General features: G+C 40.3%; 2 protein-coding genes, 4 long non-coding RNA genes, 1 other non-coding gene and 1 pseudogene across 22 annotated transcripts; 2 read left to right on the top strand and 6 right to left on the bottom strand.

Annotated features, from left to right (window-relative positions):
• Positions 1 to 3,008: 3,008 nt before the first annotated feature.
• Positions 3,009 to 14,957, bottom strand: LOC113598523 (uncharacterized). 3 transcript variants are annotated; one of them, XR_008298582.1, is made up of 6 exons: positions 14,875 to 14,957; positions 8,635 to 8,741; positions 7,592 to 7,806; positions 7,303 to 7,492; positions 6,397 to 6,552; positions 3,009 to 4,807 (listed from the first exon to the last, which is right to left on the bottom strand). It is a non-coding gene; the product is annotated as an uncharacterized LOC113598523 (long non-coding RNA). The 3 variants fall into 3 exon arrangements; XR_008298580.1 differs by having other exon boundaries at positions 3,010 to 4,807; positions 7,303 to 7,499; XR_008298581.1 differs by lacking the exon at positions 6,397 to 6,552 and having other exon boundaries at positions 3,011 to 4,807; positions 7,303 to 7,499.
• Positions 14,958 to 64,511: 49,554 nt separating this feature from the next.
• LOC106973982 (EP300-interacting inhibitor of differentiation 1-like) lies at positions 64,512 to 65,285 on the bottom strand (annotated as a pseudogene).
• An 88,898-nt stretch (positions 65,286 to 154,183) lies between these two features.
• LOC128315627 (uncharacterized) lies at positions 154,184 to 167,024 on the bottom strand. Its single transcript, XR_008298583.1, has 4 exons — positions 166,635 to 167,024; positions 157,073 to 157,184; positions 155,993 to 156,183; positions 154,184 to 155,688 (listed from the first exon to the last, which is right to left on the bottom strand). It is a non-coding gene; the product is annotated as an uncharacterized LOC128315627 (long non-coding RNA).
• Positions 167,025 to 170,923: 3,899 nt separating this feature from the next.
• RUNX2 (RUNX family transcription factor 2) lies at positions 170,924 to 496,206 on the bottom strand. Of its 11 annotated transcripts, XM_027057629.2 has the most exons (9): positions 496,000 to 496,190; positions 495,678 to 495,801; positions 402,257 to 402,606; positions 393,259 to 393,415; positions 387,274 to 387,378; positions 331,889 to 332,062; positions 311,162 to 311,323; positions 280,563 to 280,628; positions 274,609 to 278,945 (listed from the first exon to the last, which is right to left on the bottom strand). In XM_027057629.2, the coding sequence occupies exons 1-9, from the start codon at positions 496,135 to 496,137 to the stop codon at positions 278,467 to 278,469; spliced, it is 1,755 nt and encodes a 584-aa protein (XP_026913430.2). In that variant the 5' UTR covers positions 496,138 to 496,190; the 3' UTR covers positions 274,609 to 278,466. The 11 variants fall into 11 exon arrangements, with proteins under 11 accessions (XP_053078701.1, XP_053078698.1, XP_053078699.1 ...); XM_053222723.1 differs by lacking the exons at positions 274,609 to 278,945; positions 280,563 to 280,628 and adding an exon at positions 170,931 to 172,092 and having other exon boundaries at positions 496,000 to 496,206; XM_053222724.1 differs by lacking the exons at positions 274,609 to 278,945; positions 280,563 to 280,628 and adding an exon at positions 170,931 to 172,092 and having other exon boundaries at positions 495,965 to 496,186.
• Positions 289,817 to 290,668, top strand: LOC106974007 (uncharacterized). Its single transcript, XR_001430081.3, has 2 exons — positions 289,817 to 290,017; positions 290,390 to 290,668. It is a non-coding gene; the product is annotated as an uncharacterized LOC106974007 (long non-coding RNA).
• SUPT3H (SPT3 homolog, SAGA and STAGA complex component) lies at positions 440,902 to 971,034 on the top strand. 4 transcript variants are annotated; one of them, XM_027057634.2, is made up of 12 exons: positions 440,902 to 441,171; positions 452,923 to 453,023; positions 719,888 to 719,972; positions 814,698 to 814,784; positions 817,779 to 817,869; positions 826,002 to 826,141; positions 865,498 to 865,573; positions 870,525 to 870,637; positions 871,920 to 872,027; positions 875,561 to 875,728; positions 886,046 to 886,156; positions 970,894 to 971,034. In XM_027057634.2, the coding sequence occupies exons 2-12, from the start codon at positions 452,923 to 452,925 to the stop codon at positions 970,933 to 970,935; spliced, it is 1,122 nt and encodes a 373-aa protein (XP_026913435.1). In that variant the 5' UTR covers positions 440,902 to 441,171; the 3' UTR covers positions 970,936 to 971,034. The 4 variants fall into 4 exon arrangements, with proteins under 4 accessions (XP_026913435.1, XP_053078707.1, XP_053078708.1 ...); XM_053222732.1 differs by lacking the exon at positions 440,902 to 441,171 and adding an exon at positions 501,571 to 501,653; XM_053222733.1 differs by lacking the exons at positions 440,902 to 441,171; positions 452,923 to 453,023 and adding an exon at positions 517,762 to 517,780.
• Positions 840,099 to 852,305, bottom strand: LOC128315628 (uncharacterized). The gene is made up of 3 exons (XR_008298584.1): positions 851,949 to 852,305; positions 850,245 to 850,383; positions 840,099 to 840,293 (listed from the first exon to the last, which is right to left on the bottom strand). It is a non-coding gene; the product is annotated as an uncharacterized LOC128315628 (long non-coding RNA).
• Positions 946,805 to 946,888, bottom strand: TRNAR-UCG (transfer RNA arginine (anticodon UCG)). Its single transcript has one exon. It is a non-coding gene; the product is annotated as a tRNA-Arg (tRNA).
• Positions 971,035 to 987,166: the final 16,132 nt, after the last annotated feature.

The raw sequence follows: 987,166 nt of genomic DNA on the forward strand, positions 1-987,166 counted from the left end.
CTCCACGTACATGTCTGTCTTTCTACTGTTCCAAGCTGTACCTTGTGCTCTCATTCTTTCCAGAAGTTCCTGGAGCTAGTCAGTGGTGGAGGCAGTATTTGGAGCCATGAAGGTCTCTCTCCACAGCCCATGGCCTCAGTTACTTCAAAGAAGTTCTTGGTATCTTTCAAATATTCTGGATTTCCTCCCTTCCTTCAGTCATTTATTTTTTTAACCAAGAAAGTGAGGGGTTAGCGTTGGCTAACCATGGCAGAAAAAAGAGGGTCTGTGCACACTTGGAGGTAACAAGACTCCCCACAACCGTTGAAAGGGCAGAGAATCCTGAGAACCAGACATTTTTTTTCCAGTTAAAAGAACAAAAATAACAACATCAAAATTTCACTTTGAAGGTGCTACTCTTTCTAAAATACTTCCACTGACTGCCTACCTTAGTTAGTAAAATCTAATAAACATAACTGAGCTTTTAGATTATTGAATGTCTGATGACCATAGAACATTATAGCTGTAATTAGTACAAAAGATTCTACTGAAACTTGGGGTTATTTTCCCCCTGGCCCCTTTCTTTAATGTGAACCTGTTTTCTTGTGATTTCTTGTCAATGCTGAGCAGACAAGATTCAAATTCTAGGTCTGCAAAGATTAGGAGGAGTAGGTAATCCCTGTTTCATTAGAGATTTGCAAGCACAGTGATTCATAGAACATGATAAGTTATAGCTTGGGGGACTGTGGCAATCACATAACCTAATCACCTCATTTTCTAAACGCCAAGAGAGAAGTGAGCTGTTTCAGGACACTCAGTGAATTAGCAGCAGAGTCAATTTCACATCTTCTAACTACAGATAAAATGCTCTTCCCACCTAGTGAGAGTGAAGTTGATAAAAAATTGAAAAAGTTGTCACACTGATGGGAGAGAAGGACACTGGGATATCCTCATCCCTTTCTGTGTCTGTGCTGAGACCTCAAATACAAATATCACCAACTCACAAAGTATTGGAGACACCCTTCCCTTACCCCTCATGAACCATGGTCTTGTAGACTCAGGCCATGGGCAACATTTCCGGGCCACTCTTTCCAGAACTGAGGACAATGAGGACCTTGAATGGAATTGTTGTTTAGTAATAGAGCCTGATCTATCCTGAGCACATCTTGAGACTTGCAGAGAGAAAGGAAAGCAAAGGAAGGAAAGATCCAACATCACCCTGTGGACGTGGGGCACAGGAAGGGAGACTGCAGAGTATGAAGAGTCTTGACTGAGGCTGGACTGGGTAGCAAGTCCTAAGGTGACATATCTAAGAAAACTGGCGACGAGTAAGAAGATGTGAGGAGAAAAAGCCTAGAAAGACACCCAGAGAGGATGAGTTATAAGAAGCAGGAAACTTCTAGTGGCTACCATGGCCGATTCTGACAGGAAAAGTAGGAAGAGAGGGAAACTCACCCCACCTCACCCTGGCCCTTCAGACATTCAGACAAGAAGCGGGGAGAGGTCCAAATACTCGTTAACTCCATGCCCAGGGCAGATGCAGGTTATATGGGTCCTGAAGACAATACCATTCCATTCAGGCTAATACAATTAGAAGTAGCCTGAAGCTAATTACAATTAAATTTAAGGGAAAAAAGTACAAAGCATGTTACAAAGAATGAATTTTGTTGCACATTATGTGTTGCAAGTGTGAATTTTTATTTAGAAGGAGAAAAGAAACCACAAGATATTACAAAAGTTTTCAAAAGTCATCCAGTACCCAAATATTATAAAATCCAAAAAGATACCCACGGTAGTTGTATCAATTAACTTTCTGACACGCCTCCATACTACTGGGGTTTTTTTTCCTATGCTTTTGTTTGCATTTCTTTTGGATGTCTTACTTCTTTAGGTGATGATTATGAACTATTGTTTTCTACATATGGGGAGGAGAGGTAATTCAGTCTTTCCTCCAGCAGTGACTGATCAACATTCGCTTTTTGGTTTTTGGTATTTGGGGGTAATAGTTTTAATTAGGCCTCCATGTGGTACCAGAATCTTCCACGTACAATTTTGGGCACATGATGGTGGGAAGAACTTTCCACAGCATAGCTTCTGGCTCCACACGTTGCTGTCCTGCCTCTACTTTGCTGTCTCCGACTACCAGCGCCAGGTGCCTTGGGACACAGTCACAGTGAGAGATGACTCTGAGACTACATCTTTGGGCCGTGATGTGAGGCAAGTCTCCCCCTTCGGTAGCAGGAGTATCTCTGCCTTTCCTACACCAGGAGGGTTTGCAGTAACCCAGCCACGCAGGAGGATGGCGACAGACCATGTTAACATAACCCAAGGAAACCGAACTCCTGTATCCCCAGCCTAATAGCCTTTTACCGAGACCCTCCAAGATGTCCATGGCCACTCTAATGTCACCTGACAGGAAGGGAGGTGCAGGAGGGAAGATGGGGAAGGAAAAAGAACCAGCAATTAACCGACTACCTTAAAATAGCGTACTTTTGCCAATTTTATAAAGACACACGAGCACCGGGGCCTCTCCCATGCAAATCGGGGAGGGAGGTCCTGAAACCTAAGCCCTCATCAGCTTCATAGTAAATCCAAGCCTTAAATCTGGAAATGCCAGACTTGTTGATAAAGCTCAATCCACCCTTCACCTCCCCCAGTAGGCTGGCTCACCTGACGTCTGGACTGAGGAGCTGGTCTTCTTAAGTCTGTAGCTAAGGGATGGTGGGGAGTGGGGGGGGGTCCCACATAATCCTTAAAATGAATCCATATGTGGCTGGATTTGCCTGATGAGTGGGGAGGAGAGTGAGGAACCAAGACTAGCAAACAGCTATACTCAGGGTTTGATTAGCGTCATGGGGAAAGAAGTCTAAGGAGCAGCCTGGCATGTAGTGTGGGGAACAAGGCAGGGGGTGGGGTGGGGGACAGCATGGAGTCACAAGAGGGCATGCGCGTGCACACATACCCCCCGGTTCCACGCATGCGTCTGGGCACTGTGGGGATGGGCTGCCATGTGAAGCTGGAGGAGAGGATTTCTTTCTGTCTTTTAAAAAAATGTTTTAATGTTTATTTATTAATTTTTTTTTTGAGAGACAGAGAGAGTCAGAGTGTGAGCGGCGGAAGGGCAGAGAGAGTGGGAGACACAGAATCCGAAGCAGGTTCCAGGCTCCGAGCCATCAGCACAGAGCCCGATGCGGGGCTCGAACTCACGAACCGTGAGATCATGACCTGAGCCGAAGTCGGACGCTCAACCGACTGTGTTACCCAGGCGCCCCTGGAGGAGAGGATTTCTAAAGGACCTGGTAAGTCATGGGGCACTCATATCATCATCTGGTCAAGCCCCAGAGGATGGAATGTGTGACACGGAGCAGGGTAGCAGCCCTTTCACGTCTAAGCAGGACACAGAGTGGCTCTGGCACCGTGAAGGCTGGCCACTCTCAGAGGAGACGGCCCTGAACATGGTGGACAATAGTCCTGTGGTGGGTGCAGGTGCAGGGTGAGGCGGCCTAGGGGGCCGTGCCCAGAGAGGACATCATCGCAAGGGCCTTGAGAGGGAAAGGAGGGAAGCGGAAGATACCGCATGGAGACCACTGCTGGAACAAGTGACATATTCTCCCAGGATTCCCAAAAGGACTGGGCAGGGCTCTGCAGAGGACTGAGGCCTGTGTGAGCAGGTGGGGGGCCAAACCCAGTGAGGCTGGTACGTTGTTGCCATTGACCCCTTTGAGACTGGAGTTCTGTTTCCTAGGCGTTGGCATCTCAGCCTGCTTTATAAGAACCCCATCCAAGCAATATTATTGCCCTGATTGGTGAAAGTTGAGGAAGGATAGATATGGAGACCTTCCCCAGGCCCATCAGTTGGGGGTGGGAGTGTCAGGTGAGACTAAGACTCTAGTTATTTATTTCTTCACTCATTTAATTGTTATTGAACTTGTACTAAGAGCCAGGCGCTGCTGTGGGGTAAGATAGAGCCTTCCAGCCGATGGACTGCCAAGGGAACTGGGAAGCATTGAGGAGGGCATCGCTCCGTCTCATGGGAGCTGGTGTGCATACCAAGGCAGGGACATGAAGGTTCTGGACTCTGGAGCCAAGCTGACCCGGGTTTAAACTCCTAGCCGCCCGTTACCAGCTGTGAACACCCGAAGCAAGCTACTGAATCTCCCTGAGCCTCTGGGGGTTGCGGTCCTCACTAGCAACAATCCAGGGTTCAGCGCGGGGATTACAACGTGGATTCCACAGAAGGGTTTATAGCGCCCTTCCTCGTGCACAGGAAAGGCGTGGTGAGCGGGAGCTATTCATAGCCCGTCTGTATTCTTAGACTCTCATTGTCCCCATTTCAGAGTTGTTCTGCAGCACGGATCTGGGAGCCAGACCACGTGATTGCGGGAAAGCAAGCACAGCTTTCAGCACGCAGCAGCGGGAGGCGGCGCTGTGCTGTGGCCTCAGTTACACCACTGGCACACGGACAGCAGCCGGGGGGCGGGGGCACCCCGCAGCCTGCTCCCCCTCCGCGGAGAAGGGCACTGACAAATGCCATGCGGGAGATAAACAGCTGCCCACAGGAGAGCACACAGATGACACCTTCTGGAGACACTCAGGAAAACTACAGAAGGAAGCCGTGGAAGGTCGGGCGGCTGAGGCTCCCCTAGTGACAGGTGGGGCCGGAGCCGGAGAAGGGAGCTTTGCTGAATTGTGTTTCTCCTTCCAGACCCGAGGCTGGGGAAATGCAACAGAAGCGACCTCCTCTTCTGAGGCCTGCGTAAGGAGGAGGCACTGGCTGGGTCCTGAAGGATGAATAGGAGTTTTCCAGGTTTAGGGGGCCACCACAGTCCTGGATGGGAAGAAATGGATATGCGGTTGGAAGGTTAAGCTGAAGACAGATTGTGGAACGCCTCCTATGCACGCACTGACCTAAGACACTCTGGCATGATCACAGAACATGAAGAATGTTCTTTTATGCCCAGGTTGGTCTCCATCAAAATGTTCTGCCAGTTAGAAGGCAAACAAGAAGAAACTGACCTGCATTCTTTGCCCCTTGTTTTTTTCATGGGCAGGCAGTTGGGGGGAGATGAACGCCCCTTGTTGGAACACCCCTTGCCTTATGCCCTCAGCCCCATCTGAAACACCCTCCTTCCTCCGTCCTCCGTCCTCCTCTTCCCTGCCATCCCTCCAGATCTGGAGAGCTTGCCACATCTTCCAGTCGTCTCCCCCGATTAGGCCAGTCCTCACCCAAAGTCACAAGGACAGCTGCCCGTGCCCAGACGCCACCAGCCAGATGCCGCGAGTGCTTTACTCAGCAGAGCACCCCTTCTACCAAGAGTAGGGCACACCTGTCATGTGGGGGGGACCAGCGGGGAGCAGGGATGCCGCGGTGCGAAGCACAGACAGGTCCCCGCTCTCACGGGGCTCTACCGCGCTTCCTATCATCACAGGGACCCTGGGAGGATACACGAGATCACTGAGGCTCAGCCAGCGAGAGCATCTCCCCCAAGGCCGTAAGGCTAGTACACGGGGGGCATCGTGTTCACCTTACACGCCCCCAGTGGCTATTTACTGTTTGGTGTGTGGGTGGGGGGGGGAGCTCTGCAACTGAGATCGCCGAAGGCCGCGGTCCAGTCTTTAGTGTCATGATTTCCCACAGCCCCTGGTACCACCCTGAGCCCCAAATACTTGGAGAGTGAGGCAAGGCAGGCCTCATCTGGCTCCCCAACGCCTGCCTTCTGTTTTATCCATAAATTCAGCGGCAGGGGGAGGCCAACGGGGCTCCTGGATACTGAAATGCATCCAGGCTGCCCGTCTCGTCTCCGGTCCCCACCATCTCCTAATCTTCCTACAGCCCTTCCAGCGAGATAGGAGGGCTAGCTAATCCCCTTGATATCCCAAATCTTCTAAAAGGACTACCTAATCAGGCCAAGTATTCCAAAGGTACCGTGGCATTCCTTTTTTAAATCTTTCAGGTACATAACGAGTAACAAATAAATCATACTGGTCCCAGCGCTGGTCCCATGTCAGGCGTTGTTCTAAAATGGGGGTAGGGGGGTGGGGGCGGTTCTCGGTCAGGCAGCCTAGGCATCACCTGGGAACTAGTTAGAAATGCAAACTAAAGGGACGTGCTGGGCTGGGAGCCAGCAATCTGTGTTTTAACAAGCCCTCCAGGGGATTCTGAGCACACCAAAGTTGAGAACCACTGTCTTAAGGCTTTTCATGGATAAACTAACGTGCGGAATTCCCATCCCAACCCTCTGAGTGAGGTAGGTTCTATTGTTAACTCCACTTTGGAGCTGGGGGGATGGAGGCCCAGAGAGGTTAGGTCACCTGCTCAAAGTCACACAGCCAGTGAGGTTGGCGCTTCTAATCCCTCACTGGGGGAGAGGCTTGACCTCAGGGAGTGTTTGGGGAGCTCATGGTGGGCTGCTTTACCACGAGGAAAAATGTCTATAGACGAGAGGCTGATGGGACCAAGAGTTCTAGTCCGACTCTAGTGGAGTAGGGACTTGCCCGGTCTCCGGGAGGTCATGTGGATCTGTGCACTGTTGCCGGCCCCCAAGCAGTGAAGAACGATCTGACCAAGCATCTCTGAAAGTAGTGTTGGGGAAGAAAGAAAGCACTTTTAACATCATCCTGTGCCAAGTCCTGATTATTCCATAATGTGCTGCCCTCAGAACCTGACAGTGATTTTCCGGCCTACACTTCCAAAATCCAGTGAGGAGGAGTCAGTAGAATATTGCCACAGCCCCTGGCCATGGAGTGATAGGGGCTAAATTTGTCCCATAACTAGGGGATCATTTCATCTTAAGGGAAATGGCTGAGAGGGCAAAAGAGCATCCAGGAAACACCACTCCCCCTCCACCAAAGGCTCTCCTGCCCGGCTGGGATTCTCCATCTGGGGTCCTGGGAGAGAGCTGCGGATGGCCACCGTGAAATGGTAGCACATTCCTGTGACTGATACCATGCAATTTTCTTTCAAAGGATGCTTAAAGATTTTACTAGCGCTGAGGACTGGGGTGGGAGAGGAGAAGAGACAGGGAGAGAAACAGACAAAAACAGACAGAAAGACAATAAAGATACAGCAATGGCTGCAGTCAACCCAACAGAGCTGGTATACAAATCTTTCAACTTTCTTCTAGTCCATTCCCCCAGCCTCATGGGGATTACCAGTCCCAAAGAACCCACACTATGCTGAGTACCTCCCATGTGTCGCTTTGCTCAATCCTCGCCGAGCAGATTTTACTGTACCCACTTTGCAGAAGATACACAAGACACAACGAGGTTTCAGAGTTCCGTCTGCTTGTCACCAACCCCACGCGTTCTGTTACGTGACGTTACCTCAGCGAGTCTTGATTCTTTTCCCTGCAAAGCGTGTCTCCAGACACACAAATTATTGCTGCCTTAAGATAAATTATGGAATGCTTCTTTCATTCTTCTTCTCATCGCTGGAACTTGTTCCTGTACTTTTTTTCTCTATTCTCATCTCATGGACACATGAACTTGTCAAGGTAGTCCCGGTGAAAGTATTCTTTTATCTATAAGGACATGGAATTGGCCCTGTTTGTTAGGATGTAAGTGTTGGTTCTCTGACCCCATCAAACACCCCACTCATGACAAGCCTCCTCACCTGAACCAGAAGGTCCCCTAGTTATTCACTGAAGAAATATTTGTTCATTTCAAAATTTTCAAAATAAATGCTGAAGGTCAAAAGGGTACCTTGGGCCTACTTTACCTCTCCTTCTTCCCAAATCTTATTGAAATAACAGTAAATAAATGCAAAAGAATAAATCCATATCAAGCATGAAAAGATCCCAGCAGCAATCCAGAAAATTTCACAAACGCCTAGAACACAAAGAGGATGAGGTCATATTGATGGATAAAGTTGAGTGGAATAATCTACACCCCAGAAACACATAGAGGAAGAGAGAACTAGCCTGGGGAAGGAGGTGCCCTTCCCAGAAAAGCCCTGGGGAGACTCCCAAATCAGAACCATAGCTATGAAGAAAAGGGATAGGCTGTGGGGTCACTATTAAAGGCCTTTCTGAGTTTTACAGCCCCCAACCTTCCTCCATGGACAGCAACTGACTGTGACGGCATTTGCTTGGGTAAAAAAAAAAAAAAATCCACTTGGCCTTGGCTTCTGGAACATCCCCTGCCCAAGGTCCCCTTGTTAAGTGATGCAGATGTGGTTATATTCCTTGGTTCTGCAATATATAATATTTTTATAATCACAGTATTCTATACCCTGTGTATTGCTTTTCAGAATTTCTCTCTTTTTTTTTTTATTTACTTACTTTGAGAGAGAGAGAGGGACAGCACAAGTGGGGGAGAGGCAGAAGGAGAAATCCCAAGCAGGCTTCCCGCTGTTAGTGCACAGCGCGATGGGGGGCTCGAACCCACAAACCGTGAGATTATGACCTGAGCCAAAACCAAGAGTCTGACGCCCAGCTGACTGAGCCACCCTGGTGTCCTTGTTTTTCAGGTTTTCCAACCAACCTACAGATGAAACCTGGAAGACCTAGAATATAAATCGTAAAAACCCTGAAAAAGTAAAGTGAACACTACAGTTCAGAGAAGGAAGTGGGAAGGTGGGGGAGGGGAAGGGAGCGCAGGTGTGCTTCTGGCTCAGGTTACAGTCTTCCATGCAGCAAATAGCAAGCAAGTGCCTACCTGTGTTGGGAAGGTCCTGAGCCCTGGGAGGTGGCAAGGAGCCAAAGGGGCAGACATTTCTGTGGCATTTCTGTTCTACCGGCAAGTCGACAGGTACTGCTTAACAGCTGAGGAAATCACAACATGAAGATTTAGGTACATTATTTAAAACCGTGAAGGTGACCAGGAGATTATCAAGACAACTGTCTTAGGTACAAAAACACAGAGGAAAGGAGAGAGAGCGTAATTGTGCTAAAATCCCTGTCATAGCAGAGGGAGAGCGGATGCAATTTAAACACGTTCAAGACACAGCTGTATAAGGGAATTATCTAAGTTTGTAGTAGAAATTGCCAAAACGAAATGCTGACATAGTTAGGGAGTCACGTCCGGGGCACGGACCCACAGCTGGGGCCTGAGAAAGAGACCACCCCCCCCCCCCCCGACTCCAACAGCCCTTGGTAGTTCTGGTTTTGTTCTTGTGCCTATAAATAAATATTACACATAAATGAATTAAATGATCAAAAGCAACCTTACAAACCCTGGGAGAAATGTAAAGTGGATACTCTGATGCCCACTTGACCTGTGAAGAAACAGGAGCCAGCCTGCCTCAATACTTGTGATAAGAAACCAGGTCTCCTGCCCCCCGGCTCCAAATTCCCGCCACATCCTGAAGGCTTCTCCCCCCGCCAGGTGCCGACTGACTAGGGTTGGGGTTCTCGATTCAAAGCGGGGAACTTTGAGCTGCTCACTGCTCATCGTTAACAACAGGGAGATTCTGACCACGACCCCAAGGGCTGTGGAAGGAGGGGGCAGGCGGACGGCCTCACGCAGGCCCGGGCCACAGCTGGCCCTCGGAGTGTCAGCTTCCTTTCTTCATGGTTCTTTTCTAACCCATCCAACATTTGGTACATGGCTACCATTTTCTTCTTATTTTATGTGATTTCGCGCTAATTCTGACTAAATGAATCCAGAAATTCATTCTGATGTGCAGGCTTTGTCACGAGTCGAGAGGTAGAGGATGTCACGTTTATTTATTTATTTAAAAAAATTTTTTTACATGTTTGTTTATTTTTGAGAGAGAGAGAGAGAGCGCGCGCGCAAGCATGAGTGGGCGTGTGTGGACAGCATAGAAGGGCTAACGATGGGCTAGGTAGGCACTTCACAGACATTAGCTCACTTAAGCTTCACAACAACCCTATGAAGCTGTCATTATTACTTCCATTCTACAGGTGGAGAAACTGAGGCACAGAAAGGCTAAGTGCCATACCCGAACCACACAGCTGTGTGACAGAGCCAGGAGCAGACCCCAGGCATCTTGACTCCAACGTCATGCTCTGCACCATCACACTAGAAACCCAGTCCCCACCCCGTAACACACACACACACACGCGCACACACACACAGGAGGACTTTCAGAGAACTCCTGCTTTCAAGAACTCCTAGCTGCCAAGTTCTGCCTTTTAGAGCCTGTGAGACACTGAGAACATGTTCATTAACACGTGCAAGTGCTTACCTGACGTTAACTTAGTCTCTCTCACCCCCGAGCCCAGAACTAGAGCCGAAGGGTGGGCCTCACAGGAGGCAGACAGGAGTTCAGCCTGAGAAGTATAATACGAACCAAGGACTGCTCTAGTTGGTAATGAGCTCCCTGTCGGCAGAGGCGGAGAGCTCTGGTAGGCCCAGGCCAGGGATGGTGGGTGCCCCGGGGGCCAAGGTTGGAAGAGCCTCGAATCAAAGCCTCTTCCAGCCCTGGCCCTGGCAGTCAATTTGGACACACTTCTCCGGACCTTCTGTCACAAAGCAGTACGCTCAACCAACAGGAGATGCATGAACAGTAAGGCCCGACCCAGACACTGAAGAGTTTACAATGCGATTCTCAGATTGTTTTAATATCAAATTCAGGGAGTTTCTGGGAGGAATTTAATAAAAAGGATGGCAAGAATTCGTTCCTTTCATCCCCTAAGGCTAAGTCCATCCTGACCTGTCCACTCACTCTTTTCTGTTCTTTGTCTGCTTCCGGAGCGTGCTATGGGGTTTCAGGCTTATATGTTAAAAAAAAAAAAAAAAAAAAGGCATAATATGTTCTGTGTCTTCGCCTCCGCAGAGGAAATGCTCTGTGTTACTGTAAATAATAATTTGCAGGTCAGTGAAGGTTGTTAAATGTCCCTGATGTTTTTCTCACTTCCTTCCAGACTCTCGTAATTACTACTGCTCTGAACCCAGCGGGCAGAGATGCATATTTCTCTGTCCAGGAAATGATAGTCGTGTGGTACCCTCTTCTCACTGCAGTGGGAGCCTGCGTGTCTGTGTATCTGAACCCATATCAGAGTCGTTCACATCCCTGCATGGAAATAGCCACATGGGAACTCAGCAATTTATTGCCCAAAAGACCTGGGGCTAGGGGTCATGGCACTCGGTTCTAGACAGTTCTACCACCATCTGCGTGATCTCAGACCAGTCACGGAAACTCGTGGGCTTGTTTCTTCATCTGTAAAGCTGAGAGCACAATACTTACCTTGACTAGAAAATATCATTGCTGCAAGAATTCATGCTTTTATTCAATATTTCATATTGAATTTAAATATTTATGGATCATCGCTCAGGGGCAGGCCTTGTGGTAGTCTCGGGGAAGTGGGGGGCGGTGCAGTTGTAAACAAACTGGGTAAAAACCTCTCTCCCTAGAGCTCCACGGGGGGAAGCAGATAAATAAGTGAGTAAACTAAACATGTAGAATTTCTAACGGTGATAAGTGTCTTGGCAAAATAGTCAGACATGAAGGAGAATGAGGAGTGCTGAAGAGAGACCAGGGAGGGCATGTCTAAGAGGCGGCTATTGAGACTTAGGCCCAAAGGATGCAAAGAAGGGACCCCGGAGAACATTTGCGGGAAGAGTATTCCAGGTGGTGCAAAGGCCCTGAGGCAAAGGTGAGTGAGCCTGCACATTAAAAAACAGCAAGGCCAGAGCAATGGAAGGGATGAGGGTGGGGGGTGTAGTAAGTCTGACGCCCTAAGGAAATGGGACCAGATGGATTAGGACCTTGTAAGGCCTTTGACTCTGACTCTGAGTAGGATGGAAACCACTGGAAGATTTTCAGCAGACGTATGACATAATCTGACTTGACTCTTAAAAAGAATCTCTCCAGCTGCTCTGTTTAGAAAAGAGAATCAAATGAGGGGCACCTGGGAGGTTCAGTCGGTTAAGCAACTGACTCTTGGTTTCAGTTCAGGTCATGGTCTCACGGTTCGTGAGTTTGAGCCTTGCATCAGGCTCCGCACTGGTGGTGCGGCCCCCGTTTGGGATTCTCTCCCTCCTGCTCTCTGCCCCTCCCCCACTCGCGCTGTCTCTGTCTCTCTCAGAATAAATAAGTAAACTTAAAAAAAAAATAGAGAAGAGAATCAAATGAAGTAAATAGTCCCTGAGATGTTCTGAAAAGCGCAAGGTACAACATGAAAATGAAGTACAGTAAAAAACTCAGCGCCCCCAGAACTCCCTGGGAACAAGTTGCTCTGGAGACCTGGTGAAACTACAAAGGACCATACATTTACTGTCATCTTCCCCATGGAGAGGCGAAGTTCACGTCCCTCCCCTTGAATCTTATTGGCTCTGCAACTCCTTATCGAATCAGATATGGCGGGAGTGATGCTGGGCCTGGTCTAAGGCCGGCTTTTTTGAAAAACGGGCAGGGCAAGGGACAGGGTGCTGCCTCCGCGGCCAGAATTCTCTTGCCAGCTTACTTGAGCGCAGTTCTCTGTAGTGACCCGGTGCGTCTCTACTGAGGCCAGGAAGCCCAAGCAACCCCCTCCCGTGAGCGATCGAAGCCCGGGGGAAATGGTTTGTTCAGCTCCAACCACCCACCAGCCATGTGATATTGGGGGAGCCGCCTGGGCTCTCTGAGCCTTATTCAAGGTAGTAAGTTCCACTATCCAGGATTGTTATGAAGAATATGTAAGATGGCACCTAGCGTGGTATCTGGCACTCAGCTCCCCATCATTAGTGTGTGTGTGTGCGTGTGTGCGCGTGTGTGTGTGCGTGTCCAATTTCAGATTTAGCCCTAACGCAGAGTATGAGGCTTCCTCTATGGCTGGATCAAAGTCTGTCTTTCCCCCTGTACCTTTACCTACCTGATGGAACTGTTCCACCTCTAGACCCTCCCTTGGGGGGATAGAGTGGCAAAGGTAGGAGACTGTCCAGGAAAGACGTCTACTGAGATGTGTATAGCTCATGGGAGGGGCTGTTGAGGGAGCCCTGTTGGAACCGAATCCAAGTCTGCTGATTCCTGCTTATGGGCCACTCTGCTGGGCAAGGGTTTCCCTGAGGATGGGGGAAGAAGAGTGGCTTGCCAGAGTGAAACGTTTGAAGAAGGGACACAACCCTCGAAGCCAGCAATGAGATGCAAATGCTGCCCACCCCACACCTCCTCCCTCAGTTCCCTGAGGACTGTGAGGCCCCCAATACTTGTTTTGGAGAGACTTTTCATCAGTGCTCAGAGGCAAGAGGGGAAAAAAAAAAGAAAAAAAAAGAAGGCCAGTAAATCAATAACAGATTTTTCTTCCCATCAGTTGGTTTAAAGTATGGAGCCAACGTCAACCAATCTAGAATTTCCAAGTTGTAAATAAAAAATTGAATAGTAAGATTTTTATCTGAGCCGCTTCATGAAAGCCACTATTCAGAGTTCTGGTTTATCACACTCCTCACGTAGTCTGAACTAAGGTGTGGGTACGACACCCACCTCATGCCAGTCCAGGAAATTCAGTGGGAAAGTTTTCATTTTTTACGTAGCTTGGCTATGAAACTTGGATACAGCACTTCTACTGAATCTTCCAACTTATTTTCCTCGACAGGTCTCTTGCACCCTGAGCAAATCATAGAGAACAGGCCAGTGAAGGATGCTACAGGACATTTGAACAGCCTCATTGTTCAGGACTAGATGGTCAATCAACATGCTCAGAACTGTATCGGATAATGCGGAGAATTACCATAACGATGATAACAACACTCTTAATGACAGCTACTATTGATTGAACACCTGCTATATGCCAGGCGCTGCACTAGCCACTTTTCCTATCTTATTCCTCATTCTTCCAAAAAATGGACAAAGTGGTCGTTTTTCCATTATCTCCTTTTTATACCCCAACCGAGACTTACAGAAGTTAGGTAAGTGGCTCAAGGTTGCACAGCCTGTGAGAATGAAGTCATAAGCTAATTTCCTTGTTCCCAGAGAGTTTGAAGAAACACCAGTTCTCATCAATTACCCAAGAATGTTCTCTCACTTCCAGCCATCAAGTGAGATTCATCCAGACAATAAATATGTATAAAGCACTTACTCCGCGTGCCGGCAAATACAACCTTGGCAACAGAGGAAAAAACATGTAAAGCAATTATTTATTCAACTTTGTGGAACATAGTAGAAGGTCAGAGAAACAGGCCAGCATGGGCCAGAGAAGCCAGGGAAAGTGGCACAGAGTGAGTTGGATCTTGAAAGATGAAAAAAAAATCATTCAAAGGGCATTGCTAGTCAGGGGGACACAGTAGGCAAAGGCATTGAAGCACAAATGAACAGGAGAAAGCAGGCTGGAAGGAAGTGAAAATAAGTCTTAAGTGGAAGAATGAAACTAGTCTTACTCCCCATAGGGTTGGGGGGTGAGGAATAGCATTTGTCTGGGAATTTAATTAAACTATTGCAAATGATAAATACAATGCTTCATATTTCTTATTCTCCCAAAGTTTAAGCGTACTTTTAAAAATCAAAGAGGTGGGGCGCCTGGGTGGCTCAGTTGGTTAAGCATCTGACTTTTTGATTTCGGCTCAGGTCACAATCTCAGGTTCAAACCCTATATCAAGCTCTGAGCTGACATTGTGGAGCCTGATTGGGATTCTCTCTCTTTCTCTCTCTCTCTCTCTCTCTCTCTCTCTCTCTCAGCCTCTCTGCCACTCACACTCTCTCTGTCTCTCTCAAAATAAAGAAATAAACTTTTTTTTAAAGTCAAAGATGAGTGAAAAACAAATGACCAACCAACACTACTCTGTTTTAATACTTGAATCATGAACTCTACTATGAGAGAAGCAGTTTACCAAAGCAGCTTACCATGGTGGTGCAGTTAAAAAAGGGTTTCTGTCCCTTTCTGTGGGTTGAAACTGGAATTTTTTCTGAAAAGTGATCTTTGTCTTCAGAAGATTCCCCTATATGTGTGTATACGTGTGTATCTGTTTCAATAATACTCCAAAAAAGTGGAAAGATAAGAAAGTGTAACTGCCCCTTACCTTGGTGTGGAAAGCTCTACAGGGACCAGAATCATTGTGTTCCCCTCCCAGTGGATTTGTTTGAAGGTCTTGGAATGTCAAAGGCTTCCATGGAATGCCCTACTGTCCTACATTCTCCCCAGGAATCTCCCAAGATGGCAGATTATTCCAGACTGAATAAACTCCAATATAGGGGAAAACTCCTGTAGGGTAAAGGGGTGGAATCTATGGTTAAAGAAACTCCTACAGATAGAAGGGCACTTGCCCTAACGGTAAAATACACACAATGAAAATAGGAAGAAGGAGGTGTTCTTGCAAAGAGAAAGAGACCCAAGGACAGAAATGGGGGTCAAGATGCAGAACTGGAACCACTTTTGAAGGTACCATTCTAAGATGGTTTAACTTCTTGTATGCTTGTGCTATGGGTAATTAACATTTAGGTATAGTTTTAAGTGGTTTTCTTTCATGGCACAGCCTGTTAGCTGTCTTCCTTGTGGCGCCCTTCAATTGTACAAATTCGCTTCTGGAAAGTAAGTGCTTGGTCTGAGGCCTCACCTTCCGGCTCTTTTTGCATCCAAGTAGGGGCACGTGGCATGCGCCACATCATGTGAGGTCTTCCAGGGCCTGAAATGGATCTTTCACTGGCACGGAAAGATCTTACTCTTTCAAATCCTTGCTTGCGTCCTCATAGTCTAGGGAAGTAATATTTCAATCATCGGGAAAATAACAATATGCTAAAATTAACAACTTACAGGTTAGACTGTGTGTCCGCACAGGTGATCCCATTTGATATCAACCAGAACACTCTGAGGTGGGGATGACACCTACTCTTGTCCCCATTCCAGAGAGGAGGAAAGTGAGATTTGCGTCTTAAAAAAATTGGGTAAGTGGCAGAGTCATAGCTGAATGGACGCTCTGTAAGAGATAGTTTGTGGGTCATTCCCCATGAAATAGCTTTGCCTTGTTCCTTGCTACTTTCGTGGTACCAGCTTCATTCCCTTCCAATTTTTCCATGATGGAATTCTTTCACTTTCGCACTCAAATTGGTGAAGGACCAAAGAGTCCTCCCTGGTGCCCGTGGCTTCACATTGAATCTCAAACCACAAGGACAGTGGGACATGTAGAGTATAATTGAAACCGAAGTCAAAATATTATGGCAGTTGGCTAAGTCTCCAGATACAGGAATCTTTGCTTAGGTTACTTGTCCAAGATGGAGCCATGAAACACCATCCCCAGCCATAAATTACACTCAGTCAATAAATATGTTTACAGCAGTGTTTCTCAAACTGTTTTTTTTTAAACTTTATTTATTTTCAAGCAACAGAGAGACACAGTGCGAGGGAGGAGGTGCAGAGAGAGAGGGAGACAGAATCCGAAGCAGACTCCAGACTCTGAGCTATCAGCGCAGAGCCCCTGACACGGGGCTAGAACCCACCAACAGTGAGATCATGACCTGAACTGAAGTCGGACGCCCAACCGACTGAGCTACCCAGGGGCCCCTCAAACTGTTTTTTAAATTATAACTCCCCTAAGGAGCCTTTAGATCTTTTTCACCCAATCTCCCCATGAAAATTTAGTGCCACAGATATACTGTATATCTGCTTATGCAATGTGGCCCTTCGAAGGGCCATAAACCATTTCTAAGGTTTTTCTTACGCCCTTCCCCCAAGAATCACCCTGGAGGGTGCTCTCATCTCCACTGAGAATGCATGGTTTAGAGCGGTCCCCATGTGTGAAGGGTATCAAAGTGAGGAGAAGAGAGCTGATCCCTGCCCTCAAAGGCTTACTGTCCAATATTCAGTAGGCTTTGTCTTGCATCATCAACAATTCTAGTAAAAGAGAGAAACCAGAGGCTCTGGGCTAATTTCTGTCTAAACCGCCAAAGTTGATTTTAAGACCCTTCTCAATCCAGGAGTTTAGTAGCATTAGATCGGGTTTCAGTTCTGAGCCATCATCAGTGGGGGCTCTACATACAAAAAAAAAAATTGGCAAAGACTTGTGGTCTGTGTGGAAATATGGTTGGGAGGCATTCACCACACATTTATGGCACGAAGAATAATTTCTGCTAAAAAAAAAAAACCTGTTTATAATGAAACACAAGACAGAATGGAACAAATTCCTCCAAAAAATTAAAAATGTTTTTTTTCAATCACTTCTATTGAAAATCCATTCAGCGGGATTTAAATAGCCGACCCTACTCAAGATAATGTTTCACTTTCTTTAACAAGGGAAAGAATTTGAAGCTGAAAAGCCAACTGCTACTTCATTACTTTAATGGAAATCCCCTTGAATTCTATGATCCACTCAATCACAGGCTCGTAGATTGAGTCACAAAAAGGTACTGAACCCTAAGAAAGGGACTCAACGTGAAAGTCATTCCATTTCACTTTAGCGTCTAAGAACATGTTATTGTAATACTTCTGGTGGGTGTGGGGGAGAAAATTAAACATGTGCCATGTTCCTTCATTCAGCAAATATTTATTAAGTGCTGCTTTGTGCTCGGTACCATGTTAGGTGTTTTTAAAAACAGAAGTGCATTAGGGACTTATTCTTCATATGTGAGGCATTCGAAATGCAGTAGTGGAAAATTATCACATGGGAAGCGGGAGGCTTGAGTTCTAGATCCACCTCTGCGTCTAGCCGTGTGAACCTCTCTCAGTTGTCTAATGTCTCTGGGGCTTGATTTCTCCATCCATAAAAATTAGCAGTTTATGCTAAATACTGGTTCTCAGTTATGACTCTACCCCGGGACCTTCGAGGATATACTAATGCTGAAGTCCTATATAAGACCAATTGTATCAGAATCTCTGGAGGTGGGGCTTGAGGGTAGGTATTCTTTTAAAAGCTTCCCCCCAGGGATTCTTCCAGTAATGTCTTTGCTGAAGGCCAAAGACAGAAACCTAGAGAGGGACTCACCTAAAAACAAGATGGCTGCTCTGACTTCCTAACCATGAGCAATTCTGAATGAAAAGAAGAGTACATGGTTTGCTTCCATGACTTCCCGTTTCTGTTTTAGCATATTGTGCTTTCCTTCTTCCTTCTCCTTTTTCCTTCTGTTTCCTTTGTCTCCTGACCCACCTGATATGGCCGAGTGCCCACTGTACTTTTCTTCTGCTTTTGGTAAAACATACAGTAACATTCATTTGCAGCTAAAAGAGAATTCATCTAAGAGACAGGAGCAAGGCTGACAACAAACCCTGTAAAATAGTACCTTCCCTCCCCCTGTGGAAGAGTCATGTGGCCTTGAAAATTAGAAAATTTTCAGATAATTATATAAGTTTTTTCCAGGATTTAACCTAAAGAGATAACAAATTTGGAATGGATTGAGAAATCTTCTGGTCAAACACTTCTACCCAATGCTCAGGTTCCCAGGCCCATGAGGCCAATTTTTACTTGTGGATGTTCCTCTTTAAAAAATGGATATTCCAAGGGTACCTGGGTGGCTCAGTTGGTTAAGTGACTGACTCTTAATTTCAGCTCCGGTGATAATCTCATGATTCACACGATAATCTCATGATTCTCGTTGGTCTCTACATTGACCGTGCAGAGCCTGCTTGGAATTCTCTCTCTTCCACTTTCTCCACTCCTCCCCCTCTCACTCTCTATCTCTCTCAAAAATAAATAAATAAGCACTAAAAATTATTTTTAAAAAATGAATATTCCATTACATTCAAATGTTCTTTTAAAGATGTCCAAACACTGAAAACCCCAGGTTCCTCTGGAAAGTCCGGTTTTATCTGCCTGAAGATACTGAGCTATCTAACTTGAACACAGTAACTTGAACATAGAAGGTGTTCAACGAATGTTCCCTTCTCCCTTTTATGAAAGAAGCGTGTTCTACATTGTTAAAGTTAAAATGGACATTTTTGCTCAATACCTTTCTTTCAGCCCCAAGCTAAAAAACCTTTCAAGGGACAAGAAGAGTTCCCACCCAACTTTTATTCCTCACCACTTAGCAGAGTGTGTGGCACTAGAATGAATGAATGAATGAATGAATGAGCAATGGTCTCAGTGGAAGTTTCTCCTACAATTTTTTTTCTTATATAAATCATTCTGCTTTGCATATACATTAAACTGCACTATTTACCACCACAGAAAGATCTGGACTACTTCAAGATTAAGTAACCCTTTGACCATGCTTAAATGGCAACCACACCATTTGTCCCATGACCACATGGTACCCTTACTACCTATGAAATTAGTGCCCACAGTGGTTGTGACATCCTATGACTTTCTACTCTGGCTGTCCCATCTGGTCCCGTAAAAGTGCCCTGGAGTCTCGGTTGAGAGAAGGTTAGTGATTCACTCAGATCACATTCAATAAACTACTTAAAATTTTTTATTTTGAAATAATTATATATTCGTAGGAAGTTGCAACAATGTACAGAAGAGGTCTCATGTGCCCTTCACTGAAATTGTCCAAATATGCAATTTGGTAGAAAAACTTTGATCAAGTCTGTTCGTGTGAAGGAATGGGAAACTCAACACACTTGGTTTGCCCAGAACGGAGGGGGTTCCCAGAACATGGGACTCTCAGTCTTAAAACCAGGACAGTCCCAGGCAAACTGGGACAAGTTAGTCACCCTAGAAATATCCATATTAAACTGCTAAGCAAGCAATATTTGGGGGGATATGTCCCCACTGCTCCTTTTGTGCCTCTTCTACAATTGGTTTCCGTCACCCCCACTATGGCTCTCTGGCTGTTTCGTTTCTCTTGCTTGCAGACTCTCACCTCCCACTACTTTTATCTATCTTTCCTCCCAGATCTCTGGTGGAGAATTATCCTCTCACGTTTTCCTGAATCCTCCATTAGCTATCAAAATTTGTATTTTCTCAACTCACACTGCTGGTCTCAATAAAATATCAGTAGGAAAGCCTTTTATTCCACTGCAGTGAAATGAGCCTTGAGCACGGAACAGGGGACAAGGTTGACACCCCTCCTCCCGTCACTGCTTGGCTGAGTGACTTTGCAAATCATCTTCAAGCTCTGGGTATCTCACTCCAAAAGGAAGGGAGTTGGTTGAAAACAAGCTCTCTCACCAAGTCATACTACTGATATTTAAGACCAATTATTCTCTGTTGTGGGAATGGCCCTATGCACTGTTGGATGTTTAGCAGCGTCCCTGGCCTCTGCCCACTGGATTCCAGGAGGGCCCCTAAGCTGTGACGACCAAACAGGTCTCCAGACGTTACCAAATGTCCCCTGGGAGGCTAAAATCACCCTTGGTTGAGAACTGGTCTAAAATATTTCTAAAGTCACTTCCAGTTCTGAAAGCATTTGATATAAATTAATCCCCAGTAAATTATGAGTGATTAATAGTTTCCCCTCAAACTTCCTGAGGATATTTCCATTTTTCAAGTATTACCCATGTGGAAAAAAAAAAGTCCAGAAGCATCTTGACTGAAATAATAAAAGCAGCTCTATATTGTGGTTGTAGGGATCACGTCACGTTGAGCTATTAGATCTTTTCATATAGCTGTGTTTACTTTGAAATTCTTATGCTGTATTTATCCCAATCAGATTGTTTGGCAAACAAAGGGCATTTTTTTAACTACTTTTCAAAGCATGCCTCCACTTTAGGGTTCCTCCGCTACAATTAACAAAACCTCATCAACGCTCACCTCCCAGAAGGGCAGTCCATCAAAAACATCATCCCCCGACACCAGGCCTGCCTGGCTGAGAGAGAGTCCTAGAGGAAGGACTTCTTGGAAAAATCTACAATACTTCCAAAAGCTTATGGATCATCCACTTTGTACAAATATGCCAAAATTTGATTGCATCTTGTGAGAGTATCAATAGCTGGCCATTCTGACTTACAAACACTGCAAAATTTCACTTGGTTTCCCCCCAGCAGTATTCGGAAGATGATGAAGTCAAGGAGTTGAAGTCAGTGAAGTAGATGTCAAGTAGATGAGGTATCACATCACCAGCACAGGTCCTTCTGCCGGTTGCCTTGGTCTAGGAAGTGGGTTCCAGGGCAGGGAGAGGAGGGGGAGTTAAGGCTTCACAGGGAAAAAAAGGTAGGAACTCTAGCCTCTACGGTGGTAGGGGCCGCTGGGGAAGATGGTGACCCCACAGCTGACTGGATCCATGATGTCGCCCAGAGGAAAAGACTGCAAATTGTGGCTGTGCCCTGTGTAGTGTGTAAGCTACTTTGGGGCAGGAGCCTTGGCTGCTATACCACGTCTGTATGCCTCACTCTGTGCCTCTCACACTGCAGTGCACGTGGCAAGGACCCAACAGTCACTGCTGTTATATGAGTAGGAACATCTATCTATTCTATGGTGAAATGACTTCTTCTGACCTTCATTCATTCATTCATTCATTCATTCACAGATTCCTTCCTCCAAAGTGTATTTATTTCCTAGTACTTGCAAAGAAAAGTGCTAGATAATGTGGTTGGTTCAATAATTTTGTCCCAGCTCTCAAGATACTTCTAGCGTATGCAAATCAGGCCTGAAGAAGCGGTTTCAACACTAGAATCCAAGTTCCGTGTGGTTCCATGTGAATGACTTTATCATTGAGATAAGTGAAGCAGGGGGATTCCCTTGAAGCCACGTTCATGACCCCAGCCTCTCTGCAAATGACAGTACCCAGTTAAAGTGAAGGAAAAAGTCTACTTGGAAGAAAAAATATGTTTACTTCATTAATGACTAAAATCTTCTCATGCTCAGCGACTCATTTTTGGATTCTCAAAAGCCACGAGTTTGCCCCCATTGTCAAAAATACACATTAGCTGTGCAGGCTCCCGAAATATTCCAAGATGCCAAAGTCCGACTAAAACAATGAAGGGAGCTAATTCTAAATCTTTTGGATTACTTTTGGGGTGCTTTTTCCCTTTCACAGCACTTACGGTTTAGGAGCAGAATTGACTTGCATCAGATATTCCCGTTGGCGGTAAGCCGATTAGATTCATTCCAAATGATTAGAGCTACCAGCTCTGATGGAGGTCAGTTAAAACAAATAAATCATTACTCGGGGGCGGGGGGGAGCTGTTCTTCCATTTTCTATACGAATTTCAACAAATGTCTCAAAGTCTGAAAACCTCATATATTTGGACCATTTTCCTGTTTTCTCCTGACATTTGCATTACTAATAGCCTCTTCCAACGTGGCTTTAACTGGTGTTAAGTGACTGCCAGCAACTGGGCAAGACCATTCATGGAGGTACGGCTACACGTCATCCACTTGTGGTCCTGTCCCTGCAACTCACTGACTCTCTTGGCTACCGTGATGGATATCCTCTAACGTTAGCCTTATTCCCGTCTCTTCCCGAGACAACATGGCCTATCATCTTGGTTTTGTAGCCTCCTTTTTAGGCATCCACGATGTCCAGAGAAAAGGAGGACTACCGGAGCGCAGAAGTACAGGGCAAAGGTCAACAGGTGTTAGAGGGCCTGAGTTCACACTCCACCTTTTTGCCTCTTCTGGCCCCTAGAGCCAGCACGCTCCCACACTCCGCATCCACAAATCACAGGGCTAACTTCGATGAGCCTGAAGTTGCTGCAAGCTTCCATTCTCCATAACTCAGCGGCCAATTATGAAAAAAAGAATGTGCCTCTTCTCTTCTGTTTTCCCTCCTTCCCCCCTTCCAATCTCTCTGTCTCTCTCTTTTCCGAGGGGCTTGCTAAAAGCTGGCAAATGCTTCCCAGCAGCCAAATAGAAGTCATTACCAGAAGCACTGCAGCTAAACAGAGGGAAATGTTTAGGTAAGCATTATAATGGGCATGGAAATAAAGAGACCACAATTCAAAGCATAAGTCATCATAGATGAGAAGGCACATGTTTGGGGCTAGGTTTATGAGAAATGAACGGGATGATGCTGTGCTGGCGAATCCCTGCCCTTGTGTTTTCTTAATGCCAGGAGTGATTTATTTTCTGGTAAACAGTTTTGCTCAAGTAGGGCATCCAATTACTACAAACCTTGTTTGGTATAAAAACTAGCTGCATAGAAAAATATTGCCCTTGCAAGGTTTAACTGGTTGTTAATCCAAACATGTGGCAGAGCCCAAATTCCAGGGCTCAAAATATCCTCCCGATTCTCAGCAGCAACTGAACGTCCAGAGGAGATCATAATCATCACTCTCAATGAGGCGTGACTCAGAGGTAGTGTATGGAAAGAGGACATTTCCAGAAAAACCATGGTATGGAAACCAAGCCCGCTGGGGGAGGCAAGGCTTCCCTTAGGTAGAAGTTCTGCTCAGTTCCTTTGAAGTATGAGGTTGGGCTGCTCTGGGAAGATGAAAAAAAAAAGTTTTTAAAATCCTCCTTTCCACACAAATCTCTTCACATACAGCTCTGTTCCCTGGGATGTTTCATCACCTTAAAAAATATATTTAAAACAGACACGAGTAAGAGTATCCTTTCTAAGTGAAGCAAAGCTCTAGGCTTTTATTTTTTTAACAACAAAAAAAACCTCGATTGCCTTCCTCAAATTCCCTGGGTTTGCCTCTCAGCATCCACGAGACCTAATTGTCAGACTTTAAATATTTTGTTTTTAAGTAAAGAAAGTTTGAAAGAACTCGAGAGAGGAAGGGGAAACGAGAGAGGAAGAGGGGCGGGGGAGAGAGAGAAATCTGGTCATCAAGTACATTTAAATTCTGTGTCAAAAAAATATTTTAAAAAGAGCAAGAAAGGAGTTAAGCTGACTATCCAGATCTTCCCATTTCCCATATCTCTTCTCCACAGGATTCCTGCTGCGCTGACACTTTTCGGTCGCCTCTGTGAGCTGCCCGGTGACCGTGTATCCCGAGCGCTGCAAATACATCCCGGGCCTGCATGTCCTGGAGGGTTTGTTTCAAATTCTTTCCCTATTTCAAGGTGGCCATTGGCAGGCAGAGAGATCCTAAACGACTCTGGAGCCATTTGAGCCGAAAGGAACGTGAAGCATCAGCTCACCCCAGCACACAGAGAAGGGCTCTGTCACCAGGCCCCAGGCTCCTGGCTCCCCGCACTGGGATCCCGGCTGCAGGCTGTTGGTGACCAGGGGCCTTGGCCTACAGACACCCTCTGCTCGGCTGGCCCTAGCTGGCTAGCCGGCAGAGAACCAACCCGTTCTACCACGCTGGGCCGCACAGATCCCATTAATTTCAGAATTCCAAAGATGGGGATTTCATAATCTTCCTTGGATGTTCATTCCAAAGTCTCATAACCCTTCAGCCAGGCCCTGCTTCTTCAGCTCTCGCCCCGATCTCCCCCGATGCAATTCCAGCCTCTCGAGTTATTTTTTTTCTGTCTTCACTAGAAATGAAAAACAGCTGGACACCATCTTCTGCATAATAACCCTCCATAAACTGGGAGACCATTATTAAATCAACCGGGTCCTTGTCTTCTCTAGGTTAAATGACGCCAATGCCTTCAGCTTTCCCTCATACCTGCTGATTTCCAGTTCTTATTATTTTCATGACTCGTGGTGTCACCAGGATGTCAGGGCCCCAACTAGAAATTTTATGAGGATTAGACTAATACTAAGTGTGTGTGTGTGTGTGTGTGTGTGTGTGTGTGTGTAGGAGAGAAGTTTAACTCAGAGTTCCAAGTTAAATTTTTACACTTTTTTTTATTGTGAAAGGCATCAAAAAGAGCTTGTCTAACACACGTGCATGGTTGAAGAAATAAAACAAAAGGAGAACTCTAGCGACCGGCATGAGGGATTTTTTTTGTATCAACACTGACCTCACATTTGATTTTGCTGTATTTGAGAAGAGGCAGAGGGTCAGTTCGCCACTGATCACATTGTAAATTGCATGTACATTTACATCACGGGGACTGTGTTTTAAACCGACAATTCTAACTCACACACATGCGTGTGATAACCTCTTTCAAATCTGACAATATTTAGCTGAGGCATCAAAAGTTGTATGAGATGGCCCACTCTAAAAAAGCTGAACCCAGATCAAAAAAATCTTCAAATGGGGAATGTCCTCAATGAGCCAAGTTTACTAACAGTCTAGTTCCCCCTTATTGAAATATTCATGTCTGAGCTAAAATACGATGTTTTCATCAGGAAATGTCAGGAAACAGTCCATTTAATCATGTTTCTATCAAACGATATTTGGTGGTATCGTTTCCATCATTCAGACAAACTGCCAAGAATTAGATGTGCCTCGCATTAAAGATTCAAGCCCCGGTAGATTGATTACCGTGAATTTTCCACCTCTTACCGGTCAGAAAGATGGCGCCTCGTAAAAGCACTTGAGAAAAAGCAACACCCCCATCATATTATATATTTAGGGGGAAAATGTGCTAATGAGGTATTGTTTTATCATCGCCCCTAGGCTCTTCATTTCTGGTCAGTCTGAATCGCTGATTGAGTCAAAAGCCCAAAAGCTTCCCGGACAGGAAGCCACAACTTTCAGTTTGGCCAACGGAGAAGGGTTTGCAAATGCTTGTCCCCAGGAGACAGCTGTCATTCCCTCTCTCCTCCCGTAGATGGCTCGTCTCCTTATCATAGAGGAGGCCTCAGTTTCCCATCTCACCTCGACTTCTTCCAGAGCTCCCTTTGTTAACTTTTCAGGTCCCAGAAAAGAATCAGAAGTAAAAGCTACGTTCTCAGCACCCTCACATCTATTTCTCCTCAAGCAGACCGAGGTGTTTTTTGCTCATTGTCTCTGTTTTGTTTTCTTTTGCTTATACCTCTCCTGCCAGCTAGCGGATTGACTATCGTGGCTGGGACCGTCTCGAGCTTGTTTGGTGTTTACAGATCCTCCTTTCACGACTGGATCAAGGTTTATGACTTGGTAACAAACCCGTTTTTGTTTCTTTCAGGGTTCCAGATCCAAGCCTTGAAATCGCTTTTGAACACAGACCTCAGTTGGCTTTCAGCACACGTGCCCAAGAAGCCGTGCAGAAGGTTTGGCTTCCTGCATCCAGTCCCTTTATCCAATTCCACCTCTTTCCCTTGGCTTCGGGTACAATATTTTTAAATCATCTCCATCCATGCCTCCTGAGAATTTATAAAGACTCTTTGCTTGCATTTCCGCCCCCCCCCCCCCCCCCCCCGCCGGCTGATGCCCCCATTTTATTCTAGCTCCCCGTGTTAAAATTGAGAAGCAGGCAGGATTTTCAAATTTCTCTTCGGTGGCAACTTCACTGTGGACACTTCCTACAGGGGTTTCTGTCCACCTGTCAGGGCCAAGGCCAGACTACTTGCCGTCCTTACAGCTGCTCCAGGCTCTAAAACAAGGCTGGAGCCACTGGGCAGGCTCTGTGCAGGACCTAAGCAGAGATGGGCTACCTGTCTTGGAAAAGAGAATCTTGGCCCTCAGGGCCACCCACCTGATACCATCCTGGAGCTTTGAACTGGCTTCTTTTAAGAGGGAAAGGGGAGGGAAAGAGAAAAAAATAACATAGCAAAACTGATCTCAGCACTACCCGTGGAGTCATTAATGTGGTTTCTAGCAAACTGCTCATAAAATTCATGGCAGCAGCTAATTGCTACCATGTTCTTCCTCATATACTCTCATATTAAATTTGAAAGAAAGAAAGAAAAGCCCTTTCAAAGCCATATTAATCCATGCACAGCAGTGGAATGCGTGATCTAAAGCGAGCCTTTCACGTCACCGCAGCTCTGCGGGCTGGCTGTCAAACGGTGGATTTCATGTCACTCACAATACAATGAACAATGCCTTGGCCAGCCGCTGGCCCTGCCTGGGCCCGGCTCCCTTGAACCCCTACAGCACTAACCGGCACGGAGTGCCTTGTGAGCGTGCACACGCGAGCATCAGCACATGTGCGTGAGTGTGCATATCGGCCTCCAGACCGTCTCGAGGGAATTCGAAGCTAAATCTTGGCATGTATCTTTCTGCCTCCACCCCCTACACACATTTGCTTTAAAGTTCTCAGCAGAAGAGTGGTGGCCAGTGGCCAAGCTCCGGCTGCCGCCTTACCCTCATGAAGATGTTTCATTGCATATGCCATGCAATGTGCTAAGAAGACCAGCCTTGCCTCAAAGCAGCCCTTGCAGGGATTTAAAGAACCACAAACTCAACAAGCCCATCATACTTCCTGAAATTCTCACTGGTAGAAGGCTGCTATTGGAATTAATTGTTCCCAGCACTCATCGGAACTGAGCTGCTCCTCGGCTGGTCCACACTGTTGTGGCACTACCGATTGCTACGGTCAGCTTCCATTTTGATTGGCCATGGCGGCCGTTCCGATTGGTTGGGGCATCCATTCCATTGGTCTTGACATCCTTCCCGATTGCTAGAGCCAGTGTCCAACTGATCGTTACGTGTTGTAAATGTATTATTACATGCAATAAACGTAGCCAAGAAACCAATATGTTCAGATAATATATCAGGATAACCGGGTGACGACTAGCCAAAGGCACGGCTGGGTCTGCAATGGGCATTTCATCTGAGAATTTCCTGCTGTTGTATGAGAATATGACCCTCTCCTAGGTATATCAGAGACGTTATTGCAAAATAGCTACGGATCAATGTTTATTTTCCCAATCCTGCCTAAGCAGGAAAGCTAAAAGAGGACGAATGTCAGTCTCCCTGGTGGGGAGAGACTGAGCCCACAACATCTTACTGGTGACTACTTTATCTCTCCTTTCTGCCCCAGCCTCACATTGTGTAAGACCTGAACATTTTCCATTACCATCCCAAACCCATTCTGGCCCCAATTCAGCCCTAACCAAGCCAGGCGGTCAATTAGAGGCCCCCTACCAATTAATGAGCATGTTTGGAATTTGTTTGGAATCGGTCATGTTAACCGATGGCTCGTGGGAATGAGGTGAGCATGCGGTGTCCCCCCACACCTTTGGCATTAGGCTCATCCTCTCAGTCATTGTTTCTCCATATCCCATTAATTCCATGGGGACGGATGCCCTGCTCTAAACCACAGCCCACTCACACGAGTCTCTACCCTAACATAACATTAATGACACCCTGTCACCTCCAGAAGTAGCTTAAAGCTTCCCCTCTTCTCCAGCTGGCTTCTCCAATCTCCTCATCTCTCCGCCACTTCCAGCAGAAAGAGTTCTGAAATCATGGGGTCTCAGGACAAAGTTAGATTTCATTCCTAGGCAGTGAAACTGTGGCTGAAGGGGATGCCATGGCCGTGAATGTGGCCAGTGTTCTCCTTTTTGGGTGCAGCCTCACTGTGGGAGTGCTGGGAGTAAAACCTCGTATAGGCCCAGGGGCTAGAGGCCAAAGAGACCTGACTTTGGGTCTTGGGTAAGAGGAGAAGAATGGGGTCATTACTGTTCGCATATGACCCAGCCCAGTGCCTCAGGGATGACACCAGACAAGAATATGGGGTCAAAGTCGGAGTTAGAAATAAAGCATGTTTTCCTTGCCCCTCTACCTCAGGAGCTTGTGGCAATAGTAAGCAGCGGGTCGAGTATCAGAGTTTCATAATCCTGGACAAATTCATTTCAACAGACACATAACTCTGGCCAGGCCTCTTTCCCTAGACTCAGGAGACTGTTCACTATCCTCTTCCCCACTACCTGGGGTCCTGCTCCTAATAGACAGAAGTTCTTGGATGCACAAGGTACCCACCCTCCAGACAAAGAATCTTGCGCCTCCCAAACACTCTTGCTGCTGAGAGCCACTCACCATATCAGCATCCTAGGGTGTTTTCATCAACAGGCATTCCACTCAAGTTCAGCCATGGACATTGTGAGACACACTCAGCTATCCCCCTTGAGGGCCAGTCCCAGAATAGGCTTTACACATCCTGACATGCCCCCCTTTTCTGCTGCCCTATCTCAGAAGTCTCAGATTGCCTTGCAGCCATGACAGCAGAAGTACTTGATGTGTGCTCAAAAGTGGAATTGTTGTCTGTGAACATTACTATGTATCTGTGATCGTGTCAGAGGAAAGTAGCAAAACATAAGAAAGTTATTATGCAAATTAAATTTTCAGTGGACTGGGGTCCAACCAATAGTGTTTATGAAAGTCTGTTGAGAGATCTGATGTCTTCCCTGAAGATTTTAGATCGTCTGCTTTCAAGAAAGAAGCGTTCTCCATAAATAATACAACCCAAGTGACCCAAGGTCTACAACCTTCTACGAACTTCTGTCTAATATTCACGTAAAATACCTCAGGCCTCTATCCTCTGTAACTGTGGGGAATTCACTGACTTGCAAGTATTTCTTAGGATTTCTGTAAGGTATTTACAATTTTTTGGAGCTTGCCTCCACCCATGAGCCCTAAACCCACGTTCCTGATTTCCCCCTAATCAACTCTGATTTCATTCTGTGATCTTCTTACCCACACCCTACTCCCAAGTGCATATCATCCTTCTTTTATCCCCCAGGGCAGACCCAACACTTGCCTTGTGTGGAACAGATTCTGAAGGTTTGGAGATAAATTAGGGGATTACAACAGAGGATATGAGACAGTTAAAATTGGATATTGTTGAATGCAATTGGATATTAGATACTGCTGTTAATAAAGTAGGTTGTTTAAGCTCGTCATGAGGGCTTGAATGGCCACCACATGGTTCAGCAATTCCGTACATCAGAGTTCCTCTATCACATTTCTTAACCAAGCTTCTGCCTGCTACTACCCCCCTTTCCCCAACGGCAAGCCCTTGAACTAACCCAGAGGACACTGAAATTTTCATAAAAAAATTATGCAAAGCTACTTTAGGCCTCTCTTTGATTCAAATGCATCCATAGAAATAAAACATGATGTATAGTCAAAGCCTCATGAACGTATTTTCATTAAAAAAAAAAAAAGGCAGCTCCATACTTAATAGAAGGTCTGTCTTCTTTCTAGGAAGTCGCATGACTATAACTTCGAAAAGCAGCAAGCACCTTTCTTTTTTGGTTGCACCATACTAGGTTAATCTAAGGATTTATTCCAATCACTGTGGAGGGCTTTTAGTGTTCTTAGTTTTCCTAAACATTTCCAGGGAGTTTAAAGGTGTCCTTGTATCTGGAAGAAAAAGGAAAGACTTCACTTGCAAACTAAGGTGGCCTTTTGTTTGATGCATAAACAAAGAGGAGTTAAGATGATGTAGACTATGCTGTCCCAGGTAACCCCAGATCTAGCGGGGTGAATTTTCAAACCAGAATTGAAAATAAGAGGATTATGTTTTAGAAGGGGAAGGCTGAGTAACCCAAGTCAAGGAGATAGCTCTCTTAGAATTCAGAAGCCTGTTGCCAAAAGGTTGCTGGAGAACAGGTGGCTGAGGGTTCAAGGCCAGGAGGAAGGTTGGGGGAAGGCTGTGGTCAGCTGCAGCGTGTGGATGATGCCATCCAGATGTAGATGATGGGAGATGCCAAGAGCAGAGTGTCTGGCAAATGCTAGAATTTGAAGGCATTTTTCCATGGCCTTGTGGGTCAGGCAGGAAACATTATCTCATGGCAGTGGGAAGATCTTAAAAAGGAGTGGGGAGGCACTTATTACTGTGACGGAAAATTCTCTATTGATCTCTGGTGAAAGAAAAGAGGGAGATGCCTCAAGTACCCCAAATGGTTTACTTGAGTGGTTTTATTTATTTTTAAATATGAAATAAATGAAGAAATCAGTACAGGGTACTGATTCCTGAACCCCTTTTTAGTCATGGGGGGCCTAGTGTAACTGAAGAAAATTAGAAGTTGGTCTGGCATGGGGTAAATTTTGAGCATCTTATTATCCATTTGAAGACAAGGAATCATAGAGGAGACAGTGTACTGTCCCACGTCTGCTGCAAATGTGTGCACTCTGACTATGACTAATTCAGATCTCAAGAAATCCCCTCTCTTAACTCAATACGACACAATCTTCTTGTGGTTTCAGCCCCTTCCCAAAATAACATTAGAACCACCCACATCAGAGGGTGGAAGTAAGAGACGCAGGGAGGGGTAATATTAGCAGAAGGCATGGAATCGACTTAGAAATACCTTGGTATCCTTGTGAGCACTTGGTGGCTTATTAAATGCCACTCTACTTACAAGTTGCCTTGACACTTGGGTTCTTTTCTTGTTTTCAGATGCATCTTGAACCATATAGATCCTACGTTTGACCAAAAGAATGGCACAAAGGATCCAAGACACTGAGAGGATGACCCTCCTTAACAGATAAGGAAAGCAGACCAGCTAATGTGTCACTCAGTGCAAAAGGGCAGGAGGCTAAAGCACAGCCAGTTCTTGGAGCAGCTCGGATTCCGCACCCGGAAGGCTTCCGTGGAAGTCCCAAAGATCCCTTCATTCAACAGAAGTCAAGTAGCATCACCGCATGGTTTAAAAAAATGTAACGCCATTGAAATAAACCAGTGTTCTTGCACAGGAAACTCTCGGAAATAAATTTAAGAAATAGGGACAAAGATGAGCATTAAATGAAACATGCATATAACATGCATGTGCAAGTTAGGCTTACCTGGAAGAAGAGAGGCAGGGACGTCGGTATCCTGATAGGGTCACTAGCTGTTCCAGTCTCCGAGGACATGGAACTTTGCTAAACCAGGGGGACTTCTGAATAAACCAGAATAGTCTTCCTGATCCACGGTGAGTGAGGCTAGTCACAATGCAAGAGTCAAAAGAGATTATTATTATTATTATTTTTTTTTTTTTGTGGCAGCCGTGGACTAACTACACAGAAAGAGGTCTAGGGGCTGGTTTCAATGCTGTAAATTTGAAGGATGGCATAATGAAAACAGAGCTCTCTGACTCCTGCCTTGCTTTTGTTCTGTCTGGAAAGAAGAATGATCTTCAGGCCAAGGAGAATACAATCAAAATTGGTGAAGGGTCTACCAAAGCTGAAGATAAATGTAGAGCTAATAAGAGTTGATCCAGATGCTCTAAGTGAAATCCAGAGCGCTAGTCCAGGAACTTTCAACCCCAGAGAAATGGCAGTAAAACTACCAAATCCATGTGGACGCTATTTAAAGAAGAGTTTTCAGACTTGAGTGTGCCTGATGTCTTCCAGGAAAGCTTGTTGAAGATGCAAATTCCAGGGTCCCACTTTTCGATAGTCTTAGTTGACATGTCTCAAAGGTGGGAATACGTATTTTCAATGAACACCCCAAGTCATTCTCGTAAAGGTGGACCTTTAAGGGCCCCGCGCTTTGAGAAACACTTTTTGAAAGAACACTGATGAACAACCACTTGGTGAGCAAACAACTGGTCAACACCAACAACTGGTGAATGAATAAACAAACAAAATGAACAGGTCAGAGATTTAAAAGGAACAATAAGTAAATGGATGTGTATACGTGTGTCTGCACATATACATATTTTAATTTTCTTTTTTTTTTTAATTTTTTTTCAACGTTTTTTTTTATTTATTTTTGGGACAGAGAGAGACAGAGCATGAACGGGGGAGGGGCAGAGAGAGAGGGAGACACGGAATCGGAAACAGGCTCCAGGCTCCGAGCCATCAGCCCAGAGCTTGATGCGGGGCTCGAACTCACGGACTGCGAGATCGTGACCTGGCTGAACTGGCTGAAGTCGGATGCTTCACCGACTGCGCCACCCAGGCGCCCCCATATTTTAATTTTCAAATAAGAAATGTCTAACATGGATTTCACCAAATAGCAAATATGGCCTGAGGAGCCACTAGCCAGGTCCTATCAGATGCAAGGTGATGCCTCTCAGGGAGGACAAAGCAGCTGGTGGTGGCAGAGGTCACTACGGTCCTCTGATACCCAGACTCTCTACAGACCTTTGGACTGAACACTGTTCTGAACCATCTGCTTGGAGTCAATGCCTCCACCCAAATGAATGAGCTTCAAGGTAAAAATTGAAGATACCCCAGCAACCCAAAGCATAATATATGTCACTTGGGTGTATTTTTGTCATCAGCGGGCTAGACAGTTGCAGGTATGCAAATCGGCGTCCTGGAAACCACAGCACTGAAAATGCCTCAGCTAAAACCTCCCTGCCACCCAGACAGCCTATATTCTAATAATGGCATTTCCTTCCTATCTGGTTGCTAATTCTTTGGGTTGCAAACAGAGAAGAAATGAGAGAGAAACGACCTGCCAACTAGCTCTGTAGAAAATTCCTCCCCGATTAAGATTTTTATCTCTTCTTAACTTTGGTTTCCGAAATAATAACTAACATGTGCATAGCGCTTTATTCCTTAACAAGGTCCTTTCATGTATATTATTATCTCATTTCATCCTCCCACCAGCCCCGAGAAGTAGGTAGAACAAATGATTTAACAACATCTGGGCCCCACAGGCTACAAAGGGGCAGGGGGCAAATAATCGGAGCTGGGGCTCAAACTCAGCCTCCTGATTGCAAACCTGAAGCCGTATGCCTCTGAACCCCACGATCCTCTCCTTAAATCCTTTGTGGAAAAAGAGGCAGTGCAAATTACTTAACGAGCTAATTCCTCCACTGAAGAAACGGCTCCGACATTTGTGGCTGCTCTCCTGATCGCTCTTATGTTTGTGTTTGCTTTTTCTTAAAATTAACTTCATTATGTTCCTGAGTGGTGGATGCCAACACGTATCTGCAGAGAATTACAATTTGGGCTGGAAGGAAGCTCCCTCTTGGACATCTTGCAAGACCCAGCAAGAAACCTGATGGAAATTGAGCCTGGCATTAATGAGACAGGGCAATTTGGCTCCGAGAAAACAATCTCCGAAAATGACTGTGTCAGCAACCTCATCGTCTTCTCCGCCGAAACAGAGTAGGGACAGGTTTCCAGAGGGTAGGGGCCACGCGATTAAACATTTATCTGCCCCACGGTGCCCAGAACGGTGTCACGAACGAAGTGGGTGCCCAAGAATGTCTACGGAATGAACAGTTTAGGATGGCTACGTGCTCTGTGAGACAGAAAGAGGTGCAGAGGACAGAACCAAAAAAGTTAATTCAAATCCAGGGGTTTTAACCCAGCTCCAGCCCTGCCATGAGGGCGTTTCGTTCTTCTTTCTATGGATGAAGCATTGTCATGAAGAAGAGGCCAAGCCAAGCATCTTGTTTCTCGATAATTTATACAAAACCTGCCAAAGGAGTGTGGGCAAGTAAAGCAATTAAACCAACGTAGGTGGGTTAACAGCAGAGGGGAAGCAGTCCCAATTCACAACTGAGCCTACTAACTAGGAGAAAAGGCAGTTTCGATCACTTTCCATCCTTTGTAAAAGGATCCTCCCGGCTAACATGAGGTTGCCTGTACGTTTAAGGGTTAAATGCATTACCAGCTGGCAAATGACCTTCTTGAGAGAGAAAGGGGAAGCCAGAGAGGCCAACGCTTCAGAAGTAACTTGTTTAATAAAAATAATCTCCCCCTCGCGTTTCTGACACCACTGGGCAGTCACACCATCCTGCCTCGGGTCACTAGACGCGCCTCTGTGAAGTCAGAGGAAATTATAGAAATCCATCATGGCCGAGTTTTCCAAACTGGTTATTACTCGCTGCTTTTTATCTTCCAAACAGTCCCTAAATTTAATTGCTTTGTTGTAATGAATTAACCTCCAAGGTCCACGGTAGCATTTATATTGTGTTCAAAGGGAAAGTCGCAGGTTCTGAGCCCGTTCCTGGAGTATGCTTTATCAGACCAAAGCGTCCTTGCTTAGTCCTGGGTAACTCCGGCAGACACTTGTCAGCAGAGGGCACACGGATGTCCAGGGGAGGAGAAATACAAGGAGACTCTCATCTGACCAGAAGGAATCACCGCACGCCCTCCAAGCTGATCTCAAGATGGAAGAGAAGTAGGCAATAGCCATGGGGACTGTTACTCTGCAAATAGATGTTAAACACTTATTGGCCCCAGCGCTTGTTTTAGAGGAAGTCAAACATGGGTCTTAGCTTTGTTTATCTCTGTCTCTTCTGGACCATTCCCATCAGCAAGTAAACAGGTTCTACTATCTCTCATCTGCACAAAACCCCTCTCTTGGCCCTCAGTTCTTGGCTATTCCTTATAAAAAAATGTGCTAAAAGTATTTAAGAACACTACCTACCCTTTCTACTCAAACTTTTCTTATCAGTCACCATCAACTTTCCACAGAGTCAGATTCGACAGACACTTTTTCGGGTTCATCTCCATCATCTTTGTAGTGGCACCTGATACAGGGGATTGCTCCCACCTTCTTGAAACAGTTTCCCCCTAGATTCTGTGAAGCCCACATTCCCCTGGTTTTTCTTCTACTTCTCTGGCTATTTCTTCTCATGCCCTTCTGTCGGTTCTTCTTCTCATACTTATTTATCAGTAATGAGTCCTCTTCTCCTTTTCCTTGATTCTCCTTCTCTAGAAATTCGCATCTGTACTTGTGACTTTAAGTGTCATGTATACACTGAAGACTCTAAAATACACACCCACAGAGCACTTGGGTGGCCCAGTTGGTTAAGCATCCAACTTTGGCTCAGGTTATGATCTTGGGGTTCGTGGGTTCAAGCCCCACGTCAGGCTTTGGGCTGATGGCTCAGAGCCCGGAGCCTGCTTCAGATTCTGTGTCTCCCTCTTTCTCTGCCCTTCCCCCACTTGTGCTCTATCTCTCTCTCTCAAAAATAAATAAACATTTAAAAATTTTTTAATAAAAAAACCAAATAAATACACATCTGATTTCTTTTCTGGACTCCAGACTAGCATATTCATAGTTTATGTGGCCCAAATCCAAATCCTTAGGTATTCATCATCTTAGAAAAGGAATCCTACCCCTCTCTTACCTTTAACCCACTGGCTAGTCCTGTTTGTTCTACTTCCAAAGCACATCTCAAATAAATCCACTCCTCCTTCTCTTTATCTCCATTGATATAACTTAGCTCAAGCCGCCAACTTAGCACAGAGGCTCCCAACACTTGTTGAGGCTTTCAGGCGGGCTCCCTTCCATCCACTTGTCCTACAGTAGCCAGTGACCCTCTAACGCAGGTTCACACTCTCTCTCCACCTACTCCAACTTGCCTGTTTTCTGTTCCTCAAATATACTAAGGCCATTCCCACCCCAGGGCCTTTGTGCTTGCTACTTTCTCTGCCTAGAATGCTCTTTCTTCTGATCTTCTTATGCTCGGTTCTTTCTCATCCTTCTCACAGTAGCTTAAATGTCGCCTCTGCAAAGAGGCCTTCTTTGCTCTTCCAATCTAGAAATCCAGAGATTGTGAACTTTATCTATCCCCACTGCCTGTAGGGAAAACAAAAAGGAGTGAGAGTAGAAGGCAGGAGTATGAGCAACGGGGGGACAATCACATGGCCTTGGGTTTGAGCTCTGGCTCTGAAGCTACTCCCTGAAACCAGCACAGAGATAATTGTGGGAATCTAGGAGAAAGGCTGGCCACTTGGACCAGGCATCTGGACAGAAGCTGATGGATTTGAGAAACATTTTGGGGGCTATAATTGAGAATACTCGGTGATATATTTATGTGAAAGAGGGGATAAGAATTGAGGATAACTCCCAGGTTTCTGAGTGGATAGCAATGTCTTGTATTGAGATAGAAAAGACTGCCTGAGAACAACAATTGGAGGGGATGCTTCAGAGTTCCTTTTGGACATAAGTTGGGGATGTGTGAGAGATGCCTAAATAAAGAGTCAGGTAGGCACTTAGATATGGGGTTGAAGAGCGGAAGAGAGTGTGGGTATTTCCAAGTCTCTAGTAGATATCTTGAGATCCTGGGGGCCTACATGCCACAAATGGCATTTAAAATCATGACAATGGAGCAAATTGTCTAAAGAAAGAATATACAGTGAGAAAAAGGACAGATAAAAGCCTGAGGCACTCCTGCATTTGGAGATAGTATAAAAGACCTAAGGCAACAACAGAGACTGCGCAGAAATGGCGAGAAAGAGAGAGAGAGAGAGAGAGAGAGAGAGAGAGAGAGAGAGAGAGAGAGGATTGCAGGCATCTAGGAAAAGGCCAAGAAAAGAGAATTTTGAGAAGCAGGGAAGTGATCAATTATGTCAGACACTATAGATATGGTCAGGAAAGGTGTGCCCTTTGGATTTTGCACTGTGGAGGCCAGGTGTGGCTTTAGCAAGAGCAAATTTGGGCTAGCAGGGGGAGAAAACAGACTGAGGTTGGCTGATGAGGAAGTGCAGGCAGACTGTGTAGACAATGCTTTCAAGAAGCTGGACCATCATGGTAAATGGGACAGGGTAGAAGCTACTGAGGGTGACAATATCAAAAGAGGGTTTTAGTTTCCTTTTGTTTGGAGAGCCATTTGCACACATGGGAAGCTAACAGAATGATCCAGACAAGAGGGAAAACTTGAAGATGTAGGAGAGAAACCACATTGTTAGAAGAGTAATGTCCCTGAGCCCCTGGGGAATGTTGGGTCTACAGCATAACACAAGCCAAATATGTAATTTTAAATTTCCTAGTAACCACATTAGAAAAAGTAAAAAGGAAAGAAGTAAAATTAATTTCAATAATATATTTAATTTCATACAACATTCAAAATATTACCATTTCAACATGTTATCAATATAAGCAATTTTTTAAGTTTATTTATTTATTTTGAGAGCGCGCGAGAGAGAGAGAGCAGGGGAGAAAGAGAGAGAGAGAGAATTCCAAGCAAGCTCTGAGCCCCCAGCATGGGACTCGAACTCACAAACCACGAGACCATGACCTGAGCCGAAACCAAGAGTCTGACTCTTAACCAACTGAGCCACCCAGGCTCCCCATAAGCAATTTTTTAAAAAAATTAGGCTTCATGCCCAGCACATAGTTCAATAGGGGGCCCAATGCAGGGCCCAACATGGGGCTTGAACTCATGACCCGGAGATCAAGACCTGAGCTGAGATCAAAAATCAGACACTTAACCGACTAAGCCACCTAGGCTCCCCAGTATAAGCAATTGTTAATAACATATTGTACGTTCCTCTTTCATACTAGGTATTTTATACTTAGAGCATATTTCAATTCAGGCTAGATGTATTTCAAGCACTCAATAGCCACTTGTGGCTGGTGGCTACCATATTGGAGAGTGCAGGTCTAGAGCACAAGTAGAGGGATTGGCCTTTGATAGAATGAAGAACACTTTTTCCATTGAAAGATAGAAAGGACTCAGAGCATAGATGCAGGAAGATTTGAAGACTTTGTGGTGAATGGATAAGGGACAATGGAAGGAATATTAAAGACCATTTAGTATAACCATTTCTACATTTTATTTATTTATTTATTTATTTATTTATTTATTCATTCATTCAGGGGGCGGAAGCAAAGAGAGAGAGGCAGAGAGAGAGAGAGAGAGAGAGAGAGAGAGAGAGAGAATCCCAAGCAGGATCTACACTGTTGACACAGAGCCCGATGTGGGGCTCAAACCCAGGAACCCTTGAGATCATGACCTGAGCTGAAATCAAGAGTCGGATGCTTCACGGAATGGGCCATGCAGGCCATTTCTACTTCACTTAATTTTTCCATCAATATACCTCTTCTCTCTGGAAATTTCCTTTTATTTCCATACCACTTTGGAAGTCACTAGACTTCTTGACTTACAGAAGGTAGGTAGTTTTCACACTGAAAACTCTCCCATAATGAATCTGAACAAACCTCCTTTTTTAAACAATGTGAGGACTATTTTTCCACCTTCTCTTCTCTTACATTTGGAGAGACAAAGCATCATTCAGTGGTAAAGCAAGGGAAAGTTCTGTGTCCTAAGCCACTGACCCTTCTGCATTCTGGGCAGTTCACTTCACAGACGTGGTCTGAGTAACAAGTGTAAGAAAGAAAAAGAAACACTGCAAAATGAATGCCCGCATACACAATCAATAATAATAACAACAACGATGATGACAGTACACAGGGGAGCAACCGCAGCCTCCCGGTGTTGGCAGTTGATGACCCCTCAAACCTGTTTTTCACTCGCATTAAGGTTCAGCAAAACCCCAAGTGTGATTCTGCCTGAGCCTTTTCCTCCTTTCTCTGCAAACCCACATGGACTTTGAGGTAAATCTAATCCACATGTTTCTGATTCATTTACACTTAACTCATCAAAATGTTGTTTTCTAACAGCTATTTGATGGCCAAGAAGTCTTTCTTAAAGCTCCTTTCTTAGAAAAAGGATGTTGTGGTTTGCCAACAGAAAAAAAAAACCTGAGCCCCAAAAGGTTTGAATTCGGCTTGAAACTAAGGAATCGTGAAGTTTGGACCAGATTTGTCCCAATGCTTTCTCGTTATTCCTAAGGATCTTTCTCCCCCAGGTGATTTTTCAACTCTCCCTTCACTGATAGACAGAGTGAAGAGGCTTGGGCTGGCCGTGGTTGGTCCAGGATAGAATTTTAGACAAGTCAAACTAGAAAATAGGACGCACTTGGAAAGGATGGTTTTCTGGCAATTCGTTTTCCCTCCCTTAAATTCCCTTTACCTTCACGCTTTACAGTAAGCCCCTTGTCAGCTAAATGGCCTTTACTCACCCGGAGCTCTTCCCCTGCTCACAAGCGGCTCCCCCTAGGGTGGGGCTATTCATGAAATAGCTTCTCAATGAAAGCTCTATGTCAAAGGGTACAGGAAAACAAAACTCCCAGAGCATGAAGAATTTCATGGCCCTGCAAAGAAACAGAAGATACATTAGGTCAAATGTGAGGCTGATAAACTCACCAACTCCCTTTAACTTAAGACTTTAATTAAAATGACCCTTGTGAGGGGATTAAAAATAAACACTCATTCATGGTTTCACTCTAGAATCCCATAAAATCTACATGAATATGCTACTTCTGGTTTGTTGTAGCTTCCTAAGACACCCTGCCCAGATGGATTTTATTCCTGCCATTTGGAATGAAGACAAATCTTCAGTAGCCCTTACAGGCATAGAGACTCTGATATTCCTCCATGTTTGTTTTTCTTTGGGCAGCTTCCAGACATGGGCCATTGAATGCATGGTACAATGGTGGGATGAGTTTATGAATTCTCTCTGCTGAACGAGCAAACTGTGTAGTCTGGCAGCAGTAACTAGGACACAATAAACGTCCAAAAATATATGTGTTGAGTTAGTCTATATCAACAAGACTCAGGGGGTCTGTGGACCTAGTAGAATAGAGAAGAGGCATAATATTCATAGTCTGCAAAGCAAAAGAAGAAATTGAAGGGGTAGAAAGGGGATTGGAATGAGGGGCAATGCAGAGAGATGGAACCTAGGAAAGTCATGTCACAGGCAACTTCAACCACTTAGTGAATAATGAATGACCATTTTTAGAAAGTTTTACCAAGGTGACAATGGATAAGACAGGATAACCCAGACTTTCTGAAGTACACCAATATAGTACTATCTTGTAATTACCCACTTTGGTGTGTATAAGTGGAATTTACCCCCAAGAACACCTGACACTTACACTGGAAAGTTCTAATAATGGAAGAAACGAGCGATAAACTTTGGAGTAGAAAGTTTTCTTGTTTCTCTTGGAGGCTGGGTGTTCACTGGACCCAGACCCTAAGACATAGATACACTGGATCCACTCCAGTATTGGAAACCAGCTGTCCCTGAGACAGTGGAAGGAGCTGGTAGCAATGACAATGTAGAGAGGTGGCCCATTTAGAGGCAGTCAGGATGCAGGGCAGTAGTCACGAAGTCCTAAGGTTCAAGAAGGTATGTCTAGGTTTTCAATAATGCTAGTACAAATCAAGAACAAGCTTCTATGTTCTTGTGAACTTGAGGTGAGCAACACCCCATCTTGATGGTGCAGTTGAGTCATCAACAATGGATACTCAGAAGAGAAAGTAGAAAGGCAATCTCAGAGTATTCTGCACTGAGCCAGAAGCAAAATGAGAAGATAAAACGAAGATTTGTTCAGAGCACGGTCTCCTGCCAGACTCTTGGAAGCATCTGAGGTACATTTGGAGCTCCAATAAACATACATTATGCATGGACTCATGCTCTAACAATTTGGACATTAAGAAAGCGGAACTTGGGGCGTCTGGTGGCTCAGTCAGTTAAGCTTCTGACTTTGGCTCAGGTCACGGTCTCGCAGTTTGTGAGTTTGAGCCCCACGTCAGACTCTGTGGGGACCGCTCAGAGCCTGGAGCCTGCTTCAGATTCTCGCTCTCTGCCCCTCCCCCACTCGTGCTCTATCTCTGTCTCTCAAATGTAAATAAAGATTTAAAAAAAATTTTTTTTAAAGCCTGGGAATGTATATAGGTAACACAAAGAGTGCCTTCCTGAGAGGTCCCAGCCAACTCCTTAGTTAATGGTACCTTGTCAGTGTCTTGGGTTTTAGAGGGATTCCTCCACATTTAAAACCACCTTCTCTGCCTTCGCCAGCCATCATAGAATATTTTTCTGAAGTAAAGGGGTCAGAACTGAAGGTCAGTTTGTATTAAAAAATGTAGAGAGGGCAAAGCTCATGTAACCCAAGTTATACTTTTGAATATCCACAGAACCTCCAGCCTGGTGGGATGGTCCTTCCCTGAATTAAACAACCATCTGAGCTCCGATTCTATATTCCAGGGGAATCTAGCTACGTGGCTTGGTCCCCACGCTGGGATGCTCCTCAGATGCCTCCTCCAGCTGTGACCATTCTCTGTCCGCCTACATCCTATTCACTCATCATGGAGGACAATATGGCTTTTCAATCTCACCCCTTACTCTTTGGGGTTAGAGAACCTCTCCAAGCCCCCCTTCAACAACATCTTAAAACATTCAGTTGTTGGGGCACCTGGGTGGCTCAGTCGGTTGGGCGGTCGACTTCGGCTCAGGTCATGATCTCGCGGTCTGTGAGTTCGAGCCCTGCGTCGGGCTCTGTGCTGACAGCTCAGAAACTGGAGCCTGTTTCCGATTCTGTGTCTCCCTCTCTCTGACCCTCCCCCGTTCATGCTCTGTCTCTCTCTGTCTCAAAAATAAATAAACGTTAAAAAAAAATTAAAAAAAACCATTCAGTTGCTGCTCATTAACTGATGGGCTCATTACATATGTGACAGGAAAATATCATTTGTTGTTTCTGACCCTCTGATCCATGTCTCCTATAGAGAGCAAATCCTAGAAACTAGAAGATCTTTAGTAAACTGAACCCCGTGCTATGATTCTCAGAATAACGGTCTTTCATATATGGATGGCAATATGATGCAGGACAACATTTCTAAACTCTTCTCACTGTGACGCATCATAAGAAATACATTTTACACTACAACTGCCCCCAAGACCACACACACTCTTTATTTCACTTTAAACAACTTTTATTTCATTAAAAAAAAATTTGGTCTCACCCACTAAATCGATTTCGGAACAACCCATCCATTCTTGGTTTATAGCCAACCCACCGTTTGAAAAATACTGAAAAAGTGGATTTGGATAGGTTTGTGGGCAGGTGTGTGTGAGAGAGATGGAGACAGAGAAGGAAGAGCTGAAAGAAAGGGACACAGAAGTACATCCGGGAGGAGAAGAAGGAAGGGAAGATGTATAGCCTAACAGTAACATTGGGATAGATCGTAGAGATTGAATGAGGATTTTTCTCCCCTCGCCTCTGATTTCCAGCAAAATCTGCTTTCTTCAGTGACTCTCGGTGGATAGGCTGGGTAGGGCTACATACACAGCACTGGAATCTGATTCCAGTTTGGCGGAGAATAAAACCAGAGGCTGCCCCCGGGGAAAGCAGGAGCAGGTAGACCGGGTGCCTTAAAAGGCCAACTATGTAAATTTCATGGGATCCAGAGCAGTGGGCAGTCAACAGAATGTGGAGAAGAATGGCAGCTGTGGGGGGTGGAAAGAAGGAAAGTTAGGGAGCCAAGAGGCCTGGGTCCTCGTCCAAGGTGGCCTCTACTTGGCACAGACCTACAGAAGCTGTGTTACCATTCTGGGCCTCGTCACCACCTGGAAAATGGAAGAATTGCAAGATTTGTAAGACCCTATCCATCCCTACCTTCTGAAGAGTCCTATGTCGTATCTGTAAGACATCTACCATCTTTGAGGTCTTTATTAATCAAATTATTTACCTCCTTTGACTTTTGTGCCAAACTAAGCCTCAGACTTCGGAGATTACCTCTGATACTGATGTAAGTGTGTGCACCTCCTCCCACATATACACATTACCTCGTACACACACACACACACACACACACACACACACTGTGAATGTGCTGGTTGCCTGGTGTGCCCATTCATGTGCATCTTACCCTGCTCTCTGACCCCAGAGACTGATGCGTGTATAAACCCAGAACCAGATCCCTGGGCCTTCTACTTCCCACTGGGTCAATGGGGAGCCCTGACGGGCAGTAGGAGAGGAGGCGGAAGGAGAGTGACTCTGCATACTTATTCTATGTATTCTCGGTATCTTAGGAATGGATTCGCTCACTTCCCTCCCTTTGAGGTTGCCCTGGTCTGCCATGCCCCTTACATTCTCTCTCTCCGAAATCTCCTCCTTTCTGGCTCTGCTGACCTCTCCTCACTCCTCTCCTCTTGTCTCTAGGCCCCGGGGTGGAAATGGTTCTGCTCTTTCTGGCTCTCATGCCTGGCTCTCCCTTGGGCGCGTCCATCTGCCCCCTGTACCTCTGTAATAAGGCCTTGCAAATAAACTCTCAGGAACTGACCTAACTGGAGTGTCCCATCTGTCCCTACAGACACCTCTACAGTGAAAGATTCAAAAAAGACTTCTAGACAGAAAGAAAAAAAGTTTTAGTTGCTTTAGAAGCCAGTGGTTATAAAATTTTAAACACACATTTTAGGTGAAGTAAAAATCTTTGTTTTTCAATAATACTACTATTAATTAATTTTTTGTCTTTTAAAAAAAATTTAATGCTTATTTTTGAGAGAGAGAGAGACAGAGAGACAGAGTGTGAGGGGGGAGGGGCAGAGAGAGAGGGGGACGCAGTGTCCGAGGCAGGGTCCCGGCTCTGAGATGTCAGCACAGAGCCTGATGTGGGACTTGAATTCATGAACCGTGAGATCATGACCTGAACCAAGGTCGGATGCTTATCCGACTGAGCCACCCAGGCGCCCCAATTAATTTTGTTTTTAAATAGTATAAATAAATATGTATTGGGCAAAACAAACAAAACTAAAGTTAGTGATAAAAGTATTAGGGCAAATATCAGTTCTTAAGATGGGACAAAAGCTTGAATCATAAAATTTTTCAATAAATCCTTATGAATTTTTATGAATCCATGTATTCCTTATGGTCATATGAGTCACCTAATCAAGGCATTACATTGAGCCTCTTTTCTGTAAAAAAAATATGTATATATACATATCACACATATATACACACATACACACACACACACACATGCACACACAGAAGCCCATCCACAATGAAGAAATCTAGTAATTTATGCGATACATATGTTTATATGTTATAAAAAGTTTTATTTAGGCTAATGGTGTTAAACAAGGAACAAGTAATTGGACGTTTAATTAATTAGGGTCATGAATACATTTCTACTGATAATTAGAATCATATATTTGGAACAGTGATGATACCTTAGTTTAGAAGAAATTATATACCTATTTCTCAAATGTGTGTAAATATCTCGAATATCTCATTAAGACAAAGAATCTTATTCAGGCTAAGAAGCTCATATTAGAAATATAAACATAACTCTAAATAATGAATGTGCTACCAGGTTATGAAAAACATATGGCCTGGGGTCTCTGTTCCCCTCTTCTCTTTCTTAGGAATAAGTCATAGCACTTAGCTCAGATCTAAGCACCTAACAGGTAACTGAAGAAAAGGCCTGACTGTTGACCAAGCTAAGTGAAGCCCAGTTAACTATAGCTTTTTCATGTACACACACACACACACACACACACACTCACACACACATCTGTAGTCAGATTAATGCCTCATTTATCTGACATTATTGTTAGTACATTTCCCAAATAAACAAAGCTCACCCCTTTAAAGTTATATATTTTAATTGAGATCACAAAATTTTCTGAAAGAAAATACACACTCCTCTAACTTCTTAAACAAAACATTCTCAACATAATATAAACCGTAAGCAATGAATCATGATGGTTCTAATTATAAGCATCAGTCATTCTACTAGGCCCTAAGATTCTGTTGAGGAACTTTTAGTAATCATCAGGGTATTTATTATTTTTAAACTGTATTCCAAACACTTGAGGCAGTGAGACCTCACCCCTTCCTACAACACCTTACCTCTGGTGGTGACTTTTGCCCCCAGAATAAAACCTGAGACTTGATCCCTGAAGACAATAGGTGTTCTGCTCAGGAAGGATCCAGGTGTGGGTTTGAGTCTGAGACCACATTAAAATAAATCATTTGGTAACTGTAGCCATCACACCCATTAGATTCTTCGAGAAACAAAAAGGTAGCTCCATCCAGGAGTAAAATATACTGAAAGGTAATATCCTCAAACTGAAGCCCTCTTTATTTTGACCCTGTGGGCTCTCTACCACACTCTATACTTAGGCACCCTATAGGGAAGCCCATGTTCTGTGCACGTACCTAGAGCAGGCGGCCTGTCCTATTTGTGGGAGAGGCCCATTAGGCAAACAGCTCTAAACAAAAGCAGGGGAACCCTACAACCAAGGGTCATCCAATGCTCAAGAAAAGCTGATTCCATAAAAGAGAAGAATCGGGTGAATAAAGAGATCAGCCATACTTCAGAGAACGGAAGTGACATTTTTAAGATGTATAATTAGTATTTGCAGAGAGTTTTAAGAAGATAATGCACTCAGAAGTCAAGAGCAGGTTACTGTGAGAAAGAAGCATTTAAAGGGCAAGAAAAAATTGGGGGAAATTAAAAACTAATAATTTCCAAAATGAAACCATTGTATCAATCATAGAATAAAGTAGGCCAAAGACCAAGGTGGTTGTCTGGAATTTATTACCGATCTATTAACATCTATAAACTGATGTATAAACAATCTGTAAACATCTCATAATGTAAAGCAACAAGACAAAGAGATGGAAAATGTAGAGGTAAGGTAGGACACGTAGAAGAAAAAGCTATTAAATCCAGCCTACGTCCAATAAGAATTTTAGGAGAGAACAGGAACAAAGGAGAGGACAAAACAATTTAAAAGAAGGAGGGATGAACTTTCCCCAGGGTTAAAAATGATGGGAATCTCCAGATTGGAAGGGACCCATGAAATCTCAGAAGAATGTCTAAAAGGTCCCAACCAGGGGTGGGGGAGATTTCAGAATTTTAAAAGATAAAGAGAGGGGCACCTACCTGAGTGGCTCAGTTGATTAAGCATCAAACTCTTGGTTTTGGTTCTGGTCACGATCTCACAGTTTGTGGGTTTGAGCCCCGCATCTGGCAGTATGGAACCTGCTTGATATTCTCTCTCTCTCTCTCTCTCTCTCTCTCTCTCTGCACCTTCCTTGCTTGGTCTCTCTCTCTCTCTTTCAAAATAAATAAATCTTGAATTAGGTTTAATGTTTATTTTTTGAGAGAGAAACAGAGCATGAGTGACGGAGGGGCAGAGAGAGAGAGAGAGAGAGCCACGGAATCTGAAGCAGGCTCCAGGCTCAGCACTGTCAGCATAGAACCCAACGTGGGGCTCACGCCCACGAACCATGAGATCATGACCTGAGCCAAAGTCGGACACTTAACCAACTGAGCCACCCAGGTGCCCCAAAATAAATAAGTCTTTAAAAATGAATAAATAAAGAGAAAATCTTTAAAGTTTCTGGAAGAAAAGGTGGTTTTCATAAAGGAAGTTGAAGCAGACCGGCATCAGACTACTTGCTGGTTACAGCAGGTGCTAGAAGTCGGGTAAGCAGTGCACACACACACATGTGGCGACAAGAAGGGAGCCAGGAAATGCACCTGTGTGTCACGAAAGGAGGTTGGGGGCAGCGCCATCAGCTTCTTGCTTGGTATTGCTATTACCTTCTTCTTTACTAACAGAACCCCGATTCTTGTGGAGGGGGACATCAAGGTACCCAGATAAAATTATTCTTGTCATCAGATTCCCTTGAGGCTGAGAGTGGCCATCTGACCCAGTTCTGGCCCATGAGTATCAGCAGAAGTTGATCACTGGAACTTCCTGGATAGCTTTTTCTAAGGAATGGACTCATTAGCCTGTTTCGTTCATTTGTTTCTCCCCCCCCCCCCCCGCCCCCCGCCCCCCGCTCCGGTCTGCTTCTCAGAATGTGGACTTGATATGCCCAGAAGTTCACAACCCTCCCATGACTGAAAAGACCAATGCCTAGGCAATAAGGTGCTACCAGAGGAGGGCGGGACAAGCCTGGATCCCTGATGAAAAGTAGAACCCTACTAATAAGAGAAATGTGGGAAATTTACAAAATAATTTTGGAGGTGGAAGGGTCATTCTAAGGGTGAGACAAAATGCAGAAGCCACAAAAAGAAAGATTAATGCACTTAACAAAATAAAATTTTAAAATTTCCGCATAGGAAAAATAACGTCACAGAAAAACCAAAAGGATAAATTGTGAAACAAACATAATTGCCACTCACATCATAAAAAGCTAATTCCCTCAATATATCACAAAATCCCTAAAAATTGCTATTGGGAAAGAGAAAGATGGCTCAAATAGAAAAAGAGGCTAAAGTTAAGAATAGTTCACAGGACAAAGAATACAATCACTCTTATATGAAAAGATACTCAACTCATAATGAGATTAATTAATGCAAACTAAAACTATAGAGAAATATTCTATATAAAATGTTATATATTAATATTCATATTATATCTTATGAATATATATATTCATATGATATATATTCATATGATATATTCTTGCTTAAGCTTGTGTATTCATAGAATTTTCTAAACAGATAAACAAGAAAATTGCCCCTGGAGAGACAGTGTGGATGAGGACCAGGAGACAATGCTAGATGGAACATTTAGTTTTCACCACATAACTCCATTTTATATCCATTAAATGGATCCATTAATGGAGTAATGCTTACTCAATTAAACATCATATTTTGATGTAATTGTAGGTTCACAGGCAGTGGTAAGAAATAATACAGAGAGTGCTTGTTCCCTGTATCCAATTTCCCCCAGTGGTAACAATTGGTGCACCTATAGTATAATATCACAACAAGGGCATTGATACTGGTACATTTTCATCACCACAGGATCCCTTGTGTTGCCCTTTTATGTCACATCCACTTTCCTCTCACAGGCAGCCCCTCCTAGCAACCACTAATGGACAATCAAAGAACGTTGCATAAATGGAACCACACAGTATGCAACCTTATAGAATTGGCCCTTTTCACTAGACATAATCCAGGTTGTTGCATGCATCAATAGTTTTTCGCTTTTAATCACTGAATAAGTTCCATGGTATAGGTATATACCACAATTTAACTGTTCACACATGGACAGATACAGGGGTTATTTCCAGTTTGAGACTATTTTGAAAAAAGCTCCTATAAACATTCATGGAAAGGTTTTTGTGTGAACGTAGTTTTTCTTTCTCTGGGGTAAATGCCCAAGAGTGTAGTTGATGGATGGGATGGTAGTTGCATGTTTAGTTTTTAAAGAAATTGCCAAACTCATGGCTGCACCATTTTACATTCCCACCAGCGAATGGAAGAATGATATAGTTTCCCCACATCCTCACCAGCACTTGGTGTTATCACTGTTTTTTCTTTAACCATTCTGATATATGTTTAGTAACATTGTAGTTTTAGTTTGCATTTTCCTCATGGCTAATGATGGTTGAACAATTTTTCATGTACATACCTGCCATTTGTATATCCTCATTGGCGAAATGTCTCTTCATGTCTTTTGCACGTGTTTTAATTGGATTTTTTCATTGTGAGTCTTAAGACTGTTTTTTTTTTAATATTCCAGATACTAGGCTTTTGTCACATATGTAGTTTGCAAATATTTTTCCTAGTCTGTAGCTTCTCTTTTTATCCTCATAATAGAGCCTTTTGCTGAGCGAAAGTTTTGAATTTTAATGACGTCCAATTTATCATTTTTCCTTTTGTGAATCATGCTTTTGGTGTCACCTCTAAAAGCTCGTTACCTAGTCCTAGATCCTGAAGGTTAACTTCTGTGGGTTTTTTTTAAGAATTTTATAATTTTGTGTTTTGTATTTAAGTCCATTATCCATTTGAGATGTGTGTGTGTGTGTGTGTGTGTGTGTGTGTGTGTGTGTGTAAGGTGTGAGGCTTAGGTCAAGTTTCTGGTTTTGGAAGGGCTATGGATGTCCAATTATTCCAGCACCATTTGTTAAAAATTCTACCCTTCCTCCATTGAATCAATTTTGCACCTTTCTCAAAAATCAGTTGGGCATATTTGTGTGGGTTTATTTGTGGGTTTCCTGTTACCTACCATTGATGTATGTGCCTATCACTCCACCAATACTTCTAGCAATGAGTCTTTATATCAGAAAGACTGATTCCTCCTGTTTATCTTTCAAAATTGTTTTAGCTATTCTAGTTCCTTTGCTTTTCTGTATACATTTTACACTTGATTTTAACCAGAAGGCCAAGAAGTGATTCCATCTAAATTTTAGGCTAATCTTATCTATACCTACAAAAAAACTTTCCTAGGGTTTTGATAGGGATTGAGTTAAACTTGAATATCAATTTGGGAAGAATCAACATGTTTACTATGTTGTCTTTTAATACATGAACATGGTATGCTTCTCCATTTATTTAGATCAACTTTGATTTCCTTTAGTATTTCGTAGTTTTTAGCATTCAAGTCCTGAACATGTTTTGTTAGGTTTATGACTAAATATTTCTTTTTAATTAGAATCATTATAAATTGTGTTGTATTTTTTGTTTTTTTGGTGTCCATGTACTCATTGCTGATAAGTAGAAATACAATTGATTTTTGTATGTTAATGTGTCCCGCAACCTTATTGAAATCAATTATTAATTCTAGAAGAACATTTCTTGTTTGTTTTTTAAGATTCCTTAGTATTCTCTATATGAACAACCATGTCATCTGCAAATAAGGACAGTTTTATTACTTCCCTTCTAATATGCATAACTTTAATTTCCTTTTCTTGCCTTATTGCAGTGGCTAGCACTTCCAGCACCATGTTGAATGAGAGTGGTAAAAATGGACATTCTTGCCTTATTCCTACTGTTGGGGGAAAGCGGTCAGTCTTCCATTATTAAGTATAATGTCAACTGCAGGGTTTTTGAAGATGGTCTTTATTAATTTGAGTAAGCTCCCTCTATTCCAATTTTTCTGAACATTTTAATCATGAATATGTGTTGAATGTTATTAAATGCTTTTTCTGAATCAATTGATATGATCATGTGATCTTTTTTTCTTCAGCCTTGTTCATATGGTTAATGATTAATTTCTGACTATTAAAATAGCTTTGTATCCCTGGAAGGTACAAATAATGATTATTAATGCAGATTGGTTGTTGTTTCTTTGAGTCTCACCCAAATCATTTTTTCCCTGATCTCCACTGTATTTCCTCACCTTGCTAGAGAGGTTGACAAGGCTGGTTTCATAGGACACTAATCTAGGGAAAGATCATCAGGCCATGATTCTGGCAAGTATCACAGGGCAGTCAGCATGCCAAGGAAGAGAGTACTGTGGATAAATTAGACTTAACGAGGAGACGTATACATTGTGCAAAGCTTGCTGCCTTGGGGCCCATTGAGGCACCAGCCTTCAGCTGGTCAGTAATTTCTATTGGAGAACAGTGTGGCTGATTAATTTTAACTTTGCCCATAAACATACAAAGCATGAGGGGAGAATGCATCCAGCTATTGGAATGCAGTCCTCATGCACGGAAACTCACATCTGCTTACTTGCCTTACTATATTCTAAGAGTTCATTCTACATTTTTGGTCATATGGAATAAATTGTCCTCAACAAATCCTAGACTTTGTCACATTAATCTAGTACAAAGCTGTAAAAATACTCATAGACTTCTAAAATTGCTCATAGGATGGAAAGGTGCATCTGAGAGAGATGAAGCTTGGACAGGATTCCTTCTAGCCCAGAGTCTGTATCACATTCAAGCTGCCTGGGAGAAAGGCAAGATTTGGTGTGTGGAGAATCTCTCTGTGGGCCTAAGACCCTTAGGGAAGCCAGAAATCTGAGGCAAATGTCCATTTAGAAGCAAAGACCATCTATAAATCTAATTCTCTCACGTGAGTCATCTAGTGAGGAATTTGTATTTGTGTAGTGAAAGCAGGAAAACATTGTCTAGCGTTTTAGATGGAAAGGGCTCCATATTCTGTCTATTTCCCTTCCCTAGATCAGTGTTTCTCAGACTTTTTTCATTATATCTCCCCCTTGGGGAGACTTTTTACACATTTTTTTCCTAATTGTATCCCTGCCATCATGAAATTTGGACACTGCAGATATATTGTCTATCTGCTTATGTTGATGGGCAAGGTTGAGTTTTGGAGGGCCGTAATTCATTGCAATATCTAATTCCCCTCCCCCAACCATGTTTTTGTCCCCTTGGCAGCAATATTTCCTCTGTTAAGAATATGTGTCCTAGATAAATGAGTGTCTAAACTCTTCACGAAAGCAGGAGAAATAGATATTCTAAAACCACCTTTAAGAATTGCAATGGCAATTATTCTCCTTTATCTGGGTGCCACTATTGGCATACTTCAGTCTGCCATGATTTACATGATTTACATGATTTACATGATTACGGAATCATGTAAAAAGAGATTTATTACAATGAAGGAAATATCAAGGAAGTCACTTTCAGGAAGTCTTGAAAGGCCTGGAAAGTCATAATCGGTCAGCTAGCTTCTCATTTCCATTATCTTCTGGAACATGAGTTCCCTCCAGCACAGGTTCTAGGTGAAGGCTCTCACTGGTTCCCACCAACCCCCCCTCCCCTCCAGCACTAGGTGTCTCCTACACAAGTCCAAATGCCTAAATTCCTTATCCACACAAGCTTTCAATGTCTTTTCACTGTTATAATGAGGAAGAGGAGACACAGAGGGTGAGTTACATGACACCACTTGTTGCAACGTTTGATGGCCAGACTCAGATGCCATCCTTAAGCAGACCAGCTTAATTTAAGAAATTATATAAAATCTAGTGTTATGCCCTGTGCTTGGAGTCTAGCAGATTTTTGGTACATGAATCATGACATACTTTTCAAGAGCAGTAGCTGCAATGTATTAATAAAGGGATGCGTCTGATTTACCCACATCAAAAACTTCTCTGATGCATTTTCATGGGGCTTTGGCAGGTGTCACCATGTCAGCTAGTAGAGACACCGAAGCTGTGTGGTGGCAGTTGAGCCTGCTAAGGAACCAGGGTTTGCCAGGGAAGACTGCTGCTGACCTTGAGGGAATCCCTACCATTCTATCCACAAACTGGTTTAATAAGAAATCTCAAGTCATTGGGAGAGAAACATGAGGCGGTTTCCTTTATGGAGCGTCTGCCACCAGCTGGGCTCTGTCTTCCTGCCTTTTCTGTAGGCTGCCTTGCTCTTAACCACAGCTGAGCAGTGGTTACCCTTTCCATCACCTCGATTATCAAAGCAGCCTCTCTTCAGTTCTGTGAGTCAGTGCTACTGACTTCAAGCCTCAACTTCATATCCAAGGGGACAATCTTCTCTTCCCACCTTCATGACCCCAGGGCGGTGTATACCAGGAGTTTGGCTGGGGGCTGGAGAGTAAGACACAGTCTGCTTCCACGTATGCTTCTGTCCTCTTCTCCACTCTTGTGTTGGGGTGGCCTCTTGGGAAACTAAGCCACCTTTTTCGTGTATCCTGCAGTCATTGGATATACCCACTGGCTCTGATGTTCCCGAACTATTTTGGTCTCTGTCAAGACGATGCCTCCAAATCCTAATTACCCTTCCTTACCCCAAATCTTGGGTTCATGACATGCAATTATTTATTTTTCCATACTCTCAGGAACCATGGAGGGGCAGTACTTATCTCTGCCTGGTGACACACTGTGCGATTTCTCGCCAGGGTTTTTTTTTTCTTCTCTGGTAGCCCCAGTTTGGGTTCTCAAGACTTGTGTTCAGTGTCACAGCCAGGGAATACCCAACTCCCTCTACTTTCTGGACTTACTTTCAAGGGTCTACATGAAAACTTGTAAGTGATTTTCTTGAGGACTCCATCCTTTGACTTCAGGGAGCACAAGTCCCCTAGGAAAAAGAGGGAGGGTAGTTTGGGGGGGCTCATGGCACCCCCTGAACTTGGCAGTTTCATTCCATTCCCAGTTGTCTTCTGATACCTAGTGGGAGAAGGGATGGAGACCAGTAGAGGTCACGTTTCTTTGCCAGCTCGGTGGTGGTGTGTGACACATGAATGACAAGAAAGCAGGATCTCACTCCCCATTACATGGCTTCTTTCCAAAGCTCCTGGTTCCTTTTCCCTCACAACGAGACCTTGCAGATATGGCTTTCGGTTGTTATGGTGACGGATCTGGTGGCCACTCCACCTTACCTCAGCTCCATCGTTCAACTCCATCTGGCTCGACCTCTGAGTCTCAGTACAAATTTTCAAGGGAGGGAATCTGACTGGCTTTGCTTCAGACAGATGTTCACTACCGGTTTAACCAGACGTGGATGAAAGAGCAGGTCACCAGGTAAAAGCGTGTTTTCGTGCACCCACTCATTCGTCGGAGCTTATGGTTAGGATTGCCGTATCATCCTATCACCCAAAGTGAGGCTTTTTGGTGAGCAAAGGGCGGAGTTAACAATAATTCCTCAGGGACAATGGGTGTAAGTTGGGATTGTCCCGGGCAAACCAAGACGTATAATTACCCTACCTGAAGAAAATCCCAAAGGAGGAAGAGTAACAACACAAGTGTGCCAGGTACATTTGTGATGTCGTGGAATACAAATAAGTCATGAGGCTCCTTGAGGGAAGGAAATGTGTCTTGTACATTTTTATATTTTGAAGTCTAATATGGTGTCTGTCAGATTCAGAGGCATCTAATGAATATCTGTGGAATGAATGAAAATTTTACAAGTTCCAAAAACTTGTTGGAAAATGTAGTTAATTTTTACATGTCAACTTGGAAACTTAAAAAAAAAAAAAAACAGAAAATGTTCGAATCATTCTCTCTGAGAGACATTTTAGAGTCTTGTTGATCAGGCTGCCTACATAATGCACTGAGAATTTTGAAGTTTGGGTCTGTGCCCTTTCTATAATTTGGCTTAAGACATACCCATGCCAAAGCAGCATGTTTCATTTTGAAAGAATCTTTCATTTGGAATGTTGGTGATTCTCAGGTTTCTACTCAAAACTTCAGCCCTTATCCACAGGCTTATGTTGGCAATTCTTTGTCAGGAACTTAAATGGAAATTGCAATCTCTCCTCTCTGTCATTGGTCACCCTCGGTTATAGTGTAAAACAGAGCAGGGAAATGAACTGTGGTTGGAGGGGGGTGGGAAGAAGGGATGCAGAAGAGAGGAAGTAAGAGAGTAAAAGACAGGAAGATACCTGAAGACAGGAGCAAGGCCAGAGCCAGGAAAGAACCCAGAACAATGCCGAACATCGTCTCTGAGGAGTGCCAGGTATGTGTGGTATCTCATGGTGCCTATAAAAGCCCACTAACTCCCAGCTACCCCTCCTTTCGGGGTCTCCCAGCCTCTCTCCCAACATAGGCCTTTCTTAGGCATGTGCAGCCATTTCCATGTATGTGTCTGAAGCCGCCTCTGAGAACAACGTGTTTGAAACCAGCAGAGGGAAGCCGGGTGAACACCTTGGCCCTCCTCCATCTGATATCAGAGGGCCACTCTCCACGAGCCCTGTTAATATGGCCATGGGCCTCTGGCTCTGTTCCAGAAAACATCTGACTCCAGAGACAATGACAAAAATAACATTTAAGGGGCGTCTGGTTGGCTCAGTCGGTTAAGCGTCTGACTTTGGCTCAGGTCATGGTCTCACAGTTCTCGAGTTCAGTCCCCGTCTGTGCTGACGAGCTCAGAGCCCGGAGCCTGCTTCGGATTCTGCATCTCTCTCTCTCTCTCTCTGCCCCTCCCCCCTCACACTCTGTCTCTCTCTCTCAAAAATAAACAAGCATTAAATAAATATATAACATTTAAAGACACTGTGAAAGTAAAATTGTCTTCTTCACTGCAGAGGGTGACGCCATTATTTTATTTACTATTTATTATTTTGTCTTCACTGGGCTCATATTTGATGCTTTCCTAAAAAATAAGTTGTGATTTGTGTAATAAGAGAAATAAAGATAATACGAAAAAAAAATATTGCCTCCTCTCCCATCCCTCCCTTCACATTTTGAAGCTACATTGTTAAAATCTCTTTAACTTGTCGTAGATACTGTCTTTTGTTGTCAATCCGTGCACTTACGAATATTCAAGTTGCTTTAACTGTTTTTCTTCTGAAGGCTCTATTATTTTAATGAAAATATTGGCCGTGTTATGTCAGTCTCCCTGAGAGGAAAGCCTCCCCCACCCCTGCCCCAGACCTTGTTCTGTGGGAGAAGCCAGGCATTTCCCCTCTCTTGGGTGGCAGTTGCCTGAATCACAGACATAAAGCCTCAGAGTATTTAACTTGGCTTTGGAGAGTCTCCTTGCAAACTCAAACTTAATGAGGACAGGAAAATTATTACAGAGGTGTTCTTGATGGCGTACAAAATGAAGGCACATTTGCGCTGGTCAGTGACAAAAGGGGATACCTCACCCTGTGTCTCTGCCAACCTCAGGCTCCCAGAATTTCCCTGAGGCTTAGTTGCCTCAAAAACCCAATAAACAGTCCAGGTTGTTTATTGGAAAGGGGCTCTGCCTCTCACCCACCATTCACCATTGCCCCAGGTGGCCTGACCACCCTTGCTTTTAGGTTGGGAAAATGGTAAATTCAGGGCCATGTTTATGCAATGCACTGAACTGTCGCCTATAAGAAGAAAGCAGAGAGAGAGAGAATGAGGCTCAAGAAATGGGTTAGCTTGGGCATGAAAACATGAGTGCATTTGTATCATAAGTAAAATGGAAGAGTTACAAGTTTCATTTTCTTTTTAAGATTTTGGACTGTTTCATGATGGTTTAAGTGCATACAACACTATTTTTTAGGCCAGGTTGGCAATTGTGGCCTGTGGGCCAAATCCGGCCAGCCATCTGTGTTTGTTTTTTTTTTTAATTATTATTTTTTTAAATTTTTAATGTTTATTTATTTCTGAGAGAGAGAGAGAGAGAGAGAGCATGAGTGGGGCAGGGGCAGAGAGAGAGGGAGACACAGAATCCGAAGCAGGCTCCAGGCTCCGAGCTGTCAACACAGAGCCCAACGCGGGGCTCGAACCCATGAACCGCGAGATCATGACCTGAGCTGAAGTCAGACGCTTAACCGACTGAGCCACCCAGGGGCCCCTAGCCATCTGTTTTTATAAATAAAGTTTTATTGGAACACAGCCACTTTCACTTGGTTACATATGGTCTATGGCTGCTTTTGTGCTACAAGACAGAGTTGAGTAGTTGCCACAGAGACCACATGTGATCTGCAAAGCCTAAAATATTTATTATCTGGACCTTTACAGAAAAAGTTTGCCGCCTCCTGTTTTAGGTCAACTTTGACACACGGTCTCATCTTCTTCCCTAATTTAACAGGAGGACATTTATATATCAATGCAAAAGGAGAACACATCTTCCTCCCTCATAACTTGTGAACATGTCATTGCTTGTCCGTACCCACAAGCATTTCCTGGGGGGTTGTAAAGAGCATAGCATTTGACTCCTGTCTCTATGGTCACCAGGTATATAACTCTGGGCCTGTTCCCTAACCTCTCAAGTCTCATTTTTCTCATGTGTATATGAAGATACCAACTGTACCTAGTTCCCAAGGATTAAATAAATGAATATACATTTTGTATTTATATAAAGAGTCAAGGACAGTGCCTGGCCATAGATGGCTCCAATGAATATTGGCTGCCAAGTGGTCCCTTTCCGCTGTGTTGCCAATGTCTCCATACCTAACACTCCATAAAACACACATTTATCAGGACAGGGGAGAGAAGGAGAACCTGGAAAAGGGGGCAGAAACTCATTTGTAATTTAGCAAGATTTAAGGGCCTACCCCTTATTTACTTTTCAAACTCTTTCAAAACTCTTTCAAAACAATTCATGAACTGGATATACTAGAACATGGCCTACAGAATGGCTCCTATAAAATTTAAACCGACAGTTGAAGAGAATGACAATACTTAGTTGCTCCGGAATCTGCTCAGTTCACCAGCTCCCCAGAATCTGGTTACTACAACTCACTCTCATTCTTCAGTGGGCTAATTGTCCCTTGGATGGAATCACCCGCCTGGGCTGAGCACCCAGCTCTCTTCAAAGCACTTAATAAATTAGTGGCTCTCCACATGTACTTACCTGTGTGCCACAAAGTCAGACACACAGGGTCTGGCCTGACCTGGGTTTGAAAACAGGAAAGCTAATCAGGTCATTGCTCAAAGCCAGTCCAAAGAGCACGAGAGTAATTTGCCCCGAGCACCCAGTGCCGTGTTGCCCCTTGACGGGACTGCTGAATCAATTAGCCTAATTAAATGAGGTGGAAAATTACTCCCACAAATAAGTTGCCATGAAAGGCAAGTCTTAATTTGGCCTAAGGGAAAGCAAACAGCTCTCCCCTGTGTCTTGCCAGAGTCTATGAATGGGGAATAATTGGCAATTTATGTGTGTGTGCTTTGAAGGCCACGGTACAAATATGTTTTCGTTGACAAGCAGCTGAGGCTTTCTCTGGTATAAAGAGAGAGTTCTAATTAAGGGACAGTGTAATTGTGTGTGTTGGCTGAAATGCCATGGGTACTGTGGCTGCAAACATCGAGGCCTGGGCCCTGTCCCACTGTGAGGAGCAGGGGCTCAGGTCAAGATGGACCCCTGGCAGGGGTGCTAACATCAGCCCCGTCAGCCTCTGATTTCCTCTGGGGAGGGGAAGTTTCCCCCAAGCTCACTAAACCATGCAGACAAGTTCTGGAGATTCTACTGCAAGCGGCCCAGAAAGACAAAGTAGGAAGTTAGAAACTAAAAAGAGTACCTTCCTTCCATGGACTCCACTACAGGCCCTAAGAATGATGTTAGAGAAGGGGCGCGCCTGGGTGGCCTAGTGGGTTAAGGGTCTGACTCTTGATTTCAGCCCAGGTCATGATCCCACGGTTTGTTCAGATCGAGCCCCACATCAGGCTCTGTGCTCCCTCTCGCTCAAAATAAATAAACTTGAAATTGTGTTTAAAAAGAGTGATGTCGGAGAAATAAATTTCTGAGTATGGGAAAGTGGTCAGAATTACTTAATAAGAAAAAAGGGTTGCCCGATGATCTATGCGAGAGTGAAAGGCAGCCACCTCGCTCTTCCAAAATCCAGCACCCAAACTCTGGGACCGCCCTACCCCCTGCCTGCCCCAGCCCTAGTCCCATCTACATGGAGAGCTTTAAGACCCCTGCATGGCTCAGGAGGCTGTAGGGCTTTGGGATCCTCAGAAAGGGCCATCTACAAACAGCCAATCTCTCGCCCACATTGGCCTCCTTGAGCAGCGTAACTCTGATAGGTTTTTTTCACCAGGAAGTCTGTTTTCGATATCTTTCTGGAAGATCTCTTCCCCAACAGGGATGAGGGCTTGAAAAAAGCAGGCTACAGGGAGGGAAAAAAATCCCTGCTGTACCTGGGTAATTTAAAAATGAAAAAATGAAAACAATCACAACACGTGAACTTCTCTGATCACCCTATCCCTAGGTGCCAGGTGGGACCCAGAACAGTGTGCTTCTGATTCCAAGAAGTAGTTCAGATGAACAAGGCTGACGTGGGTTCTCAGTCAACTCAACTCCCTCCCCTGTTTTCCTGGCCCATCCTGTACAATGTGGCCCTTAATTAAGCCCCTACGGTTGGCCAGCTTTTCCTTACGAGCCCAGTTCATCTCCACCGTGGGCTCCTAGAACCCTGGACAGTTGTCCTATGCCTTCCTTCCACCTAGCTGGGGACAAATGCATGATTCACCGGTGACCCTGAATGGGAGAGAGTCGGTAGACCTAAAAGGTCTTTGAGAATAGGGTGTGACGGTGATGGAAGGGGGCAATCTTTTAACTGACTGAGGGGAATGGCTGCATCCCCTGTGGATGCCAAGAAAATTAATGTTGATTTCTCTGTGCCATGACAGGGTCAGTTTCTGAGATACTAAGTCTGAGAGGCAGTATAGCTTGGAGTTAAGAGCATGGGCTCAGAGGAAGAGAGAGAAGGAGGGTGGAGGGTAGAAGAAAGGAGAGGGGGAAGGAGAGCTAACACTGATGCCATACCTGCCACGTGTTGGGCTCTTTACAGACATTATCTCATTTAAACCTCCCCAGAACCTACAGAATTCATCTCCAAAGAAGGACATCTAATCTTTATTTTTGAGAGAGAGAGAGAGAGAGAGAGCGCGAGCGCGCGCGTGGCGGAGGGGCAGAGAGAGAGGGAAACACAAAATCCGAAACAGGTTCCAGGCTCTGAGCTGTCGGCACAAAGCCCGATGCGGGGCTGGAACTCATGAACCGCTAGATCATGACCTGAGCCGATCCGACCCAGAAGTCGGACACTTAACCGACTGAGCCACCCAGATGTCCCCCCGCCCCCACCACAAGGAAGGGCATTTTAAAGAGAGACCTTTTGATAAAGCTCAGAAGTCATATAATTAAATGTTCCATTTTCTCTGTAACCCTCAGCCCGTTTCTGACCCCGCACCCCCTTCTCCAAACATATTCCATCCCAAACTCCCTCTCATCCTTAGGATGAGTCTCACGGATAGGTGGGAGTCACGGGGTGTCTTCCTTATAAAATAGTTGATAATTTTTACAGCTAGCATTTTGCTGTTTTTCTTTTATGGTCATAAAATTTGGTGTGAATGCCAAAATCTCTACCCTGGCTACCAAATGCCAAGTCAAATTGCCATATTACCCACCATCATTCCCATTTTACAGATGAGGGTCCAGAGATTAAATAACTGCCCCATATTTACAAAGCTAAACAGTGGTGGAACCAGGGTTCCAAAGCTATGCATGTCGGTTGGCTTAGATACTTGGTTTTCCATTCCACGTACTTGAGGTCCTTCCCTGGACTTGAGATTTAGCAACGCAGCCCCAAGGTCATCCGCTCGTGGTTCTCCATACCCCACGCCTAGGCCAGGACTCCACTCTCCTCTGAGTGTCCAGGGTCATGGATCAGCTTGAACGAGGCCCTTAACATGTTACGTTTTAATTTTCCTGTTCACATTTCAGTAGCTTACTGTGTGGAACTAGTCTGAAGAATGTCTGGAGTAAAAAAGTGGTTCCTGGGAAGCAAAAAAAAAAAAAAAAAAAAAAACAGTCTAAAAAGATGCTACAGGAAAAAGCTTCTTTTCTGACAGGCACTATTTGTCTCAAACCCACATGGAGTTTAAGTAGGCCATGTTGCTTTTTCTCACATAACAGCAGGATCAGGTAAGTGGATCCATGGTACCAGTTTCCATTTCCTTTTAGATTAATCAAATAACGTGGACTTGGTCAGTTGTTTAGGGGGCGGGAGAAACTCTTGAGATTGGGCAGCAAGAAGACCTAGAAAGAAGAGGCTCTGGGAGGAGCCTGAACTGGACTTTGAGGGTGCAAAGCTGCAAAGTTCTCGCTAGGGCTTGTGGGACTCTGAGATTCCCATGGAAGCCCTATCTATCTCCACAGCTCATTATTGATGAAGTTTTCATGTGGAACCTGAACACATGAAGCAGTGAACTGTCCATCTAAACTCAAGAAGAGATCACAATGAACCAGAATGGACTATCTCTAACTTTGGCAGGGGAAGTGGGGCATAGCAAGGATTTCATTTGGTTGTATCAAAGGACAACAAGCTTTCATAGTTTGTCGTGGCGCATTTGGGGAGCATGCAGGAGACTGAACAGAATGATAAGTGTCTCCTTCTCTAGCCCTCAAGTTATTCATGGGCCAGATGATTCTTTTTTTTTTTTTTACTTTTTTTTTTAACGTTTATTTATTTTTGAGACAGAGAGAGACAGAGCATGAACAGGGGAGGGGCAGAGAGAGAGGGAGACACAGAATCTGAAACAGGCTCCAGGCTCTGAGCTGTCAGCACAGAGCCCGACATGGGGCTCGAACTCACCGACTGCGAAATCATGACCTGAGCCGAAGTCGGTTGGCCGCTTAACCGACTGAGCCACCCAGGCACCCCGGGCCAGATGATTCTAGTGTTTTCTCTGCCCCTTTGAGTCTGGCAAACACTGGTAATACCTCATAGTGCCTTTCAAGATTTATTTTCAATTTGAAACATGCACTGTAATTTGAAAATGAATGGGTTTTCTTTAAATAAATAATATTTGCCACTTTTTAAAAGAGGTATATTGGATCCCAGGCTGACACAGTAGCCAGGAGTCGGGAGGCAGGTGGATAGAAATGGATTGGCTGGGAGCCCCGTCTTTGAACTCAGAGCAGCTTTGCATCCACTGTGGCCTGTGACCACCAAGGATCCACAGCGATGTCTGCCAAAGGTCAGGAAGAAGATGAGGTGCTTATCCAGCCTGGTGACAGCAAGACAGAGATGGAGGGAGAAAAGATCCACAAAATACCTATATGTGTGTATATATATATATATATATATATGAGAATATGAATATATATGTATATACATATATATATTTTTTAACTTTTATTCACTTTTTGAGAGACAGAGACAGTGTGAGCAGGGCAGGGGAAGAGAGAGAGGGAGACCCAGAATCCGAAGTAGGCTCCAGGCTCTGAGCTGCCAGCACAGAGACCTACGCGGGACTCAAACTCACGAACTGTGAGATCATGATCTGAGCCGAAGTCAGACGCTTAACTGACTGAGCCACCCAAGCGCCCCCCCCAAATATTTTTGAGCCCGAAGACTGTCCATTCTTAAGTAAAGACAGCAAGGACTCCACAGCCATATCTATACCTTCCCCATACTGCAGAGTAAGCCAACCCCCACCCCCAAATTGTGCCCCAAAAGAACGACGCTGCTCCGGGTAGCACCTTCCCCGGGAGCCTGTCTGCAAAGCTGAGGAAGTGATTGTTCCCTCATTCCAGGGACCCAGTAGGGACCCTCCAAAATGTCCTCCAAAATGAGGGCCTTTCCCGAAAAGCATCCAGGGGTCCTTTTTTAACCTCTGTGTCTCTGCTAAATCCACAAGGCTCTGTGGGGTTGGGTGGGAGCCAAGGTGGGATTAACTGGAATTGTAGAAGTTTTCCAAATAAGCAGTTTCCTACCATTAGCAACTTCGCACCTACAGCTAAGGCTCAACTTCTTCCCCTCCCTGTCTTACCCAAGAGGGTATATAATAATTCTGTTGTGTGAGATAGTGTGTACGCACGTCTGTATGTGCACACGCACACATGCAGAGGTACACAGTGGGCCGCGTGTGCATGTGCAAACCTACACACAAGGATTGCATGGCCATAACCTTACCTACGCTGCCCTACAGAGATGGTCAAGCCCCAAGAAACCATGCACTGTGGATACCTCTATAAGCATCTTCAGTGCACACGCACGCGTGTATGTGCGTGTACGTGTGTGTACGTGTGTGCGGAGAAACATACATATGTATTTTTTCTCTTCTTACAGATTCTCTTCAAAGATTTCATCATGATAGCCACTCTTTTCCATTTCTATCCTAACCAGGTTTTCTGCTCTGTCTGCTTCACACATCACAAAACGAAGGTTAATTTTTTTTTTTTTTAACAGCTTTAGTCACAGGACCTAGAGCTGCTGTTTCCAGCTTTCTTTGCTGGCCTTGACCTCTCTGGGATATGTCCTACCAGAATTCCCCAGAAACACACCAGTAACTAGAATGCATGGCCAGGCATCTCAAGTGTTCCTTCTGGGTTATGTTATAAATTTTGGCTGAGACATCAACACATGTCAACATGTTACTTTCGGTGACATGTTTGTCTTTTCTTTGTTAGCTTTGGTTCAAGGCCGTGAGTCCATTTGGAGAAGTAACATTTCCAAGCCTTAGCAAAACTGGTCTAACATGCTTCATGGACTTTGGGGTTTCGCTCTGCCTGTCTCTTCCTCCCATCACTCTCCCTCCTCCTTTATTTTGGTTATAAATCCAAATGAAAAGGATATTTGGTGATCAAAGTGAATTCAACTGGCAGAGCATGAATGAATACAAACCAGTGAGCTCCCAGTGACCTCTGTCTTTAGTTGGATCTTGATGAGATCCACCCCTGGTGCCCACATTTGCTGCCTCTGGGAGGCTCATAGTCATCTCCCCTCTTTGTCATCTGAGCTCTGCAATTCTCTTTTAACTTCTCAATGACAATGGTGGTTCTATACTCACGTTTTAACCCTGCTTTCTCAAGGCTCTTCTCTCCATCCTCATTATTCAAACTGTCTTTCATCTGTTTGAAGTTGGGCTCTGGGGTACCTACAGCGTTCCTTCCAGAAGCACCAAGAGCTTCAAAGCCATCTCCTCCTGCCCCGAGAGGGGCTCGCTTTGTTTTGTCTTTCAAAGAGCAATTTCCTTTGGCTGTGCTGTCGTTACCTGTCATGGGGAAGAAGATGCTGCCACCATCCTGCTCAAAGACCCGGCTTATGAAGTGGTCTAAAAAGTGAAGGTGTGTTATATACCCCTTAAGGGCAGTAGAAGATGGCCAGCAAGAAGCCAGTTTATAGGAAGCAGAAGAACATGATGTTAGTGCCTCTTTGTTAAAAAAAAAAAAAAGCCCCAGATTTTGAATAAATTACATATATATATTTATATAAATATTTAAAATATATGTATATATAAAATATATATTAAATATATATATTTTACAGAACAAGAAATTTTATTATCTCGAATGCTGGTGCATAACCAATAAGAAGCTTATTTAGAGGAGGAGACAGAGGGGAAACTTCAGATACCAGAGAGGATTTCTGGGCAGGTTTAAAACCTTTAAAGTTTGTTCAGTCTTTTTGTAGATGTAGGGCTTTCCTTTTACTTGACATTTTCCCTTTAACAGGTCTTATGTCATGAAGTTCAACCGAAGTCTTTCGCCTGTAAAGTTAAACGAAAAACAGAGAGCGAGTAGGACAATTTCTCTACTATAAGAGTGTTAGAAATAGTTTGTTTTCTTTGTTCTTTCACATACATTTTAATATCGACATTTGAAATTTTACTACGGACAGTTAATTTTTGAGTTTTACGAATGGCAAGACAATAAATTTTCTGGAACTAGGGATCATAGTAGCTTTATAAGTCGTCAAGATACATGTACAACCAAAATTTCAGATGCTCTTGAAAACACATTTTGAGATATAGCACACCCGATACATATTTCTTTTTGGGTTTGCTTATCCTTTTCGGATACTGAAGAACACCCAATTTCTTTTACACTAAAACATTTAGCCTTTGATAATTGGCTTGGATAGACCACAAAGTGGAATCTTCAGAGTTCTCTCAGTAGGCTTTCAGTCCAAATGACTCAGACATCTCATGTCCTAAACTGCATGTATTCGTTACTTTTTCTCATGTAATTATTATCACTGGGCTTTTGTATTGGCAGTCTGTCTTTTTTTTTTAATTTTTTTTTCAACGTTTTTATTTATTTTTTGGGACAGAGACAGAGCATGAACGGGGGAGGGGCAGAGAGAGAGGGAGACACAGAATCGGAAACAGGCTCCAGGTTCTGAGCCATCAGCCCAGAGCCCGACGCGGGGCTCGAACTCAGGGACCGCGAGATCGTGACCTGGCTGAAGTCGGACGCTTAACCGACTGCGCCACCCAGGCGCCCCTTGGCAGTCTGTCTTGATGTTAACTTTTTCTTGCAAAACCATCCCTTACAGTGAAATATGAAAGATATTTTCCCCAACGCAAGGAAAAGAATCTGGATCAATAGCCAGGTCAAAGCCACAGGTGTTTCAGGAACATTCTCGAAAACAGATTTCCGCAGTCCTAAGATGCCTTTTCTTCTTCTTTAACAATTTTTTCTTTTTCATAACCGTGCAGTCACTGCCCTATTCTATTCTGCAAGGCAACAACAATGACAAAAATCTTTTTTTTGAAGATCAAATTTTTTATGGGCACGGTACTCTCTGGAATGAACCCAAAAGACCTTAGAATGTGGGATCTCTCCTCCACTTTTCCTCCTCTTTTAACGGCATTTAGTTACTCTCTATCAATAATCTCATCACACCCGAGTCCTTCGGTCAGACGATTGACAACCATACGTGTAAATAGCTCTTCGATAAAAGCCAACTGAACAAACGGAGTCTTCTCATAATGCATTTGAAACCCGCCACCCGGGGCTGCTTCCCTGGCTCTGGATGTTCTCAGAAACATCTTGTTGGCTGCTTCAAGGGCCGTTGATACTCGGTGGCCGGCACCACTCAGCTGCTCCTCTTCCAGGGTAATCGTAGTCGTCCTCCCAGTCATCAAAATCCTCACCCTCGTCCTGGCTCTCGAAGTCAGGGCCCGCGACCAGGCCCCGGCGGCTCCCCAGGACCGGGCCGGTTAGCAAGGCCTCGTTCCCCCTGAGGCTCCACCATTGGCTGGGCCTCTTCCTCCATTGGGCCTTGGTCCTCCAGCTGTGGCTGGGCCTCCTCCTCCACTGGGCCTTGGGCCTCCAGCTGTGGCTGGGCCTCCTCCTCCACTGGGCCTTGGGCCTCCAGCTGTGGCTGGGCCTCCTCCTCCACTGGGCCTTCAGCTGGGCCCCGCTGCGGGAGGCGTTCGGGCATGGCTCCCGGCTCCCGCTGCCCACCTCCATCTGCAGGAGGTCACCCTCGCCAAGCGAGGACTGCGAGGTCCACTGCAGGGCATTGTTCTCTTCATACAGCTGGGGCAGCCCGTTCATTTCTGACATCGTACAAGTGGTTCGACCTCTCCAAAGGCGTTTTTGCCGAACAAATAATACCAATCCACAGCTTGAACAAGCAGCTTAGTCATCAGCCTTGAATCTCCTTAGTTTTGGCTGTCACAGAAACCCGTTCACAAAGGATAAAGATTTACCACCATTAGGACGGCCTAAAGAATGAGCCACCGACTCTGAAGAAATGTAGAGCCGGAGACAGCACGTGGCAATGAAGGGGTAATACAGCTGAAGTCAGGCAGCTGGGATTCTAATCCTAGAAGGGCTTCTGTGTGAACGTGGGTGCGTTATGCAATGGCTTTTAGGTTTCAGTCTCCTTATCTGTAAAAGGGGAGGCGGGTGAACTTGAACCTTTAAGAAACTCCTGTGAGTTCCAAATGTGTCTGAGCAAGCAAGCAGTATTAGAGTAAGCACGTATTCTCCCAAGGCAGCTACTTTGAAGGAAAAATATATTTATTCGGATATACAAGTTCTGGTGTTTGTTAAAAAAAAAAAAAAAAAAAAAAAAAGATTTTCACTGCTTCATAGTCACACCTCGTATATTCCAGCTTCTGTTAGAAGCCTTTTACGACTCTGTCATTCATAAATTTGTCCAAACTCTTTTTTAATCCATTTACATTTCCTGTCTGTACTGCCTCTCAGGGTAATGAGTTCCATAACTTTATTACGTGCTAGGAGAAGTATTATTTCCTTGTTTGCCCTAAACTTACCTCCAGCTTCCAAACTGCCTGTTCGCCCTAGGATTTCAGAATTTGAGGAACAAGCCCATCCGCCGTCTTTACGAACCGGAGTGAAAATCATTTTGGACTGCTTCATAAAGCAGCAATCCACCCCCACACCATTCCCTTAATCATTATGGTTATGTAGACGATAAATGTGGGAGCTAATGGTATAAGGAAGTCCTGGCTCCAAATGACTGAGTCGGGAGAGCCTGGAGGTCTACAGCTTAGGCTTTGGAGTCAGACAAACCCAGACTCGAACCCTCTGCTGCTTTCCATGCCATCTCTCCAAGCCTCACTTCCTCATCCAGAAAAGAGAAAACGGGACCTAACCTCAGAAATTGTTTTAGGCATTGACTAATATAATTTTTGTAAAGTGCCTAAAAGAGGGCCAGGTTTATTGTAAATATCTCCCTAAATCTAGTGGGGGTGGGGGGGTGGGTAGATGATATTTAATGAACACCATGACATTAGATAGACTTCATATGCAAGGTGTTCTAGAATCATTGCTCACATCATGAGCAGGACCCAGATCAGGGATTGGCAAGGACCAATCTAAGCTTCCGTGCATGAGATAATGGATAATGGAAAGAAAGTGTGCATGGGGAGTGACGTTCTGGATACTAGCGCACGGGTAGAGTTTAAGGGGAGATCTTTGGCAACAGATCAATAGGAAATGTGAACTCAGCTTGAACTAAAGTGGTACCGGATCATGAATAATAAATATTTACAAGGTGATACAGGAGATTTTGAACCAAAAGAAGGAAGGGAAAGCCAATGTGCTCTTTCCAGAGCAATGCCTTGAGTCTCAGGGGTTAGAAATTCGATTTTATGCTCATACTAACCAGCTGTGTGACCTTGAGCAAGTCAACACTGCCTCTAAATCTAGCGTTTCTTGCATATGAAATAGAATTAGTCTAGTTTACTGACTTACAAGCCATACTCCTTCAACCTGTGTTAGAGAGGAAAGGAAAGAGGCACGAATGATGCTATGATAGGAATCCTTATCTCTAATTCAGTCCAAGCACCTATACTTATAAGATCCTAAGATTGGTCCATAAAGGGAAATTGCTTAGAACCAAAATTACCCTTAAAAAAAAAACCCTTAAATCACCCAAATATATACTGCAAAAAGTCCAAAGGAACCAAAACCAGGTGGAGAAAAACAGAGTCACCTCTTCCCCTCTCACAATTACTCTGGGGTATGCCACTACTGAGCCAAGTGGCAGGCTGAGTCTGTCTGTCAGTCAGTCTGTCTGCCTGTCTGTCTGTCTCTCTCTTTCTCTCTGTCTCTCTCACACACACATACACACACACTCACACACAAAAATGCATATGGGCGAATGAATGCATGAACTAATGCTACTGAGTGATCTTCCATTTAAGGTTTAAAATTTGGTCTGTCAAAAGGCTTCCTCAGCTGTGAAGAAGAATAATTGATACCACTAGATGAGATGCTGAAGTGACTTCCCCTCAAACAGAATGAGATACCAGCAGGAAGGATATAAGCCTTGGATTCAGGAATCTTATTAGAGGGATTTGGAAAGAATCCATATGCATAGGAAAAATTGGGAAAATTTCTTTGCACACCTATCAGGCAACCAACAGGTATGGGAAGTGGATGGAAAATAAGCCAAAAGTTATAAGCATTTCTGCATGAATGCTGGAAGCCTAACAACAACAAAAAAGAAACACTTGGCATCCGCTAGATCCATAACCCAACTGGCATCCTCACAAGTAACTGGTTACGAGAAAGGAATGCAGAAACGCTATAGGCTATTCCCTGAAGGCATCATCCCAATGTGTGTGTACCCAGGGCCAAAAAGACCAATAAAATTCCAGGCACATAATCAGTATGATTGTTTTTTTTTTTTTTTAAATACAGATACTTTATTCAACTCCTGAATAAAAGCATGGCGAAACCTAACTAGGATAATTGGCATTGTTCTCATTCTCCTACCTTGGAAAGACATAATGAACTGGACAAGACACCTCAGAAAACAAAGAGAGAAAATAAAGCAAAAGAAATAAGAAGAGGGTAAGGGAGAGAGAACTGAAGGACAGACTGAAGTATTTCAAAGAGAGAGATTAAAATAACTGAAGGGATAGGAGATTCTTCAATGGGTAACTTAGAAAGGATGTTAGCAATATCTACAAAAATAACAAAAGAGAAAAAGTGACCATTGGCTTTTTCTAATGACACCCTTCCTTTCTCCCACTCATAGGAGCTTAAAGAAAGTTGTATGGAAATTAAAAAGCATGTTCCATTCAATAAGTTAACATGCCCTTAAAGGATATCTCACAGGGATAGTGTTCACATTTTTCCAAAGGAAATGCTTGGAACTTGTTATTCCACCAGGAGGATCCAACAGATGTTATAAATCCATTCAAGAAAGATTAGAAAAAATTATAAATTTGAGAACTTGGTTTAAGGAGAATGCAGCTCTTTGTATGTCTTTGACCAAAGAAGATCCATTTCTGGGGCACCTGGGTGGCTCAGTTGGTTAAGCACGTGACTCTTGATTTGGGCTCAGGTCATGATCTCATGGTTCATGAGATCGAGCCCTGCATCAAGCTTTGTGCTGACAGCACTGAGCCTGCTTGGGATCCTCTCTCTTCCTCTCTCTGCCTTTTTTTCTTTCCCTCAAAATAAATAAATAAACATTAAAACAAAGAAGAAGAGACAGTTTCTTATGGAGAAAGTTGTTCTCTTCAACCAGGAGCATGGTTCTGCAGAGCATTTCTCAAACGTCTTCACTTTTCCCCATTAGTTTGCTAGTGCTTGGAGAAAAAAACCAGGCTTTATACTCCTTTATGTCCATCTAAAGATCCTGTCTAGCACTTTGCCTTGTTCAAAAAAAAAATTGCTGAAACAAACTTAATTACATTGGTTCATTGTAAGAACTGGTAAATAGGGTCTCTCTACAACCCTTCTTGGTACTTTCAATTTTCCCTTTGGATCCATAAGATCAGCCTCTAATGATTATATTTCTTTTCATCTGGAAAACATTCTTTCTGTGTGTATGTGTTTCACTTTTTTGAAAGATCCAACTTATTTGGTTTCCCAAGCTTTTCATCTAATAAGTTTCTTATAAAAATATGCAATTTGAATAACAACAGAATAAACTCAGCCTTAGCCTATTGTGATACTAAGAAAGAGTCAGTGCCAATCAATTTCAAAACAAATCTCATAGTGAGTACATCCAAATAAAACAGCAGTCAACTTATAATTTTCTTCAGAGCCTGACCATTGGTGTTCAGCCTGTGAAAGAAAATAAGTATCTGTGAGCCATCAAGATTTGTCATCATCCTTTTTTTTTTTAATTTTTTTTTAACATTTATTTATTTTTGAGACAGAGGGAGACAGAGCATGAATGGGGGAGGGTCAGAGAGAGAGGGAGACACAGAATCTGAACTAGGCTCCAGGCTCTGAGCAGTCAGCACAGAGCCCGACGCGGGGCTCAAACCCACGGACAGTGAGATCATGACCTGAGCCAAAGTCGGACGCTTAACCGACTGAGCCACCCAGGCGCCCCAATCATCATCCTTTTTGAGGAGCAACCAACCAGGACACAGGAGATGGAAAATCTAAGTCCAGTTCTATCACGGAAGCACCTGTGGCCTCAGGTGAATGATTTAGTGTCTCTGGGTCTCAGGTTCCTCATCCTTAAAATGTAGAGGTTACCAACTAAGGTCATATAACACCCAAATCCCAGAATTCTATCCTCTCGGATCTATTGGTTAAGAAAAATACTATGCATTGGGGTGCCTGGGTGGCTCAGTCGGTTAAACGTCCGACTTTGGCTCAGGTCATGATCTCATGGCTCATGAGTTTGAGCCCCACTGTTGGGCTCTGTGCTGACAGCTCAGAGCCTGGAGCCTGCTTTGGATTCTGTGTCTCCCTCTCTCCCCCTTCCCTGCTCATGCTCTTTCTCTCTCTCAAAAACAAATAGCAACATCAAAAAAATTTTTTTTAATTTTTTAATGTTTTTATTTGTTTTTGAAGGAGAGAGAGAGACAGAGCATGAGTGGGGGAGGAGCAGAGAGAGAGGGAGACACAGAATCCGAAGCAGGCTCCAGGCTCGGAGCTGTCAGCACGGAGCCCGATGCGGGGCTCGAACCCATGAACTGTGAGATCATGACCCGAGACGAAGTTGGATGCCCAACCAACTGAGCCACCCAGACACCCCTAAAAATTTGTTTTAAAGAAAAATACTATGTTTTCATAAAATGAGATTTTTATTTCTATATTTGAGAACACAGATTTTCTAACTTACTCTAACTTAATTATAGCTCCATAAGATATCTGAAAGCCCAGAAGAAAAGATTGTGTATGTGTGTGCACGTGTGTGTGTGCGTGTGTGTGTGTGTGTGTGTCTGTGTTTTTGGGTGTGTGTGAGAGAGAGAGAGAGACAGAGACAAAGAGAAACAGAGAGACAGAGAGAAACAGAGAGAGAGAGAGAGATGTGGGAAAGGTGAGGAGGGTTGCACAAGGCAGATGTTTAATAATAAACTCCCTTTAAACTTCCCTGATTCTAGAAGAAAACTGATTTTCTCTGTGATGTGACCACATTTCATCCCACATTTCTATGTTCATGTTTATTAATGAGCTGGTCTTCCAAGAAGAAATATTCATTCTCAGAGTGCTCTTAAGGCCTATCCTCCACTCCATGATTGGATGAAAAACTCCTGGAGAGTAGAGCCCTCAGGCCTCAGTCCTGAAACGGTTCAAGAAGTAGAAAAGCAGAGTCCTATGTGAAAACAATGGGGCAAAGAGAGCAGTAAAAAGAAGTAAGCTATGGAGAAATACTAGAAGTCTTGCTGGAGAAGACAGAGTGTGCTCATTCTAGATAGCTACAAACCCACAAGAAGACAGAGGCTGACTCAGAAGATTCTACAGTTTTTCCAGAATTCCAGTTCTTTACCAACACATAGAACTGAAGTCAGTGAACAACACTCCATGAACATGCAACGCCATACAAAGAAAATGCCAAGACAAAGAAAATAAAAATAAGAAAAGGCATGCTCTTTAAAGGCTCATGGACCCGAATGACTGATACCTGCCTCATGGTAAATGCTGAAAGAGTGTTTGTAAAGAAATAACATAAAACCCAAAACACTCCTGTTCAAAACCCATGTGAAATGTAAGCCAGCCGCAGACATCTTAAAATGCTTTCAGCATTGTTATCTACAAGACTTTCTCCATTCATATAAATAATAGGTCTGAGTGGTGACTGGGTTGTACCAAGAATGGATGATCAGAGTTCTTAACTCACTTGCGGTCAACTTCAGACGAACTGATGGCGTGCTTTGCCCCATGGCAAGAGAGTATGGAACAAAGGATGAGTGGCCTCTGCCTACAAGTTCGCCATCCAATTGGTGAGGTAAATTATACATGTACCCAGAGTTAAACATCTACCCAAGAGATGTCATCAGATAGTGTAAATATCAATGTAGATACAGACAGAATGTGCAATGAGCAAGAAGAGTGTGGACTAGGGAAGGTTTCGTGGAGAAGGGCCTTGAGTTGGGTGCATGAGAGGCACAGTGGAGAGGAAAGGAGAGACTTCCAAAAAGCTGGAAGAATGAGTATAAGCACTAACATTGGAGAAGGATGAGCAGTAAGATTGGATGTTGCAATGAACTGGGTAGACCAGCTGGCCTGGCTAAGCAACTTGGATTTTATCCTATTAGTAGTAGGGAATGCTTAAAGGTAAACAATGTGAGGTAGGCTCTTGGCCATCCAAAATTCCCTAAGTGAATCTAAGATATTGATCACTTCTGTCAGTGGTAGTCCTTGCCCCTAGTATCCATGGGAAAATTATTCAGAGGTGCCCTCATTGCATGTGGTTTTAACAGATATTCTTCCTAAGTTATCAACACACTCAAAACCTTGAAGAATATGCTAGAATTGGAAGAAATCTAAGAAATTACCAAACTCAATTTCTCAGTCAATGCAGAAAAAATTTTTTTGATAAGACCCTCAAAGGCAATGTATTCCCTGGGCTGGCACAGTATATTGCACATAGTAGGAACTCAGTAAATGTTGGTGAGTGACCACACGAATCCAAACATTAATTAAACTTGGTCTTTTGGATTACACTTGCAGTTTGGGGCAGCTTTCACTCCTTAGAAAGTTCTTTCCTACTTAGATTTAAATTCCGCCTTCTATATCTACCACCCTTTGGTTCTAGTTTTGTCATCTAAAGAAACGCAGCAAATCTATGCATTATTCATGTCACTGTTTTTTGAATATTTGGAGATACTTAGTGGATGTTGGCATTTTCCTCTCCAAATAAACACCTCCAGTTCCTTCACAGAGCTCAAAAGAACTAATCCGTTATTGTGAATAATGCTGCATTTTCTTGTCTCTTTTAATTCACTGAGAAAGATGAGTTTCATGAGCGGTTGGATTATAGGGGGGCGGGGGAGTCCTCCCAGAGGCTAGATCCATGAGTCCCTGAACTTTTGCTTATGTGCCGTGCTTCCCTGGGGTGTGTACTGTGTCCCTGCTGTGGCTGAGGCACGTGGCCACTTTCTAATGAGGCTGATCCCTTCTCCCCATAAGCCCCCAAATTCCCATGCTGTAGGATCTATGGAACCTGTCATCCTTCCACTGCATGCGTTTCCTTCAGATGGTATTTTCCTAAGAAGATGCTCCTGCTGGCAGCCTCTGTCTACTTTAAATCACGACCATTACCACTTAAGCCTACTTCCTTCAGCTTGGTCCCCGGTGCCTCGAGCAAGCAAAAGCATCTGGTTCCTCATCCTCTACAGCATAATCCTTCAAATCCTCGAAAGCCTTCATTAAATCACAATTCTACCAATGTCACCACACCCCTAAGCTTCGGGGAATGCTCAGCTACAAACCAATCCTTCACCTTCTAACGCAGAAGGTCACAGTGAGCATTTTTAAAAACCCAACACAGAAAATACCACAGCTCAACATACTTCATAAACATAAATATTGTTTCTGGGGCTTTTTTTTGGTATACAGTAACACTTTTTTTTTTTAGCTATATGCGTGTATATCCTGTATCTATAAACATGAATATTCTTCACGCACTGAAATGAAATATTAAGTGTCTGCTATTGTGGGTGTCGGTTGAAAGAATTTGATAAACACAGTTTTCCTGCAGCCCAGAGCTGTGGCCGTCCCTAGCCAATGTCTGAGCGTACAGGGCTATGTAATGGGCAACGGCAAAGGTTGGCCCCAGTAACTCTCCTCCTTCCCCTAACTCACGCTGTACAAATAACCACCTCTGGGTAAGAAGTGTGAGGATAAGCTGGTGCTGAAAATGAGCTAAGAAAAAAATAAAGTAAACCCTGCCCAGTGTATGTCAGGCTGTGGTTTGTACTAGATTAATGAAAGCCCCACATGGCATAATTGTGTTTACAGTGAGCTTATAGGAGTTTTCCCTCAAGGTAGGAAAGGGGGTTTGGGTTAAACAAATTATTTAGCTTTTCCTGACCTGAACTGCCAGCAGTGATGGGGAGCAGCAGCTGAGGAATGGCCTTCCCAATCTCAGTCCAGATTATGCTCACCTTGAGTTCCTTTGCAACCAGATGCTGGTCTTCCATTAGGGAAGGAAAAGGCAATTCCTTCGCTCTGAGAAGGTCTAAAGCCCCAAATTGCTTCCTGTGGGCAAATTGTACCTTGTCCAATTGTGTACAAGTGACTTCTAGCTACAAGGCAGCAAATAGCTGGTATTACAGGAATTAAAGGTCCTGCTTTGCGGCTGGAAAAAGTGAAACAAATAAGCAAAGGTGATTACCCAGAACTAGAATCCTGTTATCTTTATTGCCATCACTCACCTCTTCTTCCCGAAACAGAAACACTTCATGAGGTTACACACAGCCCACATCTACAGGAGGGTAATATACTGTAGTTCTGTCCACAAATCCTACCTTCTGAGCCTACACAACACCAAAAATCGAGTTTGAATTAACATTTCGCTGAATGGATTCAATGACCAGCATGTTGCACTGGCATATTTGACTTTGGTCTCAAAGCAAATTAATTTTAACTAGTGCTCAGGGAGTGTGGATATAATTTTGCCTAGTTTTTATGGTTGATTTTTTTTTTCAGTCAATCCATAGCCATTGCCAATTTCTCTTTAGTCTCTGAAGATATTTTTAGGTATGAGACTGTACTAACAGGATGTATGTAATTTATTGGCAGAACTTTTCTGTCAACCCGTCAGTCATCTTTGATTCCAAATTACATGGGCCCAACCCAGGTCTGGGATGCATTCACATTAAGTGATTGTGGATCATTTATTTCAGAAATGATAGGTTGGAGAAAATGTGCTTTGCACATGAGAAATGAAAACCCACAGCCTGTCAAGTTTCCTGTTTCCTTGCGATCCTCATTTTTCCATCTAGCCCCGATTTTAACTTTTCCTCCCTCTTACTTTAAAGGTCTTGAGAGGATCCAAAAACAGACCAGGAAAGGCCTAGCCACCCACTCCCTGGCCCCAGGTTGAGAAAGACCACCTCCTCGAGAGTAGGAAGGAAATAATCACAACCATCACTGATATTTTGCATCACCTTTGGGAGTTCTGCAAGGTAATGAGAGGAGGCTAATGACCCACATTTTGTAGGCTCCCCTGGATTAGGTGACTTGGCTAAGGTCACACAGAAAGGAAAAGAGGTGCCAAAACATGTACATGTGCTCTCACAACGTTCCAGTTTTTTCCTAGAAACACTTCCCACTCTTTGTGAGTCTCCTCATGGCTCATGGTGACCTAGAGGGTGGGATATGTTCTGCAGGCAGGTCTCAAAGTCACGGAAGTGGGTTGCATGGCCTCTCTAAGTATCTTGCCTGCCATCAGGGTGGGTGGTTGGGAGGGGAGGAAGGAGGTGAAGTGGGAGAGGTCAAAACAAACAGGAACAGTGTGCAGCTCTCACCAGCTCCAACCTCGATGGTGTGGGGCCCTTCCCCATGAAGCTGCATTCATACCTGGCCTAGGAGCTGAAGGAGCTGAAGAGGTGACCTATGGGCCTGGAAGCTTCCCTAGGCCAGCAAGGCTAGCCAGCAGACCAGCCCCAAGAGCACCTGCCCACACAGGTGGGCTGGCCCAAAAATTATTATACAGATTTGGTTTCCTGCCGGTTCTCAGGTACTTCTTACAACTATTTAGATTTCTATTTATTGAAGCTTTTTAATAGAGGTATAATTTACATATTAGCGATCTTAGACGTAACTGTGATTGATTCTGATAAATGTATATGTTAACGAACACATCCCTATCGGGATGTAACATACATCCACTGTTCCAGGAATTTCCTTCCTAGGCAATACCCCTCCCGTCCCTGACCAGAAAGGACTACTGTACTATTTCTTTGACAACAGATTCACTCTCCCTGTACTAGAACTCTGTAGAAATGGGATCATACGGTATTTACCCTTTTGTGATATAGATTATTTTGCTTAATATTGGTAAGATTGTCCATGTTGTCACATGTATCAAGTAGATCATCCTTTTTATTGCTGAGTATTATTCTATTATACGAATATAGTACAATTTACCCATTCACCTGCTAATGGGCATTTAGGTTTGAGACTATTATGAATGCAACTACTATGTATTTTTTTATATAAGGCATTTGGTGGGTGCAGGGGGCATGTGATTTCACTTGGGTAAATAGTTGAGTGAAATTACTGGGTCGTTGGAAAGGGGTATGTTTAACTTTATTAGAAACTGCCAAACTATTTTTCAAAGTGAGGTGTTATGGACTGACTTTTATCCCTCCCAAAGTCGTATGTTGATCTCTTAACCGCCAAGCACCTCAGAATGGGACTACTTTTGGAGATAGAGTCTTTAAAGAAGTAACTAAGTTAAAATGAGATAATTATAATGGGCCCTACTCGACTATGACTGATGTCCTCAGAAAAAGAGGAGATCAGGAGACAGATACATACAGAAGGAAGACCATTTGAAGACACAGGGAGAAGATGGCCATCTATAAGCCAACAAGAAAGGCCTCAGAAGAAACCAATCCTGCCCATACTTTGACCTTAGACTTCTAGACTCCAGAATTGTAAGAAAATAAATATCTGTTGTTTAAGCTATCTATTCTTTGGACCTTGGTTATGGTATCCCTAGCTGACTAAAATATGTTCATACCATTTTGACACCCCCAACGGCAATGTATGTGAGTTCTGGTTTCTCCACATCCTCGCCAACACGTGGTGTTGACAGCATTTTTATCTTTAGCCACTCTAGTGGGTGAATAGTGTACATCACTGTGATTTCCATTTGCATTTCTCTGGTGATTAATGATGTGTGGCACTATTTTGTGTGTTTATTGGCCATTCACTTATCTTCTTTCGAGAAGTGCCTTTTGAGGTTTTGTCTTTTTATTACTGAGTTCTTTACATATTCTGAATACAAGTCCTATAACACATAATGGAATGCAAACATTTACCCCCAATTTAAGCCTTGCTCATTCATTTCGTTAACAGTAGCTGTTGAAGAGCAGAAGTTTTTAATTTTAATAAACATCAATGTATCATTTTTACAATTATTACTTTCTTTTTTTTTAATTTTTGTTTTAGTGTTTATTTTTGAGAGAGAGACAAAGCAAGAACAAAGGGGAGGAGCAGAGAGAGAGGGACACGTGGAATCTGAAGCAGGCTCCAGGCTCTGAGCCGTCAGCACAGAGCCCGATGCAGGGCTCGAACCCGTGAACCATGAGATCATGACCTGAGCCAAAGTCGGACGCTCAAGCGGCTGAGCCACCAAGGTGCCCGTATCATTTTTACAATTATGACTTTCTATGTACCCTGTAAGAAATCTTTCCCTCCTCAAAGGTCAAAAGACTTCTGGAAACTAGAGTTTTAACTATCATGTTCATGTCTATGATCCACTTCACATGAATATGTGTGTATGATATGAGGTACGCAATTTTTTTTTCCATATACATTCAAGCAAATTTTGTTGAAAAGGCGATTTGTGCCTCTGGATTTCTATGGAAGCTTTGTGGGAAATCCATCGACCACACATGCATAAGGTTTACCTCTGGGAGTTTATTTTGTTTCATTGACCTGTGAATTAGAACAGAGAAAGCCAATGGGTAGGTTGACGTGCCAGGACAGTGCTCCCCTCCAGAGCTCTCCATCTCATTGAAGAGCACTAACATCTCATCTAGTTGCACCAGCAGGAAAGACCTCATTATCTATTGCCTATATGAACACCTACATGCCCAGGGTCTACCTGCCTGCTCACTGGCTTCTTTCCAAACCATTTTTTACACAAGCATCTGATCCTGTTACCACATAAAATCCTTCAGTGACTTCCCATTTTTCTTAAGAGAGATTTAGAATTCTTTCCTATAGTTTGTAATAAGACCCTTCACGGTCTCTACTGGGCTTCTGCCATCTCTTGCTTTTCTCCTGCCGTCAGGACTCCTCGTACTGTTCCCTGTATGGTTTCTCTTCCTTGTTCAGATACCTCTTACTCCTCCTTTAGCTCAAGCATCGCTTCTTCAGAGAACTCTCTCTTATCTCTCGAATGAAAGCAAATACCTACCTAATAGGATCATGTAACACCTCTCCTTCATGGCGTTCATCACGAAACAAATGTTTTATTTTATTTTTTTATTCTTTGATTAACTCCTCTTCCTCTTTTTTTAAAAATGTTTTTGTTTATTCATTTTGAGAGAGAGAGAGCAAGTAGGGGAGGGGCAGAGAGAGAGGGAGAGAGAGAATCCCAAGCAAGCTTCATGCTCTCAGTGCAGACACTGATGCGGGGCTCAATCCCACAAACTGTGAGATCGTGACCTGAGACGAAACCAAGAGTCAGATGCTTAGCTGACTGAGCCACCCAGACACCCCAGCTCCTCTTTCTCCTTGTGCTCTATACATCATGAGGACAAAGATTGGGTCTGTATTTTGCTCTTGATTTTATCTCGGTACTCAGCTCAGTGCCTGACCTGTGGCAGTTGCTCAGTAAGTATTTGTTGGGTGAATAAATAAAAAGCAAAGAAGTTAAGGAAGAGGCAGGACATAAATTTGCTTCTCTTTCTCTTAGCCAGCCAGTTCTTTATACCACCACCATATCCAATCCACCTTCAAAATTTGGACTCTGCTTAAGTCTGACCACCTGTCACCATTACTGGCCACCAGCACGGTCCAAGCCACTGTCAATCTAACCTGGACCACAATCAAGCCTTCCCTACGGGCTTCCTTTGTACCTTGCCATAGTCCGAAAAATCCACAATCCACAGATTGGGTGGTTTATAAACAACAGAAGTCTATTTCTCACCATTCTGCAAGCTGGAAGTCCAAGATCAAGGTGACCGCTTGGTCAGCTTCTGCTGAACATCCTCTTCCAGGTTGTAGACGGCTGACTTCTTGCTGTGTCCTCTACTGATAGAAGTTACAAGGGAGCTTTCTTCGGTACTTTTATAAAGGGTCTAATCCTATTCATGAGGCTGGAGCCAAAGGCCCCAACTTCTAAAACCATCACCTTTGGGATCAGGTTTCAACATACGAATTTGGGGAGACTCAAACATTCAGATCACAGCATCCACTAAGTTCATTTCAGAATGACCAGCGTGAATCTTTTAAAATATGTACCCCACTCGACACCTTCCACTGGCTCACCATATAGTATGATGTCACCAATGGATCCATCAGATGAGTCACCCTGACTCAGAGATTTGGCTATTGATAAGTCTGCCTGAAATTCACTGACTCTCCTCATGAGGCCTCAGTTCAAGTGTCACCTCCCCAGAGAGGCCATCCTTGACCATCCTACCTAAAATAGTCTCTCCCCTACCCCTGTTCCTTTCCATTACCTGATAACTTATTTTTACTTCATAGGAAATTTGACTTTCTAATATATTACGTCTGTCTTATCTTCCAAGGTAGACTGTAAGCCTACAAAGTAGACACAGAATTTCCAACACTCTACCTTTGGAGGCCAGAAAGGTAGTACAAAGAAGGAACCCAATAATTATTTGTTGACTGGATAATCAAGAGAGAGAGGGGGGAGAGAGAGACAGAGAGAGAGAGAGAGAGAGAGAGAGAGAGAGAGAATGAACATCCATGCACTACCTGGGACATGGTAATTGTTCAACAAATAATGTTATTATATCCTAAAGATATGTAATCATTGAAACCATAGTAACATGATTTTCAGGTGATTACAATTCTCAATTTAAGACACACAAAAATGGAGTTTAAAGAATAAGTATAGGGATGCCTGGCTGGCTCAGTCAGAAGAGCATGAGACTTTTGATCTCAGGGTTGTAAGTTCAGATCCCACATGGAGTGTAGAGATTACTTAAATGAATTTTTAAAAACTTGAAAAAAATTAAAAAATAAAACAAAGAATAAGTATAAATTATAATCTCATTAAAAACATCCCTATATTCATATATTAAATAAGTTTCTCGCTTTAATCTACAGTTCTCTTTTCCACTCTTTATTAACGTTTTTAAACTGATCTTTATTGAAATATACACCCTGAAACTTTCCTGCAATATAAAACTAAGTGTCTAGCTTAATTCTTTAAGAATGAAGTAACTTAAAACAACACCTGAGAGTTTTGTGTCATTTCGTATGTCCCCAGGGTCTGATAGCTTCTACATCCCCAGGATGACTTAGGGAACATCTATTGCTAGATTTCTATGAGTATTCCCTTGGTGCTAAAATAATCACCTTATTTGATTGAACTAACATTATCCTTTTATTTAACAGAACTCTTTCATTGGGTGTCTACACCTTACAATCAATCCTAAAAGCATGAAAAGAACAGGTCCTCTGTTTTGTAATCTTTTTTTTTTTTTCACTTCACTGCATAATGCATTATGTCAATAGACAAATGTCTGAATAATTTTATTTTATTTATTTTTTTTTCAACGTTTATTTATTTTTGGGACAGAGAGAGACAGAGCATGAACGGGGGAGGGGCAGAGAGGGAGGGAGACACAGAATCGGAAACAGGCTCCAGGCTCTGAGCCATCAGCCCAGAGCCCGACGCGGGGCTCGAACTCCCGGACCGCGAGATCGTGACCTGGCTGAAGTCGGACGCTCAACCGACTGCGCCACCCAGGCGCCCCGGTAATGTCTGAATAATTTTAAATGGCTACACACTATACCACTAAGTGGCTAAAATATGAAATCTATCCAGCCTTCCACAATTTGACTTTTAAGTTTTTGGGTATTGCTATTAATTCTCCTCACTTTACTGTTGTTGTTGTTGTTTTTCCTCCTTCTTCTTCTTCCATTTTTGACTGAAATCTCAAACTGGCTTTTGATCAGAAGACAAACTTGTAATTTTCTTGTGGAAAACAGAAAACTTGAAAAGGTAAAAGACTTAGAGTGGAATGATTCAACACAGTATTGGACATTTTACATGTCCTTGGTGGCTATATACATGAACCATACAGGGAATGGTCTTCAGAACTAAATGAAAGACAGCTGATGTCACACCGTGTCCTGGCCAGTGTAGGAACAGAGCTGGATGGGGCCGATCCATGCTGCTGGACTTGGCAGAACCATGCTTCTAAGAGCCAGATCTCAGAACCTGGATCCTAGTTATCCCTAACAAGGATAATTGGATCCCTCTTTTTCAAATCATAGGCTTGAGGAATGTTTTACTGAAGTGTGTTGTTCCCTAAAATTACTTTTATTTTTAACTTTCTTCTATAGCTAGTACTATACTATGAAGCTGTGGCTACTGAACTCAGGTAAGTGTGCTTAGGAACAGAACTGCCCGTGTTTCTTGGCTTGCTTTCCCCCAGTTGTTACCAAGGTTTTGAATTGAATGGATTTTCAAGGCTCGGAGCATTTGATTAGCCACATGAACTATTCCAGATAAATTAAAGTGCCAGGGGTTCAAGTCATTTACGAGAAAGGATGACAGGCAAAGACCTATGGTCTACAAGAAAGGCAGAATGAAGGACCGGGAGGTTTCTGGGGGTGTTAGTATAAATCACTGAACCACTCGGAGCCTAACGAAAGGATTGAGCTAGATGTTCTCTTATATCTCCCTAAATTCTGAGAGTTTGGCACCCGGTTGTCTAGGGGAGAATTCAAACTTCTTTCCTAAAAGATTGAATCACTTATTAATCTGGAGATTCTCACTTTTGCTGGACGTACTATTTTGAAACAGCCATTTCCTTATGACGCTTTTTAAACTGTTATACAAAGAGAAGTTAATTCTTCTCATAGTTGGGCTTGGGAGCCCATAAAGAGAACATTCTCACTGGGAAGATTCTGTGAATCCATAGCCTTGCTGTCATTTAAAATCATCCCATTGTGGGGCGCCTGGGTGGCTCAGTCGGTTGAGCGTCCAACTTCAGCTCAGGTCACGATCTCGCGGTCCGTGAGTTCGAGCCCTGCGTCGGGCTCTGGGCTGATGGCTCAGAGCCTGGAGCCTGCTTCCGATTCTGTGTCTCCCCCTCTCTCTGCCCCTCCCCCGTTCATGCTCTGTCTCTCTCTGTCTCAAAAATAAATAAAAAGGTAAAAAAAAATTTTTTTAAATCATCCCATTGAGTTTAATAGCAAGTGTTTAATTCAGCACAGCCACTGAGATTTACCAGTCCAAAGCATCGGAGCCTGAGGACACCTTGGGAGATCATGAAAATTAATGAGTTTCTGTCTTAATTCATTCAAATGACTGACTGAGTTTCTCCCCCTTGCCTGAGTTAGAGAATTTTCTAGCACTTGTCTCTTCTCATTCCTGGTTGCCTTGGGCACATGTGTGCGTCTGTGATGTGTGCATCGAGGCCTGTAGGAAAGCTCAGCTGATTGAAGATTCTGCAGGACACTGGACCAGGAAATGAAGGTCAGACCACAGAGAATTAACTTAAAGATCTTTTTAAAATGCCACTCACCATTTCTATAGTGAAAGAGCAATTTTAATGAAGAAAAAATAAGATGGAAGCTCTGCTCTATCTCTTGTATCACAAAAATTGGGGGAGAGCAATCTTCAAAGATGGGAAAGACCTGTGTGACTGAAACGATTGTGTTTGCATTCTATGGAAAGGAAGCCTATTGGAAGACACATCCCTAGGGCAAAGTGGATAGCTAGAATCTTCCCTACATATCAGTCAAATCTTGGGGGGCCTGCAGGGACCAGCCAGCTGGGCAGTGAAGGGGGTATAATGTGATAATATGGTACTGAGTTTGCAATTTACCTTTCTGAATTCATTTTAACCGGATTTCACACTTACAATAATGTTGATTTCATATTTATAATAAGGTGTTGAATAAGAACTTGGGAAAGAGGCAGAGAGAGATAATTAATGTTGATGTCCCATAGAAAAATTGGCCCTTGCCTTTTACTTTCAAAGAACAAACTCAAAATAGTAGTAATAAATGGGTATGGGGAAAAAAAAAACCTCAAATCTTTGTCTACGTCTTAACGTATTGTGAAAAAAAGCCATTGAAAGCAATGGCATCAGCACTCAACCCAGGCAACTCAACTTGGGAAAATGTGATCATCCTGGGAGAACCTGCTCTGTTTGTTAAGTCTTCATCTGTCATGTGGCCCTAGAGAACAAGCATCTGACCCCCAGGTCAGTGTCAATTCCCAGTCTCCTGTTGCAATCCAGTGTTTTGAAGAATGTAGTTTCTGTGTGGAGCTTAATTGCCTCCATCAATGTTTTTGTGAAACAAACAAACAGAGAATATAAACTGGGATTACTGCCCATGAATATCTTATTACCTATATTTTGCTTTACGAATAGGATTTTTTAAGCATTTAATTATATAGTGTTTAATTTGCATTATCTATATTTCAATAAATTTTCAATATGGATACATTTCTTTATACTTCTTTTTTCTTTTTTTTAATTTTTTTTTTAGCATTTATTTATTTTTGAGAGTCAGAGAGAGACAGAGCATGAGCGGGGGAGGAGCAGAGAGAGAGGGAGACACAGAATCCGAAACAGGCTCCAGGCTCTGAGCTGTCAGCACAGAGCCTGATGCGGGGCTTGAACTCACAAACCGCGAGTTCATGACCTAAGCTGAAGTCGGACGCTCAACCGACTGAGCCACCCAGGCGCCCCATATACTTCTTTTTTCTTACCAGTAGGTATCCTTTATGTACTTACATACATAATTATATACTTTAGAACTTTAGGCACTGAGCTTGCAACATTATAATGCAATAAAATGACTCAGAAAATTAAAGAGAGGTCTTTAAAAAATTTAATGAGAAGGGATTTTGGATAATAACCATTCTAAAATGTGTGAGGTGATAGCTCTCTGTAGTTTTGAATTTTATGTACTTAATGATATATATGTGTGTGTTTATTTCTGGGCAGTCTACTATGTTCCAGTGATCTATGCATCTATTTTTATGTCAATACCATACTGTTTTGTTTACTATAGTTTCATAATATAGTTTGAATAGTCAAGATGCTTGGCTATTCAGGGTCTTTGTGGTTCCATACTATTTTAGGATTGTTTTTCTATTTCTGTAAAAAAATGCCATTGAACATTTTGCAACAAATCCATAGATAGCTTTGGATAATAAGGATAATTCTTTTAATCCATGAATATGAAATGTCTTTTCACTTATTTGTGTCTTTTTTAAATTTCTTTCATCATTTTCTTGTATTTTTAGTTTACAGATGCTTTCCTTTCTTGGTTATATTTTTCCTAAATATTTATTGTTTTTGATGCTATCATGAATTGGATAGTTTTCTTTCTATTTCAGATATCTCATTATTACTATATAGAAACAATGATTTTTGTATATTGATTTTGTATCCTTCAATTTTATTGAATTCATTGATTAGTTCTAACAGTTTTCTTGGTGGAGTCTTTAGAGTTTTCTATATAGAATACCATGTCATCTGCAAGTAGAGACAGTTTTAATTCTGATTCTGATCCATTCTGATCTGAATGCCTTTTATTTCTTTTTCTTGTCTACTAGCTCTGGCTAGGACTTCCAGTACTATGTTGAATAAACGTGGCTAGAGTAAAGATCCTTGCTTGTTCCTTACCTCAAAGGAAAAATTTTTTACCATTGAAAATGAGGTTAGCTGTGGGCTTGCCGTATATGGCCTTTATTATGTTGAGGTATATTTTCTTTATCATTACTTTGTTGAGAGTCTTAAATCATAAATGGATATCAAAGCTTGTCAAATGTTGTTTCTGCATCTATTGAGATAATTTATTTTTATCCTTAATTTTATAATGTGTTATATCGCACTGATTGATTTGTGGATATTGAATCATCTTTGCACCTCAGAAGTGACCCCCACTTGCTCATGGTATATGATCCCTTTAATACCTTGTTGAATTTGGTTTGCTGATTTTTTCGAGGATTTTTGCATCTATGTTCATCAGGGATATTGGCCTGTAATCTTCTTTACTTATAGGGTCCTTATCTGGTTTTGGTATTAAAGTAATGCTGACCTTGTAAAATGAGTTTGGAAGTGTTCCCTCCTCTTCTATTTTTTTTTTGGAATAGTTTAAGAATGATTGGTATTGATTCTTCTTTAAATGTTTAGTAAAATTCACCAGTGAGGCCCTCAGGCCCTTGACTTTTCTTTGTTGGGAGGTTTTTGATTCCTGATTCTATCTCTTCCTAGTAATTGGCCTATTCAGATATTCCTCTTCTTAATGATTCAGTCTTAACAAGTTCTATGTTTCCAGGATTTTATCCATTTCTTCTAGTCTGTCCAATTTGTTGACATAATTGTTCATGTATCATAACCTTTTGTACATCTACTATAGATTTTGACTTTGTGGTTATCATGAGGCTTACATAAAATGTAACCTCTTATTTTAAGCTGATAACTTTAAAAACATATGGAGGGGGGCACGTGGGTGGCTCAGTTGGTTGAGCATCCGACTCTTGGGTCTTGGCTCAGGTCATGATCTCATGGTCGTGAGATTCAGCCCTGTATTGGACATGGAGCCTGCTTATCATTCTCTCCCTTTGCCCTTCCCTGCTTGTGCTCACTCTCTCTCTCAAAAAAAAAAGCATACGGATAATTTATATTTTTATTGCCCCGTTTTAGATTTTAATGTTATAATATTGTACATCTAATAACAAATGATTGTAGTTATATTCATTTTTAGTGTTTTTTTTAACTTTTAAACTAGAGTTGAGATTTACTTACTGCCATTACAATATTAGAGAATTGACTACAAATGTACCTTTGCTGACAAGTTTTACACATGTGTATATTTTTACAGTGGTAATTGGCATCTTTTAATTTCAGCTTATAGAATGCTCCTCAGTATTTCTTATAAGGCAAATCTAATGGTGATCAACCCCTTCCATTTTCTACTGCTTAGGAAAGTCTTTACCTCTCCTTCATTTCTGAAGGGCAGCTAGCTTTGCTGGGCAGCAACTTCCTGAGGACACTGAAAACAATAGCAGAGTGCTCAAGATGGCAACATGGGACACTCCTGACTTCAGTCCCCTTCACAAGAAGACCAACCAGGGACTATTCATAGATAAGACACTGTTGTGTAAATCTCACCTTACAAAAAGAGCCCAGACCTCGTGGATCTCCCAGCCTGACCGACACTATTTTCTTCTCCCCCTGCCTGGACCAGGGTTCATGCACTGAAAAGGAATTTGACCACCGCTTACACAGAATTGATGGTAAAAACATATCCAATACAGAGACAAGACTCTTCAGATACCTATTCCTCCCTCCCTCAAAATTGAAGCTATTGAGCAGATAAAACTAGCAAGTTATCAACTTTTCCTACGGTTTTGAGGAGAAAGAAAGGTCTCTCTAATTCAATAGTGTTTTCAAGGTACAAATCACATTTTTATTACTTACCACCTAGAATTTTATAATTGAAGGATAAACAGCACAAAATAACTCTAAATAAATGAAAACAAAATCTAAACTCACATTCTATCTGCCCCCACCACTACCATTGCTGGCATTACCATCCCCAACAACAACGGTGACCAGTTAAATGATAAAACTCTTTAAAAATCAGATCTCCCCTCCAGGATCTTGCAATCTTACTCAAATAAGTATAAACAAGGTCCAGAGATAACCTAATCGTCAAAAAGTATTTTTAAGAGTCAATTCTCTATTTTGAAGCTCTTGCCTCTATGGTTTCAATGTTTCAAAGTTTTAAAAACATTAAAACTTCAATTATTTTATTTCAATTATTTTAAAATGAATTTAGAACATCTAAGGTTGTGTTTCGTTAAGATGAACACACACTATTTTGGTCAAATTCGTTTACTAAAATAAAAAACTAAAATCCTAAAATGGAAAAAGTTCATCTCATAAAAAAGCAAACCAGTCAAACCACTGATTTAGAGTAGGATAGATACCTCCAAAATTGTAAAGCCATCAAAGGGGGGGGATCAAAGTCTTCATTTGTCTCTCTCCTTTAGGGTATCAGAGCACCGGTTAGAATCTCAGATGAGTAGAGAAATAACTTTAAAAATTGAATTCCTGTCTACACAATGCCAAAACATCTAGTAAGTCTGGTTAAAAAAAATGTCAACCCAGATGTTTGGCACTGCATAGACAAAACATCCAGATGACAGGCTGAACTTGCAAGTAAGCTGCTGAAATGGACCAGATGTTCTGGCTTCTTCAGGCTTCAGGGCCTTGGGGTCCCTGGGGACGTCAAGAGAAAGCAAATGTCCCTGCTGGACCTTCACCACCTGCGGGCCTTCCCTGGAAACTGAAGTGGGTGTGTAACAGCGGGGTTTAAATTAAAAACGTCAACGGCTACCTTAGAAAAATCAGGTGAAAAGTACAAGAAGGATGTAATGTGATATGTATCTAAAATCCATGTTTTGGGAAGTCACTGAGTCACATCTATCTTGAGGCATTGCGGTTGTATTTCTAAATATTCTCCCCCCGGAGACTTTCTCTTTCAACCCAAGTTCTGGGCTACCCTTTCCCAAAAGAGGGTGCAGTTTTGGTTTTTTGCAGGCCGCAGTTACAGCTGAAATCCAGAGCTTGGTCTCTTCCCCCCCTCTCTTTGCCCTTCCTTCCTCTCTTCTTCATACTTCCTGTTATATCTTGCCAGTCCTACGGTGGGCAAAGTGGGAAAGGGGGGATAAGAATCAGGCCAGGGATTTTTCGGGTACAGCCCAAGCAACGGGCAGAGAAGGCCAGCGCCGCAGGCAGAAGTGCCAGGGCCTGCGGAAGGGACAGCGTGCAGCGGGAAGGGACCCTGCCACCAGGGGGAGGAGTCCCCGCGGGGCCGCCGGCCAGCAGGGGCTCAGAGCAGCGCCCCGAAGGGTGGATATTAACCGACAGGGCGGGACGCGGGCCCCAGGAGCCGAAGTGCCCTCCAGCAAATTTGTCTAAAACGGTGCCTTGCAGAAAACTGAGGGGCAGCAGGAAAGGAAGAGTCTCGGAAAACACCATGTGATTACTAAGCTCCCCACTGTATTTAGAAAACAGCGCTGGCTTCCGTCAGAAAGTTCCGACGCGCATTTGATCCGTTATATAATTTTTGTTTTCAGCGAGGGGGTTTGTTTTGTTTCTTTTTCAAAACGTCAATAAAAGATTTCCTCCGTGTCCGTATTTTCTGGAGCCTTCCCCGGGACCCCTTCTGCTGCTCTGTAAAAGAAAAGCCCGGGATTGCTCGCTCCTGTCCCTCCAGAGGGACTTCTTAAAACAATCTTCCAACTGCCACCGGAGGAAGAGTTACCGCGGGCCTCATCAGGATGCAATTAACAGAACAAGTGAAGGGTGTGGGAACGAAAATAGAGCAAGGAAGGGTTCCCAGCGCGTCTCATGGAGCGGGCTTTGGGCTCCAAGGAGATCAGAGCAGCAAACTGGAAAGTCAAGAGAACACCAGCCAGGCTGCCAACCCCCACCCCCCAGAGACGCAGGACGCACCCGAGTTCACTCATACCCGAAGATGGCAGCCGCAGCCGGGCGAATTGAGATACAAAAGAGTAGGACTCTCCTTGCTTTGAATTGCAAAAAGAGAGAAGGCAGAAAGAACCTTCTCCCATTTCTAACCACCCCCACTCCTGCCTTGCTTTCCCCTCCGTCGCCCCCTCCTCTCTCAGGGATTGGCTTTATTTAAAAAACTATATTTTTTGCCCAGGCATTCAAAAACGCTGAGTGCCTCAAGCAAAGTAGAATAAGCATGTTTCTTACTGCTTCTTGGCAACGCTGCGGCCCAAGACCTGCTTCCAATTAGAGATCATGTGGCTTCAGTTTAGTATTATCATGAAAATGAAATTACCACTTTAGAAAAGTCAAGTTATTTTGGAAGTGAAAACTGCAGGTCAAAGCCCACCAAAATTCCAAAAAATTTGCTCAAGAAACGTCTTGTTGAAGGGTCAAAATGGCCTGGGCCGGTACCCATCCTGGGGTTGTGACATGTCCCGCTCCTCCGGCCGGGCCTCTCCAGGCCTTGTTGAGAGGGGTCTAGCTCATCGTCCTTCCAGAACAGGCATCCCTCTGATGGCAGACCCGAGCTCGAGCTCGCTCTGCTTGCGGAGGAATAGCGCTGGCGTCCGGCCCCTCTGAGGGGCTTGAACCCCGGGATCTCCGCCACTCACCTGGCTGGGGCACACCCCACTCAGCTAGAGCTCTTCCTCCACGGAGGCTTGTATCTTCCCTCCCCGACAAGATTGTAAATTCCGGAGAGCAAGGGCCGTGTCTTTGCTTGCTTGTAGCCTCAGAAATTCTTAGAACAGGAAGGGACTTTAGTCCAATCACTTAAAGATAAGGTCTCTTTAACTAGCTTCTGGCAGACACGCTACGGGCAGGGAGGCCTGTGGCCACATTAAGGTCAGCCCTGAACACACAGTGCCTTCTACCCAGGATGCCCTTCAAAAGTGCCGTCAACCCGACCTGGGAAACCTTGTGGACCGGCACGGCGGTGACGACCCCTGAGATGCAAAGGACGGGGTTCGAATCCTGAGGCTACCACTACCTAGCTCTGTGATTCAAGACAGATTCCTTTACCTTTTTGAGCCTTTGCGTTTTTATCTGTAAAGCTGGGAAAATTGAAGCATCCACCTTATGGTTTGTGGAGGACTAAATAAGAGAATGTACGTAAAGTGTTTAGTCCAGGTGCATATCGTCGGTAAACACTCAATAAGGGGACACTGTTTTATTCTCATTAGTGTCGGCATGTGTTTGATGGGACCCAAACAGAGAATTTCTTCTATAGAGAGTTCCACGGCTCGTCATGTGAAAACATGGGCTTATTTGGAGGAAATGGACTGTATCAGCTTTCTGGAACCATCTCTGTTATTAGGAAATTCCAGGAACTGGAATAAAATTACAAGGGGGTGAGAGAGAGGGTGTGCGGATTATTCTTCCCCGAGCAACTGGAACCAACCAGCCAGTAGATGAACAACGTCCTGAGCGTGCTTTTATGTCAGGCGCCGTGTCTCATGCTGTAGGAAATCCAGGAAATGTTAACATGGGCTCTGCCTTCAAATGCTCGTAACCTGGGTGGAGACAGAGAATTCCTGGGAAGAATACTGAAACTCCAGCTGCGTGTAATGGGTCTCCAGGGGACTGTTGACAACAGGTGCTCTAGAAGTTCAGAGGCAACAGCAGTGGCTTTCAAGTGTCGTGGGCAGAGAAGGTAAACCTTAAGATAGGTTTCAAAGCACTGAGAAGATTGCAGCTGAGTGGAGATGAGGGACCAGTGCTCCTCCTGCTCAGGGAAGAGTTTGTGTAAAGGCTGAGATGGAGACATTCCAGGGTGTGTTTAAAGGTGGTGAGACCAGACTGGCTGTAGTTGAAGGTATACCTATAGGCTAGGGAACATAAGATTGGAAGAGTTGTTTGAAAATGGGCCTCGAAGAACTGTGGATGTTTTGCTTGTTGTTGGGATTCAGTATGGTTGTGCAGAGTACGGTGAACCTTAGCATCGCACAGTATGCAACCTAAGCAACTGTACCTGGCAGCTTGTCTTACTCTTCGGACTTCATCCTGCAGGTAGCCGTGGGGCCCTGAAGGTGTTTGGGGGAGATATCAGAATCTGGCTTTTATATATGCTGTTGTTATTTTTGATTATGTTTTTATGTGCACTTGACTTTGGAAGAGTTTTAGAAATGGGTACATATATCTGCTGAATATATGTATTCATATATTGGGGTGAGGCCCAATTTGGTGAGGCCCACCGATTTGGGTGAGGAAAGGAGAGAAGCTGTGGTGCTGTTTACATTCACAGTCTTAGTGCCTTTGGAGGTTAAGGACCCCTCATCCAAGTTAACAGTTTTTCTAAACTGACAGGGGGTGGGGAGATGTCAGCATAAAGCCTAGCCCAGTTGTCCAACCTGTACTGTGGGCTGTTCGAAAACCCTCCTTATCTAATAACAGTATCTGAAGGAGTTTAAGGAAGGAGGGGCAAGCTACGGGACTGAGGGGAGGGGGGACGAAGCCTTCTGTCCTCTCTAAACCTCTTCCGACGGGTGGGAAATGAAGGGGCAGGTAGAAGAGAGGACTTGGTTATGATTACTCCATTTTCCTTTCACTGTCTTTGAGAACCATTGTTCTGTGACTTACGTCAAACACGGAGACAAATCCGTGATTGTGCCAAGAAAAACTCCCTTGGATATAGCACAACATGGACTCTAACATGAGGTGGGGGGGGCGAGGAGGGAGTGTGTTACAAAAGAAAACAGTGTTGTGTGGTCCCTCCTCACATACGCTGGCAGGGTGAGTTTTGGTACCACGGGCTACTTCAAATGCCATTCAGCCTTGCGCCTTTAACCCGCTTTCCCAGGCAGACAACCCCCAGCACCCCGAGGCTCCCAGCCACCCCCAGCTCTGGGCTCCACGCGTCCTAGCTCCTGCTCAATGCCAGGGAAGACAAACCCAAAGAAGAATAGAAGGTTCCCGCAAGCCCCAAAGGTGTGGAGCAGATGCTGGGGGTGGGGGTGCCAAAGGGGTGGAAACAGATGCCTGGAAGTTTCTGCCATCAACACCTACTTGTAGATTCCAGTTTGAGCCGTCATTTGCAAATGCCTGTGTAAAAGAATCCATCTCCCATGACCTCAACGGAACATGACTTGGCTGGCGGGAGACAGCATCCTGAGGAGAAAAGCAGCTTCCCCAGAGCTTCTCAGAAAAACTTAAAAGATCCCACTCTGGGCCCCGTTGCTCTGAGGCGGGAGGACTGCGTAGAGGTCAGGGATCCCACAGCCACACCGAAAGAGCTTCTCCAAATCCGGCTGTTGACCAGAGGAGAGCGGGGAGGTGGGAATGAGATCGTGGTGGGGAGGATGGATGGCCCTTCCACACTCTTCCCAGGCCCTAGAGAGCCCCAGGGACCAGGATCCCCTGTCCCGCCCTCCCCATCTGCCAAACTCAGAAGAGATAGCTGTTCCCCCAGGAGAGAGCAGGCCCGGACAAGGCCCAGCTGACCCCGAGGCTCAGCATCCTCCAGCACCCCCCACCCAGGGCAGCCCCTAACGGGTATGCCTGGGGGCCTCAGGAGGCCCAGTCCCAAAACCAGAATGGAAAAGAACCTGACTGGGAATTGCTGACAGACAGACCCCGAGTCGGCGGACCGCACGTGGAAGGGGGAAACGTGCAAACATAATGTGTGTTCGCGCACACTGTGGGATTCTGGGCGGCGGGCGCTCCACGCGCACGGCCCCCTGGGACGGAGGCAGGAGTTGGCTGTGCGTTTCGCCATTTTCTTTCACTTCTTGTATGTGCTCCTCGATTCGAGCAGGCGTCGCAATGCAGAGCCCTGCAGAGGCCCCACGTGGGCTGTGAATCCAGGATGAGGGGAGAAATAGCATGGGGCTATTGCCCATGGTCGACACGGCTCATTGTGACGTCTGGGACACCCCCACCTCCCTCTCTCCTTGCCTCTTTCTGTCTGCTCCCTTTCTCTTACACACACAGAAGATGTACGTGTATACATATCTGTGTCCGTATATGATACTAAATAATAGACAAAATGTGATGTAATACAATACATTCTTGGGTACTGCCAGAGAGGTCCAGATCCTTGAGCTGATCTTCCGGCAACGGCCAGTTTTATCAGCCCAGCCCCTTGTAGGTCAACTCAGAGCAGGGTCACCTAGAGTCCTCTGCCCTTAAGAAATCAGCATGTCAAAGGAAGAACCAAGAGGGCTTCCTGTCAGTGTTCCAAATGTTCTTCGTGGGTGAATTCTATCATTTGGTTCACACAGCTAGAAGCTTTCAGAAACTTCCAAAACCGTCACACGTACGGTCAATCATCGACAGGCCTCCAAGCTTGAGCAAACGGTCGGTCTCAGATCGTGGCTTGGATCCAGCTGGCTCACGTTTGTAAGTGTCACAGGCCAATCTGCCCCCTCTCCTGTCCGCCCAGAGGGTTTTAAGAATAGACTGCCCCTCCCCACCATTTTAGCCCCACCCAGGTCTCTGGATGAAGGTCAGCAGGAACACATCTCACTCTGCTGAGCTACCGATACTCGACCATTCTGGTCTTTTCTATCACGGGACGTTTAGAGAGAAAATTCTGAGAAAAGTGTTCGGATGGCTCTGGGCATTCACGCCATCCATCCACACCACAAAATCTGAATCTGCGGGTCACCCAAGCTCTCAGCGTTACCCCCCGAGTCACCTCTTCCTACTCTTCTGGCTATTTCATTCCCTGCTATGTATGCCTGTGTCACCGTCCCTCAGGAGGCCTCGTGTTCCTTCATCCATCGGCACGGTGTTTATTCCACGTGAACTATGTGCCAGGTACTGTTCGTTCTAGGCCCTGGGAAAAAAGGCAGCGAGCAAAACTGCCCAAGTCTCTACCCTCATGGATCTTCCCTTCGCCCGGCAGAGGAAGAAAACAAATTCTGCATCATCTGCCAGGTGGCAAGAAGTGCCAAACATAAAAAACAAACAAACAAAAAAACCACTGGCGGAGTGGGTGAGAGTGAGCTGGGTGAGGGGACTGGGTGACAAGGGGCCTCTCAGAAAAGCCGCGCTGAAGGGAAGACACTGGCTGAGATCGAAGTGCCACAAGAGAACGTGTGCGAGGACTCGCTCCCCTGTTAAAAAACAAAAAGCAAAAGCAAAACCGAGAATCCACAGTTCTCCATGGCAATGGAAGTTAGTAATGAAAATCCCTTAGGGAGCCTGGATATCTCCGTCAGTTAAGCGTCCATTTTGGCTCAGGTCTTGATTTCGTGCTTGTGAGTTTGAGCTCCGCATCGGGGCCCGTGCTCCCGTGTGGAGCCTGCTTGGGATTCTCTCTCTCTCTTTGTCCCTCCCCCACTCTCTCTAGAAACAAATAAACTTAAAAAAATCAAAGCCCCTTACATTATTTCAGCATTTAATCACTTATCATGGGCATTACACTCAGCATTTTATTAACTTCTCACAATTTATGGGGTAAAGGAGCTGAAGCGGAATTCCAGAGAGGAGTAGGGACTTCTTCCCAAAGCCATTCAGAACAAAACCCAGTGGTGGGACTGGATTAGAACCCACGTCTCCTACTTCCCAGCTAAATACTTCCTAGGGGAACAGATCAGGCTGACCAATCTTAATTTAGGGCATATTTTGCTCAAGACTTCAATCAGAAATACATGTCTTGGAATGTTAAAAAAGTCTTATCACTGTCTGAGACAGAACCACATGGTTACCAGTGGGCAAACAAGTTATTCGATTACCATAGGTATCCCATTCTTTTTTTTTTTTTTTAACATTTATTCATTTTTGAGACAGAGAGAGACAGAGCATGAACGGGGGAGGGTCAGAGAAAGGGAGACACAGAATCGGAAGCAGGCTCCAGGCTCCGAGCCATCAGCCCAGAGCCCGACGCGGGGCTCGAACTCACGGACCTCGAGATCGTGACCTGAGCCGAAGTCGGACGCTTAACCGACTGAGCCACCCAGGCGCCCCTAGGTGTCCCATTCTTAAATAACTAGGAGCAGACTATATTCAGTTAAAAACCCAACAGAAAGGGGGCGCACCTGGCTGGTTCAGTGGGTTGAGTGTCTGACTTCGGCTCAGGTCATGATCTCGAGGTTTGTGAGTTCAAGCCCTACATCAGGTTCGCTGCTGTCAACGCAGAGCCCACTGCTGGGGGGAGGGGTGGATTCTCTGTTCCCCTCCCTCCGCCCCTCCCCAGCTTGCACCCTCTCAAAAACAAATAAAACATTTTTTGAAAAACCAACAAAAAGGGGATAAAAACTGTGCACATTTGTCTGCAATATTTGCTATAACTACTATGTACAGAGACGTGCATTTGCTCACCTGTGCGTGTTAGCAATAGACTTCCTGTGGACTTTTGACACATGGGTCCCAATGTTTCCCGTATATAATGGATTATAAGGTGGAAAATTACCAGTCCTATGTGACTTTGGACAAATCTTTTCCTCCCTCTCTCGCCTCAGTTTCCTCTTTGTAAAATGAACATTTTGAATTCCATGCCTCCAAGTTCCTTTCCCCTTCTGGCATCCCACAGTTTTACCCAAACACATATTTTTTTTAATAATAAATACAGTTTTGGTGAAGGATCCTAAAGAACTGCATCATACCTGACCAGAGACTTTCAATAATACCTTATTACCTTCCGGACTCATTTCCCCCACAAAGATGCTCTTCTCAAAGCTAACATCTTTCTGAACTTTTCAAAGGTGAGGTGCAGGGTTATGTTCATTTCCTTCTCAATCCGTGTCAATTGGTGACTAAAAAAATTGAGGCAGGGCAAAGCCTTTGGGGATGAGTATGGGAATAAAAGGGAAGGACAAGAAAGGAGCAGCAAACAAAAAGCAGGGAAGACAGAAGAAAAGGTGAAGAAAGGAAGCAAAGAAGCAGTGGGTGGTGGGTGATGGGGTAGTGGGGGCAGGGACAGGAAATGTCCTAGAAAAGTATTTCCAGAGCTTTGTGATCTGTTTCTTGTGCGAGGCATACGGGCCTCATTAATAAGTGTGTGCGTGTGTGTGTGTGTGTGTGCGCGTGTGTGTGCATGTGTCCTGAAACATGTATTAATCATGCTGGTGACGAGCAGATGAAATCAATGATTTCTAAAACTTCCTCTGAATCAACTAGAGAGACCATGTACGTGATGTTTCCTCAAACTGGCACCAACACATTCATCCATCCTCCATGGGCTGGTGTCCAGGACTCTTTCCTTTATGCTTACTCCTCACTTGGGGAAGAACCTTCAAGTTCTCTTTCCTTACCCACCCCCATCACTGGTGTCTCCTCCTCTCCTGGAAAGGGAAGATTTGTATCATCTCCCTGTCCAGCTTCAGCAAGGGAAAGCTTTTATTTCTCAACATTCACACTTTTTCTATATGCTTTGAGGCTTTGGCTCTACTTTCTTCTTTCTGGTTCTATTTTTCATTGAGATTTCTTCCATTCATTTTACCCTTCACGTACACCTGGAGCATCCCATATCTTACAGAAATAATCTTTAAACTAAGCGCGTGCTCTTCTCAGGGTCCAAAGACTACGGGGGCGGAGGGGTACATGGGCAAGAGAGAATTGAGAGAATCTTTCCCCAGATCCTCAACGTCTATAAACATTCTTTAACCAAGCACCTCCAGGCTACTATGTCTGTTTTTCACATCCTATTTCGCATTCACTGTTTTCCTACCTGACAAAATATGGTACATTTCTTGCCCATCCAAATCTTGCTTTGGGCCTTTACTTTGGTGAGTAAAAACTCTGGGCCACCAAACAAGAAGACAGACCAATCATGCATTGTTCTAAAAGGACCCCCTTGGGGCGCCTGGGTGGCTCGGTCGGTTAAGCGTCCTACATGATCGCTTACTTCGGCTCAGGTCATGATCTCACGGTCCGTGAGTTCGAGCCCCGCGTCGAGCTCTGTGCTGACCACTCAGAGCCTGGAGCCTGCTTCGGATTCTGTGTCTCCCTCTCTCTCTGACCCTCCCCTGTTCATGCTCTGTCTCTCTCTGTTTCAAAAATAAACGTTAAAAAAAATTTAAAAGGATCCCCTTGACAACAAAGCAAGGAGGACTTTAGAAAGAATTACTAAAGGGGCGGAACTTTATTTCTGTTGGGAAACCAGTTAATGACAGAGCTTTGTGACTTTATTGGTGTGACTATCTACTTACCTGTGAATTAGAGACGAACAGTTCCCATAGGAACATACCAACACGTGTATTTGAGTTGAAATTCGAAGTCAATTTTTTCTGACAAAAACAAGGCTGGTCTGATTAATTTGAACACATGAGCCCCTTCACCAAGGGGGTTTGTATCACCAAAGAAATATGCATTTAAAGCACATACACAATATGCAAAATCATAACGTTTACAGCTATCAAGCCTGTGATTAAACGTTTTTAGATGTTGTGATAGGTTGGATTTTTGCTTCAAATTTAATTATTTATTGCCTTATTCCTTGGGTCAGGTACGGCCGTATGACCTACTTTGGCCAACAGAATGTGACCAGGAGTAATATGTGCCATAGTAGCACAGAAGCTTTGAAAGTCACCACATGGTTCTGCCAGAGCTCTGCTTTTTGTTCTGTCACAAGAATATTACATCCCAAACAGCAGGGGTTGCTTCAGCCTGGATTCTGGAAAGTAGAAGACATATGGACCAGGGCCATAAACAACCTGCAGCCAAAGTATCAGGTAAGCAAGACAAAAGACTCAGCTATTGTAAGCCACAAAGATTCGGGGTATGTTTGTTATGCAGCATAACCTAATAAAAACTGATTATAGCTATCAACTCAAAGACATCTGAAAGGGTAAATAGCTATTCAAAATTTATTTAGGGAGCACAAGGGCAAAAAGGTTGTAGACCTTCATTTTAGACCTGTGACCATTTCCCGTTAAAGAAGCCACCTTTCACCATTCTCCAGTTTATCAATCAAATATGAGATGTGAGCACTGGAGGTAGAGGAATGAAGAACACATACTTTTCAATCTCAAAGAAATTATAGTCTAATACTGTAGACATCATATAATATCTATGCTATACTCTATGCTATATTGTACAAAGATATACAAGTCATGAGCATGACCATAGATATGAACCTGGAGAAGTATCATAGAGAAGGGTTTGATTAAATTGTTCTAAGCTAGAAGACTTTGGGGAAGTCTGGAGATGATGAAGTAGGAGAGGACATTTCATTCAGATACAAATGTATATGTAAATTCCTAGAGCTGTAAAAAGACATGGTATGTTTACAGAATAGGAACATCTGGTATTCCTAGAGTTCAACTTTCGGAAGCAGTGAAGGGAGATACAGCCTGTGGCTGACAGACCCTAGATCCCCACCTTCTGGTGTTCATACCCTTGTATAATGTCTCTTTGTGAATAGAAATGTCCTATGACTGACTTCTAACCAAACAAAATATGACAAAAGTGATCGTAGTGATTCTATGCCATTACCTAAGACTCTTAGCAGTCTTGTGAAGAGTCTCTCCTTCCCTTGCTGGCTGTGGGAAGGAAGTCACCATGAAGTAAGTGGAAGTCCACATGACAAGAAACTACAGGAGGCTGTTAGTAGCCGAGGTAGACCTTGTGCCTGCAACCGCAAAGAAATACATTCTGCTGCCAATCAGCGTGAACTTAAAAGTACATTCTTCCTCAGTTGAGCCTCTGATGAGACCCAGCCACAGCTAATAGCTTGATGGCAGCTTCGTTGAGGCTCTGAAGCAGAGTATCAAGCTAACGCATGCCCACATTCCCAACACACAGAAACCGGGAGATAATAAATGAGTTGTTTCAAGTTGCTGAGTTGATGGTAACTTGTTACACAGCAGTAGTAAAAACTAAAACACACTAGAGGTAAGCAGGTGCTGTTGTAAGGGGTTCAGATTTTCTTATGTGGCCAATGAGGTGCCATGCTGACGGCTCAAAGAAGGGGAATGACACAGAAGGAAGTTTTAGGAAGTTTCTCTGATGACAGTGTGGGGGAAAAGCTTCCAGGGACAAGGTTCCAAGCTCCTCGTTTCCCCTGAAGGCAAGCACACAAATGATCATGTGACCTCAGACCAAGAATTATCGAGAAACGTGATTTATTGAATTTCTACGAGATGCCGTGTTGGGGAAGAAGAATCTAGGAAGAGTTGCAAAGTACAGTCCCCATGCCTAAAAAACTTCATGTGGAGTTAGAAAACATGATGGACATGCAGACAAAAGTTTGTTCTGTTTCATTTTGTCTTCTTAAATAACAATCATCAGCAAGTGGAGGGTACTTGAGGTGGGGGATAGATAGAAATCTGTTCCCACGGGAGCAGTCAGGGAGGTTTTGTGTGAGGAGCGATTCTGAGGTCCATCTTGAGGGATGAGTGGGATTTGAATGAGCAAGGATAGTATTCAATGGCCTGCAGACAATTTCTTGGTGAGAGAAAACTTAGAGCTGGGGCTTTTGGGAAGAACTTTAGGGGAAAAGATTGAAGGGAGAGATTGGGAAGACTTTGATCTTTCCCCTTCTACTTTGCCCACATGGCTGACTACATCTTGTAATGTGATGAAGGGCCACCCAAGAAGGATTCATGGAAGAGGTGAGACATGAGCTTCTTCTGAAGGAGGGCAGGCCCTAGACAAGCACCCAGGAAATGAGATACCCTTCCTATGGGAGCGGGGTATTGCCAGAGGTGTGGCCATGGAGTGGGAGTTCAAGAGATCTAGGGAAGACCTGTGTGTTCGAAAGAAGGGTTGAGATACAAATATAACATAAATATAAAGTAAATGTATAGTTTTATATAAAAATATAATATAAATAAGATATAAATAAATAATTTCATTTATATAAGTGAAATGTAAATTGAAAGAGATGTGGGGGAGAGAAGGATGAGAAAGTTTGTTGGGACCAAATTTTTACCTCAAAAACTTTAAGCTCAATCAGTATCCGTTTGAACCCCTATTTTCTTAGCCCGTCTGTAATTATGTTACCTTCTATTTATCACCTCTTGATAGTTTCCTTTTATCTTCGAGATAAAATCAAATACCCCCTCCCATCACCTACAAACCGCCACCTGATCTGGCCTCCGCCTATCCCTCTGGCCTCAACTCATACTCCCAAGACCCCCAGCACTCTGCTCTCACTTCTTCAGAGCATCCCGCTGCCTCTGTCCTCTTTTACTTAGCCAGGGCTGGTGGATGCAGGAAAGTGAAGGCATATTCTAGACAGGATGTCCCTGGACTGTCCTCACCCCAATCCAGGGTCCTTTGTCAGAAGCTCTCACAGCATTGGCTTCCTTCACAGCACTTATCACTTGTGTCATTACCACCCTGGGCGAGGAGCTGTTGGGTGTCTCTAGGTGTAGCTAGAATATAGGAGACCAAGGCCCATTATTGTGCCTGGCACAGAGCTGGCACCCAGTGAGGGGTGGATCCCTAGGTCCACCCTCTACTGGTATTTTTCCCAGCAGAGATGACAAGGACTGAAGCTTGGGAGTGGTAACTTGTACCACTCACGCCAGGGTCTGCATCCAGAGCATGAGATGAAGCATCACAGTGGTTCCACTCACCCACCTGAGACAGAGGACCACTAGACACAAGCACACATCACTGACAGCCGATAAAATACTTGTACAGCCATTCCTCAAAACAAGGAAATGAAAAAGGAAAAAGGAATAAAGTCTGGCTTGCACTCCGTATCTCCATGGCTGCATGATGCTTTTATTGGCAAGTCCTCACAACAAACTTATGGGTTGTTTGTTTTTCTTTTTTTTTTAAACCATCATTAATAGATAAGGAGCCAAGAGATTTCGATGTGCCCAGGGTCACATGGCAAGTTAACAGTGGAACTAAAGGTTCAAACTCAAAACCACAGGATAGTCAACATATTTATTGAACAGGCATTGTTCAAATGTGAGCTCTTTGGTTTCATCTGGTGATTTCATTCCAATTGTATGTAGACCGAGAGAAACCCCAGTCTGGCAGAAGACTTAATAACTCAGAATGTAAGAGGATTTAGGACTTGCTGGGGTTGATGCCAAAGTCGGTGCTGAAGACAGACGGTGAATTCAGAGGAAATGAATGCCTGGGAACAGTGGGCTTTTTGAGAGGGAAAGGGGACAGGAGAGAGTTGGTAGGACTCAGGCTGGGACACTGCACAGGGACAAGTGCAGGGAGGAGTGGGTCAACATTTGGTGCTTTTAGAAACTCAGAAGGGTGATTTAAAAATAGGGCCAAGACTGAGTTACACAAGTGAAATGGGAAAATTCCTATAAAGCAGAGTGGCAAGCTATCGTCTGTGGGCCAAATCGAGCCCACGCCCTGTTTTTGTAAATAAAGTTTTATTGGGAGACAGCCACGCCCATTTGTTTACCTACTGTCAATGGCTGCAGAATTAAATAAGTATTACAGAGGGTGTATGGCCTTTAAGGCTGAAAATTTTTGCTTTACAGACAGTGTTTGCTGATCCCTAATATAAACAATTTATTACATATTTAGTATGCTATTTAGTACTCCATTTATACCCATGCAGTAAAATGCATTTAGCATACAGCGTGGCACAAAGTATGTGCTCAGTAAGTATTAGCTTTTATTATGTAATCCCCTCCTGTCAGATGAAGGTCTAGAGAGGGTAAATGATTTGCCCAGGACTGCTGAGCTAGGTGATAGCAAAGAAACAGGGTTCAGGAAAGAGACTCGGGTGCCAAATAGGGCTGTCAGGATATATGACCCCGAAGGAACGAGCCCCCAGGTCATGGGAAGTTCCACCGAAGGAAATCTGCATGTCAAATCCATTGTGTTTTTGGTCAAGCTGGATACAGAACCAAAATAACACTGTAATCAACAATGAAAGGCTGAGGAGAGCAAGCTCGTCATGTGCGTTCTCTTATTAAGAAAATCCAGAAAGAGAGTCCCGAAGAGAAGAGCTTTTCAGAAAGGTTGCCTTTGACCCCTGCGTGATGGTTGTGACAAATTAGCCAACAGTGATAAAAGCCAGTTAGCAGATCTTCATCTTAATTAAGGCTGGGGGTTGTCTTGTCGTTGCAGCCCATCATTTACATTTCAGGAAAGGAGACTGAAAAAATGTTCCCTTTAGTTTGTGTTTTGTCTGGAATGTGATGAAAATAGGCACTGCCAGGTCAATGATTCCTTTGTGAAATAAAACAACCGTCTGGGTGTGTCTGAGGAGGGGTAGTTATTGTATACCAGAAGCTCGAGCAAGCATGCAATTTTAACATGAAGGAGCGAAGCTGAAGGCAAAAATAATCTTGTTACTAGGATTTATTTTGTTTTGTTTTGTTTTGTTTTTGTTTTGCTCACTCCGTGACATCTAACACAGGGAGGGCAAATACTGGTTATGTGAATGCTGATCATCTGTGCTTCCACTCCTCCATCTGAGGCAGACATTACTAATTGATCCTGGCACATTTTCCCGCTGAACTCAGACTGTGTCAGAATTCTCTGCACATGCCCTATAAATCTCCTAGGTGGCACGCAAGAGGAAATACAATTGCCATCCCTAGAGGCATAGGGACACTTATTAAATTTCTATTCTATTCTATTCTATTCTATTCTATTCTATGATGAATAAATAAATGCATTAATGAGTGGATGGACAACAGGTGAATCAATGGTGGAGCTTTCCAAACGCAGCGAACTACACTGTTTGTTCATATCACTGATCGCAAGAGAAACCAAGGCAGGATGGGGTTGGAGCAGACTGTGGGCTTTTACTGGAGAAAAATAGCTCCAGCACACCTTGGAGCCTCGAACTCATTATGTCCACTCCCTCTCTGAAGAATGGGGTATGGGATGAAATGGCTCCGGAACCCGCTTGTTGCACTGATCCAGAAGCATGACTCACTATGGTAATGCCTCTAATGCCTCATTCATTTGTTCATTTAATAATCTCAATTTCATCGGTCAGGACCACCAGCAAGATCTAGATAATGGTGGACACAGATAACCTCGAATGGGTCCTTTTATGACTTGGACGAAGAGACTCTTATAAGGGCTAGTGCAATACCCTGGAATTAAAGGAAGGGAGCCGTTACCATCCCTGGGCCTGGTAAGAGTTACCAGGGGCTCAGCCAGCCTGTCTGCTGATGTACCATGGTGTCTTCATTGGCTGTATCCAAAGGGAAGCCAGAGGACCAGGGATCCCGTGTGCATCAGAGTTCTCCAAAAAAAAAAAAAAAAAAAAAAAAAAACCACAGAACTCTGAGGAGAGGTATTATAGGAGTTGACTCACGCGGTTATGGAGTTGAGAAGTCCCACAGTCTTTCATCTGCAAGGTGGCAAACCAGGGGTATGAGGCCTGCAAACTGGGGACTGCTATTCCTGCCTGGACTCTAAGGCCGGAGAACCAAGAGCTGTGACGTCGGAGGGCAGAAAGAGACGGTCATCTCAGCTCAAGAAGAGAGAGAGGATTCACTCCTCCCTGGCCTTTTCTGTTCCATTTGGGCCCCAAATAGGTAGGATGATACGTGCCTGCCTTATCCTGTCTATCAAATCAAATGTGAACTGCGTCTGGAAACATTTTCAGAGACACTCCCAGAAATAATCTTTCACCAGCTCTCTGGGCATCTCTCGGCCTCGTCGAGCTGGCACATGAACTTCACCTTTCCAGAGCCCGTTGACCCAGTTCTCCAGTCAGCCTCAGGCTGTAGAGCGGGGCAGGGAAGGGGATGGCGTGCATCGAGAGGGCTCAACACAGATACACAGCTCCAAGTGGACGGCAGCATTGGTGAGACCTTGTTTTAGATACTGAAGACTGAGTGGTGAGCAAGACAGGCCGGGTCCTTGCTCCCAGGGAGCTGACACTCAGCAGTGGGATGGGAAGCACTAAACTTAGGAATATGTTCAAGCAAAACATTTTCGCATGTTTTAGAAAACCCAAAGCGGGGAATATTTTACCAGTGCTGTTTCTGTTACTTTTTTTCCAAATGAAAAGACAAACCATCACCAGCAGATGGTACAAATGCCAAGAAAGATCCTTCTGCCTAATTGGCTCTTTATTCTTTAAAAAAGAAACAAGGCACAGTTTTCCTATCTTGTCTTTTTATCGCATGCTCACTTCCAAAGTCGTCCTCTCTTGGATGGCTTGAGAAAACAGATTTTTGGTTTGGAATGGGTGCCTTGTTTAATCCCGGTTTCTGCAATCTTGGTAAATCAGGGAGAAAGATATGTCCAGTGGGCAACACAAGAATGTTTTATTTGCGTAAGAAAAAGAAAATAGATATATTTTTTTTTCTGAGTTGCAGGGATAGAGTCTTAACCATACTTTGGTGTTTAACATCCGTTCATCTCAGGAAACATTTTCTTTCCAATCTGTTCTGGACTCTATCCAGACAGAACAATGACGTTTCTTTTTACCAATATTTTAAAGCGTACTACCCTCAGGATCTTTCTTAAAGACTGTAAAAGGAGACGGGCTTTGGCCAAGGGGTTTGAAAGCTTTGTGGGGGACATGGAATCTGAGGGAGGGGTCGGCAAGTGGGAAAGGGGAGAGTTTCTTCTTTTTATTTTAGAGCGCTTTTTTTTTTTTTTTTTTTTTTTACTGAGATGCAAAGCCCTGATCCTAAAACTCGACAAGCCATGCCCAAAGTTAGGAAAGCGGAGAAGGGCTGGCTGAACTTCAGAAAACTTTGCAAACAAATTCACAACATGATGGGTTCACAATATTAAATTAAAGCTTCGGCAATCACAAATCTTCCAACACATTCCAGAACAATGAAAAAAGAGAGAGAGAGAGAAAGACCCCCCCAAACCAGCTGAGCCAGTATTTAAAGCCTTTTTAATTTAACAGAACCCATTTTTTATGGTATCCAGGATATGTTTCTGGCTTTTCGAGCTGTCACATGATCTCCTGTCCAGATGTGCGGGTGCGAATCTAGGACCGGACCAGCCAAAAACTGCAGCCCTTGCCTTCCTTGTGACTGTAACTCAACCGTGCTCCTCTGGGCTACAGAAGCACCACATTAATATGTGGTACAACAACAATAACACAGGAGGGGATAACGTTAACCAAAACATTCGCATGGATCTGGAAGAGAAGAGAGGCAGGAGGTGGGGCGGGAGAGGAAGGAGAGCCAGCTCAGATAGGTTTATTTGTCAGCTCCAAGTGTGTGGTGGTCTGAAAACTTCCCTTTTTCTCACCTACTGTGAACAGCTTTCACCCGAGGACAAGACTTCCTGGAGCTTTCTTCAGGAAATTAGCAAATGCCTCTGTTCGGAACGTCAGGTTGCAGAACCCACAGCAAGGCCAGAAAGTGCCTCAAGAACCGCAGAGGACAGGGCTTCTCCTTCAAAGAAATTTCTGGAAGCCCAGGCCTTCGCCACAGCGGGGGGTGGGAATGGGCAGTGAGGAGGCAACCGCCTGCCTTGTGAGCCTTTGCCCGTGACCTTTGGGGGACTAACCCGTCAAACTGCTCGCACAACTTCTGGCAGTCAATTAAATTCGTTAAGCCTTGGTTTCCTTGTGTATGAAGTGGGGATAGGAACAGAACCTGCCTTGAGGGGGTGTTTACAGGATTCAGTGGGATCACCATGACAACACTTAGGACAGTGCCTGTCACGTAGTGAGAGGGTTTCAATCCATTCCTCTGTCTACGAGCACTGTGCTGTGTGTGGGGTAGGGGTGGGGATATCAGGTGAAATTTAATAAGGTGATAAGGGCAGGTCCCATGGAGAAGGCGATTCTAAAATTAATTAAATAAAACAAATGTATTTACAGCCTTATATTTTTTAATATTTATTTTTGAGAGAGGGGGAGAATGAATGGGGGAGGGGCGGAGAGAGAGAGACACAGAATCCAAATCAGGCTCCAGGCTCTGAGTTGTCAGCGCAGAGCCCAACATGGGGCTTGAACTCATGGACTGCGAGATCATGACCCGAGCCGAAGTCAGGCGCTTAATGGACTGAGCCCCTATTTATGGTCTTATCTTAATCCACAGTAGACATCTATCAACCCAGATGGCTCTCACTGGATTTCTGGCCCCAACAGTTGAGAACAAGGGGCTTCATCAGAATGAATGTGAGCAGCTGGAGAGTGAGGAGGTATCTCAGAGACCCTCCCTGCCCCCCAGTTTAAAATCCTGCTCTCTGGTCCACTGGGTCCACACAGCAGCTCACCGGGACTCAAGCTTGCCTGTGGCCACTCAAGGAGTTGGAGCCACAAGAAATGGCTGGCTCTGGCTCACCTGTGGGTTTTCTCCCACCCGTAAAGCGGAGAGTTAAGACAAAGTAGAGAGCCCCACGTGCCCTCTCACACTGTTATGATCCTCCACTAAAGAGCCAAAGATTTATTAAGGGAAGCCTTTCTATTCTCTTTTGCCTTAACTCCCGGGTGCCACAGAACAGTGGCCAGAAGGGGCTTCCATGCCGGGCCCTCCCCTAACCGATTCCATTTTCAGGATACTTTTCCCTCTTCCTTTGAGTGTCAATCCTTCCAAAGCCTCTGTGCTCGACTCGGTTTGACTTCAGCCTGAGTGGTGAGAGGGAAGATTTATTTCCACAACTTTCTGTGGAGAGAGTTTCACAGAAGACGTATTGTTCCGAGCGAGATTTTCACCAGGGCAGTGGATGAGGCAAGAAATCCACCCCCTTACCCCCAAATAATGTCGCATTTCTTCAAAATCACTGACTCTGAAAAAGAAATGAAGAAAAACCTATAATCATTTCAGTTTGCTAGTATGAAGATATCTGTATTTTATGTATAAATATATGTGGGTGTGTGACATAATACGCACGCACGTTAGATCTTATAATCTCAGGGTCAGAAGGGCGCTTGTGGTAGAATTCCTTCTCTCTCCGTAATGCACTCTGAATTATGCCTGCATTAAGTACAACATGGGTTACAGCCAAGAAGAAATATCACCCATTTGTAGTCCAGCCAGTCTACTGAAATTTTGCAGATGGCACCCGACAAAGCCAGAATCTCCATTCACAACCTAGGTAAAGATAATTAACTTAAGTTCAGAAGACTTTTATTCAGCTGAAGGTGAGTTCGAAGGCCAAGAAGTTAATCAACAGACTCTTACTGAGTTTTTACCGAAGTTCTCATCTCTGGCTACACATTAGAAGCACCTGGACCGTGGTATTTTTAATCCATCCCCACAGAGAGAGAGTCTATTCACAAAGCATTCCGGCATTTACTCTGCTGGATCCATGTTTGCAACAGTAAATATTCTGCTTATAATGAAAACTGTGGCTCAAAGGCTCATATATATAATTTCCCCCGGATAATGGCTTAAATAGAAATCACTCTCCTTTTCACCCTATAGTCATACACTGGTAATTTTTTTAAGTTTGTTCATTTATTTCGAGAGAGAGAGCACACACAGGTGGGGGAGGGGCAGAGAGAGAGAGAGGGAGAGAGAGAATCCCAAGCTGAGAGCATGGAGCCCGATGTGGGGCTCGAACTCACGAACTGCAAGATCATGACCTGAGCTGAAGTCAGACGCTTAACCAACTGAGCCACCCAGGCGCCCCCATACTCTGATATTTTTAATTGGCCTTTGCAAAGGGCCTTCTTGATTCTCCTTCTTGCAACTGTATGGTGTAGTCTAGGAATCAAGAAATATGTGCTGACCCCAACTAGTTATATGATTTTAGGTGAGTTGTTGTTGTTGTTGTTGTTTTTACTTCTCTGGCCTCACCTTGCTCTTCTATAAAACGGGCAGATTGTCCTAGGCAATCCTGAAAATCCCTTCCTTAAGAAAGAAAGCACTGATATCAAGGAAGGAGTCAGAGATTCCCAGCTCAACCATTTCCTAAACAGTTGCCCTTGGGCTTGTCTCTGAGTTTCCGAACAGCCACTGGGAACATACACTGTGAAAGAGAATTAAGATGACATACACGGAAGTGTGTTTGTAAAACATTATATATTTATTTCCACTCCATTTGGTTCCTTTTCTCACCTTAGGTCCCTTCCTGAGTTGACAGAGGACTCAAGTAAAGTACAAAGTGGTTAAGAAATCCACCCAAATAACAAAGGAATTTCTACCCGACCCACTTTTCTGGTAGAAAAGTTTTACCAGTTTCTGGTAAAACTATTCTTTCCTATTCAAGTCACCCAAAAGCAACCGAGTTGCTCACCCCATCAGCAAACTTTCTACATTCAGTTTACTTCCTGGAGTTGATGACCCCCTCTGGGACCCTGACAGTGGGCATTTGGAGCTACAGGAGAGACATATTGGAGGCAACCTCTCCGTGGAAACCTCCAAACCATCCCATAGTCACCCCTAGTTTCCAGTTTAGATGAGCCTTACTTGTCTCAACATCTCTTGTCCTTTAGGGACATCGGGGCAGGCCTCTGAGTGGCCATCTTTGGGTAGATCTGATGTTTCAGTCTTTGTGCAGCAGGGGAAGAGACTATTGAGAGAGGACAGGAAAGAAAACATATATTTTCTTACCATCGCTTCCAGTCACCCAGGTCTTCTGGAAAATTGCGCAGCCCTCTATGAGGTGGGCTTTCTACGATGAATGGAGTCATCTTTTTAACTAGCCCAATACGTCAAACCAGTGGTAGGTACATCAACCATAATTCCTTGCCGCATTTAGCCGTTATACCTACAGAATATAAATTTGGTATGTAGATGGTTCTGTGAGCCTGGCAATTGGAAAACATCTAAATCTGACTTGTTCCCTGAATGAATATGATTTGGGGTGTGGGGGTGGCTGGCAACAGAGAAAAATGAACCAGAGCTGTGTGAAATTTGACAGTTTCAGTTCACAGGGCTTTGAATTAACTAATTTCGGTTTCAGTTCATGCAGGTTTCCCTCCTTTGGAGACAGACTTTGACTTTCAGGTTGCAAGAAGCCAAACAGAGCTGAAACCACATTATTTGACGTACTTTCAGACTGAGTCAAGGAGAAGAAAGAGGTGGGAAGGTTGCCCCAGCCTCATTCCAATTTCTCCCACAAAAACTTGCCCCGGCTCACCTCCAGAGTTCTGTGATTCCTGGCCAACTTCCCTCCCAGCTAAACTCAAGTCGAATTGTGAGCCCAAATTCCCATCTATTTGGCTTATCTTGCAGACCCATAACCTGAGCTTGGGCCCAACTTGGGAGAGAAGAGTGGGTCTATGAGGGAGGGACAAGGCCTACCCTGAAAGGCCCATCTGCCCCCAAATGTCACCCTGTTGACCGTTCTGGAATCCCCCTTGAGGATGGGAATGGTGGCCAGCAGAGAATCTGGGTCTGAACCCTACCTCCACCTTACTCTCTATATGAATTTGGGTGGGTTAATCACCAGACTCTCGATGCAAACATCAATAATTTTATAAAAATTCCTAACATCTGTCTTACTACCCCAAACTTACATGGTTTCTCCAAGCTTGGTCAGTCAGCCAATATGTAGTGGGGACTCATTCATTTATTCAGCCAGAGCCCTGAGTTTGGGGGGGTCCCAGGAGGGAGCAGGAGGGTTTTGAAGTAGAGCCCAAGGGTATTGAAGCCAGCCCAACCTATTCCACAATTTGGCCTCAGACAGAAGACACCCTCCTTGGGGGCACCTGGGTGGTTCAGTTGGTTGAGCGTCCGACTTTAGCTCAGGTCATGATCTCATGGTTTGTGAGTCTGAGCCCCACATTTGGCTCTCTGCTGTCAGTATGTAGCCTGCTTCAGATCCTCCATCCTCTTCTCTCTCTACCCCTCCCCCTCCCCCAATCTCACACACACTCTTTCAAAAATAAACATTCAAAAAAAAAAAAAAAAAAAGACACACTCCTTGTACAAATGTGCCCATCTTCTCCAGAAAGCAAAAGGCCCCTCTCTGGGTGCCTTTATTTTTTTGATGTAGTGTATCACGTTTGACTGATCTGTAGATGTTGAACAGCCCTTACATCCCTGGGATAAAACTCAATTGATTGTGACATAAGATGCTTTCACTCTATTGTGGAATTCAGTTTGCTAATGTTCTGTTGAGGATTTTTGCTTCTACGTTCATCAAGGATACTGGCCTGAAATTTTCTTTTGGTGTATGGTGTCCAGGTGGAACTACTTTAGATAGTGATCACATTGGAACAAGAAGGAGAGATCAGATCCAGAATAAGAGGAGGGGCTCTAATGAATACAGATAGGCCCAATCAGTTAGAATGTGATTTACTAGATATTCCAAGTAACCAGAAGGTCTACATTACATGGTTAGAAGAAGAGCCTTAGAGAGATCCTATCGGAGATGGTTTTCTCTCTAGAAGAAAAGCAGCTAATACTTTCAAGGTCTGACCCGGGCTCAACATCGAATCAAACTGATCTTGCCCAGTGTAACCCATGTGAGCCTATTGCACAAGCCACATGTGGTAAGTGGCTCTTCGTAGGCATGTCTCTGACTCTAGTACAAAGTCAAGCCAGTGGCTAAACAACCAAAGCGTATACCCTCCACTGTGGGGATCAGAAAGTCTCTACCCTACTGCAATGGCCTGCTAGACCATGACTTGGAGAGCCAATGGTTTGGGGAGAAGGAGGTAGTTTGAACAAAAATCCTTGAGGCATGGATCCAAAACTCTTAGCTTGGACCAAAAACCCCCTCTTACCAGAGCAAAGTTTGCAGAACTGCCTTTCCCCAAATTCCACAAACTGCCTGTAGCAATGGTTACTGATGTCCCCCAATACCTATTCCCTCCTTCTTCCACGGTACTTAGACTCATAATTTTTTTGTGGAGCACCTGGCTGCCAGATTAAAAACTACATTTCCCGGCCTTCCTTGCGATTGTGCGACCATGTAACTCAGTCCTGGCCAAGGGGGTTCAAGTGGTGTGTGTAACTTGCTGGCTGTGGTTTTAAAAGCAAAGTTGTGCCCTTTGTCCCTTCTCTTCTCCTCAACCTTCTCCCTTCCCACTGGCTGGAATGTTACTATAATGGCTACAGCTGCAGCAGCAAATCGGGACCATGAGATGACCTGGAGAAGTCACCCAGAGTAGGGGTTTCAGATTAAAGATGCCTGAATCCCCAATACCAGAGAGTGCCATTGTAGCCCTGAACTGACTGCCTGTCAACTTCCTGAAAGTGAGTTGTAAATAAACTTCTTCCTTGTACTGTTGCTCATGGCTAAACCCAATCATAACTGGTATATTCCCCTAATAGGCTGCATGTTTCCTCACCTTGTTTCCTCTTCTAGTTATTTCAATAGTCCCTCTTCCAGGAATTCTATGTATTCAAGAAACACAAATTTAATCAATAACAGTGTTTGTGAAGTTCTTACCTTCTTTACCTTCTCCCCAAACCATTGCACGGTTCTAAGTGCTTTATGTGAATTTATTTGTCGCAACAACCTATGAAGTAGGTGCTACATTTTTTTTTCTGATCAAGAATATTATAAGAAAACAATAGCAAAAAAAAAATATTAGGGAAAAACTATGTTGATAGTGGACTGATTAAAAATTTAGTGTCTGTACATATGTGTGTGTGTGTGTGCGTGCATTAAAGATTAGGCAGCTCTGTATATATTGATGTGAAACAATCTCCCAGATATGTAGTTAAGTGAAAAACGCAAGATGTCAAAGTGTGTTTTTATAAATCAGGAAACTGAGGCATAGGGTACTTCAAGAACTTGCTCAATGTTACTTACATTTCTTATCACTGGTTTGGTACTAGAATCCAACTTATCTGATTTCAAGTCTGAAAAGTGATAGGGTTAGGTTGGTTTGGCTCTTCAGCCACGGACTGAGGTTCCCAAGGATGGAGGAATCCACTCACTGAGCAGAAGATTGGGTCAGATGCCTTCTGAGACACATTCTAGTTCAAAAAGTTCCATGATCTCATGACTAGGACACATTGCACAACCCTCAGACAACGAGTGAAATGTCACACGTGTGGCACTTCTTTTCCTGAGAGAAAGGCTGTGAACTGGAATGTTTCAGATATATTGTCAACACCTTTGCTCCGGGGTGATTCTAGATTCAGCAGAAGCTCAATCGTAAATAAAGGAACTTGCATTTCCCCCAGTCTCTGGTTAACCAAGCCTGTTCTCCATCCAGTCATGACTCATTCAGTGAAGAACAGACCAACTAAATCCTTTCCATGTTCAAGTCACTGCACTATGTTAGGGAGAAATAAAATAAAATAAAATAAAATAAAATAAAATAAAATAAAATAAAATAAAATAAAATAAAATAAATAGTAAAGTAAAACAAAATAAAATGAAATAAAAATAAAGAACATGACACTGTCTATGCCCTGCCTCCCCCAACAAACCTGTGAACTCTTAGCATAAAAATCATACAGAAGAGTCATAGGCTTAAATTTATTTTTTTTAAATTTTTTTTAACGTTTACTTATTTTTGAGATGGAGAGAGACAGAGCATGAACGGGGGAGGGTCAGAGACAGGGAGACACAGAATCTGAAACAGGCTCCAGGCTCTGAGCTGTCAGCACAGAGCCCGACACGGGGCTCGAACTCACCGACTGCGAAATCATGACCTGAGCCGAAGTCGGTTGGCCGCTTAACCGACTGAGCCACCCAGGCACCCCAATAGGCTTAAATTTAGAAGACCTTAGCATAAGTCCTGGACTGTAACAAAGTCACTTTTTCTCTTTTAGTATCTATCTCCTCATATTTAGGTTGGGATGGGTAAGACTTGGATCAAAGAGTTGGTATGAAGATCGAGTAACATGAATAAAACACAATGAAAATCTAAAAGCAGAATAAACATATTTGCCTCTCAACTGCCCTTCGTAGCTACACCTCTATCACATACATTTGCTATTTCATTTGTTCCTCATTACAGTCCAACAGGATATGTCACATGGAAAACGTCACCCATTTTACAGAGGAGGAAGCTGAGACCAGAAACAGGAAGTAACTTGTCTTATTACTTAGGAGAGGCCATTCTTAAAGCAGATGCCTCCAAGCTGAAATCCCAACCGTGCCGACTCCAGATAGTGAAGCAACAGAGGAAATCTAGCAATTTGAACATGGACTCTGGAGCCAGGCCCCCTAAGTGCGCCAGGCCAGATCCTCTACTACGAGGTGTGCAAATCTAGGAAACGCTGCAACCACTCTGTGCCTTGGGTTCCTCTGCTGTCAGTTGGGGGTGAAATAAGAAAGGTGACGAAGGTTTCATGATTCTCTACATTTTGCTCATGTACTGAAAGTTTCAGTTTTAAATCTTTCCACTTACAGATGGTACCTTTCTAAAGGACAGTCTTATGCTTGGTTTGAAGAGCATTTAAGCCTGTTCTTCCTTCCTTTTTTATTCCCTTCCTTCCTTCCTCCCTCCTTTCCTTCCTTCCTTCCTCCCTCCTTTCCTTCCTTCCTTCCTTCCTTCCTTCCTTCCTTCCTTCCTTCCTCCCTCCTTCCTTCCCTCCCTATCTCTGTGTCTCTTTCTTTCTTTCTCCCTCCCTCCCTCTCTCTTCCTTCCTCCCTTCCTTCCTTCCTTCCTTCCTCCCTCCTTTCCTCCCTTCCTTCCTTCCTTCCTTCCTTCCTTCCTTCCTTCCTTCCCTCTTTCCTTCCTTCCTGATGTGATGGCCTGAAACCTCAAAGGAAAAGGACATCACAAAAGGAGACCAGAACCCGAGGCTGTGAGCTCACCCCGTGCAGAGAATTTCCGCCTCTGAACAAGGAAAGGCAGAATCTGCCGAGCACCGGGGCCAAGCGGGAGGAAGGGATCAAATCCTAACTGTCCAGGCTCACCCCTCACCATGTAAACACTCCCTGGCTGCACACAGACATCCATGGCCACACTGCTGTATACATTTACATTGGGACGGAGCAGATGAATTCACTCAATTCACTAACACTCTTGTTTAATTTGGAGCTTTGAGCGCCCAACTGCCAAGTGAAATGGCTGTCTTAGAAAGCGCCTGTGTACTTTAAAGGAACATTGCATGCATTTTAACCAGAGATTTCCTCTGTGTGTTTATTTCCAATGGTACAAGTGCCAAAGGGTGGTGAGTTCGCCGTATTGCATCTGCGGTTGTTGGGACGAGATGACTGGCCCACCTGAGGACACTGAGTGATGGGTTACAAGGAGTGAATTAGAAATCAGTGGGGTTCCTCTGGTCCCCGTTGTTGTCTCCCCGCAAGGCGGGAGAGGTAGGCACTAGTTTTATGCAAGGGGAGTTGGAAAATCTTCTCAAGTCCAGGGTACTTGCTCACGGTATTTTTTTCCACACCATCCTCTTAATGCCTCCTGCTCGAATGTTGCTTTGCAGGTTACAGTGCTCTCACATACCTTCAGTTGGTCACTAGGCAGCAGGAAGGTTCCTGGTCTTGTCACTGGGTTACATCCTGGGGCATGTGTAGGGTGACCCTATGCTCAGGTTGCATGCACAGCCTGACGCTGACAGAGGCCACCACCTTCCTCAACTGAGGCCGTGTCCCAAGTAGGTGTGTGATCTTGGACAAATCACCTAGCCTCTCTGTGCATCTCTTTTCTCATGTGTCTACTTTTAGGGGGTTATGGGTGTTAAATAGGGTAATACATGCAAATTACTTAGGATAGTGCCTAAGCCATCGTGAGCACTCAGTAGATATTAGTGGTGACAGTGATACGGTGGTAGTGGGGACGATGGTGAGGGTGGGAAGGATGCTTCTTCCTCCTTCTTTTTGGTAAAATAATAATAATAATAATAATGATAGATTCCAGTCATTTGAGGTCTATTGTATGCCCGGAAGCTGCCCTGATGGTCACGTTATATCCCTAGTGTCTAATCTTTGACAACCTCTACATGGGAGTTGGGGAAATGGAGGCTCAGGCCAGTTCAGGAACTTGCCTAAGGTCACAGTCCTGGTAAAAGGCAGAGGATTCAGATCATTGGAAATGACAGTTACATGATTCAGCTGAGTGGCCCTGTAGGGACTGGGCACCTGGCATGTGCCAGGAGCAGTTCTACAAGTAGGAACAGAGTCCCCCTCTCTCTCGCAGACCCATGTTGTGGAGTATGATGCACACAGCCCCAATACACAAAAGAGGAATAATTACATCTTCCTTATTTCACTAAAGCTGATTCTTCATAGGGAAAGCCCTACGTTTCAAAGCACTCGTGTGTTCAGCCCAGTCTGGAGTCAAAATTTTAGAATCCAGCCCCAGTGGGAAGAGACAAGGAGTCAGGAGAACCTAGGGTCAAGTCTAGCTTCTACTCTCCCCATCTGTGACCTTGACCACTGGTTAGCCCCCTGATTTGGGGGTTATTTCTTTTTAAGACAGATGGTGCCCAATCCCTCCATAGCAATGCCTTGAGTTTGCCTGAAGTATTCAACCATCAAATACATTTCATGTTAGCATTTCATTTCGTCAGGCCCCTGGATCTCTCTGGAGTCTGGTGATCTAGTAGCCGACCAGCACACAAGGAACGCTCAGCCCCTGTGCAGATCAGGACAGTGAATTCTGAGAGGAGCAGACACACTGGCTGAGAATGAGTGGTGGCTGGGGCCAGGAGAGGGGACTGGCCTGTCCCAGACAAGATAGTCTGCGTCCCTGAGTCCCTCCTGCGTGCCCACAGTTGCTGTTTCTCTCGTTGATGGAAATATATAAGTGAAGGCTATTTCAGCTAAATGGTGTTTACGTGCAGTTTCTCTTTGTGTACGCGTCTCTATATGCTGAGCCTAGTTCCTCGTTTTGACCTTTTGGTGTGGTTCCTCAAAGTAAAACACTGGCCCTCCAAATACCGCCAAAGGGTCTGTGTGTGTGTCAGACCACTTCCTCACTCAGTCCTGCTCTTAGGTAAGGTGGCTTAACTTAGCCTTTGAGAGTACATAGCCTAGAGTCCTGAATTCAAGTAATTCAAATTCTACCTCTTTACTCACAAGCTGCGACACTTTGGGAAAGTTACTTGACCTGCCTGTGCCTTGGCTTCCTCATCTCTAAAATGGGGATGATATTTGGGGTTGCTTTAAAGATCTAATCAAATAACATAGGTCAAGAACTTAGAACGACAGCAAGTACTTAGTGGTAAAACATGCCACAATAGGGGTGCCTGGGTGGCTCAGTCGGTTAAGCGTCCGGCTTCGGCTCAGGTCACGATCTCGCGGCTTGTGAGTTCGAGCCCCGCGTCGGGCTCTGTGCTGACAGCTCAGAGCCTGGAGCCTGTTTCAGATTCTGTGTCTCCCTCTCTCTCTGCCCCTCCCCTGTTCATGCTCTGTCTCTCTGTCTCAAAAATAAATAAATGTTAAAAAAAAAAAAAAAGATGCCACAATAGCTTGTTCTTACCAGGTAGAGTCAGAAGGAAAAAGGGAGTGGGTTCAGGAGAAATAGTGGTGCCCAGCATACCTTGAGCACTGGCCCTATGCAAAGAGCATGGTAGTCTAGCCTTGTCTCAGTGCCCTCTGAGAACTAGACATCTTCCAGATGTCTTGGGATGGGTGTGATTTCCTGATTCTACAGATAAGTCAACAAACTGTGGCTCAGAAACACGAAGATCCTGACATCACACAGGTAGCTCGTGAGTTTCTTGAGAAAGGGGACCACTTGGGTCTCATTCACCACTGTGTCTCCTGTCCCATTCCCTGGCCCATGTCCCTCCCAGATGACCCGTGCCTGGTGGGCAGGAGGTGAGATGATGACCCGGCAAGTGGACATAGCAACTTTCCAGACTATTTCCTTGTCCCTTTGGCCTGCTCTAGGCATGAAGCCTCTCAGGCTTTTAAAAGGACAGGCCAGATGCCAGCTATTCTGTGGGGCCCTGAGGTCCAGGCACTTGTCCAAACAGCCTCCCTCTAGGGCACACCCTCTCCTCACTCAGCCCCTAGCAGGAATGATGCCTAATGCACTCCTCCAGTCTCCTATCACTGACTCACCTTCTACCATCACCTTAACCCCACTCAGTAAGACTCCTATCATGACCCTTTCTCTAGCTGGGATTCCCACCTGCCCCCATGCTTCCAGGGATTACCACTGGTGGCCCCCAACTGGCACTACTTCCTGGCCAAATCCTCTTTCTCCCCAGGGCATTGTTCTCCCCCTCCCCTTTCCTCACCTTGCCCTCCAAGTCCTTAGACCTCGCTACAATGGACAAGAGAAGGCAATGAGAGCCTGGGGCACAAACAGGATAGAGCCAGCACTTGCAGAAAGGACAGAGGTGGTCTGGAGAAGGTTTCACGGTGGAGGGGACACATGAGCTCAAACAGGCAGGTAGGATTTTGACAGGCCCAACTGGCTGTAGGGGGAGATGCCCCACTGAAAACCCCAGTGCACTGTTGGTGGGAATGAAACCTGGTGCAGCCACTAATGGAAAACAGTGTGAAGTTTCCTTAAACTTTTGAACATGGAAATACCATGTGATCCAACAATTCCACTTCTGGGTACTTTTCTGAAGGACACGAAAACACTAAGTCAAAAAGATATCTGCACCCCCCATGTTTATTGCAGCATGATTTACAATAGCCAAGCTACAGAAATGACAGAACTACCCAAGTGTCCATCAGTTGGATGAATGGATAAAGAAAATTTGAGATATATATCTATATATAGATATAATGGAATATTATCCAGCCATAAAAAAAAGAAGGAAATCTTGCCATTTGCACCAACATGGATGGACCGCGAGGGCATTATGCTAACAGACATAGCAGATAGGGAAAGACAAATACCGTATGATCTCACTTACATGTGTAATTTTAAAAAGATAAAAAGTCCATAGATACAGAGAACATACAGAGAACACCAGAGGCAGGGAGTGGGGAGTGCACGCAATGGGTGAAGGTGGCCAACACGTACAAACTTCCAGTTACATGATAAATAAATCCTGACGATGTAATTTGTACGGCATGGTGACTGTAGTTAACAGGACTATGTGTATTTGAAAGTTACGAAGAGAGATCTTAAAAGTTTTCATGATAAGAAAAGACTTTTGTAGCTATGTGTGGCGATGAAAGTTAGCTAGAATAGCTATGGCGATCGTTTGACAAGGTATATAACACAGAATCACACCGAACACACCTGAAACTAAGAGACGGTTATATGTCAATTATATCTCAATTAAAAGAAAAAAAGAGAGAAAGATGCCTGCTGAGAAGACCTGAGCCAACTGTTATATCTGCAAGGGGTTGGGAGGACATTTCCCTGGCTGGGAACAGTGAGACTGAGACCCGGAGCTTGCACAGTGAAGGGTGACAGCTCCAAGGCCGCTTGGCATCTTGGGAAACACACGGGTTTTGAAGCCCTGTAGACATGAGTTCGACTCCTGCCTCTGCCCTCCTGAGCTACGGCACCTGGAGCTAGTTATTCATCTTCCCAAGTCTCAGTTTCCTTATCTGCAAAATGGGACTGCCAAAGTCTATCTCCACAGGGAGGATTAAGCAGCCAAATGTGCTTACCTCACCAAGCCCTCAGGCCGGCCATTATTCTGAGCTAGGTAAACGATTTGCTACTGCCTTCAGGGTCAAGTGCAAAACCCTCAGTCCCAGCCTGTGAACTTTAATACAAACATATCCATTGTTGTAATTTAGATTAAGAAACTGATTAATTAAGAAACTGATTTTTTAAATGCTTTTCAGAATATACACCACAAGATATAAAGCTCAACAAAACTTTGGCCGGTAGGGGTACAAACAAGGAAAGGCCCAGACCTGTCCATTACGGGGGTCAGATATGGCCAGTAAAAAACTCACACTTATCAGTAGAGGGCGAGGGTATTTAAGGTTGAAAACCCGGGGCTCCGGGGTCTCCTCAGAGTTTCTCTGGCTACAAGATTCACCTGGGGAAGACAAGGAGGAGTGAAAGAGAGACTCCCACCCCCTGAGCCCGAATGGGACTGGGAACCACGTAAAGCCACAGGGTTTGTGTTCCTCACACATTCTGCCCAAGCCTGCCTCTGGTCCCCGTACACCCTGGGACAGGAGGAGGCATTTCAGGAGTGGGGTGTTGGGTGGGGAGGCAGCATCAGGTTTTAGAAGCTGAATGTTTTCTGTCGACCCCTTCACAATCTCTATTGTTAAATGCCGGAGTCCAAATAGCCAGCAGTATTCCAGAAGATTCCAGAGTCTTCGTGGGAGTCCTCAAGCCATTAACCAAGCTAAAACACCCTGTCAGATATTTAGGAAAGTAAAAAGTGTTGTCCTCTTTTGCTTCCAAAGTACATGCTACGGACCTGGGGGCCCATCTTCCACCTACCTTTCACCTCCCCAGGCCAGAGTGTGCATGGCCCCGGGAACTTGTCCCTGCTACCACAGAAAGAACCCAAGTCAGCCCTGGGTGGGGATAGACTAGCCTCATCTTCGGGAAAGGACCTGTCTTCCTAGTAGCTCCCCCATGGTGGGTACCAAGCATCTTCTCTCTCCACCCAACTGGTGACCGGGATGGCAAAGAGTTGCCCACGGTTGGAGAAACTATTCGGCAAGTGTCCTCGCCTGAGCTCTGAAGGTGACACGGGGATTTCCCGGAGTCCGAGGCTCCCCTCCCCAGGGTTTCCGCCCTGGCATGTCCCTCTGGTCCTGTGGTTCCTGAGAGGGCATCCCTAGAGCAGTTTCGGTGACACAATCAGTTCGGCAGAGGAGCCCTCTGCCTCTGGACTGGTCCAGTCCCAGGCTTCCACCCATGATGTCAGTGCACTGACCGGCCAGGAGAAGTGGGTGCCCTGGGTTTAGCCTGGGTCTTAAATAGTCGAGGTGAAGAAAGAGCTTTTCTTTTTCTTTTTTGTTTCAAATCCAGTTGAATCGTGTGTTTTTATACAGTCTCAGCAATAACTATTTTTTATAACACAATGCAACGTGGACAAAGATTCCTGTTGTGCACAAATCGGAACCTTATAAAAGACGGTGTAGTGACCGCCCCCCAACACGTGGTACTCACATAAAGGACCCCTAAGGGGGTCCTCGTTGCACCCCTCACCCAAAAACCTCTGTCCCACTGGCTTATCACAGCCAAGGAATTGCCATCTTTAGAGTTACATTGCTTCGGGTCAAAATAGTGTCCCCTGTCAAAATATAAAAATTCTGGAGAGGAATGACATACAGAGTATCAGTCTCCAGCATCTCGGAATCCATTTATCATGTTTTCATCACCACCCCCCCCCCCCAACACACAGCAGACCCTCCCTGGCTGCCTGCACCATTCCCCCCCCCCACCCCGCCCCACCATTCATCTTCTTTTCTGCCAGCGACTGCTTTAAGAAACAAAAAACAAACAAAATCAGTCCTCGTCACTTCCCTGCCTAAAAGCCTTTGTTAACTCCCCTTCTCCTACAAAATACAACTCGAACTCCTTAGAATTCAAGGCCGCTCACATTTTGGCTCCTGCCTGGAGATGACAGTCCTTCACCTGCCTCGCCCACACCCTAGGTGTTTCCCACGTGGAACCAGGCTCTTTCACACCTACCTTCCCCATGCTGTTGCCATGCCTTTCCTCCACCTCTCCCCCTGAGAAACTCCACGCCGCCCTTTGAGGCCCAGCTAAGACCCAGCCAGCCTTCAACAAGAACGTGCTCTCCTCCAGCCCCCTTGACGGTCAGCTGGGAGGTTTCTGGATGGGAGGAAGAAGTGCTGGGGTACAGGACAAGCAGCAAATACACTGCCCGTGGGCCTGAAGACAGCAGGCGAACACCGGAAGCCTAGATGAAGGAGAACCATGCAAGGGCAAGGTCCCAGGACAGGCGTCACCCACCTCGTCACGTTTTCCAGGCCAGCCCAAGCTTAGCAAAGAGTGCTGGCCACTTACAGCTCTTAAGACCTCCTTGCCAGAGCTTGCGTCCGGGAACGTGGACCCCAAATTACTTAGAAGTAGGTTTAAATTTCCAAATGTGCGTATGTTACCTCTTTGCCCTTCGTGTCTACCTTCATTGCATTGTAGGCAGAAAACAAATGCTATATGTTCCTGATGTTTTTTCTTAATTCAGTAACCTTTCTTTGTTGCCTAATATATGGCCAGTTTCTGTAAACATTTACGCAAGAGAAAATCTAGAAGCCCCAACGGCGGGGTGCAGGCCTCCCTATATGTCCACCAATCTTTTTCAGTGGGCTATTCTGATTGTCCACAGCCGTGCTCACTGTGGTTGGCATGATCTTTGGGGCATCGTGTGGAATTCTCCCCCTGGGCTGATGGGACTCAGTGTCTTCTCGCCTGCTCGTTCTCTACAGACTTATCTGCTCTCGCTCGATGCAGAGACCCGTCAGCTCTAAGGGAGGGAGCGTTTGCAAACCACAAAGCTTCACGTGCAGATTAACTGTTACTGTTGAAAATCTTCACAGTGCCTCTCAGCACCGTGAGGAGAATAAGAGCACTTTTGTATTTATTTATTTTTTTAATGTTTTTATTTCGGGGAGAGAGACAGGGCACGAGAGAGTCAGACACGGGATCTGGAGCAGGCTTCGGGCTCCGAGCTGTCAGCACAGAGCCCGACGCGGGACTTGAACCCAATGAGCTGTGAAATCATGACCCGAGCCGAAGTCGGACGCTTAACCGACTGAGCCACCCAGGCGCCCCAAGAATAAGAACACTTTTAATAGTTCTTTTATCAGTCTTTTCACTTCCTGATTATCACCCCACATGCCGAACACCTTCTGTGTGCGGGCTATCCTGCTTCTCTCCTGGCTTTCCCTCAGATGCCCATGACGAAATGTCATCAGTTGCAGAAAGAAGTGTCTTGCTCAGACCCCAAGGTGATAAAGCGGCAGAACCCAGAGTAGAGCACAGGTTGGCCTGCCTTTAACAGTTCTGCTTTTACTACGTTTCCTTTAGTGGCCTGAGTTGTTTTTCTAGTGCGGAAATATTCCATACATACATGTAATAATGTACATGATGCTATGTACAAGGTATAAAGAATAACAAAACAAAATCCACGTCCCCACCGCACAGCCTTAAACAGTACACCCTGGATGCTTTTGAATTCACCTGTGGGCCCACCTCGTTCCTTCCCTCTGACCCCTTCCGCAGGGTAGCCATTCTTCTGGGTTTTGTGGGTAATTTTTCCACCTTGCTCCTTCCTCAATAGTTTCACTCTGCATGCATACACACGGGTGTGTGTGACGTCAGGCATCTGAGTTGTGCGTAATCCTGAACTTTACCCAGATGGGTCCATACCACAAATATGCTTCTTCAACTTCTGAGGTTCATCTGCACAGGTATGACTAGAGGAATAGATTCCTTCTCGTTGCTGTATAATACGCCGCTATACGAATATTTTACCATCTACTTATTTCTTCGACTATTGGTGCACACGGAGATGGTCCCAACTTATTTCTATAACAACAGTGCCTTAAATGCACTCATCTTTTGCTGTACATGTGCAACAGTTTCTCTAGCATGCAAATGCTAGGGGAGCGTCTGAGTCAGCTTGGGCTGAAAATGCCATTAGGCTGGGTGGCTTGAACAACAGAAATTGTTCTTCTTCACAGTTCTAGAGGCTAAAAGTCTACAGTCAAGGTTCCAGCATGGTCAGTATCCGGTGAGTGCTCTCTTCCAGGCTTGTGGACAGCTCCCTCTCACTGTGTCCTCACACGGCAGAGAGAGACAACAAGCTTTGGTAAAAGGGCACTAACCCCCCTCGTGAGGGGGCCGCACCCTCATGACCTCATCTAAACCCAAAGGCCCCATCTCCGAAAAGCATCACTTTGAGGGTTAGGGCTTCAACATATGAATGAGGAGTGGGGGGCGGGGGGCACAATTCAGTCCATAGCAGAGTGGATTGCTGGGTCATAGTGTATGCATATCTTCAACCTTCCTGCCTGTTGCCAAACTGTTGTCTAAAGAAGCCAGTTTAAAATCCCTGCTCCTGACCAGTTTCCTAATTCAGACAACCTTCCTCCTTCATTCTGCTTGCCATCAACATCCTTCCAACAAATTCAAAATGGTTTCTCTCTGGAAGTTTAAGAATCTCCCATGCGTCATGACCTGTTTCTCTTCCCTGACCCCTCCAGGACGACCTTGCCTTATTTGCCCCGCCTCCCACCGACCTCCCTTTCCCCTCCCCTTCCGGGTGATGACATTGGCTGACACACACCCACACCTCACCTGTGCTCTGGAAATCTGGAGCGTGTCCACAGTCAGAGCACAAAGGAGCATTTGTCTCTCAAAGGCACTTCGAGAAATGGTGCCCCAACCTCTCTGAACGAGACAAACAGTTACAGAAACGGTGGGCACTGAACAACATTCTGGAAGAGATCCAGGAAATCATCATGTAATACCCCCTTAACAAAGGAGGAAATGAAGGCCCAGAGGGGAAAGGGCTTTACCCTAGGTCACCAAGCAGGTGGGGACAGCTGTGCTGGAATCCCGAGTCCTGTGTTGTAAAGCAGAAGTTACCATCCAGGCAGTCTTTAGGGACAGAGGTGCTATCATTCTATCTCTGGGCTTTGGATGCAAACAGCTAGATTCATCGTGATCTAAAGACAAAAATTAAAACTTTCTCAAACAAATCGCTTTTGGGGGGAATTCATTGTTGAGGGCTACTTTTAGGTGCAGTCAAAGATAACCACGATCAGTATATTATAACAAGGAGTTTGTTTATAACATATGACAATTAATACCTCGTTACCCACTTTTCCTTCCTTCATTCAAGAAGTACTTACTGAGCAGCTGCCATGTGCTCACGTGCCCCCGGCACGGGGGATCTACCAGCCAAGAAGAAAAGCTGGTGAAAATCCCCGCCTTTTTGGAGTTTGCTTTCTAGTGGACAATGACAGGCGATAAAAAAACAAAAACATGACAAACACGTAGAAATATCAATGTGTACGTGTCTCTGCGTGTGTCAGGGGGGTAGCCCTAAGGAGCAAAGCCAGATAGGAGAGAGGGTGGAAAACACAACCAGTAGGGGGAGCTCTTTTTAGCAAGGGTGCGGTCTCCAGGCAAGGGGGGAGTTGAGCTTGAGCAGAATTCAAATGGTTGAGAGAGAAAGCCATGCGGTTATCAGGAACAGCACTCCAGACTGAGGAACCAGCATGTGTAAAGGTCTGAGGCGAGAGTTCCCTTAGTGTCCAGAGAAAGAACAAGGAGGCCCATGTGGCTGGAGCAGTGTGAACAGGAGAGGGGAGTGGAAGGAGATTAAGTCAGAAGTGATGGGACCAGAGCACACAGGTTTTGCACATCGTGGTAAAACCTTTGGGTTTGGGGTGCCCGCATGGCTCAGGCAGTTGAGCGTCTGACTCTTGATTTGGTCTCAGGTCATGATTTCACGGTCCTGAGATCGAGACCCAAGCTGGGCTCTGCATTGACAGCACAGAGCCTGTTGGGATTCTCTCCTCCCTCTCCTCCTCCATCGCCCTCCTCTTCCTCCCCCTCCCTCCTCCTCCTCCTCCTCCTCCTCTTCTTCTTCTTCTTCTTCTTCTTCTTCTTCTTCTTCTTCTTCTCCTCCTCCTCCTTCTTCTCTCTCTCTCTCTCAAAATAAAAACAAACAAAAAAACCCTTTGGGTTTAACCTGAGTAGAATGAGAAACTCTATCAGTTTCCCGTTGCCGCTGTAACAAATTGCTGTAAACAAACAAACTCTGTGGCTTAAACCACACAAATTTATTACCTTGCTGTTCTGGACATCAAAAGCCTAACATGGGTCTCACCGGGGTGACATCAAGGCGTCAGCAGGGTTGGGATCCTTTGTGGAGGCTCCAGGGGGAGAATCCCTTTCCTTGTTTGTGTCTTCCAGCTTCCAGAAGCTGACCTCATCCTCTGGCTCGTGATCCCCTTTCTCCACCTTCAAAGCCAGCAGCAGGGGGTCAGATTGTTCTCACATGGCACCCAGATAATCCAGGATACTTTCCCCATGTCAAGGCCCATATCTTTCCTCACATCTGCAAAGTCCCTTTGCTGTAGGAGGTAACACACTCCCAAGCCCTGGGCATGAGGCTGTGGACATAGTGGACACCATTAATCTGCCAACCACCAAAAACACTGGAGGCTCTGAGTAGAAGGATGAACTTTTCCCTAAACGGCTTCTGGGTGGGAACAGACCGTGGGAGGCAAAGGTGGAGGCAGGAAGACCAGCGAGGCTGCTCTTACGTGACCCAGGCAGGAGGGAAGGGGGTGTGGATAGGAGCAGTGGAGGTTATGAGAGGCGGTCTTGTCACAGGTATATTTTGAAAGGCAGACTGGCCCTGGAGGGTGACTGAAAGAGAAGAGGCAGGGTGATTCCAAGGATTTTGTTCAGAGCATCAGAGAACGGAGTCACTTTGTTAGAGAGGATGACGCAGAGAAGGGAGGGCTGGGGGGTGGGTGAAACCAAATAGTAATATGCCCACCAAAAAACGTGAAGCTGTGCATGTATTCCGGCCCCCAGCTTTCAGGATCTTCTATTTCAACTGGGAAATCATGACACACAAAGTGACACAGCGGATTACTTACTGACACATCAGAACTTACTCCTACAAATGAGCACTAACCCAGAACTGTCATCCCAGGAAGCCATATGCATTTATTCCAAGGCTGCTGCCAAAGTATTCTCGGAATTCCTTTCTAGGAATTGGATTGATTTATGGACCATATAAGAAAATTGGCCCTGCTGTTTCTCCCTCACCAGGTCAGCTTAAAACATTTCGTGTATTCACCGGGCCTGACTCGACTTCCAAAAAATGGAAACTGGTTTCCCTAGTGGGACAATGCGCCACCACTGAGGATACTTGAGTCTCCAGCTATGGCTGTGTCACTGGAAAAGTCAACTACAGTATCCAGTGGTGATGAAATTTCCTTCCACACACCGCGACTCCTTCAGTGGAGGGGAGAGCCACCTTCCTCCTGGGGATCTGGTTGTTATGCCATGAACAGTGAGGGGAAGTCTTCCAAATGTGGGTGAACATTGCGTCTTCTTCCTAGGGTGGTTTTGAGGAGGAGATCAGACATTTCATATAAAGCACTTAACAGTGATGCCTGAGTAACATAGGAAATCTTGCCTGAGATTGTTGGCAACCCATGTGCATGATCGCATCTACTAGATCTCTGCTCACCTTTTCTTTTTCCCTGGAAGAACCTGCCGCTATCCAGCTCCGACTGGTTTTGTCCCCTTTTGTCTCTTGTCTGGTTTTCCTAAAATTCCCTTTGAGTAACTTGGCTGCCTAGGTGGTTGTGGAGGTCCGGCGGGTGAGCAGTGGTCTTCTTCTCCTTCCTTCTCCTCCCTTCCCCTCTCTCCTCCGACTGCCAGGCCATCCTGAGACAGGCAATGGCCCTGGCATCCTATAAATGATCAACTTCTCCCACATCCTTTGTGACTGATAGAGATGTCAACGCCTGGTTGGACCTCGCCTGCACAGAACAGCATAAAGATTTCACAGGCTCCGGGTGGGAAACTCTCTTTGGCGATATACCAAAGGAAGAAAGATGAAAACTATCTGTGTAAAACCTTCGGGTCTCCATCCCTTTCAACTCAGCCAACTCCCAGGTTTTCCGTTAACCTGAGAACTAACCACCTGCCAATGCCAGGAGGGCTTTCTCTCTCTCACACAGGGAATTTCAGAGACATTTAACAGGGGGTTCTTGGAGTCTATGGCTCATGCTTCACATCCAATTTGCCAGTGGCTAAGTTGCTTGGAATTTTAATCTAGTAGGGGAAATAGTTTTGACCAGCATATCTTTGAGAAGCACCCTACCTGCCCCCCCCCCCCCCCCCGAGATGACAGAATAATCTTCTGTTTTCCTTGGTGTGGCCAAAGGTTGAGTGGGAAACTTGGGGGTCCTCTCCACCCCATCCTACCCTTTCTCCCCCTCCTCCCCTGACTCCACCCCACCCTTAAAGGGGAACCCCCATGGTTGATCAGGCCATTGTCCATACTAGATAAGAAAATTGATTTAGAAGTCCCTTGTTCTGTGCCTGGCATACAACAGGTACTTTCTTTACGTCAGGTTGTTTTCCTCATCCTCCATGTTTGCTGACCAAAACCATAAAGTTCAGATGCCAACGCTGAACTGGCTGTGAAGGTCTCCATCCTGCGGAACCTTCCACAGCCCATTTATAACATCACAGTCTCCCGTAGCTGCCGATGTGATGGACCAGCCACGCCTGTCTTTCTTTCTGAGGCTCCAGGACTTTGCAGAAACTTCCAACCGCTTGATTTGACAAATGACTTTCTGAGTAGAAAGGGGTTTTACATTTAATACATATCATAAGAGACATCAGAGCTATGCTCAGGAGATCAAATAGTTTCTTCAGCTAAGAATGTAAGCATTATCCCTATTAATATCTTTCCAACAAAGGCCCTGGGCTCCCCACCCCCGTTTCTCTGTGATCTCAGTTTATTAATGTTGCTGTCCCCTCCCCCTGGCTAAGCTACCCTCACCGCAGACTCTCATTCCAGCCTGATGTATACCCTCAATAGAACACACCTCCTTGGCAAGCATTTAATGTAAAAAAAAAAAAAAATCCATCATCATAAATCGTAAAATCAAACAACTGAACACCATCTCCTGGGAAATAAAATCTGAAAAGTTAAGGAGGGAAAAGAGAGGGCTATGATTATTTTAATCCTATTCCAGATGCTTAAGTACTCTCCCCAAACAAAACCCAAATTAAACATGAGCCTATTCAAAGGGATGATGACTGCATACGGTGCATAAGACAATGTTTGGCAAATAGTAGATGCTTAGTTAATGTTTATTTAAAAATAAATAAGCACATACATAACAAGCAGACCCCTGGGCCATGCTCGGTCAAGATCCAGCCTGCCAGACAGAATACGTTGCTGTAACTAAAGTCCCCACCAGACCCAGGGTGCTGGGATTTTCAAAAGCACCTTCACGCTTATTAGCTTGTTGGACTAGTGCACCATATCGAAGCTTGCACCTGGCCTTGAGAGAATGTAGCTCTCTGAGGTCCTTCAAAAAATGGATTAATGCAGACACCCCACACAGACACACACAGTGAGAAAATCCTGTTCCCACAAGGTCTGGGAACATCTAAAGATTTGGGGATCTCTGTCCACACTAGAAAAATTGCTGCGATTGGCAGTCACTGGTTCTTTATCAAAACTGGAGTGAGGGAACCTCTTCTTTACCACCACCACCCACAAAAAACGTTCCAGAAGGATATCGGCATTGTAGGATGAATCCTTTGGCCCTAGAGAATGTCAAAAGGGCAAATGTACCAGCCAGAAAAGTTCCCTTTCCCTTAGCCAGTTTGACCCTGAAATCAATGGCAAGTCATGTGATGCCCTGGCCTCAGTTTACGCACCCGTAAAGTGGAAACAAAGAGGTCAGCTCCATCTACCTGCCAGGATTCTGGGAGAATCAAATCGGACAGCGTGAGAAAGATTTTTGAAGGGGTGGAAACTTGGATATACAAACAGGCAGCAATAAGAGAAGGACAGATGGTGGGTGAATCAAGGAGAGAGGGTTCTCGGCGTTGAGCTAAAGGGGTTCCCTGCCAAAATGGCCCTAAGTGCCAGAGTAAGAATGTCACAGCTTGTGTTCTCTCATTAGAGGGCTCCGTCCTATTACCTAGCTTCAGATCCCTGGCTGTCCTGGGTGTGAATCCCAGAGCCTTCATCGACCAGCTGAATAACCTCGAGCTGGGCCCTTGGCCTCCTTATGAGCAGGGCAGACTCACGCCTTCTTCCTCACAGAGAACCACTGGAAGAATCCAGTAAGGCGGCCAAGGCCAGAGCACACAGTATGTTCTTCAAAGAGACCATCTCACTGCCAGAGACCCTCACGGGGAGAAGGAGCGTCCTTACAGCTTCCTGTATAAATTTGTCTCAAGTTCTGCCTCATTGCTCTGGGTTTCCTCCAGCCATCCTCTCTGTGGCACTTTCCGGAGACTCAGAGGGTCGCATGCTGGGAAGCAAATGGTCCTTTGCCTCATGCTCTGTCCCCTGCTGGTGGAGGTGGTGCCCGGAGGGGAGGAGGGACAGCCTGACCTGTTCCTGGTGGCAGCTTTGCACGGAAGGTCCTAGCAGCTCCCGGAGACCCCAAGCAGCGTCCTCAGTGGGAGCGTGAAGCAGGAAAAACCTCCTGCATGGTTTTCCCATCTGCATTTCAGCCCATCCCCACCCCTCCCCACCCCCCACACCGCCAGCAAGGCCCAGATCCCCCCTCCCGAGAAGTGCTCCACTAGCTTGCCCACACCCGGCTTCCTGTCAGAGAGACCCAGGCGGCACTTAGGGTTCATCTCAACCAGATTCTAACTTGGGTCCTTGAGCTGCTAGATGTCCTAGCAGACAACATGGGGGCACTAGCGATATTCTCGGTATTGGTAAAAGCTTTGGTAAAGCCTACGTGGGCCTCATAGGATACTGGACAGGCTACTCGTGTCTCAGGTCTCTCTGGAATGGAATTGTGTCAATTCGGTGTGATCACTCTGGTTAGCTGATGCTGGCAAAAGTTCTGATTAGAAGTCGGCAGTTGTCAGTGCTATTTGTAAAATAGACCCACTTTTCTTTTTCTAAACAAGGAGTCCATGGGGGAAAAAACTAATGAGAGTACTCTTTGGTGGTAAAAAGGCAAAAACCACCAACTCCCCGTTTTATAGGTGAGGAAACAGAGTCCCAGGAGTTAGATCTCCCCTATACCCATGTGGTTTCTCTGGGACGGACGCAAGATTACACATTATAACCCCAATGTTTTGCTCCCAGTGCTGTTGGTACGAGCTGTTTTGCTACATCCTCTCTACACAGACCTGTGCATTACCAGGGGACACCTCGTAAGAAAACTATACGTTGTTGGCCAAGTGATGAACGTATGACAACAGGTCCTTCGAGAACTGCGCTGCCCATTAGGTAAAATGCATGCGGATATTTAACTTCAACTTCATTAACATTAAATGAAACGTCCAAGCCAGTGTCTCAGTCTCGTTTGCCCCATGTCAAGTGCTAAGTAGTCACAAGTCATATGTGGCTAGTGGCTACCATATTGGATAGTGTGGATAGAGACCATTTCCATCCTGACAGAAAGTTCTGGGCAGTACTGTTCTAGAAGCAGTGACTCTAATAGGAAAGAGTCTGGGCCCCGTGGTCGGGCAGAGCATGGAGGCACTTTGTAGGTCACCGAGGCTCTTCCTGGACTTATGATAGGATGGTCACCAAAGACCTGGGGACCCTAAGAGAGAAACAGCCTGAATGAACATCGTCTCCCTAGACTGGCCTTATGGCTTCCAAGACCAAAGGCTGCTCTCAGGATTCGGCCACACTGAATATTTGCAAGTCACCCTGTCGAAGGAGAAAGAGCACCAAAACGGGAGTCAGGAGAAGGGGGTTTCAGCCCCGGGGTTACCTTTTTCCAGCGGTGTGCCTTCAGCAAGTGGCTCCCTGTCTCTGGCCCTCCATCCCCCACTAGGGAACAGTCCAGTCTCCTCATGCCCTAAAGTTCCACGCTGCCCACTGTCCCCTCATCAGCATCATCTCGTCCATCAGCCTTGGGTATGTGGCTTATCTTTCTTGGGTGTGTGCATTTAGAGACTGTTTCATCCCAACCCAGGGAGCAGCAGAGAGGGCAGATGAGATCGCCTTGGCCAACATCAAAATGTGTTTCCACATAGAGAAAAATTTCTGAAGAGATTCAAAAGCAGCTGAAGGCCTTTGGGTTGGTGTTTTCCACACAAGGGTCCAGTAGAGGGGGGTATTGCATAGAGGCGGTTTCCTAACGGGCTTTGCCTAAAGCTTGTCATTGTGCGTGCGCAAAGTCAGAGGGCAGGAAATGTGTCTTTCTTTCATCCTTGCAGGACCCCAAATGTCCTCTCCTTACACAGGGACCTGATGAGTCACAGTTAGAAACCTTGCACAGGCCCAGGAAAGCCCCCTGAGCTCTTTCCCTGCCTTGAGCCCTGATGAATTTTCCCTTCCCATTTCCAAATCATAAAATTGAAACTATTTTCTCAGGTGCCTTATTCAGCAGCTGTCCAAAGTTGGAACCTGGCAGGATCAACAATTTTTTTTTAACAGCTCAAAACGTACTCATGTCCCAGGTGAGTTTCCCCCTTCTGTGCCTCCCTGTCCTTCCTCAGAGTAGACTTTCCTCGTCCAGCACGGTTGCCTGAGACCCTGGCAGTGTGCCTCTTTTGATAAAGAATGCTTCTACGGGAATAAAAATGCATTCCCCATTCACTCTTTCCTAACCGCCTCGTTCTCCTTCCCACTTTGACAGCTGGACTCCAATCCTCCTCCCCAGCTGGAGGTTGATTGACAGCCACGGTCCACAATCTCTCACCACCTTCTGGGAATGAGGCTCCCCCAGCCTCAGCATGACATCTGAGAGCCAAGGGTTCACTGGGATTTCCAACTCCTGGGGTTCCTCTGTTCGGTTCTTCAGAGGTAGAGAGGAGAGTGAAAAAGGTCAAGAAGGCCCCGTGGCTATGAGCGCCCAAGGAGGGGTGGATGGGGGCACCCATCCTTTGCAACTTCACTGTGAGGTCTCCACAGAAGGACTCTTTTCCTTGTACATGTCTCATTTCCGGTTCAAGGGTCAAGGCAGTGTCTGGATCCAGCCTCATTAGCATCATCCGGCCCTGGTCTTTCAGTGCCCGGAAGAGTGGAGGGGTGGGGGCATGCTGAGGAGAGTGACCTTCCATCGTGACACTTTCTGTTTAAACCAGAGGCACCTGTCCTGGTAAGTGAAGCCACCTACAGTCAGCTCAGCTGCTGTCTTAAAGCAAAGAGAACATGCGGAGGGAGATTTCATTCCCTGAGTTTGGTGTCCAAGCTGAAGAGACAAAGGAGGGGGAAACAGGGAAGTCATCGAGCCGCATAAGGTGTATTTGGTAGGCTCTCTTGGTGAGAATTCTCAAAATATTTTCTGAAGCTCTGAACTGTTTGGAGAACGCAGCCACAGTATATACAGAAATAAACGCTCCGTGTCCATTAGGAGGGCCTGTGTGTGTAAAGGGAAGGAATGTGCAGGCTTTGGGGCCAGATGTTGGTTCAAATTCCAGAGCCACCACCTTCTACTTGGATAACTCTGGACAAGTCACCTAGACCTGCTGAGCCTTCCTTATTTTCTCATCTGTAAAATACGATGGGACCTACTTTCACAGACTTATTACTGCAAGAAATCAATGAGATCATCCGTGTAGAAACACCACGCCTGGCAAATGGTTGACACTCACTAGATGTTAGCTACTATTCGTTACTTTGCTAATAAAATATATGTAGCATTCTTCCGAGAGTAGAGATAGAGATGCATGAGGAAATCCTCTTTTTCTAGAAGCTATGGGAATTTCTCTAGAATTAACATTCTGATGCCTGCGTGACTTGTTTGACTCCGATTTTGAGAGCTACTCCCTCAAATTTGCTTCCCACCCTACCCAACATCCTTTGTGTCCTACACACGACTCTAACATCCCTTAGAGCTGTACAAGTGACACCCCATGGTTCAGATGGCTGGGAGAGTATTCGTCAACACAAAAACAAGTATTTCTCAGATCTAAGGACAATAAAACCCTGTGAAAATGCTCTCCTCTCCCCACCCCCGCCCACCCCATACTGGAAATCAGTTGCAGAGTTTGGATCTGTCCTCAGTTTAGGCCTATCGTGAGCCCATATTTATGTTCTGGGATACTCCAGACCCCGCTTATAGCATCGTGGTGGAGCCCAGGGAATATGTGGGGCACCGTGCCAGCAGCCCCATGGTGGGCAGGGCCCTGCCCTCAAGGTGTTCCGGAGCCTGTGCTTCGGTTCTCGTCCCTGCCCTCAGCCATGCTCTGGGTGCAATTCAGCGGCAGCACGACTCCCGTGGGCTCTAACCCCACCCTGCTGCCCCTGCAAGTGAGAGGAAGATTAGCATGGAAGAAGAACCTTGAGTCCACACAAATCAAAAAATAAAAATAAAAAAGGAAGGAAGGAAGAGCACTGTCACCAAGTTTGAAGACCTGGAGATTGGTTAGAAATGAGCTATGACACATCCCAAATGCCCAGTAACATGGTGCCACCCATAACCAAAAAGCGCGCTGGGTTATTCCGTCATTGCGCCAAACTTTCATTCTTTTTTTAAGTTTATTTATTTTGAGAGAGAGAGAGAGAGAGAGCGCACGCGCACGCACGAGCAGGGGAGGGGCAGAGAGAGAATCCCAAGCAGGCTCTACAGTGTCAGCGCAGAGCCTGAGACAGGACTCAATCTCACCACCATGAGATCATGACCTGAGCCGAAATCCAGAGTTGGACGCTTAACCGATGGAGCCACACAGGCACCACGAACCCCCCCCCCCCCACCCCCCGCCACCAAACTTTTATTGCCAGATCCTGGAAAGGTGAGAATGAACTAGACACAGACCCAACCTTCAAAGACCTCACAAGGGTGCAGGGGAGACCAACAATGTAGGACACTAAGCGCCGTGCAGGACAAACATGGGGCACGGTGGAGAGAAGCCCCAGACTAGAGTGTTGAGCAATTGTGTCTAGAACCAGGAGGCCCAGGCCCTAAGATAAGAGAGTCAGTGTGGCGTGAGCCATGGGAGGGCTCCTGGGGACGTGGAGGAGGGGACAGGCTCAGGGAGGAGCATCTGAAGCCACCAAAGGTCAGAGGGCTCAGGTGCACAGGCCCAGAGGTGGGAGCTTAGGAGGGGGTGGAGGAGCCTAATTCCAAAGCCTGCCTTATTCCCCCACACCCACGATTCTCTGCGTTGCACCCAGATTCACAATGCACAGAATCGTAGCTCAATCAGCACTGAATTCAAAAGAACATTTAGAAAGGGTATCGGGTATCCTTTGACGTTTATCTCCCCGACCCTCCAACACTGAAATGAAGACCACGTGTTGGGCTCTAAAGGTCAAGTTCTAATAGCATCTGACCTCTCGCCTAGAACATCAGGACACATGTCTTCCCGTGGCCCTTGTCATGGTGTGAGCCAACGGCCTCTTGCTTGGCATGTGTCATGAAAAGAGCCTAATATTATTAGCTTACTAATAACAACTTTAAAAAAAAAAAAAAAAGACCTCGTAGAATAATAGAAGGAATAAAATGCCCCAGACAGTGCACTTAACCCTGCTCCCTAAGTCAGCAACTATGAAGGTAAGTGCTCGTTGTGAGCTGGTAGGTCTAGTCTACGTGCAGACCCAAAGCCAGCTCAGCCCCACACTTAGGTAGGATTTCAGAGGCACCAGGAAACCTGCCCTCGGTGGCAGAATTCCAATAAGTTACTTACATTTTGAGTGAAGGTAGTGGGAGTTTGGGGTTTTGCTTACTTGTTTGTCTTGCTTTTGGGTAAGCTGTGGAAAACTCCCTTCCAGCAAAATTTCGCGGAGTGCCCTATGCATATCCTAATAGCAAGTTCTTAAATAGTGTTTACTGTGTGCCAGATGGTTTAACTCATTTGGTCCAACAACCCTATGAAATAGATACAGTGTACTGTTATTGCTAATATTTTACAGATGGCCAAACTGAGGCACAGAGAGGTTTAATGACCTGCCCAACATCACACAGCTGGTAGGTGGTGAAGCCGGGGTTCCAATTATATTCCAGAGCCCCGCCCTCTTCCTGACCCCACGGCGTGGCCCCGATGTGGAAAGCCTATCAAAGCAGCATGGCTCTTGCTGGAGCCTGGGGAGAGGGCAAGGGTTTCCAGGCTCCACAGAGTGACCCTCTGGCACATCCATGAAAGCTTCAGACTCCATAAAACGCAGTTCTAAAGCCCCCTGGATTGAGACATTATCTGCCAAGAGTCATTTTAAGAATACACTTCCTGGGGCACCTGGGTGGCTCAGTCGGTTAAGCGTCCGACTTCAGCTCTGGTCACGATCTCGCGGTCCGTGAGTTCGAGCCCCGCGTCGGGCTCTGGGCTGATGGCTCAGAGCCTGGAGCCTGCTTCTGATTCTGTGTCTCCCTCTCTCTCTGACCCTCCCCCGTTCGTGCTCTGTCTCTCTCTGTCTCAAAAATAAATAAAACGTTAAAAAAAATTTTTTTTTAAAAATAAAAAAAAAAAAAAGAATACACCTCCTTTCAGGAAGGAATAACAAATTAGTACATTAGTAGGAATCGCTTTTCAAAAACCAGGTTCTTTACGAGAACGGTACACAGGGCAGGTCAGCAGGGATAGGGGAGAGCCCAGCCACAGGACAGGGACGCCGGTGAGGCAGACCTGGGTGGAGGGAAGCCTGGAGTCTGAGGAGTATGAAGGGAGGATGATGGGAGAGATGGTACCTTCAGGAGAACAAGCACCCTGACCAGCAGGCGAGCTGGAGAGAAGGCCACAAGCAGGGTGCTTGTGCGGCCCATTTGCAAGGGCCTCTGGGTAGACAGCCTGCCGAGGAGCTAAACAGTGGGTAACTCCCGGGCGGAGGCATCGCGTGACCCGAGCTGTCGGAGGTGCGGGTGAGAAGAATAGTCTGACGTGAGAGTGTCAGGGCTCCCCAGGAGGCGACGCTCAGGGTTTTCAGTTTCTATCTTGATGAAAATGTTGCAATTTTCACAACTGCAGCGTGAATAGAACCGTGACTCGCGACTCGCATTTCACAGTCGGCCTGGAGAGCTTACTGTATTATCACGACTCTGACAACTGCACGCTTTTCAGGGGTGATGGGATAGAATGTTTGGCACCAGGGGCATGTTATAAGGGGGATGGTGGGACCCACACCGCCCCCACCTCGTGTCCTAAGTTCAGTACCAGAAGCCAGTGATGTATGTAGGTTATGGGTCTCGGTGGACTGAGAGGTACACGACACATTTTGACATCTCCACGTGTGTGTTTTCTGCCTGTTTTCTCCCCATCTCTGAGGAATAAAGTCATCCTCTGTAACTTCGTGAGATGAATTACTGGTGGTTCATCATGTTTTGTTTTGTTCTGCTTTTTAAAGGTTTTGACATTTGAATGTTTAAACGGTAGGGGTTTGAGCAGCAACTTCCAAGATAACGTAATTTAAGAGCTGATGATACACGCAATTAAGTCTTGACACTTTAAGGGAACGATTAAAACACTTAGTGAAACTGAAAACCAGAGTTTTGCCCTTTGGTTTCTGAGGAATCAAGTCAGAAAATCTTAGTCTCTTGTGGAAAGAAAGAGACCTGGGGGCCAAGTCTCGTCACTGATGGATGGCCCCTCGCATCGTGTCCGCAACAGAAGACATAATTATCACTCGCCAAATGAGCGAATGAAGGACAGTCACGTATATGTGAACAGTCCATACAAGTTGAAGTATAGGATCCGGTCGTCCCATACTTAGGGACCATTTTCCTAATTAAGATTTTGATGATCCTTCATTAATCTTAGAAATGGCTTTAAGCAAGAAGAGCAGCCACTTGAATCTTTCGATGGTTGTATCTCCCATTTGCTCAGCACCCTTCACTCCGGTCCACATTTTCAGTTCTCAGAACTCCGGTGGGTTATGAAGGCCCGAGATAAAGGTCACAGTCTCCCCTATCTCATGCCATCACGTTTTTCACTCTCTCTCTCTCTCGGGTGCTTTTGTGGAATAGAAACCTAATTTCAAGAGACTAGTTTTCATTAGAAGATGATTCATTTGGAGAGTCTGAAACTAGTGACTGTTGAGTTGTCTACCTGTACAGGCGTTGAGACAGACCCTTAATCACTGTTATTTCATTTAATCCTCCCAAGTGCAATTTTGCCCATTTTAGGAGATGAGGAATTGTGGCCAGGGAGCCTCGTCCAAGCCACAAAGACAAGAGGGAGCAGAATTGGGATCCCAAGTCAGGCTGAGCCCAATGACTGTGATCTTTATATGGAGAGCTAACAGCGGAGTTCACATGGGGACGGCCAGGAACAGACACCTTGACGGGGCGAAAAAGCCAAACCAGGAAGGCTTTCGGACTGATGGGTGGGGTGATATTTGGAGGCACCCTCCTGCTGCACCTCAATTTCAACTGCGTTTGACCAGGCAGATGCTGCAGGGGCCTCCAATGGGTCACAAGCCCACTCTGGTCCCCCTCCAAGCCACTCTCCACCCTCAACCAGAGTGACTGAAGGCAAGTCTGATGAAGTCACTCCCTTGTCAGAAACCCCTTAGCACTGTCCATCGCATTCAGAATAAAGGCCTCGATCCCCACACGCCAGAAGGACCCACCTGACCCACCCTGCCTACCTCCTCCAGCTCATCTCACCCTCTGCCCAGGCTCTCTGCTCTCCAGGCATGGGGCATTCACTTCCTACTTCCTGCCACAGGGCCTTTGCATGCGTTGTCCCCTTTCCCTGAACGCCTGAGCCCACTTTGCTCTCCACCAAACACCTTCTTCCTCTTTTTCCTGCGGCAGCTTCAATGTCCTTTCCTCAGAGAAGCCCCTCGTGATGACAGGTTAGGCCCTCCGCGGTGCTTTCCAGTACCCTTTACGTTCCCCTTTCATGTCACTCATCACCGTCAGAATGGGATCATTGTTGGCGTAACCGTGTGTCGAGTGTCATCCCACACCCCCACCCTGCGGAGGAGGAGATTTGGATTGAGTGACACCCGTGAGACAGGAACCCACCCGTCTTGCTCATTACTGTACCCCCCAGCATCTGCTGTAGAGCCACACAGACAGGAGATGCTCAATATACGCCTGTTCTGCCCAGGAGGCAACTAATCATGGAATCAGAAACTTGTGGTTCTAGTTTTGGGCCCAAGGCCCCGGAGTCCCCAGTCACACTTACTATCTGATTTCCCCAAGTCTTATCAGAACCCACGCGTGAGGAGCCGGTGGAGAAACGTGTAGCGCACATGTTACAGGAACCCTTCTACCACGCTGTGATCCCCCTCTCGCCACCACATCCTAAGAAGCCGAATCGCCACTACAGCTAACATTTATGAAGTGCTATGTTCTCACCAGTGCGTTAAGAGATTTTCGTACAACCTAAGTCCACACAGCGTGATCCTGCTTAACTGAAGTCGGCTCCTGTCCTTGCTCTGTTCGCCTCCAGAGGCCCCATCTCACTTGCAGGAAGAGCCTAAAGCTTAGGCGGGGCCTGTGAGGCCCAGCAGACTGGCTCCTCTCTGACTGTATCCCCGACTCGAGCCTCCCTGCAGCTCCTAGGACCCACCTGACCTGCAGCCTTCCTGGCCTAGGCACCTGTTATTCCTTCCACGGGGTCCCCTCTTCCCCAGACAGCCACACCTCTTGCCCTGGAATCTGCTTCAAACGCCGCCTTGGCCAACGGCTGTTCTGCACTCCCCCGGGCCCCTCTCCCGCTACATTCTCCACTACCACTTTACAACACCTAGCATACTCCCACTCTTACTGATCTATTTTTTTTCCTGCCTCACCCGATTGGAACGGAAGCACCGGGAGGGCGGGACTTTTGCCTCTGCTGTTCCTTGCTGTTCACTGCCCGGCACGAAAGGGGGGGCGGCGGGGAACTCAGCAGACAGTGGTTCCAAATGTTCTCATTTCATCCTTACGTGAATCCCGGGCGTGGGGGTGCACACGCCATCCAAACGCCTTCCTCGCCACCCGTTTCTGTCAGGGCCACCCCTGCACCCCTGGGGTCGTGGGGGAGGGGGGCAGTAGAGAAGAGAACCAGGAAACGCAGGCTTCCCGACATTCTGCACTCACACCACGCCCCCAAAGCCTGCTCTGAAGCAGGTGTCCCCTTTCAATTTCACGCTTCCTCGGTTGACCCCAAGGCGGGTTTCTTTACGTATCAGTACTTTATTTTCAGCCGTTCATGTGTCCATGAATGTTGTAGCCGGTGCTGCCTTGCGCTCAAGACGGAGGCCCCAGGTGAGCCAGGAAGGCCAAGCCGGTCAGAGCTCAGTGAGATAAGCCCCCCTCCCACCCCCCCCACCCCCCACCCAGAGCTCCGTGAAAAAGCCCCCCCCCCCCACAAGTGGCCACGTTACCTTCTTTCTGTTGCACCATTCTCCTGCCCATTTATTTTTCTAGTCTCAAATATAGATTCTGTTACCTTTCAAAATATGGGGCATTTAAGAAAACAGTGTTTTAAAATAGTGCTCATGGCTAGAACTGAGAGAGATTCTTTCATACCTCGCGGTCACAGCCTCCAAGGGCGGAAGGGATGCAGGTCGGTCCCAAGTAGGAAAACAGCACTTTTCAAAACCTTTTAAAACCAGGCAAGGGGTGTGTTCCCGCATACGAGACAGGTTCTGGGCCCGGGAATAGCAGCGAACTTGACCGTTTTTGGTTCCAGGTGCCATTTCTCTGAATTCTTTCCCCATCCCAAGACTGCCCAGAGTGGTCGTTCCCTGCTCCGAGCGTTTCGCTTGTGTTTATGGCCTTGTCGTCATCTCACAATAAGTACCCAGAACATGGGATCCCCACCTCTGGCCCTGAATCTGCCCTTCCATCCCTTCCACTAGCCTCGTGGCTGTGTCAATGCCAAAGCTGCCCCTTGTATGTGCAGGACCACCAATTTCTTCCACTCCATCAAGGCACTCTGCTTTCAACACCCCCCAAACACACACACCTTTCCTTAAATTCCTCTTTACCCATCATTGAAGGCTTCTACCCCGGTACCTCAAGGAAGCGCCTCCCTCCGGCCTCCCTGCCCAAGAGTCTGAAAAGGAAAGAGTAATCATAGCAGAACCGAAATCAATGTCAGGTCCAGCTAATGTGAGCAGAGCACGCTTTCACCAGGTGTTCCAGATCTCGCCCCCCGAGGGGCAGATGAGGATCACCAAAGCAAGGGGCAGAGGCAAACACCCGGCGATGTCACTGATTTGTGGAATCTAAAACACAAAGCAACCAAACAGATATATAAATAATAACAAAACAAAACAGAAAAATAATATAAAACCAGGGAGGGGGACAAAACATAAGAGACTCTTTTTTTTTAATTTTTTTTTTAATGTTTGTTTTTATTTTTGACAGAGACAGAGACAGAGCATGAACAGGGGAGGTTCAGAGAAAGAGGGAGACACAGAATCGGAAGCAGGCTCCAGGCTCTGAGCTGTCAGCACAGAGCCCGACGCGGGGCTCGAACTCACAGACCGTGAGCTCATGACCTGAGCCGAAGTCGGGCACTCAACCGACTGAGCCACCCAGGCGCCCCCGTAAGAGTCTCTTAAATACAGAGAACGAACAGGGTTGCTGGAGGGGTTGTGGGGGGTGGGTGGGCTCAATGGGGGAGGGGCATTAAGGAGGACACTTGTTGGGATGAGCACTGGGTGTTATACATAGGGGATGAATCACTGGAATCTACTCCTGAAAGCATTGTTGCACTAGATGCTAACTAACTTGGATGTAAATTAAAAAAATAAATGAATAAATAAAATAAAAAATGAAAAAACAAAAACTAAAGCAAACAAACACGCGAAACAAAACTCAGAGAGAGAACAGTGTGGTAGCAGCCAGGAAAGGCGGGGGCGGGGGGGGGGGGGCAAGGCGGTGGGTGAAATGGGAGACGGGGGTCAAGACGCACTGCCAGGAATAAAATGAGTAAGTCCCAAGGACATAATGTATACAATGGGGACATTTGTCAATAAAATGGTATTGCATATTTGAACATTGCTAAGAAGTACATCTTAAAAGTTCCCATCAGGAGAAAAAGAAAATTTCGTAACTTTGTAGGGGGACAGATGATAACTAGATTTACTGTGGTGGCCATCTTGTAGCGCATACGAGTATCGAATTCTTCTGGCGGGTGCCTCAAACTAATGTTATATGTCAATTCTACTTCAATTTAAAAAAACCTGGGGAAAAAAAGGCAAAGAGCAAGGACCTCTTATCCTCTGTGCTCACAGGTGAGACTGTCAGAGTGAGCACCTGCTTCTAAATAGACAAGGTTTCGGGCACCTCGGTAGCTCAGTCAGTTAAGCCTCTGACTTTGGCTCAGGTCATGATCTTACAGTTCGTGAGTTCAAGCCCTGCACTGGGGCTCTGTGCCGACAGCTTAGAGCCTGGAGCCTGCTTCAGATTCTGTATCTCCCTCTCTCTCTGCCCCTTCCCTCCTCATGCTCTGTCTCTCTCTCTCTCTCTCTCAAAAATGAATAAACTTAAAAACATAAAACAAAATAGACAAGGTTTGGACTTGACTGCACACTCTGATTAGAAGAATTATCAGAGCTCTGTGTACCCTTAATTCATTGATGCATTTCTTCATTTCTGCAGCAAACAGTGATTGAGAGGTTTATTTCTTTGACTGCTAAAGATTTTACAATCTAACCTGCAAGAATACCCTATTACATTGCAAATAGTCTTACAAGGTATTGCATCTTATTGAATGGAGTTCAATTTGATAAAATTTAGTTCATTCATTTGAATCCCCATGGTAGTTTCCGGTATGGCAAAGAGCACTACCCTAGGGCTAAGGAGAACCAGAGAGGAATCCTGTCAATTCTACTTACTGCTGATTAACCATAGGAAAGTCACATGACTTCTCCAAGCCTCAGTCTTCCTTATCCATAAAATGAGGGATACTTACTGTCCTACCTACACCATAAGAGTTGCTATATCTTATTAATCTCAGTGTCCTTGGCAATCAACCCAATGCCTGACACATACTAGCCTTTCCCAAAACATGGATGGAACTGAAAAGATTGTAGTTAGGTTGAGTCAGTGATAACCAAGGACCTTTTTGTCGAATCAAGCATTACAGATATGAAAGCCTTGTCTCTACTTAACAGAGTTCTGTGCATATTTCAAGACCTAAGTCAAATACAATTTTATCCATGATGTGGTCCATTTCCCCTACCCCAAGACAGAAAAGAGCCAAGAAGGACAGATTCCCACTCTGAGTGCCTGAAATATCCTCATGCAGCTAAATCATGCTGGACAGACACCACCCCACCCTTTCTCAAACCCCAGAGCACTTTGCACCTCTCAGGTCACTGCCCAAACTGTCTCTGCAGTTCCTTGAAGATGTGCGTATCTTCCTCCCACGCCAGAATATAAACTCTTTGAAGGCAAGTCCAGGTCTTACTCAACTTTGTACCATCTGTCCAGCCCACACCCAACACCTAGCCCAATGGCTTGTGTCTGATCAGTGTAATAAATATTTGTTTGTCAGGTTAACAAAAACATCACGGTCTTTGGTTTCAAACACGACCAAATAAAACATGGTCCAAAATACTATTGAACCTTTAAACTAGTTTACTCATTTATTTTTACCACCTGTGTCTTGAATTTACCCCTTATCCTTGAGAATTTTGCAGCATGCCCAGTTCTCTTATCTAACAGAATCGCTGCTCATTTGACTGTGTGTTCCTACCATTTGTTGAACATGGTAGCAAAATGGCTAGCTGTTGGTCAGAACCTTGTGGCACCTGTTCCAGAGCGTGGAGTTATTTGCTGGGAGGCAGGTGCTAAGCTAGGACTACATTTCCCAGCTCTCCTTGCACCCAGGTGACGCCATATAACTAGCTCTCATCAAAGCAATGTGAATAAAATGGATGACTGTCACCTCTAAGGTGACAGGGCTTTTAAGAAACTGATAGGGCTTCTCCGCTCTCGTTTTCCCCTTTGCCGTTTGGAAGCAGAGGACTTTGAGGTTCTATGGGGTGGGAGAGCCACAAGATGAAAGCCTGGATCCCTGAGTCGCCACATGGGGGAAAGCCTCCTGCTTTTTCTATTTAGTCTATTACATGGGCAAGAATACATTTTAACTGTATTAAACCATTGGAATTTGGCGTTTAACTGTTGCAACAGCTAGTGTTACCTTAACTAATATGAGTACCTACTATATGCCAGGTGCTTCCCACAAATTATTTCCCTGAACACTTGTAATATAGCCCTGCATGGTAGGTGTTATTGCTATCCTTCTTTTTATTTTCCAAATGAGTAAACTAAGACACAGATGGGTTAAGTTACTTAGACAGGATGTCACAGCTAATAAGTGTTGGAGTTGGAATTTGAGATTTGTCTGGCTCCAAAGGCTATGTTTCCCCACCCCACGCGCCCCCCCCCCCCCGCTTCCCCACTACATCATCCTGTCTCCCATCCGTCAATGATCTTGGACTGTCTTTGAAATCATTTTTAAATTAGAGGTTTCTGCCCTGATTCTGACCTACACTTTTTAAAAGCACTTTAGATATATGTCTCCCTTTCCTTCACAGAACTCCTTCCATCACCTGGAAGAATTATGTATTCCAAGCCCTAGAGTGTTCTACAAAGGCCTTAATTTCTTCCTCACCTGTTTTGACACAAATTTTTTTTATTACTAGAATTGAATTCTTTCTCTAAGGAAATATTTCAGCTTATTACTGCTTGGCTTCTGATTTTTCACCAGTTATAAAGGGTAAAAAGAGAGTTCATTATGGGTTTTAGGTGGGGGGCAGGAAAAAGAGTGGGGAAAAGAGGTTGTATGAATTCATGAAATCCCACCTGCTTCTTGCTTGCTTGAGAAAGTCTCTCGAAACCTTTGTACTAATTCTCAGGCACTTTGTTGATAAAATTTATGCCACCCACAGTTACATCTGTGTTAGCTCTGTTTCTTATTTACTTTTTGACTGAGGTGTAGAAAAGTCCAAATGACTTATCCAGAGTCATATCGTGTTAAGGGGCAGAACTAGAAAGCAAATTATATCAGCATGAAAAGGAATAGAAAGAAAGGTCAGCATAAACTCATTGGTAAAAAGGAGCTTATAAAATGACAGGGGATTTTCTTCCTTTTCTCTTTACATATAAAATGACCCTTATCCAACTCAGGAAGAAAACAAAATGTAGGCAACCCAGGTTGTTTTCTCAAATCAACTCCTTTATCTTCAAAACTAGCTCCTTTATCTACTTGGGCAGCAACCTTTCTAAAATGTATATACTTGTGCCCTTCTTAAAGTATATTCATTGTTCTTGATGACTCAAGACAAACATCAATTATGGAACCGGATTTTTAACCGATGATGTCTCCCGAGAATACCAAAGAAAACAAGGCTGTTGATCTCTGTACTAAATGTCCTCAAAGTAGTGTGTATTACTGGTCCAGTACATTCCATGAGGGCTGAGTCTTTGGTCTCTGTTGTTCAATAATGTAGTTCAAGCACCTAGACCAATACCTGGCACACAGTAGTTGCTCAGTAAACATTTGTTTAGTGATTGAATAAACGGATGGGTATTTTGCATCGTAACCACTCTGTCTCCTCCTTTTATACCAGGTCATTTGTTGTCATTATTCCCTCTGCCCTTAATTTGCTATTTCTAACCTGTCATGGGTTGAGAAACTTAAGAAGAAATGATACAGAGAGACAAGAGAAATTATAAGATAACTCAATAAAACTTTTAGAACTTTCTGCAGTGATGGGAATTTCTCTGTCTACTCCTTACCGCTAGACAGCTAGTTGAACAGCGAGTTCAGCTCAGGAACTGAATTTTAAGTTGTATCTAATTGTAATTCATTTAAATTAAATTTAAATAGCCATGTGTGGCTAACGGCCACTGTACTGGACAGCACAGATTTTGAATGAGGTGCTAAATTAGAGTCAATAAAGACCTGTCTCAAGGCCAGGGGACAGATGTTGTGAAAACTCGGCAGCGGAATTTTTTGTTTTAATTTCCTTCTGCCTTGTTCTGAATGAATACTGAAGCCAAAGGCTCTCCAGCAGACCTCGGTGTGGCAGTGGAGTTAGAGTGATCTGTCATGGATACTCCTGGTGCCAGGTAAACCTGGAGAAATCCAGCATGGCGTGAACCCTTCCATCCCGGTCACTCAGAGCAGGGAGAGGACAGAAAGAATGCCCTGAGAAACCCAGGACCAGCTGAATGAAGAGTCCCCTCAGGCACAGAGCACATACTGGCACCAGCATGGGCAATGACAGCACGTTGATGTAGGGCTCTGTTGGAGTTGGGGTGGAGGGTTGATCCCCAGACTTGCTCACAAATTTTTTTTTTCCCACACAAGGCTTTCAGCAACCAGGACTGGCAAAAAAAATTCTTCTCTGTCCCTATCCTAGAGGCAAGTATCATTTTAATTCAGCTGGGAAGCTTAGGGTCTCTTGTCTGATGGGGTATGGAGCGTCCGTGTCCTGCAGGGATGACTAGGTGGCTTTTTGAGTAGGACGAAGGCAGCTCTGTTTGCTGGAAGAAGTCCAACCTTGGCGTCGCTGTATGAGGAATTCGCTACAGCTAGAACAACCTCAGCAATTTGGACCTCGAATCTCTCACACCACATTCAAGGTCTATTGTGTTCAGAAATGGCATCTGCCTGTCTCAATGCAGGGAGAGCAAGTCTCATCACGGGACATTGATATACGTATAACTCCTTCCTGGTTAGAGAAAATCGTGCTTAGATGCGACCTGCAGGCATATAACACTAACCTGTATACCTTTCCTCCTTAGTAAGAGGGATAGTTTGGCCTCAACCGCCCACACTGTTATACAAGGTCCTAACTCATAACCGAATCCAGGAAACGCTTTCGTTTTGAAAATAAAGGTATACCTGTATCTACGCATATAGACAGATGTCTGTATGTGATGTAATATAAAACAATAATTGACCATTAAAGAAAATGACATATAAAGAAAATAAAAACTCCATATAAACAAAAGCATCCGAAGACTCTCATCCAGACAACCTCCGGTAACATTTTGTTGTATTTCTACCTGCTGTTTCTCTACGTACAGAGAGATTTTCCCCTCTCAACCTAGTTCTCAGCATTTTCTAATCAGTGTCTTGTTTTTTGTTATATCGTGAGCACATCCCTTGTAATCATACAGATTTAATAAGCGTCATTTGTAACGTCTGCAGAATGTTCCGTTAAGACGAGTTACCATATTCACTTAATCATTCTCCCTCTTGAAAGACCTTTGTTTTCCAGCACAGCCCTTTTCTAAATTATGATAGCGAATAACTCTGTGTGCAAAGGCTTGCCCCCTGCCAACACGCTAGTTTGGAGGGACCCTCTTTAAGATAGTAGCATAGGGGCGCCTGGGTGGCGCAGTCGGTTAAGCGTCCGACTTCAGCCAGGTCACGATCTCGCGGTCCGGGAGTTCGAGCCCCGCGTCGGGCTCTGGGCTGATGGCTCAGAGCCTGGAGCCTGTTTCCGATTCTGTGTCTCCCTCTCTCTCTGCCCCTCCCCCGTTCATGCTCTGTCTCTCTCTGTCCCAAAAATAAATAAACGTTGAAAAAAAAAATTAAAAAAAAAAAAAAGATAGTAGCATAGAAGAGGGATTTCTGAGTCCAGGGTCATGAAGGCAGGGAGCCCAGGTTCAGGGTGGACCAGCAGACCAAGTTCATGAACTGATAACCTTGACCTTATTGGTGTTCCGGCTCCCAAACATAAGCCCTACCTGCAACAAGACAGCCTGGGCCAAAACAGATGTCCTGGGACCCACCACTGACTTGTTGAAACAGCATCCTGGGTCGAGCTTGGGCCTCTGGATTTCTAACAGTCTGTAGGTGATGGTAGGCTTCTGAACACAGGACCTCCAGGTGGGAACAAGTTTGGAAAAATGATTCTAGCCCTTCTGTTTATCTGTTGCTATTAAAACTGCAGACGACAGACAGGCCTATTTCTAGCCCTGCCACTTGGCAAGGGGGGAAAAAAAACACCTCATGACTGCAATCAGTTTGTTTCTTTTCGAAGTGTTAATTTTTTTTTTTAATTATCCCACACAAAGATAGGGAAATCGAGATCCCACTGATTAAAAGCCCTGCCTTTACCTTACATGATCTTTGCAAGTCAGCTGACCCCCATGTGGATTTCTATTCTTTTTCTCAGCATTTCCCTTGCTGAGCCCATTTGCAACTCCCTCTGCCAAGACTCTGAAGTCTTATTTTCTCTCTACAGGAGGCTAGTGAGAGGGTCTCATCAGTTCCAATTCCAAATCTCAAAGGCTTCACCAGAATTTTAGCAATATAATGTTACACTTCCGCCGAAGGAAAAGTGTTTGGGAGCCATGGATGGGGTCCTTCAAGGAGGAAAAGTGAACCTGGCTTGAACCCAGGATGTGCTCAAACCTCTTTCCGGCTCCCTGAGACTCCGCGTGCTCCCATGCTGTTCCTTTTATTAGGAACAATGAATTCACACAAACCAAAACTGAGAAACAAAGATACAGAAACGAAGTCAAAAGCGGAGACCAATTTTGGAGCGTACGGGACTTGGGGCCAAGCTGGGTGTGATCCCGGAGGCTGCCACCCAATGGGATTCCAGACAAATATCTTGCCTCCCACATCTTGGCGCCAGGTCAAAACCTCTTTCTCAAAGGAGGCGCTGAAAAGGCGTCTGAGTATTAATTTGTCTGTTGTGAGAGGTTTTAGTGCTGCCATAAATCACTCCGGATCACAAACGGGGCTTCCGTGGAGGTGTCCCTAGGCTACTTGAACTTGGTAGGACCTGAAAAGAAGAAACTTCCCCCAAAGTCAGGAAGAGGGGGGGTCCGACTACAGACTGTCTTTAATAACCTGAGGCGGATAAGAAGCAATGGCCCTGGTCCCGCAGAATCACCCAACAAAAGTGAAGCTGACACATGTGTGGTCCTGGTAGTTGAGAGATTTTGAAGGACGTGTGTCTCAAAAAGCAGAATGCGTTAAGCCCCGCGAGGCTGTGGTTCAACGTTAAATGGTCCAGGTCAAGAAAAGGCAATATGCAGTTGTCTCCTTTTAACATTAGACGAACAGTCAGCTGGATCAAGTGAGAAGGGTGTACAATTGAGATGGCCAGGGCGACTGGTAACCTGGCCAGGTCATGGCTGCAACTCCAAAGTGGTTTGAACTTGAACTTTGAAGTTGCTTCACCCATGTCTCCAGCAATACTCAGCCTGATACAATGAACCCAGCCCAGGGTCCAATCTATATGTAGTCACAGATGAAGAAAACAAAGGGATATAGCTCATTTTCTAACTTTATATTATTAGTATTATCATTATTATTATTTGAGAGAGAGAGAGAGAGAGAGAGCATGAGCAGGGAGAGGGGCAGAGGGAGAGAAACAGAGAATCCCAAGCAGACTCCATGCTGAGCACAGAGCCTGACACGGGGCTCGAGCACACGATCCTGGGATCATGATCTGAGCCGAAATCAAGAGTCAGATACTCAACCGACTGAGCCAGCCAGGCACCCCCGACTTTATATTATGAACACGCATCTTGTCTCTAGCGTGTATGAGAAAGTCTAATCACCGAAGAGAAGTCCCAGGGCTGATCACCGAAAAGTCCTAGAGTAGTCCAGGAATCTGTGATGTTAACCATCCCCCTTCTCCACCCAGTGACTTTGATATTGGTGGTCGAAGGACCCATTGTGACCAAGACCCTCTCCCAGGGCCCCAAGCCTGGCTCCATTCACAGGCCCCAAACAACATTCGCAGCCCCAGCTGAGCAACTGTGAGGTAAGTTCTGTGCTCCTAGGGTGAAAAGGCCACGGTTTCTTGGCCCATCTTTTGGAATGAATCACATAAGGAGGATTGTGTATTTGTTCTTTGTGCATGCAAGCCAGTGACTCAATTCTGACGGTGGTGTTCTGGTAAAATGGCCCTTGCCGGGCCTCATAAGCAAAAGACTTAGTCAAATGTGCCAATTCAGCTAGCTGACTATAGCTGACTCATCCTCAGAGTGCTCCTTATAGATTGTATTATTGCTCCTAAATACTCATTCTGTCCTCTCCCACTTCACCCAGAGCCTCAGTCAAGTAATACAAGCCAGTAATAGAATATCAGTAACCTAAGCAAGAAATAAATGTGTGTCGTTTTAAACCAGTAAGTGATGGGGAGTGTTTGTTACTGTAGCAAAAGTAGGTTAACACAGCCGTGCCTTGACAGGCCTATACAAGAATACAGGCCGTTTTTGCCCAGCTTTGTTCTCTTAAGCCTACTGTGTGCTAGGCATTGTCCCAGGATAACCGAGCAAACCTTACAAAACAGAACCTGACCACACCCTACCTTTCCGCTTTTTGCTATGGAAACAAATCATGTCACCTGTCTTCTTTGAACCTTTCAACGGTGTTCCAGCTAACTCAGAATTAAAGCCCGAGTCCCTTATGATGGCCTGGAGGACCCTGCAGAGTCTGGCTCTGGTTTCCTCTGTGACCTCATTTTCTAGCCGCCCCCCCCCCCCCGCCCCTGTCACCCATTTCTCAACCAGCCTGTTCCTCGAATCAGCCAAGTATGCTTGTGCCTCGGAGCCTTTCTTCATGCTCTTTTCTCTTTCTTGACTCCTGTTCCCCAAGACACTCAGGGCTTACGCCCTCCACTCCATAGCCTTTGCTTAAATGCCCCCCTCCTCATCGAAGCCCGCCTTGACTACCCAGCTAGGATTGCAGCCCTCCCCTGTTACTCCCCCCCTGCACCTCTCCCATGCTATAATTCTCTCCATTGCACTTGTCATCAGTCTATCTGGCAAATCATCTACGCCAGCAGGTCTCAGAATATGGTGCACAAACCCCTGAAGATCTCTGAGCCACATCTAAACTATTTTCATAAGAATCCTGAGATGTTATTTGTCCCTTTTGCTGTGTGGGCATTTGCGCTGATGGTACAAAGGCCGTGGTGGCTAAAGTGCTGGCAACTTCACAGGAATCACGTCAGTGGCACCAACCTGTACTGCTGGTTACCATACCCGTAGCCCCGCCACAGTAATAAAGGTGATAGTTTCACTTAAGAAAGTCCCTGAGGGCCCCTGGGTGGCTCAGTCGGTTGAGCCTCTGACTTCAGCTCAGGTCATGATCTCGAGGTTCCTGGGCTCGAGCCCCGCGTTGGGCTCCGTGCTGACAGCTCGGAGCCCAGAAGCTGCTTCGGATTCTGTGTCTCCCTCTCTCTCTGCCCCTCCCCCGCTCGTGTTCTCTCTCTCTCTCTCTCTCTCTCTCTCTGTCTCTCTCTCTCTCTCAAAAATAATAAACATTAAAAAAGATTTCAAAAAAGTCCCTGAGGAAACTGCATAAATTATTAATTTGATTAAATCTTGACCCTTGAGTGCACATCTTTCTAATGGTCTGAGAACCCGGCATAAAGCCCTTCCATCACCGACCAAAGTATGAGAGCTGCCTTCAGAAAAAGCAGCTGTGCCATTGCTGGAGTTGCAAGTTGAACTAGTCAGAAAATAAAGAAAAATAAAGAAAATAAAGAAAAAGAAAGAAAATAAAGAAAAAGAAAGAAAATAAAATAAAATGCAAAAATGCTACTCTTCTCTAAATCTTTGTTTTGGAAAAAAAAATGGAGCCTTTTTTCACTAACTCTATGTAATTTATATGAAAATGTCATGAGTACATTGTTACTTTTAGATCTTCGCATGCATTTACATTTTTTCCGTTGTAATTTCTAGTACTGTAATTGTCAGGAGCTATAACCTGCCCCAACAAAATTTCTTTGAGGGCCTCAATAATTTTTAAGGCTGTATCGGGGTTCTGAGACCAAAGATTTAAGCACCTGCTGCTATGTATAACTGATTATTTTTTGTCTTCCTCTTTTAGAATGCAAACTACATAAGGCAGAGGTGGTTTTCTGTCTCGTTCACTGCTGAGTTCCCAGTATGGACAAGGGCCCGGCAAGACGAAGCCCTCAGTATAGACGCGCTGAATGAATGAGTGAGTGAATGAGAGAATGAGTACCACCAACCACACCTTCCGATCACCAGGGCCTACCTGCTGGCTTTCCCGTGACTATCTCCAAGGCGCAGCCCCTGAGGCCTAGCTGAGGTCCGTATCCATTCATCCGTTCCAGGGTATTTGCCAACACCCTGCCCTCTCCAAACCAGACCCGTTGCCCATTCTGAACCTCCACTGTTCCACTCATCCCGGCCCTTAAAGCCGGGAAGTATAGCATAGCATAGTATATACTCACCTCGTTTCTGTGTTTATGTGTATTTCCTTTTCTTCCCCACCAGACTCTAAAACCCTGGAGTGCCATGTGTCATGATTCCTTAGTCTCTTCTTCAGCTCTAAGCACAGAGCCTAGCACAGAATAAGCACTTTCAAATGAATACAGCAGTCCCTGCTCATTTGTGGGGGATACACTCCAAGCTCCCCAGTGGATGTCTGAAAGCACGCACAGAACTGAAGCCTATACATACATTTTTTCCTGTGCATATATCCGTCTGATACAGTTTAACTTGTCTCTTAGACACAGTCCAAGATGAACAACAGCTACTAACGGCAAAACAGAACGATTATAACGACATACTGTAAGGAAAGTTGTGTCAATGCGGTCTCTCTCTAAGATAACTTGCGGGTCCACCCTCACCCTCCTCTTGTGATGATGTGAGAAGATAAAGTGCCACGTGACGAGATGAAGTGAGGGAAGTGACGTGGACACTGTGACACAGTGTTAGGCTGCTTTTGACCTGACCATGCATCAGCAAGACGCTCATCTGTTTTCGGCCCTCGGGGAACCAAAACCATGGAAAGTGACACCACGGTTAAAGGGGACTGGTTTACATGCTTCTTACATAAGTGAGTGAGGGGCGCCTGGGTGGCTCGGTCGGTTAAGCGTCCGACTTCAGCTCAGGTAACGATCTCACGGTTTGTGGGTTCGAGCCCCGCATCAGCTCCGTGCTGACAGCTCGGAGCCTGGAGCCTGCTTCGGATTCTGTGTCTCCCTCTCTCTCTGCCCCTCCCTTGTTCATGCTCTGTCTCTCTCTGTCTCAAAAATAAATAAACGTTAAAAAAAATTTAAATAAGTGAGTAATACACAACAGAAATATCTGTTGACATGAATAGCATATATACACACACATTCAGAAGAATTGTTTCCAGCAGCCAATTAAAAGCTTTCTCCAACGACTGCCGGAATCCCACACATTTCTGTACTCATAGCTAAGCCTTTTACTTACCCCGGAAGGTTCTCTAGTTAACCCTCACTGGCCAGTGCACCAGAACTAGTATCCAGGTGTCTGCTTCATGGCCACAGGCTCAGTAACTGAGCCCAGACACGGTTCCCTTGCAGGGGTCCTTGCCTTGGTGATACTAGTACCATTTCTCAGGCTTCTGCTATGCATGAGTCAGCATGGTCATAGATATATACAATCCCTGGGCCTTTCAGCAACCTAATAGGGGAGAGCACATAAGAACCAAGAGGTCAGGTCTAATTAATTTGTTGTGATCACCTGGCACAGTACGTGGCATATAGTATATACTCAATTAATGTTTAGGGAATAAATGGATAAATAAAAGAATCCCATAAGATGGGTGTTCCTATTCCATTTCATAGATGAATAAACTGAGCCTCATAGAGTTTAGGCAGCCCATCCATCATATATATATCACCACCACCTCTGCATCTTCGGGGCCACTGATGAAACACATGGGTTTGCCCCACAAGCTGTTCCACCCAGTTGGAGAAAACAAAGTTTTCAGGTCACAGACCCTTCCGGTCTTGGTCCATCCTACTGTTCATTCAGCAATAATCTCTCAGCTGCAGTCACCTGGGACAAGTCACCTTGGCCCTTCCAACCCAGCCGTCCTCCTCAGAACAAGCAGGTGCATTTTCAAAGTGCATTAAACCTCTTGCATTAAACCTCTTTTCAGCCAGTTTGTCCAGACCCGAGACCAACACCACCAGGGCCAGCAAGCCACCCAGAGGGCAACACAGCCCAAAGGAAGCCATCCTGCTTTCAAGAAGCGTGAAGCCAGGAGCACTTCTTCCAGTTCTCCTCAGTGTCTGTTTCTGGGGGCAGAAAAGCCAAGAAGGAAGTCGGGGGAACGCAGGCCAAACTATAGGCTCAAGCTGCACCCAACCTCCCCATGCTGTGACTATAGTTTCTGCTGGAAGGTAACAAACATGTGGCCTGGGCAAGTCTATGGGGGCTAATGCTTTGCTTCCTGCGTGCTTCTAAGAGCTGCACTTAGAACTGGAGAAACAGATCTAGGAAAGGGCTAGGAAGGCCAGAGTTTGCTTTCTTCTTCAACGCCCGGGGCCCTCACGGCCTGGTTACAACCATCCTTTGCTCAGTGAGTGGCAATTCACAGCACAAGGAGCAAGCAGCCTCTTGTGTGGGCTAACCAAGCAGCCGAGAAGAAACACCAGGGCCCCAGGCAGGAAGGGCCCAGGATGGGAGGGCCCCAGGCTCAGGCCTTCTCAAGCTCTCTGGACCCCACAGGCATCAAGGCACGGCACCTCCTTGGCAATGGGAGGGGAGACCAGAGGGACAGGCCCTTCCCCTGCAGACTCTGCACAGAACAGAGTGGCTGTGGCACCTTCCCCCCAAAAGTTCTTTTATTACTCCAGGTTGCTTTCCACTTTTAAAAGGAACACATTTCAAAAGTAGAAAATTTACATGAAAAAAAAAATTTTTTTTTTTTAAACGGGGGTGCCTGGGTGGCATCCGACTTCAGCTCAGGTCATGATCTCACACTCCGTGAGTTCGAGCCCCGCGTCGGGCTCCGTGCTGACAGCTCAGAGCCTGAAGGCTGCTTTGGATTCTGTGTCTCCTTCTCTTTCTGCCCCCCCCCCTGCTCATGCTCTGTCTCTCTCTGTCTCAAAAATAAATACAGACATTAAAAAAAATTTTTTTAAGTAGAAAATTTGATGCCTAAAAAGAAGAATTCAAAAAAAGAAAATTAAAATGACCTGTGACCCCACCCATTCCCCAGAAATGACAGTTGTGGATATTTTGTACAAAACCTCCAGTCTTTCTCTCTGGCACACATCTTCAGGCTTCAGCACATTGATGTTGATCTCGCCGTGTTCATACTATTTCGTAAACGGGTTTTCCGCCAAATGCTACATGGTAAACATTTTCTTCGTCACAGTAAATAAGACTGTATTGTTCTAAAAGCATACATGGTGTTCTGTCATCATCTGGAATTTATTTAAGCGTTCGTTTTTTTAACTATGGCCTCTCATTGAACTTTTTCACTCTCCTAAACAGAGTGCAGAAGATCTTGAATATAAATTGGGCACTTCGATTATTTCCTTAGGAGGGTGACTAGAAATGGAATTATTGGGTCAAAATGTACACATATTTAAAAGCTGTTTCAACAGCCTTATGAAGGTATAGTTGACATACAGTCAATTGCACATATTTAAAGTGCTCCGTTTCATAATTTTTGACATATGTACACACACGTGAAACCACTGCCCCAACTAAGATAATGAACATATCTGTCACCCTTGTAACTTTCTCTGTACCCCTGGTAATCTCACCCTCTCTCCGCTCTCCCCATCCTCGCGACCACTGCCCTGCTTTCTGTCAGTATGGATTAGCTAGCATTTTCTAGGGTTTTCTACAAATGAAATCATACAGTATGCAGTCTCCTTCCCCCGGCTTCTTTAGCTAGCACGCTTGTTTTGAGATTCATTCACATTACGGCATTTTTTCACTAGCTCATCACTTCTTATTACGGAGCAGTATTCCACGGTGTGGCTAGGAAGGAGAACACGTTTCTAACGCACTTGGTGACCAAGTCGTCTGTGCTTCTTGAGACTCTTGCTCATAAACGTGTGGGGATTCGGAGCTGACCACCCCGGAGAAGTGAGGATTGAAATTCCACATGTTCCCGCTGCATCATTCTGCATTCTGAATTGCATAGCCTTCAACATGGATCACCAGGAGAAAATGAAGATTGCCAAGAAGATATGCAGGAGAAGGGAGACCAGTGAGGGCAGCAGCGGCATTAATGGAGCCGGGGGCTTCCTGCCTCAGCCCAGAAGGGACTGTTTCCTGCAGGCTGTCAAAGGAGACCGCACCAAACCGGTTTTCACTCACTGGTAGTAACAGGTGTTGATAAGCAGGGCGTTGGGACAATACAGGTTCTCAGGTCGCACAAATAAGTGTGTGTGAGGCACTTCTGCTCCCCTGTAGCCATGCATGAACTTGGCACCGACACAGACAAATGTAACTGTAAAATAGGGAAAACAGAGCAAAACAAAACAAAAAAACACCCTATTTGCTTTGCTACTAGACTGTAAAACCACTTGAGGGTAGAATCTGTGGCTGACTCATCTTTCTACGCAGCCTCTCACTCTGGTAAATCCTCAATGCATTTTTCTTGAATGCTGTGGACTACATTTTCTTTGAAATAGCTCATCTCCTGCCCAGCACCACGGAGACAGAAATCAGGTGACCTCAGGGAAGATGGGCTGGGGGCTGGGCCTGCCACGTTCGGGGAAGGACATGTCCTTCCGAGGAAGACGAACGTGAAAGTAGCTGGAGAGTTAATTTCACAGGTCACACGAAAACATGTTCACGACCAAGGAAGGAAGAGTTCCTATGACAATTACAGTCCTCGTTTCTGTAACGGGTCACGTGGTTGTAGCTGGTATTTATAATTACCCTCCCCCGCTAGTCATTCTGTATTTCCTTTGCCTTCGCTGAACAGCTCACCTGGTCTTCATTCTTCCCCCGGTGGGATAACCCAGACCTTCATTCCTGAAGGATCTGTCTGGGCCATTAGAAGTCCTGCCTGGATTCTAATGGTTGTTGTAGTTTTCCAGTGACCTTAAGTCCAGGGCACAGTAATACTAGGTGACACACTAGGAGATGTCCTGTATGCCAGGCACAGTCTTCCTTACCTCCACTGCCGAGTAGCAGTGCCCTTTGTCATCAGGATCCACCACCCCAGCCATCATTGCCACTACTTCTGTGCCTGCTGATTTAAAGGAACAAAGAGGGGAGCCCGGGTGGCTCAGTCGGCTAAGTGTCCAACTCTTGATGTCGGCTCAGGTCACGATCTCATGGGTTCGTGAGATAGAGCCTACTTGGGATCTCTCTCTCCCTCTCTCTGCCCCTCCCCTGCTGTCTCTCTCTCTCTCTCTTTCCCCTCCTCTGTTTGTATCACAAAGTAAATATATACGTGTAGTTTTAAAACTTAAAAAAAAAAAAATAAAACAACAACGATCCCAGAGTGGCTGAATGGCAGTCTCAACTTCCGGTTCCGTGGAATCATTATCCTGTTCCATTATCATTATCCTAAGACTTCCAGGCCAGCAGAGCATGAAGTCACAGCAACAAGCCGCAAACATTTTGCTAGTGGGGCACTAGGAGTGTAGCTTTCTCACTGCTCCCCACCCACAAGCTCCTCTGCTTCCTTTAACATGCAGTCCTGTGTCATCTCCTCTTTTGAGCCACTCTGATCTCTCCAGCTGGGGTCAGTCACTCCCTCCAGCCCCCCCCCCCTTATTCTCCATTGTGTTGAAATTACTTGCTTATTCATTCAACAAGTGAATCGGGAGCTACCATGTGCTAAGTACTCTGGTCCTTCTCAGTAGTCCTTCCAGAATACAGTGGAGCAAAAGGCCCTGATGACAATTGTCAGTCCATGTGTTAAGAACAATGAGGGAAGGATACTGTGGGCCCGCTGAGGAAAGGCACCTGTCGTGGAGTGGTCAGGAAAGTAACAAAGGTTTTCTGGAGTGGTTGGGCCCTAAAGTAAGCCTTGAAGAGTGGAGAGGACTCAGCCTGATGCAGGAATTACAAAGGACGTGGGGAGGAGGGAGCAAAGTCAGAGAAGTGACAGGTGGGAGAAGAGATGTACAGACAGAGGAGACAGCACACTCACCCCCGCCCCCCCAGAGGACATGGAGTCAGCCAAGGCAATATGGCTGAATAATCTTACTTTGGCGGTCAAGAGCCTACTAAGGGGCAGAGCTGGAGAGAGGGGTAAAAGCCAAAGCATGAACATGGACTTTGTACGCCATGTTAGCTGGGCCACAGGGAACCTTTGAAGTTTGAGTGAGTGACTTAAACATATATTTTAGGTGAGTCTTTCTTGCTCAGGTAGGGAGGAGCAAATAATGAGGATGAGACCAAATCAGACAGACTAGTTGTGAGGGAACGGCAATAATAATAAAAAAAAAAGGGGGTATGGAAAACCTAAAGTAGGGCTGTGCTAGCTGGGATGCAGAAGTAGAGATGAGCATGATGAATATTTCAAAGGCAAACTTGATAAGGCTTGGTGTTTGAACACGATGTGGTAGCTAAGGGGGAGGAAGAGTCAACAGCGACTCCCAGGTTTCCGAAGAGGTCCGGTGTGGACAGTATGTCACCATTAACTAGGACTGACCTGGTTTATCCCCTTCTCCATCCTCCGAGATCAATAGAGTTCCTAAGCAATAGCCAGTGTTTAATATTTCTGAATGAATGAGTGCATGAATCAGTAAAGAATAGGGCCACAGTCTTGCCTCAATGCCCAGCTCCAAGGGACATCTATACAGAGTACAAGGTGAGGGGTGCCCTGAAGTCAGGCAGCTAGAGGCCCTGCAGAGAAATCTTGCTTTGAGGCTGGTCCCCTGTCTCAGCAGCCTGAGTTTCACAGGGGGGGAGTGCTACATGAGCCCTCAACCACAGCAAGGAACGGAGGATGACAAATAACCACGAGCAGAGGTGACTTGGATCCTTGTCATATTCAGGCTATTGATAGCTCGTCAGGTCTCGTAAGAGAAGAATCCCAGGAGCCTGACCTAGAAAAAGAAAAACAGACTCAGAGACTTTCGTTAGCAAAACAAAGACTGAACGTGACCAAGGCCAATGTCTACAAAGTCACAAAGAGAATACCGAAGCAAAGAGATTCTAGCCCGTTTCTTAGTATAAAATGTTATCAGAAGTCAACTAAATAGAAACTCCTGGAAAAGGGACCACATTGAATTTGGAGATCCATCGGTTGAAGGGAGGTGAGATCCAAGACTACAACAGATTTCTAAAGTGTTAAATTGATGATGGCTGATAAAGTTGCGAGAAGTCAACCTGGGTGTTTGTGGTACATACCTTGTATAGGATGGGAGAGTTGACTCCTTTTCTCCTCCAACCCTTCCCTTTCTTGTCTTTGTTGAGAACTCTCCTGTGGGCTTTATAGATCCCCACGGGCAGCCTTCTTTGTTCAGTGTCCTTGAACAAGTTTTTGGACTCTGCTTCAGATTCATCACTATAGAACAGGCAGCGACACTGACCTTGGAGAACTGAATGAGATCGGACACATAGTATGAGCTCAATAAAGGTCTGATTTCATTCTCAGGAGCAGAACCCTGTCACAATCTTAGAAGAAATCAACCTTTTTGAGTTTTCCACCACAAAGAAAAAAAAAGTATGCTCACTTTTTGTAAGAATTAAATGAGACAAAGGAGAGGGAAGTGTTTTGTCTACTGTGAAGAGTTTTCTAAAGAATAAAATGGTGATTGCTGTGTGGGGGTGAGGAAGGAAAATCAGGCCCCTTATTCTCTGGAGATCCTGAGGATTTTCACCCAGAGCTGTGACATTTTGTCTTTAATTCGAGGCCCGTGGTTCGGATTGGAGATCTGTGCACCAGATTGCTCAAGAACTAGGCTTGGGACGCCCCTCAGGACCACCCAGGAGTCTGAGCAGCCACAGGACGCCTGCAGCTTGTTGACTTAAGAATATGAGCCACTGGAATGTACTACACCTGTCTGTACTGGCTACCTAGCCTTGTAGTCCTTCAAGGTGTTTAATTTAATCTGCAGAACTCTATACAGTGGGACCCTCATTCCCTCTGAGGTTATTGCTTGCTTTTTATAACATCAAGCTAGGAAGTTGTAAAATTACACAGTGTGGGAAAAATACCAAGAACCTAACCTCGATTTGACCACCTACCAACTATGTGGTCTTGAGCAAATCATTTCACTTCTTTAAGCCTCAGTTTCCTAGCCTTTCAAATGGGACTTATAATCCCTGCTTCTCTCTCAAGGTTATGACAATCAAGAAACTCTTTGTGCACTATAAGCCATGATATAAAATAAATGCATAAAATTAGTCTTATCATTTCTGCTACATTCGTTGCGTGAGGCTACACTATGCTCCAAGAGCATAACAAAGAATCCATTTGTTACTTACATAAAGTCAAATGTGGATCGGGCGGTTCTTGAGGGCAACTCTCGTCTATGCAGTGATTCGTGGATCCAGGCTCCCTCCATTTTGAGATGCTGACATCTCAACATCTGACGCCCTGGGTTGGGAAAGAAGAAGAGAGGGACAGTGATTCCTCCAGGATGTTATTAAAGGTCATACCTGGGGATGGTTGTATATCACTTCCGCCTACATCCCACTGGCAGAGCCCAAACACACGGCCCCAACCTAATTCCAAGTGAGAGTAAGAAATTTAGGGGAGTCCAGGGACCAACTGGTGAATACCACTGTCTCTGCTACACCTGCACTAGTGACAAACATTCACAGGTTTAGGAAAACGCAAGGCAAAGGACAAAGACCTTAGAATCAGATAAGCCTAGATTCAAACCCAAGCTTTGTCGCTTACTAGCTATACGACATCGAGCATTATGCTTGACTTTTCACATCCTCAGTTTCCTCATCTTTAAAATGGGAGTGTTAATAGAACCTACCTCACTGTTTTACTGTAAGGACTATATGAGGTAATGAGTGTAAAATGCTTTTTATCTGACACATAATAAATGTTTAATAAATCGTGGGTGGTTGTTTTATTTTTATTCCAGTCTCTGAATCTTGCCACGACTGCCCCACCTCTGTAGGTATGACAGTCTGAGAAAACAAGATCTTAACACTCACCAACTCCCACCCCAGCAACACTTTGTTGCTAGTAAAACATGATCAAAATGACCTACAGAAAGAAGTAATCATTGCGGGGTTATTCATTTTCCAAATAAGCACCTTGTATTCTGGTCCAGGTGCCAGTGACCAAGGGTCCCACTATTTTATTGAATACCTATGGGTAAATTAGAAAAAAAAAAAGCACTTCTTGGTGTATCACAATACAATGGGGCCCACTGACTGATGATTGTGGATTTCACTCACTCCTCTGCCAAACACTCTTGTGCAGTGACCAACATGCACAAGTGTACCCAGAAGGCCTGCCAGCAATATAAAAATAGAGAACATATAGTCCTACTATTGAGGAATTCACCAGGAAATTCTGGGAAGACAGAGCCACAGTTAATCAACTCTACTTCCCAGGAGAGCAGAGAAGAGGAAGCAAATACTTTTGTGGATACAAAAGGCAAAAAGTTGCCCCTTCTTCCTTCTCCCCCTTCCCATAAACTAGTCTGTCCTAAAGTGTGTTTTAAGTCTTGGATGGTCCTGCAGAGTTAAAAGGATTCAATTGCCTTTGGTCTCTCTGAATAGATGCCAATCACAGCCCAAGACATACTCTACTTTGGTATAAGTCCCTCCCCGACTCTCTAACAGGTTGTTTACTTTGGAGAACTCACTTAACAGCCCATGCCTCAGTTTCCCCAGCATAGAACGAACAGGGGATACTAATCACAAGTCTATTAAGGGGGACAAATAACATCATGAGCTTTGAAAATTATTAACAAATATTATGTATAAATATAAGTGCATAGAGATTATTGTTATTTTGTGTGGCTAATTGGTAAACCTCTATAGTACTTAGCAGTCATAGTTTTTAGGAGATATCTTTAGAAAGCACCTTTACTTATTTGTTCTAAGCATTTTCTCCGAAAGAGGACAAAGTGGGTGCTAGAATCTGATATTAAGAATTACAGTAAGCTACAAATAAGAGAAGCCTGAAAAACAGTAGCATAAACAATTTAGAAGTTTTTCTTTTTTTCCTCCTGTAACAAGACGTCCGTAAAGAAGGCTTTCTAGTACCAGCACAGTGTTAGTATTGTGACCATACTATCCAAGACCCGTGCTCTTTCTGTCTCTCCTCTCAGCCATTCTTAGCTATGCCGTTAGCTCAGGGTCATAGGACCCTCCAGGATTATGGTCTCACTTGAGGCAGGAAAAAGGAGGAGGGACAAGGGAGTCTCCACTGGAGTTCTACTCAATACTTCATTTGCTTCTCATTGGCCAAAGAAGTATCACAGGGCAACTCCTTTCTGCAAAGGAACCTGGGAAATGTAGGTTTTTAGCTGGGCACATGGCTCTGCGAGCAAGGAAGAAGGGAAAAATGAATATTAGGTAAACCTCTAATAGTGTAGACCAGAGGGTTTAAGGCACCAGTTGATTGAGACAAGGAATAAAGACGTGGTTTAAAAAAAAAAAAAGGCGGCGGGGGATAGGGGTGCCCGGGGGGCTCCAGTTGGTTGTCTGATTCTTGATTTTTGGCTCAGGTCGTGATCCCAAGGTCATGGGAATCGAGCCCCAAGTCAGGCTCCATGTTAAGCATGAATCCTGCTTGGGATTCTCTCCCCCCTGCCCCTCTCCCCTGCTCATGTTCTTTCTCTGTCTAAATATAACTAGCTAACTAACTAACTAACTAACTAAATAAACAAGTAAATAAAAATTTTAAAAAGTTTATGGGGTAACTGCCGTATCAGTCAGCTACTTCCACAATGATACCGCCTCACCGTCGTGAAATCTCAGTGACACATAACAGTAAACATCAAGGGACAGCCGGCGGTCAGCTAAGTGACCCTCAGCAAACACGACTGGGCTTGTTCATATGTCTGGGATTTGGCTGGCATAGCTGGGTGACTGCTCTGCTCCTCGGGGTCCCCCCTCTCCAGCAGGCTAGGTCACACGTGCTGTCATGGTAACGACAGATGACAAAGAGGGCAAGAAGGAACCCGCAAGGCCTCTCGAGGTCTAGGCTCAGAATCGACACACCCCAGTTCCACTTCATCCTGTTGGCCAAAACAGGTTCGTGACCAACCGCAGACACAGCCTTGGAGGGCAGTACAAGGTGACATGGCAAAGGGCATGGACACAGCCGGGGTGAAGAATTAGGGTCATGTTTATAATCTTCCCCTTCCTCTTTCCAGGGGACCTCAGACCGAGGGGCTAAAAGAGGGGTTACGTGTCTAAAAAGTGTTCTCTAGGTGGTAGGGTTCATCACACTGACACTCCCTCACGGGTCTGATGCCAGAAGAGTCACGTCCAAGCTGCGTGATCACTTTATTTCCTACAGCTCATTGTGGGAGGTTCATGTCTTCCCAGAAAGTAGAGAGATAACGTCAGGAGTTTTAAATGGCGGAAGAGCCAAGACGACAAGGACCGCGTCGGGATTAGGAGGAGGAATACAACTCTTTCAGCTGCAGAAATGGCATCCACCTGAACTTGGAACTAACATAAAACTGAACCTGTTTCAAAGCCGCCTTTTCTGCACAGTGCTGCTATTGTGCAGTGGGTGGTACAGATTTAGCTAACCCTACAAAATCCATTTCCCCGGACACATCCTGCAAGGTTTCTCTGACTGCTGGTGGCAAAACACCTCCATGGAGCTCATTCGTCAAATAGTGCTGTCATTCAGCCTCATTCCTCCCTGCGGCACACACTGGAAGGGAGAATTTCTCCTCTGGGGTCTTGGGCTTGTCTGTTCATGGTCCTCTAAGTCACAGCAAGGAGAGAGGAAAACATGGGAGAAAATGAAAGTGTCCAAAGGAAACAGCCAACTGTACAGAAATGGTGTTTTCAGACCAGCTTCAGGAGAACCTGACAAGGACCTTCTTTCTCTACAGAGGAGAACAAGAATGCAGTCAGCATAGGGCTTGCCCTGGGGTAGAGTGGAATGGGTTACAAGAGGCCCGATTTCTACTTTAGATAAGCGTGTACCCGTCTCTGTGCCTCAGTCTCCCCACACGAGCAACTGGAACTGGATGAAACCAAAGTCCCACCCAGTCCTTTGAGTCTGTGTCTGGGAAAAACCAGGAGGCCACCAACTCAAGGAATTTGTACAGGATCATGCACGCGTCGTCCCCGAGAGGGGGAAGATGACAGGTGAGCTTGGCATCAGAACGATTGGGAAATAAGAGCTCCCAGCCCAGGAGAGCAGATACTTAACAATAAGCCCTCAGAAGGGGCAGGGGGGTGTGCATGCTGTAAAAAAGAGGTGGGGAGCACACTGGGGGAGTATATTTTGCAGAAGCGGGATTCCTTTCTTTTTTAAGTTTTTTAAATTTGTTTGAGAAGGAGAGAGAGAGAGAGAGAAGAGAGAGAGACAGCACGAGCAGGGGATGGTCGGAGAGAGAGGGAGAATCCCAAGCAGAATCCGCACTAAACATAGAGCCTGACATGGTGCTAATAGCACAGAGCCTAACTCAGGGCTTGAACCCACAAACCGTGAGATCACGACCTGAGCTGAAATCAAGAGTCGGACGTTTAAGCGACTGAGCCACCCAAGTGCCCTTGGAGAATCAGATTCTGAAAACAGACTTTTCTTCAGAACACCAGAGGAACTGGGACACAGAACGCCCTCTGAAATGTGTGGGCAGTGTTCCCGGCAGACAACCTCAACTCCCGGATCCAAAGAGGGTGACCACGTCCAGTAGGGACAGCCACATGGCATTTTTGAACCTGCTGTGCAGTTCCAAGAGAACGAGTTACTATATTTATTTATTTAATGTAGGGGTCCAGAGCCCTGAAATTAATTGGATCTAAATATCCGTTCATCGATCAAACGTGAACCAGTCTCAGCCACCATGTGCCAGTGGGGTATTTTGTTCCCTTCCTGGCTCCATAACATACATGGGTGACAAATGCCATTGCCTCTCAGCCACAAGTGGAGACCCCAGCCGGGGAGACACAACAGAGAGGCAGCGCGGTCCTGACCGGAAATGTAACCGGTCAGCCTCTTGCCTCCTCACCCTCGCTTCTAGACCAAATTTCCTGCCCTGAAATGCTGTCCACGGCCTGATTGAGGAGCAAAAAGAAAGAAAGAATGAAAGAAAGAAAGAAAGAAAGAAAGAAAGAAAGGAAGAAAGAAAGAAAGGAAGGAAGAAGGAAGGAAGGAAAGGAAGGAAGGAAGGAAGGAAGGAAGGAAGGAAGGAAAGGAAGGAAGGAAGGAAGGAGGAAGGAAGAAAAGAAAGGAAGAAGGAAGGAAGGAAGGAAGGAAGGAAGGAAAGGAAGGAAGGAAGGAAGGAGGAAGGAAGGAAGGAAGGAGGAAGGAAGAAAAGAAAGGAAGAAGGAAGGAAGGAAGGAAGGAAGGAAGGAAGGAAGAAGGAAGGAAGGGAAGGAAGGAAGGAAGGAGGAAGGAAGGAGGAAGGAGGAAGGAAGGAAGGAAGGAGGAAGGAAGAAAAGAAAGGAAGGAAGGAAGGAAGGAAGGAAGGAAGGAAGGAAGGAAGAAATGGAAAGAAAAAAGAAAAGAAAAGAGGAAAGGAAAAGAAATGCAAAGGAAAGAAAAAAGAAAAAAGAGAGAAGAAAAGAAAAGAGAAGGGGCTTTTAAAATTAGCGTCGTAGGATATGGGGCTGGTGGGAGGAGGGGATGAGGAGGATCTTGGAAGTACTCCAGCTATTTTATTCCAACGTTTTCATTCCGGTTTGGAGGTCTGGGACACATTGATTCACAACTTTATAGCTCTCATTCAGTGTTGATTTATGGGTTGACCAATCTGGGCCTAATCAGTTGGAGAAGGATTGGTTTTTCGGTCCAATAATGTTATATTTATGAGCCCATGAAGTGCACTGTGGCTGCAGCCCCGCCTGGAGTCAATAGAACAGAACTCCTAAGATCTCCGAGAGGGGAGTTCACCGACTATTTTCTGCCCCCAGATCAGGCTTAGAGCCCCCCTGTACATTAAAGGCTTCTGGTGTCATTTCGTATTTAAACCCCAAACTGCCTGCCTGTAAATCTCTCACAACCGTGAACAGCTCTGATGGGTTTGAACGTTCCCGGTTCCGTCTCCTGTCACTTTTTCCCCCTCTTTCTTTTTTGACTATGGAAGGAACTAGCCGGAGACAGAGCCCCAGACGCTGCTGGGTGCTGGCTGGAAAGCATGCAGCTGCGGCTGCAGAAACGGGGCAGGCTTCGGACGGACGTGCGCTAGGAGAAGCCCCGCCAAGGCCGCGCAGAGTTCAGCGGGTTATCATGTGCTTCCGGTTCCATTTGTGGTTATTCTGGTTCAGTAACTCTAAAGAAATGAGCGGCCTGAATAGACAGGAACCAGTTGAGAAGCCTGCCTTGGTGGGGAGGAAATAGAGGTACTCAGATCACAAGCATCTTTCTGTTTTGCTTTGAGGCAAAAGAAACTGTCCTTGTCATTCTTGGGAGTCCTGTGCTCCGGTCCGCCCCGGGGCCAAGCATTTGCAAGGCACCTCCCCGCAGTAGTGGCCCATGGTGGGTACCAGCAGCAAATGTCCGCTGCCAGCCTTGACCCCCTGATTCACCCCTGGAGGTCTCCCGGCAGTAGGTGCACCCCCACGGTTCATCCTGAGAAGAGAAGCATCTAGCAGCAGGAAGACCACTCAGAAAAGTCCCAGGCATCTGATGGGGAAAGGGAGAAAGCTGCGAATTCTAAGTTTCACAGTTGGAGCCCTACAGAGATGACCATATAGACGTGCTTACAAAACGGGAATTTTCAGTATCCCGGGTGGATTGTTTACCACCATTGGATGAAAAGTCAAATGCGTTGTCCAGACCAGGGATCAGCAGACATTCTCTGCAAAGGGTTAGATGGTGAATGCTTTTGGTTTTGCAGGGCATATTTGATCTCTGTCACATCTGCTGCTGCTGCTTGTTTTCATGATTTAAAAATGTAAAAATCACTCCTAGCTCCCAGGCTGAATGAGCCCAGGTTACGGGCCACAGTTAGCCTGACCTCGGTCTGAACAACGAACACAATGTTCTTTTTCATGCGCCCTGTGGGCTCCGTCCCACGTGTGTGTTCACGTGTTGAGTGTGTGTCCACTCTCAGGGGCAAAGGCTTTGGAAGAGGTGGACTATTCCAGGCTGCCCCATCTCACCGCTGGAAAGATTCCCTCAAGGGGGAGCCAGGAAGCGCTATGGTTGGAAGAACCCAGGACTTCCTTCCCGGCTCAGCTCCCGAATCTGAGCAAGTCATTGACCTCTGTGACCCTTCCTGGAAGATGGCACGGCGAAGGGGGTCAGGCCAGAGGCGGTCCAGGCGCCCTCCAGAAAGTCGTATGCCACGGAGTCGTCTCGAGCGCGTTGGGGAACAAGGTGGGACGTAAGAGGAAGGGATGAATAAAATCTGCTAGATCTGTTCACCGCAGTTCACGGCACAGCCAGGTTTGAGATGACCTCCCCCCCCCCCCCCCCCCCACCACCACCGTCGGAAAAAACCCGCTTTGGGAGCAGTCGCTTGGCACGCGCCCCTCTCAGGAAGACCGGGAGGAGCGCTGGGCCAGGGAGCACCGGCCATCCCTGCCATGCTCACCACGGAAACAAGTTGTGCGGCCCGCCCTCCACGCCAAGAATCCGGGCAGCCGAACGAGCCATGCCATTGTGGGCAGACACCAAGGCTCCCAGAAAACAAGCAAAGGCGAGGCCTGGAAGCTGCAGCGGAGGCAGGTCTTCATGACCTTCCCTCCTGGGCCAGCCCCAGCCTGGCGGGCGGACAGGTCTTCGTCTCCATCCAGGCAGCCCCAGGAAGGGCTCAGGAAGCCAGAGGTGGGGGCCATCGCTGCCAGACTGGACCCCGGGGACCGCTCCCCACCCCCACCCCCACCCCCCAACAACGGAGCCCTCCATCAACATTTGCCGAGCACCGGCTCCGTGTCCCGACGGGGCTGGGCATAGCAGCGACAGGGCGAACGGAATACAGTGTGCCCGCTCCGGAAGGGACGGCGGGCCAGTGCAGTGCCCTCCAGAGAGCATGGGGGCAGTAGAAAACAGCACTTGGTGCGTTTTGGAGGAAGGAGCCGGAGCCAAGAGCCTTGGAAGATGCTCCCGGTGGCCTCTCATCAGAGGCTTTGCACATTTGCTTTGTGGGAATGGTTTGAGCCTCCTGGGCACTGGCCAGCCTCATCTGTGAGAGCCAAGGTTAGAGTCAGCCTGCTTGCTGCTTGCTGGGGCCCTGGCTTTACAGGAGGCTGAGAAAATGTCCCTGGAGCTTGAGATTCTAATACTGGGATCTCGGGCACTTGCAGAAGTCCCTGCATGTTCTGGCCCTGCACGCAGAGTCGACCGTTTATGTCAGGTCGCCGAGGGGGTAAGGAACAAGGGAAACAAATTATCATTGTAGCCAAGTCACCTTGTATACATAATGCAGTTAACGACGTTGACCTCAAAGGTACTTCGGAGCCACCAAGTTGGCACATTCCTCCTGGCCTCTCTCCTCATCCATTCTTTCCCTTTCCTTGTCTTGTCATCCAGGGTCTCCTCTCACTCCCCATGCCCAACATGTATGGGACCACCGGTGTGGTGGCGGGGGGTGGGAGAAGGCGGAGGGGGGGAGCCCCTCGTTTTCTGGTTTATTATTCCAGTGCTGGTGTTTTCTCATTTTTTCAGAGCCCTGTAACTTCCAGAGAGTACCTCGAGTATCACCCTGGGGGAGAATCACCAGCCAAAGGCAAGTTAACAGCCCTGGGTCTTTGACCTGCTTCAGAAAGGAAACAGTCCAAACAGTGTGATAGGCAACCCCGGGTGGTGGCACAGCCAGGGCGTTGGAGACAGACACATCCAGGCCCTGTCGGTTACCAGCCGTGTGACCACGGGCACGTCACACGACCTCTTTGTGCCTCAATTTCCTGATCAATGAAATGGGTGTTACAGGCCCTAGCTCCCAGCCTTGTTGACAGGGTTGCTATGCCAAAATCGTAAGATCTTTTATGTAGATACAGTACACAGCACAGGGCCGGATGCCAGATAGGAGACCAATAAGTGTTAGTGCGTATGTCCTTCAGATAAAGGAACATGTCCAAGGGCAAGTCCCAGGGCCGGCTTCCTATCTCCCAGAGTGGCAACACCCATGGGTTCGCTTACTATTTTCCAAGACCTAGGAGCCCCCCAAGAAGGCTCCAGACCCCAGCCAGTCTGCCCTGCGGTCTCTCGGGAATAGTCTCTCATTGGTACACCCTAGACTGTCAAGTGGTATCAGATGAGAGAGCCGGGGTCCCTGTGTCCACCTGTGCCTGGGCCCCGAGGGTCTAGCAGGCCCTCCCCTGCTGGCACGGGCACTGCCCATGCGTGTCCCCGTGGTGCCTCCTGGGGCCCACGGAGCTTGCTTTCTGAGGGACAGCTGCTTTCTTTAGATATACTGCTGCGTTGACTCAACTTGCTGCTGGCACTGGTCATTTGCCTATCTGCTGTCAGCTGTGCTCTGTCCTGTGTCATAGGGCGGAGGCCCCACAAACCACACTTCCCAGACTCCCTCCAGCCGTGAGGCTTCCAGCTACATTCTGGGAAAGGGAGGCACCGGCCTAGAGCCAGAAGGCGGGAGGAGACGGGGAGCAATGCTCTCCCTTCCTCCCGACGGTCTGGTAGGGGTCTCAGACAGCAGTGACAGCACTAGAGATATCCCAGGGCGATGGTGGCCGTGGCTGCGGTGGCCGGGGCTGTGGCCTGGCAGTGGCTCCTGAGTCCCGGCAGAGGCAGCTCAGGTCCACCACCAGGACTTTGGAACCACACTGGTCCTGCGTCCCCTTGGCCACTCCAGCCCAGGGCTGGTAATGCTTCCCTGCAGTTACTCATCTTAGGTAACCTTGGCCTCCCGTCCAGGCCCCTCCAGCCCTTCCAACACCCCTGTTTCCAACTCCCGAATGAGATTCCCCTCTGTGTACAAACCTTCGACGGCTTCTGTTTCCCAATAGGACCCAGACTGTGCACTGCTTGAGTGACCGTCCAAGATTCATCTCTCCCAGGTGGCTTTGCACATCTCTGTTTCGGCCCACTACACTCTGATTTAAACCGTCAGGAGGCAGCCTTAATTTTATTTCCCCCTTTTTCCAGGTTCTTGAGTGGCACCACCCCAAGACGCCTGCATTCCTCCTGCCGTTTATTCACTTCCCCTTTTTGAAGCCCGATGAAGCCACAGCAGCAGCCTAGAACAAGAAGTAGGAATGTATACAGGCCCTTTGGTCCAGAAATCACACCTCTGAGGAATTTGCCTCAACAACACACAGAAGAGCAAAAACATGTAAGCCCCAGATATAGTCACTACGGTACCGCTTATGACCGTGAAAAACTAGAAACCGAAACAGAGGATTGGTTATGTAAATTTTGCTTCGTATATAACATCTATTTCTTTGAGTGGAAAAATTTTCATCTATTATCAAGTTAAGAAACAAAACAGGCTGCAGAACGGCGGGCACAGTGCAATCACAGTTAAGTAGAAACACACATATGCATGCATTTTGGACAGAGACACAGATGTTTCAAATAGTTGCCCAAATCCGGACAGTAGTTGTCTCTTGGGGGTGGGTTTTCGGGTGGGTTTTATATTCTTCTTTGTTCTCCTCTGTATTGGCTGAATTGTTACAGTTGATGTGTCCCTTTTACAAAACACTTATTTTTTTATTAGTCTTTTATGTTTAATTTTTGAGAGAGACAGCGTGCGCAAGCAGATGAGAGGCAGAAAGAGAGGGAGACACAGAATCCGAAACAGGATCCAGGCTCCGAGCTGTCAGCACAGAGCCCGATGCGGGGCTTGAACTCATGAACCACGAGATCATGACCTGAGCTGAAGTCGGACACTTAACCGACTTAGCCAGCCAGGTGCCCCCAAACACGTTTATTTTTTTAAAAGCAGTCTGCTGAGATAACAGCAGGACAAAAGAGACCAAGTCCTTCCTTTGTTGAGCTGACATTCTAATGACAAAAAACACAGTAAGCACGTAGTGTGCAGGGTGGTGATTTTTTGCGAGGCAAAAAAAAAAAAGAAAAAAGAAAAAGGAGAATAAGAAATGCATCTGGAGAGTGGAGGGTTAATGTTAGGGAGAGGGTTACAACTTTTAAAAGGAGATTTAAGCAAAGATCTGTAGGTGGTCAGGGAGCAAGTCATGTGACTTTTCAGGGGGAAGAGTGGTCCAGACTGAAGAAATAGCCAGTGCAAAGGCCCTGAGGTAGAATGTGCCCCCTGCATGGGGAAGCAGCAAGGAGGCTTATGTGACTAGCCTGAAGGATGGTGATAAGAGATGGGATCAGGCAGATCATAGGAGACCAAATTATGTCAAACTTTGGCTCTTACTCTGAGATGGAAGCCACCAGAGAGTCTGGGTGGAGGAGCCCCTTGGTTAGAAATGCTTTTCAAAGACCATCCTGGCCGCTCTGTGAGAATAGGGAGGAGCAGAAAGACCCGCTAGGAGGCTACTGGAATAACTCAGGTGGAAGAGGATAGTGGCTTTGGCCAGTGGCAGCAGGGGAGGCAGTGAGAAGTGGTTGGTTAATTGCACTCTTCAGAAGGCAGAGTCAGTGTGATTTGCTGTTGGATCAGGTAGGGGCACGAGAGAGAGAGAAGAACCAAGAATGACTTCAAATTTAGAATGAGAGGATCTTTAAACATTTATTATTTATTTATTTATTTAGAGAGCAAGAGAGCACGTGCGAGTGGGGGAGGGGCAGAGATGGAGAGAGAGAGAGAGAGAGAGAGAGAGACTCCCAAGCAGGCTCTGCACTGTGAGCACAGAGCCCAATGCGGGGCTCCATCCCCTGACCCCGTGACCATGACCTGAGCCGAAACCAAGCGTCAGACGCTTAACTGACTGAGCCACCCAGGCGCCCCAGAGTGAGAGGGTCTCTAAATCACTGCCCCACGCAGTGTGGAAATCCGTTTGCTTCAGCACCAGCAGCTCCCCATCGGGTCTCTCCTGGAATGCCCTCAAAAACAGGCCCCTCACTACCTCAGGAAGATGAGCTACTGTAACTGCTGGTAGGTGTGACCTTGACTTCAGCCTGCGCGTCTCTGCCATCGGCCTTCTGCTGACCTTCAGCTTGTCACCCTGAACCATCGTGTACTTGCCTCATGTTGTACCAACCCTCAAGATACCTAAAGCCTCGGGCCGAACAGGTATCAGGACAGATCAGTGTCATTCGGAGGGAAACTTCAACCTAGGATTTTTTTTTTTTTTTTTTTTCCTGCACAGTCCCTTCAAACTGATTTTTGGTTTGAACTCAATTCCGGAGCCTTGGCTCTACCTTCTGCAAAGTCCCATCCCTCCTATCCCCCCTTCAGCCCCCTCTCCAAAAACCCTGGACGAGGCTGGGTTTCTGAGGCTCTGCTCACCCAGGACAGGCTCCCAGACGTTCCTCTGCTCTCCCTAGATGGAACGTGCGTTCCATAAGCCACTTCTTCTGATCTCCTCAACCCCAATCTCACATACGCATACCGGGATTCTGACCAAAGGATTCAATCCTTGTATCTGAATCTAGGATTTATATGCCAGCCCCTCCTTGTTCTGGAAAGACTTAGTCTTTTGTTGTTTCTAATCTAATGCAACACAAGTCCCTTAAAATTAGAACCTATGCGTTTGAATGAGCGTATGAGTAAGAACCCACCCTGGCTGCTGTGGTTGAATGTCAGCTTAGCTGTTTCTTCTGCGAAACAGCAGAACAAAGCACAGTCACTTTGGGCCATGGATTCTTTTCCTGAAAAAAAGAAGGGGAAGGGCTTAGTCAGTCAGAGATACAGGAGTAGCTCAGATGTGTGTGACTTACCCTCTACTGAGTGCCTCCTGACACAGGACCCAGGAGAGAGGAGGTAATGATCCCCACCGGTCAGGACAGCACTTTCTGGTGCGCAAAGCCCCCATAAGATCCAAGTCGGCTCCTGATAGGCCATGACGGAGCACATGCTATCATCTCCATCTGATACAGATTAAGAGACGGAGGCAGGAGGGGTTAAATAACTCTCCCAAAGTCAAAGTGAGAAGCCTGGGCTCTGTGACTACTATTCTCACCACTCTCAGCTGCTTCGCCCCCCCCCCCCCAAGCTGTTTACACACTGGAATTGACGATCCCTCTCTGTGTGGGACACTAGGCGGGGAGCCCCTGCAGGGCAGGGCCCTTATTCTATTCATCTTTGTGTCTCCCCCACCCCACCAGCCCCGCAGGCACCAGCATTGTAGACCCCCAAGAAATAAATGTTGAATTGGTTTGAACACCAGTGAAGCTTCTTTGGAAGTGGGTGGCTAGACCTAATATGCCTTGGCTTTTAAAACAGAAGGTCCCCCAGAGTTTCAGTGAAAGTTTTGGTGAGAGGTTGGGGCATCTAGGCCACTGCAGGGTGCAAAGACAAGCAACCTGAACCAGCAGGGATCCCAAAGCAGAAAGGCCCTTGCCACTCACGTACTACTCACAATGTGTCAGCATCAACATCCCCCGGAGCTGATTGGAAATGTAGTCTCAGGCCCCCACCCCGGAGCCACTAAGGTAGGATCAGCATCTTAACAAGCTCTCCGGGTGGGTCCTGCCCACCGAAGTCTGCGATGCATTGGGTGTGCCAAGAGCTACAGAGCCCAGGCAGCTGCTGGCCTCAGCCCATCAGCCGTGTGCCTTGCAAATGCTCCGGAATGGGCTTGTGCTCTGCAATGTGGTTTCTGACCCTTGGTTCATTTCCAGGAAAAGAACAATAGATCTGCTTCTGACAAATGAATTCTAATTCCACTAGAATTCTAATTCGAATGGGAAAGTGAGAAGCACCCTGCCTCCTTATGGGAAGTGAGATCTTGGAGGGCATAGATTATTCCAGACTTCTGAAGTTCCATCTAGGTCCCAACCAGGGATGGAGACGTTTTTGGTTATCATAGCTGGGGTGGGTGGTGGCATTGGCATCTAGTGGGTACACGCCAGGGATGCTGGCTTCCTGCGTAGTGTCCAGTCACTCCGTGACTCAGTTTCTTCCCCAAGCCAGAGGAAAGGGATGGATTTACCAAATGCAGGGGAGTCAGGGAGTTTTAGAAAAGAATCATGGGGACTTTTAGAAACTTATTCTTCACAGGCATGAGAAAAGTTGAAATAAGATCCAAAGGAGTAAAGAGGGCCGGGGACAAACATCCAAGAACAGGGGCCCGTGCAAAGGAACAAATGAAGCAGAGGGAGGCCAACATCCAGAGAGTACATAGAAAATTTTTATTTCTGACTCAAATACTTTCTTATTCATAAGAAAGACTTAAATATCCCCTCTTCTCCAAATACATCAGATTTTTTTTTCACTTCTCTATTTCCCAAACTTCTTAAAATGTGGTTATAATGAGAAAAAATAAAGTTAATCAGCCAAAAAAAAGCTCTTTCGAAAGAAATACATAAACGGCCCCAGAGATCAGATACACCGTCAACAACCCGGCGAGGAAAGCTGGAGCCGGCTTGCTTTCCCTCCATACACATGTGGGACGCGAGAGGATGGTTCTCGGAGCATCCTTCCCGAGGTCCCACCGCCATCCAGGGCCACCAATCCTGCCAGAGCTCAAGGCCTTTTCCAAAACGAGGAGAAGGGCCTCGGAAGGGCAGGAGAGCCCAGGGAGGGGTGGGACAGCCGTGCTTTTGCTGAGAAAGGGCCTGGCCGCCCAGAGCCTGAGAAGCACCATCATTTCAGACCGAGACGCCCTGCAGAGTAATCCCCTCCTCTGCTGCCTCTGCTGGGCTCCCCGGTGACGACGGGCAGGCGGGGAGGCCCGGTGCCCTGGGGGTCCCTTGGCAGAGCGCGGCTAAGGTGCACAGGCCGGCGGCAGCTCGGTTAACTAGTTGGCGTCCCGGGCCTCCTGCAGGGGCTGCGGCGGAGGCGCCAGGGACGAGGCCAGCTTGGTGAGGGCCCTCGCGATGACGTCCAGGTGGCCGTTCATGGTCCGCAGCTCCGCCAGGATGTCCCCGACGCTGGCTTCCAAGCTGGCGGGCGCGGCGTGCGGGGCGCAGGGTGGCGGGGAGGCTGCCGGGGCCTCGGCGCCCTCCTCCCTGCCCGCTGTGCCCGGGCGTGGGGCGCGGCCCCTCTCGGGCCCCGGTCGCTCCCGCTCATCCCTGTGGATGCCAGGAGGGGTGGCCGCGGGGCCTCCGGGCAGCCAGTCGCCGAGGCGCGGGGCCGCCTCCGGGGAGGAGACGACCACCGAGTAGAGGCCCGCGCGCCCCGGGGGCGCGGCGGCCGCGGGGGGCGGCGGCAGCAGCGGGGGCAGCACCGAGGAGGCGCCGGGGGAAAAGGCCTGGGGCTCGCAGGAGGAGGAGGGAGAAGGCAGCGCGGCGGTGGAGGGGCCCGGCTCCTCGGAGGAGAGGAACAGAGTGGTGGAAGACGGAGAGTCCAACGTACTGGGCTCCGAATCTGTCAAGGGAAGACAGGAGAAAGGGTCACTCGGGTAGGTGTGGCGTGTTAGCTGTATGCCCAGCTGCACGTTGGGCGCTAAAGGAACTGAGAAGGTGGACATTTACTTCCCACCCCAGACTTGCAGTCTAGTAAGGAAGAGTGGGTTGTTCATGTACCAAGAACAAAGTGGGAAGGGCGTGGGGCTGAGCATAGAAATTCAGAGACAGGGAGATCATGGAGTCCAACCAGGCATCCAGGTGGGTCAGGTCTCCCCTGAGGTGTAGTTAGTGGCCCTACTGTGAAGACAGTGGGGCCCTGGGGGACCATGCAGAGTCGCAGCCTGGGTGGAGGCAATCTTGCCGAGGACACTGAAAGGAGGGCCCTTGCCCACTATCTTCAGAAGCAGAAGTGTGTTAAACGGATGGCCCCCTTCACTGCCCCAGCAAAGACAAGCTCTCAGGGGGCAGTTGAAAGAGTTTGGGGCCAGGAGCCAGATGACCTGAGTGCCGACTGTCACTCTGCCAGAAAGTGCCATGGAACTTTGTTTGGGCTAGTCCCATCCCCCGCTTAGACACTTGGTTTCATGTCTCCATCTGTACAAGAAGGTTGGGCGCAGTGATCCCTCTGGGACACTTCCCAGACTGATCAGCCTGCTTTCAAAAATCTTCAGGGGCGCCTGGGTGGCTCAGTCAGTTAAGCGGCCAACTTCGGCTCAGGTCACGATCTTGCAGTCTGTGAGTTAGAGCCCCGCGTCAGGCTCTGTGCTGATAGCTCAGAGCCTGGAGCCTGTTTCAGATTCTGTGTCTCCCTCTCTCTGACCCTCCCCCGTTCATGCTCTGTCTCTCTCTGTCTCAAAAAAATAAATAAACATTAAAAAAAAAGTTAAAAAAAAAAATCTTCAACTTGAAGCCTTGATCTGAGGTCCTAGAGCGGGCTGCTCTCAAAGACCTGGAAGGACTTTACAAACCCACCTTTGTTAGTTCTCTCCTAATCCCCTGAGCCTCCAGAAAGAAAGTGGGAGGCAGCTCTTTGTGACCGGGTATGGTAACATGGTTTACCAAGTTCACATCGAAGGGTCCACATCAAACCAAACGACCTTCCCTCAGCCGTCTCAGCTGCCCTGTTTGCTGCCTCGGGGTAGATGGTCCGTGCTCACCTCTCTGAGGCCTCGCTCCCAGTCCCAGCTGGAGTGTGTCTACTCTTGGCTTTCTGCATTGTCTGTTGGGGGAGCCCCCCTATATGCTCTGCCCTTCAGGGGTTCCAAGACTTTCGGAGGCAGGACTTACCTCAGCTTGTTATCTTGGGAAGGGCGCCATGATGAAAGAGGCAGTGAGCAAACCTATCCCCCTGGGAAGGTGAACAGGCGTGCTCTCATCGCTCATCACCGGTGAGCTGTCCCTTCACCTGGGTCTGGCTGGGACTCGGAGAAGCCCGGGTCACCTGGTGAGAGCTGGTTCCCTCGTGCATCCTGACTCTGGCACCCAAGTGTTCTCTCAGGGCCCACAGGCCTCAGATGCTCAGGTGTCGTGTCCAGTTTGTGTGGTTGGCAATTACGTCTGATGGGACTACAGGCGCTTACTCTTTGGGGGAACAGAATTTGTGGAGACGCCATTATTATGCCTAAAAACGCCTCTGGTGGAAACTTCATGGGTACTTTCTCCTGTTGGTTTTCACAGAACTGCCTCTTCTCCACCAAACCTTAATTTCCTCAGGCTTCTGTGATGATCTTCTTTTGTAAACCAAGAACCCCAGACATGTCTAAGCACAGAACTCCCGTGAGTTGAAAACGATAAGAAAAACTCTACAAACTGATCTTGTTTTACTAGAGGAAGATGTTAATGAGCTCCACATAGCAGACAGGAGGCTTTTGCAGCAAATCAAAGAGCCGTCTAATGTGTGGAATGAAATGGAAGCAAGCACACAGAATGTTCTAGCGCAGTGTTTCCTAAAGTTTAGGACAGGCTGTGATTCAGCAGGTCAGGGGTGGGGCCTGAGGCTGCATTTTTAGCCAGCTTCCGGAAGATGTGGATGCCGCCGGCCTGGGAACCACGCCTTGCATAGCAAAGGTATAGACCAAATACACAGCTTAGCAATAAAACATAGGATTCGTGGCCGTAGCAACCGGAGTAACCAGGGATAAAAGCAACCTGGAAGCCTGATGTGATCCTGAACATAATTACAGTAATGAGACTAATGACTGACGTCTCTCGGCTGGCAGCAGATAGGAGAGGTGGCCTCTCCCGCAGTTAGTTTGACAGTCCCCCGCCCAGCCTTGAACCTAAGAGCACTGGCTTCACGAGGCATAAAGACTTCTTAAAGAAGAAACCCTTTCACTGTTGTTCCAGCTAAGACTTCAAAAACACATCAAGTTGTCAGGACTCAATCCGCCCTGACTGGCAAATAGAATTGAAAACAGAAGCATCTTTTTAACAAGCGCATTACCTTCCTGAACTTTCTCCGGGCTGTCAGGAAACTTGGTTGCAGCCCCAGCTCAGCTAAAATCTGCACTGAATGATTTATAGTTCTCTTCCATCCCTGCAACTGATAATTTTATCCCTTATTTGGACATGCGCCTTTGAATCAATGACATCATTTTTATGCAGCTTCATTGACTGCCATAAACTAACGTCAGGGTCCTGTTGTTACAAACACAGCTCTTGGTGGAGGTTGGGGGCTCCCAGATGCAGAGGGTCAAGTTAATCAGATTGCTCAACTCCCCCCTTTACCCCCTCACATGGTCTCTGACCCATATCCTGCTTTATTAGTCTTCTGAACATTATGACCACCTGATACTTTATGTATTTTTTTTTTTTTTGTCTATCAGCATGTCATTCCTATAAAAACAGAGATACTGCTTTATTTCATTCTCTGCTGTGTCACCAGGGCCTAAACAATCTAATAGATGCTCAATAAATACTCGTTGAATGAATGCCATATAATCATCAGCAGTCCAGAAACACAGCCACAAACGCAATAAACTGATCCAGCTGGATGTTGTTTAATCATTCAGTGCTTCAATTATTTACACAGTCGTGCACTATTTGAGACAAACTTACACTACAAAACTTATTCCTTGCTTATCTGATATTCAGGGGTAACTGAGTGCCCCATAACTTATGTGACAACCCCGTGGGAGGTCAACATTTTCATCTTGTTTCCTAGATGAGGAAACTAAACAAAGAGAAGCAAAACAGCCTGGGTGTTTTCGTGGAATTTCAGAGTTAGAAGGAATGTTTGCTATTGTTCGGATTAACTTCCAAAGGTGTGGAGGTGGAGGCCTGTGCGAGGGAGGGACTTGCTGGCTAGTGACACGGCAGAGAACAGAACAGAGAACACAGAGGGACACAGTCTCCTCTCTCCGAGCAACTATTCGGTCTTCCCAGTAGCCGGTCATGGAACAAGTCTGCGCCCAGGGTTGGCGACGCGCCAGGTGCCATAGAGGCCCTGGAGACACAGCTGACCCAGACATAGTCCCTACCATGAAGGAGCGGAGACAGGCCTGTTGGCTCTCGGGTTGCCTCAGGCACTGGTTAGCACTGGTTTGCTCAGAGAGCTTGGAGCCTCAGCCTTACAAAGGTGTACTTGAGGCTGGCGTGGGAACTGGGGTCACCCAGCCGTTCAGTCCACCCTTTCCACCACAGCCTTCCTCTCCCCATTGCTACCCCCACCTTCCTCATACTTACAGCCATTTTGGGGAGATGCTACTTCCCGAGGTAGGAATGGTGAGTTTAACTAAATTTCGGTGATTCTGGTTCCTATTTACCATCCCAGAAATATCTTTGCAGAAGTCAGTTTTGGAAAAAAAAAAAAAAAAAAAAAAAAAAAATATATATATATATATATATATAAGCATTTATAAAGGTTTCATTTGCTCTAGAAATGAAAGAATTGTAAATTAAAATAATGAATTATGGGGTGCCTGGGTGGCTCAGTCAGTTAAGCTCCCAACTTGATTTCGACTCAAGTCACCATCTCGTGGTTCGTGAGTTCAAGCCCCGCATCGGGCTTCACGCTGACAGTGAGGAGCCTGCTTGGGATTCTCTCTCTCTCTCTCTCTCTCTCTCTCTCTCTGCTGCTCTCTCTTACGCTCTGTCTCGAAATAAATAAACTTTAAAAAAACATTACAAAGAATGAATTATGAATTGAAATATATATTGAAAAAATATATATTGAAAAATATATACATGAAAATATATATTGGAAAGATATATAACTAATAAGCACTTGAGAAGTGTCCATTCTCTCTAGCCACGCAATAATTGCAAATTGAAATAACAGTGAATGATAAATGGAAACAATTAGGAATTAAGAATAAGAAATTGCTATTTTTCACTTGTAGACTTTTCAAAAATTGCCAGGAGAGAGGCATTCTAACACCCTGTTTGGAGTAGAGTGGATCGGTACATCCTCTCCGGAAAGCAATTTAGGAAACATGTGCTCTGCTGTTTAGTGAGAAAGGAAATTGCCAAATCGTGCTTTGTGGATGAGTTCAACTGCTTATAGAAAAATGTGTAAAATAAAGATTGGGAGGAAGGACATGAAGCTGTAGGTATGGGATTATCCTTTCCTGAATTTTCGAAGACGGCTGCAGTGGCCAATGCACGGGTATGTCTTCCCTCTCACCGCTCACCGACCTTTAACAGAAAGTGACTGCTTCCCGCCAAGCCTGCAGGGGCAAGGTCTTCTGACCACTTTCTTTTCAATCTTACTGCTGAGTCAGACTGAATCATTTCTTGGCTGGCAACTAGCCACCTCGAAAGGCCGATTTTTTTTTTTTTCCATCCATCTGGCATTCCCAGCCACCACCACTCACACCCACCAGCCTGGGGCTGGGCTTGCTCTGGAGATGCCTGCAGCAGAGGTGAAATGCACAGCCGCCTGTGGGAACCCGTGATTCATTTGCAAAGAAACCCTTGGGATCCTCCTCTCCTACACCCTGCTCCTCTCACTGGCTTCCCCTTCTTGATAAAATGACCTTCCATTTGCTCAGCCAAACCCCCAAGACTAACCCTTGACCCCTCTCTTTCCCTCACCGCCCCCTGCCCCCCCACATCCAATCTGCCCGCAATGACTGTAGGGTCTGCCTTGCAACTACATCCAGCATCTGACCCTCTGTCACTGCCTCCGGGCAATCAACTTGCAGCCTTTGGTGCCTGAGCCAGGACCGGAACACAGGTCTCCTGAGTTCCAGGTCAGTCTTTTCTCTGCCGCACTCAAAAGCCTACTCGTTTGGAATCATTTAGGACTCTCCCCAGCCCTCCTGGCCACCCACCGCCACTTGCCTACGAAATCTTTTGCAGAGTCCTAGCCTCCTTTATCTTGTATGTGAGACAATAGCTAAATTCTTTCATTAATTCATTCAACAAATATTGACTGAACACATACAGTATGTCCCACAGAATGCTCTATGTTGTGCAAAGCCAGACCTAAACCCTGACCTCACTGTGGGGGCAGAAAAAAAAAAAATCAAACGATTGCATACATAATTGTGTAATTGCAACAATGGTACAATCGACATGCTATAAGCATCTAAATAGGAGGGTTGACCTAATCCAGGAAGATTCCCTGAGGAAATACAGTTTGAGCTGAGGTCTGGAGAATGAGTAGTTAAATAAGAAGAGGGGGGGAAGAATGTTGAAGTCTAAGCAAGGGACTGTGGGAGGAGGGAGTGTTGCAAATATGTGGGACTCCTAGAGAAAGCCAGTGTGACAGAAAAAGAGACGGCGAGGTGAAGGAAGCATGAAATGAGATGATACTCAAGAAGAGAGGAGAGGTCAGGAGATGTAGTGTATGATATATACTGCCAGTATTTCCCAACATCCATTTTTCTCTTCTTCCTCTTTTTTGGCTGTTTATGACCACTTAAAATAAAAATTACATTTTCTAGCCTCTCTTCCAACTAGCTGCAGCTAGTAACTAAATTCTGGGCAGAAAGATGCCAATAGAAGTGCTGTGTGCAATTCTTCCTTCCTCTGCCTGGGATTTGGTTGCAATGGCTGGTGCTCAAGCAGCCCTCTTGGACCACGAGGTAGAAACCATCTGCTATGGATGATGGAGCAGAGCGCTGAGTCCTCGAAAACGTTGAGGAATTGGTGTGCCAATCCTAGCTAGTTCAACTACAGACTTTTTGTACGAGAAAATAAAATCTTACCCATCCAAACCCCCTTAAACTGGGTTTTCTATCACTCACAACCGCACTAAATCCTGATACACATGGTCTTGTTGAACTTGCTAAGGAGTTTTGCCATTATCCCAAGAGCAATGGAAAGCTTTGGGAAAGTTTTAAGTATAAGGGTGTGTGTGTGTGTGTGTGTGATGTAATTTTGAAAAGCTCACCCAGCTGTGTTGGGCAGGGAGTAGACATAGTAGGAGCAGAAAGACCAATTAGGAGGTTGTAGCTGCGATGAGAAATTATCAAATGACAGTGGCTTTTGTTAAAGCCGTAGCTCTGGAGATGCAGAGAGGTAGGTTCTAGAGACAGGTGGAACATGGAAGTGTTAGAGCTTACTACCCCCAGGGGTAAAGGAGTCTTCAGAGAAATGCGTGCCCAACCTGGCTACTGCTCCGGTATAAGTTTCCAGAAATTCTTACTCCAGAAGGGGAACTTTCCCTTTCTTGCTCTCTGGAGTCCAGATGGCCCTTCCCAGCCCACACCCAGCCCTCCAGCATAGCTCAACTCTGACCACACCTCACCAGAGGCAGCCCTCGGGAACCTTTCCCCAGGAGCCTAGAGAGAGGAGAAACCAGGTAGCCCTGGGGAACCACAGAAGCAGAAGCCTGTGAGAAGAGGATGAAACCTGTCTGCGGAAGAAACAACAGCTCTCAGCACAGCAGCCAGGCCCTCTCCTTTGATGGTTCCGACTTGGCCGGGTCGCTGCTTGCTCCTTTCGGAACGCTCAACACACAAAAGGGAGGGTGAGTGTCTGATGAACTCAACCCAATAATATTCACTTCTTTTATTTTCCAGGAACGTCATGAGACCCACAGGGCAGTCTTCTGGTTTTAAGACCTGGTGAGTCAAGTCTGCAAATACTTCTGACTCAGTCTGATCCCAAGTTCTCAGCAGGCATCTCCCAGGAACGGGGCTCAGCGGGTGGGCTGGAGCGAGGCAGCCAGGCAGGCTAGAGGAGGGCCGGCTTCTCTGGGGGCTGCGAGGAGGGCTGACTGTGGTGCGGATGACAGGCTTCCTGACTTGACACTGACCATGCTCATGAGACGAGCCAGCGTGTCCAGAGTGCTTTCGATGGCCAAGCCACGTGCTAAGGTCTCTCTTCTGAGAGCCGTGGAACCTCTAGGCCAGTCACCTGCCACCTTGACTGCATATTAAAGTCCCCTGGGGAGTTTTAGTTACACTACTGATGCCCCCAACCAATTAAATGGGGCTATCTCGGGATGGCGCCCAGGCAGCCCGTGTTTTAAAAGCATCCCGGGTGGTCATAATGCTAGGACACAAATAGGGTTATTCATATGATTTTTCATTTAATCCCAACAACGACACTCTGCCCATTTGCGAGCCGGGAAACTGAGGCCCACAGAATTTGGATAGGTTGGACAATGCCCACGGCTGACAAGACCCACATCCTCGCCTGTACCTGGGTGACTCCCACAGCAGTGCTCACTCCCGTTGATTCCATTGGTTGCATTCTCTCTCCTATCCTCTATTTTGAAAGTGAACTTTTAAAATGTAAATCTCTTTTGCCATTCCCGTCTTTTTTGGTTCAAGTTCAAGTGCAGTCTACGGCTGCTGAACAGAAAGGACTGGCCCACGGGTCCCCGAAACCATAGCCTTGTCTTCATCCAGGCTCTGCTACAGCCAACAGAAGAGGCCCTCCAAGGAGATGCTGGGTAGCCCTGACCAGGACTGTCCCAAGAAGAACACTGCCCATCCACCATAGTCCCCAGCCTCTGAGAGGCCGCCCTCGGGAGATCAGAAGGACCCAGCCCTGGGGAAATCTTTGGTCTCTATTGCCAGCAGCATTACTGATTTCCCGAGGAATGACGTGAGGAAAGTCATTTTACTTCCATGTGAATTATTCGGCCTCAAATCTCCTAGTGGCTGAGGGTTGAGCTAAAGAGGAATGTTCATCATCAGTCAAGTTAGTAAAGCAAAGTGTGTGGGAAGGAAGAAGGGCCACCAGAGTGACTAAGGCAGCCAAAAGGACCTTTAAGGAAGAGGAGAAAAAGAAGTGAAATCAGGTATCTGTATGCCATTGTTCGCAGCAGCTTGGTTCATGATACCCTATATATATATATATATATATATATATAAAATATATAATAATATATTATATATAATATAATAATATTATATTATATTATATATATTATATATAAATATATATTATATATAATATAATAATAATATATATTATATAGATTATATAGATTATATATATAGCATATATTATATTATATATGAATATTATTCAGCCTTAAAAAGGAAGGAAATTTTGACATATGCTAAACAGATGAACCTTGAAGACGTTACGTACGCGGAATGAAATAAGCCAGTCGCAAAAGCCTATACACAAAATATTGTATGAAACACCCCAAAGAGGCCCCTGAGGGCAAGGATCACTTATTCAGTCCCGGATGTAAACATTACTGCAGCATCGGAGATGTTTCCTTTTTTAATCGCTAGTGTCATCAATTCCAAAACACCTTTGTTGAGGCTGTGTGGGTATAAGTTGGAAGAAAATAAAGTCCAGTGCCTGACACTTTTGTATCTACTTTTAGACCTGTTCCGCTTCCGTAAGCAAAGTGATTTCAACCCTTCAAGCATTTCACAGCCTGGCCTCTGGCTTTGCAGGGCCACACATTCTCACTAGCGCCACCGGCTGCAGGAAAAGAGGTGAGAGTTGTCTCACTTCAAGATCCACATGGTCGTCAGCCAGGCTACTAGCTGCCCCACCCCTTCCTCATTCACTCTGCTCCAACTGTTCCTTGAAGGTACTGGACATATTCTGACCTCAGGGCCTTTGCACTTGCTTGCTCTGTCTAGAACGCTCCTTCCTTAGGTACCTGCATGTCTCGCTCCCTCCTCCCCTTCCACCTTTGCTCAGTCACCTTCTCGAGCGGCCTTTTCCAAATACCCTTGTTGTCACTGCTACCTGCGTTCCTCCCCACATCAGCCTTCTGTCCCCCTCGCCCTGTCCCACTGTCCCACTCATGTCCCGGGACGCTCTAGGTGGAGGGAATCAATATGTGCAGACGCATGAGGCTCGGCGATTACGGCCTGACAGTTTGAAGTAGCCAGAGCGTAGGGAGCACAGGGATGGGAGATTTGAGTGACGTGGCTTAAAAAGTAGCAGGGACAGATGGCCGAGGAGCTTGTCTGTGAAGCTAAGGAATTTGAACTTTAGCTGGCAATGGGGAGCCACTGAAGGGTTTTCAGTAGGAGAGTGATAGATTTGATTTGCATTTTTAGAAGATTACTCTGGCAGCTAGCCCCGTGGAGGTTGAACCGGAGGGGGTAAGGCTGGAGGCGAGGAGACCAAATGCAAAAGATTTTCTATCTTGGACATTAAAGCTAAAATGATATTACAGCAGACAAGGAGCACAAGGGTGAAGTCAAGGCAACCAGTATTAGAGGCGATTTTTTTTTTTTCTAGGAATGGATTGAATTTCGGCAAAAAGAAGCTTTCCTGCCATCCTTTATGGGACAATACTGTGAACGTTGGCTCCTGTCCCCGTTCATGTTGGCCACCCTGGGTCTTTCATGCATCACCATTCAATAAAAGCAAGTGTGGGTTTTATGGGATTGTTTGTTAAGCCCCAAGCCAAGCTTTTCTACTCGCTCAGGCAAGATTGTTCTGCCAACTTTTAAATTGGCTGTATTTTTACATACAGGGTGTGAAGGATATCTCTATGTGTCTCTACAAACACACCCGTTTGGAGGGAGACACATGGAACTATATATAATAGCTTTATATAATAGCTATATATAATAGCTTTTTGAAGGGACGTTTATGCAACCTGTATGTCCTTTGCTGTGGATATTTTTGTAGTATGGAGAAAGGGGGAGACAAAAGGAAAAAGTTATTCCCATGCTATAACCAACTTTGGCTCGTGAAGAAAAATTCAAAATAGGTTATGTTCCTTAGCAATGCCTCCAGGGTTGAACAGTTCCCAAATCGACCCATTTAATCTTTCCTCCTGGAGGGCCACTCACCTTTGAGCTTCCTTTTTTTTTTTTTCTTTCTTAAGTGTCATTAAAGAAATAATTTGGCACAGACCAGACCCTGCTGAAGCCCAGGCTCCCTGCCCACCTCCCCCCCACCCCCTCAGGAAGAGCTCACCAAAGGGGCCATCTTGACTGTAAAAAACAAACAAACAGACAAACAAAACGGGCTGCTTGATGAACTTGATGGAAGGAGCCAGTTGTAAAAGACGGCATTTTGGTTTTAACAAGGCCAGGAAGCCCGGAGCGGAGCCAGCTGGGTAGTCTGAATGAACCCAAGAATATTAGAACCCGGGGTCACACAGAGCTGGGACGCCACCAGGAATGCGGGGAGCAGGGACAGTCTGGCGAGGGGCTGGGGGACAACTGGAACCCCGCGCTGCCAGCCTCTCCCATGCGAGTCAACAGACGGAGCTGGAAGTGGCCAGGACAGCTGGACCGGAGCGGCGCTGTGCCCACTGCCCTCTTCACACGACAAGGCCCCAGGACCTCTGGGGGGGTGGCTGGTGGACACACGCGTGTCCACCCACCAGCTCAGCGGGGACAGCACCTCAGAGAGGAAGCCTGCTTGGTTGGCTCCAGGATGCCCCCTTGACCCGCACCGAGTAGGGAAGCAGTGGGCTCCCGGCTGGAGAGGAGGGAGGGGTGAGCCCCCCCCACCCCGCCCCCCGTCCACCCCAGGCACTGAGCAGCCAGGTTCTAGAAGAGAGTGTTCCCTAAGCCAATGGCAGAGCAAAGGGCTCAGGATCCCCCAGGACGCTCTATTGTCATACGGACCAAAGTGACGATGCCCAGCTCTGGACATGCTTGGCAAACATCTATTAAGCGGATTACCCTGTTTCTCCCAGCATCCTCTGCAGCCCTGGGAGCGGACCCTGGCTCTTACCAACCGATGCCTCCGGTGTCTGTCGCCTCCTATTACTACAATCCCCCGTCATCTTCCGCACCTAGAGAAAAGTGATCCTAAGAGATGGCCACATTAGTTTCTCTAGCTGCCCCATCCAGGCGTTTTCCGTCCTCAGTCCTTTCCCTTAAGGACTCCTCTGAGATGAAACCTCCCGGCCTTACCACTGTGTCTCTCCTCAGATCTTGTCTAATTTGGGTCCCAGCTGGTCCCTTTTTTTTTTTTTTTTTTTTTCATTTCATACCATTCCTCCTAATGACAACCCTTTGTGCCAGGCTCAATTATATACAAAGCTCAAATGAGCAACCCCAACTCTAAATTTGGCTTTATCCATTGGAAGGGGAGGTCATGGGCATCTTGCTTTGCCCAGAGGGAAAGATGCTGGTCCCTGAGGGGAAACAAAGCCAAGGGTGGGGGGTGGGAAGTTTTGCAAAAGTAAAAGCCTAGAATGAAGGAATAGACCAAAGCTCGTCGCCCTAGGGCATGGGGGGCGCCAGGCCCATCCTGCATTTTTCTGCCGGCCAGTTAGGACTTTGTTCTGCCACAAGGCATGCAGAAGCAACAGAAGTGCTTTGATTTTTCCTTTTTTAAAAAAAATGTCCTCCAGCCTGACCCTACTACCTATGTTCTCACTGCAGGGTCAGCAGAGGGTGAAATGAGAGCATTCTCCGGGAATTTCCTGACTTCTGTGAATTTTTCTCAAGATCTGGCCATGAGTCAATGTGACGCACTGTGACACATGGTGTGGACTAGCAGTGGCTCCCCCTCCCTTCTGAAACACCGTGAGAAGCATCTCCCTGCTGAGTAATGGAGGATGAAAATCCATAAGGCCCCCGTCCATCCCCATGTCTCCAAATGAGAGAAGAGGAGAGAATTATATTCACACCATATTTTCGTCAGGCTGTTAACATTCTCCAGAGGTACAGAAAGATCTCTATTGAGATCTTCACTTACTACGGTTCACTTACTTCCTTTCAACATTAAGCTCTCTTGTATGATTCATGTTGATGGTGGTAATTTGGGGCATTGAGAGTCTGGGAGCGGGGACATGAGAAGGGGATTGGAGAATGGAGGAGAATTGCTCAGATTTGCAATGCCCAGACAAGATCTGAGAACCTAGAACATTCCCTGAAAGGCTCAAGGACAGTTGGACTGGGTAGGCAGAATTATCGGGTCCCTTTCATTGATGTTGATGACCAATCTGAAATAGTCGAACAAAACAGATTCATTACATTCTCATGTGTGAATTGTCTGACTACCAGGATTGGGGATCACTTGTTCGTGGAGACCAGCTATGACCAGTGTCTGTTCCAGATGGTTTATAATTGCCCCAAGAGTCTGGGGGCAAGCGCTCGGATCAATGACATCCTTCAGAAGATCCCGGAATTAAAACAAAGGGAGTGTTCAAATGAGACTGGTAACTGTCTGCGGAACCCGGCCTCACACGAGGTTTTGGGGAACATATGTGGAAGCATCTCGCAAATTGTCAGACCCTATGCAAACAGCAAGGAATTGTTGATATTACCGTCATGAGGGTGCATAGCACAACCACTGTGGAGGCAAAGATGAAGGCTGTTTATAAATACAGCCTAGGGGCGCCTGGGTGGCTCAGCCGGTTGAGCGTCCGACTTCAGCTCAGGTCACGATCTCTCGGTCCGTGAGTTCGAGCCCCGCGTCGGGCTCTGGGCTGATGGCTCAGAGCCTGGAGCCTGCTTCCGATTCTGTGTCTCCCTCTCTCTCTGCCCCTCCCCCGTTCATGGTCTGTCTCTCTCTGTCTCAAAAATAAACAAACGTTAAAAAAAAATTTTTTTTTAATAAATACAGCCTAGAATACCTAACATCCTTATGAGTTTTAGGGTGAGTATCTTTATTCCTCTCTTTCAGATGCAGAAAATGAAGGGTAGACACCACGTAAGTTGGGTGGGCACCTCTTGTCCTAAAGTCACAGCTACTCTGTCTCCTTCTCCTCCTTCTCCCACAGATCCCTGAGGATCCGTCCCTGAGGACGGATCGTCCTCACTTGCAGGAAGCCTAAGTTGGGAAGGAAAATGCCGACTGCAGGCGAAAGCCTGCAAAGGTCTTACACCTTCTGCCGCCCCGAGGTAAGCTAAGACAAATATTTTCCGGGGAGCTTTCCACCAACCAAGATGAAAAAAGGTAATTTGCCTCTTCTCCAGATCCCCTTCTTCCCCTCCCCCAACCCACCTCCCCTCCCATCATCTCACCGCATTTAATCTAAAAAGGCAACACTCCAGTTTCCTGCTCCTTCTGGAAAAGAAAACCTCTTTCAGAATTGCTGCCTTTTCACTGATTTGTGAAGGCAAAACAAGAGAATGAAAACGAGGCCACTGGGCAAAAAGGAACCAAATCTCAGAAAATCACGATTTTTTTTTTTTTAAAGTTTGGTTTTAAAAAGTTTTATTACCCATTGTGTATTTTACTAGATATATTCTTTTAAAATTGTTTTGATGATGACTTATAAATATATACATATTTTTAAACTAACAGAAAAGACAGTCGACCATTTGCCAACGGCTCTTTGCTTGTTGAGGTGCGGGCCCCTGGGTCAGGCCTGCCCGGAATGGGATGGGTCTGGTGGGAGCCCGGCATTTCTCGGAGCCCCGGGCAGGCCTCTCTTATTGGCGGGCTCTGGAGACATTTTCTTTCAAACTCTCCGTGCTGTGTGGCTCACCTGTATACATAATGAGCAAAATAACATTCTGTCCTGCCCCAGGTACGCAGTGAGGTTTAATTATTGCAAATTTGTGAAATGTTTTAAGGCCCTTGGATTAAGGCAGTTATATGAGAAAATCCACATATTACCGCAGTGTAGAATTCTGCTGAGTCGTTCTGTTTCCTGTCGCTGCCCCCCTCTGTGTCTTACATTACTTGGAACAATTTATGAGGTCATCAGAAAGCCTTTAAGTAATTTCTTGGCCTACTTGCCTCTACCTTAAAAAAAAAAAAAAAAAAGAAAAACTCTTCTTCTACTTCTGTTTTTCTTGGTGTTTTTGTCTCCCCTTCTTAAGACAGCCAAAAGCTCTTTCCTCCTGACAGGGGGGCATCAGAGTAGGAGCCAGTTGGTTGGAGATGGACCGACCCTTTTCCACCTTGGTGTTTTCTCTTTGTCTCTCTTCTCTGCCTCTCATTGCCTGAGCTCCCTACCTCCAGTTTTTCTTATGTCATACGTTTTAATAACTTAAAACAAATTTGCCTCCGAGTCCTTGGCTGCGAAATTCGCTTCTGCTTCTGGGACTGGCAGCCAAAACAGGGTACTTACTAAATTCACCCACTGGCGCTGCCCCAGGGGTGTGGGTTACTGCCTCGTTGCCCCAGGAGGCTCTTCCCCACTCAGGGCTTGCCCACACCAGGGTCACACGCGGAATGTGGGACAACACCCAGGCAGCTGCTGGGGCGGTCGTGAGGCAGCGGCCAAGAATGCCCCTTGCCCTGGCCGCAGCTGTGTCCCCTCAACAGGTGCTGCCTGGCGGCTGGGTGCGCCCACATGTGTCACATCCTCCTCCGGGCGCACAGAAATGCACCCCACATTGGGGGCATGGATGCGGGCCCTCTCTTCCTCCCCTCTGCCAGGCCCGAGACCACAGAGAGTTTGAGCACAAGACAGTTCACTGTGACCGAAAGCACCCAGAGTCACATTTGTCTGCCTTTCACCCTCAGCATGTGGTTACCCGGACAAGTTAGAGCCGCTCCTCAAATGAGAGGCACCCCCCCCGCCCCGCCCCCGGCCTCACTGCAAGGAAGGATGTGCCTCCAGAGAAGGCCGAGGCTGACCTTTCCCTGACTGGTTCCGAGAAGGGCACCAGACAGCGGCTGCCACCCCCACATTGCCCTCCCCCGAAAATTCTGTCAGGGCCCAACTTCCCAACTCCCCTCAGACTGGAAGAACCACATGAGGGAGAGTAAGAGCAGGCCTGGGCTTGGGACCGGACAGAACCAGGCATGTTCCTCCTGCCCTGGGGTCCTCTTGGTCATCCCTTCCTCCTCTCCTTCATTGGCCCCTCCCCAGCCCCAGCAACATTCACTCCTTCCTCTTCTGCTGGCCGCCATTTCCACTCCAGTCTACCCTAGCATCTCCCCTCCCAGCACCTACTCTCCCCTCAGGGATAGGTAGTTATCTTGGGGGAGGGGGGCTGTTGCCTCCTCAACAAAACGCGAGTGGGGACCGTGTCTGACACGTGTCTTACAGCAACCCCCAACAGCGTGTTATTCATCTCTGCAGAAATGAAAGCCAAATCGAAAAACATCGCATGCCAAGCCCTCTGTGCGTCTGTGTGTGCAGTCGAAAATCTAACCCAATCCTTTGTGCTCTGGGAAGAAACTTACTACCGGGTCTTGCTTACCAACATTTTACTATATTTTACTGTGTTTTTTTTGCATTTCCCATGGTCTATTAAGTGGACTCCATGAAAAGACTGTTCCATGTAATGGAACATTTCCAAGTAAGGCCGACACGTGCTGAGCTGAACAAAGTTAGGTGGTTTCCACACTGTAGGACTCCTCGGGACCTGACCAGGGGCATGGTAATCATCCCTGAGGAGGATGTAGAATTCAGTTTCCAAATTTACTTGCCCTCAAAACCCCCTTTTTGGAGGACCCCTCTGAGGGACCGATAGGCTTTGGTCAATGCTACAGACGACATGAACTCCTCTCTTGGATTACGTACAGTGCCTATAGCACAGGATCAGGAAAAGCCCGACACTTAAGACCAACGCTTCTGCCTTCCTTCAAGCAGGGAGAACAGAACTGGCCTCGTCTTCCAGAACCTTGAGCTGTCCCAGGTGGAGGAAGCCCTTTGGCAAATGACGGACGTGCTCAAGTTTTTACTCCGGGGTATGTTTTCAGCCTGGATAATGAGGGGATAGCCAAAGTTGTTCTTTCCACAATAAGGCCCTCGGAAAAAGCCACACCCCTCAGTTGTTCACCGCCAGCAATACCAGCATCAGGGCAACAGAAGTATTGCAAATCCTAGAAAAGTACAGACCTAGCACTGGGTTGTGATGACTCTTAATTACACCTCTTGCTCTCCTGCTGCCCGCCTTCTGGAACCTGGCCTAACTTCCTTTGAACCCCTCACTAATCAACTCTTACCTCCTGGCCATCCAGGGGTTTATTTTGATGGTCCAGATGACAAGGATCTGGGATTTGTGCCCTTGTACTGGAAACCTCTGAACTGCCCTATGGTCTAGACATACATCCATAGGCCAGTCTTATTTTTTCAGATCAGGGGGAAGAGAAGAAGGCTCTTCTAGCTTCCTGGGAATGTCAGTGACCTCAGTATTAGAGAGTGGAGGGCTGGATGGGTAGGAGGCAAGTTCAGGGCCAAGCCAAGGACAGGGCCAGAGCGTTTGGAGAAGCCAGGCAGGTTCCAGAGGGCGCCGTCAGCATGGAAACTTTGAAAAACAGAGTGCACTTTGGATCTCTGTACGTCTTGCCATTTACAGCAGCATCACTGTTGACAGACTTTACTTCCATCATTTTCTCAGTTCTCCCTGACACTGTCCCTACAAAGAAGGGCAGGGATTAGGGAAGAATCAGGAAGATGACATCTTCTGCACCACCATCAGGGTTTCTAGGAATCACAGCAAGCATCTAGAGGCCAACCCTGGGCCTCTCCATGGGCACAAGCACCAGGTGGGGCAGGGATGAAAGCAGTGTGTCCATCTGTAACGGCTGCCTCCTGGATCATCTCACGGGGGTTCCAAGACTCATGGTGGGGAGAGGGGGCACTGAGAGAATGAAGGGCCAGTCCCTCCTCCATTTTTCCGTGGCTTACCATTCCTGCTACTCAGCCTCTCTTCCACATGCAGATCAAATCCAGACTCCCTCTCTGCCAATACATGAGGGGACAGGGGACCCCCAAATCCCACCTCATTAGATTCCAATTCAAGATTTACATGATGAGAGTCCCCTGAGCTGCCTTACCTGGGACAACCGTATCATAAAAAAGACAGCCTTCAACCCTCTTCCCTTAACCACTTACTCTGCTCTAACTATGGCTTGAGTGCCTCCTCCCCTATTCAGGGCCTTTCCAGGGAACCTCTCAAAGATGGCAGCAGAGTAAGTCTGACTTGACCCCGTCAAGATTTAACCCAAGGTGACCATACCTCCATCTTCCTGACAGGTCCATATGGAGTGACAGAACAGGATGGGTTCATTTCTGTCCCCTCTCTGCTCCCCCAGGCCTACCTCCAGGTCTGTGCTTCTAGTTACAGACACCCCAAAGCCGCTTCCCGAGATTTTTGCCCAGCATGAGTCAAATGAAGCCCAAGATTGGCAGATGATGTTCCCCAGACGGAAGAGCCCTCGGAGCACCAACGTGTTGACAGAGTTCTACATGTTTCCTGCTGCTGTGCTGCAGCTCCTTGATCCTGTGACTGCAACTCAAAGCCTTCAGCGGCCCAGTCTCAGACTTTAGGATCCATAGCCGAAGCCTCAGCCCTTCACACACTCGCGCTGTCTGCAGGGACCTGACCACGGCCACTGTTGCTTGTCTGGCTGCTCCCTGCCTCCCTTCCCTGGAGCCCCAGCAAAACTGTCAGAGCTCAGAGCTCGAGGTGGCACAGGAAGGACTCCAGGAGAGCCCCCACCTGTAACGTGGGAGAGTCAGGGCACACTATCCAAAGACACGAGCGAAGGGGACTCTAGAAAAGGAAAAGAAAGGAGGGGAGAGAAGAGAAGGCCGGGTGGGGGAGGAAAGGAAAGGAAAAGAGAAGAAAAGAGAAAAAGAAAAGAGAAAGGAAGGAACACCAGGCCAGGAAACCTTTAAAAATGAACTTTCTCTGGGACACCTGGGTGGCCCAGTCGGTTAAGCGTCCGACTTCAGCTGAGGTCATGATCTCACGGTTTGTGAGTTCGAGCCCCGCGTCGGGCTCTGTGCTGACAGCTCGGCGCCCGGAGCCTGCTTCGGATTCTGTGTCTCCCTCTCTCTCTGCCCCTCCCCCATTTGCACTCTGTCTGTGTCTCTCAAAAATGAACAAACGTTAAAAAAAAATTTTTTTTTTAATGAACGTTTTCTTCCCAAACAGAGGGATGTGACCAGGGGAGGAAGGCCACAAAAGGGAGCACACACAAGCAATTATAAATATAGTTATTTTAGGACTTGCAAGAGAATGGATGCTGGTGGTCTCCCCCTTCTTCCTGGTGGGTCGGCGTCGATCCCAGGGAGGAAAAACTGGGCCATCACAACCCTGGCCCTGTGGCCCGACGAGGCGGCCAGCGGGGAACCGCAGTGGGCGGCCACACGGGCAGTGGCCCAGGGCCGCACCTCCGTGCGGTCGATCCGTATGTGTGAGCAGCACTTTGATAGCTGGCCACGAAAGGGCAAGTTCTCAAAGCCCCCATTCATGAACCCTACACACAGGAGCAGCAAACAGTAAAAAAAAAATTGTTTCTCTGTCCGTCTAGAAAGGTGGGTTCCTGTTTATTAATCGTGGACCACATAAAGAATGCATGGTTACAAATGTTCTTTTTGAGGACCTCAGAAGCTGGTGGCTGGATGTGAAAAAAATGATAATAATAATAATTCCATCCGGTCATTACCTGGGACAAAAAGCTGCTGCTGTGGCCCCTGTGTTAGTTTGAGAAGGAAAATTCTACAAAAGTACAGGGGGCCTATTTTCGGTAGGCCGTCCCTCATTTAGGGCAATGTGGCTTTCCGTAGACCCTACTGGAAACAGGCCTGCTGGTAGGAGCTCTCAGGTAGCAGGGTCAGCAGCCAGCCACAGCTCCCCCTTCTTCCTGCTGGCACCCCCTTTTTCTTCCTCCCGAGTCTGTAGCAATGAGAAACATTGGCAATTTGCTCCCTGTGGAAGTCGGAGAAGTTCATTCATCAGGTAAGGCCGGGCCAGGCCGGGAGGGTCCGGCCTCCGTCGGAGAGCACAGGCCGTCCTCCCTACCTTCAGCAGGGACTGTGGAAGAGGAAGGAAGAAGCAAACCCGAGAGAAGACGGAGGCACGGGCTGTCCTTCGAAGCTTAATTAAACAAACCGACCAGCCTTACACGGGGCACGCTGTAGACTACCCAAATGGCGACAATAATTGTTAACAGGGAGCGATGCTATTCCAGAGCAGGGGGCGAAGAGGAAGCCGGTTCAGGCTTCCAGTGCAGTACAGAAAAATCTGAAGTGTAATAATTAAATACAAATTGTGCTTAGGGGCAAAAAAAAAAAAAAAAAAAAAAGCCCTTGCTGTCTCCAGATAAGGGGGCAAATACCAACAGAAGTGGATGGGGAGCCATCTACATTTAATTTATTTCTCTGGAAGATCCCAACTGATTTCTAGGTGAGGGGATCCAACAGGCCTGTCACCGAATCACAAAGTTGTGTCAAATATGTGCAGTGTCCCCCCTCCAGCTCCCAGACCACCAGCACATTCTACGATTTCTTGATGTTACAAATATTTGGCAGTGTTGAAATTGAAATTGCCCCATAAACTCAACCTGGGGCTTCATCTGCAGTTCTGAGGCCTTCTCCAAGTGCCTGCTGGAGCCCAGCCCGAAATAACCCCGGCTCATCTTATTCTAATGTGACAGGAAATTCTGTCCTCCTTCCCATGTCTTCCTCCCCCCTTTTGTGAGTGAAGGGAAGGTCTCCATTTGGTTGAGGTGGCTGTGTTGTTTTCCATACACACGGATGCACATGTGGTCAGGGCGAATTGCCTATGGGTGACCGTGAGGTCCCATGAGCAGACTGTAAGGCTGGTTCTGAACCTTGGTAGAAAAAGTGAGTCCAGGTCAGGCACCGGGACAGAGGCCATGCCTGCCACTTTGCACAGCCACAGGGCAGCCTTCGTGGCCTGAGTCAGAAAGTCCTCTACCCTCCTGCTTGGTCAAGGGACCAGAGCTGAGTTCAGGCAGGGGAGCCACAGGTGCAGGGGAGCAGGCATGTCTGAGACAAGGGTGGAAACCAAGGCCCAGAGGGTCTGCTTGAAAGAGGCACCGTGCAGGGTGAACGAGGGAAGGGAAGAGAAGCAAGAGACAGCCACGGTCAGAACTCATCAGGGTACCCAGGGACATCAAGCGGGTATGTGTCCTCATTGGCGAGCCCACTGTCTGCTTCTGGCCACAGAAGATTCCACTCTATGTTAAGATATTGACATGTGTCTGCATCACGTATTTCTTTGAGGTCAGTTCTCAGAGAATACAACATAGTTTCCATCAAAGTCATCCTGGCCTCGTGTAGAGAAGTCGGTATAATTTCCTGTCTTCTCAGGTGAAAAACTGGGAATAGAGAAAAAAGTGACTCCAGAGGAAACCAGGCAGGGTACCTCAGGCCAGGCCTAACGTTCTGTAGTTCAGCATGGCTCAGTGTCTACGGGCAGGGGCCCTAAAGACCTTTCGGGAAGCCTGGAGGAATCTGTACTTGCTTGTTAAGCACCTGTCTCCAAGAGCCAGGTAAATGTCAGGGGGTAAAGGACCTAACCCATGGAACTCAGTAAGCCATTTCTTCTACAAGCTTCCGATGCCCAGACAACACCATGGGGGAATGAAGCCCTGGACAGCAGCCCAAACAACATGCGTTCCATCCTTGCCCGCTTAAGCCAGGCCTGTGGATGGCCATCAGACCCCATCCCCAAGTCCCCCTCTCCAGGAATGACAGCCAGCTCTGGACGCCAGGGAGTAAAAACAGGAAGGTCAGCCCTGCACATCACCAGGTGGGGCCAAGCCCCGTGGCGAGGCCAACAAAACCCAGTGTTTCTCCCAAGGCCACACCAGGCCACAAAGTGACTACCAATCAATCCCCTCCTCTTTTTTGGGGATTGCCTTGCCAGTGACTTCCCCAGCTCTGCTTCTCTCCTCCTGCCTCAGAGGTTGCTGAGATAATAAACTATCTGTTCCTACTTTGTGTTGGCATAAAATCCAAAGTAGACCTCTTTTTCCCACCTCCCTCCTTATAATTATTCAGTATGAGTCCGAACCATAAAAAGCCCTTTGCTATTCCTTCCATCTGAGATGCCCATGTCTGTTCTCCCTTGCTGCAGTAAGGTAATACGCCTGACTTTGTTTGACAACATGTGGATTCTTGGCGGTTGTTATCTGTTGGAAAGAGGAATACAGGGGAAAGTAACTGGGGCCCAGCCTTGCTTCTGGAACCACAGGGGCCTCTGCAAAACTGGCCTCTAGTCAGGGGTGATTCTGGTGTTCTGCTGAGATATTCACCTTGGAATCAACGCCTGGTTTTCCAGAGACTGATCTCAGGCCCCAACCACGGAGTTCATGACCCACATCCTATATGTTCTTCTCATTTCTCCTCGAGGCCACATTGCAATATGTAGCCAGGGTTCTGTGAAGAGAGGAGAGCTGAGGGACACCCCGAGCTCCGAAATGCAAGTCTTTGTTGTTGCTATTCTTTATTTTTACATGGAAATAAATCTTAGTGTATTCTTTAAAAAAAAAATTTTTTTTCATGTTTATTTATTGTTTTGAGAGAGAGAGAGACAGAGCGCAAGCAGGGGAGGAGCAGAGAGAGAAGAAAACACAGAAACCAAAGCAGGCTCCAGGCTCTGAGCTGTCAGCACAGAGCCCAGTGCGGGGCTCGAACTCACGAACCATGAAATCTTGACCTGAGCTGAAGTCGGATGCTTTATCGACTGAACCACCCAGGCGCCCCTAGTGTTTTCTGATTTAAAAATAAAAGTGCAAGGGGCACTTGGGTGGCTCAGTCGATAAAGCGTCTGGCTTTGGCTCAGGTTATGATCTCACGGTTCGTGGGTTCGAGCCCCGCATCCGGCTCTGTGCTGACAGCTCGCAGGTCACAGCCTGGAGCCTGTTTCGTATTCTGTGTCTCCCTCTCTCTGCCTCTCCCCTACTTGCACTCTGTCTCCCTCTGTCTCAAAAGTAAACATTTAAAAAAAATAAAAATAAATAATAAAAAATAAATAAAAGTGCAAAACATTCAGACTCCGCACAAATATAAGAAACTAAAACTAACCTGAAACCCAGTAGTCCGTTAGTCATCATTCACAATGGGCTGACCCATCTCTCTCTATCTCTGCACATGAGCAGAGATATGCTTTCTGTACACATGGGAGACCATGCATACTGGTGTTCTACGGGGTGCATAGCTCGCTCTCTTTCCCCTTTCGTGGTCTTTTTTCCTCATCTCCCACCCCCCCCCTCCTCCACATCCCCCCACGAGGAACCAATGGTACCGAACGTGCCTCCTTCCATACTGCTTTCCACTCTACCTGCCCCACATAGTTGTGAAGCATGACAACAGCCTTGCTCCTGTGGAAGGCCCAGAGTTGGACAATGGACCCTGGGGACAAAGAAGGAGATCCGCCTAAGCAAATAAGGAAGCTCGGATTAGAAGTCAGAAGGCCTCTAACCCACAGATGCTAGATGTGATGTGATAATTTTAAGGGCTGTTGGAGCCAGCTGCTGGGCCATAACCAAGTTCTACTCAAAATATACCGGTAGGACAAAGAGAGAAGCCTCACAGCATCCTCCTCCTCCCTCACCCAAAGCTAAATTTCATAAGATGAAGGGCGTTCTGTGTAGATTTCAGCCCCTGTAGGCGGGACTTCCAGTTGGTTCTCTGTGTGTGGCAGTGATTTGGGCAGGATGGCACCCAACCAGGTTGTTTCCAGCCTTCTTGGTGGCTGCACTCCCCACAAAGCTGTCCCCAGTTGGAAAGCACTCCTCAGTCCGACTGAACAAAATCCTTCTCTGCTCCCACAGAGCAGATTCTTCGTTTCTTCCTTTCTCTCATCTGATTATTTAAGATCTTGGTGTTCCTACCCTTCACCTGATTGGATTCACCCTACTCTGCACTGAGCCTGTCCATACAGGCTGCTCCTTTACCATCTTGCACGACATCTTCAAGACGCTGCCTGTGACAAATGGCCATTTCGCAATGTGCCACACTCTACAGTGTGCCAGGAGGGTGGATGTCATGCTAATCAAACCGATCTTTTAAAAAATATTTTTTTGACGTTTATTTATTTTTGAAAGAGAGAGAGATAGAGCATGAGTGGGGGGAGAGCAGAGAGAGAGGAAGACACAGAATCCGAAGCAGGCTCCAGGCTCCGAGCTGTCAGCACAGAGCCCGACGTGGGGCTCGAACCCACGGACCGTGGGATCATGACCTGAGCCAAAGTCGGATGGATGCCACCACACGCCCCGATCAAACCTATCTTCTGAAAATTCAGACGTATGCTGACGATGAATTAGATGGCGGTTATTTGTCTAAAAACCAATTGGCTGCATGGGAGAGGCAAATGCTATTTAGGACTACAAAAATAAGTGATGGGCACCCCAAATTTCAGGAGCATATCTGTTGCATTAAGAGAGGGGGCCACATCTTGGTGCCTGCTTGTGGGTGCGTTTCTGCATCCATCAGCCTGGGCCTCTGGTCTCTGGCCTTTTCCATCAGGACCAGGCTGCCTGTCTTGTGCTGTTCCCCTTCCCGTCACTCTCCAGAAGCAGCCGCTTGCAGGCCTCAGCTCTCTGTGCAAACAGGTGCTGCAGAGTTCACCCAGAAGATTAAAACACACACACACACACACACACACACACACACACACACACAAAACTTTCCACTCAGAGCAGGCAAGGTTTACTTTTTTAAAGTAAGTGTTACTTAACAGAAGGCCTTGTAAAGCCCATAAAACCTTGGAACATCTGGTAAACGGTGTCAGTTTCACACATTCTCCAGCACAGGGTACATGACTCTTGTTTCCACTGGCGTAACCCAGGGATGCTGGTGCATCTCCGGGCACCCCGCCCACCCTGATTTTCATGGGACAATCCCAAGCCAACAGGTCTGTCTCCACCTTCCACCAATCCAGCAAGAGACAGCAGACAGCCTCACAGGCCAGATCCAAGAGGCCAGGAAGGTGATGGGGAGAGTGGAATCGGCCAAGGACATCTCTCCTGCTGTGACTGGCATACAGGGCATGCTGGGAGCCTGGGGGAGGGGTGGGGAGGAGGGCATTACATGTGGCTGGCAGACTGCTTTCTGGGGGGTGCCTTTAAAATACCATGAGAACCTGCGGTTTTAATCTTCATTCATTTATCCTAGATGCTAACCACACCACCTTTTGCCCGGGTTAGGTGCCAGGGGCTGGGAAAGGTGACTCAAAAACATTGAATAAATCAACATTTCCGAAGTTGTCCGGAAATGAGGTCACAGTTCCATCAGCAGATGCTATTTCCTATACCTGTTTTTATATCCTGGCAATTAAGGACCCCAAAGGCTCCACTGTGAGATCCTGACTTTGCTATCAGAAGGCTTCTTTCTTCCCCGTTGGCCTGCCTTCCCACTGTGTGGCTTTCCATCTTAGGGGCAGTCATAGGAAAACATCAGAGGGATAATCTACAGCTGGGGTCCCCAAGCAAACGTCTCAGAAAGCAAACCCTGACCCTTTGGCAAATTCTCGCATGCTTGCATGTCTCTTCGGGGCACCGCATTTTGGCTCAGGATGGTCCCCTCCCCAAAACCCAGCAGATGTAGGGCAGTGCCAGTATCCAGGAACGATCTAGGCCCCCCGGCCAAAGGAGGACTGACTGTGTGTTCTTGGGCAAGCCCCTCACCCGAGCCTCAATGTCTTCATTTGAGAAGCTGCTCTTTATCATAGAATTGATGTGAGGCTCAAACAACTTAGCACACACGAGTATAGTCTATACGGCATGCCACAAATGTGACTTCCAGTTATGCATACGTAATTGCTGACTACTTTGTCCTTTCTATAGTCTTCAACTAAAAACCCGGCTCTGGCCAACGAATTAACAGAAAGTCTGCTGAAACGTTTCTGGAAAAGAGATTTTGCTGCTGATGAAATACGCTTGTGTTTGAGAAAAGAGGTCTCTGGTATAACTCCCCCTTCCCAGTGTTTCCCGTCTTTGAAAGTAGAGCCGCAGCAACCGTTCTGTGACCATGAGGCTACAAGCCCAGGAGTGAAAAGTTCATACGTGGAAGACGGCAGGGAGGAGGCCTAGAAGAGCCTGGATTCTTCATGACATCACTGAACCGGTGCCAGAAAATGCCTTCTCTTGAACTCCTTGTCATGGAGGAAAAAATAAGCCCTATTTAGGTGAACCACTGTCAGTTGGGTTTTCTGTTACAGCTGAATGCCTTCTAATGGATATAGTCCCTCTGTTATCTGTCTTCATAAGACTATATTTTCCCCTGAGGAACTCATCGCAGTTGTAGTCATTTAATAAATTATTTAATTGTTAATCTAAATGATCTCTTTCATGTCTCTATCCTCAAGTAGATTTTAAGTTCTATGAGGGTAGGAACCACATCTCTCTGACTCACCGTTGAATCACCAGCCCCTAGCTAAGTGCCCAGGATATAGTATATGCTCAGTAAATATTGGCTAAATAAATCTTGTTCCGAATGGACACTGGTGACTTTGCTTCCTGTTCTCAGTAAGACTAAGGTGGCGATTGGTCAAATGAGTGCTTAGGTGCTGGCAACATAGAGTGGCCTCCCCACCATTCCACCTCCAACACTAACTGGAGTCAGACTTTCCACACCAGTCAAGCTACCCCCCTTATGGAGAATAACACCCAACACCAACTCCTTAGAGGACCCTCAATAAAGACTTATTGAACAGAATTTACAGCCTCTAAGAGTTGTTTCCAATAAGATGAATGCCTTCCGCTCTGCAGTGGTGATTCAAATCCCGTCTTCTGAACTTTGGAGGCTCAACCTCCACTTTGAGAGCAGGAGATCACTTCAGTACGTAATAGCCCCCATACAGGGGCCTGATTTTGCTTGAAGAAGGAAGAACACTTTCTTAATGAAAAACTTTCTTCCTTTTCTTGCTTCTCCCTGGGCTGTGTGTCACCACCTCTGGTCTCAGCTGAAACTAGCAACCCAAAAGCAGTCCCAGAAAAGAGAAGGAAAAAGAATTAAATCACACAACCCACAAGGGATCAGGAGTTTACAAAATAGTTTCCCCATGGTTGGCTGTGAACACGGTACAGAGGGTGGTCTTTCCCACCACCACTTGTCTCTCGTCCTCCCTGAGCGAGAGGAGGGCATATTACCTTTCCTTTCTGTTAAATGCCAACACACAAACTTCTGGAAAGCATCCATCAGCAATTCCCAGACAGGCTCTCCCACGTAAGGCAGGAGAATCCTGAGTTTCAGCTTTCTGTCTCCGTTCAATGCACCTTCCAAACGGAGGGAGACTGATTCCCCTGGGGCCGTAAAGCGTATTGGTCAAGAACCAGGATTCCAGACCTGGGAACTCCGCCATTTCCTGGTTATATAATCCTGGCATTTTATCCAATCCCCACAAAATTCACTCTCTGCATGGCTAAACTTGGGAAATAAGCGAGATAACCCAGGTAGGGTGCAAGGTTGCCACACAGGAAGTCACCAAAAAGAATCTTCAGATAGTTTTATCCAGGCTCAACCACAGTCACCCTTACCTACTAAACCATGCTCCAGGAACTGTTGGGTGGGCTTCGAGATTCTGCCTCCTGACAGGTCAGTTCCTGCCTGGGTGGTCTCTGAGACCACCGGCCTCTCCAAGCCTCGCTCTCGAAAAGGAGCTACTCCAATTCGAGAGACGCCTCCTACAGACTGCGGGGCCTGGCATGGGCTATCTCAGCTATGACCTTAGCTACCCTAACTCTGCCTTCTGGTTCTCTGACGGGCCAGTCACCCACTCCCCCGATCCCTGCTTGTTTTCATCCTCTGAAAATCAGGACTAATAATTTCTACTTTGCAGGACTGGTAGAAGGTTGAAATTTTAAGTAATATTTGTAAAGTGCCAGACACATACTGGGCACTTACATTGTACTTAATACTGTTACTATAAATCATAATAATACCACTATTATTATCATTATTCAAGATCCAAATTAGCATATGTCTCCGTTAACCAAAACAAACACACAAACCAGAAGCAAGGGCAAAAAATGCTTTTCTTTTCTTAAAGCTGAGATGCAACTTGGCAATCTGCTGAGGTCTGGAAAGGGAGCCGGCCAGCCACCCAACGCGTTCGCTGCTGCTTTTCCCGGGAAGATCCTGCTTTAAGGCCAAAGCCCCGCTGGGCAGGATCCAGAGATGCCTGGCGCATTACTGGTGCCACCACACAAATAAAGGAGAATGTGTGGTTGCAAATACATATACAGATCTGGATTAAAAATAAAGTCCTCAGAGGGACTCACCAAGCTTATATTTTAGAAGGATTTCTTTCTCTCTGTGTTGCTCCATGCCTCTCTCTGTCTCTGTCTCTGTCTCTCTCTCTCTGGCAATATTCTGGACTCCTGAAAATAGAGGTTTATTATGGAAATGCTGACAGACCCTTAAATAGAGCACTGTATTTGCAACACTGTAATTATGCCTCCATTGAAAAGCTCCAAAGAAAACATGATTTCCTTGTGCAAATAAATCAGGCATGGTTTAAAGGCCCAGATTTAAATCATTCGAACCATAAAGAACCATCGTCTTCCATATATAAATGGATTATAAATAATAATGACCTGAAAAAAATATAACTAGCCCTGTACCAGGGAAACATAGATGGACTTTTATGGTATTCGTAATATTGGACCCATATCTCACCACATTCCTACTGTAGAAGCAGGCACCAGATCAGCCTTATTACCGTGTTGATTTGATTGGCTAGAAATTGCCCCTGGATAAATAAGGGACTCGTATCTTCTCCCCTTCACACCTAGCATAGGACTCAGATGTCTCTCTCACTCTCTCTCTCTCTCTCTCTCTGTCTCTTCTCTCAACCCACCCACCCCAATCCCAGCCTCACTTTCCACATATTTATTCTGTGGCATCACTCAGCCAGAGGGTCTAAGGTCGGGTCCTGCAAATAACCGCCTCAAGGTGACGCAGTAGCTCAGATGTGTCTGGTGACCACAGACATGCTCTCACTCCCCACGGAACATGACTCGTGCACTCTTCCACGCTCTCAACGCACATCCCACGGAAGACCTGAGGCCGCCATTCCTTTAGAACCGCACCTTGACAAGCACCGTGTGTCCGACGTACAACGTGCGACTGTAGCCTCGGCCAAATCTGCCCCAGATTTCAGAGCCACTGCACCGAGTGCCGGATAAGGGCCCATTCTATGTATCTGCAGCAGCTCCCAGCAGTAATCAGAGAAGCAGAACCTGGTATTGGAGCACAGGCGCTTTTTCTTTTTTTTTTTTCCATCCAGATTGTGGTTTGCTTATTTTCAAACAGTTATTGATAGTTCCAAATGGCAGTCACTAAATGACAGGTTTTATTTAGATGATTGTCAAAATGAAACTAGCAGAGTTGAGGCTGTAATTCTTTTTCGGAGCAGCAAAAGAAAACCCTGCATTGCAACCACGGAGACCTACGTGTAGTTATAAATACTCATTTACACCTCCCCAAACTAAAAGTTTTTTTCAACAATATAACCATACCTGGGTTTTTTTTCCCACAGGCATAATTTTCATATTTCAGGGTAAGTTCGCGCCAACGAAGACGTCCAAATTACAAATGAGAGATTACATTATGTGCCTTCTCATTTTCTTATCAAGACGATTGTATTACATTCTGATTTCTTGAAAACTGGGCACCAGTTGCCTAAGTCAATGTATAACCGCTATAAACCCAGGACATCTGTGACCCAGGCTTACCATGATGCTGTATCAGAACCAATTCAACAGAAAACATAGATATGATACGAAGCAATTTAAATCTTTTTGTAGCTGGTCTTTTTAGAAAACACCAAATTGGGGGGGAGGGGTGCAGGGGTGGGGAAAGACACATCGTTAACATTAAAATAAACTTAAAACCCTTGTTATGGACTGAACTGTGTTCTCCCCCCCCGCCTCCAAATTCATATGTTGAAGCCCTAACCCCCAATGTGACTATATTTGGAGACAAGATCTTTAAAGAGGTAATTAAGGTGAAATGAGGTCATGAGGGTGGGCCCTGATCCAGTAAGACTGGTGTCCTTATAAGAAGAGGAATAGTCACCAGGGACACACGCACACAGAGAATAGGCCATGTGAGGACACAGTGAGAAGCAGCCATCCTGCAGGCCAAGGAGAGAGGCCTCAGAAGGCACCTAATCTGCCAGCACCTTGATCTTGGACGTCCAGCTTCCAGAAGTGTGAGCAAATAAATTTTGGTTGTTTCAGCCACCCAGGCTGTGGCATTGGGTCGTGGCCACCCTAGCAAATGAACACAAGCCTCTTTCGATAACTTTCACCCTTATTCTCTCTCTTACACCTTTCACTGGCTACCCACCCCCGCAAAAGCCTATTTTACTCTTCTCTCCCAGACGCTCCCAAACACTCCTGTTCTGCCTGCTGCCGTTTCTCTTCTGTGCTCTGCTCTTTACTACGTGTATCTACTGCTCCTCCAGAGGCCACTTGAGCCTTCTCTCCTCTCATCCTGCCCAATATCAGAGATTCCAGAAAATTAAAAAACCTTCCTCGGACAGCTGGATGGGGGGAAAGGCCATGAGCACGATTATACTTTCTGTCTTCGTTGCACACTTGAAGATTCTGATGAGGAAGCAACTGGGACAAGAAAGAAAGGGATGAAGGTCCAAAGAACAGAAACTCAAACAGCAGCACTGCCTACATGATCTCAAACGTTTAGAAGAAAAAAACTACTATTTCTTGTTGTGAAGAAGAAGAAGAAGAATCCAAATGTCTGACTCATACGTTTGCCATGTGGACAAAATTGACTAAAAGCTTTGACAGCCTGACCACCTGATCAGAAATGAGTGTGAAGATAAACTGGTTGAAATGGAGTGCTGGAGCCTTACCACCTAGGCCCTTCTCTAGATGAAAGCAGAAAAAAAGTAGGCCTCATCTGTCCACCCAAGAGAAATGAGACAGAAGGGAGGTAACCAGAAATGTTTGAAGGAACAAGGGTAGTTTTAAAAGCACCAACAGCAAGTCTGATTTTTGTTTCAGAATGGGCGGGTTTCCAGTCGGCAACCAAAATATTTAGAAATGTAATGGGGAGGAAAGGTCGCCATCAACGGCAACGAGTTCTACCATTAGTCAACAAAGTGCCTGCCAGTCCATCTGGGCATCCGTGTGCTCTTGTAAATGCTGTCACCTTCGCCCTGTCCCTGGCATTAACTAATGGACCCTCCCAGCAGCCTTGTCAGGGAGGTGTGATTATATCGGTGTTGGAGAGAGAGGATATGGTGTGGCCCGAAGAGGGCTCCGCCTTTCCTAGTTCTGAGAGCGAGGCCTCCAGGAGATACAAATCCTTGGCAGACTCTGGTAAGCCAGGGCTCTCCCAGCTCTGCAACAACTTCAGATTTCTCGGTTTCCTTCCCCTGGGTGCAGGAGTTATACAGAGAGGAGGCCACCAGCTTATGACTACGACTCCCCCACAACTAGTTCCTCTCTCTCAGGGGTCGTAAAAGCTCATTTCTACATCCAAACAAAGATCTCGTCTCCAAACATTAGTTTCCAGTCTTCTTGCAACATGTGTTGGCTTTGTCCAGTGTCAACTTGCCCAAGCTATAACTGGGATTCTCAGAATTCTCCTCCCTCGATGGTTCCAGGTTGAGATTGGCCACGAGAGAACCTAGCATGGGATTTAGGAGGTGGAAGTGAAGCAGCCTGCATTATGCTGGGAACTTGGTGTAGGGCTCCAAGAACCTCTGTGGCTTGTACCTTTTGCCTCTAGTCCAACTGACCCGCTTGGAGGAGAGCAGAGCTGAGCCTGCAGGATCCCCTTCTTTACCTTCTCTGAGTCCCAGGCCGGCCATGCATGTGGTTCCAAGAAGAAGGGGCTTCTGCAGGTCATGTGTATTATTAAGGTTAGAGGAGATGAGGAACACATACACGTTCCAGTTTGTCTTCATGGGCTTCTTGAAGGTGTGTTCCAGTTTCTCTTTGGCTCTCCCCACTTCACTTATCCAAGATTTTCCTCCCAGTCGCCAACACTGACCTGCAGTGACTTCAGGCTCACCACCAGATGCAGAGGCAACAGCCTTTCATAGATTTCTCCACCAACTCCCACCAATGTGCAAAGTATAATCCCTACAGAAAATCCCTTATTTGCCATATTATAGTGGTTTGACTTCCTTGAGCAAACCCTAACTGACACGGAGCATTCGGCTACTTATGTGATCACAGAACCTCTAAACAAAATGGGGCCCCAGCCAGGTGTCTCATCCCCTGGAAACCTACAATGTACGTACGATGGCATCCACAGTCTGGAGGGGCCCCCCAGTTCCCCCCAAATCTCTCTTGTACATCTGTTTGCCCTCCTTCCCTGGGAACCAGGACTCAGAAGACCTGTACTTGTGAATACTAACCCAAGAACACATTTCCAGTCCTTTCTCCTGCCTCCGACTCACTCCCAAACCACTAGTGGGGTAAATGAAGAAACAAATACTAGGAACACAGTGTATACAGCCGTGTTCTTATAGGTCAAGTGGTTATGTAATGAGGAGCTGTCTAAAAGATACTCCACCCATGCAAATTTCAGTTTCAAGTGTGAGGCTAGTTTGGGGAGTGCACTGGCTTCACTAAACATGCTATATATGTTCCAAAATAGGCCAAATATGGAAGAAAGAGAAATTGTTCAGTACAATCCTCCCAAGGGGATACCATTTTTCTAAGGTGAGTGCAGCCATATTCCTTCAAATACCAGAAAGAGTGTTGGGGGAGTCTATGGATAGATGGATGCTGTACTGGTCATTTGCCTGTTTCCACCATTTTCCTGGTATTCTCTGTACTCAAAAAGGATGACCCCAGGAAACTACCAAGGTTCCTTGCCTACTGCTTCCTGTTTGGTTTGGCCAGTGAGAAGTACAGGCAAGAGATTGGAGAATGGGTGAGAAAAAGAAGCCAAGTGTTCACCTACACTCCACCCATACTTGGGACTGAGTCTTCCCCCATTCAGCACACTACCAGTTGGGCATCCCCTAGAACCAGACTCCAACAAGTAGCCCAGGCTGTTGGGCTCAGGTAACACCCCTGTTCCTTCAGCCCTAGAGGGAACAATGGTTCTCTGCAATTGCTAATCTTGGGGTTGCCTTGCTTTTCATAGTTGCAGTTTCAACTCTTCTAAAAAAAACTTTGTGACTAATGTCCCATATTAAATTTCTTCTATTGAATTAATCCACATGGTTTTGTTTGTTTGTTTGTTTGTTTTTTCCATGAGAGACCCTGGCTGATACAGATGCTTTCAACTTTGGGGATTAGAATTTGCCAAACTGACTTCTTTCCAAGATTTCTAAGTTTCCTGACCTAGCAACATTTTAAAAAAGTACTTAGGCAACAATACACAAAGTGTTGCACAAGAGGAAAATTGAATAGCAACCCCTGCATCCAGTCTTTGGGGTGGGGGTGGGGTTGCAGAATTGATTCACGTCTTCCTACCAACCCAGCAAGAGCAGACATGTACTAAAGGAGACTCTCAAGTGATGGCAGTGGGTTTCTCCTCATGGAATAGGTTTTTACCCTTTACCCAAATTTCACATCTTCCAGGTATTGCTTAGCATGGGACATGCTGGGCTTTGGAGATATATGATGGACAAAAATGCTACTGACCTCAAGGAACTTCAGGTCTAGTAGACAGTTGTGATCACGTGCAAACCCATTCTAGGATAACATCTTGTCATTACAACAAAGGGAAATTAACTGGCTCCACGGGACTTTAATCTGGGGTACTGGCTTAGAATGACCTGCTCCAGTCAAACCAGACAGATGAATTCATCAAAGACTAAAATCTTTGAAGTCACCTGGGTAGAGGTGTTCACAAACCAAAGTCGGGACTCTTCAAACTCATCCTTACAGCAATACCCATCACTAAGGTCATTAAGAAAAGGAGAGCAGTGACATGCACCCCCAGGGAGAAAGCCATATTCTTCCTCTCAAAGGCCAGAGCCCAGTTGCTTCCCAGGTTGGACATTCTGGTCATTGTTTTCACTACCCTATGTCCATACCCCAACAATGTATCAGTCTAATCTACTAAACCTTCAAGGATTGCCTTATCCTACCTATTCAAAAAATCTCTTTATCTTCCTCTTCCTCCTTTTCCAAGACAAATGTTGACCTTATCCCTCTTCAACTCCTTTCACACCATACCTCACCTCTTCCTTCTTTAATTAGCTGTGTGTCTTTCCTAAGCACCTGGCCAGTTCTGACAAATTTAAGGTCTTGAATAAGTGTTTGCTGGTTGAATGAGTGATTGCATGGATGCATGGATGATTCGTTTAGAATTGGAAGGAACCACCGATGTGTTAACTAGGAATTGTCTACAAAGCACTGGTTTAGAAATCTTGCTTTAAATGCAGTAACACATCCACCCTTGATCATCACTGGAGTTGTATGCCCGAAATAAGACTTAGAAGGAATAATCCCAAAACCCCATCCCTAGGCACAGACCGGAACCAGGGTGTGCAGAGGCAGGCCGGCTGCTGTGACCAGACCTGCAAAACTAGTTTTGTCTTAAGATTCAGCCTGTTCTAGAAAATCAAAATTTCTAAGGACATGTTTGAAGCATTCATTTCCCAGAATCCCCCCCCCCCCACAAAAGTTGGCACAGTGTGGATCCAATATTTAAAAAAAAAATTTTTTTTACATTTATTTATTTTTGAGAGATAGAGTGAGACAAAGTGAGAGTGGGGGAGGGGCAGAGAGAGAGGAAGACACAGGATCAGAAGCAGGCTCCAGGCTCTGAGCTGTCAGCTGTCAGCCCAGAGCCCGACGCGGGGCTCAAACCCACAGACTGTGAGATCATGACCTGAGCTGAAGTCGGACGCTCAACCGAATGAGCCACCCAGGTACCCCATGGATCCAATATTTTTAAATCTTCTGCTGGTATTTCCAGTTGCAGAAAATGTAGATCACAACAGACTACAGGGAGACAGCTTTGTTTTCCTTTGCCAAAGTGGCCTGCAATCCCAAACACCCCCTGCATAGTGTAAGGTAGAGACCACAGGAAGGTGTCTGTTAGTAGCTGTAAGACTCTCCCTTTTCCCAGACCTCAAACCTTGGTCTCTAACTCATTAAAGACAGAAGGAAAACTCCTCTGTGGCCCAGACTTGTACCCAGCATACTAGAAATAATCGGGAAGCCAGAAATGACTCAGCTCCTACTTTGGACCCAGGATGACTTTTCCACCAGCCAGTGCTGTTGTTACGAGGTACCTGAACATCTCGGTTCCTGACCCTGTTTGCCTTGACTTTCAAGACATGTTTTCCCTGCCCTTCCATGAATAATGCGCTGGATGGACCTCAGACTTGCCTCTGACCTCTGAGAGCATCAGGCTCATCACTCTTAGCCCAGAGACCCTTAATCTCAATTCCTGTTCCATCTCCACATGTCCAGTCCTGACAGGAGCCACCCACACCCGAACCTGAGAATAGCTCTCCCCCAGGAGAAAAACAAAACAAAACATAAACCAATAAAAATTCTGGCTGGAGATCAGATAGGTTTGCAGGGACTTGGGCACCATGCAGAATTAACACAGAATATCTTGTGCCGTAAGATGAAATCGCAGCCCCCAAAGACAAGCCGAAAGATGGCCTCCAACTGTCCCCCTACATTTCTGATACAGGGTGGCAAAGGCTTGCCCCGTCTCTGCCTTCTAGGCAGGAAGTCTTATACGGCTCTTACATTCCATCCAAAAGACAAAAGAGGGGGTGGATTTCTCTGAACCCTCGCCAGGTCACATTGAGGTGGGTGTTGGGTCTTTTGAAACCGTCAGAATGAGTATGCTTCTGATTATGGGGTTCCCAAGACTCTGAGCCAGCTTTTTTTTTTTTTTTTAGCACATACATTTTCTTTCTTTCTGGACCAGAGCCATGTTGCTCTGGCTATGCTAATCCTCCCAGTAGTCACAGTGCTTTCCAGGGCATCCAGGGAGTTGCTTGTTTTAGGGAAATCCTGTTAGTTTGAACTCTGTTCAAGAATGTGCCCAGTGTGTTCAGCCCAGGAGCAAAGTGAATTTCTCCTGGAGAGTTAAAAGCACTTGGGTAGTTGGGGGAGGGGGGGAAACATGACAGTACGTGAATCTGAGGGTCGGTGAGCTCAGCTCTGCAGTGTTGTGACCTATTACCTTGGTGATGAACTGGAAGATTCTCAGGATGACCCAATTAGTGAGTCAGTTAATATTGATGTAGTGTGAGCAACTGTGCAGTGGGCTTTACTCTACCTCTTGTTCTAAGACCTTCCTTTCCCACTAGGTTCTCTGGGCCTTCTCTGAGTCTCACAGGCCCAGAAGTTCCCAATGCAATGCCTTTCCTGATATGGAAATATGTTGCCCATTTCCAGAAGTTTACCTCTTATTTTTCTGACTCATCAAAACTTGCATATTTTTCCAACCCATCGAAACTGATAATAGGAGATGATGATCATTAATCACCACCAATGTGTTTTCCAGGGAAACCCTTAAAATTAACTGGAGTAAGCCACTTCCTACATCGTGGGGATAGAAAAGCACCAGTTGTTGGCCTCCCTCATCCCGAGAACTCTCCACCTCTGAGTTAAGGCCACTTAGAGGTTCACCGTGATGTACATTAAAAAGCAAATGGAAGAGGCAGCATAATATAGCAGGAAGGACCATGCCACTGAGAATCAAGGGCATCTATCTCCCTCTTGGCTAGTTATGTGGTCCTAAGCAGTCCCTTTTCCTCTCTGGTCCCTTATGCACCAGCAGTCCATGAAGGCCCTGAAGAATAATGGCAATTTACTGATTCAATAATATCACATAGCCCTGAGGACTGCCTGGAGGGGGCGTTCTCTAAATATTTGATCAACAGATATGTTCCTGCCACAAACTAGCCTGCTGGAGTTAAGACCTTATGATAGCTCATCTTTCATACTCATCAGATTCTTTCCCAATACTGGGTTTTATTCGGTTGGGGGGAGGGAGAGGAAGAAAATAAGAGAGAGGAGAGAGGACATAAAGCAAATGAGCCAGAACATAAAACATGCCATCAAGAAAAGAGAAAGAAAGCAAAAAGAGAAAGGAAAGGTAGTAGTACTGAGGAGAAAACGAGCCTCCTTCACAATTTTTCTCAACTGGTCTTCCCTTGGCCATAATCCAATTAAAGTACACCGCAAGGCACGTGACCCAGTAGTTAATCAAGCTGAAAGAGAATGTTCTGGATTTGAATCTAGACTCTACCTCTCATTTTAGAAAAGCTATTTAGCCTTTCTATGCCTTGATTTCCTCCTCTATAAAAGGCTAGCATTAGTACCCAACTCAATGGGTTGTTTCAAGGATGAAAAGCAATAACTCACGTTAATAATGCATGTTAAACCTTCCTCACTAAATACTCATATAGGTAGGCTACTGTTGGTATCGGGGAGGAACTCGACCTGAACTCGAGGTAGGCATCTAGAGGAGGGAGTGTTCTTTAAACAGGATAAATGTAGTAAGGTTTGCAAGTCTCACCATGTAAGATGGGGAAATGGGTTCTGCTCAATGAACTACATTAAGAGCTTGCCTGGAATCTGTTTATAAATCCCAAGTAACCCACAGGTGCCAAGCTATCAGTGCTCTGAGTACATCCTCTGCTAAGTTTCAGGTTAAGACTTGAGACTCACCACTGCATGTGAGATGTGATCACCTGATGCTGCATTCTGAAATTTGATCATTCTTGACCATTGAGCTATTTTTTAGCTAAGAATACACAGATAGACCAAAGCTCTTCACAAGTTCGATCATCTATAGGAAAGGTCAGCGGAGGCCTTGGGGATACCACCCTGCTCAGACGGAATGGGGATAGAATGGGCCAGGATGTTTTCTTCTCAAGCTACAACTTGGGATTGTATCAGCAATGACAATGTGGGCTCAGTGCTAGGGCAACTTTTTTTTTTTTTTAATTTTGCATAGAGTTCTCTGAAGAACTAATTAAATGAAATCCAAAGGTCTCACAATGGCTTGGGTGTTCTACCTGATTGAGCCCCTTCTCTGACTTCCCCTTCCGCTGCTCCTCCCCTGCTTCCTCCCCCATCACCACCAAGTTCACTCCCTCTCTGAGTGGCTGTACCCTGGTTTTGGAAAATTCTCCTCAGGTACCACTTAGCTTGCTCCCTCACTTCATTTAGGTCTCAGCCCCAAAGTAACCTTGTCCGCAAACCCTCCTTCATCGCACTATTTATAAGGGCACCACTAGCCATCTTTTCCTCTTCATCTTGCTCTATTTCTCCTTCATAGCACTTAGCACCACCTTGCTTATTTTTTAATTTTTTTTTATTGTTTATTTATTTTTGAGAGAGAGAGAGAGAAAGAGAGAGACAGAGTGCGAGCAGGGGAGGGTCAGAGAGAGAGGGACACACAATCCGAAGCAGGCTCCAGGCTCTGAGCTGTCAGTATAGTGCCCGACGTGGGGCTCGAACTCACGAACCGCGAGATCGTGACCTTAGCTGAAGTCGGATGCTTAACCAACTGAGCCACCCAGGCACCACCTTACTTATTGATGTGAGAGTAGAAACTGCTAAAAAAAATGTTATGCTCATTGTAATATCCACATAGAGTAACTGGCAAATAGGCACATAATAACTATCCCTCGAATGAATATACGAATGAATTTGTTGAGTGGGTTGGATGAATGAATGGACATGCATTAGATGGCAGAACCACTAACTGACTCCCTCAGAGAAAACTGCATAATCATCATCCTACATATTTTTTTTTTATGAAAGAGTATAAAATAAAAGATTTGGCCGTACTGTAATCCATTTGCATTCTTACTTAGTCCTAAAAACTTGATTTCCTCTTTCAGTCCATTGTGTGTACTAAAGCCCTGATCAAGGGGCGCCTGGGGGGCTCAGTCGGTTAAGCATGACTCTTGATTTCAGCTCAGGTCATGATCTCAGGGTTGTGACATGGAGCCCACGTCATGCTCTGCATGGAGCGTGGAGCCTGCTTGGGATTCTCTCTCTATCTCTCTTTCTGCCCCTCCCCTGCTCATGTACACATGCATGTACTCTCATTCTCAAAATTAATGAAGAAGGAAGAAAGAAAAAAAGAAAGAAAGAAAGAAAGAAAGAAAGAAAGAAAGAGAAAGAAAGAAAAAGGAAAGGAAAGAAAGAAAGAGAAAGAAAGAAAGAAAGGAAAGAAAGGAGAAAGAAAGAAAGAAAGAAAGAAAGAAAGAAAGAAAGAAAGAAAGAAAGAAAGAAAGAAAGAGGATGTGATTAAAGCCAGGGAAAGTCGGCAGCCACCAGAAGCTGGAAGAGACAAGAAACAGGCTCTCCCCGCCGAGAGTCTCCACAGAGAGTATGGCCCTGCTCACACCTTGGCTTTGGCCACGCTGATGCTAATTTCAGACTTCTGGTCTCCAGAACTCTCAGGGAATAAATTCCTGCTGCCACTACATTTGTGATCATTCTTAGGAAACTAACACAGCCTGGAACACTAACAGACATGAAAATGCCTACCATAATAAACGGTACCTGATAGACACTCAATAAATATTTGCTTCTTGCTTCCATGCCTTGCTCCATCCCTTCCGTCCTTCATGTGCCTTCTATTTTCTCATCCTCCTTTTAAAAAATATCTAGTCCAGGGGCGCCTGGGTGGCTCAGTCGGTTAAGTGTCCAACATTGGCTCAGGTCATGATCTCACCGTTCATGAGTTCGAGCCCCGTGTCAGGCTCTGTGCTGATGGCTCAGAGCCTGGAGCTTGCTTCAGATTCTGTCTCGCTCTCTCTCTGACCCTCCCCTGCTCATGCTCTCTCAAAAATAAAACATTGAAAAAAAAATTTTTTTTAATATCCAGTCTGAAAGGTATAGAAAAAGGAGCACAGGCTTTGGAGCCTCAGCTCAAATACCACCACTACTGGTTAGCTGAGCTTGGGCTAGTCATGTAACCTCCCTCGGTTTTCACACCTGCAGAATGGGCTATTGCCATTTACTCTGCAGGGTTGCTTGTGAAAAGCAAAGGAGATAGCCCACAGCAATCTTTATATATCAGGTGCCCATTTATCTTGCAGACTCAACGTTCCATATTTGGGGAGAAAAGAAAAATGAGAGAAAGGTAGTAATGACAAAAAATAACTATTTAAATCATGCTGGGAATTAAACCCGATGTTTTCGTCCATAGGCATATGCCACAGGGAGCATATGAGATGAAGGATATAAATCCGCTCTCTTCTGTGGTCTCCAGCTTCAGGTGCTTTGGGAAGTGCGTGTTCTAGTGCAAGACCAACTTTTAAAGACTTTCATCCATCTATCTATCATCTATCTATCTATCTATCTAAAACATGGTCCCTAAACACAAGCCCACCTCTTCATCTGGTGCCTCATCAGAAACAGCAACATGATCCAGCCTAAAGGGAAAATCAACCCAATGCCTGCCAGTCTCCAACATGGCGGCCTTTGTATGGGGCTTTCACCAATAGTTTTAAGCATGAGGGGTGTGCACCCTTACAGCTGACTTCAGAACGAGGACCCAGGTGAGATGTGACTCCACAGTTGTGACAGTCATTTTCCTCCCACACAGCTGTGCGCTGGGCTTGCCGGCCCTTTCCTTCCATTGCTCTCCTGAACCAACCCCCCCTGAACGCACGTACCCACCAGACGTGACTGGTCTCCAGCAACACTGCAGGTCTGGGACAGCTGCCTTGCTTGTATCTCACCTACATGAGACAATTTTAGTGCCAAGTTGCAGAGAAGTCATCAGGAGGCATAAAGAGTCTCAAAAATCGGGGAAATGGAGAAAGCGCTAGAAATTCGTGACACTCATCAAATACCAAGTTAGTGCTCTTTGCCGTCAGCAAATCTCTCACAAAAGACATACGTATTTATAGAACACTGTTCTTCCTACAGCACCTCCCACTTCAAAAGTGATGCTTCAAATTGCGGCATAAGGTATTGCTAAACAACCACGTCTGCGTCCAATAGCTTTGGGGGAGGTTATAAAACAGATAAGCAGCTCTCCTGGAGACATAACATAGCAAAACCCTAGTCATACCACTGGGGGGAGGAACAAAACCCTGAAATTTACCCTACCCATCTTAAAATGAGAGTCTCTCAGGGAAAGGAGGAAAAAAAAAAGAACAGTTTCTGGCTGCCTTAAATATCTCCCTGTATTTAATTTCACTGAAAACCACGCTCCTGGCCCCACTCTGCCTGCAGCCTTCTCATTACCTCCAGCAATTTACATCGCATCTTTTTTGAACTCTGGATTCCCGGACAGAGTTGAGTGTGGTGCGGCAAATTAGTGAATCATAAAAATTAGAACTGGAAGAGGGCTCTGGGGTCGCAGGGTTATCCTCCGCCAATTCTAGATGGTTCTCTGTGGTTTATTCCTGAGTACTTTGTTCAAACTGCTTTAAAGTCCACAATACATCCCACAGTTGGTGGCGGGGGGGTGGGGGGGGTGGGGAGAGAACAACAAGGACAAAAATGTGTCTTGCCCATCCATTTCCCTAGCCAGCCCAACCCAGGAGGGAGAAGCCTGGGGCCACCGGGAGAGGGGGGGATGAATCATGGGATATGAGGGCTGGAAGGGACTTCAGAGGGCATCTCATCCAACATCAAATTGTACAAATAAGGAAAATGAAATTCAGGGAGTCGAATGCGCAAGCCCACAAGGATTACGTGAGACCTTGACAGGAAAAGCAGAGCCTGGCACATCAAAGGTACTCAAAAAATATTGGTTCCATTTCCTTCTTCAGATCATCTTCTGCCTTGTATTAGAGTTGTTTGTATACACACGTTAAACTGCGCCTTACGAACTCCTTGGGGGTGGGCCCTTCATTTTATTTGTTTTTATATCCCCACAGTGCTTAGATCAGGGCCTCGGGCATAGGGGATGGCTCAGTTAGTGCTGAATATTGAATGGAGTTGAATGAACTTACTACAAAAATGGCCTTTCTCTCTTCTACAAATCTCACTAGCTTGTGCCCGTGTGTGTTCCTGCCCACACCTTCCAGACCTAGCAACAGTGAGTGTTCCTACACTACAGGAAAGCAGGTCTAGGGTCAACGTGAGCAGAGCTTTCTATGGACCACACCCGAAATGGACAGGGGTGCTGTGGGAGGGTGTCAGGCAAAGCCAGAAACCGGGCAGAGACATAAAGGAGGGGACTCCGGTTTAGAGTGTTGACCTCTGAGGTCCCGTCCCACCTTCAAGCTTTTAGACTCTATGATATGAAAGAGCTTTATGTCCAAACGCACATAAGGTTTCAACTAGTTGAATCCCTTAAAAGTCAAAACTCTCTCAAGACAGATCCCCATAGTCTCTCACCCTTATAAATCAAAGACATCAAAATATGGCTCCAAACCGTGGACACGAGGAAAAAGTTGTCCCCAAAGTTTTCTCCCAAATGCGCCTCTTGATCTAGCTCAGAGACTTCAAAAGTTATCCCTTAATACACTTTTTAAGACCTCATTTAACATAGTCTAAAGTGGAATTAATTCTGGGAGTTAGTTTGGCAGAGAGATGAAATCACATCAAATCCATATTCATTATAGACATCCCAGATGTCATCTACGAGGATGGATGGGGGCTCTGCTGTGGGAGAAAGGGTACTGCAAGAGAAAAACTCCAGGGTTTACAGAGACCTGTCTGCCGCCTTCCTGTTTCACCTCCTTTTAATTGATTCATCCCCAAACGCTGGGCAGCCAGGGAAGCTCATCCGGTCCAGCTGAAACCGTTCCATGCCTAATACCTCTCTTCCCACTCTTCATACAAGCCAGTCATGCCGAAATAGTCCTTTCAAAACACTTTAACATTCTGATGTGTTGTTTTTTAAAATTAACTTATTTAAAAGTGGGAGGGCCACTAGAGAAAAATTAGTGTAGATCAGTAACAGAGAAACTCCTACCTCCTGGAAAGAATTGTTATGAATAGCTAGTAGATAAGCTTTAAAGCCTTCTTTCTCCCTCTTGGTCCTTTAGAGCAATGGGAGAGAGGGTAGTTAGAGAATAACTTTATTACCAAGACTCCACTGAGAGTCAGCTCTACCTTCTAGGTCTTAACCACAATCTTGAACACATAGAAAAACCGAGAGTAGGGGTGTGTGGAAAAAACGTACAGAAATGATGCAGGCTGGTTCAAACAAAACATCCTCCCGTGTCTTGAGAGTGGGGGAGGAAAGAGCGACAGGGGACAGTCTTTTACCCTATATTATTCAGACTTGCAATCATTATATTCATACGTACCATTTATTGAACACTTACAATATGCTGGGCATCCTTCATCTTACTGAGTTGACATCTTCTAGAGCCTTCTCAAGGGTGCATTGGTAACGTTTTAACAAATGGCAACCTTGGGGTAAAGCCCTGACTGGTAGCATTTGCCACTTTCTGTGGTAGAAATACCAATTCAAGCTATGACTCAGAGTTGGAAAGAGAGGCTAAGGAGCGCAGCATCATATAGTGTTTCTACCACTCAGGTATAATAGTCATAAGTAACCTCAAGAAGGTGGATAATAGTGAAATGTAGTGACGTAATTAGGAGTGGTGAGTTCTGTGTATTTGTTACTAATGTTTTTAATGTAATGCGTTCAATGCAAAGTTACAGGCTTAATTTTTATTAAACGCTGTGTTTAACAACTAGCTTGCAAAATTCCTAAAAAGTAATCGACTGGTCCTCGTGAGCCAGCATTTTTAGCTCCCACACACCACAAAACTTTCCTCACCCACTCTTGCTCGCCATGCCGTGTGAGTAGAACCTGATTCAGGAACTTTTGTTTGACCTGGATTTAGGTTTTGTTTTTATATCCTCCGTCTTCAAGACATTCTCCTGCTCCTCGTCTTCTGATCTTGGCTTCCCAGCAATGGGAGAGGCTGGGGTGGGGAGGGGAAACTAGTCCAGAGGGAAGGGATTTTCCATTAATAGAGATTGGAAGGAAGGGATAGCATTAAATCAAGCAATGAAAGAAAGGCATGTTCAAAGGCCGGGCCGTCCAACATGGTAGGTAACAACCACATGTGCCTACTGAGCATTTGAACTGTGGGTAGTTTGAATTGAGATATTCTAAAATTGTAAAAAATGCATAGGATTTTGAAGATATAGTTCAAACAATATAAAGTATCTCATCATATGTTTCATACTGATGATAATAATTATACGTCGGATGCTAATATTTTATGTTGAGTTAAATAAAATAGAAAACTAATTACCCCTGTTTTTAAAACTTTTTTTAAATACACCTACTTGCATTGTTCTCTGTTGGATACCACTGTTCTAGAGAGTTACCCAGAATCAAGGATAACCTTTGCTGGAGATGGTATTTCAGATTATTTAGTCCCAAATGTCTCAAGCTGGAGGTATAGTCTCTGAAACCTGCTGGTTAGAAAGGTTGATTCCCTCAGAATCTTTACAGGAATTCAGGCTGACCCTGACCTATTTAGTGCTGATTATTAGGCATAGTGTGAACAAGAGCTAGCACGTGCTAGTACAACACCAACAGCACGCTGCTGTGCCTTCACACCTTCCGAATTCCTTATTGCTTTACTGATCCTGAGCCCAGCAACATTCAACTAGGTCTAAAGAAAACTCTGAAGACAGCTGGAGTCAAGTGATATCCCCGAGTGGTTACTAAGCACTCGCTATGTGCTAACTGCATCTATGACAGAGAAAGGCTCAGGAGCACGAAAGAAACAGATCCACAGATATATGGCCAATTGCTATCTGACGTCGGTGCAAAGGCATCTGGGGGGAAAGCGGAATTCTTTCCAACAACTGTTGCTAGAATAATTAGGTAGTCATATGCTAAAAAATGAACATTTATCCATCTTTCACACGGCATACAAACATTAAATCAACATGGATCATAGACCTAAAACCTAAAACGATAAAACATTTGAAGTAAACATGAGTAAACATGAGGGACTATATTTGTAACCTTGGGTTAGGCAAAGATTTCTTATGTAGATACCAAAAGTCCATCCACAAACAAACATAACAAAAATTATAGATTTGACTTCATCAAAACTAAGAACTTCTGCTCTCCTAAAGGCACCATTTTAAAAAATGGAAAAGACAGGCTCCTGACTAGAAGGAAATACTTGAAAAAAAATCATCTGATAAAGGACTTGTATCTAGCATATGTAAAGCGCTCTCAAAACTTAATAGTGACAAAGCAAACAACCCAACACAAAAATGGGCAAATGATTCAAACAGACACTTCAGCAAAAGGCATAAATAGATGAAAAGGTGCTCAACATCATTAGTTACGAGGAAAATGCAATTTAAAACCATAATGAGATACCACTAACCACTACATAACTATTAGAATGTCTAAAACAAAAGGACTGACCGTAACAAGCGTTGTCGAGAGTGTGGAACAGAGAAGCTAAAATGATGCAACCACTTTGGAAAGCAATTTGGCACTTTTTAAAAAAGTTAAACATTCACCTACTATAGAATCCATCCCATTCCTAGGCATTTACCCAATAAAAATGAAAGTATGTGCCTGTACAAAGACCTGTATATGAATGTTTTTGCAGCGTTATTTGTAATAGCCAAAAACTGAAAACAACTTAAACGTTCACCTATTGAATAAATAAATAGATGTCTAATATCCATACAATGGAATACTACTAACCAATAAAAAGGAATTAAGTAAATATATGCAGCTATATGTGTGTGTGTGTGTGTGTGTGTATACACAACAATGTGGTTGAATGTCTGAATAATTACACTAAAGAAGCCAGACCAAAAAAAAAAAAAAAAAAATAGAGTACATATTGTAGGATTCCATTTATGTAAAATTCTAGAAAATTCTAACTAATCTATAGTGACAGAAAGCAGATCAGTGCTTGCTTGGGAATGAGGGAGATGGGGAGGGCCACGGGAAAGGAATGATAAAGGGGCACAAAGAAACTTTTTGGTGTGTTGGATATATTCATTAGCTTAATTGTGGTTGTGTTTCCATCAATGTATAACATATGTCAAAATTTATCAAATCACACGCATTAAACATGTGGGGTTTTTTTGGTCAATTATACCTAAGGAGAAGTGGAGGGGATGAGAAGGAGAAGGAGGAGAGGAAGAAGAGGAGGAAGGAAGAGCAAGGCATGGCCCCTGCCCTTAGGGAACTTGCAATAGAAATTGTACGGTCAAGATTCACCATGATTTCCCCTGCAAACCAATGAATGGGCCAATGAATCTCCAGAGCTTCTAGAGAACAGGGGCTTAAGAATGACACCGATGGATGAAAACGGTGCAGGGTACTTCCAGTCACTTATCTTGAAACTGAGTTTATATAGAAAACTGTTGGGTTTTTGTGCTTATTTGTTTGATTGATTGCTTTGTGGTTGCTCATGGAGATTATGGGAGGGAGGCTAATCTCTCCTTGTGCCTCCCCATTAGGCTCTGCTGGGGCTGTTAACTCTGCAAGAATCCTAACAAGTAAACAAGACGGATTCCTTTTAGGATCTGGTCCCATACGGGCCAAACCCAGGGGCAGCCCCCAGCAGCCTTCCCACCTCTGTCTAGCATTCTCCTGCCCTGTCCTAGTTTCACTCCCTCCTGCTACCTTGTCCCAGGGTCCGCTGATGAGCTCTGTTCTCAGTTACTCTCACGGAGGAATTGGTGCCTGGAAAATGCTTGTGTTAATTCTCTCAACAGGACCTACATGTTTATAGATGTACAGAATAAAGACACCCAAAAGAATGTATCGCTAGAGGTGACATTTCAGGTTCTATTAGGGCTTGTGCGACCTTTCTACCATACGGTGCAATTGCCTCAATCTAGAGGATGGGTCTGGACCTTAACGTAGAGCTCCCTGGGTTTTGAGACCGCAGGCTGTCCCTGAAAGACAAGCCCTCTGGAGTCTGACTCACCCAGGGCTGATGGAGTCCCAAGTCAGAACTGGGTCAGAGACACAAGACAACAACATTGTGTCTAGGGTCATTTTACCTGTTCTTTAACTCTTTGGAAAACTTAACAGAGGATCAGGAAATCTCAGTAAAAGTATTCTCGCCCAACTACCTCCTTGACACGTCAGTCTCTGCCGTGACATCCCTGAGATGTGGCTGTCTGGGCTTTGCCCGAATGCTCCCAGTGACAGCTTTATCTTAAAACAAGCTTTAATTGTTGGAAAGTCCTTCCTTATATGTGCAGCTGTGGAAAAGAATGAGGAAATTCTCTTTGTACCAATGTGGACAAATTTCCAAGATATACTATCAAGCAAAAAAAAAAAAAACCAAAAACAAAAAAAAAAAAACTGGTGCTGAACAGTGTGTATAATATACTAACTTGGGGCGCCCGGGTGGCTCAGTCGGTTGAGCTTCCAACTCTTGAGTTTGGCTCAGGTCATGATCTCATGGTTGTGAGATCGAGCCCCGCGTGGAAGGTGGAGTCTGCTTCGGACACTCTCTCTCCCTCTCTCCCTGCCCTCCTCTGCTCATGCTCTCTCTCTTTCTCTCTCAAAATAAATAATTAAAAAAAAAATACACTAACTTGGAGGTATTTTAAAATGAGAAAAATAAGCATTGATATTTATGTCTGCTTATATGTATATTAAGAAAACCTAAAAGAACACACAAGAAGCTTTTTTAAATAATGGGTATTTATGCGGGAAAAGGGAGAACGAAGCAGAGTAACGAGAGCTCATACGTACGTAAGCTTACTGCATGCCAGGAACTATTCTAAGTACTTTACACACAGTAACTCATTTAATCTTCACAACAACCTGACATCATTATCCCCATTTTTCAGATGAAGAAGCTGAGGCTCAGAGAGGGTAAGCAACTTGTGTGAGGTCCCACAGCTAGCAAGCAGCAGGGCTGGGATACAAACCCCGGCAGCATGGCTTCAGGGATCGTGTTTGTAAGGAGCATGCCACACTGTCCCTACCAGAGTACAAGGATGCAAGCAAGGGGGGCTTGTCCCTGTATTTGTATTTATTTTTATACTGGTTTTTTTTTTCAGTTTGGTTGGTTGCTTGGTTGGTTGGCTGGCTTGGTTTTGAACCATGTGGATATATTATATAATAAACACAACTGTCTCTGGTTGCCATAAAGTGGCAATGTTTGATGCAGTGGGGAAGAGTGGGCAGTTTGAGATAAAAAGAAACGGAATTTCTTCCTTACGCTGAACAAAAATTCTGCTTTCCTGAAGCCTTTTTGCTTTTTTATGTCCTAGGCTGGCTGTCTAGGTAACTATTTATCAGATCCTGCTAAATGGACCCTTTCCCAGAGATGGGAAAGAACATTCACAATTCTTTCTAAATGTCCCTAGATGTCCTGGGCTTCCATATCCTTTGCCATGCCAGTTGGTCTTTCCCAAACAACTCTAGGCTATCACTGTTCTCTTAAGGATGAGGCCACAAACAGAAGCCAGTTCTCCAGCAGTGGTCTGGCCAGTATGATTACCACCTCCCATGTTTGGAGAACTATATTTCTACTATTGCGACCAATGTTTACATTTGTGCTTTTGGAATCCTCATTTCTCCATTGCAATTGTAGATCTACAGAATGTCCAACATTTATTTATTTCTCTTACTCAGCTCTTCCCGATTCCTGACTAGCATAGCTGTTTTCTGAGTCCGGGTCTAAAATGTTAGATCTCTCCCTATTAAACTTTATTTTGTTAGTTTGTTTGACCTATTAGTCCAGCCTGCCTCAGTTGGATCTTGTCTCGGTTTCCGAAGATGGTCAAGCTCCCCACCCAAGCTTGTCATGTATGACAGGTTTCCACTTGGCAGAGATGGAAACTTCGTCACTGAGAGGGATCTGACTCCCTAAGGTGTCACAAACTGTTCGTGCCAGGGAGATGAATGAACCAAAGGCTCCTGATCTCCCATCAGGGCCCATTCCAGGAAGCCCTGGTGTCCCAGCCCCGTGCCTTCCAGAAGATCTCCATCCTGCAGGCATCACGGAGCCCCTGGCTGGGTGCTGCCTCCTCTCTAGTGCCTCCAACAGGAATCGGGAAAGAGTGCACTCAGGTAGTCCCATGACTGAGGGTTGCAGTTGAGAAGAGAAGGCCGTCATGTGCATGGCACATGTTCAAAGTTGGCTGGTGATTATAGCAGCTTAAAACATCATGTTCTAGATTAGCTGCTTGGGGTGTTCTGAAGCTTGTGCCGAAATCAGAGATGCCGTGGGGATGACATCTTCCTTATCTGTGAAATGATGTGATGTGAAGTTATTCAACAAGCAATCCCCAGAGACCACAAACCAGGGAACTGATCCAGGAATTCCACTCGCCCGCCCGCCGGCCCGCCAGATGTTCAGGTTGAAGAGTGTTTCAATGCTCCGCATGTCTTCTCTCCAAGAGACGAGATCAGGCAGCTATTTCAAAGATGAGTCAAAAAGTATGTATGGCGTGAGGGGGGAGAGGTGCCTACCTAATCCTTAAGCTGGTAGCATGTCTGATTTGGCAAGGCGGCTGGAAAAAGTGAAAACAAGGAAATTCCCCGGGATAAATTAATCTGTGGTCATGAAGACCCCAGAAAACACAGCAGAGAAGATAGAAACCACAGTTGGGCTGATCCAAGTGCTCCAGGACCACCGTCCACGGGAAAAGTCAGGAAAGCACAAGCAGCAATGAGTGGAGCCTCAAGAATGACAAATGCCTTTGAGATGGGGCGATGCCACTAAGACCGGAAGACCAGCCCCCATGAAGGTCGTGGTGGGTTTGTTCGATGTGTGGGACACACCTCAATATCTAGAATGAAGAGACCTAGATGTCATCAGAAACTTCGATTTTACTGGATGGGGTGGTATTTACAATGAAATCTTACTAATCTAGCCGTCAAGATTGTGGCCTCCAATTCTGAGCGAGCCCTACTGCAGGGGCTTCTGGACATTATGGAGCCAACCAGTACCTCTGTTTCCCCATTTGGGTGGTGGCTATTGGGAGGGCAGGAGACGGGATAGAAGAGATGATTAATAATCTCCACCCTGCCCGCTTTCCTGCTGCCCTACAAATACAAAGACGATAACATCGGGACATTGTTCTTCAAGATTACTTCAAGAAAGACAGAGAATAAATAGGAAACTTTGTTATTGCTGTTACGATGAGATTTATAAAGCTGCCTATGGGGGTTTGTATTCTGAAATCCTGAAACACAATTTTTTCTCCACTATGTAGCAGTCTTCACCTTGGCAAAACACTGAACAGAAAGTTCCCACGACTCCATCATGGGAAATTAAATCCCCAGGAAAGTAGAAAGGCCTCTAAAGTATGCCCTTCTGACCCCAAACCAAGAGCAGGTTAGTGCGGGAAGATATCTCAAGTATGTTCAGTTGCGAACTGGGTGCAGCTGGCATCTCTTAACGGATAAAACTGGTTCCAAGAATGAGTCATAATGATTATACCCTTGGGACATCATTCATAAATATCATCTGTCCCCAGAGACTTCCAAAACACAGGAGGCATGGCAAAACACACACACATATATACATGTAAGCAAGATTTCTAACAATCAGGCCATTGTTCACAGCAGAAAAACCAGGCACACCCTTCATCTAAGATAAAAAGAAAATGCAAAAAGCAATCAAATGAAACCTATCTTGCCTAACCTGAAAGACGACAGTTGGATTAAAACATTGTCTATCATCCATTTTCAGCAAGCCACCTTTCTGGGAGCATTTCAGCAAGCAGAACACCTTTTCAGGCCAGCCCCTCCCCTAAGTGCAAAAGAGCCCCCTGCCACCTGGCCCATGTCCCCCTTTGTAGCCATCGTCCCAATCAGTCTCATCCCCACTTACAGAGCCCAACCTCTGGTTAATTAAACTTCCTTCTCTCCTATAAAATATATTCTCAGAAAAGTAGGTCTTTTTTTTTTTTTTTCAATAGGGAATAGAACTTCAGAAATGTTAATTTCAGCATTCCGGGCACCTGCAAGCCCATGAAGGCTGGGTAAGGTGAGGCAAAGGCGACAGGTATAATATTCTCTCCAACTCCCCGAGGAAGAGGCTGCCATCCACCATTTGAAGGGATTCCCTCCCATCTGCCCCTCCATTCCAGCACAGAACAGAAAGTGTCTAAAGGACTAGCCCCACACAAAGGACAATTTGTCCTGCTGTGACATCTTACTCCAAACAAAACTTCCCCAAGGATGCCTTTCTACAGAAAGACCTGGGGAGAGTCAGTAGGCCATATAGCGTAAGGAAGGTACAGCATATATGCATCCTTGCTGAGCCTGCAGCAGTGGGGTAAAGTTGAGAGCTTTCAGACTCAGCCCCCAATCCTTAGTGTCCTTGGTAGGCTCAGCTGTCTTGTGTGCGCCCTAGAGAGATGCACATAGAACTCTGGCCTCACAGCCCCTCTGCACTGCTTCTGTCTCCACTGCATTTCAGGACTTAGGAACTAAGTGGAATCCAACTCCCTCAGATGAAAATCAAAAGTGTGGCCATGATCCACACCCTGCTGGAGCACCAATCCTAAGAGACAAATCATGTCCCCCACACCCACCCTTTAGAGGGCATTAGACAAAAAACTTCTCATTGGACACACGTCTTCTAATTTGCCTACCCAGAAGTCGTCACCCCAAGTGAATTCTACCATTGATTCTGCATGTTCAAAACATTCCTGTAAAGAGAGAGATAAAGAAAAGGAGAAAAAAGCAGATGAAGAGAAAGGGAAGGAGGAGGCATGGAGAAGAGACAGAGAGATGGAGAAAGAGGGGGAAAGAGAGGAGGAAGGGAGACCACCAGGGCTGGAAGTCACCTCCTAAAATGAGCCAGGCCAAGCCACTAATCTATTTTTAAACTTCTTCTATGGTTATAGATCTATTCAGTTTTTGTATTTATTCTGAGTCAATTTTGGAAATATGATAGGAAATTGTCTGTTTAAATTTTCAAATTTATGGCATAAAATTATCCAAGATAGACCTATATTTATAGTTCTATCCCTTTCTCCATGGTTTATTCATGCCTTCTGTTCTTTCTTGCTTAACTTTGCCACAGATTTGTCTTTCCAAAGGACCAGTTTTTGTCTTTGTCAATCTCCTCTTGAATCTTTGTTTCTAGATGCCTGGGCATACTATTTTTTTTTCCTTTCTTCCCACTTTCTTCACATTTACTTTTGCATTTCTCCCAACTTCCTAGGTTGAACACTTTCTTCTCTAATGTAAAGATTTTTTTCCTTTTCAGTTGTAATGCCCACTCTCACCCAGATGATATCAGACAACATTAAATCTCTCTTGGATCAGTTTCACTTACAAGCATACGAGGAAACGCAGCACTGGCAACAAGCCAGGATCAGACATGTCTCTCCTGTGTGGGTCCTTGTGATGATCCAAGAGCTAGTCTTTGAATTTTTAAGTAAGGGTATTGAAGCTAGAGAGAAGTGGTTTGATAAAGATCAAAATAGCAAGTCAGCAGCAGAGTCAGACCTAGACCCTAGGTCCTCTCTCTCCTTCCTATGCTGTCAACTGGCAAGTGCTGAAGTTATGAACTTCACCTCCAAAGTATTATATTGTCTTTGACTCCACGTTAGTTTCTTCATCTATCAACTGGAAATAAAACCCTTCTTTTGACCATCCTAGATCTCGATCCTAAGAAGAAAAGAGTTGCTCATATTTCAGTTGTGTGTGTATGTGTGTGTGATATTGTTGGTGATCATCATTAAAGATAATCCTTGCACGTAATGGAATCTGGCTGAGGTCAAGATGTCTTGGTTTACCCCATCTGTGATCTCAGCATTTATTACTCAAAATGAGGCCAAAGATGAGTTTCTCACTGAGAAGAGACTTCTGGTTCTTCATATCATATCAGTGGATACAGCAGGGCTCCATAAGATTTAACAGAAAAAAAGAAGAAATTTTGCTAAGGTTTTGCTACCTTGTTGTCTAGAAGGGCCAGCACGAATGGACTCACATTTATTTGGGACCAGTTCAATGCCAAATACTTCACAGGCTTTTGTCATAGTATAAATATTTGTGGGAAGATTTTTAGTTACCAACTTAATTTCTTTACTTTTTATAGATGTATTCAGATTTTTATTTCTTCTTGAGTTGGTTTTGGTATTATTTCTAAGAATTTATCTATTTCATTGAGGTTGTCTAATTTGTTGGCACAAAATTATGCATAGTATAACCCTTAATTCCTCTACTTTCTGTAAAGTCATTACTGATTTTGCTGATTTGTGTTTTCTCCCTTCATTCCTCAGTCAGTCTAGCTACAGGTTTGTCAGTTTTATTGATCTTTTCAAAGAATCAACTTTTGGTTTCATTAAATTTCTCTACTGTTTTTCTATTTTCTACTTCATTCACTTATACGCAATCTTTATTATTGCTTTTCGTCTGCTTGTTCTGAACTTAGTTTACTCTTCATTTTCTAGTTTTTAAATGAATAAGCTAAGGTATTTTTTGACATATTCTTTTCAAATATATATACTTAAAGCTATAAATTTCCCTCTAGAAACACTTATGGGTCAGAGGAATAAGGACCTCTAAAACTCACCTCCTCCATAAAAGCAAAAAGAACACTGGCAAATATGTTAAAATCAACTTTGTTTCAGAACTCATAATAATCCAAGAACTATTAATGACTTTTAGGATAAGCCTTCCCATATTTGCAAGAAAGGCAGTTAGAATTTTGATAGACATTGCACTGAATCTCTTGATCAGTTAGGGGAGTATTATCATCTTAACAATATTAAGTTTTCCAGTCCATGAACATAGGCTATCTTCCATTTATTTGGATCTTCATCTTCCTTCAACAACGTTTTTTTTTTAGTTTTCAGTACATAAGTCTTGCATTTTCTTGGCTAAATTTATCCCTAAGTACTTTCTTCTTTTTTTATTTATTGTAAATGAAATTATTTTCTTAATTTCATTTTCGATTGTTTATGGCTATATATAGAAATACAATTTATTTTTGTATATTGATGTTGTATCCTGAAACATTGATGGATCAGTTTATTAGCTTTAAATTTTTTGTGTGGATTCCTTACAAGTTTCTAAATACAAGAGCATGTCATGTGAAAATACAGATAGTTTATTTTTTCTTTTCCAACTGGGTTGCCTTTTTTTTCTTGCCTAAATGTCCTCACTGGAATGTCCAGTACAATACTGAATAGAAGTGATGACAACAGACATCCTTGTCTTGTTTTTGACTTTAGGGATAAAACTTTAAGTCTTTCACAATTAAGTTTTATTTTAGCTCAAGGTTTTCCATAGATGCCCTTTATCACTAGGGATGCAAAATGTTGAACCTGCTTTGGAAACTGCTTGATAGTTCTTCAAAAAGTTAAACATAGAATTACTATATAACCTAGCAATTCCACTCTTAGGTATACATCCAAAATAACTGAAAACACATGTCCACACAAAAAACTATACATGAATGTTCATAGCAGCATTATTCTTAAAAGCCAAAAAGTGGAAACATCCCAAATGCGCATCAACTGATGAATGAATAAACAAAATCTGATATATCCATACAATGCATTATTCAGCCACAAAAAGAAATGAAATACTAACACATGCTACAACATGGATGAATCTTGAAGACATGCAAAGTGAAAGAAGACAGACACAAAAGGCCACATATCATATGATTGTATTTTTTTTATTTTTATTTTTTAATTTTAGAGAGAGAAAGAGAGAGTGTGAGTGGAGGAGAGGAGCAGAGAGAGAGAGAGAGAGAGAATCCAAAGCAGTCTCCATGCTATGTGTAGAGCCTGAGGGTTTGATCCCATGACCCTGGGATCATGACCTGAGCTGAAGTCAGGAGTCAGACACTTAACCAACTGAGCTACCCAGGCACCCCCATATAATTGCATTTTATGTGAAATGTAAAAAGTTTTGTTAGAGATTGGAGGGATGTTTGATACTGATAATTGGGTCAGTTTACCAGGAAGATATAAAAGTTATAGACCTATGCACACCTAAGAACAGCATCCCAAATATATAAAGAAAAACTGATATAATTGAAGGAAGAAATAGATGATTCAACAATTTCAACATTCTTCCTTCACTTCTGTCAGTTTTTTCTTCATATATTTGGGATGCTATTCTTTGGTGTGCATAAGTTTATAACTTTTATATCTTCCTGGTAAATTGACCCAATTATCAGTATGAAAAGTACTTTTTAATAATTTCTTTTTTGTTTTAAAGTCTATTTTATCTGGGAATATAGTTTTCATATGATTACTGTTTCTAAGGCATATCTTTTTCCATCCTTTTATTTTCAACTTATTTGTGTCTTTGAATCCAAAGTGCATCTTCTATTTGTTTGTTTGTTGGTTTTTAAGTTGATTGAGTGGGGGAGGGGTTGAGATAGAGGAAAAGAGAAACTCCACTTGGCAGTGTGGAGCCCAATGCAAGAACCCATGAACCATAAGATCATGACCTGAGCTGAAACCAAGAATTCGACACTCAACTGACTGAGCCACTCAGGTGCCCCTAACATGCATCTTTTATAAATAGCACATAGTTGGATCTTGGTTTGTATCCAACAATCTCAGCCTTTTGATAGGAGTGTTTAATCCGTTTACCTCCAATGCAATTACTAACATGCTTAAATTTACGTCTACCATGCTACCTTTTTTCTATAGGTCTCATGCCCTTTTTAATGTATCTGTTCCTCCATTACCATCTTCTTTTGTGTGAAATAGATATTTTCTAGTGTGCCATTTCAATTCATTTTTTTGGATTTTCAAATTATATTTTAGTGGTTACTCTAGAGATTAGAGTTTAACTCTTAATTTATCATGATCCACTTTGGATTAATACTAACTCAATTCCATACAATATTGAAAGTTTCCTCCAATATAACTCCATTACATCCCTCCTCCTTTCTGCTATTCTTGTCATATATATTACATCTTCATATGCTATAGGCCCCCAAAATGCAGCTTTCTAAGTATTGGTTTATGTCATTTTAAATCTGATACAAGAAAAGTAATAGTCTTTTATATTTACCTGCATAACTGCCTTTCCTATGTTCTATATTTCTTCATTCAAGTCACTCTTTTCATTGTTTTCAGCCCAAAGGACTTTCTTTAATGTTTCTTATAAGGCAGATATGCCAGGAATGAATTCCGTCATTATTTACCTGGAAAGGTGTTTAATTCACCTTCACTTTTGAAAGACAGTTTTGTTGAATATGACAGTCTTGGTTGACTTTTTTTTTTTTCTTCCAGCACCTTGAATATGTGATCCACTGCCTTCTGAATTTCAATGTTTCCGATGGAAATTCAACTTTAATCATATTGTTATTCCTTGTCTGTGCTGTTTTGTTTTCTTTTGCTGCTTTCAAGATTTCACTTTGTCTCTTTGAATAGTTGTATCATGATGTGTCTATGTGCAACTCTTTTTTCTATACTACTTGAGTTTGTTGAGCTTCTTAGATGTTTAAATTAATATTTTTAAATCAAGTTCTTGGACTTTACAGTCATTATTTCTTTCAACGCTTTTTCCGCTTCTTTTCTCTTGCTTCTTCTGTGACTCATATTACACATATGTTGGTAGGCTTAATGATGCCCCACAGATGTGAGGTTCTGTTCATTTTTGTCATGCTATTTTCTTTCCATTACTCAGATTGAATTATTTCTATCAAACTATCTTCAAGTTTGCTGATTCTTTCTCCTGTTATCTCACACCTGCTTTTGAAGGACTCTAGTAAATTTTCACTTAATTTTTTGTACTTTTTGACTCTAGAATTTCAGTTTGGTTCTTTTTATATTTTTCTCTTTATTGATATTCTCTATTTGATATGTCATCATCATAATTTCCTTTAATTCTTTAAACATAGTTTCTTTTGGTTCTTTGAGTGTTTATAATATCTGTTTTGAAGTCTTTGTCTGCTAAGTCCAAAACCTAGATTTCCTCAAAGATAACTTATTTTAGCTGCCTTTTTTTTTTTCCTACGTAGGGGTCATACTTTCCTATTTCTTTGCATGCCTTATAATTATTTTGTTGAAAACTGAACATTTAATTTAATACATTGTAGCACCTCTGGAATCTGATTTGCCCTCCCCAAGGGTTGTTGCTGCTGTTTTGTTTGTTTGTTTGTTTGTTTGCTTGCTTTGCTTGCTTCTTTATACTAATTCCATGAAGTCTGTCTCCCCGTAGTATGTGGCCACTGATATATCTGCTCAAGTGTTTGGGGGTTTTTCCCCTCCTTTTAAAAAATCTGGTTTCCTACACCTTATGTTCAGCCAGAGATGTATGGGTAGTGGGTCACTCCTGAGGATGTGCACAGCTTTACATCTCTGTGCAGCCTTCCAGACCTCCAAGGGTGTTATCAATATCCACAATGGCTATTTCGCTCCTTGGATCTCCCTGTTCATTTTGGGGGAAACTTCCAATCTGTTGCTTTCCCCAGTCAGGGTTGCAACCTCAGGATGGCTGTAATGTTGGCCTTCCCTACTCATTTGCCACCAAGATGGTTTCCATACTGTTTCCATTGTGTTGCACTGTGCTCCAAAACAATTCCACCTCCTTTAGCAGCCAACACTCTGGCTTTCATGGTTTTTTGTTTTTTGTTTTTTGGGTTTTTTTTGGCCTGGAAGAACTATTGTTCTGATGTAACTGCTTAGGGAGTGGGGGATGGGAGGAGCCCCAGTCTAAAGTGCCATAGACCCCTTTGTTCTTAACCAGAGTTCAGTAATTTGTATTGAATAAATACTTTTCAATTCGTTGTATGTCTTTAGTTGATTTTTCCAAGTTCTAAACGGTGTTTGTGATAATTTTCCCCCAGTTTTAAGAAGAGTGTTTGACCAGCTTCTTCATCCACCATTCCAAAAGTTCCACGAGTCTCCATACTATATCTCATTTAATCTTCACGGACTATCAGGTAATGTTATTATTATTTCCAGTTTATTCATGAGGAAACTGAGATTCAGAAGGGATATATAACTTCCTGAAAGTCATCACTCAAATTTCTCAAAGGTGGTACCCTGTTTTGAGGGTTTTCCACCTGGATCTGAGTCTTCCCTGATTTGTTATTGTTGTTGTTTTAAACGTGTATTTATTTATTTATTTATTTAAATATAATTTCTTGTCAAATTGGCTTCCATACAACACCCAGTGCTCATCCCAACAAGTGCCTTCCTCAATGCCCATCACCCATTTTCCCTGCCCCCCCACCCCCCTGTCCACCTTCAGTTTGTTCTCTGTATTTAAGAGTCTCATGGTTTGCCTCCCTCCCTCTCTGTTTGTATCCATTTTTTCACCCTTCCTTCCCCCATGATCTTCTGTTAAGTTTCTCAAGATCCACATATGAGTGAAAACATAGGATATCTGTTCTTCTCGGACTGACTTATTTCATTCAGCATAATACCTTCCAGTTTCATCCACATTGCTGCAAATGGCATGATTTCATTCTTTCTCAGTGCCATGTACTATTCCATTGTGTATATAAACCACATCTTCTTTATCCATTCATCAGTTGAGGGACATTTAGGCTCTCTCCATGATTTGGCTATTGCTGAAAGTGCTGCTATAAACATTGGGATATATGTGCCCCTATGCATCAACATCCCTGTATCCCTTGGGTAAATTCCTAGTAGTGCTATTGCTGGGTTCCCTGATTCTTTAAAGACACGGGATTCTTTAAAGATGCCAGAAATTTGAATAACCTCACACATCTTGAAAAATAAGATTAAGAGTCAACACTATTATCTTGGTAACTCAGGTAATGTTGTCCATTTTGGTCATGATACAGAGAGAAATTGTTTTTATTATGTACAACCCATGTTCCAGGTGCCAAGTAATTTGCTACCATATTTCAAATCTAATCCTCATAACAGTGCTGGGCAGGAGAGAAGCCTATCCATGCCCATTCTGAAGATGTGGAAACTGAGGCTCAGAAACATCTCTGTTTTTAAAGGGTGAAGGTCGGATCCAAACACAGACCTCAGACTCTGAGGCCTAGTATCAGATATAGTTCAATGTCTTCCTTCAACTGGGATGTCATGCAACTAAAATACAGTGGGGAATGTGGAAAGAGCCCTGGGAAAATTCATAAGAATAATGAAAGATGTAGAAATATAAATCAAGAGAGAAAACTTTAATATTCGGGATTATTTGATCTAGAAAGGAGCTAAAATAACATTTAATGTGTGAAGTAATATCAAGGTTTGCTAATAAGCACTAGATTATTATTTTCACTGAAGGAAAAAAGCAAAATGAAACAACAGGAAGTGCATTTCTATTTCATCAGGAAAATCCGGCCTCTTTCAAGGGTTCATGAGATGTTAAAGTCTGTTGCCCAAAAGGTTACTCATTCTGCAGTAACTACTTGTTTTTCAAGTCTCCTTTCAAGTCCCAGGGCAAGGGGTGACTTCCCAAGATTCTTTCAGGCCTGCCTGCACTTCCCAAATTAGAATGACAGGGTCTCCATCCAACTCCACCAGTGCCTGTGTTCCATATGCCGCTTATCTCTGATGCTTCTACATCTCTCTCTGGTTCACATAACTGGTTAAAGCAAGACTCTTGCATGATACACCCTCCAGGCAGGGCCAAATCCCTATTTCCAGGAAATGGGCCACTGTCATGTGAGTTCTCATACAGAAGCAATGTAAAAGGTCCACTTGCTCCAGCATATTTCTTTCTGACTGTCTGCCATGAAAATCCTCCACTGGATTTAAAACACTAAAGAAGGGCACGGTCACCTGATATGTGCCTGATAAAACACATGCATCATCTTGGGCAACCTATTTAAGTAGATGTGCACGTCAGATTGGCTAATCATTCCTCTAGAAGAGACGATGACCCTGAAACAATACCAAGTTATATCAGGGAAAGTTCAGTTTGTGGACAAAAAGGGGGAGAGGCTGAGATTTTTGCCCTGGTGGAGAAGTGAGTCCGTAGGTACTGAGAAAGGAAGAGCCCAATGGGCAGGAGGGCTAGTTCACATTCAGAAAGTACCAGTGCAGGCCAGTGACATGAAACACTTGTCCTTTACAATTGTCCTTCAACCCAGCATTGACTCAGATCATCCAAAATGTATTCCTTGGGGCCAAGCTCCAGGAGTGACGACCCAAACCCTGTGCAACGCTAACTGTACCTCCAGCAGCCAACTGGAACCATAAGCATATGTTTTTACGTTCACTTTTATATTAACTTCATTTTGCTAGAAATTTCATTAAAACCCACTTCCAGTGTTGATATGCACAAGCATGAAATCCTCCAGACGAATTGGTTCTGTAGATGGTGACAACACTCTCGCCACACTCCATGGATCAAATTGCTTTTTATCCGCTTGTCTTGGCCACAACATAAAGGCAAATGCTAAGCAAATGCTATGAAGTCAATAGCTCCAGAGTGTTGGGTGTGTGTGTGTGTGTGTGTGTGTGTGTGTGTGTGCGTGTGTGTGTGCGTATGTTTTTCCCCGCTGTATATCCCAACGGAGACCTGACATGCAGATTAGACAAATCACTTTTCATAATCCCAAGGACTGCTCTATGATGTATCCAGAGTATTAATCAAAGGCTAAGACCGGGTAAAATGTGAATTAAATTTCTTAATGGAGAGATACATGAACTTTCTATCCTTAGATCTCTGGCTGTGGACGTCTCTGAGGCAATGAAAAATTCAGCTACCCAGTTTATAATATTCTGAGAGATATATCACTAAAGTGACACAGCCTATCGTGGTTACATTTTCTGTTCAGAGAACTCGGCTTCCAATGAAAGGAGCTCAGGGCCTGTGGGCGGGGACTTTGAGGGTAGCCCATGAAACCCAAGGTCATATATGTTTGGGGTCATTCAGAGACTCTTTTCCACCCGTGTCCAGAGGCCTGTCCTGAGTATCAACCAGACTCCAGGGTCTTGACATTTTTTTTAGTCCAGGGAATTGCAGTGAAGTAGAATCTTTTACTTCCCGTGCCAGCAAAGCCAAGACGAGCCGAAAAGCAATTAGGTTTTAAGCAGCTGAGATTTAATACTAAAATTCAAAATAAGCCTGCGCCGTGGTCTTTTTTTGAAAGTCAAACTCACAATATCTGAAATCCCTGCTATGACTGTTAGGGTAAGTTAGGAATAAGTGACATGAAAAAAAAAAAGTCAGCTAAAGTGTTTGTGAAACAAAGAATGTTTTTTTGTTCCCTACAAAGATATTTTGGGTGCTGTGGCAGTGCTAAGTCGAGCCCAACACAACTGTCCACCTCAGGAGTGCACACAGCAGCAACAGGGCACGTTTCCTCCCCATCTGGGTCCATCTCAGCCTCCCTGGGGATGGATGGGGCCACCCAGACACGTGGAACTTGGATAGGACATGGTGTCTGTGTGTGGACACCTTTCCTCCAAGAGGAAGAAAGTCTTTTATGGGCATCATCTGACTTATCTCCCCGCCAAACCTTCTGATAGACGGAGAGGAAGGAGGGGAAGCCAGCAGCGCAGATTGGAACACCAGTCAGACATCCACAAAGCCCTGTTTTAGGCTCAAGAGAAAGCAAACTGGTGGAAAAAGAAATCAAAGATGTTCAGCTTTCCCGAAGTCAGGGCTGCGGGACTACACGCGTCCCCTAACACACACACACACACACACACACACACACAGTCTGAACCTCCCGGTGATTGTTCACCTCTAAAATAGGGTTTATAGTGTGTACCTCACAGGATTTTGATGAGATATATAATCTCCCTAAATCCTCATCAAAATCCTGTATATATACATCATATATATATATGTCATATATATATGTCATATATATATCATATATATGTCATATATATATCATATAGATGTCATATATATCATATATATATATCATATATATATACAGATCCATAATAAAAGGCAATAAAAGGCAAAAACCCTTCCCTTTCTCCTCCTCACTGCCATATCCACCCAGAAAATGGGCCAGCCACAGAAGGAAGCAGAACATTTGAGGCAGCCAGACTGGCAGCGGGAGGGGTGAAGCCGCTAACACCCCCTCCAACAAATGATTATATACGCTATATATTCTGGACTACACGTTGCCCATGTACATTAAAGCACCATACTGAAAGGCATTTTGCATTTTGTCAGGCTGTTAAGAGGGCGCTGAATCCCTAGCTGAATCTTCAGCTGCTTCTGCCGTGCACATGTGCTTCTCTTGACCTCTAATGGTGTTCTCAGTAACTGGGAGGAAGCGGATCCCCCCTGCACTCCCCGCCCAGCTTAGAGACCCACTGAGACCACGGGCATATGTGCAGTAAATCTTGAAGATCTACTCCCACTTGAACGCAGGGTGCTACAGTGCACCAGGTTACGAGATGCATGATTAGAGCTCGTTCGACTGACAGATTAATGGGGGTGTAGCAGAGGCCCGATAGCAGTGAAGTAGGCAGCTAAACACAGCAGTCTCTGGTGTAATGTCAGCACTAAATTTGCACATCTTCTGCAGCGTGCTGACTGCTTCTCATGGCTTCTTAAAAGTGTGTCTGTTTTATGAGGTGTTTTCTTTTTAGAACCTCAGCATAAATACTTTTCTGGAGAATTTGGCCTACTGGTATCCACCACTCCATTGCCCCAACTGCTTCAGAATCACCTGCTTCGTTACGTATCATATACCGTCGTGGTCTGTGTATGACTTTCTAGTAGGACTTAGAAATACTCTCACTCGCTCACTATAACTAGCCAAACCAAAAAGTAGCAAGCTGGCAATTTGTGTATCTATGTTCTGATCGCCTGATTCTCTGAAAGTAAAATTTGGTGTGAAGGAAGAGAAATTCCAGAGTGTTCTGACGGATAAAACAAATAAATCTGAACAGTATGGGCATTTCTCTTCCTGGAAATAACAGACAGCTCGCCAAGATCTCACAAACATCAGACACGTTCATCCCCAAGCACACACAGCTCTAGCTTCTCCTCCGTGGTCTCCTAATTCTTATCACCTTCTCTTCCTCTTTTTAGATTTCTGCAATTTTGAGAGCATTTTTCTAACCCCAGGCCCCTTGCTGTCTGTTAACGAGTTTCCCCCTCATCTATGTCTCCAAACTTGCTCTAAACAAGGGGTCCTCAAGTGACGTGTGTGTGTGTGTGTGTGTGTGTGTGTGTGTGTAATCCCACCAAAGGAATGTTTTAAACCACATTTTAAGATGACATCTAAATGTCATCATTGCATGTTATAAAGGTTGTGTGTACTGTAATCGTGCAAAATCCTTGTTGCAACAGATTGAGACAATGCCCTTGATGGGAAACGTCTGCCTTGAGACCTAAATGACAAAGCAGTTCTCATTGCCGGTCTAATCAGCCAAATCAGACTCACTTTCTCACAGAGAAATTCATACTTCATTTTTCAGTTCACGTAAGTGTGTTAATATGTGTCCCCTTGGCGACTGATTCATTTCTGAATTGTCATTCTGATAGATGGATGGATGAGTGGGTAGATAGATGATTATGGCAGATACATACCTAAGTGCTCTGACACTTGCTGTGAGTTTGTCATAGGATGAAATAGAGCTCTGTCCCCTCTCAGCATTTCTCCCCCAAAACTCTCTTTCCTCTGTTCTCCTGGGACTCTTCCTTGGGCAAAATGCCTTCTCAAAGTATGCCATTATTTAGAGACCAGAGGAGATGCAGACCCTGGGGTGATGTTTTACAGTGAGACTGGGGTGGGTGAGAGGATGTCTTATTTTAAAAGTGTGAGAGGGGCAGTTGTAAAGGGATGATAGAAAAGGATAACCAGAGGTGTGTTCTCAGATTGGGGAGCTCTAGAAAAGAGTCGGTGGAAGTCAAGGATCTGAAAATCAATGCCGTTAAAACCACATGCATCTGCATAACCCCTCAAAAACCTTCAGGTACCAGAAGGATGCAAACCACAGTGTAGAGATGGCTGTTCTTGACCAAGCACACAAGATGGGGATCATACCGGGGCAAGCAGCAAGAAGGACCTGCTCGGCCACCATTTGCCCCATTAGTCTAGCCATCACAAGCAAGAGGTGGCCCCGCTTCACTCATTCATTCAGTTGTTCAACACACATCTTTGTGTGAGGCACAAGGTGCCCTCAACCTTGTGTCCCAGGGATCATCTTGAATAATCATTGTCAATGGAATATGGGGACCCCTACCAGCCCACAACTGAGATAGCTCTGTATCATAACAAAACGAGGGTGTATGTAGAGAGCAACCAGTACTTTGGTCAGAAAAATCTGCCTACCCTCATTTCCAGACCCTTGAGCCAATGAGATTCCAGATCCCAAATAAAATACAATAAAATGGGGTGGGGGTGGTGCCTGAGGGAAGAAGTCATATTCGAAACTCATTGTTAACTTGCTGGGAAGTGTGAGTGATGAAAATGGCCAGAAAACATGATCCTTCGGTGAATTGGGATCTCACTAATGTTTAATTGGGCCTCCTGCGAGACATTTAAATCTATGGCCGGCTATCAAGGGTGAGAACTCTACTCCAGCGGCCCCCAAATGATTTCACCTTCACTTTCGTTTTAGTGGTGGAGGGAAGCCAGGACATTTGCCAAAATATCTGAACTGTGGGTGTGTGCGTTAGCCTGTGTGTGTGTGGTAGTCGCCGTTGAGGAAATTCAGCGTTCCATAATCTCTTTCAGCGTGTCGCTTACCAAAAACCAGGGCGGCCACCCTGGAGGTCCGGTCCCTCTGTACATGCCCTGGATTTCTCAGTTTCCCGAAACAGAGTCCTGTTCAAGAAGTACGGCTTAAAAAAAATGACCATGTTCAAATTGTCATCAACTATTTACAGACCTCCTTAAGGGTGAAACCTAGGTGTTTCCAACTCAACAAAAGCAGTTTGCAAAGCACTCCTTAGTTTCTTCACCCCAATCCCATTCAAAATAAACCAAAAGGTGAAATTCTGTTTTTGTTGCTGTTGTTGTTGTTGTTGTTGTTGTTGCTTTTCTCTTAAAATTCCACCTCAGCTGGGGCACCTGGGTGGCTCAGTCGGTTAAGCATCCGACTTCGGCTCAGGTCACGATCTCACGGTCTGTGAGTTCGAGCCCCGCGTCGGGCTCTGGGCTGATGGCTCAGAGCCTTGAGCCTGCTTCCGATTCCGTGTCTACCCCCTCTCTCTGCCCCTCCCCTGTTCATGCTCTGTCTCTCTCTCTGTGTCTCAAAAATAAATACACGTTAAAAAAAAAAAAATTCCACCTCAACCTCACAGGTGTGGGGGATGAGACACAAGTGGGGAAATGTGGACCAGGAGGCAGGAGACGGAAGTTCCAGTCTGAGCTCTGTTGGAGGGACTACAGGGGCCTGTGAATGTCGGCCCCACACTTCCTTGCCATGTGCTCCTGGCTAGGGTCCTTAACCGCCCTCTTCCTCATCTGTAGAAGGAGGAGCCTCGTGGTGGGTGTCGAGGATTCAAGGAGATGAGCACAGGGAGTGCGTAGCCAAGCGCCTAGCCTAGACAGGAGCTCAACCATGTTTGCAATTACTGTTGGTGGCACTGGGCAGGTCACTTAGTTTCTGTAGGCCTCCATGTTCTCCTGCCAGTGTGGAAAAAATAAAGCAACTTTAATCGCTTTTTCTAAGGATTAAGTTTTACCAAAACGCAAATGGATCAAAGACTAGTTTCTCCCTCTGTCAACGGCGAATGTCTTGAAGTCTAGGACCAGGATCTTGTTTTTGTATTCCACCCAAGCTCCCAGGCCCCCTGGATTGCCCAACACGACCTTATACATGGTAGGCATCAATAAATGTTTATTGAGTCGAATTATCTCAAAGTTTAACCTTATGATAAGGGAGTAAATGAGGGAGGCCGTTTTTGTGGGGGTGTTAAAGTGAGCCTGGGAGAGTCTGTCTGAGGGAGAGGAGGTGTGTTCATTACTGATTTAGAGAGGCATGGGGATGACTACGCCTGATTATAAACATTTCTGTAATTACTGAGCCTGCTTTAACTGACCCAAAGCCTTCGCTGTAACATAAATCTGCATCTGGCACATAGACAGGCCGTTATTAAAATTTAAAAATAATAGAGAGGTACGTTTTAGCCCTCCAATGAATCAGATTTTGACAATGATTTTCCAAAGATAAGTTTGTGTGGGGAGAAAATGAGTTGCATGTTTTCCATTTTTGCCCTTCCTTGCCTTCGTCTACCAAAAATATCACCTAGAAGAGGGCTTTTTCACGTCAGAATACAATGAAAATCCATCCCCCCCCCACATCCCCAGGGGCTCCATCCATCTCCCCTGTAAATAATACCAAGTACAGATGAAGCCCTTTGAGACAACCCTGGGTATCCAACGCTCTACTTCAGCAACTTGAAATGAAAACCCAATCTAAGCGGTGGATGTTAATTTATTTTTATTTTTAAATAAAGGAAAGGAAAAAAAAGAAGAAAAAACAAACCACCAAGTGTTTCACCTGGCATGTGCGTTTGGGATGACTCACTTCGAGAAAATTCTGGGGGGGAAAAAAAACCCACCTGACTTTTTACCTCTAGGAAATTCCCTCTTCATGGGAATGAAAATCCTGGCTCCCATGCTCTGAGATCGGGGGGACCTTGCGTGGGGAGGTGGGTCTGTCTTCCTGCCTTGAAGCCTCAGACCCAGGGCAACTCGGTGCTTTCTCTCTAACCAGATCATATTTTTCGACCTGAACGCTTTTATGGTGGGGGCTTAAGCAACTTCCTACACTCCTGTTGTTGTTCTTAATTTCTTCTGCTTGGAGCGAAACCCCTACAGGGAAGCTATAAAGAAAATAAAACAAAGAGAGAAGGAAGAAAATGTTTCTCTTCTCTTTCCTCCCTAAACCCCCCTCATAAACATCCCACCCCATGTCACAAAATGTATGGCGAGCGTTAAGCCTTGGCAGTATTTTGACACGGTGCGCAGTCCCCTCTCTCCTCCCCTATTCCTTTGAGGTCCATCTTGCAGCCCGGGGCTCTGTTCCCCTGCCAACTTGGTGGGAGTGTTTAGTGACTGGAAGGCTGTGGCCTGCTCTCCCCAGAACTTCACACTTCATTTTTCCATATCCCTGGGAGCAGCAGCAAATATTTCACCAGCCTGGTTTACTGGCTACTGCCATAAATCAGACTTAGGCCTCAAAAAAATATCCAGGCCTGTCAAGGCATTAAGCTTTTATTTTCTGACTCGATCCAGTGGTAAATGAGAGCTTGTATTTTCCTTTAAAACTGTAAAGGGATTTTTAAGGATTGTCGCTGGATGACTGCCAGCTACGAAAGATACAATACAGAGGGTAACTGGTTAGGAGAGATTTGGGAAAGTCTTAAGTATGAAAAATGGCTTTTCTTAAAGGTTTTTCAATGAAATGAGAAACGGAGCTTATATTTCATAAAGGTTTTTTTCCCCCCCCCGAAAGACCTGAACGAGTCACAAGAAAAAGCATTAGGAAATGAAGAGTCGCTCTCTTAGAGAAATGGGAGTGCTATTTGTTATGTGTGCCCCCTTGCTTCCTCTCTCTTTTTCTATGTACACAGATGCTTGGGCCGGTTCATTAGTCAGTTCCTGCCATCATTACTGACGATATGACAGCAAGAACAAACAGACTGGACAGTTTTATGTGCTGTGTATTAATTGCTTCATCATTTAGGCCTGCAAACCAGGACTATGAGGCAAGTCCATTCAACCCCCCCCCCCACACACACACACACCGCCCCCTGCTCAAAATTCGAAGCAAGTTTGCAAGGTGCAAATCTTGCCTGTGGGATCACTTCTTAATGTCTCCCCTGGTTGAGCAATCAAATCCCAGACTCCAAATGCTGAAAGCCTTCTTGCAGTTGGGAGAGCGATGAAGTTAAAGTACGCAGGTATCGCACCCAAACACCACGTCCAGGAAATCTGGAAAAAGGTGCAAGGAATCAGGCTGAGGTCAGGCACTCGGTGTCGAAAAACAATCTGCTTAGATCTGGGGATGTGTCATGTTTCATTGAGGTACGCATTTAACTTCAGTGAAGTGTAACGAAATGAGAATAAACATAATCTTTCCTCTGCCTAGCACAGGCCGTTTGCGTATACTCAGCCTGGGGGAGCGAAGAGGGTGGGAAGGCAGGGGAGAAATACTAAGGACAGAGCAGAACTGAGGGTTTCAGAGTAGCATTTAAACCAGGATGAGACTGATCAAGAAAGGAACAAGGCCGTGCAGACAGAGTGATCTGGCTTTATGGGGAAAGTTGGGGGGTTTGGTGGCTGGGACTGATGGGAACACAGTAGCCGAGGGCCCAAGATGTGGAAAGTGACAGGCGTGTGCCGAGGTGTGTCATAATAAGAAGAGTGGGGAAGACATACCCGGGGCTGACCTTGCAAGGATCCCACAGACTAGCTGTCGTGCCTGTGGAGTGATTTATGGACACCTCTCCCATCCAACCCCGGGGTCGGCAAGTTGCATTAAAATCTTGGGTGTTCCCCAGGTGGGGCACTCTCTCCCTGGGTGTTGCCTTTTCTTCTTGAGAGAGAGCAGAATAGCCTGAACGCAGACTTTCTGGCCTAAAGCAGTCTTGAGCACCGGCTCGCGTCTCCGTGCAATCCTTGAACGGGTCCCCTTCTAAAGCTCTTTCCAGCTGATCTCACTCCACTCCTGCACACCCTCCCGTGGCACATGGAGCCCAGCTGTCAGTGGCTGAAGCCACTCAGTGATCCATAAAAAACTTCTGTCGTTTCTTTGGATTTGCTGAGCTTTCTCTTTTCTCTCCGAAAACTGAGAAAGTTACATGAAACTCAGATCTCAATGCCCATAAATAAAGTTTTATTGGGACGCAGCCATGTTCATTTGCGCACAGGTTGTCTATGGCTGCTCGCAAGGCCTAATGGGGCCAGTGAGTAGTTGTGACCAGGGATCGTGCGACCCACAAATATTTACCATATGGTCCTTTAAAAAAAGGTTTGCTGATCGCTGCACTATTTGCCCCATCAACCGCACACCCACACCCACACTGAGCCTGGCCAGCCCCTCGTCTTCCTTCAGCTCATCCGAAAGACTGATTGTTCCTGCCTTGTACACCCTGCCCTTCCCCTTGCATAGCCAGTATTTTGTGTACTGAATGCACTCCTAAATGTTTTCTCATTCAAACTAGCCAACTAGCAAACTATGCAACAAACTAGCAAAACTATGAAATGTAAACACTAAAAAGCCATCAGGCAATCATTAAAAAATACTCCAAGTGAAAACTGAAATAAGAGACCCACAATGTTCATATTGGTTATCCATAAGTAGTAGAATTACGGATGCATTCGCTACACTTTTGGTTACCTGTGTTAACAGATAAATTCTTAAAATACAGATTTTTCTAAATGTCCTCTATAACGTGCATGTTCTAAATGTTCTGCAATGGATAAATGTTATTTTTAATGGAAATTTCACAAAAATACGGATTCAGTGGCTTTTACACGAAACGCACTGAGTTAAGCACCATGGAGGATGTAAAGAATATACAAGAAATAATCCTTGCCTCAAGGAAGTCTAAAATTGATAGTTTAACAAAAAAAAAAAAAAAGGACATGCATAAAGATGGTGACAATCTGCACATTTTGCCTATTTTGGTTGAGTATTCAAGATAGTAACTATTATTTGCTGAGAAATGTGTTTAAGTGTGTCTGCACAGGTGTCTGTGTCTGTAATTCCCGGTCTCATTCCCTCTGCCTATGGGCACCCACTTATTTACTATAAGACCTTGAGTATGTCTGCACGTTTTCAAAAATGGAGTGTGTGGGCACCTGGGTGGCTCAGTCAGTTAAGCGCCTGACTTCAGCCCAGGTCATGATCTCATGGCTCATGAGTTCCACTTCAGCTCAGGTCATGATCTCATGGCTCATGAGTTCGAGCCCCGCATTGGGCTCTGTGCTGACAGCTTGGAGCCTGGAGCCTGCTGCGGCTTCTGTCTTCCTCTCTCCCTGCCCCTCCACCACTTGTACTCTGTCTCTCGCTCTCAAATATAAATAAACATTAAAGAAATTTTTTTAAAAAACTGGGGGTTGTTATGGTTCCAGATTACCTTAAAAAAAATGGAGTGTGTGTGTTTTAGTTTATGTTAAAGATATTCTGTCCTAATACCATTCCTTAATTTGTGCATTCTTTTTTAAATGTTTCTATTTCTGAGAGAGGGTGCTAGCTGAGGAGGGGCAGAGAGAGAGGGAGAGAGAGAATCCCAAGCAGGCTCCGCACCGATGCGGGGCTCTATCTCACAAACCGGAAGCTTATGACCCAAACTGAAATCAAGGGTTGGACGTTTAACCAACTGGGCCACCCTGGCACTCTTGTGCATTCTTCCCAAGAGTTATTAAAATTTCCCCAAAAGGTTTTGGGCAATCTTCTGTTAGGTTAATTCCCAGATGTGCTGTGGGTTTAGCTGCTGGTGTGAAGAAGGGCTCATCCTCTATCACCTCTTCTAGTTGGTTGTTGCTGGTGGACCATGCATCTTGACTGTGGCAACCTTGTTGGGGAAGGGGAAAAGTAAGTGAAACAGTCGAGGGGCCTCGTGCAGACCGCTGTGCCACCAACTCTGGAGTTCAGGTCTGCAGCTGAGGTGTAAAAGCCTGGGGTGGGGCAGGGAGGGCAGGGGTGGGGAGTCACCTCTTATCTGTATCGCTGATCAGTGTGTTTCACGTGTTTTCATAACCGAGACCTCTGTAGGCCTGCTCCTGGTGCACCTGGCATTTCCTGACCCTATACTCACTACCCAACCTCACCACAAAAGCAGGTCTGCCCAGGAACCCTTTCTTTCCTTAAAAATCCTCTGCAGAATCTCACTGAGGTTCTAAGCCTGTGATTTTCACTGTAAACCTGTTGGTGAGAAGCCACGCTGGCAGTCTCCTCTTGCTCTGTAAGTGGCATTGGTGCCCTCCAGGTTATCTTGGCAGGCGGAACATGGCCTCCAGTATCCCGCAGATCGTATCGGGGGGAATTCATTATTTGAGGGCACACCCACTGGACCAACGGCATCTGGAGGGATCTAGAATGACCCGAGCACCAGAGGGTTCGGGTCTTGGCTGGTCCCACTTTCACTGCCACCACCTGAGCTAAATCATGTCCTTGGTGGGGGCGCCTGGGTGGCTCGGTCAGTTAAGCATCTGACTCTCGATCTCGTCGTGAGATCTCGTCGATCAGGTCATGATCTTGAGGTGCGTGAGCGTCGGGCTCTGCACTGATAGTACGGAGCCCGCTTGGGATTCTCTCTCTCCTTCTCCCTCTGCCCTTCTCCTTCTTGAGCTGTGTCTCTGTCTCTCAAAATAAATAAATTTTAAAAATCAATCAATCAGTCAGTCAGTCAGTCAGCCGGTCATGCCATTGGTGTCATAACCCCCTAGTTCTCCGAGAGGTTTGCTGAGCAGGCCATTTTTGGTGGGAGTAAAGCACGCTAGACAATAGGTACCCTTTGTCCACATCCATGAAATGGTGGCAACGAGCTTCTGAGAGGTTTGCCAAAAGACTGTAGATAATCAAATCATCCTTAGCTAATGTTTACGCAGGAGTAAGCAACGCTACCTCTCACAATGGCCGGGCCCAGCTCTTCCCCCCGCAGGTAGCCTTCTTAAGTACAGTTTTCATCCGGTTCTTTCCATAACTAGACCAGTATCTCTCAATCACAATCACCTGGGAGCTTTCAACAAATGCCAATATCTAGGCCCCACCCCAGGGAAACCGAATCAGAACTTCCCCATCTGCTATGCCAAGACTATCATGTCGGGTCTCTGAGACCAAGTAGGGCACCTCCGTGTATGAGGGAGAGGTGAGGCAGTGGGGTGGAGAGCTTGTCCTCTGTCCCACCCCTCTCTAACCACATCTAAGCCCAAACCACAAAACCAAGTAAACAGGCAAGTGAGGGTTGATGCAGTGATTGGAAGGAAGGGGGAGTGGTGTGGGGAGGACGGATGAGGAAGAGAGGCCATATTTTATTGACAGGGTCTTCCTCAAGTTCAAAACTCATAGGCCATGATGGAGGGGATCCTTGAACGCCCGGGAAGGAGAAGGCTGGAGCCCGCCAGAGCCCCCGCTGGAGGACGAGCCCCGGCTCAGTCCAGGCCTTAGCTCCCCTTCCTCCCTGCAGTGTGGGCCACGCTCCTCATCATCGCTGCTGCCCAGCCCAGGCTTCTTGGGTATTCTACCAGCTCTGGCTGCCGTGTGAGGGAATTCATTTCCTAAAGTGCCACAGCCTCAGCAGGCTGTTTTGGGACCGGGCAGCAGGGCGGGCCCCGTGGCTCAGGAGGATGTGAATCCAACAACTACCTGGAGGTGCTGAAGCCTCATTCTGGGGGCACTCGGGCGGGACAGTTTGCTCACTGGGGGTGTTTCTAAGAAAAGAGGAAATCAGCACCCCAAAGCCTCATCTGGCACTTTTTATCTAAGTCGCAAAGGAACAGAAATAACTTGGGGCGCCTGGGTGGCTCAGTCGGTTAAGCGCCCGACTTCGGCCCAGGTCATGATCTCACGGTTCGTGGGTTCGGGCCCCGCGTCCGGCTCTGTGCTGACGGCTCAGAGCCTGGAGTCTGATTTGGATTCCGTGTCTCCCTCTCTCTCTGCCCTTTCTCTGCTCGTGCTCTGTCTCTCTCAGTCTCTTAAAAATAAATAAATGCTAAAAAAAAGAGAGAGAGAATAGAAAAGAAACAGAAATAACTCTGCTTCCATCTCTGGTTTCCTCTTAAAATGACCTCTTTTCCCCAGTCCAGGCCCTCTTTGCTTCCTCTCTGTAATAATAAATACCTTTTCCTGAATGCTAACGTGTGCCGAGAGCATTGTGCTAAGTGCTACCTTCTGCGGTGTTCCCTTCATAGATGACGGAACTGGGCCCAGGGAAACTAGGTGGCTTGCCTCAAATCACCTGGCCAGTAGTTGGCAGGAGACAATTTGGACTCAGGACTGTCTGAGACCAAGGTCAGAGCCTGTGGCCACCACACCATACTGAGAGCTTCGTACACTAGAGTTGTCGGCAGTCGGAGCTGGTGCTCAAAGGCCTGACCATCATCCACCAAATTCACCAGAACTCAGAGCCGCTCGGATCTCAGCTCGAATTGGAAGCCTCCACAGGCTTTGGAGTCAAACAATGACTTGACTCTCCAAGCTTCAACTTCCTCATCTGTAAAATAGGACAATAGTGTGTACTTCATAGGGCTATTGAGGAAATAAAATAATACAGGAGAAACATTTACTACACGTCAGGCAGAGCATAAGAGCTCCCTCACACAGCCATCTTATTATTGATAGTATTAGCATCCGAAGTGTAACCACCAGACATGTACTCACTCATTCAGGGGATATGGACCGGTCACTGAGGTACACGGGTGAACCTAACTAGAACACTGCTCTCAGTTGACTGGTTCCTTTTCTCCTCAGGTAGAAAGTCCACTGTAGAAAGCAAGTTGCCATTGGAAGGCTGCCTGGAAGCTGTCGAATCATCAGAGAATAATGGCAAGTGTCTTCAAGCTGCGACACCTTGAGGCGGACATTTCTCTTCAAGTACCTTTGAATTCTAGAACAGGGCTTAGGATCGCCTGTCCCATGGACAGGACAAAATGGGGAGCGAGGGACCAAGCCTCCCTGAGCACTTTCTAGATGTCAGGCACAACGCTCCTTGCTTTCATGCTGGGCAATGTCCCCTCGTGTATAAGATGCTTGTAAGTCACGATGCAGGAAATGTTTTAGGCAGCGCCTAACATGCTCTTGGACATCGCGAAGTCACAGCATTAAATAACACTGACTCACCATGGAAGGGAAGCAATAGCCCTGTGGGGACAGACTCCAGTTTTGGACACAAATCACTTTGGTTCCCATTGTGTCTCTCCCCCTGACTGGCTGTGTGCTTAGAGCAAGTGATTTATTCTCTGTCAGCCCCGGGGTCTTCTTCATCCCCCCCACCAAGTCTCAGTAGGGTGTCCCAGCAAATCTAATGGCTCGTCTGACTTTAGCAAAAACAGAGCAAACCTCAGGCCCAGAGAGTTCCACAGGCAGTGGTAGCTAGTGAGGACTTAACGTTGTTTTCATTGTGGCGTGCGCATGGGTGATCAACTTGTAACTGTGACGCGTGATCCTGGCTTTCCATGTCTGATAGTAACAGAAAGCTCCCTTTTAAAACAAACATTTCAGGAAAACAGAAAACCGACTTCAGTGCGACTATGAGGAGACGACAGGACAGGTAGCAGGTGAATACAGCAAGCATGTTGAGGCGGCATTCCGATGATTGACGTCGGGGAAAGGATGACAGGGCGGCCCCGGTGCCACGGCTTCCGGCCTCCAGTCAGAGACGAGGCTCCGGAAGCCGAAATGCGGTAGAGCCAAGTTCTGAGCCTAGTGCCGCCTCCCCCCAGCGCCACTGCCCTTTCCCAGGGTGTGCCAGCCACACCCGTTCCAGCCACCCATTTTTCAGACCCTGAAGAGACCACCGTGTATCAGCCGCCCTCCTTCGAACAGGTCCTGTGCCATGACTGTCTTTCGTTCCCTGGAGTGACGTCTAGGCTCAGGGAGAAGACCGAGTCCCCCGGCTGAGATCAAGCTGTTTTGTTGAGTCTTCTACAAACTGTCTCTAGGTGTGGCCTACTTTTGTACCGGGCTAACCTCACTCACAGGGTATCCGTTGCAACTACTTCCTTCCTTCAATGGCAATCGTGGCACCTTGCTGCAGCTCCTCATGTTCCAACCACACATCCGAAACAGATGAGCATCTCCTGAAGTGGGAGAGGCCAAAGCCACATGAAGGATTCTGTTTCTACTGTGGCTCTGATGTCTGTCTCTTACATCAGAGAAAGGGGGACTCCAGGCACACGTTGTCGGATAAACAGTATTCGTTAGCACAGCTGTGGTAGCGGGTCCAAGAAGTTGGTGAATTAGCGAAGAAGCCCAGGGGATATGGGCTGGGAAGCGATGAGAATCCTCGAGTTTTAGACGGAGAAGCTCCCTAAAACCACACAGCCCCACCATTCTGCTTCGCACGCAAGGGGAGTGAGGCTGAGAAGTGACTTGACCTGCCCAAGGTCACATGCATCCCAGTCAGAGCACTACCGTGTTTCCCTTTGGGCTTCTGACCCCAATTTGACCTTGGGTCTCATTAAAAATTCTTGCCATGTCTTCTTTCTTCAATGGATAATTTAAAATAGAAATAATAATAAATATAACACCTCGTTGTATATGTGTAGCACCTTTCTTCCAATAAATGGTGTTCTTTCAGCTTGCCCACCCATGCTGCACAGAACGGAAGCGTTTCCACTGTGGATTCTGACACTGGTGATTGACTGGAGCCTACTCTCTGGCCCACACACATACCCCTATCAAAGGTACAGCTCAGGGGACAGGGCTCAAGTCCTACAGGGAGATCAGTTATTAGCTACTGCAGGGAAGTGTTTAAAAAAAAAAAAAAAAAGCCCTCACACATAATATATATGAAAAATGTGTTTAGAAAGCTAAATTTTTAACTGTTTTTAAAACCAACTATGTTTCTTTTAACCATCTAATTTGTTGATTCTCCACGGAATAACAGGCCCATTCGTGTTTTTAGTAGTAATTTTGTACTCCTAATGGCAACAGAAGAGTAGCAGTAACAGTAATGACTATCATTTATTAAGCTTCTACACAGAAGTCTATTCAGTATCTTATTTAATCCTCACAAAAATCTTAATGATGGATGTATTACTACTTCACTGATGAAGCAAACTAAAGCTCAGAGCCTTTTCTTTCTGACAATAGGGCCGCCTAGATTTTCAGAGAATTCTTAAGTGCATTAGGTAAAATATAAGAACACTTTTCTAACGTATAACAGACTTGGCTACAAAGTTAAGTAATTTCTCGGGCCCCAGAAATGACTGGAAAGCCCAAATTCAAGAGTCATTAAGGGCTTAAATCAGCATTTCCCACACACGAGCGACAAGACCTGAAGACCAAGATGAGTAAAAGGTCTAAGCAGGGGCCCGTGATAAAGCCAAGAATAATGAAGGTCCACACTGTCAGTGAGTGAACTAAAATCACCTATGCTACCGAACAAGAAGGCAAAGATACACGCCCGGCTTGGCCTTAGCTTGGAGTGACGCAGCAAAAGCAAAAGAAAAAAAATGTTTCCTATTTCTAATTTCAGATCTGGACCTTCACGGGTTTGGAGCCTGAATATACACAACCATTATAGCTGAAAGAAAACTCCGAAAATTTGGTTTAAATTGGTTCTATTGTGGTAAAATCATCAGGCACCTGGCAGAAGCAAATTCCGACAATCTTGTCTGGAGGAAGGTACGTTCAAATGGGGCCTCAATGAATTCCTACACATTAAGTTACAAGGAAAATCAATTCTTTTTGTTTTTTTTTTAATCATTAAGCACACAAGGAAGTCAGCCACCCTGAGTGAGTCAACTGAAACAAGAAACTCTAGAATCAGATCTATAGAGACCACAGATACTAGCACTTATCAAACATAGAATACGAAATTAGAATAATTAATATGTTCAAAAATATTAAAGGTTGAAAGTATAGCAAAGAAAAGAAAGAGACTATCATAACTGGTCAGATTTGAAAAATGACTAGATAGAAATTCTAGAAATGAAAACTACGATCAATGAAGTTAGCATTTCAATGATGAAGCTGAAAGAGAAAAGAGATGAACTGGAATACTGCAGAGATTACACACACTTGTAGTAGACAAGGAAACAGCAATGGAAAATGTGAAAATATTTAAGAAAACTGAAAAACAGGATGAGAATATTCTATAGTAAACAATAAAGAAAATGGGAAGAAGCAATGCTAAGAGGAATAATAGCTGAGAATTCTCCAGAATTAATCATAGATACCAGTGCCTGGATTAAGAAGGCCCAGAGAAATCCATGCAGAATGAGTAAAAAGAAAGCCATTCCTAAACATATCATAGTAAAACTGCGGAACAACAAAAACAAAGAGAAGAGCTTAAAAGCAATCAGAGAGAACAAGCAGATGAATTCTCAAGAACAGCAAGGAAAATCAAATGCATTAATATCAACCAACTAGTATCAATTTAACAACCTAGAATGCTAAACAAGGAAAGCTACCTTTCAAAAATGGGGGAGGGAGGTGGCAAAGTAGCAATTTCAAACTATCACAAACTGAGAGAATTTACCACCAGAACATTCGCATTGTAGGGACTTCTAAAGGACATGCGTTTTAGAAAAAAGAAAGTGAGAGGCACCTGCGTGGCTCAGTCCATCAAGTGCTGAATTCTCGATTTCAGCTCAGGTCATGACCCCAGGGTCATGGGATTGAGCCCTGTATTGGGCTCTGCACTGAATAAATGAATAAATAAAATAATGAATAAATCAATAAAGAATTTTTAAAAAGGAAAAAAATAAAAAGATTTCAGAAGGTAGGTCTGAAATGTAAGAGGATTAGTGACATATATTTAATTTAAGGTAAATATGAGGTTAAATATAAGTGGACATTGATGGTATAAAATAAAATCAAGAGAGATTTGAAAAATCAAGCGTCTTTGGGTTTTAAAAATTCAAGAGGCGATTAAAATCTGGATAACCCCATATAAAATTTGAAGATAATCAGAATTCAAGGATTCTTTGCTTTCTTATTGTTCAGAAAGAGCTCAAATATATTGATGAATTTTCAATTCTATTATGTTAAATAGGCATATCAAAATTTCTAGGGTGACTTCCTAAAGGAAATGGACTACAGGGAAAATACCGAAATTGGGGATGGGGAAATGGAACCACTCGGTTCAAAACAAGGAAGCAAAGGAGAAAAAAAGCAAAGAAAACTGAAAAATCAGGAGAAATATTACTAGAAAGTACAAAATAAGATAGTAGACATGAATCCACATAATTCAGTTATTAAAAATAATATAAATGGGCTAACCTCTCCAGTTAAAAGATAGACTATCAAAGTATGGCCTGACCCGGAGGGAGTAGTTGGTCCCAATTGAAGAGGAGGAGAAACAAGGTTTGGAAGGCTATCCCAACAGCATCATGTCCCACAGAACTCTGAAAGTTTAGTGAAAGCATTTTACTTTGATTCAACAGGCCGTGCTAGTGAGAAGCATGGGGCAGGAGTCTGCTGTTTTTCAATCTAAGAGTCCTATTACTATTTGAATGAATTTTTGTTCAGCCTATGCATGGGCTATATTGATAAAAATTTTAAAGAAGGAGCAATCTCAGAATAAATAACAATCCTCTGGTTTGAAGATAAATAGAAAAATAGACGGAAAGTTATTTTCTTTTATATACTCCTGTATTGTTTGAATTTCGGACAGTAAGTGTAATTTTTATGATTAAAAACCTCAAAAATAGGCAATGGGGTACTGTGTAATTTTGAGTCAGGAGGGACTTGAGAATAGAATATTATTTGGAGAGTACACTGCAAGGTGAATTGAGGGATCAGGGGACAAAAACTATAATCAGAGAAGTTTGAACAACTAAAATGATCGCCTGAGCCAGTGTAACAAGTGCAGGATGGAAGAAAAGGACGAACTTACGAGGAAAGAAGTGACAGAATTTGTTGACTGTTCTTGTTCCTGCAGGTCCAGGGTAGTAAGGGCAATTGAGCAAGTACTTAAAGATGAAGGAAGAGGCCAAAATTACTTAATGAATGATGATGATGATGCCTGTTCTAGTCTGTTCCTGTAGGAGGATTCATTTCTAGCCTGAGCCAGCTTCAGAGAATCTCTGATTTGGAGAGTAAAAGACTCACGGGATATTCAGGAGGGTTCTATCCCTCCTTGGTATCTTTCCTCGAAGTGATTTGGCATAGCCAAAGAGGAAACACCACGATGAGCTTCAGAGCCTCAAAAACACGAGCCAATCTGCTTAGAACGCAAAAAATAAACGAAAACCTTCATGTGCATGTTCTCCCAGGACCCTCCCTAATCCCAGTCCACAACAGGGGAAGATCTGGAATGACTGCAGAATTTCAAGTAAATTGCTGGAAGGGAGAGGACAGCATATCCACCACACCACGGGCCCTTGCACGGGGCTGGCAGGTGTAGCCTCTGTTCCCCAGACTAGCTTGTTCCTGGAGCCGCATTATCCAGTGGTTAGGTATGAGATCTGAAGCCCCAGATGGCAAGGAATCAAGTACCTGGAAAAGGAGGCACCTTTCTCAGCAATTTTGGTGCCTCCACATGGTTTCCAAACTGTCCGTTTCCCAGGCCTTCTAGAACTCAAACTGTGTGACCTGAACACATTACCTCACCTCTCTGAGCTCTAGCTTCCTCACGTATAAAATGGCGATAGCCACAACAGGCTTCTAAAGAGTTGTTAGCGGGGCTGGATGAGATGATGATACAGAAAATGACTTGGCACAGTGCACTAACTTAATACTTGTTTTTAAAAATTAATTTTTAAACAGAAGATACAGGGAGGGGAAGGAAGGGAGAGAGGGAAGGAGATAGGACTAACCATAATAATATAAGGCAGGTGCCCTCTCCCGGGGCTGGGGCAGCAGCGCTGGTCCAGGAGGGTGTTGCTATGGCAACCCTCACCAACATTTTAGATGGGATTCTGAACCTTGAGGCCATTTGTACGTTAACCCAAATCCCTTCTGAATAGCTAACATTGCTCTAGAGGTTCATCGCCTGCTTTCTGCTAGCATTTCCTGAATTCTGAGTCCTGAGATACGCCCCAAGGGCTAGCGGGGTGCTGAAAGAAATGTGGTCTTCACTGGCTTTGCTGGTTACAGGTACAGAGGGACATCCTGGTGCCAGATCCAGCTTCCATCACAAAGCCTGTCTGCTCCAGTGGCCTTACCCTACGCCCACCCTGGCTCCCATCACTGGTAAGTGACATGGTTTTAGACGACATTGTACATGGAGTCAAGACATGGAAGGAGTTATTTATTTTCCCTGACGACTGTTTGTTCTCTGGATAAACTACAATGCTATTTTTTTTTATTAATGCCAATAGTGGGTTGCGTTTTCTCACGATTAAGCTTCGCCCCCACCCAGCCCCCCATTTTAGAGTTGGGCTATAAATAGGAGTTCCTTTGTTCCGCGTCTCCTCTGGGCAATAATTGGAAACATAAACTGGGAGACACCCTCATGTCTTTCCATGTCTCTTGGTTGTTTCTCTACCAGCAGACAGTCGCACAAACAAACAGGCTGCTTTGTTTGTGTTTTCTCTGCAGCCACAATTTCTTCCACTAAATGTTTATGCATCTCAGCATCTCAGGACCAAGATGGATGGTATGTTAATATCCGTTTGAACATGTGCACTTAATGTGCCTGGTTAATTGGAGTAATTAGTAGTCTTTTCATTGCAAGGCCGTTGCTGAAATTAAAACAGGGCGGTTATTTCTTTTAATGGACTAACTGAAGAATTTTTATTTTGCAAGTGAATTAGGACTCACAGACATGAAATTCTGCTCTGCAACAGACAAACATTCTAAGGACATGGGGGTCTTTGGGGACAGTCCCCAGTCTCATTTTGACCCTCTGTATTTCCATCTATCAATGGTTACAGGGCACAGGGTGATAGAATTTATCACCCAAATCACAACCCTTTTGACAATGAAACAGGGCCCCGTTACTGATTTCATCGGGACCAAGAGTATGGTCACCCAACCTCATGTATGCACAGCCCCTTACATGCGACATTCACTGTTTGCTTCTATCTGCTCCTCACCCTCAACCACCAGGGAGGGATCATTCCCAGTGAAAAGATCAGGTAACTGAGGCTGAAAAGCTAAGTGACTTGCCCCAGGCCCGCCAGGCAGTGAATAGAGCCATGCTCAACCCCAGCTCTTCTCCAGAGCTGTATTATTCAACCACCACACTGACCCACATTCCTCTGGCCAGCCAGAGAGGGCCACAGAAATGAGTGGTGGCATGTGAGCGTGTGTGGCAGAACCGGAAGGTTAGAGGGGAACTGAAGGGTAGCCGGGGGAGACAGCATTAAGGAGCAGGCAGGACATCCTGGCCACGAAGGCTCGGAGGCCATGGCTTGGGCTTCTGAAAGAGGCTGACCTTCTGGAGGGGCTACAAAGAAGGCTGCTCTGATGTTGTGGCCCAGCTTCCTGCCCCTCAGGCGTGGCTGTGGCTCAAACAAGCTCCAGCGCTCCTGTGTGGCCCAGGGAGCTCTAATGATAAAGGCAATGGCTGTTGTGACTCTATTTTCCGGAAGACAATTTCTGACAAATTCCCGGGCTGATGGGCTGGCCACGATGCAGCGTGGTCTATGGGCTGTCAGGGTGACTCCATGTGTCACCCTCATCCGTGACTCATCTACCAGGCAGCACGGAGTGTCTCCTTCCTACCTGCTGTTTCTCTCTACCTCCCAACACTCCTTCTCCCCCCAGCTCAAGGTACTCTGCTCTTCTTAACTCATTCCCTCTGATATTTGCATTTCCATCTTTACAATTTGGCGTCCCTGTGAAGTTTCCCTTTGTACATTTCCCTGTTCCTGTGTTCCCAATATTCAGGTATAATCACTCAATAACCATTCGACAGCAGTAATGCCTCTCATATGGAAAGAATTGGTTTTTTATTGATGGCAAATGTTGTGATGAACTTTCATGCCCACTTGGAGCCAGAGGGGCTTTTTATTGGGTGAACGGCACTAAGATGTGGTTCCAAGAAATGTCTTTGGAGTGTGGACTGAGATGTACTTTTGGGAACAGGTCTTACGGACGGTGCAGGGGGAGAAGGCAGGGAGCCTTTGCCTTTATCAAAAATCTCATCAATCAAGTTGTGTAATAGCAACATTATTAATAACCCTACAGTTTCATTACAGCTGGTATTTTTCTAAGCACTTCTCTAGAACCCTAAAATGAAGGCAAGGCAGATATTATTATTTCCGGGTTGCAAGGTAAGCAACATTGTAACAGGACTTACTGGCCCCATGAGCAAGGAGTCAGTTGAGAAACAGGTAGGTGTCCAAGGAGAAGGATACTTTTAGCAGGTGTGAAAAGCTGTCCTTGGGCATCATAGATGCTCTCAGAAGATCAAGAGTCCTTCCCAGGCTAAATCCTTCCCAAATCCTCTTTGCTAGGCCAAATACAAGAGCATGGCCACCACATCCAGGTACGGTGTTCATCTCAAAGTCACCTGAAAGGCAGTTAAGCATCCTGATATCTAACCCAGATGCGGTGGGAAACCATGGGTTATTTATGCCACGAGCATATGATGTGGCAGATGGAATGTGAATGCCATATATTGACTGACCCAGACTAGAGCCAGTCTCCATCGGACCTAATGAGACAAGAGCCAACTTCGGAATATGGAGGTGGTGATGCTAGGGTATCCCATCCACGTTAGAACACAACCCACCCCCGGACTGCTCAGAAGCCAGCCTTGGCACTGACCTTGATAAAATAAGAGAATTAGGGGACCAGATAGGAACTTGGAAAACACGTGGGGCTACCACCACCGCCATTTTATTAATATGGAAGCTAAAGCCTCAAGACTGCGAAGGGGCTTACCCTAGCTAGCAAGGTTAGCCAGGGCAGAGTGGTGCTATGAACCCAGGACCCAGACAGAGAAGGTGGCTCTTCACTCAGCCACCCACATCAAATCAGGGGATTTTCTAGCTCACCCCGCCTGACTTTCCCTCTTCCTCCTTAACCCGTTGACTCCCCCTTATTATTTGTCTGCAGCTGGTGCTCCGGGACTCACCGGTCTATCTGAGTTAAGAAGAAGAAGACATCTTTCCACACATTTGGTTGCTGCATGCCCTCACCACCCTCATGCCTCTATCCTTTACTATGAGGGAGCAAAGGTCCCTGAGCAGCAGGCTGTGCCGGCTGTACAGACGATGTTGTAGCTCCGTGGGGACGTCACATGCTCAATATCCAGCCTGCACTCCCCAAGGGGTGCACTATGAGATGTGTCCCGATCGCTCGGCTTCAAGCCTGTCCTGGTCCCAGACACAATAGGTTACCTAGGACTGGGTTGGAAGGGAAGGTGTTTTCTGTTTCTAGGCCACTGGCTTCCATTATTCATGGATGTCCCTCGCCACGTCCACAGCCTCCTTGCTTGTGCTACTAAGCGGCTCATAGTGCAACATTTGGGATCTTGAGAGCTCAGATCTTTTGTCCTCTGTGACCTAACGCTCCCTGGCTCATGTTTCAAGGGATGTTTTCCTGCTCCCCCTTTTTGTCTTTTTTGTCTGTCTTGAGTTCTTCATCTGCTCTTTCTGTTTTGCTTGGCTTGTGAAATGTCATATTTCATTCTAAGCCAACATGCGGCTCCTATATCAATGCAACTTCAGTCACAGAATATCAAAGAGAGGGCGTAGGCCATGATTAGCTTCTACAGGCTCTAAGATCGTAGGAAATTCCATCCAGCGAATCTGCAGCTAATTACCCACGCTATATGCAGTGCTCTTAATTGATATTTCACTTGGCAAACAAAGCAACTTAAAGGGACTTTTCTTTCCCCCAACTTCTCAGAAATCAACAATCTAGTTCTATCACCACCACCATTCGATTGAGGAGGAAGCCAGAGCCACCCGCTGTGGTGGGGCAGTGTGACTATGAAGGCCCTGGTTTCAGGACTGTTACGGTCTCTCAGCTACTAGGCCGGCCACCTCGTCCTCTGTCCTTCCAGCATCTGTCACGTGGGTCTTCCTCAACCTACCTTTTTCAGTCTGGATCCTCCCAGGTTCTCCCGATGAGGATAGCTTACAGGCTGCTGTCTCCTACACCCACGGCCAATGCTCTTTACACAGGAGGGATCAAGAATTAAGTACCTATTAGGGACCTGGGGTGGCGCAGTCAGTTAAGCGTCCAACTTCAGCTCAGGTCATGATCTGACGGTTCGTGGGTTCAAGCCCCACTTCGGGCTCAGTGTCGACAGCTCAGAGCCTGGAGCCTGCTTGGGATTCTGTGTCTCCCCCTCTCTCTCTCTGCCCTTCCCCTGCTCGCACTCTGTCTCTGTCTCTCTCACTCTCGAAAATAAGTAAACATTAAAAAAAATTTAAGGGGTGCCTGGGTGGCTCAGCTGGTTAAGCGTCCAACTCTTGGTTTTGGCTCAGGTCACAGTCTCACAGTTCATGAGTTTGAGCCCTGCGTCTGTGAGCCCTGAGCACTGTCAGTGCAGAGCCCGCTGGGGATTCTCTCTCTCCCTCTCTTTGCCCCTCCCCCACCTGCTCTCTCTGTCTATAAATAAATAAATGAATAAATAAGAATCAAGTACCTATTCTGTGGCAGACACCACGTTAGGCACTATGTATGTATCCTCACACACCGTATACATCAGGCAGTAATGTATCTTCACCGCGATGTTACTCAGGAGCTATGAACACTGAGCTCCAAGAGGGTAATGATTAGCCAAGGTCAATGAAGGATTCAAATCATGTTCACCTAATTTCAACAGCTGTGTGCTGTCTACTAAGTTTTCTCAGGGAAATGATTTCTGCAAGCGGCCCTTACCAAGCACAAGAACTTTCGCCATAAGCCAGGTTTTCTCCCTTACCACTGCATTGAGCTAATTCTTTTTCATCATACTGCTGAAGCTTACAATCAGGGCCCTCCCTTCGGGAACACAGACCCAGGGACCATTTACAATGGCAACCAGCACATGTGTTTCCATAAACGGATATAGCTTGTGGTGGAATTATCAAACCCAAAAACAAGCCCTCAACTCCAGCAAAATAGCCCCAAAGCACAAACTGTTCCCGGGAATAGCCTAGAAAGAGCATTTGTGGTTTCTACCTACGCTCAGAAACTATGAGGGGACCAGGAACTCCAGAGATCCCCTAAAGGAAAGTTCCCCAGGCACCTTGCAGAGGCAGAAAGGAAATGTGTGCTGCAGACAGCCCTCACCAGCTCATGAGAGCCTACTGTGTGCATCAGTTCCCAACCGTGATTTTAGTGATGTCATACTGGTAGCTTGGACTTGGCCATGGCGGGACGGCTTATACCCTATCTGAAACAGTATCCCCACCTACCCATTGTTCTCTACCTCCTTTGGTTTTTTTGTTGTTGTTGTTTGTTTACATAAACCTCTTACCACAACTGAACTTTATGCTAGTTATTTTATTACAGGTTTGGTGTTTATCTGCCTTTGCTATGATCTCCAGTGGATGGGACATATTTTAAACTATATTCTAAAATGAGTGAAAAATTAATTGCTTTTCATAGGTTAATCTGACATACCTCACGCTTGACCAGGTATCATCGGTTACCTTTCTATTTATATGTATCTTCCATCGCATCTAGTTCTGGAAAGTTGCTTTTGTTTAAATTGATTCTCTTCTAGTTACTACATAGCCAAGTGACAGTAGACATAGCCATTCTCATTATAAACTAATTTAAAAAGGTAATTTTCCAATTAACAAATATACACCAGTGTAAACTGTGCTCTCACGGTAAAATAATTAGAGAAGTTGCCGACAAGTTTGGAAAGAAAACAAAGGTATTTGTTAGTGGCAAGACCTAATGAAAAACCTGACGGTCTAAACAAGAAAAACTGACAAGCACGATTCTCCCCACAAGAACACGGGTAAATTACTTCTGACTTAATAATTTTGCCTAAGGATAATTTCAGGCGTCATATACACAAATCCTCCCTCTGGAAAGCATACAATGAGAAAACCTGTGTTGAAATTTTGGCTTTACCATCTACTGTTTACAGAACCTTGGCCAAGTTGCTTGACCTTTCTGAACCTTTGTTGCTTTACCTGTAACATCATTATCTGCCATGCTTTGCAAGGCTATTGCATTAAATAACATTATGAATGTGAACGCAGTTGGAAAGCGGTGAAGTACTACAAAGCTATGGTCTATTATTTGACCTTTGAGAGAGATTGGGACAAAATAAACACCTCGATGAATACCACTGCAAGTATTAATAAAACTAGCAATAGTACAAGCTATAAAAATATGGCTCTTCCTCGAGTTAGTCTCTAAGGCAGCACTGTCCGCTGCGATGCAAACATTCTACACCTTTGCCCTCTAATACAGAAGCCATTAGCCACCTGCAGCTTTTCAAATGTGGCTTTTCAAATTGAGCCCTTCAAATGTGGCTAGCACGACTGGAGAACTGTGTTTTAAATGTTTTTCATTTCATTAATTTCATTTAGTTTCATTTATAAACAGTCATATGTGGCTGGAGGCTCCTGTATTGGACAGCGCAGCTCCAAGGCATTTCTTCAACTATGTTTTGGAGAAAACTCCCTCTTGGCCCTCGTCGTGAAGGGATTTGGTTTTGCAAGCATCAAGAAGCCTGGTGATAGAAATCTTGTGGTTTCGTGCAAAGGAGAAAGTGTGGAATGGAGTGAAGCCTGGAGAGAAGGGGATGGCCTCCTTGCCCTGTGGCCATGTTGATTTTGAAGAAGCCAATGGGACCTGCCCTTTTAGGATCCCAGTGTCCCTTCTTATCTGCTGTGTGACCTTAGAAAAGATATTTCGCTTCTCTGAGCCTCAGTCTTTTAACCATAACGCCTGCGTCATAAGATTACTGTGAGGGTTAAATGAAATAGGTTAGTGATCCAAAGTGCCAGCCCAGAGCAAGCCGTGAACTCTCAACTTTTCCCTTCATGCCGGGAGCACAAGCAAATGGGGGTAGCACATTGCTTCACGTTTCTTGCCTCAGGCCACACTACTGCTCGGCTGCCTAGCCATGCGTGGGACATCACTGGAGCTACGTTCGGCCTCAAGCAGCCCGGGCTGGCACACACCCAGCCTCCCTCCCTCCATTCAGGCCTCCTGAATGCCCTGACCTCACCCAGCACTTTGCTCTGAAGATCTCCGAGGCCTTCAAAGACTCCTCTTTGGATTCAATACAAACGATGTTCCTTCTGGGTATGTACACAGGTGGGGGGGCAGGCTGGAGGGTGCGGCCCAACCACCTCTCAAAGTGGAGCCACAACTCCCTCTGCTCAGCTCCTCAGGAGATTTCCCTGCACTGGCCTTTCCTCTGCGGCTGATGGAAAAAAATGCAGTCTGGCTCATCCCCACACAGGCCCTTGGGTGAAGTTGAAGACCTTACTGCCTGCCGGGGCAGGCCCACTCCAGCTAAAAAGCAGGCGCTGTGGTCCCACATTTCAGGTGTGGCAAATGAAAATTCAGCAAATGTCAAAGTCTCACCTCTTAGATTGCCTCTCTCTTCTAGAAGCAGCACCAAAATCCTTCAGATGCTGGGCTCTCGGCATTCGGAAAGCAAGATCACCGGATGTGACAGTTTAACAACATGGCTGCCAAGTCTTTGACGTTTCTCCCTTCAGAGGTAGGGCCCCCTCCTTGAATCTGGGTGGGCTCGTGACCACTTTGGATACAGTATGGCGAAAGTGACACCATGTGACCTCTGAGGCTATGTCACCAGAGGCCTTGCAGCCCCCACCAGGGTGGCTGGGACACTTGTCCTCAGAGCCCAAGCAGCCATGTTAGAAGCCTAACTACCCAGAGGCCACGATGCTGGAGAGCCACGCAGAGGCCCTCCTGGAGGGAGGCAGTCCCAGCGAAGACCATCCTTTGCCCAACCCATCCAGGCACCCGACATGTAAGCAAAGACGCCCCCAGCCTTTGCAGTCTTTCAGCCGAGGCCACAAACATTTACAGTGGAGACAAGTCATTCCTGCTGTGCCTTCTCCACACAATCTGAGAGCATAATAAAGTGTTGTTCTCTTGCACCACTAAGTTTGGGGGCGACTTGTTGCTCAGTAACAGATGATGGGGCCCCAGCACAGTGTCTCACAGAACTCCAAGCCTCCGGAGTCCCAGCTTATCTGGGAAACTGAATCCCACAGACTGAAATGCCCTATCAGAGGACCTGCATAGTTGGAGCTGTTGATCATTGATGAAGGGAGACAATGCTGGACAGGCATAAAAATTGTCTGCAGTAGAACCCCTGGGGGAGGGGAGGCAGGCAGGAAGGAGCACACTTTATTTTTCACTTTATTGTCATTGTGAACTCTGATCTTTGAAAATCACTCTTTTTTTTTTTTTTTAAGTGAAAGAGAAATTGATAGAGGAGCAAGGACTTGCTAGTGTGATTTCAGTGGATGTCTTTATTCAACGAAGTTCGCATTGAATTTGCATGTGGTGGGTTTTTTTTTTTTTTTTGGTTTTTAAAAAAAAAATTTTTTTTAATGTTTATTTATTTTTGAGAGAGAGAGACAAAGTGCGAGCAGGGGAGGGACAGAGAGAGAGGCAGACACAGAATCCAAAGCAGGATCCAGGCTCTGAGCCGTCTGCACAGGGCCCGATGCCGGGCCCGAACCCACGAACTGTGAGATCGTGACCTGGGCCGAAGCTGGGCGCTTATCGAGCTGAGCCACCCAGGCTCCCCTGCATGTGGCGGTTTTTTGGTCTTGTTTTGTTTTCATGCTTTGCTAGCATTTTCTTTTCTGAACAGCCCCATGTTCTTCAGGGTCACATAGAGCACTCTACCCCAGAAAAAAGGCAAAAGGCAGCCATTTTTAGTCACAGTGTGGCAGTGATGAAAAGCGCTCTAGGTCCTTAGAGGGACTCAGCCGTCCGTGGGACAGAAGGAAGAGCCCTGAGCCAAGAGGAGGACATAGGGATTCATGAACATGTTGCTTCGACACGCTATTTTAATATTTCCAGGCCTCGGTTTGGTCGTTCACAAATTGGTTTCAATGATGTCTAAGGTCTGTCTTCTAACATTTTGGAGAGAAAGAAGTTAATATTTATTAAGTGCTTACCGTGTGGCAAGCAGTATGCTAGGCCTTCTATTTATTTTATTTAATCCTCAAAAGAATTTTTTTTCCTAAGAACCGGCATCCCCGGTTGGTACATGAAGAAACCAAGGCCCCGTGACATGGAGGTTTCAGGAGCTGGGAGGTGGAGGGGTAGAATTCCAAAATCAACATGGCTACCCCTCCAGAAAAGGCTCACTCGCCTCTCTGCCCCCACAGTGTTTCCCACACCTTGTGCCCAGAGGCTGAGCGTCTGGTTCTTCAGTCTCTAATCCTCCACTGTTAGGAGGGAGGGTCCTCACTGCATTCCTTTGTACTGTCATCAGCTCCTTAAAGTGGCAAGAAACAATAGCGCCTTTCTCTGCTTTTCTGGAAGGGTGGCTCTTGGACCCTGCGGAGTCTGAGGGCAACCAGGGCAGCCCTCCCAGCCCAACTGCCCCCAGGTGCCCTGGGAAAGTCTAGAGGAATCCTGCCACCCAGCTCTCCCGTGCAGATCTCGAAACTGTTGAGTAGTGTGAGCTCCCATTTTCCCCTTAACAAGAGTCCCGCAACTCCTCAGCTCTGGCTTATGGGACATATACTCCACTCACCACGGGACTCAAGCAAGCGTATAACGACCCCTTCTACAAAATACGAGGGACTCAGCTTTCGCTGCCAGGCATGAACTTCTCCATCACCAGGATGCCTCTTACACTTGTGTTTTGATGAAGAGGGTTCTGCTTGTGTGGAGATGCCTCGTGCCCCAAATCTCTTCTCACACGTCTGTTATCGATGCCTGGAATCTCCACCCAGGGTTGACCAGGTCTCGCTACAAATGGCACCGCGCGGGGTCATCGAGAACTGTGATATCCAAGAGGAACGATTGCAGAGCAGATAAGATCACAGGCTTCAAAGCCAGACAGGTTGGATGTCAACTCTACATGGTAGTTTGAAGATAACTGTAAATCCTTTGCCCTTTCTCCTGTTAAGAGTTGGGGGTCCGTTTCCTCTCCCCTTTGGCTCTGGGCTGGCCCCTGTGACTGGCTTTGACCAACAGAACACAACGGAAGCGACTCTGCCCATCTCCTCCGTCAAGGGCGACCTCCAATGACGTGCACCTTCCACTTTTGCGCCTCTTAGAAGCCTGTGCTGGGGAAGGATTCTGACGACCCAGCAGAACCACCCCGCTGAGCCCTGCCTGCATTCCTGACCCACGGACTCGTGAGCAGTCAAATGGCTGTTGTCTAAACCACTACGTTGTGGTGGAGGGTGTTAGGCAGAAACAGAGAACTGAAAGAGTGTGAGAATTAGAGCATGCCTTCTTGGTGCAGACTACAGATGCTGGGACGAATGGTAAGGAAGTCCTCATCAGGGAGGGGGCCCTGGGGCTTGTCAGAGGCTACGGAATTGCATGAGTGAAAGGGTAGGGTGCGAGCGGAGAAAATTCTACGAGATCCAGCTACTCCACAGGCCTCTGGAAAAATGCTGTGAACGCTGACAGGACTTCTCAATTATTTTCACTACAGCCACCTGACTACAGAGAGCAAACCCTAAGTTTGGCCCAGGGTACCCTCCTACAAGTGGAAGATTTCTCCAAAGTCTTGTTTCATCTCTACAACTCCTGTGAATTTTGTGTTGTATTCCATAATTTATTCATCTGCATTTTAACGTTAAAAAGTGGTTGAACTGGGGTGCCTGGGTGGCTCAGTCAGTCCAGTGTGTGACTCCCGATTTCGGCTCAGGTCACGATCTCACGGTTCATGAGTTCCAGCCCCATGCTGGGCTCTGTGCTGGTGGTGCAGAGCCTGCCTGGGATTCTCTCCCTCCCTCTCTGCCTCTCCCCTGCTCCTGCTCACTCTCTCTCTCTCTTTCTCTCTCTCTCTCTCAAAATAAATAAATTTTTTAAAAAATGGCTGAAGTTACTTACCAGTTAAGTAGCCTAACTTCCCCCTACCAGAACCTCTTTACGGAAACTAGACACTCCAGGAAGAGGGGTCAAGATGAGACCTGAGACTCTGTGTAGCCCCAGAACACACATGCACCCTGAGGGGACATCAACCTCACCCACCTGCTGAGGTCGAAGACTTGGGACTTTTCTTTCAGGATCTAGTCACTTGCTTCAGCAGCCAAATCTGGCCCCTGGGTCCTGCTCTCCTATCCCATTCTCTGCTGTAAGCTGTCGCTAGAGTCACAGGGCACTCGACTCGGGACAGACCCTGCAAACTCCCTCCAGACACATATGGAAAACTTAAGTCACCTGAAAATCCAGTCCTATCTCTGATGCACACTCCAGGTCGGCCTCCCCCAGTGGAAAGCAACCTGAGGCAATTCCCGGCCTTCCCCAGCATACTCGAACGCTCCCCAAACGTCCTGTTTTTCTCAGACAGACAATTCACACACACACACACACACACACACACGCACACATCTATAGCCTGTGTAGATACGTTGACACTTGGAAGCAAAATAGAGGAAAGCTTTTATTATTGTTTGCCATTTGAAAATGATTATCCAGCAGGATGATGTGTATTGAAGGAGACAGCTGGCAGTTAGCATCCCGGGGAGAGCTCCCTTTCTAGACCTGGGTGAGCCTCCACCACCTCCCGGCTTCCCGAGTGGGGACTGCCTGGTGCCAGACTTGGACGCCTACCAACACAAATTAAAGGAATAAAATGCCTCCTAGACCCAGGCAGGCCAGCGTTGGGGGAAGCAGGGTGAGAATGCCGAGAATTTTAAAGGGATCATCACCTCAGCAGGAGACCGAAAGTCAGCCTCAGAAAGTGCAGCAAGTCTCTGGTTCTGGGGTACCGGGGGCTTCCAGATGCTGTCTCTCCCGTTCCCCACCGGACCCCCGGCCCAGGCCTCCACCCCTCCCCACTAGAAACGCTCCCTTCCCAGCCCCTTTTGGAAACACAGCCCCTAAAATGACACTCGGTGGGAACCCCGAGCTAACCGACTTGCACTCACACGTGAACCCGGAGGTGGGGGTAGAGAACAACCGCTTAATGGGTACAAGGTTTGCGTCTGGGGTGATGAAATGTAGCAGCTGTACCACACTGACAGTGCATGAAATGCCACTGGACTGTTGACTGTAACATGGTGAGTTTTCTGTTACGTGAATTTCACCTCGATTTAAAGAAGAAGAAGGAGCAAAGGCTTCCCGAGAAAAGAGTAAACCCTTCTAGAGCCCTATCGACCAGCGCACCTTTGACTGCGGACCTCATCTGCTAGTGGGAGGCTGCGTTCCAGCTCCTCGCAGGACAAGGAATTTGGACGGTCCAAGGACAGAGGGAAAGTAAGATCAGCAAGCCTGCCCAGTAGGCTAAAATTAACCGGTCTTCCATAATCTGGATTTGGCAAGTGACGGAACCTCTCCTACGTTCCTCCTCTGTGAGCTCAAACGTACATGTCTTAGGAGACTCCTGAGTGGAGCCTATAAAAATGACTGTAATACTCAGGCCAAACCTGGGGAGCCATATATTTGAATCCTATAACTTTATATCTTTCTCAGCCACCAGCTGGCAGTCTCCAGCAAGTCCCTACATCAGGCAATGCAGGATTTTCTTAATATACGAGTTTAATCTTCAACAGCCCTTGCCAATTCGAAATAAAGAGAAGAGAGAATTCTGGGATCGTGTGCCCTACAAATTTAAAAGGAAAACGAAAGAAGTCCCATCTCGTACATCAACAAGTTGATTTGATACTCAGAAAAGGACCCTTTGGGCCAAAATATATTTTTACTTTGTGTGTCTAAATAAATAACCCCCCTCTTTGTTTTTCTAATACAAAGCACATCACTAGTGTCTAAAACCAAACGTGGTTTTGATTGAACCAGACTTACATTTATATCTGAAGCTCATTTGCTAACAATAGAACTGGCTTTCCCATTTGCCAACATCAATGTTGACCTGTTTTCACCTAAATTTTATAGATGTCAGAAAAAGAAACTGTTCACTACTCAGTGGCATACCCTGGCCTTTCTCAGCCACACTTGCCTGCATTTTTGCAGCTCCCTTAAATTCCCCTTGTCACAAAAGCTAACAATAAGGTCAAGTATTTCAGTGAGAAATATTGAATTATTATCCAACTTTGTCAAACGGCCAAGAGCCTACGAAAGCTAACCACGAACTGGAGGAGAGAGAGAGGCTTAACCTCGGGCCTCCCGGCCCTGCCTCCATTGCACGGGGAAGGATTTTTGGCACTGGGGGGCACCGGGAAGGTTGGGGCGAAGGGGGGAGGGGGGAAGGGGGGGAATGGGGTCTGGACAGCTCACAATCACGTCCAAGCTCCCGTCCCTCTGGGGTGTTTCGTTGCACTCGTTTGCTGCTGCAAAGAGCCAGCTTTGATTTTTCTTGGAGAGGGCTCCAGGCCCCCTAACATCTCAGCCGTGCCAACACCACGAGGCTGCTGACCTCTCCTGATCCCCTGGCCATATCCCTGCCCATCAAGGCTAATTTCTATGACAACATAAACTCCTCCGTGTAGCCAATAAACTCAAACCCGATGGAACCTGATGTGGCCAGGAAGGAGGATGACAAACTGGCAAGATGTCAGGGCTGGAAATAGAACTCGCTTCACCAGCCAGGAGCTTGGGAGGGGTAGCGATGGATTTATGCGTGTGTGCGTGTGTTTTACTCGTCCTAATAACCCTAATAAAGATTCCATTAATCAATAAACTGTCTCTTGCAGAGACAGAAATAAACACACGGCCCCCAAAGTGAGCTTCGGGCAGAACCAGAACACTTCCTCATTTGACCCCAACCTATGGTGGTTGAGGGCGGGAATAACCCTGTTGCCCTGTTACCTCAAAGGGTCTGTCTGGGCAAGGTACTTGGTCATGAGAGAGAGAGAGAGAGAGAGAGAGAGAGAAAGAGAGAGAGAGAGAGAGAAATAAGGATCAGCTTTTAGCTGAGCAAGGAAGGCAGCAGTGCCCCCCCACCCCCACCCCAGGATGAGATGTGAGGGATGTCAAAAAAGCATCCCCAGGAAGGTTCCTCTGCTCAGAGCAGGGTATGTGGCTTTGGAAGCGAGGTTTTAGTGGTTCCAGAAAACCTGTCTTGAAATGCAAATACACTGACTGCTCAAAGGTGAGGGTCAGGGCAAGTTCATTTATAAAAGGGGAGGCCCATGGTGCAGGGTTAGTTGGTGTGGGCTTGGGGTGAGACACAGTCCAAGGCGGGCCTCCAGTGGAGAGGTTTGGAGGTGTGGGGAGAGAAGACCCCCAAGAATTTGCTTTCAAGTTTGACTTAGGGTCGGTCACAGGCATGGCTCTCACTCAGTTCTTGGAGGATGTGGCCATCCAGAGCATAAATTTGTCCCACCCAGTTATACTCATCACCCTTCCCTGTTGACTGCCAAAGGGTCCATGTGCCAATGTGGCCCTCACTGTCCCATCAAGACTCCAGTGAACACAGACACGGTGGTAGATGTTGAGCAAGCAATTGGATAGAGTGTATCTGAGAGTTTGATATTTTATGCTGTCACTTCTCATATTCTTTATGTTGACACCCTCTTTTATTAGACATTAAGATCTCACATTTTCCTTCCTGATACATACATGGATGGCGTAGGCATTTCTTTTAGTTTTTAATTATCCTAATGTCGAATATGATTTTGTGAAGTGTGACTCATGTCCCACAGAGGCTCCGACATAGCTCACCAGACCGCACCCCTCTAACCTCTTGGAGTCCCTCTTGCTTGTCTCGTCAGCGGGAGTGTGATTTCGTGTGCTGAGGAACACCACAGAGCCCAGAGCCCCTGTCTCACTCTTTGTCTTTCTGGAGAGCCATACATGGGATCTCCGTTGGGGCGAGGGGTCTGCCTACTCCCAGGGACTGCGCTTTAGGGTGGATGTGGGGCTGGGGCTGGCTCAGCTGCAGACCCAGAATGGCAAGGAATTTCTCAGTCTTCCAGCTCCAGCTCAAGTGTCATCTTCCTGCCTTGGCCAGGAGTTGCTGCCTCCTTGGGTTGGGGGGCGAGGGGGGAGCCCTTGGTTCACGTCTCTGCGATGGCACCGATGCCCTGTATCGTCACTTACGAGATTAGTTTTCTGTCTCTCTGAGCAGATGGTAAGCTTCTAGAGGGTAAGGATGTGTCTCATCCATTTTTAGTTCCGTCATTTCTAGTACTTATTGAATGAATAAAAATGCAGCCCCTCCCTGACGGTCAGATGCCAGTCGGGGATGGTGAAGCAAAGCAATAACTCTCCCAAAATATTCTGTCTAGCAAGGGATAAGGTGAAGGAAGCTGAAAAGTCTCCCTCTCCCAGCCCCCATCTCCTTCCGCCCCAGACATGGCTTGGCGCTCGTGGGATAACCACCTGGCATGATAAGGTTATGTCTATCATTAAACAGGGGTCGGATGATGAACTACGTTCTAAGTTTTGTCCGATAACACGACGCTGCTACCAGTGTGTTCCATCGCTGCCCCATGGGAACGGGTTGCCTTCTGCATCTCTCAACTTGAAGAGACACTCATTATAGGTAACTAAGTGCATAAAAGGTAAAACTGGGATGAAAATTCTATTTTCAAGATTAGCTGTTCTCTTTTCATTTGCTTAGGTGGCTCAGATAGTGTGTGTGTTAAAGACGTCAAGATTGCACGGCCTCAGCTCTAGAGCCAGCCCACAAAATGGCAACTAGAAAGGCCTTGACCACAACAAGGCCATGACATCCCCCCTTTGCAGTGAGGGCAAGGGGGCCACCTGTCCACTAAGGGACAATCCACCTGAAGTGTGTCGCCAACGGATGGGTCATCTTTGTCCACGAAGGAACGGCACTGACGCTCTTAGACTAAATGCCTCAGTCACTAAGTCAGGCCTGGTATACAGCTTGATGGGTTTCTCTGACGAAGCAGTACACAACAGGTCTTTTGCAATAAGGTTAGCTGGAGCATGCTGTGGGATCAGTATGCTGGAAACTAATTTACACGAGTACACGAAGTTTTTAAGAGAATCAGCTTGCATGAGTTTATATCAAATGAAAATAGGTTCATAAACACTAGCAAAGTAATGAAGTGTAAGTGCTTCATGAAAGGGTAATACGGAAGATGCTATTATAAGGGAAGGAAGTGTCTCTTCCAGAGAACGAGGATGGGAACCACTTGGAAGTAGATGTCCAACTCTTGACTTCCCCTCATCTATTTACAGGGCGACCCTGCGTAAGTGGTTTGACCTCTCTGGGATTCCATTTCTTCACCCTCTACAAAATGGCCATCTTTGCCAATTCTGTGAGGAACAATGGACCTCATTCTCTCTCTTAATGCTAGGCAGACTCTAGCTGCACCTCTTAAAACTGCTCATAATTTCCCCACTCTAAAAACCACTCCAAATCTATAGGTAAGAGTTACAACGTGGTCCCTTAACATACCATCTAGCAGGTAATATATTATTGTCCACTATTAAGGAGAAGGTCAAGAGAGGTTAAGTGGCTCATTCAAGGTCACACATTAAGTTAGTAGGGGTTAAGGATCTGGAACCCAGATCTTTTTGCCACTCTCTGCTTCCCCCGTGCAAAACACCACTCAACCCCTTAATGCACAGTTGGCTGCATGGCTGTTACAACAGGGAAGAGAAAATGGAAGAGCGGCCCCTCCCCCTTGGACTATATGAAAATCACCCACTTTTTAAACACCAAGCCTCCCATATATTGTGGTGGAAATGAAAGGCCTGTATGACTAAATATAGATGCCGAGGACCTTACAAATACTTGAGTATTTTAGGAAATGAGAAATGGGAAATGAAATTGGCTATAAGCAGAAATCAAAACTATCTGAATTCTCTCCAGAAACTGATGGCTAACTTTTTAATCTCTGTTGTTGGCAATCTGAAGCATTCATGGATTTGCTTAAATAGCTTAAATAAAGAACGGCATGACCGACATCTCTTAGTGGGATGCATTCAATTAAACCGAGATGCCTTCCCGTATGCTTTTTAGTGGTGGTGAGCCTCCCAGCATATTGTTTTCTGCCTGCAGTAGGTGTCCAGTCAATATCTGCAAAAAGAAGGCAGAGTGGGTGACAGGGAGAGAGCTCATTTCTGTTCTCTGGGATTTCAGTTAAGTGGGATATTAACTCCATATCAAGTGGATTTAAGGACATAGTCTGTAAAATGCTTTAAGAGAATTGGAGAGAAGCCCTACCTATTCGGTTAAAGAGATTTGAATGACTTAGGGCACGAAACGTGGACAACCCATTCCCAGGCTCCTCCAGGCTGTGTACAAGTCTGCAAAACCTGGCACACACCAGTGTCTCATCCCAGGCAGCAGTTGGGTTCCCTCAAGCCTTGGGCCTCTGATCAACTGTCCCCACTACACAGCATTGCCTCTTAGGGATGCCCAGTTCAGAAACTGGGGCCCTGGGTGCTGCCCCTTCGTCAGGTGGTGAGGAGGACCCCAAAGCCACTCCCAGAAAGGTAAGAGTTGAGGCTGTCAGAGATTTCTTGGCTTGGGCCTTTCTCCTGTTAGGTGAAGCCAATGCTGCAACATTAAGTTCAATAATGCCTTTTATCGGTTGGCAGCATTCACATGCAACTCAATGCACCTAAATGGAAAATCTTAAAAGAGATTACAGATAAAGAACCGAGGTCCAGGTAGGGCCAACATTTCTGTTCTGAATGTATCGATCAATGTCTTTTATATTTATGGTTTATGTGACGTAATGTCTCTGAGTTCCTTCAGGGAAGGAGCCCGTGGTAAGCCCATTGCCAAACTTGGCCGTGTGGCTCGGTAGAAAAAGTTTATAAAATAGATAGAAAGATATTCCTTTCAAAGAGTGACATTTTTTTTTAACCGTCAAAATAATAGTTTCTAAAAAGTTGTTCCACTTGGTGCTCCAGCTCTATTGTGATTCAAACTATTTGAAAATTTTATTTACACTTTTTAAAACAATCACCCTAATTACTATGAGTAATAATAGGTACCATCTATTTTCTGTCCATTCTGTGCAAGGCACTTTGCAAGGCATGCTCCTATCTCATTAGCTCATTTAGTTCTCATTATGCAGATGATAAAGGAGGGTGTGTCTAAAGGAACACGGTCTTTGGAATCTGGCAGATTGAGGCTTGAGTCTTAATAGCTGTGTAACCTTGGGCAAGTCTGATCTTCAGTTTCCTCACCAGAAAAGCAGAGATAGAAACAGTACTAACTTCTTCACAGGCTGCTGGAAAGATTGACATAAGACACGTGAAATACCGAGCAAAACACCAGGCTCGTAGTCCAACGTGCAGTGAAAGTTAAATATTGTGTTCTTATTATTACTTGATCATGCCACCAGTACCAAATATGACTTGTCTCCAAAAGGAAATTAAAACAATGGCCTTCGGTGCCATCGTAGGGGGGAAGGAGGAAAATCATCTTCCGTCTCCATTCCTTTCTCCCCAGGACGTTCATCCCAGGGAGACCTGGGCCAAGTGAACCCTGGGGACAGCTATGGAAGACGAAAATCACGAGGAATGGGTAGCTGGCATGCCCTTGTGCATCACAGGGGTGGGCTCAGGAGGACGATGCCAAGAGGAAGGGTGACAAAGGGGACTTTCTGGAACTACGATGAGCTTCTGCACCTGCTCCCCGCATCCCTTCCCTCTCTCTCCCTTACCCTCCTGCAGACCTGGGAGCAAAGCCCCAAGGGGCTCTGTGTTCCCCCTGCTCTTGGGGAAGCCAAGAGCCGGCATCCTGTGGAGACCTGAGCAGCAGCAGGGGGCAGCCTGGTCACTGTCTGCTTTGGCCAGCGGGGGCCCCCCCCAGAGCCCCCACAGCGCCTCTGGCTCTGGCAGCTCCCTGGGAAAGAAGAAAGCAGCATCTTACATGTGTGGCATATTCTAAAACAAAATAATAACCGGGAGATTTTATAGACTCTGACAGGGGGAAGAAGGGAGTGAAAAAAGATGGAACAAAGATGCCATTTTAAAGTTATTGGCTCCTGTTCAGGATTTTACTATTTTCTATGGCAAGGAGCAAGTAAAAAATTCCTCCTATTGATGAGTATTTTTCTACAGTCATTGAAAGCCAAAGGGCTCGGGGCTTCCGACTTCCCCCTTGGGGAACCTGCGAGCCAGTGCCCTGGCTAACTTAGGGGAGGGGTGGCTGGCCAAGGTGGGAGGCTCACAGGCCCCCAGCAAGCGGCTCCGATGGGGAACGGGTGCAAGGGCACACACTGTGTTTTCAGTCCGGATTCTGTGATCTTTCTGCCAAACAGGGGTTTACAAAGCAAAAACCTCCAGAGAATTCTCATACTTTCTGGCTTATTCTCCTGGTGTTCATCTTAACAGGAATCAGCTGTTTGCCTTCTCACTTATACAGCACGTTGCCGAAGAGAATTTAGCATCTGGTCTGGCTATTATTAAAAACAAGAACATCCTGCTCTGTTGGGAGAACAGCACCACTGGCAATAAAAGGACAGAGATCATTTGCATTCAGGATTCCAGAGATGTATTTCAGTTCAATATCTGCTCTCCCTCCTCCCCCCGCGGCTCTCATTTCAAAATTTCCTGATGCATCCATCATTTGCATCGTGGTCTCCTTTTTTCCCAACCAGAGACACAGAGCGGACTTTTTCCTTCCACTGGGAGGCAGGGATCACTGGAGTTGTTCAAACACCGATCCGCTCCTGCCGTGTGATAAAATTGAACTACCAGAGGAATTTTTTTCTTTTTTTACAACTGCGGAAATGAAAAAGTAAACAAGACTAGGAAGGCATTGGTATTTAAGCTCCAGCTTTTTGTTGTTGTTTTCGCCTTTTTCTTTTTTTAAGCATCGGGCTGGGAGCCTGAAGGAACCATATAATATGAAAAACCCTGGGAGGTTTTATTAGCCAATAAAAAAAAAAAAAAACTGAGTTCCTATTAACCACTTAACTCCTTGAGAAAGTTCCGCACTTGCCTCCCTCCCGAGATCCTTCGCTCCCTTCCCTCCCATATGCCCACGAGGAGGGGGAAGTGGGCCCATCCACCCTGCCCTACAAAACCTGAGCGCACAGTCTATGTTCCAGAAATTGTGGTGGAGGGTTAGACTCAATGATAATCTCTGTACTTCTCATCTGTGAAACCACTAATAAGATCTTGATAAGGAGTCAAACTTTCTGTGCCCCCAAACCCGCACACAAAAAGGCTCTTCAAGCACAAGGCTAAAAAGGAGAAAGGTCACTGGGACGTTCAAGATTTAAATATGAAATGACTGTAGGGGAACACAGAGTGGGGCTAAGGTCTTACCATAATGATGCCACCCAAGGCTCCTCTCTTTGGGGGGCAGGAAAACGAAGAGGAACTCAGAAACAGAAAGTGAAACTCGCCTGAGCTGTTGCCCGGTCAGAGGTGGACGGAGTTAGAAAAAAAAAAAAAAATCAATAAATAAATGACCTAATTTGGGAAGGAAATGATGTCAAAGGAGATGTAAATCCTAAAAACGTTATATTAATTCTCCCACGGTTATGCGTGTCCCCGTGGTTTTGCTGTTTGCTTTTTTTGCTTATTTTTAAGGAAGAAATTCACACATTTACACCAGTCCATCACCCAGCTGGAAGTTCCCGGTACTCTGGTCTCTCAAAGCCCCCGAAGCTCTGCCCCCGTATCCTGGACTTCCTAATTCCACCAAAACTACTGTGTCTTGCTTCCATTTTCCACCTCCCAGCTAACACTGGCACTTTGGGTGCTCCGGGACAGATGTCTAAGGCCTCGGGAGTACAGGCCACATGACGCCTGGTTGTAATTTTGTGTTCTGGTCTCACCGAACATTGTGCAGGCAAGACTACATCTTGAGGGGCCTGTGTGGAAGAACTTTTGCTTGTCCCCCCAGACTCCCACCTCCTTTCCGCCCCCCTTTAGCATTTTGCTGTATGGTCTTGATTTCTTTCTAAGGATGACTGGTGGAGGGTAATTCTTCCCTTTCTATTATTAGCTATGGAATGGGACAGAATGACCTGGGGGGGAAGAAGAAAAGGCCATCAAGGGGATGGATGCCTGGGTGTCTCAGTCGTTTGAGCATCCGACTTCTGCTCAGGTCATGATCTCGCGGTCTTTGAGTTCAAGCCCCACGTCAGGCTCTGTGGTGAGAGCTCAGAGCCTGGAGCCTGCTTCGGATTCTGTGTCTCCCTCTCTCTCTGCACCTCCCCTGCTCGCACTCCGTCTCTGTCTCTTTCTCTCTCAAAAATAAACATTAAAAAAAAAAAAGAATAGTTGCCTCTTTACCACTCGTGGAATGAAGGTAGTACTCTTTTGTAGGATTTGCGAGGAAAACAAACACCCGAGACAAATAAATGCCATGTCAAAGAGCACGTGTGTGTGTGTGTCTATGTGTGTGTGTGTGTGTGTGTGTGTGTGTGTGTGTGAGAGAGAGAGAGAGAGAGAGAGAGAGAGAGCTTCAGTGTTCCCTAAATGGCTGCTCAGGCACCCCTTTCCATCCCTCCACCTCCCTTTTCCCTCCCTTTAGACACACACACACACACACACACACACACACACACCCCTTAGTTCCCTTGGCATCACCAGCAGATTCTTTTCTTTGCTAAATTCCTTACTAATTTCATAGCTTTTTAAAAACTTCGCTTCCAAGGCCTCCCAATCGAATACCCACTACCGGGAAGTCACAGAGAGACTTCTCAGGGTGCACAGGAATGGAGGGAGGTTGGGGAGAGCTTCCCTTGCCTTTGCTCAGAGCTCGTAGTTTAGAGCTCGTGATTTATCCAGGTGTTGGTTCCTACCTGGCTTTCCTTGACACCTTCTCCAGGCCTGAGGTGAGAGCCAGCAAAAGAAGAGCGGGGGTGGGTGAAGGAACTGGGGTAAGCCAGTGTGCCCAGCCCTCGTGTGCAGACCGGCTGTCTCACCACCTGCACATTCCCTGCACCAACCCCCAACAGCTCTGGCATGAAGGCGTCCCTCCTGGCCCCTTCGGGAGTTTGCCTGAGAGCTCCCGGAGAGCCAGCCCGTGCTCACTAAAACCGTGGCAGTCAGTTGAGCTGTCCCCCGGAAAACGTAGAGACTTCACAGGACCATCATCTCATAAGCCTCCTCTTCCTCCCTGTGGAGATGCCCCTAAACCATGGTTTCCTAGAACTGGTCTCTAAAACTGATTCCCAAATAATTGGGACAGGAAAGCCAGCTGACTGGATTGTCCAGTTTGCCTGATAGTCACGGTAGGGTTGTTTGCTTAAATCAGTCAGGCCAGCGCCTCCATCTCGGCTGTGGCTTTTGGCTGTGTCATTATTGTTAACCACCCGTTTCCAGAAGGAAAGAGAAGTCAGGAAAGAGAAGATCTGTAGGCCCAGCTCTCACTCACCGATCGTGAACGAGGCCTTCCCCTTCTTCCTCCCTTGCCTTTTCAGACTGTTTTCAAATCCCATAAATATAAACATGTGGCTCTTCAACCGCATCTGTAGATAATAACTTCAGGGGGCTTCCTGTTTACATGGCAATACCCATTTCCCAGCCAAAAAAGCTCTGCAACAGAGAGCTGAGGTGTTTATTGGGCCAGTGTCGGCTGGGATTGAGTTAACAGGAAACACCCACTCTCAAAGCAATGTCTGATGATTAAATATTTGGGGGGCAGGGGGCACAAGGGGTCAGACGCACTGGAGAAACGTCTTTCCTTCCTCCGCCTGTCATTTCCAGTGAGAACAGAAGCAGCCATGACAAACATGGCCAAGCAGTCCAGGCCTAACAAAGTCCCACAGCTGTGCTATTCCCTGGCTGCACAGCCCAGAATGTGAGGAGGAGGAAAGAAGTGCAGACGGGAAAGCCAGGAGCCCCCCTCACGACACAGCCAAACCTCAGGGTGCCATCAGGTGAAGGGATGGAAAGGGTTGATACACACCCATCTCTGGGAAGCCCCGCCGTCTTCTGCCTGGCTAGCCTGTTTTAATGAGCAATGTATTCTCACACCAGTTCTGTCAAGAAAGCCCGACCTAAGAATTTAAAGAGAGCCTCTAGCCCACTGGTTCTCAATGGGGGGTACGTTTTCCTCCCAGGGAACATTCTGGAGACGTTTTTCATTGTCATGACTGGGGCAGTGCTCTTGGCATCTAGTGGGTAGAAGCCAGAGATGCTAAATATCCTACAATGCACAGGACAGCCCCCCTACACACACACACACACACACACACACACACACACACACACACACCCCAAGGAATTATCCAGCCTGAAATGTCAATAGTGCCAAAATCTGGCCCAATGCTTCTCCATAAACCAAAAAACTGAGACCCAGAGGAATAAAGCGATTTGCCCTAAACCATGCTGCTGGACAAAGCCAGAGACAGTGCGAAAGCCATTGTGCCCACCTGTCATGCAAGGCCTTTTAAAACGACACAGATGTCTAATTTAAAAGGATAACTAAGTATACAGCTTCAAAGAGTTGCAAACAAGTTCCCCAGCCTAGGTGTCACCCGAGTGCTTTCAGGATGTCTCCTAGTCTTAGAAATTAGCTGTTTCCAAGATTTCTCAGAAAACAATGTCAAACAGGTAAGAATGAGCAGATCTCAAAGGAGGCCTCTCTACCTCTTAGCATCATGTGGGCCACCGGCCAGGGCCTGACCATCTCTGCACCACGGTTTATGGTCCTTCTTTTAGAACTGTGGTAAGCTAAGGCGGACAGACAGCACAGGACATAAAGAAAGCCACCACTCTACCCCAGGCCCTCAACCTTATCGAAGGGGAGGGACTTACCAAAAATAGACTATGGCCCATAAAAAAAAAAAAAAAAAACAAAAAAACTCCAAACTATAGTTATGCTCGCTAGTAGAATTTTTCTGAGGCTAGAGCTCTCCAGGCCAAGGTCCATTTTTACTTACCCTTGAGGTTTGATTGACTTTCTGTTTTAAGAACCCAAGAGAGACGTGGGAAGCAAAACAGACTACCGGCTATGGCCAGGCTGCCGGAGATCTGACCACAGCCAAGGGTTCACTTGTGGGCCCTTGTTCATGTGCCCAGAGATTAGACCCACAGGACCATCGAGACAGCTGTCTTTGTATCTGGACTGGCCCCGTAGATACAAGAAGGGGCTTTACCGAAGGATGGGGTGAGCGCTCCTTCCTTCAGACACAGGCTGATAGGGAAGTGAGTTAGTTCACTGCTAGATCCTTCACCCACGCCCCTGTAGGAGTAGGACAAAAGAAGAAGGTAGCGCTCACGGAGATTTTTCAACCTCTCACCAGTAACATAGACCTCTGTTCTCATCCGGCCCTGGCAAGTCCCACGGCCAAAAAGTGCCCAGGTGTAGGCAGGAGTAGGCGTTAGACTAGAGAATGGAGCCGCGGCTGAGAAAAGACCCAATGTACACACATAACAAAACCAAAAAAGCCATTTTATTGAAAATTAAATTCAAACTTCAAATTAATATTACAATCATGAGAAAAAAAAAATGCCAAATAATTCCATTTACAGTTGCAACATACAATACAAATAGTCCCTTTGAAGTTGAAAGTAAACTCATCCACAATCATGGCCTGTGGGACAAACCAGAATTTGTACAATATGTGCAGGGAAAGCAGATCTTGGGCAACAGCAATTGGAAAAAAATAAAAATGAGAAGCTTGTATTTACACAAAATGCTACAAACATTTTTGTTCCACAGAAATCTAAGAATGGTAAAGCATATCCAAAAAGAAAAAATGGAATTTTATTCAGAATACCTAAGAAATTACTGTAACTTATGGTTTTGGCTGATATATTTCAAAGTACTGCATAAAAAGCAAACAGTTATTTGTAAACATGAAGTAAACAAACATCTAAAAAATTCTCACACAGAAAATATTTTTTAAATGCATTCCTTTTTTAAGAACAACAAATTCAAGGTTTGGAAGAGTCGCTTTTATTTTATTGGTTATTGTTCTTTCGAATATCCTAGAAATAACTCCTGTTCTCGCTCATGCTCTGTGTTTCCATGCATTAACCTAGACTCTGAGTCCGTTCCTTTCCTGGGAATGGAGGGAACTCTAAGCCAGCACACACATCTCGTCCCCTCTGAGTTTGCAACGGATGGTCCCTGACGGTGTGGATTTCTCAGCTTCCTTTGAAAAGGCCCCGGTGGGGCGAGACTGTCTACAGAGTAACCCATAGCTCATCTGTTGCGTCTCTCTCGGTTCCAGGCTGGAGGTCACTTCCCTCATCCAAAACCAACGCTGTGGTACTTGTTCGGGGGCCCTGGCAGAGGTTACAATTTGTGAGACAACTCAAACAGATCAGCGTGTCTGTGTGGGCCACGCTGTGAACTCCAGCAACGTTGGCGCTACCAAGAACCATGCTCCTTTAACCTGAAGGAAATACAGAGCGTTGGCTACTACATGGCTTCACAGTAGGAGCAGTAGTAAGGCTTTGCTTTGGTCTTCGAATCACAGATCATACACATGACCCAGTGCAAATTAAGGGTTCAGTAAAAAAAAAAAAAAAAAAAGGAAACGAAAAAGAAAACTTTAACCCCCAGGCTTTGACAAAGGGCAGAATTTGATCTAAGAAATGTGACTTACCCCTTTGGAGTGGTTGGAGGGAGGGGACAAGTGCTTGAATTTTTCCCAAGGAAAAAAAAAAAAACAAAAAAAAAACCTTTTAAAGTGTTTCTGGGTTGCTGCCTGCAGCCACTCTAATAACATTTCAACACGAAAGCATCCCTAAAGTCACTTAGTATGTGTACTGTAAACTTAAAAAAGCCCTTTTAACATTAAAAAATAATGTACAAATATAGTACCTTTTTTTTTTTTTTTATTAAATAGGGTACAGCTGGCACCGGCGGTAACATTTTTAGGTCAATTAATTAAAATTGAAATGTGTAACCAGACACTGGCTTTTTTAAGTGCTGCTGAAACACACACACATATTTTACACTTACAAATAAATGGACAGTGTCGTGCTTCAAGCTACCACACACAAACAATAAATAGTATCAGCGACTACTGCCATCTTAGTTACGTAAGAGAAAAGTGGCTTATTTATCTAAGCATACTTGGTATACAACCTTTAGAAGGCAAAGAGTTTCGTTTTGCTTTGTTTTGTTTTGCCCTCGGTTTTTGTTGGGAGGAGTCGGGGCGATTGCAAGGGAGGCGCCCAGCGAGAAGCACGGGGTCCCCCATGCTGCCCTGCGAGGCCTGGCGGCCAGTGAAGCGGGCTTGCGGCAGGACGACAGCGCAGGGGGTCTCTAGGCGCTGGAGGCAAATCTCTACAAAGTTCTGTTCAGAGGGGCACCGAATTGAAAGGAAGGGGCCCGGACCTGTGGGAGCCCAGGCAGGGATTTGCCCGGTGGTGTCATCGAATGATCCTGGCTTGGATTAAGGATTCCCGCTTGAGAATCTGCCATGTGGTCGCCAGGAGCGGTCAAAGTGCATCTTACAGGAGGGCTTCCGCTCAGATTCATACACAGTAGTAAGATCCCAAACTCCACATGACCTTGCCTTCCCTTGACGCAAAAGGGTTGGCTATGGCTCCCCACAGGCCAGGTGTTCTCTCAGGTCAGCTACCTGCTGGAACTTGCCTGCTACTTCAGATGACCCGCTCCCCCATAAGACAATGACTGAATCTGCTCCTTTCAGGGCAGAGTCCGTGGAGAGCTGCCGGCGGGGCGTCGGGGAGGGCAGGCCTGGGTTCTCCTGACTTTCTGTTTGGCAAGGCCGGTGGGTTAAGAATCCCCGAGACAATTTGGCTTTTCCTGTACTAAGTGCATCCTGATGGACCCTTCAGCCACAAGTGCGGCCGCCTGCTACGTCTTCCCTGTGAAGCCTGGCGATTTAGAGTTTTGCTTTAACTATGAAACCGCAGAACGTTTTTCTGAAGTTCCATGATTCACTTGTGCTTGTCTTTTTAGTATGACAAGAGTCATTGTTATTTGAAAGAAATTAGGAAACCACATCACTCCAGCATTTCATGCTAACAAAGGGCAACAATAAGAGATAAAGGGCTAAGAGTTGGTTTTTAAATCCCCAATTATTGCTTTAAAAGGCAAAGCTGTGTTAGAGGCGATCAAAGATCTGAAAGAACGAGACATAACATTTCCTTCATACGTCACAAAAACAAGCTACATCTAAAATATTTGGAGATGGACGTATTTTTGAAAATCACATTGTGCCTGAACTGAAACTGCTTAGCAATATTTCAGATATGGCTCTAGCCCACTGAAGAAATTTGTTATTTAATAAAGAGCACTTTTAGAGACCGAAGTCAACACATCAGTACACTAAGAAATGTTTCAAGGGTCCAAATGTCATTAAATAATTATAAATATATCTTTAAAGTTATATGACCATTCACGTTAGCAAGTTACCTCAGATTTTACACATATTCATAATTTAAAAAAAAAAAAAAGAAAACAACACACAGCCAAACACAAACACTATCTATACCATTATGGCTATAATAAGGTATTGCCATTTTCAGTTTTGCATAAAAGGAGAAAGGAGAAGGGGGGTAAGGATCGAAGGATGGGATTTCTTTTTGGTTAAATGGGAAAAGGAAACAAAAAAAGTACAAAAAAGTAAAATAAAATCATCTATCCTGATCAGTATTTTTGGAGTCGCTTTCTTAAAAGTAGGAACACAACAACAACAACAACAACAACAACAACAACAAAACTGAACCAAACAGATCGTACGAGAACTTGCGGCAAGTCTGAGAGCAGTTTGGAACAGTTACTCTGAATGGATCGCACTATGCGGGAAGCGTCCATTCTACCTCTTTGCCCTCCGCGTGCACCTCGACTGGCTTTGTAAGCTGGTCTGCAGAGGGCACTGGTCCATACACAGCTGCAACCGTGAGGGTGTGCGGTTTCAAAGCACAGAGAGGAAGCGGCTTTGCTCTTCTTCCTCCTAAACCTGGAGTCCACCTCTCTGAATTGGCATAGGAACGGGTTATTTATGATAACAGGCCAAACGACAACCCAACAAAAATACCTTTTTCCTTTGTGAAAGTACGTCTTACATAGAAAACCATCTGAAACCTGAATACGATTGTCTCTCTTGGGCCTTCTGCTTCTCAGTGTCTACCCTCTTATGGTTGCAAGATCATGACTGAGTGGGTGAATGAAAAATCTTCTAAAAGATAGGCACTTTGTAGATAGCTAATTGATATACATATATATGCGCTCTCTCTATATATGTATATATCGATACATTTGGGATGCGGCTCCCAGACACCGCTGGGCCACTGCTGAGGAATTTCAATATGGTCGCCAAACAGATTCATCCATTCTGCCACTAGAATTCAAAACAGTTGGGGAACTGCTGTGGCTTCCATCAGCGTCAACACCATCATTCTGGGTGGGCAAATTTGGGTTTAATAGCGTGCTGCCATTCGAGGTGGTGGTGCATGGCGGAAGCATTCTGGAAGGAGACCGATCTCCCCCCGGCACCATGGGGAACTGATAGGATCCTGACGAAGTGCCATAGTAGAGATATGGAGTGCTGCTGGTCTGGAAGGGTCCACTCTGGCTTTGGGAAGAGCCGGGGTAGGGTGGTGGCAGGTAGGTGTGGTAGTGGGTGGTGGCGGACATACCGAGGGACATGCCTGAGGTGACTGGCGGGGTGTAAGTAAAGGTGGCTGGATAGTGCATTCGTGGGTTGGAGAACCGGCTCTCAGTGAGGGATGAAATGCTTGGGAACTGCCTGGGGTCTGAAAAAGGGCCCAGTTCTGAAGCACCTAAAAATTATAACAGAAGATGGGGGGGGAAAAGAGTCTGTAAATATCAATTAAAATAAAGAGAGAATTGTTACAAGAAAAAAAAAAAAAAACACAAGAAACTTCAGCCTCCCAAAAAGGAACAGCAAAGCCACAAACAGACCTTCAAATGCACCGGTCACTAGACAGTCTTTTTTTTTTTTTTTTTTTTTTTCCCACTTTACCGTCTTAGCGGCACGTATCCTTAAGTTCTTCACCCCCTTGAAAAAAGCCCAAATGTGTGCTAGGTCCTATGTGTAAACCAACCCAACACCGCTCATTATAGATTCACTCCTCAGACTTTAAGACTGAATCCTCATTGGTTTTTTTTTTTTTTCTCTTTTCGTTTCTCATTGCACCTCAGATATTTAAAAGTGACATTTTTACTACGTCACTCAACCTAATTTTATTTTCTCAACCCAATATAAAGAAACCCCAAAGTGATCAGTTTTGTTACTGGTACTCTTGGCAAGGCCCCTTCATCACTGAAGGAACTTCAAAAAGATACCCTAACATGTTCCTATTACTTCTTTTCCATTTTTAAAATAATCTATAATCTTGTCTTATTCTTCATCTTAGTAACAGATTTCAAAAAAAAAAAAAAAAAAAAAATCAAACCGGACTGAAATCAAGCCAGATTTCAACGTGTTCTGGAACTATCTTACTTTTCTGGGGGCACATGAGGAGAGTCTAGCCCTAAGAAATTATCCTTAGGGTCATACACTAAATAAGGGGGCTTTAAAAGTGAGGGTGGGGGGAAGGCTTATAGTACCTAGGAATCAATGCATTTCATGTCTCAATGGGAGACCCAGGACCTCATTTAGGCCAGCGGCCAACCGTAGCTTTCATGAGACGCTCTGCGCCCAGGGGAGAGGGGTAAGAGGGCGCCTCAACACCCATTCACCAGGGCCCTGTGCCACATCCTAAGGAATCAGCTTCAGGCTAATTCCAAGTGGTACCTGGAGGCAAAGCTGGCTTTGCCCTGAAATGGAAAGTCCTTTAACTTCTAAAGCTAACAGTGTGCCTCCTTAATAGGTATTTCTGGTGCTTAAACTCATAAAACCATAGCCATAAACCACTTCATGTAGAAATCAGTTTTCTGAAATGCCTAAAAATTTAGTTGTGATCTTCAGCGACTGGGTTACAATTTTCTAAAACTGACAGAATTATGACAAGACCTTCTATAATACTGGTGTTCTCAAGACTGTGTCGCATCTAAAATCTTCCAATTCTCTGCATCTCACGTGTTTGCTTTTCTATAGTTTTGATCCATAAGGGAAAGCACTTAGGACTTCTTCAAGGCCTTAGTCAGGAGGTACTTCTTCAGCCCCATTTTTATTTAGCCCTTGTTCTTGGATACTCCAGTATTTATTCAAGGCATAATCCTGATACTTTTCTTTAAAGGTGCCGATTGAGAGTTTTGATTTTTGTCAAAATGCACACCGCCTGTGATCTCCCTAAGTGCCATGATGTGCGTTTGTAATCCAAAGTGACTATTTAAAAGCAATTTGGAGTTAACAAAAGTTTTTCTCGAACATTGGACAGTACCAATCAGACAGCCCCGCCCAGCCCAGCCCCCGCAATTGTTAAAAGTCTCACCTGCCTGGCTCTTCTTACTGAGAGTGGAAGGCCAGAGGCAGAAGTCAGAAGTGGCAGTGTCATCATCTGTAAAATGAGGGGGATGAGCTCTAAGTTCCCTTCCAGCTCTAACGGTTCTAGCACCTTGAACTCCAAGACAGCAGGAGAAGCAAAGCCGAGGGGGAGGGGGGGAGGGAGGCAGAGAAGTTCCCACCCCTCTTCAGTGCTTTCCCGGATTCCCCAGGCCCATAAGCAGAGGGTAAGAAGCTAGTGAGCGGCGTCTAATACCAGAAGCGAACACTTTCAAGATGACGAACCAAAACTAACGCAGTCTGGGCAGCTGCTCTCTGCTTTTCATAAATTCTTCCATCTTCGACAGGCCCCTGCCTAACCCTCCCAAATACAAAATCCTCGCCGGCTCAAATGTTAAAACGTGGAAGTAGTGATTATGACAGAGGCTCAAAAGGGAGCAGATGAGATTTAAGGTCCCCCCCCCCACCCCCGCTCCGTGCTTATGCAGTCTGCCTTGGGAGACACAGGCGCTACGTGGAGGCCACAGAGGTTCCTTGGCCAGCCTTTTCACTGCACAGCATCTGGTGAGCTGGGGCTGGCGGAGCTAACAGTAATAGGCAGGCCACTTCTGTACAGATTACATTCAATGCTCGGATCATGTGAGAGAAACCAGAATAACGTGAACAATTTCAAACAGAAAGAAGCCCCACTTAAAACATCAACGCCTGCCCCCCCCCCCGCCACAGAAGCACAGAGCTCACACAGATAGGCTTGTCAGTGTAAAAAAAAAAAAAAATGCTTCTCGTGGGTATTTGTACTTAAAATATGCTGTAGTCATAATTAAAATTCCATGTGGTTTCCCTTATTTTGATGCAGAAGCCTCATTAAAACCCCCGATGTGGGGCCTTGCCAGTAAACTCCAATATGGTTTTGAATTTATTCCTCCACCCCCTCACCTTCTCTGTTTTACCTGATGCATTCTGCTGATGTTTTTATTACCCGTCATATGCCAGGATCACTGTACCTTTTTGGTTTATAGATGCCAGCTAATGGAAATTGACATTCATTTTTCAATTATTGAGCTCTGGCTGTGGTTTATAGAAAACAATGCCACAAATTTCTGCTAGGTTTACAGAATTTTGACCAATCACTTCTAGTCATTTGAGACTGTAATGTCTTGAAGATTAACTCCTTCTGGGCAAAGAGAGCTAATGTGGACTTTAAAAGGATTATACAGTCATTTTTACAACTTACAAAACGTAGAATTTTCTGGAATTGCCTTACTCAGTTCGTGCTACCAAGAAATGTTTCTGAAACACCCTGCAATGTGTTCTGTATGAAGGAATATTAACAACTCCATACAGTCTCACATGAGATCCCTTATATAATAATCTATGGTGAGGAGAAGGAAAAAATAATTCTAAACTTAAAAGGAAAAAAATAAAATAAAGCCCTCCCTAATCTTCAGTTTATAATAATTGGTGCAGAAGTAAAAGATATAATTAAACTTTCTTTCACTGAACAGGGTAGTATCTGTTTTTAATCTCTGTTTTGCACATGAACTTGGGTATTCTTTTAGACAGCCTTCTTGACATTGTGTACTAAACTACACATACCTGTGTAACTAGCCACATTACAACTACAAACTTAACAAAAGATATGGAGTAGAATACAACACTTGGGTGAATTTCTAGGGAGACAAACAAAAAGTGACTTCAACAAAATTTTGCACTTACAAAGATTTAGGTCGTGTCCTCCAGATTCTCTATAGTACCCATTTACCCTCCTTTGCCGGTTGGGGCACTCTGATGGAAAGGCCCAAATCCCTCATTTACTGCTAAGATAATCCATTCTAATCTTACCCATTAACAAGCAGGGAAGCTGAGATCCAGAGAAGGGGAGCCACGTACATGACAAAACCACGCTGCTTGAGAGATACAGAGCCATGACTTCTGGCCTCTTTGCGATCTTAGTTACCCTTAAGCAATCTGGTTGACACCATCATAGGTACGTATGTATCTTGCCTTAGAAATCTAACTTTGCCTTTTTTAAAAAACATTTAAGAAGGCTCTTCTGGTGCCTACATGTTGCCCCAATGAGAGTTACTGTCTTTGGGATATACTGACAAATTCTTGGACATCTTGTTGGATCTAATCTGCTAAATTGTGGGCAGTTAGTTCAGTTGCTCATAGCATGATGTGAATGAGACCTAGGTCAAGGGTTTGATTCCCTTAGGACCTGCTGGGTTCCTACAGACGCATTTCATTCCGGAACTGTTATCTGTACCTCTGGCCACAGTCAGATAGCTTGTAAAGGAATGCAGCTCTCATAAAGAGAGCTGCGAGAAACTTGCTCATTAAAACAGCATCAGCAGAGCCTAATATGCATGGGAAGAGTATGTTAATAAAATGCCCATGAAGCTCCAATAAAAATAAAACCAATATTACAAGTAAATAAACTCTTGGGGCACCTGGGTGGCTCAGTTGGTTAAGCATCTGACTTCAGCTTAGGTCATGATCTCACTAGTTTGTGAGTTCAAGCCCCACGTCAGGCTCTGTGCTGACAGCTCAGAGCCTGGAGCCTGCTTCAGGATTCTGGGTCTCCCTCTCTCTCTGCCCCTCCCCTACTCATGCTCTGTCTGTCTCTCTCAAAAATAAATAAACATTAAAAATAATGAAAAAATAAATAAAAATAAAAGAAATTTTAAAAAGCTTGCCTCTTCCCCCCGCTCCCCCGCCCCATCCCGCCAGCCAAGGTCTATGGGGAGAAAGGAAAGTCTCTTTTTCCCCAATAGGGTTTCTTGGGTCTTCAGAGCAAGTGAAAAGTGTGGTGGCAAGAAGCGAAACCAAAGAAAAGGGAGCATAAAAGAGAGCCCCCAATCTTCAGGTCTTGTGGTCTGCAATCCCCCACCGGTATCTTCCACACACTGCTTTCTAGCGCTAGTTATCCTGGGTCACGAGTGGGATGCTGAAGGCAGAGATTTGTCTAATCCTTGTTGGCCTCCCCCTCAGTGCTTAATAACAATATTACTTGACATTTCTAGGCCTTTACCTAATGCTTTTGCATACATCTCACTTAGTAGGCCCTCCGTAAATCATGGTCGGCCTGAGAACAAGCAAGGAGATCCCTAGAACGAATGGAAATAGGAGTCTGAAAACAGTAACAGACTGGGTACTTGCCATTTGGGGCTGTCAGCTAGGAAACCCTGTACCCGTGCATTGTCCCCTCTCAGCAGTGGGATTTACACATCCCACCTGAGGAGGCAGGTCAGGTGCAGGAAAGGAAGAGGGGCCTTGAAGCCAGGTGGAACTATGTTGGCACAGGCAGAGTCCCCTGTCCTACTTTTGAACGTAAGGGTATAAATGTACAGAATGAAAAGCCATCATCCTTCTCCACAATGAGGTGTTAACTTCAAAGCTTCATTGGGGCCTTTTAAATGGTAGGAGTTATTGCTTCGACAAATCTCAAATAAGCCCAACGTACTTTATTAACCCCCTCACGGCATTCTTTCCTTCAGAACGTAGAACACTCAGGATCGCCACAGAGCTGCTTTCCTCTAAGAATCTTCTTCCTTTTCTACAACATTTCTAGCTGCCCCTCCCCCAACTGCTCTATTATATAATTTCCTATTTCCCTCCTGTTCCAATAGCATTTATTTTCTGTGTCTCTCTTTTGGCCCCTTAAGAGTCACTACTTTACTGAACTATTAGCTGTTTCTTAGCCGGTTCTCTCCAATTATAAAGTAAGCTTGGGATGGTAAAGGTCATGATTTATTTTCCTCTCATATCCCTTCTGCACGGTAGGAGCTTAAGTTTTTGGGGGTTTGCTTTTTAATGTACATATATGGATGGATGGATGAATGAATCGGTAAGAAAGCTAGTCTAGGGATCAGGAACTCTGTACAATGGTTGGTACATTTTTGACGCATTAAAAACATAGATATAATAAGCATTAAAGCAATGCTGACATCAAACCTCACATGCATTCTAATACCACTGCAGACTATAAATCCTCATAAAACTCTCTTTAAAGAGTGTTCAAAGCTCTTCCCAAGCATCATTACATCACCTGACCTCATGTTTCGGACAATCAATCACCACTAGTGAACAGATTACCTCTGTTTTGCCACTGGTGTTGTTCCCGGTATCCTTAGCCCCAGCATCTGTATTTTATGTCTATCCTGGGGGCCATGGAGACAACAGAGGAGGGAGCAGGAGTGCCAGGCCACAGAAACATGGCCTGTGGGAAGGTGATCCCAGGGCAACCGCCCCCACACAGGTTATTTATTTGGGATAGGTAGTAAAGGTACCAGAGGGTAAAGCTCACACTCTTGTCTGAATTTCTGGACTAGTACAGGCAGCAAGTACATCAGAGTCAACAAGAATCGAAGACGACCTTTACGGATGAAGAAATGGAAGTCTGGAGACGAGGTAGATGTGAATGATACCAGGAGATTAAAACGAGGCTCTTCTTCCTGTAAAACCGGAGGGCGCCACCCCCACCCAGGCACAGGTCAGCCTTTCACAAGACATGACCGGGCACCTGCCCCACGAAGGGTGGAAAGTGAGGAGGCGGCTACTGGCATATTCGGAGTTCTCTGTCCTACTTTTGCAATGTCACGTCTCACTGCTCCCCAGTATGAACCCTCTTCTTCACGGCAGGACATACACTCAGGACCCTCACTGGAGCTTTGCGCATGCTCTCCCCAGACTCAGGACCAGCTCTCTTCTCTCTGCCAGACTAAGGCTGGGCAAGCACTATCTTTAAAGCTCACCAATAGGGGCACCTGGGTGGCTCAGTCGGTTAAGCGTCCGACTTCGGCTCAGGTCACGATCTCACAGTTCGTGAGTTCAACCTCCACACTGAGCTCTGTGCTGACAGCTCAGAGTCTGGAGCCTGCTTCAGATTCCATGTCCCTCTCTCTCTCTCTCTCTCTCTCTCTCTCTCTCACTCTCTCTGTCTCTGCCCCTCCTCCGCTAGCACTCTGTCTTTCAAAAATAAATAAACATTAAAAAAAATTAAAAAAAAAAAAGCTCACCAATACACAACAGCTTCCCAGGACGCAAATTCTTACCATCTTTGCTTTTTCATGTACATCCTGAACATTTATGTATGTAATGTCTACTCCACACATTTTAAAGTATTATCATTGTGTTTAGAGAAGTATTGTCATTTTCCAACCAAGGGGAAAGCAAATTAAGCATAAGAATCGTGTATCCTTTTAGATCCTACCTACGACATAGTGCAGTGCTAAGAAAGGACAGTACTTCCAAAAAATGTGCTACACAGATGAGTTACTAGCATTACTAACAGGCAACATGACAGAAGCAGAAACGCTGTGTAAAGATCATCCAAAAATCGATTTTGGACTATATGCAGGGTAGTCCTTTGCATTTTCCACACTGGGGTTTTAAAGGATTTTTACATCAATTTTCTTAATTTCCCTGAATTTCCCCCCTCACTTGAAAATGATCAAGAATCTATCATTAAATTAGCTTTACTTGTAATTACATTAAATAATAATTGGAAAAACATACCCTACACAGGAGAAATGTAATGGATCACACCGATGGAGAAGAACCCAGCAAAATGAGAATGTGAAACCAATTTTTTTAAGATAATGGAAGGTCAGACTAGCAAACTCCATAGTTTTGCAAAAGAGAGGAAAAGTGCCTCAACTATCCAGGATAAATATTTATTTTCCGTGTTGTAATGAATTGTACTTTTCCACTGCATGCTCACAAATTCTGAAAGACCAGCTGATCCTAAGGCTAAGAAAGTATGCTATGCTGGAGGAAAGAGAGAGGGGGAAAAAAAAAAAAAAAAAAAAACAACAACCTGGCAGTTTCCAGAAACTTCAACCATTCCTTAAACCCACCCAAATTTTGAGGATATTGTTGGAATACTATATTTCCTCTTTTTGAAGGCAAAGGAGGCAGGCATTAGGAGATGTGGGAGTGTATGCACACAGAGAGGGAGGGTAAGAGAGAAGGAAGGAACCAGGGGGTTGGGGTGGGGTGGGGGGGATGGAGAGAAACAGAGGAAAAATGAGAGAGATCTTCTTGCTAGGCCCTGATTAAGAACTTTTTAAAGGCCTAGGAAGGGTGGGTAGTCTTTGAAACCAGATCCACTGCAGGAAGGAGGCCAGCACCCAGGACACCGTGTCTTTCAGAAGGGGCCACCCACGGTGCCGTGGCGGTCATATGACTGCTCTGTCACATCCTGAAGCCATTTCCAGCCCATGCACACGTCTGTGCTCCCATTTAGAGAGGATGGGATATATTGGGAACACACATATGGAAACACTTTCAGAGAATCAGTTTCCATGAAATTCATAATGAGCCAAGTGGCTTCAGATGTGGTTGCGTTCCTCCGATTAGCCAGAAAAAAAAAAAAAAGGAAAGAAGGAGGAAAAAAGGGACAAATCCAGCCTTTCAGACCTTATTTCAGTTTCAGAGAAATTAAAAACCACTAATGACTTATGGCTACCAAAACATGGAGTCATAATTGAGAGGAAAAACTAGGAGAAAGAGGGATAGAGGTTTAAAAGCAGTAGTCTTCCCCTACTCAAAATAACAGCATCAATATCAGTAATCTTATCTTAAATCACGGGGACGCTTTCCTGCGATGGTATCTGCCCAGAGTGGTAGAATTCATTTTCTGACATCCTGGCAGAAGGCAGTGCGCATGCGCGCGCGGGGGTGGGGTGGGAGACGTGGAGGGGGGGCGGAGGCTCCAAGACCCGCTCTTATTTGATAACATATGTGGCCAATTAAGATTATTTTAAAAATTGCAACTAAATGATAAATTGTTCCTCAGTAAATCTTTCAAAAAAGCTTGAATGCAGAGGGGACAGCCTGGTATTTTCTCGTGGCCTGCGCTAGTGGTAACTCAGGCTATATTAAAAGCAGAAATTTATGAACTGGTCGAGATGTTATATATTAGACACCAAAGCTTAGCTGATAGGAGGGCATGAAATACAAGAAGGGAACAAATGGGGGAGGGTTTTTTAAGAGGGGCATAAAACGGGTATTAGTAAGTTCAAACATTATTTTTATATTAAAACAAAAACAGTCATTTTACAGAGTAAAATTTCACGTGAAGAGAAGAGACCTGAAAAGGCTCTCCTCAAAGGAGCGGGGTTCTTTGGGGCTGCGTCAACAGATTGAGGAGAGCAGCAGCAGTGAAGGAGCCCTGGAGTTTCCTCTGCCCTTTGGGGTGCTTTAGTGGAAAAATCTGAGGAGCGTTTCTCTGGAGTTTGGTAGCATGCCTGAACCCATTGTTCAGGAATGCTCGGACTCCAGGTTGCTGGGAACCAGCACTGGGCTATTGCTTAACAGAACAGCCTTTGCTTTGCGCCAACCATAGGAATCCCGTAAGAGATTTCATATCCACGGTATCCCATGACGTGGCCAGTTTCACTAAGAGGAAAGACTGGCTAGCCAGACAAGTGAGAGGGGAGGGCTCTGATCTGCAGAGGATTTTTACTGAAGTATTCCACTCACGTTATGGCACTGAACCCTCCCCACAGCTCTGTGAGGTACACAATGTCATTGACCCCCACACTGAGGACAACACACTGAAGCTAAGGGAAGTGACTTCCTCAAAGTTATAGACCGGGAACAGGTGGCCAGGACCTGGCCCCAGACCTGTGGGACTCGGCGGCCACAATCTCCTCCTCGTGCAGAAAATCAGGTTCATTCGTCATGCCGATTCTAACTGATTGGCCGTGCCCACCTGGAGGGCAATGGTGAAAAGGGGGCTTGATCAAGTATCAAAGACAGCCCTGGGGACAGAGGTGGGGATGGGGTGTGGAATGGGGAGGCTGACACATGCCACCTGTCTGCCATGCTTGACAACGGATTCCCCAATTGTCTTTGCCACTGATGCTCTAAGGAATGTTGGGCCAGTCGCTTTTTCTGTTTGTCAGGTAAGACCCTCATAAGTGAAAACCGGCAAAAGTACACAGCAAATATAAACATCTCCACCTCCAAAGGGTATTCCTTCCTACCAGTGCCACTTGAACTGGCAGAGCAAGAGGAAAAGAAAATTGAAACACTGGGTCCAAACTAGGCAAGACTGGAGGTGAGATTCAGAATCCTGAAAGTCCCGGTTTACCCCGCACACCCAGTTCCAGGCCCCAGAGGAACTCTCCTGTAAAAAGCATGCCCATTGCAGTGGGGAGAGGAGGCGAGGACAGCAGACAATCATCACAGGGACCACATCCCACCATCCCCTGAATGCACAGACTGTGTTTTCAGCTTGGACTTCAATTCTCCACTTCCTAAAGTAGGAAAAGCTCTGCTCCTCTCGGAGCAGACCCTGCCTCTGCGTCCAGCACTGAGCCAGAAAGACCCTGGGGGAAGGAAGAGTCGGATCCAGGCAGCAGCTGCCCCCGAGGCAGTATTAGTCGAAACCTGAGAAGCCTGGATATTCCCTCCAAAGGCTTAGCACCCCCATGTGATCCAACGGCCCATGTGATTCAAACCACCCAATGTCCCAAGACCCAGAATTTGAACCAGATCACCGAAGTACTAACCACTCAGTCAGCTCTAAGGGGGACAGCTAGGACAGGCCTAACACAATCCATACTAATATCTAGGATCCAAGCCCTAGGCTTTAGGCTCCAGCTATATCCTGCCAGGACGCATCCTTATGTTTGCCCTCTCTCCCTCTACAGTCCGACGGACACACTGAACTCCCCAGCATAGGCCTTTGCTGGTCATGCCCAGGGACTGGTTCCCGTCCCCGGAGGAAAATACAAGGGGCTTCCTGGCTGGGACAGAAGGTTACCTTAAAATCAAGACCCACTTTTGTGTGTGTCTTAGACCTTCTGCCCACAAGGCTTATCTGGGTTCCTGAATCCTCAGCTTGTCCAACTTACTGGTTCCTCAGGACTTCCTTGCTCATTACTGCCTACCTGTTCTGTGGCTTCATGTCCCACTCTTTCCTCAAGTACGTGTACATTTCTAGATCTCTACAAACACACAACAAATGTCTGCTGGGATAGCAGTCTTGTCTCTGTTTACCTTTCCAGTCTTATCTCTTACTCCACTTCATTAAGTCTACGATCCAGTCAAACTGGACCCTTTTCCATTTCCCGTACGACCCCCCATCTCCCCACCTTCGTGCCCTGGTTTACATGATTCCCTCAGGCCCTCAGTATCCCCACCCCCCATCCTATCTCATAGGAATCTTGGAATTCCTATCCCTGGAATTCTACGCAGCCTTTAAAACCTACTTCACAATCCCCCTCTGCTTCAAAGATTCTTCTCATGTTCTTGTTTTAGCCCAATAGGGACCTCTCCATCTGCACCTGGTTCTCCATCCGTATCTCTCAAGGCGTGTACACGCTGAGGACCTAGCATCCCCCTTATCACGCGACTAGCCTATGAATTCCTTGAGAACAGGCTCTGTCCTTCGTATCTTTAAATACACTGTCGCTCCTCTCAGAGCAACACATGGTAAGTATTTGTGTGTGTGTGTGTGTGTGTGTGTGTGTGTGTGTAAAAAGAGATGGGAATACCCTTACTGCACTCTATGTATGCCTTCTGGTTTCTGCCTATTCCAATTTGTGTCCCTTTTCCCCACTGGGCTCGTCTCATTAGCATCCACTATTTTTCATCCTATTAGAAATCATGATAGGCCAAAGGACGGTATTTCTTTAACAACAGGGGAACATTTCAATTGAAGTTTTTTTTTTTATAAAGTGATGACAGGCACACCTTCTCCCATTGGAGGTTCGGATCCAGTAACATCAGGAAACAAACTACTAAGTTCTATTTAACTGAAAAACTGACTCACTCTGAAAAGTATTTCTCTTGCTTTGTTTCTAGAGTTGAGCCTAAAACCGCGTACAAGAGACTTCACCCTATCCTGAGACAAAGCCCCTCATACAACTTCCGAATCCAAACGCGGTGTTACAGAAACTGGTTCCTCTGACGGTCTCAAGAGTTTTTCCATTCAAGCCTCGCACACGGAATTAACTCAAAACTTCTGCAAGAGAAATGTCCCTTTTAGAGTTTGATTTGGCATCAGTTTCAAAGAGCTGTTTGTATATTTTAGAATATGTAGAATTTTCCTTTGATTGAAACCTCTCTTTTAACAATGGACAAGAGATGATTTCTCTTCTGAGTGATTTAAACAAAAACAAACACATCTTAGTTACATAGAGCCTTGTTCTCAAAGTGGTTTTTTTTGAGAGAAATCAAACCCTACAGATTGTTAAGCATTTGGCAAAAGCCTTCAAACAGCCAAAGCCAAATAATAGTGAACTTTTTCCTTGTTGTAGGAGATAAACAAATACTAGAGCAAATCAGGGAGGGGGGGGCGGGGAAGATCTCCTTTCACTTTCTACTCCACTTGATAACACACACACACGCACACACACACACACACACACACACCCCCTTCAGAGGGGTTTCATCCTCCATGCATACTTCTGGTGCTATAGTCATAAAACTTGCCACAAATGGACATTTTCAACATCTGTTTGTGGCTGCTCCCAGACTCCCTGAATTTCTTTGGGATGTGAAGCCTTCTGTCTCCCAAGTGTAAACAGACATACCTAATTATTTATTAAGGTGTCTGAGAATAGCTACTTGTTTTGATGACCACCCCCTACACACACTAAAAAAAAAAAAAAAAAAAAAGAGTGAGCAAGCGGGCCTGGTCTGCTCTGTGTGCTGTGGGACAAACAGTAGCCCAGTGGTAGCTCCTTCTCAAACAATTCTCTGCCTGCCACGGACAAACCCCAGTCCGACTGTTCCCAGCCCGAGAATACAGTGTACCGAGTCTCTTCCAGATATGGACCAAAACAGCCGATGACTGGTCAAGAGAGATGACACTGTCACCAAGCCAGGGCAAAATCTATTCAGTTTCTTCATAAGGATTTAATTTCAGGGTAAAAGAGGAAAGAGCCAAGGAGGAGGAGATAATTTAAGGGTAGCTCTTTTTCTTCTTCAGATCACAAGGGGCCATCCATGTGCAGCAGTAACAGAAAAAATGTCAGCAGCCTATTAGAAATGTAGCAGGAGAAAACCATTCTAGAGCACTGGACTATCAGCCAGAGATTTGGGTTCTGGTCACAGCACTGTCCCAGGCGAGCAGGCAGCCATGAGGAGTCCCTTCCCCTCCCTGACCCACACGTTCCTTGTCAGTAAGAATGACAGAATTTAACTAAATCATCTCCCTGGGTTTCTAGCTCCAAAATTCTGATTCTGCTACATGTGAGGCAACCTGCAGAATTCCAAACATACCTTCAAAAGTTCTATTAGAAACACTGTTTCTCTAAAGAAAGGTGCCCATTCATTAAAAAATAGTATCTCAGGGTTTTTTTTTTAATTTTCTTAATGTTTATTTATTTTTGAGAGAGAGAGAGACAGAATGTGAGTGGGGAAGGGGCAGAGAGAGAGGGAGACACAGAATCCGAAGCAGGCTCCAGGTTCTGACCGTCAGCACAGAGCCCGACACAGGGCTCGAACTCACGAGCTGTGAGATCATGACCTGAGCTGAAGTCAAACGCTCAACCAACTGAGCCACCCAGGTGCCCCCTCAGGGTTGTTTTAAATGAGGTATATCCACCGCGCAAAAAATACCCAGGTTTTCTCTCCAGATAACAAATGTCAATTAGAAAATAGGGAATACTTTTACACACACACACACACACACACACACACACACACACACACGTAACTGTCAATGACAGTTTGCAATGGAGGCCTAAAGAAAATGGGAACACTTCTTACAAAAGCTTTTTCATCGTCAAATTGAGCAGTAAAGAGGGTTAAAATTAGCTTTAGGCTCACACATTTGATGAGAAATACGAAGTGAGCTATTTCTCTTTACCTCCTTGTTCTGGATTCGTCAAGTAAGTTGTTTTGATCTGAACTATCTGAAATTAAAACAAATTAACATTTTACATCAACCTTTCCAACTCTTGCAGGATAGGAGGTATAGTTATGCATAATTTAAGTAGCTTAGGTTTTCCTGTCCAACATATAAAAATACGTACTTTGAGGTTTTAAGATTTCATTAATATGTACATTTTTAATCTCTCGAATAAAATTGAGATTTATAAAATTAGGGGGTGGGCTGTTTCCACTGTTATTTCTGGCAGGAACTCAGTGAGTTTTACTTTATTTTGGGTACCCTGACCTGTATAAAGTATGAACGTCAGCAATTTAGTAAGGATTGCTGGTGTTATGTCCCCCAAGTGTAGGCTGGAAAGACCAATGCAATGGAACTCCCTCCCGGGATGATACCCAGCAGGCTCTGTAGCAAAGTCTGGTTCTGATATGGGGAGACTGTTAGGACAAAGCATAGTGAGGAAACACATTTGGAACCAAAAGACTTGGGGCTGAGCGTTGACTCTCCTGGTCTTTGACTATGTGACCTAGGTCTAGTCTCTGAATGTCTCAGATCCCCAATTTCCTACTGGCAAAATAGAGACTACAGTAGTATCTACACTCCAATGAGCTGTTAACAGTGATTAAACGAGACAATGTCTATGAAAAGTGTTTTCCACATACTTAAAATACTATCTGGATATTATTATCATTATTAATGCTAAGATTTTACTATCCCCTTTGGACTCAGTTGCTATAACTCACCCCATTTTCCATTTTCCTCAGCACCTAATTTGTCTTAGAATACATGGTGTTATATATATATATATATACACATACATACACACACACACACACACACACACACATACATATATCCAGAAGCTTTAATTTCTGACATCAAAAAAGCCCCTGTTATAGATGACCCGAGTGTCCTGAGTCTTTTCAACTTCCTTGCTCTCTGGAGTTCCCGAATTAGAGCAGTAGAAGAATTCAAGCTTCCCCCTGAGGATGCCTCCTCCTTCCTGGTGGTGTCTTTAGTTTTTCTTCACACGCTCCATGACACCTGCCCAAGTTTCCACCTCTCTCAGCTGACCCAGCCTTCAGGCCGGCATCCTATGAGACAGCAGCCCACCCTGTTGCTGGAATCCACCTGTCACCTAGCTACACTGGGCCACAGACCTCCTCACCTCCAGTGTGATGCTGCGGGTGAATCTGAAGTCCTAACTCTGAGTGTGTTTGTACAGATCTCTTTATTCATCCCGTTTCCCTCAATGCCAGCCTGCTTTTTATATGCGTTAGAGCTTACCTGCCACGTCTGTGGGCAGCTGAAGACCTTTACCTCAAGCATTGCATTTTACATAACCTAAGTGGTACAGCTGATGTGATTTTTATAAACTTCTAGGGGCGCCTGGGTGGCTCAGCTGGTTGAGCATCCGACTTCAGCTCAGGTCATGATCTCGCAGTCCGTGAGTTCGAGCCCCGTGTCAGGCTCTGTGCTGACAGCTCAGAGCCTGGAGCCTGCTTCAGATTCTGTGTCTCCCTCTTCTCTCTGCCCCTCCCCTGCTCACTCTCTCTCTCTCTCCCTCAAAAATAAATGTTAAAAAAACTATAAACTTCTGGAAAGATTGGTTTCCAACTTTTAACTAGAAGTTCTACTATTTATACATTGAGAGGTGACTTTGTTATTAAATGATGGCAAGAAGACCCTTGGGGGTGGAGTTCACTTTGGGGAAACAGTTTTTCTCTTTTAGGCACCAGGCAACCTGGCAAAGAAGAGCAGGAAAGTCACTTTCGCAGCTTAGCCATCTTCGGGGACCCAGGGAGCCGTGGCTTTGCACGCCCAAAGCTGGCACTTTGAATACTGGCTTGGGAAGCGTGTGCCCAGGCTGAAACGTAACCGTGGCTCCAGTTTTCTAGCCCTAAGGTCCTAGTTTTGTCTAGTCACCAGTTCTGTGATCTGCAATATTATACTGCAGTGTGGTAGTGAAAAAGAACAGTACCCGAGGCTTAATTAAGCATGAGCATGATCAAGACCACCCCTCAACTGAAGAAGAAGAAAATTAATTACACACATTGGTACCATAGGGATTTAGAACTCCTGGCTCCTGGGGAGAAAACACCCCTCTTTCTAGTAGAGTACGCTGTTCTTAAAGTTTACTGCTTTCACAGTGACTTTTCCTTTCCCCCCAGTGGCTTGTTACCTGTTGTTTCTCAATCTAGATTTGCCTCCTCCTTACACTGAAACTTTGGCTTCTGTTCTCCTTTACTGTTCCATTCCTAATGACAAAGCTGGGGAGAAGGTTTAAAAACTAGGTTTGAGCGCCAAAGAAACAGCCAACCTATTACCCAGAATTCCAATCTGTAAAGTTCTCAGAGCCCTTGGACTTCTGATAACATCTCCCATGTTATGAGAGGCTGATCTTGTTTTGAGTCCTCTGAGCTTCTAAAACCCAAGATGGATCCCTCAAATACATTTTAAGTAGATTGGGTCACTGCTCCTAAGACCTGGATTTTACCACTTTCCTTCTTTTCTTGAAAAATAGCGATGTGAGTTTTCAGCATGCGGACCTCTGCGCCTCGGATTCCAAGAAGCAGCAGATGTCCACGGAGAGTCAGGCTTTTGTTGCTTTTCAAACAGGAAATGTACAGAATTGCTCTTATCTTCACAAGATCTTGAAGCTAACTTCTAGAGTCCCTAATTGAAGGTTGGGGGTGGGGGTGGGGGTGAGGCTATCTCTTTTTAAGGCACAGGGCACCGGGAAAGAATCCCGGAAGGGCGCGACAGCTGACTGCAACACATAGACTAATTGGCTCGGCTATTTAAAGCTTCCTCCTTCACCCTCAGTGTGTATTTAGCACATTCTACTGATTCAAGTTCTTTCCAATTTAAGATACGCCCCCGTTTCTCAATCCTCTGGGAAGAAGCTGTTCTAGGTGGTTTTCTCATTCACAGGGAGGACAAGCACTCGCGCCTCCCCTGGCTTTACTTTGCTCATATGGCAAGATATTAGCTGGCCAGCCAGACGTGACTCACCCCCCGCACCTGCTCAGGGGTCTCCTCGCTGCAGGACTGTTGCTGCACGCTTCTGGGTATAAGCACCTGCATAGCCAGCTTGGTCACACCAGTGTGGTGATTTTCATTTTATTCTTTTTTTTTCTTTTTCATGTTTATTCATTTTTGAGAGATAGAGACAGAGCGTGAGTGGAGGAGGGGCAGAGAGAGAGAGAGAGAGAGAGAGGGAGACACAGAATCTGAAACAGGCTCCAGGCTCTGAGCTGTCAGCACAGAGCCTGATGTGGGGCTGGAACCCACAGACCACGAGATCATGACCTGAGCCGAAGTCGGACGCTCAACCGACTGAACCACCCAGGCGCCCCGCATTTCATTCCATCTTAAAGGAGTAAAAGGAATGGGTGTGCATCAAAGCTATCAAAGACATTGAAAACATACTACCTATACTTGAAGAGGGTGAGAAGAACATACAGTGCCGGTGGTTCCCCCAAATTAATCTAATCATTGTGCTTCACTGCACTGAAATCTGTGTTTGCACAGTGCCAAGGAAGGGGAGCTCCTGGAAATAATCAGATTAATGTGTCAATGAAAACAACCGAACCAAGCATTTCAGCTCTCTAAATGGATTTCTGGCCTGAATTTTCCAGGTTGGTGGTTTTGTATTCACCCAATAACTCAAGCAATTCCTGAATTACCACTTCGCTCTGGGGTGTATGAACAATGTCTAAAGGTTAACTAAAATTTTATAAGATGTAGTATTATTCCTTTTAAAGTAGACCAACAGCTGGGGACAAGCACGGCTAACACATTTTCATGATCCAGGCAAAATACCCGCTCCCGTCCAGAGTGTCTCTGTCCTCACCACTTTCAGGCAAGCGGAAGCCACCTTCCTCCCACCAGGGTGACTGCCACCGCCTCCCAAAAACACTGCTGCTTCCTCCCCCATACTCTTACATAGCTCTCCCCCCAACAGCCAGAGTGACATTTTGAAACTAGAAATCCATTTATATCACGATTCCGCTTAAGATCTGCCCATGGCAGGAGCGCGCCTGGATGGCTCAGTCTTGATTTCGGCTCAGGTCATGATCTCACAGTTCATGAGTTCGAGCCCTATGTCGGGCTCCGCACTGACAGCACAGAGCCAGCTTGAGATTCTTCCATTCTCTCTCTCTCTCTCTCTCTCTGCCCCTTCCCTGCTCTCTCTCTCCAAATAAATAAATAAGCTTTAAAAAAACATTAAAAAAAAAAAAAAAAGGATCTGCCTATGGCTCATGGCTGCTCGGACCAGCAAACCCAAACCTTTGCTCCTGACCAGCAGAGGCCCAGCATGACCCGGAGTAGCAATCTCTCTGATTTCATCTCATCTTCTACCCACTCCAGCCACCAGACATTCTTCTCCCCACCTCAGGGCCCTTGCTCTGGCCTTCTCTGCTGTCTGCAGTAAGCTTCCTCATAACAATACCCTATTTTACTTTCTTTACAGCACATATCCCTAGGTAATATTTTCTCATTTTCAATTGCCTACCCTTCCCCAATAATAGCTAACATGTATTACCAGGCATTATTCTAAGAGCTTTATCCTTTTGTCCTCATAACAACCTTCTGAAGTTAGTGGTATTGTTGTTGTTGTTGTTATTATTATTATTATTAGCCCATTTCACGGATGAGGAAATTGTGGTACAGACAAGCTAAGTAATAGTCCCAAGATCACATAGCAAGTGAGTCAAAAAGCCCAGATTGAAACCCACAGAGTCTGGCTCCAAAGACTGTTTAATGACTATATCATATGTCAGCAGAGAAAGTTCCCTGAGCTTTTCTGTCTTACCCATCACTGTATCTCTGGTGACCGGAACAGTCTCAATCAACGAGTGGATTTAATGTTGACAATAATTTGTATTAATGAAGACTTTTATCATGTGGTCATAAAGTACTATGATAGCAATGTTTCACTAAAAGGAACTTCTTGTTATAATTCTAATAATATTTTTTCTAACTATATTATTTCTTTAATATAGAAAGTCTGGTTCTCACATCCCATTTAGCCTATTATTAATAGAGTTCACCTGTTCTTTTGTTTTCATAACTGTTAGCGGGTAAGATTCTGAGTTCTCCAGTAAGATAAATTGTATTTCATTATAACCAACCCGAGGTTAGATAAGTCACATAAAACCATGCAAAGGTATATAAAATGTCAATCATTTTTTTTTTAATTTTAATAAAGCTGTGGTTTCAAAATCTCTCTGCAGACTCAGACACATATGCAAGCGTAAGAGGCTTCACGTTAAATACAAAGTCACCTGTGGTCAAGTGTCAAGGTCTTTGGCACTAATTCACCTGATCCTAGATTGTTTCTCAACAGAATCAACTGAAACACAAGACAAACTTTTCTTGACACCTACAGTAGTTATTCCTACTAATTTAGTTCATAACCCAAGTACTATGCTAGCTTTTATTTTTGTTATGGGTGGCGGTATGTAGATTTTTGATCTGCTGATTCCTAAATGTTTCTGAGAGAAAACCCACCCCTTCGGGACTTATTTTAGAATCACAGACATTCAGAGCTTTATGATGCACCCTGGAGCGTATCTAGCCCAACTCGCTCATTTCACACACAAGGAACCTAAGACCCATAGAAAACTTAAGTGAGCTGCTCAAAACTCAGGTTCCTCAATTTCCAGCAAAGCGCTGTTTCCAGCATGTTGCAAGTGATGCTATGAGTGTTTGATCACTGTGCTATATGCCTGGGCCTCGGAAGGAGTATTTTCTAATAAACCAAACCAATGCAACACAATTTTATTGAGCAGCTGCTATTTTTTTTAATGTTTTTATTTATTTTTGAGACAGAGAGAGACAGAGCATGAGCAGGGGAAGGGCACAGAGAGAGAGGGAGACACAGAATTCGAAGCAAGCTCCAGGCTCTGAGCTATCAGCAGAGAGCCTGACGCGGGGCTCGAACTCACGGACTGTGAGATCATGACCTGAGCTGAAGTCGGACGCTTAACCGACTGAGCCACCCAGGCACCCCAAGCAGCTGCTATTTTATCAGTGTTGGGTTCAATCCAATTTTGGGGGTGTATGTCCCAATTTAAATGCTCTAATCATCTGCTGGATTAAACAGGTCATCTGAGGTTTTACTAACCCTTCCAAGGTTAATCCAACTATTAACCCAACAGTATCGTTACGCACTTGAACATCAATGATCACTGAGCACCATTTAGGACAGAGATTGTTAAGAGTAGATCAAAAAATCCAACTGTACGTAATCTACAAGAAGCCCGCTTTAGATACAAAGGCACAAAGAGATTACATAAAGCAGCAGGAACTCCCATTCATTGCTGCTTTGGAATGCAACATGGCACAGCCACTTTGGGAAACGGTTTGGCAGCTTCTTACAAAAGTAAATACACTCTTACCACGTGATCCAGCAACTGCACTCCTTGGCATTCACCCAATGAAGCTGAAAAGTTATGTCCACATAAAACGTATACACAGACGTTTATAGGTTATAAGGTACTCACACTATCTATCCATGAAGTGCTAAAGTGTTAGTGACGGTAGACTGGGAGTAGTGGTAAATGTATAGTGCAAACTCGGATAACCATGAAACGAGGGTAAAGAGAGAAGCATAACTGATATGCTAGGAAAGGAGAGATAATAGAATCATATAAAACACTGAACTAAAACCACGAAAGGTAGAAAAAGAGTGGAAGAGGGGCACCTGGGTGGCTCAGTCGGTTAAGCATCCGACTCTGTTTCGGCTCAGGTCATGATCTCAACGGTTCATGAGTTTGAGCCCCGCATCAGGCTCTATGCTGTCTGTGTGGAGGCTTCCCGGGATTCTCTCTCTCCCTCTTTCTCTGCCGCTCCCCTGTGCTCTCTCTCTCTCAATCAAAATAAATAAATAACTTTAAAAAAGAAAAAAAAAGAAAAAGAGTGAAAGACAAGAAATAGGATAAAAAACAGGGCAATAATAAAAAATAGAAACAAATATGATAGATAGTAATCCAACCATGTCAATCCAACACTTTGAATGTCAGTGGTCTAAATGCCCCAATTAAAAGACAGAGATTGTCAGAGCAGACCAAAAAACAAGACACTAGTAAATGCTTCAAAGGTACAGTACCTGTGACACCTACGAACTTGTAAGGTCAGAAAAATAACTTTCTGTTGTTTCTGTTATTTCTGTTGTTAACTGCCCAGAAGGCCAATCTCTTTCTTTTCCAGAATCTTTCAGGTCGACTCTCCACTGTACCCTTAAGCAAAACTGAGCATGTATTGTTTTCCTAAGGTATAGTTTGGAAGCTTACAGGTTTGTTTTTTTTTTAATGATGAGTACCACAACACTATTATCAGACTTTTTCCTCTTTTCCGAGCCTATTTTAATTCCTTCTGTGGCTTTTGTTTAGAAAGGGTTCTTCTTAATTATGTATGGATTTAATGTGACCACATCAATGGGTTTATTATTGATTTATCATGAATCACTGCTCTCCTTGGCACAGGGTGGAGTGTTTATAAGTATTATTATATTTGTTATTATTATTCCATTAACTATGGCATTATCACGAATTACAACAGGGAGCTGGAACAGCGTCCATTTTGATCAGAGAGAGAGCGGTGAACTCTGGATATAGAACCATCAGTCTTGTTCCAGTCTGCCATGCTTGACTGCATTTCTAAGTTTATCACTCAAGGCCCAAGTCCCTCTGGAAAAGATGACACCTTCCTGCATAAGAAATCCTTTGAGATATTCAGGGACACTGGTACCTACGCAGAATTTTATTGACGTGACTGTCATGGATTGGAGATTCATGAATTTCGTGAGAGTCACGTAAAAAAAAAAAAAAAAAAAAAAAAAAAAATTAGACGGTAGTACCGTCAAATGGGATCCGAGATTTACCTCGAACCAATTCTGACCCAATTGAATAATATATCCTGCCTACTCATTTTTTAAGAAAACAAAGAAAAAGGGAGACTGAAAAGGACTTTGAACTGTTCAAAATAAAATGCTGTCTAAAAAGGACTGTGAATAACTCAAAGTGCTGTCATTTGAAAATAAATAAATAAAATAAATACATAAATACATAAATAAATAAAGTGCTGTCATTTGTATTTTATCCTATAGGGTTTTTTTTTTTCTTTCCCCCATGGGTCACTAGGAATGATTCCTATAGGTTTTTTAATTATATGTCAACTTTTTACTTGTTTAGTCACCTCTTTCAATGATACCTTTCTAAGTTTCCCCTCGTAACTATTTCTACATATTAATAAATATAAAACCAAACTTAAAATAATCATGCAGCGTCTCTTTCCCCTTTCCACCAGCAGTGATCAATGCAGATTTCCTGAGAAATCAACGCTGACTGAAGTAACAAAATAATAGTAGGTCATGGGGGGGGGGGGGAGCGGTTTCAGTGGGGCCTGTTTTTCCTGAGAGAAGTTAAAGCGGTAGTTTGGCTAATATTAACTAACATCCCAAATACTAGACCTGTCAAGAATATTTACATGTATATTCATTCTCAATGTAGCGAACAGGTGAATACATACATATATGTATGTTACAGCGTAAGACTAACAATGTTGCTTCACTTTAAAAGAGATAGTAGGGGTGCCTGGGGGGCTCAGTTGGTTAAGCATCTGACTCTTAGGTTTCGGCTCAGGTCACGATCTCACAGTTTGGGACACGGTGCCCCACGTCAGGCTCCACACCGATAGTGTGGAGCCTGACTGGGATTCTCTCTCTCTCCCTCTCTCTGCCCTTCCCCCATTCTCTCTCTCTCTCTCTCTCAATAAATTTAACAAGTAAATACAGTAAGAGACAGTAAAAATTCTATAATATAAACACATGCTAGGACCGTGTTTGTGCATACGAAATATGAAATTAAGAAATGGCAGTTGTCAGGGCCAAAACATAACAGACTCTTAAATATGGAGAACAAACAGAGGGTTCCTGGAGGGGTTGTGGTGGGGGCGGGGGGAGGATGGGTTAAATGGGTAAGGGGCATTAAGGAATCTACTCCTGAAATCATGGTTGCACTATATGCTAACTAACTTGGATGTAAATTAAAAAAATAAATTTAAATTGTCATTAGTCTCCTACCAATCCCACTTCTAGACCTATTAGCAATTCCTAACAACAGTTACGGTGTAAGCAACCCGAAAGCAGGGAGCACTATTGGACAGACCCTTCGGCCATGAGCAAGTACTCCCCATACAGGCAGACCACAAGACTAGGCTCACAGTCAGATAGCAAAGGATTCGCAGGCCAGGTCCTCGGCCTAAGGGAACTTCCACTCTAGCCAGGAAAAGACAAGATTTTTTTTTTCTTTTTTTTTAAAAAGACAGCTTTTCTTTTTTTAAACGTTTATTTATTTTTGAGACAGAGAGAGACAGAATATGAATGGGGGAAGGTCAGAGAGAGGGAGACACAGAATCTGAAACAGGCTCCAGGCTCTGAGCTGTCAGCACAGAGCCCGACGTGGGGCTCGAACTCACGGACCGCGAGATCGTGACCCGAGCCGAAGTCGGCCGCTCAACCGACTGAGCCACCCAGGCGCCCCAAGATGAGATTTTTTATATATTCTTGCCACATCTTAAGAAATGTTATGAAACCACACATGCCAACGAGTGGAATTTTCTTTCTCCAGCTGAAAATGTAATTGTTGAAGTGATTCAGAGTGAAAGTAGAATCTAGCAGAATGGAATTATTTTTTTTTTTAATTTCCCAAGGAGAGGCCTTAAGTTGCTCATGCGGTAGGGCAAAAGAGATGGCCTGTCACTAAACTCCTGAGCATTTTTGCACATTCTGGCATCTACCGGAGCTGGCGTCACAATGTAACTGGGTCGTATGTGTATTACGTCATCTCCTAAGCACGGATGATGTCTTCAGTTTTGCTTCTGTGTGTTGCCTGCCTGAGCACACGATAATTATGTACCAAGTGTCTGCTGAGCAGACTTGAAATGACTGACATAAACTGAAGAAAGACATCCCAGGCTGGAGGGAATGCAAGAGGCTATCTGTTGTATATTGGGTGAGGTTATAAAAACCCCAAAAGGTCATCCCAGGCAGGAATGAAGTAACAATCAAGTTAAGACGTGAATAAGGTAAGAATGAAGTAAGATAAAACTGAACAGGAGTGACTATATATGATCAGACTTGGATCTGAAAAACAAAACAAACAACGACAAAAAACAACAAACAACAAACCAAAACAACCGTGAAAGGAAAACAATGGGAGCAATGCAGTTTGACAAAAAAATGGCAAACATGAGAGAATAATGTAACGTGGTCACCAAAGCACTGAGGCCACCTCTGCTGAGGCTGACAGAGGCCACAATAAGGGAGTTTGGTTCTGGGCACCAGGCATAAAGAGGGACGCTGACAAACTCTGGCGTGCCCAGAGACCACTGACCAGGACAGTGAGGTGACATGAAACCCTATCACACAGCAAGGGCTTAAAGAGGGAGGAGGATGGGAGAACGAAGGTCGGTCTGGAGAAAGGTAAGACTTTGTGAGAAATGCTGTCACAAAACCGGATCTTTTGCTTTGAGCTTCAATTTACAGCTTAGTTGATAGAATTTCTATTATTTTCTCAGAAAAGACTTTGACACTTTACTGCATGATGGCTAGAATGAATGTCAGACTCTAAATTAGAAATCAAAAATTCTACTTGATCATTTGGTTTCAAGCTGGAACGAAAGTATGTTTTGGCATTATTACCAACTGTTAGCGGCAAGTTCTGGAAACAGATGCAGTCTTGCTATGTGTTCTAAATATGAAACACATTGCAGAAAGGCTTGGAGATAAAAATATATACTGCTTATGCACACTCATACTGTGCTATTTCCTGTCCTTATCAGCAATAAAAGTCCCTCTTGTTTCACCCTTTCTTTGTTGTTCCAGGTGAACAAAATCTTTCTTCTTTTTCCCTTTCTTCTATCCTTATTTCTTCTACATGTCTATCTTCCTGTAGTTTTCTATCTTCTTTCCCACTACTATTTGTCTCATTAAAGATTTACTGAGCACATACTATATGCCCAAAACTGTGCTGGGTTATAAGAGTTCAAGAATATGTACAACACAGTCACGGTCCTTGACAGTGAGACGCTTACCTCCTATAGAAGGGGAAAGGCATGGACGCAGATTATCGTGCTAAAGGAAGGGGGGCACACATTAGAGGTGTGTCCAAAGCAGGGAGATGAGAAATGGACGGGTGTAGGGAGAGTAATAAACTTGGAGGAAAGTGATGGTTGGGGAAGGGATTCCTTCTAGGAAAGAGGTGGCTGACAAAGATGGGCGGGGCCTTGGCGGAGAAAAGGGCTAGTGTGGAGTGGGAAACAGTGCAGCTTACTTAAGGACCGCCAGGCATTCTTAGAGAAAAGGAGCATCCTTTACCTAGGCAGAGCTGAGTATCTGGGGAGGCAGTGAAGTAGCCAGATAAATGGGTTTTTTGTTTTTTTTTTTCAGTTGGGTCTCTCCCGTTCTTGAATTGTTAAGAATCATCACCTAAATGTAAATGTTTGGTAAGCTGTCTATGGATAAAACTAAAGAAAAATCTTAATTAAAAAAAAAAATGGACCAAAGGGATGGACAACCATAATCGTGTTTCCCCAGGAAGGAATGGATGAAATGCTTTCTAAAAAAAGAAATCTCACTGACGAAGTCAGTGACAAAACAAATTGGGATGGGGGTATTCCAGGTGCTGCGAGAGTGGCTTTGAGGTTTTAAAAAGTACAACAACGTCCTCACAATAGAACAGTACCCAGCGGTGAAAAGAAGTGACTTATCGGGTCATGACAAGATATTGAGGGGCCTTAAAGGCACATGGTTAAGTAAGTGAAAGAAGCCAGTCTGAAAGTCGGGCTACAGATTGCATGATTCCAATTATACGACATTCTGGAAAAGGCAAAAGTAGAGAGACAGGAAAAAGATGACTTCCAGGGGCCATGGGAGCAGGTAGGTAGGTATAGACAGGTAGAGCCCAGGGGATTTTTAGGGCAATGAAACTATTCTGAATGACCCTATAGTGCTGCATACATGGCATTGTGTATTTGAAAAAAAAACCCACAGAAGTGCACAATGCTGAGAGTTAACATAACATAAACCATGCACTTCAGTTAAGAATAACGTATCGATATTGGTGTATCAGTTGTAACAAATGCACCACACAAATGCAAGATGTGACTAATAAGACAAAATGGCGGTTGGGGGGGTGGGGGTGGCTATATCCCCGCTCTACTTTATGCTTAATTTTTCAGTAAATCTAAAACTGCTCTAAAAAAATAAAGTATCCATTCTAAAACGTGTATAGGAGAGATCAAAATAAAAATAGTACGTTTCTACTGTTTGGAAGCTAAGGACACAACTTCCTTTCTCCACCGGCAGTTATCAGGTAAGGCAAGCTTTCTTTGCTAGAAGTCCTAAGAACAACAAATCCCTGGGCAGACATTAACTCACTCCTTGCAGAAAATTCTGAGATGTGTGGACGGACACTTTGTTCACAGGGGCCGACAGAGGCACAATGAATTCACTGACGGACATATCTGAGAATAACACGAAGAATCTTCAGTGACAATGAAACTAAAAGTCTGGCTTCCTCAGTTAAACTGCCTCCACCCTCTTCTCGGATCCCACTGAACCACAGAAGCCACCGTGTCACTAAAAAATTACCTCCAGTACTTTTGGTGAAGTGAGGTTCAAGCTCCCAAGTTTTCTTCTACAAAAAAGAAAGGGATTGTAGCAAACCTTTCAATAGCATCTGTAGCCACATCTTTGCCATCCCTGCATACCCATGAGTCCCTTATGAGTCCCTTCGTCACTAAAGCTTTTCCTCACGTGTGGGTGGGGGTACATGTATCGAGAACAGACCCTCGGGAAAACAGCTATCAAGAACCACGTATAAAATCGGAGTCAAGCCACGCACGCAAGTTTCATTCTGAGCTTTGGTACCTCTGTCTACCTACAATTTAACAGTAAATATCATATAACCAAGTTCAGTCGGTTCTGTGGGCCGGGCCAACTCCCCCCCACTCATCTAGTCAGAATGGAAACCACTTCTTCGGTCCCCGGCACCAGTAACTCAGAACCCGTCGTCAACTGAGGTCCAGGTCTGCCCTGAACCTGGGCCCACGGTGATCAGATAAAGACATCATCGGCTCGTGTCGGAAAGACAGCCCGTCTTGCGAGAAAGCAAGGTGAATTTCAACTTACAGACTGCAAAAATAACCCAACCAATCACGGTCGAATTAACAGAGAATACTGACCAACATTCCACCGGTAACACAGGGCTTGCCTTTGTTTAGGGTCTATTAAATTTAATAACTTCCCCCTCTGTGGCTTTAAACAGAGAACTTCTTCAAAATAAGAGTGGCTCTTATTAAACTTAATTACTTGCCCGTGGCTGCTGTGGCAGATGTGTGTCTACCAAACAGGTGGCTCTTAATAAAGGAATGGTTCTGTAGTAAAAAGTAGATGTTCTAGTGTTTTATTATAGTCGCCTTAACTTTCTGCTTTATTAGTATTAATTGCTGGAGTTTTTCTTTTAACCTCTCTTAAGGCGTCACTCCCTCCTGTGAGTTAAGAGTGGTCCCGAGAAAATAAATGTCCACGTATACTTGGCACATTACTGAAGCCTCTGGTTTCAACACCGGACTCAGGGGACTTGATAGAAACTCGGTTATAAGGGACATTTAAAAACGAACTGCATCAAACACTGCCGGGTTTGAAATTACATGAAACCACCCTCCCAACAGACCTTGAATGATAAAATGGGGTTTTTCCACTGGCAATGTCTAGATTTTGTGGTAGTAATAAAATAATTTTTAGTAGCTTTATTTATTAGACTAACGCCTATTCTGCTGACCTTTGGAAATATTATAGTTTAGCGACTGAGAGTCATAAAAACAGAGACATCCTTAATAGTCTTGTGCAGTTGATTAAGTGGAATTTTTTGATATTTAAATATTTTGAAAGAAGAAATTCAAGACCATTTGATGAAAAAAACACACAAAAAAATATGTAACCCTCAAAAAGATTACAGTTTCTAACTCTGTCTTATGTAAAAAAAAAAAAAAATCCTATGAATGGAGATAAAAAATCCATACAATCTGCACTGGCCTCTCCCAGAGTAACTGAGGCAGAAAACACGTATGGCCCTTCCCTGCATCTCTAATTCATGTACCTTAACTGTCTTAAGAGATCTCCCAAAAGCATCGGAGAGGTCCATGGGCACAGCGACCAAGATCATAGAAAAATGCTTGTATTAACCTTTTCCACTTCGTGTATGCCAAAGAGTGGTACAGACTTGGGTTAATCGAAGCTACTTTACTCAGATGGATGGGACAGGGGAGGAGTCGTCATCTCCTTCAGGACACTAACAACAGCTCGTACTCCGACCCACAAGTCCAAGAATCAGACTCAATAAACGGTCGTGTTTCTTTTCCTAGTAGGATAATTACCTAAAATACATTTTGAAAAGTCTGTAATTATTTATTTACATGGTATTTCGTGATAACCTGCAGAAAAGCAATGACAATCTTTGTGCCAAGCCTCACAAATGTTTTGAACATCACAAATGCCATGGGTGAGAAAATTCTTGCAATGATAAAGACAATGGTCTGGGTTATCATCAGGCTTACTTGTCCTTGTCTTGCCATACTTGACTCTTTGATAGAATTGGAGTGAATTTTCTGTATAGTGAATATTCTTTTAGGATCACACAAGATGAAATGAGATAATGTACGAAATCCCTCAGGGGTGAAGGATGCTACTTAAACACAGATTGTTGTGTGAGAAGAAGTATGGGAGGGGAGGGGAATCAACCCCTAGAGGGTTTCTCTCACACTGTAATGTCTCCAGACTGGTTGCTGATAAGCAGCATTTGATTTTTATAATTCACTTGAATATGAACTAAGCTCATTACAATAAGGTAAGCCCTATTAGTCAATTACAGGACAATAACTTATTGTTTGGTCAAAAACCTATGACTGCTGCTATTGTTTTTGTTATAATATTGAAGGCTACTCCAGGTTAAGGAAGTATCTCCTGAATCTTTGTATTGTGCCTATGAACTTCCAGACATATGGCTTTCCATCTTCACTTGCAGGTTGTAAGGAGTGTGGGTAACACACCTTCACCATCGTATTTTTATTTATATTTGGCTTCCATGAGGGTGACTGCAGGGGAAATGCGATATAGCATCACTGTCATCACTGGAATTCATTAAGTTCTAGTATAAATGTAGCTATACTTGAAAAATTACTCAGAAGGAAGGATACCAAAAAAAGAAGTTGTAAAATTGGATTCTCTAACGATCTTTAAGTATATTAAATGAGGATCTTTCTTTGGAATGGTCTTGTAGGATGCAATGGAATTTCTTTAGGAACAGTTCTTTCTGAAAGATCTTTCTAGTTGCTTTTATTCCTACGATTCCTTGGAAAAGAACATGATCATTCCATTCTCCGATATTAGAATAGTTATTTTCTCTTAGTGCGTGATTGGCCTTTTGTGAATGGCTCACAACTGCTTTTAGCTCTACAAATATTCATTCTAAATCTATACAGTAATAGTTATAGCAAACATTGAGTACTTCTGTGTGCTAGGCATTATGTTCAGTGCTCTATGAATTACATCTCAGTACTAACTCACTTAAATACTTAAATATTTCAAGAGGTTTTGTTTTAAACATGGTCTGTGGTGGATCCATTTTGCAAAGTGAATAATCCTCGTTAAAGAGTTTAGATTTTTACCTACTTGACTCATTTAAGCTAGCGCTTGCCTGCAAATTCTATACAGATAAGCAATTTTTACAAAGCCATTTTAGCTTCATAATGATCAGCTACAATCTATTGAGCAACTAGCATGTGTGAGGCATGCTGCTCGCACTTTACATAAAGCACCTCATTTAATCCTCACGGTAGCCCTAGGACATTAATATTATATCCTTATTTTACAAATAAGAAAGCTACATTTCAGAGAAGTAAGAAACTTGCCTAATATGTGCATGAGCTGGGATTCAAACCTGGGTCTAAACCTCCAATCCTACTGTATAAGTAAGGACTTTGTTCTCACCCCAGATCATCTGAGACTATTTCTTTATCCCCTTCAGATAGGGAGATGAGAACGGTTCTCTACATAAAAATCTGAACTGTTCTGGAAAGCATCTCAAAGAGGAAACACACACGACTGCTTGGAGATGGAAATGAAGGTTAATATTTTAGCTGTCTATGCTACGAAGATAGCATCCTGGACCTTAGGGACCGCTTTAGATATTGAGGGGGGGGATAATAAAGACAGAAACTATGCAACTTGGCACCTTGGACCCTATGAGACGGGCTCCATTCCAGACAGGTCCCTAGGACCTAGGACTGGTCCCCAGGGAAGTGAAAAGGGCACTCGTTCCAGCTGACTTGGTCCCCAAGCCCACCAAGCTGCATTCTGGGATGCTGGCACAGCCCAACACTCAAGAGCAAGGTCAGGTAAATCCAATCAGGGCTCCTCCAGTTCCCTGACAGTCCATATCTAGTTCTTTCTTCCTGTTTCCCAATATGCTGACAAGAGGGATTTTCTGCTCTCCTCCCTTGAATGTTTACACAGAACCTCCCACCCTGGCACCATGTCACTTTGCCAGTAACAACTCACAGAAATGTCTGGGGCAGGAGGAAAAATCTGGACTAAACTCAGTTTTAAACTAGTTTAGAGCAGAGGCTCATTCCTACCCTTGGCCTCAGACCAGTATATGACTGGATACGTAACCAGTTTCTGCTCCTACTGCCTCGTCTATGAAATGGGAAGAGTCGTGTTGTTATTAGTTTATGGAAGTGTTTTAAATAATTATCAGTAAGTTGACTCAAAGTAATCTAGCTATTCTAGATTACACATGTAAATGATAGACGATCATGACTGCCCACGTATTCGGCATTGTTGCAGTGTTACTTTCAATGGTTTTCCTACTGAATTTTATGTGAATATACCTGGGTAAGAAGGTGCTGTAGATAAACGTCTCTAAAGCAATAATCACTCCCTGAGGTCTTTTTCCTCTAGGTACTGCCAGGGGACAAATAACAAAGTCTGCTTCAGCCACAGAGGGTTGGACAGATGGAAACCCCAGAGGACCCTAAACAGAAGCAAGTTTGCACAAATCTGTCCTGGCAAAATGTCATTTTGGCCCCATGTAAAACAAAACAGGTCCAGTATAAAATACAGAAGGAATGACTAGAACTAATTCGACACCATCCAACACTGCCTTTGATCCCACATCAGCCCTCATTCTCCCCACTGTTCCTTACTCATCCTTTCCCGTGTCTTTAATTGATGTTTGCCTAAAGGAGGGAGTCATTCCTGTCAAGGGAAATGATAACTAAAATTCTATACTCTGCACAATTCCCCAATAAATACCATGTGATTCATAAAAATAATAATAGCAGTCATAACGAAAAGTGGGAACATGGTTTTCCAAAGGGTTTTGTGGTTCTCCCTCCACCCCTCTTCTTTCCCTACTCACCCCTGCGGGAGTCCATCTGCTGTAGAAAATGTGAAGGGCACTAGGACCAGAGAGCCCTTTCCTGCCATTCGCTTGAGAAACAAAGCCTTCCCTCCTCCCAAGTGGAAAGAAAGAAAGGAGTCTGAACTAATCAAAACCTGCAAGCCTGCTGGTGGAGCTTCAGCTTGTCAGTGATGCAACTCAGCGGAGTGAGTAGCGGCTTCGAGCTTTGCAGAAAATGAAGAGAGGGAGAGAAACAGAGACAGAAACACAAAGAGAAAGAAAGAAAGGCATTAACCTGGCCAGGAGTTAAACAGGTGCATGGAGCCCGAACGCTGAGAAGAGCGTCTGACACATAGAGGGGCCAACTGCATGTGCCTCAGTGGGGTTGCTTCTTTATTTACGGGGCAGGGCTCTGGCCTGGTGTCAGGGCTGTACCGAGAGATCTTTTCCCTATTCACAGGACTCAGAGGCTTGGCCAAGAGCCTTTAGCTTTTCTCTACTTGCCCACGTGAAGTCTGTGTACACTTTCTGGCTCTCCACGAGGAATTCTCTCCACGACAGAGAGAGGAGGCCAGCTCGTTTGCCACACGCACATCCACCAGGAGCCACAGATTTTGGTGGTGCCTCTGGAATAATGGGTGTGTGAGCACTGGGGACGCCATGTTGAGAGCGACCACAGTGTGCTGGATGGTTCGCGGAGAGGCTACCTCAGTCTGGAATTGGCTGCTCAGAGGCCAACTTGGCCTTTTAAAAGACTCTTCCAGGCCTCACCTCACTTCAAATGACTAGCTTCTGAGAAGGATCTTAAGTTTGCTGGTGCTCTCTCTCAGAACCAGCCGGCCTGGACTTCTGGGGTTTAAGAGGCTCTAGAAATGGAAGGCTGTGCCATCAGTCTATAATCTGGTTTACAGGCAGATGTTAAGAAAAGAAAGGAACACAAGCAAAGGAAGGCCTGGCATAAGACCCTCAGGAGAAGGCCCCAGTTGAGACAGTGCCCACCAAAGGGGATACGATTCAGCAGGACTAAAACTGGGTGGCATTAAATAGCATCTTAAGAAAATTATGCCATCTCTGGTGGATTTTTAGTCTCTCAATTTAAAATGTTCAAGTACATGATAGCCCTATAATTCAGAAGACCCGGTCTGCTGCTGTCATACCCTTGCCCCCACACCTCCGAGAGAGAGTTCCTGTGAGCTTTGGCCCATTCTATGACCCCAGCCCCACCCCTGCACAGGAGGGGGTTCTCACTTAAAGTGTGGTCTTTACCTGAAATGCGCCTGGGCACGTCGGTGATGGCAGGAAGCCCCGTGCCCCGTGTGGAAGACAGCGGGGTGGTGGAGTGTATGGATGGGGACGTCATCTGGCTCAGGTAGGAGGGGTAAGACTGGTCATAGGACCACGGCGGGGAAGACTGGGCCTGCCTGGGGTCTAGGAAAAAGAAGAAAAATCTTTAGTGTACCAGCCAACTGTGGACTTAGAACATGCAACCCCAAACTGAGAAAGGAGAAAGTAAGAGAAAAGCAAGCATCTGTAAGGAGTATTCATTTCCTATGATCCTACCCTTTCAGGCCCTGTATGGCACCAAACTTTCAAGACCTCCAACCTCCAGCACAACAACATGGATCGTGCATAAAGACTATTTCTCCCTCATATAAGTATTTCTATTTGGAAAGTCTAACACCCATTTATTTATTTACTTTTGAAATTTACTTATTTATTTTGAGAGAGAGAGAGTGCGTGCGTGAGCCAGGGAGGGGCAGAGAGAGAGGGAGAGAGAGAATCCCAAGCAGGCTTCAAGCTGTCAGCGTGGAGCCCAACTCGGGGCTCCAACTCCATAGGGCTTGAACTCACAAACCCGTGAGATCATGACCTGAGCTGAAATGAAGAGTCAGACGCTTAACTGACTAAGCCACCCAGTCGCGCCTCTAACAGCCATTTAAAAAAACAATCTGCTCCAGTTATCTTTACAAAGTTGAATTCTCCTTGATTTATTTTCTGTATTTACTCATGTTACTTCAATGAACACAAATTACTCCTAATTTTCTTTTAAGTTAGAAATTCTTTGGCACAATCAACTTAGTTAAAGAACAGGTAGACTGTACTTTTCCCTGCTGCATATCCAGCTGCTATCTTTCAGACATGCATTTTGGTTTATAAATGCATGATTCCATGACTTCACTTGCTCTCCAGGCAGGTCAAGGGATAGCACTTTCTAGCAGGGGGGTTAGAGGTAAGGGGTAGAGATGAGAAAGGAGGGAGCAGCATGTAAAAAGAACACAAAGAAGGGGAGCCAGTTAGTTATATGATTCTCATGCTAAAGCTACCCTAGAAAATAACCTTTAAGAAAGAGACAAACTTAATTTCTAAGTCACCTGCCATTAAGAACTGAAACACTTCATCACCATCCAGTTTTGATGTTAAGCATATTAGTTTCTGACCATAAAAAAAAAAAAAAAAAAAAATGACCCAAAACAGAAGAGCAGGGAGATGTCTTTAATCCTATTGGAATCTGTTTAGAAGATGTCACATGCTTGGAATACAGCCTAGTGTTACCTATAGTCACTGTAATAGTAAAAATGGGTGGCCACTTGTTAGGGTTAACTGCTAAGCATTATCAGTATGTTTTTATGTATCTCTATGGGGTTTCTTGGAGGTACAAGCTCAAGTACCAAGTACAAGCCAAGTAGATTTATCAAAAGAGTTTCAGTCTACATAAGAAAAAAAGGTAAATTTGTTGTATATTTCCCATGTATATTTCAACCTGTTTCATTCTTACTGGAGGGCTAATCAAACAATCAAAAGCAAATTTCTCTTAACATTTTTTTTTACTAATTGTGAATTTTTTTTCTAATATTAAAAATTCTAACACACCAATTTAAAAATTCTAATACACTGGTTCACAAGACAACATTGTATATTAGAATGTCTGTGGACTTTGGAATGTGCAGATCCAGGTTCAAGTTCTGAGACTTCCATTTTCTAGCTGTGTGATCTTTGGTTAATTACTCAGCAACTCTGAGCCTCACTTTCCTAATCTGTAAAAGAGGGTGAGGGAGTAATAATCTCTGAATCACAGGGATGTGACAATTACATGAGAAAACCATGGAGAGAGGAGTAGCACAAGGAGACACTCAGTACTGATTCTTGCCTTCTTCTAAAAAACCTCTTGGTGACACAAGAATAGTCCCACAGTTAAGACACATCTGAACTGACATGAATACATTTGGATTGGGCTTGAAATTATTCCCATATCACCTATCAGCTTCTGACAATGAACGCTTAATTTTTTTAAGTTTATTTATTTATTTTGAGAGAGACAGAGACAGCATGAGCAGGGGAAAGAGAGAGGGGCGTGGGGAGAGAATCTCAAGCAGGCTCTATGTCAGCACAGAGAGGGATATGGGGCTCGAACTCATGAAACCACAAGATCATAACCTAAGCTGAAACCAAGCGTCGGATGCTTAACTGACTGAGCCACCCAGGAACCCCCAAAAACTTAATTTTTTAAAACTATTAATATGTTTGAATAGTCAATTCAGGCTTATCTCTAAAAATAAAAAGGAGTATAACAAGACATGGGTATTTCTGAAATGATCCCTCTTTTAGAGCCTCTCAGCTCTTCCATACAATTAAAGCCTGTCAGTTTCAGCTATTTCTTGTTTATTTGTTCAATTCAGAAACAACTTATTTAAAGGCTGTCTAAATAGGACATACTGAGTCAAAATAATTAAATACATCTGGATATTCATCTGATGTTTACTACATCAACAGACAGAAAAATTTCATCCAATTCCATTTTAGGGAACATTTACCTGAGTTTGCAATTTGAAAAAAAGTATAGTACCGTAAATGGTTAACATAAACTTTTCCTTCAGAAATCTAAAGGGGACTTGATCATTAAAGTAATGAACTTTTGTCCTTTAACAGGTTCAAGGCTGAGACTGTATAGATTGGCAACATTTCAAATCAGAGTGAGTGGTCCTTGTTATATATCTGATACTGACATACTTCCTCGCTTTAACCATTAATGTAATTCACTGCATTTCAGAAAAACGTAAATGACCTTCAGATGGAAAAAGATGCATTCCTTACAGCACCAGAAAGCAATCTCATAACGGCAAGGCCTTCTCTGAAGCCACATTTTCTACAGACAAAAAGGACAAGAATCACACAGATAAATGAGCTGGGCACACAGGACTCTGATTTGGACTGGAGTCCTAATCTGTCTTTATCAGATGACTCCCAGAGTAAGTAGGTTAACCTGTATGCCCATCCCTCTACTGCAACATGCTGTCAGCAGTAGGATAGGACTCCCTGCCTAAAAATGGGGAAAAATACAAAGAAATGTAAAGAATGACTGAAACTATTTATGTTTAAACATATCACAGAAGCCTTAGGGAACTTAATTTGGATACAAGATGCAGCCTTTCAGTTCTTGTGCAGAGAGGCAGCCGAGCACAGGGGGAATAAGTGGGGTTTCTAATGCAAGGATAGGAGCTGGAGCCCCAGTTCTGCTTTCTATAAGCCGCATGACCTCGGCGGTGTTAGCAAACTCTCTGAACCTCAATTTCCTCATCTGGAAATGAGGGAGCATAACATGCCAGTGAATGTAGCAAAATGGTTATATGCACTGGCTGGGTAGACAAGCCCCCTGCCTGGCTGAGCAAGTCACTTCTCTCGGGCCTCAATAGCTCATTTGTAAAATGCGAATAATGATGCTCATTAGGTTTGCTGTGAGCCTTTCACAAACGTGCCTTGATGTGATGAGTTATCTGGCAGTCTTGGTATGCATTAAGTGCGTAATAAACAGAGGAGTGATTACTGTAAAATGAGTATGATAGGAACTACTATCATTTTTGTTATAAAATTAAATGAGATAATATAACTAAAAGCATTTGATACCTCTCAATTTTTGCTATATTAAAATTAGGACTCTTCTCTTGAGGAGCTCACATGGTCAAGGCCCTGCTGCGTGACAAGAGGCATGTTTCTTAATGTTACTAAGCTTTAATCTCTTCACCTGTACAATGGGTATGATAATACTATCCCAGAGTTGTTGTAAGGATTAAATAATATACAGTGAGTGGCAAATCATCACTATCATTCAAAAAAATTAAAAATCTGACTCCAAACTACCCAGGGTGGTTGGGCTGTCTAGCGTTGTTCTTTAAGTTTTCCAAAGTCAGACTCAACACAATTCATTGTGATGCCCGAAACACAGTAAGTGCTCAGTAAGCAAACATGGAATGAACCTCCCAGGGTGGCATGAGTGAAGAATGAAATCTTACAATGAATTAGTAATTAGTCATTCTTTAACTTCCCATCAGGCTATACAAGAAGTTGTATCAGTGAGGTTTTAATTTTTACATAAAGTCCCTGACTTCCAAAACTTATACTAGAACAGTCCATTAAAGGACAGTTTGGCTTTTAGTGGAGATCCTTCCTGAAGATACCCAAGATTAGCAAAAATAACGTCTCACTATCCTTAACAAGTGAGGTCTCTCTTTGGTTTTTTTTTTGTCTCAGAGGGCACATTGCAGAGTCCAGCCGATTTCTTTCAAGGTCACTGTCCTCAGAGTCTATGATAATGACCTACTTAAGGAGAGAGAGTTACTACAGAAAAAATAAAAGAACTACCATGTGGGGTCACTGTATTTAATATAAATAGTTTTAAAAGGGGTGCCTGGGTGGCTCTCTCTGCCCCTCCCCCACATGCTCTCTCTCTCCAATAAATAAACTTTAATAATAATGATAATTTGAAAAGTGGACAGCAGTCTCTTTAAAAAAAAAAAAAAAGTAATGGTCTCCAAAATATCCCAGGCCTTCTCGAACACCCTGTGAATGATATCATCAATCCCAGCTCCACCATTTCTGGCCTGTGTGATCTTAACTGATCCAATCTTCAAGTTTCCTAGTCTGTATAATGGAGATAAATAAGTACATCTTCCTTCTACAGTTGTTATCAAGACAAAGTAGTAAAGAGTGAGCACATGGAAAGAACCCAACAAACATTCAACACTGTTAAAACCTCTACCTTGACTGAATCTTCACTGTGTATTTATGTTTCCAGCTCATAATCTCTTATTCTAGTGGAGGACAATTCTTAGGAAGCTTCTACGGTTTTGAAGTCCAGTATTTGGAGAATATATCCATGTTGGTCATGCCAATATCCTTTCCAAACATTTAACCTTTAATCACGTTCTTTCTTAGTCTTGGTTTCTCCCAGACCAAAAAATCCTAATCTGTTTTAGCGTATTTTTTAATGCTATACCCCTTAACTTTTTTCAAACCTTTAGTGCAAAAAGGCTACAAAACACCTTGACTTCCTAAATGCCCAGTCACCAAGAAAACATAATCCTATCATAAATATATGATTATAGCTTATTTGCTTTGTTTGGACAATTATTAATGCTTACAGTAGAGGAAAGTCATCCTAACCTGATCTTATAAATGGTTTCGGAACTCTACTTCCCGAAGAAACCTGAGACTTCTGGGACTCGCTCTTCACTTGGGTGAGTCAGAGCAGGTGACAGATGTTTTCAGGCATCACCAGTCAATCTGAAGGTTGTTACCAGGGAAGAGCGCAGGGCCTCGCTGAGACAAAGCTACTAATTAGCCATTAACGAACAAGATACTGGCGCTCCTGGGTGGTTCAGCAGGTTGAGTGTCCGACTCTTGATTTCAGCTCAGGTCATGGTCTCACAGCTCATGGGACGAGCCCAGCACTGGGCTCTGTGCTGACAGTGCAGAGCCTGCTTGGGATTCTCTCTCTCTCTCTCTCTCTCTCTCTCTCTCTCTCTCTCTCTCTCCTCTCTCTCTCTCTCTCTCTCTCTGCCCTTCCCCTACTCACTCCCTCTCTCTCAAAATAAATAAACTTAAAAAAACAAACAAGAAACCACCTTCACCCAGACCTCAGGCCCTACAGGGCTGGTCTGACCCCTCCTTCGCTCACCCCATCCAGAGTTGTATTGGATGGTTTGTTTTTTGACTCTGTAGAAGCACAGAGGTAAGTACCATGTCCTACTCTCCTTTCCTACATAAATAAGACTATTCTTGATCTTTGTGTCTCAGATGATAGAAGTGCCGATGATAGTCTGGATATTACATCCTGAGTGACCTGATTACCTAGAAGCACCCACAAGCTTTCAGAGGACAACTGAACTTCCTTTCTCAGAAATTTTTCGAAAGAAATGAAAACTGCTGTTGAGCTTTAAATACTTTGTGATGTTTTGGGGCGCTAGGGTGGCTCAGTCGGTTGAGCATCCGACTTCGGCTCAGGTCATGATCTCTCAGTTCGTGAGTTCAAGCCCTGCGTCGGGCTCTGTGCTGACAGCTCAGAGCCTGGAGCCTGCTTTGGATTCTGTGTCTCCCTCTCTCTGCCCCTTCCCTGCTCATGCTCTGTCTCTCAAAGATAAATAAACATTAAAAAAGAAATTTAAATATTTTGTGATGTTTTTAACACTACACTTCACTATTTTATATATTTCTCAGAAACAGTATCAATATTATTTTCATGACTACATTATAGAAATTCAAAGTAGTGACATATGTTTTTATATAGATATGACCATTTAATAACAAAACCTTGGTGTTGCTTTTTTTTTTTTTTTCATGCGTACATACTCATTAGTGCTTGGGAAATCTGAAATCCTAAATATCAGAGGAGGGTTTACATAGGACTGTGCCCCTATTTCTTCCCAAACGTCTGTTCTCACCTACAAAGGGGGGTTTTGAAGGGCAGCTGGGGTCAAGTTTGACATGTAAGATATACTTGAGAGAGAAAATCAGGTCCTCCCTCTATGATGGGCCTGCCATACTCACAGGCAGGAAGTGGCAAATCAAGATGACTAAATGAGAGAGGGCCTAGGGCACAGAGAGCTCCCACAGCCTGCATGAAGCCAGTGAGAAAATGGGCCCCCGATGGAACTGTGCAAGCATACCAAGAACTACCACCAGGCATATAAGGTCAGGCTATTTCATAGACACCTCGGATCTGTAACTGTACCCTTCCAGAAGAAATCAGGGTCTCCTTTGCGAGAACAGATCAATTCTAGCTACTAAGAGTTCAGGTTTTACAGAAAGAATCCATCAGCATTGGTTCTGAGGCATGGTCTGTCACACACACGACTACTACCAACACTGTGTGGGGTCGCCCCATATGGCTTACGTTTTTTAAAAGACACCAGAAGCCCAGAATTCTGTGTACACTTTCCAGTTTCTCTCCCAACTCACTAAGTCACAGGCAAGGTTCTTATTTACCTGTCCCTTTCCCAACTGCAAAGTACAAGTGGTCATTACTGCCATCTTAACAGGGCTTTTGAGGGGTGGGGGGAAAGGAGTTTTTGCATGCTGTTTTGGCGAACCAGCAAATTATCACCTGGGTGGCTCATTCGGTTGAGCATCCAGCTTTGGCTCAGGTCATGATCTCACGGTCCGTGAGTTCGAGCCCCGCGTCGGGCTCTGTGCTGACAGCTCAGAGCCTGGAGCCTGTTTCAGATTCTGTGTCTCCCTCTCTCTCTGCTCCTTCCCCGCTCGTGCTCTGTCTCTCTCTGTCTCTGTCTCTGCCTCTCTCTCTCAAAAATAAACATTAAAAAAATTTTTTTAAATGTTCAAAGCATGTACTTGTGTCTTTAAAAACACTCTAAAGATAGAAATGAACCATGAAGCATCAATGTCAGAGTAGGTTTCATAAGCTCTCTTTCCAGGGTGGTGATCCTTCTGCTTGGGCTTCTTGGGGATCAGTGCTATAAACCCCCAAAACACAAAGTACACAAGGCAAGTACCCAGGAGATGCCCCCACGTGCTAAGTGGGGAAGAGCGGTTCCCATGTCTCAAGGTGTCTCAGCACCAGGCAAAAATGGGAGACAACCATTTATTTAAACCTATGGATACAAGGAAAGCAAGCTCTCTTCTTTGAGCTGGACCACAGCTTATGAAGTTCAGTCACAGGGATGGGGAAAAGGAAGGAGTGGCCATTCATCTCCTAAAATGGTATACAAAGAGTCGTGGCTCTAAGAGTATCCACACTTTCAAATGACTGAAAAGCTAATTACATGTCTGCATAATTAAGCTCCATACACTTGGGGTCACAAAAAGAGAGGAAGAGGAAGGCAGATAGTTAGGGAAAAGGCACCATAGGAAAATGAACTGACTCTAGGAAAATACATCAATGTCTTTTCTTAAGTTTGAATAAGTTTGAGTTGGGGGGGAGCAGAGTGGGCACAGAGCCGCTTGAAAGCCCAGTGAGAGCTAAGCATGGAGACTCAGTGGTTGCTCTTAGCAGGCCTCCTTTTGTAAACACTTTGGTTAAACATATGTGGGTGTGAAGAAGGGACTGCTTTCCTAAGAATCACTCATGACAAGGCACACCATGGACGCGGTGTTGAACTTCATGCAGAGATAGGAGGAAACCAGTTAGCAGGGGTGAAGCCTGAACCAGCACACAAAAGGCTTCTTCCTGTCTCTGGTGCCAGCAGGCTTCTGTGTAATGTGACCCGACAAGGGCTGATGGTTTCTGCCAAAGCTCAGTGTGTCTAGAGTGAGCACCTGCTGTACTGGGGCGGGGTGGGGTGGGGGGGCAGGGTACAGTTAGAGAGCCCCACCCATTTTTTTCCCTACTCATTACTCAAATCATTACTTAGTCTGTATAAACATCAAATATTTCTTAAGAAAACTGGAGTACTTAAAATGAACTGTGTGTAGAGTTTACTAGTTTAAAGTTATACCTCTCAATTGCTACCAGGGTCGAATAAAGTCCATAATCCCAACAGAGAGAGGCAGATTTACAGTTTCCTATCCTAAACTATTTCTGCCATATCACTATCATTCATAACACAAATACACGCACAGCCACATGTACGTTAATTCCCATTTCAAAACAGTTTACACTAAATAGTAAATGTTTAAATTCTGTGTCTTCTCTCATAACCTTCTTAACTAGACTGGATTTTTAGAACGAGCTCTCCCACTCACTTCTGGTTCTCTTGACTAATAGGACACACGGTTCCTAAGCCAAACAGGCTCCTCCAAGCACAGGAAGAGCCCTGGACTGGTGGCTTTGGCAACAGGTGTGCAGCTGTGTACCACTAATTTACCTTCTCCCGAGTCTCACTGCACCTGGAAGATGAGATGAGAACGGATGTGTTATCTCTAAGATGCTTTCCCGATACAAAATGCTATAATTCTAACTACTCAGAAAAGTGGGCTCCCTACCCCCACTCCTTTCTGAAGACGGCAGTTGTAACTGAAATTACTGAAGGTGTGTTGAGCCGACTTGGGCTGAAGGTAGCTGATGGCTGACACCGACAGCATCTCCCGTCACGGAGCATCATGGCTCATCTCAGCATGGAAGGCACCAAGAGCAGGATTCTGACTCCCCCTCTTCTCCCCACCCCCAACCCAGGGCTTTCTCAAACGGACCAAGATGGCTGCCAGGTTCATTTGGCAGAAGACCAACCCAACTGATTCACAGGGCTTTCAACTGAAATTTGAGGAGAAAAAAAGCAGCACGCTGCTTGGATAAAACTGGATGCGACGCAAGGTACGCCAGGCATGACAAGTTATGTCACAAAGCAAACAATGGGAGAAGAGGAACTTAGTAACTCTTAGGAGACGACAGCAGGGAAGAGAATGAGAAATGCTATGTAGAGTCTAAGAGGTCATATCCTGTAACAAAAGGTTAAAAAAAAAACAACAACAGAAGGAAGTTAAATGAAGACAAGGTAATGAGTAAGTGCCTTAAAAGTATCAACAGCTTTTGGATGAATGAGACTCATAACCATCTTATTAAAAAAACGAGGGTGATTTTCTTATTTAGAAAAAACAACCTACTAGATGAATCAAGAGTCTGTACCCTATGTCACCCCTAATCTGGCCTCAGAATTGGCATCTCCTGGACCTCAATGTTAAAGCCGGCAGAGGGAAGGGAATAAGATACAAACAGAACCAGAACTTGAGATATAACTGGGATGTGGTGCTGGCCAGGGGAAGTGACCTTTAGTTCAAATTATCACACTGAAGTGGGTGCAGTCAGTTCAGGTCTAATCAGGCTGATATCCACATCCAGGGGGTCAGATATAGCAGTGAGGGTATCACAGGTCCCCAGGCCTGGCGATTCCTGTTGTCAGATAGATGATGATATCCACTGTCTTAAGAATTATCTCCTGGTCATTCATTCACCCATCCATCCATCCATCTATCCATTCATTCAAAAAATATGTTCTGAGTAGCCTACCCTGGTACTGTGCTAGGCACTAGAGATATTAATAGTGAGATAAAGACAGACCTAATCCCTAACTTCACGGAGTTTACAATCTGGTAGGGGAGACTGACATTAATCAACTAATCATGTAACTGTGGTAAGTACTAGAAAGGAGATTTCTTGGCACCATAACAACACACAGTGGGGGGCTGTAGTCACACCTGGGGGTCAAGGCTTCTCTGACAATGTGATGTGATAATTAAGTCAAGAACTCAATGGCCAGCAAAACCAGTAGATGAGTAGGTGAGGTTAAGAAAGCTTTAGGCAAAGCGAACAGTGTATATCAAGTTCCTGGGATGGAGGAAGTATGGTTTCTTGAGGAGTTGAGAGAGCCAGTATGGGTGGATTACTGACAAAAGGTTCAAAATAGTGGGAGAGGAGCACAGGGAGGAGTCAGGCCAGGCAGAACCTGCCGGGCCACACTAGAGGTTTCCAGCTTTATCCTAAGTGCAGTGGAAGGTCACGGAGATGTTTCAAGCATGGGGTGACATAATCAGATATGCATTTTTTAACATCTCCGTCCGACAGCATCATAATAGAAACAGGGCACAAGTCCAGCCTAAGGCTCGGCACACAGGGAAGGGTGTACAGGGAAAACAGCAGCTGAAATGGACAGAAGGGTGGAGTCCAGGAGCTGCACTTGGGAAAACCAGGAAGCAGCCTGAGGCATTTAGCTGCCCACACACATCATCTGACCACGGGGATGAGGCTCCCGAGGTGCCTCAGCTCCGGGTGAGCAGGAGAGCCCATAGCCTTGCAGCTAAGATTCAGGCAGCCTTCACCTCATACATTCTGGTTCAGCGGTAAAACCCGGGCATCTGTACTTTTTTTTTTTTTTTAATGTTTTATTTATCCTCGAGAGAGCACGAGCAGGGAGAGGGGCAGAAAGAAACTGAATAAGAGGATCAGAAGCTGGCTCTGCAGAGCCCAGGGTGGGGCTTGAACTCACGAACTACGAGATCATGACCTGAACTGAAGTCGGACGCTCAACTGACTGAGCCACCCAGGCGCCCCAGCAGGCATCTGTAGTTTTAACAGGCTCCCCAGGTGATGCTAATATGCACCAAAGTTTGAGAACAAAGGGCGTAGTTTTTAGTGATGATAAAAAAGGAAAATTACCCAACACTATTCTGATTTAGTCTTCCCTATCAAGAATGATCTTCAAATAGAATGAACACAACAAACATGCTTAAGAGGAAATTAAGGCTCGGGAGAGGTAAGAAGACAGAGGAGAGAGACTTGTGCTTTAAGTGAATTCAAGGTTCTGCTCCACAATGAATCATACCCCACGGTATTGCAAGAACTGTGGAGAACAGTAGGCAAAGGGTTTCTATTTGACAGATCAGGGCTACAAACTCATAGTAAAAGTAAAGTCTGTCTCCCCATAACTCCACTCACTACTAATCTTAGCTTTGCTCGCTGGCATTCCTTCCCCCCCACCCCCCCACCCCGTGATACTTATTAAATTGCTTGAAGGTAATGCCTTTACTGCACAACATCTAGTAGTTTTCCATTTGCTTACCCCATTTACCTTATTCTGCGAACAGCATTGCTATTGGTAAAATCTCAATGTCAACTAGTTTTTTGGAGCCTCTGTTGGTGACCACTTGCTTGCAAGCCCACTGAAAACTCTAAGTCACCTTCCACAGCCTGTGTACCACGGGCTTGTCACACTTGAGCGCCACTGTGACAATTAGAAAGCAGAATGGGTTCACTAAAAACCTGCTTCTTAGGATTACTTCAGCAACAGACTAGAAGAAAAAGCATCCGTCCGTTGTGCATCTTGACCTCAGCAAGGTAACTAACTACCTTATCTCTAATGTGATTTATAGCCAGCTATGAGGCCTACCAGAAAGTGGAAGTGGGGATGAATCCAGGTGAATCATGCTCAGCTTTGAAAGAGGTGCATGGTGCCAGGTTCAAGGGCGTTCTGATCCTAGTTACGTCCAGCATGTTCCCTAAAGTCTTAAAGAATTAGAAACAACCTATCTAAGCTGCAAGATGAGACCATGTTGTGAGGAACAGCCAACATACTGGGTGAAGCATCAGAACTATAAAATAACCCTAACAGGATGGAAGGAGGAGATGGAAGCAACATAATGAAACCGAATAAGAAAGTACAGTCCTGCCCTGGGTCAACTCCAAGACAGGATGGGGGAAGCCTGCCCTAAGATCAGAGCTCTTCTTGGACTGCAGGCCACAGTGGGACAGGATGACAAAAAGTTAACACAGTCTTGGAATGCATTAACAAAGTACCAGAAAACCCCTACTTCTCCGGTCATACCTAGCTAGAAGACTGTGTTTTCTCAAGGCGGCATCAGATAGAGCCTCCAGCTGCCATTATGAGGAATGGTTGAAGGAGTGGCCAACAGCTCTCATCTACCCTCGACCTTTCCTTAAAACACTCCTACTTCCCTCCTGAACTGAAACTCGGACTTGCCTGGATCTTTCCTCCTAATCTTTCCACTTGGCTCATTCTCCAAGGTCACCAGACAAGCTAACTCCTCTTCAGAAGTTCTTCCATCTTTGCCATGACCTACCAACCTCCAGGGCATTCCTCCACATTGGTAAGTGGCTCAACATCTTCCTTGTTTCCCTGACTTGTACCAAGTCCTACCAAGTCCTGGGAGAAACTGTCATTCTCCCGGTGATCCACCAGAGCCCACCCCTGTTCCCAAACTGCAACCCAGGCAAGAGACACACAAAATTATGCTCGTGGGCTCTTCCAGTTATCTGTGTCCTTAGCCGGCTCCTCAGCAATGCTCAACCAAAGTCATTTTCCCTTCCCATCATTCACCTTGATGACGGCTCCAAGACTATTCACTATTCTTCTCAACCCTCTCCCCTGCACCCTCCCCTCCCCTCCACCTAAAACCACCTTGTCAGATTTAATCTTCCTGCAACACCGATTTTAACTCTGAGAGTTTCAGAAACCTGGCCCTAAGTTTCTTATTCTTAAATGGCTTCACAAGATGGACTCTTCTGTGATACCCGTCTTTTGAAGACTGCTACCACCAACTGTTTAGAAACAGTGAAAAAGCAAGTCTTTATTCAAAACAAACAAAGCCGTAGGAAAAAAAATCTGATGGTCTTACGTGGTCGTAGTGACATAGAATTTTTCCTTCCTGGAATATTTCTGCATATATTAAAATGAAAATATGGAACCAAAGCACTTCCTAAACAGGTAACATTTGTAAGGTATTGCTGTCACTATTAACAGTACATAGTACAATGCATACCAACTCTGCCTTTGAAGCCCCAGGCGCCCATCGATGATTAATCACCAAAATGCTCCACTGGACCATCCACTACAACACACGGACCTGCCCCTCTCCTGAGTTAGCCTTGTAGGTTAAATATTTCATTCAACGTGAGATTCCTATTCTGATCATTTTGTCTACACTCTGTTGCAAAAGGTGAAAATGGGCTGGAAAGGTCACCAGGCAACTAGGAAAGAGGAAAGTCATGCATACCATAACGCTCTGGAAAATAATGAGAAAAAGAAATCAAGACTTCCTTTGGGGCAGAGACCCAAAGACAGGCTAGAAACGGAAGAGTCTTGGGGAAGGATAAAGCGAGGCATTATGTAGATGGATTCTTCTTATCACAATTAGATATTAACTATGAATCTTCTATTCCAGACGGAAGGAAATTACAAAGACAAGTTTTTGAAACTCATGAAATTAATTTTTCTTGGAACACTGCCCCTCTCTATCTTCCTAAAAGCATAAGAAAGCCAGAGCATCTTCAGTTAATAAGGGAATTCCTACTAACAGAAGTCCAGAGACCTGCAAGAAGTTAATCTACAGATGATGCTAACAGGCTAACAACAGCATGACATATTGACCACCAGTCTTTCACAGGGTCCTACTAAGCTTTCTTCTTCAAAGCCAGCGCAGGCTGGACCTGAACTCCGCTCTTCATCATAAGGTGGCCGCCAGAGCTGAAGAGATGTGCAATTGTGTTGACACAGAATTTGTGCTGTTTTCTCACAAGGACTGTAACCAGTGACCTCCCCTAAAATGATTCCCAGTGCACAAATGTGAACAGCAGCAGCAAATTGCCCTGACTGGTCTGCCCAAATAAGCTCAAAGGAAGAAGATGGGACAGGACTCTCTAGTAACTTCAGAAATTAAACAGTAGCACCACCAAAGTACAAGAATAGTACTTTCAACAGCCGGTCTCTGAATGTGGCGATTTCAGTTCCTTTGGACGTGAGATGCCTACGGGCGAGTAAGACCACGGTGGTCATAAAGCAGGAGACCTTGCTTAACTCCCATTCTCCACACCCCACCATCATCTCACAGGGAGGGCACCTGCGGCCACTCTTCCTGCTAACAGTGCCCGAGCCCCTCTCATGACTTCACCCTCCCTCACACAACCACCGCCCCCCAGCCACCAGCTCCGCGTCCACTTCACCTCTCACCCTGTGTCACATTAAACAGTCGTGTGGTCCCTGTGCACTTGAACAGAGCAGCAATTTGAGACGCATGCTACTCAGCTGTGCTTTCCTATTTGGGAAAGGATTATGCTAGTAAATGTTTCAGTGTGAGCACAGTGGACTCGGGCCTGGGACCTCCAACGTACACAGGCCAAGCTCAGGGGCCCGATTGCCTGAGAGCCTTCTAACGTTTAAAGGTGTGGCATTTGCCAAGGGAATATGGAATCGGACCGAAGTCGGGTGGAAACTACTTCGCTTTGGTCAAGGTAACTGCTGGTAAGATTATTATCCTACATGATGCCTGGCCAGGTTATTTTCTAAGATATTCCTAAGAATGCTACCTTGCATCTATGCTCATATAACTATAATTTAATCATTAAAACCAGTTTTATTGCATTTTAAAGCATGATTCAGACACTCTTAATGCCTCCCTTTTATGAAAATATCTCTGAGGATTCTGAATAATACCCAATGGAGAGAAGACAAAGAGATTAGTCCCTGAGGACACCTACCACTTAGATTGTCAGCAACATGACTGACTTGATAGGGATGGGGGTGACTGCCTACCAAGAATCTGGAACTCACAGTCGACTATAATGGCTAAAGAAGCTTTCAGGATGTCATTTCTCAAAGAATCAATTTCTTCCACCTGGAAAATACATACTTTTAAGAATTGTCTTAAGGCTTTGATTAAGAACTTTATGTAAAACCAGTATGTCAATGGGGAAGAGCTGTATAAATAAAATGACGTAGGTACTGAAACTGGGGGAAACCAAGCTACGATAGAAGTATGCTTTAGCCTCCCAAGAGTGCATGGTGGTTAAGGAGCATGGGACCCTGAAGCAAAGCAGATCTGGCTTTAATTCCATATTTACCACTTAATGGTTTGTAAGTGGGACCGTGGGCGAGGTACCTGGCCCCTCTGACCCTCAGCTTTCAAAATAATGCCACCTATCTCACAGAGCTGTTGTAAGGAGCGTATGAACTAACCTCATTATAATGCTTGGCACACAACACGCTTTTCAATAAATAAAGGGTAGCTAAGAGTAAGTCAACCAAATAGGTACTAGGGCTAGGATAATAGTGGATCACACTTCCCAAAGAGGTCAATGATCCATTCGTCACCAAACCAAAGTCACAAGGCAACAGGCACTATGTAAGACAATGGGGACACAAAGCTAAACAAAACATGGCCCAGGGCTTAGCTGGTTAAGCGCCAGACTTTAGCTCAGATCATGATCTCACAGTTCATGGGTTTGAGCCCCACGTCGGGCTCTGTGCTGACAGCTGGGAACCTGGAGCCTGCTTCAGTTTCTGTGTGTGTGTGTGTGTGTGTGTGTGTGTGTGTGTGTGTCTGCCCCTCCCCCACTCACTCTGTCTGTCTCTCTCTCTCAAAAATAAACATTAAAAAATTTTTTTAAATAAATAAATAAAATAAAATAAAACATGGCCCTAGACTTTGAAAGTTCAAAGTCTGATGAAGGAGACAGACGTGTAAACAAGTAACTGTCGCCACATGGACTGGCGGTATGGAAGCCTCAGGCTCAGTGTGGGTAGGTTGGAAGAAGCCTGACAGAGGTGCCAGCCTTTGATCTGAGTCTTGAAGAAAGAAGAAAAAATGCTAACCATCCTTAACTCTCTCCTGGGCTACTGCAGTAACTTCCAAAACGATGACCCTGCTTCAACCATTGTCTCCTTATGATCCGTTCGTCACACAGCAGCCAAGGTGATTTTTTAAAAGCATGTAAATTTGATAAGGTCATTCCCCTGCTTCACATCCTTCAAGAGCATCCCTCTGCGATCAGAGCAAAACCCAAGCTCCTTACCAGGTCCTTGAAGGCGCTCCATAATCCACTCCCTGCCTGGCTTTCTGTTATCATTTCCTGTGTTGGCTACATTCCACTGACGCTCCTGACCCCTGAGCAACCACAGTCACTGCTTCCCGGGAGCCTATGCCTGAGTCTTCCGTGGCTGAAAATGCCCTTCCTCACAGATCTTCAAAGCTCTTCGGAGAACCCTGTCCCAACTTTCTAATCAAAATTACCTTTTTCTTTCCCTAAGTTGCTCTCTAATGCATTACCCTATTCAATTTCTCAAAGCACGTGTTATTGTCTGAAGTTATCTCGTATGTATGCTTATTTACCCATTTACAGACACCGTCTGTCACGAAAAGGGGAGCTCCTTGTCAGCAGAAGTTGTATCTATCTTGTGCACTTACTTAATGCCTGGCAGATAGTAAGCACTCGAGTATTTTTTGAATGAATGAATAATAGAACAGCAGAACGCCCAGCCCCAAAGGTTAGATGAATGCCCCAATCCACCAAACCCAAGGGCCTAGGTCTGCTTTTGTTGCTGTTGTTGTTTAGGTGTAGCTCCCTCACCCACAAAGTACTGAGTTTAAAACAGTGACTGTCTTGAGCAGTATCTCCTAACATAATATCCCTATCTCCACTGCTAAGCACCACGTTCTGAATCAAAAGAAGTAGCCATTTGTGACCGACTAGGTGTTTCCTAGCACCCAGAGATAGGCACCAGATGTCTGAGGAAAGAAAAGAAAAGAAAGGGAAGGGAAGGGAAGGGAAGGGAAGGGAAGGGAAGGGAAGGGAAGGGAAAGAAAAGAAAAGAAAAGAAAAAAGATACAGAGGAAGCAACTTCCTCAGGAAGCCATAGGAGGCCCTGGGGCCCTCAGATAGAATCAGCCATTAAAGACAACAACAGAAGGACACCATCAGACCAGCACGGCAGAGAAGCCAGCCCATTGCACGGCTAGGACCGTTAGCCCTAGGAACTACAAGAGACACTGGAGAACACTAATATGAAACACTCAGTGCCTATCACTTCCTCAGTTTATGACTTCTAACTTCATTTCACCCCTTTTCTGTTGGCAAGTGTATATACAGTAGTGACCATACAACCATGATCATCATCTATAGTCTTGGGGTAAGAGCTTGAGATATCAAGAGGGCCAAGCCAATGAGAGATGACAAACGTCTTTATCCAAAGGATTCCATGAACTAAAATGCAGACGTTACATACTGCGGAGAAGTTACAAAACCCATCGTAGGCAAGGCTCGTAAGTAGAACTTACATTTAGGCATGCAATTGTGTAGATCCTACACTGGAATGAAACCAAATGGTTTCACTATGCAAGCGTTATACCGAAATGTGATTTCTGCCACTGGTGCTCATCACCAGGGAACAACAGCACCCTGGGACAGGAAATGAGAGAGAACAGTTGATGCCAACAAGGCATGACATCTCAGCTCTTCTTGTACTGATATCTTGTCATCTAAACTTTCATTAATTCAACATTTCACCAGATGTGCCTACCACTGTGCCTACACAAGCCAAAATTAATCCCTGTAATAAATCCCTTGAAGAATCTGCAATCTAGCAGGGTAGAAAGAAAGAAACACCCAGCAGCTGTAAAAGAAGGCAATCTCAACTACAGCTTAGAGGCTATATAGACAGCCTCTAGACACAGGTCCCAGGACTCTTTCCTAAAGAAGGTAACAATGACCTTGAGGGACGGATAGCACCTTTCTGCAGACACAGACCACCGGAGATAGAACAGCCTAAGTAAGAGGGTGCAGGGAGAAGAACGTGGACTCAGGAAACAACAGCATTACAGTCCGGGGACAGATGTGGCTGTGTGAGGGCTGGGAAGGATCGCTATCTCTTCAATTAGACTTTAAGTCAAGGACAGAGCACTTTTCTTCTCCCCTCCTCCCATATTACCCGAGACCTAATTCTCTCCGTGTGGTAGGCTCTAAATTATCTTCACTAAATAAATAAGAAAATTAACCCAGAGAGGAAAAAAAGTGAAATAAATTCACTTCGAAGTTGCTGCTGTTCTTGGATGTTCTTGGATTGTGTAATAATTTGGGTCATAGTAGAAGTGTGCACACCCTCAGTTATAGGGAGATACTTGTACCAATCACCTCACTAACAGTACAGGAGCATGTAAGGAAAGTGCACATGGCCAAGAGTGAGTAGGGGTGGCACAAACACATGTGTCAATCTGCACATTTGGAAGGCTGCTGGAGACAGTTGTTGGGCCCAATACTCTGGATGCTAGAAAAAGGAGAAAACTGATCTATAAATCAATCATTCTAGTGCTATAATCGCCAATGCAGAGCTAAGACTCTTGTGGTGTCATTCCAGAAAGCTATCGGTACCTAGAAATACAACTGTTTTCTGTTTTCATTTTTTAGAAATACATCCAGTGAGTATTTAAAATATTATTTTTAATTGATCATGAGGGAGTTGTAGCATGGTACTGTATAAAAAAAAAACACACTACGTCAGGAGTCAAGAGACTGAATTCTGCTCTGCCACTAGCTTGCTGTGAAGCTGCAGACAAGAAGAAGCTTAACCTTCCTGAGCCTCTCCTGGTATCCCCGTGTCTTACACCTCCTCAGAGCCTTACTCTCTGCACTTACATCTGCTGCTAACATGTAGATCCCCCTTACCACTTTCACCGGCCTTTTGGCTAATGATACCTAAGATACCTTCAGTTTCTAAAACGTCCTCTGGTGCTTTTTTATGACGTCATCTTCAGGTTTGTGGTCAAAGCCTTGAGGAAAGCATCTTCTTAAATGAATCTAGCAACACACAGTTTCCAAAAGCCACTTTGAAAGCATTAGTCATTAGTACAACATAATTAGCAAACAGTTAAGGATTAGAACACAGAAATCAAACATTTAAAGAGCTCAGGGATTGCCCAATCATAGCACATATATTTTTCTTATACATATTTTGTTAGGCATCATAAGTCCCTTACAAATCACATATAAACACTCTTAAATATGTATACAAATGGGTACGTGTGCTCACACACACACACACACACACATACACACAGTCTAAAGATTACTCTGAAGACAAAAGGACAGCTATTTATGAAGCTTCATCGAAGATCTAAAGCCCACTACTTTAAATGCAGTAGCACCTGTAGCAACAAGCTTAAAATTCACAAGTTAGTGTGAATTTCACCCTTATATTTTTATCAAGGACGCCTGCCTAGTAAACACAGTAAGCTTAATTCCTACTTATCAGCATTTAGTGATTTCTTTAGGCTAATCCATGGCTATTGTTCACAGAGCTCTAATGTTCTTCCCTGATGCAGAGATCTGGTTCTCTGTAGTGTTTAGATATTTTATTTTTATAATTCTGTATTATCTATTAAATATGTACTCAGGCATACCCATATATTCAGACTCATATACATATACCCACAGAAACCTACTCTAAGTAAATATCCAAGAAGACATATCCCTAATACGGGCAGGGGAGAAAGAGAGGAAGGTCATTCCATTTATAAACAGTTATGTTTATAAACTGTAAGGGACACTCAACACGTAAGCACTATCAACCAAAACCTAACCGTTAGAATAGTCTCTTGTACATTTTGTTTTGAGTTATTTTCCCTCCATTCTGGTCTACCTCTGCCAACAACAGAAGCCAGATGACATGACTAAGTGACATCAGCTCTCAGTATTTCTGATGGGCAACTTAAAGATCTATGACGACTGACATAACTCCTCTGTCACCAGGACCCAAGAGCAATCACACTAAAAGCAAGATCTGTTTTTGCACAACTGGGGCAGAAAAGAGAGAGAGACAGACAGACAGAGCTGGGAGTCTTACTGCACCAAATGTGAATGATTAGTGTGTAATGCAATGCTGATGTTAATTTTTAAGAAGAAAGGTAAAGCAAGCGGCTTACTAGAATGTAGTAATAAAGAGACATGTCGCAAGAGGAACTGGAGCTAAAAGTGAATCAGACGTGAATTCTGTCTGCCCAATGAGCCGCTCAGTGACCTTGCCTTATACCCACCAATCAAGGCTTCCTGTTAGCCCTGGGCAATTTTCAGGCAAACTGAATGAAATAGTTATACATGTAAGAAATTTAAGCCCAAATCTGAGACGGTAAGACTAATCTTCTAATAGTGAGGGTGTGAGGTTATCCCCTGCACTAGCCGGGCACAACACAGAAACTCATAACAAACATTCTCCCGGAGAACATAGTCGTTACCATCCACTATGTTGCACACTGACATCGCCAAGAAGTGCAACATCAGCAGAAACTTCCCCCAGGTTTTATCCCAAAGTTACTGAACGTTGGAATTTTTTTTTTTTAATCAAAAAGGTCAGTCTCTTCACATCTTGATTCTTTAATAATAAGCCATTTCACAGCCCAGGAGTATTGAAGTGAGTACATCTCGTGTGGTAGCCCCTCACCCCCAGCCTGCCGGACTGTGTGCAAGTGAAACCTAGGAGTCTGTCTTACCTGTAATCTGACTCTGTCCTTGTGGATTAAAAGGACTTGGTGCAGAGTTCAGGGAGGGCCGTGGGTTCTGAGGCGGGACACCTACTCTCATACTGGGATGAGGAATGCGCCCTAAATCACTGAGGCGGTCAGAGAACAAACTAGGTTTAGAGTCATCAAGCTTCTGTCTGTGCCCTGGAAACAGCAAATCATAAAATAAAAGCATATTAATGAGCTGAACAATTGACCATACTAAATAGATATGTGAACATACATACTGGGGGTTTAAAGCCAAGGGATTATCAATACTGGTATTTATAAGGAAGTATCTCTACAATGCCTTCCATTTCTAGTGGCTTTCTAAGCATCATCTGGTGTGGAGCGTTCCTAGTTCTGTGCTACAAAAGGAGAGCTGAGGGTCCCCGAGGGTGACTCGGAGCTGACACCAGGACTGGCACTCAGGAAGGGCTGTCTGCGTGCCTCGTCCAACCCTCTGGGCGAGGGTGGGAAAGGTGAATGTGTTCTGGGCTATGTTCGCTTACTTCGTGAAGGAGGAAACTTCCCGCAAGTTCAGAGTCTGTGCATGTCACACATATTATCCCAAAACTGGGGCAGAAACAGAGACAAACATTTGTCAAGGGGCAATTCCCATGATAACCATAGTGACTTTTCTTTTTCATGTTACAACCAGACCTCACTGAGACTCTCCTGAAATATTAAAACTCAAACCTAGAACCCCTTTCAGAGGAAAAAGTGGAAATACGGTCAAGGAAATGCAGATTCTCAAGAGGAATCTGGGTATTTTGTGACACCCCCAAAACCTCAAAGCATGTAATAAACTATGTGAAATCTGACAGAATGCTTTCTTCTATTTTAAATCTAGTACTACGGTTCTGTATAAGAAATGGAAAAACACCCTCTGGGTTACCACGTGAATGTGAGATTCCACTATTGACACAAAACAAAACATAACTTTGTTTCGCCTCTAGTTTATTCAAGTCTCAAATCGAAGGAAATTCTAGATAATAAGGAAATACGCCCGCTAAAATATAACTCAGGTTCTAAGGCTTTTTGAAAATCATGAAATCATTTGCAGCAAAGAGTGGAGTATGGGCTTGGTGCAAGTGTAACAGAACAGCGTGTGAGACTTGGTGCCACGTAAGTTAAGTGCACATCTGCAGAGTGGTGCCGAGGTGAACGAGCAGGGTAATGCCTCATACATGAACAGAAACATACTGTAGATTCCTTTTTCCATATTCTGTACCAGAATGAGGCCTGAGTATGTCGCCCTAACATACTGTAACTGAAACCGAAGCAGATTCAAAGAAGAGCCATGAAGAGGATGACTGGGGGCGCCTGGGTGGCTCAATCAGTTAAGCCTCCAACTTCGGCTCAGGTCAGGATCTCACGGTTCGTGAGTTCGAGCCCCATGTCGGGATCTGTGCTGACAGCTCAGAGCCTGCAGCCTGCTCCGGATTCTGTGTCTCCCTCTTTCTCTGCCCCTCCCCTATTCACACTGTCTCTCTCCCTCTCTCAAAAATAAATAAACATTAAAAAAAATTTTTTTAAGATGATGATTGGAATCAGAATTTGCCCTTTGAAGAAAAATTAAGGAAATTAGGATTATTACCCACAAAAGAAGAAAACCTGGAAGGAGGATTATTAAGAGCTTTCAAGAATCAGGAGGTATATTCTACGGGTAGCGAGAATACCTCATCTTCCTCTCGGTACAAGAGGACAAGAGGAATATATCAGGATAGGGTTAAGTTGAACATTAGAATTTCCCAACTATAAGCTGTCTTCATAAGACAAATTCCTTATTTTATTTGCCCCAAAATGTATTTTCCTGTCTCCTTTTTCATTGCCTACCCAGCCCAAAGAAAACAGACAGGAAGCCAAGGCTTGGTAATATGAGTTTAGCTGTCTCCACAGCCAAACATATTCCAAATAGGCCCATTAGCTGAAATGGACCCACCACCCTATTTCCTGCCAGTTGGGGCATCTGCTATAATGAGGGACTAAGACCAGGAGAAAAGTGATCAGGAAAATTCTCTGTGCGTGGATGGGTGTTTTCCTTGTTGTTCAGAACTTCTTATCCGGATTATGAACAGATTTTAGAACTCTACAGGGCCTTTAGAGATTGGCCCAAACAGCTCCTGGAGCCCAGCAAGCACGGTATTCACAGACAAAGCGACGAAGGCCTACAGAGGTACCACCACTAGCCTGTGGTCTTCAGCTATTGGCTGGTTTGGCCTGGAAGAGGATCACAGTTCTCATCCTAGCTGACAACGCTTTCCACTCATCACGTGGCCCCATCAATGCTGGCATTCTAGATTTATCTTCCCTTCCTCTCACAGCTGCCGTGGTGGACTGAAAATATCCACATCAACAGAAAGAGACACCTACGAGCTAAGCCCCACGTGGTACCACGGCTGGTTTTCAACGCAAGCAGAAGCAGCAGCAAGGATCCAATTACAAAGTTAATAGCTCACCCATTACCCTAAACAAACTTCCATCAATACATCTTGCTGTGTCTAACTAGTTTGACAATTAGGGAATTATACAGTACTTGTCACAGTTGGATCCATGGATTCTGTTCCTCACATACATACAAAAAAAAAAAAAAAAGCATTGGTGTGGTGTTGATACAGCTGTAAACATTAACAAGAAAGCTTATGGAATTGTCCCTGGAAGTTATTTTTTTTAATAGGCCATATTTTTGGAATGGCAGATTCCCTGAGGGCTAAGGGGAGGGCTACACGATCTTGCCTGGTTCCTTTAAACACTGGGACTTTATGTGGGCTATGGGTCGCAAGAAAACTTAATAAAGCTTTGCCTGCGCTTTCTACAGCCTTTTCATTAGGCTTTCATGGAGACTGTAGGAGATGTGAGCTCAGCATTTGGACGTGTCGGTTCACTTTGTATTTTCTCTTAGCCCAGTGCTTCGGGGGGGAATCGTAGGAAGTTGGAGGCAAGAATACAGAGAGGACTCGCAGCATCGCTGATCAGTATGAAAACTGGAGGAGCAGGTGAAATTTTAAAAGCCTCAATGGCCTTCTGGAAATCACCTTCACACGTGAGCTACCAAGGATCTACAGACACCCAGAGTAATTCAGGGAGCACCTATCTGTGGCTGCGCATGTACAAAAACACATACACGTTTCTCCTTGCAGATGCCTGCCCCTTTGTAGCTACCACCACAACCACAACAAAATTCTTAACAGGACGATGAAGAACAAAAGCTGAACAGGTTCTTCATCTTTCAACCATGACAAATACCAGCTACCGCTAAACCACATCAGGGTTAACATGCGAACGATGGGCTGCAAGAAGACGTACTGAAATCCTCCACACTCAGGCAGTCCCTTAAGAAATCGAGAACACGGAAGACAAGGGCACATCGAGTTAAAGCAAAGACAGGGTCCTCTGCCGTGGTACGGGGAGAGCTGAGCCTCATCCAAAGGGCCAAAGAGCGGGTCCTCCAAATAGGAGGAAAGCATAAAGAATGCAAAACTGTTGTGTTCTATTTGAGACTGTGTGAAAGCTCGGTCACGGATCGTCTTCTCTACCTGTACTTTCTCCGTCGAGCAGTGGTTCCTCCACTCCAGCAGGATTAAGAAAACCCTCCAGGGAGCTTTGAAAAATACAGATGTCCAGAACGCACATCAGCTCCATTAGATCGGAATCTCTGAGAGCGGGTCCTGGGGAGTTCTTTTGTAAGATCACTCACAATCCGATGGGCAACTGAGGTAGAGAACCACTGCCCAAGGTGACCTCACAATCTCATGCACTCGGTGCCACCTATTTGTGCCAGGGACTCCCCCATTTCTGAGGTAAGCCCTGACTTCTGTACTGAGTTCCAGGTCTGTGTGTCCCACTGTCTACCTGACTCTCCCCTGGGATGTCCACAAGATATTTAAATGTGGTATACTTAAAACAGAATTCTTGACTCTTCTCACCAGCGAACCCCATTCCCCTCTCAGAGTACCCTCATCTCAGTAAGTGGTTCCAGCCACTCAGTCACGGCAGCCAAAAACCTAAACATTTCCCTTGATTTCCCCTTACCCCTCACGCCCCACATTCAATCTATTACCACATCTCGTCATTTCCGTCTTGAAAGTGTATCTCAAATCCATTCAGTTCTCTCATTTCTACTGATACAGCCCTAGTCCAGGACCCCACCACCTTTCCCTGGGCATCTGACACTGAATCCTTTGAGTTTCCCATCCCAGGACCTCTCCATACTCCTGAAATACTCTCCCCCTATTTCTTTGCCCACTCCTTCTTATCCCTTAGGCCTCACAGTGAACACCACCTCCTATGAGAGGTCTTGTCTGCCACAATAACCAGAGTAGGTCCCCTCCTTCTAGAGCACACCCTCCATTTATTTCCTTTATGGCTATTACCACAATCTGTACTTATCTCGCGTACTTATTTGTCTCGCCTGCAAGATATGAACCCTGTGAGAATAAGTGCTCTGTCTTGTTTAAAGTTGGATCTCTACAACCTAGTCCAGTGCCTACCATATAGTAGGTGCTCAACAAATATTTAGGCAATGAATGAATGAACGTGAATAGTCTCTCTTTTAGATAAACGTCCAGGTTGAGAAAAAATTTTCTGCCCCGGCATATCATATTATAATGCTATCTTTCCCCCCCCAAAAAACCCTTCTCTTATCTGATAACCTAGGGAATCCAGCGGGCAAAGCCTTTCTTTAGAGCCTAGCCCTTCTTGGTGCTTGCTCAGAAATTTCCCTAAAGGACGTGCATTTTAAGGGAATGCCCGATTGCTTCCTTGCTTTCTGAAAAAGTCCCGTTTGCTCTCATTATAATTCTTCAGCATTGTTGCAAGCCATTTAGAATCAAAGAGCTGAAAAGGACAAGAGAAATCATTTTGACTGTAAATTTCTGAGCGACGTACTTCTTTTATGAATGAGGACCCTGAATCCCTGAGAGGGGAGGCGACTTGCCCAAAGCCACACAGTTAGCGGCAGGACTAGAACTCGGGATTTCTGATTGCTGGCCCCACGCTCTTTTCCCTCCCATGGCCAACGAGCTTATTTTAGATTAGAACACTACAGCATCGGTCGCTCAGGGGAAATCACGGTCAAAGTGAATTTAAAATGGAAGAAAAAAAAATAGTTCTCAGAACAAATTTCTTTCAAAACGTTGAGTGTGTTTGGCTGACCAGGACTCTTGTTGCAATAAATTCAGGGGCACGAGAAGAAAAGTGTGATCCAAAGGTCACGGCATTCACACATCCTCAGAGCAAAGATGCTGAACCTGGTTGCCCCAGGCCTCCCCCACCCCCCCGCCCCGCCCACTCTCCAGTGCAAGGGCACCGCGCTCGACGTGACAGTTGGTAACAGGGCCGTTGGGTTTTCCGCTTAGAACAGGCATCAGAAACTGGTACGTGAAGACCCTGAAAGTGTGGTATGCGGACTACGAAAACAAACCTGCCTCTGTGATGTGACCCATTCTGCCCGTTTTTATAAAAGTTGACTGAGGAAATCTCTGTGGGCCCCCAGCCAAAAGGTCACACCCTGCGCACTACAGTCACAGCGCGATGCACTCCTCCGGAAGGGTCACCCAAAAGCACCTACAAAAGAGTGCACCTTGCAAAAACAAGGCACCTTCACGAGAAGGGCACCAAGTCACGGCAGGTCCACTATCCTGGGGCACAGCAGGGACATCTCGTGGATCATGATGTTTGGGAGCTCCCCTTTTTACAGCAGGATTTTAAATCAATTTGGGGGCGACTGGGCGGCTCAGCCGGTTAAGCATCTGACTTCAGCTCAGGTCATGATCTAGCAGTTTGTGAGTTCAAGTTGTGCATGGGGCCTTGTGCTGATAGCTCAGGGCCTGGAACCTGCTTCAGATTCTGTGTCTCCCTCTGTCTCTGCTCCTCCCCTGCTCACACTCTGTCTCTCTCTCAAAAATAAATAAACATTAAAAAAAAATTTAAAAATAAATCAACTTTAAGCACTCACTCATTGGGTATCTACCTCTACCCTGAGTATCATGACAATACAATTTTAAAATAGAATAGGGGTGCCTGGGTGGCTCAGTCGGTTAAGCGTCCGACTTCGGCTCAGGTCATGATCTGGGTTTGTGAGTTCGAGCCCCACGTCGGGCCTGGGGCCTGCTTCGGATTCTGTGTCTCCTTCTCTCTCTGCCCCTCCCCCACTTGTGCTCTGTCTGTGTCTGTCAAAAACAAATAAATGTAAAAAAAAGTATGTTTTAAACAGAATAAATAGAGGCAGCTGGGTGGCTAAGGTGGTTGAGCACCCAACTCGGTTTCGGCTCAGATCATGATCTCACAGTCCGTGGGTTTGAGCCCCACATAGGGCTCTGCACTGATAGCACATACCCTGCTTGGGATTCTCTCTCTCTCTCTCTCTCTCTCTCTCTCTCTCTCTCTCTCTCTGCCCCTCTCCCACTCATGCTCTCTCTCTCAAAATAAATAAATAAACAAACTTCAATCAATCAACCAACCAATTAGAATAAATAAAACTAAAAGGTAGATCTGCAATAGACCATCAGTCAGGAACCAGTACCACATCCACAATTCTGATTGGTTCTTCCATGTGGGCGTGTGCCCACATGGGAGCCTCACCAGGCATGGCAAGGAGGAGGGGAGAGAAAATCTTTAAGATAATGTCCTTGCCCCCCCCCAGCAGTTCAGTCTAGTAGGGAAGAAGGGCACGCAGTTAAATATAACTGGAAAAATTTACAATGAGGGAAAATCACTAAAATGCTTAGGTGTGGGGATCTATTAGGGACATATGAATACGGACTATTTCAAAATATTAAGGAGGTAGTGTTTTTTGTGAGTATGTAAAAATATGCCCTTATATTTTTGAAGAGCTAACCAATATATTTAGAGGGTAAGTGTCATAAGTCTGGTATTTGCTTTAAAATATTTCAGCAAAACAAAAGGTGAAGTAAATATGGCAGAATGCTACCAGTTATAAAATAAGGTGATGGGTATATGGGATTTGATTAAATATCATCTCTTTTAATGTGTTTGAAATCTTTCATAATAAGAAAAATCTTTAAAAAATAATAAACTGGAGGGGCACCTGGGTGGCTCAGTCGGTTGAGCGTCCAGCTTTGGCTCAGGTCATGATCTCACGGTTTGTGAGTTCAGGCCCCGCGTCGGGCTCTGTGCGGACAGCTCAGAGCCTGGAGCCTGCTTCGGATTCTGTGTCTCCCTCTCTCTCTGCCCCTCCCTGGTTTGTGCTGTGCTTCTGTCTCTCAAAAACAAATAAGTGTTAAAAAAGATTTTTGTTAATAAAAAATAGTAAACTGCTATGGGAAGAACAGTGAGCCACTGCTGTTGACTAAAGGAAAGAGGAAACCCTTGCTGATGAGACCATTATGCCCTTGAAGGTTGAGGAGGATACGGATAAGCAGAGAAGAAAGGAGGAAAGCTGGCTGGAGGACAAATGACAGCAACGTGATAATAAATATCTTGGGAGACAAGATAGTGTTGAACATGCATGTGATACGAATCTCAACAGAAGCACGCTATTCTTAAAATCACTTGATGCCTCTAGTTTTAAAACCAAACATCAGCTCTTTTAAACTATACAATCTAAGGGCACCTGGGTGGCTCAGTCAGTTTAGCATCCGACTCTTGATTTCAGCTCAGCTCATGATCCCAGGGTGGGGGGGTCGAGCCCCGCATCTGGCTCCATGCTAAACGTAGAGCCTGCTTGGGATTCTTTCTCTCTCTGTCTCTCCGCCCCTCCCCTGCACATATGCTCTCTCTCTCTCTCTCTCAAATAAAAAATAATAATAAAAATAAATAAACTATGCAATCAATATGGGAACTTACCCTTTTAAGACAGATCTTTTCATCCCCTGACTAATGAAACAATACTCTGGCAGCCCGAGAGCCTCCTCTCATCTGCCATGCACTCAGGCTTCCCTGAAGGAGGGGTGGCTGGGGAGACATTAGCTAATTTTGCTGTCAACAAGTATGTGAGAGGGAGGAGGCCTGGTCTGGTACTCCAGGGCTCAAACCACAGGATATACCCATTTAAGATGTTGTGACAACGATCCTTAGGAGTAAAAAGGAAGAGAGGAGAGGACGTGCATCAGAATTACCATTTTTTTTTTCCAGAGCAAACTGGTTATATGGCCACAAAGCTACTATTCCACAGCAGTTCTGGAAAAACAACAACAACAAAAATGAAGTCTTGGTTTTAATCTCTCTGCTCTGAAAGTGGTACATGAAGGAGTGTTTGCAGGGAGGGGCTGGGGACGAGGCTGACTAATGTTAAAGTCCTAATTCTATTCCAAATGATATTACTTGGAATTTGACTACTGCGTTGAAGGGTGAGCCTTAGTTCATCTTAGAGAATTCAATTTAGGTGGTTTCCAGCAAAAGCAACGTAACAGGGGAGATAGCACAGACTCAAGGGAGTTCTTAGGGGAGCCATGCAAAGTGTGGATCCAAACACTTTATAACTATTGAGGCTCCAGATTGAAAACCTTGATTTTCTGCATTCCTACATACATGTGAAAACTGGAAATACTACCGAGAAAAGTGAAACTTCTCTTTGTTTACATTCAGATGACTGCATTTCACTGGTGGTTTGTGAAAGTCCAAAAATGAAAGACCTATATACTCTTGTGATGCTCGTAATGTTTAGTTAAGCCCTCTGCCTCTCCCTAACGCACCCCTGCCCCCACTACAAACCAGCCTCTCCTCTAATTTCCTTATTTCCATTAATATCACCACCCCTGGGGTGCTTGGGTGGCTTAGTCGGTTGAGCGTCCGACTCTTGATTTTGGCTGAGGTCAACGGTCCCAGGATGGTGAGATCAAGCCCCACACTGGGCTCCGTGCTGACAGAGCAGAGCCTACTTGGGATTCTCTTTTGCTCCCTCTCTCTCTCTCTCTCTCTCTCTCTCTCAAAATAATTAAATAAATCACTTATTATTATATATTAAACAAATATATCACCACTTTCTAGTCTCTGAGGCTCAAAATCCAGCCCAAATTATTTCTTCACCACGTCCCTTTCCTGGACCCCATCATTCACATAAGCCCATTCCTATAGTTTCTGCAGGAATGGGCCCCCACTTTCCATTCCCACTAGCATGAACCCTGCTTTCCAGTCTCATCAGAATCACTCCTAACCTCTCACTTATGGTTAATACACCAGAGAAGAAGCCTGGAATAAATGAAAGGGCATCAACTAATTATATGACCAACTGCAGGAAGGGATTTAATGGAACTCGCCAGACCTACCAAAAATGAAGGGTGGAACTCTCCAGACCTACCAAAAATGAAGGGTTCATTTCCATAATTTCTAAAGTCCTTTCAGCCCCTGAATCTTAACATCACTCACCTGCTCAAAACCTTTCAACTGTCTCACGCTATCGATAAACAGAGCTCCCTGAGCCCAGCAGGGAAAACAAAGACCTGGAAACACCCAGAAGATATGGTCTGATTGTACATCGTCACACTCATTTCCAATGGCTACTTCTGTACTACCCCCTGTATTATCCACGGTTCTTCACAGAGCCCCTGTACCTTTGCGAAAGCTGTCTCCCCCACCTGAAATACCCTCACCCCACCATCTCCATTTGGTCATCACACCGTTCTGGTCTTCTAGGTCTCTAGGGCCTCGGTGATCCCTCTGGTTTCCATCTCAGCAAGCTGAAAGCAGCTACAACTGGTTTTGTGTATTACATGTGGTTACACTTAAGTGTGGTAGGCATTCAGTCAGCATTAACTTACTACGAATTGATATAAAATATTTATACAGAATTTCAAACCCTATAATCTTAGACTCTCCTGGACTTGACTATAAAACCTTTGAGGAGGGGTGTCATGTCTCTTGTCTAGCTCATAACTTAGAGCTTAGGTACAAACAAGGCACACAACAAATGGTTACTGAATTAATAAATAGGGACACTGATAAATCTAGAATTATCTCTCCTCTTGTCCAGTAAAAGAGAGGGGGGGGGGGGAAAACAGGCTAGTCATCGGGAAACATTTCCCACAGTAAAATTGATGAGTCTATAATCTTTGCTGGGAAAGGCTGCTGAGTCATCTTTTTTCCTAAGAGTATGCTGTCTGGTTCAGGTCACAAACTATTTCTGGACTAGGACAGTAAAATGGACTAAGAAACTGCCTTCATGCTTAAGAAACCTCTAGCCAGGGGAAGCAAGCAGCCATACAACAGGACATGTGCGTGGGGTCCCAGAGCTCACAGAAGACAGCTCGTGAGAGGAGACAGCTCTAGAGCCATATTAATGCGGCTTCAGACAGAGGACCACAGATCATAAACAAATCCCCTTCCAGGAGATTCTTCTCTGATGGCATTTCAAAAATGAACTAACAGAGTTTGTCTCTAAGGGCCCTTCTTAATACATAAACCAATTTCTAAAGGGGAAAAAAAATCATAATCACCACCATGTATCTTCAAGAGCCCCTTTCAGCCCTTGAACAGAGTCAGGCATGTAGAATTCAAAGTTTATCAAGGAAGAAGAGAGGAAGAACAATTTCACCCAAGAGAGGTCTGAAGCCTTCCCGTCTCTTGGGTAAAAACATAATTATGGGAAGAAAAAAAACATAATCTACTCAAGAGACATAATTACATAGTTAAGCCATAGACTCCAAAGAAATATTCTAGGAACTCCAGTTCATAGAAAAAAAATGTTAAAAACTGAATTTGCTTTCTTTTAATAATAACACAAGGCGCCAGTTTAGATCAGTGAGTAAAAAGTTCACTCTCCCAAATTCATTTTTAAAACACAATTGGGTGCATGAGAGAGATCACTGAAGGAGAGCCTCTTTCCAAATCTAGGCTGCTAAAGGTTCAAGAACTCAAGATCTTTCAATAAACACACAAATGAAAGAATTGTGAAATATTCATATTCGTGCATCTTAACTGCAAGTTCCTTTATAACTTTTAGCTTTCAGGCTGTGGCAAATCACGACCATCAAAGACTGAAGGGGCTATCAGGCTATGCCAATATCAGTCACACATCAGGGAATAACTTCTAAAAAACATATGCTTAGAGTGCAATCCTTTTTCTTGAAATAATGGACTTGAAAAACTTGAGACATCTAAAGAAAAAGAAACTCATGGGAGGTAAGAAGAAAAAAAAAGATTAAAAAAATTTTAAAGAAAGACCAGACAACGAGGGGAGACAGGGAGACGGGGAGATGCGTAATACTTTTTTGCAAACAGGGCAAGAAAGAGCTCCCAGAGAACCTGGCTGACTTCACTGTAGCCCAGCTCCGGGGTCCTAAAACACCCCTCATCCACTCAGCCTCTTTACCTCCAGATTCTCTGGTACTTTCCAGTTCCAGTCCTGCTATCCTTGACTTATTCACCTGTCATTTCCAAGGGATGCTCTTTCCCTCTTGAGTCCCATTCAAAGTAAAAGTACACGAATGAGGATTTTTCAGAGGTGGAAGAGAATATGGATTTCCAGACCATGTTCTTCACTTTAGAAAAGTCACTGATGCCCAGAAAATACTGTGCCTCGTTCAAAATCGTGGAAGTAGGCAGTGACACTGGAAGCCAGTCCCCTGACCTGTCTCAGCCCTCCTTTTCATATGTCAGGCTGCCATACAAAGAAAGGAAAGGAAAGGAAGGGGAAGGGGAAGGGGAAGAGGGAAGAGGGAAGGAAAGGGGAAGAGGGAGGAGAAGGGGAAGGGGAAGGGGAAGGGGAAAATAGTAGAGAAAGAGAGGCCGAGAAAGAACAGAATAAGAAAAAGCAGAGAAGCTTTACTTCTGAGGATTTATTACATTGTACCCAGACTTTCCAACTTTGTTTTAGCACAATACCTCCTCTACTCATTACAACCCAACATCCACAGCCATCCTGGGCCATCTGACACTGCATCTCTCGCTTTAGTTTCTGGGAAACGAACAAAAGATCTCTTTCTCTATGTTTACACTCTACCCCTAAAACTTAGTAAAACTTGAGTGTTTTCGTTCAGAAAACATTTCCTTTGCCTTCTTTTACTAGAATATACTTCACACATACACACCACAGATTTGTGTTACTAGGATTTGCAGAGACCCCACTGAGAGATGTAAAGATCTTTTTAATGGGAACGTTTCAAGCAATGGAAATGGTAGTTTCCACAGCTGAACAAAAAGCATCACTGTTTATTTGCCAATAATCCAGCTAAACACGGATGGCTTTATTCTTCAAAGAGTCCAGTGACAACTAGCCTATACAGACTGTCACGCAATTCCTGAATCCTGACTGAACTTCCTTTGCATGCGATCTTCTCTGTTTCTCTTTCACTACTATGGTTTTGTGCATATGTTATGTAACTGCATGTGTGTTTGAAGCAAAGGGAAAATGCTACACAGAAGTAATTAAAAAGTGCAAAGGTTCCTCTCTTGACACATGCCGCGACAGCAGCGGAACATCATTTTCAACTTTCCCATCTCTGTAACAGGAAGCAAATGTTAAAAAGTAATAACCAAGGAGAAATTCAGCCAGCTCCCGCAGCCCGGTCTTGCTGTGCTAAATGGCAGTGAAGATCATAGAGGAAATAAAAAGGAAAAGACAGAAAAAAAAAAAAAGATGGGGGGGGCAAGTTTCGTGCTTAAACTGGACCTCGTCCAGCTGGCAAGAAGAGGTGGTTTTCTTAACGCTTGCAAAACCTGATTACTTTTTTAAAGGAATGAAAAAGAAGGAGATGTAAACATGACCATTAAGACAGATTTAAGGTACTTAGCTTTAATCTAGTCTAAGGCTGCTCTGATTGTCTGCTGCCTTGCAGCTCTCTGCTTGCTAGACATGAATACGGCGCATGTCAGTGTCTTCTGAGCGGTGAATGCTGTCAGCTGAGCTCTGTGGTTACCCTCGCAGGTCAGGCATGGAGGGAGCAGCGGCTTAAGCAATAATGGATGGATGTCTGTTGTGTTCTGTGTCTGTCAGAAGTCTGTGTTACTACATTAAAGGACTATTGTGTTTACATCTCCACAACAGGTCTTAAACAGATTGTTTAAACATGATTAAACAGGAGATGTCTTTGAAATAAGCCCCCTCATAAAATTCAGATGGGCAAGGAACTGAAAAATGCCGTCAACAATATATATTTAAAAAAAAAAAAAAAAGATCATTTCTCGCTAAGCTGCAAAGGTCACATGATATCAACTCCAAAACAGAGCAGTTTACAAGTTCAACTCAAAGGATTCCCTCCTATCTCAACACCCTTTTCCAATGGAATAACGTTTATCCACCTGTCCATCCGCCCCTCCCCAACGCTGTTGCACAATGTACTATGTAGTCTTGATAGACAGATAATTGCTTTATTCAGCCGCGTGAAGTGAAAGGAGTCTATTGTGTTAATCCCGGTACTCTTATCTTCTGTGAACTCTGAATAAGGAACTGAGAGCTCCACCTCTTCATTCCAAAACTACTGGAGTTCGCTCACATTCAGATCTGCTAAAGTGTTCTTACATTCCGGGCTGTCACTAAAGGTGCCAAGTATTTTGAGTAGGATCAAGTTATTGTTATATAAAAGGGAATCGAAAGGAGTGCTAAATGGGAGTTTAGAGATAGCAAGTTTTAACCTTTTTTTCAAGGCACAGCAGACAGTAAAAATGCATACTTTTCCATCCAAAGGAGGTGGGTTGGTGCTCATTTTTCAGGCGTACTCAGCACCCCCTAACTCAAGTGAAGAATGCTATGGAGGCCCTGGCTCAATAGTCTATTTATTTTTCATATTAAAAAAAAAACCTTCCGGTGATTAAAATTAAAGCTTGTTTGTTTTTCAAAAGCAAGTGTAGGGGCGCCTGAGTCGCTCAGTCAGTTAAGTCGCCGACTTTTGATTTCAGCTCAGCTCATGATCTCACAGTTCATGAGTTTGAGCCCCACACTGGGCTCTGCGCTGACAGTGCAGAGCCTGCTTGGGATTCTCTCTCTCCCCCTCTCTCATCCCTCCTATGCTCTCTCTCTCTCCAAATAAATAAAATAAACAAACAAAAAAAGTAGTATTAAGTTTTAAGGATTTCAGTCTGATGGCTTCATGCTGAATTATTTCATCAATGACAGTTTGGTGAATTCTTTTCTTTTGTCCATGTGAAATGTACAAAGTGTTGGCTTTTCCACATATACATGTACGTTAGTATCTCTATCATACACACACACACACACACACACACACACACACAGGAGAACCAATTGAAGTAACGGCAATACTACAGAGTTCCACATCTCTTTCAGGTAATTGGGAACGCTGTCCTCTAGAGACCCACCATGCTGTTTGCACCATGACGCCACCACCCCTCTGACTACTGAACACATCTTCCCCTGCAGAGTGGGGTTCTTATGTATCAGCCTAATTAGATGCCTTTGTTGTTGCTGTTTTGTTTTCAAAATGGTACACGCTCAAGAATCGACAACACTCGCTGGAAAAGAAGTAATGCGATCTGGAAAAGTGGAGTAACCAATGAAAGAACATCATCTTTGATCTCTTCTCATCTGCATCCTATCTCTTTAATTCACAGAAATTATATTCTTTCTACTCCTTACTCCCGGGATAGGCTGTTTCCAAGAGTTAACTGGCCTAATGGCTCAAAAAGTCCTACTAGCAACCATGGAGATTGAATAGTAAGCTCTGTTCAGTAGAACTGATGATTGCCCAACAGGTAGTAAGAAAGATCCCACATGACTGAGTCAGGAGATGTGGGTTCTGCCAGTAATGGTTAAGTTGTGAACTTCTCAGGTACAGAATCTTCTCCGCAAAATAACAGACTACCCAACTTCCAGTTCTAAGAATCAGTGACACTATGTATGCCTCATTTGTTGTCACTATGGGCTATACACACACACACACACACACACACACACACACACAATTAGCGAACTTAATAAAAAAAGTTAAAAGGCCAAGCTGGTAAGTGACTAAAAAGTGAGAACCCCATATCTAAATGTGGGTTTGACTATATGAGGAGCAGAAAATCCAGAGTCCGTTCCTAGCTTTGCCACTAACTTGGTTGTGGAGCTGTGGACAAATAATCTATCATCTCTGTGACTCAACTCCCTCATCCGTCAAGTGAGGATCAAAGTATGTGCATCACAGGAATATCATCAGGATGAAACGTAACAGAGGTGAAAACATCCTCCTACGCAAGTAAAACCACGATGCAAACATGATAAACGAGCGGGGCTCACAACATACGGGGAGAGGCATAATAGAAACAAATAAAACACCAGTGCGATCAACACCATAATCAAGGTCTGAACAGGCCAACGGGAGCCAAAGAAGAAACGCTGAACTTCCAAGGGTGGTCAGAAAGGGCTTACAGAAGACACAGCATTTGAGTAAACTGAAAGGATAAGTAGAATTCAGTCAAGCAAATGCAGAAGAAAGACATTCCAAGCAGAAGGAACAGGAAGTGCAAAGACAGAAAGGTTTTAAAAAAGTGTAGAGTGAAAGAATTCAGTGTGGCTCAGCCACAAGGGTGTGCGTGGCAGGCAGGTGGGCAGGTCAGATGCTGAAGGGCCTTGTCTCCTATGCCACAAAGTCTGAACTTCATCCTACAAGTGACAGGGAACCACTGAGGTGTTTTAAAGCAAGGGTGTGCCAGGAGCTGATTTAGAGTTTAGGAGGACCACTTTACTTACAGGGGAAACCAGGTCTAGAAGGGAGTGCATTTAGAGGCATCGAGCCGGTTAGGAAATTATGTGTGTATTGTAGGCCAGGGGACAACAGTGAGAGTGGGAACCAAACTAAAGCGGCGCTAACAGGTGCGAGGGAATGCACGTGAGACACACAACAGAGTCAACCAATGGTAGCATAGAATAATCAGATGTAAGAAGAAAGGCAGAGAGGGGGAGTCTCGGGTTTCTAGTTCGGCCACACGGGTGAACTGTGGGGCCCTCAAAACTGGCAAAACCAACGGGGCTCCCCATTGGGTGGAGAAGTTTGGCTAAAGTGGAGGCAGGGAGCCCCCAGCGTCATGTGGGCCGTTCGTTTGAAGTGCCCAGGGGACACAGTCAGCCCTTTCTGGGCCAAGTCACAAGTCGGACTGTGGCTCTGTACTTATCACTGACAGGGGTCAGAGAATGAACAGAATGAGAGAATGCTGGGGTCTACGTATGACACTGGGAATGCCAAAAATCAGAGGCGACTTCACAGATGAAGGAGAGCAGAAGAAGACATGAACCTGTAGCAAAAAATCTCTACATCATCTTTCCCAGTGTTATCTTCTGAGAAACATTTCTTCCTAAATCCCAGGGAGCAGCATATTTGAGCACTTCTCCTGGTGCCATCTGTACTCCGGTGAGGTATGGAAACAAAGTAAAAAAATGCAATCCCTCATCTCTGCCCTCCCCCTTTCCATGCTCTCACTCCCGGTGTCCATCAGAGAGTAACAAACCCTGAAGAATCCATACGGGGATGGAAGAAAAGAATCCATCTGTTATGGATGGAGATGTGGCAGGGATCCAATGCAAACAGCACGAGTGATATCATTTATAGAACTGCAACCTGACTAATAAACACACATAAAAGGGCTTCAGAAAAAAAGTCTGAGCCACCAAGTTGGCCTGAAGGTTTTTAGACCTTTTCCTTTCTCCCTCTGTGAAAAATGAACTGCAGAGGTTGCTAAAATTTAAAACAATTTAGAACTTCCCTTGATAAAAACAGGATTCTCACCTCTACTGGTTTTGTAATGGGCTTATCTTCTATTAATTCAAAATTAGGCCCTTAGCTATTCTGCGATTTTTACATACCAGGTCACAGTATAAATTTTTTATGCCTTAATCCTAATCTGAAAATAAACTTCAATACATATTTAAGTTCATTCAATTACCTGATCTCCTTTGTTCAACTGAATTACATTCAACTAAATTATCTACAGTTGATCATCACATTGGTACTAAGGCAGTTCCAGCAGAGGAGATCAACAATTACAGAACTAAAAAAAAAAAACAAAACAAAACAAAACAAAAAAACAGACAGAATACTGGAGAAAGCAGCATTGGAACTTAGCCCCAACTATGGAGTAGGCCCCTGATTCAGAGAGAAGAAAGCAGAAGGGGGCATGCTAAAACTCCCATCGATAGATCTGCAAAGGGAGCCAGGGGTCAAGATGGAGGGCTTGGGGGGGCGCCTGAGTGGCTCAGTCGTTTAAGCGTCCAACTTCAGCTCAGGTCATGATCTCATGGTTTGTGAGTTTGAGCCCCGCATCCGGCTCTGTGTTGTCAGCTTGGAGCCTAGAGCCTGCTTCAGACTGTGTTTCCCTCTCTCTCTGCTCCTCCCACACTCATGCTCTCCGTCTCTCAAAAACAAACATTTTTTAACATTTTAAAGAAAAAAGATGGAGGGCTTGGGAGACTTCTTATGATAAAAATAAAAGAAATTTAGTCAGTCTTCTAAAAGTCGCCATCTATCTACCTAGAATTTAATATTCCAGAATTTCTGCGAATAAGTTGAATTACTGATACTCAAGATTCAGCTCAAATACTTTCACGTCAATAAAATCTTCCTTCCAAACCCCCAGACAGAAGTAAAACTGTTTCTGAACTTCCATGTCACTTCAGCTGCCCCTTTCTTACGCCCTTTCTCATTTTCTCTCACTTTCTGCCACACAATCACCATGCCTTACCCTCTTCCAAGATGAGCCTCTTTCTGAGCCATACACATGACTAAGTCATCTCTGAATTCCTATGGCTCTTTTTAATATACGTATGGTAGGTACCCAATCAGTGTTTGTTGAATAAATAGATGAATGAATCCAGAACATGGGTTAGCGGCTGAAGGAATCCGTATGCTAGCAGCCTCTCCACCTAGTAAAATCCAGGTCTCGTTATAACAACCCCTAAGGCAACTGAAAAGCCTTCTAACCATATTCAGTAATAGCTATCTTGCCCTCTTCTCTTCCTCTATGGTATGAAATGAAAAGCTAGGCTTAATATCTAATGAGTACTCGCTGGGAACCTGACACTCAAGAAGACATCTGAACTTCCTAGCATTATGCAAAGCCAGAGTCAGCTCTACAGATTCTAACCATTTTCTAGGCTTATTAAAAGAAACGAACAAATACCAACTTCTGTTTATATTCCTTCTACAGCAAAAACTAAACCAGACTGTCCCCTCCAAAAAAAAAGTTAAATGCATACTGAATCATCACAATGTACACATTGTATTATACACTTAAATACTTAAAAATATATGTATATTTTCCCCATGGGTATTATTTAATATATTTACCTATAGTTCAGTTCTTCCCAGAATATCCCCTGGCCATCAGTATGCAAACTGCACTCACTCACTCTACCTTACACTCTGATGCTGGCCAAAGGACAAAAAAACACAGCGAAGCCAACTGAATCTGCATGAAGGGCCTGGGCTGACAGAAGATAATTATCCTGACCTCAAGATGTGTTTTCAGTGTTGACAAATCCCATGTTTCACTGAATTAAGAGTAATTTTTCTTTTCTTCTCAGACCAAAATCCCTTGGCCCAAATCATAATTCAAAACATGTATACCTGAGGCGACCATGGTACTACAAGGGGGCCTGCCTCTTCCCAAGCACCTTGTACCTGTTGACCGTGGTGGCACTCGTGAAAAAGGCAAGAAAGCATCTGACTTTCATAACTACATTGGAGGAAGAAAACTTGACATTCGCTCTCAAACATATGTGACTCCTTTCAAGAACTCCTGACTCAAAATTTCAGAGGGAAGTGGCCCTGTAATAACATCTCTTCTGAGAATAGTGCCATATGGTTTTAACAGAGGTTTATTTCCTGAACCCAAAGAGGGCTGCTGATTCTCAATCCAACGAAAATAATTATGCAGACAATTTCACTCTATTACTTTCAGTGAAACCCATTCTGTGTGGTCCACATATGCCCACTGACACCTTCAAAGAGACATTAAGCCATTTTTATGTACCATACCCTTAATGGGTGGGATGCAAGGTAAATTTCCTTGAAGATTAGCACCTGTCGTCATGCATAAGGCACCCCCACTTTAACTGCCACGTTAATTCTCTGAGCGGGTCAAGAGGAGAGAGATGAACAGAACTTCCAAGTTGAGTAACAACTAATTATCAGCCAGATATTAGGGAAAACACACACACACACACACACACACACACACACACACACCCCAAGAACCAGAAATACTTCATCTCCCAAAGTCAACAGCACTGCTGGGAAATTATTTCAGACACAATTGGCAGGTAGGAGACCTGGGGGAGGGGAGGGTTGGGGGAGGGTAACAGAGAACGATTCCCTTGTGTAAACTTCAGCAACATTCAACTGCTAACCTTAAAATAATCAGAATAGGAAAATAAAATCCCTTCAGTGCAAAAGCTGAACAACACAAATGCTGTAAAAATAAAGACTTAAACCAAAGAATACAACTATTAAATAGCGCTTTCAAAGAAGACCACCCTTTAAGCCTAAGAATATTCCCTTAGAACAGAATGCACCGACCCATGCCAGGTTGCCCCTGAATCTGAATTTTATTATGGTAGTTGGCTATGAATTGAACTGACTCTCCCTTTCAGACTATTAAAGATCACGGAGTTTGAAAATAAACGCATGAAAACTACTTTTTATTTTGCCAGCATACTTGGCGCGTTGCAGAAAGATCCTTTCCCTCCTGTAAGATCTGTGCCTCCCAGTACCTACCCACCTCTCTTTGAATCAGTTAGAGAAACAACCACCACCAAAAAAGCAAACTCTCTCTAGAGGCCCACAGGAATTTCACCGAATCGAAGTAAAATCGCAAATATTCTTTAAGAGAGGCAGACAGGCAGACAGACACAGTACGAGGAAAGCAGTGTCCAGGCCCACGAGGTCAGAGCAGGAACCAGATACAAACCAGCACAGCATTAACCACAAGGCAGGCCCAAAGGCGGTTCCAGGACTGTTTTCTTTAGACTGCCTGAAAGTCTCGCCAAGAAACAGACGGATGCTACTGAAAGAATGTCTTCCCCAGCTGGGCATCTGGGTTCTAGGACAGACAGCCCTGCTCCTGTGTGTGTGGCCTGCAGAACATATCGAACGCTTGGGAGGGAGTACTTGGCAGAACAGGAGAAAACCTAAGGATGGCCTTTTGGGGGAGAGGAGAATCTAATGCCAACATCATGCGCATTTGATTAAAATTTCGCCTTTGTTGCTGGTACCCAGGGCTTATATTCTGTTTCTCGCTTTTGCTATCTGTGTCTGAGGATCTATTTACTGATTGGGCAAAGAAACCTCTCTGCTCACTTTCATTTCCAGGAATACTTTTACATCTCATTTTTGCACCAGCCAACACTAAGGCATTTTTGTTTCTAACCATCCAGGGGAATGTTTAAATAAAAAACAAACCGAAAATCTTGAAATTTCTTAAAAACAGAAACAACTGGAATCTGCCTAGCCATGCATGAGAACTATGTTGCCAAACAGGTTTGGGTTGAATTTTTTTTCATTTTTTCAAAATAATTCTGGGGCGCCTGGGTGGCTCAGTCAGTTGGGCGTGCGACTCTTGATTTCAGCTCTGGTTCCAGGATCCTGAGATCGAGCCCCGCTTGAGCCCCCCACATGGGGCTCTGTGCTGAGTGTGGAACCTGCTTAGGATTCTCTTTTTCTCTCCCTCTGCCCCTCCCCCCATTCATGCTTGCTCTCCCTCTTAAAAAAAAAAAAAGAAACAAAGACAGGAAAAACAGTTAAAGTTAAAAAAAATAATTCTACTTACCATCATTCATCAGATTTATTTTCTTACAATACTAGCAAGTATACTTCAATAGTATACTGGCTAACATAATAAGACAGAAACAGAGCTCTATTAAATAAAGAAAACCAGCCTCTACTGTATGCCCTTCAAAGTAAAAAGTCCGAGCTCAGTAGAGACAAGGAGAGTTAACCTAAAAAATTAACTATCAACAGACAATACTACCTAAACTTCCAATCTCAACAGAATAGTAATACGCCATCTTCTCAACTATTCTATTCAATTTAAATGGCTTTGAAGATGCCTGGGGTGAGGGGTATAGGTACTGCTTGAATTCTGCAGAGGAAAAAAAAAAACGCACAAAACACAAACTGCTTTTTAGGAATTTAAAAACGGAACAATTCCCTGATTTACATCCATAAATATCACTGGAACACTTAGCATTTTATACAAAAGCCATCTGTACTCCTAGGTCAGGAATTCCTCTGGTCTGGACCTGCTTTTTGATGTTACAAACTTGGTGAAGCCAATGAGTGGGAATCACTCCACCAAATTTTAAAAAGTTAAGACATTCTTGCTGAAAAGAATGGGAAGAAAGGGGTGCCTAGGTGGCTCAGTCGTTTGGTTTGAGCATCCAACTTCGCCTCAGGTCATGATCTTGCATTTTGTGAGTTTGAGCCCCGCGTGGGGCTCTGTGCTGACAGCTCAGAGCCTGGAGCCTGCTTTGGGTTCTGTGTCTCCCTCTCTCTCTGTCCCTCCCCCACTTGTGCTCTGCTTCTGTCTCTTAAAAATAAATAAACATTAAAAGAGAATTAAAAAAAGAAAAAAAGAATGGGAAGACACTAGAACCTCCCACCCCTAAGCCCCATCCTGAAGTATTCCTGAATATTAACATGGCTCCTGGCTTGGCTTTCTATTATCCTTGGCTTTGACTGGCAAAACTAAATAGCTAATCCATCTTAATTACCACAATACCATTATTATGGGGCATTCTGGTTAAATCTCAATTTGTGGGGCCTGAATTCATGAAGCCTATAAAAATTTCCCTAGGACAAGGTGGGAGAAGGAGCAAGTTAAAATGAATCTAACTGCTATGGAAATGTTTTGCTTTCCCAAAGCCATAGTACCTGCCACAGTCTTGAGCTAACAGTTCGCGGCATGTCTGCTAAGAGGTGTATTGCAAAGGGAAACAAGCCTAGAAGCGAGACATTTTAACGCCCAACCTGGGTGCCACAGAAGGCATGGTTTCTGAGTCTCAAGGGAAACTCACAGTGACCAAGAGAAGTATTCTAGGTACCAGAGAAGGACAGTCTGAGCAAAGGACGACCTTGGACTCAGAAGGAGTCCCAAGGTCCACGACGATCTCATCCTCAAAACCTGTGGTACCCTGTCTCTACCACGCATCTGACACTTATCATACACTTCTCTATAATCTCCTCTGGAAGGGATTTCTAAACTTCCTGGCTCTATGTAAAATCTTTGAAGGCAGAGCACATCTTTATACTCCGTTACATCTCTCAAACTACAAGAAAAAGCTGGTTTTTAATTGGCTGAGTTGTCCAAAGCCTGGGCTTTTTTCTATCAAGTTGGGGTCTGGGCAAAGCTCAAATGCATCTGAGGGAAAGAGACGGAAAGGAAAGGAATGAAAATTAATCATGTCATTTGGCCGTATCACTTTTCTCGGATCGCTTTACATGTCTCCACATTCAAAGGCAAATACTTCCTCCTTCAAAAAATATATAAGCAAAGAGCTGTTAAGCGTCCCATCCTCCTACACAGTAACAATACTTTTGCTGATTAGCACCCACGGCTCGACTAATTATTGAACACAAGAAAACACAACCATCAAACTACACGTCGCCACAGCGCTGCAGCTGGATTGACAGGAAAAATAATATCTACTTTTCCAGTGGCAATGGTGGTGTAGAGTGCTTCAATGTGTTTTTCATTGCGGAAGGGGTCTGATTTCTTTCGTACGGATGTCGTCAGGAGGCTGAGGGTTGGTGATGGAGCTAAGATGACAGAAAATGAAGCCATGGAAGAAAAGACTGCAACAAATGCTTCATGCTACTCTAGTTAGAGATGAAAGGCGGGTGGGGTGAGTACTGGGCTTTCCTAGGCTCGTGTCATCGGGGAGAGATGCTCAAGAATGGAGCAGAAAGAGTGGACGTTGAAAGCTCTCAGTTCTCGGAAATCTTGCTCACTCTTTCGACTGTATGTGTTAGAAGTAGATAGATCTTGAGGGAATTACCCACAGTGGTTTTGAGGTTTCTGAATAAAGAAGGAAAACAGGGAAATTGCACAGGCATCCTGATTGACTTCAAACGTTGATTTTATCTCTGCATTTCAGAACTGAATGGAAAAGAGGCACTTTAGCCACGTTTCTCCACATTTTCTCTATAATCGAATGCTAGTTTAATTTTGCTCCAAACTCCTTGCTATGGATAGAGAATAAGGTCTTATGTTGTTGCAACAATAACTGCAACAAATACACAATCACAAATATGCATACAGACCAAATCTATAGACCCAGAGACTTTCCATGCACTTCTCTGATACTGATTTGTATTATCAGAAGTTTCTTACTTGAAGGTAAAATGTAAGTATCACTTTACATGATAAAAATCAATCTTCCTTTTGGTTTTTCTCTACAAATATTATGTCTATTTATTTGATAGAGAGAGAGAGAGAGAGAGAGAGCGAGCACGAGCAGGGGAGGGGCAGAGAGAGAGGGAGACACAGAATCCAAAGCAGGCTCCAGGCTCCGAGTTGTCAGCACAGAGCCTGGTGCGGGCCTTGAACTCAGGTACCACAAGATCATGACCTGAGCTGAAGTCGGACCTTAACTGACTGAGCCACCCAGGTGCCCATCTACAAATCTCTTTAAAAATTATCCATTTGTTCATCAATAAATGTTCAATGGGCATGTCCTATGTGCAAGGCACTTTGCTAGAAACACTGGGGAATACAACCTCCTATTATGGATGGTCTGTATCCTCCAGGATCTTAGAAGTTGAAAGATAAGGTAATATCCACACATAAAGAACTGACATGAAGCAGTATGTTTCAAGAATTGTAAGTGTTACAGCCAGAGTGCTACAAGATTTTAGACTGGCAGACATCCCTCCTGAAGGAAAGCTTAATGGGGTAAGTACCATCTAAGCTAGAGAGATGGGTAAGGTTTCAAGAAATGGAAATGGAAGAAGCATTTTCAAAGCAAGAGCACAGCATCAAAAGATATATGTGATTCTGGAAAGGCAAGGCACATTCAGGGAACAGTGAGAATAGTTTGGCTAAGGCAGTGGTTCTCAAGACAGTACCAACCCCTGGAGATGTTGCAGAAATCTGTGGAGGTGGCTTTGACTGTCACATGATTGTAGGTACAGGACCATAATTTGATGGGCAGAGGCTAAGGATGCTAGGTGCCCCGCAATGCATGGGACAGTCCCACACAATGAAAAGTTTCTCCACGTCCCTCATGACTGTTGGAAAACTCATCAGACATTCAAGTAGGTAAAAATAATAATAATAATAATAATAATAATAATAATAATAATCTGGCTGTAATTACCAGAGCCCAGAACCTAAGCTCTATGTAAACAGAAATATAAAGGGCGTTTTTCTACAGTTTTAAAATGTTAGATTTACTAAGAATAAAAACTACCTGGAAATCGAGAGAAGAGCGTACTTTGTTTTGCTAGGAATTTTACCAAGAGTTTTTTCAAGGGTTCAGAAAATTTTCACCAATGCTAATGTCACTTTTGGTATCTGAGCCACTAATACATACGTGCATCAATCTTAATTTGTAGCTTCACATTCAAGATGATTCTACACATATGCACGTAGCTAGCTAGTTCACTGTATGTTTTGTAGCACATTCTTCTCCAAGTATTTAGACATCAAAACATCCCATACAATTTTATTTTTAATTAAGTTCCTTTATTTGTCCTTTATGCTGCTAATCATGGCATTATACTGATCTTCTGGAAGTTACATGGACAGTTACAGAAAACCAAAGATTTCACTTCAGGGTGATAAAGGGACAATGATTGAGTATTTGTTATAAAAAGGGGGTGTTGGCTCCAATACACCTGAGAACCAGTGGACTAGTAGAATGTGTGTTCGAAGGTGGTTGGAGATGTAAAGATAAGATGGGGCCAAGTGACTGTGGGCTTAAAGAAGCCACCCAAGAAGCCTGTGACCGATTGGGCAGCATCTAGGGAATGTGACGCCCTCATACTAACATGATCAAAGCTTAGCCTTAGGGAGACTGAACAGCAGCAATGTGTGAACAGAACCTTAAAGGGAAAGAGGCTGCGGGCTGGAAGAACAGTAATCCTGGCTCGCTGCTACAGTCCCCTACACTAAGGTAAGGACGGGAGAGTTTTTACAAAGATACATCACTTAAAGATCAAAGATCAAAAGGGTTCTGTGACACTAGTTTTAGGGCCAAGGGAGATAAAGCAATTGAACATGGCCGGGATGAAAGATGAAGGCTTGGGAGTTGTTCATAAAATCCGGGTGATTGTTCATGTGCTGGTGCCTTCAATAAACAAGCAAGGAAATGGAGCGAGAGGAAAGCCAAGTTCAGGACTTCTGGTGATGTCCACTTGTAGGAGGTAAGTGGGAGTTTAGAAGACAAAGCAGAAGGGAAAGAGGAGCAGTCAGGCAGGCGGGAGGAATGAGGAAATCAGAAGACGATATGGCAGAAGCCAAGGGTAGAGAGAGAGGGCTTGGTAAGCAACAGGGCTGCGGTGTTGCAGAGGGGTCGAGGCCGCCCAAGGGAGACTACTTAGCAAACTTCAAGACAGCCGTCTCAGTCGAAGCCAGGAGCAGCAGCGGAAGCCAGACTGCAAGAGGCTGGGAGTGTGTGGGTGTAAGGAAGTGGAGGCGACAAGCCTAAGCGACTCTTTCAAGAAGTTTGGTGGTTAGAAAGAAGATATTAGCTCAAAGGAGTAGCAAAGAAAAAAGAACGTTTTGGGACAGTGAATCTGCCCAAATAAACAACAAAAGACTGCAGGGACTGTTTGCCAGTTTTCTTATCTGTCAAATAAATGAACTGAGCCCCAGGGGCCTCTGTTACAACTCGAAAATTCTTCTTTTTTTTTTTTTTTAAAATGTTTATTTATTTATTTTGAGAATGAGAGAGAGAGAGAGCAGGGGAGGGCGGGGAGAGCAGTGGTTCTCAAGACAGTACCTACCCCTGGAGATGTTGCAGAAATCTGTGGAGGTGGCTTTGACTGTCACATGATTGTAGGTACAGGACTGTAATTTGATGGGAGAGGTGGGAGACAGAGAGAATTCCCAGCAGGCTCTGCACTGTCAGCACAGGGCCCAACACGGGGCTCGAACTCAAGGACAGCTGCTTGTACTGCTGGAAAAGAGCAGCTGTGCCGACCGTAAGGTTGATGTAAAGCCAGAGTTGCCGGGACCCCAGGTAAGGAGGGCCTGACTGGAAAAGGATTTCTGAGCCGAAATCAAGGGTCAGACGCTCAACCGACCGAGCCACCCAGGTGCCCCTCAACTCAAAGGTTCTATGATGAGTCGCCCAGGCATAGAAATTATATTGGGGAAGACATAAAGCACACTAACAAAAAATCTGTTTCACGAAAACAGGATTTCTCTCTCCATGAGATTTAAAGAGGGAGAAAAACAAACCTGCCCCGTCCTACTAGACTCCTACTGTAAACTACAAAGTATTATAGCACTTAGGGGGCTCACCACGCCCATCTGTGAAGAGGTGACAGAGCCAGACCGGCCACCCTGCTTGGGGACCTAGAAGACCACATTGCACAACCACCTGAGAGATGCTGTGGACTGGAAAGGGCTCGGGCTCCAGTATCAGCGCCTTTTTCCTTCACATTTAAATTGAGAGCACCCCAGCCCCTACATTATAGGGCCGTCCTACACATTATATAATATAAGGGGTTATTATTGGTATTCTCAACATCTCGAGATTAGAGTCACTGCTGTAGTTTAAGAGGTACGGAACAGAGGCATGGAAAAATGAATTAGCATTCTCCCATTGCTGCAGATACAGAGTACAAGGCACATTTCTCAGCTGACAACATCAGGACCGCATCAACCAGACCAGGCTGCCTCTTTATTAACTAAATAGTCTGTCCCAGCCCAGATCCATTAAGTATTGATACTCATTATACAAGGTGAGTGAGTGTGGTACTGAAATTAGAGGGGACTCTTGTAACCAACAGTATTCATCTATTGCTGAATACATCATGCAATATGTAAATATTCAGATTATTAACCACGAAAGACTAATTTCAGAAGAACCGATTAAACACTGTCATGTTTCCATTCTACTGCCTCCTCCCGGTCTCTGAAACCTTACCCACCTTACCACCAGGAAAGCTCAGGGTGTGGGCAGAGAAGGGCATCTGGGATCTGATGCCAGGGAGGAGCCCAGCCGGCTGACAGAGGGCCCACCTGAAAGTGTTGCAGACCTTTGGGCAGTGTGTTTTTCTCAGGGCTGAGGAGCACCGCTGAACAATGTTTGTGAAAGATCCCCTGAGATCACAATAGGAGCTTGGGAGTTTTCGGAGTATCTATGGAATGCCCACAAGAAATGGCTTGGCTAAGGCTTACAAATGTGTTGCAACACAGGTGACCTTATTTCAGAAGCACGCTGCTCTCCCCAGAGCCACTGGGTGAATTATCAGGAGCTACGGCAGAGACAAAAGAGAGGCAGACGTTCTCAAACACTGCGCCCAATTAATAAACATTAATCTTACGTGGCGCCGAAGACGGCAAGTCTTGAATACTCAAATGTCCATGTCACTACCCTCTGAGCTCTCGTGTTGGAAAGCAGTGATGCAGCCGCGTTACAAAGGTCCCACATACTTAGGAGGCTGCCATGTCCTGTGAGCAAGGAGAGCTTCTGCGATTCACACCCAGCAGAGCCTTTGTCCAGACAACGTAAAAAACCAGAAACCCGACTAAGACACAGTTAGGTGCCTACAGCTATCAGAATGATGCCTTCTGGGGGCGCCTGGGTGGCTCAGTCGGTAGAGCGACCGACTTCGGCTCGGGTCATGATCTTGCAGCTTGTGAGTTCAAGCCCCGTGTGGGGCTCTGTGCTGACAGCTCAGGGCCTGGAGCCTGCTTGGGATTCTGTGTCTCCCTCTCTCTCTGACCCTACCCTGCTCACGCTCTGTCTCTCTCAAAGATAAAATAAACATTAAAAAAAATTTTTTTTTAATGATGCCTTCTGATATAACCAATGATAGGAAGATATCGATTAGGGTAAAATGATAAAAGTTAGTGAACAGGTTATCCATCTGCTCGATCATACACAGCTTCTGAAGGAGGTAACACCTCCATTTTCTGTAAGAAAGGGAGTATTGGACAATGCTAGGACGCTGGTCTCGGCTGGTTTTTCCAGCTCTGTAGAGAACAAAGTAAAGGAGGCAATAATCTGGCTTGAGGCAGCTGATGCCACACAAGGGCCAGCAGAAATGCAGCTTGAGAATGCTGACACTTCTCAAAAGGAAACAAAGGTTCGTATTGCATTTTATGTTGTTCTCACGTTATTATCCTAGTCCACTAAAGGCAAAAAAATTACATCTAGGGTGTTTCTTGGGTTTAGCAATCACATAACAGTTCGTGTGCTCATTCTAACACTATACTGTTCACTAGAACCTGATGGGTAATGAGCTGGGCACGTGCACATTAGGCGGGGCAAGACAGTCCCTGGTAGAGAACCTGAGACGTTCCGGCAGGAACCCGGCTATCTCCATTGTTGCAAGCATTTTTAAAGTTTTAAACACAATCCGCAGTGAGTCCAACTCATTGTCTACTTGGTCTCATCCCCCAAATCAATAAAAACAGACACATTCCCATCGATGTGCTTATTTCCAGGATAAAGCTCTGGATGCAAATATTTTGCTGTATTGTCTCAAAGCAATACGATCCAGCTAAAGAAAAATAAACAAACGGAGCTACCTCACTCTTACCAGGAAAAGCTAAACTGAGAGTAGAAAGGAACAAACGTAAGAGGAGGAAAAATTAATGGTTTTAAAAAGAGCATTTACATAAATGTGAGCACCACTGAATAAATTTCTTTGGTTTACTGCCACGACACTTAAATGCTGAGGGAATCCAGGAGTTTTAACTCGACTGACAAGATAAAAGGAAAAAAATATACATATACACCAAATGAAATAAAGATTAATGTGGGAAAGGTTTTTTCCTCCCCAGATAGAATGGAAATCTCTCCACCCTTCTGGAATAATAAGGGAACTGAAAAATGCCTTAAGGTCAGCCTACTTAGCATGTAAGCCCACCTTAACCGCCTTACTTTACTATTTTATTACTCTGTCAACTCGTTTACTTTTTAATAGGCCTGAAGATGATACAAATGCTTCCTTGAATGGACTTTTCCCTTGTTCCTCTATGGAAAGGCTTTATTTCTATTGGAAAGTGATGATGTGCATTTTATTTCCTTTAGAAACTATCAGCATGTATTTTTACTTCTTGTGCTCATAAGACCAGACAGAAGGGCAAAGAAGGTGACCCAGGAACCCACTTGGTCAAGACACCTTCCCTCCAGAAGTCACTGGTCAGGGGCACTTGGGTGGCTCAGTCAGTTGAGCATCTGACTTTGGCTCAGGTCATGATCTCATGGTCTGTGAGTTTGAGCCCTGCGCCGGGCTCTGTGCTGACAGCTCAGAGCCTGGAGCCTGCTTCGGATTCTGTGTCTCCCTCTCTCTTTGTCCCTCCCCTGCTAGTGTTCTGTCTCTCTCTGTCTCTCAAAACTGAATAAAAAACGTTAAAAAAAAAAAATTAAAAAAAAAAAAAACAATTAAGAGGGGCACCTGGGTGGTTCAGTCGGTTAAGCGTCCGACTTCGGCTCAGGTCATGATCTCACGGTCCATGAGTTCGAGCCCCGCATCGGGCTCTGTGCTGATAGCTCAGAGCCTGGAGCTTGCTTCAGATTCTGTCTCTCCCTCTCCCCCTGCCTCTCCCCTGCTCATGCTCTGTCTCTCTCACTCTCAAAAATAAATAAATGCTAAAAAAAATTTTTTAAAAAAAAGAAGTCACTGATCAACATTTGAGAGACTGGCTGTGGCGGGTGTCTGTTCCAGCTCGAATGGCTGCTGCTCTGCGAAGCCGCCTCTGCCGGTGCTTGTATCCCTCACCCAAGTCCAGATGGGGATGACTTCAGCCTCGGGTTCTGGCCAGCCAGTACAAGTCCGGGCTCCAACAAGTAACTGCTTTCTTTCCTTCCGTGAGCACGGAAAGACAATAATACACTATGGCTCTCATGAAAAGTATGCTAATTGGTGATGCTTTCCAGACATCTGTGTCAAAATTAACTTCTAGTTGATGCCCACTTGCTTACATTTCATTCGAGTTCCCATTATTTGCTCTGAAAGGGAAATGTTTGCTTTTGTACACATTTTGGTTTCAACCTCCAAAACCAGCGCTGGAAATTAATCTGAACCACTGAACGTTTCTGCTTTAAAACCCAACCCAGGTCCACCATTTTAATGACATCAATTACAAATACATGGTTTTTTAAAATTCTACTGTGAATAGTGGAACAGGCTCGCCACACAAACCATTAAAACCTGAGTCCTAGTCCTGATGAATTACTCAAAACTATAGTTCAGAATTAGTTAGCACTCACGATCTCATGCTTCAAGTTAGTTTTCGGCCAATCGGAGAGTTCACTTATTCATGCACCTGTCTATTTGCACCCTAAATCTCCAGCTGCACAGTTATGCAGTCTTACCCATACAGACGTAAGCGCTATGAGAACACCAATGTCAAGGCAAAACAGTGGCAGAACTGCCACACCCCACTAGCTCAATGCTGAACGAAGAAGGGTAGACCATCGCCTCCCTCTTCCTAGTCCCTTGGTAAGGATCAAACCAGTGTTTTTCACAGGATTAGAAATAGAAAATCGGTTACTTCACGGATATAAATAACTCTGCGGGGCACTTTATTGACTCTAAATCCCTGAATACATTAAACCAATTTCCTTCAGATAGTCAGAAATGAAACCGTTTTTCCCTTTATTTTAAATCAATGTTTCTCTGCATGCTTTCATTTATTTATCTTCATGTCTTCTATTTCGATTATTTACTTGTATGAGTATCACACGAACAGCAGGGGGAATTGGATTTGGTGGTGTTCTGCAGCTGAGCAAGCCAAACCTGGTCATGCGCTCTTAGCCACAGCTGCCCTGGGAACATTTTTAAGGCTGGCGATGTGTATCACCAAATCACATTTTTTAAAAAGTTGCAGCAACAGATTAGTATTTCTAACTCTTTTTAACACATACTACAAATTCACTTGGCAAACTATGCGACAGGCACAGGAGAATATACAAAATCCTGTAAGATATTACCTCTTGCAAAACATAAAGAGAAAAAGAAAAGAAAAAGAAATGCAAGCCTAGTTTTGTCACAGTTTGGCTTCCTCCCACACATTTCCTGCCATTAAGGGTGTTGTCGTCTATGCTTAGAACAGAACTTGGAAGAGTGCCCAGAAGAACGCCAAGAACAGCAATGGCACATAGTAGGTACTCAATAAATACCTGTTGACTGACTGACCTAAGACTCATTTCATGAATGTTTCCCCTCTTGAAACACCCTTTCCTTTCACACTTTTCTTCTCCAGTATATTCACACTGACTTTCATGACACATAATCTCCCTAACAATAAGGTTCAACTCTGATTCTCACCACACTTGGATTGTAGAAGTACCTATCCAGCTGGCTTCCTTGCCTTCATGTTTCTCCTTCCTGTTTCTCCTTGTCTTTGATTCCTCCTGCTTCCTTCACCAAACTAAAAGATCCCAGGTATGTTGCAACACTGGGGGTCTTCTTACAGAGAAAGGTAGAATTTGCTCTAATCCTTATAATTCCACATAATGCTGGAGAACCCTCAGGGCCACCCCACTGCCTGTCCCATCAACTCAGATTCTTCTGAATGGCCTTTACAATCATTCATCCTTAGGCCCAATTCTACCTATCCAACTTGATTTTCCTCAGAGTTCTCTCCAACATTCACCCTCTGTTCCAATCTGGTCCTTCTCTTTTCTCCCCTGGCACATTCTATGGTTTTCCCTTTCTACGCTCTTAATAAATGTCTTCAGTTGACCCAGTCATTCCCATCTATTTTTCTCAGGACTCCATTTCCCCCAAGTGATCATATCTTTCTTTGAGAATTTCTATTACACACTAAAGGTGATGATATTTTTACATTTCTTTTCCAGCTTACAAGTGAAAAATTATTATTATACATAATCTTCTAGAATCACCATTATAGGTAGGTTTCATTTGTCCCCATTTTTCTACTGAAGATGCCAAGGCCCTGCGAGAAAGAGTGATGTGTCAAGAATGCTCCTTCATGGAGGGTCAGCACCAGAGGCTTTAGTTTTGTAACTCAAAGTCCAAATGGTCCTTCCAGCTATGCCATATCCCCTTCCAGTTACTGACCCATTTCTCTAATAACCTTACAAAGAACACTCTAAAAGTGTGTTCACTTCCTAAATTCCTTCTCCCCGCCTTCTCTTCTCCATTTTCTTTTAAAACTTCGCCAAATGATCTTTTGAATCTCTCCTTCTATTGACATTTCTTTTTGCCAAGATCACCAATGGCTTCCACAATGCCAAAGCCAATGGCAGTTATTACAATTAGGCTCCTGAACAACCCAGGAGTATTCCTTCTGATTTTTCAATGTCACAAAACTGAAATATGAACTCTAGGTAGTATCATCAAGACTTTACGATGCTTAACAAATACTCCGCACTGCCTAATACACCGTTATGTTTTAAATTTCCTACCCAGAACACATCGCCGCCTTTGTTTCTCTCCATACAATCAGAGCATCTCCGTTCGTCCCAGTCTATGCCTATATGCCTCCCTATCTTATTAACGGGGCAAAATGCACTTCAGGACCACCTCTGCAAACTTTCCGCAGAGCTTTTGACCTTGACAGGTGACTGAGCCTCTAATTCTCCCCCCAGTCATAGACCTCCCTCAGCCAAGCCACCACTGCCCTTGTTCTGTGGGGCAGACTACTCCACGAAGCTACTGCTTCTTTTCTCTACTTCACTCAGCCTCCTGGACATGAGAAGTCAGACACTAGGAAAGTTGGTTCCATTTTCACAAGTTTTGAATAAAAAACAATAAGAATTCAAATCACATTTCCAGATAGACTAAGTAGCTTAAAAGTAAAGTGTCTGCCAAACAAGATGCTTCTGATTTTCCAGGTATCTTATGAATTGAGGATGTTTTACATTTCAAGATTTCCTAAGAATCTTGACTCCATATTCTATCATTTTTCATGTAGCTCCAGAAATCTGAAAAGTTTTTGTCTGGCACTGGATTTGCCTTTCACTTGCCCTTCACCAGACACCCTATCTCCTATGAATCAGGAGAGGGAATTACTCTACCCCTTGATTCAGCTATTCCTGATCCACAGCCCTCTTTTTGCTGGGAAAAGTGAAGCACTCTTTTTCCCTTCCCTGCCTGGTAATGAGTGAGCAGCTACATTGAAGACACAATCTTTTTTCCTACATGCTTTTTTTTTTTCTCCATTAATTGATTTAAATTGTTTTTTTTTTCTTTATTTGTACTTGATTCCTACTTATTTATGTTTTCCTCTCTCTTTTTTTTTTTAAGTAAGCTCTACACCCAACATGGGGCTTGAACCTACAACTCCAAGATCAAGAGTCACAAGCTCTACTGACTAAGCCAGCCAGACGCCCCCACTACTTACTTTTGGAAAACAAACAAAACAGGGTGCCTGGGTGGCTCAGTTGGTTAAGTATCAGACTCTTGACTTTGGCTCAGATCATGATCTCAAGGTTCATGAGATCAAGCCCTGCATCAGGCTTTGTGCTGACAGCATGGAGCCTGCTTGGGATTCCCTCCCTCTTTCTCTGCTCCTCCCCTGCTTGCTCGCTCTCTCTCAAAAATAAAAATAAATAAATTTTAAAAAGCATACAAAATTCAGTGAACTTCTCTAGTTAGAGTAATCTGAAATAATTTTGGCTGTGGTAATATTTTCTGTACTTTTCTTTAAATTCTCAGCTGGAACCTTTTCTCTTCCTGAGTTTGGTTTGAGTCATTTTTAAACATGAAATGTTCAATAGAGATGTGTGACCCTGGGCAAGTCCCTTAACTTCTCAAGTTGTATCTCTAAACAAATATAGAATATTTTCTCAAAGGCAGGTCTAAAAATCCTCAGTGAAGGCACACAGCACCACCCCAAAGGAGGGAATGTGGTGATGGAGCCTCAGAGAGGTGTGAAGAAGGACCACAGGAGCATGATTATGGTGCCCAGCACGGCATACGCTTACACATGGCCATTTCACATGCCAGACATCCCATGAGCACCTACCAAACAGAATAAAGTGAAAGAAAAAAAGAGACAAGAAGAAAAGCAAGAAGGAGAATGGACAATTATATTCTGAGACAGGCAACTATATCAGGAAATAAATAATCCCATGGGCTAGAATATTCTTAAAAAAACTAAAATAAGAAATTTTATACCAATTTTTATAAACTAATTTTCAAAATGTTTATCTTTACCTAACATAAGATTTAGTATCTTGGGATTTGCCCAACCCCTTCTAATAATTTTAAAAAATGAAATCAGCTTAGAATATATGAGCAAAATTTTATAAAATAAAAAGGAAGTGTGTGACTATACATGCATTCACACAAATGTACAACTCAGGAAAAACACTGAAAGGAAAGGCATCGAAATACTAACTGGGATTATTTGTGGTATTGAATTTTGAGTGACTTTTACTTTCTTCTTTATGCTTTCTGATCTTTCTGAAAATTTTACAACCGATACTTTTCTTATGTAGTAATTAAATGAAAACAAAATGTCCCTGTAAATGGATAAACTGTGCTATACCTAAACGACAGAATATTATTAGTGTTAAGAAATGAGCTCTCAAGCCATGAAAAGACATAAAAGCACTTTAAATGCATATTACTAAGTGAAAGAAGCCAATCTGGAAAGGCTAGATTCTGTAGGATCCCAACTGTATGACATTCTAGAAAAGGTAGTATTATGGAGACATAAAAAAAATCATGGGTTTTTAGGGGCTAGGTGGAGGAGGGATAAATAGGGGAATACAGAGGATTTTTAGGGCACTGAAACTACTCAGTATGATACGTGTTATTATATTTTTGTCCAAACCCATACAGTATATGTAACACCAAGGGTGAACTCTAAGGTAAAATAAGGACTTTGGGTAATCATGATGTGCTAAGTAATGTAGACTCATTGCCTGTAATGAGAGTACCACTCCGATGGGAGTTGCTGACGATGGGGAAGCTGTACACGTGTGGGAGCAAGGGATAGGGGAGATATCCATACCTTCTTCCCCAGTATGCTGTAAAAACCTAAAACTGTTCTTAAAAAATTACATCTTATGGGGCGCCTGGGTGGCTCAGTCGGTTGAGTGTCCGACTTCGGCTCAGGTCATGATCTCACGGCTGGTGAGTTCGAGCCCTTCCTTGGGCTCTGTGCTGACAGCTCAGAGCCTGGAGCCTGCTTCAGATTCTGTGTCTCCTTCTCTCTCTCCTCCTCCCCCACTCATTCTCTCTCTCTCTCTCTCTCTCTCTCTCTCTCTGTCTCAAAAATAAATAAACATTAAAAATTTTTTAAAAGAAATTACATCTTAAGGGCACCTAGGTGGCTCAGTCAGTTAAGCATCTGACTCTTGATTTAGACTCAGGTCATGATGTCACAGTTCATGGGATAGAGCCCCACATTGGGCTCTGTGCTGACAGTACTACGGAGCCTGCTTGGGATTCTCTCTCTCCCTCGCTCTCTGCCCCTCCCCTGCTCCCCCCACCATCTCTCAAAATAAAGAAACATTTTAATAAAAAATTACATCTTAAAAAATAAATGCTATTCAAAATGTAAGAAGAAACATGGATGGCACTGAGCATCATATCTGCTTGTGTTACTAGCCCCACAAATGTTACATTTTCACCGAAAGAGTGTATTTTCCACATACTCTAAACTACCGCAAGAGAAAAGCATTACTACTTCTCTACAATGGCAGAACACTTCTACACAGTGGCATTAAAGGTTAACAGGAAAAAACAAATTGCATACAGTAGGTAAAAATCCATTCCTTGTGACTGATCGCAATTTTGATTTCGCTAAGAAGATGGCTTAGTAAAGGCAAGTAAGAGCCAGAGGAGTCCCAAGTGGTATTGCCGATTGCCACATGAGACCCTCTCTAGCTGGATTCCTCACCTTGTGCCTCAGTCCTTCCCAGTTCCCACTGCACTAAGGGCAGAGAAAGAACTACAAATAATATTTGAGACTCTAACTTAGTTTAGATTTGCCTTAACCTCTGATATAAAGTTCCATAAAGTTTCCCCCCAAATTACTCACAGATATTCAAAGCCTTTGGTATCAAGCAGCAGCAAAAGTATGGACGTGAAACCGGAAAACACAGTTGAATTTGCTATTGCAAAGGACTTGGGCTGGCGAACGCAACTTCTCGAGGCCTCAGTTTCCTCATGTGTGAAAGAGGACATCATGGAGACAAAGCACCCAGCACAGAGCCTCAGGAAGGAACAGACGTTAGTTTTTATGCTCTTCCCACGCTGTGCTCACACACTCTTTAAACTGGATGAGTTTTGTTACACTCTCCTTAGCTTTGGAAACCCTTCTGCAAATCAAAATGTACCCAGAAGCCCATTCGGTAAAGACAGACAAGTGCCCCCCTGCTCTGGCTGGGGGGAGCAGTGAGAGAGTGAGAGAGCTTGCAGGTGCTGGTGAGGCGGTAGATGTGGTGACTGACGGACGAAGACGTGGAGAGAACAGAATGAGGTGATAAGCTGAGATGAAGCTGGCGACCATGGGGCTGAGTTCTCAGTGAGGGCGCAGAGCAGAGGTGGGGGGGGGGGGGGCAGGGGGCGGACAGGGGGCTGAAAGCTGTGAGGAGATGTGGCTGTGGCCAGAGAGTCGACAACTAACAGTAAAGTGTGACCGACTAGTCTTACGTCTTCATAAGTTGTTCAAATAAAAGTTTGGAGCCCTGTTCATCTCCCCTACACATTAAGCCCTCCGTGTCCTGATAAGTTCGACAGAACACTGAGGACCGAACTGGGCTTTGTTCTCGATTTTGCTGTGTCTCTTCCAAGTTAGGTTCTCAAACTTACTTCATCAGCACCCAATGTTCAGAGGCTCCGGAAACATTTGCCCAGTTAATGTAGAAAGAGAGGACATATACAAACCTTATGAAAGCTGACTTTTCCTCCTAAGGTTGACTTATTTTAATTACCAAAGTCATGAGGACAAAAGGATCTAAGAATCAACATTAGAATTTCATGGAAATTTCTTAGGTACTTTCTTCCAGGTACTTAGGTACTTTCTAAGTTGTGCGGAGGTCTTGGGAGTTAATATACTAATGGATAAATAATAATCTTTTTAAAGCAGTTATTTTAAATAACTTACACACCATGTGTCTTCCAACGACCTGGCAGGTGAGACCGATAATAAGGTAATAGACCAATGTGACTATGTTTTCCTGATAGGAAAACTATCAAAAACCGCTCCAAGAACCAGCCAAATAGTGCCAGGGCTAGAACTGGGAATACGACTCAGCTACGGTTCCGCCTCAGGGGCTCTTTGCAGTAGCAAAAAATAATAAAATAAGAAATGAATAAATGTTTAAAAAATTGTCTTCTTCGATAGACTTTCAGTGCAACTGATTCCAGCTTTGAAAAGAACGAAAAGAGACATTTATGAATTAGCCAGCTTTGGGGCACCTGGGTGGCTCAGTCGGTTAAGCATCTGACTTCCGCTCAGGTCCCGATCTCACGCTCCGTGAGTTCGAGCCCCGCGTCGGGCTCCGGGCTGACAGCTCAGAGCCTGGAGCCTGCTTCCGATTCTGTGTCTCCCTCTCTCTCTTCCCCTCCCTCATTCATTCTCTGTCTCTCTCTGTCTCAAAAATAAATAAACGTTTAAAAAGTTTAAAAAAATAAAATAAAATAAATTAGCCAGCTTCCGGCGATTCCTTCAAACACAAGGATCTCTCCACTCCCCATAAAGTCTTTATTTACGGCACTATCTGACTCATCCTGTTGAGCTCCTAGCACAGGGCACACAGCAAAAGTGGTAATAACCAGAGGCATCTATCTAGATCATCAGATTTCCTTCCTCTGGTCAGTTTGTGCCACAAATCTCATGCTGCACAAGCTACATTTCATCTTTCGGTGTCAGATTTTTCCCGATTCAGTTGCGAAGTTCTATTTACTTACATTTCAGTCCTCACGAAAGAGAATGAAGGAGTGACTCCACACCACATAAGGGCTTCTCCTGAGCTGTGACTGATGATGGAAAGTGGATCCTTCCTCAGTAAGATGGACATTTGGTGCCGTGCTAGCTGGTAAAGTTCCTTCCTACTAACTACTATTCATATGTCGTCACTGGACCACTATGTGACAAACTCACTACAGTCAAGGCACATCCTCAGCACAGCTCCTACACAGCCTGGATGAGAGCAAACGGAACAGGTACGTCTCCTGCTTGGGTCACCCCAGCTACTTGGCCCTACCACGGAACTGTTGCACCAGGTCTCACAATATACAGAACCAGTATGAGATCTATCAGAGGGGCAAAAACATGCTCTGTAGATAATAAAATGGGGCACATAGCCTACACTTTGGTCCATCTATGATTTTCTGATTATGGATCCAGAAACTCCTACAGCCCCAGCCTCAGCAAACTTCCTGCTGTGTCTGATCTGTGCCACCAATGTAGACTTCTAAAAATACCCAGGGGAGTCCACGTGGGAATCCCCTGAGAAGTGACCAAGGCACAGGACCTTCCGCGGGCACGCTATCCGAAACATCCGCTTTTGCTCCCTTTAAGTCTCAAGACGTTTATAAGAAACCTTTGCCCTTCTTGATTACCCTTTAGACATTATCACAGCCATGTGTTCAACCTTCCACAAAACCCTGGCTGCTGAACGCTCTCACTGTCTATCACAGTTTCTCAAAAGGAAAGGGAGGTTGGTTTATTTTGTAAGCTTTCATTTATTTATTTATTTCTGAGAGGAGAGTGGGGGCGGGGGGAAGGGGCAGAGAGAGAGGGAGGGAGAGAATCCCAAGCAGGTTCCGGCTCTCAGCACAGACCTGGGTGCAGGGCTCAAACCCACAAACTGTGAAAGGACCTGAGCCAAAACCAAGAGTTGAATGTTTAACCGACTGAGCCACCCAGGCGCCCCAAGAAAAGTTGGTTTTTTAAGTCTTAAGTAAAGCCCTCAAGGAAGAAAGCAGCTCAGGAAGAACAGACAACTAAACCACTTGGGGGGTACACTGATGGGTCCGGTGTTGCTTTAGATGATACATGATCTGTTTCATAGCTTATTCCTCAGGGATACACAGCCAGCCTCTGTTCACAGTACTTAAAAGGTACACAGACAATAAGGAATAAATCCCTTCTACTGTCCACATCTGTGTAATGAAGAGACTTTTCCTGCAACAAAGTATTCAGGAGAGGGCTCCTTTTTATAATAGGAGTAAACTACCCCTCTTCTCACTTGCTCTTCCTTCCCACTATCAATCTCTGGACCTCAAGAGCAGAAAAGGAGCCACTAATCCCCTTGAGGTTGACTTCTGCTATGGAAAAGGCAGCTGTTGTAGTTTTTAAGAATCCTTAGAAGGGGTCTTGACAATAAATTATCTGAGGGTGGGGGAGGCCCAAACGTGGAAATCACGAAAATACCTAAGTAATGTCCCAAAGTGCCAAGGCCACAAAGGAAACGGCACAGACAAGAAAGAAAGGAGGCCAGTAAAAGGAAGTGGGTTGTGACTTCTGACCCAACGGTGGGTTGTGGGTGGCTCTCCAACAGTGGTGATGCTTTGGAAAGGTAAAGTGTAGTGGCGAAAGGGTCCAAGTGTGCTTACGGAATCAAGGAGCCCAAGTTATTTTGGAAGGAAAGAAAAATATGTTTTCTCAGTATTTTTCCTTTCCCCTAGCTTAAGCACCACACCCACTTAGCCTTCTTTCTTCCCAGTTGGGTCACCTGTTTCAAAGTCTGTTTCTTCCGTGTCTTTGATTATTATGTTTTTTTTTCCTTTAGAGAAAATTATATCCACTTAGTACAAAACAATGGACTCATCTGAGAATGCTACATATGTGTGTCTTCTTTGTTTTTCATAGTTTCATCAGAGAGCTATCATGGGTGCTTAGAGCAAACCATCCGCAGGTGTGCTAAATTATTCTCACAAAAGTCGCTCAGACAGGTATTTAATAAGCACAAGAGAGAATTCAAGAAGAAATCTAAAAATAAAAGCTCTGACGCCTGGCTTCACTGACAGAGAGGCTAACCCAGGAAACAAAGCTCTTTACTCCCCTGCGTGCCACCTCCAAAGTGGACAGAGATGACACATTCAGTAAGTCTTTCTTGGGTTTGCTCTGCCTAGCTTCACCACTGCTCTGCCAGACTTTTTTTTTTTAATGTTTTATTTACATTTGAAAGAGAGAGAGAGACAGAGCACGAAACAGGGAGTTGGCAGAGAGAGGGAGAGACGGAATCCGAAGCAGGCTCCAGGCTCTGAGCTGTCGGCACAGAGCCTGCCACAGGGCTCGAACTCACAAACCATGAGATCGTGACCTGAGCCAAAGTGGGACACTTAACCCACTGAGCCACCCAGGCGCCCCTCTGCCAGCTTTTAAATGCATGCAGATTTCTGTTTTCAGAAATAAATCTGGCCTATTTCCTCTATCCCTCCTTCTCTGTGTCAATCCTTCCCTTGAGGCTGATTGTTGGACAAGAGCTCCTCAAGATCCAGGTGACGTGGACTGTGGCGTCACCTGAAAGTGCTTTCAATTTCTCCCAGTAGGAAGTGAACGGAGAGAAAAAATGGAATCAACTTCATAAAACCCCGCCTTCTGGGTCTGGCAGCTAAAAGTCAAACACACCTGAGTTTTTCCAATAATCAAACTTCACTCGGTCCCACCTTCTCGCTAGTGCCTCTGTTCGGATGATCAGTAACCATGTTTGGATCACGTGGCAGATCTGTTCGTCTTTTTTGGTCACGTTTTTCTCAATTAAAGATTCTAATGGCCGCTGAAGCAAGACAAATTACCCTCATCATTTGTGTCTACAAACCTCTGCAACTCTGAGCTTCAGAATTCTAATGGGAAACAGAAATCATGCCTTTGATTTTAAAAAGCAGAGAGGTGGGCCCTTTGTTGCCCTCCACAAACACACACACCAAATCGCGAAGACGGAAGGGATTTGAATGAAAAGCCCGCTGGTCAAACCCTCAGCCAAACCCTCCATCCTATGGACCAATTCTTACCGTCCAGAAGTTCTTCTTCAGATCTAACCTAAATCTATCATGCTTCAGTTAAAACTTGTTCTTTCTCCGACAGAGCCAGAAACGAAACAGCTGGTCACCATACACGGCTTAATAACTCCTCATAATTTTGAAGTCTGTTATTAAGTCATTTTTCAGCCTCCTCTTCTTGAAGCTAAATAATCCCACGTCTTTCAACTTATCCTTATAGGTTCAATTTTACAACCCTTTAATCATCATCAATGCTCTGCGCTAAACATTCTGAAGTTTTCCATGTCGCTCTTATGTTTTGAAACCCAGCTCACCTTTGGCATTACTTCTCGTCCATGAAAGCCCAAAGACTCTCCTCAAATAGGTAACCTACTGCTCTGTTTGGGTTGTTTTTGGTACAAATCTGCTCCTACGGCTCCTTCTATGAGAACACCACGGTCCCCGGGACCTGGTATTCTCACTGCCTGCCGGCCGCACAGGAGTCATTCCCTCCGCCGACTCCCACTCAGTCTTCCTCACCAGACAGAGCTCGTCCAGGTCTTTCTCAATGCACCTTCCCCAAATGATCCTATTATAAAATGAGTATCCAGCTGAGCTGAGCTGATCCACTTATGTAAACCAAGTTCTTAACCAAAAAGGTCTTAAAGTGTCTTCTCCATTGCAGACAACATCTCTGAATGTCCTGTCCTCAAGGCCTTAACTCAGAGAAGAATCTCAAGCACCTTGACAAGAATCTCCTGAGAGAGGTTGAGGGCCTGTGGGGGTACACATGGAGAGTCCTTCTGTGCTCCTCAAATTAGGCCGTGGCGGCTGTGGGTGGAATTATAGAACAGGCAACTTTGACGTATGTGATCCTGGTCACCTCTTTTTGCAAACCTTTTCGTAACCACGCAGGCATTCTCCCAGTGCCCTCTCCTCTACCAAAACTGGACATTAGACTCAGACAGTGATCACGTTCGGGGCTTAACGTGTGATGCGCCCTCTACCTTGAGGCCTCTTCCCTGCCCTTCCTAGAGTGGCTTCCTCTTACCCTGCAGGTCTCAGCTCTGATTTCTCCTCAAAGAGGCCTTCACTGCACACTCTAGGATAGGTTCCTATCCGTCCTCCGATGCCCCATTATTCTTCATTGCTACATCAGTTCCCTTTACGGCACTTGTCACAATTGACAATTGGATGCAATTCTACACAAATGTTCCTTTGCTCATTTCTTGTCCGTCTTCCCCTTGGCACGCAGGCTCCTCAAAGGCGGGGGTCGTACCCGCTTTGTTTTGTGTGCCTGGCGCCTGCTAACGGTACCCACTCAAAAATAATTTTTGAAAGAAGCGATACCCCCACTGCCAGAAATATTTACATTTTAAAGCATCTCTCTAGTTGTCATTAAAAGGGGGCTCTGTTAGCTATTATAAAGGGGGCAGGTATTTTTAGTGGTGGGATGGGGCGGTGGGAGGAGGGTGTAGGGGTCCTCCTCAGACCCACCCAGCCTTAATCATTCAGGCAAGGCCAGCCCACCCTGTCACACAGACAGCCGTTGCCTCTTCCAAGATATTAACTGGAAACTGCTGTCAGCCTCGTTGCCCTGCTGCTGCTCCTTAAAGCGATCAGTCTCGTTTCCGGTTATCCTCTCTCCTTTCGCTTCGACACAGCCAGGCCCCTCACGGCATTCCACTGTTGTCCTGATGCTACTTCCTCGCGGCTGTCGCCTTCACAAAAGTACCAGCATTACCAGAGAAGAATACGCAGGCGACTACATATCCAAACACTAGCGGCGTGCGATCTTTGGAGACAGGGTTATTATGGACGCAATTCAGTCAATCTTCATTTTCCACGTTTTCTACCACGGACTTGCCCACATTTTCTTCTCGCGCACCCTTTTTAGAGTTAGCTTTTTGTGGGAGGGCTAACTTTATTTCACTGGTACTCAAAGTGAGATTCTGCCAAGGGTTAGGTCACACACCTCATTTTCATCTCACAAAAGTCAGTGCTTCTCAGCTCAGCTCAACTTTCGTCTGAGCGAATTCAAGACTCATTGCATAAACACACATGCACGTGCATATGCGTGTGCACACGCGTGTGCACACACACACACACACATTTATATGCCTTCTGTGTGTGAGGCCTTGTACCTTGTGACTTATCTATAATAGCAACGCTGCTACATGATGAGGCTTCCTTCTTAAGTAACGTTACTTCATAACATCAACCAAGAATACCCTGGGCTCGACACCAGGAGCTTCCACAAACTTAATGGCAAAGCAGGGGGGAGTCTTAGTAGCGACTAACCGAGCAGGAAGAGACGTGGGCTCCTTGCCCACCTCTATAAATCACCTGCTGACTTGCAGAGTGACACAGAGCAAATGAGTTCTCAAGTGGCCATGCCTCAGTTTACCCCCCTGTAAAATGCACAGCGCATCCCTCAAAGGGGTGTAAAGAGGATCAGTGAGGTAATGTCTAAGTGTTTGGAACTCCTTGGCAGAAAGGCGCTACATAATTACTATTTGGTATTTAAGTTGCCCTTCATGTGCGCCAAGTACTTTATGATCATTCCTTAGGAGTTACTCCCAACTACTCTGAAGTTGCCTTCATGCCTCTTTCTACTTGAAGGACGAAGAAACTGAACTGGGCAGAAGTGGAATGATTTGCTGAGGGTCACTACCACGGCACTGAGGCCTCACAGGAGGCATTTCCAGGTCCTCTGCTTCCCTTAATCATAACTGAATCCACATCTTAAACACAAACTGCCCATAGAGACGAATCCCCGGTTAAGCTACTCTGAAACAGCTCCCATGGGACAAAAAAGTTACAACTGGTTTTTGCACGGTATCGAGCACGGTGAGAGGGTGAAACAGAAACCAAAGGTCTAGAATTAGTAACCTTGACTTCACAGTCACCCCTCTCTTACACATCCATGCTTCTCCTCACTTCTGGTAAGTATAACAGCCTATGTTTGGGTACCGTCCTAATCTTCTTGAAGGGCCCCTGTTTTCCTACTAATAATTTCCAGGGCCAAACCTACAGAGGCACAGAGCCCAGGATAAACCATCCTGAGTCCTGCCCAGCCAAAACACAGGCTAGCATTTTTACCTAAGTTGTCTCTCGTAAAAATCAGCGTCAAGAAGGTTAAGAGTAAGAAGATGCATGTCGCAGAGGGTACATATGCCGTCCGAGGGTTAACGGAAAGGCAGAAAGTACCAGCTCGCTTTGGTGTGAGCTGACCTCCTCCCCACCAGCGACTTCCTGCACAACCATGAGAGGTGCACGCAGCCAACACCGGAGTCGCCCCATCCACTGTGCGCAGGGAAGTTCCACCCCAGATTATGGTCTCCCGGCTCTCTTCAAGCATGCTCCTCCATCCTCACAAGAGTTCCCTCCCTCCGCTTCCTTCAGTGATCCATTTACCGTATAAAAGAAGCATCTTTTGGTTGGGAGTCCCGTAGTCTCATAAAATGACAGGAAATGTGTGGACAACAACATCGAAAAACCGCTGCTCTGGTTGGCAACAGCCAAATGACCTCTGAGGACCGAATGTAATGACAGAGTCCTGTACCATAAATTTGAATAGAAAGTTCCAAAGCAACTTAGGGCCCGCTCAGGCCAAAACAGTGAAGTAAGGGATTTAATTTCCTCTCCCCCTATGCCCCTTTCTTTGACTTCTCCCCCCTCTGCCAGAACATTCCCTCCCACCGCCTCTCGACCACTGGCCCTGGACTCTTCAGAGCTCCCCATGGTGAAAGGCACGGACATCCATTTCCCTTGATCCATCTTCCATGAAAATCTATCTGTACAGTATTCTATTCCCTTAAATCCTACTCTAACAAGCCTGATAATAATGGCCTGAAAGTCTTAGCACAAAGGAATGGTGTCCACGGCAGATCCCCCCTTATCCGCAGTGTCCCTTTCTGTGATTTCAGTCACCCGTAGTCAACCATGGCTCAAAAGCCGATGAGCCTCACACGGTCAAGACAGCAGCCTCCCGCTATGTCACGATGCCTACATCATTCTCCGCACCTCAGCTCGTCATGTGGGCATTTTGTCATCTGACCTCCACGTGAGAAGGGGGAGTGCAGTACAGTAAGACAGTTTGAGAAGGAGAGGGTGGATAGGACCACATTCACCTAACTTTTATTAGAGTTCACTGTTATAAGTGGTTATTTATCGTTGCGCATCCCTGACTGTACCTATTTATAAGTGGAACTTTATCATAGGTGGGCACGTACAGGAAAAAAGTTGGTACCTATAGGGTTCAGTGCTACTGTAGTCTCAGGTGTCCACTGGGGTTCTTGGAAGGCATCTCCCGGGATGAGGGAGGGCCACTGGAGTGTGGCTCTCGGGCACTAAAGAGCAGACAGACTTTCCGCAGGGTGCCTCGCATATCACATCGTGCTGGCAGCCTGTGACATTTTCAGGAACTGCTGACATTTTCGGGAACAAAAAGTGAGAGTTTACCACTAACAGGTTCTCAGGAAGGAACCACTAAGGGATCTGCCTCACAAAAAAGGAAACTGAATCCAGAAGGAAGAGCTGAGGTCCATGAAGGAATGGTGAGTAAAAAAATTGGTAAACATATAGGTAAATATGAAAGAAACCATTTAAACACTGATAATGACTAATCCGGGGAGTACAAAACAAGGATAAAAATATCAGAGAATGACATCAGAAGAAAGGAAGTGATTGCAGTTTAAAGAATGCTAGGGGCGCCTGGGTGGCTCAGTCGGTTAAGTGTCTGACTCTTGATTTCATCTCAGGCCATCATCTCATGGTTCGTAAGATTGAGCCCCGCGTCGGGCTCCGTACAGACAGCACGGAGCCTCGTTGCGATCCTCTTGCTCCCTCTCTCTCTCTGCCCCTCCACGGCTCATGCTCGCTCGCTCTCAGCATAAGTAATAAACATGTTTAAAAAATAAATAAGGTATGCTAAAGTTCTTACACTATCCAGGAGGTAGACAGAGATCATAATTACTTTTATGAAGACAAATACACGTGTTAACTATTAAAAGAAAGAAAGAAATGAAATGATAATCTTCAATCCAGTAGAGGGGGAAGGCTGGCACATATCTAAAACAAAACCGAATAGGACATGTTCTGTAAAGGGGAAATAGCTGCAAAAGGAGGAAATGCAGAAATGTAAAATCCAAAAGCTCACACCTTAAAATTATAGAATCCTGAACTCGTAACAGTATGCCTGACCTGAAAAGCATCAGAAACCCATACTGCTAGGGCCAACCTACAGCAAACCTGTGATGCTTGAAGTCAGCTGTGACTCCCTACCTCCAAGGCTGGCTAAGGCCCTACCTGAGTCACTGTTGACTTTCTAGTGTCCAGGACTTCATTACTCACTCTCCCTTTATCTCTCCAAACGTGCTCCCAATACAGGATTCCGGATCGCTTACATCGACTTACTGTGAATGGAAGTCTGAGTTACTGTTTCCGGAGGTGTTTGGATTGAAGCCTTAGTCCTGAATTTGAATAAGTGCTTTGGTCTATTAGCAACTAGATTCGAGGCACCACTACACAGAAGTAGAGGAACTGGGAGCCCTTCCTTTGCTACTGAAGTGCCACAGCCCCAAATACAGTCTCCCACTTGAACTGTCGCGTATGACCTTGAATTCGTATCCACATGGCTTTTATGCTCTCTCAATTTCCAAAAGTTACTTGGAAAACATGAGCAGTAATTTTCCATACCTGCCCAGATACAAACTTTTGAGATTTTACATGAAGACGACAGATGTGCTTTAATTGACATCACAAATGCATCCTACGAACGTGCTAGGTAGGGACAAGTATGAATATAAAGAGCCAATAATCTTTGTCCTCTGTTATCTTTAAGAATACCCTCTTCTCCTCTGGTCCAGTCCTCTTTGAAGAAAACGTTATAGTACAAACAAAACGGAAATAAGGTGGTTCAGTGATCTATCAGGAATTTTCTTTCTTGGGAAGGGAAATTTACTTTTGATAAATTAATAATAAATCAATCAATATAAGCCCCAAATCTGTTTCTCTCTCACGTCCCTAACGCTGTTTTAAGAATGAATGATTTCTGGGGCACCTGGGTGGCTCAGTCAGTTAAGCGTCTAGTTCTTGACCTCGTGGTTCATGAGATCGAGCCCCACGCCGGGCTCTGCGCTGACAGTGTGGAGCCTGTATGGGATTCTCTCTCTGCCCCTCCCCTGCGCGTTCTCTCTCTCTCTCTCTCTAAATAAATAAATAAATAAATAAATAAGCATGAAAAGTTAAAAGAAAAAAATGAATGATTTCTGACTTGCACCAAAATACAAACTCCTGACCCACTGGATCAAGTAGATGTGTGTTTTCAGCAGACATGTCACTCGGGAACCTGCCATCAACTGGAGCATATGCATGTGGAAAATGTGCTCTTATTGTGAAAGCCGCAGCTCCTTGTTAACACAAGTCCCGTACAATGAGAAAGCACATTCAGAACCGGGAAGCCAGGGAAAAGTGCAGGAGAGGGACATAAGCATGTTTTAACGGCTGTGATAATTTGCCATGAAAGGATGTTAAGGCCACAGCGCCTTGCTGCAGCATGCCATGTGCTGCTGAATTAAATTACTGCCATGCAGTCTGCTGGCGAAGGAATGTGTAAACAGGCCATATAGCCTTGCATCAGTTCCACAGAATGTTGCACAACACAAAATGCCTCTCGATGTGTCATTTCCTTCTTGGCCATCTTCCCAGCTCCTGACAGTCAGTCAACAACAAAAAAAAAAAAAAAAAAGGACTGAAAGAGATTTAGAACTGCTCCTCTCAAGTGCACATTCCACCAACCACCAGACATGACCTCTACCGGTGCTCCTGACCGCACCCCCCCATCCTTCTTAAAGAAAGGGAGAAAAGGAACAGTTGTGTGTGTGTGTGTGGGGGGGGGGGGGTTACCTGTTATTATCCTCTTAAGTCAAGGCATTTTCAACAATGCTTTATACACTAGTAACTCAGTGTTTACTATTTTTGACCATCAAATTTTGGCTTATGTTGGCTGACTTGTAAACATCAAAACACAGCATTTCCCTGTAACTTCCATTCCTGGGGCAAGCTTCAGAGACAGCAAAGAACCAGGAGAAGTCTGCAAGGCAAGAAGGTACCAGCTTTTCTACTAATGCTTTGTGCTAAGGACTAAAATTCAGGCCTGTAGCATGAGGAGTATGGTTGAAGACCTATCAAGATTTTCTCACACCGTCTTCACAGACAGAAAGAATGTGAATGCAAGAAGCTCCAACCACCTTAAACAAGTTCTTCTGCTATCCCTCCATCCAATACATTTTATATGTCCCCCGCCTTTCACAGGTGACCAACCTCTAAATATACCCAACCGCCGTCTATAAATGAGCAGAGGACATGGGCCAACCACCATGAAAAGCCCATTCACCCAACTGGGATGAAGAGTAGTAGAGGAAGAAGGCCAGCCACCACTGAAATCAACTGGAATGAGGAAAAGGCCAAGCCCTCCATGCTCTCCACCTTTCATGGGGCTGGAACACAGGCCTGGGTGGAACAGAATTGGAGATGATCCTGGCCCAGACTACCCTATATTGTTTAAGTCTGTTACTTTAGGTTCGTAAGGTAAAATTTCTGCCACTGGAAGTGCCTTAAGAACACGGAATCATAAGGGCACCTGGGTGGCTCAGGTGGTTAAGCGTCCAACTTCAGCTCAGGTCATGATCTCATGGCCCATGAGTTCAAGGCCCACATCGGGCTCTGTGCTAACAGCTCAGAGCCTGGCGCCTGCTTCGGGTTCTGTGTTTCCCTCACTCTCTGCCCCACCCCCACCTGTGCACGCATGTGCGCACGTGCTCACCCTCTCTCAAAAAATAAATAAAACATTCAGGTGCCTGGGTGGCTCCGTTGGTTAAGCGTCTGACTTCGGCTCAGGTCATGATTTCACAGTTTGCTGGTTCAAGCCCCATGTCAGGTTCTGTGCTGACAGCTCGGAGCTTGGACGGAGCCTGCTTTAGATTCTGTGTCTCCCTCTCTCTCTGCCCCTCCCCTGCTCACACTCTGTGTCTCTCTCTCAAAAATAAAGGTTAAAAAAAATTTTTTTAATAAATAAATAAACATAAAATATTTTTTAAAAACACAGAATAATAACCTGATCTCTGAAGAAGTATAGATTTGTGATGCACAGGTGAGAATGCACCACCAGGAAAAGAAACCAGTTTGGCTGATGACCTAAGCCTGACAAGCTGAGCGAGCCAGGGTGCTGAGGCAGTCCGAGAAACACAAACACTGCCTTGCACTTCCAAAGAGCCTCTCCCTCACCGAAGTGCCAGCCCTGCTCAAGTCCAAATGCAGCCGAGCAGGGCAGCGTTGTAGGAAAGGAGTTTGATCAACTGGAAAGAGGCAGGGCTTCCTCCTTCTCTAACCAGGTCAGGACAGGTGGCTAGCTGGTCAGCAGTGAACAGTAGTGTCCCAGCAGATGGTGGCTTTGGTCTCTCCTTAAAGAGTGACTATGATCTGCTTCCCTAAGGCACACCACTCAAAACCCATCAGACAGCCACTCATGTGTGTTAGGTTATCGGGTCTGCAGATGTGCTGGCAAGTGAGAACTTCCAAAGCTGGGTGATATAAAGCATAAAACCTCCAGGCTCGTCCACTTGAGGATTCATAAAATACTTCTGCTACAGACTTGCCATGGTGCCAGCCAAAGCTAATAACCTCTTTGTGTTCAAACATCAAATGTTCTATTCTTATATGAGTATTGATCTGGTGCAGCTTGATTTGACCTGCTAATACCGAGCACCCCAAGGTAACACTCACCCTAAATTCATCTGATAATTACCAAATATCTCCAATTCAGAAGGAAGCTACTATAATTAAAACTTGGGGGTCACTGCACAGAGCCTTTTTTAAAAAAAAGAAAACGGGGTGGGTGGGAAAGTAGGGTGAAGCCTTTGTGATCTTGATGGTTGGGTTCCTGAATGCACTGTAGCAGGGAAGAAGGCCCCTGTGATTGTGAATTAATATAATTAGAGGGGATTGGTTGGAGACTCAGGTTTCTCCTTAAAACTCTGATAAGAAGCTGCCATAGTGCAGCTGCCTGACCCCCAGCCTCACTTGTCCTGCCCCCTTGAGAGTTGCACACATCCTGTAAACTGTGGACAGAAAACCTTGCAGAACTTTTTTTTTTAATTTCTAATTTATTTTTGAGGTGGAGGGGGAGCAAGTGGGGCAGGGCAGAGAGAGGGAGACAAAGACTCCGAAGCAGGCTCCAGGCTCTGAGCTGTCAGCACAGACGTGAGGCTCGAACTCACAAACCATGAGATCATGACCTGAGCCAAAGTCGGATGTTTTAACCAACTGAGCCACCCAGGCGCCCCACAACCTTGCAGAACTTTAAATGCCTCCCCCAGATTAAGAAGTCAAGAGAGCTTTCATAAGGTGATACCTCAAAACAATCATTTCTCCTATTGCAACAATGACATTTACCATCTAAGCACTTATGGAAGTTGATGATATTGGTGAGTGAGCCAATGAACCACTGCCCCCATCATTCATAGCTCTGTGGATTTCTTCCCCTTCAATCTAGGCTACACCTGTATCTTGCTTCAACCAACACTATATGCAAGAAGTGACTCCATGCCAGTTCTGAGCCTTAAGAAAGCCTAAAAGGTCCCACTCTCATAGCTTTGGGTGCCCTGACCTACCATATGAGAAGTCGGGCTGTGCTGGACAGACCACATGGAAAGGCCATGCAGAGGGGAAAGGCTCCAGGACTACATGGAGAGACAGAAAGGCCCCACTCCCCCGTTCCAACCTCCTTGCCATCCCGCCGAGGCAGCAGATAGAAGAATGAAACCACCATGGATACTCTGGCACCAGCCACAATCTTCCCACGGCCACACAAAAGACCCTAAGCAAGACTGCAGAAAACCGATCCAGATGAACCCCAGGCAGACCGCCGAACCATGAGAAATAATCACCTGGTTGTTGATTTCAGCCATTCTGTTTCGGGATCGTTTGTTATGTATCAATAGATCACTGAAAGAACAGCACGAGGATGTAAAGGATCCCCACTATGGAAGGTGATTTTTTTTCTTTTTCCATCCTCTGCACAGCCAATAATACCTTTTCCCCCATCAGCCCTCTTCCCTAACCCGGAACCACATCGCCGACGTGGCTAACCAAGCTTTCACCTTCCTGGAGAAAGTCTTGAAGTCAGACTGCAGTCAGGACCAAGGGCAGACGTGGAACAAAGGATCCTAATAGAAACTGATGTTTGAAAGAGGTAGGCATCCGGACGCACTGCTGCTGATGCTACACTGACTTCTCCCGCTTGCAGGAGGTCAAAATGCCTTGCCTCAACACAAGACGTACAAATTTGGGATCCTGGATATGATGTCATGTCTTAAAACGATAAGCTGGCAAAGAAAACAAATGGCATTTTGTAAAGATGTGCACCGTTTTCATGTTTACGCTACTTAAGATGAAGGTTCTAATAAGTCATCGGCTATGTTCCTTTCAAGGGAAGTTTTATAACCGAGATGAATCACAACTGCAGAAGATCAAAGTTAAAAAACATCAATGATGCCATGGGGTACTTTTTAATCTTGTAATGAGTGATGATCATGTGCTCTTATGAAGTGAGTCCAACTGCCAGCGCCAGATGTGTATATTGAGAAAAGAAGTTGTTTGTGATGTGACAGCACCGGTTCAGCTGCCAGAGACAAAAAACATGGAAGGATGAAACCTTTCTGATTTTTGAGTGAAAAGCAAGTCCCAGCAGATGTGCTGATAAGCAGGGCCTCAGAGGGGGGCACCAGTGCCATCGCGTCTTGGGATGCTTCTTTGCTGCCAATTTTGTTTCTCATCCCTTCTGCAGCGCTGTCCCCAGGCAGCATGAATACCTGCTCAAGGCACCGTTTCTAACACTTATGAGTGTCATGTACAAAGGCGCAGAAATTAGTAAAACCGTCTGCAAGAAGAAAAAAAAAATAGCCCACGGGGGAGCAGAATCTAGATTCTAATCTATTTCCCGGAAGCATAGTATAAGCAAAACTCTACAGCAAACTTTTGACACTGAAGGGAATTTATGTAATAACAGCTAACACTTAACGGGCAGTAAATAGATGACAGTCACTGTGTTAGCATTTTACATACATTACATCATTTTACATCTCTGCAGCAACTGATGAGGAAAATACTGTTACTATTCTCACTCTAACAGATGAGGAAACTGAGGCAAACAGAGGTTAGGTGACTCACTTACCGCCACACAACTAGGAAGTGGTGGAGCTGGGATTTCAATCCAGACAGTCTGACACCAAAGCCCACACCCTTAATCACTGTGCTAGGCTGAATAAAGACCCAACCAGGTAACTCAGAATTTGTCCTTGTCCACATAGCTGATCTACCAAAAGGAGCCTTTTCAACATATACTCTGATCTCTGGAAGAAGGAGTAAAATTCCATTAACAGGAATAAATGCTATAAAATCCTCAGCTTCATCAAACCATTACAATAATAAACAGATGAATCCTATCTCTAGGACAATCTCTACTTAAATAATTATAATTTTGCGGGAGAGAAGGCTAAAACAATTGCATTGTCTTTTGCTCTCTCCGTGGGAAAGCCTTTTTCTGAGGCCCTAGTCTGGAAAGGGTTAACGATGTAAGTCATTTGGAAATCTAGAGTAAGGGTTGGCAAACAGCAACTTGTATGCCAAATCTGACCCACCACCTGTTCTTGTAAATAAAGATTTATTGAAACACAGCCACAACCACTCGCTTATGTATTGGCTAAGGCTGCTTTTAAGCTACAATGCCAGAGTTGAGTGCTTGTGGTAGGGAAAGATATGGCCCACAGAGCTGAAATTATTTACTATTTGACACTTCATAGAAAATGTTTGCCACCCCACATTCTAGCCTTTTTTTTCCATTTAACATTATATATGTACCAATCAATCAAAATCTTATTATAGTTGAAGAAAATGGAAAATCCTGTGCATTTTTCACACCTGGGAGTCTCAAATTTAAAGAATAATATTGAGGGGCGCCTGGGTGGCTCAGCTGGTTAAGCATCCAAATTCGGCTGAGGTCATATCTCACAGTTCGTGGGTTCAAGCCCCGTGTTGGGCTCTGTGCTGACTGCTCAGAGCCTGGAGCCTGCTTCAGAATCTCCCTCTCTCTCTGCCCCTCCCCTGCTCACACTCTCTCTCTCAAAAATAAATAAACATTAAAAAAAAAAAAAGAACAATATTGAGAAGAGTGCTATACAATGCCCAAGATCGCCAAGAGCAGAGCAGAAGGAAATAATACTGCACAGAGTCAAGGTTATGGGATTAAGATGTTACTGATACCATACCCATGCTTGTATCCAGGCACTGAGTTCGGCAAGCCACCTTGCATGATGTCAGAGAAATGACTTCACATTGTCACATAATTTCTGGTTTGTGAAAAATGTTACTCAGGCTAAGCTAGGGCAGTGGTCTGTCGCTCAAGAACTCTACCTGCCCACCCCCCAAGCACCATCGGCAGCACCCAAAGCCTAAACTCAGGTCACACATATACCATCTGCCCCCCTACTCTGAACCCTCCTTGCTTTCAGAGCACTTCTCGGCCTTTACAGGGCACAAGCCTACCAACTAATCACTTCTGCCAACAACCTCCTGGGAATGAGGGAATGGTATCCTCCCTTGAAAGAGAAGGGGCTTTCCCGAAGCTACCCTGCTTCCTCACCTTTTGTCACCCCTTTCAGAACAGGACAGCACCCACCCACCCTTCCCTGCTTCCTCCCCCAACCATCAACTTTTGAACATCAGCTCTGGAGTGTATGGACTCATACACAAACAGAGGCACGCAGACATACACACACATAACAGTGGTTTTTCCAAGAACTGAGAAAAGCTGCTGAGATCAGCAGGAAACATCTTTGAGAGATAAAGATTAGCAGTGCTGACTGTCAAAAGACTACTGTCCTGCTTTATGCATGACTGCAGTGGGTGTCCCTGCCTTTTGAGGAACTCAAGGGCTAATTAGATAACCTGTGTCTCCCATCACAAGGTGTCTTCCCCAATTTATGGCAGTCCAGAAAAGTCAGCCAAAGCACCAAACCAGACAAGACAGCCCCTGTCTTGGACCTTAGAACCAGAGATTAGGGGCTACTGGAGACAGGTGTGTGACAATCGCCCAATAGACCGTTCGCAAACCAAACAGAGCCAGCAGTGACCCGACCTTGTGAACTGAGAAGAAGCAATACACATGAAAGGAGGAGAAAGGAAAAACCTCAAAGACTGGCTTTTGAGGCAGGAAACCTCCCTACTTCAGACAAGCAGTCAGCCTTTGTGAGAAGAGACAGTGGCAAGAAGGACCGAAGGCACTGTCTGTTCCCACTCCTAAAAGACACGCTACTTGGGGAGAGGAAAACTTTACCAGCCCTTTTCTCTCAGTTTTAGGAAAAAAGAAGAAATGTCACTCTTACTGTCTAGACAGATGTATCATTATACAACAAATATTCTGCCAGCTGTACCTCCATCACAAACCAAATTAAACTCTCTAAACACAATAGCTAGGACTCCAATGTGCTCACTCATCAAAGGCAGAGTTCAATATGTTTCCATTGACGCAGAATTTTTCATGTTATATATATCAAATAATCTTTAATCTCTAAATATGTCTAAATGGTGCTGTACCAAGTTTGATCAAATCAGGTTTTTTGGGGGGGGCAGGGGGCAGAGAAAGCCTGTCTCAATTTAGATTTAGGAGGACAATGCATATTGATTGGCCCAAATGGATGATGGGCACTACCTTAAACAGACGCTGGATGAACCTTCTGGATGTCCAGACAGACAAATACACAAAGGCTGATTTAAACCGGGTTTGACTCTATCTGTTAAAAGAAACTATCTATAACAATTACCAGAACATGACCAAACAACAGTGTTGTAACAATCAAGCAAGTTATCATTTGCAAATAAATTCTTTGTAATTAAGCAGTGTGCTCTTTATAAAGGGAATTGAGTGGGCGAGCTAAAAAGTTAAGACACATTCTTAGACCATGGGAAACACACGCAAATGCTTTTTGACTAAGCTCAAGATTTTGCAGACTGTTGTTTTCTTCCTCAGCTCTCATGGGTCTGTTCTGCCCTGTCTATTGTGTGCAGTGGGGGAGCAGAATGCCTTAGCAAGGAGTTACAGTGACTGAATAATTGTCCACTCGTGTCCCCAAGCGGTGTAGGCCTTAGCGATTTTGTGGCAAAATCAAAAGTGTGATTTGATTTTCTACCAACTGTGAAGTTCGACTAACTGTCCCTCGTGAAAATACACACAGGTAAACACAGGTAGCAAACTCTGCAAAGAAACCATTTACGTAAAAGTAGCACTAACTTCCTTGGGATTAGTTCCTCCGGGGGGGGGGGGGGGGGGGGGAGGGGGAAGGGGGGGTCTCCACACATCCTGTTACCATCTCCAATAGGAAGGCAAGTACTTACTTCTGGGTTCCCGGGGTCCATCCACTGTAACTTTAATAGCTCTGTGATAGGTGGCTACTTGGGGAGGGTTTGTGAAGACAGTTATGGTCAAGGTGAAACTCTTGCCTGCAGATGTAAAGGGGAAAATCCATAGTGAATATAAAAAGACAGTACCGATGATAACAGAGCAGCATAGACGTCCAGAAATTGCGCGTCGGCATCTCTGAGGAGCTCATGAAACCAACACAGGGGTCAGGACTCCTTGTTCTAAATTAGAAAGCCTGGGACGGCCACTTTACACAGTGATCACACACATGGCGTGTGTGGGTCATCGCCTCCATCGCCGCGCTATACAAGAGGACTCCGGTTCCCAGAAAAGCTGCTCAGTGGCCACAGTTGCAATGAAAACAGAAACTCTGGTCCACTTGAGGAAGGTTCTCCTCCTTTCAGTTTTCTCCAACATCAGGAACACATCCAAACACAGACAATTTTAGACGTCTTTATTTAGGATTAGGTCATGACCCCATGAGAGAACAATAGTAAATCACTGTTGATTATGTTATTTACTTCACATGGCTTTAGCATTTCATTTGCTTAACTGCACTACAATAAGAAGATGAAAGAGGACGGTTCTTATGGGAATCATTTTAACAGGAGCCAGTGTCTCCTGTCCTGGCCTTAATGTGCCTGTGGTAGGATGATTTCATCATTACTGGAACAAAGTTTTTCTCCTCCCTGCCCACCCCCTTTCCCTAAACACCCATCCTTGCTGTTAAGTCTTGAAATAACTCCCTGACAGTGACTTATGTTTTGCTAAATGTATATGACATCTCCCAATATAAATACGAATTTTTGCTTTTAGCAGAGGGTGTGCTTCATTGAAATATTACATCTGATGTTTCAAATTAATGAGCTGAAGGTGATGAATGGGGGGTGGGGGGTTGGGAAAGACAGAAAAGTTTGGTAGCAGAATCGGATGTTTGCTTTCTCCAGAAGAAGATACCAGACTCTGCTACACAGACTCACTGACAGTTGTAATCAGTTAGATTTGCAACGGTTAGTCATGTCAGATAGTCAAAACTGCAAACTGTTACAAGACAGGAAAAGGTGGGCGTGAAACAGTGACTCAATAAAACCTTCAGCGATCTCAGGCCAGAGTATTCATTTGGCCTGCTCCTGTAACAGACCTTGAAACCGCTCATTTTGTTTTGTTTTTTGGTCAGAGACTGTTTTTCCCTCTACTGAAAGCTTGAGGGTATTAAATCAAAACACAAATCTTAAACAATATGTAGCAATGCAGAGTTTAATGCAATCTTTTCAAAGCTTAATATGGAACAGGTTATATGCAAGGCTTAATGTAGAACAGGTCTTTGGCTGTCAAATCTAGTGAATGGGTTTTCTTTTCAACCCAGACCATGTAAGTTCCTAAAATATGTTTAAGACACACATCGTTTGTTACTCCATATATATAGTTTTAAGTCTCTTTGGCTATGCTGTTCCATGGCCAATATAAAAAAAAAGGGGGGGGGAGGAAAAACAGAAGTGGGGGCGGAGGGAGGACAGCAAAAGATGAATATTGATTAGAAAACTATTAAATGCCAGCCTTTTTATCTCATTTAATTATCTATAAGATAATTATAATAATTACATTATCTCATTTTAATCGTATCCAGTTAGGTTCATCACCCCCATTTCACAAATGAGGAAACCAAAGCCCAGGGAGGCTTAGTAATTCAACCACACAACTAATAAGAAGAAAAAAATCAGGGTCTGAACCCAGGTCTTCCAGAGTTTAAAATCAGTGTTCGTCTTTGTCAGAGAACATCCTAAACAATTAATTCGATAATTTATTTCTACACATGTCCCAATAAGCTCTATAAGACCAAGAAACAGTAAATATAAATCCACTAATGTAGTATCTCAGCCAGGATGATGAAAGCATTAATTCTGTAAGTATCACTGATCTATCATATTTCATCCATTATAGATCGAATGTTACATGGGTTTAAGAAATGCAGTTGTCTGGGTAGGGACCAGAGGATTTATTATAAACATTCAGGCTAGCTGGAAGAAAAAGGCAGCTGGGAGTCTAAGCTAATTACAAAAAACTCAGAATCTATAGAATTGGAGATTAGAATGTTGACTAGGAAGCCACTGGATCCAGATCAAGACCTCAAAACAATGTAGAGATCTGGAGGAGTGAATGGGCTGTTTCCCTAGATTGAAAGTCAATTTATATTAAACCCTAGAAGATGACATCCTGGGTCGGATTAATGGTCCATGAGCCAGGACTGCAATCCTGCAAGGACAGTGCTTGGAAGGCAGTTGCCATCCATGTCGTGAATCTTAATAAATCAAGGATGTATAGGTCTCGATTGTCCTTAATGAGGGTAAGTAACTTGCTAGCAATACAGTCCGTGAATTTGTCAAAAACTGGTTCTGGGAATACTTCTATTTGAGACTTTCACATCTTACTTAGACTATTAAAAGTCATCGATGCTCCTCCCAAATTCAAACACCTCGCGTAAGAACAAAAGCCAATTATAAAATTCATTCTGTGAGTATGAAGCACCTAAATGTTCAACGCATTACCAATAAACATTTCTTTTTCAAAACAGGTGGGTTTGGGGGCAGGGGGGAGAAACAAGCATTTAAGTACGACTACAATCTGCTAAATCCAATCCTGAGGAACAAGATGTACTTTAACAACGGAAATAAAAATCAAGGAGGTCCCTTCTACCTCTTATTGCCCATTCAGAAGGAACATGAACATCATGTTCAAGAAACTTCCAGAAACTACCACCCAACGAAGCAACTGGTTGTTCACCTTAAAAGTAATAACCAATTTCCTAAATCAAATGTTTACAGGAGTATTCACGATTTACTTACATTTTCAGAAAATTTTTGAAAAAAGCTTTTACCAAATTCCACTGCTTGTCACTTTCCATAAGTGATAAAAAAAAAATTCAGGCTTCTGTTTAAAAAATGCAGGCTCCTAGTTAGGGAGCTAGCTCATGAGACAACTGAGCTACCACTCTTGGCTTCATCTAGGAACTACTTCCAAATTATTATGTCCTTAAGACATATTATTTTTTGAGATAAACATCGGACCTGTCATTGAAAGACAGTTCTAACCTAGCCTGAGAGGCTATGAGGAACAGTCAATAGGGGAAGACTTCAAGCAAGGATTCCATCTTAGATTGATAGAGTGCCCTGCTCTGCACAGTGCAGGTACTTACAAATGCTTGTAAACTGAAAGCAGCATGTTTGATAGGAAAGTGAAGAAGCACCCCAAGAAAACTTAAGGACTAAATATTTCTGTTTCAATAGCGAACACAGACTTCTGTTGAAAATATAAAGGAGAAAAAAAGAAAAGACAACTAAAAACCTTAAGCCACTCCTAACTTAATACAAGTGTCACTGATGCTCTACTGTTAATTCAAAGTACTTTCAAAAGTCAGCTGAGAACCCATAATGTCAAAGTCAGTAGTGAAGTGCCTCCCTTATAAATCTAAAAACTGTGTTTCGATTTCTGAGAATTTATATCTCTATCACTGAAAAGAAAAGAAAAAGTGTTAACATTCAAGAAACTTGCTGGTTGTCGTTTTTTAAGGCTACTCAAAAGAGAAATTTTAAATGGCTGGGGGGAAAAAAAATACAATGGTATTTTCATCTTCATCGTGATGATGATCCAGACTTCCTAACTGAGGAGGAATGCAGAAGTGTGAAAATCAAAGAGGAAGCCGGAAAGAGTTTTTTTAGAAAGCAGGTCAGGTACACAGGCAGGTTAAAGGGTTTCCTGCCACTGAAACACTGACCCTTTTTTTTTTTTTTTTCAAAGAATGGTATCCCTTATCAATGCTATCTTTTTTTCCTCTTCATTTTAGTTTGATATTACTGTTTCCTTTCACATAATGTTCATGCCATGATATAAAAATCTATTATTAGTGATAAATCAATTTTTCTTTCTCTCTCCACCCACTCCCCCCCCCCCCCAACCCCCAATCTAAGTCTCGAAGACAAGTCTGGACCAATTTCTCCATCCTGCCTCTGGCAACAGACTGTAGCATTTCAGATCCTCCACCAAGTCCCGGCTGCTTCAAAGGAAAAATCCTACTTTCTTCAGTTAAGATCATAAGAAATATAGGGGGAGGGGGTCAGCTCTGTTTGGACATAATTACACTTCATCAAAAGAAGCTTTCTTCATCTTCCATGCGTGAAAAGTCTGCAAGCAGTTAAGTCTGTCTTTTTTTTTTTTTTAAATATAAAAATTGCTATTTGGGAAACCAGCCAAAACTCAGAAAGCCAATATAGTAAAACAGTGCACACCCTTTGTTTCTCTTTGAAGTTTCTTAAATAAATATGTTGAGGGTTTACAAAGTACACTATCACTTTGCCATAGTTTCTACTCAAATTGATCAGAGAAAAGTCATGCAGCATCTATGTAATACAAACGTAAGGTAAATGGAAACACTAGCTTGAATCTGTAAGGTATAGTGTCCAGTCTTTTACATACAGAAATTCATTACTCTAATTAAAAACAAAATAAGGTTACATAAGAAGAAAGATGCAATTCAGACCATGCAGGTAAATCATCATGTTCAAATTGTTCTTGATTCCTACTAGAAAAAAGAGAAACTTTTATTGTACTGTGGACCTGTACCAGTTAACAGAAAAAAATAAAAATAAAAAAGAATATACACTTGACACCCAATCAGTCAACAGTGAGATAGGATGTGTCTTTTTTTCTTTTAATGAAAGTAAACTAAACCTGATGCAGCAGAGATAACCCCTTTAGTTTTGAGTCGACCAGAGGTTCTGAGCCTCATTTTATTTCAAACAACCTTTCAGTGACAGTATCTCATTAGCATGCATCATTTTTTTTTTAAGTTAAAAAGTACAGCTTCTTGGCCCTGTTCCTAGAAAGTGAACTAAAACTACTCATCGGAAACAGCCTTGCTTGAATTTCCCTTATCAAGTTTTTACAATGGTAATAATATGACATCTGATCCAAACTAAAGAGCAATTATCGGACATGGCTTAAAAATTGATGCTTCTTATTTCCTAATTCAAACCTGGGTAGAAGTCCTTCCATAGGTCGTTATAATTTATTTCACCTCAGTCCTAAAGTGGTCTATTTTCTCTCTTCGTATCGAAACACTTAAAATGGAAATATTAGATTCAGTAAATACATAAATGAACAGAATACTTCTCATGAAGGACTATTAAAATTCTCTCCACGGGAAAAATAAAAGGCAAAATGTTGGTCTCCTTAGAGACTATTTTCTAAAACATTAATCCCCCTATGAAACAGCTATGAGAATCCTAAAAGAAATTGTTTTCTATTTTATGATCTTTTTAAGGACTCCCAATATTTGAATATGGATGCGGCTGGGGGAGACCCTCAAATAATGTGGGAATTATTTAGTCTTAATCACTCGTGTGTCTGGGCAACTCTATACGGTCATTCTGGCATGCGTAACACATCATTCTGTACAGGCTTCTGTAAAAAACTATGATTTTTTTTAAATAGAATCTTATTACAAGAGTAAGTTAAATCATAGGGAGGTAACGTGATAGATAAGTGAAGAACATTAGGCCGGCTGTCCTTGCTACGACTTACAACAAAATTGATACTATCAGGAAATTGATCCATCGCATTCTTTTTTCTTTCTTCTCTGCCACTCAATTTATTCAGCCATTTGGCATCTCATAATTCAGAACTTAAACTTCCAACTGTTCTCTCCACCTAATGTGCTCATGCCCAGTGGAATTAGGGACCAGTTTTTCTGAAAACACTGTTTGAATTTTCAATATCATAAAACAAATGAAAAAGGCCTGAGTACTCAAAAACACACTCAACTTCATCTGGACATACTTAAATAAAACCTTCAGTAATTCTATTCAGCAGAAGAAGGTGCTGATTTGTATACACACTAGCCTACATTTCCTCAGAAGATCCTAATGTGTTTATTCCACTATCAATATTAAAAATCAGAGACCTACCTCTTCCACTCCGGCCCACAAATCTCAGATCGTTGAACCTCGCTACTTGGTTTTTCATAACAGCAGAGGCATTTCGGAGCTCGGCAGAATAATTTTCGTCGTTGCCCGCCATGACGGTAACCACAGTTCCATCTGGTACCTCTCCCAGGGCCACCACCTACATAAAACAGGAAACACAGCGGCAATAATGGCACATCAGAAAAGCTTCAAAACTGAGACTATATTCCCAGTGAAAATGATGTTGAGACTATATTCCCACTGTAAATGATGTGTCTTATCAGGATTTAGTGCTCCAGTCCAGTAATGGCAGACAGGAATGAAGCATCTGCATACGGGTCAGGATGCCACTTCAAACAGACCAACGTTTCAGGGTCCACCCATTTCAAAGGCAGCAAAAGTTTCCTTCATTTGTTGCTGGATTCTTCACAGAATACATGTACATTTTTATTAAATCCCCATGTTAGGTTGTCCATAGGAATTATGCCACAGAAGGAAGGCTGATGCCCCATCTGCAGATTGCATCGTACATATTAAGGCACCGCCTGTCTGCAGCCTGGAGCGCCCCGAGGTGTGGTCTCATCCAGATCACAGGCTAAAAAAAGAAAGTCTGGTCAGCTCTATGGGAGAAGACATTCGGATGAAATCTCAGAGTTCCCGGCTATATGGAAGCCTAAATATGGTGGGGTATCCAGCACTACGTTTCATCTCCTTACTTTGGGCTACATATTCAGCTGTTAATCACACTGCAAATAATTACTGAATGCCCACTCTGGGGTTAGATACAGACAAAGCCATCAAGAAACTTAAAGTCTAGGTGCAGAATAAAAGGTACGTAACGAGGACGAAAATGGTCGCTGACAAATGAGTGGTACAGATCCAAAATACACCCTTGGCCAAACTTGATTCTGTCTTGTCCCATCTGCCATTTTGGAATGACACAGATGCCTCCTTCACCTTCAACAGCTAACCTGCAACAGATGAACTCAGTCAAGGAAGGATCCAGACAATCGGTCTTTGAGGTCAATAAACATTTGCACTGCTCCAGGGCTAGGGATCACACTGGCAACCAAGGTCAGCTGACTCGCAAACGGGCGCCCCTGTTTAACAAGAAGCCTGGTAAGGGAATACCGCTGGGGGAGACAGGCTGCACAGGCTGCACTGTCACATAGACACACTATTCTTGATCCATTACCCACCCCCTGCCCCTCGATAATATCCTTTCTCTCCACTAACTTCCAGGATCCTACATTCAGATTATTTCCGCCTCTTCCTCATTCAGCTTCCAGATGCCCTTGTGGTTACTAGGCAATGGCTCCAGCTAAGGTGGCCCACCAGTCTCTGATAATAACACCCATGTGCACTCGCCTGTCTGGCAAATATCCCACTGACCCTTCTGCGCCTCGTGCTGGCCCTCTCCTTTGTCGAGATTTCCACAAGGCAAACCTAAGCATTTAATTCCATGCTCCCAATGCAATTTGTAAATACTCTCATTAAAGCAACTTTTTTATAGTGTGATAAAACAGACACCGTAACTACGCTTTAGGGCTGAGTTCTCCCCACCCATGACCCCCATCCCTGTTCTCCTCTCCTACACAGCCTCTATTCTGGCCAGGCAAACAACCAACCACGCAAGAAAGTTGTCAATATATATATATATATATATTTTTTGCCCTTGCTTTTCTCTTAGGCTGTTTCTCAATTCCATTCCCTCTTTAACACTTCATTATTCAGCTTAAAATCCTATAGCCTTCCCTCTAGAGCCCACTTCCACAGCACCCCGCTGCACTCAAATGATCCTCATTTCCATGTACATATATTAGTGATCTACCTAATCCTTGTGATATACTAGACCAAAGCGGTGAGACTCACTCCTAGGAAACCAGATTATACACTGGAAACTACATGAGGGAAGGGCCTTCATCAGTCTTGCTCACCACCAAATGCCCAGTGTCCAAACATTACCTGGCACATAGTAAGTGTTTGGTAAATTCTTTTGAAAGAAGCTGATGAAAGGGTTCCATGAAGGGCACCACCTCCCACAGCAAATAGTCTGTGAGGCTCCCAGCTAACACTCTAAGAGAGAGAACCAGTTAAAGGCTGAGTCAGCATCTCCCGGTAACAGCAACATGCTCTTGCAATCAAACTAGTTTTCTGACAACTTTTTCTGTCCTAGAGAAGAGGGAACTGCTGACTATCCTCCTGGTTACTCTGTTCAGTCTGAGAAATCTCCCAGGTCAGGGGCCAGTCCCTCGAGGACATGATTTCCTCCTTGCACCCTTGATCTAATGTCTCAAGGGGCTATGGAATAGAGGTAATGCTGAACTCCTACTGGACACAATATGCTTTTCAATTTTTTTGAATTCACAAGGCCAAAAATGTGAACATTTGAAGACACTGAAACAACTGATCATGTTTGGCCAGTATTCATCTGAAAGTTTGACATTTTTTACACTCAGCGTATCGCGTTTTAGCACCTGCTGTGTGGCTTTTGATGTCAAAGTAAATATGGAACCAGTAAGCATACTAACGAAGGCAGAAAGGTTTGTACTGCTCGGAAAAAAATGAATGCACCTAAAATCAAGAGGCCGCTCTTTTTTCTCACCTCTCTTATACATCTGCTATGATGTCACACAAATAATTTCATCTCCAGGAACCACAGTTTTCCAATATAAATTAGAAATAATATTTTCAAGTCTACATAATATAGAATATACTATATAAGTAGAGTGTAATTGTAATGATGTTCTTTTTGTAAAATGAGGAGGCTAACTTCAGTTCCAAGTCTGCTGTGTGCTAAACATGGGCTTTCACTTATAAGCATCCCGAAAGCATTCAATTGGACATGTAATTCTCTACTTCATGTCCTGAAACGTTTGTTTTGTGTGTTGTGTTTGGTTTTTTGTTTTTTGTTTTTTTGTTTTTGGTGTTGTTGAGAGATAGAAGATGGCTGCTGATGGGTTTCACTTCTGTCTGGCTAAATTTAAAAAAAAAGAAAGAAAGAAATCTGCCCCAATATAAAGATTTTCAAGAGTTCTGGGACATTATTATTTTACTGCATATTTTTAACATAATGGACTTTTTTTTACTTAGAAGAAAAGGAAAATTGATTCAATATGGAAAAATATGAAAGAAAAGATCCCTAAGAGTGAAATACACAAATCCACTTTTCTTTGCTTAAGCAAAATAATGACCACGTTCAATATTGGTATGTTTTATGTATTCCACTTAATAACAAAACAAAAAGGTAATCACAGATTGTGTGAGTCTTCTATGAGGCTTAGAACTTGGCCTAAAAATGAAATGCTCACAACAATGTGGTGACAACTTTTCCTGTTATGGCTGAACTCTGTTTTAATGGCTAAATATATTGGGGGTTTTTCTACGATTCACTCTACCAAATCTGATGCCTAATGTTTTTCTGAGGAAAGAAAAGAGGGAGGGAGTACTGTATTTGACTTTATATCAATCAGAAGTATAATTATATGTCAGAGGGTTTTAAAAAAAAAAGTAGATCTCTGAAGCTAAAAAGTTTCCCTTAGAGATTCTCAACTGTGTTTATCTAAAAGAAAACCAAAAGAATCAAGAAATTTTTACACATTTCATCTGTACCAAACCCAAGCAATGGAAAACATTTTAAGGGGTAGAGAGCAGTCAAAAATCGCTCTTTAACTGGTTAGGAGTAAGCACACATTAAAATTTGTTTCCATACTACCCGACACAAAAGATCCGTTCTGCAAAGAACAGTTTGTGATGAAATCTTGACAATTACATTTCTAGGTGTTTTTAAAATATAAAGTCTACAAATTCAAGAAACTTCAGGGAGAAGAGGGAAGTAATTTTGTGTCCTGACATTTTAGAACAGAGAAAAAAGTTCCTTTATTTAGCACACCTCACTATAACTAGCATTTAAACCATATGATACGAAGCTGGTACAAAATAAAGTAAAAGGATACTTAACTCTAGAAGCTACTGAAATTTTATATGAGACTCCTTATGACTAAATCTGTGAATTACCCTAAAAAAGCAGCAATAGAGAATTACCTCAGGCCCTTAAAATTGTTTTTGTGGTATTTTTGCATGGAAATTAAAATTGCCTATGACATTTCCATGGACAGAAGTCTAGTTTTAACCAATCAATTGCTCTTAACAGACCAATATCATTTGGCACATTGTACCTGCAGCAAAATTGAAATATAATTATTTTTCAAGATAAAGTCTGATCAAATCTTTCTTTGGAATCAAAAGCTGTAAGGGAGCAATTGCAAAATGGAAAACTTTAATTCTTATGGCAATTATTTAAAGATAACTTTAAACTAGTAAAACGTTTCACAAATGTTATAGTGAATATTTAGAATTTAACCTAGAATTCAGGAAAACCTGACTGAATTGTAGAGAAAAAATAAATGCAATATAAAATACCATTTCATAATTTAAAAAATATATGTCAAAGAAAAATTTGATGGAAATGATATCAGTACAAGCTAGGAATTTATGGGCCATGTTTCAAACTGGTTTAGATCATCTAACAATGAATGTTCTGGCATTTTGAAAGGAGACAAACAGCAATGCTAAAGGGGAGAAAATAATGAAAGATATCTTAACCATGCCTGTTTCCAAATAGAAGTTTCCTTAAAATTTTTTAAAAATGTATTTTCCTCCTAAAATTATTTGTTTCAATTACCTTTTATATATTCAGTCCTAAAATTTTAAACTTTAATTCATATTGCATCTAAAGGCAGAACACAAGAAATGCATCTGTCCTCACACAACTTGAAATCTCTCATAATTTACATAATTCTACTTAATAATGCATAGTTGACTTAACCACGTTTTAAAAGATTTAATAATCTGTTCTCCTTTGTTTAGGTATAATCACATTCATAAAGACACAAACAGAAAGCCTAATCATTACATACCTTAGGAAAATACAACTCCCTGATGTCAACTATTCATTAGTTGCATACTTGTTTTTGAAGAGAAAAATGGCCAACGAGGTTGAAAAAAATTATTTTCAAATAGAAATTGCTCCATCATTTTGAAACTCTACTTATGACAAATACCGAAAGGTTATCATTAAACATATAGAATTAACTATGAGCAATAGATCATATAACTAAAAATGTGTTTTCTTTCTTTAACCTTGCCAGAAAAACATATGATACTGGTAAGTATACAGCCCAGTGTTCCCTAACTTAAAACAGCACAATAGCCTTGCACCATTTTTAGTTTTAAAATATACATCTGGACTTAAAATTTCTGCATAGTGTTTCAGCTTGAAGCTATTTAAAGCAACTGAGTTATAAACCCTGAACACCAGGCTTCATGGTGGAAATGCTGACAGACCTCTGACTGTAAGGGTGCTACTGGATATAAGGCTGACATGTTCTCTCCACTATTTCTACCAGACCATTAGCTAATGAACTGAATTTGCAAGCTTTTTTTTTCTTTTTTTCTTTTTTTGGTCGCTAGAATTATCTAGGACAGAAAGGGCATGGGATCCTCTAATAGTATCCCTTAACTATTTTAAGCGTTCAGTGAGATACACCTGAAAGAAATGTTAAAAATATTTATTTCCATTTCCTTGACACCTGGAAGGACTGAACATTACAAAACTGCAGAACTTTGTTAAAAATATAATACGAATAAACAACTTTGCATATTTTAAAACATACTAGTTGTCTTTGCAGTTTTACATGCTGCATATAAACAAATCATTACGTATTCTTGCATAATCCCAAAACGAGATCAGATGAACGACACTAATATGTTACTTATGTCTTAATATAATACACTGTCAATATCATTTTGAAGCATCATTTTAAATTAACACATCAAAATACCATGTACTGAACTCATTTCTGATTCTCTATAGTGCTGAGTTCAGTGTCACAGATATAAAATATGGGCTCAATATATATATATTAATTGGAATACCAGATTTCTCAACAATTAAGTTCTGTATGTGTTTTTTAGGTATATTTACCTACCTACTATCTACCCAACAACACAATAACTTTGTACACAGCGCTAAATATGATAGCCAAATTGCGGTCACCACTTTTAAAACTGAGACTTCTTCATATTATTTCTTCATTGCAGATGTATTTGATTACGTTACAAGGGTGTGGAAAGTCTACTGATCTCAGGCTTTTATCTCAAAAGAAAGGTAAAGGGAGATCGTTTTTACTAACATTCAGATGAAAACAATAAAAAATGTCAAAATCTGGATGTTCCAAATCTCTACACATCTTTCTCAGCAGAGACAAAACTTGTATACTGAGTGGATCTCAGACATCACCCTCTGTCTAAATTTTGTTAAATACAGGTATGGAGGTTGGAGAACACAGCGAATTATGTCTTAAGTTAACTCAATTTATTTTTCAATCAATACGAATTAAAATATTCAATTTAATACGGTCATGTATAATCTATGGTTTTGCTTACAGGTCAGAACTAAAACTGCTCTGTAATTAACAATAGGATGATTAGTAGCAAAGAAAACAATTTATTTTCAAAATCATTTTTAAAGGGTGGTAATGAGAAAACCTAAAAATAACCAAAATATCTGAGAATAGCTCAAACGACACTGCATTCTGTCAAGTTCCATGCAAATTCATTGCGTTCTACCAAGACGATCATTTCTATCCAAAATACCAAGGCTCAAAATCAACTCAGGACCATAAATGTAGGAAAATAGTTCAAGACAGTTATACATTGAACATGTTTAGCAGAAAAAAACGGAATGCAGAATACCGTAACACCTAAACGGTATTTTTTAAAATGTAAGTACCTACCCATCTATTTTCATATATCTTGATTTTGAATGCCTGACGTGGCATTTAGGGACAAAATATCTACTTATTTGTACTTGCTGTTTTCATCCAGGTTTTTTGTTTGTGTTTTTAGGGGTTTGGCGGGGGGGGGGGGGCGGGGGGAGGTGGAAACAAATTTCCACTCTTCGCTTAAGGCGAATTAGAACATTCTGGGCCTGTGGACGATGAATGTCGTAAAAGACATCTCTTGTTATGGAAATTCGAATTTCTACAATTCACATACATTCTGAGCTTTTCATATTTCAAGGAGGAAAACATTAACCTACAAAATGGGTGGTTTATAAAGGGAGAAATGGAACGGTAAACACACACACACACAATTTCTTGAACCAACTGCAAAATGAAACTTGCCCCAGAATGCAACATCCCCTTTCCTTAACAATTCATTCTGATTTCTGTTCTGATGTAAGACCCATCTAGATAACCAGCTCTAATAGACCTGGACTCCTCTTCCTTTCCACCCCACCCACACACGGAATCTGAATTGGTGCGTGGGGCGGCGGCGGGAGGAGGGTGATCCACAACTGGGAACTGCCAGTGGCCTGTGGGAGTTTGGCCCCAGGGTGCACAGTGGCGGGGCTGGCACGATTCCTCACTACCCCCGGCCCCCCAGGCCTTGCTTACCCTGATCTCCACAGATCCCAAAACCCAGGGACCCAGGCCCACCTTCCCAAGTTCAGAGGCTAGACAGGGCCGGAAGCGTCTTCCTGGGAGTGCTCTCCTCCCTGTCTGGCTCACCGCCCCCTCCATCTCGGGCGTCCAGTCCCCCGAGTGTGGACTGCCCGGTTTCACCGTTTCCCCATCAACCCAGTGCGTGCCGGGCCCTGGGGGCTCCGCGTCTCCCCCTGGCGAAGGCCGTCCCGGGAAACCTAGACCGCCTCATGGAGAACCATCCGACTGCTGCGAGAGGCTTCGGACCCTGCACCCTCAACCTGCCTAGCCGCTGCCTGCCGCTCCGGCTGCAGACACCCGCCCTCCAACTAACGGGTCGGCGGGGCGGGCGGAGGAGGCCGCGGGCGCCCCGGGAGCGCTCTCAGGCCTCGGGGGTCGCTCCTCCGAGCCCTGGCCACCCGCCGGAGCCTCCCACGACCTTTCAGAAACAGAAGGGCCCTTTGAGATTTAGGTCCTTTAAAAGTACCAGTAAGAGAAATCCGCAAACTTTCACCTCCGTTTTCCAAGCGAGCGAGCCAAAGGCATTTCACGGGTTTCCCTCATCCCTCCCAGGTGGGGCGAGGCGGGGAGCTGGGTCCAGACTCCCAGAGGCGGCCCGAGCCCCCGCCCCCTCCATTGGCCTCCTCCCCGCACTCGAGGGTCCTGCGCGCGGGACTCCGGGGCTCTCCCGCCTCGGGGCGCGCGGCGACCCTGGCGGCCCCGCCTTCCTCCCGGTAACGGGAACTGGCGCGGGTCTGCGAGCCGAGCAAACGCCCCCGTCCTGCCTCCCCCTCACTCGCTCCCAGAGTCCCTAGGTTCGCCAGGGACCCTCTTGGACACCGGTCATGCGGCCCACGCGCTGCAGCCGGCACCCGGCGCCCCGCCCCGGACGCGAACGCCCGGCGCCGGCACCCCACGAACACTGGCCCACGAGTCCGGGAGGGGCCGCGGCAGCTGAGGCTCACGCGGGTTAGAGAAGGGGGCGCCAAGCCGGGCGGAGGGGCGTCCGGCTGGGACAGGACAGGGTAGTGGCGCGCGGGACCTCGGGGAAGGCGGCGCGGGCAGCCCGCGGTGTCGGGAGGGTGGGCTACCCAGCGCGGGGGACTCGGGAGTCCCGTGGGAGGAGGCCGGGGCTCCTCACCCCTGGGGAATGGGGGCGGGGTGGAATAAGCCGGGGTGGCGGCGCCAAGAGTGGGCACCTGGGGGCTCCTACGAGGAGGGGAGACGGCTCAGAGGAGTAGGTTAGAACGAGGGGTAATGAAAGGATAAGGGGGTCAAGGGCCAAGGTGGTGGCTGCCGGCACAGGTGGGTGAGGGAAGGATCTGAGCGGGGTCATGCGCCCGGAGCCCGCCGAGGGATCCGGAGGAGGAGAGCCAGTCGGGGGTCTCTCGGGTCAGAGCCACCAAGGTAGGAGGACTCAGAGGCTGTCCGGGCCCCGGGACCCGCGGGTATGGGGACGCCGGCCGGCAGGTCCCGCGGCGCTCGGCCGGGGGCGGGGGGTGGCCGCAGCTTACCTTGAAGGCCACGGGCAGGGTCTTGTTGCATCGCCAGTGCGAGGGCAGCACAGAGCACAGGAAGTTGGGGCTGTCGGTGCGGACGAGCTCGGCCGGGTGGTCAGCGATGATCTCCACCATGGTGCGGTTGTCGTGCGGCGGCCGCAACCGGGGCACGGCGGCCGCCGCTGCCGCCGCCGCCGCCGCCGCCGCCGCCTCCTGCTGCTGTTGCTGCTGCTGCTGCTGCTGCTGTTGCTGCTGCTGCTGCTGCTGCTGCTGTTGTTGCGCAGCCACCACCGGGCTCACGTCGCTCATCTTGCCGGGCTGCAGGCTGCTGGAGGGAGGGCTGAAGCGCCGGCTGGTGCTCGGATCTACGGGAATACGCATCACAACAGCCACAAGTTAGCGAAGTGGCCGGGGGAGGGGGAGGAGGGTGGAAATGAGGGGCGAGGAGGAGGAAATTGGGGGGGTGGAGGCGAGACGGGGGGAAAGGGGATGGAGGTGATGGGGCCGAGGAGGTGAGAAATCAAGTTCGATGAAGCCGACTGCCGGGAGGAGTCTGACGGAGGCCAGCGGTGGCGATGCAGAGCAGTCGGGTTGGCGGGTTGGGAGACCCGGGAGGTGCAGATCTTGCCGGAGCTTTTGGAACGCCCGCGGTGGCAGCTGAGAACGGGCGCGGGGATGTGTGTGGCCTGGGGAGGCAGGGGGCTTCAGTTTGCAGCGTGGAGTGGGGTCCCTTGGGGCACCGCGTCCTGGGTGCGCTGGCGCCCCCTCCCAGGTCGAGTCCAGCGGTGGAACGGAGTGGATTCAGTAGTCCAGCCCCGGGGCAAGCATAGCCGCGCGCTCCCCGCCACCGCCGCGCCGCGCGCGCAGCTACCCAGCTGCAGGCGTCCGCGCCGCCGCCGCCGCCCGCCCGCCCTCCCGCGCTGCTGCCGCCGCCGCCGCCGCCTCCTCCGCGGCGGCCTCCGCTCCCCCCGCGCCGGCCGCACGCTCAGATTCCTCCCGCGGCGGCTGCCACCCCGGCTCCCCGGCTCGTCTCCTTCCTTTCCTTTTTCCTCTTCTGGCCTTCTTACGGCCACCTCCTTGCATCCATCCACTCGCTCCTGCTATTTGCAAAGCTCCCCTGACCCTCGCTCGTCGAGGTGCCAGGAGGTAAGTCGCGGGCAGCGGATCTCGGGGCAACGGATCTCGAGCCTGCGAATCGCAGCCGCTGCCGCCGCCCGCCGGCGAAGAGCAGGAGCCCCCGAACGCAGCGCGCAGCTTCCGAAGCCGGAGAGGCGGCCCTGGTCGAGGGGAATCTCGCCTGATCGCGTCCTCTAGCTTCTCCCCCGACCCAGGACCAGGAACCCCCTCTTGGTCGCACGAAGTTGAAGCGGAGACGCCAGAGCGGCCGGCTGAACTGACTGTCGTTATTTTTCGTTGTAACTTCAGGAGAGGAGGAAGGAAAATTCTTGAGCGTCTGTGCTGACTTCTCGGCACTCTTCACCCTTCCCCCACCCCGCCCCCCCACCTCTGCCGGAGCGGCTCCCAGGGAAAAAATGATTTTGCAGGGTTTGGGTGCCTTTTAGTCTTAAGTGACACAGAAAATTGGGGTGGAGGGGACACTTGTCAAATAGTTTTTAGAAACTCAAGTGCGTGGCTGGACACTTTTTCCTTCTATATTCAAACTTGTCGTTCCTAGAGAACAAGGATGAGGTTTATTTTTAACGACTGGAAAACTGTCAGTTGGATGATTAAAATAAGTTGCAAAAAACCTTGCTGGGGAAAAACCCCAGCAGTTTTCCGTAAATTGCAATTTTTTATTAAGTCTATTCTGCATCTAAAACTAAGACTAACGCCTTAACTTTCTTCCCCACCACTCCCGGGGGGGGGGGCAAAAGATAAAAATACAAAATAAAATATCCAAAATGCTTCATTGGCTATTTATTTATGTATTTATTTCCCAATGTGGGTTAAAAAAGCGACTTTGGATCCCCCAAAAAGTTGCGGTCGAGAGGATGAAGGAGCACGGAAAAAAAGCGGCAGTTTTACCTAAAATGTGGTTTTTGGAGGCTGGGATTTCTAATGATTAGGTTTTTGTGGTTTATATAGACACGACTCTGGCTAAGGCGATCATTACGCTGATGAGAGTCAGAAGCACGTGGGTGTCTCCGACCAGCCTCAAACTCGGAACCTTCAAAACAAATAAAACAATGTGCGGCGCCCGCGGAAGCCGGGAAATCCGCTTGAGGCTCTTGCACCCCCAAAAAGGGGACAGAGGGCCATTTCCCCTCCTGGTTGTGTATTGCTACGTTCCTTGCTTACTGTCAAACTCCTTTAAACCTCCCAAAGCCTGAAAACGTGTTTGCAAAAACAGTCCTAGTTGCCAAAGTTTCAAAGATTCGTAACAGGGTAGCTGACGCCACAATAAGTGATTTTATAAAATAAATGAAAAATGATAACGCTTCCCCCTCTTGAGTATTAAGGAAGAAAGACGGTTGAGTCATCACTCTTCCCCCCCCCCCCCATCTGATTTAAAACAATTCACGTGCCCATTAATTGACGTTTTTACTGCTCACTCAGCGCAAACGCCTGTGTCACCCTGGGAGCGACCTGCCACGACCCTCCCTCCCGGTTTTTAAAGCCTTGCGTCCACTTGCTGAGCGGGAGCACGGGGTCTGCGCCTTTGAAGGGGCCTGGCAGGGCTTCGAGGGCGCGTGGGCACTCAAGAGGGGACCTGGTGCCCATCACGGACTGTGGAGCCCAGTTCAAGAGCAAAGGGAACGTGGAGGGCTATCGTAATGTGTCTGGGACACGAGCATTGCCCTTTAAAGAGATGCGCCGGCGATAGAGGGGCCTCCAACAGCTGGAGCGGAGGTGGGGTGCTCGAGGTGATCGGTTAGGCGTGGGCCCTCCCGGGGGTAAGGACGGGGTTCAGGGGACGCTGCTCTTCCCTTCCTCTCCGGGGCTGCATTGTTACCTTCTCTTCCTCCATTCACTATTCCACGCCTCCCTCGTGCGCGGTTTTCTCTCCACGTTCCCGCCTCTCCCCCAAATCTCCCCCACAGACGCGAGCCTCCTCGCCGCGCCCCTCCCGCCTCCTCGGCCATCCCACGGCCCGGTGACACATTCTGCATCACCCGCGATGACACCCCCTCCCTGACCGACTCCTCGCCCCCGGCCTGCAAGCCCTCCGGGCCCCACCCCCAGCGCGGAGAGGGTTCGAGATAACCCACTTCTTGCGCTGAACTGGACGCGCAGCGAGGAACTGAGCGGTCTCTTGCGCGTGCGATGTTTAATTATCTTTTCCGTCACAGGGGAGAGCTCTAACCCCGGGCACCGCAGCGCCGCGTGCGCGCACAAGGTCCAGTCTTCCCCAGCAGCTAGCGGCCGTTACCCCTCCGAAAAGAGAGAGACCAGAGTACGTCCATTACTCTCCTCTACCTTGCACACCCACTCACGTACACTCGGACACACACTGTCGCACAGGCACACACTGACACTCGTCGGTACACAGGCGCGCGCGCGCCCGGGCTTGCTAGCTTTATTTTCGTTTGGTTTGATTTGGTTTGGTTGCCCTCTAGCAGGAAGGTTTTATTTGGGGCATGTTGTACCACTGTCTTAATAGAGATGTCTGACTTTGGTTTTGAGGGGAAAAGTTACAGCAACTGTATTATTTCCGTAGTCAAAGGGAGGTACAAATTCATTAACTACCATGATAGGTGATATGCAGCCTTCTCTGGGGCTGTCCTCCTCCCGGAAATCCATGGAGTAGGGAACTCCCAGAACATTTGAAGACGCTAAGCCGGTATTTCAAATAGAGGCGACTAGATGGGCTTTTTGTAAAAAAGACTCTAGGGCAGTTTGAATTTAAGTAATCATGTTGGGGAATTTTCCTCTCTTTCTCCATCTCTGTTCATTCCTTTCTTTGTTTTACTTGGTGGGTAGTAAAATATGGAGGCCTCAGTGGTCGGGTACCCTGACTGGGGATTTTAAGGGCAATTTAATCAATGGTGAATTATTTATTTTAATTAATCATGTCTGGTAATTTAGCTTTATAGCCTTCCTTGGGCATCTTCCCTCCATTTCACATTTCAGCGGAACTAATATAAGCAGCCCTTGGAAGTTACCAGTCTTGGATCCCTTAAAATATCCTACAGTTATTTATAATGTGGAAATGAAATTTTCCACCGAATACCCTAACATCGTTTCAGGTATCTGGCACAGCAGATTTTCAGTCTCCTTTCAAAAATATCCTCTTGCTGAACATTCACACTTTCAGCTGGAACTGACTGAGCCTGGAACTCATGATGTCTTGGCTCAGAGCATGATACTTAAAGGAAGAAAACATTTTTACAGACCCCTAAACCGAACCTCTCTTGGTAATAGCAGGCCCATAGGAAAACCATGAAATTTTTCTTATGTGTGTTTTCTGCTATAGTTCACATGATCTCACTCTTGGGTTTAGATTTTCTTCTCCTCCAAAATATTCAGAGCAGGTTACTCACTAGATTCCTATTCCTATTCAGAAATATTCATGTTTTCCGTTGTATGTTATGGCATACAAAAGAACATACTTTTTTTTTTTCTGAAAATGTGGATACTCCAGAAGACACAGGCACCTTTTTCCCCTTCATCTCCTTCAGTATTTAATGTAACTCTTTAGTAACAACACCTGCAAGTTCTGACTTTTCAGTCTCAATGAGATGTGAAACAGTCAACTCATTTATCTGGTCAAAGAACTGAACTCTCCACACCAGGAACAGAGCCCATGTTCCCTACAGTCAGGCTTCATCTTATAACCCTTATGCATTATTTTAAATATACTTTTTCTTGATGAAAAGTAAAAAAAGTCATTGCAAGATCTTCAAATGGTTTTCAATGGACCATCTAATAAAGTGGGACAACCTTTCAGACATACAATAGAAAACCATGGACATATTGTTGATCCATAAAGTTTTGAATGTGTCATATGGGAAAACTTTGTAAACAGAAGCATCATTAGAGAGCTTTCCTCTGGATTGTGATTGAGTGAAAGCTACCCAGCCCTTAAAAAACAGCCCTGCGCTAGACTCGGAATTGTCTTACTGTATACTACAGCCTGTAGGCCAAATCTGGCCTGACACCTATTTTTGTATAACCCACAAGTTATGAATGATTTTTGCATTGACAAATAGTTGGGGGGAAAATACAAGAATAACATTATGTGAAAATGATATGAAGTTCAAATGTCAGTGCCCACAAATAAAGTTGCATTGGAACCCAGCTAGATTCATCTGCTTTTGTATCTGTCTGTAGCTGCTTTCACCTAAAACAGCAGAATTATGTAGCTGCGGCAAAGATTGTATGGCCTGCAAAACCTAAAATATTTAATATCTACTTTTTTTGCAGAAGACGTTCACCAATCCTAAAATAAAAGGGCTGCAGCACCCTGGTGGAATTGGACAGAGGAAAGGAGTACGTATTAAAGAATGTATATGCAGTATGTATGAGGTCTGGATTAGATTTTTTTCAAGTGAAAAAGGTTTTCTTTAACTTATTCTTTTCTGTACAAAATGTTCATCAATTAGGCTAATTTTTTTCCACTTAAGAATTTTGCATGTGGCAAAACAGAGAGAAAAGAATGAGGAGTTAGTGCTTTTCCATGAGCTCTTTAAGAACCATTGTCTTACACATGTCTGTAAATCGGTATCTTCCATTGCCCTTCAGAGCAGATGAGAAACTGCACAGATGAGAAAAGAGTAAAGGAACCTCCATGTAATGTGAACATGAAAAAATTAGTGAAGACTTTAAGAGGCTTAGTCCATCTGTTTTACAGATGATTACACAAGAAACATAAACGAGCTTACCAAGAATTTTCTGGTATATAATATTTTCACAAGTCCTACATAGACTTTTAAGACAGTTAGCTTAATAATTTAAGTGATCCCAAAGCTTTCTGACATATTTTTCCATTTTAATTTTTTATAGTGAAATGCTATATGATCTGTTTTAAGCTCACTCAATTTTTTCCCTTTGTCAGTGGACCTATAATAACTCGCATGCCTGTAACAACAGTCGAAATGTTTGTAGTGGAGGGCTTAGCATCAGCAATCTTCCCGTGTTGTTCTAGTTAGCATTCCCACGGGCCCTTTTGGGGCATTTATAAGAGAGTACGGCATTGGCATAAAAAGGCTGACCCTTGCCACATGATCTTCCAGAACCACATTTATGGAGCACCTGTCTAATTGCTTTTCAGGAATGTCATTGACTAAAGTAGCATGTATTGTATCTGATTACAATACCAACCCACAAAACAACACCCTATTCACTGGAAGAGACCAACATAATTTCTAAAAAAGAGTCTAATTTATTACCCAGGGGTCAGAGAAATAAAACTAATTTTCCCGAATCAGCCCTTGGATATTTTGGTGCTGGCAATTGTTCAGTGGCTGTAGCGGAAGTAGTGGAATATTGCATGTAAAGTTTACAGAGATCTGTGATGAAACATCTAGGAACACCTTAAAATTACAGGTTCCATGGTAATATAACCATTCTTTTTTGACGTGCTTGCCTATGACCTTCAAGGCACCGAGGAAGGCGACTGTCCAATCCTGTTCCCACTGCCCAGTTTCAGTTTAGACTTTGGGTTGGTGGCCTGTACCATTTGTCCCTTTTCCACACCCTGTCATCAGGGTAAGAAATGCAAATCATAGGGGCACCTGGGTGGCTCAGTCAGTTAAGCGTCCGACTTCGGCTCAGGTCACGATCTCACAGTTCATGAGTTTGAGCCCCGCGTCGGGCTCTGTGCTGACAGCTCAGAGCCTGGAGCCTGCTTCCGATTCTGTGTCTCCCTCTCTCTCTGCCCCTCCCCTGCTCATGCTCTGTCTCTGTCTCAAAAATAAATAAACATTAAAAAAAAAAAGAAATGCAAATCATAGTATTTCCAGTCTATCTCACAAAGTACAAAGATCATTTGCAAAGTGTAAGAAATTCAAATTAAAAACTAGAGAGGTAGGAAAAAGAGAAGAGAAAAAAATAGCAAGAGTCCAGCCTGGAGCCATCAGCTGCAGTCCTTAGGTGGGGCCAGCTTTAGGTTAGCATCTCAAGCGTGTGGCTCCCCAGGATTTCATACTCTGAAAATACTTTCTTTTTCCCTCCAGCCATGATCAAGTTCTATACCCAATGATTCTTTTATCTCTTTTGACTTCAAGTGATTCCACTGAATTATCTTTTTGGGGGGGTAGGATCTGTTCCTTAATCACATTTCTGTAAGGCACTCTTTTTCTTCCAGATCATTTTCTTCCCTAGATGTGCCGTTATCAACTTACCGTCTCTCAGGTGCAAATTCATCCTTTTTTACCTGCTCTGTGAAAATGGATCTGGGCCTTTGTTTGTTTGTTTCTTTGTTTTTAAGTAGGCTTCACATTCCGTTTGGAGCCCAATGCAAGGACACTGAGATCAAGACCTGAACTGAGATCAAGAGTCAGACGCTCAACCAACTGAGCCACCCAGGTACCCTGGATCTGGGCCTTTCGAGTATTTCTCCTTGCCAACTTCCAACTCCATTTTAGAAGAACTACCTCCAATTCTATTTAAATAAAATATGTTATTTAAATAAATATGTTTAAATAATATATTTTATTTAGATAAAATATAAAACATAATGCACTTAGAACCCTATTATCTTTTATTTCCATAAGTATACCTATGGTGTTAAGTTACGTAGATCCTTGTAATAAATTAAATGGATTATTAAATCTTTACAAGAGTTTTATAAGAGAGAATCTCTATTTGTGCCACTACGAAAGTAAACCTTTACCCAAGTGGGAAAAAAAAGTAAGGCAACAACAACAACAACAAAAACCCCACAAAGCTTATTTGGCTTGTGTTCTATCTTCTGTCAATACAGTTCTCTTTCTGTTAATTCACATCTTTGCCCAGAGAACATATTTATTTCCGTCTCCTGAGTAAAACCTCTGTAGTTTCTGGTGGCCAGGTATGAGGCTTAACCATAACATGTTGATTCTTAGGTGTTCTGAAAGAGAGATCTTTCGCATGCCTTCAAATCAAACTCCTTACTTGGCTCTTCCTAGCAAGGCTTAATTAGGATTTTGTCCTCAACGTTTAGTCCAGATTTATACGTACATGGCTAATCCACAAATCTAAAATCCTAGGGGGTGACACCAGTTTCATTATGGTCCAATAAGAAAGAAATGGATGAAATGTTCTAGCTCGTCATCTGATATGCTTAGTTTGAAGCTCATTCTTCTCCAAGATTGCTGAAAATGTGGGTTGCATCGAGTTGTTTCGCTGAAGATAGTCTGTTTTCCGTTTTTAACTTGCTTCTCTTGCTATTGATCCTTGTTGAAGTGTATTATTATGGTGTGCCCATGACTGCAAAAATGGAAACTACTTGAGGTATACAACTTACTGTATATTGTCATTCAAGATTTAATCTTGGCTGTTCTAATGCTGATAGTATTTGGTTCATACAAAAATAAATGTCTTTTTTCAAAGGCATCTCTGATAAAAGTTGAATTGTAAAAAATATATTAATAAGGAGAGAATGATTAGAAGTATATTATATAAGAACTACAACTCATCTTAGCGTTAGCCTTGAAAATTCAAAGCATTAAGTCTTTCAATTTTTAACTTTGTTTTGCAAGCATTTATAAACTCAATCGTAACAATTCCCTCCAGGCAAAGGTCTGGCAAAAGCATTCAGTTCAAAGCCAAACTTTCTGTAGACTATTTCTTACTGCCAGTGTTAAAAATTATAAAACCAGAAGAAAAATAGTTGGAAGGTTGCTTTGCACTTGTCACTGAAAGAAAGAAGGGAGGCATATATCTAAATAAATTAAAGTCTAGGGGCGCCAAGGTGGCTCAGTCGGTTAAGCGTCCAACTTCAGCTCAGGTCATGATCTCGTAGTTCTTGGGTTCAAGACTCCTGTAGGGCTCTGTGCTGATAGCTCAGAGCCTGGAGCCTGCTTCAGATTCTGTGTCTCCCTCTCTCTCCATTCCTCCCCTGTTTGCACTCTGTCTCTCAAAAATAAATAGACATTAAAAGCAATTTTTAAGTAAAGTCAAAAGAATTCATCAGTAATTTGTATTAGACGTATATGAAAGAAAAACTAGTTTTAATTCATTCACTTCACCCTTGAAACTGTTGTATTATGTGAAAAACCTACGTGGCCCTGCTCATTTTAATTAGGTGCTCAATTTTTTGAACTTCTCAGTTGGAGAGTATGCAACTTGGAGCCACCGAAAGAAAAAACTTTCAGAAGGTTTATATTGGATTGGAGACTGGTCTCTTCCCTTTGAACTCCCTTCCAGGAGCAGAGCAACAGGACCATATTTGAACCATATTTCTTCTCAGCACATCTTAGAAGAGAGGGTAGAGTTGCAAAATGGGAAGTGCCCTGAGACGTCTTTTTAACTAACTCCCTATAAAACTGTGAACAAGGGCTCCAGACCAACGTGTCCTATGGCCTCGCAGAAACTTCCACCTGAAGATTTAATCCATAAATCCCTCAAAGCCAATATGTCCAATATACTCAGCTATTGTTTCAAGCAGAAAAGGAGACACGGCACACAGCGCTTATTTTTTCTTTATCTTAGGTTATAGTATCACCGCGCACAGGATTGCGGGTTCCGTAATGGTAGGCACTCTGTGTGTCAGATTCACAAGAAATCTGGAACCACACCACTGAAAAAGTCCAAGAAATACCATCCCTAGTCTACTCTATGTGCACAGAATGTGAACAGAGTCCCCTGGCGTGGTATAATATGGCAGCCCTTGATAGCCCCTGCAGCTACCATAAGGCCTAGCATATGGTATGTGACAATATGTATATCAGTTGATTGAATGAATGAATATCCCCCCCTTAGGCAGAAACTTGGGTATTAGGATAAACTAATCTTCTCCATCATTTTCCACTTTTAGTCTGTAATTCTATTAATGCTACTTCCTTGATATGATTCCTACCTCTTTTCTTTTCATCTCCAGTACCACTGCATTCATTCAGGCCTCTCATCTTGAATCTCAGCTGCAGTAGACCCCTAACTTGTCTTCTTGCCTCCATTCATTCTCATCTCAATCTCAGTCCATCCTCCACATTGCCATATGAAATATCGAGGAGACTGTAGAGCACTGGGAACTTTCTTACATTTTACTGAGAATGTGAACTGGGGGAAAAGATTTGGGATAATAGTTTGGCAAGAGTTAGTAAAGTTGAAACTGTATATGCTCTGCAGCTTGGCAATTCTGCACTGAAGTATCTACCCCAGCTATAAAACGCATAGGAAAAGATAATATTGTGTATGTTCTACTGGAATAAAGAAATGAGAGGCTTGTACTGGGAGGCAAGGGAGCATAGGTTCAGCCACCTCAACCCATGCTGTGCCCTGAGTGCTCAGGGATCAGTATCTCAGCACTTATGCTATGGTGGTAGTCTTCAAACCCGTTACGATGTGGTCTGCAATAGTATTTTTTTTAAGTTTATTTATTTATTTTAAGAGAGACAGAGACAGTGCAAGTGGGGTAGAGACAGAGAGAGACAGAGAGAGAGAGAGAGAGAGAGAGAGAGAGAGAATGCCAAGCAGGCCCTGCACTGCCAGCGCAGAAGCCAATGCGGGACTCGAACCCACAAAGCCGCGATTTCATGACCGGAGCCGAAACCAAGAGTCAGACGCTTTACCGACTGAGCCACCCAGGTGTTCCGGTCTGCTATGGCATTTAAGAATATTCATTCTGTTTTAGGAAAGGAGAGAAACAAATAAGGATGACAAACAAAACTAAATATAGAAGCCAGTAGCTTATGAGACATGTTAGACATAAAGGAAGGAGAATATATGTGTGCCTAACATTGGAGGGGATAGAAGGATGAAGAGCATTAAATATTCATGATACACTAAATATACATGAGGTACTCAATATTCATAAGGTCTTAAATTGGTATCCTGTTATTGACAACAATTCTGGCCCATGTGTCCTCCTCCCAATAACTCTGTGGCCACTCCTCACTCCTCAATCTAACTGGCAAGCTACAACTGTGGCCAGATGTACCGTAAAATATATGTATATTGGTGCTAGGCACCTTCCTTCTGTAGAGCAGTCTTGCACAAACCTCAGCTCTGGCTTGTATCCACATCATCAGGGCAAGTTTGAATACATCAGAGAAAAAGACAGGACATATGAACTTTGCATAATTCAGAATTTAAGTAGTATACTCCTTCCACCCTGTTTGCACTCTATCCTAAGTGTATTAATCTATACCATGTCTATTCCCTTGCTTCCTCTTCTGTTTTCAATTAATTCAATAAACTGTGATTCAAGAATCTTAATGTGGTCTGTAAGCCTTTTGTTCAGTGGCAAATAGCTTGTCTTAGTGTTCTTAGAGGCTGCTATTGCACCAAAATAATTTCCCACATAATGCTGGGTTACATGTATCCCTATAGGACATGAAAACTTTCCAAGGGAACATACAGTTTTAAGAATTTCCAACTCTTGAGGGTGCCTGGGTGGCTCAGTTGGTTGAGTGTCTGACTTCAGCTCATGTCATGATCTCACAGCTCGTGAGTTCAAGCCCCGCATCGGGCTCTGTACTGACCGCTCAGAGCCTGGAGCCTGCTTTGGATTCCGTGTCTCCCTCTCTCTATGCCCCTCCCTTGCCTCTCAAAAATAAACAAATGAACATTAAGAAAAAAAAGAATTTCCAAACCCCCAAAGTCACGTATACCCCTTCCTAAAAGTGACCTCCCTCCCTCCCTTTCTCTCTTCACATTTCCGTTTTCCCCTTTATAAAAGAAAGGATACGTCCTGGCCACCTTCCCTTCCTATTGTGCTTTGCCCCATGGCATAAAAAATCTCATGGCTGGCACCCAGAACCTCCATTATCAAGATGCCAAAAGCATCACTTCACTCAACTCCTTAAGAGATAGCACTTCCCAAAAAAGGTGTAACTTTCATGTTCAATAATTATTTCTTTTTTTAATTTTTTTTAATATTTATTTATTTTTGAGAGAGACAGAGACAGAATGCAAGTGGGTTGGGACAGAGAGAGAGGGAGACACAGAATCTGAAACAGTCTCCAGGCTCTGAGCTGTCAGCACAGAGCCCGACGCAGGGCTCGAACTCACGAGCTGCAAGATCATGACCTGAGCTGAAGTCGGACGCTCAACCAACTGAGCCACCCAGGCGCCCTTCAATAATTATTTCTTAAAAATTATAATGCATGCCATTTTCAGCAAGTGTATAGTATGGTGATAATATTACAACAATTCAAGCTAGAAGAAGTATTTTAACAGTTAGAAATTGTGGACCTAGAAAGCTTAACAATTTGCAATTTCAATTAACATACCTATTTTTGCTTCTGAGAAATAGTCTAGCATGACTAATAGAAGACTTTAACGCATAGGGGCGCCGGTTCGGCTCAGTCATTTAAGCAACTGACTCTTGATTTCGGCTCAGGTCCTGATCTCACGGTTTGTGAGATTGAGCCCCGTGTTGGGCTCTGGGCTGACAGCATGGAGCCTGCTTAGGATTCTCTCTCTCTGCTCCCCCTACTCATGCTCTCTCTCTCTCAAAAATAAAATAAATGAACTTAAAAAACAAAGACTTTAGGGGCACCTGTGTGGCTCCTTCAGTTGAGCCTCTGACTCTTGATTTGGGTCCAGGTCATGATCTCATGGTTCATGGGATTGAGTCCCGTGCCAGGCTCTGTCTGCACTGACAATGCAGAGCCTGCTTGGAATTCTCTCTCTGTGCCCTCCCGTGCTTGCTTGCTATCTCTCTCTCTCTCTCTCTCAAAATAAGTAAAATGAACTTAAAATTTTATTTATTTATTTATTTATTTATTTATTTATTTATTTTACTAAAAAAATTTTTAATAGCTTTTTTTCTTTCTTTCTTTTTTTTAATATGGAATTTATTGTCAAATTGGTTTCCATACAACATCCAGTGCTCATCCCAACAGGTGCCCTCCTCAATACCCATCACCTACCCCCCCTCCCACCCCCCATCAACCCTCAGTTTGTTCTCAGTTTTTAAGAGTCTCTTATGTTTTTTAAAAAGACCTTAAAGCATAAAAATATGTTACATTAAGACACATTCTGTGAAATGAATGGAAACAATATAAAACTTTTGACCGATAAGATCTTGTTCATGTATTTTGCAATGGATGTAGGTGGTCTCAAATCAGTATGGTTTTAGCTTGCACTAAATACATCTGAAAGAACGATGTATATAGGCTTTATTTTTAAGTTGCAATCATTGCAATACGCTGAAAATAGTTGCATCCTTGGCAACTATTTAAACATAGAATGAAAAATGTTAACATTTTATCAGTCAAGTCCAATGAAAGAAAACAGAAACATTTCCAGGAATTGTTTTTTTTAACAGAAGGAATTCAAAAAAGGTATTTAGAGACTAAAATTAACAACTCAGGCAACAACAGATGTTGGCGAGGATGAGAGAAAGAGGAACACTTTTGCACTGTTGATGGGAATGCAAACTGGCACCGCCACTCTGGAAAACAGTATGAAAGTTCCTCAAAATATTAAAAATAAAACTACCCTACAACCCAACAATTTCACTAGCAGGTATTTATCCAAAGTATACAAGAATCCTGACTCGAAGGGGCACATGCACTCCAATGTTTATAGCAGCACTATCGACAATACCCAAAGTATGGAAAGAGCCCAAATGTCCATCGACTGATGAATGGATAAAGAATATGTGGTGTATGTATATAATATATAATATATATATAATGAAATATATATATATACAATGAAATATATGTGTATATATATTTATATATGTTATATATATATATACACAATGAAATATTGGCGATCAAAAAGAATGAAATCTTGCCATTTGCAGAAATGTGGATGGAACTAAAGTATTTGCTAAGCAAAATAAGTCAGGCAGAAAAAGACAAATATCATATGATTTCACACATATGTGGAATTTGAGATACAAAACACATGAACATAAGGGAAGGGAAGCAAATATAATATAAAAACGGAGAGGGAGACAAACCATGAGAGATTCTTAAATACAGAGAACAAATTGAGGGTTGCTGGCAGGGTGTAGGGTGGGGGAAGGACTAAGGTGGTGAGGGGCATTAAGGAGGGAACTTGTTGGGATGAGCACTGGGTGTTATATATGTAAGTAATGAATCATTAACTTCTATTCCTGAAATTATGATTACACTATATGTTAACTAACCTGGATTTAAATTTTAAAAAAGATCACCTTATGATAACTAATTTCAATAAAACAATTAATATTAAAAAATAATTCAATTTCAATACTATATTGAAATTTCAAAATTTTAATTTTGAATTTTTTTTAATTAAATTAAATTAAAAAAAAAAAGGTATTTAGAGCTATGGAAGAGCTGAGAAGTCAACAGGGAATACAAAAGAGTCCCGAGGTTAGCAACAGGCGGAGTCACTCTCAACCCAAGAACATAAAAATGAAAGGAGTGGGTTTTGTTATCAGAACTCAGAAATCAGAGCTATCTAGGAGCCAGAAGCATGGTGGGACAACTCCACCATGCAGATCCAGGAACCACAGAAGGAAGAGTCATTTGGTGTCATATGGAGCCACAGAGGCCATATAGCAACTGCCAGAGACAATTCCTGAGGCTGAGGGAGAAGGAGAGAAATTCCATGACTGCTCCCCTCCATCCGTCTTCTGATCTTCTACCCATGTTTCCAATATTTGCAAATCATATAACTAATGAGGGTCTAGAATCTAGAATATATAAAGAACCCTCATGACTTAGAAAAAGGCAAACAACCCACCTGAAAAATGGGCAAAGATCTGAACAGATATTTCTCCAAAGAAGAAATGCAAATGGCCAATAAGTGCATGAAAAGATGCTCAACATCATTGGTTGTTAGGATGTATGGCTATCCTTTTGAAAACTGGAAAATAACAAGTGTTGAAGATGATATGGAGAGATTGAAACTTTCATATATTAATGGTGGAGGTGTAAAATGGTACAGTCACTGTGGAAAACAATTTGGCAGTTTCTTAAAAAGTTAAACATAGCACCATAGAGCAAACTAATGACACCTAAGAGAAAAGAAAACATATGTTTACATAAAAACTTGTATACAGATATTCCTAACAGCATTGCTCATAATAGCCAAAATGGGAAACCACTCAAGTATCTGTTGACTGGTTAATGGATAAATAAATATCCATTAAGTGGAATATTATTCAATCATAAAACTTGAAATATGATGCTAAGTGAAAGAAGTCAAACACAAAAGATCACATATTGTATGCTCCCATTTTTACAGAAGTCCAAAATACAGACAGAAAGTAGATTAGTGATCGCCAGGGACTGGCCTGAGGAGAGTAACTGCTAATGAGAATGGGGTTTCTTTATAGAGTGATGAGGGGTGCCCGGGTGGCTCAGTCAGCTGAGCGGCCGACTTCAGTGTAGCTCATGATCTCACCATTCTGGGTTTGAGCCCTGCGTAGGGCTCTGTGCTGACAGCTCAGAGACTGGAGCCTGTTTTGGATTCTGTGTCTCCCTCTCTCTCTCTGCCCTTCCCCCATTCACGCTCTGTCTCTCTCTCTCTCTCTCAAAAATAAAAATAAACATTAAAAAAATGTTTATAGAGTGATGAAAATGTTCTGAAATTAGGCAGTGGTGATCACTGCACAATATTAAATTGTGCACTTCACAAAAAAACATTGAATTGTACACTTTCAAAGGGAGAATTTTATGGTATGGGCTTTATAGCTTAATTTTTTACAATTAATTTTTTTTAATGGATGAGTGAGCCCATTGTTTTTCAGGAGTGTACTGGGGGAAAGGACCTACAGCACTTCAGCTGGGAAATTATTCTCTGGAAAGACCTGTGCATATGTTCCCTAGAACATATGAATATTCACAGCAGCACTGGAAACATCAGAAGTAAAAAGATAAATAAATTGTAGAATATTTATGCAATGCAAAACTATCATCAGTGAAAACGAATGAATAGCAACATACAATATCATGGAGAAATCTGAGGAACCTCCTATTGAGCTGAAACAACAAATTTCTTGTATATAAAAAGACATGTAGGAGAATGATCATAGCAGTACTCTCCATAACAAGTGAAAAATAAACTACACAACAAGCATCAACAGTAGAAAGGATAAATTACAGGGGCGCCTGGGTGGCTCAGTTGGTTAAGCGTCTGACTTCAACTCAGGTCATGATCTCACACTCTGTGAGTTTGAGCCCTGCATCGGGCTCTGTGCTGACAACTCAGAGCCTGAACCCTGCTTCAGATTCTGTGTCTCCCTCTCTCTCTGCCCCTCCCCTGCTCATGCTCTATCTTTGTCTCAAAAACAAATGAAAACATTAAAAAAATTTTTTTAATTAAAAAATAAAGGATAAATTATGATATATTGACACAGTGGAACTGTGAGCAATGAGAATGAATGAAACACACATGTGACAATAAACTGAATGTCAGTCTCTTCAGCAAATGGTCCTTGGGAAACTGGACAACAACATGCAGAAGAATGAAACTGGACCACTTTCCTACACCATACACAAAAATAAATTCAAAATGGATGAAAGAACTAAATATGAGACAGCAAAACCATCAAAATCCTACTGGAGAAAACAGGCAGAAACCTCTTTGATCTCAGCCACAGCAACTTCTAACTAAACATGTCTCCAGAGGCAAGGGGAACAAAAGCAAAAATGAACTATTGGGACCTCACTAAGATAAGAAGCTTCTGCATAGGGAAGGAAACAATCAACAAAACTAAAAGACAGCTGATTGAATATGAGAAGATATTTACAAAAGACATATCAGATAAAGGGTTAGTATCCAAAATCTATTAAGAACTTAGCAAACTCAACACCCAAAAAAAACAAATAATCCAGTGAAGAAATGGGCAGAAGGCATGAATAGGCACTTTTCCAAAGAAGACATCAGATGGCTAACAGACACATGAAAAGATGCTCAATATCACTTATCACCAGGGAAATACAAATCAAAACCACAATGAAACACCACCTCAACCCTGTCAGAATGGCTAAAATTGACAACTCAGGCTACAACAGATGTTGGCGAGGATGTGAAGAAAGGGAAACACTTTTGCACTGCTGGTGGCAATGCAAACCGGTGCAGCCACTCTGGAGAACAGTATGGAGGTTCCTCAAAAAATTAAAAATAGAACTACCCTATGACCCAGCAATTGCATTACTAGGTATTTTCCCAAAGGATACAAAAATACTGATTCGAAGGGGCACATGCACCCCAATGTTTATAGCAGTGCTATCAATAATAGTCAAACTATGGAAAAAGCCCAGATGTCTGTCCATCGACTGATGAATTGATAAAGATGTGGTATGTGTGTGTGTGTGTATATACACACACACACACACACACACACACACGTACACACACGCACACACACACACAAAAGAATACTACTTGGTGACCAAAAAGAATGAAATCTTGCCATTTGCAACAACATGGATGGAACTAGAGTGTATTATGCTAAGCAAAATAAGTCAGGCAGAGAAAGATAAATAGCATATGATTTCACTCATATGTAGAACTTAAGAAACACAACCGATGAACATAGGGGAAGGGAAGGAAAAATAAGATAAAAACAAAGACGGAGGCAAACCATAAGAGACTCTTAAATATAGAGAATAAACTGAGGGTTGCTGGAGGGGAGGTGGATGGAAGGATGGGCTAAATGGGTGATGGGCATTAAGGAGGGCACTTTTGGGATGAGCACTGAGTTATACGTAAGTCATGAATCACTGGGTTCTACTCCTGAAACCAATACTACACTTTATGTTAACTAACTTGAATTTAAATTTTAAAAAAAATTTTAAAAAGAGTGACTGTCATAAAAATGTTGACTGAAAAAGCCAGAAGTGAGGGTCTTGTAGGATTCTCTTTATATAAAATTCAAAACCAGGCAAAACTAATGTACGAGGTTAGAAGCCAGGATAGTTTACCCCAGGCAGAAAGTGGGCAGTGACTGTAAGGTGGTCAACAGGGGGTTTCTGGGACACTGAGAATGTTGTTTCTCTATCTCAGTGCAAGTTACATGGATATATTCATTTGTCAGACAGCACACTTAGGAAGTGTATGTACACTTTTCTGTATGTATGTCATGTCTCAACTACAAGTTCTAAAAGAACAAACAACCAGTTGCTAAAGAGTTAGTGAAGTCTGATACCATTTATGTGAAATTCAATAACATGCAAAATTAAATAATATATTGAAGAAGCTAATAATTGATAGTATTATAAAGAAAATCAAGGGAGAGATAAACCCCAATGATGACTACCTCTGAGGTGGCTCAAAGACCAGATCAGCGTTTCATAAATATTAATAAATTTTCTTTCATACATGGGGTGGTGAAAATACAATTTATTGTATTACAATTGTTATTCTTTATACTCACCAATATTTTATGAATATTATTTTGATATTCAATATTTAGTAAAAGCAATGTCTAAAAGCTCTCTGCTTCTGATGCCAAACTTTATGAGTTAAAGCACATATATTTCCCAGTGCTGGATTCGGCTGGAGATTGGTTTAGAAAATCTATATCATCATTTTTAGTGTCTTTAAATACTATTAATTATTCTATTGGTTGAGTTAAATATAGGGAAACAAAAGTTTCTAGTTAATCCTGTGTGAACCAGTTAACAAGGAAATATCCACCAATCTGCTAATTTCAGAGGATAAACAATTACCAATTCAGAAGGACTGCATTCCTAAATTGTGTTTGCAAAAGGATTTTGGGGGTTTAGAAATACTTTTTCCCACAAAGCAATGCTATACATATTGGTCAAATTCCCATCGGGCTCAAGATGCATATTCAACTGTAATATAACTGAATATAATACAGAGTCTTATATTCCTACATCAATTCTGGAAAATGAGGCCCAACTTCTACATGAGAAGTCAGGATGCCAACACATAACCCGCTATTACTTTAGCTCCATCCAGCCTCTCAGTCAGTAATTCTGCTGTAGTATCTAGAGAGATTTCCCCCCATAGTCCATTCCCTTATTATAGAGGTAAGTGTATGGGAAATAATGTATAAATCAAGCGTGGTCATATGCTTCCATGAAAGCTTCACAGAGAAGCTGAGAATTTATGAAATAGGTAAAGGGAGAATTTAATAAAATTAAGCTCTCAGTTATTGAATATTTACTACATACCAATGATTTTTCTTTTTTTTTTTAATGTTTACATATTTGGAGACAGAGAAACAGAGCATGAGTGGAAGAGGGGCAGAGAGAGAGGGAGGGAGATACAGAATCCAAAATAGGCTCCAGGCTCTGAGCTGTCAGCACAGAGCCGGACAGGGGATTCGACCTTGGGAGTGGTGAGATCATGACCTAGGCCGAAGTCAGACCCTTAACCAACTGAGTCACCCACGCGTCTCCCGCCCAAGGATTTTTCTAAGTAGTTGTCTTGCCTAAACACATCTCCCTGCAACACCTTTATGAAGTAGATCATTTAATATCCACATTTTCAGCTGAAGACACTGAGGGACGTGGTATCTCACCAAATGTCACACATCTAGTAAATGGTCAAGCCAGATGTGAACTGGATGATTTACAGAATCTGCCAATTTCTACGGTGTAGACATTTCCATCACAGTTGACTTGAAGCTATCCACATGATGTCACCAAACACTGGGTTGGAAGGAGAGATTCACAGTTGGCTCTAGCAATCTGATAGGAGTCAGCTCTAGTGGAAAATTGAACAAAGATTTATCTAGTGCTTTTTGTTTACCAGAAGTACTATGCTAAAACAAAAAAAAGTACTCAAGCTTTTTTAATGATGTTTAATGTGTTGCCCTTAGGACAGTGATAGTATGAATGGAGAGACAATATTTACAGCCATGAAATATTGAATAGCCCATATATGTAACTCTAAAAAGGAATGATGGCTCATACTTAATTGCCAAATAAATGTTATAGATATTTGTTTAGAGGTGGAAAAAATAGTAGCGGTCTCTACAGACAAGTAAGATTTCATGGAGAAGTAGTAAGGTATTAAATCATTGCAGAATTTGCATGGGCGGAGAGGAAACCATTCTAAAATTTTTTTCAGATTTTTAAATTTTATTTTTGAGAGAGAGAGAGAGAGAGTGCAAGCAGGGGAGGGGCAGAGAGAGAGGGAAACAGAATCCAAAGCAGGCTCCAGGCTCTGAGCTGTCAGCACAGAGCCCCACGTGGGGCCGGAACCCATGAACCACGAGATCATGACCAGAGCTGAAGTCAGACACTCAACCGACAGAGTCACCCAGGTGCCCCGAGAAGAAACCATTCTAGACAGAGGCAAGAACATGAACAAAAAGTGCTATTTAAGTCAGTTAATGTTCTTTGAAATCAGTTCAGTTCACTACAATCAGACTACAAAGAGAAATTGTAGAACCTCTCTCTCTCAATGGAAATTTTTTCAGTTATCTGGATTACTTTCAACACTGATCTGCCAAGAGGCAAGAGGACAGACCAGATGACCTTTTAAAATCTTGTCTAAGTTTGCTAGTTCTTACAGTTATAACTCATTAGCCTTATTGGTCCTATAGCTCTGCTTTTCTAGAAAGGCATTAATTGAAGAGAGCATTTGAAGTCTAATCTTTCAAAATGTGATGATGTTCTGGAATGCTGAGAATCTTCCTCTGGCTAAAATATGAATTTCATATCCTTTTTTGTTAAACTGCGAATAATCAATCCGTTTGGTCTGTTACACTGATGTTTAATGTGTTGTTGGCAGACATCCTGAGAATTGTCAATACAGTTCAATTGGATGGATACTTTGAAGCATCAATGAATAAATGTCAGTTGACAACAACGCCATCGAAGAGAATCAACAAGCAATTAGAGGGAGAGGAGCAGAAGCGGTTTCCGTTCAGGTTTCTCTCTAACTAGGGAGAAGGAGGAGAAAACCACTCAAGGACACAGAGGAGGGAGGAGAGGCAGGCGCTGAGGACAGAGACATCTGAGGACGGGAGAGAGTTTCAAGAAAGCGTCCTTTGCACTTGCAGTTTCTTGTGCCCGGAACATTTCCTTTAGCGTATCCACCCTCATCCTTTCAAGTGTCACCTTCCCAGACTGTGTACGTGAAATAGCGATCTTTCCCCCCACTGCCCCAATTGGTTCCCTTATGCCCCTTCTGCTGCTTTGCTTTTCTCCGTTTTGCTAACAGTTCATCATTTGGTATATATTTGCCTCTTTATTTGCTTTAATCTGTCTTTCCCCCAACTCACACGTATGTTAGAATCTCAGCTCCATGAGAGTTTGTCTGTTTTGTTTATGGCTAAATCCCTAGTACCTAGAACACTGTCTTATACACAATAGGAACTCAATAAATAGCAGTTTGACACAAATAATGAAAAAGAGGTAATCAAACATAGCAGAGGTGTTCTAGTACCTTGAATAGACGACGTCCACAACAGCCGTCAGCTACATTAAATACACCTCTATTGATTACAAGAAAAATCAAAATGATTAAGTAGGAAGAAAATAGCTTAAGCCACTGCCAGCAGCTGAATAAAAACAAAAGAAATCCTTAAATCCTATTTTTGGTTAATGACACAGTTAATACAATGAACTTATATCCTTACTATAAGGTTCTTGTAATTATATCCTTGTGTTTTACAGTCCTAAGAAGAAAAATGTCCCGGTGAGTGTGGGTTACTTTTCAAAACTGCCAAAAAGTTTTTGGGTCTGCCAAACTGTCTCTCAGACATTGTGGTAAAGGTATTTTTTTTTTTAAATCTACATATATGCCTTTCCCAAAAAGGACCATTAAAAAGATATTTAAGTATTGATTGTTATATCCAAGATTTTTAATGCTTGCTTTAAATAACTGATAATTATCTTTTGGCATTTTGTAAGAAGGTCTATAAAAATTCCTAAAATATCCACTTGGAAATATGTAAAATATTAATGTGTACTTAACAAACCTGGGTGAAACCATTTCAGGGCTCTTTAAAATCTTTCATATTCTTCTGTCTAAATAGTGATTTCAAAATATCAGGAAGACATCATGATGTTGACTGATCTTTCATAATTCAACTTGTGATATACGATTTTTTGCAACTCCAAGCTCAGGATGAGCCAATCTGCAAAATTTGCCCATTGCTAAGGGAACAATTACTGTTAAATTCCCATTTATATTAGCTCCAGCTAAGGAAGTAGACAAGTTAAACAAGGGTAAAGAATGCTTAAATTCTTGTCAAGAAAATGGAGTGGTAAAGAAACCTTTAAGTAGTTAGAGAAAATTTGTGGAGAAGAAGATGAATATTCACAGTGAAATACTAGTATATACTCTATGAGCATAATTAACCAACACCCCTCCCCTTCATTATCTGATTTATGCTTTTTCATAGTGAACAGAATGCCGAATGGGACATTTCTTGATGCTTCAGAAGTAACTATTGAGCCCAAGTCACTAGGACCCAAAGCTGAAGACAAAGAGAAATTGAGTACCCACACTACCATTGTTTGGATGGACAAGGATGTATAGGTTTGTTTGTGCCAAATGGGTACTGCGGAAAATAGCAGTCGTCGAACCATCTGGACAGTAGCTCATTTAAGAGGGCTGCCTCTAGGGTTGAACCTGGGAGTGGAAGAAGAGAGACCATTGGAAGAGGCTGAACTTCCACATTAGGAAAAAGTACTAGCTTTTGAATGCCTGTTGCTCATTAACCAGAAAGGCAACGACCCCCAACAGTCAATCACATAAACAGGTTTTGCCCTCTTTTCATTATCCAATTGTTCAATTACAGGTTAGAGTTTTTTAAAGCCTGCATGATCCAATTTAAAACTCATGACAATCCTGTGAGGTAGGCATTTTAAAAAATCATACCTTTTTTTCAGATTAGCAAACTTGGAAATGGACTCTGAGAAGTCATTCAGCCAGTCCAAGGTCATACCGTTACTGAGAGAGCCAGGACTTAAACCAACTTTTTTTTTCAGTTCCATATGCCCTTATATGTATATTTAGTATCTCTTATGGACAAGACATTATTAAATGCATTAAGGAACATATAAATAAGTACAAGGTGGTCCTTGCTCTTAAATAATTCTTAAGGACGTTGTTGGGAGATCTTAAGCAGCTTGGGTGTGAAGACAGCGAAGGGATGATTAGTAGGAGATAATGCAACAAAGAAAGCTAAACTGTGCTCATTAGAAATGAACAGAAGTTTTGCCAGGGTTTCCCCAAGTTCAGATGATCCAGAGTCTCAGGGAGAGTAGGATGTATGGCTGAATGACTTAGCAGAGGGACTTTTTTGATTTTGTGTTTTTGTTTTTCCCCGTATTCCATTATGAAAAACTTCAAACAGAAGTTGAAATAATATTTACAGCGAATGTCTAGATTCTACACTGATATTTTATTACACTTGCTTTAGTGCACATCTATACATCTATCATCCCTATCTCTTCTGCAATTCATCTTTCTAAGACATGAATTTCAGAGTAAATTGCACGCATTGGTAGAACTGCAGGAATTTTTATTCCTTTATTTTTAATTTTGTTAATGTTTATTTTTGAGAGAGAGAGAGAGAGAGAGAGATTGAGATTAAGTGGGGGAGGGGCAGAGACAGAGGGAGACACAGAATCCAAAACAGGCTCCGGGCTCTGAGCTGTCAGCACAGAGCCTGATATGGGGCTTGGAACTCAAGAACCGGGAGATCATGAGCTGAGAGGAAGTCAGATGCTTAACCAACTGAGCCACCCAGGAGCCCCAACTGCAGGAATTTTTTTTTTTTTTAGAAAAAGGATATGTTGTATTCAATCTTAAATTCTTTCCGCTTGCACTGTAAATCTTCATTTCTCCTTACCATCAGTAAAACTCACTATGCATAGCAAAGCTTTTGTCAGAATGGTGTTTTTAACTAATAGAAATGAAGCAAAACGGCTGTGTTCCAAGTGTAAATAGATCCAGAAACTGAGATAAAAGAATATATGAGACAGAGTGAAGAATCCAAACTTAGTGGAATCAGGAAGTCAGAACTAGAGGTGACCACAAAAGTATAAACTCCCTGGAATTTGGAGAAGTCTTGGGAAGAGCATCACATTTTACACGAGGTGGGAGTAGGAATTTGAGCCCATCTTATTTAGATCATTTAAGGGCCAGGCAAACACCAGTTGACAAGTAGATTACCACCTCTTTCTCTGTTTCCATTTATGGGAGCTAAAGTCGTACCCCTGGAGGCAACACCTGTGATGGGAAGGAGGGTGAAATAGAGAAACAGGAGGAGATAGGAGGCAAAAAGGAGAGCTGGAAAGAAGACAAAGGGAAAAGGAGACAAGGAAGTGATTTGGGATCTGGACACCTCTCTGCCTTCGAGGCTGATCTTGCTAAACACAGATAAAGACAAAGAAAGGAGGAAACAAATGGTGGGGGGGAGGGTCAGTAGAACATGGAATAAAGATTTAAGGTGAGTTAGAAAAAAATGTTTTATTGAAGCCTAGGGATGATGCCGGAACGTGGTAAAGTAATTCTTGTTCCTATTTAAGGAGTAGTAACAAAGATATCACATTATATCTAGTTGCCAATCTCTTTAAAACCTTGCTCTTCACATATCATCTTTCGAATATTTATAATGTTGTTATGTGTATTGCTTTTATTTTGGGGGAAATTGAGGGGGAAAGGCAATGAAACGACTTCTTTGTTAATCAAACCTATAGCTGAGGTCTGGCTGTTCAGACTCTAACAACTACAGTGATAATAGCTGATGTGTGTTGAGTACTTATTGTGAGCACTTATACATGGATAGCCTCACCTACTCTTTACTGCAATTACCCGCAGCAAGTATAGCTGATAGGTGAGGAACCCCCGGCCTTGTGAAAGAGGCTGAGTAACTTTCTCAAGGGCACACAGTCAGGGAGCAGTGAAGCTAAGCAATCTGACTCTTCAGCTTGCACCCTTGACTGCTACAGACCGCCCCTGAGAGGACGTTTTTGACTTCCACGTGATGCAAAAGCGATATGCACTCAGTAGAAACCACACTTCAAATTTTGAATGTGGATCTTTTCCCAGGCTAGCAATATGCTGTGTGACACCCTCCTGTGACACTGGGCAGTGGTAGAGAGCCACAGTTCCCTGTCAGCCATGCGATCACGCTTACAGCCATTTGTCCCCATACAACCATTCTGTTTTCCACTTTCGGTAAGGGGGGGTATTCAAGAAATTACACGAGATATTCAGCACTTTATTATAAAAGAAGATTCATGTTATGATTTTGCCCAGCTATAGGCTAACATAAGGGTTCCGAGACTGATCAAGGTAGGCTAGGCTAACCTAGATGTTCTTTAGTTTAGGTGTATTAAATGCATTTTTCTTTTTTTTTCTTTTTAAAAAAAAATTTTTTTTAACGTTTATTTATTTTTGAGACAGAGACAGAGGATGAACAGGGGAGGGACAGAGAGAGGGAGACACAGAATCGGAAGCAGGCTCCAGGCTCTGAGCCATCAGGCCAGAGCCCGACGCAGGGCTCGAACTCACGGACCGTGAGATCGTGACCTGAGCTGAAGTCGGACGCGCAACCGACTGAGCCACCCAGGCGCCCCTTAAATGCATTTTTCAACTCACCATATTTTCAACTCACAATAGATTTATTGGGACATAACCCCATCTTAAATGGAGAAAGACCTATACATTATATTTCTGCGTATCCCAGAGCCAAGGAGGTAGGTCAGTGGAACTCCTGACAAAGTTATAAGGAGAAAAATAACTTCACATGGTCTGGATTTCCAAACCTGAGACCATTTAATTACAATCCTTTGAACCCTCAAAATGTTTTAGGCACAATACTAGCTTCACTGTTAGAGGCAGGGCATACTACGGTAAGATAAGGTCCCTGTCTTTCAGGACTTCAGTGGGTCAATGTTGATATTCTTTTGCTTTCTTTTTATTTAATGTTGTAAGTTTAAAGATAATTAATTGCACTATACCTATATTTAGTGTATATGTGCAATTCATGAATAAAAAAATCAAAGGAACCTAATTGTATCTGTAAATCTTTAATTTTGGCTCCTTAGAATATTATATGACTAGCAAAATAATTGGATACACATGCCACACACACAAAAAAGGTATACAGATGGCTCATAATGCCATTCTTAAAATGTTAACCAATATCACAAGTCTGGCATCATCAGTCAGGGGGGAAATGCAAATGAAACCCACTATGTGATACCATTTCACACCTACTAGAATGTCTGTAACCAGACGGATAACAAATGTAGGCAAAGATATGGACAAACCCAAAGCCTTAAACCCTGCTGGTAGGAATGTTAAATGGTGCGGCCGCTTAGGAAAACAGTTTGATCATTTCTTAAAAAGCTAAATACAGATTTACTGTATGACCCAGAGGTTCTACCCCTAGGTTTATCCCAGGAGAAATGAAAACATACATCTACACAAGTATGTGTAAGGATTATTCATAGCACCATTATTCATAATAGCCAAAATATGGAGATGACCCAAGTGACCATCAGCTGGTGGATGGATAAACAGAACGTGGTCTCTTCATTCAGTGGATATTGTTATTCAACAATAAAAGGTGATGAAATACTGCAACATGCTATGGGATAAATGAACCTTTAAAAACATTATGCTAAAGGAAAAAAGCCAGATACAAATATCCAGAATAAGCAAATACTCACAGACCATAAATAAATTAGTGGTCATTTAGGGCTGGGAATGGGAGCAGGGGTTAACAACATATGGGCATTAAGGGTTTTTACTGGGGTGATAAAAATGTTCTAACCGTGGATTATGGTGATAGTTGTACAACTCAGTAAGCTTATTAAAACCATTGAATTATAGAATAAAAATTTTATGATATGGAAATTATACCCCAATAATGCTTTAAGAAACCCCAGACAATTATGTGACCAAAAATCTCAGCTATCCTAGTTAATATTACTAATTATTATTATTAATATGGAAACTATTTCTGTTTTATATAATATTTATTTTAACAAATGTATTCAATAGTATCTAATAGGTGAGTTTTCTTAAGAATAAACAGCCCTGAAATCAACACGCAGGCCTCTTTTACCCCCAAATCAGAAAATCAAAGAGATATTAGAACATGCATTCAAAGTGTAAAGGGGTTTTTGTGTTTTGATTTTTTTTCCAAATTAATATTACAACTTCTGGGTCTTCCTTCTCTTCTGACTCCCCCGACCTAAAGTCGCTCCTGTCTAGGACTTATGGTAGAATTGTTACAGGGGGATTGTACACATAATTATTTCCCCCCTTAACAAGGAAAATACTATATTTGTTATTTTACTATATTTTAAAATGTAAATAGCAAAAAATGAAATGTTCGATCAGCTTTATGTCCCCAAAGGGACTGCCAATTTCTTGAAGGCGGAGATTAGAGATTATATAATTCTGAATTCAAAATTCCCTAGCATGTCTAGTACTGCTTATACTGTGGAATCACATGAGATGCATGTTCTTTTAACTGATTGGAAGCAAGTGTAAGAGCCTAGCTACACCAGAATTTGCAGGTTAGAACTGGGACCTGGTGAAGAGATAAGCCACCAACCAAATGGATTAAACCATTTTGAAGTATCAGGTAAATACTTACCAAGGAAAACCTGTCCCCTCTATTATCCCGTAGCATGTGGTACATATGTAGGACCCACAACGACTTGTTTACAGGTCCATTTGCCCTGTCAGCCTGTAAGCTCTTCTAGGGTGGGAGCACGTCTTTCTTCCTCTTTTACTTGGGAGAGGCACTGAATTCGTATTTAGTAAATAACAAGTTGAGAGATACCTGATCAGAGGGAAGGGAGTCTGAAGCCCTTCTGCAGTAATAGAGCTATGAATTTGAAAGAAGTGGCTAAATGTTGTATCTGCGAGTAGTTTTTGAAGGAGTTTTCCCCAGAAGAAGTGCACCCCCTTGGTGCACAAACCCAGTCTTCTTAGGGAGCCTGGATCCCCACTCAACTCCCTTCCACCCAAGGGCTTTCGTGTCTGTTTCCACTGGTTCCTTCCCTTTTCCCTCTAATCTAGCGTCCTTTTCTGGTGTATGTGTGGGCACGGGGCGGGGGTGGGGGTGGTACTCGATGACAAAACAACCAGACTTCTTTCCATTTACCCAACTACTTCTTCCCCCTTTCCCCCTCTTTCCTTCCTTTAACTGCTAAGCTTTCTCAAATGCACGATTATTCAAAACATTCACACTCACAACCCTGCCACACCATCAAGATGAGTTATGCTAACATTGACGAGTTTCTGACTGAATGCAGAAGCCATTTCTCAGTATCTCATCCACTTTAAGTTCCCTGTGTTTTAAAATCTTTTCATAGAGCAAATGATTCTTTTACGAAGTGAACAAGCACATGCTAATCGATCTGTTTCCTGTAGTTGTTCAGAAGAAAGGCAGGTTTCCAGGTTGGGGGCCTGCCAAGGAGAGCCCTCTGAGCCTCCTCAGAGTTGGAGTTGAAATTTGGGGTTTGGCTTCCTGGCAACATTATCACTATTCCAGAGCTTACTCACTCTAACTCATAAGAGACCCAGAATAAAAACCAAAATGCTGAGTTATTGATTGGCGATGGGGAAATATAACTGTTGGGTGCAACGACCCTTCCTGTCAACCTGATCATCATAGTATTCGAGAAGCTTCATGGAAGCCAGAATATGTAGATTGCTGGTCCCAACAGAATCAGGATAAGGGGAGTTAGCTACCGAATTCAAATTCTTGAATGATATTAGGACTCTGATAGCTTGACCCATTTATCTTTTCCCCACTCATCTCCACAGTATAGACATATGCTCTGTCAGTTTGTTTCAATTTTGCTGTTTCTATGCTTTGTGATGAACTCACCTCTCTTCTTATTTACAAGGCATTTTAATCAGGTTTTAATTAATGTGTATCAGCTTGTATCTTTATCTCTTCTGTGATCCATCATTTGCTTCTTACACAATTAACTTTCAGAGGTTCGTCTTATCTGTTAAGTGATTGAGGAGAGTCTCAAATGTGCACTTGTGAATGGTAAATAATGGATTTCCACATATTGCATCATATTTATTAAAGCAAGGCACACCTTGATAAACCAACCTGATCACCCACTCACATATTTGGCTGTAAAATAAGTCTTTACGATAGTTCTAGACCATGACTGTCAGCCTTTCTATTGTTTAGGGTATTCAAAAGAATACCCTTCAGATTCTGCAAGTAGTTCCAAATTATTTGAGCAAAGGCAACATTGTGGGAACAATGATAGTAGAGAATATCTGTATTATTGGTGTGTAACATAAAAATCACGGTCATTGGGGCGTCTGGGTGGCTCATTCGGTTAAGTGGCTGACTTTGGCTTAGGTCATGATCTCACGGTTTGTGGGTTTGAGCCCTGCATCGGGCTCTGTCCTGACAGCTCAGAGCCTGGAGCCTGCTTTGCATTCTGTGTCTCCCTTTATCTCTGCCCTCCCCCGTTTGTACTCTGTCTCTCAAAAATAAACATTAAAATTAAAATTAAAAAAAAATCACACTCATGAACATGTGCCCAGTTGTAGAGAAACTATTGATCTAAGTAGCCATGACATGACTAGGTAGCCATGACTGGCTACCTTCAAGTTTTATTAATATTGACTTACTATTTGTTCACTTATTTTGTAATCCTTTAGCACTTGTTGCAAAATAAGCAGTTCCAAGGGCCAAAGGTGTAAGAAAAACTTATGGGAGATTAACTTAAAATTAAGGAAATTCAGGTCATAAACTTTCTCCACGTGAATTGAGGAATGACTACCTTATTTAGTTAGAATGGGATAATAGGGGCGCCTGGGTGGCTCAGTTGGTTAAGTGTCCGACTACTGAGGTCACGATCTCACAGTTCCTGAGTTCGAGCCCCACGTCAGGCTCTGTGCTATTGGGATTCATTCTTTTTCTGCCTCTCCTGCTCGCGCTCTCTCTCTCTCTCAAAATAAAGAAACTTAAGAAAAAAAGGGGTATTAGTGCAGGAGCATAATTTGAGAACTGCTACTATATAGTGGGTTAGTACTTATGATGCAGTGCACTGCAATTTTATTATTTCTCTATTATAAATGTGGAAATTGAGTAGAGAGGCAAAAATGTTCTACAGTATTTGCTCTGTAAAATCTGGAAGAAAGGATTCTCTTTGCTCAAATTTGTAAATCTTGTGTGATACCCATTTCCACGATGGAAAATTCCAGAATTTTTTAAACTCGTAAGGATATTGTTCTGAATAAATATATTTTACTGTAATATGGAAAATGGCTAAAAAAAATTACTAGAATGTGGCCGAACAGCATAATATCATTTGTTTACTTATTGGGGGAAGCCGCAAGTTCTATAGAAATTGTTTAGGGGCGCTTGGGTGGCTCAGTTGGTTAAGCGTCTGACTTCAGCTCAGGTCATGATCTCATGGTTCTTGGGTTTAAGCCCCACGTCTGGCCCTGTGCTGACAGCTCAGAGCCTGAAGTTGGCTTCAGATTCTGTATCTCCCTCTTTCTCTGCTCCTCCCCTGCTAGTGCTCTGTCTCTCTCTCTCAAAGATGAATAAATGTTAAAAAAAAAAAAAAAGTTGTTAAAGGGAAACTCAAAACCACCTGGAGGGGATTACCTGGAGAGCTTGTTAAAACAGATTGATGTGGAACTCCACCTCCAGTTTCCAATTCTGTGGGTGGGTACGGAGTGGGGTCCACATTTGCATTTCTAACAAGATGTAAATGCTGCAACCACGCTTTGAGGACCACTGCTCTCTATACCTTGGGCTGCCTTCAACTTAACAAGCCCTTGGTTATTTCTCTCCTATTCCCCACAGTGGCTCAATAAAACTTTATCACCTCACACCTATTTTACAGTATGATCCCCGCTTCTTCAGCATCCCCACTTTCCTACATTATAGGGTAAATTTGGGTCACTGGGTGTGAACCGCTTCAGGTTCTTACTCCTTTCTTCCAGTCTATCCCTCTTCCATTTTAAGGTCCATTTCCTGGACTGTTGATCAAAAAGCTTCCAGTCTCTTCCAGGATCTATCTAATTCCATCTTTGCTTCCTAGAGATTTTGTAATCAGCCCTCTTCTATCTCGAGTGTTCAAACGTTTCCTCTTTATGAGTTTCTTCTCCAAAGCTTGTAAACAAGTTCAAGCCCTTGATCTTGAAAATGTGTCCTGTGACCCTAAATATTTCTCTAGCCAAGCTCTTTCTTCTACACAGGACATGCTCTTGGGAAGAGTAACACACTTGATTTCTCAACTTCCTGATTTATTCTCCTCAAGTCATTACAACCAGGTTTCTAATCCTACCACTGTATTGATGCTTCTGTACCCAAGGTCACTTTGAGCTGGCTATGCACTGTTGACACCAAATCTCCTTAAAATTTTTTAAAAATGTTTTTATTTATTTTTGAGAAAGTCAGACAGAGTGTGAGCAGGAGAGGGGCAGAGAGCGGGGGGGGGGGGGGGGGGACACAGAATCCGAAGCAATATCCAGGCCCTGAGCTGTCAGCACAGAGCCCGATGCAGGGCTCAAACCCACAAACCACAAGATCATGACCTGAGCCGAAGTTGCAGGCTTAACCGACTGAGCCACCCAGGCACCCACCGATTCTCATTTTAGTGCCATTCATCTCTCTTTGAAGCTCTTCGCTCTCTTGGTTTCTGTGACACTATTGCCTCCTCAGTTTTCTTTGTAGATTCTTACTCTCCCTTTTCCATTGAATGTGGGTGTCTAGAATCCAATCTTTGACTCATTTTGTTCTATGCATGCTCTCTCGGGCATTTCATTGCGTTCCTCGGCTTCAGTTCTGTTCACACAGATTCTTCTGAGAATGTTCTTAGGTCAAATCTAGGAACAGGGCTAAATTTTTTTACACTTAAAATTAAATTAAATTAAATTAAATTTAGTTTAAATTAATTACATCTAATCGATGTATATGGAATGCTGTATGCTGTGTGCTGCTGGTTCCCAAACCTAAATGGCTATTTACTTTCTTGAGCTGCAGACTTTAGCTTCTATCTCTACCCTTGCGTCTGAATAGTCTAGTTGGCTCTTGGTGGTAGCCATCTGAAATTTTATATGGTCACCTTAAACTCAAAATGTTCAACCTGCCACTCAGCAAGTTGAGAAACCTTATAATTGTCCTCGAATTCTTTCTCTTTGCCTTATTTCCATCCTCATATCTTACCAGTAACTAAGTCTTATAAATTCTATTAATATTAATATAAATTAATATTCTCCTTCCTGTCATCTTCTATCTCCTGTCCCCACACAGAGCTTTGTGAAAATGCTTTTGGGTGAGGGGCGCCTGGCTGGCTCAGTCGGAGGAGCATGTGAGTCTTGATCTCGGGGTTGTGAGTTCGAGCCCCAGGTTGGGTGTAGAGATTACGTAAAAATAAAATCTTAAATAAAACAATGCTTTTAGGTAAAATTTAGGAAGAAGGTTAAGTTCTACATCTGAGTGGATGTTTGTGAAATAAGGACAGTTGGAAACTTATCCACAAAATTTATCTAATAAGCACAAGTGGGAGTTCAGATGGGACCTTGGGAATGCTAGCTTCCCAGAAATACAAAGAGACTCGGAGTTGATTACTGGGCTTGCAAATGAGGTAGAATCATCACTCAAGCCAGTTTTAACCAATAGGTTAAAAGTGGGGGAGATGTCAGCTAATATTGGTACCACATATTACCACGGTGAGTTTGCTTTTATTTACATAACTTTGTCCCTTCCAAATTTATCAGTAAGAAGTCATTTTGAGGTCAGAAATTCTGTGTTACTTCTCATTATATCCCCAAGACCTAACAATGACTGGTATACTTAAGGGTCCTTAAAAAATATTTATTAAGAGAATAATTGTCATACTGACATATATTTATTGATTCATGACAAATAAAACATTAATACTTGAGATAGGATCTCGTGTTTAGTTTATTCCCATGTCTAGCACATCACAAATACAAACATCATGAAAATTACTCGACAGCTCATTAAAAACTGGAAAACAATAATAACTATAAATTACCGAACATTTTCATTATGTCAGGAACTTTTCATTTAAATCCTGATAACAACCCTACCACATAGATGTCCTTATTCCTATTTTACAGTGAAAGATGCTTATTTTCTGAGAAATTGAATAATTTGTCCAGGGCATCATGGCTTATAAGCAACAACAAAGCCCATATTTTTTTGTGCTGTACCCGACTGAGTGAACGAAGCTGTTGTAAGTATATTCTAGAAAGAGGGACGCCTGGGTGGCTCAGTCAGTTAAGCATCCAACTCCTAATTTTGGCTCAGGTCATGATCTCACAGTATGTGAGTTTGAGCCCTGCTTGGGATTTTCTCTCTCCCTGTCTCTCTGCCTGTCCCTCTCTCTCTCTCAAAATAAATAAATAAAATAAACTTTAAAAAACCTTTAAAAAATACATTCTAGAAAGAGAAAATACAGCTTATGCTGTATCTATAAAAAACTAAAACTAAAACTAAAACAACTTAATCAAATCTGCTGGTATAGTTCCCCAATCACTAACAATTGATCTGAGCATTCCTTAGTCAGAATAGGTTTACTGCATCGGGCTTCAGAGTGTGAACTAGGGACAGCAGGTTGCATTAGCCATACTGTGGTATATTTCACTCATGGCACTGATTAACTTTCGGCCCTGTTGCCACGCATGATAGAAAAAGAAATGTATATGTGTAATACAAAATGGAGGCAGTTATTCAAATAATTCACTGAAATAGATCCAGTTTTACATCTAAATATTGCAACGAAAATACTTTGAGGAAACGGATGTTCTGTGTATTTGTGTCAACTGAATTCTCCACCTTGATGTCAGGCATTGATAGAACAACAACAAAAGAAAGGTTTGTTGTTGTTTTAACAAGGGGATGTTGAGATTTCTTCACATCTTCTTAAAACAAAAGATATTCTTTGACGAGCGTTATTATACAGGACTAGATGGACCTCTATTCTGTGAGCAGGATTGGAAATTAACTAAATAATTATTAAAGAAGGTAACAAATGCAAACTTTCCTATATTTCCATAAGAAGTTAGTTATGAAGGCAAAACAACTGATAATGCAAACATTGTACTTCATTACTTATGCCTAAAATTGCATTCTTGATCTCTTATCCCTACCCAACATCTCCATCCCCACTCTTGCCCATCACAGTTACTGGCAAATTCATTTTTCCAGTTTCCCAGGACACTTCAGTCATCCTTTATTTCTCTTTCCCTAGAACCCCAAATCGAATCTGTCAGTAAATCATATTGATTTTGAAAAAATATCCAGAATTTAACCCCGTCTTATGGAGTCTACCGTAGTAACCCTAGTGCAAGCTACCATCACCTCTTACCTGGGTTACTACAATAAGACCTGTACTCTACAGACTATTTTTAACCCAGAAGTCAAAGTAATTATTATTATTATTGTTTTAAAATTTACTTATTTTGAGAGAGGGAGAGAGGGAGAGAAAGGGAGAGGGGAGAGAGAGAGAGAGAGAGAGAGAGAGAGAGAATCCTAAGCAGGCTCCACACTGCCAGCGTAGAGTCCGATGTGGGGTTTGAACTTGCGAACCATGAGATCATGACCTGAGCTGAAACCAAGCTTCGGAAGCTCACCTACTGAGCCACCCATGTGCCCTCAGAGTAATTACTTTAAAGCCTAAACCACATCATGTCAATCCTCTGCTAACAGCCTCCCTGTCCAGGCACACAGGCCTTCTACCATCTGGCTTCATGGCGCCTCTGTGACCTCCCTTTTTTTTTTTTTTAATGGGTCATTGTTTTTCAGCTAACAATGGGTCGTTACCCATTCCTGCAACTTACCAGGCTTGTTCCCACTTGGGTTGTTCTCCCTGGAGTGCTCTTTCTTTAGATGTCTGTAGCGATCTCCTTCACCTTCATCAAGTCATTGTTCAAATAGCACTTTCTCAGTGAGGCCTACCCTGCTTGCCCAATTTAAAAATTGACAATTCTCTCATTCCTCCTGTTCTTTGTCTCATTCCTCCTGTGCTTTGTCTCATTCCTTATCCCTTCCCTGTTGTATAAAAAATTTCCCCCTGTTCAGGGACACTCATGGCTTTCTAACATATTATATCATTTAGGCGTTTATTTAGTTTATTGTCCAACTACTCCTCCTACGTTTGATGATGGCATAAATTTTTGTCTGTTTTGTTCACTGCTGCGTCTACAGCTCCTAGAATAATGTCAGGCACGTGGTAGGCCTACAATAATAATTTGTTGAATGAATGAACTAATTAGCACCCATTACTTACACTCAGTGAACAGACCTTATCTTCAAGGGGAGAAATGTAGAAGTTGTTTGCTTCTAGAACAAGAGGATTACATATTGAATTCAACGGGAATGAAAGCAACTCAGTTTCCATGTGTCTAGGGAGCTCAGGGGCTCTGTGAAACCCTGATATTATAGGATTCCTTTTTCCATTCTAGTCTCAAAACGTGATCATTAGCCAAAGACTAATTTTAAAAGATCCTGGAGTGTTAAATCTGCACTGAGAGGTTCCTAAGAGGATGTATCATGATTATAGTTCTACAAGCTGCTCAGTACTGTAATTCTTAACATTCCTTCTCTCATCACTGTATTGCTCTTCCTAATTTGAAATCTATGAATGTAATTGGAAGGCATGGGAAGCCAATTTAATTACACCCCAAAGAATTATGCGATGCACCACCCCTCCTGTATTTCAACAGATTCGATTAATGTATATTTTTCATGTTGGTCTTTCTTTTGCAGTGCATAATATCAGTCCTACAGCAAGAGCCTTGAATAGTCTGTATTTTTTGTAGCACAAATATATTGATTGAATGCTGAAATTATCTTGTACCACTTTAATATCCATCCTTTGGTCATTCCTGTTTTGAAGGAGCATAGAATTTTAGGTCTGCAAGGTTTTAGTTCATTTGGTTTGATCACCTTATTTTACAGACATGGAAACAGAGGTCCAACAATGTTAAGTGACGTGCCCAAGTACCACAGAGCTGGTTGGAACAACTTGTTCTGAAAGTAAAGCAAGCTGCAATTGAAAAAATAGTTCTTAAAACGTTAATTGAATACAGCAACAATTGTAATATGCAGTTCTAAACAATATGCAGCTCTAACCAGTTGCTTTCCATGGTGACTATATAAGCATTAGAAATCTGGGGTGCCTGGGTGGCTCAGTTGGTTAAGTGACCGACTCTTGGTTTTGGCTCAGGTCACGATCTCACAGTTTCGTGAGTTCAATCCCCGTGTCGGGCTCTGAGCTACAGCGTGGAGCCTGCTTGGGATTCTCTCTCTCTCCTTTTCTCTCTGCCCCTCCCCAACTCACGCTGTCTCTTAGATTAGAAATCTAAGGCAGAGACAGCAAAGAATAAAATAATTTGTAGATAAGAAGAGGTTCTACAAGCATCCTAATAAATAAAATCATGGATCACAAAAGAGTAAGAATTTTGCAGGTCACCTGATGTGAACTAGCCTGATCACAACCACATGAGAAGATACCAGGTCATCACAGAGATGTTTCCAAATAGCTTCTGGTATTTGGAGAATTGGGGCTTGTTTTATTGCTTAACGCAATCAGTTTTAGGATGCCAAGAGGCATTTTTTTATCTACACTTTCTTTTTGCACTAGTGACTCTATATGAGGGTATTATGCCAGAGGAATGTGAACGTCTATGGTCACAACGCTTCATTTTCCTTGAACGGCTCTGTTTAAGGGACAGAGACATTATTGTGGTGTGATGCATTCAGTTGGTCTCCCGGTGCTTTCTCCACATGCTTTGGAAATCATGTATTTTTCTGAGAGGTGGTGGTTACGAATGTCTTAATTTCAGCAACAGCTTCATTGTTTTAGCTTTGTTATAATTAAGATACCCTAGTAGTGTTGATTGTTTAGGAGACTCTATATTCATCTAATGGAAGATACTTTGACCCTTTGTGTACAGCTGCGTTCTCAAAGGACAAACAAAATTATGGCTAAATCAAATTTTAAAAATGAATTTTAATAGATTCCAGGAGGTAGGAACACTAGGATAACTCATGTGACTTCAAAGCTAAGATCTCTGCCAACAGCACAATTCACAATTTCCTAAGAGTGAATTTTTGAGTTCCCTTTACTAGTGCCTGGTTTAATTCAGTTTCCGTTCTCCATGGCTCACTTTCAGTAACTCCTGTTGTGCGTGATTATATGTAGATTAGACACCAGTAGCCTGAGAGTAAGATCTGTGTTCTATTCTGAAAAGCTAGGTCAAATCTGGCCTCCACGTGATGCAGGTAAAACGCCCATGCAAGTATTATGGCAACATTTACTGAATGTAATTTTAATTGAAACGATCTGCTTTGGGTTATATTTCCTTAGATGTAATATCAATTTTTCTCTTAACTTTCTCCTAATTATTTTCTTGGTAATGTACCTGAAAGGGCTTTTCAACTACTGTGTATATCGGTTTTCCTTTGTAAGAAATTATGAAATTGTTACTTTCTCTTCCTTATGTTCTACACGTTGCCCAATATTGCATTGAGCCCTGATTTACACATTATGGTGAGTCTTTATATTCTAAATGTATTATTTTAGAACTTTAAGTATTTGGCAAATAGTGAAGTATTGGGGAGATTAAAGAGAACTAAACACACAAGAGTCAAGTATGATCCAGAGGAAACAGTCAAAGAAGTTGCTCTTGTAAAGAATGTAAGCAAGTAGAAAGCAAAGCTTATTTCAGAACACAAATATCCATAGGAAAATAACAAGCAGTAAACGCTTTAAAAGACCCGACTGAAGGTTGATAGTTGAATCTCTATGAAATACTTTATATTCGACGTCATAGGAGTGGACGTAAGCATGGGTAATTGTTTTCTTCCCTTAACAACTGAAAAGAATGTTAAAAACATAAATAACAAGACTTCATACACAGTGAAAGCAATTGAAGTAACTGACGATTGTATTATAGAACTATAGGTATATCACGGAAATTGAGAGCACGACGTGCAGTTTAATAGTGGGGGTGCAAGATTTAAAAATGAGGAACAGGCCAAAATCCTAAAGAAAAAATAGGATCATCCTCCTCCCCCCCCCATCCTTGAAATGGAAAAAGATTTCAATTATAAAAACGTGGTCGTTAAATGCCTGAACTTGTTACAATGAGTCTGGCGGTGGGAGTGAGGGGTATTCATTGCGGATCATCATCTCCCACCGCCTCTCCTAAGACTGTGGTGTGCATGAGCCTGCGGAAGAGCTGGTGTCCCACTGTCCAGAAAGGGTTCCATATCCACACCCCGGCACTGCGGCCCCTTGGGGGAGCAGGCCTTTTTGATCTCTCCGCTTCTCCTCCCCATTTTAAAAGCACAATCCGGTTAAGATCCCGGTTCACCCCAATTCCTGGACAGAACCTTACACGGGCCAATCTCTGCTCTAAAGTTGAAAACAAACTTCCAGTATCGGTCACCCAAGCCCTCGAAAATCCTAGCCCTCTCGGTTCGACTCTTAAAGAACGGCCTGGCCCTTGAACACCTTTCGGGTCTCAGCACGACTCCACTCCCCTCCCAGCAGGAACCGCTTTGAGGTCCGCCGCTCGGACCACGGTGGCCCGCAGCGGGGAAAGTGGCTGCGGTACACTCCACTACGCCCCGCCCCCGGCGAGCGTGGCGGAAGTTGCTTGCTCGGAAAAGGAGACCACGGCCACCTGGTGGAGCGCGCATGCGCCAGAGCCCGCGCAGCTAGTGGTAGGGGCGTCTGCAGCGCTCCCTCCTCCGTCTCCGCAGCCCCCGCCCCACGGATAGTCGGGCTCACGCCATCTTGTGCCCCCCCACCCCTGCCCCAGCCGAGCCACCTTCTCCCTTTCTACACTCTCAGCCCTCCACCCCGCCCCTTTCCAAGCGTGCCCCGGGCCGCCGCCGCCGCCGAAACCGCACCATCTCTCCCCACATTCTCCACGCGGGACGCGCAGCCGTGCCTACAAGTGTTCTTAAAGCGGAGGTTGTAGGGGGTGCGGGGGGCGGTGCGGGGCGGGCGGGGAGGGATCTGCGAACCGGGATGGACGGCGCGCGGCGAGCCCCGCGTCCGTGGGCCCGGCCCCGTCCTGACCCCTGCCCCGGGGCGGCCGCGGGGGAGGAATTGGCGTTTGTACTCTAGGGCTGAAGGGAGGACGGTAGCGCGAGGCGCCGGCCGGGCTCAGCACCCGGTTCTCCCGCCGAGCGTGGAGCTGGCTCTTGACTCCTCCCCGTCGGCGGGTGGGCGTGGGGCGAGGGGAGCTGGGCAGGCGAGCTGGAGCTGGCGTGGCTGGGGCGTGTTAAGGAGCACCTTCCGCGCCTCATCTGGGTAGTGTTTTGCGGGGAGGAACCCTTAGAGAAGGAAAGTGCTTTATGCCCGGGGCGGAAGAAGAGTTAAGTAGCGTTAGTAGAAGCCTAGCATCCAGGAAAAGGGAAAGATCGACTCTGTTTTCTGTGGGCTGAGCCCACATCTGTGACCCCTGCGGAAATTATCGAGCCTGCGTTTGCCGGGTGTTCCGGTCTGTAAATGGGGGTGGTAGTAGCCTAGCCCAGAATTGCCCCGATTATGTGAGGTAATACACTGATTAGGCACTGATCAAATTACATGTTAACGGTAATTAATTTTAGTTTTCATGTTTTAAGAAATTCAAAATGACTGTGACCCTGTTTTCTAAATTAAAAGTCAAGACACTTGAAGGTCTGGTAAGAGTAGATTCATAGGAAGAGTGGAATGAAGTATCTGACAGAGAGGATACTAACATGTGTTACTAACGTGTTGTTAATGTGCACGGGGGTGAATTAGCATAACTCCATGAGGTTAATACAAACTTTAAACTGTTTACTTTGAAAGAAATTAGTATGTATCAATAGAGGAGGAAAAGACAGGGTCTTAGTATATGTTAGGAGTCAGAATTTTGAAAACGGAAGTGCGTTAGCTGTGCACAGATTTACTTGACGACCAAATTGAGGATGGACCTCTTGGAATTTCTGGTGGACGTTTCAAAGAGACTGGATTTGACTGAACATGAGGATCAATTTTTTTTGATGGTACTTTGCAAAAAGAGAATGCACCTCATTGCACTTAATTCATTATTGCAAGTTTCTTAATCTCTGGGAGTATTCAAGCAAAGATCTAGAGCAGCCTAGGTCCATAGAAGCACTGTCCAATATTGTAGAACTTTCTGCCATGATGGAAATATTCCGTAATCTGTGCTGTACTAATGTGGTATCCACTAGCATCAAGTGGCTCTTGAGCACTTGAAATGTGGCTTGTGCACTGAAGAACTTAAATTATATTTTAATTAATTTAAATATAAATAACCAAAAGTGGCTAGTTCACTGCCTTTTGGGCAGCTTAAGCCTAGAATCTAGACTTTGAGACGCGTTTCACTTCTTGATTTGATTGAATTTTAAGTCGAAGCCAATTCTTGGAACATTTATTGCCTTAGGGAATCATAATTATATTCAAATAATGCCTTTTGCTCAAATACTATAGTTCAAAGCCTGGGTCTGTTAGTACTTATTTACAGCTTGACAAATTAAAGCAAATTGTTCTTTTGACTCCTTGGGTTGTACAGCCAATGCCAGATTCATCTGGAAAGCCATAACAATACTAGCTGGCACTTCCTTTAATCATTATTGTACTGTATTGTGACCATGGGGTTCCACTATCTTTTATCACTTCGGTTAAGTTTCAGTGAAAACGTTTCTACTTTTTTATTCCTAAAGTTGTTTTCCATTTGAAAGATAGTGCTTTTTTTTTTGTTTTGTTGTTTTGTTTCGTAACTTTTTGTATAATAAAGCAAGTTGATAATTTATACTAATAACCTTTGAGCATTGGGCCATTTTAGAAATAGTTTTGTGGTTATCAATATTCAAAACTTTTGAAGAGATAAGTCTGGAATTCGGTGATATTGATGAGATTCCTTTCTTTGAGATATGTAGATTTTTTTTCTTTTTTAAGCACATTATTTTAGTGTGAGAATAAAACTTAAAAAAAAAAACTTTATTTTAGGTAGCACCCTTAACTCTGGCCTAGTGCCCTTGATCTCAAGGCTGAAGATAATCGTTAGATGTAGGCCAAAAACTTAAAGCTCATGAAATATGCATTTGAATAGCCCATAACATACAAATCAAAATGGGTTGCTCTTATATAGGGTGATTGTAAACTCCAACTTTTCTGGGACAGTCATTGTTTAGAGCCTCTTTATCCTAATAGAGCCCCTTTCATATAAAAAATGTCCCAGTTGGTATCACATAATAATACGGCCACCCTACTTTTAGTCTTATTACTTGTTGAAGTTTGTAATATGTAATTTTTAGGGGGATTAATTATATTGCAGTCTCACAAATGTACTAAAGTATTGAGAGAATTATTGGTTGTGTGCTTAAATAATAGATGAGATATCTGGAATAAGGCCAGCAAGTGACCTGTTCATTTAAACATTTTTGCTTTTCTCCCTATACTGGATGGAAATCTTGGACAGTTTGATTTTTGCTTTTCTCTACATAAGTGATGTTTTCGTGTTTTTGCTTTTCCCTACATAAATGATCTTTTGGTGTAGAAAGCTGTAAAGAAATTTAGGCTAAGTCAGTCAAATCAGAAGATTGAGTAATCTTGTTGAAAATAATACCCATTTTATTTTATGGTTAAGTTGAATAGTGAAGTCAGCCAGAAATCTGTCTGTTATTATTTAGGATGTCCAGGAAGGATTTTGCTTATTGTTCTATAATAAAGAAAAATAATGTAGCCAAATGCCTTATTGTGTTAATTTAACTTATACTGTGGTAGGTAAAATATTTTATTGAGAGTCAAACACACTTGGTTTGAGTTCTCACTCTGCTGAGGATTAAATGAGATAATCCATGTGATGTGTTGGGTGCAGTGTTGGGTACAGCAAAGCATATAAGTCAGTGCCCAATAAATATTAGCTGTTTTAGCCTTAAGTTTATTGAATAACATATCTGGAAGAGATGTTGATGTTCTGGGATGCATTGTGGATAGGTGCAAAGAGTACTTGAGACTAATTCTGCAAACCTAGGTTTCGCCCTTTTCTACCATATTCTTTCTTTGTGACTCCAGTGAAGGTGTTTAACTTCTCTGAGCCTCAATTTCCTCATCTGTAAAATGGAATTTGCATTTCACCTCATTCCAGCCTTTCCACAGGATTGTTGAATACCATAGAGGAGAATTACATAGATTGTCTTTACAAAGACATTTTATTTTAATTGGTTTTGTCTCAGCTTTTCCACCTACTACCTCTAGTAAAGACTAATCTTAAATCTGCAAAAGTTGTTGTAAATTTTATTTGTAAAACAGCATAGAGTATAATAGGCTCTACCCGAGGTTGCTCTCTTTAACAATACTATAACTCTTGGTAATGGCGCTTTACTGATCTGGTTGGAATATATTTTCTACGCTAAACAACTGCATACTACTGCTAAGGGAGGTCCACCATTTTCATGGGCATTTGATGTGTTCCATCTCCTGTGCTAAATGCTGTATCTCATTTATTTATCCAGACATGTCATTCCCCCTTACTAGGTGATACTGATGAGGTGCTCACTTGCTGGAATGGGTCTGTTGGTTTTTTTTTGCATTGTATTACTGCCTCTGATAGTATCTGGCTGATAGTGAATGGATATTGAAGGCTGAATAAGGTAATGAGTACGAAGATGGCATGCTGCCTGGCATATGGTATGTAGTAGTTGCTGAAAAAAAAAATAGTGTGTTCATTGAATTCGTAGGGCATACATTGGGATAATTTATGTGAGTGCACTTTATAAATGCAAAATATTATATGAATATAAATGACACAGTTTAGCCGTTTACTGCGAAACTGTGAGTCGGCATAGGTAGATATTTCACAACAAAGTTCACTATGACAAACACATTGTGGAGGTCTTGTGAGTTAATTAGGATCAACTTTTATTTGTATGTTCCTTGTGGGATAGTAGAAAGAACTCTGGACGGGAGTCAGGGGAACTCAGTTTTAGTCCCAGCTGTATCACTAAATAGTGATGTGTCCTTGGGCAGTTCAAGAAACCCCTCTGGACTTCAGTTTCCTCACCTGAAAAATGAGGGATTTGGATGAAATTAGTTTTTTTCAAACTGTAGTTCTGAACCTCAGATGTCTTTGGTCCCCCTCCCGCCAACTGGTGTAGTTGTAGTTTTGTCTAATTGTTTATCCACCTGCCTAAGATTGACTTTTAAGCACAGAATTCTTGAACTTTTAAAGTTAGCAAGTCTCTAAGACAACTTAATGACAAGTCCCCTGACTACTTACTATGTGTACAACTTTTCAGTAATTTCACATTAGTTTAGCGTGTTAAAGGAGATGGGCATCGTTTACAAATGAAAAAAACCTAAGGCACTAGAATTGGAGAAGGTTAATGAATTTTTGTTAAAAAATGTATGGGCATGGATGGAATATTTCTGGTTGTGCGTCAGCTACTCTGGATCAAAGCCTGATTTTTGTTAGATTTGTGACGTTTCCCCAGTTTTTACTCTTTGCTTCCTCATTGGTAGTGGGGATGATACTTGCCTTGGAGGGTAATTGTGAAAAAATGTTAGGTAGTACAGGTGAAAGACCCTTTATAAACTCTGAAATGCGTATACAAATTCATCAATTTTTTTTACATGCCTACAGTAAATCTCTAATTCCCTTTTCTTTTAAAAACTGTGTTTTTAACCACATCAGATAGTTTATTGACTTGTTTATATTTAAAATAGACTCCTCATAAGGTTAAATATTTCTAGAACGTGAATCTAGAGTGGGAGAGCATCCTGATGTTTAAGAGAGACCTTTCTTGACATTCTTGTCAATTACACTTACTATTGACAATATAGTTGACTAAAAATTTTTGCCCTTGTCTGAAAAGTTAACTATTAAGTCACTCAAGTATATGATACTTTATGTAAAAACAACAGTGTTTTAATATGGGAAAAGTAAGCTTGCCATTTTGTCAGGGGTTGAATGTTAGGTATTTTAGGATGATCTGACGGGCACATTGGCAGTGCACTTTAAGAACCGTATTTCCAAAGAATAAAGATTTTTTTTTTTTTTTGAAACTCAGTATTTCCCTAAGAGAGTACTGGATGTGAAAGCACTTGAAATAGAAACCTGCATTAATACGAAACTAAAGAAGAAAAACATAATAATACAGCTTCACAGGTCTCTGAGCAGTCTGACTGTGCTCCTAAAAAAAAGTAACTGCTCATGTAGCCAACTAGGATATGTAAATGGACAGTTTATATCTGCCTATCAGGAATTTTCGTGGTTCACAGATGTTTTGATATTCTTTTCAATTCAAATAGATTTTTTGAATACCCGTTATGTGGTAGCCACTGTCTTCTTTACAACACTCCTCTGAGACCGGCAGAAATTATTCTTCACAGGTGGAGAAGTTGAACTTGAGAGATGATTGGTCCTTATTATCAGAACCTACAGTATTGAGTAATTACCCTTAGCAGAACCCCGTGACCATGAATTATATCAGTTTTCTGTCTTACAACATCTGTCACACAACTTCTGCAGGATTTCATCTCCCCTTGAATGTCTGATAGTTGTCTCAGACTTACTATGGCATAAACTGAACTCCTGGTTTCTTTGTTTTTCCTTTTTCAGTTTTCCTGATCTCAGTAAATGGCACACCATCCAACCAGTTGCTCAGGCCCCAAGCTTCGGAGTAAACTTCAGAGTCCTCCTTGACTGTTCTTTCATACTCCATGTCTAATCCATCGGCAATAAGCTCTGTCTTCAAAATATATTCCAGAAGGCTGACCACTTCTCACCATCTCCTTGTACCACTAATTCAGGCCACCGTCCTCTTTTGCCTATACAACTTCAATAACTTTCTGACTGGTCTTCTCACTTGTACCTTTGCTTCTTTGCAGTATAACGTCATGGCAGTTATCTTTTTAAAACCTAAAACATTTCAAGTCACTTCCCTTTTCACAGTTCTGTATTAGCTTCACATTATATTCAACTAAAATTTAACCTCCATGGCCTAGAGGGCTTTATATCACCTGGCCACTTGCTAACTGTCAGGCCTTATTTTCTACTGCATATCCCCTCTGTTCCCTTCCCTTGAGCCACACTGGCTTCAAGATCTTGGTACTTTGCTGTTCTTTTTGCCTGGAAGTTCTCCAGAACTCCATCCCGGGCTTTGTTCAGATCTTATATTAAATGTCACCTCCTGGTTGAAAACAGCTTGTTTAATTTGTTTTCATAGCCTTTGTCATGACTTGACATTATATTTATATGCTTGTCTCCTGCATTATAAGACATTTCTTTTGTCTAGCTTAGGCACTATCCTATCCCTAGCTCTTAACAACGGTGTTTGGCTGGCAGTCAGTGTCCAGTAAATAGGTATGAATGGATACACCAAAGCACAGGTCGTGCATCAGCTTTAAAGAAGAAAGTGCCTAGATTGTAAGAGGAGGGAATCAGGAGAAGATACAGGGGCTTTGGTTGAGGAGAGAGGAGGAAGTAAGTAAGAGCTTTTCATTTCTCTATGAAGGAGGAGGGGCAGTCATCTGCCAATAGCTGGGGAAGTTTATTAATAAACTAATGTGCACGGAAGTATTTAAGGTTAAACAAAAGAATTAGCGAATGAAAACATTAAATGTCAGGGAAAGGAGACTTCCTGAAGATCGTTGAGTCTGGGAAGTCTTGGAGACCTTGAGCTTCAGTTGGGCTTTTCTAGGCAGCTGGGATTTGGAGAGGTGGAGAGGAAACAAGAGGTACTGTAAGTAGGAAGAACTGTAGGCTAACGATTCTGAACCTGGGATGGTTTGGGAGATGCTGGACATTTGCTTTGACTGCTGTAGGGAAAGGAGGCTGCAGAGGTCCTGTGGGACTGATATTGGACAAATTTTATCCTCCAGGGGAAGGAGAGCTATTGGATGCTTTGAGTAGAGGAGTAACCACTACTTGTTTATTATGTTTATTTATTTATTTTTTGAGAGCAGGAGGGGCAGAGATGGAGAATCCTCAACAGGCTCCGTGCTATCAGGGCAGAGCCCAATGCGGGGCTTGAATCCATGAACTGTGAGATCATGACCTGAGTGGAAACCAAGGGTTGGATGCTTAACCGACTAAGCCACCTAGGCGCTTCAAGGAGTAACCAATATTTAGAATGAGTACTCTGGAGCTGTATGCAGAATTAATTAGAAAGGTGGGAGATGGGTTTAAAAGATACTCTAGTAAAGGTATTTATTAAAGCGAGATTGAAAAGGAAAGGATTGAATTAGAATTGCTTTATTAAGAGAAAATATGCCAGGACCAGATTGCATGGAGGTAGGCAGGAGAGGAGCTGGTGAATCAAAAATGCCTTGGAGTTTTTGAACTTAGGCAACTAAAGAGTTGCGTTGTTCGTACAGAATCAGGATGTTGGACAGGGAAGCGGGTTTGGTGGGGGAAAATGTACTGGGGAATAGTATATTACAGAGGAGAGTTTTTCTGTCTATGACTATGAAGTCTTTGGTAATTATATTAAGATGGCGATTCTCTGCTTAGAGCTGGTAACTTGTCATTTTGATCATTGGGTGTTGCTTATGAGTATTTGTATCTTCTTATGTATGCCAATTAGAATCAAACTGATTTTGGTTAGGAAGTACTTACTCCTGTTCTAATAGTTTTTAAGAAAAATTATTGCTCGTTGAATGTAGTTTTTAAGAAAAATTATTGCTCGTTGAATGAATGGGAAGGAAGAGTATTTACTATCATACATTGCTCTTTATGGTGCTTCATGGTTTTCAGAGTACTTTTCACTTCTGCACTTACAGTAATCCACTGGCATATGGGTAGTTTAGATGTGCTGTTCACTTTTTTTTTTTTTTTTTTTTTTAGTGTGGCTAAATATGCTTTATTTTCAGATTTTTACAAGTGTTAAATCTCAGGACAGTTTCCCCATAATAATTGACAGGTCTTAGTTCCTACTTTTGTCCCATAGTATCTTGTGCCTTATCTCCAACATCATTCCACTGAATATATCTGATCGATGAACTTCAGTAGGCTCTAAGCTACTCAGTGGCAGAGACATGTCTTTTTTATCTTTGTATTTGTTATACTGTTCAGTAGTTTGTTCATTCACCCAGCATTTACTGAGCATCAGCAGTGTTAGGCAGTACTTTAGGCACCAAAGTTACAGAAAAATCAGTGTCCCTATCATTACGCAGGTAGCAGTTTGATGACAAGGAAATAGTTACACTGTAGTATGAGAAGTGCTATGATTGATGCATCTTATCTTAGGTTCTGAACTCATTTAATATGTAGTAAGTGAATACAAATGATTTTTAGTTATGAAAATACAATCAGCAGTTTCAGGAGAATTGTTGATTTCCAGACAGTTACACATGAATCATCTATTCTTTGGATTATTCATGAGATGTTTTACCTGGTAATTGTATGGACACTTGAGCTTTATATCTTCTGAAGTCCACTTATTTAAATATATTGGAATTACCATTGTGTTATCCCAAATACTAGGTATAAAAGTTTTAAAATTGTGTATAATTAAATTATTTTATTTTTTACATTTTCAGTGATTGATCATTTTGGTAATTATTTTTCACAGCGAGAGAAATTTATGCCATGATGTAACTTGAGTTTTTTTGTTTTGTTTTGTTTTTAAACAACAAAACTAAAATGCAGTGTATAATAGTGGTAGCTTAACCTTAATTGCTTCCTGCCTTTGGAGTTCTATGAAAATGAGAATGTTCTGACTGTAACAGTTTTCTATTAATTTATGTATGTGGGATGTTCAGGTTATGCATGGTTGGAATTGAAACTGTTCATACTCAGAATCAGTACATAGGTCTGCTGAATTAATTTTCCTCAGCAGTGATGTAATAGAAGAAATGATAAAACATTCCACTTTTAATAAATGGGTAGACTGATGGATTTCACAACACAGATATTTATGTTGTTTTGGTGTGCTATAACTAGTGATAAAGTTTCCAACTCTTTGAGGTATTTTAAGCCAAAGATGTCTCATGGTATTTCTTCTTTGGTCATTTAGCAACAAAAATATGAGCTGTAATTAGAAACCCAGTAGCATGTTCATTACTTTTTTGTTTAATTCACATTTGTAATGTATAACTTGACTACAGTTAAAACATTTTTTTTTCATTATGGTATTTTCTGAGGAAAAGGGTATATCCTCAAGCTCCATTGTTTTAAAATAAAAGATGTCAGTTTTTCTACTCTGGAACAAGATTTTACAGGTGTGATATGGTATCGACTATTGACTTAATGATTGGGTTTCAATCTGTATTAATCAGAGATGAACTTAGTCCTCGGGTTCACATTTAAACTGTGGCATGTTGAAATAATCTAGATCTCCATCTGCACATCTGAATTCATTTTGTAAAATATGGCAAACAGCTGCATTTCAATCGAAAGCTAAAACGACTGCAGGACATTAACCCATTGAGAAGATTACAGTAGGTTTTCAGTTCCATGTTAACTGTATTTATTAGAGAAAATTGACTTGAGTGCTTCTGCTTTTAACTGACTTTTTTTTTTAATGTCTAGGAGAAAGGAAATAAAGCATTGGGATGATAGGACTTTGACTTTGATGTGTAAAGAAGTTATGTCTAAAGTTAATTATCTAAAATCAAACAAAATTTGGGTATGGGAAATAATTATTTTAAAGATTCTAATGAGCTATCAGCTCATCATGTCAGAAAAATGTTATTCACCTGCTTGATGTAAAAATTAAATAACTGACTGTGGAAGGATGATCGTGGTTATAATAAACTAGGATTGGGACCTTTTACCTCTTACCGATAAATACTCTTGATGTGAAACATTTGCAGTAGGGGGACAACTGAAGAAAGCTGTTTTAATAGGAATTTACTTTCTGAAATGTCTCCTCTTCAGAGAGAGTGAAAGTGGGGTGACTAAAGGGGCAGGCTGCTCCAGCAACGTCAACAGGACATTTGGCCACAGGACAATCCCACAGACTGACATGTCTTCAAATCTGACATGAGTCAACTTAAATCCTGTTTTTGGAGGCTGGGGTTAATACACAATCCTTGAGTTTAACGTTTTCTCCATGATAGCATATCTTTGCCAGTATTCTCTTGGGTGAGGGAAACATTTTCTGAGGTTCTTGGGAGAGCCAGGTTCCTTGTTTTTTTTTTTTTTTTTGTTTTAAATCACTGCTCTGATTCTGTAGGACCGTTCCTAGAAGTAGTTGGGTTCCTGTCTGTTTTCCCCCAATCTTGGATTTGGTGATGTGAATTGTTTTTTGCTCTTTTTTTAAAACCTGAGTTCTAATCGTGATGCTTCTTATCCTATATTTTTGTAGAAAAAAGGACTTACTTTAAAAATCTTTGTGGAAAAGAAATCAGGCTTAACACAAGTTTATGGTCTTTAATAGCATCAGCTTTTTTACGTGCTTTAGAATTTTGGTTTTCAGGCTCAGTTTGAGTGAAACTATTTCCCTTGTTTTTCTTTGCTCTTGCATTTGGCCTGGCCCTAAGGGCCCTCTACTAGACCATGACTTCTGTTGGCAGATAGTTGGCTTTGCCACAGAAGGATATTGTGACACTCAGATCTAGCTAACCAGCTAGCCTGCTGTTTATCTTAGTCCTCTGTCCTGTTGACTTCTGAAAAGCTTCTTCTTTTCTTTTTTAAAGTTTATTTATTTTGCATGCGCGCGTGCATGCATGCAAGGGGGCGAGGCAGAGAGAGAGGCACAGAATCCCAAGCAGGCTTGGAGCTGCCGGCACAGAGCCTGGTGTGGGCGTTGATCCCATGAACCATGAGATCATGACCTGAACCCAAAATCAAGATTCAGACACCAAACCAACTGAGCCACCCGGGTGCCCCAGTACTACTTTCTTTTATCATATGTTCAAATCTGCAAATTATTTTTATTGTAAGGAAATTATATTGCAACGTTTATATGGACATACAAAATAATAGCTAACATTTATTGAGCACTTACCGAGTAATAGTTGAGGCTTTTATCTACTTTTATTGTGATGTTATTTTCACTAATTCTTGTTTATAGGACTGCCACATGCATTAAATAAAACAGCATATATCAGGTTTGGCATCTACTTTTCCTATTATGCATCGGCTTGATTTTATTGGGGGAGAAGTCACATTTTAAATTGATGAGTTAGTTAACCATAAGATAAAATATCACACTACTTACTTCTGATGTGCTGATTGACTTTATTTTTATTATTTATATTTTAGGGTTTGGTTCAAATGGGGGTTAGGTTATGCATTGGTTTTCTAATTTTGTGTTTTGCAGCTGTGCAGTTCTTTGTATTAACGCTCACTTGGAACCCGAGTACATGAATAGAAAAATCAGAGTTGTTCTGTTGTTCTGGATGGAACTGGGAGGGTGTGCTTAGAGACCCCTTGGGAGCTCCCTGAAATATTGCCAGTGAACCTTAGGGATCCCCGGAACGTATTTGGAAACCATGGAGTTCTGTTATTTTAATGACTCTTTTTCTTCCATTATTTATTGTAAAATTTGTACTAAAACGTGTATCACTTAAGTCGGTAACTTTTGATATCATATTCGACTAAGCAGTTTTTCCTTTTTGCTATTTCATTTAATAAAGAATATTAATAGGAACAAATCAGATTTATGTAAAAACTAGAAATTTAAAATTTTCTATACTTTTGAAGTAATTTATAATTGCTTCCACTCTCCATGCATTTGTTTATAGTTAAATACATTTTGTAAGCCTTATTTCTTTTTTATTTAGATGACTAATACTGCAGCCAGCCCAATGTCTACTGCCACTTCAAGTAGTGGAAGAAGTGCGGGGAAGTCGGTAAGCTTTGCAGCAGAATTACAGAGTATGATGTGAGTATGTCTCTGCATCACACTTCTTACTATTTCAAGTTTATTCATTTGATAAAAGACAATAGAAATAACAAAATTTCTAAAACTTAACTTTGAAATGTGTACTTAACGAAGTAAAAATGGAATAGTCTCTTCATAGTTTAAATAGCCGTATGTAGAAGGGGCAAAATAGGTTAATAATGCTCCAGTAGTGCTGTATTTGAAAAATAAGTACTGGTTCATCTTTATAAAAGAATGAACAGTCACATAAGTCTGTTTGCTCTCGTTACGATTCTCTGCTCAAATCTGTGTTATGGATTGTTTATTACTATTTTAGTTTTAGATTTAGAGGACTTTGAGGTTGATTATATTCTTGGATAGTTGAAATGTTTTTACAGAGAGGTTCTCTGTTTTTCTCAAGTATCATAATAATTCCATGAGCCTAATTTAAATTACTTTTTAGTTTTGATAATATTTGAAATCACTGTATTGCTGGATGTTGAGAAAAAACATAGAACACCTAAAAAACACGTGTGTTCTTTTTGAGAAATTGCACAATCATTCTTTCCTTAAGACTCTTTTTAGCTTAATTTCTTGTTTCTTGCATTGAGTGACATGGCAAATCTTGATTTGAGGGGAGGTAGCACATTTATTAGAAATGTCTGCTGCCATATATTCGTTTTAGTTTATTCTTAGTTCAGGAGACAATTACTCGCATAAGTGGGACAACACATTAGAACTCTTCTTTTCCTGTAGATACATTATTTGTGACATACTGGGCAATTTGAAAAGAATGTTTCTGTGGAAGGTTTAAGTATCTTCCTCTTGTGGGGGTATATTGGTAGCCTTCATAGAGGGTTAACGCTATTGTGTGACGATTATTGTTCAGATACGTAGGCTGTTCATATGCTCGATAAACATAACTAGACAGCACTGAGAATGTTTAGGTCATAGGTTCTCAAACCTTTTGGTGTGAGGTTCCTTTTACACTCTTAGTTGTTGAAGACCTTAAGCAGCATTTGTTTATGTGGGTTTTAATCCGTTAATATTTATTGCCCAGAGTTTAAAACTGAGGAATAAAAAATTAGTAATTTACTTGCAAAATAGTATACCTATTACATGTTAACATAAATAGCATATCCCCTATGAAAATAATTATATTCTTAAACCAGAAATTGATAACATATTTTGTTAGATAAGATGAGAATAAACTTAGTATATTAATTTAAGAGTTGTATGAGGTGAACCTGGGTTTCAAATTATGGAAAATGTTAAGGGTTTTATGCTGGTATAATTTTTATATGATAAGCATTTTCATTTTAGTTTTGTAGATTTACATTAAGAATGTTTTATATTGCATTCTGTTAATTATGTTTCAGAATATCAAATGTGCTTTAGAAGGTTTACAGTAAAGTGAAGAAATTCATTTTCTTGTAGACCTGGTTCATTGATTTACTTTGTGTTTTTAAAAGCTTTTTAATTTCAAACTCATAAGAGAGTAGGATAATGAACTCCATGCATCCATCATCCAATTTTAACAATAATTGTGTTTTGCTAGTCCTACTTAACCTTTCTCCCTACTGTCTACTTTTCATTCGTACAGTATTTCAAAGCAATTCCCAGACATCATATTTTAAAGTTGGCGGTATTTATTAAAACAATATATTTGTTGTAAATAAAAAATAAGATCTGTAGCATAGGTCAGCACACTATGGTCATGGGCCCATGGACTGGCTGCCTGCTTTTGAAAAGAAGATTTTATTGGACCACATCCATACTCATTTGCTATCTGTCACTGCTTTCATGCTATATGACAGAGTATTTGTCTGAGTATATGACAGAGTATATGACAGAGACCATGTGGCCTGTAAAGCTGAAAATATTTACTGTATGGCTCTTTACAGAAAAGGTTTACCTGGTCTATAGAAACAGCTCTCTGTAAGAAAGCTGTATTTCCTTTTGTCATTTATACTTAGGAGAGGTTCTTCTTAGTGCATTTGATAGACTGCAGGCCACTTAAGAAAACAGAAAAAAATAAAAGCTAAATTCAGCACTTTCTTATTAAATACTTTTGCAAACATCTTCTCAACTAATGTGCTTAAGCTGGATTCAGAATGCAAAAGTTATTGTTGGCTACAGCTTTGGAAGAAATGTACATTTTCCTTCTATTTCAGACCTCTTAGAGAGACCATTCCTAATAGTTACATTCATCATTTATAGTTTGAAGTTATTTTTTTCCCCTTATGAATTGCTTCATAGAACACAAAAAAAGGGCCCAAATTGGGGGAAACTTTTCAAATTTACCAATGTTTTTTATTGGTGTAAGGTTTTTAGGCTTTTGATTATATAAGAATAAGTATACATTTATTGTTGCTTATTTCACATGTGAAGTGCAGCCCTAAGTATTCATGTTTATTTTGTGTTATAGGAATTTCATTCTGTGAATCCTTACCCGCTTGTGTCCCCCCAACCCCCGCCAGTTCTGTTCAGCCTGTTTGTATTGTATTGCTGTTTTTTATTTATTTTTTAAAAATGTTTATTTGTTTTTGTGAGAGAGAGCGAGCGAGCAGGGGAGGTGAAGGGAGAGTGGGAGACAGAATCTGAAGCAGGCCCCAGGCTCTCAGCTGTTAGCACAGAGCCTGACGTGGGGCTTGAACCCACGGACAGTGAGATCATGTCCTGAGCCAAAGTCAGACGCTTAACTGACTGAGCCACCCAGGTGCCCCTGTATTGCTGTTTTTTAATCTTCTGCTGTCATTTCACCACTAATGAGCTGTTTTTCTCTTGGCTCCCTGCCCTCTAAATAAGCAACAGTATTGTGGTATCATTTCCAGGGGATAGTTGCACTGTGAAAGGTGTCTAATTGTGAAACACAAATGACACTGTCCTGATCAAATACAGAACTGGCAGCTGGTCTGTACTGTTAGCGCCTTGAGAGAATTGACCATATTTTAAGTTTGTGTTGTAAATTCTACCAGTGAAGTATTCTTTAGGAAGTGTTCTACAGATTTTAAACTAAAGGACGAGCCATCAAAGAGTTGGTGGGTTGGGGATGACAAGCAGCTTTCCCTTACTGAGTGCATGTAACTAACTCAGCACATTTGCTGTATGTTTCTTATCACAGCTCTTTGAGTAATGTGTGCTGGGAGGGCCCAAGAGGCTTTTCATTTTTAAGTTACTGAACTCAAGTAGCCTGTAAATTACAAAGTGAAATCTTTCCAATCCACATTGCAGGTATTTTAACAAACTTCTTAAGAATTTTGATTAAGAGCACTTCAAGGAGTTTTCATTGGATATTTTCTTCTTTATTTTACTCATTTATATATTTCTTGCCTTGTTATATTGTACTTTGTCAGGTTTTTGACCTGGTGATGATGCCAGGTTTCACTGCTTGGTAGCATTTAGTGATTCTCATGCAACTAAATTAAAAAAAATAATGGTTTTGTGTTTACACGTTACTTACATTTTATAAGAATTCTTCCAAATGAAAGTTTCATCCATATTTAAAGTTCACAGATTGAAAAGAAATTTTTTTATTCAGGAGTGTTTTTTTATAAATAATAAAATTCACTCTCTTAACTGTACAGTTGTGCAAGTTTTGCATTTTTAAAAACCAACATTTATTGGCCTCCTATCTGGTGGTACCTAAATGCCTTCAGAATTGTGCAGCAATAGAGAAGGGTTGTGGAGACACGTGACTGTCATGTGATAGGATGTGAGCAATTAATTTCATGGTAGTACAGGGGAGGGAGTGATGACCTTCTGAGGGTAAGCTTCCCGAAGTCTGTGCTTCTGACTGCTTCCTGGAGTGCCCTTTAAGTATTCTGTGAGCATCTCAAACTTAGTATGTCCCAAACTGCACTAGTACAGTAGGATTTGCTTCTTTTCCTGGGAATTTTTGGGGTATGTAGCAAAATCTGTTTATTCATTGCTACATTAGACTAGGGCAGAGTTGTCTATGTAAAATGGTATCTTTTGGCTATTATTTAACATTATAAGTTTTGAGCTGTGAGAGAATTCTGTTCCCAGTTCTATCCTCACGCTAATCTGTCTTTAAAGAGACCTGATATGTAAACATAGGAATTAGTAATAGATGTTCATTAAACTCACACAGGGTTGCTTCAAATACTGAGTTTCCCTACTGTGTTTAAGTTTTTTAGGAAATTGGAGAAAAATTCTTAAAGGTAAACAGTGCTGACATTTATTACACCTTCAGGGATGCTTAATAATACTGATGATCATAGTGAATGCTTGTGTAGAGCATAATGTGTACCAGGCACTCCCTGAATGCTTCCATATACCATTTCGTTTCTTTCTTTCATTTTTTTTTTAAATGTTTATTTTTGAGAGAGAGAGACAGCATGCGAGCAGGGCAGGGACAGAGAGAGAGGGAGACACAGATCTGAAGCAGGCTCCAGGCCCTGAGCCGTCAGCACAAATCCCAGCGTGGAGCTGGAACTCACGAACTGCGAGATCATGACCTGAGCCGAAATCGGTCACTTAACTGACTGGGCCACCCAGGCCCACCCCTCCATCCCCCCCATTTAATTTAATCTTCACACAGCCCCATGAGGTGAATACTGTTACTCCCCTCTCACAGATTAGAGGAGGAAATGGAGACACAAAAGTTAGTAACTTGCAAAAAATTGCCATTATAATAAGTGGCAAAACCTGGTGTTTAAGCCTGGGAGTGTAACTCCATCAGAGTCTGTGCTTTGATGTATTATGCTAAACTACATTTCAGTCAATAGAACTTTGATTCTGATCTATGAAATTTAGTTTACAAATGAATGTTTATTAATTTATGTGTGAGTAGTGTACTGTAATGAAGTAATGACAAAGCTGAATTATTAGTAATAATTAGTGTTATTAGTAATGAGGTCTAATTTTTATAAGAAGTATTGGAATGTTATTTTCATATACTCATAGCATTTATTTCAGTTTCCTATACCTGACCACCAAATCGCTTTAAGCAAGGCCATGTTAGTAACGAAGAGGAAGTATAATTTTTCATTGAAATTATATATTTATTACTTACATGCTCCTTATTGGATGCTCCTGTTTGTGATATGTCATAATTTTGGATATGGCTACGTGGTTGAATATTTAATGTAATATTTAACATAATGTGAATATTTAAATGTACCTTTTATATTTTATCACTATTAACTAATACTTTAATTCCTGATTCCTGGTAATTTAAATTACACTGAAATATGTGGATGAACTTATCCTTTTACTTTTTGTGGAATGCATCTATTTGGAATATTTTAATATATACATTGGTTTATAGATACAACAATAATGAGGATTTTCAAATTATTTGAAATGAGTCACAATTTTTCCTTTTGAAAGTGAGAAAATGCTAAAGCCGATTGAGAACGCAAAAGCGCTGTGTAACTGAAAGTTGGTTATACTTATTTTCCTTTCAGAAATAAAAATAAGGAAATGTTTAAGTTGCTACATCCAATTGAATGAAGTCCTTGCATTGAACAAGTGTGTCATCTTACAAATGGGACAAAATACAGTTTTGAATTTGTGCTGAAATACCTCTATCCGTTATCTCATGAAAAGAAAGTTAGTAGGCCTGAGTTGAGGATAGTATGTGTGTCTCTAATTAGGGAGAAAAACGTGTTGCTCAGTCTTAGAAACGAATCCTTAAAATTCAGAGAAACAGTCATTTTGGTAATTTTATATTGAATATTCTTAGTAAGGTAGGGAAAAATAGGTAAAAATTCATAGATTCGTCATTCTAAAATTGCAGTGTAGTTGCAAATTACGAGACTGGAGAATGGGAATACTGGTTCTGAGCTAGTTTGATGGTGAACCAGGACCTAGCAGATACACAGTTGTGAATAGACTTCACTTGTCTTTAGTGTGAGCATTCATGCATTCCACTGTGTTCCTAAGCACTTGCCTAGACTCTTAGAGTGTCAGATGCATATATATATATATATATATATTTTTTTTTTTTTTTAAATGCTTATTTACTTATTTTGAGAGAGAGAGAGAGCTCGAGCAGGGGAGAGGCAAAGAGAGGGAGAATCCCAAGCAGGCTCCATGCTGTCAGTGTAGAGCCTGACCCAGGGCTCCATCCGATGAACCATGAGATCATGACGAGCTGAAATCTAGTCAGACACCTAACTGACACTGCCACCCAGGTGCCCCCCCCCTTTTTTTAATGTTTATTTATTTTGAGAGAGAGAGCACGTGCGAGCTGGGGAGAGGTAGAGACAGAGAAAGGGGGAGAGGGAGAACATCTAGCATATGATTTATTTACACTATTCTTTCTAAAACCTGAAAAGCTTCCAAATTTGAAGTACATTTCTCAGATAAGGGATTGTGGACTTGCATCTACTTCATAGGGTTTATTTGAAGATGAAATGAGATACTGAGTCAAAGCGCATAGTTCTTGTTCCTGGCACATAGTACATACTCTCCTGTTAGTTGTTGCCATCATCTTATAAAAAATGTTATCAGCTGGGGTGTCTGGGTGGCTCAGTTGGTTGGGTGTCTGGCTTCGGCTCAGGTCATGAGCTCGAGGTTAGTGGGTTCAAACCCCACGTCAGGCTCTGTGCTGACAGCAGAGAGCCTGGAGCCTGCTTTGTTTTCTGTGTCTCCCTCTCTCTCTGCCCCTCCCCTGCTTGCATTTGGTCTCTGTCTCTCTCTCAAAAATAAACAAACATTAAAAAAACTTAAAAAAAGGGGCGGGCACCTGGGTGGCTCAGTGGGTTAAGTGGCCGACTTTGCTCAGGTCATGATCTCAGGTTTGTGAGTTCGTGCCCCGCGTCAGGCTCTGTGCTGACAGCTCAGAGCCTGGAGCCTGCTTTAGATTCTGTGTCTCCCGCTTTCTCTGCTCCTCCCTGTTCATACTGTGTCTCAAAAATAAACACTAAAAAACTTAAAAAAAACTAAAAAAAAAATGTATCATCAACATATGATTAGGAAACTTATAAAAATGTAAGTGTAGGGGCAGATGTTTGCAGTTTTATGGGAATAATTTTTATAATCATAGAGAAAAATGATTTGTCTACATTATAGCCTGTTGTCCAGTAGAACTGTCTGCGGTGATGGAAATTTCTATTTCTGTGCTCTCCAATATGATAGCCACTAAACACATGTGCCTACTGAATACATTAAATGAGTATATTTGACAACCTAAAAGAAATATGGAAAATACAAATTATACATGGACTACTACTTTTCTGGGATGCTTGCTTATATTTTTACCGAAATTGGGAAAATACATACTACATGTTATGACTTTTTTTTTTGATTTAATATTTACTTTTAAGTGCTGTTACCAGTTTTACTTTTTACTTCTTCCTCTTTTATTGTGGCTGTCATTGTCCCACAGTTCTTTAAAGATTTGGGGATATTAATTTTTGGTTACTTTGGCAGGTCAGATTTGATTGTGAAGTTTAATGTTACATTAATGTTCCGTTTTATAGAAAGTACGGATAATTAATACCGAAGTGTTAATTTCTTAAAAATGTTCCTTTGTGAATTTATATATTCTTTGTCTTACTGAAAATCCCACCACTATAACTCTGAACGTATTGTATTGTACTTGATTATCATGCCAATGTGCATTTAGCTAGATTTGCAGAATTACTGGTAGCTACAAAGTTAGCATTATGTTATGAAGTATTAAGTCAAGTCATTTTTTTAACATGTTGAGATTTTGAAAACTTGTTATTTTTAAATGTACCAAATTCAAAATTAATCTTTAGGAACAGTAGTGGGTAGGGGCGCCTGGCTGGTTAAGTCGGTAGAGTGTACGACTCTTGATCTGGGAGTTGTGTGTTCAAGCCCCAGGCTGGGTGTAGAGATTACTTTAAAAACAAAAACAAAAATCTTAAAAATAGTAGTGGGTAAAAATGGATTCTTTAGTACAGCAAATATATCAGAAAGTGGTTAGTAATTTTGGATAGGAAATGAAAATTTGATATCTACTATCACGTATTGATTACATCCTAACAATAAAGTCTGTTGATACAGGATGTAAATGATTCCTAAAATGAAAAAGATATAATTTCATATAAAATAATAGATTTTTAATATAAGGGAATTAATCTTTTTTAGTTGATAGTTTGTTGGGTCTAAGGTTTCATGACCATTTTTAAGTTGGCAGACACACAGCTCTGATTGATTCTCTAGGTGTGAGACTGATACATAGTTTTGCATTACATCCAAGGACATGAGAATTGATTTATTTTGTGATGTATTTTAACATGTTAACATATATATTAATACGTTTGTATATGTTTTTGATATACTAAGATACATCACAAAAATTTATATATTGGTATGAGTGTGCTACCTTTTGCAAATGTATATTTTTTGACATCACTGCATAGATATTTAGAAAATCTTAAAATATCATGTGCCTTTTTGAGAATCCTATAGTCATTAGGTTTTCTGAGTGACATAACCGTTTTTTTTTCCTGGGACAGAATATAGTTTACAAACCACTGTTCTAGGGAAGAGAAGTGAGAACCAACCCTTAATCTTTGACTGCTTTCTTCCTCTTTTTTTCTCATTGATTTCTCTGTCTTGAAAGAACAATATATTTTACCATGGCTGGAACAGTGTTCGTAGCCTTTTGTGACTTTTCCCTATTCCTGTTTTACGTGGGTTAGGAATGTGTGTCTAATAGGGATAACAATGCACTGGTAATATATTTCTGCCAGTTATGGGTTAAATTAAACTTTTTGGGCTGGTCTGGCAATCAGTTGATACTTATTTCTTCAACAAAAACAGCATTCTTTTTGTGTGGAAATATACTCAGTCAAACTTGGAGTACAACCCATTTCTAAGTCAAATACTGTATTTTTTTATTCTGCCTCTTCCAACCTAGAATTTGGGTTTCATAATATCCTGTATATCTCTAATCCTTTGGAAGGATATGAACAGAGGTAATATCTGTTTTTAATATACAGTAAAACTTATCTGGAATTTATAATATAATAAAATGTGAGTAATTTAAAGGGTAAATTAATATAAAGGACGATAATGCCACATCTGAGTGATTTACATAGCATGATACAGTGGAAAGGGTTGTAGATTTGCAGTCGCGAGATCTTGGTTCACTTCTGTGTTGGTGGGTTTTATATATTAAGAACAAAATAACCTCCCTTACCCACCCCTGCCAAAAAAACCCTAAAACCCTAAAACCTAAACCCTAAAACCATGGAAATGTTGTGGGTAGGAATTATTGTATCTACATTTTATTTAAAATGAAATGTCTTTTATATTTCCTTATTATAGAAGCAGTTCATGTTTTTTTCTGAAAAGAAAAGATATCAGGAGATATAGAAAGAACCTAAAGAACATTTTAAACTCACTGGGTTAAAGCACTGTTAATGCTTTGGTATTTATCTTTCTAGTTCCTTTCCAATGCATATAAAAAATAAACACCAAAAGCTCATATTGTAACTGCTATTGTATAACTTGGATTTTTACTTGTATAATACCATAAGCTCTTTCCATATTGATAAATATATTTAATGTCATTATCTTTATAGCTGCAGTGTATATTTTTCTAATATTTCAGCATTACAGATAGAATTGTAATGAACTTTCATTATATACAGATATAGAGCTATTCCCCTCCTTTTTTCTCTTCTCCCCCACCCAGTGTTTTCTATCTCTGCACTCTGTGTGTGTGTGTGTGTGTGTGTGTGTGTGTGTGTGTATGCATGTGTGTATCTTTGAGCGTGTGACTGGATATTTTGTTAGGACTAATTCTTTTAAGGTTTTTGTTGACCTTCCATAAAGGCTTCAATGAAATGTAATTCTACCAATAGTGTATATAATATATAGCTTACCAATATTGAGTAATGTGACATATGTATGTTTACATTTATTTATATGTAAATCAATATATAATTGAAGTAAATTCACAATATTGTTAGTTTCAGGTGTACAACATGATTTAATAATTCTATATATTACTCAGTGCTCATCATGATAAGTGTAGACACCATCTATCACCATACGACGTTATTATAGTATTATTGGCCATAATCCCTATGATGTACTTCTCATCTCCATGAGTAATTTATTTTATAATTCGAAGTTTCTGTCTCTTAATCTGTTTATCTATTTGCCCATCGCTGAGTCCACTTCCCCTCTGGCAACCACCGGTTTCTCCTCTATATTTAAGAGTCAGTTGTTTTACTTATTCATCTGTTTTGTTTTTTAGATTCCACATATATGTGAAATCATACAGTCTTTGTCTGACTTATTTCACTTAACGTAGTACCTCTAGGTCTATCTGTCTTGTTGTAAATGGCAAGACCTCATTATTTTTTATGGCTGAGTAATAATCCATTGTATATATATACCACATCTTCTTTATCCATTCACCTGTTGGTGGACACTTGGGTTGCTTCCATACCTCAGCTATTGTGAGTAATGCTGCAGTAAACATAGGGGTGCCTGTATCTTTTCAAATTAGTGTTTTCATTTTCTTTGGGTAAATACCAAGTAGTAGAATTACGGATCATATAGTATTTCTATTTTTAAGTTTTTGAAGAACCTCCATACTGTTTTCCAGTGGCTGCACCAATTTACATTCTTAGGAGCAAGGCATGAGGTTCCTTTTTCTCCATATCCTTGCCAAGACTTGCTGTTTCTTTTTGATGCAAGCCATTCTGACTGGTGTGAGGTTATCTCACTGGTTTTAATTTGCATTTCTCTGATGCTTAGTGATGTTGAACATCTTCTCATGTGTCTGTTGGCCATCTGTATGGATTCTTTGGAAAAATGTCTATTCAGGTCTTCTGCCTTTTTTTCCATCAGATTTTTGGTTTTTTGATGTTGAGTTGTGTCAGTTTTTGGTATATTTTGGATATGAATCCCTTATTGCATCTATTATTTGCAAATATCTTCTTCCATTCACTAGGTTGCCTTTTGTTCTACTGATGTTTTCCTTTGCTGTGCAAAAGCTTTTTATATATTGTTGTTGTCCTAATAGTTTGTTTTTGCCTTTTTTTCCTTTGTGGGAGGAGATGTATCTATAGATATGTTGCTAAGGCCAGTGTCTGAGAGATTACTACCCGTGTTTTCTTTTAGGAGTTTATGGTTTTAGGTCTCACATTTAATTTTTAATTCATTTTGAATTTATTTTTGTGTATGGTGTAAGAAAGTGGTCCAATTTATTTTGAATGTAGATGTCCCGTTTTCCCTGTACCATTTATTGAAAAGACTGTCTTTTCCCATTGTATATTCTTGCCTCTTTTGTCATAGATTAATTGACCATATAGATGTGGGTTTATCTCTGGACTCTCCATCCTGTTTCATTGGTCTATGTGTCTGTGTTTTTTGCTAGTACCATACTGTTTTGATTACTATAGCTTTGTAGTATAGTTGGAAATCTGGGCTTGTGATACCTCCAGCTTTGTTCTTTCTCAAGATTGCTTTGGGTATTTGATGTTTTTTGTGGTTTTATTTATACATGCTTACATTTATGTATATTTTTATTCATATGTATTTTAAGTACATGTATTGTCATGAAAGAATTATTTCAGTTTAGTTTTTAATTGGTAATACATTCACACATTTAAAAATAGTCACAGTTATTCAGTGAAACGTTCTCCTGACATTGTTGCCTGTTTTTTACCCTCTGAGTTACAACTTCTTTCCTGTGTATTCTTCCAGTTTGTCCACATATAAACACATATGAATATGTTCTTATTTTTCCTTTTTACACATGGAGTAACATGTTACAGACATTCTTTTGTATTTATTTAAAAAAAGTTTTGGGGTGCCTGGGTGGCTCAGTCAGTTAAGCGTCCAACTCTTTCTTGGTTTTGTCTCAGGTCATGATCTCGCAGTTCATGAGTTTGAGCCCTGCATCAGGCTCTGCACTGACAGCACTGAGCCTACATGGGATTCTCTCTCCCTGTCTCTCTACCCCTCCTCTGCTCTGTCTGTCTCTCAAAATAAATAAACTTATTTATTATTAAAAATATATTAAATTTTATATAATAATTTTAATATAAAATATTTAATATAAAAATAACAATGATTATTAAATAAAAAATTTTTTAAAAAGATGCATCAAGAGACCTCTGCATAGCAACATAAACAGAAGACAGAAAGAATGTGTTTAAGGTCTTCTAGTGTTTTGTAGTTGAGTTATCGTTTGATGAACTCGAGAGCCTAAATAAACACAAGGGAGCCCTTTATTATTCAAAGGAAACTGAGGCAACTTCTAAATGTGTTACTTAACTCAGAAAAGGTAATAAGATCTTCATACTGATAAACAAAAAGAAGGAACAAAAGCAATCTGTAATCCCTTACCAAGACAGAATCTTATACTTTGGTGTGTGTTTATGTGTCTGATATAATTTATTTAAGTTTTTAGTAATTTTTAGCTATTGCTGTGATTTTTGGTCCTCTTCCTTCTCTCCACCCCCAACTTAATATACTGTGAACGGTTTCTATGTTATTAGACAATTATTTTATTATATAGATATCTTTCATGCTATTAATCCCTTGTTATTGAACCATTTATTTCCAGTTTTTCTACTTTTATTAAAAATAACGTAATAAGATCTTGATACCTGTTACCTTAAAATCTTAGAAGAACTTTGGAATCTAAAAGCCTTTTTGATAGTAACTTCCTAATTTTTCTTCCAAGAAAATTGGACTGATTTATATTTCCATCAGCAGTTATGAGAATATCCCTCTCCATCTCTCTCTGATATTTAATAGTTGTGCTGTTTTACAGCTTTTCTTTGACTACTGAGTTTGAAAATATTTTAGCCATTTATATTTCTTTATTTGTGGGCAATTGTTCCTATTCTTAGCACAATTTTACTGGGTTCTTGTTTTTCCCTATTGTTTACTGAAGCTTTTAATATATTAAAGGCATTGGCCCTTTGTTGATCATAGTATGGAAGTCTCTCCACCCTACTCCCCATCTTTTGGTTTCTTTAAGGTTTGTCTATAGTGAGTGATTTCTTTTCAATATGTAAGTTTTCATTTTTAATGTAGCTAAATCAGTCTTATACTTCTTTATTGCTTCTGCCTTTGACAGGAAGTCCTACCCTCAATTTTTGTACATATTTCAGGTTTTTAATTTCTACAGTTTAATATTTTATCCATTATTTTGTTGTATAGTGTCAAGGAAGGTTCTAAGTTAAAACAGTTTTTAGATTGGGTTGCCAGTGGTCTAACCACCATAAATTATATAAGCCTTCCTTTTCCCTCAATTGAAATGCTACCTTTATCAGATAATAAATTATTATTTTTGAGTTTTCTGCTTTGTTCTATTAAATTGTCTATTCCTTTGCCAGTACTACATTACTTTAGTTATTATAGCTTCTTAATATGTTTTAAAATTTGCTATTATAGTTCAGGGTCATCCGCATAACTTTTCCATTTAAAATATTTGTCTCTTTTCCTATTTTTATTCTTCCAGATGAATTTTTAGGGATCATTTTATCAAGTTCCAAAACAAATTCTAAGTGCAAATTTTAAGCAGCTTCATTTTTTTCTTTTTATGCTTTCTTGCTGTATACTCGGATTTCAGACATTGGTCTTTTGGTCTTTGCAGTTCATTTTACTTTTAAAGTTGATTAATGAAATAATTTTACATTTAGAACGTTTATTTGAAACAACACTGGATGGAAACTAGTGAATGAGTTGGTTAACTAGTGTATGATTAGAGACTCCGAAGAACTTCTCCGTTTTCTTTAATATTTGTTTTTCTTGCTTGAATGTAGAATTGTGCTGTGCCTGCAATATGTAAAAATCAGCCAAACTATCCCCTCAATTTTAAATCATGCAGTTGTTGTCTTAATTTTGAATGGTGAACTTGACAGGAAACAAAAGACTAGTTTAATTTTTTCATAGCTATGTAAAATTGTATTCCGACTAATGGAATTATTTATATATAAGGGTGTATATGCAATATAAGTTCTAGAGAGTAACTGTAGTTAATATATTTATTATGTAAATACATGAGCTAATTTAAGCCATGCATTGGATTTTATTTTGACCATATTAACGAACATATTTTATAGTAGATCTATGCACATTTATTACCGTATATAAACTGAATACTAGGTCCAATTTAATCTTTTTTAAACTGAAATTTCATTGTTAATATCATGTGTTGTAGTCCACTTGTAATGTAGTGATGCCCCAGGGCACCACAGAGCTACTTTGCTCCTATGATAAATGATCCTACTTTGCTATGCTGTTTGATTTTACATATTTTTATAGTTTTTTTTTTTACGTTTTCTCTCTTCTTTGCAGCTACTAATTTTGTTGTTGTCAGTGTGCTCCACTTTGGCAGTGTTTCACTTCCCCCTTTTTTGAAAGCTGCTTCACCAGTCTACAAGAGACTAGCAGTCAAATTTATTAGATTTGTATTTAAAAGAAGAGTTCATAAACTTGGAAAGCCAGAGACACTCTTCTGAGAAAAATCATATGATCTTTGGTGCATAAACTTAGTATCAATTTTGAGAGCTGAGTTTACTTACTTCTTAGTTCTGGTTTTGGCTGTATTTTTAATAGCTGGAATTGTCAGATGGCAGGTCAAAGTTTATTTGTAAGTCCTATGTTTAGGCCTAGATCTGTTTTCCCAATGAAACCGTGTGAGGAATTTTAGTTAGATTGGTGGGTTAGTTCAGTACACACAACATTTTTTCTTTTACCCGTAAAAAATGTCTAAAGCAATATTTTCAGCTGTGCCTAATTATTATTCAAACCATTTTGAAGCAGTAGGCAAGACCACTGGCTGAGGTAGGTGAGGATGGGAAGTTGGGAAGCCGGAGGGGAGGGTAAAGGTTTGTAATGGTAAAGGGAGTTAGGGAGTGAAAGCTTCTTAGGAATATGCTTAGTCTTGCCTAAGTTGTCATGGACTCAGCATTTACAAGGGCTCTGACAGTGAGGTGGTGTAATTTCTATAACAGTGCTTAGATGCTGGGCATGGGACTGGAAAAGAAAGATGATTAGTGATTTGAAGGCAGATGTGGCGGAAGCATATTGAAATTTAAGATGTTCTAATCACTGAGACTAGGCTGGTGGGGAAGGATGGGTAGAAAGTATGAAAGAGCTGATCAATTTGTAGAAAAACGGGAGAAAGAGAAGGGTGTGGAAACTGCAGAGAGGTATAAAAGTAAGTAGTTTGGAAGTGGTAATTAAGAGAGCTGAAGGAAGGGGCATCTGGGTGGCTCAGTTGGTGAAGCATCTGACTTCAGTTCAGGTCATCATGATCTCGCAGCTCGTGGGTTCGAGCCCCATGTCGGAATCTGTGCTGACAGCTCAGAGCCAGGCGCCTGCTTCAGATTCTGTGTCTCCCCCTCTCTGTCTGCCCTGTGCACGCTCTTTTTCTCTCTCTCAAAAATAAATGAACGTTAAAAAAAATTTAAAAAAAGAGAGCTGAAGGAATAGAAAATGTAACAAAATAGAAGCATCAGCTTGGACATCCCTTCCTCTATTCAGTCTTGTTAATTGCCTTTGTGTGTGCTGTGGCACCTTAGAGCGTACTCTTACAGAGGTCCTTATTGTTTGGCAGGAATCTTTACTTGTCTGTTTCTGTTCCCCACTGTAAGCTTCATGACTACAGAGATTGCTTTAATTTGCCTATTTTTCAGTACTCTGGTACACATGAGTGCCTGGTATGTGTTAAATAGAATAAATAGGAAGTTGTGTTCATAGTGGGTAGTAACATTTAGGAAGACCGTCTTTACGGGAGTTGCTAATGCTGAGAAGAGGTCAGAGGTCTTCAAAATAGAACAGGTAGGAAATAGGGTTATGGGTAATCTATCTCCTACTATATGTTCGATTAGGACTTCAAATTACCACTTTATTTTGGTCATCCCCTGAGTTTTTAAGGTTTCAAGCATTTGTGTATTGTGCATCAGGTATTTATTTTGCTTCCCTATTATTAACTTGGGAACTAAAGTTTCACCCTTCCCTTTATTCTCTTACTGCATTCACTTTAGTTTCTTCTTTATCTTTGCCTCATGAAAAACATTTTTAGGTGTAACCCTCTTATCTATACTTACAGCATCTCTGATTTGCTTGAAACCTCTACTGTGTGCTTGAAAATTGTAAGATAACGTGTAGTGTTTGGTTTATAGAAGGCCATTTGTGGAAGGAAGTGTTTCTCTAGTGGAGTCATACAAGTATGAATGAATTCTTTTTAGTTTTCTTTTTTTTTATTAGTTTTCTTTTTTTATATTGCTGTGAGATCTTTACTGTTTATAAAATGCAAATGATAACGTCCATGTTTCAGATTTCTCATATGAACTAGGTCATATATGTCAGTCATTTACATAGGAGATTGATAGGTGTTCTGTGCAAATCTCTGTATAAATGTCTATGCCTTTTAAATTAGTTTGACTTTATAGGATTATAGATAGAATTGAACTTCAGCTTATCTTTGTAGAACCACCTGTCTGCCTTCATTCAGGAACAAAGCAGTCTGGTAGTATCAATTACTTAGACTGAATGGAAAATTTGAGAGTCTTTAGAAATTGTTTAAGGCAGTCTTTTTATTTACTGGTGAGGAGGCTGAAGAGCAGAGAGAAGGAGGTGGTTTGCCCTCGAATGTGTAGTTGGTTAGTTTTGGTTTCAGGGTCACATACCTGGTCTTCTGAACATCAGTTCCATTCACTTTCCCAGAGCCCCTGTGTATAAATTAGTGTTAATTTGACTATTTGTCCCATAGTCCTCATTAAACTACCAGCATGACTCAGTTCTTTGTTTTGCTTTTGTGTTTGAGATGATACAACAATATTGGACCCACTTTAAAGTGATGAGTGAGGTATATACTTGAACTGTGTATATTTAAAGCATAACTTCTTTATATGCCTAAATTCCTGTGATCATTTACTATAAACTGCTCTCAAAGTATAAAGACTTCATTCATGTAGAATGTCTAAATTTCCGTGATTAGAACCTGACTTTTAACTGACAAAAAGAGCTTATCCTTAAAATTTTTTGTTGCTTCCTTTAAGAGATGCAGTGACCTAATTACGACCACATTTCAGCAGCCAGATGTTATTTTTACAAATTATTCTTTGGTTTGAAGTTGTTTGTTTTTTTTTTTTTTCCCCTCTCATCAACTCCCAACATTTAGTCTAAAGCAGTGCCACCCAGTGTAGTCAGTATGTGAACTGTTTGTCATTGGTCTTTTATGAGATAACTAGCTTGAGCCAGATTGTTAACCAGTCCTCTGCTTCCCTCACTGAGATAATTTTCCTATGAAAAAAGCTGAGTTAAATGGTGTGCATAGTGATGCAGTTTGTTCACATTTTGCTGCAAACTCCTTATCTCATTGTGGACTTGTAATGAAACATTCTTAGATGATCGTCTGCTGGCAGATCACATGTGATCTTAAGGTTTATTGTGTGCAGTTGCTTTTCGTTTATTCCTTCAACAGATGCCTGTGGAGTGCCTACTGTGTGTTAGACACTATTCTAGGTCTGGGAGGTAACAGTGAATAAAACAAAAACCCCTCTCATCTCATGGAATTGACATTTTAGTCCTATTAGAAATACCATTACTATTTCTGATTTCTCAGAAGTTCTGTTGTTTTTGTAGTAAAGCTATATTTTTGCAGTTCAATCTTCTGCTCTTGAACCTTTGACCTAATTGTGCATATCTTTACATGTAGTGTAAAATGTAAAACCATTTTAAATGTAATCGTCTTTAATTTTTAGTTGATTCTCCTAAGCCTTCTTGGTACAGAATTAGATTGTCCCCAACTAAAAGTTATTTCTCTTTTAAATCAGAACTTCCAGACTATTAGTAGCTAAGAGTGAGGATAATAGAACTTTTTATTCCTGATCTTAATGGAAATGCTTTTCATATTTACTCGTCAGTATGATGTTGTCTTTTGGTTTAAAGTAGTTTAAGTCACTTTGAGGAGGTAGTTTTCTATTCTTGAATTTAAAAAGAATGAAAGGGAGTTTAATTTTATCAAAGGCTAAAAAGGTCATCTTTAATGTGATTGTATGCTTTTTTCACATTTGACCTACTGATGTGTTATGTTAACAGAGTTTCTATTATTAAGCCATGTTTACAATCTTGTGGCAGCTTATTATATTATTAATGAATTATAGCTCTAAAATAGACACTAATCTAGAACCCACTTAGAGCTCTAAAATAGAGAGTAACCCAGAACCCGCTTGACTTGCATATATCTTTACATCTAGTTCTAATACTGCTTTGAGTTATAGTTTTGGCTCAGATCATTTTCTTTTTCTGTGACTTCTAAAACCTTGGAAAATAGTAATTGTAATTTGGAGTCACTTTCCAGTTTTACTTGAATGTTTCTGAAGCAAGGACAAAACTTCTTATTCAGAAGGAGATCTAGAATGAGCTAATTTCTAATAAAAGAACAGTAACAATGTGAATTGATGAAGCAGCATATATGGGTAGAACAGTGTGTTAAGCAATCATTCTTTGGTTGGTTGTCTTATAGTACTGACAGATGTCCTGTTTTTCAGACTTTAGAGTATTTTAGAGGTTATACTACAATATTAGACTTAAAAAACTTTTTTTTTTTCCAACGTTTTTATTTATTTTTGGGACAGAGAGAGACAGAGCATGAACGGGGGAGGGGCAGAGAGAGAAGGAGACACAGAATCGGAAACAGGCTCCAGGCTCCGAGCCATCAGCCCAGAGCCTGACGCGGGGCTCGAACTCACGGTCCGCGAGATCGTGACCTGGCTGAAGCCGGACGCTTAACCGACTGCGCCACCCAGGCGCCCCAGAATTTTAATGATGAAATATAAAGGCTGTCAAATTAAATTGACAGAAACCAGTGAAGCAGCCTATTGCTTTTAAAGAGTAAATCTTCTAATGCATTGGTTCCCAAATTTTAGCGTGCATTAGAATTAGCTTAGATCCTTGCTAAACCATAGGACTCCTGGGCTGCACCTCCAGGGATTTTGTTTCAGTAAATCTATGGTGAGCCAGTAGTTTGCAGTTCTAGTAAATTCCCAGGGGAGGCTAATGCTAATAGTCTAAGGACCACAGTTTGAGAGCCAGTGCACTAATGTTGCCTAACAGATAGCAGAGACCCCTGATTTATCACAGATTTAATCACAGATTAATTTAAAGCAGATGGTGCTTTAAAGAAAAGTCAGCAGGTAAACTAAAAGCCGAGAAACTTAGGGGCACCTGGGTGGCTCAGTCAGTTAAGTGACCGGCTTCAGCTCAGGCCATGATGTCATGGTTCATGAGTTTGAGCCCCATGTCAGGCTCTGTGCTGATATCTCAGAGCCTGGACCCGGCTTCAGATTCTGTCTCCCTCTCTGTCTGCCCCTCCCCCGCTCACCTCTGTCTCTCTGTCTCTCTCTTTCTCTCTCTCTCTCATAAATAAACATTAAAAAAAAAAGCCAAGAAACTTAATAACATTTTTCTTAATCCTTATGTTTAGTAGACTCATTAATGGAAGACTGAGGGACAAAGTGTAGAGAATTACTGTGCTTCTATCATTGTGATTGTAAATATGTTCTTTTTTTTTTCCTCCTCATGCACTTGTCCCTGGAAGTATTAACTTCAAATTTAGATACCCCATTGGTATTACAGTTACTAACATTTATAATCAAGGTCACACTGATTATATAGAGACAAGATTTTATATCAGTGAAGAGATCATAAATATAAACATTTTGGGGTGGCTGGGTAGCTCAGTCGGTTAAGGATCTGATTCTTGGCCATTTCATCTCAGGTCTTGATCTCACGGTCTGTGAGTTCAAGCCTTGCGTCAGGCTCTATGCTGACAGTATGGAGCCTGCTTGGGATTCTCTCACCTGCACCTCTCTCTCTGCCCCTCCCCTGCTTACATGCGTCCTCTCTCATTTGCTCTCTCAAATCAGATTCTCTCTCCTCATCTACCCCTTTCCCGCTCTTAAATAAATAAACTCTCTCTTAAAAACATAAATGTAAACATCTTTTCATAAATGCATTCATTCATAATTTACTAAGCACATATGGTATGCTGTGCACGATGTATACGTTCGCAAAAGTAATCATAAATTGTGATAAGGGCTGTGAAAGAAAATGTAAAAAGTTCTATGAAGTAGTGGAATGTGAAAACTTAATTTAGGGAAAGGCTATCTAAGGAAACTCATTTAAGCTGAAACCTGAAGGGTTGGTAGGAATTTTGGCCACACAAAGAGTTACGGGAAGAGGACGTACTATTACCGTCACCAAATAGGCATTGTGCACTAACATCTTTCCATATATTATTCCATTTAATAGCCCTTTAGTTGGATAACATTATTCCCAAATTGTAGATGAAGAAATGGAGGGTTAAAGAAATTCAGGAACTTTATTCTAGAGGTACCCAGCTGTTAAGCAGTGGAGCTGGAGTTTTATCAGGTCTTTCGGACTCCACAGCCAAAGTTTTAACTACCAAGTTACATTAGGGAGATTTGAGAATATTTTCTTAATTACTAAATAACATAAGTTGTACCTTTGTATTTTAGTTTTTCTCATTTTTATACCAGAACCTTGTGTTCTTTTTCTATAAATTAGACGTAAGTACGCCACCTGGGGGATATACACATACATATTAGAATACACAAATGTGTACATGTGCATACATACCTATATATTTATGTTTATAGAACTTTAACTTTTTCTGATTTTAAAATGAACACATTTGAGAGATTTGGGAACCTCTAGAAGAACAAAAGAAGGAAATAATCTTATGATCCAGAGATAACCATGTTGACATTTTATTGTTTCATTATTTCAGTATTTAGGCATTCATAATTTTTTTTGAATGTTAATCCAACTGTGTATACAAAATTATTTACTGATAAATAGACATATAGTTTTCAAATGAAACATACATCTGTTTTAAGAATTCAAGTGATTTAAAAAAATTTTTTTTTACATTTATTTATTTTTGAGAGACAGAGACAGAGCATGAGCAGGGAAGGGAGAGGGAGAGGGAGACACAGAATCAGAAGCAGGCTTCAGGCTCTGAGCTGTCAGCACAGAGCCTGACGCGGGGCTCGAACCCACGAACCATAAGGTCCTGACCTGAGCCGAAGTCGAATGCCTGACTGACTGAGCCACCCAGGAGCCCCTCTAGTGATTTTTTAATAGTTTCATTGCATAATATATTGATTTTGGCCTTCATATAGGTAGGTGAGAAGAAAGAGGTTTCACATTTTTTATGAAGTCACATGAAAGGCCCTCTATTATAGTCTTCTTTGGGAGTCAAATTTGCTAACTCATTCTTTAACCTGTTGGTCTGATGGAGTGACGTTTTTATAAGAGATATTTATAATCTAATTTCTGTTCTGTTTTTCTCATTTTTGAGGACTATAAATAACTTTAAATGATAAGACCTCATTTTGACTTCTAGTTTACCATTCAAGAATATTTTGTTAATAGTGTCACTAATTTTTTTTATGCCATTACTTTGCATTAACCATGAAATTAGTTTTGTGAATACAGAAAAATAAGCTATTTGGATTTCAGCCTTCTATTTAAAGGACAGTCCCACAGGATTATGTTTCTTTCCTTTGAATTTTTTAGTCTCTGCCATGTGCATACTCCTTTGCTTTTGTAGACAGACCCCAAGGATGCCAGAAGAGTTTAAAAATATGTGGAATATAAGCCTTGCCGCATTTTATGTTTATTAACCAATTTTAAAAAATATTCAAGGTCAGATTTTGTTTTTATCAAACTTAACATCTTGCCTTAAATGATATATGCCTATTCCTTTTGGGTTCATTATGTGTCATAGTGATTTGTGTTGAGGTATTTCTTTTGTGCACATCTACCTCCAAGAGATTTTAAATACAATTGCAGAACTTTACATTTGTAACTTGAGAAACAAGGAAACACATTTTAAAAAGAAAATCAGAACACCATTCCGTAACAGTTAGAGACATAAATCAGCAAAATAAAATTCATTTTTAAAAGCATGATAATCGTTCACTATAGTTTAATTTACTATAACTCTTATTTCTAAGCTGGTGAATGTAAATTGAGTTTAGATATTAGCCAGATATCATATTATTCACATGTAAGCCTTAAAATTATGTGTGTAAATAATTCTTTCGTCTTAGCTTCTTTCTGTGGTAGTAAATTTTTATTGAAAATGTCTCTAGTTTTTAAATATATAAAGTACCATTTTTTTTCTTTTCCAGCCATAAAAGTCATTTTTAAAGTATTTTTCCTTTTTTCTTGTTATAGTATTTCTTTAGCATGTCTTTTTTCTGTACCTGTTATTAAGTCTGTTTTCTTTTTATTTTTTGTTTAGACAGTTTTTCATTCATTCATTTGTCCATCCAGTCATCCATTAATTCATTCAAGAAATATTTATTTAATTCCTGTTATATGGTGGCCATTTGGGTTGATGATGTGGAAAGAAAGTAAGAGAATGAGAATTCCTCTGTATCTATGCCAGCAATACTGTGAGATGAGACTCTTGTGTATCTTTTCTCATGTGGTCATCACGTGAGGTAGACTTTATCATTTTCATTTTACAAATGAGGATTTAGGTTAGGCAGGCTTAAGGATTTGCATAGAGAACATAGTTTTTAAGTGACAGCTATGATTGGACTCCAGGAATATCTGATTTTGCAATGTTGCTTGACTTCCGAAGTGGGAGACACGTGAATCAAGTATGCTTCTGATCTTCAGAGAGTGTGTAGTTTGGGTATAGTCTGTGCTTTGTGAAGATGTCTGTGGCACTGCTCAGGAGAGGGGGTGAGCTATCTTCTCGGTCCTTCTCCCCGGCAACCAGAGAGTCTCCTTTAAACATCCATTTTACTTATTGGGCTTTCTCATAGCATTTCTTGTGAAAAATGGATTTTGTAGTTAAGAAAAGCTTCGGAGTCACTGGTCTGGAATTTTTATATGTTTACATGTATGAGAGATGGTCTCTTATGCAGATAGAAACTGAGACAGAATGATAGACGAATATGAGAGAATGATGGAGAAAAATACGTGAAAAGAGTTACAAATACACTACTGTGGGAATGTAGAATTTCAGTTTGGATGATGAAAGCTTGTGAAAATAATGCCATTTGAGTTCTGTCTTCAAGGTACGGTAATATTTGGCACTGTAGAAATTTGAGGGGAAGGTGGCAGGGAGGGTTGGTAGGAAACACTGCAGGTAAGGGAAACAACATGTTCAAAGACCTAGAGGTGAGGATGAGGCATATGGGCAAACATGGGAAATATAGGCAAAACTGTTCATTGGTATCAGAATATGGAAAGCTTTGAATGCTTGACTAAAGACTTGAGACTTTTCCATAAGTAGTGGGAAACCTTTAAAAGGTGTTTGGAAAGATAAAGGTATGATATGTGTTGATACTTATTAAGAAGGAGTGATTATAAGCTCCATGTAAGGTGGATTGGCTATGGATAGACCTATTGTGGCAGCCCAGGTAATGGCAGTGGGAATGAAGAATAGGAAATAGAAGTGATAATGGAAGGCTGGATTGTTAGGTACTGGGGACTAATAGAAATAGTGAATTAGTTACCAAATGGGATGCGGATGGTGCCAAGTAGCAAGTTTTGAGCGTTGAGCTTTATCATTGGTATCTTAGGTGATTCCAAAAATATATGAGTTTATTGTACTTGTTTATAATAAGATAGGAAAGACAAGAAATCAAAATGAAGTCCAAAAGGAGCAGAGATATAAAATTAACCCAGGGGTAAAAATGCATGGAGATGCATAAAATAAAGGTGCTCTCTGGTTCCCGAGATGGGGCAAAAAGCGTAACTGTCAAGCCTCCTAGCAACTAGGAAAGCATAACATTGTGTACTATACTGTCTGAAAGCAAAGTCGATTGACAGTCTTTGATATAACCATAGCAGTTAGGAGTATAATAGTGTTTGGTGATAAGGACTCTGAGAATTTTCCTCCACGAAAGCCTGTTGGGCCCCTTGATTACGCAGTCAACAGTATCTCTACAGTAAATATAACATTGAGCATTCTGTTGACTCTTTAACATCTTGGACTTCAAGCTTAGGAAATAGTGCTATTAAGTACATTTCTTTCATTCATTCATTCATTCATTCATTCATTTTATTTTGTAAAGAGGCTAATGGAAAGTCTCACCTCAAGATTAGTGCTTTCAAATTGTGCTTTCTGGAGCCACAGGAGTTTCCTCACAGAACTCCTGGCTCCTGTTCTCTTATTCCCATGTTAATTGGAGCAGCTCTACATGTATTTCTCTTATGGATTGGGTTTGCTTTTTATTTATTTTTTTTAAATTTTTTTTATTAAAATTTTTTTTAATGTTTTTATTTTTATTTTTTTTGAAGGAAAGAGAGAGAGAGAGACAAAGCCTGAGCGGGGGAGGGGCAGAGAGAGAGGGAGACACAGAATCCGAAGCAGGCTCCAAGATCTAAGCTGGCAGCACAGAGCCGGATGCGGGGCTCAAACTCACGAACTGTGAGATCATGACCTGAGCCGAAGTTGGCCGCTTAAATGACTGAGCCACCCAGGTGCCCCTGGGTTTGCATTTTAAAACTTGGTGTTTGAGCAGTGTTCCATAGCGTACAAAGGTTTGAAACCATGGACTTATAGCAGCGGTCTCCAAAACAGAGTTCAGGGAACTTAAATTCAAATTTAAGCCTTAAAATTTCAATTTTCATGAAGAATTTTTAAGGTATATAATATACTAGAAAGGTGACAGATTTATGTAATTTATAAACAAATGACAGTTGTGGTCATTACAGTGTATTTTACTGATGAGGTACGTTAAAAGGTGAGCTGAGCTAGAGGAATGAAAAGGAGATAATGTTGTAAGATAATTGGAGATATTTGGAGATAATATTTTTATTTATTTATGTATTTAATATGAAACTTATTGTCAAATTGATTTCCGTACAACACCCAGTGCTCATCCCAACAGGTGCCCTCCTCAATGCCCATCACCCACCTTCCCCTCCCTCCCACCCGCCATCAACCCTCAGTTAATAGCAGCACTTTGAACAAGAGCCAAATTGTGGAAAGAGCCTAAATGTCCATCAACTGATGAATGGATAAAGAAATTGTGGTTTATATACACAGTAGAATACTACTTGGCAATGAGAAAGAATGAAATCTGGCCTTTTGTAGCAACGTGGATGGAACTGGAGAGTGTTATGCTAAGTGAAATAAGTCATACAGAGAAAGATACCATATGTTTTCACTCTTATGTGGAGATAATATTTTAATGGATGTTATTATTCCACAAAGTTTAGTCTTCAAAAGACTTGGTTTGCTGAAGATTTTAGTTTCATTCTCTGGTAAAAGCCTGGCCAGCTTATATTTTATGTTTCCATGAAGGCACAAGCATGTTCTTTCAGTCAAGTGAATGGAAGTTGAACTTTGTTTTTGTAGTACTTAATTATTATAACTTATATGGATATACTTGTGATTTTTCTTAGTGTTCTCGACATGGTTCTCTCCTTTCAATGTCTAAACATCCATGTGAGGCAGGGCAGGTAGGTGGATAATTTTTCTCTTATTTCACAGATGAGGAAAGTGAAGCATAAAGAGGTGAAGTTATTTTTCATAAAGCCAGTCCGGAAAGTAAAAGGGCTCTAGAACAAAGTTCTTCCACTTCTCTCTGCCTTTTTCATGACCTTTTGTGCCTTTTAATCACTTCCCTGTAAGTGCCTTCTGAAAAGCTGGATCTAGGGCTGCAGAAGCAAAGACCCAAAGTAATAGATGTCAAGGGTTCAGTAGAAATAAGCGTAGTGAGATGAAAGTCAGAGGAACAAATTGACTTTTGAATGAAAATATTAAACACTCAGGCATCAGTTGGCAAAAAAATCCTCTTATTCACAAATTCCCATCAGTTGGTTGGTTGTCAGTGGCTCCCTCAAGACCTGAGCTGAGAAGGATTATGGTTCTCAGAGTCTCAGTGGGAAAAAAATGCCTTCAAGTTCACTCTGGGTGACCTTATGCCGATTACTGGAAATAATCTTCTATCAAGAATGTAATAAATATGGCAGAATCATAGAATTTGGAAAAGTCTTAACATTATGTAGTTCAGTACTGGGAAGCGAAGCTCAGACAAACAGTGTTTTGTCTTTTTATATCATTGTAACTGTGCAACTAGATCGGAGTTCTCTCGACTTGAAGCTCAGTCCTTTAAAAGTCCAATGTGGTAATACTAGAAAAAATTGGGGGGAGGTGGGACGCTTGGAGAAAACCCAGAAAATTAAATGTAAAAAAGTCAAGAGGAATGATTTATTAAGACTTCTGTGACTAGAACTAATCTTTCTTTTTTTTCCTTCTTCCCATGTAAGCAGGGATTTATTAAACAAGCAACAAACCATTAAACATTAGAAATTATGAGGTTAACAACCTTGAAATGAAAAAATCCCGTTTATCAAATTCCATCTTTTTTTTTTTGACACTCAAGAAAGGAGCTTTGATTTTTGTTTGATAAGGCAACACATCCCTGTCAGAATAATTAATGAGGTCTTGATAAATGCACATTCATGTGATACACGGAGAGAACAAGGGAAAAATAAGACAGTGCTCATCGCTGGAAATTGGAGTAGTGATTTGGGGATTGAACATTCTTCCTAGGATCAATCTTTCTTTTATGTTTTCTGATTTCCTGGCTATCCTACTTTTTCTTTTTAAATTTGTTTCCTTTATAGGGTACCTATTGGATACTTAGGTGGTCTGAGCAAGTAGATACTAGTCATGAGGAACATTCTCATGTACACCCCTTTTGTTCACATATATTCCTTCCCTAGATTTTGATTTCATTATGTGTGGCAGAGACTTTCCTAAACTCATAGGAATGAAGCCTGCTTTAAAGAATAGTAGACAGCAACTCTTAAACCACTCTACTTATAAATAGTCCCTTATACTTAAGAGATTTAAAGATTCTATACCTATCACTTATTTTATTGTCTCCCTCTCTTAGTCTTGAGTCTTGGCTTATCACATGCTTTATTTTTTAAATGACCTTCCTTTCTCCGTTCACTCAGTATATTCCTCTTTTTGTCTTTAAGGCCAATTCACCTTTCATATTCAGGTATTTTTTTCTCCAGGTTTTTCCAGCCAAGAGTAAAGTGCTGGTTCATACACAGCTTCTTGCAGAAAAAGTTGACATGCTTTTTGTTCCTAATTTTCATTGAATTTAAAATTCATGGTAAGCATATCTTTCTGTGAGCTCTTGTTATCGATGTGCCTGTCCTAAGGCCATTAAAGCTTAATTGATTATGTTACTGTTCTAGGTGATGTTCCAAGGGAATTAAATCTACGGCTCTGGGCCCTCCACTGGAAGTTTAGAATCTAAAGCAGTGCCCATGTGGACACGGATGGAAAGAAAGTTGAGATGGCACAATGAAAAGGATGAGGTAGTGCGCGAGTGGGCAAGCGAGGGCATGTATGTTCTTTTTAAGGGTGGAGAGCAAGAATAAGTATGTAGGCAAGAGGCAGTGTAGGCTAAATAACTGAGGGACTTCTCAAGAACTAAACTGGAGAAGAACTAGAAGGAAGTTAAAAGTTCTGCAGTCTAAGAAATCCCTTCAGAGGAGATAAGCCTGTTGGAGCTCTATGATCATCACACTCTTAGAATTCTGTGGAATCTGGCAGATGTGTTTTCTTTCTTCTATTTTTTTTTTTTTTTTGTCATATCTTCTTCATGCCATCTTTTATTTCTCCCAGTTAGGAAATTTGAATTATTATTTAGGCTGACAATTTTCATAGATAGTTTCTTTTGTATTTCCTGTTTTATTCAGTACGGTAATCATGGAGTGGAAAAGCAACAAGAATGGGCATCTATGTTGATAAAATACTTCAAAATAAAAAAATCAGTGTCACATATCAAAGAGGGGGATTAGTTGGAAAACGAAAGTCCGAAGTCCTGTCAGCCTGAGGCCCCTGCTGCCTAAGATTCTAGAAAGGGTTATTAAAGGCATGATTTGTGAGCCGCCTAGACGTTGAGTATCAGAAGCCAAATGGTTTTACTCAGTAGTAGCCATGCCTCACAAACTCTGTGCTCTGTCAGGGCCGCTAGGTATCTGTCTCCAGAACAGAGGGCAAATACAATGTTTTTAAACTTCAGTAAACATTCGACAGATTTGTGGTGAGACATCATTGACAACAGGGATAAGCAGACTGGTACCTGGTTAGTACAGTTGTGCAGCTTAGTAATTTACAAAATGTGTCAAGTTATTGAAGACCTTCTTTTACAAGAGAGAGCTATGCACCACAGGACCCTGTTTCTTGTTCGGAGTGGATCGACTGAGGGGTCCACGTGAGAGTTCTCGTTAGTTTTTAAAGTCATCTTTTGGAAGTAGTAGTGATTAGACTTTTCTGTCAGTTTCTTAAAAGATTCTCAGAGTTAGAAATTAGGAGTAAACTACCAGTTGCTCTTCACTCAGCATCAGGAAAGAACTCCGGAACCGACATGAAGTGGACAATTTCGGGGAGCTGGTAATATGTGAACAAGCTGGACCCTCCCTTAATTGAATGTTGTTTTGAACAGGGTTTCTCAAACTTTGCTTTTCCTGGGGATCTTGTGAAAGTGCAGATTCTGATTCAGAAAGTGTGGGGTGAGGCCTGAGGTTCTGAATTTTTATGCAAGCTTTCAGGTGCTGCTGGTGCCACTGCTCTGTGGACCACACTGTGAGTAATCAAATTTAGCCTCTTCAAGACGATTTCAGGATTGAGTGATTGTATGTATTAGCACAATGTATGTACATACAGTGTATCTACATACATACTACGATGTACGTAGTAATAGCTGCAATGATTTTTCCTGACTGGGTTGTAGGCACTTTACATGCATGTATCTTATTTAATTTTCATGGAAAACTTTCAAGGTAGGTAGTAAACATCTTTACAGGAATGAAGGAATTGAGACACAGGGAGCTTAAGTAACTTGCTCAGGTTTTTAAAATTGGTGTAACTGGGACATATTTTTTTTATTTCTTACATTTTTTTTTTTAAGTTTTTCTTTTAATTCCGGTTAGTTGACATACAGCGTACCATAGTTTCAGGTGCATAGTACAGCGAGCGATTCAGCACTTTCATGATTGGCTCAGTGCTCATCACGGCAAGAATAATTGGTGTAACTGGGATTTAAACTTAACACCAAAACCCTTGCTGGGTCTGTTGTGTTTATGAGATTCTATGGCTTTTTTGAAACTGGTTTTCCCACATAAAAATCATTTCTAATTGTAGGAATTTGCTCTGTTTCTTAAACTTGAGCATGGGGGAAAAAACACCACATCATTACCAGTACCAAATTTGTTATATGGGTTAATGTTAAACATTAAAACATAGTGTCCCCTAAATTTTTTCAGTTGCAATATTTGTATTTTTTTGAGTTGAAAAATACTGGCAAGTATAAAAAAATCTTTCACAATTCTGCTGTTATCCAAACATAGCGATCATTACCATTTTGAGTTCCTCTGACAACATGTACACCCCTGAACAGGTGAACACAATATTGAACTTGTGTTGTTTACAATTAGGATCTTTCTGTTTCCCGCACTAGGCACAGCTTTAATAATGATAAAGTCAAAACGCTTGCGACTTTACCCTCCCCTGTTTTTCTCCTGACTACCGGCAACACCACTGTCTTCTCCTCTGGGCTGCAGTCTCCTTTTCCCAGTCCTTGCTTCTCCCAGCGACCGCTGCCAAATTCTGCTGCTGGTTTCTTTGTAATCCCTCTTCAGTTTAACCATGTTTTCCACATTCTGGCCGAGTTTTTTTCCTACTAGATTAATGACTAGTAAATCACCATGTCATCCTAAATTTACTCTCTGCTTCATTGGTTGATTGTTCTGGCTGCACAAAAAACCTTTGGTCTTTTCTCGCATCTTTGCCGTCTGGTGACTTCTGATGAAATAAGTGTGAACCCCTGCAGAGTTTAAGCTAAAGCCAGCAAAGCATCTTCCCTTACCAACTTTTCTTTCTAACCAAATCTTTTTCTGTCTTGTCCAATGCCAGATAGAGTACGAGTTTGCATGCTTCCTTTTCTGAAATGTGGTATCTAGGATTTTATACCTGCGTATGTACTTATTTAATTTTCATAAATGTTTCTACTTTATTCTACCTCATTAAAGTTGTTTGTGTGATCATTACACCATTGTGTATCAAATTAAAAATGGGTGCAGGATGTTTGGAGAGGTTTGTTGGTGTTTGCAGATGTTTAAACAGCTTTCTCTTCTTCCCAGTTTTTTATTCTTTGAGCAAATGTCTCATCTACCTGCCATCACCTGCAGCTCCTGGCCAGGGCATCTTTTCTCAGTGGACCCATACAGACAGTGATACAATCTCACAGCTTTCTTCCTATCCTCTTTCAGAAAAACAGCAGGTAGAACTCTTTTATGGCTTCTGTAAGAATTTCTGTTTTTAGTAATAGTGGAGAAATGGCTGTGGATGACATTGGGATAAATAGTACATGTCAAAGAGTTACTTCCTAGAATCATGTACATAATCTCTTTGGTGGGCAAAGAACAGGTACCTTTATCAGTGGGTCTTTGGGAATATCAAAGATTTAAGTGAGCAAGAATTTGAGAAATTGTAATTACAGATGAAGATTTAGGGATTAAAGTCGCCTTGTTCACTTAGCATGAGTATGGGTATGTAAGCCTTTTTAGGTAGAATAGTGAGACCATGGTAAAAGGAATGTTATGGATTATTACAGAAACTAGGATTTGACTCCAGATCTGACTGACGTAAAAGCCGTGACTGAAATCTTTATTGTTTTAATTTTACAAACAAGGAGGATTACAAATTCCTGTGTTTAATGTAACAGTGTCATTTTTAACTCCTAAAATGGTATTTTCATATCAGATGAAGTATATAGGGTATGGTGTGGATATTGAATAAGATTATTGATTATGATGATTGGTTAAGAATGATTTAATTCCCTGGAACCTTCATTTTCTGGTCAAACCTGACCGAAGTCTTATCCCTTGGTACACTCTTTAGTTATATTTTTCCTTAATCTCTTTGGTTCTCACTGACCAGTATTACTTAAAGATCTACTTTGGGAGAACTTGGAGTCTCAAAGATGATCTCTTGTATTTTGTCAATTTAATAACTTTACCTCAATGATGTTACTGAGAATTCATACCTGTATAGATGAAATTGGGGATTTCTTATAACCTTGACTTCATTAAGGTTATATATACCACTATAAGGTAGTAGTGGAGAGTGAGAAAGCTTGGGTTTGAATGTCTGTTCTTCGACTGTATGCATGCCCTTGGGCAGGTTTTATTACCTCATATTACCTCAGTTTCCTCATCTGTAAAGAATTGTAATAGCCATTTCATATAAAGGAATTTGGAGAATTAAAGGAAATAATCTTTATAAAGGGTTTAGCACAGTGCCTGGCACAATAAGTAGTCAACAAAGAAAAGCTAACATAAAACAAAATAGAGTTTCAAGGTATAGTGTTGGAGGTACGTTGGGCACATATATTTTCTTAAAAGACATTAATATACACTTAATTAAATATATTTAAAGTTTAAAATACTGAGTTTTTAGAATATATACTTAGAATACCTACTTAACCTAGAAGAAAAAGACAAGTAATATTTTTGGCTGTATTCATCTTACTGAATTATCTATGCTTCTGACCTTTTTCTTATTAGTATTACTGGTTGGACATATTATCATTGTCTAACATCTCTACTAGAAGATGGGGAAAAGAAAGTAACAAACTGAAATTTTAATGTTTTCTTTCTTGTGAATAAGCTTTGCAAATGTTGAGGGGGGAAACAGTTTGGAAATGTATATATTTTTGTATATGCATCTTGTCTTAACTTATTTCTGGGTGTATTAAAAGTTGGCTCCCTCTTGGTCCCCAAATGTGGCTAATTTACTTGTAGAGCCTTGTCTAAAATAATTCCCAAGCCTCTCTCATGTCCCCTTCCTCCTCAAGGCATATTCCTCAAGTGATTCTGTTGATCTGGGCTGTTACGAACCCTGTGTAGCCCTGTGAGCCCTTTAGTGGAACATACTTACTCAATCCTTTTTCTTTTCTTTTCTTTTCTTTTTTCTTTTTTTTTTTTTTAAAGCATTATGGTTGAGTAATAAGGGCCCTGAGTTTACTTTGAAAGATATGTATGGCAAATAAAAGTCTCCTTTTAAGAAAATTTGTCAACGATTTGTGCCATCTCTGAACTCAGATCACTCATTATAATATGATTGTGTTTTTAAATACCTATTTCCACTTATGTTCAAGTGGGTTCTTTTTTTTTTTAAGAAAAATATAAATCAGATAGGCCGTTAAGCATATAAACATTTTTATTTTTAATTTCATTCTGATATTACCATATTTCTGTGTTTTATGATATCCTGCTTAGAGTATGTCTCATGAAATGTTTGATACCAGTGTGCCCTCAGAGGGGGACCTGGGCCTCGGGTGAGGCAAGCAAAGTTCCTAGGGCTCAGCATTTAAGGAGGCACTCACTTTCAGGGTTGTGCACAAGTAAGGACCTCCTTAAATGTTGTGCCCCAGACGCCTGCTTGCCTCGCTGTAGTCCCAGCCCTGCTTCAGAGAAGTAGGCTGCATATAAATTATTTTAATTTTGGTTTAGCATAATCACATGCATGCTTGGATGCTTTATAAAAAATTAATGACAAAATGAAAGTAATGTGGCCAAAGCCAAATTGATATTACCCAGAAAAAAGTTAACTATTTGAAAAAGATGACGTTATCATTTTATTCTTGCATGTTCAGTAATTGTCAGACCTTCAGAAATTCCAGTTCAGTAGAATCTTGTCTCACAGTGAAATGTGCTTGGTGGTTGTATCTACTGGCAGCTACCTGAAATCTATCATAAGTTTCTTAATTTGATATATAGTACATTCAGCTCTTAAACTTCCGGATATCATTGAAGTAATAAGTAGTGACTCCAGTTTTACTACATTTTTATTAATAATTTTAGAATTCTTTGAGAATTTGCCTATGATTTTTCCTTTTTCTTTTTTTTGAGGGCTACATCTGGAAATGCTCAAAAGTTGTTTGCCTTTTTGAGAGAACAGTTTGCAGTGAAAGTATAACTCCTTTAGAGGTGAGGTTCAAGTTAACGAATGATGAACCATAATGTGAGGAAGCATAATATTGTGAATTATTATTTGGCAAACATGACTAATGCAGGCATTAGCTGCTGAAGCCATTAATAAAGTACCACTTGTAGAAAGCTAGAGAGATAGGTAACACAGAACTTTCTCTGTCAACTCTCAGAATGTAAACTAGAGTACAACTTAGTTTATTCAATAAGGACTGAATTCTTTAAGTTTGATATGTTTGTAGGTTCCATGATTAATGTGTAACTAGAATATGAAAGTGAGTATTTAGAGTCCGTTAAAATGTGTAGATGTGACATCATTGTCAAGGCAGACATTTTATTTCTTAAAAGTTAGAATTTATTTAAATGCACCTTTTCTTTCCTCAAAATAAATTTTTCTTTCTCCTTACCATGGTGCCAACGTAAGTTTTCCTAAATGGAATTATTTAATATTTAGGTCTGTTAGTAGTTTTGAAAAAAACAAATACCCATAACAACCAAGGGTGGAGGAGTATCTAGATTTGTTTTTAGCTTTCTTTTTCATGGTTTCTCAGAAGTGTGTCATATTATAAATACATTCAAAATGTTTTGCTCTGAGGATATGTAGCATTCCTATAAAGGTTAAATCAATAAAAATGATTTGGACACATTCCTAAGCATGGCTAGAACAGGTAGTCCGTTGTTTTAGGTACCCTTGAGTTCCTGGAGCAGATCATTATGGCGTAGCAAAAGAACTTACTAAAACTTGCTTTCTATGTGTAGATGCATCAGCTTAAAAAAAGTAAGATTTTTTGGCCTTCGAGAAATGAATATTTTGTAAAGTAGCCCTGTGTATATTGATTTAACGATGTGTTTTAAACTCAGTTACTAAGTTTTGAAGCTTTTTATTTTTTTCTTCCGAATGCTGAAGATACATCATAATTGATAAGGAAGAGGTACGTACAGGGAAAATGCAGTGGGCAAGCCTTTCCAGCCAGTTTAGAATAAGTGGTAGTCTAATTAAAGAAAGTATCACACAATATAACTGGAAAATTAGGAATTAGGTGTCATTACTATTACTATTATTTTTTTTTTTTTGCCAGTTTAGAAGGAAGTTCTGTAGTCACTGGTATGTTATCTATTCATTTGAGCAGTTCAAAAGGCAAGCCTGTATTTAAGAGCATTAAATTTAAGCATATATTTTTAAAAAGCATATGTATTTCTCTTGTGCTTAGGGTTGGCTTTTTAGTGTGGTATCATTGCTAGGTAGAGTTTTACTTCATGCATCTGTTCATTTCGTATGTTCGAGTATGTAAGTTTGTTTAAGGTTGTATATAAGTTTTCAGGTCACGTTATTTTCACAGCTACTTTTCAAAAAATATCTCGGTCAGCTTATAATATGATGATTTTTCTTAAAATTTCCTTTAAAACAACATTGGGGTATTAGATTTTTTTTGGATAATGGGACCTCAATGAAACGATTATGTATTTGGCAGATTAAGGTTTAAATCAAGGTGGCAAATTTGAGTTACATATATTAATGTAGTGTCATTTTAGAAAATCTCTTGCTATCATTTTCTACATGTAATATAATTACTTTGTGAATAAGTACTTAATGAAAAATATTTTGTTATGTTATTTGTTGGAGCACATGACTTTATTTCATAGCCAAGAAAATGGTTTGAACATGTCTTAGTAAAGTTTTTTATGTATATAAATGTATAAATATAGTGTTTTAACCATTTAGTAATTAATTTATCAATTTAAGCCAGATATTTCACTCTTATAAAAAAAGTTATTGAAGTATTTCTTGATGTATTTTGATTTTATCATTATATTTTTAAAAATAAGAATATTTATGAAAATTTACAAAAGCCTAATCTGCATATGGCTCCATTTCTTTCTGGATCTTTGTGAATGGTAATTTAAAAAAATCTGTCTATATGTTTTCTCTGGTCTTATTGGTACACTAAAATATTCTGCAGTATACTTATGCATATTATAAAGGAAATACATTGTTAAATCTTTATTACTACATCGAGAATGGTGCTTGTCTGACAATACCAGTTGTTCTTATCTAGCTTAGATAATGATGTTTTTAAAACTAGGTGGATACTAGTGGCAAAAAGCTTTGCAAATGTTACAAATTTTCTTCCTAAGATAAAGGGAATGAAAGATGGAGACAGGGAGGGAGGCAAGAATTGGGAATGCAGAGAGAGAGAGACAGAGAGAGGGAGACATAGAGAGAACATACTATATGTGTTTAGTTTTAACAACTCGGGGAATGTAAAGAATTCTGCGTGAACACTTGGGTTTTAATAATATGAAAAAAAAGAATTTGTATTATGGAGAGGAGGTTGGATTAATGATCAAAGGTTTGGATTACACTGAATTTTATGTTTATATTGCTTTACAAAGATACGGTAGTACACTGTGTAAGTACTATCTGCTTTATGGATTATCTTAAATATTTTCATTTTGCATTGAACTCTATTTGAAAGAGCAGTAGAATTTTTTCTGCATTTTTTCAGGAGTTGAATTACTTTGAAAGATTTACAAATTTTATGAGTAGTTAATTAATGAAAATTAATCTTACTAGATTACCTTTTATAACCAGTTAGCTTGCCAAATACTAGGATGTTATTGTCTTAAGGGAAGTTTTCTCTTAGAAATTTCTTTCAATGTCGTAGTATTTCGAATTGGGTGATAAAGTCCTTAGTATGAAATGCTTATATACTTTTACAGCTATTTATGTTATGGAAAACCTATACTATGATATAATATAGATTATTAACATAAAGAAGTTTTCTTTCTATACTACATGTAATATAGTACTATACTGTTTATAATATATATAATACTGCAGATTTCTGTAATGTGATAGGATTTTATGAAATAAAGTAAGAATTCACTTTTCTTAAAAAATGTGTTATCTTTGAGCTACGTTTACAAAAAATCTTATAATAAAATTATTGATTAAAGGAAATCTGTGCCCTATATCTTTGAGATACATGTATGTCTATTTTCTAGGACCAGGTTACACCAATACAGTAAAACCAGGGGATTAAAATATCAATGATAAAATACAGCTCTTACTGTCTTTTCAGCTTCATAGTGAATACATTTTGCTTAGATTCATTTAAGTAATTTTTAATCATCTGATAGAAATAATGATACCTTTTCACTTAAAGATTATCCTGGAAGTTTGAAGTTTAAATTGGGAAGTTCAGTAGAGAAATTTAAAAATAGAATTAATTATTACTGCTGAAACAAGATAAGCAAATTACAAATCACAATGCCTAATTTAAATTGTTTATGTAGGTTATATAGGCACTGAGTAAATATATAGAAAATTTACCTGTTTAGCTCTAGGCCAGAGTTGTTCTTTGAGAGAATGTCAATCAGTAGGTATCTGTTAGCAGATTAGTTACATTCATATTTACCTTTGTGAACTGTAATAATTCAACTGATAATCAGTGTTTAATTATTTTAAGTTTATGACTGGAAAATAATGTCCTTCAGGTTTTACAAGCGTAGTTTTTGATTATTTTTATCTTGAATTTCCCGGTTGATGCTTGATGACTGTTAATGGTTTTACAGTTGGACATTGCTTTGTTAGTATACATGCAGAAAGTAATTGGTTATCTCTTACAAAAAACTACTAACAACACCTCAGTTAAATAATTTACAAATTTTTTCCTAATGATTATCTCAAGGTCTGTAGTCACTTACGTGTTTGTATGCACTTGCAAATGCATATACCATGTATTAAAATTTAGAGCGGACTGATAGTTGAAAGAGATTTAAGTTCTATTTATGTGGCATGTATTTTGTGTCTGTATAAAAATGTGCCCATGTTCATATAAAGTTCTGTGGAGTACCACAACATCATTATTCTAGTTTTTCCAAAGAGACTGTGTGTATATGTTTCTCAAACCTTATTGATGATTGTTAATTGTGATTTGGCTAGCATTTTCCCTTTATTATTAATATTATTATTTTTTGCTTATACTGAACCAAAAAAGGGATTTAACTGTAAGACATCTGACTATAAGGAATATGTAAACAATGGCTTGGCACATTCATGGTTCATACAAATTTTAGAGCAACCTATAAATGCGTAAACTTTTGAGTTTTAAACTTAGTGTTTTATGTAATTGTACTTGATGGCATAATGATTTTAGTAGCTCCTATCGATGTAAAAAAATAAAAAAGCAAGTTTAAATGAAAAGTAAAATAAAATTCATTTATTTGATTTTGTGGTCAAAATTATTTGCCTTACCCAGGATGTTTACCTGTACCTTGGTAAGAATGTCGCGTCTCTAATGTAAGTCACGTGTTATTTCTTAAGCGATGGCAATAGAAATAGTGCAGATAAGCTGATTGCAACAGTGATCATAAATACATGTTTGAGAATAATGTTAACCTGGTAAATTTTCTGACATCAATATAATAATTTTAAGGTATCTTAAATAATATTAAAACTCGTGTTCATTTAATATGTCTAGATGGTGCAGAATTCCTTGTGGGCAATTGATTTAAAAAATCAAAACCAATTAATCAAGATAAACTAACATTTGTCCTCTTTTTAATTAGAACCACAATCACATTTGGTATGATTTTTGGTCCTAGAATATGTATTTGATGTTGAACTTATGAATATTAAGAAGAATATAGGGTGTTTACAGGAGATGTATTAATGAATTTTTTTTCACTGCAAGTATTCAATGCTTATGTAGCAATTAGCCTTTAAAGGACTTTTAATTCTACAGCTAACTTTATGTGGAAATTGTTTTATATATCATGGTAAATGATGGGGTTTTTATTTACTATTTGAATAAAGCATATTTATGAAAAAAATGCTTTAGACTTAACATGCTGTTCAATAATAACAGTAAGCACGTGAAATGTTTGATATGGTGTTACTTACATCCATCTAACACTAGTGGTCCCAAACCTTGAATCCTTTGTTCTTAAAAAAATGATATAAAGTGGAGAAAATTCCAAGAATTCACCGTAAGATGAAAATATTACATAACAATGTAATAAAAGGATATTTAATCTCAGTTTCTGTACAGATCTTTAAAAAGTTATGTGGGAACGTATAGACTGTTTTATATGTTTGCTGTTGAAAAGACAAAAGCTTGTGGTCAGCTGTGGTGAAAATTGTAAGGAAACTCCCTTTGAATAAGGTATAGAATTTCCCCATTATTTTTTTGAATTGTAACACATTAATCAGAATACATATTCACTTAATTCCATAATCTCTGAAATGGCAGTATATTGTGTTAAGGTGTGTATTTTCATTATGTGAGACTTCCTTTTCTAAATATTTTAAAATAGTAAACATTTTAGATTTTGTGATGAATCTCCTTAAATTTGAGACAGCTTAGATTGTTTTCCTCTTTAGAAAATACTGTTGTTTATTGTTACCCTTATTATTGGAGTTAAATGACAGATTTATTTTATTTTATTTTATTTATTTTTTTGGTAGAATGACATCTTCAGTGGAATTCATTGGTATAGGAGAAAAAAACAATGCATGCAGCTAACCTATTGGGATATCTCTGCCTAAATTAGCATTGGTTTTACTAGCACCCATTTAATGACAAGTCTTAAGTGGTAAATGACTAGAAAAAATGGTTAACGCTTTTGTCACATTTACAATTTCATTACTTACAGGAAGGGTTTTTTCATATTAGAATTCATTTGTCTATCTGACCGTATGTGTAATATTTTTTAAAGAGACACTGTAGAGGTAGACTGTTCCAGTGAACCCTCTATATAAAAATATCTCTGAAGCCTTTTGTTAGGTAATAGCATTTGTGATCTTAATGCTCTTGAGGAGCTTTTGCATGACCTCACTATTAGCATTGTCACATTTTAGTCTCCTGGAACAAGGGTTAGAACAGCATGGAAGGTTGATATTTGTATGCTTTGGAGAGGAATTTGAGATGTTACCCTGTTTTGCCATCAGTTTTCAAGTAGGTACGGGTGCATCATTAATCATAGGAAATGCAAAAATAAATAATTCAGTCCCATTGGATTTTTTTATATGAATACTTACCTTTTCCCTTTTTTGTATATACAGTTGAGGTATTTAGGTAACCCCTAACCTTTAGCTTCAACAAAGAAGTACAGTATAAAAATATTACCACAGTTTTCATGTGAGCAGCTCTAGAGACGGAAAAAAAAGTCCTCTAGATGGATATTTGTTGAAAAAAAAGTTGTGATACAGAATGTCTTAACTCAGCCCCAATACAGTACTTGAAGACCACCAGTGTATAAAATTGAAAGCACATGAGTTTTGAAGCACTAGAAAAGGTTTGTAATTGATTAGCGCTGCTTGAAAGTATTGAAGTACAGTGAGTTTTGATTTGTGAATGGTTCTATTCAATAAAGATTAATTCTGTGTGTTTGATAAAATCTTAGTGCCTTCAATGAGTTAGTTTTTTCCTCCCTCTGCAGTTTATTTAACCATCAAATATTTCAGTGTTCTTTTAACAAACTGGAACATTTCTATCTTACTGAATTTAACTTTAGCATGACTGATTTAAACAAGTCAAACTATCAGTGATTAGTTTGAAGGGTGTAGTTGAATAGATTAATTTTTTGTTCTTGTAAAATAACTAAAACGTATCATAATGTTATCATGTATATTTCATGCCTGCCTTGTGATTTGGAGACCATCGGGAGAGGTTCATAATGACTAACAAAATATTTTTCTGTGATTTCTTTTAAATCCTTGGCATTTTAAAATGTTTTTAAGATTTCAAAAGTGAAATCTTTGTTTTTTATGTAAAATTAGGATTATTATAATTTAAAGTAATTTATATTATGAGTCTTCGGGAGTTGCATTGACATCTTTAACTTTTAATATATATTAGGGTGGTCTTCTGTGTATGTTCTTGACTTTTTAAATTGTCTCCCTAGATTTTTGGAAGTTAGCTGTCTTATTTTAGAAGCAAGTCATACCATTTTGACATTATTCAATTTTGAAACTGTAAAGTTATTGACATGGACCACAACTATTACTTTGGAAATCAGTGTTTACACATCATATTTAGTCACTGTGACCAATTACAAAGGTTTTATGTGGAAATTTAATCAGTTAGCTGATACATTGTCATAAGTAAGTTCTTAATTGTAAGATATTCCATGAGTCAGATCTGTCGTTTTCAACAGACTTTAGTTATGATAAGTAATGGGCAGATTTTGAATAATGCAGATTGCAATTCTTGTTTAATTCAAGGTAAATGGTGTGCTGAGAGAGCAAGGACACTGAAACTCTATCTCTGTCACACTCACACGCACACACATTCTCACACACTTTTCGCTCTTATTTGAGGCGAGGCAGTTGGTCCTCGTGTGCTTTGTCCCTCACCTAGGAAAAGCCTAAGCTTCTAAAAAATTATTTTGCAAAACTGGATCACATTTTGCAAAAATTATTTTGCAAAACTGGACCGCATCACTGGATCACTTTTGACTTTTCATTAGGCTGTGCTGATAATCATTTATAAGAATTGAAGGCCCGAAGTGAGGTTTTAGACTTCGAATAGATTATGGGATGGGGGAAATGTTTGCAGTGTGATGACGGCCTATACATAATGTTCACTACATACCTATAATTAGTGTGGTGTAGTGGGTTCATCTTAAATTGTCCTACGGGTGCTAAAGTACCATTTGGGGGTGGGAGAGGCTAAATTCCACTTTTTAGAAGAGAAGGAATTAGTTACGATGTCTAAAAATATAGGACACGCGATAGATGATCTTTATCTGTTTAGTTCACTCTTATGCCTGGTTTAGAAACTTGGGCACGGTTTGAAAATTCCACTGTAGAAATAGCTATTAAGGATGCCACAGAAATATAAGACCCCTCGTATGATAGGATAAAGAGCATTTTAATGTATTATTTGTGACAGGATTAATGTCTTTGCTTTTAATGCTCAGGTAGTCCTTGAAACTTGTGCTGTTCCCCTTCTGGTTAGAAAAATGTATTGTTTTTCAAACAGTAATGTTGTGGAAGAATAAGTTAACTGCTTGAGATGCCTGTTTCAAGTTATTCCTTCGTATAACAATAGTTTTAACCATTTTTTTCCTTATCTCTTGTGGGGGGAACAGCAAAATTACCATGTGTAAGCTGTGATTATAATAGGGGCTGTACTGTAGCCCAGTTGTATATATGTTCTGCTTCCTGAATGCAGAAAATTTTGGAGTAATGTTTATTACCTACCATTACATTTCAAAAAAATAATCTGCGATTATTCTATTGTATGTGTCGTAACTGAGGGGGCACACTTCCAACTATATTGAGGGAGTCACTACAGCAATTTCACTTTTTCTTTTTTTTTTTTGTAAAATACAAACTGCGTTCCTTACCTTTTAAAGAGAAACCTTTTTTCTCCTTCAGGTTTAATTATTTCTCTAAACTAAGACTGATCCTCTCTGGTAGCCAGTTAAAATGTGTGAAGTAGGAGGAGTAAAGGAAACTCCAATCGTTAGTTGTAAGTTACAAAGCAAAGTTAATACAGGTATACAGAGCAAAAGGATTGATTTTAAAGGATAAAAGAAACTTTTATAAACTTGCCTTGTAGTTGGAAAATGCTGGACATCATAAAGAAAATCTTGTAAGTGTTTAGATATTTTACTCTACTACTGGGTCAGCTGATGAATGTTTAAGTGGTTTACTTTTGTGTATCAACATTAATTTGAAATCGAATATTAAGGGACTATGTTATGCCTGTTTTCTTTGAAAGTTCAGCATGATTTAATAGGTATGCCTTTTTAAAATCATGCAGGGTATCCTTGCAGAGTTTTGTTTTTCATGAGACTAAACGGTATTCATTTTGGTAGGTCCAAGAATATGATTAAAAGAATCCTAGACATTTCAGTGCTTGCCGTGTGTTTATAACAAGTTTTCCATATGGGTAATAGTGTGTAGATGTAAAATTAAAATTATATAGAAAATATAATGGCGTGTAAGTTTTTAAACTTACAATTCTGTGAACTGTTTAATATCCCGGATGTCCTGGGTAACTATAAAGATTTTTTGAAAATGGCTATTACATGCTTATAATTTTATATAGGAATATATGCTTCAATCATACGAAGTTGTGTAGAAACAAACTTGTGCACCTATCGTACGATGCAAGGGAAGCTTACAGATAGATTTCTTTTAGTGGAGCTGGTTAAAATGTTAAACTACTGCAGGTTTATTTCTGCAGTGGAGCATAATGGTAGAGCATAATGTCGAGATAATTCTGTGGTCTGTTATTTTGTAAAATTGCTTCCTTTTTGAAGTTTGCTCAAATATTGGGAGCTGCCAGGGTGAATACTTCATAGCACTTTGATTAATTTAGTGTTTCATTGTATTCCACTGAGGGTTAGTGAGAAGATTAAGCTTTCTTTCACTGTTTTTAACTACCTCATTTCTACAACTCTAGAAAACATTTTGACTAATGTTAGATAATGTAATTTTTTCTATTTCAGTCATTCCTTCGAGAAGTAGATAAGTTACAGATGCCAAATGCAAATATGTACAGCAATTTCATTTTTTCAATTTTTAGTGCAGCAAAATAACATTATTATCATAATCTTTAATATCGTACGTTACCCGGAAAAGCTAGCAGTTTATCCCAGAAACATACCTTTTTGTTTAACAGGTTCATCTCTTACAGGATTTTAAAATATGATAACACTTACCCCAAAAGAAGTTTTGCTGACATGGTGTCACTGTGCTGAAGAGGCTGTTTGATGCCATAGTCCCTCCTTTTTTTTTCAGACAGAACTTGTACCCTCTGTTGTAAATTCTGCTTGCAGCCTTAAACTGAAAATACAAACCATACCCAAACCTTGTTTTAGTTTTACAGTATGCCTGGAGTACATAGACTTTATATTTATTTTTTTCTGTCAAGAAATTATGTAGCTGGTAACATGTGAAAAGCAAGGAAACAAAACAAAAAGAATGAGCAAATATTTGAAGGACCTACTATTACTGCATAGACTGTGGTTAGAGAGCACTCACTGACTCTGTTGGTCTCGGTGGCTGGTAGTGACCTGCGGAGATTAACCATTTAAAAACCAGAGACTTCTTGCTGTCCTCCTGGAGAAAGTTTGCACCGCACTTGTGGTTCTGTGGTTGTTTGTGAGGCGAATGAAGCATTCACACAATCCAAAAAAGCAAAAGCTTTAAAACTCCTTTTTTTTGCAAGCACTATTACTGGAGAGACAGAATCATGTGGTTTGTGACCTCACAGTACTCCAAGTGAAGTGGGACTGCCTACCACTGTGGCTTTTCCCCCCTTGCTCTTGCTCTCTCTCTCTCTCTCTCTCTCTCACTGTCTCCCTCTCTCTCCCTGACAAAAGGCTTGTGGTAAGGCCCTTCCTGGCATCCAGAAGGATATAGCTTTTTAATTTTTGTGACTCATGAGGATTTGGATAGAATACAAATGCTGAAGGAGCCCAAACTCCTGTAAGGTTAAGCATTTGTAGAGCTGAACTCTGCAGTTAAGGTTTTCCTTTCTGTTCCCCTACCCCCACTTTTTTTTTCTTTTTTGCCTCCTTTTATTTAGTTCATTATTGTGTCTGTGGAAAAGAACAAAATTGGCTCAAGAGGCTGTGTGAAATTCTGAACAACAGTGATGATTTACAATAATTTACATCTTTGGATTGTATCACATTCTGGGGTCTGCTTCATATTTGCTGGGTGATTGGAGTCCTTCTGTTTTTCTTTTTCTTGTCTTTTTATACTTGTGAATCTGTAACTCATTGTAAAAAAGTTTACCTTTCTTAAGGTCTGGTTGCAAACTGCTTGCCGGGCTTGACTGTAATTGGCTGTCATGAAAGTGTTAGTCTTGAGATTCCTTTACAAATACTAAATCGTGTCTCTCTAGTTAATGTATGATCAATATTAGATGCCGGCTCCTACAGTAAAGATTAAATGTAATTAGTATCTTTCGTATTAAATGTAATTAGTATCTTTTGTATCTCAATACCAGTTTGAGGATCTTACAAAAAATGAATGGCAGTAATTGTAACATACTTTATTGGATGAATCTTGGTGTTTTTTATGCTTGTAATTTTTATTTTTCAAAGAAATGTATTCATTTTATATAATTCTTTGGATAGTTTATTTGGATGTTAACTTTAACAGAGTCTTTGACAGCAAATCTTACATATACATCTATAAAGTAAAATTCTTATGTTGTAACTTAGATTGTTCAATGTTATTGACTTTATAAGCTCAGAATGGAGTGGGTTAACAGAAGCTGTATTTTTTGTTTATAATGGAAGCTTTGAAATAAATTACAAAATGCTGTGTGGAGTAAGGAATAATGCACACAGACAGAGTATGTTAGTCGTCTCGATTTGCTAATTCTGATTCAGAAGAAAATTGGAAACATCTTTGGGAAACTATCTCCTTTTTTGCCCCTTTGGACAAGTATGTATAGAACTCATTTTCTTATTAGGATGATTATATATCATAGGCAGAGAATTTCATATTTATGAATAGAGCTTCCTGTTTTCATCAGTTGGGAGCGATGGGGTATTTTTCAACAAAAATTATAAAGCCGAACAGACCAATTTTCTAGGCTTTTTTTTTTTTTTTTTTTTTTTTTTTTTTTGCCATTTATCCACGCCACTCTGAATTTGCATGTTAGACTTCTTCCTAGTGTGATAGTAACTAGGAGTGTCGTGAAGTAAATGGCTGGGAGGGTGGGCGGAGACAGCGAATTACAAAACATTATTTAGGGTTTATAAGGGGTTAGGGCTGGAAAACACCAAGGAGGTGTTGTTACAGCCAAAAATACTCCTGCTTATGGTCTTCCTAGCACAGTTTATTATCTGCTTTTGGTTTTTATTAGATAAATGTCCAAGTACATTCATAAGTTTCTTTAACAAAAATTCATTTGCCCAAAATATACTAGGAAGACATGAGCATGACTTTAATCTTTTATGATTCAGATGTCCAGAACTTTCTCATAATAAGCTTTCAGTGATAGAAAACCAAAAACGCATTTTAGTGTCTTCTTTTAAATATAGATTTATTTTGCCTCACGGGGTGTGTAAACAGGTTTTACATTGAAAAGTAAAACCTTTCATTTAATATGCAAGCTACTCAGTTTTCTTTTTCATAGATAAGGTGTACCAGTATGATCTATATCGAATTAATTTCTAGAGTAAGCTAAAGGAGGGATTTGTATATAGTACCATATGTATGTACAATAGCAGAATGAGGTAATTGAGAAAACTTAGGTAGTGTGGTAAGTCAATGCTTTTCTTCTTTTAGAATGAAGTTTTCGTTTCTGCATAAGGATTCTTTGACATCTTACGACCCAACTCTTTGCTAAATATTTGCCCCTTAAAATAATTTTTTTTTATTAAGCATACTTTGGCCCTCCAAATTGACTAATATGTATTTGGATAATTTTTACATCTGTGTGTCTATTAACTGCCTGCTGTCTTTTTGCAGGTAACTGTCCTGTACGTAATTTTTTGGTCAGAGTGATTACTCTTACTGCATAAGAGTTTCCTAGATATTGTTGATTATGCCCTTTCTTTCCCTGTGAGGCCCGTCACGTTCTGGCAGGAGAAGTTATGTGCTTTAAAGTTTGTATATTCATCATCCACACATATTTTTTTTTTTCTAAATTGAAAATACATCCTGTTTGCAGCAAACATTACTTTGTGGTAAAAATTTTAAAACAACAGTGATAACTGGTACACATTTGATAATTGATAGTTTGTTTCCTTAGAAATAATATTACCTGTGATGAAGAGACTGACTCAGAAGAGCTACTGCAAATAAAGCTCTTGATTATAGATTTATACTACGCTTAAACTTAGAGATGGAAACCGTAGACCCTCAAAACTACATCCTTTTTGGGGATATGTTAGTATTTGCTGTGTTGAAGTAAGTGACAAGTTTAGGTCGGCTGTATAAATTACATACTTTAATGCCACGGAAATGAAAAGTAAAGCAATTATCTTGCTTCCCCATTATTTTGTATTTAATAAATTTGTCAACATTGGTTGAACTTTTTATATTATATACTAAAAAGTGTTTTAAATGCTACATATATCTTGATGGCTACCTTTTGAATTATTTTTTATTTTCTGAACTAATGATCCTATTTGAATGCAGTAATTTTATCTGTATCAATCTTGTGCTCATTTCTGTTTGTTTTTTAAAATTGTTTTATACTTCTGTTTGCTACTCTTCGATTTTTCTTTTAATTGAAAACAATAGGAGCACATGGTTTGATGTCGGAATTTTATAAATTGTAGAAATCCTGATTTGGCTTAAAATGTTTTCCCTGATTGTGTGGTTTTTAGTAAAATGAACTTTCTTACTCTCTTGTTTCAACTTGGTATTTTTTGACAATGTTTTTTGGATTTGATGTATAACTGTTTAACTTTACATAACATTTATTGGGCCTTATATTGATAATTTGAAAAAATTTTATATTAGTAAGATATGTATAATTTTTCTAATATTTTCAATCATGGTGATGAGAGGTTAATTCCACTTACTTTAGTGGGGTGTATGTTCCTGTATACAACTGCATGCACATGTATGGTTTTGTGTGTTTGTACAGGGTGTTATTTTGTGGTACTTTTTGTAATGAGAGTATTTCTTCTGTTTTTTTTTTTTCATCCTCAGTTTGTTTTAATTAAATTCTGTAAAAACCCAAAGTACCACCATGTCCATAATTGTTTGAACAGCTTCATTTGGTTAGTAGTAGCAGCTATCTGTCTCAGTGTGAGATTATGTAGAAATTGGGTGCCAAAAGAGAAAATCTTAAGCTTTCTCTCTCCCTCTAGCCCCCTTCGCTGCCCCCCCCCCCTCACTTTCTCCCTCTTTCCCCCTTCTTTCTTCCCTCTCTCCTCCAGGCCTTTTTTGGTTTCTCTTTTTCTGTTTTGGCATTTCTATAAAGTCTCAAAGTAGTTTCTTAAAGTTCTTGTAGGGGATACTGACATTAATCCTCACTAATGAGTACCTGGTAGGTTTGAAGCCCCTAACATTCAAGGCAAATCATTGTTATATCCTGATATGGTTCACCTCATTTGTTAGATGATATTGGCATCTGATTAGAGATTTTCCTTGTTTTAATAGTTTTAATTTTTTTCTCTGTGTTAATTTACTTGTAACACATTGTTTCACATGACTTTAACACTTTAATTATGAGTATTACTTCCTCCCTGCCTTCCCCCCCCCCCCCTCCGGTTGTTCTTTGAAGTACAGAGTGGTCCATACTTGTTTAATATAGTTATATAAATCATTTCTTATAATTATTAGAACAATTCATCTTCTAATGCTGTCATTTTTCTAAGAAGAAAAAAAGGCGAGAACTTGCAGAAAATATGGGAAATATGCTCATATGACAGCTGAGGATGTGGCTAGGCTAAAGCAGGAAACTACTACCCACAATGCAATGTTACATATACTACCACTTAATAAAATTTATATCAAACATGCTACTGACAAAACCAAAGAAAAATAATACTCCAACTATACTAGTTTAATGTACTAAATATAGGGAAAAGTGAAACTAATCTCTTTGGAACCTTTGTACTTGGAGAATATAGTAAATGAACCTGTGGGACATCGTATAATACATTGGAGCCCTCTGGTAACTTTGCCTTTGTGCTATGAGACTTGGTTGTAGGTGAAACCGTCTTTGAAGAGAACCTTTTGGGTATTAACTGAAAAAGGCACAAAAAGGTGCCTGCCTTCTTTTTCAATGGAGTTTTTGCAGTATTAAAAAGGGTTAAAGGATATAATGATCTAGTAGGAAAATAAGTTAATTATGAGATATTCATCATGATTATTTAAGCTTTTTATCCAGCCAGGTGTGTATTTCTTTACATTTTGTTTTAGGTTGTTTTTTTTATTGCCAGGTCTGAACTGGGGCTTAAACTGGAGTTGAAGTGTCCACTGAGGCATATTTCTTTTCAAAGTAATTGTTTTCCTTGCTGTTTCTTTTTATTTTTGTTAACCTGCCTATAGCTTACCTGATCGATCCATATGCTTTACTGTCGGGAGGTTAGTTCAAAGCAAAAATGTAAACTGCTTTTATAATGTGGTTGAAAAAGATTGAGGATATATTTTTAAAAAGTGAGATTTCAGTATACTTAGGGTTTCTGTTTATAAATCTTAATCTTCTGTGCTCTTTGCTGTCAGACTTTAGCAATTTTAATGGATTTAGGACCTTAGTAATTTGGATGAATTTTGAGATTTCATAAAGGAGGTTTCATGAGATTTGAATAAGGGAACATAACAGAGGTTTTGAATTGATAATGTATAGAAATTTTATCAGAGAGAGAATAGAAAAGACTATAAAGCTAATGTTACTTATGAAAGATCCTCTGTTGGTGTTCCAGTGTATGAAATCGTTTCATACCTGGCATGGTATTTGTCATCTCATCATCTAAACATTAATATATTGTCTGCCTATATCTCTAAGGATGATTTGCTTAATTGTTTGAAGTCTTTTCTCCTTTAGAGACTGCTTATCAATAACAGCTGTAGTACTGTGGCTTTTCTCCATGGACGCATGGTGGTCTTTGGAACAACGTTCTTCAATTTTGACAGGTGAGACAGAGGCTCTCCAGTGCCACTGCTTTTGGATGAATCTAGCTGCGGTTGGAGAAAGTGCATCTTGCCAAAATATATGGGTGAGACCACACACAGCCTTTAAAATAGTTATTGTAGGCTTATTTTTAGGGATACATGTCTTGACAGTTCTTTTATTTGCATGCCAATTTCATTGCTGTGTATAGATGTTTCATTGGTTTCAGTAAAGGCGATTGTAGATTTAGATCTATACTTTGTTAAGCCTTGTGTGTAATTTACGCTGGAAAGTACTCTGAGTTCAACCATAATTAACAATATAGGAACTATATTGAAAATGAATCACTTAGAACTCTGGTTTTTTTGTTTTTATAAATTTTGACAGTATTCCCATTGGAAATCTCAATTTCCCAGAAAGTTTAGTAGTCAAAAATTGCTCCAATTTGAATTTAAGATTAAATAAATTAGAAAAGGTTAAAATATTCATATACTCTATTATATTAATAGAAAAAATTTGTGGTTCTTGTTACTCAGAAGTACACATTTTTATAATATTGATATAATAAAGCATTGTTCAAAATGTGTTACACTTTAGTAAAAGCTTGAAAGCATTGAGACAGATTGCCAAACCAGTCAACTTCTAAATGCGTAGGCGTAATATGCAAACTATCCAGTCTTTATGGGATGATTAAAACTTGATTCATTTCAGTAAACTATATAAAATTGACTATAGATTTACAAAACAGTACATTTAGTCTTCTGAAACTGGCTTTTTCAGTAAGAGCACTCTTTAACCTTTTATAAAATGTTGTTTCTTTTTATAAAATGATATATTTGGGTAATTACTCATAACTCTTATTAGTAGTGATAAAATTGACAGTTCTTGAGTCCTGCCAGTGTAATTAGTCATAAGACTTTTGACTTGATGATCACTGAATGTTGATTAGGTGTATTTAAAAGTTGTAACCAGCTAAGATAAGATCACAGTTTCATTCTAGATATTTTCATAGGGAAAACAGAATCTACCAAGAAAATTGGAAACTCAGTTTCCTGTCCCTATTATCGTGATACCCTTTTGTTGCTGCATGGTTCTGGCAGGGAGGTACCAGGGAAATTGTGGTCTGCAGCTTCTCCAGAGAACAGATTTATAGAACAAAGAGCGCACATAGGATACACAGAAAGATTGTTTAAAGAAAAATTTGGCCCTTGCTTCTCAGGAATTGGTCATGGATGTGGATGCTGATTGGATGCTAGATTTTAAAAGAGCTTTATAAACCTTTTGCAGGATACTTGAGGAAACTTGAAAATGGCCTGAATATTGATACACTCTGGAATATTTATCAAGTGTGATAATATTATTACACATACCTAGGAAAATATCCTTATCCTTAAAGGAGGTGCATGATGAATTAGTTTCAGGAAGTCAAATACAAGAAAATAACGTGAAACAAACATGGCAGAATGTTGACAATTAATGAATCCAGGCAAGGGGTATATAGGCATTCGTTTTACTATTTATCAACTTAAATAGTGAGTTCTGAAAGGTGAAGCATTTTGTGGAAAAGGTGTATGGGGATTGGTTTCATGCTGAAATCAAATAGAGATCTGAGGAAGTTTTATTTGTTTGTATAATCAGTTTTAAAAAATAAATCAGTATAAATAGCCTGGGCTGTACAAACAATTTTAGATTTTAGTTCATAGTTTTTTTATACTTAAATGCTGTTCACCAACACAATTTTCACAAATTTATACATAGAAAAGATAAATTGGAAATGGCATTCTGAAAGTACCAACTTTTGAAATTTTACATTTGTATTACAGTACTGCAAGTCTAGACTGATAAGCCAGAGATTCTTAGAGGATCAAAACAGGCACCGTTCATTACCGTGTCATTTGTTTATTCTTAAGTGGATGCTTCTAAAATATACAAAAGTACTTTAAAAATATAGTCATGTTAAAAACATATTACTGAATTGTGCTACTGCTTTTAACTTTATTAAGTTATCCCTGTCAAGAAGTATTTTAATGAGCAGAAGCCTGTTATCTCTATATGCAAATTGTCAATCCTGAATCTGTGTTATACTAGTTAATATCCATCAGGGGTCTATCCATTTGTTCTATAGAGGGCCAGATAGAATGTAGTTTTGGCTTTGTAGGCCGTAGGGTTTCTGTCTGCTACTTAACTGTGCCATTGTAGTCTGAAAGCAGACAATAAGTAAGTTAGACAGTAAGTGAATGAATGTCCATGGCTGTGTTCCAGTAAAACTTTGTATACATAAACGGGCAGCTGGCCTGCCACAGTTTGTTAACTCCTGGCACCTATACTTTAGATACAGAAATTTGTTGCCAGTGGATAGCCTCTTTTGTAGGACGGGCAAGAAGAGTTTGAAATAAGGATCAAACTTTTAGTTTACTTATTGTAATGAATTCTTAAAGTATTTGCAAAATCTGTCTTTGTTTTTTGTTTTTTGTTTCTTACATTAAAGATTACATGTATGGGTCTTCTGAATCGTGTTGAATCAAACGGTGCGTTTTCATCTTGATCATGTAATTATTATGTATTGTAAATAGTTTTATAAGGTACCCTGAGATCCTTTTAGGGATAAGGTTGGAATCCAAATAAATCTTCATTATAGACTACCCCCACCGTATCATAATTCTCAATATTTAATTTACCTAGTTAATTTTTACTAATAAGAAAGATGTGAAGAAATTTGATTAGTGATTGTGATGAGCTGTTTTCCCTCTTTTCCATTTATATTTGAGTTTAAATCTGAGTAGAATAAGGAATTAATTATTTTTGGTACTAATCTCCAGAAATTCATTGCATCCATCATTGGACATAAATATCCAAAGTACATTAGGTTTCTGAGGATTCATCTACATTAGCTATGCTGAGTGTTACTTAGTGGCTGCTGCTGCTGGTTGTAACTGAACAGGAAAAGTACCAGTTTTTAAAATTGGTAAGGAGCATAGGAACCCATATTCCGATCTGAATTTGAGACCTGTAGTGTATTAATATTTTAGGTTTTCAATAATTGAACAATATGTAAATGAGATCGCTTTAAGCAAAAGTTTATATTATTGAACACCTTATTTTATCCATGAGCATTTTAAGCAATTCCAGTTATTGCACACATACCTAAAGATCAGACAGTTGAAAAATTATTATTATGTAAATCTCATGTATTTTCATCACAAAGTAGCAGTCTTCTACTTTTATTTCTCCCATATAAGCTCTGGCCATTGTCTGCCCTCATTTATGATAAAGTTTTAACATGGTTGTTTTTATACTTCTCCCCTTTCACCAATACTTAATTACAAAAGAGACACATAAATCATTGTAGGTAATAAGAATAGTCTGTCTGCAAATGAAACATAAAAATACTGATATACAGACACTCAAAAAGCATCATTCAGGGTCATTAATGTGAGTTCAAACTGTTCTGTCTGCCTTAATAGATTTTATTTTATTGTTTGAATGTTCATTTATTTATTTTGAGAGAGAGAGCAGGGGAGGGGCAGAGAGAGAGAGAGAGGGAGAGAGAGAATCCCAAGCAGGCTCTGTGATGTCAGCACAGAGCCCAGTGCTGGGCTTGATCTCATGAACCTTGAGATCATGACCTGAGCTGAAATCAAGAGTTGGGCATTTAATGGACTGAGCCACCCAGGCGCCCCTACCTTAGTAGACTTTAAAGGTATCACTGTGGGGGCACCTGGGTGGCTCAGTTGGTTAAGCGTCTGACTCTTTACTTTGGCTCAGGTCACAATCTCATAGTTCTTGAGTTTGAGCCCCACATCGGGTTTGTGCTGACAGCATGGAACCTGCTTGAGATTTTCTCCCCCTTTCTCTCTCTCTACTCTTCCCCTGCTGGCTGGCTCTCTCTCTCTCTCTCTCTCTCTCTCTTTCTCTTCTCTTTCAATAAATAAATAAATAAATAAATAAATAAACTTAAAAAATTAAATGGTATCACTGTGTTACAACAATTTATTAAACTAGTAGACAGGAGGAACATTTTATTAAGCATACTTTGTTTAAAAAATAAAGAAATACTTAATATTTATGTAGGGAATATTTTCATCTAAAAGAGAGTTTTGGCATTTAAAATGATAATATTCACTTATTAGGAAAATTAACCTTTGAAGAATAAAACCTGACCTAAAAATGATATGGTTAAATACAGACTTAATTATTATGTTTTGCTCTTTGTACTATTTTAAATCTCTAGCACTTTTGTCTTTTAGCTGTCCATTAGAAAAAATGAATCCTAAAGATTGCATGTTTCTGATATAATTTACAGATTATTCAGTGTAATTGATACGTGTGGCAGCATTCCTATGTAGTCATTTTCTGCATGAAATCTTCATAAAGTTTAATATTGAAAAATGTCAAAAGAGCTATTTAAAAAAATTAATAGGCTTTTTCTTTAGAGCAGTTTCAATTTCACAGGAAAATTTCACAGCACAGAGTTTCCATACATCCCCTTTCCTCCTCCAAAGCCCTGTTTCCCCTATCATTAATGTCTTGCATTGGTACCCTGTTTGTTACAATTGATGAACTGATATTGATTGCTACGTATTTGTTAAGTAAAGTCAGTAGTTTACGTTAGAGGTCATTTTTTTTTTTTAGGTTTATTCATTTATTTTGAGACAGAGAGAGAGCGAGCACAAGCACGAGCAGGAAGGGGCAGAGAGAGGGAGAGAGAAAAAGTCCTAAGCAGGCTCCGCACTATCAGCTTGGAGCCTGACACAGGGCCCCTACGTAGGACTCGAATTCAGGAACCATGCGGTCAAGACCTGAGCAGAAATCAAAGGTTGGCTGCTTAACTGACTGAGCCATCCAGGAACCCCTAGAGGTAATTTTTTGTTTTTTTTTTAAGTTATTTATTTGAGAGAGTGAGAGAGTACGAGCAGGGTAGGTAGGGGCAGAGACCGAGAGAGAGGCAGCGCAGAACCCAATGTGTAGCTTAAACTCACAAACTGTGAGATCATGACCTGAGCCAAACCAAGAGTCGGAGGCTAACCAACTAAGCCACCCAGGCCCAACTAGAGGTCATTCTTTATGTTATGTAGTTACAGGTTGTATCAAATATATGATTTTATGCATATTATCCATATTATAGTATCCTACAGAATAGTGTCCCTAAAAATCCCTGTGGCATTTTGATTATATACACATAACATAAAATTTAGCATCTTAACCAGTTTAGATATTGATCTTTTTATTGTCTTGATAGTATTGTCTTTTTCAGCATGTCAGATAGTTGGAATCATACAAAATGTAGTCTTTTCAGACAGGATTCTTTCACTTAACAGTATTCATTTCAGGTTCCATGTCTTTTTTGTAGCCTGATGGCTAATTTCTTTTTTGTGGTTTCATCACTAATTACTTTTTACTTTTTTACTGAATAATACTTCATTGTATGAATGTACAATGGTTTGTTTATTCATTCAACTATTGAAGGACATCTTGGTTGCTTCCACTTTCTGTCAGTCCTGAATGAAGCTGCTATGAATGCGAGTACAGGTTTTTGTGTAGACATAAGTTTTCAACTCATTTGGGTAAATACTTAGGAAGATGGTTATGGCTTAAGGCTATGTCTGACTTGGTAAGAAATTGGCAAACTGTTGTCCAGAGTGGCGGTATCATTTAGCATGCGTGCCAGTAATGAATGAGAGCTCCTGTCGCTCCACATTGTCGTCAGCATTTGCTGTTCTCACTCTTTTGGCTTTTAGCCATTCTAACAGATATGTAATGATACCTCCTCATTGTTTTAATATTGCAGTACCTCAACCATAAATGGTGATCAGTGTCTTTTCATGTGCTTATTGGCATCGATATATCTTCTTTGGGTGGTGTCTGTTCAGATATTTGCCCTGTTTTTACTTTATTATTTTTTATTCAGTTAAGAAGTCTTTATACTTGTATTTGTTGGTGGACACTTGAGGTGTTACATTAATTTCTCTTACATTTAGAAAGTTAGTTATTTCCAGGGGTGCCTGGGTGGCTCAGTCGGTTAAGTGTCCGACTTCAGCTCAGGTCACAATCTTGTGGTCCGTGAGTTCCAGCCCCGCGTCGGACTCTGTGCTGATGGCTCAGAGCCTGGAGCCTGCTTCGGATTCTGTGTCTCCCTCTCTCTCTGCCCCTACCCTGCTCTGTGCGTGCATTCTCTCTCTGTCTCTTTCAAAAATGATAAACATTAAAAAATTTTTTAAATAAAAAAAAAGGTAACTTACTACAGCAGTGGTTCATGCCATTGACAAAGATCAGTTGCCTGTATTTTTGTGGGTCTGTTTCTGGACTCCCTGTTCTGTTCCATTGATTGAGAGGTCTGCTCTTTTGCTAGTACCACACTGGCTGGATTAGTATAGCTTTATTATGTTATAGTAATAGGATATCAGTTTGTTGGTGGTATTCATAAAGTAACTTGTTGGGATTTTCACTGGGATTGCATTGAATGGTTACATCCATTTGGAGAAAACTGACATCTTAACAGTGTTTTCTTCCTGTCAGTGAGAACCTTTATCTAGATCTTCTGGTCTTCTTTCATCTTATTCATAGAGTTTTGTAGTTTACCTCATATGGATCTTCTGTGTATTTTGTTAGATTAATAGCCAAATATTCATTTTTATGCCAATATAATGTCTCAGGTTTCAAATTCCAATGCTTGATTGCTGGTGTTTAGGAAAGTAATTGGTTTTCATATATTGATCTTACATTCTAAGGCCTTGCTGCTAATTAGCAATTATTTCCAGGAGCATTTTGTTGATTCTTTATGATTTTCTGTATAGACATTCATGTCATCTGTGAGCAAGGACAGTTTTATTTCTTTCTTTCCAATCTTTGTACCTGTTATTTTCTTTCCTTGGCTTATTGCATCAGCTGTAACTTCCAGTATGGTGTGGAATAGGGATGGTGAAAGAGAATATCCTTGCCTTGTTACTGATTTTACTAGGAGAGCATCTAGTTCGTTACCATTAGGTAGGACGTTAGCTGTAGGTTTTTTGCCAGTGTTCTTTACCAAGTTGAGGAGGTTCCCCTCTGTTTCTAGTCTGATGAGAATTTTTACCATGAGTGGTGTTGAATTGTGTCAGTGTTTTTTCCATATACATTGAAAGGAGCATATGGTCTTTTTTCTTTAGCCTGTTGATGGGTTGGATAATACCAGTTGATTTTCAAATGTTGAATGGACCTTTAATACCTAGAATAAATCCTATTTCATCATGGTGTGTAATTCTTTTTTATACATTATTGGATTTGATTTGATTTTATACATTATTGGATTTGATTTGTGGCAGATTTTTTGCATCTGTGTTCATGGACGATACTATTTTGTATTTGTCCTTACTTGTACTATCTTTGTCTGATTTTGGTATTAGACTAATGCTAACCTCATAGAATGAGTTAGGAAGGGTTCTCTCTGGATTAGATTGTTGAGAATTGTTGAGAATTGTGGAGAATTTCTTCCTTAAACATTTGCTTCACCGGTGAAGCCATCTTGACCTGGTGCTTTCTGTTTCGAAGGGTTCATAATTATTTATTCAATTCTGAAAATAGGTATAGACTAAATCAGATTATCTACTTCTCCTTATGTAAGTTTTGGTAGCTTGTGTCTTTCAAGGAATTCGTCCATTTATCTGTGTTTCCACATTTGGGACATGGAGTTGTTCATGGTAGTACTTTGTTATTCTTTTAAATGTCCTTGGGATAAGTAGTAATGTCCCCTCTTTCACTCATGTAATTTGTATCTTCTTCTTTTTTTTTTTTTTTTTAATCTGGCTAGAGGTTTATAAGTTTATATTTTTCAAAGAACTAGCTTTTGGTTTCATCACTCCTATTAATTTCCCATTTTCAATTGCTTTAATTTTGGTTTGAAAGTTTATTTTCTCCTGCCTACTTTGAGTTTAATTTGTCCTTTATCTATTTTCCTATAGTGGAAACTTAGATTATTGATTTTAGATGTTTCTTCATTTCTGATATATGCATACAGTGCTATCAGTCTCTCTCTAAACACTTTTTCTGTATCCACAAATTTTGATGGGTTTTATTTTCATTTAGTTTGAAATATTTTTAAACTTCTCGAGACTTTTTTTGACCCATTATTTATTGATTTAGTTGGATTAATATATACCATATTTGTTGCTATTGTCCATCATGGCCCTTGTTCTTTGTTTCTTTTTTGAGGAGGGGTTTTCCACTCTTTAATTTTTTTCCTGGTGTTAATTGATCATTTTGTATCATTGTATTTTCTTTCCTCCCTTAACATATTAAACTTTTTTTTCCTTTTTTTAAAAACTTTTTTTAGTGGTTACTCTAGAGTTTAGAATATACACTTAAAACTAATCCAACTCCAATGTGACATAACACTATATGACTTAATAGGTACTGCCAAGTATCTTATAAAAGAGTACCCTCCTTTACAAAGCATTGGTAAAGCCTTGGTGTCATTCATTTCACTTAGCTATAAGTTATAATCATTGAGTATATGGTTGCTGGTATTATTTTGAACAGGCTGTTACTTGTTAGATCAATTAATAATAGATAAAATAAAAATTTAACTTTATTTATTCCTTGTCTGATAATTGACCCTTTTTCAAGAGACAGACACACATCTGTGTTTCTGACCTATCTTTTCTTACTCTTTGAAGAATTTCTTCTAACATTTTTTACAAGGCAGTACTTGTAATGAATTCCCTCGTGTGTGTGTGTGTGTGTGTGTGAGAGACAGGGAGAGAGAGGGAGAGAGAGAATTTTATTTCTCCACTTTTGAAGAATCATTTTACTGGACCCAGAATTCTAAGTTGTTTTATTTTTCTTTCAACACTTAAAATATTTCATATTATATCTCTTTTCTTGCTTGCATAGTTTCTGATGAGAAGTCCAATGTGATTCTTTCTCTCTTTCTGATGAGAAGTCCATTGTGACCTGTAGATATGGTTTTTGTTTTGTGTGTGTGTGTGTGTGTGTGTGTGTGTGTGTGTGTGTTTATTTTTCTGGCTGCTTTCAAGACTTTTTGTTTGTTTTTCTACGCTTTGAATATGATATGCTTAGGTGTCAGTATTTTGGTATTTATCTTTCTTGGTTTTCTGTGCACTCCCTGAATCTGTGGTTTGGTGCCTGTTCTTAATTTTGGAAAATTCCCAAACATTTTTACTTTAAACATTTATTTTTTTAAAGTTTACTTATTTATTTTGAGAGAGAGATAGAGCAGGGGAGGGGCAGAGAGAGATGGAGAGAGAGTCCCAAGCAGATTCTGCATTATCAGCACAGAGCCTGATATGGGGCTTGAACTTATGAACTGTGAGATCACGACCCAAGTCAAAACCAAGAGTCGGATGCCTGGGTGAGCCACCTAGATGCCCCTCAAATATTTATTTCCTTTTCCTCTTTCTTCTCCCTTTGATCTTAACTATTACATATATGTTACTTTTTGGGTAATTTTCTCACAATTCTTGAAAATTCTTTTTAAATTTTTCTTTTCACCTTTCAGTTTTGGAAGTTTATTGACATATCTTCAGGCTCTGTGATTCTTTCCTATACCATGTTCAGTCTACTGATGAGCCCATTGCCTTTTTTTTTTTTTAGAGTGTTTGATTTTTTTTGGTTTTTTTTTAGCTTTTTTCTTTCTTTTTTTCTTTTTTTAAAATTCTTTTTATTTAAAAAAATTTTTTTAATGTTTATTGATTTTTGAGACAGAGACAGAGCATGAATGGGGGAGGGGCAGAGAGAGAGGGAGACACAGAATCTGAAGCAGGCTCCAGGCTCTGAGCTGTCAGCACAGAGCCCAACGTGGGGCTTGAACTCACACACCGTGAGATCGTGACTGGAGCCAAAGTCTGATGCTCAACCGACTGAGCCACCCAGGCGCCCCTTCTTTATTTTTTTCTTAGTATTTTCATCTCTTTGCTTATACTACCCATGTTCTCACTTGATGTCCACTTGTTCCATTAGAGCCCTTATGCTAGTCATAGTTATTGTAAATTTTAGTCTGATTTTGAAATTGCTGCCATATCTGAGTTTAGTTCTGATTCTTACTGTATCTCTTCAAATTGATGTTTTGCCTAATTAGCATGTCTTGTAATTTTTTGTTGAAAGTCAGATGTAATATATCTGGTAAAAGAAATAGGTAGGCCTTCAGTGTGAAGTTTTTATGTTTATCTGGCTAGTAGTTACCTGTGTTTACTGTTCCTGTAGCCATAGTGTCAGGGACAAAAATTTTCTCTAGTATCCCTGTTTTTGTTTCTCTCTTTGTCATTGGGTTTCCTTTGAGACTCCTTCGGCTTGTAGGTCTTTCAGCTCTACTCCTAGGGAAGAAGCTGATTGATGTGGTAGTAGGTGTGGGAGAAGGGGAAGTGGAATATAATCCTATGATTAGTTTTTAGTCTTTTAGTGAGCCTGTGACTTTCATAAGTGCTTCTCTTATTCTCCTCTCCCCTCACCTTACAGTGGGTTGAATCAGAAGACCAGAGGAGCAGGGTGTGAATATTTTTGTTTCCTCATGTGCAAGGCTAGATGAAGCTGGAGTTGTATATTTCCCTTCTCTCATTCCAAAGACTAGTGGGTGCTGGAGTTGAGTGTTTTCCTTTCTGTAGGGCAGTCAAGTCTTTGATGTAATGCAAGTTGGTTAGATTTTGGTAAATTGTTCCCTTGAAGGGCTTTTGTTCAGCAGAACCCTGGAGCTTTTTCAAAATGCTTACTTTCCCCTTTCCCTGCTGAAGGGGAGTTTTCCTTGATATTTACCGTGAGAACATGGTGTGTTTCTGGAAGTAAAACACAGCATGGACTCTTGCTAGTCCATGCTTAACCTTTAGAAATTAACGAATACCTACTCTTTAAGTGTTCCTACCTGGTTCCAGTTGCGGGTTCTGCTTCTGGTAAACTGTAACTCTTTGCATTCCGTTTTCTGTCTCCACCAGTGTTTACCACACTGGTTTGCCCTGTGACCTCGATTCTCTGATAATTTAAGAAGAGTGGGTTGATTTTCAGTTTGTTTAGCTTTTTTCTTATCTTGAGGGAAGGGAGTGACACCTTCCAACCTGTTTACATGTCAGATTGGAAACTAGAAGTCAGAACCTATTTTTACAACAATTTTATGTATAGCATTATCTTAAAATATGGAATTTTTCATTTGTTCATTCTATCAGCATTTACTAAATGCTGATTATGTATTAAGCTCTGTGTTAGTGCTGAGATTATAGAGTTAAATAAGGCATAGTTCATAAATCAAATGAATTTATATTGAAGGAGCTATTTGAAGTACACAAGTCAATGAATATAGTACTGTGTGTTGAATACTACAATGCATAAACTTGAAATGCATGTAACTTGAACATGATACTAGGTATTGGTGGTAAAGTAATTTCAGTCAGATGGAGGGATTCAGTGAAAGTCACTCAGAATTGGTGAAAATGAGCTGAACTGGAAGGACTGTTACAAGTTGACTCAACACCTATAGGCAGGAAGGGCAAGAGGAGGGAAATACAGTGAAGGAATGTTATGGACCCAGACCACATGGGATAGCATGAAGCATTTTGTGAATTGCACTCAATTTTAAGATATAATTAAAGATGCCAGATCAAAAATTGGGTGAAAAAATGGCTAGAGAAGCATCTGGAAGGGTAGAGGTTGTTCATCAGGAAGGCCCTTATTTGTTAAGCTATTTAAATTGATTGAACCTTATGTTCAAAACTAAGGGGAATCATTATTGGGTGTTTTGAGGGGAAGGAAGTGACATGATGTAGCTGTAGAATGATCTGATAGCAGTGTGGAGGATATATTATTAGATGGAACCAGGAGGATTTTGTAGTTGAAAGAGAGCCTGCATGAATTAAAATGATAGAAGCAAAGCAAACTCGCCAAACCATGGATGGAAGTTGATAGTTTATGTGGCATGTAGTTCTGTTCATAAACAAAGTAATAGACGGAGTGGCCATTTTGTAGAGCATTGTTAGAATAGACTTATCTAACTGAATTTAGGTGAATGTATTTGTGAAAAGGTTTTTGTTACTTAATAAATTGAAAACATGACAGATCACGTATATTTTCTCTCATAGCACTAAATCATGAAGTGCAGTAAATAATGCGTGGAGACAATAAATATTGCGGTTATATTGGAGCTGGTATGAAAAGACCATGATATTTTGTTTTTTTTCCAAAAGGTTATTTATAAATGCAGGTGGTGACATAAAGTGAATTATGTTCCAGTAATGTGAAAGCTGTTGGTTCTTATTTATAGCTAAAACCTGGTATTTCTTACTTTGAATAATGGAGGTAGCCTTGAATCTTAGTTTGGAAATATCTGTGAACTGTGATTAGCCACATTATTTTCCAGGCTTTATACTTCAAGATAAATATTGCTTGCATAATTCGTGGATTTTTCCTTGAAAAGCAAGCAAACAAACAAGCAAACACTAAAACCTGAAGAAGCCTATTCACTAGTGGTTTCTGTTGGAAATGTGTTCAGAGTCAGAAGAAGATCAGACCATGCATTTAATCTTAATGGAAGCAACGCTGCCTTTGCCCTCAGTTGGGTTTCTTTAATCAGTTCTTTCTTAGAATAAAAATTTCAGCTTGGGGGTGCCTGGGTGGCTCAGTTTGTTAAGTGTCTGACTCTTGATTTCAGCTCAGGTCATGATCTCATGGTTCCTGGGATCCAACACCACATCAGGCTCTGCACTGAAAGTGTGGAGCCTGCTTGGGATTCTCTCTCTTCCTCTCTCTCTCTCTCTCTCTGCCCCTCCCCTGCTTGTGCTCTCTTTCCCTGTCTCTCAAAAGTGAATGAATAAGTTAAAAACATTTTTTGAGCTCGTTGACTTCCTCTGCTGTTTGTGTTCTTTTAGCACTCAAGTGTATTTTAATGGCAAGTATATTAGTGACTGGTGACGATTTTGTACCATTGGTTACATTTAAAAAAAAAAAAAAGGTGGGGGGATAGTGGCCTGGGTGGCTCAGTCGGTTGAGCATCCAACTTTGGCTCAGGTCATGATCTCATGGTTTGTGAGTTCAGGCCCCGAGTTGGGCTCTGTGCTGACAGCTCAGAGCCTGGAGCCTGCTTCAGATTCTGTGTCTCCCTCTCTTTCTGCCCCTCCCCCACTCATGGTGTGTCTTGCTCTGTCTCAAAAATAAATAAACGTTAAAAAAATTTCGTTAAAAAAAAAGGAAGAAGGAAAACTAGGTGTAGTGACATTGTTTGTTCACTAAGATCTTTCTGACATTCTTACCCATTAAAGTGATTTTGTTAGTAGACTTGACAATTGAAAACAAACATCTTGGAAGGTTTTCTATTTGTGTTTTTCTGATTTTAGTTTGAATGTTGTTTCTTTTATTTTCTCACCTGTTTTTTCACTCCTGACTTCTTCGTCCTTGGCCTTTCTTGTTAGGAACATTGTTGTTGTTTTTTTTTTTAAACTTTTTGAGGTTTGTTGGTATAGCTTTGAAATCGCTTCTGCTAATAGTCTCTTTGGTTTCAGGAAAATGATACTAGCCTTTTAGAGCAATGGAATACTGGCGATAGCAAGTGGTGTCATTAATGCCAAACATAATGATAAAATTGTGGAAAAATTAAATATAAGTTTAGTTTTTTTGGATTTAATTACATTGAAATGTGTCTCTTAGCATAATTATTGACTATTGTAGTAATTTATCTTTCCTTTAAATTATTTAAAATAAATAAAATTCCTCACTATGCTAAATTGTTTTTCAGAATTAGAGCTCTTTAATTTGGATGGGTGGGTAGAGAGAAGTTACTTTTATCTGTAACATTTTCCTGTAGAAAGCAGTATTAAATGTCTTTTAATTTATTCTAAGTGGAATGTAATTATTAGATGTTGGTATTTGTACATTTAAATGGATAAAAGTATATATTATTTTTCCATTTACAAAGCATCCAATTCATGCTAGTGACTCTAGTCTGTCATTGATCCTGACCTGTGGTGTATGGGCGGTCAGTTGCCTTGTAGCAGGAGATTTAAGCAACCTTTCTACAATAAATAATGAAATACACTTGAATAAAGGGCATTTAAAATACAGAGTTAAAGAAAATTGTCTATGTTTTAGGTTTCTTTTTAGTTGTGTTAAAACAAAGTACAGGCATATTTTGGGAGATGATATTGTGGTTTCAGTTCCATACCACTGCAAAAAAGGTGAATATCACAATAAAGTGAGTCAAATGAATACCCTGTTTTCCCAGTCCTTATGAAAGTTGTCTTTTCATTATACTGTAGTCTATTAAGTGTGCAGTAACATTATGTCTAAAAAAATGTACATACCTTATTAAAAAAATACTTTATTGCTAAAAAATGCTGACCATCATTGAATTGTAATCATAGAACACACATCACCATGACAAATACAATAATGATGAGAAAGTCCGAAGCATTGTGAGAATTACCAAAATGTGACACAACACAGAAGCACATAGCGAGCAAATGCTATTGTAAAAACGGAGCCAATAGACTTGCTCAACACAGAGTTGCACAGACCTTCAGTTTGTAAAAAACACAGTGCAAAGTGCAATAAAGTGGAGCAAAATGAAATGAGGTGTGCCTGTAGAGTTTGGTTGAATAAACTTTTATCAGCTTCCTACTAGATGCCAGATAATCAGTAATAGAGAGATGGGTACACCCAATTGATTCTTGCTGTCAAGCACAGGAGAATTTAAAAAGCAGGCAGTCTTGAAAACATAATACAGAATCTACCTCTGAACAGGGTTTTGAGCGAGACCTTATTGAGAGAAGCCACTTCTGCTAGGTGATGTGATGTGAACTAGGGGTTTGCTAGGGAGGGACCAGAACTAGTGCAAAAGCCACTTCAGCAGAGCTTAAGGAACCATCTCCTCACCCTCTCTCAGCAAAACAAAACAAACCACTTTACTAATGAAACAAAGACTCAAAATAAGAAGAAAAACATAAAGGGAAGAACAATAGACAAAATGAATTCACTGGTATGTTTTAATGGGCTGAAATTATCCAAAGCTAGACTAGGAAAGAGCATGAATTCTAAGATGAGGAGAGTCCGGAGTTTCAGTTATTCTTGCCCTGTGATCCTAGATAAATCACTCAAGTGTCTCAAGCCTCTATTTCCTTCTCCTGGTAGGTGCTGTTGGTGCCATACCCAGATCCTTTTACCTGGATGGGGTATTTGCCTGTCCCTCACCTGTAGACCTGGTGACTGACAGCTCTCAGCAGTAAACACCTCCACAGATTTATTCGGAGCTGTCTTAACCAGAGATGCCTGAGACATGTTCCCCACTTGCCCAGGGGGTGGGGGGTGACCTGTAGCCAGTGACTGACTTCTGTGAGGAATGGGGCATGGTCATGTCTTAAGACAGGACAACTCCCTGGTGCCATTTATTATTATTTAATTTTTTTAAGGGTTTTTTTTTTAAATTTTATTTTGAGAGAGAGAGAAAGAGAGAGAGCAAGCAGGTTGGTCAGAGAGAGAGGGGAGAGAGAGAATCCTAAGTAGGCTGCGCACTGTCAGTGCAGAGCCTGATGTTCATGGGCTCGAACCCACGAACCGCGAGATCGTGACCTGAGCTGAAATCAGGGGCCGGACACTTAACCGCGACCCTCCATGGTGCCGTTTAGACTCCAGAGTTCGTGGTGGAATCAGGATGAGGTTAGACTTCAGCTGCACCTGTGGCTTCATTGCCTTACCCACTTCCTTGAACTTTTTATGTAAAAGTACACCCTCAGTCACTTCCAAAGAATTATCATCTTAGCCTTTGCTTCTCAGACACTCCACCTAAGACATGTCCTCCCTCATTTAAAATTGTTGTCAAATACACATAAGATTTGCAATTTTGACTTTTAAAGTGTACAATTCACTGGCATTAAGTGCATTCGCAGTGTTGTGCCATTATCTAGTCACTATATAACACTATCTAGTTCCATAACTTTTTCATCATCCCAAAGGGTAACCCCATATTCATTAAGCAGTTGCTTCCTATCACTCCTCACTGTGCCACCCTCTTACCCCTGACAAACCTTCCCTCTGCCACCCCCAGCTATGGGCAGTACCTAGGAGTGGAATTCCTAGGTCATATTGTAATTACGGTTTTAACTTACTGGGGAACCGCCATTTGTTTTCTATAGAGGCTGCATCATTTTACATTCCCACCAGCAATATACAAAGGGCCCAATTTCTTGACATCTCATCAACACTTTTTTTTTTATAGTGGCTGTGGACACTCATCTTTAAAATTGAGCTAACACTCATCCTAAGGTTATTGTGAGTATCAAATGACTTGGTGCATAAAATATTGGCATGTTACAAAGCACCATACAGATGCTTTTACTTTTTGTGTCCTGATACCCAGTTTGAATGGAAATGGGTTGTAAACAGTAGGTCTGTTCTTTTCTAAAACTTGCATGGAAAGAATCATAAAACTCATTTTGAAAGAGAGAGAGCGAGCGAGCACGGGAGGGGCAGAGGGAGAGAATCCCTCACAGGCTCCACGCTATAAGCACAGAGGCCAGCGTGAGGCTCAGACTTTCGAACCGTGAGATCATGACCTGCGCCAAAATCTGGAGTTGGATGCTTAACCGACTGAGCCACCCAGGCACCCCAAAACTCAATTGTTATAGACCATGGGGAAGGCTAATTTAGGTGTATAGAATTAAGCTTTTAGTTATCTCTTTTTACAGTTAATAGATGTTATTTATGCAATTTCGGTGCAAGAAAAATTAGGGATCGTTTATTTCAGTGCCTATTTATTAGCAAAAGAGCCACTTTCACCAAGACTTGTCACTGTTTTGCTTTGTTGTAAATCTTACTTGTATGCTGGCTTAGAAAAATGGTAAATGTTGGGTGATATAAAAAACCTAAAACTACTTATAAATTGTTTCCCGGAGATAACAATTTTAAATTACTTTTTTTGTCTTTTTTGTACATATTTGAGATACATATGTTTGTATATATGTACATGATTTTATTTAATATTATTAGTTAATATGATTTGTGTTTCTAACTGTATTAAAAATCTCTGTAAAGTCAGTTTTAGTGACTGTATAGTGTTCCTCATTGCAGGTATTCCAGCATTTTCATGTGGATGAACTTCTACTTCTCTATTTTTGGGGTATGTGTGTATGTTTAAAGTCTTTTTTTTGGAATCTTCGATTATTGTAATACTTCTTTTGTTTCACAGGTTACCTATTTTAGAGCCTGTTACCGCTTTTGTTTTTAAATAGTCATCAGTTTAATATCATTGCTTCCTGTATTTCTATAAAACATTTTTATTTATTTAGATGCTTTCTAAACTTTGTCCTTGGGTGGTTTTTGTGGCTTTCTGCCAGGGATAATCAAAAGCCACAAGATTAAAGCGACCCATGTTTTTGAAGCCTTAGTTTTAATCTCTGCTAGATCATTTATAATATATAATTACAAACATGGATATATTGTGGACATTAAGGTAAAGTTAACAAATTTAAAGCTAAAACTGGAAATACCAAGAAATTGGATAAATTCTAGTACCTTGGTGCAGAGGTGTGATATGGTTTAGTTTGCAATATGTGATATTTTCAAATTTTACCATTCTCTATAAAATAATGATTATGTTGGTAATACTTTTCTCATTTGAGCTGACTTGGTAGGCGCGTATGTTTTATAGCGTATTGTTATGGACGTTTGAGTTATTTGTCATTAAGTGTTAGATAACATTTTAATAAATATTCTTTACATATGTTGGACACATCTTGCAAGACTCCTTTCTGATTTTTGTAAGTGATTTTCTGATATATTAGAGGTGGATTAAGGCATAGATGTCTGGGAATTAATTGAAATATCTCCACTTTCCTTGATTCCCTATTTTTTCCTGATTATATACTTATGCACATTATTGAATGTAGAAAATGAAATTTCTCAATGACATTATCATTCTTCCAATCAGATTTGCAATTCTTTTCTTTTATTCCTTTATTTTAGTTGATTCTTGTGAGTTCTTTGGTTCCCTATATACTTTCTTTCTTTTTTTTTTTTAAAATCAGACAAAAAAATCACATTTATTTCAGTAGTTCAAAGTGCAAATACAGCAAGTCAGCTCACAATGTTTCAAGATACAGTTTTAGGTATACTGAAAACTTAATCTACAAAAATGAAAGGTAAAAATTGGGAAATAAAGCTCAATTTTTTAAAAAATTCAAGTAACCCAAAAACCTTTAGATTAAAATATTCCACTTAAAACAATTCAGAAAGGCCTTCGTTTATGGATACCAGTAGTACTTTGCAATCCAAAAGGACTTCTCAAAGAAAGAGAATCACCTCAAATTGGTCAGCTTAGGATAAGAGTGGAGGTTCTTGGTGCTGGCTCTTTTTGGTTCGGCAGCCTCACTCAACACTGTCATTTGATGTGGTTGAACCCGTGATGCTTTGATGTTTAGGCAGACTCTAAAAGATGCTTAAGGTTCAATATGAGACCAACAGCCTGCTAAGAGTTTTTGAAATGGCCACTATATATTTAAAAGGTTTTAAAGACCAGTTTCAACTTCAGGAATATGGTGTTACTGGGGGAAAGACACGGATTAATACTTCTTCCATTACGTCAAACCTTTCCGTAAGGTTAGCAACGTGGCCTTTGAAACTTCCTGGTGAATATCATACCTCAATATCTATTTACTTATTTCTACACACACAGAACTTTTATGTAGAGTAGAAAAAGTTCCCACTAGGAAGATAGTTAAAGGTTGTTAATGTCCTTTGTATCCATTGTTCATTTCTGCTTGTTCATTTCTGCTCCGCAGAAGCAATGTTAGCTCCTCGCTTCAATTCAGGAAAAGCGTGCCTTCAGGAAGCTTTAGAAGAGATATTTATTCAGTCATTTTTGCAGCCTTCTTCCACCTTTTCATTGTAGGCAATAAAATGAGAGTCTGTTCCACAGATTCTATCCCACCATGTAAATGTTGAAGCATAACTTCCAATGAAGTTCATGTGGTGGAATTCATGATGCTGAGAACCGGCAATGAGAGGGATCAGATTTAAAGGGTTGAGAGGAATGTCACAACCATTATAGACATCAATAGTGTCTATCAAACGAATGGTCACCCATGCCCAAAGAAGAATGTCCCTATATCATTTCTTTCTTTTCTGTTTCTCTGTCATGACTTAGACCCTAACCGTCACTACCCCTTGACTCATGAATTATGACCTGGCTTCTCTGCCTCCAAATTTGTCCATTCTAGTACTTTGTTACTTTGATTTTTTTCCTGCTATGTTAATCTTTCAGAGTCTCTTACGTACTTATATTCCTGCTCTTAAGTTAAATGCTTATTTTAGGTAAAGGATACTAGATAGTGTTTCCCAGACTTGCTCCTTGCCTCCTGTCTTCTGTGTTTTGCTTCTTTTCATTCCTTTGGGTCAACTGTGTCCTTGTTTCCACTTTCTGAAGTCCTGGTCATCCTTCAAGGTGTCTCAAGTCGTTCCTTTTCATAAAACTTTTTTGTGAACTTCAGAGTGGGAACATCATAAGGCTGTAGTAGAGTTTGTCAAAACTACGTTCCAGGCCTGGTTCTGGAGATGATCAACTCTGTGACCCAAGCTATGCAACCTTTGTTAGTTTTTTGCTTCTTCATTTGTACAGTGGGCATGATGATCCTTTTATGGATATTGTAAACATTTAAATAATTTCTGTAAGTACCTAATACTAGGAGCTGGTGAACAATTTATGTTGAGTCGTTCACTCAGTAAATACAGTTAGGTGTATACTCTGTCCTGGGTTTTCTCTAGGTGATGAGCTGTGTACGGAAGGAGATACTGAAGTTTAAAAATTTTACATACTGTTAGTAATTTTGGGGGTGGAGGCAGTATGAAAATGCAAGGAAGTATGAGTATCTTTTATGTTTTTAATAAGAAGAACAAAAGTCCCTCTGCTTGAGTGTCAGGAGGACCTACTCGTAGGTGTAATACTGTGACTTCAGAGGCTATACGCAAAATATTTACAAACACGTCTTTAAGTCTGTTGGACCCACAGCAGCTTTAGGACGGTGTAACATGGGTGTAAAACTCAGAGTCTTGATCTTTGATACAGGGTTGAGAGGACACCCTCCCTGCCCCGACTTTTGTAAGAATCAGATTAGGTAATATGTATACATCACTGGCACAGTGCGATCTTCTATGGCCAGTCTCCACCATGACACTATTACCTTCGATTAGGAAATGAAGAAATGGAAGCACACAAAGGCTGGGTGGCTTGTGCACAGTCTTGCAGTTAATCGTAACGGCAGCAAAGGCTGTTGCCACTGCCACCTATGTCTCACCGACCTCTATGACTTTTTGGCATCTGGTCTCACCAGAGTGTGGCTGTGTTGTGTTCAGTGCGTACCTTGTTGCGCACAGGGACAGTCAAGGGGAGAGAATCACGGTGGATTTTCCTTGGCTGTCATGCTTGCTGGGAAGTTGTATATCAGTGATACCTGTTGATGGTCTGGAGAACCTGGAGAAATGTCACAGGTCTAGTATTGCTATCAGATTGCCAAAAGGCTGTGTGAACTGATGATCTCATTGCAGTGCAGGTTAACTTCTAAGAGAATAAGTACAGTTTTTGAGAAATCTTTATTCTGTTTGGCGATGCCATTGGTACAAGAGGAAGGATGCGTTATCCTTTAATTTTGAAGAACATAGTTTAAATTTTTCTCCTGTGACTTAATAGCTGTGACTTTGGATACACCATATAACCCTGAGAAGCTATCCTGAATCATTAGAAGTGATGATAATATATCTTGGAAGATTATTGTCAGGCTAAAGCGAGATGAGTTTAATTCCCTTTCTCATAATGCTTGGCTCAAAGTACATGTGACATTCACGCATTATCTCACTTAATTGTCAGCTGTGGTGGCTCTGTTTTAATCTCTATTTTGCAAATGCAGAAACAGTTCAGAGAAAGGTTACTTGAATCGACCAACCTCACACAGCTAAGTAGTAGCTCTAAGTTTTAACCCATGTTTGTCTGCCTCTCATTGCTACCTAGAATTCTGTGTTGTCATGTCTTAGGTGGGGTATAGACTAGAAAACAGTTGTTATATCTCTGTTGGATTTTATCTTCTCAAGGCCAGCCTTCTCACTTTCTCGACTTTGCTTATAGTGTAATAGTTGACTCAGACTTCGTGGGTTTGAAACTTGGCTTCACCGTTTGTTTACTGGGTGACTGGTGGCCAAGTGCTTCACTTTCTTGGCCTTCAGATTCCTCATTTGCAAAACAGAAGTAGTGAGGCATCCATTTCAACGGGATTTTAAGATGCACTACTGTGGGATGCTGGAGGGTACAGAGAAAGCCCTCAGTTGGTGTTTGCTGCTGTCTTTGTATGGTATGAGAAACAGTAGTGTGGAAAGAGTGTGGTGTTGGATAGACCTGGCATGTGGTCTGACTCTTTGTACCTTGTAGCTTTGAGTGAGACTTTTTTGAGCAACTTAACTTTTTTGACGTGTAAGTCTTTTTCCTTATCTTTAAAAAGAGATCATAAGGCCTACCTTACAGGTTCTTTGTTGATGTTTAAAGGACAGCGTATTTAAAACGGTACACAGAAAAGCAAATACAAAATAAAGGTTAGCTTTCCTCTCCCTCCTACTCCCCACTCCTGCCTTTTACTTGAAATCTTTGCTGCCCTCTTTTATTTGAAGAGATGCCTTTGGTCCTGTGACAGTGCAGTTCAGAATGACCACAGTGGTGCAAACGTACATCCAGTCTGTGCCTGATAGACGGTCCCACTCTTGCTTCTTCCGAGGTAGTTACAGGTCTTACTTAGTAGCTCAGTAGTTGTCTTCCTGTTGCCCACAAATGAAAGCAAGAGCCTTCTTACTTCCTAAATAATTTGTAAGTTTAGATTGAATTTGCCCAAAGGAAGACAGCTGTATTTTAATATTTTCATAAGAAATTATAGCTGTTAAAAATAATTCATACTTTAGTCTTCTCTGTACTGGTGTTAACAGCCAACTGATACGATTTTTCCCTAAAATCTTTCATTCAGCAAATATATTTAGTAAATATCTCATTCTTATCTACGAGATGTACCACACACGACATACTGCACATGTTACTGATGATTGATTGTTTTCTTTACCTGTTTTTTAGGAACTGAGGAGAAGATTTATGCCTAAGTGTTTTCAAAAGAGTTTGTTAAGTATCATCTGACTTCTCAATAAATTATAGTTCTGATGATATCTTTTAAATATAATACCGCTAATAATTACATAGTGTTCATAGTTAGCTTTCTTAAAATTTACACGATAGTTGTGAGAGCAAAATAGTATCTATTTTATGAGATCCTTAAGGCTCACCAAGACACCAGGATTAAGTGACTTCAAGTCCCATTGTGTATGTAATTCGAAGATCCAGGACTGGATCTGAGACTTTGGTTGATATTTTCATGAAAACTGCATTATTTATTTATACCCTTCCTTGTTCCAAAAAAGAACTTAACATAGCTTTTAAAAGTGGAAACACTGCTGCAAGGTATAATAGATTAAGAATGAGTAATAAAAGGAGGCAAATGGAATATAAAGTTAGGAAAACAGGATGGTGTTCAGGAGTCCGGTTTTTTTTTTAATTTTTTTAAATGTTTTTATTTATTTTTGAGATAGAGTGTGAGTGGAGGAGGGGCAGAGAGAGGGAGACACAGAATCTGAAGCAGGCTCCAGGCTCTGAGCTGTCAGCACAGAGCCCGATGCGGGACTCAAACCCACCAGCCGTGAGATCATGACCTGAGCCGAGGTCAGACGCTTAACCGACTGAGCCACCCAGGCACCCCAGAGTCAGGTTTTTTTAAATGTTTATTTTGAGAGAGAGAGAGAGTGCGTGTGTGAGCTTGGGAGGGGCAGAGAGATTGGGGGAGAGAGAGAATCCCAAGCAGGCTCCATACTGTCAGCACAGAGCCTGGCGCGGGGTTCCATCTCACAAACTGTGAGTTAATTACCCGAGCCCAAATCAAGTCGAGGCTTAACCCCCAGAGCCCCCCAGGTGCTCCCAGGAGTCAGGTTTGTATGTGAAATGCACTGTTGGGTTTGCTACTCTCAGTAAAATTTGGATGCAAAGTTGGGTTTTCAGTTTCTAAATCCATACCCCCTCCCCCAAATAACCAATATACCTGAGAACCTTTCACATAGGGCTAGGAAACTGAGCACAAAGAAATGTGCCTAAGGCATTCATTGAGGCGTTGCTTATAATGTCAAAATTAAAAAGCAATCCAAATATCAAAGAGGGGAATGGATAAGTAGAAACAAATACATAGAATAGTTGCTATTGGACAGTGAAAATGAAGGAAGTCAGTGTGTATCAGTATGAGTGGGTACATTGTGAAAACAAAGTTGAGCTCAAAACAAACTGTACAACAGTGGCATTACTAATGCAGATTTTTAAAAACAAAACCATACTAATTTATCGTACATAAGAATAGTATTCCAGAACATGAATGAGAAGGATACACACCAAGTATGGAATAGTGGTTATTTCTGCGAAGGGAAAGAGAGAGCATGAGGGAAGTCAGTGCAAAAGAGATTTCAACTGTATCAAATAATGTATTTGACAAAAAGGGATGGTGACTTTACATTACATTCTCAGTAATGTACTAGCTTTGAAGTAATTTGTAAGTAAACCTACACGAGTAGGCTTAACCAAAAGCAAGTAGCAATATGTCATTAAAGTTTAATAACATTTTCATTTTTACAGTTCTCTTCTGTATCATAAATGATTCTAGATTTTTATTTATAATAGTAATTAAAAAGATTCCCTTTAAAATTTATGTAAGTAAAACAAGGGTTGGTATTTGAAGAAAATGTTAACTAAGTAAATGGGAGTGTGATAGCATGTTGATATGTAATACTGTTGAAGATGGACTATGTAAAAGAAAGTTAGGAAGCACTAAGTGTTAAGATTCAGTTTCCTCCTATAAGATTGAAGGAAGTGTGTGAGTCATTCTTTGTTGATGATGCTAAGACCAAAAAATCCCCCCCTGTAGATTTTCTAGAAATAGAGTAGTTTTTCCTGGGTACCCTATGTGTCGCCTGTATCACGTATAATGGGTACACTCACAGGATCGTGTCTCCTCCTGTGCTTTGGTATTGACTGACGTCGTCACAGCAAAGTGCAGTTCAGTGGAAGGGGGGAATGGTAGGTGGAAAGATGGATTGAAGCACAGAGGATAGACACAAAGTTGTGCTGTCTCTACTGATTTGTCTCTATCAAGGCATGGATCTTAAGAGCACCTTAGAGTATCCCATAGCTTGATTATTGCAAGGAATCTATGGATTTAGCAACAGTACTCGGAGAATATTGAATGTAGACTTTAACATGTTTTGTCAAGTGCATATCCTACTGTGTCTCTACTATATGCACTTATTTCTGTGGGTGATAAAGCACAAACGCATTTTAAAGCACTGCTGAATGCATCGTGGTTTTTGTCCTCTATATTCTTCATTAGTGCAGCATAGTTATTATATTTGAATGTGTGATTTTTTTTAACGTAAAGACAATATTCTGACTGAAAGTGGACCCCAGCATTATTGAACTGACATATTATACATGTTTAAGTCTTTTCATAAAAAATGCTGTCACTGTCAGTTCTCAGTGGTAATTCCTGAAAGAGACATAGATTTCAGTTCTTCTCGGTTGCCAGGGAAGGAGTGACTTACGCTTTGAGGTTGAATTGGAGTAGAGTTGACATCATATTGTGAAAGTTGAGAATCTGGAAGTGAAATGTACCAGATCAGGGAGATGAGCTCCGACATTACCTGATGGCAGCCTTGGGATTCTCTTTAGAAGATTATATTGGTAAATTTTGGTAGGAAATGGGTACCTCTGGCCCCATAATATTGTATAATAAAAACATAACCAGAGTCCTTTTAACCTGGAAACTTTTTAAAGCAGATGTCACTACATATTATTAGCTATTCTAAGCCATAAAGATGTTACAATTTTAGGAAAGCAGTGTGCAGCATATGTAACTGAATAATGTATTATTTTAGTACACAAAAGTAACCGTTTGACATTTTAAAAGATGTTTACAAGATGCACAAGTAACTAAGTGTGGTATCTTGCCACAAGTAATTATTAGTATAAATCATTTAAAGTTGGGAAGTTGCCTTTGTTTTTGCAAGTAAGAAAAAAATTGATGTAAATTTGTTTATAGGTAGAAAATTTGCCATTTTAACTATTTTTGAAGGTACAGTTTGGAGGTGTTAAGTACATTTTCATTGTTATGTAACCATCTCTACCATCCATCTTCAGAACCTTCTGATCTTCCCAAAGTGAAACTTAACAGCCATTAAATGATAGCTCCTAATCCCTCCCTGTCCCTAGCCCCTGGCGCCCACCATTCTGTTTTCTCTCTCTCTGAGTTTGTTTTAGGTATGAGTACAATTGTACAATATTCGTCCTTTTTTGTTTGACAGGCTTGTTTCATTTGGCATAGCGTCCCTAAGATTCATCCATAAGTGTGTATTTCAGAATTTCCCCTTCCTATTTAAGACTGAATTCCATTGTATGTAGATACCACATTTTATTGATTCATCCTTTCTGTGACTTAGGAAAGGTGCTCTTTCTGCGGAGATTACTTAGGAAAAGACTCCCTCTCTGGGTTAAAATCCCTGTATCATACACATGGTGAGAAGATGGCACCTTTGCACTCAATCTTAGCCAAAAGGCCGAGCAGTGATGAAGATGGCACCTTTGGGTTTAAAAAGCAAAAACAGTCGCTCCCTTCTTCTGGTGTACTGTTCCTTGTACCAGGATGTGTGGCTGGGTATTTCGGTTGTTACCTGCTTTCTCAGCCAGGTGCTTCTGTGCAGTGTATAAATCCTCTAATCATGCTTGATACTCCTGCCTATTTATATCCTATAGTTAAGATCATGTGCCTTGGAATCATTGTATCCTCTATTACTTTATTGTTTCTTTCATTCATTGTACTAAGTATCCTGAATATACAGTATGTGGTAGTAATTGTGTTTAGTGCTGGTGATATAGAAATGGATGAAGAACATGAGAGCATATTAGGAGGTAAGTGGATGAACAAAACCTAAGGATGTCAGAGGAAGTGTCCCTAACTTAATTTGAGGGATAACAGTAGAGCTAGATATGACACTTCCGCTGAATCTTAAGGTAATAGTTAACACTCAAAGTGTATCTTGTGTGAGTGATACTCTTATAGGGCTCTACATACATTAGCTCATTTATAGCTCAACAACCTTCTATAACAACTACGATTCTTATCCCAGTTTACAGATAAGGGAGCTGTAGAACAGAGGTAAAGACTTTATGAAGATGGTACAGAATTTGAATTCAATTTGGAGTAAAGATTGAAATTTAGACAGTTTGGCCCCCAAATCTATGCTTTTAAACATTTCACTACGTTACATCTCAGCACCCAGGTGTGCCATGGTTGGGATAGGAAAGAAGGTTGTGGCACCGGTAGTGGCAGTTGTGGGGACATGGGGACAGGTAAGTTCGGGAATTCTAAAGAGATGGACCGTGTTCTGCAACACTGTAGAGGCGTGAGAGATGGCAGCCTTTCTGAGGGGGGCTGCGGGTTTTATAGCGATTGGCACTTGACATTGATACATGTGAAACATTGGTGGGCCGTGAGGCTAGTTAGATGATCAGAGATTTTGTCTCCCGTGCTCTTCCACTGCCTCGAGGGCGATAATTTGTGTATCAGGTCCCATATCTATGTTGAAGCCAAAGTTCCTCCCTTTGCGAACCTTTGTTTAACATCTGTTTATAAGAATGGACTGAGTAGAGGTGGGGTAGGCAATGTAGCAAAAGACGACATCAGGGACCTAGGTGCTCCATCATGTAGGGCGTTTTAATAACGAAAGTGGTAAACAATTGGAGGCACAGAACTCCACAGGAATTTTAATAGTGACAGGTTTTCCATTGTGTCTGGGGTCTGAACGTTTTAAATTGCATGAATTATTCATGTATTTTTTTCAGAAAATGTATTCAAATAGTCATCTGTTTTTGTTTTGAAAGAAGCTGGTTATCAAAAATTTATATCATACCTTCTCTATCAAATGATTTTTCTGTTGCTTAAAGGTCAAAGCAAGCACTTTTTATATTTATTGTCTTATTTATGAATGATTTCCAGTTCTCCTAAATATGTCTGCTTGTTGTTCAAGAATGCCACAATGAGGTGTTTTTTGACTTTGTTCTGTCATTCTTTATAATCATCTTTATTGAACAAATCACAGACTTATCATTGTGCTCTACTCAATGTCATTCTTGCTCATAAATTGTAGTACTTTGAAGAAATCATTCAGTTCTTTTGAAATGACATTTAAAATGAAATCAACTTTCAGTTGTTAGAAAAAGTAACAGCTGTGACTCTGTAAGCTACTGTTAGTGGCTTTGGAAGCTTGTTGGTTAGCTAGTTGTCATAATGAGGTCATTTTCCAAAAGAAGATGAAGTCATTTGCCATCTTGTTTTAGTCATAGTGGGCTTTTTCTTTGGCCAAATATTTTCAAATTACACATTCCCACTCACTTATTTTCATAGTTGGTAATATTTTCATGGAATAAGATAATGATGGAACTTTTGAAAGGCAGCAGTTTATATTTAACATGGCCAATATGTGATTTGTGTTTTATATTATAGTTAGAAATAGATCTCTATAGATTTGAAACATTATTAATTTATATTTCATAGTAGGAGAGCCAAATAGTGTGCAGTATTTGGTGTATAAACCTCAGCACATACAGTACGGATTCTGCCCAGGGTTGTGTCTCCTGAGTCCCTGTGGGTGGATGATCTAATCAGAGCCATCTAATCTGTACCTGCTTGAATTCTTGTGGCTCCACCATATATCACTCTATTTTCTTCTGGCATCTGGCCTTCCAGATCCACTGGTGATGGAACATTTATGGGCAGTAGAGATAAGGAGTAATTATCTGAATTGTTTTTTTCTATTTTTACTGGTGCCTGAATTACATTTTCCTCTTGGTTGTAGCCCATAGAAACCTGTCTGATTATTTTAGCCTCAGGATTCCATGTGTAGCAGAAGGGCTAATCTTAGAATACTTCATGATGATCTGCTCTAAGTGTCCTTTTCTTTGTAAAGGAAAGATAATTAGGATAGTGTTGTTATACAGTAATATAGAAGTAGTTAATATAATTAAGGAAGTTACTGCTAGTAGTGAAAACCATTTCTGTGAGGTATTAGAATTTATCTTTAAAATAATTAATTTGAGACTACTGGGTTAAAATGGAGAACCCCAAATGAGTTTCAGTATCACATTTAAGGATTTAATGTAAGAATCACAAAACAAGCATAAGTAATTATTAAATAATGTCACCTTTGGTTGAAGAGTTTAATATAAAGATAAGATCATAAGAAAAAACTTAATGGGAAATGTGGTCTGTCTTTAGAGGTATTGGAATTAAAATACAGGTTTCTGACAACCAAAGTACTGTTGTTAAAGCAGTAAATAGTTAAGAATCTTGTATAAGTTATCTGTAGCCAACAATAATGCTGTATCACACACACTCGTGAAGTTTCTATGGTATACAACTATAAATCATTGTTGCTCATGACAGGACTTCACCAGTTCTGTTGACCTAGGATGTCCTTGGCTATCAATAGCTTGGTTTAATTTTATTTCATCATGCAACACGCCAGCCCTAGGTATGTTCTCATGATGATCGCAAAAGTGTAATAAAGTGCAAAAAATGCAGTGCATTTTGAAGACTGATGTCGTTGTGGACATATCATTTCCATTTTAATCTGTTGGCCATGGTAAATCACAAGTCCAGCTAAGGTTCAAGGGATGGGAAATGGATGCAGTCTCTTTAGTGAGAAGAATAGCAAAGTCACATGGAAAAGGGTCCGTATACAGGGAAGGGTGAAGAACTGGGCCCTCATTGCAGTCTATGTCACATAACCTAAAACATCAAAAACCAAAACAAATGAACAGTTACTTTGGTGCATAGCTTTCTTCTCTTTGCATATCATTATATTATATGTGTTTTCATAGTTGTATTTTTTAACTCTATGAATTTATTTTCAGTTCTAGTATATACGTTTCTAGGTTATAATTTAAAAAAACTGAAGCTTTTTAAATAGGGATCTTTGAATGTTAAATGATCCTTGCATTTCTTGAATAAGCACTTAGTTTTGTGTATCACCCTGTTTACATGTCTTTATAGTATTTTAATGTATGTTTATTCAAACTGGTTGTATTCAAGTTTTTGGCAGTTTAAAAAAATTTTTTTTAATGTTTATTCATTTTGGAGAGAGAGAGAGAAGGGGAGAGGAAGGGAGACACAGAATCTGAGGCAGGCTCCAGGATCTGAGCTGTCAGCACAAAGCCTGATTCAGGGCTCGAACTCATGAACCACGAGATCATAACCTGACTGAGCCACTTGAGCACCCCTTTGGTGGTTTTATATATGTGAGTGTGTTTGACTTTTTGGTATAGTGAACAGTGATGCAGCTGATGTCCTTGTAGGAGAATCTTTCAGCTCAGTGTTTGCACAGATTCTGTAACTGGAATTGCTAAATAAGCTACTCCTGCAGAAAATAATATGCACAGATACTCACGTATGTATTTGCTTGCATATACGTAAAATAGTGTCTGAAAATAAACTAATGGGGTTACACGAAAGTAAATAATCCTTTTGCACACAGCAAAGGAAACCATCAATAAGATGAAGACAATCAGTAAAGTGAATGGAAGAGGATATTTACAAATGATTTATATGATAAGAGATTAATATTCCAAATATATGGAGAACGTCTACAACTCAACACCAAAAATCCCCACAAATAATCTGATTAAAAATGGACCTGACTAGACATTTTTGCGGAGAAGACAGATGGCCACCAGACACTTGAAAAGATGTTCAACATCAGTCATCAGGGAAATGTAAATCAAAACCACAATGAGATATCACTTCACACCAATCAGAATGGCTAGTATCAAAAAGACAAGAAATAATAAGTATTGGTGAAAATGTGGAGAAAAGGGAACTCTTGTTCACGGCTGGTGGGAATGTAAATTGATGTAACCACTGTGGAAAACAGTATGAAGATTCCTGAAAATTTACAGATAGAAATAACCATATGGTCTAGTAATTCCACTTCTGAGTGTTTATCCAAGGAAAACAGAACACTGATTTGATACAGGTATTGCTGTGTTTAATGCATCATTATTTACAGTAGCCAAGGTACGGAAGTAATCTTAATTGTCCATTGGTAGATGAGTGGATCAAGATTTGATACATGTATGCAATAGAGTATTACTTGGTCTAAAAAAGAATGAGGTCTTTCCATTTGTGACGACATGGTTGGACCTAGAGGGTATTATGCTAAGTGAAATAAGTCCGAGAAAGACAAATAGCATATGATTTCACTTATATGTGGAATCTACACAAAAAGGAACAAAGAGAACAGCCTGATGGTTTCCAGAGTGGGAGGGTGGTGGGGGAATGGGTAAAATAGGTGAAGAGGTTTAAGAAGTACACATTTTCAGTTATAAACTAAATATGGCATGGAGGTGAAAAGTACAGTGAAGGGAATACAGTCAACAGTATTATATAATGTTGTGTGGTGACAGTAGCTACACTTACTGTAGTGAGTACTGGGTATGGACTTGTCAAGTCACTATGTTGGGCACCTGAAACTCACACAACATGCTATGCCAGCTGTACTTAAATAATAGAAAAGAAAGAAAATCTTTGAAAGGATGTACAAAATACACAGGGTATTGGTTGCTTCTTGGTTAGGAAACTTGATAGGATGGTAGATGATAGTCTAGTAGGAGGGAGATTTTCCGGTTTGTAAGTCATTGAGTAAAACTTACATGAATGTATGTAGTCACAAAATGATGTTTTGTAACTTTTTATTTTGCAATAATGTAAGCCTGTCAGAAAAGTTGCAGAAATAGTATAATGAGTTCATATGTGCTCTTCACCCATCTTATCCTAATGTAACAACTTACCTACCCGTAGTATAATTATGAAGCCAGGGAATGATAGTTTTGATTAAAACTATTAACTCAATGGCAGACTTTATTTAAATGTTACAGTTTTTCCCTCATGGCGTTTTTCTTTTTCAGTTACCAGTGTAGTATCCCACATTGCATTTAGAGGTTCTGTCTTCATCATCTTAAGTTTCTTCCAATCTGTGATAATTCCCATTCATTCTGTGTCTTTTATGACCATGATGCTTTTGATAACTATCAGCAGCAGTTTATAGAACGTCATAGATAATTTCTGAAAGGATTCTTGATAACAACAAATTTAGAAATATGTCATAGTGGTTTTTTTTTCTAAAAAATGGATGAAGTAAAATGCATATAGAAAAGAACACAAATTATAAGTGTATAGCTTACTGAATTTTCATAAACTGAACACACCCATGACACCAGCATGTGATCAGGAAATAGAAGATTGCCTTCATCTCAGAAGCCTCTTCCTCATGCCCTTGTAGTCACTAACCTCTCACTACCTTACATACCACTTCATTTTATGAAGCTAGTATTGTACCGATAACAAAAGTGAAAGCTGCAAGAAAACTACAGACAGTTATCTCTTATGAATAAAAGCACAAAAATCTTCACCAATACTAGCACACTGGGCCCAGCAACATATAAAAAAGATTTACACACCAAGACCAAGATTGATTTATCCCAGAAACGTCAGGTAGGTTCAGCATCTAAAAATCACTGTAATGCACCTTATCAATAGAATAAAGGGCAAAAACTACATGCTCATCTCAGAAGATACCAAAAAATATATTGAAAACATCTTTTCAAGATAAAAACTTATAATAAAGTAGGCATAGAAGGGAGCTTCCACAGCCTAATAAAGAGCACGTATAGCTAACCCACAGCCTACATCAAACTTGAATGTGAAAGACTGAAAGGTTTCTCTTCAAGATCAGGAAAAAGAATAGGACTCTTCTCCCACCATTTGTATTGATAATTGTACTGGAGGTTCTAGCCAGGACAGTAAGGCCAGCAGACAAGAGGGGATTAAGGAAATAATACCATTCACAGTAACATCAGAGAGAATAAAATAATCCAGGAATAAATTTAAAGACTTGAAAGACTTGTACACTAGCAACCACAAAACATGGAAAGAGAGAAGACCCAAATAAATGGAAAGATACCCTATGCTCATCAACTGGAAGACTTGTTAGGGTGCCAAGGTACTCTCCAAGTAGCACTTCAAAGTTTCACCTGTTTTTTTTTATAGGAATGACAGGCTAATTTAAAAATTCTATAAATGTGGGGCACTTGGGTGCCTCAGTTACTTAGCCTCTGACCCTTGATTTTGGCTCAGGTCATGATCTTGTGGTTTGTGAGTTTGAGCCCTGCATCAGGCTATGTGCTGAGAGCCCCGAGGCTGCTTGGGATTCTATCTCCCCCTCTCTCTCTGCCCCTCCCCAACTTGCTCTTGATCTCTCGCTCTCTCAAAAGAAATAAAAACCAAAGCCCTCACATTTATGATTGATTATTGACAAGAGTTCTGAAACAATTTAATACACAAAGAATATTTGAGCAAACAATACTGAGACAGTATGGAAAAGGAAGAATTTAGATTTCTTGCTCTCACCGTACACAAAAGTTAACTCACGATGAGCTATAGATGTAAACTGTCAGAGCTCAAACTATAAAATTCTTAGAAATTAATATCGGAATAAATGTTCTTGATCTCGAGGCATGTGAAACATTTGTAAATATACCAAAAGCGAAAGTGACCAAAAATTAAAACATTCCGTGCTCTAATGGACAGCATCAAAAAGTGGAAATTACAACCTACTGAATGGGAGAAAAATTTCTGCAAATCGTGTATCTGATAAAATACTTGTATCTAGAATATATAAGTAAGAGAAAACCCAATTTAAAAATGGGCTAAGGATTTGAATTGGTGGTTCTCCAAAGATTTGCAGATAGCCAATATACACATGAAAAGATGCTGAGTATCATTAACTATCAGGGAAATGCAAATCCAAACCACAATGATACACTGCTACACACCCATAGATGTCTGTGATCAACAAAGATAACAAAATTGATGACTTGGGGTAATTCGAATCCTTTTGCATTGTTGATGATGTGAAAATGGTGCAGCTGCTTTGGAAAACATTTTTGCACTTTCTCAAAAGGTTAAACAGTTTTACCGTATGACCCATCAGTTTTACCCCTAGTGAAGGGGAATGAACAGTGAAAATATTTGTCCACCCCATAATTTATATACAGCATTTTTCATTATAGTAAAAAAGGAGAGGGGCGCCTGGGTGGCTCAGTTGAGCGTCCGACTTCAGCTCAGGTTATGATCTCACGGCTTGTGAGTTTGAACCCCGTGTCGGGCTCTGTGCTGACAGCTCAGAGCCTGGAGCCTGTTTCGGATTCTGTGTGTCGCTCTCTGTCTGCCCCTCTCCCATTCACACTCTGTCTCTCTGCCTCTCTCAAAAATAAACATTAAAAAAATTTTAAGAAGGGGACACAGCCCAAATGTCGATATACTGATGAATTGATAAATGTGGATTATTCATACAATGGAATATTATTTGTCAATAAAAGCAGTTCAGTGTATGCTAAAACATGGATGATCCTTGAAAACATTAAGGTAAGTGAAAGAAGCTAATCACAAAATTCCAGTGTTGTAGGATTCCAGTTATGGCAAATGTCTAGAACGGGCAAATCCAGAGAAACAAAATAGTTTGGTGGTTGCCTAGGGCTGTGGACAAAGGGCGAGTTGGGTTGGGTTGGGTTGAAATAGCCACAGATGAGTACAGGGTTTATTTTTGGGGTAATGAAAATGTTCTGATGTGACTTTGTGATTGCACAACACTAAATACACTAAAAATTATTGGATGGGAAAACTTAAATGTGTGAATTGTGTGGCATGTGAAGTGTCCCTCAATAAAATTGTTAAAAAATGATCAATAATGCTTGCCCTCTAAACATCTGTTTTACGAGAGACAGATGTTTAAAGCAAATAATTCAGTTTATAATGGGATGAGAGGAATAAACTGAAGAAATTGCTAACTTAAAGGCTGGGATTCTTTGTAAGACAGACTTGTCTTTGCTAAGCATACAAGTGAGAGGAGACAGTGCTTTGAGGGATTGATAGATAGTTCAGCAAAGATGAAGTATGTGCGTAATCCTCAATATTTAATAGGCTCTCAAACTGTAACTGTCATAATCACAATGAGACCACAATACTAATAACTTCAATACTGTAATTAAAGTGGTACAGTGTGGGGAACTAGTTGTTCCTGTGCATTAGCATTTTCTGAAATGTGGTCTGAGTAAGACTTCAACCTGTTTTCAAGTCTGCTGATTAGTTTCTTCTTCCTATTCAGATATCCTTTTGAGGCCTTCTGGTGAATTTTTCACTTTAGTTCTCGTACTTATCAACTCCAGATTTTATATTTGTTTGTTTTATATGAACTTCTTTCTCTTCTATTTGTTGAGATATAGTTCTCATAGTTCTGTCCTTTTATTCTTTAGACTTATTTTTATTTATTTGTTTGTTTATTTTTAAGGCTTTGAACATATTTAAAGTATCTGGTGTAAAGTCTTTGTCATTTAAGTCAATTATCTGGGCTTCCTCAGGGACAGTTTCTATTTGTCTTTTTCCTTAGCAGGGATCTTGTTTCTTTGAATTCCTCACATTTGTTTTTGTTGTTGAAAACTGTATATTTTAATATTACAATGTGGCAAGTGTGGAAATCAGCTTCTTTTCCCTTCCTAGAGTTTATTGGTGCTGTGTCTTATTTGTTTCATGAAAGTCATGAGCTAAACAAAAGTCTGTGTTTGTCATGTGCGGTCACAGAATTCTCAGTTATAAGCTTAGTGGTCAGCTAATGATTGGACAGAGATTTCCTTAAATGCCTGGACCCCAAAATCTCTAAAGACCTTTTGCCAGGATTGTGTGTGTGTGTGTGTGTGTGTGTGTGTGTGTGTGTGTGTGTGTTGTGGTATGTCTTTGATACTCAGCCAAGCAGGTTACAACTCAGCCTTAACCTTTACTTCCCACTCCTTCAGACCCTAGGCTTCAGCCAGGGGTTGTAGCTTTAGGCCATAAGTTCTTCTTGGGCATGTGCACAGGCCCTCACATGTGTGGGTTTTTAGATGACCAGGAATATGGAGTTCTTCAAAGCCCTTATGGGGACAGTCTCATTCCTCAAGCTTCCTGTCAATCTTTTTGGTTAGTTTATGTTTTGCCCCAACCATTATCCATCTCATTGGTGATATTAAAACACTTACTTGTAAGATATGTTTTCTACCAACACCTGCTCTTCTGCTGGGGGAAGCTCTTGTACAAAATGGGTTTTGCGTCCTGTGACATAAACATAAACCTTTCAGGTGAGGTCTTTCAGTATACGACCAGACAGATCAAATAGTTACTAGTGCTGGGATTGAGGTTGGAATGAATTTAAGCTTTATTTTGCTCCTTTCATTACTTACAATTGCTGTTACTTTCCAGTGTTGCCTCTGAGGTTGGGTGGGGGATGGTACTAGGAGAAGGTACAACACCATAAAGATCCCAAATCTACGTGAGGCACACAGCCATTTTTCTTCTGTAGATGTTCCTCCGTTGCTGCAACCATTTAGTGAATTTCCAGGATTCTGAAAAAACTGACTGCGACAGTGGTTACCAATGTTTCTTTCATTTTCATTTTCTTTTCATTTTTTTTCATTTCTTTCATCTCTTTCTATCTTTCCTGGAAGGTCAAAATTTTAAAGATACTCTCTGCCTTTTTCACTGATGTCACTCCAGTTTGCTAACCTTTTTTTAATCATTTTTTAAAAATTTTTTAATGTTTATTTATTTTTGAGAGAAAGAGAGACAGAGCGTGAGTGGGGAGGGGCAGAGAGAGAAGGAGACACAGAATCTGAAGCAGGCTCCAGGCTCTGAGCTGTCAGCACAGGGCCTGACATGGGGCTCGAACCCACGGACTGTGCGATCATGACCTGAGCCAAAGTTGGATGCCTAACCAGCTGAGTCACCCAGGCGCCTCAGTTTGCCAACTTTTTAAAAAGGAATTTATGTTCAATAGGGATACGAGTTTTTGTTGTTTTTTAAAGACTTTAATGCTTTTTCTTCTTCTTTTTCTTTTGTTTTTTTTCTTTTCTTTTCTTTTCTTTTTTTTTTTTTTTTTTGAGAGAGAGGGAGAGTGAGTGCACGCGGGGAATGTGGCAGAGGGAGAGAGAGAATCTTAAGGAGGCTCCACACCCCAGGCTCCACAACCTGGGGCTCCATCTCATGACCCTGAGACCATGGTCTGAGCCGAAATCAAGAGTCAGATGCTTTACCCACTGAACTACCCAGGCGCTCCCAATAGGGATATTGGTTTTTAATTCTCATTTCTAATGATATATCTGTCGTTTTTTTTGGTGTCAGGGTAACTCTGACCGTGGATCAAAAGTTCTGAAATATTCTTTCCCCCTCTGTGTTCGGGGTTTGTAAAATAACACGTTTTATAAATGTATGTTAGTCAAGTTGGTTAATTTTTGTTTTTCATTCTACATGTTTGTCAGCTTGCTTTATAATTGTTATATCCATTATTGAGAATTGACTTAAAATATCCTGCTATTGCTGTTGAATTATGTTTTTCTCCTTTTGATCCTGTCATTTTTTTCTGCCTCATCTATTTTGTATATACGTTAATACTTTTATTATATATCCTTTTATTGACATAAAATATTGCCTTTTGTTTCTAATAATATTTCTTTTTCTGAGGTCTAATTTGTTAGACACTCTAGGGGCACCTGGGTAGCTCAGTCGGTTAGTCGTCCGACTTTGGCTCGGGTCGTGATCTCCTGGTCCTTGAGTTCAAGCCCCCGCATCAGGCTCTGTGCTGAGGGCTCAGAGCCAGGAGCCTGCTTGGGATTCTGTCTCCTCCCTTCTCTCTCTGCCCCTCCCCCATTCATGCTCTGTCTCTCTGTCTCTGAGAAATGAGTAAACCTTAAAGAAAAAAATGCAGGCAGTCTACCTCCCTTGTTCCTTCTGGTTTTGTTGTTACTTCTATTTTTATATTGCATCTAATTCCATCCTCTTACTTTCAATGTATTTGTCTCTCAGTCTAAGGTTTGTCTCTCGTAAGCAGAATATTCTTGGATCTTATTTTTGTAGTTTGATGTTTCCTGCTTTTTGGATGGGTTGTTTATTGCATTTATATTTAATATGATTATTTATAATAGTGTGTTGATACATTTTTTTTTCTGTTTGTCTCATGTCATTTTTATTCCGTACGTCTCCCTTTATTGCCACCTCTTGTGTTAAATTTATTTTTACAGTTTTATTTTTAGTCTTCTGTTGGTTTCTTTGTTACTCTTTTTTTAATAGTTATTTTCTTAGTCATTGTTCTAGGGATTTTAGTATGCATTTGAACCCCTCAAAGTGTACTTCAGAATATTTATTTAATTCTGAATAATGGAAACTTTCCTTGACTCTTTTCCTCCACCATCCTTTGTTCTATTATTGTTAGATATGTTACATCTGTTATAAACCCAACAATTTATTGTTGTAATTATTACATATTCATTCTTAGGTCTTTTACAGAAGTTAAGAGAAGTATTTGGCATAAAAATTTTTTTGTAGAAGTTTGAATTTATCCATATTTTTACCATATCTTGTACTTTTTTTTTTTTTTTCCTGTTTGAGTTATTGTCTGGAATCTGCTCCATTTAGACAGAACTATTTCCTTTAGTATTTCAAGATTGATTTGTTAGCAGGGAATTTTCCATATTTTAACTTCATTTTGAATTCATAGTTTTGTTGGATATAGAATTCTTGACTAGTGGTTTTTATTTTTATTTTTGACATTTTGCATATATTCTCCCACTGCCTTCTGGCCTGTGTTGTTTTTAGTAAGTCAGCTTTTAATCTTATTGATGTTCCCATGTAATGTGGAAAGTCAGGGAATTTTAAGGTTTCCCTCCTTCTCTCTCTCTCTTTTTACTTGTTTTATTTATTTATTTGTTTGTTTGTTTGTTTATTTATTTATTTATTTATTTATTTTTGGCTTCCAGCAGTTTGGCTTTGATGTGCCTGTATGTGCATCTCTTTGTATTTATCTTATTTTGCATTCATTGATATCCTTGGGTTGGTTGGTTTGTCCTCTTAAGAAGTTTTTCCTTCAAATACCTATTCTTCCCTTTCTCCTCTTCACTCTTTCTGAGACTCCTATCCTGCACGTACTTTTGTACGTTTGATTTTGTCCTGTAGATCTCTCGGGCTGTAGTTCTGTTTTTTCCTCTTCTTCAGATTGAGTATTCCTCATTTCCACCATCTTCAGCTGCAGGAATTCTGTATTTTACCATCTCGTATCTGCTTTTGATCGACTCTAGTGAATTTTTCATTAGTCAGGTATTTCCATTTTGCCCTTTTGTGTAATTTCTCTTTGTTGAGATTCTGTTTTCATTGAATTATTGATATCATGCCTTTGTATAATTCTTTAAATGTGGTTTCCTGTAGTTTTTTGAAGATCTTTATAATTGTTACTTTGAAGTGATTTGCTCCTAAACCTAGTATCTGGCACTCTGAGAGATAATTTTCTGTCAAATGGTTTTTGTTTTTTTGTATTGTGCAATCTGTGTCCTTCAAAATGTGAGAATGCCTGTATCTCTTCTCATCTTTTTTTTCTTGTTTTTATGTAATAGCTTAGGGGTCATCCCTTTATCTACACTGTTTATTATTCAGTCATTGTTTTGTTAGAAGTCCTGCTTGAACTTTTTGAGGTGATAAGGCTTTTTACTCATTGCTGATGAATCTGTTTGTGGGCTGGTGTGTATTCCCTCTTCTGGCTTTTTTAAAATCTGCCCCCTTTTTACTTCTGTACTTTATCTAGTGTCTCTTCTGTGCATTTGGGTCTACTTCAGTCTCGTCTGTGTGTATACCCAGCCTTAGGCCGACTTAGCTTATGTGACGAGCCTGTCAGACGCCGTTTGCCTGTCCCACCTGTAACTTGGTGTTAACCTCCTGCCTAGCCCCTCTGCCTGTTGCTTGTTTTAAATCCGGTCCTAACCTGAGGTGTGCTGAGCTTTTGATCACCCTCTTCTGGTGCCACTGGGATTGCCCTTTGTCTGGCAGCATTGCCAATGAAGTGAACCCACTTCTGCAATGGCAGAAAAGCTGGTGGTTTTCGTAGCCTCTCAGCCCTGTTTGAACTACTGTGTTGACAGGGCTTTGGTGGATGGAAGTACACTTGGGTAAAATACCACAGAATCCTGATGTTTTCCACTGAAGTGCCATATTTTTCACAAATACATGCTTAGCAGTTCTTGGTATCCTTTCCTTTGATTTCCACGGTGCTGATACGGTTGTTTTTGCCAGTTTTGTGTAAATTTATAAGAGGATTTCTTGACCTCCTCACTCTCATACTGATGTGAATTTTTGATATTCTCTTTTGCTGATTTTTTTTTTTAATAGATCTAACTCTCCTCCCAGGTTTCATCTTTGCCATCCTGTATTCTTGTGTGTGGGTAGGAACCATGCCTTAAGTGTTCTGAATGTTTGGATGTGTTAAAACACAGGTGAGGTGATGGAGTTTTTGCTTCAAGCCCTCAGTATCTTCGTGTCTCACTCACAGTAGAAGATAAAGGTGAGCGCTAGGCCTTCCATGAGATTTCTCCTGTTATCTTTTCGACCTTTTCTCCCTTCATGCAGCTGCTTTTACAACAGTTTCTTTGCAATTCCTCTAAAATGCCAGGTATTTTCCTCTGTCAGATCCCATGCACTTGCTCTGCCTCTTCTAGAGGAGTGCTTTTCCTTTAGATTCTCATAGTTCACAGCCGCCGCTAAAAGGTTACCTTCTTTTTTATTTTTTGCATTTTCTTAGCGAGAGAGAGAGAGAGAGAGAGAGAGAGAGATCATGAGCAGGGGAGGGGCAGAGAAAGGGAGAGAAAGAATCTCAAGCAGGCTCTGCACTGTCAGCACAGAGCCTGATGTAGGGCGTGAGTTCACAGAGTATGAGATCATGACCTGAGCCAAAATCAGGAGTTGGAGGGCACTTGTTGGGATGAGCACTGGGTGTTGTATGTAAGCCAATTTGACAGTAAATTATATTAAAAAATTTAAAAAACGAGTTGGATGCTCAACTGACTGAGCCACACAGGCGCCCCCTGAAAGGTTACCTTCTTAGTGAAGCTCTCCCCCACCATTTTGTAAAATCACAAGTTCTCAACCAATGTTTTCTTTCATATACACCTAAGTGTCATTTCGTAATTTTTCTCCATAGCACTTATTACCATCTGTTATATCATGAATTGACTCATTTATTCACTGTCTACCCTACTTCATAGTATAAGCTACAATAATTCAGAGATTTTGTTTACTTTGTTTTCTGTATTTCCAAGGTCAAAACTGTCTTCCACAAACACAGTTTAGGCAACCATTAAATACTTCTCGAATGAATGGGCACAAGGTGTCTGCATTCTAGCTTTTCATTCCAGGTAGAAAGATCTGAAAGGATATTGCATGACACACAGCTTTTTTGTGGTCTACATACAGGCTCAGTGAGAGAGACCTATCACGTGGTAAGTACAGTATTTGATGTGCCTGCCCACTGTTGTGTTTTCAAGATGGATTTGGCATAGTTTTGCTTGCAGAAATCTAAGAATGTTTCATTCACAAGGAGAGCTTTGATCTAGGCAAAGCAAGAGTAGAAATATGGTGAGGGGTAAAGGGAGACAAGGAAAAAATTATGAAAGTGTCTGTCCAAGAAATGTTGATTTAATTGTGGCCATCCTTGAGTGGGATGTAGAGAGTATAAGATCTGGATGGCCAAGTAAGGTAGAGTTCATGGAGTTAAGGATTGTGGGTATCCTACTGAAGACCTAAGGCTTAGGTGAAACACCAGGAGTCTTAAGCAGGTTGACTGATTGAGTTCTATGTTTTTTAGAAGAAAACTATCTGGACAGATGGAGGCTGAACCAGACTAAGGATAACTGCAGGGCAATGAATTTTTTGAGGGATCCTGGAATAGTTGAAATGAGAGATGATGTCATTTTGATCTTCCAACATTGGCAGTGTGGATGGAAAAGAGAAAAGATTGAAGAAAAAGAGAGGAAGTATACAGATTATACCTGCCAATGTAAAATAGAACCTGTAGGATTTGGAGGTTAAAGAGAGGAGTGAATGAAAGATTTGGTTACTAATTCAACAATGCTGTGTGTTTTTGGTGCTAGGAATATACTAATGAAGGAAACCTTCATCCCTGCCCTCTTGGACCTTGTTTCCTAGGAGAGGCAGACCAATAAAGATTTGTAAATAATTATATAAAGTATTGGGTTTTAGTAAGTATTATGAAGAAAAATAAAATAGAAACCATTGATAAAAATGTTTCATGGAAGGGTTTGCTAGTTGTGATAGGAAATCTGTTTGGGAAGACTCAACTGTTAAAGACAGTTTTTCTACCCAAGACAAGTCAAATGCTGACCCTTTGGTCGAAGAAAAGTTGGGAACATGCTCGCAGGTCTCAGAACTTCTGCCTTTGAAAATAGGGTTCGTTATAGTGACATTAACTGACAGGAAATCTGCAGGAAGATGAATAGTTGTGGGAAGAGAATTTTCTCAGCTTATTCTTGGCTTTGAAAGCTGTGTAAGGCTTTTGCAGCTTTGTTTGACATTGCTCACCCTTCCTTTTTTGTTTGCCCCCACGTTTTTCATAATGATGGTGGCTTCATTTCTAGGAGATGCCAGATGTCCAGCATCGCTTCTTTACTGTTCCGGGCACGGTTGCCTGTGCAGGGGTTGACACAAAGCGTGACTGTGTGCTTGACTCACTCACGTGAAGATTTTTTGTTTGTTTGTGAACATGAGCGAGTATATTAGAATAACTGGAGTCTACCTTGATGTTGTGAAAGACTGAACTTTATGCTCCCAGTGGAGGACAGATTTTGACCTATTTTGCCACATCGATACTGTTACTCATTTCACTAGGGAGAATAGGATTAGTTGGCAGAGAGGAATAAATTAGTTATCTTGTTAAATCTGGAGTGTGGAAGAGCAGGAACTCAACAGGTATCACTCTGGATAATTACATTTTATTTGGTTTTATTTATTTTTATAATTTTTTAAATGTTTATTTTTAAGAGAGAGTGAGCGAGCGAGCAGGGGAGGGGCAGAGAGAAAGGGAGACACAGAATCCGAAGCTGGCTCCAGGATCTGAGCTGTCGGCACAGAGCCTGTTGCGGGGCTCGAACTCATGCACTGCAAGATTATGAACCAAAGTTGGATGCTTAACCGGCTGAGCCACCCAGGCACCCCAATCAATGTTTATTTATTTTTGAGACAGAGAGACACAGAGTGCGAGCAGGGGAGGGGCAGAGAGAGAAAGGGAGGCACAGAATCCGAAGCAGGCTCCAGGATCTGAGCTGTCGGCACAGAGCCCGGTGGGGGCCCGGACCCACAAACGGTGAGGTAATGGCGGACGCTTAACAGACTGAGCCACCCAGGTACCCCTGGATGATTCCATTTTATGTTTGCAAAATCTATTACAGTTCTTGAGCTAAGTGTTAATGCACATGTCGAATTTGATTCTTCATTTGAACCTTACCATAACCCATGAGACACACATTAGATGGTAATAAATACATTTTATAGAATTTAAAAAAATGAAGTTTGGAAGATATTTAGTATTTTGTCCAGTGTGTTTCTGCTATTAAGTGACAAACCCTAAATCCACACTTAGGTCTTCTGATTTTTAAGTTTAGAAGGGAACAGATACAGTGGATTAGATCCAATCTCAAAAGCAAGAATGGAAAGAATAAATAAGTCGGGTATGCTAAAAAGTAAGTTTCCCTCGGTTACTTTACAGTGAAAAGTATTACTGATAGGTTTTAAGAAATATTTTTTTAATGTTTATTTATTTTTGAGGAAGGGGAAGGCAGAGAGAGAGAGGGGGATAGAGGGGTCTGAAGCAGGCTCTGAGCTGACAGCAGAGAGCCCCATGTGGGGCTCAGACTCATGCACTTTGGGATCATGACCTGAGCTGAAGTCAGATGCCTAACAGACTGAGCCACCCAGGTGCCCCAAAATATTTTTTAATAAAAAAAAAATTGTGCTTATTTGAGGACCGGATAGGATCAGAGATACAAAGGTAACTACTGCATGGATCCTATGGCATGAGTCATGATTTAACTGAGATATAATAGTACCTTATATCTGTATAAGATATGTTTGATGATAGCTTGCAGAGTGTGTTCATGTTTTTCTTCCCTCATAACGCCTTTGGCTTTATCTCCTGCTGCTCCTCAACATGTATGTTTTGCTCTAGCTATCAAAAGTATTTTGTTCTTTTAAGAATTAACCTCTTCATTACTTTCGGATCTTTATTCAGTCATCGTCTCTTCCCAGATGCCTTCCCATACCCTTAATTCTGGGGCTCTGTTGTAATTCTGACTTGTGGTTATATGTATGGTTTCTGTCCTATTGTATTGTAAGGATTTTGAGGCTTGAGAAGATGTCCTTTTTGATGGTGAGTCCTGAGTGCCTAGTTCAGTGCTTAGCAAGTGGTAGATCCTCAATAAAGGTGCATTGAATGAATGGAATTATTTAACTGTGGCTTTACTGTATTCCCCTGAGGTTGTATCCTTGTCCCTATATTCCAGATAAGGAAACATCTCTGGTGTAGTTACTTATTCTAGGTCTCATGGTTGTAAGCGTCAAAGCTTGGATGCCACATGAATTTTTGTGCTCTACCTGAGGTGATGGTCTGTAGAAGAATACCCAGTGAGCTGGAGGTGACAGGGAGGGCTTCCCCACCAGGCTGTTCTGGTTTCGTCTACCCTTTGAGTACTTACACTTACAAAGGAGACTGATGGAAAAATGTTTTGGTATCATTACAAGTTTGCAGCAGTTAGATTTACATTTTTTCCACTTGAAATTTAGACATTTCCAGGCCCCTAATTTAGATTTAATAACACCTTAATAATTTGGGCTTAATAATAAAATTTTAGTTATTATACGTAGCATTACTGTAGTGGGAAACTTTTCCAATAAAAGGATCAGTGCAAGAATTTTGAAGAAACTAGCCTCACTTGTTACTCTTCTTATGTCATCTAATGAAATGGTAATTTATTTTTCCTTCCTCAGCATACGCTTCATTTTCTTGGGAAAGTTAAGCAAAGGAAAGGAAAAAGTTGGCTGGTGAACTTTTACTGCAACAGTTGAAAAATGTATATAAGAACACTTTTTATAAAGGCTGGCTCACATAGTGATGCAGGTAATATTCTCATCTGTCGAGATGGGAATTTATTGTCAGGAACTGGCTGAAAACTGTGACACAGCTGAGTCAAGTCTTTGCCACTAATTGTCATGTCGATGCTTTCGACATAGTTCAGTTAAGGCTTTCATGTATTTCTTCCGGCAAGAGTCCATATGTGAGCGTGGTGTTTTATTTGGCTGCCTAGTCACCTTGGTAAGAAACCCTTCTGTTGTTGAGATGGTTTTTACATAGGTAATCCTTGTAAAGATTTTCAGGAGTTTTTGTTTGTCATAAAATAGTGAAGAGTCTGTGAACGTCTTTGAATCACTGCCCCCAAGCAGTTGGCAAAAGGTATCGAATATTCTTATGCAGTTAATGTTAAGTCATTGCTTCATTGGTTCAGTTAAAATGTAGGCATAAACGATAATGGTCTGCATCATGAAAGACCTAAATAATAATAAAAGTATTGATTAATCATTAAACATACATCTGTGTTTTAAAATGATATAATATGATTGCCATTCAATCAATAATGCTACTAGAAAGCTGTCACTTAGCTTGATTTTTTCCTAAACCTGCGGAAGAAAATTTAAGGCACATTGATTTCTGATAGGAGTAAATTGAACATGCAGTGACCGTGGCTGCTTTGGCCGTGATTTTGTAGGTAAACCACAGCTAATTCATAAAGTGCTGTAGACCCTTTAATACCTACCAAAAATGGGCAGGCTGTCAATTTGGAAGATTCCATCTAAAACATATTCCTTCACTTGGCCCTTGAAAAACTCTACCACAGTACCCTGCATAGAATTTAGTTTATTTACTGTGAAGAAGGAATGGTTGAGTCAACTCGCAGGAGATAAATCTGTGGTAGGTGTTCTGGGGCTGATTTTTAAACCACATGCCATCTCCCTCTTTTAGTTTATTTAACTTGCTAATATGTAAATTTTATTAATGAAACCAGGAGGGCTCATTCAGAGATATTTTAGACTTTTGCTTTTGTTAGGAGTGACAAACTAGTTTTGTTACTGAATAAATTCAGAGCTTTTAGAAAGAGCTCTTTATTTAATCTGTCTTAAGACATGAAAAAGTAGCTATCCAGTGTTAATTTACATTTTTAAAGGTTAATTTGCAGTACTGAGTTGTAATATCCAAGATTACTTTTCATTGGATTAACTGATAGAAATGAACCTGTTATTTACAACATCAGTTTTGAACATCAGCATCATGCTGCCTTTAATAGAGGGGATCAGTGTATACAGCATCCAAGTTCTAACCAAGGTCCAGACTAGGCACCAGAGTTACTAGTTTTTACATGGCTTGATTAAAAAAGAGGAGGCTCCTTTGCACTGAAATTTTCCTTCTGAAACGGGCACATTTCCCAGCATAAATATGATACTTCTATACTAATCAGGATGGAGTCTTATCCTGCAATGGGCCTTACATTTTGGGCTTTTTACCACATCATTGCTGTTTTCTACATGGTCAAAAATAGATATAGAGTAAACCAACCCCAAAAGTCAATTATAGGGTTTATAGTGATGTACTGTGAAAAATTCGGTTGTGTTTTTCATTATACAGAATGTTCTTTCCAAAGACATAAACAGAAAAAGCACATATGTTTGATTTTAAAAATAACTCTGCATAGCTCTTTAAAATGTTGGAGACATTTGGATACTTTGAAATGATCAGCATTATAATTACATGATAAACCCTCTATCTAAAGACAGGCCTGGTTTGTAATTATTTATTCAGTTGCCCCCCCCAACCTTTATATAAATATATGTATACATATATGTATGTTATGTGTATATATATGTGTGTGTATAAATATATATGTATATATATATATTTTTTAAATGAGGGACCAACATAAATACTTTGAAACTGTTTCAAATGCACATTTGATTGATCTGGTAAACTTATTTTCTGATTTCTTCCCAAGAAGCAAATGCTAATATGTGTTATATCACTTTTGGAGCACACATACTAATTTACAAGTAATATATTATAAAAAAGTATGGAAAATGGAAACCATTTGTCCATTATGAATTAGTACTATGCTTAAAATATGGTTTGTGAAGTCCAGTTGCTAGTACACTTTCTAAAGTAGTATAAAATAGTACTTAACAGTGATTTGAAATGAAACTTTACATTCCTGAGGAGAGCTTATCTAAGCCTCACAAAACTTTAAAGTGAATGAAAAATTTTGTAATAATGATATTATATTCAGAGAGATGCTTTGAAGGCTTATAATTTAAAATGGTGTTTTTTTAATTAATGATTATTCATCATTTTCCAGCTTTAAACTGCAGTTAATTTATATTTTGGCTGCTTGAAAATGTACAAATAAGTGTTCCTTATTTAATGCTTTTTTCCTGTAGTCAGGGCTTAATTTTCCATTGCCAGATTTCAGCCTAATGTAAATCTTGGTTTCTTTGCTTTATCGAAATGGTTGCTTTGTTTTTTACTGACTGAGATTGTAATTATTCGTTCACTCATGTAAATAACATTAGCACAATCGTAACTGGATGATAACTTGTTTTACACCTGGTAACTTCTCTCATTTCTGAGATGGTATAAATAAGGAAATCAGACGTTTCATTTGTTTCCATATGCACTTGTAGCAGAAAGATTTGATTTGACTGATTATGAGCCAGCCATTCTTACCTTCTTTCTTTCTGGAAGAGCCCTGAATATGCATAGACACCCTGAATAATCTCAGTCCATGGTGGTGACCCTCTTCTTCTCAGTGATTGGTTTAGGAAGAGTCATGTGTCCCAAACCTAGTCTGTGAGATCTAGAGAAGTCTGAATGGCTTCAGGGAAGGTTCCCTGACTGATCTATCAAATTACCTGCAGAAGGCTGCCCTCTTTTATTGGATGAGAAATGTGGAAGTACTGCAGCATTATAATATAAGCTTCCGGGCCAGGTTGCCTGTGTTAGAATCCCAGCGCTTCCCTTACTAGCTTTGTAACCATAGCAGTTCATTTAATCTTTCTGTACCTCAGTTTTTCTGGTTATAAAAATGGGGCTAACTTAGACATGGAGCATTACTCATTTGAGAAAATGCAGGAAATGCAAATCAAAGCCACTAGGACACTGGTGAAGATTTGGAGGAATTTGAATCCTCATTCATTGCCTTGGGAAATAGTATAGTAGTTCCTCAAACGATTCAACATAGTCAACCATATGACCCAGCAGTTCCATTCCTAGGTAAATATATACCCAAGAGAATTGAAAACATATGTCCACACAGAAACTTGTACATGCACGTGTATCGCTGCGTTATTCGTAATAGCCAAAAGGTGGAAACAGCTTGAATGTCCATCAGTGGATAAATAGATAAACGAAATATGATTTATCAATACAACAGAGTAGTGTTTGGCCACAGAGGAGAATGGAGTGTAGCGATACATGTCACAACATGGGGGAACCTTGACAACATTGGTAGGTGAAAGAAGCCATTGGTGGTGAAAGACCACATGTGTTATTCCACTCATGAAGATCTAGAATAGGGAGATGTATAGATAGGCGATACATCAGTGGTTGCTTACAGTTGTGGCTGGCATTTAGGTGGAGGATGGGGAGTGACAGCTAAAGGTTACTATTTCTTTTTTAGGTGCCAAAAATATTCTCAAACTGACTAATTATGGTTCCACATATCTGTGAATATACCATCAACTATTGAATTGTACACTTTAAGTGAGTGAATTATGTGGTATGTGAGTTATATTCCAATAAAGCTGTTAAACATGGGGCTAATAATAGTATCCTCCTGATAGGCTGTTGCAGGAAAGATGTTAATTAATGAGCATAAAGTTCCTAGAACAGTGCTTGGCTTATAGCAAGCACTCAAGTAATAAGTATGCTAAAAACTAATTATAGTTCTGAGAGGAGTCAGGAGACAGTATGCAAGAGAAGGAAGGTCCTGGAGTTGGAAGGGACTCAGACTGCCTTACAGCAGTCTTTGGTGATTTCATTTCTTCTTTCTCAGTGCATATAAGCTGTCGTCGTCTCCAAACTTTTACATTTCAAAGCTTTATCACCTTTGGCCTTTGTATATATTAATGCTTATAAGTTTGTTTTTAGTTTGTCTTTATCACTGGATTAAAACATCTTTGAGGGCCTGTACTGTGTTTTAAATGTTAATATCCATTATTTGCTGAGTACAAGATTGTGCCTGCTGATGGCACGTAGGTAGGTGGTTGATCATTTGTAAATAAGAGGGAAAAGGTAGTAACTTTGGTTTTGTTGGCATCATCTAAAATGTGCTTGCTGTTTGATGTTCGTTTCTGCTGCTTCTGGGCTTGTGCTTGTCAGCACTTTATGATTGAAGTCTCCTTTGCAGGTTTAGTAAATACAACCCAGGTTCCTATTTCAGTTCTTTCTTTTTTTAATACTCATTTTTTAAGAGAGAGAGAGACAGAGACAGAGCATGAGTGGGGGAGGGACAGAGAGAAAGGGAGACAGAATCTGAATTAAGCTCTAGGCTCTGAGCTGTCACCACAGAGCCAGACTTGGGGCTTGAACTCAGGAACCATGAGATCATGACCTGAGCGAAGTTGGATACTTAACCCACTGAGTCTGTTCTGACTGGAGTAGAAAAACGTTTAAAATGCTAGTAGCTACCTGCCCCAGGCCTTTACCTCAGTTGATGAATACAGTGGGACTCCTTGTTTTTGTTGTTTCTGACGATAAATGTAGTACCTGCTCATTAAGTAAAAAAAAGCAGATGTCAAATAGTTTTTTAAAAGTCCAAAACACCAGTAAACCCAACATTTAAAAAAAAAAACTCCTATTGTTCGGTGTATATTAGTATAGGTATAAGTGTGTGTGTGTGTGTGTGTGTGTGTGTGTGTGTGTGTGTGTATACTTTTTGTTTTCAGTGCTTATACTTACTTTTGATTGTGAGTTGGGGATGGCATGGGGGTAGATGGAGAAGTAGATTAACTAAAATTTAAAAATTGTTAATTTATGCTGCTTTGGGAGAGGGCACTTCAAACTTCCCAGTAGTACCTGGTGATTAGGTGATCAGCAAATTATCACTGAGTACAAAATATGCCATGACTTCTAGAGCCCCACTTGTGTATCACACAGACTAATTCTTGGAGTTTTTTCTTACTCATTTTAAAAGATAGAGATATTTATATTTTCTTATTGAGTTATAAGAACTCTATATTAAGGGATGGTCTTTAACCCTTCGATTTTTGTGTTACAAAAATTTTTTAGTGTATTATTTGAAATAAATTGACATGTGTATGACATTATTTTCATCTAGAAGTTTTACAGTCTATATAAGTCACATATAACAGTCTTATTTGTGGTTTTCTAGCTTTGGTCTAATGGTTGGTAAATTCTTTTGGTAAGAGTGGTATTAAGTCATCCTCTCATAGCTAATAAGAGTAGCTCATTGAAGATGGCAGGCTCACCTGGTGTGTTTTTGGTCTGCTTTAATGCTACTGACAACCTTCGTAGACCTTGAACAGTTCTCTCACGAATCATAGTACTTGGAGTATTTTCTTTCTTGGCTTGTTTCCTGTGTTCAGATTTTCTTTTATTCTTCACAACTCCAAACCTTCAGTGTCCATCTAATTACTTATCATTAAATATAACTGGTATATATGGATATAGATAATAATAGGAAGGATTGTAGAAAATATTTTTGAATGAATACACTTCATGAACTGGCATAGGAGTCCCGTCTTCTGGTATACCTTTTATGATATAGCATCCCTTTTTTCTTTTGGGTGGCTATTTGTATTTATACCTTGGAGCTCTTAGTCCTTTCTAATGTACATGTTTTAGGTGTTTACTCCACTGTTTTCTGGGTGTGAATTTCTGTTGGGGAGAACTGTGAACACCAGAACAGTGCTTGTCATGTGGTAGGAAATAAGTAAAGTTTGCACTGAACTGATAAGCAGATTGAATCTATTTTTACCTTGAAACTGTTCTTCCATTATTTTGATAGAAATTTTATGAGCTTCACATCATGAGAAATGTATTCAAATTAAAGTATGAAATTTCTTTTTAAAATTGTGTATAAATCAGTTTTGGATTAGAACAGCATCAACTACAGAATTAAATCAGGAACTTGCTCTGTGAACCGTGATCTTGGGCAAATTACTTAATGTTTCTTGACACAATTTCCAGTTTATAAAATGAAACTAATTTTTTGAATAGATGATGATTGAAGGAGATATCTCTAGTAGAATATGTGTCAAATAGTTGAGAATCAACATATGTTTACAGGTTATTGTTTTTAGTCTCCTTTTAATTTGGGACATAGAGCTAGTTTTGAGTATGCTTTTTCATTTTCTAATCAGCTGGGTTTTCCCCTTCTTTCCATTTCCTACCCATCCTTTATACAGTCGTTTCTTTATTTAAGCATAATTTATAAAATAGAATATTGGACGTAATAGCCTGATTTTGTTTCCTTCTAGATAATATTTATTATCTTGGGATCCTATTCTTTACATAACTTAAAATATATATATATGTATAACTTTTTAAATTAATTTTTAAATTTTAATTCCAGTATAGTTAACAGTGTTATATTAGTTTCAGATGTACAGTATAGTGATTCAACACTTCTGTACATTACTCAGTGCTTGTTACAGTAAGTGTTCTCTTGGGGCCCTGTTCCTTTGCATGTAAGAATAGTTAATATCGAAACCTTGGGAGACCATGTAGCCTAGTTGAAGAAATATGAAAGTGTATCATTAGGACAGTGCATGCAATTAACCTGGTTTTTATCAATGATAAAATAAATCTAGAATTGGCTTCATTTTATCAGTGAACTGGCTTCATTTTACCAGTATGTGAGCTGTGATCTTTTTAGAGAAATAATTTTTATAATATCAAATAGTGATATTTTATTGAAACATATCCTCTGTACTTGCAAAATTCATCTTTTCTTTTTCTTTAATGTTTATTTATTTTTGAGAGAGAGAGAAAGAGAGAGAACGAACGAACAGGGGAGGAGCAGAGAGAGGGGGAGACACAGAATCCGAAGCAGGCTCCAGGCTCTGGGCTGTCCGCACAGAGTGCCATGTGGGGCTTGAACTCACAAACCCTGAGATCGTGACCCGAGCTGAATTCGGATGCTTAACTGACTGAGCCGCCCTTCATCTTTTCTATCACATCTGTCTTTTCATTTTAACTTCCCAATTTTAGTTTTGATTAATCTTCTTTATTAAAAGAGTTTTTTTTGTTTTGTTTTGTTTTGTTTTTTTGGGCTTTAAAATTCTGTCACTAGCTTTTTCTGATTGAGACTGACAGGCATAAATCCTTTTCTAGTGTACTGTACATGAGGATTACCTGCAGCAAATTTTTAATCTTACTCTGGCTTTCTGCTGGCATTGAGCATTTCTCTAGGCAGCTTTTTTTTTTTCAGTCATTTGGTGAGTGAGCCTTTATATGTGACCATTTTCCCCCCTTAATGTTGACATTTTTAGGATCATTTATCAGTTATGTTGTGATATTTTATGATATCGTGGTGTGATATGGGTCTTATTTCATCTACTTTGCTGGGTACTTCTTTCAGTTCTTAGCAATTTTCTTGAATTATTTCTTTGGTAATTTCTTTTCTGTTTCTCCCTCTCCATCTCTCTCCCTCTGTCCCTCTCTCTCTTTCTTTCTGTCTCTTCTTTCCCTCCATCCATCTGTACATCACATATTGGCCTGGCCATTTTTGTGGAACATTCTTAAAGAAGATCATTGAATGTAGATTTCTATTGCCTTAGACTAAAAATTTCTACAAGGAGGAACCTTTTAGTTTTTTGCCTAGGGTTTATAAGCCTGGCTGTGAGATTTTTGGTAGCTCAGCAGAAGGAGCCTGGGGTGGGGTGGGGGGGGGGGTGTATCTCTCATAATTTAGTATGTAGACTTCTCCTTAGTCGTTCTTTTTTTCAGAGTGATGTATCAGACACAGCCTCCACCCTGTTTCCTTACCATGCTTGGTGTTCACAGCACAGAATTTTTCAGGTACAATCTCTCCAAAGATGACACCTTCATTCTTTGGAAGGGTGGTGAAAGAACAGTGGTCTGACTTGAATGAAGTTGGAAAAGGGATTTGCTCCCTTTAGAATTGCTCCCTGTAGAAACTACAATATATTCTGGTTTTCAGTCTCACCACGCAATTCTGCATTTAGTTCTCAATCTTTGTCATGGTTCTGTAACACAAAACTGCTTGATTTTTGCTGACTTATTTCCCTTAAGCTTAGGATTCCACTCTGTTGTCTCCTTTGTAGCTTCCAAAGTGTTACTAACATTCTTCCCTGCTGTCATCTCCTTTCCCTTTTCCATTTTGTATTACTTTCCTAAGGTAAAAGACTAATATTTTTACCTCTTTTGTTTTCAGGATAGAACAGAGGTAAATGTCTTATTTTAGTAGGCATACCATTTCCTTCTTAAGATGGAGCATGTAATATTTGCATAGTCTCATATACATGATAGAGAAAAGTGAATTATGAGGAAACCTAAAAGCAAAATAAAAGAACAATAATGAGTAAAGATAAATATCTCTAAAGACTGAGTTAGTAAAATCAGAGAATGAGGAAAGAATATTTGAATGTTAGTCAACAAGCCAGTTATTTAAATAAAATATCCCTACAGCTGGGAAAGAATAACACTGTTGTTCCATTCCTTTCTTGTTGCTATAGAATATTAGAAAGGATAGTGTATGAATTCTAAGTGGCATATATCTAAGAGTATAATTGCTGGGTCATATGGTAAGTATATGCTTAGTTTTATGAGAAACTGTCAAGTTGTTTTCCAGAGTGGCTGCCCACTATTTAAATTCCCACCAGCAGTGTATGAGAGTTTTAGTTCTTATGCATCCTTATTGGTACTGGGCATTGCCAGGTTTTGTTTTGTTTTAGTTTCGTTTTAATTTTGCCATTCTCATAGATGTGAAGCAGTATTTCATTGTGATTTTATTTTGCACTTTTCCTAATGATTGATGATGTTGGGTATTTTATTTGCCATCCATAAATGTTGTGTCTCCTCAAACTTCTCCTCGTTGTTTACTGGATTATTTGTTTTCTTTCTTTTGAGTTTTGAGGGGTAATTATTTATTCTGGATACCTGTCTTTCAGAAGTCTTCTGTCTAATATGTGATTTGAAAATAATGTCTCCACATCTATAACTTGTCTTTTTACCCTTTCAACCAGCATCTTTTACAGAGCAAAAGTTTATAATTTTGATGAAGTACAGTTTATCAATTTTTTTCTTTTATGTATTATGCTTTTGATATTGTATCTAAGGACTCTTTGCCTATCTGAAGGTCACAAAGATTTTTCCGACGAGTTTGATAGTTTTCATGTTTTACATTTAATTCAGTTTTGAATTTTAGGTAAGTTGTGAAGTAGAGATTAAGATACATTTTTTTTTCCTGCATATATGTGTCTAGTTGTTTCAACACTATTTGTTGACAAGTCTGTCGTTTCTCCATTGCATTGCCTTTGCATGTTTGTAAATAACCAATTGACCACCCTTATGTGGTTCTATTTCTGGACCCATTTTTCTGTTCCATTGATCTTTGAGTCTAGCCTTTCTCTCTTACCATATTGTCTTGATTACTATAGCTTTATAATAAATCTGAAAATCTCTTAAAATGAGTTGTCTTTGATTTTCCTTTACAAAATTTCCTTGGCTATTTTAATTTCCTTGCCTTTCTGTATATAATTTAGAATGGTCTTGTTTAGAAGAAATCCTGCTGAGATTTTGATTGAGTTTGCCTTAAATCTGTAGTTCAGTATAAGGAGAAAGGACATCTTAACTATATTGAGTCTTCCAACCCATGAAAATGGTCTTTCTTTTTTTTTTTTTTTAGTCCTTTTTCTTTTCTGTCATCAGAATTTTATAGTTCTCAGTGTACTGATTGTTCATATATTTTGTTAGATTTACTCCTCTGTATTTTAGTTTTTGTGGAGGTATTATAGATAGTACTGTTAAAAAAGTTTTCATTTCTAGTTGCTCAATGCTAGTATGTAGAAATCTAATTTACATTTATATGGTGAGCTGTAGCCTGTGACTTTGGTAAACTTAACATAGTAGTTCTAGGAGCTTTATTATAGATACTTTGTGACTTTCTTTATAGACAATTGTCCGCATATAAGAACAGTTTTAATTCTTTTTTTCCAATTGAATGCCCTTCCTTTCCCTCTCCTCCCCTCCCTTTAAGTCTTACTGCATTGGCTACAATTTCTTGTACAGTGTTGAAAATGAGCAGTGAGCAGAGATATTTTGCGTTGGTCCAGTATTGTATGAAGAGCATTTTCTTTGGCCATGAAGTGTGAAGGTCTTTTGTATATGTCCTTCATTGCATTGAGGATGTTCCTTTCCGTTTCTGGATTGCTGACAGTTTTTATCATGAAATGATGTTAATAAAGACCATGTGATAATTTTTTTAGTAGTTAATATAGTGTATCATATTCACCGATATTTAAATATTGAACTAGCCTTGAATTCCTTGGATAAATTGTGCTTGGTTGTGATGTACTGTTCTTTTTATATGTTAGTTCAATTTGCTAATATTTTGTTGAGGATTTTTCATCTGTGTTCATGAGGAATGTTAATTTGTGATTTTCTCTTTTTGTACTGTCCTTTTCTGGTGTTAGTATATTTAAATGCTATATATTCCGGGGTTTCAGTGACCATTTACACATTCAGCAAAATGCTAGGACTCACAGCATTCAACATATAGTTGTACTTGTAGCTACGATTTATTACAGATCAGCAAGGGAAAATGACTCAAGGGAGTCTGGAGGCATCAAGCTTTAAAATTCTCCCTTCTGAGAGAACAGGGCATAATGAACATATTTTTCTAACAGTGAATTGCAGTGACACATGTGCTGTGTTTCTGCCCAGGGAGCCTGCTTAAGACTCAACATCCAGGATTTTTATTGAGAGCTGGTCCTGTAGCCACACCATGTGTGGCATGAGTAGCCACAACTTCCCTATTTCCAGACTTCAAGAATGAAAGCAGATATTTACCATAAATCATGGTATTTGTACAAATAATCTATGCAAGCTGGTTACAGTAGGGCTCAATGCCCCAAGCAGGCAAAACAATCTTGCTATATAGAGGACATCCCTAAAGCAAAAGTTTGATATGCTAGCCAAACACTAGCTCTGCAGTCAGGCCCTTCTCAAGGTATAGCAGCATCAGGCCTGCTGTGTTAACTCTTTTCTGCACAATATAGGACTATTCTGTTGTCTTTTTCTTAAGTGAGTTTGTGTGTTTTAAGGAAATGGCCATTTTTTTCTAGTTTGTCAAAGTTATGTTCATAGACATGATTGTAGTGTTCTCTTATTCTTTTATTATCTGTGAGTTCTTTTGTGATGGTTCTTCCTACACTTCTTGCTTAAACTGGCTAGAGCATTATCAGTTTCATTGATCTTTCCAAAGGAGTAATTTTTAGTTTCATTGATTTTTCTCTATTGGTGTTTTGTTTTCAATTTCATTGGTTTCAGCTCTTTATTACATCTTTCGTTCAACTTGTTTTCAGTTTACTTCTCATTTCTTATGATGGAATGCTTAGATTATTGATTTAAGACCCTCTTTTCTAATATATGCATTAATGCTGCACATTTCCCGCTTAGCACTACTTTAGGTGTATCCCCAAAACTTCGGTTTGTTGTATTTACATTTTCATTTAGTTAAAAATGTCTTTATTTCCTTAAGACATCCTATTTGAATCATGGATCGTTTAGAAATTTGTTTTATAATTTCTTATTTGGAATTATTTTCTAGTTATCTTTTATTAATTTCTAGTTTAATTTATTCATGGTCAGAGAAAATATTTTGTAAGATTTCAGTATTCTGTAAGATTTGTTTTATGTATGACCTTATATGTGTTTTGTGTGTGTGAATTTTCATTTGCACTTCAAAAAATTTGTATTTCATTGTTGAGTGTATAATAAGTGTATTATAATACATCTTTTAGGTCAGGTTGTTTTATGGTATTGTTCAGGCCTTAAATATCCTGCTGATTTTCTATCAACTCGTTCTTTTAATTCCTTGATAAAAGTATGTTGAATTATCCATATATATTTGTCTGTTTCTCCTATCAGTTCAATCAGTATTTGCCTTATGTGTTTTGATGCTCTGTTGATAGGTGCGTACACATTTAAGATTGTTATGTCTTCATGATGAAGTCATGTTCTTCATTATTCCTTGTAATTTTCCTTGTTTTGAAGTCTACTTTGTATGATATTAATTTAATCACTCCTTTCTTCTGATTAGTGTTTGAATGTTATGTATTTTTTTCATTCTTTTACTTTTAACCTATCTATATCACTTTAGTTAAGATGGCTTAAGTATTTCTTTTTGATGCCTTTATCTACTTAAATGGACTAGGAAGAAACTTGTATTTTTGTATTTATAATTGAAGTAAAAAGAAATGTTTTCGAGTTAACCAGGAATTGAGGTTGTTACTGGATTTTTATTTTAGGATGTGGTTGTAATTGGATTGTACCACTGGACCACAGTGCCCAGGAAAGTAATAAAAAGAATCAGAAAACTCCTCTGAGAATGGTTACAAGGTTGTCTTTTCTGAGGCCTGGTTATAGACTTTGGATAAAACTTCTTTTAGCACTCTTCATCCCTAGGGTTCCTAATCACAATAAGCATTATCATTTCTCAGGTTAAGGACTGTTTTGATCACTGACAATTTGAATCGTAGCAGAGGGCTAACAGCATTAATGAATAATATCTAGATATTTGGGGGCATGAGTTTTTAGTGGCAAATAAAAGTCATGTGAAACCCACAACTTTTTCTTTTTCTCTTGGTGCTCTGTAGTTTCTTTACATTACCATTAAAATAATCACGTTAGGTCCAGCTCAGAGCCTGTGTCTGCCTTTGTATCTTTCCTCTTTCATTTGCATTTCTGTACATTACATAAAGTTTTGTGGAATTAATTTTTCTGGGGACATGCATACAAATCACAAGGATGTATTGTATTGAAAATATTCCTATGTGTGGTTGTAGAAATGGAACTTTAGACTTTCAAATGCATAGCTCAGGCTTGCACATTAATTGTATAGGGGAATAATTATTCTGGTCTTTACTTTGTCTCGAATTTTTATCAAGGCGGTTTACAAAGTAAATGGTCTGTAGTCTTTCTTTAGATTATCTCATCTTTTCAAACTGGCTTTAATTACCATTGACATGCTAGTGACAAATTTATGTCTTTAGTCCACACTTCATTCCTGATTTTCAGGCTGTGATGTTGGTTGGTTTCCTACTTGACATCTTCATTTGGATGTTTAATAGTTTAAAACAGCATCCGTGATTCCACCAACGAACCATTCTTCTTTTCTACTTTTTTCAGCTCACTTTGATGTTAAACTCCTTAGCATAATTCTTGTTTTCTTTCCCTTATATTCTGTACCTACTTTATCAGTGAGACCTCTCACCTGTATTTTTCAAGATATGCTTAAACCAGGGTACTGTTTTCTGACTTGAGAAGTTTGTATTTATCAATATTTACTTCTTGTAAGATTCAACAGAAGATAGTGGTTAAGATCATAGACAAAGTAACCAAACTATGTGGGTTAAAATTCTAGTTTTACAATATTACAATTGTGTGATCTTTGTCATGTTTTTAAATCTCTGTGTTTCCATTTCCTCACCTCAAAATAGGGATGTAGTACTTATCATATATAGTTGCCATGAGGCTTAAATAATTAATACTGATAATATTCTTAGAAGAATGCTGCCTATTTGTTAGTTAAAAATACACTTAACCCCCTTAGTCTGTTTTCTAAGGAGCAACCATGTTTTATTTAAAAAATATAAACCTTTTCTTAAATTCCTATACTCAGAAATATTTAGTGGCTTCCTGTTTGACTCACCGTAAAAATTAAACTTCTTACAATATCCTTCATTAGCTGATCCTGTTTCCCCTGAGATCTACTTCCTGCCTGTCTTGCCTGTGCTCATACTGTCTTAGCCACACTGTCTTTTTAGCTGTTTCTTAAACACAACAATCACATTTCTACCTCAGACCATCCAAAACATTTTCCCTTCCCTTCACAACTCTTTATTCTCATACCCCTTTATTTTCTTTTATAGCAGTTATCATTATACGGAATGCTATTTAGCAACATGATTTTCATCCTTTCTTTTATTTCCTATCTTCTCCACTAGTGTGTAAGCTTCCCAAGAGCAGAGACTTTGTAATTCCTAGTGGTTCAAATAGTGCGTGACACGTGGTAGAAGTTTCTTAAGTATTTATTGAATGATTGAGTGAATGAATGAATGAAATGAAATGAAACAAATTGTCTACATTTATTCCCTGGACAGTGTAGTCTTACATATCTGGGAGTTGTTACTCATTGTCAGTTTAAAATAATCACAGATGTTTTGAGTTGGAGGGGACTTTTGAGGTAATCACATTTTATTACTTTTTAAAAAATTAGCAGACTGAGTAGAGACAGAGTTAGGCAAGTATCCACATCTTATGACTGTTTGTTCTTTTTACTGTAAATATTTCCTTCCTCAACTCTATGGTGATAGTGGAGGTGGAGGCTGAGATCTAAATTCAGTGTTGGGTTTCACAGTAAATAGTAGCATATTTTCCTATTTTAAATCCACTTTACTTTTTATCTTTATATCCCAGTAGGAATAAATATTATTTCTTTATTCTTAGGAGTAAATGCATTTCATAATTTGGAGAAAATTAACCATGTAACTGGTAATTCTAGCCTAGTTGCAAGGTTTCCTGTTCTGATCTTAGATTTGTATAAGAAAAAAATATTTAGATAATATTTTCATGTCAGCTTATCACTTTAACATATTTCCCTTTGGTGATCAACTAGTCTTTTTGAAAAAATTATTTGAAATTTCTCAAACAGAAAAGTTTACATTTTTGCTGAGTATTACATCTTGAATATCTGCTTTATCCTGTCTTGGTTGTCATGCTTTGTAATCAGAAAAAGTCACAATGGGAATATCAAGCTTCTGGGTCTTCCATAGAGGAAGGTGATTTGGAGCCATTGTACTATAGGGATTGATAGTTGATGAGAAGGGTAAATCTTGTTGTGATCTATTTTCTTGCCTGCACTTTACTTATCTTTATTGTGTTGGAAAGCTTAATCTCTTTCTTCTAGCCTTGCCCTCACAATGAAATACTTTATGCTATAAAAGAGTCCATTATAATGGGGGTTTCAGTATAAATCACTTTATAGTTTAGGTTAATATACTGTTCATTAGTTTGGAAGTTAATGATGGTTTCCTACCTGTGAATGATTGTGTTTCAGAATTTCACTTGTATTGATCACACACCATAAATGTAAGAGCTAAAACTGTGAAACTCTTAGAGGAAAACAGGGGGAAAACATTGATAACATTGAATTTGGCAATGATTTCTTGCATTTTGACACCAAAAGCAGAGGAAACAACAAAAAATAGATGAGTCGGACTTTATCAAATTTAAAAACTTTTCTGCACCAAGGAACACTATCAAAAGAATGTAAAGTCACCCCACAGAGTTGAAGAAAATATTTGCAAGTCATATATAAGATAAGGAATTAATATCCAGACTCTATAAAGAATTTCTACAACTCAACAACAAAGAGAAAAAGCAATCATTTAAAAAATGGGCAGAGGGCTTGAACACATTTCTTCCAAAAAGAGGTACAAATGATCAATAAGAGTATGAAAAGATGCTCAACATCATTAATCATTAGAAATGGCAAATCAAAACCATAGTAAGGTACCACTTCATACCCATGAAGATGGCTATTATCCAAAAAATAACAACAACAACAACAACAAAACCCCCAAACAGAAAATAACAAACCTCAGCGAGGATGTGGAGAAATTAGAATGTTTGTGCATTGCTGGTAGGAATGTAAAATGGTGCAGTTGCTGTGGAAAACGGTGTGGTTGTTCCTCAAAAATTAAAAATAAATTACTATTTGTAAGAAGTTACTCCTTTTCCTTAATAATATTTGGATTAGTATCTACAAACTTGTTTCTCCGTAGAGCTACCTGAGTGTTCAAGGTTTCGTAAGAGAATTTATTCTGCTTTTTGGTACTTTTGGTGGAAAGGAAGACATTTATAGAGGATGTAATACGATTTGCGTTTTTACCAATAATTTAAATTTCTTAGATATCACAATTATTCATAAATATTTTTAAATAGGAGTTTTTAGTTTTTAGCTATTCAGTTTAAAATATAGTCTCATTAAAATTCCTTTATTGACTCAGAAAAATCTGTTTCAGCTGTGTGTGTGTGTGTATAATTTTATCCTTTTAACAGCAATTTAAAATATTTTATCTGTAATTACATATAAAACCTTTGATGATCTTTGTTACAGGCTTTTCTTCCTTGTGTTAATTTTAATTGCTTCCTCTTCTAATCTAAGATAATTTCTGTGTCCTTTTTTTAAAATCTGGAAAAAAATTCCCAAGGGAGATATTTTCACATTGGGAAGGTTAGGGCAACTTTTGTATGATGCCTGGCTTATTTGGCTGTTCTCTTTTATTAAGAATGGCTTTGTATCATGTTGAAGTATTTCTAGGGGTTTTAAGAGCATGAGACGATTTATACAAATCCATTTTACCCCAGGGGAGCCTCCAATCAACAGAAATATCTTTAGAGAACTTCTCATTTAACTGAGGAAAATTATAAATTGGATATAAAGGTGTAGTAACTTGATACCTAGCTATAATTTGTTTATACTTTCAAAGTCTTCAAGTATGATAAATTTAAATTGTAATGCTATAGGAATAGTGATTAAATTAGGTAAACAAAGAAAACATAAAATATTATATTTCCACCAAAGACTTAAGAAAAATCTTAACAGTTGTTTACCTTGAAAATAAGTATTCAGCCTAGTAAAAAATTAGAAATTGAAGGTTTTTTTCCAACAATGTTGATGTGTTTTACCAAAGGATTAAATAATTTAAATAACTGAATGAATGATCATTATTTGTTCATGAGTGCATTTTATCCAAAAGTTTAATATACATAGGTAACAATTTAAAAGAAGACCTTTGGGGATTTTATAGCTTTAAAAAGAGAATGCTTGTTACAACATCAGAGCTGATTTAGAATTTGGTACATATGTAGTGAATGTCTTCCAAGGACTGGTCAACAATTTTTTTGAATTAATAATAAGACTTTTGAGATTGAGTTCATTTAATTTTTTTTTAGTAATGTATCTGAGTCACAGCAAAGGGAAGCTATTTTGAATGGAATTTATGGTTTCAGCCATACTCCTCTAAAAGATTTACAGGAAGGTCATCCATTCTTCTTTAGGGTAGCTACTGCTATACTGTAGCACTGGGGAACAATGTGGACTTCTCATCTGTCTGGGATTTGGGTGGAGGTTTGGCGACTTACTAGTTGTATGTTCTTAGAATAGTTGAGGTCACTGGGCGTCCGTTTTCTCATATTCAAAATGTGGCTGATAATTCTATCGATGGTAAGTGAGAAGGCTGTTGGGAAAGATTAAATGACATAATACATATAAAAGTATTTAGAATGCTATTTCTGGAACATAGTACTCAGTACGTGTCAAATATTATTTTTGTTGTAGTATTTTGATGTAGCAGAATGCATGGCTCATACCTCATTCTGTGTATTACATGCTAAGGAGGCAGCATTACCTCTCAGTATGAAAATCCCAGCTAAATCAGAAAACTGCTCTTTTAGTGTAAGCTGATTTATAGTTCTCCTGGGAAATATAATGAGTTTAAAGGCTTTTAGCTGCTGCATTGATACAGAGTCCCAAGAAGTTAATTCAAAAAGTTACTTCAGTGAAAATGATTATTGGAATAATAAATAAAAATAATTAAAAAATGAAACCAGTAATACCTAAAAAGCGTATTTTCTTTTATAATTCACAACTTTTATTTTATTTTTGAGAGAGAGTGAGCGTGAGCAGGGGAGGGGCAGAGAGAGAAGAAGACCCAGAATCTGAAGCAGGCTCCAGGCTCTGAGCTGTCAGCAGAGAGCCCAACATAGGCTCGAACCCACGAACCGTGAGATCATGACTTAAGCCAAAGTTGGACGCTTAACAGACTGAGCCACCCGGGCGCGTCCCCTCTCTTTTTAAAAAAATTTTTAAATGTTAGTATTCATCGTAGGACATTTTGAGTGCTTAATTCATTAATGTAAATAAAATTCTTTTGTGCAAAATTATTCTCTTGACAGTGTTATGATCTCAATCAGCCTGTTGATAAATTGATTATAAAGAATCTATGGTTGGAAGATGTATTAGGGTTCTCCAGAGAAATAGAAGCAATAGTGTGTGTGTGTGTGTGTGTGTGTGTGTGTGTGTGTGTGTGAGACACACACACATGTATGAAGAGTTCTATTCTGAGGAATCGGCTCATGGGATTACGGAGGCTGGCAAGTAAGGCTGGAAGCTTCTGTAGAACCAGGAGCAGCTGAGATTTCAGATTGGAGGCTGTCAGGCAGGAAGGGCCTATCTACCACTCAGAGCCTATCAGGTGGGAGCATTCTGTATTCCTTGCAGGCCTCTCCGGCCTTCACCTGGTGAGGTGCATGAGGCCTAACCCACATTGTAGAGGGCAATCTGCTTTTTTTAGTCTACCGATTTAAGCGTTGCTTATTATCTAACAACACCTTCAGAGAAACATCCAGAATTATGTTTAACCAAATATCTGGGCATTCCCTGGCACAGTCAAGGTGGCACGTAAAATGAACCATCACAGAAGGTAAGCGGAAAATAATGAACGCCGACTCTTCTTAACGATTTCGCTTGAAGACCAGCTGGAAGACGATTTAATTGTAGAGGTTACTCCTTCATACGCGCTATTGCCGTGGCATCGCTGTTGTGTGTTTTCAAGTGGTCAAAGTTTATTATGTACTTTGAGTATATAGACGTTTTATTCTGCTTTAGTCTTTTCTTCCCCATCCTTTTTTTTTTTTAAAAACAACAACAACAAAAAAGATTTTTTACTTTTTTGGAATATATATAGGTCTCCTTTCCACCAATTCCCACCATCCCATCTGAGAAAATTAGCTGTATTACCCTAAGTGCTTTATAAATTTTTATAAATTGTGTTTTCTTACTTGTCTGGGCAGACAGAATGTTAGGGTGAGGAATAGTTAGTGTTGAGTTGCTCAGTGAAGTAGCCAGTACCCATATTTTTGTCCTTTTTAAATTTCCTACCTTTGTCTCTCATTGTTCATAGCATAAAGCTGTCCAGTGTCTCTGGGTCTCCTATCTCTCTGGAAAACCTGTTGCATTCTGGGAATGCAACAGTTGTTCAGTTATCTATTTCTTACTTTATATAGAAGTTTCACATTTGAAACATAAAGTGGAAAATGAAACCCCAATACAAGTATTTTGCGGAGAGGGAAGCTTGGAACCTGTCTAAAACTAGCAGAAAAAGCTAATTGTAAATGTTTGAATTTTATTTTTTTATGAGCACTATCGCATTTTATTATCATTTATGTATTTTTAAGGCTGAGATCTAAAATTGAAATAAATAAGTTAAATACAGTTGTGAAGGGGTGAACACACAAATGTCCTAGGATTAAGGGATTCATCTGATTAATTAAGACATTACGAATACTGGGTTTTTGAAGGGAGAATTTTTTTCATAGGATATCCAGGATAAATTCTTTTTCATAATTATTTAACTTCTAGACATTCTCCTGCTATAAAGACATCGTTGTCTCCTTAATTATTGAATTGCCCTTTAAATGTAATAATAGTATGAACCTATTTTTATGATGCAAGAACTTTGGCTTCTGGGAGTAACTGTGGGTAGAGAAAGTTGAACTGTCCTTCATTCTCAGATTGCTCTATTTTTAATGGCAGTTTTCTTTCACTGTTTCCTTTTCGGTTAATTAAATAGGCTTGATGTAGTGTAAGGAGAGTATTTTCAGTATTCTTTTCATAAACTAAAAGTCATTACAGAAATTACAAATTTGAAAATTTAATAAACGTGTTTTACCAGCATATTAAGCCATCATGCAGACTTACAATTTATTTTTTCCTGTGTTTGAGTAAACAAGTTTATATATGTTAAGTAATATAGATTCATAGTGTATACCCAAAGGTGGTGGGAAACTATTTAAAACCATTTAGCCAGATTAACATAGAAATATTTTTCTGAAACAAAATTTATAGTTTTAATGCACTCAACTCAAAGATACCATTATTTGCTGGGTTTGTTATGTCTGTTGTAAAATTATAGAAATAATATGTAGGATTATTGAGAGGATAAATTTAATTAATACATGGAAGGGGCACAGCACCTGTAAGTGCTCAGTAAATCTCGTACTTTTACATATCCGAAGATCACATTGGTATACTGGAATCTTGAAAGGATGACAGTGTTTAGGTTAATTGTTTTATCCTTGATGGTTTTATAATCCTTTCCCAATTATGCTAAACAGTTTGCTTCGTGCTAGTCACCTGTTAACATAGAATAGGGAATGGTGTAGTTGTGTATTTTAGTTTTACTGATAAACCACCATAACTGTGGGGAAAGGTCTGGGTGGGGGGGTAGGCTGTATGTCTGTGTGTCTTTTGGGAATGTGTCTGACATGTGGGTGGGTATAGTGAAGTTTTCCTACATAATTTAAGTGTGAGGAGAATGAAATTTACTGAAATTTTATCTTTAACTCCAAAGTGATTTCTGTTAAAAAGAGGATTTTTATTACACATTCTTTATGAAGGGCCTGAGACAAACTTTCAAGACATTTTCAGGGTTGAAAAAAATTATACTAGTTAACCACCTACTCAGTGATGAGGAAGAGGTAGGTAGAAGAAGAAAAGAGAGCAGTAAATTCCAACCAGCTAATCTCTCCACGTGTGAAGTAAAGATAGAAACATTTTTAAGTCTTAATTTTAATAAATGTTAAGAAATCTAGTAGAGGTCACAGCTGGGGTCAATACTGACAATATGATATAATAGGTGTCTGTATGCTTTGGTGTTGAACCTGAACCTTGAAAATGAAGGCATATGAGAAATTCCATAAAATGTAGATTAAGTGGGTTAGCTGTTTTACTTGTTAGTAAGGAACATAAAAATCCCATCTCACAGTGTAGATTGTTAAAAAATGTTTAAGAATAAATAGGAAGTTGTATATGTTCTAAATGGTCCATAATTATTAGTAGTTTATTTGCTGTTTCCTCATTCAGAATTTATTGTAATGTTAATGATAGTGAAATAAATTCTTTTGCCCTTATTAATGCGGTATAAAATCTGTTTGGTATAGTTTTAAATGACCTGTTGTATCCCTGTGTGTCTTCTTGTCAGATGATAATATAGGTAATGTAGAGGTTTAATTTTTTTGAGATTAATTGGTACAAAGATGATATACAGTGTCAAGTGCCAGTACTTTCTCTTTTTAATAGTAAACTCTGTGTGTGGGTGGTGGCAGAACCACACAGAGAGAAGCATTCTTTTACCATGTCATAGTTGGTGCTGCTCAACCGTGAAGTACTGTAGATCCTTTAATAATCCCATTGGGAGAATTTCATGCTGCTTAGGAGGAGCACTTACATATGGATAACGACGTATTTCAGTAAACTGCACAATGGAGTCAGGAAAGCTTCAGAAACAGTGGATGGTGAGAATGATGTTGATTAATTTTAAGATGACATGTTACCATTTTCCAGGCGTACCTCGGAGATACTGGTGGTTTTGTTCCATACCACCACAATAAAGCAAACAGCACAATAAAGCAAATAGCGCAACAAAGCGAGGCCAATGATTTTTTTTTCCCTGTGCATATAACAGTTATGTTTACGGTATACTGTAGCGTGTTAAACGTGCAATAGCATTATGTCAAAAAAATACATACCTTAATGAGAAAACACTTTATTGTTAAAAACTGTTTATTACTATATGACTAAAATCATCTGAGCTGTTAGTGAGTTGTAATCCCTGATCACGGATCACCGTAACAAATATAATAATAATGAAGAGGTTTGAAATGTTGTGAGAATTACCGAAATGTGACACAGAGACACAAAGTTGAGAAAAGGCTTTTAGAAAAATGATGCCAATAGACGTGCTTGATGCAGTTTTGCAACAGCTCTTCAGTTTGTAGAAAATGCAGTATGTGTGAAGTGCAATAAAGCTACTGCAGTGAAATGAGGTATGCCAGTGTATGGAGATGTAGCATGTTCGATTTTTAATTCTGTTAACGAATTCTAATGGAAAAAATGCCACTTTTGATTCTTTGCAGAATTGGTTCAGTAAATTTGCTTTTGTTAGATTATCAGTTATATAACCTAAATTTATTATGTATACATAATACATTTCAATTCAGATACTTTGGCATATTTTATTATGATTTATGTAACTTAATCTCAGTAAGTATGTCATGTATAGCATTGTAACTTATAATTTAATATCCTTGAATTCATGTTACAGTAATGTTTTCGATTAAGAAATTTAAAATAAGGGGCGCCTGGGTGGCTCAGTCAGTTAAGTATCTGACTCTTGATTTTGGCTCAGTTCATGATCTAATGGTTCATGGGATCAAGCCCCACATTGGGCTCTGTGCTGACAGTGGAGGCTGCTTGGGATTCTCTGTCTTCTTCTCTCTTTCCTTCTCTCTCTGTCTCTGTCTCTCAAAGTAAACAAATAAACATTAAAAAAAGAAATTTAAAATAAACTTGGAATTTTGAGCTTTATAGTAAGTTCTTTTTTTTTTTTTTTTAATTTTAACATTTATTTATTTTTGAGACAGAGAGAGACAGAGCATGAACAGGGGAGGGGCAGAGAGAGGGGGAGACACAGAATCTGAAACAGGCTCCAGGCTCTGAGTGGTCAGCACAGAGCCCGACGCGGGGCTCGAACTCACGGACCGTGAGATCATGACCTGAGCCGAAGTCGGACACTTAACCGACCGAGCCACCAAGGCGCCCCTATAGTAAGTTCTTAAAAGAATTCTAACTTTGATTGTGTTGATATATTTGTGCAATAATTGCCATAAATGTGTTTTTAAGGTTACATTTAAAATACTTGTTAATTTAGACTCCACTTATTCAGAATTTGCTGGAATTTGAGATCGCTTACAACTTAGCTTTATTGTAAGAGGGAGAGATAAATTGAGATATATAAAATTAACAAGTTTGATTATTATAAATAATTTATTTAATGTAAATTATAGGAGCTTTATAGGGCATGGTTTATCTAATTAAGAAAAAAAATAGTACTATAAATAATTGATATTCTAATTCTGTGATTCTGATATTCTGTTTGGAATTGTTAGTTATATATGAATTTAGTGAATCAGATCTTATTGGACTTCTGTAATACTATATTGTCTCTTTTCTGGTTTGTTGTTTCTTTAAAATTAAACCTTTTATTTTGATATAGTTGCAGATTCATATGCAGTTGTAAAAAATAATACAGAGAGATGCTGTTTATACTTTACTAAGTTTCTCTCAGTGGTTACATCTTACAAAACTATAGTACGCAAAAATGTGTAGTACACAATCATGATCAGGTTATTGACATCGATGAAATCCATTGATCTTACTTGGATTTCTACCATTTTACTTGTATTCGTTTGTATGCATGTTGTTTGTATTTTTATCACATGTATAAAATGACACGTTCACTGGGGTGTGCACATATATTAGATGTAGTTCCAAGTATCTGCTACTATAGTCAAGGTACAGAACAGTTCCATTACCACATGATTCCTCGCGTGGCTTTTTTGTAGCCCCCTCCCCTGTTTACTACCCCCATCGTTATCTCCTGGCAAGCGCCAGTCTCTTTTTTCTTTTTATAATTTTTCCATTTTAGGAAAGTTAAGTGGATTTCTGTAGTATGTAATCTTTTCGGTATTGGCTTTTCCATGCTGCGTAATTCCGTGGAGAGTCATTCCAAGTTATCCAAGTCATTCAGGTTGTTGCATGTATATTAATAATTTGTTGTTCCTTATAGCAGAATAGTATTCCATGGTGTGGCTGTACCACAGTTTGTGTAATAGTCACTACTGAGGGACGTCTGCTTTTTTCAGTTTTTGGCTCTTGTGGATAAGGCCTCTGTGACCATTTGTATACGGATTTTATGTGCACTTTAGTTTAAATTTCTCTGAAATAAATACCCAACTGCATAATTGTTAGGTCATATGGTAATTACATATTACTTTTCAAAGAAATTTGTAAACTTTTCCCAGAGTATCTATATGGTTTTAAATTGTCACCAACTCTGTATGAGTGACTTATTTTCTTTCTATCCTCTCTAGCCTTTGTATTGCTACTGTTTGTATTTTAGACATTACGATAGGTATGTAGTGAGTCTTACTTATGTTCATGTTTCCCTAATGGCTAATGTGTTGAACACTCTTCATGTGCTGATTTGCCATCTGTCTACCCTCTTCTGTGAAGTGTCTACTGCATGCCTTATGCTCCTTTCTAATCGGATTATTTGTTGTGTTACTGTTTGAGCTTTGAGAGTTCTTTATAAATGTACATTCTAATCCTTTGTCAGATATGTGGTTCACAAATAGTTTTCAATACTTTTTTGTTCCTTGCCTTTTCATCCTCTTAAATAGAGTCTTTTATAAAGCAAAAGATAATTTCATGATGTCCAATTTATCCACGTTTCCTTTCGTAGATTGTACTTTTGGTGTCAATCCTAGCCCTAGATCCTGAAGATTTTCAATTTTTTTCTGAAAATATTTATGTTTTACATTTAGTTTTGTGATCCATTTTGAGTGAGTTTTTATATAAAGTGTGAGGTTTAAAAAAAGCGTGAGGTTTATGTTCAGGTATATGTTTTTGCTTATCAGGTCTAAATACTCCATTACCATTTGTTGAAAAGACTATACTGTTTCCATTGTATTGAATTACGTTTGTGACTATGTCAGTAATCAGGTTCTGTGTGCTGGTGTTGATATCTGGGTTCTCTGTTACATCCCATTGATCTATGTGTTTTTCCATTTACTAGTATCATACTGTCTTCGTTACTGTAACTGTGTATGTCTTTAATATCATGAAGAGTTAGTTTCCTATAATTTTATTCTTTTTAAAGGATTGTTTTATCTATTTAAATGCTACAATATACATTTTGATTTCATATGTCTACAACCTACTTTGATTTTGATAGGTATTGCATTAAACCGATAGATTGATTTTGAGATAATTGACATTTTTATTATGTTGTGTCTTACAGTCCACAAACACAACTTGTCTCTCCATTTATTCGAGTCTTCCTTGGTTTCGTTCATCAATGTTTCATACTTTGCAGAATATAGTTCTGGTTCATGTTGTAAGTTTATATTTAAGTATTTAAGTTTCTTTGGAGTGATGATAATTTCTTTCTATTTCCACATGTTCACTTTTACCATTTAGAAATAGCTTGATTTTTTGTGTGTTTACTTTGTATCCTCTAATTTTAATGAACTCAGTCCTAGGAGGTTTTTTTGTAGATTCCTTGGGATTTTCTAGTAGAAAATAATATTGTCAGCAAATAGGGACACTTGTTTTTTCCTTACCAATTTGCATGTCTTTTTGTTCCTTTTTCTTGCTTTATTGCAGTAGGCAAAACTTCCAGTGGTGTGTTGAATAAGAGTGATGAGATTGGACATCTTGGCCTTGTTCCTAATCTTAGGGAAAAAGAATGTAGTCTTTTATCTTCATGTGCAATGTAAGTTTTTTGTAGATACACTTTATCATCCTGAAGAAGGTTCCTTTTATTCCTAATTTTTCATCATAAAATGATACTGGATTTTGTCAAATTTATTGTGTCTTACTTGATATGATCATATTATTTTTCTTCTTTGGCTTGTTAATATGGATTTCATTGATTTCTTTTAAATGTTGAACCAGCTTTTTGTACCTGGAATAAATTCCACTTGATCATATTGTGTAATTGTTTACATACATAATTGGATTTGGTTCACTAATATTTTGATGAGGGTTTTTGTTTTACTTTTTTACGTCTATATTTATGGGAAAAAATGATCCACACTTTGTTGGTATTATTTTTGTCTGGTTTTAGTATTGGTGTAATATTAGTCTTATAAAATGAGACTCACTCCCTCCTCTTCTTTTTCTTGAACAGATTATGAAAATTGACATAATTTTTTTTTTTATGTTTGCTTGAACTTTTTATTGAAACCAATTAGGCCTGGAGATATTTTTTGGAAGGTGAAGCAGCTTTTGAATTCAATTTCTTTGTTACAGGGCATATTATCTGTTTCATCTTGGTTATGTTTTGTTAATTTTTGGGTTTAAAGGAATTAGTTTTTTCTTCTAAATTGTCAAATTTATAAGCATAATGTCTGTTTTTCTTTCCAGCTCTGTTTTTGCTTTATATATTTTGAGACTTTTATGTTTTGGTGTGTGAACGTTTGTAGCATTGTTATATCTTCCTAGTGGATTGATCTTTTTTATCACTGTGTAATATCTTTCTTTGTTTCTAGTAATTTTTTTTTGTTCTGAATTATCTAGTAATAGTATATCTGGTAATAGTATAGCCACTCCTGCTTTTTATTGATTATGTCCTTTTCAGACTTTTGTTTTCATAGAATTACTTTCATGTGTTTTTATCAGCTCTGCCAAACCATGCTATTTTAATTTCTATTAATGTTAATTGTTAATGTTCTACAGCTTGTTTCCCATGTTATTTTTTGTTTTGTTAGTTTCATCTATTTCATTTCATTTTTTTAATTTTAATGTTTATTTCTTTTGAGTGAGAGGGGAAGAGAGCATGTGCATGACTGGGGGAGGGGCGAAGGAGGGGGAGAGAGTGAATCCTAAGCAGGCTCCACACTGTCCTGATGCAGGACTCAATCCCACGAACCATGAGATCATGACCTGAGCCAACATCAAGAAGTGGACACTTAACTGACTGAGCCACCCAGGCGCCCCTCCTCCTCCTCTTCTTTTTTAACTTGCTTTCCTATAGGGTACTGGAATTGTATTTTGAATTTTTATAGTATTTTTGAGTGTAAGTTATATAGCTTTGTATAATTCTCTTAGTGGTTATTCTGATTATTACAATATATATATATATGTGAGCTATCTTAATCAACTGGTTTCAACCTTTTTTCACTTAAAGTGACATATAGAAGCCTTATTTCTACCTAGGTTGTTTTACCTTTCTCTATTTAAAATATCATTAACTTTACTACCAGGTGGATTTGTTCTAATTATCAATTATGATTTATAAAACTTGGGGGAGTGACAGTTATTGTATGTACCCATATTTCTGCTTTTCTTCTTTCTTGTGGTCTGAGATTCCTTTTTTTTTCCTCACTACTTTTATTTTTGACAAAGTTTCTTTAGCCAGTCTTCAAGGACAAATTCATTTATTCATGAGATTAAGTTTGTAAAGTAAATGTAAATGTACTATATACTAAAGGTATTGTATATTTTAGTGATACGAGAAATATTAAAACATTAAAAAAACATTTTATACAGATGAAATATTTTGTGCTTTGTGAGAATAGACAAATATTTCTAGAGTGCAAAAAAATGTTGTAACGACATGTCTGACTAGACTGTACCTGGCTTTGAAATAATGACAATAAGTAAGATCTGTTTGCCATACTTTTTCTTTTTAATTGTAAGGGAAAATCAAAGTTGTAATTAATCCTCAGATTAGTATATTTATCTGTGCTGATTTCTACATTAGTGGTAGTATCTTAGTAACACAGACATTTTATACTTAGTCTATGATGATCCCTCACTGATTCATATTATAAAAGAAAGAAAGTAATATTTTCAAGTTGAGATGTCAAAAATTGCGCTAAGATTAACTGGAGTTCTGTTATTTTGACAATGTACCTGTAGAAGGGATTGGCCGTTAACTTTATAAATAATTACATATTAATTTTGGTAGCTTGAAATAAATTAGGATTATATAAATTGATGATACTCACGTTTCATATGAAAGCATTTGACTTCTGTTCAGTTTTGTAAACAGATACTATTGACTACCAGTCATGTTCTCCTTACAAATGTGTTTTTTCTGCATAGTCACAAATGTCTGGAATGGAATAACATTTAGCCTTTATTTTAAAATAGTACTTATGATCCAAATTTAAATGCTTGTGCATTTTTGGTGTTTTAAATTAATAGAGTAAGTTAATCATTACACAAAAATTTCTGTATTTCTTTCAGGTAATGTTGAATTCCTTTCATTGGCTTTTACTATTGTTGTTTTTTTGAACCCTGTCAATCAAATCACTTTTCCATATGGCATAATTTATACTTTCTCTTCATTTTTATATTATTTTTCCTGTTATTCCGCTTTCTGTAACTACATGGATTGGGAATGTGTGTGGTCAGATATTTGAATTTGTTTCATAAGGTGTTGTAGAAAACCCATTGCTTCCTTCTGAGCTGTTATGTACTTGGGTGGTCACTGAATCTTTTGATACTGTAGCTGTGAGCTATGCTTGTTCATTTATACATTGCTTTATTGTTTATAATCTCTTCCTGGAGTTAATTGCTTTCAGTCTGTTGACTTTTTTTTCCTTTTTTCTAGCTTTATAATTTCAAAAGGCTTCTGAATGCTATTGTATCAGCATAGTTGTATACATAATTGTCTTGAATTTTAACTCTGAGTAGTAAATTATGTAAATTTAAATGAATTTTAGGACTTTGAAATAAATCCTCTTTAAACAGACTTTGAACTCTACAGAACAAACTGATGGTTACCAGAAGGAATGTGGCCAGATCGAGGAGAGTGTTAAATAGGTGATGGGCAATAAGGAGTGCGCTTGTGAGGAGTGCTGGGTGTTGTAAGGAAGTGTTGAATCATTGTATTGTACACCGGAAACTAACATTGCACTGTAGGTTAACTAACTGGAATTTAAATAAAAACTTAAAAAATAATTCAGAGAATGATGAAATTAATAATTTTTTTTTGAAAAAAGAAATCCTCTTTAGAACCAGCTTTCAGTGGTCTCCATAGTATGTTAATTACTGTCTGAGCATTTAAAAGATCTTTGGGTTGGGGCGCCTGGGTGACTCCGTTGGTTGAGCATCCAACTTCGGCTCAGGTCATGATCTCATGGTTCATGAGTTCAAGTCCTGCATTAGGCTCTCTGCTGTCAGTGCAGAGCCCGCTCTGGATCCCCTGTCCCCATCTCTCTCTGCCCCTAGCCTACTTGCGCGCGCACGCTCTTTCTCTCTCTCTCTCTCTCAAAAATAAATAAAACATTAAAAAACCCCAGATCTTTGTGTTAAAATGATAGTGACTTTGTACTAAATACTAGTATCTTAATTCTGAATTTGGAGTAATTTTTGTAGGATTTTTAAAAATTCTAGTGACCTGGGAATATTATTTGCTGAAAGGATTCAGGATACTTTTTTTTTTTTTAAAGCTTTTTTATATTATGCACGTATTCAATATGAGTTTGGAATTATCTTTGTAATAAGAAAGATGAATAAAACTTTTTATTCTGAAAATAAAGGCATAAAACCTTTTTAAAACCTTATTGTATGTTGTGGATATCTTTCTATGTCAATACATAGAAGTCTTTTTTTGTTTTCCTTATATCAGCATAGTTCTTTTATTTATTGTAGACAGCCTGTATTGGTAGACATTTAGATTGTTTTCACCTTTTAAATATTTAGGCAAATATTTAATGTATTCTTTGTTCTTAATAATTTGTTCAGTTTATTATCATAGGATATATGCCTAAAAGTGGAAACCACTGTTTCAACAGGATTGGTCGTTGAAACTTATAACTAATATTATCAGATTGTTTCATGAATGTATTAGTTTATATTCTTATTAAAATGTGGCTATGAATATTTGTTTTCCAATAGTTTTACCAACAATTGTGTCTGTCTGTTTTTTCATTACCAATGGAGAATGATAGCTTATTCAATTTACATTTATCTTAATGAATTTGAACATATTTTCAAAGATTTTGGCCACTTATATTTATTATTCTGTGTATTCCAAACATCTCATTATTCTTTTCAGGCATTGATTTTTTAAATACTAAATTAAGTGGCTTTTTATATGTTATAGATATTAGCCCATTTTGTTACATATGTTGTATTCTTTGTAGAGTGGTTTACTTTAGAGTCAGGTGAATACCAGAATGCTTGTTGTTATAGGCCCTGTTGTTTGAAAAATGATACTTAAATTCTCAAATCATTAAGTGTGGTTAGATTACTCTAATGAAGCTAAATGAAACATGAGGGAACTGAGTCATACTGCAGCAACGGTAGATTCTTTTCTCTCTTTAGGGCATGTACTAATTGAGTTGTGTGGCAAGCAGAATTGTTTTCTCTTTCTGACTTGTTTTGCAGTATTGGGGAGAATGGCACTTGTATGGCTAAAATGGAATATATATATATATATATATATATATATATATATATATGTTCCATATATATATATATATTTTGACTCCTTTACGTGACTTCACGTAAGCAAGTCATAACACTATTTGTCTTTTTGTGACTGGCTTATTTCACTTAACATAATGAGTTCAGAGTCGGTACATGTCCTGGCATATGTCAGAATTTCCTTCTTTTTTAAGGCTGAATAATATTCCAGTATATATATATATTTCACATTTTGTTAATCTGTTTATCTTTAGATGGACACTTGGGTTGCTTCCACATTTTAGTCATTAAAAATAATTCAACTGTGAACATTGATGTACACATACCTCTTTGAGGCCCTGCTTTCAATTATTATGGGTATATACCCACAAGTTGAATTGCTGAGTCATGTGATAATTGTTTTAAATTTTTTGATGAACTGTTATACACTGTTTTCCCACAGCACTGTACCATAGGCAGCTTTAGAATCTGTAAAGGGCAACTTGAGCTTCTAGAAGGACTGCAGTCGTCTTGACATCTTGATTTTAGCCCAGTGAAACCCATTTCAAACTTCTGACCTCTGGGGCTATAATATAATACAATTGTCTTAAGCCTCTCAGTTTGTGGTAATTTGTTTCAGTAGCAATAGAAAGCTAATATAGCCCATTAAAATCAATAGTAGCATTTACCTACCTCTCATCTGAAAGCAAACCAGCCAAAACCCTTATGCATTCAAGTCTCCCTGGTTGGGTCTCTGTTGTAAACAGCCATTTATAGTTCTTACCAGATAAGAGTAATTTCCCCCTAATTTCCTCTCTTGAACCGTTAATATTAGGTCAAGATTATCTGATGGCAGATGATATTATGTAACTCAACTGTAAAATTGTCTGTGAGTGTGAGTCTGTGTGTGTGTGTGTGTGTAGAGGAGACAGTTTTTTTTTTTTAATTACAAATTGGATTTTTTTTTAAAAATAGCCATGGTTCTATTTAGATGTAGTATTTCTTTTTGATTCATTTTATTAAGTTTTTTTTTTTTTTAGGAAACTATCCAGTTCATCTTTTCAAATTTATCTCAGTAAAGGTATTTATAGTATTTTTTCTCCGTGGTTATGCTGTGTTTTCCGTTCCTCCATTGTGTCTTTCTTTCCTTGATCCATCTTGGGTAAACTGTTATAAAAGAAGTAGTTTTTAGCTTTGTTGATACTTTTGTTTTCACTGTTTTCTGTTTCATTGTTTTTATAACTATTTCTTTGCCTTTCTTTGGACTCATCCTACCTCTGCAACATTAAACACCAAACTCATTGGTACTTTGTATCGATCAAAAAAGTATGCTTCTTTTCCCCCTTAGAGCGTTTCCCCCTTAGATTCTGACACCAATTCTGATGTTTGATTTTTTTTTTTCCCCACACCACCAAACCAGATACCACAGATTAAAGGCTAAGTCCTACAAGACTTGCACCCAACATACACACTTCACATGCCAGTGGCAAGTGTAGGTCATTACCCATGGTTCTGACTAACCAGCTGTAGACGGTTCCCCCAGTCCCCTGCCTTCAGTTCAATTAATTTGCTAGAGTGGCTCACAGAATTCAGAGAAGCATTTTGCTTATCACTAGGTTACTAGTTTATCATAAAAATTTATAACTCAGGAGCAGCCAGGCACATAGGACAAGGTATATGGGAGGGGTGCAAGCTTCCATGCTCTTTGAGGACACCACTTGCCCCGAATCTCCATTTCTTTGCCAAACTGGAAGCTCTCTGAACCTGGTCCTTGTGGGTTTTTAAGGAATCTCCATTACATGGGCCAGATTGATTAAATCATTAGCTATTGGTGATTGCACTCAATCTCTAGGTTCTCTTCCCTACCTGGCGGAGGTGGGGAATCAAGTGGGTGGGAAGGTTCCAACCCTCTAATCCTGTGGTTAGTTCCCCTGGCAACAGCCCCTATCCTTAAGTTACCTAGGGGCTTTCCAGTTGTCATCTCATTCACATAACAAACACCTTTATTCTCTAGTCACTTCAGAAATTCCATGGGTTTTAGGAGTTTCTTGCAGGGAACTGGGATGAAGAGCAAAAGTATGTATTATTATAAATAACAGTATCGTATTTGGCATATTAGTTTTCAGTATCATCCGGTTCTAAATATTTTCTGATACCTATTATGATTTCTTCTTTGAAACATTTATTTTGCATTGTATTTTTAAATTTCCCAGTACTTGAAAGTTTGGATTACATTTTTATTTTAAATTTAATTGTAGTTTAATTGGAGAATGAGGTTGTTATGTTATCCACTTACTCATATATGTGACCTTGTGAAATCACCTAACTTTTCTTAGCTTCACTTTCCCCAGTCATAAAATAAGATAATAATTATTCCTTTTGTCTTTTAAAGTCTTGTGAGTCTTTAAAGTCTTGTGAGTCTGTGTATAGTTAAGTAATTGATACATATAGGTAGGTTTTTTATTCTCCATATGTGTAGCTGTATTCCCCTTTTCTCTAATGTTATGAATTAATGCTTTCTGGTATTGTGATTACATGGAATAAATATGAGAAGCAAGAATTTCATTCTGATGTTTATTCATCAAATATGTTTAATTTAAAATTTTTTGTTTTTCTTTTGGAGAGAGAGTACACGAGCTGGGGAAGGGGGGCAGAGGGAGAGAGAGAGAGAGAGAGAGAGTATCTTAAGCAGGCTCCATGGTCATCGTGGAGCCAGACGCAGGACTGCATCCCACAGCCTTGGGATCATGACCAGAGCCAAAATCAAGAGTCAGACACTCAGCTGAGCCACCAGGGGCCCCTTATTTGTTGAATTACAATCCTTGTATTCTGGAGAATGAAGCATGGCCTTTCCCTTAAGAAGCTCTTCATTAGGTAGGAAGATGTGTTTAAAAAAAAAAAAGTGATATGAGATGACAGGGAAGTTTTGCCAAACTTGCCCGGCAAACAGCATAAAGAAGAGTATTCTAGGTTGAGGGAAATGCTTTTATAAAGACATGAAGATATATATAGAGAGAATGACTAATTGTTTCACAGAGACTGGATTATAAGATGCAGAGAGAAATAAGACTGGTACAGTAATTTAGAGGCCAAGATTGGTACAGTACACAAAGGCCAAACGTGGAATGGCTTCTTAGAATTTAGACCTCATTTATAGGTCAGATCTTCCTATCAATATGCCCTACCACCTTGGAGCATGTGAATGAGTAACAGTGGTGCGGAGGTACTGATCACTTCAGCTGTTAATGAGATAAAGGTCATAAAGGTCCGGAAGCACTGTTATAGGTGATAAGGAGTATTGAAGGATTTTTACTTAGGGAAATGGAACGCTTGAGATCTGAGTTTCCAGAATGGTTGCTTTGGCAACTACATATGGATTTTGAGGCAAGGAGACTAATTGTAAGGCTGTATCCAAAAGTCCAGGTGAGACACATCGAGGGTTGTACTAAGTTGGCATCAGTTGGATTGATGAAAAGTACAAAAATTTGAAACATACTGAAGAAATGCAATTTATGGGATTTGGTGTGTGAATGTGAGCTCAGAGGTTTAGAATGAGTTTTGGCTTTGGGAGGCAGTGTCAAGCAAGGAATGAAAAAGTAGTTGCAGATTTAACGGGTGAGTTGGTATCTTCTGTTGGAGGCAGGTGGAATTTGTTGTTTTTGTTTTTAATGTTAGAGTGCACACATGGGAGGAAGGGCAGAGAGAGGCAGAGAAAGAATCCTAAGCAGGTTCCACGCTCAGCACAGAGCCCAACATGGGGCTCGATCCCAGGAACCGTGAGATCATGACCTGAACCGAAATCAAGAGTTAGACGCTTTAACTGACTGAGCCACCCAGGTGTCCCATAAGCAGGTGGAATTTGATGTATTTTGGGGCTTCCAAAACTGAGAAACCAGTAGTCAGTCAAAATACGGGTCAAGAAGATTTAGGGACCAAAGAGTAGTAGTTCCAGTTCTAAATTTTTGGATAGCACTTGAGGCAGTGGTGCTGGATGGTTTTCTCTGGGAGAATGTGTAGCTGAATAGAGAGACCGCAAAGGTATGCTGATATTTGAGGATCATTTGGGGAAAGAGAAGCAGGAGTAACCAGAGAATAGGAAATAATAATACCAAAAGAGGTTCCCAAAATCTTAGGAAGAAAGATTTTCAAAGTGGAAGTTGTCAAAAGTATCAAATAAGTAAAACATGATACATACCATTTTTCCGGGGGGAAAAGGAGGTTGTTTGTGTCTTTGGAGAGAATAATTAGAATGGAATAATTTAAATGGAATACAAGCCAGAGTAGACTGAGGTGTGTCAATCTAACAAATATCTGTGGGTTCTGGGCCAAGAGTTCACATTTTAGCCCACTCCCCTGTGTTCTCATTCCCAGTCATGCGGATCCTTGCTTGCACAGCTATGGATACTCCAGCTCACATGCTCAAACTCCACCCGCCCTTGTATCTCCACCTGGGTATCCCTCAGATTTAAGGGTGCATAAACTGGCAGTATAGTCCATATTCAGGAAGGAGGACCTGAAGAAGAAGTTCACATAGGTTCCAAACTGGAGTTTGGACACTGGATCAGAGAATTCAAGAGTCCTAGGACCTGGAACATAGTCTAGAGAGGAGGATGCAGGCTTAGGTCAAGCAAGTCTTCTTGACTCTCTCATGGACTTCTTCCCCAGTAGGATGGGCATGGCCAGAAGAGGGCCAGCGTGGGACTTTTAAAAACACATGGTCCAGATGGAGTTCCTGGTTATGTAGATTTAGAGGGTGTTATTAGAGGTGTGAAGATTTGGTCAGAAATTTGAGATCGCGAATGGATACTTTTTGGATTTAAACATCTTGTCCCTTACCTTACCTTAGCTACTGATTTCATTTTTAACTTCGTATTATCAATACCAGCAACCATTTTATAATTTCAGTTTGAAGACTCCCACTCTTCTTCATCACCATTGTTTCTGTTTACATCACACCTCTCTACTGTCCCCAAACCAAAAAATCCATTGATTTGGCCACTTTTCCATTTTCTTGCTATTCTTGAATTCTCACTTTCCTCTTTTACTCACCTGTAGTCTATAGTTTCTCATTATAATCATCATAATACAGATACACTAAACTCTTTAGCTTCTCTTTCTCTTTCTCCTTTCTCCCCCTTTAGTTCTTTGGCTTGTCTCCCTCCTTCCCTGGATTAACTTTCTGCCTACTCTGTGCTTGCATAGGCACAAGTCATTGTGTCTGAAGAAACACAGTACTGATTTTTCTAATTTAAACAATGGCTACTACCCTCGAATTTCACTCCTTTCCAAACTTTCATTCTTCTAGTCCATTCACTCTTTCATTGTGTTGGACAACCATTTCATACATTCTTCTTTCTCCTTAAACCTTCCGCACCTTCTCCCTTATTCTCACTCTCAGTTGCTGATTTTGCTCCCTATTTCATTTAGAGGATATAACTATTCAGTAGAAAATTCATATAAGTATCCATAACCAGATCTGTGTCCTTATTTATGCCCACTTCCTGTTACTATAGATGAAAACATCTGTACTCTTATTATCCACGCATGCATTTGATTCTGCTTCCCCTCACCTCCTCAAGGACGTTACACCAGAATTTCTTTGTGTTTTCCATTTCTGCTGGATCAACAGCACACAGAGTTGCACAAATTTCTCCCATCTTAAGCAAGTAACAGCAGCAGCAACAACCATAACATCTTAATCCCACATCACTCTCCATTTACCATCCCATTACTCTGCTCCTTTTTAGCAGAACTCCTCAAAAGAGTTGTCTGCTCTGTCTCCAGTTATCTTTCCATTATCTCTTGAATTTACTTCATTCAGATTTGTGCTTTCATCACTCACCCAAAACCTTTCCCCAGGGTCACCAGTGACGTCTGTATTACTAAATCCAGTGGTCATCTTAGTGCTCATCTTCCTTGATCCGTCAATAGCATTTGACACAGTTGATCACCTTCCTTCTTAAAAGACTTGATCCACTTGCCTTTCAGAGCCTCAGTCTTCTAGTTTTTCTTCTCTTCTTCTCATCTCTTGGATGTTGGTTGCTTCTCATCTCCTGGATCACTAAACAATGGGGTATACCCTTCCCTACCTTATTTTTCTCTAAAGAGCCTATCACTGTTTGATACTGTAAATATTTAACATTAATTCATTCATTCATTCATTCATTCATTCATGTATTAGCAGTTTCCCCTACTAACATGTATTCTTCACAGAGGTGGATATTTTAGTCAGTTTTGTTCACCGCTGTATTCCTGGGTCATGTTAGGTGCTCTGTAAATATGTGTTAAGTGAATGAGTCTTAACGTTCTGTGGAGCTAGAAAGACAGGTAGCTAAAAATTAGTATTATGGAGAATCAAAATGTTTTTCAAGGATGCAGTGTGACCTTTACTCAAACTCTAGCAGTCCGAGTCTAAAGTCCTATCTCAGAATTGTTAGAATACGGGATAGTTGGAATAGATCTGGACTATAAGAGATAGAGGAAGTGAGCTAGACTCGTAGTCTAGTTCCTGGCCTACCATTAACTTAGCTGTGTGATCTTGAACAAGTTGCTTTCTTTTTTGAGTTTCACTTACTCATCTGTAAAGTACAGGTTGTGGGCTATCTGTTATCGAAGGTCTTTCATAACCTCAGTAATTTAATGTTGTGTAATTGTGGGAGTTTATGTCAAGACTTAATGCACCTAAGAAGGACAGAGAATGCAGCACATATGCAGATGATTCTTACAGTTTAAACTTGTCAAACTCGGGACATGGAGTTCTATTTTACCATGTCTGATATGCCTCGGTAACTTAGGCCATTCAGCTTTGGATCTGTGGTTTGGATAGGCAGAGAGGAGAGGTGTAGAGCATCCTGCTTGAATGTTTATGATGTACTTTTGAGAAAAGTGATCTAAGAAGAAGGAAGTCTAATAGGTTGAATAGGTGGTTTGGGCAGGTTGTAGAAGGAAGATTTTAAAAGCCAGAGACGGGAATTTGGTTTTGTTACGATATGAAACTGGAATCTACCAAAGATTTTTACTATGGATACAATGAAAGTACTGTATGAGAAAGTCCCAATATGGGTGTTATTAAGGAAGGCGAGATTGGAGTTAAGTAAGCCACGTAAGAAGCTACTATAGTAATTCCAGGAACGAAAAGGATTTGAGTCTGTTTTTGCCTGGCAGTAGAGGAAATGGGCAAAAGGAGATAGAAGGGAGAAGGGAAGAACAGAATCTGGGAGCTGATTAGATGTGGAGGAGTCAAGGAATTAGAAAATTAAGATGATTTGGGGGTTTAGCAGGGTTACTAGAGTGGTTTCTATCGATATGTTAGGAATGATAGCAGGAGGAAGGGATCTTATATGAATGGGTGGACTGTGGCTCAGGATTTGGAAGTTATTCAGCATAGAGGTTTTCAAACTTCTTCTTTTTTTTCCAAAGGAAATGTTATGTGAAGCCCCAATATATAAAAACACATAAAAGTGAAGTTGATTTGGCTGGGGCAAGGGCGAGGTGTGTAGTCGATGGGTCCAACATTGCTTTTCTGGTCCGTTCTCCAAGGGCTCCGATGAAGGTAGTCGGGAACCACTGAAGTAGATATCTATAAGTGCTCTCCTAGCCTGAATATTTGGTGACCTGAGAGTCTTCTATATCCTGTGAATCTCCTGGGTGGCGACATCTTCCTGTGTCTTCTTGCCTTAGCAGTTAGCAAATATTTGTTATTCCAGACTCTTGTCTAGGTTCTAGGGAATGGTAGAATACAAAAAAGGTATAGTATTTCCTCTCTGGAACTTACAGTTTTTACTGGAAAGCTATTATTTAAAAAATAATAAAAATTTGTCAAATAATTGTTAAGTGTACATGTAAAAGTGCTGCCACAGAGAAGAACCAGTTGAGCTGTTTCTAAGAAGACCTAGCCTAGTCTGAGGGATTTGAGGAGAGGGATGGTCAAAGGAGGACTTCCTTGGGAAAGTTGTAGTTGAACTTGCCTGGAGAGGAAGAGAGAAAAACAGAGAGCAGGTTGTATCTGTGGAACTGAGAGAGGTTCTTCATGGGCAGGGCAGAAGGCTCCACATCAGTTTGGAGGGATGCAAGGTGAAACTGGAAATAAAAGTAAGGGCCAGATATGCATGCCATGTTAAAGATTCTAGGCTTTATTTTGAGAAGGGAACAGTTTTTAGGGAGGGGTAACATGAGCTTATTTACATTTCAGACAGACCAACCTGGCAGAGAATTGGTTTCACGTTAGGGTGAAATGGAGATGGGGGCCAAGAGATATAGGGAGCCTACCTAGGAGACCACAAAAGGGGTTCAGGTGAGACTCTCTGAACACTGGGGGGGGGTGCTACTAGGGAACTGGAGATGAAAACTGATTCCAGATGTGTTTAGGAGGCTCAATTAAGGGGAATTGGTGATTGGTGATTGTAGAGTTACAGAGTGTAAGAGAGAGAAAATATATCATAGATGATACCTCAGATTTTGAACCCCGTAGCTGGATAAAAGTAAATGCCATTTATTAACTTTATGGCCTGTGTCTCCTTTTAGTTGTTTTTATGTTGCCTTCACTTGTCATTTTCTGTTCTGACACCCTTAATGTCTTTGTTCATCACCATCTCTTGCATGACTTAATGTACCTCTTTCTGTGTTTTAAATGCAACTGAAACCTTCCTCCAAAATCATGGCACAAAACTTCCTTTTTGGAGCCTGCCACCAGTAATCTAATCCTTGGTTAATATTAACTTTATAGTTTACTGGTATTTGTGTATAATCTATATCTTAACTGTCTTATATTTAATGTTGCTTTGTAACTGTTCTCTTGCTATTTTTATAATGCAGGTATATACATTTATAGGATGTACCCAATTGATGTTATACTGTCTTTCTATGTTTTGAATGTTTGCACCTGTAAAATAAGAGGAAAAAGTACAAATACCCCCTCTCTTGTATTAATTCATTCTTCAGTACAGTAAATGGAATTTTATATTTACTACGCATACTGCATTTGTATGATTGAGAACCATTAATTGCCTCTTCTAGGTAAATACTCTAAATTGAATGGAAAAGATATTTAAAATAGGGATTTTGATGAGAGGAGTGGTAACAGTCTACAAAAGTTTTTGAAGTTACCTATTAAGAAAGGCTTATAGATAAAATTATTTAGGCAGTCTTCCTGCACTGTATATTGGACTTCTTTATGCAAGAGATCAGTGGCAAAAACCATTCTAATTAAGTTTCAGTAAGCTTTATAAATGCTTTTGAATTTATTTTAAATAGTAATCTTAACTTTTATTATTGTAGATTTTTTGCTTTTTAAATATATTTCATTAAGAGGTGCATGAGGCCTTTACTAATTTTTTTCTTCTTTTTTTTCCTCTTTATTCCTCTCTTTATATTTAATATACTCTGGATCTGAAACTTTTTTTTAACTCCTTTCATGATTATATGAATCTTATAATTTTGTAGAAGTTTCAAGGAGTATCATTGTTAAAGTCAAATATTTTTATAATAAGTCATATTTTAATAGTTCATGTTTATTTTTAATTTCTAATTATTTACTAGCTCAAAAGCAAAGCACAATATTTAAAATTAATAGTATTTATTTTGACCACTGATTTTTTTTAAATGACTATTTTGGGAGATATATTCAAAGTAAAATTAAAAATTCAATTTAACATATGAATTCACATTAACCTTAAAATGACAAAATACTTTATCACATTTTAAGGAGTTGCATGAAGGTCAGGTAAAAGTGAAGTTTCAGAAACTGGAAATAACTGATGTAAAATGCTGATTAGGTATGCAAACTGTACTGTTTTTTTTTTAACATGTTAGCATAATTTGAAAATTTAAACTATTTTATGAGCATAACTAGTTGTAAATTTAAGTAAAACAAAATAAAACTACAATATTTTAAAGACTAAGCATAAGACAGTTTGGTAAAGTTTAAGAACATAAATGTTTTAGTTGGAACAGATGTGAAAGACATATTATTTTAAAGGAAAACGAGGTCCACAGCTATCTGTTTGGAAATGTCTTTCAATTACAGTGGCGTCCATGAATGTTGGATTTGAATGAAGATTTGGCTAGAACTGTTTTATATCCTATTCTGTATTTCCTTTTGAATAAGAAATAGCATGTGTGAAATACATTTACTATAATCCATTCCATACTGCATAATAAAAATGCTGTGAAGAATGAGTATGCACGGTCTGAAATTATCCCGATTGTATGTTCTGTTTACTCTCAGCTAGCTAGTACTTTAAAGTTTGTATAAATATCATAGGGTGTGTTGATATGTCCATTTTTTTTTTCAGAATGGGAATATGGCATAACTTACCTTCATTATAGATAATCACAGTCCATTAGTGTATAACTAATGTATGTATCCTATGTATAACCAAACATCTTTCACTGGAAAAGAAGTAAGAAACGTACCTGGGTGAACAGCAACCTAAGCAATTAGAAGTGAGTTCTTAACATTTTAACTTGGAAAGTTGCTGAAGAAGATTATTTACATTTTCCAATTCTTATATTAAACTCTAGACTGGCCCTTAGTTTTTTTGTGTGTTATTTATTTATTTGTTTTTGTGGTGGTGTAGGTGACATACATTAGTTTCAGACATACAACATAGTGATTTGGGGCATGGCTTTTTAAAATGAGGATAATTGAGCCAGTTAAAAGGGTAACTTTTAGTTCACATTAAAAATGAAATGAACTATACATTATTACTTATTTAAACTTAAATATTAAAATGAAGTTTAATACATTTTTTATAGGTTGCTAATCATCAGAAAATATTTTATGTTTGATCTTTAATATCACTTGTATTGAAATTCACATTGTTCTCGTAAGGAAGTATACATGTAGTTATGTGTAAATGTGCACATGTGACTGTTTAATTCACATCAAGAGTATTCAAACTTGAGGTAAACACCAATGTTATTTGTTCATTTGCATGTAGAAGATAACAAATAAGATACAGAATGATCATTTGTTACAAATTCAGAAATTGTACATTTGGCTTAAGATATTTATGTATGCTCATATAATAATCATTTACATATTCTTAACCCCTCTGAGCATCATTTTCATCATCAATGAAGTGAAAGGTCTTTTGAGCATTAAATAAGTTAAAAAATAAAGTTCTTACCAATAGTAGCTTTCATGTAATAAGTGCTATTAACATACTGTGTATGTGAGATTATTATACTAGCTGCGCTTCAATATGTGATTTTAGAGTCTTGAGAGTTTGTCAGTTAAAAAAAGTGTGTCAAATTGGGATCTGCTTTAACTGTTTTTACTGGACATTTTGAATATGGGTTCATTTTTCATTAGTGCATTAATTCATACTTATTTTTATGTAACATTGGTGGTTTGTCATTAATAATGGTAACTTTTAGAAGTAGACAATAAAATATACGTAGTAATTACATGGACAATATTTTATGGCATAATACGATTAGAGAACAAATATCTAGATGCTTGCTATGTGGAGGCCCATGGAAATGGCACTCACTGTGTTCACAAGTTGGGGTTTATTAAATATTTGAATTGAATAGAAAACATTACATTAAATGTACTGTTACATAAATGTTACATAACATTTCGATATGTGCATCATGATGTGTACCTGATAGCTGTGATCTCGCTTATTTTTAAAATTGCAAATATTTTATCTCCTTCCATCATTTTGCTTTTTGGTTTTCTCTTGTCTGTTATGTAGAGAAATTATTCTTAGTCTATGATTTGGTTGCTGGGGGATGTAACATTTGACTGAGTGCCTTCCCTTGCAGATGTCTATATGGATTGAAACTAGATTATGGTATTTAAGATACAAACTGACTGACTTTCCCTGGAACAGAAAAATTCCTGTTAGTTAAGCCACAGACTCACATAAATAAGGCTTGGTCTTAAAGAAACATAATGTTTAACTGGTCTTTGAAAAATCTTGAGTTCAAAGTCATGCATTGCAAAAAAGGAAAACATTTCTGAATTATGAATGCTTTTTGTACTGCAGACAGATAAAAGATATTCCTTTTAGGGTAAAAGATAGAAAAAATACCCATAGCGAAACAGAAAATGTGTTATAGGTTTTACAGTGGTTTCAAGTAATGTGAAAAATTGTGCCACTGTGAAACTACTGAAGAATCATCAACTAACTATTGAATTACCTACAAATGTCAATCTTCAGTATTCGATGGGGCTTGTTGCCTGACCATAATGTAGGAAAAATAGTCTATTGGATTACCAAGTATTTTTGATACCTACTGTGCTCCAAAACAAGTGACTTTTTTCACTGCAAGAAGCCCAGGAAATGAATTTCATGTGGTTAAGGAATAAACGTGCAAAAAATATTTTTGTTCATAAAATTATGTAAAGTGCTGTAGAACTGTTAAGATTCATATTTTAATTGGTAGTTCCTCAGATGACCAGAGTAGGTCTCAGGTTATATTATTTGCATATAACTTAAGTTTGTAATGGTATGATAAAATAGTTTACACTTAAGCTGATTTTTTTTTTCTGGCAAGGAAAAATAGACTTTACCCTGTATTAGAGGTACTCATTAACTGTGTCCATGAATAATCCAACATAACATCAACATTCAAAATATTTTTTTTTAAACAGATGCATCTTATTTGGGTTAATACCTTTTAAAATACAAAATTGTATGCATTTCTAATTTTAAGGAGCCTATATCTCTGGAGATGACAGAGAGTAGATGTGTAATTATTTCTTTTTGGAAGAGTTTAAAATGTTATAAAATAACACAAATATTTGTAAAGGAAGCGAAAATACAGGAAATGAAGTGTTATAATCGGTCTGTTTGTAGCTATTCTGTTAGGTTTTTCTATACCCTTCATCACATGACTTAGTCCCATGTTATTTCAGAGTTTAAAATAGCAGGATTAGAAGTTAATGTATCTACTACAAAGAATAGGTAACTGTTTTAATAACTGACATTAATGCCCCAGATGTTGTAATTTCAGGTAGTGTGACAACCCAGAGTATCTCAAAGACTGTGTATCCGCGGAATTAAAAAGTTATAGCTCTTTACATGGTCAAAACCCAGTCACGTCAGCTATTATAATTAACTTAGAATCAAACTAATTGTATTCAGAATCTAAGTTATTTCGTAGCTTACAAAATGGAAAATCTTTATGTCAGTGTTATTGTAGATGACATATTGATTCATTGTTGTGGCAGTTCCCAAATTCTGAAACTTGATTTGTTTTCACACTTGAAAATTTCAGCAAATTATCATAATATATTAGATATTTTTTCTCTCAGTATTTTATAGTTAATTGTTTTCTAAAAAGTACTTATTTAACCAAAAGATATTTTAAAGTATTAGGAGGAAACTTTCTAGTTTTAAGTTGCAAGCTCTGTATGTTCCAAAAGCTGCCAATGTTTATTTCTTCTTTCCATCTTAGAACTTATTTATAGCAAAGGGAGACAGATATTTATACCTTCATTCTCTTTTTTCTACTGTTACTGAATACAAAACGACACTCAATTTTATAAAAGTGATCCTATTTCAAATCAGAAAACTGCATCACTAGAATATATGTTCCTAATTTGAGAAGCTGTTTTAAAAGTATTACTTTGTTTCTGGCTTCATATTGATCAGACTGCTTTTTATTTTAGGAAAATATGGCTAAGTATCATTTAAAATATGAGTTAGCAAAATATGATTCAGTATCATTATGGACAATTCAAAGCAGTGGGCCTTTCAGATGATACCTTGTTCAGCAAATAAGATAAAAGATAAGTTGAGAACTTGGAGAGATTTTGAGAAAATTTCTAGAAATGCAGTAGGACAGTGGTATCAAGTTTATATTATTTAAACAGGATTCAAAGTAGGAAGAAATTAAATCTGAATGCTTTTATTATTATAAGTTCACATTTTGAATAGATGCTAACTGTCGATGAGAAAAATGTTTTTGTTTCTTAGTTTGTGATAACATAATTGGTGTTTTTTTTGAGATTTTGCTTAGCAGTGAGCTTCACTTACTAGTTTGTAAATTCAGAGAAAAGCAGTTATCTGGCAAAAATCAGGTGCCTGTTACAAGACATGGGAAAAGATCACTGTTTACAAAACACGAGGCCTTAAAAATACAAAGCATAATACTTTGATAATCTTGACTGTCTTATTCTTTTTAGTAAACTAAAAAATATAACATAGCCAGTTAATTTTCTGCAGGTATCCCAGAACTTCTGTCTTTTTTCATTTAGTTTACCTTAATTTTGTTAACATTGCATATTTTAATCTGAATTCGTCCTTATATTATTTTTACTACTTCCTAAAAGCGTATAAGATACTTACATACTTTTCATCCGGTCCAACAAGCATATAATTCAGTGAATTTTTGAAACTGTTTATTAGTTAAGCATGCTTTGGTAAAAACGCATATAAAGAAGAACCACCAGGAAAAGCAGGAGCCATTAAAAATTCTTTGGTAGTTTTATCCTCTTTTCAATTCATTTAAGTATTTAGAACATAATATGAACTAAAAGTTCATCAACTTTTGAATTGTGCATTTAAGAAGCTTGTTAAAAGCATCTGAAACGACCCAAATGCCATTTTCTCCTCCACATTTGTTTAATCATTTGTTCACTCAGTGTTGATTCAACAACTGTATTGATTGCATCAGCAGATTAACAAGGAATCTTTCAATATTGCTAGCAGTGGTACTTAAAAACCAGTTTAAATATATACCAGCAGGAATTGTAATACTGTCAATGAGAAACAGAGTATTAAAGAATTCTTCCTAATGATAAAGCTTTTTTTCTCCACTGGGGAGTTTCAGAGTAAAAATTATTTATCTCAGCCTCTGCACCAGGATGTTTTTCTTTTCTCTCTCCTCCTCAGAAGATGAGGATGTGTTATTTTAGATAAACTGCATCAGAGAAGAGATACTAAACCCATGTTGTTCCTTTTTATATATTTTTGAAAACGGGGCTTTTTCTCTTTCGATTGATAGCATCACAGTAAATCAATCTTCTCCATGTTTCCCTGAATCATTTTCCTATTCTCATCTTTTAGCAGTGGTTTTCACAATATTTTCATGGAACCAAATGCCTAATAATTGTAGCACACAAACGTAACCTTTTGAGAAGTTATGAAAATACAATTCTTGTGCTTAATGATATCCAGAAAGCATAATATTCTCTAAAAAGAAATTCCCTTTAGTCAATGTAAAATTAAACACTCTAATGCAAAAGGATATCTAAGGTGAAAGATGTTTGTGTAATGCTAAACATAACCAAAGAAACTGTGGTTTTAGCAAAGGTACTATTGCTCTATTTTATCAAGTGCCAGAAGTTGCATAATGAAAGTCTTTCAGTTAGAGAAAATATAAGTAAAAAAACATAAAAATACCACCCAGCTGGTAGAGATCTTCCTAATTTTTACCTGATTGTATTTCTGAAGAAATATGGCAGGGCTGTCATAAATTTTCAACATGAACTGCATTTTTGTTGCCAATTTCCATATCCTTTAAAAAGTGCTGAAGCGTGCATTTGCTATTTATGTTTGCAGTAGACTGAGTACACTTTTACTATTTGTGGTTTAGAAATTGGAAACAACCAAACAGTGGTGCTATGGTCTAAAAAAATAAATTTTAAACAGCTGCGGGACAGTATTTTTAGAATGGTAGGAGTCCTTCTAAAGCAATATAACTGCCCCCTGCCACCTTTAACGATGGATTATGGTCACACATATAAAATCAGGTTTCCATTATCTTTTATCTAAGATGGATTAAATAACTGGAACTAAAAGTGTGCTTTTGTTAGATGTGAAACAGGCTGTTAGCATCCTAGAGTCAACTCTCTTTGCTTACCTGCAAATGTTACTATATACCAGGCCCTGGGCTTAATCACTTTGTAGACTTGAATCCTCACAAAGACCCTTCCATGGATAAGAACTGTCATTATCCCTGTCTTACACGTGAGGAAATGGAAGCTTAACGAGAAGGTAAGTGACCCAGGATCACTAAGTTTGTATGTGGTAGACCTGAGCTTCAAGTGAGTGCTCTACTCCCAGACCCACTAATCCAAGTGTTTTTCGACCTCGTGTTTTGCACAGATCCCATTGAAAGGGGGGCAAGAAGTTCTTATAGACCCCAGTTTTGACTTAAGGCATTTTTGTACTGACAGTACTGAATTATGTACCAACATAAAAAAAAATCTAGATAGCAACTTGTTCCATATTTAATGAATTTAAATCTAATTTAAATCTAATGAAACTATGAAATCAAAACAAATTTAGAAATTAAAAACAAATCCATAATACCAATAACAGTCAAATTAAGGATCTTAATTTAATGTGACAGACTTTTCACTCCTGAAAATAAATCCCCTTCCTCAGTGTGACTGCTGTGGTATAAGAGTTTGTTATGTCTTTCCTGTGGTTTGCAATCTTTTTTTTTTTTTTTTTTTTTTCACATCATGGCACAAGTAAAAATGATAGTATTTAGTCGACCGTGGGATATAAAAGCACAAGGATGCTCCTTTCAGGAGATAGCAGGCCAGGGGGATCCTGCCCCAGCCAGCCACTCCATAGGCTGAGGGGATTAAAATCTATTCACTCGTACCCAGTTGGTGGCTTTTTCGAAGGGATATGGGTTAGAAAGCTCTCATCATTGCTATTTTTTCCTTGTGATAACTCAATTTCCTGTGACTTTCCTATATTCTAGTTATTATGAAATCTGTGTATAGTGTAGCCTGGCATTATTTGGCCATTATTTGTATATTAAGTTAACATCATTCTATGTTCCCTTTCCCTGACTCTCCATTATCCTGCCTCAATTAGAGAGCCTTTGGCTGCCGATTCATTATTTTTTATTGACACAAAAATTTAATGCAAGAATTATTACGGCAAACTTGCAAATTCCCAAGAACTGGGTCCACGATCTTCAATGTAAAGAAACTACTGTGGTATTTACGGGCCTTTTACAGTAGATTAAACATTTTAATACTGTATGTCTTTTATGACTTTGTATCCTGGAAACATACATTTGCTACATGAGTAGTCACCCTCTTTTGGAGTAAAAATTACTAAGCGGTGTGAGATTAGATAAATACTACTCAGGATGAGATTGAGTTTAAATCTGGTTGATTTAAGTCACTGGAGTAAAAAATCTCATCAGATTCAATCTCACTTTCTACTGCAACTGCATTCATTTTGTTGCATACAACCACAATAGATTTTCTCTAGAACCAAATACGTGTTTATGGTAGCTTTGATGGCAGTTTGGACAACTGCTGTGTTTGTATTTAAATAAAATGTTTTGCTACATGTACTTATAAAGGCATTAGAAAATAAACATTTTGCATGAATAATTTAGTTATAAGTTATGTCTGTTATATTTGTAATATAAACTACAAAATGTAAACTTTGACAGAATCTTTTTGGTTGTCAGGTCATGTCATCTGGGAAGTAACAGGCTGTGTAAAGACCTGCAAATAATCAACAAGAATCGGTCCTTAATTTCTAATGCATGCATGAACTGGTAAAGGAAGGTGAAAACCCTTATGCATAACCTGATATTTTAAATTTCTAAAGTGAAACAGATAGATGATCTGCTCAAAGTTTGTTTAAACAAAGACATTTTCCATATATAGATAAAATAATGAACATTTTAAAAGCAATATGTTAGCTTAAGGGACTAAAATTAATTTTCTTTGATGTTTGTCAAGGTCTTTTAGTCTATAGGAGAGCTCACTTTCTTCAAGAATTTTTTTTCTTGAAAGATTCTATATGATAATCATTGGATTGAATTCCACATATCGATTATGACCTACTGTGACCTATTGATAGAACTTTTCTATGAGCTCATAGGAATATATTATCTTACTCAGTTTAATTCAACAAGCAAGTATTTAGTGAACTCCTACTCTTTTCTAGGCCCTGGATATATAAAGATGAATTTGATACTGTGTCTTAAGATTTTAATTTGATATTATGAGTCTTATTTTTCATGATATATCTTGAAATATTAAGATATCTTTGATAAGAATACTAAAGTTTCTTAATGAAAAGAATCATCTTAAAGTTTAGAACTGCCTTATAAAACATCTTTATTTAGGACTTCAAAATTTTCTGGTCATGGCCTATTTACAAACAATATATTTTATATTCAGGGGTAATGTGTGTGTGTGCATGTAGCTCATGTGAAGTCCATGAATGTATTTACTCAATTAAAAAGTCTGATTTCTATTTGTTACAAAACGATGAGATTTTTATCTCATTTGCAGATCTTTTAAATTGTAATTTAGACATTAACCTCTTAATGTGGTTCTTGGTAAATAGTAGACTTTTCTGTGTGTGTGTGTGTGTGTGTGTGTATTTAGAAAGACACAGAGACAGATGAGAGTGAAAAGAAAAGAATCCAGCAGCCATGCTGTTACAGTTGCTGCTGTTCTTTATAAAGTATAAGATACTTTCAGGTGTATTTGTACTCTAAAAAAAATGCCCTGTCATTTTGCTTTAGGTATGCTATTTTATGAAATACTTTTTCTGAAATAAAAAGTTCCCTTTGTAATATTGTCATCAGTAGCTTATAAAAAGTCACTTGGATTTTGCTTGCATTGTTTTCTATGCAATATATACATGAGCAGTCTCTCTACAGAGTAAATTAAGACTTTTATTGGGAAATAAGAATTTTGGCTGGCAAAGGATTTCCCCTGTTTCTCAACTAAAGACCATTTCATTGCATTTTTTATTTACTTACTTATTACCCTTTGACCCCTTTCACCCATTTCTCTCACCCGTCCACTTTCCGCCTCTGGCAACCACCAATCTGTTCCCTAAATCTTTGAGCTTGGTTTTTTGGCTTATTTGCTTGCATTTTTTAGATTCCACATGTAAGAGAGATCATGTTATTTGTCTGTCTTTGTTTGACTTCCTTCATTCAGCTCTCAAGGTCCATCCATGTTGTTGCAAATGGCAAGACTTCATTCTTTGTTATGGCATCGTATATACATGGCATAAATCTTTATCCATTAGCATATTGATGGGTACTTGTTGTTTCCATATCTTGGCTATTGTAAATATGCTACAGTGAACATGGGGGTACATATATTTTTTTGATGTAGTGTTTTCTTTCTTTTTTTTTTTTTTTCAGACAAATATCCAGAAATGGAATGGCTGGATCATATTTCTGTTTTTTATTTTTGGAGGACCTCCATACTGTTTTCCATAGTAGTTGCACCAGTATACATTCCCACCAGCAGTGCAGAAAGGTTTCCTTTTCTCCACGTCCTTGCCATCATTTGTTTTTTCTGATCTTTTGGATACTAGCCGTTTTGACTGATATCACATTGTGGTTGTGATTTGCATTTACCTGATGATTAATGCTGAACATTTTTAATGTACCTGTTGGCCATCTGTATGTCTTTGAATACATGTCTATTCAGATCTTCTGTCCATTTTTTAATTGGATTATTTGGGGGTTTTACGATTGAGTATATACATTCTTTATATATTTTGGATATTAACCCTTTAACAGATCTGTGATTTGGAAATATTTTCTCCCTTTTGGAAGGTTACCTTTTCATTTTGTTGATGGTTCCCTTTGCTGTGCAGAAGATATATACCATTATGTAGTCCCACTTGTTTATTTGTGCTTTTGTTGTTTTTACTTTTGTTGTCAGATAAAAAAATATTTATTACCAAGACCTGTGTCACGGAATTTACCACCTTTGTTTTTATCTAGGAGTTTTATGGTTTCATATCTTAAGTTCAGGTGTTTAATCTGTTTTGAGTTAATTTTGTGTATAGTATCAGATGGAAGTCCAGTTTCATTCTTTTGCGTATAACTGTCCAGTTTGCCTAACACCATTTATTGAAGGCCTTTCCTCATTGTATATTCTTGGTCCTTTGTCATGAGTTCATTTACCATATATGCATGGGTTTCTTTCTGGGCTTTCTACTGTGTTCCACTGATCTATGTGTATGTTTTTATCCCAGTATGATACTGTTTTAATTATTTTAGCTTTATAATATAGTTTAAAATCAAGAAGCATAATGTTTCTAGCTTTGTTCTTCTTTCTCAAGGTTGCTTTGGCTATTTAAAGTTTTTTTTTTTATTCCATACAAATTTTAGTATTGTTTGTTCTCTGTGAAAAATGCTGTTGGAATTTTGATAGGGATTTCATTGAATCTGTAGATTGCTTTGGATAGTGTGGAAATTTTAACAATATTTTTCAGTCCCTGGGCTTGGAATATCTTTTTGTTTATTTGTGTTTTCTTCAATTTCTTTCCTTAAAGTCTTGTAGTTTTCATTCTACAAGTCTTTCATCTCCTTGGTTAAATTTATTCCTAGGTGTTTTTGTTTTTTCCCTAAAATGTTTATTTATTTTGAGGGAGAGAGAGAGAGAAAGAAAAATAATATCCCAAGTAGGCTCCACGCTCACGTGGTCTCAGGACCATGAGATCATGACCTGAGCTGAAATGAAGAATTGGATGCTTAACCAACTGAGCCATCCAGGCACCTCAGTGTTTTATTTTTTTGATGCAATTATAAATGAGATTGATTTTCTTAATTTCTCTTTCTGATAGTTTATTATTAATGCGTAGAAACAAAACAGATTTTTGCGTGTTGATTTTGTATTCTACAACATTACTGAATTTGTTTATTCTAATAGTGTTTTGCTGGAGTCTTTATAGGGTTTTTATACATAACAAATCATATGCAGTTAGTGGAAGTTTTACTTCTTTCTTTCCAATTTGGATGCATTTTTATTTCTTTATTTCTGCTTGGTCTGGCTCAGACTTCCCAATACAATATTGAACAAAAGTGGCAAGAGTGTGTATCCTTGTCTTGTTCCTGATCTTTGAGGAACAGCTTTCAGCTTTTCACAGTTGAGTATGATGTTAGCTGTGGACTTATCCTGTATGGCTTCCATTATGTTGGGGTAATTCCCTCCATACTAGCTTTGGTGAGAGTTTTTAATCAAAAATCAATGTTGACTTTTATCAAATGCTTTTTCTTCATCTATTGAGATGATCATATGATTTTTATGTTTCATTTTGTCATTGTGGTATATCACATTGACTGATTTGCAGATGTTGAACCATCCTTGCATCCCTGGAAAAAATCCCAGTCGATCATGGTGTGTAATTCTTTTAATGTACTGTTGAATTAAACAGGCTGCTGTTTGGTTGAGTTTTTTGCATCTATGTTTGTCAGGGATATTGGCCAGTAATTTTCTTGTAGTGTCCTTGCCTGGTTTTGGTATTAGGGTAATGCTGGCCTTGTAAGATGAGTTTGGAAGATTATCTTCTATTTTTTGGAAGAGTTTGTGGAAGATTGGTACTAATTCTTCTTGGAATGTTTGGTAGAATTCACCAGTGAAGCCATCTTATCTGGGATTTTTGTTTGTTTGGAGGTTTTTGATTACTGATTCAGCCTCCTTACTGATTACTGTTTGATATTGTTTGATTAGATTTTCCAGTTCTTCATGATTCAGTTTTGGTAGGATGTATGTTCCTATGAATTTACTCATTTCTTTTGTATTGTCCAATTTGCTGTCGTAGAATTGTTTATAGCAGTCTCTTAATAATCCTTTGTATTTCAGTTGTAGCATCTCTTTCATTTTTTATTTTATTTGTTTGAGTCTAGTCTTTTTTTTACTTGGTGGGACTAAGGAAAGCTTGTCAATTTTGTATATCTTTTCAAAGAACTCTCTTAGTTGCATTGATCTTTTGTATTGTCTTTTTAGACTTTATTTCTTTCTGCTCCAAAGTTTTTTTTCCTTCCTCTTACAAACTTTAGTTTTGTTTGTTCTTTTCTAGATCCTTGAGTTGTAAAGTTAGCTTGTTTATTTGAGAGTTTTCTTGTTTCTTGATACAGGCATTTATCACTGTGAACTTCCTTCTTAGGACTGCTTTTGCTGAATTGCATAAATTTTGATATGTTCCATTTCTATTTTCATTTGCTTCAAGATACTTTTTAAGTTTCTTTTATGATTTTTTTTGACCCACTGTTTTTTCAGTAGCATGTTTAACCTCCACATATTTGCACATTTTTTTAGTTTTCTTCATGTAATTGATTTCTAGTCTTATACCATTGTGGTTGGAAATGATGTTTGGTAATATTTGAGCCCTCTCAAATTTATTAAGCTTTGTTTTGTGTCCTAACATACGATTTATCCTGGAGAATGTTCCATGTACACTTGAAAAGAATATGTATTTTGTTGCTTTTGGATGGAGTATTCTGTATAAATCTGTTCTTCTGGTCTGATGTGTCATGTAGAGTTGATGTTTCCTTACTGATTTGCTTTCTGGAAGATCTTTCTGTTAATTATGTGGGGTTTAAAGTTCTCTATTATTATTATATTGCTGTCAATTTCTCCCTTGAAGCCTGTTAATAGTTGCTTTATATATACAGGTGCTGCTTCTATTTGGGTGCATAAAAATTTATAAATGGTTTATGCTGTTGTGGGGTTGACCTCTTTATTGTTACGTAGTACCCTTTGTTTTGTATGACTCTCTTTGTTTTTTAAAGTCAATTTTGTCTGATGGAAGTATAGCTTTTCTTTTGGTTTCCATTTGCATGGGACATCTTTTTCCACCCCTGCACTTTCAGTCTATATGTCTTTACATCTAAAGTAGGTCTCTTGTAGGAAGCATATAGATACATCTTGTTATTTTATCCGTTCTGCCATATTAGAGACCAATGTTAAGTTTATTTATACATAAAAGTATATATGTGATGTTTTGGGGTGCTTATGTCTCTGAATTGAAATCAGTATTTTCAAAGAGTAGCACTTGTTTTTAGCTTAACATATATTTTCATATTTCAGATCCCTTCCATATCTACTGATGATATTTCATTTTTTAAAAATGGATGATTATATCCTCTAATGAATCATAATCTGCAGTGTTTGAAAACATCATCAGAGCAGTTTTTTTGGAATCCTATCAGCATTATTTTTGTCCTGGTTTCTACAATAAGTACCCTCATCAATCTAGAATGTTTTTATAATAGTTTTAAGAATGAAAGGGTGGGATACATTTTCTTAAATGTTTACATTGCTTGTATCTGCCTATATTCCAGGATACTAAAAGTCTGAAGATTTCTTTTAAATCTCAAGCCTTATGGAATTTTATATTTCTGACTTACCGCATATGTTGTCACTAACATTTCTGCAGTAGAGATCTAATTTATGTGATTGGTGGGTCATAACAACTTGTTAAGCTAATTATGCCTTTCATTTTTAGTGTTCACCATTTTGCTTTTAGTAGAACTATTAAGTCACAAATTATTGAATGAGTTTTGCTCTTTTGTGTGATAAAAGCTTGTAAAATGTGCAAAATATTTCTTTCCCGAGACCAAAGATTAAGAACACTTACTTGAAGAGTTTAAGTTCATTAATAAACTATATAAGTAGGAAACTAAAAAACTTACCTAATTATTCACTATTGTTAGACTGACTTACTTGAGATATGGTTAAATATACCCCTCTTAAAAAATAGTCAAATCTCAAATACACTTAAATTATTCTTTAACCAAATTAATAGATTCTCAACTCTCCATTGTCATTTCAAAGCACATAATTCTTATATTTAGCCAGATTTTTTGCTTTTCAGTTTTGTTTTAATAGTTATATAAGTTATATAAGTGGGAGGTGGTTTTTATTTTATTATTTTATTTTCTATTGATTTGTTCTAAACCCTGATTTTCCTCCCACAAATTTCCTATCAGAACCAGGATCTATATAATGCCAGAGTCAGAATCTTGACTTCTCCTTTCATCAGAAGACTGATAGAATTTAAATTGGTTGAGAGTTCAAATGACTGCCTGCAAATGTTATTAGAAATATCTTGGGAATGTCAATTACTAAGAAATTTGAAGGTATGGAGAGACTGGGAGTACTAGAGTAGGAGATAAGGAACTTCTGTGTCGTAGCTTTTCTGCGAATTAAGGTCACCCTCTTGAACATAGCAGTCCCACTGACATCAGTTTACTCAATAAAATAAATGAATATGAGGTAACTGCAGTAAAATATGTCAAAGACATGTTACAGGTGTAAAATTGGATGACATAAATTAATACACTAAGTATAGTAATATATTTTACTTTAATGACCTGAATTGTTTTCAGCCAGGGACACTGGAAATCCTGAGATAATATTCTCTTCTTTTCTTCTAGAATAGATGACATAAATATTTTAAAATTGGTCTCACCGTATAAAAAGAATTCATACAATTTGAATGTAGAAAACTTTTTTCCTCTTGAAATGCCTAATTTTTAAATTTAATTCTGCTCCATCTTCCTGTTTCATTTACAATTGATGATGTGATACTGATACATTATTATTAACTAAAGTTCTTCATGTACATGAGGGCTTCACTGTTGGTGGTGTAAACTGTATGGGTGTGGATAGTTGTATAATGACACGTATCTACCATATTGGCACCTTACAGAGTAGGTTCACTGCCCTAAAAATCTGTGCTCCTCTTGTTCTTTCTTACCTTCTGTCCCCCTGAACCTGTGGCAATCACTGACCTTTTTACTGTTTTCAATAGTTTTACCGTTTTCCAAAATGTCATATAGTTGGAATTGGACAGTATGTAGTCGTTTCACTTTGGCTTTTTTCACTTAATACTAGGCGTCAAAGGTTCTTCCATGTCTTTTTATGGCTTGGTAGCTCACGTGTTTTTATTGTTGAATCACATTCTATTTTCTGGCAGTACCACAGTTTGTGTAATCACTTATGATTGAAGAGCACCTTGGTTGTTTTTAAGTTTTGGCAGTTATGAAAAAAGCTTATCTAAACCTTTGTGTGCAGGTTTTTATGTGTATATAAGCATTCAGCCCATTGGTTAAATAACAAGCAATGTGATTGCTAGATCATATGGTAAGAGTATATTTTGTTTTGTGAGAAAAGTGTCAAACTGTTTTCCGAAGTCACCGTATCATTTGGCATCCCCACCAGCAATGATTGAGAATTCCTATTGGTCTACAGCCTCACCAGTATTTGGTGTTGGCAGATAATTTGAATTTTGGCCATTCTAATGGGTGTGTAGTGGTGTCTTGTTTTAATTTGCATTTCCTTGTTGAGATATGATGTAGAGCATCTTTTCGTATGTTTATTTGCCAGCTGAATGTCTTTGGTGAAGTGTCTGTTCCGATTGTGTTGCCCATTTTTTTTTTTTTAATTGACTTGCTTGTTTTTCTTACTGTTGAAAACTTATTTTAGGAGTTTTTTGTATATTTTGTTTAGCAGTCCTTCATCAGATACGTGTTTTGCAAAGGTTTTTATCCATTGTGTGATCTGTTTCTTCACTGCCTTAAAACATTCATTTAAAAAATCTTCCTTCATAGACTATACAAAGTTTTCAAATCTCTGTTTTCATTTTGACCTAACCTGTATATACTCCTAATTTACTGAGAATGACTCACAAAGCCTCCTGCTACCTAGTTAAAAAGTGGAGTATTTTTTTCACCAAGTTTTCAGCACAAAGAATTGGCCTGTTTAGGGAGTTTAAATATGTAAAAATGTTCATAAAAGTTTATAATGTCAGGTTTGAAAGTACAGGGCTTTTGTTGTGTCTTGCTTTGCATTGAACCCACTGATTTCTGTGGGCTGATTAGATAGAATTCCTTATCCATCTTAGTTTGCACTTCCAATAGTATTTCTCAAACTATATTCCATGGAATTTGAACATATTTCAAGATGTATATAGATTATTAGGCTCTAAATTTTTATTTCTCAGACAGTCACAGTGTTTTGGAAATATCTCATACTTTTTTTTCTCACCACTTGGAGATTTGCAATGCATATTAAAGCTTTAAAAACACGTTTTTATAGTAAGGAAACTTATTTGTTTAGTGAAGTGGTCCCCCAAATCTTTGATGATGGAACCTTTTGTTTTGGAACATGTATTACAAGTTTTACAATGCCATGGCGTAGAACAGTAGTGAAGAAAATGATGCCCTAAAGCTGCATGCCCTGGGAAATTCCCTTGGCATACTGCCAAAGGGAAGATAAAAAGTTAAAACGTTTAATTTTCACTATGAATATAAAGGGTTTTTTATGTCATAACTTTTTAAATATGTTTCCAATTTTCTACTTATTAAAAGTGGCCAATTGTGTTACATAGAGCTGTGACGTCAAGGAACAGGGTTACTACTTAATGGCTTCCCAATCAAAATAAAACCATTTTGCTCTTGTGTATAAAAGGGGTCTCAAACTTAAGGGTTTTGATTTGTCTTACAAATAAATTCTTCTGGAAAGAGTATTGTTTTCTTTGGTGGTGAGGACTTCCTCTTTGATTTTTATAAGATTTGACCAGTGAAAATGTCTTTGGGTGGTCTCTTAGCCTGGGGGATTGATGCAGAAATCTTAGTTTACCTTTTCTGATAAATAGCCACTGCAGTTCTCGTATTCAAACCCCATCTTACGGTTTTGTCTAGAGATATGACCAAATGAGTTGAATTGGCATATGAACGTTTTTGAGGCTTGCTTTAAAAGGGAACCATGTTTCCTTGGAAACTTGGATTAGTTGAACTGAAATGAACCTCGAATATATTCACATAAAAATATATTTTTGATTTTAGAGATTAATATTTCAGAGGTTGTGTTTCTGATTTAAGACCCTGAACCTTTAATGCCAAGTTCTGATTTATGAAATGGCAAGGAATAAAAGGAATATCTTTGTCTTATAATTATTTCTTAAAATGTTTTATGCTTTTGAAACTTGCAGATATTTCTACTTAGTATTCTTTGCATTGCCTTATACACTTACCCTCTTTCTTTGAATATTTTGTTTTTGCTGCATAAAGTTTTTCAGTATATACATTATGTGCTTCATTATTTTAAAATTATAGGAGACAGTTAAAGATGGTTTGTAACTGATCAGCTTTTTAAAATTGTTTTTTCTTAAAATTAAAGAAAAGAATTGGGGAAAACTTTATTTCAAACTATTTTATAGCAGAGAATGGGTATTAGAATTACTGTGTATGAGCTTTCAGTGATACAGTAATTATCTAGAGGATTTTATTTTCCATCCTGTGTATTTAACACACAAAATTTGCTTTTGGCTAACATAATTTTATTTGTTTGGGAAATAAGATGATCCCTGACATTTATTTTTTTAATGTTCTAAAAAAGTGCCAATAATATTAGCTCCCTTAAAGAGGGTTTCATATAAAGTGAACAATTTTCCACCCATATACCAGAATAAAAAGACTGCTGTGAGGTAAATTCAAAATACTTATAAGAATGAGTAACATGGTTGGGGTGCCTGGGTGGCTCAGTTGGTTGAGCATCCGACTTTGGCTCAGGTCATGATCTCACAGTTTGTGGGTTTGAGCCCCACGTCGGGCTCTGTGCTGACAGCTCAGAGCCTGGAGCTTGCTTCAGATTCTTTGTCTTCCTCCCTCCGCCCCTTCCCCACTTGTGCTCTGTCTCTGTCTCTCAAAAATAAATAAGCATTAAAAAATAATTTAAAAGAATGAATAACATGGTTTAATGGTGGTAAGCACTGAAATATATAGTATGCTACAGTGAAAAGATGTCTGAACCAGAATGGAAGAGAGTTAGATTTTAGATCTTCAAATACGTCTAGCATACTTCTTTAAAGGGCCTTTGCACTTGCTGATTCCTTCTGGAGTTTTCTTCCTATCCCACGGCTTCCAACATTTGCCTTCTTTTACTCAGGTATCTCTAATTATTAACCATTCTGAGATTACTACCCTTGCTATCACCTTATTGAAAGTAATACCCCTCCCTTTATTCTCATCTTTACTCTGTTGTGTTTTACTTCATTGCCCTTATTCTTGCCTATAATTATACATTTATTTGTTTTCCACTATGTTTTGTTTGTTTTCTTCGTTAGAATGTAAGCTAAGAGTACAGGGCCACTGCTTTGTTCTTTGTTTTGTTGCTAAGGCCCTAGACGATTGTCTAGCTCATAAATAATTCTTCATTCATTGAACTTAGGAGTTTTGATAAATCGTAAAGCTTCTTAGGCTGATGTTTGCTTGTCTCTAAAATATGTGATGTAGTTCCTTTGTTTGCCTCCATGTCATATGAAGTCTTTTGTTCTTCCCTGTTCACTAAGTGAATATGTTAATGTTATGGTACTAAGCCATATTTTATTGTGATTATATTTGCATGTATTTTGCTCTAATTTATTGGAAGCTGCTGTGGTGTATCTTATCTATACTCATCTAACTGTTCTCTTTGGCATCCAGTATCCAACCTTACATATTGTGTACATATTTTGTGTCTTATGGACCCATTATCTGGTAAGATAAAGACATTAAGTATTCTGGTTAATAAAGCCTAGGGGCACCTGGGTGGCTCAGTCGCTTAAGCATCCGATTTCGACTCAGGTCATGATCTCATGGATCTGGAGTTCGAGCCCCATGCCGGGCTCTGTGCTGACAGCTCAGAGCCTGGAGCCTGCTTCCGATTCTGTGTCTCCCTCTCTCTCTGCTCCTCCCCCACTCGTGTTCTGTCTCTGTCTCTGTCTCTGTCTCTTTCTCTCTCTCTCTCTCTCTCTCAGAAATATATAAACATAAAAATGACGTAATCATACATTGAATATCAAATACTCAAAGAATTACAGCACAGTAAAACTACATTTTTGGTTAGTACATGTTTAAATACTCACACTCACACACAATATTTATTTAAGAAACCCTTTTAGAAAGCTTGCTTTTTTTCGGTCTTTTGGTTTAGAATGTCACAAGTGTTTCCTGGGTGGTTACTTCGTGGATAGAACAAGGACTTTGGTGTCAGATATATTTGGTTTTACATCTTGTTGTTTATGCTTTGTATGACTGTGGACAAGTTGCTTTTCTTGACCCTTGGTTTCCTCATCTATAAATTGAAGAAAATAGGTAAGAATCGTCATTTTATTGACAGTTATTAAATATTTCCATGTATGAAGGTGTATCCTAAATACTTTATATTCATCCATTTAATTTTTATAATAATCCTGTGAGGTATGATAGTATTACATTTCATTATATAAGTGAGGACATTATTACATGAAGCAGTTAAATGCTTTGTGCAAGGTCACAGAACTAGTTAATGATGGAACCAGATTGGAACCAAATTTATTTAACATTTTCATTACAGGCTTTTTATGTTAATACAAAGAAGGTGATACTTTTCAACTACTGAGTTTCATGACTGGCACATGATAGGATCTCAAAACACATTGATGCCCTTCCTTCTCTTACTTTTGTAAGAGTTTCATATTTGAATAACATATATGTGCTTTTCTTCAGTCTAGAAGTTACTCTTGCCTTTTTGATAGGAAGTCACATGACAGTGTAGCTTTTCTGTTATCCGATGCAAATTATCTAAAAAAGTATATGTTCAGTTATACTCCTCTTTGCAAAATATTTCTGTAAATAGTAGGAAATGGGGTTTATGTAGATGTTATATTTTCTTACTTTTTACCAGGGGGACAAAGCTTGATGTAGCTTAAAGAACAGAAATCCTTAACAGTAGATCTGGGAATTTCTTTCTAGCTTTTTTATAATTGGTTGGTGACTTTGAAGTCATAACTTCTGGACCATAATTTTTATTGATTATAAAATAAATGGGCAGATGTACATACTTTCTAACCTGATCTTTTCTGCTCCTTTTATTTTTATGTTCCATGTCAAGTTACCTTTGCATTTGTTATATGTAGGAGGCTTGCTAAAAGAAATCAGTTGATTCAGCTTTTTTAGAAAAGTTTTAATTACTCTTTTTATGCTTTTCTTTCAAAGTGTATTTAATTGACAACAATAGTGTAGTCTTACAGAGGATGTTTTTTTCTTTGTTCATATGCGAATTGCTCTCTGTTTATAAGTAAAAGCTATATGTCGTATTAAATGAAAGACTCACCTTGGGAGGTGGTGAAGTTGGCATTAGAATCCTGAGGAGTTTTTCCAAAAGTGTCATCCTCCAGCAGCTGAGAGATGAATGCTGGACCATTGTAATGGCCTCTCCCATTGCCTTGCTGGGTCCTGACTTAGACCAAGTTATCATTGAGAAGGTAGATTTTGCGATGAGCAAATATGTTTACATTTTTGCCTTGATGTATGTGTGAATATTTATTTTAAATAGCCTACCATTTTAGGCTCATTCTGTTTTAGAACTTGGTGATTCCCTATTTCTGAAACTGCTGTGACTACAGATTTAAATCTTTCATTTGAAAAGAAAAGTCTGTACAGTGGCTACAAAAAATGGCGACACAGGAGCCTACTGAAATACTTCCCTCCCACAGACACACTGAATATACAGCTACACACAGAGCAATTACCTCTGAAAGAAATCTAGAAAAACTAGCTATGTAACCCTTGTACTTGGGATGAATGAGAAAATATGCATGTTGAAATGGCACTCATCCGAAGGCTGGCTGTGATCATCCACAGGGAACAAGGTGGCCAGCAGATACCTCCCCTGCCCTTGCTCTGTAGCCTGTTCCAAGTCACTGGTATCTTTCTAGAAGGATCTTATAGACCCATTTGGCACTCAAGCTATTGCCAGTGATGCCAGAGTATGTGCCTCTAGATTGCCTGGATCTGATATCCAATGTGGCGTGTATTCAGGGGTCCCAAAGAACTGTAGCAACAAATGAATTCTTAACAGGCTCAGAAACGCTCACCCTGTACCTGCTCCCCCCACACATACACCCAATCTTGTGGTTATATAGCTAGGTTCAGTACTGAGGTAAAGTTTAAGACAACGCAGTGGAATTCATCCAATCAGAGGAGCAAGAAGGTAAAAAAGATTTGAAAACAATAAAATTGGTTTCAGAGACTTACGGAATCCTCTGAAACAGCAATATATACATTGTAGGATCCCAGAAGAAGAACAGTGAAAGAAAGGGGTAGAGGGGTATTCTAAGAAATAATGGCTGAAAACCTAGCCTGCTCAAAGTAAAAATAATAGAAATCTAGATCCAAAATCATAAGGAATACCAAAAAAGGTAAATATAAAGAGGCTCATCCTGACACACATAATTAACTTGTCGAAAGTTAAAGATGAGAGAATCTTAAAAGCAGCAAGAGGGAAAACAAAAACCAAAACCAAAAAAAAAAAAAAAAAAGACCAAAACAAAAACAAAAAAACAAAAAAACCCCCAAAACTTGTTATGTATAAGGGAGCCCTGGTAAGACTATGAGTAGATTTTTTCAGTAGAAAGTTTGCAGCCCCAAAGAAAGTGGTGAAATGTATTCAAAGTGCTAGAAGAAAAAACTGGCAACCAAGAATAATCTCCCCAGCAGAATTGTCCTTTACTGCTGAAGGAGAAGTAGAGTTTTCCAGACTAGCAAAAGCCAAAGAAGTCTATCATTACTAAACTGATCTTACAAGAAATGTTGGAAGGGAGATCTTCAGTCTGAAATGAAAGAATGCTAATTAGTAATAGGAATTTATGAAACTGTAAAACTTTCTGGTAGAGGTAAATGTAGAGTTTAATTCAGACTATTCTAATATAATGGTGGTGATAAGACCGTATTAAAAATAACTATAACTATAATAATTTATTAACGAACACACAAAGTAAAAAGATGTAAATTGTGACATCAAAACATAAATTGTGGTAGGGAGGATATAAAAATGTAGAGGTTTTGTATGCATCTGAAATTAAGTTGTTACCAGCTTAAAATGATACTCTTAGAACTGTGTTTTATGCAAACCTTGTGGTAACTACAAGCAGAAACCTACAGTAGGTTCAGAAAAGATAAAGAGAAGTAGATCCATGCATACCACTGCAGGGGTCCTAAAATTGCAAAGGAAGAGAGGAAGACAGGAATGAAAGAACTACAAAACAACCAGAAAATAATTAAGAAAATGACAGTAGTAAATCCAGATCTAACAAATACTTTAAACACAACAAGATACTAGCAAATGGAATTCAACATTAAAAGAATCCTATACTATGATCAAGTGGGATTAATTTCAGGGATGCAAGGGTGGTTCAACATCTGCAAATCAGTCAATTTAATACATCACTTTAAATGAAACATACATTCATGTCAGACGCAGAAAGTTTTCTTGACATAATTCTATGTCATTGCATGATGAAGACTCCAACAAACTCTGTATAGAGGAAACATATCCCAATATACTGATTTCCACATATGACAAGCCCACAGCTAACCTCATATTCAATGGTGAATGCTTATTCTATAAGATTAGAAGATAAGGATGCTTGCTCTTGCTAGTTTTATACACAATACTGGAATTCCTAGCCAGAGCGGTTAGGCAAGAAAAAGAAACAAAAGGCTTCCCAATCAGAAGAGAAGTAGTAAAATTGTCTTTGTTTTTGTACGATACAATACAATATGATATGTATAAAACCCTAAAGACTCCTCCTGAAAATTTGAAACATCGCTGAGTTCACTAGAGTTGGAGGATACGAAATAATGTAAAAAATCAGTTGCAGTCTGTACACTAACAACAAACAGCAAAAGAAATTAAGAAGACCGTCCCATTTAGAAGAGCATCGCAGAGAATAAACTACCTAGGAACAGAGTTAACCTGGGAGGTTACTTCCTCTCTAGTAGCTGAACTGCACACTGAAAACTATAAGATATTTGATGAAAGCAGATTGTAGAAGATACAAATAAATGGAAAGATACTCTGTTCTCACTGATTTGGAAGAACTGATTTGAAAATTTTTCTAGCATCCAAAGCCATCTACAGACTCAATACAATCCCCATCAAATTTCCAGTAACCGTCTTTACAGAAATAGGATCCCCCCCCAAATTCCAAAATCTGGATGGAACCACAAAACAGCCTCAGTAGCCAAAGCTGTCTTGAGAAGGAAGAACAAAGTTGGAGACATAACATTTCCTGAATTCAGACTATTATAGAAGTATGGTAATCAAAACAGTGGATGGTGTTGGCCTAAAAAACAGACACATAGATTAATGGAACAGGATAGACGCAAACTTACGGGAAGGGGGCCAAGAATATGCAACGGAGTAATGTTAGCCTCTTCAATAAATGGGATTGGGAAAACTGGATAATCACATGCAAATGAATGAAACTGGATGCTTATCTTACACTGTACATTAAAATCAACTCAAAATGTGGGGCCCCTGAGTGCCTCAGTTGGTTAAGCGTCCGACTTCAGCTCAGGTCATGATCTCACAGCTCGTGAGTTTGAGCCCTACATCAGGCTCTGTGCTGACAGCTCAGAGCCTGGAGCCTGCTTTGGATTCTTTGTCTCCCTCTCTCTCTACCCCTCCTCCTCCACTCATGCTCTGTCTCTCTCTGTCTCAAAATTAAATAAACATTAAAAAAAATTAAAAACCTCAAAATGGATTAAAGAACATGAGATTTGAAACCATAAAACTAGAAGAAAACGTAGGTGGTAAGCTCCTTTACATCATTCTTGGTGATGATTTTTTAGATTTGACACCGAAATTAAAGGTAACAAAAGCAAACTATGCAAATGGGACTGCATCAGACTAAAACGCCCATGCACATGAAAAGAAACAAAATGAAAAGGCAACCTGTGGAATGGGAGGAAATATTTGGTAATGACATATTTGATGATGAGTTAGTATCCAAAATACATAAAGAACTTCTACAGCTCAAGAACATAAAAGAAATTTCATTTAAAAATAGGCAGAGGAGATGAATAGACATCTTTTCAGAGAAGACAATATGTGGCCAGTATGTACATAAAAAGATGCTTAGCATCACTGATCATCAGTGAAATTCAAATCGAAACCACAGTGAGTTATCGCCTTAAACCTGTTAGAATGGTTATCATGAGAACAACAAGAGATAACCAGTGTTGGCAAGGTTTTAGAGAAAAGAGAACCCTAGTGCACTTTGGTGGAAATGTGAATGGTGTAGCCACAGTGAAAAACTGTGGAGGTTCCTCAAAAAATTAAAAATAAGACCACCATATGATCCAGCAGTTTCACTTCTGGGCATATATCCAAAGGAAATGAAAACAGGATTTTGAAGAAATAGTCTGCACTTTCATGTTCATTACAATGTTAATTCACAATAGCCAGGATACTGTAAAAGTGTAAATGTCAATAGGTGAATGGATAAAGATGTAATAAATATATATTGTATACCTATATGTATATATATGTAATATGTGTGTATTACATACATACATATATATAAATATCCTTTTACTGCAATGGAGTAGTATTCAGCCATGAGAAAAAGTTAATCCTGTTTTGACAAATGAATTGACGTTGAGGGCAGTATGCTATGTGAAGTGAGTCAGACAGATAAAGATAAATACAATATATCACTTACGTGTGGAATCTAAAACAGCTACGCTGGGGCATCTGGGTGACTCACTCGGTTAAGTGTCTGACTTCGGCTCAGGTCATAATCTCAGGTCTGTGGGTTCGAGCCCCACATCGGGCTCTATGCGGACAGCTCAGATTCCATGTCTCCCTCTCTCTCTGCCCCTCCCCCACTCGCACTCTGTGTCTCTCTCAAAAATAAACATTAAAAAATAATATATGTATATATTAAAACAGCTAAACTAATTGAAACAGAGACTAGTGGTTTTCAGGGGCTGGAGGTGAGGGGGAAATGGGTGGAAGCATTGGAAACAGTGTGACATTTCTGGGGAGCCTGGGTGGCACAGTCGGTTAAGTGTCTGACTCTTGATTTCAGCTCAGGTCATGATCTCACAGTTCATGAGTTCAAGTTCTGCATCGGGCTCTGCTCTAACAGTGCAGAGCCTGCTTGGGATTCTCTCTCTGCCTGCCTCTCTTTCTGTCTTTCTCCCTCAAAAATAAATAAATAAACTTTAAAAAGATTAAGAAAGAAACAGTGTAATATTTCAGTTATAAGACGAATTAGTTCTGGCAATATATATAGTGTGGTGATTATAGTTAATAGTATTGTATTATATATTTGGAAGTTGCTATGAGAGTAAATGTTAAGTGTTCTCACCACAAAAAAAAAGTGATAATTGTATGAAATGGAGGTTTTAGTTGATGAAATGGTGGTAACAGTTTTGCAGTATGTAAGTGTATCTAATCACATTTATACAACTTACACTTACCCAATGGTATATGTCAGTTATATTTCAATAAACGTGGGGGTAAAACTCTTCTAGTTGAAGACAGTTAAAATAAAACTAAAACAGAAAAACAAACTTCAAGCCTGGACTGAAGTGTGGACCTATGCAGTCTGTTAAAAGAACTCACAAGAGAAAATATCTTAGGGCATTTAATATAACTTAGTCACTACAGATACATTCTAGAAGTACTTTAAGATCGTGTGTTCTCTCAAAAGTATTTGTTTCATACAAAAATTTTCCATTAGACTCTGGGATCCAAGACCCTTGGGGTATAATTTTTAATTTTTTCCTCTTTGTTTTATTTTAACTTGAAGTATAGTTGACATATAATATTAGTTTCAGGTGTACGCTATAGTGAATTGAAAATTATATACATTATAAAATGCTTACCACAGTAAGTATAGCTACTTTCTGTCACCATACAAAGTGATTACAGTATAAAATCAATATAGTATTGATTTTATAACTGGAAATTTGTACCTCAGAATCAGTTCCCTTCATCTAGTTTTTCCACCCCCCTCCCCCTCCCCTCTGGTAGCCACGAATTTGCTGTCTATATTTTTGAGTCTCTTTTTGCTTGTTTTGTTTTTTAAATTCCATGTATGAGTGAAATCATATGGTATTTGTCTTTCCCTGACTTATTTCACTTAGCATAATACCCTTTAGGTCTGTCCATGTTGTTGTGAATGACAGAATAGCTTTCTTTTATATTGCTGGGTAATACTTCATTCTGTATATATAACACATCTTTAAAAGAATTTTGTTATTGAATTATAGTTGATATAATATATTAGTTTCAGGTGTACAATATATCGATTTGACAATTCTGTACCATACTCCGTGTTCACACCACACTAAGAATAGCCACCATCTGTCACCATACAATGCTATTGAAATATTATTGACTATATCCCCAAGGTATACTTTTCATCTCAGTGACATTTATCTTATAACTGGAAGCTTGTATCTCTTAATCCTTTTTATATACTTCACCCATCCCCTTCTCACCTTCCCTTTGGTGACCACCATATTGTTCTCTGTATTTAAAAAAGTCATTTGTTTTGTTTTATATTCCACATATAAGTGAAAACATACAGTATTTGTCTTTCTCTAATTTATTTCACTTAGCACGATGCCCTCTGGGTCCGTTCATGTTGCTGTGGATGGCAGATCTCATCTTTTATTATACTTGAGTAATATTCCATTTTATGTATACATACCACATCTTCTTTATCCATTCATTTATCGACTGACACTTGGGTTGCTGCCATATCTTGGCTATTGTAAACAATGCTGCAATAAACATAGGGGTGCATATAGTTTTTTGAATTAGTGCTTTCGGGTTTTTTGGGGTAAATACCTAGTAGTGGAATTATTGGATTATATATTTCTATGTTTAATTTTCTGAGAAATCTCCATACTGTTTTCTACTGTGGTTGCACCAATTTACATTCCCACCAACAGTTCATGAGGGTTCCCTTTTCTCCACATCCTCACCCACACCAGTTATTTCTTGCCATTTTGATTTTAGCCACTGACTAGAATGAGGTGATACCTCATTGTGGTTTTGGTTTGCATTTCCCTAATGGTTAGTGACGTTGAGTGTCTTTTCATTTATTGGCCGTCTTTATGCCTTTTTTGGTCAAATGTCTCTTCAGGTTTTCCCATTTGCTGTTGAGTTACAGGAGTTCTTTATATATTTTGGAAATTAATCCTTTATTGGACATATTATTTTCAAATATCTTTTCCAGTTCTTTAGGTTGCCCTTTCACTTTGTTGATGGTTTTCATCTCTATGCAAAGCTTTTTAATTTGATATATTTCCAGTTGTTTATTCTTGCTTTTGTTGCCCTTGCTTGAGCAGCCAAGCTCAATATTCTAGAAAAATATTGCTAAGACTGATGTCCAAGAGTTTACTGCCTGTGATTTCTTTTAGGAGTTTTATGGTTTCAGGTTTTACATTTAGGATTTTAATCGGAATTTATTATTGTGTATGGTATAAGAAAATCGTCCAGTTTCATTTTTTTCACATGTAGCTACCCAGTGTTCCCAGTACCATTTACGAAAGAGACTCTGTCTTTTTCCCATTGTATATTCTTCCCTCCTCTGTTGTAGATTGATTTGACCATGTAGGTGAGGGCTTATTTCTGGATTCTCTTCTGTTCTATTGATCTAGGTGTCCTTTTTTTTTTTTTTTTTTTTTTTTTTGCCATTACCATACTGTTTTGATTACTATAGCTTTTACTATAATGTGCAATCTAGGCTTGTGATACTTGCAATTTGTTCTTATTTCTCAAGATTGCTTTGGCTATTCAGGAGCTTTTGTGGTTCCATACAAATTTGAGGATTATTCTAGTTTTGTGAAAAATACTACTTGCATTTTCATAGGGATCATATTGAATCTGTAGGTTGCTTTTCATAGTGTGGACATGTTAACAATATTTGTTCTCCCATTTCAAAAGCTTGGAGCATCTTTCCATTTATTTGTGTTGCCTTCAGTTTTTTTCATCAGTGTCTTACAGTTTTCAGAGTACAGGCCTTTTTTATTCCTTGTTTAAATGTATTCCTAGGCATTTAATTAATTAATTTATTTTGATGCATTTGGAAATAGGCTTGTTTCTTTAATTTTTTTCTGATAGTTTGTTATTAGTACATAGAACCACAACAGATTTATGCTTACAGATTTTGTATCCTGCAATTTTACTGATTTCATTTATTAATTCTTAATAGTTTTATTTTTTTAATTAAAAATTTTTCTTTAACATTTATTCATTTTTGAGAGACAGAGAGAGACAGAGCATGAATGGGGGAGGGCAGAGAGAGAGGGAGACACAGACTCTGAAGCAGGGTCCAGGCTCTGAGCTGTCAGCATAGAGCCTGATGCAGGGCTCAAACCCACAAACCATGAGATCATGACCTGAGCCAAAGTGGATGCCCGACCAACTGAGCCACCCAGGTGCCCCAGTTCTCGATAGGTTTTAGGTAGAGTTTTTGGGTTTTGTACATATGATATTATGCCATCTGTAAATAGTGATAGTTTTACTTCTCCCTCACCAATTTGGATACGTTTTTCTTGACTGCTTGCTCTGGCTGGGACTTTCAATGCTGTGTTGAATAAATGTGGCAAGAGTGGATATCCTTTTCTTGTTCTTTATCATAGAGAAAAAAATTTCAGCTTTTTGCTTGAGTACGATGTTACCTATGAGTTTATCACATATGGCCTTTATTATGTTGAGGTATACTTCCTTTATACCATTTGTTGATAGTTTTTATAATGAATGGGTGTTGAATTTTGTCAGATGCTTTTTCTGCATATCTTGAGATGATCATATGATTTTATGCTTCATTTTGTTAATGTGATATATCACATTGAACAATCCTTGTGTCCCTTAAATCAGTCTCACTTGTTTGTGGTGAACGATCCTTTTAATGTAGTTTTGAATTTGGTTTGCTGACATTTTGTTGAGGATTTTTGCATTTGTGTTGATTAGGGATATTTGCCATTTTCTTTTTTGAAATGTCTGTGTCAAGTTTTGGTATCAGGATAATTCTGGCCTCATAGAATGAATTTGGAAGCATTTATTCCTCTCCAACTTTTTGGAATAGTTTGAGAAGAATAGGTATTAGCTTTATTTTTAATTTTTTTGTAGAATTTACCTGTGAAGCTGTCTGGTCTTGGAGTTTTGTTTGTTGGGAGTGTTTGATTTCTGATTCAGCTTTTAAAAAAATTTTTTTTAACTTTTATTTATTTTTGAGACAGAGAGAGACAGAGCATGAACAGGGGAGGGGCAGAGAGAGAGGGAGACACAGAATCTGAAACAGGCTCCAGGCTCTGAATTGTCAGCATAGAGCCCGACACGGGGCTCAAACTCATGGACCACGAGATCATGACCTGAGCTGAAGTCGGATGCGTAACCGACCGAGCCACCCAGGCGCCCCTCTGATTCAATTTTTTAATATTAATTGGTCTGTTCAGATTTTCTATTTTTTCCTCATTCATTCTTGGAAGAATGTACGCTTATAGTAATTAATCCGTTTCTTCTGGGTTTTCCAATTTGTTGGCATATAATCTTTTGTAGTAATCTCATAATCCTTTGAATTTTCATGGTGTCAGTTGTAATTTTTACATATTCATTTCTGATTTTATTTGAGTCCTCTCTCTGTTTTCCTTGATGAGTCTCGTTAAAGGTTTATCAGTGTTGTTTATCCTTTCAAAGAACGAGGTCTTAGTTTCATTGATCTATTTTATTTTTAAATCTGTGTTTAATTTGCTTGTACTCTGATCTTTATTATTTCTTTCCTCTACTAACTTTAAGCTTTCTTTGTTCTTCTAGTTCTAGTTCTTTTCAGTATAAAATTTGGCTGTTTGCTTGAGATTTTTGTTTTGTTTGTTTTTTCTTGAGGTGGACCTGTATTACTGTAAACTTCTATCTTAGATCTGCTTTTGTTGTGTCCCAAGGGTTTTGAACCATTGTATTTTCATTTTCATATGTCTCTGGGTATTTTTTGATTTTCTCTTTCATTATTTTCACGATCCCATTGGTTTTTTAGTACCATGTTGATTAGTCTCCACGTTTCTGATTTTTTTCCCCCAGTACTTCTCTTGTAATTGATTTCTGTAAATCAGAAAAGATACTTGATATGATTTCAGTCTTTTTAAATTCATTGAGACTTGTTTTGTGGTCTAATGTGATTTATCCTAGAAAATGTTTTATATGCAGTTGGAAAGAATGTGTATTCTACTGATTTGGGATGGAAAGGTTTGAACATCTGTGGTAATTTCTTCTGGTCTAATGTGTTGTTTAAAGCCACTTTTTACTTATTGCTTTTCTGTGTAGATCTATCTGTTGATGTAAAGTTCACTACTCTTACTGTATCATTGTCAATTTCTGTCTTTATGTGTGTTAACATTTGCTTTATATATTTATGTGCTTCTCTGTAGGGTACATAGGTATTTACAAGTATTATGTCTCTTTGCTAAATTGATCCCTTTATCATTATGTTATGTCCTACTTTGATTCTTTTTACCTTGTTTTTTTAAAGCCTATTTTGTCTTTTATAAATATTGTTAGTGCAACTTTTTTTTGGTTTCCATATCTATCAAATATGGTTCTTCATCTATTTACTTTTGTTCTGTATGTGTCTTTAGGTCTGAAGTGAGTCTTTGTTGGCAGTATATAGATAGACCTTGTGTTTTCATCCATCTAATCACTCTGTGTCCTTTGGTTGGAGTATTTATTTTATTTATATTTGAAATAATTATTGGTAAGTGTGTACTTATTGTCACTTTGTTAATTGCTTTTTGGTTGTTTTTGTACAACAAAACTAAGTTGTCTCTTCTTTTGTTCTCCTCCCTTGTGATTTGATGACTTTATTTCATGTAATTTTTGGATTCCTTTCTCTTTATTTTCTGTGTATGTATTGTAGGTTTTTGGTTTGGGGTTACCATGAGGTTCATAATATATCATCCTGTGTACACAGAAGTTTATATTAAGTTGATGTTTGCTGAACTTCAAACATATTTGTAAAGTGGTACATCATTATTCCCCCTTCCACATTTTATGCATGTGATGTCATATTTCACATATTTTTATTTTGTTATTTTCATAATTACTGTATGAATTGATTTTACTACTTTTTTTAAAATCTTCATATTAGCTTTATAAGTGATTAATAGTCTTCTTTTATTACATGTTTGCTTCTACCAGTAAAATTTTGTCCTTTCCTAATTTTCTTAATTCTATTTATGGCTTTTTTCTGTTCACTTAAAGAGGTACTTTCAACATTTCTTATAAGATTGATTTAGTTGTGATAAACTTCTTTTCTTTCACTTTTGTTGATCTTGGAAACTATTTATCCTTTAATTCTGAGCGGTAGCCTTGCTGGGTAGAGTATTCTTGGTCGTAGGTTTTTTTCTTTCACCATTTTGTAGATTCTGTGTGCCACTCCCTCTGGATTGCAAAGTTTCTGCCTAGAAATCAGCTGATGTCCTTCTAGTGTTTCCCTTGTATGTTACTCTTTGTTTTTGTCTTGCTGCTTTTAAGATTCTTTAATTTTCACTGTTTTTAATTATTTATACTTCTTGGTGTGAATCACCTTGGGTTCATCTTATTTGGGGCTTTCTCTGCATCCTGGATCTGGATGTCTGTTTCTTTCCCCAAATCAGGGAAGTTTTCCGCTATTCTTCATATAGGTTTTCTGCCCCTTTCTCTCTCTTCCTTTCCTGGAACTCATATCATGAATGTTACTACTCTTGATGTTGTCATAGATGTTCCTTAACATGTCTGCATGTTTTAAATTCTTTTTGTCTTTTGGAAGTTCACCTTGGTTGCTTTCCATACCCTGTCTTCAAGATTGCTGACCTGTTCTTTTGCATCCTCTAAGCTACTGTTGATTCCCTCTAGTGTATTTTTCATTTATTTATTACATTCTTTTGCTCTTTTTCAAAATCTATATTTTCTGTCTTTATGTTGAACTTCTCACTGAGTTCATGCACTGTTCTCTCATGTCAGTTGAGTACCTTTATGACCATTTATTTGAACTCTATCAGGTAGATTGTCTGCATTTCATTTGGCTATTTTTCTGAGGTTTCTCGTTCTTTCATTTGGAACTTATTCCTCTGTCTTCTCCTTGTGTCCAACTCTCTGTGTTACTATGTATCAGGCTGTGTGACTATGGTCACTTGTGCCTTTTGGTTTTGAAAGTAGTGGTTTTATGTAGAAGGCATCCTGTGGTGCCCAGTTGCCTAGTCTTTCTTGGTCACCAGAACAAGTGCTCTAGGGATGTTACCTGTATGGGCTGGGTGACTCTTCCTGTTTTGGCCAGACCATTACTGCTACTTGCATGCTGCTGGTCAGAATCGGCCATTAACCCAACAGTCTACAGTGATTGGCTGTGAGTGCTGTGGGCAGGGCTTGTCCCTTGTGTGCTGGTTGTGAGGTGGGGCTGCAACTGCTGCAGCCTGGCTCCTTTTTCTCCCTAGGCCAGGAATCACCCTGGAGGGGCACTTGTCTGGCTGGGGCTGGCCACTAGGTGTGATGGAACTGGTGGCCACTCTGGAGGGACACTGATTCCTACTAAGGCAGCTTACTGGGTGTGGTCATGCAGGGAAACAGCTTTGGAGGGGCACCTGCTGGGGCAGGCATGTTAGGTGGCGTGGATCTGCAGGGGAACACTGGTGTAGTGGAAGCAGTGCTAGCAAGGCAGATGGAAGGCTTCAGAACTGGCTCCCCTAGAACTCTTGCCAGCTGGGCAACAAAGTTGGTGCCTGCCAGTACTTCCATTCCTGTAGAAAGTTTCTGTAGATCCTTGTCTCTCTGGCACATGCCCTAAAATTACTCAATAAAATCTCTATGTATAACTAGGTGTTTTCAAAGTAAAGCTTCTGTGCTGCACCTCTTATCAAGTGATATAGTGAGCTGGCCCATTAAGAGCCAGCTCTTATTAATATAGACTATTTCCTATATCCCTCCATCTCTTCTAGAGGTAAGCCTTGATAATTTTCAAAGTTCTTGGAGTTAAGCCCAACTGATTCTCAAAGCCACCTCATTGTGACTGCTCCCAAGGTAGGGAGTCCCTGGTGTGGGGCTTGATCGTCTCCCTTCTCTGAGCCTGTGACATCTATATTATTTGTTGGTTACCACAGTAGGGGTTTACTTTCCTACCATATTTCTGCTCTTTCTACCTTTCTTGATGTGGTTTTCTTGTTATGTCTTCACCTGCAGAAGATTTGTTCTTCCAGTATTCATGTTGTTTTAGATTTGCATTTGCTTGTATTTGTTTCCTTGGCGTGTCTGCGGGAGGTGATGAGCTCGGGACCCTCCTACTCCACCATCTTGCCCTGCTCCCTCTCATTGATTTTTGGTTGTCTTTGGGCAGATGGCTTAACCTATTGGAGACACGGATTTCATGTTGAGTTGGAGTAGAGAAGAGCATAGTTTTTTCAGTCTCGTGATTACAGGATTTTGTGAAATACCAGATGTCCTTGATTCTAGTATATGTGTTTTAACTTTCTGAAGGTAGGATGTCTTTTAAATTGGTAAGTATATTGAAAGTTACGTCTTTCTGTTTTTTCTGAGGTAACTTTCATTAATCTGATTTCTTGTAATCAGTAACGTCTCATACTAAAGGAGAAATGGCTATTATCTATTTGAGTGGCATGTATTTAAAAGTAATAAGTCTCAAAGTATAATTGGAGATTATCACATTTGCATGCACTTATATATTTTCTGTAGTGTTTATATCAAACACTTTTAAAAAATTAGCTATTAACAAAATATAAACTTGAAACATGTATTTCATGGATCTATGTAATATCTGAATTATGACTTAGAAATTAATATGGTAGAAAAAATAGAAGAAATAGACTTGCTTGTGAACTTTGAATCTAATTCGAACTTTGCAGCTAACTTATTTTGCTATGTTGGCCAACTTGATTAACTTTTCTGTTAATTGTCTTGATGAGAATTAAAATATATACTCTTTAATTCTAAGACTTAAATATTACTATAAAGCTTTTCAAAGATCGTATGTTTTCAAGACCTTGGAAAACTTTAACGTCTTACACAAAGGCATGATTTTGGTTCTCTTTGGAACTCTTTTTCCCTTAAAAGATGGTTTAACTGTAGTTTTTATTTTCATAGTGAAAAAAGATAGTAAGAATACTGCCATACCTGAAATGACACTGAGTTTCCTTTTTCATTAATATCCTTTGTGGAAGCTGATGGAAAAGATAATGAAACATGTTCAGGTGTTAATTATTTTCAAACTGATAGTGGAAATTTTAATTTTGAGATAATAATAGCGTCACATGCAGTTTTAAGATATAATAGAGATCCTTTACCCATTTAGTCTAAATAGTAATGTTTTGCAAAACTGTAGTTCAATATCACAATGAGGATATTGACATTAATACGATCAAAGTCCAAAACCTTTCATTTACCGTAAATTTCCTCCAGTAACCCTTTTATAGGCACACCCAAGTCTCTCCTCCCTGTTACCCTGGCGAATGTTAGTATCTCTTCCATTTCTACAATTTTTTCAACTCAAGAATTTTATATAAATGGAAGCATACAATATGTGACCTTTATGATTGTTCTTTTTCCCTCACCATAATTTTCTGAGTTGTTGCATGTATCAATAGTTTCTTCTAGTTTCTTCCTTTTTATTGTGGAGAATATTTCACTTTACCTAAATTAATGTAATCATTCATCTGTTGAAAAACATCTGGGATGCTCCTAGTTTGGGGCTGTTATATATAAACTTACAGTGAACATTGTTGTACAGATTTTATTGCATGTGATTGTAAGTTTTCATTGTCTCTTAGATAAATGCTAAAAAGTGGATTGCTGGTCACGTGATAATCACATGATCAATTTTTGTTTTGTTTTTATTTGAAAACAATTATTGTATTTTATTTTGATTTCAGTATAGTTAACATAGTGTTACATTAGTTTCAGATGAACAGTATAGTGATTCAGCAATTCCATCCATTGCTTGGTGGTCATTAAGACAAGTGTGTGCTCCTTAATCCCCATCACCTATTTTACTCACTCCCCCCACCCATCTCCTCTCTGGGAACCATGAGTTTATTCTTCATAGTTAAGAGTCCATTTTTGGCTTGTCTCTCCCTTTCTTTGTTCATTTGTTTTGTTTCTTAAATTCTACATATGAATGAAATCATATGGTATTTGTCTTTCTCTGATTGATTTCTTCACTCATCATTTTACCCCCTAAATCCATCCATGTTGGTGCAAATGGCAAAATTTCATTCTTTTTTTTATGGCTGAGTAATTTGCTATATCTGCAACACACACACACACAAACACACACACACTGCACATCTATCTTCTTTATCCATTCATCTATCAGTGGACACTTGGTTGCTTCCATAATTTGGCTATTGTAAATAATGCTGAAATAAACATAAGGGATGCATATATCCCTTAGTATTACTGATTTTGTATTATTACTGGGTAAATACTCAATAGTGTGATTGCTGGATTATAAGGTAATTCTGTTTTTAATTTTTTGAGGAACCTCCATACTGTCTTCCACAGTGGCTGTAGCTTGTCTTTTCATCTTCTTAATAAGGTCATTTGCACAAGAAAGTATTTAATTTTTGAATGAGGTCATTTTATCAGTTTTTCCTTTTATGGATTATGCTTTTGGTGTGAAGTCTATGAATTCTTTGACTAGCTCTAGTTTCTTCTCCTATATTTATTTTTTTAAATGCTTAATAGTTTTCGTTTTACATTAAGGTCCATTACCTATTTTGAGTTCATTTCTGTATAAGTTTGAGATTTTGTATCAGGTTTGTTTGTTTTTTTGCCGATGGATCCTCAATTACTCTAGCATTATTTGTTGGAAAAGCTCCTCCTCCACTGGATTGCATTTGCAAATTTGTCAAAAAAATTTTTAGGCATATTTTGTGTGTATGCTTCTGGGTTTATGTTCTCTCCCATTGATCTATATGTGTATTTCTTTGCCAGTGTCATATTGTTTTAATTAATATAGTAGACCTTAAGATCAGCAAGGTGGATTTCTTTCCACTTTATTTTATTTTTTTAAGTTTATTTATTTTGAGAGAGAGAGAGAGAGAGAGAGAGAGAGAGAGAGAGTGAGTGCTCAGGTGGGGGAAGGGCAGAGCGAGAGGGGGAAAGAATCCCAAACAGGCCATGCACTTTCAGCACAGAGCCTAGCACAGGGCTCCATCTAAAGAACCATGAGATTATGACCTGAGCCGAGATCAAGAGTTGGATGCTCAGCTGACTGAGCCACCCAGGTGCACCCCCCCCCGCCACTTTATTATTTTTTAATATTGTTTATTCTAGGGATTTTCTTCTCTAAATAAATTTGGGAATTAGTTTGTATGTCTACAAATAACATTGGTGGGAGTTTGATAGAAATTGCATTGAACCTATAGATCAAATGGGGAGAACTGGAACCTTTACTATGTTGAGTCTTACAATCCATGAAAATGTATGCTTCTCTGTTTCGTTTGAGTATTCTTTGATTTCTTTCATCAGCATTTTCTAATTTTAAGCATATAGATCTTTACCTGCTTTGTAAACCTTATACTTAAGTAGTTCATTTTCTTTGTGTGATTGTAAATAATATTTTAATTTTGATTTCTACACGTTACTTGTTGGTGTATAGGAATTTAATTCTTGTATGTTCATTTTTTTTTAAGTTTATTTATTTTGAAAGGGAGAGCGAGGGAGAGCCCAATGCGTGCATGCACAGATGAGGGAGGGGCAGAGGTTGAGGGAGGGAGAGAATTCCAAGCAGGCCACACTGTCAGTGCAGAGTCCAGTGTGGGGCTCGATCTCATGAACTGAGAGATCATGACCTGAGCCAAGATTGGGAGTTGAACACTTAACTGAATCAGTCACCCGGGTGCCCTTTGTGTGGTCATTTTGTATTCTGTGACCTTGCTGAACTACTGACTGAATAGTTCTGGGAGGGGATTTTTGGTAGATTTCTTGGGATTTTCTACATAGAGAATCACTTATCTGTAAAAAGGGATACTTTAATTTAACCCTTTCCTGTTTGTATTTCTTTTCTTTATTTTTTTGTGTTTTATTGCAGTGGCCAGAACTTTTAGTACCGTGTTGAATAGGAATGGTGAGAGTAGACATCTTTGCCCTGTTCCCGATCTTAGGAGGAAAGAATTTGCTCACAGTTGTTGTCATGAAATGATGTTGGATTATGTCTGATTCTTTGACTGCATCACATTACATGATCATATGATTTCTCTTCTGTAGTTCATTGATATATTGGATTATATTTACAAGTATTGAACCAGCCTTGTTTACATGGAATTAATTCCCCTGGTCATTGTGTATAATTTTCTGTATTTCTGGCTAATATCTTAATGTGAATTTTTGCATCTATATTTATGAGAGATATTGGTCTGTAGTTTCCCCCTTTTTTGTAGTGTGTTTTCATTTTGTTATGCTCTGGTCTCCTTGTACTATTCTTTGTTTTGGTATCAGAGTAACACTAGTCATAAAATCAGTTGGCAAGTTTTTTCTTTTCTTCAATTTGCTGGAATCGATTGTATAAAATTAGTGTTCATTCTGTAGTACATGTTTGGTAGAAATCTTCTGTGGAGCCATCTAGGTCTGAAGATTTCTTCTATCATTTTCACTCAAGCATTGAGTCCATCTAGTGAGTTTATTTTGGTTATTATATTTTTCAGTTCTATAATTTCTGCTTGGTTATTTTAAGACTTACTGATTTGTTTTTAAAAGATTTTTAATAGCCGGTGGAAGCATGTGTGATAGATGCTTTAAAATCCTTATTAGACAATTCTAGCATTTCATTCATCTTGGGTTTGACATTTGGTGGTGGTTGTTTCTCACTGATGTTGTGCTTTCCTGGTTCTTGGTATGGTAGTGTTTTGTTTATTTATCTGTTTTGTTTTTTTATTGTGTTCTGGATATTATGAGACTCTAGATTGTTTTTTTTAAATCAGCTAGCCGCCTCTACCCCTGTTGAAGTATAGAGGGCTGGGTGTGTAGGCTCAGATACCCACTAGGCCCCTCTCCACCTTCAACAATACTCCAGGACTAGTACAGCAAAAGTAGCACAGTGACTCCTACTGCCTTGATGTAGATGGAAAGGTTGGATATCCCCCATCCTCTCTTGGGGGATTTGGGTTGTAATTTTAGCTTCATGCTGCGCCTGCTGCTACTAGGGGAGTGATAATGGGAGTAGAGTGACATCTTGCTCTGTATCACACTACCTCCCTTGGCATCATTAAGGCAGAGTAAGTTTGGTACTCTGCCTCCCCCTGGGCCCTGCTGACACCAGGAGTGTGGGGCATTGGGAGTATCGATTACCTCTGCCTGGCATTGCTCTGTAGGTGTGGAGATTCAGGTCCCCACTTGGCCTTAGGGATGCTAAAGAAAGGGGGATAGTGGAGTGGGGGCTAATTCCCACTTCTACTGCCTTGGTCGAGCTCATTAATTTTTGCATGAGTGCTGAGTATCTCTGCTTCAGATTGCCTTCTTAGTAAATCTTATTACTGTCGAGTAGGGGTGGAGGCTTAACTTTTTGCTGTAGGCTGCAGATGCTACTCTGTTGGGGGAAAGGCAGCTGAGGAGAATGAGCAGCAAAGGGTAATGGAAGATGATCTCCTCCTTTTGCTCACTGACAGTATCCCATCAGAGGAGTTGGATCACCTGCTGGTTCTCCCTGGTGGGGAGTGGAAGATCAACCTCCAAGCTGCCTCATTTGCTACCTGTGGGTGAATGGGTTGTCTGTTTATGTGTGTGCAGGGGTGAGGTAAGGTGGGGATTTGGGGGTAGAAATGTAACTCCTCACTTGGCCCGCTTGAAGAGGAGAGTGAGGTTTTTCCATTGATGATACGCTGGAGTAGTGTGAGTATTGCCAAAAATGTTTTCTGTTTCACTCTTTTCCTTGCCCTTCATTAGCAGGGCACAGGGTTTTCTTGGAGCTTTTCTTGGTCTCTGCCTGATGGTTGTTCCACATGGAGTCTTCTGCAGTACCCTGTCTGGCATATATGGGAAGCAATGGCACTGGCTGTCATGCTGTGTCTCAGGTTGTGAGTTCCCTAGGTTTCCAGCCTTCTTTTTGAAACTTCCTATGCTTCTCTGTTGTGTTATATCTAGGGTTTTTTAGTTGTGAGAGAAAACGGCCTGGGAGCTATGAGGCTTTCCATCTTGCCAAAACGAGACGTCTCTCAAGATACTGTTTTTGTTAACATGAAAGCACTTGAAAATAAAATTAAATACCTTGTTACAATGGAGTATTACTTAGTGAAAATGTCCCCCGTGAAGATTTTCATTGATTTCTACATTGGATTGATTCATTACCAGTCTTTTTTCTTTCTAGAATCACATAATTATTTTCTTATAAAACAAGGAGTGTCTGTGACCCTTTTTATTATAGTAAAATATATATGTGTAACATAAAATTTGCCATTTTAACCATTTTTAAATGTACAGTTTGGTGGCATTAATTATATTGCCAGTGTTATGTAACCATCACCACTCTCTATTCCCAACATTTTGTTGCTGTTGTTAATTAACACACTTTGTTATGTTTTTAGCTGTTTTAGGTTTATAGAAAAATGAGTGGAAAGTACAGAAAGTGCACATGTACCTTTTCCTTTCCTTTCTCCTGTTATTGGTATTTTGCATTAGTGTGTTAACCTTGTTACACTGATGAGCTATATACATTCTGTGGGTTTTGACAAATATACGGCATCTGCCCACCAATGAAGTGTCATATGGAGTAGTTTCACTGCCCTAAAAATCCCCTGTGCTCTACCTGTTCATCCTTCCTCCTTCCCTCTCTCGTTGTTTCTAGCAACCACCTATCTTTTTACTCTGCCTAATTCAGTATTATAAAATATCCGTGTTTTTCTAAAGTTAGTTCATCAAAACATTTGGAAAATAAAATTGTTTCAGGATATTAGAAAGGCAAAATGTAAAAACCATTTTTATAATTTTTCTAAATGTTCATTTTAGATAGAGCCTATCACTATAAGCTATTCATATGTTCTTTTAGAGTATTTTGCAAAGGTGCTGTTTTGATTTATAGCTCGGGAAAGTGAAGCCGTTTTAAGGAGTTATCATTTCACACCATTCTGGCAGTTGATGTTCATGTTTGCTCAGTTTTCTGCTTATTCATCTCTTTTTGTATGCCAAGTGATTCTTAAGATGCTAACGGTCTGTGTCTTCTTAGACTTGGAGCATATATTATAGATTAGCAAGACAGGAGTCAGACTTTTTGAGATAATGTATTTAAATACCCTTATTATATAGAAGGAACTAAGTTCCAGAGATGTAAAAAGTTAACTTCTTGTTCTGTTTAGAGAAAAGCAATACCTCACATGTATTAAACTCTTACTTTGTAACTGTAACATGTCTTCATATATTCTGTGTATTGATAAACCCGAGCAAAGAGAAATGGGTAACCTTGCCCATGATCACTCAGGAAGTTCATGGCAGAACCCAGATTAAAACTCTCAGCCACTGTCCCAGTACCTCAGCAAACAAGGTTTGCTCTTCAAACAAGGTTTGAAGCTCTTCCAGACTTCACTTTTTGATGTTGAAGCCAAGTTGCTGATCTAGAATGAAGGCTCAGAATCTAGTGGGCCCAATTTATCCCTTGATCCAAGAAGTACCCAGTTCAGATCCCCATTTCAGCCATTGGAGTCATCGTATGATAAGTAAAGTGTATGGGTATGCAGGGCTCAAAGATAAAAGTGCAGAAGGCAGTGGGGGGAGGAGAGGGATAAAGTAGGTAGTGACGGTGCAATATGATTAATGCTATGATTTAAGTAATTTTTAGGTATACGAGGTGGTACATCAGAGGTGTCTTCCCCCCAAAAAGAGACAACTAAGCTGAATTTGCTTAGGGGTGTTAATGGTTCGGAAGCACCTACCTCTAGGACTTTCGAATTATATTTGTGGCCCTTTCTGGCTCTATGCTGACAGAAGTTTTTCCCAACCTACTAAGATTCCAGGTCCCAAATGAGAAAGTATGTTTTACAGTTGTTGGAACCAAGAAAAAGAATCAGAATTCCATATGTACTACAGGTGAGCGATGTCTGACTGACATTTAATGAAAAATAGCTTTTTTTCTTTTTTTTTTTTTTTGGTAGTGAGAACTCAGCTTTGCAATCAGGTGATTCATTTGAATCTGGGTCCGACAGTTATGAGGTCACAGATAAAGGAGATAACCTCTGTAAAGCAGGGTACTGTACTGTTTTGTACCTTGAATGAGATTGCGCTTCTGAAGATCTTAGCACAGTACCTGGCTAAGTACTGAGTACTACATTAGCTACTTCATTAGTTGGTGAGTCTTACCTTAATTGTGTTTGTAAGTATAAAAATATCATGTTAATATATCTGACTTTGGTGCCAAATTTGTGCTTAAAATAGTTGAAAAATGTTTTATTTAAGCTTATGTAGACTTGCAAAATAATATTTCCAGTGGTAACCATAAATTTAAACACATGTGAAAAAATGAGAATTAAGAGGAGTCCTATTTTTGTAAATAGATATTAAATAATGTTTTGCTAAGAAAACCACAAAGAATTTACCCAGAGAATTCTTCATTGTGTGGCATGAGGATGTTTTACTATTTGTTTCTGTGTACCCTGTCCAGTCCGTGGAAATCTGTATGCTTTGTGTTCATCACACCATTGGGCCATGGAGTTTTTGATAAAGAAATTTCTTGTTTCATTAATATTTTTAGAGTGCTTCTTTTATCTTTGTTGAAGAATTGCCAGTACAGTTGCCCAGCTACTAATGTTTTTTTTTAATGTCTTCAGACTTTTTTCTCTTTCTTGGAATAGGTTGGATCCATTATGAATCATAAGAAAGTTGTGATCCCTGGCTTCAAGGAGATTAAAATATAAGATGAAGAATAATGATACAAATATATACAGGGTGACTTAAGGACAATATTTTACACATAATAAAAACAAGAAAATAGATAACCATTTCTGTTGGATTCCATATCAACAAGTTTTAAAAAGCAAGTGGAATTTTTGTGAATGCCTTAGCAGGAGGAGTTGATTTCAGAGAGTTGTCTACATTTTTTAACAGCTCGGTATTGGTTTTACATTAGATTGTGATCTTACTTTTATCAGTCTTGAAGTGATTCACTGTTCAAGTCGGGGGCACTGGTTTGAAAGGTCCTCTTCAGTTATAAGCCGTAAAAATGCCATGTGGTTTGGGGTTTTGATTAAAAATAGAGTGTGCTGATTTCTGTGTAGGTGTGCTTACCATAGTTGTTTACATTTGTTCAGTGTTGGTATTGCTTTTATTTCTAGCAAATATTTCTTAAGTGTATTTTTGTCCTGTTTGTGTTGTAAGACAGAAACAGCAAAACTAAAGGTGTAAATTCATAACACATTTTATAACATGTTAAATAAGGTATTCATTTTAGCAAATAACATCAGAGAAGTTGCCTTTTTTTCTGTACTTCAGAGCCCTAAGATTAATTAAAATTTGTTAGTTTTCATGATCTTAAAGCTGTTTCAAATTAATACAGGTATAGAAAATGAATACATTTTAGAAATTTAAGCAGTTATTGTATACATAAACTGTCTTGCTGGAGATCTCAGTATTCAGGATTCATAATCAGGCCATTCACATGTGAGCAGAGTGGGCTTATTTGGGTACCTTTGAGATTTGAAGCAAATCTGTAAGACCCTATTATTGATAGTCTTTATTGGCCAGAGACAGAGGCTTTTATAGATTCACTTCGAAATACAAGTTAAAAAACACTAGCAGCTAACATTTATGTAATACTATACTATTTTTAGAGCCATGTGGACATAGGATGTCCTCTTGATCCTACCCCCAATTTGATGAAGGGCTGTTACTATCTTAGAGAGCTTAATTGGCTTACCCATGATCATAGCACCTAGTAAGTCACACCCCAAGATGTAAGATTCTAGATTCCATGTACTTGCCTATATTCCCCAAGGAAATGTCTTGACTTTAAAATTAATCTTAATAAATATTGGACTCATGAGATCTTAGAATTGTTTTGTATGATCTTCCATTGAATTTTGGAAAAAAAAAATCAGCATAAGTTAAAGCAGCATTCTTAGGTCACCAGTCAGAAATGACAACTATAGAGGTGCTATAAATTGTTAGGCCCCATGAAAATGAAAGTAATTGTAGGATCCAAGTTAAGTCAAAGAAAATTACCTTCACATTCTGAACACAGAACCAAGTGAGAAGTCCAGGTCAGAGTTTTAAAATAAAATAAAATAAAAACAAATGAAAACTTACCAGAACACCAGTTTTCCTTGTAGTGATGCTCTTTTAATACACCTTTTTAAGGTAGTGATGATGTATTAATATCCCCTTTAAAGATTATGATAAACTGCACAGATGTACTTCAGTTCCCTTAAACACGGTTTCCTTTTCCTGAACTCATTTCGCCTACAAAGGATTTGTGGACTTAGTCAACAGTCAATGAACGTAAACATTTCATTTGACTGGAAAGGGCAGAAGGGTTTTTCTGTAGAGAAGAGAAGGCAATTGCTCTACATATGGAGACTGAGGAAAATTTCATACGCTGTGATTTTGTTCTCATCCAAAAACATTTAAGGAAACACAGAGTACTTCCTGACATCCTTTGTTACCATTAATTCAGCAAGGCTCACAATTGTACCCAGTGTAGGACTATTTCTACAGAATTGTCCAAAATGTTATTTTTCTTCTTCCATCCATCCCAGGAACCTTAATTCCATCTAACTAATACAAGTATTGCCAGTATGTCCTTTAAAAAACTAAATTTCCTACCTAGAAGTCTACCAGGAGCTGTTTTCCAAGCCATAGCCTTTCCTAAATGTAAGTGAGGCAACGGTTAACTTCCCGTGTTGAAAGCTAGGAGTAGGAAAGTAAGGTGCAGGGTCTGGTTTCCTGTTCCCACCTCCTGGGGTTCTGCCCTGTGGGTCTATTTGGAGTTGCCAGGCTCAAAGTCAATAATTTCATGTCACATCTTCTTTATATACCGGCTTGTAGCTTAACCTTGTAAATTTAAAATAAATTCCGTTGCAAGCAGCTTATCCTTTTTAACTGATGTTTGTTAACTTTTCATGTACTGCGACTACAGTTCTTAAATACTGGTAAGAGTCTTCTTTCCTTTAGAAGAGATTATAAACATATTATTGTTCCGGCAAGGAAATGATAAAGCTACATTTCACAGAATGGGTTTGTTAGAGTTAGAAAGAACCCAGAAAGAAAGAGAGAGAGAGAGAGAGAGAGAGAGAGAGAGAAAAGAGAAAGAAAGAACAAACCCTAGATCACTGAGATCACTGATGAGGGAGCCATAGCGCAACAATCTGAAGAACTGGTCCACAGGGTCCTGTTTCCTCGGATCATTTGATTGGATGGTGGTGGTTCACGTGCATGGCGCATTTCTATAAAGCTTCTAGTCAACATTAACAGTAAAGAACTACTGAAGCTCAGCATCTTAACTGTTTCAAGGATGGTTTGCCCAGAGACTGCTGGTGGTATAGCCCAGAACAGATTCTGGTCTCCCACCTTAAATCCCATGCTCTTTCTCCCCCACCCCCCCCCCCCAACTTTATCTAAAGCACTAATTTGCATATTTACACTAACAGTGGAAAACCCTCTTTTCTCACTTGTTTCAAACGTGAGATTGTGGTTGTGTGAAATGTTTAAAGACTCTGGTTCCAGTATTAAATTGTACGTAATTTCAAGATATGGACAGAATATAGTAATGTTCTTTACCTCTGAGCCCTGTTTGACATGGTTCTTTAGTACAAGCGCTCAGTAAATGCTTATAAAATGAGTAATTCTGATCTGGAGTAATGTAGCCTTTAGTGCCACATATGTTTGGTTCATGGCCAATATTGTTGGTTCAGTAATATTTACTGAATAAAAGTCAATCTTCAGGGAGTCTTTTTAAAATTTTAAGGTTTCCACATAATTTCTGTATAATTTACAATAAATTTTATTATTTAGAATGATTTTCTAGAATATTTTTTTTGTTTTATGTTAACAATAGCATAGTAGTAAAATAGATCATATTTGGGTAATACAAAGAGTAATGGACTTAATATGAGACCAAATTACATCAGTATGTTGGCTTGAATTTTCCTCCATCTATAAATGAATTAGTCTAGATTTCAACTCTAATATTATGTAAATATATCCTATTCACTCTGTTTCTATATATAAAAATATTTCTTACCGTCTCTCTGGAGAACCCTAATACAATCTTTATATATCTTTTTTATAAAACGTGTAATGTAAATGATGGTAATACTAAGCCCTTTGAAGAAATGAAATAGGAGATGAGGGCTTAGTGATGCAAAGTGCCATTTCAGAAGGAGTAGGCAGAGAAGGCCTTTCTGATTAGATGACATGTAGAACGGAGTCCCGAAGAACGTAAGTGAGTGGCATGTGGGTGACTAAGCTGCAGAGGGAAGTGCGTGTTCATAACAGCTTCATCCCAGTAACTCAACTGAAAATGATCCAAATGTTCATCACATGGCAAATGAATAAACAACTTCTGTTACATGTATACAATGGAATACTAGCCAGTAATAAATAGGAACACATAATTGATACACATAGCAACATGAATATATCTCAAAGCATTATACCCACATGACATAACTCAAAACTCAGCCAGAAAAGAATACAGTATGTGATTTCATTATTATGACATTCTGGAAAAGGCAAAACTAGGAATAGAGAACAGATCAGTGGTTGGCAGAGTTGGGGGGACAGGAGTGTCTATAAATGGCTCAGAGAAACTTTGGGAGTGATGGACATGATCTCAATCTTGATTGTGGTTGTATTTACACATCTGTATTCATTTGTCAGAACTCAAACAATACCTTCAAAAAGGGTGAATTTTACTGTATGGAAATTATACCTCACTAAATCTGGCTCAGAACAATTCTTTGTAAAGTACCTAATATGAAGTAAACTAGATACCCATTGAAGATACACTGCTTCTGTTATAGCTTTCTATCATCTTTGGGGATAGAAATACCTCTCTTCCAGTTTGACAAGCATGGGGCTAGGAAAAATTTTAGATAGCTAATTATGAGAGTTAACTTATGAACAGTTTCAGCTCTAAAGAAGTGTTCCCTAGCATAAATTATAGAAGTTACAGAAAGCAATGGTTTTTTGAGGAACACAAGTAAACAGTGCTCTAGTTACAAACTAAAATCAAAAGATACTAATACTGTGATCGCAGATAGAGTTTCATATGGTGTGTGAAGTGAACTTTAACCGCCAGTGTCAGAATCAAAACCTGAGTCAAGCTATTGCCATGTTTCATCAAAAGTTCGGTAAATATTTCTCTCCATGTTTTCATCATCTTCTTAATTTTCCTTATTCCAGCCAGAAAGGAAAAAAATCAGCCAAAATCACCAGTCTCTTCCTTCCTCAGATTTTTAATTGAATGCCAAAATCCCTCAAGTAATAAATGTTGACTCCAACCAGAAGATGCAAGTGGACCAAGACCTTAAAAATATAAGCAGCTAATTTAGCACATGAGCAAATACAGAAAAGGTCAGGAGAAAAGATCCACCAAGCCTCCCTCCTACCCCTTTTATAATAAAGGCCACACTACTAACACGGACCCTTAAATAGTTTCTTAACATAAATGCATCCCAGTCACTCCAGCAGAGTTACAGCGTTCTACAACTTCACAGGCAAGACAAATCCTTAGTTATCATTTAGTCAGCTCATTGAGAACAGGAGAGCCAGATGTAACAAGAGCCAAGAGAAATTCCAAGAGAATGTCCAACTTTGGTATACTTGCAACAGATACTTTTGCCATCCCTCCTTGTTCTCGCCCTAGTATTAGGTTCAGGTAAAAGAAAAGTAATGACTTTGGCTAGCTTGGTTTTTATATTGCATACAACTCCTGTCCATTCAAAGCTTTTAACTCACTTGGAGAATCTTGTCTAGGAGCAATCTTAAACAATATAGTTGTATCTTTTCAGAGATCCTAAGGAATTCGTGGCACTTCAAATTTCAGGCTGTTTTTTTTTTTAACCATTTGGTTACCCTATTGGGTAAAAACCCAGGAATGAAATTGCTTGGTCGCATAGTGTGTTTAACTGTATAAGAAAAATTGCCAACATGTTTTCTAAAGTGGTTATACAACTTTACTTCTTGACCAGCAATGCATAAGATTCCTGGTTACTTCACATCCTTGGCAATGCTTATTACTGTGCCTTTTAAGTTGTAGCTATTTTAGTGGGTATGTAACGGTACGGAAGTGTGGTTTTAATTTGTATCTGCCTAATGGCAAATGAGATTACACATCATTTCATGTGCTTATGAGTCATTTCAATATATTCTTTGGTGAAGTACCTGTTCAAATCCTTTGCTCAGTTTTTACTGCTTTTCTGTTTTGTTTTGTGTGTTGCTTTTTTGGTCTTTTTACCATTGAGTTGTAAAATTCCTTTATATATAAATCTTTAGTAGGTATGTGGTTTACGAGTATTTTCCCTCTGTATATGACTTATTCTCCTTCTGGCATTCTAATTTAATGTATGTTAAGCCATGTTTTTTATTGAGGTAAAATTGGTCTATAACATTATATTAGTTTCAGGTATAAACATTGTAATTATTATATGTATTTGTATATACAATGAAGTGATTACCACGGTGAGTCTAGTTGCCATCTGTCAAAGTGGCCCCTTTTACCTTTTTTGCCCACCTGTCAACCTCTTTCCCCTCTGATAACCACCAGTCTATAGGTTTTGTTTGTTTTGTTTTTAGATTCCACATACAAATAAAATCACATGGTATTTGTCTTTCTCTGCCCGACTTATTTTTACTTAGCATAGCGTTCTCAAGGTCCATCCATATTGTCACAAATGGCAAGATTTCCTTCATTTTTTTGGCTGAATAGTATTTTTAATTTCTTTTGTTGTTATTTTTAATGCATATTTATTATTCTGAGAGAGCATGAGTAGGAGAGGGGCAGGGAGAGAAGGAGACACAGAATCCAAAGCAGGCTCCAGACTCTGAGCTGTCAGCACAGAGCCCGACACGGGGCTCGAACTCACGGGCCGTGAGATCATGACCTGAGCTGAAGTCGGACGCTTAATCGACTGAGCCACCCAGGCACCCCTAAATAGTATTCTTTTTATCCTTTCATCCGTTGATGGATAAAAGTTGTTTCCATATCTTGGCTAGTTCAGTAATGCTACACTTGTCATAGGGGAGCATACACTGCATTTCAAATTAGTGTTTTCATTTTCTTTGGATAAATACCCAGAAGTGGAATAACTGGATCATATGGTAGATCTAGGTTTAATTTTTTGAAGAACCTCCATATTGTTTTCCATTGTGGCTGCACCAATTTACCTTCCCACCAACAATGTGACGGATGGTCCCCTTTTCTCAACATCCTCGCCAGAACTTGTTATCTTTTGTCTTTTTTATAATAACCATTATAACAGGTGTGAGCTGATACCTCAGTATAATTCTGATTTGCATTTCCCTGATAATTAATGATGTTGAGCATCTTTTCATGGGCCTGTCGGCCATCTTTACGTCTTCTTTGGAAAAATGTGTCTTTAGATCCCCTGCCCATGTTTCAGTTGGATTGTTTGTTTTCTTGCTCCTGAGTTGTTTGAGGTTTTTTATACATTTTGGATATAGTTACTATCAAATATATGATTTGCAAATATTTTCTCAGTGGGTTTTTCAGCAGGTCGCCTTTTTATTTTGTTGCTGGTTTCCTGGGCTGTGCTGAAGCTTTTAGTTGGTTTAGTCCTAGGTGTTTATTTTTGCTTTTTTTTTTGCCTCTGCAATGTCAGAATTGAGATTTAAACCACATACAACTGGCCCTTGTGTAGGGGCTTCTTGCACTACATGGCTCTTTCCCCTAGTCTTCATCTTCTGGTCACCTCTATAGGTGAGCTGAATAGAGAAGACAGATTGTCATCCTGTCATACCTCAGCTGGGAATGCATTATCTCTAGCACTCATTTTTTTGCTCCTCTGCACATGTCTATGCGTGATCGGAAATACTGCAAATATTGATTTGAGGATTACAAATAAATTTTAGTGAGTAGGTGAATTCACAAATAAGAAATTTGTGGACTATGAGGATCAACTGCATTTACTTTTCCATTTTCCCTAGTAGTTTGAGGTGGGTAGCTGAGTCCTAGCTAAGTGAGAAGTAAGTAAAAATCTGCTGTAGGGCTTTTGCTTTTCCTAATAGGGGTGGCCAAGTGACTGGTGCTGCATTGCCTGTTTCTTTGGTTTGAGTATTGATATGAGTTGGAAAGTGTGGCAGTAGTCCTCTGACTCTAGGCTGACGTGTGAGGATGAAAAGCACCACCGTTAAGGTGAAAAGATCGTGTTACTTGGTTGTGCCTGATGAACAGCGAAACCCATCCTAACAGCCACCTACCTAAAATCCTTTTGTGTGAGAAAAATAACCCCCTGCGTATTTAAGCCACTGTAGGTTAAGCTTTCTATTACCTGGAACCAAATGCATTCTTAGTTGACAGTAATTCAGTTCTTACAGTTTTTATATTCAGTAGGTTTTCTTTTTCTTTTTTGAAACATGGGAACTTAACATAGTTATTGGTAGTTGCTTTTGCTCACCACTTGATGGATGTGATATTTATGTGCTGTATTAGGTAAAAGCTTATTTTAAATGGCTCTATTCATTGCCAGGTTTAGGTAATACATGTAAGTCAGGTGCAGTCTTTTAGTGCATGTTCTTTGATGATTACCACTAACAAAGCAATGAGGACTGAAATGAATTGTATCAACTTGAGCTTTGGCTTTGGTGACATTATTACTTTGAATCATTAGTAATGCGGAACAAAGCTTACTGTTTCCGCTTAGTCGATAGTTCACCCAGAGATATTGGAAATATAGGGACTAGTGGTCAAGAGTGCTGTACTGATACACAATCACCTCATCTCTCCCACTTCTCTTCCAATATAATTCTGTAATTTCATACGTCACAAAAAGACTTTGAACATCACTTGCTTCTGTATTCCCTTCTCAGGTAAGTATCAGAATAAGAAAGGAATTGTCACATTACAACCTAAAGATCTGGAATGAAGACAGTCTTTGGAAAACACCCTAGCCTTTTAGTACCTGGATGGTCACGTTAATCTTATGTTTAAGTGAGATCTCTTCTTCTACCCACACTTTCCCCTTATTTGATCTTTGTTCATTATAAACACTTCATTGTTCTTGTTATAAAATAATTTACATATCATTTATCACTATGAACAAGTGTCCTGATTCTCAGAGAATGAGCATCCAGGGACTGGGTTTGGGGTCTCTTCCTAGATTTGTTCTTTTTTTTTTTTTTAATTTTTTTTAATGTTTGTTTATTTTTGAGACAGAGAGAGAGCATGAACGGGGGAGGGTCAGAGAGAGGGAGACACAGAATTCGAAACAGGCTCCAGGCTCTGAGCTGTCAGCACAGAGCCCGACGCGGGGCTCGACCTCACGGGCCGCGAGATCATGACCTGAGCCGAAGTCGGCCACTTAACTGACTAAGCCACCCAGGCGCCCCTAGATTTGTTCTTTGAGCTACCTGGGCAAGTCCTCAGATAGATCCTCAGGTAGTCTGTGAACATCTTCAGGTCAGGAATCATATCTTACTCATCTTTGTATCCTCAGCCTTTAGCACAGGGGTTTATAATAGGTAGTTCTGTATGCACTTGTTTTATTGAATTGTCTTTTATTTGGATATAATGTCTCATTTTTTTAAAAAAAGGGTCTCATTAAATTATAGGCAAGTCACATAATAGGGAGTTATTTTAGCAGATTACATGATCATTTGTAACTCTGTAGGACAAAGATCCTGCCTATTTTTGTATTGTTCAGAAAATGAAAAGTATCTATGCCCTTTAAAAGCAAACTATGCATAATTTGGCTATTGTTGAAAGCACTGCTATAAACATTGGGGTACATGTGCCCCTGTGAATCAGCAATCCTGCATCCTTTGGATAAATTCCTAGTAGTGCTATTGCTGGGTCGATGGGAGGGGGGTGGTGGAGAGGGGAAAATGGGTGATGGGCATTGAGAAGGGCATTTGTTGGGATGAGCCCCGGGTGTTGTATGTAAGCAATGAATCACGGGAATCTACCCCCAAAACCAAGAGCACAGTGTATACACTGTATGTTAGCCAATTTGACAATAGATTATATTAAAAAAAGAGAGATACAAATATATAATAACCATGCAACTCTATAAATATTGAAAAATAAAAACATATTCTATGAGTAAAATAAAAAAACAAACTATGGCATTTCCTTTGTCAGTTTCATGATTTTTTTTAAAAAACATATTCGGAAGAGTTTTATGCATTCCTGTATGTTTCCATGGGATGTTGTGGTTGTTATACTTGAAACTAGCATAACATTATGAGTCAACTATAACTGAAATAAAAATAAATAAGTCTTTATTCAGTACTTGCTGTGTTTTAAGGGACTGCCTGACATATAAAAGAAACAAAAGGCATAATCTTTAAACTTCTGGTCTTACAGCCCTACTGAGTGATAAAGACATTGGAATTAAATTGTTGAGAAATAGTGCTGAAATAAAGTAATATAAAATAAAATGTCTACTTGTGTGACGCTGGGAAAAAAAAACCAAAAACAAGAAAGAGTGTGATAGTGGGGTAAGTCTTTATTAATTGTTGATTGCCAGCCGTCATCACCAGCTGTGATCCAGTCACCAAGACAAACTTTGTGTGTGCTGTGAGTTAGCAGGTTTGGGGTACAGAAGGAGGGTTAAAATCCAGCCAGCTGTAATTCATACCTTCATGGAGCCCTGTCACTCAGGTATAGTGGCTCTTAGCAGAGATGGTGCTTTGAAATGTGCTTCAAAAATGTGCCTTGGTAGGATCCCACTCATAGTTCGTTGTAGAGAAGGGAGGAAGTAACAAGAGTTCAGACAGTGGAGAGATTTCTCTGGTGTCTGTCCTTTTAGAGACTTCTGTTCTAGAAAAGTATTGCCTTGTTACAGAAGTCATCTCCTGAAGGAGGTACAGTTAACCAAGAACTTACAAGGTGGCTGTGAACTAGGGTTCCTTTTTCTGTGGCCCAAGAATCACTTTCATAACCAGCCCCAGGTAATGCTTCCTTTTGGCCACCATTATTTGTCAGTTAAACATTATCCTATTTCAGAGACAAGAAAATTTGTGGATTGCTTGGAAGATTTCCTAGTAGAACCTTCTATCAAGACGTAAAGAACTTTTGGGTATCTAGATTTTTCCTTGTATAACAGAAGCATTACTCTCCTACAGATTACACTTTTTTGTTGTTTCTATGAGGAGTTTTACTGTATTAATTTTTTTATTGTACTCTAATTTCTTATTCTACTCTTATTTAAACATACAAATTTCAAAGATTTTTTTTTAAATTTCAATTCAGTATTCATTTCAGGCACTTAGGAAACTCACCATAATTCACTTACATATAAAAAATGTTTTTGCCAGCTAAAACAATATTTTTAGTTTCAGATTTTGCTATGCTTGCAGAATCTATGTGTGTTGTGATTCATTTTTATGGAAAATCTTTACATCTCTAGAGTGTAGACATAGTCCTTATTCTTTTGGTCATCTAATTTTAGACTCCTTTTCAAGAAAACGTTTGGTCATGCATTTAAAATGTTTTCTCTTCTACTCCGAAACCCTGCTGTTTTGCTATTCCTTTGACTACTTGTCATAGACCTATCTTTTTGTAAAGTTGTTTTTAACATTCCAGAAACTTCTACCTACCTTGTTTGGAGATCTGCCTCATAGTAACAATTTTTCAAAGTAAATAATATAGTGAGTTTGTATCTTAACTGACAAGAACATAAATGAGTCACATCTCAGACTGCCAAGTAGCTGTTTAAGAAGCACACATTGGTGTCCTTGTTAATGATCTTGGTTTTAACCACCTGAGAAGTACATGCCATTCTATATGATAGCCCTTATGATACCTACATTTCCAATGATATTTCTTTTTTTTTTTTAACGTTTATTTTTGAGACAGAGAGAGACAGAGCATGAACGGGGGAGGGTCAGAGAGAGGGAGACACAGAATCTGAAACAGGCTCCAGGCTCTGAGCTGTCAGCACAGAGCCCGATGCGGGGCTCGAACTCCCAGACCGCGAGATCATAACCTGAGCCGAAGTCGGCCGCTTAACCGACTGAGCCACCCAGGCGCCCCTCCAATGATATTTCAAAGTCATTTAAAAAAAAAAATTTAATGTTCATTCATTTTTGAGTGGGGGGAGGGGCAGAAAGAGGGAGACACAGAATCCAAAGCAGGCTCCAGGCTCTGGGCTGTCAGCACAGAGCCCAGCATGGGCCTCAAACTCAGGAACTGCAAGATCTGACCTGAGCCGAAGTTGGGACATTTAACTGACTGAGCCACGCAGGTGCCTTGATATTTTAAAGTTCTGTTTCATTTCTCTGGTGACTACAATATAGGCTAATCATTTGGACTCCATTTCTTTTGTTATTTTTGTGATGTTGGACCAACTATCTTGTCGTTCTTGTTGTTGTGTGCGTGTATGTGTTTATAAACTGTGGCTTCTGATTTCTACTGTAAAGAAAAAAGGTGAGACTAATAATTGTCTTTTGAAAATTGCTGACATAACAGAATTTAAATTATTAATAATTTACGCTTACATTTCTGAAACACAGTGAAATAATTCAAGAGGAAGACAAACCAACCAACAAAAAACATAATAGGGAGAAACTAAATATGAATATTATTGTTAATAGCTAAACAAATAAAAGAACTAAAATACTTTAAGAATTATAAAATTTATGGTAGAGTTGTATAGAAACTAAAAATTTCTGGTGTTTTACAATGCGGAGGGACAACTACGTGGTTCAAAGTGTCCAACTCTTGGTTTCAGCTCAGGTCATGATATCAAGGTTCGTGGGTTCAAGCCCTGCATCGGGCTCTGCACTGATAGTGTGGAGCCTGTTTGGGATTCTCTCCCTTCCTCCCTTTCTGCACTCCCTATCCCCTTGCTCTCTCTCTCTCTCTCTCACGTTGGGTGAGGCTAATGATGGTAGTCAATTTAATGATGGCAACCTGGCTATCTTTAGATCCTTTCCCAGGGAAGATAATTTTGATCTGCACCTTAGATATCTAATGGACCTGATTTTGGGGCCTTAGATGTCCAGTTGATTAGGTAATTTGGACTGGGACTAATGAGAAGTAATTTGAGCTGGGTGCATTAAAATATATGCCTAATAATCTTTCACCTCATAGCAGGTGCATTCAGAGTCACTGAATGCAATATTGTCACGCATCCTAGGAAGATAGGCCTGTTGCATTGCCAGTCTAGCATAGTGTCATATTTGGTGGCATATTATCCTTGAATAGTAGAGGCTTGACCATCTGCAAAGAGCTGGACAGCTTGGTCATACATGGCCTTTAGTGGGGGTGGGAGGTTAGGGATCTGGAAGCAGGACTTTAACACAGTTGCATACATTTTTTTTACATAGTCCATTACAGATTGTGGAATGCAGCAATAAAGATCGATACTCTGTCAAATTGAGAGGCCTGTTCTTACCACTTGGATTTGATCCCCTTTGATCTCTTTTATTTCTTTGATCTTGCAACCACTTTTCCCAGTGAGAGAGTCTGCCTCCTAACAGGATCCATCTGCCTCGGGGTACCCAGTAGTGGTGGGGTATGTGTTGTTGTTTGCTCATTATTTATATATTCTTGATGCCAGGACCCATACAATGTGTTTATATCAGGATATGACCTCTGGTTATGTGTCTTCATAACATAAAGCATGTAAGTCAGTGCAGTGGGAGATAGGAATATTTCTGGAAGCCATTCCTGTACTGTGACAGCTAGCAATAACCATACAAGGAAATGACTGTTAACTAAATCTGTCACATGGACCCCAAACTAAAGGTATCTCCAGATCATCCTTCCCTTAGCAGGATTTCAAAGCTGCCTCAGTCACTCCAGAGTCACTCCGCAACAGGGAACTGTGATGATGGAGGGAAGTCCACAAGGGGGGGGGGGGGGGGGGGAGGACAGCTTTCTTAACCGACTAATAGAAATACTCCATTTTTGTTGATTTTTAAATAAAACTGTATGGCCATGTATCCTAGACTTCTCCAGGGCCATGGAAAGATCTGATACAAGTGAGGAGACCTGATGGTTAACTTCATTAGCTTCGTGCTAAATCCACTTGTGTGTTTGTTCAGTGTGTGTGTGTATAAAATAAACTTGAAAGTTACTACAGGATCAGGAAAACGCGATACAAATAGACAAAACAATATGAGACTATCAATATAGTATTATAGAATAGTAAGAGCTGCATCCCACTATATACGTGTGTGTGTGTGTGTGTGTGTGTGTGTATGTGTGTGTGTATGGTTTGCTGTATAAGCTATATGTAAAAGCTCTTAATGTTTATTTTTGAGAGAGAAAGACAGAGTGTGAGTGGGGGAGGGGCAGAGAGAGGGGGAGACACAGAATCCGAAGCAGGCTCCAGGCCCTGAGCTGTCAGCACAGAACCTGACACAGGGCTCGAACTCACAAACCGTGAGATCATGACCTGAGCCGAAGTCGGACACTTAACCGACTGAGCCACCCAGGCACCCCTGAACTGATTTTTAACTTAAATCAAATACAGTAAAACCTTGGTTTGTGAGCATACTGTGTTCCAGAAACATGCTTGTAATCCAGAGCTTGTGTATCAGAGCGAATTTCCCCATAAGAAATAATGGAAAACTCAGATGATTTGTTCCACAGCTCAAAAATATTCGTATAAAAATGGTTACCGTACTGTAATATACCAAATAATAAAGAAGATGCAAAATATAAAGAAAAATAAATAAATCTGCACTTACATTTGAAAACCTTTGTGGCTGGTGTGAGGGAGAGGAGAGAGAGGGGTTATTGTGTGGAACAACTTTCACTATCACTAATGGAATCACTGCTATCTATTGGCTCAGTGGAATCTTCTTCTACATGGGGGACATTGTATATGCTCACACAGATGCTGACAACAGTACAGTATTAATAAACACTTGTCATATACTGCATTTAATGTAACTGGCAATCAGGCAGCAGAGGAAAGGGCCTATATGTGCAGGCAGCCTGACCTAGAATGAAGCAAAGCATTCCTGAGCTTCCTCTTGTATGGAGAAGCAAAGGACTGTCCCTAGGTGCTTTGAAGGGACAAAATATACACTAGTGCCAGTTGTGGACACCTTCCAGTGTTCTTAAAAATCACTGATTTCTGCCAAACACCGCAGCCTGAGACCGAGCATCGGGAGTATGAGAGCTGATCACCCACAATCCTGCAGTGAAAGAGAAAGAGAAAGAGAGAGAGAGAGAGAGAGGAACCATTGGTTCAGTTGTGATCGTGTGATGTTCTGTGTCACATACTACTCATATTGCAAGACATAGCTCGTTTATCAAGTTAAAATTTATTAGAAATGTTTGCTTGTCTTGCGAATACTTGCAGAACAAGTTACTTGCAATCCAAGGTTTTACTGTATTTATTTTATATCTAATCTTTATTCAGCCTTTTGTTGGGTCCTGTGGTGATTACACATATAATTATTGTTAGAAAATTTATAAGTATTGGGACAATATACTCACATGGAACAAAAGTAATTTACAGCGTTATGATAATTATATCTAATAACTCTGTGTGTTGTATCTAAGAATCTTGCTATCTTCACAACAACTCTGAGTTACCCCAAAAGAAGTCATTTTATAACTATAGAAACAGAATCAGCAAGTAAATCTTGGAGCTGGAACCAGGATCCATGTCATTTGCCTCTTTATCTTTTTATCTTCAAGTTTTTAAAAATCACTTTCCTCTTTTGTAAATAAAGCAATACTTTTTATAGTGTTATAGAAACAAAACTTCATTATGTTTCATGACATAGAATTATGGTGTATTGGTTTCCTAGGGCTTCTGGCAACAAAGTGCTGCAAACCCAGTAGCTTAAAACAAGATGATTTATCGTCTCACAGCTCTAGTGGCTACAAGTCCTAAGTCAAGGTGTCAACAGTCTTGGTTCCTTCTAAGGGCTCTGAGGAGTAATCTCTTCCCTGTTTCTCTCCTTTGTCTCCTAGCTTCTGGTGATTGCCGGCAATCATTGGGATTGGTGGGTTTTAGACGGGTCATATCATCTCTGTCTCCATCTTTACATGGTGTTCTCCCTATGTCTCTGTGTCTTCACATGATCGTCCTTTTATTAGGACACTAGTTACATTGGATTTGGGGTCACCCTACTGCAGTATGGCCTCATCTTTACTACTTACATCTACAATGACCTTATTTCCAAATAAGGTCACCTTCTGAGGTAGTGGGGTTTAGGACTTCATATCTTTTTGAGGAGACACACACAATCTATAACATAGATTGTTATTGTTTGGTAAATCTCATTTTTCTTTGAAATTCTGTCAATAGAAGTACGCCTGGGGGCTCAGTCACTTAAACATCTGCCTTTGGCTCAGGTCATGATCTTGAGGTTCATGGGTCCAAGCCCCACGTCAGGCTCTATGCAGATGGCACAGAGCCTGGAGCCTGCTTCAGATTCTGTGTCTCCCTCTCTCTCTGTCCTTTCCCCACTCACTCTCTGCCTCTCCCTCAAAAATAAATAAACACTAAAAAAAAAAAAAAAAGAAATTCTGTCAATAGAGAGTTTAAAGAAAACAGTTCTGAAGTTGGCCACTGAAACCACATTACTTTAAGGAGCCATTTAACGTCTTGGAATGAAGAAGAGATAACCCTGTCTTGTCTAACTTATAGTGTGCCTTTGAGAATCAAGTGAGGTGATACTTTAAAAATGCTATTTGTTTTTTTTTCCCCAGTGAAACATTAATTCCAGATCATTGCATTTTCATTGAAAATTATTGAAAGTGGCATTCCTTTTACTTAATGTTCTCTGATCAGCTCAGTGGAGGAGTGGTGGTACCTGTTAAATTATCCTGACTTTAACTAGTTTATGAGAATCCCACATCCTTTTTTACTGGTACCATAGAAACTGTGATATTAAAAAGTGCTCATATTTCTAACTAGTAATATTATAAATTACCCTTCAAGTTAGTTATTCCAACTTTTTAAAATAAAAAGTAAAGAAAACATTTTATTATTCTGAAATATAGGCATTCTCTTAAAATACATATGTGTTGTCTCATACTTGTTTGTAATCTACTCTGATGGAATTGGAGCATCTTTAAAAAATGTTTTTCTTGTTGTGCTCATAAAATCGTTCACATTTTCCCTAGATTGACAGATGAATTGTGCAAAGCTGGCATTGATGTAAACATGTGTAGAAGCAAAGATCCCAGAAAGTTTTTGAAATCGTATTTAATCATGTGAGTAGGAGAACAGAACAGGGAGAGAAAAAGGAAGAAAGCGTTTTGAAATGTATGCCGGTCACTCAGTCTGTGCCTTTAAATGTGGCAGCAAAGGTTATGCGAAGAAATGTTTGCATTGAACCTTTTGACCATTCTACAACTCAGGAAGGATGCAACAGTTTTGTTAGTTAAAAAACACTATACAAATGTTGAGGATATCTGCATGACATTAAGGGATTGAAATCATTTTGTCATCCTGTGATAAGAACAAGACCAGGTGGCTCCATTCTGTGGCTTAGGATGTGGGTTTCTTTGGTTTTGCTAGTCTCTGATACTCAGGGAAACAAGTTATGTATGCAGAATGCGCTGCTTTTTTTAGATGCATGGAGTGTGGTAGCCTAGTTATTGGCCATGGAATATGTTCTGTTGGGCATTGTGTGACAGTCTGTTTTCTTTTTTTGTTTTCTTGTTTTTCTTTTTCTTTTTGTTTTTTTAATGTAGAGATGGGTCCTGCTGAGCAGTTACAAATGCATTAAGATCGAAGTGCTGTCTTTGGTATTATTTTTGTTGTATTCGAAATTCAGATGATTAATTACTGTAATGTGTATTTCAAAAATGAAAATTGCTAGTTTGTGGGTGGAGTGGTCTATGACGCACATACTGAAGAACTTTTTGCTTCTTCAGCAGAAGGCCTTCTACTAGTATCTAGCGCCATTGCCCTAATCCATGGGTTTCATTTCTTCAACACAGAAGCCCTGAAGTCATCTCGGTCTTGCCCCTTCATCTGTTTTCTCCCTACTTTGCTTTTATTCATTAAAAGCAACATTCTCATTCACTTGTTTATATAGGAGAAAACTTACGGTTCAGCCTGTACATGATAGGAAGTTCCATCGTGGTCAAGATTCTTATCAGCCCAGTAAGTATCTAACCATAGTCTTCATTTGTTCCACACTTACTTCAGTGTGCTGTCCATCTCTAACCTACCTTCCTTTTCTCTAAGATAATCAGGGTTACACTCTCTGCAAACTGCAGATCCGAATCTGCTGTCTTCCCAGAAGTCATATATTCAGGATCCTTCTACAGGCATTTTGGTGGAAGTCCTCTTCTTAATCCCGATGAAAGTCTTGAAGGCTTTCTTTTTTATTTCTTCATTGTACAGTCATTCCTTCATTGGTCATTCACTAAGCATTATCCTCTAGTCAGTCTTTTTTTTTTTTTTTTTTTTAAATAACAGCTTCACACATACAGGAAGATGAGTTTCCACAATATAATCCGTTAAGGAGTCCCATACTTAAGATGAAATTTGCCTGTAGTGAAAAGATTGTCTTCGCTCATAACTTTGAACATCAGTTGTCTGTTTACAAATGGCTAGGTAGAATGTGCCCAAATGCAGAAAAAAAAGAACTTACAAAATCATATTTACTGTGAGCTTATTATGATCTCTGTAAAGGCAGAGACCAGTGTTGTTCACTCTAACAATTCCATAATCCTGGCTATATATAATGGGTGTGACGTAAATGATCTTTGACTGAATGGATAATACAGATATCAAGCTACCTGTGGCTTGAACCAAGTAGACAAACACAAGCTGTTAACCATTAGGATTTTTCTTCATCTGAAATTAGCTTCAGGTTAGGAAGGGAGCTGCTTCGTCAGGTTAGACTTCATCTTTCTCATGATTCTTGAGTAGGCTGTAATTCTTTGTTTCCACTTGTATCTTTACATGGCTTGCGTCATAGAAAAGACAGATTGTCAACAACATTATTATTATTCTGATGTAAATATAGCTGTTGTGGTGATTGTAAGCATTGATAATTAAGAATTTTAAAAGTATGTACTTTGAAAACTTTGCTTTTAGACACGCTGTTGAGTTACTAAATAGATGTCTCTTAACACAGTTTGAACCAAATAATGCTGAAAAACACAGCACTTTCCTCAGCTTTTAAGCCATTTACTTGTAAACTTCAGCTAAAGCCTTTACTTTAAAAGCTGAGACAAAGTTCCTAAGGTTACATGTGCCCAAAAACATTAAAATAAAAGGCTTAAATGAAAGTATTAGATGTTTGTCTACACACAGATCTTGGTAAGAGCAAAATGATTTGCTGATCAAAATGATTACTTTTATGATTATTTGAAACAACTTTTTCTTTCTTTTTAAGTTTATTTATTGAGAGAGAGAGAGAGAGAGCAGGGAAGGGGCAGAGAGAGAGAATTGCAAACAGGCTTCACACGGTCAGTGTAAGCCTAATGTGGGCTCAAACGCACGAACCATGACCTGAGTCGAAACCACGAGTGGGATGCTCAACAGACTGAACCACCCAGGTGCCCCAAAACAACCTTTTTTTTTCAATCCCTTATAGCTCAGTTCAATTTAAGTGAGTTATTGATAAAGCTATTAAACATAATCTATAATCTTTTGTATTTGCCTTTCCATTACCCATGTATGTATATATAACGTTTACCCTAATTTTATTTTTGAGTATGCTTTTGCATACTTGTTTTGTGTTTCGGCAGAGAGGCATATCATATAGAGATCTCTCATATAACAAAATATTACCAGCAAAACTGGCTGTGAAGTTAGTTGATTTAGTGCCGTTATATTTACTTAAAACTAATTTCTTAGAACTCGAAGAGGAATAGATAACACATTAGGTATCATTTTCAAATGTGTTATAGATATAATGATCATTTTTACAAAACAAATATCAGGACATAATTGACAAGTACAGATATACACAGAGAAAGTGGGATACATTGTCACTAGAATGTATTAACGTGGTGAATTTGTCTCCAGCAATGTGAAATAAAAACTCACATTTGATTTTTCTGTAAATAAGGAACCAAAAATTATTTCTCAGCCCATAAAATGGTTTTGTTGAGGAAGTAGGATTGGTTTCATACACTGCACACAATGCTCTTATGCAATTGACTGTATTAAATTTCATCTTCACTATTAACTGAGGACAGTCAACTCCTGGAGGCATCTTTGAGCCTCCATTTTCTTGTCTTACTGTAAAGTAGCACTTTAACCAGAAGGGGCATATTCCTCTTTGGAGTGTCCTAGAAATAGTCATAGTAAATGGGACAGATATTGAAATCCTAGAGGAATAAACTATCAAGATTTCAGGATCCCTCTTCTTTGTAGACCCACCATTTCCCTCCCATCCCTCATGCCTAAAATAGATCAACTTAAGTTTTATATATTGGTCTTGCATGTAAGATTTTAAGGACAAAATACCAGCTGCTTAAAGAAAAGAAAAATCGTTTTACATCCCTGGGCTAGATAATCTTTAGTCTCTTTTTTCTCCCTTCTGCACTATTTGTCAAAATAAAATGTCTGTTTTCCTGAGAGGATTCTAAATATGAAGATGTCTAAGTGAATTTTTCTAGAAATTTAAATTATATGACAGATGCACTCTTCCATATTCTGTCAACAAAGAACAGATAGATGAACTATATAAAGAATTTTTATGTTTGTAAGTAATTGAGCACATTTTGTATGGTAGAGGGTGATTCATGGAAATACATGGTTAGACAGGGTGGGGTTGTAGAAAAATCCCCATCTTATATTAGTAAGAAAAAACTAAACCTAATGGGATGAGTGAACTTTAAAAATCTATTTTAATTATGGAACTAGTGACTTGGCAAGTCAAACAATATAGTACTTTGTAAATGTTGAGCAATAACTGTGACCTGTCTTTAGTAACCCAAATGTGCACAGTCATTTTCCATGTAGTATTTAATAATATAGTTTCTGTGTAGGTGTAGTCATCAGTTTTTTTCATTGTCTAATTATTCATTTTACTTTATTATTGAAAGTTATTTAATGAACGTGGGAAATCTAGCCTAATGTCTGTTGCCCTTACAGTGACTAATTCCTGTTTTTCCACTGATGTTTCTGTTAAGAGTTAATGGCTACTGGGGGTGCAGTAGTGAACAAGAGAAAATTTCTGTCTTCATGAAGCTTATATTCTAATGGCAGAGGCAGACATAAACAAATAGATAGTCTGATAGTGATAAGTCCTAGGAAGGAAAAACAAATAGGTTTAGGGGATATAATATGATGAAAACTGGTATTTTCAATATTTTGGCCAAGGAGAACCAATCTGACAGGTGCTGTTTGAGCAGAGATTGGAGTGAAATTATGCTGTTTTCTGGGGGGATAATTTCTCCTCGGAGAAAATAGTGAATGTTAAAACTGTTAGTTGGGAACATATTTGGTCTGTTCAAGGAATAGTGCACAGGTTGTTTGGTAAGAGTATAAGGAATATGGTACATAGATATGAGCAAAGAAGCCAGACCTTGCAGGCTGTAGTCGGAAGTTGTGATTTTATTTGAATACGTGTATATATTTTAACTGGAGGACTTTCATTAGAGGTGGGACGTGATTAGATTTAAATGTCTTACTCTAGCTGCTGTATGCAGGAAAGACATTAGAGACAAAGCTGTAAGGTTTAAGCAGAGACATCAGATTGGAGGCTACTATAGCAGCTCACTAGAGATGATGGCAACTTGGATTCGGGCAGTAGCAGTTAGAGATGCGAAAAGTGGTTGAATTGTAGAAATATCTTGAAGGTAATTGGCAAGTTTTCTAACAGATCAGATGTGGAACGTAAGAAAAAGAAGTCAGGGTTGATTCTAAGGCCTTTGGGCTCGAGAATCGGGTGAATGAATATACACAGTCACGCTAGTTCATGTACAAGAGAACTGGAAATTTAAGATGTTCAAAAAGCACATCGTGTGCTAGCAGTTTGGGATGAGTACATACATAAAGGTGTGAGGCCCTATAACCTGTTGGCTCTGAAATGTGCAAACTTGAATATCACTCCACAACTAAGCTCTGCTGTTACTGCAAGCATTTGTTGCTAAAAAGTCACCATGCTATGCAGAAATACACAATGAAAACAATAGGATTTATGGGAAAAGGATATTATGGCATAACACTCAAAAACTCGTTAGTGACATTTTTTTAAATAAGATCATAAATGTTAAGTGGTTAACAAATAAATACCACAATACATTTGGTACTTTATACTTCAGAATCTATTAGTCCCTCGTGGGAGTGGGTATGGAAAGCATTGCGAGGTTGTGAGTTTCTGTGTAGTGATGCAAGGAGGCTTCCTGAAATCCAAAGGTAAGTTGTAACACCAGATGTGAATGGATGTGAGTCACACCTCACATGGTGAACTGAGATGGCTGGTAGAGGTCTTTGAAGTGTGTGTCTTTTGTATACTGTATTCCTGGTTCAGCTGGATACAGTGTTTTGCACTCATCTTACGTTTTGTGGGTGAAATCTCATAAATGAGCAAATGCAAAATTTGAGTTCTATTCACGTTCCCTAATTTATCAATTGCATTGGAATAAATTTGCATTTGCAAAATTAGTGTTATAGCAGAATTAACTGTACCATCTAGTGACTCTGGGCACATCACTTACCCTCTCAGAACCTTGATTTCCTCATATGTAAAATAAGGATAATAGTACTCCCTTCCTTCCTTCCTTCCTTCCTTCCTTCCTTCCTTCCTTCCTTCCTTCCTTCCTTCCTTCCTTTCTCTCCTTTCTCTCCTTTTTCTTCTTCTTTCTTTCTTTTCTTTCTTTTCTTTCTTTCTTTCACTAGGCTCCACGCCCAGCACAGAGCCCAAGGTGGGGCTTGAACTCATGACCCTGAGATCAAGAGTCAGATGCTCAACTGTCTGAGCCACCCAGGCGCCCAGTTTTGGGGGAGGGTTAAGGAAATGCACACTGGGGAGAGAATATATATTAAAATTTAAAGGCTTTCCTATAACCTCTATTTAGACATTGCTTTTTCTAGAATAATTAAAAATGTAAAAATATGTTTTTATGATTTTTATTTCTCTATTTTGGCATCAATGTAGGTATAAAGATTTAACTTTTTATATATGATTTAAGCCTATGCCTGTAATTCAGTTGCTATAAGCAAATAATGTGTTACTTTTCTGTGGGACTACCTGGTAGAAAGTTAGCCTAAGATTATTGCTTAATTTTCTCTATGATGATAAATTCCTTTATTAAAACAGTATAATTACATTACTGCTAGCTACTTGACACTATTTCTTTCATCTCCTTTCCTTTTTCCTTTACTCCCATGGTCTCCGTTGAGGCCTTAATTTTTTATCTTTAGTGTTACTATAGTGGACTTGAATTCCCTCTGTGTTCTGCCCCTTTCTCTGTCCCTGGTACTAAGATGTCCCTCCTGCTTCCATTGCCCCAGTTCACCCATCCTTCATGCTGCTGCCAGAGTGATAAACTGATCAGCCCACTTGCTTGCTCAGAACTCTCCTCACACTTCAGCCCTCCCCTCCTATGATGTCGCAGACTGCAGCCATCCTGGATGATCTGATTCTTGCCTGAGTTGCTGGAGATGCCTGGAGTGTATCTGTCTGTTGCAGTCCCGTCCACTCTTGTTTGTATATCCCTTCCACAGCAACAAGTATACTGTATAAGAACTCTTTCCAATTTATGGCCTCATTGAAGTCTAAGCCTTTTGTGCTTGGAGATTTTGTAGTTCTTGTTACCCATTGGGGGTCTAGCACATACCAGATGTTCAACAAATACTAGGGAAATAAATGAAGGAAAGAAGGTCAGAACATTGAGCCAAATGTAGATCAAGATTTTTATAGAACTGAACACATGAGTTCAGTGTTAATGAATTGTTCAGCTTTACCATTCATTGTTTCACTTCACGTCCCTTTATTTTCTACAACCGGGAAAAAAATATTAAGTATCTCAGCAGTATAATATAGTGGTTAAGAACACGGTCTCTGGAGCCATACTGACTTGGTTATACTTTTGGCATGGCCACTTACCAGTTTGATGACCTTAGGCAATTCATCAGACTTCTCAATGCCATAGTTAAGTGTTGTTTCCCCAAATAATATGTTTTAAATTGTTAAATTTTACCTTTGATCTCTAGTTTATAATAATAATATACTAAAAGTAGAGTCCTTCATCTTGATTGGATATGGATTTAAAAACAATCTGGTTGAAAAGGGAGGACATTTAACAAGCACAGTATTTAAATGCTGTAGGTAGTGAGGCGTGTTTTCTTCTAAAATTTCAGAAGATGATGACAATGCCCAGCTATGTTAGTCACTAGGTGGAATGTTATTCTCGGGCACTAGAGTTGAACTTAATGTTGCAGTAAAAGTACACTTAACAGTATTTTTTAGTTTTTTTTTTTTCTGCTTTATTGCATTAGATTTTGTACAGTGTAAAAGTCAGTATTTTAAGTGTAAGGTGATTTTTTACATAAACTTTTAGGCATGTATACCTCTCGCTGCAGTCCAGTTTTAAACATTTCCATCCCCCTTAAGCTTGTTTTGATCTTGTTTGCAATCATATTCCCAGCCCTATTCATCTCCTTTCTATCTCTATAATTTTGCCTTTCCTTGATACTTCAAGAAATATTTCCCTAATGGAATTACATACATGTAGTATTTTCTATCTGACTCCTTTCATATAGCATGTTTTTGACGTTGATTCACATTGTAGCATGGATCCATCGTTCCTTCGTTTTCATTGCTAAATAGTATTCCTTTGTGTGGACATACCACATTTTTTTCCCATTTACCAGTTGATGCACATTTGGATTATGTTCACTTTTTGGCTCTTATGAACAATGCTGATACGGCCATATGCATACAATTCTTTGAGTGGACATATGCCCTCTCCTCTCTTGGACGGGTTTCTTGGAGGGGAATTGCTGGGTTGCATGGTAAGGTTAGGTTTAACTTCTTAAGAAAATGTCAAACTGTTTTTCTAAAGTGTCCACACCAGCAATATGGAGGATTCCATTTTTTTTTCCCCGTCAGCATTTGACATTGTATGTCTTTCTTATTATGCCTATCCTACTAGGTATAAAGTCATATCTCATTATGGGTTTGTTTCGGATTTCCTTACTGACAAATGACACTGGACCTAATTTCATTATCTTGTTGCCCCTTAGTATATCTTCTTTGGAGAAATATCTGTTCAAATCCTGTGCCCATTTTTTAATTGCATTGTTCATTTTCTTATTCTGTTTTAAGAGTTCCTTATGTATTCTGAAAACGAGTCCATCAGATATGTGATTTGCAAATAATTTCCATCTGTGAATTGTCTTTTCATTTCCTTGATGTTGTCTTTTGAAATGTAAAAGTTTTCCATTTGAATCAAGTCAAACTTACCCATTTTGTCTTTTATTGCCAGTGTCTTGTGAGTTGAATGCTTGATATTTTGACACTTAATGTAAATATAGTTATAGTGGGATTTACACCTGCTATTTTGCTGTTTGTTCTCTGTCTCATGTCTTTTTTTTTCTTGTTCCATGTCGCCTTACTGTCTTCCTTTCTGTGAAATAAATATTTATTTAGTTCACCATTTTAGCTTCTCTGTTCATTTCTGTTTTAAAAAAAATTAGTTTTTGTGGTGGTTCTGGGTATTGTAGTATGCATCTTACCAACATTTATTTCAGAATAATACTACCTTAATTCTAGTAAAATATAGAAACTTTATCCTTATACACAGTCATGCCTCATTTTAGTGCACTTCACTTTATTGTACTTTATAGATAATGGATTTTTAACAAATTGAAGGTTTGTGGCACCCACTGTGTCAAGCAGGTCTCTTGGTGCCATTTTTTTCCAACAGCATTTACTCACTTGTATCTCTGTATCACATTTTGGTAATTATTGCAGTATTTCAAATTTTGTCATTATTGTTACATTTGTTTTGGCAATCTAAGATCAGTTACTACAACTCATTGAAAGCTCAGGTGAGTGTTGGCAGTTTTAGCAATAAAGCATCTTTAAAATTGATTGATTGATTGATTAAGTGTAAGTGGGGGAAGGGCAGAGAGAGAGGGAGAGAGAATCCCAAGCAGGCCACGTGCTTTCAGTGCAGAGCCTCATGTTGGGCTTGATCCCACAAACCGCAAGATCATGACCTGAGCCGAGATCAGGAGTTGGATGCTTAACTGACTGAGCCACCTAGGTGCCCCAGTAATAAAGTATTTTTAAATTAAAGTCTACATTTTTAAAGATATAATGCTATCGCACACTTCATAGACTACAGTATAGTGCAAACATAACTTTTCTATGTACTGGGAAACCAAAAAATTCACGTGAGATCATGACCTGAGCTAAAGTCAACGCTTAACCAACTGAGCCACCCAGGTGCCCCTAAGTTACTGTTGTATGTCATTTCCCATCTTTTTTATTCATGTTAAATAAAATATCCTTAAATATATTACAATAAATATATGTTAATATAATTGTATTTTTAGAATATATAAATATATTAATGAAAATTAAAATTAAAGTGCATTTTTATTGAAATATAATTGACACATAACATTGTGTATGCTTAAGGCATATGATGTGTTGATTTGATAAATCTACGTATGGGAATATGGTTATCGTTGTAGCGTTAGCTAACACCTCCATCACTTCACACAATTATTTCTTTTTTGTGGTGAGGACAATTAAGATCTAGCTACTTTGAAGTTTCTTAGCCACTTTGAAGTCTGTGATACAGTATTGTTGCCTATAATCATTGTGCTGTGTATTTGATCTCTAGGACTTAACCTTGTCTACCAGTTGCAAGTTTGTGTTCGTAAACATCTCCCTGGTTCCCCTATCCCCAAGTCCCTGCTGACCACCATTCTACTCTCTGTTTTTACAACTTGTGTAGATTTCACATTTTAATGGTATCACATAGTATTTCTTTTTCTGTGTCTGACTTATCTCAGTGTAATGCCTTCAAGGCCCATCTGTGTTGTTGCAAATGACAAAATTTCCTTCCTTCTTATCACTGAATAATATTCCATTGTACGTATACGTACCACATCTTTTTTATTCATTCATCCATTGACACTCAGTTTTTGTCCATATCTTGGCTATTGTGAATAATGCTGCAGTAAACATGGGGGTGCAGACATCTTTTCAGATCCTGTTTTCGTTTCCTTTGGATATATGCCTGAAAGTGGGATAGCTGGTGGTTCTATTTTTAATCATTTGAAGAACCTTTCCACTGTTTTCCATAGTGCTACACCAATTTATGTTCCCACCAACTGCTTTAAACTTAAAAAAACTTAAGGTTTCCTTCCTCCACACCCTCACCAACACTTACCTCTTGTGTTCTTGACAGTAGCCTTTATAATAGGTGTAAGGTGATACCTCATTATGCTTTTGATTTGCATTTCCCTAAGGATTAGTGATGTCCAGCATCTTTTTGTATACCTATTGGCCATGCAGATGTCCTGTTTTGTCAGATATCTCTTCAGATCCTCTGCCCATTTTTAAATCAGATTGTTTGGGGTTTTGTTGTTGTTTGTTACTGAGAGTTGTATGAGTTCTTCACACATTTTGGATATTAACCTTTTATTTGATACATCGTTTGCAAATATTTTCTCTCATTCCGCAGGTTGCCTTTTCATTGTATTGATTATTTCTTTTGTTGTGCAGAACCTTTGAATTTGATGTAGGCACTTGTTCGTCATGTCACTTCCCTTTCAATCTGAAATATTTGCTTTAGTATTTGTTATAAGGTAGGTCTTACAGCAACATCTTCTCTCAGCCTCTGTTTATCTGGGAATGTTTTTATGAAAAATGTTTTTGCTGGATATAGATGTCTTGGTTGGTAATTTTTTTTCCTTTAACACTTTGCACATGGAACTCCATTGCTTCTTGCCTTTATTGTTCTCTCTCTCTCTCTCCTTTTAATGAGAAGTTATCTGCTAGTCTTATTGTGATTCTCTGTGTGGGACCAATCATTTTTCTTCTGGTGCTTTTATAATTTGTCTCTCTTTTGGGAGGACATGTAACATGTCCCGGTGTGAATGTCTTTGAGTTTATTCTGTTTGGATTTGTTGAGACTGGATGTGTTGATTAATTAATGTTGCTTTTATTTTTAAATCAAATAATCATAACTTTGAATACTTTTGCAACATAACATTGAAACCTTTAAGTCAAATAGTCATAAGTTTGAATACTTTTGTCTTCCCCTCTCCGTTTTCTGGGATTCTCTTTACACTTATATTGGTGTACTTGATGTTATCTGAAGTTCTTTTAATTAATTAATTAATTAATTAATCTTTATTTTTTGAGAGAGAGACAGAGTGTGAGCAGGGGAGGAGCAGAGAGAGAGGGAGACACAGAATCTGAAGCAGGCTCCAGGCTCTGGGCTGTCAGCACAGAGCCTGATGCGGGGCTTGAACTCACGACCATGAGATCACGACCTGAGGCAAAGTCGGACACTCAACCAACTGAGCCACCCAGGCACCCCCATCTTTTAATTTATTTTTAATCATTGTTTTTCTTTCTGTTTTAGAATGGATAGTTTCTGTAGGTTTGAGTTCAAATTCACTGATTCTGTATTTTGACAGCTCAACTTTGCTATTGAACTCCGCTAGTGAATTATTCATTTTAGTTATTCTACTTTTTAACTCCAGAATTCAATTGTCTTTTTTTATATATATTTCTTTATGATATTCCATTCAGTAAATCACTGATGTCATGCTTTAGTTCTGTAACACGGTAGAACATATTTAGTTCTTTGAATTAATTTATAATAGGTGCTTTGTAGTCTTTATCTGTTAATCCAACATAAAAGGACATTGAGAAGTTGTTTCAATTGACCCCTTTTTTCCTCAGTCAGAAACACTTTTGTGTTTCTGTATATGTCTCATAATTTTTTAATGTTGAACTCTGGAAACTTTAGATAATATTTTATAACAAAGTTTGCTAGGTTCTGGTATTTTTTTTTTTTCTTTCCCTGAGGGCTGTTGTTCTCTTTGTGTGTTTGCTAATTATCTAGTCTAAACTCCAAACTGTGTGCCCCTGATGTCTCTGTTTAATGTGTTTTGGTTTTGGGTTTTTTTTTTAGCTTTCTTTATTTTTAAGCCTAGCTTCTTAGGTTTCTGCTTAGCTTCCCCTTCAATCGATTATGGGTCAGAGGCTTGTGCTCAAATAGTTGGAGCCAGTAAGGCTTCCTCTGTCCTGTTCCAGATCTGTGCTGATTTGGAAATTGTATTCAGTGTTTAGGCTGTTTTACGTTTTTCCTGGCTCTTATTTTCCACTGGGCTCTGTTGTATCTCCTTCCTCTGTGTGTTAGCTCAGGTTCTCTTTTCTAAGGATGTAAGAGTGGCTTGCACCCACTACAGTCTCTGCTGTGCACGTATCAACCTCAATCAGAGCAAGATGTTTGGCGATCTTGTCTGGCCCCATGTGACTGTCTCACCTCTCAGAATTACCTATTACATTTCTCACTTGACCGCCAGGCTTTGCTTGCCTGAAAAAGACCCAGTACTTGAAACAGATGGAGGCAGTGGTCCTCCCTCTTCACGTACCACTAAGGTCACCATCTGAACTGACAACACTTTAAATGACGCAAACCCCTCTGCGACAGCAGCAGCAAAACTTCCCGTTGTCACTATATGCCTTGCCCTAATTGAACTACTGCACCTACAGAGCCGGGGTTTGTCAGAAACCCCTGGAGGAACCGCTGTGGCGATTGATGCTGTTCTTAACTGAAAGTTCAGTGGTTTTTGTTAATAACCGTTTCTCAGTTTGTTGTAAGCCTATGGTTGCTTTCTGAATGTTGAAATGGTTGTTTTTGACTGTTCTGTTACACTTTCCCATGTTTTGGTGAATGGCAGAGGACTTGTCGCCCTCCTGTCATGCAGGAGTGAATCTGCATTGTGTTTAAGTAGGTGGTGTAGTTTGTTTTCAAAATCAGAATGATTCAGATATGTCAGATGATCAGGAATTCAGGTTTTCATGGTGATCCTCTCTTCTTGTCTGAATATGCTGTATTTGAAAAACAAAATTCCACTGTGGGAGAAAAGGACTCCCTTAGTTCACATTTCAAAATACTTTTTGAGGTTAGGACTGCAGGAGACTAAATATGTGGGTTGAATATCTGAACAAGTGGTATTAAGAAGAAGAAAAGAACGTTGTGTCAATTCATTCATTCTTCAAGTCCCTAACTTTGATACTGCCTCCTCAATCTCAGCCTGTCCTGACCAGGCTATTATAGCTGTTAATTGTACACATTTGTGTTTACTCTCAAGGGATTACTCTTCTCCCTCACCCCCCCCCCCTTTTTTTTTAAGTTTATTTATTTTTGAGACAGAGAGAGACAGAGCATGAACAGGGGACGGTCAGAGAGAGGGAGACACAGAATCTGAAACAGGCTCCAGGCTCTGAGCTGTCAGCACAGAGCCCGACGCGGGGCTGGAACTCACGGACCGCGAGATCACGACCTGAGCCGAAGTCGGACGCTTAACTGACTGAGCCACCCAGGCGCCCCTCCCTCACCCCTTTATTACACATCGGATGTGATGTTTGTACTGGCTAAGAGCCCCTCGGGGTGTGGAGTCAGACCTAGATCGAACACCTTTGTGTCCTTGTATAAGTTACATGAGTTCTGTAAGTCTCAGTTCTACTTCTGTAAAGGGGGATAATAGTAGTGTAATTTCTGTGTTTTCTGTGAATTTTCAAATGCACAGAATTTGAATTTGAATTTTATCATTTCTGTTATTGTCAGAGTCCTGTTAATTCTCGACCATCACTTCTCTAAGCACCCATGTTGAGTCATTTTGCAAAATACGGACAATTTCTGTAAGAAAAGAATTATTTGTCTGTCGGCCATCTGTATGTCTTGTTGGCAAAAATGTCTAGTCATTATTCAAGTCCTTTGCCTCCTTTTTGATCTGACTGGGGTTTTTTGTTTGTTTGTTTATTTGTTTGTTTTTGGTATTGTTCTTTTTTGTGTTTTAAATATTAACCACTTATCAGATATATACAAATATCTTCTCCCATTCAGTAGGTTGCCTTGTTGCTGTGTTGATTGTTTATTTTGCTGTGCAAAAGCTTTTTATTTTGATGTAGTCCCACTAGTTTAATTTTCCTTTTGTTTCCCATGCCTTAGACATAGCTAGAGAAATGTTGCTGTGGCCAGTGTCAGAGAAGTTACTGCCTGTGTTCTTTTTTAGGATTGTTATAGTTTTAAGTCTCACAGGTCTTTAAACCACTTTGAGTTTTTTTGTGTGTGTGGTGGTAGAAAGTGGGGTATTGGTCCAGTTTCATTCTTTTGCATGTAGCTGACCAGTTTTCCCAGCACCATTTATTGAAGAGGCTATCTTTTCCCCATTGTATCTTCTTGCCTTCTTTGTCATGGGTTAACTGACCATGTAAGCATGGGTTTATTTCTGAGCTCTCAGTTCTGTTTTATTGATATACGTGTCTATACGTGTCTATACTTGTCTGTGTTTGCACTGGTACCATACTGTTTTGATTATTGCAACTTTGTGATATATCTTGAAATCTGGGATTGTGATACCTCCAGCTTTGTTTTACCTTCTCAACATGTAGAAAGAGGGCTTAGCATCATTAATCACCAGGGGAATGCAAATCAAAACCCCAATGAAATACCACCTTACACCTGTCAGATTGGCTTATATCAAAAAGACAAGAAATAACAACTGGCAAGGATTTGGAGAAAAGGGAATCCTTGTGAAATGTTGGTGGGAATGTAAATTGGTCAGCCACTCTGGAAAGCAGTATGGAATTTTCTGAAAACATTAAAAATGGAAATTTCATAGGTTTCGGTAATTCTACCACTGGGTATTTACCCAAAGAAAATGAAAACACTAATTCAAAAAGGTATGTGCAGCCCTATGTTAATTGCAGCATTATTTACAGTAGCAAAGATATGAAACTAGCCCATGTGCCCATCAATAGATAGGAATGGATAAAGAAGATGTGGTGTATGTATGTGTGTGTGTGTATATATATATATATATATATATATATATATATATATATATATATATATAATGGGATATTACTGGGGTACCTGGGTGGCTCAGCTGGTTAAGTGTCCAACTTCAGCTCAGGCCATGATCTCATGGTTCATGTGTTCAAGCCCCACGTCGGGCTCTGTGCTGACAGCTCAGAGCCAGGAGCTTGCTTCAGATTCTGTGTCTCCCTGTCTCTCTTCTCCTCCCCAACTCGTGCTGTCTCTCTCTCTCTCTCAAAATAAGTAAACATTAAAAAAACTTTAATGGAATATTAGCCATAAAAAGCATGAGATCTTGTTATTCCTTTTGGATGGACCTAGAAGGCAATATGCTAAGTGAAATAAGTCAGACTGAGACAGACAAATACCATATGATTTCACTCATATGGAATAAAAAAAAAAATAAACAAACAAATGCAGAATCAGACCCATAAATACAGAGAATAAACTGGTGGTTGCCAGAGGAGAGGAAAGTAGGGTGATAGGAAAATGAGTGAAGGGGAATGGGAGATACAGGTCTCCAGTTACAGAATTAATGTCATAGAAATAAAAGGCACAGCCTAAGGAATATAGTCAATGATATTATAATAGTGTTGTATAGTGACAATTGGTTGCTATACTTGTGGTGAGCATAGCATCTTGCATAAACTTGTGGAATCAGTGTGTTGTGCACCTGAAACTGATACAACTTTGTGTGTCCACTATGCTCACATAAAAAAGCTCACATAAAGCAATGATCATTTAAATCAGCTTGCAATAATATATAATAATAATATAAGGCATGTAATCATTTGAAAAATAATATGAAAGCAAAGAGGGAGACAAACCAAAAGAGACATTTAAATACAGAGAACAAACTGGGGATTGCTGGCAGGGTGTTGGGTGGGAGGATGGGCTAAATGGGTGATGGGCATTAAGAAGGGCACCTGTTGGGATGAGCACTGGGTGTTATAAGTAAGTGATGAATCACTAAATTCTATTCCTGAACTAATTATGACACCATATGTTAACTAACTTGGATTTAAATGAGAAGAAATAAATAAAAAGAAAAGTTAAATGACTCCCTATACTTACTTTTATGAATTCAGGTGGACTGTTTTACATTCCACCTTAAAATTTATTTTTATGAATTTAGAGGGATCGTTTTCCATCAAATTGTTCTAAAGCATAGCACACTGGTATATTTGGATTTATTTTTTTTTCCCATGAACAATCACCAATAAAAAATAAATGTTTATCTGCTAGGTCTTTGTAGAATTATTAGTAAAAGTTTCAATCAAAATTTAACACTCTGTTTTTCAAATAATTTCATATGTAAGATGATTGGTTTCAGGAAGTGCCCAGTAGTCAAAGAGAAATTTAAGAAAGGAAAAAAATCTTAAAAAAAATTTTAAGAAAAAAAATGTATTAGTAAAACATTTAAAGTAGGTGAAATCCATGACTTTTTATGCTTTTGTTATAGTGTAATAGATTCAAACATGGAGACATTTGAAGTCTTGTTTTGCAACAGTTTTAAGTGGGAAAATGGAATTGAAAAAAGCCTACTATCTTTCAATCTGTGTATCAGAGTTAATGAGAGGTTTGCAAACAATCTAAAGAGGCAAAACTTCCTACCTCTCAGTTTGGACTGCTTCCATAGAATATGGAGATCCAATTTTAGAGGATATTTGGAGTTGCCAGTATCTGGGGTGGAAAATAAAGACAACATTGTTCCCACCATCCTAAAATGTCTGGTCACTATAATTACAATGAAATAATACTTAACTAAAGCTGTAATTTGCTTAGTCTTCTCTCTTTCACATTGCTTTTTGGGAATAATATTTGTTCTGTACGTTTAGCTAGATTATAATAGTTGAAAAGTGAAGAGTTAAAAACAGATTTTATTCTTTGCACATATTTGTACATTGTCATGTAGCTTCTAGCTATCTGAAGATAGTTTTATATATCATACAAGATTGGGGGCTAAATTTTTATCCCAAATTGCTAGTTTATTAGTATCACTAGTGGAATAATCCAGTCTTTTCCTCATTGACTTGAGAATACATGTATTATTATTATATATAAATGATGGTGTTCTATTTTATTTCATTTATGTGTTCATTCATTGAGCAACTAGATCTTGAATACCTTCTGTGTATCAAGCATTATCTTACGCAAACTAGGAATACTTTCGTAGTTGAGACAGCCATTAAATAAATGCTTTACATATCGTGTAAAATTGCACACATGCCACAGAGAAGAGGTGTTTAATGCTATGAAAACTTACTACAAAATATTTATCTTTTCCTGAATATTAAGCTTTAAAAAAAATTTTTTTTCAACGTTTATTTATTTTTGGGACAGAGAGAGACAGAGCATGAACGGGGGAGGGGCAGAGAGAGAGGGAGACACAGAATCGGAAACAGGCTCCAGGCTCTGAGCCATCAGCCCAGAGCCTGACGCGGGGCTCAAACTCCCGGACCGCGAGATCGTGACCTGGCTGAAGTCGGACGCTTAACCGACTGCGCCACCCAGGCGCCCCAAGCTTTTTAAAGTATAGTGCAATGTAGTACATTCCTTACTGTTCTCTTGCAAACTTTTTTAGCTAGTTTTCTTTCTCTTCCAGATTAGTTTAAAAATTTTCTCTTCCACATTAGTTTAAAAATTTATTTTGGTTCCTGTTGAAATCATATTGAATTTTTTGATTAACTTTCTGATAATCAACATCTTTGTAATAAGTAAAAAATATATTTTCCATTTCTTATGTTTTTCTTAAATTCTTTAGAATTATTTTTATTGTAAAATACATATAACAAAAAAACTTAACTGTTTTTAAGTGTTCAGTTGTACTAAATACATTCATATTGTTGTGCAGCCATTACCATCATCTGGCCACATAGCTCTTTTCATTTTGTAAAAGTAAAACTCTTTACCTATTAACCACTAAGTTTTCATTGTCTCTTCCCCCAGCCCCTGGCGGTCATTATTAATTACGCTTTCTGTTGTTATGATTGAACTACTCTAGGTTTCTTATATAAGTAGAATCATATGGTATTTATCTTTTTATGACTGGTAATTTCATCAGCATTATGTCCTCAGGGTTCATCCATGTTGTAGCATATATTGTAGAATTTCCTACCTTTTAAAGCTGAATAATAATAATAAATTGTATGTATGCAGGCATGCCTCAGAGATACTACAGGTTTGGTTCCAGATCAACATAATAAAGTGAATTTTGCAGTAAAGTGAGTCAAGTAAATTTTTTTGTTTCCCAGTGTATATAAAAGTTATGTTCACACTAAACTGTAGTCTAGTGTGAGTAGCATTAGGTCTAGAAAACATACCTTAAGTACTTTGTTGCTAAAACATATTAACCATCATCTTATCTTCAATGAGTCACAGTCACTGATCAAAGATCACCATAGATATAATAATAGTGACAAAGTTTGAGGTATTGTGAGAATTCCCAAAATGTGATATAGGACATGAAGTGCACAAGTGCTATTGGAAAATGGTGCCTATAGACTTGCTTGACGTAGGGTTGGCACAGACCTTAATTTCTTAAAAACTCAGTATCTGTGAAGTGCAATGAAGCAAAGTGCAATAAAATGAGGTATGCCTCTACACTATGTTTTGTTCATGCTTTCATGCAGAGATGGCTACTTGGGTTCTTCCAAGTTTTAGCTGGTGTTCAGCACTTTGGAAAAGTGTCTGTTCCAGTCCTTTCCCATATCTGAATCAGGTTGTTTGCTTTTGTTTTTGAATTTTAGGAGTTCTCCATATACCCTGGAAGTTAATTCCTTTTCAAATAAATGCTTTGAAAATACTCTGTTTCATTCTATGGGTTGCCTTTTTTTTTTTTTTCCCCTGTTGGTACTGTCCTTTGATGTACAAAATTTAAAAATTTTCATGGAGTCCAATTTTTTAAAAATTTTTTGTTACTTGCACTTTTGTTGGATATTCCCAAGAAAGCATTGCCAAATCCAATCTTCTGAATCTTTTACGTCAAATCTTCTAACAGTGTAATTGTTAATTAGGTCCTTGATCCATTTGGAGTTCAATTTTGTGTAAGGTTTATGATTTGGGTCCAATTTCATCCTTTTGCATGTGGATATCCCATTTTTCGATCATCATTTGTTGAAAAGACTTTTCTTTATCCATTGAATGGTGTTAGCATCCTTGTCAACTTATCTATACATGTGAGGATTTATTTCTGTGCTTTCCATTCTATTCCTTTTGTCTATGTGTTTGTACTTATGCCAGTTCCATAGTGTTTTGATTATTGTAAGTTCGTATTAAATTTTGAAATCAGGAAGTATGTGCCCTCCAGTTTTTGTTCTTCTGTTCAAGTTTGTTTTGACTAGTATCCCTTGAGATTGCCTATGAATTTTAGAATGGGTTTTTCTATTTTTCCAAAAAACAATATTGGGATTTGTAGGAATTGCTTTGAATGCATGTTGCTTTGGGAAGTAATGACATTTTAATACTATTAAGTCTTCCTATGCATGAATATGGGATATGTTTCCATTTATTTAACAAAATTCTTTCAGCAGTATTTTGTAGTTTATATTTTACATACATGTCTTTAACTTGCTTGGTTAAGATAATTCCCAAATATTTTATTCTTATGCTACTGTAAATGGAATTATTTTTGTTTCAGATTGCTTTTTGTTCATGTGTGGAAGTGGCATTGATTTTTGTGCATTGACTTTATGTTTTGATATTTTGCTGAATTCATTTATTTATTAGTCTTAAGAGGGTGTGTGTGTGTGTGTGTTTGCGTGTGTGTGTGTGTGGAATCTTTAGGATTTTCTACTTATAAATCATATTTGCAAAAAGAAAAAAATTTACTTCTTTCCAGCTTGGATGACTTTCATGTCTTTTTCTTGCACAATAGCTCTGGCTAGAACTTGGAGTTCTTTGTTGAATAGAAGTGGAAAGTGGACATTTTTACCTTGGTCTTGGACTTTGAAGAGAAACTTCTAAACTTTCACCTTTAAGTATTATACCTACTGTGTTTCTTTATATATATATTCTATTATGTTAGGTAGTTTCCCTCTGTTTTTATTTTGTTGAGTGTTTTTATTGCATAAATGTGTTGAATTTTGTTAATGCTTTTTCTGCATCAGTTGAGAAAGTGTTTTTCTTTGCTGGGAGGTTTTTTGATTACTGATTCAATGTCCTTGCTAGTTGAAGATCTATTTTGATTTTTTTTTTCTTCATGATTTAATTTTAGTAGGTTTTATATTCCTAGGAATTTTAAAATTTCATCTAGGATATCTAATCTCTTGGCATACTATTGTTCATTGTACTATGCTAGAACCCTTTTTATATCTGTAGAATCATTAGGAATGTCCCCAGTTTCATCTGATTTTACTAATTTCAGTCTTTTTTTATAAGTCCATTTAGCCAATGGTTTTTCAGTTTTCTTGATTTCTTTTTGAAGAACCAACCTTTGATTTCATTGATTTTTCTCTGCATTCTCTGTTTCATTTACCTCTGCTTTAATTTTTATCCATTTTTTCCTTCTGCTAGATTTGCATTTATTTAGTTTATACTTTTTATACTTGCTTAAGTTGTAAAAGGAAGGTGTTGCTTTGAGATCTTCCTTGTTTTAATGTCTGCATAATAGCTATAAATTTGCCTCTTAATACTGCTTTTGCAGCATCTCACAAGTTTTGGTATGTTGTGTTTTCGTTCTGTTCCTCTCGATTTTCTAATTTGCCTGTGATTTCTTCTTTGATCCATTGGTTATTTAAGAATGTATTGTTACATTTGCATTGTTTTGTGACTTTCCAGTTTTTCTTTTGTTATTGATTTCTAACTTTGCCCTGTTGTGGTTAGAGAAAATACTTTGTATCATATCTATCTTTTATAATCTGTTGAGGATTAACTTGTGTTTTAAGGTATAGTCTACACTGGAAAATGCCCCATGTGCACTTGAGAAGAATGTGTTTTCTGTGGTTGATTGATAGAGTATTCTGCAACTTGAGAGGAATGTGTATTTGGTGGTTAATTGATAGAGTTTTGCAAATATCTGTTTGATCTGTTTGCTTTATTGTGTTGTTCAATGTCCTGTGTTTGTTTACTTATATTCTGAATGGTTGTTCTGTTCATTGTTGTGCATGGAATATTGAAGCTTCCAACTATTGTTGTAGAACTATCTATTTCTCCATTCATCTCTTTCACTTTTTGCTTCTTATTTTTTGATTGTATTGTTATAGTCTTTTGCTGTATTGAACCTCTTACTAATTTATAATGTTACTCATTGACTCTTACAATATTTTAAAAATTTTAACATATTTTGTCTGATACCAGTATAATCTCCCTTGCTCTGTTTTGGTTACTATTTGCATGGAATATATTTTTCAGTCCTTTCACTTTCAACTTGTTTGTCTCTCTAGATCTCCTGCTGGTCTCTTAAAGACAACATAGAATTGGGTCATGTGTTTTTGTCCATTTTACCAATCTCCATCTTTTGATTGGAGACCTTAATAAACTTACATTTAAAGTAATTAGTGATAAGGAGGGAATTTTGTCATTGTGCTGCTTGCTTTCTAAATGTTTTATAGTTTGTTTAGTCCCTCATTTTGGGCATTATATTTTCTGTGCTTAGTAGTTGTTTGGTTTTTGGTTTTTTGTGTTTTTTTTTTTGTAGTGAATGTGTAAATTCTGTTCTCAGTTTTTTATGCATATATTCTGTAGCTGTTTTCTTTGTGGTTACCATGGGGAATGCATTTAAAATTCTAAAGTAATAACATTCTCAATTGAATTTATGGCACCTAACTTCAATATATACAAAAACTCTTCTCCTTTATATCTCCCTCCCCACCCCTTTTGGTTGTTCACATCATGAAATTACATTTTTATACATTGTGTGCACAAAACCATAAACTAATAATTTTTTAAAAATGTCTTAGTTTCTTAAATTATATAGAAAAGAAGTTTTTGAGTTAAAAACCAAAGTTACAGTATTATTGAGTTTTCCCAAATTGTTTCTTCTTCTTTAATTTCTTAAATCATGTAGATAACAAAAAAGTGTAGCTACAAACCATTGCTATAATAATGTTATGTTTCATAATTTTGGGATCTTTATTTCTTCATAGGATTTTGAGTTAATTGTCCATTGTTCTTTCATTTAAACTTGAAGGACTCCTTTGGGCATTTATTGCAGGGCAAGTCTAGTTGTCATGAATACCCTCAATCTTTGTTTATGTGTGAATATCTTAATTTCTTCATCACTTTTGCAGATAGTTTTGCAGAATGATGGTTTCCTGGTTGATACTTTTTTCTTTTAGCATTTTGACCATATTGGCCCACTCTGTTTTGGCCTCCAAACTTTTTGATAAGAAATTTGCTGATAGGCATATTGAAGATCCCTTGTATATTATGATTTGCTTCTTTATTGCTGCTGTCAAGATTCTTTTTTTTTTTTGTCCTTGAAACTTTGATTATAATGGTGTGAATCTCTGAGACCATCTTACTTAGAGTTTGTTAATGTTTATATTCATGTCTTTTATCAAATAAGGGGAGATTTCAACCACTATTTCCTCAAATGTTGTCTCAGTTCTTTTCTCTCACTGTTATTCTGGAACTCTCTCAATGTGTATATTAGTTCACTTCATCATGTTCCTAAGGTTCCTAGTTCTGTTCACTTCTCACATCTTTTTTCTTCTTTTTTTAATGTTTATTTTTGAGAGAAAGAGAGTGTGTGCAGATGAGCAGGGGAGGTGCACAGAGAGAAGGGGAGACAGAGAGAGAGAGAGAGAGAGAAAGAAAGGGAGAGAAAGAGAAAGAGAATTCCAAGCAGGCTCCACACTCAGCATGGAGCCTGATCCAGGGCTCAATCTCACGACTGTGAAATCATGAAATCAAGAGTTGGATGCTTAACTGCCTGAGCCACCCAGGTGCCCCTCTTTTCTTGTGTTTTCTAAACCTTTCCTTGGGCATGCATAGTCATTTTAAAATTTCTTCCATATATAGAGTTGTTTTTGGATGTCCTAGGCTTAATATTTGGCTCCTAAAAGGGGAGAAAAGGTGAAAAATGAGAGCGGGGGGCAGGGGGAGAAAAGGAACCCTGCTCTTTAAATCCCCTAGAAGTCGCTTTAGCCCAGTGATGAGGTGCTTGCAACAATGGAGGGAGGTCACCTAAATAATGATATTTGGGAAAACAAGCTTTTGTCGGTTTTTTGGTAAAATATTTCTTATTCAGTATTGTTTGTCCTCAAACTGTGGGTGCTTCATTACAATGATAGAAGTTTGTTTGTAGAACACATTGTATAACACAGGTTATATAACAGCTGAACTTTATATGAGTTCTGAGGATAGGCAGGACAATGTTTTTTTGTTTTTTGTTTTTTGTTTTTGTTGTTTTTTGTTTTTTTAATGAGAAACAAGGGCTTAAGTAATATTTTTCTTCATTTACTAATGGAATACACCTGGAAGCAGTCATTGAAACGCCAGTATTTTTGTTTCGTCTCTCTTGAGGCAAATTATCTTGGCCAAGTCACTTTATGACTTTGCGGAATGAACATTTAAGTGGAGCATAGGGTTCTAGATCGTGAGCCATGATTCAGCAACAGACCACAAGAGAAACTGAAATAAAGACATTTATCACAGGTCTTTGAGGAAGTACCTGGCATACCCGAAGGTCATACATAGGGAGGTAAAGGCAGAGTGCAAAACAGAGAGAGACAGGACCAAAGGTAGGGTGCTTTGTGGCTCCTGGATTGTAGCCAGATAGGTCCTTTCAAACCAAAAAAGTAGGGTTTTAGTTATTCCCACAGAGGTCTTACCTATGGGGTGCATAAAGCATACAGGTGCTGGGAGGCAGGGAAAACTCTTGATCGCAAGGGTTGTTGGGGTATCCATATCAGGAACTTAACATTTTCTTGCGACTCTGCAGCTGCCGTGTGGGGCACATGCTTGCATGAGGGGGCTTATGGTTGCTTAACGTCTTTGCAGACTGTACAACATGGGTGCCTAGGCAGCAACACCATGAAGTAGCTTAGTTAAACTCTTGAAATCATTTATACTTTTCTGAGATTTAATGTCGTCTTCTGAAAAACTAAAAGATAATATGTAAGCTCTCCTTCTCATAAAAATTACTGAAAAAAAAAACCACCGGAGGTGGTCACGAAGTGTTTTTTAAGTCTTAGTACTTTCTAACAAATGAAATCTGTCATGAGAAAGTAACATGTAAAATCAATAGAAAAACAAGAAATAAATATTTCAGAAACCATGGAAATAATATCTGTTAATTACCACACGTAGGATCGCAATAACCAGAAATGTGATCACACTAGGTGCTTAAGAAACAGCATTTTATGTTTCAGTGCAATTAGGATTTAGTGTATTCATTAAGGAACTGCTTTATCTTAAAAGTTTTCGTGGTAAACTAATTCATGTGACCAGTGTGTTGGTAATTTTATTACCCTGTTCATTTTTTTCTTACTGTTTAATGATTCTGATGCCTAGATTGTTACTTGCTTTCAAATATGATTTTTTTGAAAAAAAAAAAAAACAACAAAAAGACTATGAAATTTAATAGGACTATTTGTGGGTTTGGCTTATATGTGTGTGGCTTCTACGTATGTGTATGTATATGACTTTAATGGATTCCTTTATCAGAACTGATGTGTAGGATATTAACGTGTGTTTTTATTTTGACCATATTATTAGAAACCCACATGTACTTGAGGTGCAGTGGTTACACATAAGCTTGAAAATATATTAAGTTATGCCAATTTCTGGATAATAAGATATTTTATTAGAGAAAGAATAGATTCCTGTCTTAATGGAGACTTTATGCCATAAATCTGGCAGAACATTGAGGGAAAGGAAGCATATAGAGTTTTTCTTTCTTTTACTTTAGTTTACTGTATCTGGAGGGATGAGACATTTGACTTTCAATCACAATACTTTAAAAAAATAAAATATTTAATTATTAGCCCAACAACCTTTATTCACAGATGAGGAAACAGAGATTTTTAGAGGAAGAGTGACCTAATCAGGATTGTGGAGCTGATAACAATAGATATCATTGCAGAGATAATTCAGATAACAACCAATGCCATAGAAATACAAACTATTAGGGGCACCTGGGTGGCTTAGTTGGTTAAGCATCCGACCACTCCTCAGGTGATGGTCTAGCAGTTCATGGGTTCAAGCCCTGCATCGGGCTCTGTACTGACCGCTCAGAGCCTGGAGCCTGCTTCAGATTCTATGTCTCCCTGTATCTCTGCCCCTCCCCTGTTTGCATTCTATCTGTCTGTCTGTCTGTCTCTCTCTCTCTCTCAGAAAATAAATAAACATTAAAAAGTAAAAAAAAAATCAAACTTTTATAAGAATATTACAAAAAACTGTATGTCTATACATTAGACAACCTGAAAGAAATGGTAAGTTCCTAGAAACATGTGAACTACCAAAACCAAAACAGAAAGAAATAGAAAATTTGAACAGACCAAGAACTAGCAAGAAATTGAATCTGTAATTAAAAAAAAAAAAAAAAAACAACAACACAGAAAAAACCCCCTAACAAACAAAATTCCAGAACCACATGGCTTCACAGGTAAATTTTACCAGTTACAGAAGAATTAATACCTATTCTTCTCAAACTATTCAACAAAATTGAAAAGGAAAGAAAACTTCCAAATTCATTCTATGAGACCAGCATTTCTCTCATATCAAAACCAGACAAAGACCTCGCTAAAGAAAGATAAGCACAGGCCAGTATCCTTGAAGAACATACATGCAAGAATCCTCAACAAAATATGAGCAACCCAAATCCAACAATGCCTTTAAAATCATTTACCACAATCAAATGGGATTTATTCCTGCGTGCAAGGGTGGTTCAATATTTGCAAATCAGTCTGTGATACATCACATCAATAAGAGAAAGGATAAGAATCATATGATTTCAGTAGATGCAGAAAAAGCATTTGACAAGGTACAACATGATAAAAAACCCTCAATAAAGTAGGTTTAGAGGGAACATACATCAACATAATAAAAGCCATATATGAAAAACCCACAAAAAACGTCATCCTTAATGGGGAAAAACTGAGCTCTTCCCCTAAGATCAGGAACAAGACAGGGATGTCCGCTCTCGCCACTTTTATTCACTATAGTACTGGAAGTCCTAGCCACAGCAGTCAGACAACAAAAGAAATGAGGTATCCAAATTTGTAAAGAAGTAAAAAACTTTGACTCTTTGCGGATGATATGAAACTTTATATAGAGAACCTGAAAGACTCCACCAAAAAAACTGCTAGAACTGATAAATGAATTCAGTAGTGTCACGGGATACAAAATCAATGTATAGAAACCTACTGCATTTCTATACACTAACAATGAAGCAGCAGAAAGAGAAATTGAGGAATCAACCCATTTACAGTTGCACCAAAACTAATGAAGTACCTAGGAATAAACCTAACCAAAGAGGTAAAAGACCTGTACTCTGAAAAGTATAAAACACTGATGAAAGAAATTGAAGACTCAAAGAAATGGAAAGAAAGACATTCCATTCTCATGGATTTGAAGAACAAATATTTGTAAAATGTGTAGACTGCATAGCAGTCTACACGTTTAATGCAATCCCTATCAAAATACCAGCAGTATTTTTCACAAAACTGGAACAAACAGTCCTAAAAGTTGTGTGGAACCACAGAAGAACCCGAATGGCCAAAGCAATCTTGAAAAAAAAGCACAGCTGGAGGCATCAGAATCCTAGACTTCAGTTTACGTTACAGAGCTGCAGTGATCAAAACATAATGGCACTCACAGAAAAACAGACACATAGATCAATAGGGCTGAATAGAAAACCCAGAAATAGACCTACAAGCAGATGGTCAATTAATCTTCAGCAAAGCAGGAAAGAATATCCAATGGGAAACAGACAGTTTCTTCCACAAACGGTGTTTGGAAAACTGGTCAGCTACATGCAGAAATGAAACTAGACCACTTTATGCACCACACACAAATAGAAATTAAAAGTGGACTAAAGACCTAAATGGGAGACCTGAAAATATAAATATTCTAGAAGAGAACACAGGCAGTAATTTCTTTGATATCGGCTGTAGCAACTTCTTTCTAGGTATGTCTCCTGAGGCAAGGAAATAAAAGTAAAAATAAACTATTGGGACTACATCAAAATAAATGCATCTGCACATTGAAGGAAGCAGTCAGTAAAATTAAAAGGCAACCTATGGAATAGTAGAAAATGTTTGCAAATGTCCTACCTGATTACGGTTAGTGTCCAAAATATGTAAAGAACTTATACAAGTCAATACCCAAAAAATGAATAATCCAATTAAAATATGGGTAGAAGACAGGAACAGGTATTTCTCCTAAGAAGACATCTACATGACCAACAGATGCATGAAAAATGTTCATCATCACTTACAATCAGGGAAATGCAAACGAAGACTCCAGTGAGATGTGACCTCCCGTCTGTCAGAATGGGCAAAATCAACAACACAAGAAACAATAAATGTTGGCAAAGATGTGAAGAAAGGGGAACCCTCTTTCACTGCTGGTGGGAATTCAAATTTTTTGCAGCTACTGTGAAAACAGTATGGAGATTCCTCCAAAAGTTAAAAAGAAAACTACCCTACAGTCCAGCAATCGCACAACCCAAGTATTTTCCCAAAGAATACAAAAACACTAATTCAAAGGGATACATGCTTCCAATGTTTATACCAGTGCTTTCAACAACAGCCAGATTGTGGAAGCAGCCCAAGGGGCAGTCAATTGATGAATGGATAAAGAAGATGTGGTTTATGTCTAGAATGGAATACTACTTGGAAATGAAAAAGAATGAAATCTTGCCATTTGCAACAATGTGTGGTACTAGAGTGTATTTTGCTAAGTGAAATGAGTCAGACAAAGACCAGTATCATCTGATTTCACTCATGTGTGGAATTTGAGAAACACAACAGATGAACATAGGGGAAGGGAAGGGAAAATAAGATAAAACCAGAGGGAGGCAAACTCTAAGAGACTCTTAAATATAAAGAACAAACTAATGGTTGCTGGAGGGGATATGGTAGGGGTAGGTGGATGTGCTAAATGGTGATGGGCATTAAGAAGGGCACTTGTTGGGTGAGCACTGGTGTTATATGTAAGTGATGAATCATTGAGTTCTGCTGAAACCAGTACTATACTGTATGGTAACCTGAATTTAAAAATAAATTAAACAAATAAATAAAGTGCAAACCTTGCATTAAGAATGCAATGCAGACCAAAAACAATGTGGTATATATGTGCAATGGGATATTTAGTCATAAAGAGAACGTTGCAAAGATGTGGATGGAACCAGAATGTATAATGCTAAATGCAATCAGTCAGTGAAAGATAAATACCATATGATTTCACACATATGTGGAGTTAAAAAAAAGAATCAAAGTAAGCAAAGGGGGGAAAATGAAAGAAGCACATATCAAGAACAGACTCTTAGCTATAGCGAACACACTGATGGTTCCCAGAGGGGAGGTGGGGCAGGGGATTGGGTGAAATAGGTGATGGGGATTAAGGAGTACACTTATGGTGAGGAGCACCAGGTTGTATATGGGATTGTTGACTCACAATATTATACGCCTGAAACTAATATAACACTGTATGTTAACTGGAATAAAAATAAAAAGCCAGGAGAGATGTATATTTCATATATTTTTCCATAACAAAAATGACTTAGAGATAACATGGTACAACACGAAGGAACCTTGTAAACATGCTAAGTGGAAGACAAAACCAGACACAAAGGCTGCATATTGTGTGATCCCATCGTGAAATCTATAGAGAGAAATTGATTTGTGGTAGCCTGGGGTAGAGTAAAGGTTAGGAAAGTAGACAGTAATAGGGAATGACTCCTAAGTAAGCAGGTAGTGTTTTGGGGGAGGGGTGATAAAAATGTTTTAAGATTAGATTATGGTGATGGTTTTACAACTCTGTGAATATCATCCACTTAAGTATACACATTAATAGGGTGAGTTTTATGGTAATGTTACTTATATCTCCATAAAACTTTTGAAAACAATTTTTGGAAGAATCTGATGACCTAGATGTCTTGTGGTATGACATATTACTCCTTACTCCAATCTTAACACTGCCATTTTTGTGACTTGACTTCCTTCTGCTTGTTTTCATTTGTCTCCTACATTTCTCTCCATCTCTTCCTCATTTCCCCATTCAGAATGTCCCCAAACAGGATGATCGGATTGATTGGTTTGTTAATTGCTATCAAGACTAGGCACTTTTTTTTTCTGGCATATGATGCTGATTTTCCATTATAGAAAGTTTCTTTTTTAAAAAATATTTTTAAATGTGTTTATTGTGAGAGAGAGAGGGAGGGAGAGAGAGAGAGAACAAGCGGGGGAGGCGCAGAGAGACAGAATCCCAAGCAGGCTCCACACCATCAGCGCAGAGCCCAGTGCTGGCCTTGAACTCCTAAACTGTGAGATCATGACCTGAGCGGAGATGAAGAGTCAGACGCTTAACTGACTGCGTTTGAAACTTTGAAATAAATTTTTCAAGTAGAAATATATATATAATATATAGTATATATATACATTTTATATTATATATAGTATATATATACATTGTATATTATATATTGTATATACATTTATATATATAATGTATTATACATTATATATTATATATACATTATATATAATACACATATATAATATATACACATTATATATAATATATATTATATATACACTATATAATATATACTATCTATACATACAATGTATATTATATAATTATTATATATATACTATAATATATACATTTAATGTTTGATATAATGTTTGTTTACTTTTGAGAGACAGAGAGAGAGAGCCTGAACAGGGGAGGAGCAGAGAGACAGGGAGACAGAATCAGAAGCAGGCTCCAGGCTCTGAGCTGTCAGCACAGAGCCTGACGCGGGGCTCGAACCCACAAACTGCAAGATCATGATGTGAGCCGAAGTTGGATGCTTAACCAACTGAACTGCCCAGGCACTCCTAAGTAGAAATATATATATTAACTTAAAGAAGTAGTAAAGGACAGCCTTACCAGAATAAAAAAAACAGAATAACTTGTGAAAGTGGTAGTAAGGTGGCTGACATTTGGTCCACACTGGTCTGTGACAGAGTAAGTTTTTAAGAAGTTTAGTGTTGTTTCTTTAGTGGTACAATGTTCCTTATTTTAAAGATGGAATTATTGCTTGAGTATCTACACAAACTATGAATTTGAATTTTAGGGTCACATAAGTAGGATGTGCAAACAAGGACTTGATTCCAGATCTCCATTATCCCATCCTATCCTAAGCCTTGTTTATTATTGAGTACCATTGTCCAGAGGGCCAAACTAAAACTTCATCTTGCCCCCAAAGCCTGTTTAAAATCTACATCTGTAGCAAGTAAATCTGTTGTCTTTTATATAGCAGTTTCCATAATTGTGCAAAGAGAATGTATTTGAGGAGCTATGCCTGGTAGAATACTGTATCAGAGTTCGTGGGCAGAGGATTTTCTCCCTGTTTGTGGGTATACTTAGACATACAGCACTGTATAAGTTTAATTATTTGAGTTATACTTGCTGGGAAATGATTACTATAAGAAGTTTAGTTAACATCTATCATTTCATATAGATGCAAAAAAATAGAAAAACAATTTTTCTCTTTTGTGATGAAAGCTTTCAGGATTTACTGTCTTAACTTTCAAGCATTCTATATACATCAACGTTAACTGTAGTCATCGTGTTGTACGTTACATCCTTAGTACTTGTTTATTTTACAGTTGAAAGGCTGTACCTTTTGACCACCTTTATTTGTTTTACTGTCCCTCATCCCCCGCATCTGGTAACCACATATCAGATCTCCTTTTCTATGACTTTGGGTTTTGTTCTTGTTGTTAATATTCATCATGTAAGTGACGTCACTTTGTCTTTCTCTGGCTGATTTCATGTAGCATTATGCGTTACGTATATCCATGTTGTGTCAAATGACAGAATTTCCTTTTTCTGTGGCTTAAAATTCCATTGTACGTATTTTTCCACAGCTTCTTCACCCACTCACCCATCGATGAGCACCTAGGTTGTTTCTGTGTCTTGGTCCAATAACTGCTGTGAACATGGAGGTGCAGGTGTGTCTTCGATACAGTGTTTTTGTTTCCTTCAGATATATTTCCAGAATTGGAATTGCTGGATCATATGGGAGTGCAATTTTTAACTTTTTGAGGAATCTCCATGTTGTTGTTATTGGTAGCTGTTACAAGTTACATTCCCACAAACAGTGCATAGAGGTTTCCTTCTCTTGGCGTCCTCACCAGCATTTGTCTTCTCTTGCCTTGTCGATGATAGCCAATTCAACAGGCATGAGGTGATATCTTATTCTGGTTTTAATTTGTATTTCCCTAATGATTACCAGTGTTGAGCACCTTTTTCATATACCTGTTGACCATTCCTATATCTTCCTTGGTAATATCTATGTAGGTTCTTTGCTCATTTTTAATTGGATTCTGTGTGTGTGTGTGTGTGTGTGTGTGTGTGTGTGTGTGTGTGTGTTTACTATTGAATTATATAAGTTCTTTATATATTTTGGATGTTAACCCCTATCCAAGTTATGGTTTGCAAATATTGTCTATTATATAGGTTGTCTTTTCATTTTTTTTTATCATTTCTTTTGCTCTGCAGAAGCCTTGTAGCTTGATGTAGTCCCACTTGTTTTTTATTTTGTTGCTTGTATCCCTAAAATCCATATCCATGAAATCTGTCAAGCTTCTTTTTTTTTTTTTAATTTCTCCTAGCAGTTTTATGCTGTTTGGTCTTACATTAAGCCTTTAATTCATATAAGTTAATTTTTTGAGTGATATAAGATAACGATCTAATTTCATTCTTTCACACGTGAATGTCCAGTGTTTTTCTCCATTAATTATTCTTGGCTCCTTTGTCAAATATTAGGTAAATATATGTGCATATTTTTTTCCTCAGCTCTTGATTCTGTTCTGTTTCTCTATGTATGTGTTTTGTCAGGACTATACGGTTTATTGTTATAGCTTTATGATAATATAGCTTGAAAGTAGGAAGTGTGATACCTCTTGCTTTGTTCTTCTTTCTTTGGATTACTTTGCCTATTTGGGGTCTTTTGTGATTCCATATAAATTTAGGGTTGCTTTTTCTACTTCTCAAAAAGCTGTTAGAATCTTGATAGGGATTATGTTAAATCTGTAGACATCTTTAGGCAGTATGGACATTTTAGCAATAGTAATTCTTTTAATCCATGAACATGGAGCACCTTTATATTTATTATGTATTTTTAAATTTCTTTCATCATCATCTTTTAGTTTTCAGTGTATATATTTCACTTTCTTCTAAATTTATTCCTAAGTATTTAATTTTTTTCATGCCATTGTAAATGGAATCATTTCCTTTATTTCTTTATCACATAGTTTGTTGTTATTATGTAGAAATACTTCTGATTTTTTGTATGTTAATTTTTTATCTTACAGCTTTATTGAATTTGTTGATTAGCTATAACAGAATTATGGTGGCGTCTTTAGGATTTTCTCTATATAAAATTATATCACCTGGAAATAGAGATAATTCTACTTCTTTTCAAATTCTGATACCTTTTTTTCTTCCCTTATTATTCTGGCTATGATTTTCAGTATTATGTTGAATAGGAGTCATGAGCGCAGTTACTTAGGTGGTGTTTCTGCTTTTAGAGGAAAAGCTTTCAACTTTTCACCATTGGGTATGAGGTTAGTTGTAGACTTGTCTTTTATGTTCTGTATTGTATTGAATTAAATATGTTCTTTCTATAACTTATTGGTAAGGCTTTTATCATGAAGTAATGTTGAATTTTGTCAAATGCTTTTTCTGCGTCTCTGTTAAGATGATCATATGACTTTTTCCTTTCATTCTGTTAATGTGATGGATCACATTTATTAATTTGAATACGTTGAAATATCTTTGTATTTCGGGGATAAATCCCACCTGTTTATGGTGGGTGATCTTTTTAATGTGTTGCTGAATTTGGCTTACTACTATTTTATTGCGAATTTTTCTACCTATGTTCATCCAGGATTGGCCTGTTGTTTTCTTATTGTGTCCTTTTTTGGTTTTGGTATCAGCATAATGCTGGATCCATGAAATGAGTTTGGGGGTGTTTTCTCCTCTTCGAATTTTTTAAGAGTTTTAGAAAAAATCATGTTAATTCTTCTTTTAATGTTTGTAAAATTTGCTAGTGAAGGTATTTGGCAATGGGCTTTTCTCCACCGAGAGATGTTTGATTACTGATTCAATCTCTTTACGAGCAATTCTCTGTTACAGATTTTCTAGTTTTTCCTTATTGTCCTTCCTAATTGTCTAGGTTGTATGTTTCTAAGAATTTTTCCATTTTCTCCCAGATTGTACAGTTTAGTTTTGTATAGTTGTTCATCACAACTTACGATCTTTGTGTTTCTGTGATATCAGTTGTAATTTCTTCTTTTCCATTTATAATTTTGTTCCTGTTTTATTCCCTTGCTTAGTCTAGCTAAAAGTGTGTCAATTCTGTTTATTTTTTTAAATAACCAATTCTTAGTTTTGTTCATCTTTTCAGTTGTTTCCTGTTTTGTATTTCATTTATTTTAAGCAGAGGATAATTTAAGTTATACCTGTTAATTTTTTTTGCTCTGTAAAAATTGATATTACAGTTTATACATGCATATATAAAAGTGCTCATCTTTTAAAAAATCTTTTGCTTACTAGAGAAGTCAGTGAAATGATGGATTGATAAGTTTGTTGTAAACACACGGTGAAAGTGACAACCTTTTAACAGAAAATAGTCTTTTAATTCTAGAGACTACACTTGTGATTTTCTAAGACTCTTATATTTTTCTAAGAAAATTTGTCATAGTTCATAAAATATTTTTGTTTACTTTTTCCTTAAGAAAGCTTATTTGCTTTTCATAAACATGGAAAGCCCAATCACAATGATTGGGCCAGCTAGTATGACTATATAATATCAGACAATGTAGACTTGAGGATAAAAAATATGTCCAGAGATTTAAAAAGGAGTATAATGATAAAAGTATCAGTTGATCAAGAAAATATAAGAATCCTAAATATGTATGTACCTAATATGAGGGCTTCAGAATATATGAAACAAAACTGGAAAAACATATAATGATAATAATGATAATAAACACAATATTTCAGCATTTATAAGATGAATTTAAAGCATTGCCGGCAGGGAAATTTATAGCTTTAAGTGCTTATGTTTGAAAAGAAAAAGGCTGAAAATCAGTATTCTTTTTTTTTAAATATGAAATTTATTGTCAAATTGGTTTCCATACAACATCCAGTGCTCATCCCAACAGGTGCCTTCCTCAATACCCATCACCCTCCTTCCCCTCCCTCCCACCCCCCATCAACCCTCAGTTTGTTCTGTTTTTTTTTTAATTTTTTTTATTTAAAAAAAATTTTTTTTAACGTTTATTTATTTTTGAGACAGAGAGAGACAGAGCATGAACGGGGGAGGGTCAGAGAGAGAGGGAGACACAGAATCTGAAACAGGCTCCAGACTCTGAGCCATCAGCACAGAGCCTGACGCAGGGCTTGAACTCACGAACCGCAAGATCACGACCCCAGCCGAAGTCAGACATTTAACCGACTGAGCCACCCAGGTGCCCCAGTTTGTTCTCAGTTTTTAAGAGTCTCTTATGTTTTGGCTCCCTCCCTCTCTAACCCTTTTTTTTTCCTTCCCCTCCCCCACGGTCTTCTGGTAAGTTTCTCAGGCTCCACATAAGAGTGAAAACATATGGTACCTGTCTTTCTCTGTATGACTTATTTCACTTAGCATAACACTCTCCAGTTCCATCCACATTGCTACAAAAGGCCAGATTTCATTCTTTCTCATTGCCACATAGTATTCCATTGTGTATATAAACCACAATTTCTTAATCCATTCATCAGTTGATGGACATTTAGGCTCTTTCCATAATTTGGCTATTGTTGAAAGTGCTGCTATAAACATTGGGATACAATTGCCCCTAAGCATCAGCACTCCTGTATCCCTTGGGTAAATTCCTAGCAGTGCTCTTGCTGGGTAATAGGGTAGATCTATTTTTAATTTTTTGAGGAACCTCCACTCTGTTTTCCAGAGTGACTGCACCAGTTTGCATTCCCACCAACAGTGCAAGAGGGTTCCTGTTTCTCCACATCCTCGCCAGCATCTACAGCCTCCTGATTTGTTCATTGTAGCCACTCTGACTGGTGTGAGGTGGTATCTGAGTGTGGTTTTGATTTGTATTTCCCTGATGAGGAGCGACGTTGAGCATCTTTTCGTGTGCCTGTTGGCCATCTGGATGTCTTCTTTAGAGAAGTGTCTATTCATGTTTACTGCCCATTTCTTCACTGGATTATTTGTTTTTCGGGTGTGGAGATTGGTGAGCTCTTTATAGATTTTGGATACTAGCCCTTTGTCCGATATGTCATTTGCAAATATCTTTTCCCATATGAAGCTTGAAATGAATCACAGGAAAAAGTCTGGAAAACCTCCAAAAGCATGGAGGTTAAAGAACATCCTACTAAAGAATGAATGGGTCAACCAGGCAATTAGAGAGGAAATTAAAAAATATATGGAAACAAATGAAATTGAAAATACAACAATCCAAATGCTTTGGGATGCAGCGAAGGCAGTCCTGAGAGGAAAATACATTGCAATCCAGGCCTATCTCAAGAAACAAGAAAAATCCCAAGTACAAAATCTAACAGCACACCGAAAGGAAATAGAAGCAGAAGAGCAAAGACACCCCAAACCCAGCAGAAGAAGAGAAATAATAAAGATCAGAGCAGAAATAAACAATATAGAATCTAAAACAACTATAGAGCAGATCAATGAAACCAAGAGTTGGTTTTTTGAAAACATAAACAAAATTGATAAACCTCTAGCCAGGCTTCTCAAAAAGAAAAGGGAGATGACCCAAATAGATAAAATCATGAATGAAAATGGAATTATTACAAACAATCCCTCAGAAATACAAGCAATTATCAGGTAATACTATGAAAAATTATATGCCAACAAACTGGACAACCTGGAAGAAATGGACAAATTCCTAAACACCCACACACTTCCAAAACTCAAACAGGAAGAAATAAAAAGCTTGAACAGACCCATAACCAGTGAAGAAATTGAATCAGTTATCAAAACTCTCCCAACAAGTAAGAGTCCAGGACCAGATGGCTTCCCAGGGAAATTCTACCAGACATTTAAAGCGGAGATAATACCTATCCTTCTCAACCTGTTCCAAAAAATAGAAAGGGAAGGAAAACTTCCAGACTCATTCTTTGAAGCCAGCATCGCATTGATTCCTAAACCAGACAGAGACCCAGTAAAAAAAGAGAACTACAGGCCAATATCCCTGATGAATATGGATGCAAAAATTCTCAATAAGATACTAGCAAATCGAATTCAACAGCATATAAAAAGAATTATTCACCATGATCAAGTGGGATTCATTCCTGGGCTGCAGGGCTGGTTCAACATTCGCAAATCAATCAATGTGATGCATTACATTAATAAAATAAAAGATAAGAACCATGTGATCCTGTGAATTGATGCAGAAAAAGCATTTGACAAAATTCAGCATCCTTTCTTAATAAAAACCCTTGAGAAAGTCGGGATAGAAGGAACATACTTAAACATCATAAAAGCCATTTATGAAAAGCCCACAGCAAATATCATACTCAATGGGGAAAAACTGAGAGCTTTCCCCCTGAGATCAGGAACACAACAGGGATGTCCACTCTCACTGCTGTTGTTTAACATAGTGTTGGAAGTTCTAGCATCAGCAATCAGACAACAAAAGAAAATCAAAAGCATCAAAATTGGCAAAGATAAGTCAAGCTTTCACTTTTTGTAGATGACATGATATTATACATGGAAAACCCGATAGACTCCACCAAAAGTCTGCTAGAACTGATACATTAATTCAGCAAAGTCGCAGGATACAAAATCAATGTACAGAAATCAGTTGCATTCTTATACACTAATAATGAAGCAACAGAAAGACAAATAAAGAAACTGATCCCATTCACAATTACACAAAGAAGCATAAAATACCTAGGAATAAATCTAACCAAAGATGTAAAAGATCTGTATGCTGAAAACTATAGAAAGCTTATGAAGGAAATTGAAGAAGGTATAAAGAAATGGAAAAACATTTCGTGCTCATGAATTGGAAGAATAAATATTGTTAAAATGTCAATACTACCCAAAGCAATCTACACATTCAATGCAATCCCAATCAAAATTGCACCAGCATTCTTCTCAAAGCTAGAACAAGCAATCCTAAAATTTGTATGGAACCACAAAAGACCCTGAATAGCCAAAGTAATTTTGAAGAAGACCAAAGCAGGAGGCATCACAATCCCAGACGTTAGCCTCTACTACAAAGCTGTAATCATCAAGACAGCATGGTATTGGCACAAAAACAGACACATAGAACAATGGAATAGAATAGAAACCCTAGAATTAGACCCAGGAAAGTATGGCCAGCTAATCTTTGACAAAGCAGGAAAGAATATCCAATGGAAAAAAGACAGTCTCTTTAACAAATGGTGCTGGGAGAACTGGACAGCAACATTCACAAGGATGAAACTAGACCACTTTCTCACACCGTTCACAAAAATAAACTCAAAATGGATAAAGGACCTGAATGTGAGACAGGAAACCATCAAAACCCTAGAGGAGAAAGCAGGAAAAAACCTGTCTGACCTCAGCTGCAGCAATTTCTTACTTGACACATCCCCAAAGGCAAGGGAATTAAAAGCAAAAATGAACTATTGGGACCTCATGAAGATAAAAAGCTTCTGCACTGCAAAGGAAACAGTCAACAAAGCTAAAAGGCAACCAATGAAAATCAATATTCTAATAAGCTTCTACTTTAAGAAAATGGAAAAAGAACTGTAGATTGAACCAAAGTAAGTAGAAAAAGTTAATAATAAATATAATGGTAGAATTCAGTGAAATAGACAATAGAGAAAAATCAGTGAAAATAAATGACAGTTCTCTGAAAACATCAGAAAATTGATAAATCCCTAGCTAGATCAAGAGAAAGAGAAAACAGAAAATACAAGTATCAGCAGTCAAAGAAAGAACATCACTGTAGATCCAACTGCTCTTAAAATAAGGATAATAAAGGAATACTGATAACTTGGATGAAATGGACAAATTCCCTAAAAATACAAATTACCAAAATTTAAACAAGAAGAAATAGAAAAATCTAATAATCATGGTCAAATAAAGACATTTAATTACTAATTACAAACTTATGTACCAAGTAAATTCCAGCCTAGATACCTTTGTTTTATTAGACCACCATTATCCTGATACCAAACCAAAATACTACAAGAAAACTGCAAATCACTGTCCTGTGAACATAAGATGCAACAGTGTTCAGGTAAATATCAGCAAATCTAATCCAGCAGTATATAAAAGATAATACATCAGGACTAAGGAGAATTCATCCAACAATGCATATTTGTTTCAGCATTTTAAACATCCTTCAATATATTTCTCCACATTAATAGAACAAAGGGTAAAAATCATAATCATCTTAGAAATATGGAATTTGATATATCTATTCATAATAAAAACTCTTAGGATACTATGAATGGAAATATGCTCCTCAAACTGATTAAGATCATCTATTAAAATCTACATATAATATCATAATAAATGAAACATTTTCCATATCAAGGTCAAGAGCAAGACATGGCGTTTGCTCTTATCACTTGTCTTCTTTCTGTGTAGCCCTAGAAATCCTAAACAGTGCAGGAAGTCAAGCTGAATAGGTAAGAAACATTCTAGTTGGAAAGGAAGAAGTAAAATTGTCTTTATTCATAAATTACACAATCTTGTAAATAGAAAATGCCCAAAGAATGATTATGATAACAAGAATTTTAAAACTACCACACCTAGTAAAAGAATTTATCAAGGTCATGGGATACAAAGTTAATAATTAAATTAATGTATTTTTATAACTCAGCAGTGAAGAATTAGTACGTGGAATTTATTATTCACAATTACCAAGCATGGAAGCAATGTAAATGTCCATTTATGGTGATCGAATAAAGAAAACGTGGTATATACGTACAATGATCTATTACTCAGCTTTAAAAATGAAAGAAATCCTGCCATTTGTAGCAGAATGAATGAACCTGGAGGACATGCTAAGTGAAATAAGCCAGACACAGAGGACAATTACTACATGATACCATTTATATGAGGAATCTAAAATAGTCACACTCCTAGAAGCATAGAACAGAGTGGTGATTGCTATGGTCTGGGTGCAGGGAAAAACAGGGAAGTATTAGTCAAAGGGTACAGAATTTCAGTTATCTAAAATAGATGATTTTTAGAGAACTACCATACAGCAAAATGTTTACAGTTAACACTGTATTGTATACTCATGAGTTTGCTAAGAGGCTAGATCTTACATTAAATGTTCTTATCACAAAAAAATGATAATAATAAAGAGGGCCAGGGGAAATCTTTGGAGGTGATGGATATGTTTATGGCATAAATTGTGATAGTTTCATGGGTATGGATATATACTTATTTTTGCATTCATCAAGTTGTATGCATTAAGTATGTATAGCTTTTTGTATACCAATCATACCTCATTAAAATTTTAAAAAATAAAATGAAATAAAAATAAAACCATTTATAATAGAATTAAAAAGCATACAGTAGGAATAAATTAAAACTATAACAAGTTTGTACAGTGAAAATTACAAAATACTTCCGAGAGAAAAAAAATATCAAAAAGCAAGCAGAGATATATACTATTGTGATTTATTGTAAGGTCTCCAAATAGATTTATAGTTAAATTCAATCCCTATCAAAATCACAGCTATGTTTTTTTTAAAAATAGAAATGGACATGCCTATTCTGAAATTTACATGTGGACAGAAAATGGAATGGTTTTTAGAAAGCATAAAGTTGGAGACTTTACACTACCTGAATTCAAGACTTGTTGAAAAGTACAATGCTACAGTATTCAAAACAGTGTGGTAGTGGCGGAAGGATAAACATATACAGCATTGGGACAGAGTCGAGCCTATAAATATACCCACAGAAATAGCCAGTTTATTATCTACAAAGATACCAGGGAATTCAGGGATGAAAGGATTCCCTTTTAACTGCTTGTGCTGGATGTACTGAAAATTCGTGTTGAAGAAAATGAATGAGTGGGCCACAGACTGATAGAGTACGTTTGTGGTACCTATGTCTGAAAGAGGAATCGTTTCCAGAATATCTACATACCTATTACGCTTCAATTATACAGAGTTAAGCAAGCTAATAAAAAACTGGCAAAACATGGGGCATTTTACAAAGGAAGGCATATGAAGTGCCAGTGAGCACATGAAAACTACTGAGCATCATTAGTCTTAAGGAAAATATAAATAATATAATGAGATACAATTACACTCAGTAACAGCTGCTTATTCTTGAGATTCTTATCTCTCTGGTTCTTCCTGTATTTGCTGTGGCTTCATTCTCTTCTGCTGTATTCCATTTTTCACTGTCCTTTTTTTGGTCTCGCAGTTTTTGATTACTTGGGCTTCTGCTGCTCCATTGCTTGAGTTAACTCTTTTTCCTCCTATGTTTGCTTACTTCTGCCTATCCTACTTCCTTTTGACTTTGTCAGTTTTCCAAGAGAAAAAGTATAATTAGTACTTTACTGTAGAGCATAGCTATTATGTGGCTCCACTTTATTATCTGCTGGCTTGTCAAGAAATATATCTCTTTAGGTTAAGCATTCATCCCGATTAGCTATGACCTAAGTATTGAGACCGTCAGGGTAAGGTAAAGTGCCTGTTTCATTCAATGCTTTATAACTAGTGCCTAGACCAATACTTGTCACAATAAAGTGTCCAATAAATATTTGTCGAATGGACAAACTACCTCTGAGAATGAAGTTGAATGTAGCTGCTTCCCTTGTAAGGGTACACATGTCGTGTATAGCCTGTGAGCCTTACAAAATGATACTTTCAAGGAACTATGTGATTTCTTGTTCTTTTTAAAGATTTAGATTAGCCTAATACTTAAAGGGCACTGACCCTGGAACCTGAATCTTAGCTTGAATCACAATAGGCAGTTTTACTATGTTTGTGACCTTGAGCAAATTACTTCATCTCTTAGTGTTTCATTTTCCTTACCTATAAATGGAAATAACATTACCAACCTCATAGTATTGTTGTGGGGATTAAATAATTTAATGATGTCAAGTGCTCAGAAGGGTACGTGGCACATAGTCTGATGGGAAGGTTCATAGTTGTTATGATTATGATTATGATTATATTGTCTTTGGAGGGAAACGGCATTATTCCTGTAAGGTACACAATGGAAGTCAGAATCTTCAGAGCCCATAATCTCTTTTAGCAATGTAATTTTTTTTTTTGGCAAGCCTTTTCACTTTTTTCTCCCCCCCCCCCCCATTCCTGTTTTTAAAGAAGAACTCAATTACAGAGGTATCTGAACATTAGAAATCATTTTGGAATCTAACAAAAAGACTTTGAAGTCAGTAGAGAAAAGATATGCTATAAAGCTTCTTCCATGTATGTTTCATCCCAATTTCCCTTTGTGGTAACACCTCGTATTTTTTATTCTAAATTCCAGGGCCCTCCCGTAGAGCACAGGCATGCCCAGTGCCCTTAACCCTCACATCTCTGATGCTGTCGTTCATATCTTTTTTGGGGAACCTTTAATTATCAATCCCAGAACATCCTATAAATCTTCATTAGGAAATTCCTTCTGAACTTTTGCTGAAAAGTAGTTACTGTGCACTGTGTGTGTAGCAGCTGTTTGCCTAAGTTAAAAAAAGTTGACCGTTTTAATTTGCTTTAAAAATATCCACTGGCACTGGTTCTCATTACAGATGTGTGGTTGTAACATTTCATTTTTAAAATGTGTATCCATCTTTTTTCAGTTCTAAAGGAGTCCAAAGAAACCATCTAAAACCTTAAAAATAACCACTAAACCTACAGTGTTTTTGGTTTTTAAAAATTCTCAAGGGAGGACATTTTTTATCTTGGACTTAAGCTTCATACAGGGTGGCCCATTTAAAAGAGGCCCTGTACACAGCCACATTATTAAATGGGAACTGTTTTAAATGGGCCACCCTGTAAATCAGGGGTTTTTTTTCCAATGGATATTTACTTCTTTGCACACTTGTGAGTTTAGTTCAAGTTTTCAGTTACTGTGCTTGATAAGCAGCCGTGAAATTTAAATTTGGGCACCCAGATGACATTGAAATGCACAAATCTGAGTTCAGAGACATTAAAAAACTTGTAGGTTCATATTTTAAGAGAGCATGTTTGGAACTCTTTGAAAATTTGGCCAACATTCTATGCGAATCTCGTTTTTCAAAACATTTTTTTAATGGATGAAATACAAATAAACTGAAAATGGAAACTTTAACATAAACAGTTGAATGCAGCTTTGGACTTTCTTTTACTGGAAATCTTTAAAAACAGGAAAGATGTCCACTTTTTTTGGAGTAGGTTAGGGTCAATAGGTCTTACTATTTTTATTCCAAAAATTCCTGACACATACTAATTTTTTCAGTTACCAAAAAAGTAAATCTGTGCTAAAAATGAGATAGAAATGATGTTTTCTTTGAATTCTATAATATGTCTGATGCAGGTTTTGTTCAAGTCCACCCCCAAAATTTGTAGGGCAAAGAGCAAGAATTTAAATGATAACCCATCTCCTCACAGATATCCCTGAAATCACGAACCAGAAGGAGAAATGCAAGAAAATGGATTCTTGGCACTATTTGAAAATGGTACTTTGTAACACAGCAGTCTTTTGCATTCATGCTGTCTGAGAGGAAGATTTGAGAACCTCAGCATTTCTACCACTTAATCCTTCCAATTCCCCAGAGCAGTGTGCATTTCCCATGTCAGTAGTAACACAACCCACAAACCTTCATGGCATTCTGATGCAGTAGCCTTTTGTTTTGAGAAATGTGGAGAATTTTCCCCCTAGGGCCTGAATGGTGTTAGTCACGACAATGAAAGATACGGGTTATGTGCCAGTGATGAGTATTGATGTCGTGTTTGTGACATTTAGGCTCAGGGTAGAGTTCTCTCTTATAGTATCTTAAGGTAATATTGTTAAACCCAAGTATGAGTTTAATTGATTGTAGAAGTCTCAACTTCTACTTTGAATATAAGTGGAATCTGTGTCTTCAAATTTGTACCTCATATGCCTCTACTAATTTACTACCAAAGGGGTCTTTTAATACATTTCTCCAACTCTAAGTAATTTTTGCCCAAAGAAGTTTTTGTTATCTTAGTACATTATAGGTCATTATAATCTGGGGACTGTGGTTTGATGGCTTAGATTAGAACCCACCACCTTGTTTTAATTCTACACATTATAGAAAATAGTACACTGGGAAAAAAGATTAGAAAAGATTCCAGATAAAGTGTTCGCATAAATTGGAAGCCTGAGAAGGAAAAACAAAATAAGGAGTTGTAGCAGTTAAATATGGCCTAGATCAGTCAGCTTCCTCTAGGCAAATGTTCAAATTAAGGGTAAGTTCTCCTTAACATTCCTACCTAGTAAACTCACATTTTTCAGAGATGTTCTATCAAAACACGGAATGAGGATAGCAAATGACATCTTATAATTTGAGTCTTTCTTAATAGTCTTCAATATCCTACATGGTATAAATCAAAATAAATACAGGGGTGCCTGGGTGGCTCATTTGGTTAAGCGTCTGACTCTTGATTTTGGCTCAGGTCATGATCTCATGGTTCGTGAGATTGAGTCCACATCATGCTCCTTGCTGACAGCACGGTACCTGCTTGGGATTCTCTCTCCCTCTCTCTCTGCCCCTCACCCATTCGTGTTGTGCTCTCTCTCATTTTAAAAGAATGATTGATATGTACTCAAAGTAACAAAAATGCAACCTAACAACTCCGTGGTAGTCTTAGTGTTGATGACTTTATTTTTCTGAGCAGCCTCCATCCAAGACAATGTCCCAATTATTATTTTTTTTCTAAAGAAGTAAAGCTATGCTCACGTTTAAACCATTAACATACCACTTAATCAAAATAGTAAAACATAACTAGTGTAAGAAAAAGCTCGTGGGTAAGGTAGGCAAACTTTTATTTGCTTTAAGAAAATATGGTTTCTTGGACCACCTGGGTGGCTCAGTCAATAAAGCATCCAACTTCGCATGCAGTCATCATCTCAAGGTTAGTGAGTTTAAGCCCCACATCAGGCTCTGTGCTCAGAGCCTGGAGCCTGCTTTGGATTTTGTGTCTCCCTCTCTCTCTTCCCCTTCCCCACTCTCTCTCTCTCTCTTTCTCTCAAAGTAAATAAATATTTAAAGAAAAGAAAATATGGTTTCTTTTATTCTTTAATGCGAAGCTCCATCCTAAAAAAGAAAAAAAAAAAGATGGCATGGATTCAAATGAATTTCCTGGGTGCTTATGTTACTTCCATTTGGAAAGAAGGTGGTCTTAGTGATCATTTCTTGGGTCACTCAGGAGCACACTGGGCTTAATGAGCAGAGATGTACCATCTGGACTTTGAGGACACCAGCGCCCCTAATTGCAGCAACCTAATTAATTAACCATCTGCTTCGCTGAGGTAACTTTCACCAGACACTAAAAGGCAATAAGATAAATAAGTTTGATTCTGTCTTTTCTTCGGCCCAAAGAATGTCTGCTTTGAGGCACTGAAAAGACAAGCAACGACTTGGTGGGTAGCCGTATCATGCAAAGAAAGTCCTTTGGATTTTAACACGACAATTTTAGGGCAGGGTTCATTTTATTTCAGATGTAATGTTTTATTTGTTTATAAATGATGTCACCTTATTTGCATAATATAGAGACAGTCTTACCACGTTAAAAAACAAAAACAAAAACAAAAAACAACCATTCTTAATACTTTGTTGTTTATGTTTGAGTTTCCTAGGACTTCTGTAACAAAGTATCAAAAACGGCATTGCTTGTTTTACAGTTCTGGAGGCAGAGAGTCCAAAACCGAGGTGTCAACAGGGCCATGCTCTCCCTGAAATCACTATGGGAGAATCCTTCCTTGTCCCTTCTAGCTGCTGGTGTTTGCAAGCAGTCTTTGACATTGCGTGGTCTTTAGATGCATCATGTCTCCGCCTTCTTCCTTTACATAGTCTTCCCTCTGTGTGCATCTGTGTCCATGTCCAGACTTCTCCTTTCTATATGGATCCCAATCGTACTGAATTATGCCCCATCCCAATGACCTTGTCCTAATTTAATCACCTCGGTAAAACCCTACTTCCAAATAAGGTCATATTTTGAGGTATCACGAGTTAGGACTTGCACGCGTCTTTTCTGATAACCCATGACAGTTTGTTTTTTGTTACTTTAAACGTGAATATGCGGTATCTCAAAAATTGATATGCTGTACAGCACAGCTTAAACAACAGCATGACGCATAATTGCTCATGGTTTACTACATGTTTTGACAAAATAGCGTTTTCTTTTCCTTCAGATGGTAGCACGGTTTTCTTGCGTGTGCGAACTAGATCGTAGCTTCTGCAAATGAATTCTCATCATCCTTAGATCAGCACAAGCCTTCTTACTCAAAGAAGCCCTTCTTGATTATTCTAACGTATTCTGCCCTCTCCTCTCTGAATGCCAATAGCAGCCCTGGTCGGTACACACTAGCGTCACTCTAAATTCATGTGTTATTTGGGACTGTTAGTTTGATTCCATCTGGGGTTAGCCAGCTATAGCCCGAGGGTCGCATCCTGACAGCCAGCGTTTTCCGTGTGTCGTGTGTAACTACGAATGGTTTTCACCTTTTTAAAAATGACTGGAAAAACACGAAAAGAGTACTGTTTTGTGACATGTCACAACTACGTGGATTTCAAATTTTAATGATCACTAATAAAGTCCTACCCACACTCCTTCACTCACTTATGGATTGTCAGGGGCTGCTTTGGTGCCACCACGGCTGTTGCATAATTGCAATAGAGACCCAGTGGCCCACAAAGGTGAAAATATTTACTGTCTCACCTTTTATAGAAGGTTTTCTGACTCTGGATTATACCAGTAGTTTATTTCCAGCCTGTTGGGCTACCTCACATGTTTTTTTATTTTTTTTTTAAAGGTAGATAATCAATATAATTTTATGTTTGCTTCATAGGGACAATTATGCTCATTTATTAGTATGCTCATTTACCGGTATGCTGTACATTGTTTTTTAGAGTTCACAAGGACTTGGTGTTTTTTATGTTTGTGTTCCTCAGCCTTCAGTAGAGGGCTTTCTCTTTGGTTGATGTTAAATGAATATTGTTAAACTGAATTAAATGTGTATGTAAATTAAAAGGTGTGTGTGTGTGGAGGGGTAGACGTTAATAACCTCTATTAACTAAAGAACACTTGGAATATTTAGCTATTGTAAAGAGATTTACCCCCGGTCTTCCAATATATTAATGGTAAAGCTGAAAATAGAACATGTATAGACTCTTAAATTTTCACTTTTCGTCTTCAATATACGGCACAGTCCAAAATGCAAGAATTTAGCAATTTGCAGGTGATGACTATTCATGTTGCTTGTGTCTGAGAGTTTTGTATGCGATGTGATTTAAAGTTAGAAAGTGCGCATGAGGCACTCCGTCTTGTTTAATGTGAAAATATCTCCTGATGTGTCTCCTCTTCAAGATGCACCCAATTCGTCTCCTTTTCACAAAAATTAGAAACAGAACTATTTTCTGGGGGTGAGAGCAACCTTCTTTTCTGTTTTCGCTGTTTTAATGATCTATGTGGTAATTTAGCCTTAAGGCTTAGCTCTGTTATGAAGCCATTAGGATAAAAGTTAGTTACCAAAAGAAAAGTAATGATGGTGGATTTAGTACCCTTTCAAAGTCCATTGTTTTGTTTTCACAGCAAATAGATGTAAAGGAGACATTTTAAATATCAGTATTCATAGGGGTGCCTGAGTGGCTCAGTCGGTTGAGCGTCCGACTTCGGCTCAGGTCATGATCTCACAGCTCGTGAGTTCGAGCCCCGTGCCAGGCTCTGTGCTGACAGCCCGGAGCCTGGAGCCTGCTTCGGATTCTGTGCCCCGCCCCCCCTCTCTGCCCCAACCCACTCTCATTCTGTCTCTGTCTCTGTCAAAAATAAACATTAAAAAAATTGTTTTTAAATACCAGTATTCATAGATGTTTAAAATAAAAATATACATGGTTTTGGAAATGTAAGTAAATACATTTGTCTTCTTCCAAAGATACCTCCAAATTGTTCTAAGATTAATTTTTTAGAGAGAAAATGCATATGCACTTGAACCATAAAGGTGTGTGATTTTAAGAAAATTGAGGTAGTTGTGCTGAACTGAACCAAGGTTTTTCTGTTATGTGCTATTATTATACCATGTACTAAGAGTGCCACAGACAGCCTTGTTGGTTTTCTGCTACCTCGCCCACCAATCCCTCACCGTCACCCCACCCGTGTCTGGAATAGATTGTGGGAGGCTCTTGCGTTTTCACGATACAAGACAGTTGACACCTGTGTGGAAGTCTAGTGAGGGTTAACAGAATTATTTGGCATTTTCTTCTTTCAAGTCAAAGCTTACATATATAGAAAATAGTATTTCCTCACTCCAGCACCTTTTAATTTCCTCATTCATTTCTGAAAATGAAATCTCTCTTTCACTTAACTGTCTTCACTCAGGATTTCAAGAAGACATCTATAAGTAGAAACGAGCTCTCTGCCTTTACTGAAGAATTGAATAGTACAATATGGACGATTTCATTTGAAATGTTAAGTATTACTTTGTGTGAATAAAACAAAGTTTTGTGTGAATAAAAACAAATAACAGCTGTGAAAGGTGTATTCTGTCACCTTAGCATAATTCCATAGCTTTTTGAATTTTTGGAAAAAGGGGGAGAAGGGTAGGGGAGCTTCCTGTAGCTGAGACAACACAATCTAGTCCTTAACAATACTGAGACCAGTTGTTTATGCTTGGTTGACTACTGGAAACCTCTGGGCCCCAGGGTGTTGAGCATCATACTTTCCCTTTTTCCTCTCAGAGTTGCCTAAAGATTCTGTCTGTAAAAGCCAAGTAGACACCTGAGATTATGGAAATGAGAGATCCTGGATTCCTGGAGTAATTTGGGGAAGCCAAATGTTTTTGAGCTGAGATTTTTCTGTTTGTTGAACTGTGTATGTCACATGAATGGTATCGGGATCTTTAAGCTGGAAAGAAAATTTGATTCTGAATATAATAATAATTACGTAGCTACTTAATCAACCTGTGCTCAAGTATCAATTTTAATCTCTGTATTACATATCTATTATAATATATCTTATATGATGAAATTAACCCTACACTTATTGTTTTGGTATTTTCTGCTAAAATGTTTTAGTATATTTTTTTTAATGTTCATTTATTTTGAGAGAGAGAGAGAGAAAGAGGGCATGTGCATGTGAGTGGGGGAGGGGCAGAGAGCGAGGTAGAAAGAGAGAATCCCAAGCAGGCTCCACACTGTCAATACAGACAGCGCCCTGTGTGGGGTTCTATCTCAAACCGTGAAATCATGACCTGAGCCAAAGTCAAGAGTCAGATGCGTAAGCCACCCAGACACCCCTGTTTTAGTGTTTCTGCTAAATTAAAGCATATTTTTGTAACCAAATTTTAGTCTTGGAAATTTTAACATAAATTAGTAGACTGATTTCAGAACTTTGTTGCAGAACCCCAGTGATTTATGTATATGCATATGTGATTTATGCATAAAGGTGCCATGGATTTTCCCAGTTTGCAGCTTTGATATTTATAACTAATTCTTGAGACTTAAAATATTAATTTCTTGTGGTAAACCCAGCTATTTGAATGGAGAGGAAGCCATTTATTTGCATTTGACTTGGAAGAATTTTTTCATCCTCTAGTAGAGTTTTTTTCTTTTTTTTTCCTGGCCAGAGATATAAGAAGCATTTGATGTTCCACCTCTCCAGATTTTTCCTCTTAATTGTAAAAACTCAACTGTTGTACTCTTTTTATATTGGTTTACTTTTCTTCACATTCTGCACTTAACTGTCAAAAAGTCATTTGTAATTTATCCAGGTGTCGTCCAATCTTCTACTACAACCACCCTCATTGGATATATGCTTATATGATCTGAAATTTTTTATTTTATTATTTTAACTTGGTGGAAGTTGAAATAAATTACTTCTGAGGTCCCTTCGGTTTCCATGAAAGACAATATTATTGAATAGTTAGGGGGTTGGTTTTTAGAATTTGCAGTTACATTGGGAGTAGGAATTTCATTTCTGCCACTCACTGAACAGGAGACCTTGGAAAATGGAAATAATAACAGTACCTACCTCACAGGGTTGTTTTGACGTTTAAATCAGTTCAGTAGTATCTAGTAAATAGCCATTCCTTCATACGTATTAAAAACATCATCTGCTGACATTTTCCTCATAACTATTATTATTATACTGCTTCTCAGCCTTTATGTCCTCTCAGATTCATTGATCTTTTTTTCTTTCTTTTTAAAATGTCTGCTGCTGTTAAAGAATACATTATTAATCCGGTACCTTTTTGAATAATTTTTACGTGTCCCCAAAAGCATACCAACTGTAAGAAAATTTTGAGCATTTTTTTCCTTGAGCTTTTGTTTCATTCAGTAAAAATTTATTGAGCTCGCACTGTGTGCCGTTTCCTTTCCGAAAGATGAAACAGATCAGGTGTCTACCATCATTCAGTTACTACTGATGTAGTGTTCTTAAGCTGTAAGTATGCATGTATTTCCAAGCTATAATTACTTCTCTGGGGATAGACTGGGATAGATGACTGGAGATGATTTCATGGAAGGGAAAACATTTTGATCAAGGCCTTAAAAGATAGAATGGTATTAAGCAGGTAACAGAAGGGGGTGGCAGACTGAGGGAGTATAGCAAAACCTTCTGGATAGAGGCAGAGGTACAGAGGCAATGAGGTACGGGAAACAGGTATGAGATTATAGCAGAAATGGGACTCCTTTCCCCTTGCATCTTTGAAGTTTTGCCTATTCCCCTACATATGAAAATGTTAAGATTTCTGAGAATACATCCTTTGGTTCCCTGACCTGGTGTCTTTTGCATAACCTAATGCCACCCTGTGTTGGCCAAAGTCCTGCCCTTATTGGCTCCTTCTTGCTAATACTATATCAACAGGTCCTGTGAATTGTCGGTATTTTTTCTCATTTGGCAGGAGGCTGCCTGTGTGCCTTAAAGTTTTAATCTGCACTACCAGTATTTAGTCTGTGTGCCCACTGCAGTTGTACACCATGGGAAAGACTCCTTAGAGTCTGAGATCCCAGTGAAATCAGAGGGGAGGGGAATCCCATCTAAACAGCTGTCCTTCATCACCTGTATGTTTTTCCCCATAACAATGTTTTTCTCTTTAACAGGATTCACCTTTTGATTCTTGCCTGTCTCCTTCCCACCTTTTCTCCCTCCCTCTTCCCTTCCTTTTTTTTCCTTACCTCCTCCCCACCCTCGGCCCCACCCTCCTCCCTTCCCTCCTTTCTTGTTTCCACAAACATGTATTTCATGCCCACATGCAATTGGCATTGCGTTAGGTGCTGAGAATACAAATTTTAATAAGAAGTGCCTTCTCCTCTAAAACCTGGGGAGGAGAAGTAAGTGAGTCACTGTACAAGTATAACGTAACACATGTGATGATAAGTACTATGGAAGCACCTTGGAGGGCGGATGTGTTATTTATTGCCACAGTAATACTGCATAACAAAAAGCCATAAAACCTCAGTAGTAAAACCTCAGCCTTTATGCGTACGTGTCTAGGAGAGTAGATTAGGCAGCTCCACCAGTCGTGACTGGGTTTTGTCATCTGTCTGAGTATCAGCTGATTCAACCAATCTAGGATGCCTCAAAAGGGAGAACTGGGGTGACTCAACTCTGGCTCCCTCTGTCTAGTTTTCCAGCAGGTTAGCCTGGGCACATTTCCATGGCAATGGCAGACAGCAAGAGCACAAGTTGAAATGCTTAAGTGTTCCTTAGCCTCTGCTTGCTAATATCTGCTAACGGCTATTCACCACAGCATGTAACATGATGGATCTCAGTTACAGTGTGAAAGCACTCAGAATGACTTGGCAATGGGAGTGGATATAGTGTGTGGTAAAGAGGGTTAGGGCTGTCAATGCAACATACCACAGAGGAGCGTCTAAATTAAACTGGGTATTAGGGAACATTTCCTTAAGTGTGCACCCCTTGGACGAAATTTTGAAGGAATTAGTTGAATGAAAGGAGAAACACAGGCCATATTGGTCAGAGAGAACCTCCCCTACAAAGGCCAGAAAACGTAGAACCTGTGTGGTCAGCTAACTTTTGATATGTTAGGCAGGAACGAAAGAAGCATGGTTGGAAATGAGGCCAGAGTTAAAGGCAAAAGCCAGGTTTCAGAGACTTCTACACAATAAGCAAAAGAGTTTGAAAGTTGTAAGCAGTGGTTGAAAGTTGAAAGCAATGGTTGTAATCCTAGGTGTTAATCACTGTTTTATTGATATTAATTATTACTAATATTTTTTATTTGCTGCCACAGCTAGTCCTTATGAAGATAATAATATACAGGCTGGTAGTTGGTAGGTACATGGATACATGTTTTTATTAATATTTTTAGTGCACTTTAGAAGGCTACACGTGTTATTCATTGTAAGCCACTAGAAATACAGACTAAGCTTTTCATAGTATAAAGATTAACATATGAGTTTCAGCGATAGTGTGGGTAAACATCTAGAAAAGATTCTTATTTATACATGCCAGAATTTTGAAGTTGCAGAGTATAATCTAAAGTAAAACCAAAAGATCATTCATTATATCCTATATGTTTATTCGCAGTAGAATTGTTATATATAATTAAGTCTTAACATCTTTCTCATGTTATCACTTTTTTTATCCGTGTTCTTGAGAACAGACTTAAAATGCACTTCTGGGCATACTAAATTCCATTTTGATTTCAGGAAAATTGTGGCGACTGGAGATAAACTTTTTCTTAATTTTCTCGGAACAAAAGTGACTGATCATTATCCAGTTTACATATTCTAGAAAGACAATTGTCTTGTACACTTCCTGATTGAAACTGAAGCCCTTTGTGAAGGAGCAAATGGAATGTATTATGTACTACAACTGGAATATATTATGTATTTTCCTGTTGGCAGTCACGAATATTTGCACAATTAATTTCCGAGTTGCTTAATTGGTAATATAACAACTTTGTACTGTTTCCCATATTTTTTAATTTATAGGCTTATTTAGTCAGTATTATAGTATATGAGACTAAAACTATTGTTTGGGGTGACAAATTAAATTCTGGAAATACAAGTACGTTTAGAGAGAGATTATTTATAACAGTGGTATTAATTATTACCAGGTGGTTTTTCTAGAATGCTATTTTAGGAAGTGTAATTAAGTTATAACTTTGGCATGAGTTTGCTTCATTTAAAAAATGATGGGGGAAGGGAGATTCTAGTCGTTATACCCTGGTGAACTTGACATCAATCTCAACAAAAATTCTGGGATCTATAATTAGTAGGAACCTACATGAATTCACAATTCATATCAGAGTAAAAGAATTTCCCTTTCTGATGGTGCGGTGCCGCGGCAGTAGAATACACAGTTTCAGCAAGATGTTCTTACGGATGAGATGGAGAATTATAGTCCAGACAAAGGCAGCTTGATGGTGGGTTCATCTCTTCCGAGCCCACAAGTTTTGATTAGTGGATCTTTTGTCTCAAGCATATCTTTTAGCCACAGGACTTTGTATCTGGCATACGACTTGTTCAACACTTAGGCTTTCATTCCTTTTTTAAAAAAAGATTTAAAGTTTTAGAATCTTTTCCTTCAAATGAGATCTTGGCAGGACCTCAGTATATAAACCAAATAAATGCCAAACTGCTCTAATTCAAGTGGGGGTTGAAAGTGGTAATGGAAAAGGTCTTTCCGGGGATATGCCACTTAGGCAGAGACTTAAATGAGAAGAAGTGGGGATTTTTTAACCTTGAAGAAGACTAGACAAGGGCACATGGTTTCTTCAAGTAGATTAACGGTCCCCCTGAGCTGGAGATGAGAATAGGCATGAAGCATCTTTTTGGAATAATGGAAATGTTCTAAAACTTCATTGTGGTGATGGTGAGACAGCTCTCTAAATTGACTAAAAACCATTGAATTGTGGGGCGCCTGGGTGGCTCAGTCAGTTAAGCGTCCGACTTCAGCTCAGGTCATGATCTCACGGTTTGTGAGTTCGAGCCCCACGTTGAGCCCCGCATCTGTGCTGACGGCTCAGAGCCTGGAGACTGCTTCAGATTCTGTGTCTCCGTCTCTCTCTGCCCCTCCCATGCTCATGCTCTATCTCTCACTGTCTCTCAATAATAAATGTTTAAAAAAAATTTATTTTTAAACCCATTGAATTGTACACCTGAAGCATGTGGATTTTATGGCGTATAAATTATATGTCAAATTGTATAAAAGTTTTTAAGCAAGTTTTCTTCAGGCTTTTGAAGACCTGTTATGTAAAAGATAGATGTCATCTAGGTCTAGGTGGCAAAACTAAGCCCAGTGTGGAAGTTAACAAACAGAATTTCACTTTACTATAAAGGAACAGCTGTCTAAGATGAGGAGGGACAGGCATAGTGATACGGGGCGGTGGGGTTTTTGAAGCAGTTTAAATGATATAATTCATCTAAGTATGCCAGGCCCCTGTAAAGCACTCAAAAAAATATTTGCTGTTCAAAGAAAAATAGATACAGATAAACATGCAGGTATATATGTTTGTGTATGTGTTTGTACATAAATTGTGTGTGTGTGTGTGTGCACGCATGTATAATTTTGAGGGAAAGCAAATGTGCCCAGATACTAACAGTTGGTGATTCTAAGTGAAGGGTATATAGGTGTCCATTGTACTGTTATTTCAATATTTCTGTTGATTTGGAATCTTTCAAAATAGAAAGTGAAGAGGGGAAAAAAGGCAGGAGGAGGGTCAAGTGCACGGGGTTGTGAGAGCAGACTTCCCCAGAGGCTGTGTAAAACTGTAGTGAGGCCATCATTCAGTGCCTCAAGAAGACAAAACTGTTCATGTCGCTTCTTATCCTAAAGGAAAGGCATGGGCTGGTGGAAGACAGCTGGTCTTACGCAGAGTTTTCAGGAAGCAGTGGAGTTCAGGGATTGGTGCTGTTCTGGAGTTGACATCGTCTGTAGAAGAGAGGTTACCCGGATGGGACTGTTGTGGGTTGGTTGGTGGCACTCAGAGGCACGTCTTCTGGAGGCAGTCTGTTCTTGATTTCGCTTTCACAAGTGAGGAGCTGCCATTGTTAGATGATCCCCTGACAAGTTTTAATACTTCTCGTGGCTGCTTACCATAGCTACAGAAGAATCCTTACTTTGTGGGAACTTTAGAAACTCTCAGCTAGTGTAAAATTCAGTGCCTGACATGATAGAGACCCACAGTAAATATTTGGTGATTGAGTAAGGAATTAAAAAATAAAATCTAGCCAGTTATTTGGTTATTTTATTATTTCCACTAGCATCATCTCATTGTTTAAAACTGGAAAACTTTGAAGTTCTAACACTTTGGGCTGCAGCTCATTTAAAATCCTGTCACTTGGGGTGCCTGGGTGGCTAAGTCAGTTAAGCATCCATCCAGCTTCGGCTCAGGTCATGATCTCATGGTTCATGAGTTCGAGCCCCCCATCAGGCTCTGTGCTGACAGCTCAGAGCCTGGAGCCTGCTTCGGATTCTGTGTCTCCCTCTCTCTCTGCCCCTCCCCTGCTTGCGCTCTGTCTCTCTCTTGCTCACTCTCTCTCTCTCTCTCTCTCTCTCTCTTTCTCTCTCTCTCCTCTCTCAAAAATAAACATTTAAAAAAATTAAAAAAAAAATCCCATCACTGAATTTCTTAAATCACATTGGAATTTTTTGTTTGTTTGTTTTGCTTAGGTCAGTGTTTCTTGAATTGATTTTCAACGCTGTGTAACTGAGTGGGCTTAGAAAAATGATTACGTACACAGTAAATACACTGAAAACTTTCCTGCAGAATTCCTTAGAGTGTTTCATATAATGTGTTACAAATCTAGAGAAGAATAAAATATCAGACATTTCCTAAACACATGTAACTACAGAATACCTTTTTCTGGACACTATCAATTTGGGAGGTGCTGGTACATGTTTATCCATTTTGCTGATTTCTAAGTATCTGTATAGTACAAATTCTCCCATCTTTAAGTGACTGTCTCACATCACAGCATGTAATTTTGAAGTTTGCTATTTGTTAATGCCATGGGCAAATCTCTTAACTTTCTTGAATCTCTGATTCCCAGTCCATGAAATATGCTTGAAAATTTGGGTGAAATTTGTGATTATAGTGTGTCTATATCCTATGTTATAGAATGTTAATTTTTGACTGTTAAATTTCAGCAGTAATAAGATAGAATCCTTATATTATTAAATATTTTCAGGGCCTAAGGGACCAAAATAACTTTCTTGAAGTTATTATGCATCTCTCTAAAAGCCTTGAGAAATTATTTAGTTGTGCAAAGTAATTGAACCAGGTTCCCTTTATATTATTCTGTTGCTCTTAATTTAGGTTAATTTGTCTAATTTGTTACACTTTTTGCACATTTAACATGGTATGGGAGAAAGAGTTCTGGATGAAATAAAAGGCCTACCTTTTGCCTCTAAGTGGATTTGTGACCCTGAACTGGCTATTTAACCTCTCTGACCTTTATTTCCCTTCTTTTTAAAACAAGATGAAACGACTAATCTATTGGAGGTTTCCCTGACCTAACGTGCAGTGATTGGTGTACTTCTCATTCATTACCTTTCATGTCCCTCTAGCAAGGAGTGCTTATAATTATGCTGCTGTTTCATCGGAGTTTGAACTTCGGATATCTGCTTCTCAGGAGCATAAGATATATGAGTGGAAGATACAAGCTTCCGGTTTATGGAATGCAGAAGGCATGGGAGTAAAAGCACAGCATAGGGAATATAGTCATTGGTGTTGCAATAGCGTTGTATGGGAACAGGTAGTAGCTACATGGTGGGGAGCACAGCATAATCTATACAGAGATCTTGAATCACCGTGTTGTACTCCTGAAACTAACGTAACATTGTGTGTCAACTATACTCAAATACAGAACTTCTTAAAAATATACGGGGCATATGAGAGAACTTGCTCTTGAATTGACTGAAGAAATGTATATAGATACTCTTGTTTTTGTGAACGTTCTCAGATGTACATTCCATACCTTGTGCTCTGATAATTCTAGATTAGCTTTCCTGGGTGAGTCTTTGATTTTTACAGTTTTCTAATTTGTCTTCTCACACTCCCATTTCTTAAAAGCCACTTCTTTCGAGTCAAAAATTAAAAATTAATAAATGTCCATTTTAATATTTCACACTTCCTCCTTTCCCCTACCCCACGCTTCCCATTTTCTGGTTCTGTATTTTCTTTTTTCCTATGTCATCTTTTTAATATGCAAATCTTTTATTTTGTAATTTGTTATGTATATTGTTACTTGTATATTTTACTCATTGGAATACAAACCCTACTTATTTTTTTTTTTTTATCTGTTTTGTCCTTTGATGTAGTCTAAGCAACGAGAACAGGGCCTGACACGTGCTAGGCGCTCAGTAAATATTGGTGGATTAATCAATTCATATAGGTGATTGAAAGGTTTACTTTTTCTAAATTATAACTTGATTTTTGTTTTACTTTATTTTTTTTAATTTTTTTTTAACGTTTATTTATTTTTGAGACAGAGAGAGACAGAGCATGAACGGGGGAAGGGCAGAGACAGAGGGATACAGAATCGGAAGCAGGCTCCAGGCTCTGAGCCATCAGCCCAGAGCCCGACGCAGGGCTCGAACTCACGGACCGCAAGATCGTGACCTGAGCCGAATTCGGACGCTTAACCGACCGAGCCACCCAGGCGCCCCTATTTTTGTTTTACTTTATACAGATATAGTTAACATATCTATATTTTTTTTCAAATTGATATTATAAATTTTACATCATATATGATAATTTTATAATCGTTTCTTATATCTCCAGATATTTATAGTTGTTTCCTGGAGTTTTATAAAATTTTAACAATATTCTCAAGGTTCACTTAAATGATATATGGGATGGGGCACCTGGGTGGCTCAGTCTGTTAAGCATTTGACTCTTGATTTCAGCTCAGGTAATGATCTCATGGTGCTGGGATTGAACCCTGTGTCAGGCTCTGCACTGACAGCAAGGAGCCTGCTTAGGATTCTGTCTCTCTGCCTCTCCCCCATGTGTGTGCATGCTCTCTCTCTCTCTCTGTCCCTCCCTCCCTCCCTCTCTCTCTCATAAAAAATAATAATAACATTAAGTGATACGTGAATATGTGCTATGGTATGGGGGATGGAGAAATCACTGTTGAAAATTGAAGCAAGCAAGGAGAAAACTCACTGCTAGAAAAACTGTCATCTCAAGTATTTATTTGATATTTTAATTTACTTATTCGTTTGTCTTTCTCAGAGCCCCTGTTAAGTGAACTCATTTCTTTCTTTGGAAAACAGGTAGATAAAAATCATAGAGTTAGGAAGGTTAGATGTATTAAAAATTGACGAGTAAGGATAATTTGCATGTGTTTATGATTGTCTGATTGCCTTAAATGACTGCTCGTGGTCAAACATCTGCACTTTTCCCCTGCTTTGGACAGTGAGTAAATCAGTCTCGACAAATATTGGCTCAGAATGACATAACCCGCATGATGTCTGTGTTTGCATGTGCCGTCTAATGCCGGGTTAGCTGACGAGAGTGTGTGTTAGGCTTGCAGCCTGCTCTTCGCTCTAATTCCAGCTAGGAGAAATTCCTGGGTATTATGGTAATACCTACCCTATAACAGTGTAATCAAATAAGTGGTTTGAAGGGAAAAAGGAAACTTTCTTTTGGGGACAGAAAGTCACCCAGGGCCTTCTCACACCAAGCAGTAGTCACACAGTGTCCATTCCAAAGTCATGTCAATTACCTGAGGTAGAGAAACGTCCAAAAAATCAGAAGTAATAAAAAAAAAAAAAAAAGTAGCTCCCAAGACCACAGCAATTACTTAACCACAGCATCCAGAATAATTTAACCACATTAGAGTTTGTAGCCAGTGGTAAGTACTGAAAGTAACTCAGCATCCAAGAAGACGCACACAGGGCAGTTAAGAAACGTCTCTTTGTCCTTTCTTTTATGTTTGGTTCTGGGTACTTGATGAGCAGATCTGCTCGTGGGCCTGGTGTTCTCCAGCCCTGGCGTAGCAGGCTCTCTGTCATAGGTGTTTGCCTCCTCGGTTTCTTTTTCAGACCCTCTTCCCCGTGCCCCACCCCCAGTTTCACTGAGGCCCAATTAACCAGTAAAATCCTAAGACCTCTAAAGTGTACAGTGAGATGACTTAGTACACGTATACGTTGGGAAAGGGTCTTTTAAATGAAACAGTCCCTTTGATTAGCATCTTTTCAGTCCTTCCACTATGTTCTTCATCAGGGCTTGAATATTTGAAAACAAATATTTTAGGGGCGCCTGGGTGGCTCAGTCGGTTGAGCATCCCACTTCGGCTCAGGTCATGATCTCACGGTCTGTGAGTTCGAGCCCGCATCGGGCTCTGTGCTGACAGCTCAGAGCCTGGAGTCTGCTTCAGATTCTGTGTCTCCCTCTCTCTCTGCCCCTCCCCTGTTCATGCTCTGTCTCTCTCTGTCTCAAAATTAAATAAACGTTTAAAAAAAAAAAACAAATATTTTAGACCCAAAATTGGATTGTGTTAAATATACTGAAAAAGAATAATATAAAATACTCCGATGATATTCTTAAATACAAACACTACTTAGTGTTTTGGGCTTTTTTTTTTTTTTCCTTCAATTTCCTTAGGAGGCAGTGAGATATTTCTTGGAAACTGTTTCCACCTAAAGGACTAGGAATAGGTTGTAGCCTTATTGCCCTTCCAACAATTGGCTGTATTCCCTTAATCCTTTCTATGCTACCCATTTAAAAAATTTCCGTCTTCTTCATTTCATGATTTTTCCCAATTTACTCAATTGAGTCAGATTTAATTTTATTACAGAAATTTTCTTATAAAAGTGATTTGCTTAAAATATAATTTTTTAGTAATTCTTGAAGAAGTAAGCTTTTAGAATTTAAGGTTTATAGCTGCTTTCCGGCACCAAAATCAAATATCTCAAAGGGCACCTTTATGATCATCTAATCCGGTCCCCTTCTTTCATTGTGGAGGAAGTGAGGCATCCAGAAAAGTAACTTGCCCAAGGTCACGGTACTCCTTCATGGCAGAGTATCAACTAGAACCAGGCTGTCAGACTCCCAGGCTAATTTCTTTTCATCATAACTGACTTCCTCTTCTTTGTAGCTAATGGCCAGGATGTAGTGGGACTTCTTCTGCAATTACTGTAATCTTCTTAGTTTGATACACGCCATATGAACTGTAACTGTTTTTCTGGGCTCACATCTCAGGCCCCTTATTCAGCAGGTGCTGTTTCTTCTCCTGAGTGCGAGCCCTGACTTCAGGGAGATTCAGCTGGGTAGCTGCTACTCCTTCGCTGACTGTCCTACACTTAGTCCTCAGCTTCATGCATGGAAAAGCATTATCTCCAAATGAAGGGATAGATTCCCCCATGTGCTGTTTGTTTCGCTTTTGGGACCCTAGAGCTGAAATAATTAGGGTAATTGAAAGCAAATATATACATTTTGTTCATTATTCATTCTTTTTATTTATTTTTTTATTTAATCTGGGGGAGAGACAGCATCGGGCAGGGGAGGGGCAGAGAGAGAGGAGAGAGAGAGAATTCCAAGCAGGCTCTGCACTATCAACATGGAGCCTGATGGGGGGCTCAAACTCACAAACTGTGAAATCATGACTTGAGCTGAAACCAAGAGCTGGACGGACACTCATCTGACTGAGCCACCCAGGCGCCCCTCATTCATTCTCTTTTTAAAAAGTAACTTCAGGGACTCCTGGGTGGCTCAGTCGGTTGAGCGTCCAACTTTAGCTCAGGTCATGATCTCGCGGTTTGTGAGTTCAAGCCCTGGGTCGGACTCTGTGCTGACAGCTCAGAGCCTGGAGCCTGCTTTGGATTCTGTGTCTGCCCCCTCTGCCCTACCCCTGCTTGTGCTCTGTCTCTCTCTCTCTTTCAAAAATGAATAAACATAATTTTTTTTTTAAAGTAACTTGTGGCTCGTCTTTTTTTTTTTTTTTTTTGTAAAAAGTATGTTGTGACCTTTTAGCATTAATTAAGCTGATTTATTTGATAGAGAATAACTGGGAAATCCATTAGTCCTGGGGAAACTGGGAGTGTTCATAAAGCTAATACATATTTCCATTTGTACATATATTTAAAAAAAATTTTTTTAAGTTTATTCTTATCGAGAGAGAGGGAGAGAGAGAGTGTGTGTAAACTGGGGTAGGGACACAGAGAGAGAGAGGGAGAGAGAGACAGAATCCCAAGCAGGCTCTGTTCTCTCCTCGCAGAGCCCAATGTGGGGCTCGAGCTCACAAACTGTGAGATTATGACCTGAGCTGAAACCAAGGGTTGGGTGCTCAACTGACTGAGCCACCCAGGCGCCCAATTATACATATATTTTAATCAAAGTAAAAAAGTTTTCTCATATCAATAAATAATACTTATTTTAAAAATACTTTTTGTTTTCCTTTTACCTTCTTTGAAATTTGTTTTATACTAATATATATTTGTATAACTTAAAAAGCAGTATTACATACTGTATGTGCTTGCTCAGAAAGTTTGTTTTTCTTAAAACATTAAAAGAATTTAGGGTTGATTGCCTTTCACCTTAGGGGGTAAGTGGATGTAAGGACTATGGGTCCAAGGGTACATAATCAGATACATACATTTACATAGGATCTGGAGGTTAGCAAAGATTTTAGTAAATGAATAATAATTTAGAATTTACAGAGTCACCGGAAGCATGTCACTACACACTTGGGAAGCATCTTGGCATGAATTACTAACAAAAACTGTCAAGTAGGGGCTCAACATAGAGTAAGATAGCAAATATCCGGCACCTAGCTTCCTTTTTCTTCCCCCCACTTCTTTTTAAAACTAAAGTTAAAACCTACTGAACTGGAGTTCGTTTTTTCAAAACACATAATGACTATAGTAATACTCAGTGTATAGTTTTAAAATTTTGTTTTCTGTGTTTTGGAAGTGTCTCTGAAACAAGTTCTTTTTTCTATTTTATTTTATATACTTTATATATATATATATATACACACACAATATATACATATATGTATGCATATATATACATATATGTATGCATATATATACATATACATAATATATACATACTATATATACATATACATAATATATACATATTTTATATATATATATACACTTTAATAGATGTCTTTTTAAAGGATAGCCCCCAATTGTCGACTGTTTTGTGCATACACATAACAAAAATACTGAAAGGCTTAATGTTAAGTTCTGCATCCTTTGGAAGCCATACCCCATTGTTTTGTTCAGCACACACCCTCCTATATCTTAGTACAGGTGTACGTAATAAGGAGTGTAATAATCACGAAAAGATCATAAAGAATCTTGCCTGTTTCATACTTCCATTTTGCACTTGACAAGGGAATTGCACAGTTAGCTGCCGTCGTGCTCACTGAGGCATCTGATCCTGGAATTGAATCAGACCAGTCTTGTTTGGGTGACAAGGTAGGCTGTGAGCGACTCTGCCACCATCATCATTAGACAGAGTCTGGCAGGATTGCTCTAGCCTCCGACTTGCTGTGACCAGAGTTCTCAAAGTTACAGCCCTCCCTAAAATGGAGGCTCGCGTGTTATAGTCACTGCAGGGGACCAGAGCAGAGACAGCCTTTTTAGGACAGTCTCCTGAAACACGTTTGGTGGCGGCTGGTCTGTCAGTACTGGTGTTAGTAAGGGCATCGAGGCAGTGTGTGAAGCAATGGAGTATCAGACTTTGTTGGAACTAGACCCCAGACAAGTCAGTCAAGACATCAGTAAATAGTAAGGTAGGTCATTCATGAAAAAGAAAAGAAAAAAAGCAGAAGATTTTTAGAGGTGTCAGTCACTTGGATTTTGTCCTCGAGGGACTTAAAAATACTGTATACGTTGCAGAGTGAAAAGGGAATGACTGTGGCTAGATATAGTGGTTTTCATTGCTGTTTTCCAGAACTCGCTAGAACAATGTCTAGCTTTCCGTGTGTGGGAAAAACTTGGGCAGAAGTAATGTGAGAAAAACTGTAGAAATACAGCTGCAGTACGAACAGTCTTGAAAAGTAAAACAGCATACTCCCCAAATCCTGCCCTTAGTTTTACATACGTTCCATGTTTTAGGTAGTTTACAAGTGTATGCTAATGAAGACTATTGTAAGTAGACAAATTGTAACTTTTTTTGAGGTAAAATTTGCTAATTTGTACGTTTTATGTAGATTAACACAAGAAGTATGTTAATACAAGTAAGTATGCTAATACAAGTAAGGTGTTCTTTTTACTAGAGATGTGACTTGAATTTATTTTATCTTTGAGTCCATTATTTCACGTTGATAACTTTGTACTTTTGCCATAGTGAGATTTGACGTGATTTAAGTAATGGAAGGGGAACTTCGTTAAGGCATTCCAAAGAACTAAATACCAAACATGGCAGTGAACATAACAAGATTTTTGCCACTGTGGCGTTTACTCTCTAATGTGGGCTTTGTATTACCTTTCTGTTTTGTTGGTTTATTTGTCCTTGTACCAACAACACATTATAGCTTTATAATAAGCCTGGTAGGACATATCCTTCTACTTCAAAAGTGTCCTGACTGTTCTTGGCTCTTGGCTCTTTCATGTACAGTTAAGAACCAGTTTATATTTCTTTTTAATTGTGTTTCTTACCTTTGCTTTTTTCCCTAGCTTTATCGAGATGTAATGACATATAATGTGTAAGTTCCAGGGACACAACATGCTGATCTGATACACTTATTTATTGCAAAATGATTACCACCTTACCTTTAGCTAACACCTCCATTACATCACATAATTAACTCTCTTTTGTGGTGAGAGCATTTAAGATTTACTCTCTTGGCAACTTTTGAGTGTAAAATACAATGTTATTAACTGTAATCACTATGCTTTGATTAGAACTTATTCATCTTGTAACTAGAAGTTTATACACTTTGAGCAACATCTCCCCATTTCCCTCAGCCCTAACCTCTGGTAAACACCACCTGCTGTCTGTTCTTAGGAGTTCATTTTGCCTTGGTGGTGATGATATTTGTGACTTGATCTTATTATTGGAAAACATGTTCAATAACTTCCTTTATCAATTCATATAATTTGTCTTCCAATTCGTTTTGGTTTCTGCGTCGATACTCACATTATGTGTGAATAGAGTGATTTAGTTTATTCTTTTGCAATCTATATGTGGTTTAAACCTTTTCTTGTCTTAATGTTCTGGCTATGATCTTAAGTGTTACAAGTTTCACCCCACTATCCAAAAATAGAGCGTTCCCCTGAAACCTTCCTAAGCCAAAGTGGCCTAAAGTGAGACGCAATTACCATTAATTCATATGGAAAACTTTTTTAGTGTTCCCAGACCCCAAAAATAACCTCACTTAGGCTTTTCTAATGCCTCAGCACACATCTTACTAATGAACATACAGAATAAGTCCAGATAAAGCACAGATGCTCGTGGACACAGTTCCAAGCTAGGCAGCTCCATGCTGAGAGGCCAGGTATAGCTTCCCGGGAAAGAGCTTGATGGCCTCACTCTCGCCGCTTGGGGTGGGCACTGCCTGTGTGACAGCTGCTGCAAACCAAATGCTGAACACGATTTTTTACTTTATTACCTTTTGACATGAACTCAAAGATCTTCTTTGGATTTCTCTTAGCACAAATGGGTACTAATTAGGTCTTTTGTAAAAGCAGAGTGGTGTATTGTGACCTTTTGAAACGCAGGGGAAAGCTGTATAAAAGTGGGATACGAGGAGTCTTTACTGGTCTGAACTTCAAAGAGGATGAATGTGTCTGAGTATATTGTTTCCCATACGTTTTTGGGTAGATTCTCCCAATCAGATCAAAGAAAATGGCTTTTAACCCACGTTTACTAAAATTCTGGTCATGATTGGTTGTTGAGTTATTTTCCTGTATCTATTGAGATGCTTATATGGTTTTTCTCTATTAAAATTTAAGGAGTTAATTATTATTATCATTAATAGACTTATGTTTCACTCTTGCCTTGCTGGGTATATTTTCCTGTTTTCAGCAAAAGTGTATTTGTATCAAAATGATGTATTATAAGGGAATTGACTACACAATTATGGAAGCTGAGAAGTCCTAAGATCTGCAGTCACCAAGCTAGAGACCCAGGAGTGCCATTGGTATAGTTCTAGTCCACGTCCAAGTAGCTTAGGAGCAGGAGAGCTGATGGTGTAAGTTACGTCTGAGTCCACAGACATGAGCTACGGAAAAGCCAGTGGTGTAAATTTTAGTTTCAGTAGAAAGCCTGAGAATTCCAAGATTCCAGTCCAAGGTGGTGACATAGGAGCCTCCTAAACTAACCTCCTTCCATCAACACACCAAGTCTACAACCATACACAGAAAAATTCCCTTTGAACAAGTCCAGAAACTAGCTAAGCAATTCCTATGTATCAAGCAAATGACCAAAAAAAAAAAAAAAAAAAAAAAAAGAATTCAATTTGAAATAGGAAAGGGTAAGATATACTCACCATAAACTCCATCCTGGCACCGTGACATACAATCAGGTAGGAACTCAGAACTCCTAGCTTCTTTCTCTCTAAGCAGCAGAATATTTGGACCCAATACCCAGTGCCCCAACTTTTAGGACTTTCACCTGAAGGACAAGCTCCCACAACACCTAACTCTGAAAGCCAATGGGGTTTTGTCCACTAAGTCCACAAGACGATAGCAAAGAAAGGAACAGTTCATGGCAGGATTGCCAAGTGTCCCAGGGACTTACCTTGGCTGTCCCCTACCAGGGCTCAGCTCAGAGGCAGCAGACAGGAATGCCTGTCTCCCAGCCTTTCCTTGAAAGGTGCCCATTTGCATTCTTAAAAGCTGAAGCCTGCAGCCAAGCTTATAAGGCCAAGTAATATTTGACAAGGGAGCCAAGAATACTCAATGGAAAAAAGGCGATCTCTTCAATAAGCGGCACTGGGAAAACTGGATATACACATGTTAAAAGAATGACACTTGACCCCTGTCTTACACCACTCACAAAAATTATCTCTAAGTGGCTTGTGGACATAATGTAAGACCTGAAACTCTTAAAACAGTCGAAAAGCTTTTTGACATGGGTCTTGGTAATGAGTTTTTGGAAATCACACCTAAAGCACAGACAGCAAAGTCAAAAAAACCCCAAGTTGGATGTATAGCAAACAAACAAACAAACAAACAAACTTCCATTCAGCAAAAGAAATGACAGCTTGTGCAATGGAAAAAATTTTTTTTTTTTTGCAAATCATGTATCTGATAAGGGGTTAATATGCAAAGTATATAAAGCGCTCCTATAACTCAACATCCAAAAAAAAAAATATTACCTTAAATGGGCAAAGGACCTGAACAGAAATTTATCTAAAGAAGATATATATGGGGCGCCTGGGTGGCTCAGTTGGTGGAGCGTCCAACTCTCGATTGTGGCTCAGGTCATGATCTTACAGTTTGTGAGATTGAGCCTCTCACTGGGCTCGGCTCTAACGGTGCAGAGCCTGCTTGGGATTCTCCATCTCCTCTCTGTCTCTGTGCCTCTCCCCAACCCCCACTCATGCTCTCTCTCAAAATAAGTAAACATTAAAAAAACCTAAATAAATATATAAAGAAGATATACACATGGTCCACAGGCACCGCAGGCACTGAGCATCTTCAGTGTTACTATCATTAAGGAAATGGAAATCAAAACTTCAATGAGGTATCACCTCATGCCTGTTAGAATGGCCATCATGAAAAAAGGCAACGAGTGCTGGTATGGATGTGGAGAAAATGGGAACACTTGTGCCTTGGTGTGGGGTTTCAAATTGTTGTAGCCACTATGGAAAACATTAAGAAGGTTCCTCAAGAAATTAAAAAGAGAAATGCCATATGACTCCGTAATTCCACTTATGGATATATATATATCCTGAGGAAACAGAAACACTAGCTTGAAAAATACCTTCACCATGTTCATGACAGCATTAGGTAAAATGGCCAAGACATGGAAACAACCTGTCCATTGATGGATGAACGAATAAACATATAGATAAATAGATACATACATACGTACACACATGTATGTATACACATATATGTATATGTATACACACACATTGGAATATTATTGAACCATAAAAAATTAGAAAATCCTACCATTTGTGACAACATGGGTGGGCCTCAAATGCATTATGCTAAGTGAAATAAGTCAGATAGAGAGACAAATATGATATGATCACATACATATGTGGAATCTAAAGCAGAAACAAAAACATAAACCCCACCAAATCATAGAAAAAGGGATAAAATTTATAATTGCCAGAGGTAGGGGGTGAGGGGCAGGGGAATTGGAAGAAGGTGGTCATGGTACAAACTTCCAGTTATAAGATAAATCAGTACTAGGGATGTAATGTACAACATGATGATCATAGCTGACGCTGCTGTGTGTTCTGGAAGGAAGTTGTTAACAGTTGTTTCTAAAGTTCTCATCACAAAGAAAAATTTTTTCTTTCCTCTTTTGTATATATATGAGATGATGGATGTTAACTGAATCTATTGCACTAATTGTTTCACAATATGTGTAAATCAGACACCTTCAACTTACACAGTGATATATGTCAATTACTTCTCAATAAACCTTGGTAGAAAAAACTGAAGCCTGAAGGTCAGGCTTCTAACTTAGCATAGGTCTCCAGGATTCCCTCTGCCCTACTATGGTTCAGTATCTCCATGAAAGGACCTCATGCACACATCTGCTAATCTAACTTTTGTGACTGCCATCTAGAGGACACACTGGCTTTGGTGCCAGCGGGCCACCCCAAAAGAAAGTTTTTAATTGGCTTTTCTCCCGGGGGTCAGCACAGAGACAGCAGTTAGAAATGCCCACCTCCCAGTCTTTCCTGAAAGAGGCCTATTGCATATCTTAAAAACTATCAATTAAAGGTCAGGCTAAGTTAGCACGTATCTAGGGGCTGATTATCAACCTCTCCACAGATTGGGGAAGCCTCTGCATTCTCTCTCTGACCAATTCCAGGACAAGAGCATCACCCTAAGAAGAGCTTTTACACATGTCTGGTACCCTGGCTTTTGCAGCTCCCGTCCAGGGGACACATCTCTTGATCTGGCAGTGGCGGCCAACAGAGCTTGAGTTACTGGTTCCTTGCGACTATAGCAAGCAAAGAAACACTTTTGAACCAACTATCACTCCAGGGCTCAGCACAGAGGGAACGGAGAGAAGCACTCATCTCCCGCTCATTCCCTCAGGGAAGCTTGTTTGCACACTTTAAAGATCCTGCCTTGGGGTCCTGCTTCCAATCAGCCTAAATCTATGTGCTGAGATCTTCTCCTGTGGGACAGTGATCGTTCTTGGCACACCCTCAGTTACTATGAGTCTCTAAGAACAAAGAAGGTTAAGTCTAGAGAGATGACCAAGAACTAGGGCTAAGTGATAGTGTTCATCTCCTACACAAGACTATTCTGTCAAGACTGGGAGAGGGCCGCCTGGTGGCTCAGTCGGTTAAGCATCTGATTTTGGCTCTGCTCGTGATTTCATGGTCTGTGAGTTCGAGCCCCACATCAGGCTCTGTGCTGACAGCTCAAAGCCTGGAGCCTGCTTTGGATTCTGTGTCTCCTTCTCTGTCTGCCCCTCCTTCCCCTCTTCAAAAATAAACATAAACTTTTTTTTAATTTTATTTTTTAAATTTATATCCAAATTAGTTAGTGTATAGTGCGACAATGATTTTAGGAGTAGATTCCTTAATGCCCCTACTGATTTAGCCCATTCCCCCTCCCACACCACCTCCAGTAACCCTCTGTTTGTTCTCCATATTTATGAGTCTCTTATGCTTTGTCCCCCTCCCTGTTATTATATTAGTTTTGTTTCCCTTCCCTTATGTTCATGTATTTTGTCTCCTAAGGTCCTCATATGAGTGAAGTCATATGGTATTTGTCTTTCTCTGGCTAACTTCACTTAGCATAATACCCTCCAGTTCCATCCACGTAGCCAATGGCAAGATTTCATTCTTTTTGATTGCTGAGTAATACTCCATTGTATGTATATACCACATCTTTATCATTCATCCATCGATGGACATTTGGGCTCTTTCCATACTTTGGCTATTGTTGATAGTGCTGCTGTAAACATTGGGGTGCATGTGTCCCTTCAAAACAGCACACCTGTATCCCATGGATAAATACCTAGTAGTGCAATTGCTGGGTCGTAGGGTAGTTTTATTTTTAATTTTTTGAGGAACCTCCATACTATTTTCCGGAGTGGCTGCACCAGTTTGCATTCCCACCAGCAGTGCCAAAGAGATCCTCTTTCTCCGCATCCTCGCCAACATTTGTCATTGCTTGAGTTGTTAATGTGAGCCATTCTGACAGGTGTGAGGTGGTATCTCCTTGTGGTTTTGATTTGTATATCCCTGATGATGAATGATGTTGAGCATATTTTCATGTGTCAGTTGGCCATCTGGATGTCTTCTTTGGAGAAGTGTCTATTCATGTCTTTTGCCCATTTCTTCACAGGATTGTTTTTTGGATGTTCAATTTCATAAGTTCTTTATAGATTTTGGATACTAACCCTTTATCTGATATGTCATTTGAAAATATCTTCTCTCATTCTGTTGGTTGCCTTTTAGTTTTGCTGACTGTTTCCTTTGCTGTGCAGAAGCTTTGTATTTTGATGAGGTCCTAGTAGTTCGTTTTTGCTTTTGTTTCCCTTGCCTCTGGAGACGTGTTGAGTAAGAAGTTGCTGTGGCCAAGATCAAAGAGGTTTTTGCCTGCTTTCTCCTCGAGGATTTTGATGGCTTTCTGTCATACATTTAGGTCTTTCATCCATTTTGAGTTTATTTTTGTGTATGGTGTAAGAAAGTGGTTCAGGTTCATTCTTCTGCATGTTGCTGTCCAGTTTTCCCAGCACCACTTGCTGAAGAGACTGTCTTTATTCCGTTGGGTACTCTTTCCTGCTTTGTTGAAGATTAGTTGGCCATACGTTTGTGGGTCCATTTCTGGGTTCTCTATTCTGTTCCGTTGATCTGAGTGTCTGTTCTTGTGCCATAAAAATTTTTTTTCATAAAAAAAAAGACTGGAAGAGGTGGCTGTTTTATCTAATGCACATAAATCAACACAGAGAGTGAAGGAAATGAGGAACAGATATGTTCCAAACAAAAATATAAGATAAAACTCAAGAAAGTGAGGTAAGTGATTTACCTGATAAAGAGTCCAAAATAATGGTCATAAAGATGCTCACTGAAATCAGGAGAACAATGCATGAATACAGTGAAAATTTTGACAAAGAGAAAATATAAAAAAATACCAAACAGAAATCACAGAGTTGAAGAATACAATAACTGAACTGAAAATTTCAAAAGAGGGGTTTAACAGCAGACTAGAGGAAACCAAAGAAAGGATCAGTGAATTGAAGACAGAACAGTGGAATTCGTCCAATGAGAGTTGCAAAAAAAAAGAATTAAAAAGAGTAAAGATAGTTTAAGGGACTTAAAGACACCATCAAGTGGACCAATATTTGCATTATAGGGTCTCAGAAGGAGGAGAGAGAGAGAAAGGGGATAGACAGCTTATTTGAAGAAATAATGACTGAAAATTTTCATAACTAGGGGGAAAGAAACAGGCTTCCAGATTCAGGATTCTCACAGAGTTCCAAATCAGATGAATCCAAAGAGACCCACACTGAGACACATATAATTAAAGTGTCAAAGGTTAAAGACAAGGAGAAAATCTTAAAAGCAACAAGAGAAAACCAGCTTGTTACAGATGAAGGACTCCTCCCCCACAAGACTGTCAGCAGATTTTTCAGCAGAAACTTTGTAGTCCGGAAGAGAGTGGCATGATATATTCAAAGCGCTGGAAGCAAACAATTGGCAGCCAAGAATAGTCTACCTGACAAAGTTGTCCTTATGAATTGGAGGAGAAATACAGATTTTCATAGACTAGCAAAAGCTGAAGGAGTTCATAACCACGAGACTAGCCTTATAAGAAATGTTAAGGGACTCCCTGAAACTGAAATGAAAGGATGCTAAGTAGTAACTGGAAAATAAATGAACATACAGGCTCCACTGGTTAAATTCATAGTACTCAGATGTTTTAATGGTGTTGAGCAAATCATTTATACATCTAGTGTGAAGGCTAAAAACGTAAGTAGTAAAAATAACTACAGTTACAATAAGTTGTTAATGCAATACAAGGTACAAAGATGTACATTGTGAAATTTAAAAACAAAAATGGAGACGGGAATAAACAGTGTGAAAACCTGAAAAGCCATAGAGCTGATGGTGTAAGTCCCAGTCTGAGTTCAAAGGCAGTGTGGAATACTGATGTCCTAGCTTGAAGATAGGCAGAGGGACTATTTCTCCCTTACCCTGCCTTTTGTCCTTTTGTTCCACCCATATTGGAGAGGGCAATTTGCCTTATTCAGTTAATCTCATTTAGAAGTACTTTCAGGGGTGCCTGCGTGGCTCATTTGATTAAGTGTTTATCTTTTCACTTCTGCTCAAGTCATGATCTCATGGTTCATGAGTTCAAGGGCCACATCGGTCTCTGTGCTAATGGTGCAGAGCCTGCTTGGGATTCTGTCTCCCTCCCTCTCTGCCCATCCCTCACTTGCTCTCTATATCTCTCTCAAAAAATAAATAAAAATAAACTTAAAAAAAAGAATACTTTCACACAGGATGCCTGAGTGGCTCAGTTGGTTAAGTGTCTGGCTCTTGGTTTCAGCTCAGGTCATGATTTCATCATTGGTGAATTCAAGCCCCACAATGGGCTCCGTGCTGGTGATGTGGAACCTGGTTGGGATTCTCTTTATTTCTCTTTATCTCTCTCTCTGCCCCTCCCACATTCTCTCTCTCTTTCAATATACATAGACTTAGAAAGAAAGAAAGAAAGAAAGAAAGAAAGGAAGAAAGAAAGAAAGAAAGAAAGAAAGAAAGAAAGAAAGAAAGAAATACTTTCACAGACTTATCCAGATTGTTTTGTTGTTATTGTTTTTTAATGTTTGTATATTTTGAAAGAGAGAGCATGCACGCAGGGGAGGGGCAGAGAAGGAGAGAGAGAATTCCAAGAGTGCAGAGCTCCACACAGGGCTTGATCTCATGAACCATGAAATCATGACCTGAGCCAAAATCAAGAGTTGGATGTTTAACCAACTGAGCCACCCAGGCACCCCCAGGTTAATGCTTAATCAAATACTTGGGCACCCCACAGCCCAATAAGGTTAAGGCATAAAATTAACCATCACCCATGTCCACTCGGCACCCATTTACATCTCTTTAAACTATTCTTAATCTCCAAATAAAGGCAATAACAAGGTCATAATTTTGCCTAACGTCATACGATTATCCAGTGTACAACTGAAAATGCATTACCCGTTTCCCAGAAGATGAGGTTAAGCCCTTAAGTGATGTTTACCCTTCTTCTTAATATCCCTAACTTAAATTCTGTGATGTGAAATTAATAAATATTATGCTGTTAATTCAATACATTTTATGTTACATGATAAGAGAGTAAGAGAGGGAGAGAAACAATATTTACCTCACACACACACACACACACAAACATATTCATAACAAAATAAGGAGGACATATTCATGATGATTGCAACACTTGCTTTTGTCACTGGTCATGTGGATAGTTGGTATTAGTAACTACCTTTTTGCCACTACCCCTTCTGTATTCCCTTAGCCTTCAGCTACCACCTCAGCTGGTTGTGGCTTTTTGTCTGGTGGAATGACCCAAACCTTCATTCCCAAAGGATCTGGGCCATTAATAGTCTTTCCTGGATTGGGTTGCTGTAGTTTTCCATTGACTTTAATCACAGGGCATGGTAACACTAAGAGGTGGCTTAAGGGATCTCCTGTACTCCAGACATGTCCTTACCTCCACTGTGGCAGACCAGTCCAGTCTCCACTTGGTAGTCAACATCACTCACCCCAGCCAGCACAGTAACTCCCTCTTTGCTTGTTGATTCAGAAGCATGAGCAATCTGAAGTGACTGAATGGCAGTCTTAAGTCTTATTTCAATGGAATAATTGTTGTGTCACTGGAATAAATGTGAAAGCATCCCTCCCTCTCCAGAAGACTTGTAGGCCAGCAAATCATAAGGTCATGGGAACTAGAAGCAAAATTTTGCTAGTGGGTCTTCAGGGGTGGTAATGAGTGCTGCCACTACCATTCCACCCCTTGATTCCTGGATTTGTGAGTCCAGTTTGTGGGTGAAAACAGCACCATATATGGGATGTTGATTCACAGGATATATAAATGTTCTGGAGACCCTGGCCCCAGCTCTACAAGATATTGTCACGTAGCTGACACTGTAACTGGATCTTCAAAAGGCCATTCCACCATTCTGTCAAACCAGCTACTTCATGATGGTGGGGAACATGTTAAGAGTAGTGAACTGTATGAGCATGGGCCCAGTGTGCCTCTGCTTTTGCTGTGAAGTGAGTTTTTTGGTCACGAACAATGCTGTATGGAATACCATGACAACAGACAGGCATTCTGTTCGTCCACAGATGGTAGTTTTGGCAGTGGCATTGCGTGTAGGGACAGCAAATCCGTATTCAGAGGAAATGTCGATTCTAGTAAGAACCATACCCTTTCATTTTCATGATGGAAGTGGTCTGATATAATCAACGTGTTGCAAGGGAAATGACTGGTCACCTTGGGGAGTGGTGCCATTTTGGAAACTCAGTGTTGATTTTGCTGCCAACAGATAGGCACTCAGCAGGGGTTGTAACAACGATGGCACTGGTTAGTGGAAATCCATGTTACTGGGTCCTGCGTATCCTCCACCCCTCCCACCATGGCCACTGGGTTCATGGGCCCATTGAATGATGACAGGGTGACTGGGGCAAAAGGCTGATAGTATCCATTGATCATTAAAATTCTCCTTTCCTGAGGTTGACCATGAGTTTTTTCATGGGACTCCGATATCTTCACTTTTTTTCTTGTTCAGAGAAATCTTATCTACTTGCCTCTTTGCCAAATTTCCTTCTCATGAATTTTCTAATCATGTTCCTTCCGGGTCCTTTCCCATTTATTTAGCCAAGCATTGGCCATAGCCCATGAATCACTATATAATTTGTCCTTTCAAATCAAAGGAACAACTAGGCGCACTGTTGAATGGTTTTCCGATTGGGAGGATTTCCCTTCACCACTGTCTTGCAGGGAAGTTTCACCATGGGACTGCAGTGCTACGGAACTACAGTTCACTTCTGGGAGATGCCTGTATGTCATGCGGGACTTGTAAACCAGGACCCGAGTCTTCTTTTTTCCTGCTAACCGATCATATGGAGCTCTCATGAGGTCATAGGTGCAGAGTAGTAGAGAAAGCGAATTCCCTCTCATTCCACCTTTTGTGTTATTCATGCCTTTCATTTATTTATTTTCTGTTTATGTACATGAGTAAAATTTATGTGTAATTTTATTTTCTTTCATTTTTTTTTCTAGTTTTGATACCCAGGGTATATTAGCCTCAATAAATGAGTTAGGGAGTATTTGTCTCACTCTGTTCTCTTGAAAAGTTGTACCATGTTAGAATAATTGATTCTTTGCGTGTTTGGTACAATGGTAAGGCTGTTATGTTTTTGTTTGTTTTGCTTTTGCTTAGGTTTGGATTTTTTTACTGCCGATTCAATTTCTTTCACATTTATAAAACTATTCAGGTTTTTTATTTCTTCTTGAGTCACTTTGGCCATTTGTATTTTTGGGGGGGGGGGAGTGGAATTTATCCATTTCACCTCAGTATCGACATATTTGACATAATACTGATCATGATATTCTGTTATTATCCATGATGTATTATGGGTAATTTCCTCAGATCTGTTCGAATCGCTAATTACATTTATGGTTGCATCTCTCCACTCTTTATTATTTTTCATCCATATTAATCACTGTGATAAAATATAAAACATAAAATTTACCACTTTAACTATTTTTAAGTTTTAAATACGTTCACAGTGTTGTGCTACCATCATCACTGTTCATTGTACAGAAGTTTTTATCATCCCAGACAGAAACTCTCCACACATTAAGCAAATGCTCTCCAGTCCCCCTGTGTCTTCAATTCTACTTTCTGTTTCTATGAATTTTCTTCTTCCAGATGACCCGTACAGGTGGCAACATACAATAGTTGTCCTTTTTTGTCTGGCTTATTCAATTAGCATAGTGTTTTTAAACTTTATTCGTATAACAGCATGTATCAGAGCTTCTTTCCCTTTTATTGTTGAATGATATTTCGTTGTGTGTAATTACAACATTTTGTTTATTCATTTCTTGATGGACACTTCAGTTGTTTCTACCTGTTGATGATTGTGAATAATGCAGCTGCGATTGCTGGTGTACATGTACTTGTTTCAATCCCTGTTTTCTGCTTTTTTGAGGTATACACCCAGGAGTGGAATTGTTAGGTCATATGCTAATCCTGTGCTTAATGTTTTCTGAAACCACGCAACTCTTTTCCACAGTGGCTGTACTATTTTGCCTTCCCTCCAGCAATGTACAACGTTTTCAGTTTCTCTATAACCTAGCCAACACTTTCTGTTTTGTTGATGGTAGAAATGCCCTTCTGGGTGTCAGGTAGCTTCTCAGTGTGATTTTCATTTGCATTTCTCTAATGACTAATGATACTGAGGATCTTTTCACTGGTTATTGGCTGTACGTATGTTTACGTTAGAGACATATTGATTCAAGTCTCTCGCCCATTTTAAAACTGGGATTCTTTTTTTCTCTATTGTTGTGTTATAGGAGTTTTTAAAATATATTCTGGTTATTTGATCTATGATTTTCAAATATTTTTTCCCATTCTCTGGGTGGTCTTTTCCCTGTCTTGTCCTTTGATGGTTTGTAATTGTGATGAATTCCAATATATTTATTTTTTTCTTTTGTTGCCTGTTATTTTGGTGTCATAGTTATGAAACCCTTGCCAAATCCAAGGTCATGAAGATTGCCCCCTGGTTTAAGAGTTTTGTAGTTCTAGCTTTTTAATTTAGGTCTTTGACCTATTTCAAGTTTATTTTTATATATGGTACAAGGTAAGAATCCAACGTCATTGTTTCCGTGTAGAGATCTTGTTTCCCTGCATCAGTTGTTGAAAAGACTTTCCAAATTGGGTGTTCCTGGCACCCTTACTGAAAATCAGTTGTATAAAATGTAAGGTTTTACTTCTGGGCTCTCTATTCTATTCCATTTATCTCTCCTCATGCCAGCACTCTATTTTTTGTTCTTTTACTCATAGCCTCAGGTGAGATAGACAAAATGCCTTCTGTGGAGTAAGTATTTGCTTAGTTCACACATACAAGTATCACCAACTTCATATTAGGTCCCTCAAACTGACCTCCTGCCTTGCTTGGGGTCCCAGCATTCTTTCCTATTTTTTGAATACTGTATTAAATGAAATCCAGATTATGGGCCATTATGACATTAGTTGCCTTCAGAATAAACTTTGGCTCCAGGGCTCTCCCAATGGAACTGTATTTTATCATCTTGCCAGCATTCTGTTTTATCTCCTACACTGCTGGTTAAAGTCATTAACACAGTATTGTGCCTTTTCAAATGTTCTTCACCGGGAAGGGATTCTCTGCATATCTGGCCCACCATGTGAAAGTTGAGAAAAGGACTTTTAAGATCAGTAACCCATTCTTGATAATCTGCTTATGTATAATTAGAAATAATATATTATGGCATTTATATACATTTTTCTAAGCAACTTTCATTTTAATTACATTACTTGCCTAATTCCATTACCTGCTTTTATAATTTTTCTAAATAGCCGTTACTATGTTACTGTATTCGTACTTTGGATATAGTAACATGATTTTCTGGTTGCCAGTATTATGAAGTAGTGGTTAATATCTTCCAATATCCTACACAAATCAAGAAATCATAGATAACACTGCATTTTACAAGTTGTAGCTTGTATGGGAGAAATGCAGTTCTTTGTCGATAGAACATTGCACATCCACTCTGTTGTTTGATAGAACAATTTGTACTTTATTAACAATTATTATAATAAATATCTTTCACTTTTGTATTTTCTTAGTTTTACAGTCCTTACTTAGTATTGGTATGCTTAATCTCTTTTTTTTTTTTTTTTTGCAGGTTTTCTTTAGGCGATGCTAGGAGGCCTCTTCATGAAACAGCAGTTTTGGTAGAAGATGTGGTACACACACAGTTAATTAATCTGGTAAGAGCGTATATAATCTTATTTGGTATTTCTCCATTCTGCTCCTAGCTGCTTCTGTTGGGATTGCAAGCCAACCTTTTTTTTTTTTTTTAAAGATGATACTTCCATTTGGAATTCTTTTCTTGTCTGCTGGAGTCAGGTGTAATTTACATAAAACCAAATTTCACCAATCCATGTGCATAATTCAGTTTTGACAACTGAATACTGTCGTGTGACTCCAAACACAGCACGATATAGAACGTTTTTTTTTTTATCAGCCAAAAATGTTCTCTTGTGCCCCTGGCTATAGTCAGTCCTTTCACCTACTCCCTGACCCCTGGTAACACTGAATTGTTTTTTCAAAACTTCTCCATATTGCACTTCAGACTTACAGAAAAACTGCACAAATAGCGTGTAGAATTCTGAGAGACCTTTCATCTTTCTTTCGTTAACATCTTACGTAACCACAGTACTATTATCAAAACCAGGAAATAACGTTGCTGTAATACCTTTAATGAAATTACTGACCTTATTTCATTTTCATCAGTTCTCTTGGTAATGCTCCTTCCCTGTTCCAGGAACCAGTCCGGGATAACACATTGTACTTTGCTATCCTGTCTTTGTGGTCGTCCCCCTTCTAGGATAGCTCCTTCGTCTTTCCTTGTCTCATGGCCTTGACGCCTTTTTAAACTTACTAGACAGTTGTTTTGTAGAATCCTCTCCTTTTTTCAACCCGTCTGATGTTTTCGTATGATTAGAATGTGGCTATGCATTTTTGCCAAGAATACCACGGAGGTGATGAGTCCTTTTCAATGCGTCGTATCGTTGGGGTTCATGTTGTTGATGTCTTATTTGTGATCTTAACCTTGATAAATTGGCTGAGGGTAAAAATACTGAATTTCCCCGCTATAACGAAGTTACAAGTTATTTCTTTTTGTTGTAAATAATTATCTTGGGGGAGGTATTTTGTGACTCTACAAATATTTTCCTTCTCTAAAAATTCGTGCCTATTTGTTTGAACATTCATCCGTGGATCTTGTCTGAGACAGTTATGACTGTGGTATTTACCTAATAGTGGTTTTCTATTTGCTTGTTTCCTTTTATATTTTTTAATTGCAGTTATCCTTAAAGGAATACCTATCCTTCATCACCATTTATTTATTCAATTTTTAATGTATATTTGTATGGACTAATGTATATTTAAGTTTTATTCTTAGAATCATTATACAATAATATCATTATTTTTATTGCTCAAGTTGTTAGAGTATTGGCCTTTAGGAACACTTTCGTGTCCTTTTCCCCTTTTCCCATCAGGTTTTTGATCCTATGTCCCATATATATTAGAGATATCAATCCTTTGTGGTATATGATACAAATAAATTCTTCCACTGTGTGTTATCTTTTGACTTTATTTCTATGGGATTTTTTAGACATCCAAATATTTTTATTTTAAGTGAGCCAAATATATCAACCTTTTATTATCTTAGGCTTTTGAAACATAGTTAGAAAGACTTACTTTATATTGAATTTGGAGAAGAATTCACCCATGTTACCTTCTGATACTTGCATGGCTTCATTTTTAACATTTAGATCCTTAATCCATTTGTAGTTTATTCTTGTTATCATGTGAGATACAGATCTCATTTTATCTTTCTTCCAAGGACTGCCCAGCTATACCATCCATACTTCCCCTAATGATTTGAAATACCCCCTTTGTCATATACTAAGTAAGCATATTTGGGATCTATTTATGATTTTATATTTATTATCAGTGCCTTATTTTTCTATGCGTGTGATAATACATTTTAAATTATACAGGTTTTTGGGACCCCTGGGTGGCTCAGTCGGTTAAGCGTCCGACTTCAGCTCAGGTCATGATCTCACAGTTCAGGAGTTTGAGCCCCGCGTCGGGCTCTGTGCTGACAGCTCAGAGCCTGGAGCCTGCTTCAGATTCTGTGTCTCCCTCTCTCTCTGCCCCTCCCCTGCTCATGCTCTGTCTCTCTCTGTCTCAAAAATAAATAAAAACATTTTCTAAAAATTTAATTATATAGGTTTTATGGTATATTTTAAAGATTGTTGCAACTAGATTCTCCTTGTCATTTTTCTGTGTGTTCCTGATTATTCTTGTATGTTTATTTTTTTATATGAATGTTCATATTAGATTTTCTAGCTCCATAAAGTAGCTTTTTGGTATTTTCATTGAGATTACCCGAATTTATTAATCAATTTAGAGAGAGCTGCATTTTAAGTATGTTCACTCAATCTGAAAACAGGGAATGTCTGCATTTTTTTCAAAACCACTTTTGTGTCTTTCATGAGTGTTTTAACATTTTTCTTCTATAGGCTACACGTATTTCTTACTATATTTATTCCTACGTATATGATTTTTGTTGCTACTGCAAATGGACTTTCTCTATAATTACATAATAGCTGAAAACATCTGAAGTTGAAATACATAAGTCTACAGATTCAAAGAGCTAAGCCAACTCCAAATACAGTAAACCCAAAGAAATGCATGTTAAACTGCTGAATACAAAAAACATAATGTAAATCCTAAACGCACCCAGATTTAGAAGCACCTGGGTGGCTCAGCCAGTTAAGCGTACAGCTCTTGATTTCGGCTGAAGTCATGATCTCACGGTTTGTGGGATCGAGTCCTGAGTCGGGCTCTGTGCGCTCTCTCGCTCTCTCTCCCTCTCTCTCTCTCTCTCTCTCTCAAAATAAGTAAACATTAAAAAAAGTTTTAAAAAAAATCACCTAGATTTATTACCATAGAGGAAGAATGACTTGAATACAAAATTTTAATTAGAAAACACAGAGACTAGAAGGAAATGGCACAAATTTTAAAGTACTGGATATAGAATTTTCAGCTGGCAACTATTTTAATCTGACTCCATATTCACATGGTCTTCTTTTTCCCTGTGTCTCCATGCGTCCTTCTATCTTTAAAGAAATGACCAGATATTTACTATTTAGTATATTAAATCTATACATGCTACTGTCTTCACATCACAGTGTTGTAGCTTTAAAGAGTCCTGTTTTTAGGGGTGCATGAGTTGGAGCCCTGCGTCGGGCTCTGTGCTGACAGCTGAGAACCTGGAGCCAGCTTCAGGTTCTGTGTCTCCATCTTTCTGTCTACCCCTTCTCCGCTCACATTCTCCATCTCTCTCTCTCTCTCTCTTTGTCTGTCTCTTTCTCCAAAATAAATAAACATTTAAAAAAAATTTTTGAAAAATAGAGTCCTGTCTCTTTTTTTTTTTTTAATGTTTATTTTTCACAGAGAGAGAGAGAGAGACAGAGCATGAGCAGGGGAGGGGCAGAGAGAGAGGGAGACACAGAATCAGAAGCAGGCTCCAGGCTCCGAGCTGTCAGCACAGAGCTCAACGCGGGGCTCAAACTCACAAACCGTGAGATCATGACTTGAGCTGAAGTCGGTCGCTCAACCGACTGAGCCACCCAAGCGCCCCAAGAGTCCTGTCTTTTAAAGCAAATAAGATGTAATCTTTTACAATTACCCACATATTTAACATTTACCATGCTCCTCATTTGTTCTTACAGGTCTGAGTTGCCATTTAAACCATTTCCTACAGCCTGAAAACTCTAACATCTTTTATAGTAAAGGCATGCTGGTGATGAATTCTCTTCAGTTTCTTCCTCTGAACATACCTTTTTTCACATTTTTTTTGAAGCATATCTTTTTTGTATGTGGAACTCTAGTTGCTAATCTTTTAGCAGTTGTGCCCCTCCAGTGTTTCTCAACATACATTAGTTTCTGATATTCACGTGTTCCCCTGTATTTGACATGTTGTCATTCTCTGGCTGGTTTCAGAATTCTTTATTACTGGATTTTAGAAGTTGGATGTCTGAAGGACTGACTTTCTTCATGATTACCTTGCTTGCACGTTTGCTTTATGTTGTTGGATCCGGTAACTAATGTTTTCCACTAATTTGCAAAAGTTTTTCGCCATTATTTTGTGTGTGTGTTTTTCATTCTTCAGTTTCAATCACATGTGTCCTGGACCATTTGTTATTATTTCACAAATCTCTGAGAGCCTCTACATTTTTCTCCAAACAGTTTCCCCCCTCTGCTTAGTTGTTACTGTTTGACTTTGTAGTTTCTATTGATTTGTCTTTAAGTTCACTGGTCCTTCTGTACCCTTTAATCTACTGTTTAGTCCATTTGATAGATATTTCATTTCAGTCATAGTATTTTCTATTATACTATTTGAAAATGCATCTTATTGGGCTACGATGCCCCTTTTGAACTATGGACACATTTTTATATTGTTCTTACATTTTAAATCTAGAAGCTCCAAGTTACATATAGAAGTTATTTCATGATGGTCATTATAGTAGTATAAACAAGAGTTTGCTTATGTTTTTACTTGAAGGAACTTCTTATTAGAGTATATGCTTACTTTTCCTTATCCACATATTATTTAAATAATAATTTTGATCTGTATTTGTGAGATTGGCCCTGTCCTAATCTCACAAAATGTAAAGTTGAATGAGATACCTTGCTAGAGAAAGATCTTGCTTTTTTTCCCCTTTGCCATATTGAGGCGTGCATTAGAATGAGTTCTTCAGATGAAAAGAATAATAGAGAAATGGTTTTTAAAAGTTAGTTGTTTTTTTTTACCATTGTATATTTGTAGCCATTATAAAATACGTGTCTGCCGATGTGTGTATGTGTTTTATGCCCTGTTTTGTAATTCTCTGTACATTTAACTCCTAAGACTAGTTTTTTCTTTAATTCTTTTATTCTGTGTTTATTGAGATATAATTGACATGTAGCATTATATAGGTTTAAGGTGGACAATAAGATGATTTGCTATGTTTATATTGTGAAAGGATTACCACATGAAGGTTAGTTAGCACATCCACTAACTCACGTATTTGACATTTTTGCATGAATAATGAGAACATTTAATATCTACACTCTTAGCAACTTTCTAGTATACAATACAATATCATTGACTATATTCACCGTGCTGTCCAGTAGGCCCTCAGAACTGATATATCATGTAACTGGGAGTTCATACCCTTTGACCACATTCTCCCATTGCTTCCACCCCTCAGTCCCTGGAAGCCCCCAGACTACTCTCTGTGAGTTCAGGGGATTTTTGTATTTTTCTATTATTATTATTATTTTTTTAGATTTTGCATATAATGAGATTATTCAGTATATGTCATTCTCTGTCTGACTTATGTCACAAGCTGAATGCTCTCAAGGTTTGTTTTATGTTGTTGCAGATGGCAGGAATCGTGGAGGGTTTTTTTTTGTGTGGCCGAATAATAGTGCAGTTGCATGCACACACATACACACACGTACAAAACCACGCTTTCTTTATCCATGTATTCATGATCCACATTTGGATGATTACTGTGCTTTGGCTATTGAGAATAATGCTGCAGTTGCACTGTGGTGCAGATGTCTTTTCAAAGATTTTCTTTCTTTTGGATATACACCCAGAAGTAGGATTGATGGCTCTGGTGGCAGTTGTTCTTTAATCTTCTTGAGGAACTTCCATACCGTTTTCCATAGTGGCTGTATCAATTTACTTTCCTGCCAACAGTGCACGAAGGATTGCTTTTCTCCACATCTTCGCCAGCACTTGTAGTGTCTTGTTGATAGCAGTCATTCTCACAGGGATGAGGTCATACCTCCTGGTGGTTTTGATTTGCATTTCTCTGATGATAAGCAATCTTGAGCAGCTTTTCATATACCTGTTGGCCATTTGTGTATCTTTGGAAAAAATGTCTACTTAGGTCCTTTCCGAATTTTTAAGTTGACCCATACTTTCGTGTTCATGTTTTATTTGATAACCTTTAAATTTCAGTGAAAACAACAGAGAGGGTTTTTTTTTTCCAAGTTGAATGGCCAAATATAGAGAAACGACTTGTCCAAGTTAGGAGCTTATTAGGTGCTAGAACTGAAGGCCTCCAGAATTGAAGCCTCCTTACCCCCTTCCTCTGGAGTTGTATGATAACCCTGCATATTTTGGGTATTCACCACTATCAGATATAGGGTTAGCAAATGTTTTCTCCCATCCCATAGGTTGCCTTTTCATTTTGTTGATTGTTACTTTTGCTATGCAACAGCTTTTTAATTTGATGTACTCTCGGTTATTTACTTCTTGTGCTGGTGTCATATCCAAAACATCATTGCCCAGATCAGTGTCAAGGAGATTTTTACATCAGTTGTCTTCTAAGAGTTGTATGGTTTCAGGTCTCACATTTAATTTTTTATTCCATTAGGAGTTAATTTTTGTAAGTGGTGTAAGATACGGGTCCAGTGTCATTCATTTGCATGTAATGTCCAGTTTTCTAATACCATTTATTTATTTTTTTAATTAATTTTTTTTAAGTTTGTTTATTTATTTTGAGAGAGAGAGCAGGGGAAAGGCAGAGAGAGAGAGAATCCCAAGCAGGCTGCACACTGCCAGCATGGAGCCTGACGTGGGGCTCAAACTCACGAACCCTGAGATCATGACCTGAGCTGATATAAAGAGTCAGACACTTAACCAACTGAGCCACCCAGACACCCCTCCACTACCATTGTTACTGTGTTTTCTCCATTTAGTATTCTCGTCTCCCTTAATTTTAGTCCACTGTGTATACATAGGGATATTTCTGGCATCTTAATTCTATTTCATTTATCTATGTGTCTGTTTTTATGCCAATACCATATGGATTTACTGTAGCTTTGCAGTATAGTTCAAAATCAGCCTGTGGTGCTTTCTTCTCCTTTTCTCAAGATTGCTTTAGTTATTCAGTGTCTTTTGTGGTTCTGTATAAATTTTAGGATCGGTTTTTCTGTTTAAAATACCATTGGAATTTGATAGGGATTACATTGAATCTACAAATGGCTTTGAGTAATATGAACATTTTAACAATGTTAATTTTTTGATCCATGAGCACAAGATATCTTTACATTTTTTGTGTTGTCTTTGTTTTTATCAATATCGTACGGTTTTCAGTGTAGTGACATGTTACCTCATTGGTTAAGTTTAAGTATTTTATTCTTTTTGATGCTATTGTAAATTCAGTTCTTTTCTTTATTTCTCTTTCAGATAGCTCATTGCTCGTGTACAGAAACGTAACTGATTTTTGTATGTTGACTTTGTATTCTGCAGCTTTCCTGAGTGTTTTGGTTTTAATGGTTTTTTGTGTGTGGATTCTTTATATTTTCTATACATAATATCATGTCATCTGCAAACAGACAATTATATATCTTCTTTTCCATTTTGGATACTTTTAATTTCTTTATCTTGCCTAATTTTTCTGGGTAGGCTTCCAATATTGTGTTGAAAAAAAGTGCTAAGAATGGGCATCCTTGTCTTGTTCCTGATCTTAAAAGAAAAACGTTTAATCTTTCAGTGTTGAATGATGTTAGCTATTGGCTTGTCATATGTGGCCTTTATTGTATTGAGTTATATTCGTTCTTTACATAATCTTTTGAGAACTATTGTCATAAAGGGTGTTGAATTTTGTGAAATGCTTTTCCTGGATCTATTATGAGGATCATATGCTTTTTTATCCTTCATTCTATTTAAGTAGTATATCACACTTATTAACCTGGGTATATTGAACCAACATTGGATTCTCCGGGGATAAATCCCACTTGATTATAGCATATGATCTTCTTAATGTACTATTGAATTTGGTTTGCTAGAGTTTTATTGAGATTTTTGAATCCGTATTCATCAGAGATATTAGCCTGTGATTTTCTTTTCTTGAAGTGTCCTTATCTGACTTTGGTATCAGTGTAATGCTGGCCTAGTAAAATGAGTTTGGAAGTGTTCCCTCTTGAGTTTTTTGGAAGAATTTGAGGATTGTTTTCTTTAACTATTTGGTAGAAGTTACCAGTGAAACTGTCTGATCGTAGGCTCTTATTTTTTGAGAGATTTTGGTTACTCCTTCAACTTCTTAGTCATGATTGGTCTGTTCACATTTTCCATTACTTCATGACTCAGTCTTGGTAGGCTGTGTATTTCTAGGAATTTATCCATTTCATCCAGGTTATGCAGTTTGTTTTCATTTAATTGCTCATAGCAGCCTTTTATGATAATTTGTGTTTTTGTGGTACCAGTCGTAATGTCTCCTGCTTCTTTTATAATTTTGCTTACCTGAGCCTTCTTTTTCTTTCTTGGTTAGTTTAGCTACACATTTATACATCTGTTTATATTTTTCAAAAAAAACTCCTACTTTCATTGATTTTTTTTCCTACTACGTTTTGAGTTTCTATTGCATTTATTTTTGCTCTAATCTGTATTATTTCCTACTGCTATCTTTGGGCTTAGTTTGCTCTTTCTTTAATTCTTGTCATGTAAAGTTAAGTTGTGTATTTTCAGTCTTTTTTTTTACTTAAGAAAGAGAGAGAGCACAAGTCTGGAGAGGGGCAGAGGGAGGGAGAGAGACTCTTAACCAGACTCCATGCTCAGCATGAAGCCCGACTCAGTACTCGATCTCATGACCCTGGGATCATGACCAATCAAGAGTTGGATGCTCTACCAACTAAGCCACTCAGGCATGCCTTTCTTTATTCTCTTTTTTTTTAATGTTTATTTTTGAGAGGGAGATGGAGAGAGAGTACATGCACACATGAGCAGGGGAGGGGTAGAGAAAGAGGGAGACAGAGAATCCCAAGCAGGCTGTGCAGTGTCAGCATAGAGCCCACACAGGGTCTTAGACCCACCACACATGAAGTCATGACCTGAGCTGAAATCAAGAGTCAAGCCCTTAACTCACTGAGCCACCCAGACACCTCGCCTTTCTTCATTCTTAATGTAGGCACATATTGCATAAACTACCCTCTTAGAACTGGTTTTGTTGCATCCCAAAAACTTTGGTATGTTGTGATTTTGTTTTTGACTCAAGATGCTTTCTGTCTTCCCTTTTGATTTCTTCTTTGCTCTCTTGGTTATTCAGAAGACTGCTGTTTAATTTCTGCATATTTGTGAATTTTCCAGTTTTCCTCCTGTTATCAATTTCTAGTTCTTTACCATTGGAGTCAGAAAAAAATACTTGATTTATGATTTCAGTCTGCAGACAGGAATGTTTCCTGCCTGGTTCTTGTGCCAGCAGGACCGCTTGCAGTCAGCAGCTGGGAGTGACTGGAGCCCGGTTACAGGGCTCTTTCTGAATCCACAGAAGGACCAAGTTTGGCGGGCTTAGCTGCAGGAGCTCCTGGACAAGGCCAAGGTGGGCTGGAATCAGTGCAGAGGCCATTTCAAGTTCCACACCTGGGACTAGGCTGTGTCCCTGTTACCTGCAGCACAGGTGGGCATGACCTCTCCCAGATCCTTTGATATATGGTGCTAGTAATGGTACGATGGCCACGCAGGGCTATAGCCTAGCCCTCAGGGGTACAGGATTGTTATTGTTGCTTTTCTTTTAGCTGGCAGGTCACTGAACTGGACGCAAAATAGAAACTGCGTTGTGAGCTAACTCACATGTCTGCTAAGTTCTTACAACATCCTACTACTGCTTTCTTGGCTTGGTCTCCTCTGCATCTCGCGTGAGCTGGTTAACTTCGGCATGTTTCATTCAGCTCTTCAGAGGAAAGGAAGACATAGGAGGAAAAAGTGGTTTAAATGTGGACACTTCCTTCACTTAGAATAGTATGCAGGCATAACACATTGTGGTGTTTTCTGTTTTCTTACTAGTTTAACTTTCTGTATTTGAAACGTATAGCTTATATTACATACGGCAAACCTGGTTTGTTTGTTTGTTTGTTTTTTGCTGGTTGTTGTTCAGCTCTGTGTGTTTTGACAAATGCATAGGGCTTTTATAACTACCACAACAATCAAGATTCAGAGGTTATATCACTTCCCCACAGACTCCCTTGTTTTACCCATTTGTATTCAAACTCCTCCTCTCTACCCCACCCCCTCTGTTCCTTGAGGTCCACATTCCCCTTTGGTGGAGCAGAATGAGAGAGCTTCTCATAACTTTTTGTGAGTGCCTGGTAAGCAGACATGAATTTACACTGTTTTTGTGTCCACGATAGGAGTTTCTAGTGCAAAATAAAACCCATGAAACTCACTGCCTATTTTTTTTTTTTGTATTTTCAGTTCTCATTTCCTTCTCAAGTCTGCCTCCAACCATTTACTTTTGAGAATTCTCAGATAGTTGTTGAATGTATTATATCCAGGGTTTTTATTGCATTCATTGGGAAAAGCAGTGTGGACTCTGCTTTTACTCCACCATAACTGGCTAGATAGTTGAAGTCAGTCATTTTTCTAAACATTGTTTTATCACCTGAGTCAATGATCCACTTTTTCTTTATTTAAAAATTATTTTATTGAGACAATAATTGACCTATAATATTGTATTTGTTTCAGGTGTATAACATAATGATTCAATATTTATATGTATTGCAAAATGCTCACCACATTAATGAATTCACTTCTCAATTTTTTCTTTCCTCTTTTTTCCCTCTTTGCATCAGAATCTTTGTATGTTTTTATCATAGCACATTTGTTCCACAGTGTTACCTAAGAATTCCTATTTTTGATATTGATGTAAGTAAAACTATATTGCTTCCAAGTAGGGATTCACTTGCAATTAAACAAAATAGTTTATTAATTTCGGATTTAAGCTTATCAATTAAACAAGAGCTTGCTTCATTGGTTACCTTTGATGGTAGTCTCCTGATATTCTTGAAGTTTATACATCTGTTTCTCTTAGTTTTAACCTGCAATGTCAGAGCCTCTTTTGATGGTTTTTAAAATAATTTTTATTTATTGTTTAAAAACTACCATATTATATCTTGATGTCATTTGGTAACATACAGGGCTTTTATATAGCTAAGTCTTTAGAAATCGCTGTTCAGAATGCTGTGGTGTTCTCACTGTTGCAATGTCTTTTCAGACATAGTAGTCATAGTATCTTAAAATATTCTCTATGTATTTACTGTTCCACTATGTGGGCATCCCTATGGGACTAAATCTTTAGCCACATAATCTAAAATGGTATGTAAGTAGCTGCCAATTGTTCTTTGCACATGAAAGTTATATTTTTTCCAGTGTCCTAAAAACAAACATAAATTAAGCAACCATTTCGTTTCTAGAGTGCAGTATTGTTTCAAACTGTTTCTTGCTTTGATCATTAGGTATTCTTTATTTCAGGTATTTATTTTATTCATTAATTTAGTAAACCTTTATCGAGTGACACTAATGTAGCTCTGATTCTACTGACAGTGAATAGAAAATTATCTTTGCCTTTGGGTAATTAACAATTTTGTAATGTATAGAAATTAAATTTAAGAAGCGCCTGGGTAACTCAGTCGGTTAACCATCCAACTTCAGCTCAAGTCATGATCTCACAGTTCATGCGTTTGAGCCCCACTTCAGGTTCTGCTGGTAGCTCAGAGCCTGGAGCCTGCTTCGGAATCTGTCACCCCCTCACTGTGCCCCTCCCCCACTTGTGCTGTGTCTCTTTCAGTCTCTCAAAAAATAAACGTTAAAAAATTAAATTTAATTTAAAAAAGAAATTTAAAACCCATAAGGAAGAGAATACACATTTTTCTCTAGTGGATGTGTAACATTTTCCAAGACAGATAACATGTTAGGCTACAAAACAAGTCTTAATAAATTTAAGAGGTTTGAAATCATATCAAGCAGCTTTTCCACCCACAGTGGTATGAAACTTGGAATTAATTAGTTACATGAAGAAAACTGGAAGATTCACAAATACATGGAAATTAAACAACATACTGCTGAACAACCAGTGGCTCAAAGAAGAAATCAAAAGAGAAATAAAAGAAATACTTTCAGACAAATGAACATGGAAGTGTAACATACCAAAATTTGGGGGATGTGACAAAAGCAATTCTAAAAGAGAGTTCATAGTGATAAATGCCTCCCTGAAGACATGAGACAAGTCTCAAACAACCTCACTTTACCTAATGGAACTAGAAAAAGAACAAACAAAACCAAAGTTAATAGAAGGAAGGAAGGGACAAAGATTAGAGCAGAAATAAATGAAATAGAGACTGAAAAGACAGTAGAAAAGATCAATGTTTCGAGCTGGTTCTTTAAAAAGATAACAAAATTGACAAACTTTTAGGCTCAGAAAGAAGAAAAAAGAGAGGACTCAAATAAGTAAAATAGGATATGAAAGAGATATTACAACTGATACCACAGAAATATAAAGGATCATAAGAAATTATTGTAAATAGTTATATGCTAACAAATTGGACAACCTCAAAGAAATGGATGAATTCCTAGAAACACAACCTACCAAGACTGTCTCTTGGTGAAATGGAATATCTGAACATTCCAATTACTATTAAGGAGATTGAATCAGTAATCAAACACCTCCCAATAAACCACAGTCAGGGCCAGATGGCACCACTGGTGAAGTCTACCAGACATTCAAAGAATTAATGGCAGTCTTTCTCAAAGTCTTCCAAAAAGTAGAAGGGGAAGGAATTCTTCCAAACTCATTTTATAAGGCCAGAATTACCCTGATACCAAACCCAGACAAGGATGTCACAAGAAAACTCCAGGCCAATATCCCTGAGAAGTATGGGTCAAAATCCTCAACAGAACATTAGCAAACCAGCTCAACAATACATAGAAAGGATCGTGTACCACGATCAAGTGGGATTTCTTCCAGGGATGCAAGTATGGTTCAACAAATTGTGACACACCGTATTAACAGAGAGAAGGATAAAAATCATACGATCATCTCAATAGATGCAGATAAGGCATTTGACATAATTCAATATCCACTTCTGTAAAAACTGTCAACAAAACACATAGAGAAGAACTGTACTTCAATATAATAAAGGTCATACCTGACAAGCCCACAGCTAACATCATAGCCAACAATGAAAAGGGAGAAGTTTTTCCTCTAAGATCAGGAACAAGACAAGGATAGTTATTCACCACTTTTATTCAACATAATACTGGAACTCCTAGCCATAGTAGTCAGGCAAGAAAAATAAATAAAAGGTATCCAAATTGGAAAGGAAGAAGTAAAATTTCCACTATTTACACAGGGCACAATATTTATAGAAAACCCTAAAGACTCATGAAAAAACTATTAAAATTCATAAGCAAATCCAGTAAAGTTGTAAATCAACAAATTCAGTATGAATATAAAATTAAAAAACAAAAATCTGTTATTTTTCTGTAGGCTAATAATGAATTATCAAAAAGAAATTAAGAAAATCTCATTTACAATTGCATCAAAAGGACTAACAAATTTCTAGGAATAAATGTAACCAAGGAGATGAAACACCTGTATAGTGAAAACTACAGGACATTAAGGAAAGAAATTGAAGAAGACACAAATAAATGGAAAACTATTCTGTGCTCAGAGTTTAGAAGAACTTGTATTGTTAAAATGTTCATACTACCCAAATCAGTCTACAGATTCAACTCAATTCCTATCAAAATCCCAATGACCTTTTTAATAAAACTAGAACAAACAGTCCTAAAATTTATATGGAACCACAAAGGACCTCGAATAGCCAAAGCAGTCGTAATAAAGAAGAACAAAACCTGAGGCATCACACTCTTATTTCAACCCATGTTAAAAAGCTATAGTAAACAAAACAGTATGGTATTGGAATAAAAACAGACACATAGATCAATGGAATGGAATAGAGATCCCAAAAATAAGCCCATGCATATGTAGTCGTTTAGTTTTCAACAAAGTATTTCAACATGAATATACAATGGGAAACAACAGTCTATTCTAAATGGTGTTGGGATAATTGGACTGTCACATGCAAAAGAATGAAACTGAACCACTCTCTTACACCATAAACAAAAATGAACTCAAAATGGATTGAAAGACCCGAACATAGCACCTGAAACCATATAACTCCTAGAAGAAAACATAGGTAGTAATCTTCTTGACATAGGTCTTTGTGATGATGTTTGGAATCTGACACCAAAAGCTAAAGCAAAACTAAAGAAGTGGGACTACATGAAACTATATGAAGCTTCCACACAGCAGAGGGAACCATCAACAAAATGAAAAGGCATCCTACTGAATGGGACAAAATATTTGGAAATCATATATTTGACAAAGGATTGATACCCAAAATATATTAAGAATTCAGATAGTTCAAAAGGAAAAAACAATTTGATTAAAAGATAAGCAGAAGATCTGAAAAGACATTTCCAAAGAAGACATGCCAACAGGTACATGAAAAGGTGTTCTATGTCACTACTCATCACGAACATACAGATCAAACCACAATGAGACATTCACACCTGCTAGAATGGCTGTTATCAGAAAGACAAGAAATAACAGGTGTTGTGAAGGAAATGGAAAAAGGGAACTCTTGTGCAGTCTCAGCAGGATTACAGATTGGTACAGCGACTGTGGAAAACTGTGGAAATTTCTCAAAAAAAAAACCCTAAAACTAAAACTACCATATGATCCAGCAATTCCACCTCTTGGTATCATCATAAGAAAAGAAAACACTAACTCAAAAGATGTATGTGTCCCATGTTCATTTGCAGCACTATTTACAGTAGCCGAGGTGTGGAATAACCTAAGTGTCCATCGATGGGTACATGGACAAAGAAATTATGATGTATATACACAATGGAGTATTACTCAGCCATATAAAAGAATGAAATCTTGCCAGTTGTGACTGTATGGGTGGACCTAGAGGGTATTATGCTAGGTGAAGTAAGTCAGACAAAGACACATACCATATGATCTCTCGTGTATATGGAATCCAAAACCAAAAACAAAAATATAAATGCAAGCTCATAGATACAGAGAAACAGGATGGTGGGGAGAGCACAGATGGAGAGAAACTGGAATGCTATTTTGTTTTTGTTTGTAGTTCGAATAAATTGAGAAAAATATTATGATAGCTGGTAATGCTAACACTCACAGAGAGTGATGGGGGTTTTGACAAGCAGTATCCAGCTTGAAGTTCTCCATGTATTTGTCTACGTAGAAATATATGTTAAATATTGTACAGGATTCAGCATATATTTATCATATTGAGGAAAGTCAGCCTCAGACTAGGTGTCGTAAACTGTTACCCAGATGCATAGAGGTAGCATAGGAGCATGTTTTATTTCACCTGGACTATATTTTTAAAGATGTGAAGGTAATTGCCCACATTTCAAAGTTAGACTTCTTTTACATACCAACCGGATTTCTGGCTTCTCATGAAACGCTGAAATTGATACGTTACACAGCGTATGCCTTGAAGTCAGCATGGAAGTCTCTGCTCTACTGAGAGTTGTTTCCACCTGGAGATTCTGCACAGGCTGGTTTTCACCAGACCAGCTTCACTGACTTAACCGGGAAAGTATTCAGTATGGAGGGAGTTATGCAGCATAGTGTACCCATATTTCTCATATTCCTCCCCAATTCTGGTTTTCAAGAACTCTAATTTTAGAAGAAAATTAGGTCATTCTTACAGAAATTTTAGTTTCTCTCCAAAGCTGTGGAACAGTTGTTAAGTATGTCACAGAAATTCATAGACAAAGATAATAAAGCAGGTTGTTTCCTAGGCAGTTTACTTTTTTTTTTTTTTTTTTTTACTCACGTAACTTGGCTCTGGTAATGAAAGAGTGATCTATCAAAGGTCATGCAAAAATTTTGGAAGCAACAGGAAGCATTTAGATTCTTGCTCCTGCCCGTTTAGAAGAGAAGGAGAGGATTCTATTATCACAACTCTGTTGTGCTGTGTCTCCTGTCAGAAAGCACCTTGAACTACTAGGACAATGAGCTAGGACTTCAGCAGCTAAATTATTCTTTTTTTCTGCAACTGAAATTGAGAACTTAGTAAAACTTAATCTAAAACTTAAAGGGCAAGAAAACTGTGGAAGTTCAATATCATTGCCGGTATCCCGTGACATTTTTTAGTGTCTCTTCTGAACTCTTACACATAAAAGAGTAGGTACACAGCTGACATCTGTTTAGGCTATCTAACAATTCTCCAGTTACACCAGTATTCTAAATCATGACAAGGGCTTAAAAATCCAGATTCTCCTTAAGTATAGAGTCAGTGTCAGTTGTCGAGGTGTCTAATAATTATTCGCAAAACATAAGAAAGTTCAGAATATTCGTCCATACTCTCCAAAGGATTCTTTTTAGGAGGGCTAGGGTGCGGCTGAGGAGTTTGTATTTTTAATAAGCACCCAAGACACTGGATGTTGTATGGAAGCCAATTTGACAATAAATTATATTTAAAAAAAATAAATAAATGAAACAAAATCCCTGAAGAAAAACAAATAAATAAGCACCTAAGATCTTTGTAATGCAAGTAGTTCAAGAACCAGACTTGAGAAACCAGTCTATATAGGCTGGTGGTTTGTAACTGGGTCTGGGCGACAAAATTGCCAGTGCTTCTTAAAGAGTAAAAACATGATCTGAACTAGTTTTAGAGAACTTTTAGGTGGACATGATGAGGCTACTCCCTAAAACTGTTAGGTGACAATACCTAAGTTTGACTGTAGCTTAATGAATTTGTTTTTTCTTTCTAAGTGTTTATCTTTTCCTTTAAAACAGATCTCCTTAAGATACCATAAAACTGTTTCAATAAAGCTAATGTTACTCAAAGCATGCGTGTGTGTGCTTACCTAATTTTGCTGGATCTTGTTTATTAAAGTCAGTAAAATCATTCAAGGAACAAGTTTGATGAATAGGGTGGTTGACTATATCACCTGTCCCAAGGCATTTAGCAGTAGTTCTCAATTTGAAGTTCACACGAAAGCCATCTTCCTGGCTTTAAAAACAACAACAACAATACCCACAACTACCAGACCCTACTCCATATGTGCTTAATAAAAAATTCTGGGGGTGCGGTGCCTTGGTGACTCAGTTGTTTAAGCGTCCGACTCATGATCTCAGCTCAGGTTAGGAACTCAGTTTGTGAGTTTAAGCCCCAAATTGGGCTCCGTGCTGATGGTGTGGAGGCTGCTTGGGATTCATTCTCTCCTTCTCTCTACCCCTCCCCTACGTGTGCACTCGCTCTCTTGCTCTCTCTCTCTCTCTCTCTCTCTCTCTCTCTCAAAATAAATAAAACTTAAAAAAAATTCTAGGACTGAGTACCCCTAAAAAAAAGCACTCCAGCTGACTCTGATGAGCAGCTCTGGGTCTGAGACACTATATTTTAATTTATTTTTTTAATTAATTTATTTTTAAGTTAGGTAACATACAGTGTAATCTTGGATTCAGGAGTAGAACCTAGTGATTCATCTCTTACATGTGACACCCAGTGCTTATCCTGACAAGTGCCCTCCTTAATGCCCATCACCCTTTAACCCACCCCACCCACCCCCTCCAGCAACCCTCAGTTTGCTCCCTGTATTTAAGAGTCTCTTATGATTTGCCTCCCTCTCCGTTTTTATCTTATTTTTCCTTCCCTTCCCCTATGTTCATCTGTTGAGTTTCTCAAATTCCACACATGGGTGAAATAAAGTATCTGTCTTTCTCTGATGATTTATGTCACTTAACATAATACCCTCCGGTTCCATCCATGTTGTTGTCAATGGCAAGATTTCATTCTTTTTCATCACCTAGCAGTATTCTACATCTTCTTTATCCATTCATCATTTGATGAATATTTGGGCTCTTTCCATAATTTGGCTATTGATTATAGCGCTGCTATAAACATTGGAGTGCGTGTGCCCCATGAGCCAGTGTATTTTAAAGTACAGTAAAATCTTGGATTGGAAGTAACTTGTTATGCGAGTATTCGGCAAAATGAGCAAACATTTCTAATAAATTTTAACTTGATAAACAAGCAACGTCTTAAAATACTGGTTGGTACATGATGCTGAATGTCACATGGTCAGAACTGAGCCAATGGTTCTTCTCTCTCTCTCTCTGTCTCTCTCTGTCTCTCTCTCTCTCTCTGGGATTGTGGGTGATCATCTGGCATGCTCGGATGCTCAGTCTTAGGCCACAGTGTTTGGCAGAAATCAGTGATTTTTCAGAACGTTGGTAGGTGCCCACAACTGGCACTAGGGTATGTTTTGTCACTTTAAAGCACCTATGGACAGTCCTTTGCTTCTCCTTAGGAATGCTTTGCTTCATTGTACGTTAGGCTGCCTGCAGATACAGACCCTTCCCTCTGCTGCCTTATTGCCAGTTACATTCAATTCAATACCTGACAAGAGTTTTTTAATAAAATACTGTAGTCAACATCCGAGCATATACAATGGCCCCCATGCAGAAAACGATTCCATTGAGCCAATAGATAGCAGTGATTCCATTAGTGATAGTGAAAGATCTCTTACACAGTAACCTTCCTCTCTCTTATCTCCTCACACCCACCAGGAAGGTTTTCAAAGGTAAGTGCAGGTCTATTTGTTTATTTTTCTTTATATTTTGTATTTTCTTGATTATTTTGTATTATATTACAGTATTGTAATCATTTTTATATGAATATTTTTGGGTTGTGGAAGGAATCATCTGAGTTTCCATTATTTCTTACTGGTAAATTCACTTTGATAATACAAGTGCTTTGGATCACAACATGTTTCCGAAACGAATTATGCTCACAAATCAAGGTTTTACTATATTTGTGTATGAGTTGACCTCTTTTACAGAGCTCCTTAAAGATGTATCTTGTAGACCTATGCCTCTTACTGTTTAAAAATGGTTGGTGAAAATTAAATGGAGTAATACTGACTTTGTATTTAACAAGTGATTGTAATAGTTTATATGAATAACACATACACATCTACATACATAATGCCATTTTCTTCATTTTAGAGGCATTTAGAAATAATAGAGGGGCACCTGAGTGGCTCAGTCAGTTGGGCGTCCATCTTTGGTTCAGGTCATGATCTTACCGTTCGTGGGTTTGAGCCCTGTGTTGGGCTGTATGATGACAGCTCAGAGCCTGGAGCCTGCTTCACATTCTGTGTCTCCTCTCTCTCTCTCTCTCTCTCTGCCCCTCCCCTCAGGTTCTGTCTCTCTCTCTCAAAAATAAATAAACATTAAAATATAATTAAAAAAGGAAATAATAGAGGGCAATTATGGATATAAATACAATTTTAATAATCAAGTTTATACTTGTAATATTGCAATCAGAAGGATTATTCATTTAATCCATCATTTAATCTCTGTGGACCATATATCCACCTCAAAATATTGACAGCTTCTCCCAAGAGACATTGCTTGTTTCAGTTAGGAATTTCTGAAACCCATCTTGGATCTGTTTATATTTTCAACATTTTACCTTGTGTAAGGTTACAAGTTACACAAGGTTGATTCCTAGTGTATTTTGTACTACCCCTTCTGTCCTAAAGGATTTCTTAAAATGTCAGCTTGCATGCCGTCCTAGGCCACACAGAATTTTGTTTTTCTCTTTTCTTTTGTGGACTATCTTGAGATAACTTCTCTTGGCATAAGGATATCAGGACTGAATATAGGGCCTTAAAGCAGATCACCTGTGTTTCTGACAAGTTTTATGTGGTATACTTTGATTCTTCTTTTAAATGCCCTTCTTGTTCAGTCAATGCAGAGTTTTGTTGAACATCCTGCGTTCAGATGGACACTAGCACTAATAATGACAGAGAGTTTGGGGATCATTTTGGCAGCCGCTATATATTGTTTCATTTGGGAAATGCCACAGTAAGATTGCCACAGTTGGGAAGTGTCTCCTTAAATCTCTTCTTTCGTTGCCAGTTTCTTTGACCTGTTTTCTTGTCTGAGACCTTTACTGTCTCATCCTCTCCCTGATTCTTACTCAGTGGTATTTTAGCCAGACCCACCCTCCGGTCTACACGATTTCCTCCACTCCGTTCCACTTGTTTGCTTGTATATGGCTTAGGCCCCACTTGGTAGTTCCTCACTGGAGCCCTGCGGAAGGATTATAGGATATGTTAAATAATGAAAATATATAGTTTAAAATCTGTATACGGCTTTTGGTTTTATTAAAGAACAAGTTAGAATATTGAAACCATAGGGTTTCGAAGTTGAATTACACTGCAGAAATTATTTTAAGCTTATTTTAAGTTGTGTAGGTTTGAACCAAATGAAATCTCCCATTTTTACAGATCATGAATGGTTGAATCCTGGCAATTTTATATGATTCAGTCCAGTCCAGTTGAGAAATTGTCATTAGAGAGAGGGTCTTCGAAAGTCTTAATTTCCTTATTTTGTAAAATGACAGTGCTAATATTTACAGTGGTTTTAGAGGGCCATAAAAATGAGATTGAAACGTATGTAAAGACTTAGTGAGTGAAGTTCCTGGGGCATAGCATCCTTTCTCTAAGTTACAGTAATGCTGGTACTAAGTGGTGCCTATTGTGATTAATCCTGGTAAGATTTAATAGGACTATTTACTGGCTTGATTTAGATTGGAAAGTGAATTGAAACACCCTTTCACATTTGCCAGAGACGTGCCAGCCTTTTCATGTCCTCACCTTCCCTCTCCCCCAACTCCCCGGGTTGAACTGCATTCTCCTATCTGAAGTAGGTAGAGATTTGTGCCAACCTGAGATTGTGTGATGAGTTGCTCTTAAATGATGATCTTTCAACATCAGAACTGTGATAGCTTGTGATGGCCGTACAGCCACGTCCAGTTTTCTATTCATTCAGGGTTAATCATCAGAAGAATCTCTTCATTTCATGCTTAGAATGTAGTTACCCATCATTCCACTTCAAAATCCTACTGGATTTTCCCTGTGTTAATCTACGGGCAGCTCGTAAACTAGTCAATCTGTTGTACAGTTTTCACATCAGAAACAGTACAGGGTTGGCCAAATAATCTTTCTTTAATACCAAAATTGATAAGTTTATGTGTGTGTGAATGATTGCTTAAATCTCTCCCATGGATTAGCATGGCTGAGTCATTCATCTCCACCCCACCCGTCCGCCTGCCTTCTTACTTCTAATGCTTTTTAATTTGGCATTTTATCTCCCTGGTAGAAGGAGTTCATGTAAAGCCTTGTTCAAGCCTTGTCTCCACTTCTGTGAGGCTGTCACTTATGCCACCTCAGTAATGGTTTCTGAGTATGCAAGCCAAGAAACAGACTCATAACTATAGAGAACGAACTGATGGCTACGGGAGGGGAGGTGAGTAGGTGGGTGGGTGAAACAGGTGATGGGGGTTAAGGAAGCCACTTGTGCTGAGCCCTGGGTGTTGTACGGAAGTGTTGAATCACTGTATTGTACACCTGAAACTAATATTACACGGTCTGTGAACTGACCGGAATTTAAATGAACACTTAAAAAAAATAAAATAGTGATCCAGTTTCCTGTGCAGAATTTCAATTGTAAGGGGTTATCAAAATAGGACAAACCAATATAATTTGTGATTACATAAAATAAAGGAAGTAGAGGTACTACGGGGACCTAATGAATCACAGAATGGAAACAGTCTTCTAGCTAGCTAAACATTCAGACTTTGCGCTAAGTCAAAGCATGTATGTGTAATGCAGCAAACTGGAACACACTCTGTGTTTACGTGAATGGGATAAAAGGATTTCACAAATAACCATCTGGGGGAAAAAAAATCTCAGCCTATTTTGTCTGTTCCTACTGTGGAGTAAATCAAGCACCACATATTGATTATAAATAGATTGAAAATGCACCTGCTTTGTGGAAAACACCAGTGCATAAATACACACATTACAGAATAAGATACAGAACATTATGTGTCACTAAAAAGCGATTACTTTTGGGGCGCCTGGGTGGCTCAGTCGGTTAAGCGTCCGACTTCGGCTCAGGTCACGATCTCGCGGTCCGTGAGTTCGAGCCCCACGTCAGGCTCTGGGCTGATGGCTCAGAGCCTGGAGCTTGCTAATGATTCTGTGTCTCCCTCTCTCTCTGCCCCTTCCCCGTTCATGCTCTGTCTCTCTCTGTCTCAAAAGTAAATAAAACGTTAAAAAAAAATTTAAAAAAAAGCGATTACTTTTTTTGACTTTTGCTTAGAACTTCCTTACGAATCTCTTTGGAAAATTTATTAATTGTTTGCAACAGCATTTGTGTCTTAATGGATTGATCTTAAGAGTTTCTACTTAGTCTTACTTCTTTCTCATGTATTACTGCTTCATGCCTCAAGAAATACTATTTTTATCTCCCTTTTGAAAAATAGTAAGTTTGTATTGCAGTGACAGATACTTAATTTTTAATCTGTGACACAAAATGGACATATTCCAAGCAGAATGCCTCTTCAGCTACATTTTCCCCACGAAGGGCCCTGGGTAGTTTGCTACAGCCATAACCTAAAGGGCCAACCAGGAAGGAATTTCCAAGCCTTTCCCCTCTCTTAGCATGTCTTTTTCATTCATTCATTCATTCATTCATTCATTCATTTATCCTGCTGTACTGCATCCCATTCACAGTCAATTATTCAACTTTTCTAGGTAAGAGAGTCTCAGAGTATAAAGTGTTTACAGTTCCAGGAAGTTACAAGTAGTGTCTCATGTTCCTTGGTTTTCCTAGCATGGGTAAAAAAAAAAAAACACTAACTTCCCACCTTTCCACATGTGTCAGGGCTTTTCCTTTAGGGGTCTTCATTTTCTTCCTGTTGGTCTGCTAGAATGCCGTCACTTGACTTAAGCTAAGCTCCACTAGCTTCTTGGATCCTGTGCCAAGCTTGGATTTCTGACCTGTGCTGAAATTTCAACCAGAGCCGAAGCTTCTTATAAATGCTTCATGCACGCTTTCCAAGAATGTCAGATTTACCAAAGAGATGCAAACCTTTCATAAAATTCCCACTCTCTGGATTCAGTTACATCACTGAATTAAAATAGGGAGAGATTTGTGTCAATTGGAAATTGTATGGCTGAACTGATACTATAATGCCATCAGTAACATTCTTTTCATAATCTTTTGAGTGAAATTTAAAAACTATCATGATCTCTGATGACTGTATAACTACTTTTATTTCTCTGTTCACTCAAAGTTAAATGTCAAGACAATCTGTTTTATTACAGAATATAATCATCTACCACTCCATTTGAAAATCATATTGGAAGGGCTCCTGGGTAGTCAGTTGATTAAGCGTCTGACTCTTGATTTCAGCTCAGGTTATGATCTCACAGTTTGTGGGTTCGAGCTCTGCATCGGGCTCTCTACTCACACTTTGCAGAACCTGCTTGGGATTCTCTGCCCCCCCCCCCCCCGCTTGTTCTTGCTCTCTCTCTCTCTCTCTCTCTCAAAATAAATAAATGAACTGTGAAAAAATGAAAATCATACTGGATTTCCACTATATGATTCTGTCAGGCAAGTACAAGGCCAGTCTGTTGAATTATGTTTTCATATGCAAATCTGTTTTGAGCTTTTCTAATAGTCTCTAATTATGAAAATCAATAAAAAATAAACATATGCTTAAAGAGGGATTGTCCACTCTCCTATCTGGATTAGAGGTGTTGGGTTCTTCCTCCCTTTCTCTCTGTTCTTACCTTTAATGCCTTTTAATTTGGCAAATGTCTCCCAAGTACTCAGTCATCGAATTTTGTCTTCCCTATTATCTGATTCAAGTGATTTTTTTGAGAGAGAGAGAGAGAGAGAGAGAGGGAGAATGTGCACATGAGCACAAGCTGGGGAGGGGCAGAGGGAGAGGGAGAGAGAATGTTAAGCAGGCTCCACATCCAGTGGAGCCCTGCGCAAGGCTTGATCCCACAACACTGGGATGGTAACCTGAGCCACAATCAAGAGTGGCATGCTTAACCACCTAAGCCACCCAGGTACCCCTGAATCAAGTGATTGTTTTTAAACCCCTGTTCTCCAGTACCATTTTCTAAAATCTCTGGCACTCTGTTATGTGTACATAACTCTGTATCTTCTTTCCCCAGTGTTGCTGTTACTCTTGATTCACGTGCAGATTACACAGAAAAAAAAAGATAGTAAATGTCTACTATGTGCAATTCTCCTAATGAATATACATATATTATTTTATTGTCCATATACAGACCATTTTTGAGGTTAAAAAAATAACTATTATTTCAGTGTAGCTTTATAACTTACAAAAATTTAACCCAGTTTAACATTGCTTTGTTTTACATAGGTATAATATACATATATGATAGACTATATATATATATATATATATATATATATATATATATATATAACATACACAGTTAGAAGCTTTTATTTCTCAGATCTCAGTATATATTATTCTGGACTTGAGGAATATATAACAAATAAGTCTCTGTAAAAATATTTGTCGGGCGTCTGGGTGGCTCAGTTAAGTATCCGACTTCAGCTCAAGTCCTGATATCGCAATTCGCGAGTTCCAGCCCTGCGTCAGGCTCTGGGCTCACAGCTCAGAGCCTGGAGCCTGCTTCCGAATCTGTGTCTCCCTCTCCCTGCTCATGCTCTTTCTCCCTCTCTCTCTCAAAAAAAAAAAAAAAAAAAAAAATTAACAAAAATATTTGTTAGCCTTCAGGTGTCTACATCTACCCTGTTTTCTTAGGAGTATTATTTTACTAATTTTGATAGGGAACATTTGTTCATGCTGAGGATTTCAAATACTTCTAGTCATTTTCCTATCTCTTATTGAATTTATAAGTCACATTCTTAATGTATTAACTATCCCTAGATCCTTCTCTAGAGTAAGTTATTTTGAACTTCTAAGGGATGTATATAATCTGAAATTCAACTGATACTATTTATATTTGAAGCAATGATATAAAATTTACCTCAAATGTTTAAAGTGAATGAAAAGAGAAGTCAGTTCCCTTAAATAAATGCGTCCATTAGAAAAGGCTTAAGAAAACATCTTAAGAACGCTTTGAGACTAATTTTTAAAATGTTTTATCAGTAAGATGTTACTGACTTTGCATTTTTAATCCAGCTAAGAATCTGGCAGTAAGCAATAAAAAGCAGTAGATAGTATAAAACACATGCTCAGTACTCAAAGTCCTTAATCTCAAAGTTTGTGTATCTGTTTTTCTTTTGTGCAATAGACTAGAAGAGGCAGATCAGTGAGGACTGAGGCAGTTACAAAGGCATGCACTGATAAGCATCAAGGAGTTGTAAGAGTGTGGAAGCCAAGAGAAAATAATTGCTTATAAAAACGTAAACATACAAAATTATAGGTATCTAGTTGGTCTAAGAGTAAAATTTGGAAAGTATGCTGCAGAAAGTGTATATTGTAATATCTAAAGTCTCCTAATAAAATTCTTTGGTCCTGGAGAGCATCAATCTTCTCTATAACAATGTATGATGATTGATATTCACAGCGGAGGTTTAAAACCATTAGAAAAGTTGTTACATTCAGGGTACTCTTTCGGAGATGAAGACAGTGTGTGATTCACTTAGATGTCTCTCAGTAATAAATTTTAATCTTTTTTAAATGTATATACTGTGTATAAAATATAGCATACTATATAAAAAACTAAAAACTTTCCCCCAAAAACTTTATGTCAAGTTTGCCCCCTTGATTGGGCAAATGTCCGTAAGAAAACAAAAATATTTCATTTTCTAACTTTGAATCTATGAACACTGACAGAATGAGCATCTCTAATAGCAATCATCTTACTTCATATTTATAATAAATCTAGAGAGTTAGAAGATACTGTCTTCATTTTATAGGCTTGGAAACTAAAGAACAGAAAGACTAAGCAACTTTCACAAAGTCACATACCTTATAAGTAGTAGATGTGGAATGTAAGTAATTTCTTCTCTAGAGAGTTTAGGGAATCTTTAGGATAATGAAAGAAAGTACTGATTCGTTTATGGATATGAATGGGTACTTGTCTGACTGAACTTATTGTGTATCTCTAAGGTCCTTCCTAATTTTGAGCATTCTGTGCTTTTCTGAGGTGAAGAGTATTGTTTTCAGAAAAGGATTTATATTTTATAAAGGGTCTGTGAACAAAAAGAGATATTTGAAAAAGAGAAGCTCCAAGAAAGGTAAGCAGAATCTTTTTTGGTGTGAAATATACAAATTCAGTGTCAACTTTCTGGTAAGGACTTAGTCACGCTTCAAGTTTATAAAGAGAAAACATTCTTCAATGTGAGAAATGCTCTTAACAGCCCGCAAAACATTTTAGGCATAATTAGTAATTTTATAAAATTAAAAAGGCATCATTTGCTAGATCTCTGGACAAAGGTAATTAAGTGTAAAAGAAAGGTTTAAGCATACTTAAAATCAAGATCTATAAAACATGAACTTTTCTAGAAAATTACCATATAGCTGCTTGCGTTGGGTGGTAATAGGCTTCAAGAAGGAAAGTTCTAGGAAAGCCTCTTTCATTGAGGACTGAAGTTGCTCCTTGAAATTTCCCCTCGAAGTCTGATTTGTTAAGATCACTAGACTTCAAATAAGGTTTGATGGTAATAAGAAAATTAAAAGACCTCCTAATATCCCTATCAAATTTCTTGTGGTCCACATATACTAAAAAGACTAGTAATTTTATTCAGTCTCTTCTTGTATTAACTTTTACTCCCCTCATAACGCCTCAGCTTTATTCTGTACAATCGTATTGTCTGTGACAGGGTGAAAAAAAATCAAATACTTTTTTTCCTAAATAGGCAAGTGTTGAATTTCATTGATAAGAATAAGATTGCTATGGGTGATTTATGTTTACTAGGAACTTATACTTTTTTTTTGTTTATTTTTCCAATTAAAAGCAAAAGTATTAATTCTTTTTTTCAGAATAAGTTTGGCATTTTCTAACATGCGGAGTATAAAATGAAGCCACTGCATTTTCATATAAATCAGAGATCAGGTGGTGTTATAGTTCATATTTTCAAATGTCTCTCTTGCAGAAATAAAATACCGGAAATAGAGGGGGGTTTTCCTACCATATCTAATTTATTTGTTCTCTTTTTATGCTAGTTAGGAAATGAAAGTTTCTTGTAAGCAAGAAAGAAGTTATTTATCTATGTCAGTATTAAAGACTGAATGGCTAGTCTCCAAAAGAGGGAATGATAATTAATAAATTATCCTTTTACTTACACTTGAGTCCCAAAACCAATTGTTTCTGCTTTAACTAAGTCTTTATGCTTGGATAGTAAGCCACTTAGTAACCACTAATAACTAAAACTGTGTTTAGATTTCAGAATGGATTTGAATGATGTTGTCAGGAGTAGAATTCCGATTTTTAAACATCAGATAAATTACACAGAGTTTGCATTTTATGCCAAGAAACCAAATTTAGGCGTTGGTCTATATGAAATCACCTCTGATCAAGCCATGTGGATTTTCAATTGGAGTATAAACAACCTTTCCTAAATTTATACTAAAGAAAGGGATGAAAAAGAAGCTCTGGACTGGATTTTCAAGGTCATCGAATTTCTAGCTGAGAAATTAAATGCTGTTCTGTAAATTGCTGAGGGACAGGTTCAGAAAGTGGCAACTTGGGAAAGTGTGCAGAATAACCTGGCTATTGTGTATAAGATAGTGAAAGACTCAAGATGCCATGCTGTAAAGATTTTTAGAGAAGAGATATTAAAATATTTAGGCAAGAGATATTATCAGCTCTAAGTTGGATGGTAGTAAGTTCAGAACTGTATTTGGTATGTTTAACCAGTAGTCCATTGTAGGTATAAATTAAATCCTGTATCAGCAAGAATTATTAAATTCAAAATGATAACAGCAATCATATCCACCATGGCAGCTACCAGTATTTATCTGAGTGCAAAACTGATAGAAGTACTAAGTTGTTATCAGTATATTTAGATATACCAATTTGGCATATTCTCACTGACTAATCATTACTCTAAATGTGACTTTCCTGGTTACTTTTGCAAAACCCACGAGAGCTTTTAGGAAATGCTGGTAGGGGTAGAAGGTTTTTGCAGACAGCATCCTTGGGTTTGAATCCCGGCTTCACAACCTGCCAGTTAGGCAACCTTGAGCGTATTTCTTAATCTTGCTCAGTCTTGGTTTACTCGTGTGTAGGAATTTACCCACCTCATAGGCATTATATAAGATAATGTATATAAGTGACCTAGCTCTGATCCACACTATTTGTCAAGGAAAACGTGATTTGATTAATAATAGCCAAAATTTTTAATCATTAATCTATACATTTGGGGTAACACAATGTCAAAGGCAAAGACACGGAAGAGCCAGAAGGAAAGCTTGAAGAGACCTACGCTGTATGTATTTCTGGGACCACTTTCCTGCCTTTGAACGCCACATCATATACAGTGCGATCTCAGTTTCTTTTATCTCTACTTCTCATTCCTGATATACTTGCATATCGTAACATTAATACATATTAGTTATTACATGTGAATTTCCCTCTTCCTTCCTTGTCTGTCACCATCTGACTTTATGTCCCTGAGAGGGAAGCTACACAGAGTGGACTAAACTATCAGTGTTACATTGCCTCAGCCCTCAAGATTGGAAAGCTTTTCCACAAACTTCGTACCTTCTCATTTTATGACTAGAATTCAAACAGAACTCAGCTATCAGCGAAACAAGAGCACAGCATTAACCAAAACCATTTATTTCTCTCCAGCAAACCCTTCAATGTTTTCCTAAATGAATTTTGAGTCACAACATTTTGTATTTTAGTGGTGACCGCTATATTTAATTTTGTTCCATTTCCACAAATGAATGACTTCCAGAGTATCGTATGAAAAATTTCCCAACGTGCTTGAAAAACATACGGAAAGATGAAATACGTAGATAATGAGGTGGAGTGGGAGAGATGAAACATAGAATCAGACACGTGGGTAGGTGAGAGAGTTCAGTGGGTAGAAGAGAGTTCAAGCCCCCAAAATGACGGCTGTGCCAAAATGAGTACAGATGTATTAAGTTATTATTATTGGGCCTAAATTAGGTATTTACTGTGAATGCGCTTTGCAAAATATGAGGAACTGTTTTGATGTTAACGTTTCCTTTTATTATTGCTGGTAATTATCTTTTCAAAACCTATTTAGAAGTCTTTACCTTGAAGAGTCTATACAGAAAACTTTTTATCTTAAGTAGTGATATAGTTAAAAGATACTACTTTTAGTAAGTTTTTGCATTCATAACCTCTAGGTGCCAGAATTTTAGGGAGAGTCAGTCATCCTTACCAAGTTCATGTATTCTTTTGTGAATTGACCCTTTAAGCATTTTAATTTCTAATCCCTTCGCATTTCTTATTTCTGTTCAGGGCAAAACTGAAAGTTCAGTATCCTTTATTAATCATCCAGCATTATTATTTTGAAAAATAATTCTTTTCAACCAACTAGAAATATGCAACCTAATACTTCCAGACTTATACCTGTACTTCCCACCATTCTTCAAAACGTCTATTCTTAAAAGTAAATTTCTTTGCTGTGTTTTATGTAGCCGAAGTTAGAAAAGACTTGTAACTTCTAATAATCAGCTTAATCTGATTTAAAACTCTTGATGGTTTTGGAACAAGAATTTTTGTTTGAAAGAAAGATTGGCCTGTTAACTGAATTATGCAATTATAAGTAAATGTGGTCACAGCTGCTTTTGATTTCTTTGTTATACACCTGATTGGAAACAAGTTTTTAAAAATATTTTTCCATTTCTTACACTGACACCTAGTGTTCACTATTCCTGATATTTTAAATATTGAAATTTAGTTATTAATAGCTATGGAACCAAAATTTCATTAAACTTTTTTTTTAGCAGTGCACCTGTTCACAGACCAATTACTCCTGTTTTCAACACCAAGTAAGAATACTTTTTCTAGTTACGTAATAACACCATTATGAATCACACTGCTAAGGCTATTTTGAACACAGCAAAACTCAAAGAAGCATAGAGTTTTAGAGATGGAAGGAACCTGAGGGAGTTTTTAAAACCAAGAATCTTAAAATCCCAGTGCTTTATTATGTATGTACATAGTTTCTTCAAGTCACAAGTCTAAGTAGATGATTTTGTTTATGTGAGCTTGGCTCCTTGTGATAGAGGACACAAGTCACGTTTAGTCACGTAAGCACTGAAGATTTGATCTTACTAGTTGACTGGGAATGAAGCAAGATTGAATTGTTTCTAATTTTTTGTTATTGACGTATAATTCACATAAGGCACTATATTAGTTTCAGGTATATAACATAGTGATTTGATATTTGTATATACTGCAAAATGATTACCTCAATAAGTCTAGTTAACATCCATCACCATACATAATTACAATTTATTTTTCATGTGATGAGGATTTTTAAGTCTCTCTTACCAACTTTCAAATATGCAATACAGTATTTTTAACTATAATCACCATGCTGAGAGTCTCTAGTTTTTGAAATGGGTGCCATTATGATATTATATGTTTAATATTTCTTGTGAATTCATAAGGATAATTTAAGTGTGCCAATATTTCTAGTAATAAAGTTTAAAGATCTAGGTTAAGAATCAGATTATCTGCAATTAAGTGAAAATGTGTATATAAGTTGGAGAAAATTTATTTGTGAAGTAAACAGTTGTTAAACCAGAAATCCAGGTGGCCAGTGAACAGAATGAGATAGATTCAGTTTCCATTGTTTGCATCTTTCATTAAAGTGGGGAGAGATATTAGTAAGATGAAAATTTTTAACCAAGATAGAACATTTGAGTATTTACAAAGTCAATAACAAAGACTAATTTCCAAGTCATTTCAAATAAAATGCTGCAAACCCCAGAGTATTTGAATATCCAAATATATCTTTCAATGGAGTATGAGTTTTTTCACTTTAGCACATTCACTTTGACTTAAAAGTCAAATATTTTAAATATAAGAGATAGTCATTATTGAATTATATGTATTTCTTGTAATGACATTTTTAGTTAATCTAAGAACTTTGAAAGGAGAACTTTATCTCGGAAGCTGTTATTTTATAATTTATGTAATATCTTTTCCCAAGACAAGCAGAAATATTTTATCATCCTTCTTTTGACCCTTTCAGTAAGTATTTATTTATATTTGCTATTTGACAAGCACTATTTTATATGCAAAAGATAGCTGTCTAATGAGGTCTTAATGCTGTTTTGGTTAACAGAAAAAATAAGACTAAAGAAATGTAGAGAAAGTAGAAAAGAATTTTGATTACCATTTCTTCATTTTTAATTTCTAGTATAGTTCTCAGATGATCCTTTTTTGAGTTGAATTTCAATATATTTCTGAATTAATGTTTCCAAGATTGTCAAGTTCACTCAAGAATCAACCAGGTTCTTTGAAGAGAGGTACCCAATCTCTTTAATTTTACTTTAGCACATTCAACATAAAAGGTGTGAAAAGAGCTTTCCAAAAATGAGTAAATAAAGTAGGTAACAGTTATGAAGTACATAGCTTTTCCTTGGCCTAAATGGCTTAAAACTTTTAATTTGGAATGTCAACATACATTTATGTTCAATGAAGATTGGAGCAGTAGTAAAAAAAAATTACATAAATATTGTGATTCTGTGGGTATAAATTCTTGAGAATATTTAATCAAGTATTTAAGTCTTCTATTATAAGGACAGTAAAATTTCAAATACATTTTTTCCCGGGCACTTAATAAAAATGCATAGATGTTGCATTTTTTTTTATTTACAAGTTTATTGGATTTCATTTTATTCAAATTCTTTATCTCATTTAGAAGCCTAAATAAAATTAAAGAAATGTGTCACATTTACATATAACTGAATGAAAGTTGATGTGACCTTTTTCCTTTTCTGTTCCAGGTGTAAAAATGGGCTGAGACAGGCAGTTACTTTAGAATAGTGACTGGTTTAATGTTTTATCAGGCCTAAGAGTGAACTATTCTACAACCACTGCAATTTTATATTGCTACCCTTCAGGTAGAACCCTGTTAAAAATAGTAGATAATTGTGTGGATTCTGATAAAAGTAAGATCCTGTCTCCTTAATTACACTGTATATATGAGAGGTACAGTTAGATCAGATGGGATTGTTAGCCACACAGGGGTTCCGTCATTCTGGTTCCATCCAGATTTATTGATAAATGTGCCAAGAACTGTTTTAGGCATTGGGGCTATAATGATACATAAAGGGCCTGACCTCGTGGAGCTATTTTGGTGTGTAAAACCATAATAAATAAATGAATAATGCAAGATAAGGAAAGGGAAAGATATACTAGATTACTTCATAGGAGATGATATTTGAGCAAAAACTTAAGTACTGTAGAATGACCACGCATAGATCTAGGGGAGGAGCAGACTGAGGGAGCAGGAAATGTAAAGGCCCTGAGACTGGAAGGTGCTTCTGAAACCCTGAAGAAGTATCAGTGTTTGGAGTGGAGTGGGTTAGGGATCAAGTGATAGGAGGCGAAGTGTAAAAGGGAGGTGGGGGCTAGATTATGTGGTTATTGTATCCCTTTTTCTCTCTGTCATTTTCACTCTGTTTGCACAGGTAAGAAGTTTGTAGAAGCTTTGATTTACATTGACAGATAAATCATGTTAAGGAGTTGAATTTTGTTCTAAGTCTGAAAGGAAACAACTAAAATTTTTAATAGGGGAGTGATTTGTGCACTGGTAAAAGGTTTTGTAAAATTTACCTTTTTTGCATTGATTTGACTTTGAAGCAAAAACACATGAGTTTCAAAAGTATCTTTGTCCAGAAGGAAATACTAATTCTTTTTTTTTTTTTTTACCATTCCAGCACTTTGTTTCTTTCTTCCTTCCTTCCTTTCTTTCTCTTTCTTTTTCTTTTCTTTCTTTCTTTCTTTCTTTCTTTCTTTCTTTCTTTCTTTCTTTCTTTCTTTTCTTTCTTCCTTTCTTCCTTTCTTTCTCTCTCTCTCTCCCTCTTTCTTTCTTTCTTTCTTTCTTTCTTTCTTTCTTTCTTTCTTTCTATCTTTCTAATATTTACTCACTTTTTGCTTTTTGATAGACAGAAAGAGACAGAGTGCAAGCCAGGGAGGGGTTAGAGAGAGAGGCACAGAATCTGAAGCAGGCTCCAGGCTCTGAGCTGTCAGCACAGAGCCCAACGCCGGGCTCGAATTCATGGACCGTGAGATCATGACCTGAGCTGAAGTTGGACACTTAACCCACTGAGCCACCCTGGTGCCCCAACTATTCCAGCAATTTCTAAGTGTACAGTAGAATATTTTCAACTATCTGCACGTTGTGTAACAGATCCCCAGAGCCTCCTGAATTATTTAAAGTTTTTAAGAAAATACTCTGGCTGCTTTGTGATGATTAGGCTGTAAGAATTTCAGAATGGAAGCACAGAAACTAGTTAAGAGGCTTCTCTAGTGGTTTGTGGTAACTTGTGCTGGTGTGCTGGTTGGTAGTGGTGGTAAGAAGCTCTGGCTTTATTTTGAAGGTGGCACCAAATGGAACTTTTGCCAGAGAGGATATTAGATGTGAAGGTGTGGAAGAAACCAAGGGTGACCTTTATAATTTTTATCTGAGCAACGAGACAGGGGTTTTGAGGTAAAACGCTAGCCTTTAGGTGAATCGTGTTAAGAAGTTGAGAAACCTGTAAGGCATCTGAGTGGAGGAGTCAAAGACAGCAGTCTAGTGTAGGACTGGAATTCATGAGAGAGGTTTGTGCTAAAGATAAAAATTTTGGAGACATTGGCATATAAATGGGATTTAAAGTCGTAAGATAGTATGAGATCACTTAGGACGAGAAGAGAGAAGATGAACGACTGGAGAGTGGCTCCCAGAGGCACTGCAACATTCACAGGTTGGAGGAAAAAACACAGGCAAGGAGATGGGTGATACAAGCCGGGCATGGTGTCCTGGTGGTCAGATAGAGACGGTGTTTCACATCCTGCTGAGAGGTTGACTCAAGGGAGTACAGAGAGTTGATTATTGCGTTTGATAAGATTTGGCAAGAGTAGTTCCAGTTCAGTGATGGAAACAAAAAAACCTTTCAAGGATTAATCACAAGGAGAACTGGAGATAAGAAAGTGAAGGCAAAAATGATAGTCAACCTCTTAAGGAATTTTTGCTCTAAAAGTAGTGTGAACACAGGCCCCGAATTGCTCAGGAAGACCTGGTTTATATGCCCGTTATCCCAGCATAATTATTATCTGTACTTCTTTTACTGTCAAAAATCTGAGAGAGGATGTGGTATATTGAACCTGATAAGTAGTATTCTAATCAATGTAATAATTTGATTGTTATGCTGTAGGGACTTTAAATTCTGGTAATATGAAGAATTCCAAAAGAACAAAGCAACTGTGCCCCAGTTAAGTTATTTTTGTTGTATATTTCCCATATCTGAACATGACTTACTCATTGTACTGTTACAAGTACAGTAAGACTTTGGTTGCGAGCATAATTCATTCCCGAAACATGCTTGTAATCCAAAGCACTTGTATATCAAAGTGAATTTCCCCATTATAAATAATGGAAACTCAGATGATCCATTCCACAACCCAAAAATACTCATATAAAAATGATTACGGTACTATGATATAATGAAAAATAATAAAGAAAATGAGAAATATAAAGAAAAATAAGTTAACCTGCACTCCCCTTTAAAAACCTTTGTGGCTGCTCTGAAGGAGACAAGAGAGGAAGATTATTGTGCAGGACGACTTTCACGTCACTAACAGAATCACTAACAGAATATCTGTTCGCTCAGTGGAATCTTTTTCTTTTCATGCACCTTTAACAAGGAACCTATCCAATGACACTTACTTTTGCCTCCTTTTGAGGATATTGTGGAAATGTGACACTGCATTGTCCTTAAACAGATTCACTGCTCTCACTGCTACAGCCTTATTCCGGTGGTGCTTTTCTACAAAATAATGCCCTCTTTCCCACATGTTACACATCTCCCTAATCTCATTTGAAGTGAGGGCTTCCTCCACCTTTTTCTCCTCCTCCTCTGCAGATGAGATGCAGACATAGACTTCTTATAAAATCTTAGAGTTTCAGCTACTCGTATACCTTGTTCGTACTTCTCGATGATTTCCTTTGTCCACCGTGATCATTTCCTTCTTCTTACAGCCTTTCTTTTCAACCTTTTTCTGCATGGGGGCCATTGTATACTCTCTCATGAATGTTGACTACAGTACAGTATTAATAAACTTTTGTCATATACTGATTTAATGTAACTGGCAATAAGACAGCAGAGGAAAGGGTCTATATCTGCAGGCGTCCTGACCTAGAATGAAGCCAAGCATTCCTAAGCTTCCTCTTGTGTAAAGCAAAGGACTGTCCATAGGTGCTTTGAAGTGACAAAAAATACACTAGTGCCTTATGGGCACCTTCCAACATTCTGAAAAATCACTGATTTCTGCCAAACACCGCAGCCTGAGACTGAGCATCCGAGCATGGGCGATGATCCCACAACCCCACCATCTGCATCTCACAGCAAGAGAGAGAGAGAGAGAGAGAGAGAGAGAGAAACCATTGGCTCAGTTGTGATCATGTGACATTCGGTGTCACATACTACTTGCATTGCAAGACATTGCTCATTGATCAAGTTAAAATTTATTGGAAATGTTTGTTCGTTTTGCAGAACACTCACAGAACAAGTTACTCACAATCCACGGTTTTATTGTGCATATATTTTTACTACAACTTTCTTAGGAAATCCACAGGTTAATAAAGATTATATTCATTTTTTTCTTTTGTAAACTTCTTTAGTGTAACACGAACACAGAGACACAGAGGAGTGCATAATCATAAGTATCCGCAGCTTGATGAGTTTTCACAAAGTGAGTGCACTCAGTAAACAGCATACACCTTAGTAAGCAGTGTATGACCAATACCCAGGAGCCTCCCTCATGACTCCTTCTAGATACTATCCGCCTTTCCAAGGATACCCACTCTCTTATGACTTCTTTTTGTTGTTTACTTTTTACTTTGAAATAACTGTAAACACAAATGTTGAAAAAATAATGCAGACCTTCCTATGAGCCCTTCACCAACGTTCTCTTGATGGTAAAATCTTACACAACCAGAGTGCATTATCGAAACTAGGAAATTGCTATTACCACACTATTAACTAGGATTTCTCCAGTTTTTCCATACGTGCATTTATGCATGTATGTAGCTCTTTGTAATTTTATCACATGTGAAGATCTGTATGACCACCAGCAAAGTCAAGATCCAAACTTGCCCCATCATCCCACAAAGAGATATATTTGAGCAGCTTTTTACCCAGCCCTCCTCTTTCCTGTACCCTGGCAACCTCTAATTGGTTCTTCACCTCTGTAACTTTTGAAATTGAATTATATAGTGCCTGTTATTATTTTGAGATTGCCTCCTTAAATAAATTCAGCATAAAGATTTTGAGGGCATTCCATGTTGTCGCATATATCAACAGTATGGTCTTTTTATAGCTTAGTAGTATTCACTTTACTGGAGGTGCCACACTTTTTTGAATGTATTCATCTGCTGAAGGACATTTGAATCATTCCCAGATTTGAGCTATCACAAATAAAACTACTATTAACATTTGCATATAAGTTTTTCTGTAGACATAATTTTCATTTCTCTAAGATAAATGCCATGGATTTGTGATTGCTGGGTTATATGGGAAGTGCATTTTAGATTCGAGAATTAAGAATTCCTGAAAATTTTTAAAGGAAACTGCCAAACTGTTCCCAGAGTAGCTGTCACTTTGCGTTCCCATAAACAGTATAGGAAAGATCCAGTTTTTCCATATCCTCACCAACATTTGGTATAGCCAGTATTTTTTAGTCATTCTCCTTGTGTGCAAGTATCCCTTCATGGTTTTCATCTGCACTTTCCAAGTAGCTAATGATGTTAAATATATTTTTGTCCCTTATTTAGCATAGGTATATCCTGTTTGATGAACTGTTCAAGTCTTTTACTCATTTTTAATTGGAATGTTTGTTTTCACACTGCTGAGTTTAGAGAGTTCTTTGTTTGTTCTGGATACAAGTCCTTTGTTGGATATGTAATCTGCAAATATTTTATCCTAGTCTGTGTCTGGGTTTTTGTTTTCTTAACAGAAAATTCTGACTTCTAACACCATAAATACAGTTTTGCTCACGTTTGAACTTTATATAAATAAAATCTTACAGTGCATATTCTCTGAGTCTAGCTTCTTTGACTCAACATCATGTTTGCATGATTCATCGTGTTGGTATGTGTAACAATGGTTTATCGTGCTAGGTAGCATTTCATTGTGTAAATTGGCAGCAATTTATCATTTTTACTTTTTATATACATTCGACTTACTCTAATTAGGGCTGTTACTTAATGCTTCCATGAGTATTCTTGAACACGTATTTTGATAAACGTATACACACATTTTTGTTGGGTGTACTTAGGGGCAGAATTTCTATGGCATTGTAGTATGCAAAAGTTCAACTTTAATACATAATGACAAATAGTTTCCCAGAGTGGTTATATAAGTTTACGCTCCTGTCAACAGTGTGTGAGACTTTCAGTTACTTCACATCCTTGCCATCACCTGATACTGCCTTTCTTTTTCATTTTAGTTCTGGTGGGTATGTATATTGCAGTGTGTTTTTTTATGATAGTAAAACATACATAACATAAAATTTATCCTCGTAACTATTTTTTTTTAATGTTTACTTATACTTGAGAGAGAGAGAGAGCAGAGGAGGGGCAGAGATAGAGGGAGACACAGAATCTGAAGCAGGCTCCAGGCTCTGAGCTGTCAGCTCAGAGCTCTTCATGGGGTTGGACACTTAACCTACCGAGCCACCCTGGCACACCCCCCCCTTAACTTTTTTTAAATGTACAATTCAGTGTATTAATATTACTGAACTCCATTGACATTATTTAATATAGTAAGGTTTGCATTTCTAATACTCTGTTAATGTAAGGTAGGTTACTGTTCTATAGAATGATTAAACAGTTATTTAATAATTTAGACATTCTCAAAACAAAACAAAACCTAATTTCAAGTCATTTATTTGACTCATCTGTATTAAGGTCTACTGAATGTCTTATATGGGATGCAAGGAGAGCTAAAACCTTCAAAGAATTTAAATCCCATAATAAAGTCCAGTTTACATTATGATCATTGTAATAGTGTATATGTTATAACAGAACAATACTTAAGCTATAAAGTAGTCTTATAATTAGTCACCACTATATTTGAAGGTATCTACTAGGAAAATTATTCTTTCTATGCTTTAATTTTCAATGTTGGTTAAAAAGAAAATGTGAGAGCTATTGAGAGGGTGATTTGTTTCACTTATTTGTAAAAACTGTTGAGATAGTAATTCTTTAAGTGTAAATACTACTGAATAAATTGCTATGGAATATTATTCAAAGATTTTGTTTAAATTAATTTAACTTAAATTTTTCTTAAAATAAACCTTGAAGGTCATGTGACTTCAATTGCAGTGCTAAACAATATCGGGACAGCTTGAGATATTGGTTATTTTAAGAATCTAATTTTACTGTTAAACGGTGATTTCACTGTAATTAAAATGTTTAAAATGCAAATATAAAATTAAAGTTATGCCTTTTTATAATCCTATGCATATTGGAAATAATGAGTCTTCAGAGGCAGTTGGAAGTGTTACCATCTGTTACACTCAGATCTGATCTCTCTCATTTGCCAAGATAACGACTTTATTAAAATAGAAATCAACAGATCATTTAGGTAGCTGATAATTGTTTACAGAGAAGGGACTTTTTATGTCAGCTATGAGGCTGAATGAAACAAAAATTCTCATGTCTTTCGTAAACATGTATGCTTGTTCATATGCAGAACACTTTATGATTTTCTTTCTAAAGCCATATCGAACTCCTCCAGGATCAACAATGAAGGGTGGATTTCAGAGATTCAGAATCACAGGTCTTGACATATCTGTTGACCCTCTTCAACTAGAGACTGTTTGGGGTAAACTTTGGAGGATTTAGACTTGGTATTACAATGTGAGAGGCCAATTTGCCTTACAGCATATGTTAATGATAACTTTCCTGGCCATATCTTGACCAAGATCATAGATCTCTTCTACTTGTAAGAGTCTATGAGTTGGGTTTCTTTTCTTGTGAGCTTAGGTAAATGAGACAGAAAACATCTATTTCTTCCGTAGAGCTATTGTTTTCTTTTTATATTCAACGACCTCTATTTCCACTTAGAAAGTCTATGTGAAGGTAGATTTATCTTTTGTAAATCTTAATTGAAATATAAGAGAGAGGGAGAAATGCCAGAAGCTGGCAGAACTTGGACTCTATCTGTGTTATGTATAAAATACTCAATTTATGTTTTTACATTTCATCAGTACAAATACAATATTATTTCTAAGAATATTTTTAAAGGAGCTGCTCAGTTTATTTTATATGTGAAAATTTTTTTAATGTTTATTTATTTTTGAGAGAGAGAGAGAGTGTAAGAGTAAGCAGGGGGAGGGGTAAAGAGAGAGAGAGAGACATAAATCAGAAGCAGGCTCCAGGCTCTGAGCTCTCTTCACAAAGCCTGATGTGGGGCTTGAACTCACGAGCTGTGAGATCGTGACCTGAGCTTAAGTCGGACACTCAACTGACTGAGCCACCCAGGTGCCCCCGTATCTGAAATTTAATAACAATTCTTGTTCTCCAGAAACAGGACTAATCCAAAATGGCAGGCAGCTCAAAAATCATTTGTACTTCATCTTAGAAGGCAGTTTTAGATGTCTGTGACAATATGAATGCATCTAATGTAGTCTGTTGTTTTTCTGAAAACAAAGTTATGAAAGCATAACAATAAGGACTGATCCAGGAAAAGTTAAAAATCTATTTAGTTCTGTACCTCTGACCCATAACCTTATGCAGCCAAAGTCAATAACTTGGTCTTTTCTACAAATGCATGAGCTAGAACTTAAGAAAACATAAATGTGGGGCACCTGGTGGCTCAGTTGGTTAAGTGGTTGACTTCAGCTCAGGTCATGGTCTCGCGGTTCACAAGTTCGAGCCCCGTGTCGGACTCTGTGCTGACAGCTCAGAGCCAGGAGCCTGCTTCAGATTGTGTCTCCTTCTTTCTCTGTCCCTCCCTTATGCCTACTCTTTCTGTCTCTCTCTCTCTCTCTTTCAAAAATAAATAAAACTGGGGCGCCTGGGTGGCGCAGTCGGTTAAGCGTCCGACTTCAGCCAGGTCACGATCTCGCGGTCTGGGAGTTCGAGCCCCGCGTCGGGCTCTGGGCTGATGGCTCAGAGCCTGGAGCCTGTTTCCGATTCTGTGTCTCCCTCTCTCTCTGCCCCTCCCCTGTTCATGCTCTGTCTCTCTCTGTCCCAAAAATAAATAAACGTTGGGGGGAAAAAAAAATTAAAAAAAAAATACAAAAATAAATAAAACATAAAAAAAATTTAAAGCAAACAAATATTATGGGACAATTCTCTGTATTGAGAATTTGGAGTCAAACCATTTAAGTTTTATTTAATATATATTAGCCAATCAAATTTCGAACTTCAATGTCTACTAAATTTTTCTGAGATCATTATACAGCGACCTTTCTGTCTTCTGAACTCCTCGAGCACCTGTTCTTCATTTTGTTTTTTTACACATGCTCACCATCATATACGTAAAACCGAGGAAGAAAGTACAAATCAGCTGAATTCAACTTGATATCTATTCTGAGATAATTATTACCCACATTTTGATCACCACCCTGTGGCACTTCTCCATATCTACGTGTGCGCACACAAAAATGTATAATTTAGAAGAAATAAATTATATGAATAGCTTGTGGCCCCTTTTTGTAATCCCTTCCTCTCAAGTGCCTACTATAAACAACCTGGTGTCCAGAAATATTTAGAGAAAAGTTACAACTATAGTAGTGGTCTTTTGTCATCGTCTTGCAAAAATGAGATCATATCACTTAACGTGTGCTTAGTTTTCTGTTTGCTTTTCATACTTACCACGTTGCTCCCTCAATCTCTTTCATTGTTTTAGAGTATTTTGGAGCATAGGATTATCATATTTTGCTCAGCTGTTGCATTGTTGATGGGCATTCACTTCTTTTTTTTTTTAATTTTTTTTCTATTCATTTTTGAGAGAGGCAGAGACAGCATGAATTGGGGCGAGGCAGAGCACCGTCAGCACAGAGCCCAACGTGGGGCTCGAACTCACGAAACCGTGACATCATGACCTGAGCCGAAACCAAGAGTTGGACGCTTAACCTACTGAGCCACCCAGGCACCCCACTCCCTTCTGTTCTGATTTTTTTGCTGCTTCAAGCAGATTATCCTTGCATCAGTTATCCTTGTAATACATCCTTATGTGCCGTATTCCCCAGAGTGGAGTTGCTGAACAAACGCATGTATTAGCAGGTCTTACTAGATACTTCTTCAGAAGTAGGAAGTACTCTAACAGTTTGTATTTGCACCAATATTATTTGCCCTCAGGAGTCGTGACCCCGGTGTAATTGTGCCTGTATAGTGATTGGTAGTGTTGCCCCACTGCTACATTCCATTTGCATTTTCCTCCCTACTCACACAGCACAAGAACATTCTGTTCATCTCCGTCACTTTCATTTGTTGCTCTGTGCGTAGCCTATTTATAGCCCTCACCCATTTTTCTGTCAAATGTTTTTTGTATTTTGGTTACCTGTTTATATTATGATTCATCTGCAAATGGCTTTACCATGTATTGGTTTGGACTGTTGTTTGCTATCATTTTCGTGAAACAGACTTTATTATATTTAGGTAGATTGCTTTTGTTTTGATATAACTTAGAAGTTTTATTAGCAAAGACTCCTAAATTTTATCAAATTCTATTTCCTTACCTATACCTACGATTCTTTCCCCCTCCCCGTAATCTTGTTATCTTTCAGATTGATAAGTTTCCTGAAATTGTCTTGAAAGTTTTAAAGTTTTCTTTTTTGAAAATTGAAATTTTCTTACATTCCTGGAACTACTTGATCACAGCATATAATTCTTTTGATATATTGCCAGATTCTCTTTGTATTTTCACAATTTTTCCTAGTTACTGTATCAGATACTGATTTTTAAGGTTTTCCTGATTTCACAAAATGAGCCACTATATCCTTGAGTCTAGAATAGTTTAATTAAAATTGAAGTTATCTTTTTATTTAAAAAAAATTTTTTTAATGTTTATTTTTTTGAGAGAGAGAGACAGAGCGCAAGCCTGGGAAGGCTAGAGAGAGAGGGAGACACAGAATCTGAAGCAGTCTCCAGGCTCTGAGCTGTCAGCCCAGAGCCTGATATAGAGCTTGACCTCATGAACCTCAAGATCATGACCAGCACGGAACTCGGCCATTTAGCTGACTGAGCCACCTTGGCGCCCCTTCTGTTCTTTTTAAAGTTTATAATTGAAATAAGGTGAAGGTTTTTTGACACTGGGGTCTTTTAAAATGGTTCATCTTCATTAAAGTTCACAGACTCTTCTCAGGTAATTCGTCTGATCAAGATTATTACTTGGAAGATTAAATTTTTTGGCAGGAAACTTTTATTTTCCTTTAGGTTTTCAAATTTTTGTAGTGACAGCAATTTAAAGCTGCTTAAGCCCAAGTCCATTCTCATTTTCTTTCTGAGCACCAGAACTCCTGTGTTTGACACAGTTCTGCCCATAACAAAAGAGTGTATTTTCCAGCCACACTTGGAGTCAGCTATTTTTGCGGAACAAGTCTTTGAGATTTGGGAGAAGGCTGCTTAACTAAGAAGTGGTGGCTGGAGCTCTAGCAGCCACCCTTTTAAAAAAGGATTTGAAGGGCACCTGGGTGGGTCAGTCGGTTAAGCGTCCGGCTCTTGGTTTTCGGTTCAGGTCATGATCTAACAGTTTCTGGACTTGAGCCCCGGGTCCGGCTCAGCACTGACCGCGTGGAGCCCGCTTGGGATTCTTTCTCTCCCTCTCTCTCTGCCCCTCCCCAGCTTGCGCTCTCTCTCGCTCTCTCTCTCTCTCTCTCAAAAGAAATAAATGAACTGACAAAAAATACTTTTTAAATCAGTAAAAATGATATGAGAGTGAAAGTCGAACACCAGGATAGTAGAGGAGAGTGCAGGTTGTAGATGACATTGCAGAGCTATCTTAGCAGCACTAGCCCATCTTCTCTGACACATTTTTTTTCTTTTTCTTTTTCTTTTTCTTTTTCTTTTTCTTTTTCTTTTCCTTTTTCTTTTTCTTTTCCTTTTTCTTTTTCTTTTTTTTTTTTTTGCTTGAGAGAAAAAGTAAGCTTCCATTTGATTTAAATGGTATTCTTTAGGGTGTTCTTTGATGTACAGTTGAACTTCATCCCGGCTAATACAGTAGCCACAGATTTGCATTTAGTACAAGAATATCCCTTAATATCCAAATCTACTCAGGTCCTGAATTTGGACAATTAGAGTCCATAGAGGCAGTTCTGATAGCCAAGGATACCATGCTATCAGAATCTGCTTTTTTCTGAGTTTCTGAGATTTACCAGAAAGTTTATCCCAATTGATTTTTTTTCCTGCATTTAGATTTAAAGGTTTAAAGAAATAATTGCTTGAAGAAATCATTGTGCCAACAGCTCAGCCTGGAGTCTGCTTCTGATTCTGTGTCTCCCTCTCTCTCTGCCCCTCCCCCACCTGTGCTCTGTCTCTATGTCTCAAAAATAAATAAACGTTAAAAAAATTTTTTTAAAGAAATATTTTTTTCCTTCTATACCTGTGGAATAATCATTCCTTATATTACCTGTTATGCTTTCTTTTATCCCTTAATTAATCTGCAAGGGAGGTTATCGATTTTAGTAGTCTTCTAAAAGAATCAGTACTCTGATTTATCATTTCTCCATCGTTTTTTCTGTTTTCGTTTTGATTAATTTCTTTTATCTTTGCCCTTCTGCCTGGTTTATAATTTTTTAATTGTTCTTTGTTCCCTAATTCCTTTTATTTAAGTCTGAGTTTTCTCCTGTTTTATTTTGCCAGCACTGGATTTATGGCTATTAATTTTCTTGTAATTACAGTTTTAGCTCTGACCCATAGCTTCCTGTTTTCATTTGCTATCCATGTAATTTTCGGTAAGAGATTTGATTTCTTTGCTCCATGGAGAGTGTGCCAGTTATCCGAGTACTTTTACAATCCTTTTTTTATTTCTAATTTCACTGCACTGTGAACAGAGAATATAGGCTTTACATTTTGTGTGTGTTTTGTGTATTTGTTCAAATTGTATGGCGTGTAGCCAAATATGTGGTCAATTTTTATTTGTTTTGGGGACATAAGAAAAAATTAGGATTCTTTATTCAAGGGGTGTACGAATAGATGGGATACGTGTATGTTTATGTACTTATATTCATTCATACATAAAATACACACAAATGATTATATTATTCAGTTCATTTATGTCTTTATTTTAGTAGATCTGGCCAATTCTGGGAGAAATGTATTGAAAATTTCCACTTCACAAAAGGCATTTATTTTATTAAGTCTTGAATTTCTAATATTTTATATTATATGGTTAGCTTCTGTCTTACTTGAATATACAGTTTTATATCTGTTTTATCTTCATAAATTGTGACTTACATTGTTACATAACTCTTCCGTATAATATTATAATCTGCTATCTTCTTTATTCATGATTTCCTTGTATTCCTTATTCTTTCCTTAGTATTAATACTTGTTGCAAATAACATGTACATTTATTTTATTTTTAATTTTTTTTTAATTAAGTCGGCTCCACGCCCAATGGGGGACTCGAATTCACGACGCTAACATCATGAGTCACTGCTCCACCATCTGAGCCAGCCAGGCACCCACATGTCCATTTATTTTTAAGGCCAATCTGACAGTCTTTCTTAATGAGAGGATTCAACTATTTGAAAATTTTAACCTATTTTTTTCTAATGTCTTATGATTATTGATTTTTCATGTTTTTCTCTATTTTTCCTTGTTAATTTGATCATGTTACCATTTATCGCTTTCTTTCTGCTTATTACTTTTTGGGTTTTCCTATACTTTTACATTCCAGTGATAGTTACCTTTCCTTTCTTGTCACTCACCATCTCATTGTCCTGCCATTACTTGAAGACAAAATACCCACAACTGCTCCCATTAAAATGCTTTATTCCTCTGCCCATAATCATCTTAAAGAATGCTTTTATTTTTCTGTTCTACTTTGTCCCAAGTAACATTTAGGTTTTTTTTTTTAATATTTATTTATTTTTGAAGGAGAGAGAGACAGAGTGTGAGCAGGAAGGGGCAGACAGAGGGGGAGACACAGAATCTGAAATAGGCTCCAGGCTCTGAGATGTCAGCACAGAGCCCAATGCAGGGCTCGAACCCACCAGCTGTGAGACCATGACCCAAGCCAAAGCCAGAGACTTAACTGACTGAGCCACCCAGGTGCCCCATGAAGTAACATTTAGAATGGTTTTTATTTCCCTGTTCCTCTGAGTTCCTACATTTTGCTGAGATAGTTAAGTATTTTTAATTCCACATTATACTTGGCAGTGTGTTTCTTCTTTTTCAAGAATCTGTAATAGTCTCTTCGTCAATATCTAGTTAGATTTAATCATATTTAATCAATTATAACAAAGTTCTTTTTTGATTAATTTTTTTCTTTTTCAGTTTTACTAAAATATAATAAATATACAGTACCATGTAAGTTTAAGGTGTACATGTATTGTGAAATGATTACCACAATAAGTTTAGTCAACCTCCATCATCTCATAAATACAAAAAAGAAAAAGGAAAAACAGGAAAAATATTTTTAAAATCTGTTTTTGAATAGATTTTGTTATTTAAGGCAGCTTTAGGTTCACAGCAAAACTGAGCAAAAAGTACAGCTTTTCATATCCCCCCGTCCTCACACATTTATAGACACTCCCATTAACAACAGCACCCCTCAGAGTGGTACACTTGTTACAACTAAAGAACTTACATTGGGGTGCCTGGTGGCTCAGTCGGTTGAGTGTCTGGCTTCAACTCAGGTCATGATCTCACAGTTCGTGAGTTTGAGCCCCACGTCGGGCTCTGTGCTGATGGCTCAGAGCCTGGAGCCTGCTTCTGATTCTGTGTCTCCCTCTCTCTCTGCATTTCTCCTGCTCACACGCTGTCTCTCTCTCAAAGATAAATAAAGGTTAAAAAAAAAATTAAAAAAAAAAAAAGAACTTACGTTAACACATCATTATCATCCAGACCCATAGTTTACTTTAGGGTTCATTCTTGGTGTTATACATTCCATCGGTTTGAACAAACGTATAATGACACGTGTCTACCGTTTAAGTGCTTCTATATTGGGTTCATAAATATTTACAAATGTTATATCCTCTTGTTGGATTGATCCCTTATCATTATATAATGATCTTTTTATGTCTCATTACATTTTGGCTGAAAGTCTGTTGTCTAACAGAAGTATAGCTACCCCAGTTTTCTTTTGGTTTCCATGTGTCATAGATTATGTTTTCCCATCCCTTCACTTTAAGTCTGGGGCATGGCCTTACTTATGAAGAGAGTCTCTTGGAGGCAGCAATATTGTTGGGTCTTGTTTTTTTTTTCTTTTTTTCTATTCAACCACTCTATGTCTTTTGATGGGAGAATTTAGTCCATTTAAATTTAAAATAGTTCTTGATTGGTATGCACTTAACTATTGCGATTTTATTAATTGCTTTCTGGCTGTGTTTTTGTTTCTTTGTTTTACTCTCTTCCTTCGTGATTTGATGATTTTCTATTGTGGTATGCTTAGATTCCTTTCTTGGTATCTTTTATATATCTGCTATAGGTTTTTGCTTTGTGGTTACCATGAGACTTTAAAACATCTTATAAAAGTTTATTTTAAGCTGATAACAACTTAACTTTAAATGCATACTAAAGCTCTACATTTTTCACTCCCCCACTGGCATTTTACATTTCTGATGTCATAATTTACATCTCTTTACCTTGTATATCCATTAACACAATATTGTAGTTATAGCTCATTTTTAAAGTTTGTTTCTTTATTTTGAGAGAGAAGGAGAGAGAGAATCCCAAGTAGGCTCCACACTCAGCACGGAACCAGTGCAGGGCTCGATCTCAGAACTGGAAGATCTTGACCTCAGCCAATATGAAAAGTTGGGTGCTTAACCAACTGAGCCAGTAGTTATAGCTGTCTTTAATATTTTTGTGTTTTTTTTTTTAAGTGTATTTTATTTTGAGGGAGAGAGAGAGCGCATGTATGAGAACAGGGGAGGAGCAGAAAGAAAGGGAGAAAGAATCCCAAGCAAGGTCCACACTGTCAGCGCAGAGCCTAACATGGGGCTCAAACTCAGGAGCCACAAGATCATGACTTGAGCCAAAATAAAGAGGCTTAACTTAAGAGTCAGAGGCTTAACTGACTGAGCCACCCAGGCACCCCAGTACTTTTGTCTTTTAACCTTCATACTAGAGTTAGATTTACAAGTGATTTACCTACCACCATTTAAAATATTTGAGAATTATGAATTTACATATTACCTTTGCTGGTAAAATTCATACTTTTATATTTATTTCTTACTAATTAGCCTCCTTTTGTTTCACCTTAAAGAAGTCCCTTGAACATTTTCTACAAGGCCACTCTAGTGGTTATGAACTCGTTAGTCTTTTGCTTGTCTGGAAAACGGTTTATCTCTTCTTCAGTTCTGAAGGACAGCTTTGCAAGGTACTCTATTTTTGGTTGCCAGGTTTTTTTTTTTTCTTTTAGCACTTCAAATACCCTCGTTGCTTTTAATTCCTTACTTTCACCTTTGGCCTTTTAATGAAGTGTCCCAGTGTGGGTCTCTTTGGATTCATCTTCTTTGAAACTTCATGCATCCCTGGATCTGGATGTCTGTTTCCCCAGGTTAGAGAATTTTTAGTCATTATCTCTTCAAATAAGCTTCTGCCCTCTTTGTCTTTCTCTTCTGCGGGGACCCTTATAATGAAAATATTGGTCCACTTGATGGGGTCTTAGAAGTCTCCTTTTACTCCTTTTCATTCTCTATTCTTTTTGCCCTTGTGTTGAATGAATTTTGGTTTATTTTCAACTCTATCACTCAGAGTAATATGAGAAATATATTTGTAAATTTTACATATTGTAAATATTTTTCTTTACTCTTTAGAAGGATAAAATAGTTTTGATTTTGGAAATGAAGCTATACAATGTTCATATACTATATGTCTAAGTATTTAAAAGTTATAAATCATTCTAACTGATTTTTATATGAAATATGTACCCCTTACCTTGACAAATATCTTTATGACAACCTGGACTGCCAGGTTCAAATTTAGAATTACCTGACTGCATAGAGTTTCATACTGGGAAAGTTAGGGCAGCCTGCAGTCTAATCCCTTCTCTTCTGAACCCTAGCTCTGTGGTGAAGGGTCTTTCATATACCTGTATGGATACCACAGCCCTCACATCCGGCCTCAGGTGTAGGGATGCACACACTTACAGAATGGTCTGGCTAAGAAGACATACTCTGTGAAGAGCCCAGTCATGTGTTGGAAGTATAGGTGTAAAACTGAACAGGAAATTGTAAGGTTCTAGGGTGTGGGACACAGGGTGTCAGTAGACTTTTCCCCCTGGATTCCACCCTCCATGAAGTTCATCATAACTCAGCTGATGAAAATCTTGATTAAGTCTCCTGCTGTTGTTCCTCCATTAATCACCCACATTACTGTCTCAGGGGTTGTTTTCTCTTGACTTTGGAGCTTCCCAGGAATTGGATCCGACCTTCTGACAGTCCTCTATTTCTTATGTTTTAGATTTTACTTTTTTTCTCAACCAATCTTTCATCTCATTCTGTTGAATTTTTTATCTCTTAGGAATGTCTCAAAGTTTTGGCCCACTAAGCCATTCTTTATTTTCCAGCATGGTTTTTGATGTATTCTTTCCCCCCATAATACACATTTTTTTGAAGTTCATGAAGTTTCATGCAAAAGAAAAAGTTGAAACATGCATTTTTTAATTTTAATCTATCTTTTTTTACATTTATGTCCGTTGTGTTTTTTCAGTGTTAGGATAACATTTGATCACGTAAATGATTTTTTTTAAGCACCTCCCATACCACCACTGCACTTGACCCCGCAGAAATCCAGGGGTTTATTTATTTTTCTATGAGCATTTCTTACATACCAACCATAAGGAAAATCCTACACTACAATTATTAGGGTGATTTTTACCCTTATGGGAGAGGTTATAGTCCAATAGTGTATATGATAAATTCTGAAAAGAATACACTCCTAATGAAGATGTAATGTAATATGAGATATTACAGTGGTTACACAAGGGAGAAATTAGTTTTTCCTCTAAGAATCAGGAAAAGCCTCATGAAGGAAAGAATTTTTTTTGCTGGGCTAGGAAGTAGTGATGTCTGATCTCCTAGAGATCGGAAGTAATTATGGCGTTAGATAGGGGAAGGTAAATGTAAAACAGTTTGAAAAAAAACAAGTAGTTCACTTGAGGGGAATATAGCATACATGAAGAGGAACAAAGGGTCATAAGAATTTAATAACTGCCAGACCACATTTAATAAAAATTAAGAATCTTGTCAAGTTTTGAACTTACTTTGCACTTGCTGTTTTTAGGGAATAACCTGACATCAGTACATCTAATAGTTTGGGGCAGAGAGACTATTGCTGGGGTCCTCGCTGGGAAACGGGGCATCTAGACCCTCCCTGGGTGCGACAGTAAAGCTGGATGGTTATAGGACTTACAGTGGCAAGTGGAGAAGGGAGCAAACATTGTATTCTGAATTGATTATAAATAAGACAACTGTTAGTACTCAGGCTGCAACTTAATCATTTTGATAAGAAATGGGAGCTGATAATTAGAAATATTCATTTAAATTTTAAAGATGTTTGGCCACATACGCTGAAGATAATCTCACTTCACACTGTTACGAAAGTATAGAAGCATTTTGATTCTGCAGGGTCTTTGACTTTGCTGGCCCATACAAGTTGGGAAAAGCCTGTTTGTAGCACAGAAGACGTCAGAACCACTGCCCAAGTTGTGTTTCCCTCCTTGTGGCGTCTTCTGTATGATATCAGACAGACCAACAGGAAGAACATCTCCATCTGGTAACCATTACCTGTAGCTTGTATGTGTCTTCTGGAAGTTAACTTTTAATGTTAAACAAAGGAAGCTGATCAAAACCAGCTGTAAAACCTTTGCATAGTTCATATTTTATACAGTCAGCATTAGGTTACCATTCACATAACTGCAAGTCTGAAGTTTAAAAAAATAAGGTAAATATTTTCCTTTTATTAAAATTAATGTAATCCTGATTTTATAGTTAACACAACTTTAAATGTTTCCCTGTTTGGCAGGAAAATTTAATGCGATTGGCATCACTGTGTATGTATTTTACACACCTTGGAGAAATAATGGCTCATTTATTGACTATACGTGCCACAATTAATATATTTTGGATGCAGTCAAAATAAAAACAGTAGGTTGAAATATAATTTTCTAATTTAAAATTATGGGGTTAGTAAATGTAGAAACTTGCCAGCTAAACATGTAACAGGCCATTAAATATATTATATGAACTAATTCTATAGATACTGAAAATTACTCTAGTAATGCCCCCTTTGACACATGGCATTTGTTATAATCCTCAGTACGTGCAAACATAGTAATTTTAGATCATTATTATTTATGATAAAAAATGACTCAGAATTTTAAATCAGGAAGACCTTTTTTTCTTTCCTTAATTGAATTTAGAAGAAGTATGGAATTTGGAAGACTCAGAACGTTCTGGGCAGTGTTGTTTTGCATACTGTTGGTACATTGTGTATATGAAATAATAATAGTTTCTTCTGCCTGGAACTTGCAGTTGTTATATAAATAGCAATTTTGAAGTCACAAAGAAGCACATGAATTCATAAAAGCACATGCTTTTGAAAGATTCGTAACAACAGTATTAAGGATTTGCTATCATGAGATGGAATTTCATAATGAGAAAATGCACCAGATAATGTAATGACTCAGGCATAACAATCTAGGCAGAAGACAGTAAGCATGACTCTCCCAAAGAAATATTTTGAAATTCAGTGGTTGTTTTGCAAGTGATTAACCCTGTTGTGTTGGAAGTGTTCTAGACTGGAGAAGCCTAAGCATTGCTCACAAATGCCATGTAGAGTCGAGGACAAGCCAAGGACAATTCTGACCATCCAAGTATAGCAAAACATCAAGTGTGAACATATTGAGTATTAGTGCCCACTATTATACAGGCGTTTTTTCTCAGGCTTAATTACAAGCTTTAGGAAGGTATTCTAAAATATACAAATTGTTTATAACTAACAGTAATTTTAAAAATATCATAACTGTAGTTTTATTTCTGCAAATAGTGACATGTTCTGTTTTAAACTTTGTATGCCATAATTGTGAACCATATTATCATCCGAGAATTGACACATTACCATTCCTTGGGAGGAACGGTATATTAAAGAGTGTGTTTACTTTAATCGTAGTATTTGTATTGGAACATTTAAGTCAGTTTAAGATATGTTCACTTTTAACACAAAAACGTAATTTAGAGCACCTAGCACGTACTAGGAACTTACTATATGTATGTTTGTTGAATTATTCATTGTACAAAGAAAGCTTAATTCATTAAATCTACTTCTTTTTCTATATACATATATACTACATGTAAATATACACCTACATATATCCAAAAGTAGCACAAACAGGGTACAGATTTCAGTTGCTCAGTTCAGGGAGCTTTGATAGTTCTGCACTCCCATGTAACCATCACCCCAGACAAAGAATAACATTTCTATTCCTTTAGAAAATTCCAGTCACAAGCTCCCCTCTGCCCGTAAGTGATTTCTGTCACCATAGATTAGCTAGTCTGTTCTTGGAGTTCATATAAATGGAATCAGAGAGAATGTATGTATTCTTTTGTGTCTAGCTTCCTTGGGTTTGTTAGTGTTTTTATTTTGTACACTCTAGTGGATACGTAGTCTTATCTCAACGTGATTTTTATTTCTATTTCATTAAAGATGAATGCTGTTCAGCACCTTTTAATGTGTTTATTACCCATTTATATATCTCACTTTATGATGTCTCTCTTCAATTTTTTGCCTGTTTTTGCTGGGTTATTTGTCCAATAAACCTTTGTGTACATCAAGGTCATGAAGATTCTCTCCTAGGTTTTCTTCTGGCATTTTTATGGTCATGGATTTTGGGCTTGAATGTGTGATCCACATTGAATTAATTTGTATGTAGGGAATGAGATAAATATTGGAGCTAATTTGTTCTGTTCAATTGTGCCAGCAACATTGGTTGCCTATGTTCGAGCCACATGTATGGGTCTGGATAAAGGACCATGTGACTTAAAATTATTTGGACAGTTCATCAACATTTCTATTCTCTTAGCTCCTTTGAACTTGGTTGCAGTCTGTCCACTAGAGAATCCACTAAGCTCTACCTGCCATAGCTTTTCAACGGGTTTTCTGTTTTCCTCCATAGGTATACTCACAGATCAATCACTTCTGTTTGTCAACATGGAGTGACCTGTGGTATCGCGAAATTTGCATCTGCTTTCTATCTTACATATCTCCTTAGTATCTCACTTCATCTATTTTTCCTGGTCTTCTCAAAGCTAAAGTAAAGACACGAACCCCAGTACTTCACAAAATAAGCCATAAGATATTAAGTATTTTTTAAAACTATTTAGCTGAGTTTTTAGAACACAGGGCCCCTGCCGTGTCACAGGTGTGGTGGTGTAATGTCATGGAGTCCAGTGGCTCTTCCATATAAGATTTCTTCGGGTTCTGTGTTTATTTTAGGACCACATTTTAATGACCCCATCAGTGAAGTCATCAAAACATTGATTTGTAGTTTTTCAAATTCAATAATCTCTTTTATTGAGTAGATAGGGACTAGACTTATAAACTAGAAGGCTTTGAGCTTTGGATTATAGGTGACTTTCATTTTCAGTATACTTTTTTATATTTTCCAAGCTTTCCACGGTAAACATGCATGTGTTGCTTTTATAACCAGGGAAGAAAGACTACCCCCTAACGAAGTCCAAGAGTAGAATATGTTCTCTAAACTTTTGGCAACACCTAACTAACTGGCAGGATAAATTCAGATATCCAGGTACTTTGGTCAAGGAATTTTCAAGTTGGTATAAATAGAAAAGGGAGAAAATTGAGCTTAAGCAGGCTCCATGCTCAGTGTGGAGCCTGATGCAGGGCTTTATCCCACAACCCTGGGATCATGACCTGAGCTGAAACCAAGAGTTGGACGCTCAACTGACTGAGCCACTCAGGCGCCCTAGGCTCCTGGGTTTTAATTCCAGACATGGACAAGCGCTTCCAAACTTGGATACTGACCCTCTCTCTTTATTACCAGAAGGCCTAAGGCAATAACAGTTGTGTCACGACACATTCAAATATCAGAGAGTTAGAAAGTTTAAAAAAATCATGATAGATGCCATAAAACCATGGTACCGTTTGTCTCCCTGTCATTTCTAAAATTTCTTGATGTTCTCTACTGTTTATTTGCCCCAAACACAAGCTTGAAGACATTACATTTTCCCATTATAGTCTGCTTTTTTGTCCTGTACCTATACTCATACACAACATGTTGGCTAATATTTTGGCAGATGGTCTTTGTTACCGAAACAGAAGATGTATAGGTAATAGGTAGTCCATAAGCAGTATTATTTAAATATACAGATCTATATAACCCAGACAATTTAATTAAACACACCAACTGAAAGCATTCTAGAAGCCTTTCTAATCCTCAGTCTCCTCATTTTAAAATGGTGATAATATTAGTCCCTGCCTCATAGCATTGTTCTGATGATGAGGAAGACCCCTGGGAATTGCTTGGCATGACATCATAGTAGTGTCATATACATGAAAGCATATTGCCATTCTCACCCAGACTTTTATACTAGGAACTCAATGACAAGCCACTGTAGAGAGATGATTTGTATGGTTGGAGAAAGATTACCTCTCCTTATAGAGGTGTCTCTCTAGGACCAATAAACTCAGGTTTAATTCAGGGACTACCTATGCATTGGTAGGTCTGGGCATCAAGTGTCTCTTGTCAGATTGAAGGAAAATTCCATTCTGTGTGGAATGAAGAAGGTCTTCAGTAAGCAGCTGATGCACAGTCAGTGCCTCCCCAGGGAAAGGAACATGATAAAAGCTAAGTTGGGACATCAGGACTCAGTTTTAAGAGACTGATGGCTGACAGGACTCTAGCCCCCAAAGAAACCTGGAGTGCAAGTTGATAACTGGGAGAGCTGCCCAGTCAGAAGTATGGCGTACATGACAGAGTTCTGCAAAACCTGTATCTTGGTTGACACATAAACTTGTAAGAACTTCCTGTGCACATTGGATATCAGGCTAACACGACAGACTATTTGCCCTTTCTGGCTGCTGACTCATTCTTACTGGCTCCACGCCTAGGAAGGACTGAGTTTGCAGGTTAATCATCTTTCGCGGATGGATAAAGGGGCAAAGCAAAGACAGGGAAATAATGAAGAGGGATGGGATTGGATTGGTTCCTCACCTGTGACTTTTGCAGCTTTTTAAAAAATATTTCTGACAAATGATTTTAAAATGTAGATTTGATCTTCTGTATGTTGGGCTAGGAGATCTTCGGTTCACCATCCTAGGGCTGAATAAAAATTTCGGTTTCCCAGATGTCTCTTAACCATGGCTTCATTGTTCCTGTCTCTCAATAAACTTGAAACTCTTGCCAAACAGGAATTTGCCTGAAATTAAGATACATATGTTTCTACTGCTGTATCCATTTTTCTTCATTTTACATTTTGCAAAAGGGTAGACAGAGACAGCAGATTAAGAAACTTCTTTTTCAGTCTAAGGCTTGTTTTTCTTTATCATATTTATTTTCATTTCAGTGGAGTAAATATATTGATTATGTTAGGACTAAATGGAAGAAGACTTACAAGGAATAGGAAATTTGTTATGTGGGTCAGATGTTTGTTGCTTATCCATCTGCTTTATTTCCTATGGTTTCATTGGTGGTTTTAAACCCAGTGACATGGGCTGCTTACTATATACCTGTAGGAAGAGTTCCTTCCATGTAAGCACTCCAGTTCATAAAACAAAATTCCTCCTACTCTGAGATGAAACGATTTCATTTTCCCAGCTGTTGTCCATGCATAGAACCCCTTTAGCAGAAACCTCTGTCTCTGAACACTGAATAAGAATAGATTGAATTCTGTAGTTTGTAGACTGGCTTTGGGGTGATCTGAAAAATTGGAAATGTACTCTTATCTGAAAGCTCTGTAAATTCCCATAAATTTCAGTGTGTTTTAACTCCAGTCTGGTTAGCGAATGTTCTTTGGATAAAATAGGTTCATTGGATAGCAATCGTCTTTCTCCCCTTAAATTTCCAGATTATGTGAAGGAAATAATGATATGCTGTTAGGTTCACAGCCAGTTACAATGACCAGATTTTCTTCTATGTGTTGGGAAGTATTTTTTTGTTGGAAGTCCTTTTGGGGAACAACCAGCCAAACATGATGTATTGACCCATGGCATTAATCTAATGACTCTGCCACGTACGGCTACTTTGTTGTGTACCTTTGCTGAAGTGAACAAAGCCATTTTCCTCTCCCAGCAGTTAGAAGTGCTACTACCTGTACCTACTGGTCGTTTCCTCTCTAGGCATAGTTACACTAGTGGGATGGAGTTAATGTTAATGTGTTTTCCTTCACGTCAAAGTAGTTACCTAAGATCTGCAGAGGAGAAGGTAACTCAGAATTACCATTCAAATATTCTTCAAAAGCTAAAACTAATTCGGTTGACTCTTAAGGAAATAAGTGTTCTCTACAAAATATAATTTTGTTAAACGTGGATTTTTTGGTGGTTTCCTCCCACTCTACTCATATATCGGAGACTCTTGGTAGTGTGCTGGAGCAGTTAATCTTTAAAACACTTACTAGGAACTTTCTAGGAAATACAGAGGCGTCTACGAATACCCTGTTTCCTTCCATTAGTTTACATATACTTCTATGAATCATACTTACATTTTTCCCTCCAGAACTTTCTAAACCAAGCCAAATGTGCTGTACCAATTTATAGGAGCCTATAAATCTGAGTAGTATTAGGACCACAGATACATCCTTTTTTCTCATGTTCTTCCTATAACTGTAAAACTAATCCATGTGGTGATATCTGGATTTCAATACTAGTTCCTCCTGTCTCCTCCCCTTCGAACACGGACTATTAATACCTAAAGACCACTTTTATCATGTCAGTTCCCCCGAAACCCCAACTCAGAAGCCTGGAATGCTGATTAATACTTTCCAGTCTGCTTTGGTTCTTCTGATAGTTTTTCTTTATACTGTCATTGTGGTATTCATAATTTGCTACCTTGTTTTACTACCTTTATCATTTTTTTTTTTGATGACGGGATCCATATTTCTCGCTATCCCCTAGTTTCTAGTTCAGTGTTTTATATTTATGTATTCTACATTTATTGACCCTGTACTATGCACTAGGAACTGTGTAAAAAGCACTATACAGATAAATCAAAATTTGAAACAAACAACAAAAGCATTGTGCCAAATGCTGAAACGAAAGCAAAAGCAAAGATGGGCAAAACACAGATCCTACCCTCCTGATGCTTCCTGTCTTATATCTGTGACATGTCACCAACGTAAGTCCATCCAAAAAATAAGGGGCTTAAATATTCAACCAGGGGAGAGATGAGATCTATTTAAAAGAAGAAACTGGGGTGCCTGGTGGCTTAGTTAAGTGTCCGACCTCAGCTCAGGTCATAATGTCACAGCTCTTGAGTTCCAGCCCCCGGTCTGGCTCTGTGCTGACAGCTCAGAGCCTGGAGCCTGCTTCAGATTCTGTGTCTCCCTCTCTCTCTGCTCCTCCCCCACTCATGCTCTGTCTCTCTTTCTCAAAAATAAACATTAAAAAAAAAAAAAAGATCAGAAACCGTTTTATAAAGCACTTGGAATTCTGGGGTAAGTCTTGAAGGATAAGTAGGATTTCAAGTGGAAAGATGGAGATAAGTGCAGAGGACAGTCATTCAAGGCCAAGAGAAACTGATAACTGTGAACATGTGCATTTGGGCAACTTTAGTGAATAATGAGTTTCACTAGATCTAAGAATGTTGAGGGACAAAAAGAGGTAACTGAAGTCACTGCTATAAAGCTGTGTTTCTCAGTGACAGCTATGCCCTCCTTTTAGTGGGTCAGAATTGTAAAAAAGAAAAAATAAATGTATATGTATGTGTGAAGTTTCAAAAATCCCCACAGGTGCTTTTAAAATGACCTTTCTAAAATTGAAAATCACTCTGCAGAGTATACTTTATTCCATTATTCTAAGTGCTAAGTACTTTACATCCATTATTCTAATCCTTAGAAGTTAGTGCATAACATATTCCATAGAATACAAAAGAATTTGGGTAAATATTTATTGAGTGAATAAAGGAGTTTAAAAAGTGACTGTAAACATAGCTATCGTTATTCCAGTTTTCCAGATGAGGGAAATAAGGTTTAAAACATTGGTGTAAGAGATCCAGTGTTAAACTTCTGTAAGTATACATAGTCTCTGAACCTGGTAGCTGCTGTGAGGGTTTGTTTTATGTTTTGGAGGCTCTAATCTCCTCATCTGGATTAGTTCCATTTCATCTAATTTTTCATCTTGCTTCTAGACTTGTTGTTTTACTCCTTCCAATAACAAAGAGTTCAAAACTGAATCCACTTCCTATCAAAACAACCCACTAATTCACATTCAACTTAAACAATAAACATGCCCTCATTTTCCAACATTGATTTGTATTTCTCAAATAACACTTCTCATTTGAACAACTAACTTAGATTACTTTCTAATTGGCATTATTTCACATAGTAACTAATATTAAGGAAACATAATCAGGCTTTTCAAGGTCTTTCAAGTGAAATATTTAGGAAGGAACTATCACAATGATTTGTAAGTTCTGTCTAGAACTGCCTCTGCTTATCGGTTTACTTGAACAATTTTTTCCTAGATTTTTCGGTTTCTTTGTTTTTGATTCTAGTGATTAGCTAAATTCACATTTCTTTTTTCCACTGTGGCTTTCCCAGAAAATTTGGAAGTCTTTCACAAATCAGGCTTTTAGAAGTATTAGCTCTATCTGTGTTCACAGACCTAATAATTAAACTTCGTATTCTAGGCCCTGCTAACTCTTTGCTTTTCAGTTGTCTGAACATTCTTTCTTTATTCTTTTTATGTTAAATAAACATGTTAAATGAACATATTCTTTTTATGTTAAATAAGAGTATTGTGACTATTGAAAAAACAAATGAGTTATGCTGAGCAGCAAAAGAAATACTGCCATCCCTCCCCTCACACTTCTGTCCCCCTCTTTCCTTACCTGCCCCAATCCCTTCCTTCCCTCAGTCCCCACTCTTTTAGCTGGAAGCTTAAAGCTTAAAGTTTTGGCATTTTCTTTAATTTTTTTCCACTGTGGAAGGTTAGTTTTGTGGGATCATGATACCTTTTATGATTGAATTTATTGTTTCTTTTTTTAAGAAAAAATTTTGATTTTTCGAAATGAACATTCCTAAAAGCTTGGCTACATTTAATTTTCTGTAGCTTTAAATATGTCTAAAGGGTACATGAAAGACTAATATAAACATTGTTTTTAACTTATGCAGTATGGTACAAATAGCTGACTGATATCTAGGAGGAATTGGCTAAAGGTTGGGTCTGTAGTAAGAAGGATTTTACATGGAAAAAGTTGTGAAGGAAATGAATTAAACTTTGTTGTTTCTTCTTATTTGGAATGCTAAGTAGCACTTTGGGGCATTCCCGTTTAATAATTTAAATAACAATAGCCTTTTTAGGTTTAATTGCTGTGTTTCCCTAAGATGTTTCTTTAAAAAAAATTTTTTTTTTCAACGTTTATTTATTTTTGGGACAGAGAGAGACAGAGCATGAACGGGGGAGGGGCAGAGAGAGAGGGAAACACAGAATTGGAAACAGGCTCCAGGCTCTGAGCCATCAGCCCAGAGCCTGACGCGGGGCTCGAACCCACGGACCGCGAGATCGTGACCTGGCTGAAGTCGGACGCTCAACCGACTGCGCCACCCAGGCGCCCCAAGATGTTTCTTTTAAATTATTAATAAATTCTTTGGATTCTAGAAAGAATAGAGTTTTTATTTTAGAGCTTTATAGAATACTTACAAATGCATCACCCAGTTCTGTGTTTATCATCGTTTATGTAAAGCTATTTATCTTTATCTACTAAGTCCAACATCTGAGCCCCCTCAAAGACATTTTCTATTGACCGCTTCTTGTTTGTTTGTTTGTTTGTTCTTTACTGTGTGTGGCCATACTTCTTATTAATGGTGAGCCGGGGACTGGTCAGTTTTCTTTAAAACCTATGAGTCAGCATGGCTTCTCCACCTTTGCTGAGAGATCTGTGTGTGTAGTAATGCACACATTCAAAGGGTAGATGCTTTACAAGTCTGACTTTGCTTTCCCTTCCTAACAGGCAGCTCCAGACATACAGGGCCTCATGGTGTGCTGTGGGATGGGTACATAAGTGCGGTCCTTCCTGGGCTTCCTAAGTGTGCATGTGTAACCTTCCAGATCCCCTGGAATGTGTGGATGCTTTTCAAAATCGCCTATGGCTGTCTTGTTCTACAGGTCTCCATTTTAAATTTTTGGTTGATTTTTGCCTGCCACCTTTGTGGTATTAGACAGCTCTGATGCTGGTAGTCTTAAGTATTTGCCACCAGTTACTATTGCTTGTACTGTGTCCCAGGAACACAGCTTTTCCACAGAGCTCCAAGACCGATGGTCTTCTGACCTCTTCACCTGTCTTGGAACTGGTGGGAGTTCAGGGAAGACAGAGCATTGATGGTGGCAGCTCAGATTAGCATGCCATACACCCTGGTGTTCTTCACCACTATTCAGTCATCTTTCTTGGATAAATGCTCTTCAGTTTGTTGTATGCCTTTGGCTATTTTCCAGGCTTCAGAAGTGTTTGTTCTCAACAATTTTACCAGTTTCTCTCTCTCTCTCTCTCTCTCTCTTTTTTTTTTTTTTTTTGTCTTTTAGGGACAGTGTGTGTCACAGTCCTCACTGTTGTTCCTCAAATCCTTTGGGTTGTGTCTGTCTAGTATTAGGAAATATTAAGATCCCTTAAATGACATTGAAAAAGAATGTTATGAAACTCTTTAGCCTCCTAATTCCACTTTGTATTATAAAGGCTTAACTAAGAAAACATCTTGGGTAAAATAAATAGCAAGGAAGTTAATTTGCAATACAAATTCTTGCCAAAAATTGCAGTCAAGGATAGGTGTGGGAGAATGGCAGATTCTTCTTCATGGAATTTTTTTAAGTGAAGCTCTCCTCAAGAATATCATTATGCTCTTAAGAGGAATAACTAGTAGAATTGATTGTTGCATGGTGATTGCAAGAAGATTGCTCAGAAATATTTCCCAGTGCTTTGTAAAGAAATGTGTGAAGGGGGGCATGGGTGGCTCAGTCAGTTAAGCATCTGACTCTTGATTTTGGCTCAGGTCATGATCTCACTGATCAGAGGTGGCTCCACACCCAGTGCTTAAGATTCTTTCTCTCCCTCTTTCCTCTGCTTCTCCCCTGTGCATGCACATACTTGCTTGCTCGCTCTTTCTGTCTCTCTCTCTCTCTCTCTCTCAGAAAAAAAAAAAAAAAAGGAAATGTCTGAAGGGGTAACTAGACTACATCAGAAATTACCCTGTAGTCTGAATATATAATGTAGTTTCCCTCAAAGAATGAAATACATGATCTCTGATATATTAAATAATCACACCCACATTTTTAAGATTCTAAGCTATGTACATATCTCTTGGTATCTAAGTGCAACATAAGAAAGGTTGATAATTTTAATATCAGTAATGACAGTAATTGCTGTTCATTTACTTATTCACCCATCCATTCACCATATATTTATTGAGAATCTATTATATGCAAAACACTGTCCCAGGGCTCAGGATGTTGCACAGAAAACAAAACAAATAAAAATTCTCACCTTCATGAAATTTACATTCTAGTGGAACTGCTGACATTTTTTTTTTGAGTGCTTACTCTGTGTTTTAGGTATTTTACTATATTAACTCATTTAATCCTCAGATAAATACGAAACCATTGTATAGATGAAGAAACTGAAGCAAAGATAAACTAAATTCTTTGTTCAACGTGACAGTTTGGGGAATGGTAGAATTGAGATTCAAACAACACTGGCTTCAGCATCCATGTTTTTTTAACTACTACTCTCTACACATTGTCACCCAAGCAGATTCAGATCATCAGGTAAACTCAAAAGCAGATAGAATCCAGCCAGATAACTTATTTAAGTATTGCAACAGAGGCGTGTAAAACACTGAACAGTAAGGATTATGGCAAACACTGTTATTCAGCATCTGTGGGCTCTTGCCAGGTAGATCTGGTTTTATCTTTTTGTTTTGTTTTTTTTTCCAAGAGAAGTTGAAGTATGAATTTTTATGTGAAATCTGATTTTTACATAATTTAAAATTTCAACGTCTCTATGCAAGTCCAATAAAACATATTCAGAGACGGGGACTGCCATTTTGCATACCGTGCTTTATACCGTGTATATTATGGTGGGTCTGAGCCTGTCTCCTTAGTCTTAGACCCTTATGGGCACTTCACATATGTATGTGAAATCCAACTCCTCAGCTTACCCCTCTGGTTTTTGTTTTGCTGCAAATGTTTTATTTCGCATGTGGGGATACTGCCTTCTACTCAGTTAATAAAACTAAAAACCATAAAGTCATCCTTGGCTTTTTAATTTTTCTCCCTCTGACTCTCCCTTCCCCTCCCTCCTTCTCCCCACTCTCTGCCTTTTCTTCCTCTCTGCCCTGCTTATACTTTTTTCTGCCTGGAATGCTTTTTTTCCTTTTATAGTCTTCTCCCCACCCCTCCTTTCCTGGTCTGTCTTACTCCTTAAAATACAGCCTTCCTAACGGTAAGAACTTCATTTTAGTTCTCTTTGCATTCCCAGCCTCTAGTGTCGTGCCAGGGACACTAGAGATCCTCTAGGGAATTTGGAGTAAGGTATAGTCCATGGATTTTTTTTTTTCTCCAGACAACAGGACTCAGGTGATGTCTGTTAGCAATAATGGGGCATTTTCTGAGAGCTGTATTTATGTAACTGTTTTGTTTTGCTGTTGCTTTAAATTTTGGTTAAATAAGAGCATCTGCTCATCAAAGATGTTTAATTATACTGACAATTATCATCTACAGAGAAGTGCAGTCTGTTACAAAATTCGACCATTTATATAATTGGATTGTTTGCAAAGCTATTGAATGGTATTCATGCCATAATTTGAAAATTATGTTCAGCGCATTCCTAGAGAACCTTTCCAGTGAAACTTAATGGGATTGTATATCTGTTTAACAATCTTTCTTAGCTCTTATCATCTCTGAGAAAAGTCTCATGCCCTTCTTTAATATTAACTTAAATTTCAGAATGAATTAAGTATGACACTAGCAAATTTTAACACTCTTATCTTAAATATGCTTTTCAAACCCATAACACCCTAATGGCATAATTCTCCCACCCCATTAATGATACCATTTCAGAAAATAGTTTTCAATCTTCTGTCACTGTCTCACCTCAAACAAGCTTTTTGCTCACCTCCCTATTGTAACTAAAACTATCATTCCATCAGACCACACCACCAAATAGATAGGTCATTCCCTTTGATTTCTTGAAAGATCTTATTGTTTCGTTCATTCACTTTCTGGTCATCATACTCCTGTTCTAATTCTTGGTCAGTTCAATGGCTACATACAGGATCCTTCCCATACATACCCTGGTCTTTCGCTTTCTTTGTTTTCTCTCTTCCAATGATACTGTCCTTCAGCCTGCTTCCGCCATTGATTCCCATGGTCACACCCAAGACTTTGTTGTTAACAATAACCACACCCCTCTAGAACTTCAATTTAAGGTATTTGACTTTCCAGTCACCACCTCCCCTAATCCCAGACTTAATTTTAAATTTCACAGTCAAGGGGCGCCTGGGTGGCGCAGTCGGTTAAGCGTCCGACTTCAGCCAGGTCACGATCTCGCAGTCCATGAGTTCGAGCCCCGCATCAGGCTCTGGGCTGATGGCTCAGAGCCTGGAGCCTGTTTCCGATTCTGTGTCTCCCTCTCTCTCTGCCCCTCCCCCGTTCATGCTCTGTCTCTCTCTGTCCCAAAAATAAATAAACGTTGAAAAAAAAATTTAAATAAAAAAAAATAATAAATAAATAAATAAATAAATAAATAAATAAATAAATAAATTTCACAGTCGATAACTCTTATCATATCTTTGTAGATGTGTTATCCCCATCGCCTTTTCCCCCTTGTCTTTTTCACCTGGAAAACTCCTTGCTGGTTAAATTCTGACCTGTGGTTTGGGGGGTGGGAGGGAGGGGAGGGTGGGTGATGGGTATTGAGGAGGGCACCTTTTGGGATGAGCACTGGGTGTTATATGGAAACCAATTTGACAATAAATTTCATATATTGAAAAAAAAATAAATTCTGACCTGTGGTCTGCCTATATATGTGCAGCTATCAGTGGAGGAAAATGTGCAATTATACCGATTGGTCTCACATTAAATAATATGACCAGTAACTTCAAGTTAGTTTTTACTGGTGCCCTCTGAGATATTTATAATCTATAATATTATTTATTTCTTTAAATCTCTAACAACTTCTTTCCCATCCTTTCTCAACTTCCAGCATTCTTCTTTATTCTTTGAGAAAGCTTAGGAATAAATAGATGAGGCCTTCCACATTCTTCTCCCACATCTGGTCTTGTTCCCGCATGGGTGCCCATATACATGCCTTACATCCTATTACTATGACTTAACTATCCACTCTCAGTCTAAAGCCAACCTGACCACTTGTCCTTTAGATTCCATCGCTTCGGGGGCACCTGGGTGGCTCAGTCGGTTAAGCGTCCAACTCTGGATTTCAGCTCAGGTCATGATATCCCAGTTCATGGGTTCAAGCCCTGCATCAGGCCCCGTGCTGGCAGTGTGGAGCCTGCTTGGGACTCTCTCTCTCTCTGTCCCCGCACAAAGTAAGTAAGTAAATTTTTTAAAAAAGTAATTAAATTCCACCCCTTCTCACTCCCACAAGGACATCAGCATATCTTTCTTGTGCATCATCACTTTCCCACTCTGTATTGGATTATTCTTATCAGCATAAAAATATGTTCTTATTTCTTCTGTCTGAAATTCCTCCTTTTCTTTTTGGCCTTCTCTCTGTAGCTGCTTTTCTTAACAACAAAACCCCTCCGAAAAATTATTTATTTGGGCCATCCCCAGTACTGCTTCCTTGTTACCTTTTTCTAATGATCAAATTCTTAGTCTTTATTCCATATTTTATTCTCCTTTCTTTCACAGTAAGAACTTGCTTATCAACAACCTCAGTATAGGTACTTATTTTTTCAGGTCTCCTATGCAGAAAACATGTATAGCAGGAACGCTGTACCAAGATCTCTACCAGAACAAACCCACTTAGTGTAAAGTTCTGACTGAATGCTTTTCCCTTAAGAATGAGACCCAAGGCAAGGATGCTTTCTGTACCCATGTATCTTGATCATATTGTGGTGGACACTCTAACCATTCCATGAGATAAGATAAAAAATAAAAAGCAAAGCAAATGAAAAGAAAAATGTAAAACTGAAGTTTCTAGAATTAAGAAGTGAATTGAGCGAGGTCAAGGACACAGTGTCAATCCACAAAAATCCATCATATGTGTATATACCAACAATGAAATTAAGATTTTAAAAACACCTTTTAAGGGGCGCCTGGGTGGCACAGTCAGTTAAGCGTCCGACTTCAGCCAGGTCACGATCTCGCGGTCCATGAGTTCGAGCCCCATGTCAGGCTCTGGGCTGATGGCTCAGAGCCTGAAGCCTGTTTCCGATTCTGTGTCTCCCTCTCTCTCTGCCCCTCCCCCGTTCATGCTCTGTCTCTCTCTGTCCCAAAAATAAATAAACGTTGAAAAAAAAAATTAAAAAAAAAAAACACCTTTTAAAATAGCATCGAAAGTATAGAGTACCTAGGGCTGAATTGAACAATATGTGTGTCAAAGCCACCAGACACTGCTAAGTTAAAAGACGTAAATATATTAAAAGAGAGAATTTGTTCGCGGGTTAGAAAAATCAGTATGGGTGGCTTTCATTGAACTATAGACTCATTGCAATCCCCATTAAAAGCCCAGTAGGCCTTTTTAGAGACAGTGATAAGCTGATTATAAAATTTATATGGAAATGCATGAAATGTAGAAGAGCCGAAACACTTTTGAGAACAGAACAAATGAGATGATTTACTTTGTGTCAAGGTTACAGTAATCAAAACAGTGTGGTATTGGCACAGGGATAGACATATAGATCAATGGAACAAAATAAGACCCACAGATGTAGAGCCACATGTATGTTTCATTGAATTTCAGTAAGTTGACAAGGTGGGTAAGTTAAGGTGGAAAGGAGAGCATTTGTAATAGATAGTGCTGAAACAACCACATATCCATGTAGAAAATAATGAATCTCAAGCTATATTTCATACCTTATGAAAGCTAAAAGTCTAAAAATTCTTGTAAAAAACATCAGAGAAAACCTTCATAACCTCACGGTAGATAGAAAAAGTATGTATATTAGACAAAGGATTTGTATTTAGAATATATAAGATAACCTGTCAATCTGTAATAATGTGACAAACAATCCAATGAAAAGTAGACAAAAAATTTGTAAAAACCCTTCAGAAAAGAACATTTGTGCGTGACCAATAAGCATATGCAAAGATGCTCAACATCATTAGTCATTAGGGAGAGACAATAAAACCATAATGTGATATATTTCTATATTTCCATTAGAGTGGCTAAAAATAAAAAGCTGAAAATGTTTATCGCTGATGAGGATGAAGAGCTGATGGGAATGTGACATAGTACAAACACTCTGAAAATTGTTTTTGCATTTTCTTATCAGCATATTCTTACCATAGGGCCCTGCCTTGCGGTGTATTTACTTAAGAGAAATGAAGAGTCAAGAGGAAAGAAAATGCCTATGCAATTACTTTTACATGATGGTTTTAAACAACTTTATTGATAATAGCCGCAGATTGGAAACAACTCAAGTTTCTATCAAAAGTTCAATGGATAGACAAATTGTGGAGTATTCCTACAGTGGAATACTACTCAAGAATAAAAAAAATGGGGCGCCTGGGTGGCTCAGTCGGTTAAGCGTCCGACTTCGGCTCAGGTCATGATCTCACAGTCCCTGAGTTCGAGCCCCGCGTCGGGCTCTGTGCTGACAGCTCAGAGCCTGGGGCCTGTTTCAGATTCTGTGTCTCTCTCTCTCTCTCTCTCTCTCTCTCTCTCTCTCTCTCCTCTCTCTCTCTCTCTTCCCCTCCCCCACTCATGCTCTCTGTCTTAAAAATAAACGTTAAAAAAAAAGAATTAAAAAAATGTGAACTAAAGATACCACAAATAACACAGGTGGCTCTCAAAACACATTACGCTGAACGAAAGACTCCACACTAGAATATATGGTGTCTGATTCCATTGACATGAAGCACCAAAACAGGGAAATACAATCCATAGTAGAAAAGCCCTATCAGTAGTTGACCGGGGGTGGCAGCGATCAACTACAAAGGGGTATGTGGAGCTTGGGAAATGTCCTACAGATCTTGATTGTGGTGATTAGCTCACGAGTGTATACGTTTGTCAACATTCACCAGATTTCGCACTTACAAATAGGGGTAATTTATTACATGTAAATTATATCTTAATAAAGTTGTTTTTTTTTTGTAATGTATTTAGGTAGTTTTTCCTTCCAGATGTTGGGTTATCAATGAATATCTAGTTTGGTTCATTTCTGCCCCAACCACCCACATTCTCATTGATTCCATGTGATTTTTTGAGTATATAAAACATTAAGATGATTTGGAAATAAAAAATATATTAAAGAATTTTTTGGGGAAAGGTCATTTCTCTTTTTTTGTATTTATGTATACATACTCGTACACATACATATATACATGTTCACAAAGATGCATATATATATATGCACATATATAATACATATATAAAATGATATTGGTATCTTCACAAAGGTGGTATTCGTTATATACTCCTTTGCTTCTTGCTTTTTTTTTTTTTTAATCCTGTATAATAAAGTCAAGCTTTGGAATTTCTGTTCATCTTATAGGTAAGAAGTGATATCTCAGTGCAGTTTTAATTTGCTTTTCTCTGATCTTGAGTAAGTTGAAATCAGTGTTTTATGTATCTTTTTATTAGTTGTCTGTCTATAATTATGTTTTGTCTATTATTTCAAAAGCTCTTTTCTTCCCCTTCGTTTTTAACAGTTCTTCATGAATTAGGGATATTAGCCCCTTTTTTGTATCACATGTTTCCCAGGTATTTTTCCCAATTTCTCATTTCTTTTGAATTTGCTAATAGTGATTTTTGCATGCAGATTTTTGTCTTTAGTCAAATATATCCATCTTTTCCTGAATTGTAGCTTCATTTTAAAATCACATTTAAAAATCACACATTTTTCCATACCCAGGTTGTCTACATGGCACTCATAGTTTCTTAAAGTATTGTATGGTTTTATATTTTTACACTTTTATCTCTGATCCATTTGGAGTTTATTCTTTTTTTTTTAATTGAAAGAAGGCTTATAATTCACAGTATAGTTTCAATGAGTAAAGCATACAGCTGTAACCATATGCTTGTATCCATAGGTTTCCAAACACTTATGTCTTTTTTGTTTGTTTGTTTTAGTTTCTGTTTAAAACCCAGTTAGTTAACATACAGTGTAATATTAGTTTCAGGTGTACAATATAGTGATTCAGCACCCACATACAACACCTGGTGTTCTTCGTAACAAGTCTCTTCAACAAATGGTGTTGGGAAAACTGGACAGCAACATACAAAAGAATGAAACCGCATTTTCCTATGCTGTACCCAAAAATAAATTCAAAATAGATTAAAGTCCTTAATGTGAGACAGGAAACCATTAAAATCGTGGAGGAGAACACAGGCAAGAGCCTCTTTGACATTGGCCGGAGCAACTTGTTTCTAGATATGTCTCCTCAGGCAAGGGGAACAAAAGCAAAAATAAACATTGGGACTTCATCAAAATAAAAGGCTTCTGTACAGCGTAGGGAACAATCAACAAAACTAAAAGGCAACCTACAGAATGGGAGAAGATATTTGCAAATGGCATACCTAATAAGAGGTTAGTATCCAAAATCTATAAAGAACTTACAAAATTCAACACCCAAAAAACAAATAATCTAGTTAAAAAGTGAGCTTATTCTTGTGTATGAGACTCAAAATAGTGATCCAATTTTATCTTTTTCCCAATGACCTTCTGTTTGTCTCAACTCCATTTGTTATATGGAGTTTAATAATTTCTGCTTTATCCCCAGTATTTTAAAAATGCCATTTAAAAGAAATACTAGGGTGCCTGGCTGGCTCAGTTAGTTAAGCGTCCAGCTCTTGATTTCAGCTCAGGTCATGATCTCACGGTTTGTGGGTTCGAGTCCTGCACTGGGATGTGTGCTCCCAGTGCTGAGCCTGCTTGGGATTCTTCTCTCTTCCTCTCCCTGCCCCTCTCCTGCTCATGCTCTCTTGCTGTCTCAAAATAAATAAAATAAACTTTATAAATAAATCAATAGATCAATAAATAACATTCTGAATTTCCGTAATACTTGGATCCGTTTCTGGGCTTTCTATTTTGTGACACCAGTCTGGCTAATGTTCACATGCTAGTACTACGCTTTTGTAGTTATTGAGACTTTATACTATATTTTAATAATCTAGATAGGACATTCCCCCTTCATTGTTCTTCCCTTTCAGACTTTTTAGTGCTATTTTTACACGCTTATTTTTCTACATGATTTTTATTTTCTTTTAATTTTTTTTAATGTTTATTTATTTTTGAGAGACAGAGACAGAGCGCAATTGGGGGAGGGGCAGAGAGGGGGGGTATACAGAATCTGAAGCATGTTCCAGGCTCTGAGCTGTCAGCACAGAGCCTGACATGGGGCTCAAACTCACGGACCATGTGATTATGACCTGAGCCGAAGTCAAACGCTTTACCTGCTGAGCCACCCAGTCCCTTTCTACATGAGTTTTAAAATAAACTTGTCTGGTTCTAGATAAAAACATATTGCTGTTTTTAGAGGAATCTTCCTTGACTTGATAAATTATGTAAATTAAACTGGCAGGAGTTTTTTTTTACAAATTTTCCTCATTTTGCACATTTTTATGATGTTTACTCCTGAAGTATTTTTTTTTCACTGAAATAGGATATTTTCTCCCAATATCTTTTCAGTTATTATGCATGTAGAGAAAAGCTACCGGTTTTTGTGTTTTAGTTTTATATATGTGTGCTACCTTATTAAGTTATTTTATTGAATCCAATTTTCATTACACTCTTCCAGTCAGATTTCGCCCTTTCTGCTTCTCAGAAACTGCTTTTACTGAGGTGGTAGTGACCTCCACGTTGCTGAGGCTGGTGGCGATGCTCAGTCTTCTCCTAACTTGACTTCTCAACAGTGTTTGACAATCACCCATTCCCTCCTCCATGAAAAGGTTTCAGTTGGCTTCTGGGGCACTAAACTCTCTTATTTCCCTTTGCCTTGCTTTCCATAGCCTCCCTTTCTGGCTATTCTTCTCCATCTAGAGTTATTCAGACATCAGTCCCTGGCACTCTTCTGCTTTGTCTCCACTCCTTCCAGAGTGTTCTTTTCTGGGATCTGGCTTCAAGTACCAGATAGATGCCGATAAATCCCAATTTTATAGCTCTAGCCCAGCCCTCTTAACTGGTCTCCAGACTTTGCTACCCAACGTACAGCCCTTATATCTAGTCTTCTCTTGTTTTGATGTGTGCTGACATGGTGAGTTTAGTCTCAGCAGAGCAGAATGATCATTTTAGATGTAAGACAGATCGTGTCACTCCTCTGCTCAAAACCCGTAACTGTTTTCTCATCTCAGTGTAAAAGCCAGGGTTCCCAGTCCCCTACCTGGCCGCACAAGATCTAGTCTCCCACTGCATTTCCTCAGCTCTTAATCACTGTGATTAACCACTCTGTACATTTCTTGCCTCATGGGCCTCCTGACTATTACTTGGCTCTGGGACTTTGCGCTTGCCGCCTCCTTTGCCTAGAACATTTCTTCCCTAGACCTGCCTGTCTTGCTCCCTCACTTCCCACAGATCACCCTCTCAATGAATTCTTCTCTGACTACTCTGTTTGAAGTATCAGTGTTTTTCCTCCTTTCCACTGGGAGTTGTTATGATTGCCCATCATACTTCCGTCTTCTCCCTATTTATTTATGTTCTTCTCCTTAGTAGAATATAAATTCTAAGGATAAAGATGATTTTAGACTGTTTTTCTTTCCTTTCTCTTCCACTGTTGTATCCTCAGCCCCTCAAATATTTCCTGGCACAAAGACAGTGACCAATAAATGTTTGTGTTCTTACTGCGGAGTATCGAGACTGCTCTTTTGTGGCTCATAAACTGATTGAGAAGGCAGCCCACAAGCTACTCTCAGTGATGATAACATTATAAACTAAGAATGTAGCTATCTAGACAGACTGCTTTAAACGACACAGTGGTCTGGGTTGGTTTAGATACTGACATTAGGTATGTGTAATATCATTCATTAATTTAATGTAAAATCCTAAAGAAGAAAAATGCCAAGTACTATTTTCCCAGAATGACTGATGGTTCCACAATAATAATAATAATAATAATAATAATAATAATAAAAACTAAGAGTTGCGTTAATGTGTACGTATTATGTCTATATATAGAAAGAGAGTGGAGTTCTGACGGTGTTTTAAAAGAATTTAGATGTCTTACTGCTTTGATTTTTGGGGCTTACAAGGGCAGTGTGCTCCCCTAGGAAAAAAGAAAGAAAGAAAGAAAGAAAGAAAGAAAGAGAGAGAGAGAGAGAGAGAGAGAGAGAGAGAGAGAGAGAAAGAAAGAAAGAAAGAAAGAAAGAAAGAAAGAAAGAAAGAAAGAAAGAAAGAAAGAAAGAAACAACGTAAGTTCCTAAATTACTGAGGAGGAAGCCGTTTCATTTCTCATAACAGTGGTTCTCAAAGTGTGGTCCCCACAGACCGCCGATGGGCTCCTGAGAGTCTCTGGGTGGTCTGCCAGCTGGTTTCTTCTAAAGTTTATAATATGACAGTGTCTGTAGTCTGTTTTATAGCGTGGATTAATAATTTACTTAATGACATTTCTAAAGTATTTTCTCAGATGCCATTCTTCCCATGAGTAATGGCGAGGTTTCTGTTCAGTGGCAGCTGGGTGTGGGTGGAATTGTGGGCCACTCATTCTTTTTTCCTCTCATGAAATAATCCACGGTGTGGAACTGAGAACTGCTACTTTAGAGGTATCTGTTCACATGACTGGTAAAGCTTTGAAAAGTCCTTCAGTGGCAAAGTGAAACACCAAATTAAATGTTTTAATTGAAATCCCAGTTTGCATGTTTTATAATGACTCGTCATTCGGCTAGAGGGTGGTAGCTGAATTTTCAGTACTGGAGGAGATCACATCCAAGAACCTAAGACCTGAGAACCTAAGATAATGTTTTGAGTTGACAGGCAGAGAGTCACCTGGGCTGCAACCCAGCAGGCTTGGATTTATTCCCGATTCCATCACTTAGTAACTGCGAGACCTTGATCACATTGCTTTCCATCTCTGAAGCTATTCCGGTCAGTAAAGTATTAAAGTGTTTATTGTACCATATTTAAATTCCTAGAATGGTGCCTGACACATTCATTCATTTAATGGAATACATTTTCAGCGTCTACTGTAATGGCAGGTGCAGGGGATACATGATAAGGAAAGATGTGATTTCTGGCTTCAAGTAATTCTGCAGATAGGTGGTAGAGATAGAAAAGGAAATCTACCCTTCTGGTGTCAAAGATACCAGATAGATGCCAGCATTTATTCAGTAGTGCCCCGGGCATTCTGGGAACAGAAGATTAGGCAAGGTTTCCTAGAGGATGTGAAGTCCGAGCTGAGTTTCAAAACTTGAGTGGGAGTTAGACAGAACTGGGGACATGAGTCCAGCCTGCTGGAATAATTGATCCAAACACATACCAGCAGGACTTGTGTGGAGAGCTTTTCGCCTGGTGGCAGTGAGCAGTGGCTGGGAGGTGGGTGAGAGATGAAGATAGAGGTTTGATTTGGACAGGGGCTTGAGAAATTAATAAATGGATACTACCACTGCCATTACTATTCGTCTTAGCATTTTAGATGGTTAGGTGAAGGAGAGGGAGCTGTACCAGCTCCCCTTGAATAAAGTAATTTAGCTCACTTTGTTGCAAATACAAGTAGAGGAAAACGTGTGTGTGTGTGTGTGTGTGTGTGTCTGAAATTAATAAATTCTGTTTCTGTTTCTAAGTTGCATATTTCTGAGTTTCTCATTTTTAAGAAAAGGAGTAATTCTTGAAAGCCCTTCTATGTAGAAGACTGAATTGCTTGCAACTTCAACACGTTTAATAAGTCAGTTTTCATGGGTCAAAGAAGATGAATTCATATGTCCGGCAGGCTTGAAATTAGTGAAAGCAGAAGCCATGCAATTTTATCAAATAGTAATTATGCACAGCGTTAATCAGGTCGTAGATATTTATGAGTTTCCCTTTGCTGGTTTTCAGCCTTTGCTGTGTGTGTGCAATCTCCCCCACTGGGATGGGCTCCTTAAAGGCAGGGTGGGACTTTTTGCTCTCCATTTTTCCACTCTCTTCTATTCTTTTTTTTGTTTTGTTTTGTTTTTTTGGTAACTCTAAATAGCACAGTACATAATGTTCTGCATAGAGAAAACAGCAAAATGAATTGTCAGAAAGGGATTTTTAACTTACACATAAGTCTGATCATTGCCCCATGGGGGAATTTTGCCTTTAGAGAAGGACTGTGGTAAAAAAAAAAAAAAAAAAAAAAAAAACCTGACAGTATCTAAGTTCCTTCTCTCTGTGCATATATGTTGTTGTTTCTCTTATTTTTATGGATGGAGAATAAAAGGAAATTAATTCAACAGGAATTAACTGAGTTAAAATTTTTACATTCTTTTTGTAACCTGCCTTGATTCTGTTTGTCTGGTTTTAGGTGTAAGCCTCCCAGAAGTGTGTGCATTTTACAGGATAGTCCAAATAACCAGTGAGACCAAATAGATCCCTTTTACATGGGCTGAATACCACACTGTTTTATTATTATATTTTTTGTTATTTTAAAGAGAGAACACACATGAGCCGGGGGGGGGGGGGGGAGAGGAAGAGAGAGAGGGGAGGGAGCAGAGGGCAGAGGGGCTCAGCACGGAGTGCAGTGTGGGGCTCGATCTCACAACCCTGGGATCATGACCTGAGCCAAAATCAGGAGTCGGACTCTCAGTGTACTGAGCCACCCAGACAGCCACCACCCTTTTTTTAAATATTGGGAAAAGGAGGACAATGCCATTCTGTCAAGTCCTTTTTTTTGAACAAAATGTTGAGAAAGGTACAGTTCTTCAGTAAAAATAATTGTATGTGTATAATTTAGTACTTGTCATTTCATAAGCGCTGAAGCTAGTTTTCCCTAATAATACCGTGGGGTGCCCTCTGTGTTCCAGGCATGTAGTTAGCAGCCTTACTGTGTTCTAGGTACTTTGTGTGCATTTACCACTCTAAGGATAGGGTAGAGACTACATGGGTTTTTTTTTTTTTAATTTTTTTTTTTAACGTTTATTTATTTTGAGACAGAGAGAGACAGCATGAACGGGGGAGGGGCAGAGAGAGAGGGAGACACAGAACCAGAAGCAGGCTCCAGGCTCTGAGCCACCAGCCCAGAGCCCGACGCGGGGCTCGAACTCACGGAATGTGAGATGGTGACCTGAGCTGAAGTCGGACGCTTAACCGACTGAGCCACCCAGGCGCCCCGAGACTACATGGGTTTTTAAGGAAGTTTGACTTTTGAGAAATTTGTTTCAGTAATGAAATTTAATTCAAATTTTGTATTCTGTACCATAATATATCTGTATATATTTCAATATGAATAGAACATTTTAATTGCTGTCTAAGTTGACACTTCTTGAAGATGTGCTACATGTTTCTTCTTTAGCTTCTCTAACCTTCATGCACAGGTCTGTAGACGGTGGTATCTGTGTGCCCTCGTAGAAGAAGCCATATCCATCTTAACGATAATCCTAGGAAGTAATTATTACTATCTCCCACTTGCCATGAGGTAACTGGGGCCCAGAAAGACAAAACCACTGTGGCTTGGGAATATACAAATATATTTAGAATGTTCTGGTGTCACAGAACAGTTGTACCTGGTTTGGGGACTTGCAACAAGTGAGGAGGAAGTGTTTAGGTTTTTTTAAGGTGCTGGATGAGAATGAGTATCAAGACGTTCTGTTGAGTCTGCCTACAAAGTATATCTCAATTTCATCTACTACTTCCCAAGCACAGTGATAGGCTCACGGGTCTTCCTGCTTCCACTTTTGCCCCATTTCAGCCCCTTCCCCTCACAACAGCAAAACATTCTTAAAATTCATTCAGACCTTGCCGCTTTTCTGTTTGGATCTCTGTTTACCCAGGACGTTCTGGTTTAAGTCAGTTTTCCAGATGTATCGATAGCACACTCTTTCACACTCACGGAGTCCTAATTTAGATAAGTCCTGTCCACCACCTTCAATGGTTTCCATTGCGTGTAGAATCAATTCAGGCTTCTTAAAAGGGCCCGAGATGCACTGCGTGGGCTGACTGCTGCCCTTTTTCTCTGCCCTTATTGCTTCATTTTAATTTCTTTAACTCACCACTGTCATCTCTCAGTTTCTCAAGCCAAGGTCTTTGCTGGCCAAGAGTCACATGTTCTTCCTTCTACCTGGTACGCAGCTCTCTACTCCTCTCTCCCCACCTCCCAGTGCACTTCGACGAGAGCCCTATAATCCTTGAGGTCTCAAATTTTAGCTGAAATGTCACCAGTTTGAAAGGCATTCTTTGACACCCCTGCCTAATGTAGATGCCTTCTCTGTTACAGATTATTTTAGCAAACTGGGTTTTTAAAAATATCATCTATTATGACTTGTAAATCTTTCATTTATTGGTTGATTGATTTGGTATCATAATGGAAGATCCTTGAAGGCAGAGACCATGGCTGTTTTTTTTTTTTCAATCAGTATGGTACCCAGTGGCTAGGATAGTACACAGCACATAATAGGTACTCAGTAAATATTTGTTGAAGAAGTGAATAAAGACAAAAGCCAAAGCTTGCTGTAGTCTTGCTTCTGTAGAATAAGACCAAAAAAATAGCCACCTGTTCTCTGTTGAGATTTCTTTGCTAAAATCAATACTACCTCACTTTTGAAGTGGAAGAAATCAATTTCATATCAAGGGCTTGAGGCCCTATTGTTTCACCACACATATATAAGAGGGAAAAATCTTTCCAAAGAAGAGAGGGAGAATAATTACAGTGTAACAAGGTCAAAACTTGTGGCTTATTGTGGACTTGCATTCTAGATTTCCTCATCACTGTCAACATATTTAATTCATTATACATCTTAAAGTTATGGTTCTTCTCTATCATTCAACAAAATTATTGATAATCAGAATCATCTAGTTCACTGAGAGTAAATGAGAAGAAAGTAGAAATACGATAGTGTATTATTTAAAAGTATGAATTTCTATTTGGAAAAGTTTTATTTAGTTTGTTTTTTTGAGGCGCCTATATAGTCTGGTTGTAAGCGTAAAAGCATTAGGAGAAAGTAGAGGACTTTGTGAGGATATACGTTGCAAATGGATGTGAAAAATCCTAACTGCTATTTTAACAAAGTACTTGGTAAGGTCAAATCAAAACTTCTGAACAGCTAATATAACTAATCATGTGTTTTTCCCCCTATTCTTTATCTACATGTACATAATGGTTGCACATTTAAACTCTTAAATTTATGTTGTTTTGAGTGCTGCTTTTTTTGTTGTATTTTACTTTATAGCATAGCATGGTCTTCTGTCACAGTATAGTTTCCATATCTTTTCCATGATACTTTAGACCAGGGGCCAGCAAACTATGGCCCATGGGCCAGATCTGGCCCTTTGCCTGTTTCCGTAAATAGAATTTTATTAGAACACAGCCACGCCCGCTCATTGGTATATTGCACAGGTATTTTCATGCTACAGTGGCAGAGTTGAGTAGATGTGACAGAATGTGTACCGCCTGCGATGCTGAAAATATTTACTGTTTGGTCCTTTTCACAAAAAGTTTGTTGACTTCTGCTGCAGACCATTTGAAGGCAGAGACTGTGTCTGATCCCGTCTTCAGTGTTCATCCTCTTAGTGCCCTGGTGGCACCTGACCAACTCCAGAATCCTGTTGCAGGTTTAAAAAGCTGAACGCCTTTATTCCTGTTTCCATAACCGTTGTACTAAATTTGGAACATCTTGTAAATTTTATTCAAGCATGGCAAAGATAAATCCTACTTGTCTAATAAAATTTTCTTAGCTGTGCGTGTCAAAATTTGTGTGTGTGTGTGTGTGTGTGTGTGTGTGTGTGTGTGTATGTTTAGTAAACTGATGGAAACATTTCAGAGCAAAAACTAAGTTTAATATTATACAAATACTCATAAATTAGTCCTAACAAACAGGTTTTTTATTCCTTCAATTTTGACATTTGCCATATATTGTTGATTTTTATTTGAAGCCTTTCACACCTTAGTAAAGTAGATTTCAAATGTTTAGACAATGTCCATCACATATTAAAACATTTTTCTTCCAAGAGGAAGCACAAGAGGAAGCATAATAATTCATTCTTTTAGGGCTGTTGTGACTTAAATGCATCTTTTTCTTCCTGTTTCTTGTTCCAATATAATTAAATAATGGATTTTATTTCATAAGTTTTCAAAAGGAATAAATGGGAAATTATGTTCAGCAGACTTGTTTATTTTTTTCCATGCCCTTCTAAAGTTTAAATGGGATCCTTTCTCTCTGCACTAAAGGAAAGTGAAATAGCCCTTTCAAATCAATGTTCTTGGGAAATGAATGTTAATTAAAAAATACACTTCAACAGAAACATAATTTTTCCCTAGAAAACTCTGATGGTTGAGTCTTAGATGCTATTCTGAAAATAGTGCTAAGATTTGTAATAACTATTCATTCATTTAAAGATCAGTGCGATAAAATATATATACACAAGAAGGTATAAGGTAACTAGTTGCCAACTTAGTCCTTATTGAATAAGTTTTAGTTTTTATACCAAGAGAACCTTCTAAAACTCATACCTTCTCTTCAAATTATATTTGTATGTCTTCTATGTTATATTCATTTATCTTGTTGAGGAATAGTTTTCTCTTGGTGTTATAAAAAATAATGGCACATTCAGAGTAAAGAAGTCCTGATGCCTCAGACAAGATAACAACTAGAGGATTCTTTCGTATTTGCATAGGATACAGTAGCTGTTTTATGTATATTTAAAGCCAAAAGTGAACTCAGGAACTTCTCAGCCAGTATCATTTAGTGTTTTTAAGTACAATGAGGTAGAAATTATTAACTTGTTTGACTGTTTTTATCCTTGCAAAATACTCATTTCTGATTATTATGAAAACTAACGTAAAAACAACAAATAATGCAGTTTTATAATATAAATAGCTGCTCTAATCATTAGGGGTTTCCTTTTCTTTCATAAACAGTTTTCATACCTGTCTATGTATGAGCAGTTGGTGGGTATTATACGTTCGGCCCTTTCATTTTGGTTTTAAACCTGTCATACATGGGTTTTTAATGCTAGTAAAACCTGGACATAGGAGAAAGAATTTAGATTGGTGGGAGGAGGTGTGGTGGCTTGAATAATGAATTTGAATACCCTCTCTCTGAACAAGCCAGCTAGCAGTTTCTCTCAGGCCCAGGAAGACCAATGTGAGACTCTTCACATCATAAGTAAAATTCAAGTGGAATTCAATTGGAAAATAACTTTTGGATATTTTTATCATGCGCACACACACACACATACATTTTTAAACATTTTCCTGTTTGTCTTTGAGAATCTGATGAAAACTGTGGATGCCCCCCCCCGCATCCAAACAATATTTTGTACATAATTTCAGAAAGTTCTTAAGCCCCAGGATAAATCTCCTCAGTGACAAAATATTTACCTGATTAAACCCTTACTTTTTAAACCTAAAGACACAGTTTGAACTGTGTTTAAACAGTTCAAAAGTGGTTTTAGTTTAAAAGGGGTTTAACCATATTAGTTTAAAAGGGGTAAAGGTAATTGTAGCGAATTTGAAAGACACTGAAATAGAAACTAAAATAAAAATCACTTCTGATTTTGCCATCTAGATTAAACTACTCAATGTCTTCAGGTATTTTATTGTCTTTTCTGTTAATAAAATTATACTGTGATAAAATTTTTATCATTACTATACTTACAATTTGTGTTCTATTTAAATTTAAAGTTTATCATCAGAGTCTCCTGCTCCTGAATATCCATAAAAACATTCCCTTATGACAGAGTAATGTTCCATTGTGAGTAAACTGTCCCCTATCAACGGAAGGACTTTTTTTCTTCTCTGTAGCTTATTCCTACACTACTTCCTACAAGGGAGTAAACCAAGGAAAATTCTTCCTCTTTCCTTATTCCTTTATTTTGCTGCAATGCATTGTCCATTAGCTTTCTAAGAAAAGAGTCCATGATTGTGTGTTAATGATACTCAAAAAAAATAAATAAATAACAAAAAGTCATAAATCAATAAGAGAAAGTAAGTGTTCACAGAGGAAAATTTTCACATAATTTGCCTGTCTTAAATTACTTTGCTCAACCATCAGAGATTTTTGACAGTTGGCCTACGTGCAAAAACTTTTAGGTGAGAAATTATTTTATGCCAGGATTTTGAAGCCATTTCTCTGTTACTTTCTGATGTTAAAGGTTGTTGTTGAGATGGCATTCTATTATTGAACCTTGACATCTGAACTGTTTTTCCCCTTATTTGTGTAAGTTTCTAGTATCGATTGTTTGTCCCCAGAATTCTAAAATTCCTTAATGATATATCTAGAATGGTTTACATGACATGCATCCCACCCTCCCTTGGCTGCTACCATGTCCAGTAATGGTCTCACTGCAGAGCCTTCACACTTCCTATTCCGCCTGCATGGAATGTTCTCCCAGATACCCATGTGGGTCACACCCTGACTACTGGTTTCTGCCCAGATGTTACTTTAATTATGAGTACTTCCCTGATTAACTTTTACAAAATAACAACCCACAAGTATCCCTTCAGCCCACCTAATCCTTCTTAGTCTTTCTTCACTTCTTTTATTTTTTTCATTCTTCTTATTGTTTATTATGTGTCTCCTGACCCCTAAAATATAAGCTCCACGACAGTGTGGACTTTGTCTGTTTTGTTGAATGTTGTATCCCTGCCGTCGAGATTGGTGCCCAGTTCTCAGTAAATATTTGTGAATGAATTAATGGTGACTTGGCACTCCCTTTCTCATCCATTGTGCTAAACAGGTTAGTGCATTTCATCTGGAATCTTACGTTCTCCAGTTCTGGGAAGTTTTCTTCAATTTTTTCTTCAAATACTACTTTGCCTCCATATTGTCTTCCATAACTTCTGTTTGGGGATGTTAGACCTGGATTCATCATCCAATTTACTTATCCTTTCTTATTTTTAATTTCTATTCTCAGTTAATTACTTGTACTGTATACTAGGTTAGGTGCTTTGGAGAAGTAAAAATGCAAAGTGAGTTTTTTACCTACGGTTACTTGTGAATTTATAATAATTACTTACATTTATTGACCAATGAATCACCATTATCCATTGTCACAAAAGTAAACCATTTTTGGTAGTTTTTGCCTTCTAATTCTAGGTAGTTTTTCCCTAGCTATGACTGTGACAGTACATCACTAAATAAATTATTTAAAAAAATACAGAGCATAAAATATTGATGGGAATGGGAGACACCAGAATCTGTAAGTATATGACACTTGAATAAAATTAGTTAGTGAAAATTCCCCTTTGCTACAAGGAAGCAGAGAGAAGGATTTCTCCTCAGGCTCTGGGCTAGTACTTTTCACATTAACTCCTCCTACGCACATCCTTTGGGACAGAAAATGGTGAAGGTACAACAGGAATGAATATTTCTTGAGTATCTGTTATCAGACACTTATGGCAGACACTTTGCATTTATAATTTAGCATAGTCCTTGCACAACCCTGAAGTACAAGTGTCATTCCATCCATATTAGAAATGGGGAGCTGAAGATAAGACATAGTAATTATTTAGCACAGGATCATACACCCAAGGTGAGATCTGAAACACCAACTGATAACTTTGAATTTAATTAAAGTCTTAATAGCACGTTCAGACTTCTAAAATAATTGCTACGTGTCTAAGAGTAGATCTGTTATGGACCATATGAGGTTTTTTTTTTTTCTACTCCAAAAAACAAAATGTGCTTACACAAGAATATTTACAGAAATTTTTCAGAGACTTTAAAACTCCATAAAAGCTATATTAAACTACTCATTCTGTCTAAATTCTGTAAAGTGCTGAATGTTGATTGGTCAAGTTACTGAGTTTTACATATGTAAGTATTAGTTTATATGAGGAAACTACTAAATATTAGTTTGCGTGAGGAAAATGGAAAAGTTAGCTGTCTAACTATGTGGGATACAATGGAAACAGGGAGTTATTGTCTGACAGACTTGTTCAAATCCCATCGTAGTCATTTCAGTGCTCTGAGCTATTATTGCCTTATCTATAAAAAAAACTATAAAATGTTAATATCACTTAACTCGTAGGATTTTTGCAAAGATTAGAAAAACTAACCATTTTTAAAATATGTCATATATGTCAGGCATCTTGTAGTATATTTAGTAAATGCTAGTTCATTTTCTTGTTACTCATATTATTGGTGCTCCCCTTCCTTAAACTAAATGTTGGGATATAGAATTATAATGTCCATCACTGGATCACATTATATATTTGGAGGCGGACGCTTCCCACCCATTTCTGCTTTTAAATGGTCTGAACAGAAGCATTTTTAAAAGGAGATGAAAACATTCTACTTCTGGTAGTTAAGGGGGAAAGTGGCCCCTCATAAAGTTATCTTCGAGAAGTCTAAAGACTCATTTGATAATGGACATCTAACATTTGTCCCTCCAGACTCCCTTTTCACCCTTCCTCCATTTCTGTACCCTGGGAGGCTCACCTCTTTAGACCTGTCTTGCCCTCTGACTTCTTGTTGAGTGTGGTCAGTGGGAAGTACCAGCAGGAGAGCTGAGAGTAGGGTGAATAAACATAAAGCCGAGGTTGGCTGGATCCGTGGCACGTGGGCTTCTCCAGCTTCCAGGCTCACGTGGCGGCTGCCTGCCCCTTAACCCTGTAAGCCTAGGTTTCATAACGATCTCTTGTTGCTCTTAGAGCCAGAAGGTGACCACGCTGTCCCTTGTGGTTTCCCTAGACCCTCCCCACATCTTCTCGCATAGTTTCTGCTTAAACTCTTCTCCAAGTACCCAGTTTAACTATGCTGTCTTTTTTTCTCCAAGACCCTGACTGATTAATCTGATATATTCAAATAAATATCAGTGATTGCATATGGGCCATCCGCAAAGAGGCGTCAGACACACATACATGAGCTGAGATTCATCCAGATAAATTGTAAAATTGCAGTTTTCTATAAATCCTGATTAGAGTTGGAGGCACAATTTGATTTGCCTTTAGGCCAGAAATTCATCGCAGCTAGGATCTAACTGGGCTAACTCCAGATGAGTCCAAATATCTTCTTTAGACATTTTAGATAATCTGTAGCAATGTCTTTGTGACCCTCGTAAGATTGTAAAGATTATCTTTACAAAACAGAGTGATAAGAGGTAAGCTGACTGAAGTCCTCCAGCGTTCCCAGAAGCGCAATGGAAAGGGGGTGATTAGGTCTGTGCTTGAATTAGAGGAGACCTCAGAGAGGCTGTGGCTCCTTACCCATGGTCTTTGAAGGACGTGGGGCTCTGTCTTCTCTCTCCTGCCTGCTTTCTCAGAATGTGACCGTGTGAGTGCTGTTGGATGGCTGTACCATTTTAGCCCCGTGTGAATGAATCTCTTAAGACTGTCCCAGTTTCAGTTTAAGTAACAAATCTAAAACATTTTCTCTGCTTGCCAAATTATCAGTAGACTCTTTTTTTTCCTTTTCATATATAGATTACATTTTTCGTCTTCTAACCAAGAATGAGTCATTCCTAAGCAGTGTGTTATGCTTTTATGGTGCATTTGAGTCCTCCAAGTGCCTGTACCACATTATTTCATTTTGATCTTCACAATGACCTGTGACTGTAACAAGATCTGTACTATAGCAGCTTCTTGGGCCCTGTTTAATAGCCTTTTTAATTCTTGAGTAGAATATGGGACTGACCTCTGAGCACAGGAAACCTGACTTTTCATTTAGTTTTACATATACTACATCTAATTTGATAAATACTATATACAACATTGATTGGTTTTCCTATGCAAGCAATGTTTGAATACAAAATTTGAATAAGGGCTGCTTTCTCTGACAGACTGAGGGGGAAGTATATACAAATTATCTCTGTTCATCATATGATAAAAGCAAAGGGCAGATTAGAAGCAGATAGAGACCAATCTCTCTTATGCATTAGTAATTGCATTGCTTTAATCCCATTTTGCAACTGACTTTGGCTTTCAAATGTTTCTGGAACTATTGGGTAGGATACTGGAATAATTAACTGTATCACCTGCTGATTTGTGTACGATGGTGAACATTATTGTAAAATCAGTCATTAATGCTAAATAATGGTCCAACCTCATACTCCCTTCCACACTTACACAATTAATTGGATTGGTTGCTATTTCCATTGGTATAACTAAGTGGATTTTTTTAATTTTTTTTTTTGAAAATGACTCCCTCCTGAACCTCATCTCTTTGAGCTCTTCTTTTTTATTTCTTCTCTCATTGATGCAAGCATTTAATTATGGAGCCAAAAGTAAACTATACCTAAGGTTAAATACTAGAACCAGAAAGTAAGAGCCAAAAAGAGCTTATTTTTAATTCCCACTTGAGGAACCTGAGGACCAGAAAGAGCCACTATTCTGTTTAAAACTATAGCTTCAAAAATGTATGCATACGAAGGCATGCGTTATATTTCGTGGTGGGGTGATTCGACGTGAGAAATTACTACAGCGGCTATGAGTTCTCTATCAAAAGAAGTCTATATAGTTTTTTCCCCTTAACTTTAGATGAGAGTTACTTTTTAAAAACTTGTTTAAAAAGTGATTCTAGGGGCTCTTGGGTGGCTCATTCCATTAAGTGTCTGACTTTGGCTCAGGTCATGATGTCATGGTCAATGAGTTCAAGCTCCACATCAGGCTCTCTGCTGTCAGCACAGAGCCCACTTTGGATCCTCTGCCTCCCTCTCTCTCTGCCCTTCCCCTGCTCACGCTCTCTCTTTGTGAAAAACAAATAAAAACATTTAAAAAAAAAAAAGAAAGTGATTCTAGATATACACCCTCTATATACATAGAAATACATGTGTATGTGTATATATACACATATGTGTATGTGTATATATACACATATGTGTATGTGTATATATACACATATATGTATGTGTATATATACACATATATGTATGTGTATAAATTGTGTATATATGTATTGTGTGTATATGTGTATATATCCAAACTAATTATGTACATCCTAAGTTTGTTTATGGTAAAATAAGTCATTAGTGCTAAGCGTAGCCCAGTAATAGCCTTTAATCTTTGTGAATACTGGAAATGATCAACTTTTTTACGATGACCCTGAGATTTAAATTTTCATTTCTAAATAAATGTACCTAGCATTTATTCAGGGCTTATTGTATGCTGCATGACAACACCTCACATAAACCTCAATCCATAGGCATTTATTTTAATTTTATGAAAGAGAAAACAAGATGGTTTGGGAAACTTTTTTAAAGTAATGATTTTTTTAAAGCTTCTTGATTCAACTGTGAAATCAGTGTGTAGAGGGCTCCATGCGGAGATAATATGCTGAGTTAGACCATAAAATGGAGGTAATCATAAATGCTCAGAAACAAGATACACGGTACTGACCGAGGAAACCACACCATGGAGTTTCATAGCAGACCCTTGCTCTCCTCCTGCAGCAATCGGGTTTTGAGGGAACCAGCACCAGAATCTGTAACTCTCAAGTCTAAAGCTGGCACTTTCTCTATTTATTTTCTTTCTTTTTTTTTTTTTAATGTCTATTTATTTTTGAGAGAGAGCGCGCACTCATGTGGGGGAAGGGCAGAGAGAGAGACACACACAGAATCTGAAGCAGGCTCCAGGCTCTGAGCTGTCAGCACAGAGTCTGACACAGGGCTCGAACTCGTGAACTGTGAGATCACGACTTGAGCCTAAATTGGATGCTTAACCAACTGAGCCGCCCAGGCACCTTTCTCCATTTATTTTCTCAACAAAAGGACCAAATTATAAAATTGCTTTTGCCAAAACAAGGATGATAGTAATAGAGATAAAAATTAGAAATCAGTTTTCCTCATTCTTCATGATTATTCTTTAGGATTACTTTATTCTTCCCATTTGGTAATTTTTCCAGTCATTAAATTGGTCTATGTGTGGTCTGTTGTAATTCAGTGCTTTTAATACCCTGATCTAAGCATGAAGATTTAGTACAAGGCTTATGTTTATTCCTAAAATTCTGGGGTAAAATGAAAGCAGGCTATCATGTGAAAAATTAGGCAGAGTTCTGAAGAAATGTAATGAACTCAGTCTTTTACCTGTTAGAGTATTGTCCTCTGGAGAAATAACTAATGGCCACAACTCTTTGAGTGGATGCCTCTTTAGAAAAGTAGGAATTACAGAGGTAGGCACAGAGATGCCATGAAATAAGCAGAGGAAAAAAAAGAGTCATTATTATTTGTAGTCAAGAAAAGTATACATTTTGGGGGGCGCTTGGGTGACTCAGTTGGTTGAGTGTCCAATTTTGGCTCAGGCCATGATCTCGCAGTTCGTGAGTTCGAGCCCTGCGTCAGGCTCTGTGCTGACAGCTCAGAGCCTGGAGCCTGCTTTGGATTCTGTGTCTCCCTCTCTTTCTGCCCCTCCTCTACTCATGCTCTGCCTCTCTCTCTCTCTCTCTCTCTCTCTCTCTCTCTCTCTCTCAAAAATAAACATTAAAAAAAGTTTATATAAAAAGAAAAGTATATATTTTGTAAGCCACCAAAATTTTTAGAAATGCAAATGAAATGTACACCCTTAGACCTTTAAAGTATATCATTTTCAGTTATTGACTAACTGAATGATAGCCATGTAGAATGTTGAGCAAATCAAGACCTACCGTCTTTCTACAATTTTAATGTATTTTAGCTTAAGTAGTTACACAGTATTTTAGGTTTAATAATTAAATAGTAAATAGTTAAATTTTAAATAATAGTAACTACAGTTAGCTAATAGAATAATATTTAAACTATAATCCAGTTTAATATGGTAGATAGGGTGTAATACAGAATAGTATACTATGTAAGTTATAATCTAGTTTATTACTTTAATTTCAACTTAAAAAAATTTCCAACATATCCTTTTGCTTACTTGCAAAGCTAAATGTGTTTAGACTTGAAAGTTACTTATGAATAACTTCTACGCAAAATAGTTTAAAACTTTGAAATGGTTGTTGTTCTTCTCATTTCATATTTAAATAGGAGTAACCAAAGAATTAGTTCCTTGTCCAGTTTGCTGTTCTTATACAACAAAAGCAGCGATTGTTTATTGGACATTTTTAAACTTTGCAGGTTTATATTGATTGTGGCTTGGTAATTCTTTAAAATATGTATATAAATAAAAACAAATTCTTTGAGTCATGAGATACTGATAATTATAGCTTTATCATATTTTTTAAAACTTGACTTAACTGTGTTTGACTTACTATTCTAAAAAGAAGAGTTAAAATGAAACTCTCAAAGAGTTAGGCACATCTTTTATCAATTTATATACTTGTTTATATTTCAGATGTCTAAGACAGTGGAAGACCAGTCACCAACAAAGAATAAGGAGATCATGTGATAGGAAAATACGAAGTCATGTATCTTACATTTATAGTATCCTGAATGTTAACTGTATTTAGTTACAAATCCATTTCCTTTCAAACACTTGCTTAGTGCTCAGTCCTTAAGCTGTGTCTGCATGAAGCAACGGCTTGGATGTTTTGATCCAAACCATTTTTATTTTGGCAACCATTTCATTGCCAGCAATGAAAATGTTTTGAAAGGCAAATAAATGTTTTTGTGGGTTAGACTTTCTATGCAACGTAAGGTTTGAGTTAATGATCATACCTTCCTGTATTCTGAATAAGAAATTAGCCTTAGAAAAATGAATGGCTTGATATTAAGCATTTATTATTTAGTACCAGGTTTGCGTACCTGGACATCTCTCATAGGTTTTTCGTGAGGGTTATAGAAGACAAGAAGCATAGGATAGTATATTCAATAAATGTTAACATTAAAAAAAGAATATCAGTTTCTGCTTAAACATGGGTGATACATGTATTTATCTCCAGTTCTTCTGAAACCACATGAAAGGACAGCAAAATAATTAAAGGGGCATAAACCTACAAAGACAAAATGGGAGAATATTAAATAACAGATGAAATGTGTCAAAAAAAATTACGGAAATTTAAAGATGGATAGAAATGCCAAAAGTTTAGAAGAGCTGAGAAACGTGAAACCTTGGAACCTGGAAAAGATCTGGATTGAAGGTGCCTCTGAAGAAAAGAGTCTTGGGTGGATGAAAAACAGGAGAATTGGTAGAAAGTAAAGAAAACAATTTTGTCCCAGTCCCTATCCCATATAGGCAGTCAACTATCCTTTTGCCATTTGGCAAAATAGTGTAGATTTACTCTCTAGAGGGGTTGAATAAAACAAACTTTGGTATTGGAGATCCTAGGCCCAAAGACTACCAGCATTCAGTCAATAGACATTCTAGAAAGAACCCAGAAAACAGAAGGAAAGAAATTTTTAGAGTGATTTCATAGTGGCAAGTAAATTTGCCAGATATGAAGAACAGAAACATGAATTATAGTATCCCAGTGAATACCAAGAAAATCTATGAAGAAAGAACCTCACCAAGGCACAGCACCATGAAATTTCATAATTTCAGGTTTGAAAAGAACAATACTAAGAGTTTTTCAGGGGTGGTGGAAAAAGTCACATAAAGGCTTAATAAAAAAAGAAAAAAGCCTCACTTCTCAACAGCAATATTTTAAGCTAGAAGACAGTGGAGCGATGCCTTTACAATTCTAAAGGAAATGATTTTTAATCTGAAATTCCATACGCAGTCAGTTTACTAACTGAATATGAGGGTGGCTTAAATGAATTTTAGAAATACTGGATCTTTAAAATTTTATTTCCCTTATACCTATTCTCAAGAAATAGCCAGAGGTATCTTGTAGCTATAGCCCCACCACTGGGGGAGGATGGTAAGTGTTGTAGTTTGTTTGAGTCCATTCTAGTGTTCTAGTTTTTATTCTGCCTGTTTAAAAAAATAAAAATCACTGTTCTTCAGAGGAACATAACCAAATCCAGAGTCCTTATAAGATACAATTCACAATATCTCAGACAAAACCAAGATTCCTTAACATATGAAGGGACAGGAACACATGACCACATCCCAGAGAGCAGACAAAATGAAGACTGACTCCAAAATACCAGAGGTTGATATTAGCAAATGGGGTTTTTAAAGCAGCTATTATGTCTATGCTCAAGAACAAAAGAAATCTACCAAAATAATGAAGTAAGCTAAGAAAGAGCAAGAAATAGGATCAAGAAAATAGGAATCCAAAAGGAATGAAGAGTTGGAGGACACCAGGTGAGGTGTCTCTGAGGGAAAACAAAACAATGAATTTGAAAGAAATCCTTAAATGGTTCGAATCTTTCAAGGAGTTTGTGATGAAACAGTGTTCGGTTCACAACACAATAAGCAAGGAAACAAACCAAGGAAATGATTAACGACAAGAAAAATATTTTTTTTTAATTTTTTTTTTAACGTTTATTTATTTTTGAGACAGAGAGAGACAGAGCATGAATGGGGGAGGGGCAGAGAGAGAGGGAGACACAGAATCGGAAGCAGGCTCCAGGCTCTGAGCCATGAGCCCAGAGCCCGACGAGGGGCTCGAACTCACAGACCGCGAGATCGTGACCTGAGCTGAAGTCGGACGCTTAACCGACTGAGCCACCCAGGCGCCCCAAGAAAAATATTTTTTTAAATTGTAAAAAGAAATTTGCTCATAGTAGCCAAGCTGTAACAGTGTTTACACAGCCATAAAAGTATAAACATTTGGTATTAATTTTTTTTTAAATTGTATCTTATAGATAAGATCAAGGCAGGGGAAGGAGATAGCTAAATACGAGGCATCTGAGAACACTCAGTCTTTATCTTCTGTAAGTAAGAGTTGATAGTATTTAAAGCTGAAAATAAAAACAAGCGTTGTAAGTTTACTTCAGATATGGAGGTGAATAACAGGAGAACAAGCTAGACAAGTTGAAAGTAGTTGCCTTTTGAAGTAGAATTACAGACTGCAAAGAAATATGATAAGGTATTCCTGCCTGTCATTATAAAACTTAGAGTATTATTTGACATTTAATGTTACATACATTTTAACTTAAAATTTTTAAAAACTTGAATTAAATTACATACTTACAACACAGCACAGTACTTGGTACAAATTGGGTACTCAATAAATGGGAGCTATTGTTCCTAAGATTATTAACTCTCTTAATAGTCGTTAAAATCATTATTTACCCATTTCAAATGTAAATATATATATATATATATATATATATATATATTTAAATACACACACACATACACATACAGATCTAGGGAAGTTGTGTGATATATCTGATCTTACATAATTACATAGTAGTAGAGCTGGACCTGGAATCCAGATTTCCCAACTTCTAGTTCCTTCAGTCACAACATAGAGTTTCAGAGAGGATCTTTGAGGTTGTAAGTAGAGCTGTCCTTTCATCATTGGACCTAGAATCTGGCCTAGTAAATAGTGATACACCAATGGATAGAAAGACTGACAAATCTTAGGGGGGACAACCTAGCTTTTTATAATGTAGCTTCTCATAACATAGCTTTCAACAGCTCTTGCCTTTTACTATTTATTTTTTTACTAAGTATTCTCAAAAAGGTAAGATCCAGGGATTTAGTCAAAACCCAAAGGAAAGAGGTACAAGAGAAGTGTGGTTAAAATGGAATACTTTCAGGATGTTAATAATTGTGAAATTAATTTTGTGATACTTTTGAAACCTTTGGAACTTTAGAGAAATATTTCTGCTGAATTTATATGGGTCCCAGACAAATGTTATTGACTTCATCTAGCCCGATTCATTTATATCATACACGAGAAAACTGACAATTGTCAAGGGGAAATGGATTGCCAACATTTAACAAACCTTTATAAACTGTCTCTTGGGGATTGGTGGACCTGGACCTAGAGATGTTATTCAAAATGTAGTTGGGAAGTGAGAGTGTTAAGTAACTGGCTGAGGAAAATAAAGAAGAAACTTGTTGACAAGTATAATTAAGATATTATAAACTGAGCATGTAAGTTTCATGCCTAGGTTAGGTAATGAACACTACTGTATGAAGATAATCATAGAACTTTTTTCTTTGAGAAAATTATTTTGAAACCTATATTTTATTTTTTTATTGTTTTTAATGTTTGTTTATTTTTGAGAGAGAGAGACAGAGCGTGAGCAGGGGAGGGGCAGAGAGAGAGGGCGACACAGAATCCGAAGCAGGCTCGAGGCTCTGAGCTGTCGGCACAGAGCCCAACGCGGGGCTCAAACCCGTGAACCGCAAGATCCTGACCTGAGCCGAAGTTGGACGCTTAACCAACTAAGCCACCCAGGCGCCCCTTAAAGCCTGTATTTCAAAGAAGAAAGTGTTGCATCCCGTAAAGAATCTGTTTCTCAAAAAGAATACAAGAATTTCTGATAATTTGAGTATATAGTTCTATATTACGGTTCTCCAGAAAAACAGAACCAACCATGTATGTCTTTGTGTGTGTATTTGTGTGTGTGAGGATAGGTAAGTAGGTAGGTAGGTGGGTGGGTAGATAGACAGATCGATAGGTAAAGGAAAGACTTGGCCCCCATGATTATGTAGACTGAAAAGTCCCAAGTGCTGTGGTTGGCAAGTTGGAGACCCAGGAGAGGTGAGATGCATTTCCAGCCTGAATCCAAAGGCCTGAGAAACGGGATGTTTTAGTCTGAGTCAGAAGGCTCAAAAAGACCAGTGTCTCATTTCAAGGTAGGCAGAAGGTGTTCCATTCCCTTTCTTTGGTCTTTATGTTCTTTTTTTTAAGTTTTTGCTTAAATTACAGTTAGTTAGTTAACATACAGTGTAATAATTAATCTCATGTGTACAAAATGGTGATTGAACAATTCCGTATCACCCAGCGCTCATCACAGCAAGTACACTCCTAAATACCCATCACCTACTTCTCCCATCCCTCCACCCACCTCCCCTCTGGTAACCATCAGTTGTTCTCTATAGTTAAGAGTCTGTCTCTTGGTTTGCCTCTCTCTCTTTTTTTTTCCCTTTTGCTTATTTGTTTTGTTTCTTAAAGTTCTGCATACAAGTGAAATCATATGGTATTTGTCTTTCTCTGACTTATTTTGCTTAGCATAATACTCTTTAGCACCATCCATGTCATTGCAGTTGGCAAGATTTCATTCTTTTTGATGGCTGAGTAATATTCCATTGTTTATGTATACCACATGTTCTTTATCCACTCATCAGTTGATGGACACTTGCACTGTTTCCATAATTTGGCTATTGTAGATAATGCTGTTTTAAACATCAGGGTGCATGGATCTCTTTGAAATAGTATTTTTGGATTATTTGGGTCAATACTAGTGCAATTGCTGGGTCATAGAGTGGTTCTTTTTTTAACTTTCTGAGAAACCTCCATACGGGAGGAACCTCCGTTCCAAAGTGGTTGCACCAGTTTGCATTCCCACCAATGGTGTTAAGAGGGTTCCCCTTTCCCCACATTCTGGCCAACACCTTTTGTTTCTTGTGTTGTTGACTTTAACCATTCTAACAGGTGTGAGGTGATCATGTTCTTTTTTTTTTTTAAGTTTATTTATTTTGAGAAAGAGAGAGAGATAGAGTACGGGGGAGGGGCAGAGAGACAGGGAGAGAGAGAATCCCAAGCAGGCTCCATGCTGTCAGCTCAGAGCCTCACACGGGGCTCCAACTCATGTACCATGAGATCATGACCTGAGCCAAAATCATGACTTGAGCGTGAAGCTTAACCAGCTGACCCACCCAGGGGCCCCAAGGTGATCACTTTCTGTTTAGTTCTTCAGCTGATTGATTGAGGTCCTCCCACATTAGGGAGGGCAGTCTACTTATTTTATCTATTCTCATGTTAATTTCATCCAGAAATACCCTTACAGCCACACCCAGAATAATCTTTGACCGAAGGTCTGATCACCTTGTGGCCCAAACAAGTTGACACGTAAAATTAACAATTATAGATGCACAAAAGTGTGAAAATAGAATTGAAATTACTGGAATTTAAATGTAGAGTAATATTTAAAAAAAAAACCCACAAGAAATATGATGGGAATGAATGTATAGAGAAATCTGTGAGTCAGGCTGTAAGGCACATTAAAGTTAGATAATAGTGAAGTCTCATAGATCCTAGAACGAGCATTATGGACATCATATTTGAGCAAGATCATTTTAGCACTTAAATCTAGATTGCATCACAATTTGGAGATGTTGCAATTTCCTGGATTAGGACAAGTACTGTGGCAGTAGAGAGCAGATTGGAGAACCTGAGCAGATTAAAACAAAACAAAACCGACAGAGGTTAGTGAAAATGTAGCAGAGGAAGAAAAATACAGTGAGTCTTAATGTTAGTGTCATTGACTGCAATGAGAAATTGAGAAGAGATTTGTTCGAGGGATCAAAGATGAGGCATTTAAGATGAAATGTAAAGTTTAACAAAGAAAGTGTCAAGCATGATGAGTGTTCATATGCAAAAGGAAGTTTGGTCTTTTAAACAAGTCCTTACAAGTATAATATTATTTTTAGTTTACCTTGAAGAACAAATAATATTTATCAGGAAAAAAAAATGCTGTAAATGAGTTGTTCTTGTGCCAAAATAATAATGTCTTGTAGCACAATATTTTATTAAGTTCCAAATAAATCTCTTATGGTTAGTATAACCATACCTTTATCCATATGGTTAAGAAGATTAAGTTGTATACTCATTCTACCAGTGATTGCTCTTAAACTACTTATCTGCTCTGTTATTTCTTGCATAGTTTATATCACAATTAAATGTATGCTACTTTCATTATAATAAAAAAGTGTGAAGTGTACTATTCAAGTGATTCAAATTACTGCCAGAAATATTTAACATGCAACAGTAAATAATGACGTACAACTTTGATATAGTTTCACAGATTAAGAAACTGAGATTTCTTAGAATGTAGAATCAATTTTTGTAACACTGAAGTTATTAGAATTATTTTTTTTATTTTGGTTTCCTGGCTCAGTGAAGGGCTTTCACATTAAATGTACCAATTCTGAGCTCAGCATTCTATGAAACTGGCCTGGCCAGCTGCTATCCTGTTTTTTAAGCTTTATATTGTTTTTGTTTTTTGTTTTTAAAATGTTTATTTTTGAGAGAGAGAGACTGAGCACAAGCAGAGGAGGGGCAGAGAGGGAGGGGGACACAGAATCTGAAGCAGGCTCCAGGCTCTGAGCTGTCAGCACGGAACCTGACACGGGGCTAGAACCCATGAAGCGTGTGATCATGACCTGAGCTGAAGCAGGACTCTTAAAACAGACTAAGCCACCCAGGCGCCCCTTAAGCTTTACATTGTTAAAGAAGAGTTTCTTTACTCTTTCTGATAGGCATGAACAAAAATTTCTAGAAGGAAGCCAATGGGTAATCCACACTTTAGTGTGATCGCCGTAATTAGCTAATGCGATAGCTCTCCTCACTTGGTAGAGAAGAGGTCAGAGTTTGGGAGAGGTAATTTTGGAGCATGGGGCACATCAGGACAGACAGGCTTAGTGAAGTAACACAGCAGTAACTTCTGGTCTCAAGGACCAGTTCATGAAAGCCCATAGCATTCTAGAGAATTCTAGCAGTGCCAGGGCTAGTAAGGTACAAGTTTAGGTGAAGGAAATTGGTGCATCTGATAGACAAAAAATAGAGTTCAGGTTTCCTGCTAATTATGACAACATACCATGACGTATATTCCTGGAGGTCCCTACAGTAGTTGTGTCCTGGCTTTCAAAGGTGTTTTAAAATGTCTTAACTCAATTACGTCTTTATTTTCCACTGTCTCTTTTTTCCTGGTTAATAAACTGACATTTTGGAGAGGATAATAAATACGGATTATTTATTTATATGTAATGTGGGTAAACAATTAATTGGGGAAACTCTTTAGGGAGTTTAGGGATATATACTTATCCTGATCCTTTCTTAACATCAGTGAAATTCCTTCTGTTCTGTATAGTACTTTGCAGCTGTCAAACCATCCCCATCCTTCATTTAAGAAAATACAAAGTTACTTGTCAGTGCTGCCTCCTGGTTCAGTGTATGTTCTCTGTGTCCAGACATTTAAATGGATACTGAGCCCATATTCTTCTCCACATTGATTGTGTGTATTTTATACTATGGTAGAAATGTTTTTATTTGGGAAAAAAAAAAACAAACGTGTACACGTATCTCTCTGACACTCTTGCAGTTTTTAGAAAAATATGTTCAGATTTTTCCTGCTGAAAACTTGTAGTTTCTTTCTGGGTAGATACATCATCTTTTTAAAACCTTTCCCCTAAGATTTCTTTTTAAATGGTTCACAGTTAAATTTAAATTTCTATATTTAGGTAGAATTATGTTTATATACCAACCACCAGTATCCAGGAAATTCAGTGGTGAGGCTGACACATAGGGAGTTTATAGTCTATTTTGTAGTCTGTGTATTTAGACAAGGTTTGAAGCTTACTTAGCAAAATCGCTTGAACATTCAAGCAGAATTTCTTTAGTACAAATGCACTATTTGATTCCTTATAATTGTTAAGATAACAGTGTGTCACTTTTGAAAGATTAGTTCTCAGGGATATGTTAGATGTATTCCTTTCAAAGAAGAATGCATTTAGGAACAGCTTTTTTGTGTAAATATTTTTATAATATTGGATAGAGATGCTGTGGTGCAGTCACTACGGTTTGATCAAATTTGGAAGAAGTTACAGGCACATATTTGTAGTGTTTTCTCCAGTATCTTTATTTTTTTCATCTGGACATATTTTATGTTCCTTCCAACTAATCAAAATACGAAACCGATTTTGCCTGTGCCAGAAAATAGAACTATCATTTTTCACATTCTTTTATTTTCCAGGTCATTTTCAAGTAAGATTGTGTTTCTAGGACTTCTGAATTCCAGAAAACTCTCAACTTTGTAGATATAAGGGCCCAGATGAACATTGCAGGGGGAATCTAACTTTTCATGCAGTATGTTTTGTGTTGTGCATTCCAGATACAGTTAACTTTTTGTGTGCATGTGATTAGTGTGGAAAGAAATTAATGCAATCCAGTATTATGATTTATAGACTGAATCCTTTGCCCACTGAAGACTTGCCAAAACTAAAACTATTTTTTTTCCTTTGGATATTAGAAACAGCTACTGTTTTTGTTGATCTTTTAAAGTTCTGAATGGGCCTATTTCAAATCATACCAGCATGGGAGCTCAGATTAATAATATACTTATTCAACTAGTGATACTGAGTGAAACCATTGCTCACATGGATATGAGGATAAAATTTCATAAAATTATTTTCAGGTGCATTAATGCATTTCTGGAAGCTGCACATGATTTTTCTTTTGCATGAAAGAAATCAAGGATTTCTGTTTATTGTATCAGTTACAGGTGGGCTTATAAGTTAATTTAATTGTGTTTTTTTTACTTCAAAACATAAGACATTTTGCTTTTAAAAGCAGTAATGTGATTGCCGGATTATTCCCAAAGGTCTTTAACTCTTAGTATATTTATCTCCCTTGAGACGTCATGACCGTAGTATGTTTAATTTAGATTATTGAGAAAAAAAATCCTCAATTTTCTTTGTTGTTAGTTACAGCAAGCTGCTGAAGTTTCTCAGCTTCGGGGAGCCAGGGTAATCTCTGCCGAAGACCTTCTGTTTTTGATGCGCAAAGATAAGGTAATATAAAATAATTTCATTGTATTAACAGGCCATGTTTGGTCTGTTAATTCACACATATTGGGAACCGTGTCCTTGTTATATAGCTTTCACATTGGAGTACAACTATTAAACTGATGTTTTAGTCTTCGTAGTTTACACAACAAAATGGTTTAGTACAAGAAACTTGGTATTTGTTTTCGTGGGTCAGGCACTTATGCAAAACTATGCTAGCAACGAATTCTCACTTATGCTTACGTATATATTTAGACATTTTCATTACTACATCATATTCACTGCGTATCATTTGTGTGCTTTGTTCTAATAAGTGGGGTAGAACTAAGTGGCATCTTTTTTCTTTCTAATTTTACACAGGATTACAGGCTTTCCCAGAGTTTGTTTCAAGGTTTATTTGGGGAAAACTAAATCAAAATGAGTATTTCAGTAGCATAAACATAATAGTGGCTAGACTTTTCTTTCATGGTTAAAGATCTACCTTTCTTACTCTTTGAACCCTGGTATTAAATAAAATATTTAGGCTGGTGTTTACCAGTCTATAACTATCTTCCATGAGCAGCTAGTTGAAAATATTTTAAAAATTTTACATGTTTTTAATAAAAGTGTCATCTGAAAGTTACATGTACAAAAGCTAGCTGAATAGCCACCATCTGTCATGGCAGCTGCTATCCCGAATGAGCCAGCCGCGTTTAGTTTCTGATGGTCCATCTGATTGCTCCATTGTTTTTCCGCCGGCCTCTTCGGTACACATACCCATTCCTCTTCCACCATTTTTGATATCCTTGTGGCTCTGTTTCTTATCAGAAGACATCCCGTCCAACCTTTTGGATAACCTTGTTACCATCCTTTCCAATATCCAACTACTTTATACCTGTGAAACCTTTTAATTCTGCTTGACTGAAGGTTGACTGAACTTAGATCATGTATTTTTCTCTTCCTCATACAGTGAGATCCAGAGATCTAGAAACCGCACCTTGGCCAGTCTACTATTAAATCTTATAAATTCTTACTTCATTAACTCTTTGATGGTATGAGGAATATAAAGGAAGAGAAAAGAAATGTCTCCACTATCAAGAAGCTGTAATCCGGTGTAGGAAACATGTGTGATTTGGTTGAAGGAGCAGAATTTTGAAGTTGTGTGCTTCGATGAGAGGCTGTGGGATATGCTGAAGGGGAAGTCTCTGCGTGGGGTGGGACTCGTGCAGTTGCATGCAGAATGGATCAAACGCAAAGGAACTGGCCAAGATGCTGGTTCAATAATCAAGGCAAAATGTGATGAGCATGATGGCTCCGGAAGTGGGTAGGAAGGAAGAATTCAGAGAGATGGGAAAGAGCACAAATATGCCAGTTTTGGCGGCTTCATTATCCTCGGAGGACCAAGGAGGAATAGACACTTTTGGCAGAAATGAGGGTGTGGAGCCAAGGTCCCTCGGGAAGGCAGCGGGGAAACAGTGCAGTTAGCATTAATACGTGACAGACTATGTCCAACCACCTTTCCCTTTTTCATGGCAGAGGTTAAAGAATCGGATCGCACAAAAAAACACAGTCCCCCTTGACGCTCTTTCCTGCCTTTTGGGAAAGTCAAAATTTAAAATCATACTGAAACCACAGGAACATACACTAATTGACAACGCTTCTCGACTTCCAGAAGGACTCTTAACCAGAAAGCTTTCATCAACTGCAAACATAGCTGTAATATGATAGCTGCCAGAATTCTCATCTTCCTCTGCAAAATAATAATTGTATTTATATGCTGACATGTTCCAGACCGAATTAAAGTAGTTTACATAGGTGTACTGTAAGACAAAGTTAAATCTAAAGTATTGAGTACAGAGAAGCAAAGAGAAAGGAAGGGTAGCAGAAGACCCATATATAGGTGCATGGTTTTTCTCTTGGTAATTCTGGTTTATTTTCAAGCTTTATTTATTGACTGCGTACTGTATTGTACCTGGCACCTTCACTCATACTGCCATTTATTCCTCACAGTGGTCCTGTAAGGTAGGTACTTTACTTAAAATCATAAACAAAGGAACAGGTTCAAAGGTTACGTTCTACTTCTGGCCCTGCTAAGCTCTAGTTGTAAGACTGTTTTTAAGTTCAATTTCCCTGTATGTAAAAAGGAGATGATTATGTTTGTCCGTGTTTCAGGGTTGTTGCAAATATCAAATAAAATGCGTGTAAAAAGAGCTTGTGTAAAATGTACTGTGGTTCAGCCATAATTAGGAATCTTAAACCTGAAGTTCAGGAGCCCTTAGAATATTAAATTCTAAGGGTAAGCACACAGCAGATTACAAAGTATTATCAGTTACTTTTAAAGGGAAGCAGTATTACGGTCTTTTAATAAACCTAAAGAAAAAAATCAAGACGCAACTATCATTCGTCAGCTTCAAGTCTCGTTAAAATATGTTTCTCAGATTATAGAAAGTCGTCCAGAAATATAAAACATAAACCAACTCTTCTCAGTTAAAAAAAAAAAAACACAACAAAAACAAAAAGATCTCCAGAGAAGAGAAAGCAATAAAAAGGAACGTTGCTTGGCATTTTAAAGCAACTGTTACAAAATCCTTGTCTAGATGTTTATAAATCACTTCAAAAAATAAAATTTGGTCTTCAATGTGTACAAAATTTCGTCAAGTCAGAATAGTTAGCTTAATATGGAGCATGTGATATTTATCACAGTCTTCAGGAAGAATTTGAAACTTTGTATAAGACCAAAAAAAAAAAAAAACCAAAACCAAAAACCCCAATGATTGCAATTCTAGAGCATTTAGATACTTGCAAATAAAGAGTACTTTTAAAAACACTTGTGTTTGAGCTGTTTTCGCTTTTATATTTAATATGATGACACCTTTTATTTCACAGTAGTATGCTGAGGACTGCTGTGTTTTCCCCAATGATCCTGGACACAAGTTTATTAGATTTAGTTATCGTAGTGGTCTGTTACCTGTAAACTGAATGTATGTGTAAGGTTTCTTACTCATTTCATATTTTTAATAGAAAAAACTGAGAAGACTGCTAAAGTACATGTTTTTCCGAGACTACAAATCCAAGATTGTCAAGGGCATCGATGAGGATGATCTTCTGGAAGGTAACCTAAACAAAAACACTAAACGGAGAGCGACATGGCTCGTGTGCCCGTGTGACACATCAATGCAGTGACAGCGTGGACATACCCGTCCCAGTAGGACGGATGTGCTTCCGTTACGTAACGTAGCTAAGAAACTATCCAAATATCTATTCAGTCGGCAGCTAAATCGTATGATTTTCTCTTTCCGTTGCTTCATAGTAATCTGGTAGGTCAGTCCTTTTAATCATGTAGCCTGTTTTATATCACAGTGCCATGAAACTGAGAAAATCATGTTGATTCAGAACCTAATCAATCGGAGCAAGAATAACTTTTCTGTCGCGGGTGTATGGAGACAAAACTGTTATTGTATATATCTGAAATTGACACATGAGTTTTTCTCAGTTTATTATACAAAGTGTCTGATATGTGGTATGATGTAAAGTCACCTCATTTTGGTGTGCTATTTCAGTACTCTTTGAAATCTTACCAACAGCCTAACGCAGAATAGATAGTTGTCCTTATCTGAATTTCCAACTCAATTCGCCATTTCAGAATATTTAGAAAAAAAATATTAATGTTTCAGAATCAAACAGTGCTAAGCTGAAAACAGAAATGTGCTGAACAATACTTACTGAGTCAAAATAAATATATGTGTTTTAGAAACAACTCACATATTTTGCATTGGATATAGTCACTGCGTAGTGAGTATCCATGGCTAATAATTACATTGATAAATCAACAAATTCTCCTGGATTAAGAAATCCAGCAAACTACTCAAAACCAACTGAAGAGTTAACAAATTGTGGAAGTAAATTGTGATATACCTTCAACAAATTAGCAGGTGAAAGAGAGAGAACAAATTGCAGAAAGAGAGAGAAAGAGGAAGGGAGGAAGAAAGAAAGAAAAGGAAAGAAAAATTCATATCAAATGTTTCATCAGTGGTGCCTACTTAATATTACTGTAATTCTCATAGAATTTAATTTCTGAAGACTAGTCATCCAGGTGAATTTAAACGTTTCTTTTTTTAGAGAGCATAAAAAATACAGACTTACACCCAAACAGACCTGAATTCTAATCAGTCCCTCTTCTCTGCTTTCTCTCTCTGTGAACTTGAGGATCCATTTTCTCATAAGTCAAAAATTATACCACTTACCATGGTAGACCTCATATGCATGTTTAAAACCTAATGTATAGGGGCGCCTGGGTGGCTCAGTCAGTTAAGCGTCCGACTTCGGCTCAGGTCACGATCTCGCGGTCCGTGAGTTCGAGCCCCACGTCGGGCTCTGGGCTGATGGCTCAGAGCCTGGAGCCTGCTTCTGATTCTGTGTCTCCCTCTCTCTCTGCTCCTCCCCCATTCATGCTCTGTCTCTCTCTGTCTCAAAAATAAATAATTGTTAAAAATAATAATTTAAAAAAAATAAGTAAAACCTAATGTATGAAAATCACCTGATACATTCTTGCCATCGAATCAATGATAGATATTAACAACAACCTTAGAACGCTAAGAAGCTCAGGGTGGTGAGACTAGTATTCAGTTGTACTAACAGCATCATATCAGTTTGATGTCCTCTCCTCATGTATTTCAAATCTCGCCTCTTTACTTTCATCTAAATTTTCTTTTTTTGTGTGTGTCATATAAAGTCTTAAAATAATTGCTGTAACATATAAGATGAAATGCTCAGGTAAAATATATCAAATACTGAGGTGGGACTTTGAGAATGGCCGTATGAGCAGTGTGGCAGACTCGTTCCCCAGTGAAACACATTTAACTGGTGAAAACTTTAAAAAGTAATGGCTTCTGAGACACCTGCGTGGCTCAGTGGGTTAAGCAACTGACTCTTGATTTCAGCTCAGGTCATGATCCCAGGGTCATGGGTTCAAGCCCCATATGGAGCCTGCTTAAGATTTTCTCTCTCTCTCCCGTCCTCTGCCCTACTCCCCCATTCACACACTCTCTGTATATATAGAAAACTAAATTTTAGAAAAAGTAATGGCTTAAAGTCTCCAGAAATTGTCCTAAGGGTATACAGCAAATGGAGAAGCACATATTAAAAAAAAAAAACAAAAAAACCAAGTCTCATTAAGAACAGGAAGAGTCCGGGGTGCCTGGGTGGCTCAGTCGGTTAAGCATCCAACTTCGGCTCAGGTCATGATCTCACTGCTCATGGGTTCGAGCCCCACGTCGGGCTCTGTGCTGACAGCTTGGAGCCTGGAGCCTGCTTCGGATTCTGTGTCTCCCTCTCTCTCTGTCCCTCCCCTGCTCGCACTCTGTCTCTCTCTCAAAAACAAATAAACATTTTAAAAAATCAAAAAAAAAAAAAAAAAAAAAAGAAACAATACCAAAAACAGTGAGAGTCTGTTTGATTTGATCCAGGACCTGCCCCTATAACTCCTCTTCTCTTTTCCTGCCACCTTAGTTCAGTAGAAGCTTCACTCTGGGCAAATGTTCCCAAGAACCCTGGACACTTGATTCTCCAGCCACAAGTCTAAGGCAACAGTGTCCCCCAGGAGGTTGGCAACTCACATCTCCTCTGGCTCCGTGTCGCAGAAGCTCTGTTCCATGCAGGAATAGCTGAAAGGACTGCAACTTCCACTCCTTCTCTACGCATAGGGAAGCTCTACCCCAGACGTGGCAGGCGGAGAATACCGGGTCCTGAATGCCCTACCCTAGCTCGCTCAGGCAAAGTAGAGCTCCACGGGAGAAGGGACAAGCTCAGAAGAGAGTGGGCTACTACCATCCCTACCCAGATCTCCACTCACAGATTAGGAGTCTTTCTAAGAGAAGCTGATTGCCATTCCCACCCCCAGCTCCAGTACAGCTATACAGAGATTCAGCCCAGAGGGGGAAAGCAGGCTTTGTTCACAAAGAGCTCTTCACCTTTCCCTACGGGGACTGATTTTTTTAGAACAGAGCCTGTGAAGTTCATACCTAATGGTGATATACGAGACAATGGAAATCCTGATGGTGAGCAGTTAAGAGGAGGCTGGAAGCTCTGTGATACTGGTAATAACAAAACAGTGCATCAGCTAAAGGTTTAACAGGAAACGAAGGGAATATACAGCCAAGAAGAGTCTTCCGCGGTCAGGGCAAAATGTAGAGGCTAGCAATATCTTGACTCTGCAAAGGGGCCCGACATGATTCAAGTCCATCTGTGGAACGTTTTCTGCCCAAGAGTATTTAATTAAAAACAGTAAAGCAATCAGCCAGAAGTTAGTGGAAGCTAATGGCTGTGTGTGATACCCTTAGAGTCAGGTAACTTAATGAAGAGAGCTGGCAAAGTGACGGCTAAAGAGAACACGACTAAAACCACAGTCATCCCTGGTGGTCGAGGAGACGGATTGCATGCTCAAGGCTGTGCCCTCTGAGGAGCACTTCTGAGGCCACATGCTGTGAGGGAAAAAGATTTTATTTGAACCAGTCTAGCCAGGTCACTAAACAAACAAGCAAACATTGACAACAAGCCCCAGGAAGAGGCGGGAATAATTATCCAGAAGTTACTACAATATAAAATGTCCATTTTGAACAACAATCACAAAAAAATACTTGGCATGCAAAAAACCAGGTATGTAATCCACAAAAAAGGGGAACAAAAAGCAGGCAACACAGACCACTTTTGAGAGCACCTGGATATTGGACTGGTCACACAAAACCTTCAAAGTAGCTATCGTAAACGTGCTCAAAGAACTAAAGGAAACCATTTTTAAGGAACAAAAGGAAGATATGATTACAGTGTCTCACAAACTAGAAAATATCAATTAAGAGCCAGAAATTAAGGAGAGCACTTGTTGTGATGTGTACTGGGTGTTGAATCACTATACTGCACAGCTGAAACTAATATTATACTGAATGTTAACTAACTGGAATTTAAATAAAAACTTTTTTAAAAAAAGATTAATATAAAGAGACAAGTTATAGAAAAGAAATGCAAATTCTGGAGTTGAAAAGCACAATGACTAAAATGAAAAATTTGTAAAGAGACTCAGTAGTAGCTTTGAACTGAGAAGAAAGAATCCACGAACTTGAAGACAGATTGTTAAAGATTATGCAGTCTGAAAAACAGAGAAAAGAATGAAGAAAAATTTATAGAGCTTTCTGAAATCTGAGGCATCATGAAATGAGCCAATATATGCATAATGGGACCAGAAGGATAGGAAAGATAAAAAAAAAAAAAAAAAAGAGCAGAAAAAAATCTTCAAAGAGATAATGATTGGAACTTCTCAACTTTAATGAAAATTATTAATCTATACATCCTAGCAGCTCAACAAGCTCCAATTAGGATAATCACATAGCAATCCACATTCAGACATATTCTTCTAGAAATGTTGGAAGACAAAGACAGAGAAAAATCACAAAAGCCACAAGAGAAAAACACTTCATCACATACAGTGGAACTCCAGCAATATTAACAGCTGACTTCTCATTAACAATATAGGTTAAAAACAAAACAAAACAAAACAAAACAAAACAAAACCCCAGAACAATATAGGTCAGATAGCAATGGAATGACATATTCAAAGTGCTGAAAGAAAAAACTGTTAACCAAGAAACATATCAAAAGTGAAGGCAAATTTATATATATTCCTAGATAAACAAAAACTGGGTGAATTTCTTGGTAGCAAATCCATATAAAAAATGCTAAAGTACTTCAGGCTCAAGCAAGTGGCACCAGACAATAATTTGAATACACGTGTGTGCATGCACGCGCACACACACACACACACACACACACACACACACACACAAGTACCTATAAAACTAATTGTGTAGGTAAATATAAGAAACCATATAATTGCATATATTTTTCCTTCTTCTCATAACAGATTTAAAAAACAACGTATATAATGTAATGTCAAGTCCATAGCACATAGATAGGTAATATATTTGACGGTAACAACATAAGTGAGGTGGGGGGTACCAAGGTTGTATTGGAGTAAGGAGTGACACAAGATGGCTGCTCAAATTGTAGAAAGAAATGAAAAGAAGCAGAAATGGTAAATACAATGGCGTATATAACCAAATCTATAAATATCTGCTTTCTGTCCTATAAAAACACAAACTACTGAAACTGAGTCAAATAGAAAATCTGAGTAGACCTATGACAAGTAAATTCTTTGAATTAGTAATTTTAAGTTTCCCAAGGAAAAACCCAGACCTCAATGACTTCATGATGAATTTTACCAAATGTTTAAAGAGCAATTAACACCAATCCTTTCCCAGTGCATTCTTCAGGGCCATTATTACTCGGATATGAAAACCAGACAAAGATATCACAAGAAAAGAAAACTAAAAACTAATACATTGTTTTTCTGTATTCCTTATGCTATACTTTCCATTTCTATGACTTACTTACTTTGTTGTTTTTTTTTAATTTTTTTTTACATTTATTTATTTTTTGAGAGACATAGAGAGACAGAGCACAAGTTGGGGAGGGACAGAGAGAGAAGGAGACACAGAACAGAAGCAGGCTCCAAGTTCCGAGCTGTCAGCACAGAGCCTGACGCGGGGCTCGAACTCACAAACCGTGAGATCATGACCTGAGCTGAAGTTGGACGTTTAACCAACTGAGCCACCCAGGCGCCCCATATGACTTATTTATTTTGTAACTGGAAGCTTATACTTCTTAGTCCCCTTTATGAATTTACCCATTTCTTCACTCCACCTCCCCTTTGGCAAGCACCTGTCTATTCTTTGTATTTAAGAGTCTGGCTTTTTTGTCTGTCTTTTTTTGTTTCTTAAATTCTACATATGAGTGAAATCATACGATACTTGTCTTTCTCTTTCTAAAGCACTTCACTTAGCATTATACCCTGCATACATTTTGTTGTAAATCTCGTTTTTTCTGTGTATGGCTGATTAGTACTCCATTGTGTGTACACACACACACACATACACACACCCCAGATGTTTGTTATCCATTCACCAATTGATGCACACTTAGGTTGATTCTGTAGTTTGACTATTGTAAATAATGCTGCAATAAACATATGTGTGCATTTATCTTTTTGAATTAGTGTTTTTATTTTCTTTGGGTAAATGCTCAGTAGTAGAGTTACTGGATCATATGGTAATTCTACTGTCCGTTTTTTGAGGAAACTCCATACCATTTTCCACAGTGGCTGCACCAATTTACATTTCCACCAACGGTTCACAGGGTTGGTTTTTTTTCCCTCCATGTCTTCACCAACACTCAGTATTTCTTGCCTTTTTTAGTCTAGCCATTCTCACAGGTGTAAGGTGATACCTCATTGTAGATTTGATTTGCATTTTCCTGATCAGGATTAGTGATGTTGAGCATCTTTTCATGTGTCTGTTGGCCATCTGTACATCTTCTTTGAAAAATATTCAGGTCCTCTGCCCATTTTTAATCAGGTTATTTGGGGGTTTTTAATTATTGAATTCTGTAAGTTCTATGTATATTTTGGATATTAACCCCTTATCAGATACATCATTTACAAATATCTTCTCCCATCCAGTAGGTTGCCTTTTTGTCTACTTAATGTCTTTTTTAATATAGATTGTGAAAATCCCTAACAGAATACTTAGGAAACCAAATCCAGCAACATCCAAAAAGGATTATACACCATGACCAAATGGAGTTTATCCCAGGAATGGAAGATTGGTTTAAATATAGAAAAAAACTTGTGTAAAAAATCATAATGATAGAATGAAGGTTATAAACCACATGATCATTCAATAAATGTAGAAAAATCATTTGAAAAAAAATCCAAGGTCTTTCATTAGAAGAACACTCAAAAAAACTGAGGATGGAACTTTCTCAACTTGATAAAGGTCATTGCTATGAATGGAATATTTGTGTCCCCCCAGAATTCCTATGTTGCCTCCTAATCCCCAGTGTGATGGTATTTTGAGGTAGAGCCTTTGGAAAACAATTAAGTCATGAGGGAGGGGCCTTCATGAATGGGAATAGTGCCCTTCCAAGAAGAGATATAAGAGAGCTTGCTTCTGCTCTCTGTCCTCCGCCATGTGAGAATAGGAGAAGACAGTCCGTCTGCAAACCAGGAAGCAGGTTTTCATCAGATACCAAGTCTGCCAGCACCTGATCTTAGACTTTCTAACCTCTAGAACTATGAGATATAACTATGGGTTTTTTAAGCCATCCAGTCTACAATATATTTATATATTTATTGTAGTCTGTGCTATAAACTGACCAAGACAGCTATCTATGGAAAACCCACAGCTAGCATCCTATTTAATGGTGAAGGATTGGATACTTTCACCCAGAGATGCATAGGCTGGTATCTGTGCATGTAATTTATCACTTTAAAAAGTAATCTAGTTCTCTGTCACTAATTCACACTGATATTTATACATTAAACTGTACTGCCTATTGCATTATTCCCTCTTGACCTTTTGCAATAACTTTTTTAAAGTTAGGTTTTGCTTTTAAATAAATATGATAGTTTTTATCTCTTAAGAGGAAAAGAGTAAGGCCTTGTCCCTTTAGGCCTCAAATGTATTGCCACAGTAACATGTGTAACATTCTCTCCTTTTAATTTCACATTTATTTTCATAAATAAAATAATTTAATTTCACATTAATTTCGTATTTATTTTCTGCATTAGGCTTGGTATATCAGGATTCTTTTTCTAAATCTGAAAGGGCTTCCTTTTTTTTTGGTAAGGAATTTTGATCAGTCCATTCACACTACGTTAATTGATAATTTGGTATTTTGTTCCCTCAATCTTATTTATGGCATAAATAAATGATTTAATTCTGTGTGGCTTATGCTTTTGTTTTGGATGCAAAGATTCTCCCTTCTTTTTTTTTTTAAGTTCATTTATTTTTGAGAGAAGGAGAGAGAGAGAGAGCACACCCACTGGAGCAGGGGAGGGGCAGAGAGAGAAAGAGAAAGAGAGAGAGAGGGAGAATCCCAAGCAGGCTCTGCGCTGACAGCACAGAGCCTGACACAGAGCTAGATCTCATGAACCGTGAGATCATGACCTGAGTCAAAATCAAGAGTCAGACACTTGACCAGATGAGCCACTCAGGTGCCCAAAGATTCTCCATTTAAAGATTATTTCAAGAGAATTCCAATTCTGAATTTCACATGCAGTATTCAATACATGTAGTGATTGGTGTTGATGTAAACCTATTAAGCACATTTTTTTCCTTCTTTTTTATGTTCATGAAGACAAACTGAGTGGCAGCAATAATGCAAACAAAAGACAAAAAATTGCCCAAGACTTTCTCAACTCTATTGACCAAACAGGAGAACTCTTGGCAATGTTTGAAGATGATGAAGTTGATGAAGTTAAACAAGAAAGAATGGAGGTATAGTATATTCTTCCCTTTTTACAATAATAGAATAGCCATTGCAGTGCTTATGCTATTTGGTTCTATTCTTGTGTTCTTTGATTGATGTCTGAATTGCCCAGAACAGTAGTTGCATGTCTGAAGGCAGCATTGTACAGCCTTCAGACATGACTTTGGGAGACAACTTCAGTGCTCTGTTTCTCTGTTTCCTCCTTTGAATAGGAGTTGATTTCCCTCAACTTCCTTCCAGGTCTTACTTTTCCTGTTACCATTTTATCTGAAACTTATTTTTTGTCCCAAGTCATCCAGTTCTCTTTGTGGGCAAAGGTAATTTCTCCCACTTTTGTGTTGGCATGTAGCTGAAGAACTGTTTTTCAGGACATATCTGCAGGCTATGAGTGCACTCATTAGCTGAGGTAATATTCAGGGCAGTTACATGCTTTACATCACTGTAACATGTGTTTGGATTCCCTGAATATGTTTTCACAATAAATATGAAAATTGTTTGCCTTCTATTTGTCTGAGCTATCTATTCATAAAATTACTGTTTCCTTAAATACTTACTTGAAAATAAAAATGACTGATTTCATTTGAGTGCCTTCCAAAATACAAAGCATTCTTCTTCTTCTTCTTCTTATTAGACTTTTACCTGTTAAAAAAAAAAATCTCCATTTTCCCCTTCTCTTTAAATGGGACAAGAGAGGTAATTCCAGAACTCCAAAAGATCGTGCTAAGTACCTACTTTATCATAATCTCTAGGCATGCTAAAAATATAATTATTTCATGTCAAATTTTGGAGGAAGTCCAATAGACATACGTGCTTTGTAAACTTTAACAGCCTTCTTTAAAGAATTAGTATGCTTAGATCACGAACTGTGATCTAAAGGCAATGTTCTTTTTAGGTATCAATTACCTTAGAAATGTGTGGTTATCTTGGTTTGGGGCAACTGCAAATGATTTTAGTTCAACTTTGCCGTGGGCCAAAATCATGCTAACTTGTCCAAAGCAGATGATAAACATATATTTCTGATGTCATTATGGCCCAAAAAGGATATGATTGTTTAGTAGCATGGTTTCACTTATGATGCATTACACAGAGAGCAAATGTTGTTTATGCTTGTCTAAAAAACATTTTTATATTACTCTAATGGGCATTAAGAAAGATTCATTAAGGAAAGACTCTACATAAAACATTAATAAAATAGAACACTTAGCTTTTCAGTTTTGATGGGAAAATCTCTGTCAACCAAGCCTACTGCCTGGAAGGACATTCCACAATCAAGGAGAAGAGAAGAAATGGAGCATGTTGTAACACTAAGCTCATAATAGCAGGCTACTGTAGGCCTGGAAAAATGATGAGTCAGTAAGGTATAAGTTAAAGTCAATAAAATATCTGGAAAGGCGGGGGAGGAAAAGCTTGGGAACTTACGCAGTTTCTCTTCCTCTTCCCTGCACTTATATATGAGGTAGTGGTAACCAGGATTATAAAATATCGATAGTTGGTAAAAATAGTTACAGTGACGTGTTAAAAGTCAGATTGGCAGTTTCTTTAAGCTTTATATCGTACCTAAAATCTTTTGTAACCAACATAATGGAGAGCAATTTTGAGATTCTACTCATCCAAGTAGCAGAGTTTAACTGACTAAAAAATGCTGAACTTAGAGACGTAAGTGTAGACAGTAGAAAGCGGAACCGTGAAGAGCATAGGCCTCGCCTGCTTCTAATTTGACAGGTTATAGTTTCAAGCGCAAACCGCAAGTGCGGCAGTCCATATGAAACCACTTTGGGCTCACAAGACTGCGATCTCTGCTTTTCAAGTGCAGTGGAGTAATCAGTCCTGGCATCGCTCAGTGATTTCATTTTTCTCTAAGCATCACTTACTGTTGCAGAAACTTTGTTTGCTACCTTCTTCCCAAGAACGTATGAAAATGGTATAGACCTACCAACAAAGCTTATTATTGTTTTGCTTTCTTTCCCTTTTTTTTCATTTAAATGTAATTGAGAAGAGAAAAAAAATTTTTAGAGGCATAAAAACTCATTTGGGATCCTAGCTTTTTCTCAAAACATCGAGCAAGAGTACCAAAACCCGAGTTGTTTCCTGTTGTGTTAGGTGACTTTATGTGTGCCTGGCTTTGTGTTTCACTCCTAATGCACCTCATCAGTATGAAATATTATATGACTTGAAATAAAAAGTCTGAATTTTTACTTCCATTTCTACTTGCTAGTCCTTCATCATGAGAGTTCGCTAACTCTTACCCTTATAGTTTCCCTCCAGCACCACATTTTTAACACTTGGGTAGATGTATAGTAGAGACCTATGATCCATTATCTTAAGATCCTTCCAAATTATCAAATAAAAATTAAGTAATGTTCAGAATTGCTTTTGAGAGACTAGGAAAGAGAATCAGGGATTTGGTAAGCATAATAATGCATATAAATGTTGACCCTCCTCTCACCTCCACTTAACCCCCACCACAGAATAACAGGAGGTGTGTTTTACTGTTTCTTACATTCTGATCAACTAAATATGGCTGTGTCAACCAAAGGCCAAGAGGGTATCACAAAACGCTGCAAAGAGCTTTGGGTATTCTTAACAGAGTGACTGTAGTCACTCACAGAAGAGCCTTGCCTAAGACCCAACTACTCTACCGTGAAGGCACCTGAGAAGCTCAAGTTTAGCATCAGTCGAGTGAAATATCTGGTCTAATAAACTACTGCGTTTGTGAAGGGGATGTAAATAATGAGTACTTAACGAATTTGGTGAACTCTACCTTCTGACTAATCCTTAAATTGGTAAAAGTAAACAAGAAAGTAAAGATTAGGCCATCAGAGAGAACAACCTTTAAATAAATTAGGGTCCTGAAGCCCCAGAGGCCTGACACTGGAACCCAGAAAGAAAACACAATGGGATACATAAAATTTAAGGTCCATAAAAATGTTTTTAATTGGCTTAAGATTGAATAACATTCCAGGTGGCCATCTGAATTTAACCTAAAGTGACTGACCAGAGATTGTAAAACACAAAGTTTCTCATAAAATCTGAATGATCAGAGAAGTCAGGTTCACCATTCAGTTACGCCCCGAGTAATGTGAAGTTATGATCTCTGGGGAGGTTGAGTCCCAGAATTACCATTTGTCGAACTGAGTATACTGGAAAACTCACTGAAGAAGCCAGAGAGGTGGATTGCTGTAGATGTTCTCCATCTTCTGGTTTTGAAATCTGTTCTATTTCCCTTTTCTATTTTTCTACTATTATTATTTTTTAATTATAATGGAAAGTAAAGTACAATGCCTTTAAGATAAGACAGTTCAAAAATACCTTAGTTAAGATTTATCATAAAAGAAGAAAGGCTAATAACTCTAGTGAGATGATGGTGTACAAATACGAAAAAAAGTTTTTAAGTTGAGTTTAAAAACGAAACCCAGAAAAAAGTTGAAATGTATGTGAGATTAAGAAATATAGAATTTATATGCTGGAAAGATAGTCTGTACACATACATACATGATATATACAGATACGCATCTACATTTACATACATACTATTATGCCTGTGTGTATTCTGTAAGAATAGGTATATAATTTTAGTAGATTTTTTTAATGTAAAAGTAAAAGAACAATCAGAGGTGTATCAGACAAACGCAAATGCTAGTGGTAGCAATATTAGTTCAGAGAAAAGCGGATTCAAGGGAAAAAGTTTTCAAATGGAGCGATGTCAGTAATTTTATGTTACCAAATGATGCTGCCTGTGGTGAAGATAGTAAATACAAAATGTTAATCATCAAATTCCAGAGAATTGAAATATACAAAGCAAAAGATTCCAGTAATGTGGGGAGAAGTTAGAGAAAATGCATTTGTTGAGTCTGGAACACACTATTCTCAGTACTTAACAGATTGACTTGGGGGAAATTTTTTAATCATAAACATTTAAGTTTAATAGATGGATATAAAACATTTTATAAATGAGCAGCAGTTTTAAAATCTTACCCAGGTAACCCCAAGGATTCCATGGTGCTCTTTAGGGGAGGTGAGGAGAAGTTTGGTGGGGCTCTATCCTCCCACCTCCCCCTACACACTTTCCTCCATCAGGAGAACTTTGAGGTTACATCATGGATCTATATATCACTGGTAAAGAAGGGGCTTCGTTATTTTTTAATTGAAAGTCAATACAAATGATCACTATTCAGCTTCTCATGAGGAGTGTTTCTCTCATACCCAGATAGATATACACTCAGTTAACAGATTTCAACAATATACAAATTTATAGAGCACATTACCTTACCAGAGCAGAAAAAGTAAACCTGAGAGTAATAACAGAAGTTAAACAAACAATTAACAATTAGTTAAAACAATTAAACAATTAGTTAATCTAATTGATTAAAAATTTGAAAAGAAAAAAAGCTAATAGAAGCAACTAATGGACCCACAACAAATTAAAATGTATTACCATCGACTGTTTGGATAATGACAGCAATGAGAATAGTCCCTGTAAAATTTACAAAATTTGGACAACACTTTAAAATAGAGGCAACTTTTTACATTGTAAGCCTTTATTAAATTGGAAAAAAGCAAAAGAAACTAAAGATTCACCTAAAATTAGAAATTTTATGTCAAAAAGAGAAAACAGGAAAAATGAAAATAAAAAATAAATGCATAAAGTTAGAAAACAGTAATTAAGGGGTGTCTGGGTGGCTCAGTCGGTTAAGTGTCCAACTCCGGCTCAGGTCATGATCTCATGGGTTGTGAGTTTGCGACCTACCTCGGGCTCTCTGCTGACAGCTAAGAGCCTGGAGCCTGCTTCAGATTCTGTGTCTCCTCTCTGCCCTTCCCCTGCTCATTCTCATTCTCATTCTCTCTCTCTCTCTCTCTCTCTCTCTCTCTCTCTCTCTCTTCTTTCTCTTCTTTCTCTTCTCTCTCTCTCTCTCTCTCAAAAATAAACATTAAAAAAATTAAATAAAAAAGAAAACATATAATTGAATATACCAATTTAAGGAACTCTTTGCAAAAATAGTAACAAATGGTGGAATGAATCTATGGCAAGTCTAAATAAGAAAAATGGAAAGAAAAGACAGCTAACAAAAATCAGCAAGGAGTAGGGATCTAGCCGTAGACTGGAGAAATCGAATTCACATATAATTCTGTACTAACATTTGGAATGAATATCTTCTTAGGAAAATGTAAATGATTAGTTTTACTCAACAGGTAGTAGAAAACTTGGATAGACCAGTAACCTTGGAAGAAATGCTAAATGTTTGGGAAAGAATTATGTCCTCAGCGGATTCTGAATCCAAAATGATTTATGGAAGAGCTCTTTTAAACATTCATAAAATAACTCATTGTCGTGCTATATAAACTATCTCAGAGTAAAAAAAAATAAGGAAACCTTATTAAACTTTACAGAGTATCATAATATAATCTCATTTATGAATATGGATGCAGGAATCTTAAAATATTAGCAATTTTAATTTGGCAGCATAATATAATAAGGAATGTACCATGACCAAATAGGATTTTTTTCATGAGTTCAAGCAAGCTTGAGTATTAGAAAATACATTAGTGTTAAATACCCAAGAACTAGGTCAGAGGAGAATAACCATATGGTTATTTTAGGAGATGATAAAACAAAATTCGCTTCCTATTCTTTTTAGAAATTCTCAATGAACTGGAAATAGAAAAGTTACCTTCATATCATGATAAAGAATATCTTACTCCAGTGAACAGCCATCATTATAGTTTGAAAAATATTAACAGAGTTCCGTTAAATTCTAGAATGCCCATGTTATCAGTTTTATTTGCCAGAGTTCCAGGAGCATTAGCCAGTGCAATAAAAGACCTAGCTATTGGTAGGAGACAAAAATTATCATTATGTACAGATAATATAATTTTTATTAGGTAATCCTTGAGGATCAATCTAAAAGACTATTGGAACCAATTAAAGTCTTCACCAAATCATATAGATACTTTAAAAACCAGTAGCTTCCCCCATATTTCATAAGAGTTAATAAAAATTAGAAGACCATCTCAGTTAAAATAATACAAGGAAGAACTTTATTTGGAGGCAACTTCATATTAACAAGAAATGTAAGAGAAATATGAAAGTAATATTTAATAATGTACTAAGATAGAAGAGTGTAAGTCAAGAAATATAATGTTCCTGGATACAAAGACAGGATATTATAAACCTATCAGTTGTTCCTAAATTAATTTATTAGCTTGATGAATTTTTACAAAAATCTCAGCAAATTTTTTAAACTATCCAGTGATATTAGAGGTTATTTTAAGTAATAAGACAGATGAGAATAGCAAAGAAATTTTCATTAAAGAAGAATAGAGAGCAGAGTTCAATTTATCCTACCAGATACATTTCATAAAACTGTTGCCATCAAAATAGTGTGGTACTGGTGTAAAACCCAATAAGCATACCAATGAAGAGAATTCTATCCATGAAATAAGTAAGTGTAGAGAAGACTTTAGTCACGATAAAGGTAGCTTTAGAAATCAGTGGGAGAAAGGTGCCAAACAGTTGGATAATATTTGGAAAAGAAAAAACACATCTAGTTCCTAACCTTAGACTGGCCTCAGAATAAATTCAGGTGGATTCAAGAACTGGGTATGAAAAGTAAAGCTGTTTTTAAAAAACAGAAATAGGGGCTCCTGGGTGGCTCAGTCAGTTGAGCGTCTGACTTCAGCTCAGGTCATGATCTCACAGCTCGTGAGTTCGAGCCCCGCGTCGGGCTCTGTGCTGACAGCTTGGAACCTGAAGCCTGCTTCGGATTTTGTTTCCCTCTCTCTCTGCCCTTAACCCACTCTCATTCTGTCTCTCTCTCTCTCAAAAATAAATAAACATTAAAAAAATTAAAAAAAAAAAAACAAATAGGTAAATATCAATTTGGGAATGTGGAAGGACTCTCTAGGCTTTTGTTTTCTAAACAAGCTTTTCAAGAACTACTCCAGATGTTAACAGGTGCACTGTTGGAGGTGGGGATGGAAAAGTGGTCCATTTTCAAATAAGTTTGTGAAATCCTAAATTAAGAAATTTAAGAGGTTGCTTTTAAAACCTTTAGGAGACTTTTGTATACAAACATGTATTGTGAGTTTTTCAGTAGTGAAAATTGAACCTATTAAAGTCTTCTGAAAGGAAAGCCCACTTTGGAGACAAAAAAAGCACAAAGGAAATGACTTAAATTTAACTTGTCTGTGTCAGAAAAAGAAAGACAAAATTGAAAGGCAAACTACTGTAATAATGTGATAAAATATTAATATCACTTATTTATATAGATCTTTCAGTCCATAAGAAAGCATTCCAGTAGAAAAAATGGCAAAGGATAATAATAGACAAATCACAGAGAGGAATACAAATAACAAACATGCAAAATACCTGCTTACTTGTAATGAGCCAGCGCCATTTTTGCTTATAAAATGGTGAAGACTAAGGTATCATTGGGTACAGATTAACTGTTGGTGGAAGTGAAGTTTGATAGAAACCAGAAACTATTTAAAAATACCAATTGGAAAGAATTCATATACTTCAGCCCAGTAAACACATATTTGGTAGTTGCTGTTTAAAATATAATCAGACATTTTGAACATATGCACATTCTTATGCACAAGGCTGTTCATCACAATGTCATTTATAATAGTGGTAATGGAAATGGGAAGGAGAACCCTATTTACCCAATGGTCAGCGAGTGTGTATATTTCCTCACACCTAGAAATTAAGACTGGAAGGATATATACCAACGTGCTAACAGTGGCTGTCATCATCAAGCATTGAGATTATAAGTAAGTTGATTATATAAGTTTATGCTATTTTGATTTTACATACTTATCACTTGTGTTCCTCTTAATCCTCAACTGATGTCCTTTACTCTACAGTTTACCTTTTCATTTTTTTTTCCCATCAGAAGAATTTAGTTTATACGTGGTGCTGCAGGATAGGCTTTGTGAGCAAATGAAGTAGCCTCGTATTATATAATTGAGGAATAGGAACGTATACCATACACAGTGTGACACAGACTATATTCAGAGCTGTAATAATGATCTAAGAAGTTTAAAATAGTTAACGTTTTTCATGATTGCAATGAACAAAAAGCCCATTTCAAATTGAAATAAACAATTATTAAACAATTAGGGAAGTGGTTCAGGTAAACAACCACAGGTAGATTTGGCCTCAAGCAAGGTTTGATATGGAGGTTCACAATATGTCACTGGATTTGTAGCTCCATTTTCCATGGCCCCAGGCCATGATAGGATGCCTCTGTCCAAGACTGACCCTGAAAATGCTTACGTCACAAGATCTTCTGAAACCCCTACCACCCACAGTAGCTAGTACGATGACCTACTCTGATTGGCTTAGCCTAAGTCATAAGCTCCATCCCTAAAGCTGAAGGTGCATCCAGCCCCTCACAAAGGCATGGATTGCTGGAGCTATAGGAAGAGGGAATGAGTGCTGGAAAGGTAACTTCAAAGGTCTATAAGGGTAGAGGATCTGTACATTATTACAGTAAGAATTGACCAAGTGATGTATTACAACCTTGACTCTGCCTGGATCTGTAGGAAGTTTTCCTTGAGAGATAGCATGGAGAATGAGTAGAAGTCATTTTCTTTGGATCTCATCCATCCTTCCTTCCACTCTTTAACTCATTCAGCATTTATTCATTGAGGCTCTTTTGTAAGTCACTATCCTACCCTCTGAGGTCGTGACTGCACAAAAGACAAAATATAGTTTCTGTATTCACAGTACTGTAGTTAATAACTGGCAAATAAGATTTGTACCCTCTTAAGGGGAATACAGGCTCAATAAATGGTTCTTAATTCTGTTTGGTCTTGAATCTTGAACCTTCTTGGTGGATCATTGGTTGTATGATGGAGCCCTGTATTTTCTGTTTCTCTTGCTATTTGATTTGAAATTTAGTTTTTTTCTGAGGTAAAGCACATTACTTCTTTAAGAAATCTTTATGACTAGCCTCAGACAGGGACATAGAATTAGCTTCAGAATTTGCTGAAGAGGGCACAAAATAATAGAACTAGGGTACATTTTATAACATGAAAAGATAGTATGTCAGGGTGAGACTCTGACAGAGATTCATCAGGAGAACACATTAGTATGCCCATTTATTCTTTTGAAGGGAATGTTGGATAACATAATTGAAAAATACAAAATCATTCTTCAGGGAATATTAATAGAAATTCCTCCAAAAAAACCTTTGGCGATTCCAGCTACATGGTGCATAATTAATGTAATTTAGTGTATGTTTTTTTCTGGCCTAGAAACTACAGAACAGGGAGTATTACATGACTTTAGGAGAACCCAAAGGTAGGTATAATGTGTTGCTCTGAAATTTATTTCCATTCATGACTTTATAGACTCTATCAAATTATTTTGTATCCACAGCTAGAGCTATCTTCTAGTTACATAATGGTAGATAATGTGTATATCCATTGCCATAAAAGCTTGTCTGAACTCCAGAAAGGAATCTTCCGGAGAAGAGATTTTTCAGTTAATGACATGAAAAGTTACAGATTTTATAAAAATAGAACATTCCCTCGCTTACCTAGGTTTATCATTCTATGGCTTAATATATCACATTTGACAGATTGTTCTTAAGGGATTCTTTTAGGTTTTTCTTACCCATCTGTGAACTATGGACTCTAACTGAGGGTAGAGTCAGACTTCTGCTTTGATTAGAGTGCTCCATATACTGGGTGTGAAACTAGAAATGGGTGGGTTTTGTTGGGTTTTTTTAATTGCTCTCTATTTTTATAGGGTGTTTAATCGCTTGGGTTATGCTTTACTATAGAAAAAAATTTAGAGCAAGATTAGCCAAATGACTACCATCTTTAGGATAGAAATTTTAGTACCGCTCCCATTTTGTCTTCCACCCTCAGACCTATTTTTTACTATTCCTCTCTGGGTGAAATTTAAAAGATTTCTTCTTGTTACCCTTTCCCTAGACTATTGGGAAGCTAAATACATGGTGACAGCATTGAAACAGTGCTCATAGTAACCATGCTTTTCCAAATCCAAATCAAGATTTAGCATTTGTTGCCCACAAGTATCTTTTCTTATGTGTATAGAATATTTTATTTATTTGGGGGGGGGAGATAAACTTTATTTTTTCAGATTTATTTAAATTCAAGTTAGTTAACATATAGTATAGTCTTGGTTTCAGGAGTAGAACCCAGTAATTCATCACTTACATACAACACCCAGTGCTCATCCCAACAAGTGCCCTCCTTAGTGCCCATCACCCATTTAGCCCATCTCCCCACTCACCTCCCCTCCAGCAGCCCTCAGTTTGTCTCTGTATTTAGGAGTCTCTTATGGTTTGCCTCCCTCTCTGGTTTTATCTTATTTTTCCTTCCCTTCCCCTGTGTTCATCTGTTGTGCTTCGAAAGTTCCATATATAATGGAAATCTATATTTGTTTTTTTCTCTAACTTATTTTGTTAGCATAATACGCTCTAGTTCCATCCAAGTCGTTGCACACAGCAAGATTTCATTGTTTTTGATCACCAAGTAATTTTCTATTGTATATAAATATTCCACATCAGTTCTGTGGACATTTGGGTTCTTTCCACAATTTGGCTATTATTGATAGCACTGCTATAAACACTAGGGTGCATGTGCCCCTTTGAATCAGCATTTTTGAATCCTTAGGATAAATAACTAGCAGTGCAATTGCTGGGTCATAGGGTAGTTTTGTCTTTAATTTTTTGAGGAACCTTCGTACTCACTGGACTCCAGAGTGGCTGCATCAGTTTGCATTCCCACCAACAGTGCTAAAGGGTTCCCCTTTCCTCCACATCCTCACCCACATCTGTTGTTGCCTGAGTTGTTAAGTTTAGCCATTCTGACAGGTGTGAGGTGGTATCTCATTGTGGTTTTGATTTGTATTTCCCTGATGATAAATGATGTTGAGCATCTTTTCATGTGTCTGTTAGCCATCTGGATGTCTTCTCTGGAAAAGTATCTATTCATGTCTTCTGGCCATTTCTTCACTGGACTCTTGTTTTTTGGGTATTGAGTTTGGTAAGTTCTTTATAGACTTTGGATGCTAACCCTTTATCCAATATGTCATTTGCAAATATTTTCTCCCATTCCGTCAGCTGCCTTTTAGTTTTGTTGGTTGTTTCCCTTGCTGTGCAGAAGCTTTTTATCTTCATGAAGTCCCAATAGTTCATTTTTGCTTTTGTTTCCCTTGCCTCCAAGACGTTTCTAGTAAGAAATTGCTGCGGCCAAGGTCAAAGAGGATGCTGCCTGTTTTCTCCTGTAGGATTTTGATGGTTATAGAATATTTGAAATCAGAACTTGGTAGTAAAATATAAGAACAATGATTACCATTCACTTCTACCTTCCCCACATCAAGCAAGTTTCAATTTTAGTAAAACAGAGAACCATTTTTGAGGATAAAGATACACACCAATGCTGCAAACTAAACATTTGTGTCTACCACTGGTAATGCATGTGTGTAGGTCTCGCTGCTGTGTTTAGTCTCGCATAAATGGATATTTGACTAACACATCTGATTATACTGTTCAATTAGGTTTTTATGGAATCAATCAATATTTTCTTTCCCAAATAATTTCAGTTTGTTCTTTTTAAAATGATATCCTTCTCTTTCAAAAGATCCATTGCAAGGGTTTGCTTAGAGATTAGTCCACCGACTTGTTTATAAAACACCTTGGCAGAGAAGAGTTTTCAAATATCACCGAATTTAAGAACACCACAGGATTTACCACTAATTTACATTTAATGTTTATAGTTCTCAAATTGTGGTTGTTGTAATAACCAAAATATTTTTGCCCTGAATATTTTGTGGATTATATTTCCCTATTCTTTCTCCTTCACCCACATTCCCCACAGTAGGTGGGCAGATTGTTGTTACATAGTCTGGCTTTTATTTATCTGTATTGGTTTAATCTCTACAAGTTAGTCATTCTAAATATGAAAATAAATGTACTCTGTGGCACGATTTTTGTCTTTTTAATCCTGTAGTTTGTTTAGTGGAATTAACAGCTCATTGCCTGTTTGGTATAGGTAATTTCCCGCTATTCCTGTGTTGCATCCGTGCTAGGGAGCTGCCTTTACTTCGGTTCTTAATGTTGCCACCACTTTATGACATCATGCCAATCAAGCTGTTTAATCAAGACTTTTTCCTAGATCATTGCATTCCTCATTGAGAAATAAGAATTCTAGATGAAGCTATAAATATTTAGTGATCAGTGCAATCCATTGTATTTGTATGTCTGTCGAGAACTATCCTTTCCATAAAGCAGTGGTCCAAAAGGCAATTCACATCTTGCCAGCCTTCTCCTTTCCATGACTCTCCATTTTCTGCAGAAGAGTCTCAACTTCTTAGCATGATAGTAATACATTGTTCTATAATCTGGCCTTAGATAGCCTTTTCATGTTCGTCTCTCACCATTCCTGATCCTCCTCTTTTTTCATATTCTTTCCCAAATCATGCATGTGCACACACAAAACATACACACACACACACACACGTGTGCACACATACACACACACACACAATGCTTAACGAACCCCTTTGGATTTGTAGTTCTCTAAATGGGTGTTTACTTTTCTTCCCTTTGCTGAGCCTTCTCGATCTGCACATCTATGTTCAGATATTTCAGTAGGTGATAGATTGTAACTCATTGTATTTACTTAATTTAACTTACTAAATAAAGTCCTTGAGAGCGTGGACTTACTTTAAACGTTATAAACTTCCAATAAATATTTTCCAAATAAGGTAACTAAAAATAGGCATAATTTTGTAGCTAATATATGTATTATTAATATATCCTTTGGATGATTTGAATATTTTTTTGTTTTATTTAAAGCATGCAGTTTTGGGGCAGCTGGGTGGCTCAGTTGGTTATGTGTCTGACTTCAGCTCAGTCATGATCTCGCAGTTTGTGGGTTCAAGCCCTGCATCGGGCTTTGTGCTGACAGGTCAGAGGCTGGAGCCTGCTTCGGATTCTGTCTGTCTGTCTCTCTCTCTCTCTCTCTCTCTCTCTCTCTCTCTCTCTCTCTGCTCCTCCCCCACTTGCTCACTCTCTCTCTCTCTCTTGCTCTCTCTCTCAAAAATAAATAAAACCTTAAAAAATTTTAAAGAATGTAGTTTCCAAGTATATAAAACCAGTCATTTTTGACTCACATAGGATTCAAACAGGATATCATAATTAGTTATGTACCTCTGTGAACTTTTCATATCAGGAGTTCTCCAACAAATCTCTTTCAGGTGCTTTCCAGTTATTAATGGCTTTCATTGGTCAGATAACTTTCTGTTCAAATTATAATAGTGGCTTTTCCAGTTTTAGCTATAGAAGTTCTTCTAACCATACTGCTTTGGCATTGATCTCTGCTGTGTCCCAAATTTGTCTACAAGCTGACACTGAGCATCAATTCCAGTTCAATCAGTTGATTTTGTTTCCAAAGGACCAACACCGTCCGTGACCATTGGTCCATTCCACCTAGTGGCCAAGTCAGAACATTTGACAATAAATGTTCCATACCTTTTCTCGTGTATTTCCTGCAGTTGTAAGATTTTATGATTTAGCATCTTGACATAATAACATACTTACTTCTCTGATCCATGAAATACCTCTTCTGGATAATTCTTTTAGTTATTGGCTGATTGGTACTTAGAGGGTAGTTTGAATTTTCAGGTGCCTTAAGTTACTGTTGAATTTTTTGTGGCATGAAAATTTTGCATCTCCACTCATATGTACTTCACACAACAGGAAAGTGTTGTTTCACTTAGTTCTTCTAACACTAAGGAACAGGTTACCAATAAATCACCATATTCACAAAAATTACTTTTGAGTTTAACCTGTCTCATGTATGGCATTTATAAACTACGGGGTTATTGAATTAATAATTTATTAATAACCATCACTACTGTGGCTCTTATACTCAGTTACAAAGGGTAATATTTAGCCATATACCCACAGTTAATGTGGCCATGTAATAAGCTGTTTTAAGCATGATTTTTAAAGTAACCAAGTAATAAGTATTAGCAATTTGGGGCATTTTAAAGTATTTATTAAATGTTACTTTTAAAAGTCCCTGAAGAAAGGGCATCGAGGTTTTGTAGTTGTTCGGCACCTCAGACAGAAGACAGTCATTGATAATGGGTTTCTTGACCTGTTCTCAAGTATGGAAAAGCTGTAAGTACAAAAGTGAACACTTTTGGGAAAACACACTATAGAAAAATCTAAAATCACTGGCGTAATTGTTCTTATTTTGAAAAAAGCACCTTATTATATAAAAGCTCTTAAATAACTTAAGAGCTTTTAAATAATTCAAAATTAGACTCTTTTTACCAAAATTCGGTACGTACACAACTATCTCCAAAAAATACTATTGTATTCCTTTGCTGTATCTGTGGAAGTTACCCGAGGGAGGGGGGAGACTGGAGCGGGTAAGGAAGATGGGGAGGGAGGAAGAGAGAAATAGATGAAGGAAAAGGGGAAAAAAAGAAGAAAAAATGCAATCTTTTTTCCTAGGTAGTAGCTCTGTGTGGAGTTCCTCTTACCCATCTGGGTTTAGTGGGGAGGATATTTGAGGCTCGGAAGGCTTGTTCCTTGTCTTCCTACAACGAGTTTTTAATCAATAGAAAAAAATAAGATAGCCTAATAAAGCAATTATTACTGTCTGTGAAAGCAGAAATGCCTCCAGTAAAATTTGGGGGAATGTTCTTCATTATCTTAAGCAGTTCTTACTGATAATCCATTATATGGTTTTGAAGTAGAAATTGTAGTACATTATTTGTATAATTAAATATTGCTTAAACCTTTCCTGTGAATCGTAAAAACTCGTGGTGAAGGTTTTTTAATATATTATAACCAAGGAGTGATGAGTTATCTTGGTTGCCTGGATATTATTTCTTTGGGATATCAGTCATCTCAAACTCATAAATTCTTCTAAAAAATTCTTCTCGTGGTATTCTTTTAAATCATTCCAGTTACTTGTGTGGGATTTGGATGCTTACAAATGACTGTAGGCCAGTTGATTATATTGGGGAGTTACTGAAAGAACTATGGATCCTCTGTGGCAAGAGACAGCTGTGAGAAAATTTATCATTTGTAATGCATTTTAATGTTGAATCTCATCTCCACCCTTCCCTTGCTTCCACCCCCACACCCCCCGCCCAAGGAAAAAACAAACCAAAGCTAGGGGAAAAAATCGTATTTCATTTCAGCTAGAAAAATGTATCTTGTTTAAGTTGTACCAAGAATTTTTCAGTGTTTACTTGGTTGTGGAGAAGTTCATTATCTTGTATATCAGCGGAAACATAAGATGATACAGCTTTCGGGAGAAAAGTGTGACTCTATCTGTCAAACACATGAAAAGAAAAAACAAACCTGTATGTCCTTTGATCCAGAAATTGCATTTCTAGGTACAATGCTGAAGAAATAATTGAACAAAAGCTTTATTTATAACTCAAATGTGTTCATTGCTATTTTTAACAGAAAAAATTTTGACCATGGAAATATTAAATTTGTAATGTTTCTTAGCATAGCTTTTGATATACTCCATAGGGTTTAAAAAATGTCTATTACGTCTATTATTTAAATACTATTTTGTAAATATATTAATATTAATATTAATTAATATATTATACCATGTATTGATATGTAACTATTAATATTCAATATACTTTTGAGTTGCTCTTTGGCCTAATTTATATAGGAGAATATTTAAAATAAATAGATATATGTTCCAAGTGGCTGAATATTTTGTTTGTGACCCTATTAGGTGTTTTAGTTACTTTATTGCATAGCAGTCAAATATATTTAGAGATATTATTTTAGCCTTGGGAATTTATTAGAATTTACTTGGTGTTTTAATATGTGGTGACCTTTTGTAACTGATCCATGGACAGCACAGGGAGACACTTATGTGTCTATTACATCGTCATTATTAATAGTATTCACTTCCTTTTTATCATTAGTCTACAAACTCTTTTTGATCACAGAACCTTCATCAGTAAAAATTTGAGACTTGGTTAGATATATTAGTAGATTGTTTCAACACTAGGATTTTATTCACACTTAGAGCTCGCACTTACACCTGCCCTCGCAAAAGCCCAATCCTGGTTAAATCCAATTCTTTGCTTATTTTATAGCTACATATTATGCCTGTTCCCCAGCAGCAGAACATGACTGAAGGAAAACACAATCAAGCTAACTATTATCGCTTCAAATTGCCAACTAAGAACCTCAAATTGGCCTTAGTGCTGCCTGGCAATTTTAGAGAATCCATAGTGCATCCATTCTGCCACTGACCTTAATAACTGTTTAAACTTCTGTTGCAGAAGACCTCTAGCAACCCTCTTGTCCTTGCTCAGCTGGTAAACCCACTTCCTGTCTCCCTGCAAAAAGGGGAGCAGTGAGAGGAGTGCTTCCCCAAGTCCTACCACAACCCGATACGCTTCATTCATTTCTATCCAACAGCAAAGCGCTGTGATTTTCCCTGCCTCAACACAGACAGAAACCCTTCCAGCTACTTTTTTGTCCTCCTTTACTGTAGGACTTCTCAAAAGAGATTGCATTTGGTCTCCTCCCTTTCTCTCTAGAACCCACTTGAATCACATTTTCATCCCCACCATCCTATGTAAATGGCTCTTGTTAAGGTCACAATAGCCTCCACTGTTGCCAGATACATTGATCAGTCGTCCATCTTTCTCCAGATGTTCGCTCTCAGTGGCTCTCAACCGGGCAAACGCATTGCCTCTCGCAGACTTTGCCGCGTACTGTTCCCTAGCCCTCTCCTCTCCCTCAGAACTCAGCTCACATCTCACGTCACCACAGAGACCCACCCCAACCTTGCAACAGAGAGTTGCTGCAGACTGAATTGTGTCCCCTCATAAAAACGTATGTGGAAACCCTCTAATGTGACACTATTTGGAAATGGGGCCTTTGGGAGATAATCAGGTGTGGTGAGGTCATAGGCAAGGCCTTCATAATAGGACTAGTGCACTTGTAAGAAAAGGAACAGATGCCAGAAAACTGTCTGCCACATGAGGACACTGTGAGAAGGCAGCTGTCTGCAGGCCAGGAAGAGAGTCCACACCAGAACCTGACCGTGCTAACAGCTTGATCTAGGACTTACAGCCTCCAGAACTATGAGAAGTAAATTTCTGTTGTTTAATTTCTGCCACCAAATGTGTGGCATTTTGTTATGGCAGGCTGAGCAGACGAAGACAAGAAGAATCCCTCTCCCATCCCATCCTTCTCTGTCCACTTCCCCTACTATATTTTGTTCATAGCAGTTATCAGTCTCTTTTATATGTTTATTATTTGTCTTCCCCACCCCCCGCCAACTGGAATGTAAGCTCCAGGAGGTCAAAGAACATTGTCTTTTTTTTTTTTTTTCACTGCAGTGCCCACAATAGTGTAGAGCCATAGCAGGTGCTCTATAAATATAGCGATATTAACAAAAAAGTTAATAATAATGAAAATATTTCCAAACCTCTGTAAATCATAGATGTTTCATCATTTGGAAAACCTTTCTATTTTTACTGCTTTTGCCTTTAGAGGGATACATAAGTTGTGGTTTTTCACTTTAAATATCTGCTAGCATCCAGTGGCCACGAGAAAAGTTCAGCAGATTTATAACTCTTAGACTCTAAAGGGACAAAAGCATTAATTTGTCTTCAAGTTCTATAACTTTCAACTTCCTCTGCTCAGAGGTAGCCTGCGAGACTTTGGGTGATGCAAAAGATCTCTATGTTAATTCTGCATCTCAATTCAAAATGTTGCATAGAATCTGCTGTCGGTGGTCTTTTTTTTTTTTTTTTTTTAACTGGCACAGTGAAGATGTCCTCCTGTACCAAGTGAGGTGACACCAACCACACTATCCTTGCCCTGAACAGACCCTGCTCACGACTGCACTACAATCAGCCCTCCGTGTGCGAGCACTGCCCTCCTTCAGGATGTTTTATTCACCACGTGTAACTCTGGGGCATATGGGTCGATTTAGGGTAGGAGTGTCAGTCCATGTAAAACGTGTTCTGTTTTCTTTAATTAAAAATAAGTCTAAATAGGTGTTCCAGGATTTCTTTCACATCCCAAATGGCCATTTGGGCCACCCCCCCCCACCCCCCACCCCCCACCGCCCCCCCCCCCCGCCGTTTGTTTTCTCTCTTTAATCAATTAGAAACCCAGAGGCATATTAAAAGTAAGCTGCTCTGGGGCACCTGGGTGGCTCAGTCGGTTAAGCGTCCGACTTCAGCTCAGGTCATGATCTCACGGTCCGTGAGTTTCAAGCCCCGCGTCGGGCTCTGGGCTGATGGCTCAGAGCCTGGAGCCTGCTTCCGATTCTGTGTCTCCCTCTCTCTCTGCCCCTCCCCCATTCATGCTCTGTCTCTGTCTCAAAAATAAATAAACATTAAAAATTTTTTTTTTAAAGTAAGCTGTTCACTGCTGGGATGTTTCTGTTAATACCTCCTTCAGTTTCTAGCCATTTTTGCTGTATGTAAACCAGTTCTCCCAAATTAGGAGGCAGAAATTTAAGCCTTTTTCTTCATTGTTGCTGGACCCTTCATCAGGAGAAACTGGCTCTCCTGTTTTGATTCATACCTATGCTTGTTCTAACTTTGTTTATCTTTCCTTTCCAGTCTTCTTGATCCGTTTGGTTTGGATGCAACTGTTATTAACAGTATATATAATGGGATTTTGAGTTTTGCCCCAAATCTTAAGATTTTTTTCTTTAATTTGTTTCAATTAATGAGATGACCCTATTTGCATTTATTGACATAGCCCATATGATTTTATCTTATTTTATGATTCTGTCTTTTATGCTTCCCTGCCCATTTTCTTTGTCTTTAATTTGTAATTTCAGAGCCTACCATCATTTAAAGCCTTCAGTGGCTATTTTTAAATTCTAAGGAAACTTAAACCTATGTGTCTCAATTTATCAACCTTCCAAATAAATTAGTATTTTTTCATTTGATAAATACGCTTTGATTACCCACTAGGTGCTTGCTACTGTACTTTATCTGGGGGTCTGGTATGAGATTCATAATATAGTTATTTCCTTGACAGAATGTTTGATACACCAGAGAAATAGACATAATAGTAATGATAGCAGAGTCCTGTATAGGACTTACTACATGTCAGACACTGTTCTAAACCCTAATGTATATATGATCTCATGTCACAGTCTACCCATGGAGTACTTTCTATTATCCACCCCCCGCCCCCGGCCTTTGCAGACAGAGGACCTCGAAGCATGGAGATTATGCCTAGCCTAGGATCACAGTTTAAAAAATGTAAGTGCTAGGAAGGAAAATGGGTGTGTGGACTATCTGGAAAAGCAAAGTAGGAGAGAAGTAGTGATGTTTATCTGGAAAAAAAAAAAAACCCTTGAGTTTGATTATATATAGTTCCTAGCGTCCCTGATGTCAAGGCTGATGAAGATACTTTGCTTTATTTTTGCTTCTCGGGTAATTTTTGAGCAGAATCACACATTAGAAAAGATACTGGATTTCTCACACTTGTTTCTCAAATGTGAATCATTGTTATCTTAAATCCACAATTTTCAAAACCATAGTCGATAAAACTGTGTCTTCTTTCAAAACTTTTAAAAACACATGAAGGGCCAAGGACACTCAGTTATTACATATTGATGTGAATCAGATTTCTTACATCTTAATCATTAGCTGAAAGGGACTTTCTGTAAACAATTTTGGTTTCCAAGGAGTAAAGTAGTTTTGAACCTTAGAGAAATTTGAAGAGTAGAGAACATTAAGTGATATGCTCTATTATTGTATGCTTGTGGGAAAGAAAATGCAAGAGAGAGATTCTAGGAAGCTGAGATTTCAGAAATAATGTGAGAACCTATCAAACACCAACTTTGGGTTTTCAGAATTTTGGTGCATATGGGAAGGGGCAAAATTCTTTTATTTAATTTGCCCCTTTGGAGCCTTCCGTAAACTGAGTATAATCCAGGTGCATATGGGTTAAAGAGCTTTTTTAGATTACATGAGACATTAGCCACCATGTAAGATAGTATTTCTATGAGAAGATGTATTTTTAATTTAAAACAAACTTTTAAGATCTATTTATGAGTTGGGAGTTTTCTATAATTTAGTTTTAAACGTGAATCTTTACATGTTCACAAATTTTCAATGACCCAGAACTGCTTGTCATCTGTAGAAATTCTTTTATCAATTTATTTTCTCTGGAAATGGAAAACTACTGATTTTAGGATCCAAGACTGAGTAAAAATTCGGTACCTCTGCCTGCTTTTTTATAAGGTTATTTAGGAAGGTATTTTCTCTTGATTAAAGGACTTGATGATTGTATTTAGGCCTGCATATAATTTATGTGCAAACTACCGGCAATGTCCTAATGGTCAATTAATGATATAGATAATTTATTTGAATAAGAGAAGTGTTGGCTGCCTGTAGGAAAGAGGTCTTTGTTTTCAGGATAATGAAGCAAAGTTGTCATGGGAGTTACACTTCCACAGGAGTCACCACTATTCTTTCTGTGATTGTACACACTCTGTATAAAGATGATGGATTCATATAAAGACTAGGGATGACAAGCTAAATTTATAGAACATTGATTCAAATTTGTTTGCTATGTTGTTTAGAGAACTAGTTAACCCTACAAATAGACACATTTCTCATGTTGTAAGGATGTGCATCTTCTAAGCAACCTAAGGATAGAAATACAGCTGGGCCTCAGGAACTACGGCTCAGACACCAATAAAATCAGTTTTTTCTTTCTCTTTCTGATCTCTGCTTCCCTTAATACGTGGGCTTAATTTTTCTCTCCCTGTTGAACTGTCTTTTTATTGGTAGCTAACATGCTGCCAGAGCAGGTGCTGGCAAGTGAGTTTCTTCACCTAAAAAGAAAGAGACCCAGTTCTCTGGATTACCAGTTTCAAATCTCTGGAAGTGGGCCCTGATCGACCCAGCTTGTGCTGGGTGTCCAGGCGTAGACCTGGCAGAGTGGCTGGAGGGCAGGAACGCACTGCATCACTCTAAAGAGGAGGCTGGCAGGGTAGCCTGGCAGCGATGGGGCAGCGATGGGGCAGCGAGAGCAGGTAGACAGTGCCTGAACCGCTTACTGCCCCGGCCCATTCATCCATTCATTCGCGCATCGTTCCTAGCATGCCCACAAATATGCTGGAGTTGATCTTGAGACCTTGGGTATTTTCCTTCAAAAATTATTTTCATAATCTAAATCTAGTTTCTTTTTAAAAGCTGCAGGGGCTGTTACACAGTTATCTGAGACTTAAAGGAAAATGGCTCATGAGAGAGTGAATCCAGAAATCCCACTAACATTCACAGAATGACAAAGAGAGAAAGTAAAATGTGCTTCAGTCAAGCTTTTCCTCTCAAAAAATATCCTTGCTAAAACTGTAAAACATTTCAACAAAAACATGTCTTCAAATATGTTATTTCAAAAACTGCATTACTTAAGCAAATATTTAAATACTATATTAGTTTCTCTGCAGACTTGACTTGAATTTAATTCTACCAGTCTGCCAAATATGTTGAAACTCCAAATCCATTTTCATTTGCCAGGTTAAATGTTTATTTTGTTTTCCCACCTAATATGCTCTTTAAAGTGTCACAAGCATACCGAATCTGATTTCTTTTTAATAGGGACTTAGTAGGGGTTTTTTTTAATCTTTTCAGTTAATGGCACAGGATGTGCCTCTCTTAAGGAATATGCAAAGGTATGCTTACCTTCCTACCTACTGAAGGTAACCCCTGCCTTTGTTGTTGGAAAATAGAAATTAACTCACTTAAAGGAAGTTAAAAATATGTCTCCTAAATTTACCTACGTTTTGGGAGCCTCACTGTCATTTCCTCATAATCAGAATACCGAAGACTTTTCTTGCACTGGAGAATGTCTAGTTTTACTAGTGACCCTGTGTAGACTAGTACAGTGGAAAGGTATCGGGCTATGGTGACTTACAAGTAACTAACATTATTTGATGATAAGATTTCCCTTTTCTTCTGCTCATCGATGTTTATCTGACCCAGACAATCATTTGAACATTTTGCTCTTATTTTTGAAGAACATTTACATGCCTTTGAATATTAGTCTCTTAGATATTCCTTTATAGAAAAAAAAAAAACAAAAACTGTTTGCTAATAGCTTTCAGCATATTTCTTACTTATTTTTAAAAGACAGATATTCAGCTTCCATATGAACTGCACAGCTGTTTGTACTTTTTGCAGAGTTCATTCGTATATCTTGTTAGGTTTCTTGTATTAGACCTAATTCACTACAGAAAGGAGCATGTTGAGGGGGAGGTGTTTGAAGACCTAGTGATAGTAATCTTCCTACCCTTGAACTTCCCAGGAAAAAAAAAAGTACCTGGAATTGTTTTTTCTTTCTGCATCTATTATGAAAGTGCAGATTCTTACTTATCTCTTCTGTTCAGTTTCACATCGCCTCCTCATTTTCTAAATCCAGTGCCCTTCTGTGTGAGAAATGGGAGTCATGGGTAAAGTCGATGCAGCGGGTTAAATGGCTGCATCACTGCTGAGGGTGAAATGGTTCACACACATTTTTACGGTTTTGAAATATCTGGCTGTTTTCCAGAAGTTAGGAACCCACTGGCTTCTCCCAATGGCATTTCTCCTAGATCAGAATCATTGCAAATAGACTGAGACTGATTTCCATCGTGGACTTGAGCAGGTTGTCCGGTCTCCCCAATCATTAGGACCCATGGCTCTGACATATTGCTACACATTTCAAGCCCTCCCTGTGATACAGGATACACACAGAACCTCAGAACACCAGAGCTATATTCAAGAAGGGAGAACTCAGCCGCAGTCAGAGGAAGCAACCCAACCCAGAGATTCCCTTCCTGTGCTAGAGGCAAAACCAAGACCTAAAGTGCAGGTCTCCTGAGCCCAGGTCGGCACGCTCTTCACGAGGCACTCTAGTCTTCCTCTGATGATACAGAATGGCCCTCATGATCACGTAAGAACATTTCAGAGCTGTACGTTTAGGATGGAAACTCAGTTGTTCCTGTTCAGCACTGTTGATTTTGAATATAGAGAGATTGAGTTGAAATTGCATTAGCCCTATAACGTACCCTGTCCGTGTGTCAGATAGATCTTGAATGCCATCTTCCTTGCTTTTTGTTTGTATCTTTCTCACCAAGATCAAATGGTGTATAAATGTAGAACCTCTTGAGACGCTTGCAGTATTTGCATTTTTTTGCAATTTTAAGTTTTTCATCAAAAAGTGAAGAGGCGTTTTTCAGATATGACGGCCTGCCCCTTCATGAAAATTCACTCTGCCCTGACTTATGTCCAGTGCTGAAGATACCCTCTGTCACTTTCAAGTTCATCGTACTTGGGATCACTTCAGCCCTCCCCACCCCAGTCAACTTTAATCATCTTCTCTTTCTTCGATGAAGTTTGAGATTGGTGGCTTTTCATTGGCCGTATCTAGGATTCCAGTAAAAGGTTAGTAGACAACAGATCAAAAGTAGTTCCCAGCCTGCCAGCCAGCTTTCATGCGAAGTGCATAGATTAACATTGGCAAGGCAGTTAAGCACCCACCGGAGTGAGTCATTTGCCAAGTCCGTCTTTATGGCACTCACCTTCACTGATGGTTGTGCTGACCCTAACATATGAAGGGATTAAATGCAACTAAACCAGTTTCTTCCTAGAGCACCTCAGTCATTTTGGAGTTGGCTTAATATTCTTGGCTATTGGTTTGACTTACCTCCTGGAAGCGCTCCATGAAGTTAAAAAATGTGTAAAATGCATTTTTTAAAAAATGTTGGCGAGTGATGTGATGGGAGAGAATCCTTACTCTTAAGCCTCAGCTCTTACGAGCAGTAAAAATCAGGCCTGGAAATCAATATGATGGATCACATAAATGTAATATCATATACCAACATGATAGAGACAGCTCCTTACCACCCAATATCCTTTCTCTTCTTCCTTTGTAATAAAACTGATTTGTAGCTGGTCGTGTTGCCACACAGCCACAACAGCACATTCCTCTTCTTAACTTGCAGCTGGATTTGATCGTATGACTGAGATACGGCCAGTAAAATGTAAACGGAAGTATTGTAACTACCGTGTTAGTTTTCTGAAAACAGAAGTGCATTCACTTTTTTTCTTACCTTCCTACATTTGACCACTTTATGCAGAGGTAATATCTGGAGCTTTAGAAGCCATTCTGACTCATGAAGACAAAGCCACAGTCTGCACATTGTTAGATGTCAACGATATCTCAATGAAAGGAATAGATAACTTTTAAAACTGGAAAGAAAAGAAAAAACACAGCTTAGAAAAATGTCTGAGCAGAAGCTCGAGGAGACTGAGGCCCTGGTGACTTCAACCAGTAATTATATCAAGCCTGAACTACTCCTCTCCAGAATTCATTTACGTGAAGAAAAATACACTTTTATCTTGCTTATAGTAACTATAATTTGGGATCAAATTGCATTCAGCTAAAAATATTTAAACTAGTAAAACTTGTGACTGAGACCCCAGGTTGATAAAATTGAGAATAAACTTCTAGAAAGTAATTAGTGTCTTAGGATAGGCCTGGTCTGCTATAAAAATTGTTTTCCTTAGAAGTTGGAAATGGACAGCATTTGACATTTCTAGTCCATGTGGCAGTGACTGGACACTGTTTTGCCTGATGCTAGTAGAAATTCAGGTTCTCTCATATAGTGTCTGGGCTGTGCCAGTGAAGTGAACTCGTAAGTTGTGAAGCAGAATTTCTTTTTTTTTAATTTATTTTTATTTTTGTTAACGTGTATTTATTTTTGAGAGACAGCATGAGCGGGAGAGGGGCAGAGAAAGAGGGAGATACAGAATCTAAAGCAGGCTCCAGGCTCTGAGCTGTCAGCACAGAGCCCGACGCGGGGCTCGAACTCACGAGCTTCGAGATCATGACCTGGGCCGAAGTCGGACACTCAACCGACTGAGCCACCCAGGCGCCCCATAAAATTTCTTTGTGCCTCATCATGAGAGCAGATAATTCTTAGCTGTCATGTAAACTCATCCCTTTTGCTCTGTCAAGGAAGCTGTTAAAAAGGTGGCTTGTCTAAGCCCTCTAACACAGGCCCTCCGGTTGGGCTCTCACGGACCGTTCCAGAGCTCCACTATGGACAAAGCTAAGGCCTTTTACATAGGACGTTAATTTTTTCCTTCTTGTCAGTTATTTCTTGGGCAATTGACAAAATAAGTCTCTTATTTTATATTGAAGAAATACTGTGTCATGTGGCTATGATTGTCAAAGAACTATGATATTTACAGGATGAGTGTTAATGTCTTAATGTGCTTCAGTCTCAGTCTCCTATTATTTAAAGAGTTTCGTTTATCTAAACTTCCCAACATCAAAAGATTGAAGAAATCACTCAGCATGTATTAGTAGATTTCCTGTCTCTTAAAATAGAAAAAAAGATTTGATTTTAGCTTTTTGCTGTTGTTGTTGTTAATCAAAATATCCATCGTGGCACTTAAGAAATTAAAATGCTGTGCTATAGAAAATAAGTACCATCTGGGCTGTGTTTTTCTCTGCCCTCTAAAGAATACTACGCAAAGGAGGGCATGTAAAGTAGCCAGGCGTGCTTCATTTAACTATACTTATGGGATACCTGACGTGGTGCAGTAGGAGTATCACTTAAAAGTTGTATATAAATCAAATTATAGTTTATTTCATCATATCGTAAATGTACCAGCAAAGCACCAGTATTAAAGAATTCTAAGAGGATGGATTTCGAGCTATGAAGAATTTTAATTTGTTATTTTAACAAGATCATATTTTCATCATTCATTTCAGTGTTCCCTATGTGATGTTTTTTTAATTCACCTACCTGTGGGCAGTCTGGTTATGAAACCTGTTTTTCCATGACCGTCAGGCTACTAGACTGCTCTGACCGGCTAATTAAACTCTGTTCTCCCCTCACCCTGCTCCACCCACGTGGAGCCTCCTTCTTTCTTAGTCTTTGAAAGATGATGATCTTCCCAGACAGATGAGATCATGCTTATGTCACAATAATGTTCTCCCTCTTAAAAGCTACAACCTAACAACAGATGTGCATGTGTGCGCACACACACATATACACACACGCACACTACATTATACATATCCTCAAGCGTTAAGCCCAACTGTTTGTTCCCCTGGCGTCATTATCCTAATCAAGGGTGTCAGTCATCACAAAAGATGATAAAGTCTTTATTATAGGCTGACAAAAGTATTTTTTATCTTTTACTAAACTGTGGTATACCTGTCTTCTTTCCAATGTTCTCTTTAGACTGCATGGTATTATAAACAGAGCATTGGCTTTGGGCTCAGACAGATCTAATTACAGTTCCATCCCTTACCTTGTGCGGGTATCCTTGTTACCCTGGACAGATTACTAAATGTTTCCAAGTCCCAGATTGTTCAGCGGGACCTGCATCACAGAACTGTTGGAAAGGATTTGTGGTAGCGAATGTAATGGACCTAGCTCAGTGCCCAGCACTCACGAGTTGCAGCTATCTTGAACAAAATCTTCTCTATAAAAATGTACAATACAGCTAAATTCGTATAGATAGACATACAAATGGAATAGAGTTTAGGTACAACCTTACTTTCATAATGACTGCAGTCAGACCAGTGAAGGAATTTACAGCATATATGAACGATCAAGTTATCGGGCTATCTATCTAACACTAACTGCTCTCCTCCAGGAAAGTGACTCTGAAAATGGAGCATGTTTCTTAAGAAGTCACTGTGCAAAGTGATTCTGGAATACTTGTCCACTTATTAATTTGTTCATGTTGGGGTGCATTTCTAGATCTTGTCAAACTGCACATAGTTCAAGTTTTAGGGCTGTCAGTTCTGTAAAAACGAAACCCGTTTCTTACTAGAGCCACTACAGAACATTTCAGGTAGAATATTCTAGATTATTGCATATTTTATAGGCATCTAGAATTGTAACATGTAGTAGTAATGTACAGTTGTACCCTTTGGGTAATTCTACTTGGGTAAAACTTGGGTAATCCTGTCTACAGTCAGAAAGAAAATGTCATAGGTAAGTAAGGAGTTTTGTTTTAGGAGTCAGTGGTACAGTGAAAAGAACACTGGTTTGGAGGAGAGATCTTAAATCGTTCTAGCAATATGTCCTGCCTTGATGAAAAGCCACAAAAACTCTCATCCAAGCACTAAACATATGACCGACCCTGCATGGCTTCTCAGATCAGAAAGGATCAGGAGAGGTTGGGGGTGGTGAGGCTGGGTGAAGAGTACACAGAATTCTCTGCACTAATTTTGCAAATTTTATGTAAATTAAACTGATTTCAAAGTAAGCTTTCTTAAAAAGCCACAGAGTCAGCAAGCTTTAGCTTCTTTGTCTACAAAAGGAAGATGTTGATAATAGCTGATCTTCCTACCCCTTAGGGTTGCAGAGAGGGCCAACAAATAAGGCAATGTACATAAGACTCAAAAGTGCTGCTGTTCCGTCTGTGCTGTGATTCTTCCTCCCTTGACTTCACCCACTTTACCACCTCTGATCTTCCCTTCTGTTGTCCTTTGCCTCTTTAAAGTTTTTCTGGTTACTTTAAGGTGAAACACTGCCTCACATCACGAAGTTACTAAAAGCAATCCTCCTTTCTGCGTCTTTCTACATAATCCATTCCGCACCCTCTGTGGCATGCCTTCTGTAAGCCTTCTTACTTCAGAGCTGGGCCTAATGGCCACGGACATTTAATCAAATAACAGTTAGAACACATTTACTTATGAGTAAAGGCTGATTAAAATTTGGGCACTGACATCTGAGGATGGGAATTTCATCATCAAATATCTTAACAGAAACCATTTTGTTAAATAACCATAATTATAGGTTTTACATCTATGATTCCAAGGGATTTCTCTGTTCTGCATTCTTTGAAGCCCAAGAGGCTGTCATAGTGTTCAGGCTGCTTGAAATACTGAATCCGAGTACAAACAGGGCTGCTTTAGGAGAGACGTCCCTCCCTCTAGTACTTTTTTCAAAGATTTTGAAAGCACAGTTACTTCCGAGATGATTTCTGGTTTTGTTTCTTTTGTAAATTCATTGGGTAGACTTTTTAAAAGCTAAAAATGGAAAATAGACCTTAATTTTCTGAACGTGTAGACATTCCTGCTTTTTCCTGTTAACCATTTAGAAATTTTCACTTATTACATTGGAAACAAAAGCAATTTCAATAGCTATGATTACTGAATGGCATTGTAGCCATATTTGGTCAAGTCCATTGCTGGCTTTTTTTTTTTTTTTCAGTGATTAAAACTTGGCATACTCAGGAAATCATTTTCTTTCTTTGTTTTGTGTTAACTCGTGCTTTCAGCTAGATCAGTCTCTGTGGCAGACTTCTATTGATGAACTTGTTCATTTCTGACTCATGAAAACAACTCGGCCAGTTATGAGAAAAGAAACTTCATCTGTAAAATGATTAAGGGCATTCTCTGTAAGGAATAAACAATTTAATTTGGTTTTCTTTGTTTCTAATCTTAACTCAGATGGTACCCAGTTGTAAAAGCCTATTTTTCCTCTATAATATAGTCCCTTGAGAATTTTACATCGATGGGTGACTTCATTTCTTCACTGGTGCATAATGTAAGAGATCCCATTATTCATCTTTTCATCATTTCATCTTTCTCCTTTATGAATTTTTAAAACATGGCGTGATTCAGATTTACTGTTAAAACATGTTTTTTTGCTGTCCCCCTTGATTTCAGAGTTTGTTTACAGCAGTATTTTTCTTCAATGGAAGATTCCTAAATGAATAATTTGACCATCTTGCTAAGCTACCTCCTTAGTTAGAATGATTAAGGTTTACTATGTGAATTGCCAATTTTTAAAGTATCTTCTGAACTGAGAGCTGAGGAGTATCAACATGAATTATAGATAATGAAGAGTTTATTTTTTTGTATCTAGTTTTTTTTATATTTTATTTATTTTTTATTAAATACAATTTATTGACAAATTGGTTTCCATACAACACCCAGTGCTCATCCCAACAGGTGCCCTCCTCAATGCCCGTCACCCACTTTCCCCTCTCCTCCCACCCCCCCATCAACCCCCAGTTTGTTCTCAGTATTTAAGTCTCTTATGGTTTGCCTCCCTCCCTCTCTGTAACTTTTTTTTTCCCCCTTCCCTTCCTCCATGGTCTTCTGTTAAGTTTCTCAGGATCCACATATGAGTGAAAACATATGGTATCTGTCTTTTCTGCCTGACTTATTTCACTTAGCATAATACCCTCCAGTTCCATCCACGTTGCTACAAATGGCATGATTTCATTCTTTCACATTGCCAAGTAGTATTCCATGCGTATATACAAACCCACATCTTCTTTATCCATACGTCAGTTGATGGACATTTAGGCTCTTTCCATAATTTGGCTCCTGTGGAAAGTGCTGCTATAAACATTGGGGTACATGTGCCCCTATGCATCAGCACTCCTGTATCCCTTGGGTAAATTCCTAGCAGTGCTGTTTCTGGGTCATAGGGTAGTTCTGTTTTTAATTTTTTGAGGAACCTCCACACTGTTTTCCAGAGTGACTGCACCAGTTTGCATTCCCACCAACAGTGCGAGAGGACTTTAAATTGGTTGTTCTGATCCATCACTGAGGCAGGTAGTTCTGCTGCTCCTAAGTGTTTCTGGCAGCAATAGTGTGGCTTGGGATAGGGAGGAGGGTTCTTTTGGGAGGTGAGGGCGGGGCCTATCGCACTGGGTCAGGAGGGCTACAAGTAGCAGCGTGTGTTGTGATCTGTATTTTAGGAGCACTCTTTCTTTCATATATGCCTCTCAGATAAACCTGTCAATTTTGCAACAGTCCATGATATGAAAACCAAAGAGGGATTTGATACAAATGACACAATTCCATTTTTAAAAGATCACTCTGACAGATGCGTGGGGATTAGTTGTTCATTCAGTATCATGGTCCTCCTAGGAATCTCGTGTCTGAAATGGCCTCAGTTCTAAAACCAGATATAGAAGCACAGTGCTTGTTCCTTGAAAGGCAGATACAATAGGAGAGCACAGATTTCTGCAGTTTTTATTTCATTGGGGAATATCTTTCAGAAGGCAAGGAAAATTGGAAGACTGTACATCCGCTTCCCTCACCTCTATCAAAGTATCTCTGCTTTCAGCAGTTTCATTTGTGAGGATTCATAGGAAAAAGAGCGTAGACTTTGGAGTAAGACAGACCTGGTTTGAGATTGTAGCAACCTTATTTGATGTGCAGTCTTAGACAAGTTACCTAACATCTGAGCCATAGCTTCTTCATTTTAAAAATAATCATATCTGCCCATTGAGATTATTGGAAGAATTAAAAGAGATAATGTTAATGACCAAGCACAGCACATGACACATAGCAGGGAGGCAACCAATGGTAGGTCTTCTTCCTCTTAGACTAGTGGTTCTCAGTTGGGTGTGATGTTGCCCTGTAGGGGACATTTGGCAATATTTGGAGACATCTTGGTTTTCATAACCCAGGAAGTATCAGGCAGAAGCTGTTGGCATCTAGTGGGTAAAAGTCAGGAATTCCCTAAACATCCTACAGTGCACAGGACAGTCCCCACAGCACAGAATCATTCAGCCCAAAATGTCAGTAGTGCCAGGACTGAGAAACCTTGCCTTAGAGATATTAACCTTTCCATATATAGACTGTAGGAAGAATATATATGTGTGTGTGTGTGTGTGTATGTATATATATATATATATATATATATATATATATATATGTATGTATATGTCTATCTATGTATATATATGCATTTGTATATGCATATATATGTATATATATATGCGTATGTATACGTATATATGCACATGTATACATATATATTCAATTCCACCAATGTTTATGAAACACCTACTCTGTATCCACCTCATTGGGGAGTTAGCAGTGAATGAGACAGGCATAATCTCTGCCATTGAGGAGCTTTGTATTCTAGTTGAGAAACAGATAAGCCACAAAGAAATACATCTATCATTGTGGCAGATGATAAATAGTAAGAGCTATGAAGAAAAATGAAGCCAGGCAATAGAGAGTACCCTGCCAGGAGCTGCTGTTTTATATATAGTGGTCATCAACAGCTTCTCTAAGAAGGGGGCCTGTGAACAGAGACCCAAAGAAGTGAGTGAGCAAGCCAATGATGTGGGGTGAAGATAGAGCAGGGGTGTCACAAATGCACAGGCTCCTGGATGGGAATATGTTTGTCGTTTTCAGGAAACATCAGATAGGCGAGTGGGCTGGAATGTGGAGTAAGTGAGGAGAGTGATAGGAAATGAGACCGGACAGTTAATAGGGAACAAGACTGTGTAGGGATATGCAGGCCATTCTGAGAATTTTGACTTTCGTTCTGGGGGGATGAGATACCACTGGCAGTTTTAATCATAAATGGCATGACCCGATTTTCATCTTTTAAAGGATCACACTGGCTATTGTGTGGCGAATGAACTGGCAGGGGTTGGGAAGGACGAGTGGGAGCAGGAAGACCCATTAGGAGATTATTGCAGTAATCCAGGGGAGATGATGATAATGACCGCTTGGACCAGAATAGTAGCAGCGAAGTGGAAAGTGGTGAAGAGTGGTTTATTCCAGATATATTTTAATGGTAGAGCTATGCACCTTAGAATTAATGGATGAAGTAATACAAGGTAAAAATTTTATTTTCACATGCAAAAATCCTTATCAAAAAAACGTAGATGTATCATGTAGTAGCAACAAAGGGAGATTCCAAGCAGGGCCCTTCCTTGTTCTGGTAGAGTTCCACGTATCCTTGAAGAGGATGAGAGCCATGTTGCACTGACAGGCTTCCTCCTTCACAAGATTTTATTTTAAAGGTGCCAAACTTTCCCACTGTGTAAGCGAAGCCAGCCTCCATTTGATATGTGCATTGGACTGCTTGAGAATTTGATCTTGCTAAATGAAAATGGAAAGGTCTACAGCTCCAGCTCAAGGTTAAAGAGAAAATATGAACTGCGTTTTGTTCAACAGTGGCTTTACATGCACATTTTCCAGACAGTGTCTTAAAAGTTTAGCTAAATAGCCAAAATATTTAACTATATCCTTCTAGATTTGCTAGACTCTAAAGCTGTGTCGACTCATCTGGATATTACATAAACCGATGAGAATTTTTAGGAATGTTCTTCAGGATACCTAAAGAGCTTGTATGTATTCATTTAGTATGTTCACTTTTGGATGTACAGTCACATAAAAGCCACAAAAAAGGGTTACAGCATCCTCAATCAGGAAAACAAAAAAGAGGTTAGTCTTCTTCTGTTACTTCAAAGAACTAGTTTGGGCAGAAACTCACATAGCTTTTTATATTATTTGCCAACTTAGTTATTACAGAGCATGTTTACAGTTTCGGGGGAAACATTAGTAAGAATTAGTCCTAACACTGCATGAGGATTTACAGCTAAACGTGGAATTGTGTGGTTGTGTGCTACTAAGTTATTGGGAAAAAAATACATCTCTTAGCACACGTTTTATCCCAGGATAGGAAATAATATATTGTGTGTAATTTTCCTCACTACTAGCTTAATAAATTCAGATTTAAAAATTGTAAACATTCAACCGATTTTAAAAGCACTATTTAAATAACAACTGTATTTTCCTTATAACCAATTCATGCTCATTCTTGATAGTTTAGAATATACGGAAAAGAAAAAACTATAGTCACATTAATTAATGTATCTAGACCCATACAGTATAAACGCCCCTAAAAATTCAATATTTTGAAACAACTCTATTATGAACTACTGTCACAAATATCCTTTTGTGTATTTCTCAATCACTGATGCTTTGTACTCACTGGGAATTACTCACTTATTTTTAGCTCAAAATCCCTTTTAAGTCCCTTGAACGTTCTCCTAAGTCTATAGCTACTTCTTTAAGAAACTTCTCGTGATTATTGTAATATATTCTTAATACCTTAGGCACACAAAATTGATGTATTATGAAAATCATGCAGGAAGAACAAGTTAGCACCAATGGAAAATTTCATTTTTCAGGCTATGAAATAGAAAATACATTGTATTTGTATTCAGTTGTATAATTCAGAGACAATCAGGATTTTGAGTTGGCTCCCTAATTAATTCAGTAACATTCTCCTTTCTCCCTCTTGCTCACACTCACTCTGTGAGAACATATATCCAAACTTATGCTGTTTCTCTGTGATTTTCTGCCTCTTGAATAACTGCTTTGATTATTTTTGTGTGTGTGGACATTTACTTCATGACCTCCAGTAGGCCAAGCAAAGTTAACTCAAGAGGAATTTCTTTACATTTAAATTCTCTTCGTTTTTAAAAATGTTTTTTCTTACTGTAATTCACCTAAGGAAAAGTTAAAACAATACTGAAATGCGTGACTGAAAAAGTAAAACTTACCGGCAATGCTACCCCCAGGGATAAATACTACGAAAATATAATGTATGTGCTTCCAGACGTTTGCACACGTGTGTGTGTTTTAATCATAAATGGGATCAAGATACATGCAATTCAGTTTTCAGCTTGCTTTTTTCAGTGAATAATAAATACGTTCTCGCAGCTGCAACCTTTGAGGGGAAACAAAAGTAGAACACATAGAAAGTGCAGGGTTGTAATACTGTCTAGAAGAACAAATGTTCCAGGAGAGAGATCAGTGTGACCTGGGAGCTTTTGGGAAAACTTCCTAGGGAAGGTGGTGCCCATGCGGAAGGGGAAGGAGCTAAATGCCCTGTGGAAGAGGAGGGAGATGGACAGCACAGTCATGGCGGAGGCGCACGGGACAGCAACATGGCGGATGTGACAAAGGGTGACCTGAGTACCACAAAGGTGTTAGGTTTTAGTGAGGACATTGCCTGCCTATAAAGAATGAACCAGATTGTGGCTGTATTTGCAAGCCCAGCATTTGAGCTTCAATTTGATGCAGTGAGTGATCTGCTGAGAGCCATTGTTTGAGTTTATGAGGCAGAAGCATGAAAGCGGTGTGGGGATAGAGGAGGGCCTGCTATGGTAAGGTCTTGCTATGTGCCAAGGCCCTTTCTCCATGTTTTTATTTATAGTTGCTGTACCCAGATGGGTTGGGAGAGTTAAAATATTTGGGAGGAACCAGCCAGGAATGAGTTGCAGTACTCTAGGCCCAAAATGGTGAGCTTTGCACTTGGGTGCAGAGGTGAGGAAAATCTACCAGGTGGTTTGAAGGAGACTCACTTGACTCCTGGGTAGGAGGATCCGCTGAATTACACACTAATCCAGGGAGGCCAGTGAGCACTCAGCTGGGTACCCGGTTGACTGCAGCAATCCAGGTAAACCCTTTAACCTTCCTGAACCTCCGCTTCTCTATCTAGAGTGAGTGGGGGATATGGCATCTAAGTTTCTTTAGCATTCTGTGGTGTTTACTGATCTCTTCATGTCATTCTGCAGATGAACCACAACATACATGAACACGCATACACATCCCACAAGCTGCATGTTTTCACATTGCTGGATTCTACTGCCCGCCGTGCCATTTGCGGTTTTCAAATTCAGCAACCAATTCCTGTTTAACATGAGGTAGTTGGTAGTGGCTATTGGCACTTCACCTTTTCCATGCAGAAAGGACTTTGCGTTTCAATGGTAAGACTTCTAAGAGTAATCAAAGTTAAAATTTTTTTAAAAATCCAAGGTGGAAGTGAGAGCAGATAAACTTTCATCTTGGTTTCAAAGTTATGCTCTGTGATTCTGTATCGCTGGAGAAAGATAAATGTCATGTGTCTTGAGAAGCCGCCAAGAGATATGCCAGCACATAGTTTCTCTAACCTTTATGGATGCTTCAGTGAAAGCACGCGGAGAATTTAAATGAAACTGTATGCTGCGTAAGTAATCCAGCCTCATACCTCAAACTGGTATAGACAGGGGCAAATGGTGATCGTCACTGCTGAAAATATTTTTCCAGGACACAAGCAGTTTCATGTTCATTGAAATGAGAGCTCCTCACTGAAAATTTAAATTAACAAATGTATACTCAGAGCCTGTTTTGTTAAGGTAGTGAACAAGCAAACGAATCATACTGGCTACTGCATCTGTAGGGATATCTGCTTCCCTGTTTTCATTTAGGTAGGACCCAAGAAAATGAGTTCATCTGGCATGGAATTCTGCCTTCTGAGTTTGTTTTACAATAGCCAGAAAAGGCTGTAACTTCTTGGTAGTGAAATGAATGACGATTAGCGTAACTATGCTCTCTTACCTTTTTAAAGAGCCATTCCAGTGAAATTTTAGAATATTGTTGCGTGCTTGGAAAAGGTTAGGAATAATTCTTCCAAAAGTGATTTTTCCATGTATGCCCCTCTATGGGAATATTTTGCTAGACTGTAGTACTGGTAAGGTCTAATTTCTTAAAAAGCCTCTAGTATGTACCATAAACCAAGGACTGGGTAGAATTGACAGATAAGTAGAAAACAAATTGGACTTGTAGATACAAGAGCATGACTAATCCACAGATGACCTTACGTCCATGTGGCAGTCTGAGATCAGGAGAACATTGTGTAATTTGAGAATATCCAGGATGAATAAAAGCTGTGATTAACCTGCCATGATTGTTCAGTGATCTACCTCACAGGAGGATGTCTAGGACCCAAGTTTTACTTACTAGCTTTATCAACTCTATGCTTAAAAAGCTATTATTTTTTTTTTACTTCTCTAAAAAAAGATTGTTTTTTACTCTCTAGAGCTCAGTATCCTCAACTGAAAAATGGAGCTTTTACAACAGTTTATTTTAAAGGTTATTGTGCTGCTCTCTGTACAGAATAAGCATTGTTTTTCTGATCACGCTGTTCTACAGGGCTTATGATTTTCCCTCTTGCATCTTTTCCGGAGATTCCCTACAGTACCAGGAATAGAAGAGTACTGTCAGTGTGCACTCAAAGCGTGGATTGCAATGGGTGATCTGAATAGAGGCAGAAGGGCAAGTGGAATGAGAACATTACAGAAAATTGGAGCCAGCTTATTTAATAAGTTGGCCAATGTCTTGATTTTTTTTTGGGACTTTGGCTTTAAAAAGTCACCTACCCTCTCTGGAATTTGGACAACTTGATTACAAATATTAACAGTTCCTGATTTTAGATCAGGCAACAAGGATTTATATGGATTTCTTTTGCCTCCATCCATCCATCCATCCATCTGCCTGCCCACCCATGCAGCTAGCCAGTGACATTTACTGGGATCCAGGTAAATCCAAGCTAAGCACTGACCAATGCTGAGATTAGAGAAGTAAAACATAGTTAACTATCTTTAAAGAACACAGAGCCTATGAGGGTTAGATATTTACCACCTTTCCTGATTTTAAGGTGACAGTGTATAGACCAGAGATAATATAATGAGATGTGAGAGATTTGGGCCCTTTTATAAGGCCACATTTGTCCCTTTCTTTCAGTTTATTTGAAATAACTCATGGGGAAGAGAGAGGAGTAGACGAAAATTAGCGTGATGAGCATATCTGAATCATCCTCAGCATCCTGGACTGCCAGTCGGTGTCTCTGATTTCATTTTGAGCTCACTTGACCATTCTGTGAATAGCACACATGCGCTGTGTCACGTAACATTCAGGGACATTCATTGGTTTTAGTACAACTGCTTCCCACCCTCTTTCGTGTCATGGCACACGTAGAAAGTGATCGTTTTATGCCACACTGCGGTAAATGGACAAGGCAGCTTATGACCAGATACCGGCCTGGGGGTTCTGCTGCCTCAGCCTCCTGCACATTTAGAAGGTTGAGGGGAAAACAGGATGTCTGCACACCTGTGATGTGTTTGCAGCACACCTGTGCACTATCAGGTTCATTACAGTTTGAACACTCTGCACTTGATTATCCCCGGGTTATGCCTTCTTTGCTGACCCAGGACCTTATTTAATTGTATTTGGGCATGAGCACTTTGAGCACATTACTAATGGTGGCCACATGATATGGGTTAGTAAGGGAATGTATAGACTTTAGAGGATTCCAAAGAAGAATATTGGAGTAACACCATTACTGTAGGTTGGAGACAACTTCTTATAATGAAGATAGGCTGGCTCCGGAATTGGCAGTCCAGGCCTGCAGTACTAACTTGATGACCTTTGACAAATCACTTCTCTCTGAGCCTCAATTTCCTTCTCTTTAAGGTGAGGGGGTTTGAACAAGGTGAACTTGAAGTCATCCTCCAGCTCTGATATGCCATGGTTTTGTAGTGCCTGTGCATCTTTGCTGTTAAGTCAGCTGCTCTTTCCTGAGCGTGTGCTGTATGCTGGGCACTTGGTCGGTGGCTTTCTGCTCACGGCCAAGGGCCAGCTTCATGGGGCTCTAAAGCTTCAGTGCTAGAGGAATTGAAAGCAAACTTAAGATACTTGATGAAAAAAAGACAATAGACCATGAATCAGGTGTCCGAAAGGAATCGACGCTAGCTGTAATAATTGGAAGTCCTCCAGTGTCTTTTAAATGTAGCTCGGGATCTTACATCAGATGCCTGGCTTGATTAAAGCCCACAACCCTGGAAGCCTGAGCCCCTTAGGATGAGTGTTCCTAACTTCCGTTTCCAAGAATACATATTCAGATGCTTAATGATCAACCACGCAAACATCTATAGAGAAACCAAATCTTGATTGTCCAGCTCGGTGGAAGGAAAGTTAGTGTTAAGAATCCCATTAGGAATTTTCTTTTTCCATTATTTATCTAAGTCCTTTCTGTTTAGCATGTGTTGGGTGGATGAAGCTGCCTAGCTGGAGAGCAGCAGAGAAGACATACAGGAATGCGTAGATAATCAAGGACTAGCCACATCATGGCGATGATGGTCATTTGCCCTGATCATAGGCTAAAATGGTAGCATTTGTTCATTTCACGGAGGTTTCATTGTTTAATTGTCATGGTCAGAAATTCTCTCGGAGCTAGAAATACAAATGTATAGTCAGACACTGACAGCGTTATGCGTTAGAACCTTTTTTTTAATAAACACCTTATATTCAAAATTCTCCCTTATTTCCTACTGTCCATTAGCAAACATTTACTGAGTCATGTGTCAGGTACGCTAAAAAGGACAAAACCAAATCATGCATTCACATATCAAAAAATACTTCTAAGTATTGAAAAATTCACCCAATAATACATCCTTAAGGAAACATAATGTTTCAGATATGCACTGCACATAATGTACATAATGTGTGCATGCTATTTATTAATACATGTTCAAAAAGGATACTTGAACCTAGAGGGTAAATAAAGAAGTCTGGGTTTATGTCAGCACATATATGTGTTTGTATGTATGGGGTCAGGAGAGATTAGGAAGGAAAGAAGAGAGGGAAAGAAGAGAAAAAGAGAAGCAAGGGGGAAAAAAAGTCAGTGGTCTTAGAACCACAGGAGCTGGTGAATTTTACCTTAACTCCCACCACCCCATCTGTCTTTTCTGCATGGAGCAGCATTAGTACACGATTATTCGTCCCATCAACAGATACATCATCAGAATTCAGTTGACCACTACCCAAATCAAACAAAATGAAAAAACAGTAATTTCAGTTTAAAAAAATATATAAAAACATCCAGACGTTAGCAGTGGTACTTATGTACTCCCAACTGTGATAAAGAAAACTTGCTGAGAGCCCTTCCAAAGCAGAAAAAAATTAAAATCTCAGGGAATTTTTTTCCTTTACTGGCCAGAATCTCATTCCAAGAAGTACCAGCCTGTCTCATTTCAAAATGCTTCCCTTGCCAAGGAAGCGGAAGCGGTCATATTCTTTCCCACCGAACTATGGGTGAATTATAATTATCCTACCTCTTGTGGGACAATGAAGCAGCAAACATCTGCTATACTGAATCAAAAACCCACGAATGAAACTCTACCAAACTGTGAATCATACCTGGACTCAGATTAAAGGTTTTGTGTTGTGTTTACCTTTTTCTTTATTTTCTTTGCAGTTTAAAATATGGATTTGTTAGCTCTGGCTCTGTGTTCTGAGGGAAACTATATGGATTCCATTCATTGACTCCAATTTTAACATTGCAAATCCCCAGCTCTATGGCAATAGTTGGGCAATAATGATTAACAGTTTTTCTGTTTGATTTGTTATCATCTTCTCACGGTTTTTCCTTAGATGGAAGTTGATTAAGAAAATGTAGAAGTACACAATCTAAGAAGTAAGATTCTTTAGGGTTTTTTCCTTCGGCTATAATGACAATAACAGAAGAGAAGAAAATGGTATTTTAAACTTCCAAAAGACACAAGCTTCAAAACTACAGTTAACTTAACATAATTTTATGTATCATGATATTTATGGTAGTACTAAACTGTTTACTTAAAGTCAAGAAAGAAAAATGGAATTTCATTTCTGCGTTTTAGCCAAGAAAACATAGACAGTGGTCTACTTGCCCTGAAACATTGTTTGTGTGTCTCTTTATCTGTTAGAGAGCAGAAAGGCAAACTCGAATTATGGATTCAGCTCAGTATGCAGAATTCTGTGAAAGTCGACAATTAAGTTTCTGTAAGTAAATGTTTAATTTTGCTTCATTATATGTTTAAGAGATTATGTGTTACAGATACGCTAAAGTATGACGCAATCTCCGTTCCTCAGAAATTGGTGAATTTAATATATGCATAGTTATAACTATTACAGAAACAACCCCTGCATTGTAGGGGAGTCTATAAAAGATATTACCCCACTCTACTATTTTGTAATTAATAGTCTTAAGAGGTTTTAAAGGGTGCTGGTAATATACAGAGAGCCATGTTAATTATTCACATTACTTTTAGTCAGAAAAATTCCATTTTCTTTAACGTTCCCACTTTAATTTCTTTTCCAGTTTCTTAGTCGTATTTACACTAGTATTGCTGATTGTACTTGACCCACAGTGGACTGGAGTAGCACAGTCATGACATTTAAGAGCCCCCAATATTAATAAATACCAGGCTTTCCATTTATTTATGCATACTCTTATTACCCCAAAGGAACGTATCAATAGTCTCTTCCATTTTTGTGTGTAACCCCCTGCTGTAACAGGCATTCAGTGTGAGCCAAATTCATTAGTCCATGCTCTTGCAACACTAATAACCTAGTGATAAATTAAGTACTGTCCCGTCATTGCACACAAGCTTACTAAAAGTACAGAAAGGCTCGTGATACATAGCGGGCTCAATTGTGCAGCAGACATCCTCACCACAACAGTTCCATGACTAAGACTCTCGGGGGAAAGGTCAAAGAGTAAGTGTGATGAAAAGTCCGGTTAAAAATCTGACAGAATAGCACATGACCCTGGTCTGAGGGATCATAGACACAATGGTGTCTTTAAATGGAAAAACTGTTCTGTGGTCATAATAACAATGCATTTGATTTGCAAAAAGAAAATGAGAGCTTCATTTCTAGATCATCAAGTACAAATAAATGACACATTTCCAACAGTGTCCCATGTAAATGTCAGTAAAATATAGGAAAACATGTTTTGGGAGCTTTTTTGTCCTAACTAAATATACTTTGCAGTCTGACTAACAGTTTGGCATCCTACATCTGTGAAGCATTAAGTAAATGACACTTCAGATCATGGCAATTTCAGCAAATGAGAGGTTTTTGTATTGTAATTTTTAGGTTTAAAAATGGCATTCAAGTCTTTTATAAGTATAAATCTCCAGTTTATAAAGTAACGTTTAGTGCTATTGAACTATTTTTTGAAATCATATTTTAAATTTAATTCACTTAAAGGAACAGACGTGCTATTTCACACTAAAACAGATAGCCACCGGAGCGTCCTAATACATCTTATGTTTGGAAATCGGACTTTTAACAACTCAGTTTTTTGTTTGTAACTCAGTAATAATGAATATTTTCCCTTTCTGTAGAATATACTTATAGCTTAGACATAATATTATGCCTAATTTTTTTAAAGAAGATGGATTTGGGCATTTAAAAATATTTCTTCATATGATACCCATAGGTGCTTCATTATGAAAGCTTAGTGGAAGACTCTGTTTTATATGCCAGAGTGCTGTGGTTGGGAATGCTTAGTCCAGGTGGGTCGGCACATTTAGAACTAATACCCACACTGGTCAGAATGGTAGGCTTTTTTCATTTCTACCCTTCTGATAAATTACCAGGATAAAGGAATTGTGATCCAGCTGTATGTGTCTTCTTAAATATTTGATCTTGGCATTCACTGATTGGGACTACGGATGCATTTTTAAACTAACAAGTATAACTTTTTAGGCTGAAGGTAAGTTGCAGAATTGGGATACTGATCAAATTCACCAACACTTTGGTTTTTATATTTATGTAAGTTAGATAGTCATTTCCCTTAAAGTCTTAACATCTGATATGAACGTTAGTTCACAAAGCTTAAATTTAGTTATAAATTGATAAATCTTTTTGCAAGCCTTTCCTTTCAACCTTTTGTTTCATATATGAATTTTGTAAACAAATACGTAGATTTTCTTTTTAGTCAATCTGAGAATCTCCTTGTATTTTAATTGATGATTTTAACGTATGTGTGTTTAATTACTTATACTGTTGGGTTTATATATGCTGTCTTTGTGCTTTAAATTTACTTTTTTATTTTGCTTTTCCTTCTCCTTTTCATTGTTCTGTCCGATTAATTAGATTTTCTTCACTCCATGTTTCCTCAAACAGTTTGTATAGTGTATATTCTCTTTCTATTATCCTAGTTGCTATCCTTAATTTTTTAATATGCATCCTGGACTTAAATTTTTTAAGTTGATCATTAGTAAACATTCCTTCTCAGCCTAATTTTGTTTTTCCCAAGGCTCTGTGAGAGCTTAAAGCACTCATTTTTGTCTTAAAAATGCTTTATTTTGCCCTCATACTTAAGTGGTAGTTTAGTCGGGTAGGAAATTGTGGGCTAGTAGTTATTTGTTAAAACAGGATAGCATTGTCTTTTAGCCTCTGTTGTTGGTAAGAAGTCTCTGTCCACTTGTCCTGTGTTTTCCCTGTTGGAGAAACTAAGAGAATGAAGGTCTGACCTCCCAGTGCTCTGGTATATGGGGAAATGAAGAGGCTGGCAGTCTATGGCTGATCAGTATATGTGTACAGGAGGAAAGAAAGAAGGAATCTCTACTACAGAAGATTCCAGGGAGGACGAGGCCTTCTGAGGAGGATTATTTTCAATTAATCCAAGTAGCAGTAACTTTGAAGAGATTGAAGTCGCAGAAGAACTTCTTCAGAGTGCAATGAGCATTAGAGGGGGCACTAAGGGAAGGATCAGAATGGCAAGACTGGGAGACGGTTGGGGTAGAAATAAGGAGATAGTATGCAGGGATGCAAGAATGGGATATTGAGAGAAACTTGAATTTTTCTAGTGATCGATGATGAGAAAGATAAAAATGTGTATGAGAATTAACTAATCTTAAATTCCCCGTATGAAGTTATTTTAATTCCAGCACAGAAGACTGATAATCCTAGGAACTTCTGACCTTTGTTCAGGATTCTGTTGAAATTGTTGATCAATTTCCATGATTACCCTTTCTCCTGATACATTGAGAAGAGGAGTAAAGGTGAAGGAACTCATTCATTCTGGTGCCCCCCACCTCTCGATGGAAAAAAACTGTCATGACTGGGGGTATCTGTGCCTCTTTTGCTGGTATTTCCCAGCAATACCCTGGGAAGGTCTGTCGCTGAAGCCATCCTTCAGGGAGGGAATTCTCTCAGGGAATCTTCACCTGTTGTTGGAATAGCAGTAACCCACAGTGGTTTTATGGGACCTCTGTGCACCTTTTGGACATGGAAAAGTTGAGACCCTACCCTTTAAAGAAGTATCATCTTTCATTCATTTGCTCATTCAGTTTTTATCTAGAAATATTTATTTTGAGTCTGCTGATGCCAGGCACTATTCGTATTCTAGGTGCTGGGGATACAGGGTGGACACATGGTCCTTATCCCTGCATTCTCAGAGCTTAAAATCTAGTGAGGAAGCCACCAATTCTGTTGCTTGGGTGGGCAGATCTGATGGAATACTGGGAATTATCCCTTCCCTCTCTTAAATCGCTTAGGGCATAGTCACAAAATACCTGTTTCTGTGTTCCTAACAACCTGTCAAAGGGAGAAGTGAATATGGTACCTTTTATTGATTTTGCCAAATTGCTGCCTGTTAACTTGAACTTCAGAAGTATTCCACAGATGTGACACAAGTGTTTGGGAGCGATTGCAGCTCGCTAGTTAGATGGAATGTTGCATGTCAGAGAGTAGGTGGAAGATTGGTTACTTTGGGGAGATAGTTTTGAGGGGATTATCATAATTCTGCCACAGTTGACAGCTTTGGATATACACTTCGATAGCAAGACTTCATGTCTTCTGTGATTTATTTACAAGAAAACTCTTCTGTATGTGGAATTCATGAAGCCTGTATCTGTAAGGATCCAAACATCATGCTTTGAGTGACCGTTAAGGGTTTTAATAGACCCGTGGGACCAGATTAACCAAAAGAATAATCGGCACAGATTTCTTTACCATCACTCTCTTCCCTGTTGATTACTGGTTAAATTAGTAATATCTAATAAAGGCCCTATGTCAGGTTAGACTCTGCCTCGGACTGTGGCAGTTTAGAGATCTTTACCGGAAGGTTCCTCATGCGCTTGGTACCGTTAGGGATGCAGAGAGAGAGACCTGATGCGTGGTGTTTGCCTGCAAAAAATCTTCTGATACGGTTTCAGAAATGATAAGCGGACATGAAAGGGTATCTGATGATATAAGTGTTCAGTAAATGACTGTGTGGGGAAGTACACAGTGCAGGCAGGATCCGTGTGAGTGAAGAAGAGAGGCGGGATGCATTCCACAGAGGGAAAGGAGCCGGGGTGAACAGAGAGAGGGTTGACTCAAGGCCAGGTGGCATTTCAGTAGGCACTGGTATAAAGACAGGCTGAAATCAGTCTGGAGGTTCGGAAAGTCAGGCTTAAGAATTTGGACATCTGCAGGCATAAACTTTTTCTATTTTATTCTGTAACTGCAGGCATAAACTTTTTCTATTTTATTCTGAATTTGTGACTTTGAGCCTGTTCCAGTAATAGACACATTTTGAAATGTATCGCAAATACAATTTCTGTACGTTCCCGTTTTCTTTTTTTTTTAATCACAGGTTCTTTCTTGCAGGAATTTCTTTCCACAAGCATAAATTAAAGTTCCAATCAAGCGACCCCGTTGACTATTGTTAATACATGAGCTATGGCCAACGGTGACTTATTCTGACACTGTGAGAAGGTCCGAACATTAAGTCATCTCGTGTACTGTGTTACGTAGCACGGATACAAAATGCAAAGACCCAAACGCATGAGGAATTTCTCGGGGCTTGAATATCTCGACACTATCATTAGGGCTTCGAAAACATAGCGTTTTAGATGCATTATTTTTCAAAGGTAATTTCCATTTTGTGATGGTAACATGAAGTATTAAAACACTTTAAAAATTAAATTTTCGGTATTTTTTTTTTGCTGGCTAGCCAAAAAAGCCTCCAAATTTCGAGACTGGTTGGACTGCAGCAGTATGGAGATAAAACCCAATGTTGTCGCTATGGAAATTTTAGCATATTTAGCATATGAAACTGTGGCACAGGTAAGAATTATAATATCTGGCCTAGCAGGCCATTCATGACTGCTTTCTCCTAATCCCTGTCCATGATCGGGTCCTCTACCGCTACTCTTCCAGGAATGAGAACAGCCATGACTTGTATCCTATGGCAATCTTGCCATTTTATGAAATTTCCTTCAGTTATGTTTCTCTGTATCCTCAACTCTGGTGGGTGTTAGGGTAAAAGTGGCTGTTTGTTACAACTTGATCCTAACCCGAAGTTGTGTATCCCTGCATACTTTTTCTCAACCTTGAATTCTAAGGACACATCTACCTTGTGTAGAGATTATGTTTGAGCTTTGAGAAATACCTTTCTAGTTATGTACAGTCTACTGGGTGCTTACCAAAACCTGAGTCCAGAATCAAAGCATGGTCCTTTGACCACAAGCATCAGCCTCTCTTGGCTGCTTGTTTAAAATGTTAACCCAGAGGGGCGCCCTGGAGGCTCAGTCGAAGCATCCAACTCTCGATTTCGGCTCAGGTCATGATCTCATGGTTCGTGAGATGGAGCGCCACGTCGGGCTCTGTGCTGACAGTGCAGAGCTTGCTTGGAATTCTCTCTGTCTTCCTCTCTTTCTGCTCCTCTTCAATCCGTCAAAATAAATAAATAAACTTTAAAAAATAAAAGAAACTAATAAAAGAAAATGAAACGTAACCAAATTGGAATCTCGGTATCTAGAGCCCAGAAATCTCTCTTTTAAAATGCTTTCCCTAGTGATTATTAAATACAATCTGAGAACTACTCCCCTAGAAAGTCAGAATATATTGTTTCTCTTTTTTTTTCAATAGCACATGTTTATTCAATAAATTCGGCCTGCTGCATTAAATTGCATTTATGTTTTACTGGATAAAAATCATCCGTACTCTTGATAGAATAAAAGCACAGTTTAGAATATAGCATATCTAACCAGTTTATTCATTTCATTTTTCTAATATGAAATTTATTGTCAAATTGGTTTCCATACAACACCCAGTGCTCATCCAAACAGGCGCCCTCCTCAATGCCCATCACCCACCTTCCCCTCCCTCCCACCCGCCATCAACCCTCAGTTTATTATCAGTTTTTAAGAGTTTCATATTGGTGTTTCTATTCATGGATAGGTCCATTTTCCAGTCAATGAAAGCATATGCTCATGGGCACAATACAGATTTTTAGGCTCACCGTATGATCAGTAACATTTGAAATGGATTGTTTTTAGTTTTGCCACTGCGTTGACATTGGTCGTTCTTTCCAGTGATGTGACTTCTTTTCATTACTCTGATCTAGTTAGTGGACCTGGCTCTTCTTGTGAGGCAGGACATGGTAACCAAGGCAGGAGACCCCTTCAGCCATGCCATTTCTGCAACCTTCATTCAGTATCACAACTCTGCTGAGGTGAGTAGCAAAAAAATCTGTCTTTGACACATCTGTGGGTTTTTCTCATGCCTGGTGTTTACGGTAGTAATTCTTTGAAAAAGACAGTGTAGGAATGTATAGCCTTCAGTCAACTTTCAAACAGAGATTTTCTGAGTTCCTACTATGTTCCAGGCCCTAACAAGCCACTTAATACAATTATTTGCTCACCTTTTTCTTGCCTTATCTAGCTTCCCTAGCCCTGCAGTGAAAGAGGGATAGTTGTAGACCTCACCTCGTTTCCATGGGAGGTGAACAACCGGTTTGGGCCTTTGAACAATGTTAAGAATAGTTCTTTATTTCTTTGCGCCTCAGAAATGAGAGGATCACTATTATTCGTGTCCTAATAATTCCCAATGTTTATTGATAATTTTACTTCCCAGTTATTGATCCAGCTCTAAACATGATTTAAAGAAGCATGGCTCCACTTATTCTCTGTGTTCAGATTGGCCCTTGTCATGTGAGGACCACATCCTTTCATATCCAGTTTATGTGGCTGGGACCCCCACTTAGGGGACTATAAAATCTTGCCAGACTTTAAGACATTGTGCAATAACTGTGTACCATTCTTATTATGAAGATTCTCTGTAAGCAGCATATACCTGCAAACCAGAAATGTGGTATTATCTATTGAATGAATTTGCTAATATGTAACTTTTTTTTACTAGCACAAACAGCAATTTCATATAATTCAATCTAATAACCGGATAGAAGGCAGCAAGGAGGTTAGGTTAACATCTACATGTATAGTTGTGAAGTGAGCTTTGGATCAAGTTGGGTGAAATACATAACCTGAAAATGGCTAAGCCCCTTTGAGAATTTGGCAAAAACTATAAACCCTGTCCCCGTAAACATAGTCACAAATTTTGTATACAATTCAGGGTGTTCAAAGACCCTCTGAAACCATTCTATGGATCTAAGGGATCTGTGAACCCTACGGACCCCAAGTTTAAGCATCTCTGCTCTTGGATACTTAGAAAATATATAAATATATATGCCTATATATCTTATTATCCGTCAGAAGATTGACATCTTTTTATTCCCCTTGGAGGATCAGATTGGCTTGGAATCCAAGTAGAAATTAAAGTGTTTTTGCCCATTACAAATCCTTTTTTTTTTTCCTTAGAAAAGATCATTATCAGTCATCATACTTTAAAAGTCCCTAAAGCTTACTCAGTTGATTAAACACTTTGTTTTCTTTACGTTACAAACCCAAATTACGATGTCAAAGAACACCCTTTAAAAGTATCTTTGGTACACGTTCACTTTATGAATATGTGTATAAGTATGCTTTTCATTAACATCAGACAAATTTGTTGTAACATTTCTAATTGAAGAAATTTACAGTGAACATAACAAGCCTAGTTTTCCCTTAACATTCAAGGGATTGCTTGCATGGCTAGGAAAACTCTTTATTTCCCTTCTTTCTTGGTTCTCCAGGGTGGCCAAGCTGCCCTGGGCAACCGCTCAGCAACCACAGCTGCTGCTCCCAGCTACCCAGTAGTTAAGAAAAATGGCCTGTGTGTGCTCGGTTTCCCGGGCTCTCTGGGAGGTGGGAGCGTGAGTGTCGGAAAGCATCCTGACTAAATATGTTAGCAAAGCCTCAAGCGTTTCCCTGGCCATCCAGACACCCCTCCTCCTGTGTGACTGGTGGTCAAAATGAACATTCAGAGGGACTGGAAATCTTCCTGCCCTTTATTACCTGACAAAACACAGAGAATGGCCACTCTAAAGTAGGATTCTTCCTCATCAGTGTTACAAACGAGCAACCAACATCAAGGGCCTGCTTTAAAGGGCTTTTTAACAAATTGGGTACAAAGGGGAACCCCAAAGACTGGTATGATCTGTGTTCTGTAAAACAAACAAGGAAATGAAGGACAAGCAAGCAGACAATTTGAGATTGCATATGCTAATTTCCAAATGAGTGCCAAAGACAGGAAGCATGGAGGTAGAAACAATCCCTGACTGTAGAGAAGACTTCAGAGAGGAAGCTGGTGTTGAGGGAAGATAGGACTTTGACAAGATGGTAAAACTGGGGAGAATATTCTAGGCCTCAGAGGCAGCATAGGTATAATTGTAGAAGGGAAAAACAAAGCTGATTAAAATATTCAAGCAAAGGATTCATTGAGGAAGAGGAGGAGGTCTGATTAGAAAATTAAGCCTTAGGCTCTTAGAGTTAAGGAAGAGTTGAAGGGTTCTTGGCTCCTAAAGGGTGATGAGTTCAAATGGGTGTTTTAGGAAGATCCAAATGGAGGTGCTACGTGCTTTGGATTGGAATCAAGCTCTCAAGGTATGGAGTTAATACATAATGCATTCTATTTTAATGACTGACATTCTTGAACACTAGGCATATAAGGAACCAAACTAGTTATGCTTGGGTTCTCAGATTAGCATCTTTAATATGAATTGAAGTTAATTTTTAAGGGTTTTTTTCCCTAACATATGGTTTATGCAAGCAAGCAGAGATCTCTAGGAGTTACCTTGTTTTTCCTAAGAACAACTCATGCCAAATTAGCCTTACTCTTTCTTGTTTGGTAATGTTCCTAGGCAGCCAAATCAAAGAAATATTTCTGAAACCGATACATGCATTTCAGCCAAACATCTTACAAAGTTTAGCTTAATTTTTTTAAATATGGAGAAGTGTAGGCCAGCAGATAGTGTGGTTAGTATAGGTGGTGGGATAAAGAAAATGTGGACTAATAATACCATATCTGGAAAAAAAAAAAACTTCTAGGCTCTTATTGGCCTGTACATTTCTTAGGAGCTAATATTGTGATGTTACTGATAAGGAAATTTTTGTGTTTAGTTTCAGTGTTTAGGTACCATCCAATAGGAAGGACATTGACCCAGTAGAGGATATCTAAAGGAGAGTTATTAGAGGGTGAAAGAACCTGAAATAAGTGGTTGAAGGAATGTGAGCTAAGTTGACCTATAAAAGAAAAGAGGCTATGCAAAGTGACAGTCCTCAAACATTTGAAGCACTTCCACATGGAAGAGAGAACAGACCTGCAGTCATGGCCAAAGAAACCAGATAGAAATGAGGGATATTATGAAAGAAGGAAGGAACTAGAAATGGAAGGAGCTAGAGGTATCTACAGTGACCCTCAGGCACTGAGTTTGAGTCACTGGTAGAAGGCTGGTCACACTGATACAAATCATGTCCGGACAGCGTCCAGTTTGGGGGGGACTTCAGAGGTGCCTTTTGAGACATGTAAGTCTGACATGCTGACAGAACCTCCAAGTAGAAATCTCTCTATCTGACCGAATCAACAGAAATTTCAGAAGCTGTAGTAGACAGATTAAGATTAAGCTGATCAGACAGATTAAAAATTTAGACTATTTAGACTCTCAGGGGCAAGACAGGGCACCATTTCTGTGCACTAGATAATCATACCTTGTGTTTTGATACTTGTAAACCTCAAGAAGTATTGAATTCAGGAGGTATTCAACCAAATTGAATGTCAGTAGAAGTCCTGGTCACTTGATTTCAAAACCAAATAAATCTCTTTGGGCAGGGGTCTAGCATGAAGTCCTACCCAGAATCTCCTGAGACCACACCTCCTCCCACACCAACAGCCCCATCATCTGGGTCACAGCACTCAGGGAAAACCACAGCAGGATCCCTTGGGAATGGGAGTGCTGGACAAGACTTGACTAAAACCAAGCAAAGGAAAAGAAAAAAGGTCAGTGATAATTTTTTTTCTTTTTCCTTTTTTTTTTTTTTTTTGTTTCGTTTTGTTTTGTTTTTCTGATGCAGAGCGGAGAAAGGCTTGTTGAGTTTGTTTCAGAGATCTGGAAAATGTGCTCTGTTTTGCTCATCATTCAGATTTTTAGAAACAACCAATTTATGCTTGACCATACTTAATGACTTCTACTGAAACTTTCGTAACAGATTTCTTCTGGATAAAGCAAGATAACGATTTCTTTCTAATATTTTATTAGAAAAATTTTCAAACATAACAAAAATATTAAGAGAATTGTAGAGTTAACACCATGTATCTGCCATCTAGATTCTACAGTGAACATTTTACCATACTTACGGTATTATCTACATATTGACTTTTATTATATCTGTGCATCTAATTGTTCCTTTGTTCATCTGTCAGTTCATCTTTTTTTTTTTTTTTTTTTTTTTTTTTTTAGCTACAATGCCAAGTAAGCTACAGACATTAGTACACCTCATGGCTTAACACTTCATTATGTAACATTTTTTTGTGGTTCTTTTTTTTTTTTTTTAAGGTAAAACTTAGCACACAGTGAACCACTCAATTCTTAAGTATACCCTTTGACGAATGTGGGCAAATGTGTAACCTGTTGTTTTGTAAATCCCTCTCAAAGATGTAAAACATTATCATCAGTTCAGAAAGTTCCTGCATGCCTCTTCCCAGTCAATACCAGCCACTATCCTTAGAAAGGCAGTCATTGTCCTGATTTTTTTCATACTAGCTCAGTTTTTTCTGTTCTAGAACATCATATAAGAAAAATGTAGGATGTAAACTCTTTTGAGTGAAATGTCTTTCACTCAAGATATTTTTGAAGTTTGTTTTTCCGTATAAGTGTAATTTATTCCTCTTTATTATTGAGTAATATGCCCTTGTATGAATATATCAATGTATTTATTCTGATTATGGTGGATACCTAGGCTGTTTCCAGTTATTGAGGTATTCTAAATAAACCTGTTGTGAGCTTTATCGTGAAAGTCTTTATGGGCAAATGCCTTTATTTCTCTTGGGTAAATAGCTAGGAATTAAAGTACTAGGCCATAGAGTATGTATGTGTTCAGTGTTCAAAGAAACTCTAAGAATGGGGCGTCTGGGTGGCTCAGTCAGTTAAGCATCCAACCCTTCATTCCGGTTCAGGTGATGATCTCATGGTTTGTGGGTTTGACCCCCACTGACAGCCAGATCCTGCTTGGGATTCTCTCTCTCCCTCTCCCTCTCTCTCTGTCCCTCCTCTACTCTCTCGCTCTCTCTCAAAATAAATATTAAAAAAAGAAAGAAAGAAACTCCACGACTTTCTTTTCCCAAAATATTTGTATCATTTTATACTTACACCTGCAGTATATGCCTCACATGTTCATCAGCATTTGGTGTTATCATTGTTTTTATTTTTAACCATTCTAATGGATATTCATTCAACAGTGACTCATTTTACTTTGAGTTAGCACTTCCCTGATGACAAATGATGTTAAGCATTTTTTCAAGTGCTGACTGGCCATTCACGTATCTTCCTAAGGGAAAAGTCTCTTCAAATCTTTTCTACAGTATTTTGAGGGAAGATTGTCTTTTATCACCAATCTGTAGGGGTTCTTTATATATATCCTATGTAATAATCCTATGTCAAATATTTTTTCTACATGTTTTTTCTCAGTTCATGCCTTACCGATTCATTGTCTTAATGGTATATATTGATGAGCAGACGTTTTGAACTTCTGATGAAGTCTCATTCATCCAGTTTTCTCACACGTTTATTGCTCTCTGTATCCTAAGAAACCTTTGACTTCTCTCAATTCATGGTGATAAGTGTTTTCCTCTGAAAGCTATATCACTTTCATTTCAATTTCATCATCATCAGATTAACTTTTGTGTATTATATGACTGGAGGTCAAGTTCACTTTTTTACATATGGATATCTGGTTATTGCCAAACTTTTTGTTGAGGACTCTTTTCTTCCATTAGATCGCTTTGGTGGCTTCGCTGAAAATCAAATGACCATTGACACCTAGGTGGCTCAGCTGAGCGTCCAACTCTTGATTTCAGCTCAGATCATGACCCCAGGTTGTGGGATCAAGCCCATGTCAGGATGTGTGCTGAGTGTGGAGCCTGCTTAAGTTCCTCTCTCTCCCTGTCCTTGCACCCTGCTCACGCTCTTTCTCTCTCTCACCTCCCTCTCTCTCTCTCTCTCAAATAAAAATAAAGAAAGAAATAATCAAATGACCACATATCTAGTCTTTATTTCTGGAATTTCATTTGTTTCATTGACTGATTTGTCAGTTATTTTGTTGGTACCATTTGCTTTGATTACTGTAGCTTTATGGTAGGTCTTATAGCGGGTAGTATGAGACCTCAAACTTTATCTTTCAGCCATAATTTTATGGACATGCTGTGTCCTTTGCATTTCTATATAAATTTTAGAATCAACATCTTAGTGTCTACCTAAAGGAAGGAATAAGGAAAGGAAGGAAGGAAGGAAGGAAGGAAGGAAGGAAGGAAGGAAGGAGAAGAGGGGAAGGGAGGAAGAAAAAGACAAAAAAGCCTAGTGGGGGTTTGAAAGGGATCAGATTGAATACTTCCATCAGCCTCGGGTTATGAATGTCTTAACAGTACCAACTCATATAATCCATGATGATGGCGTACCTCTGTATCTTTATGAAATCTTCCTTTTAGCACTGGTAATATTATTCACTCTGAGTTCTATTTTATCTGATTACTATAGCCATTCCAGCCTTCTTGTACTGTTTACATTGATATGTTTTTCTGTCAGTTTTCTTTCAGTGTATCTGTGCCTTTAATATGTAAAGCACATCTCTTGTAGACACCAAATAGTTGGGTCTTGCTTCTTTTTCCTTTCTAAAGTATATCTTTTAATTATAGTCTTTAATTCCCTGATATTCAGTGTATTTATTGACATGATCCAATATAGGTCAACTATTTTGGTATTTGTTTTCTGCTTGTTCTGTTTTTGTTTCTCAGTTTTTCTTTCTTATTTTGGGTTCTGTGCTCTTTAAGAAATTCAGTTTATCTACTGGTTTCTTAGTGATACCTCTTTGCATTATTTTTTCAGTGGTTATGCTAAGGATTACAATATATCCTTAAATTTTCAGTGTACTTGGAGTTATTGTACTGCTTACGTAAAATATGAGACTCATATTTATAAGACACATGTACTTTACTCTTGTCCATTACGCTATAGTTGTGATACATCTTACATCTTCCTATGTTATAAACCATAATACTATTTTTACCTTAAATAATCAAGTGTATTTTAATGAAACTAAGAGAAAAAATAGACTTTAACATTTACCATTTCCATTTAACATTTACTATTGTTTTATGTTCAGATTTCCTTATGGTATTATTTTCCTCTTTTGTTCTACTAAATTTTATTTTAGCATTTGTTACAGTGCAGTTTAGCTGGTGATGGTTTCTCTTAGTTTTCATATTTCTGAAAATATCTTTTCTTTCATTTCTAGAAGATATTTTCACTGGATATGGAATTCTGGGTTGGCAATTTTATTTCACTACTTTAATGATATCATTCCACTATTTTCTGGCATCCATTGTTTCAATCATATGTCAGTAGTTTGTATTATTGTTTCTGTGTTTGTAATGTGTTCTGTTTCTCTGGATGGTTTTGGGATTATATCTTTATTTTTCGTTTTCAGCAGTTTGACTGTGATATCTACAAACATGGTTTTCTTTGTATTTATCCTGCTTAGGGTTCACTGAGCTTCTTGACTATTGGTTTATGCCTTTAAGTATTTGGGGGGAATTTTCAGCAGTTGCTTCTTCAGATACTTTTTAAGCTTCAATTCACTGTCTCTCCTCTACTTCTGAGACTCCAGGTACATATTTGATAGTTACTTTGATATTGTTCCACAGGTACCTGTTTAACCGTTCTCTCAGTCTTTTCTCTTTCTTCAGGTTGGATAAATTCTTTGATATTTCTTTGTGTTCCAGACTCTTCTATCAGCTCCAGTCTGTTATACCCATCCAGTAATTTTTTATTTGTGATATTCTATTTAATTGCTTTATAATTTCCACGTGATTTCTTTTTAGTTGTTGTGCATCTAGTTTATTTGTCATTTATTACAAGTATTTTCCTTATCTTCTTGAACATAGTTATAATAGCTGCTTTAAAATCCTTCTTTGATCAATTAATATGGCTTATTTTCATCTCCATTGAGTATAAATCATGCTTTCTGTGATACTTAGGCTCAGTGGAGACCAAAATAATGCCTCCTCTCTCAGTCTGTTCATCTCAGGCAATTTCTTACATTGTTGCATGTCTAGTAATTTTCAGTTATATCCTGGTAATATCATAGGTAATATATTGTAGAAATTTTGTGTTCTCTTATATATGTGAACTCTTATATATGAAGAGTTCTTGGTGTTGATAGTGGTGGTGATTGTGTGCATGTGTGTTAAGCAGATAATTTACTGTTCTACACTGAGCTCTAAACTTGAAACTCAGACTCCTCTTCAATGGCAGCAGCTGGAATCTCTCCTCAGTTCATGTAATTTCTTGGCTTTGGTACCACAGAGAAATTGATTTGGGAAAGTTTGTACACGGAATTGGGGACTAACCTTCTTTGATTTTGCCCGTTTTTGGTATTTCCTTCCTCACTTCACACCTGCTGTGGGTGCCCTGAATTCTGGCCTATATTTCTTAAAGTCTCTAAGGTCATGTGCCCCCTATACTGACTGGAGCCCACCCTTATACTAAAACAGTAAAAACAGGAAACTGAAGCCACTGTTCTTCTCTTCTTCGAAATATAGGCACTCCCTTTCCAATTTCTGTCTGGTTTTGATCAGTCACTATTGCTTTCATGTTCTTGTTTTTCATAATTTGTTTAAAGCTGATACTCCTTTCTAAAACTCAGTTGACAGGGTGCCTGGGTGGCTCAGTCGGTTAAGTGTCCGACTTCGACTCAGGTCATGATCTCACAGTTGTGAGTTGGAGCCCCACATTGGGCTCTGTGCTGACAGCTCAGAGCCTGGGGCCCGCTTCTGATTCTGTGTCCTCCTCTCTCTCTCTGCCCCTCTCCCACTCATGCTCTGTCTCTCTCTATCTCTCTCTATCAAAAATAAATAAATACATTGAAAAAAAATTTTTTTTATTTATTTATTTTTTCAACATTTGTTTATTTTTGGGACAGAGAGCGACAGAGCATGAACGGTGGAGGGGCAGAGAGAGAGGGAGACACAGAATCGGAAACAGGCTTCAGGCTCTGAGCCATCAGCCCAGAGCCGGACGCGGGGCCCGAACTCACGGACCGCGAGATCGTGACCTGGCTGAAGTCGGACGCTTAACTGACTGCGCCACCCAGGCGCCCCTAAAAAAATTTTTTTAAATAAATAAGTAAAACTCAGTTGCTACAATAAGAACCATTTGCCATTACAAGTAATAGAACCATGCCAAGGTATAATTTTATAATGATAGTAAGCAAATTTAAGTTTTAGTCTCATATCTCGTTTCCTCTTCCATTTACAAAACAACAGAGCTCAGTGCTTATTTATTAAGGGAAAATTTGAACTATAAGGAACTTCTGTATTATAAAGTAGTTTTAAAGAATTTTAGCTATAGAGCTCCAGCTCACCCAGTAACTGAAATTAGGACAACGAAATGTTACCTAAAAGACCTCTTCAGTGGACTTGCTTTATTAAGTATGTAAGAAGTTGTAATTCATTTGAGATAATTATGCACACATACATAAAAATTTCAAGAATTTCTAAAACTTCTGAAGAATTCTTTTTTTCTCTTAAATATTTAAATACCCCTCTCCAAATCTTGTTGAAAGCTATCACCTTAGAGTTGTTTTATAGAAAAGGTTTCCTGAGTAAAGTATTAGATTAGTCCATATCTGAATTCTCCTAAATTCAAAATCAGTGACATCAGAATAATTTCCCACTTTAAAGCTATTAATTATTTCTCTGTTTACTCATCCACATCTTTCTACATTCAGACTCTTGCTGTGTTTTCATTTTTAGTCCTGGGAAACTTCAGCTATGGTGGTAAGATGGTACAACTCATTCTACATAAAATAATAAAGCCCATATGTATTAGCCATGTGTCCTAGAAGCTGAGAGATTCAATGTATAGCCATACAGGGGTACTGTCACTATAATCTTGGCCATGTCCCTTATCCTCACTTTCTCATCTATAAAATGGGGTAGGAGTTGGGGAAGTTTAGAACAGATGGCATCTTGCATTGCTTCCAGATTTCATAGTGATACTCTCATCTTCTCTTCAAGTACTTTTTCTAGTTTTGATTTCCTTAAAGAAAAGACTTTTCTAGTTACATAGAACTACAGTTTTAACAATAAACATCTCAATTAAACTTAGAAATGAGGAAGTCAACTATTAAAACTAACTATATTATATACTGTAATCTTTGGCCAAAGAATGGCCCACCTTCATCTGAAAAGAATCCTCCATAAGCACAAAGCTCTGGGAAAGCTACGTGTACAGCAGTGAATAAAAGGAAGACACATACCTGGCCAGTCAGATTATAAATCAACCTTTGAGGTCAGTGAGTAATAAAAATATCAGTAATAGTAGTACTAACCTTTTGTTTTGCTCTCATCTGAAATATGTGCTCCTCCTCTGTAAGAACCAATATTTCAAGTTTAACAAAAGATCTAGTCCATCATTCTGGATGTGGAAAGAATAAGTGGCCGTTATCTGAGATTCCAGGTCCTTCTTAAAATTGGACTTCCCTGGCAAGGGAAAGGCCGAGAAAGGATAGGACGATTTAACTTGCTGACCATTTTTTTAAAAGTCAGGACAGGCACAGATATTTGTTTGAGATCCAGCAGCAATACAAGTTCAGTGTAGCTTCCTTGGACCACAGTTGCGAGTTCAAACTGTGGAGAGACTTTATTCAACATAAGCCAGCAAGGACAAGCGGAGAGACAGTGCTCCAATCCAGGAATATGTGGGATTCCATATGATACTTCAGCCTCCAGTTCCCCGCATCAGCTTTTGGATAAAGAGACATAAGTAAAGATGCAGTGGAAGAATACCGGAATGGTATGAATGCAGCCAAGAGGAGGAGGACCTGACATATGAGGAAGAACTTTACCAAGAGCTTTTCTCAAGGAGATAAATGATTTATTTTGGTGAAGATTTCAGCACTCGTTACACAACAGGACTCCTTACGTTGTCAAATATGTAGGCTTTATCCTTGAAATTTTAAAAATAAAGAATATCCTAAAGTGTTAGCACAATCCGAATGGGAGAGATGAATTGATAAATAAATCTAGCACTCTTTAAATGTGATCATAGCAGATAGAAGATGTTTGTTTTTATTTTTTTTTTTTAACGTTTATTTATTTTTGAAAGAGAGAGCATGAACTGGGCAGGGGCAGAGAGAGAGGGGGACAGAGGATCCGAAGCAGGTTCATGCTGACAGCAGATAGCCCAATATGGGGCTTGAACTCACGAACTGTGAGATCATGACCTGAGCCAAAGTCAGATGCTCAATCAACTGAGCCACCCAGGCGCCCCCAAATAGAAGAGTTTTAAAAATTAAATGATAAATATATAAGTGTAATGCTTATTCTTCTGAATCAATTATGAAGAATACTACAAAAAGGGTAGAGCCACGGCTAAATTAAAAATTCTCAACTTGGTATGAATTTTGAATTTGAACAGATTACAAATACCTTAGTGAAGTCCTGGATGTTAACAGAAATGTGAAGAGATTTCCAAAATCTATCATTTTAGATTTAAAGGTTCCCTTCCAAAGAACTCAGTGGGCAAGTGAAGAAAGTGTAGAAATGTGCGCATGGTAACTTCCTGCTGTTTGCGGTTACTTAATTATAGATAAATCGGAAATGGGCAAATTGGAAATCTGATGACATTTTTCACAAAAGTGAATATTTTTGTTTTTTATATAAGTTAGCTTCATGTTTTTAGTGAAGATCACGCTTCAACCATTAGTTTCTAGCTTACATTTCCTTCAGTGTTCTGAAATCCTATTTGATTGCCATGCCAGAGGTTCTGAGAGATTTTGACCAAATGTCCTATGGTTTTGACTAAAACCAAATTTATTTGGAAAAGTAGAATCATACATTGGCCATGGAGGAAAGAAATGAAACATAAATCCAAGTTGTGGGGAGAAAGGAGATCCCGTAGAGGAACTTTCCATCCTACTTACTATGCAGAATATTGACCCTCTTGATTTCTCTCTTTTGTATTTCCACTGCAAAACTTAGCTCTAAATTCCAAATCCAGCTAAGCATTTGCATTGATTTCCACAAATGGATAGAATGCCTCAACCTTTAATGAGTCTGTATTAGTCATATTCATCTTCTGGGGCCCAGTGGACTCACAGAAGAGTCTTTACCCTTATCAGATACCTACTAATTGCATTTATTCTAATATATTCCAACCGACACAAAGTATTTGAAATTAGAATCAAGAAAACATTCAAAAAAAATCCTGTGTACTTATATATCAGTGCCAAATGAAGGGTTAAGATAACAATTTGTGTGATTGCGGGCACAACAGATATGTTATTTAGGGCATTGTTGGAATGAAGTTGAGAAAGAGACTCTAGAGTAAATTCCTATTTGGTTTATTGCGTATCTTATTAAAATCATAAAAATGCTCAAGACCTGGTTTGTTTCATATTGTACACTTTATTTCAGGTTCGGCTTAGATAATTAGCAGATGTTCTCACTGAATGGGAATTTTTATATTCTTTTACTAGCTATCGGAAAAGCATGCACAAGGTACAGAAAGAACATCTGAAAAGTACAGAAGGATATACAGTGAAAATGTCTCTTCTAATCCCTGTCCTTTAGATACCCATTTATCCTTCAAGAGATAAGGACTATTACTGATGTTTGGCGTACCCTTGCAAAAATATTCTATGCTTAAATGAGTTTTTAATGTTCGGCCTTTTGAAAAAATAAATGGTAACATAGTGCCACCCAGTTGGACACCTTGCATTTTTTCATACAATACGTCTTAGAGATAGTTCCGTAGGAGTAGGGATGGAACTTTTGGTGGTTGCTGTAGTTTCTGTTTCATTCAATGGATGTATCATAATTTATTTTAGTGTTCCCTCATTGATGAATATTTACCTCATCAATCCTAATAGTTCTGCAGTGAGAGTATAGATACGATATATAAAATTGTGTACCTGTGTAATATATTTGTAGGATAAATCCTTAGAGGTGAAATTGGGTCACAAATGGTGGTCCATTTCCATTTGACAAGATTTTGCCAAATTACCATCCATAGCGGTCATATTAGTTATACTCCTAGAAGGAATTATGAAAGTGGTCATTTTAGTATTTATCAGAAAGACAAATAATCATTATGTGACTATGACTGACCTCTAGAATACAGCTATAGTAATACACAAACTACTGTTTCTTCCTGTTGATTCTTTAATGTTAATGACTGGCATCTGGTACCCATTAAAGTATAAAGCAATTAAAATTATTGCCCCAATTTTATAGATGAGGAAACTGAAATGCAGAGATATTACATTACTTGACAGGACTGGTAACTGATAGGATCTGGGCCCAGGTATTTGGAAAACCAGAGCCTGCAACTGAACCACAAGACTACCTTGCTCCTATTGAACATTTTAATTTTTTTAAATCACGTTACATACATTTCTTGAGCTGGTATCCATACCCTCTTTGCACATCATCTTTTTCTTTCTTGTGTCTTTTTGTACTTTCAAACCTGCCTTTTTACAGATGAAGCAGATTAAAAGAGACAGGTTTTGTTTTATTTTCTTTTGGCCCTAGGAACCAAGTTAACATGATTGTTTATGACAGACCCCAGTATTCTAAATAAATATACAGCAATTTTATATTTTTCATTTTAAAATTGATGACCCTCAAGTTATTTCAGAAACATGCCCAACAGGTCCCAAAGAAACATTTGTAATGATAAATGTTTAAATGTTTTTCAAAAAAAATAACTTCCTGTTATAACTTCTTTCAGCAAGCCCCCACGACGATTCTCATCTACACGCAAGTGGCTGTATTCTCCTGCACCCTGACAGGCAGGCCTAGGTGAAATATTGTGGGCATAAAAATTGCATTTGGTAGGTCTGCTAAGGAAGGGGTCACGTAAAAGTCATCTTTGATTTGTTAATGGAATTTTTTTTAAAACGTAGTATATGGCAGCAGGAATGTGCATCCCAAAGGGGAAAAAAACGTCCATTTTATAAAAGTTTATTTTCATATTTTATACACTGTAGTTCTGTTGTGTGTTTTTGATTTAGTAACAATTTATGTGTTTTTCTGTCGCAGAGCACTGCGGCCTGTGGTGTTGAGGCTCACAGCGATGCCATCCAGCCCTGCCACATCAGAGAGGCCGTTCGACGCTACGGCCACAAGATTGGCCCCCTTTCCCCATTCACAGTACGTAATAACAGAGTTATAAAAAGTTATATTTATAATCTGAAAGAATTTTGATTTTCAAGTGGTCAAATGAAGAAGCAATGGAATTGTTGAAAGCAATTTGTGGCGACGGTAATTTTGTTGTATAAAAGTGGCATAGTCCTCTTGGGAAATAAAAGTTAGTCATTTTTGTCTCTTTTTGGAAGGACAATTTTTTTCTACAAAATATTATTTTCTTTCAATTACAAATTATGCTTTTTTGTTGTTGGGGCTTATATTTTCTATTTTTCAAAGCTTAGGTTTATAAAACTTTTTTGTCAAATTATATGTATCCAAATATTGCCAGAAGCACTTTATATTTTAAAATTGGTTAGATTGGCAATGCCACTTCTATCAGATGTCCTGCTCCTAAACATACTTTGAGTTGGAAGAAGAAGAAATGATTTCTTTACTGGCTTTGAAGTAGGCTGAAATGCAGATAGTCTTTCACATCTTCAAATGGTTGTAAAGCTTATAATCAGGGTTTGTTTTTTTGTTTTTTAATGGAGAATTAAAGACTGTATTTCAACAGCCTAAAGAAAGTGTGTGTATGTGTGTGTGTATGTGTGCGTGTGTGTGTGTGTGTGTGTGTGTGTGTTTTATTTAAATGCTCATCTCGTGGCCATTTTAAAAAAATCTTTATTCCTGTTAATAGAACTTTCTCCAAGTCTTTCTCTGTATGAGGCATGGGTTTGATATTCAGAAAGTGAAGTTTGATTGAAGGCTGAGGAACATTAGAATTTACTATTTGTTTGGTTTCTTCATATTCATTTCTGCTTAATACACTAAAGCAAACTACATATATGTTTAACATTATACACATATACATACATACATACATACATACATACATACATAGGTATAATATACTATGCGTTTTCTCCTGAGGATGGGTCTTACTATTATCCATTGATAGAAATCATGATTTCTATCATCTCCTTTTTTTCTGCATTTTAGTTAAAAGGAATGCTTGCTTTCCATTCTTAATTTTCATTAGTGAATTATATGGATGCTCATTGTGACAGCAAGAATGTTTCTCAAGCTTTGTATATTTGGGTCCAGAAGTTTTTTGTAATCATAACTATTATTTTCACTTTTGCTTAATATGTGAAATTTGTCTTCTCTGTTATGAGGACATGATTTTAATACACTGATGAAAGCAATATATCCTTCTGCATGAATGTTTTTAGATCATTCAGTTGAAAGGACAGAGTGAATCAAGTATCTCTTTTTCTTTTTTCCTGCATGGTAGGTGAGATGATTTTTAGTGATAAGGCAAAATAAAAATGAAATTTAGAAAAATATGAGACAGCTGGAAGAATTTAAAAACTGAGACTGAAAGAACCATCTTCTAACAAAGGATTAAAACTATCAAGTCCATAGATAAGAGCCAAATAATGACTAAAAGGTTGAGGCAGTGGAGTGGAGAGAGAAGGAAAAGGGGGCAGGTTAAAGAATAACAAGGGGAAACAGGATTTTTGAGAAAGAACCTAAAATGGTAACTAAAATAATGGATAAAATTGCATAAAGGAACATCCAATATAAGGGGAAAATCTCCTAGTCATAAGAAGGAGTGGTGGCTGCTTCATTCTTCCAAGTTTTTTATATGTAAATACATTGGACCGATCATTGAACCATCTTGGTTGATGACATTGTTTATATACGTGTGTGTGTGTGTGTGTGTGTGTATAAAGGAGGTTTTTCTGATGTTGGGGGATGTTGATGTATACACACACACATGTATATATTATATATATATATATATATATATATATATATATATATATATATATATGCCTCACTGGTATTCTGTTATTCATGTAATGTTGCTTTGATAATCTGAGATTATCAGATGCTCAGAAAATGTACTTGAAACCAAGTTCAGATACGATTTAAGCTACTGTTTATGTAATAAACATATAACCAATATGGTTTTTTAAATTAAGGTTGCAACTTTTAAATGCTTAATTTAAACAGATCTGGAAAAATAGAACAAATAAACCATGACCTCGAAAGTTCACTTAGCCACTACCAGAGTGACAGCATTTGGTAAAAATCACCAGAGAGGGGGTGCCTGCATTTTCATCAGTCCTCGGAAAAGACCCACCTTGAAAAGTCTGCTTTATTACCTAGAGCTATAATAATTTGCCCAGGCTGCAGGACTGAATGTGCCTACTCTATTTTATAGCATGATTAATATGATCAGGAAGACCTAGTTTCATGGTATATATTATATATAATACATAAATCTGCCCCTTTTTTATTGAAGTATCATTGACACACAGTGGAGTTTCAGGCATACAACACAGTGATTCAACAACCCTATACATCATGCTGTGTTCACCACAAGTGTAGCCACCATCTGTCACTATACAACGCTATTATAATATTATTGACAATATTCCCTATGCTGTTCCTTTCATAAATCCGTCTTTCAGATTAGTTAAAAATTCTCCTTAAAGTGGGAGAGATTTGCAGACTGGGTATCTAACAATATGGGGCTTCTCTCCTGACCCCCACATACCTTCAGCTGCTAAAAGGAGGTGCTTCTGATGTTGGGGCATGTTGATGTCCAGCTCCTTGAGGCTCACTCCCTGAAATAATACTTCATGCTGCCTAGGGACACTGCTACGTAGGTTTTGAGCTGCAACTCGTAAGAAGAGAGGAGGCATGCAGACTGTGTCTGTAGTAACCATGGATTGAGACCTAAATTTTCATACAGAAAAGTTGAGCTCAGTTACCTCTAGCCTACCAGTTCCTTTGTAAACTGAAATGCTCATAACAACTAGCTTATACTTATGAGACATAAAGATTTTGTCCTTGCGCCATGTCATTCCAAATCTAAGTGCTTGTCTGGTGTATATATAGATGTGATGGCTAATTTAAAATAGCCATCACTTGATTCATATGTAGCCAATTCCCAATACTTGGAAATTGATTTAGAGAATGAAAATAACAGTAGGTTGCACAGACATCTAATTCCAACATCAATCAATCAACAAGCCCGTAGCAATCTGCTTTTAGTGAGTCCTCATTCCGTTTTCCACTGTTAATGACTTTTGACGTAATTTTGTACAAAAATCACAACATGCTCGGTTTCAGAACTACAGTTCGTTGCATAAAGAATTGTGAGTTCCTCACCCAGGCAATGAGTTGAAATGTCAGAAGAAGAGATTGAAGCTGTGTTAGGTGAAGGTGAGGAGGAAGAGGGAGATGATGCTTTGCACATAGTGGCTGCTGACACAGAGAGGAAAGGGGTGGAGAGCTGAGACGCCGGCCAGCCTGCTGTTCATACACAGGTCGTGGAGACACTTCTCAGCCACCATCTCTGACCAGGGAGTTATGGCAGTACTGTGTCTAGCTTATTGGTTTTAGTTGGTGATTTCTTTCTTTCCTGTGTTCTCATTTATTCGCAATCCTATGCAGAAGCTCAGAGAAAGTATCATATCTAGAAGATTGATGTAATTTTTCTGAGGTGAAGCTATTAATTAGACTAAATGATATAACCAAGGTCTAAAATTTGGGCCTTCCAACTTCCAGCCCCAAAATCTGCCTCCTAAAACACATTTGCGATTGTCCCCATCCCTCTACGTACCTGACTTTATGGATACACATACTAAAGAACATTTTTAAAACCGAATTTTACTTTTTGCCTGTTGTTTATTTTTCCTATGATTGTTTAGTTTTCCCATAATTCTGGGAATCACCTCAGAGTCTGTGATTTGGGGGCACCTGGGTGGCTCAGTCAATTGGGCGTCCGACTCTTGGTTTCAGCTCAGGTTGCGATCTCACAGTTCGTGAGTTCTGGCCCCACATGAGGCTCTGTGCTGACAGCACGGAGCCTGCTTAGGATTCTCTCTCTCTGCCCCTCCCCCACTCTCCCTCCCTTTCTCTCTCTCAAAATAAATAAATAAACTTAAAAAAAAAAAAGACACCTGGGTGGCTCAGTCGGTTAAGCATCCAATTTCGGCTCAAGTCATGATCTCATGGTTTATGAGTTCAAGCCCCACGTCAGGCTCTGTACTGACAGCTCGGATCCTGGAGCCTGCTTTGGATTCTGTCTCCCTCTCTCTCTGCCCTTCCCCACTCGTGCTCTGTCCCTCGCTCTCTCTCTCTCTCTCTCTCTCTCTCTGTCTCTCTCAAGAATAAATAAACATTTAAAAAAATTTTTTGACGGGCACCTGGGTGGCTCAGTCAGTTGGGTGTCCGACTTTGGATCAGGTCATGTTCTCACGGTTCGTGGTTTGAGCCCCATGTTGGGCTCTGTGTTGACAGCTCAGAGCCTGGAGCCTGCTTTGGATTCCGTGTCTCCCTCTTTCTGGCCCTCCCCCACTCACGCTCTGTCTCAGTCTCTCAAAAATAAACATTAAAAAAAATAAAATAAAAATTTTTTTGAGCTTCATCAAATTCAGTTTACGTAAGTTACTAAAAACAACTTTCAGAGACTGTTGAGTATATCAAAGTTGGTGATAATTTTTTTATATTATTTCCACAGTTTTTACATTTTTTATATTTTACTGATACCGTCATTTCTTTAGTAATTTTTTTCATTTACTGAGAGTAGTGTTAGTATGTTAGAAAATTAAGAAAACACAGAATAGTAAAGGGTAAAATAAAACTTTAAGAAAGGTATCAGAGCCCCCCAATAAAAAAAAGTGTAGCAAAAGCTTTAAAGGAATTGTCCTATCAGAAAAATCAGTTGGTATTTAATTGTTTGAAGAGTATTTTCTTCTCTCAACCTAAAAATTCAAATGCTTTTGGTAATGGCTTTTAAAAATATATTCTTGGAATTTATTTGTGCAAGTTGTTTTTTTTTTAAGTTTATTTATTTATTTTGAGAGAGAGAGCGCGCGTGCAAAGAGGGAAGGGCAGAAAGAGAGGGAGAGAGAGAATCTGTGCTGACAGCACAGAGCCCAATGCAGGACTGGAACCCACAAACTGCGAGGCCATGACCTGAGCCGACATCGAGAGTCGGACACTTAAACGACTGAGCCACCCAGGTGCCTGTATTTGTGCCAGCTTAGAAGTGAAAAGCATTTAAAGTTTTTGTGAACGAAATGTTTTTCAGGGAAAATACTCCAAAGAGTAACCCAGGGTAGTGGTTGGTCATCGTGTAGAAGAAGGTCAAACGTGTGTTGCACTTAGAGCCTCACTGTTTGCACGTGGTGTGAAAACAATCCCACTTCTCGGTGGGAAGTACTGTGAGTGGCTGATATAAAACCAGGTGTGTAATTTTGAAAGCCAGAAACAGGACACCGTGTTCGCTGGGTGAGATGACCTAATCCCGTGTGTAATGCCTAAATCTATTTTAGCTTCCCCTGAGTGATATTCACAATAGAAAAATATGTTAATCTCCCCGAACTTGCATGTTATCAGGTGACTCTTCCGTTGAACTACAATACTGAGACAAGACAGTTGCTTATTTAAGCACCGTCATTAAGCTAAATAATCCCTTACGTGCAAATACCAAGGATAAATGGGGTAAGAATTCTTAAATATTTGTGCTGTTACTGGGAGCAAAAGTTTTCTCAGTACATTTTTTGGAAGTACTAAATCTACCCTTAGAGATTGGAGCAAATGTACCTTTTTAGGGTTGTGGGCTACTGATTCTCTGAAATAAATTAACATATGGCATATTTATCATATGAGAATAACCTAAAAGTGAGTGTTTTCTAGAAAAAAAATGCAAAACTTTTAACTGGTTTTAATTTTAAAATAGGGCAGGGAGATTTCAGTGACAAAATTCATTATGTCAAATTATATGAAATTGTGGTTTCTCTAGGTGAAAAACGGTTGAATATCAGGACAGCGTTCAATTTCAGATTACTTAAGGAGAGAATGTTTGAAATGTAGGGATAAAGAAGTTGGAAGAGTTTGGCAGAGAAAACCATTAGGATCTGAGATGAGTGTTGGTTCATATCAAATCATAATTCATATACCATTTTAGAAAAACCTTTTCACTTGTGTTATTTTTCCTCACAACACAGCAAGATGAGTGTTAGTTATCCCACTTTATAAATGAGAAAATTGAAATGTAGAGAAAAATTAGGGTACCTGGGTGGCTCAGTCAGTTCAGTGTCCAACTTCGGCTCAGGTCATGATCTCACAGTTCATGAGTTTGAACCCCGTATCGGGCTCTGTGCTGACATCTCAGAACCTGGAGCCTGCTTCAGATTCTGTGTCTCTCTCTCTCTCTCTCTCTCTCTCTCTCTCTCTCTCTCTGTCTCTCTCTGCCTCTCCCCCACTCACTCTCTGTCTCTCTCAAAAACAAATAAACATTAGAAAAACATTTTTTAGAGAAAAAATAAGTAACCAGCTTAAGGTTACATAGTAAGTACCAGAGTTCTGTCTGTGGCCAGGAATATTCTATCGATTGCCAGGACCATGGGCTTCAGTGAATTCTTACTAATCCTACTCATTAAACTTCCTCTTTGCAGAATGGTCTCTGTTCTTAACTTTTTAAGTGGTCTTAACCTCAAAATATGAGACCATATTTTTTAAACTACATTGTGTAGAAGACAAGTGTATGTTCCACTAGAAAAGGGTTTCTTCATGAGATATTTCAAAAAATCGATATGTTATATCTAGAAGATCTACTCTTAAAAGAACAGTGAAGGTGTTTCAAAAACAAAGTTATGGGTGAAAGTTGTAATATTGTATCCATCACAGTGTCCACTTTATATTTTATTTTATTTATGCAGCATTAAGAAGTTTTGATTCACAAATATAGCAATTCTTAATAATGTTCTACACAGGCCTGCAGTGGTCTTGGCCCAAAAGAAAAATCATTAGAATTTTTTGCTTAAAAGTTGTTTGAACTACCAATATTTAACAAATGCTCACATTTTTAAACTAGTGATATTTAAAGAAAATCAATATATGCATTTCTAATCCAGGGCGACCCTTCTTGGATTTCTGGAAAATATTTTTTAAGGTATCTTAAAACATTAGAAGCTACTCAAAGATGTCATAAAGAAAATCTCAGTCACCTGGAGACCCTTTACTAACAAATACTTGCTTAAAGTTTCAGGGTCAAGTTTATTTTGCTTTGCCTGTTGAATCCAAATTTGATGAATGAATAATGAACTTCATTACTGAAACTATTTCTGCTGTTGTAAGCAGAACATCATAATTCTGTGTTGCCAGATCGAGGTGGCACAATCTCATTATACTGTAAAAGCTGTTTAGTTCATTTTTTAAATCATCAGACAGGAGGGAGAAGGAAAGTGAGATCTTCTCTCATTTGAACCCTCTGTCTGCACTAATACCTTAAATTAGGCAACCAGTGATTTTGTTTATAAGGACTTATCCAGTTCCAGTTTGAAAATTCAAGTATTATTAACAACTAGTTTGTCTCTGCAGTAAATAGCTACTATTCAAAGGCATTTTGCTTTTTTCTGCCTTCACCTCTGTGTCAGAAGTAGAGACCTCAAATTCGGTTCTGCGTCGGGTAGAGACCCTAAGGTGATGTAGTCATTTGCTTAGTTGTATACTGAATATTTCTCTGGTCTGCTTTAAAAGTATCCACAAACAAAATCTAACAAGCCCAAATTCCAAGACATAACCTTATCCTAATCAGCAAAACGTTTACAGGAAGTTCAAATATAAAATGTGAAAAGGCAGAACCTTTATTATGAGTAGCACAAAAATTGTAAATGGGCATTCAAATCAAACATCATGAGGAGGTGCCTGGGTGCCAGTCAGTTGAGCATCCTCCTTCAGCTCAGGTCATGATCTCATGGTTCGTGAGTTCGAGCCCCGCATCAGGCTCTGTGCTGACAGCTCAGAGCCTGGAGGCTGCTTCAGATTCTGTGTCTCCCTTTCTCTCTGCCCCCACCCCACTCATGCTCACTCACTCACGCGCGCTCTCTCTCTCTCTCTCAAAACTAAATAAACATTTAAAAAAAAAAAATCATGAGGCCCCTAGAAAATCTTCAAAGAATCCTAGAGTTTTCAGGAACATAGTTTGAAAAGGAGAAAACCAGTCTTCTCTAATGGGGGGACACCTTTAAAGTAGATCTCAAAGTTGAGAGCCCTAATCAGCTCTGTGTAATTTCTCCAAGTGTGTATCCTTCAAAGTCTTTTAAAATTTGAGGTAGTTCAAGAAGTTAATGAATCTCTATTTATTGTAAAAGGCAGGCTGTATCTTGGAGAGTAGGGGAGGAATTCGAACAAGGAAAGAGGAACATTTGACAACGAAGAGAAACTTTGTGAGCAGAATATCCAAAAAGGACAAGATCTTGAGATTTGAACGTGTTATTGCAGTTTCTAGGTTTTTGCAGTCTTCTGAGGGAATGGCCAGAGAGTGGGAAAATATTTAGAGTGACTCCCAAAAGGAAATTATTTTTTCTTTAAAAAAAAATCACAGGATTCTTTTAACTCATAAATTCATGAAAGCAGCAAAAGGATTCGTTGGGAGGAACTAACCTCAGCTGAGATATTTCTAAACTTAAAAACTGTGCTCTAAAAATGGCAAGAATCCTCCTTGAAGTCTGTGAATGAACAAGAAGATGATATATATTTATATCTACAACGTCAGTATATTAATTAATAATAATAATAATAATATTGTTCAGGTTCACCTAACAAAAATCCTATTTAAATTTTCAATTCACATTTTCTGTCTAAGTAGGTGAATATTAGAAAAGAGCACGCTGGTTTTATTAAAACACATTGTTTGTTTACCATCCCAGAAACATCTAACATTCATAAGGGAGTTTTGTTCAAGTGAAACATTTGTGTACTGTTTTATTGGTACTGTGACAGAAACCCCCTCCAACAGCCATGATGAGAGCCTGTTGAACTGGAGATGATTTACTTTTTGATGATTTCTTAAATAGTGTTACATACTTTGGTCTCGCAAATATAATCATTGAACTGTCATTTAATTTACCGATGTAGTTGCAGACTTAATCCCACAACATAATAAGTGGATTGTTTTAAGTGGAAAATTTACACCTTCCCAAAATGAAACTGATACCTGGCTTTTATTGTAGCCAGCGTGTATTTAAGGCTCTCTCCAAGGTCGGAAAAATACGCAGGAAAAAAATAATTATGCCTTGTTTTCCTGACTGGTGTTTTAATTATGATTTGATTTAAACCAAATCCCCTAGGCTGTGCATGCACAGATCAAATATCCCACCCCCACACACTGCCTCTGCATGACCCCAAGCTGTGAGAAGAGAAAATTCACGGCCCATATGTCAGTCAGATGTTAATTCTTGCCCTGGCACCTGGATAGGCTCTCCCACCTGATTGGAGTGCACTTTGCAGTTCTGGGCATCTACCCAACATGTGGAGTAGGCTCTCCAGATCTGGAAATATTTTGACTGATTAGTTGGCAGAGGTCGTGAGGGCAGAGCCCAATGTCAGGCTCTGAATTTGCCCAGGTGCATTCAAGGTGACAGTTGGGCAGCTGTGCCGCTGATGGAAATACCAGGGAGGAGTGCTTGAGTGGACTCTCTGGCTCCAGAAGTCCACCGCCTGGCCTACAGGTTCCTGTCACTTCCAATTCAAACACTTGTGCAGATTTTATAGTTTCCAGTAGAGAAGTTAGCAACTACATTTCTGGCTCTGATTTAATTCTTCATTCCTGATCTAACCTAAAACACCCATTCCCATACTCTAGACTAATTAGGTAAGAGCCTCATAAGTAAGTGAGTTATAGTTGACACGCACTTCTCACCCAGGCAAGCTTTCAATAGTTTAAAAAAGAGAGAGAGGAGAAGAGAAGAGAAAGAAAACTAGCCCAAGTTCCATAATGTGCTTTTCTCTGTCTAAAGAAGACAGGAATAGGGGTCAGGCCTCATGTGGGCAGACACCTTCGGCTTTTGATGGTTCTTTTCACTCACACAACCAACTCACACATGGCTAAAATTTTTAAAAATGAAAAAGAAGGTAAGGCCAGACTCCATGCTACTACAAGTCCATCTGTCACCCACCACCGCTGCTGGAAAACCAGTTCAAAGCACGTGCCTCCCTGATAGGGTAAAAGCATCCGTCACATACAAAGGACAGCGATTGCTTTCTGAGTTGAACAGTCCATTTGGCAAAATCCGTATTTGTACAGTTGAACTGCTCATGATGGAGAAGTGGAAGGTCCCTACCTGTGTTAACATCCCTACGTGTCCTCGGGCCCCTACAGCTCTGACATCCCCATTTATTAATTCAATAAACATTTTCCAGGTACTGTATTAGAAATATGTTGAAGTGGGTGTATGGAATATAGAGATAACGGAATGTTCCGACACAGTGTAGGAGATGTGCATGCAAGCAGTGCCATGTGGCCAGTGGTGTCACAAGTTTGGACAAAGTGCTTCAGGTACAGAGGGAGGGCACAGTCTGCCTGAGGAAGTCAGGGGAGCTTTGTAGGGCCATTGACATTTGAATCAAATTTATGAAACAGAGGTAAGGGAAACGAGTAAGAATTTGGAAATGGTATTTCAGATAGCAAAAGGAGCAGGGATAAAATGGGGGAGGAATACAGATGTATGAAAGAAGTATGGGGCACCTGGGTGGCTCAGTGTTTGGGTGTCTGACTTTGGCTCAAGTCGCGATTTCACGGTTTGTGAGTTCGAGCCCCGCATTGGGCTCTGTGTTGACAGCTCGGAGCCTGGAGCCTGCTTCAGATTCTGTGTCTCCCTCTCTCTCTCTCTCTCTCTCTCTCTCTCTCTCTCTCTCTCTGCCCTCTCCTGCTCATGTTCTGTCTCTCTGTCTCTCAAAAATAAGAAAACATTAAAAAAAAAATAAAGAAGGAAAGAAAAGAAAAGGAAGGAAGGAAGGAAGAAGTACAATTGTTTAGGCAAAGTTGAGGAACCAAGTCTTGAGTACCCTGAGGGGAGGGTGGAATGGGGTGATGACAGTTTGAAGACTTTGAATTCCAAGCCAGTTTACCTAGACTTTATGATGTCGGTCAGCAGTTATCTGTGCTCTACAGAAACCCCAAATTATTGTGCGGGCATTGTGCAAATAATAAAGCATTTTCTCTGAATAATACAGATGAATTTTTATTCTCAATAAGATTTTGTGGACAAAATTTCTTTTTAACGACTGATATGGATCAGGGAGCTGTTTGAGAGTTTTTGAGCAAGGAGTGGATATAAACAGCTCTGTATTGTAGAAAAATAACTCAGATGGTGGTGTAAAGGAAGGAGTAGGGTTACAGGGTAGAACAGGCACAGTTCTAATTAGAGGCCAGTTAGGTGGCCCCGCAGTATTGCAAGCAAGAAGGCAGAAAAGGCTCTGCTAAGTTAATGACATTGAGAACAGACAAGATAGAATCCATTAGAGATACTTGTCATGAAGAATAAGTAGAACGAGACCCTGAATGAAAGAATAAAAGATGACAAGTTTATAACTTAGGTCAATGCCTAAAACATACAAAAATATTCTCAAGAATAAGTGTTCAGGGGCTCCCGGGTGGCTCAGTTGGTTAAGCGTCCGACTTCGGCTCAGGTCATGATCTCGCGGTCCATGAGTTCGAGCCCTGCGTCGGGCTCTGTGCTGACGGCTCGGAGCCTGGAGCCTGTTTCAGATTCTGTGTCTCCCTCTCTCTGACCCTCCCCCATTCATGCTCTGTCTCTCTCTGTCTCAAAAATAAATAAACGTTAAAAAAAAAAAAGAAGAAGTGTTCAAATGCCTACGAAGAATTTGCGTGAAGTTTAAAGATTCAACAAGGAAACTAATTTCAAAGGGTTTTCCAGAAAGTCGTTGGAGGGCTCAATGCATAGATCACCTGAACTTAAAAAAAAGAAAAGAAAAGAAAAAAGACATTCTGGCTTTCTATTTGAACTTCTGGGAGTGTTTATATATGTGACCAGGTAGTCCCACATATTATTATGCTGTTCCGATGAACAAATTGACTTTCTAAGTCATCAATGAACTTGGTCGTGCATTCCTGAAAGATGACTGTAACAAGATTTCAAAAAGTTTGTTGTCATTAAAGCCACGCCTGCAACAGCTTTGAGCTAGTGTGTAAGTTGCAAAGCATCATTTTTCTAAACTTTGGTGAGCAGTTTCCATCTCGGTGCGAACCCATTATCCCTGCCACCACACACACCCCCAAAACATGAAATTGTAAGGAACGAGAGCAGCACCAACTCCGACAGTAGATTTTTGAGGACTGGTGGACGGATATGCCGTTAGGCGTGTTTTCCTCAGTAGAGCAAAAGCCCAGTCTTACGGACCGCAGGGATGCCTCTCAGCGGAGACCCACTACATGCAGTTAGTTCGCTGTTGCCCGCACAACTGGTCCACCTCGCCAGGCACTTCCAGTCTGTAAGAAGCCCAGTCTCCATTTCAGACTTTCTGCCCTTCCTCGCTAAGAGCCGCCCCTCCTTCAGATTTATGAAAGAAAACATTTCTTTCTGTGAAAGGTTTTTGTACACCCGCATCTGGAAGTGTTTATTTCAGTGGCATGTAAGCTATCTGTGGATTTAGTTAGCACCAGACCCCCTTTTGTGTACTCCTGCCTTAAAAATTTTATAAATGATCTTATTGAATCTGTGCCAGCGTGCACATGGTTTGGCTGATGGCTGCATATATCCCTTACCTGCCAGTCACCTTTGATTTATGTTCCTTCTGCTAAGCTTTTACCTTCCAAAAATGGTGCCACCGCACTGTCCTCTAAACCATCCTATTGATGAAATTACTCCAAGATGAGTTGGTATGTTTTCGGTTGCCTATGGACAGATGAATTTATATTTGTCTGCCCTTTCCCACTTCTGGTAAAGCCACTTAGAGAGGAGGATTGGACATGTTATGTCATCAGTCTCTTTATTCCAAATGAATACCATCTGAAACACTATGCCAAGTCAAGACCAAAGTGACAAAGAAGGGTTCTTTGGCCTCCACTTCGGTTAGGAGGCCTTTTTTTTTTCTTTTTTTCCTGCAAAGATGCCTGGAGACTTTTCCTTTTTCAGAAAAGAGGAAGTAAAGTCTCAAACAAAGTAAGTCAACCTCATCACAAAGATAGAGACTTTGTAGGCTTTACACAGCTTTACTAGTTTGTGAGTTTTATGGTGTTTTCTGGAGAAAAGCAGGTGGCCTGGTAGTTCTTTAAAATGTGGGCTCTACGTGGTAGTGGTTGTGAGGAGTTTCATATTTCTAAGAGAGATCCTAAAGAGCTAATTTTTAAGAGTGTTTGACAAAAGGATGCATCATTTTGGACTCATTTTCTGGGAGTTCACTGGTCATCAGACATGCCCTTTAATTCGATGTTGTAGGTTACTAGCTATCACCACCGAAGGTGACCTTAATACTTAGAGCGAATTTTCTAATGAGGAAGTCAGTATTGTGCTAATAGAGCATGACATGATTGATGCAATTTTTAAAGTAGGCTTTAAACACTCAAATATCTCACTTAAGCAAGCTTGGCAAAGACCTGCTCTTCTTCTATTCTCTGTAGTGATAGGGGAGTATTTTTAAATTTCATGATTGTGCTTAAAAAAGGTGTGGAAGCATCTGAAACAACTCAGATTATACAGATCTCAGTATCCTAGTTCACAAACTATTGTAAGCACGGGAAAGAACTTCTAGGCTGCTTGGCTGTGGTCCCAGCAAGCCTGGAGGTATGTATTCCAGAAGGCTCAGGCAGCTTCATTTACACGCCTAAAAATGCATGTGGAACTCCCTGTGTTCTGTCAAGGTGAAGGGTGTCTCAGGAGCGTGTCAGTCACAGTTGCGTGGTCTAGTCAGTCATGGTACTGACATGCTTTTCAGAGAAGCATTACAGGCAGGACTGCCGTTGTCAGAGAATCAGCACCAGAGAGGCAAGCAATGTATTTCCATTTAAGTTGGCACTTTTCTGAGAAGGAGAAAAAAATGCCCATACACACATATAATCTTTTAGATAGTTATAACTTGTTTGTATGTGTGCCTGTGTGTGTGCACACACATATGCACGTGTATATGTACATGGTCCCTTTTAAGAAGATGGTCTTCTGAGGTTTTTAAATGTATATCGTTTAGTCATTACAACAACCTAGAAGGTAGTACCACTATTAGTTTCCTAAATAAGTAGAGAAATATAAAAATATGGTCTTAAAGGAACCAGCGTCACTGATACTGTTTCATGGAAATGATTACTTAACATTCTGCCGTCTTTGACGGTTTCTCAAGAGTTCTGAGTCAGATGACTTTTGCCTGAGCTACAGTTTAATCAGCTGTACAAATAAGCAACTTTTAGTAAATATTTAGTAATAACCCTTAAAAGCTCCTAGCACAGTGCCTAAAATGTAAAACATGCCCCCCAAAATGCAAAGAATGCTTTTAAAAAAAAAACAAAAAACCGTTATTGTCCTAATAGAATTCAAAACGAGAGATGAAAAGGCCAGTTTACCAACAACACCCTTCTAAGAATTGCAAAAGGAGGCTCAAGCCTGACCTCTGAGCATGAGGTGGACACCCAGACCCACTCGTTGGCCGTCTTTGTAGCCTTCAGAGAATTCCCTTGTGTTTCTGTGTCCATTTTTATAGTTTCACAGTTTCTTAAGATCCACGAACACTAGACTCCTCTCCTGCCCCACATTTTGCCCTTGTGTGGGCAAACAGGCTCATGCTGAGGACTGTTTCACTTCCGGTGGTGGTGGCATTACTGACCACATATGGGCAGTGAGGCTTAGAGGCAGAAAGAGTATATAGTGAAGAGATGAAAAGCCACAGAAATTGTGGGTTGCAAAAGTGACTACCAAAAGCTTTTCCAGAACGAGAGTTTCGACAAGTTGGAAGCTTTAGGTTGAAAGGAAAGGACGAAAGATGTAGTGCATTGCCAATGGACTTTAATTTTCAGTTTCCAATCTGGGGGTCAGGGAAGGACCCTGACGCAAAAAAGTTTCCTACTCCAGCTTTCGCCCATTCCTAAACTTCTGTTAGTGGACAGTCACTGTCCTCTTATTCTGTACACATGAAAAAAATTAATATTTCACATAATCTAGGTGAAAAGATCCATAATTCAACAAACCTGGTTGGTGATGATACTTTCATTTGGTCAGTAATATGATCTTTGGTCGGTTGTCTTGAGCCATTTTAGCATAATCTTACTTAAGTTATTCAAAACAAATGAGAACTTGTTCTGTTCCCAAAAGTCTTCTAAGAATTTAACTGTTTCATCTCTATTCTCAGATTGTTTCAGCATCTAATAGTTACACGTGTTTCTTCTAACCTAAATTGAATATTTTTCTTTATTTCTGCTCATGAAAGAAAAATACTATAAAGTTACATACTATAAAGAACAACCTATGAGGCTCTTCCTAATTTTCGTAGCAGCGTTTCTTAAATACTTGCTTCAGAAAATGCTGTCACTAACTCCACTTTAATCTTAAGATAGCTTTGGAGCACCCATACTTCTTTTAGAGGCAAAGTCTAGAGGAAGAATCCTTTCCTCTAGAAAAGAAATAGGTAGGGGTGCCTGGGTGGCTCAGTTGGTTGAGCGTCCAACTTCAGCTCGGGTCATGATCTCACAGCTTGTGGGTTCGAGCCCCGCATCAGACTCTGTGCTGATGGCTCAGAGCCTGGAGCCTTCTTCAGATTCTGTGTCTCCCTCTCTCTCTGCCCTTCCCCCCACTCACGCTCTGTCTCTCTCTGTCTCAAAAATAAATATTTAAAAAATTAAAAAAAAAATAGATAGATCTAGGCCCAGGGGGTTCCTAGTGATGCAGGCCATGGTAGGAATCCACATCTCATTTCTTTATTATTTCCTTGACTTTCTCAGAACTGTTTTCTCCTTTTGAATCAAATCCTAAACTTTGATCCACTTCCTCTTAACATACTTTGTATTTCTTGGTCTGACCCAAACCCAAAGAGGACGAGTCCTCAGGTAGACCAAGAAACCATGTTTTAACCGTCTTAGCATCTCCCTCAGCAAAGTACAATGTTTTCTGCTTATTTGGAGTTCAACATAAAAGACAGATGAATGGATGGACAGACCGAATGATGATCTGAAGAGAGAACAACTTTCCAAAGGACAAAGTTTCCCATTTTATTTTATTTTTTATTTTTTTAACGTTTATTTATTTTTGAGACAGAGAGAGACAGAGCATGAACGAGGGAGGGTCAGAGAGAGAGAGAGAGGGAGACACAGAATCAGAAACAGGCTCCAGGCTCTGAGCTGTCAGCACAGAGCCCGACGCGGGGCTTGAACTCACGAACCACGAGATCATGACCTGAGCCGAAGTTGGATGCTTAACCGACTGAGCCACCCAGGCGCCCCCAAAGTTTCCCATTTTAATCTCCCTGGTCAGTTTTAGGTCCCTTAAACTTGGTATGCCCTGTATCAGTGGACCCTCCACTACCTATGATTAAACAACTTCTAGATCACTGCAGGGCAACAAAAAGAATGTGGTTGCTTCATTATTACTATCAGGCATTTATCGCTGATTCTTCCATGATCGAAGGTAAAATAATGCCCAAGCTACCTCATGAGCAGTATCTGTTTTAAATTTTTGTGTTCAGTGGGTACTTATATACCAGACATACTTTAGAATCCTTAGCATACTGGGAAAAGCCTGAAGCTCTGTTCCCGACATCATGCTGAAACTGTACTTGGAGCTAACATACACCTGTTTCATTGATTGACCTTTGCATTCGGCATTTCAGCCCTGAGAACAAAGCCCCACACACTCAACCAGCAGAAGGAACTTTGCTATCGGTTGCAGGGCTCCAAAGCCTATCTCATCATCACTCTTCAGTCGTTTTTACAGAGTGTGGTATTTAGGACATTAGATAATATTTATAAAACATTCAAGCCACACAGTTTCGTTTTATCACAGAAACCAGTCTTGTTTTCGTAATTGCTCTTGATGGCAAGTTGTTTTCTGTGTGGGTTTTTGTCTTTTATCTGGATGAGCACTGCCCAACTCTTGGGCTCTAGAAGTGGGAAATTATTCTTTGTAATGGTACTTGTTGAGGGCAGATTTTAGTCAATGTGGCCGTTTTTATGAACCATTAAACTGAAAAACTTTGAAGGAGGACTAAAGTTGATAGTTACAAATATGAGACCATACTGTGGCAGAGGTGGTACTGAGTCACCACTATCCATTCAGAAAGCTTTTGTCTGAAAAATTTTAGGCCCCAGAAATAACTACGTGGAAAACAAAATTTGAGGAACCAGAAATAACAATTACTTGGATATGAAGACGTGTCTAATTGTCAGATGATTATGTGTTCTCATAGACACAAAATAGTCTTTCACATAGAAGTGTCTTTCTCAGTGTTGTGCTCTTCCTGTGAAGTTTCAGACACATTTTATGATACATTTTTATGCGTGGCCGTCATTTAGGAAGAGTCTGGACATCTTGTTTTCAAATTTGGAAGAACTGTTTTCTTCTCAGGTAACCACCTCAGGCACCGCCATGAATATGTCAGATCCCCACACCGACTGTAGTTGTCTGCATTCTCAGTGAGGAGCTCCTCTCTCACTCCATTAAGAAAGAACTTCCCAACACACGATATTTTGTGCAATATGGCCAAATAAAGTTGTTGGACAGCTGCAGTTTGAAGATAGGGCCGTCCATGTTTCCCGGCTGTAGGAGAATTCGTCTTTATGCACATGCCAAAGAAAAGCAGACTTCACAGACATGCTGATTCTACTTCCCTTGGGAAAAATGGAAGAATTCTCATGATTATAACAAAGGGATATTAATATTAGCGCAAAGACATGAGTCCTGATGCGTACTGCCAGCTACAAAGATGGATGTTCTACTCCATGGGCCGATGGAAATAAGAAAAGGGAAAGAAAAAGAGAAGAAATCACCTGTCTCATGTATTATCAGGAAACCAAATTCTTGGAAGCCTCTTTTTCCTGATGGTTATTTGTGGTTCACCTCTTCTCACTGGCTGAGGAAGTCAGTTCCCCTGATGCACAAGGAAGAACTCAGGTCATGAGCAAGTCACATCTTTTGTTGGGAAGAAGTCATTTTCCAAATAATTAGCAATCGTTTTAAATTTCCAGTATGTGCTTAGTGCCATCTTAGACACTGCAGAAGAGAGAAAGGAAAACAGCGACCGTCCCTGAGCTCCACCACCTGGTGTGGTAACTGGCACACTGAGAGCCAGTACCCGTTTCCTGTAACTACCAGCACCAACACCTGAAAACCGGAAGGAACTTGAAGTTTAACTGGGGGGAGGAGAACCATAGCTCACCGTCAGTAAATGTGAAACCTCACTGACTTCAGGTGCTTTGGAATTCAGAGGCAAAGGGAAACACAACAGCCGGAGCAATCAGGAATTTCCACCAGTGAACTTTGGGGGCAGCAGCCCCCCCCCCCCCAGACCTCGGGAGGAAGGACTCCTGCCCTATGCCCCACACTATATAGGGTACCTCGTATAATAAGACACCACTCAAACCCCACTCCTCCACCCTGTGCTTCACCAAAAGTCAAGGGCTAATGAATTGATTTTTAAAAATGTGGTTTAGGGGCATCTGGGTGGCTCAGTCGGTTAAGCGGCCGACTTCGGCTCAGGTTACGATCTCGCGGTCCGTGAGTTCGAGCTCCGCGTCGGGCTCTGTGCTGACCGCTCAGAGCCGGGAGCCTGTTTCCGATTCTGTGTCTCCCTCTCTCTCTGCCCCTCCCCCGTTCATGCTCTGTCTCTCTCTGTCTCAAAAATAAATAAACGTTAAAAAAAAATTTTTTTTAAATAAAAAAATGTGGTTTATACACACAGTGGGCTATTATTCAGCCACCTATCTAAAGGAATGAAGTTCTGATGCATGCTACGACATGGATGAACCTTGAGGACATGATACTAGGTGAAATAAGGCAGTCACAAAAGGACAAATATTACGTGGCTTCACTAATGCGAAATGTCTAGAATAGCCAAATTCACAGAGACACAAAGGAAGAAGTTTCCAAGGGTTGCAGAGAGGGGAGTTGTTGTTTAATAGGTATAGAGAATTTGTTTCAAAATGCTCAAAAATTTCTTTGGAAAGATAGTTGCACAATATTGTGAATGTAATTCATTGCCCCTGAATTGTGCATTTAAAAATGGTTAAAATCGCAAAATTTTGTAGATATTTTATATATGAATTTTATATCTACGCTTAACACTCTCTCCCCCAACCCCCCCACCCCCAAAAGGCAGTTGCCATTGAATGCCATAAAGGTCTGCGGACTGTGCTGCCACTAAAAATTGTAGATGGACATTGCTTAAGTAGAGGAAAGAGGAGGATGTGAACCAAAGAAGCTTTTAAGTAAGAGAAAGGGCAGATTAACTCACCAAATCCTTCTCCTCATTTTCTGAGGGAAGGTTCCAGATACACCCACAAATTAACACAGCGTCCACAACAGTTGCACATGGTAGCTGAATATGAGTAGGGATTCCTCTTACTCTTAAATTTGTATATGTGCACACAATTTTGATGAAGAGGGCACAAAGCGTCATTCTTTGTATTGGCAACTAGATGGGCATCACACATTCGAATTGTGAATATTTTTTTTTGTAAAAAGATTTAACAGGATCACATTACGTTTTCAAAAAATTTAAATAATTTTAGCATTATTTAAATCATTTAAAAGTACCTCAAGGGCAAAACCATCATAACAGTATTCACACAGCTGGCAAAGAAAAAGGTATACATACATACTGGAATTTTGGCAAAAACTCCAGAGGTCATTTTTCTGTGCTTTGAGCAATGCATCATCTTTTCAGTCTGTTGTGGTCACCAGTCTGCCAATAGTGATGACATTCTTTGGAACGATCTGAAGGTTATTTATGATACATTCTGGATCTGCCCAAAGAACATCTCAATGAAATAGATACCAAACTTGACCTTGCACCCACTGTCAAAACACATAGTGGGAATGCTGGCTAGACACAGTTAAAGAGACTAGATTTAATTTTGAGAAGACACAAGATGAACTAGAAAGAGAACAACAGAAAGTTCTCAAAGAATGAACCAAGGTCTTTGGAGGAAAATGAAATCGATTTTAAACTGTACTCCCCACAGTTACTTGGTATGAACTATGGATTGTTATCAACGATGTTAGCAAAAACTTACCAAAAAAATTGTATCTAAGTTCGGCTATTTCACCTATGAAAGAAACTAACATTTTTTTAAGAGAAAATACTTTTTCTAAATCAAAGGGAAATTCATACAAGAAATGAGAACATCTGCTAATTATGGACAAGTTTCACAATCTTAAAACTAATTTCCGTACAGTATATTTTCTGGTCATTGTAAATCCAGGTGTATTCTAAGAAAACGATTTCAGCGACTCTCTTGTTTGTTTCGTTGTCGTTTCTGGAAAAGTTACTTAAATTCCATGGGCCACATGAGGGGATAGGAATTGTTTGAAAAGGTTCAGTTTTATCAGTATGTATTAATTTTGGAATATAACCTGTAAGAAGTAAACAGTTGTCTCCAGCCGTTGTGTGGCACAGAAACTGGGAGAAGATAGCAGGCTGGGAAGGGAGGAGGGGCATGTGTGCGAGGGAAGCCAGAAGTGGGAGTGGATGCAGAAGGCGGGGAACAGGGTGGGTGGGGCTTCGGAGAATCTTTCTCAGTCAGGGTCTAGGGGAAGAAAGAGAAAGGAGCAGAAGGGAGGTGTGGACAGGGAACTAAGCGTGATCCCGGCACTCAGAAGACTCTGAGGAAACAGGCCCAGCTAGAGCAAAGAATGGAAGTTCGTGAGTGGAGGGGAGCTGAGGCTGTGGCCCAGAAACCCTCCTTCTTCCTCTGAAACACGTTAACACCCTCGGTATGTGTTGCCCAAATGCTTTCTAAAAGGGCTGTGCCAGTTTGCACCCCCACCCGCAATTTGTGAGAGTTCACATTTCATTGTATTCTTGCCAAGATTATTATAAGTTTTAAAATTCATTAAAAGTATAATAATTTGATAGTTTGCCAACATGTCTAAAATATAGCGTTGCTATGGAACTAAAACCATCTATGTTTTTAAAATGTTGCTTGGAGAGACTCCCAGTGCTCCCTGCCTTCAGGGCCTTGGCCTCCCGGTCCTAGTCGTGAGGACACGTCCTTGAGTCTCTCTCTCTCCATCTGAAATGTGAGGGCCCTAATAAGTGACCTACTTAGTCCCAAGGTGGTCAAGCATATTAAAGGACATGATAAAACTGAACGTTCATACATAGTAAAATTTTAGATAAATGTAAAGTTTAAGCTACTTGGTATATATTCTATTAGGATAGCATATGGGAGGACTTAATCTGAGTACCTACTGCAGGGGAAGATACATCACTTCTGATTCCAATTTTTAAAAATTGAACTTTGAGGTGACATTATGGACTAAATAGGTAATCCTAAAGTTCATATAGAAAAACAAATGTGTAAGAAGATCCAGGAAAATTCTCAAAGAGTATAAACAGGGAGAGGGAGTGTTACTTAACCAGGCCAGATATTAAAACATACTACAAAGCTATAGTAATTCAAAGTTTGTTGGTATATAATTAGATTAATTGAGTAGCCTAAAAAGACCAGAATTGTACCCCAATATGGACAGTGAATTTGATATATAATAAAGATATGAAAGCAATCTCCAAAATGCGTTGGTAACCAAAACAAACAAAAAAAGCCCACTAGCATATAGAACAACAGAAAGTTATATTGTTATTATTTATATTAAGGGAGTAATTGAGGAGACAATCTATACATATGTGTCTGTACTCACGAATGTGTATATAATTGTGTATCCTTGTGTTATCTGGCAGGACACATGTGAAACTGGTAAAAACTCTTAATGAATGAGTTCAGTGGTGAGAGGGAGGCTTACTATTTAATATTACCCCTTGCTACAGTTTGCAGTGTTTAAATTTTTTTTAAGTTCATTTATTTATTTTGAGAGAGAGCATGCGCATGTGCGTGCAGGGGAGCAGAGAGAGGGAGAGAGAGAGAATCCCAAGCGGGCTCCATACTGTCATGGGGCTCCATCCCACGAACCATGAGATCATGACCTGAGCCAAAATCAAGAGTCAGACGCTTGACCGACTAAGCCAAGCAGGCACCCCAGTTTGGAAACCTATTTAACTTTTTTTTTTTTTTAATATTAGCTCAAAGTAAGGGAGAGCCAGTGGCAAGTTCCATTAGCCAAATATCCCAGTGGTTGTTTTACCTTTGCACTCAGGTATTTTAGCATCTTTGTATCTAACATATCAGGAGTTATCCGCAATCCTTTGGATAGGCCTGGCCACGGAGTTGGCTTGTAGTAAAGACTTTCTGGAGTGTGAGGTAACTTTCCTTTCCTACATAATGGGTCTAATTTAGGAAGCAGGATCGCATAGTTGGCGGTCTGTTTAAATGCTTTCCCCATAGTACCAGCGTGAAATACCAAACTTTTGGCAGCCAGGCAAGTTCCATGAATTCACGTGTAGCATTTCTTTTCTGCTTAGAATTGAGATCCAGTGCCCAGTGCCTAGCTTTCAAAAATTATCTTTTTTGAAAATCTTGCCACATTTTTGCGCTGGTTGAAATGAAGCTCTTTGGACATGTGGGGAGTTGTTAACATGTCTGCCTTTGGAAAGTCACTGCAATGGATGTCAGCAGAGAGATTAGTTTCTTGTGGCTCTTTCCAATTCTTGTTCTTTGGGTCCTCCACAGTTCCTCCCTCCACGACAGTCAGAGAGCCACATCAAAACATACCTTCCAAGCGTAAACTAGGCACTTAACATTGGAGAAATTTATTAAACATCTATTACCAATAATTTCATCAAATCGGAAATTTTGCGAGTCCGTGAAGTCAGCATAGAGAAATGGAGCCAGCCTTGTTGTACTTCTCATGAACTTGGAAAAATTACCTCTCAAAACAATCATGCCATTACAACCAAATATAAGTCAGAATACATGATTAACTGCTGGCCTTTGGGCCAACTGTGGTCATTAATAATGGTGTATAGTCTGTGATAGGTGATAGAATGATGGTGGTTTATGGATTATAAGAGAACCACAGTAAGCTGTTGCATGCTCTCAAGGTTGACAGCAGTATTCTTGATCCGTTGTATCCTATTACATCTATAACACATAACCCCAGAATTTAGTGTCTGAAAACAATGATAATCGTTTACCATCTCATGACTCCTGTGGGCCAGGAATCTGGGAGCAGCATGGTCGAGCAGTTGGGGCTTGTACTTTCCCATGAGGGTGGCAATCGCGTGTCAGCCAGGTGTTCACTGAGGCTGGACAGTGCACTTCTAAGGTGATTTACTCACGTGGCTAGCAGATGAGTGCCAGCCATTGGCTGGGGACCTCGGTTCCCCGTGGGACTGCAGATGTGTTCTCATTGCATGACAGCCACCTTATTCCAGAGCAAGCAGTCCAAGGAAGCCAGACGGGAACCACCGTGCCTTCTGTGACCTAGCTCTAGAGGTCACACACTGTTACTGTCACCAACCCTGATTCCGTGTGGGAGGGAGCTTCTAGCAAGGGAGGAACTGTCAAGGACCAGCTTGGAAACTGGCTACCTCAGCAGCTCAAGCAGCCTGGGCTCCGTTAAAAAACACAGTGCCAAGTCAGGAGCCTCCTCTCTTCTCCATAAGTACAAACACTGAAGGTTAAGCTGTATTAAATTTAATAACTGATGATTTTAAAGGAAGAAATTTCTATTGAATGAAGAGCCACAGCCAAGAACTGCTAAACATAGTTCAGTCTTTTCCCACCACTAAATCTTAAGGCGAACATTTTTCTAACATTAGATTTCTGTAGGATGACTAATGGACTGTAGGGTAATTCAGCCATTGTTTTTAGAAATCCATTTTGGCAAGTAAACCTGAGACTCTGCCGAAACAGTTGAGGTTAACCCCCGCTCTTTCAAAAAGCACTGAGGGGCCCGTGTGTGTGTCCTTTTGGTAGAGAGAAGGCCTCCGTTCTCGATGTCTAGCCCAGACCCCACGCTAACTAATCTGCCTGGCCTTCACTTTATCCTCTTTGGTAGGACCTTGGGCTGACTCAACACAACTGGGATTTGGACTCTTGACTCCAGAAAGTCTGCATGTTTTTAAACCTCAGACTCAGCCATCCTCTGAGTTTAAAGCTAGTAACATTTTAAGTTCTATGCTCAAAGGTAGATTTAGCATTAAATGTGATAATGCGCCTAAGGCACTTTGGCACTACGCTCCAAAGAGAATCAGGAAGCAATAGATGAGATGGTTTTACAGCCATCCTAATTGTGGCGTCATTACCACTGCCATACAGTCGACCTTGACTTCCAGTGCAGCTGTACTACATGCTGACGTTGAGGTATCCTGAGTTTTCTAACCTGTTTTTTAAAAAGTGGGAAAGACCACTCTTTCCCACTTTAGTGCCTTGCAGGAATTGTGTACATATGAGTGAAAGAATATATGAAACTTAATTAAAGAAGAGCAAAATAGGAAAGAGATTCTTACAAAAGACGCCCTAGAATAAGATCTAGAAGAGGTTCAGTGTCGTCGGTTAACTGGCAACTTCACAAGCCTTAAGTGCCTCATATTTGCAGTCAAGAGTTTAAGGGTAGATGATCTTGGGGCGCTTGGGTGGTTCAGTCAGCTAAGCATCCAACGACTTCGGACACACGGTCCGTGGGCTCAAGCCCTGCATTGGCCCCTGTGCTGACAGCTCAGAGCCTGGAGCCTGCTTCCGATTCTGTGTCTCCCTCCCTCTCTGTACCCCCCACCCCACCACCTCTCTCTCTTTCTCAAAAATAAATAAACATAAAAAAAATTAAGAGTAGATGATCTTAAAAATCCCTTCCATCACCGATCATCCTATCGATTTTGTATTTGATCTCACAACAACCCTGAAGAGTAAGCACTATCTTCTTTGGGTGAGTTAGTTAACCTCTCTGTGACTCAGTTTCCTCACATCGAAAATGTGACTAATAATAGTGCCTTCTTGTGTGCTCATGAAGGATTAGATGAGTTCAGATGCACAAAGCTGTCCAGACAATGCCTGGAATATGGTAAGCACTCTAAGCATTAGCAATGGTGATGGTGACTTTGCAGATGAGGAGGCTGAGGCTTACGAAAGCTGATTATGTTTCCTGAGGTCATACAGTAGTAGAGCTGGAACTTGAATTCCTGTCTTCTGTGAATCACATTATTTGCACATACACCTTTCAGACCTTCTTACTTACCTGCTTTTGAACTCTGTAGTTGATTATCACAGCATCCAAACAGCTACACTCTGCCAAGGTTGTTTTACAGAAAAGGAAAGAAAGGGGAAGATGGAATGTCATTTGTTGCCAGGATTCTGAATGTCCGTAGGACATATGGCAATGCCTCCTTCAAAACAAAGTCCCACCAGGCCATCACCACCTAGGAGACTGGAAGAGAATTCTACTTAGCTCCCAAGCACTCTTATGGCCGCCTCAGTTCAGCTGACCCTTCCTAGAAGGTAATCACTCATTTTACCCTGCCCTAGTCATGTCGCCATACTTCTCACTTATTTGGATAAAGAGAACGCATTTCAATGTGCAGCCTATTAAAGCAGTAAATAATAGTTTGGATTTAAAATAGATTCTCTGTTCTCCAATTCTCCGATCTTTTCCACTGATTGTGATTCTGCTTTGGGTGAATGCACAGAAAGTAAAATCTAGCCGTGTGTGGTTACTCCATCAGTGTGTTCCAGGGCCCCAGACGATGCAGACATCACTTTAGCCAGTTTTAAAAGTCTAAGTGAAACTAGAAAGTAATTTAGTTACTTTCATTGTTCTTAATGTTTGTTTCATTTTCAAATATAACCAGACATTATTTCTCAGAGGTTGTGTCTTTCAAAACATGCCCTTGAATGTCTCTACAATTCCCGACAGTGCCGACTTTACTCAAAATGTTTTTAAAATTACGCTCTAGTAATTCTCTTTAGAGCTCACAACACCTTCTTTTGAAAAGACTCCGTGGTGACAAGCCAATCACATTATTTTATTAACACTCCGCATAGTTGTAGATTCAAGCTACTGCTGACAAAGGAAAGAAAAAACTACAGAATGGATTGTCTCGTGGCTCCTCAGTGGCTAAGTATAGTGAAACTAAATTGATGCAGGAAAGCAAAGAAATGTTAAAAAATTTTAAGTATTGACTGGTAATAATAGATTACCATTTCTGGATGTCACTGGCACATTTACACTGTATCAACATCATTAAGAGTATTTACTTTCGCAGGCTCTAAGTTTACCTAGTGGAAAAATTAAATAAAATGTTCTATAAGGACACTTTTTAAACAAAATAATGTTCAATTATTATATTCGATTTTTACATTTTACATATTTTTAAATGTTATAAAAATGTATTATTTTATTGCCCTATATAAAACACACAAGCTTATTAACCTGGTTTTCTTGGTCTATTTATGAGAGTGTTTTATCAAAATGGATATTTTAAATGTCATAAAGATGTAATACTGTGCTAAATTAGACTATAAATTATTAATTTGGAAAACAAATACATTTTTATTCCTTTTCTAGAATGCCTTTATGTGTTATAATAGGCAACTATTAGGAAGAAAGATGCCTTCTATGTGCACACATGCTATCTTTAGGCATGCACACCTCTGCTATAAATGAATAATCGAGTTAACATTTGTCCAAATTTAAGTGTAGGTTTTTGTGTTTATATTTACCCTTTTGTATATTTACACACAGAAGACTTTGGTTTTGATTTTGTCTTTATGGGTAAGTTGATTTGTGATTTAAAAAAAAAAGAGTAGGGAGAAAAGTACAGAGTCTGAGAAATGGAGCTGAATTCTTCAAAGAGACTTCAGTAGAAGGAAAGAAATTAGATTTTTGGCTGCTAACATTTGGCTCAAGGGGTTTGATTTAATGAAGCTGTGTGGTGTGGTAGAAAGAGCACAAATCAAGAGGTTTGGGCTTAAAAGCCCTTGGCTCTGCCACTAATCTCTCTGAAGGACCCCAGACAAATCACTTGACCTCTGTGAGCTTCTGTTTGCTCATCTGGAAAATGAGAGTTTTGACGACCTGGTAACTAAAACCCCTTTGCACTATAGCATTCAGTCATTCTAACTCTGAATGTACTGATTCACATCTTCTTTTCCCTGTGTCTTATTTGCATGCAGACTACCTAAATACCCACAGATGTTTAACTTCCAGACTTTGTGTTAGTCAGCTTGGGCTGCCATCACAAAATACCATAGACTGTGGGGCTTAAACAACAGACATTTATTCTCTCACAGTTCTGAAGGCTGGCAAGTCCAGGGGCTGGCCAACTGGATTTCTGGTGAGAGCTCTCTTTCTGGCTTGCAAATGGCCACTGTTTTGCTCTCTCCTCATACGGTCTTTCCTTAGTGGGAGGGCATGGAGAGAGGAGTCAGGGGAGGGAAGGAGAGGGAGGAAGAGAGAGAGAGAGAGGTCTTCCTCTTCCTCTTACAATCCAACCAGTCCTATTACATTAGGACCCTACCCTTGTGATCTCATTTAACCTTAATTACCTCCCACAAACAGTCTCCAAATACAGTCACAGATCTATTTGGGGAGGACGGAGTAGCTCCCCAGGATATTGCTCTCTAGATCCTCTCTTCCAGGGGGTTTGTGCTCACTTCCTCCTTTTTAGGTGAAGCAAAAACCTAAAGTTTCAGGAGCTTCCAAAAATCAATCAGGGAAATAATAAATATACTCTCAAGAAATGTGTAATAGAAATAGAAAGTGGTAGTTTGAGGAAACTTTCCCCCAATATTCGATCATGGAAACTTTGTAACATAAAACACACAGGCTTGTGGAAAAGTTGGGCAAAGTTTATAATGAGTACCCATATACCCACCACCTGTGTCCACACTTTATTCTTGTTTTATTTTATTTATTTATTTATTTTATTCTTGTTTTGTTGCACATCTATCCATCCTCCATTCATTCATCAACTAGCTTTTATTTGTATGCTTGTCAAGGTAAATTGCCGACATTAATACTTAAGCACTGAACTAAAGTTCAGTCTTTCTTCTTTTAAGGTAAAATTTTCATGCAATGAAATGCACAAACCTCAAGTGTACCATTCTGATGAAATTCTTTGAAACCACCATTTTAAATCTTGCTATGTTCTATATGCATATTAATGGAAAAAGTTATGAGAAAAGGACACAGTTCCATTAATAGAAGCTATTTATAACTTAACACTAGTTGTTAAAAGCACCATTATTTAAGTCACTAAAAAGGAAAGAGCTGGGAAGTGGGAGGGGAAGATAAAGAGAGATATGGAATTCTTAAAAAAAAAAAAAGGCAAATTTGGCAGGGGATCAGGAAGAGATAGGCATTTGGATACTTTGCACATACATACATAAATGATTTGCTTTCTACCTTTGCCATGCTTTGTACGTTTGAGGGCAGGGAGAGTAGGGGGAAACCGATGTTGTTTCTGCTTTCTACTGCCATCCCCAGCTAACTGGAGAGAATCTCACTAGGTTCCTGACACATGGTTGTTACCTTGTTAAAGATGCATAGATGAGCGAGGGAATGAGTGAAATAAATGAATCACTATCCTTAGCAGTCAGAGATCCTTTTCTAGGGACACCTTAACTGGTGGTTATGAGATAGTTATGCTGTATCTTGTAATGGATCATGTGCATCTCTCTCCAAAAGTGTTAGAAGATTCTAAGCAGATTAGAAAAGGGCTTTCTTATGCATAGGTATGCATACCTGGTTTAGATTTCTTTGTGTGTGGGTGTGTGTGTGTGTGTGTGTGTATAATAAACAATAATAATAATAAATATAATATATAAATATAATAAATATATATTATATAATATAAATATATAAATATAATAATAAATATAAATAATATATATATTTATAAATATATATATAAAAAATATAACATAGCTGTATATATGTATATTCAGACACACTGACATTGTCTGAGCATTGTAGGAGTATTGTCAGTGTGCCTCTTTTGCTAGTCCCGGAATTAGTTGTAGATTTTTCAGAACAGTTGGAATTTAAAGTCTATCTAAATCCACAGGAGCCTTAGTTGCTCTTAGTGGTTTATATCTCATCTCTTTGTTCTCCGCTCAGAGTTCACCACTGTCTTAATGAGTCATCCCAATATTTAGAGCATCCATGGCTATTTTTTTCCAAAGTCACTTGAAGTGAACTCCCAAGCATTTGGAAGGCATCGTTTGTGGAGGCAACAGTTGGTAAAGAAGGGCTTTTTTGGTATTGCCACAGTCCTTGGGGCGTGATATGCTATTTGTCTTTCCAAGCAGGCACTCTGGAAGGGAGAAAAAGAGGCAAACCAGTGTATTCTCAGTGTTGAGAATTGCTTACTTTTGGTATTTGGACAGGAGCTGGCACCTCTAGAGGTGCCCTGCCTTTCTAAGCACTGTTCCTGCCATCCACAAGGATACCAAGTCTCATCACTACCCCCATCCTATTGCTGATATCTTGCACTGTGGTAGGAATGGGTAATAGAAATGTCTGTGAGATATGCCCCCTTCACTCAGAGCAACTCAGAGTGACAGAAGGGAGCCAGAATCGGCATTAGGTCCACCTGGGCCAGTGTAGATTCCAAAGAAGCCGTCATCACAGAAGCCCAGCCTGGAGGAAAAAGATGAGAGTCAAAGATTGCATCCATTGGTCTGTAGTTGTGGACCTCAGCTAAAAAAGTGGCCTTGGGAATCTATGACTAGGTAACAAAGAATCCATCTTATCAGGAAGTTGGAGCAACCATCGGCAAAGGCAGGAAGTGGTTACCGTGGTGCAGTGCAAGCACACAGACAGCACTGAGGAGCTCCAGAGAAAAGGGGATAGGCAGGAATCAGTGGGTGCGGGACCGGCCATGGACAGAAATGACACCTGAAAGAATCCCAACAGTAGAGTCCCACCTAGTGGGAATGGTAGGTGGTCCAGCAACTGAACAGTCAGTGGAATGACAAAGTGGACAGGACAGGGGCTTAGCAGTCAAAGCCTCTTATCACAGATGATTTTCTTTATTCCCTGCAAGACAAAAGCATTATGAGACGCAGCCTCGTCGAGGCAGGGTGGGTGGGTGACATCATCCTTAAAAGGCTGAAGCAGATGGTTCCATGCTTAGAGTTTTTTCTTCAAAAAGTATAATTGTTGGGGCAAGGGCAACTGTTTTGAACTTGGTTTTTAAATTTTACTTTACATTTTCCTGGGGTTTAGTTCTATTTGCTTCCAGCACGGTCCAAATACCTACTTCAAAGCAAACATTCTAACAAGAACTTGTTAAAAGGAAGGGAAACCAGCTCCTGCGGCTTCTTGTACACCAGCTATGGAGGCACTCACAGAACCACGTTTGTGCGTTGAGTGTAAATGAATCCGAAACCTACAAATTAGATTTCCCTTGAAATACACATGGGTTTAAAACCTTAACGGGAAAAGAACTTGGCAAATCAAATCTGACCATATTCAGTAAAACCTCACTAATTTGCACTAATGACCAAGAGACCCATTGAGAATTACTGAATTTTTGTGACTACGTTAGCATGGGAACAAATACCAAAACAGGGGTGAGGGGATGAGGGGGAAGAGGAGGGGGAAATCAAAGTTCCAGCATCAAACAAACATACTTTCTGGTACAATGAAGAATGTATTTGAACGGTTACTGGAATGAAACTCAATAGCTTAATGAGTGCCTTGCTGTGGTGTGCCTGCCCACTGGGGGGTCAGCCATGTCAGACAGCCTGCCTAAGCCAGCAGCTAATGTGCACTTAGGTAAAGAGGCCTTTGCTTTATTGAAAGTGGGGGGGGGGGGGGGGGGTTGTGGTTTTCACAGGGGTGTGAACCAATGAGATTCTACCATGTGTCATGCACGTTTGTTATGGGCTTACACATGCAGGCTATGATTGTAAATCAGAATTGAGGGTGGGATTGCTTATTGCTGCTTAAAAAAAAAAAACAGAACTTGCTAGAAGAGACAGCATGGGGAGTTGGAATTCTGAGTTGAATCTTCCTTAGATGTTAGTGAATCATACTTGTAGTAGAAGATCTTTAAATTATTCTGAATTGAAGATTGACTCTTTAGTAGCCCTCTATTATGACGTGCATTTCATTAATAAGTTGCCATCTTCCTTTATGAGCAGCTATATGAAAAGTTCTTTGAAGATTTAGTATCTGTGGCCCAAATTTCAATCATTATAGTGCTTGTTTTTCATTTCATCGAAGAAATAGGATACTTCTTTCCAATTGTTGCTAATTTAACAACTGCAGTTAAAGACCAGTGATGCTTCCTTTCACTTTCCATAATATCTAAGAATGCCTAGGGCTTGGATATTCTTTTTAACTGAGCAATAGCTCTTCACTAAACGTGCTATTCCTCTGATTTAAGAACAGCCCGTAGTAATGATTTGTGTTGATACTGATTTTGGTCACTCCTTCCTGCTTGTCTTACCTAGAGCCACTGTTTTACCAGCTAAAGAATAATTTAGAGCTTCCACTCAAGCAGCCATTGAAGGCTGAGGGGAATGATAGATACAGGTAACCAGAGCTTCCTGCAGGGCATTAAGCCGAGCGAATGGTTTCAGGACTTACGGTGCTGCCCCTGGACAAGAAAAGGAGTTGTCACCTCAGCTGGTGCAGAAAAAGACTGAACCTCATTTGACTCACACTAGAGCCTCCTGCTTTCATTTTCGTCATTTTTCATCTTTTCTCTCTTCCCAGCTCCCCAGCTGAACAATAAACCACACTTCATGTAGACCTTGTGTGTCATCTCCCCTTCAAGCCAGGGAGTGGGAAAGTAAGAAAATTTGAGGGGTTTGTTCATGAGCATCCCCATAGGACCTGTAACAAAACTTAACTCTTCCCAGGCCCCTGTGACTCTTAGGTAGACGGTCTGCTTTGCTGTCAACACACACACACACACACACCCCATGGCCAATGTAGCTTTCTGAATTATTTTCTTCTCCACCTCAAAATGCCTGTGGTTAATTCTCTCTTCTCAGACCTGTTTCCGGAGTCCTCATGGCTTTGTCAGGCACGTGCTTGATCCCCCCTTCTCTCCACCCTCCTCCTCCTCTCTGAGTGTGAACAGATTCCGGTCTCCCCATCTCGAGTTCTGTCCTTGACTGTTCAGCTTCCTGTTACTGTTACTGCCCTTTTATAGCAGAACGCCTTAGAAGGTTGGAGAACATTACCACGTGGCATGTCTGATGTACTTCACGTCTTTACATCTAATGCGCCTTGCCCCTGCCAGCCTCTCCTAATTCATCTCTCACTCCCCACCCTCTTGCTCATTGTGCCGCAGCCACACTGGCCCCTCTCCTGTGCCTCGAATACTCCACTTAGGCTCGTACCTCAGGGCCTTTCCACTTGGAATTGTCTCCACCTAGATTGCTTTTTTGCATATGTCTGCATGGTTTACTCCCTCATTTCCCAGAGATCTCTCTGATCCAGTGTTACCTTAGCTGATAGGCCTTCTCTGAAACCTTCCCCTCTCAGCAGCCCCCAGTGTCTTTTCCCAGCCAGTTTCCCAGAGTACTTGTCACCCCTACCATACGGTGTATTTACTTGTTTGTGTATTTCTCCCAGTGTAATATGTTGCCAGAGGGCACAGACTTTGCCTCTTTTGCTCACTGATGCTTTGCAAGCACTTCTAAGAGTGGCTAGTAAGTAGTTGGTACTTGACAGATAATTAATGAATAGTTGGGTGAAAGATACAATATAGACACATATAAATATTCTGCAAATATATACAGACTCTTTCTCTGGCTACCTTTGTTATTTTGTTGGGTTTTTTTACTCCATGATTTTTTTCCTTTTTTCTTTTTTTTCTTTGTGGGAAGTTTTTAAAAGTTTTTTTATGTGTATGTATTTATTTTTGAGAGGGAGAGTGAGCATGAGCAGGAGAGAGGCAGAGAGAGAGGGAGGCAGAGAATCCAAAGCAGGCTCTGTGCTGTCCCACAGAGCCCGACGTGGGACTCAAACTCATAAACCATGAGATTATGACCCTGAACCAAAATCAAGAGTTGGACGCTTAACTGACTGAGCCACCCAGGCGCCCCTTAAAACAGTTTTTAAGTGGAGCATTACTCTTCCTGGCTAAACCTTCCTGTTGCTTCATAATAAACAGATATCATACGATACAGTCAAATTCTTGTTGAGAATCATTTCTTAAATTAGCTTAGATTACGATTTGCTCAGTAGGAGAATAAGGTTTCAAAGAGATAAGCTGTGCATCATCAAGGGCTTTTTGAGAATTTTTGAAATCAAATCTTTAGGTCAAGTTCAAGGTTTGCTTTTTTTCTTTTCACTCTGAGTAAGTCTTTCTCGAATTTTCGGGCACTAATATTTTAACAGATATGGAAGAGGAAGAAAGGCATGGCCCACAAGACGCTTAACATCCCAATCGAAAGAAACCGTATGGAATTACGTACGTTATACAGTTTACAGTCTAATTACTGTAAAATTAACAGTTTACAGTTACTCGTTATACAGTTTAATTACTGTTGTAGTCCTTCACAAGATAAAGTGGGAGCAAGTTGAGGTTACCTCAGCTAGTTCTGGGTTCTGAGAAGGCTTCATAGAAGAAGGACTGCCTGAGCCGAATGTTGAAGGATAAGAAGAGGTTAGCCAAGCAGGGAAGGAAAAGCTGCAGAGGGGACATGAGCTAAAGTAGAGTTGTGAGGAGAACAGCATCGCGTGGTCAGGAAATTGCTAGCAAATCAAGATTATCAAAGCATGAAGTACGTGGCAGGGAATGCCTAGAGCACGACGAAAGGAGAGGTGAGGGCCAGGGCATGGAGAATGCCGTGTTTAGGAGCTTGGACTTCACTCTTTGGTGGAGTATCAGCGAAGGGCCTGTAAGCTGGGAAGTGAACCTCAGACTTAGAAGGAATAATCTAGCACTTCCAACTCTTTGGTGGCTTTGAAACCTCTCCACGTACCTTGTTCTTCAAACAAAATCTGACATAGTAGCTTGGTATAAAATCAAATCAAAGCAGGGGCACGTAGGTGGCTCAGTCAGGTAAGCATCCATCTTCCGCTGAGGTCATGATCTCGTGGTTTGTGAGTTCGAGCCCCATGTCAGACTCTGTGCTGACAGCTCAGAGCCTGGAGCCTCCTTCAGATTCTGTGTCTTCCTCTCTCTCTGCCCTTCCCCCGCTCACGCTCGCGCGCTCTCTCTCTCTCTCTCTCTCTCAAAAATAAATGAACATTAAAAAAAATTTTTGTAATCAAAGCAGAACCTCCCTGCTGAGGTTGGGGTGGAAAATTCAGAACTTCCTAGGATGGCCTCCCCCCACTGTTCTCCTGGCCCCTTTTGTCAACTCCTAGGACACCTTCACGGGACCGCCTGGGCTTTTCTGAGTACACGTTTTAAAAAAACAAACCTTTATAGTTTATAGACTAGGAAACTGAGAATATCTCGATGAATTAATGGCAAAGCCCAGAATAGAACCAGGTCTCTTTATTCCCAGTTCAGTGCTTTTCTCCCCCAGGATAACATACTATCATTGGAGACAAATTGACTGTTTCAGGCAACAGAAATTCTTCACTCCTATTACACAGGTACAATATGAAATAAAGGGGGAAAGATGCCCAAATTAGAGAAATTTTTCTACATCTAGTACATGCTTATTAATCTTTTTGCAGTTTTTTTTTAACAGATTCATTAAAATCGGATCCTAGTTCATACAGTTCCCTTTGCTTTTTCATGCTGAGAGAGTACCAGGTTATCCCTCAACTTGAATTTAGGAATTAGATACAGGGAGTTTTCTGTTAAGGCCTCTTGTTAATGGAATCCCGCCCCATCAAGTCTTGATAGAGCCTGAGTTTACTGACCTTGTCTAAATAGTAGATCATGGCTGAAGCCTGTTATAATGGCAAAACCAGTGGAATAGGAGTCGGGAGACCTGGTTCTACTCCCAGACCAGCCATTAACCGGCTGAATAACATTTGGAAAAGTCACTCAAGCTCAACTGTACAATGAGAAGTTTGAACTAAATTACCTCAAAGGCCCACTCCAGCTCCTACAGTCTGTGATTCTAATTACAGCACATGCTGTATCTTATCTTTGAGAGGGTCGGTGTTTTATAGACCGCCCTAAGTTCTCGGTTTTGGTGGTCCCCACTCAAGATAGTTGGGTATTTGAAGCAGTTGATTGTGAGTATCTCGAAAGAGAACTTGGACGTTTGCTCGTGTACTCATCAGGGCAAAGGATGTTTGCTAATGGAAGGCACCGTATGAATTAGTGCGTGCTAGTGAAATTTATTTGCAACTAAATTCCGCATCTGGGAATTTGAATGGACACACTGAAATTCTGGTAGTGTGCTCCCCATGACCTTGTCAGTGGACAGTTCAGTCTTGGACGACCTGCTTAGGGACTAAGAGGATGTTTATGAAGCGTGCTGCTTATCTCCATGAAAACTGTGGTATGTAAACTCTTTAAGGACCCTCAGCACCAGAGAAGCCCTTCAGAGTCCCTTCCTGAACTCGCCATTCTGTACTTGATCCCCCACACTCATTTTTCTGCGGAGGCCCTTCCTCAATGTGCTCTTTAAAGTCCTTCACATCAAGCCCCATTACTTTAAGAATAAGTGTGATGTAACAAACAATGACATTATTATATTGTAAGGACAAGAAATAGGGGGTGAGTTATAAAGCAGAACATTTTTATTTACACAGCAGTGTTTTAATAACCAGTAAAATTCTGGAAGAGAACTAGAAAAATAGTTAAAAGATAAATGGACTTATGTTTCAATGTTATGATTTTTCACATACACTAAAGTTCATTTTTACTTTTTTTTTTTTTAAATCCTTGAATTTTGGACAGGACCCTGGGAGAGTTGTTGGCATCCTTTGGTCAACACATTTGTCAGAGTATTTTCTTTTTTCAGTGTCCTTCTATGGTTCTATTAAGCTATAACCTCATTAGCGACACATTCTGAGTGGTATAGTATGATAGCTTTACTACAAAGGGGTTCTGTATTTCAGTTGCCAGGATATAACACTCTTATGACAGGGGAGAAAAAGAAAACTTGCTGTGAAGGGGAAGTTTAGACATTATTTACTCTAAATATTGGAGCTTTCCATTTGAAAGTTTACAGAGGCTGAAGAATTGTTGAATTTGGAGATTTCGAAATAAAAATCTCCAGCGAACACTGAAAAATGTTTCCAGCTTGAAAACAAGTCCCAGTCCCTCCTGTGAGCATTTGCCTTACGTAGCTTTGGATTAGCCTATAAATTATTCTCATCACAAATACCTTTCACAGAGTATCAGAGTAAGAGACACAGTATCACCCTCTTCTGGAATGAAACAAATAAAACATTCTGGTGCAAGGCTAGGCAACCTGAGAACAGACTGTCAGTTGTGTGCAGTTAGGTGGACTTTTTTTTTTTTTTTTTTTTTTACCTCTTTATATCAAGTATGTTTTTTAGGCTACATCAGGTTAAAGCAGTGCAGACGCTGAAAGGCCCAATCCAAATTAACCCTGGCAGTGTTCCAGAAGTGCTGGGAACTGGCAAATTTAAATCATTTTCAACTCCAAATTCTTTTTTCCTTTTACCTTTGGCTTTATGTCATCATATATGAGTTAGAACTATGGAAAAACATGTTATTACTGATTTTACCTCTTTCGGGGCCCTAGACGTGGTCTGCATAGGCAGAATGTATTACAGTCAATGTCACTGTTCACAAAAAGGTTATATATGGCAAAGAGATCATTAAGTCTTAGCCAACCATAGAAACAAGGCTCTGTTGACGCAGTTAAAAAGAATCCTATGCATAAATGCTTTCTCTGGTCCCTATCCATGCGCCTGTCACTCTTTACATGACAATATGTAGGAGGGCGGTGTTTTTTCCAGGCAAGGGTGATTGGGGTAGGCAACAAGGATAAAGACTAAGCTGTAGCCGAACTCAATATAGGAGATTGAAACATATGAAATCGCCATATTTGTAAGTCAAAAACAATTGAGTATCAACAGTTTCGTACGGTTCAACCTAATTATTTTCATCTGTTACTAATTAGCAGTGACCCTTCACGTCCCTTTAGTTCCCAGCATGTAAACAAAATTCACCTAAACCGACAAGCCATTTTGCAAAACGAAGCACATCTTTGTGCCTCGATTTCTTCATCTCTAAAATGGGGATGGTGATGGCACCTGCCATACAGGGTTTTTGTGCAGATCAAATGTGAAGGGCTCAGAACAGTCCTTAGCACATAATAAGCACTCAGTATTTAGCCATTATTAGCATTGTCATCACCATCAACGTCTCGCTAATTTGTTCGACAGACAGTTATGCACATCTGACTATATGGCAGGCTGAGTGCAAAGCTCTAGGACCAAACTTCTGAACAAGCTGTATTCTCTACCCTAAGGAGCTTACAAGCAAGTGTGCAGCAGTTGTAACATGGTGAATAGTAAGTGCCAGTGTGAGGTCCACAGATGCTATGGACACACATAGGGGAAGCCTAACTTTATCCTAAACGATCAGGGAAGGCTTCCTGGAGGAAGTGTTATCTAAACTGAAACCTAAAGGGGTAGTGAAATTTTCAAGTAAAAAAAAGACCAGAAAGATCAGTCTCCTCAGCGCGAGTATAAAGTATAGAGGCCCAAGGAAGGGAGAGTGTGATGTGTTCTGAGACCTACAAGTAGTTAAGTGGGACAGGAGCAGGGAACAAAATATGAAGTCATTACTTCCCTCCTGCTTTGCGCTCGTTACCCTTTACATTCATCCGTTGCCACCAAAGCAAAAATGTGTGTGATTTCCACCAATACGACCAAGAGAGTACTGCCAGTGGCCAATTTGGATATCGCGACAGCTGCTTACTGAGGGATTCGAGCTATAATGTGTCTGTCCTGGACAGAAGTGGCTACTCTAAAAAGGTTATTTCCATATAGCAAAGGCTCTAGGTAGGAAAAATGGACTCAAAATCTGGCCTCTGGAATTAAAAAAGACTTAAAGGAAATCAGTTCATAATGCCACATAATAGTTATGATATGATTGTAGAAGCTGGGATCCCTATTTATCTGAATTTATCTTAAAAATAAATCCAGTTGGGGCGCCTGGGTGGCTCAGTCGGTTAAGCGGCCGACTTCGGCTCAGATCATGATCTCGCGGTCCGTGAGTTCGAGCCCCGCGTCGGGCTCTGTGCTGACAGCTCAGAGCCTGGAGCCTGTTTCGGATTCTGTGTCTCCCTCTCTCTGACCCTCCCCCGTTCATGCTCTGTCTCTCTCTGTCTCAAAAATAAATAAACGTTAAAAAAAATAAAATAAATCCAGTAACATTGAGCTAAACATGAACATTCAAAATTAACCTGATTGATTAAGATTATTTTTCTCCGGAGCAAGAGTAAACCAGGAAACGCAAAAGATTGGAGCATGCACATTCTATCTGGCACATTCTATCCAGTAGGCTGCTCTCCCCAAATACAGTAAGTCTTTCCTTCATCGAACCCAAGTGCGGTCAGAGGATATGTTTTTCTTTCTGCTTTTGTCCTCACTAAAGTGGAACTTGCACAGCCTTTAGGGTACTTTATGTTTGATAAGGGATTTTAAGTGATGTCTTACGTTTCTATTGTATTTTCAGAATATCTGCAAAAAAAAAAAAAAACAGGTTAAAAAGGTAAACCTGTGAAAGAAGCAAAACATACACTATAAAATAAAATAAAAATGAGAAAAATAATTACCAATTAATATCCCATTCAGAATCAGCGTATTTAATCAAAGGACGTATTTTCTTCGAATCCAAAAAGCCTGCTTACTGTTCAGGCTAAATGTCTTGGGTTAGTTTATGACAGAGAAAATTGATTGGATTGAAAAGTATATCTTTCTCCCATACAATAACATACCTAATTCCATACTCATAAATGCTAAAGTCCCCATGATTTCTTTACTACAGATTTTATTCCCATGTATGAGTTCCATGTTGAACTGTTAAATCAACGGAATCATCACCTTAGCCTTAAATTAGCGTGGCACATCATTAGAGAAAGCAGTGCTGTACATTTCATTGCCGTTTTTAAAAGTTATGTCATGTTGTCATGCCCTACATTTGTGTTCATATGTTACCATGTTTAATTTATAAGGAGTTTGTTTAATTTACAGCAAGCTTCTGGGCTGCTTCCTGTTGTTCATTAGCTCCCTGAAAGCCCATCTATTTGGGAGTCGCTGTGGCTCTTGCCCTTCGAATATTTGGAATACAGTAAAACTCCAGCAGTATAGGATAAGAGGACACATGTTAGAGAATCGGAAAAATAGAAAAACAGCGCAGCATGAAATCTCAAACCACATTTTAGGGCACTTTTACTCTATTTCCATAAATACATGCGGGCATTACGTTGCAAATACTTGAAACTGTTTGTTTTCATTTTGGGGCCTGAGTTTTTAGCATTGAAGAAACCATGTCTAATGATCTTGAGTATTCTTAAAGAAAAAGAAGTTATATTTTCCGTAATGGGTTGCATGTGTGAGTTCCCTGTGGCACAAGCACTGTGTGATTAGTGCGTCGTCTCTCACAGAAGGAACTATCTGTCTTAAAGATGCAGTGGCCACATCTGACTGCCGGAGCGGAGTGCAGAACATGGTGATTTTGCTAAAAGATAAACACCATCTCTTTTCACTTATTCATTCCCTCTCCTTCCTGCTTCTTTGGCTCAAGCAGGAGAAGCAGAGGACAACTGAGTACAAACAGTTTTCTTCCTTCCTATCCAGCAAGCCATGGAGAAAGAGTTTGGCTTCTTGACATTAATAACTTCGCTTCAACTCTACTTGGAACTGTTTGGGCGGCCTTTCAAAAATGAAAAAGGTACAATGAAAGAGGGTTGAGCTTCCTGTTTTACTCACAAAGAAACAGATTCAGCAAAGGCTCACTCTCCTCTGGGAATGGGTATTCTTCCCTGGAGCCCCGAGATTGTACAATATCATTTCCTTGCACAATTTTCATTGAAACTATTAAGAGACAATCAGCTTGAGTAGGCGTCGTGGCAGACATATGAAGCTTTTCGATCTTGTTACTAAATAAGACTAACGGCAGTGTGGATGCTTGGCCGCCTTTTGGATAGTCTGAAATGTCCCTGCTCAGAGGAAGTGGGGGAAACAAACCTAAAGGCTGTCCGTGAACCAAAAGAGAAAAAAAATAGGGGCGCCTGGGTGGCTCAGTCAGTTAAGCGTCCAACTTCAGCTCAGGTCATGATCTCACAGTTCCTGGGTTCGAGCCCTGCATCAGGCTCTGTGCTGACAGCTCAGAGCCTGGAGCCTGCTGCGGGTTCTCTGTCTCTCTCTTTCTCTGCCCCTCCCCTGCTCACACTCTGTCTGTCTCTGTCTCTCAAAGGTGAATAAGCGTTAAAAATTTAAAAAAAAAAAAAAATGTGAACACATACAGGTATGTATTCTGTATGAATGTAGCTGATATCTGCCTGTATTACGCCCACATGCTCACAAAATCATGCACACACCATCTCTGTCATAGTAGCCTTTGCTGTATATGAAGTTTTGATTCCCTGTGCTGTTTAAGAAACTGAAATCGACCAGGGGTCAAATATAGCACATTTCATGTCAGTACCTGTGGCTGCACAGCAGAAGTTGTGGCAAGATATGAATAAACGTTCCACGAATGAAGATGACCATTTCATTAGGAGAGCAAAATAAGAAAAACTGTGCCTTCTGATTCTGTTTTGCATTAGTTTGCATTTGTTTCTGAGTGCACCAGAGACAGGATGTCTGCTCCCCCTTATCTGTTACAGTGTGGGCCATAAAGCCAGGGAGATGAGAAACTGCTGCCTCAGTAGAAGCATCCGCCAATCAAAACCAGCCAGCCCGAGCGATGGGGCTCAAGCCCATGAGCACCTCCTCTTCCACGGCGGAGACCTGGGCGGACGGGGGCCGGAGTTAAGGGTGCAGGGCTACATGACCCTGTCTAGAAAGTAGAACATGTTTATATACATGTTTATATACTCCGTGTGATGGAATTTCTTTCTCTCTGGGAAGAGCCTAAGCTTTCAAATCCGAAAACATGAGCTCCTCATTTGAGTCTGACTATGCTTTGCTAACCAAGGAGGTTAGCAAAACTGAATGCAGGTTGCAGAACTGAATGGAAAAGAAGGGACTCTGATTGTTTTCTTTCTAATGGGTACCCCATCAAGAACACATTTTGCACTTCCTCCGTTTTGTTGTTATCTATCAGATAAGGATATACTGTGTCTTATCTCTGGGGGTTTTCTGGAACTTCAAGGATAGAGCTAATCCTGTTTCATGAGATAGACCTTCAAGTATTTGAAGACAGCTATCGTGTTTCCAGATTCTGTTAGAAAATCTTTGGAAGGTAAAAGAATGACCTAAGTGGTAAATAAATTTCTATTTATCTCTTAATCACATTTTAGATATATTTACAAATGCTTGCATTTTTGCTTCAGTGTGCTTTTGGTCATGCACAGGGACTGGAGCACAGCACAGAGAGAGGCTGGCAGGAGCTGACTGGAGCTGGGTCCACAGAGGCATAAGGGAAAGAAAAGACTGACTGGAAGAAGTAGCAAATGGGGACAGGGAGAGGAACCACTGCAGAGGGAGGCCATTCAGTGATGTTGACCCCACTCAGCTGTCCCACTCCAGAACCAAGTTCAACAGAGGAACAGACTGATTCGCAGTATCTATTGTTCGGTATTAATTTTTTCTGATTGACTGATTGCTTCTTTTCAGAGTAGGTAAAGGATCATTCTGCTGCTGTGACAAGAGTGTCTTACAGACCAGAACAGAAGCAAGGAGACCAGCTAGGTGATTACAAGAGTCTGCAGAGAGATGATGCTTCAGTGTATTTCACTTTGAGAAAATTGATTTCAGCCGGCTCTTATTTGCCTGTTATCACCATTCCTGCATTCATTTTTAAATTTTTTTTAACCTTTATTCGTTTTTGAGAGACAGAGACAGCATGAGTGGGGGAGGGGGAGAGAGAGAGAGAGAGAGAGACAGAATCCAGCACAGAGCCCGGCGTGGGGCTCGAACTCACAGAGTGCAAGCTCATGACCTGAGCCCAAGTCAGACGCTTGACCGACGGAGCCACCCAGGCGCCCCCTGCGCTCATTTTTATTCCCCTGTTTAGGGGCCACCTCTGTTTTACCTTTACTATTTGTTTTATGTGCATTTCAAAGACCCGAATCTAGTATAACTATTCATTTGTTTAAAGCCTGCAAGCCACGCCATTGATGTCTGTGTCTTGTTAATTCCTTCGTCTCCAGCTCACAGCCCTATGTTAGCTATAGAGTAAGCACATAGCACGTATTTATTACATGTGTACATTTATTGAGTACATGTTTCCTGTGATTATTTTGGAGCTTCCTGAGGGTATCAGTGATTCCAAGGCCAGTATGATATATACAGGTTGAGAACATGGGCTCTGGAGCAACTGCCTAGGTTCACATCACGACTGCACCACTTAATAGTTACATGACCCTGCACAAGTTACATAGCCTTCCTAATAGCACCCACCACATAGACTTTCATAAGAGCTGAATGTGTTAATATATGTAAAGTATTCACAAGTGCCTGGCACACCGTCAGTACAGTATGCTACCGTTCATAATTACCGTAAAGAAACAAAAGCTCATATCTCTTAATCTCCAGAAGGCAGCCATTGGCTACAATACTCTGTACAGCCATTAGGACATCATTTAGAAGCGTACCGATTTAAAAGGTTCAGTTGGACCAGGTAGTGGAATGGAACCTTCTAAAGACAAAGTGTGAAACCAAATTGTTGCATGGTAAGGTGATGCTCCAATACATCTTCCTTCTGCCCTTGCTGGAAGGTGAGCTCACAAAGGCAAATAATGTAAGGAGTAGCATTCACTGTATGGAGATTCCCTACTAATTTTGTGGGAGAACAAGACTGTTCATGTGCTGCCATAGTCTTTTATTTAATAAAACATTAAAAGGTACAAAATGCAGAGAATCTGCCTTAGCTGTTCCACTGTGAACATAGTCTATTCTCCAAACTGAAGAATAGGCAAATAGAGCATAAGTTCTGTAAATGTTGTCACTCCTTTCTAATGCCCATGAATACTGTTTCTTGTATGGAGGTTTGGAAGGGGAGTAAGGAAAAGAAGCAGAGGCCTGGGAGAAGACACATCTCCTTCTCCATTGAGTTTTCCAAAGGATGAAATCCTTCGATGGCCTACAATCAGAAGTTAAGTAAACATGTAAAATTGAAGCCTTGCTGAAATTTGCCTTCTAAACCATTTTGAGGCAGGTGACACATTATATGCTCGCAGCTCCACAGCCTAGCTTTCAGGATAGTTCATAAAGCTGAGTAAGATCTGAGCCTGTCACAGCCATGCATAGTGCATACTTAGGGGAAAAATAGAAGAGTGGAATTAGTTGAAAGGTGGAAGAAAGCAAAACAGAAAAGGTGACCGTAGTAGGGAGTTTGTCTGCTGTCACCAACGATGACTTTTCCTTAGGTGCCCATTTTCCTAATTCCGGCTTACATATTTTTAAGTACTTGATTCTGAGCTTCTTCCTTCCTTACTAGAATACAATTTAAAAAAAAAAAAAAAAAAAAAGCAAAAGTCCTTTGAGTTTCCCCAAAGCTGGAAAATAGAAGATATGGTATCATTACGATGAATTGGTCTTCAACGTCTGAGGATGTTGGAGATTTTTCCATTTCCTTTGGCACCCAGATTTATGGAAATGCCTTTGGAGCCCCTCTTCTTTAAACAAGGGGTCAATCTACATCCCTTTGGAAAGTTAAGTGTCTGGAAAAGGCCTGACAAGTCAACATTATGTGAGTCAATTTAGGATTTTCCCATAGAAACCATGTTAAGAAGGAGCTTATATTCATGACCACGGGTTTGATGCCCAGCTTTTTATAGAAATAACTCCTGATACCAAGATTTCATCAATGAAATCAATAAAAGAAGGCACGCTAGTGTTTCATAACTTAAGACTTTTATGTATCTTTACTGTAAGGCCATAGTTAACCATATGGAATCTGTAAAAAAATTTCCTGTCACATTTTTATTTTAAGGAAGTGGAAGGTAATAATAATGTCTACGCCGTTGGGAGAACACTTCGACAAATTTTTTCAAGGAGACATAGGACCATTCAACGATGGCTGTTTGATAAAGAAATCACACGTTTTGGGGCACCTGGGTGGCTCAGTCGGTTAAGCCTCTGACTTCGGCTCAGGTCATGAGCTTGCACTCTGTGAGTTTGAGCCCCAGGTCGGGCTCTGTGCTGACAGCTCAGAGCCTGGAGCCTGCTTCGGATTCTGTGTCTCTTTCTCTCCCTGCCCCTCTGCCTCTCATGCTCTCTCTCGTTCTCTCTCTCTCTCTCTCTCAAAAATAAATAAACATTAAAAAATTAAAAAAAAAAAAAGAAATCACACGTTTTCTCATTGCTAGTTTTTCTTCTGACCAACAGAAGTTTTAGAGAAGGAGTATTTTGGTAGATCAGTTTGAGGTTGGATTCCCTGCCTCGTAATTACCTTATAAGTAAGTCTATCTGTGCTGCTAGCCATAACTGCATTGGTTACTAACACAAGTGTGCTCATTGCTGTGAGTCACGTCTGTGTCTTTCCAAGACTGCCTGTTTACCGTTGAAAGAGAATCTTTTGTATGCCCACATCGTACCCATCCCAGCCAGTTTGGAAAACTCTTTTTATTCCCTTGATACTGGTGTGGCTTTATCCTACTCCTATAGTTAGGTAAATTTTATATACAAGTACTTCAAGAAATAAACCTAAAAATCCTCATGGAAAGGTATTGTTCAAAAGTATTGGAACCATTCCAGCGAGGAAAGGTGAAAGCTATTCACTTTCTGTGGTCTCTGCACGTGAAAAGTTCCTCCAGTCCTTAATGCTTGTATTTAGAATTCCATCCCATGAACTAAATTCAGTGTCCACATACACCCATCTCTCAGTGTGGTTACAGACTCGTTATTACATCTTGAGCTCCCAGGAAAGAGAAGAGTTAGTCTGTAAGTGTGATTCCTGCATCAGCAAATCTTGAACATAATCTAAATCTGTACTTCTAGATGAGTCGGGAGCTTCTTGTGAATATAAATGTGACTGTGCAGGAGGTGGCTAAAAGCCATGGCGATTGGTGGCCTTATGGCATCTGTATGTGCTTTGTACACAAAATACAGATACATTTAGATAGATAGGCATACATATATAGATGTATAAAAACTATAACAAAGTAAGCCCAACTTCCGCAGATTCTGACTGACAACGAGCCAAATAACTGAAAAAAAGAGAGTTCAGCATTTCAGTCATAAATTTCCAAGACTCATTTCTGTTTGAGAGTGTTTTTGTTTTGCTAACCACAGAGAACAGTTGGAGCAAGCGGATCATTTTATTTCGATTGCTTCTCCGGCACTGGCCCTGAGGGACAGACTTGATGATCTAATAGGCCTTTTCCATCCTTAATATCTGTAATTTTGGCTATTCTGCGGCAGCTTCTTATTGCTTTAAATAAGCCATCTTAATTCAAAAAACATACATCTGGATTTGACCTGCCTAATATATGTCAAGAAGTGTGTGTCCCTTCAAAGCCCCACCAGGGGATCATCGAAAGACTGAGGAACCTGAAAGGACGCAAGAAAAAAGTGTGGAGACGATGAGTCAAACAATTTTTTTTGTTGTTGATTTTATTTAAGTTCTTATCTGTCCGTAACGAGATCGTCCCTTAGGCCTCTTTAAATCTTGTTTAGTTTGGTTTTGTTAAAATCTAATCTGGACATTAGTACCTTCTTTCAGAATTTTTGGAACTCGTTGAATTGGTTTCTTGGAAGTCATCCTACCATTAACCAGCATTTTTGTTTCTCAGAATTTGGTCATCATCTCTGACCAATTCTTGGCCTCATAACCACTTTGCAACTTCTCAGACTTGAATGTCTAGAGAGGAAGTGGCGTCTGTGCATTGCTCTGAATGTCAGCCAGTGGTGGTCCTCAGACCAGGTGGGTTGGGAGCATTATTACGAATACATGGTAACTGGCTTCTCCCCAGCTAAATCCGTCACCGACACCATGAATTCGCTTTTCTGAATGTATAAATACGTAGCCTCTGTAGTTGTACTTCGGGTCATACATCTGGTTGATCTGCTAGAGTAGCTGGGCTTTATTCTTCCTGCACCGTGATTTTCATCTAATACGTAGGTCTTATAAGCTGTTGTCAGTTAATACTTTCTCCTGTGCACATTTAGTTACTTCCTGAGATGATTCCTCCAGACAGGAAGAATAGAGGACTGTGTTTTTGTGTCTTACGGTCCATCTGTCTGCTTCTCTACTCTTCTAAGACGAATTCAGCCTCAATCCTGAATTTTTCTGACCCTTTTTCTGGTCCTTACCATCATAGGCAAATCAAACCAGGATGGAAATTGGGATTCATTTGGAGTGCTGATCTCTACAGCTATCCTCCATACAAGGGTCATATATATTGGCACAAGAAAACAGGATTCTGCATATTTATTCATGCAACAAATAACATATTATCTTCCAGGCACCTCGTTAAATTACGTTAATCTGGTTGCATATGTGGTACCTACTGTTTTCAGCTATGCTTTAGCGTTTATTATCGCATTTGAATTGAAATTGTCGCCAGGTAACAAAATCATCTCTCGCCTCTGTTCTCCTTCTGAGAAAGGTTGGGTGGAAAAAAGAGTGCAAGTGTGCTGGGCTGGGTGTTCAATGTTCTGGCTTCTCATTCCTGCCTCTGTCACTGAATTCGGGGAGATTTAGACAAGTCATTTAACCTCCCTGCACCACATTTTTCTCCTCTAAAGTGGGCATGGTAATCCTACCTGCTTTCCAGAATTATGGTGAGGTTCACATGAGATAATGGTTATAGAAGCACCTTGTCAACCATAAACCACTGTGCAAGCATGCTCATAAAATATATTTGTTTTTGAGCCAAAAACAACTGAAACAAAATGATGCCAACCGAAACAAAATGATGAAGATAAATCAAGGGAAAGGTCTCCAGAGCAAGCAGTTTGGACTTCTTTAATATCTGTCAGTCTCTGATAGGAAGGGTTCATGTATAAGCTGATTGATCAGAAAACCCTGATTACAAAGGCCAGTTGAAGAGACCCACGCAGAACATAACTGTAGTATGTTTCCTATCACAAGGGATGAAGACTGCAGGGAATTAAAACCCTGAATGAAGGGGCGCCTGGGTGGCGCAGTCGGTTACGCGTCCGACTTCAGCCAGGTCACGATCTCGCGGTTCGTGAGTTCGAGCCCCGCGTCGGGCTCTGGGCTGATGGCTCAGAGCCTGGAGCCTGTTTCCGATTCTGTGTCTCCCTCTCTCTCTCTGCCCCTCCCCCGTTCATGCTCTGTCTCTCTCTGTCCCAAAAATAAATTTTAAAAAAGTTGAAAAAAAAATTAAAAAAAAAAAAAAAAAAACCCTGAATGAACCTGAAAAACAAGCGAGGGTTTGATGTTTGCCCACTATACATCAGTGCTTCTCCATCCTGACGGAACACTGGGATTGATGCCGAGGCCCCCCTTACAGAAATTAATTATCTGGGGGTGCCGTCTGGGCCTCAGGATTTTTTTAAATTTTTTCAATGTTTACGTTTGAGAGAGAGAGAGAGCACGAGCAGGGGAGGGGCAGAGAGAGAGGGAAACACAGAATCTTAAGCAGGCTCTAGGCTCTGAGCTGTCAGCACAGAGCCCAGTGCGGGGTCAAACTCATGAACCGCGAGATCACAACCTGAGCTCAAGTCAGACGCTTAACCGACTGAGCCACCCAAGCGCCGTGGGCCTCAGGATTTTTTAAGGTTCCCAGGTAGTTCTAATGTACAGTCAGCCAGTGATGAGAAAAATCTCTATGCTAGAGAGCTGAAAAAAAGACCTCCAAAAGTGCAGTTATAAAGGTAGAATTTATGGACACAGAACTGTCAAGAGTAGAAGAATATATGTGTGTTGTGAATGTAAAGGAAATTGGTGGCACCCCCAGGCCTGCAATTGTCTTACAGTAGCGTCGGCTGACATCTCACCAGGTGAAAAATAAAAGCAGAAGAAAAGACAGAGGGGGTTGCAAAAATCTTCCCGTAATTGGTAAAGTTTCCATTTGAAAATGAGTTTCCAACCAGTAATATGATAGCTATAGAGTGAGTCAAGTGGCAATGGATATCCATAAACATGAGCATTAAGTGTTATTTTCACAATTCTTGTTCCCTGTAGTAAATATTTATGTAACGGCTAATCTGAGTTGTTATAACTAATCATGTCTGGTTCCCTTTAATGTGCAGACACTTTGATTGTGACCAGACTTGTAGTCTCAGGTCATTTACAGAAATGCCAAAAAAAAAAAAAAAAAAAAAATCTTTCCGCAAGAAAGACAGTGGCATTTTTATGCTTAGCAAAATAACTGTATCAGCAATTGGAAAAGTATATAGTACTTAGCACAGTCCCAAAATAAAATGCAAGACACAAAGTATTAGCCTTTCATTGTGGTGCTCAGGGTCCAGTTACCAGAGCATTGTCCTGATTTATGCCCAAGGGTTCAGTCTGATCCTTAATGTCAGTTACCAAGAAAAAGTCACATTTCTGTGTTTTCAAGTTCTGTTTTTAAACACAGAAAGAAAAAAAAAAAAAAAACAAGAAAGTCATAGAAACTGAAATGCTAAAAACTCCGTTGCCTGATGTGGAAAGTTATTCTTCACTCTTCAAAAAATATTTTCAATTGGGAAAAAGACAAAAATGTTCAGAAAGGTCAGGCCTCCCATGTTCTCTCCAAAGACCCATCTCAGTTTCCCTGCAATATACACGTCTGTCTCTTTCTTTCCCCACGTTTTCCTTTCTAAAAGCTCTCTTTGTTTCTTTTGTCATCTGTCCTACAGGGTTTGGTGAAGGGCTCTGAAGTTCCTCCCCAAGGCTTTCTGGTGTCTGTACTGCTTTTGAGCTTCTTTTCGTTATCCCCGTTGTTGACTTTTTGGAATATTTAGAAGTCTAGCTCTTGAAGAGATTAGTGAACCCAGCCACTTCTGTCCTTAACTAGACTTCCACATGAAGTTGAAGAGGAGTTTATGATTGTCGAGTGTAACGTTATAGTGCAGAAAGGGAGCAGCATTGGAAAGCAAAGTGATTGACAGCCCCAGGGGTCAGAGATGGTCCCAAAACAGTTTTCAAAGCCTGCTACTGTATGCAGTCTTATCAAAGGACAGTTCTCAGAATTAGATTTCAGGCAGTCCACAGAGCATACCATTTCACATCTTTTCACTGGTTGCTAATCGTTGTCAGTGATGGCATAAGAACGGATGGCTTAGATCACTACATCATGAGTCCCTGGAGATGCTGTTTCATGCTTCAGGTATCTGTTTCCTTTCCTTGTGGGGCCTAGTCCAGTGCCTGGCATAGAGTGGGTACTCAATAAATGTTTGACACATTGGACGGATTTTATATATTCTTTTAACTTTGGTTTTAACAAAATCATTCTAGACATCTAATTTTTCTATTCAAAGGGACCTTTCTAATGAAAACAGTATGGTGCCATGTAGAAAACCAACAACTTAGAAACTAAGTGTTGTTTTTCATTTCCTAGCACTGTTCACGTCCATATAGTCTTCCTGTCTGTGATGTACAAATCCTGACCATCCCCAGAACACAATGATTTTTTCTTCTGTTTTACTGAAGTATAATTTAGGTACAGTAAAATTCAGTCTATAAAGTAGATAGTTTGATGTGTTTTGAGAAATGTATACAGTCCTATAACCACCATTACAATCAAGATACAGAGCACTTCCATTACTGCAAAAAAAAATAAATGTCTTCATGCCCCCTTTACAAAGGTCTTCTTCCCTTAACTGCAGCCCTATCAACCACTGAGCTGTGTTCTGATTTACAGTTTTGTCTTTAGAATGTCATGTAAAAAGGGGCGCCTGGGTGGCTCAGTCGGTTGAGCGTCCGACTTCGGGTTAGGTCATGATCTCGCGGTCCGTGAGTTCGAGCCCCAGTCGGGCTCTGTGCTGACAGCTCAGAACCTGGAGCCTGCTTCAGATTCTGTGTCTCCTTCTCTCTCTGGCCCTCCCCCATTCATGCTCTGTGTCTCTCTGTCTCAAAAATAAATAAACGTTAAAAAAAAAAAAACTTAGAATATCATGTAAATGGAATCATACATATGTACCCCTTTGCATCTGACTTCTTTTAGCATAATGCATTTGAAAGTCACCTGTGTTGTTACATGTATCAATAGCTCATTCTTTATGTCAATGAACATTTTGGGTTATTTCCAGTTTGGGGCAGTTATGAAGAAAGTTGAAGATACATAAACATTCACGTATTTGTCTTTATGGGGCATTTTTTCATTGATCACATATTAGCCTTTATGGGACATTGTTTCATTTATCTTCAGTTTGTAATTTTGAAAACGTCCAGCTTGTCAATTTTTTTCTTTGGGTGTAAGTATTATATAAGAAATCTTTGCTTCTCATAAGATCACAAAGATCTTCTCCTGTTTGTTCTTATGGAAGTTTTATAATTTGTAATGTTTGGGTCTGTGATTCATTTCTGGTTAATATTTGTATATGGCGCGAAGTAAGGATCAAGGGTTTGGGTTTTTTCTGTCCTTTTTCTTTTTGGCACATTTGCATCTGTTCCATTGATCTCCATTTCTATGTGTATTTTATCACCACGCTGACTTGATTACTACTTTAGCCTTGTACTAAATTTTGAAATCAGGTAATATACATCCTCCAGCTTTATTCTTTTTCGCTTTTTTTAGCTATTCAAGGCCCTCTGCATTTTCATTTAGAATCAGCTTGTCACTTTCTGCAGAAAAGCCTGGTGAGATTTAGAAAGGAACTGCAGCGACTCCATAGATAAGTTTATCTGAATACTATTTTCTTCTGATCCATTAACAGAGTATATGTACCCATTCATTTAGGTCTTTTTGAGTTTTTCTCATCAGCATTTGGTCATTTTCATTGTACAGGTCTTGCATTTATTTTGTTAAAATTGTCTTTTCATGCTTTTTCGTGCTTTTGTAACTTCTTAATTTCAGTTGCCGTTTGCTCATTGCTAGAATATATAAATAACATTGATTTTTATGTTGCCCTCGTGTTCTGAAACCTTGATGAACTCATTAGTTCTAGAAACTATTTTTTGATTTCTTATTTTCTGTGTAGACAGTCGTGTTGCCAGTGGATCAAGGCAGCTTTATTTTCAGCATTTCTAATTTGCATGCCTTTCATTTCTGTTCTCTTGACCTTTTTCACTGGTATCAGTGGTGGATGGAAATGGTAAGAGTGGATTTCTTGCTTTATCTGTGATCATACGGGGAAAGCGTTCAGACTTTCACAATTAAGACTGGTGTTAGCTGTGGGTTTTTCATACGTGTCCTTTATCAGAGTGAGGAACACCATTGTTTTTAGTCTGTCTTTTTCTGTGTATGTGTCTGCTTCATCTTGGAATTTCTAATGCTTTCTCATCTATACCATTAGGTATACTTATAATAATATTATAATAATATAATAAAAAGAATGTCTTTTTTTAGCACACCAACAAACTAGACCGAAACTAGACTTTTATCTGTCCTGAAACTAGACTTTATTTTTTAATAGTTCTAAACTTTCCAGCAACATTGGATACTTCCTTATCTAGTCCTCCTTGTCATCCAGGTGGCCAGTGTGCCCAGGTAACAATTCCCTTGACATAACAATACATTTCTTTTCAAAAGCCAGTGGACTTGAGTCTTTTCCATCCAGCAATGTCTCTTTGTTCCCACCAAAAGCAAGTGATACCACTGAATATTTGGTATGATTCATCCTGATGTAAGCATTCATTCACAGTCACTGCCAGAACCTTGTTTTGAACCTGTATGGTAGTGTGATAGACGGCCCCTCCTGTCTTAAAGGAGACTGCATGAACACGGCTGACTGTCATCACACAGCAGTCACACTCCCCTTGTGTCAAAGCACAGACCATCAAACTGCTCTTATCGCTGCCATTTTAAAACATAATTTTTCTTACCCTTATATGTCATCTAAGTGTTGGTTGTGTGTGTGTGTGTGTGTATATATATATATATTTATGTTATGTTATGTATATATACATATGTGTATATATATACACATATGTATATATACATAACATAACATAAATATATATATATACACACACACACACAACACACACACACACACACACACACACACACACACACACAATAGGTATATGAAAGCATTTGAATGATTTATGACCTGTAATGTCTCTCTCCCTGTCTTTCCGTTCACTCTCTTACATTGAAATAATCTCAAGGCAGTTGGGCAGCACTGACCAGCCTCGTGATCTCATGTCCTGATGATAGGTTTGTCATTAAACTGATACCATTTCTTTTTTTTAATTTTTTTTAACGTTTATTTATTATTGAGAGACAGACAGACAGAGCATGAGCATGGCAGGGGCCGAGAGAGGGGGAGACACAAAATCTGAAGCAAGCTCCAGGCTCTGAGCTGTCAGCTACAGAGCGGGACGTGGGGCTCGAACTCACGAACTGAGAGATCATGACCTGAGCTGAAGTCAGTCGATTAACTGACCGAGCCACCCAGGCACCCCAAACTGATACTATTTCTATGGAGAAAGGAGAACTTTTACATTTATTTCTATACCCAAGTTACTTTAGATATGACTTTATCCATGGGGCTCGCATTCTCAGCAGTTATGTTTAAATCCCCCAGTGTCTCTTGAAAGAGTTAGTATTCATGGCTACGGATAAATGAACTGTCCGTAAGACCTCAAAACTAAAGGAGTGGCAGGTCACATATAACGTGCAATGTACTTTGAGATCCTTGTAAAAGTAATGTGTGTATGCAGCTGTGTTTAAGTCAGGATTGCAAGTAAGTGCCCCAAATGCACACCATCTCTTCCGGATGACCTCGCGGTAGTGACAAGATCAGTGTACTTTTTCCCTTTTAGCATGTAGATGTTCACATACAGGGTGGCACTGGTTGGTTTAAAGGACTTCGTAAGGGAAATGCGTCACTAAAATCTAACTTACTCTGAGGAAAGATATCTTAACTGCTTGAATTGTATTTAGAGACTAAAAAGGAAAACTGGAAAATTGACTAGGAGATGATTTGTGGGGTTTTTTGCAAATATATTAGCAAAAAGTTCTCACTCAGCCCTGTTCAATGACTGGTAGACTTTTGAAGATCAGATGATTTGCCTTTTTTGATTTTAAGCTATGGTTCTGTGACCTGGGACTGAGCAGAGCTGTGACCATCAGTCTTGGAAAGGTTCTTTGATAGCTGTATGTATGCATGTACGAACATGCTCCTGTGTGCACACACACATATGCATACACATATGCATGTGAGTAACTTCCTCCCTCTCCCTGCCCCCTGGCCCTTGAGCGAGATTCCTAGTAACAAGAACCGTAACTGTTTCACTGGCTCCTCTGAACATGCTGTGTACCTTTCGCGCAGGATATACACAAGAAAATGTTGGAAGGAAGATAGGATGTTTTCAGTATTACGATTGTCTTACCAAGGTTTTCCTTCAAGTGTGATTTCAGTTATGTCTCCATACCCCACTGTTACAATTCATAGGCTGGCCACAATTTGGTCTCTGCTTGGCTATCTCCCTCAACTTTATTCAGGTCTCTGAATGTCACCTTATCAAGGAGGCAGCACTCCCACCCATCTCTCTCTGTCCCCTCACCCTGCCTTATTAGTTTTTATACCATTTCTCACCACTGCCCTATTGTGTATTTATTTATTTATTTATTTATTTATTTATTTATTGACTGTCCCACCCCACTAGAACGTCAGATTTAGTGTATTCATGATGCCTCCCCAGCACTTAGAGCAGGGCACGGCACATCATAAGCATTCAATAAATACTTGCAAATGAATGAACAAACCAATAAGCCAGGGGGCCATTTTCAGACCTGTGAACCTGAGTTCCCCAAGAGCCTTATAGTTCACTGGGACATCCCCAGACCCAAAGACATGTTAAGCATGGTCTATAGAGAGGATACCTGATGTATCTTGGTATGTTTTCAACTATATGCAGATACTGTTGTGATTAATGAAATTCGTTTCAACACATCATCGAAGACTTTGGCCATTACGTATTTTCTCGGTCAGTGGCTACCAGAAGTACAACTCCCCCATCCATGAGTGTTCTGAAGGTTTTTTTTAGTATTTTGCCATACACAGATTTTTTCACCATACTATAATTTTAATATTCCCTTATACATTATAAAGATGGGAATTACTGATCCTAAAGTTTGCTAGGCCAAAAATAAAGTAACTTGATCTTAGTTACTTAGGTTAGCCTTAAAGCAAAGGAGAGTGGCATGATGGCCATTATCAGCAACTTGGCTTTTAAAATAGCTCGACTTCTTCCTTCCGAGACTGATACTTGATTTTTTTTTAAATTTTTTTTTAACGTTTCTTTATTTTTGAGACAGAGAGAGACAGAGCATGAACAGGGGAGGGGCAGAGAGAGAGGGAGACACAGAATCTGAAACAGGCTCCAGGCTCTGAGCGGTCAGCCCAGAGCCCGACGCGGGGCTCGAACTCACGGACCGTGAGATCATGAACCTGAGCTGAAGTCGGACCCTTAACTGACCAAGCCACCCAGGCGCCCCTTGGTTTTTTTTTTATACCTCCACACAGCATTTGAGGTGAAAATGCCAGTCTTTAGGATATCACCTGAAGTTTCTCACCCCAGATTTATCGTTTGGGAAAAAGCCTTGCCTAAAAGTATATTTTGGGGCCAGTCTTTGTTTCAAGTGACTGCGGTACCCCTGTGCCCGCTGTAAAACCCAGAAGGATAAATTTGCTGGCTTGGTAGAAGGAGAACTGATCTCATGGGACCCTCTCAGCCCAGAAAATTAGTGATCGCAAAGGCAGCTGTTTCTACTTCCCACACCGCTTTAGGCCTTTGAGAACTTGGGGCCTTAGTTTCCAGACTCTCTGGGGAGAACCTGACCTCTTCCACACCACACACATCTTTGGAGGAAAACAGCGAGAGGAGGTGGGTTACCAACTGTACTAGTTTCCAAGATTGCTGCGCCAACGTCTCACAAATTGGGCGGCCTCGAACAGCAGAAACTTGTTATCTAACAGTACTAGAGGCTGGAAGTCTGCAGTTAAGGAGCCAGCAAGGCTGGTTCCCTCTGAGGGCTCTGAACTTTCGGTGACGACCAGGAATCCTTGGTGTTCTCTGGTTTGTAGGTACATCACTCCAGTCTCTTGCTTCTGTCTTCACGTGGTGTTCTCCCTGTGCGTCTGTATCTCTTCGTCTTGAAAGAGCACCAGTCACATTGGGTTAGGGTCTATCTTAATGACCTCATCTTAACCTGAGATATCTGCAAAAACCCTACTTCCAAGTAAGATCACAGTCACTGATTACAGAAGTTAGGACTTTAACTTATCTTTTTGGAGGACACAGCTGAGCCAATAACACCATCGAATTGCCGTTATATCAAGATGGTAATTGTAAGTAAAATTAGCCCCAATGTAAAACCCATAGAAATGGCCTTGCTGATTTTATGGTGTTGAAACAAATGACCAAAGAAAGGAAGGAACGAAAGAAGTTCAACATGGCACTCCAACGGGTAAAAAAAATGTACTGTCCTTACCTCTCTGTTATTAATAAGGATTTTTAACATTTCTTAAAAATATAATTACAACCTAACTCTAGAACAATGAAGTGATAGAATTCCTTCCCCCACCTATTCATTTATAGTCGAGGATGCTCTTGGATATCCGCCCATCTTACCTTTCTGCGCCCAGCCCAGAGAGCTCTCAGGAGGCCCAGCGATCTAAGACTCCGTATTAGAGATTTCCATAGCTGGTCACTCAGCCTGCTCCATGGACCAACTCTCCCAAGTTTCCTCTGCCTTGAATGCCAAGACACTGCCATTCCCTGCTGTACCCTACCTGGATACCCCACCCATGCTCTGGAACAAAGCCAATGATTCCCAACTATTTTGAAGACTCTACTTCATATAAATATAGTTTAGGGATACTTAGTCCTTCCCCATGATAGCACTTGTAGAATCCTTTATTTAAGAAAAGCCACTCTGCATTTTATTTTACTAGTTACAAACATATTTGAAACTAATACATGTTTGAGAAAAAAAAATTCTCAATTTGTGAAATCAATTATTTTGCAAATATTTTTGCAAATATGTATTCATCTCTATTGCTTTTCTTCTGTGAGGACTAACCAAACTTGAATAGGCTTTACTCATTTACCAAATATTCATTAAGCATATAAAGGTAAGGCATATACACCCTGATAATGGCTAAAACAGAGTTTGAAAGTTATTACTTAATTAATATAATGAATTATACCAACATTTATATGGAAATATGTATGACTACATAATTATAATCAGAGTGCTTCCCCAGTTGAAAATATGCATTTCGATGAACATACAGTTGTTAAAGTTAAATTTCTATAAGCATATATTTGATTGTATGTTGTTATAATTATACCTGAATTAAGAATACATATTGGGGCACCTGGGTGGCTCAGTCGGTTAGGTGACCGACTTCGGCTCAGGTCATGATCTCGCAGTTCATGGGTTTGAGCCCCGTGTTGGGCTCTGTGCTGAACACTTGCTCGGAGCCTGGAGCCTGCTTCAGATTCGTCTCCTTCTCTCTCTGCCCCTTCCCTGCTTGTGCTCTGTCTCACTCTGTCTCTCCAAAATAAATAAATGTAAAAAAAAAAATTTTTTTTTAATTTTTTTAATGTTTTTATTTATTTTTGAAACAGAGCATGAGCAGAGGAGGGGCAGAGAGAGGGGGAGACGCAGAATCTGACGCAGGCTTTAGGCTCTGAGCTGTCAGCACAGAGCCCGATGCGGGGCTCGAACCCATGGAGTGTGAGATCATGACCTGAGCTGAAGTCGGACGCCCAACCGACTGAGCCACCCAGGCGCCCCCCAAAAAAATTTTTAATACATAGTGAATACAAATACAAACACGTGACACTTATACAGGGGTTTACATTTTATTGAATACTTTCATGTAGATACCATAGCCAAAACTCAAAAATCACTCTTCTGCAAAGTTAGATTACAACATCATGTTTTAAGGTATTAACAAGCTTACTTGACTTTCCTTCGTTAGAGTTTGACTCTCTAACATCACCATATAATTATATTTATGTGAAGAAGTAGAAAGAAGGCAGAGTGTCCATATGTTCATTTCAGCCTGGGTGGCTAAATGGCTTATTACAGTCAATGCATGAAAATGGCCTAGATTGAATAAATTAGCGAAATCACAAAAGGAAACCACTGTAGGAAATAGTTTTACACATGTAATTGCTGAAATCCTCTAGTGAATGTGTCAATCTGTACTAACTAAATAAATTTGTTTATAGACATGTTCTGTATTAGCTTCCACTCTTTCACAGCCCTTTGCCAAACAAAATCCCACTAGAAGTAGGATGTTCACACCCGAGTAGGAGTTTCTTGGATAAATATTTTTACTATATGGAGACCAAAACCACTTCTACAAATTTCAGACTTTGATTGAAATACTATATTTCTTTAGCTTTTTTTTTTTCCTCCCATCTTTTCTCCTGGTAGCTACTCGTGCAGTGTATTACCTCCTCTCACCTCCCATGGCTGTGGGAAACGAGAGTCTGGCTACATGCACAGGGGGCCAGTGGACCCCGAGAGTGATGGGACCTGCCTGGTCAAGTCGCTATCTCCGCCACAGGGACCGGACAGGCAAAGAAAGGTTCATGTGCAAAATAGCTTTTTTCTTTCTTTCTCCTAAAGCCTACTTGAAGTGATTCACTGAATTAATTTCACTGTAGAAATTATACATCCTGAAGCCATACTTTATAGATCGCCTCGCTTACATTTCATTTGAGTGTTAGATGAATAGAATACATAAAGGTAGAATTCATTCAGCCCTTCCTCCAGAAATCATGGTACGAGTTCTTGAAATATAACTGCCACATTCTTCCATAAGGATGACTCTGATCTCAACTTTTGCCAGCTAGTCTGGCACAAGAATGTCAACTGATTTCTAATTCTCTAGTCCAGAATTGGTGCTGAATTTTTCATAGGCCTAAAGATCTGCTTTTCAAATTTGGCTGGTGACTAATAAAAGAAAATATTTTCTTAAATTCTTTAATAGTAACAACTTCTGTTCAGCATGAAATTAAGAACTTTTTTTTATTCAAGTATAGTTGACACACAGTGCTACATTAGTCTCGGGTATATGGCATAGGGGTTCAGCAACAACATTATGTTCTCCCAAGTGTGGCTACTATCTGTCACCATGCAACACTATTACAATACCATTGACTATGTTGTCTATGCTGTACCTTTTATTCCTGTGACTTATTCATTCTTTTTAATGTGCTAAACCTAAAGCTCACTGTTTTTTGAGAGACTGTATAACCAGTAAGCAGCAGATTTGGACAATAGCATGATACGGGTGATCTAGAACAATGCAGTATCCAATTTACTGTGACCCAAATAGCCTGCCTTACTCAGGTTTGATTAGAATAACAGGTGCTAGGGGCGCCTGGGTGGCTCAGTCAGTTAAGCGTCTGACTTCGGCTCAAGTCATGATCTCACGGTTCGTGAGCTCGAGCCCCGCGTCGGGCTTTGTGCTGACAGCTCGGAGCCTGGAGCCTGCTTCGGATTCTGTGTCTCTCCATCTCTCAGCCCCTCCCCTGCTCATGCTCTGTGTCTCTCTGTCTCTCGGTAATAAATAAACGTTAAAAAAAAAAAAATTAAAAATAACAGGTGCTAAAATGAGCACTGTTACTTCAATATCAATAATATATCTGAGTTGGTATAGTCCCATACCTTAGAGGATTTAGTCATTTAGTATGATAGCTGTGCTCAAATTAATCTTTCCCACTGGAGAACACACTTTGCTTATTCGTGATATTTAGGAGGTAGATTTTTGAAATGGCTAAGATAAGACAGACTGTAAATGTCTGTGGCAAATTCCATTAATACAACTCTGTTATAGAAATATAGGTGTGTGGTATGTCCAAGGCAAAAGAACACGCCCATAGTGTCTCAAGAACACCTAATTAGGGAAAGGCACGGAGGAAGCATGCCTGTCATTGTCTGTACACAGCAGGTCAGTTTTGAAATAGATGTCAAGAGAAAGTATTCCAGTGTTTAAAACTACTTGATTTTTTAGAACAGTTTCAGTTTCACAGCAAAATTGAGCGGAATGTACAGATACTTCCCACATACCCCTTGCTCCACACATGCATAAGCCTCCCCCATTATCCACATCCCCCACTAGAAGGGAGCATCTGTGACATTTCATGAGCCTCCAGTGACACATCATTATCACCCACCGTCCACAGTTTACATTAGGGTTCACTCTTGGTGTGGAGCATTCTAGGGGTTTGGACAAATGTATAATGACATCTATCTATCGCAGTACTATCCGTCATACAGAATACTTTCCCTACCCTCAAAATCCCGTGTTCTGCTTACTTATTCCCCCTTCACCTCTGTCACCTGACAGCCACTGATCTTTTCCGGTTTCCATAGTTTTGCCTTTTCCAAAATGTCATACACCTGGAGTCATACAATGTGTAGCCTCTTTCGATTGCCTTATTTCACTCAGTAATATGTATTTAACTTTCCTCCATGCCTTTTCATGGCTTAATATCAGATTTCTTTTTAGTAGTGAATAACAAGCCATTGTCTGAAAGTACCACGACCTATTTATCCATTCACCCACTGAAGGATGTCTTAGTTGCTTCCAAGTTTTGGCGATTATGAATAAAGCTGCTATAAATATCCATGTGCAGGTTTTTGTGCAGACCTAAGTTTTCGACTCCTGTCGATAAATACCAAGTGGTGCGATTGCTGGATCATACGGTAAGAGTGTGTTTAGTTCTGTAAGAAATTGTCAAGGGGCGCCTGAGTGACTCAGTCAGTTGAGCATCATGACTTCGGCTCAGGTCATGATCTCACGGTTTGTGAGTTCAAGCTCCCGCGTTAGGCTCTGTGCTGACAGTTCGGAACCTGGAACCTGCTTTGGATTCTGTGTCTCCCTCTCTCTCTGCTCCTCCCCCACCCACTGTCTGTCTCAAAACTAAATAAACATTAATTTAAAAAAAAAAAAAAGAAGAAAAAGAAATCACCAAACTGCCTTCCGAAGTGGCTGTGCCATTTTGCATTTCTACCAGTAATGACTGAGGGTTCCTGTTGCTCTACATTTTCACTAGCATGTATTGTGTTCAGGGTTTGGGATTATGGCCATTTTAATGAATGTGTAGTGGTACCTCGTTTTAATTTACATTTCCACATATGATGTGGAACATCTTTTCATATTCTTATTTGCCATCCATATATGTTCTTTGGTGATCTGCCTCGTAAGTTCATTGGCCCATTTTTAAATCAGATTGTTTTCTTACTGTTGAACGTTAAGAGTTCTTCATATATTTTAGATAACAGTCTTAATATTTTACAAATATTTTCTCCCAGTCTAGGGCTTGTCTTCTCATTCTCTTGACAGTTTCTCCTGCAGAGAAGAACTTTTTAACTTCACTGAAGCCCAGCTTCCTAATTTTGTCTTTCATGGTTCATGACTTTAGTGTTTTATCTAAAAAACCATCACCAAACCCAAGGTTATCTAGATTTTCTCCTGTTATTGCGTTAGAGTTTTAGAGTTTTGCATTTTTACATTTGGGTCTGTGATCCGTTTTCAGTTCGTTTTTGTGAATGGTTTCAGATCTGTGACTAGATTAATTTTTTTTTAACATTTATTTATTTTTGAGACAGAGAGAGACAGAGCATGAACGGGGGAGGGGCAGAGAGAGAGGGAGACACAGAATCCGAAACAGGCTCCAGGCTCTGAGCAGTCAGCACAGAGCCCGACGCGGGGCTCGAACCCACGACAGTGAGATCGTGACCTGAGCCGAAGTCAGACGCTTAACCAACTGAGCCACCCAGGCGCCCGTGGATTCATTTTTTGCATGTGTATGTCTAGTTAGCCCAACACCAAGTGTTGAAAAGACTCTCTTTGTTGCATTTTATTGCCTTTGCTCCTTTGTCTAGGATCCCGTTGACTATATTTCTGTGTATCTATTTCTGGGCTCTCTATTCCATTCCACTGATCTGTCTCTTCTTTTGCCAATACCACACTGTCTTGATTACTATAACTTCATAAGCCTTGCAACTGGGGAGTCAGTGATGCAATTTTATTTTTCTCCTTGGCTCTTTTGAGTCTCTTGCCGCTCCATATAAACTTTAGAATCAGTTTTTGATTATCCCTAAAATAACTTGCTGGGATTTTTTATTAAAATTGCTTTGTAACTGTAGATCAAGTTAGAAAGAACTGACATCTTGACAATGTTGAGTCCACCTATCCATGAACATGGATGATCTCTCCATTTGTTTAGTTCTTGTTTGATTACTTTCATCAGAGGTTTGTAGTTTTCCTCATATAGATCTTGTACATATTTTGTTAGCTTTATACCTAAGTGTTTCTTTTTGTGGTGCTAATGTAAATGATAGTGTGTTTTTAATTTCAAATTCCACTTGTTTATTGCTGGTGTATAAGAAAATGGTTTACTTCTGTATATTAACCTTGCATCCTGGGGCACCTGGGTGGCTCAGTTAAGCGGCCGACTTTGACTCAGGTCATGATCTCACTGCTCATGGGTTCAAGCCCCACATCAGGCTCTGTGCTAACAGCTCAGAGCCTGGGGCCTGCTTCGAATTCTGTGTCTCCCTGTCTCTTTGCCCCTCTCCCACCCACACTCTGTGTCTCTCTGTCTCTTTCTCAAAAATCAATAAACATTAACCTTGCATCCTGCATCACTGCTATATTCACATATTAGTTTGGGGAATGTTTTTGTTGATTCTTTTAGATTTTATTCATAGATGATCATGTCATCTGCAGACAAAAACAGTTTTATTTCTTCCTTCCCAATTTGTGTGCCTTTTATCTCCTTTTCTTGTCTTATTGAATTAGTTAGGACTGCCAGTGCAATGTTGAAAAGCAGTGGTGAGAGGAGACATTCTTGCCATTCATGCCTATTTCTAGTCTACTGAGAGTTTTTATCATGCGTGGGTTTTGGATTTTGTCAAATGCTTTTTCTGCACCTGCTGATATGATCGTGTGACTTTTCTTTCACCTGTTTATGTGGTAGATTACGTTAATTGATTTCCAAATGTTGACTCAACCTCACACACCTAGAATAAATTCTACTTAATCACGACATATGATTTTTTGTATACATAGCCAGATTCAATTTACTAATATTTTGTTGGGGATTCTTGCATCTCTGTTTATGAGAGATACTGATCTATAGTTTTCCTGTAATGTCTTTGTGTCATTTTGGTATTAGAGTAATGCTGACCTCATAGAATGAATTAAGACATAATTCCCTCTGCTTGTATCTTCTGAAAGAGACTGCCATGAACTGTTCTAATCTCTTCCTGAAATGTTTGGTAGAAATCACCAATGAGCCCACCTGGACCTGTTGCTTTGTGTTTTAGGTTATTAACTATTGATTCAACTTCCTTAAGAGATCTAGGTTTATTCAGATTGTCTGTTTCTTGTATGGGTTTTAGCAGATTGTGCCTTTCAAGGAATTGGTCCATTTCATCTAAGTTATCAGATTTCTGAGCTTAAGTTTTTCCATAATATTCCTTTATTACCCTTTTAATAGCCATAGGATAGTGATGTCTACTCTTTCATTGCTGATACTAGAAATTTGACTCCTCTCTCTTTTTTTCTTAGCCTGATTACATGGCTTATGGATCGTACTGATCTTTTCAAAGAACTGGCTGTGTGTGGATTTTTTTTCTATTGATTTCCTGTTTTCAATTTCATTGATTTCGGCTCTAACTTTAATTATTTCTATTCTGCTGCTCACTTTCAATTTTAATGTGCTCTCATTTTGTAGTTTCCTAATGTGGAAGCTTAGATGAATGATTTTGCATCTGTCTTATTTTCTAATATAGGCATTCAATGCTATCTATACATTTCCTTCTAAACTAGTTTTGCTGCATCCCACAAATTTTGATCAGTTGGGTTTTCATTTCTGTTCAGGTCAAAATGTTTTTAACTTCTTTTGAGATTTCTTCTGTATCCCATGTATTACTTAGAAATATGTTGTTTAATTTGCAAGTGTTTTGGAAATTTTCCAAGTATCCATTATCGATTTCTAGTCTCAATTCGTTGTGGTCTGAGAGCAGACATTGCATGATTCCTGTTCTTTTAAATTTGTTAGGGTATGTTTTATGGCCCCAAATGTGGCCTGTGTTGGTGAATGTTCCACGGAGGCATGAACAGAATTTGTAATCTCTTGTTGGAAGGAGTAATCTACAGATGTTCATTGTGTCCAGTTGTTTGATGGTATTATTGAGATCCACCCTGTGCTCACTGATTTTCCGAGTGCTGGATCTGTGCATTTCTGATGGAAGGGTGTTAAAGTCTCCAACTACAGTAGTGGATTCATCTGTTTGTCCTTGCAGTTCTGTCAGTTTTTGCCTCCCATATTCCTACTCCGTTGTTAAGTGTACATCTGTTAAGGATTGTTATAACTTTCTTGCCGTAAAGTTTGTCATGTATGAAATTAACATAGCTACTCCTACTTTCTTGTGATTACTGTTAGCATGGTATACCTCTCTCCATCCACTTACCTTGAATCTATATGTGTCTTTATATTTTTTTACATTTATTTATTTTTAAGAAACAGAGTGAGACAAAGTGTGAGTGGGGGAGGGGCAGAGAGAGAAGGAGACACAGAATCTGAAGCAGGCTCCAGGCTCTGAGCAAGCGGTCAGCACAGAGCCTGATGCAGGGCTCGAACCTACAAACTGTGAGATCATGACCTGAGCTGAAGTCGGACGCTCAACCAACTGAGCCACCCAGGTAGGTGCCCACCCCAATATGTGTCTTCATATTTAAAGTGGGTCTCTTATAGACAATATATACTGGGGTCTTATTTTTTGATCTATTCTGATAATCTCTGACTTTTGATCAGTGCATTTAGACCATTGACCTTCAAAGTGATTATTGATATTATTCGATTAATACCTACCATATCTGTGGGGTGCCCAGGTGGCTCAGTCAGTTAAACGTCAACTCTTGATTTCGGGTCAGGTCATGATCCCACAGTTCATGAGATCGAGCTTTATGTCTTAGGATTCTCTCTCTCCCTCTGTCTCGCTGCTGCCTCCCTGACTTGGGCCCACTCTGTCTCCCAAACAAACTTAAAAAAATTTTTTTTTTACCATATTTGTTACTGTTTTCTAGAGTTGCCCTCATTCTTTGTCCCCATTTTTGACTTCTAATATTTTTCTGCCCTTTGTGATATTAATTGAGCATTTTATATTATTTCACCTTCTCTCCTTTCTTGGCATATCAGTTATATTCCTTTTTTTTTTTAACTTGTTTTAGTTGTTGACCTAGAATTCACAATATATAGATTTACAGCTAATGAAAATCTACCTTCCAGTAACACTACCCATTGATAGATAGTGGAGTACCTAATAAGCACAAAATCCTCTGAATTCCTCCCTCCTGTCTCTTGTATCATTGCTGTCATTCATTTCATCCATACTTAAGTATATACATAAGCGTGTGGATATGTACAACATAATCAATTATACTGTTGCTTTATTTTGAACAAACTTTCCTGTTAGATCAAGCATAAAAGTAAAAGTTTTTATTTTACCTTCAATTATTCCTTCTCCAGTGTTCTTCCTTTCTTAATTAGACCCAAGTTTCTGACCTATTTTCCTTTTCTCTAAAGAATTTTTTTTGGGAGGAGAGATGGAGGAGAGAGAATGCAAGCTAGGGAGGGACAGAGAGAGAGAGAGAGAGAGAGAGAGAGAATCTTAAGCAGGGCTCCATCCCATGACCATGAGATCATGACCTGAGCCAAAATCAACAACTGGACACTCAACTGACTGAGCCACCGAGGTGCCCCAAGATTTTTTTTAAATGTTTCCTGAAAGGCAGTGCTAACAACCAAAAAAAAAACCCTCAATTTTTGTTGTCTGACAAAGTCTATATTTCTACTTTACTTTTCAAGGATTATATCATAGGGTATAGAATTCTAGGTTTATAGTTTCATTCTCTCAATGCTTTAAATATCTTTCTCTACTTTTCTTGTTTACATGGCTGTGAAGAGAAGTCAAATGTAGTTCTTACCTTTGCTCCTCTATAGGTAAGGTGTTTTTTTTCTCCTCTGGCATCTTTAAGTATTTTTTATTTTCTATAGTTTGTATATGATATGCCTAGGTTTTGTATTGGTTTTTGGTTTTCTGGGGGGTTTGTTTGTGGGGGTTTTGTTTGTTTGTTTCGGAGAGGATGGGTATTATTCTGCTTGGTGTTCTCTAAGCTCCCTGGATCTGTGGTTTTGTGTCTGTCATTAGTTTGGGCAGTTCTTAGTCCTTATGTTTTCAGATATTTTTCTATTCCTTTTTCTTCTCCTTCTGGTATTCACGTTCTGTGAATACACACACGTGTTACACTGTTTGTAGCTGTCCCACAGTTATTGGATATTCTGCTCTGTTTTTTATAGTCTTTTTTAGTCTTTGCTCTTCAGTTTTGGAGGTTTCTAATGAGGTATCCTCATGCTCAGTTTCTTTCTTTAGCTGTATCCTTCTACTAACAAACCCGTCAATGGCATTCTTCATTCCTAGTATAGTGTTTTCTATCTCTAGCATTTCTTTTTTATTCTTTCTTAGAATTTCCATCTCTTTGCTTACATTGCCAATCTGTTCTTGCATGTTATCTACTTTATCCATTAAAGCCTTTAGCTTCTTAATCATAGTTGCTTTAAATCCCTGGTCTCTTCATTCCAGCATGCCTGTCATAAATGGGTCTGCTTCTGATACTTGTTCTGTTTTGCCTTTCAGTATGCCTTCTCATTTTGTCTTAATAGCCAGGCATGATGTAGTGGGTAAAAGGAATGTTATAAATAGGCGTTTTTTAATGTGGTGGTAAAAAGGAGGGGGAGAGAATCATCCTCTACTAGTATGATTATGTCTCAGTCTTTTAGCAAGCACGTGCCTCTGGATTGTGAACTTCACAAGTACTTCTTAATCTTTCCCTCTCCGACCACCCCCCTGTTAGATGGACAGGATGGCCACAGTAGGCTTAAGTTGGGTATGTCCCTTTTCCCAGGTCAGTTAGACTCTGATAAAACCCCAGCAAGTTAGGACTCTGGTTAAATAGTTTCTCTTCAGGGTAGATCTTGTTGGGAAGAATAGAATGCTCTGCCATATTTCAAAATGGTTTTTTCCCCCTCCCTGCCCAAAACATGAGATTTTTCTGTGATATTCACTGTGAGGACCTGGTAGGGCTCCAGGAGGTAAAACTCACAAAAGTGTGGTCCCTCTTCCCTGTCTCCCATGACTGAGTTCCCTTAGAGTGTTACCTATCAGATTTGTCCACACGTGCTTCTAGCAATTTGTCCATCACAGTTCACGTTTCTCTACCCTGGCATTGGTCCCCATGGGGGTTTCTGCTTGCAGGTGTGTGCTTCGGTAAGTTGTGATTCTCTGTATTCTCCTGTCTGTCTTTCTGATTTTAGGAGAAGTGGTTTGCCCTGTGACCATACTTCTCTTTTGGATCTGAGTTGTTGATTTTCCAGTTTGTTCAGCTTTTAGGTATTGTCAGGACAGAATGGCAACTGCCAGGCTTTTTATTGCATGCCAGACCAGAACTGCAAGTCCTCAGATTCTTCCAGTTTAATATGAAGAGTTTATATCAGGCCCTAAAGCAGTGATTCAAAAGAATTGCTTGAATGCTTATGTAACATGAGCATTTCTTACCTGAATTTTGATAAACCCTTCAGTGGTAAATAGTGTGGGTTTAATATTTATTGTGGCCAGCCTAGCTTATAGACTGGCATTTGGGAATAAGATAAGTCAAGCCCTGTCTCCTCTGGGTCTCACCTAGAACACTTCTCTGACCTGCTACCCATTCCCCTCCCCCCACCCCCAGCTCAGTTCTCAGCTGAGTATCTTTGCCTTCGGGAAGTCTCCTTGATCAGCACCACCCACATGTACTGCCTCCTCATGTGGTCCCCCTACACCCTCTTCTCATTCTGTAACTCTCTTCACTTCTGCCATTTCTCATTCAATATGTCTCCTCCATTAGACTGTTCAACGTGAAGGGGAGGAACCACATCTGTGATCACTGTCATATCCACTGCAACTCGCACTCTGTGTTGCTGAATAAATAAATGAGTGATAGTAGGTTCATACAGAAATATGCAGAAGATATAGCTCAGGGGTAGCATATGACTGCATACAGAAATATGCCTTCACGGGCAGCTACCACATGCGGTTGATATTATTAACAACAGTGCCCTGATTATTCTCTCATAATTATATTGCTCATTGCCTTCAAAAATTTCTTAAGAACCTTAATTATAATTTATTTACCATTCTAAATTGGTATCGTGATCATCGGTAAACAGCTATTGCTATCCTTGTTCTTATCCCTTGTGTTACATTTTTTGATTTGGCAAGGGCCGTTGAGGCAGTATTTTCTTTTTCTTTTTATCTTGCATCATTGTTGAAGACTTTGAAAATGCAGTTAAGTAACATTGCCACATAAACCAAGATTGTAAAAAAAAAAAGTATGTTAAACGATCTACCATAAATTTGCTATTAATTGTGATTTTCAGTAACAGAATATTTGGACGTAAAATGTTTAGACACAACCAAACAATTTGACAGCATTGCTCCAGATGACTTGGATCCTCTTTTTCTGGCAAACGAGGCACTTGGCTTCACCAGTGCAAAAGTTTTTACTCCTGGCAGATAACAATAATGAGAAGCCCAGAAACACTCCCCAGGGGAACTGAGAACTAATATCAGAATAACCATTTGCTTTGCAGCGTTGTTTACGGTTGAACTATTAAGGTCACTAATTTATTTATCTTAACAACCACTACTGATGGTTATCTTGTGAAATGGTAAGTGTGTGGTCTGAGCCTAATTTTTAGGAGCCGAGCATATCCCGGCCCTGCTCTGATGGCAAACACATGTCAGCATTTCTCATTGTTGTCCAGAGGAAGCTAAGCTGTTTGCTAGTCAAATATATTCATTCAATAGATGATTATTTATTAAGCACCTACTTATTGGCCGTGCATCGGGTTATGCCCTCGATATACAGAGATAAATAAAATAGCAAGTTCCCTGCCTTCTGGAGGCTATGAGTCCGTCAAGAGAAATGAGAATTAAGTGTTGTTAGACCTGAGCCCACCCCCCCCCGCCAAGTGGAGATTTTGGTTACTAACTCCTGCCAGTGTGACACTGTTTACACATATACTTATGTGTGTTTGCAACTTGGAATAACTTAAGACATCTGTTTTTTTGATTGTTTGCACTATAAAATAGCTGAAGAAGAACTTATTATTGGCATTAAATTATTATTAGCCATAGGTGTGTTTATTTAGATGCATACAGTATCATAGAATAATTTATATGTAGAAATGATTTACTTTTAGTCCCCTATAAAATGACTAAAAATACCATTGAGGATAAAACCTTTTCTCTGAAATACGATGTTGTTTGTATCAGCCACTTAATTATTTTGCTGCACAACAACAAAAATTGACACATCGCATATGTAAATCAATTAGCATGACTTGGACGTTAGAAATTACAATTTTTGATAGCTACATTTTAATTTAGAGATGTTCATATTCAGAACGCTGAAATAACTTAGTAATCAGAATATGACATAGACTTAGAGAAAACCATGCATAAAATGACAAGTTCCTCAAGATTTATAGGCTCCCAGTTACTTGGAATAGAATGAGAGTTAAGGCTATGTCTTTTTCCCATTCTTCCAGCCAGAGAAGACCTCTTATTTAAAGGGCAGGGCTCCCTCCACTGTTCTTAAATCAAGGCTCTGCTGTCTGACGAACTGCCCTCCATGATTTTCACAGGGTATTTATAACATTGGGAAGTATACACAAAGAGGAAAATGTTTAATGAAGAGCTTTGCATGTTACGGTGCTATACATCATATGGTTCAATTTAGATGCTCTGAAATATCAGAGTCAGAATGAAATTATCAAGAGGGGAAAAGTCACATGGCATTGGTACAAACAAGATGTGCCTCTTTGTATTTATGTTTGCTAATGAAATTCAGCCATGGTTCCCACTTTGATTTTAAGAGTCCTAGACCACCATTCAGTTTTATTCATAGTAATTAAATCTCTTGCCCACACGCAGACACAAGGGCAGCAAGAAAAGGGGGCACATTTTATCTTTTAAAAAACTATTACATATTAAAACAAAACAGTATGTCTCTCAGGGCACAGTCCCCTCCTTAGTTAGGCAAGTGGAGGGCTTGGGAGAGGGCTTGCACTCTGAATCCAAAGACCCCACAGGGGGCAGGGCTGAATTTGGGCATCTGGGGGCAGTGGAATTTGAGACAACTTGATAGAGTCTCCAGTGTTGCTGCCAGAAGAAAGGTAGAAAAAGGCCAGATAGGGCTGATGGTTCGGAGCCTGGAGCCTGTTTCTGATACTGTGTCTCCCTCTCTCTCTGCCCCTCCCCCATTCATGCTCTGTCTCTCTGTGTCCCAAAAATAAATAAACGTTGAAAAAAAAAAATTAAAAAAAGAAAAAGGCCAGATAGAAGCACAATCTGTTTTTGCTGGTAAAACTTGGCAGTAGCGGGTGGGGGGGGGGGGGGGGACAGAAAGGAGGGCTCACTTAGCAGTCTTGTGAAACAACATTTATACAAGAAATTCGGAGATGTACCTACCTTCCCACCCCAACTCAACCGACTATTTTAAGTCAAACACCTAGGCTAACTTAGTAAGGACTAACAAAAGCCTGGTTGCTTCTGGTTTGCTCCACTCCCTCCCCACCTTTTCCCTCCAGCAAAGCCAAGCCAGTGGCTGTAGGACCTCTGCCCTCTGTGCCCTTTTCATCGGTGTGCTGTGGGGAAGAGAACTTGGGAAACCCCAGGACCTTGGTAACCAGGGTAGCTCCTGTAGTGCACAAATCACCTAAAATGCAAAGGGTCTCCCCTGCACTTGGTTCATTGGGAGTTGGCGGGAGCTTGGGAAAGGGCAAATGTATGCTTCACGTCTTTTTATTGTCCTTTTTACTCCTGGATGTAACTCAAATTGGCCAACTCCAAACAGATCCAGGCAGGCCGTATCATTTGCTCAGGCTTAAATCAGACACTGAGCATAGTCTTAGTAAGACTTCTATCGGAATACATAGTATGTCACCCCCTGAAGGTCCCAAAGATGCATACTTTTGCCATAGAACCTTTCAACCATGTTTACCTTACTTATTTTGATATTTCATCCATTTATCAAAATTATTATTTTGGGCACTTAGGGAAATTAAGTGATTCTCCAAGGGAGAGCTAATCGTGTAGCAGAAGAGCCAGAAGTAGAAAGTAAAGCTCATAATGGCCTGCCTTGTTCTAACTACTCAGCTGTACTGTTTTAGACATCATTAAATCCCTCCCCACCTCCAACCCCCTTCTCAGTCCCTTCACTTTTGTTCTGCTCCCAAGGGCTCTTAATCCGGAAAAACACTTCTTTCCCTACATCTGTTTTCCCCATCAGGGTCAGGGAAGCCAAACACATAGCTCTGGGCAGAAGGAGAACCATCCATAACAAGCCCTAGACAGAGTCAGGAATCCTGGACTCACCAGTGATGAGTCTCTCTCTCTCTCTCTCTCTCTCTCTCTGTCGGCATTAGTTTTTTCATCTGTTAAATTAGGAATTGGACGAAAGGAGTTCACAAGATACTTTCGTATCCCAAAATTGTATTGTTCTTTGATTCTAGATATAAGCAAAGGGTTTTGTTCAGCTTGGTTTAGCAGGCTTTCCAAATTGCGTTTTCATTTTGGAATTAAACGTGGTGTGGCAGGCAGTCTGAAGGACTGTGCTCCTTAAAGTGGCATCCCATGGGGCGCCTGGGTGGCTCAGTCAGTTGCGCGTCCGACTTCGGCTCAGATCACGATCTCTCCGTCAGTGCGTTCAAGTCCTGCATCGGGCTCTGTGCTGACGGCTCAGAACCTGGAGCCTGCTTCGGATTCTGTGTCTCCCTCTCTCTCTGCCCCTCCCCCACTTGTGCTGTCTCTTTCTGTCGCTCAAAAATAAATAAATGTTAATAAAAAAAATTTTTTTTCTTAAAAGTGACATCCCAGCATCCGGGAAGGTAAAAAAAAAAAAAAAATGATGACCCTCAAGTGAGAAATTTGAGAGATACAGCAGGTAACCTGCTGTTGTCTGGGTAAAAGGCAGACAACCTTAATATCTGTTTCTTCTATATTAAATTAAATTCCACTATGAGAACTTCTATTGAGAAATATCATTTATGGGGCCCCGGGGTGGCTCAGTCAGTTAAGCATCCAACTCTTGATTTTGGCTCAGATCATGATCTCACGGTTCATGAGATCAAGCCCTGCATCAGACTCCACGCTGAGTTTGGAGCCTGCTTGGGATTCTCTCTCTCTCAAAATAAAATAAATAAATTTGGGGGCACCTGGGTGGCTCTGTCGGTTAAGTGTCCAACTTCAGCTCAGGGCACGATCTCATGGTTCATAGGTTCGAGCCCCACGTCAGGCTCTGTGCTGACAGCTCGGAGACTGGAGCCTGCTTTGGATTCTGTGTCTCCCTCTCTCTCTGCCCCTCCCCTGCCCGCACTCTGTCTTTCTCAAAAATAAATAAACATTAAAAAAAATTTTAATAGATAAATAAACTTAAAAAATATGCTATTCACTGTATAATCATGACAGATTCCAAAAGGCAGCCATTTATTGACAAAACCAAGTTGGAGTTCTATTGATAATACATTTGTCTACTCTACCTATGTTTCCAGCCTTCACTATGCATCCAAATCAACTGGATTGTGTTTCAAGCGTTCTGAAGCCTAAACGCCATTCAGACCCATTGACTTGAAGACGAAGAGTTAGAGCATGTGTTATTTTTTAAAGTGATTTGGACATACAGTGTTGTTGTTTTTTGGTTTTTTATTTTTTGTGGGGGGTCTTTCTTGCCTTTTTTTCTCTATTTTTGTTTTTTACTACGTACTATTCTTAAAATTGGTTCAGAAAATAAGGACTAGTTGAGAATGCCTCCAAACTGAAGATGATTTAGATTCAAGTCCCATCTCTGCACTGGACTGTACCAGGCTGCTCTGCTTTAAATTAGAATTAAAATTTTAATTTACCCTTTAAGTGATGTTGAACAAGAGTTGAGTTTGTTAGGACTAAGGGCATATACATGTCTATCGTAATCTGGGTGGAATAAATTATGCCAGATTTCAGAGGTTTGGGGTTCTTTCGCTTCATGTAAGCCAGTGTGATATAATGAAAAGCGACACGCCCTGGGTTTGAAACCCTGAAACTACCATTCACTAGTCATGTCACTTTAAAAAGGAGAATAATAAATAAGACTTTTATTTTACTAGTTGTGGTAAGGCTAAATTAGATACGGGCATGAAAGTGCTTCATAAACTATAAAACCATGTATCTCAGCATTTTTAAATCCTTTCCCCTCCCTGCGTTAAGAAATATACAAAAACGCTTGCCCTTTTAAATTTATTTCAAATTAAATATTGTGATAAAAAGCAAAAAATATAAATAAGAGGGCTGCCTTGTTTTTTCCTTCCTTCCCACCCCTAAGGATGACCTGTTAATGCATTTTACTTGACAGTTAAACCTTTCCCATTAAATTAGAAGCTAAGGGACAGCAAGGACCGTTCTATTTATCTTTGTATCTTTTGTACTACCACACACATAGTGGCTTATTAAGAACTCAATAAATATTTTGCTAAAATCAAATTAGGCAAATTGATAGGAATTCAAGCAATGGAACCAAAATCTTCTGTCATAGGCCTTTGAAGTATGAAGTATATGTGAGTGAATTTGGGACCCACGACAATGAAATTCTTTTTTTTTTCTTTTTTTCCTTTATTGAGGAAATGTAATTTTCCTGTATTGAGGAATCCCTGGCAAAGATAATCATATATATTTAAAGCATACAACATGATAATTTGATATACATTGTGGAGTGATTACCAAGGTCAAGATGCAGTAACTAGCACACGTATCACCTCACATAATTAACCCTTTTGCCTATTTGTGTGTGTGTGTGTGTGTGTGTGTGTGTGTGTGTGTGTGTGTGTGGTTACAATGCTGAAGATCCACTCCCAAGCAACTTTCAAGGATACAATACCGTCTTACATCTGTAGCCACCATGCTGTACATTAGATCCTGAGAACTTATTCCTCTTATTGCTGAAAGTTTGTACCCTTTGACCCACATCTCCTCATTTCCCTCTTCCCACAGTCCCTGGCAACCGCCATCCATTCTATTCTGTTCCTGCGAAATCAGCTTTTAGGGATACCGTATAGTATTTGTCTCTTTTTGTCTGGCTAATTTCACCTGGCATAATGCTCTTCAGGTTCACCCATGTTGTCAGACATGGCAAGATTTCCTTCTATTTTATGAGTGAATGATATTCTGTTGTATTTCTGTACCACATATTCTGGATCCGTTCATCCAGCAGAGAACTTTTAGGTTGTTTCCATATCTTGGCTATTGTGAATAATGCTGCAGTAAACATAGAGGTGCCGATATCTCTTTATGGTACTGACTTCATTTCCTTTAGGATGTATACCCAACAGTGGGATTGCTGAGTCATTTCATAATTTTATTTTTAATATTTTGAACAATCGCCATACTGCTTTCTATAGGACTACCGATTTACGTTCCTACCGACAGTGTATAAGGGTTCCCCTTTCTTCATATCCTCACCGTTTGTTATCGCTTATCTTTTTGATAATAGCCATCCTGACAGTTGTGAGATGATATTCATTGTGGCTTTGGTTTGCATTTTTCTTATGATTAGTGATGTTGGGCACCTCTTGGCCATTTATCTGTTTTCATTGAAAAAATGTCTATTCAGGGCCTTTGCCTATTTTTAATTGGATTATTTGCTTTTTTGCTATTAAATTATATGAATTATTTTTACATTTTGGGTATTAACCCTTATCAGATACATGAGTTACAAATATTTCTCCCATTCTGTAGGTTGTCCTTACAGTGATTGTTTCCTTTGCTACGTAGAAGCTCGTTCTTTTGATATAGTCCACTTATTTATTTTAGTTTTTGTTGCCTTTGCTTTTGGTGTCTTATCCAAGAAATCATTTCCAAGACCACTGTCAAGGAGCTTACTCTCTGTGCTTACTTGTAGGAGTTTTACAGTCTCAGGTCTTACATTCAAGTTTTTAATCCATGTTGAGTTGATTTTTCTGTATGATTTTGTGTCTGGTGTAAAGTAGGGGACTGTTTTTATTCTTTTGCACGTGGCTATACGTTTGTTAAAAAGACTGTCCTTTCCCCTAGTATATTCCTGGCTCTTTTGTCAAAAATTAATTGACCATATACATGTAGGTTTATTTCTGGGCTAGTTAATTCTGTTCTATTGACCTGTGCCTGTTGTTGGTTTTTTTTTTAAGTTTGTTTGTTTGTTTGTTTGTTTAGAGAGCATGATTGGGGAGGGGCAAAGAGAGAGGGAAAGAGAGAATCCCAGGAAGGCTCCACACCAGCAGTGTGGATCACAACATGGGGCTTGAATTCATGAATCATGAGATCATGACCTGAGCCAAAACCAAAAGTCGGATGCTTAGCGTACTAAGCCACCCATGCGCCCTGATGTGTGTGTGTTTTTATGCCAGTAACATACTGTTCTGGTTATTATATTTTTGTAGTATAGTTTGACATCAGGAAATGTGATGCATCCAGCTTTGTTCTTCTTTCTCAAGATTGATTTGGCCATTAAGGGTCTTTTGTGATTCCGTATGAACTTTATATTTTTGCTTACATAAAAATATATTTGTTCGTATTTTCTGTTTCTGTAAAAAAAGTACCATTGGAATTTAGATACCACTGAATTGAATCTGTAGATTGCTTCAGGTAGTACAGACATCTTAACAATAATAATTCTCCCCGTCTAAAAATTCAGGATATCTATTTGTTTGTGTCTTCTTCAGTTTCTTCACCAGTGTTTTATAGTTTTGAGGGTACAGGTCCTTCATCTCCTTGGTTAACTTTTTCCCAATTACTTTATTATATTTGATCCTATTGTAAATGTGATTGCTTTCTTAATTTCTCCTTTCAGATCATGGTTTGTGTATAGAAATAGAAACACAACTGATTTTTGCATGTTGATTGTGTATTCTACATGAATGAATTAATTTATAGTTTTATCAATTTTTTGGTGGCAATCTTTAGGGCTTTCTATGTATAAGATCATTCTTCTGCAAATAGAGATAATTTTACTTTTTCCTTTCTGATTTGAGTGGCTTTTTTTTTCATGCCTAACTGCTGTGGCTAGGATTTTCACTACTATGTTGAATAGAAGTGGCAAGGGTAGGCATCCCTGCCTTATTCCTGATCTTAGAGGAAAGGCTTTTCACTTCTCACCATTTAGCATGATGTTAGCTATGAATTTGTCATATATGGCCTTTATTGTGTTGAGGTACATTCTTTGTAGACCTAATTTGTTGAGGGTCTTATCATGAAAGGATGCTGACTTTTGTCAAATGCTTCTTCTGCATCTTTTGAAACGATCACAGGATTTTTACTTTTATTAATGTGATATCTCATATTGATTGATTTGTATATGTTGAATCATCCTTGCATCCCAGGGGTAAACTTCACTTGATCATGGTGTATAATCCTTTTAATGTGCTATTGAATTAGGTTGGTAGTATTTTGTTGAAGGTTTTTGCATCTGTGTTCACCAGGGACATGGCCTGTGATTTATAATATGAAATGTGCATTTGATCCTCATCCCTGTTTCTGGCCCAGAGCTCCTAAATAAAGCCTTTGGAATTTCTCATGATGACAGCTATAAAGGTGTCCCTTGGTATGTCACTGAGATGACTTCAAGACTACACCTGAGGATGGAGGCTGGTTGCCAGTGGAGCCAGTCATGTGATTGGAGGGTTGGAACTTTCCATCCTACCCCAAAATCTCCAGGGAGGGAGGAGGGGTTGGAGATTGAGTTCAGTCACCAATGGCCATAGATTTAATCAATCATGTTTATGTAACAAAGCCCATTAAAAAAAATATGGGGTTCAGAGAACTTCCATTTTAGTGAACACATAGAGATTCAGGGTGAATGGCACACTCAGAGAGGGAATGGAAGCTCCACACCCTAACCTTGTACCTTGCTCTATGCATGTCTTTCATCTGACTGTTCCTGAACTATATACTTTTATAATAAACCAGAAATCTTGTAAGTAAAATGTTCTTCTGAGTTCTGTGAGCCACTCTAGCAAATTCATCAAACCCAAGGAGGGTGTCATTGAAACCTCTAGTCTATAGCTGCTCAGTTAGAAGCACAGGCTGTAACCTGGACTTGTGATTGGTGTCTACAGTATGGGAGGCAAGGAGGTAGCAGTTTTGTAGCACTGAGCCCTTAACCTGTGGGATTTGATGCTCCTTCCAGCTCGATAGTGTCAGAATTAAGTTGAATTATAGGACACTGAACTAGTGTCCTAAGAATTGCTTGTTAGTGTGGGAAAAAACCCACATCAGAATTGGTGACCAAAGTCTTAGCCTGTAATTTTCTTTTCTTGTAGTGCCCTTGTTTGGCTTTGGTATCAGGATAATGCTTGCCTTGTAAAGTGGGTTTTAAAGTGGTTCCTTCTCTTCAATTTTTGAGAGTTTGAGAAGGATTGGTATTAATTCTTTTTAAATGTTTGATAGAATTGACCAGTGAAACCATCTAGTCCTGAGCTTTTCTTTGTTGGAAGACTGTGTATTACTGATTCAATCTCTTTGCTCATTATTATTTGATCCGTTCGGGTTTTCTATTCATTATTCAGTCTTGGTAAGTAGTGGGTTTCTAGGAATCTATCCATGTCTTCTCAGTTATCTAATTTGTTTGCATATTCTTGTTCATAGCAGTCTCTGATGATCCCTTGTATTTTTGTGATATAAATTCTAATGTCTCTTTTTTATCTATATTTTTATTTATTTGAGTCATCTCTCTTTTTTTTAGTCCAGCTAAAGGTTTGTCAGTTTTCTTTATCGTTTTGGAAAACCATCTCTTAGTCTTGTTGATCTTATCTGTTGTCTTTCTATTCATTTATTTCTGCTCTAATTTTTATTATTTCCTTCCTTCTGCTAACTTTGAGCTTAGTTTTTTCTTCTTTCTAGTTCCTTGAGGTATAAGATTAGGTGGTTTATTTTAAATCCTTCTTTTTTCATAATGCAGACATTTATTGCTATGAACTTCTCTCTCAGAACTGCTTTCGCTGCATCCCATGAGTTGTGGTGTGTTGTTTCCTTTTTGGTTTGTCGCAACATATTTTTTATTTCTCTTTTGATTTCTTTTTTGACCCACTGATTGTTCAGAAGTGTGTTGTTTAATTTCTACAGATTTGTGAATCTTTCAGATCTCCTTCTGTTACTAATTTCTGACTTCATACCATTGTGCCCAGAAAAGGTACTCGATAAGATTTCAGTCTTCTTAAATCTTTAAAGCCTCGTTTTGTAACCTAACATATGATCTAGCCTGAAGAATGTTCCTTGTGCATTTGAGAATAATTTGTATTCTTCAGCTGTTGGATGGACTGTTCTCTGTATGTCTGTTAGGTCCATTGGTCTAAAGTATAGACCAGGTTCTTATTTCCTTATCGATATTAAATCTGGATGATCTATCCATTCTTGAAAGTGGGATATTGAAGTTCCCTACTGTTTGGCATTGATGTGTTTTTATCTACAAATCTATTAATAATCATTTAATATAGTTAGGTGCTCTGATATTGGGGGCATATTTATTTATTATTATTATATGAATTGACCCCTTTATCATTATATAATGACTTGTTTTTATCTCCAGTTACAGCTTTTGACCTAAAATCATTTTTTTTTCCTGATACAAGACTAGCTACTCCTGTTTCCTTTTACTTTTCATTTGCATCTCTTTCACTCTCACTTGCAGCCCATTAGTGTCTTTAAAGCTTAAATGAATCTCTTGTAGGCAGCATAGAGTCTCTTTTTTTTTTGTAAGTTTTTTAAAATTATTTATTTTGAAAGAGAGGGAGTGCAAGTGGGGGGTGGGCAGAGAGAGACATGGAGAGTGAGAGAATCCCAAACAGAGCTCCAACTCATGAACTGTGAGATCATTACCTGAGCCAAAGGCAGACACTTAACCAACTAAGCCACCCAGGCGCCCAGGTCTTTCCTTTTTTAATCCATCCAAGCACCCTGTATCTGCTTATTGGAAAATTTAAACCATTTACATTTAGAATAATTAGTAATAGGTAAGGACTTACTATTGCCATGTTGCTAAATGTTTTCTGATTGTTTTGTAGTTCCTACTTTCCTTCCTTCCTATCTTACTATCTTCCTTAGAAAACTGGTATTTTTTTTTGTAGTGGTATGCTTTGATTTTTTTCTCTTCATTTGTATATTTTTTATAGGTTTTTCTTTGTGATTACTATGAGGCCTTCCTAGTACAGCTTGTAATAGTCCAAGTTGAAAACAACTTTCATTGCATGAAAAAAATTCTATATGTTTACTTGCCCTCCAGCTTTATGTTGTTGATGTCACAGTTTACTTTTTTTTCGTATTGTGTACCCATTAACAAAATATTGTAGCTATAGTTATTTTTAACACTTTTGTCTTTTAATTTATATACTGGAGTCTAGTGATTTGCATACCACCATTGCAGTATTAGAGTATTTTGAATTTATAATTGCCTGTGTCAGTGAATTTAATACTTTCATGTTTCCATTAGCAACCTTTTGTTTCATCTTGAAGAACTCCTTTTAACACTTCTTATAAAGCATGTCTAGTGGTGATAAAATACCTTAGCTTTTATTTGTCTGTAAAAGTCTATCTGTACCCGGGAACTACTTTCCTGGGTAAAGTATTCTTGATCAGAATTTTATGTTCTTTGACCACTTTGAATATATTATCTCACTCTCTCCTGGCCTAAAAGATTTCTTCTGAGAAATCTGCTGTTAACCTTATTAGGGTTCCCTTGTGTGTGATGACTCTTTTTAAACTCTTGCTGCTCTCAAAATTCTCTCTTAATCTTTGATATTCAAGAGTTCGATTATATTGTCTCAGTGAAGATCTCTTTGGGTTGAATCTCTTTGAGGATCTTTGAGTTTCATGTATCTGGATGGCTGTCTCTCCCCAGATTTTGGAAGTTATCAGCCATTATTTCTTTGTTTTCTGACCTTTTCTCTACTTTGTCTAGGACTCCCATAGCATGAATATTGTTTCACTTAATGGTGTCCCATTATTCACATAGGTTTTCTTTGCTTTTTTTCATGTTTATTTCTTTTTCAGCTCCAAATGGATAATATCAAGAGATCTGTCTTCATGTTCATGGATTCTTTCTTCTGCTTGATTGATTGAGCCTATTATTGAAGCTCTTCATTGCATTTTTTTTTCATTGCATTCACTTCATACCTCAGCTCTAAAAATTTTTTATGATTTCTCTTTGTTGAATTCATTTTGTTATTGCATTGCTTTCCTAAGTTCATTTTGTTGTCTGTCTGTGTTCTCTTGAATCTCACTGCACTTCCTTAAAATAGTTGTTTTGAATTCTTCTTCAGGTAACTCATAGATCTCCATTTCTTTGGGGTTGGTAACTTGAAAATTATCAAGCACCTTTGGTAGTGTCATGTTTCCTTGTTGCTTCACATTTCTTGTGGCTTTGCATTAATGTTTGTTCATTTGAGAGAGGAGTCACCTCTTCCAGCCTTTCAGACTGACTTTGGTGGAGAAAGACTTTCAACTGAGAGTGGCTGTGAAGGCTCAGGCTGGGTAGGGTGCCATGTCTCTGATCCTGGAGAGGGCATAGAAGCATAATCCCTGTACATCTACATCAGCTGAGGCCAACATGGGCAAAGACTGTGGGTTCTTCTTTGACCAAGACTGCAGAAGTCCTGTAAGCGGGAGTAGTGTCTAGGGTTGTTAGGGTCCTAGGTGGCAGAGGCTGCAAGGGTCGTCCTGTTCCTCTCTTTTTCCTGTAGGAGGAAGTTCTAGCCAAAGAGAATACCTGCTGGTACCAGTTCTGGTGAACTCGCACTTAGAGAAGCAGTGAAACCAGGGTCCTGGGGCACAGGTGCACCTGCTATGATAGTAGTCCCAGCGTCTGATGTGCACGCATATGCAGATCTCCTGAGGAACCAGGTCTGCATCTCTGGGGATCACCACAGTGATTTGGACCCCAGGATGGGGGATGCAGCAGTGGCACGGGCTGTGGGATGACAAGATGCACCAGTGTCTTGGGCCCAGGGTAAGGGGTGCAGTGACAGCATGCCCTGGGGGATGGTGGGTCAGAGCCCTGACTTTGGCAGCAGGGAGCAGAGCAGAAGCAGCTTAGCCTCTGTGATGCCAGGCCAAAGCGGTGACTCAGGACCCAAGGCGGGTGGCACAGAGCTGTAGCCGTACAGCCACTGATGGCAAGTCAGTGCCATGACTTAGGAGCCAGAGGGTGGGACAGAGACCAGCAGCTACAGCATCACAGCCTAATGATAGCAGGTCAGAGCCACAACTTAGGACTCCAGGAGTCAGTCATAGAATAGCAGCAACTCAGGCCTAGTGATGGTTGTCAAAGCCATGACTTTGAACCCTGAAGGCAGGGCACAGAAAACAATGGCATTTCCGGTTTCATAGATGGCAAGGTGCCGTGGCTTCCCAATCCCAGACAGTGGGGCACAACTGGGGCCCCTGGGGGCAGGTCTCACCACAATGGTAGCTCCAGACCTGGTGAGGAGACACAGCAGTGCGGAGCCCAGGCAACCCTTTAGTTGGGTTCAGTGTTGGTGAAGACCGTGGGAGCACGCAGTGGCAATGTCTACGAATGTCCACGGCAATGAGGAGGATTAGTAGGATTCTCTTGCTCCTTTTCCTGTCAGGTGTAATCCCTCCAAAAGCGTTCCTCTTTGCACTGAGCTGCTCTGGACTGGGAGGTGGGGTGATGTAGGTAAAATGCTTCTTATGCTTTTCTGTAGAACTTTGCTCAGTCGTTGAGCCCCACAGGATTTCTGCTGCTTCTTTGTTGTAATCTAGAGCTTTCCCAGAGCTGTTTTGTCTATTTATAGTTGTTTATTTATTTTTTTGTGTGGGGAGACAAGCTTTGGGACCTCCTTGGTAGCCATCTTGCTGATGTCAGTCCCTACAATGAACTTTTTGTTTTATTTTAGTTAAAGTTTGAGAAAGTGGGGTGCCTGGATGGCTCAGTTGGTTAAGCGGCCAACTTTGGCTCAGGCCACGATCTTGCTGTTTATGAGTTCAGACCCTGCATTGGGCTCTGTGCTGACAACCCGGAGCATAGGAGCCTGCTTTGGCTCCCTCTCTCTCTGCCCCTCCCCCACTCGCACTCTGTCTCTCTCTCTCAAAAATAAATAAACATTAAAAAAATTGTTTTAAACAAATAAGTAAAGTTTGAGAAAGTGGAAAAGAATCAGGAAAGCTAGTAGTGAATAAGTGTAAATCTATGTTGGTGGAAAGGGTGGTTTTATCTATAGTTAAAGCTTTACTAATTAAGTTAATGGTGCAAATAACACACAGGCAGTTATATTCAACTAGGAGCCACAGGTATGTTTTGTAGCATGTTTGTCTTTTGTTTAAAATAAATAATAATCATTTGCTTTTTAATATTAGTTTGTATTCCGTAAAATGTATGATTTATGACAGCCCATAAAAAGGCAGAAATAAACCAGCCTAGGATTTAAATTTGTTTCTCGAGCTTGTCTGTAGGCAGATTAAAAAAAAATCATATTTTAAAAACGAAAACTTACAAATTCATTTCCCCATCAACACCCAGTGCAGTAGGCAGAATGTGTCAGCCCACCCAGTTAGATTGAGGTTCTGTCAGTAGGCCATAATTTGAAGCTGAACGAATATATGAGTGTCAAAACTTGGGAGCTAATGTAATCCTCAATTTAAGGGAGGCGGGGGGAAAGCCTATGAACTACAATTGGTCCTTTAAAATGAAAAACGAAATATCTTTGCTGTTAACTTTAGAGATGCCAGGATGTCTAGCATCTGAATGTCTAGCATGTGAATTTCAATAAATTCACATAGGAGCGACTAATAGTTGAGAACAGAGCTTTTTTCAATCAGAAATAAAGCTGCAGTGATATATAGGATGCAGAAACGGGGCTGTCGGGACGAAGTCAGATTCGTTTATACATTTTTAATAGCGGGGGAGGTGGTCCCAGCTATTTCCAGTCAAGGTCTGGGTTTTTACTGAGATACAGAACCAGGGTATCACTCATAGGATCTGACAGTAGAGAATAAGTAAGTGCTTCATGAGAATGTGGCCTCTGGAAGGCCCTCACTCCAAGCAGTGTTTAAATTTAGTTTCAACGTCCACAACACAAACAGAGAAATTCACAGTTGACACAAAGATGAGTTGTCTTCGCCCATCTTCCTTTAAAGTTGCTCGCCCTGGAAAGGTTGCCAACTTGGGGATGTTCCCATAATCACCCTCCACAGACAACATACATCCTTTGTCCATCAGAAGGAAAAGCTGTGACTCTGGGTAGGAAAAGGGGATGGGTTTGCTGAACTTGCTCTTTGCTGATCACACACGTTTGTTTGCCCCTTCTCTGTTGTAGAATTAGAATAGGAAGAACTTAGTCCGGAAATCTGGGACAGCTCTAAACTTTGGCTTTCTTATTAAACTTAGCTGCTCGAAGTCTCTGTGATTAAAAGTCTCTAGTCTTGTAGTCATTTGCAAACAATAGTGATGAATCATCTGTGACGGTGAATTGATTTTTGGAAAGTAATCCTTTCAGTATGAGAGAGAACCATTTCCTGTTGGCCACCCTGGAAAGATTAAACTTGGTAATGTCTCAGGTGTGCACGGCCAAAACTCAGCCTGCTCCTGGGCCAAAACCTCTTTTTCAAGCAAGCCTCTCTTTAGCCATTTACCTTTACGAGGAATCCAGCTTTACTCCCAGGTCCATTTATCTCCATGTAAACCATCCCTGTGCTTTAAATATTATGTTATGTTGAAGGTTGTCACTGTGGTTGTAAAATTTAAAATATCAAGGTCAAGAACCTGAAAGTACTACTTTGGCATAAGCCTCTGGTAAGGCAACTGTGGTGGTAGGGGCTGTTTCAAGGCCTGAGGCTCCCCTGTCTGTGGTTGTGGGAAGACACTCTATCCGTCCCTGCAAGTTATTTGTGGCTCTCTGAGGAACTCATTTAACACTGTTCTCCGGTGCACAGACTGAGGAGGTAAAGTTGGAATTTTCTAGTCCTTGTCAGAACGTGTGCTTCAGTCCAAAAGCGTCCAAGGGCACAGCAAGCCTGATGGTAAGTCAGGAACAAGCTCACAGAGAAAGCCCTGAGGAATGAAAGATAGAATGTGCCACTGTTTTCTCATCCTTGAAATGCTGATCTGGAGTGAGCTGTGGAGCCGCACAGCCAACCTATGAAATTTCAGCCAGCATTCCAAAGCCCGACAACCGTAGTAAATCCTGTATAAGCTGAATATTCGGAGGAAAGATGTTGAAGTTAATTGAATTTCATGATTAGCAGAAAGTCACGCAGAAAACTAGCTTGGTTTCACCTCACATCGGTGGAAGTCTTGCTAAAAAGCTTGGTTCCACTTTTTTTCCTTTGGGTATAATTATAAATGTAATTTAACCATTTTTAGAATTAAACTCTCCAGCATCTCCATAACATTATTTTAGTCATAAAAACTTATTCTACATTTCCTATAACGTGGCTGTTGAAGGCAAAACAAAATCCCCGATACGAGATGTTGTCATTTTTCTGTTTTTCGGAACACAGATTGTAGGAAAAAAATCCATCTCATTGAGGGTTATAATTCTCTGAGTATGGCTATTCCTAGTTTAAATAATGAAAAATATGGTGGTGAAAGGGATAATTTTATTCCTAAGTCCTGGATTTTAGTTCTGTTTCATTCTGGGTTTCATTATGAGACTCAAGACAAGTCACAGAGGCCCTGTGTAGTCCAACTCTTTAGCTCTGAACTGTAGAATATATCTCGCAGGAAAAAAATCATGCAGTTTTACTTGATTTACTGGAATATATTATATTATTGCCTTTGGTATCCATTTTCCCATTTTCTTTTATGGGGATATTTTATCCCATTATGAATATCCATACGTACATCTATATATACTTGTATGTACATAAAATTATGTAGGAGGGGTGCCTGGGTGGCTCAGCCAGTTAAGTGTCTGACTTCAGCTCAGGTCGTGATCTCACGGTTCGTGGGTTCGAGCCCCATGTCGGGCTCTGTGCTGACAGCTCAGAGCCTGGAGCCTGTTTCAGATTCTATGTCTCCCTCTCTGTCTGCCCCTCCCCTGTTCACGCTCTGCCTCTGTCTCTGTCTCAAGAATAAACATTAAAAAAAAATTTTTTTTAAATAAAATTATGTAGGATTCGAGTTTTCTGTAATGTCTCTAATGTACAGAACTCCTTAGAGATCACCATATTTCAGCAGGGAGGAAAGGCTTCTATTAGTGTCTGTTTCCAAGCTTTTCACTAAGACTATAAATTAGGCCTGGGAAGGCTATAATGAGTCAGTAATTTATAGACTATTAAGAGAGTTAATTAGAAGTGATTCTTGAGCATGTCCAATAGAGAACACATGTTTATAAAGGACAAACAGACTCAACACAACATGTCTTTGACCTAACCAAACCCAATCAATTAACAAAATGGGATGTCTTACTTTGCGTATCTCCCACTCCCCCAAAATAGAATCCCTAACCACTTGTTAACCACACTGACTTTTTAATAGACCGAGTGGTGACTCTAGCCACCAGAAATGTTGCCACCAGAAATGTTCAGATTAAGCACCCTGTTCGATGGAAGCCAGCAGAGTCTACAAAACAGGAAGAAAGCTCTGCGTGTCGCGCTTTTGCCTCCTTTCCCGGTTTGACTTGATGTGATAATTCATTGCAGATTTCTTTCTCTTTGACAGAGTGCCTACCGCAGGAATGGGATGGCTTTTCTGGCCTGCTGACGGGACTTGTGACTGTAACAACAGGAAAGGCATGTTATATTAAGGTGATTTCTGTTCCCCTCTTTGGACAAAATAAAATACAAGTTTACCTTCTCTGTATCCTCAGGAGTGGGTTGGTTTGTTGTGACTATCAACTGGCTGACTCCGGCCCTTTTCCAGCCCCCTCAGTGCTGGGTCTTGTTTACTGGCTGGGCCGTTTAGCTAATTAATGGCAGGATGTTTGGGATAGTGTGTAGGTGGACAAGAATGCAGATCACACAATTTTGAAATTTTAATTTGGGATGGATTTACTGCCCTCAGCTCACATATCTTAAAGGCAGTGTCTTGTTTTCCCTCCAGTGTTTAGTCTGTGTTTTATGTGATGCATTTTGTAATCCAGGTTTGGGACAGAGGCAACAAAAGGACAGTCAGTTTTCCCTCACACTGTCCCACAACTTTACTTTGTGACATTTGCTGAGTATATATATCTTAGGTGTGTTTTCAAGACAAATACTCATTTTATAAACTCACACTAATCAAAGGCCTAATTGATCTGATGAACTATTCCTGTCTTCTCGTCCCTTCCCCCCACTTCTCACGAATGTGTTATTTTCACACCTTCTTCCCGACTTCCTGCAGATCTGCCATCGTGCCTGTTTTTCCTCGTGTCGGCCCTCTCATCCTGTCCTCTTGTCCCTCCAGTCCCCAGGCCCACCACACGTACACACTGTACCCATTTAGAAGCTAAGTAATCAGGGGCGCCCCGGGGGGGCTGAGTTGGTTGAGCATCCGACCTGGGCTTGGGTGGTGATCTCACGGTTTGTGAGTTCGAGCCCCGCATCAGGCTTTGCACTGACAGCGTGGAGCCTGATTCAGATCCTCTGCCTCCTTCTCTCTCTGCCCCTCCCCTGCTCGTGCTCTTTCTCCCTCAAAAATAAATAAATAAACATAGAAAAAAAAAAAAAAAGATGAAAGAAGCAAAGTAATGAGAATCCCTTGAAGGGGAGCTGAGTGATGTGCTTTCTCCCTTGAGAGCAGTCCCACAGCTAAACTGGAATCTGGGACTGGGTCATTTCTTGCTGGCAACAGCCGAGCTCCCCTTCTGGCATCTATACTTTCTCCATCAGATGACAAACCCTAACTTTGGAGAACGAATCAAAATATAGCAGATGTAATTGTACAGTTCCTGATTAAACTTGAATTTTAAAAAAGGAAGCTACTTCTTTAATTCTGTAGGACTTCCAGTTTTATTTTTATCATGGTTTTTACACACACTGAGACATCCTTTGTAAAGCATTAATAAAAACAGAAATAAGAAACATGAAAGATTTCCCTCCTGTGACCAAATCATTGTGAGGCTCCGTTAATATGATTGTGCCATATTACTCACATTTGTTAACTATCATTTACCTGTTCTGTGTTAGTCCTTCTGGAAAAAATCTTCATGTCAAGAAGAAAAAAAACGTAGATATATAATATCAAAAAATTGCCAAGGGGTTTTGATGTTCCATCTGTGCTTGTTGAAATGTATGATTAAACTTTTCTTTTTATCATCATTCTTATTTTTCTTGGCATCCCTAATCATAGAAAATTATAAGCTTGCAGTAAACATCCTAACTTTTAAAACGACAGCATTTATTGTATTTGGTTTCGATCTGCCAGGCTTATGGATGTATAAAATTTTCAGGGGCTAATTTTTCACATCAAAATTCCTTCTCTCCCACATTATACATTTTAAAGTATGCACGAGACAGAAAATACAGAGTTTAGGTTTTTTCCCTTCATTTTATTCTACCTGATCTCCTTATAGTCCCAGAGAAGGAAGACTCAACGTACATTTCTCTCAGAAATATGACAGGTCTGTGTTTTTGTTGGTCTGGCGTATGTTTGTCTATCTTGAACAGTCTGACAGGTAATTATTTATAAAATCTGGTTTTGCCCAGTAAGTCCATATAATAACCTTTCACTTTTCATCATAAGCCAGTGAGCTGAATTTAGAATAAAACAAGGTCATTTATGTCTGTCCCAAACCAGCCTAGATGTCCCCATAATTGCTCAATATTAATATTTTTAATTCTTTTTTTTTTTCTTTTCTACACTTAGGTTCTTTCTCTGACTCTTTCAGCAACAGGGAATTTGAAGTAGAATAAAATTTTCTTAAGCAGCGAATAGAGAAAAAAATTTATAGGAGGAAAATCTCAGAAAATGTGACATCAATAAATTGTTCTCCCAAGATTAAAATGTTAGGTAAAATCATAAGATGTTAAAGCAGAAGATGGTCTTCAAGATCGTTGAAAACAGCCACTCATTTTCCAGATGAAAATATGTAGCCTGGAGAGGGAAGTTGACTTTCCCAAGGTCACTCAGTGATAGCAGTGACAGACCAGAGACCAGAGATCCGTGGTCCCTAATTCTCAGGTTGAAATTTCACTCCCCCATACTGGATTTGCATTAGATACTACCAGGATACATGGGGATTTTATGGCATGTTTATCTTAGATAATTACCTAAGTTTATTTTTTAAACGACACTAATTTGGACACATTCTAAAGCGTAAGTGTTGTATTAAAATCTTCTTCAAAGGGACTGTGGTATAATTAAATAATCTGTTATATGTCAGCTATACATCAATTTAAGAAAAGTGGGGGAGGTCTGCAAGCAGGGGAGGGGGAATTAACATACTCGGAGCACCTACTTTGTGTCGGGAACCTTGCCTCTGGTATTTCATTTATCTTCACAGTGACTTCATGAGGCTCACATTGGGCTCGATTCTAAATCAAATGTGAATACACAAAATAATTTGTTTTGTAGCCTTGTGTTTTGGAGATCAAATTGGAAAAAAAATAAATAAAGCCAACATTAAGTAAAAATAGCCTCTCTTAGGGGAAATTGACACTGCCTCATAGATTCAAGGGTAAAGGAAATAGAAATATTTCTCCTTTCACCTAAATTTGGATGTGACTTTCCGAACACGCCGTTTTGAGACTATGTCATCAACCTTCCTGCCTTCACATATTGCAATAATTAAGATTCAAAAATAATGTTCCAGTTTTAGAACCGAGGGTTTTTATTTAAAAACCATCAGAAGCACAAGTATTTTTTAAATGGTGTCTATACTCCTGTACCTGGGGAGAATTCTTCATTTATTACTGTTTGTCCTTTGTTTCTATAAAATAATAAACAATCCACATTTAATGCTTTTACCACGTAGAAGACAAATAAGCATAAGTGGTGATCCTTGGTCTGAAAGAAAACAAGTTTACTTGTCTAGAAATTATGAGGTTTAATTTTACGAAAAAATTTTATATCGTTCCCAAATCAGGTATTTCTTTCCAGTTCATCTAACCCCTTGTGTAAAACTGAATCACTACAGAGAAAGTACTCCCTCATCTGCCCTCCTGGAATTTAGATAGAACCTTCCCAGGTTGCATTTAAAATTCTGCCTTCAACCATGTATACATCTCATAAAATCTTTTACGGTTTCCTGTATGCTCTGGCTGAACATTTCATAGAACATAAACACTTCTGCAAATAATAGAAGGGCATCAAGTTGAATATGTCCTGGCGGTGGCTCCCACACAAAGCTGATTCTCCAGCAGTGCATTATTTCTTATTTTTATCTTCTTATTTGAAACCCAAGATGAAACTTGCTGTGCTCTTAGAGTACAGGGAGGGGGGTGGAGGTAGGCAGGGGACTCCAGAAGTTTTAGTGGAGTTGTGTTCATTAAAGCAAAGGCTTTCTGCAGAGGGCATCAAGCCAAACTTCAACAACAAAACCATGCCTGCAGGGATTGGATGTAAATGTGATGGTTAAATAAGGGCCAGATGCCTTTAAAAACTCAAATATTAAAAAGGTCATATCTCTTCAAGTCAGCCTCTCATGTTGTGAGTGATACCGTAGCACTTTCAAAAAGCGAAAACAAAGAAAGAGACTTGCATCTGTTTTCTGGAACAAAATATCAAATATTCAAGCCATCGTAAGTCATGGGAGTTTGGGCAACTGAAGCATATTTAAAAACAATCCATTCCTAGAAAGTCACAAAAAACCCGCATACAACATTTCACCGTCGGAAACCACTAGAATTCTGTAGAGAGCGTTGCACTCACGTTCCTTCCGCTCATCACCACCCAGTATTCACCATTCCCACTTTTCCCCCCAAAGGAAAATAAAAATAGAAAAAAAGTATAGGAAGAATCAAGATGACTACTTAACTTAATTTTACTTAAACCAGGTAACACTTTGCTTGCTATCAAAAATGTCGCTCTGTCGTGTGGGCATTTTAATAAGGTTGACATAATCATTATAGCACACCGCGTGCCCTCCTGTGTACCGGCACTCGGTGTGAGCTATCCCGTTAAATACAGCCCCTCTGTGAGGGAAGCTGAAAATCAGGAGGTTCATTGCCTTACCCAGGGGTTCCCAAGGTGGGGTGGGCCTTTGCACCCCACGCTTTCACCCCAAAGCTCGTGCCCCTCAGCACTGTTACAAAGCCTGGAATGTGCTTGAGTAAAGAGTTCTAATCATGTGTCAAAAAAGAGGTGCTGCTCTGAACCTAGAAGCACTTCTCAGTACCAAAAGCTTGATTACAAGAAACGTTCTTTTTAACTTAATATTCCTCCTCTAAGGCCAAGTATTAGGTATATAATAGAATATCACGTAATGGCTAATAGGCTGTAATTACATTGAATGACATCAAGTCCTCTGTAAGGTCTCAAACCCTAAGATAAATACATATGATCAAGGCACATACTAAGAATCCCTATAGAAATTACGAGAAAAACCTCCTCCAAGATCCAAGATCCATGTTTACAAAGCCTCTCCTTTATGAAGACCACATTTCTCCAGAAGGCTCTAATTACCTAGGCTACTATTTTATGCTTTCATAAAAGGTATGTATATTCTAAAATAATCCCCGTAGGGGAACCTGGGTTGCTCAGTCGGTTAAGCGTCTGACTCTTGATCTGCTCAGATCACGATCTCACAGTTCGTAAGTTCAAGCCCCACGTCGGGCTCTGAGCTGACAGTGTGGAGCCTGCTTGGGATTCTCTCTCCCTCTGTCTGCCCCTCCCGTGCTGGCTCTCTCGCTCTCTCTCTCCCCCTCTCTCTCAAAAATAAATAAACTTAAAAAAATTAAATTAAATTAAATTAATAAAATAAATAAAATTAAGATAAAATAAAATAAAATAAATAAAATAAAATAAAATAAAATAATTCCCATCTTGTTTACATATGTTTGCAGTGGCAGATGCCTATGGCCGTCCCTTGGAACTTTATACAAATGCCCTTTTTAGGTTTTTGCTCATGAATTATGATGTAGTCATTGTTTCTCCTGGCCCAGGATTTCTGTGCATGCCCTCGGGAGGGAATAGTGGACAGGGACAGTGAAGAAAGTTGAAGGAAAGTTGCCAACCGTGATTTGAATTAGAAGTGATGCTTTTTTCCTCTCTCATCAGTAGTTAGCGGCTTCTTTAATTCAACCCTAGGTCTGCTCGGCCTCAGCTCGAGTCACTTGCTGACTTAGGTCCTCTATGATTCCCCCTAGCGGGGCACCAGCCTGTGGCCCCGCCTACCCGAAGCTTTGTCTTCTGAATGGCTTTGATTTACTTCTTCCGAAGCTAGTGTGAGGCTGGTGCGCTGGCTTGTCACGCTTTCAAAGGTTTGGCCTGTGCGGAGACAGGGAGCCCAGATGGACTTAGGCAGTTTGTCACTTACACAGCAGCATAGGCAAGTTCAGCATGGTGTCCATTTGCCATGTTCCGGAGGCACCGGATGACAGCAGACAGGAGCAGTGGGTGACTCACCATGGAGGAGCCAACTCCAAACTACAACCAAGCAGTTTTTTGGCTTGCCTCCGTACACGAAAGGAGGTTGGGGTGGAAAGTCCCATGCCTCCTCAGAACGAGAGAGGCGGATGAGAAACTCTCTGCGGTAGCTCGTGCCAAGACCAGCCATCTTGCCACATCCCTGGGATGGTCGCAGACTGCGATGGCACCTTGCCTTCATGACCTGTGTGGAGACTGCAAGGTCACCAGGGTGTTTTCCCCCAAGGTATGTAGAACGTCATGTGGTTCTGTTCACAGTATGAAAAATAAACCTGGCTGCTCTTTCCTGGGTGTTCGTGGAAAACCTAGCTCCCTAGCTCTTTCCCAGAAAGGTTCCTGCCTGCCTCGGTGCCTGGTACCCTCTGCTTCCTCTGAGCTCAGTGTTCTTTATACTCCTATTTTGTGCCCCTGGTTATCTCTCTGTGTGCCTCATAGCTGCACCAGATTAAGATTTTCTTGAGGGCAAGTCTTGAATTTGTACCTCCTTGTTATCACCACATGCACTTATTAGCTATTCAATAAACATGTGCTGGTTGATTAGTAGGAAAGAAATAAGTCATTTAAACATAAGCACAGAGGGGCACCTGGGTGGCTCAGTCGGTTGAGTGCCCAACTCTTGGTTTCTGCTCAGGTCATGATCTCACAGTTTGTGGGTTCAAGCCCCACATCGGGCTCCACACTGACAACATGAAACCTGCTTGGGATTCTCTCTCTCTCTCTCTCTCCCTGCCTGCCCCACCTCAAATAAATAAATAAATAGATTTTTTTTAACTTAAAAAATAAACATATGCACAGAATTTTTTTGGCTGAGTCTTTTGTTTAACCTTTTATTGATGCTTATTTGGCTGCAAATCTCATGAACTATAAATGATCATAGCATTTTTCTTATGGACAAATACAGTGTCTTGGAGAAACCAGAGCACTCCATGCATCAGGTTTATTGTGGCCTTTATGAGTGGGTTTGAGCCCCACGTCAGACTCTGTACTGACAGCTTGGAACCTGAAGCCTACTTCGGATTCTGTGTCTCCCTCTTTCTCTCTGCCCCTCCCCTGTTCTCTCTCTCTCTCTCCCTCTCAAAAGGAACATTAAAAACATTTTTTAAGCAAATATGAATATCTGTTTATCTTGAAAAGAATGAGAGTTTTGTGAACTGGAAACAACAGTGTATCACCTAAGAGCATTATATGGCTTACAATTAACGTGTCTGGGTTCTGGGGCGCCTGGGTGGCTCAGTCAGTTGAGCATCTGACTTCGGCTCAGGTCATGATCTCGCGGCTCGTGAGTTTGAGCCCTGCATCAGGCTCTGTGCTGATAGCTCGGAGCCTGGAGCCTGCTTCAGGTTCTGTGTCTGCCTCTCTCTCTGTCCCTCCCCTCAAAAATAAATAAACATTAAAATGTCTGGGTTCTTCGTCTCCGTTATTCATTTGTTCATTCATTCACTCAAAAAAAATTTTTTTAGCACCCTTGAAAGCCAAATCATCAACATGGAGTCTACAATTCCCAAACAGTGAGGGACCTGTGGGAAACTGGAATTCTTGAAAGGAGCTTATGAGGCCACCTACATTAAATTATCTGTAGGTAAGAAGACATGTTTGGCCCATACAGGTGCCACTCCGTTTTACACATATATATATGTGCCAGTGTGATTTATAAAATTCATTTAAAAGTGATCCTGAAATGCTGGTAGATTCTTGACATGACATTTTTTTTTTTTTAACATTTATTGATTTTTGAGACAGAGCGCGATCAGGGGAGGGGCAAAGAGAGAGGGAGACACAGAATCTGAAACAGGCTCCAGGCTCTGAACTGTCAACACAGAACCCAACGCAGGGCTCGAACCCACAAACCGCAAGATCATGACCTGAGCAGAAGTCGGACGCTTAACCGACTGAGCCACCCAGGTGCCCCATTGACATGACATATTGTTTTTCATGCAAGAGTTAACAAAAATACAAGTTATAGAGTGAATTTCTTTATGTTAAAAAAATGATTCTCAAGCTCAAAACAAAAAAAAAAAAAAAGACAACTCTTGCTCTCTGTGCTTCCACAGTAACTTTGGTTGGGCTCCTCTGTCCTGTGGTGAGTAGCTTGTGCCTTCTGAAGATTTCGAGCTGCTTTAACTCAGATTTCAGTATTTTTTTCTGACATAAAGTATCACCTGAACTTTTTTTTATATGTCTTATTTTGGGGAAAATTTATGATCTTTTTTAACATTAGGAAGTTTTGCTTTTCCTGACATTTTATTGCTCTGCGTATTTGAAGCGTTTCAATCCCAGACAATAAATATTACGTGGTTATTGTTTTCATATGGATAGGCTATTTCCTCCTGGCTTTTCTGACCCCTTTTCCCAGCTAATAATACTCAAAAATTTATTAATAGTACACTATGCCATTCAGCTTTTTCAGAATCATGGATAATGAACGTTCAAAGAGGGACAGGCCTCAAAGAGGAGGGGTCATAGTACTTAAAGTAAATTGAGGCATGTAGTTTTCTTTTAGTTGGATTTCAAATGTTTCCTGTTCAGGTGAAATGAAGATTATATTCATTCTGTAAATCATTTTTATAAATTATCATAACCAGTTACTGCATTAAATGGTATCTTTTTCTATCATTATTATGGAAGCTAAACAGAGCTCAACAGAGTAGGTGGATGTTAGCCAAGTACAGCATGAGTGCTAGGTGTTTAAAAGCACCCACTTTTAAAGCTATCCTCAATGTTCCCTCACCTTCTTCGCTTCTTTTCTCAAATATCACTTTCGGGGGGCGCCTGGGTGCCTCGGTCAGTTAAGCTTCTGACTCCTGATTTCGGCTCGGGTCATGATCTCAGGGTTGTGAGATCAAGCCCTGCATCAGGCTCTGTGCTGAGAATGGGGTCTGCTTAGGATTCTTTCTCTCCCTTTCTGTCTGTTCCTCCCCACTTGCAGGCTTGCGCTCTCTCATAAAAATAAAAAATAATAATAATAATAACACTTTTGCAATAAGGCCTTCTCTGACTACCTTTTAAATATTGAAACCCCAGCCTCTGCCCTAGCACCCTATATCCCCCTTCCCTGCTTTCTTTTGTCATTCTAGCACTTGCGTCCCGTTTCATATACTCACTTTGTCTCATTTATTGTCTCCTCCCACTAGAATGCAGATTGTCCTCTGCTGTATCCCTGGCACTTAGACCAGGGCCTAATGCATAATGCATGCTCCGTCAGTGTTTTACTAAATGAATGAATGATTGATCAGTCTTTAATTCTGCAAATTCTTGCAACGCCATTCCCACGTGATCGCACCCTGGTTCTTCTCCAGGCTTGCACTGTTTCTTTCTCATTTCTGGCCTGCCTTGTCCTTTACTCAGCGTCCCCCTGACTTTCCAAAGTCCTGAGCTTCATTTGTGTTCCTCGACACAAGTTTTACAAGTGCTTTTACAGGGGCTCCTGGGTGGCTCAGTCAGTTAAGCATCCAACTTCAGCTCAGGTCATGATCTCATGGTCTGTGGGTTTAGGCCCCATATCAGGCTCTGTGCTGATAGCTCAGAACCTGGAGCCTGCTTTGGATCGTGTGTCTCCCTCTCTCTCTGCCTCTCCCCCACTTGCACTCTGTCTCTCAAATAAACATTTTTTTAAAAATGTAAAGTGTTTTTACATATTAGTACTTCCCAATCACAGAGCATTTTCAACAGAATAAGAAATTTGGCCACCACAAGCAAGAATGAATTACAATGTTTGGTTAGGTTTTCGTGATGTCTTCTAAAACTTTTCATGAATGTCTTCTAAAATTTTTTGATATATTTCTTTGATATATTTCACTGCGTATTCAAATTTTCCTTTTCCCACAACTCCAGGTTCGCAATTTTTTTTTTGTAGTGTATTATTACCCCATATATTACTGTAGTTTTTTTAAACAGGGCACATAGAATAGATTTCTTTTTCTTAAAAACAAATTAGTTGAATGCAGTATCGTTTACATACAGCAATAACCCCTTTTTAGATAGACAGTACAACTCAGTGACTTTTGACAAACACAGCTGTGTAACCACCACCACAATCAAGATACGTTAATGCCAAAAAACTGTCTCATGTTCCTTTGTAATCAATCCCTACCCATCACTCCTGGCAACCACTGATCTGATTTCTGTCTCTATATTTTTAAATGTTCTAGAATAGTATATAAAATTGTATAATGCTAAATGAATTTAAATGGTTTTTGTGCCTGACTTCTTTCATTTAGCATAACGCTTTTTAGACTCATCCGTGTTGTGTTTATCCGTAGTTTATTTCCTTTTATCGCTGCGTAATATTCCATTTGTTTGGTTCCACGAGTTTTTTTTAACCACGTACTGAGTGAACATTTTGGTTGTTTCCAATTTCTAGCTATTAAGAATGAATCCACTATGAACATGGATGGACAGACCTTTTTTGTGGATTTGTGTGTTCATTTATATTGGGTAAACACCTAGGAGTGGGATTACTGGGTCATATGGTAAGTAAATATTTAATATTGTAAGAAAATATTTAATTTTCTAAGAAAGTGTTTTCCAAAGCGGCTGAACCATTGGGCCCTCTGACCAGAAATGTGAGATTACTAGTTGCTCTGCATCTTTGCCAGCATTTGAAATGATCCATTTTGTTGTTTGTTTGTTTTGTTTTAATTTGCAGCCATTCTGATAGGTAGACATTGGTATCTCACTGCTTTTACTTTGCTTTTCTGTGATGACAAATGATATTATTGTGCTCATCTGCCATCTGTATCTTTTCAAATCTTTTTGTCCGTTTAAAAAATGTTGGTTGTTTTGTCTTATTAAAATATGAGTTAATTTTATGGCCTAAATACAGAAATGTGTTTTCCGCATATTTTCTCTAAGTCTGGGGCTTGACTTTTCTTACAGTATCTTTGGAAGAGCTGGAATTTTTAATTTTGAAGAAGTCCATTTTATTGGTTTTTATTCTTTTATGGCTCATACTCTTTGTCTTATCTAATAAATTTTTATCTAACCCAAGCTTACAAAGGTTTTCTTCTACGTTTTCTTCTTCATATTTTAAATTTTAACTTTTATGTTTAGGTCTTTGATTCATTTTGAGTTTATTTTTATATATGATGCAAAGTAAGGGTTGAGGTTCTTTTTTTTTTTTCTTTCTTTCTGCATATGGATGTGTGATTGTTCCAACACTATTTGTTAAGATTATCCTTTCTTCATTGATTTATCTTGACATATTTATCTCAGATCAATTGACCATATATTATAGACCATGGGTCTATGTTGGGATTCTATTTTGTTCCATTGATCTATATGCTTATCCTTATGCCAGTACCTGACTGTCTTAATTACTAAGTCATGAAATCAGGTCTTAAGAATCCTTGAGCTTTTTCTTCTTCAATTTTTTTTTTTCCCCCCTCTGGCTCATTTGCTTTTCAATATTTCTACAAAACATGTTCTGGGATTTTGACTGGAACTGCTTTAAACCTATAGCTCAATTTGTGGAAAATTGACAATGGTGTTAAGCCTTCTAACTGATGAATATGGTATAGCTTTTCATTTTCTTAGGTCTTTTCTAGTTTCCCTCATCAGTGTTTAATAATTTTCAGAATATAAATCTAGTACATATTTTGTTAGATTTATCCATGAATATTTTATGTTTGATGCTGTAAGATTTTTTTTTTTAATTTTTATTTTCTGGTTCATTGCTAATATCTAGCAATAAAACCAGTTTTTGTATATGCATGTTTTAACCTGCAAGTTTGTTGATCTCACTTATTAGCTATAATAGGTTGTTTTATTTTGTGTCTTTTTGGAATTTTCTACATAGATAATCATGTTATTTACAAATAAAGACAGTTTATTTCTTTCTAATCCATATTCTTTTTATTTCTTCTTGTTTTATTGCAGTCAGTAGTATCTCAGTACAGTGTGGTATAAGAGTGATAAAAACAGACATCCTTGTCTTTTTCTGAATTTAATGGAGAAAATATTCAGTTTTTTACCATTACATATGATGTTAACCTCTTTGGAAAAATCTTTGGCAATATTTCCTTTCCTTTTTCCTGGTTTTATGGGGAACTCTTAGTTTGCTGAGTATGTTAATAATGAATAGATGTTAAATTTTATCATTATTTTTCTGCATCCTTGGAGATCATATAGTTCTTCTTTTTATGATGGTATATTACATGGATTGATTTTTTCATGTTTCATTACTAGGATAAAAGCCACTTGGTCATGATGTATTAATCTCATATCTCACTGGACTTGATTTGGTAGTATTTTATACATTAAGTATTTTTGTATCTGTGTTCATGAATGATATTGGTCTGGAATTTTCTTGTAATGTCTTTTTTTATTTTCTGGAATAGTTTCTATAGAATTAATATTATTGTTGTTGTTATTGTTATTGTTATTATTATTTTAAGATTAGAGGAACTCACCAGTGAGGCTACTGGAGACTGAAGTTTTCAGTGTAGGAAAGTCTTTAGCTATGAGTAACCTTAGATGTAAAGCTCTTTGAGTTTCTGTTTCTTCTTGAGAGAACTTTGGTAGTTTACTTCTTTCAAGGTCATTTGTCCTTCATCTAAGTTAACATATTTTTTTTTAATATGAAATTTATTGTCAGCTTGGTTTCCATACAGCACCCAGTGCTCATCCCAACAGGTGCCCTCCTCAATGTCCATCACCCACCCTCCCCTCCCTCCCACCCCCCATCAACCCTCAGTTTATTCTCAGTTTTTAAGAGTCTCTTATTGTTTGGCTCTCTCCCTCTCTAACTTCTTTTTTTCCCTTCCCCTCCCCCATGGTCTTTTGTTAAGTTTCTCAGGATCCACGTATTTATTGGCAGAAAGGTATGTATGAAATTCCCTTATTATTCTTTACATATCTGTAGCCTATATGGTGATGCCTCTCTTTTTAATTCCTGATACTGATAATTTGTTTTTGTTTTTGTTTTTTCCTCAATATGTCTGAATAGAGTTTATGAATTGTACTTATTTTTCGAAAAAGCAGCCTTCAGAGGTACCTGGGTGGCTCAGTCGGTTAAGCGTCTGACTCTTGGTTTTCGCTCAGGTCATGACCTCCTGGTTCATGAGTTTGAACCCCTGCATCAGGCTATCTGCTGTCAGCACAGGGCCTGTTTCAGATTGTCTGAGCCTCTCGCTCTCTCTGTCTGCCCCTCCCCGACTTGTGCTCTCTCTGCGTATATCTCAAAATAAATAAATAAACTTAAAAAAAAGCAGCCTTTGGTTTCATTGATTTTTCTCTTTTTCTTTTATTTTTACTTATTTATTTATTTATTTTGCTGTTTTTGGTGTCATTTTGCTTTTATCTTCGTTATTTTTTTCTTTCTGCTACTTTGGGTTTAATTCATTCTTCTTTCTTTTTTTTTTTTTTTTTTTTTTTTGATTTGAGATCTTTCTTTTCTATCAGCATTTGATGCCATTTCCTTCCCCCTAAACACCGCTTTAGCTATATCTCAAAAGCTTTGATGTGTTGTTTTCATTTTCATTCAATTCAGAATATTTCCTAATTTCCTGTCTGATTTTGTCTTTGACCCATGGCCGCTTTAGAAATGTGCTCATTAGTTTCCAAATATTTGAGAATATTTTAGGTATCTTTCTGTTACTAAATTTTGGTTTAATTTATTTTTTTTTAATTTTTTTTTAACGTTTATTTATTTTTGAAACAGAGAGAGACAGAGCATGAACAGGGGAGGGGCAGAGAGAGAGAGGGAGACACAGAATCTGAAACAGGCTCCAGGCTCTGAGCTGTCAGCACAGAGCCCGACGCGGGGCTCGAACTCACGGACCGCGAGATCGTGACCTGAGCCGAAGTCAGACGCTTAACCGACTGAGCCATCCAGGCGCCCCTTTAGTTTAATTTTATAATGGAGAAGATACTTTATATGATTAGAGTTCTTTTAGTTTTGTCAAGGTTTGTTTTATGGCCCCGAATATGTACATTTGCACTTGAAAAACGTGTATTCTGCGATTGTCGGGTGTGGTGTTCTATAAATGTCAATCAGGTCAAGTTGATGGATAGTGTTCATTTTTTCTATACACTTGCTGGCTTTTTACTTTTTAAATAATAAATTACTCAGAGAGGAATGTTGAGGTTGTCAACTGAAATTGTGGCTTTGTCTATTTCTCTTTTAAGTCTTATTAGATTTTGTTTAGTGTATGTTGAAGTTCTATTCTTAGTTGCATATACAGTTTAGAATGACCTGTTTGTTGTCTTGATTAATTGTCCCCTTTAGCATTATATAATGTCCTCTTTTCCTCAGCAATGTTTCATCTTCCAAAGTTTACTTTGTCTGATATTATTAAATTTACTTCTCTTTTTTTATTGTTTATATGGTACATATGTTAATATCCTCTTACTTTTAATGTAACTATTTCTTTATATTTAAAATGTCTTCTCATTGACAGCCTATAATTAGGTCTTGGTTTTTCACTCAGTTTTATAATCTCAGCCTTTTTGTTGAGGTGTTTAGACTATTTACATTTAAATATTGATATGCTTGCATTTAAATTCACAATCTTGTCCTCATCATAACTGTTTAACTTACTAATTTGTGTTCTTTGATTGTAACTTATTTTTATCACTGTAACTCCTTAACATGTTCTTTATAATTCTCTTTAATTACCTAAAATATATACACTTATTGCAAACAAACAAAAACCTAAAAGACTCAGAAAACCACAAAAAATACAATTAGAATTACCCACAGCCCTTTGATACTGAGATTAAACATTGTTAACATTTTAATACACCTACGCACAAAATGCATTCACATAGTACATACTTCTTTGTAGTCTATTATAACACTTCCTATGCCATTTTTTTAACTGCAGAATATTTCATACTATGGCCGATTTACTATTACCTTAATTATATCCTATTATTGGGCATTGTGATTTTCCCAAAGTTTTATCATTATAAATGTACATTATTTTATGTACATATCATATTGTTTCCTTTGTCTTCTGGCTTCTGTCATTTTGGTTGTTATCATTATTGGTGTCCCCTGTGAAAGTAATGTGTCTACTTTTCTCTGGCTGTTTTGAGATTTTATTTTATTTTCAGCACTTGCATTATGACATGCTTGCATGTAGTTTTCTTTGTATCTTTTTTTTGAGTTTGTACAATGTCTTGAATCTGTGGCTTGACATCTTTCATCAATTTTTTAACATTCTCAACTACTTTTCTTCAAATATTTTTTCTTCTAGGACTTTGATTACATGTATGTCAGACTTTTTCACCATATACAATATGTCTCCTTGGTCCTTTTTTGTACTTCCCATCTCTTTATCTCTGTTTCAATCTGGTGTTTACTGTCCCATCTTGTCTTTATTAATCTTCTCTTTTGCTGCATCTGACATTCTATTAAACAAAGACTCTTAAATACAGAGAACAAAGTGGTGGTTGCAAGAGGGGAAGTGGGTGGGGAAATGAGTAAAATAGATAAAGGGGATTAAGAAGTACAGACTTCCAGGAGTGTCTGGGTGACTCAGTCCGTTAACTGTCCCAACTCTTGATTTCAACTCAGGTCATGATCTTACAGTTCATGAGATTGAGCTGAAAGCACATAGCCTACTTGGGATTCTCTCTCTCCCTCTCTCTGTCTCTCTCTCTCCAAATAAATAAATAAACAACAAAAAAGTACAGACTTCTAGTTGTAAAATAAATAAGTCATGAAGATGATAAGCCCATGTATTGAATTTTTGATTTCAGTTCTTTTTTATTTTTCACCTACATAATCACCATTTAATTCTTTAAAAAAAAAAAAAAAAAGTTCTAGTTCAAGTCCCTTTCCTTACACCAGTGTCTGGGTAGCTTATGTATCTATTTCTGTTGCCTGGATTTTTTTTCTCTTGGTTTTCAGTCATTTGGTTCTGTATCCTGCTATGCCTAGGAGTTTCCTTATTGAATGGCAGACATTGTATATGAAAAAACATGGAAGCTCTGGATGATGATTTCTTCCAGAGAGGATTTCATTTCTGATAGGCAGTTGGGGGTGTAGTCAAATCAAGGTTGATCTATTTCTGTTTTGCCCTTATCCATAGAAAGTATCTCTAGGGCCTCAGCTGAAAGCCTGTGGTGTTTACCAGACCCCTTCAACTTTGGTGAGCTCTGAAATCCAGCCTCCAACTCCCGACGACCCATAAAGTGGATGAAATTTCTGCTCACCTCCTTAGCCTTCCAGTTCCCACTTTCACCCACACATGTGCAACTTTGGGGATGACATGTATTTCAAGGGGAAACTGCATGCATAATTATAGGTTTAGTTCTCTGCAGCTTCCTCCTGTCTGAGATCTCAGTCCCTCAGCAATTGGCAGCCCTATGCTCCAACCTGTGGCTCAGTAAGACTGTCACAGGCCCTAGACCTCTGCTTCCTGCACGGCTTTTCTTCCTCACACATTTAATTGGGAAATCTCCTGAGGGGGGGAAAGTGAATTTT

Source organism: Acinonyx jubatus, chromosome B2 (assembly GCF_027475565.1).
Source record: "Acinonyx jubatus isolate Ajub_Pintada_27869175 chromosome B2, VMU_Ajub_asm_v1.0, whole genome shotgun sequence".
NCBI classification, from domain to species: domain Eukaryota; kingdom Metazoa; phylum Chordata; class Mammalia; order Carnivora; family Felidae; genus Acinonyx; species Acinonyx jubatus.

Bases quoted from the DNA above. Each gene is read 5' to 3' on its own strand.
- SUPT3H (XM_027057634.2), top strand. From the start codon at position 452,923: ATGACTAATACTGCAGCCAGCCCAATGTCTACTGCCACTTCAAGTAGT. The intron at 814,785-817,778 runs GTAATATAAAAT...TATTTTTAATAG, and splicing joins TTTTGATGCGCAAAGATAAG to AAAAAACTGAGAAGACTGCT. The intron at 875,729-886,045 runs GTCAGTGATAAT...TTTCTGTCGCAG, and splicing joins AGCAAAGGAAAAGAAAAAAG to AGCACTGCGGCCTGTGGTGT.
- RUNX2 (XM_053222723.1), bottom strand. From the start codon at position 496,137: ATGCTTCATTCGCCTCACAAACAACCACAGAACCACAAGTGCGGTGCA. The intron at 393,416-402,256 runs GTAAGCTGCGGC...TGTTTTATGTAG, and splicing joins CCCTGCCCGTGGCCTTCAAG to GTGGTGGCCCTGGGAGAGGT. The intron at 311,324-331,888 runs GTAAGACAGACT...TCTTTTTCCTAG, and splicing joins AGGACAGAGTCAGATTACAG to ACCCCAGGCAGGCCCAGTCT.